This window comes from Rhynchophorus ferrugineus, unplaced genomic scaffold (assembly GCF_030347505.1).
Source record: "Rhynchophorus ferrugineus isolate W39M unplaced genomic scaffold, kcgeb_rfMv2 rfM7, whole genome shotgun sequence".
Classification (NCBI taxonomy): Eukaryota; Metazoa; Arthropoda; class Insecta; order Coleoptera; family Curculionidae; genus Rhynchophorus; species Rhynchophorus ferrugineus.
Window position 1 is genome coordinate 16,497,333 of NW_027472586.1, and position 902,381 is coordinate 17,399,713.

The 902,381-nt window shown below is 32.1% G+C and overlaps 5 protein-coding genes, 4 long non-coding RNA genes and 1 pseudogene across 16 annotated transcripts; 6 read left to right on the forward strand and 4 right to left on the reverse strand.

Annotated features, from left to right (window-relative positions):
• Positions 1–914: 914 nt before the first annotated feature.
• Positions 915–2,725, reverse strand: LOC143199770 (uncharacterized). Its single transcript, XR_013006539.1, has 3 exons — positions 2,500–2,725; positions 2,265–2,438; positions 915–2,196 (listed from the first exon to the last, which is right to left on the reverse strand). It is a non-coding gene; the product is annotated as an uncharacterized LOC143199770 (long non-coding RNA).
• A 10,074-nt stretch (positions 2,726–12,799) lies between these two features.
• LOC143200049 (alpha-2B adrenergic receptor) lies at positions 12,800–632,746 on the forward strand. The gene is made up of 7 exons (XM_076410305.1): positions 12,800–13,198; positions 131,283–131,321; positions 342,072–342,124; positions 566,884–567,094; positions 576,544–576,752; positions 625,728–626,290; positions 631,325–632,746. The coding sequence occupies exons 3-7, from the start codon at positions 342,119–342,121 to the stop codon at positions 631,410–631,412; spliced, it is 1,077 nt and encodes a 358-aa protein (XP_076266420.1). The 5' UTR covers positions 12,800–13,198; positions 131,283–131,321; positions 342,072–342,118; the 3' UTR covers positions 631,413–632,746.
• On the forward strand, positions 88,329–88,429 carry LOC143200390 (uncharacterized; annotated as a pseudogene).
• LOC143199861 (uncharacterized) lies at positions 472,176–501,660 on the reverse strand. The gene is made up of 3 exons (XR_013006572.1): positions 501,353–501,660; positions 472,554–472,672; positions 472,176–472,499 (listed from the first exon to the last, which is right to left on the reverse strand). It is a non-coding gene; the product is annotated as an uncharacterized LOC143199861 (long non-coding RNA).
• LOC143199915 (uncharacterized) lies at positions 479,218–479,854 on the reverse strand. Its single transcript, XR_013006581.1, has 3 exons — positions 479,731–479,854; positions 479,422–479,669; positions 479,218–479,365 (listed from the first exon to the last, which is right to left on the reverse strand). It is a non-coding gene; the product is annotated as an uncharacterized LOC143199915 (long non-coding RNA).
• A 47,458-nt stretch (positions 632,747–680,204) lies between the features above and the next one.
• LOC143199667 (sodium-coupled monocarboxylate transporter 1) lies at positions 680,205–837,136 on the forward strand. 7 transcript variants are annotated; one of them, XM_076409636.1, is made up of 9 exons: positions 680,205–680,313; positions 806,823–807,066; positions 817,829–818,151; positions 819,180–819,334; positions 825,809–825,949; positions 827,074–827,292; positions 827,454–827,727; positions 833,882–834,132; positions 836,217–837,136. In XM_076409636.1, the coding sequence occupies exons 2-9, from the start codon at positions 806,859–806,861 to the stop codon at positions 836,629–836,631; spliced, it is 1,986 nt and encodes a 661-aa protein (XP_076265751.1). In that variant the 5' UTR covers positions 680,205–680,313; positions 806,823–806,858; the 3' UTR covers positions 836,632–837,136. The 7 variants fall into 7 exon arrangements, with proteins under 7 accessions (XP_076265751.1, XP_076265749.1, XP_076265755.1 ...); XM_076409634.1 differs by lacking the exon at positions 680,205–680,313 and adding an exon at positions 753,972–754,370; XM_076409640.1 differs by lacking the exon at positions 680,205–680,313 and adding an exon at positions 776,798–776,913.
• On the reverse strand, positions 810,348–811,534 carry LOC143199671 (uncharacterized). Of its 2 annotated transcripts, XM_076409644.1 has the most exons (4): positions 811,377–811,534; positions 811,102–811,324; positions 810,762–811,048; positions 810,553–810,705 (listed from the first exon to the last, which is right to left on the reverse strand). In XM_076409644.1, exons 1-4 carry the CDS (start codon positions 811,425–811,427, stop codon positions 810,688–810,690), a joined length of 579 nt encoding a protein of 192 aa, XP_076265759.1. In that variant the 5' UTR covers positions 811,428–811,534; the 3' UTR covers positions 810,553–810,687. The 2 variants fall into 2 exon arrangements, with proteins under 2 accessions (XP_076265758.1, XP_076265759.1); XM_076409643.1 differs by having other exon boundaries at positions 810,348–811,048.
• Positions 837,137–841,375: 4,239 nt separating the features above from the next.
• LOC143199873 (uncharacterized) lies at positions 841,376–842,357 on the forward strand. The gene is made up of 2 exons (XR_013006577.1): positions 841,376–842,035; positions 842,098–842,357. It is a non-coding gene; the product is annotated as an uncharacterized LOC143199873 (long non-coding RNA).
• A 44,251-nt stretch (positions 842,358–886,608) lies between these two features.
• On the forward strand, positions 886,609–890,763 carry Cpr92F (Cuticular protein 92F). The gene is made up of 3 exons (XM_076409642.1): positions 886,609–886,716; positions 889,575–890,163; positions 890,216–890,763. Exons 1-3 carry the CDS (start codon positions 886,705–886,707, stop codon positions 890,404–890,406), a joined length of 792 nt encoding a protein of 263 aa, XP_076265757.1. The 5' UTR covers positions 886,609–886,704; the 3' UTR covers positions 890,407–890,763.
• Positions 890,764–896,289: 5,526 nt separating this feature from the next.
• Positions 896,290–898,343, forward strand: LOC143199668 (uncharacterized). Its single transcript, XM_076409641.1, has 4 exons — positions 896,290–896,436; positions 897,048–897,258; positions 897,311–897,926; positions 897,982–898,343. Exons 1-4 carry the CDS (start codon positions 896,425–896,427, stop codon positions 898,253–898,255), a joined length of 1,113 nt encoding a protein of 370 aa, XP_076265756.1. The 5' UTR covers positions 896,290–896,424; the 3' UTR covers positions 898,256–898,343.
• Positions 898,344–902,381: the final 4,038 nt, after the last annotated feature.

Consider the following 902,381-nt stretch of genomic DNA (forward strand, 5'->3'; position numbering starts at 1 on the left):
AAAGAACAGTTTCTAGTTATTTGGTTAGAAATTTGATAAACTACAGTAGCGAAATTATGGTTTTGTCAAAAAATTGGAAATCTATACAATTAGTCAAAACGCTAAATCAGTAAGATCAATTGAAAAGTCCCCGGCCTACCAGAGTAAAACACATTTTTTTGGCAAAATTCGTTTTTTTTTCAACATATTTTCATTCAAGGGTGATACAGTGATTATGGCGACCCTCCAACTTTTTGATACCATTTTTGTAGTACGATTTGTCCTTTGTTTCAAATAGGCCTCAGCTTTGGCGATCACCTCTTCATTCGACGTAAATTTCTTCACAGCGCGCATTATTTTTGAAATCTGGGAACAGGAAATAGTCACTCGGGGCCAGATCTCGAGAATACGGTGGATCAGGGAAGCTCAATTCATAGATTTTTGCAATAGTTTTCACTGACTTTTGACACGATTGACTTGTGACACGGTCTTGGTGTAGCAGCACCTAGTTTTTCTTCAAATTCGGCCGTTTTTCGGCGATACCGTCCTTTAAACGGTCCAATAACGCTATGTAGTAGCCGCTATTGATGGTCCATGCGTATCCCAAAATATAGACTCTATTATCTTGCCAGCCGACTGTTGCACATTTCCACGCTTTGTAGCTGGTTCATCGTGTGCAGTCCCCTCGGATGACTGTCGATTGGATCTATGAGTGAAATGATGGAGCCACGTTTGATCCATTGTCACACATCGACGTAAGAACTTAGGGTTATTACACTTGATCATCTTGAAATACTGCTCCGAATCATGAAGTCGTCGTTGTTTTTGGTCAAAAGTGAGCTTGCGCGGCACCTACTTTGCACAGAGGTTCCTTATACGCAAATATTCGTCTATGATATGATGTACACGTTCAGTTGATATCTTTAGAGCATTTTTAAATAAAATTATATCGTTGTTTACTTAATTATTCCATTTTTCAGTCTTTAAAAAAGTAGTTCTTATATTCTTCCTGTCAGTAAATTTGTTTATTTCATACTATCATTTTGTGTAATATGCTGGAATCTCACCTATTGACCCATTTCCCATTTCCAAAACATATCCAAAAACAATATCTAATTTTATAATTGTTACGTAAAACAAATTATACACAAAACTCAAAAAACAAACATAAGAAACAAGCACGAAAATTCCAGAGCAAAACTTAGGACAAAAAAACTGGCGGTTGTTCTTCTTGCCATTTGGTGGCCAAGATCCACATCGTGAACATTGGAATAACCTAAAAATTAGCATTACTAATTACTAAATTACAGTTTAAAATGTACTCCTTGCTGCTAATTTTGTCTATTAAATAATAACCATTTCTCCAGAGATGTATGTGAGGAATTAGTTCACATTTCATTTGAAAGAATCTACATCTCTGAAATTGTATTTCATTTGTGCACTTGTTATCAAATCTCGCTTGTATAACTGGTTCCAAATATATAAAACAAATTATTAAATTATAATATTAATAAAATATTATATTATCATTAATCATTATATTGCTCTAGCTGGACCCCATGAAGATTTACAGTAGCAATCCATCCTTTGGCAACACTATGGTCTTTTATTCATTAATTCTCAAGCCATATGGTTCCGTAGTGTGAACTATAAATTGAAGCCTCTTTATTAAATAATAAATAATTATATCATCTCAACAAATGAATTAAAGCACAATGTAATTCAATAATTAATTTATGGCAACAGGCAAATTTAGGGGCACAATAACTCGTCGATGAATAAGAGTCGAATTGGAGTATATGCATTCTAGCCTCTATGTTTTATGAATAATGAACCACAGGTAAAACTGACGTCGGCTAAAACAACACTTCGGCCACAGGCTGCCAACCTTCAAATTGCAAAAACTCACATAATTTCGCGTAGATCGTTCTAATTGAATTCGCACCAATCGATAGAATAATATATTACCCAATCAAGAAGTTACAGTTAATTAGTTGATTACATAATGGAAATACTGAAATAGTAACGCAATATTCGCGACGATAAATACGGATGCAAATTGGCCTAGCTCACCTATAGATTCAATTCAATTAACTTACCAGATACTCTCTACTGGAACGGGCGACAACTAAACAATTCCTTTTGTTGATGACGTTCCGAAGTTTAGAGTTTAAACTATCTTCCGGATTATACACTTATTTAAGTTACTGGAAAAATCTAAAAATTAGCAGTTTAAAATGTATTTCCTACTAGTAATTTTGTCTATTAAATAATCACCACTTTACCAGAGATGTATGTGAGGAATTCGTTCACTTTCCATTCGAAACATTCTGCATCTCTGAAACTGTATTTCATTTGTGAACTTGTTATCGAATTTTAAACGAATAACTTCATTTCTAATAGCGTATCGAAAAACATGAGTAATTTGGCTTATGCATCAGATTTGAAACATCACAAGCCTACAATTTTTCGGATATAAAGGGATTAACAAGATAAGTATTTGAAAGAGGCGGATTTTACACTTGGTTGTAGAATTTCCCCTCTTTCACTTTTTAGAAAGGCAAAAGCTCCTGTTGCTTGACCGATTCCACTTTTATCTCTTGTTTTACTGGTTTCAAATACATGAAACCCTAGCCTTGGTCTAACTGGACCCCATTAAGATTTACAGTAGGAATCCATCCGTACTTTGGCAATACTATCGTCTTTTCTTCATTAATTCTCAAGCCATATGGTTCCGTAGTGTGAACTATACATTGAGCTCTCTCTATTAAATAATAAATAATTATATTATCTCAACAAATGAATTAAAGCATAATGTCATTAGATAATTAATTTATAGCAACTGGCAAACTGAAGGGCATAATAAAGCGTGGATGAATAAGAGCCGAATTGGAGTATATGCATTCTACCCTCTATGTTTTACAAAATAATGAACCACAGGTAAAACAGGCGTCGGCTAAAATAACATTTCGGCCACAGGCTGCCAACCTTCAAATTGCAAAAACTCACATAATTTTGCGTAGATCGTTCTAATTGAATTCGCACCAATCGTTAGAATAACGTATTACCGAACCAAGAAGTTACAGTTAATTAGTTGAGTACATAATGGAAATACTGAAATAGTAAGGCAATATTCGTGACGATAAATACGGATGCAAATTGGCCTAGCTCGCCTCCAGAATAAATTCAATTAACTTACCAGATACTCTCTAATGGAACGGGCGGCAACTAAACAATTCCTTTTGTTGATGACGTTGCGAAGTTCAGAGTTTAAACTATCTTCCGGATTATACACTTATTTAAGTTACTAGAAAAATCAAAAAATTAGCGTTACTAATTAACAAATTGTAGTTTAAAATATAGTTCCTGCTGCTAATTGTCTATTAAGTAATCACCACTTTGCCAGAGATGTATGTGAGGAATTCGTTCACTTTCCATTCGAAAGATTCTGCGTCTCTGAAACTGTATTTCATTTGTGCACATGTTATCGAATCTTAAACGAATCACTTCGTTTCTAACACTATATCGAAAATAAACATGAATAATTTGGCTTATGCATCAGATTTGAAACACCTCAAGCCTACAATTTTTCGGATATAAAAGGATTAACAAGATAAGTGTTTGAAAGAGGCGGATTTTAGACTTGGTTGTAGAATTTCCCCTCTTTCACTTTTTAGAAACGCAAAAGCTCTTGTTGCTTGACCGATTCCACTTTTATCTCTTGTTTTACTAGTTCCAAATACATGAAACCCTAGCTTTGGTCTAACTGGACCCTATTAAGATTTACAGTAGGAATCCGTCCGTTTTGTGGCAATACTATGGTCTTTTCTTCATTAATTCTCAAGTCATATGGTTCCGTAATATGAACTATACATTGAGCTCTCTCTATTAAATAATAAATAATTATATTATATCAGCAAATCAATTAATGCATAATGTAATTAGATAATTAATTTGTAGCAACTGGCAAACTTAAGGGCATAATAAAGCGTCGATGAATAAGAGCCGAATTGGAGTATATGCATTCTACCCTCTATGTTTTATGAATAATGAACCACAGGTAAAACAGGCGTCGGCTAAAATAACATTTCGGCCAGAGGCTGCCAACCTTCAAATTGCAAAAACTCACATAATTTTGCGTAGATCGTTCTAATTGAATTCGCACCGATCGTTAGAATAACGTATTACCGAATCAAGAAGTTACAGTTAATTAGTTGATTACATAATGGAAATACTGAAATAGTAACGCAATATTCGTGACGATAAATACGGATGCAAATTGGCCTAGCTCACCTATAGATTCAATTCAATTAACTTACCAGATACTCTCTACTGGAACGGGCGACAACTAAACAATTCCTTTTGTTGATGACGTTCCGAAGTTTAGAGTTTAAACTATCTTCCGGATTATACACTTATTTAAGTTACTGGAAAAATCTAAAAATTAGCGTTACTAATTAAAAAAATTGCAGTTTAAAATATATTTTGCTGCTACTAATTTTGTCTATTAAATAATCACCACTTTACCAGAGATGTATGTGAGGAATTCGTTCACTTTCCATTCGAAACATTCTGCATCTCTGAAACTGTATTTCATTTGTGAACTTGTTATCGAATTTTAAACGAATAACTTCATTTCTAATAGCGTATCGAAAAACATGAGTAATTTGGCTTATGCATCAGATTTGAAACATCACAAGCCTACAATTTTTCGGATATAAAGGGATTAACAAGATAAGTATTTGAAAGAGGCGGATTTTAGACTTGGTTGTAGAATTTCCCTTCCTTTCACTTCTTGGAAAGGCAAAAGCTCCTGTTGCTTGACCGATTCCACTTTTATCTCTTGTTTTACTGGTTTCAAATACATGAAACCCTAGCCTTGGTCTAACTGGACCCCATTAAGATTTACAGTAGGAATCCATCCGTACTTTGGCAATACTATCGTCTTTTCTTCATTAATTCTCAAGCCATATGGTTCCGTAGTGTGAACTATACATTGAGCTCTCTCTATTAAATAATAAATAATTATATTATCTCAACAAATGAATTAAAGCATAATGTCATTAGATAATTAATTTATAGCAACTGGCAAACTGAAGGGCATAATAAAGCGTGGATGAATAAGAGCCGAATTGGAGTATATGCATTCTACCCTCTATGTTTTATGAATAATGAACTACAGGTAATACAGGCGTCGCTAAAACAACACTTCGGCCACAAGCTACCAACATTCAAATTGCAAAAACTATGTATAATTTATGCGGGTACACATAATTATGCACAGGTCGTTTTAATTGAATTCGCACCAATCGATAGAATAACACATTATCCTATCAAGAAGTTACAGTTAATTAGTTGATTACATAATGGAAATAGTGAAATAGTAACGCAATATTCGCGACGATAAATACGGATGCAAATTGGCCTAGCTCGCCTCCAGAATCAATTCAATTAACTTAGCAGATACTCTCTAATGGAACGGGCGACAACAAAACAATTCCTTTTGTTGATGACGTTCCGAAGTTCAGAGTTTAAACTATCTTCCGGATTATAAACTTATTTAAGTTGAGTGGGTCGGTCGGTTGGTTGGTTCAAGGCGAAAAACGAGACCCCCGCAAGGCGATAAATTATGAATACGGACGAAATTAATTTGGAAATTATTATTGCTGTGGCATTTTCAATTTTTAAATTTGTCGGTCCAGTCTCCGTGTATTCTTTGAATTTTTAATGGGGAATTTTTATTTAGGCGAACGGTTAGATTAAACGTCGGAAACGGTGAATTATGGTGTTCTGGGTGACGCACGTACTTTAAACGCCCAGCCAGTGGTTGTTGACTATTAAGATTTATGCTACTTTAGCCAAATAAGTTTTTGCGGGATTTCTTTTGTGGGACTACACAGGCTGGGAAGCCACCGAAACTTGCTTTTCGGTATATTTCATGTCCACTTTTTTATTTTTCAGGTAAGGATCATTTATCATCACCATTCGCGAGAGAGTCTTTTAGGTAAGTTTTTTTTAACGAACGCGTAAACAACTTGGCAGTCTAGCAAATATTGTGGAAAATTACATACAGTATTGATTGGTTTTTTTATGAATTCCAGTCTATATACATTATATCAAAAAAGTATCGATTTTGTCAGTCCACTCAAGGGTGTTTCGTAGTTTTTATCAGAATTATCTGAAAATTTACATAGAAATTCTGCGATCACAAGCACGAGCATAAAATTGGTATAGTGCATTCAAAGTAATTGAGATGAGGTAGAAGATTTGACTCTCGCATAGTGACTAGATATTGCCCTTTGAGTTGAAGATTGATAACTACTGATATATCTATTTGTCAAATGAACTTGCTTTAATTATTTATTTATAAAACTTCCGATCCGGTGACATTATTTTATTCAGATACTCTATCACGTAAAAATCTGTGAAGACACCATGATCTGGAATGAGTCAATTCCTAATAAACTTATAAAATGCATCGTGGCTGATGGTAAGCCTCGATATATAACAGATTAAAAAGTCTCCCAGACTGACACATAGATGGCACTATTTTAAATCCAATTATTTTTTTAGTTAGCCCTAACCCTCAAAAGATGCGTGTATAAACTTGACATCTGTCGGATCATTAGTTTGTGAATTATTGCATATTGAGTGAAGCAACTTTTGTTATTGTGAAAAAAAATTGATAAAAAGGAAATTCGTGTGTTGATAAGATATCGCTTTTTGAAGGGAAAAACTACAGTTGAAGGCTTGGCTTGAGGCCGAGTTTCACTGCCCCAGGAAAATCAACCATCAAGGATTGGTTATGCTAAGTTTAAACGTGGTGAAATAAGCACTGAAGGAGAACGCAGGGGGCGCCCAAAAGAGGTTGTTACCGATGAAAACATAAAAAATATTCACAAACCAAAACACACTCTAAAGATATCAACTGAACGTGTGCATCATATCATTCACGAATATTTGGGTATAAGAAAGCTCCATGCAAAGTGGGTGCCGCGTGAGCTCACTTGACCAAAAACAAAGGCGAGTTTTAGTCGAATGAAGACGTGATCGCCGAAACTGAGGCTTATTTTGAAGCAAAGGACAAATCGTACCACAAAAATGGTATCGAAAAGTTGGAGGGTCGCTATAATCATTGTATCACGCTTGAAAGGAATTATGTTGAATAATAAAAATAATTTTGCCAAAAAAATGTGTTTTACTATGGTAGGCCGGGGACTTTTCAGTTAACCTCCTATATATATTCGTTCTCTCTTAGAAACTGAAAATTCTCATCATGGATTGGAGAAAACTTATTTCACTTTATGCCAACATGGTAAGTGTATTAGAGAACTGAAAACAGAATGTAATTTCTTGTTTTATTTTTCTGCTTATTTTACTGTCGATCAGAATAATGTCTGAAAAATAAATTTATTTGGGTTCATTTAATCAACCAAACAAGATAATCTTTTGGAGTTTTATTTGAACAAGAATATGAATTTCAGTTATTGTAATAACTACTTAGCTGATATCAGTGGTAAAAAATTGTAAAATTTTTTTTCGTTTGATATGTCAGGCGTTGCAAGCCTTAGACGGATATGGGAATATGAATTTGACATGCAAATCAAGCATCAAGCGTTAAACAACTGCCTCCAATTTCTTCTTCGAAAGAAGTAAAATATTTATAAATAGGTAAAGAATAGCCATCTCATACCGTCTCACAACATTGGAAAAAATTGGACATTGGAAGCGAATTTCTGATTAAATAATCATCAAATACCAAAACCACCGTATTCAGCTTTTATGTCCCCAACAGTGTTCTTTCTTTTTTCAAACTTCAAACTATCCGCTTTCAGTCAATAGAAGACATAAAAGAGAAATGGCGATGATAAGTGAACTAAAAATGTTTTGATAATATTTCTTGTTATTTTATATAATGTTTAAAGTACAAATTTGAAGAGAACTTGATATATAAAATATACATAGCCCAATAAATGATAAATAAAGTATGACGAAATATAATATTAAGATTAAATTATGCTATAATTTTAGTGTTTTAATTCAATATTTTCTATATAAGATTCTTTATAAAAATGGTTTTTAGAAAAATATTAATATAAACAAATCATAAAATAAGTATCATTAGGATATGTTTAACTTGTTTGCTGTGAAGGAAATTAATCGATTCAATTTCAGCTAACCTATAACCTATAACCTGTGAACCTATAACAACTTTTCATTGATTTCTTTAAATAATCTACATTTCATATTGCAATTTATAGAAGTGTTTGTGGGATGCAGTTCTCTTCATGCCTTTCGACATTGATTAGTGTCCAAACCTTTAACATTTACAGCAATCCATCACAAGTCATATACACCGCTGAAGGAGGATAGTAATCTTAAATTAAATATATATGTTGGTGGCGATCATCTCTCCTTGTTACTTTCCTTTTATTCCAATTATGTCTACAACTAAGGAACCGTATCTACTCTGTTGCAACAACTTGGAACTTCCCCTGGCCATTTCGAGTGTTCTATGATGATGTATGTAGATATAGACAATATAATATACCTTGTTGTATGTTGGCAGCACTACTTCCGTGTAAATAATACCTCGCAAAAGTATTGTTCAGTTTACATGAGAAGTCTTGAAGGTTATATTTGTATGTAATATATTCTTCGTTCTACGACGGTTAAAATAACCGATTTGTATAGGTGAGAGGTTAGCAGGGATGTTTGTGATGAAAACAGCTGAATTTTTTAATATTTCACGAGTGACAGTATCCACGATAATGGTAACATACACAAAACATGGTAAACCATCATTGGCAAAGAGGAAGTGTGCAACTCACTTAAATAAATATAGCTGCGATAAAGATAAAGCTGCGATTCGGACCGTCTGCTTTCTATACTCAAACATAGAGAAAGTTGCGTTATGATTTGGGCGACAATAACATGGTATTCAGCTGGTCCTATCATTCAAATCACCATTCGGATAACTGCGAATGAATATCCCGACATCAAAAAAGGTTCAGTTTTGGTTTAAAGAGTACTAGAATATCTTCAATCGTGTTCCTTGACAAGGATAATCGCCAGACCTCAATGTAATTCAATCGTAATGGGTGTTTTAGAGCAGAATGTGAGGAGCAGATTTCCACCGCCAACATAACTGAAGCAATTGGCGGAAGTTTTGGTACAAGAATGACGCAATATTCCGTGGGAAACTATTCAGATACTGTCAGGTTAGGAACTTTATCTGCTAGAGCTCCATAAAATATAAATGGGGCTATATTGATTAGGATTTCTTCTTTTGAGATGATAATATAGAATCATGAGCACCTCCCTTATTGGGTTACTAACTGCCGATTCTTCATTTGTACAGTCGTCTCAAGCTTGTACAAGATTTTGACTAGCTATGGCATTTGGAATTTGTCTACAAAATAAGCAAATTGTTACCACGGAATTACTGTCGACTGCTGGAATCATATATTTTCCAAAGAAAATTTAGAGTTCCTCATGAAGGGCATTCCCAACACCAAAAACCTATTTCGGCTAGAGTTTCCTAGGGTAGTGTTTTGGGGCCACTCCTGTATCTGCTCTACACTACTGATATCACAACAACACAAGAAACAGTACTTTGGAACATTTGCTAATGCCACAGTTATCATGGCAAAAGGTATATCTGTGCCTAAATCTATAACAAAAGTGGTCAACAAATAGTGGTCAACAAGATACACAAATGTATTAGAGACTGAAAATACAGTTTAATATCGGCGAAATGAAGAATACCTAATTATATATCTTGACGGATGCCCGAATCCTCAAGAAGAAACAGTTAAATAACTTGGCATACATTTCCGATGGTAGGTTAATAGCAGAGCAGATTGGACCTATAGTCAAGCAATTGCACTAGTTAGTCAGAAAATATTTTCAACTTATTTCAACCCAAAATCAAAGAGCTTGGTTTATCAGTTAATTATAAATCCAATTTGTGGGTGCAAATAGGGAATTGCGCTAAAGCATCACGTCAATTATTAATCTAAGGCAGCTAAAACAAATTCCTACGATTACTAACTAATGCTCATCGCTACGTAACCAATGCAGATCTGCACGGTGACCTCGAAATCAAATAGATATACGAAGTGATCCAAGATTTCGCCTTAAAACATGAAATAATATATTCTTAACTTTAGCTTAAGTGGATCATTTTAATTTTTTTTATATTTTAAAGTCACTTTTTTACCAAAGAGGGTTTATCCGGATTGGACCTCTTGTTTTATGTGGGCTCCGAACCACTGTTCTCGGCATTCAGTCTGGCGAGTGACCAACTTAGAAATCATCCCAGAAGACCCGATCTTACCCAGCCTGGCGTGACTGGGATCATTGTGTTTTTATCGGATATTACACTCTTGCCATCAACTCTTGCTAACAATCACAAATATTAAACTATCACAAACATAAATTAAGGAACATGCCCCAGCAGAATTCGAACCGGCGACTACCGCAACAGTAGGTAGACTGTCCTGTCGCTGCGACAATCAAGCCGGCAGTTTTATTTTACTTTACACACTGATGTATTATTACCGTACTCACCTAGCGTATCTATCAATGCAAGTACATCAAAACAGTACTAATAAATTAATTAAATTGTAAATTAAAATTATACTAAACATATTTAGTATAAGATATAATTAATAAAAAAGAGTTTACGTGTACATTTTGTGCTGTTGGGTAGTATATACTCGTTTCCCACGAATTCTGTCGTTCAGTAGAAGAAGCCGGAAACTCCTAGGCGAGAACTTCTTTGATAGTTTATCAAAAATTGTGAAATTGATCAGGAAGTTCAAAAGTTCTATCCAAAAAATAAAACAACCTTTGTTGACAAAAATGGACCATATTTGTTTTATATAAATTTGTGTACGCATTCATTATGAACCAGTTGAACTGCACTAGTATAGCGCCACGTACTATTCCCAGACCCAATGTGTTATAATAACAATGATTAAGCTCATAAATGAGATTATAAAAATTAATATATTATGAGAAAATTCTATTCCGTTATAATAAGCCCCGAACGAAGTTTTTCATTATAAACTCCGAATACAAATTCTCGAGGTGTTCACTTTACAATCTTCAAACTCATTTTAGCCACATTCTAATGCCAGATGTATTCGCAATTTCCATTTAGAGTATACTCCGTAGCCGCAAAAGACCTATTATGTTGGCATACTTAAAAATTTAACTTATTCAAATAGGATAAATTTCGGGGAGCCGTCGCTAACAAATCCGAACCGTACCCCTGTCACTTTTACATTTTAACGGGATATTTTTTCTCTTCCTTCACGTGATTTACAACTCGGCATATTCGAGTCGGATGAGGACGCATTCCGTTCATTATATTAAGGCGGCGAAATTTCCATATTTATTCGAATACTTTTGCGTGAATAAATGAAATACACACGTTCGCTTTTAGGGTTTTATTAAATTTTAGTTTCGTTTAGTATCTCGGCCGCATCTTCTCCATACAAACTCGTCATGGTTTCTGAATGGACGTAAAAATCGAGCCGTTCCGAATTAAAGGTCCAGCGAAAAGTTATTACCCACATATGTTGGCATCTGAATTGAGATAATTACCATGTGGAGTATATATGTTATATCACTCGACTGTTAACTACGGCAACTGTCTGTTCAAAGACGCTGTGGGGAGCTTACGATGGTGAGAGTGTGACCTCTACTTATAGGCAATTTGTTTTATATTCAAATAGGTTTAAATCTTCAGTGTCGTTTTATACTGCGCTTCAACAAGTCGTCCTCTAGGCCCTTTCATATTTCGTAAGGCTATTCTCTAAAATTTACTCAATTAACCGGAATCAAATTCATTATCGAGAACACAGATGTTGTATTGGAAGTGGTTCCGAAGTTACTCGAAGAATTCGAGTTGTAGTTAGATAGAGTTCGGACCAAAAGTCACAACAGCTGGATTGATGGTTTGTGGATTCCAGGCCCAAGCATCACAGTTCAGGGTGTAAGGCAACCAGAGGCGGAGTGAAGTTGCTATGAACTAACATAGCCTACTAAAATATGGACAGAACTACCAAAGGTGGATGGTAGCCCTAGATTATTGGTATCTGGAGTTACCAAATCTGAGGAAGACATCAAACCAACTACGCACCCAAAACAACATTCTACGATTAATTACGGATGATCATAACGTAACCATCGAAGTGCTGAACCATGATCTCAAAATCAAGTGGATACACGAAGTGATTCAATATTTTGCCCTAAAACATGAAATAAGTTTGCTAAATCACAGCAACGTTGAAGAAAGGCAAGTGTTCGACAACATGCGGGGAAATCAGATAATTGAAGCGAATTAAACCACATCAGCTTGTTTAGTGTATAAGTGTATTATTAACTTTAGCTTAAGTAGTTTTAGTAGATTAGTTTTATTTTAATTTGGGAAATACATACTGATGTATTACCCGTACTGTCTTGTACTTGTCACCCGTACTTGGTTGAGTATTAATGCAAATACAACAGAACTGTAGTAATAAATTTATTGTAAATTAAAATAATACTAGGAATATGTAAGGTAGGATGTAATTAATAAAAAAAATTTAGGAAATCCTTCCATTTTTGGGTAGAAACAGTATCATTTAGTAGATAAATAAAGGCAAAATAGCGGACGAACGTACAGGCGATACTTAAAAATAATTTGTTTTAATAATTGTGCATACACTACAAGGACAACGTCGATCTTTGTGGCCATTTCATTAGGAGGGAGATGTTATATAGCGCGAATGTTAACGGGCCTGGCTACGAAAATTGTTTATTCGAGGACGAGGCTAGTAGTGTGTAGGAATGTTCGTCTGGTCGGTCGGAATGTGTGGCTGTCGATGCGATTGTTTGTCCGGACACTTAATAATAATTTGTGGAAGGAATTCGCACGAGAACTGAAAACGCTGGTAGAATAAACACTTTTTTGTTGCGATATTAAATAATACTAATATTAATAATGTGGTCGACGGGAGAATTGACATTATATAACGTTAGGTAGAGGAAGTACTGTAGCGCTGTGGAAGTGCCACTATTACAAGAGGGTAGAGAAAAGAATAGGGAGCGAGACATCGTCGTGGTGGTCTTTTATACCCGGGAACCACATGGTATCAATCTACCAGCGATGCGAACCGTAGACTTTAGACTTTGATGTTGGTGAAGAATGATGATGTAGAATCTTGAAGTAAGTTAAAGAAAAGTTTCCTCTTCCATAACTTATTTATTATAAATAATTGATTGTAAAAACTTATGGCTACCATAGACTGTTGAAAACAATATATAGAGCTAAGAAACGTTTCAAAAATAACATAACGGGTTGGGGTAGGTAAAAAGTAATTTTGGTTTTCCTCGTGCTTTCCAAAGCGAACTTATTCATATAATTTCTAGTTATAGGTGTCGTTTTGATCGATGACCTTTTGCTAATATTCTGGTATAACTACAATAGTGGGCAGAAAAAAAAGTATTGCAGAGACTTCCTTCGTCCAATCTGACAATTTTTAATGAGTAACCATATAGGGACTGGAACTGTTGCGATGCATGAGAAGGCATTTCCTCTTAATCAATTCTGCGTCTTTTATTTCATTCCTTCCTTCATTCGTCGTAGTCATTAATAGCATATATTAGATTTAATCGGGTGGCTGTTGGTTAATAACTCTATTTGTGAAACTTTTGTGGTCTACTTGTGCCTTTTCTATTATTTTTCACAGAGAGGAAACTAAGTTCTCGTATACTATATAAATTTATATGCAACCTATGTATTGAGCTTATTTTGATATTCAATATTATGTAAAGAGTTCGAAACTCTTTTATAATATTCAATAATTTCATCGACTTTTCAACAATTGTGTAACATATTTATATTAAATACCCAAAAATTTCCAGTACAAACACGACCATAGCAATTCTAATGTAGTCAATTACTTAAGTAGTCACCAGCATAATCAATATATAATTTTCGATGAGACTGTACTTAATTTTTCCCTGTACGGTAGTAAAAAATAAAAAATAGGGATCTAATCTGGCTCTATTTTAAACAATATATTATTAATCATAAATCCACCATTTCATTATAGAATTAATGTTTTTTATGTTTTAAAGTATAATTTTACTCTAACAACTATAACTTATCGTGGACTCCGAGCCTCCTCAGAGTTAAGCCTACCTGGCAAGTGGTCAACTTAGTGATCTTCCCAGAAGACATCCGTTCTTACCCAGCTTGTTTCCTAGCGTGAAGGGTATGATATACCTTGTCGGATTCTGCACACTTGCCTTATGGACAATCGTATTTATAAATAATTACAAACATAAAATTGCAACCATAGCCCAGTATGATTCGAACTCATAACTATAGCAACAGTAGGAACCATCCTGTCACCTTGACCACCATACCAACCAGCAACCGGCTAAAATATACTATTGGAAATAATCACATGGTTTTGCTGAAGCAATATATTAATTCTCAGGTAGCGAGTAATTAATTGTAAACATTGTGATAATCAACCTACATTATTTTAAAAAATATATTCTGTATAATATATTCCTTATATCATAACTAACTAATTATAAATTTAATCACATTATTTTCTAATTTTCAATATTGAAGTTTGATGCAGTAGTCAACTTATATTCTGTTAGTTTAAACCGATATCGTTTCGGATTTACGTCTGAACTTCGGATCGACCAATTTGGAACTTTCGAACGATGCGTCAGAAGCAAGTCCTTGACCATAACAAGGGCTCCGGTAATGTCATGAAGGGTAGGAACTGGAGATGGATAATTTCCATTAATTTGACTTTCCAATGAATTAATATAGATTGACATTATAGGTAAATAGAATGCAAGATCTATATATATATATATATATATATATATATATATATATATATATATATATATATACATATATATATATATATATATATATATATATATATATATATATATATATATATATATATATATATATATAGATCTTGCATTCTATTTACAATACATTGACATCTTACATACATTGACATTATAGGTAAATAGAATGCAAGATCTATATATATATATATATATATATATACATATGTATATAAAAGCAGATAGTCACCAACGAATAATATACTTGTAGGATAATATATATAAGGCGCTTGCATGTACTTTTATCAGCGATATATTTGGGTATTAATGTAATTAATTTAAACAACTGTTAAACTGCCAAATTTGTTGCTTTTGATATTTTTTTACCCAAAATAACAGTTTTCCATATAGTATTATAGAGTATATACTAATAGTAATGGAGCTACTACTGCCATATCAAGCGCAAAATGTCAAAGGTGACCCATGGGGAAACATAAATATCGACACCGACGGAAATATTCAAAGCTATAAAATCTTGCTTGCTATATACTGGGATTAGTAAGTTGTAGTGTTACGATCAATTAAAAATTGATGTCTGCCGACGTCAATTCAATGAATTATTATTGCTAAAGAAACAATAACAAGTAAAATACTCAAAACCTTCCACTTTTATGATAACACTCGGTCACATATTACAAGAGTTTTGTATGATACCACTTGAGAGATATCTTCTCGTTACCACTTTTTTAGATTAATACAGCATGGCTAGGTTGCGGCACATTTTCGAAAATAATAATTTATATCTCAAGATATATGTAAATATTTCCTCAAAATTTCATATACCATTGTAACCACCTTGAGGCATGTCCAATTTTATATCTTATATTAACGGTCTACAAAATACCCAGAAAATATTTCCAGATATATAGAAAATATACCAGATTTCCAGATATTGAACACGGATTACGGATATCATTGAAGGGTACTTTAATTCATTCATACACTGACCAGTGTTCAGTGCAGTCGTTTCACCATCGACTGACAGGATTCTATTCAGGTAACTCAGCGCCGATCCCTTTCATCTAGAATTTTCTAATTATTTTATATCCTCAATAAATCACGGTTACATAATGTAACCATCATCATTTTATTTTGGCCCTACCTCCATTCACCGAGTCATAGAAATCCCTAAACTATCAAACTTTATATATAAATAGGCAAATTATTTTTAGTCAAATTTTATCCTTGTTAAGCTTTTGTGAAATATGTTCAGCGTTTCGTTACTTCAAACCAAAATTTCACTTCGAAACCACTCTGTATGTCTAATTGACGTATAAAGTCTGCCCATCTGACTTCTGCTGTTCCAAAAATAATATGTTCTATAGATAATTCTAACAAGTAACATGTTGAAAACTTTAACCCAAATACATTATATTGAAAAGCATTGCAAGGAAGGATTATCAACTTGAAATGGACGAGATAAGACTATGACATCTTTTATAATCATAGTGGTATAAATATAATTTTTGAAGATCTATTTTAGTTGAATTTCTCAACTCTCACCATATTAAAATCAGTTAGTAGATTGGGGTATTAAAAGCAAAATAAGAAAAACCCACTAAATACACCCTGGAGGCACCGAAAGCCTTTTCATTTTTTGAATAAAATACATTCCGAAGAACGTATATTATTCGACCCTTAAATCATCGACTGTACGCATTTTTCTTCCTCTGAAAAGGCAATTGTGTCATGTTTTATTATACACAATGGACCAATATGATGCTGATACCCGTCGATTCTACTCCCTCACGATCAAGTTGGATGTACAGGCAACGCCCATACCTTTTCGTATATTTTGCTACATAATTTATAGCCGGCCAATTGGTTATGAGTCCAAAATAAATTGGGGTGTGTTTCTGATACGATTAGAGAGATTTATTGTTCCCCCTTAGCTTTGCCGTTATTTGAATATGATCAAAGTTTCAGCCTATTTAGTTTACTAAATATATATAATATAGACAGGGTGTCCCAAAAGAATTGTATGAAACATTTAAGCCATGATTTTATTAAATCACATAAATTTAGTAACATAGATCTTTAGGAATAATATATACAGCCAGTTTCGAAGTCGCCTCCTCAAGCGACGATACACAGCGAAAACGTGGCCTTGGATCGCAAGCCTTTTGCGACAATCGGTTGCAGTCTCGACGCAGCGATTGCTTCAGCAATTTCAAACTTTCGTTACGTGTAGCCCAGGCCTTGGCCTTTAAAATGGACCACCTGCTATAGTCATTCACCCCACGCCATAAAGTCCGGAAAATGGGCTCGGTACTAGTCGTACATCACTTTTGCCTTATTGGCCGAAGCGGAGTCTTGTTGTAACATCTAATTTGTACTGACCGGTGTGCTGGTGAGGCCAAGGAAGTATGACAGCCTCGAGAATGTCACGAGGATGACTTCTTGATTGATTTTGATCTCTTGATCCACAAAAAACAAGGTGCTGGTGCAAATTCCGCCATAGACAATGACGGTCTGCGGATTTTGGCGGTATTGAACGATGGCCGACGTGCCGGGAGCCTCAGCGGAATCGCTCCTCTCATTTTGGTGGTTGTGCGCTTGCTTAGCAGTGAACAACTTCTCGTCCATAAAGAGGATGCGCTCCCATCGCTAAACAGCGGCCTGACGCTTGAGTTAATGACATCTCTCTAGGCATACCCGCTTGATCTCAACTGCCAGGAGCTGAGATTTTCGGAGCTTGTACGTCTTTTTGCTATTTGATGAACCGCCGATTTTCTTATATCATTCCCACCGGTGACTTTTCTCATGGTGATCCTCGAATTTCGGTGCAATAGCTTCTTGATGATCTTGCGGTTACCAAAAGTTTTGGCGGTACCCTTGCTTCTACTCCCCGAACGCCGACCGCCATGGCAATCAAAATGATAGATGGCGCGAGAACATTGAGCAAACAAACATATTCATATTAGCATTTCTTAGCGAAACGGCTCCAGAATGGCACTACGACACACGGCTAAAAACACGACAAAGTAAGTTTGCATATAATTGAAACTTAACACAATGGATAATACATGGATAATCCAATGAAAAATTAGTTTGTTACGGTACAACACGTTTGCTCTAGGATAAATTAAATTTTCATGCACTTTTTTTGGGACATCATTAAATATAACATATATAAATATACTATGTATAAATATAATAATATAACATATATAAGCATTTTGATCTATCTAAAAATGTTGCTAAAACTAAATTTATAAAGATAAAGGACTGGAAGAGAGTTGGAAGGGTTGGGATATTGATTTTTCGTGAAGCTGGAGTATCTAACTTATTGATTATATGAAAAAGGGCACACTAGTAATAGGGTAATATGGTTTCCTACATTATGTAATTGACAAAAGGGGCCAGTGTAATATTTACAATATGGCCACTGTAGTATTTATAAGTTATATGTTTGATAGTGTATTAAACTATTATTTTACTTAAAAACCTGTTTTATTTTATGGAGAAAAGGATTTTAGGAAGATTTTAGGATTGGCTTTGCGTATATTTTAAAACAGTTTTCTTTATATCTAATTATAGTTTATTATATTTTTGTTATATTTATTAACGTATTTACTTGAACTATTTCTATATTATAGCAATCTAGTAAACTAACACTTAGAAATTATTAGTTTTGCAATTACAAAGTACTTGTTCTACGATATACACTTTAGGCTTAAATCCTATGTCATTTTTCTTAATGTACACTCTCCGAGTTTTACTGTTAACTTCACTGAACTAGATAAAATAGTTTTAGTCTCTTTAATGATATATAATCTTTATATAGGAGCTGGAGCATATCAATACTGATGGACCCTCTGTTCATGGTTTTGGGTAGAGTCTTTGATAACGTCACCAACGTTTCTACCTTCATATCCTTATGGAGATTTTCATTACGAATGTACCATGAAGCAACAAAAATATCTCGCAATATCTTGTTTTGGAATCTTCGTGCGATATTTCTATTGCTTTAGCTGGTACAACCCCAGGGTTGAACACCATATGTCCGCACTGATTCAGGGCATGTTTGCAAAGCAACATATTATTGTATACTGATAGTGCTGAATATATACCTAATAACCCATACATTTTTTATACTTTGGCTTGGGTTCTTCACATTTTCTTTTAACATCTGGCTTCCACCTGAGTTTAACTATTTAACTGTATTTCCATACAGGACTGTTGATTTATTTATAGTGGCTTGTGCTTGATACTTTTGTTGGTGAAATCCATAGGTACTGATTTATTTTGATACGCCATTTTTAGGCAATAGCTAATTGTAACTTTTCGGTTGATTCAGTGTTATCTTTAATGGCTAGGATTACAGTGTCATCTACAAATATAGCTACATTTTTTTGCATGTAGGCAAGTTCCGAGTGTACAGTAGATAATGGACTGGTACAAATACACTACCCTGTGGCATACTTGCTTGTATTATCCTCAAGTCAAAATAGGCTACTTCTTGTTTGACTCTAAATTTTTTGAATATTGGTCAGGGAGAATAAGTTTAATCTTTAATCCTTTAAACCCTCATGTCAAACATTATCGAAAGCTGGAGCAACAAATATTGCAACTTATTTCCTTCAAATTAATAAATGAATTTTTTCATATAAGGAAATATTTTTTCTATTGTGACATTATTTACAGTGTGCCATCAGGATGCTACTACAATTGAAGAAAATAGGGTAAAGTTATTATATAAAAATTAAATCCTTCCTTTACAACATCTAGAACTAATTGGAAAATGCTTGCCAGAAATGCTTACTAAGAGGTCAATTGAAAAGTCCTCGGCCTACCATAGTAAAACACATTTTTTTTGGCAAATTAGTTTTTTTTTATTCAATATAATTCCCTTCAAGGGTACACTAATTATAGCGACCGTCCATATTTTCGATACTATTTTTGAAGTACGATTTGTCTTTTGCTTCAAAATAGTCCTCAGTTTCGGCGATCACCTCTTCATTCGACGAAAAATTCTTCTGAGCGAGCATTCTTTTGAGATCTGAGAACAGGAAATAGTCGATGGGGTCATATCTGGAGAATATGGTGACTGAATGGATTTTTGCCATTGTTTTCACTGACTTGTGTCACGGTGCATTGTTTTTGTGAACCAGCACTTCATTTTTCTTCAAATTCGGCCGCTTTTCGGCGATTTCGTCCTTCAAACGGTCCAATAACGGTATGTAATAGTCGCTGATGATGGTCCTTCCATTTTCAAGGTAGTCAATGAAAATAATTCCATGCGCATCCCAAGATATAGACGCCATAACCTTGCCAGCCGACTTTTGCGTTCTCCCACGGTTTAGAGCGGGTTGATCGTGTTCAGTCTACCCGGATGACTGTCGATTGGATTTCGGAGTGAAGTGATGGAGCCATGTTTCATCCATTGTCACATATCGATGCAAAAACTCAGGTTTATTACGCTTGATCATCTTCAAACACTGCTCCGAATCATCAACTCGTCGTTGCTTTTGGTCAAAAGTGAGCTCGTGCGGCACCCACTTTGCACAGAGCTCTCTCATACCCATATATTCGTGAATGATATGATGTACACGTTCAGTTGATATCTTTAGAGTATCTGCCGTTTTATTCAATTTCAATGTACGGTCATTAAAAATCATTTTGTGGATTTTTTAAATGTTTTCGTCGGTAAGTACCTCTTTTGGGCGCTCACTGGGCTCACCGTCTTTGGTGCTCCTTTTACCACGTCTAAACTTAGCATACCAATCCTTGATGGTTGATTTCCCTGGGGCATTGTCCGGAAACTCGGCATCAAGCCAAGTTTTTGCTTCAACTGTATTGTTTTTCTTCGAAAAGCAATCTTTTATCAACATGCGAAGTTCCTTTTTATCCATATTTTAAAAAATGCGAAACTCGCAAACTACTGATTCGACAGCTGCCAAATTTATACACGCATCTTTCGAGGGTTAGGGCTAACTAAAAAACATATGGATTTAATTCTAGTAGCACCATCTATTTGTCAGGTCGGGGACTTTTCAATTGACTTGTTAAATACCTGATATATTATTAAATTTTATATAAGACAAATCTCAGTAGCATTATTTAGGTGGGTTAGCTTATATGTAACATTTTTGTTGACTTAATGCATATTTCCTATTAGTGTCTATAGATCCTAAGTAGGGACCAATAAGTTCCTCTAGATATATACTAAATTTCAATCCAAAAAATTCAATTTATTACGGAGAATCAAAACTAAAATATAAGAAATTAGATTGAGTGGATACGAATAGTTAAAAAATATATAAACCACCAAGAAAACCAATCTCGTCAAGGTAATCTAAGTATCTCCAAATTATGTAAGATTAAATCTCGAAATCTTGGATGCAGCAACAATATGTGATTGTGACTAGAATATATTGCAACTTATTGCTCAATGATCATAAATATTTTTCAAATGATTGTAATAATACTTCACTGTTTAGTCGCACGTAATCTATCTTCTGGTCTAAGTTTTTTTTATGAAGTCTGTATATGAATCTATTATGCGACATTGGTCTTAATTATTCAAACGTTATACTTAGCAATTTAAAATTAAACGAATTTTCCTTCCAACTCTTTTTACTCGTAATTCTACTTCATTAATGCATGGAAATGTAATTTCTCGATGCAAAAATTGGTTAAATTATAGGAGAAAATGCAGAAACACGACAGGATGGGGAAATATTCCACAAATTTGATTAGGGTGATAGAGAAAATTAGTTTCCGTTTTATGATTGAAGGGCGTGGTGTATTTCCTTATAATTTTCTTATACTTATTTTGTTACGTTACTCTAATAGAAACGCGTATACATATTTTTATTTTAATTGGCATGACTAAAGAAATAACAAATTCTGATTTATTGATTCTAATATTTTCCAAACATTATGTAAAAAAATTGTATTTACGTTTTTACTTATAGGGATATGTTAACAAATTATATTCGATGTTGAATTTGTAATTGTAGTGAAATAAGTAGTGTTATTAACGAAATTCCTGTTTCATTAAAATAATTTATATATTGAACAACGTAGTTCAAATGTCCTTCGCAAATTTTGATCGTAGCTTTCTTATTTTGGTCTGATTCTTAATGACCCTGTCCTATAGATCTGGTTAAATTTCATTAATGAAAATCATTATGTTGAGTTTAAGGGCATCGATCAATTATTGATTTCCGGTCCAAAATTGACATCAAGCAGTCACTTTCTGTTATTGTGTAAGCTGTGTGAAGGTTCACTCACATGTTTTTAATTACGAAATCTCATTTTGATTCGTTATTTAATCTGTAATCATTTTTTGCAATATCCTAACTACGAAATTGATTTTCTTCAGTGATTGGTTATTAATCACTACACTAAGAAGCTTTTCAAATACTTTGGTAATAAATAGTCCGCAACAACGATATGATGCCGCATTATATTCTAATCTCAGATGCTTTGTCAGGTTTTTTATACATTATTATTTACGAAATCTTAATGGTCTCGCTGTCAAATGATAATATTAACACCGTAACAATTAACAAAACAAGTATGTTTATGCTGATTATATTTATAATATTATGTTCTGTCCCTCAGCAGCAAGAGTTTAAAGAGATTCTTTCTAAAGGTGTTTCAAGACGCTAGTTCTAAGTAAGACGCAAGTTATTGTACGTTTCAATCTAATAAGTGATTAAGCAATCTAATTTTTAAAGTTAGATACGCAGTACGAAAGCTGGAGCTATTCTGATGCATTCGATATCTCTGTACAAGGTATTGGATAACACGAATTTATGCATTTCCTAGCAATTATAGATCATAAAAAGAAAAACGAAGATATCTGATGAGAAAATGTAATGTTTTAAGGTTTGTAATCGATCTTAAGAACCAATTCTCGGTAAGATTCCAAGATATTCTCATAAAGTTAAGCTGTCCCAATTCTTTCGTTTGCATTGGGAAGTTGCTGTATTTGCAGAATAGGTCGATGAAGTTAAGCAATTTTTCACTCTTTGTAATCCCTTACATCAAATTAAGACCACTGACTTGCGGGAAGATATTTCCTTGCACATACTTCCTAAAGTCACAAAAACTATAGAAAATAGCTACTGTTTTTCATTAGAAATAATTTCATTATCCAAGTTCAGTTTCTCTAAACTATAGAAAAATGGCCCAAGATCGTTATTATAATTCATAGCATTCAGTTTACCTAGTATATTTTATATTACTTACATGGAGCGATATATTATGTTTTTCTGAATCTCGATTAATCTTTAAACATCATTTAATATTACTGGCCGACCCCTTATGTAGTAAAATTAACTTAAAAACATAAAAGGAACCTATAGAACATAGTGAGTATTCATCGACATGGAAACATATCTGCTCTGCATTATAAATTCTTTTTAAATTTCAAAAGCCCTTTGATATTCTATCTGAAAAACACCGGCACTAGCAAACAATATTTGGTAGACCGAGGTATTAAGTAGCTCCATTCTAGTCGGTCTGTTTGAGAATACATTTGAAAACAAGGGAATTCGTTCAGATATATTTCAGATGAGAACAAAGCAAAGGAAATGTATGAAGCTTATATTAATAAGAAAGAGAACAACTTTGTATGAGCTTCAGAAACATATGGTGGTTACTTGGACGACAATCTGAAATATAACTCCACAGCAAATTGTTACTATATAAAGAAATTTTGAAGGTACCGTATGCAACTATTGGGTTGTACAAAGAAATCCAATATTTATGTTATTAATAGTTATCAAAACCAAGTTCAAAGAACCAAAGTGGGATTACAAGAACACAAAAACGCCAAAGAACTTAAACTTATCGAAAACAGTGTAACTATTCGAAAGTTGAAGAGACAAAACCCTTTGAATTAGTTTAGTTAAGCCATGTGTGAAAGGTATGCCGCGTTTTAAACTAACATGGTGTGCAATGTTGGAAAAATTATTAGATAAAGAAATAGTTGTAATCAATGCCATATGCCTGGTCTGATATTTAGTTAGAGATAACACTGAAGTTATTAGTTCATTCTTTTCTCAGTTATCACTTACCTGCTAAATACAAGCTGTAATCGTTAAATATATGTATACTTTCTATTATTAAATATTAAAAAATGAATGTATAAATATTTTAAATTATTCATGTTCAATTATCTATTTACTTAAGAACCAAATAACCAATGGAAGAAAAAATAATGGGGGTCACATCTCAGTTTCCCATTAGAACATAATAAGATATTATATTCCTTTAAATTGAAGTATAAGAATTTTTAATAATTATGTTTCTATTTTCTTCCCTAAACTTTGAATTATTTTATGATTAACATCAGATTATTCTAACATACAAATTAAATATTGTATAAATTAGTCTTAATTTTCTAGCCCAAGAACGTTTATACCGTACATTTTTGAAAATTATATAAAATTTAAAGATAGAGATGCAAAGTGGCTTGAAATAAATTCTTCTGTCATGTTTCGATTGATTTCGATGATTTCTTCTTATAGCCACTCCTGTTTTCGTATATTTTCGGACCTATCACTAATTCTGAACTCTATCTTTATAGGCGTTTATCGACCTGCAACTTTTGGATTACCGTTTTTAGAGATATTTCAACACAAACTATGAACGAAATTATATAGAAAAAGCACACCCTTCAATCATAGAGCGGAAAACAATTTTCTTTATCGCCGTAATGAAATCTACGATACATTTTCCTGTCGTGATGTTTCTATATTTTCCCCGGTAATTGTATCATTTGTTGCATCATAAATTGCATTTTCGTGCCAGCGGCGACGGCCAAGTACATTTCCAAGTAAACACGTGTGAATTTATTTAGTAAACTACATTTAATTTAACATAACGTGCAGTTATTTCTGATGTAATTATCTTAATTGATTTTGTTTTCCTTGACATAGTAAATTAAAGTGTCCATGTAGAAGGTAAAATGTACGTAGGTTTAGGCAAATTACGTAAACTTTTTCTAGTATTTATATACAGGAATTAATTTTAATCAATTGTCTCTTACCATTTATATGGAAAAGATTCCTTTTTTCATGGTTTTCGAATTAAATTTATCCATATATATTTCAAACACTAATGAATAATGCCGACTTGGTTGACATAATGGTAAAGGCGACAGGAAGGCCCACCTACTCTTGCGATAGCCGCGGGTTCGAATCCTGCTGGGGCATGGTTGTAAATTTATGTTTCTGTTTGTTTAATATTTGTGGTTGTCTCAGGCAATAGTGTAAAATCCAACAAGGAAACTGATCCCAGTCACGCCATTAATCAGACTGGGTAAGACCGGATGTCTGGGATAATTTCTAGGTTAGTCACTCGGTCGGTAGGCTTAATGCCGAGGATCATGATTCGGAGCCTATGTTAAACAGTAGGTCCAGTCCAGGTAAACCCTCGTAGATAAAAAGGAGAATTTCAAATATATTTAAAAAAACTAGTGAATAATAAATGCGCGGTTTTGATTGTGACGGATTTTCTATTGTACAATTCTGCTCTATATTTTAATCGATGCTCTAAGAATTTCATTCCAAATCATCAAAGACATTTGACCACCTTATGCATGTAAATGAATCTTCATATTTTCCTCCATATCTAGAGTATTCTATACAAAATTCGATTTTAGGGCCATCTGTTGTCCACAACTAATCTATGTTTTAAGCTCACGTCCTTGTATGTTTTTATATATAAATAAAATGAAATGTCGAAGGATTCAGTCACATATTATATTTACTTATTACATTTTATTCTATTTCAAGAAAGAGCATGCCATTCTTCACTATTTCTGCTTTAAATATATTTTTAACAAAGTTAAGTGAGTTATGGGGATGAAGTAAGGATAAGTATTTCATTGTACAGCATATTTCTTGAAATCCATTTATCTAATATTATCTACACATTATAGAGAGGTTATAGAGCCCTATATAAATCTGTAATAAATTCGCTATAGTTCTAGATGTATTTGTTCTAGATGTGTATGTGATATTAAATTGAAAAGACTTATAATATATCAAAGAAATAAATTGAAACAGAAGTGGTCTTCAAATAATTAAGCTAATCAACAATCAGACAACCAGTGTCAATATTTTAAAAGAAGTTGAAAATGCGGTCATATCCTTAATCGCTAGTATTATGGCGATCCATATAGAAATTAATTTCGAAATCCAATATCCGCGTATAAATAGAAAATGCTTCATCTGCTGCATATTTCGCAAAAAGAAACGTTGTAAACCGGAAATGGTAAGATGGGAGTCGATATAAATTCACGCAACAACGTAATAAATTAGCAACAAGCTTGTAAAATCACGATAAACATAGACGAATTGTTATTTATCACAGTATCTTAGAGTTTACCCATAGTTCAGCGGCTTCGATTTGCTACCAGTTAAAACAGCGATGCTCATGTGATGAGATAATAAAAAGTGTCTCCATCATTGTTCTGCCTAATATCAATTCTTTGTAGATTTGAGGGTGTCAGACTCTTAGTGAGAGTTCGGCATAATGCAATATGTATGTTTCTGATTGTTTAATATTTGTGATTGTCTTAGGCAAGAGTGTAAAATCCGACAAGGAAAATGATCCCAATGACGCCAGTAACCAGACTGGGTAGTACCAGTTGCGAGGACCATGGTTCGGAGCCCATGTTGAACAGTAGGTCCAGTCCAGGTAAACCCTCGTAGGTAAAAAGGAGACTTTAAAATATATTTAAAAAAACTAATGGATGATATATGCGCGATTTTGATAGTGATGGATTTTCTATTGATCAATTCTGGTATATATTTTAATCGATGCTCTAACAATTTCAGTCCAATTCATCAAAGACACTTGAGCACCTTATGCATGTAAACGAATCTTCCTATTTTCCTTCAAATCTGGAGTATTCTATGCAAAATTCGATTTTAGGGCCATCTATTGTCCACAACTGATATATGTCTTAATTCCACATCCTTGTATTTTTTGATAAATAAATAAATTTCGAAATCCCTTATGCGCGTAAAAATAAAAAATGGCACATTTGCTGGATATTTCGCAAAAAGGAACATTGAAAACCGCAAATGGTAAGCTGGAGGTCAATATAAATTCATATAATAACGTAATAAATTAGCAAGGAGCTTGTAAATTCGTGGTAAACATAAGAGGAATTGTTATTTATCACAGTACCTTAAAATTTACCCATAGCTCAGCGGCTTTGATTTTCTACCAGTTAAAACAGAGGTGCTTATGTGGTGAGGTGCTAAAAAGTGTGTCTATCATTGTTCTGTCTAATATCAGTCCTTTGTAGCTTTGGGGGTGTCAGACTTTCAGTGAGAGTTTGGCATATTGGAATATGTCATTTTAAGACAAAATTTTAGTTAGATGTTGACATGGATCATAATAATTCCGACTTACATGCATTTCGATTTCAAACTCTTGTAATTTTTATTTGCAATAAACATTAATTGTAATTAAACCATCGTGGCATTATAACTGGTTGTCAATAAATATCTAAGAAAAACATATTTGTTGAGGTCATTATTCCATTTATAAAAAATAATAAAGAAAATAAAAGAAAGAGGGATAGACATTGGGCCAATAACGTTTGTATAAAAAATGTAAGATATGAAGTTTGATACAAATTCCTGTACACGTCAGTGGCTATCAGAATACTGCTGGGAACACGATCTTTCCCCAGTACTCCTGAGGGAATTTCCAGTAAAGTAACATCATTCCATCTCGAAACCCGCAAACTCGTTGCCTGCTAATGTGTTTATCAGCAATTAAACAGTAACGAAAACGTAAAGATGTTTAACTAGGAATGGCTCGATAACTTTAGATTAGCATTAGAGGATATAGAGAGGATACTGACAACCGTTCTGTATTATAGTATAATGTTGGGACCATAATAATTCCAAGTTTGTATATAGGATAAAATGGCAATTATAGTTTGGTGGGATATGTTCCAGATTAACGTAAACTTTTACTGCTTTTGTAGGGATCTTTGATTTATATTAATAACTCATTCATTATTTATTCTATATTTAAAATTCATTAATCAAGTTAACAGTGTAAATATGTTGAAACATATTCATTTACAAAACTGGTACAGTCAAATTCAGATTCAGATAGTTTGGTGGGATATGTTCTAGATTAACGTAAACTCTTAATGTTTTTGTAGGGACCTTTGATTTATATTAATAACTCATTCATTATTTATTCTATATTTAAAATGCATTAATCAGGTTAACAATGTAAATATGTTGAAACATATTCATTTACAAAACTGGTGCAATCAAATTCAGATTCAGATAGTTTGGTGGGATATATTCTAAATTAACGTAAACTCTTACTGATTTTGTAGGGATCTTTGATTTAGATTAATAACTCATTCATTATATATTCTATATTTAAAATGCATTAATCAGGTTAACAGTGTAAATATGTTTAGAACTCCGGGTCGAGGCGGTGGAACCGCCATTCTCGTCAGAAAAGGAGTCAAACACGAGCTCCTTCCATCGTTATCAGTAAACAACTTCGAAACAACCTCCATTAAAATCGATATCCAAGAACGTCCCTTCGTGATTACATCCCTGTACAGGAAATCTTCTGCATTCAACTATGCCGAATACCGATCACTCGTCGAAGGAAAATTTCCGAAAATAATAGGTGGCGACTTCAACGCCCACCACCCCACCTGGGGGTGTTCCAGAGCGAATCCCGCAGGTAACGCCATCGTAGCTCTAAGTGCAGATCTGGGCTACGGTCTTGCCTTGCCAGATGAACCCACCCATCACCCTAGTACAGTCTCTCAAGGCGCAGCAAGAATCCTTGATTTCTTTATTCTTCAAGACGTAAATCGCGATTCCGAAGTTCGAGTCCTTGACGAACTAGACTCTGATCATCGTCCGATCCTTCTCAAACTCGGAAACTGCGCCACCACTCAAGTCCCACTAACAAGATTCAGGAAAAAAACCGACTGGAAAAACTACCAATCTCTTCTCCTGAAATCCGATCCAATTCCGAAAATTAACACACCAGAACACCTCGAGGAAGCCGTACTCAAGCTAACTCGCGATATTCAGTCTGCTCACGAATCTTCCACAGTCAAAATTTCATCACAACCCCAGCCGTGGAAAAACAATCTTCCCGCTTCTCTTAAACGTGAAATTCGCATCAAAAACGGTTTATGCAGATTAGCTCGATTCACCCTTGATGCTGCAGACAAAAGGGAGGCGAACAGAGCTTGCAAGAGGGTAAGGGCGGCCGTCTCGACTTGGCGAGCAATGAAATGGAACTCATTTCTCGCGGACCAAAGGCTGGATGGCCCCCCTTCCCTCTGGCGTGTCTCCAAATGCCTCGTGGGGAAGACGCACAATGTCATCCCTCCCCTGAAGTCAGCGGTTACAGGAAATTTTGCAGTCACTGACCAAGAAAAAGTCGAGCTCCTTGCAGAGACCTACGAAGCTCAAATGAAATGCCTCCCACCCGCACAGAACACTAAAACTAAAGACATTGACACTGTCATCAACGAATCCAACTCCGTCAAAAGACCAGTAACCCCCGCCTTTCTTCTCAACCATTTTGTATCTCCAAAGTCTCTACAGACTATGATCGGCAAACTTCAAACCAAAAAATCTCCAGGTTTCGATGGAATATCGATTACCCAGTTAAAAAAGCTCCCGCATAAGCAACTCGCAGAACTGGCAAACATTATTAACTCCATCATGAAACTGCAACACTTCCCGGCGTCTTGGAAACACGCACATATAGCGGTTATACCCAAGAAAGGAGCAAAATCATCTCCATCTGATTACAGGCCTATCAGCCTTCTCAGCGCCATTTCGAAGCTTGCCGAGAGGGCAATACTCTACGCTCTCAACTCTTTCACAAAGGAAAACAACATCATTCCAGATGAACAATTCGGCTTTCGCGCTCACCACTCATCCGTCCATCAAACTTCCCGTCTGGCTGCACACATCCATCATGCTCTTGACCAACGTAAAAAGCTTGGAGCAGTTCTTCTGGACCTAACCAAAGCCTTCGACAAGGTCTGGCACGACGGATTGTTCGCAAAGTGCGTGCGGTTAGGCCTCCCAGAAGATCTAACCGCTCTCATCAAGTCCTATCTCTCGGACAGATCTTTCCAGGTCAAGATCAGGGCGTCACTTTCCAGTCGTAAACAAATCGATGCTGGCGTACCTCAAGGTTCCCCGCTGGCCCCAGTCTTTAATCTCTTTATTTCAGATATGCCGAGAAAAGAGCATATTGACGTCGCCTTTTACGCTGACGACACTGCTTTCTTCACGGCCGCCAGGTTCGAAGTTACAATTCATGAGCGTTTACAGAAGCAGCTCGATCATGCGGTCAAGTGGTTCAAATTCTGGAGGTTGCAAATCAACCCCCTGAAAACCCAGGCCATCATTTTCCACAAGAAGCGTTACGCACTGCGCGTCTCGCAACTTAAGATCGACACCGCAATAATTCCATGGCTGGATAACGTCACGTACCTAGGTCTTCACTTCGACCGGCGGTTCGGTTGGCATTCCCAAATCCAGAAAGCAATCCAAAAAGGTTCGGGGATAGCAAACCTGCTATCTCCTCTGATCTGCCCTTCTAGCAGGCTTCCCATCTCCATCAAATGCTTATTTTACAAGATGTTAATTCGGTCCGTACTCCTCTACGGATCTAATGTCTACTTCAAGTTTGTTACACCCAACCAGGTCAAACGGCTTCAAGTTTTCCAAAATAAGCTCCTCAGGAGAATATTAAACGCTCCATGGTTTGTCAGAAATAATCAAATCCATAGGGAAACTGACACTCCAGAAATCAAGCACTTCATATCTCAATCATTCCACAAACAACAACTCAGCTCAAGTTCTTCTGAAAACGCGCTTGTTCGCGAGCTGGTTGACATGCTGGGAGCTTAGCACCGCGTCACCGCTAAGCTCTCCCCCTTTTCCAGGCTGAAACGACCTCATCCGTCGCTACAGTCATAACTTTTGCCCCCATACAACAGTACCCAGTTGTGTGTTAACTCAGGTTCGCGAATCAATAGAATCGCCGGGCTCTCGTGCCCAATAACGGCTGCCCGATCAGCGGGTGCCATATCCCCAAATTTAATGCAGTAGCAGTAGTGATCCACAGGGGTCAACTGTGAGGCGGTTTCGGTTTAGTGTATTGGTAAGCCCAGAGGCAGTCCCACATAACCCGGTCCAACTTGTCACTCCAGGGCAAGTCTCCGCGACCAGGTATGCGTCATGCATTCCACCGCCTGGTTTTTAGGCCAGAACAAAAAAAAAAAAAAAAAAAAAAAGTGTAAATATGTTGCAACATATTCATTTACAAAACCAGTTCAAGTCAGATTCTATCAAAATTTATTATTATTATTTATTATACCGGAAACAAATTAGTTCTCAAGGGAACAACAAGTTGACTTGAGACCGGAAATATTTCCGCAGTTACTCGAATCATTCCTTGATCTGGGTAAGCGGAATTTGGGTAAAATTATCGTAGCTGAACCTGTAAGTTCACAAAACTGGGAAATGGAGTGTGATATTTGGTATAGTTAAAGTGTATATGAAGAAGAAGCGCATAGAGATAAAATTTATATATCATATATACTACAAATATATAAAATCATGTAAAATAAAAAGTACCCATAAGAGGCGACTATATCTGTCAATTCAGCACCCACTCTGGCCTATTTTGCGCGGTATAACCTGACGATGTTGTTAGGTCTACATTTCATACGATATATTCAGTGTTTCTGTTGGACGTATATTAACATCCAACGTAAAATTTTTAATATCTGGTAGTACTCCAACTCAAAAATACATAAAACAAAAGGTCTTGTTAATATACATTGTGAGTGAGTGAAACTACCATTAAGCGATTTTCTTTCATTTTAGCCACCAGTGTTTAAGCTTTTGTATTACTTTTGGGTATTTCTACATTGTTGGAACCATAAACGAACAAAAAACGATCAAAACCTATTATAAATAGTATAAATTTACTGCATCTTTTGTAGTAACGACTAATTAATGTATTTGCTTTATGGAAAGGTGAATTAACATTTTATCATAGGATTAACGGACAACTCTTCTAGATTCACAATGTAAAAGTTAAAAAATCTAATTTAAAATTTAATATGTTAGGTGAATTTGATAGCTGGAGAACATAAAAAAACAAAGAAAATATTCTGGTTACAATATACGATTGTAGTAGGGGTAAAAATAGATGTTGCTATTATTTTGGATTATTTTAAAATTTACTGATCTAAGGCTTCGTAAGTAAATAGTGAAAACTCCAGCCAAATATTGCAAGTAGTTATACATCTAATACATATTGATACAATAATGATATTAAAAAAACTAAAATTTTCAAATAAAATGCAATGCAAAAAAATGGAAAAGAAATTTGTTAATTGTGACTTATATAACTGCTTTAAGAAAGTTTTAAGAAACTAAGGCAAGATAATGACAAATTGTTATATGCTTGCTACAAACAACCTATACGGTATATGACATACATATGTTGGCAACTAAGGCAATAGATCAATTAAAAAAAATTCGATTATTACAATTTTACAAAACATTATTTATTTACTGGATTATAGATATTAATGATTTTAGAACTTTCCCTTTTTTAGTAATTATTATTATAGTTTGAAGTGTATCGTGTAAAATAACCTATTTATAAAACGTTCAGACACTTATAACAGTTCTTAAGAAAATGTTTTATGATAACGTCTGGTAGCCGAGTTTGTGTATATTTTCTCAATGGATTCTTAGAATTGAATACACATTGAAGTAAAAAACTGACTTTAAGTCACTATTACATTAGTAAGGGGAAAATAATGAATGAAATCTGCTTATTTACTAACTGAGGATTATTCGATCTAAATTTGGACGTGAGCACCAACCATGGTGTGATTGGAATTCAGCACTATTGCAACAATAGGAGTTCTTCCTTTCTCCTTGACCAATGCGGCTACCAAGATGGCATATACTGCTGCTGTTAAGATAATTAATCTTGAGCCTTTTAACAAGGATTATTTGTTATACGAAGCTATTCGCTTCAAGCATTTCCTCTTCCCGGACTTTTACATAAAACATTTGAAATGACAAACTCATGTCTTTGTAACTGCCGCCCTATTCTCCTGATTTAGCTTCGTCCGATTTCTACATATCACCTAATCTCAAAGGCTTGACGATTACTCAAAGATTACTTTAAGTCGATATAAATCGAAGAAAGCCGGAAATCGTATTCTAACAATTATTTGGAGGACAGAACAACTATTTGCATAAATGCATTATATCCAAGAGGGGATAAAAAGGGATTTTTGAAAAAATAAATAATCTTTTTCATATCAAAAATATCTCTTAATTTCCGTCCGATCGGAATCTTTGTTCTTGCGAAATATTTAAATTTTAACGATAGATATCTATCGCTAGATTAATCGAAACCGTTTTGAAATATTTATTCGGAAGCTGTTCCGTCGAATACTAAAACTTTTTGCACTTTAACGAACTCGCCTAGGAAAATCCTCCTGAAGAAAATTAATCTGAATTTTATCGTTTTCTTTTCTTATTTTAAAATGTTATCTATATTTTGTTTTTAATAAAAAATATTTTTGTTATATTGGTTTTATTTTCTAATAAATGAATTTTTCTCTTAAAAATTGGAATCTATACGAAATGTAACTTATATTTTAGTATGTCAAATAAATTTATTAATTACTTTAAGGTATACATCGTGTATGAAAACACGTGTAGTAGAAATAAATCAGTTACTTTTACATGAACTTGAAGGCTATAATTCAGTTAGTCGAATGATTCTTTTTGGGTTTAATATACGTCGTTTTGTTCCATAACTGGTTATTATTTTGCTAAAGTAATTGCAAAGCTATGCTTCTCGCATAAAATCAGTAAATGTTTACAAGCCTCGTTGGAAGTAAACTTTTCGTCAGCAAAATTGCTTCTACAATAACTTAAAACTGGTTAAATCCATCAGTTAGTACCAATTTTAAGTGTTTTTTAACATATAGTCCATTACAATCCACAAGAGCACACAGTTTGATTCTCCTGAGTCTATGCTCTAGTTCAGATTAGTGTTGTGCAAATGTTGCAGCACTTTGATGTTTATATGGTAGTTGAAACTTCCCTCACGTTTTGCTGCGAATCTCTGAACTTTTTCTATGACTCCTCGAATCCGAAGTCTCGGTGTAAGTTATTGTTCCTGTTCCTGTTCCTGTGTTATATAAGTTGTAGCATCTGATTGTACAGCAGTAATTTATTATCTACTGAAAATTTAGATTCATTTCTAAAATAACCAATACATTTTTCTTATTATTTTATCTATACTCTGATGTTTAGCCTTCTAAAGTTTGCTGCAATTTTGACGTCGAAATTGCCGAAACTGAATCGACGAAACCGAGGTTTCCCTTAATTGGCTGTGCTGTTCAAAGCCTGAAATTGTATTCATATATTCAGCTACTTGCTTTGCGCTATCTTCTTTAACGAAGAAACACTGCATATATTTCCTCTTTGCTGGCATCTATCTTTGAAACGAGTGCAAAATAAACTGAGCCAACCAATGATGAAAATAAGTCCGTCAGTATTAGTTGTTCTCTAGTGCTGAGATAGAATTTGTTAAATCCTTCTTTTGAAGAAATTTTTACTAATCCTAATTTATACCAACCCAAATCAAACATTGCTGCAATCCTAAACCAATTATTACTTACCTAAAGTAACTTCAAGGCAAGAAACAAATAAAAACTCTAGTATAATACGATGCAGTCGCAAAAATATTTGAATAGCTTACATGGTTATACACCAAGACATAAAAGTTAGAAATATTTTTAAGGCTGTTATCTGCTTATAATATCTGATATATTTAATGTTTCGTAATAATACGTATAATTTATAATACGCGAAATGGTTTAGAAAAGAAAAACTATTAATTTACTTAAAAGAACTGATCTATTTAACGGAAACAAGATATGACTTGTTGAACGACTGCGGGTAAAAACGGATCAATCCGTTTTACTCGTTCTCCATTCAGTCGAAAAAAAAACAGAAGGTCGGATAGTCTGGGCCATATCACATATTCTAATATAAGCAAGTAACGTCGATTAATTATTATATATTCAAAAAGCATATCAGTAAAAGCTGAAATATTTTAGTTTACTTTACAATTGGCTAAAGTAACTGTACATTTTATACGCGTATGTTATTATTTTTGTAGAATATGGGAACTCCAGAAGTGATTGTAGGAACTTAATATTTAGTTACAATTATTATGAAATTATTATTTTAAGATTTTAAATGTGAATCAAAATGTAATTTAAACGTCCGTAATTCGGCGTTTAACAGTTCTCGCAAGAATAAACACGTAACACAATATTAGAGGTCGTGTCTTACTATTCGAAAATGTGATCAAACCTCTGACAGTTAGTTAATTTTACCCTCTCCCTTTCTCTCTCCCTCTCTCTCTGTCTCACCCATCGTCTTTTCTGGCTTTTAAATGTCGAGTAAACTTATATAAATGCTACGGGCTTCGAACAAAAGCTTCACGATTCAGATCCAGACCAGTCTGAAAACAGTTTAGCTTTACGAGACATTCTAGATTAAATTTCGTATTGTTTTAAATTCTGTCCTTTGTCCCTGGTCTTTCTCAGTCAGTCTCTCGCATCTATTTTACGTTTTTCGCTTGTCGGCTGAAGAAAGAGGTTTATGTATAGCCAACATGCATCTATTGTTGAAGGTGAATAATCACAGTTCTCTGTTTTATATAGGACAGTGTTTTAAATATTTTAAGGTAAAATGGAAAAATTCTCATTTTCATTTTATTCATGTCTCTTTGTTATGGTTAGATATATAGTATAGAGCGGACTTTGCAGGATATTTATATAGTTGTTCTAGAGTATACTAATAGCTTTTACATGTTCGTCTTGGGTAACAAATTATTCTGGTCTAGAATATTTAACAAACTAAGTTCCTGTTTATTTCATAAAGCCGACAAAATAAAGTCACTTCAAACAAAGTTCTGTGTAGCATTGATATTGCCTCATGATTTATTACAAGCCTGGACCTACGCAAAGATTGGCGCAGTTAGGGCCAATGGTCAGTGAATAATTAAAACTGTTGTTGTTGACATTTTTATCTCTTGATATTGCAAGGTAGTAAGTAAAATACTATATCTTCAATATACAGCTGATCTACCCATCACAAAAATAACTACTGTGGCAACACATACAGATAACACAGCAATCTGAGAATCTCATGAATATCCAGTCACAGCATCAATGAACCTACAAACCCACCTGGAGCAAATACAAATGAGGTTGACTAAAAGGCGCATTAAAGCCAATGAAATAAAATCAACCCATATAACTTTTACCCGCCTAAAAGAACATGTTCACCAGTGAATATCAATCATTGTTAACTACCCCAAGTAGAGGATGTTAAATATCTTGGTATGCATTTAGATCGACGCCTAACCTGGAAGAGGCACATACTCTCTAAACGGAAACAACTTGAACTTGTACTGCTAGTAGTAGTAAGTATGAATATGAGAATATGAGTATGTATGAGTCTATAGTCACGCCTATTTGGTCATATGGAATCCAACTATGGGGTACCGCCAGCAAATCAAATATATTCATCGTTCAACGGTTTAAAAATAAAGTGATGCGTGCCATTGTTGATGCTCCGTACTATGTTTGAAACGAAGTAATACAATGCAATATTCCTCTAGAACCTAAAATGAGTGTAATTCAACGTGTTTGTATGAAGTACTTCGATAGAGTGACAGTGCATTCCAAAGTACTCGCTAATCAGCTAAATATGCGACGTGATAAGGAAATGCGTAAACTAAAACGTTTAGCATCATCTGATCTGATTATTGGATATATATAGACTTTAGAATAAGCTTTAGAATAAGACTAACTAATTAAAATTTATATTATTATATTTATTTATATTATTAAGATTTTATTTTATACAGGAAATCACTTAATGAAGTGATTTTCTAAATGCCATGTATATATAAAATATAAACATAAGAAATACTTATTGCCGATTGGGCATATTGTGGAACTACTAAGAATAATAAAAAAAATCTCTTGAATATATATATTTGGTTCTCTTTGTGCCTTGGTAATACAAGAATTCTTATTATAAGTTAGTTAACTTTCATAGTTGGTGTATCCATAAATATTTTACATTATAATGATTAGAAATATTTCACCAGATTTGAGTGTTGTCGCAAACACATACTGAAACTGAACTGACAAACTGAAATATAAAAGAATTTAAATTAAATATCCTGGTGTGTTGTCTCTTGATACGAGATGCAACAGAAGCGTGAAATTTGCATACTGATTCGAATACATTTGCCTGGATAGGAATTGGAACAATTGGTGCGCGGTAAAGCCTATTAAATCAGTTCCATTCTAAACTATTCCAATGTCCGATCCTAACCAAATTCTATACTGATATTGGGTCAGGATAGTTAATACAAACTATCTATTGAAAAATTAAACAAAACTGTTATTATTGTATATTTCACGATCATATGTAATAATATACTTATATAATATAATCTAATTTCTATGTTATTTAGCGCGCTGATAATGAACGTAATAATGAATTATCAGAGTTGTTACCTTCATTGTAGGAAATATGAGTGGTGTATTTTTATTGATTAGAAGATAGTCTGCGATATATAGTAAAAAAACTTGAAAGGACGCTACTATTGGCTACCATTGGCGCCATTGGGCTAAGAACAATAAAGAAAGAATTTCCCCTTTTAAATGCGCCTATCCTATGAAAAAGCTTTTGAAGGAAGCTAACCAAATAATGACTGGAATACTAAGGGTAATAAAAAGAAAATTTCATTCACTTTTGCTGGCAAATACGCATATTTTTGAGTTTGACTAATGCAGAAGTAGAAAGTAAAAAATACTTGGTGTTCATGTCATAATATTGAACCAATAACCTTATTTTCGAATAATTAAGATCTACTGATGCTTCTAGCTCAAAAATTCGCACTGAAGAATAACAGGTTGTTGCTTTTAACAAATACATGTGCTGAAAATCACATTTTGGTAGGCCCCATATAATAATATTAGTAATAATAAACGTTGTGGCATATAATATATTAAACACCTAAATTTATTTTATAATACACGAACCTGCTGTTAAATCAATTAATCAAATAAAATCAAGGCCTTATTTTGATTTAAGTCCTTTTTTGAATCCTAATTAGCGACAAAAGTGGGAATATTTTTTCATTGTCTACACTCCGTTCATTCTTATGTTTTTATATTAACTGTTTATTTTTAGTTTTTTTTTATGAAGCTTAAATCCGTCTAGCCCCAGACGAGCTTAGGCCAGATTATAGGGGATTGTTATCTCTCGAGACAGACATTAATGAAATTTCTTTTGCAAAACCATTATTATTTTAATATCCATACTAGTTACTGATAAATTGATTATTTAACAAAATCGATACACATATATATATATATATATATATATATATATATATTTTAGTTAGTACTTAAATTAATTAAAAGTAAATTAATGATATGTTGTATTAATATATGTGCGATGTAATTAAAATTTTAAGTAATGCACTGTAAAATGGGCCGGTCCAAATCATTATTCAATAGTTTTAATAAATTTCGAATTTAGTTTGTCGACATGTTAATTTGTTTACCCATTACGATTTGTTTTAATGATATAGTAAAGTAAATCAGTAATTTGTCGGTTTAATGCTACTATAATTGATTTTAGTTATTACTCTACAAGATATTCTAATAATTAGTAGGTTCATCAGCGGATTTCGATCAGGATTTTCTCGAACATTAATGGAATAAGAATTAAATTTAAATCAAGCTTCTACAAATTTGTGCAAGCACATACAAAAGAATCATTAAATATCCTAACATACCATTACTATTACACACGATGAGAGTTTAAGTCAAACTATAAAAGTATTATCTGCTGCCCTTAACTGCCATCTATTAATATCCTATATATTGTGCTAACAAGTCAATTAAAAATTCCCCGGCATGACACATAGATGGCACCACTAGAATTCATATGTTCTTATGTTTTTTAATTAATTAAATCCATATGTTTTTTAATTAGCCCTAACCCTCAAAAGATGCGTGTATAAATTTGACAGCTGACGGATCATTAGTTTGTGAATTATAGCATTTTGAGTGAAGCAGCTTTTGTTATTGTGGTAAATTACTGCTTTTTGAAGGGCAAAAATACAGTTTAAGCAAAACTTGACTTGGAGTTTCCGGACACTGTAATAGGAAAATCAAACATCAAGGATTGGTATGCTAAGTTTAGACGTGGCGAAATGAGCACAGAAGACGGTGCTGACCTAAGTGTCGCCTAAATGAGGTCGACGAAAACATTAAAAAAATACACAAAATGATTTTGAATGACCGTATATTGAAATTGGATGAAATAACAGACACTAAAAATATAAACTGAACATATCATTCACGAATATTTGGGTATCAGAAAGCTCGAGATGATTCGGAGCAGTGTTTGAAAATGATCAAGCGTAATAACCCGAGCCTTTGCATCGATGTGTGACAATGGATGAAACATGGCTCCATCATTTCACTCCGAAATCTAATCGACAGTCATCCGAGTGGACTGCACATGAGGAACCCTCTCCAAAGATTGGGAAAACGCAATAGTCGACTGGCAAGGTTATGCCATCTGTATTTTGGGATGCGCATGGAATAATTTTCATTGACTACCTTTAAAAAGAAAGGACCATCAACAGCGACTATTACGTAACGTTATTGGACCGTTTGAAGTACGAAATCGCTGAAAATACGGCCGCATTTGAAGAAAAAGTAAGTGCTGCTTTACCAATACAATGCATCGTGTCATAAGTGAGTGAAAACGATGGCAAGAATCCATGAATTGGGCTTTGAATTTCTTCCTTATTCACCATATTCCCGAGATCTGCCCCTAGCCCATCTTTCCTGTTCTCAGATCTCAAAAGAATGCTCGCTGGCAAGAAATTTTCATAGAATGAAGAATTTTCGCCGAAAATGAGACCTATCTTGAAGCAAAGGACAAATCGTACTACAAAAATGGCATAGAAAAGTTGGAGGATCACTATAATCAGTGTATCACCCTTGAAGGGAATTATGTTTAATAAAAAAAACTAGTTTTGGCAAAAAAATGTGTTTTACTATGGTAGGCCGGGGATTTTTCAATTGACATGTTAATTTAGCATTATTTTTGCGCGAAAACCTTCATCACCGAATCCAAGGAAAGGCTCGATATATACTACAGAGACTGCACCGTCAATTTCAGTGGTTAAGAAGTTTTTCTGTTAAATTGTGGTCAGACTACCCAAAAGAGGTGATCACGTCAGAAATCGTCCTTAAAATCCATGGAATGACGTTGGATAGTCACAGAGTCAATCTACGTGAGGTTGTTGAGCAACCTCACACTTGTGAACTTGCAGCAAACAAATCCAGGTTGCGCCTACCTGTCAGGCAAGGTTTTTCAACCGTACGTTATTATTCAACTCGATTATCTTGAAAAGGGTAAAACGATGACCGGAGAATATTATTCGACCCTTTTGGACAGGTTTGATATTAATTTTAAGGAAAATCTACCATATTTGGCGAAGAAATAGATGTTTTTCCATCAAGACATTGTACAGGTACATAAGTATGTGGTCACTTCGATTAAAATGCATAAATTGGTTTACGAATTGGTATCCTATTCTGAATATTCTTCAGATTTAGCTCCCAGTGACTATTTATTATATTCTAAACCTGAAGAAATTGTTGGGTACTAAGATGTTTGGAGAATGTCGAATTGAGAAGATGTCGAGAAGTCTATATGTAATAAGAGGAGAATGTGTGGAAAATAACACTTATTTTTGTTGAAAAATATCTTTCATTCAAAAAATCATTGACTTATAAAATTGTCCTCGTAAATTTAGTCAGGTACTACTACACTTGAAAAAAAAATTTACATTATGAAAACTTTATATATGAAGATATTAGTTAAAGGACGAAAATTAAAATAGTTAAAAGCCGGCCACTAGGCGCAGTGGTAAAAGCGATAGGACGGCCCTTCTACTGTTGTGATAGCCGCGGGCTTGAATCCTGCTGGGGCATGGTCGTAAATGTATGTTTGTGATTGATTAAAATTTGTGAATGTTCTAGGCAAGGCTAAAATCTGACAAGGAAAATGATCCAGTCACGCCAGTAACCAGGCTGGGTAAGACCGGATGACTTCTGGGATGATTTCTAAAGTTGGTCACTCGCCAGTCTGTAGGTTTAATGCTGAGGATCGTGGATCGTAGCCCACGTTAAATTTAGGCCCAGTCCAGATAAACCCGTAGTTAAAAAATTAAGAAAAAAAAATAAAAAAGAACTAAAAGAATAAGAAATTTAAAAGAAGAGAAAAAAAAGAACAAGTTCAAAGTTGTTCACATTGAAGGGTTTCTAGCTCTATAGTTATTTTCATTTTGATTTTGTTTAGTATCATTCCATATTTCATTGATTAGGTCTTTTTCTGCATTATGTGTACGTCGAACGACATTTCTTGATCGTCCTCGAATATTTAGCATTGTGTTTTAATAAATACACTTTATTATAATTATAACTACTAAGTAACCTATTTATTACCTGCAATATTCAGCAGTTATTGCTTTATTACAAATTTAATATACTAATGAAATATAAAATGGATTGAAAGTTAATACCACTTACCACATTTACAGAAAAATTTTAATAAACTTTAGAATTACCTCTTGTACAATGATATACTATATCTCCAGAGTCATAACAATTACCATTAGTTCTTAATCAAAAAGCATTTTTCTTAGTTACTCAGTGATTACCAGGCATCATATCAGATCAAAAACGGCTTGCGAATATCTAAATACCTTAAAAGAGGATTCTTGTTATTCTCGAATTTCATTAATCAATGTTAGGATAGAATTTTCGCTTAAGTCAGGATTTTCAAGCAAAAGTACCAAATATGTAAAACGTAACTTCACATGATCATAGTATCCTTAATCGTTTTTTATCCAAACTTGTCATAACTTCTTAATAGTCCCAACAATACGGGATTAAGCGAAAATAACACAAAATCTTAAAGTCCGATTATTTTACACATTTTAGTGAGTGCCTTATTTATATTTTGAAGTCGGTTAATTTTTTTTTTGTAAAAATATTATATTTTTCTCTTTTTAGTGTCAGATATTTACTCAATAAATTGCGCAGTTATTTTATTAAGTATTACAATGGATAGCTCAAGTAAAGTTACAGCCCGTATGAGGAATAATATGAATAAAGAAACAGTGGCTGAAAATAAGGAATATTTCAGGCACTGGGGCCCGCTACCTAGTCTAGGTTATTTGACAAATGTTGCAACCAAACTAGAAAAAAGAAAGTTGCTGCTTTGGTAAGAATTGAACCCGCCATCTCCGCGTATGAGTTTAATTCGCACGGTAGCTGAAAACACAGGTTAAATAAAAACTTGTTTATTGCGATATTAAATGATACATGTGGTCGACGGGAGAATTGACAGGATATTAGGTTAGGTAAAAAGGAAGTACGGTAGCGCTGTGGAAGTGGTACTGTTACGAGGGGATAGAGAAAAGAAAAGAGAGCGAGACGTCGTCGTGGTGGTTATTTATAGCCGGGAACCGCTTGGTACTAATCCATCAGCGTTGTCAACCTCTGACTTTGATGTAGGTAAAAGCTTGATGACCTAAAACGTTGTAGCGGTTACCATACAGGTTTTTACGACTTCTCATATGATATGGTTAGTGCTTAAAAAGCAAACTGAATGGCCTTTACGCTGAACTACTTCCGATTTTTCGTCACATCTATTCAGCAATAACATTATACACTAATATCTGATGATTTTACATAAAAAAAAATATGAAAACATTGTACGTGCCTTTGAAATTTGAGGTTTTCACTCAATTTCACATGTTAACCAAACGTTCATGTATATTCTGAACAATAACACACATGCTCATAGCTTTAATACTTTATAATACAATTTCCTACAATTAAAGTATGTTAATTGTATACTGACCTTTAGTATTTTCCCCTTTCATCATCCTGTCTTAGTAATCGTCAGCATTGAATCATAAACGAACATTCATAAGTTTTTTTTAATTACTCTCACTTTCAGAAACACTAATCAAGTTAATAACTAAGCTGTTTATTGTCAATCTATCAAAAACTTGCTAAAGATTGTACCACTTGTCAATTTCTTCTTCAATATGTCTGATAGAGCTCACACAAACCGAAGGCGCTATTTCCAACAATGCCTCTTTCTATACATCCAGACAGTTCTGGTTTGAATATCCTCCTCGACATGAATATCTATTGCAATAATTCTTTGCAATACCCCATATCAATTAAATTGGATTAAAAATGCAGTGATAAGGATGGAGACATAATACTCTGTGGCCATAACATTCAGTAATCTGATCTACTATGTATCTTTTCTCAGCTTTAATTCTAAAAATGTAAATTACATAAAATGCAGCTAAATATTTCACTTATATTTACTGAATAATAATTTGAAATAGTTCATTCTTTAGCATGATTTCTTCGAAAGTTATTTTATGTACTTTAAGCCATTCCTTAATTGCAGCCTTTGTTGGTGCACTTGTTGGGATTTTCCGCACCAGTGTACTATAAATATGGTAGATATGGTGCATTATACATAACAATAACTCATGGTTCCTCCTCCTCCAAGTACTTTAAAAGCTCATTTTCAAACTACTGCAAAGACAAGTTATGGTTCACTTCTTCCTGTTGGTCACCGTTGGACTTAGAGAAACATTAATTCTGCGCCAGATATATAACCATTCTTGTTCCCAGCATGAAGAACTATATGTCTGCGATGAATAAATGTTATCACTAACAAAACCAAATCGGTAGTTATTCCAAGATTCACCTTTTTCCACCAACTTTTGTTTCCTTAACATTATAGTTACACCCTTTACGCTATATTTATTATTATCCCACCATGAGCAATCCAAAGTATCATCCTGATATATTCATGTCTCATTGAAATGTATAAATTGATATATTTCTTTCTTGATTTTGTTATATGTTTTAAAAATTATATTCTTTTAAAACCAATCTGTAGAAGTTCCATTAAACCCCTTCGTGGGTTATCTTCACACGACTTAAATCCTATATTATCCAACAATGTATGAACATATGTTCTACATCTCTACTAACAATTTTCTCTGAAAATTTTAATGAATATTAAAATATGTTTCAATTGAAAAAACTGCTTAGTGTTTTATACATTTCGTATATCTCTGAAACACCAAGCTTCCTTACCTGTTTCGCATAAACACGGTTTCTTTTTAGCGAATTTAAGGTTATATAGTTTTTTATTTTTTTGAGATATTTTATTGAGCGTGTCCGTACTAATATACAGTGCGGTTGTAAGACGCAAAAAATATTTTCAACAAAAACCGCGACGATTTAACATTTATTAAAACCAAGGGTTAAAACAACGTATCCTGGTTTATAACCGGTAATTATAATATTTCGAAGAATCTTCAGACGCTTGGCAAACGAACAACTTTTGCAGGCTCATTTCTTTACATGTTCGAACTTCTCTACCAGCATTTTATCTCTTTTTAAATAGAATAAAATGACAAGGATGATATTGTCTTACTGTAAAACGAATATACAACTTTAGACAGACACAATTTGACTTGATATATTTTGTGTCACCTGTCCTCTATCCACCAATACATAATATATGATAGATTGTCTGTTTTTTATTTTTCTTGCGTAAATTGAAATTTATAATACCTCTATAATTAAAAATATTCTGTTTGTTATTTATGGTGTGTAACATTTACCACTGATCGTCGTGTTCAACGGTGGAAAAGAAAATCTTTTACCTGAATCCCAATTAAATAATTCAAAAACTAATCCTTTATCCTTTAGGGGCGTCGTTTTTTTACCTTTCGCTCTGCGCCCGTTTTTCCCTCAATTTCCTTTTCATCCCCGCGTTGGAACAACATAAAATGCCAATTTGACCATTAATATTTCATCGCCGGAATGTGCCTCTAATAAAATAATCGAGCGAGAGCTCCATCCTAAATAATTGAAAAAGTGTTTTTGTTAATGTATCGTGAACAGGTAAAAGGATTTAGCGCTTATTGTTGTTGTAGAGGATGAAATTATAATGGCGCTGTTTCGGCAATAATCTCTCGCTTATGGCAAGGTATTCCACAGCCATACAGGCACTAAGACCATCAAATTATTAGGAGGGAATTGAAATGATGTCGGAGATTTGACCCGATTGAGATTACTTAATGGTGTTCTCTCAGTTAATGGTTAAATGTTATTATAGATGCGTAAGAGGCATCAAACAGATAGAATACGCTTTTTTTGTATCGTTTAAAGCAAAAGAATTAATAGAATGCGTATTTGAGTATAGTGAGGGAGATATAGGCTAACAGGGAAATTACAGAATTTACAATATAAATACAGGGTTCCGAACCAAACGATGAAAACCGTCGAATGATTTTTGGAGACCGAAACTTTCCAAGAAGAACCGAACGGCACACGAATTGATTTCCATCACCGAGAATGAAGAGATTTTCGCTGAATTCTTGCTGAATCTTCACGCAGACCCCAAACGTTCGCTTCGTTTAACTCTGTACTCACCAGAATGTATGGCTGTCGATGCGAGAGTATGTTGGAACAGTCACTACTATTTTGTGGAAGGAATTCGCACGATAACTGAAAACACTGCTTGAATAAAAAGTTGCTTATTTAGATTTTAATTGATACATGTGGACGGGAGAATGGACAGGATATTAGATTAGGTTAAGGAAGTACGGTAGCGCTATGGAAGTGGTACTGTTACAAGGGGGTAGAGAAATGGAAAGAGAGCGAGACATCCACCAGCGCTGCCAACCTTAGACTTTGATGTAGGTGAATGCGTGGTGGCCTAAAGGGTTGTAGCAGTCACTACAATATAATTTATTTCTCCATAACCGAGAAAGAGGATATTAGTCTGACTGATAATATTTAATAAAATAGTAATTAAAATTTTGAAAAATTATTCAATAATCTATTTGATGGAAAATGGTCAGTGACACTTTTCTTTACTCTTACATGTTCGCTAAAAGTTTTAATGTCCTAAGTTTTAATTAGCATCAATTTGAAAGAGTTGCCGAACTTTTTCAAAGATTTCCTCAGAAATACGTGAATATCTCTTGAACGTCTTGTTCGTAGTTATGAAAAAGAAAAGGCGATGTTTGTGGCGAATGCCGTAAATTGGTTTTTTACGTAATTTTTTAGACTGAACTAAATTCCTTAATTGATAGTTTCGTGTAGCCGTTTTTTGCTTAAACTAGAACATCCAATTAAAAATCATCTATTTAATTCTAACGAACAGCGATACGTCTTGAAAATTTCCGTCTTAACTTTTATATAAATCCTTCTATCGAAAATATCGCCCGTAATTCAACATTTACGGGCGATATTTTTATTATTACCTATATTTATTTATAGATTTTATATAATGTTTATTATTTTATTATGTTTTCTTTTTTTTGTTAACATAATGTACAGTGATAATCGGTATACATCAGTATTTATAGTACTTATAGTCACTGGATGTTATAAGTAACCGAGTAGGGAGACGAGAGTATGGATGTTTCAAAATAATTCCTCGGAGGTCACTAAGCTCTTTTGAATTCATTCAGTTTCTTTTTTTTCTTTTTTTTTTAATCCATTAGTGTTTTGAATCAATCAGTTAATCGTAAACTGATACAAGCTGGCATTCCAGAATTTCTTGACATAGTTTCATAAAAGAGTTTAATAATTACTATTCAAGCTGCTCAACATTCATGCTTTGAAAACGCTCCCCTATCTGGTAGCACCACTAACAGATTGCAATCAGTTTTACAAGTATATTAACAGTTTCTAATTTTTAAACTTTCTGATCAATTAGAATAAAATAATAGGATATAATTTTTTGTATCATCCGCAATTCTTTTTGTACAGCTACCCATTTAGTGTTCTTTTTTTACAATGATGCAGCTATTTTTTGGAGTTTCTGAATTTTGTTTTAAAGCCTCTAGTGCAAGACACAAAATATAAATTTCATTAATTACCACTCAGGTGTAACCTTTTGACAATCTTGAAGTTAAATTTTCAAAGGTTGTTTTTTATTCCCCTTTAGTTCTGACTGTTCATTTATACGCATTTTATATTCACAAAAAAACTGCCAAAAAGCTTTGAAAACACTATTTTCTCTAAAATATGAGCTAAGGCCTGGTAATGAGAATGCTATTTATTTTATTCTAAGGGAGGTATATCATTCAATTCTGTTTCTAAATTCTGATCCTTTAAATATTGACAATAGATTTTCCATCCTCTTTCAAATTAATATAATCCAACTTTGAAACTACGGCATTTGCTTGAAGTAAAATTTAATAGAGAATTCAAAACTATAGTACACGACTTGAACGTGACTATTTCTTATTTATTGAATAATAATTTTATCCTTTTCAAGCTAAATTGCTATTATTCAACTCGCGGCATGTCTTCATCCATAAGCTGTTTAAATCTTAAAATAAGGTCAACAACGATGGTGAGATTTAGTGAAGAATATTTGAAATGTTGTCACTTAAAAATCGTTTTAATGCCCACATATTGATTAAAATATAATTCCATCGAAAATTTTGATGTATTTTTTGTATCCAGTCCTTTAATAAATAACTCTCTTTACAAGAGAATGCCCTTCTGTCCAGAGAGCAATAACTATTTGTTATGTTTATATTATATATACATGGCATGTAGAAAATCACTTCATTAAGTTATCTCCTGTACAAAATATTACTTCAATTAATTAGTCTTATTTTAAAGCTTATTCTAAAGTTTATATGTGTCCAATAATCAGATCGGATGGTGTTCGACGTTTTAATCTGCTCACTTCACTATCACTTCGCATATTTAGCTGATTAGCGAGTACAATTGGATGTACCTATAAGTCAATATGTATATTTAGCATCCTCTGCTTGCGGGCGTTGACAATTATTGACATAGATGGAGATGTAGATATTCCTTCGCGTACTAACTTTAATATAGAAAAGAAGAAAAGTAATTACTAAATACAATTACCGTGTAATTAATAAATTAATTAGAGACGAAGTAAATTTACTTTTATATTTGATAGTTCTGGGATCTGTAAAAAGGAATGAAATTTTTCTTTGGAATGGAATAATAATCCACAAATGTTTTATCGTATTTTAATATGTTAATTTCCATTTTCAAGTACTATACTACAATAAATATAGACAATACAATAGAACTTAAACAAAACCTAAACCTATAATTCTACAATAACCATAAATACTAAATAAAAATTAAACATATACCTAGTCATAAAAAAATATTCATGACAAAATTAAAAATGATCGCACAATAACTACTAGAGCTTTTTTAAATAAAATAAATGCTTTTTAACAAAAATCGATGGAATAATCGAAATATAAGCTATTATTGTCATAAAAATAGTCAAATTATTTTACTATTTACTATTTATCATTCACAATTTTAATCATTTTACCGTATTACATTAGCAATATGTAAAAAATTTCGTTCGAAAATGCTGCTATATTAACGTACAATATATTGTTATTTACAAGCAAACTACCAAAAAATCATAATACTATGTATATTATATATAAATCTATGTAAGCGTGGATAAGTAAGTAAGACATAGCAAGCTAGGACAACAGAGCCAGAATGTTAAAAATAGCAGTCGAATCAAAAATAGCGACTGAAACAGTCGATAGTAAAAAGTAGTCAATTACTAAACAGTCAATACTAGATAGTTCCCAACACTAGAAATAACCAAATTGACCGATTTTACAGGTTTCCATTTAATGTTAACTCAACAAATGTTACATTTTAAAATAATTCAAAACAAGTTCACTTGCAAGAATTACTTGAATAATAGTATTATCATTCAGGACTTTTAAACTTAAATATTGACAGTAACGGAATTTTTAACAAACCGAAAATGTTGAACATAGAAAACATAAGATATCACTTGTATTTCTTAAACTAAAATCTATTCGATACTTTTTACGATAATTATAGAATTGGGTGAACGAAAATATGCGAGAATAATATTTTCATTGCTGGACAATGTAATGGCAAGTTATGAAAATTATAATTTTACAATGAATTGGATACGGAACGTTGAAATATATTTAAAAACCCGTACAAAACGAAAACCGAAAATCGCTCGAATTACTTGTTTATGTAACCATTAAATCGTCGTGGTATTAAAAAACAGAATTTTTAACTACGGGTCGTTGCTGAAAAAATGCTACAATTGAAAATTAATTGACGTCAAACACAGCGTTCGTGTATTTGTCGTTGCGCGATAATTTAATACATGCGGGCACATAACGACCAAAAAACACGTAAGGAAAACAAACATTCCCAGCTAACCGAAAAATAATAGGGCCAATGAAAACATCCCTTCCCGGTTCGAGATGAATGCGTCCAATTTACGTTTAATTTTACTGCGATAGATTTAATTCGGCTCCAAGAGTCCCACATAAATATCCAAATTTACCGAAAGGAAACACAATCTTTCAACTGCTTGGTTGTGTTTTCGTGCAGTGTATTTTTTGAATGAATTTAATTGACATGGATTATAACTCGCCCATTAAAATTAAAATGAGATTGTCTGTACGTCATTATTAAAACTAAATAAACTCGATGTCATTTTTATGTTTCATTGTCGGCTTATTTCATATTCAGTTTCGTAAAAGTATTATACACATTTTAATAACATGATTTAAAAAAATGTGGCACTACATTTGCGGACCACGAAGAACTTTTTGCTTATAAATATTATCTGTTTTGACACTTGACAAACAAAAGGGACAAAGAAAGAACAAAAGAGACGATAAATATGCTTAGTGCACCCTTGGACAAATATTATATTTACTTTACGCTACCTAAAAATGACTGTACTTGCTGATGATATAAATAACAATATGTTGTGAATAATATTACTGGTTAGACGAAGAATTGGCGAATAAAACTGAGTGATATGAGGTCCCACATATGGATATACACACATATGGATTTCACATACAAAAAATAGAATTCCTGATTGTTATAATTGGTACTAGATTAATTTTGTAACCGAACATAGCTAATCGCTTAAGCATAACACTAAACGTGCTCGAGTGGAAACATACAAGCATATGCATAAGCAAGCAAGTGTTGGGAACTAACGACTAAAATCGACTATCGACTACTATTAAGTACTATCGACTGCTGTACTAGTAATTGACTATTCTTTACTATCAACTATTTCAGTCGCTATTTTTGGTTCGACTGATTTCATTACTTTTTTCCAGTGAATGTTTTAGTTGACTGTTTTCAGACGCTATTTTCCGTCCGACTGATTTTGTTACTATTTACTATCGAGTGTTTCGATCGTGTACTTTCAGTTACTATTGTTTTTCCTTAAATATATTTCATATCTTCCGTATTTACTCTAAAATTAATTTTATTAATATTTTCATCTTTAATGAGGATAGTTGTGATGTTTTTCTCCAATCCATTAATGTCCTATTTTTTTTGACTTAGCAAGATTTGAGCTAGACGATGGATCTAAAAGATCTTTCCCAGCGCACTAAACATCTGGACTAACTTCTTTGGCGTCAATAAGGCTTTTCTAATATTTTGTGAAACTTCCAATTCTGACACTGGCATTGACATCACTCACCATAACCTACACAAAATGTTCGATTAACTTGTACTGTATTTATTCCAGTCCGGAACATAGAATAAAGAAATAGAGATTTAACTTCATAGAAAATTTTGGGGAAATGTTTCGCGACGTCCAACATCTAGATATCGCTACTTTTAACTTTTTACTAGCTTTAATCGGTACTCTATAAGCCCCGACGGGATCTGATTGGCTCACTTCGATTCTATGATACGTTTGTTGTTTAATTATTTTGAGCGCCATTTTCAGTATGGTTGACATATGGATTAGTGCGTTTAGAGATTAAATTATTAGTTCATTAATATATATAAATTGGTAGTACAAAAAGTAAAGTTAATTAGGAAGTGTTGTGTACCCGGATGTACAGATAGTAAAGAAATGCAGAATCGCTTTCATTCGAAGAAGTATTTGGCTGTCATTAAAAAATGGTTGATAATGTTAAAAATTTCAAACCGATTGGATTACGTATCAAAGAAAATGTGTGATCGTTACAGTATGTTTTGTTGTTGTAAGTTGGGGTCAGTTTATTCATATATGTAAATATCAGTTTATTTTTATTTTAGAAATTAATATCCTTCTGAAAAGCGCTATGCAAATGGCTATATATTTTTCTTCTTGGACCACTAGTTGTAGCTCAAATAAAATAATGGCTTCTGAATGCAAATCTATTAAAAGGGGATTAGCTGATATTCAATACACGAGGAATTATGGTGTAAAATTTATTACCCAAGTAAGAACAAATTTGTTAAAGTGTCATCAATTTAATAACTGCCTTGAGGGGTTCATTTCATTAAAGAAAATTAAGTGTCATTATTGAAATAAATATATTTTCTTAAGGCTAGTTAACCAAGAGAGTTTGTTTTGGATCTAGCTCATGGATTCAAGAATATACATCCTCGGCTAGTATATTTTAGAAATCATTTGAAGCGCTGAACATAAGTTAATTATTTTCATCTCATTTGCCTTTTGGGTAATTGTGAAGAGGATGGACATGATGGCTCTAAATATTTACGTTCTATAATAACCGGGGATGAAATGAAAATATTGTCAGTAGGTCTTTCAGCCACCTCTTTTATTTTATTCAGCGATTTTGCCCCGTCGATAATATAACAACATTTTTGTAAAATTTTTTTAAAAAAAGTAAATTTAAAACCCTTCAATTGTACTGATTGAAATATTGCATAGATATAACAAGTTGCGCTATATACTTTTGAGTAAAACAGGTGAACAGAATTTTAACACAGGAATATTCAAAGTTTGCTTTCGGTATAGCAAAACAATAAGACAGAACTCTGATAGATCCTATTAAATTGATAGCATTAAACAAATATGAAACAGGAAAGAGATGGAGGAGGAAATAGATATATTTACTTTTACATTATATTTCATTTAATAAATTTATTTCAGAAAAGCATTGTTTTTATTTAAAATTCATTGGTCAATTAAACATGACGTCAAGGCTGTCAAGTGCCAAACATTACTAATGAGCCAATCAAATGTCTTCACAGTAAAATATTTCCCTTACTGGGACCTATAATGGAGATTTAAATTGACCAATCAAATTACTTGAACGGCCAATTATGGCGCCCTCTGAATGTTGGGCAAAGCAAAACTTTGCGCCAGGGTCCCCTATTGAGTTACATCTCTATTACTCTATGACAACCTACTGGAGTCTCCATTTTCAAAGCACAATAACTTGACTTCACCACTTGAAACAGAATAAACTTCCTGGCTTTTTTTCTGCGTGTAAATTGATACTGTACACAGACCAAAACGTATGGTAGAACTATACCGAAATATTAACGAAATGTACATTTGGTGCGGTCGAATTTTAATCATGGACGAGTTTGTGTTGTTTGCTTTTTCTCGAGGCCTCGTTCTGTTCAAATAGTTATTTTCATATTTTACTGGACGTTTTAAAGTAAATAGAGCTCACATAAATATGCTATTCGTTACCGTATTGTTCGATACGTTTCTATATTTAAATATCTATGAAATGATATTTCGCTCTATATTTACATTTTGAGTCTAATAATTTTTACTATTTTTTTTACAAATATTCCCTTTATCGTTTTCCTCGTTACTATACCATAACTGATATTTGTTATAATAATGAATATTCCTTTGAAACAACGACCTTGTATTTTTATACTTATTTTGTTCTTATTTACACGACGGACACCAGGATCTTTTTGAGCAAAATGGTACTCTGCGGAGGTGTCCGTCCTATAACTTTCATCCAAAAGGTCCGTCTCGACACAGGAGTCTATGAGGAATTCGTTGGTTTTCATTCGACAAGACCTGCCCAAATCATAGTAATCTGCGTTAAGAGTTATCCTCAGAACTCAGAGTTATTCCTTAACTGTGTAGTAATTGTCTTTTCTTAGACGAGTAACTTTATTTCTAACACGATCTTGGAGAGAAACATGCAAATTATTGCCTTAAGCATTGCATTTGAAATAACTCAGACAGCTTCCAACTCTCGGATCAACCCAGAAAGATGGCAAGATGGCGTTCGAAAGAGCCGGATTTTAGCCTTGATTGTAATATTTCCTCTCTTCCACATGCACCATCTTAGAGAAACAAAAGCTTGGCCAGCTTGCCCGATTACTTCGGCGGTAGACGCCACATTCTCTCCTGTATTATTAGTTCCGAATACTTGAACTCCTGCAGTTGCTCTAACTAGATCTCGTTGAGATTTACAGAGGAAAGCGATCCCTCAGCTGTCTACATTTGGGTATATTCTTCATTAGTTTTCACGCCGTATGGCTCTGCAGTACGTACTATATCATGAAGAATGTTAGCACGCATAATTGCATCCATCACTATATCGAGAAGTAGTGGGGAGATCTATTTCGGGAACACCGGCTCAGTTCTCCAATGAATTTGCCAAATAATTTCGCACCCCGACACAGCTACTGAAACCATCGTAATGTTCGACGAAAAACCCTCTTTCTAGGTCAAATTAATCCATCATAGATATAAAACGAAATAAATTAAAAATATTGAATTAATCTTAAATATCAAGAAAACAATAAGGTATTTGACGTAAATAAATCCAAAATAGTGAAGAATACTATTACAAGTTTGGCATAGGTTAGACTAGATATGTTAAGTAATTTCTGATGAAATTTTATCTTTTCCAGTTGAATACGACGTGATCACCAAACCTTCTGGCAAGGGTTTTTTTTGATTAATGGCTGTGTCTTGAGAGAATTGCTGTGAGCTTTCGGTTTTGATTAGTCTTCTCAATATGACTATAGCAACATTGATTGATGCGCGAATAGATATCATGATTGAGGCATCGGTTTGTTTTGACATAAACTACTATATACCTTGATATACCCTCTCTTGTCCTGATGTTCCACATTTAAATGTCAAATTGGGACTGTAGACATTATAAATGAGGGAATATAGTTAGCGAGAGTAGCGTACTTTCTTGCCGAATGCAATTTTATTTGGAGTTATAAATTATTTTAAGCTACATACAATGCTAGTGAACGAATGAGTAGTGAATCTTTCACACTCTACAATACTATTTTCTTTAGTTATTGTATATTAATTATATACTCGCCTTTAGTTGTTTCCACTCTCATCATCTTGTCTTCATATTGTCAGCATAGATTCATAATGCCACACCTGGAAGTTTCATAAATTATTGTCACATTCTGAGCCAGTATTCAAGTCAATAACTGTTAGTTAATTTCCACTTTAACATTAGTTCACAATTCCACAATTTGCCACTTTCTTCTTGTTCGGGCAATCCGTCCCACATATTCAAACAGTTCTTGCCTATATATCTTTTTCTGTCCGCTTATCTACTGTAGTAATGCTTTTCACCATATCTCATAACAATTAGTAGTGTAGGGAGGAAAACATTACTCTCTGTGGCCATTTTATTCAGCTATCTACTGGGTATCTCTTTTGATGCCTACTTTAAAAAAAGTAAATTACATACAACACAATATATTATATTTCATTGATATTTACCAAGTGACAATTTTAAATACGTCATTATGGTAATTTCAATACTTAATTTATGTTTGGCAAGTCTTTGCCAATTATTTAAAAATATTATGATTTACAAAACCTAATCAAATGTTGTTCTAACTTCTACTATTTTCCATCAAATTTTTATTTTATTTACCCTCTTTTTATTTGCGTCTTGCTAAGTATGGCATATTGTTCTTCTTTGAAATACCTCTGTCGGTACACAAATTGAAATAACAAGTCTGCCTTAGCTTTATTGCATACTTTTAAAAATTGTATTATTTTAAAAAGAATGTCTGTAAGTTGCATTGGATCTCGTTGTGAGTTAAATTTATAGTAGTTAAGTCCTGTTTTCTAACAGTGTTCGAAGTGATGACGTATATCCCTCAAAGAACCAAAGTAAAACCTCTTTTTCCTCTAAAACAATTGTATTAGATTATGTTTATATTGAAATAACTACTTACCGCTTTTAATACATTTCATAAATTTAATGCTGAATAGAGCTAGCATCAGGACATATGGATACTTTCTTTTCGGTTTATACAAAATGGGTTTTCTTGTAATTTTAGTTATAGTGCCCACACTAATATTCAGTACAACTATTAAACAATAAAAATATTTCCAATAAAGAACGCAGCAGCTTTTTATTTATTAGTATCAATACTTACCTCTCTAACGCATTTATTGGTAAGAATGGGTCACTATTACCTCGCCCCTGGTCGAAGTTATTGAAAGAGATAGAGACATCTACTCCTGGTATTTTCAACCAGAGTCATCATAAATATTAAACAGCGATTTGAAAATTATTAAAACAAACAAATGGCTAAAACAGCTAGTGCCAATTGATAAACTCTTATTTTCACTCATATTTTAAAGAATGTTGCAGACATTCGACAACCGAACGACTTTGGGACGCCTATTCGTTTAAATGTTCGATCATATCAGACAGCATTGTATTTATTTTTAATTAGATTAAAGTGAGAGGTAAAATATTGTCTAAAGAATTTACAAAACTGCAATAGGCATTACATTATACATCTTGATACGTGAGTTCACTGCTACTTTGGAAAGACTGTATGTTCCATAGTTTTCATATTAGTTTATCTACCCTTATGGGTAGTAAGGCCAATTACAGTGGAAGCAATATATATTTTCGATTATTGAAGCTTTTAAAAAGTATTGTGAAGATATCTGTTATCAGTATATCGAAATAACTCTCTCGAAAATAAAGTATATGTTAAACTCCGCTTAGGTTGAGTGACATTTGATGAAATTCCTAGGCTGATAAATATTTAACTTATTGATTTTTTATTCATTAAAAATGAGGAACACCTGGGATAATACTCTAGCATCCGTAGCTCTCCGCATTCCCGTTTTTTTCCTCCGTCCTAATAATTATGTATGTTTTTTCTTGTCTTATACTACTCGGGAGAGAAAATAAAAAATTCAAAATGGAAAAATATGTCAATATATATCCACTTCGAACGAAAAAGACGGAAGCTTAAATCTAATCCGTGGAAAAGCTTTTTTTTAAGGGAAACGAGGCACCACACACTGTTTTCCATTAAGAAAATGAATACTGCACACTGTTGTCTTTTTAAAATGTATTTTATTGTAGGGGACGATAAGAGAACTGAAGAAAAGGATCGAATACGCCGGCCTCCACGGCGGAAACTTTTGGCGGTGATAATGAAGCCGAGGCGAAATATTAAAATGAACAATCCCCCTTTTGTTTTTCTCGTTCGGGTTTCGACAACCCAAAAATAATTATAATGTTCGATTATTATAATCTTGTCATGCTCGACATCGTCCATTATTCATATTTCTTTTTAATCGCATTAATAGGTGCTTAATAATGCTTTCAAATATATATTAATGGATCAGTTAGTATCAATAGTCGATCGTAATTCACGTTCGCTAAGCTACATATGTTTCTTTTATAATTTTTAAAATCTGTTGAACTTTCTGTTTTAATCTAACGAAGATTAGCGTAATTTATTTTGTAAGCGATTGCTATATTGTGAGCTAGTGATTACCCTGTCGTCACAATGTATTAACTTAATCATGTTTCTCTCATAATAGAGTCTAATTAGTCTAATTACTTATTTTCACAGCATTTTCAATATAAGATCAAAAATGTATTTGATACGTAACATTAATTAAAACAATAAATATCTATACAGTCAATTCAAAACAGTAATGACATAGGTGACCTAAAGTTTTGACGAATTGTTGCCGCATCAACTTTTGAATTTTACTATATTTTTCTTTGACATATAACAAAATTCTAATTTAAATAAAATAATAAAACAAAAATGTTATATATTATAATTTATTTTAACATTATAGTGGACATTATAATTTAACATTAACATATTTAATTAAACATTAACATTATAGAACTTAGAACTACAATTAAGAACACAGGTATAATAGTTTATATGTTAGATTTGTTTTACTTACATTGAACTCCACACCACCTATGGGGTAGAGGTCTAGGCGCGTTTTTTTACTTTCACTAGAAAGCATATTTACCTTTTACTTTTAGTTCTTGTTTCATGCAATGTTTCCGTTTAAAGTCACTCCTGTAGTTCTCTTTAGTTTGTTCTGTTACTACTGTTTGTTCTATATATCTTTCTTGATAAAAGTAGTTTTAATTACTACATTATTTATAAAGTATTTGCCATAACTGCAAAAGAGTTATTTTAAATTTCCTCATACATTTTAACCAAACGTTCAAGTATGTTCTGAATAATCCCCATTTAAATCTTAATATATTTTAATGACCTAATAAGAGATATGAATTTGCCGAAAAGTAAGGAAAATATTTTGGTTTCTCGTTCAAACTAACGAAATTATGATGGTCGACTTATGGAATATTTCGGGTACGATGAGATATAAAAAAACACGATAGCAAATATCATAAATCACCTTCATCTCTTACTTTTTATTTTGACATAATAGCCAAAGTTGATTAGAAAATGATTGAAGAAGTTATAGATCAGTATATTAGTTTCCTTAATCTATAAATAATCAGTTACTTTTTTTTATAACATCTTTATTAGATACGCTTAGTACAATCTTAATTTACAATTAATTTATTACTAGTATTCCTATGTACTTGGATTAATTAACAAGCAAGACGAGTGCGAGAAAATACACCAGAATGTATTCCTCAATTATAAAATTATAATTATTTATTAATTATTAACTTATAGCTATAGTTTACACTAATAATACACACTAAATGTTCACACAAGTTCTTATGGTTTTGTTCGTTTCATTTTTCTTGCCTTCCTGCGCGCTGTCCAGCAGTTGTATTGCTTCCACGTTACTATGATTTAGTAATCTTCTTTCGTGTTTCAAGGCGAAATCCTGCACAACTTCGCAAATCCATTTGATTTCCAGGTCATTGTGCAGTTCTTCATTCGTTACATAGCGATAGGCATTGGTAATCAATCGAAAAACCTTGTTTCGACAGCGCTCTATGACTAACTGATTTGAATTTTTAGTGCAACCCCATATTTGCACCCCATAGATCGAAATTGAATGAGTTAATTAACGATATTCTAAAATATTGATGAACCTTTGTCCCGGATATAAAAGTTCCAGAAAACTTTTTCAGGTCATATATTTTTTGTGCTTTCTTATCATAATAAAAATTCATGTCGGTGAGTGTGATTGGTTAATAAAAATAACTTAATGAATCATATACTGAATTATATTACATTGTTCAATATCGGCAACTTAATAATACGAAATAACACCTCAAATCTTATCGGGAATAACTTTACTTCAACAGACAGATCAGTTATACATCTGGTGACTGTTTTCATAATCAGTTAATCAGAAAATTAATCCATTCGTTGTTCATTCTATTTATTCATTCACCGTCAGCGATGCCATTCAACTGGTTACATTATATTCTCTGGCATAATTCCTAGTTCCTTAATGAATATTATGAAATTTTGCAAAATATACATATTTTATAAAGATGGTGACTATTTACATCTGGCGTTGATTATGATGAATTGTTTTCTGCCCTTACTGAACACCCCTTAACCTCTGGATCGATTTTGATAAAAGTTTCGGGTGTGTTTGACTGGGTCCTGGAATAGTTTGGATTCGCAACCAACCATTGAACTTGGCACGTGGCGTTACGATAGGCTCCAGGAATATGTTTTTTTATAAGCCAAAATCAAGTATAAAAACTGTAAATATGTAGTTATAATGATATCATAGTGTTTATTTTATTGTCGAAATAAATTTCATCATTCTCAATTAAAAATCATTGTTCTGGCTGCTAGTTTTCATATAAAATTGGTTTTGTTTCATGTTATAAAACTAAAAAGCATTTCCGCTAAATTAACGTCGAATTATAAGAAAGTAGTAATCAAGTATAGTTGAACATAACTATATTGTTATTGAATTATTTCTGCAAGTCTATGATGTTGCTATAGTTATTGCTAGTTGGTGTGAAATTACTGCAATCTGTCTGAAGCATAGATAAATTGATTATAACATTTTAAATTAACTTTAGTGTTTTTGTAGAACTATATTGATGTTAGTTATATCACAATTTTATTTTTCACTAAGTATTTTTTTCTTACACTCTCTCGTATCTTGCAAGGTCCAAAAATATCTGTAGAATTGAAATTATCACAACTAAAATCTCCATAATTAATTAACATATTTTTGTGTTTTTTAAATACATGTTGAACTATAATATTTCAAGTAGTCTGTAAAACGAGATGGTATCATCAGAAATAGACAACCGTAATGATATTTTAATCTCCAATAAAAAGTTTGTTAAAGCAGGTATACTATATATTTAAAAACCTCGAGTGTTCATTCGTCAATGTAAATTATTAAATTATTTTAACACGTTCAACGAAAACAATGAAGTATTAACGATGCCCTAGATTTTTAAATTAATATCAAGTAAACTTTTTTACCAGATCTAACGCGGACTTAAAGTCCTTCCATAAATCCATTAAAGTTTTTATTGCCTATGATTTATTAATGAAAGTATGACAAAACGAGTTTAGTATTCATTATGGAATATTTATTGCAAATGATAAAGTTTAATAGACTTTTAATTAGTCTGGTGGGTGTGAATTCCAGTAGACCGACCGCCATTTTTGCTGCTTTAGGTTGGAGTATGCCCTTAATTTTAGGTTTACGAGCTTATATAAATTCCTAATAGGTGAAAAATTATTTTTTATCGTATTTAATAAACAAACTTACTAATAAAAAAATAGATAAAAGTTTGGTAGTCAAATATCTAAGATGTTTTTCTAGTTTTATGAGATAGTCATATACCCTGCATAAATTTTATTATTTGAGATGTTTGGGAAATTACATTTACTTCACGTTAGCATTATAATGTATATAATATTGTGGACTTAACAAATATTCAATTTCATTATCTTTGATGTTAACCCAGATTTCATTTTCAATTTGTTGTCATCTGTCTAAATCTGTATTAACAACCTGCATGCCATTTTTCATGCTTCCACGAGTGTTACATGTAGGCATAGTAAAGTAGAACAAAAAAAAGCGAGACCTGAACATGGTACATGAGATTCTGCCGAAACCTCGTCAAAATATTAAATATTAAACGTTATCTATTGAAGGACCAAATGTGGATAGAAACCTAGAAAACTATGCCAACATATATTTATGTAATTATTGTTAATGTTATTTATTTTCAGTTGTTCAGGAGGATGTTCAATTGTTGAGATATAATAGAGCAACAGAAAAATCTAAATTTTTGACACTTAATGAAATACTTAACCAAATCTCATCAGGGACCATAGAGCAACATGTTGACTTATTAAGGAGAGAACACCAAGTTGTAACTATAAAAATTTAACAAAAAATGGAACCGGCGAACAACAAGTTAGATTAGTTTTGTTCGTATTTTAATTTTGTGTATATGTCACAGAATTATATTATTACTTTTGTAATGTTTCGGCTCGGCACCGACTTCAAACTGATCAGTTGGTAGTAGTTAAAATAATATTGTAAATAGATAAATAGGTTTAGGTAGGTATTAAGCTAAATTGTGTGTCTATAGCAGAATATAAAATACGTATAAGGTTTTCTTTATATTTATTTAGTTATTACAACGATTATTATGTACATATTTTATTTTAAAACGTTTGTTTTTGTGTTAAAAATCCAAGTTTATTATTTTTTAATTTTTAGTTTATTCCTTATTAATTTTTTGAAGTCGGTTCAATTTTTTTGTTAAGAATCTTTTAATTTTCGCTTTTTAGTGTTAGATATTTACTAAATAAGTTACGCAGTTATTTTATTAACTATTAAAATGGGTAAGCCAAGTAAAAGTGCAGCCCGTATGAGAAACAATAGGAATAAAGAAACAATGATTGAAAATAAGGCACGTTTCAGACTCCGGGGTCCGCTACCTCTCCTAGGTGATTTGCTCTAATCACTACAGTATAGAACTAGTTGGCTGCGAAATATCTACGGCTTCTCAGATTGTATAGTTAGTGCTTAAAATAAACTGAATGGCTTTTGCACTTAAACGACTTCCGATTTTCCATCACATCAGCTCAACAATAACATTATACCCAAATATCTGATTATTTCAGATAAGAAAATATGTGAAAACTTTGTACGTGGGTCGATACACATTCCCTCATTTCGCCGTATTCCGCCATGAGATCCTGACTTGGTTCCAATGGGACCACCTCGGAAGTTCAGTCCGTAATTTTGAAAATCGGTCGACAATTGCTGGAAAAATCGGCGAACATACTTTGAAAAATATACATAGCCGAACATAGTATCTTTTCCTTTTTTGAAATCGGTTAAAAATCGATATGTATGGTGAAGAGAATTATGAAATGATTTGAAATGACTTATAAATTCTATGTCTGGTTTGGCTAATGCCGATTCTGTTATTGGATCCAACTGATGTTTATACAAACGGCTATATAAGAATTCTCTAGTTCTCTTTATTCTGACACTTTCTGTTCTTGATTACTGGTATTGACTCTTTCTCTCTTTTTTATTCTGATGCTTGTTTTTGTTCTGCCAGTCCTGATCTTAATCCATTATTTTTCTGTTTCTCACACTCATTTATGTTCTTAATTCTGATGTTCTTTGGCTAATTCTGTACATCTCAATACTGCTGCTTATTTCTGTTCTGGTTGCTCTGATCTTAATCCATTCTTGATCTGTTTCTTACATTGTGGATACATCGTGTTTAATCGCTGGAGCTCCTCTCTCGAGTTCATGGTGTTGGTTGAGAAGGTTGGTTCAAGAAACTCTTTTCTGAATCCCGATTCCTTCAGAATTTCTGGAAGCGAAATACGTTCCCAGCTATGAACTTCTCACATGGATGGAACACGTATATTACGGAATCCTAAAAATACTCAGACAGTCCACGATCTCGTGTTTTCTGGAGTTTTATGGCTATAGCTACAATAAGGGGTCTTCTACCACGTATAATATCTTACAGTCTTCGCCTAGTTAGCTCCGGTACCTGCACTACCATTATCAGGAACACTCGACAACGAACCAATTCACCAAACATTTGATATAATACGATATTTTATATTGTCTCAAATTACAATTCTTTTCCCATGTCACAAACATTACTAAATTGGACCGCTAAACTGCAAAGAACACGTTATATTTTTTCTATACTTAAAATTAAAGAACTTTTTTTAAACATAGATAAATGAAATATAATTGCATCGTAACACAATCCACTTATTTTTTTTCCATGGAGACATTAAATCAAAATATAATCTTATTTTCTAGCCTTAATTCATATTCCTTGGTAACTGTGGAATTATTGATTCTTAGAATTTAATAAATTTCAAAAATTTTTAATATATCTTCTACTATATGCAGACTCGCAATTGTATTTATAAATCCACGTGAGTGGTGAGACTACTATGTCGACGACACAGATGTTAAAGCCAAAATTAATCGACTGCAACTAATTGTATATGAATGATGGGATACAGTATAGGTGATAATACAATGAAATATTTTTATTATACTGAACACTTTTGTTATGTCACTCCACATTGAACTGAGTTTTTAGTTAATAATCCTGAAATTATTTCCCTTCAATCGATGGAAGGAAGCATTATTTTAAGGAGGTAGTGTGGTGTATATTTATTGGCAGTGGGTTGATAATAGAAAAAATAAACCAAATGAGTGCTACAGCGAGATATTCATTATAATAACAACACAATAGTTATGAAACCTGTAAGTTAATGTAAACCTTGTATGAAATAGTTTCCCAAGTTTTGGTGATTTCAAATTCTAATTTTCTACAGCTGAGTATACGATATTTTCTCTTTCAAATTCTAGTGACTCTCATCCATCAAGCAAACAATACTTACTTATTATTACTTCAGTTTTTAACTTACATTTCTTATGTGTCCTTCTAGTTATTTTTGAGTGTTCTAATGATGGTAATATTTTTCTTATTGATAGGCTATGGTGAAGCGTCAGTGAATAAACCCATGTTATGTATTTGAATTTAATTTTATTGGTTAAATAGTACTATTCCATAATTGGATATATAATTATCCGGTTTGAAATCCGAACAACAAACCTTCCTGTACTTATGTAAGAACTCACAAGAGAGTTTCATTGTTTACTTTTAAAACCCTTTTCTATCGTAAAACACAACATTTTTGTCAGTTTATTTAATTCTTATTTTAAGTGTTATATAACCATATGAACATGGTCAAGAGTACATTCATTAGGGTCTTCTTCTAAGCCTTGTTTTGCTGTGGTTAAAACAGCACTAAATAAGCATGGAAAAAGACTGATCATTATTAGATCCCTTCTCTTGTTAAGGACAATTATGGGTGTTAAGTGTTAAGCAGAGAAAACAATGTTGTAAAAAATACAATTTATTTTCTCTCTTCTTTGCGCAAAGACGAGTATATTTATTTAAACAAATAATATAACAAATATATAAACTAAAGAAATGAAGTAGAGTATATTTATTTAAACGAATAATATAACAAATATATAAACTAAAGAAATGAAGTAGAAAATGTAAAAATTCGATATGCTTCTTTATTCCTAATTCTATTTTTTTTTTGTTCTGACTGTTTTTCTTTTTCCTTGTTTCTTTATTTTTCTTTGTTCCATTTTTGACATTCATTTTTGTTCTGTTCTTCTGCTCTGATTCTCGCACACTGAATATTTAGGATGTTCATGGAAATTAATAGTTTCTTTAAAATAAATGTCGACTAAAACTTATTTGTACCATACTGGATCGATATCTGATAATTCTAACCTGCCCGAAGGACCATGTTGAATTATTTGTTTAATTCATAAATAATTTCCGGAATACTGGTTCAATAGGGTCGAAAATAAGTTGTTCTTGGAGATATGAGTGATTCACAACACTGACATCATTTAGTTCCTGGGTATCTTTCTTTACATAAAAGTAAACTGTTTCTTGATTACTTATATTAAACTTATGTTTACGGTTACAATACAATGCAATACTATAAAATATCCGAACGATCTTCTTACTAGCCGTGAATATAAACTTATTGTGAATAGTTCGTTAAAGTTTCAGAACCTCTTTTTTTTTCTTAAATCCAAGATGACCAGCTAGAACCAGAAGGTTTTTTGCTGATGTTGCTTCGGGTTCGGGATAGTGAAATGTTTTGCGGGCGACAGAGACCCTGAGATGAGTTGGAGCGGTCCTCTTGGACCTAACCAAAGCCTTTGTCAAGGTTTGGCACGAAGGCTTAGTGGCAAAATGCATCCGATTAGGTCTACCTGATGACCTAACAGCTCTTATCAAATCATTTCTGTCAGGACGATCGTTCCAGATGAAGATTAAATATATTCTCTCTAGCCGGGAAACCATCAAAGCAGGAGTTCCACAAGGCTTTCCCCTGGCACCCGCTCTATTTAATATTTTTCTTTCAGATATCCCTAGGAGACCACAAGTTGAGGCTGTTTTCTACGCAGACGACAATGCTTACTTTGCTTCTTCAAGAGTAGCACCGCACATCCGAAGCAGACTCCAAAAACAACTCGATGAGACGGCCCAATGGTTACATTTGTGGAGGTTGCAGGTCAACCCACAGAAAACCCAGGCCATCTTCTTCCACAAGAAGCCTTTTACACCGAGCATTTCGCGTCTTAAAACCGAGATCGCCGAAATCCCATGGTCAGAAGAAGCCACTTATCTCGGTCTTGTCTTCGATCGCAAATTTAGGTGGAATTCCCAACATTCAAGTCCCTCCATAAACGTCAAGGTATTGTTAATTTGCTGTTCCCGCTTATTAACCGGGCCAGCAGGCTTCCTCTATCTATAAAATCTCTCCTGTACAAGATACTGGTTCGATCAGTCGTTCTATACGGTTCCAGTGTCTATCTAAAACACGTCTCACCTAGCCGGGTGGAACGTCTTCAAGTCTTTCAAACAAAATTCTCAGGAGAATAATCAATGCCCCCTGGTTCGTCAGTAACAATCAAATTCCTAGAGAAACAGACGTCCACCAAGTTCACGATTTTATATCCGAGGTTTACTCGAGATATTTCTCCACTCTTCGTCTCTCGGACAATAGATGTATTACCGAGCTGGCCGATATTTTAGGCCAATAACTTATTCGGCTCTTCGTAGCCTTATTCTATCACAACCGACACTACCCCGTCGTGCTCTAACTCCAAATTATCTCGACCTTCTCCGGCGAGCGATTAACTCATGTACCGCAAGCTGCGTGGTGTGATAACGACGCCACATCCTTGCCTGGCCCTTGTGCATCTTAACGGTGTTACCGGTTACGGGCACCCTCCTTACTAACAGTAAGAAGTATCAGTTAGGGTCATTGGATCAGCTGATAGGGTGGGGTTTAGTGGGTAGCCCAGAGGCAGTCTCCACATAACCAGTCCAACTCGCTTATTCCTGCGGGTCTTCCCGACCAGGTATCCGTAACAGGATTCCCCTACCCGGTTCCAGACCAAGAAAAAAGAGACCCTGAGTTACGAATGGGATTGGCGTTGTTGGTTATCTACCGAGGTTTGTGGATGGGTATTGATTTTATCATGGTGTTGTCGTGTTCTAAGGCGCCTATGGAGAGCCTTACCTCTATGGAGAGCCTTACCTCTATGGAGTACCTGGCCTGAGTCGAGATGAGTTTTTACGGTCCTCATATACTTTGAGGCATTGATAATGCGCGGACTTTTTTGGATTGGGACACTTGGAGTAGTTCAAGTTGGCTCTCAGAGATGTATCTGTATCACGCGTGTGCTCCATAGAGGTAGACTGGAGGGACTAGCATTTTATACAGAGTCGCTTTCTGGGGGAATGGTAGTTTACTTTTCCTGCAGAGGACTGGAAAGAGTAGACTATACACGTCATTGCCTTTGCAGACAGCGTGTTGAATTTGGGCTGATCATTGGAAACTGCGGTCGAACTGGAGACCGAGGTATGATAATTTCTTGCACCAGGATTAGGGACCTGATTGATTTGGTGGCGATAGGCGCGGAACCCCTTGCGGCGGAACAGAATAGATTGAGTTTTTTTCGAGTTTATCTTCAGCCGTCAGAATTTGCACCACGTAATTTCCTGCTTCAGTTGTATTTGAAGTCTATCGCGAATAGCGTTATAACTGTAATCAGTTGTGAAAAAGCAGGCCATCTGCCATGTAAAAGTTGAACAGGACAGGAGCTAGTAGAGCACCTTGCGGAACTCTTGCGGAAAAACCTTTTTCGAGAGGAGACTGCGTCACCGATCCTCACTTGAAAAGACCTAGCGCCCAATTATGAATCAATAAGGGGGAGTAGGTCTTTTGGTAGACCAAGCTTTGAAAACATTTTAAAAGATGGCTCCAATTTTTAGACCTTTTCTTAATGCCTGGTGGATTGTTGCTGCGACGCGAGCAGCTTGATGAAGGCTTGTATATTTAGCATGGAAACCGAATTGCTTGTTAGAGATTATATGGTGTGCATCTGTGAAACTCTTTAAAGCTTGTAATATATCTTTTTCGGTAAATTTGGAAAGTGATCTAATCAGGCTGATGGGCATGTAGTCAGATGTATTGGACTATCTTTCTTTTTGCATATCACAGCAACAAGTGTATGTTTCCAGTTCTTTGGGAAATTATTTAACCTCGGGATGCAGTTGATGATGTTGGCAAGCTCTGATAGTTGCTTGCTAGTGATGTTTCTCAGACGGTTTACTGTTATACCGTCTGGGCCTGGTACTTATTGGAAGTTGTTCCTCTTCAAAGAGGGGATAGTGTCGTTTATGTTGGAAAACGCGTGCTTAGGTGGACCAAGAGATGGATTACATTTCATCTTATTCTCAAATAAAGTAGCGAGAAGCTCGGCTTTTTCCGAAATTGTTAAGGCGATGTCCGTGGAGGAATCAGCCTTTAGAGGGAAGATTGTGTTCTAATTTTTCCCCATTACGCCTTTGTCACCAAGAGGTCATGTGGGGCAGAGGGTTGCCTAGATTTTGAAGAAATGATTGCCATTTCTTCTTGTTCCTGGCTTTAATCCTGTCCCTGACTTATCTGATTGCGCACTGTGCCTCGCGTTTATCCTCAGGATCCAGAGTTTCGCGAGCTCTTCTCGTTAATCGGTTCCTGTGCCCGATTATTTCTTTTATTCCTCTACTTAGGTTAAGTTGAAAAGGCTCAAGGGTGCTGGTTTCAGCAGCTTTGTCTGCAGCTGATTGAATTTTGCGAATCCTTTGGATCGCCCTATTCAAGGTGGTGCGTATATCGCACCAACTCTGAAATTATACCTTGTTATAGTTATTATTATAATTATAACACTTATAAGGGTTTTTCCTTTCCCAAGTAAACTAGAGACCAGGCAGTGATATTAAAATGTACTGACTGAGAGACCCAAAATACAGCCATAAAGGTATATAAAGGCAGATGTTAAAAACGGTATTTGGGTAAAGAAATATAAGAACTTTATAAACATATTTAATAATGTTTTTATTTTTTCTCTCTGACATCCTGAACATACAGTACATACAATTTTTAAATCAATAATAATACATTCGATTTCGTTCAGCACTTGCTTTATTTCGGATAAAAATAAGCTTGCAGTCAAGGCGAGAGTGTGATCCTCCTATTGTTGCTATAGTCGCGGGTTCGAATTTTGCTGTGATTGTTTATAATTGTGAATGTACAAAAGACAAGAGTGCAATATCCGACAAGGCAAAGATTCCAGTGTACCAGTAACCAGGTAGGGTAAGACCGAATGTTTCCTGGGATGATTTCTAAATTTGGATACTCACCAGGCGTGAGGCTTAATACCGAAGACCGTAGTTCAGAGCCCATGTTAAGCAGTGTGTCCGGTTCAAATTAACCCCAGTTCGTAAAAAAGACATATAATAAAAATAAAAAATATGAAATGTTGTTAGAAATAGCTGGTTTATCAGCTTTAATCGATATCTCCATAATAATTAAAAAACTATACTTTTTTGATATGCAAATTAATTTAAAAAGTATTAGTGGTGAATTTGAAACTAACACAACGCAAAATTGTTCTAGATAGATGCATAAACGTTTAATCGGGAATGATTTCGGAATGAAACCGATCTTTCCACACACCCTGTTGTTCCACATATATTAACGTGGCGATCGGTGATCGCCGAGCTGACCGTTTGCGGCCGCTTCGACCTGTTATCGATTTTCAGCCCTTTTATTCCCCCTAGCAGAGCGGTGAACGAAAATATCGGTCTTCGGCCGTTGCTGAATAGTTTTCCGTGCGAATTCTCAGTCGGATACACATAAGCCGATTTGGGGATGAACAGGTATGATTTGTGGTCGGGATTAATCGCGTTTCGGCGCTTGTTACTTTAGATTTCATGGAGTTATGGTTTGTTCTCGAGTATTTAGTTTTATTACCTACTGCGTACGATTGGATACGGAGAGAACGAGAATAATTTTAAAAGGAAAATTTATTAGAAACCTTGGTAACATGAGCAAACCAGAAACTTTACACTTACGGATAATTAAAAACTTGTAAACAACGATTAAAAGGTTTTCGTGCTTTAATTATTATGTAAGAGGTTGGGATGACGAAAAAATATTTTTTTGAAAAAATATCGATATTTTTGACCCATATTTTAGTCGAATATATTCATATACTTGTTAGTCGATATTTTTCTATATAAAAAACAACTTCTTAAACATTAGAAAACCTTTTAATGATTTTTAATAAATTTAGTTGGAATTTGGAGTCACTAAAACTTGGGAAACCATTTCATACCAGTTATACCATGACAAGTTCGGTAAGAATAGTGCAAATTAGAAGAATATCAAATTGTAGCTATAACTATTGTGATGCCGTCACAATGGATATCTTCTTTTGGCCCTCATTTGGGTTCTCTGTTTTCTAAAATTGACACACTATCAATAAAATTTACCAACATTATCTCATCAAAAAATATTCCCGTCGACTGAATGCAGGAAAATAAGTTTTACTAAGAATTATTGTTTAACTAAAAAATTCTGTCTCGAATACAGTATCATCAACAATTTAAGTGACACAACAAGAATGTTAAATTTAATGAAAATGTTTCATTTTATTACTATCTATACTATGTCTCATCACTCATATACAATTAGTAAGTTAGTAGTGTATTATATGTATGTAAAATACGTAGTTAGTTTCATTTTAACTGCTACATATTTTCAAAATTTCATTTATATATTCATATAGGCTTTATTTTTATCCATATTTATCATCTACAATACCAGGCTGATTAAAAGTATAATTTTTTTACCTAAATGTTTATAATAATAAAATTGCATCATTCTTTGTTTATTTCTTCCACTCTTCGATCTGGCTCTTGCAAATAGTTCATGCATAACTTGGGTTCTATGGCTTTCATTTATCTAGTGCTTTCTACTTTGCCTTATGTCCCACCTGGGGACTAACAACTTTAACAGAATAATTTATTTACCTATATTTTAAATAAAATTGCATTGTTCTCTGCCTATTTATTCAACTTTTCACTATCGCTCATGCATATAGCTCATCTTTATTTTATTTTCTATGGTTCTAGTTTATATGCTACTTTTTATTTTGTATTATGTCGCACATAGGAATAAACAATTCAACAACAAATTCATTTTAACTCTTGACGCAGACATTAACGTTTTATTATCTGTAATATTCAGTTAAGAAACTGAATATTACAGTACTCTGTTAAGAAATGCATTTACAAAACCTAAAATGAATTAGAAGTTAATACCACTAAAATGTACAGGACAATCTTAAAATTTTTTGTATAAATATCTTATAAAAAAAAGAGTATAGACCGAAAAGGGTACAAAATTTTGTATAACACTGCTTAAACTAAAGTAACTTCGTTTAATAATGTTTTAACTCACTCAGTTTCCATTGTAATACAGTCTCAAATGTAAAATTTAAGGATTTGTCTCATGATTCAAAATTGCCTGACAGCATTTTGCGCTACAACGTTGGTAGGTTTCGACTTTCAAAGTCCATAGTTAATTTACTTACCACAGAAACGACGAATTATCTACCTTTGGAGCTGGCAGCACATCGGCCAGAACCTAAAATAATGGTTTGTATATTTTGTGTCACCGATCTAACGGATATTCCTGGTTGCTTGATTTGAGCATATTTCGTTTTATTGGAATTTATTTATTTGTAACGCATATTACACAAAATGGTTTCCTTAAAAATTCTTCCTCGATATAAGCTTTAACCGTACCAAATTCCATACTCCCAGGTGCCCTCGTTTTGTTTAAAAAGTCAGGTAAAAGTTTTGCTAAGTTGGTTAATATATAGAAGATATAATCGCGAGTCTGCTATATAGTCATAATACATATAATAGAAGCAAAAAATTAAATATCTTGAAATTTATTAATGGCTGATAACAGAAAATTCACATGGTTATCGGGGAATATACGAAGCTTGTAAAAAATACAGTAAACAATACTCGCAAATCCCTTTAAGTAATTTCTCCATGGAAAATTTTATTCAGGAATTAATCTTTGATTCCTGATAAGCTACGATGAATTGTGTTTCATTAACAGTTTCACAATAATAAATTGACATATAAAAATTACTCTTTTGTGCTACTAACTCTCTAAACATTTTTTAAGTAAACCAATATGTGTGTTGAACTTCAATGCTGAACTATTGTCAAAAAAAATTATTGTTTAGCTCTGTTAATAGTACAAATATGGCAAAGTATAAAGATCTTAATATATTTTTTACCTACTATATTTTGATTTTTTTATATATATATTTTAAAGTCTCCTTTTACCAACTATGGGTTTATCTGGAATGGGCCTATAGTTTAACGTGGGCTCCGAACCACAATCCTCAGTATTAAGCCTACCGACTGGCGAGTGACCAACTTTAAAAAGCATCCCAGAAGACATCCGGTCTTATCCAGCCTGGTTACTGTAGTGACTGTGATCATTTTCCTTGTCGGATTTTACACTCTTGCCTAGAACATTCACAAATATTTAACAAAAACATACATAAATATACGACGATGCACCAGAAGGATCCGAATCCGCGGCTATCGCAACGGTAGGAGGACCGTCCCATGGCCTTTACAACTGCGACACTAAAAACTATAATATTAATTTTAAATCGGCTGTCTGTTTTTATACTGGTGTATTCTATTGTATGCCAAATAAGTAGAAACTTTCTCTTGAAACATTTTGTATCATAATAATATTGATAAAAAACAGAATCTTAATATGAGTTAGAATTGTTCCTATTTAGTATTTAGTTTTCTTAATTATTAACTCAGACAATTATTAAATAACTTATAAAGAAGCGAAATCTAGGTTAACATCAAACAGAGTAGTATTGAATATTTCTTAAACTTGATAAAATTCAGTAACATATAGTAAAACTAGTTTCCCAAATATCTCAAACAACAAAATTTATGCATGGCATTTGAATGAACTAAGTTTTATGTTAAAATACATTTTATGATCGCATATCTAGAATTGGAAAACTATCTTTGAGATTTGACTACGAAATTTTTTTATTAGTAAGCTTGCTTATTAATCAGGATACAAATATTATTTTTCATCAAGTAAGAATTAAGCTGGTAAATCTAAATATAATATAATATATATATATATATATATATATATATATATACATATATATATATATATATATATATATATATATATATATATATATATATATATATATATCGCCGTGGCTATTTACAGTCACATATATGTTTTCTAAGTTACTACTTTCAAAGGACCAAGTCAATTACTCGCTACATTATTACGTTAGTTACGTAAGTTACATATGAATTTGAATATATGGCAAATTTGTATTGTTACATTTAAATCACCTTTGCTACAAAAGATGCTTGATATATGTGTTGCATATGAGCAGAAACGCAATTAGTTGAAGTTCCTTCTAAATTGTATTACAATCTGTGATGAAAATCAATCTTATAAAATAATTTGGTGCGTGAAATATCGCGACAAGGAATAGTCACCGCCAAAAGTATTGACTGAAGGTAGGCTTAGTGTCAAAAAACTATGCGTGTGTGTGATGGATATGGAAGATGTAGAAAGATCCACCATGAGATACTTGGCTAGGTAGCGGACTTCCGGCCTGAAGAGCTCCTTATTTTCAATCACTGTTTCTTAATTCCTATTTTTCATCACACCGGCTGAACTTTGACTTGATCAACCCATTGTAATATGAAATAAACTAAGTACGTAATTTATTGAGTAAATATCTAACACTAAAATGAAAAAAATAAAATATTTTTAACAAAAAAATTTAACCGGCTTAAAAAAATAAATAAGAAACTCACTAAAAATTTGAAAAAAATCAAACTTGGATTTTAAACAAAAAAAATCTTAGTATAAAATCGTACATAATAACTAAATAAAAATAAACAAAATCCTTATTGACCTATCTACTACACATGTTTTATATTCTACTATAGGCACACTATTTAGCTTATTACATACCTGAACCTATTTATCTATTTACAATAATATTGTGACTACTACTAACTGATCACATTGAAGACGGTGCCGAGCCCAAAAAATACAAAAATGATAATATAATTTTGTGACATATACAAAGAATTCAATTTCCAACAAAATAAATCTAAATTAATATAACTGTTTGGGTTCGGCACCGACTTCAAAGTAGTCAGTTGGTAGTAGTTAAAACAATATTGTAAAATGATAAATAGGTTTAAGTAGGTATTAAGCTAAATTGTGTGTCTATAGTAGAATATAAAATATGTGTAGTAGATAGGTAAAATAAGGTTTTTGTTTTTTTTTATTAAGATATTTGTTTAGGTATTATAACGATTATTATGTACATATTTTATTCCAAAATGTTTTTTTTTTGTTAAAAGTCTAAGTTTGTTTATTTTTTAATTTTTAACCAGTTCCTTAGCTATTTTTTGAAGTTGTTTCAATTTTTTTGTTAAAAATATTTTATAAGAAGCTTATATTCTCTAAATATCTCTGTCTCCTTACGAACAAAGTTCAATTGATATGAAAACTCAAGCCTAATTACCATCACATCCAAGATAATTTGATCAACTTGCTGATGTTTCAAGCAAAATCATTATAGACAGTGATATTTATCTTCTAATTTATCTTCTACTTCTCGAATTCATAGAATCCTAATGTGGTTGTCATGATATAAGATCCCTGGTTGCTATAGATTTTGGGCTGGAAACATTATTGGGCTTTATTTTTCGAAAATGAATCTGGTTTAAATGGTATGACATACGTGCGGTTTCATCAATGGTGCCACGTGACATACAACCTGATAAAATTTAATAAGTAAACGAGTATTCAGTATATTTTATTCTGTCATTCTGGTAGTCAATATTGGCCATTTAGAGCATGTGATATAACATCATTTGACTTATGCCAATAAGACCACAGCTACCTTTATAATGGAGAAAGAGATTCAATGCTTGTAAGATGAAATGGTTACAGAATATTTTCTATGGATCCAACACTGTCCAATGTATTTTGTCACTCAAGAAAAATTACGATTTAACTGTTTTTTTTATTTATTTAAGTGTGGCGTCCATTTTGGGACACATTATATATATCATAATAAGTTTGATGGTCACTAGAACAACAATTAAAAACAGAAAATGAAATTCGTCCCTTTTTCTCGATTGACTGACGATTAGCCGGCTTTATTGGAAATTCGAGTGCGAGTTCTATGGTCAAATACTCCATCAACAGCAACAAGCCCGTCGGCCCTAATCAGCCAGCGGCAATATTCCAGTCAGAAACAGCAAACCGGTTTAGGTGAAGGATCTGGCCGCCCTACCCAAATCGACGGATAGCGGCATATTAACCCCCGTCGTTCTCGGGACCACCTCTTACAATCACCCTCTCCCTCCCGTTACGTTCCGACGCATTGATCGTCACTTTTATGGAAAACATTCGACGTGATCTGATCTAATTTACGTAGTATGGAAAAGACGACGCCAGATCGATGCGGTAAGCTCAAAGGGGGTCGCCGAACGAAAGTCGATTCCAGGAGGGGAACCACCAATTAAAATCGGAAGGGGTATGATGTCGATTTGACGGAATCAGATGGCGTTGGCAGTGAATTCGAGGAGTTTCAAATTGCAGATGTTCGAGAAATTATTATATTGTCTCAAATTATGTTAAAACCGTTAGAGAACTGAATGGGATCAAATTAATGGTGATGTATTTATCTGGGGGGGAGCTCGCGTAACTTAATAACGTTCACCGAACTTTATAAATGAAATCAATATATTTGCATAATTCGATACGGTTTTCTCTTAATACGAAGTCATGCAAATAATGATAATAAAATTTTAAGATACACCAAAATTATTGAAAATTTTAAGAGAAAATTGGTATGATGACTAATGTTGAAAAACAATTCTTTCTTTAGTTATACCAACCTCGTGGATATTTGGTGACTGGAGCTACAGCTTAAGGTGAGGTCCAAACCACGGTCCTTGGCATTACGCCTTGCGACTGGTGGGTGACCAATTTGGAGGTTATCCCAGATGACTTCCGGTCTTACCCAGCCTGATTGGCGACTGGGATCACTTTCCTTATCTAATTTTTCACTCTTACCTAGAGACAATCGATATTAAACAATCACAAACATCAATTTGCTGGCTTGATGGCAGCAGGTAAAGACGACAGGACGGTCCGCCTACTATTGCGATAGTCGCCGGTTCAAATCCTGCATTGTCCTAAATTTATGTTTGGGATTCAGTAGTATTTGTGTTTATTCTAAGCAAGAATGTAAAATCTGACAAGGGAAATGATCCCAGTTACGCCACTAACCAGACGGGATGTCTTCTGGTATGATTTCTAAGTTGGTCACTCTCCATTAGATAGGCTTAATACTGAGGACCGTAATTCGTGGACACTTAAACAGTAAGTCCAGTCCAGATAAGCCCCAGTTGGTAAAAAGTATGTAAAATATGTAAACAAATAAATAATAAAAAAAAGATGTACTGTAATTTTCAAATAAAAAACTCATTTTGTTGTCACTGGCCATACTGCTTGTTCCTGTTAGAAAATGTAAAATTTATATACCATCAAATACAAAATCAACGAAACTTGGAAGTGGACGATAAATACCTCTAAAAGATAAACAGTCGATCCAATAAATAGAAATATAAACTGTCAATGCCACCAGTAGACATAAACTTTATAGGCAGCAAAACGGCATTCAGACAGTTAATGTGCTTAAATTATACTTTGGAACTTTAGCTCTGACCGTCTGCTACTTAATCTGATTTTGGAATTTCGGCTGATAGAATTGGCCTGATAGACGAAGGTAAGAGGGGACAAATTCGGTTCTCCCCCGACCTCTTAAACTGGCCGCCGTTTCCAGAAAATTGTATCTATTTTCGGCACATTTGCGAGAGTAGAAGATTTAAGATAAAACGGAAAATGTTTTTAGGCATTTCAGTAAAAAGGAAAACTCATAAATTATGATAAAAAAGTTGCCATTTATTTAACTTGGCTTTTTATTTTTGATATAATAAGCTTTTAAAATAAAAAACCATAATAACTTGGATGGACGATATGCAATCTATAATGGATACTGCAATTAAATACAATTATAAAATATTAGATGTAACTTTTCATTTTTAATTTTCTTAACTAACATTAATATTTAATAGCATAGCTTTTTGCCATGTTAAATAGCGATTAGTGAATATGTGATGCCTCAGATGTTCTGCAAAAATGAAATTCAAAGCTGACATAGGCCGATTGGACACTAAAAACTATTATAGCCTGACGACACGAAGCTGATGAAGCAAAATTTCCAGTAGAACTCAACACTCACTTGTGTAATATTGTATCGACAAAAACAGTACGGCGGGAGCTCCACAACGCAACAATTAGTGGAAAGGCTGTGATCGTAAAACCTTTCATAACGTAAGCCAACGCTAAGCTGCGAAAGAAGTGGTTCAACGATCATGAAGCCTAGATACTTGACGACTGTAAAAATGTAGTGTGTTCCGATGAAGCTTGCTGCAAGCGGCCGGGTTTGTGCATAGAAACACAAGAGAAACCTACGACCTTAACACACTGTTTCCTACGGTCAAGCATTTATGAAGTATATCCGTTATGATTTGAGCGCAATATCGTGTTATTCAAGAAATCCTCTTATTCACATCACTGAACGGATTACTGCGAATAAATTACTAAACATTCTCAGTTTTGGAGTTTTGGAGCATAAAGTGAGGAGTATATTTCCATCTCCAACATAATTGAAGTAACTAACGGATGTTTTGGTACAAGAATGGGACAAAACCTTCCGTTTCGTTTGAAGCTATCCAGAAAATCCAGAAATGTACTCCGTGAAGAAAAGCAAATAATTGCCCAATATCTTATTAATATATAAATAATATGTATATGTTAGTATATATAATTATATATATATATATATATATATATATATATATATATATATATATATATATATATATATAATAAAATAAAATGTATAAAATGCTTGCCATAGTAATATATTGTCTTTTTATAATTTTTAAAGGCCATTATATATATTATATTCTATTATATATTATATTATATTATAAATATTATAAATGTTAATATAAGGCTTATGAACGTTATTTTTTTTAATAATACAAAGTATACTTGTTCAATCCACCCGACCACGATTACTTTTAGTGTATCCTAGAAGTGAAATATTATTCCTCATCCAGACTCGACTGTTTTTGTAATATGTGGTTACAGTTAAATATATTCTACTGAAATACAATCAGGTTCATGATATTTTTTTAGTTTTCAGTTACTTTATTTTCTGTTTACACAATATTGGATTTATTAATATTTTTTAAATAAAATGTACTGTTTTCTGACCACAATGATTTATCGTGCTTTTGAAATTATCTGTATCGATATTTTCGGTACTCGTTTTACCTAAACAAAAATGTGTCATATATGCTTTTTAATATAGCAATGTTTCAACATGTTTGGACCATAAACTGATAAAGTGGCGCATGGAGCAATTCAACTTTAATATTCCCGATGCAGTTAGTTATTCGATGGGAGTAAAAACAAACGCTGTAATTGCCACGTTTGTAGTTCGAAACGAACTGGACTAAAATAATTATTTTCATAGAGCTGGCGGCGCGGGACGCTCCATCGTTTATTCATAATTGTCGATTATGCACCGTGTAATTAAATTCTACAGTTTCGACGTCGACAGCATGTTTGGCGTCGGAACAATTTCGGTCCCAACGATGCCAATTATCAAGGCAAACTGTCGGAAACCGCGGTCCGTCTGAAACTTGCCTCTTATTACCGAATCCGTCCGCCAGATAAATAGGAATATAAAATTGGTGACGGCGACGCCTCCAATAACGAACTCTAACATAGAGCTAGCGAAACGGTGTTCACTCAGTTAATATGTTTAAATAATACTCTGAAGCACCTGCTGCGAACTTGACCGTCAGTTATTTTATTTGCTGGTGGTATATAGTCTCTCCAAAATAGCAGTGATTCCACGTCACCTCAGTTTATGACGTACGTCAAAACGTCGCAAGGTTACCCCATTAATTTTTACTTTTAATTTATTTTATCACTGACATATAACAATATTCTAATGTAGATAGAATAATGATACGAAAATATTATAAAATATATTTTATTTTAATATTATAGTACATCTAATGCATTTATTATCGAATGATTTAAATTACAATTAATAATTAACAGCCACAATAGTTGTTCAATTATTTCAATGATTGAAATATTTAGAGTGAACTCTTTTCTAAATTGCCTATGGGTATAACATCCTAATTCACATAATTAACAATTGTATATCTAAGTAGAGAGCAGATTTACCTTTTAGGATACATGATATAGCTCAGGAATGGAGGTAAGACGAAATGAAACAGTGGTACTTACATTATGCGACCGTAATTTATTGCAGTAATATAAAAATGTGGAAAATACGAAATAGATAAAATGGGTGGTAGCGGTGTTACCTGGTGACGAGGCATGGGTAGTCGATGGTGGCACGTCTAAACCAAACGATAATCGGTCACTGAATGATCGAAATACCCTTCAATAACATCCCAGATAAACGTCTCGGGGTTGCCAGCTATTCGTTATCGTGTTATAGTTTTGGCTGCTGGCACCCCGCCCGTGTTCAAGATCTAGAATTATATTTCTAGATACTTTGTTGACCGTTATTCCAAGATGTAAAATTCGACATGCCTTAAGGTCGCTACAAACTCTTTATTTTTAGTTCTTGTTCTCTTTGTTGCTGTGTTTTCTGGTCAAGTGATTGTGATATCACTGTGTATCTCCTTAGTTTCCTCTGTATGCACATTTTTATGCACACGAATGGTTTCCTCATAACCAAACAGTTCTGATTGATCTTTCTCGATTTGCATGTCTACTGTAGTAATTATTTGTTACATTTTCGATATGAGTATGCAGTGATAGAGAGGAAGACATTAAACACTGAACTATTGTTTATCTTTCTTCAGGCCTTCTAAGGAAGTAAATTATATAAAACATAATTAAATATTTAATTTATATTTACCAAGTAATAATTTTAAATAGTTCACTTTTTAACGAGGTATTTTCAAAATTTTATGTTTTGCAAGCCTTTCCTTAATTACAGCATATGCTGACTAATTGTTGAGGTCTTTTTGTTGGATTCGTATCTCTATTTACAAATCCTAATTTTATTAGATTCCTATTATTCTAACTTTTACCTTTTTGCAACAAATTTTGATTTCTTTACACCCTTTTTATTAGTGTACTGCCAAGGGTGGCCTAATATTTTATTTTGATAGAGTCCATTAATTTTATTATATGCTTTTAGAAATTCTATTCTTTTAAAAGCTTTGCCTGGAAGTTAAATTAGATATTTTCGTGAGTTATCTTTTCACTATTTAAATATTATGTTCCCTCACAGTATTTGAAGGATCACTCATATTCCTCAAGAACTGCATATACTAACAGTTATCTCTGAAACAATTGTATTAAGTTAGGTTTATATTAAGCAAATTATTCACTGTTTTTATACATTTTATACATTTAATCTCGAATAGAACTATTGTCAAGGTTTTTTTTTCACTTTCTTTTCGGTGAATCCAAAATAATAATACTTTTCTTTTTTTGAGAGATTTTTGTCATAGTCCATACTAATACTCCGAGCAACTGCAACATTATAATAATATTTACAATAAAAAAAACCAGCAGCTTTATATTTAATAGTAACAATACTTAACTGTTTAACGGCATTTTACTGGTAAGAGCGGCACCAAATTACCTCGTTCCTGTTTAAACTTCGACCATTTATTGGCATCGGTATTTTCAACCAAAGTAATCGAGTATTCAGCGATTTTAAATTTCGAAAATATTCTCGTGTGTGAATCTTATTATCACTAATACATTGAGGAATGTTGCAGACATTTGACAACCGGGCGGCTTTTGTAGATTTATTTGGTTACATGTTTGAACATATCAGACAGCATTGTATCTCTTTTTGACTTGAATAAAGTGAGATTCTCTTTCTTGTTGTCTGGTATTAAAACGAATTTATAAACTGCAATGGGCAATACATTATATATCTTATTTGAGAGGCAAGGGTTAGACATCTTGGTGAGTTCAGTGTTAGTTTAGATAGACTATTCATGCTGATAGCAATAGTCGTGTTACGACCCATATGTAAAGTGAAGCTACAGTTTTATATACTCAGTTTAATATGATATTCTAGCCAGGAAGTTTACAAAAATAGATTTTTGCATATTATCAAAACTTAGATTATCTAAAATATACCAATAAAAGGCTCCTTTAAAGGTTAAATTATAAAACGATAATCTGATCTCGCTGCTTAAGTGAGACATAACCTAAACCACTGCGATAGAAGAACGTATGGCAAACCTTCGCACCAAATATTATGTCAACCATCTAGAAAAATGGAGGTTCGAGAAAAACATGTTTAGCTTCATCTTGTCGCGTCAGAAAAACAATTATATCACCAAAAGTAATTAAAACTTTAAAAAACTCTCTTAAGAGTATGTCTTTCTTCTACGTCAAATCGTCCAGGTACAAGTGCAAAAAATGTATTAAGAACACCGGCGAGCAATTAAATAAGAAATATTTGTCGGTCTCTATATTCGAAATCTAATGGCTGACCAGAAGTTTACAAAATGTTTAGCGCCTGATGAAACAGGGCATCGTTTCAAAGTGTTGTTCACTACTTTCTCGGTAATCACAAATCACCGGATTTCATTTTTTACATTACAATATTGAGCTCGAATATATGTCAAAATATATTTTCTGTATTCACATATTGACTTTTTTTCACAAAATTTGATATACACTAAGATTTAGCGAAAATCGAAGACAATACCAAGGATCATGGGACGAAGCATGATCCGCTCACTATTCAGCTTTCCTATTTACCTTATAAACAGCTTTTGGTTGCTCAGGTTCAAAACCATGTAACAAAAACAATGTTACTCAACCGTATAACTTTCCATGACGATTCGCCATCAGTGATTCAATAATATACAAGTTAAATAGATGCCGCATCAGCCTGGAAATGTTAACACGTTCTTCTGAAAAAACCCTATAGTATAACTTTAATTGCTTCAATACCACACCACAATAAAACAAACTACATATTTCGTTGTTATATCCCCCATACTTGTTATTTTAGTGTTTGATTTAACTAATGAAAATTTAAATTCTAATTTATCCTCCATTGAACATATATCTATAGTCAAACATATTTAGAATTCAAAATTCAATATATTTCAATTACCTTCAACGATCGGCCGATTGTTACCAGTCCTTTGGCCAATGGCCATTTTCTTTCTCTTCATTTCTCCTCCATTGTGCCGATTTAATTTAATTGGGTTGCCGAAGCGATGCAGCGCCATCGGACATAATGTAATTTTAAATTGAAGCCAGCGTACCTTGACCACCGCCGGCCGGCGATTGAATGGATGTGCTACCACCCGTCGAGGGCACAATAACAAAATTAAAAAAACAGGATAAAAAAGGAAAACGAAAGGAAATCGGCCTGATTCGAATCCGCAATCGCCGCTTTGCTAAATACCGATGCTAACCGGGATGGTTGATTCGTGCTGGCCCGTCAGTGTGGTATGATTTTTAAATTGAATATTGAACTCGTGCAGAGCAAATAGTTGGTTTGGAACAAGTAAAAGAAGTATGTTATACACCTTAAGAAGATTTTTAATACCTTCCCATTTGATCGAAAAGTTTTATGACAATGCTCTTGAAATATATTTTGTATTTTTAGTTTCATCTAGCGCTGACAACCTGTGAGGAATTCCCCAATATTCCGGGAAACTCATGCTGATTAGGAATTTATTGAGGACTGTCATCATGCGGGGAAAATGTGGGGATTTTGACATCTCATCGTAAATAATATATCAATTGAAAAGTCCCCGGCCTATCACAGTAAAACACATTTGGTTTTCAAAATTAGTTTTCCTATATTCAACATAATTCCCTTCAAGGGTAATATAGTAATTATAGCGATCCAACCTTTCGATACCATTCTTGTAGTACGATTTGTCGAAATAGGCATCAATTTCGGCGACATCTCTTCATTCGGCGAAAATTTCTTCCCAGCGAGCATTCTTTTGAGATTTGAGAAGAAAAAATAGCTGCTATGATAGTAAAAAAGCAATTCGAAGCCCAATTCATGGATTTTTGCCATCGTTTTCACTGACTTGTGACATGGCGCATTTTCTTGGTGAAGTAGCACTTTCTTTTTCTTCAAATGCGGCCGTTTTTCGGCGATTTCATCCTTCAAACGGTCCAATAACGCTGTATAATAGTCGCTGTTGATGGTCCTTCCCATAACCTTGCCAGACGAATTTTGCGTTTTCCCAAGCTTTGGAGCGGGTTTATCGTATGTAGTCCACTCGGAAGACTGTCGATTGGACTTCGAAGTGAAAAGATGGAGTCATGTTTCATCCATTGTCACACATCGATGCAAAAACTCAGGTTTATGACACTTGATCATCTTGAAACGCTGCTCCGAATCATCAACTCGTCGTTGTATTTGGTCAAAAGTGAGCTCGCGCGGCACCCGCTTTGCACAGGGCTTTCTCAGACCCAAATATTCGTGAATGATATGATGTACAAGTTCTTTTGATATCTTTATAGTATCTGCTATTTCATTCAATTTTAATTTAGGGTCATTGGAAATCATTTTCTGGATTTTTTAAATATTTTCGTTGGTAACAACCTCTTTTGGGCGTCTTCTGCGGTCATCGTCTTCGATGCTCATTTCACCACGTCTAAACTTAGCACACCAATATCTGATGTTTGATTCACAAACTAATGATCCGACAGCTGTCAAATTTATACATGCATCTTTTGAGGGTTAGGGCTAACTAAGAAACATATGGATTTAATTCTAGTAGCGTCATCTATATGTCAGGCCGGGGGCCTCCCAATTGCCCTGTTATTATATCGATAGTCTGGATTGAAACTTTTTTTGGTAACTTATGGATATCGAACGACGTTCCACATTTCAATACTGTCCATACTCCAATTGTATATTTCAATTCCATACATTTTTATTTTTAGTTTTTGCTCGATTTTATAATTGTTCTGTTATTGCAGATTCCTCTACAATATACGATTTTTACTACTATATTTTTTATTATTTCCGCTGGAAATCCATCAACTTCAACAGTTACAAGCGATTTAAAATGCTTCATAAATCTGTGAGAGCCCAAACATTAGTTGACAAGTGGCGAGCTTATACTATAGTGTTCAAAACGGGCTCCAACTTCATGAACATAACATTGATGGTGAATGCTACTGGGTTAAAGCGTTTCCCCTGAAAAATACTAGGAGAGAATTCTTGTTCTCAATGATATAAATCGTGATGTCCTTACTGCTGATACTGGCGCATTTGAATCGAACATTTAGTGGCTTTAAAAATTTAAAAACAGGGTACCGCAATTAACTAAGTACGGATACTGCAGTGTCTTTAATGGCAATAAGATAAGGGATTAAGATATTGGGCGACAGTGTCAAGTTTAAGCAATCAACAAAATGCTCACATGAAGAAAATTGAGAAAGTTTAATCCATGTTATGAAAAAATAAAAAATATTTAAATGTTAGAGTCTTGTTTCATTTATTAAATTAATGATGAGAGAAAATTGTAGGTAATTAGTAAATTTTTCTTCGTAATTTAAATAATTTTGGGGAGTTTGACAAATTAGCGCTGGCAACCTTGCTTACATCGTGAACTCGCATTCATCGGTTGGAGTAAATATAAATGTTGAACATTCGGCTTGGCAGTGGTTGACAAAATTGGCCAAAATTAAAAGCAATATTCACTGAAACTTCGTAAGCTTTATACGTTTCATCTTTAGGGTTGAGCGTAAAGGATGTTGTGTTAAGGTGATACGGATATTTATAAACATGAACATTCTCGATATTTTCTTTCAAAATAACATTGGGAAGTGGATTTTAGATCGATTCTTCGCCGATGTTCTTTATCCATTATCCGTGTACTCACCATTCTCCAAATTTCTCCGATATACATTTTTCGATAACCGCAAGAGGCCTCGTATACTCCTGTTTTTAGCTTTGAATTTAAAGAGGACTTCATACGTATTCGCGTATGCTTTGATGTCTGTGTTTATCCAGTACCTTGTCAATTGTCACTGGAGATTTTATCTCACTTGGATTGGATTTTGAAATTGCATGCCCTTAAATAATTTCCGCTCAGAAGAAAAACACAGCGGGCGGTATGGGCAATTGTGTGATTTCGATGGAAATTAATGCATGAACTTTGTTAATGTTGTGTAATGCTTTTCACAATGTGATTCAGAGATGCAGAACTTTTACAAAAGGAGACTTATTGAATTCTACTTTTGTTTCCCAGAATGCTAGAGATGTATTCAGTTCAGAATGTTAACATTTTATAGTTTTACATTTCTAGAACAAATTAATTTATTAATTCACAGTAATTTTAGTCCGCTTTTGGTGGCCTCACACTTTGAACTGTGATGCATGTGTAGGGCATCCATGGACTAGGGGTGTTTTTCAAAGTTCGAACACTTTATTGCTAGCGGTTGTCGGGCACTTTCAATCCACCCTTTGTGACCTTACAGCTTCAGCTGCGTTACTTTTGCCCGAACTCCACTTAACTATACCAAGCAAGGCATCGAGTAATTGCGGAACGATTGCCAATCCAACGTCAACCTGTCATATTTTTTTGATAATTAATTTGATCCCGATTAATTGAACGAATTCAAAAGAGAACAGCCTTATGCTCTCCAATGAATACTACGGACTACGCTAGTTAGAATATGTAGAGAAAACAAATACTATTAATTTACTTGAATATATTATTTTATGTAACTTTCTGTTTTTCGTTTACTAGAATGACCAGCTAGAACCAAATGGTCTTCGGCTGATATCACTTCAGGTTCGGGAGTAGTTCCAGTTGTCTCTCCGAGACATACTTGTACCACACCTATGCGCCAATGAGGCAGATTGGATGGACTAGCATATTATACAGGGTCGTTTTCTGTGGGATTGAAATTTAGTTTTTTCTGCAGAATAGAGGAAATAATAGGCTGTACACGCCATTTCCTTTGCAAATGGCGTGCTGGTTTTGGGCAGACCATTGGAATCTGCAGTCGAACTGGAGACCGAGGTATGAAACTTTATGCAGCCATGGGATAGGGACTTTATCGATTTGGAGGCGATAGGCGCGAAACTCCTCTTTGCGGTGGAACAGAATAGCCTGAGTTTTTCTCGGGTTAATCTGAAGCCGCCAGAATATGTACCACGCAAGCGATAGCGTTTAGTTGTACTTGGAATTTATTGCGTATTGCGTCAGGACAGTACCTGGTTGTGAAGAAAGCGGTATCATCTGCATAAAATGCTGTGGGGGAAAATTTGTAGAGCAGGAAATCAGCCATATAAACATTGAATAGGGCTGGGGCTAATGGAGCGTCTTGTGGGACTTCTGCGGAGATTTGCTTATTTTGATTCCTATTTCTTCTCATTCCAGGCTCTAACCCTGTCCCTGATTTATCTGATTGCGCGCTGTGTCATGCGGTTGTCCTCTCTGTCCAGTGTAGCGCGAGCTCTTCTCCCTAATCGGTTCTTGTGCCTGATTAGTTTTTTTAATTCTCTAGGGAGGTTAACTTGAGACAGTTCAGGGCTACTTGTTTTAGTTGCTCTGTCTGCGGCTGTCTGAATATCTAGAGTGAGTTTCGCATTTGCATTTTCTAGATCGGCTGAAGAATTAATACTTGGGATAGGTCCCGTCCGTTGAAGCTTGAGTTAAAACAAACTCCAGTCGGTGGTTTTCATGGGTTTAGGGACGATGGAACTCAGTGGAAAGTCGCTGATGGTCAGGAGGATTGTCCTGTAGTCAGAATCGAGATCTTGGAATACTTGCAGGTCAGAGGCTTGATTCGAATTTTGATATATGAAAAAGTCAATTATTGTTGGTCCATTGGAGGAGTAGTGAGTTAGTTCGCTTGAAGCAATTAGCTCAAGTCCCATCACATCTATTATCCCGGCGATGCCCGCACCAGCAGTGTTTGGTCTGCTTGTGCTCCAAAGTGGATGGTGTGCATTAAAATCTTCCCCGATGAATTTAGAAGTATTTCCTTCAAATAATGACTTAAATTCATTTTCAATGATTCTCTCCTTTTTCCGATAGATTGATGTGAATTGAATTCGCCTGCTACTTGATTCGCTTGCTATGGAAATATGTTCAAGATTCGAGAGAGACTGCGACTGCAGTTGGATATGCTTGATGTTATTTTTAACAGCGATGGCTGTGCCACGGCCATGGCCTGTAATTCTGTAGTTTCGATAAATTGAGTAATTAGGAATCTTAACACGGATAGATGGTTTCAGAAACGTTTCCTGGAGAAGAAATATGTCGACATTATGAGTCGTCAGTGCGGTGATAAGATCCTCCTTCTTACCACGCACGGAAAATGCATTCCATTAATCATTGCGAGCCGATAGTAATTCTTCCAGTAGCTGTGTGCTGATGGCATTGAAAATGGTCTCCTTGATCATCTGAAGACGTTCTGGAGAGTATTTTGCCAATGAAGATCGGGTTTGTGTTATTGTGGAAGAACCAGCCTGACGACTGTTATCTTGAGTTCCCCATACACGAGTGGGAGGACAGATTGGCTTTTCACTATATATGAATATATATATATATATATATATATATATACATACATATATTTTTATTTATTTATTTATTTATGTATTTGTTGTACGGATTTATATATACGGGAAGAAAAGTTTGACCCTTTGTGGTTTTCGTCACGTCAATTTAATAATAACTTCGTTTAGATTAAATTGTTTCAATACTGGTTTTGGCTACGCTTGAATTGTAAAATTTAATTATGAAGTACATTATCGATAAAGCGCTATAAATATATGATGCAACTGTTCGCGATGGGAATGCCTTTATTGGAAATAATTACTATGTTAGTTAATTAAATTACAAACATTGCTGTTGAAAGTATTATCAGATAAAACATATTTAGGTTTGACCAGAATAAAATTTTATTCACATTATTTCGGTTTATAATAATTTGATTATTCTGTAGTCTTGTGATGCTATTATTTTGGTAATTCCTTTTATAAGTATAATTAAGACGTAATTTTGTAGTATGATTTTATTACGGATTCTTTGTATAAGTTCAAACTTTATCTCATCGTTCCAAAACCACTCTGTTTGACCGATTTAGTTTCTTGCCAACATTCTGTGACGACGAAGAACATGAATAACACGAATTCTACAATTACACTTTAGTTGTACAATTCTATAAAAAATAGCTGCTCTTATGTATGTAGTCAGCAATGCAAAGGTCTTATCATTATATAACCCAAATAAAATTCTTTTTATTTCACACACATATGTATGTATAGCCATCGATGGGTTGATAGCATGAATATAAGGCAAGTAATAATTAGAAAGTTTAATATCTCGTAAGCACTGCAGATTAGCATCTAGGTCTAGATTTGACCTAAAGATCCCATTGTTAAACACCTTGATCCCATTTTAGTTTAGCATTCTAGAACAATTATTCTAGTATCAATTTTAATATGTAGTTATATCCTATAAAGAAGTAGTTAGATTTCAGTTTTTAATATCGCAATTTTCCCGCAAGTTTTACCACTATGTGGTTTCTCTTCTACGAGAAACTTACCATTCTAAATCTTCTGAAGTCATTCGAGAACACATGCTTCACTTAGAAGCCAGAATATGGTATTTTTTCCATCAAAATAAAGGCGACAATAAAAATTCGCCGCAAAAGACAATTACTTAATTCAAAAATTGAATTACAAAATAATAAAAATTAGTGTCGTTTGATTGATAGTAGTTAATACTTCAATTTTAAGATATGATGCTATACATCTTACAATCTTAAATAACTGGAACTTAATAAATTGTTGTATTATGAAAACCCGATGTTTATTTGTATACAACATACATAAGTATGAATATATTTATGTGAAAACAGCATCCTTTGGTGATATAGAAATTTTTGAGATATTTGTCCACCAATTTATCCCAACCTTTCAAACGTAAGTTTTCTTTTATTAGCGGTTAATAGACGTAACGAAAAGTATACCGAATCCATAATATGGACATGAACTGAAAGATTACGACGGAAAATTCTGGGGAGTTCAAGGATCATTAGCTTCCTTTATTAACCCATAACGGTAATAAACCACTAATGGAAGGATTTATTTATAAAAATCTCGCTCAATAACGTATACGAGATTATTTCCAATTACCCAGAGCCATTAAAAAATAAGTGTTTGGTGTACTTAGATAAATCATTGAACTAAAATTATAGAATATTACGTTAAACTATTACATAATTAAGCCAAAATCTTGAATCAAATATGAAAATAGTATTTCCAATTCCATTCTACCTAAATGAAATAGAAAGAACCAATGAGTTATTTAAAATTAAATTGTGTTTATGTTTTTTCAATCCCCGAAACATTTGTTCAATTCGATTTCTGATAAAATTCGGGTCAGTTAAAGCGGTATACTATATGCTCTTTTCCATTCTTATTGAAGTAGTCGCTTTGGCCGTACATATACTAAAATTGGAGAGATTCAGAGAGGATTAGCATAGTCCCTGTGCAAGGATAATTCGCAAAACGTGAAATATTCTCTTCCAGATAAATATCAACATCAACTTCCCCAGAAACCTGCGCAAATGAACATATCACAAACTTCATACGGTCTGCTTACATTCTTGGCGATGGATCACCTCCCTGTGAAATATTACCTGTAAATGTTGATCTCTTCATGAGAATTAGTTGCACTGGTGGATCCAAAAGTAATGATTCTGCGGGCACCACTTTACTTCAGCATTTTTGAAAACGCACTTCAAGGTTCCTCCTTTATCAGGCCTTAGGCTTCATAACAGCTGAACTAATAGTCATCTACAAAGTTCTAAACTTTGTACCGAAGGTATAAAAAAGCCTTAACCCAGATCGCCCATTGGGACCACTCAATTCACTACAAATCTGAGAAGGGGCAATTAAACCGTTACATTTATGTAACCATTCATACTGAAATTGAGGGCAGTGAGACAGAAAATTCTCTGCCAGGAAATAGTGAGGCATCCTTATCGGAAAACTTTGTATCTCTGTATGCAACTAGATCAGCTTGGGTAGGACCTAATGCTGAATAATAAACAATGGGAGGTGAAAAAGGAGTTTTACCAGTGCCGTAATACTACCAATTTTAGCAGAGCTAAACTGTCTATATTTTTACCTCTTCCAATTTATTAGTGTATGTTACCTTTAGTGATTACCCATGTATCTCCTGAAAGGGATTGCGATGGGGCTAAGGCAGCATACCTCTATTATAATTTATTTCATGGAGCTATAATATAGCGCATTTGAAAGATAATAGTTCCTATAATGCTACAGATATAAAAGTAGCGTTATTGCTTTACTTGATGACGAAGTTATTGCGTTTTGAAAATGTAGATTCCGGAATATAATTTTCGTCATATTTTGCTTGTATACTTCCAAAAAGAGGAAAATACCGCAAAGGCTCATTGCTGTATGGTGACCAGTACTCGAATGAGTTCCAATGTTAGAATTGGTAGGCTTCTTTTAATTCCCAAAAATTTTGATATTTAAGATGAACGTCTTTAATTCGAAATTCTTAAAGATATCAAGATAGACCGGTGTATTTTATCTCGGGGTATCACTACAGAACTAAGCATACATCTTAAAGCACTTCTGAGTTATTTACATAAGACTAGGCTTCAAGAGAAGGTCTGGATCAAGGAGAAGGTCAAAGGATCTGGTATTTTTGGGAAAAATTTAGGTGGCCAAGTTTTAGTTAGCGAATGGCTGCGGATATTAAGGGAAATCGAACAAATTTTGATGAATGAATAACATAAGAATAACAAAAGAAAATCTTAAGCATTTCAATAATATGCTAAAATGTTCAGGAAACCTTCAAAAATTGTTCCAAAGCTCGCATTAATACCAACAAAGTTTTTGATAAGATGGAAACCAGATTGTTCATTTAGAGTGCTTAAACCTGGTTTGGTTTGGTTTGGTTGATTAGTGTTATAGCAAAAACGTAATAACACCGTAACCGGTGATAATTATATGAATAGGATTTTTGTTCATAAGAAAATATTTTTTGCTCATCTATAAATATTATATCTCACACATAATATATAGCGGTTTCAATAATAAATTCGAAGCAATCACATATACGTTTCTAAGTTATAATACTTATTTTAGCCATAATGTATAAGAAAAACGTTTATTTGGAGTTATGCTGGCAAGCTTTCAATTTCGAATTTCTGCCATTTACCATTTATTTTATTACTCCATCATCGTTAAAACACGATACAAAAATTCAGGTTAATGTTTTAGTCAATATAAACGAACCTGCTATAAAATTAATATTTATAACGCAAAATGGAAGCTCCACTTCCAAGATATCGTGCGTTTTTGTAGTATTTGCGATAAAAAAAACACTCTGTTCTTGATAAACTTAATATTTCGGTGTTTCTTAGAGAATTTGCGGATAAATTATCTGATAATGCTTTTTGCTTCTTTACGCAAAAATAATGTTCGGCTATAACATGTATAATCAATCTTTATATTTAATCCTGTTTTTTCTGTTTATTTACTCAGCAATATATAAAATTATTTTCAGTACAGCCTATAATTTGGATTCCAAGAAGATCATATAACAATTGAACAAGTACATCGCACTATAAATGGCATCAGTATATGTCCGGAAAATAGATTATACCACTCCGCCGCCTTTTGGGACCTAAGTCAACTCTTAGGCAAAGTCTGGCTTGGTGGACTGGTATTTGAACTATAGTCTATTCAAAGTTTTTTTAGTAATGCGTCATGGATATTTGTGACGTTGAAACATCGCAGTGTTGCCGCATGAAGTCTAAATCTATAATTGATATAGTGAATCTAAATAAAATAATAGAATATAATTGATATCAAATATAATTTATTCTAACATTATAGTATTATTTAATACATACATTATCGAAGGACTTAAAACTACAATTAAGAACACACGTATAATAGTTTGTAGGTTAGATCTGTTTTATTTACATTGAACTCTTTTCCACACCATCCATGAAGTAGAGCTTCTAGGCGCATTCTTTTATGTAGTGGTATCCCCTGGAGGCCTAATTCACCTAATTAACAACTGTATATCTGAGAAACGTTTTTTATATTCACTCTGGAGCATATTTACCTTTTTACGGTTAGTTCTTGTTTCATTCGATGGTGTGTTTACTTGTTAAGTCATCTTGGTATCACTGTATATTTTACTTCTTATGCTACTATCTTTGTACACCATTGTTCATAAAATTAATTATTGAATTCCGTCTAATGCATTTACCAAATCTTCAATATAGTTAGTTTCTATTGTCGCCTCATACTTTCTAACCTAATACTGTTTAATTTTGAACAGTTACAATCATATCTGTGCACACAAGCCTTTCACGCCATACAATACCATTTTTTAGAGTTATACTCATTTAATTATGTGCATACCTTTAGTTGTTTCCACTTTCATCACTCTGTCTCAGGAATTTCCAGCATTGCACAGCATTATCACATGTCCTAAAAGTTTCTTTCAGTCACTTTCACTTTCTGACTCGCTATCCAATTCAATCACTAAACTGTTAATTTCTACTCTGTCTAAAACATGTTCACGATTCCACCATTTATCAATTACTTCCTCTGTATGTCCTTATCGAGCTCATCCAAACAGAAGGTATGTTGTTGACAATGCTTCCAATGTCTGGATGTTTCACTAAACCTCTACGAGGGTTATCTTTGCACCATTTAAACCTTATGCCCTATATGATTATATGAAAGGATGTCTTAACATTCTTCAAAAGCTGCATGTCCCTAACCCTTTTATGCATACTATACAAAATATATGTATTGTATTGTATACCATTTATATCTATAAAATAGGTTGTATACTTACTGTTCTTATACATTTCGTATATGTGGTCTCGAATAGAGCCAATATCAAGATAGTCAGGAATCGTTAGCTTTGTATGTAAATCGGTTTTCTTGGGTGAATCTAATGTATTATACATCATTTTGTAAGCAATGTTGTTCACAGTGTCCATACTAATACATAGCGCGGCAGCAACCCGCTAAAAAACAAAAAATTCAACAAAATCGTAGGGACTTACAGTATTTAATATTATCAATAATTACCCATCTAAGGAAAATTATAGGCAAAAGATGGCCTCCATTATCTCGTTCCTTTTCAAAATATTTTATTAAAGCCGCAATCAATTTATGACCCTGAATATCTATTGTTTTTGACATTTTCAAACGAAATGATATCATATATTACGGAGCGATTAGGAATTTATCAAAATAATCAAAAGGCTAATATAACGTTTGTCGGTTTTTAATTTGTTGTAATAATAACTAATGTTTTGAATAATTTTGTGTACGTCTGACAACCGGCCGCCGTCCCTTTGTCAGAGGTAGGCAAACATTTTTAAGGAAATAGTGTTAAGAGGTTTTAACTCTAACCTATAAATTATTGTGGCTGTATAAGTAATTTTCAGATATCATATAATGTTAAAATAAATTATATTTGATGACATTTTTGTTCAATTATTTTATTTAGATTAGGATTTTCTTGTATGTCAAAGCCAAACAGAACTAAAACTCAGGGTTGATGGCAACATTTCAATGTTTCGACGTCACAAATATCACAAATATCCATGATTATCATCCTTTGCACGAAGTACGGTGTGTCCCATATGACAGCGTACCGTGACCGGCATTGTACCTGATTTACACTGCGGATCTTCCATCTAGTGAGGACACGATGACTGCTACTAACGTTGGTAATACTGCGATCCAGTTTATTTTAACCCAAAAACTGCTGCGTTGCAAAGTCAATGCTATCTAGATAACACCGAGAAATAGTTTAACTAACGGAGAATAAAAGCAAACGAATCCACATCCACTTGTTATCCACTCATACACCCTGTGAACAGGAACCTGCACGTCGGTAAAATTATATAACTAAAACATCCGACAAAAAAAGTTCAACCAAGAAAATGTAAAATATTTGATCCCATACTTGGATCTTAAGTTAATTTCGCCAAGTGTAAACGCTTAAAGCCAATAATTTTAACTCGATCTCAGTTCAAATTGTTGTCCTTTAGCATACCCAAACACTTCCAAACCAGGGATTGGATAAGCTGCTTGAAATATTTTTGGCTTCGGCTTTATTCTCCTCTTACGAAACTAAAAGTTTTTACATTATTATGTGAAAGGGGATGATATCCATGCCAGAAATCACTATTTTAAATATACATCAAACACAACATTGATAGCCCTAGCAGTTGAACCACAGGTTCATAAGCACATCATAGACTATTTAATTGTGTAAGTTTAATTATTCGTTTAAGATGCGACAGTCATTGTACAGTTCAACAAGTTCGTAGACGCAAATTATAAAGTTTTGGACATTTGGGTGTTAATTTCTTTACCAAAAATCCGGCTCGTAAGACCATGTAAAATTCTCAGGTTCAGAAATTGTACCTAACTTGTTGCACCGCTTCGTGCGATTAACGAACAAGTTACATTCGACGTCGGAAATTCACGAGTCTGACCTGTTATCCTTATCGCTGTCTTGGTTCGTAATCAACAACTTGACCACAAATAACTCCCTTGTAAATGAAAGAAACAGTATACTTTAATACTTATATTATTATATTTATTTATAGTTCCTTATCTACTATAATAATAGAAGCGAACCAAGACAACTTGCAGACGATTCTTTCTTCATTGCCTTAATAAAATATGAATAATCGAGGAGGTTCTAAACATACTCTCTCATGAGAATCTGAAACAGATTAAATAATTTGGAACTAAAAATAAATGAGTATGGCAAAATATTCTCTTGTCTATGTGTAGAAGGTACCTAAATATACTGTGAAAATATGAATACGAATTCTATATATATGAAAAAATGCCTTAGTTCGCATTATATGTTGTGGCCGGCATTCCACGTCCACTATGAACGCATATTGTCCTAACGGAATTTTAGAAATAAATATTAATTTCCCCAAACATTGCCAACAAAACAAAACGGCATTAACATTGAAAGGACAACCTTTCGGTAGGAAAAGGCATCAAACAGCTCTGACAAAGAGGTAGAACGAGATGACAGAAAGTAATATAAAAAACAGGAGGCTAACATTGTCCGACGTCAGAACAGTTGCCGCTGATGGCATACTTTTGCTCAAGATTTAGTGAAGATAATTCGAACTAAAAACATAAGTCTTATTGTATAGACAGCTAGCAGCATTTTATTGAAAAATAGGTTTTTTCACTGAGCGCCCGCTATTTATTGCTGATGATGATGATTGTATGAGTGTATGTAACTCAGATAACATGTCATTTACTGTTCGGAAACTTATTCTTTCGAAATCACAAAAGACTGAGAAAATATGTACATTTTTAAAAATAATTTTAAGCTCCTAAGATGAAATAATCTGCAAAACTTAAGACATAAATCTAACATCATAATTTATCTTGTGTTATATATTTATCAAATTGAGTCATATTAGTATTACATATATATGTACCCGAAAACGTATTTATGTTATCTTGGGTATGTTGCACTCGATATTTATATGAATTACTTAGAGAGCACTTGGGAATATGACATTATAATAAACACCACCTCCCAACCGAAAGATAGCACCCATAAATCAACCAATTCATGGCGTAAGATATAAATTTTATAGCCAGTTCGGTCCAGTGATTCCAACATTGACCTGGATCTTTCAACCGGATTTTAACGATGATGGAGTAATAAAATAAATGGGAACGAGAAGAAATTTGATATTGAAAGCGTCAATGTTTTCGACCGGCATCGAATTCTATTTGAAAGGATTAAACATATTTTTCTTGGAATCTAGTTTGGATCCAAGTTCTCTGTATATATAAAATTGTTCATAGTATATTATTAGTGCGGTATATAATGTTAGATAAATTAATTTATCATTTCTGATTTTAATTTATTAATGTTGGAACTAGGTAAAATTTTAAAATTTTATATTTATATTAAAATGAATGTGCTAAATTTTAGAACCATAGGTATATCAACGAAAACCTAGGAGCGTTCTCCGAATTTGAATATGGCTTCAGCAAATAAATCGAATTTAATTACATAAATGATTCCACAGACGTGTACAAGAATTTGATAATGACGCTAAACCAAGGTCAACTGTTTTTAAATGCCATAAATTGTTTAGAAAAAGACATTGTCTCTTATTATGTAGATGCAATATGTAGGACAATGACTTGGTCGTCCTTTAATGTCAAACGATGGGAACCACGTCAGGCAAATTAACAATGATGTTCAAAAATCTTCTGGAGAAAATTAGAGTACAGTAATACATACTCACAGATGGAATTCAGAGCTATATTAAATAATTTTGAACTAAGAATAAATCAGTATGGCACACGATTATTTGCCTATGTGTAGGAGATAAGTAGGTACTTAAACATACTTTGAAAGAGAATTTCCTACCCAATAAATTAAAGAATATTGCCACTAATATTTTAGAAATGCAATTTATTAACAATTGAGTACGTCCAAGTTGGATCAAATGCCTTTACAATGTTTTGTTCTAGATCAACGAGAGAGTAATAGTTGAACGGTTTAAAAAACAGATTTTTAAAGGAACTAGGAATTTCTAGGGAGTTAGAAAATAGAAATCAATTTAGTTAGATCTGCACCGTTCTCTTGAATATTTCGTCAACATGTTAGCTAGAGTGATTTCTCTGTAGCTTTGAGGAAAGTTTTTTGGATTGTTAGACTACCAAATTGGGACTAAGGTTTTTTGTCACCCGGTTTGTTCCCTAAATAATTATAACTTTCTTCCGTAACAGCCGTTCATGCTTTGTGACTTCTTTGAAGTCACCTATTGAACGTTCCTGAGCAACTAATTCGAAAAAATCTGCCATCCAATATTTATCTTACGCGTCTATGGAATTTTAAAACTAAATTTAATAAAATCGTTCCTTAGATTAGTTTTTATATATAGTTAGTCGATAGTCAAAAAACTAGCGAAAATGCACGGTTCGACAGTTTTTCTCAATTCGTGATATCAGAGGACGATGTGCGAATCCTTTCCTGTGTAAATTGTGAGAGAGGAAAGGACAGAGTTAATCACTAATTTTATTTGTGGTTATATTTTCCAACGGTAGTATAAGAAAGACGGAGATGTATAAAGTCCTTCACAAACTAACTTTAAAAAAGACAAGGAAAAAAATAATTATTGAATACTATTATAATATTAATCCATAACATGCAATTTATAATTTAATTTTAAACGAAGTAGAGTTACTTTTATATTTGAATATTCTGTGGATCTGTAAAAAGAATGGAATTTTTCTATGGAATGGTATAATACCACACAAATGTTTTATTGTATTTTAATGTATTAATTGCTATTTTTAAATAATATACAATAGTATATATAGATATTACAATAGAGCTTAAACTAAACCTAAAAACTAAAGATGTACAATAACCATAAATACTATATAAAAATTAAACATATACCTAATCATAGAAAAAAAACACTAATCCATGACATAATTAAAAATGATCTGAATGAAATGTTATAAATACTTTATTTATTATTGAAAAGAAATATTTTTTAACAACAATCGAGAGAGTAATCGAAATATTACCTATCACCATAAAAATAGTCAAAATATTTTACTATTTGTCATTCCCAATATTAATCTTTTTACCCTATTATATTAACAATCTTGAAAAATATCGTAGCAAAATTCTATAATATTAATAAATTATATATTGCTGTTTACAAGCAAACTACCAAAAAAATCATAAAACTACATATGTTACATATAAATGTATGTAAGCATAAATTGGGTACATTTTTGTTAGGCGCGCAGAACGTTAAAAATATGTCGAATGAAACAGGTCGAACGAAAAATAGTAACTAAAAGTACGACTGAAATAGTCAATAGTATATAGTAACAAAATCAATCGGATCGAAAATAGCGACTGAAAAGAGTAGACTGAAATAGCACTGGTAAAAAGTACTAAAATCAGTCTAACAAAAAATAGCGAGTGAAATAGTCGCTAATAAAAAGTAGTTAATTACTACATAGTCTATAGTCGATTTCAGTCGATAGTCTAACACTAATTGTAACTATAGATGTCAAGTGTGTACAAAGCTTACCAAAAGATCTTACATAACAACTTGTTTACATGCAAGTGATTCTTAGTCATATTCACAGTGGAGAAAGTTATGGTGGATTTAAATAGTGTCCATTATCTATCAGGAAAATAGCTTATTTTATTTCATTATATCAGTTTTGTGATTATATTTTTTAAAATATTAAAGTAATTTAAATGTTAATGAATAATTAAAAACACTACACTTATATATGATAGCCAGAAAGTGAAACCAGCTATAGTTTTCGCATATGAATAATTAAATAATATTTGTTATATTTGAAGAAGACTTTCATTGTAAATAGATGAAATAAAATAATGGAGAAAACATGCGATGCTGGTACAAAATCACTAATTTTTTAAATTATTTCCTTAGCATATCACAATCTGACCAATGAGATTTATGTTATACACTGGCATGTAGACAACAGCCTCAAAAGTTGATCTTATCTAGTTTATAAGCTATTATACTTAATTTAATTACTATTCTATGTTTTTCTAAAAACTATTTTATGTATCTATTAATCAGGTTCGATGGCAGGAAATGTTTTAACCATGCACTTCAGTGATGTCGCTCACATTTAGTTGTTTAACGACTGCACTGGGCTGTATTGACACTCTTTCAGGTTACTTTACACTGGCACTTCGGATCACACTCGTTGTGGTATGCAGAGGGATATCGCGATGAGTTAGGCTGTAACTGGCATAATATGGGGCGTCAACGATGGTACGTTCACTTTATTTTAGAACTTCTGAAGTATGGCTATGTTGAATTTGCTATGTACGTCCATATGGACCGAATTGTGTTTTGTACAGCAATAGCGGGGGGAGGGTAGTTCATGATTATTAAGATATATTGGAGTACAAGGACACAGGGTGAATGTCAGTTGAGTAGATTTTGTCCCATTTGCCTTGATAGGCCATATTTTCCCACACTTTGTCTTTGTTATTCCTGGCCCAGGTATTCTCACTATGCTTAATGAGTGGATCGCTGTGATCTTTCTTGTTACTTTTCAGAGAGTATATTCCGTTGCATCAATTGGCCTTAAGTCTTTCAAATATCCATGTGTTGCTTGGTGTAGTTAATTATTAATTTCCTCTTTCAGTTGTTTTGTTGTCTTGATGAATTATTTTTTGTGTTCTTCTCTACTTGCTTGTTGTCAGGTTTTTCCCAGTGTCCTTTTTTTCTGCTATTTACTGTTTAATTGTGGATGATGTGAAGTAAACTATTTAATATTCTAAACAAGGAGTTGCATACCATGTTGTATCCTGTATGTTTTTTATTATAGTTTGTTGCTGTTTTTGTATCTATCTCAGATTTGAGGGACAAACTTTGTGATATCAAGTTATTCAGTTTTTCTCTGAACAATTTCAAGTTAGTTGTCGTATTATGCCGAAAATGCGGTTTAATTTTGTTGATAATATTTAAATTAAAATCAAAGCATGATTCGGTTTTACACATTATAGTATTAGTATTTTTTGTTACACAGAAATCTATGGTGTCGGGAATTTTCTTTGCATTTGACGGCCAATATGTTGGCTCGCCAGTGGTCATAAACTATTTACCTTCATTATCTTAACTGTTTCTCTACCTTCTAATGTTATAAATTCTGGAAATACTAAAGAATTTGTGAAAATGTACGGCCTTTTTATGTTTTGGGTGGACTCTAAACAGCTCTCATTTTTAATGGCTCATGTTCTTCCTTAATCCGTGCACTGGTGGCTTGTAAATAGTCCTCGCTGAACAAATTCACTAATAAGGTTATGTTGTTGGCAGATATTCATTATTAATAAACTATGTTTTCAAGCTTTTAAAAATTTATAAAAATTTAGTTTAATTTGTAAAGTTATTGGTGATGTATTCTTCGTAACAGTACTGAAAGGATATGTAATATTAATTATAACTCGTTTTTGATATGGTAAGTATTTTATAAGAGTTAATTTAATGATATACAACATTAGTAATATTTTATAAAATAAGAACGCTTTTTAATTACTTCCATATTATTCGTCTCGCAATCAAGAGCACGCATCAGCCGTACAATAGTTAATAACAGTTCGTGTTTAAGCTGGAGTTATGAAGATAATCATCGCTTCATCGCTATCATTGTGAAAAGCCCCACCCTAGCGAATAGGAAGTCTTCGATTTTTCGAATGAAAAAAAGTGGGTTAATTAAAAAGCCGCCCCGAAACCTTCATTAACGTACATTGAGGAAAAAAATGCGAAAGTTAATATGAAAAGGGGTAACGGTTTCGGTGTTAAATGAAGCTGAACTCGCACGACTTCAAACACATACGCTAAATTATATGTTTTTCCTCATTTTCCCGCTAATAAAACGTAATTTAAACTTTTTCACGGTAGGTTCTTGTTTATAACGAAGTAAATTCATCGCATTTTTTTTAATGTTTTTACTTTTAATGATTACATAGGATATTATATAACATAATATCGTTTTTAGATATAGTAGCAGTATCCATAAGTTACAATACTTCAATATTCTCATGAGAATGGAGTATTTCCTCTTGACTTGTTTACCGACTGTGGGTATCTGAAGGTTTCGATGTAGGTAGTCAATCCTGTGGTATTTGGGAGCGTCCACGATATTTCTCAGGACTTTGTTTTGAAAAATTTGTAATTTGTTTATGTTACTCTTTGCAGAACATCCCCATAATTGAACTCCGTATGTCCATATAGGTTTCAGTATTTGCTTATATAATAACAATTTATAATGTACTGATAATTGTGACTTTTCTACCAATTAGCCAATATATTTTCTTATGTTTCAATTCCAGTTCGTTTCTTTTCTTCTTCATATGTTTCTTCCAGCGACGTTTTGCATCAAGGTTTATTCCGAGATATGCGATTGCTGTTACATGGAATTATAGTATTATTTAATGTTATTGGTGCTTGTAGAGGTCCGGCAGCTCACCGCACGTGCACAGATTTACTTTCGTTAATTTCTATTTTCCAAGCCTATGTTGAATTATTTATATTGTCAATGGCCTGTTGTAATTTTCGTGTGGCGGTTACTATTGCCTTCGGCAGCTATAATCTCAGTATCATCCGCAAATGTAGGCATCGTAATATTCTCCATTTTGTGGTATATCACAAATAAAGAGTAAATAATGCATTGGCCCCAGTACGTCCTTGTGGTACACCTGCTTTAGCTTTTTTTATTGTACAGTAAGCTTCTTCTCATCTAACTATAAACATTCTGGCGATAATGTACGACTTTGGTAGTTCAGTGTGTTTTTGTGGTAACATTTTCTATAGTTTATGATCAAGGCCTTCATGCCAAATCTTATCGAAGGCTTGTGCTACGTCGAAGGATATGGCTGAGTATACTTTTTTTCTTTCGTATTCTTTTTCAATAACATCTGTTATTCTATGGACCCGGTCAATTATTGAATGCTTGGTAATAAACCAATACCAATACCAATACTTCAATACATTCTCTCTCTATCTTAATATTTTATCTTTCTTAAGATAACAGCTAATGTTCTATAAATTACATTTATGGGCCAATAAATTAAAGGCCTCTTAAGGATTTATGACAGATAGTGTTACTATGTATTAAATCGCCTTGAGTACATTTGCAGCTAACTTTATGTTGAAGCTCACTGAGGGGCTTGACCCTTCAGTATGTGTCATTTTCTCGAATGTTAAAAAATATCAGAATTTATACAGAGTAAATCGCATTTGCGGAAAGATTTACTTTTATTATTTCAATTGGATGAAAAGGCGGCTGAAAGCAATGGAACTCTGTGTGAAGCTATGGCTACCATGTTCTGATATTATGTGATTTTGATACCGATAACAAGGAGAGTTCTGTACAGGCAACAACCTAGAAAAGGCTAGGATTTGAGGATTCATCAATGAGGATTGCTATAGGCTACTATTAATGTATTTGAGCCGAGTTCTGCGCGATAAACGCCAGAAATACGAGCAAAAACAAACAAGTGGTAGTTTTTAGTATGAAAAGTCACGACCACATATTGCAAAACCGGTGAAAACATTCTTGGAAACATTAAAATGGGTAGTGCTATCTCACCCACTATATTCTCTAGATGTTGCTCCTCCTAGTTACTATCTGTTCTGACACATGTGTCGTGGCCTGTGTGAGTAGCGCTTGACCTCTTATGAAGATACCAAAAATGAGTCATTTCCTGGTTAGCCTCAAAGGATATATTATTCTTTGAGATGGAATTCGTAAACTATCTTATATAATATAAAAAGAAAATAGCGGCTATAATTGAACAATACTTTAAATGAAATATATTATACAGATTTTTCACAACAGCCCTTAAAATTAAAAAAAATCCTAAACTTAAATTATATATATTTTTTAAAATATATTTTAAAGTATCCTTTTACCAACTATGGGTTCATCTGGACTCGACCTACAGTTTAACGTGGGCTTCGAATCTCAGCATTAAGCCTACCGACTGGCGAGTAACCAACTTTAGAAATCATCCCAGAAGACATCCGGTCTTACCCAGCCTCGTTACTGCCGTGACTGGGATCATTTTCCTTGTCGGATTTTACACTCTTGCCTAGGAAAATCACAAATTTGAAACACTCACAAACATAAATTTACGACAATGCCCCAGCAGGATTCGAATCCGCGGCTATATAGAACGGCTAGGAGAACCGTCCTATCGCCTTTACCACTGCTCCACCAAGCCGGCTAATTATATACTTTAGTTGAATGCAGAATGTCTGCCTTATGCTTTATATCTAGTTCGAAGTCGAAACCAACTAAAATAATTTTGGTTAATGTTTCATGACGATGGGTCAGACTTGAGTCTCTTACTATGATCCAAAATCAAAACAAAAGCTAAGAAGTTATGTGAACTCGATATTACTCCACCATATGGATTTTGAAACATGTATATCTGACCGCTATACTGTTAAAAATTACTTTGTATGTTAACAAATCAAAGACACTAACTGAATTTGATAGCGATCGTCCCTGATGATTTGTTCCACTCTGGCTCCCTTTTTTGACATACCAGGAGGATTTTTGTTAACTATGTATTTTACGGTACTTATTTGTATTGGTTTAGAATATTCACCGAAATTTTTCAATATATCTTGCGGGGCGAACTGAAGTTTTACATTAATGGTGTTTCATGAATCATCATCCCTCATCCCTTTTTGTCGTTCAAGAGGCATCACAATGTCCTCAAACATCCTCTCTGGCTAGCACAGTACTAGCGCCAACATAATTGAACCGTTTTGCTGAGTTTTTGAGCAAATATTGAGTAGTAAATTTCCATCTCCATCATCATTTAAGAAATTGGCGGATGTTTTGGTAAAATAATGGTACAACATTTCATTTTTAATAAATAAATATTGTGTATATGCCACGCGTTCATATTATTTTGTCAATCCCCTGTATTGCAACTATATTCTAATTATTAGGAGACTTATTATAGAGGCAAAAAGAACTAAATTATTTATAGCTTTAAGAGATGGTATGGTACGCAAATAAATGTGTATTGCCAAAAAGCCAATTATTTTCATTGTACCATATTTCTAACTGAATATACAAATATAGATAATCTTTAATGGTAATCCAATAGATATGTGTAATTACATCAAACGTAGCTGATACTATCATCATATTATTATCAATTTACCGCTATATATAGTTGTATCGGTATTGCTCGACATAATATTGGATCATTAGAATTAATGGGAATAGGAAATATGATGGGGCGACTAAGAGGCTCTATAACAATTATGTATAATATTGAAAGTGGTAAGTTTGTGGTATATTTTTAGAGTAAAATTCAACTGCTTTTTATGAGAAAGTTTTACGGAGCCCACCTTAGGTGATGGATAGAGACTGCTGCGCCCTGACTGTATGAAGGCTCTATCAAAACTCCCCAAAACTCTTTTTTTGATAATTACATTGGTGTTGTTTCCTTATAATTTTCTGGTATAATATGTCAATCGATGTTATAATCAATCGTTCGACAAACTGGAATAGCATAGCACGGCATAACTATTTTAGCATCAATCCTATTTGTATAAATGCTGGTAATGGCGTACTATTTATTGTTGTTGTCTTAGTTTGTTGATCATTTTCAAGAATATAATTATTAAAATAAGAGGCTAATTTATCAAGTCCCCGGCCTATCATACTAAAACATATATTTTGGCAATTTTTTTTTATTCAACATAATTCCCTTCAAGGGTGATACACTGATCATAGCGATCCTCCAACTTTTCGATACCATTTTTGTAGTATAATTTGTCTTTCAAAATAGGCCTCAGTTTCGGCGATCACCTCTTCATTTGACATAAATTTCTTTGTAGCGAGCATTCTCTTGAGATCTGAGATGAGAAGTCAATGAAAATTATTCCATGCGCATCCCAAAATACAGACGCCATAACTTTACTAGCCGACTGTTGCGTTTTCCCATGCTTTGGAGCGGGTTCATCGTGTGCAGTCCACTCGGATGATTATCGATTAGACGTCGGAGTCAAATGATGAAGCCCTGTTTGATCCATTGTCGCAAAAACTCGGGTTTATTACCCTTGATAATCTTTAAACACTGCTCCGAATCATCAACTTGTCGTTTTTGTTTTTGGTCAAAAGTACGGTCACTAAAAATCATTTTGTAGATTTTTTTAATGTGTTTGTCGGTAACAACCTCTATTGGGCTACCACTGCTTTCACCGTCTTCGGTACTTATTTCACCACGTCTAAACGTAGCATATCAATCCTTGATGGTTGATTTTCTTGGGGCAGTGTCCAGAAACTCGGCATCAAGCCAAGTTTTTGCTTCAACTGTAGTGTTTCCCTTTAAAAGGCAATATTCTATCAACACTTGAAATTCCTTTTTATCCATTTTTTCACAATAAGAAAAGTTGCTTCACTCAAAATGCTATAATTCACAAACTAATGATTCGACAGCTGCTAAATTTATAAACGCATCTTTTGAGGTTTGGGCTGATTAAAAAACATATGGATTTAATTCTAGTAGCGCCAACTATGTGTCAGGCCGGGGACATTTGAATTGACCTGTTGATTTATATTGGGTAGTTTAACAAGAGAAATCGAATATGGAATTTATACCGAAAATTTACCCTGGCAATAACATTTTTGGTAGGTTAATAAAGCAAATATTCCCTAAATACATATATCCAAGAAATTATTATTATTAAATATTTATTAGGGCTTATTTTACTGTATATGTATATTGGACATTATATAAAATGAACGTGGATTGGTAAACGGATAGATCCGGTAATAAGGTGGTTCTAGCTTTTCATATGACCGAAAGTTGTCATATTATAATATCACATCTCTGCTTTTATCAGTTGTTTAGTACTGGATTGAAATGCATCAGTATAATTTATTAGCTATTTTCTATTATAACCTGGACTTATTTTTTATTCCTTTTTAACTAACAAAATTTATAGTCACTTGCTAATAATGTTTTCTTGGCTATAAGTTCAATATCTTTAAAAATTATCTCATTATTATTGAAGAACTGGCCCATAAATGCTAGTCTATAGGATTCATAAAAGTTACAATACCGAAATTCCAACCATTAACAGGCAACTATTGATTCCAAACCCTCCAACAAAGAAAAAAAGACAGAAAAGCTCAGTTACAGGCAGCAACAGATGAGGTAAGCTTAATGAAGCCACTAGTTTCCTATCCTGTCCGAAAATAATCACCTACAGAACCAACCAACCCACTTACGGATAGGTGGATTAATTAAACATGAAAACAGAATCAAAAACAAAACAATTTCTGATTAAAAGCCGACTATTAGATTTTTAGTATAGTTTCTGTTGATTTTTTTCGAAAGTATAGTGTAAAACATAGTGCCACAGCAGCATTAGTTGCTTCTTTTGATGGAAATTGTTTTCAACATGTTTGTCAATTTCACCAATAATACTTTAATTCACTGATTTCAACGATTATTTTGGGAGATGAACTATTTATTTATATTTATATGTGCTGAATTTGTTTCAGAAGTTTACAGCCAAATTGTTCCTTTTTTGTTATTTACCAATATGCAGGTAAATCATCGCAGAACAAACTGATTGATACCTTCTCTTAGAAACTGTATGATACATGAGAAGTGAAACATTTAAGAAAATTTTAATATGAATTAATAATAGGAACAATTTAGTTATATTAACCAATACACAAGAATTAAATTTTGGTTTGTAATTTTTGATCTTGACATTAAGTGATATATTAACGAAAAATTGCTCGAGAGCCAATAACTAGTTTTAATTTCCTACTACGGGATTTTTATATAAGAAAATTAATGTGTATGTCGGATAAATATAAGTTTTATTATGCATCAACAAAAATTTCGCCATAAAAACTAGAGCCTAATGACAGCTTAACATGAATCCATTTTGTTATAAATAACAGTAAAAAGTAATGTTATTAGGGCTATTAGTTAGCGATAACATTTTAACTCCTTATATTTTGAAGCTGTTCTTGCTTAAGCAAAAAGAGCTACTATATCATAATAATTTGAGAGTCGACCATTGCTGAATTATGACACCATTAGCGACATACGAGCTGGTAATGACGGAATATGAGAGTCTTGTGCAAATTTGATTCGTATATCCTTAGAGAGATATTCATTTTGTCGCCTATAGCAGGATATAACATTATACTGATGATCTGTTGGATGGCAACAAAGTTTCATAGCGAATGTTTCTTTTTATTGTTATGGACGAGGCATAACACCCTTTAATAGTACCATGAAACCGAAATAAACCGATATATTCCCGCTATTATTAAAGAAAGTTCAGCACTATAACAGATAAGCTACCTTATACATACAGGGCATATCCAAATTAATACAGGATTTGTTTTCCTGAGCATATTTATTTTTTGTGATTGATAATTTTTTATTTTATCACAAAGCAACAAACAAGAGGATTAAGTTTGAAACTGTACATTTGCCAAAAATATAGCTAACTTCATTGATACAGTGTTGCATTTCCTTGTTCACTGCACGGCACGTTCACTGTAACTCTAAACAGCCTTTGAATGCAAACTAAAACCTTAAAACCTTAAAAATAGAATAAAACGTGTTAAATCATTGCATTTCCAAATCATCCAGTCCAGTATATTTCATCTAGCATTTCTTCAGAAACCTGAAGATTTCCATATACTTCTCAAAAATATATTGTCTCAGGGATATTCTTTGCCAAATTTCGCTACTGCTTACGACTAACAGCAACCAAGTCTCCTAGTTTTCAGATCCTCGTCCTTCTTGAAGCTGATCTGAAGAAATATGATGTATCCTAACCATTATAAAGCTCATTGATATATTTTTCATAGAGTATCATCTTGTAGGGATTACATGATACCCGAAATTATTATAATACATCGGATACAGAAAGAAGTCGTCTCTCATATGCGGTATCGAACAGATTTGACAGGAAAAAGTTAAGAGGCACCTTTTTCAGTATTATCTCTATATGCTTCAAAAGCCTACTCTTAGTGGGACCATTGCATCTAGTCTTCCTCTATATATTTTAAGCATGCTATGCAAGTATTTTCCCTTTATCTCCAGTCGTCCACTCGTCCAGTCGTCCCTCCAGTTAGACGTTTTTTTTATACCTCTGCCTTCTCTTCACTCTTCTTATAAGTTTTCTATCTTGGTACCCATTACCATTTTCTTCGTTTAATCCTGTTTTTATTTTCATATACTATAACAGCAAACTTTTTGAGATCATGTCAGAATTTAACTTCTTTAACACATTCTGTTTCAAGCTGTCGATGGACATTGCAGAGCATTTAGTATTGGTCACATAATAAGAATTCTTTGTTAATAAACTTGTGACTTTTCCTGTAGAAATTATGAAAAGACCTTGACGGACACACTTCGGGGAGAGGGGAGATTTTTAATGTTTATGGACAAAGCTTCAGATTCGTAGCAGTAATTAATACTGAAAGTTAGAAATCTGCCACATATTAACTAGTCCAATATATTTGAAAGGATATTATAATAAAAATGTTTCTTAGAAGCTTTTTTATTTTTTGACTGTTTAAAGTCAGTCAAGTCCAAAGTTAACTACAAAACATTAACTATAAAGCAAACATAAACTGGGCAAATATTTAGGATAAGATATCTACCGATATTTAATTATCATCTAGAGTGCTTTTTGATAATACATATCTCAGTTAAGTGAACGAATAGAGTGGAAGGAAACAGTTGCGCAACTAAAACAAAACTATACTGCTATTTATCTCTAATTTAGTCTTCAACAGATCAATGTTAGCTGTTTTCTTGATCTACTTATGCTGTTGCATTAATCTCTGATTATAAATTTATGCTGATTTATCATTTCACTAAGTATAGAATATCTATTTAAATTATATTAACTACATATACATATTGTATAGATTTGCCATCAGAAAATATATTTTTATTATTTTCTCTGATAATTTCTGAAGGTGTCTTCTACTGCAGGAATAATTATAAAATTATTTGTATTCAAGAAAGTATTTCAATTAAGCTTTAATTTTAAGCGTAAACTGCTTACGGTTTGATTATTCGGTGCACCGAAATCCAACTACAGAGAATTTTAAACCGCGGTATAAATAATAGTAGTTAGCTAGGCAAAATATTTTATTTCAAATTGCTAACAACATAATTTTTCTGTCAAAAGCACACGATACGGCTGCACTTAAATTTTGTTGAGGTTGTATTCTCTGAACAACTTTTTGATTATAATAAATTGTGCTTTATTCGTTTTTCCGGACTTCAGGAGAATTAGAGCTAAACTATTAAGGATTTTTATATTTTAATAGGTAACATAGTATGTCTAAATTACAAAGCGTTTTCGTTTCTAATTAATGTAATATTTTACTTGTTTCAAAAATAAATCTGTAAACTTTCATTTATTGAAATGGAATACATAATGACAGAAGGATAAATAGAGATAATAATGAAATGTTGCAGGTTAATTAAAATTGAATATATATAAAACCCAGAAAGATCAGAAGTATAACAATTTTTTTAGCTAAATATCCAGTTTATTAAATTTATTTATTTATACCTCCATTCAGGTGGAAATAATGTAGTTCTTGAGGTTCATGTATACTTTTTAATATTCAATCATTTCATATTCACAATTTTTGGTCTTTGAATGCTAAAAACTTGCTACAATATTGATATGAATTTGTTTATTATATAGGATATCCATTTTTAATGACCATTGGAGACTTATATAAGACCATAGGTTTTATTACATATTATATTATTTTATTTTAACAGTTCAGCTTTAAAAGGCTTTAGTCTCCTCAATTCTTATCAGCATCTTGTGCTCAACTTTACGCTGCTATGTAATGTTTTCTTGCATTCGTTTTCTGACTTGAACAGGATACTTTTATATATTGTAAATATTGTATATTATTGTATATTGTATATTATTAAGGACTTTTTAAGGACTAACATATTTCTTTAGCAATATGATACATTAATAACGGGTTTAATGGTTGGAGTCATTGTAATGTAATGTTATCTATGACCTAAGCTTTTCACACAAAATTGTAATAAAACTGGTACTCAGATACATTATTGTTAATTAAGTGGATTAGGCCTTTGGGGGATACTACTACATACAAACTTACAGTAACAGTGAGTCAAGCCGAAACTTAACTACAAAACATCAATTTTCAATAGCGGAAAAATATATAATACGTCACACAAGGAAGAGAAAAAATAACTTGTATTTTATTTGCAACATTATATTCTCTATCAACAATCTATCTTTTATATATTAATCGGCTTAGCGGAAATTTTACCACCCTTTTGGCACCTGGAGGTGTGAAATTTTCCACAGTTAAAGTTAATATCAAAGAAGAATTTTTAACCTTAAAATGTTTGTGTAATAAGCGCTACAATAGTGCAATTGGTGACACAAAATATATAAACAAATATTTTTCTGACGCGCTGCCAACTCCAACTCTTACGATAGGATTATACGTCGTTTATGTTGAACGTAAAGCAGCTACGGATACGTAATTTTTTAAAATCAAAATCTGACGGCGCTGTACCGCATAATGCAGGCAGGCAATTTTGAATCGTAAAACAAATAACTTAATTTTACATTTTTTAAAATATATTTTAAAGTCTCCTTTTACCAACTATGGGTTTATTTGGACTGGACCTACAGTTTAACATGGGCTCAGAACCACGATCCTCAGCATTAAGCCTACCGACTGGCGAGTGACTAACTTTAGAAATCATCCCAGAAGTCCTCCGGTCTTACCCAGGCTGGTTACTGGCGTGACTGTGATAATTTTCTTTGTCGGATTTTACACTCTTGCTTAAGTACAATCACAAACATAAATTTATGATCATGCCCAAGCAGGATTCAAACCAGCGGCTATTGCAACAGTAGGAGGACTCTCCTATCGCCTTTACCACTGCGCCATCAAGCCGGCGATTTTTTAAATTTGAAATAATATTAAGACGTAAAGTAGGTCTGTTAAAACATTACTAAACGAAGTTATTTAAATTTAAGTAGTGTTATTTAAGATATTGTATATATATACAGGTATACTTCCCGTTACACAAAGATTTTTTTGTAAATTTTAGTGGTATTAACTTTTTATTCACTTCAGATTTCATTAGTAAATGAATTTTTTAACAAAGCACTAACTGAACATTGCATTTTAATAGATACGTTAATTTGTGCATCGAGAGTTTAAATGAATGCTGCAAAGACTACTAACAGTTATAATTTAGCTTCATTGAAAGTTTTTCCTTATTTCTTCCTTGTTTGTTGATAAGTTGTTAGTTTCCAGGTGGGACATAAGACAACGTAGGAAGCAGCAGATAAACGAAACCCATAGAAGGCATATTAGATATAAACTAACTTTAAGGGTGCGATCGAATAGTGGAATAAATAAACAAAAAACTTAAGTAAAGTAATAAGTAGTAAAAAATTTAAGTAAAAATTATTCTTTTAATCAGCCTGGGAATTTTTTTTGGCAATATATATTCTAACTAAGAAATATGAATAAAATATAAAGACTAAAGACTATATGAATACACGAATGAAGCAATGAAAATATACAGCAATTAATATTAAACATAGAACAAATAGAAGAAATTATGAATTATTAACAGTAAATTTATAAAAATTTTAAAGCACTGCTAAATATTAAGGTGTTTAACGATTAATTTAAAGTTAATTTTAGTATAGTTTTTAATTTAACTATAGTTAATTTGATGATCGATTTGACATTCGTTTAATATACATTTCTAAATAGTAAAAATAAATTAATAAAATATTTTTTTCGTTATTGCATTAATATATATTCTAAAGTTATATACAATTTTCAAAATTGTTTTATTCATCTATTCTCTGTTTTAATTTACACGAACGTCTAACTTCTTCTTATTCTTAATTTATTGTTCCATATTTATTTTTATAACATAAAAGTAAAGAAAGTTCATATATACTTTATATTCAGTTTCGAATATAATATATATGGCTTATGGTGCTTTGTTTTAATATTCGGTGGTGTAGTAATTTGAACTTACCAACACTGTTGATTATTGAAATTTAATGGAAACTAGGTTTAATTAAATGCCATTTAAAGAAGTTAGTGAGTGGTAATTCTTGAAATTGTTTTATGAGATGCATATATTTTAATAGTCAGAATTTTCTTACTGTAATTAATGATATATATTAAATATATTTCTGCTCTTATATTGGAAATACTGTGAAAACAGGTCTTGATAACATATGGTTTTTAAATTATTTCCTTCACTCTGTTGTGAGAGAAATATAATTAGCTTAATATATTGGATTCCAATTTCGACCACAAGGCTAGGTCCTAGACAAGGCACTAGTTTCAGTAAGACGTATTCATGGAGTTGCTACAACTAGAAGAAATTTCTTTAAATAAATTTAAAAAATATTTGATTGACAATACAATTTGTTACTAGCCATGTAGTGTTGTTACATTTACCTGCCACTGTTCTATTTGAATACATTTTGGTAATATTTTTGCCACCATCAGGTATCACTTTCACTATTTGTTACTAAAATAGAAAGGCAATGAACCAATCAAATGCCTTCGATTTTCTCACCATATCTGTTAAAATACATCAATAAAATGGTTCGAAAAGGCGATTGCAGTGTCTGGGTAATGGATGATGTCTGAATTTAGGACGTCTCGGAACAATTTTCTGAAGTTGCCTACGAGTTACCATGTCTTGTACTAGACTCACTCATTGATGGTGACTTAGTATCGCCCTTGTTGTCCAGCTATGTTATGTTTAATAAGTTGTTAAAAATTTTGTTCTTGTATTTGCCGTATGGAAATACATTATGTGAATGTTTTGGACCGTGTAACAATAAAAAGAAATTACAACGGAATAATAAAAATGGCAGCCGCAACGAATAAGAGAGTCGCCAATTCTTTCACGCTTCCTCTGTTCTGCCGGCAATCTTTCTGATCTCTCTCGCGTTCATAAAAAGCTTTTTGTCCGATTATCTTTCCCGAACCCTGTCGTCTTTATTATTTCGGCGGCGATATTAACGTGCCGGTCCGCAAGCGGTGGAGCCCCAGGGCGTTTTAATTTTCATATTTCGGCCAGTTTTTCGCAGTGGCGCCGTGCCGGACAAGTTAGAACAAGGACGTAGGTTACATAATAAGATGACAAGAATATTCGACCTAAGGAGGATACATTAAAACTCACCGTGGTCGGGTAGATTGAACATAGAGAGCTGGCGCGCGGGTCCCGAATATCTATGTATTAATCGGCTTAACAAAAATGAGGGCTGGAGGCGTGAAATTTGGTACGGTTAACGTTTATGCATATTATAATAAAAAAATATATTCCAACCAAAACTGGAATAGCCACAGATAGCCAATAGATCGGTGATAAAATATAAACAAACCTAGCAGGTCGTTATGGGGTTTAGGAGTACAATTCGCCACCAATAACGTACTAGAATCGAACCTCGCTGGGTATAAAGTTTTTTTTTAAGTTTATAAAATTAAATAAAAGATGGTCTTCCTTAAAACTAAAATAAAACTATACATAAACGATACTAAAACGAAAAGTGAATGATAAAAATGAGATTTTAAAATATTAAAAAAATACAAAATAAAATTTTCTGTATTGTTATATTTATTATTTTAGGCAATACGGTATTTTTGGTTTAGATTCCGATCAACCCGTGACTAAAATTGAATTTTTCAGCTTTTCCGGTATTTTGCAGCTATTTCGTTCAAGTATCTTAAATGCTTTTTAAATATTTCCCTTACATTTATTTCCATGGTGATTTTGAAGGTAGTATAGAAATTTCCTCAATTTTTTATCTCGGAAATATCTTCGGCATTTTCAGCAAAGTTTTCGCGCTTTTTCGGTCTAAAACCGATTTATCGAAAAATAAAATTTTTAGGAGGAAATAATTCGTTAATGTAGTTTTTACATTTTAATAAAATTTTAAATGTTTTAGTTACTTCGTACTTGCTGTATAATAAGATCTAAATGACATAAAATAAAGAACGAAAAATGTTTATTTAAGAACGAGGACCAAGGGATATCTTAAAATGCATGCCAGACAGCTGACTGTTTAAATTTAATAGAAATGGAGCACTGTACGAGAGACAAGCGTTTTAATTTTTGAACAATACCTAAAAATAATATATGTATGATGACCGTAGTTTCCAATTTTCTTACAAAATTTGGTGGAAATATTTGTTTAGCTATATCTACTTAGAAAAAAGTAACTGAAATGAAAACAGAATGATTTAGTTATCCACTCGCCACCCAATACCAATATGTTTAAATGTTATCGAAGCAGTATGGTACTGAAAGTACAGAAATAGCCATTCGGCATTGTGGACAAGAGCTCCCTCTGGCTTATTTACTCTCACGAAAAATCTGCGTCTTTATGTTTACAAAATTTGGTTGATATAAAAAGTGACGAATGATAATGTACAAAATGGGATAGCAATTTTTTTAAATTATTGAAATCAACCAAAGAGGTGAAATTCATACTGATCATTTTGTGTATGAATGGCAAAAGCAAATATTGTAAAGGCTATTAAAGTTCATTCTTCTGATATACTTGTGGGCAAAGAACTAAATTATTATTATTGTATTGAAACTTTGGATAAATAAGGAAAACACTGTGAAATTCCATTAGAATATGGGCAAATAAATTATTTTTTGTCACAAAAGGGCTTATTTATTGATTGTTTTTCATTGTGTTTTACATGGAAAACATTATGGCCTAAATATGAAGGATTCTTAATAGGCTCTATCAACGAAATAATCAAGAAACATTAAAGAACGCTATTACGAATTAAAAATGTCAAATCATTGATCAATTTTTATTTTTATTTACCTAATTATGCTACAATGTTGTCGCATTGTCCGAGTTGAAAATTGTTTGTTTATAGATTGCTATTGTTTACTTATAGATTGCGCTTAAAGAATTTATAGTTAAGAAAAATAGTTTCTTTGCAATGTATATATATATATATATATATATATATATATATATATATATAATTAATTTAATTAATTTTGTGTGTAATGTATGTAAATGTAATGTAATGTAAAAATGTAAATGTAAAAATGTAAAAATGTATGATAAAAGTAAATAAAAATACATATATTTATATCTAATGATCTAAGGCTGTTACAGTTTTGAAGATAATCTTACTCAAGATATTTTTCTTATAATGTTTAGTGCTGTAGTAATATGGACGTATAAATACCTTGTGTATTATTAAATTTTTATTGGATATTAGATTTATTTAAATGTGTTAACTGAAGCTGACTACACGTTACTCATGTTAACATTCTTATACCCCAGATGTTTGCTGACAATTATGTTGTTCGATATATTCAGGAATGTTTTACCGGTACCACAAACAGAATAATAAAAAATCAAACAAAGGTCGCAAGTCTTCTGCCGCTAATTGATTAACTAGATATATTTACAAGCAACAACTTGAGGAGTCTATCAAATGTATAGAGCAGAGAGAAGGAGACCGGGGAAGTACATAATGGTAGGCAAACTTTTCTAGAACTCCCAGCAAAAAAGTAGGGTTCCAAGTTGCTACTCTTTCCTCTAGTATTTAATATTTAGACCAGAAAGAATTATTATATTAGAAAAAACATGAAAATCTGTCAAATTATAAATACTAAAATCTAGGATCTGGATCTAGGATCTGCAGTATATATATATATATATATATATATATATATATATATATATATATATATATATATATATATATATATATATATCATGTCGTTTCTGGTTATATCGATAGAGTTATGTTTTTTGTTATACAACGATGTGTTTGGAACATTGAGTTGATTGAATTTTCATTGGTCAGTAGTTCATTTAAAGATTATAAATATATTATCGTTATTGTTTTAATTAATATACAAATATGTATGATAAAAGTAAATAAAAATATGTATACTTATATTTATTGATCCAAAGTTGTTAAAGTTTCGAAGATAATCTTACTCATGATATCTTTCTTATAAGGTTCAGTGCTGCAGTAATTTGGACGTACAAATACCTTGAGTATTATTAAATTTTATTGTATATTAGATTTATTTAAATGCCATTTAAAAAAGGCTAGTGACGGTTAGTTCTTAAGATAGTATATATTTTAATATACAGACATTTGTTACTGTAATTAATGTCATATATCAAATATATTTCTTATGTTGTAAAAATTTTTAAAATTGTTTTAGTAATATAAGCATTATTCTCTTTACTCTATTATCACTCCTAACGCATAATAATTGCAGTACTGGTGAAAGAAATTTCAATATACGTATCTGGTTATATTTTTTCAATAGAACATCATTAAAACGTATCACGAAGTACGAGATATATTCAGGAAATAAGTGTACACACTTAGATAAACTGACCCAATACAGCATCCTCATTAAGTCGTCGCCGCAATACGGAAAGAAGCGCCAGTTCTGGTCCCGTTCTCGGTTCGATCGTTCCAGTTTTTTTACGATCTCCGCCGTTGCCGCTTCACTTTCGTAATTTATAGCTCGAGATCCGAACGACTCCGTCGAGCCCGAGGTTAGACGGCTGCAAATTAAAGAGGATTTTTCAACGTACCGATTGAATCTACTCCTCCGTTTGATTTATGCTCCCCGTGCCCGTACCAGATATGAACGGTTCAGGTAAAAACAGTTTGAAACCGAGTCGATTAGGGGGAAGTCTCGTAGGGCTCGCTTTCTGCCTCCGCTATTGGGGTTTTGTTCGCTTAATTTGAGACGTCGCCTTTCGAGTATACCAGGAGATACGTGTATCTATTGTTTATTCAGAGCGCTGTCGTTGTCGACACTAGTTTTTTTGTGTCTGTCAATGAAACATTTATTTATCATTATGGAAAAATATTTATTTAATTAAAAATAACCAGTGATCGCCGTGTGGTCGAAATTCAACCACAATGTAATAAATAAATCATGTTTCATAATAGAATAAAGGAGTAATTTAAAAATGATATGGTACTAAAAATTGTTTTCTACAGTATTTTCAATATCAGTTTGAAGTCAGTACCATAATGAACTTCCGCAAAGAGACAACGTTAAATATCTGGCAATGTATTTTGATCGATGTTTGACATGGAAAAATATATACTGACAAAACGCAAACAGCTTGGGCTTAAACTAAACCAAATGTATTGGCTGATAGGGCACACATCTAAATTATCAGTAGATAATAAGGTTTTGCTGCATAAGTCAATACTTAGGTCCATTTGGACTTATGGTATTGAACTATGGGGTACTATTAGCAAATCTAACCTAGATATCCCCGAGAGGTTCCAGAATAAAGTGTTGCGAGTCATCGTCGATGTCCCATATTACGTGCCCAAAAAACTGATTCAACGCGAAGTCGCCTTAGAAACCATAACAAGTGTGATTCGAAGTGTTAGTGCAAGGTACTCTGAAATACCATTAGTGCATCCCAATGCACTAGCCAAACAGGTAAATATGCGCAATGATAGTGTAGTGCACAGGCTCAAACGCAAACTACCATACCTGCTTAATAGACACATAAGGTGAGATTTAACAATATCTAGAAAAAGTTAGAATAGTCTTTAGAATAACTTAGGATAGACTTTAAAATAAGTTAGTATATAATAGTATCTAGAATAAGAATTAGATTATAACTTGTACAGCAGATCACTTACTGAAGTGATCTTCCACATGTCAGGATGGTTATATTATATAACGGAAATCATATAATAATGCTTATTTCCCACGGGAGATTGTTGACGTTCTAAGAGATTTATTTTTTTTACATTACACAATTACGATATTATGTATTACATTCGATAGCCCCATTAAAACTGCATCTCTTATGAGCAGTAAAGAAACGATTATAGAAGAAACGAAAATAAGGAACGCCGCAGGACTCGGGGTCCGCTACCTAGTCGAGGTGATCTGACAAATTTTCCAACTAAACTTGAACAAAAAAAAGTTGCTACCCCCGTTGAGAATCGAAACCGCGACTTCCGCGTGTGGGTATAAATTTCTAATCGATACATCATTCAAACCGTTGCTTTTTTGTTTCGACGACATCTCATATCACAAGTTTAGTGCTTAGAAAGCAAACTGAATGATTTTTACATTAAATTACTACCCATTTTTCGTCACATTAGCTCAGCTATACCTTTATGAACAAATATCTGATTATTTTAGATAAAAAATATGTGAAATTTTTGTACATACATTTGAAATTCTAGCGTTTCACTAGATTTCCTACACCAACAGATACTGATTTGCTTCCAATGAGACCACCTTGGCAGTGCACCATTTCGAATAAAGAAAGAATTTTTAAAATCGGTCTATAATTGATGGAGAAATAAAACATCCTCCTTTTTCGAATTAGGTTAAAAATATATGCAAATATTCTCTACAACTAACATTTGTTTAATTGCATTTAATTAAATCTAATTTTCAATAAGTTTCAAGAGTCAACAAAATATTAGTAACTGTAAATTTCTACGCCACTGAACATTATTACAATGCATCACATGTAAGCATATAATAGCATTAAATATCCGTGTCATAAAAATTAGTATGAAATAATAAATGAAGTAATTATATATATTTGTATATTACGAGAGACAATATCTGAATAAAACACTTTTGAAATTGATGTTTGGTTTTAGCATGTATATTAAAGCAATAATGAATATAATTAGTTGTTACAATTAGGAAATTTATCTACAGTCATACCTACAAATATAATATACACACTAAGCTGATTAAAAGAATAATTTTTACCTAATTTTTTAAATAAAATTGCAATGTTCTATTAACCCTTCGATGTCGCTCTTGCAGATAGATCATGTTTAATTTGTCTTCTATGGCTTTCGTTTACCTATTGCTTTCTACTTTGTCTTATATCCCATGTGTCCCAATTGAAAATCTATGAAACTATTTTATAACTGTTAATATTCTATTCAGTATTTATTTTAACTCTTGACGCACAAATTAACATATTTATTACCAGCAACATTCAGTTAGTACTTTGTTAAGAAATTCATTAACTAATGAAACCTGAAATTAATCAGAACTCAATACTATTAAAATTTACAGGAACTTCTTAACAACCTTGAGAATCACCTTGTAAGCATAGTCAGACGTTCTTCTTGTTATTCTCGAATTTTCTTAACCTATGTTGGGATGAAATTTTCACATTGTCATTCAGAGCTTTATATTTTGTTTATTTGATCCAGGTCTACTTTTGTTAGTAAATTTAATTTCATAGTATCACTGTACATTTTTCTTACATCTTAGCAAAATGCTGTGTAATTTCTTCTTCTCAGATTATCTGAATTTCACATTCTTCAACAAATTCTAGTTACATCTTAGCTATGAAATAAAATTTAAATCATTACTAAAATATATTATGTTACCCTCGTTCGTCCACATTTTAAAATAAATGTATATTATTCCACCAAGAATAACACAACTTAATTATTATTACTATAGAGTTATTAATGTAACATGAAATCTAAATAACCTAGTTTTTTTGTTGTTTTGACTTAATCAACTGTACCGATCGACTCGAAAAGAATGTACTGCGATTAAAAAAGAAAGACAATATGGTTTATTCTCTTCTATAGTTTATTCTATGCAGGATAGTGCGCATGCGCCAAAACCAGAGGTGACTGAGGAGTAACGTATCATAATTTATTGACAGGAAAAACAAATTAGAGCTACTGTATTGAAGATTTAATAGTGAATAAATTTAATAATAGAAGAATAAATTAGTAAAAAGCGGTGAAATTTTATTAAAATCTGTAGGTAAAGAAATTATTCTTTTATCAAATAAGCCTGGTTTTTTTATTCATTTTATTATTTTTCAATTGATATTTTAGGTGAAAAATATGTATAAAAGATCATACTTTTGTGATAATGTTCAGAGGTGTGGTGTTTAAATATTATTTATACATTTGCTTGTTATTAATACTTAAATGAAATTTAATTTAATTAAATGCTATTTAGAAAAGGTGAGTGAGTCTTAATTCTTGATATAGTTTGCATACATCTTAATATAAATATTTGTTAATGCAAGTATTGTTTTGTCAAATATAATTCTGATGTATATAGAGAAAATTTTGTCAAAGCAAGTTTATCTAATATTAACATATTATTTTTAAATTATTCCCTTTACTCCATAAGATAAATACGAATAACTTAATTTATAGTGGTCAAATTTTGGGCGATAAATAGTTCCTAATTCAAAATCTTAAAATTTGTTCCTAGAGTCCAGATCCACGGCTTCAGTACATATTTAATTAGCGTTTGATTGATGTCCATCCAGTGGTACACCCCGCTAAAGTCTAAAATCCGGCACAGTTTTTTTAACATATTTATAACCATTTATTCTAATTTACTAGTAGGATAAATAACACCAAACAAACTTGAACAAACTATTTTCTTGACTTCTATAAGATGAGCTGAATGAGCATCTTGTTTTTACCTTGTTTTTAAAATATATAAAACTTAATATCTCTAAAAGAAAGTAATGAAAAACATTTTGCAACTATAACAGCAACTACTGGTCTTACGAAAATACCTAACATTTAACAGGTAACAATTTTAGTGATGGATTTGTTAATTAAGTTTATTTTCGTTTAAACAAAAGAAACATTTATTCAAGTAAAATAAATTTCACCAATCAGAATCTTCGATATAGAAAAGAACACGTAAGATTTTTGACGTTCTAAGAGATTAATTTTTTAAAAAATTACACAATTACGATATTAAGTATTACATTAGATAGCTCAATTAAAACTGCAGTCCTTATGAGCAGTAAAGAAACGATGATACAAGAAACGAAAATAAGGAATGTCGCAGGACCCGGGGTCCGCTACCTAGTCCAGGTGATCTGACAAATTTTCCTACTAAACTTGAACAAAAAAAAGTTGCGTCTTACAACAATACCTAACAGTTAACAGGTAACAGTTTTAGTGATGGCTTTGTTAATTAAGTTTATTTTCATTTAAACAAAAGAAACATTTATTCAACTAAAATAAATTTCACCAATCACCCTCTTCGATATAGAAAAGAACACGTAAGCTAAAAAATACTTTTTTTTTCGAAGTATACCGATATCACTGTGTAATATTAAAGTAATTCAGCTTATACAATAACGTCCGAGTCCTTTAATAACCTAATATTATCCGAGAACGGCTGGTTTCCCGAAAACAGAAATTTGATAAGAAAAATAAAACGATCTTCTATAGACGGAACTATAGAAAAGCAGGATAACAAGCACTCAGGCCTGAATTGGAAACATATAAAGCCCAGTCTCGTAGACGAAATAGGAGCGAAACGATCGTCGAACGAGAGAAAAAAAAACCATGTCCGACACATTCAAATATCGAATAGAGCCTTTTTGTGTTCCTTTTTTTTCTCTATCGCATTTCATGTGTCGATACAAGGCATTTTGGATTTAGTGTGTCACTTAAAAGAAGATGTACGGAGATTGATCGACTTTCTGTTCGGAAATAAATTCTACGGGATCCTGCGAAGGTCGACCGAAGATCTCCAGAGATTTTTTAGATTTATTGGTCGCTTGTAAAATATACTTTAGAGCTCGTTCTCAATATTCTACAGAGAAATGCAATTCTCTTTGTTTCTCCTTTTTAACGGCGTCGAACTGGATTCGAGTTCGCGTTGTTCCTGATGCAGACTGAAAACTGGAAAGCTAGCGGGGCGCATAGGTGGGTCGTAAAGTAGGAAATTGAATTTTCATCATCTGCATTCCCGGTGAAAAAAAAACTCGTTTAGGTTTTGATGGTTATTCCGATTTCTACCTTTAAAGTTCCACGTTCTGGATTCTATATATAAAATCACTTGCTTCATGCTATGCATACATTTGATTAACCCTAGATTTAGATATTTATAATGAGCCATATTTTCGTATTATTTCTTGTCTAAATATTAAAAAATAGGCAAAAGATTGCTTTGGTTTTTGGAACCCTAATTTATGTTTTGAATATTTTCATGATACTGTTTGACTAATCATCCCAAAAAATGTCTTTATATACTTTAAATTTTATATATATTTACATTAGGAACGAATTAAGTAAATAACAATACTCATTATATTAAATAATTAACTTCACTGCAAAAAATACAAATTTGTTTTTCGAGCTATAGTGTAGATATTATAGAATCCTAGCTCCAAATTACTTAAGTATGGAATAAATTTATTTACACAAATCACATATTCTGCGTCGCATCCTTAGTACACCGTATGTGCCCACAACTCACTCAAAATTGACACTGAATCGAGGTTTCGCCCCATTGATTGTTAGAGTAATGTTTGTGCGCTGGGCAGGCTCAGGAGCACTTTTATAGAACGGGTGATTCCGAATCCGAAGAGGAAGATTCTTATTTGTTAGGAATTCCAGAAAAGTTTGCCTTCCTCTGCCTACCACTATGGCCATGACGTCTGCCCCAGCCTCTTCCTTTCTGGTCTATACACTTGATAGACTCCTCAGGTTGTTGAACAACAGAAATGTCATCAAGCATCTGGGGTACAAGAATGTTAACATGAGTAGCTTGAGATTGAAAAGTGTTTTCATTTAAATTTGCCATGTAGTCAGCTTCAGTTAACATAATCCTATTCATCGGATAAATACCAGTTACAGCAAAGTAAATATTCTGAACCCGTCCCAGCAATTCAGATATAGCATGTGGGGTTAATATTCGATTAGAACTGATTGACCACTATTTAATTTCGTCATTGTGGTAAGTTTTTAAGGAACCCATAAAAGTTGTGTGATAAGGTTGCATTTTGTGTGTTGAATGTGAAGATAAATTAATAATTGTGACACGGTTAGCTCTAGCTACAATCAAAATATCTAAATTGCTTGTATGTGAATAATGGCCATCCAGAATTAGGAGAACTTTCTTTAAGCCCATTTTCTTCTCTCTTGCTGCTTTAACAGCTTCAATCATATTATTACTGGTCCAACTTTTTCTTTTTAACTTGCGTTTTGGTGACAGTTGAGTTCACGGCATGACTAAAACCAAAACAAAACAAGATAAAGACGATGATGAATGTGGTGCGGGTAATTTCGGATCCTGTATCATATTACCAGCAGCTGTAGGGTTCCAAATTGAAAACCTTACTATGTTTTCAAATAATCATTAAGATCAAGACTAGTGAAAATAAACCTTAAAACTAATTCGTGACAATCTGAACTTATTATTACTTATTACTCTTCTTTCGTTAACACTTCTTCCATTCGACAGTATTTATTTTAGACTAAAACAACTCCTCACAAAATCAAAAAACATTGACGCACGACACAAACTTTCAACTACGAATGATAGAGTTAAACACGATGCAAATTTAATGCTAGTTATATGTATTTATTCTATATTAGGTAAACATAACACGTTACAAGGGTTTTTAAAAGATGTCGCTACCGGTTATTGAGATACTAAGAGGTTGCATATTAACAGTGGGTTTCAAATTACCACCCCTTCCTCTCAAGTTTATTAACATATTGAACATATGTTGCTATTGTTCTAACTTACTGTTACTTTATTTTAAATAAATTTTTAGTATAATTTCCTTTATCTTATTACAATTGCTTGGGAATATGCTGAATTTATCTCCTCATTAATAAAGGATATTCCGAAATCATATTATGTATTTTTGCAACGACTTAGGTCGCAGTTTTGCAGTTCTTGGCATGGAATGTTTATGAAAATTATATAAATGATCATTCGAAAAGATCGCCATGGCGGTTGTGTAGAAAAGATTTTCTCACTTTGACACACTACGAGGAATTTACCTGATCTGCTATTGCCTATTTTTTATTAATTTTAGTTCTTCTTTCGAGCGTATATATTATCTAATATTTTGGGCAGCTTTGGAAGCTCAACCCTAAAAATTATTAAACTTCTTCAGGCTTCTTACGAAGAGTAGTCATCAATTATCAGTTATCAAGAGAGTTGTCAAATTTATTAGAGATTAGAAACGGTATTCTCCATGGTAATGTCGTTTCTGTATTGCTTTTCAATATAGTAGTGGAGTAGTGGATGCAATAATTATATTATATCTATATATCTATATATATATATATATATATATATATATATATATATATATATGTATATATATATATATATATATATATATATATATATATATGTATATATATATATATATATATATATATATATATATATATATATGTATATATATATATATATATATATATATATATATGTATATATATATATATATATATATATATATATATATATATATATATATATATATATATATATATATATATCCCCATACTTCCCATATATATCCCACCCTTGAAGGGAATTATGTTGAATAGAGAAAACTAATTTTGCCAAAAAATGTGTTTTACTATGGTAGGCCGGGGCTTTTTCAATTGATCTGTTATGTGCGGAAAAAAGTGACGCCGTTTTCCTTGCAAGAAATAGCCCAAGTTAGCTAGGCTAAGGATGTGTGTGTGTGTTGTGTGTGACTTGCATTGTCTTTACTTGACACGTATACAAATAATTATATAAAGCATTTGTGTCAATTTAAACTTAATTATTATGAAGGGATTAATTTACTTAAACAAACGTATATTGATTAAGGTACTTAAAAATGATATTTATGGTTAAGGCTACTTAACCGAGATAGATGGGATTTTTTCTATCTACGTATGGAGTGCGAAAAATCATACCCCAAATGAATAGTGTTCAAAAATACACAATAATACAAAATAAAATAATACAATTTGTAGACCGAGTTGAGACTAATTTTATGGTCAATATAGTATAATTATCGTAATATTATTAGTTATAATAATATAATATATGATAGTACATAATTGTTTTATTATGTTCTAGATCTTTAGAGTTAATTAGATATAAATAGATACCATTTTGTGTTGAACAAGGAAATAAAATATTAATAGACACAGACTCAGTTTGCTTTCAGTATGACGGAACAAAATGACAAGAAGTTTAATTTGCATTTGTGTAGAATTTTATTTTAATAAATTATTTGGGAAATTACGTTTGGGTTTTATTTCAAATTTAATTGGTCAGTAGAATGTGACGTCAGGGGTTAGTCACGTGAATGGTATAAAATCCTTAACCAACGAAATGTCTTTCCAGTTAAATATTTTCCTTGCAGGTGTCTATAACGGTAATTAAAGCTAACCAATGAAATGCAGCGAAATGCTAAGCCCAAGCAAAATAATTCTGGAATTATATATATTAAATTAACACTCTATATATTACTCTATGCATATCAATAAAAAATGTATTTGCTAATTCCCTAGTACATAGTCCATTCGATCTGGACGTTGAATGAGTTTTTTATTCACCCCAGTTAGTTCACTTATCACGTCTTATGTTAAGAGTTGAACTTAATATCGATTTATAGTAAGTTTTGATAGACTTATACGCGATACACATAGCTAGACTGAAGTATTAGAGGTGCCTATGTTTTCATTTCATTTCAATTTTGTTCCTCAATTAGGTCACAGAACTGGCAATGTACTTCGGCTATAGCAGAATTCCTCGAAAAGTTATATATATAAAAGTCCCGGTCTGATACATATATAACACTACTAGAATTAAATTCATATGTTATAGCCTTAACCCTCAATAGATGCGTCATATATACATGACAGCTATCGGATCATTAGTTTGTGAATTATAACATTTTGAGTGAAACAACTTTTGTTAAGTGAAAAAAAAAAATGGATAAAAAGGAATTTCGCGTGTTGATAAAATATTGCTTTTTGAAGGTAAAAAATGCAGTTGAAGCAAACACTTGGCTTGATGCCGATTTTCCGGACACTGCCCCAGGAAAATCAACCATCAAGGATTGGTATGCTAGGTCTATATATATATATATATATATATATATATATATATATATATATATATATATATATATATATATTTTCATTTAACAAAAGTTGTTTCACTCAAAATGTTATAATTCGCAAACTAATGATCCGATAGCTGTCATATATACACGCATCTATTGAGGGTTAAGGCTATAATATATTTTTCTTTCCGTTAAAACCTCCTGTGTGGTACTGAAAAAGTTCTTTAAGCCCATTTTCTTCTCTCTTGCTGCTTTAACAGCTTCAATCATATTATTACTGGTCCAACTTTTTCTTTTTAACTTGCGTTTTGATGACAGTTGAGTTCACGGCATGACTAAAACCAAAACAAAACAAGATAAAGACGATGATGAATGTGGTGCGGGTAATTTCGGATATATATATATATATATATATATATATATATATATATATATATATATATATATATATATATATATATATTCACTTAACAAAAGTTGTTTCACTCAAAATGTTATAATTCGCAAACTAATGATCCGATAGCTGTCATATATACACGCATCTATTGAGGGTTAAGGTTATAACATATTTTTCTTTCCGTTAAAACCTCCTGTGTGGTACTGAAAAAGTTATAAAAAAAAGATGAATCAAATCAGTAAAGTTATTCTGACGTTAGGATGTAACTAAGAGAAAGGGGTATTGACTTTTATATACAGATATATTAATACTACCAGAGTTCAAAATAATAAATAGTTTGTTGCTCAATCGGTAATAGTTATTGGAACGCATTATAATACAAAATGCACACCCCGTATCAAATAGTACCAAAACCATTGTTTTGCGTAATTGCCTTGTATAATTAACGTATCCGAACTGGTTTGGTTCGAGCAGCAGCTACAAGTAATATCGACCAGTTCAGTTATGTTATCTAGTTTTGGCACAACTGTGTGCCGTTTTCTGATTAGGAGCGGATGTTTGAAAGCTGTTTAATTCCTCCGTATGTGTGGAGCTGCTATCCTATAATATTCGAGGTTAATTAAAAATGGCCGCGGCCGATGTAATTGATTCGGTCGGTAATGGTTCGTAAGTGAGTTAAATGGAGTTAATTTCGGTTTTGGGTTTTAATTTCATATCTCGGAATGGCTTGTTCTTTGGTAGGTGCAAGTTTGGGATGAATAACAGCGACTATTTAGTTCATTTTATTCAATTACCGATGGAAAATTAAATAATAAATTAGGACAAATTATATCGGCTAAATGGCGATACGTTTTGCAATTTTCGGCTTTTTTTAATACATTCTTCAGGACATCCTGCAACATTTGAGGCTGAAGATCTTCAATTTCGTGACGTATATTGTCTCCAAGATGTTAAATCGTTACTCCGCGCAATTAGTCTTCGTGGAAAGTCTCGTCATTCAATAATTGAATTGTTAAATGAGCTGTGTTTGCTGTGGCCCCATCTTGATGAAACCGCATCTTTCCTCTAGTACTTGCTTTTCCATTTCAGGCACAAGAAAATTTCGAATCATGTCTTGGTAACGTTCAGCAATAACAATAACTGCAACACCTTGATCATTTTCAAAAAATAGGGACCAATGATATTTACAGCATGAATATCACACCATACAGGTATTTTAGTGGACGCAATGATGTTTCATGAATTAATTGAGGATTGTGTGTTCCCCAAAACCAATTGTTCTGTTTATTGACGTAGCCACTGAGAGGATAATGGGCTTCATCGCTCATTATCAATTTTCAATTCGTTTTCAACTCGTTGATCAGGTTCCCTCTGTAGCAATTTTTGGACTAATTGAATTTTGTGCGGGAACATTTTTAAATCAGCTTTCAATATACGTCTTAAAATGAGTGCAGAAATGTGTAACTGGGAACCCCGTCTCCGAATTGATGTTTCTGGAGACTCTGCAATACTATCGCGCAGCAAAGCCATATTTTTATCATTACGAGACGTCCGTTGTCTTCCAGAACCAGGCGACTGGCCATACTGTCAAAAATTCGCATGTAAACGATAAATTGTGGTTTTGTGAGGCACTGGACAATTAGGATATGCTTGACGCAATTTTCGCTGAGTGGCAATAATAGAACGATTATTTTCAATAATTATTGTCACTATCTTTGCTCGTGCTTGTAGCGTGTGTTTATCCATAGTAAAATTTGGACGTCTACACAACACAATGGTTAAAGCGAAACTGAGCTAAAAATCAAAATGGTAGCGGGACTTTTAATCCACCTTTACTTGTATTTTTATATATTTAATTTGGATAATATTTTCTTTTGATTCTTTCATCTACATGGCTTTCGTCCTGATTTTAATAATTATGATTTTGTGTTTTCTTTGTGTCATATTCTATCGGTTTTGGTATGTAGGTAGTCTGGTCCATCATTTGTTATTATTGCATTATCCGAAGAAGCTCCCTAAGGATATTACTATGTTTTCCACATTTTTATATTAAACTGCAATTAGCACAGTACTGTGTTTTTGTATTGTTTGTGCTTAACATTCTACACTTTCATAGTCTGACCTATAATTTTATTGTATACCTGTTTAATTCAAAAAATAGGCAAAAATTGAAAAGTTAAATAAAACGAAACAAAGTCTGTGTAAATAACAAATAAATTTACAATCAATAATCAATTTGTTACTTATAATAAATAAACCTAAATTCTATGCTCTAACTTAAAGGTTTCATCATCAATATTATTAAGAAAATAATTCAGAGCTTTCCATAGAAGATAATAAGGAGTATTCTTGATGCACTTTACTATTTTAGAAGGAATTACCGGAATTACAAATAAAATATTACGTTTATTAATAAGTCGTTTCCTGGCCCACCAAATTCATATCACTATATACTTTTTGATGCTTCTTCCAGCTTCCACTACGATATTTCTCTCTTTTCTTCTTTCTTCCGTTAAAATTTATCATTCCTTTCTAAGTCCCAAATGGACTCTCAGTCTATTAAATTTTTCACCGTTAGTTGATTTGGAATCGAGTTTAATTTGGTATCCATTTTTATATAACTAGTTCGAGACTTCGATGTTTATTAAACATGTCGGTCAACTTCAATATTTTAATGAATATGATCAGCTTTTTCGTCGTTTGGCCGGACATGGTGATATTTGTCGTTAACTCCGAAAATTTCGGAAGGAAAACATGTATAGCTCTACACTCTGTTTCATTCTGTCTGAAATTTTTAAATCTGAACCCCAACCGTATTTATTACCTAAGGACAATTTTTATAATAGCTACTGTAATTAGTTTGGGTAAAGATCCAATGTAAGTCAACTCTTTCAGCAATCAGCGGCTTTAGCATTGGAGGTTTGCTTCTAAATTGTTTCGATGAACTGAATTCACATCATTTGAAGTAGATTGCGGCTAATTTTAATGAAAATATCATTGTTTACTGGCTAATTTATCAATAATATTAACTAAAATTTGAATCACTTCTGAGGATCTCCTAGTTTATTGATTTAAAGCATGTTATGCGGAATACTGTTTGATTTTGTATATAGATTGATTTATATGTGATTAATATATTGTTTGTATATACAATGTATATATTGATGAAAGGTTAGTTACACGTAACGTAATATATATATATATATATATATATATATATATATATATATATATATATATATATATGTATATATATAAATACTTTACGTATATATATATATATATATATATATATATATATATATATATATATATATATATTTATATATATGTACTTATTGAACACTATATTATATTTGAAATGATGGACAATAAAAAACAATAATGTACACAGTTTTTCACAATAAAGATTAATTCACATTCGTAATATATTAAGGAAGTGTTGCTGAAAAAGGAATGTCAGATACGTTCGCTACTTATCGTTATCCTATTACCTGTGAAAAAGCTTTAAATATTTTTGTTAGTTGTGAAACAGCTCCGATTCATCACCGGAAATAAGAGAAAAAAAAACGGAAAAGAAAAGATATAAATGGACGTAATCAAAACGAAACGGAGGACAAATGGATCTCCATACATCACAATAAATCCGACGAAAGAAAACAATTTCTATACTAAACATTATTGCGAATCTCAACGGTTCCACAAATACGTTTGTGGAAATTCGTTGGTTTTGTCTGATCCCGAGGAGAAACTAACCGATTTGTAACCGACCATATTTTTAATATTATTTAATTAGGATTTTGTATTATTTTATCGTCATATATTTGGGGTACTATCAGCACCACCAGTAATGGAGATGATACGCAAATTTCTACCGAGAAACTGTTGTCACCTGCTGGAGACAGATATCTTTCTGAAAGAAATTCTCCCAAAAAGTCTCGCATGAAATGGCTTTATTAATACTTAAAACTATTTTGGCCGTAGTTCACTAGGGTAGTGCCTTGGGGCCACTCTAGATATCTCAACAACAAAAGAAACCGATCTTGGAATATATGCCGGCAACCCACTTATCCTGGCAAAAGATATATTTCTACCTAAGGTTGTACATGTACTGTCAATTTTGTCCATGTTAATTTTGCGTTGCGCCGAAATGACCAAGATTTAATTATATCCTAGTTATACTTGATGGATACCTGATTCCCCAAGCAGCTTAATATCTCGGCATCTAAGTAATACCACCTAATATATATATATATATATATATATATATATATATATATATATATATATATATATATATATATGTATATATATGGAAAAGCACAGTGGAAACTGTACTGTGTGTGTAAACAGTGGAAAACTGACGAAGTTTACCGAATGTCGGGGCTATGTGCATCTCAGACTACTATTGTTTGCTGCATCTTTTTGACCTTACCATCTTTTACCATCTCGATTTACCCATTATTTAATTTAGATTAGTCGATCATTTAGTTTTACTTATTGAGGATATTATTTATTTACAAATATTAATTAATATTATTTAGTTACTCGTGTATAAAAACTATAATTACGGAAAGCTTCAAATTTCATAATCGCCATTCATAGCATTTGTTGTATAATTTGAAGAAATCTACTGCCGGAACCGATATTATCAAGTCATCAGACACTTTTAGAAGCTTATAGTGATACTTTTCCATAAAAAGTAGTGCCTTTAATATCAATAGCAAAGAATAACCGAAATACATCTAAGACTAGGAATTGCAAGACTTCTTTAAGAGAACCTAGGTTAAACCCTCAAAGATATTTTACATAACATAACTTATCGTTGATGAATTAACTGCTTCCAGATATTAAATATTAATATGAAATTAAGGCGCAGTTAATATAATTGTATATTGTGAACTTAGTAAAAGTATTTAGTTCTGATTTTCTCGTGTATTATTTCTGTATATATTACTATTCACTTATTCCGTTTTATTTCAGCTAATACAATTTTGAAAATGCTTTTTCATTTGCAAGATTGTTTTGCTTGATACATTTTACCTTTCGTGTTGGATAAAATGATTTCCGGCTTACAACTGAGTTCGTTAAAATAATATATATTGAATATATATAATAATATATAATAGAAATTGAATGAAATAGAAGACAAACTAAAGATATCAACATAACGTGTACATCATATCATTCACAAATATTTGGGTATGAGAAAGCTCTGTACAAAGGGCGTGCCGCGCAAGCTCACTTTTGACCAAAAACAACGACGAGTTTATGATTCGGAGCGGTGTTTGAAGATGATCAAGAGTAATAAACCCGAGTTTTTGCGTCGATATGTGACAATGGATGAAACATGGCTCCATCATTTCACTCCGAAGTCTAATCGACAGTCATACCAGTGGACTGCACCAGATGAACTCGCTTCAAAGCATGTGAAAACGCAACAGTCGGCTGGCAAGATTATGGCGTCTGTATTTTGGGATGCGCATGAAATAATTTTCATTGACTACCATGGAAAAGGAAGGATCATCAACAGCGACTATTACATAACGTTATGGGACTGTTTGAAGAACGAAATCGCCGAAAAACGGCCGCATTTTAAGAACAACAATGTGCTGCTGCACCAAGACAATACACCGTGTCACAAGTCAGTGACAACGATGTCAAAAATCTATGAATTGGGCTTCGAATTGATTCCTCATCCACCGTATTCTCTAGATTTGGATCCCAGCGACTATTTCCTGTTCTCAGATATCAAAAGAGTGCTCGCTGGAATTAAATTTTCGTCGAATGAAGAGATGATCGCTGAAACTAAGGCCTATTTTGAAGCAAAGGTGAAATCGTACTACAAAAATGGTATCGAAAAGTTTTAATCGCTATAATCAGTGTATCACCCTTGAAGGGAATTATGTTGAATAAAAAAAACTAAATTTGTCAAAAATATGTGTTTCACTATAGTAAGCCGGGGACTTTTCAATTGACCTCTTATATCTAAAATTATTATGTTTTATAACATGCAACCTCATCAAACACCAAACACGCCCAGTGATGGACGTAGGCAACTTCCATAATATTCATTGTTATTTGTCCTTTTTACTTAATTCCAATTTCTCAACCTTTTCCTAGAATCCTCCATGTATAATTCTCGTAGACGTGTGGGTGTTTCTGGAAAATTGTCATAGAAAGGTTTAAGGATATTTTTGTTACGTTCGCCAGACAGTAGACAGGGTGGTAAAAAAGGCATGCAAAATTTTGAGCGGAACTGGAAGGTTTCGGATTAGGGACGCCATCTCTAGTGGGCGTTGGGAAAATCAAGGATCAGTTGAAATTGGTCTATTTATCTATATAATCCTTTTAATATACATACTATCCATAATTTATATTCAAAAATAGGTAATGTATCTATAAATTAAAAATAACTCTTATTTTTTGTTACAGGTAAACCTTCGTTCTATAAATCATCTGAGATTACAGCTTGTGAGTACTAAAATATTTTAGAAACCAACGATTAGTTCACATTTGTTTCGTATATTTTAGATTAGAAAAAATATTGATATATCGGTATATCGGTATATCGATATTTTCTGAAAAATATATCGATATTTTTGGGCGATATATTTTTAGCCGATATTTTTCGATATTTTTCAAAATAAATTAAATGTAATTTTTAATAAACCTTTAGAATTGGTATTTAAGTTTAAGGGTTTAAATTTTGGTACTTCATTTTAATAGTCTATCAAAAATATCACTAGTTTTTAAAATGTTTATAAAAAATATATATTTTTTAGGCTAATTAGTGATTATTTTTATTTTTTCTTAAAAATATCGATATATTTATTGCGAAGTATCGATATTTTTATACTTGTTACAAATAATACATCGATATTTTCTCTCCTGCGATATATCAACATATCGATAATTTCTTAAAAATATCGAAAACTATATATCGATATTTTGAAAAATCTCGATGTATCGAATTATGGATATTTCTTCGGTGGCCAACAACCCTACACTTTATTTTCATTATAACTTAATGAGGATATGTCAAATATCTGTAGCTCAAAAGAATTTATCAGACATTAGATAAATATGTTAGATTTAAAATATATATATTTTTTAGTCTAATTTTTGACAATTTTTATTTTTTCTTAAAAATATCGATATAATTATTGTAAACTATCGATATTTTTCCCCGATATATCAACATATCGATATTTTTTCAGAAATATCGAAAACGATATATCAATGTTTTCAAAAATATCGATATATCAAATTATCGATATTTCTTCGGTGGTCAACACCCCTACACTTTATTTTCATTACAATTTAATGAAGATATTTTAAATATCTGTAGCTCAAAGGGATTTAGCAGACGTTAGACAAATATGTTACATTTAAAAATATATGAGAATGTGTATGAGTATTCTTAGTCGTAAGTGAACTCCAAAACATATCATTATCATAGCTTTTAAGAATACCTTATTAAGTTAAACAATTATAAATTACAAACTGGAATGCAATATTTAATAGAAATAAGATTTACGGAAGTGCTAATTGTGGATCAAAGTTATATAGAATGTTATAAAATCTTGTCTAATTAAAAACTCTTTAATTTATTAATATATTATTACTAGTCGTTTCCGACTAACTTACACTCTCCCTCTACGGTGGCTTAAAACTGGATACTTATCTCTTTCTAGATAGATCCATTGGTCTTATTTAATCTCTAATAACATAAAAGTTAGTAGCATTGGCGGCTCCTCAATAATTGCACATGTGCACGTGCACCTCCAAATTTAATGCCTATTTTTGAAAAGAAAAGAACAAAAGAAATAAAAGGAATAGACGAAATTAATACACCAAAAACTTTTACAAATTTCTTCTTAATCCCATCAATTATTTCGTAAACAAAACTCCGTATCCCCAAATCGCAAGACACTGATTATGCGTAACGTGTAAAATCTAGCCATTCGCTTTGCTCTGCGCCTGTCGCGGGAATCTTTGGTCACTGCACATGAGAATATCAGATCTGATTGGTCAATCCCACCAATATAGTTATAACCAAATAAAAAAACCGCCACTATATATGAAAGTAGTGACATTCTCCTAAAAATCTCCAAATATGATCAACTACGATCGCTACTATTCTTGATCCGTAAACCCTGTCAATGAATTGAATAACTCGAGCTTTCAATTAACGTATTGTACATTTACAAGCCTAAAATGGATAAATTATCGTACTTTTAAGCAGAAGATCATTCACATGATGAACAGTCAATACATCATTCTTTTATTAAAATAATAATTTATTTACTTATACTCTTATATAATAATGCATTGTATTTTCCTTATCATTAGATCATTAGGGTGTCGTTGATAGTTTTATATTTTGTTTATTTGATCCAGGTCTACTATTTTTAGCAAATTTAATTATTTCATATTATCACTGTACAGTGTTCTTACATCTTAGCCAAAAGCAGTCTACTATCTTCTTCCCTAAATTTCACATTCTTAGATTTTCACCCTCAGCAAATTCTAGCTGTATCTCACCTATACAATAATTCAAATCATTACTAAAATATATTATGTTTGAAAAAATGTTTAATTATTACCAGTTACTACAATTTTTGTTACTATACTTGATAAAATACTTCATTAATTACTTGACTACTTCCAACACAACAAAAATCATCATCAAAATCAACATCTCTTCTTGTTATCATTAAATTTGTTATGTATTAATACCTATTCGATGTCACTGAAAATGATGTCGTGTTATAAATTTGGCAGCCAACGTTCCCACTGTAAATAAAATAGATGCTATTTGAATTTTATAACTTTGAAAGACTTATCCTTACATTCTACATTTACCCTTGTTCTTCCTTATTTTAAAACCAATGTATGTTAAACCACCAAAAATAATACAACAATTTAATTATTATTACTATAGAATTTCTAATGGAACACAAAATCCAAATATTCAAGATTTTGTTGTTGTTTTGACTTGATCTACTGTACGGATCGACTTTAAAACAATGTAATGCCACCAGCAAAGGAAGACACTATAATTTATTCTTTTCTATGGTTTGTTCTATGCAGGAGAGTGCGCATGCACCAAATAAGGAGATGTCGTGGACTAACATATTCTAGGTTTGTGCTGACCATTGTGCACAAGAAATCAGTGTTCTGGTAGCTCGCGGATATGACACTGTGTCGAAATGGAAATTTTGATAAAATGACATACAATTTTTTTACCTACAGTTGTGCACCTCCAAAGTATTGAACCACGCGCCGCTGCCGGTTTGTAGCACATTTTAGTAGTTTTATCATTTAGTGGATTCATTATACAGTTAGATAAGGTCACACGGTTAGGTTCTCTTGAGCCTGCGTCATGGCTCAGTGTTGTCGAAGAGTTACGCCACTACGGTGTTAACATGGGAAAATATTTCCTGAAGTTCTTAATTTCCTCCACGATAGCCGGAATTCGAATATCTCGGTGGAAGTAATTGTTTCTATAGTATCTGGGTGCATCCAGAATACTTTAAGGACTTCATTCATTATCTGTATCATGTCGAAATTACTTATCGCAGAACATCCTCATAACTGAATTCCACAGGTTAATATAAGTTTTAGTATCTCTTTGTACAACACATACAGCAGTTATTATACAGCAATTTTAGTTTTATTTTCTTTTTTATATTTTCCTTTAAATGTTTTGAATACTTAGCATTGTTGGTTTTTAGGTCAATTGAATATCGCTGATTTACTCTTTTTGGGTTTTATTCTCCATATCTGGGTTTACTTATTTATATTATTACTTGCGTGTTACGATCTTGTGCTTGCTTCATTGCTATTGTCCCTAATAACAGATATCGTTGTGCAATATGAAACTTGTGGTAATATTGACAATAAAGTTTCAAGATAAGGAAGTCATTCAGAATAACAATAATCTTACGAAAATCGGCATTTGAAAGTAAGATTTTGAAATTTAGAATTTTACCTGTTTTATAAAATAATAATCATAATTTTAAAAAGAAGACAGTATTCTTCTATTCATGCAAAACACTTCATGCATGTTATAGTCATATTGTTTCTGAATTTTTAAATTTTTTTACATTGAATTCTTTTAAAGACAAGTTTAAGAATATAAGGCAATCATTAAAAGAATAATTAATCTTAGTAAATTAATTGTTAATTGAAACTGTGTATCCGTTAATAGAACTAAAGCATTATTTTGTACGATAATGCGCAGCTCTATAGATATATCTTTAGGGTTAATTTGATATGGGCTCGATGAATGGAGGTAAAAACAAAATAAAACAGTGGTGTTTACATTATGTGACCCTTATTTATCGGCAATATAAAGAAATGTAGAAAATTAAAAATATATAAAACGGATGGCAGAGGTGTTACCTGAAGACTAGACCAGTCGATGGTGGCACGTTTAAACCAAACGATGGTCGGTAAGTGAATGATCAAATACCCTTCAATAAGATCCCAGAAAAACGTCTCGGAATTGCCAGCTATTCGTTATCGTGTTCTAGTTGTCGCTGCTGACACCGCGCCCGTGTTCAACATCTGGGATTATATTTTTGGGTATTTTGTAGACCGTTATTCCACGATGTAAAATTCGACCTGCCTCAAGGTCGCTACATATCTATATAACATCTATCTAAGTGTTAAAACAAGCTAACAGTGATATGTGAAATGTCTTAGATTCCGAAAGAGAGTAAATTGTTGGTTGTCGATTAATCGAGGCATCTGTAAAGAAATCAGCTGATTTATTTAACGTCTTATGAGCGACAGTATCGGTATATGACATCGTCGACAAAAGGCAATAGAAAGCGAAACCCAAGGTTTGTTGATAGAAACCAATGAAACTTAATGAGGATTTTGGCCAAAGAGTATAAAACTGACCTGGCCAAAGTGATAACAAAAAGCAATAGCACCATAGCAATCAGTTGAGTATTACTGTTTCGACAAAAACAGTAAAGCGGTAGCTCCATAAAATCATTTCGGAATCCAAATTTAATACGCAAGAGAAGTGGTGTAACAATCACAAAACCTGGACACTTGAGGATTTAAAGTATGTGGTATGGTCCAATGAGTTATCGTTTGCATTGTTTCCCACAAAGGACTGGGTTTATGTATGGAGAACCTCAAAAAAAGCCTGCACTTCCTCCAGTTGATCATGAGGGAGGTTCCTTTATATTTTGTGCGCCAATATATTGATATTCACATCATTCATTACACATCATCATTCACATCACTGGCCGGACTACCGCGAATTCATAATACTGCATAAAACTGTCATATTCCAAAATAATAATGAACCCACATACACAGCCAAAAAGTTTCAGTCTTGATTTAGAGTATCAGAATATCACTTATCTTCCCTAGTCAGCACAATCATCAGGCCTCAATCGAACCATTAGGGAGGGTTTTAAAGCATAGAATTTAGAGTAGATTTCTAACTACAAAATCATTGAAATTATAGGCAAATGATGAAGAAAACAAGAATGAGACAACAATCCATTGGAAACTATACCATATAGTCTACGAATCTATTCCTCGACGAATTTCATCTGTTTAACAAATAAATGGTCGCTCAAAACCTCTCAAGTATTCATATTATTTTATCTAATTCCTATAGATATATATTTTACACTGGATCTCTAACATACTTTTTACGTATAATGCCCACCAATTTCTAAATAACAAAAACTGGATTTAAACATATATAAGTTGTATTTCATGAAAGAGTTTTAAACAGTTTATTTATTAAGAGTCAGATTTATTCAAGAAAACAAGAGGCGACAGGTTGAACGTCGATAGAAATTGACACTGATTGTAACTTTCTCACTCATTCACTAGTCATGTAGATAAGTAGATCAGATGAAAACATGTGTTTTCCATCTGGTCGGATAGTATGGACCGTATTATATAAAACCTCCCTCCAAAAGAACAGCCACATGAATGTACATGGTCGTTGTACCGTCTGTAAAACTCATAGTTTCTGAGCATCGATTGTACCTTCGTCTGCCTGTTCTACATATTCTGCGAAAGGCACTCTACCCCAAGAAACGCTTCGAATAATTGGAATAGTTTTTCGCTCGGTGTAGTTGAGCATCATCAATCTACCTTTTGTGACCTTACAGCTTCAGCTGCGATACATTTGCTCGAACTCCACTTGCAACCGCACGGAAATACATCGGCTAATTGCGGGACGATTACCAATTCAACGTCAACCTTTCTTTTCTTGATAATTAATTTCATTCCGATTAAATTAATCAATTTAAAATAGCCTTATGATCTCCCCGGAATCCTACCGATTGCGCCAGTTATATTATGTGAAATGAAATGATTTACTCAAGGAAACAATAGGCGACTGGTTGAACGGCGATACAAATCGACACTCAAGATAAGAACAGACCAGCGATATCTATTTTTGATCTGGATTGTCTGAGTTATATTATATGACATATATTGCAGTATTAGCAATTTAAATAATCCATTTTAATTTCTTTCAGTTGTATATTTTTAATATAACATCATCAGAGAGATATTATTGGAGTATTAACGTAAAATCGCTGTGCCACATCCACGGTCAAATTCCTCAAATATGTAATATTCTTCGTTAAAGTTTGCCGTTTTATTAAATTAAATATCTGTTTATTAATGAAGCTAAGATTACACTGGCACCATCAAAAGCTAATTATGCAACAGCGTTAAGAAGATCCTTCTTTAATTTCTCGAAAATTCCAATTTGCATATCTAAAACGATGAAGCTGCTAGGCTGCCGAAAAAGCGAAACCCGACCCACGCGGCATAAACGCCAGCCCGGCTTAATATGGAACTGTAATTTTTCGAAGCAAATAGGATAATAAATAACCCGGCCGAAGTTTTGTCTTCTTGGCGGTTAATTTATCGCTTAAGTGTGGATAAGCTCCAATAATGTTGTCTCTAAATTGGCGCTACAGAATTTTTACTTAGTCCGTGTGTGCAGAACGGTTGGCGTCCTGCCAATATCCAGATAGATCAGTCTTTCGACGTCCCGTTGGCCCGTCTAGAGCTCCGTCTAGTCCAAGGTTATTTATGTGTGAATATTTTTGGTTGCTGTTAAAGGAAAATTGAAATTTAACAATTAATTTAGATCATTTTAAAAACCACAAAAGCTTCCCGCTCATGTGCAATGTTTTGTTATTCTGTTACCTTCCAAAGATATAATAGGTACCTTTATTTAGATTAAGTTTTACAGTATTTTATAGTTTAAGATGTGATGCTAGAAATAGTTCTTTTACGCTGGTTTTTTGAGTAATAGTTATGATGTAATAATAATTTTAAAAACGATATGTCTAATACAAAAAGTTAAAAACAATATACTTATACATATTGTCAAAAATTTGTGTCATCATTGTTGTCTCTTTCCATGTATAAATACCATCTATTTTTTTCTGTCTCTGATCGATCTTCTTGCTTCTTACTCCGATTTTTATTTTCTGCGCCCTTGCTTCCCTTGCGCTATAAGTGTTCCCACCAACTGAGTTGTCTGCTTTCTCTGCTGCGAATTCTTTAAATTATTTTATATTGAGATCTCTTCTTTGCTTCAGATCCTGTATCAAAACGAATCAAAATAAATCAGTGTATATAGATTTCACTAACAAAAGAATCAGCCATAAGCCAGTATATATACAATAACAAGTAGTTCCGTATGGAAAAATAGCCAGATATCTTAACATGACCTTTGATGCTAAACTCAGGTGGAAGCCACATGAAAAAATGTGAAGAAGTAAATCTGAAGTACATAAAAATGTACTGGTTATTGGGCACATTTAGTCCTGTTAGTAAAACAAGTCAAAACAAGGAATTGTGAGGTACTGTTGATGCTCCATGGTAGCTAAAGGTGGAAACGGTCGACAATATTAGAAAGATATATGCCCAAGGACATGAACACACACTCCATCGGCACATTAATGTTGAGGTTATCTAGCTCAATACACGTTTTTCCAAATATTGTAGTCATATTCTCCAGGTTCATATTTCTCTCGATTTATATACCCTGATATATGAATTATTCAATTCACTTTTTTCACTCTCGATTTGGATATTTATTACTTTTGGCTGTTCCATCATCAAAACTTTTGTTTATAACACGTTAACTTCTAGTATCATGCCCATCTGTTTAAAAATTTTTGTAGGTATTCTGACCTATGAGTTGTTATTATAACATTATATGCAAAAGCACATACCGACATTTTTATTTTTTCCAAATTTTTATACTCTATTTGTAGTTCTGCTTTGTCTATTTGTTAAATGTTGATTATTTATATAAAGCAATTATGTCGTCTATAACTTAATCATTTCGTCATCGGAACTGACTTGCAGATTCTTTATCATACCGATTGAAAGTGTGTATTTTTAAGTAGCTACTAAAGCTTATAATAGAGAAAATTGCCGAACGGAGTCATACCAGGTAGAAAATGTAGTTGCTCACTATTTTAATCTGATATATTGTTTACAATGATAAAGTTTGTGAGATGGTGCATTGTTGTAATGCTATATCTGAAAGTTTTCTACAAGATGTGATTAGGATAATATTTCATTTCAGATTTCACAATTTTTTATATGGGCAATCACAATTATAATCGCAAACATATATTTGCAATCATATCCCAGTAGTATTCGAACCCTCGAACTATCTCGGCTGCAGGAGTACCTTAACAACCGTGGCTACCAAGCTGACGAAGAAAAGATGTAATGCTAAAATCGATATATTATTGGTTCGAAATTAAAAGCACCTTTTGAAGCCCTAGATGGCGTAGGTATATTATATTTGGAGTCTGTTCTGATGTCTTGAGTAGAGATTCGTTCCTATTTTTCTTGCTTTACCATGTTCTTCCCTCAATCGGGGTTCTCCCTCTTGTCAGAAGTATTCTCACAAATACCTTCATCCCATGTTCACTTAGTACGTTCGTTAGTCGATCTTTTAGTCCTATATTACTTCTGCTGTTTTGATTTTGTTTTAGATCTCTTTATGGCTTCCATTACTTTCGATTTCTATTCCCATATATTTTAGGGAATATAGTTTTTTAACTTGGACATTTATTACCTTTCGCGTTGGTTCTGATGCCCCGAGTAGAGATTCGTTCCATTTTTTGGGATAGGAAACAAAATAACCTTCATTTTACTTTTGTTCGGTATCATTTCATATTCTTTTAGTACTGTATTCTATGTTTAGAGATCTTTGCATGTGGCCTGGACTATCAGTTGTATTCAGTACATTATCTGCCAAAGCTCCCACCGATATTTTTTTCAGATTTTTCTAACCCTAAATATTATGAATATGTTGGTTTTAAACTTCTTTTAGAGCTACCTAATATAGTACATCCAACATCCAATAAAACAGCCAACGCTCGTCATAGATGACGTCGAATATACTGCCAAATGCAGCTTATAAAAATATAAAATTCGTTTTAAACTCGGAGCGGATTTTTCCTTTTTATTTTACGCATTGTTAAAAAGACACAGACACAATTATGTGATGCGTCTGAACATGTAACCGAAACAATGTATAAAATTCGATTTGTGTTGGTACCGATTAAGCCTGTTGTCAAATATCTACAAAATTCTCCAAAACATATAGTGTTCAAAACTCTTAGTTAAAACAACATTAAAAGTAGCAAAAGCTCTAAATCAAAATTTGAAGTTAATGCGGCAACATTGCGACGTCGTAACGTCATAAATTTTGATGACGTGCATTAGCTATTTTATTGGGTAGACTATATAGTTTATTCTAAATAACAGTAAACTCACGTCATCAAGGTATTTAATATTTTGCCTCTCGCGATTTCTAAATTCGTTTTAGAATCAGACACTATTTTTCTTCTTGTTTTGTTCTAGTTAAAAAGATAAACAGTTCTGTCTGATACGTTCGAACATTTAACCAAACAGTGTACCAAAATCGTCCGGTTCTCAAACGTCTGCAAAATTCTTCAAAATATTAGTTACTATAGGTTATAAGCCGGTAAACCTTATATTAAAGCTTAGCTTGTTTTGATAAATAACAAATCTGTGCTTATTATTACTCTGGTTGAAAATACAGAAGCCATTAGAGAGTTAGAGCGTGTCTAATAAATTACGTCGAAAAAGAATGAGATCATCAGTTATTGTTATAGACAATGTATCACACCATAGTACACCGGTGGAAAAGATTCCAACAAGTGCATTAACATAGGCTGCTATTAAGGAATGGCTTGCGATACGTAAAATAAATTTTGAAGGAACCATGCTAAAGAGTGAACTATTTCAAATTGTTACTCAGTAAATATAAATGAAATATTCAAGTGTGTTTATGTAGTTTACTTTTTTAGAAATAGGCCTGATAAAAGATACAGATCAGATTGCTGAACAATATGGCCATAGAGTATAGATAATGCATCACACTATAGTATACCGGTGGAAAAGATTCCAACAAGTGTATTGACATAGGCTGCTATTAAGGAATGGCTTGCGATACGTAAAATAAATTTTGAAAGAACCATGCTAAAGAGTGAACTATTTCAAATTATTACTCAGTAAATATAAATGAAATATTCAAGTGTGTTTATGTAGTTTACTTTTTAAGAAATAGGCCTGATAAAAGATACGGATCATATTGCTGAACAGTATGACCATAGATTATAGACAGTGCATCACACTATAGTACACCGGTGGAAAAGATTCCAACAAGTGCATTGACTTAGGCTGCAATTGAGGAATGGCTTGCGATACGTAAAATAAATTTTGAAGGAACCATGCTAAAGAGTGAACTATTTCAAATTGTTAATCAGTAAATATAAATGAAATCTGCAAGTGTGTTTATGTTATGTAGTTTACTTTTTTAGAAATAATCCTGATAAAAAATACGGATCAGATTGCTGAACAATATGGCCATAGAGTATTACGTCTTCCTTCCTATATAGGACATGACAAGGATTATTACAATAGGCATTCAGGTCGAGAAGAATATACAAGCAAGAACTATCTGGATATGAGGAAAGAAGCATTGTCTATAATAACACTTTCGATTTAGATGAACTCAATCAGACACTTTGAAGAATAAATGGTGGAATTGATCAAAAGTGCCCGATTTATTGGAAATCAACAACTTAGATATTCACTTGACTAGCGATTCCGGAAGTGACAGTGATTGAATGAAACTTTCTAAATGTGGGTTTATGATTCAATACCTACAAATACCAAGACATGGCGAGAAGAGCGGAAACAACTATAAGTGATTATACAATTAATATTTATTAATATTTCATAACTGTAGGTATTGTAGAGTGTAAAGGATTTATGAGTATAGATATGTCTGTAATTCTTCAGAATATACATGAGCATCTATTTAAAATCTAGGAAGGAGGAAAGAATACTACTTTTTTAGAGATATATTAAAAGCATTAGGGGTAATGCAGTGGTTAAATTTAGTTTTATCAAGAAAGATGTATACAGGTAGTAAACAAGAAGCTAAGGAGAAACACAGTGATATCAAAATGACTTTTCAAGTAACTATGTACAGAAGGAAACAAGAACTAAACGTAAAATGTAAATATGCTCTCTAATGAAATTAAAATACATTACTTGGATATACAATTGTTAATTACGTGGATTAGGCCTCCAGGGCATACCACTACATAAAAAACGTGCCTATAACTCATATATGGCGTGGAAAAGAGTTTAATGTAAATATAATAAAAGATAACCCTAACCTACAAACTATTATGGCTGTATAATTAATTATGGTTTAAGTCCTTCGATAATATATGCATAAGATGTACTATAACGTTAAAATAAACTATATTTGATAACAGTTTTTTTTTTAATTATGTTATATAGATTAGAATTTTGTTAGTTCACTGTTTTACTGAATTCACTACATATATAGTTTTATAATTCTGTAACCAATCTTGTATAATTAATTCGAAAACGAAGCATTTATAATAAATCATCTTATGCCAGCCCGTGTGCCAGGAAAAAGTTCTGCCGCTTAAAATTTAAAATAAGCGATTATTTCTCAAGGGATGAGAAAAAATAATGAAAAGAGGGAACCGTCTCCTTAAAGCGTCCTCCCGCGGCAAGAAAAATCTCGGTAAACATTTTTTTTCAATTGCTACGCTTACACTGGGCGAGTTGCCGTTGCCTATTAAATTTCGCTCGTCGTTTATCCGACACGAAAGCGAATAATCCTTTTCAAGTAACGGCGTGAGATTCTTTCGCGATATTTTCACAAACCGGCGTTAATTTCGAACGGGATTTATTAATTAACAACAGTAAACGTAATTGAACGGGGCCGGAAGGCAAAGGACATGTCAAAGCGGCCTCGTTTGTATTAACCTGACGCCGATGATGACGGCTTAATTTGTAATGGGGCCATTAAAGCGTTTTTCTTATTACTTAATGATTTTGTCGATTAATTTACTATGGAGGGGTTCTTAATTTATAAATAAAGGGTTTAGAACGTTATTTTTAAACATTCTGTTCCAAATAAATCTTATAGTCTATCCAAAATAGCAGTGAACTTAGCAAGCAAGAAATAGCAAAATAGCATATATATTTGAAACAAGAGTTATTTTATTATATTTTCTCTCTTTTCTAAACTACTTTTGCTATCCCTCGGAGGCTTAATCAGCCCAATTAAAATCGCACATATACGTAATGTACTTTATTTTCATTAGAGAACATTTGTACCTTTTTACGCTTAATTCTTGTTTCCTTAGCTTCTGTGTTTTATTGTCAAATCATTCTGTTATACCATATGATAAATTATCACCTCAATATCTTCTGTTACTACCTGCGTACTTGTTTCTAGAGAAAATTAGATGTAATACTGTATTATCTTTAATGTCTATCTGCAAAACCGTTAGTATTCTTTCTCTCCTCGTACATTATAACAAAATGCTCATATATAATTGAAACAAGAGTTATTTTATTATATTTTCTCTCTTTTCTAAACTACTTTTGCTATCCCTCGGAGGCTTAATCAGCCCAATTAAAATCGCACATCTACGTAATGTACTTTATTTTCATTAGAAAACATATTTACCTTTTTACTCTTAATTCTTGTTTCCTTAGCTTCTGTGTTTTATTGTTAAATCATTCTGTTATTCCATATGATAAATTATCATCTCAATATCTTCTGTTACTACCTGCGTGCTTGTTTCTAGAGAAAATTAGATGTAATCACTGCATTCTCGTTAATACATTTGCCTTATCTGCGAAACAGTTGCAGTATGCATTCACCTCTCGTACATTATAACCAAATTCTCATACATATTTTCAACAATTACACTCATATCTATGTAAATAAATCTTTAACATTCTATAATATGATTTACTAGAGTTATTCTATATTAATTATATACTCACCTTCATTTGTTTCCACTCTTGTCTTGGTATTGTCAGCATTGGATACGAATCCCATATCCAGAAAGTTCCACTCACTTATTGTCACATTCTAAGCTACTATTTAAGTCAATTACTGTTTATTAAATCTAGTCCACAATTCCGTCATTTGTCAAATTAGTCTTCTGTGTATGTGTTTCTGTAAACCATGCTTTCCATATATCCTAACAGTTCTTGCTTGTATATTTTTCTAGACCTGCATGTCTATTGTAGTTATTCTTTGTCACATCCCATAACATTTCGATTTTATTGAATATGCAGTGATAGGGAAGAAAATGTTATGCCTCTAGGGCCGTATTGTTCAGACATCTGAACCATTGTGTAACTTTTTTCAGGCCTATGACCAAAAGATTGATTTATATAAAACACATATAAACATTTCATTTATATTTACCAAGTAATGATTTGAAATATTCTTTAACATGGTATCTTCAAAATGTAATTTATATTATGCAAGCCATTCCTGCCTTCATTACTGCCTTTGCCGGCAAGATGTTGATCATTTTGTTGGATTTCTAATTGATTTTCTATTATGATATACAAAGCCTAATCAAATGTTATTTTAACTTTTACCTTTTCATCAACTTTTAGGGTCTTGCGGTGGCCTAATGTTCCATTTTGAAATACCTACGTTTGTATGCATGTTTATTTATCAATAAGGTTTTGAGCTACTCTTTGGTTTTGCTTTTAAAGCAGCTGCAGTTACTGATCGAGAATGTTCGTAGAGTCTAAATAAATTCCAATCGAATATTGTCCTGGTCTTGTACCACTACATGCGCTAATTGTTTCAATGATGTAGGAGAGGGAATACAGCTTAATGTTTTCTCTAAAACTACCTATAAGGGCTCAATAATGTTGAATTCTGGGGATTTTCCGGACCAAGCAAGATGCTTCATGGGATTCTGCTACTACCCAAACTAAAACTAAACAATTTTAGTTGTGCGAATGAACGCATTATCATTTTAGCATATGGCAGTGTTTGGCAGCAATATGCTAGCCAGGGGTCAGTAGACTAAGTAGGGCCAGTGATATGAATGAGACAACCAGCTGAATACAACGATACTGTTACCCAAATCATAACGAAATATGGAGGACTTAAATGTGGAAAGCAGTCTTCTTTTGTAGTTCTCCTGATATAAAGATGGTCGCGTGTGACAAAGTAACCGATGATTTATCAGACTATCCCTCAGTAATAAAGTTCTAAAGGCTTTCGCAGTTTCAGCGCTTCCATGAGTATTAATGCTCGGCGGTCTTTACCACTTAATTTTCGATTTCGTCCACTATTTCTCTTGGTCGATAATGTTTTATCATGTTTTGTTTATGTATCATGTATGCTTTATCATAAATGCTATCACTCTTGAAACATTAAACAGCATCCGAGACATCACACATTTGACCGATAACTTGTTATAACTGTCGCAGAACAAACCGTATAATACCGAGCAATATATACGCATTGCATTATTTACAGGGTACTACTATATTGCATATTATTTTATCTATCCTCTGTAGATTCTGTTAAATTATATTAGAATTTTTGTCAACGATAAATTTAAAGGCGCATATCTCTAATTATAATTATTCAAATATTTCATACTATAGCTGCTTTGGCACCTAAAGAACTAACAGATCATAGATGATTCCAAATCTAAGGGTGACGGTGAGTTATTGCTATTTGAAAATTGATATTCCAGAATGCTATTTCCCTCATATTTTCTTTTTAACTTCTGAAAAAGAAAACTTCATTGCAGGCTCCTCGAATATTTGTTGGTGTTTAAGGTGCATTATAGCAATTAACATTTAAACGAACGTTACAGTTGGTTCGCTCGTTAGTTTATGTTCCGTAAGTTTTATAAGGAAATATTCAGTTTAAAACCATTTATATAAGACTGGGCATTAAAAAAAAGCTCGAAATTTGGATTCTTCGTGAAATAACAGAGAAATATTTAATGGTAACTTTCATTTGTGAACAGCAGCCGAAACGAAACAGAATTGAACCACATTTCAAATTAGTGATTGTGTATGACAAAAAGTGGATCAGGTGTAACTATAATGTGCGAAAATGATCATGACCGAAGCTTGGAGAAGCTTTCCAAACTTCACAAAACCAATTCCAACAACAATTGAGAGATATTGTACTCATACCTATGTTACTCATATCGCTGTAAATCTACCATCTGCTTATATCTTTGGTGACGCAATAGTCGTACGATCTTCCGCTCAATACCTTTTGAGGTAGGAGACACTTCTTATGGAGATCAAGAGAAAAGTAATCAATACAAGGATTGCCATTTTTTTTTGGGTAGCAAAAGCATTTTTATTTGATTACCTAAAATCTCCTAAAAAATAAATTATTGTTAGATGCAAGAATTCGCGAAAAATTATTTACAGAAAATTAAACTTCCTGCAGGATAAGGCATCTGCGGCAACACAAATGCAGTGGCGTTTACCCTCTAATGCTACAAACGTTAGCTGCTTTAAAGGACTATTTTGTAGGCTTTTCGGAAATCGATTACGTGATAGGATCCCTAAATCATAGGATCATTGTTATAACCATATCGAAGTTTTATTTTTACAATTATAATATGAATCTGTTCCTTCATTTCCCCAATCGTATTGAATAATATAATATAAAAGAAATGATTGTTTTATAAAATTTAAATATTTTTTCAAGTAACAGTCGGTTTGTCCCATTTAAAGGACCTACGTTCTTATAATCTCATCTGATGGCCTATATAGGAAAGAAGATTATCCAGATAAAGGATTATATTGGGTTTTTGCCTGTGATTTGGGACCCTTTTGTGCTTTGACGCCTATATCCTATATAAGGTTTACATAAAGAAATATAAAAGGAACAAAGTGGAGAACGATTGCGAAATATTTTCTTTTTTAAATGCCCAAACATGACAGTTTAATTATAATCGATATTTCAACAGCTGTTATTCCGAACATTTAAGTAGAATTAAAATTAATTTTTCTTTTTTTAACTTTGTTAATTTCGTTTTTATTGCTCACATCTTCACATTATCTGAAACAGAAATGTAGACATTATTTTTGCCTCGTTATTTTTCGATGTATGTTTTAATACATTCAGTAATTAGGACGACTGTCGTGTTTGATTGATTTTTTGGACTGGGAATAGCTATATTGTAGTAATATAAACGTTAAATGTTGTAATTTATTGTTTTATATCTATTAATCTTATTATCATCGTCAATCCATATCCAATTTTCGATGAGAGTGTCCTCCTTAACCAATTTGTGGCTTTTGGTGCCGCAAGAGTGTTCTTAATTAATTCGCCACAGTTAGCCATTGATAGCATCAGAAATCGTCCTCGGACAATGTTAGTTTTTTAAATCGCTTTTCATAATCTTCATGTAGATGTTTGGGAACTGCTCGCTGCGTCTTCTAGTCGAAAGACCTATTTTTCCAGGGAAGACTATCAGGAATTTGTTGCCGAAATATTTCCAAACCATTAAAATTTATGTCCTGGATATGTTTCTCAATAATGCACTGATTGTTGCATCTTAAACGAAAAATGATCTGGAACTTATCTTAACAAACTTGTCTTATAGAAGAATTCGTAAAATAAACGTACGAAAGACTGAATAACTTCATCTTTGATTCTAACTGTTTCTCATGTTTACACGCACCATCTTAAATATGCACTCCAGCAGCTTGGCCGGTGATGGTGTATTACTTCAGCACTAGATGTCCCTTGCTTTTCCTGTATTACTAATCCCAAGTAATAGAATATTCACGAACTTTTTTTTCGCTGGAGCTTATCAGAGAGATCTAATGGGTCATAGATATAGTAGGATTAGTTTGTATATTAACTTGCAGCTTTAGAATATTGAATTAGAAAATGTCTAGTAGAGTTCCAATCGCACAAGAGAAAGAAGAAACTGAAATATACCAATTATCTTCATATCGTTAAGTACGGAGCAATGACAGCGCTACTCTGAAACTCATACTAAACAGTACATTTTGGATAAAGTTTTGTTTGATAAATCCTGTATGGGATAGCATAATTCAATATATGCGCTTCAAGTTTGAGGTGTATTTTCTGATCAAAATTTGGGTCGTTACAAGCAAATTAATGTGGTATTTTAATCAGTGATATATTTGTGAAAATGGGATTCAACGCAACATAATGAAAGTAGCACTTTTCTATTGTGCATTATTGAGTTACTTAGTGTATACAGGTGCTAATCATGGAACGTACAAAAATGCATTATCGACATTACAATTCTAACGCCCGTTAAGCAATTCCCGAAATTTATGCTGCTCGCACTTGTCATCATATCACACTTGTCAGTTTTGTATTCATTGAGTTAAAAGTGGTAATGACAATGAACGACCTGGAGGATAAAAATATTCGAGGACAATAAATTGCATGACTTATCGGGTGAACATCAAATCAGATTCCCAAAAAAAATTTAGTGAGCTAATTTAATTCGTCAAATTTACTACACAAAATGACTGAGAATGACCTTTCGAGCTGTTTGAACATGGCAATTTAATTTCTTGCCAAGCAAAAAGAAGAGTTTTTGTAATCTATCGTGACTGGCGCTGAGAAGTGGATATACTATGTAAATTCTAATGTAAGTGAAATATGTTACAGATTGGTCTAGGAGGGTCGTTCATATTGACCCCATATGGAACATTCATAGCAACAGGGTCTTGCTGCGCATATAGCAGGTTCAGCACGTTATTTCAGATAGTATTAATTAGCATGCCCAACTTGTCTTCTATTCCCTTCCAAATATTCTTTTAGTGTTTGTACTTTCTCCTAACTTATATATTCCAATCTTTCAATGGGTTTTCAACTTTTGCCTTTGGTTTTTATTTATTACAGGTGTCCCGAATTTAGGAGTTGAAGTCAACTAGGCTTTTCAATACCAAAGCATATTTGTGTTAGTGTTATTATAAGAAATAATGACTAGATTGCAAAAAACTTAGCATGCAAGAAACTAATGATAAAGGTATATCAGTTAAACATGATGCACTTTCAAGTGAACTACCACGGTGGTGCCATGGATAACTTAATAACAAATAATTAGAAGTCGCCAAAGCAATATGGACGCCACAGCTTGTTAACATCGGCCAGCTATTATTGAAAATTTAATAATAATAAAATATCCCTAGATAAAAAGAACTTCTAAACTTGTATTTTTGAGATCTTAATTTATTGATCATATAGGGTGCTGCTAGGAAGTGTAATATAGCCATCTCTTAACGGCACCAAAACAAATGTTAAGCCATGTTAAGCTAAATGTACGACGTGATACAGTCTAAGGCTAAACCGCTAAAGCGCGTGGCTCATTCACCATTCAGATGGGATTCAGATTCACATTTTCAGTGCCGTAACCAGCACTATATAACCACCCTCCTATAAACGGTCACAGGGATGTACGTGGTCGCAATTCCGTCTGAAAATCTTATAGTTATTGTAAGACTGTCTATAAGTATCGTCTGTACTTTCGTAAGCCAGTTTGCCTTTGAAGATCTTCTGAATGGCACGGCTTCTGCCCAAATTTCCACGATACCCTCTTTAATGATTCCCCAATTTTGGTGAGTCCGGATTCCAAGTCTACGCCTAAGAAACTAAGCTACTAAATCCGCCTTTAGTGACTGTTCACCGTGAATTACAGTACAGTACATATTCACAATTTCAGCCCGACGTTGTTAGCTTTACTCCTTGAACTGTGCTCCATGTGCGGGGAATGCATGAACTAGGGGTGTTTTCAAAGCTTGAATGAAAATGTTACTTACTTGGAAAAGTTTATAGTAAAGGGCGTTTGAGCACCTTCAAACTTATGTGATTTTACAGCTCCAGGTACGATACACTTGCCCGAATGCGACTTAACTACACTAAGCCATGCGCCGAGTAAGCATGAAAGGATTGACAGATCAAATGTCAATCTGTCTTCTTTATAATTAATTTTATTCCTGTTGAATTTAATATCCTAATGAATTCAAAAGAGAAAAGCCTTCGATCTCCGTGATATAAGAGATAAGAGATTGTCCACTGTGCAATTTTTTAAACTACTAAGAGTAATAAAAAATCTTAATTTCAGTAATAAAAAACGAACTCTTAAATGTATTTTTGTTTATCAAATTTAGTATTCCCTTCGCCATAAATAACCAAACGAAAGATCGTGATCTTGCTGGATTATTGCTCAAAATGCAAGATGCTAAATCTAATCACGTCAATTTTAATCAAAACTTCGGGCAAATCGAATCGGCGTCGGGCCAGTTTTTTTTTTTTCATCTATCAAAATCGACGATTCATTACCGAAACAATTAAAGGCTTAAGTCGATTTAGTCGGGCGCCTAATCGAATTACAAATTTTCGCGATAATTAATGAAAAACGTTTTTAATAATTTAGCTCGCAGTTGCCGCCATCGGAATTACGGCAACGGGCCGCGACGCAGGCAGCCATCAATCATTCGCCATTTTCGGTTCGCCCCTTGCGCCCCCTTTATAAATCTTGCCGTCGCTTTACACCTGATGCTTCTCCGTCTCGATCCCGTTTCGGACCGTATAATTCCATTTATTGACAACGAACCCCGTTAAGAATCGAATTCGCCTAATTGAGAGTTAAAATAATGTAATAGAATTGATTCCAATCTTTTTTCTTCAGGTCCATCGTTATATTAGTCATCGAAAATTATTAATTCAATCAAATAGAAGGCGTCTGGACTTTAGCTTCAGATATAACATAATATATGGTATGAGAAACTATTATGTGTACAAATTTTTTATTTTTTATTATTACACTTATTAACAGATATTTGAAAACTCCCCGGCCTGACACATAGATGGCACTACTAAAATTAAATCCATTGTTTTTTAGTTAGCCCTAACCCTCAAAAGATGCGTGTAAAAATTTGATAGCTGTCGGATCATTAGTATGTGAATTATAGAATTTTAAATGAAGCAAATTTTGTTATTGTGAAAATAAATGGATAAAAAGAACTTCGCGTGTTGATAAAATATTGCTTTTGAAGGGAAAAATACAGTTGAAGCAAAACTTGATATGATACCTAGTTTCCCGATATCGCCCCAGGAAAATCAACCATCAAGGATTGGTATGCTAAGTTTAGACGTGGTGAAATTAGCACCGAAGATGGTGAACGTACTGGACGCTCAAAAGAGCTTGTTACCGACGAAAATATTTAAAAAATCCACAAAATGATATTGAACGACCATAAATTGAAACTGAATGAAATAGCAGACACTATAAAGATGTCAACTGAACGAGTACATCATATCATTCACGAATATTTGGGGATGAGAAAGGTCTGTGCGAAGTGGGTGCCGCGCAAGCTCCCTTTGACCAAAAACAACGACGAGTTGATGTTTCGGAGCAGTGTTTGATTTTTTGCGGCGATATGTGACAAAGTATGAAACATGGTTCCATCATTTCACTCCGAAGTCTAATCGAGAGTCAGCTGCCAGCGTCTGTATTTTGAGATGCGCATGGAATAATTTTCATCGACTACCTTGAAAAATGAAGGACCATCAACAGCTACTACAACATAGTGTTATTGGACCGATTGAAGGACGAAATCGCCGACAATGCACCGTGTCACAAGTCACTGAAAACGATGGCAAAAATCCATGAATTGAGCTTCGAATTGCTTCCTCATCCACCGTATTTTCCAGATCTGTACTACAAAAATGGTATCGAAAAGATGGAGGGTCGCTATAATCAGTTTATTATGTTTATCAGTTAATTATGTTGAATAAAAAAAACTTATTTTTCCAAAAAATGTGTTATACTATGGTAGGTCGGGGACTTTTCAATTGACCCATCCGGATCGTATTTGTGCTAATCTGTTATATAAACAAATTTTACTTCCTCAAGTAGTGAAGTACATAGTTCTAATACTTGTTGAAATACTTCGGCAATATGGCAAGCCCTAATTATTGCCAAAAATACGAGAGCATTCATCTCGAGCAACTGCCTCTGAATAAACGACTGAGCAAATATTAATAAGCTAACGGGGGGCAAGTTTAACTTGCAACTTGCAACGCTAATTATTCCGTTCCTAACGCTTGCCAATATTTTCCTATCAGTCTGATATACGAGGAAAATCACTTCGAAACGCTACAAGCGTTCATTAAGACCGGTTGTTTAATAAAGCGTGATAAATATACCGATTTTCCTGAGAATTTGCAGTATTACAGTTAATGATACTTATGTTATGACTACGATACTGTTGTGACGACTAATTAAGTAGAAAATGAATGAATGAATGAATGAATTAGTGAATTTACTTTGAACTGATTACCTCTACAGGAGTAGATAAACTACTCTACAGAAGATATATTAAGTGAGATTTTAGAAATATTATTAGACTTAACAGTAGTTGTAATTGTACTAAAAGTATTTATTTAAAGAAGTATACAAGAACCTTGCACTATTTCAAATGCGATGAATACAAGGTTTAGAAGTCTGTTAAATGAAATTGATTCTGTTAAAAATTGTTGCAGATTTGTACAAATGTTGATAATGATAATGCCCAGGAATGACACTGCCCTAGGAAAATCAACCATCAAGGATTGGTATGCTAAGTTTAGACGTGGTGAAATGAGCACCGAAGACGGTGAACGCAGTGGACGCTCAAGAGAGGATGTTTCCGATGAAAACATTTAAAAAATCCACAACATGATTTTGAATGACCGTAAATTGAACGATTGAAATAGCAGACACTAAAGATATCAACTGAAGGTGTACTTCATATCATTTACGAATAGTTGGGTATGAGAAAGCTCTGTGCAAGCCGCGTGAGCTCACATTTGACTAAACACAACGACGAGTTGATGATTCGGATCAGGGTTTGAAGATATTCAAGCGTAATAAATCCGAGTGTTTGCATCAATATGTGACAACGAATGAAAGATGACAACATGGCTCCATCGTTTCACTCTGAGGTCCATTCAACAGTCATCCGAGTGGACCGCACACGATGAACCCGCTCGCCGCACACGCCGAACCGTAAAAACGCAACAGTCGGCTGGCAAGGTTATGACGTCTGTATTTTGGGGTCCGCATGGAATAATTTTCATTGACTACTTTGAAGAACGAAGGACCATCAACAGCTACTACATACAAGGTTTAGAAGTATGTTAAATGAAATTGATTATGTTAAAAATAGTTGCAGATTTGTACAAGTATTGATCATGATAATAATTAATTTATTAAAAGTTTAATACTTATTCATAACCCAAAACTTGATATTATACCTTGAGGTAGCAAGCAGTAATAACAAATAAGTTTTACTTACCACCGTGGGCAATGTTAAAGAGAATTGGCCAACAAAGAGCAATTTTATCCACCGAAAATCTAACGATAAAAGAAACGAGCGAGCCACAAGCATAACACTAAAAACTGCATTAAATTGGACCATTCTCGTTTGTGGAATTTTCTCCATCCACAAAACTTTATAGTCTAAAAGACCTCAAAAAATCCAAAATGGGAGGCGGAAATAAGGAATATGAATTAATTTGTTGAATTGAGATGGAAATGTTTTAAAAACATTAACATGTTACAACAAAAAATTAGTTTCCAGCTCAAAAACCCACATCTAAAAGAATTTATATTTGTTTCAACATCTAACTTTTTGGAAAAACATAGCTTCCTTTGAATATAGCATATATGGCTTTTACTGTAAATCGAATAGTTATTGCCATAAAACAGTACTTCGTAACCCTTCTGGACCACCACAAAATAAATAAAATAGAGTTTTATTCTAATAACATTATATGAAATCGAGAGAATTGTTTTTTTACCGTAAATATCTTGTTTAATTTTATTATAAATTCCTCGTTTGAATTGCAAAATCATTCATTTCTTATTATATTTTTATATATTTATTTGTTCTGTTATTGAGTATTATCAAAAAAAAAGAACATTAAGTTTCCTATTGAAAAATATTATCCGCTTTACTTTCAGTTATTCTTTAAAGTTAAAAAATCGATGACTACATCTCATATTTTAATTTTTTGGTTTACTTGTACTGATGTAGTTCCGTCCTGAACTTCTATTTCATTTCTCCTCTGTCTATATTTTCAACAAACCCTATATTTCACTAATAACTTCAGGTTTATATTCTTTTACAGTTACGGTTACTTCAAGCAATTAGACAAATGTACCATTTAAATTCCCATATTAGATATATTCCATATTTATTTTTTTCTATATTATCTGTGCGATATACAGGATAATCAACATACGATATTTTAACACCAAAGAATGAGATAATCTTATTACACTGAAATTGAATTGATAAATGCTTACTCATATGTGAAAAAAACATTGCAGTTCTTCATAATAAGCCTAACACAAAAAAGACTAATATCTGTAATCACAAATACAATAGGTAATTGACAACAAAATTGATAATGATAGCATTCTAACTTAACGAAAATGAAAATTTACAATGAGTACAAGAAGAGACGCTATTAACATTCTAAAGCATTTTTATCTAGTTTCATGATATTCTTGTTGATATATTTAGAAGTCAAGAGAGCCTATTAACTTGAACTGTTTTCTGATAATGAAAAGATTGATTATAATATTAGACTAAATTCCTACCAGATAACCATATCTTAACTGGTTTTTCTCGTGCTATTAATGTAAAACATTACCAAAGTAGGTTACAAAATATCAACTAGTAATTATCATACGATTCTTGAATTTTATGAGAACGCAATTGGGTGTAATAGCTAGTAAAAGTAATGAAAGAAGAGCACTAAAATTTTTGAGTATGAGAAACCGTGTATCAGCCTTCAGCCGATGATACTATAGAGCGATGAGTAGTGGATGAAGATTTGCAACAGCATCCATCACAACAAAGAACAAACATGTCGCGATGTCAGTTATTTTAGAGCTTTAGAAGTATAGACAATTATAGTAATACCCACCAGACGCTATCCTGCCCGAAAATTGGCTCCTTGTTTGGATGCAACAACATATTGTGACAATAACACAACATAGTTCAGTCTGTGATACTGTTGTGATATAGTCTTATAATCGAAAAGTGAAAAAATTAAAAAAATATCCTGGAAACCTATCATACCGCATCCAATTTTAAATTTGTAAATTTATACTCGAATCCACATAAACACTCAAAAAATTTGATCAAAATTTGTCCCGCCTTTTAAGAAGTGTCCATATACGTATATACGCAACATATGAAGGTTTAGTGAATTACTACCCAATATACTTACCAAAAATACTTTATAATTACCCAAAAACGAAGGAATAAAATTAATAATATAACTAAAACAACAACAAACTATAATAAAAATAATCATGTTTCTCTCATAATAAATTAAAAGGAATTAATTAATTACAGTAACAAATATCTCTATATTAAAGTACATGCAATCTATCTCAAGAACTAAAACTCACTAAACCTTTCTAAACGGCATTTAATTAAATTTAAATTCCATGAAGTTTTAATCATCAACGAAGTATTAACTAGTTTAAATTACTTCATCACCGAACATTTTTATATATTATCTTATATAAGTAAGATTGTTTTCACAACTGTAAAAACTTCAGAGCATCAAATATAAGTTTATCTGATTTTTATTTACTTTTAGTTATAATCATAAATACGAGATATTAAATGAAGTAACACAACTAGACACTTTAATTTAATTTATATAATATAAAAAAAAGTTATTTATAGTTATTAAATGAACTATATACTTCTGAAAATTATATTTATTATTGAAATTAATCATTGTTATTAATTAAATTTTTAAATAAATATTAATTATTCTTTACTTATTTTCAATTAATATATTCAAATTTAAATTCAATAAAGTAGCAGCTGTTATATATTTTCTTGTATATATAACAGGTCATTCGAAAAGTCTCCGACTTGACACATAGATGGCGCTACTATAATTAAATCTATATTTTCCTCAGTTATAACTAACCGTCAAGAGATACGTGTATAAATTTGAGAGCTGTCGGATTATTAGTTTGTGAATTACAGCATTTTCAGTGAAGCAACTTTTGTTATTGTGAAAAAAATTGATAAGAAGGAATATGGCGTAGTGATAAAATATTGATTTTTAAGGGAAATAATACAGTTTAAACAAAAATTTGGCTTAATGCCGAGTTTTAGGATAATGCCCAGGAAAATCAAAGATTAAGGATTGGGATGCTAAGTTTAGACGTGGTGAAATGAGCACTGAAGGCGGTGAACGCAGTGGACGCCCAAAAGAGGCTGCTACTGGCGAAACCATTAAAAAAATTCACAAAATGATTTTGCATGAACGTAAATTTAATTCGAATGAAACAGCAGACAATCTAAAGATATCAACTGAACGTAAACATCATATAATTCACGAATATTTGGGTATGAGAAAGCTTTATGCAAAGTGGGTGCGAGTTGATGATTCAGAACAGTGTTTGAAGATAATCAAGCGTAATTAACCCGAGTTTTTGCGTCGATGTGTGACAATGGATGAAACATGGCTCCATCATTTCACTCCGAAGTCCAATCGACACTCATCCGAGTAAACTGCACACGATGAACCCGCTCGCACGTCGGTATTTTGAGATGCGCATGGAATAATTTTTATTGACTACCTTGAAAAAGGAAGGACCATTAACAGCGAGTATTACATAGCGTTATTGGATCGTTTGAAGGACTAAATCGCCGAAAAACGGCCGCATTTGAAGAAAAAGAAAGTGCTGCTTTACCAAGACCATGCACCGTGTCTCATCCGCCTTATTCTCGAGATCTCGATCCCCCCCCGCAATTATTTCCTGTTCTCAGATCAGTGATCTCAAACGAGTGAAAATTTTCGTCGAATTAAGAGGTGATCGCCGAAACTGTGACCTATTTTGAAGCAAAGTACAAATCGTACTCCAAATATGGTATCGAAAATTTGGAGGGTCGCTATAATCAGTGTATCACCCTTGAAGGAATTATGTTGAATAAAAAAAAACCAATTTTGCCAAAAAATATGATTGACTATGCTAGGCAGGAGACTTTTCAATTGGCCTGTTATATATAAATGGTATATATGGTATATAAATATATTATTTTATGCAATATTCTGGAATGTCGCGTCTACAGATAGCTCATATTTAATTGGTTTTATATCGCTTTCGTTAATCTACTGCTTCATATCTTGCCTTGTCTCCTACATGAGGACTAAAAACACACCAACAAATAAAATATTTAAATATTAATTTTAACTCTTGATGCACAAACTAATGTATTTATTACTTGCAATATTTGGTTACAGATTTGGTACGAAATGCATTTACTAATGGGACCTGAAATGGATGCCAATAAAATTTTTAGAAACATCTTAATACATTTTACTATTACCTTTAATAGAATGGTATGCTATGTCTCCAGAATCTTATCAATTACTACCGGTTCCTAAGCAAGAACAATATTTCTTAGCTGTTCTCCAGATCACCAGATATAAAGTTAAACGAAATTAATAAAATTAAAAATAGATTGATTGATGTTTATATTATGGATCTGAACACGCTGCACACGAAAATATAATTACCTTGTGAACAGAACACAGACGATTCGTGTTTTTCTGGTATTTTAATAATCTATTATAAGACAAAATTTTCGCTTTATGTTTTTTCTTTCACAGCTGAATATAGCTTTCAATAAAATAGACATATTAATTTGTAATCCCAACAAATATTGTATAATGTAGCTTTGAATGATCATACTTTTTAATCAATAATTCATAACTACCATAACTATTTAATAGTTTCAAGAATACGAGATTAACCACATGTAAGACAAAAATTTAAACAACACAGTTTAAATTAAATAAAACCATTTAATAATATGTTAACTGAGTCACATTCCGTATTAATATTGTTTCAAATACAAAAAGTCACGTCTTCTAATTTTAAATTCATCTGTCGGCATTTTGCGATGTAGCGCTGTCAAACTTACATTACAGAGTAAAATTACACGTTCGTAGTCGATTTACGTACAACAGAAACCGCGATTAATCCCAAAAAAATTAATTTGTATTTTATGTGTCACCGATGTGATGATGTGTAATTTTTACTCCTGGGTGCTTGATTTAGCTGAAATTCTTTTTATTGGAATTTAGTTTTTTGTAGAGCATAAAATTTAGCCGTACCAAATTTAGAGCCTCTTGGTACCCCAATTTTCTTTAAAAACATTTTAACATTATAGCAAATCTAATACATATATTATCGAAGGACTTAAAACGCAAACGCTTAAGACGCAGCTATAATAGTTTGTATGTTAGAATTGTTTTATTTACATTTCACCCTTTTCCACACCATCCATGAGGTGGAGTTTCTGGCGCGTCTTTTTTATGTAGTGCTATCCCCCTGAAGGCCTAATCCACCTAATTAACAATTTTATATCTGAGAAAGGTATTTTACTTTCATTCGAGAGCATATTTACTTTTTTCGTTTAATTCTTGTTTCCTTCAATAGTGTGTTTACATCAATGTAAAATCATCTTGGTGTCACTGTATATTTTATTTCTTTTTCTACCATATGTGTACACCATTCTTCATAAAATTAATCAGTGAATTCTTTCTAATGCATTTACTATATCCACAAAACAGTTAGTATTCATTCTTTCCTCATACGTTTTAACCTAGTGCTCATGTTTAATTTTGAACAATTACAATCATATCTATGCACACAAATCTCTCACGTCCTACAATACCACTTTCTATAGTTATATTCAGTTAACTATGTCCATATCTTTAGTTGTTTCCACTCTCATCACTCTGTCTCAGGAATTTCTAGCATTGCACACCATTATCACATATCCTGAAAGTTTCCTTCAGTCACTCTCACTTTCCCACTCATTGTCCGATACAGTCAATAAACTATTGATTTCGAATCTGTCTGAAACATGTTCACAATTCCATCATTTATCAATTACTTCCTCTGTAGGTTTAATCGAGTCCATCCAAACCCAAGATGTTATGGTTGAAAATGCTTCCTTCCACCTATCCAAACAGTTTTTGATGGAATATCTTTCTCGACCAGTAATATATCTGCAATTAATTATTAATAAACATAATGATTAACAAAACCTAATGGAATGCTATTGTAACAGCCTTCAGCCGATGATACTATAGAGCAATGAGTAATGGATGAAGATTTGCGATACCATCCATCACAACAAAGAACAAACACGTCACGATGTCAGTTATTTTGGAGCTTTAGAAGTATAAAAAATTTTAGTAATACCCAACAGACGCTATCCTACCGGAAAATTGGCTCCTTGTTTGGATGCAATAACATATTGTGACAATAAAACAAATACTATATGATGACAACAACAAAGTCTAGTATGTGATACTGTTGTGGTATAGTCTTATAATCGAAAAGTGATTAAAAAACAAAAATATCCTGGAAACCTCTCGCACCGGGTCCAATTTTAAATTTGTAAATTTATACCCGAATCAACATAGACACTCAAAAAATTTAATCAAAATTTGTCCCGCCGTTTAAGGAGTGGTCATATACGTATATACGCAACATATGAAGATTTAGTGAATTACTACCCATTATACTTACCAAAGATACCTTATAATTATGCAAAAACAAAGGAATAAAATTAATAATATAACTAAAACAACAATGAACTATAATAAAAATAATCATGTTTCTCTCACAATAAATTAAAAGGAATTAATTAATTACAGTAACAAATATCTCTATATTAAAGTACATGCAATCTATTTCAAGAACTAAAACTCACTAAACAGATACAGTCAATAAACTATTGATTTCGAATCTGTCTGAAACATATTCACAATTCCATCATTTATCAATTATTTCCTCTGTAGGTTTAATCGAGTCCATCCAAACCCAAGGTGTTATGGTTGAAAATGCTTCCTTCCACCTATCCAAACAGTTTTTGATGGAATATCTTTCTCGACCAGTAATATATCTGCAATTAATTATTAATAAACATAATGACCAACAAAACCTAATCGAATGCTATTGTAACTTTTACCTTTTTCCATCAATTTTTGTTGTCTTTACACTTTTTTTGTTACCGTCTTGCCAAGAGTGCCACAATGATCTATTTTGAAATATCCAAGTTTCATTAAGATACATAAATTCAATTAGTTTATCATCCTTTGTCTTATTTTATGCCTTTAAAAATGTAATTCTTTTTAAGGTAATGTCCGGAAGTTATATTAAACTTCTCCTCTCCGATCTTTGCACCATTTAAACCCTATGCCCTCTAAGAGTGTATGAAAGGATGTCTTACATCCCCCAAAAAGCTGCATGTCACTAATTCTTTTATGTGTACTTTTCAGAGAGACAATTTTCTCTAAAATAATTTTATTAAATTCTGTTTATATCGATAAAATAGTTTGCGTACTTACTGTTCTTATACGTTTCGTACATTTGTTTTCGAATAGAGCCAATATCAAGATGGTCAAGATTCGTCACCCACTTATGTTGACAGGTTTTCTTGGGTGAATCCAACTTATTATTCTTCATTTTGTAAGATACTAGCGACCCGCCCCGGCTTCGCACGGGTGCAATGCTGATTCTAAATTAAATACACTACAGAAAAAATATGAACTTTGTATATAAAAACATAGCGGCCCCGCTCCGACTTTGCACGGGCATAAAATATATATGCCTATGTCACTCAATGAAAACATGATTAAAATCGATCCAGTATTTTTGGTTCATTCATTACTGCCCTTGACCTGCACGCATTAAATTTGGAGTAAAACAATTCCTCTTCCCCTATACTTACTATGAAGATTTCCTGCTATCTTTGGAATATCTAAATTCATACAATTTTTATTACATTACACATTTTTAAACGCAAATTTTAAATTTGTATAATTTTAAATATCTCCGAAAATATTTGTTTAATTTACATGCTGTAAGGAACCATATTGATCTATATTAATTGCACACTGTATTTAAGGTACTTAATTCGATAAGGATTAATGCCGTATTGCTTAAAATAGCTTCGTAAATAAGCCATTTTCTCACGTAAAAAGTAAACAATAAAAATGGTTAATGTGGGTTATCCCTAAAAGATAAACATATACCATCGTGGACTTTTTTGTAGACCTTTTTATGGTGTACAATACTGTAGTACATTAATTTGATCTAACTCGTAGGGTTAGGCAGCGGTTTTGCTAATTGCTAAATAAGCCTAAAAAAATAGGTTAATTTACGACATCATGTTAGAAACCTCTAAAATTAGCAATATTGCCTTAGTATATTATGCATGTATTATACATATAAACCTTCCTCTTGAATCACTCTATCTATTGAAAAAAACCGCATCAAAATCCGTTGCGTAGTTTTAAAGATTTAAGCGCACATAGGGATATAGGGACAGAAAAGGCGACTTTGTTTTATACTATGTAGTGATTATTCAAAGTACTCGCAGTAATCTTTAGCCCGGCAGCAACGCGCTAAAAACATTTTCACTAAAAATGTAGGGACTTATGTTATTTAATATCATCAATAATTACCTCTCTAACGGAATTTACCAGCAAACGGAGGACTCCATTATTTCGTTCCTTTTCGAAATAACCTATTAAAGCCGCAATCAACTTGAGACTCTGAATATCTTACTTTCGCAGCGACTTAAATTATCAAAATAATCAAACACCTGTAGTAATTGTAAAAAATATTTTGAATAATTTAGCCTACATCTCACAACCAGGCGGCGACCGGCTGTCAGATGTATGAAAAATTCTTGAAAGCAATAACGTGGATAAGCAAGCAAAGTGGATGTATAATTGTATAAAACTGTAATTTTTAGATTTACGATAATATTAAAAAAATATTATGAAATTATATTTCATAATATTTTTCTTCAATCATTTTATTTAGATTATTTTTTTTTGTATGTCACAGCCAAACTGAACTAAAACTCAGAGTTAATTCGGCAACATTGCAATATTTCGACGTCACAAATATCCATGATGCATTACTAAAAAAAAGAGAATAGGGATAAATAAGAATTACGGTAAAACATTCTGTATAAAACGAAGAATTTTTTGAATGCAATGAGCATTCAGCCAAGGTATCAAGCAAGACCTTTTTAGTTTTGATCAATGTTTTTAATCAAAAAATAATAATTATGAAAATAAAAAATACATAATCATAATAGGTGCTTAATCAAGTTTAAATTATATTAAAATATATGTGTATTGTGTGTTCATATAATATTTTTTGAAATTCTAATATCCGTGTGCTCATGTAACCGAAAGCGATACACCGTACAAAACATACATCAAATAATAATATTTTGCAAATTTGCATAATAAGGGAATGCTTTACTTAAATATCGACGCTGTGTGCGTGTTTAATTGAATTGATTTTTTGCGACCGTTGCGCCAGTTTATTTTATTGAATTTCCATTTACATGCAAATAAGCGATTGGGAGTCTATTGTGAGTCCTATAAAAATAAATTTAATTCCATATAAAAATAAATACGCACCGTTACCGGTTAAGCTGTACTCGCTGATGTATAAAGTTGCAAAAACTTTATTATATTTTCGATTGAGAATGGTTTTGAAAAACATAATCAATTTTAAATTTATAACGGTAAATGGAAAGGGCTTCGGATTTTCATAAAAACACTGAAATATCATAAATTATTAATTGTCGATTAAGCTGTAGCATTTCATATGAAAATCTGTTAAAATAAATCAACTAATAATTCTAAAATATTCGGATGTAAATTCCGTCTTTATTAAGTAGTAAATTCATTGTTTAAGTTTCCAAAACAATTCCAAAACACTGTCTGGACGAATACCTTAGTATATTAAATATATATATTTTTTAAAATTTTCGTATAATTGCATCTACTACAGCTCTAAAGACACATCATCTCCTTGGCGAACAAAGGCTGTGACCTCCTATCATAATATTAACATTGACCTAAGTCACTAACAAGTCAATTGGAAAGTCCACGACCTACCATAGTAAAACAATTTTTTTGGCATTTTTTTTTAAATCAACATAATTCCCTTCAAGTGTGATACACTGATTATAGCGACCCTCCAACTTTTCGATACCATTTTTGTAGTACAGATCTGGAGAATAGGGTGGATGAGGAAGCTTAATTCATGGATTTTTGCCATCATTTTCACTGACTTGTGATACTATGTATTGTCGGCGATTTCGTCCTTCAAACGGTCCAATAACGATACATAATAGTTGCTGTTGATGGTTCTTACTTTTCAACGTAGTCAATGAAAATTATTCCATGCGCATCCCAAAACACAGATGCCATAACCTTGCCAACCGACTGTTGTATTTTCCCACGCTTTGGAGCGTGTTTATCGTGTGCAGTCTACTCAGATGACTGTCGATTCATCAACACTGACACTGACAACATTCATTGTCATATATCGACGCAAAAACTCGGGTTTATTACGCTTGATCATCTTCAAACACTGCTCCGAATCATCCACTCGTCGTTGTTTTTGGTCAAAAGTGAGCTCGCGCTCCACCTACTTTGCACAGAGCTTTCTCATATCCAAATATTCGTGAATGATATGATGTACACTTTCAGTTGATATCTTTAGAGTGTCTGCTATTTAATTCAGTTTCAATTTACGGTTATTCATTCATTTTGAAGTTCTTTTAAATGATTTCGTATGTAACAACCTCTTTTGGGCGTTAACTGCGTTCAGTCTCTTCGGTGCTAATTTCACCACGTCTAAACTTAGCATACCAATCCTTGATGGTTGATTTTCCTGGGGCAGTGTCGGAAAACTCGGCATCAAGCCAAGTTTTTGCTTCAACTGTGTTTCTTCATTTCAAAAAGCAATATTTTATCAACACGCGAAATTCCTTTTTATCAATTTTTTTCACTCAAAAATTTCCTTCACTCAAAATGTTATAACTTACAAACTAATGATCCGACAGTTGTCAAATTTATACACGCATCCTTTGAGGCTTAGGTCTAACTAAAAAACATATGGTTCAATTCGCCATTCATGTGTCAGGGCGAGAACTTTTCAATTGGCCTGTTATACTGTGAGTATTGAAATAATTGAATTGTAATAAGACATCCAACCTTTCTAAATCGATAATATAAAGATCAGAGTTATAAAGTGAAATGCAAATCGCATTTTATCAGACTATCAGCACATATGACAGTCAATTTATTTATAGATTCAAAACTTGGACCGTTGATTAAAGGAATATATTCTTTTTTGGTAAAAAGCGGCGAAACGGCACCAATTGAAATTCATTCCATATGTGCATTAAATCCCAAACCGAGGGAAGATTTCCGCAATTCAATTTAAAGTTTCCAGTCCCCCCGCACCTCCACCAATCCACGTCCGCCGTCATAGCCCTACGGCCCTCAATCCGCGCGCCTCCAGTACCAGTAGCAACAACCCCCAGGAAACTCGTCGGTGACGGCTCTCGCGAAACTAATTTTAAATCTGCTCGATGTGTTTTCCTGCGGGTGGATTATATAAATGCGACGAAATAAAGTCTTTTACTTTATGAATGTCGCGTCGAGTCGCGCACACAATGGAAGCGGAGAACGGAGTAGTGGGGGCCTAATGGAAAGCTTTGGATGGTCTTATTGCTTTGGTCATTTAATACGTGAAATATGACGGGCCCAAGGTCTGGCTATGATTAATATTACGCAGACGAATAAATTGCGACCGTTGAAAGGCGTTACTTGACGAAAATATCTTGACTATTCCGCAGGATCGTCAGCTACGGCCGAAGAATGCCCGCAGTAAATGTTCAGATTATGTTTTTAGGGTCCATAAAATTCTCAGAACAACTTTTGAAGAAAAGAAAGTCGGTTTTTTGTCTAATGAACTGTCGTTACTGTAAATAATAAAAGATCGTAAAATGTCTTTTTAGGCGCAAATATAAGTCCTAGAGATAAACAAATTTTGCGCCATATATTTGTTTACAGTTTAATAATGATTGGAAATATATATCACCTACTATCAATCAACTAGGTTCTATAATAATGTTATAATACATTTTAAACTTAACAAGAAGCCATTATCGACAAGGTGTCTCTGAAGAACGTTTATATATTTTATCTGCATATATTTAGAGTCCGAAATGCAAAATACTTTTAAATCTTTTGTTGAAAATACAAAATATAGTATTTTAAATATCTTTATTTAAAATTCAAAATACCAATTAAAAAATACTGTCAGGTGTTAGTTTATGTAAGTGAATAGAATAGAATACAACAGCTTCATGATCACTAGATTTGTAACAAGACAAATCTTGTTGGAGCATGAATAAAACCTGCCAAAGAAAACAATATTTCTATAGATTTTGAAGAGCACAAACTTGCTGATATTGTATGAACACATGTTTAATATTTGGATAACGTTCACACGTGGTAAGCATTTTCCTTTTATCGTTTGCTTGTTCGCAAAAACTATAACGAAAAAATGTTGATCTTCTAATTCTGCTAGTCCTGGTACTCTCAAGCATTATTTAATTTTTTTTGTAATTTGCCTTCTTGAAACATGTTGTATGAAACATGAAGTCATGAATTGCAAGCTTCGGACTTCTTTGCCGCTTATTTGTTGTGATACTTTCTGACAACAAAGGCATTTTGTAACCAGGGTGCTAACATTACGTCAAAATGGCTCCGTTTATTTTAAATGACAGTTAAAAAAGATATGAAATCTTCTTTTTAAGTTCCCTTTTAATTATAAGTGTTGAGATGCGGGAGAGAAAACAAAGTTGTAAATTAAATACAATTTATTTTCTCTCTTCTTTGTGTAAATTGATACCCAATATATATATATATATATATATATATATATATTTAAAGATATTAATCAGTAGGTTACTTTCTTCATTAGTCTATCACATTCTCTTCTTCGAGTAAAGTACTTCTTCTCAATTCTCAAAAATACTACTTTCCTCTCATTTTAACACTTTCCCTCGGTGTTGATGCAAATGCTTTCTTCATTGTCGATGTTTTTTATCGCTGAACTTCCTCCCTCGGGTTCTTGGTGGTGGTGGACAAGGCTGGTCCAAGAAACCCTTTTCTGTACCCCGATTCGCTGAAAATATCAGGGTGGGAAACACTCTTCTAGCTAGGAACTTCTCACGCTGATAAAATATGTGCTTTTCGGATTCTTAAGGAATTCCTGAAAATCCCACGATTTCGGGTATTCTTGATATTTATGGTTATAGGGGTCATAAGGAGTCCTCTACCAGGTCTAACATCTGACACGTTTCGTTCGACAGCCTGGGTACTTGAATCCTTGTTATCCGAAACACTCGACAACGAGCCGATGGGAATCCTATTTGTCGATCACGTATGTACTCTTTACTTGGAACCTTTTTGGTGGTCTAACTTCACCAGACGTTTAATACAATGCGACATTATATTTTGTATCCAGCCATAATTATTTTCCCATGTTATAAATATTAGGAAAGTCAGTTAAAGCTCTAATGAACTAAGCCCGATAACTATACAAGAGGAAGTCCACAATTAACGTAACTTAAATTTTACAGGACTGTCTCAACTATTAATAATTGAAAGTGCGTCGCAGCAGTAAGTATAAACACAACCGTGTCCAAATTGTAATTTTCTAGTTCTATGGTGGAGAAAGTGTTAGTCTTGCCCTGGGGCTGGCCGTTCAGAAGACTGGATAAATTACCCTTTTCTACCGCCCAATTCCTTAATATTTCTGAAGAGGGAAAATACCTAAATAAGGTTTCCTTCCTTAGGTGGAGACGCGTGGTAGTAAATAAAAATGTTAAATTCTCACGATATTCAAACGCAGCCCCATTGACGGTTTTGTAGCATATGATCATTTAGTTCATAGCCATATTCCCTTAAACTACCTTAGACTAATATAAGACTATATATTCAGATATATAAATAAATAAACAATAAAGCATTGATGTTTAACAAACAATAAATATACTTTGTTGCATCGCAACAAAGTTTGACATATTTAGCAGTCGCTATTTTCCTTACGAAAGCTATCAAGCTTTATTTCTTACAGATCGCACCTTTTAATAAGATCTAAATGTAATTATGTTCAAATGAATTTTGAAGCCATAAGTATTCGAAACACTAACTACGAAATAAATCATTATCAGGTAAAGACATTTTAAAGAAATAGTTGAGATACAAATACAAAATATGTATTCGTTAATTAGATTTTTTAATTATAAGTAAATCATATACTGCCCAACCCAGGTCGCAGCAGCAGCCTGTTTATTTATGTATGCATTAAGATTAAAATGTGCTTGATCTGATAACGAACCGCTAGTAAACTTTGAAATGCCCTCACTTGCCTGATATAGGAAGTAAACTTTTTGACTGATAATCTCTGACTCCAAGTGAATTTTGCAAGGATTCTAATTTGAAATGTTCGGAAGTTAGCCCACAGACAGGATCTATTTTTAATAACAGGAATATTTAACTTAGAATGCACCTATAAAGCTCATCATGAGAAAATGTGTAATATGGAAAGATAATATTGAAACAATAACATGGGTACACGTACTTAGTTGGTAGAACTTTTAGCACAACTAAATTTGCTTGTTCACTTCAGTTATTAATTATATTTTCATAGAATTATATGAAAAGGTAAGAGGATTATCTGACAATTTATTAATATCTCCCATATATATACACACATATTTTGTATAGATAAATAAATTATATTTTATATCATACATATTGATTTTTCTCCTTTTTTCTTGCAATAAAAATTGTTTTAAAAATATATATTTTTATTGCATTTTTATATACATTTCTTGGTATTACTATATAGCGTAATATTTGAAAATTGATAAATACATTTTTTTATGGTACATATTGTTTTATTTTGTTCTTTTTATACAAAAAAATATATAATGGAATAGCCATTATAAACTATGTGATATTAACAGGTCACTTGAAAGGTCCCCGGCCTGACACATAGATAACGCTAATAGAATTAAATACATGTATATTTTGGTTATCCCTAACCCTCAATAGATTCGTGTTTAGATTTGACAGCTGTCGGATTACTAGTTTGTGAATTATAGCATTTTGAGTGAAGCAACTTTTCCCGTGTTGATAAAAAATTGCTTTTTGAAGGGAAAAATACATTTGAAGAAAAAACTTGGCTTGATGCCGTGTCTCCGGACACTGCCCCAGGAAAATCAACCATCAAGGATTGGTAGGCTAAGTTTAGACGTGGTGAAATGAGTACCGAAGGCGGTGAACGCAGTGGACGCCCAAAATAGGTTGTTACCGAAGAAAACATTAAAAAAATCCACAAAATGATTTTGAATGACCGTAGATTGAAATTGAGTTAAATATTAGACACTCTAAAGATATCAACTGAGCGTGTACATCATATCATTCACGAATATTTGGGTATGAGAAAACTCTGTGCAAAGTGGGTGCCGCGCGAGCTCACTTTTGACCAAAAACAACGACGAGTTGATGTATCCGTAATTTCAGTCCGAAGTCCAATCGACAGTCATCCGAGTGGACTGCACACGACGAATCCGTTCCAAAGTGTGGGAAAACGCAACAGTCGGCTGGTAAGATTATAGCTTCTGTATTTTGGAATGCGCATGGAATAATTTTTATTGACTACCTTGAAAAAGGAAGAACCATCAGCATCGACGCCGAAAAAGAAAGTGCTGCTTCACCAAGACAATGCACCGTGTCACAAGTCAGTGAATCAATCAGTCATCTACCTTATTTTTCAGATCTGGCTCCTAACGACTATTTAGAATTCGCAGATCTCAAAAGGAGGCTCGCTAGGAAGAAATTTTCGTCGAATGAGGAGGTGATCGCCGAAACTGAGGCCTATTTTGAGGCAATGGACAAATCGTACTACAAATATGGTATCGAAATGTTGGAGGCCCGCTAGAATCAGTGTATCACCCTTGAAGGGAATTACGTTGAATAAAAAAATTAATTTTTGCCAAGAAACTGTTTTACTATGGTAAGCCGGGAAATTGTTAATTGGCCTCTTACACTTAGTATTTCGTAGAAAATTGTATTGTTTTATTGGATAATTATATTAAATTGGATTATAATAAACTTATCAAAATATTAACTGGAAGTTAAAGAAATATTTTAGGTTAATTAAAAATAAAATTTTTTCTATATACATTATATTCTTGAAAAATTCATATAATTTATTAGAACTGGCAACGTGCATAAATCAAATTGTAGTCTGAAGGCCAGGCGTCCCTATGAGTAGACTCTTGTGGCTTATCACAGATAAATTTTCGTTTAGCACATAATATTCATAACTGGCAATAAGTCGTTTGAAATATTATCGAAAAAGGTAATAAACTAGAACACTAAAACAGTCTTAAAAATCATATATTTAAACAAAACAAAAAATTTATAGAGTTGGTTGTGTATAAAATATACTTTTTAAAATAAAAATAAGATATTCGCGTGTGCCGTGTTTCTGTTTTGCGAATGTACGTTAGATGTTTCGGCGTAAATCATGCTTTCATACGAATATGTGCGCATATTTGCTTATGGCTCTGATATCCCCTCTATTTCCGAGCGAGACGAATGACTGCAAATATAAAAATCATGCTTTACTCTTCCATTTAGATGTTGAAAATTTATTCGCGCTTATACGCCGAACTAAAGACGGGCTATATGTTTGATACTTTCTGAGCTCGCGAGATTCGTTAAATTGTGCGGCGCCATTCAAGTACCTACATTTTCTGGAACTATGATTTATAATGTATGAAACTTTTTAAAATAAATCTCAAGCTCAAATATATTTCCTGAGAAATCTACATAAGACTGGTTTCGGTCGCCCTATAGATATTTGCATTTATTATTTCGATCGTATTTTTTGAATACTCTATTCGAAAGGGAGACCAGATTATTTCTGATTTTTGCAACATTTTAAATTTTATATGAAAATTGTTTACATTTAAGAAGCTTGAAAAAAAAGACAACCTATTTTAAATAATGCAAAATTTTCTTATTAAAAATGTGTTATTGTAAGACTAGAGATCTATTAACATAACATATTTTTGAACTAAGAGTTACATAGATAACAATCATATAATGCCTTTTAAGATAAAAGACCAACTTAGCTATCATCAAATAAAACTACAGTCTTTCACTTTCAAGACAATAAGTGTCATATTCACTCATTGTTTATATTTTATTTTTCACTAGTTTTTCAAATCTCTTCTCATATAAGCAAATTTATCTATTTCAGGCAATTGCAGGGAGCTAATGACAAGTTTATTTTTAGTTTTCGTTATTACTTTGCCTCCTTCAAGCCAACAAACTCACCTACGAAAGGGCGATTAAAAGACTGTAAAATATTTATCTAATTGTTAATATTCTTTGCGACTCTCAGTGAATGCATTTATTAACGGAATCTGAAATTATTAAGGTATTATTAGCAATAAAATTACAGGAAAATCTTAATATCCTTTACAAATACCTCTAGTTCTAGAACCATATCGATTACTATCACTTCTTAAGTGAATATAAATTATTTCCGCTGTTCTGCCATACACATTCTTAAAATTTAAAATGAGTTGATTGTTTATATTATAAATTTCAAAAATCTGCTTGTAATCCGAACATTTAAACACTTTTTAAATGCAGGCCAAACTATTCTAGTTATTCCCGAATTTTGTTGGTATATATTAGGATGAAATGTTGTATATATAGCATATATAACTTTAAGTCATCACATTATTCTTAATAGATTTTTTTTATATTTTATAATCTCCTTTTACCAACGAGTGTTTATCTGGACTGGCACTACAGTTTAATGTGGGCTCCGAACCACGGTCTTCGAAATCAAGTCTTACCCAGCCTGGTTACTGGAATGACTGGGATCATTTTCATTGTCGCTTTGCAATTTGCAGTCTTGTCTAAGGACAATCACAAACTTACATTAACGATAATGCCCCCAGCAGAATTCGAAACTCGACTATCGCAACAATAAAAGGACCGTCCTGTCGCCTTTTCCACTGCGCCATTACATTTTAATAATTACAACAAAACTGGAATAAGCAAATCTAACACTAACTCTTAAACAATGTGGCTTAAAGTTAATTAACATCCTTTAATAATGTTTGATCTCACCAATTTTTCATTTTAAGTACAGAACGTAGTGAGTTGTTTTCTGATTTAAAATTGGTGTGTCGGTATTTTTCATAGGTTTTCTCAAAAGTAAAGCAAAATTTTCGCTAAGCCGATTAATAGATAGAAGATTAGTATAGTATTAGCAATTCGTTATTCTTTTTTTCGTACTTCGTCTAGCAATGTTAGATTGTTAAAATGTATTTATTTTAATGCTGATTTCATTGAAGCAAGTGGTTTCAAAAGCTTGAAGATGATAAGTATGACATCCAAACAAAAATGCAGTGTAAGGCGTGAGATCGAATCCAATTAGGATGGGACCTATAAAGTGACATTGTAAATACAAGCAATGCACAAAAATTGTTATTATTGGACAAGTATTACGGCAAATAGCCACTTCAGCGATATATACTAAAACCGGAACGATATCGAGCATGGCTCCTGCACAAAGAGAATTGAATCTGCTGTTGGTTTATTATATGCTAATATTCGTATGCTCGCAATAAAGGCGTCCTTAAATATTATAGTATTTCTCATCAGTCATTCTAAAGCTTGATCTAACATATATGCTCCAAGCCTTGCAACCGTTTGCAGACCATTGGTAATACCTCTTTCTCATATCCTCTATTGGTTCAACTTCTTCTGTGTAGACTGGGTATCTCCAGAAAGAATATTTCTTTAAAACCCCTGCTACAATGGCATACCGGGAAATAATTTGTATTGCAATAATAATATTACAAAAGCATTTGTCCATTTATCGATTTTAATATAAGAAGACAATCTGGTCCAGCTTGAATGGCACCTACTGGAGGAGGTTGGCGCATTGTTACACCAAGAAATACTTCTTTTCTTCAAACACCCCACTATGATAACACATACATACCAACACGGCTTAATGGATTGTTGATTGGAAATCATAAGTTTCAGTTGAATAAGTCACTTTTTTATAAGAAGAAACGATAAAATGGGTTGATTCTTGGATATAATGATTTCAAAGTAAAAACACTGTACCATTTTCTCTGAATAATGCTTCAAAATTATAGAAGAAACCAGAAATCTTACTTATACACCCTATGTAGTTGACATCTTGTGTTTTAATGAAAAATATTTCGTCTAAACAAACAGGAACTTTCAAGCATTTCTATCTGTTATATCATCAGTATGGTTTTGTGTTTGTTCCAGTTCGAAACAGCGTACTTATATATCTAGTTTCGTACGTAAAATTATGCTTTAATCCAATTTACTCATATATAGGGGTATACTATATGCTTATGTCTGAAATAGGGTAACTTTAGTATTGTCAATAACCATAATTACTAAATAATAATTAAGGATATATCTCACCATAGAAAAGAAAACTAATGCATGACATAATTAAAAGTGATCGCACAATAACTGCTAGAGTTTTTTTAAATAAAATAAATGATTTTTTTATTATTGAACGGAAATATATTTTAACAAAAATCGAGAGAATTATCGAAATATTACTAATTATTGCCATAAAAACGTCAAAATTATTTTATTATTTATCATTCACAATTTTAATCTTTTTACCCTATTACATTAAAAATCTTGAAAAATATCGTTCCAAAATGTTGCTATATTAATATACAATATATCTTTATTTACGAGCAAACTATCAAAAAATCATAAAACTATATATATTACATATAAATATATGTAAGCATAAATTGGGTACATTTTTGTCAAGGTCGCGGCTAGGACGACAGGGCCATAATGTTAAAAATCAGTCGAATGAAACTAGTAGAACCGAAAACAGTAACCAAAATACACGACTGAAACAGTCTATAGTAAATAGTAACCTAATCAATCGAACCAAAAATAGCGACTGAAAACAGTCTAAAGTAAAATGTATTGATATCAGTGGGACCGAAAATAGGGACTGAAAACAGTCGAAAGTAAAAAGTATTCAAATTAGTCGGACCGAAAATAGCGACTGAAAACAGTCGAAAGTAAAAAGTATTCAAATCCGTCGAACCAAAAATAGCAACTGAAACAGTCGATAGTAAAAAGGAGTAGTCAATTACTAGTCGATTTCAGTCGATAGTTCCCAAGACTAATAACAACCTCCGTTCAGGGATACACCAGATGGTAGTGGGGTATGTATAGTATCTCGTTCGGACTAAAGAGATATCTTAGCATGCTTACAGCACTCATTTTCATTAACTGCAGTATAAGTATGGTACTTATATACCAAGTAAAATGCTTTTACCCATTAAAAAAAAGACAGGCATTTCAAATATAAATTAATAAATTACCTACGTTCTACTTAAAATCAGTTTCAGTATGAACTTTTCAGAGAAAACAGACATATGACTCTTTCCAGAGTTATGATAATTTTTTAACTCAAAAAACTTTACCTCCGCTAACAAAATATCAGTTCTATATAAAACAATGCATAATAAAGTTGTTGTTTGCTCAATTTTTGAGGCAGGTTGTTAATAGTCATAGAAAATTAACAAACTTGTCGGTTCTCGCTCACTTTGTTTTCAAGATATTATTCATAATCGGCCTATCAGCAACTGTTAAATATTTATAGTTATTAAATAGCTTGTCCTATATGTGGGATGCAGGGTCTGTGTGGTATCGGTCTGATGTGAATTATACATCCTACAGCGTATGCAAAAATTAATGAAATGTATAGGTTGTAAAATAAATACGTTTGCATATTTTTAACAGGCTTTATATACATACGCTATATCCAGATTTCGTAAAATCTGAATAACATATGATAAAATATGCTAATAACAAAATTTACCTCGATACCTAAACTTCATTGCTTAACATTCTTATTTTTTTTAATACATATTAAATGCATTTTTGTTTAATAAGCATTCTTAATAAAATATTTTCTCTTTATAAAATGCCTTTTTAATATTTCCTTTATATTTTAATTTTAATATGCCTTTTGTATAATGATTGTTTCAGACTTTTCAGTTTTTTATGTTCAAACACTTAACTAACTGTAATAAATATTTTAATTTAATTTAATTAATTTTTAACTTTTTCACAAATCTAATCCTTATATTAGGGATTTAAACTATTTAAACTACATTAGTTAATAGTAGATCCACAGTAGTTTGTAAGTTTGTTCATTCTTATGAAACAATGGTATTGCCTGGAGACCTAAAAACCCTAATTAACAATTTTTTAGCTAAGAAATATATTTTACTTTCACTAATGTATTTTAATATCATTTTATTATTTTACACTCATCGCAGTAAACAGTAATGCAGATATGCCAATGCAAATGTAAAATTCTGATTCTGAAACAAATCTTTCACACGTTACAATGCTATTTTCTATAATCATCATCTACTAATTATATACATCTTTGGTTGCTTCGACTCTCCTCACCTTTTCTTGTTAATAGTCAGAATTAAATCATGATTACGTATCCCAAAAGTATCACATTCTCCCTACTGAATTTCCATATCTGTAAAACAGTAATGCAGATATACCAATGCTCATGTATACTTCAGATTCTGAAACAAATCTGTCACACTTTACAATACTATTTTTTATAGTCATCATCTGCTTATTCTATAATCATTTTTGGTTTTTTCGATTCTCATCACCTTTTCTTGGTAATAGTAATGAATTGAATTGAATCATTGAATCATATTCACGTATGCCAAAAGTTTCATTGAGTCACTATCACTTTCTGAATCACATTTTACCTGAATGTTCAATATACATTTTGCCACACCCCATATCAATTTGACTGGATTGTATGTGCAGTGGTAAGGAGGAAGACATTCGGATTTTCTGATTTTGACATTCATACTTCAGTCATCTGATACACTGTGTATCTGTATATGTGTAACTCTTTTTGCACTCTTTTTATTATCAAATATATATAATATATAATGGTGGTCTTCATTCGTTGGTGACTTCGTATATATATTTTTAATCCCATTCTGCAGATTCTATGACAATTTACATGCAAATGCTTAAATGAAAGGTCTAACCCATGTCCACCAGATATTGCACTTTCTGATAACCATCGTTTCATGATTCATTAAGCCTATTCTAGTATTTCAGGCTTCTTGAAATATGAACATTTTACCAGTAAAAAGAAACAATCCCAAAATTATTTATGGGAGTGGCAACACCATCAGATCTGTCAAAAACTAAGAAATTGCAATTCCAATATATTAACTTGGTAAATGAAATCTCAACCTCTATCTTAGTATCATTTCATTTATTTTATTTTTAACTCGGCTAATTCATCCGTCCAGTTCACATAGCATTCAATAAATATTTATCATTGTTCTTATATAGGACAGTAATGCCATTTAAGTTGCTGTTGGTTTGTTAATCTTTGTTGGTAAAGTTGATAGGAATGCATTTGAGCTTATTTAATTTTATTCACCATTGTTTAGTCTAGTCTATTAATCTATTATAAATGCCTTAAACTTATTTATTGAAGTCCCTTAGTTTTGATCCACTGCCACTTTTGTACCATCTGAACATCTGGCTGCCTCAATTCCTTCCATCTTAGATATAATATTGGTACAGAGTGGATAGGGGATAGGTATGAGGAATATACGTTGGGACAAGTAATTTATTTTTTTTTTTGGAGTTATTTCACAAAGTATTATCCCTTTTTTTGCCAAATACGTTTTTGTATTCCCATATTTTTTCAACAATAAGCCCAGAGAGTAATATGTATTTCTTGTAATTATAACTATATATTCTATTTTATTGCTAAAAGCTATAGTGTGTTTAATTACTCTATTTAACTAGGGTATTAGGATATACGGGATTCACTTCATTCAGAATCTTTTGGTCTGCCACTTTGAATCGCACTCGTATGTGGCGATTATATACTGGGTAGAGAAATAACATAGCAACATAATATGTAGGAAAGGTTAGATATGTAATATAGGGTCTGGACGATGACACGCAGCCTTTTATTGTGGAACCCCTGAATGATGACTGGATTTAATTTGCTAGTAACACACCGTAATTTGACACCATACGTCCTAATAGGCTCATTATTTGACTTATACAGCAATTGCACTTTATTATTTAAAGATGTTAATACAAAAAGTTCAGTTTAAGCTCCAAGTAGTTGTTTACGCTTTACTAATATGTGTTTTCTTTGAAGTTAAACGTCGTTACAAATGCGGTCCCAGATATTTAACATTATTTGCTGAAGAAATTTATAATAAACAGTTTATCTGGGATGTTGCTTTTAATGGTATACTAATAGCGCAAATATTTGTTAGCAATCAAATGTAGATTATTATAAAATATTGATATATTATTTCTAATATTAAATAATTATAATGCTCTGTTTTCGCTAGATCAAGCTAAACTATACTAGATCCCATAACTCTACCGTATGTTCTTATTCTCTACTCGTTTCTTTCGCATATTTACTGACTTAAGTATTTTAATGAGATACAGTAAGTGTATAAGCTTAGCTGTAATATACTGAATTTAAAACAAAATTTGGCAACAGTCGGCGATCTTGACATAGTAAACCTACGGTATGCGAGTATATACTGGATGAAGAAATAACATAGCAAGATAATATATAGAAAAGAAGAAAAATCATTAGCTTCAGTGCTGACGTTATTTGACTTTTATTTTTATTAATCGAGTTAGAAAAAGGAGCAGGTTCTATGTTCGGCTGTATATTTTTTTACGTATGCTCGCCGATTTGTCCGTCGATTGTGGGCCGATTTTCAAAATTATTTTTATTCGAGAGAGTCCACTTCCGAGGTGGTTCCATTGGAAGCAAATCAGAATCTGTTGAGGGAAGAGGGGAAATCGAGGGAAACGAAAAAATTTCAAAGACATCTAAAATAATTAGATATTTAGTGATGAAATGACGGATGGATGTGACAGAAAATCGGAAGTCGTTTAGTGCAAAAGCCATTCAGTTTATTTCTCTAGTATATAAGACCTTGAAAAAAATCCTAGACAACTGCTTCTGGTGTAATGGTTAAAGCGTTTAGCTCACAAACAAAAGTCGCGGGTCCGATTTCCGGCGGGTACGATACATTTTTGTTTTTATTTAGAGATTTAAAATAATATTGTAAATAGATAAATGTGTTTAGGTAGGTATAAAGTAGAATTTTGTGTATATAGTAGAATATAAAATACGTGTAGTAGATATTTTATTTAATTATTATTACGGTTTTTATGTACATATTTTATTTTAAAATGTTTTACTTGTGTTAAAAATCTAAGTTTGATTATATTTTAATTTTTAATGAGGTCCTTATTTATTTTTTGAAGTCGGTTCAGTATTTTTGTTAAGAATATTTTTTTATTAACTCTGAAACACAAATGTACTTGTGTCTGCTTAATCAATAATTTTAATAAACCAGCGGTAGTATATTTGCGGATTGGGGATATGGACACAGCGTAAAAGTGCCTCTTTAATAAAAAGCTGGTTGTTTTTATAATTTTTGTTCTCCAATACTGCAGGGAAAATAAAGAACACGGGACATTTTCGACATCAATTAATTCCAAACGTAAACAACGACGAAATGACCGCCTCAAATTCTAATTAATTGCTGTCCTGTCGTTAATCCCGTAACAAAATAAACGATATTTGATTTGGGCGGAAAACCCTCGCGCTCTTCCTTTATTCCCCCCCAAAAAAAACATAATTACGTTTTTATCGATTTAATTTTTGTTGTACGGTCCACTTCCGGTGAAAATAATTTTTCTCCATATTAATTTTGGAGGACTTTTTGACAATATTCGTCTCTCGAGGACCAAAGTGATTTAATTTTGAGTGGATATAAATCTCAAATAGCAAGAAAGTGCAGGCATTCTTGGCTATTTTGATAATGGCGCTAATAACTCCAATACTGACATTGCAAGGGAAATGTGACAGCCGTATTCATATCCACTGTATCATGCAGCAATGAGTATCAATTCCTTCTGGAATATTATTCGTTTCATTCGATTTGATGATGCCAATACTCGAGCTCAGCGCTTGGAGAATGATAGAGCTATTCCAATACGAGACATTTGGACAATGTTGAGTAGTAATTTAGCAAAACATTATAAACCAACGGAATACCTGACAATTGACGAGGAACTTTATCCATACCGAGGTCGAACTAGATTCACTTAGTATATTCCATCAAAGCCAGCTAAATATGAAATTAAAGTATGGTGGATATGTGGTGCTGAAAATTCGTATCCACTTACTGGACAGCTTTACACTGGAAAATCGAAAGATGGTCGTGAGAAAAACGTTGGTGCAAGAGTCGTCAAAGACTTGGTGGAACCGTATAGAGGATCCGGTAGAAACATTACAATGGATAATTTCTTACTACTCTTCCACTAGCAACATTTTTACTATCTTGGAACTTAACAGCTGTTGGCACCTTGAAGAAAAATAAAGCATACATTCCACCATATATGGCTGTATCAAAACGCGAGAAGAATTATCCACTGTATTTGACTTTCATGAGAAAGTTCCCTATGTAGTTATGTGCCAAAAAAAAACAAGGTAGTAATTATGTTATCATCAATGCATCATGAAGCAAAAATAGTAATAGTGCAGGGAAAAAAACCTTATTGAGTTTTATAACTGGTCTAAAGCTGGAGTGGACGCGATGGATAAAATGCTTGGTAGATAAACTACAAAAAGATCAACTCATAGGTGGCCTCTAGCACTTCTTACAATGTTCTCGATATTTCCTGCCTTGCATCATATATTCTGTATTATGAGAATAATAAAATGATATGTTAAAAAATCGTATGAACGACGATTATTTTATCGGCAATGTACTCCATTCGTTGAAAGTCGTTCGAATAATGCACAAATTATGAGGCATTTCTCACTGAAAGTGGCGATTGAATCTCTTCTTGGTCGAGTTATCAATCCGAATGCGCATCAGCGAACATCATCTGTATCATTGACACCTCAGACGCAGCTCAATTCAACTGGGAGGAAAAAGATTACTGGTGTATGCTATGAATGTCCCCAAAGTGAATTTAGAAAACGTCGCAAAACTAGAAAAGTATGTTCGGTATGTGAGAACCCCATTTGTGACGAACACTGTATTACAACCACGACATGTGAATGATGTATGAAATAATTTAATGTACTTCAATTCTTATATGGCACTGTATCATAATAAATAACATAATGTAAATAAATAAACAGTAAAAGAATAGAAAACTATATTAATAAAATAATATAAAACGGAGTTATGTATTTCTTACTTACTATTTTTGTTATTATTTATAATAATAATTATTGTTTAATTATTGTTTAAATTAAAAAATTACAAAATATTTTGTCTATTATTAATTTAAAAGTCAAATTAACTAAATACTTTAATAAGCAGTCTCTTAAGTGTGTATAAACCCCTCGTTCATATACACCCGGATATTGAACGGGCGGGGTATCAAGTTTAATAGTTAATAACTTTTATTAATTAATTGATTGTTAAAAAATTTGACGAAAAATGGGTGTCAAATTACTTCAATTTTGGGGATCCAGGCGGCCATAAAAATTTAAGGAGAAGTTAATATATTTTACCTACGGATTGAAATGGATACCCAGGTTCCCGGTCATTGACCGGTTATAGAATAACTATTATATTTGCAATGAAAAACAATTTTTCGTTTTTTAGAATAGGTGGTTTTGGAGTCGCAGATCTCTAGTAATACCCTTTCAATGAAATCGCACTCCAGCCGTACTACGATATTTTTGGCCGATATTTTTTCAAAAACATAATATAAATAATAAAATATTTAAAGACATAACATAGAATAAACCTTTAAAATTAAGTTTTTGCCACTTGATATTTTTAAATATACATACCTATATATACATACATACACGTATATATATATAATTATATATATATATATATATATATATATATATATATATATATATATATATATATATATATACCCTAGTACAAGTGCTTGGTTTTAGATACAAGACCAGTCACAAAATGGAACGCGGCTTGGCGCTACCGTACTACCTAAAAAGAACGATAGCTATCGTACGATATTACTTCGCATCGTGTCGTGGCGCAGTTTTGGCCAACCTGATCATGCAGAACGCAGTGTTCTTGTCACACTTTTTCGCCTAAAGTTACGATGAGTTTGTTTAAAAAAGGAAGAAGAATTAATCGAATCTGTGTGGATTCGACAAATTTTGTATGATACAAGTCATGTAGACTACATGAAGATTAAATTCTTTAATTAAAATTCTTCACTAAATTCCTTGTTTTCACTAGCCATCTGGGAGATAAGCGTTACCATTCAGATTCGAATTTGTCTTCCGAATGACATTCAGAACAAAATCCCAGTGTAGTCGTTATTAGTGCAGTATCAATTGCCATTGTACCTAGCTTACTACTGCGTACAGCTTTACTACAAATTTACTGTTTCTTGACTTAATTCACTTACATATTTTTTGAACTAACTCTATTTATATTCTTCAATCCTCTGATTTATCTGATTACTAATTCTCTTAAATATTTTTTTGCATACAGCATTTTTGGTTTTATGCCATATTCTTCTAACTTTTCGTTTTTCGTTCATTAATTCGCTAATTTCAAGGGTACAATTTAACACAAATCCTGATTTATCTCTTGATGTTGAGGTAGCTTCTTCTGTAGCTGACCGAATTTGTTCAGTTAAATTTCGGGTTTGCTGCTCAAGATCGTTTATAATTTTACTTACGTTGGAACTGATTTGTTCCTGCATTATAAGTCTAAATTTATCCCAGTTAATAAATTTATTAACAGGATTAGGCTTTAGTGTTATTTTTATGATTGTTACGATTTGTGATAACATTTCAAGTAATAACTTAACTTAAACATACATTTTGTCCAACAGGTCAATGAGGCATTACTAAATCTAGCACCATACCCAGCAAAATACGTTATTTCAAAGTAGCAACAATCTGATATCGAGAGCAGCAGGAATTTTTTTATTTTGTAATCAAACTGCACACAGAAAAGGAACTCTGATTGATGTGATGTACTATCAAATATCTGCTGGTAATGGGTATAGTAAGATTTACAACAGATAAACATATAACAATGGAAAAAATGTAATAACAAATACAGAATTTTGTTGGATTCTCTTTTGTGAGTATTGTGGATTCGGTTTGAGCTTGAAACTAAACTAGAGCTTGCCAAACTCGAAGGTATAACAATCATAGTATCTGCATCATAGTTTTCTTATGCTCGGACAATAATGATGACGAAGGGTTTGCTGTCTTCAAAATTGTGGGCCTGAATTTGAGCTTAAGCGAAAGTTGCCTTGTTCCTTTATATTTTAAGCGTGTTGTTTTTGACGATTTGGTTATGCTGTTAGAAACAGCTGAGTATATTGAGAGTTTCATTGAATTGGCTTAGAAATGTGCTTTAGAAGACGACTTGTAGAATAGTTGCTCTAGAACATTAAAGGGCATAAGAATTTTATCATTTTAAGTTTATACGAAGTTTATTCAAATACTATTAATTTATTGTTTATATACCCATAACTTAAAATAAAATATATTTCTTTATGAAGAAATCTGTATATCCTGTATCTTTATTTAAAATGCTTGTATAATAATACCATTTGAAGCTTTTTGATAACTAGTTGCCCTTCTTCTATTATATTGGATTAAAAATCTTGAACATTACATTATCATGAATAGATAATATACTATTAAATAGTTTGTTGCGCTAGAATCAATTAGCCTTTTCTTTCTTTTTTCATTCTGCATATTCAACTTAATAATCTTATTGTCTTTCTGTTTACTATTTAGTTCTATTATTATTAAAATTTTAACTTTTTACTGATAATATATTTCCTTCATTGTTTGTTTTATATTTATAAAGGCATTTTTCTGCTAGTTTCCTTCAAAATAATGCAAATGCAAAGTAAATCTAAAAAATCCAACCTAAACTTCCAATTATTTGGATTGGTGGATTCATTAACATTGAATCAGCAATAATATGGTGCATTTTAATGCAAGCTTCTCCTATTAAGAACTAATAGTAATCTCCTAACTAGTGTTGGGAACTATCGACTGAAATCGACTGTCGACTGTTTAGTAATTAACTACTTTTTACTATCGACTGTTTTCAGTCACTATTTTCGGTCCGACTGATTTTGTTATTATTTACTATCGGCTGTTTCAGTCATGTGCTTTTAGTTATTATTTTTGGTTTTACTAGTTTCATTCGTCTGATTTTTAACATTCTGGCTCGGTCGCCTAACCGCGACCTTGACAAAAATATGTCGAACTTAGGCTTATATAGATTTATATGTAATATATATATATATATATATATATATATATATATATATATATATATATATATATATATATATATATATATATAGTTTTATGACTTTTTGGTAGTTTGCTTGTAAATAGCAATATATTGTATATTAACATAGCGGAATTTTGGAACGATATATTTCAAAATTGTTAATGTAATAGGGTAAAAAGTTTAAAATTGAGAATGATACAAAGTAAAATTATTTTTTCTGTTTTTATGGCAATAATAGATAATATTTCGGTTAGTCCCTGGAGTTTAAAAAAAATATATTTTCGTTCAATAATAAATAAAACACTTACTTGATTTAGAAAAGGTCTAGAAGTTATTGTGAGATCATTTTTAAATATATCATGAATTAGTTTTCTTCTATGATTAGGTATATGATTAATTTTTATTTATTATAGTATTTTTGGTTATTCTACATCTATAGCCTTTAAGTTGTCTTTAAGTTCTATTATATTATCTATATTTATTATTGTATATTATTTGAAGATAGTAATTAACATACTAAAATACGATAAAACATTTGTCCAACAATTTTTGTTATAATAAAACAAAATTCCATTCCTTTTTATAAAACCACAGAACATTCAAATATAAAAGTTATTCTACTTCGTTTAAAATTAAATTGTTAATTGCATGTCAATAGTATTCAGTAATTTTTTTTCTTTCCTTTTTCAAAATTAGTACGTGAAGGAATATATACATACCCGTCTCGCTTATACTACCGTTGGAAAATATAAGCACATATAAAATTAACTTTCCTCTCTCACAATTTATACAGGAAAGTATTCGTACATATCCGTCTAACATCACCAATTGAACATAAGAACCGTGCACTTGACTGAATATAGTAATTACTATTTTCAGTCGCTATACTATCGACTGTTTCGACTGTTTTACTACTATCGACTGCTTCGACTGTTTTCAGTCGATAGTTCCCAACGTTACTACTAATTAAAAACTCCTTAATATTACTTATCTTAAATGAAGAAATATTAAATCAAAATGTAGTTCCGTTCTCAAGCAGTTTCTGAACTTTTTTGCATTTATATAAATTTATTTCTTTTTCAGTCCCATCCGATGCAAATATTTCCGTTTCCTCTTTTAGATTAATAATGTTCTCGATGTAAGTGTAATAATAGCGTCATAAATAAAGATATTAAAAGATTTTATTCAGGTTGAGAGTTATTAAAATCAGCGTCGAATTTATGGCACTCCACCGTGGGCATTTTAAATCATTTTCATTTAATTCTGCATCCTAATAATTTAAGCGTCCCTACGTTAAAACTGGAATTATAGTGCTTAGTTTGCGAAAACAAATTTTCCCATAAAAATAAGCAAAAGTACGTATAAATCTTCGGCAATGAAAATAAATTCCGGCCAGCACTTAAAACCGCAATTTTTCTCGAACCCTCGGCGATTTATCTATTTAGATTTTGCTTTTTTCGTCATTCCTTCTCTGATTTTCACATCAACTTTTACGCGTGTGTATTTTTTACCCGCGAATGGTATTTTACATTCTACTAACGTGTCTTTATATTTAATATTTTGATATATTAATGGCCCCGCCCTATTTTGTATTGTCTAAAACTATTAAGCATTATTGAATTGAACGAAGAGCTGTCGAATAATTAACTCGCACTTTTATTTTCTATATATTCTATATATTAATCGGCTTGGTCAAAAATTTGCCTGCCTTTTTAAGGAAAACGGGGGAACATGGAGCCATGAAACACGGTCCGTTAAAAGCTTATATCAAAATATAATTTTTAGGTCTTAAATGTTGTAAATATGTGTAACGTTCGCTGAAAATAAATACATTCCAATAAAACGAAATACTCCCAAATCAAGCCACCAGGAATAGCAGTAAAATAGGTGACACAAAATATATAAAAAAGCTGCCAGCTCCAACTCTTATACGGTAGATTATTTATCGTTTCTGTTGAACGTAAATCATCATACTGCAAAATATCGGCAGAAAAGTTTGAATCGGAAGACAAGTCCTTAAATTTAACGTTTGAAACGATATTAAAACAAAAAATTGAGTATATTAAAACATTCTTAAACTAAGATATTTTATTATTTTCGTATAATCCCGTATTCTTGGAATTTAAAACTACTAGAGTGTTATGACAAGTTTCTATAAAAGACGTTTAAGAGTAGCATGATCACATAAAATTATATTTAAATGTTTTTGTAGAAAGAACGAATTAATGTTTTAGTTTTATCGGAAAGTATATACAGCTGCGAAAGAACAACCCGACATACGTGAAAATTTCATCCTAACGTATATTAACAAAATTCGAGAATACAAAAATTATCTGTCCTCTTTTTTACAAGATAGTTAGATTTTCGAAATCAGCTTTCCCTATAATTTGTTATGTGAATAAATGAACGCCAGTATCAAAGTTAGTTTGCCCTTTTTCGTTCTGAAAATTTTGATTTAAAAATTTAAATTTCCCATTAAGGCTGAATCTAAATTTCGTTAACTAATTGTTAAAAATTCAAAAGATACTGAAATAATTCTATTTAAACATATTTAAAGTCTGGTTTAACAACACTATTATTAGGTACAATGGGACCGGTTGTCTTTTCCAAAGCGACAGCAACTCGTTCCTTATATATTGATCATAAATTCATTAATAAAGGTTTGCAAATAAATCATAAATAGTATATTTATTTAATTCTTATAGGGGAAAGGCGCCATGCTCATGACAACTATATCGCTAAATTAGCCTAATGTCACGACAACGATAAATCATAAGTCCCAAAAGCAGTGGTGAAATTATGATTATTTCGGAAAATTGGCAAAAAGTTATCGACCTAGAGGACAGATAACCATTAGCTACCGGAAGCATTGCTAAGCTTTAACTTAATTTAATTTATATATCTTTTATCAGATATAAAAGGTACATTAATGCTTACTGCTGATAATACCAATTAATATTTCGCAATTTTAACATCAAAATGAAATTAAAATAATATATAATTTAAGACTTTAAAAACATTATAAAATAAGCTTAATAAATTCTATCAAAGTAGAGCAAGTTGAAAATTAAGTTATATTAAGTTTTAAGAAGAAACACGTTTATTAAGACGAAATAGTATTCAACCATTACGAGTAAGAAAATGAAAATTAAAACGGGCATCTTTCAAGGTATATTTCCTAGCGAGGAAATTTACAAAATTCCGAGTGAAATGCAAGAAGATGGACGGGAAAACGTTGTTTCATTATCCCCACGAAACAAAAAGTAAAAAAAGTGCTGCTGCAATTTACATTAATGTCTCCTTGGAAGACGACGATTCCGAACGTTATCGTCAGCACCACGCTATGCTACACGTACACAATGGAGTGACCTAAGCTGAAACAGAGCAGAAGCGGAGAAATTGGGGATTAGCTCGAGAGAGATACAGCGACGGGCGAGAGCGAGACGAGGAGATAAGAACCAGGCGATATCTCAACGACCAATTTAATTTTATTTTCTTTTGTGCGAGAATGTCGCTATACAATAACTGAAAGTTTTTGCATGCTTTTAAGCGCCACCGATCCGATTCCACCGAGGTCTCGTTAACTTTGCTGCTTTTAATTCACTTCCTTCTCCTCTGAGGAAATAACGCTTTAACAGTTCCGCAGGTGTAATGAGACCGGTTGTTGTGTTTCCATGCACAGGCAGCTTGATAATTATTAATCACCAATTAAAAACCTTGACACAGTGATACAATTTTTATTTTTTGTTTTAGATATAGTTTACTTTTCACTCAGGACAAGTAATTCTAATACGGATAATACAGGATAATCATATCTAGACTAATTATGAACGACGTTAACAAAAAAGTCATAACCAGATTATTTGTTTAGTTCTCATTAACTAATCTAATATAAATATCTGTGGGCCTTCCACTAATTAAATAATTTTAATGTTAAAGAATAAAATTTTAACAACAAAAAGGGACAAAAGGGGCACAATAAAAAAATGTTGCTCTAAGGTAAATTAAATATCTAGCTACATTGTCGTAAAAGAACTAAATCTGTAAGACGCTGGAAATAGTACTTATTATTAGCTTATTAGCTTAAATTTAAATTTGACATGATTCAACATATTGGCTATACTCATATGTCAAAATGAAGTGTTAATATCCCTCATATCGTATTTTATCAACGACAAGAACACAGTCTGTAAAAACTGTTTGAATCGAACACGTTATGTTCACGATATGACGCTAGAAGAACGCTTCGTACAAGAAGACACTGCATTCGAATATTCAACCAATCACTATGACTCATTCTAGATCAACCTGATCGTGCAGAACTCAGTGTTCTTGTCACACTTTTCGCCTAAAGTTACGATGAGTGTTTAAAAAAGGAAGAATAATTAATCGAATCTGTGTGGATTCGACAAATTTTGTATGATACAAGCCATGTAGACTATATGAGGGTTAAATTCTTTAATTAAAATTCTTCACTAAATTCCTTGCTTTCACTAGCCATCTGGGAGATGGCAAAATTAAATCCCTCGGTAAGACGTGATGATGCATTCAAGTAAAGTGATTTGTGTGTATTTAAGATTACTTTATTCTTAAATAAATTTGTTCAAATAGCAACATTACACATCACTTCAACTACATGAAAGAGACTGTCGTTAGAAAACTCTCCGACAAATGGTTATTGCAATAAATTCGGATATTCACCTATATATTATGACTTATTTTGAAGCAATTGGCCGCCGAGCAAGTTATCGGGTCGTCGTAACGTTAACTGAAATTATTGTTCTACGTTTTAGCAAGTTAATTAAAAGTGAAATTCTAGAGATATTTAGGAAATTTAAAATCTGCTACAATAGTCTTGTTAGGTGTAATGAGAGCTTGTTGTTTCTTCTCATGTACAAGCAACTCCTGGATTATTAATCGTTAATTATAAACCTTGACACAGTGAGGCAATATTTGCTTGTTGTTTTAGATATTGTTTTCCTTTCATCAAAAACAAGTGATTTTAATAACAAGAATAAATTTAAATACTAACTATGTTAATTATGAACGACCTGAAAAATATCATAACCAATTTATTTATTTAATTCTCCTTTTCTAACTTATCTTTTCCTGTTGTGAATCAACTGTTTAAATACTTCTTGTGATATTAATTTTATTTAAGGTTTTGCTATCTTCAAATGAACAATATGTATTTCGTAATAATTTCAATGTGTAAATGTCCGCGAGCAGACAATATATATTTGATTAAAACGTTAGCATGCAATTCTCGGATAGCTCTATTTTATTCATTTCTCACTCATGTCTTTCTTGGCGCTACCTCTTTAACATTGATTGAAATAGTTAATCTACTTTTTGACATAAGTATATTTTCCGAAGATATTTAATGCAAAAATCCGATTAGAAATTTTAAGGTCTGCTGCAGCACTCTTGGTAAATATATTGAGATTTGTTCTTCACATGTACAAGCAATTTCTTGATTATTAACCTTTAATTATAAACCTTGACATATTAGATATTAATATTCCCAAGTTATGTGGTGGAAAAAAATCCATAAGAAAATTCAACATTTTCTAGGAAATACTAATAGGTCTAACAACAACAATAAATGAGAATCATAAATAGAATAATTATGATCGAAACTTTGAAAAATAGTCAGAAGCGGTTTTTTATTTAATTCTCCTTCACTAACTTATTATTATCTGTAGTCGTATCTGTTGTATTCCTATCTTCAAATGAACAGTATGTATTTCGTAATAATTTCAATTTATAAATTTCCGCTGCCAGAAAATTTATATTTGATTAAAACGTTGGCATGCATTTCTCGGATAGTTCTATTTTATTCATGTATCACTCACTTCTTTCTTGGCGCTATCTTTATAACGATAATTGAAATAGTTGTTCTACTTTTTGGCACAAACAGATTTTCGGAAGTTATTTAGTGGAAAAAAATCGATTAGGAAACTTAAAGTCTGCTACAGCACTCTTAGTAGATATATTGAGATCGATTCTTGTCATGATCAAACAACTTATTCCCAAGTTATATGATGGAAAAAATCGATAAGAAATTTAAACATTTGCTTGAAAACACTAGTACATCTAACAAGAAGAATAAATGAGAATCATAAATATAATAATTATGATCGAAGCTTCACTAATTTATTCTTATCTGTTTTTGCCCAAATTATTAAATACTTTTGATGACATTAATTTTATTGAAGGTCCTTTTATCTTCAAATGAACAATATGTATTTCGTAATAATTTCAACTTACAAATCTCCGCTGCCAGTCAACTTATATTTGATTAAAACTTTGACATGCATTTCTTGGATAGGTCTATTCTATTCATATGTTATTCATTTCTTTCTTGGCGCTATCTTTATAATGTTGATTGAGATAGTTATTCTGCTTTTTGACATAAGTAGATTTTTCGAGGATATTTAGTGGAAAAAATCCAGCAATATTAAGGTTTGCTACAGCACTCTTGGTAGATATATTGAGATCGATTCTTGTCATGATCAAACAACTCCTTGATTATTAACAAATAATTAAAATCCTTGACATATTGATATTTATTCCCAAGTGATATATTGGAAAAAATCGATAGGAATATTAAACATTTGCTTGAAAACATTAATATATTTAACAACAAGAATAAATGAGAATCATAAATATAATAATTATGATCGAAGCTTCACTAATTTATTCTTATCTGTTTTTGCCCAAATTATTAAATACTTTTGATGACATTAATTTTATTGAAGGTCCTTTTATCTTCAAATGAACAATATGTATTTCGTAATAATTTCAACTTACAAATCTCCGCTGCCAGTCAACTTATATTTGATTAAAACTTTGACATGCATTTCTTGGATAGGTCTATTCTATTCATATGTTATTCATTTCTTTCTTGGCGCTATCTTTATAATGTTGATTGAGATAGTTATTCTGCTTTTTGACATAAGTAGATTTTTCGAGGATATTTAGTGGAAAAAATCCAGCAATATTAAGGTTTGCTACAGCACTCTTGGTAGATATATTGAGATCGATTCTTGTCATGATCAAACAACTCCTTGATTATTAACAAATAATTAAAATCCTTGACATATTGATATTTATTCCCAAGTGATATATTGGAAAAAATCGATAGGAAAATTAAACATTTGCTTGAAAACATTAATATATTTAACAACAAGAATAAATGAGAATCATAAATATAATAATTATGATCGAAGATTCACTATCTTATTCTTATATGTTGTTTCGCAACTTACTAAATACTTTTGATGACATTAATTTTATTGAAGGTCCTTCTATCTTCAAATGAACAATATGTATTTCTTAATAATTTCAACTTATAAATCTCCGCTGCCAGTCAACTTATATTTGATTACTTTGACGTGCATTTCTCGGATAGTTCTATTTTATTCATGTGTTCATGTTCTCATTTCTTTCTTGGCGCTATCTTTATAACGATGATTGAAATAGTTATTCTGCTTTTTGATATAAGTAGATTTTGCGAGGATATTTAGTGGAAAAAATTGATTGGCAATTTTTTTGCAGTTGGCAGTACTCTTGGTAGACATATTGAGATCGGTTCTTGTCATGCACAAGAAATTCCTCAATTTTTAGCCATTAATTATAAACCTTCACAAATTGATATGTATTCCCCAGATATGCGGTGGAAAAAATCGATAAGAGAATTAAAATTTGGCTTGAAAACACTAATACGTCTAACAACAAGAATAAATGAGAATCATAAAAAGACTAATTGCGATCGAAGCTTCGGAAGATGCATAAATAATATATTTATTTAGTTCTCATTCAGTCTCTTATTCTTAACATCTGTTATACTTCAAATAATTAATTATAAGTCTTGACGCAGAGTTTAGTGACAATACTTCTATTGGATACCTTTCATAGCTTCAAATGAACGGTTTATATGTCATAAGAACATCGATTTTTAAACCTTCACAGTTAGACAATTTATATTTTGGGATGGATTTCTTGAGTATCTCTGGTTTATTTAGATCACTGCTCTGTATTAATTTTTTTATTTTGACAAATTATTTTTCTGCCTTTTGATATCATCTGCACTAATGCCTCAAAAAGTATTTCATATGCATCTTTATTTGAAGTTATATTTATTTTATTGCTATTTATATTTTAGCTATTAATTGTTTAAATTAAAGTAAGTAAAATCATTATAATTTTATACTTGATTATAAACAATCACGTATCACTTAAAAAACTAACATTTCATTATATATTCCTATTATCACCCCTGATGAGAAAAGCATGTACTAGAGTTTAAATACTGGGTATATAACTAGTAATAAACTGGGGATCTCAAATTAAGCACACATCTTTTGTCTGTTATACTACAAAAAATGACTTACAATTAGCATAATTAAATAGCACGAAGATAAATATTTGTTAGGAAGATATTTTGAGAACAAAATAATGAAACAGTTATGTAAGACTTTCGAATACGGGAAGATCATGTGGGCAGCCTATGACATCCATGTTACTTTGGCGGCGTTTATTTAACATATTCTTTATCATTGAGTCACAATTAATGACAGTATCAAACTACAAAGCGGAGGAATACTTATAAATGTTTATTGCCAAATCAGTTTGTCTTTGATAAAAAGTACAATATGGATGAAAGTCTATAGTAATAGAATAGAATGACGATAGTATCTATAAAATGAATCAGGTGATAATACATTGACAGAAAATTGTAATGAGTGGTCCATACATTTTCATCCTGTTAGCAGTGAGCATTAAGGATGATAACAATTTTTTTTCATCCTAATACAGCTATATTTAATTGAAAATTGAATCACCGCGAAAAATCACAGTATAGCATTTTATATTCAATTTCATTTATAACCCATACACATGTTATTTCATTCTATTTTAATGTCGACCCGCATTCTTTGATACACACTCTATGTTGATTTGTTCAAGAGAAAAGAATGTTGTAAATAAAATATAGATTTTTGTCTGTCTTTTTTACGTAGATTAGTACGCAAGGACGAATTGTTTATTTAAATTAATAATACAAAAATAAACACATTTAATTTTGTTAAATCAGTACGTTATGGTGAAAAGTATTATGAATTAGATAAAACTGACGTACTTAATCGTATGCCTGGTTTGGGATAATACTAAATCATCGGACCCAACTGATTAATATGATACGAATTATACTGTTGTTGCTTCATTCGGATTATGATAATACTTTTGTCTCTTGATATTTTACTGCTTCTGGTCTTGGTTCCGTTCCTTCCAATTTTTCTACAACTTCTTTCCTGTCAACTCTTTGTTATATCCTTATATTTTCTTGCAAATTCTCTTATCAATTCTGATTGGCGTTGTCGATGGACCGTGTTTTATCGTCTAAGCTCCTCACTGGTGTTCTTGGCGGTGGCAGACAGGGCTGGTTCAAAAAACCACTTTTTTACTCTGATCCTTTCTGGGTATCTGGGTGAGAAAGTCCCTTCCAACTAAGAATTTTTGAGAATTCCAGGATCTCGGATCTTCTTGATGTTTATGGTTATAGACGTCATAAGGTTTAACTTCTGACACGCTTCGTCTAGCCTCGGTACTTGAAACCCCATCATACGAAACACTCGACTACAAGCCGGTGGGATAACCCTTTTGCTAGGCACGTATATTCTGTTTACCCTTGGTGCCTTTCGTGGTTGGCACTGTATCACCAACATTCGCCACCATTCGATATTTTATTTCGTCTCAAGTCATAATTATTTTCTCATGTGGCAAATATTACGACAGTTAAATGGTCTAATAAATTAGACCACTAGACTATACAAAAGAAAATATTTCTATTTTCCTAAACTTAAATTTAAGCGATATAAATATGTATGATTAAAATTGCATCACAACAATGTGTCTGTCTAAAGTTGAAAATTTATTTTACAGTCAGACAATATTATCCTTGTCATCTTATTACATTTAAAACGAGATAGTATGCTATTAGAGAAGTTCGAACATGTAACGGAATAAGCCTGCAAAAGTTGTCCGTTTCCCAAACGTCTGAAAATTCTTCAAAATATTATAATTACGGGTTGTAAACCGGCCAAGCTTGCTTTAATGCTTTGTTTCAATAAAGTTGAAATCATAACGGTTTTTATTGCAAATATTTTTTGCGCATTACAACTGCACTGAATATTAGTACGGACACGTCCACTAAAATATCTCAAAAAATAAAAATTAAATTCACCAAAAAGAAACTGTGTTTATGAGAAACAGGTGACTAATTTCACGGATCAAATTTACAAAATGTATAAAAGCCTAAACATAATTTAATACAATCATTTCCGCGAAAATTGTTAGTCTGGAAAGTATTCATTAAAATCCAAAAGATTTACAGCTATTTGAGGGACGTGGAACATCCGTTCATACATTGTTGGGTAATATAGGATTTAAGTGGTGTAAAGATAACCCACGAAGGGGTTAAATAGAGCCTCCAGAGATTGCTTTTAAAAGAATACAATTTTAAAAAACATATAACAAAATCAAGGTATAATTATTATATCAATTTATATATTTAAATGAGACATGAATATTTCAGAATCGTATATTGGCTTGCTCATGGCAAGATGACAATAAACATAGTGTAAAGACAACAAAAGCTTATCGAAAAAGGTAAACATTATAATAACAATCGATTAGGTTTTGTTAGTGATAGCATTTATTAATAATTCATTGCAGACGTACAGTTATTCATGCTGGAGAGAGGAATGCTTTTATTCCTGGTGCAGAATTAGTGTTTTCTTCCAAGTCCAAGGGTGACTACCATGAAGCGATGAGCCATAACTTGTCTTCGCAGTAGTTTTAAAATCAGCTTTTAAATAACTTGGAGGAATCATCAGTTATTGTTATATACAATGCACCATATCTACCATAATATAGTACACTGGTGGTTGAAATCCCAACAAGAACATCAACAAAGGCTGAAATTAAGGAATGGTTTAAACTACATAAAATAAGTTTGGAGGAAGTCAGGTTAACAAATGCACTATTTCAAATTTTTACCTGGTAAATAACTAATATGTAATATTTAATTGCATTTTATGCAAGTTCCTTTTTTAGAAATAACCCTGAGATAAGATATATGCTAAATCAGATTACTGAACGTTATGGCCACAGAGTATTAGGTCTTCCACCCTATCACTGCATTTTTAATCCACTTGAGTTGATACGGGGTATTGCAAAGAATTATTACAATAGAGATTCAGGTTGAGAAGGATATTCAAACTAAATCGCTGGATTTATGGAAAGAGGCATTGTCGAAAATAACACCTTCGATTTGTGTGAGCTTGATCAGACACATTGAAGGAGAAATTAACAAATGGTAGAATCTTGCATGTTTTTGATAGATTGGAAATAACCAGCTTAATTATTAACTGGATTAGTGTTTCTGAAAGCGACAGTGATTGAATAAAGCTTTATGAATGTGTATGCTTCAATGTTTTGCAATTAGTAATAGAGGATGATGAAAGAGGAAACAACTAAAAGTCAGTATATAATTAATATATTTTAACTGCAGGAAATTGTATTATGGAGCATGACTATCTTATAACCACGTGTGTTGTTATTCAAAATGTATATGAACATTTGGTTAACATATATGAGGAGGGAAATAATACTAACTTGCAGATATGGCAAAAAAAGTTAAGGAGAATGCAGTGATTAAATATAGTTTTATCAAGAAATATGTATATAGGTAGTAAGAGGACAAACTCAGGAGAAATATAGTAATATGGTAATGACTTAACGAGGATACATTGCATCGAAAGAAACAAGAACTAAGCGTAAAACTTAAATATGCTCTCTAATAAAAGTAAAATATTTTACTCAGATATAAAGAAACGCCCCTAGAACCCTACCTATTTTAGTGTAGAAAAAAGTTTAATGTATATATATATATATATATATATATATATATATATATATATATTATTGTGGCTGTATAATTAATTGTATTTTAAATTCCTCGATAATATATAGATTACTATAATGTAGATGTATTAGATGTACTATACTGTTAAAATACATTTTAATACGTAAAATTTTTGTTTCATGATTATTTTGAAATTTTTCTTGAAATGTTGTTATATGTCAGAGCCAAAATGTACTAAAACTCAGAGATGCTGCGGCAACATTGCGACGTTTTGACAAGTTTCCCGTGTCACTACTGTTTTAAATAGACTATATATATAATTGACAATATCTACCATATTACTTTTTCTTATTGATTTTGATATTATATGATTTATGCAATTCATCAATTCCCATCTTTATTATTTGTTTAAAATTCATCCAAACTAATAATAATACATTAACATTACATATTCTGATTAAGCACCTTATCATGATTCAATCGACTTGCGTTACTGGTTCTTTTGTCCAATTTCCGCTGCTGGGATCTTACAAATACAAAATAAAATTGTGTTGCCAGTTGGTCGCTGATGTTTATTCCGTTTAACAGTGATGGATACCTTCTTTATTGAAATGGCGCCATTCTCCTGGCTGCGTTCGCCTCGGCCGAACCATCTTTGACTTGCAAATACACTCGCCTAGTTGGTATGCAACCTGACATATGTTTGCGTTACTGCAAGATTGATGGTACCTATATGTATGCTGCCAAGATTATTATAGTTTTGAATCCCAACAAGCAAGTAATTTCGAAGAATTTAGTTTTATAAGACAGGTGTTAAAACAATGATTGTTAATGGATGTATGTTGTATTATACTTTAAATATACAAAGAATATTTTTTCGATTTACGGTAAGTTGATTTGAAGGAAAATAGATATATGATTCGTGTTTTACTCTAATAGTATTTCGTCTCAGCATTTATTGTATATTATATAGGATGTCCCAATGTTTACAAAATATTTATATTAAATATATGGAGATAATATAGTTTCTTTTAAAATTATTTTTTATTGAAACATGATTAAAACAAAGGCAGAAATAGTTTATAAAGTAGCTAATTGGCCGTTTGCTTCAATTTTTACAAAAAAGCATTGTTCAACAATGCAAACGCTTTGTTCTGTGGTTACTATATTTCAGTAGCCCTAATTTGCCAGCTACCATACTGTTATATTAACGCACAAATGTTGATTTTTACGTGCAACACTTTTAGTCCGACTATTTCTGGTCCCTCAGTAAGACGTGATGATGCGTTCAAGTAAAGTGAATTGTGTGTATTTAAGATTACTTTATTCTTAAATAAATTTGTCCACATAGCAACATTATTATTTATTTAATAAATAATTAACACAAAATATTAACAGTAAACAATATGACAATAAGCACTAACTTAAAATATAATTAAATATAAATTAATATATTAAAATATCATCATATTCTAACACTCTATTATATATTGCCAATAACCAAATTGACATTTATTTTGAATAATAGGAAAATATAATTTGCTTCAAGATGATGTCAACTTGTGTTTTTATACGATTACAATAACTCAGTAATTACCTTTCGAACAGCCATACTGTGGGTACTCAGTTCTTTCACAATGTCGTTTTGATTATCAAGACTTAATAATAAATGCTTCTATCTACCAATTTTTGATTGTTTTACTCCATTTTCATATAGAAGTTAATGGGCTTATTTTCTTGTTGAACAGTGCCTATTTGGTCAAAAAATATGCGATATCACGGGTTATTTTGGTTTTGTTAGTTCATTAATAATTAAAATAATACCTTAATGCATTATTTTAATTTTCAAACAAATTGTATTTTCATATTATTTAATATAAATGTTCCTATTTTCGATATCAAACTACAAATTAGGGTTAGAATATATTACATTTTACTGATAATGGATACTTTATAGATATTTTCACACTGTCTGCTGCTAATTTTTTATATCAAGTAACAAATTATTATTTTAATTTAACGAAATAATAAAAGAATAATATAAACGTATAATTAACTATCGCTCTCAGTAGTTCTCTAAATCTATTCCTCTAACTAGCGTGCTAATACCTCACTTCTCTTAAACGATTCACATTTCTTTACACTCACAAAGAAAATATAAGTCCATTAAGATGGACTTGTTTTTTCCTGGCATATTTTTGAAATAATAAATATTCTGCCGATTGGTCGCAGTGAATTTACACATTACTTCCTGATGGATTGAACTGAGAGTTGTAATTGGGAGAAACCGATATTGGTCTATGAGTTTTTGGATCAGAACATGCCCAAATTATTTGATGTTTTCAAGGAAATAGGTCTATATTTTAAAATATAATTTTACTCTGCCTATAGCTTCGTTTCAAGATAAACTTTATCTATACACAATTTTATTATATATTTGTTTGCCTAAATATTTGTCTAGTTTCGTTAAATTTTGGGTAGGTTTGGTTATTAATTTTTTAAATTCTAAGCTAATTGGCTCTGCCTTACTGTTTTGGGGTCCGTTGGAATCTCCAACTAATATTTTTAGCCTTTCAGTTTTCATTAATATTTCTTGGCCCTTGTTGATTTTATAGATAACGCGTGCTACCAGGACACTTCCATTTGAAATGGCGGCCAGGAATGCCAGAATCTTGAGAGCGATTGGTGGTAATGGGCGAGAGGTGTAATAAAAGGCAGTTTGGTTTATGTTTTGATTATGATTATAATGACCTGCGCAGCCGGTAGGGTTCTCTTTTGGATTCATTAACTAAAAACAAATTAAATATCAACAAAAAAAGTTACTCGAAGCATTCCTTGCTGTAATGAAGTGGAGTTCAGGCAAAAATATCTCAAGCGAAGGTGCAAGGTCACAAAGGGCGGACTGAATGTGTCCAAAGACCCTTAGCTGTAATCTATTCCAATTAGGAAATATTTTCAGTGTTATAAAAACACCCTAGTTCGTGGAATTTCGGTATAAGGCATCACAGTTCATGGTGTAAAGCCAAGAAAACTGGACTGAGGTTGTTAAGAGCTAACATAGTCTACTGGAGTTTGAACAGAAGCTTGCAGTTCAGCGTGCAAGGCTACCAAAGGCGAAATGTAAAAGCTCAGTTTCTTAGTCGTAGACCTGGAGTCATAAAAACTTGAAACCTTTCCATACAGGATATACTATGGGAATATGAATAAAAATAGTGTTATTAAGAAGGTCAACACTATTAACATGCCTACGAAAACTATGTATTTGAAGACGAGATGGGCTATTTAACTTCGAACTGAATGGTTGTGATTAGCGAGAGGTCTCAGACGATAAGCAGTTTGGTTTATGATCGAATATATTTAAATCCTCAGTGTCGTTTTGTATCGTTTTTCAACGAGTCGAGAGGCGACTTATATTATTATAAGTTTTATTGCTTTAAACCCCTTCATATTTTATAACGTTATGATCAATGAGACCAAAGAGACAACTGCTTATCTTCACCATCAACTCTGTCATCGAGAACTTGAGAAATTTAAGATGGCCTTAAAGAACATAAAATAAAAACCGTCACAAATTATACCATTACTAGATACGAAATGGAAACCATCTATTCGCTCGCTTAAAACCTATTGCATAAAGCGACATAAATACACGCAGAAAATGAACAAAAAAATGTATATAAAAAGGAGAACGTTTATCGTTTTCATCACCATTTTCTGGTTATTCGTGGCCGCACCGGAAGCGTCGCTTCTAATCGTCTCCATCGCAGACGACCGCAGCGCCCCACCCACCACGCCGAGAAACTTATATTACGATTACGACGGCTCAGGAGGACCAGTCCTAAATTATTTTTCATACTGTGGCCGTTCGCGAGTGGAATTTCATTTCTGGGGGGTGGAATGGCATCGGAATTTGGGTGATCTCGCTCGACCGGGACGATCTTCGATTTTTCGTCTGGCGCGGTGGAGACTGTGGAAACGCGCACCGTTATTGGATCGAAAATTAGTTTTCGTTTTTCCTGAATTTTCATGTCGTTTACGGCGTCCATAAGAAACCGTTGGGAACGGTTATATTTCCTTTTATAAATCATCTTACTTTCGGTTTATTTCTATATAACTTCTAAATGCTTTTAGTAATGTATTTATTTAGGTCAAACCTGTATATAATTGCATGATAATACATTGTGTTCCATATTTGTCGGTGTATCGTATGCAAGTACTTTTTAGCGTTCTAGTTTCTCGCCATATCCGGTAGTTTACTTTTTTTTTTTAATTAATTACATCTTACATAATATATGCTTAGTACGATCTTAATTTACAAATTAATGTATTACCACTGTTCTGCTGTACTTGCATTAATACACAAGCAAGGCGAGTACGGGATTAATATATCACTATGCATTTCCCAAATTAAAATAGAACCAGACTACTAAAGCTAAAGTTAAGAATACACTTATACGTTAAAAGAGTGAATCAGTTTACGATACCCGAAGACCGAGAAACCGTTTTGGGATGCGAGAGTTCTATGCGAAATTTTACTGTCCTGTACAAAGCAGTGGAATATTTCCCATTTTTGAAAGAATGCTGATTGTCATGGATTTGCAGGCGCGAAGTGAGTGTGTGTTTTAAAATTAGTTCTAACTTAACTTTCATAATGTGTGTTTCATTTATGCTAAAAAATTCTCCGTGTCCTTCAAACGAGCACGGTGTAGTACTATACCCCTTAAAGCATTATTTCACAAAAATCGGTATAGAAATCGACGGTCAATAAACTGTAATGAAAAAAAGGACAAAAAGAAAAGAATGAAGAGAATGAAAAGTAAAAAAAGAGGGAAGAAGAAAGTGAAAATGAAGAATATAAAGATATGGATGACGACAGATGTTTAGGCGATCATACTCAAAATGCAAATGAATGCTTCAAATCAACGGTTTGGAGATTGCTTCCAAAACATTTGCATTCCGATATAAAAATCGTTGCGTTCTCAGCATATTTGGCCGCGTGCTTATTTAATGAAGGAATTCCCAGTATTTTAACCGATTTAAACGACCTTAATATTACCATTCGTAGCAGAAGCTTCTATTATGCCCAAGAAAAGTTCGAAGTTCGAAAAGTTCGAAGAGACTGCTGTTCTCTAGCCGAAAATGACACATATAAAACTGATGAAGGACTACAATATGGTGCTGGGATAGCTGATTAACTAATAAGTTGCTTAAATGAATTAATTACTGTCATATCTCTACTGTTAACCTAAATGTGAAATGCGTTTTTCTCGAAAGTAGGTGTATCAAATTTTGTGTAGATTATTACTCACAAATCACAAATATAAAATCATAACAAAATAATGGTCCCATTATTGCCACTCAGCGAGAATTGCGTCAAAAATATCCTAATCTTCCAGTGCCTCACAAAACCACAATCTATCGTTTACATGCGAATTGTCGACAGTACGGTACGATAGCAGACAGGCCTCGTTCTGGGAGACAACGGACGTCTCGTAACGCTGAAAATGTGGCTCTGGTTCGCGATAGTATTGTAGAATGTCCAGAAACATCAATTCGGAGACATGGCCCCAGTTACGCATTTCTGCAAGCAGTTTAAGGCGAATTTTGAAAACTGATCTGAAAATGTTCCGGTACAAAATTCGATTACTCCAAAAATTGCTACCGAGAGTTCTTGATGAACGAGTTGAGTACAATAATGGATATCCTAAGGTTGTCTGGTGAAATTGAAAAATTTTTGTCTAAATTGGTAATGAGCGATGAAGCTCATTTTCTTCTCAGTGCGGTCACTGAGTCAGTAAATAGAAGAGTCAGTGTTGGGCAGCACAGAATCCTTAATTAGTTTATGAAACATCATTGCATCCACTAAAAAAAATGTATGATGTGGTATTCATGCTGGAAACATCATTGGTCCCTATTTTTTTGAAAATAACCAATTTGTTGCAGTTACTGTTACTGCCAAACGGTACCAAGACATGATTCGAAATGTAGTCTTGTGCTTGAAATGGAAGAGCAAGGACTAGAGGATATGTGGCTTCAGAAAGATGAGGCCACAGCACACACAGCTCCTTCAGAACTTCAATTATTGGATAACGTTTTTCCACGCAGACTTTTTCTTATGGGGTTTTTGAAATCAAACGTTTATGTGAACAAGCCCCAACCGAGTCAACATCTTAATTATGTTATTCGTCACGAAACTGAAGACATTCAGTCTCAGATGTTGCAGGATGTCATGCAATAAAAATGCCTTAAAAAGAGTCGAAAGTTGCATGGCGTATCGCCATTAAGCCGATATAATTTGTCCTAATTTATTATCTAATTTTCCATGGCCAAATGAATAAAATGAACTAAATGGTCGATGTTATTCATCCCAATCTTGCACCTGCAAATGAATTAGTGAATCACGGTAACCGTCTAGCCGACATAATTTTTCAATTATACCGAAAAAAATATGCGAAGACAAATAAACTTCTTATGAAAACCAAACGTATTTATTTTTTCTTTCAGTAGCGGGACTATTGCCTCACGTTGTATATAGTTTCTCTGTGAGCTAGAAGCTAAGAAAATTTTTGATTTTTACTATTCTTTCATTGCCTTATATGTAAAAAAAATTGTAAACAATCGTACTTGATTTTCACATTCAAAAAAAAATTAATTTTCTTTTTTTTTAATGTTAGTTCACATAGAAAAGACTTTTCAAAAAAATGTTTTTTTGAAATTTCTTTCAGATGAAAATTTCAAACATCAAAATATGCAGAAATCACCAACCTGTATAAAGATTCACCACACGCGGAAGCCTATATCTTCATTGTGTGAACTTTTGAAAATTTATATATATACTCACAAATATGTAGAATAGGATCTCGCCGGCTTGATGGCGTAGTGGTAAAAGCGATGGGACGGTCCTCCTACTGTTGCGATAGCCGCGGGTTCGAATCCTGCTGAGGCATGGTCGTTTATGTTCGTGATTGTTTAAAATTTGTGAATGTTCTAGGCAAGAGTGCAAAATCCGACCCAGTCCCAGCAAAATGATCCTAGTCACGCCAGTAACCAGGGCGGGTAAGATCGGATGTCTTCTGTGGCCGTGGTTCGGAGCCCGCCGTTAAACTTTAGGCCCAGTCCAGATAAACCCATAGTTGGTAAAGGGAGACTTTAAAATGCAATAAGTTCTCAAAATATAAATGAAATAAATTTAGTTTTAATTGGCTAAAAAATATATAAAATTCACCCGAAACACGCCGTCCGTCAAATAGGTATGTTTCAGCCCTTTAGGATTGAGCTGGGGAAATATGGAAAAAAAATCGATTTTTAGACTAGAATACCACCTTAATTGCTACGATATAAATAATTGTCCAAAGCTTTTTAAATAGAAAAATCCTGAATGTGCAATAAAAATAAATAGATTATTTTAATATTTGTATTAATAAATGTGCGTGTCGTAATGAATTCAAAGCGCACAGCCCATACAAATGACAATAGAAGACACTCCGCTACCCCTAAAACCATTTCGCCATGGATAAACACCGCAAAGCAACCGCGTTCAACAATGGATAACAGCGACCGTCCTCTCTCACGGCATAATTGTCCGTTCGTAAGTGGACGCCTCCTATTTACCGGGCGCACAAGCAAAATTAAATAAAATTCCATGTAGTGCGAGCGGAATCTCAAATGGCGCGTGGAATTCCAACTGGTTGGTATATTCGTCCATTGTTGGTCTGGTGGGGTAATTTAATTTCGTCTTTGATTATCTCGATATTGAGTGAGCCGTCGAATACGCAGTTTCTGGCCGGATTGGTTAGTTGTAACGTGCGCTTTGTCTAACAGGTTATTATTAGAAATCCATACATATAGGCCATGTTCTCCTGTAGTGGTTTCTGCCTCAAAATGTGATCAACCTGCTAACTTGAGCACGTTTTAAACATGTTGGGCGAAGCGGCTTTTATTGATTTTATAATTGGTTAAAGTTGATAATCAAAAGCTTTGTTCTAACTTAATCTAAACCCGTACTGTTAATAACGTTATGCCAGGGAAAAAGTTCCAGAGCGTAATTGAAAAATTAAATGTTTTTGAAGTAATTGTATTCTATTATTATCAACCATGTATCGCCAGGTAAGGTCATGATACCATCAGTGAATAATTTTTGTGGTTTTTACTTGAAAAACTGACACGTGTATATGATCATGAGATTCTAGAACTACAGCTATAAAAAATACCCTATTTATATTGTAAAATCAATAAGAATACAATAACACAATAATTACACTTTTTAGCATCATTTATGCAGTTTGAAGGAAGGAATTTAACATAATTATCCAGTTTTAGGGTCTTATTAATTTACATACAATTAGTAGAATAGTATTTTAGCTTGTTTAAGAAGCAGCATTCACACATTTCTAGTAACATTAGTGACATTCTTCACCGTTATTAAGCAAAGTTAAACATGGTTATTGGTTTAAATCTAAATTCAGCCATGGGAACTATGGAAGAAAATGCCTATCGATTGTTTAGTAATTGATTACTTTTTACTATGGAATGAAACATTCGAATTTTTTATTCCCAAGAAAAATATTATTTTATTTAAATGTGTGCCGTAGTTTACTAGTTGATGAATACTGACGTATTTTGATAACTGATAGTTATGTCATAGAATAGTTATGTGTTAATTTATTTTTAGTATTATTGAAGGTATACTGTATATATATTGCCCTTTTTTTGTTGTATTATCTATATATTACCATATATATTATATTATCTTATTAAACAATTTCAATTGAAATATTATTAATATTTGATAAAAATACTTTTGTACTTTTTTACAAATCCAGGGTAACATTAAATATAAAGTAAAAACTGAAACGATACTTGTTCTTTGGGCAAACGAGAGCTTAGTACGAGAAGAAATACATAAGTCTTCGTCTTAATCAATTTTTTTATATTATATAATTTATACTATTCATTTATAAATGATATTTTGATAATTCATAATTCGACTTCCTCAGAGCTGAAAATATTAGCTTCATAGAATTTTTTAAATTTATATCAGTATAATATAATGCACATGACGTAATATAAAACCACAATAAGTCTAGTTCATAACATTGATGATTTTCTTCAACCTGTTAATTAATAGAATACGTTAAACTTAATTTTATTTATTAAATCTTCAAATGATTCTTTTTAATAGGCAATTCGACGAGAACCTGAAAGATATCAGCAGAATAGTTTAAATTCCGTGTCGATTATAGGTTAAATTGGAAATATCGTATTAGACAAAAGGCAAAGTAGATCGGACTCAAAACCGACGAACTGCACCGGTTAGTTCCAAGAAGAATACTCTCAATTTGAGCTGAAATAAAATATATTGCTTTACTACGACATGAGCTTGTATAGCGTATAAGTGTTACTCTTAATATTAGCTTAAGTAGTCTAATTTAATTTTAATTCCCAATATAAATACTGATGTATATATCTCGCAATCGCCTTGCTTGTGTATTGATACACTTACAGTAATTACATTAATATATAAATACTTACATAAAGAGGTACATAGGTTAATTGTTAAATTAATTTGTAAATTAAAATTGTATCAAGAATATCTCTAACTAAATTATAATAACTAATAACTTGTAGCGACCTTGGAGCATGTCGAAATTTATATCGTGGAATCACAGTCTACAATATACCCAGAAATATAATCCCAGATGTTGAAAACGGGCGGGGTGCCAGCAGCGACAACTAGAACACGATAACGCATGGCAACCCCGAGACGTTTATTTGGGATGTTATTGAAGGGTATTTCGATGATTCGGTAACCGACCATCGTTTGGTTTAGACGTGCCACCATCGACTGCCCAAGCCTCGTCACCAGGTAACACATTCATTTTATCTATTTTGAATTTTCTAAATTTTTTATATTGCCAATAAATAACGGTCACTTAATGCAAACACCAAAAACCATTTGAATTTCGTAAACACAGCTTGTTGTCTGAGCAGCATGCACAACATTTTAAAATCGCCGCACACCTGCCAGTCATAGTTTTCATAATTTTATTTTAATTTACGAAGAACCATTTCTAAGTTCTTGTATGTTTGCTTGAGGTATACGGAATGACCTACAGGAGTGAGAATAAAACGCTTTTTGATGAATCTATGAAAATACGATATTGTGAAAGAATTAGAAAAACTAAATTTCGAATTTCTCCATATAATTTTCATTTGAATCACACCAAAATTCATAGAAATCCGTTGAAATCCAAACAGCTTTTTTTGTTACAGACCTGTATAATTTTCCGAACTGCACCGTTTTATCCAAATTTCCTGGTATAGTTTGTATGTAGCGCTTTCCTAAGGTTTTAAATGTTCACAAATTTCAATAATTTACTACTGAATAAATGAACTTCCTCATTTAAGCCTCCTTACACACTATGCACCATGTTTTAAAATTTGAATAGTTACGGATAATTATTAGAGATAATATGGGATAATTTTACTTTTTGCAGCCTTGGACCCAAAGCGGATGTTTTATAATACCAAGAAGATAATGGACTTCGATAGGCAACCTCAATATTCATCTTTTTGATTTTACACTACGAACTGATATTAAGGAATGTTGTCCTTTGACTCTTTTCTTTTTCAACAAAACAAAAACATTTTAAAGCATTAATTATTAAAAACGTCCAATTAAGATTAGCTAGGTTTACCAAAAAATTTCTGCAAAAAATCACAGCACTTATTCATGCACCGAACGAATAGAGAAATATTGTCACTGTATATTTTAACTTGTAAAAATATTACCGAGACGAGAAATAAATGCAAAACCCACACGACAACGAGGGTGGACGCGAAAAGAATTAACATATCCGCCAGGTAAAGGTAATCGACGGCCAGGTTGAAGAACCTCCAGGCGTATTTCCAATAAATAACGGCATAATAGAGCGCAGACGGGTGAAATTGCCTCTTTATAATCCGAGAACCCGTAAATTTGAATTTTAAATATGGAACGATTTTCCGAGACACATTATGTTGGCTTGTTTCGTTCTGGGACGTGCGGCATTTTTTTAAACCATTTTTCCACAACAGCAGAAATCACTTCGGATTAGGAACGGGTGTTGATGGATTCTTTGTCGGTATTAGACGAAGCTTTGAAGAGATAACTAATTATAAATAAACTGTTATTCAGTAAAATGTATTCGGAGCTGTTAGTTTTGTGTGTGTTGCATTACGGAATGTCCAATAAGTTTAGGAAAATAAATTATTATAATTGGATGATATGCCAGTTTACCAGATATTTTTTATACATCTACGTTGCAGTATACATTAATTGGTAATTAGTCAAGAAAAGACCGTAGAAATATTAAATTCTGAAGTGCATCCTGCTATTATATTTCTAAACGAAAATTGGTTAGAGTAGATACGAGAGTTCCAGTACTCAGTAATACAGGAAAAAAAGTAACATTTCCTGTTGGAATAATAAGCCCAATCGGCCTAGTTTCCGATGCTTTTGCTTCCTTAGAAAGCAGCGTGAGGAAGAAATGAAATTTTACAAGCAAGACCTGCCACTTTCAAATACATATCATGCCAATCCTTCGGTAAGGGTCCGAGATTTGGACGCTGCTATAGTCTGATATCTATAAATTTGAGCTATTTACAGATATCAGACAGTTTCTACATGTTTATCTCTAATAACAGGTTAGAAATAGTCATTAGCTTAAGAAGCTACAATCAGTCCACCGTTGAGGAACAAATTCAAGGTTGTAGATAACGATGGCAGATATTTTCTCTCTTATATATCTTCTCTCACATATTTTTGTGGAAAAATCGACCTTTTTGGGAGGACACGACTGAATAGAGATAGATCAAGATTATGCAAAAGAAATCTGACCAATTTTGGCCAGATTTAATGCGAATAAGTCCTGCGGCATCAAAAACAGATTATTAATTGAGAAATAGGCACTCTCACCAAACGACGACTATGGATTCATGATGATAATGTACTTCTACAGGCCATGTGCATTAATAGATAAATAATAAAATTAATTTAAGCGTTTATTAATAAACTTAGCAATTTTCTAAACTATTTAAAATTTTAAACTTAATTAAATTCCAATAAATTTTGTCAATATTATGATATTTAGATAACTGCAAAACTTCTGATATTTCTTTGCGAAAAACTGAATCGAATAATTTTCGCAAACCACTTTTAAACTATTAGGAAACTTGCAGATATCGGAATAAATGGTATTCGAACGAAGTAAATCTCTACGATAAATTTATCGTAATATCATTAGCAGTTACTAAATATAACTAACGGAGAACCACGCTGGTTCTATTCATCAATTCTAATTGTTATTTTCATAACCACAATAGTTGGCAGAGCATTGTCTATCGACTGTTTAGTAATTGACTACTTTTTACTATCGACTGTTTCAGTAGCTATTTTCGGTTCGACTAATTTTGTTACCATTTACTGTCGACTGTTTCAGTCGTAATTTTAGTTACTATTTTTTGTTCTACTTATTTCATTCGACTGATTTTTAACGTTCTAGATCTGTCGTCCTAGCCGCGACCTTGACAAAAATGTACCCAATTTATGCTTACATAAATTTATATGTAACATATATAGTTTTATGATTTTTTTGTAGTTTGCTTGAAAATAACAATACATTGTATATATATTATAGCATTTTGGTACAATATTTTTCAAAATTGTTTTCAAAATATAATAGGGTAAAAAGATTAAAATTGGGAGTGATAAATAGTATAACATTTTGACTGTTTTTATAGCTATAATAGGTAATATTTCCATTACTCTCTCGATTTTTGTTAAAAAATATTTCCGTTCAATAATGAATAAAGCATTTATATCATTTCATTTAAATCATCTTTAATTATGTAATGGATAATTTTTATATGATTATATATATGTTTAATTTTTATGTAATATTTATGGTTTTATAGCTTTATGGTATTCCATTCCACAGAAAAATTCCATTTGTTTTTACAGATCCACAGATCCAAACAATTCATCAGTAACATCCTAAAACGTAATAATTTCGTAATAAGCTTCGTTGATTTAAATTTCCGTTCTATAGGGGATAGATAATGCTTGCCAACTGTACTATGTAAGATTTCAGTAAAACGCTTGAAAAACTAAATAATGATATTCTTACTATTGTTAGCAGATTTCTGCCCAATACTGCCAAATTCAGGATTATAATGCGCCCATATATACAGCCGATAAGTTTATGTAGTAGTTTGAAGAGCATCAGAATATCGTCAAACATCTTGTCTGGCTAGCACAATCAATCGCAATATAGTCAGAAGTAAATTTCAAAAAATCACTCAAGAATTTGGTGGATGTTTTGGTACAACATTCTATTGGAAACAATTTAGACATTCCACAAATGTATTCTGCGAATAATTGCAGCTGTTTGAAAAGTAAATATTGGTCCAACACTTTATTAATAAATAAATATTATGTCGGTCATGTATTCATATTATTTTGTCTATCCCCTGTATATAGTATCTACTTTCAAAAGATGTGCCATATCAAAAAAAAACAATGAGCTTGCCCTAATGCCGAAACATAAAAGACAACCACCATAACAAAACTAAAACGGTGAAAATATAAAAGCGAATTAAAGAAGGTGACTGGCAACGCAAGAATACTTTAATGCAACACGATATACAAGAGCGTCGTCTTGAAAGCGTCAGCAATCTTATCGTCGTTATATCTCATTTTAATTAAAACTCCACTTACCATTATATTAATGTTCGGATGGTATCAGGCGCCGGCGACATTCAACTTTCTAAAATTAAAACTAAAACTGCCGGTAAGTTTTATGGAAGCTTATGAGGAAGCTGACGTTTTGGAACGCGTTCAGCCTCGTCTGTTCTGGTTTTATTATTTTCGGTTTGTCTCCGGTTCTCCCCGATCTTCATCTGTTTTTCTCTCGAACTTTTACGCATATCCGTGGAAGGTTAATTAGGTTAATGTCTGTTTTAAGATTTATTTTATAACTAATGGGGTCTTTATGGGGCGTATCATGGTAATCACCAATTTAGTAACAGAAAACAAGTTTTCGAGCTTTCGATGGTGGCTGGTAATAGTAGCGATGCTGGTTTATTTACGTAATGATCTAATTTGGTAATTTAAGCACATGATATTTTTCACTTATTGGGTATAACAGGATTATGAAAAATATAGGGTTTAAAAGACAAACTTTTAGCTTACCCCAAAGCTATTTTACTTAATGGATATAATTAACGTCTTGGAACTATTGTAAAGGCTATATTGCCGTTCTGATTCTGTCTTAATATGAACGAAACCTTTGATTCTGAAATACAAATGCATTCATCTTACAGCTAGCCTAAATATACTTTTTTCGAATAACCATAATAAACAAAATTTTCTCCTGAAGATAAAACCAGTGGTATTTACGTTGTTGTTGATTCATCTTGAGATTACAGTTATATTAAAACTGTATATGAACATCGACTGTATCTTCGCCTTCCATTTTTCCTTTAATGATATTCTGAATAGCACTGGTTTTATCCCATTTTATACGGTATAATTTTTATGGAACGATTTTCTTAGTTTTGCTAACTCCAGCTGTAGAATTATTTCTAATCTAACATCAACATGCCTTCTTCTCTTGTCAATTAATCTGATTCCAGTTAAATTAATAGTCTCAAAACAGAATAAGCTTTTATTATCCGTGGAATCATATCCATTGTGTTGATATGAAGGTTTTAAAAAATCTTGCTTCTGGTCTTTTTTGTTTTAACAGAAAGATGTGGCGATTTGTTGGAGAGACTGTACAGACAACACTGGCCTTTCAATCATATTTAAGTACAATTTAAATGTACTCCTTATAATTTAAACACACCACTCTTTCTTTAAACAAAGAAAGACATCTTCAATTAAGTGATGTAAAATCGTCTGATTTAAAATTTCAAATATTCTTTAAAAATTTATTTATTACAGTAACATTAGTCGTTGCCGAATATCTTAAATCTAATTATAATTCTAGAATGTTATTCTGAATAGGACTGGTTTTATACAATTTTACACGGTATAACTTGTATGGAACGATTTTCCTAGTTTTGGTGACTCCAACTGCGGAATGATTTCTAATCCAACATCAACATGTCTTCTTTTCTTGACAATTAAGCTGATTCCAGTTAAACTAATGGTCTCAAAAGAGAATAACCTTATATTCTCCGTGGAATCCTATCCATTGCGTTGATATGAAGGGTTTAAAAAATCTTGCTTCAGGTCTTTTTTGATTTAACAGAAGGATGTGGCGATTTGTTGGAGAGACTGTACAGATAACACAGTACAGTTTGTCTTCAGAATAATTTAAATCTAATTATAATTCTAGAAGGACCCGTCGACCATATCTTAGTCTTTGGCGTAATAATGTTTATGTATTAACACTAACGTCTTACTTTTAAATTAATCTCACTACAGTATACTTCACAAGATTAAATGTTTTGATTCTTTTGACTTTGTATCGTGTTCTGGTATTCTGGCAGGTCTCATGTCTTCTTGGATTTCTCTTGATTTCCTCATTGACAGTCGGTATGTGAAGGTCTTGGTGTAAGTAATCAGTCCTATAGTATCTAGTGCGTCTATAATACTTCCCAGGACTTTGTTCCCGAAAACTTGTATGTATATTACTTTTCGCGGAACATCCCTCTAATTGAATTCCCATGGTTTCAACACTTGCTTGTATAGTAGGAATATATTATTTACAGATAACTGTGATTTTCTTCCAATTAACCAATACATTCTTCTATAATTTAACTCTAGTTCTTTCTTTTTCTTTTAAACATCTCCCCTCAGCGAAATTTTGCATCGAGATTCATTCCAAGATACTAGCTATGTTGCTGTATGGATTCAGTGTTGTTGGTGCTTGTACTGCCTGATTATACGTAAAGCGCACATGCACAGATTTATTTTCGTTAATTTTTATTTTTTGGGCTTGGGTCCAATTATTTATATTGTCACTTGTTTATTATAATTCTCGTATGGCTTTTTCGCTATTCTTCTTAACAACAAGAATCGCAGCAATTGTAGCCATCGTGATATTTTTATACCACGTTATACAACATATGTAAAGTAGGTAAATAATTGACCCTAATAAAATTCCTTGTGGTACACCTGCCTGCTTTAGCTTCTTTAATTGTAGAATTTTCATCCTGCTATTTAACTCTATACTCTGACTGTAATGTAAGATTTTAATAGTTCTGTGAGTTTATTTGGTAACATTTTCGGTAGCTTATGAACAAGGCAGTCATGCTATGTATTAACGAAAGCTTATGTAAATTTCAAGTAATTTTATCAACGTTACGTGTTTTTCTATTCGCCATTCTGATATTTGAATCTATTGATAAATCAGTGTTAATAATTTTATGTAATATTTGTAATGTAATTAATGTACATGAAAACTCACAATTGAAAATTAAAAGTAAATCATTATGACAGATCGCTGTACATTAAAATTATTACGTAGTTTTCAAGAATTCATCAAACTTTTGCTGTAGAAACACATATATGATTAATTTATTTTCCAGTTTAAGAATTCTCGGCCATATATTATAAAATTAGTGAAAATATACACAGAAAATCTTAAATGAAAAGTTCTATTCTACCTACTGTATTTAGTGGACAATTATACAGTGAAGAAAGGTAGATACAATTTCTACTACGACTTGTTCTGTTCGATAGCTTAGATGAGTAGCATTTAATTTTCTACGAGAGAGGCAAAAATTGTGTTGATTTTTAAATTAGTACTAATAAAAATGTTTTATTTGCATATGGATTTAAATTTGTAAAAAAGGCTCAACAGTTATTTGTGTACCTTATAATTTCTCCAAAATTACTTGGAACGAATTTATATATTAACATAAAAGAGGTATATACTATACCTTTGTTTGAACTGTGACCATTACTTAAATTTATTATTTAACACGTCCATTTTATTTAGTAGTATTCATCAGAGATGGTTACAAACGCTTAAAACACCTCACAACGCACAATAGGAATATGTCTCCTGAAAACCACAGCACAAATTTCTAAACATAAATAGTAGCTTTTGTCCAGTATCTCCTATGATTTTTTAATTCTTGCTTTTAAGCATTTTGAAACAGTCTCTCAATCAAGATTCAATAATTTAGATAGTTTAGATAAAGCTTCCAATACCCTATTATTCGATATAACTCTATTATGATGACGAGTACTCAAACGTTTTTATTTATAGGCTGTGGTTTGACGATAAGTTTCCGACAATGTTCGACAACAATCAGAAGTACTTTTCTCTGAATTATTCAAAAACAGTAAAACCTCTCGCAAATGAGTTGTTGACTTGTTGATACCTAATTCGAGGAAGCTGTGGAAAACAAGTTGTTTACGTTTCAGTAACTTAACGCACGATTAAAAGTAATTCCTACAGATAAGCCCTGATAAAAACATACCTGTATTTTCTGCATATACATCTACAATATATTTGTCAAAATTAATTAAAGAACCGCGAGCTTGGTATTGTAAAACTGTCTGATTAGAAACGTCATGTTATCCATTATCCACTAACAACTGTCAAGCATTAACGATTTTGTACCACTATTACATAATTTTCCTTTTTATATTAGAATTTTTAATCTAGTAAGTGTAATTTCTCAAAAAAAAATTGTTTTATATTTGTTTTATTGGACATATCGATGGTAATGTTGACTTATATTGAGCAAGTTGAATACATTCACAAATTCATGGACTAGGAATTTAGGGACAAAGACAGAAAGATAAGGTAAGGAAGAGAGCTTATAAATACGCGAGAGTAAACATTTTGTATACAGTCATTGAAACAAGCTGTCGGTATAATATATTGAATCGTCACAAAAGACGATATATTTTCACTCATGCTTTCTAAAATATAGGGAAAAGTCATAGCAAGACACTATATCAATTAGTCTGAAAGCTTTGGACAACAGATGCTATTTATATTTCTATCCCAATATTGAGAAAACCTAATATTGAAGACCGATATTGAATTTATTCAATGGTTTTCGGTGGATGATGAATGAATTCCGTAGTTTTGTCGGTAAAAATTCCATTTTTTGTATAGTATTTTATACAATACTTTTTCCGAATTTCCCCAAATATTTCTTGAAATCAAATGTTCCAATGCTGATCAGAATTGATCATCCTATGGTGCTTTAATACCACTGTCGCCGTATGGCCGGTGATTCCGAAATAACAGACAGAGTCATTTGCCTCGATGTGGATAACTTATATTAAGCTTGGCTCATCTTGATTTTTGACTTTGTTAACTTTGAATATCCTGGTCAACATAAATAAAGTCTACTCTAGTCCAGGATTACAAGATGTTCTTGAAGAACCTGATATTTAACAATGTTAAATTTTCGATAAAAAATTCAGAGAGTGTCTGGAAGCATTTACTGCTGCCAAAGTGATATGATGGCTCGCCATGGTGATCCTACAATACCATATTTATTTCCAAAGCATCCACAATCCCATGATATATCACATAAATATTTTTCATGATTCGGTCTTGATTGAATTTGTTATAATTGATTATAAGTTTGTTGATACACTGTTGTTTTGATCATCCACATTCCAATTTTGTTAAATAATCGCATGAAAATATAAAGAGTTTTGACTTTGTTAACTTTGAATGTCCTGGTCAACATAAATATAGTCTCCTCTAGTCAAGGATTACAAGATATTCTGAAGAATTTGATGATTAACAATGTCAAATTTTCAATGAAAAATTCAGAGAGTGTCTGGAAGCATTTACTACTGCCAAAGCCAGAAATATAAATGACCACCCTTGTACTTACAAAGTAATACTCATAACTTGTTTGTGCTGGGCAGGTTTTTCATTATATGTGGTTTACCCCTATTCATAATGTATCTTAAAACCTGTAGTCCTGCAGTATCTGAGTGCGCCTATAATACTTCTCAGGATTTTCTTCCCGAAAACTTGTATGTATATCACTTTTCGCGGAACATCCCTGTAATTGAATTCCCATATAGGTTTCAACACTTGCTTGTATAATAGGAATATATTAATTACAGATAACTGTGGTTTTCTTCCAATTAACCAATATATTCCTCTATATTTTAACTTCAGTTCTTTCCTTTTTTTTAACATCTCCCTTCAAAGAAGTTTTGCATCAAGATTCATTCTGAGATACTAGCGATCTTGCTATACCCCTACCCTACCTACCCCTAATCATAATGTATCTTAAAACAATTTGAAATAAAATTGTATTACGAACACAAATTAGTAGGTAAAAGTATAAAATTTATGAAATATAAAATGGAGTACAAATATATGTAAAGATGGATTAAAATGATAACAGCCAAGACCGTACATAGAAACTCTATAAGAGAATGATATTAATTGCAAACTTTTTTGATCAAGAGGCAAAAATAATATAACTTTTCCCATTCTAAAAATATTTCCTTTTGGAATGTTCATCAGGAAACATACCTTTCGAATATTAAAATTCCTTCGCCTCAAATTTCCGACGTTTCTGTTTCTTCCAGTTCGAGCTCGACGGGAATTTGGCTTTTATAACAAAAACTTATTTTAGTTCATTTCCTCGGGAAGAAAAAACCGTCAGATTTCATATCTCTTAGTGCCACTATCGAAGTCGAGACAATTTCAAAAATGTATATTCTTATAGATAGGTTAGACGAATTTACATAGTGGAAACAGCTCATTATAGTATTTTTGTTATAAATCGTGGAATTACCGCCTTAGTTCTTGGTACTTTAGTAGTGTATGATGTTTTTTTTTTGCTAAAAGCTTCGTCACGTTTGTTTATCTGATTAAATAAGCCTGTAACTGATATAGCTGAATACAAATTTTATTAGAGAATGCTGATGCATTAGTTATTAGGAAAACTGATATCGGATTTCATATCCCTTAGTGTCACTGTCGAAATAATTTCAAAAACCTATTTTCTTATAAATAGGTTAAACGGTATACACAGTGGTACAAACTTAAGATAATATCGAGACACAAGGACTAATTAAATATATTAAATAAAGGGTATTAACCCCACCGTGGTGTTTCTATTCACCTCAAAGGATTTCTGTGAGTAACAATACAAATTACTCATAATTTCTATTGTGTTCTAAATAAAATGATGATAACTTAAAATTGAGCATAATGATTGTAAGAAAAACTGTAATTTTAGCAAAATTCTTCCATCTGGACTTCTAATTAGGGTTTAATGAATTGTATTTTGTTATATATCTACCATTACCATCGCGGCTACCGAACCAGCATGTCGTTAATTATAAACTATTTGATTATTAATAGTGGATATGAATTAAAATAGATTAGGGTTTGATAAAAAGACATATTTTATTTTTGTTCAAATTAGTAAATATAAAGTAAATTCAACTTCTGTCTGTCATATCGTTATATATGTTTATGGAAGTGGCCTTCCTATTTATATTTTATTTTATATTTCTATAATATGTCATGACCCAAACATATATTCAGCTATGTTGTTGTTGCCCGTGATATTGTGCACTAAATACTTATGTTTTTCTTTCTTATTCTAGCCTTCTTGAATTGCGGAATCGCTACGTATATAATATCTAGCATTGTTTTTTTTATTTAAACTGGTTGACTTATGAAATGAATTAAATATAAATTGTTAATTATGTTAACCTACAACTTATTTCTTTAATAAATTAAATCTAGATATATATCTAGGAGGATCCCTCGGCCCTACTTAATCTGTAATAATGTGTATGTATTAGCCCTGCTGTTTTTCTAAAAGGTGCACCTTACTACACTACATAGGAGCAAATGGGTTTACTCTTTGGACCTGTATGCTCTCATAGTACTCTGATAGTGTAAAGTTGCGACTTGCGACTCTCCTTATTTTCTGAGTGACAGTCGGCATCTGAAGGTCTCTGTGTAAGTAATCCATCCTGTAGTATCTGGGTGTACCTACAACACTTCTCAAGACTTTGTCCGGGAAAAATTATACAGTATTTTTATTACTTTTCACGGAACATACTCATAATTGAACTCCGTATGTCGATATAGGTTTCAACACCTGCTTGTATAACATTAATTTATTATGTACTGATAATTGTGATTTTCTTCCAATTAACTAATACTTATTTCCATATTTGAATTGGTGTTCTGTCCTTTCTTTTTTGTTACATGTTCCTTCCAGCGAAGCTTTGCATCAAGGTTCATTTCCAGATATACAATGATGGTATCATTTTATTATTATTGGTGCTTGCACAATCTCATTATACGTGAACTGTACTTGCACAGATATAGTTTCGTTAGTTTTTATTTTCCATTCCAGTTTGAATTCAATTACTTATATTGTCACTTGCCTATTTTATTTCTAAATATTCTGGTTGAAATATAAGATTTTAATAATTGAAAGTATTGCTAGCCATCATGCTATACATTATCGAAAACTTGATTTTGCTAGTTTTTTACCTCCATAGGTTCTTCAATTACATCTGATAATCTATTTATCTGGTTAATTATTGAGTGTTGATTAGAAAACCTATATTGGTCTGTAAGTAGTAGATTTTTCTATCTATAATTGACCTTATTCTTTTCAGCAGGAGTTTTTCAAATACCTTAGATAATACTGGTAGAAGTCAGATAGGTCTATAGGATTTTATATCAGTTGGTGATTTTAAAGTTTTTGGGAACATTATAATTTCAATTGTATTATATAATATAATATATAATAAATGTTATGTTTGCATGTTATTTTGTCTACGATTTCTATTAATGAAAATGGAGGGCATCAAGGTAAACAAATATTAAACAACTCAACTGTTAGGTTGAACTCTCAACTCAACTCTAACTTACATTTTCGACATTCGTTATTTTCAGTATGATTTAATATCTGCAGTTAAAGCCTATGGACGACTTTGAGAAATGGCGAGGCTCCTCCGTTATATCCCGTCATAATCGTCCGTTTTGATCTGGTGATTTTAATGACCAAGAACGGCCTGGAGAACCAAAACAATTCAAAGAAAATTGCAACATTTATTATTAACTTAATATTAGGCAGCTTAGCATTTGATGTATAGCGACGTTGAGGCATGTCGAATTTTACATAGTGGAAAAACGGTCTACAAAATACCCAGAAATCTATTCCCAGATGTTGAACGCGGGGGGTTCAATAAATAACGGTCACATAATGGAAACACCACTGTTTCATTTCATTTTACCTCCATTCACCGAGCCACACCATTTAACCTAAAGATGAATCAAATACATTCTGGCGTTCGATTAACATCTACTTATCACTTACTACTTACACTTACTTATCACTACTTATTTTATATAATCATTACGGAAATATACATAGCCAAATTTGTTTGTCTTTTGCAAACTTCTATTGGACTATTGGACTAAAAATTGAATTTTATAATTTTACAACAAATACTATTAAATTCCGTATTTCCAATTTCTTGGTATAAGTTTAGATTGGATCGGCGATTACTGAATAGAAGTAATTATTTTGAGAAAGTCGTATTTGTACACACAAATTTCTACTTAATGTAATTAATACAAATTTATAGGCGGTAAATTTGTAAAAGAACAAATAATAATTTATTACTTTAGGTAGCACTGTAATACATGTTGGGTACAGAGAAAAGTTTAATTTCATTCCAAATATTTATAAAGGTTTACAAATATAAAAAGGACAAACAAACAAACAAATGCCATCTTTTATAAATATTTTTTAACTAAATTAAAACTCTAAATATTTGTAGTATTTAATATTTCTGTAGGATTAATAGTTTTTACCATTTGAGCTATGCAAAAAATAGCTTATAAAACTGACGCAAAAACTGGTCGAGATAATTTCCCACATAAATAATTAACCACTAATTTTCCTTCTCGTCGTTTCTTCGCCGGAGAATTTTGACTGACTGAACTAAATAGAGTTTCAGCCCTCCGGTCTGAAATAAGCAGGTGTGCGTGGGAAAATACCACCATCGTAAATATCAATAAAAGATTTCCTGGATAATCGCGTCAGCGGTCTGGATTTTGGTGCCGAATTTGGCCATTTTTGATGAAATTTTAACGAAAACCCAGCAACCGATGTAACCCGCATAAATGAAATTTTAATTTATATGATTTCGTTAATCCTTTCGAGCTTGAACATTTAGCGGACGGGATTTCAACGTTCCGGAAGAAGTTTTTAACAGTTTTCATACGATTTCCGGATGGAAAAACTTCAAACACATTATTTTATCATCCCTGAGTAATATTCTGGATATTTGCGCAGTATTATATTAAAAAGAAGATAAGAAATTGTTTCGAAAATCATTAAATCTAACTGTTTTTTAAAAATATTATATTATTAAGAATTTGGTTGATATATAAAGGTTACGTCTTTGTTTTGAAAGAAATAGAGATATAAAGAAATAAAAAAATAGCGAAAAGGACCGTACATATCTTAAAAGGTGAATTATACCTAGAAATTCTACTTCTCGTGAACACTAAATAACACTAAATGTTGTACTACTTAATAATCTCGATTAACGCACATTCAAGTTATAATATATTTGTATAATGGAACTTTTTTATAATATATATATATATATATATATATATATATATATATATATATATATATATATATATATATAACGAAGAAGATATAAGTCTTTGTCCATATGCATTATATTACATAAAACCTAAAAAAGTATATAGGGAAAATAAAAGATAATGGTCAATTAATCTTTGTTAGATTTTACGACAGGAAAAAACAGTTCTTTCTTTACTACAAATAATATGAGAGGTTCTGAAAATATAGACAAAAGTATATTTTCTTATATATATAAAGTATATATTCAAAATTGTGCCTTGTAATAATAATTTGGTAAAGTAACATTATGGCGGTCCTTTTTACCGGTAAAACTTATTAACTTGTGTGTTGTTGAACCTAGTTCAATTTTAATTATCAAGTCTAGTTTTCGTTTCTTCTTTTCTGTTCGGAATTATTGTAATCATTTTGTCATTCAAATTATTTATCTTGGAAATATGAGGACGAAATATATGATAGCTATCGATGGAAGTATTTCTAATATTCTTATAATCTATCTCAATGGTGGGAATATCAGAAGAGGTCATCAATTCACCATTTGTCAATGCAGTTGTTTTCGTCATCGTTTTTTATCGGATGTTGCTTAAAAGACACCTACGTCACTGTACTGTATCCTCTGTAAAAGTACAGTAAAACATTTTGAAACATTCCGAAAAGATAAAACAATTTCAATAAATCTCATTCAATAACACTAAACCGTAACAGTAACAATAAACAATCTACAAAACTCGATTTACGTTGGTAATGACGGGCTATGTTGCCAAATGTTTGAAAAATTCTTCAAAAATTTTGGAGGTTATTTACCGGAAAACTTTGTCAACCAAAAGTCAGGTTTCATACGGCGATATTGCGATGCACTGATGTCATAAAAAAATGTGCACTGGCTGTTTTATTACTCGAGACTATATTATGTGCGCTATAAAATTAAATTGATTTACATTAATTGGTGACCATTTTCACTGTTGCTTGGATATATGTTTATTTTCAGATGACTTACGGCTTATTGTGACTAAAGCCTCACTAATAATTTTATCAGTATTCGATTGATTGATTTAATGAGACTGTGTTCAAATTTATCGATGTTGTCTCTTATTAGACAAAGTTAAGGGAAATAATACACGTATCAGACATTGCTCTAGAGCTAAATGGGATCTGGTAAAAGTTGTGTGGTAATTGATAACAGTGTATCAGATCTGTTAATGTGGAAAACTGGACAATATAAAAATGCAGAAAAAGCATAAAGTATCAAAGTTCTGATCGGTATGGACCCATAGTCCATTCAGCGTTGGCTGAATATTAGATGGATACTAGAGACAAGTTACACTTCAATAATGTATAGGCCTGACCGGCTCCACATGGAAGCTTTTCAGAGAAAGCATCAAATGGTTTTCGACACTAAGAAGAACAACATTATCTGATATACTATGTATGATATAAAGTGCCTTTGAAAATGTTTTTCATCACGATTTAGCTTCCTGAAGCACACCATTGGTTTATCGTGAATTTCTCATCAAGTATTCGACTCATACTATTCCGAAACCACTCTATTTGTCTAATACAATTTTGTTGAAATCTTTACTATTTTACTACATTAAACTAAAAACACCGCAAAGCATATTTACGAGCAATATCAGGCAACGGCTTAGTAGCTGCAGTAGTATAGGCGATAAGTTGGTATTCCTGCTACTGCGATAGTCACGGCTTCCAAAGAATGGTTTTCAATTTCTGTTATGGTTGATATCTAGTTATTATGTTCATATCCAAGAGTCCTCTGTAATGATCAATAAGTGGGTCAGTCAGTAAGCTTAATGTCGAGGATCGTGGCTCAGAATCCATATTAAAGAGTATGTGAATTCATTAAAAGTTCAAAAGGTTGAAATGACTATACTCCAGACACATACATAAAACTGGTACAAAAAGTGATTTGAAGAAGATGGAGTAAACCACTTTGAGTTTTACATTAAAAGTGTCATTATTTTTTGATTACAGTCCTAAATAAAATAAATAATAATTAATAATAAAATAGAGTTTTTAAGTATATGGCTGCCACAATTTGGGAAGGATTTTTTGTAACTCTGATTCTAATAAACATTACCTTTTACTATAACAACTAAAGTCCCGGTTTAATCCTGATAAAAACAAAAAGTAGACATTCGCTTCTTTCTTTAGGCTTTACCAACTTACGCTTTTATTAGTCTAAACCTTTCTCCATCTGGATGTTTATACGGACAGACAGTAAACATCCACACATAAAATGTAGGTCCTAACGCCTTAAATCTTTTATTCCAGAGCCATTTTATTACAGAACTATATACATGAAATAATTTTGTAAATTATTTTATCGTTTATGTTAACATGTATTTTATAATATTTGCTTATACAGTGCTTTAGTAGGCAGAAAATTATACTTTTTAATATTTTTTCTCGAAAGAGCAGTTTCGCTGAAAAAAAAAACGCTGTTGGTGTTGGTAACTGTATACTGGCAAAACATTTAAATATTATTTAGCTTATTTATAACTTTTAATTGTACTACTGAGCTACAAATGTTTTCTATGGTGTTTTAATATATACTGTGTGGACAGAATACCTCTCAGATGGTTGGACAGCAATGAAACGCTATTATCAGAGCGTTATACAACATTTACTAAAGCGTTAAACTCATCTAACATGTCAAAGAGGATACTCGGATTTACCTTACCCTTTCGTCCACAAGCGAACTTCAGGCTAAAACCCAATCAAATACTCTGTGACAACTACAGTATTCATCTGATATGGCTCCAAATAACTTGATTAATACAAAGAAATAAAAAAGAATTTGCAGGAATAAGTGAAATCGATTCCTGAAATTATATTAAAAATATTTTATGAATTGGACTATTTGTTGCTATAAATGCAAGGTATCTACTTTGCAAATGATATAATGAAAATGTGTGAATTTTACTACTCATTAACAAAATTTAAATGTTTTCAGCTATATAAAATATTTTATGTAGATTTAAGACACAAAATGGTATAGGGCATGCCATCTGGAAGAATAAAAGTACTCAAAGCATTTTTTTTTAAATTATGTAGAGTTTTCAATTTGCATTCATGATAAACAAATGCTAATTGTTTATTTCAAGAAGAGTTATTTGAGAATAAATGTAAACGTTCAAATTGTAATTATTTAAATTTGTTGAGAATTGTGTAAAATACGATAATGGGCTATATTTTAAAAAAGTGCCTTCTAGAAAAGAACATTGACTCAAAACGTGTTTACTATATAAAAAAATCAGTATATGTATGTGTATATAGTATTGCAGTTTTTTTTTAATACCATCATAGCATGCCTCTCCGATTTCGTATAGTTGTTCTCAGCGTTTACTATGAACATTCAAGATATTTCTGTGTGATTTTCCTATAGCAATAAGAACTTCTATGATAAAATATACAATTATGAGTTAATCTTGAGTTAAACTATATTCACAATACCAAACAGTCTTCCAAATCAATCATAGTAGAGTAAATATCGTATTATATTGTTGGATTTCCATCATTTCCTATTCTTTTCCATTATATGTTAATTCTGACTGATTATGTTTTTAATAGCATAAATACCTGCATACACATATCTGACTTATGAGTCTATGTTGAGAAAATGAGCTAGGCATTCACTTTTTGTCAAAATAACCAAGACTTCATTCTCATAGATTATTTATATGGCATCGAAAACAATTACCGTCTAATAAGTACTATTAGAATGGTGGGTTTACCCCACAGCTAAAATCATTCTAAGAAATACAATATACATTCAATATCACTATTTAAATGTCTCTATTTCTATACTATTGCCAAAAATTACTTTGATTAATGGGGAATTTATAAGATTAAAAATTTTAAATAACAATAACAAGGAATAAAATAAAATCGTAGTCAAAAGAGGTTATCCAAATATAAATATCTGCCCCAACTGCCAAATCTTCAATTATTATCCGTTCTAATTTTCGATCAATTACAACATGAACTCCACATACAATTTTGTCAGAGTGAAATTCAAGTACTACCAGAAACCTAAGAAAAAATAATCCCTAGAGCATACATTTTTAGACAGACAAGTTATTTTCAATATTTCATTTTAATCATAAAGTACATGGAACATATTGGATAAACGGCGTCTACAAATTTACCAAATCTTGAATATACTAGCAAATGCAGCTGATAAAAATGTAAAACAACTTTTAAGCTCGAAACGGCCCAATAGTGTAATATAGCCCAATTAGTGTAAAGTTAGATTTATGTTGGTACTGCTCGATCCCGTTATTAAATGTCTTCAAAACACTAATGTGATGATAACTAGAGGAGAAACCGTCGAACTTTGAAAACCAAAAGTCCTATTTATGCTGCTACATTGTGACCCTCTGACGTCATAAATTTAGATGATTTGATAACGTGTTATTGGATAAACTATACTTTTGTCGAAATATCCATGATCATTTTGCTTAAATGCAGTTGGATTTCAGTGTTACAATTTTGAGTTTCCTTCTTCAACACACGGTTGGTTTTGGATTTGTTGTATACAAGAAAACAATATAATATCGAGTATTAGTAACAGTCACTACTTGGGAGATTGCTTCCAGCAGTCCATTGTCACTAAAAATGGATGAATATGGCTCTTGATATTTACGTAAACTCTCACCATCTAGGATAGTCGAAATATGATCATATATTTGTTGATGTTTAATAAGAAAATATTGTTTAACAATAAAAATGCATTTTTACTCAACTGTACCGAGCAAATTGTTTTTTTTTATTACACTACTTCACCTTATAAATGGTGGAAAAATTCAGATATTGCGTAAATTTTGCAACACTCGAAATAATATTTTTATATCTTAAATAATAAAAATAATGACATGATTTAATAATACGGTTTAGTACTGTTAGCTCGTTCTACACAAAGTAGCTGATTATCCTAAAACTACAGTTCTCTATGAAATTAACAAAGAGAACAATAAAATAAGCACTTAAACACAGCGGTATAAGTAGCTAGATCTCCTCTTTATAATGTTTCCTTCTTTTTTTTCTTGTTCTTTTGTGCGACGAGACGCTAAAATGAAATTCCGCGAAAGAGTGGACAAAATCGTAAATTGTAAGTGTGCTGCAAGTTTTATCTTGACCCGAATTTCAAGGCGGCAGCAGCTGGTGTCCGCTGGAGGCACAAAATTAGTTTCCAGACTGGAAAAAAAGAATAAATTCGCATACATAGAGTACGGAAAATATACAATAGAGAGAAGCAAAATGTAATATGGGATTACTATAAAGGAAAGAACGGTTTTAAACACATTTATAAATATTTAGCATTTAGCAGAAATAATGTTTATAATTTCTAAAAGCTTTATTATATTTATATTTACATTATTTGTATATTTTAATTTTTTATACAAATTGTATTCTGTTGTTAAAAAATATTGTAGTATGTAAAATATATTGAATGTATGCAGTAAAGAAATTGATTCCTAAAAATGATTGTTTTTAAAGATATACTAGGTTTGCTATTTATAACTCTGGTCTACTGTGTCTAAGTGTTACGAGGCCTCATCTGACGTTTTCGTAGGTTTAGCATTGTTGCATATGGCATTCTTCAGAAAATATTCGTCTCAAAATATTCAGTCTCCTGAGCATAGGCATGTGCGTTGCTTAGAGTAACTTCGAAATAAATTAACTCGTGAATATTCTCGATCTCGTACTTTGGCTCTCTTGGTATTATATTTGTTTGTATTAAAACAGTGTGTCGATGAAATAACTTCCTTATGGTTATAGAACGTCATCATACCAGTGCTGTAAAATCGGATACAATGATGCTATGCAAGATTTTATAAATTAAAATCTTTATTTGATCATCATCATCATCATCATAAATGCAGACCCAGCGTTTGATGAGGGTTGCTTGATGTTGTTCGTATTCTTCACTAAACCTGACCATAATTTATTGTCTTGGTCCATACCTTTTTTGAAGCTGTTCATCATCCAAAAGGTCTTTCTAGCAACAGGAGTTTGTTAGGAGTTCGTTCACCTGTCATTCGATAGACATGTCCAAACTATTACAAACCATATCTCTGAATTTGTTCCTTAACTATTCACTGATTGTCTCGATAAATACATATAGGGCATGACATGTAAAATGCGCAAAACACATTTGAAAGACCTCAAATTTACAGATGCCAGATTGCAACATTATGCCAGGTCTTGAGGTCATACAGATCTATTGCGTTCCAAAGAGCCAGATTGTAGATTTACCGTTGAATTACTCAGGAATTACCGCAGGAATCAAATCTGTTCGAAGAAAATTTGAGAGTATCTCATGAAGAGTCATTTTCAACACAAATCTATTTCGGTTGGAGTTCCACAGGGTTGTGTTTTGGGATCATTCCTTTGTCTGCTCAACACTGCTGATATCCCAACAACAAAATAAACAATACTTGGAACATTTAACGACGACACAGTTATCATGGCAAAAAATGTATCTCTGTCTAAGGCTGTAGAAAAAGTAGTTGTCAAAAAGATATACAAATGGACTAGAGACCTTATTATATCACTTGACGAATGCCCGATTCCTCAAGCAGATTCAGCTAAATACCTCGAAATATATCTCGATGGCAGGTTAAACTGGAAACATCATGTTAGACAAAAAGCAGATCAGATTAAACTCAAAGGCATGCAAATGTACTGGTTAGTCGAAAGATATTCTCAACTTGGACTAAAATAAAATAGATTGGTTTGTCATTCAATCATAAAGCCAATTTGGACCAATGGGGTGCAAATATTGGGTTGCACTAAAAGATCTAAACAACTAGTAATCCAAAGTACCAATATTTATCGTTAAGTAACTAATGAAGAGTTACGTAGCCAATGAAAGATGACCTCTAAATCTAATGAATACAGGAAGTGATCCAGGATTTCTCTTTAAAACATGATATAAGATTGCTAACCTTTTAATTTGAAGAATAGAAGAGTAAAAATAAATTAAGATTCTACTAAACATATCTAACATAAGATGTAATTAATTAAAAAACACTATTACGAAATCACTATTAATAAAAAAAAAGATTTAATAGGAGATTCCTTACTTGTATATAGTAATGTAATATAATATTAATTACGTAATAGAATTTATATTAACTAGCTCACCGAACCGAGTTAGTTTTGTTATTAGTTTTTAAATGAACATACGAAAGCCCGAGGATTCTATATCGCACGATATAAAGCAATAAAACGGGAAATTTTGCCCATTTACTGTCTCTTATGCTCGGCTAAGTATAAAGCCAATTTAGGAAAATAAACCACAGAGTGGCTTGTTAAGCTTAATAAAAAGATTTAAATGTATAATTTGGACCCTGGGAAAAAAGGGACGAGTGATTTTTTATAACTCTGCCATTAAATTATTTTTAATACAAACAAATGTGACCCCTACGTAATATAAAATGTACTTATGTAAAATAAAATTGTATGTTGTTTTATTTTCTGACTGGTACCTAACAGGATTTTGTACGGTAATCGTATTATTGTTGACATCTACAAATGTATACATGTTAATGAACATTTCGCTGACCAGCGTCAATATCAATCACCCCATTACAACTGCGCGTATTACAGTTACATTTATATCACATACTAAAACCTATACTACCATTAAGTTTATGAATTTTAGCTCTGACCTTTTAACAAAGTCGTTTTACAAGGGCCGTTCTGCATCAAAATTATCTAGGCATGAAATCATTGATAAAAATCAAATACTTTCAAATTCAATTCTTGGCCCTTAATTTAGTAGAGTAATGCAAAACGTATACTGAGAAATATTTCATGGAAATGTATGAAATGCATATACTTTGCCTAATGCCTAATGTAGTTTGTTATCTTGTAAGTTCCCAGCTTAGTAAAGTTATTATAAAAATCAATCACCTAGCTGATTCCAATCCGGTGTTGTTTTAGATAAGCCTCTTGGACTAATCCATGGAATTTTACGCTTGTGAATGTCCTAGTAAATCTACTTATCATCGTCAGTCACAGGCAATTTCTATTTTTTGTTAATTTCTTTTCTAGTCATTTTCCTTTCTATTCCATCGCATATAAACATCAAGAAATAATGTATTAATTAACTTCTAAGCCGTTCGAAATGTCCTTGAAGTCTTGCAGTTCATTATCTTCGAACCTATCTCATCATCTAGTCCATGCAGCTTTACCATTGACATAAAAACCTCCACTTTTAAATAGTTGAAACTAGTACCAACATTTAGAATATACTGGAGTAGCACCATCTCGCGCACATGTTGCTAAAAGTTTTTGATAGGAAACGGATCTTCAATCAAACAACAAAAGTAATAGTGGATTTAGAAATGACCAATAAAATGACTTGCTACTAAGTCTATACATGTAGATTTCACATACAAAAAATAAATTACTTATCAGTGATAACTGGTTTTAGAGTAATTGCGTATGTGAACGCAGCTAAATACTTAGCTATGACACTGGAGTTTAAGCTCTAGCCTATGAGATAACAAATAAGCGTTACAGTACTTCTGCTGTTCAATGGTAGTGCACATGCAGGCTGACAAAACGTATTTGTTATTCTAATGAAAATACAAATTAAAATTTGAAACCAAAAGCTTCTATATAATTTCAGCATATCCATACTGGGATTGGATTTATTAATCCATTACAAATACCACACCATTGTGATAAAGAACATAAGTAATGAATGTCGAAAATGCAATGTTAATAATTCCATGGTTAACGTCTCTATACATTGAATAACTCAAAAATACCAAATTATTATTACTGTTATATCATGTAATGAGTAAAAACCATCTAATTGCTAATTTAGTAGTTTTTAAGACATGTTGATCAGCTATAATCTGTTCAATAAAACAGTATACACACGTCATCAACATTGACGTCAAAAGCTCACAATGTTGCCGCAATTAACTGTAACTTAATTTATTTCAGTTTTGATATATAATAATATTTGATTGTAATTAAAATAATGAAACAAAAGCGTTATCAGATATATTTTATTTTAACGTTATAGTAAACCTAATACATATAATATCGAAAGACTTAAACTACAGTTAATTATACAGTCACAATTGCATGTAGGTTACAGTTATCACTACATAGTATAAAACAAAGTCGCCTTTTCTGTCCCTATATCCCTATGTGTGCTTAAATCTTTAAAACTACGCAACGGATTTTGATGCGGTTTTTTTCAATAGATAGAGTGATTCAAGAGGAAGGTTTATATGTATAATACATGCATAATATACTAAGGCAACATTGCTAATTTTAGAGGTTTCTAACGTGATGTCGTAAATTAACCTATTTTTTAGGCTTATTTAGCAATTAGCAAAAACGCTGCCTAACCCTACGAGTTAGATCAAATTAATGTACTACAATATTGTACACCATAAAAAGGTCTACAAAAAAGTCCGCGATGGTATATGTTTATCTTTTAGGGATAACCCACATTAACCATTTTTATTGTTTACTTTTTACGTGAGAAAATGGCTTATTTACGAAGCTATTTTAAGCAATACGGCATTAATCCTTATCGAATTAAGTACCTTAAATACAGTGTGCAATTAATATAGATCAATATGGTTCCTTACAGCATGTAAATTAAACAAATATTTTCGGAGATATTACAAATTTAAAATTTGCGTTTAAAAATGTGTAATGTAATAAAAATTGTATGAATTTAGATATTCCAAAGATAGCAGGAAATCTTCATAGTAAGTATAGGGGAAGAGGAATTGTTTTACTCCAAATTTAATGCGTGCAGGCCAAGGGCAGTAATGAATGAACCAAAAATACTGGATCGATTTTAATCATGTTTTCATTGAGTGACATAGGCATATATATTTTATGCCCGTGCAAAGTCGGAGCGGGCCGCTATGTTTTTATATACAGCGTTCATATTTTTTCTGTAGTCTATTTAATTTAGTATCAGCATTGCATCTGTGCGAAGCCGGGGCGGGTTGCTAGTTCTATTATATTTACATTTAAAAAATTTTCACACCAATTATCTGGTATAGTTTGGAGGCTTAATCCGCTTAATTAACAACTGTATATCCAAATAATATATTTTACTTTCATTATAGAATATATTTACCTTTGAATTGATTGATATGTGGTGATCTTGATTCGTCACCTGCTTCGTATGTAGACGTTTTCTTTTCATTAAATTCGTTTTCATATTTTGAGCGATATTAGTCTATTAATTAATATTCAGTGAAGCGGGACCACGCTGAAAATATTTCCAATAAAAATACAGCAACTTATTATTTAATAGCCACCTCTATAACGTATTTTACGGGCAATTGGGGGACACCATTATCTCGATTCTGTTCGAAGAAACTGACTGACTACAGCCACAATCTCTTTATAACTGACTATTTATTGGTTTCAGCCATTTCAATCAAAATTCAAATAAAGTTTTCCGGTTTATAGGATCAATTATCACGAAAGTTTTGGATTATTTTACAGACATTTAACAACCAGACGAATTATATAAACTGGTTCGGTTACATGTTCGAACGCATCACACAGCATTGTATCTTTTTTTAAGTAGAATAAAATGAGGAGGGAAAATGCTGTGTGATTTTAAAGCGAATTTACAAACTGGCATAGGCAAAATATTCGAAATCTTGATGACGTGAGTTGACTATTATTTAGGATAAACTATATATTAGGATTAATATAAATAACATCATATAATTAAAAGTCTGCCTATATTAAACACAATTTAGAGCTAATTGACAGATAACTACCTCCCTGACGCAATCTTTTATTAAAAGATCATTTATACCCAGATCGAATTGACGAAATGTTCCAAAAGGGCACGCAAAGCGAATAAAAAAGAATCGAAGTTATATCTTAAGAATTGTCATTTTTCTTCCCGCTTTTATCGACAACAATGTCAGGCTGGTTTTGAGGTAAAGGGCCGTGCTCAGGGGAGCAACAAGGCGAGATAAAGTTAATTCTCCAAAGCATTATTATGCAAAATAGAAATGTGTGCCCGAGTTATAACAAGTTCCAGGAGGCTTTTACTATGCCACTCAAAATACATCTACCGTCGCTGCTCCGTTTCAAGGCCTCTATTTTCCTGCCATTTAGGCACAGTCGACTAGTCTACCCTTAACAACGCAGTGCCGCTCCACCCCCCAAGCCCTCAAAGTCCCTAATGTTTGTACATAATGTTCCACCGAAAACGTATTGTCTAATATTTCGAATAGCTGGAAGGCTTTATACATTTGTCTCGTAAAGAAAAAAATGGTTTCTCCGATTTATTTGTTTCTTTTTCGTCGTTACCCTGAGGCTACAAGAAAATTGTACCCTACTAAAAAATAAAAATTTATATTACTTAGTCATAAAACAAATAATTAATTAATTATACAATTTATATATTTTGATTATTTTATTTATATATTTTAAACTCTTCTTTTACCAACTATGGGTTTATCTGGACTGGGCCTAACGTGGGCTCCGAACCAGGGTCCTCAGCATTAAGCCTACTGTCTGGCGAGTGATCAATTTTAGAAATCATCCCAGAAGTGATCCGGTCTTACCCAGACTGGTTACTGGCGTGACTGCGATCCTTTTCCTTGTCGGATTTTACACTCTTGCCAAGAACATTCACATATTTTAAACAATCATAAACATAAATTTACGACCATGCCCCAGCAGGATTCGAACCCGCGGCTATCGCAATAGTAGGAGGACCGTCCCATCGCCTTTACCACTGCGCCACCAAGCTGCCGTAACTTATATATTTATTTATTTGCTTCACGCTAGCATAATTACTTTGCGTATTGGGTTTGAGGAAGTGTTTGTACGTTTTCTTTATTTAACTTGTTCCATTATATGGTTTCGTTTTTTTAATAGCTCATTTCATTGATAGAGCTGATTAATTCTAAATTGAGTTTTTATTCTGGCTCGCTTTTTGTTAAAAGGTTTGTAGTTAATTCCTAGGCTATCTACTCTTTAATGTTTTGACGGTTTCAACGTTTTAAGAGTATCCGGTTTGATACCGAAGACAAAGGGCGTTCTAGACAACCGGGAAATATTAAGATGAATATTTAAAGACATTACTCGACGATGATTAGTGTAAGATACAAGAAGAATATGCAGAATTAATGGGAGTATCTCAATGAACCATTTCTAACTGCTTGAAGAACATGGGCATTATCCAAAAGCTTCGATATTTTGTGCCGCAGAAATTGACCAAGAGGATGTCTCTTGGTCAAAGCGGTTGGTTGTGTGGGAAATGTTATTTCAACAGCAAAAAGCAACAGCAGAAATGTTTTTTGAATCGTATTGCTACTGGTGATGAATAGTGGATACAATACGATAGTCCAAAGTAAAAAAATTAAAACACCTAGTAATGCATTAATCAAAGGTAAAATCGAATATCCATGGCTCCAAGCTCTTAAACCATTAAAGGGGATCGCTATCGACTACGGCCGAAATATGAGGAAAAACACAAAAATGCCCTTCTTCAGCATTCACATGATATCAAAAGGGGAAATGGTACCCCACTCGCCGTATCCTCTAGACCGTGCTCACTCTGATTAACTATTTGTTGACATATTGAGACGTGCTAATTGCTTTCGATATATGAGTCGTGATTTGTCTTGAGTGAGCAGTGCTTCACTCTTTATGAAAGTAATTTAGGGTTTCGGTGAATGGATGTAAAACGAAATGAAACCGTGGTACTTACATTATGTGACCGTTATTTATTGATGTAATATAAAATGTGGAAAATACAAAATATATAAAATGGATGGCAGCGGTGTTACCGCTGATGGGGCTTGTGGAGTCGATGTTGGCACGTCTAAACTCAACACTGGTCAAATACTGAATGATGAGGGTACCTTTCAATAACTTCCCAAATAAACTTCTTGGGGTTGCCAGATAATCGTGTTGCTAGCACCCCGTCCGTGTTCGACATCTGGGACTATATTTCTGGGTATTCTGTAGACAGTTATTCCGCGATGTAAAATGCGAGATGCCTCAAGTTCGCTACACTACCAAACAACTTATCGATTCTTGGATAGTCACAAAATATAAATAGTTTTTCGAGATAGAGTCCATAAATTGCCTGAAAGATGAGGATAGATACCAGCTATCAATAGACAATACTTAAAACTAATTTATCGACCCATATTTTGTTAATAAGGAACCAAAAATACACCTTTTCATGAAGTTTCACCCGGATAAGAAATTAATTAGAGTTTAAAAGTTTTCGGGTTTTTCCTCTTCTTGGATTTTTAAGTCGTGTTGGTAAAAACACGCATTCTGGTACCGGTTTAAACGCCAATTCCGTATAAATTTCCAAGTAGTAAGAGAACGTCTCCCTGTCGGCGAATGAGGAGAAGCGTTTCGGGCGCCAATTTTTTATCTTAAGTGCTTGCTGCTTTTAATACGACAAGAAAATCCGATGTTTTGTATTTTGCGTTGGGGTTCATTTATTTTCGCCAGCTAGCAAGCAAGCAAGCGCTAGAGCTAAAACAGAGATCACGTAATTTTCAACGTTAACGTTTTTGTAAAGCGAAGGGGAGGAATATATTTAATTACTTAATGTTTTTTTCTAGTTTTGGTGACATGAACATGTGAAATATAGTATATGAGAATTACTATTTTTTTCTATTATAACATTTAGTTAATACAAATTTGCATATGAACAGCAAGTTCATGTTATATATATATATATATTTAATATGATTAAGTATTGTTAGAACCGATTTTATAGAATCGATTTGGTGATGGTGTTTGCGCAATTAAAATACTGGATTCAACTGACTCGCTCTCTATTTATTTCTACAAACATCTCGGTCAAATCCCCTACACTGAATGAATCAAGATGGCGAGATCTTCATCCTGTCCGGATGGCTTTAACACGGACATGCGCCGTAGAGTTCATTATAATTTACAGGAAACTATTTTAATATCGACTTATGCAACCATATATACATGAGGAGGTTACATGTAGGCGTATCCACCCAATTATTTATATATCCAACACTATATAATCTTTAACCATTTTCGCACATTTTTCGCCTTGATGTAGCTGGGCCACACTAATTGCTTGCTAATTTGACAATATCACGGTATCGCTTTCTATTTCTATAAGATTTGGACTAAAATATATATCATTCTATATATTTTATAAATATATTAATTATTATTATTGATATATTTTATTATTATAAATAAATAATAAACAAATATTACATTGATTTTGACCCTTGCTATCTATGCATTATGCTCTTATATAAATTGACTGTTTCTGATCTTGAAAACCTTCGTTGAATATATATATATATATATATATATATATATATATATATATATATATATATATATATATATATATATATCGTATTTATGTGTATATGGGACAGCCATTCTATTCATTCCTATTATTAAGACACCATTCCTACTCGCCCTTCTTATTAAGTTTGCGCGTCAGAGGACTAGAATAGTGGACTAATATCATGCTAAGGACTTTCCTAACAACATCTTGATTCAAAACTACATTAGTTTGATTCACAAGCTGCTTTATTCATAACAGTTAACTTTTAGAACAAAAATAGGTACGAGAAAGTATAAACGAAATGAAGACTAATTATTTTTTGGCCGCAGTAATATGCAATTGTTGCAGATTTTATGCTTTCAGTTACTTTTTTTTAACAAAATATGTTTTTCTTTCAGGTGAGTTGATACTATAAGATTTAGTGAGGAAAAGCAGTAAGTTGTAAGTATTGATCTACTTATTTTCTATACAAATATAGTTATTATATGATTTCTCTTACATGATATTTATTAAATAAATCCCAAAATCATATTATTTAGGATTAAAATATTTCGATAGTTTTACTGGACTACTTAATATATAATTAACATATTATTTATATTTAACATAATGTGATTTATATAAAACCATATCATTGTTATACATTTTACGATTTCCATCAATTGATAAAATATATTTTGGCTTTTACATAAAAGCAGTGCCGGATTAGCTTATAGCTAAATTAAGCAATTGTTTAGGTCATCACGTGTTCAGAGACACCAGAAAGAGCACCATTTTATTTTAGTGGCCTGTTAGTACTATTAAATTTACTTATGGATAGGGAGCGAAGATGTGGATCGCTTGGGGCATCAGTAGTCTTATCCCTTCACAGCATATAAGATACACACCACATCTGTAGTGTTTTTAATTTTTACCTTTGCAGTGAATTGAATAACAGCTGACCATCATACATATTTCTGTGTATCCATTACGTGTGTCTTTACGAGTTTCTGTGTTCTTTCAGCCTGGATGAGTGTTTAATGTTTTGGGGTGATAGTGAAAGTGAAGAATGAAAGAATTGAAATGAAGCATTTCTCGATGGAATAAATAATATCCAAGGTTTGTCGAGTTGGCTGTTAAATTAAATGTATCATTATAATTATGCTCCTAATGTTTTGAGCCGGATTATTGGCAGGCTAGCGATATATTACGAGAATATAAAATTTCATCTGCGGGGTGATGAAAAGAACTGACCAAAGGACAACGAATCCATGGAACTATTACGAGTAAATAGTACTGAGAAGAGAACACTTTTCTAAGGGGACCCTGAGAGCAAGCGTGTTTTGTAAGGCGAAGAGGAGGGATATATTTAATTAATTAATGTTTTTTTCTAGTTTTGGTGACATGAACATGTGAAATATAATATATGAGAATTCCTATTTTCCTCTATTATAATGTTGGGTTAATACAAAATTGCGTATGAACAGCAAGTTCATGATAGATATACTCGTAATATCTCATGCTGGCTTTTAGTTTTAATACACATGTATACATAATACATAATATTATAAATATATACACATAATGTTTTATTTCCTATTACTTTCAAACATTGTTTGACTAAAAATCATATTCACCATCATCAGTTTTGTACACTTTACATTTACTGTATCCATTTTGCCTTATCTACCTGCAAATGTATTGAGAATTCTAGAATTATTCTCACACATTTTTCGCCTTGATGTAGCTCGACCACACTAATTGCTTACTAATTTGATTTTCAAGGTATCACTTTCTATTCCATAAGGTTTGGACTGAAATATAAATCATAATACATATTTTATAAATATATGAATTATTATTATTGACATATTGATTTTAGCCCTTGTTATCTATGCATTATGCTCTTATATAAATTGACTCTTTCTAATATTGACAACCTTAGTTCAATACATTGTTGCATATATAGACCAAAAAATCATTATTTATTTCATTTATTCATTTTCGTATTTGGTTCTTGTTTCTATATACATATATATATATATATATATATATATATATATATATATATATATATATATATATATGTATATATAAGAATGAAAGAATTGAAATGAAGCATTGCTCGATGGAATAAATAATATCCAAGGTTTGTCGAGTTGGCTGTTAAATTAAATGTATCATTATAATGTGCTTAGTAATCTTTTGAGCTGGATTATTGACGGACTGCTGATATATTACGAGAATATAAAGTTTCATCCTCGGGGTGAAGAAAATAACTGAGGACAACGAATCCATAGAACTATTACGAGTAAACAGTACTGAGAATAACAATTTTCTAAGGGGAACACTAGAGAGCAAGCGTGTTTAATTTATTAAGTAATACTTCAATATTCAGGCATATTTACCTATTGTTAAAGTTATTAAAATATCATTCGTTTTTAAGGATGCATGTTTTTTGTAACATATATATAATATATGTTGGGCGTGCTCCAAAAACCTCGACAATTGAATTGCAATATTAAGGAAAATGGATGCCAATAAATAGAGGCAAATATCTGTAATTTCGATGAAATAGTTGCGGTTAAGATATCCTTAAATTGTCCCTCAAACTTTAACCGTTTATCCGTATCTCTTGAAAACTGGAATACTCTCGTTATAATATTGGTCTGGAAGTAAACCATCTTTGAGAATTATGAGAGTCATGACAGAATTTCGACTTTTTTAAGTGACACGAGAATCGATACTCTTTAAGAAGAATTGTAATATTTTTATGGAAAACTAATATCTCATGTTCCTTTCAACATTTATTCATTGGTGAAAAAAGGGTTGGCGTCAACTTCCGTCACATGAAAGGGTCTTCAACTACTTATTATTTTATTCATTCAGGCTATCAAAAGGTGCAAATTTGTGCCTTATTACAAAGATTCTTCACACTTCAGAGGTTCCGTTCTATCCAATTTGTACCATACGTTGACGTTACTCTTAAAAAAACATAGAACTGTGACAGTGGACATTTTTCCCCTGCGTCTTTCACATATATTCCTCCTTTCGTACTTAACTTTCTTTATTCAATTCTAAGACAATTTTATCAAATAACAGTCTTATTTCTAGCTGAAACGCAAATTGGTCGCAATCAGCACAATCAACAAAGTGGATAATATTCAATTATTCCGATTTAAACGGATTTTCCCTTATTCCTACGAACATAAAACAAAATTAGTTGGATTTGTCAGTCGACAAATTCAAATGTATTCAAAACAACAGTTTGTCCCGGTCCCTTTATTGCAGTTTCCTTGATTATTTTCACGCTCGTGGCTTAATTGGAATTATTTGCTTCGCAATAAAATATTAATCAATTTTAAAACCCTTTATTAAGTCCCAACTCTTCAGATCTTTAAATAACTTCACAAAGGTGATAGGATTATTTTAATTTGTGGTTTCTGTAAATTTAATGGCTCAGTAATGATCATGACACAGTAAACAAATATTTTGGATATAGGTCTAATAACGTATATGAAAGGAGATATATATTTTAGTTATAGATTCTGTCAAGATAGTATCATATGACATACTAAGTGTTTCATCATCATCTTCACCATCTATTGTCGGTACTTCGCAAGTGTAATTCTCAACCAATACGGCACTATTGGTGCTGCAGGATTTCGAATCTCATTTGCCATACTATCTATACTATATTATCTCAAAAGCTATTTCCTTCTTCCCAATTACTGATTCCAAGTACTTGAAACCTTGCACTTGCCATAACTGGATCCTATTAAGATTTACAATAGATATCCATGAGTTGTCTATACATTATTCTTTCCTTCATAATTTCTCTAATTATATGGTTCTACAACGCCAAATCACAAAGAATGATAAAAGCTTCAATATCTTTATTAGCGAGTACTGCATTTATAGCGAGTATACGTTCTAAAATTATAAAAAATAAAGTCCACGTAAATTTTTATCTATGTTGCATCGTTAATAGATGGGGAACAATTGATTCACACAAGAAACGGAAGTAATAACTAGATGAGAGTGATGCCTCAATATCAATGTCAAAGGGTGTCAGCAGGAAATGTGTGATTTCAAACAGAACAAAAATGCCAGTCAAGTAATAACAGGTTACGGAATATTTGTGTCGATATAGATTGAATCTCGCAAACATATATCAGAAAACGTATAGTGTAGACGTTTTTTTCTGCCTAACAATACTGTTTTATGGTATGATTTTTTTATGTACAATTATTTGAGTTTATAAACTTGGTTAAGGAAATACAAATATTAACTCTGAATAAAGCGAAAGTCCGTTGTAATAAGTGATATTTATTAATATCTTTAATAACATTACTTAATAAATATCCTTATTTGTAATTATTCTGAACTAAGATTCGCGTTTTTAATTCGAATTTTCTACAGGACGTATCTTTGGACTAAATTCTGGCTACCGCAAGATTGGTATATTGGTATATGAAAGTGAAGAAATTATCTTTTGTTGTAGGGAATATATATTGTGTGTTTTTCATATTGCGACTTCATTTTGTAACCAAGATGATTTGAAGTCAAAACAGATGACTTCGAGACGAGTTGGTTTCCAGGAATCATCCAGGAAAATATTAATTTCATTATGTTTCAACTACAAGAGAAGTAATTTTAGTGGATTACCTAGCACGTACAATTAAAATATATTTTATTTTAAGCAACTCAGTATGTTCAGATACATCTTTAAAATATTAAAATGATCATTAAAGACCACATTTTTGACAGTACAATATTTGTAAATACAAATATGGTGAAGAAATCAATTAACCTAATTGATCAGGAACGAAAAAAAATCGCTTGAGACATCCACATTCATTTCATTAACGGCAATCTATTATTCACGATTTGGGTCAATACTAAGTGCGTTGATAATTATCCATATTCGCTGGAAAATTTATAGGCATATCCCACAATAATATTATATATAATTAATGAGTTCTGCGCCGTATATTTCTTCATGACAAGTGCCATTGTCTTGATGTTTTCGAGAATCGAATACTAATATAAGAGATATTCATTTGATAATATGTTTGTGCCTTCCCTACCATAAACAATTTTATTAAAATAGTTGACGAAGACTAATATTTATGATGTTAATAGAATTTAGCATATAATATGTCATTTTTCTTCTCTCTTTTTTTAAATATATGTAACAAAGGCAGGTTTGTTTGAATGCTTAACAGGTCAATTGAAAAGTCCCCGGCCTACCTTAGTAAAGCACATTTTTTTTGCAAAAATAGTTGTTTTTATTCAAAATAATTCCCTTCAAGGGTGATACACTGATTATAGTGACCCTCCAACTTTTCGATGCCATTTTTGTAGTACGATATGTCCTTTGATTCAAAATAGGCCTAAGTTTCATCGATCACCTTTTCATTCGAGGAAAATTTTTTAGAATACGGTAGATGAGGAAACAATTTAAAATCCAGTTTCTTTTTTTTTTAAATGCGGCCGTTTTTCGGCGATTTCGTCCTTCAAACGGTCCAGTAACGCTATGTATAGTCACTGTTGATGTTCCTTCATTTTTCAAGGTAGTCAATGAAAATTATTCCTTGCGCATCCCAAAATATAGATGTCATAACCTTGCCAGCCGACTGTTGCGTTTTTCCACGCATTGGAGCGTGTTCATCTTGTGGAGTCCACTCGGATGAGTGTCGATTGGACTTCGGAGTGAAATGACGCAGGCATGTTTCCTCCGTTGTCACATATCCATGCCAAAACTCGGGTTTATTACGCTTGATCATCTTCAAACACTGCTTCGAATCATCAACTCGTGGTCGTTTTTGGTCAAAAGTGAGCTTGCGCGGCACCCACTTTGCACAGAGCTTTCTCATGGCCAAATATTCGTGAATGATATGATATACGCGTTCAATTGATATCTAGAGTGTCTGCTATTTCATTCAATTTCTATTTACGTTTATTCAAAATCATTTTGTGGATTTTTAAATGTTTTCGTCGGTAACAACCTCTTTTAGGCGTCCACTGCGTGCACCGTCTTCGGTGCTCATTTCACCACGTCTAAACTTAGCATACTTTGATGGTTGATTTTCCTGAGGCAGTGTCGGGAAACTCGGCGTCAAGACAAGTTTTTGCTTCAACTGTATTTTTTTCCTTCAAAAAGCAATATTTTATCAACACGCGAAATTCCTTTTTATCAATTTTCACTATTCCATTCACAAACAAATAATCTGACAGCAGTCTGTCACGGTTCCTTTGAGTGTTAGGACTATCTAATAAACATATGGATTTAATTGGTAGTAGCGTCATCTATGTGTTAGACCGGGGACTTTTCAATTGATCTGTTATAACTCGAGAACGGCTTGACCGATTTTCATTGTTTTTCATTTGGTGGATATGACTCCATTCCGAATGGTAGAATAGCTATTAAAGACATTGAAAAATTGACGGTGAGCTAATATAAAAGAAAAAACATTTTCCCATACAGCGTACTGTGTTCAAATGATAGCTCTCAAATAGCTTGGCCCTGAAATTGTCTGCGACTTGTTTTGTGTGAATATTATTATTCATTATTATTAATAATCCTGTGACCGAGAAGATCTAGTTTCTCCCAACGGAACCGCAATGCAATTAGCCTACGAGACATTGCGAATCAACTAACTGATAAGAGAGGATAAATTGCACCAAAAAAGCGCGGTATTACTATGGCTCGAAATAGGACCCTACTTTGTACTTGTCAAACACAAAGCAAAGAGTGGCAGCTCGTGAAACGGCTAGATTAGAAACGAGAAATTATAGGGCTTATCGAACAAATCAACATCAAGATAATCTTCGAAGTACAAGAAGAAATACTCCAAGAGTTGATTTGAATCAAGCAGCGTTTCTATTCGATTGGCTTGTTAGATATCTACATTTTTAGGTCAAAAAGTAATAATATCACTAAAGGCATGAGCTTTTATATCAATAATACCTACTGACTTTGCCCTTGACTTACAGATTCAAGGTCAGATTCATCATCAAATTGGATCGTTGCAACCTCTTGAAGATGCATAATATAAATTTTTACAAACATACTTCATGGGCAATATGGAGCAGCATCTTGATCGCCGTCAAGAGATCAACACAGCTATGAAAAGATTGATCTTTTCTTTGAAAAATGATTCTTCAAGATCTACTGCAACTGCTTCATGAACATCATGCATTGGTCGGTCTGTTCAAGACTGCGTCTGAGGGCATTCCAAACAATGATTACAAAGTTGTAATCAGAGCGGATAATCGACCAGCTGGAACACACGAACGTACATTTAACACTGCGACAATAGATGAAGTTGGCATCTTGATTGCTGGTGAAAACTAGGAGACACCCGATATTGTGCTCATTCGTCGTAATACTGTGCAACTAAATAAAATATGTTAAACTCATCAGTCATATGACACGATGCAATATCCGGTGATGTTTTAGCAAGGAGAAGATGGATATCACTTCAATATCACTATTATTTATCCATTAAATGGTGTGTACCAATACCATAGAATGATAAATTCTCTAAATATCTGTGCAAAGACTGGAGAAGATTTGGTGGCGCAATGATGTTATTATCTGGTGATTTAGGCCAAACACGGCCAGTCATTCCAAGGTCGACTGCTGTTGATGAAATATACTATTTTGTTGATGAATATGTGAAGAAACTTTAATTGACAGCAAACATGAAAGTTGAATTATTGAACGACCCATATGCTGAAGATTTCTCCTAGTAATTGCTGAATGGCCGGTATGAATATATATAAATATAAAAGATTTCATGATATGATAAATGATATGACAAACTGAAAATAAAACAGAAACCAAAACAAATATTCCAGTATATAATCTAATAAATATAAAACGGTTAAAAAATATATTAAAATGATCATTATTTGTTATATCATAATTATTTATTATAACTCTGGACGTCTCGCTGTTATTTATTTTTGTGTTATATGTCTCTAAATTTGTGTCTAAAATCTGATCTAAATTGTTGATTATCTCAATTTAAACTATTGGTTGCCAAACCGTCCTAAATATAAGCCGTTTTAAAATTACTATTATTATTTATTTTTTTTAGAATAAATTACATTATTCATCTTTGATTTACCACAAATTATAACTCAAAACTATTAAAGAATTATATATTGTTTCTCTTGATGGCTTCATCTCAACAACCAAAATGTTTAGCCAGCCCTAGTTTAGTTTTAATATGTCAGCGCTTATAACAATTAGCTACGGTATATTTTAATAAAAATAGCTAACAGCACTAGGAAATATACCAACGTTTTTGGATTTTTCTTAGTTATATATTACTCTGTTTATACGGACTCAATAACTAATGATGAGCTAATTTTGTTCATGACTATATATTATAATGTACTTCTGTAAAATGTCGTGAAATATCTTTGTGTTCATATAGTAATTACAATTATGTATATTTGTAAATTTTTATATTAGGCTATTAGCAAAAACTAAAGAGACAAGCAATTGACAAGGAGAAAAGCCTATTTAGCAAATGATTGATTAATTTTATATGGCGAGATAGGGTCCTTTGACTAAATATTGACTGAAATACAGTTAGATATCTCGCTTAAATTTTATAACATAGGTAATCATTGTTTTCTTCTACTAGATATATTTACAATTAATTAACGACCAACGATTAATTTACATAACAACAATACAATAAATTGTAATGCTTTTTAAGCCTGCATAATTATATAGAAATTATAATCTATTATTACCACAATCTATTAGACATATGAAATACACTATATATATTATTTATATTTTAATTACTAAATATATCATATTTTATATTATATATTAATGTCATAATACATTATAAGAATTAATTCTGTCGAATCCCTGTAAAATCGATATTGTTTACACCAAATATGTTCGTCGATACATTCCTTTTAACATCTATTTCTTTCAATGCAATTAAATCATATTTTCTAAAACAAAACCTAGGTGTCTATAATGCATAGTTATGTTTTTTTCCTGTTTTTTCCTTCCTTTTTCCTATATGGTGAAAATTAAAATGTTATATAATTTGTTGTTAATTATAACAGAAATTTGAACTATACACTTATAATGTAGAACCTCTCAATTGTTTTGAATATATTTATTAAAATGTCAATGGTAGCTATTTGCAATGATATAACAGAATTAAATTAATAATTCAGAATGGGATTACCATAAAATAAGATTCTACAATACGATTTTTTCGAAACAAGTATGCTTATGAAACTTAGAAAATTGCCGATTTTTAACAATAACAATAATAAAGTTGTTAATAATAAAATATTAAGGAATCGAAATTAATTTATTTAAGTTAACTATTACGGAGGAGAATTTTAAATTACTACATTAAATATAGAATAAATGTTATTATAATATTAAGTTAATAAATAATTACAGTAACAACAATATAAATATTAAAATATTTTATTCAGTCAACGCTTATTAGACGTTAAATCAAATTTGATAATCTCGAACCGATATACATTTAAAACATATCATCTACGTTGTAATTAAGTTGTTGCCTCTTTGAAGCATAAACAGATCCATACTTAAACCCGGGAACAGTACCGAATTTCGATGTGTCGATACATTTTTTAAAATAACTTACCCATCGATTTTCCCCTTAAAAGTTGTTCTCTTTTTATTGCTAAAAAGCAAATTAAAATTAGATTATTGCTACCGGATCGAGTGGATCTTGGGTTGTCATAGTTATGACATGGAGCTCATCTTATATTGCATATAACATAATTAAATTCGGCATAATTAAAATATGTTTAAACAAACAAAGCAGATTATAAGCTTTTTAATTTGATTCCTGTGGCATACATTTTCTCTCAACTTCATTCCGTCAGACAAAACATAGCTTTACAAATTAATAATTTAATAAAAGTTACATAGAGAATATTGGATTTTCTTCTTGATGATCCGCATTCCCTTGCCGAGCTGCAGTAAACCTCTAGAAACAACATAAACTGTAATTTATATCATCTCTTCATATAACTACAACACAGAAATTCGATTCCGGTTATACGTATATGGAGGCAACTTAATTTTCAATTTTAGAACTTTACAGAAACGGAATGCCTGCAAGATACAGCTGGAATATTTCAGTTTTCGTTGTTATGTTACGAATTCGATTTAAATATTGAGCTTGTGGGTCGGCAAAACTTCGAAATAATGTTTAATTATTATTGCGTATAATGTTGGAGAGGGGAGATTGAGGACTGTAAAATTCTTTCAGGCAACTCTTCATCACTGGCAACTTTTTTTTTAATATTGGCTGAATTTATTTGGTGCTACCCAATAGTTTGTAAGTATAACCAATGGATTTTGGGCCGCCTTTATGAAACAATGTATAACACTCAAATAATATTACTTGATACTTTAAACGTTATTTTCACTCATGTAAATGTTTAGACAAATTGCTAAGCCGCTTAAGCTAGAAAAGTTTTTTGACAGTTTGCGTTAGGTCTTCTTCCAATACATTGTTATTACTTCCGGATTTTTTTCGTTATTGATATCAAAATAACCACTTTTAAATTATTGAGACTAAAACCGACAATTGGGATAAGAAGAAGTAGTACCACCGTAAGTTTATAAAAGTGTTTGGTAGGCTTCAATACAGGATTTCTTTGAATCAAACAAGAACTCTAATGAATGTCGAAAATGCAGTTTTGAACTTTTCATTATTATTGTTTGCGTTGTTCAGGATAACAGAGAGATAAATTAGTATAATTGTCAAGTATTCTTATATTTGTTTCTCAAAATACCGTTTTTATGATATCTGTCTATATGTATATAGCCTTATGATGATATTTGGGTCTCTCTGACAAATTTATTGACGCTGCCTGGCCTCTATGAATATATCTCTATAGAAAAGGAAAAACACTTATAAGGGGATATTGGTTCTAAGAAAAGGTGTTTCGCAGATACAGTATACTTTCACGAGTTGATATGACACACGATATCTCAAAAAAAGTGAACCAAGGGTTTTGCATTTATTCACAACTAATTTATTAACGACAAATCTATAGTTAACGCTATAATTAAGTTTATCAAATATGATCGGTGCGTATGATCAAAGATAGTTCGGGTGTTGTATTATAACTGCAAACGTAAGTATAATATAACAGGTCAATTGAAAAGTCCCTGGCTAACCATATTAAAACGTTTTTTTGGCAAAATTAGTTCTTTATTAAACATAATTTCCTTCAAGGGTGATATACTGAATATAGCCACGCTCCAACTTTTCGATTTAATTTTTGTAGTACGATTTGTCCTTTGCTTCAAAATAGGCCTCAGTTTTGACGATCACCTCTTCATTTGACGAAAATTTCTTCCCAGCGAGCATTATTTTGAAATCTGAGGACAGTAAATAATCGCTGGGACCAGATCTGGAGAATATGGTGGATGAGGAAGCAATTCGAAGCCCAATTCATGGATTTTTGATATCGTTTTTACTGATTTGTGACACGATGCATCGTCTTGGGGAAGCAGCACATTCATTTTCTTCAAATGCGGCCGTTTTCAAAACCGTACAATAACGCTTTGTAATAGTTGCTGTTGATGGTTCTGCCTTTTTTAATGCAGTCAATGAAAATTATTCAATGTGCATCCCAAAATATAGAGGCCATAACCTTTCCAGCCGACTGTTGCATTTTCCCACGCTTTGGAGCGAGTTCATCGTGTACAGTTCACTCGGATGACTGTCGATTGGACTTCGGAGTGAAATGATGGAGCCATGTTTCATCCATTGTCACATATCGTCGGAAAAACTCGAGTTTATTACCCTCGATCATTTTCAAACATTGCTCCAAATCATAAATTCGTTCTAGTTTTTGGTGAAAAGTGAGCTCGCACGGCATCCACTTTGCACAGAGCTTTCTCATATTCAAATATTCGTGAATGATATGATGTACACTTTCAGTTCATACACGTTCACCACGTTTAAACTTAGCATACGAATCCTTGATGGTTGGTTTTTCTGGGGCAGTATCCGGAAACTCGGCATCAAGCCAAGCTTTTGCTTCAACTGTATTTTTTCTCTTCAAAATGCAATATATTAGCAACAAGTGAAATTCCTCTTCATCCATTTTTTTTCACAATAACAAAATTAAATGCTATAATTCACAAACTAATGATCCGACAACTATCGAATTTATACACGCATCTTTTGAGGGTTAGGGCTATCAAAAAACAAATGGATTTAGTTCTAGTGGCGCCATCTATGTGTCAGGTCGGGGACTTTTGAATTGACCTGTTACGTAGTTAAGATACAGTTTAGTTTTATTTAAAGAAATGTAGTGAATATCCAAGAACTAATTGACGTCAGCATAATGAATCACTGGTACACTTAAAAACGATTTATTTATTAAATCTATTGAACCAAAATTCCGAATATTACTTAGTGAATTACACCAAGTAATTCAACATGCATATAATGAATAATTTAACATTGCTAAATAGAAAACTATTGTTGTAGAAACTACAGGGAAGTGAGGAAGATGTCCTATATCATTGGCTCGTTCTGCTCATGTGGATTTCGATAATCTACATCAGGTTAGGTTTATTATTTGTTAATTATATGATTATATTTTAATGACTTATTAATTTTTTATATATGGTTGGTAACATTTTTTGAAAATCATGAAAAGCAACAAAATACCAGCTTTTTATTAGAAATAAGGAAAATTAAAAAAATATAGAGAAGATGGGACAATAAATTGGGTTTCTAATCCCAGTAATCCCAGTAAGTATCTATTAGTATACCATATATTATTGATATTCCTTCCTGCAGTTCATCCCAAAATTCGACTAAAATTGAAAATACTTTTTTTTATAACATCTTTATTAGATACGCTTAGTACAATCTTAATTTACAATTAATTTATTACTACTTTTCCTATGTAGTTGGATTAATTAACAAGCAAGACGAGTGCGAGAAAATACATCAGTATGTATTCCTCAATTATAAAATTATAATTATTTATTCATTATTAACTTATAGCTATAGTTTACACTAATAATACATACTAAATGTTCACACAAGTTCGTATGGTTTTGTTTGTTTTAATCTCCTGACATCCTGCGCGCTGTCCAGCAGTTGTATTGCTTCCACGTTAGTATGATTTAGTAATCTTCTTTCGTCTTTCAAGGCGAAATCCTGCACAACTTCTCAACAACCTCTTTGATTTTAGATCAAGTTGAGAGTATCTTCCGACTAACCAGTATAGTTGTTTTATTTTGGTTCTAATGCGTTTTGCTTTTTGTCTAACGTGATGCTAAAATTGAAAATATGAATAAAATTTATAAGATATTCTAAATGTGCCAACATTAATAAAATACTGGGATAAGGCTAATTTCAAAGCTCACCTAATGGTAAAGAATGTAAAATTAATTGGTTATCTAGGCCTCTTCTCTAAAATATGTTAAATTAGTATATTATATATTAATATTAGTATCATAGCTACATAGTTATTAAAAAATATGATGCCTATCCGTTTCATACGAATATGAAATTTTTATTGAGACTGTTGCAGACACTACTGTACATGTTTGGAATTGCTATCTACATGGATGCTACTAGATGAGAAATAAAAAGTTTTAAAAGAAAATTCTAGATACAAGGAACATTTAGAGCCAATTGCTCGAGTAAAAAAGTCAAATGCAAAGGAAATAATTTCCCAAATTTCAATTCCATTAATTCTCCTAAAATTTTGATAACTGTATTCGTACTGTGATTCCTTGTTTTTCAAACCCAAACAAAATTGAAATATTATAAGTTTTATTTCATAGCGTCTGCGCTCAACCAGCCGATTATATATTACTTGTTCACTGCCCTGTAGTCTTTCAAGTTGACAATAAAAATATCAAAACCATGAAATATCATAGTTAGTTTAGGCTGTTTTTACAGTGTTTCACATTAATACTTATCGTTTTCGCCAATATATACATAGAATAAAGAAACTTTAAAAAAATCCTTTAATTTCACTGGGAAAATAAAATAATTAATATATTTAAATATATGTTATTGATATATTACAATTACATTAATTTTCCTTGACCAGAAAGACATTGATATAATCACAGAGTAATCACTGATCACACGCAATCCACTGATATTATCTTCTCTCTAATATTTAAAACAAACATTAAAATAAGATAATATAACTAATAATGGTTCTGTTGTTTTATTTTTTAGAATCAACTAAATTAACAACCTACCTAAATTGAGGTACATTTTATCAAATATGACAACTGTAGTTCAGTCTATATAGTCAAGTTTCTGAACAAACGACTAAAATTAGAGGATACTACTTCAGCGGCAAAAAGGAACCTTATTCAGTACCTGCATTAATGTTCTTCTAGAAGGCAAGCAGAATATCTTCGATAACAGTTTATATCCTCTGCCACTGCATTTCAATAAGGATAAAGCCATTCGTTTTTCATCCAACCTGAAACGAAACTGATGGGACAGGCTGACTTATCTGTAAATGAACATACACATTTCAAGTTAGAACCTCCATTCTCTAATAATAAACATAAATTTATTATTATATACTTACTTCTGGGTCTTGTTGGGGTAGAAGAATCTCCTATATATCTATCAGCCTCAAAAAACTTATGTGATTTAATATTGCCATTGGGGGCATATGTTCCTTGTCTTGTAGTAAAGGTAAAGAAAAAGCTTAATTATTTCAATGCAATAAAACATTATTATTTAACAAAATACTTACTAAATTACTAGTAGGAATTACATCTTGTTTCAGCCATAACTTTTCACATTTTGGTCAACAGTCTTCATCTTTAAAATGATTACAAACTTCCTTGGACCTACATAGGAGATCATAAGAGATCCCCTTAAGGTTTTCTTTTTATTACACTAATAAATTAAAATATACAGAATGATCTAAAGTAATTGTCAAATATATATAAAAACACATACCGAAAAACTTGACGTAAATAAACAATACAATTTATATCACCTAAAAATGGCCGTTAACTGTTTAGGTTAGAATTATTAATACCGAGGCCGAACGAGAGAGAAACACACATATAGCTGTTGCATTTTTCATTTATATTTGGCCGCGTAACGGGGATTCCGAAAAGCTTAACGTGGGACCCGATTTCTCCATATAACTTTCACTTTTAAATTTCTTTATTCTATGTATATATATCTCTGATTGAAGTAACGCAGGCCCCTAATAAAATATAAATAATGGCGATTTGTTGATTGACAGTAATACTTTTACACTTTTAAATCAGGAACTGATGCAACGATATTTTATAATAACTAGTACCGTAGAAGTTGCACTATGTAATATATATTAAGTACATTCTAGGGAGATAAAACTTATATAATATAAAAATAAATATATAAAAGCCATCAGCATCAGTTAAATAATAATTCTCTCAAACTTTCTTGATACTATATATAAACTGCTAAAAGTTGTATTTGCTAAAAAATATTCCGGTATTCTTTATAGTAGTTTTATCAATTTAACATTTAACAACACCACTTTCAGATTCTTTTATGGTTTCGCCTCTACTTTATTTTATTTATATTATTTTTGTTATGTGTTTACCAATAGCTCAGGGGTACTCACATTATTAACTCCCTTAACTCTACTTTGCCAGTTTCTTAGGCATCCCTCCAGGTTAGAGTAGAGTGAGTAAAAAAGATTATGGCCGAACGGAGAAAAAATGTGCGTTCGAGAACGTCATAAAACATATTTATTAGGGTCTTAAATTTATATCTGAGAAAGGCAGTAAAATCGAGATCATTAGGAAACGAATGGCAATGGAAGAAAAAATCCAGCAATAACTGACCATGCCGTAATATTGAACAATATTCTTATTATTCCCGAAAAGATGTATTACCGTAAATTCGTAAATTTTATGGAACGACATGTTCATAAATAATTTCGTATGAATTTGTCTGAGATCTATAAAATTCTTGATTCGGTTCCTTTAGTCATCTTTCGACGTTATTCAGATGACGTAAACTTATTTATTATTTGAAATATTAGTCTGTTCTTGCTGTATACTTTGCTTTAGAGTTCGTAAATTAAATTCTTAAGAATTTACGGCTCTGATATCTTCAGTCCTAGTTTTCTGTAGTCAGAGTTATCTGTATGTCGTTTATTATACATATTTTTTACGGTCTTGTCGTTCAATAAGACAATATCCTGTTATTTGTAAAATCAGTAGTTACAGTATAAATTAATATTTATTTATAAATAAGTATTGATATAATGACTTTTTGGATATCAAAAATACAAAAAATTCTTAATTTATTTTCTTACTAGGACTTCCATGTTCATGTATAATTCCGATTTATATTAAAATGTCAGCCGATAGGAAGTTCGCTCTTACTATTCCGGTAGTCGCGGATTCGAATCCTACTGAGGTACGATTATAAATTATTTATAATTGTAAACATTCACAAGGCAAGAGTAGAAAGTCCAAGAGAAGGAAAATCATCTCAGAATTTTAGGTTGGTCATCCCTCTAAATTGATCACTAGCCAGTAGGTGGCATGATGCTGAGGAACATCGTTTGTAGCCCACGTTAAGCAGTACATATATATACAGGTCGGTAAAAAGAAAACTAATATATAAAAAAAGATAATAAATAATAAACAAGGTTCAAATAATTTTATTGTCGTTTTATCAAAACCATTAATAAACATTTTATGTATCTTAATTAGATATCATATACCTCTTATTCATAGCTACTTTTTATGAATAAAGCATCTTAATATATGGTACGTCTTCAACACCAACACAACATGTGATCAAGTTTCTACCTCAACATCGTTACAATGTACGAGGAAGTGTCCCAAAAATTTGAACAAGAATCGAAGGTAACCTATGGATCGCCTGTGATATTTATCTGTGCGTTTGGAACCAAAACTTCACTGGATTCAATTCACATCTGATCTTTCAATTAATTATTTGTAGAAAAAGATAATTTAAAGATATTTTAAAGCTTTTTTGATATTAACTCTTCTTTAATATTTGAAATTTTAGTATCAGGTAAAATTGTAACTGGGCAAAGTAATTTCAGGGAATTTACTGATATGAATTTCCAACACCTATTGATGTGTTATTCCACCTTTATGGTATAACCATGATCTCACCATTGTAAATTTTTTAAGATTTTTGCGCGAAAAACTGGAGCAAGTGATTTTTACAAACCACTGTTGAAGCTGGTATTGGTCTATTAAGTTAATTTGTCAGAGACCAGGGTTAACATTTGATGCATCACAGTTTTTGGAGCAATGTCTCTCAATTTTTACGGAGTCATTCTAAAACTGTATAGTTAGCGTTGTTCTCATTGAAGACACCACCTTCTTGTTTATTAGTTGGCGTTATTAGTTAACTCGTGGCGAACCTTTCCAATTTCGTCAAATCAAACACATTATTATTCAAACACAGCATTATTTTTTAGGTGCCATTGCGGGCATTGCAAGTGGTTCTAAAGCAAGTTCGGGTATTTCGTAATAATTCATTTCATATATACCTGGATTAAAGGTAGCACTTTTCAGTGTTTTTAGTATTAGGTATACTTCACTACACAACTACACAAGATCACACCCTTTAATTCTTTTGAGTTTGAATTCTAGTTTAGTGCTGTCCAAAAGCCGCAGCAGTTCGGTGTTTAGATGGGAGTGAAGTCTTTTCGCATGTCTTGTTGTGAAACTTTAATTTACTTTATCGGCGTAATTGTTGCTGTAGTACTTGGGTGAATCCGCAGTGCTTCTCAGGACTTTATTGTGATATAAATATATTGAATGAATTTTGAGGTATTGAGGATTGCATTGAGTAAATAATTTAATATTTATTTGATACTTATTTTCAATTTCCATGACATTATAAATTCAGCTCAGCTTATAAGTAACACGACATTCATTGACTGATGACTTACTGACTTACATTTGAGTATTAGTTTCATGAAATAATATGAAATCCTCATAAGGAGCTGATTGTTTTGTGTTATTAATTTGTATAATTCCGCACAGAAATGAATATTGATAAAATCCAATAGGTTGAAAGTTATTTTATATTATTTTGAATTTTATTATAATGTGGTTATATAATATTGTAACTTATTAATATCGATCATTGAATTTAAGTGATATATAAAATAGCTGGCATCCAGATTGTCAGGTTATAATAGTAATCTTTATACTTGCAATTCTTGAATATAAAAGATTTCATGATATGCTAAATAAAAACTGAAAATAAAACAGAAACGAAAACGAATAATTCAGTATGTAAACCAATAAATATATAACTGTTAAAAAATGTATTAAAATAATTTCGTTACTTGTTATATCATAATTATTTGTTATAACTCTTAACGTTGTGCTGTTATTTATTTTTGTGTTATTTATATGTTTCTAAATTTGTGTCTATCTGAATTGTTGACTATGCCAATTTAAACTAGTGCTTGCCAATATAAACCGCCCTAAATATGAGCCGTTTTAAAATTAATATTTTATTTTTGTTTCAGAACGAATTACATTATTGTTAGCTGTTCATCTTTGATTTATTATAAATTATAACTCAAAACTATTCAAGAATTATATTTTGTTTCTCTTGATGGCTTGATGACCTATATCAACAACCGGAATATCTAGCGAGCCCTAGTTTAGTTCTAATCTGTCAGTGCTTCTAGTAAGTTTTATTAAGTTCACATTACTATAGTAAAACGTTCGAATCTAGAAGTGTAAACAAAATTTGACTGCGGCCCTTTATATGTGTCGATGACCTTAAACCCAAATAAGAATATATTTTAACGAATTTTACGTTACATGCCTTTATTTATTAACTAATTTATATATTGTTACTTTTTAAAATTCGATAACAACAATATTTTAACAAAATCAGCTAATAGCACGAGAAAATATACCAACGTTTTTGGATTTTTCTTAATTATATATTACTCTGTTTATAGGGACTCAATAGCGAAATCATCCTTAGCCAATGAGCTAATTTATTTCATAACTATATATTTTAAAGTTCTTGTGTAAAATGCCATGAAATATCTTTGTTATAGTAATTAAAATTATGTATATTTGTAAATTTTTATATTAGGCTATTAACAAAAACTAAAAGGACAAGCAATTGACAAGGAGAAAGCCTATTTACCAAACGTTAGTAACCTTTAATTTGTTGATTAATTTTGAATGGCGAGATAAGGTCCTTTAAATATTGACTGAAATACAGTTAGATATCTCGCTTAAATTTTATACCATAAGTAATCTTTGTTTTTTTCTACTAGATGTATTTACAACTAACTAACCACCAACCATTAATTTACATTACAGCAAAACAATAGATTGTAATGTTTTTTAAGAATAATAATCGTAGAATTTTAGGTGGTCAGTTGTCTAAATTGATCAAGCAAATTGATCATTGTAAGTGGTTCTAAAGCATATTCGGCTTTTTCAATTTTTTTTTGTAATTATTCATTTCAATTATACCTGGATTAAAGGTAGCACTTTTCAGTATTTTTAGCATTAGGTACACATCATTACACAACTACACAAGATCACACCCTTTAATTCTCTTGAGTTTGCGTTCTAACTTAGTGTTGTACAAGAGCTACAGCACTTTGGTGTTTAATTGGAAGTGACGCCTTTTCTTATGTCTTGTTGTGAATCTTTAATTTCCTCCATCAATGTAAATGTTGTTATAGTATTTGGGTGCATCCGCAGTACGTCTCAGGACTTTATTGTGAAATAATTGTATTATAATGATATTATATCTTGCAGAACATCCCTATAATTGAATTCCATAGGTCTATATAGGCCTTAGCATTTGCTACATTTTATGTAGCGATAATTTAAAATTTCTTTCAAATAATAAATACATTTTCTTGTTATTTTAATTCTAGATGTTTTCCTATATGATCTTTTGAACGGAGTTTTGCATCAATACTCCTCTTTTGGTACATAGTATTATTACTATATGGGATAATAATATTATTCATATTTATTGGTATGTGAACAGTTTGGTTGTAAGTAATATCTATAGGAACTGAAGTACTATCTTTGACTTTTATTTTCCATCACTGGGTCCACTTTTTTAAATATTATTTGCGTGTTGCAGTATTCTGGTTATTTCGTCGCTGTTGTCTTCAATATCAAGTATCACAGTGGCATCAGAAAAAGTAGCCACAGTATTATTTTTTCTATTTGAGTCTCATGAATAGTGTATTATCCAAAACAGTGCCCTGCTTTAGACCTGCTTTTCTAAATATTTGTAAGCAAAGTGTAATACGAATGACGCTGTCTTTATATAGTCTTTCCAATTAAAGAGCCAATGCACATCATCAAAATTTATAATGTAACGTTGCTGCATAAATTTAAGTTGAGGTTTATTTTAACTCCGGTATTATAGTACATCTATTGCTTACATCTCCGAAGAACACAATATTTTGTAGGTTAGAGTTTGCAAGGAGGTGATATCTTCTGGATGCCTAATCTACCTAATTAACAATTGTATCCTAGTAAATTATTTTACTTTCATTAGGGCATATTTGCTGTTATGTTTCTGCTGTATTGTTTCCTTGTTATGTCATTTTGATATCTCAGAATTTCTGTTGAGTTTCTTCTGTTACTGTCTGTGTACATTTTCCTTTATGCAATGAGATTTAATTACTATATTTTCCCTAATGCATTTGCCATATTTGCAAAACAATTAGTAGTAATTCTCTGCTCATTAATTCTAACCTAATGCTCATACCTATTCTAAATAATTAAACAAATATCTATGCAAATGAATAGCTCACGCTCTACAATATGAGTTCTCCAGCTATTCTGTGTTAATTATATACTCATCTTCCGTTTGTTACCGGTCTTATCATTCTGTGTGTTTAATTATTAACATTGGGATATTGGACCAAAGAACAAAAAAACTTTATTCAGTCTCTTTCACTATTGGAATCACTGTTCAAGTCAATTACCAAATAGTTAATTTCTAATCATTTGAACATTTGTTATCGATTCCCCCATCGATCAATTTCTGTTTCAGTCTGTCTGATCAATTTTATCCAAAGCGGAAGTCTTACTTCAGACAATTCTTCTTTCTTTACCTTTTTTCAGGCTTGTTTCTAAAAAAAGGAAATTACATTAAACCTTTATATATACTTAGCACCTATTTCTAAATGCTTCAACAATAAATTCATGCCCTTTTGCACCAAGAACAATAATATATTGGTAATGATTTATTAAAAACCATTATAAGTAATAGAACCTATGTTTTTCTTTAAACTCTTTTCATGATACTTGTTGGTTTTACATTCTTTATTATATATACTTAAATTGAAATGTTAAATGTTCCTTAATTCGATTACATACCAATGTCTAAAAATTCCATTAAACCTTTTGGTGGGTTATATATACAGCACTTGCTATGCTATGCTATACTATGCTATCGTTAGATTTCTATGGATACTCCACTGACCTCAGATAATTATTTAAAATAATCGCGTCAAATAATATTTATATGGAAAAAACTACTCACTGTTTTTAAACATTTCATAAATTTAACCTTTTATTCACCCGTCTTAATGTTTAGTAATTTTGACCGTGGTTCGGAGCCCATGTTAAACAGTAGGTCCTATTCAGATATGACCCTCTCGTTGGTAAAAATGATACTTTATAATATATTTAAAAAAGTATAAATTCTTGCCTCTCTAACGCATTTTAATGGCAACAGGGTTGCCCCATTATTTCGTTTCTGTTCGATGTAACTGATTAGAGAGGCTATGAGTTCTTGAATTTGACTACTTAATGCTTTGGCTTTTTTAATCAGAATTATTACAAATTTTAAACAACGGTTGAAAATTTTTCAAAACAAGCGCCAAGATAATGTTTGGCGGTTTCTAACCTCTGATCGTTATCATTAATGTTGTGAATTATTTTGCAGACATATGAAAACGGTGCTGACCAGTATCAACAAAATCCGAATTTTATACACCGATTCAGATACATGTTCTGTATAGGAGGTATTTTGTCTCTTTTTAAATAGATTAATGCTAGTTAGTAAAATGAGAAGGAAAAATCCGCTCCGAGTTTATTACAAAATTAATTTGGCAATAAAATCGCCGGCATCGATTATTTGGCTGTTTTATTGGAAATACCATATCTAGAATGATCTATAGGGATTCATTGTATAAGTAGAACTAAAAATGTGGAATATTAAAATAATCTATCAGGAAAAACTAAAATTACCTTTATTCCAACCTAGATCTGAGAAAAAATTCTCGGCTTATAAACGATAAAATAAATTTCCATCGAGAAAGAGCACTTGCTGAGTTGGTTTAAAGAAACATTGCTGAAATAAATGAATTCAAGCATGCATTATTGCTTCTCCTAGCATTCCTTAAAAATGTGTATTTTGCAATAAATCCATTGAAGTTGAAGTAACTTTTATCGACAAGTATTAAACTTATTAAAAAAAACACCCCGGTATGATTCGTTTATCGTATGGATAAACCTCATAAGAAATACAGATTGTTAAACGTTCGGTGTATTCAGAGTATTCCAGGAAACTTTTAAATCAGAAGAAAAAGTCCATTTCGATTCGGCGTCAATATATTTTCGGGAAAAGAAAAAGTCGATCATCAATACGGCTCGGCTGAAAAAAGAGCGTGGCGACTAAGTCGACGACTTTTATCGACAAGTATTAAACTTATTAAAAAAACACGCCGGTATGATTCGTTTATCGTTTGGATAAACCTCATAAGAAATACAGATTGTTAAACGTTCGGTGTATTCAGAGTATTCCAGGAAACTTTTAAATCATAAGAAAAAGTCCATTTCGATTCGGCGTCAATATATTTTCGGGAAAAGAAAAAGTCGATCATCAATACGGCTCGGCTGAAAAAAGAGCGTGGCGACTAAGGCTATCCGAATGTTTCAGGGTCGACAGGCGCCGATTTACAAACTGGACATTTTTGTGGACATTCGTCAGTAATAAATTAGAAACGGTTTAAAATCGGTAAAGCTTAACAGCGAGCGAAAGAAACGGCACGTCGATTTATAACCCTCCCTGATTTTGCTGGAAGAAATTATCAGCGGGAGGTCAAATTTGATGGCTTTGCTTTCCACGGGACCTGAATTTATTCAGTTTTTTATTCTATTATAACGAATGGATTTCTCCAATCGATATCCTTGATAATTTATATTATATTAATGTTTTTAGTTAAAACTGAATCTGAAACTAATTTTTTAAATCATTGCCTTATTCACAAATTAATATATCATCAAGACATTTAACTTATCGTCGTTCCATTACATTTACCTACAACAGTATCAACTAAAAATATGTGTTGTTTAATACTAAATAATTTCTCAATGATATTACTAAGAATTAATTTCTATATATCAATACATCTTTAACGAGTAAAGAATATTATAATACAATCCTAAGTTACTAAACATAATTAAAGATTTTTGCATTCGAATCTTTCAGCAATCAATATTAACTTACTAATGTACACTAACAACTAACTTAACAACGTACTCTGCTTTGGCAATAACATGTCGTCTTGTCTGATACATGCCGTTGAGAAGATGGACTGCCTTAACACTGACATGGCAAAGAAATATTTGTTAATGACTCTTGGCATATATATTTTAAAGTACTTATGTAAAATGCCGTGAAATATCTTTGTGTTCATATAGTAATTAAAATTATGTATATTTGTAAATTTTTATATTAGGCTATTAACAAAAACTAAAAAGACAAGCAATTGACAAGGAGAAAGCCTATTTACCAAACGTTAGTAACCTCTAATTTGTTGATTAATTTTAAATGGCGAGATAGGGTCCTTTAAATATTGACTGAAATACAGTTAGATATCTCGCTTAAATTTTATACCATAAGTAATCTTTGTTTTCTTCTACTAGATGTATTTACAACTAATTAACGACCAACCATTAATTTACATTACAGCAAAACAATAGATTGTAATGTTTTTTAAGAATAATAATGGTAGAATTTTAGGTGGTCAGCCGTCTAAATTGATCAAGCAAATTGATCATTGCAAGTGGTTCTAAAACATATTCGGCTTTTTCGTAATTATTCATTTCATTGTTATCTCGATTAAAGTTAGCACTTTTCAGTGTTTTTAGCATTACGTACACTTCATTATACAGCTACACAATACCATACCCTTTAATTCTCTTGAGTTTGAGTTCTAACTTAGTGTTGTTCAAGAGCTACAGCACTTCGGTGTTTAGATGAAAGTGACGCCTTTTCTCATGTCAATATTAACTTAGTAACGTACACTAACAACTAACTTAACAACGTACTCTGCTTTGGAAATAACATGACACTACACCATTTTAGAAGGCTCACACTTTTAGAGTCGCCTCGTCTGATGCATGCCATTGAGAAGCTGGGCTGCCTTAACACTGACATGGCAGAGAAATATTTGTTAATGACTCTTGACAAGTTTTTTAAGGGCTTGGTTAATGGTGTTCTTAATGGTGTAATAAAGACCACGGGCCAAATAGCATCAACAGCGCTACTCAATAATTTGTTATGAAACCCCTGAATTATAAGGATACCATATAAGCTCATGAGCTTAGGGATAATGGTTATAGAGCAGTGTTTTATTGAACTTCTTTTTTACATGGGGCTTCCCGCGTAATATTATCTCTAAATATCCAGCTGTATTAGCATAGAAAAATTGATGTGAACTGATACAACGTTATAACATCCTCGTGTTAATATTATTTACTGATGTTTGCAATGCTATTGCTGCTTTCTCGTGGTTTTTACCTTCACCCATTAAGGCAGTATCGTCAGTAAAACTAGCAAGAGTAGTACAATATTCTATTGCAACTCAGGAACATCTCCGGTGATAAGGACCCGGTTGCAATACACTACCCTGCAGCACACCCGCTTTTATTTCTTTCATTTCCGAATGTGCATCCTCGTGCTTGTTCATACAAATCTTACATATTTTAAGTGTTGAAATAATATTATGTAAAATTAGTTTTTGTTACCTACACTTTACTCGAAATTTAAAGTTGTTTATATATCTCATTAATAATAAGGAAAATTTAATACATAAAAAAATTTATTTCTCTAGCTACATATTTCAATCATTAGTCGACTTGGTTGGCGTAGTGGCAAAGTCGACAAGACAGTCCTCCTACTGTTACGATAGTCGTGTGTTCTAATCCCGCTTGGGCATAGTGTTACATGTATGTTTGTGACTGTTTAACATTTGTGATTATCCTTAGACAAGCGTGTAAAGTCCTACAAGGAAAATGATCTCAGTGACGCCAGTAACCAAGCTGGGTAAGACCGGATGTCTCCTGAAATAATCTCCAGTTTGGCCACTCGTTAGTCGGTAGGCTTAATGCCCAGAACCGTTATTCCTAAAAAATATTCAGTTGTAGTTGCAGTCCGGATAAACCCTAAATTTCATAAAGTAGACTTTAAAATATGTATAAAAAAACTTCAAGCACTCAATTATTAGAATGCAAATTATAGTAAATATTCTTCTATAGCTTTTACGACTTGATATATTTTGTTGTTTTCCGTGGAAAGATTGAGCAATTACTCATCATGTTGATATTTCATCTGATGTGATATATATTCTCCATCTTCTTTATGATGATGAATCAAATAATTGTATACAACAATCGGTACAATAATAAAAATATTAAAATATATCCAATCCAATATATCTGAAGATATAATAAATATGTTAAAACTGCCGTCTCTTTAGTAAGGGACACCCACAAGCTCAAAACATTTTAATACCTCCACACGTATGTATTTTTATTGCCTTACTAAATAAATAAATAAATAGAAATCACATTATTCGCAGCGATCTTTTCTCTGTGGATGGTCTGCAATAAAACGCCCACTAGGATCGAACTGGGATAGATTCCAATTCCGGCTTAAACCGGCCGTCAGAAACCTCAATCTTCAAACGTTAAAAAGTCAATTACCTCCCGGGTCGTGACCATATAATCCTCAATTCCTTTCCATCTTTGTCCCCGGCTTTACAAGGGTTGACAGAAAAATATCAATCCGCATCTTAAGTAATCGTGTAGGGGCTAATCATTGACGATAGATTTTTTTGTATTATTCGCAGTAATTCGATGCCTGCAAAAACAATAAAATCTGGTCTTCTTTCTCTTATTTTCTTTAAGAAAATATTATTGAGAAACCATTCGGATTTATATAGGATGTATAAATAAGTTTTGTTGTTTTTAACAGTTTATGTATTCTGTCTTCAAATCGATTTTAGCGTCGACCGGACTTTAGGATTCTTGGTATTTAAACATATCATTGAAGATTTTCATGGTTCACAAGATATGTCCAAACGCTCTCATGTTTACTAACAGCTTCAAAGCATTTTACTTCCATAGAGATCATTTTTATTCGATGCTTGATTCTCATAATGCCCAGAATGTTCAATTTCAAGATTCCATGGAGATTTAATTCGGTTATATTTCGACACTCGAACACGTTTTTATTGAAATAGCAAACTTGTTTTACTTCTTCTTTTATCACTAATGGCCGTGTCTATGTAAACCTATCATAAACATTAGAAAGCAAAGCAACAAAACAATTTTATAAACTTACAATGTATTTATACTTTTATACCTCTATACACATGTGGATACCTTAATATGCTGCTATTAAGCAATTAATTTATTAATTACTTAATAACTGTTAATGTAATCAATTAATTTATATTAGTAAATGCTGGTTTCATTTCTTTTATATTTTTTCTATCATGTGGAAAAGTGGAAGTAATCAAATGCGATTTTTAAGGCAAATTTTTTTCGAGATCGTATTTGAAATGAAGTCGTTCGTTTATATGACAGTTGAGAAATAAATTCAGAGACATAGATTACAATGTTTTGGATATATCTGTCCAAAGTTAGATGAATTCCAACATTAGATGAATTCCTCAGACACAGAATGTAGAAATTGATCTTTTGGATGGAAGGGACACTTATAGCTTCGAAATAGACGTGAATTAGGACAATCGAAAACAATCTGAAAAATAGGAGATTATTGCTGTCCAAGGTCAGAAGAGCTGCGGCATACAGGAAATGCTGCGAAAATTAAATCTTAAATTTATTATGATGTTTGAATTCCGTAACAAAATATTATGTAAATCTTAATGTTGACTGTTTAAATTATGCAACTAAACTGATTGAGCAACGTGATATAGCATTTGACGCAAAAATCCTCTATTACTCTTTCATTTGTAGCAAGAAAACATCACATATATATTACTAGTATGCACTTATTATTTACAATTTAAATATGTTGCCAAAATTATTTATTATAATATTAATTTTTATTTCTATTATGATTAATAAAAATATATTTTATTATTTGAAATTGTTAAGTGAAATTATGAATTTTATATATAAAAATCATGTGCAACATGGTTGCATCTAACAAGGTGTAACAGAAGAATTCATTTATATTTACTGTAATTAGGTAACGACAGTTTTATGTTGTAACATAGATATGGTTCCAATTTTGATATAAAGGCAGTGCTCTAAAATGTCATTTGCTTCTATCGATATAGTATTTTAAAAGGTAGTAAAAATTCCAAATTATTTCAATATTCGATTTTTCAATATATTTTCTTTTATGTGCTTAGAATGAAGCCTTTGATATGATGTTCATCTAACGAGCTTCTATCATATTCGTATCAGAAATACGCAGCGCTAAATTTATCAATAAAACTCGCAATATCTCCTATCTTGTGGCAGACTTTTTGGCAAGGATAGAAAAGTATCTTTTGTATAAAATAATAGATTAAATTGTTCGATACGTTATCGACTACGTGTCAACAAGGCTAGTACTAAAAACAATAAAAATTTCATCAGATTTGTCAATTAATTTCGTTGCTCACAAGCTATCACAAGATATAATGTTTTAGGGGCTATGAAATTTCACGGTTAAATGGAAAATATGTTGAGGAAGAAGTGAAGGGAATACAATATTTTTAGGTCGTGAATGCTGATTACAATCAACTCTTTACTTCGAACTTTGTAAAATCATAAACTCAGATTCTTATTACAATTTTGGACTAAATTTACTCAATAATTCGTGAGAAATGAAATGGTTCCCATTAATATACTTTACCTTCCTACATAGTTTAAAAATGTGGCTAAGGTAATTATAGTACTATTTTTTCAACATCCAAGTTATTCGCCAGATTTAGCTCATTCTAAGAAAATTGGAGGAATAGTTTTATTCAAAATATAGTAAAATTACACTATAACAAAATGACACAGCTATATAACTAACCATTGTTTTGTTTTTGGCTTTATCTACACAAAGATAAAATAATTTTGATAAAAATATGTAACATAATTAGTATCATTTTGTTATATCGACAGTTGTTAAAACCTACCAACTAAAGAAAACTATTAATGCTGTACATTCACTAAATACTGCAAATTCCTTCAACCCAATTTTCGATACCATTTTTGTAGTACGATTTGCCCCTTGCAACAAAATAGGCCTCATTGTCGGCGATCACCTTTTCATTCGACGAAAATTTCTTCCCAGCCAGCATTCTTTTCAGATCTGAGAATTGGAAATAGACCTGGGGCCAGATCTGGAGAATACGGTGTATAAGGAAGCAATTCGAAGCCCAATTCATAGATTTTTGACACAGTGCATTGTCTTGGTGAAGCAGCACTTTTTCTACGAATGCGGCCGTTTTCGACGATTTCGTCATTCAAACGGCCCAATAACCCTATGTAATAGCCGCTGTTGATGGTCCTTCTTTTTTTAAGGTAGTCAATGAAAACGGTTCCATGCGCATCACAAAATACAGATGCCATAACCTTGCCAGCCGACTGTTGCGTTTACCCACTTTTTGGAGTGGGTTCGTCGTGTGGTGTCCACACGAATGACTGTCGATTGGACTTCGGAGTGAAATGATGGAGCCATGTTTCATCCATTGCCACATATCAACGCAAAATCTCGGGTTTATTACGCTTGATCATCATCAAACACTGTTCATCAACTCGTCGTTGTTCTTAGTCAAAAGTGAGCTCGCACGGCACTACTTTGCACAGAGCTTTCTCATATCCAAATATTCGTGAATAACATGATGTACATAGTCAGTTAATATGTTAGAGAATCTGCTGTTTCATTCAATTTCAGTTTACGGTCATTCAAAATATTTTTTTGGATTTTTTAAATGTTTTCGTCGGTAACAACATTTCACCATATCTAACTTAGCATACCAATACTTGGTGGTTGATATTCCTGGGGCAGTATCCGGAATCTCGGCATCAAGCCAAGTTTTTGCTTCAACTGTATTTTTTCCCTTCAAAAAGCAATATTTTATCAACACGCGAAATTACTTATCCATTTTTTTTCACAATAACAAAAGTTTCACTCAAAATGCCATAATTTACAAACTAATGATCCGACAGCTGTCAAATTTATACACGTATCTTCTAAGAGTTAGGGCTAACTAAAAAAACATAAAAAACACTTAATTTTAGTAGCACCATCTATGTGTCAGTCCGGGTCATTTTCAATTGATTTGTTATCGTAATTTTTATAACCAATATATGATATGTCTTACTATAATACATATATTTCGGTTCTATGGATATCTCGAACTAGGAGGGGAAAATGATTTATTGATACTAATTCGATTGTTATACTAATCTAAATACTATAATATTAAGTGAATTATAATAACCCAGGTAGTGTATAATTTATATTTCATACGTTCTATTCGGTTTCGTCGCATTTGTAGTAAAAGTTTCGAATTTATTATTGGCTTTATGGTTTTTTTCAGAACCCAGATTACACAAAGACGTAAAATTTATGGATTCACATATATATACCGTTCTTTTTTATTAGTTACCATATAAGTTTAAATCGTATATTATACCTAGTTATGGACGGGATGAATAAAATCGTTCGGGACGCCGGGTTCCTTAAAATCTCACTGGAATAGATCTTTTATTGACATATAAAATGGCCGTTTGTTTTTTATCGACGTCCGATATTTTCAGTCGGGTTTAGTTTTGGACACCTGAATAAGCGCGATCATTTTTTTTAAACTACTACTATCAAAATATTTTATTGCAAACGGTTTCGTTTATAACCAACATTAATGAAATGTGGATTTTTATTCATTTGATTTAACTGAATGTGTATGTATAGAGTGTGGAAAGATATCTTGAGATATTTTTTGTAATTTTGAAACTGTATTTTGTTACACGGAGAAATTGGTCATGCGCATAGGTTACGGAACAGAGGGACTTTAAAAAACTCTTCTTTTACTTGATATCTATTTTTCCGTGGTATTATTACATTTGGCTTTCTTTCAAGCAAGCTTCTACGCACATTCGAGTAAACTGAGTTAAGTTAAACCTACTTCAGTTTTTTTTTAACTTACCCACTGAAATGTGATGCTTGAGCCGGGAATACACGGAGTTGAGGTGTCTTTCAAGCCATAGATATTTCTTGAATCTAATATTTCATGGCTATAGGATATGATACAACTTCAGCACAACTTCTGTGATCTTATTGCCTGGTCTCATGAGATATTTCAATGAGACAATGCCTCAATGCCATTCTAACAGGTTGCTTCTTCATAAGCTATTATTTCCGTTTAACTTTTCTAACATATCGCGAGTGTTATCGTGCTGAAAAATATCTTTATCATATCTTTTGACATATTAGAGCGGTTGAAGTTTAATACACACTTGCATTAATTGTAGTTGGTGGCCTTGTTCAGTGATGATCCTATTAGATTGAGGTAACTCGCGGCGTATTATTCCGGAATGATTCCACCTGAAGCATCATATCAATCTGTTGCCATCAATATACAATTTGACAGTTAAAGGTGATGCGTGACCGGGCTAACCTTGTGATTTTTTGCTATTTTACTTGTCTTATTTCGTTTATCTCTCGCCTTCGGCCACGATGTGATGAGAAAATATCAGATCATAAATTACTATATATAAGCAAAAAAGTTACATTTATATTAAACCCTATTTCCTTATTTTTGTATCATATTAATGGTCTTCAGTTAGTTTGACATCGCTTATTGAGTCACTCCCATAATTTCAACCATATGGTGAGTATATCATGGATCCAATAATCCCTATAACTTTAAACATTAACCTACAAACTTTACTGACTCCCCTTCATGTTCTCTATTACTGGAATCCAAATTGCTATTTGAAACTCTGCACACAGTTCTTAAATCTTCTTTTATTAATGGGGCATCTTCCCCAAATCCTTAAAAGGCATATGATTTGAGAACGAGTACTCATTGGTTGCTAATTGTATTCCAAATAAAATAGGTAAGAAGAACATTCCGAAAACTATTAAAAAAATACAGAGTTTGACGTGTTGTTCAGCAATTATGACAATTCTACATGAATATATATAGTTACAAGATGATCTGTTATGATTTAATGATAGTTAGCTCATCACTTGTAAATATCTCAACGTATTTATATATATATATATATATATGGCTCGTAACCTATATGCAACAGACAAAGTTAAAATTGATTTAATTTTCCACAGTATATGGTGTTAAATGTATTATTTTTAAATATTATAAAATAATAATGATAGGCCAGTTAAAAATTATATAATATGATTTAAAAGCTTTATTGTTATTTATCCGATAATATAAAACATATATTTAATTGATATAATGGACAGCACTATAGTGCGTGCTTAAAATTAAATTTTACCTAGATATTTAAATATTTATATAATGCTTGACCTTCAATTTTAAAAAATTGGTTCCAGGTTTTAATTATAAATATTTTAAAAATAATATATTATATTCACAATAAATTAGACAACATTTTGTAGCTATTCAAAGATTTCATCTACCCCTATTTAGAAATGTTACAAAAATAAGTATTAAGAACGACATACGTTAAGACGACCTTATGCAGCTAAAAGAATATAATCAAATTATTATCTTTAGAACTAACTGCAAACTTCGTGATAGAAACTCAGTTTGCCGAGGAGAAGAAGTAATTTCTATTGTCATGGTCTATTATGAATATTAAAAATTATGGTTATAGTTAATGAGTTAAGGTATAAATAGTTTACACCTCCAGATGATTCGCTGTATTTAATTACTTCTCATTTCTGAGCTTTATATACTCAAAACCCCAAGGCACCACTCCGATTATAAGCGAATTAAAACACGAAACATCCATCTTATTTGCCAGATTTAGCCACATAGAAAAATGATAGTAAGTAACAGATTCGCTGTATTTAATTACTTCTCACTTCTGAGCTTTATATACTCAAAACCCCAAAGCACCACTGCGATTATAAGCGAATTAAAACACGAAACATCCATCTTATTTGCCAGATTTAGCCCCATAGAAAAATGATAGTAAGTAACATAGTTGTTTATTTATTAGTAATTGTTAGTAAAGCTTCTTAAATTTGTTAAATTATATATGTTATATATCTGTAAAATATCATCTGTGATATTTAAGAATATACCAAAATATACTTGACAAAACGTTTTTGTACATTTTCTATTTCATCATGTTTTTCAAAGGTCTATTCAATCCAAGGTAACGTGGCTTATTCAAATGAAATTGTTTAATCCTAATTTAAGGCAAGTTTTTAGTGCATATTTAGTTGCAATAGAGATAATATGATATAAAATAGTTATGTAAAAAGGCTGTATCTATATCTGACACAAATAAATTATACGTATAATTTTGCCAGAGTATTTAAATTGATATTTAATTTAAACAATGGGCCTCTAAGAGAATGTATATTTTATTCATTGTAACACATTTTTTTATAACATCTTTATTAGATGCGCTTAGTACAATCTTAATTGACAATTAATGTATTACTACTTTTCCTATGTACTTGGATTAATTAACAAGCAAGACGAGTGCGAGAAAATACATCAGTATGTATTCCTCAATTATAAAATTATAATTATTTATTAATTATTAACTTATAGCTATAGTTTACAATTATAGTACACACTAAATGTTCACACAAGTTCGTATGGTTTTGTTCGTTTCAATCTCCTGACATCCTGCGCGCTGTCCAGCAATTGTATTGCTTCCACGTTAGTGTGATTTAGTAATCTTCTTTCGTGTTTCAAGGCGAAATCCTGCACAACTTCGCAAATCCATTTGATTTCCAATCCAATTTTTTATAATTGTATTATAGATCAACCTCTTTGATTTTAGATCAAGTTGAGAGTATCTTCCGACTAACCAGTATAGTTGTTTTATTTTGGTTCTAATGTGTTTTGCTTTTTAACGCGATGCTTCGAATGTTGTAACAAATGAGCGACATATATTTTATCGATATTAGAGCGTCTTCATGTTAATACACTTAATTTTTTCGGGTGGATTAATATTTAATAGCTGATATTCCACATAGAGAGCGACAAGGTAAATTTAGTATTTTTACCAAAACAATACTTCAAATTAGATCAATATCTTGTTTTTGTTTGTTGGGACGACAGGAAAGATTGTGCTAAAAATGGTTTCTGTATTTTACTGTCCTCTTTTATAATAGTTTATGGGATGAGAGATTTGTTTGTAGTAGTGGATCCCAATTAAAGCGTGAGATAACAGTTACCTTATTATATGTTATGTATATATTTTATTTATTAGATGTAGAAATAAGGTTATTTTGTTTAACAAAAGAAATCGTGCCGGTTTGGTTGGCGCAGAGTTAAAGCTAACAGAACAGTTCTCCTGCTCTTGCGATAATCGCGGATTCGAATTCTGCGGGGGCATGGTCGTAAATTTATGTTTGTGACTCTTTAATATTTGTGGTTTTCCTTAAGCAACAATGCAAAATCTCACAAGAAAAATTATCCAGGCCAGTATCCAGTACCATATGTGAGAGCAAATATCTTCTGAGATAATATCGAAGTTAGTTACTCGCTAGTCGGTAGGCTTAATGCCGAGGACCACGGTTCGGAAACCACGTTAAACAAGAGGTAAGGTGCAGGTTCAGATAAACCCTAGTCTAAAATAGAAAATGTGGAGAATTATTAAAAATCTGCATCGAATGATCTTTCTGACTGCCATTCATTGTCTTGCATAGCCTTCAAATTAGAGAACAATGTCCTAATAAAATACATAATACCGAAAGTTCCGACTAAAAGTCCAAAGTAAAGAAATAACACTCAAAATTTATTTGTACACACTACAGTTATAAAATCTAGTAAGAACGGCCTGAATATTTCGATATACGCCTATAAATTTTACTTAATGACCCAACAAATCTCTATGCAATTAGAGAATAATTAGCTCGTTTTATTTTATGAGGTTTTTTCTATTTCAATTTTTCTTACAATACTCTAGTTTAAATTCCTATTCATATTTCCTTAGAAATATAGATCGTTGTGTAGTTGACTCTTGGTGTAAGGTCTCAGACTTATTGTAAACGTTATAAAACTCAGCCTATTTACTGTAAAACTGCTTAATCATGGATTATGTCTATAATTTATTAAGTTCAACTAACTTTTCATTGTTTAATAGATTTATTTTTGTATTTTATATTGCGTTCGGTTGTATTAACGACTAATTTATCATGCAATCCTTTACTATGGTCTGTGTTTTTGAAGGAAGTCTTTAATAATCTCATGAGGTGCCGTTAAGTAACTTCTATTTAGTAACAAAATAGTAAATAAATTAAACTTAAGGTGATACTCTAGTCCAGAAATTTGAAAAATTAATCTATTTCTTATTTTCAAACCGTAAACCTCAATGCGCTTAAGAGAATTTCTCTATAATATAAAATATCCTGAATTCAATTGTTAAAATATTTTCGAAATTATAGTTGTTTAAGTGAGGTGACATCTAAATCGGCTCGTAACTAACTAAGCATTATAAGGCTTATTATTCTAGTCCTGAAATAGCGTTATGGGATGTATCAAAGAATTACTAAAATAAACATGCAGAAAGAGATACAAGCAATGATTGTTTAGATGCGAAAAGAGTGGGAGTTAGATAAATTTTGTATTAACATATTAGTTATTGACAGTAAGAGAGAGTGAGTGAATCATTTGTAACACGGGATTATGATCCAATGCAGACAGTTAAAATATATACTAATAAAACTGGAAACAGCTAAAGGAGTGTATATAATTGGTATAGAATAACTGTAGAAAATCGTACTGTAGAGCTAGAAAATATTCTCTGCATTTATATGTTTCTAATTGTTCGGAATATTCATTAGCATTTGATTCAATGTATGAGGAGACAGTGAATTCTAACTCTTTTAAGGATATGGCAAATGCATTAGGGAGTATAAAGTGATTAAATCCAATTTTATTAAGAAAAATGTCCACAGGTTGTAAAAGAAGAAACTAAGGAGAAATAGACTGATATCAAAATGAATTGACAAAGAATGAAGCAATGAAGGAAACAAGAACTAAACAACAAAAGGTAAAAATGCTCTCTAATGCAATCAAAGTACATTACGTGGATATATAGTTGTTAATTAGGTGGATTAGGCTTTCAGAAAAAGGTTAGGAAAGAAATTAATGTTAATATGATAAAACAACTTAAACAACAATAAATTTAAGCAGGAATATAATTCTAAAATATTTAGAACACCATACGTAAAGAACGGCCATTTTGGCTAAAAAAGCAATTAAATATTAAACCAATGTACTAACCGGAGGCTCACCTTTTGATATTCGATGGCTTAAGTTTCCAGCTATAGATAAGCACGTTTAATCTAATGACAAAGTGAGGTTAGGACAAGAATTGTGCTGTCCAAGCGTATAATCTTTCTGGGTCGATCCAACGGCTGGATAGGTCAGGATGAAGTAATTGAACGATATACCTTAGTGCTTTGTCTTGCTGCAGGGACATTTAATTTGATTAAAAGTCATTCCACCGACTGGACCTTTAGTAACGCTCGTTCAGATAAAGCGACAATAAAAAATATTCTCCTATAAAAACTGTATTTTATGAGCAGTAAAGCTTAATTGACTTTTACAACCACCGCAATAAAATTTAAAAAATTATTTAGGCTAAAGGCTATTTTCAGATAGAATATTTTGAATGATTTTTAAGGAAAATTTTGTTTTCTATTTGAACTGAATTGAGACAGTGTTAAAATAGTGCATATAAGATACCTTTTTTTTATTTGTTGTTTAAGTTGATAGTAGAATTACCCAGATCGATTAGCATTCCAGTTGATTCATTCTAGTTTATGCTATTTTCGCTGTGCACCTATGAGCGTCAATATGCTGACAAGTTGTCTTCAATTTTTGTGCTTTTTTTTGTTACATGTTTTGGTAATATTTGTACGTAAGATTCACATACGTAATTATAATTTTCGCAGCACAGAGTAAAACAAACATAACAATATGTAACACAATAAAGGAATTAGAAACCTAACAGTAGTTTTATTAATAAATGTCATATTATTTCAAGTTATAAGCGGCCAAGACTTTTTATCATATTTGCTGCGAATTAACTATGGAACCGCACAAATTACAGTAACTGCTCTGGTGAAAAATGTGTCAGAACATTCTTTCCATGTTTCTGTCGATGAGGCAGATAAAAATTGGCAGCCAAAACTATGTTGTAGTATGGTCAAGTATGTTAAGAATTTGGCTTGAACGAGATTTCAAACACTGTGCTATTGTTAATTTTGACAATCGTTTTCACTGAACTTATTATAAGATTAACAAAATTATGTCCCTCAAAATTCGGCTCCGCACTTCCTTGAAAATGAGGCTGCCACATCAAAGAAAGAAGCTATAATGGAAAATGTTTGTCGACTTTTGTTAGTGAAGTTACCATGAAACTTAACTTTATAATATAAAAAAGGCTACAAAATAACCAAAGTAAGAATCAGCCAGAATCATTTGATCATTTGTTCAAAATTCAAGAAGACGCCATCGATTATCGTGGAAAGTTGTCTGATTTAAGACGTCATATCGTAATATTTGATATTTTTAGTCGTCAAATAATTTCTTTCGGTTCCTTCAATTCTAAATGTTACGAAAGAATACGTCCTTTAAGAGAAATATTTATATTACATCTTAATTTGGAGAAGCATGAGGCACATATATTCTTTTTAGAATCATAATGATGACTAAAGTGAAACAATTTGTCCGATGTGGCTTCAGAAGTTGAACTCGAAAGAATGAGGCATCGAAGATAAAAGCATAGTGAAATTTTACCATCATGAGTAATTGGGATTGATGCTTTTGCATTTAACACAAACTGTCTCTATTGAAGAAGAAATGGCATCAAGTGAATTCGTAACATAAGAACTGTCAAACACGTCTTGAAAAATAATAATATTTGTTTCTGTTACTTGGTAGGATCGATAACATATCTTAGACCTAAATTAACAAACCTCTGTAATAAATAATATTTTTTAATTTGACACTTTGGTGAATTATATATTGTGTTACAGCTCTTCTCTTACAATTTTTTAAAATTTACTAATAAATCTTTATGTCTACAAGGTCCCTAATTCATATTAGATGATTTTTTAACATCATAACCTTGATTTACTTGACATGGTTATCATTATTCAATCTCCTACCACACGTTCTCTGCCTTCTATAAGCAATATCAATCAGAAGAATTTGCTTTGCATAGACCATCATCATACAGTAGTTTTTATTAGTCAATTCAACTGTTTAGGAGAAGGAACTGTTTAAATATAATATAACACAAGTTCAGTGCTGACTTTTCATGAGAGAAGATTTGAATTATTGTTATCAATGTAGAAAGAATTCAACTTTGTGTTAATATACCTGGTTGGTCCAAATATACACGCGACAGAATTATGTAGTAAAAAACTGACACACATATGAAAGATAAATCAACCTCCAAGGAATAATTGTTAGAAAGGTCAGAAACTAAATATATTATTGCTCTGAAAATGCCACATTCTCGATAAAATTTCTCGGGTCTCTTTCAGACATTCTTTCAATAAGTTTATATATTCTTTTTCCATATCACCTCGGGCATAGGAAAAGTCTCCGAAAAGTTTTTTTCCCTTCCAGATAGAACGACGCAGGCAATAAACAAAAATAAAAGTTTCTTCTTTCTCTGAATGAAGATTGTCTTTGTTTCGAATAGTTTATTGTCCTACATCAATAAACGTTATTTTCAACATAATAACATAATGTTGTTTTATATTTTTGAAGTAAAATATGGGGATATCTGCTAAACTGTTATCATTTTATATACCAGATGTACCGGAAAGTCATTACCTGTATTAAAAAAACTACATAATCTTCAAGAAAATGGAAAAATCTATTTATTCAAAGTGTTATCTCAGGTCTTTTAAATTTTCCCCATTGCTCGTAATCGGTAGCTAATCGTTTCTTGGGTTTAACGTTTCTGTCAATTGTTTTGAACTTGGGTTGAGTCTTTATCCAATAATCCTTGCAGATTCACAATTTCAAACTTTTTCGATCTACCAGAACGTTCTTTACCTTGTACATCGAAATGGCCACATTTTAGAAATCCCTCATGTTTTTATGGTTAGGGCATACTCACCGCAAGTCTCTATCAACAAACGATGATTTTCAGGGACTTCTTTTGATTTAATATGAAAAGTAATGCGTAGCGGAAAAGCACGTTTTCAGGCACAAAACTTGATGTTTTCAAAGAGGTATGATTCTATGATATTACTTTTGCAATATATAATATATATCATAGAGTAACAGAGAGAAATCTCAATAGGAGACTCTCGAGAAAAGTTTCGCTACGTCCAATATCGACGTTATTGGAATCGGAATGGGTTATAATCGAACATTCAAGTAATTTGATTGTCAGTTTAAATTTTCCTTACCTGTAAGATTTTCTTGACATAGACAGCCCTGATGTCGCGTTTCATCGAACAATGATATTTAAATTATAAACGAAAATTTATTAAATTAGATTCAATAAAAATGTTGTGTTTGTGAATATTCTAGACAAGAGTGTAAAATCCGACAAGGAAAATGATACCAGTCACGCCAGTAACCAGGCTGGGTAAGACGGGATGTCTTCTGGGATGATTTCTAAAGTTGGTCACTCGCCAGTTGGTAGGCTTAATGCTGAGGACCGTGGTTCGGAGCCCACGTTAAACTTTAGGCCCAGTCCAGATAAAGCCAGAGTTGGTAAAAGGAGACTTTAAAATATAATAAAAAAATATATAATATATCCATACAATATAAATATATATATATATATATTGAACATAACATATTCTGGGTTTTTATTAAGGGTAATATTATCACTTAATTTTTCGTAGATACTACCCTGACTTTCTAAAAAAATTTACCCCCAACTAATATTATACTAATAAACTAATGGCTAATAACTTAATCACTAAACCGTATAAAAACTAAACATACTCTTCAAAATAAATAAATAAATAATAGTAATAAATAAATATCAATAAATAAGCGCAATGGAGACGAAATGTACCAATCAAGTGATTTCGTGGCTCTTAACAAAGTGATTAAAACAGATAATAAGTTTAAAATGGTGACATATAGATATTAGACGTCGCGTAACATTTCTCCAAAATTGCGCATAAAGTTAAACATCTATTTTCTCTTTGACAATATAGCTTTGAAACTTGATGTCTGTAGAATAAAATGACATATGTGTCAAATTGTTACATTGCGTACTTAAGCCTAACGACATCTGAAATACTGGTAATGACTTTCCGATATACCTGCGAAATATAAAAAATTAAACATACAGATATTGTTAGTTACTGTATATAATATCATTAAGCGAGCTAACGATTTTTGCAGCTATTTTTTGAGCTTCTGGGTTCCTCGGTATGATCAAGATACTTGTACTTTTGGCACCAGACGTTGGAGAATGCACTTTAACAGGCATCGTAACTTATTATAGTGGTTTGGCATCAAAGACATAAAAGTAAACAACAGACTAAATCGCTAACGCCCAGTATAAAGGATCTATATTTAGTTTAACTTTGTGCTCTTGCTTCGCAAACAAATTCCGTCCATTTCTTTCCTCCCTCTGTACAGTTTTCTCCCTGGTCTGATCTGGTATTTCCTTTTCTGTCATTGCTTCCCATATTCTATTTAACTATGTTGTGACGTATATACGCCGCCAACTAAGTTTCTCCTTCCTATGTACACTTCTACATCCTATCTAATAAATACCCACGTCTCGCAAGCAAATAATTTTGTTGTCTATATATTTTTTCATACGCTTCTATTATTGTTTTGATATTGCTTTTTGTTAGTGGTTTTATTATTTAAAGCGAATAACAAATTTGTGGTTTTTCCAATACTGGCACTAATTCTCTTCTCATTTAATGTCATTTATTCTATTTTTGCATCCACATTTTCTATATTTATTTTACTTTTGCTTTACCCGTCACCACGTCTTGCGTTGTAATTTATTCATTAATACTCTATATTCTTTAGTATTTTATTCTATATGTTTAAGATTTCTGTAGGTTATCTGGTCTCTAACTGATATTAGTGCATCATGTGCCAAATCAGTTTTGGTTTCGCAATAAGCGTATAAGCGTGGAAGTATAAAACAAGTGCATAGACTTGCAAACAAAATAAACACTGACCTATATGCCAAAAGATAATCTTCGGCTGCTTTTCCAGTTATATCTCAGGCTTTTGACAAAGTATGGCATACGGGCTTGCAGGTTTAATTAAAGAAACTTCTCCTTCATCCGGACTATCAGTTAATAAAATCGTATCTCACTGATAGACATTTTATTGTAAATCAAGGCGATGATCATAGAGAATTACATCCCATATATTCAGGAGTTCCTCAAGGAAGTGTACTGGGTCCAGTACTGTATCTTCTGTATACGGCCAAACTGTCCACCACAAAAATAACTACTGTGGCAACATATGCAGATGACCCAGCAATCTTACCATCCCCTGAAGATCCAGTCGCAGCATCAATAAACCTACAAACCCACTTGGAGCAATTACAATTATGGTTGAAGACATGGCGCATTAAAGCCAATGAAACAAAATCCACCGATGTAATGTTTACCCTGCGTAGAAGAACATGCCCAAAAGTGAATATCAATCATCGTCAACTCCTCCAAGCGGAACATGTTAAATATCTTGGTATACACTTAGATTGACGTCTAGCCTGGAAGAAACACATACTCTCCAAACGGAAACAACTTGGACTAAAATTGTATCAAATGTATTGGCTTATCGGGCGCAAATCCAAGTTATCATCAGATAATAAGGTATTGCTATATGTGCCTATACTCAAGCCTATTTGGTCATATGGAATCCACCTATAGGGTACCCCTAGCAAATCTAATATATACATCATTCAGCGGTTCCAAAATAAAGTATTGCGTGCCATTGTTGATGCTCCGTTCTATATTTAAAATACGCTGATGCAACGCGGTATTCCTCTAGAGCCTATAAGGAGTGTAATTCAACGTGTTTGTTTGAAGTACTTCGAATGAGTGTCAGTGCATCCCAAGATACTCACTAAGCAGCTAAATATGCGAGTGAAGTGCGTAGACTAAAACGTTTAACACCACCTGATCTGATTACTGGATATATATAGACTTTAGAATAAGACAAATTAATTAAGATACTATTTTATATAGGAGATTGCTTAATGAATATATGAATATATATATATATATATATATATATATATATATATATATATATATATATATATATATATTTATATATATTTTTGCCTATATATATTTGCCTATAGGTCAGATTGTGGTATCACAAAGAGGACAAAAAATGTGTAAAAAGCCCTACCGATATTTTTGCAAATACTTATGCTCTATATGTAGTACTGTTTTCTCTATTTTATTTTTCTTTATTATTTTATCTATTGATATTATAAACGGAGTTGGTCTTAAACCTCCGCCTTATCTTAGTTCTACTTGTCTTTAGTTTAATATAATAACCTATTATTTACACAGACTAGTAGGTTATTTCAGACGTGTCACATGACGTATTAATTATTAAATATCTATAAAATTAATGGATCATATATTTCGTTTAGAAACAGAGAAATATATAAAGACCAATGTTAAGGGCCAGACAAACCGGAAGCAATTACAACGGAATTGCTAACATTTACTTTTGGTTTATCAATAAAGCAAAAGCATTGGGAACCGGTTTATCTATTATAGTGCAGAATAACAGTCGACCGAAGTTATATACACGATCTTCGAGTAACTGGAAGCGCTCCGGAATGTAGTTATTAAAATTCTTCGAGAGTCTAGATACAAGACCTGCCGGCAGTTCTTGGCAACCACTTCGGACCAAATGATTTTAGCGACATCGCGGATTATTGCCTGCAACGGTAGTTGAACTTGAATATTAAACCCTTTTATTGCTTTGGGAAATTTATTTTGTATTCAGGAAGGATTTTCTCATTTTACTTCGGCTTATTTACAATCAATTTTGTCGTTAGTCATCGCTCAGTATATCGTACTATTTTCTTATAACTAGTATTGGTAACTATCGACTGAAATTGACTACCGACTGTTTAGTAATTGACTACTTTTTACTATCGACAGTTCCAGTCACTATTTTAGGTTCGACTGATTTTACTACATTTTACCAGTTACTGTTTCAGTCGACTGTTTTCAGTCGCTATTTTCGGTCCGACTGATTTTGTTACTATTTACTATCGACCGTTTCAGTCGTACATTTAGTTACTATTTTTATCTTTAGTCCTAGCCGCGACCTTGATAGAAATGTACCGAATTTACACTTACGTAGATTTATATGTAATATATGTAGTTTTATGATTTTTTTGATAGTTTGCTTGTAAATAACAATATATTGTATATTAATATTATCGAATTTTGGTACGATATTTTTTAAGATTGTTAGTGTAATAAGGTAAAAAGGTTAAAATTGGGGATGTTAAATAGTAAAATATTTTGACTGTTGTTATGGCTATAATAGGTAATATTTCGATTACTCTTTCAATATTTGTTAAAAAATATTTCCGTTCAATAATAAATAAAGCATTTATATCATTTCATTCAGATCATTTCTAATTATGTCATGAATCAGTTTTTTTTCTAAGATTAGGTATATGTTTCATTTTTATATAGTATTTACCATTATTGTATATCTTTAGTTTTTAGATTTTATTTCAGTTCTATTATATTGTCTATATTTATTATATATATTATATAAAAATAACAATTAGCACATTAAAATGCAGTAAAATATTTGTGGGGTATTTTTTCCATTCCATAGAATTATTCAATTCCTTTTTACAGATCCATAGAACATTCAAATACAAAAATAATTCTATTTCGTTTAAAATTAAATTATAAATTGCATGCTATGTATTATTATTATAATAGTATTCAGTAATTATTTATTAGTATTTATTTTTATCCTTTTCTTTTTTAAAGTTAGTCCGTGAAGGAATTTTATCTTTATACATATATATATATATATATATATATATATATATATATATATATATATATATATATATATTTAAATAATAATAAATGAAAATATAATGAAAAAGTAAAACAGAAAAGGAAACATATAATAGAATATCTAAACTGAAAGTGTAAAATTGTTACATAAAATTAGTAAATTAATTTTAGAGCTTACAGGTTTGGGAAATTACGGTAACATAAAATAAAATTTATTAGTTAAGTAAATTATTAACTTAGAATCTCAATAAAAACCTACAAACATCATGTTCATTTTATTATTATATAATTAAAAGACATTTTTTTACTCTTTGTGATTCCACAATCTGCCCAATAGGCATTAAGTATTTCCTATGTCTATATTATACTTACATGACATGCAGAAAATTACTTCATTAAGTGATCTTCTGTATAAAATATTATCTTAATTAATTAGTCTTATTCTAAAGTCTACATATGTCCAGTAATTAGATCAGGTGGGGTTGAACATTTTAGTCTACGCACTTCATTATCACGTCGCATATTTAGCTTATTAACGAGTACGTTGGGATGTACTGACACTCTTTCGATGTACTTCACACAAACACGTTGAATTACACTCATGATAGGTTCTAGAGGAATATCGTGTTGTATCATACAGCAACAACTTGTTATCTAATGGTAACTTGGATTTGCGCCCGATGAGCCAATACATTTAAGATAATTTCAGTCGAAGTTGTTTCCGTTTGGAGAGTAGGTGCTTCTTCTAGGTTAGGCGTCGATCTAAGTGCATACCATGATATTTAACATGCTCTGCTTGGGGGAGTTCCACAACGAATAGTCTGTAGCCTCAGTTTGTGTCAGATTCTCTAGGTATTCTTGAATGCCTTGGTTTTATACATTTTGAATTAGTTCTTTCAGCTCATTTATTGCCCTATTAAATTTTCTTTTATTCTCTTCAGTCCTTTGCTGTCGCCAATTCCATCGTAACTTTCTTTTTTCTGTTATCTTTTCCTGTATTGTACATAATATATGTGTATTTTTACTTCGAAATGTTTCATTGTTAGGAGTCGCGGAATATGCTGCCTCCTGTATATTTTTTGTAATGTTTACTGCCGCCAGTTCTATGTCAATATCAGTTTGTAACGGTAAGTTTAGAGAGATGTTTCGTTCAAATTTTTCTCTAAATGAGTACCAGTTAGTTCTATTATTGCACAGTGAAAGAAGTTTATCTCCGATGGTAATTTTTGAAAAAAGAGTTACTGTTATTGGTGAACGATCAGAAGACAGGTCAAAACATGATTCTGCATGACACTTTTTTGTATCAATATTTTTTGTAATACAGAAATCTATAGTATCTGGTATTTTATTTCTGTCTGAAGGCCAATATGTTGGTTCAGCAGTAGAGATATGTTGTAAATTATCTGTCTTTATTGCTTTTAGTAGTTCTCTACCTTTTTAGGTTATTATTCTTGAACCCCACATTAAATGTTTTGCATTGTAATCTCTTCCGAATATAAATCTATTACCTAGCGTACTGAAGAATTTTTGAAAGTGTTCTTTCTGCCTTGTTATTATGTTTGGGTGGGCAATAAATCGCAGACATTGTTAATGGTCCATGGACTTCCTCTATAGTTATACTGGTGGCTTGCAGGTAGTCTTTGTGGAATTTTCCTTTTTCGAAATGCTTTATATCATCTCGAATAATTATGGCTGTACGTCCATGTGCTTTATCATCAGGGTGATTTGTATGATAAAGTTTATATTCGAATAAGTTTTGTTCGTAAAATATGTTTTGAAAACCATCGTAACATCAATATTTTGTTCAGCTACGAACATTTCTATTTCCCAGGTTGTTTGTTGGGGGCCTATGGCATTCCAGACCGCGATTTTGTAGCTAATGGTTTGGGGCATTAGGCAAGTTTGCTGACGATGGCTGTGAGTAGGCCGAGCATCGTACTCATTTGATCAATTAGTTTGGCCATCATGTTTTATAATCTAGAAATGTTGCTGTTAGTTTCAGTAGGTTGTGATGTGGTTCCCCGATTTTGTGCTGAACCATTTTCAACCATTTGGGCATTAGTTATGTCTGGTTGACTTGCTAGGCGTGGATTATTTTTGTTGCGGTTGATGCTTTTTTTTTTCTTAAGGCAGGATAGAGTTTCTGCTGTAGTTGCTTATGAACTGCGCAACCTTTATAGTTCGCTGGATGATTTCCGTTAGAGTTAGCACATTTCACTTTTCATCACGAACTTTACGAGTACAAGCTCCTGTTTTGTGTAGTCCTTCAAATTTTACACATCTATATGATTTGCGCCAGTAAGTTTTTGTGTGCCCGTGCGCTTGACACCTCGTGCATTATGATATAATTCTTTTTGTATGTAGAAGTTCGCATTTAATTAATTATTTTAACCATTATATTATTTTCCCATTTTGGTGATTTCATACACCGCATTATTATTTCCATTAGGTTTTAAATCAATATAGAACATAGGCAGAGGTTTTTCTCTCGTGCGATGTAGTATATTGTGAACATTTACGACCTCGTGGCCTTTTCAGCTAGGGCTACCTTGATGGTGTTAAAGTCCGTCCCGTGATGTAATCTTTTTAACATGAAATGTTCTTAGGATTTTGGCCTGAATGTATGGTATTGGGTGTTTCTTTCATCTAATTCTTTTACTAGAACTTTAAAGTGCTCCGCTTCGAACAATTGGATTTTTATTGTTTCATAGTTTACTGTTTTAATTGTGTAGTTCGTAGTAATAGTTTTCAATAGGTCATGGATGTGTTTTATTACTCCTAACTTATAGACTGTTATTGGTGCTGATTTGGGAACAACTTTTTCAGGGCTTGGTTATATCGACAGGTTGCTAAAGCTGCTTTTTGTCTCTATTTATTTTTGTAACCAATAGTCACTTATTCTTGTTTGTTTCCTCGCGAATTCTTCTTCTGGGCTTCTCAATCGTTTTTTGTTAATGACTGTAGTCCATTCTGATGGTGGAGTTTACGTTTTTGCTGATTGTTCTAGTCTTATATTTAAAGTGTGCAGGTGATTTGGTTGAATCGCTGTGATTTGCCATTTTTAGATTTTTAATATTTTACTTTATTTACTTCTAGAGAAAAAAAAATAAAATAGATATATTGTTTATTTCACGCACTTAATTTTTCACTTACGTATTATTTTTTGCACTACTATTTGAGCAAAAATACTATAAATAAATTTCAAAATGACTGTTGTAACGTAAGGGGAAATAATTTTAAAACACTAATAAAAATGAGATGAAGGCTTTTTGTCTGGTCACGTAAACGCGTATTCACTACACTTTATGTCCGCTGAGAGAGGGATAGCCGCATCTGTCATGCTTTTTTTGCCATATTATATTTATTCGTAATGACTGTTAAGTTTCCGCTGTTATTTATTTTATGTAATTTATTATCTAAATTGTTGACTATCGCAATTTAAACTGTTGGCTGCCAAAATGAACAATTATTAGACGCTGTAAAAATAATATTTTCTATTTATTTTAGAGTGAATTGAATTATTGTTAGTTGTTCATCTTAATTTTACCAGATATCACAACTAAAAACTATTCAATAATTACAATTTATTCTTCTTGGCGACGTACGGACCTATCACAATTACCGAAATGTATAATGAGCTCTGGTTTAATTCTAATCTGGCGGTGCACCTGTTATATTTTTAAATTCACATAATTATATTTCTAAACTAAAACGACCACAAATAAGAATTTATTTTAATAATTTTATATTTGGGTGTTGATATACACTTTCAAAATTATGTAATTTAGAGATTCTTTCATAACGTTATATTTATTAATTAATTTATTTATTTATTGCTACTTTTTAAAATTCAATTACAACTACGCAAAATTAAGAAAATCAGTTAACAAAACGAGAAAATATACCAAAGTTTTATGATTTTTTATAATTATATATGATTGTGTTGACAGGGACTCCATAACGAATTTGCTCATTTTTTTAACAAACATATATTTGAAATTACTTCCCCACAATGCCCTGAAATGTGTTTAAGTTCGTAGAGCAATTAAAATTATATTTCTTTTCTTCTATTAGCTATATTTACAACTAATTTACGACCAACGATAAATTTGCATTACTGCATAAACAATACATTGTAGTGTTCTTTAAGCCCCGCTTATAAAGTACGTATTGATCGAGTAAAATATTTGAATGTTCTCAATTTTGTCCCTATTAAATTATTTTCTTTTACCAGTTTATCCATATATGGGCCTTTTGACAACTAATACTTTCAACGTATTTCAATGGTATGTTTTAAGGCAAAACATGAATCCCTATAATGCCTACGTTGTTTTTCTGGAAACGGAAATTTTTTCTAACTATTAACATCATATAATAGGTCTATTATAGGTAAAGTGTGTCGACATGATCATTTTATGTATTTGATGGCTTCCCAGAGAGAATCATCTGTTTCCTTTTCATCTGTTAAATGTATCAGATGGATTTGTTTTTAATTTCCAGCATTTCCTTTTTTAATTTTTGGATTTTATTCTTTAAAATATGTATTAAATATAAAAGAGTTGCAGCCGTTCTATTTTGTTGGCATTTTTTTCGTAACTTTTTTATCGTTTTTCAGCTATAATTTTCATAATTTCTTAATGCCTTTAATTCAAATGTCTAGTGTATTATTCCAAGTACCTTGTACTGCGAATTTTTTTGCTCAAAAATGTAATTATTCGGCTGTCGTAAGGGGTACATTTAGGCAATTGATTGTCCAATTTGATTGTTCAATTCAGCAAATCCTTCTCAGACTGTTCTCTTATTTGTTAACATTGGATTTTGTGATGTTCCTGGATTCCAACAGTATTCCAAATTGCAATTATAGTATCTGACACCACAAGTGTTTATAACATAAACCAAATATGGGTGATTAATTTGAATTGAAAAAGAACACTGTGACAAACGTAAAAATCTTATTGATCTATTCTTATTATTAATTAGAAAAATCTAATCTTATTATTAATTACTTCCGTCAAGCCAGATTGTTATTCGATATTAATATGTCGTTTTAAGTGACCGGCCTTAGAAGTCCATAACATCTGTTTTATTCGTTACAACAAAATTATGATTGGTACTGTGTATTTTTGCTATTTATCATCAAAACTTTAACTTACGCCATCTAGTAACTACCCAACTCACCTGATTCAGCTCCGTTGAACAGCCAACAAATTCCCGAGGCTTCGAGGTTATGCATTTAGGCTGATTGAAAATATTAAAGCCGAAGAAAGCGATTAAATAACTACAGAGAAATTTCTAATGGAGGTTTCCTGTCGATCTTACTTATTTCTGCAAAATATACCCAACTACTATATTAATATTATGACTCAGGATATTTACCTCAGGTTTTAGAAAGCTTTATTGTTTTTATCGATTTTGACTTGGATTTTTTATTTAAGCTATTTAAGCTAGTTTAGTTAAACCTTTCTAGTATCAGCATTTTTACAAAGTCTTTGATAACCTTCCAAGATCATAAAAAAAAACTGCAAAGGCAAAATTTTAAAATCTCTTGGTTCGTAATGTCGTTATTATAATCCCATAGTGTCTCCCATATCCGAGCTTGGAAAGGAAAGATAATTTGTGCCTGTTTTTCTTTCCGAATTTTTCTGAATTTTCTATTTTCTGAATTCAAGCAAATCGTCATTTACAATGAGACATAATATTCACAATGGTCTTTCTGTTTCTTCTGTCTCAAAATGTCTAATGTAATGTATTCTGAAGTTACTGGCTTTTTAGAAGCAGTTAGAGTTCGTTGTTCAGACGAGCTGAGCTTCGTTGGATCAGGTTTGAGCTTCAGTACCAATGATTATACGTAACGTTCATTATTGTAAACTTCGTCAAGCCTTTTAAAATGTGTCATGCCCGGGTATTCCCTGGACTAAATCTTGTTAGATTTAGGGCAATATTTTAAATTAATGAATTTAATGGTACATTTTTGTTTTACACATCTTAGTATGTATGGAATAGATTATTGTATATATCTGTATTAAATATAATATTAGGTACTTCTATGTATTTTGGTCAGCGATATGTATTGCTATAAATACGAGGCATTAATGTAAACAACTGTTAAACAACCTACTGAATTCAATAACTATGGCATTTTCCTACATAAATTGATTATTTCAGTTCAGTATTAAAGTTATTCAGTATGTATTGACGTTAATAATAGAATTTTCTGCATTTCTTACTATTGCAGTTTGACTTATCAAATACATTTAGAAACTGATACTGATGCTGCTCCGTTATGCTGATACTGTTTCCAGTTGTCGATCAAGGCTTCGACGACCACTGTTAAGCTGACTCTGATGTTAGTGGCAAAGAACGACCGGGAGGATTATCCGTCATGTTGACAAAAGTATTGCAAGGTATACTGTTGCACTTGCGTACTCGCCATACATATCACCTTATGATTACTACGTGTCTAAGTCGTTGCAGTATAGTCTTGTATTGTTATGGAAGTATTAGGTTGACTTTGAATCAAAGAATAAGGCCAAGAAGTGCTATGAACATGACTTTTTAGAAATCGATTTAAGAAAGCCTTAGTGTCAATTGTTTAGGATACACAAGGATTATTGTTTATAAATTATCTCTGAACTATTAAAATGTTAAACACGCATATCTATCGTTGTCTTTTGAACCAATGGAATTCAAAAATCCATGAAAAAAAAATTGATATTCGAAAAAAAGATCTCAAATAATCATTGCTAAAATAACCGAATGTTCAACCAGCTTATTCGCAAGGTTAAGTTCCCTTTGAATTCTGGCTTTTCCCTTATTAAGCAAAAAGTTCTTCGGTGGAGTACCAGTTAGTAGTGCATGGATTTATAAACTATAAGAACAGAGAGTAATACTAAAATATAATTTCTTATAACTATATTTATATCATTATATTTCGGTTCCTTTCTGGGGCCTTATTATGTACCCTATTTTACAACGGTATCTGCATATAGCTCAACTGCAGCAATAGCGGTGAAATTATTTAAGTTTAAATCTATTTTGCTGCTTCGCAAACGTATATGGAAATGTTATGACAACATAAAGTTGCGTACATATCGCGATAAGGTTAATGCCGGGCCGTATTCAAAGAAGCAAAATAAATATAAGCTTGCCATTTCCTAAAATAGATAAGCGGAAAGGCCGACCTTAACCGCAAAAACATCTATCCATTTAAAATGTATTGGAACTCGTCCAGATCTGTCACTGTTAAAGGTCACGGTTATACGGGAAAGTTGATTTTAATATACATTGTTTGGCCTTGTCTCGCTAATGGATGCCGGTCATGACTGAATCGCTTTATTTCCAAATTAAATAAAAACATTAAGTAGATTGAAACAAGTTTCTGTTTATGCTTTGTTATTAGTTAATGATCTTATAGCTAGACAGCATATTAAGCAGTATTTTACTTTTTGTTTACTATATAATAATTCTGCTAATATTAGTAAATGAACATGAGAATAATAAATTCAAATTTTGGCCAATGAATATTATTTCTTTCTTACGTGGTGAAATAGCACAGTATATTTAGATAAAAATGGAAGGGGATTGTGATTTTAATTAATTATCATTAACAACATTGATGTAGTACATAATATTGTATCTAATGTAAAATATTGTAGAATATAAACATATTATTTCTAATTCAAAATAATATGTGCCTACTTTCACCTATTAAGCTAAATTGAACTTGGTCTTGAAATGTTTGCAGACTTAACTTTGGGATACATACATACATTTCAACATTTTGAATCAAAGTAATAATAAGCAGCGATATAAAATTTATCAAAACAAGCAAGTCGTTGAGATAACCTTTGTCGGTTTATAACCACATAATTTCTAATACTGTTTTTGCAAGTTGAAAAGAAAAATTTCTGCATTTTCTGATTTATAGCCTGTAGTTATCATAATCAATATTTTGAAGAATTTTGGGGCCTTTTGACAACAACTAACGAACTTGTCAAACAGCACTCTATCTCTATTTAAATAGAATAAAAAGAGAGAGAAAATATTGTCTGACTCTAAAACGTATTCAAAATTTGCGATAGGCACATAGGGCGTGAGTTCACTGCTGTTTTGAATAGACTATATCTTATGTTACATATATACTGAATAATAAAATAATATTTCCAACAGTGGGTTATCCAAATATTTTGATTGTCCTCAATCAATTTCGTGAATAGCCTAAATAGTTTCCAACCGAATATTGTCCCATTAGAATGTTGAGATGAAAATTTAATCACTATCTTGCTTTAAAATCCCCCATAACGGTTCAATTATGTTAAAGTTTGGGTATTATACTGGTCAGGGAAGATGTTCGATGATATTGTGATGATGATACGCTAGTCATAGTAAGAGCGTAATTAGTGAAGATGTTGAGATATTCAACCACAATAATTTGGCCAGTGATATGAAGAAGTCGACTAGTTGAATTATTGAACAGCATGATGTTGTCGCCAAATCATAATGTACCCTTGCACATGCTTGACTGTATGACGCAGGCAGTGTGGATCGTAGACTTCTTTGAGGGATTTTCATACATAAACAATGCTGTTTTTAGGAAGTAGTGTAAGCGATGAATCATCAAACCATGCCACATTCTCCTGATCGTCAAGTGTTCAGGTTTTATGATCGTTGCACCATTTATATCGCAGCTTATAGTTGGCTTCCCTTATAAAGAATTTCGCAGTGACAGTCTTTCAATAAAAGTTGGCTTGGTGGAGCTTTCGACGTACTCTTTTTGTCGAAGCAGTATTATTCAAAGGAGTGTGGAGTTGTGTCACTGTCACTTTTGCCGTGGTACTTGGATGTTGTCTACCCACAATCATCTTTAATGTTCGTCGATCTCTGTCTGTTAACTTTTGGCCTTCGCTCACTATTCCATATTGCCATTGGTGTTTCTGTATATGCTGTCATTACCGTGGATACTGGCACGTGAAAACTTATATAATTCGTTTATTTTCGTCACAGGTTATCCCGATCTGTAACTCATTTGACGTCTGAGATAGCACATATTTCACCAATAATTTATCTTAACCTTCACAGAGTAAAGCGTATATATACTTAAATATAGCCCACAAAACTTAACATGAAAACTGACAAATACTTGCGCGACGCATTATTTACATGGAAGCAATGTTACTAACATGCAAGATATATTGCATGATGTTCATATTAATTTTGTCTAGCCTCAGTTCTGAGCTGAATTTTGATGTTTATAAATATTCAAGTAGTGAAGAATCAATTATATTTCTTACAGGCAAGTCAAAGAAATATTTTAGTGCCACATTATAATGAAATAAAACTTAAGAATACTTCATCTCAGTGTCTATTTCAACGTTTTCATTGATCTAATATGTTCCCTTATATTTATTTTGTAACATTTTCTAAAAGAGCAACAGTTCCAGAAGAAAAAAGATTTCTCGAATCGAAATACGTTGGTTTTTCTGCCTGCAGAACAGTTTGCGTGTTCTTTTCCTAAATTGATTATAAATATTTAACGTTCCGGTTGGTACACTTTCCCCTCTATTCTGTTTAATCAACGAGATTGAATAAACTGATTGACCAAATAAGAGGTGCGTTTGGTTTGTGACTCTGAGGTTAAAATTAAATGGCCATTAAATGTCCCGTTAGTCAGTTTGCTCTAATTGTTTGCCGTCAAATTTATGTACTAAAAAAATATATTCTCTCGAATTTTCAGGTATAATATTATTGTAAACTAAATTGAAAGTAAAGTAATTAATTGAAACTAAATAAAAAGTCCCGCCAAAATCCCGAAAAACTATACAGTTTTATAGCGTACGTTATAAGAATAAAAGAAAATTTAACGGTTTTTCTGTCGTAACTCTGCAGCTTTATTCAGATAAATTGGAGTAGTTAATATTGTGGAAAAGTTATTCCAATGATTATTATTACAGCTTTTATATCTTTAGTAACATTTACGTGCTAGTCTAAACAAATCTTTAGTGATAACAAACTAAAAGAAATTGGCTGGAAAGCTTTGGTACAAGAAGCTCATAGTTCGGGTTTTGGTCCTTCCGACTACTATTTGTTGTAGTATCTGTGAAACCTTCTTAATTGTGTAAAGGTGGCTTAAAAAGTGACTTGTAAATCCACTTCGTTCAGTTTTTCGTCAAAAAATCTTAGTAATGCTGATATATAATAGGTAATACTGGAAAGTTAGTTATTTGGTTGTTTGGAAAAACGAAGAAGTTGGTTGAATGCCTATAATCAAAGAATAGATCAGTGACTACGGTGCTTAGAACAATTTAAATTAGCAGTATTTGAATAAAAATAGATGCAGATCGCTGAGTTTTCTCATACTCTTATATAGTTTTGACATGGATGAGCATTCAGACGTACGATACTATCTAGATGATCTTTACTTAATGCCTAATTGGACTAATTTGATAAAGATTATTAGTTTATCATAATAGATGCAACATATATGTTTACTTGGGACCTTTAAGTTCGTCTCGCTTCTAGTTTTGAACTATAGGTAATACTTGTCAGAAATTTCTGGTTCTATTGTAATTCTACTCCAATTTATTTGCATTATTATTTTCCTCATATTTGATACTTTAACTGACCTACCGACCCCAAGAAACACCACTGTGGCAACATATGCTGACGATATAGCGGTTTTATCTTCAGACGAGGATCCAATATAAGCCACCAAAAACCTCCAAATTCATCTTAATAAAGTAGAATTGTGTTTGAAAACGTGGCATATCAAAGCAAATGAGACAAATCTACCCATGTGACATTCACCCTTTGCAGAAGAACATGTCCCTCAATAAAATTGAATATTCATAAAATTCTGCAAGCAGACAATGTTAAATATCTGAAAATTCATTTCGATCGACGTTTGACATGGATAAAACAAATACTGACAAAGCGCAAACAGCTTGGGCTTATTAGTTTAAGCTTTTTATTTACCTTTCAAATCAGAAATAGCAGCAAAAAATATAACAAAAACTATACAAGAAGTCGCATGGTATGCAACACCTAATAGACCGACATATCAAAAGTTTAATTATAATTATATTTTATTTACAATTAAACAAAAAATTGCTGAATAGAGTAAACTGCGAGAAACCTGGCAACCAATCAGAACGGAAGTAAACAACAGAAAAAGTGTTGAAACATCTAATAAATAAGGAACAAAATCAAGGAATTCAAAACTATTTAGAAAACTTAAGGCCAACTGATTCAACGGAATATCCTCTCTACAAAGTAACAAAAAAGATTAAAAAACCTCAACAACATAATCCACTCGTTAAAATTGACAACCTGGACTAGCAATGATAAAGATAAAGCGGAAGTTTTCTCTAAACATTAAAAAACCGTATCTGATCCGTAACTGTCTGAAATATCCGCAAGAGAAGAAAATAACATAAACACAACAAAAACGCAAACAGATTGGGCTTAAACTAAACCAAATGTATTGGCTGAGTCAATACTTAGGCCCACCTGGACCTATGGTATTGAACTATGGGGTACTACTAGCAAATCTAATATAGATATCCTGCAGAGATTCCAGAATAAAGTGTTGCCAGTCATCGTCTGTGCCCCATATTACATGTCAACAAACTGTTTCAGCGGGATATCCCCTTAGAACCCATAACGAGTGTGATTCGAAGTGTAAGTGCGAAGTAATCTGAAAGACTATTAATGTATCCCAATACACTCGCTAAACAGTTAAATGTGCGCGATGAGATTTAATAATCTCTAGAATAAGTTACTTAAAATAGTCTTTGAAATAAGTTAGGATATACTTTAAAAGAAGTGAGAATAGTATCTAGAATAAGATTTAGATCATAAGTTGTACAGCAGATCACTTACTGAAGTGATGTTCTACATGTCAGGATGGTTATATTATATAACGGAAATCATATAAAAATATTTGTTGCCCACGAACAGATTGTTGAAGTTCTAAGAAATTAATTAAAAAAAAATGATACGATCCAAGTGTGTTTTCCTGTTGTTCATCTTAACATGTTTGTATTCCTGTAGGTGAATTTTGCTTCTGTAAGCCTAGTGCGCAAAAGTATGCACCTTTGCAAGTGGTTTACCATTGACATTAAAAGTTTTTTCTCCACCATTAAGTATCTAGAAACTTATAGTTTAGCTTAAGGTAACTGTAGCTGCTAATAATACATTTATTTGTACCCCATTTTTGACATGAACTTAATTTGGATCAAAAGTTGCATACACACTAAATTACAGTCTCTTATTTTTATTCAGGATTATGAAGGAAGGTCCAAAGGTCATGCGAAATATTGAAAATATGCATAAATTTATTTTTGTCCTTTCTAACATTTCACTCCACTGCGTTTTATTCCATTGTTAAGTTAGCTTGTTGGGTATCCTAAATTTTCAATTATAATTTTATTCATTAATATAATCTTAAAAAAACTATCTATATGAGAAAATATATATGAACGAAAATATGTTTAAACGAATTTTTTTTTCTATCAATAAATTCACGAGATACAAAAGAGAAAAAAATCCCTTGGCAAGAATCGAATACAAATAAAATATATAAACTAGTCCCAAATCTAAATTGGATTATATCCAGAGGACCATCAAACATTCTTTTCAGTCGTTTGGCAGTTTCTTTTTCGTGGTACACTGAACAATAAAGGAACAATACTACCGCCCATTTTTTTTCTTCGAAAGCCAGTTAATAAGACAAGTCGGCGTTCCTTTGTTATTCGAGAGCCTTCTGGAACATTTAATGGAAAGAATGACATGTTAAGGTTAACTTCGACATTCCTGCTCGGGGCGAATTAGTTTTATATTAAGGTAGTTTAATTTTTAGGTTATTTTTTTATTAAATTTATATTTTTGACACCTTCGTTATCTTCAAGTAGTAGTGCTAACTAAAATGTTAATCTTTATTCACCTTTACGATGCTACGAGGGCATTTTGATAAGTCAGTTGGATTATATTTGGATTTGCTGCGTAACTTGAATAACTTTAAATGCATCTCTGTTACCTTCAGCTGTCGTCTATTAATATGCTACTGTTATATTTTGACAACATCTTGTATTTTAACAAAAATGGAATTAAGTGTTTTTCCTGTGTTGACTAAACATTATTTTTACGCAAAAAGCCATCTCCGAATCCAAGAAGAAGCTTGATAAATACTATGAGGATTCTAGACCATCCATTTAAATTTTTATGAAGTTATTCACTACTCTGAAAAGTATTTTGTCTCGTCGGCATCAACACACGAGTTTTTGAAAACATTTAAATCAAACTTGACATTTGAAATGTTATGGAGCAGTAGTATCATAAATTTCCATGAGTATGTCACTAGTATCAGCAACCAAAACCTTCAATACTGAAAATAATGTGTATTTGATAGTCGTTAGTATTTCTAAATGCTCTAATTCCAAATAATTTATTAACACATGATGGCAGAAAAAACAAAAGGTATCGGTATAATTTTGGTATCTTGATATCAGTAGCCTCACACAAATCAAACTTATTAACGCGTGACCCAGTAAGCGCCAAGATAACTACTAGTACATACTAATAGTATCTTTAGACAGAGTTCAGTTTAATTCCTCAAGATAATCCTGTACTATTTTAATAACTTTTGTAGAACGATATGACTTTCCTTTAAAAACAGGCTTCAACTTCGAAAATCACTTTTTCAATTAAGTCAAACCTCTTTCCCTTAGATTACAATAATATTCTATCGATGCTAGAAACGTATATTTATGGCGATGTAAAAAAAACAAATAAAACATTTCCAAATTATTGAATGACTGAAAGGGACTGATGTATGGCTAGTACAAAAACGAGTCGATGTTCCCCCATTCTTAAAGGTGCTGAGTTTTGAAAATTAGAATACCTTTATCTAAAATTGGTGGCCATGAATCAGATCGAATAGAAACCTTTTACGGCTCGGCAAAAAAATAAATTTCATTTGCAGGCGAATTATGTCTATTTTTTGTCTCGCGCGATGACCACCGGAGGGTCAAAATGACCTCAACAATTTAGTTGGCAGGCGAAGGTGCTTTTTGCGGCTTTTAGGGTATTTGCCGTTATAGGAACATGGGGTCTTCAGTAGGGCCTTCATAGGTCGATCCATTCTCTATTCATCAACACCAGTCCTAAGATACATTTTCTATGAGGTAAAAAAATAAAATATGAGCTATTGGTCTAAGAATTTAATGAACTTTTAGTATAAGTGGTTTTTTAGTTGTTATTTTTTTGTTTCCGTTGTTCATTGCGAATTCAACAGCAATACTGAGATGATAAAATTTCTATACATACTAGCAAAATGGGTCCTTTGTCTGAAATGTTTATAAAGCTTTAGTGAAAAAATTGTTTTATAGTTTGGTCTTTTTTGTATTCATTAGCAACTATTTTAAGATAAATTTTCTATGAGATATACATACAAATATATAAGTCTATGTTTTGATTTATTTTTTTGAATTGATTTATTTATTAAATTTGAAATTGAATATTCATTTTTACTTTTATGACACTGATTTTTTATTATTAAGTGTTGCAAATTTCAACTAAAATTTGATATAAATCTATATTTATTCAGCACATCCTATACCTTTTACCAACGTTTTTTCATATAACATTTTAAAATTTTCTTTCAACAACTGAGGAACTTTTGGACTGGAATTATTTAATATGTACTCTGAGTTAAAGTTCTTATCATTAAGTTATTGACTGAAAAGTAACCGTCTAAGCACCATTCCAAGAGACATCCAAGTTAAGTATCAAGTTCAATTCATCATCATACTCGGTTAAGTTAGACCAACCTTCTTACTGACATCGCCAGTATGAATACTTATTTAAACATACACTGGAGTATATATTTAAAAATATACAAATATAAAAAGTAAAATAAAATGCATAGTTTTATTTATATATAGGCGATAGGAAAAGAATAATTAAGGAAACCCAAAGTTAACTGACAGAGACCACCATTGTTACGAATATTGAAAGGATTGTGGCCACACAACATAAAACTAATGCGAAAAATGTGACAGCAGAAATCAAACACTCACTCAGTTCATGTTGTTTCGACAAATAAAGTGCAATTAGAGCTCCACAAAATGAACATTCAAGGAAGTTGCCCCTTTTATTAATAATTAAATATTGTGTACATCTCAGGTGCTCATATAATTTTATCCATCAACTAAATACATTAAGTGAAGAGTTTAAAACTGAAATAAAGATATACAGACCATACTATCCAACCAATCATATTTAAACACAAAAGAACCCCGTAATTCAACTCCGTAACACTTCACTCAATGTATCTCACAGCCAGGCATAAACATACCATTTTTTCGAACAACCAGTGCTGGTCTAGCTATATAACATGAGGATACATCACTCCGCAACATCTCCGAATTTCGCGCATACGTCTAGAGGCTCCACCTAATTTTAAATCAATTTTATTTAATATTTTTTTATATATTTTAAAGTCTCCTTTTACCAACTATAGGTTTATCTGGACAGGACCTACAATTTAACGTGGGCTCCGAACCACGGTCCTCAGCATTAAAGCCTACCGACTGGCAAGTTACCAACTTTAGAAATCATCCCAGAAGATATCCGGTCTCACCCAGCTCATTTTCCTTGTCGGATTTTACACTCTTGCCTAGAACATTCACAACTATTAAAAAATCACATACATAATTTTACGACCATGTCTCAGCAGGATTCGAACCCGCGGCTATCGCAACAGGCGGAGGACTGTCCCATCGCCTTTACCACTGCGCCACCAAACCGGCTTTATTTAATTTAATTTTAAATCAGAGAATAATCCGCGTTTGGCGCACGCGTATATACATCTTTATTTACTTATTTTTATCGCGATTATTAGATTTAATCTCAAATTATTAAGCATGTAAATAGGTTCAGGAAGCAGATAAAAATCGTAATGTTTTTGAAATAACACATTTTATTTAAAAAATTATTGAGTAAAATCAAATAATAAAAATAATTTTTATATGCCTTTCTAGTTTTACAAAAACACCATATTTAAATAAATTTCCATATTTAAATAATTAACAAGAACTCCAAGAACCATATAAATAAACATTACAAAAAATTGACCAAAAATGTTTAGATCAAACACAGCCAATATAGTTAAAACCCAACGAAAAAGCCACCAGTATATATGAAAGGGGCAAAATTGTCCTAAAAATCTCCAAATATTATCGCTACTATTCTTGAACCACAAACCCCATTAGTGAATTGACTATTTCGAGCTTTCGATTAACGTATTGTACATTTACTAGTATAAAACGAATAAATGATCGTACTTTAACGCCGAAAGTCATCTCGGTGAATACATCATTATATTTACAAAATAATAATTTATTTACCTATACTTTTATATAATAGTGCATTGTATTTTCCTTGTCATTAGATCATTAGGGTATCGTTGATAGTTCATATTTATATATTTTGTTTATTTGATTTTAATGTCAATTTAATAGTTAATATTATTAATGGTCTACTTTTTTAGCAAATTTAATTATTTCAAAGTATCACTATATAATGTTCTTATATATTAGCAAAATGCAATCTAATTTCTTCTTCTCTGATTCTCTGAATTTCACATTCTTCGACTTCTTAATTTTCTTAATAAATTCTAGCTACATTTTAGCTATAATAAAAAATTTAAATCATTATCAAAATATATTATGTTTAAAATAAATTGTTAATTATTACCAGTTGCTACAGTTTTTGCTACTATTCTTGATGGACGAACCTCATTAATGACTTGACTACTTCGCGATATCGCGATACCTATTCCAGGTCGTTAAAAATGATGTGTTATACATTTGTCAGCTAAAATTTCCACTATATACAAATTGGTGCTGTTTGGATTTTATAACTTTTAAAAAATTTTTCTTACATTCTGTACTTACACTTGTTCTTCCATATTTTATAAACAATGTATGTTAGACCACCAGATACAACAAAATAATTTAATTATTGCTGGTATAGAGTTATTAGTGTAATACAAAATTTAAATTTTCTAAATTTTTTAGTTAATTTGATCTGATAGACCGTACCGATCGACTCGAAAAGAATGGGCCGCTATTAGAAAAGGAAGACAATATAGTTTATACTGTTCTATGGTTTATTTTATGCAGGACAGTACGCATGTGCCAAATCCGAAGATATTATGCAGCAATGTATCCTTAAAACATGTAGTATATACATAGCGTATTAGCAACAACAAATTATATGAAATTATTGAGGAGCATATAAAGTTTGTATACCAAAACGACATTATTTTTCCAATCAATATACTGTATAATATCATAACTCATCGCATTTCGAACCAGAGCCGCATGAGTTGCGCTATATAACACTATACCAAACAAAATATGGTGCCTAACTTCAGGTTTTATTATTTTCGACCATCAAAAAGGATCATCGGTTTTTGATGAGTGACGAAGTTTTTTATTTTTAAGCGAATCTTAAAATTTGTGTGTATATTCCAAGAACTACAAAAATTTTTCTACAAGAAACTTTTTCTACATTTCCGATGGGACGTGAAGGGGGGCACTTCATTGGTACGGTTTGGGAGAACCACTCAATACTAGTTAGATGGTGAGTGTGGAATTCTGCAGTCAATAAAGTTTAATTAAAAATCTTTATTAGTATAGATTATTTCCTAGGCTAAACTGTTTTCTTAATAGTTCTTCTTGGTCAGATTCTTCTTTGTGCGACCTGTTCCACAGGCTTTACCCTATCCCAGTAATATTTCCTAAGCAGGCTCGGTTGGTGCAGTGATCAAGACGATAGGACAGGATATGGTCATACATTTTATGTTTTTAATTCTTTATAAATGTGATAGTCCTTGAGGGAAGACTGCAAAATTCGACAAGGAAAATGATTTCGGTCACGCCAGTATCCAGGCTGTGTAAGATTAAATGTATTTTGAGATAATCTCCAAGTTGGTCACTTTCTAGTCGGTATGGAGCCCTGGTTAAACAGTAGGTCTAGTTCAGAAAACACTAGTTGGTATAAAGGAAACCCAAAAACCAAAAATATTTCTCAAATTCGTCGATGGATATATTACTTTAATTGTTTTTCTCGGATGTAGTTTTTTTTTCTAGAAACATGGTGAAAGGTCAGATAAATAATAGATAATATATGCAAAATTAGATTGGTTGCTGTTTTATACGAGATAAATTTACAGGAAAGTTAAAAAATTAAGCCGAATATATCATATAATGGAAATAAAGGGAACAACGGAAAATAGAACGATTCAATGCATTTACAAAATCGATCACAGGCATAGAAAGTGTCAACGACAAGTCAATGCTTTTATAGCAGAAAAACTGCGAATGACTTCTCGAAGAATTATGTCGGTGTTTGTATTCGACAGTAACAGTTTCGGAGTCGGAATGGATAGACTATTTATTTGGAAAATAGCTTTGCAGGAATCGACATTTTTTTAGACAATCTAATAAAATATTCGCACCGTAATAATTGTTTTTATTTGGGCAATTTAGATTTGGGTTTTGCTTTTGATTTGGGAGCTCCGTTTCTGTGTTTAGAAGTATACTTTGTACATTTCGTTTTAATATTTCCTTAAATTTATCATTTGAAAGTTGCTTGATAATATATCGTTGTTACGCTAAATCTTAAGCGGTTGAATATGTTGATATTTGCCTATGATACTCTGCGATTTCTCCGGTTGAGGATTTAGTTACTCGATCTTCAATATATTATATGAACACATGTTAATAACATCAATATTAATATTATACATGCAAAAGGGGTCAGTTTTTGTCAGGGTTCCTGATAAGAAAACTTTATAAATATGATTAACCAAGCGTCCACCAGATCCACCTCACATAATTTTGTATTACTCTTTGATTCTTAAAACTAAAATAACCACCGCTGCTTTTCTCTACCGAAGTTATGTATAATTCGCTGAAGGGATTGAAGCTTATACTCCTGCTAAAATATATCGCAGAGTCTTATTGTATCGCGCATTTTTTTATAACAAAGCTAATACATTATCTTATTAGTGACATTATTAAATAGTTTGAGACAAGCACCGAATAATTCCCAATCACAATGTGCCTGCTAGCAAGTTTATTTTTTAATCTGTTATTCGAAAATATACTACCAGAATATCTTCTTGTAAAGACTTTGACTCTTCAGTCCAAATCATCTTGTACTTGTCAATATTTATTTCTTTCATACTACTTAGTCATTGTAGTATGAAATAATTTCAACATCTTGAAAACAATAGCCAAATTACTAGAATATACATTAATAAGTAAGTATAAATACGGACCTGTTTATACAATTAGTCTTCCTATCCTTGACGGATGAATTACTTGGTGATCCTATTTAAGAATTTTGTGTCGCCAAATAAAAGTAATAATTTTAATTTATGGTTTTATTATGTCTGGTTCATAGTAAAATTTCCACATATATACATACAGCCCTTCTTCCCTTTGGGCTGATCTCCTAACGATTTTTAGATTATTTTGTATTCATTACAGTTTGAAATCTCTTCACCAATCCATTAATCTAATACTAATGTTGTATAAATATAAGAGTTTTATGAGTTATTCGTACCATGATCTTCAAACGAATTCTATTTTAATCTTATTGGTACTTTCTTCCTTGTAACTTTGTTTATTTTGTTACTCTCCATGCTTACAATAATTTGATATTTTTCCAGTCTTCCAAACGGTATATATTATTTTAGTAATAAACGTTGTTTTTCAGGAATAGAGCATCATACACGTACAGTCGAAAGGTGAATCACAAGACACTTTATTTTGTTTTATCATTGTGTAAACTATGGTTATAAACAAAACAATAAGTGCTTTCGAGAGAAACGATGAAACCCGTTAAATGATTGTTGGGAACCGAGATTTCGCGACTATTCGCCTTCTTCATGTCTGTACTCACTATTAGATATTCTGTGAATGGGTTTTCTGTTACAGGCTTTAATATTTATTCATTTGTTTCCTAACATTTTTCCGTGCTCTAATTTTTTAAACTTAACAAATAAAGCGTGTATTTATTACTCATTGTTTATTAGTATTTTATTACTTTAGTTTATTACTTACCATTTACACCAATTTTTTTTATAACATTATTTAGTATTTTATTTTGAAAAAGGAGAGACATTTACATAAAAAATATTCAAGATAAATTCAAACTTATGCAACACTAGTTTGCGGCTATCCCAATCTTGTGTGGTTTTGTTCGATAGTCTTGTAGTGGTTTGACATACATTTGATACATATTTTATTGTACAATTCGTTGAAATAATCTTCTGGTCTTTATGGACTGTATTTGTTAATCCAGACAACTTCTATTAACTTATTTTCTTTTATCTCCACTTTCATCGTAGGCAATTTTTTTTAAGGTGTAAGTATATCTAAAGCCAAAAGTAGACAAATTCGACCCAGTCACTTGTACCATTCTCTAGTTGGAATTAGTTTTTGTTGACATTGAGGGCTGTTGGGGTAATGTTTTTGTTCTTCAATAAGTTATTCATAATTTGTGCTTTCTTACTGCCACCATCTAGTCTGAGAAAAGTGCTTCTGCATTCTAAGGAAGTGGTAATTGGAAAAATCAAATCGCCCGTTATAAAATCAATACTGTCACAATTCTTATATGTACGTAATTCAGACATTTAGTAATCCTCAAATACTACCAAGTGTCACAATATGGCATGTCGTGAACAAAGAATGAATAAACTTGAACATATAGAGAATTTATTTCTGCGATTCTCGTCTTTACCAAATTTCATTACAAAAACACAGTTATATAAAACTAAATAAATTAAAAAACAGGCTCTCTTAATTAAACGCTTTCTAGCTAAGCTGAAACATAAATTCTTCCAGCGGGTTTTTTTCATCCTAATCGACTCAGATTAGAAGTTTCGAAAACATATTTCAGGTCCCGACTGAACCCGGCAAATATTTGTGTCAGAAATACTGTCCTTAATAAATGGAAAGCAGTTGGATCTGTAAAGGTCCCGGTGGTAAACCAATTTTATTAGCGGGATAAATGTCTGATTACCAGCAAAAAGCTCGTCTGGCATCTAAATCGTTAGACCTTCTTGACCCTTAAACGTGAAGCAAATACCGATGTAATTCATCCGACGCTATTTCTATTCTTCTTTCACCGCCGATAAAAACCTAAATTGAATTTTATAATTTATATCGAGCCGTGGTCGTCCATTACTAATTTATTATTTCAAATTTTATGTATTGTCATTCAGCACGTATTTTTCTTCGTTCATAAATATAACTGTTTTTTGCATTCTAATTGCTTCTTTTTACCAGCTTGGATTTACTAAGACTTGAACTTCAGACCTCCGTATTAATTTACACTTAAATAAAGCTATTGATCTTTTTTTTAATATATTTTAAAGTCTCCTTTTACCAACTATGGGTTTATCTGGACTGGACCTACAGTTTAATGTGGGCTCCGAACCACGGTCCTCAACATTAAGCCTATCGACTGGTGAGTGACCAACAGTAGGTGGACCGTCCCATCGCCTTTACCACTGTGCCACCAAGCCGGCTTATTGATCTTTTATTTATATTTCATTATTCATAGCTTTAGCACTGATACTAGCTTATTCTTGATTCTGTAGCACCTAACTAGTCATTCACATATTGGCCCACTGCTAATTGTCTGATTTATTAGAGTCCTTCTAAATTTTTTCCCTCTATCTAATGGATTCTTGGTGGATACTGATTTTCTTATGGAAGGTGTTCAACAGTGATTTCACTTGAATTAGAGATATTTGAACCCGGATCGAGAGTATGATATGAGTATGATATATTTTTACAATAAAGACTCGCTTTATGCAAGGTGCTACTGGTCCTGTAAATTTACAAGCAGTTAACAATAGCATTTCCTTTGCGAAACGTATACTCATTTTACTGAATCTAGGTTTCTTAAATTTACTCTAGCTTCTTGTTGTTATTGATGTTAGTGCATTCCGTGATCACTTTACCACGGTTACGTTATGATTTTCTTTTGTTTATTTCACTTTTCCTACTTCCCTAAATATGTCTTTTCTCTTATGTTCATATGATCTTCCTTGCTATCTCTATATCTTTCCTTAATTTTCATTTTTCACACACCTATTGCTCGATTTCTTTGAAATTATTTTTTTGTCTATTGTATTTCTATTCAATTTATTATTGTAGTCAGGAAAACTTGGTTTTTGCTTTCCTCTGATGGCGTGTCCATTACTGGTCAATTCTATTTCATTCTTCTGTTTTAATAGTTAAAGTTCATATTTTCAATATTTGTTAATTAATCAATAGTTTTTCCATAACATCTCAGTCTCTAATGATTGTTTTAATTTTTTCCTTCTATTTTATTAATGTCCCGTCTTTTTTAATACAACGTATTTAATTTATCGTTTCCTTGTTTTTCGTTTTCACAATTTTTATTCACCTCATACACCCGTTACATTAAAAATATATTACATAAGATACAATCAAAATTGATAGAATTTACTGTTCTAATGGGAAGCAACTAAAGGATATTCTCCTCGATATCGCGTACGCTTTCATCGACGAGATTGCCTAGTTCGAGACAATTTATTTTCTGTAGCAAATGGCAAAAAAGGATTCGGAATCTCTTCTTAATCTCTGATAACAAAACCGGTCAAAAGCCAAAGAGGTAAAGGTGCCGCGGACGAGCAAAAGTACCGTCGAGGAGAATCTAAAAGGCAGGCTTTTAAAAAGGCCCACGAAAAGGTCAATATTAAAACCTCAGTGGCTTACGTCGTCCGACCGGTTGTCTTCTTAGCTCTACCGGGTCCTATCAAAACACCGACGCGAAATCATATTATTTTCTCGACGTTAAAATAACGTATAATTTGTGTGTTTGAACGGAAATATGTTTGTGCGCGTGTTTATTTTTAGTTACGGCGGATGTTTGGACAGGACGACCAATTAAATTTTACCCAAACAGGTCCCTTAATTAAATAGTATTCGTATTGTTGTTTTGTTTGTGAACTATCGGTTGGAAATGGAAAACAAGTTTGCGGAGGCCTTAATTTACATTATTAAATCCCGCTACGATACGGATCCTCATATTTTAAAAAGGACAGAAATGGCTCGGCCCTTCTATCGATGTGTTTCCCGTACGATCCCATTTCTATGGTAATCCGAGGGGCTCTAGCGCAAAAATAAAACGGCTGTCTGAATTCAGAACCTAGCCAACTATTCATGATAAACATTCACTTTATACTGTGATTCATCAGCTGTGTAATATTATTTTTATTAAAATTAGATTTATACTAATCTTACTAATATAGATTATATACTTTTACATATTTTACTGTTTTTCTCGCGTAAACAAGTTTGTATAGCTAGATATTTAACTTGGTTAGGGATAATAATTTTTCTATTGCCTCGCTTTCGAAATTCGACCACAGTATATGTGACAGAAATTAATCATGTTTCTATAATAATAGTATAAATTCTATAAAATCAGTAATATATTTGATACCTAACATCTAATAAAATAACATAGATATTTACATTGATATGTATGTAAAAATTAAACAATAAAATGAAGAATATATGAATAATACAATTTTGAAATTGATGTTTTACTTTGGAATGTATATTAAAGGAATATCTTTACAATTATTAAAATAACTATTGATTTTCCAAAACTCAGGTCTACAAAGTAAATTATCAAATTAATTGATACAATGTTCAAAGAATAAAATATCATATAGTAACATATCTTATTGCTTTAATTATTAAACCCCTTAATATTTATCAATGCTCTAAAATATTTGAAAAGCTAATAATTCATAATTTCTTCTATTTGTCCTACGTGTTCCATCTATGAAAATTATGTAGTTAATTTCAACTATTGCATATTTGCATTACTTCATTTACGTATTCATTCAAGCCATATCTTGAATCCATATATATTAACTAAAATATATATTACAAAAATGACAAATACACCAGGTTGAGTAAAAGAATCGTTTCCTTACCTAAATTTTTTAAATAAAATTGCATTCTTCTTTGCTTATTTATTTCACTCTTCAAACTCGCCCTGGCAGATACTTATCTTTACTTTGTCTTCTGTGGATTTCATTTAGCTATTGCTTTCTACTGTCTCTTATGTACCACGTGCGAACTAACAACTCACCGAATAATCTACTCTGTAAGAGATGGAGCTGGCTGCTCGTTTATCAGGACCTAAAATATTTGTTTAAATATATATATTCTTAAAATTTATTTGTTTGTCACTTAACTTTAAGGACCACTATCCTTTATATAATTTCATAAGCTTTCTTAAAAACCTTTAGCCCTAGCTAGATTCGAACCAGGGACGTTATCATCTGCGAGCCAACCTCTTAGCCCGCACGGCTACCCGCGGAGATTTTTAATATAATTTGTGTCACCGATCTGGCGGCTATTTCAGGTTGCTTTATTTTAGCAATCATTACACAAAACTACTAGACCCAAAAATTTCTTCCGCCAGTGCTCCTATCTTCCTCAAATAGGAGAATTTTGCAGAATATCAAATTGGTGATAAAATTCTGATCTTCTTTCAGATGATTTTCCCTAGAAACGTCACAAGAATAAAAAGTAATATGTCTTAACTTTAGATCGTCTTATACTATTTAGAATATCTTTTTAAGTATTTTGCATCGCTCTAATAATAGTGGAACAATCAAAGTAACAAACGTTTAAATAATACTGCTGAAAAATTAAACATTTTTAATAACAATTAAATAACACTACTTTTTATGCGAAAGTGCACTAATTGTTGTATTTCTGCGTTAAAGTACGTACATGAAATCACTCTAGATACTTGTATGAGTAGTTCTCCTGTAGCAGCTTCAATTGAAATCATATATTTAAATAATTATTTACCATTTATTTCGGTACCAATTTATTAAAAAATCCTTTCGTCCGATCAGTTATTAATATTAAATACTTAGCATTTGAATAGACCTAATAATAATAATATATATATTCACAGCCTAAAAGAGGGATTATACCGTCCTAAAAAAGATAATTCATTGGTGACAAAAAGTTGAAAAAAATCCACAGAGGAAAATAGGAGTATCTTAAAAATGACTGGTTTAACAAGTGTATGCATCTAGGGAATCTGGTTATTGTAACTAGTTAATGGCTGACATAATTTCTGTACTGCGTTTGTCAGTTATGTAAACGTAATAAACGAAAACGTAAACGTTATAAAACGAAAAAGAAAATAACATTCTTTAATAAGGTGCAGACACAAACTGAAACAGTTTTAACACATCAGAGGAAAACTAGACAATTTATTTCAGAAGCCTTGGAAAGCATGAAAATAAGTGATAAATAACTATTTAATCTACTATTACTGTTCTAAACTCAAAATTACTTTAAATAATTTCTTACGGGTAGAATTTTAGTCAGGTTTAATTTATTATTTTAGGTATAATTATGCAAAAATCTGCTAAAAAAGCCCATCAAGTATTTATAGTGATGCTGCATCAACTTATTCCTATTGTTGGTTTAGCTTGCAAAAATTTAGAAGCTTTTTTAGCTTTTTTGATATCAACAATAAAATAGTTAGAAAACAATGAATTTAAAACTCATGAGAGCAATTGTCAAGTTATAAGAACGCTTCTAGACAGCTTAGTAGTTGTTGAGTCAACTGACTATTTCCAGGCTTTTACATGCAATATGAGAGATCTATTGTGAGCTAAAGTGGGTACCACATGAATTAACTAAAACTGCACATATGATTGCTTGCCAGGTAAAATAGAATATTTTTCTGGAGCCTATTGTAAAAAGCGGATCTACTGAGATAATTCCGAACGTAAAAAGTCATGGGATAGTTCAAAAGAGTCATCTATATCGGCATCGAAAATTAATATTCATAATCATAAAGTAATGCTATGCATACAGTTGAACCAGCAACGTGTAGAGTACTATAAGTTAAAAAAACCGACTGAAATTGTTACTGCAGTTGCTTACCGATGTCAATTGAATAAAATGAATGGTGTATTGTTGCGCAAAAGACTGGTAATAGCGAGTAATGGTCAAAACTCATCCTCTTACACGACAATAGTCGGCCACATGTCGCAAGAGTTGGAGGATGGACTGTAGCACCCAGCGTACCCACCAGACATTGCGCCTTCTGATTACCGCTTTTTCAGGTCGCACATATCTTAGAAATATATCATAGGGATGGAAAATATTTGTAGAGATATCTTAGAACTTCAACAGTCTGCCCTTTTTTATGATATCTGTTAAACAGTGTAACTATACCGAGAATTAAAATGCATTTTCTACCAATTTTTCAATTAATATTTTTTTAAGTAAAAAAATAGCCAGAATACTTAGTCAAAAGGCATTTTTGACATTCACTAATAATGACAAGCAACATTTCGCAATAGTATTCATAAGTACTGTATTTCAACTTACTAAAAATTCATTAAATATAACTAATTTTAAATTGTTCTAGAGACTACAATATTAAAGCAGAACTTTTAAATACTCAGAGATGAATTTAACTTTAAATGCAATCTCGCTCAGAAGAACCCAAGCCCAGATTGTTTCATAATATTGTATCTTTTCGTTTCGCCGTCGCTATTTCGCGAATTTTATACGATAAAATTTAATTCAGTGGCGTGCGGCGACGCAGAAAATATTAAAATGATTTATGGGTCCCCAAAGTCATCGTTATACCGTATTTATGAGTTGATTCGACCTCCTTCTTCCGACATTATCCTTCCAGCCCCCCCACACTCGACTATATTTTCGCGTTTCGAGTTTGCAGCTATTTTTCTACACCGTTCAGATCCCTTTTCGAGCACTCTCAATTTAAATTGATTTCCTTTCCGTTATTCCAGTTCGGTTTTGTTCGGATTTGGTCGATACGAGATGGCCCGAAACGATGGGTATTGTGCTGTATATGTAATCATCGTTTGAGATATTTTAAATATAATAACACACATGTCATTGTTGATAAATTAATTATGGATGAATAAAATATAATTTTTTTTAAATAAATATATTCTAAACAAATAATTTATACAATTTTAATTTTAATTTATAAATAGCCTACCAATGACCAAAAAATTGCAAGGCTTTAAGCAAATAGAGAGATTAGCAGGAGCATATGAAATATATTGCAACATAAAATTATAGACCTTTTTGAAATGTTTTCTATAGTAAATTGCCTCAATAACCCTTAAACATATTTCTGTGGTATTTGGACTGAAAATTTTGGTATTGCCGTAAGGATATTGTATTTATTGGATAGCTTTTCAGAGAATTTTATAAATAAAAATTGTTACCTTGGGCTACTGTAATTTCGTATGTACTGGGCCCTAATCTGCAAAGTTTGCTAATGGGTTTAAGATTGACTTGGCTACTGAGGTAGAGTATAACTACAAAAGTTGCCTTAGGCTATAATTTATTTTAATAACATCTTTATTAGATACGCTTAGTACAATTTTACTGTATAATTAATTTATTACTACTTTTCCTATGTACTTGGATTAATTCACAAGCAAGACGAGTGCGAGAAAATACATCAGTATGTATTCCTCAATTTAGGCTATAATGGCACAAAAATTCTTTTTCTATCCCCCGTGATTGTTAAAATGTTTTAATACCTGTATACGTCGAAATAATAAGAAAAGCGTGCTTAGGCATATGCAAAGGCATGCTGTTGTAATGAAAATATTTAAGTGCTTTTTGTGTAGTAAATTTTTTGAAAAATTTGTCGAATTTAATTTTCGTACTGTCGTTTACTGCATGAAAGGAAGTGAATAATTACAAATTTTATTCGGCTTTTATGTACGTTTCCTCCAAAAAGCGTATTAACGGCCGACGGACGACAAAACCCTTACGACGAAACAGAATGTTTAATATTACAGCGACCACGGTTGAGTTCGGCATGTTTTTGATACAGTAAAAGCTAATTCTGGAACGTGCACTGGCGCGGAAAAATATTAAAATGATTTATGGGCTCTAGAAACCGTCGTTACACCATATTTATGAGTTGCTTCTGTTTCTTCAACGGCCATTTTCCCCCCGAGCATGACGCCCGACTAAATTTTCGCTTTCTCATTTTGGTCCGAGATTCTTAAATGGTCGTGGGTTTTTTCTTTTGTTAATTTCCACTTTTTCTACGACTTAAAATTTAATCATTATTCATTTTTAATATCTCATAACTTCAGAGGTATTCTTCAGATTTCTGACAAGTCGCCACCTCTTTCCGTTAAGATAAAATAGTTTTGAATATTAAAAAAAAAATTGTTCTTATATTTCATAATCTTACATAACTCGTGCAAATGAAAGGAAGACAGCTTGGGGCAACATCGTTTCGCAGTTCTCAAAGCATTCTTTTATATAGCTTACTGCAGCATATCACTTAAGGCTGTAAGTTCACTAAAGCTCGATTGGTGTCAGGCGCACTGCACTATCTTAATTGCTCAGCCATGGACTCTTCGAATTATTAAACACCCCAACTGCAATTTAGTGCTTTCTGTACTTTTATGTTATAAACATAAATATAGAATAATAAATAAAGTAATACATGTTTGTATATCAAAACAGAATGCAAGTTTTTTTCTATTTGTCCTCTGTGTTCCATCCATAAAAATTATGTAATTAATTTAATTTTAACTCCTGAATATGATCATTATTTCATTTATGCATTCCTTTAGTCTTAATATTTTATTCATGTTCCTCACCTAAAATATATATTACAAAACAATAAATAAACCAGTGTAATTAAAAGAATAATTACTTTACATACAGTTTTAAATAAAATTATTAATCTTTGCTAATTTATTCCAGTCTTCCCGTCCTTATGGATAGCTCATCTTTATATGGTCTTCTACAGTTTTTTACTTTGTCTTATGCCCTACATGGGAACTATCAACTCACCAACAAATGAGGTTTAAAAAATCTATGAAACTTTTTTCTAACTTTTAATATCCCTTTCAACATTCGTTTTAACTCTTGATGGCTATATTAATGTACCTGTTTTTATTAATTGCACTACTTGGTTAGTGCTTTGTTAAGATATGCATTTACTAACGACTCCTGAAATGAATAAGATGTTATGTCACTAGAAGTGACATAACAAGTTTACTGAAAAATCTTAATAACCGTTAGAATTACGTGTAGTACAGTGATATGTCTCCAGAACCATATCAATTACTATCACTCCTTAAGCTAAAACTGTTTCTCTTAGCTGTTCTCTGTTTGCCAGACATAAAATTAATCCAATTTATTCTCGATTTTTTTTAATTTGTTTGGATGAAGTTGTCGCATATATCGAGATTTTCTTTCTCATTGCGGGCCTGTCCGGTTCGGTTTTTTCTTTTGTTCATTTCCGCATTTTGAACTGTTTAAAATTTAATATTAATAACAAGTCGCCATTTCTTGCCATTAGAATAAAATAGAATAAAATATATTAAAAGTTTTTGTTTTGGTCCTGTGTTTCCTAACATTTCATAACTGGGGCAAATGAAAGAAAGACAGATTAGTGGTTGGCAATCGCAATTCGTTTCGCAGCTATCAAAGCATTTCTTAACATAGTTTACTGTAAGTTGAGCAAAGTCATAGCAGTTCAAGCTGTAAAGAGACCGAAGCTATATTGAAGTTTCCTTTGAAATCCCCTTAATAACGAAATCATTCACGCTTTACAAAACGCCCTTGGACCCTGTATTTCTAGCACACGTATAGCAATTCGGCCATAGACTCACAGCCATTGGTCAGCTATAGACTATTGGAAATTTTACAAAATGGAATTAAACTCATTTGTTAACGAAGTTATTTCATTTTAAGCAGTTATTTAAATTTTTCAGTTATTTTCAGTCATTCCCATATTGTCGGAACTATTAGAGAGTTACGCCAAATTTGGATAAAAAACGATTAAGAATATTATGATCATGCAAATTATATTTTACATTTTTTCTAGAAGAAACAAATTCGTTTTATCCGAAGGTATATATGGAAAACCCACTAAATGTAATACTAAAATAGATTAACAAAATTCGATGGTAACAAATAACCTTTAACCTATTTGTTGACAAGATATTGAGATTTTGCAAACAGCTTTTGCTTTAATTTGATATCTGGTCATCAGAGAATAGCTAAGAAAAATTGTTCTTGCTTAAGAACCGATAGTAATTGATATGGCTTTGGAGACATAGCATATGGCTGTACTAGAGGTAGTTCTAAATTATCGCTATATAAATATATTATTTAAATTTATTTCTTTAGAAAATGTATTCCCTAACAAAGCACTAACCGAATATTGCTGGTAATAAATAAGTTAATTTGTGCATGAAGATTTAAAATGTATCTTTCAAACAATATTAAAAGTTATAAAATAGTTTCATAGAATTTTAATTCCTCATTTCTTGCAAATCAGAAAACTTCGAAAAAGTAGAAAGCAATAGATTAAACGAAAGCCATAGAAGGCAAAATGGTCTATTTACAAGGGAGAAGTAAACACGTCTCGCTAATTACCCGCTATGCAGTCTTAACAAATGGTCTCATTATAGGAAACGAATACACCAACTGTAAAAACGTACTATTACATATTTTATAACTGTACTTGCCCATGAAACTCGAAAATAATTTGTGATTTTACTTAAGCGAGAGTGCAAAATCCGAAAAGTAAAATGATCCCAGTGAAGCCAGTACCCAGGCTGGGTAGGACCGGATGTCTTCTGTAAGCCCAATCCAGATAAACCCTTGCAGATAAAATGGAGTCTCTAACATGAAAATAAAAAATAACACTTTTATTTAACAGAAAGTCTTTTTTTTAACAATTGAGGTACAAATACAGTGAATGTAACATAATTTCATGCCAGGCCTCGTGCCTCGGCCACCTCCCCCTAAGAGGTAGTCTCTTACTAACACTAAGTGTCCCCTCGACGAAATATATGGTCCCATGGGTCCGCTTTCCCAACTTGGTTATATACCCATCCAGTACATATATAGGCCGAATATGCCTTTATAAAGAAATTCACCCCTACACGTGTGGGTTTTTTGAATAAAGCTTTCTTTTTGTGGCTCCGCTCTTTTTCCTCTTTTCTTTTTCTCTTCGTTTTATAAACTTTAGAGACGCCAGAAAGGAAATAAAAAATAAATACATTTTTCTATCGGTTTTTCGTCCCCATTGATTTATTATTAAAATTTTATTTCCCAAAAATTTTTGTAAATAATATATGTTTTCTATTTCAGTTTTTAGTATTCATCGAATGTAGATTATGTAATGGAATTTCATTGTAAAATGGTTTCTTATTGATGTTACGATTATGACGTTTAAAATAGGCGTTTACAAAACTCGCTTAATCGTTAACACCTTATGCTTGGTGTATGGAATTTGAAGAAATCACGGAAACAATAACAATATATATTTGATTAAATTTCCCAAATGTAAGGTTATATTCTAAAATATACAGTCACAAATTATAACAAAATATTTTTACAAAAAAATTGTACCGGCTTCAAAAAATATATAAGGAACTCACTAAAATGTTAAAAATAAACTTAATTAAAACTTACACGGTACCGTGTCCAAACAGTTATACTCAATTAAATTTGTTTTGTTCCTTTTTAAATTTGTCGTTATGACATACAATTATATTATAATTTTTGTATTGTTTGAAGGCTCGGCACCGACTTCAAACTGATTTTTACTTAGTTATTACAATTATTATTACGTACGAATTATATTTACAACCGTTTTTTTGTATTGAAAGTTTGATTATTTTTAACATTTTAGTGAGTTCTTTATTTATTTTTTGAAATCGGTTCAATTTTTTTTTGTAAAATATTTTATTTTTCTCCTTTTAGTGTTACATATTTACTTAATAAATTACGCAGTTATTTTATTAAGTATTTTAATGGATAGAACAAATAAGTACAGCCCATATGAGGAAAAATAGGAATAAAGAAACAATGGTTGAAAATAAGGAATGTTTCAGGCACTGGGGCCCGTTACATACCCTAGGTGATTTGACGAATATTCCAACCAAACTAGGAAAAAGAAAGTTGCTGCTCTGTTGGGAATCGAGCCCGCGACCTCCGCGTGTGAACTTGACGTTTCTACGATTTCTTATAAGTTATGGTTAGTACTAAAAGGCAGAAGGAATGGCTTTTATTCTGAACTACTTCCGATTTTTCCTCACATCAGTTCAGTTATAACATCATATACAAATTTCTGATTATATTAGATAAAAAATATGTGATAACATTGTAAGTGCCTTTGAAGTTAGAGGTTTCCCTCAATTTCCGCCCCATCCCCCATCTGAACCTAGCTTGATTCTAATGGGACTAACTCAGAAGGGAACTCTTTCGAATAAAAAAGGATTTTGAAAATCGGTCCATAATTGATGGAGAAATCGACGAACATACATTACCAAAAAAATATACAGCCGAGCATATTTTGAAGTCGATTAAAAACTAATCTCGAATGCCCTGTGTCCGAAATTTATCAGATTAAACGGTATAATTTAAAAGTGATATGTTACTAAAACTTGTTTTCGCAGGATCATCAATGTAAGATCAATATACATTTAGATTTCTTTACAATACCAATCAGAACAATCAATACAGATCTTGATATTAATTACAATAATAAATGTCTCTATATTAAAACATATTAAAATTAAAACTGTTTCAAGAACTAAGACTCACTAATTTTTTTTAAATGGCATTTAATTTTCATTGAATTTCAATAAACCAAAAAGTATTGATACGTTTAAATTACTACACCACTGAACGTTATAACAATAACATAGTAGATTACTTTCAGAACCGTAATTTCAAATATAAATGTACATGATCTTTCGTTAGTTTTATGTTATAAACATATATACTCAATAACAAATGAAGTAATACATATATATATATATATATATATATATATATATATATATATATATATGAAATATATATTACATGAGTGCTTCGGTTGATATAGCGCTATTTCTACTGGAAATTCTATGATGCCTCTCTATGGAATGGTTTAGGTAACTCTAGATTACAACAGTTTACGGCTAAGAAACTAATTTACTAATCTAGTGGCTATTTATCTTGAATTGAAAGCTTTTGTTCAAACTCCAGTGAAATATGTTAAACCACAGCGACTTCAGTCCACCTTCCGTGGCCTTACACCTTGAACTATGATGCATGCGCAGGGAATCCACGGACAAGGGTGATTTACAAAGCTTGAATGTTTTTAACTTTGGAATAGTTTATGACTACGGATGTTTGAGTACCTTCAATCCGTCTTTTTTTGGTGTATGGTATATTTTTGCCCGAACTCGGCTTAGCTACACCAAGAAATAGTTCTAGTAACTGCGAAACGACTGCCAATCCAACATCAACTTTCCAGAAAATTAATTTGAATCCGGTTAATGGAATTAATTTCATTGGATAATGGAATTATAATACTCCCGAAATTCTATCGATTTCACCAGTTACATTTTTTTTTATTATATCTTACATTAGATATGCTTAATACAATTTTAATTTACAAATTCATTTATTACTACTGTTGTGTTGTACTTGTACTAATACTCAAGCAAGGCGAGGGCGGGATTAATACATCAGTACGTATATCCCACATTAAAACAAAATTAATCTACTTGAGGTAATGTTAAAAGTACACTTATAAACTAAACAAGTTCCTCTGGTTTGGTTCGATTCAATATTCTGATTTCCTGGGTGTTGTCCTATAGCTGTATTGCTTCCACATTGCCAAAATTTGGCAACTTTATTTCGTGTTTTAAGTCTTGATGTATCCATTTGATTTCGAGGTCATCGTACGGCTCTTCGTTGCTGACGTAGCGATAACTATTGGTAGTTAAATTAATTCGTAGAACTTTGTTTTGGGTACGTTGGATTACTAGTTGGTTTGATGTCTTAGTGTAACCCCATATTTGCACCCCATAGGACCATAATTGTTTGACGATCGACTGATAAACCAATCTCGTTGATTTTCAGATCAAGTTAACAGTATCTTTTGACTAACCAGTACAGTTTGATGACTTGGAGTTTAATATGCTGCTTTTGTCTAACTTTGTGGTAACATATTCACTGTCCGGTCAATGACCGGGCACCCGGGTATCCACTTCAAATCCGCAGGTAAAATATATGAACTTCTCCTTAAAAAAAATGTGACCGTCTGGATCCCCAAAATTTAAGTAATTTGAAACCCATTTCTTTGTCAAATTTTTTAACAATCAACTAATTAATAAAAGTTATTAACTATCAAACTTGATACCCCGCCCGTTCAATATCCAGGTACCCGGGTACCTACAAAGATTAATGTATATGAACGACGGGTTTATACACACTTCAGAGACTGCTTATTAAAGTATTTAATTAATTTGACTTTTAAATTTATAATAGACAATTTTGTAAATTTTTAAACAATAATTAAACAATAACAAAAATAGTAAGTAAGAAATACATCACTCCGTTTTATTTTATTTTATTAATATCGTTTTCCATTCTTTTACTATTTATTTATTTACATTATTTTATTTATTACGATACAGTACCATATAAAAATTGAAGTACATTAAATTATTTCGTGCATCCTTCACATGTCGTGGTTGTAAAACAGTGTTCGTCACAAATAGGGTTCTCACATACCGAACATATTTTTCTAGTTTAACATATCTAGATATGACAGCATGTTGGTGTTTCTATTAGGTCCACATCTCTCTCGAGCAATATTACGCCTCCCAGCTTGACGTTCACTTGGTGATATCGCAGCCCACTGAGTACCATCTTTTGCTCTCATTCCAGACGCCGTCGCTTCTGCTTCACTTTCTTCATCCTCATCCTCTCCATCTTTACTTTCTTTATCTTCATCTTCCTGGTCGTTATCTTAATTACTGAGGGCAATTTCATCATCTATTATGAATAAAACATACAATTTATATAAGACAAAATACATTATAACTATTAACGTACACAAGAGAAAAGAGAAATGTTAATTACCTGTATCATCACAATCCGAAGCTGCCGCCTGACTCGGGGGAAAATATTCATCATCACAACTATCCAACAGGCAGTCATCATCAGATTCTTCTGCTTCGAATGTTTTCTCCAAATTCTTATTACTCTTAGAGCGGGTGATTCTATTGTAAACAATTTAAAATATATTTATTACTATTTTTTTTATATTGAATATATAAAATAAATAATTTACTTGAAAATAAAACAATTAAATATCTCCTTATCATCTAAAACTCGATGAATCAGCCATTGTATTTAGATTAAATATAATTTTTTCTTTCAGTGTATATTTTATAGTCTGTTCACTACGTTTGTAGAATTGCAACTGTACATACTACATGAGAAGGGGAAAGGGACATCACTGGTACCTAAATATCGATTGGTTTGGCATTCCGCTATTGTTATTTCTATGAGGACTATAAACTGTGTCCCTATAGCTATTTCATATGCTACATAGTCAGTTTATACAGAGTTTTTTTTATTCAGTACACTAATGACTTGCACATCTGCCTATATACCTATATAGGTGAAAGTTTGGTCATTGACCGGACGGTTAACATACCTTCGAGATATGTTCTGACCTATCGATAGCCCAAGTGCCATACCCGGTCAAAAGCTAGTGAGACGTCCAGGAATACTGCAGGGCAGTATTTCTTTTCTTCGAATTATTTCTATAAATATTTTAATGCGACTTAACAACATTTTCTCACATAATTTTGATATCGCTGCTAACAGAGAAATGGACATGTACGATCCGGCTTGTTTTGCCGGCTTGTCAGGTTTTTTAAGCAAAATTATTCGAGCTATTATAATATGAGAAGGAATTTTAAACACAAAAACTATGACATATATAAATCAGATAAAGCTTATTACAATATTGTGCTTGAAAATTTTATGATCGGTATAAATCTGTCCGGTGTAAATAACTATTAAACGACTCAAAGTACTTTAACATTTCTCTATACAAAGAAATAGTTTTCTATTTTGTATTATTGAATCATTTAGTGCATAGAGACTCTAACCATAGAATGCTACAAATTCCATTTCGCTATTTGATATGGGGAAATATTTTGCCACAGCCTTTAAACATTTTTAGAAACTTACGGTATTTAGTTTCAACTATCGAAAAATATAGCCTGGACCAACAAAAAAGATGGAAGACATTTAACTTTAAGATTTATTACATATAGATTTCGCTCAAAACTCTCAAAAAACTTTCAGACAGTTCAGCAGTTGATGAATAAACTGTTTCTTGGCGTGTATATGCGATGGGAAACGTTCAATAGGAGGTAAAATGCCCACCACACGAATTGACGGATACTTTTAATGAGAGCCCTTCCCACATCGTCTTTCAGTTAATTATTAGGCAATAGAAAGTTGACCTACTACGATAAACTTAAGTGCAAAAATTCAGGGGCAAATCAAAGAGATCCACCCAGATCACACGGAAGTGGAATGTTCATGACCAAATCTTGGTAAGATCAACAAAGTGTAGTGTTATTACTAACTGCTAAAACCGAGTAAAATAATTAATGAAACGTCACCAAGGTCAATAGCCACGTCTTGTTTAAAAAAATACTAACAATAGCGAGTAACAGGTCCAAATGATGCAACGGTTGTGAAGTAAACGCTGGTACATCTCGAACGGGAAGTTCTGCTGCACCCAGCTAACTCACTAACAGACCGTCTTACTGATTACCACTTGTTGGTCCTAATGCAGCATGAATTGGCTGCAACATGATTTCGAAAGACTGAAAAAGTGCGAGAATACATCAATAAATAGGTCGATAGGAAACCAACATAATACTTCTGACAAGATGTCTCCATGTTACCAACAACTGAATTGGTAGAATATTTGTATAATTAATTGTAGTAAATTTGTAAATATTTGTAGGAAATTGTAGAATATGGTGAAATATATTTTAATTAATATATCTGTATTATCAATTTTATGTATAGATGTCATCTAAGAATATAAAATTTTCAGAATACATGCAAGTACCTATCATATGGTCCTTCCAATAAAACAGTTGATGCACGCCATCACAATTTATAAGGCAGGGTTGCCGCATCAAATTTAAATGTTGGTTTGTTTTGTGTTTTACTTAACATAATGCTAATGTATATAAAATAATGACACAGAAATAATGTTGTCAAATATAATTTATATTAGCATGTAACATGTATGTTGCATATCTAATGTATATGTTTCCGAAGAATTTAAATTGCATTTTACTAAGCAGCGACAAGAGTTTGTGGTCAGAGTTGTTTTATTATATTGACACTGAACTCTTCCCAGACTACCTATGAAGTAGAGTTTTGGAAACGTTTTTTTATGTAACGAAAGCCTAATATACCTGATTAACAATTGTATATCCAAGTAATATATTTTACTTTCATTAACAGCATATTGACATTTTTACTCCTAGTTCTTATTTCTTTCAATCCTGTGTTTTTGTTTAATCATTTTGATATGCCCGAATTTCCCCTGAGTTCCTTCTGTTACTGCCTGTGTATATTTGCTTTTATAAAATGAGATTTAATCACTACATTCTCCCTAATGCATTAGCCAGTTCTGAAAAACAGTTAGTATTTATTCTCTCCTCATATATTCTATCATAATGCTCATAAATTTTCTAAAGAATTACAGAAATATCTATCAACGCATAAATATTTGACACTGTACATTATGATTTTCTACAGTTGTGTTATATTAACCGTAGAAAATGTAGTAGTTATGATGTAGTTATACTCATATTTAATTACTTCTGCTCTAATAACTCTGTGTGAGTAATTACCAGCAGTAATTATCAGCATTGGGCCATAAGCCCACAACAAAAAAGTTTCATTTAGTTCCTTGACTATCAGAATCAGTGTTCAAGAATCACAATTACTAAATTGTTAATTTCTAATCTATCGAAAACTTGTTAACAATTCCACCATCTGTCAATTTCTTTTCCTGTCTGTGTGATATCCAAAATGATGGTGTTATTGCAGGCAGTGCTTCTGCAAAAAAACCCACATTTTGCAAAGAGATACACTATTTATCTCTTTTCAGGCTTTTCTCTAAAAGAAGTAAATTACATATAATATATCTGCAAAGAAATAAATGCACAAAAATAAAAAAAACCTTATAAGTAACAAAACCAATGTTATTCTTACCTTTTTGCGTCAATTTATGTTGTCTCTACACTCATTATAAACGTTTTGCCAAAAATAGCTCAATGTTCCATTTTGAAATAGCCTTGCCTAGATAAATAAATTGAAATAATAAAACATCTTTACTGTTGTTATAAGCTCATAAAAATGCTATTCTTTTAAAAATAATGTTTTAAATTTCAACTAGAGCTCCTCGTAGGTTATATTTACACCACTTGAATAGTATGATTCCTAATATTGTATGAAGTTTTCTATTAACACTTCTTATATTAACAGTTTCCTCTGAAATAAATGTGTTAAATAGTAATTATATGGAAAAAAATCTCACAGTGTTTATATATTTCATAACTTTAAATTCGAATAACTTGTCTTTTATTTTGTGCCGCTCTTTATAAGTACCCGCGAGTAATACTAGTTAATCAAATGACAAGGAAAAATCCGTTTAAAACTAATTTTACTGTTTTACAAACTGAGATTGGCAATACGTTCAACGACGTTGATGACGTGCATTGGCTGTTTTATTGGAAGGGTTACAGAAGGCAAATAGAGTTAGTACAGATGTTGGAGTTTCCAGTGAACTGAGTGCAAAAAAAACATTATTGTATTGCGTGCCATTCTGGTTGCCGAACAGTTGAGTTTTCTAAATAATAAATCCTTCGAACTTTTTCCAAGACCCAAATAAATAACAAAGAAGCATTTCATTATTTCAGTTTCCCTTCGAGCAAATTACGGACGTGAACAAATTGATTTGTTTCTAAGAGAAATTTTTTATTAGTTAAACGTGGACTTTTCAGTCGACGTGTTAATCCTATCGAAGCAACGAGGACCAATCATTAATTCTATTAGCGTGTCTTACTGCTACAAGAAAACTAAAATTTACGACCAGTTCGGAACCAAAAAAACAACCCCATAACCCGAAGAGGATCGTTTTCTTTCGGGCCTGGTAACAAAACTTATAAATTTTCGCATTAAAAATTGCGTCAATAAATTTTCCAGTAGCCATTTCGTCACAAGTTCAGAAACGTGCCCATTCTAGGGATGGTAGAACGAACACGGCCGAAATACGATGACTCATAACGGGGAAAAACGAAGAAAGAATGGCGAGAAATAGCCGGGTATAGGAAGAAAAAGGCCGTTCTAAGTGCAACAATATATTTTTGCCGGACCAAAGAAATTCAATTTACACGGACACAATAATTTTTTTTTATTATTTAATTAATATATTGTTACTAGTCGTTTCCGTCTAAACTACAATTTGTCTTTATGATAACTTAAATCTAGGTATATAACTAGGAGGAAGCATCGGCCCTATCTCAGTGTCTGGTGAAATAATATTTATACATGTCACTGCTGAATTTTTTAATATATGCACCTCACTACACAACACTACACAAGATCAGAAGGTTTGATTCTTTTGAGTCTGTGTCCTGTTTTGGTGGAATTCAATAGTTGCAATATTTCAATATTTGTATGAGAATGGAGTCTTTCCTCATGCCCCCTTGCAATTCTCTTGATTTATTGACTGACGGTGGGTATCTGAAGGTCTCGATGTAGGTAATCAGTCCTATAGTATTTGGGTGCACTCACAATACTTCTCAGGACTTTGTTCTGAAAAATTTGAATTTGATTTATGTTACTCTTTACAGAACATCCCCATAATTGAACTCCGTATGTCCATATAGGTTTTAGTATTTTCTTATATAATAGCAATTTATTATGTACTGTTAATTGTGATTTTCTTCCAAATAGCCAGAAAATTTTCCTATATTTCAATTCCAGTTCTTTTCTTTTCTTCTTTATATGTTCTTTCCAGCGAAGTTTTGCATCGAGATTCATTCCAAGATATTTAGCATTGTTGCTATATGGAATGATCGTGTTATTTAATATTATTGGTGCTGGTACGGTCTGTACGGAAACGGAAATTTACTTTCATTAATTCTTATTTTCCAAGCTTGTGTCCAATTATTTATGTTGTCACTTGCCTGTTGTAATTTTCGTGAGGCTTCTTCACTATTGTCTCCGACAGCTATAACCGCAGTATCGTCGTAGCTTCTTTTATTATAGAGTAAGCTTCTTCTTGTTTGACTCTGAACATTCTGGTTGTAATGTATGATTTTAATAGTTCGGTGTGTTTTTTTGGTAGTATTTTCTGTAGTTTATGAATAAGGCCTTCATGCCAAACCTTATCAAAGGCTTGTGCTATATCTAAAAATATAGCTGAACACACTTTTTTACTTTCGTAGGCTTTTTCAATAACATATGTTATTCTGTGGACCTGGTCAATTGTTGAGTGCTTGTTAATAAACCCAAACTAATGTGTTGGTATTAGGTTTTTTCTCTCTATGATCGGTTTTATTCTTTTCAACAGGAGTTTTTCAAAAATTAGATATTACTGGCAGCAGTGATTTAGGTCTATAGGCTCTTATTTCGTTTGATGACTTCCCAGGTTTTAGGATCATTATAATTTCCGCTATCTTCCAAATGTCTGGGACATGTTTTAATCTAAATGCTGTATTGATCAAGTTACTAAGTTTTATAGTTCCCTTTCTTGGTGGTTTTTGCAGTAATTCTCCTGTTATTAAAGCGTAGCCTGTTAATTTCCTGGGGTTAATGTCAGTTTTAATAACTTTGGTTAACTCTTTCGGCGTGACTAATTCAATCATCAAATTTTCAGTTTCTATGTCCGGCAAATTATGTTCAATATTAGTTTCTTTTGGTTTGAAAGTTTTTTCTAGATATTCGACAAATGCTTCTGCTTTTTGGTGATTGTCACTTGCCCAATTCCCACATAGGTCTCTTATAGGTGGACTGTGTAGACATGTGCCCTTTAGATATTTTGTAGCTTTCCAGAGTGAGTAATCAGTTTCTTAATCACCTGTTAAATTTCTCAGATAGTCATTTATAGTTTTGTTTTTAATTTCCAGTACTTCCTTTTCAGTCTTTGGGTTATATTGTTTAAACTATTTTTATTTTCAGGTGTTCTGTTTTGTTGCCACTCTTTCCGTAATTTACGTATTTCACTTACCATTTCCTTCACTTCTTTTGCATAATTAGTTCCTTTAATTGTACTCTTAATTTCTGGAGTATTATTCCAAGCAGCTTGTTGAACTACGAATTTCTCTGCTTCAAAATTTTATTGTTCAGTGGTCTTGAGGGGTATATTTCGTTGAATTCGTTTGTTCAATTCTTCGGCAAATCATTCCCAGTCTGTTCTTTTGTTTGTTAGCGTTTGGTTTTCTTTTTTGTCTGATTATATTTTCGCTCAACGTCAGAATCACTGACGTATGATCTGAACTTAGCTCAAAATTTTCTTCGACTTTTATACAGTTGCATGTTATGTTTCTTACTATGAAGAAATCTAACAGGTCTGGGGTTTTCTCTTGATCAGTCGGCCAATAAGTTGATTTTCCAGTTGACATGTAACTACATATTAGTTCAGCAGCTGCTTTATGCAGTTCATTGCCTTTAATTATTGTCATTCTGGATCCCCATCTAGTATTTTTTGCATTGAAATCACCTCCAATTATAAATTTCTCTCCCATGTTGCTTAGGATATTCAAATAATTTTCCTTTTTTTCATTGTATCTTGGAGAAACAATAACATGTGATATAAAAGGTTTTGTTTTACTTATTATTGTAGAGATTAATCGGTATACGTTATTTTTAAGTTTTTATATAATATTATGTCATTTTATATTAGTTTATTATTTTAGATATTTTCAGCTTATACATTATTGTTCAGAAGAAGGATTCTCTTGTCCTGGTTCTAACCTCATGGCTATTTATCAAATAGTACTTGGCTAAACTATAATATTAACATGTACTAATTTTCTTCAAAGAAATACTATAATTTCAGCTCGGTTAATATCTTTTTACCATGTTCCTTACATTTTATTTTGACATTTTATCATTTTATATCTATGTACTACTTTAAATTCTTTCAGCGTATGCATTATTGTCCGGAAGTTAATTTTCTTTATATTGCTGGCCTGATTGAATCCCGTGGTTGTTTACCAAATTGCCGTGTAGGTTTTACTACCTGCCTATTTTATACTTTTAACATCTACTGGTATTTTGGATTTTCTTCTAAGAAACCAAGAGGTAGGTCTCCATTACTAAGTTCTGTTTGGAACATTTCTCTTTAACATTCTCCTTAATTTCAAATTTGACATTTTGCCATTTTATATAAATTTATTACTTTGAGTTCTTTCAGCGTATAGATTATTGTCCAGAAGTTAATTTTCCTTACATTGCTGTCCTGATTTTAGACCAATGTTTACCAAATAGCCATGTTTGTTTTAGTACCTGTAAAACTATAATCTTAACATGTACTGATATTTTTGATTTTCTTCCTAGAAACTAAGAAATAGGTCTCCATGTTGTAAGTTCTGTTTGGTAAATATTTAATTAATATGTTTTAATTAGCAGACATTAATTATTTTAATTAATGTTATATATGAAATACAATTCTGATCTTGTATTGAAATACTGTAAAAACAAGTTTTAGTAACCAATCATTTTCAAATTAGTCATTTTGCTTTAGGAGAAAAACATGATTAAGTTAATACGTTGTGGTCGAATTTCGACAACAGGGCGATCTAGTGATGATAAGCCCAACTTACTATGTAAGTTTTAAATGCGGCTCTATAGGATGTATACAAAGGAATTATACAAATATTGTAAATATAAAACTAGCTGTCAATGGGGGATTATTTGGAACTAAACGGAGCGGTTACAGAGGGAGGAAGAAGGAAGAAGAAATAGATTGTAAAAATAAGGGGATAATGGAAAGAGAGACAAGAAAAGTCCATAGGGTAAGATGGGCGTAATCAAAGAAAATGAAATACCTATAAGAGAACCAAAATATATCTAACCGACACTAGTTTCACTTCTTAAATGTATTTACATATATTGGGTTTTGATCAAAACAATATAAATCAAGATTAATATTTACTATTTATTTGCTAGGCTCAATTCCCATGAAACTCTTGTTTTAAACAAATATTTATGTTTGATATTATTTTCTTTGCTATTTCATTCCATGGAAAAATTATGTTAGCGTTATAATAATATTATCACCACATAAAAAACGATTTATTATGATGCCGTCTTATATCAGAAATACTAGATTAATGCTTTTCTGAAGAATTCCGCATTCCACGTCACGTCCAACAACCACCACATCATCCCGTAATAATCTGAAGGGAAATTAGAAAAGTTGGTCATCGTTTCGCTAGAGAGGCGAGCCCAAAAACTTTGTATTTTCTTTCTCGTCTGCGAAAAGGAAATGTCTAAATTGTTATTTACTTTTATGTTGGAGGTCTAAATAAACTTTTCTGAAGTATAATGGGACAAGACGACAGGCCAAGCGTAAACACTTGTACCAAATCATGACACAGGCGACATTTTTAAATATAATGAAACATAATATATCCAGGAGAAAAGGTCGTAATATATTTCTATTATTATTGTTATTTTATTATTTTAACCACCCGACGGACGCTGGTGCCTATATAGTTGATTTTTACATATAATTAAAATATTTTGACGCCACAATTAAATCATGAATATATAAATTAACTTTTTTAGTATTTATTAATATAGTATTATATAGTAGTAGCTAACTAACGTAAAATTTGTCCATACAGTGACTTAGAACTAAGTACTAATTTAGGAAGACTCATTGGCCTTTACTTAGTCTGTAATAAATTAAAATAAAAGATAGGCACTTTATCACTTTTCAGTGTTTTTAGTACTTTGTACACTTTACTGCTCAAATACACGAGATCACACGGTTTTATTTTCTTAATTCTGCGTCGTAGTTTAGTGTTATTCAAAAGTTACAGCACTCCACATGTCATTACTTACGTGCTGAGGATAAACTAATTTAAATCTTCACACTTTCTAAATGGATGTTTGCATTTTTTTGACCAAAAATAATATAAAAAAGAGACATAAATATTATCCCATATTTTTAAAACTATATTTTATAGAATGGTAGCATTTGTTCTTTAAATAATTAACATTTGTGGGAGCATCTACTGTAAAAATTTAACCAACTAATACAATTTTTGTAACTCTCCCTAATATATTTTTGAATAGGCATTTTTTGGATATGGTATATAAACATAACTTTCAGCATTATTTCTCGACTACTTAGGAACATTTCTTGAGACAAAAATCGTTTTTTAATGAAAGTTAAAGGCGCACTTTCTTTTAAATTATAATAATCATTAATAATTACTATATTAGTTATCAATAAATTCAAAATACAACAACAATAAATTATATCATAGTCTTGGATATCCTCCTTTCCTCACAATATCATCTTAAAGAAGCGAAGCCTTTTAAAGCTTGGTCCATTTCAGCCGTTGATGTCAATTAATTATTCTATATTACATGTATTAGTTGAATACTGTTGAGATTTACAATAGCAGACGTTATGTTATTTGTTAGTCATCAAGTCCTATGACTCCACAATGCGAACAATACCAAGAAGAGTGCTCGAAGCAGCATCTGTATCAGCGAATATAACGTAATCACCAACGAGTATCAGATCGGTCAAGAAGTTTCTAGCATCATATAGAGCACCATATCCCTTTTTGAAGTCTTTTCGCATAATTATATCCACTACCCTGTTGCATGGTGGCAGTAAAAAAAAATTAAATGGAAATATCTGGAAACTGAAATGAGACATAGAGAAACAGTTCGAAAAATGTGTTATAATGGAAAAAAGGATAATGGCTTCTGTATTGTCTAACAACGACAAAAAAATGCGAAATTATTCTTACAAATCTTAATGAACTCTACACCTAGATTATGCTGCTTTCGCTTTCACCACTTTCGCCACTTTCGCTTCGATGCAAGTTAAAATCCAGACATTTAAGAAGGTAGCCTTAAGCATTAGTTAATTAGTTTTACCAGTTTTAAATGTTTCTTTTTTTTTATTTCTCCCAACTCTAGGGATCTGACTACATGAGTTTTAAATTAATTAAAATTTTTATCGATTAAACTTCGTTGTGTAAGTTGGAAACATCACACCAATTTCTTAATATCATTCAGCGCCATTTAATACGTTCTTGTAATGTATAAAACTGGTTTTTGAGGCTAAATATATTTTTTAAATTTATACATTGTTACTTGTCTTTGCCGACTAACCTACAATTTAGCTTTATAATATCTTAAATATAGCTATATATCTTGGAAGACCCATCGGCCCTATCTTAGTCTCTAATAATGTTTATGTATTAACACTGCTGCTTTTCTAGTAAATGTACGTAATTATCCTATAGAAGATGAAATGGTTTGGTTCTTATGAGTCTCGGTCCTATTCTGATGTCATCCAAGAGTTTCTGCCTGACTTCCTACTTCCATACTGACATGATAATAGTCTGTTCTCATCTCTACTTGTGATTCTCTTAAAATCCTGAGTGGCAGTCGGTATCTGAAGGTGTCTGAAGTCGGGTCTGAAGTGTAAGTAATTAGTCCTGTGGTATATGGGTGCAGCTACAATACTTCTCAGGACGTTGTTCAGCAAAACTTGTAATTTATTTATGTTATTTTCACAGAACATTCCCATAATTTAATTCCATATGACCATATAACTTTAAATATTTTCTTGTATAACAGCAGTTTATATGCCCAATTAACCAACAAATGTCCTTATATTTGCACTCTAGTTCTTTCATTTTTAACATGCTCCTTCCGGCGTAGTTTTACATGTAGATTCGTTCTGAATAGCGTTTTGTTATATAGAACGTATTATTTACTATTATTGGTAGTTGTACGGTCTGCTTTTACGTGAACAGATTTACTTTCGTTCATTTTTATTATCCAGGTTTGCGCCAAATGATTTATATTGTCACTTGTCTGTTGTAATATTCCTCTGGCTTCGTCCCTATTGCCTCGGACAGAAAGAATCATAGTAACATCAGAAAATGTAGCCATCGTGATATTTTCCATTTGTGGCATATGGCATGTGCAGCATAGGTAAATAATTAGGCCCAATACACTTTTGTACGATATAACTCTTTTAGCTTCAGTTATTTGAAAATAGACTTTCTCTTATTAAAACTCTCAAGATCCTTCCGGTATAATAAGATTTTAATAGCTCGGTGTGTTATTTTGGTAACACTTTCTATAGCTTATGGACAAGAGCAGCTGATCATACCACACCTTACCGAATACTTGTGCTAAATCCATACATACATACATACCATACATACCTCTTTCAATCCATAGGCATATGTTATTATGTGAATCTGGATAATTGTTTAATGTTTGTTAATAAGCCCAAACTGCTGTGGAGGTATTAAGATTTCCTCTACATAACAAATCTAAATAATGATATATAATAAGATGATAATGTGGGATACAAAATTCTTGAAAATGTATCCAATCCGAAAGATTTTTCAAAATAAGGTTAACCCTTTTTTCCAAAAACCTTATTATTAATTCTTATGTAATTTGGTTAAATTTATTTAACCGCATACTGTAAATTATGTATTAAATTTCTTATTACATTTTGTTATTAACTCGTCAATTGAAAAGTCCCCATCCTGACACTTAGATAGCGCTATTAGAAATAAATCCATATATTTTTTAGTTAGCCCTAATCCACAAAAGATGCTTGTATAAATTTGACAGCTGTCGGATCATTAGTTTGTGAATTATGGCATTTTGAGTGAAACAACTTTTGTTATTGTGAAGAAAATGGATAAAAAGGAATTTCGCATGGTGAGAAAATTTTTGACGAGGAAAAATACACTTGAAGCAAAAACTTGGCCTGATACCGAGTTTCCGGACAATGCCCCAGGAAACTCAACCATCAAGGATTGGTTTGCTAAGTTTAGATGTGGTGAAATGAACACCGAGAACGGTGAACGCAGTAGATGCCCAAAAAAGGTTGTTATCGAAGATAACAACGTGTACATCATATCATTATCGTTCACGAATATTTGGGTATGAGGAAGCTCTGTGCAAAGTGGATGCCGCGCGAGCCGACTTTTGACCAAAAACAACGACGAGTTGATTCGGAGCAGTGTTTGAAGATGATCAAGCGTAATAAATCCGAGTTTTTGCATCAGTATGTGACAATGGATAAAACATGATTCTATCATTTCACTCCGAAGTCCAATCGTCAGTCATCCGAGTGGACTGTAGACAATGAACACGCTCCAAAGTGTGGATAAACGCAACAGTCTGCTGGCAAGATTCTAGCGTCTCTATTTTGTGATGCGCACGGATTAATTTTCATTGATTACCTTGAAAAAGGAAGGACCTTCAACAGCGACTATTACATAGCGTTATTAGACAGTTTGAAGGACGAAATCGCAGAAAAAGGCCGCATTTGAAGAAAAGAAAGTGCTGAAGTTCACCAAGACAATGTACTTTGTCACAAGTCAGTGAAAACGATGGCAGAAATCCATAATTGGGCTTCGAATTGCTCCCCCATTCAACATATTCTCCAGATCTATTTTCCAGCGACTATTTACTGTTCTCGGATCTCAAAAGTATACTCGCTGGTACGAAATTTTCGTCGAATGGAAAGGTGATCGCGGAAACTAAGGCCTATTTTGAGGCAAAGGACAAATCGTAGTACAAAAATGGTATCGAAAAGTTGGTCGCTATAATCACTGTATCACCCTTGACGAGAATTACGTTGAGTAAATAAAAACTAATTTTTCCAAAAAAATTTGTTTTACTATGGTAGGCCGGGGTCTTTTCAATTGACTTATACTTATATATATATATATATATATATATATATATATATATATATATATATATATATATATATATATATATATATAGATATAATTATATGTCTAGCAGTAGACCATATTTTTACTTGAGCTGAATAAAGTTTAAATGAGTAAAATTTAGAAATATGTTTGACTTAGTCGTTTCGTTCTTATATTATAAATTACGCAAAAGTTAAAGTTTATATTATAGTTAATATTTCATCCAAAAAAAAACTCGTAATTCATGTAATTCAAATATTTCACTTCTTTGCGTTACTAATTCAATACTAAATGGCCGAGAGTAAAACTCATAAAATATTTTATTGTAAACAGAATTTTTACAGGCACCAAGATGTAAAATTTATTTTTATTACTTTGCCGTCTACCTCCATTGTGTCCCGAAGAAGGATAAATATTTTTATTGTTGACTTAAATAAATGCTTATCTGTTTTTCATTCCCTTATCAATTTTTCCATTTCCACCGCGGAGAGAAACAAAAAGTCGCATGATTTATTCGAGCCGTTTAATTTTAGGGTAAGTTTATCTTCTTTCTCGGGTAAACACAAACGTTAATTTCTTCCAGAACCGGAACAAAAAAATCGGGGACTTTGCCGGTCTTCCCGATAAGCGACGCGCTCTCTACTAGGTCGTCTCCGGAGAGGGGTAAAAGCGAATCGGAATTAAACTTATCAAAAATCGAATCAGTGAAGTCTTCTGGCCGACTTATTAACTGCCCGATAATAAGTTTTTCAAAGTTTTACTCATCGACAAGGAGAGAGTTCATCTAACCTCTTTGTCCTAATAGAATTACCATCTACAATTATGTATTATTCGGCATTACAGGTAAGTTTAAGTAACTATATCTATAGTCAATTCACAATAGCAGCGACACGAGTGTCAATATATGTCTGTCTAAAGTTTTAAATTCGTTTTACAATCGGACAATATTATCCTTGTCGTATTATTCTATTTAAAAAGAAATAGAATGCTGTTAGAGAAGTTCGGACATGTAACGGAATCAGCCTGCAAAAGTTGTCCGTTTGCCAAATATCTGAAAATTCTTGAAAATATTATAATTACTGGTTATAAACCGGCAGACGTTGTTTTAAAGCTTTGTTTGAATACATTTTAAATCACCGCGGTTTTTGTTGAAAGTATTTTTTGCGCCTTGCAGCTGCACTGTATATTGGTGCAGACACAGTCATTAAAATACCTCAAAAAATAAAAAATAATATAACCTTAAATTCGCCAAAAAGAGACCGTGTTTATGCGAAACAGGTGACGAATCAAGATCAATCTTGGTGTTTCAGAAATAAAATAAACGAAATGTTTAAAACAGTAAGTAGTTTTTTCATTCGAAACATAATTTAATACAATTATTTCAGAAAAAATTGTTAGTCTGGAAAGTATCTACAAAAATCCAAAAGATATACAGCTATTTGAGAGATGTTGAGCATCCGTTCATACATTGTTGGAAAATATAGGATTTAAGTCGTTTAATGATAACCCAGGAAGGGGTTTATTGGACCCTCCAGAGATTGCTTTTAAAAGAACTCAATTTTTAAAAACATATAACAAAATCGAGGATAAATTATATCAATTTATAAATTTAAAAGAGCCATGAATATTTCAAAATGGTACATTGGGTTGCTCATGGCAAGATGATAATAATTATAGTATAAAGACAGCAAGGGGTCATGGATGTAAATGTTGGAATAACTATCGATTAGGTTTTGTTAGTTATAAAATTTATTCTTTGCGGACATATATTCATGCTGGAAACAGGAATGGTTTTATTCCTGGTGTTTCTCTAAGTCCAAGGGTGATTACCATGAAGAAATAAACCATAACTTGTCTTTGCAGTAGATTGAAGATCAGCTTGTAAAGAACTTGGAGGAATCATCAGTTATTGTTATGTACAATGCACCATATCTACCATAGATAAAAAGCTTGTTTATTAACTTGACTAGTACATCTTAAAGTGAAATTGAAGAAAAAGGAAGTGTTTGTTGAAGAAAACTACGAATGTTGGTTTATGATTCACTGCTGACGATTACCAAGACAGGGTGATGAAAGAGAATAGGACTGATATACTTTAATTGTAGGGAATTATATTATAGAGTGTGAAAGCTTTATGAACATGTGTTTTATTGTTCAGAATATACATCAACGTTTGGTTAACATGTATGAGTAGAGAATTAGCACTAACTGTTTTGCAGATATGGCAAATACATTAAGGAGAATGAAGTGATTAAATGTAGTTTTATCAAGAAAGATGTATATAGATAGTAGCAGGACAAACTAAAAAGAAATATAGTAATATCTGAATGGCTTTACAAGGATACATTGCATCGAAAGAAACAAGAACTAAGCATAAAATATAAATATGCTCTCTAATGAAAACAAAATACTTTAATAATTATATTTAATACAATATTTGTTCAATTATTTTATTTATATTAAAAATTATTAGTTATATGTCGGGGGCTAAGTGTACTAAAACTGACTAGAAACAGAGTAGCTGCGGCAAAATTGCGACATTTCCCGTGTCATACCTATTTTGAATTGTCTATATATAGTATAGGACAATAATAGTTTATCATTAACTTAATAGATTTTCTATGTATCTATATAAATAAAAGCCACTTGTCAAGAGCATCATTTTAAATCCGCTGCAACTGTTTAATTTATTACGCAAGTCTACAATAAAAAAGCTGAGTATATTCAGCTGATTTTTAGGTATTTTGATATGCCGAAAATGAAAATAATATAGAAAAAATTCCAAAGCGTCAGGATTTTATGACAGATGCAAAATTATTATACAAAAAAGGGATTTTTTAGTTTTTTAAATTATTTTAATTATTTTTAATTTATTGATATTTTACTATATTACTAGTCGTTGCTGACTAACTTATAATTTTTCTCTATAGTAACTTAGAAGTAGGCACTTATCTGGGAGCTTAAAATATTCTTATATGAACAAAATTGGTTCATGTTGGTTCAAAAAACACATTTCATGGATAGAAATTATTTACGGATTCCAAAATACAAGCTGTATCACACAAAACATCCAGATGATGAAGCACATGGTGGAACATCTATAATTATCCGTGAGAACATAAGACACTGTGAAAGAGATAAATTCAGCCATTCAAGGTCATTAACAATTAGTGTTATATATTATCCACCTAAACACAACAAGGATGAACAATACCATGGTTTCTTTAACACGCTGGGTAATAGATTCATTGCCGGAGGAGACTACGATGCAAAACCTGTTATGTGAGGTTCTAGACAAATAACACCAAAAGGCAGAGAATTGGTCAAAGCAATGAAGGCATATAATTTACGGCATAGTTCTAGTGGTGAGCAAACATATTGGTCGTCAAATAGAAATAAAATTCCCGATACCATAGACTATTGTGTTACAAAAAATATTGATACCAAAACGTGAAAAGCTGAATCATGCTTCGATCTATCATCTGATCACTCACCAGTTATTATAGCAGTGAACTTAAAATTTCTCAACAAAACAAAATCACCTTCTTTGCATAAAACCAAAACCAACTGGCCATTGTTTAGAGAAAAATCAAACAGTTTGTTATCACTAAATTTACCTCTCAAAACAGAAAGAGATACAGAAATAGCAGCAAAGAATATAACAAAAACTACACTAAACTACTACAAACACCTTATAGAGCGACATATCAAAAGTTTAACTATACTTATATTTCATCTACAATTAAATAAAAAATTGCTGAAAAGAGAAAACTGCGAAAACCCGGGCAACCAATCAGAACAGAAGTAAACAACAGAAAATTCAACAAGGCCCCAAAGGATTTGAAAGAGCTAATAAATAAGGAACAAAATAAAATAATTCAAAACTATTTAGAAAACTTAAGGCCAACTGGTGCAACGGAATATCTCTCTACTAATCCACCCATTAAAATTGACAACCTGGGCTAGGAATGATAAAGATAAAGCGAAAGCTTTCTCTAAACACTTAAAAACCGTATTTGATCCGTAACCGTCTGAAATATCAGCAACAGAAGGAAATAATATAAACACAACAAAAACGCAAACAGTTTGGGCTTAAACTAAACGAAATGTATTGACTGATAGGGCATACATTTAAATTATAATTAGATAAAAAGATCTTGCTGTATAAGTTAATACTTAGGCTCATCTGGACCTATGGTATTGAACTGTGGGATACGTCTAGCAAATCTAACATAGATATCCTCCAGAGGTTCCAGAATAAAGTGTTGCGAGTCATCGTCGATGCCCCATATTACGTGTCCAACAAACTGATTCAACGCGACATCACCATAAAACCCATAACGAGTGTGATTCGAAGTGCTAGTGCGAAATACTCTGAAAAACTATTAGTGTATCCCAATGCATTCGCCAAAGAGTTAAATATGCGCGATGACAGTGAAGTGCGTAGGCTCAAACGTAAACTACCATAGGAACTGATTGATACACATAGAGTGAAATTTAATAATTTCTAGAATAAGTTAGAATAGTAATTAGAATAAGTTAGGATATACATTAAAATAAGTCAGAATAGTATCTAGAATAAGACTTAGATTATAAGTTGTACAGCAGATCACTTACTGAAGTGACCTTCTACATGTTAGGACGGTTATATTATATAACGGAAATCAAACAATAATACTTATTGCCAATGGGTAGATTGTTGACGTTCAAAAAGATTAATAAAAAAAATCTGGGAAGACCCACTGATCCTTACTTAGTGTCTAATAAAATAAATTAAATAATAGTAACACTTTGTGTTTTTACCATTTAGTGCACTTCACTGCATAATTACATAAGATAACACGGTCCAAGGGTTGCAGCATGTCGGTATTTATAAGGAACTGAAGTATTTGCTCATATACTGTTGTGAATGTCTTAATTTCCTCTATAACAGTATCCAAAGATCTCGATGTAAATAACTGTACCTATACTATCTGGTTGAACCCACAATACTTCTCAGAACTCCATTCTTGAATACTTGCATTATACTGATAATATTTCTCACGGAAAATCCCCATAACAGAGTTCCATAGGATCATATAAGTGTTAGTATTTGCTAGTAGAGCAGCAATTGATTATGTGCATGATAACTAAAATTTCCTTCTATATAAACAATACATCATTTTGAATTTTAATTCGAGTTCTTTTCATTTCTTTTTGATGTGCTCTTTTCAGAAAATATTTGCGTCAAGTTTCATCACCAGATACTTAGCCTTCTTACTGCATTGGATAATGGTCCTACTCATATTTATTGTAATATGAACAGTTTGTAGGTGAAATCAATATGCATTAAATTATTCTGGTTAATATTTATGCTGTGGGTCAACTTATGTAAATAAATATTACTTACTTGTTACAGTTTTCTTGCTATTTCTTGCCTATTTTGCTCTAATAACAAGAATTGTAGTATCATCGGCAAATGTAGCTATAGTAACATTTTCTATTTGCGGTATGTGACTTGTTGGTAAAGAACAGAACCCAAAATACTACCTTGGTGTACATATGCTTCTATTCTTTTATTGTTGAGTAAGCTTCTTCTTGTTGAGCTCTAAAGATCCTGGCTGAGATATAAGAGTTTAAGAGTTCAACGTATTTCCTCCGTAACACTATACTTTGTACATGAGTTTATACATGAGTTTTTTATGGCAGGCTTTACCTAAGACGTCCAAGAATTTAGGTGAGTAAACTTTCTTCTCTTTGTAGGCTTTTTAATAATATCTTTGATTCTATACACCTGATACAATTGTTGAATATTTGCTCATAAAACCAAACTGAAATGCAGGTACTAGATATTTTCTATCTATGATTGATCTTTTTAAAATGAATTTTTCAAACACTTTGAATCTTTTGGGTAGCAGTGAAATTGATCGATTGGAATGTACTTCATTTGAAGGTATTCTAAGTATCAGAATCACAATAACTTTAGCCGTTTCCAAACTACATACACTAAAATTGAAGGTTTCAATGATATATTATTGTGGGACGCTTTCCATAAGCGAAAATGTACAAATAGGAGCCTAAGTCAGAAAAAGAAAAAGTTTTAGTGTGTGCTAGTGAGTATATACTAGATTATTCTAGATATTGACGTATTCATCTGTTACCTGTTACCAATTAACCGATTGGATAATATGTTCTAAAATTACTCACTCTGGTGTTTTGTACGTACTACAGTGTAGAACATTTGGTTTTTTTTGAAAATACCAGCAATATTAATTATTAGAATTCTTTGTGTTGTCGTTGTGTTATCTACCACTCAATATTCAGCCTTCGGTCTTGATTTATTTCATTATTATAGGCGTCAAAATATCGGTCGACGTGTCAAACGTGACAATTCCCTACGAACGTTTGGAGTTTAGATACGATCCAACAATCGATTTAACTACCGATAAATCGGCCAAGTTCAGGACAATGAGCACTATGCGTCAATGTTTTAATTCTTTGAGGTTTCGACTAAAGCCGCTAAGATTACCATAAATGACACCGGCGTCAGAGCCACTGAATTCATTACTTTCCAAACAAAGACCTAGAACAAAACCTTTTTTTCCAGAATATTCAAAATTTACATTTATATATACATAAACACATCGTGTCACATATAGAGGCCTTACTTTACAAATTTAACCAACGTGCAGAACCAGTCTTGCCACTTGTTTACAATTTTTTTCTGAATTATTTCCTTGAAAATTTTGACGGTGAAAATTTTGAAGTAAATCAACGCAATCTCTCAATAGTGCTGCTAAGGAAGAGATAGTTTAGACATAATCGCTATTACATGAATACGTCCGTTGGTCTAATTACTCAAAACTACCTTAGAATATTAGACGATCACAAAAATAGTGAATACTGAAGTTGCCATTGTGGCTTGAGAGGGTGATGGGATTACCACCATCTTTTCTGAGAAACACATCATTTGTATGATGCAACACAGTACATTTTAATAGGTTATCAAGAAGAGGATGGCTATCATTTTTTGTTAAGTAGTTTACTCATAGCCCGCTTTTATCTAGATAGTCGGTACCTAACGTGACAGGTTTACTTTTTTTCATTAGTACACCCGTATGAAGCCGGAGCGGTCAGACTAGTTATGTTATGCAATATATATGTCGATGAAGAAACTATTGTACTAGTAATTTTTAAAATGGCCACTGTAACAACATATAGGATTATTTAGAGGCATAAGTAGCAAACTCCGCAAATTCCTCATTCATTTTTTATTTTTAGTTGTGAGATATGGAGCTAAAAAAATATCTCGATTTCTACTCAGTAAATGGTATTTGAACTTTTGTATAAGTTTTGAGGCCTAAAATTGTCTAGAATTTTTTTAAATTGATTGAACAGACATTTTTAGGCCAGACGGTCAGTTTTCTCAGATAGAGCCAAGATCAGAGCACTATATTTTATAAACCTAATTATTAATTACAAATGTGTCATATTATGGCCATGTACTTAAGCAGTTTCTAAGCAACAGCATAGAAACGCTTTCACACTAATTCAACGTTACACTGCGACTGCAATATGTGTTATGCAGTGAAAGATCGCACAAATTATTGCGATCGTTAAACCAGACAAATCCTCCAACTGTTCGCTACCAATCTGTTCGTGAAGTTTTTCTTAACACGCCTTAAACCAATTATCGAATAGAAGCAACTCATCGATTTGCAGAAGCAAGCACCAATTTGGTATTACAAATGAAACCTCCATTATTATTCAGGAACCTAGTATTACGGATGTAATTGAAAAAAAATTGTTCTGAATATGAAATTTGTTCAGCTATATTTCTAGATGTGCCCCAAGCATTTTATAAAGTATGGCATGAGGATTTCGAACGCAAGTTAGCAATTAAATTTCTCCTCCTCTGAGCTAGCTTCCAAATCCTACATCTCAAGTTATCACTTCAGAATAAGAAACTACGACGAATGTGTATTTTATGTTTTTTAAACCCATTTACTTTAGTGTACCACAAGATATTGTTCCCGGACCAATGCTGTACTTACTTTATACTAATTATAATCCTAAATGCGAGGCAGTAATAAAGTAGTATACAAGTAATATTAAAACAACTTTAAATTGACTAAAAAGAGCTGTCAATAACATTACTGAATGGGCTAAGATATGGCGAATAAAACTAAATGCTGGATATCATCTTCAAAAAATAGCTTACCTGGTAGAGATAATATTGATTCCAGAGTAACTTCGTATACGAATACAGTAAAATGAGCAGAATATTGTATGATACTCAAGAACATATGGTAGTTGCGTCTACTGCGGTAGAACTACTTAGAACTATAGTGTGCAATTATGGAGTTGCACGTATTCTGAAATTCAATATATATATATATATATATATATATATATATATATATATATATATATATATATATATATATATATATACGTTCAAACCTATTAAAACAAAGTTCTACGGAGCAATGTTAACCTCCCATGGTATATTAGAAGTGAAGCCACCCAAAATGACCTAACGGTACCACCGCCTGAGAAAGATTTAAACGATCTTTTTTAATAAGACATGTGCAAAATATCATCGATCAAAACAAAAGCACTACATATATAATTATTGCGTTATTATATATTATTGTTTAAGATGTATATGTGTTGTATTATACGTCTAGCACTGAACTAGCTACCGATTGCAATATAGTCTGAGGGGTTTTCATCTGTTTTGAATGTTGTTACAAGTGAGATATCTACAAATAGACGTCGGGATGATTTGTATATGTTCTTACCCTCAATGTCGTTTTGTATCACCGTTATTGTCGCCTCTTTTTTCCGTTAAATAAAACAGTTTTACCAATCAGTACAAGTAATCTAATAGTTTTTATTTCAAAACCCTTTCATATTTTATAAGTTATATATATTATATATTAAATAACTATATTAAATAACTATATTAAATAACTATATTAAATAACTATATTAAATAACTATATTAAATAACTGAAATTGACTATCGACTGTTTGTGTCACCCTTTTTGGTTCGACTGATTTTACTAGTTTTTACCAGTGACTGTTTGAGTCATAGCTTTAGTTATGCTATTTTTGGTTCTACTTATTTCATTCGACTTATTTTTAATATAGTGAAATATAGTGAATATAATGAAATAGTAATTATTATTTTCAGTCGCTAGTTTTTTGACTATCGACTGTTTTGCGACTCTCGACTGTTTCGACTGTTTTCAGTCGATTGTTCCCAACGCTGCTTGTAAATAAGCTTCGCAAATACTACAAAATAGTGTGCCTTAATTAGAATTTCCGATGATTCTAATATCCAAACTTATCCTATAAAAATATTTATTCTCAAATGAACAGAAAAGTAAGATCTTCCAAGCTGTACAAAAAATATGTTCCAACTTTGAGGAAGTTCGTGGATAAGCGCCGTTCAATACGGTTCTTGGGCATAAAATCGGAAATCGGCAACAAACTAATCAAGCGTCAGGTAAAGGAGATGGTTTATTAACTTTATTTAAAGCATTGCTGCTAAAGATGAAAAGTTCCAACTCATAAAGTTTCATTAATAGCCGCCGTTAAATGAACAGTTTCCTCAATTTCCTTCCAAAGTGTCAAGAATGAGCCGGGGCTCAGGAGTTTCTATTGTCGATTGAGATTTATAAGAATTGCGACTTTTTAACGAACTCCCCCCTTCGTGGAGATTAAACCTGGACAAGACAAAGAAAGTTAGATGGAGTTTTTTGTTCGGTTTCAGTTTGAAAAATTATCGAAAAAAAATTAGGTTATATCTGGCTCGATACGGTTTAATACTCATATTTTCCATTCATTATATACCCTATATTTTAATATTTCTTACAAAAAATCTTCATAATTACCTATTCTAAATTGTTTTTAACAGATTGTAATTTTTTAATTTGTTTTGAAGACTGATACATAACTTTACTCCATATATATGTGAATTAATACAAAGAGAAACTTAGAGGAAAGTAAAATAAATATGGGTTAGAAACAATTCTGAATAACATACAATGAAAAGACTTGAATGACAATGATCTTCTGTTGTATTCATTCGCCCTAACATTTCAATCACTGGACCTCGTGAGTCCAGCTCGAGATGTCAATAGGATTATACTCAAATACATTTGTAGCCAATACTTGAGTTCCATATTTAGCATCTATTATTTCTGATAACGTATTATCAATATTGATATTATGCAAAGTAGCTTCAAAAGTTAAAGGAGAGATAGATATAAATAAAAAATGATATATCAGACTCGATCAAACTGTCGTTTTAAAAGTAAGATATTGATAAAGTTTTCGAAATTTTATATGTATCAGGCTTGGCTATTACATGTTCTCATCTAATATTTCAAGAATAGTTATATTACAGTTTCCAGAAAGAAGAGTAGAGAAGTTAGATTCAGAATTTTTTTCAAATGTCGATTTCAAATTTTTAGTTTCACTCTCATGGCTAGCTGGCTTGGTTGGCGTAGTGGTAATGGCGACAAGATGGGGGTTTGAACTCTGCTGGGGCATGGTCGTAAATTTATATTTGTCAGTGTTTAATATTTTTGATTTCGCTTTGGCAATAGTGCAATATCCAATATGGAAAGTGATCCCTTCAATAATTCCCAGATAAACGTCTCGGAGTTGCCAGATATTCGTTATCGTGTTCCAGTTGGTGCTGCTGGCACCCCGCCCGTGTTCAACATCTGGGATTATATTTCTGGGTATTTTGTAGACCGTTATTCCACCATGTAAAGTTCGACATGCCTCAAGGTCGCTACACTATCAATGCATTGTTAAATGAATATGCAAAGATATTACCTATTCTCTCATACGTACAAATTATTATAGCATCTGTCTTATTGACCTGATTTATATTCCTCTTATATCATTACTCTTCTCAAGCCCTAAAATATATTTCATGAAAACGTTGTTTTAGAATAATTTATGTCCTCAACAACTTCTATAAAAATAGTTGGCAGTTAAGGAAATCAATTATCTCAAAGTACAACATCAGAATCTCTTCCTCTATGAATATTAAAAATGTCGTGCTGATGCAACAGACAACTAACTTTAAATTCTGGAGATTTCATCTCAACTGGCCATAAAATGCAGATATATTGAAAAACCTGATTAACTCGAAAGAATTAATCGATTTTATTTAGTCGGCAACTGGTATTATATATTACATAAAACGGGATTTATCGCCTCTCTGCCTATTTTGAAAACGAATTAAATTTCCCCGACTCCCAGAGAACTAATGGAAATATTCCTAGTGATGTATCAGTATTTATAGCGCTTGAAAAGTGTTATCTAAAAAGAACTCGGATTTACTTTATTTGGAATTGTAAGCTTAACACCATTGCCGATATAGTTTTAGTTTAATCTTATTTACTTTATGTTATAGCTAGATTCATGGTTTCGAATACAACACGCCTTTAAACTCCCCTTTATAAGAGTGTGTTTACTAGAGTTTTATAGACCGACTCTATTCATTTATGATGCTATAAAAGGCAGACGAATGTATTTCAAGATACAACCATAACAATATAGGGTTGGATACAATTTAGTAGTTCATCATAATAAACGCTATTTGTAGAGACCATCAGGGAAAACATATATAAGTGTTTTCTATTATACATTAAACCGCAAAGGAGCTTAAAACGTACAGGTAATAAGGAGCAGACCCTTTTCTAGAATTAATCAATTCTAATTAAGTAAATACGTATCATTTATTAAATGTAACCTTGAGTCACTCGTGGAATGTTTGATTTTATGTTGCTTTCAATCCAACCTTTCGTTTCTGTCTTTCTCTCATCTCATCCTGTTCTTCTTTATTACACTCCTGACTCTTCTTCTTTACACTCTTGACTTCATTTCTGCTGGTTGTGTTTTACTCTTATCTGCAACAGTACCTATGACTTGCAACTGAATGTAAATGTTGGTCTGTAAATTGTATACTTTCATTTTATTTTATATGATACGTCCTTTTTAGATATATTTTTACAATTTTATTACAGGTTTTCGAATTCTAGTATTCCCATCTCCTGGCTTAGGTTCGTTTTCTATACACAGATACTTAAAAGCGTTTACTTGCTCTATTTTTACATCCTGGATATTTTCGTTTTACTTTTAGTTATTATCATTCGGTATTCCCTTAGTATCATAATCCATGCCTTTAGCTTCTCTGTACGTGTTCTGACATATCAAATGTTATCATCTGGAAAGGCCCATACCGACGTTTATATTATTTTCCATATTTTTAATCCCTATATATGGTACTGTTTTATCTATTTGACATTTATTTATTACGTAACCAATTAAGAGCTACACGACAACCTCGAAATTAAATCAATTTACAAACGGATCTAAGATTTCAGCTTAAATAATGAAATGGGGTTGGTAAATCGTTGTAATGTGGAAGCTATGCAGCTACTGCACAAGACCCAGGAAACCAAAATATTTAAGCTAACCAAACCACATCAACTTATATGGTGTATAATTATATTCTTAACTTTATCTTAAGTGGTTTAGTTTTATTGTAATTTAGAAATATTCATTGGTGTATTAATCCCGTAGTGGGCTTGCTGGTTTATGCAAGTAAAATAGAACAGTAGTAATAAATTAATTTGTAAATTAAGATTTTACTATGCATATCTAATTTAAGATGTAATTATTAAAATTTTTTATTATTTCATTTAGTAATATTATAAATTGTTTTGGGTATAAGATTCCACAAGATTAACACCGCTTAAATTATTCTTACAATTTTTACTTTGCTGTATGTATATATATATACATATGATCTTTATATGTTATTCATATTTCTCCTTTAACGTATATATTAAAAAAACACTAAGTACATCTGAGAAATATTTAATACACAAGGTTGTTTAAAATCATAATTTATTTACACCAATTTTTAAATAAAATTGCATCGCTATTTGCTAAATTATTTCAATTCTCGATCCTTAAAACAGTAGAAATAAATATTATTTTTCCTGTCAGTAAATGTATGTATTTCAAACTACTATTTTATGTAAATCTGAAAAGTGGCCTTTGCACGTAGCTCATATTATTTTGCTTCTGTATCTTTCGTTAATCTACTGCGTTCTACTTTGTCTCAAATCTCATCCTTTTTTTTAGAAACTTGCCGTAACTCTTTAATAATTCCAACAAACGGAAATAACCGAAAATAACACAAACTCTTAAATAATACTGCTTAAAATTAATAGCTCCGTTTAGTAATGTTTTAACCCACTAACTTTCCATTATAATTTCGTTTTAAATATAAAATTTGGGGATTTGTCTTCTGATTCAAAATTGTTTGCCGACATATTGCGGTACCGCGTTGTCAGATTTTAATTTTAAAAATTGCGCGTCCATGGTCGATATACATACAACAGAAACGGCGCATAATCTACCATAAGAGTTGAACTGACAGCGCGTTGTCCAGATCCAATGAAAAGGGGGCTTAAAATTTTTGTTTATATATTTTGTATCATCGATCTAATAGCTATTACTGACTGTTTGGTTACGACATATTTCGTTTTATTCGAATGTACTTATTTATAGCGCACATTACACTAAAATTTTAGGTCCAAAAATGTTTCCTCCATATATCCTTAAACTGTGCCAAATTTAACCTTAACGCCGCTAGGTTCACCCGTTTTCATTAAAAATACAGCCAAATTTTTCGCTAAGTCGAGTAATATAGGAGAAGATATAACGTGATTAACTGTTTAGAAACAAAAGTGTGTTTAAGTCAGACTGCGAGATGTGATAAGCGATGATTAGTATCGCTTGTGCAATTGATTAACTTAATTAGTTTTAAAATAAATTAAATATATAAAAACGATACGATTTTAATTTAAACACTACAATTTTAATAACTAGTTGTTGTGCATATTTTATAGGATTCTGCCACTCTTTAACAGTAAATTAATTAATTCAGTATGTACTCACTTTATTTCGTACGATTTGCAAGTGTAAATACACCAATTTTCGTTTAAATGTATTTTCCATTACCTGTGCAATCAGCTGTGTATTTACAATGCAGCTATCTGCATTATTCAGCATCCATATTAGCGGATAGTTCCGCAGTTCGAATTTGTTTATATGTGCTCAAAAAAAAAACTCGCAACTGTCATATAACCCTAGGATTACTGCATATTTTCGGGCACAAAAACCGCCATCAATTTTCGAAATTCACCATTGCTTTTTTTGTGTTTAATACTAACGAAAAAAAAAATACAGCGAGGATTCTTGTCCTTAATATAATTGTTCGTATGTTCATAGTACGTCAAATGGTTTTGTATCGAAAATCTCGGATTTATGATGCTCTTTTAACGTTTTGTTTATAGGAAAACTGACTACCGTAATCGGATTGTTGTATTAACTCTAAATAAAATGGAATGGCTTATTATTTGAACCGTTAGAATGCACTGATGTATTTCGTATTATTATTTATAACCGAGTACATTAGACAAGAATATGTAAATAGGAGACTTGGTGGTCACGGACGAGTTACCTATAAAATAAAAACACAAGCTAAAATTGTAACTAGGTGCTAGATAGATAGCTAGATATTTTAGAAACTGCCACAGATTAGAGAATCCGATAATTTTCATAGTATTGATAAATTGTTAAGGTATATCAATTTAGACAAAAACTTGAATATTCAATAAATTATGTAATTTTTTACCGAAAACAAAAGCTAGAGTTATGCTACAACAAATTTTGTTTAGGCCCATTGCACCACGTACTTCATATCCACTTTAAATTTTTCTAACTAATATAATTTTAGCTGTCGTTACCGATCAACATACGCCTTGTCTACATAGTGAATTAAGACTACGTACTTATCTAGGATGACCCATTGAACCTTCCATTATTTCTAAAATATACATTAGTAACATTTATCAGTGTTTTTAATATTTAGCACATTCCACTGTACCACTACACAAGATCAAACGATTGTGATTCAATGCTGAATATTTCCAAAACATGGTGATGAGAGTGGAAACAAGTAAGAATCAGATATAATTAATATAGTATAACTGTAGTAAATCTTATTGTAGAGTGTGAAAGTTTTATGTGCACAGATATGTGTGTAATTGTTCAGAATATACGTGAGCATTCGGTTAAAATGTGTGAGCAGAGAAAGAATATTAACTGTTTTACAGATATGGCAGATACATTAGGGAGAATGCAGTAACTCAATCTAATTTTAACAAGAATGATGTATACATGTAGTAACTTAACGAACTAAGGAGAAATATAGTATCATAAATATCAAAATGACTGTACAAGGAAACATTCTACCGAAGGAAATAAGAAGTAACCGTAAAAGGTAAATAAGCTCTATAATGAAATTAAAATGCATTACTTGGATATTGAGGAATACAAATTGATGTATTTTATCACTTGTCTTTATTGTGAATTAATCCAAGTACAAATGAAATGTAAAAATTAATTCATTTATAATTAAGCTTGTACTAAGCGTATCTAATAAAGATGTTATAAAAAAATATTACTTGGTTATATAATAATTAATTGGGTATCTTAGACCTCCGGGGGATACCACCGCATAAAATTCTCACCTAGAACCCCAATTGATATGGAAAAAAAAGGAAATATAATAATACACAACCTCCAAACCATTATAACTGTATAACTATTTATAGTTTTGTCTTTATAATGTTAAAGCAAATTATATTTTTTAATAGTAGTTCTGCCACATGAGAAATTTACTGTTAAGGAAGTAAAACTACCAATACATAAAGAAATCAGTTCTAGAAAGCTCGTGGTTTTGGCCTAATAACTGGAAGAATGTTAAAGCAGCTGTCAGGAAACTACATCAAATTAACAATATTCATATTTAATGCCATGCTAAGACTCCCTTACTTTCCTAGCACTTGGGAAATGGCTCAAATCGCAATGATTCTTAATCGTTGGAAAATCAGAAGACGTCTCCTTTTATCGTCCTATAAGCCTATTACCTGTGATCTCTAAACTGTTCGGAAAACTTTTCATTAAGAGACCTAAAATAACCGCAGAGGAGAGAAATATTATTCTAGACCATCAATTTGGCTTCCGTAATAAACAGGGAACAATAAAACAAATACATAGAACAGTCAGCCAAATTAACAAAAATGTAAAGGATAAAAAATATTGCTCCGCTGTATTTCTCGGTATTTTTCAAGCCTTTTGCCCCATGCGCACTTTCAACTGCTGAAATCGTACCTCACAGACAGACATTTTATTGTCAAACTGGGTGACTAATACACTCACGTACACCCAATAAATTCAGGCGTTCCACAGGACACTGTTCTTGGTCCATTGTTATATCTATTGCATACAGCTGACATATCCACCTCAAGAAATACTACTATTGCAATATATGCTGACGATACAGCGGTTTTATCGTCACATCAATATCATCCAATATCAGCCACAAGAAACCTCCAAATTCATCTTAACAAAATCGAATTGTGGTTGAAAACGTGGCGTATCAAAACAAATCTACCCATGTGACTTTCACCCTTTGTGGAAGAACATGTCTCTCAGTAAAAGTGAATAGTCATGAATTTCCGCAAGCAGGCATCGTTAAATATATGGGAATGCATTTTGATCGACGTTTGACATGGAAAAAACATATAGTGACAAAACGCAAACAACTCGGGGTTAAACTAAACCAAATTTAATGACTGATAGGGCGAAATCTAAATTATCATCAGATAACAAGGTTTTACTATATATGTCAATATTTAGGCCCATTTGAACCTATGGTATTGAACTGTGGGGTACTACTAGCAAATCTAACATAAATATCCTCCAGAGGTTCCAGAATAAAGTGTCGCGAATCATCGTCGATACCCCATATAACGGGTCCAACAATCCCCTTAGGACACATAACGACTGTGATTGGAAGTGTTAGTGCGAAGTACTCTGAAAGACTGTTAGTGCGTCCCAATGCATTCGCCAAAGAGTTAAATGTGCGCGATGACAGTTAAGTGCGTACGCTCAAAAACTACCATACGAGCTGATTAATAGACACATAGAATGAGACTTAATAATATCTAGAATAACTTAGAATAGTCTTTAAAATAGGTTAGGATAGAGTTTAAAATAAGTTAGAATAGTATCTAGAATAAGATTTGGATTATAAGTTGTACAATAGATCACTTACTGAAGTGATCTTCTACATGTTAGGATGTTATATTATATAACTGAAGTCATATAATAATACTTATTGCCCACGGGCAGATTGTTGACGTTCTAGGAGATTAATAAAAAAAATAACAGTAGTATTTAAGTTAATAATATAATTTTTTATTTATAACAGTTTAATAATTTTATATAGATTAGAATTTTGTTATACGTCATAGACAAAATTAACTAAAATTCAGAGTTCATGAGGCAACACTGCCACGTTTTGACATCATGAATTCAGATGACGTGAGTTTATTGGTATTCTGAATAGACTATATAATGTTTATTTATTTTCTGTTTTGGCATAATATTGTTGGAAATATTATACCACAGCGCATTATTATTAAACTATTTCCTCTTTTTATTTCGAAAATAATTTGAAACAAAGTTTGTGCCAAAAAGAGTCTAACGCGCTACCGGGTTTCATTTTTGTTTGTTTCCCGGTGATCAATCATTTTAATGGCAGTTTTAATATAGGATATTTATACGGTCTTACGTTATCCTACGACGGATTTATTAGATATATTTTGTATTATTTTTATCGGCGTATAAAACGATATCAGGACCGTCGAAGATAAATTGTTTTCCTGCTATTAATTTTGTTTATTTTCGAAATAAAGTATACTTTTTAGTAGATTTCATCAGTTAATTTGTATATGAAACTTACATGCCTTTTTAAAGTTTTTATGTAAAAACTTATTAAAATAAAAATTATTATTTTGAAAAATATGCAAAATTTATATTTTGTTGTTTAAAATATTGCTTTTTAATATACTATCTCTTTTTTTTTCAGGTTAGTTCAACGCATATTTCATTCTTTTAAATACTTAGAGAGCCAGAATGAAGGTCAGTTTAAATTTTCTTCTATGCCTTTTTTTTATTTGGAGTAGTAATATTATTAGCTGTAAATAACTATTATATATTTGCAATTATGTTGGCATCACAATAATTTAGATATTCTGAATTTTAATAGTTATATTTTAACATAAGAAAATTACTCTCTATATAAATGTAAATGGTTTTGTTGCCAATTTAATATCCCCGGTATATGAATTAGATTAGTGTGTAAAAACAAATTTTGTGTATATTAATTGGATATAGCATCCAATTCCGTATTAAGAATGATCCATCCTTAACTACCACTGGTCTATAGAATATAAGAATCAATCTAGTTGGTGGCTTAACTCTGTAATAAATGGTGGGGCAGAGGTCCCGCTACCATTTTGATTGCGCGCCATCTTTGTTATGTAAAATTTAGCTCAGTTTCACTTTAACCATTGTATTGCGTAGACGTCGAAATTTTATTATGGATAAATATAGCCCACAAGAACGAGCATAAATAGTGACAATATTTATTGAAAATTGCGTCAAAATATCTTAGTCGTCCAGTGCCTCACAAAAGAACAATTTATCATTTACATGCGAATTTTCGACAGTACATTATGATAGCAAACAGCAGGACTCTCTCGGAAGACAACGGACGTCTCATAACGCTGAAAATGTGACTTTGGTGCGCGACAATATTGCTAAGTCTCCAGCAACATCAATTTGGAGACGTGGTTCCTAGTTACACATTTCTGCACGCAGTTTAAGGCAAATTTTAAAAACTGACTTGAAAATGTTCCCCTACAAAATTTAGTTGGCCCAAAAATTGTTACAGAGAGATCCTGATTAATGAGTTGAGTAAAGTATTGCAGCCCTAAGACTGTCTGGTGAAATGGTAGATTTTTCGTCTAAATTGATAATGAGCGATATAGCCCATTTTGTTCTCAGTGGCCACATCAATAAATAGAACAGTCCGTTTTGGTGAACACAGAATACTAAATTAATTCATGGAACATTGCATCCACTAAAAACAACTGTATGGTGTGGTATTCATGCTGGAAGCACCATTGGTCCAAATTTTTTTGAAAATGACAAAGATGTAGCAGTTACTGTTACTGTTCAACGATACCAAGACATAATTCGAAATTTTCTTGTACCTGAAATGGAAGATCAAGGACTAGAGGACATGTGGTTTCATCAAGAGGGGCCACAGAGCACACAGCTCATTTAAAAATTCAATTATTGTATGACGTTTTTCCACGAAGACTAATTTCGCGAAGTGTTGATTTAGCATGACCAGCCAGATCTCCGGATTTAACAGCACCAGACTTTTTCTTATGGGTTTTTTTAAATTCAAAAGTTTATGTGAGCAGGCCTCAAACGATTCAAAATATTCGTTACGAAATTGCAGAAATTTAGCCTTACATTTACAAATGTCATAAAAAATACCTTAGAAAGTACCGAAAATTGCATAGCGAATCGCGGTCACCGTTTAGCCAATATAATTTTTCAAATAGTTCAAATAAACTTTTTACAAAAACTAAACTTATTTTGTTATATTTTCTTTGAGCAAAATTATAGGCAATATAAATGGTATCGGGACTTTTACCCCATGTTATACTATTGTTTATCAAATAAGTGTTTGATAAATCGCAGAATTATATTAAATTAAAGAAGTACTATACTCAAAATTGGTGTACAGAAATAAAAAATATTATATGATCCTTGTACAAAATGGCTAATAATTTACGACTACGTTGCTAAGGGAAATAATATATTACTTAATTTTTGGCGTCTTTCTTGATGGGCGATGGAAACTTATTTTGCACACAATATATGAATATTAACAACAATTTAGGAAACTTTTAATTGAATTTTCTTTCATATATATCCATATATGATTATAGGTACAGAAAATCTATTTTAACAATAAAAATTGATTCATTCATTTAAAAGGTAATTCTTACCAGTTGTTTAGAAATAATTATATATATATATATATATATATATATATATATATATATATATATACAGTTTTCAAAGCACTCTGAATGTAAAGGTTCATTCGCTCACCAAGTCACAAATTACTGTGCTCTCTAAAACAGAGATTCCAAAAGACCACTTTAATTTACCTTTGCTTATCTATTATCAAAAAGGGAACTGAAATATTTACATAAGGCTAGATACGAAAACAATTGGTCACTTCAGTTGCATATGAATTAATAAGGAAAAATATAATTGACTGAGATCCCATTTGTGAGCCTTTAGTGATAAGACATGAAATCAAGGTATTTTCGATATGAATATTTATAAGTGATGAAAAGTATATAACGTGTGGCAATACAGTGTGAAATATATAGTGATCGAGGATCGGAGAAAGCTTCTAAAATGGGTACAACACTCATACAAAAATTTTCTTGAAAGTTGTGAAACATAACAATTCATCCATAACTAAATTCTTATCTTCTTCGACTACCATCCAAACTTAAGTTTGGAAAAGAACTGCAAAGTTTTTTTAACTGTACATAACTGGATTAAAACGAGGCACGTGAACATCATTCAGTTGAGTTAATCAGCCAGAAATCTTAAAAGCTCTATTGAGATAGATTTATGCTTTTACCAAAAAGGTGGAAAAAAGTTATCCGTCAGGTCGATACATAGTATCATATGAATCGTATCAAGTATAGAACTTTAAAGTTATATGTATAAATTACTTATGTCCAATCCAAGATGCGCGAATACACGCTAATATATGACGACCTCGATTTTATATCTTATAATATAGCTCATAAATAAGCATAAATACCCATCCAAAACCTATCTTTATAATAATTACTAACTAAATAAATGGTAAAATAAATAGGCAAGCTAGATTTTGACGTCGAGGTGGTCTGTGGTCTGTTGAAAACATAATGAAAACATACTTAAGCAACCAATTTTTAATGACAAAGGGAAAATTAAAATACTTGAAATATAACAGGGATCGGTAATTATTGCGATAGATACTTCTAATGTCAGGCAGTATTGAAAAATAACTTATATATATATATATATATATATATATATATATATATATATACATATATATATATATATATATATATATAAATATATATATATATGTATATATATATATATATATATATATATATATATTTATATATATATATATATATATATATATATATATATATATGTATATATATATATATCTGTCCCAAGCAGTCAATAATTGACGGACAATCATTATAAAACAGACGAAGGGAAAGTACCGTACGATGTATCAGCTTATGTGCTAATACTAAGAATGGTGGGGTACAATGAGATCAAGGGAAGTAAATAAATGAATAAGTGAATAATACTGTTGCTAGATGACTCACCTCTCCAGTTCCAGCTATCATGCGTACAAGGGAAGAAGTCAAAAGTCACCCGCTAGATACTCTGCTACGGTAGAAGAGTCAGCAGAAATCACTTTCTGTGGCTTTTATATTTGCATTAGGTTATCCATAGATCATAACTAAACGTCAGTAAACTCTGGCCACTTTGGCGTTGGTCTCTGGTTTATATCTCAGTTATAATTTATATGTACAGCTGCAACCATAAAACTATTATCTTTGTTTTATTGAATACAAGAATTATGGGAAATATACGATAATTCGAAGAAATAATAAAATAGGGAAGAATAAAATGGGTAACGATAAATGGATAAAAAAATAAGTAAGTAGATGATAATGAATATAGAATAATAAATAGAGTATAACCGATTGTGGCGACCGCCACGACCCTTTAGGCCACCACTAATTCACCATCAACAACTACAAAGGTTGGCAACGCCGGTGGATTGGTACCATGTAGTTCGAGGGTATAAAAGACCATCACGACGATGTCTCGCTCCTTTTTCTTATCACCGTCCCCTTGTAACAGTACCACTTCCACAGCGCTACCGTACTTCCTCTACTTAACCTAATATCCTGTCAATTCTCCAATCGACCACATGTATCAATGGTAAGTTAAAATAAACAACTTTGATTCAACCAGTGTTTTTAGTTCCCGTGCAAATTCCTTCCAAAAATAGTAGTGAGTGTTCTGACAAATAATCGTAGCGGCAGCCACACATTTCGACCGACCGACCGACCCGACGAACATTCCTACACCGATAAATGGAGTTTTAATAAATAACAAATGATAATTACAAAGAGAAAATTTTAATAATCTGTGAGGAATCTCAACATTAGATAAAACTCAGCTTGGACGGCACACGACATTTTAATATAAACTGAATACGGAAAAAGTAGTGACTCTAAGAGTCGAGTCTTTAGAAATGAACTCCTAGGAAGTAACATCCCTCGGACGTGTTAAGATATCACATCTACTCTCGAAGAAACATCAACAATGTTGTCATTCATAGTAATTGTTAAGTATTCGCAAAGGTGACAAATTCCACAATTGGAAAGAAGTGGTAATTCCGCCTAGTTCCTTTACATTCTCGTTCAAAAAGAAAACATAAAAGACTGAAAATTATAAGGTCTAAAATATCGAATTATTAGTTGGAATTCCCAGTACCACAGATATTCGCAACGATTTATCTGTGTTCGTGTCTGTGTTTTGGGGAAAAAAATATCGAGAATATATATACAAAATAAAACTCGCATTTAGATTACTTTGTTATATAAAATAAGAATATTCTGTGGAATAATTTCCGACTTTACGTTTAATAGTACTTTTACATCATTCTATATTAATCCGACTTAGACAAAAGTACACGGGTTTAAACTGAACGGTCCAAGTATCTTAAATATTTTATTATTCATCTCTAACAAGACTATTATGTTCAGCGGCATTATTTTTAACACCTTTGGTATTAAGTTCTGTTTATAATACCGGAAAAAAAGACAAGAAAATATAATAACACGAAACGTTGTCGAATAAAAAAAGTCGTTTTGTTTTAAGGCGTTAGGGAGCTGACGTGTGCAAGATTACGATCAGCAGTTAAGAGATAAAAACAAAAATACAAAAAACGCTGTGAATAAATCAAAACGTTGGGAACTCCGATATGCTGATAGGTGTGTTCTTTTTTTACTGTTATTATACAGCCGTAAAAGTGTCTGAACATTTATTGACTACATGAAAGATAATATATACTAAAATGTTTATATGGCTATAACGAAGGACAGAGTCATATCAGCGATAGAGAGATGTAGTAGCCCCCTTTTGTAGAAAATAATTAACGGATTATCTGAGCAGCTATCACTTGCAATAGAGTCACCCACCAAGTTGGGTAAAGGAAGCTTCTTTAATTTGGAAAATTTAAAATTCCACTAACTTTATGGCTTGAACCACTGTAGTCCTTTTGTGAAATGCTTCTCTCAATATTCCAGTAGACTAGGTTAGTGGTATTTACTTCCTCTAATATCCAGAACTGTCCTATTAACAGGTAGTTCAAAAGTTGGTTTAAAATTTGAGAGAACTTGGATTCGACAATTATAGTAGCTGCAATCCCCGGGGGATATCTTACCTACTCATAAATTTAGCAAGAAGCAAATCAAATATATTTTCCTGGTTCCAGCAGGAGCAATAGGAATTGTTGTCCGAAATAATAATTAATACTGCTTTATATTTCATCATAAACTTCACTTAGTCATTGATTTAATTTAGAAATACCTACAGGAACCACTACGATTAACTGAAATATATCGTAAAATCATTCATTGAAGTACTGATAATTGTGATTTGCTCTTTTGTTGGTTCTGTAAACCCCAACAGCAATAGTGTTGATGTAAGATGACACTGATGTAACAATAACTCCTAAAAGGACAAGATTATTTGTAAGCAATATTAACAAACAAAATTATAAACTAGAAATAAAAATTGAGTTTTTAGCCAAAATTACGACAAATATGAAATTAAAATATTAAAATTTTACTAAAACATTTTAACATTAACGTCGAAGAAAACACGTCAATTAGCATGAGTTAAAATAATACACATATACTCATAAATACAGAGGAAAGGGTAGTGACAATGACAATTTTTTTATTAATTACATCCTAGATATGCTTGTACAATCTTAATTTCCAAATTAATTTATTACTACTGTTCTTTTGTACTTGCTTTAATACGCAGGCAAGACGAGCACGGCGTTAACACGTCAGTATGTTATGTATATCGCAAACTAAATTAAAACTAATCTACTAAAGCTAAAGTAAAGAATACACTTATTCACTAAACAAGTTCGTGTGTTTTGTTTCGCTTCAATATTCTAATTACTTGCGTGTTGTCCAGAAGCTGTATTACTTCCACGTTGCTGTAATTTAGTAAAGCTATTTCATGTTTTAAGGCGAAATCTTTAATAACTTCAAGTATCCATTTGATTTCGAAATTATTGTTGGTTATGTAGCGATAAGCATTGATAATTTAATCGTAGAACTTTGTTTTGTGTGCGTTGGATTACTAGATGGTTTGATGTTTTAGTGCAATTCCATATTTCCACCTCATAGGTCCAAAGTGGCTTTATGATTGACTGATAAACCAATCTCTTCTGATTTTAAGTAAAGTTGAGAGTATCTTCTGACTAACCAGTACAATAGCTTGACTTTGAGTCCAGTCTGCTCTGCTTTTTGTGTAACATCATGTTTCCTATTATCGAGATGTATTCTGATGTATTTAGCTGATTCTCATTGAGTAATCAGGCATCCGTCTAAGTGAAATAATTAGTGACAGTGACAGTGACAGTGATAGTGATAGTGACAGTGACAGTGACAATGACAATGACAATGACAGTGACAGTGGCAATGAGAGTGACAAGGACAATGACAGAGTCAGTGACAGTGACAATGACAGTAACAATGGCAGTGACAATGACAGAGACAGTGACAGTGACAATGACGCGTCTACTGTATACGGCTAGGATGGAGTAATTATATCATATTTCAAATCAATCGGGCAGTTAATTTTTTGAAATTCGTGATTATGTAATCTTTTGCAGAGGATTGAAGAATAACTTTAATTTTAGTTAATTAATTTAATTTAATTAATTTAATTTTTTTTTTCATTTTTTATTATTTTTTTTATTACTCTTTGGGAGTAAATATATAACTAACATAAAATTTTGCGCTGTATTGACTATTCCTTACAGCAGTTTTGTAGAATAGATAGTGAAAAGTGGTATTTGCTATTAATATGCAGCACTATTATTAAGTGGAAAACTATATAATATCATAAACTATGAAGTAAACTAAGGGGAATCGATATGGCTCCAACTACAGAGATCAAAGCAGATGCTTTGAACAGAAAGATATATGGTTTACCTTTTAATATAAATTGCCCATTAGATTATAATGGAATAACCTCGAGCTAACAACATTGAATAGGTATAGAATATCTTTGTCTAAAATAGAGGAAGGGCCAACCGAAGAACACGTGTTTCAGCAGATGCCATATAATATATAGGCTTTATTTCGTAACCACGGTGGATTTACTCTATACGAATCTCGGAAAAGCAATTTATTGAAATTATCCGAACGATATTTTATTCTCCATTCAAATGATTGCTTCTTGAGTTTGTTCTGGTTATAAGTTATTCGAAATTAATTATAGTTAGAGCATTCACTTTGTACATAGTAAAACAGAAAAAGTTTCTTACACTTCCATATGTATATAACAGCTGTCTAATTTGTAAAAATTGAAAAGCCATTGGGATGACCATATTAATAAAAAATCAGAGAACTATTTATTTCATAAAATCTGATTAATTGATTTGTTAAAATATATATTTTCAAATATTTACGTCGATCGATAATTTATTTGATAAAATAATTAGAAAATAAGAAATTGAATACCAATCAGAAGCAATTACTACAGATTTTATTAACGCTTGCGATAGGGATCTGAGAAGTGGTTAGAGACATTGATACATGTATATAGAAAAATATATTAAAAATATATTATAAATTTGCTACCGGAACGAGCAACCAAATGGTCTTTGGCCTGGAAGATATGTCGGTTACTTGAAGAAATGTGGTTTCTGATAGCTCTTCTATAATCGGAAAATATTTAAATGCGCCTCTATCCATTTTATAGATAGATCCATATTTTTTCCATAAGCACAAGATGCAATAGTCATATTGTTTTGTGAAAACTTTGATTATCGCTGGGTTTTCGAAACCTGTCCTCCATTGCCTTATTTACGTTTATAAAGGACTACACGCCACTTGTACATTTCATAATTCAGAAGCAAAATAAATAACTATAATTACTAACTGCATACTGATGCTACATCATACCGATGAGTAGAATTACATCTGCTATTTTCAGGTCTTGCTTCCTTGTGCTTTACTCCACGTTATATAAGTTCAATTGAAATAAAGTATATGCAAGCAATAGTTGGAAATTGCAAACGAGATTCTGCTGAAACATTGTCAAGACATTAAAGATACTGCTAAGAACCAAAGGCAGATGAAAGCTGCTAATACTACAGCAGCCCCACCCGTGGAAACATCAGAAAAAGTAGTTCGAAAGCAGGTTCATAAATTTTTGGTGTTTTTGCGTGTTTTTGCTGCCAACTTTATATCTGATGATTCTGTGTTGTGTAATTCTGGTATAAAGGTTTTAAAATTGCTGATACTGATCCTGATACCAACTATATTTAGCCTTGATATTTAAACATGGTTCAAGGCAAATTCATCAACATCTTGCCTCAGGAACTTGCATATTCACCAAGCCAACTACTATTTGCTTCGATTAATAGAGGGCGACATAGTGGAAAAGAGTATAAAACTCTATCGAAGATGCAATTCGTTCATTAAACATCATTCTTCTATTATATATAATTGCCATCTATATATTAATCGTCTTAGCGAAAACTTTGCCTTTTTTTTGAAACTATTCGAAGAAAATGGCGACAATTGGAGGCGTGAAATTTCACACGATCAAAGTTAATATCCAGGAAAAACTTTTAGACCTAGTATATTTCTATAATATACGCCACAAATAAATATATTCCAATAAAATAAAAACGCCGACATCAAACAACCTGGATTAGCCGTCAGATTGGTTACACAAATATATAATTAAATCGGGCGGATATTCTTGCGAGCTGGGATCGAATCTCGCTGGGGCTAAAGAATTACTTTAGAGTTTATAAAATAAAATTAAGAATAGTATTCGTTAAAATTAGGTAAATGTTTGTTTTATATATTATACGTTAAGGTTATTCCCGTATTGTTGGAATTATTAAAGAGTTATGACAGTGACAATGACAGTGACAATGACAGTGACAATGACAGTGACAATGACAGTGACAATGACAGTGACAATGACAGTGACAATGACAGTGACAATGACAGTGACAATGACAGTGACAATGACAGTGACAATGACAGTGACAATGACAGTGACAATGACAGTGACAATGACAGTGACAATGACAGTGACAATGACAGTGACAATGACAGTGACAATGACAGTGACAATGACAGTGACAATGACAGTGACAATGACAGTGACAATGACAGTGACAATGACAGTGACAATGACAGTGACAATGACAGTGACAATGACAGTGACAATGACAGTGACAATGACAGTGACAATGACAGTGACAATGACAGTGACAATGACAGTGACAATGACAGTGACAATGACAGTGACAGTGACAGTGACAATGACAGTGACAATGACAGTGACAATGACAGTGACAATGACAGTGACAATGACAGTGACAATGACAGTGACAGTGACAGTGACAATGACAATGACAATGACAATGACAATGACAGTGACAATGACAGTGACAATGACAGTGACAATGACAGTGACAATGACAGTGACAACGACAGTGACAATGACAGTGACAATGACAGTGACAATGACAGTGACAATGACAATGACAGTGACAATGACAGTGACAATGACAGTGACAATGACAGTGACAATGACAGTGACAATGACAGTGACAATGACAGTGACAATGACAGTGACAATGACAGTGACAATGACAGTGACAATGACAATGACAGTGACAATGACAGTGACAATGACAGTGACAATGACAGTGACAATGACAGTGACAATGACAGTGACAATGACAGTGACAATGACAGTAACAATGACAGTAACAATGACAGTGACAATGACAGTGACAATGACAGTGACAATCACAGTGACTATGACAATGGCAGTGACAATGGCAGTTACAGTGGCAGTGACAATTGGAGGCTTGAAATTTCACACTATCAAAGTTAATATCCAGGAAAAACTTTTTGACCTAGAATATTTCTATAATATGCGCCACAAATAAATATATTCCAATATAACGAAAAACGCCGACATAATGACTTGGATTAGCCGTCAGATCGGTTACACAAATATATAATTAAAACGGGTGGATATCCTTGCGAGCTAGGATCGAATCTCGCTGGGGTTAAATGATTGCTTTTAAGTTTATAAAATAAAATTAAGGATAGTATTCGTTTAAATTAGGTAAATGTTTGTTTTAAATATTACACGTTAAGTTATTTAATTTTTAGCAGTGTTTGGAGTTACTTTCGGTTATTCCCGTATTGTTGGAATTATTAAAGAGTTATGACATGTTTGGATAAAAAACGATTAAGAATAATATGGCCGAGTAAAGTTATATTTTACATGTGTCCGCTTTATCGGAAGGTTTACCCAGCTGTGAAAGAAAAACTCGACATATATGAACATTTCATCAGAACATAGATTAACAAAATTCGAGAATAACAAGAATCGTCTGGCTTCTTTACATACAATTGATATAATTTACTAAATAATATTGATTTAATTTGATGTCTGGTGAAAAAAAAAAGAGAAAAAAAAAGAAATATTTTTCTCGCTTAAGGACTGTTATTAATTGATATGGTTCTGAAGACTAATGGATATAGTATATCATTGTATTAGAGGTTCTTCTAAAGATTTTTCTACATATTTTAGTTGTGTTGACTACTGATTAATTTCAGGTTTCATTAGTAAATGCATTTCTTAGCAAAGCACTAATCGAATATTGCAGGTAAGTTAATTTGTACATCAAGAGTTAAAATTAATATGATAATGATCTTAGTTATGATACTTTGTTATAATGTTAAGTGGTGTAGAAATTTACACTTATTAATGCTTTGTTTATTATTGAAACTTATTGGAAATTAGATGTAATATAATATATAATGTTTTAATATATAGAAATGTATTACTTTCATTAATGTTATATATTAAATACTTTTCTAATATTATATTGCAAATACTGTGAAAACAAGTTTTAGTAACATATTATTTTTATGTTAGTTCTTTTACTCTCTTATGGTAGAAACATGATTCATTTAAAAAATTGTGGTTGTATTTCGAGCACAGAGCGATCACTAATTTATATATAAAATAGTTCCTCTACTTGACCAAGACTTGGATATTGCAGACGGGATTCTGCTGAAACATCACTAAGATATTAACGGAACTTCTAAAGACCAAAGGCAGCTGGAAGCTGCTAACACAATTGCAGCAACATCCTTAGAAATACCAAAAAAAGCTCAAAAGTAGCTTCATAAATTTTTGGTGTTTTTTGCTTGCAACTTTATATGTGATGAAAAGTGTAATTACGGTATAAAGTAATTAAATGTAGAAGTTATGATATCGATTCTAATGCCAACCATTGCAACTAATGCAAACATATCATTGTTATATTAGTCCTTTTACTCTATTACGAGAGAAACATGATTAATTTAATAAATTGTGTTCGTATTTCGACCACAAAGCGAACACAAATTTATATATAAAATAATTCCTGTATTTAAAATAAAAAATTTATGAAAATACCTTGGCGAAGCTTTTATTGCTTCTTATGGCAAAAAAATCAATATAAAATGTCTCCGATAAACTAATATAAACAGATATATTCAACTCTGGAAACCACAGAGAACCAAAAAGGCAATTTTCTACGCATCTATTAAAATTTTCATAATAAAAAGGGGGAGCCCCAGAAAAACATTGATGCGATCAAATCTTGAAGCTCGATCGCTACGGAAAACGTGATCTGAAAGGGAAAAATATTGTCGACACAACACCACCGATCTCCCTCGCCCTACCTCCCCCCTCCCCACACCCACTCCCTCACAGTCAAATCAGACCTTTTGTGCCTGCTCTAGCTAAAGTATTTTCGAAAGAGGTAGATCATATATCTAACTAACCGACTGGTACAAATTTGATGCTGAAAATTTTCATATTCGCCGCCCGAAAAAAGAAAATGAGAAACGTGGAGAGGTATTTCGTTCGGCTTTACTTAATACTCTGGAAATATTATCGTATTTTCAAAGTGGAGGGGTTGCAGGTTATGAAAAACGTATGGTTAAGTGAAATAGATTGTCATCGTGTTAAATCATGTTCTCGCGCGATTTAATATGCCTAGTAATATATTGATTTTTAAATATTTTTTAAAAGAGTAATGAGGTTATTATAAGAACGGATATGTTGGATTTAATTATCGGATTAATTTGTGATAAATTAGATAATTATACTATACTTCATTCAGTATTTTTTAATTACAGTGTCTACAAATAATTTTTAATGTTTTATACATAGGTGATAAAATAAAATGGCTTGGGGAAAAGTAATTTCGGTTTTTTGATCAATGACATATAGGCAGGGATGTGCAACTCCAATGGTAAGTAGTGAGGCAAAGTTTTGCCTAGTTCAATGATTGGCGGCGCTGACAACGTGAAATTGATTGTTTAGTTAAAATAGTTATGTAGAAATCTGTAAGGGAAATACTTTGCTTTCATTGGTCTGCCATTTCGCCTGATTACTTTGCGACGTCACATTTATTGGCCAATAGTATTTAAATGAAAACCAAATTTATTTTTTAAAATTAATACATAACTGTAAATAATATAAGTATATGTGTTTTTTTAAAGATATTTAGATTTTAGAGTATTTAATCTGTGGAACTACTTAATATAGAATGTAGACAAATATAGCATGTTGTCACTCTTTCAGAAGTTTTGTTAAATAGCCTGAAATAAGACTAAAATATAATATTAGACTCTTGTTTTTCTCAGGGCAAAGTTCTCTGGAACTAAAAATATAGACTCAACTGGTGATTGAACAATCTCAAGTGGTACTATATCTCCCGTTAAAAAAGAATATAAGTTATATAACATGTTCATCTTCTTTACAATTTTCTCAGGGAGGATGATGTGAAAAAATTGAAGTGATGATGTACACATTTAAAGATTTCTCGAACATACTAGGTGAAGGATGCTGTTTCTACCTCCATGACCTCTAATAGATCCAATAAAATTCTTTAAGCAATCTTGGTTAAGATTTGTTAAACAAATGTAGTTATTTGTAAATTTGTAGAAAATAGATTTCTTTAAGGTAGTAAAATTTTAATTGATGGCACCGTAACAAATATTTTTTTAACGAGGCAATCAAATTTAAATATACAATAGCTCTACTATAAAATTATTGAACACCGATTGTTCTAAAAAGTTAAAGTATTACAAATATTTTAGGGATATATTACAATTAAAAGTAGTATTTATTACTACTAATTATCCAGTTATCTTAATTGTTACCTTCTTGTAAGACTTCTTTATGTAGAGACATAAGTAGGTTTTGATTTTCTGTAAACAAACAATATATAAACAGACATGTAGTAGATAGATAATTTTATATGTACCTGCTGAAAACAATGTTGGATATGCATTTACCCTAATACCTGTTCGTGAAGAAAGGGTAATTCTAAATTTTTTACTAAAATGTCCGTGACAGACACCATGACGTTGATTTATTTGCATTTTGGTTTATCCAGGTAACTTACTACTATTTACTTGATCAACCAATTTTTGGAAAAGAGCGAGAAATGATTTATTTAGATTTTACATTATTCAGTAGATTTTTACCACGGTACACTACATCTTTTACTACACTGACGCATTGTCATCAATTTTTATATTATTACTCCATAATAATTAATGTAAAACAGAAAATATGCACAACATAAAATGAAGATTTCTTGGTCTAAAGAGAAACAGAAAAACCAAAACCTTCAAACAACAAACTAAAAAATGGACGCCCATATAAAATGCTGACTTCACACAATTTGATCGACCAATCACGTTCTATGTTAGTGGCGGCACAAGGAACTTAAACTAGCCAATCAAAATTTGCGATCGCAGCGCTACCGTTGAGTGAACTAAACAAAACATTTCCCCAAGGTCGTCTATACCTTGAAATTTCTATTTTTTCTATGCATATAGGTCATTTTGATCGATACCATTTTTGGTGAAACAATAATAAATTCACCATTAAAGTTTTGATACTTTTGGTGTAAAAGGTGAATCAAGTAATTGTCCCAAACTTCTTTTGTGGTGGCTTTCCACATCTAAGTGAGTTTTTTAGAGACTGGAACAAAAATGCTAGTCAACTGGAATAAAATTTCGCAATACCGTTGATGTATCAAAACTTCCCAACCATTCTCTCAATTTTTGAAAAGGTTCTAGATATACAAGTGGGGTGGTATTGTCGTGACGGGAGCCTTATCGTTTTCTATTGATCACTTGGGGTTGTCTTTTTAATACATTCGCTACGTCTGGAGATGTAAGCGCATGTCTCTATTGTATTGGTTTACAGTTCTTTTTAAATTCCACCAAATACTTAGTGCTAGGACGTAATTACATTCTTTTTATTTAAAAAAATTGTTTGATTTTATTTTTACTACAATTGTAATCTTTTTTCTTTTTATAGTTCAGGGGTCTAATTTAGTAGACCATTTTTTTAGTTTTTGTAATATTTGCGACATCAGAAAAGAATTATTACTTGAGACAACATAAAAAGGTAGCGAGCAAACAGAAAACACCTGTCTAGCAAAAAGGATGTCCCATCGACCCATTGTCGAGTATTCCGGATAATGGGAGTTCAGGTACCGAGGTTAGACGAAGCATGTTAGAAGTTAGACCTGTTAGAGTACCTCTTATGTTAGCCATAACTATAGACATCAAAAAGGCCCGACATCGTAGAATTTCCGCATCAGCATGAGAAATTACTAGCTGGAAGATATTTTCCCATCCTGAAATTCGGAATGAATGGGGATACAGGAAAGGCTTTCTTGGACTAGCTATCTCAACTGTCACCAAGAACCCGAGTGAGTAGCTTGAGCGATAAAACACGATGCATTGACAACGAGAATCAGAATTTGCAAAATATTTAGAAAAAATTAACAAGGGATTTGAACAACATCAGAATATGTCATCGCGATATGATTGAAGAACAACAGAATTTACTATAGATTTGCAACTAGGAAGAAAAACAGGATTAACCATAAAACTTACTAGAGAATTTGAGAATTAACTACAGAATTGAATTAACATCAGAATATGTCATCAGTATGAGACAGAATTAAGAAAAAAAAAGAAAGGTATCAAGAATGAAAGTCAAAAATCAAAAACAGTAGAATTCTTATACGTCCTGTATTATCAGTATCATTATTATGTATTATCCTAAATCAGACAGAGGATTTAGGAAGTCATTTATATCCAATTGATAATTATCTTATCATTTACGTGTTGATGTAACATGTTTAAATATTATATTTTTATATTAGTTACTCAAATAAACAAACGCGTCTTTGTATATTAATTTACGCAAAGAAGGGGGAAAATAAATTGTATTTCGCTTGCAACAATGTTTTCTCTCCTTAACAACTCAACACTCAGAATGACCTTCTTTAGCATCAATACAGACTTTTTAATATTTTGTCAAGCTTCCAAGGGCTTCTCCAATGATATTTTTACATTTCGGTCATATATAATATACTTTTCATTTCAATTTATAAAATGGCTCATTCGTATGTAAATGATACGAAAATGTTGTATGGTCGATGATTAGTTTCGTAGCGACATCGCGAGATCAAATATATCGATCCATGTTGATTTTTTGTAGTAACATGAAAAAAAATTAAAAGCCTACCGTCATAAAACCACTTAATTGTCGATGAGCTTATCAGTTCATTTTCTAAAAAAAAAGCAATACGTGACAAAAATTATTTTCTTATAGTTTACTATCACTTATTGATTTTCTGTATTTTGAGCCTTCACAGTCCCTTAAAGGTACCAGAGGTTCTCAGAAGTCACATTTTATCTGTCATAATTGTTTTTCTCTTTAATCGAATGCATATTAAAGTGTAGTGACGTCAAAACTTAATCTTATACTTTGTTTTCTTATTCCATGGGCGTTTTTATCAAAATATGAGGAGTACCGGAGATTTCATGTGGTTGTTGACATTACTATTAACAACAAAGTATCGTTTAGTAAGACTGGCATCTTTAAGGTGGGCTTCTAGTTTAAAATTTTGGAAAAATTTTAATTGTGTATATGACCTCTAAAGATTTTTCAAAATTAATGTAATTAAAATAGAGGGTTGGAGCGACAATCATGAAAACGTTGTCGATAATTATATCCCTCTAAATGCCAAGCTATTTCCTTTATTGTAGTCGATATATAAAATTTGTCGTCAGATGATTTACAACATCGATGTTTTGGGTCAGGAACTCAAAACATTAATGAATCATTAAATTCGTTAATTTAAACTATTGCTCTGGATGTGTTTGCTTCACTCTATGCATTACTAAAGTAAACATAACAAAATAAATTAAATTGCACTTAAAAATTATTATATAAGTTTGAGAAAATGTCGGAAAATTATATGGCTGGGAACAGATTTTGATTTAATAAAACAATAAATATCATCGAAGCATCATAGTATTGACCTGATATGACTCCGATCGACTTCTTTCCTTTCTCAAAACTAAAATTACCCCTACGAGATTATGGCATAGATTTCGTTTGATCGTTCGCATGTTTGTTAATTGGATTACTTAGGTCAACAGGAATTTTGATTGCGATAAGAAAGTATGAAACTTTGATTTAGTTTTTGATAGACATAAAATATGTATGACCTGCAGAATTTGATTAAAATTTCGAAAATCCATGGTGTAAATTTTTATTTTTCATACATCGAAGGAAATATATTTTTATATAAATTTTTATCAATTGTACATATATAGCATTACAAACTAGTGGGATATAGTTTATATCTGAACACTGTTACTTTTTATTTTATGTGTATGGGTACTTTCTCTCAGTAAACCCAAAATCTAATATGAAACATATCTTCGTTTTATTGGGACGGATAATATTTTTCGAAGCCCACGATATCTCGATGCAATAACTTTCTTTTTCTTCTTATGCTTACGGATCCACACCGTTTTCAAATTCATATAAATAACAACTCAACATGTGTGCTTTTAGAAACTGTGCAGTCCATAGTTGCAATATCTTCGTTGCAGGTTACATTCGTAATAGCTCTTATTAATTTTCTACCTTGTTATTTCCTAAAAATCCAGTTAGTAGTATTTTGAAACTATACCGGCCTTTGTTTTGTTGAGCATTGGTAAGTGGCTTTAAATATCCTTAACAGGGATAATTTTCTATTAATTTGTGGGCCCACAAAAATTGCAGTTTAAGCTTTGACATCAAGAAGCAAAACCCGTTGCTTCAATCGCAAACCCAAAAGTTCTGCTCCATTCTCAAAATTCAAATATTTTATTAGATCAATAAAGTCTTCTGAGGTAAGAAAATATTCGTCATGTTTCGTATTTTTGCCTTTTCGTCTTTTAGCAGAAGTAATAAATCAAAATTAATTCAAATTTAATTTAATTTTTCATTTCTCATCTAGATAATAATCTGAAATAAGCAAAGATAAAAATAAACATATCATAAATATTGTAATTTCTACAAGTATAATATAAGGTTCGTAGGCATCATGACGCATTTCACATGCGTTTTAAAAAAATCTATTTACCTCGTACTTTAATAAATTTTCCACAAATATAACAAAATGCATCAGCAGCATATTTACACTTTATAGACGACAATCTTGAAGCATCCTACAAAAGAGTTAATTTTGGTTTCCCAAAATTATATCTGTAGACGTTGTATGACAGTTACAGCCTCTTTTTTTTATGAGAAAAATATAAAACCTATTTAATAAAATTTTTTTAATTACGATAACTTGAGAATTTATTTTAAACAACATGGGTATTTTTACATTATTTTAGAGTACAATGAATAGTGAATCATGAAGAATGATAAACGGAATACGTAATGTTGTGTTATTCGTTGGTATGATTCTGTAATACTATGTCCCGTATACTAGTATATTGTATTTTATTAACCAATTTCGGACACTTTTGTGGCAGACCGTAAAATGTAAAAATATGAAAATTAAATTAAGGCTCATTAATTGTATATCAGTAAATTTTATATCAGATGTTGATGAAAATTTCCACCAGATGATATCTGTCATAAGCCGTATTCATTCTACGACCGAAGAAAGGAAAGAAAGAGGACCAGCGAGGGGAGCCAAGCGAAAGAAAAATGTGCCAAGACGAAATTGAATTCGAAATTTCCGATGATGCGAGCCAACGTTTCCAATATTTCCGCCCGGAATATTTTCGGCGGTTTACCGGCAATTGGGACCGCCCTCCACCTACCCCATCTGATGGTATAGTTTCCCTTTAATTTTAAAGACGATTACACACGTGATTTATTTCCTGCTACGTGATTTTGTGGCTACGCAAACTGCCAACCAGCCTTGACTCGATTCCAACGAAACAAATTGTCGTCTGTTAAAAGTGGATGGAGATGTCTGCCTTTTTCGTTCTAGTAACAACAGAAAGAAACATTATTTGGTTCGATGTTATTTTATAAAATTATACAGACAATATTTTTTAGGCTTTTACGTTTTTCAAATTAAAAAAAAAAAAAGATTAAAAAGTGATACAGAAAATGTGAACAAGAAGTCCTATATTACCGGATCATTCTGCGAATGCGCACATCGATAATCTTCATTAGTTTGTGTTTATTATTTGTGCAATCTATGGTTATGTTTGTACTGACTATTAAATTAAGGTGTTGAACATTTTATGAAATTTAGAATAAATAAAACACTGTTTTTAATTGGTAATAGAGGAAAGATTAGAAATATCAAAAAATTGAGTTTATTAATCCCAATAAGTATCTAGTAATATACTGTATATTAATGGCACAAAATTCAACGTAAGAACAAAATGTAACGAATATTAAAATATGAATAAATCGTATAATATACTCTAGATGTGACAACATTAACAAATTTAACACTATAGTGTGATTTTAAAAGCTCACATAATGGCAAAGAATGTAAAAGGTAACTGGTTATCTAACAGCATTTGCTGAGGTATGTTTAATTTGTATAAGTCAATATTAGTGTAATTATTCCTAGTGATTATTAAATAATATGTTGTGTCCATTTGACTGTAATATAAAGCATGTCCATTTGGTAACAACATGTAAGGAATGTATGCTAATAGTATCGCACGCAATATTTTACATGTTTAGGGTATGCAAGGTACATAGATGCTACAATATTCTATTCAAAACAGTAGTGAACCTACGTGATCTGAATTGATGACGCAATGTTGCCGCATAAAACCTGAGTTTTAATTCAGTTTGACTTTGACATGCATATATTATCGAGGAACTTAAAACTACAATTAAATATACAGCCACACCGACTAATAGGTTAAAGTTCTTTTATTATATTTACATTTAACTTTTTTCCACACTAGCATAAGCAGAGTTCTAGGCGTGTTTGTTATGTAGTGGTATCCCCCGAAGGCCTACTTCGCCTAATTAACAATTGTATATCTGAGTAATGTATTTTACCTTCATTAGGGACCATATTTACCTTTTACGCTTAGTTATTTTTCTTTAGATATAAAGGTTCCTTGTAAAGTCATTTTGATATTACTTTATTTCTCCTTAGAGTGGATTTTCTTAATGGATTTACCATATCAACAAAACGGTGAGTATTATTTCTGCCTTCATGCATTTTTAACCACACATTCATGTGTATTCTGAATAATAACACTCATGCACATAAAACTTTCATACTCTATAAGACAATTTCTTACTGTTTCTTAAGTATATCAATTATATACTGACTTTTGGTTGTTTCCTCTTTCATCACCTTGTCAGCATTTAATCATAAACCAAAATTCATAAAGCTATATTAAGTCATTGTCATTTTCAGAATCACCCATCAAGTATATAACTAAGCTGTTTATTTCCAATCTAGCAAAAACTTATACATGGTTCCACCATTTGTCAATTGACAATGCTTTTTTCAATAAATCCAAACATTACTGGTTTGAATATCCTTCTCGACCTAAATATCTATTGTAAGAATTTTTTGCAATACTCTATATCAATTCAACTGTAACAAATATACAATGATAGGGAGGAAGGCATGGTACTGTGTGACCATAACGTTAAGCAATCGGGTCTACCATGTATCTTTTCTCATGCTTATTTATAAAAAAGTAAATTACATAAAATGCAATTAAATATTTCATTTATATTTACAAAGTAACAATTTGAAATAGTTTATTCTTTGACATGGTTTCTTCAAAACTTATTTTATGCCCTTTAAGCCATTCCTTATATACAAACTTTGTTGATGTTCTTGTTGGGATCTTCTCCACCAGTCTACTATGATATGTTCATAACAACAACTGATGGTTTCTCCAAGTTCTTTAGAAGTTGATTTTCAAACCACTGCAAAAACAAGTTATTGTTCATTTCTCCATGGCAGTCACCCTTGATCTTAAAGGAAAGCACTAATTCTGAACTAGGAATAAAACTATTCCTGTTTCCGGCATGAGGAACTATATGTCTGCAATTAATTATTAATGAATGTTATGATTAACAAAACATAATAGATAGTTATTCGAAAATTTACCTTACATCTACTTAATTTTAAATGCTATAACAACAATAATAATCTGAGTTAATTTTTTTATCAGTTTGGAGGTAATTTACGAATGAAAGTTCTTTTTGGTTCCCTACAAACTGATACTACCACTTTCTCAGACGAATCCTACATGCGAGGTTAGAGCCGAATTCATGTTACACTTTAACATACGTTCCGATGAAAGAATTAAGAGATATTCAGTTTTTTTCTGTTGTAGAATTATAAATTAAATAATCTATTTTATATTGTAGTTTCCTGTTTAGATAAATGTTAAAGGATTTTATGTTTTTTTTATCATATCTGCCTCACTCTTAGAAATTCGGACTTATCTTCTATATATGTTGTTAATTGGCTTAGCAAAAATTTTGCCTCTCTTTTTGAGGAAAACGGGGACATCAGGAGTCGTGAAATTTGGCGTGGTTAAAGCTTATATACTGGAAGGATGTTTAAGTTTATTATTTTTGATTAATATACGCTGCAAATAAATAAATTCCACAAAACGAAATACATTCAAATCAAACCACCAAGAATAGCCGTCAGATCGGTGACACAAAATATATAAACAAAATATATATTTTAGGCTTTGGCCGGCGCGCTGGCAGCTCCAACTCTTACACGGTGGACTATTCCTCGTTTCTATTGTATATGTACCAATTACGGACGCGTAATTTTTAAAATCAGAATTTAGTGTCAGTCTCAAAACCATTTAACTTTATACCGCAAAATGCCGGCTGGTAATTTTGAATCGAAAGATATATCCCTAAATTTTACATCTAAAACGACACTAAAACCGAAAATGATTGTTCTAAGGTGATATTAAACATATTTATTTAATTTTAAACAGTTATTTGAGATATTGTGTTATTTTTGGTCATTCCTGTATTGTTGGAACTATCGAAGAGTTACGGCAAAGTTTAGTTACGGCAAAGTTTAAGTTTAGAAAAAAACGACTAAGAATAGTATATTAGCGTAAATTTATATTTTAAATTTTTGTAGAGAAAACAAACTAATATGTCGGAATTTATGTACGAGTATACGACATATGCGAAAATTTAATTAAAACATAGATTAACAAAATTCCAGAATAACAAGATATTTAGAAATTCGAAGTTCTGATTTAATTTAGGTTTATTTAGGAAATACATTCGTTAACAAAGCACTACATCAAGAGTTACAATTATTGTTGAATATTAGTATTTATAAACTAGCTTCATAGAACTTTTGTTCCTCATCTGTTAATGAGTTGTTAGTTTCTATGTGGGATATAAGTAATAAATTGAAAAACAAAAACCATAGAAGGCAAATTAAAGATGAGCTATCTGCAAGGAGATCGAAGAGTGGAATAAATAAGCAAAGAACAACACAATTTTATTTAAGAATTTAGGTAAAAATATTATTATTTTTATCAGCCTGGGGTATATATTGTTTTACATATTTTAGATGAGAAATATGGATAAAAGTTAAATATTATAAAAATACATAAATGAAATAATGAAAATATGTTGTAGTTTAATATAAAAAAGCTATATATTTTACATAGATGGGACACATAGGATAAATAGAATATTTAGAATCTTTAGAATATATAAAGAGAATGATTATTGCATTAGAAAGAACAATGTATTCTTGCTTTGAGTATTGAAGCCGTTAACTTTCTGTTTCTTAAATTATTTCATGAATTTTGTATGATCTTTACAATTCTAATGATAATATCGTTTTAATTTTTCTGTTAAAATTTGTGAGTTTTTTTTTATTTATTTTCAAATTACCTTAACAGTACCTCCAAGGTTTATGTTTTAATCAACAAAAACTCAAAAGCAAGCAAATTAATTCTTCACCCTCTTTAACTTTTTGTCAGCTATTCGAAAATAACAATTTTGGAGAGAAGAAGGAAAAAACGGTTTTATTAATAAAGGACGTCACCTACTGAAACTTTTCGTTCGCGACAATCAAAAAGAAAAGTTACATTTAATTTGCATTAATTATGACTCGGTTCTCGCTTAATTACAAAAACTTCGGCCTCCAGATAACTTCCGCGCTAATTGCTCATACCGAATTGGACTTTGTGCAATTAGGTATTTGTAATTTTGTCTCAAGTTGATAGTCAGTTAACATAAATATTTTGTTTCACTATGTTTTATATACATCCTAAATCTCGCGTAGTAATCCTGTAGAGCCTATGGACTATGGTCATTAAAATGTAAATGTGTTAAAATGTTATGTTGTCTTGAATATGCGTGAGATTTTGAGTGGGCCTTCCCAAGTGTATGATTATATTCCGACTATAAAATCAAAGCACTGGGGATAAGTTATGGCTTTCTAATTGCATATAAAGACTTTTTCTTCATTTAATAGGTATAAGAACGACCTATACTCTTCAGTTATAATTTTGTTGATCTCACAATTAACTCATCCAGAAGACTCCGTGCACATCTCTGATAACCGGCATAATAACCTTGCGGATCGATTTCATATTTTTCTGCCGCTTCATATTCTCTTCAACTATAAATATTTCACCTGTTGACTGTTTATTTGTATCTTAAATATTGTAACATCAAAATTACAATGAGAAATAACTTTAATAGCTTAAATCGAGTGGGTATGATTACAGTTAGTTTTCATCGGGCGTAAACACGTTTTCAGACAGTATCTGAGACTTTTCTGACACTATAGCATACCACATCTTGAGGTATGACGCTTATTTAATGATTTATGCTTACTATAAGCAAACCCTTTTCAATATTGTAAGCTTTAAATTCATACATTTTAAGGACCAAATTTTTATTAATAAAGGAACTGTTCATTGCTGATTGCTGCCATTATTTTGCACCACTTAGGCAATATTCTGATTCTATTTTAAAAATTTGGTTCGCCTTTTATTATCATACAATGTTATTATTAAGTATAAGTATTAGTATAATATGATTATTAAGTAATTGTCGTAATATATAATAATATACAATTACTTGTGTATTGGCGGTAACAACTAACCAAGCATAGCATAACATTTTTTCTTCTTAAAGTGCTAAAATATGTAAAATATGATGGAATATTTATTTTTCATATCCAGTCGAAAATTACTACAAAAACCCTTTCTCATCTGTTGTTCGCCTTTCGCTCATCTGTTTCAGTTAATAATATCCTGGACATGCGAAAATCCGGTGTCGTTAAACACCCCACAAGTAGTTTACTATCTTCTGTTTAATTTGATTCAAGCCGCTGTTATTTAATGCCCTCAACTTTTTGTCTTCGATTTTTCTTTGCTCTGTAAAACGAGACTTTTCTTTAATACTAAATTACCATTCTTGAAACATCGAAACAATGAGCGTCCTACATAATCCATCATTTAAAATATTGATAAATGCCACCTGCACTTGTCTACTAATTATAACATTATACTAAAATCTCACCCACAAATCGCTTCAAACTAAATACGACAAAACTAAAAGTAATATGTGCAAATATGAATGACATAGTAGATGTAGCCTATCTAAAATTACCTTCAAATTAGTATTATTAATATTAATATTAGACAGCTTATACTGTTATACCAAATAACTTATGAGACGCAAGATATATTTATATGAAAATAGTAAATGTAGCATTAAATATTAAAAAATTAATTATCGCATGGAACAAAATCTAGCAAGGATACGGAAACACAAGGGCATATTTTAATAGAACTCCATCCTCATATAACATACCTACAACAAAAATGAGATAATGCCACAAGAGTAAACAAAGTTATCTCCGAGCCGAAAATTATAATCTATTTCACACTGGGAAATAACTTGTCATATGTCATCAAAGAATTTTAGCCACATTTAATTATAAATACAGCATAAAAACTAGTCTTAAATAACACAAAATAATGTACCATATAATTAATCTTAGATCCCCTATATTGTACCTTTGATTATTGCTAAGTGCATATGGAAATATTGTTAACTTCCTTAAACATTTTTTATTATTTTGCTTATACGTTTAGATTTATTTTGAATGCCGGCATTTCCAAACTGATAATAAGTTGTCCTTCACACGAGGTAGCTTCTTGAGCCTAAAATTGTTTGAAACAATCCATACCTTTACAATCGGCCTCAATCAATGACTAGGAAACACATTCCAATTTTTTAATAGTAGTCATAATACAAATTATGCTGAAGATGAAGAAGATATTAGCGAAAGCTAAATAAGACTTAAGATTCTTTGCTGAACCAATCATGGTTTTGCAGGCGAATAACTATATAACTGATAGAGATCAATTAAAATGATAAAATAACACAACAATTATTTAAAAAGAAATAACCAAGGAGATAAGAATAGATCGGATCTAACCATGATGTCTACACTAGGCAAGTATTATGACTGACCAAAAAAACTATAATAAAACTTATCTACTAATCAGACGCAGCTTTTAGACTGAAATGTACCTGCAGACTGGCCAGTGGTGGACGTGATAATGACACCAGAGCCTGGTAAACATGTAAATGATATTATATCATATTATTAAATCAAATCATATTATATCATATCATCTTTTTCTCTTCCAAGGATTCTTAAAATTTATAAAGAGATATCTCTCCAAAAATTACCACGAACACTGAAAATAAATAACTAAAACCCGGGTTCTCAATTTGGATTGTGATAAAATGGACCAGATCTATACAATAACAGACATTGAGCGGGTTTTGAGCGAATATTCTGAATATCAAAGAAAAATCAGACCCTCTGTAATTTTCTTAGTCATAATACAAACTTACGATAAAGTCTGGCGCAAAGACTTGTTATATAAAGTAAACAAAATAATATATTGTAATATTAACTAACTATCTCTCCGCCTGACTATTTAACAATGAAAAGACTCAATTAAAATAAACACAAGCGGTGATATCTTAGGCCAGTGTCTAAGACCAATCCTTTATCTGTTGTGTCAGTAATATATCTAAATTGTAGAATTATGATATATTCGCGGACGATATATGCATAAATATGATTTAAGCATAAATAATAGATCTAATTGTAATAGTAAATCTACATCTAAGCATTGGTGAATAAAAGCAAATAAACCCAAATCTGTTACTATAAATTTTACTATTAATCGATTAAACATACAATGGTCTTAAACTTGACTCATAATACTATGACCTACTATTTAGGTATGACACTGGATGTTCTTTTGATATGGGAGAAATATTATAAAAAGAAAATAGCAGAATATAAAATCTATATATTAATCGGTTTAGCGAAAATTTTCCCTAGCTTTTGAAGAACACGAGAGCACCTGGAGGCGTGAAACTTGGCCCGGTAATTTTTAGGCCTAATATTTTTGTGTAATATGCATTACAAATAAATATATCCATATAAAAAGAAAAACGTCCAAATCAAGCATCCTGGAATAGCCGTCAAGTCAATGACATAAAATATATATAAAAAAACATAGCTGGTGGCCGTATGGTCTAAGTGTTTGGCTCGCCGACAATTACGTACTAAAGGTTTCTGTTTTAAAGTGTATAAAATAATATAAAGGCTAGTATAAAGGCTAGTATTCGTTAACAATGAGTTAGTGTTGGTTAAATATCATAACTGTGTTGGAGTAAGAATATAAATAAATTAATTTAAAAAAAAATTAAATAAACCTTTTAGGCTCTGGGCGACGCGCTGCCAGCTCAAATCTTATACGATATATTATTCGTCGTTTCTGTTGTATGTAAATCAACCACGGAAAAGTTATTTTTAAAATCATAACCTGGCAATGTTGTACCGCGAAATGCCGGTAGGTAATTCTGAATCAAATACATTTTGTAATTGAAACAATATTAAAACAGAAAGTTAACAGTTAAAACATTAGTAAACGAAGTTGTTTTAAGATTTTGTGTTACTTTGGTTAATCCCCGTATAGTTGGAATTATTAAATAGTTATGGCAAGTTTGGATGAAAAAAAGATTAAAAATAATGTGGTTACGCAATGTTATATTTTACATTATATGCAGAGAAAACAAATGAATGTTAACCATAATATTTCCTTTAACGGAAGTTATATACAGCTGTGAAGGAAGAACCAGACATGTGAAAAATTCATCCCAACATAGATTAACAAAATTCGAGAATAACAAGAATCGTCTGTTTTCCTTGCTTGTTAATTTAACATCGGACGAAGATAACGAAAGAAAGGAAAAATGTTCTTGCTTAAGGACTGTTATTAATTGATATAATTCTGGAGACATATTACGTTGTTGTACTAGAGATAGTTCTAAAGATTTCTTTTTCTAAATAGAGATTTCTTCTTTCTAAAGAGTTTTTTCTAAATTTTAGTGGTATTGATTCCTAATTAATTTCAGGTTTCATTATTAATATCTTAATAAAGTCTCAACTGAATATTGCAAATAACAAATACGTTAATTTGTGCTTCAAGATTTATAATGAAAGGGATAGGATAGGATTGCATAGGATATTACAATTATGAAATAGTTTCATAGAATTTCAATTTCTCATTTGTTGGTCAGTTGAAACTGAAGACGAACTAAAAACGAGCTATCTACAAGGGCGACAACGAACAGTGATTTTATTAATAAGGAACAATTCAATTTTATTTTCAAATGTAGGTAAACAAATTATTCTATTAATCAGCCTGGTGATATATGACATGACATTTTATTCTTTGAACCTTCTATCAACTAATTCGATTATTTACTCTATAGACCTAAGATTTTTAATAGAGATAGTTAATTCAATAATTGTAGATACAGTCCTTTAACATACATTTCTAATCTGTAAAAAATAAATTACCTAATTTTGTTAATTACTGTTTTAATATATACGCTAACTATATATTCTCTGTGTTAATTTACAACCATGTATTACTCCGTTTATTATTCCATACTTATGTTTATAACATGTGTTGTGTAACATAAATGTAATGAAAGATCCTGCATACCCGTATTAGATGCTCTGAAGTTCTTACACTTCTGAATATATTCTTACATATAATATTTTGTTGTAATGTTCATTGGTGTACTAGTTTACACTTATTAATACTTTGTTTATTATTGAAAGTTAATGGTATTTAGATTTATTTAAATTTATTTTAAGAAATGTTAGTTATTATTTTATTTATTTGATTATTTAACCCGTCAGCCTCCTGGGCTATTTAGGGTAAATTACAATGCGTTATGTGACATTAAGTTCTACAGGAATATCAACAGCATACAATCTTACAAAATAAATCATAAATAAATTTACACTATAAAATATATAAATTACATAATAATAACTGATTGTAACAAATGTTGAAGTAGGTCTGCGGTCTTTAGGTAATCAATCAGCAGATTCAGCTGCTCAGGTTGGGCCAATTGCTCCAATATTCTCGGCATCTTCAGTGGTCTCCTCAGATCATCATGCTTTTGACAGTCCAGAAGGAAGTGTCTGACGCTAAGCTGAATCTGACACAAATCACACAAGGGTGGGCTCCCTTCCTTCAACAAATATTCATGAGTTAATTTACAGTGCCCTATTCGTAGTCGCGCGAGGATGCTTGACTTATGTCTACTGATGTTGTTATAATTTATGGATTGATAGAGGATCCTCTATCAATCCCACAATTTGTTGAATTTTGTGAGAAGATCCCAATCCAGTTGGGTCAAGTGCCTATTAAGGCCCTTCATATAAACTTTGGCATCTGTTTTGCTACACCGTTCATCTAGCCTGATTGACTCCTCTTCCCTACTTACCAGATGGTCGGTTCTTTCATTACCAGATATTCCCTTATGAAAGGGGACCCAAAGGTATGTTATTTTTACACCTCTATGGTGTAGCTTTGTCTGTAGCTCTCTGATGTAAGTGACCAGAGGATGGACTGTCCTTACCGATCTTAGGCTCTCTATAGAACTCATAAAATCCGATAAAATTAGTATCGATTCGCTTATCGGTTATTTTTCAGAAAAGTTAGTTAGTGGTAGATTTTAATATCTTAAGAACTCTCAATCATCAAACTATCGTTTGCATATATTTTATTGTTTTAATACACAGGTCAAATATATTTCTGATCTTATATCGAAAGTACTGTGAAAGCATGTCTAAGTAACATATCTTTATTAAATTAGACCTTTCGCTCTATTATGGAAGAAACATGATTACTTTGTTACATTATACTCGAATTTCGACCGCGGGGTGTTCACTAATAAAGAGAATTGAACATGTTGCCCACCCGGAAGAAAATTTCAAATACACAAAATGAAGGTTTCAGTCTACAATAAAATTGTACAATTGATCTTGCGGTGTAATATATTAAGATATTGAGTGAGTTTGGATATGAAGAATACTGCAATATTTTTGACCAAAATATCTTGCTATCTAAGCAGTTATAATATCCATCCAATCTTAGAGCCCTTTATACCTCCACGCAGTCCTAGAGGCTCTTCAGCTATGAGATGGTGGTGTTCATTAATTTCAAATATAGAAAAAAAACCCGGAGACCTTGTGCAATAGGGTACGACTGAACTAATTTAAACAATCTTATAATTAATGGTTGATCTAAGATACCAATTTTAAGATGGAATTAAATTAAAAGATCCTTTGAATAGGAACCAAACTGGTTTATCTTTTAATATATGACGAAATATGGAATAAATCAAATGCAAACTCTGAGAGAACTAACGACTGACTCGTTTCGAAACAATCGGCAGAAAACCCGAATTGTTATTTTAATCCCGCTACCGCCGCCCCGATCAAACTAAACTAATTACTTAAGCCGCGCTCGAGGTATACAGCAAGAAACGCTTTTTAATAATTAATATTATCCAGGTTGCGGAAAACCATATATAATTCTGTCTTAGTTGCCAGAGCGAAACCGAGCCGTCCGCTTGGGCGAACCACGCAGAATAAAAAACCTTGTTCGGAACTAATTACCCAACGTAAATGTAAATCTAAATCACAAAACTAATTTCCTAGCCGGAAAATTATTTATTGCTGAAGATATCATTCTAATGGAAAATCGAAAAAATTAAAGCTCAATTAATCTTGGACGAATTAGATACTGATCAGAGAGAACCATCTTGTCTGATGACGGTGTTCCCATTTCATAATAATTTCCAATACATGTATCCTAATTATATTTTCACTTTATAAAGGTATTTACTGAAAAAAATTCCCTCCATTTTTTAAGAAAACTAGATCACCGAGATGCTTGAAGTTTGGCACGATTAAAGCTTATCAAATCACGGCCAAATCAGGCAAATTGGAATACAGTACTAAGATCGAATCTCGCTGACACTAAAGGTGTTTCTTTTAAATTTATAAAATGCTATAAAGGATAGTGTCCGTTAAAAGTAAGTGAGTAGATGATTCCAGGGGGCATCACTATTCTAGGAGACAGAATGCTTTTCCACCTCCTTTGAGTTCCTTGACTAATTCAGATTTGTTTCAAGTTTCAAGTTTAAAATCCGTCGATTACCTGTTTTCCAACGTAGTATAATTCGCAGCAAAATACTTGTTTCTTAAATGAATTCATTTAGCTTCCTAAAGCAAACTATTTATTTTATGGATTTCCTTTTAGTAACAATAAGCTATAATGGTAGATACATTGTGTATCTAATGATATACCCTTAGTACCTTCCACGCATTATATTCGTTATCCTTGTTCCTTATGTGTACTGTTTCTGCAAGTACTCTGTAAGTAACTGTAAGTTCTCAAGGCATATTTCAAAATTTCCGTCATTTTCACACTTTGAAGTAAAATAACGAACATAGCCTTTTTCATAGAATATACCTTTGAGCAAATATTATTTATATTTGTAAAATTATTGTATATATTTGATATTAATATAAAAGTATGAATTCTGCATTATAATGTACCAGATTGATTGTACGTAACTATGCACTTTGCGGTTATTGAAAACCTCTAAATTAAATTGCCGCTCTAACTCTAATAAAAATTACTTTTTTGAAAAAAAACCTAAATTAAATCTTTAGAAAATTGTCCAGCAATCTATTCGTTTAGAATATGTATTCATGTCTACCGGTCAGCCGGCATACTGACGTCCTGATTTGAATAGGTTTTTAGATTTGATTGACTTTTTTATTGACAAGAATATATCAACAGAATTATATCAAAATTGAAAGTCATCAGTGACAAAAATTATTACAAAAGATCAAAATCCAATTCAGATTGCCAAAGGCGCACATATATTTATTACATCTTAGAGACGTATATTAGCCTGAAGACTCCATTTAAAACAACGAAGTAACAAGAAGAGGCAGTAATTACTTTTACCACTGCCATCTAAGAAGCTGTACGGAGAAGTACTTTTATTAATATGTGGTATTAAAACGAAACTAATGAAGCAAAAGAAACTAAAAGTCTAATTGCCGAAAACCGAAAATCGCAGAACAGAGCCACTCAACAATTAACGAAGCTAATTAAAGAAATTCCTTTTTTTTAGTCTCCTAGTACGTCAACAATTTACTCGTGGGCTATAACTATTATTAAATGATTTCAGATATATTATATAACTATCACTTCAGCAAGTGATCTACTCTACAACTTATAATCTAAATCTTAGTCTAGATAATTTTCTAACTTATTTTAAAGTATATTCTAACTTATTCTAAAAACTATTCTAGCTTATTCTAGAGATTATTAAATCTCACTCTATGTGTCTATTAATGAGTTCGTATGGTAGTTTGCGTTACACTAACACTAACACTCCGGCTCACACTCGTTATGGGGTCTATGGGGATATCGCGCTGAATCAGTGTGTTGGACACGCAATTTCGACGATAACTCGCAACACTTTGTTCTGGAACCTCTGGAGGTTATCTATGTTAGATTAGTTAGTAGTACCCCAAAATTTAATACCATAGGTCCAAATGGGCCTAACTATTGACGTATGCAGCAAAACTTTGTTATCAAATAATAATTTAGATTTATACCCTATCAACCAGTATTGATTTAGTTTAACCCCAAGCTGTTTGCGTTTAATCACTATAAGTTTCTTCCATGTTGAACGTCGATCGAAATGCATTCCCAGATATTTAACGTTGTCTGCTTGCGGAAGTTCATGATTATTCAATTTTACTGAGGGACATGTTTTTCTATACAGGGTGAATGTCACATGGGTAGATTTTGTCTCATTTGCTTTGCAATATTTGTTGTATCATCAGTATATGTTACAATAGTAGTGTTTTTTGATGCCGGTATGTCAAATTTATAAAATAGATATAACCATGGGGCAAGAACACTGCCCTGTGGAACACCTGAATATATTGGCTGTAGGTCAGTATATTCGTCACCCTGGTTAGCAATAAAATGTCTATCTCTGAGATAGGATATTAGCAGTTGAAAGTGCGTATGGCCCAAAAAAAAATCAAATAAGCCAGATGGATAACCAGGTGATTATAGCGTTTGTATTTTGGCATGCGCATGGAATAATTTTCATTGACTACCTTGCAAAAGAAAGGACCATCAACAGCGACTACTACATAGCGTTATTGGAGCGTTCAACGACCAAATCGCCGTAAAACGGCCGCATTTAAAGAAAAAGAAATTGCTGCTTCACCAAGAAAATACACCGCGTCGCAAGTCAGTGGAAAGTAATTGCGTCCTTATCCAACATACTCTGCTGATCTGGCCCTCAGTAACTATTTCCTGTTCTCAGATCTCAATAGAATGTTCGCTAGGAACTTTCGTCGAATGAAGAGGTGATCGCCGAAACTAAGGACTATTTTGAAGCAAAGGACAAATCGTACTACAAAAATGGCATCGAAAATTTGGAGGGTCGCTATAATCAATGTATCACCCTTGAAGGGAATTAAGTTGAATAAAAAAAAACTAATTTTGCCACAAAAATGTGTTTTACTGTGGTAGACCGGGGCCTTTTCAAATAACCTGTTATATCAAAGTTTCCTCTTTCACGCCACTTTGAATGAAATGAACAAATATAATGTAGGGCACTGGAAACCGTTTTAATAAAAAGAATCGTTTTGAAATCACCGAGCCTATTCAGGGAACTATAACAGTAAATCTGAACAGACGATCAAAGAAACATTCAAATGTTGATATGCTAATAAAGCGGCCCACGATCTCATTTCAATTTTCCTCCTGGATTTCCTGATACTGCACGGATTCCCTCGGAGCGTATGTGGCGCCCGACCGCGACCGCCATAACATTTATCTCCAGCGGATATTGAGACGGAGTTTCGGGATAATTCATTTTTTCCAGTTATCCTCCGATCTGTAGAGAGAGGGAGAGAGAGAGAGCGAGAGAGAAAAAAAAAGAGGAACCAGGGGCTCCTCTTACAATAGATTCGGCCTTATATTTTCTTGTCTGTTTATTAGGAGATAAAAAGGAACATATTTCATAAATGGACGCTGTCAAAGATAAAAGCGAATATTATTCGACAGATTGTTATCGGAATCTAATGGATTCATTGAAGGCTATTCGGGACGGGTTCATTAATAAAGATCCCTTTTTCAATTGTGGGGATTCAACAGGATCGCTTCGATGAATTAACGGATCGCGGACTATGTTGTGTCGATATTTTTAAGATTAATGCGTTTTTTTACCGAGCTATATATTTTTGGTAGCGCCGTATAGATTCGCCAATCAATGAATTAATAAAGACTCAATTTCAGATTTGAATGAAGCCTTGAATGAATATCATTTTTCAAAGCGCAGACAATACCGAACTATTAAACATCTTTGATAGGAGTGCACATTTACATTCTTCTATAATATTCCCATTACGTTAGTGTTGCAGCTGTAGTCACGTAGATACTATATCTATATAAAGCAATGAAAAATTATCAGAAAACCACTACAACGTTTTCACCAACTGCAGGTTAATCGAGGAGATGAATAATTATATATTCCATTCAATAAAACAGTGAACTCGCGTCATTTTAATGTATGCCATTCAGTGTTTTGGTAATTTTGGCTTTGACATATAACATCATCCCAATCTTTTTCGACTAACCTACAATTTGTCTTTACGATAACTTAAATCTAGGTATATAACTAGGGGGACCCATCGACCCTATCTCTGTCTCTGGCGAAATAATGTTTATACATGTCTCTGCTGGATTTTTTATTATATACACGTCACTAGACAACACTACACAAGATAAGATAGTGTGATTCTTTTGAGTCTGTGTCCTGTCCTGGTGGTATCTAAAAGCTGCAATACTTTAATATTATCATGAGAATGGAGTCTTTCCTCATGCCCCCCTGCAATTCTGTTGATTTGTTGACTGACTGTGGGTATCTGAAGGCCTCGATGTAGGTAATCAGGGCTTTGTTCTGAAAAATTTGTATTTTATTTATGTTACTCTTTGCAGAACAACCCCATAATTGAACTCCGTATGTCCATATAGGTTTCAGTATTTGCTTATATTATAGCAATTTATTATGTACTGATAATTTTGATTTTCTTCCAATTGCCAAAATGTACATTTTCCTATATTTCAATTCCAGTGCTTTTCTTTCCTTCTTTATATGTTCCTTCCAGCGAAGTTTTGCCTCAAGATTCATTACGAGATATTTAGTGTTGTTGCTATATGGAATGACAGTATTTTTTAATGTTATTGGTCCTTGAACGGTCTGTTTGTAGGTGAACTGCACATGCACAAATTTAGTTTCATTAATTCTTCTTTTCCAAGCTTGTGTCCAATTATTTATGTTGTCACTTGCCTATGGTAATTTTCGTGTGGCTTCTTCAATATTGTCTCCGACAGCTATAATCGCAGACATCCCAATCTAAATAAATAATTACACGAAGATAATGTTAGCTAGCATAATTTATGCATTTAATGCACATATTATCAAAGGACTTAAACTATAATTAATTAAATAGCCACAATAGTTTGTGGATTAGTTATTTCCGTGGAGGCTTAATTCACCTAATTAATAATTGTACATAAAAGTAAAATATTTTATTTTCATTAGAGAACATAGTTACCTTTTTATGTTTAGATATTGTTTCTTTCATTGTTGACTTTCCTCGTCATATCATTATGATAACATTGATATCATTCCTCAGTTTCTGCTGCTACCACCTCTGTACATTTTTCTAGATAAAATTGGATTTAATGACTGCATTCACGCTAATGAATTTGCCATATCTGCAAAACAGTTAGAATTCATCGTACATTTTAACCGAATACTCATATATATATTATTTGCATAACTATAATATACTTCATACTCTACAATACGTATTTCCACAGTTATCCTATATTAATTTTCTATTCGCTTTTAGTTGTTTCCACTCTCATCACTGTGTCGTCGTATTGTCAGCATTGAATCACATTCAGACAGTTACATTCACTCACTGTCACATTTTGAGCCGGTAATCAAATCAATAACTCAGCTGTTAATTTTCAATCTACAATTCACAATACACTAATTCACATTTCCATCATTTATCAATTTCTTCTTCTGTGTGTCTGATCCAAATGCATTTCATCCAAACCGAAGAAAGTTTGTTCTAGACCTGCTTATCTACTGTGGTAATTCTTTGCCATATCTTAGAACAGCTGGATTTTAATGAAGTGATAAGGAGGAAGGGGTTAGACTCTGTGGCCATATTATTCAATCATCTTATCTACTGTTTATATTTTTTCAGGCTTATTTCTAAAAAAGTTAATTACATAAAACACAATTTGAAATACTTCACTCTTTAACATGGTTCTTCTAAACTTTAAAAAAATCCAGACTTTGCCAACCACTTGTAAGAAGTTTATTGTTATATCCCCGTTTCTAGCATGAAAAATATGCCTGCAATGAATTATTGATATATATTATGATTTATAAAACCTAATCAAATGTTATTCTAACTTTTACCTTTTTCCATCAACTTTCGTTTTCATTATAATCTTTTTATTAGCGTTTTACCAAAGCTGGAATAAACTACAAGGAACTACATTAAGGTATGTAGGTACTGTTTTTTTCAAAATCCAGAATCCAAAATTATATGATTTTTCTTTAACTCGAGAGGTTTTAATTATTGTTCCCAAACTAATAATATGTACAGCTACAACACAATAAAAATATTTTCAATAGAAACCACAGCAGCCTAATATTAAAAGTATCTATAGTTACCTCTCTAATATATTTTCCCGTTCTTGGTCATTGATTATTGCTATTACAAGTCATTTATTAGAAATATAGTCTTTTCCTGACTGATTACTTATTTAGTTTGAGCAACGCGCAAAAATAGCCTTTACCATTTTATAACCTCTTATCAAAAAGAATAATTTTGCAGACATGTGATAACTCGAGCGACTTTTGCCTGCTGATTCGGTTACATTTTCCAACGTATCAGCCAGCATTCTATCTATTTTTGACTTGATTAAAATGAGAAGGAAAATATTGTCTGATTCTAAATTATATGCAAAATATTATGAACATCTTGAAGACGTGAGTTAACGGTTATTATGTAATTTGTATATACTACTATATTTACTATATTTATTGCTATTTATTTGTAACTAAATATTTTTACTATGTGTCAATAAAAATGCTGTTATTTATACCCTATTACATTAATAAATAATATTAAATATATATCAACATTTGGATTGACAAATAGTAAAAATGATTAATGATATTTTAATAATATTAATTAATATTTGATTGAGTAAATATTATAGAAACTTGTATGATTCATTACTCAACTAGATATAAGTATTTTCAGTCGAGCCCTTTTTTCATTATCGACTAATTCGACTGTTTAGCAACGCTATTTTAAATAGTCTCTGTCGTTCAGTTGGCGGCCTCTTTCTTCTATAAAATTAAATAGATTTTTAAAAAATGGATAAAATGGGTAACTTATTGAACTATATAACTAGACGAAATCAAACTTAGGGTTTTTATCTACTAGAAAACAGACAAAACCCGCCTCGACGGGTATTTTTAGACATCTCATTCGTTAAAACAATCTATATTTAAACACATGGCCTCGTTTCCTCGTATAGAGTGCAGTCAGTAGTCGGTGCCGCAAGTGTAGCGTTCAAACATGTGTATCATGGGGTCTTGATCATTTTCATGAAGGGTTCCACGCTAGTGTCTATACATGATTGGGTAATTTCGGATTTTCCTAATCACCGGCTTTAAAGTTACATATCCCCACTGAATGAATCATTTGAGGGCCAACAGACTATTGAATAGCCTAGGTATAAAGATAACGTTATTGGTTTACTCAGTCAAAACTTTATTGTTCTTTTAAAATCGTTCCTCATCATCATTTGCCTTATTATTTCTGAAAAAAGAAAAATCCAACGGTAACTAATCGTCGAGGTGATTCTTTTTGGTTGTGTAAATTTCCACGTCCAGTCATTCACAAAAAGTTAATACGCCGGCTTGGTTTGCGCAGTCGTAAATGCGACAGGGCGGCCCTCTTACTGTTGCGATAGTAGCGGGTTCGAGTACTACTGGTGCATGGTCGTATATTTATGTTTGTGATAGTTCAATATTTGCGATTGTCCTAGGCAAGAGTGCAAAATTCGAGAAGAATAATGATCCTACTTACGCCAGTAACCAGGCTGGGTAAGACCGGATGTCTTCTGGGATGATTTTTAAGTTGGTCACTTGCCCACGTTGAACTGTAGGTCTAATAAACACTCCTTGGTAAAAAGGAGACCTGGAAACATAAAAAAACATAGAAAATCGGAAGCACAAGTTGTTATCAACATTGACTCCGTTTATAACTTCTTTATAATTACAGAAAAAACTATTATGTTAAATTATTATAGCTACTTATTTGTAAAGGCTTCCTATCTATCTGAAAATATACAAAGAAACAAAAACATTATTATAGGATACTCCTCATATATCTACTGTATAATACAAATATATTTAATTTAATACACTCGGTTAGTGTGAGTATATCATCAACAAGAATAAAAATAATGAATCAGTCCTCTTAGTAGTTATTGTGTATCAAGTAAATACAGGTGATTTTTATTAACATTATATTAGATGAGAGAAGGTTTTTTATCACTTTTATTAAAAAGCGTTTTTAAAAATAGAAAATGTTATTTAATTAATTTTTCTCTCATTGAGACAGAATAGGTTTTTTATTATAAATTTCTTGACTAATTATTAGTCTATTATATATATATATATATATATATATATATATATATATATATATATATATATATATATATATATTATTACTAATTGTGATTTAGCAAGAAAATGGGGCGTTTATTAAAAGTGAATTTATAACAGTTAACATATAAATTTTTTAAATTACATCTTTCATTAGATATGCTAAGTACATTCTCAATTTATAAGTTAATTTCTTACTACTGATGTGTTGTACTTGCATTAATAGACAAGCATGGCGAGTACGAGTACGAATTAAAACTAAACTATTTAAGTTAAACTTAAGAACACACTTCTATACTATACAATTTCGTATGGTTTGATTCTCTTCAATCTTCTAATATCCTGCATGTTGTCCAGTAACTGTATTGCCTCCACGTTGCTGTGATTTAGCAATTTTATTTCATGATTTTAGACAAAATCTTGGATCACTTCGTATATCCATTTGATTTCAAGGTCATCCTGCAATTCTTCGTTGGTTACGTAGCGATAAGCAGAAGTAATTAATCCTAGAACATTGTTTTTACTGCGTTGGATTACAAGTTGGTTTAATGTTACAGCGCAACGCTATATTTGCACCCCATGATTTGACTTTAGGTTTTTATTTTAAGTTGATATTATCATTCGATTAAACAGTATAGTTGCTTGACTTTGAGTCTAATCTGCTCTGCTTGTTGCCTGTTTCTCATTTTACCTAACATCGAGATATATGTCGAGGTATTTAGCTAATTCTGCTTGAGGAATCGGGCATCCGTAAAGTGATATAATTAGATTTTTACCATTTTGCCGGAACCCAAAATTAACATGGACAGATTTGGAGCTATTAAGAGAAGATATGATTCCAGCAGTCGACAGTAATTCTGCCGTAGCGATTTGCTAATTTTGAAGGTTAATTCCGAATGCCATACCCGGTAAAAAGCTTGTGAAAAGTCCAGGAATATTGCAGGCCAGTGTTTTTTTCTTCTAATGCCTTATTACGAACCGCTGTTACTCTGTGCAATTCGTCGATTATCGAGTAACACGTCTAATAGCTGTTTCTAAAATAATTTTGATATCACAGATAGCAGCGAAATGGACACTTAAGATCATGGTTGTAACTTGTTCTGCCGATCTGTCAGGGTTTTAAGCATAACCTTAAAAAATTGCAGAACATACTTCAGCCTCAAACAGGCATTTAATATGTAAGTCAACATGATAATTGCTTTTCGTGGCAGCACTTTCAATAAGGCGCGTGAAATATCATCAATTCCAGGACCCTTTCCAAGATTGTGGTCCCTGTCAATTTCTATGGCAACTTTTATTTTGGAAATCAAATTTACAGCTACATCAGGCTGATAAACAGGATTTTTTTCTGTATCTATGTTAGATTCTATATAATTCGGTTGGAATATGTTAGCAAGTGTTCTTTCAATAATTCAGCTTTTTCATAGATGTGTCGAACTCATTAATTTCGATAATTTTTAATAGGGGGTACTATAATAATTGGTCTTTTAAATCTCCTAGTTGCTTTCCATAGCGAGTAATCTTTGTCTGCTACCGGGCTTGATTCATTTACATATTTTTCGGAGCAGCTCTGTTTATATTCTTTAATATTTTAATTTATCTGATTACGTATAATTAATTATATAAAATATTGTTTTGTCTACAGCATTTCTGCTTCTGTTCCATATACTTCTAGCTTTGCGTCTTCCTTTTATCAATTCCCTAATTTCAAGGGGCTAATTTACCTCATAATCTGATTTCTCTCCTAATATTTTGATTGCTTCCTTTACAGCAGACCAGATTTTCTAGAAAGAAATAACGCGTCAATATTTAACTGGTAATTAACAAGAACCTGACCAATGTCAATCTACGAATTAATTAAGCACATCCTCTGCCAGTCAGTGTAAACGAAACAAAAAGAGTTGGCGTTGCTAAAAACAACAGTGCCGCCATCAAGTTAAATCAACCGGATTAAAAAGTCAAGCGAGAAAACAGAAATTGCGACTCTGTCATACCATCGCCGATATAATATATTCCGGGGCTGTCCTTTTTAATTACTAATCCGGAAAACCAGACGACGGCCAACTAATTACATCAAATGCAAATGTTAATTAAAAAGGTGCTTGTTTTCAAAGATGTCCCTTTAACGGTCGAGCGAGATGCGAATAAACGTGGGGGGATGGAATTTTGTCGGGGGCTATTTTCGGACGGTTTAAATTGCTTCGATTAACACCGGTTAAGGTTCAGTGTCGAAAAGTCCGACCACTAAATTAAATATATCGATTTTGCCTTTCTATGTGGGCAAAATCGATTGGACTTTGTATTTTGAAATATGAGACGATTTATGTAATAGATATTTCATAATTAACTTCTTACATTCATTGGCTGTTCAATAATTTCTAGAATAACCACCTAGGCCTTAACAATACAAGTCGAAACTCGACATAAATTTAATAAGTTGTGATCGCCCATTGATATAACATTAATTAAATTAATTAAAACATATGCAAACTATCTCAAGAATAATCAATGACCTTTTTTAAATAGAATTTAATTAAATATTATTACTCTTAAGTTCCATTCTTATTACATCAATCGTTATACACTATAATATTAATCAAAGCGTTAAAATGTTTAGAAAACTACTATTAATAATTCATAATTTCTTGTATTTGTCCTATGAGTTGCAAATTATGCAAATTACGTAGTTATTAAATTATGTAGTTAGTTTCATGTTAATCCGTGCATATTTTCATTATTTCATCTATATTAATTAATATAATCTCTATCTCTTAGCCATGTTTCTCAAAAACAATAAATACACCGGGCTATTTAAAAGAACAATTTCTTTACCTACATTTTTTTATTAAAATTTCGTTGTGCTTTCTTTATTTATTCCACTCTTTGATTTTTATATTATTTAAAGCTATTATTCTATGTATTTTATACATATCTGGAATGACGTCGTTGCAGATGGCTCATCCTTAGATTGTCTTCTATGGCTTTTATTTTGCAACAACGGCATAATTTTAGTCAATGGCTGGAAATTATATTCAACCTCTATATTGTCTGTCTATACAAAACAGTAGAGATACACGTGATCAAAATCAATGTAAATATAATAAAACAACTCTAACCTAAAAATTATTGTGGTTGCATAATTAATTGAGTTTTAATTTCTTCGATAATGTATACATTCGATGTACTATAATGTTAAAATAAATTATATATGATAACATTTTTGTTTAATTATTTTATTTAGAATAGAATTTTCAGATAGAGCCAAAATGTCAGAGCCAACATATACTAAATCTCAGAGTTGGTGCGGCAACATTGAGACGTTTTGATAGGTCACGTGTGTCACTACTGTTTCGAATATACTATATATATAAATTTTATCTCTACTCTCTCCCTTCCTCTCTCTTTTCTCTCTGCAAAAAATGTAAAATATGATCTGATAATCATACTATTCTTAATTGTTTCTTATCCAAACTTAATAGCCATAACCCCAATAGTTCCACCAACACGGGAATAATAGAAAGTAACACAAAATCTTAAAGAACAGAGCTTTGGATTAATTAACTTCTTTTAATAATATTCTAACATACGCACTTTCCATTTCAATATCGTTTGAAATATAAAATGTAGAGATTTGTGTGTTTTACGGTACAGCGCTGCCAGATTTTGATTTTAAATTTACGCGCCCGTCTATATAAGTTATATTAAATAATTTTACATATTAAGTACTTATTAATAAATAGCGTTGTAAATTTTTTCTGTCTTTTTTCATAGAAATTTAGCAAAAAATGTTAATTTGTAAAAGATCAGAGATCAATACTAATATAGATTATGGTGGAGATAAATAGGATTAGTTACTATGATACACAATGACTCAATTATCTCAATCTGGTTTGATGGATATCAAAACAATAGCTTGTCATTAATGGCGATCCATCAGGCGTTGTTGCGGTCTGATAACTTCTAAAATTCTGGATGTGTCCAATGCGCTAGCATCGATTAGTGCCAGTTTTACAGCACGCGGTCAAAACTGAAACAGACACATCGTAAATAATTCCAATTTCAATCCAATTTCCTGAATCTTTAAACAATTTAATCAATGTCAATTGCAATTTGGAATGGAAACATAAAGAGCTCGTTATGCTGCCATAGTAATTCTTAAATTTAAAACAACAACGGCATAATTTTAGTCAATCGCTGGAAATTATATTCAACTTCTATATTGAAATATATTTTGCTGCAACGAATGGAACCAAATAACACTAAAATAATTTGCATTTGTTACATTAATAGTAAGGGAATCTCTCAACGGATAATATGAATAATATTTCGTGCTGAACTATGATTATAAGAGAATAGTATGTCATTTCATCACTATGGATATGATCTCATTATGATCCTGAATTGGCTACAAAACAAATATATGGTCAAATATCAGTCAAGAAAGGGCAACGTGTAGTGCAAAAATAACGTTTGCTTTAATACTGAAATTGCACAATAATCTCATATACCATTATATCCTTTTACACCCGAAAATATACAAGACATACAAGCATCATTAAATACTTTAAATCATAGCTGAAATAAATAAATCAACAGAATTGTTGTTGATTATTTGACTTATTTTCCTCGATTTCTAGCGCTTCTTGCATCTCAAAGGATTCTTCATGGGCAATGATTCTCTCTAAATGAAGCTCTTGCAACTACGGTAGAAGTTATTTTCGTAGATCTCTTGGAAAAACACTACAATGATTATATTATGATGAACGAACATGTTGACTAATTTTGGAAATCTACTCACTAAATTTTTGGTGAATTTTGAAATGAAATTTTGAAGAGGGACCAAAACGATATAATTCTTTGTTAAGTGTTCTCTCAGTAATACATAATTGTAATAATTTTAAATTATAAGTATGCTTTCGAGTGTCTAGATATAGTATGTTGTTTCTCACTGTAATTATACATTGGTAGAAATATACAAACAAGTTGTTTTTTTTCCGGAATAAGATTGAAAAATATAATAACTTGCAAGCCGAGAATCAGCAGCTATATCATCAAGATTATTAATTTATGTCTTTCAATACCATTTCCCTTTAAGTATTTAAAATATTCATGATATAAGGTAATGAATATAAACCAGAAAAATCGAAATGGGCTTGTGACATTACTGAACGAATCATTAATTCCCAGAAAAAAAGAACATTATTTCAATAAAAGCCTTCATAAGGTATCAACCAAGCTCCATCACGGTCAGATCGCCAGTCAGAAACCAGTTAGTGTTACTCCACTAGTACAATGAGTACCTCGACACATGTTCGTCTGAAGGGGTAATTTTATTATTGTGAATGTAGCTATGCAGTAACCCCTTTGCTGGTCCTCTCAAATATAATTGCATTTAGATTTTCAAGTTTTTACAATCCATATTGTTTATCCATTTATTCATATCTACGATTTACCATTGATAATATATTCTTGACATATTTTAGTAATTGAAGGAGACTTGATCTTAATAATACTATTCTCACAATTTCCATCTGGTAACTATGCTATCATTGGGCACCTTCTAGACCGTATGACCTTGTTCTTATTAATTGTCTTGCCATGTAATACTGATATCAACGTTTCATGCCTACAATGTCGAGAATTCCGTTCTCTATTATCTATGCCGTAAGAGTTCTATTAATCTTTTTTGAACAACAACCATTGATTGGGGTCATATGATGGTGGCGAATATTTGAAACCTGGAATTATAGCAGTAACAACTGCTCTTATAATATATTAAATGTTTATGTATTATATTACAGCTTAATACATACGAAAAAATACGTATATTTGTGATTTCAATTATATCCTTGTATCTTAATTAATAGATATGTTACTAGTGACTGCCTAATGGTCGAAATTCGACCACTATTCTAAGTTAAGTTAATCATGTCCCTGACATAATGGAGTAAAGAGAATAATTTAATAATGATATCTTATGCTACTAAACTTGTTTTAACAATATTTTCAACATGAGATTTTAAATTGTATTTAATTAAGTCCACTTTCCATAAAGTTAATATAATCAAGAAAGTGTTAATAAATTTAAATTATTACACCACTAAATATTATAACAAAAGTATCACATGGAATAATTGCAGATCATTAAATAAAATATTAAATATAAGTATATATGATTATTATTTCCTTTTTATGTCATAAACATAAACAAGGAATATTAAATGAAGTAATACATGTTTTTATTTTAATTAAAACAATAACAAACGCATTTTATTTTCTACAATATAGAGGTTATAACAAAGTAGTATATGTACAATCAATAAATGAACTATCGACTTCTCAAAACCTAGGCCTATAAAGTAAATAACTAAAATAATTGCATTAATTGCATAATTGCATTAATAGTTAGACATCTTAATATATATAAGCGGTTTAATATATTTACCAAATTATTGTTAATAATACGTAATATCTTCTATTTGTACAATGTGTTCCATCTAGCCAAATTATGTAGTTAGTTCCTTTTTAACTAGGTATTTTAATTACCACATTTATGTATTTATTTAATTATTACCTTTTATAAAATTTAAAAGCCTAAAATATATATTAAAAACAATAAATTGAAACGGGCTCTTTTGATAAAATAATAATTTCTTTGCCTACATTTTTAAATAAAATGGCATTATTCTTTCCTATTTTATAATTGCTAATATTCTTTACAACATTCATTTTGATTCTTGATGCACAAATCTTTAAACAATTTAATCAATGTCAATTGCAATTTGGAATGGAAACATAAAGAGCTCGTTATGCTGCCATAGTAATTCTTAAATTTAAAACAACAACGGCATAATTTTAGTCAATTGCTGGAAATTATATTCAACTTCTATATTGAAATATATTTTGCTGCAACGAATGGAACCAAATAACACTAAAATAATTTGCATTTGTTACATTAATAGTAAGGGAATCTCTCAGCGGATAATATGAATAATCTTTCGTGCTGAACTATGATTATAAGAGAATAGCATATCATTTCATCACTATGGATATGATCTCATTATGATCCTGAATTGGCTACAAAACAAATATATGGTCAAATATCAGTCAAGAAAGGGCAACGTGTAGTGCAAAAATAACGTTTGCTTTAATACTGAAATTGCACAATAATCTCATATACCATTATATCCTTTTACACCCGAAAATATACAAGACATACAAGCATCATTAAATACTTTAAATCATAGCTGAAATAAATAAATCAACAGAATTGTTGTTGATTATTTGACTTATTTTCCTCGATTTCTAGCGCTTCTTGCATCTCAAAGGATTCTTCATGGGCAATGATTCTCTCTAAATGAAGCTCTTGCAACTACGGTAGAAGTAATTTTCGTAGGTCTCTTGGAAAAACACTACAATGATTATATTATGATGAACGGACATGTTGACTAATTTTGGAAATCTACTCACTAAATTTTTGGTATATATGATTATTATTATTTCCTTTTTATGTCATAAACATAAACAAGGAATATTAAATGAAGTAATACATGTTTTTATTTTAATTAAAACAATAACAAACGCATTTTATTTTCTACAATATAGAGGTTATAACAAAGTAGTATATGTACAATCAATAAATGAACTATCGACTTCTCAAAACCTAGGCCTATAAAGTAAATAACTAAAATAATTGCATTAATTGCATAATTGCATTAATGGTTAGACATCTTAATATATATAAGCGGTTTAATATATTTACCAAATTATTGTTAATAATACGTAATATCTTCTATTTGTACAATGTGTTCCATCTAGCCAAATTATGTAGTTAGTTCCTTTTTAACTAGGTATTTTAATTACCACATTTATGTATTTATTTAATTATTACCTTTTATAAAATTTAAAAGCCTAAATTATATATTAAAAACAATAAATTGAAACGGGCTCTTTTGATAAAATAATAATTTCTTTGCCCACATTTTTAAATAAAATGGCATTATTCTTTCCTATTTTATAATTGCTAATATTCTTTACAACATTCATTTTGATTCTTGATGCACAAATTAATGTATTAACTCCAATAAAATTTGCAGAAAAATCTTTGTATAATGGTAGTAACAGCACAAACTAAAGAGAAATATAGTAATATCATAATTACTTTACAAGGAAACATTGCATCGAAGGAAACAAGAACTAAGCATAAAACATAAATATGCTCTCTAATGAAAGTAAAATACATTACTCAGATATACGATTGTTAATTAGGTGGATTAAGCTCTCGGAGGATACCACTACATAAAAAAAAATGCGCCTAGAACTCTACCTATACTAGAGTGGAGAAAAGTTCAATCTATATATAATATAACAACACTAACCTATAAATTATTATGGCTGTATAATTAATTAATAACAAAATTTACTAAAACTCAGAGTTGTTGCGGCAACATTGCGACGTTTTGACAGGTCACGTGTGTCACTACTATTCTGAATAGACTTGCTTTTCTACTACAATAAGACAAATTCAAATAAGAGTTCTATATATCAGACCCTTCCTTATTACTTCGACTCAATGTTGTCTACACTTTTTAATATAAGCTTATATTGAACAATGGAGAAGGAAAAGTAAAAATACTCAAAAGGCCATAAACTAAAACGAAACCGCTACAGACAGCTGAATGTAATAAAAGTAAAAAATGGTTGGCGTAATCTCAAACATGTAGACGATTTGACTGAATTTATAAAGAAAAACGACATTTGCCAGATCACGTTTTTAATATATTTCGGGAGTATTATTGATTTTCTGTTTTTTAGGGATCTCTAAAACGCCCACCAAAGAATTGTATTAAATATTATTGTAGCATCGATTTCAAATTTTTAAGGCATTTACGTTTGGTTAAAAAATGTTATCGGAGCAGCCATTTTAGTAAAAAAACATCTTACAAAAATTTGTAAGGATATGTCAATTCTCTTATATTTAACAAAAGAATATCCCTACAGTTAAAGAATACAAAATTGCCTGATGTATAACGTAATATCTTAATATTGGACAAATGTATATATACATTTTATTATTGTATATATTTTATTATATTGTATATATTGTATATGTTGTTTTATTATATTGTATATGTTTATTATTATATATACAATAGATTATGTTGCTATAAATAGCAACCTAATCTTTTAAGTAGTAGAGCTTCTGTATCAACATCAAATATTCCTTAAGTAAATAGACCTCTAACTTTATAGGAAACTCTGAAATATTTTTCGCAACCCCAACTGTCCAAAAGATGAAGATAAAATCGCCTTTTCGACACATTTGATTGGTTTATTTGAAGCGCTATGCCAAGACCATCAAGGGAATTTGGTTTTGTTTTCTTTTTGTGCGTTGGTCTCTTTATTCTGGAAACCAATGTCTGTGTTTATGACGTAGAGAAGAGAACGTTAAGCACTTTTCTATATTTTTTTGTTGTATTCTATGTGTAATAGTTTATTGTGATGCAATTTTGATCTAGAAAGTGTTTTGTACCTGTATATACAGAAAACAAATTCATGACATATCATTTTCCTTTGAAGAAACTTCCGTTTATATTTACAAAATTGATACATAATTTCCATCAATCCCATATTATCTGGATTAAGCATTCAACGTTGTTTAAAGATATAACATTTGTTTATATATTACTTATTAATGCATTAAATAAAAAAGAGAACACACAAAGCGCATTAAAAGCGAAAACAAAGTAGTTACGTAGGTACACTAACACAAAGAAATAGAAGATATAATAAATAAACAAAGGATCAAAACTACAGTAACGTTAAAGATATTGAGAGATAATTAATAAAGAAATAAAAGAATAAATTCAAAATCGAATAAAACAAGGGAGGAAGGAATCGATTAACCACTAGAAACAAATCATGAGAAATTAATTCTTAGACAGAATAAATGGCAAAAGTAACAGAATAGGCATGTAGGATGCAAGAAAAATGTCAGAGGATGGAAACGTAAAATAACATATAAACCAATAATAACAGGGTGTTGATAAATAAGGAAATAAAAACAATGGATTCTAAAAACTTCATCATAAGCGGTAATATCCTTTCATGGGACATTTAAGTTAACAATTAATTCTTATTTTGCTTCAATTATCATTATTAGTTGTACAAATAGGTATATTCTAAATAAAAGCAACAAAACTTCATTCAAGATACGAAAACAATTGATTCGCAAAGACGAAGATGCCAAAAATTAGATCAGATCATTAAATGATAACGATTTTTTGAAATCAGCATACCCATACTGCTTCAAAGTTTGAAAGCAAAAATAATTTCGTAATATATTTGTAAATATTTAATTTTTTTGTTTAACGAGATCAATTAAAGCATTAAATTAACAAAGAATAATGGTTTCAAAATGTGTTTTAATTCATTTTAAGATTAATATTATTCTAGTTGAAATATTGTTATAAAATTAAATAAATAAATAGATAAATAAATATATATATATATATATATATATATATATATATATATATATATATATATATATATATATAATCGTAATAGATTATAGGTACGTATGTGTCAAGAATAATTCGAAATAATACGTTATTTGCTTCATTTTGTTCGGTTTTCCTATTTTAAAATATATGTGGCACATTTTTCACCATTTAAGCTTACATTGTGACATGTTATTTTACGCATCGCCGTCATTTATCATTGTCACGTTACTCTAATTGAAACAAAAATCTAATACATTTCTACTAGTATTATTCGCAGCATCGGAACTATAATAACACTCACGCTATCTAAAAATCTATCCTATCGCCGCTCCAAATTGAACCTGAGGATCCCCCGCAGACGCTTAATCTTACTTACTAATGAACGTTTCCCAGATATGTTTGAAATTGAAACTGTCTGGAAACGTCAAAATGATAAATCTTGAATGCCTTTACAACAAGATGGACTAATGGGTGAAACGAGCTTCGTTAGGCTTTATAAACATTGTATTTCAATTGCTGTAATATATCTTATCTAGTGCAGGAACGATGAGGTTGTTGTTTATGAACTCACTAATTAAAAACTACGTTTCGCAGTAATGTTTAACATTCAAAACGTATTCATCTACTATGAGGGTAGCAGATACGTTCATGTTAATATTTTTTGTACTGTAAGTTTCATATTCCTTCCATGCCAGTAATCTAAAAGTCGAAATTCGACCCCAACTTATTAAGTTGACTGCGTTTCTCTCATATCAGATTAAAGAAAAGAATTTCAATAATGATGTGTTAACAAGACTCGTTTTCACAGCATTTTCAATATAAGATTGTGTGTATTTCATATATAACACTAATTAAAATAATAAATATATGTGCATTAAAATATATTGACATAACTATTACAAGAAATAACACTCACCTTTTAAATACCATTTAATTAAATCCAATTTCCATTAAGTTTCAATAATCAACAAAATATTGGTAAGTTTAAATCACTACACCACTGAACATTAAAACAAAGTATGGTCAATAATATTTTTTTCCGAACTGTAACTAATTCTGAACATTAATTTTAAGTATAGTCTTCTCAAAACAGTAGTGACACAAGCGAGCAATATGTGCCTGTCGAAAGTTGTAAATTCGTTTTACAGTCAGACAATATTTTCCTTCTCATTTTATTCTATTTAAGAAGAGATAGAATGCTGTTTGAGCAGTTCGTACATATAACCAAAAGACCCTGCAAAAGTTGTCCGTTTGTCAAATGTCTGAAAAATTCTTCAAAACAAAAACCCGTAATTATAGGGTTATAAACCGGCAAACGTTGTTTTAAGCCTTTGTTTTAATAAACTTCAAATCGTTCCGGGTTGCTATAAAAATATTGTTTTGCGCGTTGCAGCTGCACTGAATATTACCAGTACGGGCACGATCACTAAAAATTAATCTCAAAAAATAAAAAACAATATAACCATAAATTTACCAAAAATAAACCGTGTTTATGCGAAACAGGTGACGAATCAAGAACAGCTTGTTAACCGTATGATCAAATATACGAATTGTATAAAAACAGTAAGTAGTTTTTTCAATCGAAACATAATTTAATACAATTATTTCAGAGAAAATTGTTAGTTTCGAAAGTATCTCTAAAAAGCCAAAATATATACAGCTATTTGAGGGATGTAGAACATCCCGTCATACGCCGTTGGGTAATATAGGATTTAGGTGGTGTAAAGTTAACCCACGAAGGGGTTTAATGGAACTTCCAGTGATTGATTTTTTTAAAATACAATTTTTAAAGACATATGACAAAATCAAGAAAGAATTATTATATCAATTTAGATACTTAAATGAGACATGAATATTTCAGAATGGTACATTGGGTCGCTCATGGCAAAATAATAATAAATATAGTGTCAAGACAACAAAAGTTGGATGGAAAAAAGTAAACGTTGGAATAACTATGGATTAGGTTTTGATAGTCAATACGTGTATTAATAATTCACTGCAGACATATAGTTCTTCATGCTGGAAATAGGAATGGTTTTATTCTTAGTGCAGGGTCCGTATTTTTCTCGAAGTCCAAGGGTGACTACTTATGGAGAAATGAACCATAACTTGTTTTTGTAGAAGTTTGAAAATCAGCTTTTAGAGGATTTGGAGGAACCATCAGTTATTGTTGTGTACAATGCACCACACAATATCATATTTCACTAGTGGAAAATATCCCGACAAGTGCATCAACAAAGTCTGCAACTAAGGAATGGCTTAAAGTACATAAAATAAGTTTCTAGGATACCGTGTTAAAGAATGAACTATTCCAAATTGTTACTCGGTAAATGTAAATAAAATATTTAATTACATTTTATGTAATTTAGTTTTTTAAAAATAAGCCTGAGAAAATATACATTTTAGATCGGTTTAGTGAACGTTATGGCCACAGAGTATTGCATCTTTCTCCCTATCACTGCATGTTTAATCCGATTGAGTTGATATGGGGTATTGCAAAGAACTATTAAAATAGACATTCGGGTCGGGAGGATATTCAAACCACAACTGTCTGGATTTATGGAAAGAGGCATTGGGGGTTAAAAATTCGTAGAATCTTGGAAAGTTTTTAATATATTTTAAATAAATAGCTTAGTTATCAAAAAGATTAGTGTTTCTGAAAATGACAGTGATTGAATAAAACTTTTGAATGTTGATTTATGATTCAATGATAACAATTACCGAGACAATGTCATGAAAAAGGAAATAACTAAAGGCCAATATTCAATTAATATACTTTAATTGTAGAGAATTGTATTATAGAGTGTGAAAGCTTCATAATTAATGTTTGGTTAAAATGTATGTGTAGAGAAACAATTCTAACTGTTTTTCAGATATGGCAAACGCATTAATGTAGTTTTATCAAGAAAGATGTATACAGGTAGTAACAGGACAAAGTAAGGAGAAATATAGTAATATCATAATGACTTTACCAGGAAACACTGCATCGAAGGAAACAAGAACTAAGCGTCAAACATAAATATGCCTTCTAATGGAAGTAAAATACATTTTTCAGATATATAGTTGTTGATTAGGTGGATTAGGCCTTCGGAGGATACCACTACATAAAAATCGCGCCTAGAACTCTACCTATACTAGTGTGGAAAAAAGTTTAATGTATATATAATAAAACAACTATAACCTAAAAATTATTATGGCTGTATAATTAATTGTAGCTTTAAGTTCTTCGATGATATATGCTATAGATGTATTATAATGTTAAAATAAATATTAATACATAAAATTTTGGTTTCATAATCTTACTTAGATTAGAATTTTGTTATATATCGGAGCCAAAATGTACTAAAACTCAGAGTTCTGCGGCAACATTGCGACGTTTTAACAGGTCACTACTGTTTAGAATAGACTGTACATATAATCTTACTCTACCTTTATGTTACAAATATAAATATAGAATAAGAAATGAAGAAATACATGTTTGCATTTTAAATCACAGTATATATGTATAAAACAATTATGAAATTGATTTGTCACTTTCGCAGGTACATTAAAATAACAACATTAGGAAGCATTTTTTTTACAATTTAGAAATTTATATTAAAGGAAAGTATTTACAATTATTAAATTAATTATTGATTTTACAAATTTAGGATCTATTCGACATTAGATCTTAGGTCTTAGGTTTTTGAACTTAAGTGTATAAAATAATCAATCAAAATAATGGAAACAAATTTGAAACAAAAAAAAGTGTCATAGAGTCACATATCTTATAACATTAGCCATCAAACACCTTAATATTTATCAATTCTTTAAAAATTTTACAAATTTACTCTTAATAACTTATAATTTCTTCTATTTATCCTAAGTGTTCCATCTCTGCAAATTATATAGTTTGGTTAGGTTAATTCCTTGATGTAATCATAAAGTCTTTATCTTTTATTCATATTTTTCATCTAAATAATATATTGCAAAAGGAAGAAATACATCATACAGATTAAAATAATAATTTCTTAAATAACGTTGCATGGTTCTTTGCTCATTTATTCTACCTATCCATCTGATCCTTGCAAATAACTGATCCTACTGTCCCACGTAGAAAGCTATTTTGATATTCAAATTAACATTTTATTACCTGCAATATCCGGTTATTATTTTGTTGAAATACATTTACTAGAGATCCTGAAATGGATCAGAGTTTAGTACTACTAAAACTTACAGAAATATCTTAACAATCTTATCTCTATCACTGATTTAAAATTGGGTCTTAAACAAGAACAATTATTCTTAGCTGTTGTATTTTCACCAGACACCAAATATTGATTCAAATGATGATTTCGAAATTCTGTATATTTTGTAAACAAACTACTCCATGAACTCCATGAACAACCTCATATTTGTCATAAAAATCACCTGTTTCCCCAATAAACACTGATATTATGCACTTATTAATAGTGAAATATTATTATTTTACCTATCATGTTTTTGTAACCTTCAACATTACCTCCGGAAAATCAGTCAATCAATCAAACGGCGAATGTTAGCAAATCAGTTCCAGAGAAGACAATTTCCGTCATTATTTTAATTTAATTCGAAACCTGTTGAATATTAAATAGTAATAACTTGGACTTGATAACTTATTTTTATTGCTATGTCAGTAATAATTATCCAGTATTGATCTTTTCGATACTTGAAGAATCGATCAATATGTTCAAAACTCCTCAATTTTAGTGGAAACAAGATTTAGATCATTATGGAGACGTGTCAAATTCTATAAATCCAAGTTAAAACACAACACTGATATCAGTGAGGTCTGGGTCGAGCTACTACAAAACAATTCTTAGATAAAATTTTAATTTCGCTTCTTTAAAAGTGATACATTTAGTCCAGGGCTCCTCTACTTTCTTATATCTTTTTAATTGGACCATCTGGCTCTGTTTTGAAACAAAAAGCTTCCTGTTCAACAATCAACTTTTATAAAAATAGCGCATATTTTCTAAACATCAATTTTTCTAATATTTCGATGACATACCCAAATATAAAAATTTTTCTGTGCAAATATTGCAATTCACTTGTATATTTTAAATTTTGCTCTCTATTAAATGCAAATAAAATATTCTATGCAATATAGATTTAAAAATATAGTTTACTAAATTTTTATTGTATAAAAAGTGTTTCATATTGTGTTGCAGTTTCGTTGCAATTTTTGGAATATATTAATAACTGAAATAAATTTGATTTTATAAATATTTGTCACTGTTATATATATTTAAGACATTTTGTGTTACAAAGAATTTTATTATTGCTATTAGATACGTATAATATAGTATGTATTAGATGCTTGGATATATTTTTAGAACCTAATTGTTAAACAACATAACTGGTTCGATATAACCTTCCAAATTGACAATTTTGACATTTTCTATATATAAGATGGGCACAAAGGTAGTTTCCTAGGGCATGCTCTAACTGGCGATGAAAAATGAATCGACTATAACAATCCCGAACGGTATATGTTAAGAGTTAGTCCTGGAGTGCTATCCAGGAACTTGTATGGAACTTTATGCTACATTCAAGGAATTTATCAAACATAACGTATATATAGATATAGCATAGCTGGCCAGGCACACGGTTTCGAGATACTAAAGAATTTCGAAAATTAATTTATTCATGTTCTACAATTTTTGTCAATAAATGCCAACGACAGTGTTGACATATATGTTGAATTTTAAGAAGACCAGTCTGAAAAGTATAGTCAATTTAATGACGAATATGTTTTCAGTTCTATTACCACTGAACTAAACTGTCAATAAGGAATATTATTTAAGTGTTATGTCTTTCTTACCCAATCTACATTCTTGGTGTCACACAAACTTCATATTGTCTTATTTTCCAGATTTATCGTCGTCGTTTCAAAAATTTAATTTAACATTTATTTAGAAGGCCAAAGAGAACATTAACAGAAATACACTATAATCAGTAATGTGCTTTGAAGGGGTGGTAATAAAATTGGAAAAATAAATAACTCGTTTGCTAATACAGCCACTCATAGATTGTAATTATTAATCATATATATTATTTTATGTTGCACAGTTCGTTGAATATTGCTAAAAATTTAAATTACTGGTAAAATGCAATGAAATAATAAGATGGCAATATCAGGTTTATATAAACAACCTTTAAAAATATCCACGTCTCAGCCAATATGAATAATGAACCGCTATAGAAATAGCAAAATATAAGAGATATTAATTATATTTATTTCAAAGGATATAGAGATGTGTAGCGGTCTTGAGAGGGGTCGAATTTGGAAAGGATCACATCTTGGAATATCGGCCTATAAAATGTTCATAAAATATCATCCCGATGGTGAACACGTGCGGGGTGCCAGCAGCGACATCCAGTAAACGATAGCAAAGATCTGACAATCTGAGACATTCACCTGGGATCTTGTTGAAGGGTGTTTGAGTCAGTTACAATCGTTCAGTTCAGCCATCCATTTCATCGACTGTCCAAGAGTCCCAGGTCCCCTCTGTTTTATCTATTAGTATTTAGTATATTTTCATAACATCTCGTTTATTGGCATCATGTAAACACCATAGTTTTATTTCGTCCTACCTTCATTCATACACACCCAATGACGTCATTTTGATTGATACGTTTTTGCCACTTTTCCAGTAAAGATACAGAATTGGTGTAATAATTCTATAGTACCATAGCTATCATTGTAAATTTTCTGAGATTTCTAGGTGAAAAACACAACCATGTTATTTATACGGGCCTCTTCAGAAACTCGCTTTAGGCACTTAAGAGGGTTTTGCAGAGACTATAACAAATGGTGGTCCAAATGGACGGGCCAATATCCGACCTACAACCAATAATTAATAGATGGAAACTACCCAGTATGGTTGTCGAACTACCCAGTATGGATTTTCTTTTAGTATCCAGTAATGTAAATGATTCGCAAGAGTTTTATGGTCGATGGTTATGTTTACATATTTTAACGACTTTTTCAATGATTGCAAAAAAGAAATTGAAATGGTCTTCTGTTGGCAAGTTTTCATTGTGCAACAAATTTTGACTAGAATGTTTAGGGGCTGTTGTCTTTCATATATATATATATATATATATATATATATATATATATATATAAAATAATCAAAATATGTGTTTTTACTTATTCTTGTTGCTTTATATTTATAGATTATTCATGGGAAAATCGTTCTAAATTACCGGTAAATTTCCGTGCAACATTTTCCATTTATGGTGGAAGTTATACCGCGATGGAAGGATAACAATAATTTAATTTTGACATAAATCATAAGGTACCGGCAAATCGTGAACGTGATTATTTCACGGCAACAAACCGTGAAATTACACCTCAAGGTCACGACTATTCCATTATTGGCCGCCTTTTCTGGATTAATAGCGGAAAACCATAACGTAATCATTAGTCGCCTAAATATGTACTTCCCTAATCGTTCACAGACACGCAACATTCTAATTCAGCTCGGGACCGTAACAAAAATACGGTTCCGGATTTAATTTCGTCTACAAGACATTTTACTTTGGATTTTAAACAGGGGGCATCTCGTTCTGAACTAAGTTGGATGGAAACTTAGCCGGCGTCTTAAGTAGTTCATTCAACTAATGCCACTTTGTTGGAAGTTGGTCCTACTTAAGACCATATTAAACATTTACTTTATTTATAACTGATAGAGGGTATTGGAAAAGGAGCTTCATATGGCAATAATTAAATTCGGATATATCAGTTGTTGGAAGTTGTTAAGAAGACTTCTAAGTTCTGTTGGAAACAATCAGAACAATAGATAATAAGTCTTGAAGGATAACAAACTCGTTATATTGTTACGATAGTTTTCAATAGAAACTTTATAACCCGGTTAATAAATAGGAGTGATAAAAGCATGTCAGTTCAAAAATTAATTATACTGTTTAAAAATATCGGTTGAGCTCTCGAAGTGAGCGGAAGTGTCGGAAGCTCCGATCGCCATCCCAACAAAGTGTCAGTACCATCAACGTGTTGGCATTCCATTATACCTGGCTATCTACGAATTATTATTCAATAAAGGAGCTGTAATCAAGTCACCCATGATGAATAGCTTTTTAAAGAGCTTTTCAAAGAAACCAAAAAAGGACGAAACCCAAATCATTATGGAAACCGAAAACATAGCAGAAGATACCCCAATGACACAATCGACTGCAGGCACCACCTCAACACGGGAACAATTATTAAAATCTCAAATCATCTTCTTCGTAACGAAACATCCAACGACAAAAACTATCAATGAATCACTACAACTCCAAATCAAACTACTCAATGATAATGTTGTACGGGAGAATGGAAGTGTAAAAACACCCTAAGATATGCACAACGATGTCCCTCAGCTACGCGCACTAATACAGCAAATACAGGATCGCAACGATGATTTCACGCAAGGAAACGAATTACTAAAAGAGCAACTGAGGAAAATTGAAAACGGAAAACAAACATAGGAAAATATGAAATACGAACCACAAAACTTCAAACACGCAGTACAGAAGAGGAAAAGGGAGACTGTACTGTTTCATCATATAGCGAGGAGTACATCATGTAGTAGGCCGAAACTACAAACGCACTAACCCAGGCCAATCCAAAACCACAAGAGAAGTAGTTTTTTTTTGTTAATTTTTTAACATTTGTTAAATTGGTTAACATTTGCTCAAATCTTTCTAAGAGTATTTTAAATCCACTACAGAAGGATTTTTTTAAATTAACCATTTTTAATTTAACTTCACTCACTTTGTTAAATATTCATAAATAAAAACACGTTCCTGCTAATAATTACGTCTAATATCTATTAATAATATAGATATAGTAGGACTTTTGTTGGCATTATAATAAATAAATTTTGCCTCGGATATTTTTTGCCAACCGGGCCACATTTTGTTCACCCTGTCGATATAATCGCAACAAAAGAGGCAAAATACAGAAAGGAAACTTAAATAAAAGAAATAGGTACTAAATCAGTAGTATCTATATTTCCACCGAGTATAATAAAATCCTTCAGTTCATTCTGATGTCTATACACTTTAACTTGTATATTACTTATTCTCTTTCAGTTATATATTATCATTTTTTTGTTTTTATAGAGACACAACAACTTTTTAAAACTTTCTTGATATTTTAGAAACTTTCTTTCTAAATAATAATTGTTATCTCATGGAGATATATTTGTTTTAGAAACAAATAATAAAAATATTCAAGATTTGCCTTCAAACCAGGCAAATGGGGATGGCGCCCAAATGGTTTTGAATTACCTAACATATATTATTTGAGAGATTGTTTATAAATATTCGAACCTGATGTAGTTTCACCTATCGGTAAAATTAGCATGCTCTTATGTTATCCATAGGAACCAGCAACACCTAGGCCCATCTAGACATATCTGTGGGAAGTGTTTCTCTTACGCCAACAAAATAATATTTAGTTAAGAGAAAAATGTAACACGTCGAATATTAATATATATTCATCTCGTCTGGATAGTTTAGAGTTTAGAAATTATTTTTGAGTATCGCATGTTCTCTTCTTCCACCTGTCCGAATTTCAAGATCTTTGAAATTGCACTGTTTTTATTCAAATTTCCATGGTATCTCTATATGGAACCAAATTATGATAACTCCAGATTCCAAATAGTCTACAGTGGAGAGACTAAGCTATTATAATGCGCCTTTGGTAGATTCACAAAAACTTCAGTCCATCTTTGGTGGTCTTACGCCTTTAACTGTGATTCTTGTGCCGGGAATCCACAGACTAGGGGTATTTATCAAAGCTTTAATGTTTTCTGATTGAAATAGTTTTCTAGCGGTCTTTTAGCACCTTTTGTGACCTTACAGCTTCAGCTGTGATACTTTTGCCCGAACTCGTCTTAACTACACTAAGGAATTCTTCTTTCCAAGGATTGCCATTCCAACGTCAATCAGTATTATTTTCTTAAATGTTGATTCAAAATTTCGAGCATCTTCCAATATTACCTATTCGTCTTCCATCACATAATATTTTGCTGCAATTTATACCAAACAAATAAATATAATTAACTTTCCTAGTTTGAATTAATTGGGATGTAAACGAAATTTTACTAATATAACTAAATACATTGGGAATAAAACTAGAAATGAAATTATTTTAAAATATTAGCATATCACTGACATTCTAGCTGCGGTTACAATGAAAATGTCAGTCTGACAGATATATGCCAGTTAATGTCAAAAATAAAGATGTCAAAAACAAGAAAATTAAAGAGGTAAGGAAAGATAATCAAAGAAGCGAACATTGGACTATTCCAGGACAAGCTTCATATCCCATGAAATTGTTGAGAGAGTCAAGAAAGCGAGTTTTAGAGTCGAGAAACTGAGCTATTATAATGCGCCTTTGGTAGCTATTCACCCTGAACTGCAATCTTCTGTTCAAATTCAAGTTAGTTCACGCAAACTTCAGTCCATCTTTGGTGGCCTTACGTCTTGAGTTGTGATGCTTGTGTCGGGAATCGACATACTAGGAGTATTTAGTAAAGCTTTAATGGTTTTTGGTTGGAGTAGTTTATTTCTAGGGGTTTTTAGCACCTTTTGTGACCTTACAGCTTAAGCTGCGATACTTTTGCTCGAACTTGACTTTACACCAAAGAATGCTTCCTTCCAAGGATTTCCATTTCAACGTCAACCCATATTTTTTTCTTAAATGTTGATTCGAAATTTCGAGCGTCTTCCAATATTTCCTATTTGTCTTCCATCACATAATATCTTGCTATAATTTATACAAAACAAATAAATATAATTGACTTTCCGAGTTTGAATTAAATGGGATGTAGATGAAATTCCATTGACATAACTTAATGCATTGCGAATAAAACTAGAAATGACAATATGTCAAAATATTAATCAAAAAATATACAAGAAAATCAAAGAAATAAGAAAAAAGAATCAAAGGAGCGAACATTGTACTATTCTAAGATAAGATTCATATCCCATGAAATTGTTGAGAGAGTCACAGATGAATATTTTCACAGCCTTCTAGGCTCTGAATTCTGGTAGGGAATACTGATTTTGCAGAAACGCTGATGTGTCAAGTCAAGGGAAACTATGTAGAAATTGAAAATTATTTTATAACTGAAAATCGTAATCTTTCATGGTCAACATGGGAGTGAATGTTGTTAAATCATTATAGAAATAGAATGAGAAAAAAAAACGCTCCTTAAAATAGCCATTTAGTCCTATCTAGTCTGATAATTAGCGTTAAAATAGTTAGTTTGGTTGTAAAGTTTTAAGTAATATAACTACTCCAAGTCGGAAGCAACTTCGTTGTTAATAACCTGGCGAGTATACACCGCCTACTGGTATATCCCTATGTTTGAAAATCAATCAACGACTGATTCGATAAAGTATCCGAAACCTGATAATACGTAATAGGAACAACAATCTCAATGCAGCGATGCTGATCAGTCCAACAACACGTTACCCATCTTAGATTCAATATTGCAATTATCCTGGATGGGGATTATTCGCTCCCGTCAAACTATAATTACAGTTGTAATTGCAGTGGTTAAAGTGTGCAACTAAATTACGCCGTCAACTAACTGCATTATGTCGGTTTAGCCGATTTAGCTCAGCCAGTGAGCATCTGCAAAATGGACCCGAGACGTACCGATTCAAATTGAAACTGAAATCTGAAGATTTCGTGGATTAAAATTAATTAAAATATTATCGTTTTTGTCTCCGCTATTCTGGATTGCCAGCGTCAATCAAGTGAAAAGCGTCCGCTTTCGCAATTCAATTCCCAAATAATTAAAGTTATTGAACTTACTTTAGTTAGGTTAGACTAAGATAAACGGCTACATCTATATTTTAAATAGGTATCCTGTACTGTATACTACGGGCATTACAAATAGAAGAGCCAGCTGCTTTCTCTTACCATCTTCCAAGATCTTCGATACAAACATAACATACTTTCTGAGGAACCCAACATTTGTCTTAATTATCGATTTCTACACATAAATATACTAAATATAGTTCTTTTAAAGAGGCAGTAAGTTTATCTTGTTCTTAGTAATAAAATTAATACAAAAGGTCTTTGTAGGGTTTACCAAAATATAACAATAAATAAAATAATACATAATAAAATAAACCTTTTAGTCACTTAACAATATATATAGTATAAATAATATACCCTAATATATTTTTCTTCTTCCATATATTAATCGGTTTAGCGAAAAGTTTGCCTCTATTTGAGGAAAACGAGGGCATCTGGAGGTGTTGGAAATTTGCCACCGTTAAAGTTTATATAGAAGAATAATTAATAAGTCTAAAATGTTTGTATAATATATGCTATAAATAAATAAATTCCAATAAAACCAAAGACGCCTAAATCAAGCAACTAGGAATAGCCGTCAGATCGGTGATACAACAAATATATGAGCAAATATTTTAGACTCTGGCCGACGAGCTGCCAACTCCAAGTCTTATACGGTAAATTATTCGTTATTTCTGTTGTATGTAAATCAACTACGGTCGCGTAATTTTTAAAATTAAAGTCTGGAACCGTTGTACCGTTAAATGCTGGCAGTTAATTTTGAGTTAAAGACAAATCTCTAAATTTTATATTTTAGTCATTATTAAACGAAGACAAAAACGATTAAAAATAGTATGATCACAAAAAATTATATTTTAAAATTTTTATAGAAAGATCAAATTAATGAGTCCGCTTTATCGGAAAGTATATACAGCTGTGAGAAAAAACATAGATATGCGAAAATTTAATTCGAATATAGATTAACAAATTTGGAGAATAACAAAAATGGCTTGTCCTCTTTGTTTGCAAGACATTTAGAGTTTCGAAATCAACCTTTAATTTAATTTGATGTCTGGAGAACAGAGAACATCTAAGAAAATTTGTTCTTGCTTAAGAACAGATAGTAATTGGTGTGGTTCCAGAGACATACTATATCATTGAACTACATGCAATTTTTAAGGTGATATTTTTTTGTAAGTTTTATTGGTATTAACTTCTGATTCATTTCAGATTCTTTTTCAAATTCATTTATTAACAAAGTACTAACCGAATATTGCAAGTAATAAATACGTTTAATTTTTATTTATTTAACAGATTTACTTACTAAATAAACGCTTAAATATGTTATTCCATTGGTAATATAAGAATGATGAATAATATGGCAGCCATTGCGCGCACAGTTTTTTGACACCAAAATTACAGAAAATATTTCTATCTATCTTTAATGGAATTCCTAAAAGTTCTGTAGACCAGTTGCAATGATACTCTACTTTTCATGCATTTTTTATATGCCCTTCCTCTCCATAGGCTGCAGAACAATTTTTTAACAAACTAGCCCACATCAGAATCCATTGTTTTTGAAGAAGCATATTAACATTTACTTAACAGATTTACCATTCATTTATAGATTTTAACCCATTATTACAGCGAATTTAATGAGTGCTAATGTTAAGTATTTTCTGTTATCCAGTAGACACGACTAACCGGTAAATGTTAAAACTAATTGACATATCTAAAGGAAATTTCAATTATGTGCTTATAAATAATTAGTTTTTAGTTTCACTGTTGGCGAGCAGTTAGTGCTCCACGAACCTATTTAACAAACTAGTAATTAGTTCTAATCCTCAGAGCGGAACAATTGGGACATTTTTACCTTATAGCTCATAATTTATCCGACCTAAAATAGCAGGACAATATCAAGGTCTTTCAGAGGGCCGTCTTAATTGGAACTCGTAGATAATTTCTTCCTTGTTGGATCCTGTAACATGAAATAAATCCACCTAAACACATTTCGTTTTTATGTAGACGAAAGTAAAAATTACGGACTGTTTATTAAATATAATAGAGATAACAATAATAGAATAATAAAATAAAAATAATAAGTATCACAAAAGAAAATGGAAACAGTTCTTTATTTTGAAAACAAGTTTGAAAACAAGAGAAGAGTGGTTAGAAAATGAGATTAGTTTATTTTTAAAATAAAAGCGATTAGTTATACCTGCGAGAGCATAATATCCTGATGAAACAATAAGTATTATTAATTACAAGAGGCATTGCTCAATCTTTACTATCATGGATTTATGAATCTGTAATTAGGTTAAAATTATATAATGGCTGCTCTTTATAAACTTCAACCATTACCACATAATTACGAAGCATACAAGAAATATAAAATGCTATCCTGAGTCCTCTGGGAGCCTTTAAATCTAGCCCTTTAATCAGCATACAGTAACAGGCTTAAATATCCCCGGACTGACACATAGATGGGGCTACTAAAATTAAAAAAATATGTTTTTTTAGTTAACCCTGAAAATATTCGTGTATAAATTTGACAGCTGTCGGATCATTAGTTTGTGAATTATAGCATTTTGAGTGATAAATTTTGTTATTGTGAAAAAAATGAATAAAAATAAATATGGCGTTTTGATAACATATTGCTTTTTGAAGAGAAAAAATACAATAGTAGCTAAAACTGAGCTTGATGCCGAGTTTCCGGACACTGCCCCAGGGAAATCAACCATCAAGGATTGGTATGCTAAGTTTAGAAGTGGTGAAATTTTGATGGCCGTAAATTGAAATTGAATAAAATAGCAGATACTCTAAAGAAACTATCTGAACGTATACATTATATCATTCACGAATATTTGGATATGAGAAAGCTCTGTGCAAAATGGGTGCCGCGCGAGCTCACTTTTGACCAAAAACAACGACGAATTGATGATTCGGAACAGTATTTGGAGATGATCAAGCGTAATAAACCTGAGTCATCGAAGTGACTGTCGATTGACATGATGAACCCGCTCCAACGCGTGGGAAATCGGAACAGTCGGCTGGCAAGGTTATGGCTTCTATATTATGGGATGCGCATAGAACAATTTTCATTGGCTATCTTGGAAAAGGAAGGATCATTAACAGGGACTATTACATAGCGTTATGGGACAGTTTGAAGGATGAAATCGCGAATTTGAAAACGGCCGCATTTGAAGAAAAAGAAAGTGCTGGCTACAGCGATTATTTCCTGTTCTCATATCTCAAAAGAATGCTCGCTGGGAAGAAATTTTCGTCCAATGAAGAGGTTATGGAAGAAAATGAGGCCTATTTTGAAGCAAAGTACAAATTGTAGTCCAAAAATATTATCAAAAGTTTGTAGGGTCGCTATTATATACCCTTGAATGGAACTATGATGAATATATATAGTAATTTTGCAAAAAAAAATTGTTTTACCATGGTAGGCCGGGGACTTTTCGACTGACCTGCTATACCTCACATTTACAGAACCCACTAAGTTACCAAAAAAGTTATGTACCTCCTTTCATCCAAGATTGAATGTATTTCACACCTGAGATGCCATAAATTTCGACCAGCATCAAAAGAAGTTGTCTTACAATCAACAAAATTTGAATTCATTAACATTTTAGAAATAAAATCCTTCTCAGAATTAATATCCCATCAGAATACCCCAATAGTGAAGCAATAAATAATACGCATGGCTCTAAGTCCTCTACAAAACTAAGCTCTGCAATATGTCGGGTCTCACGATAAAGTGCTCATATAGACTTCTGGCTGAAATGTTCACAATAATGACCTAGAGACCCTAATCCCTATAATATCCGTTAATAGTCACGCTAAAATCTGGCTTATATGCCCCAACTCATGAAACTCAACTCAAAATATAGATAACGAAATTTTCTAACATCTATTAGTGGAGTATTCATCTGGAGATCTAGCCACAGATAACATGATAATCTCGCTAGAAATTCTATTATAAATGATCAACACATTATAATTGCATTATATTACAAAGATTGTTCGCCATTTATATATTGCTGGATAGATAGTTTGATACAAGTTCTATTATGAAGGACTCCTTTTCTCGTGATAATTCTTTAGAAACGAGAGAGAAAAAGGAGCCGATAAGATATAGAAATAAAAATAAACACTGCAATACTGCAGGTCACTTGTAATGAAGTTGAAATTATTAGAAGCCCCAAAATCTGACCAAATTATTTAATTTCCTCAAGGGAATCGGTGTAATTAAGATCTAATTTTACCCTGTACATCTTAAAATGGCATATCTATATCTATCTATAAATTTATTTATTTGTTTCCTTTTCTAGATATTTGTTTTATAATTTTTCTCATTAAATTTGTCTATTTTTTTTTAAATTTGGCACATTATAACTGTTGATGTTATAATGTTAGTTGTTAATGAATTGTTGGTTGATTAGTTTGGTTTTTCTTCGAATGTATAATAGGTGGGTTTTATACTTTAAATTTTCGTGTATGTATATATTTCTAGGTCTGTGTTGATAGCCTCCCAAAACACTATTGCACTGGAGAGACTCTGCATCAATAATAATAATCAGTGAATTACTTGATGGTTAATGCTTATGAACCTAGAAGAGCATTTGAGGATCCTAACATTTTTCTACGGAGTATACCATTGATATAATCTCCACTGATAAAATTCCGCCTTCTCTTGCCTCAGGTCAAGATCTGCAATGATAATGCTCAATCAAGTCCGATTGAGGTGAGGTGATATGATATTGCCAGCTTGAGTTTTTCTTATTCTACACTGTTTTTGTTTGAATGGTGAACACATGGCAGGAACTATTTTAATGTGGATTAGGTCCAATAATATATGAATGATTTGGATATTTCTCTGCAGCTTTTCTATTGTTAATTCGACTTTTCAAGTCAAGCAGAATCATAAAAATTAATCTAAATAATGTAACCATGTACAGCAAAACTTATTATTGATCCTCATTATTCAGCAATTTGTTATATATCTGAACATTATTTGCAATATATACTTCAGGTTCTTGACTTTTATAAGTAGGATAATAATATCAGTAACAGTAGCAGAAATGGCAAAGGGTGTTAAATTACATTTTATATTTTATTTCAATATAAATGTAATAAGAATTAATTGAATAACTGAATTTACGACATGTGTAACGACATTACAGGCATATTAATATAATAATTTGTACTCGGTAAGAAGCTACAAAAAGATATTCTTGACCGACTTCAACAAAGTACTATAGAATTCACTGGTGCAGCAAAAGTATCATCTTCAAATAATTAGATATTTATATAATTTATATTTGTATTTTGGTAGTTAACCAGATAGATATTGAAAAACAAAATACCCACAAGTTAGTGAAATATTTCTAATATTAGGGCTAATCTGCTTTTCTATCATAATTTTTGAACTCAGCGTATGGACCTTGAGAGTTTTGACAGGTGAAAGGAACTTGTTATGAAGTACGCCCCGATTTTTTCATCTTACTATTTTTTTTTTGATCCCAAAAGAACATTGTAGATATCGTATTTTCTCACAGCATGTATTTTCGTATACATTGGGACGGTTTGAAAATATAAAGAATCCAACAGCGTCATAAACCGCTGTAATTTCGTGTCTGACGATTTAATATCACGACTTCCTCGGGGATGTACTTTAATCTAGTGACCGCTACATCTTCTGAAGTTTTATATTTCCCATAGGAACAGAGAGCCGGGCTACGAGACAACAGTTTGTATTAAATTTAGGTTAGCATCGATCGAACAATGTGTACGCTCCTGCGAAAGCGTGCGAAACTCGCTAACGGATCATCTTTATGCATAGCCAAGTACATTAATTAAGGCATCAAACTGCATTTTAAATCGCTGTTGGTCTTCTCGACTTCAACAGCTTATATAACTTATATATTAGTTTATATGTGGAGTGTTGTAGCCAAAGAAAAGATCTTATATTAAATATTAAATTAACTTTCGTGATTTCATATTAGAGAGAATAAATAATACCGTTTCAAATTAGCCTCTTTTTTGGAAAAAATAAAATAATTTTCTTATAAAAACCCCGCCATATTGATAATAAAAATTAGGATGAGTTTATGAAAATTTGTTTTTTAACTTTCAAACTTTATACAGAAAAATAGGTTTTTTTTATTACTCTTCGTAATTCCACAATCTGCCCTGTTGGCAATAAGTATTTCTTATGTCTATATTATATATACATGGCATGTAGAAAATCACTTCATTAAGCAATCTTCTGTATAAATATTATCTTAATTAATTAGTCTTATTCTAAAGTCTACATATGTCCAGTAATCAGATCAGGTGGTGTAAAACGTTTTAGTCTACGCACTTCACTATCACATCGCATATTTAGCTGATTAGCGAGTACATTGGGATGCACTGACACTCTTTCGAAGTACTTCATACAAACACGTTGGATTACACTCGTTATAGGTTCTAGAGGAATATCGCGTTGTATCACTTTATTTGAAATATAGTACGGAGTATCAACAATGGCACGCAACACCTTATTTTGGAACCGTTGAATGATGGATATATTAGATTTGCTAGCGGTACCCCATAGTTGGATTCCATATGACCAAATGGGGTTGAGTATAGACTCATACAGCAATACCTTGTTATCTAATGATAACTTGTATTTGCGACAGACGAGCCAATACATTTGATACAATTTAAGTCCAAGTTAGAAAAATAGGTAAAATATATTTTATTCAAAGTATGCTCAATATTTTGGACTGATTCGATTGTTTGACTGGTGACTGACTGATTGGAATGAGAAGAATCGATAAAATTTTTGGCTTCTTTGAAACAAGTCTTTTAGTTTTACTACTCGAGCCATCCACTGAAACAAATAAGAATAACAATAAGAATAACCAATGCACGGTAAATGCGGCGTGTAGAATTCTAATACTAAGTAGAACAACATAATATATTCAGCCGTTGATTCTACATATATATAACTTAAAGTGTCCTCTTTACCAATAAGGATGTATTTAGACCAGTCAGTAAGCAACTTAGAGCCCATTCCAGAAAATATGTAACCTTACTTACCTGATAACTGGCATGAGTGAGGTTATTTTTGTCCGATTTTACACTGTTGATTATAAATAATTACAATTACAATCACAAACATAAAGTACATCTATGCCCTGCGGCATTCGAACCTGAAACTATCACAGCTGTAGGAGGATCGCCTTGTCCTTTCAACCACAGCGGCTACCAAACCGATCCATCCAAGTATTGTGACACACTTCACTATATTTTGTTCACCTGATACTGTTATATATTTTGTGCCAGGCATTAGTTTAAACATATTTACTATTTGCAATCGACGTACATTTTAGATATAGAACAAATGTCTTATTTGGTCAATTCTAAAAAAACTAATTCTTCCTAGTTTTTCCTCTTATAAACTAATCATATTAATGATCATGGGCAGCTTTAGGTCATGAGGACTATCCGTGGATTTTCCACTATAAATGTTCTGAAGTAGAGATGCTGAAAAAATATAGATAAATTTATATACGAGGGTGGTTCAAATATTATCGAGACAAATACTCTGACACGTTTATTTACTATTGAAAAAAAATTACAGCCTTTCTAGTTATTTCCCCTCACTAGTTACGCATTTTGTGCATCTTTTCGAAAATTTTTTATGCCGGTGTCCAATTCCTTGGACAACCCGGAAGCCATGTGCGCACGAACTCCTCTACCTCGTTGTCAGTGTTGAATCTTTGCCCTCCGAGGTCTTATTTCAGTGGTCCAAATATGTGGTAGTCGCAGGGTGATAAATCCGGTCTGTAGGGGGGTGCTCCAGTACATCCCACCCTAATTCCGATATTGTATCGAGCGTGAGACACGCGGTATGAGTGTGCGCGTTATCCTGGAGAAGACTACATGCTGGAATTCTCCTCGGTTTAGAGCGGTAAGAGAGTTTCACGTGTATTTTCAGAAGGTTAGAGTAGTTAGAGCAGTTTACAGCATAAATGGTACGTTAGGTGCGCAGGATATCGACTTACAGCACTTACACCCCGCCGGTCCCAGAACACCGTACACAGAACTTTACCCGCGGACCTGGTTGTCTTCGCTTTGACTGGCGCCCCTTCCGTCTTCTTCCCCCACTCTTTAGAGGACATCTTGCTTTCGAAAGTGTAATAGTGTACTGTGAAAATATCCTAAAATAATTCGATTCTAAGATAAAGGACTGTAGGAATGTAACTTTCTTGCGGCTTGGAGATCAAACTTTCCAAGAAAGATAGGAAATAGAATCTTGATGAATTGAAATTATATATTTTATGGTTGTCATAACTAGTATTATTGTAAACACCATAATTAATAAGGGAATATTGAGTTAACAAGGACGAATATTAAAATATGGAAATTGCTCTATTTTTATTTAGCTATCCTAGGATTATAACTGCTAATGATTAACAATGGAGAGACGATAAAACAAACAATTGTTGGGGAATCGCATATATGTATAATTTCAGGGAAAAAGCATTCACCGTAATATATCAATTACTAAGCAACTACATTCAATAATTAGTACTGACCGCGTATAAATCCAGAATTAACGTTCAACAGGGCTTTGCGTAAGCCCAATATAATTATGCCAATCTCAAATAAATTACCCTGACTGATCTAAATCAAACAAAATTAGGGACCGTTCTAATTGGCAATGTATTAGTCGTCACTATCATTTAATTGTATAAAACGAAATATTGCGTTAAAAGAAATTATTTTGGATTTTTAGTTCCAAATAGAGTTTCCTTTTTCTATTCTGTATTATTCTCGGTTTGTTGCGCAGACAATTTGTAATCATAAATATATTAAATTTTATGTTAACATGTTTATGTTAAATGCAGGCATTCCAAGATCTAATAAATGTACGAGGGTGGTTCAAATATGATCAAGACAAATACTCTGACACGTTTATTTACTATTGAAAAGATTTATAAAAATTTACAGTTTTTCTAGGTATTTCCCTTCACTAGTTACGCATTTTGTCCCTGTTTCCGGAAGAATTCCTTGGGCAACTCGGACAGCCATGTGCACACGAACTCCTCCAAGTCGTAGTCGGTGTTGAATATTTGATAGCTTCTTTCAGTGGTTCAAACCTGTGGTAGTCGAAGGGTGATAAATCCGGACTGTGGGAGGGGGGTGTTCTAGTACCTCCCGTAAATTTTTACTCGAATTTCAACAGTTTAGGAAACCATCGCGCCGTTATTTTGCGATATTGACGGTGTTCGTGTATGACAGACTCTACACTAGCAATACTGATGCCTAGTTCAGCCGAAATGTCTCGAACATTCATCCTACGGCCCGCCAAAATGAGTTGTACTACGCAGCGAATGTTGTCTGGAGTGATACTGCTTCGCGATCGACGATCACGCGGCTCATTCTGGACGGTTTCGCATAGTCCTAATATCCCTGAATGTTTTGGCCCATTTAAATATGGCAGCCCTACTCAGGCACTCACTATCGAACTGATTTCACTAACGCATTTTCCGTCTTTTTAACTCCCTACCACACTAAGAAACGAATGACAATACGCTGAGCTAAGGCGGTCGGTATTTGACGTTCACTCATGGTCGCAGCAGGCGAGTTAAACATGTCCTGCCGACGAAAACTATGCCACACTGTTCCTAAGGGACTCAGCTATCACATATTCAAGCCACGACCTACAAAATATCAGCGCGCCATCTAAAGCGTTTGCCTCCATCATATTTGAACCAACCTCGTATATGTTAAACTGACAGTTATAAACTAGATTGATTGATAAAATTCCGATGCACTAAATTATTTATTTGCGACGAAGTTTATATAATTTTAGTAATGACAAGATACATTTTCTTTCGTCACTTGTTTTAAATATTTCTAACAACATGTTTAACGTCAGCGCTATTTAAACGAGGAATAATGTAATATCTCATTCCTGAAAAAGACCGTCGAAAAGACTCAGGGATTATCCGTGCTGATCATACAATATCAAGATGTCCTCCTTTGTTGAGAGGTTTTTTGATACGTGTTAATTGAATTAATTCAAAATAGAACAGCCGTATGGTCTGCACGTATTAATCGACCAGCTATAAAAGCTGTATATATAGCAATGCTAATACAAATACAAGATAGATAAAAGGTTTTATGTTCATAGAAAGAAGTGGCCATTACTCTTGACCATTTTTAATTTTTTTCAAGAACTGGATATTTCTAGTGGAAGTTTTGTACGGCTTATTGGCATTAAATATATACTTATTCATACTTGGAAAAAGATATAAAGTGATTATGAGGCACCTAATACCTGTTTAGGTGAACTAGCACTATTATAATATAGAAGTAATATAGCTTCAATTTAATTTGTTTATTATTTACTCAAACCAGTTAATCTTTCAATATATTGAGATCCTTTATTCCTTAATTACTATGTGTAGTATAGTATAAGTGATATATTGAAACCAAAATATTTAAATATACGGTCTATAAATAAGTGTTGCAGTTTCACATCTTATATTTAATTTATCAAAGATGTCAGATATTAGCAAATAAGGATTTAATCTTCTCTTGGCGGAGGATACCCCAGACTGTAACATGTCATAAAATTTTCGTGTACAAATTTGTTGGTAAATATTATGCATCGAATATTCTATGTAAAATGTACCTATCAAGTTTAAATAAAAATATGTTGTAATTAAATTTTCTTAAACAGTTTTAATGGCCCAAATAAAGAAATGTAAAGCTTTTATATTCTTAACATTAACATGTCTTACCTTATGAACTAAGCTTAAATTACTTATGTAAATGTCACAATTGTTTTTATTTAGGAATCACCAAAGCATAAACTACGAATTAAACTGCTACGAATATTTCTTCTGTATCGACTTTTTTTTTCATTTTTTTGTTCCATCTTTACCTATATAATATGAAGCGTTTGGTTAACGAAGTTCTGAAAGCGGCATCTTCGTCACTGTCCAACTCAAAACAAGATATTTCAGCATCGACTTCTCTGTCAGTATCAGTTTAGATGCTCAAGTGATCAGAATCATTTTCAGATTTCAGTTCAAAATTCTCATTTTCTAACTCCTTAACATCTTTTTCACCTAAAACTACTCTATATATCTCCGACTTCGTCAATGGCGCCATAATCTATATTTTGAAGACATGTCTAACAATTATCAATAATATAAACTACGTAAACCAATAAAAACAAAACGAAAAATTATGAGACATACTTTAATTACGCGCCATTCGAAGTGGGGCGTGTGATGCCCACTCGCGCTTAGTATACGCTTAACTTGCTTGGTGACTAACGTGATGCCGCAAATCGCACCCTTTAGCAACTCATATCGCTGCTAAACCAGTATTGTTCTTTCTACTTGGCATCGCCTGTTGCTAGAAAAATTGGAGACAGTTGTAGAATGTTATGGAAATATTTCAGATAACATATATTGTGAAATTTTTTTCTCAGAAAGTGCCTCTCTAATATGATAAATTATCTATCTAATAACTCCAAAACCGGTAAAATATTTGTTAATGAAATAAAAAGCAGACTTAAAATTAAAATGTAATCGTTCAGAAACCACTCATTAATATACGAGATTACATAAATACACCGAATATACATTGTACAAGGTTCATTAAAAGTTGAGACCCTAAAATATCAGCCGAAAATAGAACCTCCCAAAAGCATAAACGGAAAATGGAAAGCAAGTATACATAACAGAAATGTTATGCTTTATTTAAACCTATCTTATAAGGTTCGGGGAAAATTATCTTCATCATCCATCACACAATTCCGGCTAAGATTCATTAGATTACCTTAATCCCGACCGTTCCTTAGCATTCCGCGCCACGGATCCCGACGTTATTTTATATCAAAAATTCATTCGCTTTATTTATACGCCGAATAAACTCGAGACAGTTTAAAGTTCCATGGCGAGAGACACGAAGATAGAGTTGTAAACAGAATAATACATAGGTAGAACGTAAAAAGGTTCTACGCGAGTTTTAAGCGCATTTCACTGTAAAGATAATTAGAATTATGGACCAAGAGGGCACAAAAGGGTGAAGCTTTAATAGCGAGTAGAAAGAGTTAAATTGGAATAATTTGTAATTAACAGTAATAGGATGGAGGACGTTGTGTGTGAACGTAATTTAGAATTTAGCTGTTAGAAGTTCAGAAATGAGACATATTCTCGCGAAAAACTTTTTAAATTAGTCCAGTTTTAAATAAAATATATTTAACAAAAAAATTGAACCGAAATACCAAAAAATATATAAAGAACTCACTAAAAAGTAAAAATGATTAAACTCAGAATTTTAGCACAACAAAAAACGTTTCAAAATTAAATATGTATATAATAATCGTTGTAATAACTAAAAAAATTAAACATAAACCTTATTTAACCTATATACTACACGTATTTTATATTCTATTATATACACACATCTTAACTTAATTTCCCATCTAAACCTATTTATCTATTTAGAATATTATTTCAACTACTACAAATTGATCATTTTGAAGACGGTGCCGAGCCCAAACGATATAAAAATAATCAAGGCAATCATTTTCGTCCAGGAGCTCTTCAGTCTTCAGTCCGCGTCTTCAAATGTATTTATCATTTGTTTTTGAATTGTTTTACCTGGAAATGTACAGGGGAGTGCTATTATGCAGACCTAGGCCAACTCACAGGAAGAAGCTAGTTGAACTAGATGATGTGAAGACCGCCTCTGGCCAACTCACTAAACCATACAGCTAAAAGTCGGCTAATTCCATAATCTGCAGTAACTTCTTACTATTAGTAAGGAGACGGGAAACTGCTACCAGGTAGAGGGATCAGGGGCACGGGAAGAATGCCTCGTTGCTGCAATAAAACGTGTAGTTGTTTCCTGCAGGTATCTAATATGAAGTGTTTAAAGCGAGGAACATTCTGGGAGTTCCTGAAGATCCAGGGTGCATTCAGAATTCTCAAAGCCGCAAGGCTCAAGGAAACCTCTCTCATCTGTAAAGAAAAACAGATCGCACCTTTTTCAAGAGATATTTGATGAGGGAGGTAACCAGCAAATAAACGAAAGCATCAGTTTGAAGATACATTGACCACTCTGAATTGATTTTTGAATTTTAAGATTCCATCTGAACTTTCGATGGAAGAATAAATCTAGGCACGTGACCTGTCTCAACCAAGGGATTGGGGGCTCTTTGTCTGTCGCACTCAAGTCCAGTCCTCTTTCACTCGGTACCATATGATTATTATCATTCTACGTGCCTCAATTGCAGTATTTCTGGTAATGAAAAGCGAGAACTAACATTTCTCTCATGGCGCTGTAGTCAAGGGACTAGTCACCTTTACTACCTTAGATGTATATCGCACACGAGTCTAATTAACAAATTTAATGATAATGAATTGTGGACAAATATGTTGCCGTGACAAATTCCAAATTCCCATTCATTTTGAGAATCCGTTTAACGCTAGCACTATCGTTTAAATTTACATTTTTCAGTATGTAGAAATTTTCCTTGAATTATGATTAGAATATTTATCCCAGTAAATATTTGATATAGAAATAATCTCTAGGAATTCCACTATGAGGTCCTGACTATTGTTTAGTTAAAGGTTATTGCTTATGTTACTTGAATTTAATGGATGTTATTGCAAGACTGGTAAATGTTACTTAAGGCGAGGTACTGTAAATATTTATTGTGCAGTTACAAGATGGATACAATGCAAGGAGACTTTTTAGTAACTTCAACTTTGTAGATAATCTAATCTAGGTTAAAATAAATGTCGTTGTTAAATAAGCTTCTAGGCCATTAAGGTCATTATGGTCTTTTTGGTCATAATCCTTCGTGGTAACTATTTCGGCGACATTAAGTTTACGGTTTACCAAAAACCCTTTAAGTGCCAGAGATATAACATGACAGCTATTTGAAACTTTCTAGGTATGTGTTTCATAATATTGAAAGATTTTCTGTAATATATTACGAGCGGCCTTTACTAAACTACTAATATTTTATTTTATCATCAATAATAATATCAACGTTATTAAATAACGTATTCAATGCTCCACGTACTATATATTATAGAAGCTCGAGAATCAATTTCCGATAAAAGCTGTATACATTAGCGGGATTATCAATTAATTTTGAGAGAATTGTTATAGATAACGAAAATTGCGCTACGTCGTACCAGACACTTGTGTAAAGTAATAACAAACATCATTTACCTGCTCCTGTTGAATTTGTTGTTTATTTGCTGCTGGTTTGAGTTAGTGGGTGATATTGGAAACTTATAGTAATTATATTATATCGATAAAAATAACGATTATTGGTTTAGATAAAATGGCAATAGATAAAGTTGACGAAAATCGCATAGATATGTTAGAAAAAGACTAAATGTAAGAAGAGAGACTGTCAAACTAAACAAAATCTTGCCATTAGATCACTTGTATTGCGCATGAAGGAAGGATTGATGCCCGGAATGGAAATGCGACAGGTGTGCGACAAAAAGTAAATTTTAAAATATAACAAGCGTAATCCATGAGCCACTGTGCCTAGTGATAGTTTTCTCCTGTTGATGCATTTTTTGAATTTCCGTCTAAAATATGGTTTATATTCATACTTGTACGTCTACTTTTATATGAACCTATTCCCTTGCAAATTATTGTTATTGAAAGAGCTGTTAATTTAATATACATTTTGCTGTTCCGGTATATCAAATTTTTATCTCAGTTTTGTCGTGAAATATATATAATAGCTTTTATAATGTTCTATAGATAATAAAGATCTAATTTTATGAAAAGTAGTGATCGTCCTGAAGTCGAAATTCATTTTGTCAGAATTTTCAATATAAGATCAGAAGTACATTTGATATATAACACTAATGACAGTAACGCATATCTCTACATTAATATATATGCAAACTATTTCAAGAACTAACACTCACTATATTTTTTAAATGGCATTTTATTAATTTTAATTTCGATTTAATTTCAATAATCAACAGAGTATTAATAAGTTTAAATTACAAGATACCGGAAAGTTATAACAAAAGTATCATGAGTAAGACTATTTTCAGAATTGGAACAACTCACGAGCAACAAATATAAATATTTTATTTTATTTTAATTTAATTTTATGTTATAATCATAAATGTGGAATATTAAATGAAGTAATACATATTTGTATATTAATTAAAACTATAACGAAGAGGGTTAATCACTTTATTTTTTAGAACATAGAAAATAGAATTATATTAAAGTAATGTAATTATAATTTTAAAAATCGCGATATATTTATATTTTTTAATTAATTAATTCTTTATCTTTTAGTCTGTAGCTTAAAACTATATGCCTCGATTGAAAAAACTACTACTTTTTCTTATACATTTCGTATATTTGATCTTTGATACAGTTAACATTAAGCTGATCTTGATTTATCACCCGTTCCGTATAAAGAAGATTTCTTTTTGATGAATTAAAGGTTACATTGTTTTTTATTTTTTGAGATATTTTTGTAACCGTGTTCGTACCATCACAGGTTATTGGACCGTTTGAAGGAGGAAATCTCAATTCAAGTCCAAGAAAAGTCAATTGAAAAGTCCCCGGCCTGACACATAGATGGCGCTACTAGAATTAAATTCGTATATTTATTAGTCACTGCTAACCCTTCAAAGATTCGTATATAAATTTGACAGCAATCGGATCATTAGTTTGAGAATTATAGTATTTTGAGTGAAGCAACTTACATTATTGTGAAAAAAGTGGATAAAGAGGAATCTCGCGTGTTGATAAAGTATTGCTTTTTGAAGGGAAAAAATACAGTTGAAGCAAAAGCTTGGCTTGATGCCAAGTTTCTGGACACTGTCCCAAAAAAATCAACCATCAAGGATTGGTATGTTAAATTTAGACGTGGTGAAATGAGCACCGAAGACGGTGAACGCAGTGGACGCCCAAAAGAGGTTGTTAACGAAGAAAACAATAAAAAAATAATCAGTCATCCAAAAAATTATTTTCGATGATCGTAAATTGATATTGAATGAAATAGCAGACATTCTAAAGATATCAACTGAACGTGTATATCATAGCATTCACGAATATTTGGGTATGAGAAAGCTCACGAGCTCACTTTTGACCAAAAACAACGATGTTGATGATTAGGAGAAGTCTTTGAAGATGATGAAGCATAATAGACCCATGTTTTTTCGACAGTCATCCGAGTGGACTGGAACCCGCTCCAAAGCGTGGGAAAAGGCAACAGTCGTCTGGCAAGTTTATGGTGTCTGCATTGTGGGATACGCATGGAATAATTTTCATTGACTATCTTGGGAAAGGAAGGACCAACAACAGCGACTATTACATAGCGTTATTGGACCGTTTAAGGACGAAATCGGCGAAGAATGACCGCATTTTTCAACAAGCAAGTGCTGCTTCTCCAAAATAATGCACCGTGTCATAAGTCAGTGAAAACGATGGCAAAAATCCATGAATTGGCTTTAGAATTGCTTCCTCATCCACCGTATTCTCCAGATCTGGCCGCCAGCGACTATTTCCTGTTCTCAGATCTTAAAAGAATGCTTGCTGGGACCAAATTTTTGTTGAATGAAGAGGTGATGGCCGAAATTGAGGCCTATTTTGAAGCAAATGACAAATTGAACTACAAAAATGGTATCGAAAAGTTAAGCGAATTGGTTGAATATAAAAACTAATTTTGCCAAAAAAGTGTGTTTTACTATGGTAGGCCGGGGACTTTTCAATTAACCTGCTCATAGTTAGTGCAGCTGCAATACGCGAAAAAATAAGTTCAGTATAAGTTAATATTTAACAGTAAAAATGTTTACCTCTCTAACATATAGCACTGGCAAGAGGGGGTCTCCATTATCTCGTTCCTGTTCGAAATAACTGATTACAGACGCAATCATCTTTTGACTCTGTGTAACGTATTAGGCATTTTAAACCAGAATAATAATAAGCGGCGATTTGAAATGTATTAAAACAAAGCGTTAAAACAGCGCTTGCCGGTTTATAACCCGTAATTATAATATTTTGAAGAATTTTACAGGCGTTTGACAAACGGACGACTTCCGTAAGCTCATTCGGTTACATGTTCGATCTTGTCAAACAACATTATATCTCTTCTTAAATAGAATAAAATGAGAAGGAAAATATTGTCTGACTGTAAAACGAACTTACAACTGTCGACAATTACATATTGATGACGTGCGTCACTACTGTTTCGAGTGTCTGAAGTACATTTCAAATATTTCTCTTTCAACTTCTGCGTGTATTAATTAAACACTAAAACAAAACGATCAAACATAATTTTTTATAATAAATTGTGAATAAAAATTATATTTGTTATTTTACCTTTTTACAATACGAAAATGAATATATAATGAAACAGAGCTAATATTCCAAAGCCGTTCATTGTTTTATCAATTGTTGACATAAACATTATTCGGAACAACTTGATGCTGAGTATCAAGGGCAACAAAACCATTGTTGAAACCAGTGTAGTTATTTACAACATTTTATCATATTAATAGCATAACTAAACATTCTAGGTTAATAATATCGTAAATTTTTGTTTCAGGTAAACATGTCTCGACTGATCACTTCACAGTCAAGTAAGTTTTTACGCAGAATATCTTTACGGATCTAATTTGACTTCAACAATGTCAAATCGTGGAGCGATTAAACTAAAAGTATCTCCCTAATATGTTGCCTGTGAAGATTACTGACGAAAATGTGGCTGATATGCGAAACTTGCTGTAACTTCTTGGTGGGAAGGCGTGTTTTGCCTAGCTGTAACCCCATATTATAACGAATTGTGTTTTCTGTTGCCGCCCCTTTAATTAAATAGACGAATTTGGAGACGTTTGCTTTAAATAGGAAACCACCCGCGTACAGTATAATTTAAATCTTGTTATAACCCTTTAGACCAAGCCATTACGCTACTGATAGGGTTACTGCTGATATTTCTGTTACTGGAGACGAGCTTAACAGTGTATGTCATTCTCTATTACAAGAATAATCTTTAAGATAATTTAATAAGATCAAATAAAAAAAGGTGTATTAACAGTAATAATTAACGTGCCGAAAAAAGTTTCGTTTTTTTATAGCGAATTTGAATAGGACTGGGCAAGATCCGAGTTATACTGTGAATGCATCAGAACTTCTAAGCCAGTCTTCATTTAGAAACAAGTAATTAGCCACTTGTTTCTGTATCGACTTCACAAGATATAAGATCCAAGAATACCATCCAATTTTTCAACGTTTGGTCAACTAGGGTTAAATTAATTTTTAACATTGATATATCCCGAACAAATATAAGCAAAATAATTCGGATATTGGATTTTAATTAAGCTCTTGTCACCAAAAATAAGTAAAGAACCACATAAATATGCTTAGTACAATATTAATTTATACATGAATTTATTACTACTGTTCTGTTGTACTTGTATTAATACACAAGCAAGGCGAGTACGGTATTAAGACATCACTATGTATTTTCCAAATTAATATAAAACTAATCTACTCAAGCTAAAGTTAAGCATAGACTTTTACACTGAGGAAGTTCCTATGGTTTGGTTCGCTTCAATCACTGTTTTTCTGCGGATTGTCCAGTAGCTGTATTGCATCCACGTTGCTGTGATTTAATAAACTTATTTCACGTTTTAGGGCAAAATCAACTTCCTGTATCTATTTGATTCTGAGGTCATCGTGCATTGCGTTGTTGGTTACGCAATTATTCATAGAACTTTGTTTTGGGCGCGCTGGATATTTGGTTAGATGTTGTAGTGTCAAATTGGCTTTATGATTGATTGATAGACGAATCTCTTTGAATTTAGGTCAAGTTGAGAGTATCTTCCGACTAATCAGTACACTTGCTTGACTTTGCGTCTAACCTGCTTTGCTTTATTTTCTGCTCTATCTGTATTTTCCAGCCTCTAGTCCATTTGTAGATCTTCTTGACCGCTACTTGTACTATTTTTACAGCCTTAGACAGAGATATATCTTTTGCCATGACAAATGTGTCGTCGCCAAATATTCCAAGTACTGTTTCTTTCATTATAGGGATATCAGCAGTATAGAGCAGATCTAGGAGTGTTTCCAAGATACTACCCTGTGGAACTCCAGCCAGAATACTTAGACCTAGTATTGAGAATGCCCCTTCATACGAGACTTTTAATTTCCTTCGGAAAGATATGATTCCAGCAGTCGACAGTAATTCCGCTGTAGCAATTTGCTCATTCTATATATTAATCCCAAATGCCACACCCAGTCAAGAGCTTGTGAGACGTGCAAGAATATTACAGGACAGAATTTATTTTCTTTTTCTGCATTTTCACCAACCGTTCTTACTCTGTGCACTTGGTCGATTGTCGAGTGGTGATTTCGACATCCAAACTGGAAAACTGGCATTTCTATAAATGGTTTAATACGTTGTAACAGCAGTTTCTCAAAATGATTTTGTTATCGCAAGTAGCAGCAAAATAGGCCTCTTAGATACTAATTGTAAGAGACTCCGGAATATGTTTCAGCTTTAAACAGGCAATGAATATATATGTCAACATGAGTACTGCTTTTCGTGGTATCTCTTTTAATAACCCTGGTGAAATGTCATCAATTCCAAGCGCCTTTTTAGGGTTATGTGGTTCGTCAATTTATATGGCAACTTCTATTGGAGAAATCAGATTTACAGCTTACAAATAGCTTCACAGATCAGGCTGATAAACAGGATTTATATCTATTGTAAAATCCATATCATTCGGCTGGAATATGTTACTGCGAATAGTTGAGCTTTTTCACCGTTGCGTCAAACCCCGTTGTTATTTTGATCATTTTTAATAGGCGGTACTCCAATAATAGTTCTTTTAAATCTCCGAGTTTCTCTCAATAGCCAGTAATTTCTGTTTGCTTTCGGGCATCATTCAGTTAAATATATTCGAAGTAACTCTGTTTATATTCTTTTTATCATTTTTATTTGCCTGATTACTAGTTCTATTAAATATTGTTTTGTCTGCAGCATTTCTGGTTCTGTGCTATACTCTTCTAGTTTTCCGCCTTTCTTTTATAAATTCCCTAAGTTCAAGGGCGTAATATACCTTATATTTTGATTTTTCTAAGGATGTTGGTATAGCTTGTTTTTTACAACAAACCTAATTTGTTCAATTATATTTCGGGTCTGCAGCTTAAGATTGTCTATAGTTTTGTTTCTTACGGTCTTATTAAACTGACTTATTCATGCATTATAAATCTAAACGTGTCCCAGTTAGTAAATTTCTTAGTAAGATTAGGGTTCTTTATTTTTTTCAGAATTGTGGCGCCTAGTATTAACAATACTGGAGTGTGACCAGATGGTAGTTCGCATAAGCTCTCGATTTGTATGTGACTTGAAGAGATGTCTTTCGAAATGTAAAGGTCCTGTAGGTCTGGTACTTTATTACTGTCGATGGGCCAATAAGTGGGTTCATAAACTGAATAATTCGTTTTCATTTCTAGGTGTTATTATTCGTCAACCATAGGTTATGTGTTTAATATTAAAGTCCACTCCAATAATATACCTAGGGCCTAATTTTATAATTAAATTTCTGTATTGTTGTTTTGTTATTATATATCTTGGTGGACTGTATATATCTCCTATGTTTATACCAGAGCCTTTCTTTTAAATGGTAACTATCCTAGCTTGTATTTCGTCCTTTTCTATCTCGTCTTGTTGGAAATGCTGTACATTTTATTTTATTATTAGAGCTGTTCCGCCTCGAGCACGTTCACTGGTATGTACTCTCCGATATGCATCATAACCCCGTCCTTGCATTTCGTTTTCTTAGAATAATGAGTCTCCGTTATGATAGCTATATCTATATCATTTGTTCTCAGAGACAGTTTCAGCTCCTGGGCTCGCCGATATAGGCCATTTGTGTTCCAAGCTATAATTCTTAAGAACGAATTACTCATTTTTGCTTTACTTCAACACCTTTTCTTCCCTTTTTTTGCTTTGGGAGTTTTATAATTTTCTACCCTGTTTGCTACTGATTGACATTTTCAGTCTGAAATTCACTGAGCAATTTCATCATGTTCATTGGTTACAGTTTTCTGCTTTTTATGTTTGCGTGCGTATATATTTTTTACATTCTTGCCTTCGTATATATTTTTGTCATATATATTTTCTTGTTTCTTCTAGTTTTTTATTTTCAACGACATATGTTTTTACACAGTTCTGAGCCTTGTCGGGTGGTCTTAGTCGTTGTTTCAACTTTCATTTTAATTGACTGAATTTCCATTATTTTCTACTGGTACACCACGCATCCTTTATAACTGGCAGAACTTCCTTTTTTTAATATAATGCATAGTTTTAGTATAATGCACGTGTTGCTACGCTATTGCGTTGCTTTCTACATTGATTTGTGTGATATTTACCAGCACACTTCACACACCTTCTATAGGCTCCTATGCTATTATCTCCAACAGCAAGAATCACAGTATCATCAGCAATATTTTCATAGTTCAATGTGTCATTTTCTGTAGCTTATGAACAAGATCGTCATGCCATACCTTGTCGAGGTCTTGGACCATAATATAGGATATAGTTGCGATGTACAATGGAAATTTGGAAGCATTTTAGGCTTAAACTTTTTGTGGTACATGCGCTACAAACAAATACATTCCCATTAAAAGAACACTCGAATCAAGTAACCAGAAATAGCCGTCAGATCGGTAACACAAAATATATAAACAAATATTTTAGGCTGTCAATTATTCGTAGATTCTGTTGTACGTGAATCAGCTACGGAAGCGTAATTTTAAATAGTTCTATGCGAAATTTCATCCCAACATAGATTAATACACAATTTGAGAAAATCCAGAGAGATATGGATGAATATAAAGACTATATCAATATATTAATGACATAAGGAATAAATTCAGCAGTTAAAATGAAACTAACGTCATTTGCATATATGGAACATAGAGGATAGATAGAAGAAATCAAGAATTAATAGTAAATTTGTAGACATTGATAAATATTAAGGTGTTCAACGATTAATGGTGCAAAATATCTGACTGTCTTATTTTATTTATATTTTTTCGGACTTTATATCAATTATTTTGATTATTTACTTTATAGATCTAAATTTCGAATTATATGAAATAAATTACCTAATTGTGTTCGTTATTATTTTAATATATATTTCAAAGTCAAATATCTATTACCAGTTTGTCTTATTCATATATTCTCTATTTTGATAGCATGTATCTCAAAATTATATATGCTTATGTTTGATGCGCTAAAGTTAGGAAAAACTATTGTAATTTTTTAATAAAGTTTGCTAATAAACAAAAATAATAATACCGATACCAGAACGGATCCACACATCATATTGCAGAAAAGAGTTAATGTTCCTTCACGACCCATGACATCATTATTTAATGACGCAGATGCGGGAGAGAGAGAGAGCAGCTCCGTATAGAAACTCCCCCCACGCTGGGTATTATTCAAATCCAGGCTGATACCCAAAAACCGCTGGTACGCCGTATAAGTATTGCCCCATCACCAGTAGGACCATCCTTTTGACAACTTTACACCTGCCAACATAATTAATTATATTCGAGGGTGTTGCCGGTTTATTATGGAAGTTTCGTGAAAGATGATTATGTCAAGTTTGTTCCGAATCCAAATTGCAAATTCAATTTTAAACTAAACACGAAAGGTCCCATATACATGGAGGAGTTTCGAAATAACGCTAAATACAAAAAGCTTCCCGAAGTAGAAAGTTTAATTAGAAGTTTCTGAACGGGGGCTCGAATGATAAAGAATGATATACATTAAAAGCGTATGAATATTGTTTCGTACATAAGAAAGTTCTGTGTTTTGTGTGTGTCACCTTTCGCCCTATATTTAAATCTTTTCAATTGCTTCTCTTTTGGCTGTGAATGTCTCACCTCATTTTATTTTTGACGTATTCATTAAGATAATTTTCGAATAAATAGAAACAATGCGGAGGAAATAATAGCATAACAGGATGAATAGAGTTAAGCCCGAGAAAGTTCTCTTTTCACTAATTATTTTAACGGCATTGAATTACTTCAAATTATTATATGTTTTCTATTTTGGGCATCAATATTTTGTCAGCGATCTGTTATCTTGTGTCACGCAAAGTTTATAATACAAGTTCGAAAATATTCATAGTTATTTTGATAAGATACAATTATTAACAGTAAAGAATTAAATTTAATTACATGCTCTTTGTGGTGGCGATTAAAATTGCTGGAATGTACACTAACTAGCCTGCTGATCATTTATTATAAGTTACAGTGGCTTTGGTTTTAATTATTCAAATGCTGAGTCCATGAATTATCTTTTAGCTCTTGATTCAACTACATAATAAGACACTATATACTATTTTACTAATTTCATCAAAATGTAGTAAGAGACCAGGGCATATCAAAAGAATTTTTTTAAATTGGTAGAATGATTGATTTTAAATTGATACTGTTAATTTTATTTAACAGTATTTTAAGTAAGTACCCATATGTTTGGTTAATTGCTGGAAATATTATGTTTATCAGGTGCTTGTATGCACTTTTATCACCGAGGTTTATTACATAAAATACAAAGTATCAATATAAACATTTCTGTACATAAATTAACATCTTCATATAAGAAATGCGCTACATGACTAACACAGTATAACAGTTGAGTTTATTTTTTAGTAGTATGTTACATAGATGCTAGTCGTGTAACGCATAAAGTTGGATTTGCGTTATTCATTGATTTCCTTGATTTATTTGAAAATACCTGCTGCTGAATTCCTCCGAACACATTTATGAATTATTCTGGTGGTGGTGGGTTTCACTCATAAGTTCGAAGACATTGAATTGCATGCCCTATTGGACGAAATCTCATCTGAAATTCGCAAAGAGTTTTACACAGACAGCATAGCGAGTTATGAATGGACTATTTTCAGTCATTTATATAAAGGGATGATGGGAAAATACGAATTGAATTGAATTGTATATGCCATTTTGAAGCGCAGTTTCATTGCTTACCAGGCAGTAAAGTGAGAACTTTCGGTGGCATTCCTTGACTGACGATGAACAGTGGATGTACATACGTGTCATGTATATTTTCAACTGTAAAAGTCATGGGTTAAGCGGAGAAACCATTCACATCAACACCGAAGCCGAATTTCATGCCCAGAAAGTTTTGCTGTACATGTGATGGGATTTACAAGATGTAGTATACTAAAACTCGCTAAAACAAAATGAAACTGTCACTGAAAGTGTTTAACGATGTCAGCGATAGAATCCAGACCAGACATAGTGCCCTCTGAGTATCACATTTTCAGATAGATAAAACATAGTTTGGATCACACACTGTTTCGAAATTCAGAAAAAATGCGAAAATGGATGGAGGATGGAAAATACTTGTCAAAAATTATGGAAAATATTTTGAATAATTTATTTTGTAACTACTTTTCTCAATAAATGCCTTATTATGCTGAAAAAATATTGAAATGCATGGAAGTACCTAGTAATAAAAAATATTCATTCATTGGTTGCTATGAGTGCTTTCTATTTAACTTTCTATATTCATCCATTAAAATACATGTACTTGATCAAACAGCTTACTTATATTTAGTTCAGAAACTCCATATAATATGCCAGTTTAATTCTGTAGGGTATCAGTTTTAACGACGGTAACTAGATTGACATTTTTTAAGCTACGTCTGAACATTAACTCCAAATAATTACAGAAATATTTATTTCTAAAAAGACTGTATAATTTTCATTAGTTTCTTCCTTGTGTCAAGTTTAACTTTGAACCAACAATGATATCTGCATGTCAAATAAATAATTTTAGGTTCATTTCCCTATACAAATTTCGATAAAACTAACCAATGTTTTGTTCCACTCGACGCGCCATCTTTTAGGGGAAGTTATGGTCCATTTATATTGAAAAAGCTTCTATCTTTTCAGGCTATATATTTTTTGATTTAGCGGAATGGAGCTACGGAAAATGATAATGGAAGAAAGCTGAATAGAATAATAAACACTTTAACAATTTTGTAGAATATTACTGAATTGGTTTTAAGCATGTATATTTTTTTATATGGGGTGAGCAAATAGGTTTCTGCTGTTCAACAAAATACCACACCGTCAATTAAGTAATGTAAAATTATATGAAATAAAAATAAATACTTTCAGATAGGACAATTACCACCAATTAACAGACCATAACACTAGGTCACGTTTTCCTCTATTCGATTCGATGTTGATGCCTCTTTTTTAGGAATATTTATGTTAGTTATTTAGATTAAAAAATTCTAGAGAGGGAGGTGCTTGGATTATCTTTAGAAGCAAAAACATGGTAAAACATACCTCATAAGTCCCGATGTTTCTAATTGTATTAAATTATTAAATTTTTCATAGCTAAAGTAGTAATATCGGTCACTAGTCTCTCAGAAGGCTCTACATTGTAGCAAGACAACCAAAGCAAAATATATTAAAGGATGAACCAGAAACTCTACGTTTCATAAGAGAAAACAAAAACATTGCTATTTTAACGACAATAAAACATTCTAACATATATTATGTATATATTATGTCCGGTTATTTAGTCTTACACAGAATTTCTCTATTTTCTAAATGGTGGTTTTATCTTACACGTTTAGGGTAATTTTATATGACCCTTTGAGAATCGTGAGCGAAACCACCAGGCATATAAATGTACAACAAAGAATCTTCATGCAATAATGTTATTTTTATGTTAGCCCGCTTATTCTTAATGAAAATGAAGCTGTATACCATTCCGTATGGCTTTTTTTTGTGTTTTATATTTAAAATAAAAAATTACATTTTAAGAATGTCTGTTCATTTTATACACAAAAGCTCTTACTTCTAGACGTTTAGAGGCAAACACGCAAGCAATTGGAGTTAAGAATAATTTATCAACACTATTTACTCAGAACTAAAGACAAGCACTCGTTAGCTTCAGTAAAAAGGAATCCGGTTTTTTTACAGACTAATATGGCTGTTTCAGGTATGTTTGAACTCACACCAAATTTCTTTACTATCAAAAAGAAAACGCTATATACCACAGCTTTGATTAATATATGATAAAATGCCTAATATGATAAAATGCCGGTTCTATATTTCCTATTTTTCAAAAGCATAAAAAATATATATTTGAACTCAGAATAGCTTCAAACAATTTTCTTTAATTATTTCAGCAACTGAACTAGAATAACGTATCCAGAGCTTGTTCAACTGAAAAATTTTCATTAAAAACAGGGGTATACATAAAACTGGAATTGCCACTAGATACTTCCTGGTCCGGTATATATTTGAGAGGTAGTTTTACGATTCTGAAAAGTCAGGTCATTGCAGTCGACTCTGTCGTTTCATTTAATTAAAGCAATATAAACCTAAATGTGTTTCAAAATGGTTCGAGGATACTTCGGTATGAAAGCTACAATGTTATTCCGACTTCACTCAGGTTTTATTCGTATGTTTAGTTGTGCTTCTAAACGGTTTTCGTGTTCCATTAATCATAAATATTTTCCGAAATATAATTCCTAAAAAGACATTATTCTCTAAGTAGATCATAAAATATAAAAGGTAAAAATGCTAGAAGAAATGTTTATGACATTTTTGAGGTAATTACATATATCGATACATAGCGATATCTATTAGTGCAACTGCCAACCACCAATTAAACCTCTTCACCTGACTACTTAATTGGATGATTCTGACGTGTTATTTGAAGAAATCTGCTGCCGATGCCCATAAAAGTTATTTATAATCTATTACATAAAAGAGACCTGAAGGACAAAACCCGTTGGAAGACAATGAATTACAAAACTCCTTGAACGAAACCTCACAGCAAACTCCCAAAGAATTTTCCAGACTTGTTACCAGACATAGAAAATACTATTTCGAAGGGTTTCATAATAGAGGTTTCATTGGTTGCCAAGCAAAAAAAACTATTCTTTAGCGAGTTGTGATTGATGATAAAAAGTAGATCTGTAAGGACAACTTTATACCCAAGAAGTTATGGCTATATTCATAGTGTATGGCTGCTTATGGTATAGCTCTGGTTATGTTTATAATTTGATAATTCTATGGTAATGTTTTCACATCTTTATTTCTTATATTTGGTTAAGAAAATTTAATGAAATTTGGAAACAATAAAAAAACACTATTTTCTTTATGAGTATTCAAAGAAATAGCAAATTTAAGTTAGATTACTCTCAACAATTTGAGTGTATGAATACATATTAATCCCAGTATTTGTTAGTATACTATACTGTACATTATACTATAGTATACTGTTAGTATATATTCAATTCAGAACATAACGAAAATTAAACTATAAATACATATTATAATACATTCTAATACACATAATGACAGATAAAGTAAAATCTAATAAGTAATCCAATCTTAATAAAAGACGCTGACAATGGTAGCCAATAACAATGACTAGAATTACCAGAATGGATAGTACTTGTAAATACTAGTAAATAAATAAATAAATAACTCTGTTGGGATTGTGTACTCACTTCTCCTAACTCCAACTATAATGAACGTGCAATGTGTTCAAATGAAAAGCCAAAGGTAAACACGCTAGATACACATGGTATAAAGGGAAAGTAATGCACGACATACCAGCTTATGTCCTAGTATTAACAATAACAGCGTGCAATGAGATCAAGGAAAGTAACGCGCGAGATCCTACCACTAAGATTAGTAGGCATAACTTGGATTAAGCTGAATTCCCAAATAAATAAATAAACAGTACCGTGGCTATTGTGCACTCACTTCTACAGCTCGAGCTATGGTGAACGTGCAATGCGCCACTAAGAGCCAGCAAAAACCGTTTTCGGTGGCGTTTGTGTTAACTTCAAATTATCAATAGATCATAACTACACATCACTAACTTTGGCCACTTTGGTGTCAGCTTCCTGGCTTATAAAATTTATATTCATAATTGCAACTATAAAACTATTACCTTTGATTTATCATAAATTAAGAATTGTGGGTAATTTACGACGATTCGAAGAATTAATAAAGTAAAATGGAATTAATTAGATAACGATAAATTGATAAATAAATAAATAGTAGAGGACAATGAAAAGAGATAATAAATATAAAATAATTAATAGAGAATAATACATGAAGAATAATAAATATTAAAATATTAAATAGAATATAATAAATGAAGACTGATAAATATAAAATAGTACATAGAAATAATAGATAGATATTAAAACTAGAAAACTGGAGTACTCTATGAATAAACTCACCATTTGTTGAAGCTCAGCTTGGGCGGCCCAAAACAATGTAAAATAAAATGTATGCAAAGAAGGCAGGCAGGATTCTGAGCATGGCCTCTTTATAAGCGAAGTTTTATGAAGTTCCAACATCCCTAGGACGTATTAAGATATCATATCTGGCAAATACAGCCCTCGAGGAAATATCAACAATATCATGGTAATTTTTTTCTGTATTCGCAATAGCGACTAATACTAAAAACAAAAGAAGTAGCAATCCCGCCTAGTTCCTTTACATTTTCGATCAAACCATTTTAAAAAATCACACAAAATTAACAGGTCTAGTACGCAATTACTAATACAATTCTAAGTCTAATATATTTAAAATGCACTACCAGATGGACTTCTAGGTCTAAAGATATTCGGAACGATTTATGATTTCCTTGAATGGTATATCTATTTGTCTGTGTTTTAGGAAAATAAGATATCGAGAAAATATAAAAAAATAAAACTCGCTTTTATATCAATATGAATATAAAGCTTCCTAGTAGCTATTAAAATATATGGTATGTAAGCATGGGTGAAAAGTAAATAAATGCTGATGGATGAAATATAAAGTTACAATAGAAGAATCCCTACAGAAATAGGAAACCATTTAGAACACCAAATGCAAGAAAATATATTAATACGATGCGAATATGTATAACTAAATACATCCATGCTGTTACTTCGATAATGAAATATATTATACTTGACATATGTTTTCATTCTTTTGTCTTCATTAATGTTTTCAGTACCTCACTTAAAATATTTTATTTATATTAAGTTATCTAATGAAGAATAAGGGCATATTAGTGAATTTGAGCATCATCATAAATAGCTATTCATACAAGTTTTATTTTAGTTTCAGTTAAGTTTTATAACTTTCATTTCCGCAAAGTTTCCTAATATATTAATAAATGTAATCGCATTATGATGAATTGCTTCTCAAAGAGATATAATATCGGTTCTATAAATAATAAATCTACAAATATAAATATAAATAAATTCTGAAAGAAATAAAAGCTTATAAACAATGAAAAATTCACACATAACCGAAAAAAATTGAAATATTATTCTTTTGTATAAATGCGCAAGCGTCCAGCTAGTCGGTCATATACTACATCCTGTTCATTTCCCTGTAGTCTAATATTTATAGCCTTATAGTTTTTCTGTTATGTTGGGATGAAATATTTACATATGTCGAGTTTTCCTTTCATAACTGTTTTTTTTTTGTTCTGGCCTGAAACCAGGCGGTGGAATGCATGACGCATACCTGGTCTCGGAGACTTATCTTGAAGTGACAAGTTGAGCCGGGTTATGTGGGACTGCCTCTGGGCTTAAAAATACAATAATCCGAAACCGTCTTACAGTTGCCCTCTGTGGGTCGCCACTGATACTGATAAATTTGGGGATAATGCACCCGCTGATCGGGCAGTAGTTATTGGGCACGAGAACCCGGCGAAATAACATATATGTTACCATTTATTGATTCGCGAACTTGAGTTAACATACGACTGAATACTTTCGTATGGGGACAAAAGTTACGACTGGAACGACGGATGAGGTCGTTTCAGAATGGCAAAAGGGGAGGTTAGCGGTGGCGCGGTGCTAAACTCCTAGCATGTCGACCAGCTCGCGAACCAGTGTGTTTTCAGAAGAACTTGAGCTGAGTTGTTGCTTGTGGAATAATTGAGATAAGAAGTGCTTGATTTTTGGAGTGTCAATTTCCCTATGAATTTGATTATTTCTGACAAACCATGGAGCACTTAAGATTCTCATGAAGAGCTAATTTTGGAAAATTTGAAGCCATTTCGCCTGGTTGGATGTAATATATTTGAAGTAGAAATTGGATCCGTAGAAAAGTGCGGACCGAATTAACATCTTGTAAAATGATTATTTGATGGAGATTGGACATCTGCTAGAAGGGCAAACCAGAGAAGATAGCAAGTTTGCTATGCCCGAACCTTTCTAGATCAATTTATGGATTTGGGAATGCTAACCGAATCGTCGGTCGAAGTGGAGACCCAGGTACGTGACGTTATCCAGCCATGGAATTATTGCGGTGTCGATCTTAAGTTGCGAGACGTACAATGCGCAACGCTTCTTATGGAAAATGATGGCTTGAGTTTTCAGGGGGTTGGTTTGCGACCTCTAAAATTTCAACCACTTGACCGCATGACTCAGCTGCTTCTGTAAACATTCTTGAATTGTAGATTCGAAGCTGGAGGCCATGAAGGAAACAATGTTATCAGCGTATAATACGACGTCAATGTGCTCTTTTCGCGGCAGATCTGAAATAAAGAGGTTAAATAAGGCTGGGGACCGCGGGGAACTTTGAGGCACGCCAACGTCGATTTGTTTTCGACTGGAAAGTGTTTTCCTGATTTTGACCTGGAAAGATCTGTCCGATAAATAGGACTTGATAACAGCCGTTACGTTTTCCTTTTACAGCTGTATACACCTTCCGATACAAGTTGACACATTAATATTGTTTCTGTACAAAAAGGGAGGCAAAAGATATTCAGAAAAACTGATACAATGCATTCTTCATAATGTTGTCCACTGTTAGCTTCTTAACGTCCACCGTCCCATTGAAACCTGAAAAAAAATTCATAATATTCTAGTTCATCAGTTCAACTGTCTGGGGAATAGGATGGATTTTCTATTATCTCTCACATTCTATGAGGAGCTCAGGTTTATCTGTCAATTCAGTTCGATATTTTAATGACTATTAAACTATTAAACTAGAAACTTGTTATACAAACTATGTCACTCTGGAAAGTTTTTCCTCCATTATACATCGTAATTTCAAGGTATTAAGATGCCGAGACTCGTCAGGTTACGCGGTGCATTAAAAATTCTTTTTCGTTGCCGGTTTATGAAGCTTTAAAAACTAATGCATGCAATGGGAGAGCGAAGAGCTTTTACTGAAATAACAGGAGCCTTGTCGTTTTAAAAACAATGTTGCAAATTGGGTGTTAAGGGTTGCGAGTGTTTCTCGGCCGTATATTTTCGTGAGCGATTATTCGGGGCAATTTGCCTCAACAAATGGGTCTTTTATAAAGTGCGTTTATAGGAACAACAATCGTTAGATTTAAAAAGCCTCAGTTGTATTTTTACGATCAGGAAGCAACGTGCTTATCATTTTGCATTTAATATTTCCTTTGAAAGTTTTTTTGAATTATTGTTTCCCAAAAAAATCGATAATTGTGATGTTATTTTGTTTTATTTTGAATTATCTCTCTTGAACCAAAATTTGAACAAAAGCTTTGCTGGGGAGTATTATCATACTAAGGGGGTCTAAATTCTTGTTTGAAAATTCTTTTTTCTTTATTACGGTAATGCGTTTTCAAACACTATATGATTTTTTCATTGAAATGTTCATATGACTGATTTCGCCTCACCAGAAATTCTTTGTTATTCTTATAATTAAACACTCTATTCTCAATCACGAAGGAAAGCTAAACTTTTCTTGGCGTGACAACAAAATATTTCTATTTTCAGTTAAAAAATGCTTACAAATTTATTTAAAAAAGCTCTTGTTCATTATGATATAACAGAGAAAATATTATAATTTTTATTAAAAGTAGCTTCCAAGTAGTATCAGTAGTAACAATTTTCAATCTAAATTATGCTTTACCTCTTTATGGTCGTTCCTTGCATATTTCTATATAATTTATATATTAATCGGCTTAGTGAAAATTTTGTCTGGAAAACGGGGGCACTCAGAGTCGTGAAATTTAACGCACTTAAAGCTCATATGGAGAAAGAATAATTTTTAGATCTAAAAATTTTATATAATATGCGCTACAAATAAATAAATTTCAACAAAATGAAACACGCCCGAATAAAGCAACCAGGAATAGCAGTCAGATCGGTGACACAGCAAATATTCTAAGCTGTATTTTAACTGAATCTGGGCGACGCGTTGCGCTCCAATCCTTATACGGTAGATTATTTGTCGTTTCTGTTGTATATAAATCATCCATGGACGTGTAATTTTTAAGATCAAAATCTGGCAGCGCTGTTCGCACAATTCCGGCAAAACAAGTTTTATATTTGAAAGGATATTAGAACAGAAAGTGAGTGTACCAAAATATCATCAGACGATGTTATTTAGTTTTAAGTAGTGTTGTTTAAGATTTCCCGTCACTTTATTATTCTCCCGTGTTGTTGGAACTATTAAAGATGTATGGAAGGTTTGGGTAAAAATTATTAAAAATAAAATCATAATATATAGTTGCATTTTATATTTCTTGTGAAGAAAAGAATTAGTGTGTCCTCTTTATCGGAAGGTATATACAGCTGTGAAAGGAAAACCCGACGTATGCGAAAATTTCGTCCTAACATAGATCAACAAAATTTTAAAATAACAAGAATCAAAGTGAGCGTACCAAAACATCATCAAACGATGTTATCTAATTTTAATCAGTGTTGTTTAAGATTTCCTGTCACTTTATTATTCACCCGTGTTGTTAGAACTATTAAAGATGTATGAAAATTTGGATAAAAATATAATTAAAAATAATATCATAATATATAGCTGCATTTTATATTTTTTGTGAAGAGAAGAATTAATGTGTCCTCTCTATTGGAAGGTATATACCGCTGTGAAAGGAAAACCCGACATATGCGAAACTTTCATCCTAACATAGATCAACAAAATTTTAAAATAACAAGAATCAAAGTGAGTCTACCAAATCATCATCAACTGATGTTATTTAATTTTAAGCAGTGTTGTTTAAGATTTCCTGCTACTTTGTTATTCTCCTGAATTGTTGGAACTATTAAAGATGTATGGAAAGTTTGGATAAAAACACGGTTATAAAATAATATCATAATATATAGTTGCATTTTATATTTTTTGTGAAGAGAAGAATTAGTGTGTCCTCTCTATTGGAAGGTATATACCGCTGTGAAAGGAAAACCCGACATATGCGAAACTTTCATCCTAACATAGATCAACAAAATTTTAAAATAACAAGAATCAAAGTGAGTCTACCAAATCATCATCAACTGATGTTATTTAATTTTAAGCAGTGTTGTTTAAAATTTCCTGTTACTTTATTATTTTCCCGTATTGTTGGAACTATTAAAGATGTATGGAAAGTTTTGATAAAAAAAAAACGATTAAAAATAATATCATAACATATAGTTGCATTTTATATCTTTTGTGAAGAGAAGAATTAGTGTGTCCTCTTTATCGGAAGTTATATACAGCTGTGAAAGGAAAACCCGACATATGCGAAAATTTTATCCTAACATACATCAACAAAATTTCAAAATAGCTGGAATCGTCTTTCTTCCCTGTTTACAGGTTACTTATATTTTCTAAAGCTGCTTTTGATATAATGTGATGTCTTTCTTGCCTGAGAACTAATAGTAATTGGCGTGGTTCTGGAGACATAGCACATCGTTATATTAGGTAGTATAAAGGTAATTCCAAAGGCAATTTAGATTTTTCTGAAAATTTTAGTAGTATTAACTCGTAGTTAATTTTACGTTTCATTGGAAAATGCATTTTCTAACAAAACGCTAACCGAATGTTCCAGGTATTACTTATTTTAATATGTGCATCAAGAGTTAACATAAATATTGCCAGAAATATTAACAATTATAAATTAGCTACATAGAATATTAATTCCTCATTTATTGCTGAGCCGTTAGTGCCCATGTGCGACCTAAGAAATTGTAGAAAACTGTAGATTAACGAAAGCCATAGGAAGGCAAATTGAGGATGAGCTAGATTTCAGATTTACATAAAGTAATAGCTTCAAATAAATACTGAAGATAGGACAAATAAAAAATATTATGAATGATTAACAGTAATTTTGTAAAAAATTTAAAGCTTGGATAAATATTAAGATGTTTAACGAGTAATGCAAAAAGGTATGCAACTATGTAACATTTTATTCTTTGAACCTTGTATTCATTAATTAATTTATAGACCTAAGTTTTCAAATATGAATAATTCATTCATATGCTAAATTCTAAGTCAAATATCAATTTCAAAATTGTTTTATTAATATATTCCTCATTTTTATATACAAACATATATGACTTTATTTACATAAAAGTAAATTAAGATCATATATAATTATTTTTGACGCTCTGAAAATGTTATTACAGCTGTGGAGACAAACTCACTTATGATATTTTATCTATAATGTCCATTGGTATAATAATTTAAATTTACCAATACGTTCTTCATTAATGAAACTCAATGAAAATTAGATTATAAAGACTTAGGTGATTAGATGCAATCTGAAAATGGTTAGCGATTGTTACTTCTTAAGATAGTGTACATTTATTTTAATACGTTTTAGTATGCAAACATATATTAGTTTAATATCATATATAAAATATATTTCTGATCTTATTTATTGTAAAATATAAATATACTGGCTGACTTGTAAAACATCGATTTGTCCTGTAAATAATTTCCAGAGAATATCTAATATAGAAAAAAAACTAACTTATTGGAAGTTTGTAAGGATGTGGTATATGAGTGAAAAGGGGCATGGAACGCTATGAACAATGAGGGAATATAAAAATAACAAAACACCAAACATTAAGTTTATTAATTTATTATGATTTATTTTAAGTAATAATCTTATATATAAAAATGAATCGCAAAATATGTTCCTAAGCGCATAACTCAACAACGCCTGGACCAATTTGGCCAAATCTTTTTTTAAAATGTTCGTTGAAGTTCAGGGATGGTTTTTACGGCGAGAAAAATTAGAATTATTGCTGGAAAAACCCTAAAAATAGCCCTTTTTGTTTGAATTTGTTTCGTGTATCAGTTGACAATTCATCTGTCATCTGTCAAAAGTCATCTGTAACAGACAACTTTTTTTTTTTAAATTTGATATGACTTGAACTCAAATCCTTTTAATCCGTACGAATTGTTTTATTTATTTAAAATTTTTTATTTGTTTAAAATTTAATTCAAATTTTAAATAAATAAAACAATTCGTACGGCTTAAAAGGATTTGAGTTCAAGTCATATCAAATTTAAAAAAAAAAGTTGTCTGTTACAGATGACTTTTGACAGATGACAGATGAATTGTCAAGTGATACACGAAACAAATTCGTATATCGTGTTTTGTGCAGAGTGTTTAGTTAGTTAGTGTTTGTTTAGTTCGTGATTAGTGAAAAAATAATTTATATTTGATATGCCTCCTATAAGACGAAGCAATTTAGGTAGAAGAACCAGAAATGCTATAAACCAAGCTAATTACCGATCTAATCGTACTGCACAAGAACGTGACGACGGAAATGAACGTGAAAGAATTCGGATATCACAAACGCGTGAAGCGCGAGCGCGACATTCAACTAATAATCGCGCAAGTTTGAATCCAGCTGCTTTCAGTTACGATGTGTCAATTGACTACAGTAACTACCAATGTGTTGTTATTGGTTCTATGAACTTGGTTTGCTCACACTGTAAGGCATTAAAATACAAAAACGAAGCCAATGGATTGTGTTGCGCAAATGGTAAAGTGAAATTGATACAATTGGATCCACCACCAGAACCATTGTACTCATTGGTTTCAGGAATAGGAACAGATTCTATACACTTTTTGACACATATTCAACAATATAACAATTGCTTTCAAATGACTTCATTTGGGGCAACAAATGCAGTTCGGGAAAATTTTATGCCAACTTTCAAGGTATGTATTATAGCAGTTACTCATAATTATTTTAGCGAACAAAATTTTCTGTCACCAAAGTTAAGATGTGTTACTAATCTTCAATTTCTTAATCATTACGAAATATATCACTTAGTCATCATATTATATGGTGATTCAGTTTCAGTGACACTTTTATTATATTTTATATTTGATAGATATTAGTTAAAACTAAATATATACTTTTTAAGATCAAATATTATTTAAGTTTGATCATTGACAATCCATTAATTTATACCACACCATAATATTTTTTTTATTTACAGATACAAGGGCAAATATATCACAGAGCAGGTTCACTGTTACCAGTGTCAGATAGCGACAACAAATTCCTGCAAATTTATTTTATGGGCAATTCACCACAAGAAATTGATCTGCGTTGTGCACATAACAATTTAGTAAAAAGGTCTATTGTAGAACAATTACAAACTTTATTTCATCAACACAATCAATTGATTATATTGTTTAAAACTGCCCTGGATCTGATGCCATCCGATAATCACAAAATTGTAATCAGAGCTGATAAAACACCTGCAGGTCAACATACAAGACGTTTTAATGCACCAACTATTGATGAAGTTGCTATCGTTGTAGTTGGAGAAAACTTGGAATCCCGTGATATTGTTTTACATCGTCGGAATTTTCAATTACAACCTATAAAGGAAACACACCGCTCATATGATGCACTGCAATATCCCATTATATTTTGGCAAGGTGAAGATGGCTACGATTTATCAATAAAAATGATAAATCCCATTACAGGTAACTAAAATATTAGTTTAGCTATGGCGATAATATCTCAGTCACTATATTATGTATTTTAATTTTATATTTGAATGTTATTAAAACAAAATCTGTTTACAGGTTCTGAAAGCAACAAAAAAGTCAGTTCAATGAACTATTATTCATACCGCCTAATGAATCGGGAAAATGCAGATAATCACATATTGAAATGTCGGCGATTATATCACAAATATGTTGATGACATGTATGTTAAAATTGAAACGGAGAGATTAACATTCATCAGGTTGAATCAAACCAAACTCCGATCTGAAGAGTATATTCACCTTCGAGATGCGATTAATACTGATGGAAATGCACAGAATGTCGGTCGGATGACTATTCTTCCAGCAACATACATCGGAAGCCCTCGGCATATGCACGAATATGCTCAAGATGCCATGTCATATGTTCGTCATTATGGTACAGCAGATTTGTTCATCACATTTACATGCAATCCGCAATGGATACAAATTAAGCAGGAGTTATTACCTGGGAAATCATCCATTGATCGTCATGATATTACAGCCAGAGTCTTTAGACAAAAGTTGAAATCTTTAATGAATTTCATCGTAAAACATAATGTGTTTGGTGAGACACGCTGCTGGATGTATTCTGTGGAGTGGCAGAAACGAGGATTGCCACATGCACACATTTTGATTTGGTTGGTTGAAAAGATAAGGCCAAATGAAGTTGATGCAGTGATATCAGCTGAAATCCCTAATGTACAAGTAGATCCTGGATTGCATGAGGTAGTTATCAAAAACATGATACATGGTCCCTGTGGAACTCTTAATCAAAATTCACCGTGTATGATGGATGGTAAATGTTCAAAACGATATCCACGGACATTAATATCGGAAACAATTACTGGTAATGACGGTTATCCATTGTATCGTCGCAGATCGACAGCAGACAATGGAAAATCAACAATTGTCAAATTAAATTAACAAGATATTGAAATAGATAATCGTTGGATTGTTCCATATTCACCCATTTTATCAAAGACATTCAAAGCACACATCAACGCTGAATCTTGCCATTCAGTGAAATCGATTAAATACATTTGCAAATATGTAACCAAAGGGAGTGATATGGCTGTGATTGGAATTGGTGCAGGGAATTCTAATGATGAAGTTACCCAATACCAAATGGGCCGCTATGTCAGTAGTAATGAAGCAGTTTGGCGAATATTTTCTTTTCCTATTCATGAGAGACACCCTTCTGTTGTTCACTTAGCTGTGCATTTAGAAAATGGACAAAGAGTGTATTTTACAGCACAGAACGCAGTACAAAGAGCTGCTCAGCCACCATCTACTACATTAACCAGTTTTTTTGAGACATGCCAAAACGATGATTTCGCACAAACATTGCTATATTCTGAAATGCCAAAATATTATACCTGGAATCAATCCTCAAGGAGATTTATACGACGGAAACAAGGAAAACCAGTTCCAGGATATACAGATGTATATTCCACCGATGCGATTGGCCGGATTTATTCAGTACATCCAAGCAATGATGAATGTTTTTATTTACGACTGCTATTAGTCAATGTACGTGGCCCAACATCATTCCAACAGTTATGGTGAATTGTGTGGATCCTACAGAGAAGCCTGTCAACGTTTGCAATTGCTTGAAAATGACGCTCATTGGGATCAAACTCTCAATGATGCTGTAATATCATCACACACTCATCAAATACGAACATTGTTTTCTATAATCATATCTACATGCTTCCCATCAAACCCAATTGATTTGTGGATGAAGTACAAAGATTATATGTGTGATGATATTTTGTATCAAATACGGAATAGAATGGAAATCCAAATATACAAATCAGTGAAGAAATTTACAATGAAGCATTGATTTCAATTGAGGACATGTGCTTGATAATGTCAAACAAACTATTAATTCAATTAGGCCTGACCGCGCCCAATCGTCCAATGCATGACGCTTTTAACCAAGAGTTGCATCGAGAAAGACTGTATGATCTCAACGCTTTGAAAGAATAAATTCAAACAAATCTTCCACTGTTAAATGAACAACAGAAGTATGTATTTGAAACTCTTATGAAAGTAACAAATGATGAAACTGGAGGGATTTATTTCTTAGATGCACCTGGTGGTACAGGAAAAACTTTTTTTATTTCATTAATATTAGCAACAATTCGCTCACAAAATAAAATTGCACTTGCACTCGCTTCGTCGGGAATCGCAGCAACTTTGCTTGAAGGTGGTCGAACAGCCCATTCAGCAGTAAAATTGCAATTAAATATGCAAAGCAATGAAACTCCAACCTGCAACGTTTCGAAGAACTCTGCAATGGCAAAGGTTTTGCAGCAATGTAAATTGATTGTTTGGGATGAATGCACGATGGCACATAAAAAATCTTTGGAGGCTTTAGACAGAACCTTAAAAGATCTACGTAGCAATAATAACCGATTTGGTGGTGCAATGATTTTATTAGCAGGAGATTTTCGTCAAACATTGCCAGTGATTCCACGATCAACGCCAGCTGATGAACTCAATGCATGTCTAAAGTCCTCCAATTTGGGGAAACATGTTAAAGTACTTCATTTAAGCAAGAATATGCGTGTCGAGTTGCAAAATGACCAATCTGGAAACATATTCTCTAAACAACTCATTGACATTGGTAATGGCAAATTTCCTATAGACATGTTGACGGCTTGCTTTTGCTATGACTATAAACAAGTCCCAGGGGCAATCATTAAGTGTTTGTGGTATTAATCTAGAAAACCCATGTTTCTCACATGGTCAATTGTATGTTGCCTGTTCCCGTGTTGGAAAACCATCAGATTTGTTTATCTATGCGCCAGGTAATCAAACAAAAAACATCGTATACCACAAAGCAATATAATGATAATAATAATAATAATTATGATTCACATGATTAACAATAAAGCGATTACTTACTTTTCAATCCTTATATATGTTTTATTTAATTATTTTTTATTCACAACGCCCTATCACCAGGGTGATGGTTCTGTTCAGGAGAATTTTTTAAAATACGTAGGCACAAAAACTGCCACATTACAAATCTTTTTGACAGGACGAAGTCTGTCGGGTCAGCTAGTTATTTATATAATTAATTCATTACATAATATTAATCTCTTTATGCTACAGCGTGAACAATATTTTTTGTTAGCCCGTCTTTAGCTAATACAAACGAACTTGATGATTTACCCACTCGAAAGCATTGCAACGTATAATTGTCCATGTAAAAAACATGGTGTGCTCAAATCTAAGCCATAAACAGACATTGTTTGGCCTTGGGATTTATTTATAGTCATTGCAAATGCCAATCTAATCGGAAATTGAATACACTTAAATTGAATTGGCACATCTGCGGGTATAATAGGTATTCGTGGTATTAATATATTTTCACCTCGAAACCTGCCATTTAAAATGGTCGCTTCGATAACGTTTTTCATTAATTTTTTAATGACTAATCGCGTACCGTTGCACAGCCGTGGCGGGTTCAAATTACGAAGCAAAATAATTGGAGATCTAACCAATTGTAAGTTATGCTGTACCATGCCTGGCAAAAACTCTGTTTTGGGGTAAACGCTTCATATTACTTAGGGATTTCAAAAAGAGATAGTAGCCAGTTCTCAGATCTACTGAACATCTATAAAAAATTTCATAAGAATCGGTCAAGCCTTTTCGGAGGAGTATGGGAATGAACAATGTGACATGAGAATTTTATATATAAGATAATAATATTAAATTATGTCATATTTGTATACATGTTACAGGCAACTCTTTATATTTAATATATTTATTAACAACTAAAATAACTTATTTTAAAATGTATAGCCAGAAGGCAACACTCCGACTCCATTTCTGACTTTTCTCTGTGGAAATAATGCAGCTACAAAAGAAAATAAAGCCAACAGCGCACCGTTAACTCTGAAAATTGTTCTGTTTCTTGCAAGTTGAAAAATAATCCTATATATACTTATGTATATGGTAATTAGTAATTACTATTTCAGTCAAATACACGCGTAGACCGTTTTTCTACTCATGAAAACAGACGGAGATAATTAAATGATTTGAAATTGGCAAGTGGCAGTGTAAAAAAAAAGAAATGGAATAATGATCCCAAATATGTGTCACGGTATTATAATATTTGAACAGGTTTAATGACTTAATATGATGAAAGTAATAGGTTTATTTCTATTTCATTCCAACGTGTGCTTACCAATTTTTTTTCAACGCTGTTATAAGTAGATGAGCATATTCCTTCTCGAATGTTCTTTGGGAAAGAAAAGGAAAGACATTGCTAGATTCTATTTCTTTTATTTCTATTCTATATTCTTTAAGTACAATTTCATTTTCATCAAGACAGTCAAGCCATATATATCATATATATATATATATATATAAATATGACTTGGCTGTAAAGAGGAATGGAATAATTACCACTTATTTGTATATATTACCAATATTTATATATTATTCGTTGAATTCAATCAAAGAAGTTTTAACATTCAAAAGGTTTGAACAAACATCGAGAGAACAAACATCAAAATAAGACTTAAAACGCATTACATTAATAAATAGTCTTGAGAAATAGTTGCTATATATTGTTATTTACAGTCAAGCATTTTATAAAGAAAACATAAAACCATAAATATTACATATAAATCTATATGAACATAAATTCGGCGCATTATTTGGCGACTAGGATGGTAAAACTAGAATGTTTAAAACCAGTTAAATAAAAGTAATCGGACCGAAAATAGCGACTGAAAGTACTCGACCGAAATGGTCGATAGTTCAAAGTAGTTAAATCAGACGGACCGAAAATATCAACTGAAACAATATCCATTGTTCATTAAAATTCAGTAAGAAGTAAGCAATTACTGAACAGTTGATAGTTATCCCTACGATACTTGATAGCGATGATAATATAGTTAAGCAGCTAAGCCGCTTCAGTAGGCAGGAATAGTTCGACTAGGAATAGTCGCTGGGCATTTCTTTGCATTTTACGTTTTATAAATAAATCTTATTAAATATATTAGGTTATGGATTATATCTAATTGTCCTAAGTCATATATCCCTAATAATATGTATGGCTTAGATTTTTATATGGTAAACCACTTAAGTATAACATAGATATTATAGCTCTTTTGAAAGGCCAAGGGAATTGTCATTTATATACTCAATAAAAAGTTATAGCGCTTTTAAAATGGAGATTACAAAAGTTCACTATCGTCATATTTTGCTTTAACAGTCGTTGAAAAAGTCAATAAAATTCGGCGAATGAAGCAGAAGCAGTTAGAAACTACCAAAAGAAGTCTCGATAATTGGGTTTGATTCTTAGGGTTGACAGAGACTATCCTGCTTAACTAGAAATAATTAAAATTCAGTATTAATGATACGGCCTCAGTGTGATGTGAATGAATCTATGAGTCAGAAACTATTGAAACAAATATTATAGTCATATGAAATCCTACTTGAGGAACCATAAATAGATAGTATAAAAATAGAAACTTTTTTTCTTATTTACTAGGCATTCGTCCCTTGTCATTATTAGTTGTACATGTACTATACTACTTCAGAAAAAAGATGTCAAGTCGGCATAATTATCCGACAATATCAGAATATTTTTATTACATAAATTTTTATATAGTAATTTTGACTGGCCTCTATACATCCCTATATATATTTCAGTTATTTTTAAACTTCGCTAGGATACTAACTTAAAGGTAATGTCCCATTATAATACTATACTGAGACTACAAACGCTATTTTTTCATAACAAACAGCATTTACCAAAACCTGTTACATTACTTAATAAATTTAAACGATAATTAGCCACAAGTATCACATGTGAATATTTAGTGTTTAAAATCGGATCTAGAAATTTTATTTTGCAACCTATTAACATTTATGCTATTGAAATACTACGAAAATGATTTACTGCAGGAGCTATATATCGATTTTAGGCATAATAATGTGTTTGCAAGAAAGTGACTCAAAGAATGGATCAATAATGTCAATGCAACGTGATTATATTAAATGACAGCGGATTTAAACGATCGATTAAGATAATATAAACATCCGAAGACCTTCGATTCGATTTCCTTCTCCATAATTTAACCGTATCGGATTGGATATTTATTATAGTATATTTACGTTTCCCCGAAGCAGCGGTTAAGGGCTATTGGATGAACGTCACCCATTTATTACGTTTCTGCTTAACTGCAACATATTGTTTTAGAAAGTCGACAGCCCTAAGGTCAGATCCGAATTTATGGGGATGTTGCGAAGGTGCTCTCCGACCATCTCTGATTTGTAAAGGTTCTGATGGAATTAACTGTTTCCAAAGGATGAATTGATGGTAGAAACTGTTAGCCTGACCCAAACTGCATCTGATTAAATTTATGGAGTATCAGTAGCAAATATCAATAAACATATTTTATATGATATATAAGGTTGAAGGAAAAGTGACTATAGATTTTTCTAAAAGAAGGATTCACATTTGCATAATGCAGCCAGTAAAATATATTCAATTAATCCATACTTTTGGCCCGATTAAATACTTTTCTTGTGGAAAAGTCGTAGTTGATAATAGACAATACTTCGAATAAAATGGATTGTATAATTTTTTTAATAAATCTTAGTTATCAAGTTAGAAAAAATACGAGAACTTATTTATACATTTGATATATTCGGTTGGGGGAAAGTAATTTTTGTTCTTTCTTTGGTGGCATCATCACAAGACTAAAAGTTTGGCATGCATAGACCAAGTTTCCGTTTGTGACTTGGGTTGAGAGAAGATCCATCAACGGTTACAAATATGTTTTTTATTAAAAGAGACATGGCACATATGTTACAATCAGTTTATAGCTCTACGGTAAATTTTATTTATTGTTTTTCAAGTTCAGATCCAATGTTTCAGATCCAAATTGTTTTCATAAGTTTGGGTCTCATTGAAATTGGATTTCTTTTTACAGCATTATAATGGTACAGGTCCCCACTAGCTTCGACTTGTTTATACAATAACAATTTCTTTAAATTTCCAAACAACTGACACATTTTTTTGAACCTCATACAAACTTTGGATCGTTTGTTCCTAGCATATACCTTTCATCTGAGCACGACACATTGTCAAGCCCAAGTATTTTGCTTTGTTCGAATACGGAATTAAACTAAAAACCAATTATTATTGCTAGGTAATCTAGTTTGTGGTATACGAAATCTATATTTATAACTCAGTCAGTAAAATTATTGACAGCAAATTATATTACCTGTAGAGAGTAAAACAGTATCGTTAATATTATATCATTGGTAAAATGTAGAGTATAATAATGTAAGTACCTTACTTTGCAAAAATGATAAAAATATAGGATTTTGAGAATCTGGCTCATCTGACTCCGTCAATTAATTACCTAATAATGCTAATTTGTATTGGAAATACCCGTGCTATATTTTATTAAAACCTTGGGCGAAATCTAGGAATAGAGAAGAGTCTAGAATATATTTCATCCCAACATAGATTAATAAAATTTGAAAATAACAAGAATTGCCAATCCTCTCTGTTTAAAAGGTATTTAGAATTGAAATCAGCATTTGATTTCATCTGTCTAGTGAAGAGAGATCCTCTAAGAAATACTGGTCTTGCTTAAAGACTGATAATAATTGGTATACTTCTAGATATATAGTATATAATTATACTAGAGATCCTAAAGATGAGAATTTATGATTCATTTCAGGTTTCTTTAGTGATCGAATTACTTAACAAAGCACTAACCTAATATTGCAAGCAATAGACAAGTTAAGTTTTGCATCTAGAGTTGAAATAAATGTTGGAAAGAATACTAATAATTATAAAATCATTTCATAAAATTTAAATTCCTCGTTTATTGGTGAGTTGTTAGTTTCCATGAGATATAGTAAAAAGCAGTAGATAAATGAAATCCATAGAAGGCAAATTAAAGATGAGTTATCTGCAAGGGTGAGATAGAAGAATTAAATAAATAAGCAAAGGACGACGAAATTTTATTTAAAAATGTAGGTACAGAAATTATACTTTTAATCAGTCTGGTGTATTTATGGTTTTTGCAATATATATTTTAGGTGAAAAATATGGACAAAATATAGAGACATAAACGAATAAAGTAATGAAAATATGGAGGAGTCAAAATGAAAGTAGCTACATAATTTACATAAATAGGCCACACAGGACAAATAGAAGAAATAATGGATAAATATAATAGAATATGTGACTATATGACATATTATTGTTTGAACTATATGTCAATTATTTGAATTATAATTTATAGACCTTTTTTAAAGTTTTAACAAATCAATACTTAATTTAATGAATATAAATACATTCCGTTAATACACATGTTAAAAACAAATTTTAAAATTATTTTTTTCATGTATTCTCTGTTTTAATATACAAACAAATATTACGTCATTTATTGTTTCACATTTATGTTTATAACATAAAAGCAATGAAAGATCAGGTATACTAATATTTGATGCTCTGAAGTTGTTACAGTTCTGCAAATAATCTGACATGATGCTTTTTTATAATGTTCAGTATTGTAGTAATTTAGACTTATCAATACATTGTTGATAATAGAAACATAATGGAAACTATGTTTAATTAAATGTTATTTAAAAAAGATTTGTGAGTGTTAGTTCTTGAGATTGTTACTTTAAAATAGGCATTTATTATTTTAATTCATGTTATATGCCATATACATTTTTTGAAATTTTGTTTTAGTAATATATCATATTGAAACAATTTCTTTACTCTGTTATGAGAAGAACTTTACTCTGTTATGGTTAACTTAATATATTTTGGTCAAATTTCGCCCTCAGAATCATCACTAGTACTTTTTAATTTAATAATTGAATATTAATTCTCAAAAGTAGTAAAATAATGGATTTATTGAATATTTCGAAAATGAGAACCAATTATAAAAAACCGTCTGCTGATTTAGATCTACCCACCCAATTTGCCTTATAAGAGCTTTTGATTGCTCAGATACAAAACCGAGTCATTGTTATTAGACGTGTTATTGTATGAAATTTTATGAATAATTTAATTCTAAATAATGTTATAAAAATAAGACAAAATTATATTTCACAAATTAATATTTGTATGTAAATAAAAATCAGATGTCGGTTTCAGACATATACCATTTCAATTGTCTCCGAAAACGTATATGAAGGATGTTCCGCTTGGCGTCCTCAAAACTGGAACATGTACATCGCTCAAATTGTAATTCGAAATTGCGACGCCAGAGCAGAAATACGATTGCGTTCATTTACATCTCGTCCGTGAACGCCGCAGAACAAAACTTCTTAAGGGAATTAGAAAGTTTTTCATAGCACAACTGCCGGTTCCGCAGTCTGTTTACTGAAACAAGCGCAATTGTTGATTTAACTCAGTTATAGTTCGAGATTTAAATGAGGAAATATCGGTTTTCTTTCAGTTTCCCGATTTAGGGATGGCGCCTCGTTTCATTGAAAAAACCGCTTCGTATTCGACCGTATAATTCGTATTTTTATTTTTGTTGGATTTCATTACTGTTAGTTAGTTATTAAGGGAACACAAATAAATTTACTTATTGTTTTTATTTGCAACTACACAAGAGCCTCTGAGATGTTTTAGTGTCGGTGTATAATAAGAAGTTTTATTATAAGTATTATTTTAATAAGTAATATCTTAATAAGCATTTAGAGAGAGCATCTATTTCTCAAAACACTGTTATATGTGCTTCAGTACTGACAATATTCTATTTTATTCTTGCCCACAACAGAGTTGGTCTGATACAATGTTAGTGTTCTATCTCTCAGATCGTTTTCTATGATTTTAATGTAATTTCCACAGTTGTTATAACATTCTGATTTCTTTAATAAAGGCGTTTATTAACATAGCACTAACTGAATATTGCGGGTAATAAATACGTTAATTTGTACATGAAGAGTTAAAATAAATGTTGTAGAGAATAAAAATAATTATAAAATAGCATAATAGAATTTTAATTCCTCATTTGGTAGTGAGGCGTTAGTTTCCATGTGCGATATAACACAAAGTAGAAAGCAGTGGATAAATGAAAGCTATAAAAATCAAATTGAAGATGATTTATTTGCAATCTGTGGGTTTATTTATTGCTTTTACAATATATATTTTAGTGAGAAATATGGATAAAATATAAAGACTATACGAATACATAAATGAAGTAATGAAAATATGCAGTGGTTAAAATGAAACTAACTACATAAATAGCATACATAGAACACATAGGACAAATAGAAGAAATTATTAACAGTACATTTGTAAACATATTAAAGGATATTAAAGATGTTTAACGGTTATTGTGTCACTTATTTTGTTTAAAACGAAGTTTAAAAAAAATCTAAAGTTAATTTAAAGATCCTAAATACATTTCTCTAATATACATTTTTAAATTGTAAAAAATAAATTGCCTAATTCTGTTCGTTAATTGTTTTAATATACATATTAGAGTCAAATATAAATAAATATTTTAATTTAGAAGCAAGTATTATTTCATTTATTGTTCCATATTTAGTTTATAATATAAAAGTAAAAAATGATCTTTTACACTCTATATTGAACACACTGAATTTGTTACAGTTTTGAATATAATCTTAGTTATGATACTTCGTTATGATTTTTAGTAACTTAGTAATTTAAACTTTTCTCTACTTTATTGATTACTGAATTTTAGTGTAAATTAGGTTTAATTAAATGCCTTTTTAAAAAGTTATAGAGTGTTGGTTTTAAACATGTTTAACTTAATAAATTTTGGTCAAATTTCGACCAGGCGATCATTAATATGTATAAGTAATACACTAGCAAATACATCAATGCGGAATAAGAAAGAAATAAAGAATAAAGGAAGCACATGAAGATAATTGTGTAACGTTTATGCGAGGTTTCGAACGAATTCAAATACCTTAGGAATAACAAATTATTCTACCGTCAGGATACTCACGAGAGGAAGTTTAAAAGGCTGCTCCTGCTCTTTATACTTGACTTCTAACCCCACATTAATATTTACAGTAATTTTAGGTATCCTCGCTATACATATTTTGAAACAAAAATGTATAATTCACTTTTTTAAAAGCAGAAAAGTATTGACTTGTTGAAGCAACAGTATAGACAACAAAGCCGATCCAATAATATTTGATTATAAATCTAAAAAATGATATATAATTATAAATTTGAATATAAGGACATAAGTCCTTCATTTTAAACTTTTGGCTTAAAATCTCACAACCATTCGCAAATTTTTTTGAGTTTTTTTCAATCGCTCTAGCACTATAATACATTATCAGTCTTAAATCCTTCCTGAAAAAATCACCACAGGGATATAAGTAGTCGTTGCTCCATCTTGGCAGCTTACAGATGTAATAACAATATTTGTGTTTATCGACTGTGCCTATATCCGATAGTTTTCCTTTGATTCTTCTTAACCGTACCATTTTTACCTGTGGGCCAATAGTTTCCCAATTTTTAATACCTCATATTCAATTACTGCTCGCCTGATCGACCGAGATATTTTAACCTGTATTTGGTAATAATACACATTCAACTACAATATTTTGCCTAGTAGACTGGTTTAATTCACAACAACTTCAGTCCGCCTTTGGTGGTCTTTCACCCTAAACTACGATGCTTATGCCAGCAATGTACATACTAGGGTTATTGATTAAAATATGAGGATTTTGAACAACTTCGACAATCAGTATTTGGTGATCTTACAGCCTGATCTGCGATACCTTTGTCTGAACTCCATTAAGCTTTGCCATACTTCAAGTTTCAAATAACTATAAAACAATTAAGTCTGTCAATTCCGGTTAATTTACTTACTCGAAAGAAAACCTTGAATGTAAATACAAGGCCTATATAACATATATTAGTTGAATGTTTAAGTGTTCTTCAATGTATTCTGGCCAAATAGGTTACGAACGCGTTGGAAGGTGAACATTAGGAAGCTTCTGATGGAAAGATTATTACTAACATTAAGACCTTGCATATATTGACAGGCAGAGGGAAAGGTAAATTAAAGTCTATATCCTAAAACTGTGATACAGGCAATGCCTTTTTTCTATTCTATTGAATAGATGTTTTAACAATTTTATGGTATTTAAATTTTCATAAGTATATGGCCTAAATTTCATATCGATCTGAAAATTCTCTTCAAAGAATGAATGGCTATTTCTAGCCTACAAGATATTTAAAATTAACGCTTTTAACCCTGAAAAAGTTGCATAAAAGTGAAAACATATAGTGCAGCGATCAAGCTATTAAATAACATTTAGAAATTATGTACTAATGTACAGGGAATAGACAAAATAATATGAACGCAATGCACCTTGTTTTCTACAAACAGACGGGTTTATATATAAAGAACTACAGGAGTAACCTACGATACTGCCTACTTTCTACAACCAAGCCTGCGGGCGGTACAGTTATTATTTGAGCGATATATCGTGGTATTCAACTAATCCTCATCACATCACTAATAGGTGTACGGTGAATGAATATCTCGGCATCAATGATGCCTATATTATTTTCATATTTTTATCTTCAATTACTGCTATATATCAAGACGGGTACACAGCTAAAAAGTTCAGTCTTGGTTTGAGAAGCTTCAGAATATTACATTATATGAAAACATATTATGAACTTTGGTGGATGTTTTGGTACAAGAAGACTTGGGATAATATTCTATTCAAAACTATTTAGAGAGTCTACGAAACAATTCCGTGAAGAATTGCAGCTATTTTAAAAGCAAATGGTGGCTAAGGCTTTATTAACAAATAAATATTTTGTAGATGTCAGTTGTATATATATATATATATATATATATATATATATATATATATAACATATTAAATATTTTTCTATATTAATATGCTATAAATTTTCCTATATTAAAAATAATTATAATATATATTAATTAATGAACTAGGAGTAATAACTATAAATACGTTTTATTTGCAAACTGTAATTGCTCAAAATACACATCATCCGTTCATAAAATCTATATATAACTTTACAATTAATAGCTACCAGAGCCCTGAATCAAAATGATTACATCAGTACATAATCAGTCGTTAACAAATTCTCATTTCGCTCTGCTATAAAACAAATATTTATTTTGTCGATATTTTATATAATGCGCAAACGTTGAAACTGTTTCATATTGCATCATTTTCCAGTCAAATAGCTCATTAATTATAAACAGACTGTGCTCCAGAAATTCGTAATAAATAAATTATAGAACATATCAAAACATACATCGTTGATATGCATAGTTATGTTATTAATTTGAATGCTATTAAACTGGCAATACCAATAGTAATTAAAAATTATACTAATTTTATACGCTCGAATTAATTTTGTTAAATAATCTAAATTGAATTTATCAGTATTTTAACTTGGATTTAAAACAGAAGTTACGTTATGGTAGAAAGATGTACATAAAACGATACATACTAATCTATTTCAATATCATTTCAATACTATTTAACAATTCGAATTTAATATTTACCATTTAGTGTATTTGCACGGCATGGACAAAATAACACAACTGACATCTACAAGATATTTATTTGTTAATGAAGCCTTGAGCCACCATTTGCTTTTAAAACAACTGCAATTCTTCACGGAATTGTTTCGTAGAGTGTCTAAATAGTTTTAATAGAATATTTTATGAATGGATACTATGATAACTACTAATACTATTAATGAATGAATACTAAAATTTTTAACAGGGCTCTAGACAGAGGCTTATATATACCATAATGTGTCTTACATATACCATTTGGAATGCTTCAAAACTGCTACGCATACTTCAATCTTACAGATATCCCACCATAACAGTGATCTGCAAGTCTTAGTACCAAAGAAAAGCCAAGAATCTGATTAAGTCTTACAAAAGTCTTGCAACTTTGGCGGCTTAGCTTCCTACTTTAGGTGTGTACTTCACTCAAGATAAGCGGTAGTAAGTGGTTGGATAAGATGCATGGATATTAACAAAGATCGATGATGGTACGTCAAGAGAGAAAGCCAATTAATTGAAGAAGAATATTTAATTATGAAAATATAGTGAAATATATCAAAGCACAAAGGGTGAGGTAGATGACACAGTCATCTCAGATGAATGAGGGAAGGTCATAGTAAGGATCCGCTGACAGAACGAGAGCGGAAAAAGGAAGAAGAGGAAATCCGAGGAGAGATGCTGAAAACAGTGGCATAAAATAGTTCCCAATGAAGAAAAATTGTGAGGAGGGGTGGTATTTAGACGCATTCATAGACTGTAGATGAATTCTACATACAATTACAGTCATAGATATAGACCTATCAGGTTGAGGGAAAAATTAGTTTATCATGTTTTTCATGGCGAATTTGCATTGAGAAATTTTGCCATTTTTCAATCAAAAACCCAAAGCATAATTCTATCATCATTCAACTTTTAAAAATTTTGGACGAAAAACTAAATGCTACAGTGATTCTTTCAGCTAGATTTAATGTACTTGTGATATTTGACGGGACTAGTTCCAGGCAATACATCAGTATACATTAAAACTTCTAAGCCATATCTTAAATTTTGTCGAATCACGAAATATATACACGGCTTAATATTCTTGTCATAGAAAATAAATTCTAGTTAAATCGCTTTACACTATACTTTAAAAAATAAAAATGTGGCAAATTAAAATGTAAAAAATACGTTCTTAGTCATCAAGTCCTACAAGGGTCTAAGCCACTGAACTTTTTATCAACAACATATGTCGATATTTAAACAGGGTAGCCCCTCAAAAAAGTTCTTTTGTTTTCGCAACAGACCATTTCATTCAACTTCAGGTTGTGAACAATGCAGGTTTTATCAATTAGCTACGAGTATTTTGGTCAATATGTTCTAATTGAATTTGTGGAACTGTATTAATAATTCAGTTCATATATGGTACAAAACATTTACTAAATATATCATATTATTTGTATTATGGGAACTATTTTAAAGGTAATGGTTAGAATCACAATTTTTACACTACTCGAATAATAGAAACATGATCAAAAAGTATCAATTAGATATAGTTTCGTATATAATATATAAAGGGTAACACAATGGAACAAGGGTTCTCCTAGATATATATAGACAAAATTAATTGAAAAGAGGAAGGTTCCTATGCTATTAAACTATATATTTGTTTGAATTAAATAAAAGGTGAGAGAATTATGTTTATGTGGCTAAAAAGTATTTGACGTTCTTGTGATGTTTGACGGGGCTAGTTCCAGGCAATACATCAGTATACATTAAAACTTCTAAGCCATATCTTAATTTTTGTCGAATCACGAAATTTATGCACGGTTTAATATTCTTCTCATAGAAAATCAATTCTAGTTAAATCGCTTTACACTATACCTTAAAAAATCAAAAAGTGACAAATTAAAATGTAAAAAATAGGTTCTTAGTCATAAGGCTTTAAATTCTGTTGAACCTACAGGGGTCTATTGAACTTTTTATCAATAACATATGTCGATATTTAAAAAGGGTAGCCCCTCAAAAATTTTTTTTGTTACATTTGCTCAAACATTGCCGCAAATAATTGAACAAAGAATCTGATCAGAAAAGTCTCTTGTACTTCGGATTGAAATATTTTCGGGTAGTTTTCGGATCAGACTTAGTTCTATTCAACTTCAGGTTGTCAACAATGCAGAACTGATTAATTAACTACGAATATTTTGGTCAATATGTTCTAAATCAATTTGTGGAACTGTATTAATAATTCAGTTCATATATGAGACCAAACATTTACTAAAAATATCATATTATTTGTATTATAGGAGGTATTTTAAAGGTAATTATTAGAATCACAATTATTACACTACTCGAATAATGGAAACATGATCAAAGGGTATCAATTAAATATAGTTTTGTATACAATATATAAAGGGTAACACAATGGAACAAGGGTTCTCCTACATACGCATAGACAAAATAAAATGAAAAGAGGTAGGTTATTACGCTAAAACCATTAATTTGTTTGTATTAAATTAAAGTTAGAAAGCTATGTTTATGTGGCTAAAAAGTCATAAAACCTCTTGCGGATATCCGTTTGGGCGCGACTTGCCGACATGACCTTCCTTTAAAGATAAAATGGAGTTTTTTATTATTTGGTCATAAAGTTTCCATACGAAGGGTAATTACACGAAAGTTTACAGCGACATATTTTTATTTATGGTCTGAAATTGAAGTTTAAACCAGTATTTTCATACCATCAAATGGGAAACCCTAATGTAATACTTAAATTTGATGGGGTTTTAATTTCCGCTTGCAAAAAATTCATATTTTTATTATAGTTTATATTTAATCGATATTCATTTTCAGGACGTAGGATAAATAACCTTCAAATTACGGTTTATTAGTTATATTTTAAATTCTTCTTTTTATCAAGTAGAATTTACTTGAACCGAACCTACGGCTTAACGTGGACTCCGAACCATGGTCCTCGGCATTAAGCTTACCGACTTGCGAGACACCAAGTTGGGAATCATCCCAAAAGTCATCCGGTCTTAACGAGTCTGATTACTGACGCGACTGAGCTGACTTTATCACCATTTTAAACTAAATTATAATTTTAAACATAAAGTTCTTGCATAAAATACATTCTTTCTTAATATATCGTTTCAACATCAAATATCTCTTTTATTATTACTTCAGCAAAACTATAATAGTGCTACGCTTAGTAGACGCTTAGTTTAGTCAATTTGTAAGATGTAAAAATGGAGATTTCTGAAGCTCATTTTTGTTATAATTTACTTTTCTAGTTTCATAAACGAAAAACTGAACTTCCAGCTCTTATGCTTAGGAGTGGTGTTTGAAGTTTACATAATAAGTTTAGGAGTGGTGATGAAAGATCTGCAATATCTTGGCCGGTTTGTTATAGAATATGTAGATCAAATATTAAAATTATCGATGTAAACCCGCACAAACAAATACAAACTAAATATCTATCATAAAATAGCTTTGAACCAGTTACATAAGATTGGATACAAAAAAGTTTCAATACGTGGATTTAACATGAATTAACTGTGAAACATTGGATGGACCGAGTTTTCAATTATAAGCTACTGAACCGACAGAAAATCGAGTCATTTTTGAAACAGTGTGATAGAAATAACGTTTTAGAGCTCAGAAAACTTCACAAATGGTTAGAAAGCCCGCATTGATACTGATAAATTATCACACCGTGTAATTGAGAGCAAATGGTCCGCCATGAATTGCTGAAACTGACCAATTCAATAACTCTACAATCTACTGTCAGGGGCTAATCTGATTCAAGACAATTGAAAAAATAACCACAATTCAACAAAAGAAAAGACGTCTTCTATATATATCTCACATATATTTAGTGACTCGGCAAAAATTGATTGAGGTTGGCTAGAAAGATTTGATGCATCATCTATATAGCGCAAACCTTCAGAAATTGAATTCTCTAAATGTTTCTCAGTATTATTCATATATGAACGTTATTTATTCTAGAACAATGAGATACTGTTTCCCGACTGAGACTAAATGCTCGTTCAAGATTTTATAGATCTGCTTTAGTCGCTATGTTCAGTTTGAATCTTTATCCAACAATTTGCTCACGGACATCTTTCTTAAGGCTGTATTCAACACTAAAGAGCAAAGGAACAAACAAAAATATCTCATTATTTAAGTTTTCCGTTAAGGCTGCTCGAACTTTAAAGTTCGGTTACATTCAACTTCTAAGTCATTACACTCTGAAAATTGTTATTCATTTCCTGCGACCATAACTCAACTGCTTGGTGTTATCCAGGATATTTTCGTATAGTACACCACCCATTTTAGATTAACAATCCATAGTTGGCGCTTGGGCGTGTGTTTTAACCACTCAAATCTCAACAAAAAACTGTCACATTATTCTCTAAATCTCACCAGAGTTGGCGGTAGCTATGATCTTGGTCCTTGTGATGTCCATGACGAGAAGTCCGTGTGTAATTCCATGAAAAAATTGAGGCGTAAATTGTGAGGATCATACGTCCAAACCAATATATCAGCATCTCTGAATTCGTTCCTCAAGTGTTGTAGTACCGATTGTTGAATTTTAAGAAAAAAAATGCGACTTGCTGAATGACCATTCATATTGAATTAGCCGAAACTACTCTCTTAGCCACGCTGTGCTTCTTATATGCCTTCAATTCTAAAAAATCGTTGGGTATTGACAAAAAAAGGTTTTTTTTTCCCAAAAAAAAAAAACAGTCCAGCACATTTTGTGAAGTGAAGTATCCAATGGACTTAACCCTAACAGTGACACAGAAATTCTCTCCTATGTCATTAAGCCAGGCAACGTTCGATATTTCCAAGCAGGAATCATTTAAGCACTCCGGCGTCGAACGAAATTGTCTGCAAACTCGGTTAAAACCGTACGTTCCGCATAAATCTGGGAATCTGAAATTAATTCGGGCTCCTCTTTCCGTCGAGTTTCTTCATTTAACTAAATATAATTAAATACTGCAAGTACAATTAAATCCAATTCGGAATTGGGGTAGTTTAACTTCGCTCGCGAACGAAAGACGGATGTGTACAGCGTGGAATAGGTCTCACCACTTCGGTGGTCGTTCGAGCAGGACCTGCAGTTAGCAGGAGGCGTCGGTGGTATAATTAGGGAATGTTTTGTAACGAAATTACTGTAACTAAGTACGATTTATACGGCGGGATTGTTCTCGGGAAGCTAGTTTGCAAGGGATCTTTGTTGGGAACTCTAGAGGACACGCTGTTATCACACTAAATTTATCTTAGGAATTACATTTGCTCCAGACGACTTTAATATCTTCAGAAATGGGTAAAAGCTCACGTTAAGGTATATATTCGTATATTCAGTTAACCAAACTTAAACAAGATCTTATCATTGTGTACCACTATTTCATGTGTAAAATAGTGTACATGCGTATGTGTTTCAAATATTTTATTTTATATGCTACATAATATAATACATCAGTTGAAACTGCAGCTATATATTTTTTGATGATACAAACCATTAGTAATTTGCTTTTTGGCTTCAAGTAATAATGTAATGGAAACCAATTTACCAGGAGGCTCTTTATAGTTTTAATACTTGTGCACCTGTAGGGTACTTCTAATTACAAAGACTGAATGGTAGAGAAGCTCACCTGGCGTATTAAGAAGCCGGACTGTTGCGAAATTACTTTAAAAACGAAGATAAATAATGAAAGGAAATATTTAAATATGAAACATATGCATAAAACGGAAACAGTGGTAATACAAAACCGAACTAAGTAATACAATAAACAGAACATAATTATCCTAGGTTGCTAAAACTCTTCTAAATAATGGAACATAACAGACAATAATTATACAGTTTAAAAGGCAAACTGTAACTTCATGCAATAGTAACAATAATAATAATTACTAATGACCACCCTATGGTCGAAATTCTATCACAATTTATTAAGTTAATTATGTTTTGGCTCATAACAGGAGAAAGAGAATAATTTTAAAGTCATATGTTCCTAAAACTTGTTTTCACAATATTTTCAATATAGGATCAGACTTTTACTTAATATATAACATTAATTAAAAGTTTAAATGTCAGTATATTAAAATAAATTAAAATAACTATCTCAAGATCCAACACTCACCAACCTTTTTTAAATGCCACTTAGTTAAATTTAATTTTCATTATGTTTCAATAATTAACAAGGTATTGAAAAGTTTAAATTACTAGACCATCGAACATTATAACAAAGTATCATAAGTAAGATTAATTTCAGAAGAAAACAGCTTCAGAGCTTTAAATATAAGTAAAAATGATTTTTCTTTATTTTTATGCTTTATAATTAAGGAATCATAAATGGAGTAATGCATGCTAATATATTAAAATAGAGATATGCATGTACAAGCATAAAAGATATGTATAAAGCAACAATGAAAACAACTAGGTATTTTATTTTTTACAATTTAGAAATGTATATTAAGGGAAAGTATTGACATTCATTAAATTAATTATTGATTTTTCAAAATTAGTAGTTAATTTTGATATAAGCAAATAATGAAAAAAATTTATACAACGTTCAAACAATAATATGTAATAGAGTCACAAATCTTATAACATTAGCCGTTAAACACCTTAATATTTATCAATATTTTCAAATGTTTTTACATATAATTATTTTATTATTTTATTTTTAATTATTAGTTTATTTCAAATTTAATGTTAATAATTCATAATTTCTTTTATTTATTCTAGGTGTTCCACCTATGCAAATTATGTAGTTAGTTTTGTTTTATCTGCAGCATATTTCCATTACTTCTTTTATGTATTCATATAGTCTTTTATCTAAATTCATATTTATCATCTAAAATATATGCTGAAAGGACAATAAATACACCAGGCTGATTAAAAGAATAAATTCTTTACTTAAATTTTTAAATAAAGTTGCATGGTTCTTTGCTTATTTATTCCATTCTTCAATCGCACCATTGCAGATAGCTCATCTTTACTTCTTTCTACTTTCTCTTAATCCCACGTGAGAAATCAATAAATGAATCAAATAAATTTTCAGTGAAGCTAATTTGTAATTGTTAATATTCTTTGCAATATTCATTTTAACTCTTGATGCATCCATTAACTTATTTATTATCTTCAACATTTAGTTAGTGCTTTGTTAAGAAAAACATTTACTAAAGAAACCTGTAATGAAACAGAAGTTAATGCCACTAAAATTAGCCGAAAAAATTTAACCTTTAGAATTACCTTTAGTACAACGACAGTTTATAAGCAAGAACATTTTTTCTTAGCTGTGCTCTGTTCACAATACATCAAATTAAAACAAATGCTGACTTCGAAGTTTTGAATATGTTGTTTTTAAACACGAAATTTAAATACGAACAAGACGATTCTTGTTCTCAAATAGTGTTAATCTATGTTGGCATGTTTTTATGTATGTCGGGCATATCCCGGACAACTGTATATATCTTAAATATTCTTCCTCGATATAAGCTTTAACTGTGCCTAATTTGATTGCCCCCGAAAAATAAACAAACGAAATTAAACACAACGAACAATATAATCTAAACAATTTGATAGTCCTTCTGAAATAGCTGTGAACTTACGTCATCAAAATAAGGTAATAAAATATTAACACTTTTCCGCACCACAAATGAAGTGGAGTTCTAGACGCATTTTCTTATGTTGTGTAAAATTTTATATTCATTTTATCTAATTTATCAAACACTTGTTCACGATTCCAACATTTGTCAATGTCTTCTTGTATGTTAATGACGTTCATCTGAACCGAAGGTGTTATTGTAAATAATGCTCTTTGCAGAAGTTAAAACAGTTGATCCGTTTATACTCTTCTCGAACAGCATGTCCAGCAAGGAAGGTAATAATCTATGACCCTATTTTTTGCCATCTAATCTACTCTGTATCTCTTTTCAGGCTTATTGCTAAAAAAAGTAAAATACATCAAACAGAATTAATGTTTACCGAGGAACAATTTAAAATAGATCTCTCCCAAACTACAATACTTCATAGATTAACAGTTTCATCTGAAATAATTGTATTAAATTATGATTATATCGGAAACACAATATCGAAAAAAAAACTCACTTTTTTGTATATTTCACATACCTGATTGCGAATTAAGTCAACATCAAGGTGATCTTGATTCGTTACCTACCTCGTATGTTGATGGTTTTTCTTTGATGAATTTAAAGCTATATTGTTATTCACTTTTTGATGGATTTTGGTCACTATTACTAGTTCTATTACTTCCATGCTGTTCAAAGTAAATTATTCAAGACCCAATCTGCTTCTGACTCTTGACTATATATTGGTTTTGGTCTTTTCAACCAGAGTAGTCACAAATATTAAGCAGTATATAAAGGCAAAGAGCCAAAGCAACGTTTGCCAGTTTGTAGCCTCAAATTATTATTACTATTATTTTGAATAATTTTGCAGACATTTGACAACCAGGCGAACTTTATAGTCTGATTTGGTTACATGTTCGGACGTATCAGACAACCTCGTATCACTTTTTAATTTAAAAACTGCAATAGATAATATATTACAAGTCGTAATGACGTGAGTTTATTGTCACTTTGGAAGGACTGTAAAATCAAGGGGGAATCTTTTTTTACTCTTTGTGATTCCACAATCTGCCCTATAGGCAATAAGTATTTCTTATGTCTATATTATATTTACATGGCATGCAGAAAATCACTTAATTAAGCGATCATCTGTACTAAATATTATCTCAATTAATTAGTCTTATTCTAAAGTTTATATATGTCCAGTAATCAGATCAGGTGGTGTTAAGCGTTTTTGTCTACGCACTTCACTATCATCGTCGCATATTTAGCTGATTAGCGAGTACATTGGGATGCACTGACATTCTTTCGAAATACTTCACACAAACACGCTGAATTACACTCGTTATAGCTTCTAGAGGAATATCGCGTTGAATCACTTTATTTGAAATATAGTACGAAGCATCAACAATGGCACGCAACGCTTTATTTTGGAATCGTTGAACGATGGATGTATTAAATTTGCTAGCGGTACCCCATAGTTGGATTCCATATGACCAAGTAGGTTTGAGTATAGACTCATACAGCAACAACTTGTTATCTAATGATAACTTGGATTTGCGCCCGATGAGCCAATACATTGGATATAATTTTAGTCGAAGTTGTTTTTTTTTATAGAATATGTGCTTCTCCCAGGTTAGGCGTCGATCTAAATGCATACCAAGATATTTAACATGCTCTGCTTGAGGGAATTGACGATGATTGATATTCACTGGTGGGCATGTTCTTCTACGCAGGGTAAACGTTACATGGGTGGATTTTGTTTCGTTGACTTAAATGCGCCATGTCTTTAGTCATAATTGTATTTGATCCAGGTGGGTTTGTAGGTTAATTGATGCTGTGACCGGAGCTTCATGGGATGCCAAGATTGCTGTGTCGTCTGGGTATGTTGCCACAGTAGTTATTTTTGTGGTGGGCAGATCGGCCGTATACAGAAGATAAGTACTGGACCCAGTACTCTACCTTGCAGAACTCCTGAATATATGGAATTTATTCGGTATGTTCATCGCCTTGATTTATAATAACATAATTATCAGTGAGATACGATTTTAGTAGCTGATAGTCCGGATGAGGGAGACGTTTTTTTAGTTTAGCCTGCAAGCCCGTTTGCCATATTTTGTCAAGAGCGTGATATATATCTACAAAAGCAGCCGAACAATATCTTTTGACAATTAGGTCAGTGTTTATTTTGTTTACAAGTCTGTGCACTTGTTCTATGGTCCTATAGGTTTGAAATTAATTGGATCTCCATCCGTATATGAATATATTTTAAATAATAAAAAAAATTAACTAACCCTATTATTTCGAAATATTGGTAAAAATATCATATATAGGAAAATTAAGAGAAATATTGTATAAAAAATATTTAAAGTTAGTTAAAAATATTATTTATTTTACCGTTAAAATAGTATTTCCCCTTTCGACAAAAGCAACCAAAACAATTCGGAATTAAAATAAAACAACAGAACTAAAATTAATGTTAAACCCGAAAAATAATCTTAACGATTAATGTGTTATAATATGTTTTCGTATTAATAATAGGGGCTCGACCTGCCCCTCCCGATAGTGAAAAGGGGGATAAAAATTAATTAGAGCTGAAAATAGACGTTTTTGCTTTGAAAGGGCAACGGTGCATGAAAGGTATAGGACCCGAACGACCCTTAAAGTCGGAAGGATTGATGCCCAAGATCGGAAATTTCGAGGTCAGACTGCGGAATTTTCTTGTTCGATTGGAGTAAGGCTTTCAGGAACCGAATCCTGATCAATATTTGATTATATTAGACTAGATAACGACAAATACAGACGACTGCTGTTGGGTTAACTAAGTGTTGTGAATAAATGCTGCTATTTGGAGAATCTTCACATAAAATTAGTTGTTTATAATAATATTGTCTTCGCTATATATTTATTAGTAATATTTAGCGTAACACACAGTTCAGTGGGTGCTAATTTGATAATGCTTTATAATATAATTTACTTATATCTATTAGTAAAAATGTGTTTCAGATCATTGTAAAAGGGCAGGACACCCGGTTGCAAAATGACGTGCAAACATTAGTCGATGATACGATTGCAACCAAACTAGCATCGTGCCAATATTCCTAACAAATGCCTTTTTTAAATAAAAAAAATGTGGTGAGTTTCGTGGCATTATGTTTTCATATAATCTTCTAGAAATTTCAAATATCTGCTTTACAACATATTTGCGGTGCTTTCAATAGCCGATAACATCCCATTCCTCGATATCGTAACCATCTGTTAGTTGCTAGCGGGCGGTAATAGCTCTTGGTGCTTGGACAATCACATAATGCAGTCAATAAAACCACATTTGCATATTCTTCTTTATCAAATGTTCCTTCTTCTATTACATCAAGAGAAATCATTTATAGATTATTTATAAACTTGAAATATGAAAATAATATAGGTGTGTCCATATTCAACAACAGAGAGAAGAAAATGTTATTGTTGTTAGAAATACTATAGTAATATATATATAATTTCCAGTCAACCTTGATAACCTAATTAAAATTGATACAATAAAAACAAATGAGTGTGGAAATTGACTAGAATATTTGGAATCAAATTGCAATATATATTAAATAATAGAAAGGGAAAAATATTTTCGGTTTTATCTTTTTTGAATATTTAGTCGGAATTCTCTAGTAACACGCATTTAATGAAGCTATGCTATAGCGTATTTGAAGAGCAAATTGAACAGTCCAGAGATCATTAAAGGTATTAGAGATAGTCAAAAATTATTGTACCCAAATCATAAAATTTCAGAAAGATATATTCATCATACTTTCATTTTAAACCCTTGAAGTTCATTCCCAAATATCAATCTATAAGATGGTGAAAATCTTAACATTATTGAGATATATCTACATATTCTACCTGCTGAATTCTCTTGCTGCTAAGTATGTCATATTACAAACTTGATTAATTTCTTTCACTGTAAAATTTAAGTCATTTAATTAATTTATCCTATTTGTAACAACTGAAACTAAATCTACCTTCGACTCTCCATATATTTAGTCCCGTTAAAACGCTGAAATGTTACACTAAAAGATCTTATTTTTAAGTAAAAAGGAACATCACAATATAACTTTGAAAATGCTATATCAAACGCTTTAATAGTTAAACAAATAAATGCCCAACGTTTAATCAAAGCAATACGGTATATCGCCATTTCTTTTGACAAACGCTTGGCTTGCAATATCATGCAGTGTTGCCAAATCTAAGGGCAAACCTATATATTATACTAAATACTAAAAAAAAGTCTACTCCATTATTGTTTTTTCTTCATAACAAAATATAAAAGTTAAAGTCAGAAAGTCTTGTTAAATATATTATTTTTCTGAAATAAAATACATCCATAAAGCAAATAGCCTAGCTTCAAATTTGGCAACATCGACTTTTGTTATTTCGGCTTGCGGCGAGTAGATTGCGCCGACGAATATACGTATAGTCCCGAAAGTAGCCGAATCTGCGGACCACGGTGATTTTTAATGTATACATACATTATGTGTCCGATAACCGACTTAATGTCTGAAGTCATGGCAATTCTTTGAGTAAATTAAAGTAGGTATCCAAAGAGAAGCTTACAAGACTTGGTATTAGTATTCATACAACGATGACTAAGTTCAAATTAGTGCTAAACAGAGTAGATTCAAGCAAGTAGATTGAGTAACGGGTATTGACGCTTGGTGAAGTGATGTGATTATTAAGGTAGGATCGGAAAGGAACTATTTACCAGAAGCTACACGAACCTACCCAAACATTTAACGCCATTCTGTAGTTTCTATAATAAACGCGATGGGGTAGGTAATTAAAACTAAGCCATAATAAATCAATAGGAAAGGCACTGTTTTATCTCATGAGAATACTAGATCAGGTATATTTTTGGTGATTACTCTAAAATTGGAAGGGATAAAGTTGGTTCCTAAACAAGCTTCTCAATTATTAATTACCTAGGTGCCAAACTACTATCCATCAAAACGCCCTATCGTTATTAGTGTTCAAAATATTATAGAGAGTAAAAATCCAATAGCTACACACCCGCTTGGGTTTATTAACAAGGTTTTAATAATTGACCAAATGCATAGAATAACAAAGGTAATTAAAAACCTATTAAGATAAAAAGGTGTGTTCAGTTATTTTCTTAGATACAGCCTTATTCACAAGTTACAGAAAGTATTAATGAAATAATATACTGAACTACTAAAATCTTACATTATAGCCAAATTATTTACAATCAAAGAAGAGGAATCTGACTCTAAAATAGAATAAGCTATGGCAGGCTACCACAAGAAAGTGCATCGAAGAAAATTATTTATCTACTTTACATAAGTAATATACTACAAATAGAAAATACTATAATGGTTACATTTTGCTAACTATACTGCAATTCTTACTATCAGAGACAAAAAATGAAGAAGCCACATAAGCCGTTTGCAACAGCAAATGACGTTATAAATAATTTGACTTTAACATGAAAAACAAAAAATGAAGTTCACGTATAATCAGACCGCATAAACACCAATAACAATAAATAATAGCATCATTGCATATAGTATCTCGGAATGGATGGAAAACTTCGCTGGAAATGGCATGTAAAACAGAAAAGGAAAGAACTACTGTTTAAATATACGAAAATGTGTTGGTTAACTGGAAGAAAATCACAAATATGAGTACATATTAAATTGCTATTATACAGCCAACCATTGAGAAGTATATAGGCACACATAATTCGATTATTCCTCTAAAGTTTTTAGAAACCGATGTCTTGAAAAGTATTTTATTTTACCAAGGCTGAGCTGTTTCTGAGAAAATCAAAACAGTCACAAGAAGGCATAAGGATAAATTCCATTCTCTTGTCAATATCGAAATATTAGAAATCTTGGATAATACCACAATAGCCCACTGACTCAAAAAATCCAACCATTAGTTCTTATGCGGTGTAGTATAGTGAGGTGTAGTTAATAGAGAAACAACAATGTTAAAATATAAACATTATTACACCAAAGACTAAGATATGGCCAATAGGTTGTGCTAGATATATATCTAGATATAAGTTACTGCAACAACAGTTATAGTAAAAACATGGAAAACAAACCATTATCTCAATCCATTATTAACAATAAAAAGAAGAAAATAATCGAATTATTCCCGAGTAACGACCTCCGAAAATAAACCATTATCTCCATCATTTTTCACATTACTTACAACTCTATTTTCGAGTGAAAAATAAAAATGCCTCGTCTGATTTATTAAAATTAATACAGGACCAACGTAACCAGGAACGGAAACCGCCAGTCCGCAAACACAATTAAGGTGAATTTATTACAGATGCAATTGCCGAAAAATTCGCTTTCCCGTATACCTGGAAAAGCTCTCGTGAGAAAGGAGCGATACGAACGCGAACGAGACCCCCGCTTGTTGCTTCCCCCTAGAAAAGGAAACGTGGAAAATAGGATGTGGGCCTTATTATTAGGAAAATGCGGCCGTAAATAGTAGTGTCGGTTGAAAAGTGAGTAAGGGGGGCCGGATAGGGTGGCGGAACGAAAGGAGGTGAAAGGGAAGGGGTAATTGAAGTTGGTATGGGCCGAGGGAACGAAAGACGGGGGGAGAGAGTTTAAATAAATAGAGCTATTTCGACTAAGATTAATGGTTCTTTATTGGGTAGGTTTTTGTGTAAGGGTTCGGTTTTTGTTCCGCATACACTTTTAACCTTTTTAGATAGTGATGATAATATAATTTAGTGTTGTTGGCGATTCATTTAGCACCAGTTTCTAACAGTTCTCTTTTTAAAGGGTTAAATTATAATTAATCACCGCGCAGATTACATGTTCATGATACATCTGTAATCATTTATTACATTACTTAAGGGTTAGTAAACAAAAAATATACACAAAACACAAATATTTTTATAGCATTTTTTATAATGTAACATTAAAGTATTTAATACTTATTGTCAGTTTATATAAGATGTTTCAATTGTCTCGAGCCCGTGGTGGTCCCTTTTTGCCTTGTTTATTAGTGCAAAGTTTGGCCGCATTGTATTAATAAAACAGGCGACAGTAAAAAGACCCAGTGTGCGTGCTGATTAGCCAGAACTGCTCATGTGCATTTACTAATGAAACCTGAAATGTTCTAGTTAATACCAATAAAATTTTTAAAAATATATTAATAAACTCTACAATTACTTCTAATACTAAAAAAACTATTTTTTCTGGCTGTTCTGAGTTCCCCAGATATTAAACTAATTCTTAAAATAAAAATGGATTGATGTTTATATTATAAATCTGAAAAAGCTGCATTTCGTATCAAAACCGTACCCAAATATTGCAGTAGTAAATACACTAATTTGTGCATAAAGAGTTAAAATGGCCGGCTTGGTTGGTGAAGTGCTAAAGGCGACAGGAAGGTATACCCGCTGTTGCGATAGTCGCGAAGTCGAATCCTGCTGCGAGTGCTGCACGTGGTAAATTAATCATTTTCTCACAATGGAGTAAAAGAACCAATTTAAAAAAGATATGTTAATTAAAATTGTTTTTACAGAATTTTCAATATAAGATCAGAAGTATATTTGATTCATAATATTAGTTAAAATAATAAATGTCTATATATTAAATCGTATTAAAATATATGGAAACATCTCAAGAACTAACAATCACTAACATTTTTCAAATTGCATTTAATTACATTTAATCTTCATTAACTTTCAGTAAGTATCATAAGTAAGGTTATTTTCAGAAATGTAACAACTTCATAGCATCAAATATAAGAACACATCATCTCTCTTTACATTTATGTTATAAACATAAGTATGGAATAATACATGAAGTAATAAATGTTTGTACATTAAAACAGAGAATATATGAATAAAACAATTTCGAAATTGATATTTGACTTTTGCATGTATATCAAAACAATATCGAATACAATTAGGTAATTTATTATGTACAATTTGGAAATGTATATTAAAGGAATACTTTTACAATTTTTAAATTACCTATTGATTTTAAACTTAGGTCTATAAAATAAAGAATCAAATTAATTGATAGAATTTCAATGAATAATTTGTCATATAGTCACGTATCTTATTGCATTAATCATTAAACATCTTAATATTTATCATTGCTTTAAGATGTTTATAAATATACTGTTAATAATTTATAATTTCTTCTATTTGTCCCATGTGTTCCACCTATGGAAATTATGTAGTTGGTTTCTGCATATTTTCATTACTTCATTTATATATTCTTATGTACAGTTGACGTTCAGAAATCCCCTTAGAAAATGTTGCTATAAATGGATCAAGCTTGTGTGTAATTATAAGGGGAGATAAAGTAATTTATAACAATAAATCTGTTTCTTTCCGCAAACTTCTTAAAAATAATTGGTGTATTGTCTACATTGCGATAAAAAAAACAGCAAGTGCCACGTAATATTAGTTTTCTTCCTTCCTTTATATTAATAGGCATTTTGATAAATTGAATAAAAGATGATCAAAAACAAGCCAAGAGAACAAAGCCCATTATTTATGGCATGTGCAGTTGCCAAAACTTTCGGTTTATTTGGCCACCTGGAAAAGCTCGCGTGAGTGGGCGAAAACGAATGATCCCTGCTTGTTGCTTCCCCCAGTCTGGGGCAACGAGGGGTAAACTGAAACGCGCCTTATTATGAAATCGGGACCGTAAATAGTAGCGTTGTTTTAAAGGGTGGATTGAACGGGGTGGATTGAACGGGGATATATATATATATATATATATATATATATATATATATATATATATAAATATATATATATATATATATATATATATATATATATATATATATATTCGTCTAATTATGGATTAAAGAATTGGAATTTAATGCTTTAAAGCCAAAGTCAAATTTGGTGTTGACCCGACCCTATTATATAATCATACGATGCTCTCCTGCTGCATCATAACTTGGTCGATATACCACCTTTAGAGAATAGTATATTTTCCCAAAACTGTACCCCATCAACGGATTTAGAAAAGTTCCCAATAAATACTCGTTAACCTTGGAAAGTATTTTTCGTGAAATAATTCGGATAAAATTCGGGGTACGGCGACGGTAATAAGAAATGTTCCAAAAACGGTACTCTATGTCTTTAATATAAATTTAGGAACGTGACGAACAATGGCCATTGGTCCCTTAAAGGACTCTCTAGCACAGTGTTTCTCAAACATTATTCTGCCATGGACTGGTAATTTTCACACTGCCCCTTCGTGACCTACTTAATACTTAAAAGACCCAGGCTGGTTCCATTAGAAAAAATAATACACATTTATTGATTGCAAAAATATTTTATTAATACTATATATTTTGGTGTAAAGAATCCATGTTCGAAAAAATGACGAAAGTTTTATCCAGAAAGTCTGGTTCCACTTCAAGTCGGTTTCTATATTTATTTTTAAGGAAAACTATAAAGGTTATTACTCGACAAAAAATTATCAATAAATAGTCAATTGTGTTAAATATATCCTTGAAGAATACTGATTGTATTAGCAGTTCGATTAACGAGTCGACATCTGAATCTGGCAAATTAGTTTCGGGATCCGACTTGAATGTAAATGTGTTTCTTATCCAAGCTTTGTCACTGTTGATTGGAGCAAGACATTCTTATCATTTCATTTCTTTTAATTCACTAACCATTATTAAGATATTGTATCTTGAGAACCATCGTACCTCACAGTGCAAAAGAACGTGTTTGAGATTACTTTCCATTTCTTTGCACAAGACAGAGAATAATCTTGAGTTCAGTGGATAAGCTTTTATAAAGTTTCTGAACTTGACACACCCTTGCATCGTCACTGTTAAGTGTAAAGGATTTTTCTTGACAACTGATGCCCCTATTTGAATGCTCCAATGCGTCCATACACATTTCGGCTCTACAACATCAGCTCATGGATCAAGCCCAGTACGAATGCTTGACATTGTTCGTACGCCACCACCACTCAATCTTACACGCTTCTTCCATTTAACGTTATTTCTATTGATACAGTCATTTATCAAGTTAAATATTTCTTCGGCTATAGTTCGTGTTGGCAAAGATTTAAAAAAAAAGAAAACTCTTCACAAATAGTATTCTCAAAATCATATTATACGAAACATACCCGATTGGCATTATCAGATATGTCAGTGCTTTCATTGATTTACAAGGAAAAATAATAACATGATTTCAGATGCATTACGACGTTTTTTCAATATCATCTGCAATATCCACAATCCTACGCTTTCGTGTTATTCAATAATGCTAACTAACGTAGTTGGCTTTGCTGTATCTTTTTTTCGAACAATCGAGATGCTGCAAGATGTATCGACGGAAATATTATCTTCTCGCCAACAACATGTGGATAGGCGGACTTGGCAATCAATTGTGAAATTTCATAAGAAGCCAGGATATTATCAGATTGTGTTCCTTGTGACAAAATAGACTCCACTTGTAAAAATAGATACTGACTTGCATATTGTGAACTCACTTAACAATATTGGAGATATTTTCCTGATAAAATCACCTAATGGTAAAAATACACTAAATTTAAAGTACCAGCATAAACCAAATTTAATCGTTTTATCACGCCATCCGATAAACTGGGATAATAGCACTACAAACAAAGCTCTGTCCGAGCGCGAAATCCCACCTAATAAAGTTCCATTAATCTTCGTTGAAATAACTCTATTTATTTAAGCCACTCCATCTTCAGGTGCCCCTTTCTTTCACCTCCCGCCGCCGATAAGACCCCGTTCAATCCACCCTTTAAAACAACGCTACTATTTACGGTCCCGATTTCATAATAAGGCACGTTTCAGTTTACCCCTCGTTGCCCCAGACTGGGGGAAGCAACAAGCAGGGATCATTCGTTTTCGCCCACTCACGCGAGCTTTTCCAGGTGGCCAAATAAACCGAAAGTTTTGGCAACTGCACATGCCATAAATAATGGGCTTTGTTCTCTTGGCTTGTTTTCAATTTATCAAAATGCCTATTAATATAAAGGAAGGAAGAAAACTAGTATTACGTGGCACTTGCTGTTTTTTTATCGCAATGTAGACAATATACCAGTTATTTTTAAGAAGTTTGTGGAAAGAAACAGATTTATTGTTATAAATTACTTTATCTCCCCTTATAATTACACACAAGCTTGATCCATTTATAGCAACATTTTCTAAGGGGATTTCTGAACGTCAACTGTACATAAGAATATATAAATGAAGTAATGAAAATATGCAGAAACCAACTACATAATTTCCATAGGTGGAACACATGGGACAAATAGAAGAAATTATAAATTATTAACAGTATATTCAAGGTTAACGAGTATTTATTGGGAACTTTTCTAAATCCGTTGATGGGGTACAGTTTTGGGAAAATATACTATTCTCTAAAGGTGGTATATCGACCAAGTTATGATGCAGCAGGAGAGCATCGTATGATTATATAATAGGGTCGGGTCAACACCAAATTTGACTTTGGCTTTAAAGCATTAAATTCCAATTCTTTAATCCATAATTAGACGAATATATATATATATATATATATATATTTATATAGATATATAGCATGAAAAAGTTTGCTTTTTTATTTAGGAAACCGCTTGAACGATATTTTTCAAAATCTGTGGTGTTAAATTTTAATTGAAAATGGAACCATTTAAATAAACATTTTAATTATTTTTATTAAATTTTACTATCAAGATAACTTACAAAAAAGTAGAAAATAATTTAAAAGTGCACGCTTTTACTTTTTCTTCTATGTTCATAGGTACTATCTCTTAATAAACCCCAAAAATGTTTTTATTGTATTCGTGTATGTATAATATCACCAAGCAAATTCTACTGTTTTAAGGGAGATACTAAAAGCTCTGCTTTGCTTTTTGGCAACTTTACATTCCGAATTAAATCATTAAAATCTTCTGTAGTAATAAGATGGTGTTTTGGTTGTTCTGATATAGGTAAAAACTACTTATCGGAACTACTTTTATGAGAACTAAGAGATGAGTTAATATTCCGCGATAATTTCTTCGATGGCTCAGGTACTGGTCGTGTCAGATCATGTTCGACTGGAACAGAAGAGCATTCCATATAAGGCTATTCGATAGGTTTTGCATTTTTACCTTTACGTCTTTTACTCGGATTCACAATACAAAAGTAGCAGTCGTTAACGTGATCTTTGGTTCTCGCCAGATTCTTGGTGTTGCAAATTTCACTGATCTTTTCTCACCTCGATACCAATCTAAAATATAGAAATATAATTTAATACGTCTTCTATATTCAATTCACGATTTAATTAAAATTTGCTTAATACCTTCCAAACATCTTTAACAATTTTTATTAACAACATGTAGAGCCCATGTTTTGTTTTGATTCCGAATAGGAGAGTTAAAATATGCTTCGTAGGCTTCACAGAGAACGTGAGATTTTCGCTCGAGTCATCGAATGTCGAATAATTATTCACGTAGAAGAGGTAGGGTTGAAAATACCTAGGAAACCATCGCCTTGATTCACTTCAGTGAAAATAATTAATGTAAATAAATTAATAGTAAGTAGAGTGAGTGCGTTATTATTTACATCCTAGTGTAGTTGAAATAGTCATCTGTGGGCAATCCAGGGAAATTGAAGTTAGCGTCAGTCTGTGAATCGTTAGTGCTAACGATAAACAAATAAAAGGGTTCCATCGGGAGTTCCCTAAGAGAGATATGGAAGATCTCCAACTACCAGAAGAGAATTAGTTTTACCTAGTTTTTTTAAATAAAATTTTGGTCCTTCAAATCGGATGGAATTGGGGACTTTTGGTCCTTTGCGAAGAATTCATCTGGAAAATTGTGTTAGTTTGGGTTTGTGATAAAGCTCAGTTCAGTAATCCCGAAGTTAAGAAGCATGAAGAAAAAAGCAAGTAGTTGCACCTAAAATATCCTATTCATTTGTTTACAGTAGATTTGTAAAAGTTACAAGGTTTTTTTGGAATTTTATTTTTGTTTCTGCACCATCGGTGTATCTACGACCACGTTTGAAGTCTGCAAACCAACGTTTAATTGTTGTATCTGATGGAGCAGAGTCCTTATAATACTTTTCAAGTCATTGCTATGCTTGAATGGTATTTTTTCCCATCAAGAAGCAGTATAAAATTAATACACGAAATTAAGTTTGATCCATTACTTTGAATATAACAAATGTAGTGTCAATCTTAGCACAACAAGTAACAAATTTATGATTAGAATGTCATATAGATACATAATAATAGGACATATTTTTCAGATATTTTACAAAATATGTAGTTTTCTTGATTAGATTTTTATTTATGTCTTGTTATATATATTTCGGCGATTTGTGCATTCTTATTCTGCATCAATCGATAGCTTTTTCCTGTTTCTGTCGATTTCCAAAAATAATTCTAATTTTAAATTAGTATTGTTATTAAAAATAAAACAATACCCTTTATCACTTTACGTGATCAGCAGTTCGTTCTGAAACCGAATCGATCGAAACTGTACAACCACAGGGAAACACATTCTGGTTGAATAACCCGCACGAAAAGAACAGCAGCCGGAAGGAAATAACGAGAATCAGAACGAGCAAACTGGAATACTGGAAGATTTTTCGATTTCCGCCGAGATAATATATTTCATTACGATATTTCTTACCGAGTCGTTCGCGAAGCAGACGAAAATACAACTTAAAATACGGTTCACGTAAATTTATATCAACAACAGGTGAGCGTTGTAGGCAGGATTCCTGAAACTGAATGGGCTATTATATTTCAGTGGCGTAACTTTGCGATTTGCATTGTGCCGTGTATTTGACTAATAGATAGTATTACGTTAATATTTTCCTTTAATCCAAATTTAGGTTTAACAGTAAATTTTCACACTATTTGCTGAATTCAGACCTACTTTGTTCAATGAAATATGACATAAGGGTTGGGAAAAATCGTTTTGTGTTTTTCCAATAGGAGGCCCCAAAGTCGCATATCTGTACTAATACTTGTTCAATAAAACTATACTATAGCGCGTTTGAAAAGTAATAGCTGCAGACCATTCTGAACAGAAACGTAGCTACATTTATTTATTAAGTTAAAAGTTTAAATAAAGTTTTTAGGTCACTAACATATTTTTTTTTATTTAAAAAACGGAGGCTCATCGAACATTGTTCACGGTAATAAGTGGTCGAATGAGCACCAGTGTTAGAATTGGTTTGCTATATTTGCGCCGGAATTTCGATATTAAAGAGATCGAAAATAAGGAATAATAAAATAATAAAATAAAGAAAATAAGAAATTAAAGAATATCGCCCTGATATGTTAGTTATTCTAGAATTCAGCTGTCAGCTGACAGCTGTCAAATTTATACACATAACTTTTGAAGGTTAGGGCTAATAAAAAACATATGGATTTAATTCTAGTAGCGTCATCTATCTGTCAGGCAGGGGACTTTTCAATTTACCTGTTATAATATCAACTATTAGGTTATAAGGAAATTTATAGCAAAGGGCCATTTGAGAACGTAGTTGCATGCATTCTACAGGCATAAAGCTCAAATTTAATAGCGTGCATGTACGTAACTTAATGACGACATGTTTGCTGGGTCGAAACGTTGCATCAGGATATACAAACAACGCCTTCTATAATGGCGCCGGGGTGTAGCATAAAACCGCTTCGGATGACGGTCCGTCTCATTTTGTATCGTTTTTAATGGCCCAACGGTAAACGGGAGAATGAAACTCGCCCCTTTTGCGACCTCCATAAGCCATGAAACGATGTTTGATTTTGTGTTCGACTGTATGCGGTTCGAATTAACGGTTTCGAATTAGTAGGAAAGCAGGAATTTTAATGTGTAACGAATTGTGCAGTGCAATAGCGAAATTCTTGAATCAAACACACGAATAGCTGGTCTGTTGGTTTTAGTGCTCAAATATTAAACCAAACTGTCATTTTAGTTCGTACATAGTTTCGTCTAATTATTCTCTGTTAACATTTTTGGATTGTGGTTACATTCTGTCGAATAAATACCTTTGTTTTAAGTTAAAAAGGTATTTTCATTAAACAAATATGAATATCGGTACTAGATTCGTCGTATCATTTATAAATTGATTAATATATTTTTGTACAAAGTTAGTGTTATTTCTGGATCTTTTAGAAACTAATAAGGCACAAATTTATATCTAATTGGCTACAAGAACTTGTGGAAGAAGGTCCCTTTAACAAGAAAGAAACAACTAATTTCCACCATATCAACTTGATTACACGGTTTAAGAACTACCGTTAAAATTAGTGAATTACAATACAAACTGTTTAAACATCCAGTTTTCATCCAAAAGGGTCGATATCATTCACGGATGGAAATTCGGTCCAAGATTTTCTTTGGTGTAAAGCATCTGTCACCTATATATCCAACTTCTTTTTTTATTCAGGCTTTTCAAAATTCTCTCAAACGTTTTTTGTGCAATGAAAACTCCAAGGCAATCCATGGCGGACATGGCCATTCCCATAATTCTGCTATTTATTCACATTTTCAATAATTTACATTCCAGAATATGGTGTATTTATGGCATAGATCAGATCGAAATCCACAAAACCAAAACTACGCTTGATTAGCTGTAACAGTACCAGAACTATAAATGTAATTCGAAAGTATGAATTGCGCCGTCTGACTTGCACTTTCACTTTTATCAAAGAAAAACAGTAAAACCTGATTGGACTTTTAAAAACGTTGACAACTGTATAACTATTTATTAAAATAACGTGATTTAAAAAAATTATTTTTGCATAATGAAGCTGAAATGGCTGTCAAGAGAGTGACAAATTAAGGTATTTTTACAGGGGATCAATTTTTGTCGTTTTATTTCAACAAATTCCGTAATTAGCACTTATATATATTATAGACAGTTGAGCTACCGACCTCAAGAAACACTACTATTGCAACATATGCTGACGATATAGCGATTTTATCATCATACGAGGATGCAATATTTGCAACAAGAAGCCTCCAACTTCATCTTAGCAAAGTCGAATTGTGGTTGAAAACGTGGCGTATCGAAGTAAGTGAGACAAAGTCTACCCATGTAACATTCACCCTTTGTAGAAGTACATGTCCCTCAATAAAATTGAATAATTATAAACTTCCGCAAGCAGACAACGTTAAATATCTGGGAATTCAATCAATGTTTGACATGGAAAAAACATATAGTTAAAAACCCAAAGAGCTTGAGCTTAAACTAAACCAAATGTACTGGCCGATAGGGCGTAAATTAAAATTGTCTATGGCATTGGACCTATGGTATTGAACTGTGGGGTACTACTAGCAAATTTAACATAGATATCCTCAAGAAGTTCCAGAATAAAGTGTTGCAAGTTATCGTTGATGCCCTATATTTCGTGTCGAACAAACTGATTCAGCCGCGATATCCCCATAGAACCCAAGACGAGTGTGATTCGGAGTGTTAGTGCGAAGTACTCTGAAAGACTATTAGCGCATCTTAAATGCACTCACCAAATGTACGCGATGACAGTGCAGTGCGTAGGCTCAAACGCAAACGGCCATACGAACTGATTATAGACAGAGTGAGATTTAAGAATCTCTAGAATAAACTAGAATAAATTTTATAATGAGTTAGGTGAGACTTTAAAATAAGTTAAAATAGTATCTAGAATAAGATTTAGATTATAAGCAGTACAGCAGATCACCTACTGAAGTAATATACTACATGTCAGGAGAGTTATATTATATAACTAAAATCATATAAAATACTTATTGCCCGCCGGAAGATTGTTAACGTTCTACGAGATTAATAAAAATTCAAGACATGTATTCATAAATTATTTGAATATCAAACAGCAATTGCTTTAATTTGCGACTTGTGTTAAATAATTATCGACTACTGACGCTTTCCCAAAGTAGGTAAATGTTACCTCAACATACATGCCTAGCTAATTAAACTAGATAAAGATAAATAGAGTAGGTTTACACAAAGAAGAACTAACTCTACTCTAATTTAAATCAATTTCATGGTCCTACGTACCTTAAATTTGGCAAAATGATTCGGTTTGACATGCAAACATAAACAAAGCTCTGCTTCCAACTTCGAAAATAATCCTGCACTATATCGTAACTTAACACAACATTCCACTATGGCCCCCTTCCTTTACGAGAGTAGTAAACAGCGAAAGTTTGAATAATTAATTTACAAAAGCTATCAAGATTGGAACAGAACCTCATTTAACAGTAATCAAGTTAAATATTACGATTCAATGGTGTTATTTAATGATTTAGCTATGTGGTGTTCTCAACATTCGGAGAATATTTAATCATATATTGTAGTACATTTATTTTTAAATATTTTATAGCGAGTGAAGTCTTTTGTTGGAAATTCAAATTATACATATAAACAACTGTTAAATAACCCATCCCAACTATCATATTCGTTGGTTTTGATATTCCTTTATGTAAAATAACGGTGGTCCTATTAATATCATTGAGTTATTCGGTACTTACAGACGTTAACTAAAAATAACATTTTCATAATTCATTACTATTTTGCTGAATTTCACAAAAATGCCGCCAAAACCCATCAAATACTTTCATGCATTTCGGTGATTCTGTTCAGTGCCATTCGAACGGTCAATTTTTGTTTCAACGATCTAAAAGGGGTAATATTAATATATATATATATATATATATATATATATATATATATATATATATATATATATATATATATATATATATATGAATAGCCAAAGTTCAAAGACAATAAATTGCCAGGTTTACTCAAACAAATCCAAACCTTATGGCGAGACATCTAGAAGAGACATCCACATCTACACCGAGGCATAATAATTATTATCATACACCTTGGACTGTGTATGATGGGATAATGAAGGTGTAGTTAATTAGGAGCTTCTAACACCAAATGAAAATGTTATTGCGATGATTGATGTCAATTCAGCAAACATAAATATATATCGATGCAGAAAATGTTATGCGATTGCCTGTATGAGTTGGAAAGCCATCCTCTTATGGTTGAATTCGGCGAATATTTCTGCCAAACAAGTCTCAAAATTGGTTCGTCGTATTAAAGTCGGTAAAGGGCGCATGCACTTTGTTTATCTCCAACGTTCGCCGTCTTCCCTTCAGCGCTAGCCTATGAACAGAACTTTATTTGAGGAGCTTCGAATCGGGCCAACAAAATTGAGCGAACGTGGGAAAAATTGGCGGGAAAATTAATGCGGGACATAGGTTTTGGCTCCCAGATAATAACCCTGTATTCCTTGTAATTTAATTATTGCTATAAAGAAGTTTTTGAATGATAAATATATGTTTAATAACTAATTAAGATTAATAATAAAACATATGATTATATAAAAACTTCATAAAAAAGATACGAAAAATTAAAACTTTTTATTTTACTTGCCAGAATATTGTTATGAAATCTGAAATAATATTTAACTTTGATTTCTACTTTGCATATGGTAATTACAAAAAACGTATCTACAAAACGTAAAAAACGAAAAAAATTGTTTCTGTTGAAGAGAATTGCACTTATTGATAATATCCGTAATACAAAACTTGTTAAATAATATAGAATTTTTTTTTCACAACTGTTGAGAGAAAAGATATTTAGTAATATTCTCAGATAAAATAATTATTAACAACATAAAAATTAGGTTCATCGAGGGTTGTTGGTACATTATTTCTCGATATATATTGTTGATATAAAAGATGTACAAATATTAGAAATAGTAATTGAAAAAAGGCAGAAAAAATACAATAATGTCATGTTACTATTACTTTTATTTAATTCTTTGAACAATGTAAATATTTTCAAATGTAACGAACACATGAACATGTAAAAATTACCAACCATTAATTGCACTATATTCAAGAATCGGTTTTTAGCTTCTTCTGTCCAAAAAGACAACCATATTTTCGACCTAAAATACAAAGTAAAACTCATTAAATACAGTATTTTTAGGAAAGAGTCACTTACTTATATTATTTTTTAGAGAAGCAGATATATCACTGCGTTTTCTAGGTGTTACTCTTTATGTGTCTCAAATGTGTTTGTTAGCACGTTTATTATTTACTTTATATTTTGAAAAGATACTAGCATAATATCCTCTTATAAGGACTGTGGTTCTTCGATCCAAATCACCTTGTGCTAATCAGCTTATAATTTTTCATACTACTCAGCCGTTGTGTCTGAATTAATTTAAACCCAGTTAACAAATATTTGACCTTCAAAATATTAATAACATTTCTAGAATATAATCACCATGCGCTAAATACAAATTCATACCAAATTATATAATTATGTCTCTGTCATTGACAGATGAATTACCTGTGCAACCAAATAAAGGTAATATTCTTATTTTAAGGTTTCATTATGTCTACCTCATAGTGACATTTCCTGATGATTTTCTTCTTCTGATGATTTTGGATTATTTTGTAATCGTTACGAAATTGTAAATGTTTGAAATCTCTTCAGGAATCTATAAATAGAATACTAAATTCTTATAAACATAATAGTTTTATTACATATTCTTACCATAATCTTTTAATGAGATGAATTTCAATATTATTTGTATTTTCTTCGTTATCATAACTTTGTTTATTATGTTACCGGCCATACTTACAATAATTTGATACTCTCTTAGAAACACGTAGACGGTACATATTATCTTAGCAATTAGCATTGCTTTTGAGGAAAAGAACACACGTACCGTCAAACATTGATTCACAAAACATTTTATTTTGGCGTGCCATTTTGAAAAGTATGGTTATAAACCAAAGAATACACGCCTGCTAACCAAACGACGAAAGCCGTCAATGATGATTTTTGTGGACCGACATTTTTCGAGAGAGATATCCGCCGAATCCATGCCGAATCTTCGCGCATGGTCTCGCACAGACACCGAACGTTCGCTTCGTTCAATTCCGTACTCGAAAAGTAAGTAGAAAGGGAAGGCAAGTATAAATCGAAGGTCTTGTGAATGTCATTTTCTGGCACACATTTACGAAGCAAAATGCAATCACCAAATATTAGGAGGATTGATTACAATGTGAATATGTTTCTGTCCAATATATCAATTTTCTCAAAATAATGCTCCTTATGCTGATGCTCCTTATGAGAACGGATACCACAACTAAACATTATACGAATGGATTAGTTTTGTGAAATAAGAATGATTCCCAAATTATTCTATTTTCAGTTTCAAATATATCAAAGTGGTTAATAATTAATAATAATAATATAATTAATAAATTAATAATTAATTTAATCATGCTTTGTGAAGTTTGGGTGTTCGTTATTGTTTAAATATATATGCTATTGTCAAATATCCTTTCAAAATTGTTTTATTTATATATTCCCTGTTTTGATTTACAAACCGGTATTACTTCATTTATTATTCCTTTGTTATTTTTAGAATAAAAAAGTAAAAGATCGCGTACTTATATTTGAGGCTGTGATGATGTTACAGTTCAAAAATAAATCTTACTTATTATACTTCGTTATAGTGTTTTGTGGTGTAGTAATTTAAACTTTTAAATTACAAACCGTTAAAAGAAGATACAAATATCCAGACAATTTATTATTTTAATTACTGCTCTTATATTAAAAATACTCTGAATACAAATTTCAGAAACATATCATGTTTAAATTTGACCACAGGACGATCACTGGTTATAATAATAGTACACATCTAATCTTACATAATGTAACTCCCAGTGATGTGGAATGCTCCGAAAACCCTACTATGTTCCGGTAACGTGGCTTTTTAAATTCAAAATCGTGCTAATTTTCGGAATATTTTTGGAGTCGTATACGAGCTAAACGTCGAGACTTTCACATTCCTTTACCAACTTTCGAATAATGTAGGCGTGAATAGGTTCTGCAGCGGAAAAATAGTTTTAGGGCTGGTGGTGTCGACGCAGCGTCGATCCCAACATTCCGGATAGCCTCCGCTCTATATACGGAAAACTAAATGAACAAAAACTATTTCGAAGTGGTCCATTATTAGCTAAATATGTCTGCATAGTTTTATAACTTTTTTATTATTGAACTTTACAAAAACTGGAAAGTTTAGGTTGTTTTAAAGTCATGTTAATTGAAACTGACGTAGGATATATTTTCCCAAATATCCTCCATAGGTCCTAATATATAGTCTATTCAAAGTAGCAGTAAATTCACGTCTTGATATCATGTTTTCATATATAACAACATTCTGATGTAAATAGAATAATGAAACAGAAGTTTTATGAAATATAATTTATTTGAGTGTTATAGTACTATCCAATGCATTTATTATTGAAGGATCTAAACTACAGTTAATTAAACACCCACAATACTTTGTAGGTTAGGATTATTTTATTATATTGACATTGAACACTTTTTTAAACCACCTATTGTATCCCCTGGAGAGTAAATCTACCTAATTAATAATTGTACATCTAAGTAATATATTTTATTTTCGTTAGAGAACATCTGTTAATTTGCATTCTAACAGTGATTTATAATTCCACAATTTGTCAATTTCTTTTTGTCAGATGGAATTCATCCAAACTGAAGAGTGTTATTGTAGACAATCCTTTTCACATTTCCAAACAGTTCTTGCTTGTATATTATTCTCGACCTGCATGTCTATTGTAGTTATTCTCATGCCTATTAGTTATTCTTTGTAACGTGGTAATAAGAACCCCAGCAGTTTCTTATTATGGTACTTACCTCTCTAACACAGATTACTGGTAAGAAGAGGACCGCATTGCCTCGTTCCTATCAGGTGTACCGGAAAATCGTTACTGGTTTTTATAATACATTTCTCTAAGTTATAAGTATATAATGTTATTATTTGAAACGTGTAATTTTTTTGTACTGATATCAAGCTTCAAAGCTATACATAAAATATTTTGCGAAAGTGACACCGTCATGGATTTATAACCCTTTGAAAATGTTAAGCTTCGTGCCTGAAAACGTACTTTTGCGGGAAGCATTCTTATTAAATTAAAAGAAAGAAGCTGCTAAAAATCATCATTTGCAGATATAAAATTATAGTGGGCATGGTTTAATACCAAAAATATGTGAGGTGTGGTTTCGAAAATTTGAATGTGGTGATTTCGATGTGCAGGTTAAGTATTGTTCTGGTAGACTGAACGTTTCAAGACGCGAAACTGCAAAAGTTATTGGATGAAGACCCAACCTAAACTCCAAAACGATTGGCAGAAGCGTTATATGTGGCCAAGAAATAATTAGCGACCGATTCCAATGTGGAAAATCTACAGTAATGGAATTTGAGTGCTAGATCAATAGAATGACAGTGGCGACTGAAGAAAAGTGGATTTATTTTGAAAACCCTAAGCGCAAGAATTCATGGTTACCTGGCGAAGCCGGCCGATAGACATCAAGGCCAAATCGTTTTGTCGCAAAACAATGCTCTGTGTTTGGTGAAAATGATCAATTTGAATCATGCATTGAAAGAGAAACGCCCATAATGGGCCCGGAGACACAGTAAAGTTATTTTACAGCACGATAACGTATCATAAAGCATAAAAATTCTAAACTATTAGAAAATTTGTCGATGAATGGTTTTACTAAATTGCCTGAAAGATGGGCAAGATGTATAGAATCAAATGGCTAATATTTTGAGTAAATAAATTTTTCCATTTTCTTGAAAATTATGTAGTTTTTTCTAGAAAAATAAACAGTAATGACTTTTCAGTACGCCTGGTAAATATTCCACCATATCTCGGCCGCTTTTGAGAGACAATTCCATGCAATATTTATGTCACATTGTTTATTCGATATTTTATCCATTCTAACAATTATGACGCATTTGAGATGACCTGACAAATTCGATTATTTAAATACTATTCACAACTTGATTTATTACGAAAGAAAATTGAATTATAATATGAAAATCTAAGTCAACCACTAAAATAACTGCAATAGCCTCTCAAGATACAAGACACTAACTCACAAAGACATAAAGCAAACTCTACATAATTCATTAACAATAGTGCGGAAAATGCTCAGTGTCTTACGACAATTTTTTTTCTTCATAGTCTACATTCAGTTGTGAATGCAAACATTTCATATTACTATCACTAGGCGTCGCAGAACGACCAGGGCAAGTCTTCCTGGATATAGAAAATGAATTCGATGTAACAATATGCTTTATTTTATTAACATTATAAGATTTTTAACCAACCGTACATCTCCTACTCGTACTCAAGATGATGGTGTTTCTCAGGGATCTATTCTCGGTACTACTTTATTTTAATATTACCATAAATTTCATATTTTATTATATAAGTCCGCATAAACTCAGCATCTAGAATAATGCAGAATTTTCTAGGTACCAATGGTCATCTTCAGGTCTTAAAATTTCAGTTTAAAATCCCCTGTCGTTCATTTTTGTAGAATTGGAAACTGTTCAGGGCATCACTCCCACACTTTCGGTAATAATGTCAAGCCAACAGTCATTTGCTAAAATGTTGAAACTCAAGATGAACTACTATATCTCCTGGAGTATTAATATCATTAAGTATTTATACTACACTGAGAACTAGCCATCGATCAATCTTTGATACTAAACACCTATAAATTTACTTATAGCAGTTTCTTATATAATTAAGCATATCGAAGAATGAGACTGGCTCTCAAAGAAATTATAAGAATCATGGCTCGGATTGGTGACAGCTCTCAAGTCACAGACACTTATATAGTTCTAGCCTCTAAGGGATAAAAATGTTTCATCACAAAGCTATAAGAAACAGTTGCTGTACCTCCTATTATAGAGGGGCTAGTATCACGTCTGAGCCGCCATGGGCTTTGCCTATCATCAATTTACTGTCAATTACCCGTTCCTTCCTAATAAATCGAATTGATAGACCTCTGTGTCCTAACTGTGAGGAAACAATGTCAGTCTGCCACGTTTTGGTGAAGTGCAGAAATGTATTAACTATCATAAGGATTCATAATTTACCTGATTCGTTGAAGGATGTGTTGCTTCAAAACCTGTAAATTGTTTGATTTCCTCAAAGAATTCGGTCTATATTTTGAAGTAAAATTTTAACCTGTAAATAGCGTTATTTTAGGTTAAGTGTATCTATACCACATTTTTTTCGACGATTTGACGAAGGATATTTAACCTCCGTTTTCGTCAAAAATAACCGGTCTGTGTTGATTCGGCAATAATGGCAGAATGACATTTATTGCACATATTGTACGTCTTGTAAATTAATATAATATAAACTAATCGAATGTATATAGTATCACACTATTGTTTTATACCAAATACCCAATATATTTTATATATCAAGCTATTATTTTTTTCACATTCTTTTTATGTCTTCTTCATAATGTAACACCCAACAATTATTTGGAACAGTATTCGGAGTACAAAATTAGAGCTGCGTTGATATCATAATGCCATCAGTATAAAATGTTTTCTTTAGTTTAATCGTAGATTTCCTTTTCGGTTATATAAAATCGGACTCCAGTAGCTCGTTAGTCTTTATTCTAGCCGCGTAAAACTTCCTTAATTCAGCCAAAAGCCATTTGAAAATCTTGATTAAAGAGTCGTTTCCAATTAGGGTCACCAAATGAATATTTTACTTAAAACGGCTAACCTAGAAACTTTAGCCACGTTGACGGAAATATCCCGAGCAACTATCAAGGTTTCATCGCTTCACAGGTGGTTAAATATCGATAAATACTTCATCAGGCTTTTTATTCAAGCCTTTTAATATTCCTTTCAGACATCAACTTGTTGCAGATTGTTTCAGAAATGTACAAAAATAAAATAAATCTGATAATAAAATATTCGTAGTTGAATACAGTGGATAAATGTATTTGAAATATAACTGTTCGAATATAATTAAACGAAATAAGCATAAATATGATAAAAAAATTTTTTTTACATATTTTATAGTCTCCTTTTACCAGCTATGAGTTTATCTGGACTGGACCTACTATTTAACGTGGGCCCGAACCACGGTCCTCGGCATTAAGCCCACAGACTGGCGAGTAACCAACTTATAAATCATCCCAGAAGACATCCAGTCTTACCCAGCCTGGTTACTGATGTGACTGGGATCATTTTCCTTCTCGGATTTTATACTCTTGTTTAGGAGAATTACAAATATTAAACAATCATAAACATAAATTTATGACCATGTCTCAGCAGGATTCGAACCCGCAGTTTTCGCAACAGAAGGAGGACCGTGCTATTGACTTTACCACTGCGCCACCAAGCCGGCTAAAATTTTATTTTTTTTTGTATATATTAGAGTCTCCTTTCTACCAACTAGGATTTATCAGGATCTATTGCTTAACGTGGGCTCCAAACAACGGCCCTCGACATTAAGTTTACTAACTAACGAGGGACCTATTTAGAGATCATCCCAGAAGACATCGGGTCTTACCGAGTCTGGTTACGGGCATGATTGCGATTATTTTCCTTGTTGGCTTTTATACTCTTGCCTAAGGGACCATCACAAATATAAATTTACAACTATGCCCCAGCTGGATTGGCACTCGCAACACTAGGAGGACCAAGCAGATCGGTTGGTCAAATTATTGCATTAAATTACTTATATATTTTTTAAGCATAGAACCCTATCTAAATGTAATGTAATTTGTAAGAATTTTATTTTAAAACATTATTTGATTTTATTCCTAGTTCATATTAGTAGGTTATTACTGCAAGTTCTTCTATTTTCCACATTCGAATTTTTATTACTGTCGTTTCTTTGTTACAAGTATAAAGTTATATTACAAGCCAAAATATATAATATATCAATTATAACCAGTGAAATATAGTGATTATTGATAATTATTATCTATCGGTTTGTTAAATTAATAAAAAATACAATTGTATCGAAAAGTTATATTTGTCATCGTAGTCATATTCTATATATATTAATCAATTGACAGATAAGAATCTCCCTCTCTTATCGAAACATTATAGAGTTTTATATATGAAGTGGTTTCAATTACTTTCAGCTGTAAAAATAAATCATTAATATATAATAAAACATAAATAATTGATTTAAAAAATATGTATATCATTAAAAACATTTATTTATATACTACAAAAGTATATATTTTTATCAAGTTAGGTACATTATACCATTCATGGTAATATCTCATTATTTCGTAACTAAAAATTGGCTTATTTATATAATTAAAACCTGTGTTAGCTTCTGATAGCTATATTTTCTAATACATTAATGTAAAATATAAAATTACATACACACACATTACATGTTACATGTGTTTATCTAATAGTCGTGCTGCTTATATATTGAACTACAACTGAATAATCTTCTTCTATATATTAATCGGCTTAGTGAAAAATTTGCCTCCCTTTTTGAGGAAAACCGTAGCACAGGGAGGTGTGGAACTTGGCACGGTTAAAGATTATACGGAGGAAGAATGTTTAGGCCTAAAACGTGTTGTGTAATATGCCCTACATATAAGTAAATTCCAACAAAACGAAACGCGTCCTAATCAAACAAGCAGGAATAGCCGTCAGATCGGTGACACAAAATTATAAACAAATATTTCAGGCTCTACTTTCATTGGACCTATTCCATCCGCTGCCAGCTTGAATTCTAATACGATAGATTATTCGCCATTTCTCAAGTATGTAATTGAACTACGTATGTATAATTTTACATCGTGACGTAAATATGGCAGCGTTGTATCGCAAAATGGCAATTAGACAGAACAATTTTTAATCGGATGACAAATCCTTAGGTTTTGTAGCTCAAACAATATTAGAACGGAAAGTGAGTGTGTTAAAATATTATTATATGATTTTATTTAATTTTTAGGAGTGTTGTTTAAGATTTTGCATTACCTGTGATTATTTCCGTATTGTTGGAACTACTAAAGAGTTATGGTAATTATACTTTAACGATTAAGCTCAAAAATGGTTAACAAAATTGTGATTAGATAAAGTTACATTTTAAATTATTTGTAGGGATAACAAATTCATGTGTCCGTTTTATCGGTGAGTATATTAAGCTATGAAAGAAAATCACGACATATGCAAAAATTTCATCCTAATATAGACTAAAAAAATTCCAGAATAACAAGAATCGTTAAGAAATATTTTTTAAAAATTATCTTGTTAGTAACTTCTAATCCATTTCAGGTTTCGTTAGTAAATGAATTTCATAACAGTAACCGAATATTGCAGGTAATAAATACATTAATTCGTGCATCAAGAGTTAAAATAAATATTGCATAGAATATTAACCATTCTAAAATAGTTTGTAGAATCATAATTCCTCATTTCTTGGTGTTTCTAGTCACCATGAGAGACGCGAACTAAAGCGGAAAGCACGCAAAAACGCGGGTTTACGCTTGACCATCTTCAGACACTGCTCCGAATCATCAACGAAGTTAGGTACATTATACCATTCATGGTAATATCTCATTATTTCGTAACTAAAAATTGGCTTATTTATATAACTAAAACCTGTGTTAGCTTCTGATAGCTATATTTTCTAATACATTAATGTAAAATATAAAATTACATACACACACATTACATGTTACATGTGTTTATCTAATAGTCGTGCTGCTTATATATTGAACTACAACTGAATAATCTTCTTCTATATATTAATCGGCTTAGTGAAAAATTTGCCTCCCTTTTTGAGGAAAACCGTAGCACAGGGAGGTGTGGAACTTGGCACGGTTAAAGATTATACGGAGGAAGAATGTTTAGGCCTAAAACGTGTTGTGTAATATGCCCTACATATAAGTAAATTCCAACAAAACGAAACGCGCCCTAATCAAACAAGCAGGAATAGCCGTCAGATCGGTGACACAAAATTATAAACAAATATTTCAGGCTCTACTTTCATTGGACCTATTCCATCCGCTGCCAGCTTGAATTCTAATACGATAGATTATTCGCCATTTCTCAAGTATGTAATTGAACTACGTATGTATAATTTTACATCGTGACGTAAATATGGCAGCGTTGTATCGCAAAATGGCAATTAGACAGAACAATTTTTAATCGGATGACAAATCCTTAGGTTTTGTAGCTCAAACAATATTAGAACGGAAAGTGAGTGCGTTAAAATATTATTATATGATTTTATTTAATTTTTAGGAGTGTTGTTTAAGATTTTGCATTACCTGTGATTATTTCCGTATTGTTGGAACTACTAAAGTGTTATGGTAATTATACTTTAACGATTAAGCTCAAAAATGGTTAACAAAATTGTGATTAGATAAAGTTACATTTTAAATTATTTGTAGGGATAACAAATTCATGTGTCCGTTTTATCGGTGAGTATATTAAGCTATGAAAGAAAATCACGACATATGCAAAAATTTCATCCTAATATAGACTAAAAAAATTCCAGAATAACAAGAATCGTTAAGAAATATTTTTTAAAAATTATCTTGTTAGTAACTTCTAATCCATTTCAGGTTTCGTTAGTAAATGAATTTCATAACAGTAACCGAATATTGCAGGTAATAAATACATTAATTCGTGCATCAAGAGTTAAAATAAATATTGCATAGAATATTAACCATTCTAAAATAGTTTGTAGAATCATAATTCCTCATTTCTTGGTGTTTCTAGTCACCATGAGAGACGCGAACTAAAGCGGAAAGCACGCAAAAACGCGGGTTTACGCTTGACCATCTTCAGACACTGCTCCGAATCATCAACTCGTCGTTGATTTTGTCAAAAGTGAGAAATCATATGGATTTTCTAGTAGCGCCATCTATGTGTCAGACCGGGGAATATATATATATATATATATATATATATATATATATATTCCAACAGGTCACAGGTCAATTACACACAACTAACAGGTCAATTGAAAATTCCCCGGCCTGACACATAGATGGCGCTACTAGAAAATCCATATGTTTTCTCACTTTTGACAAAAACAACCACAATGTATATATATATATATATATATATATATATATATATATATATATATATATATATATATAAATACAAATGAATTATTTTCATGTATTTATCTTTGGCAAAGTTTATTTTTTTGTAAGCGAAAACAACTCTAACCGTGACAAACACTGTCGAAAAGAACAATTTGTCAAGCTTTAATTCAACACTGGATGTAGGCGTGTGAGGCGGGGTTCGGGCAGACAGAAAAAAATCGCACCCATTGAAACTCGAACGTACACAACAAAGTACAAAGAACAAACTTTTGAAAAGACCGCATTACCAATATTTATACAAGATAAATTCTCTTTTACCCAAAGCCTCTTTCGAAACTTATTTCTTCATATAGAGTCGGGGACCGTGCAAAATTGGAACCATATTTCACAGTTAGGCTAAATAAAATTGTTATTACCTGAAAGAAATTGAAATGGGTGGGTGATCTGGTATTTCTATACCTTTCGTTTGCAAGAATCGTACGAAATCCCGGCCAGAATAAATTCGGAAGGTCCGACCCGGTCGCCGACTATTCTTTTCTGACAATGTAGACGGTTCTTTTCATTTCCTTCTCACTTAAATGGGCTGGAAAAATCAACTAATTAAATGTCTTGTTGGATATATACACGTGGCGGCTTTTTTTTGTTCGTGATTACAGAATAGAAATATTTATTTGGTATAATTAAATATGAAGTAAAATGATTTAACGTGTCAAACATAAATAAATTAATTAAACTTATCGTAGTCGGTACTGTAAACATTTGCCTTTATAATTTAATAGGCCCATAATTTTTTTTTTTTATTTTAATCTTTTTAATGCATTTTATTCAAAGTATAGTCCATCGACTGCCGCTATGTTTCACCATCTCTCAGCCAATTTACGGATTCCATCTTGAACGAACGATGTCTGGCCACGAATCGAACCAATTTTGGATACCACCACTCCTATATCGGAACAAGTAGTAATCAGAAGGAGCAAGGTCTGGAGAATACGGCGGGTGGGATAGCACTGCCCGTTTTAATGTTTTGAAGAATGTTTTTTCACAAAGTTTGCAACATGTGCTCCAGCGTTGTCACGCTGAAGAACAACATTGTTGTGTTTTTGCTCGATAGTAGTCGATATCGATCTCCATTGGTGGTTTCATCGAGTAATGCCCTCAAGTCCCCGTCTTCACATTTTTTGCCTATCCAGAGCGCTCTTTGCCTTCGGTGTTAAAATTACCAATTTAATACATCGAAACTGTCAAAGTCTTCAAATGTTGAATTCGATGAGGCACGGTTGTCATAAACTTCGCACAGTATTCGATGACCTTTAGCCTTTTTTTCTACTTTCCCTACTTTAGCCCTTTCAAACTATAGAAAAATGTGTAAAAGTTCCTGTAAATGCGATTTACTCTGTACAAATTCAGATATTTTCAATACACTGAAAACATTTTCTGTTCACGCCTGAATGACGGCGCTGACAAAATGGCACGTCTTGAAAATTAAAGCCTGTCGGAGTGAGGCTTCTACAAGAAGTTGGTTACACATGTACCAGATGCGATTTATTTTACAATATCACCAAGTAAATACCAGTCCAACCAAATACCAATGCCATGGTACGTTCCGTTTCTCTATATGCTTTGCAAGAATGGTCTCGATTCCTCAAACCGACTAATATATAATGTTGAGGATAATTCTGAGTGCCCTATGTTTTGTCAAATACAACCATATGCATCAAGGAATAGGTCATTAGCTTAGGAGCTTACGTAGAAACTCACTGAAAGGTTTATCAAGGAATACGTTAATTCTATTCATTCCGGCCCTGCTACCGTATTGTCATATTGCACCAATTTGCAACAGTATATAAAGATTTGTAATTAAGGAATACCATCATACCATTCCTGAGTTATCGCGAAATCAGAAACTAAAAAACATTCTGGACCTATCATTAGTGTTTCCTACCGTAGTTCCAATTTGAATCGGCAAATTGCACATTGCAAGCCCGACTAACAGCCTGGCATGTCTTAGACCTTCTTCCTTATCCGAATCTATATTCATGAAAATGGACAATCACAAACATAAATATATATTCCTATATGGGCAGAAGACCGTGGCGTCGATCATTGCAAGCCGCCTTTTTTATAGTTTGATAATTATTATTTATATTTTAACTACACCAAAGAACGTTTGGAGTAACCGTGGAACGTTGCCAATCCAACACCAACCTGTAATTTTTCTTTGAAAATTAATTTAATTAGGAACGAAATTGGGACAGGCTTTAAACACAAAATATATTAATTTATTTTAAATTTTTTTTTATTTAAATGAAGGAAGGGACGACTTGTCGAGCTGCGATATAAAGCGATACAGAGGGTTCTAATTTATTCGAAAACAGACCAAACCCATTTCACTCGTTCACCATTCCGGTTTCAAATAGAAGTGTTTAAAATTAGTAGTTTCATTTATATTAAATAAAGTTTGGTAAATATGTAAAGCACAGGATTCAAAACACTGCCTTGCAGTACACCTGCTTTTGCTTTTTTCATTGCAAGCTTTTTGTTGAATGCTTGTTCCCAAAATAAAACTAATATGTAAGTGTTCTACTATGAAGTCTTAATTTTTTCTATGGGACTATTATTTATTTTCATAAATTGTCTAACTTTTTGGTCAAACGTTAGGAAAAGGTCAAACTATTTACCTACATTTTTGTTTTCTAAAACTAATATTCAAATAAGAAAATTATGTCACAGGTGTTGACATTTCCTAGTTAAACAAAGTTACCATAAAATATTTATCGTTATTTGACCACGTGTATGGCGATGAAATTTTCACTTGTTTAACTTAGTTGTTGACCCGCTTTTTCGTAACGCCTGTTTGACTTGGCAAAGTTTCTAGCGTAAGTGAAATATTAATGGCGTCGCGTTAATTGAAAAAGATTGCTAACAGTCCCTAATGAAGGTTCTGCTTCACTTTTTACAGTTTATATTACTTGAGTTGATGTTTTATGGAGAATTTTAAAAATAAAGCTTCTTATAACTGTTAGTAATGTTTTATTTAGAAACATCTACGATATCAGTCAAATGCGTTTGTAGCCGCAGTGCTTTTAGAATCTTATTTATTGATTTATAAAATAAATTATAAACTTTCATATATTATTTCAAAAAATAGATAGACCAAGAATGATTAAATAATTTTCTTCTGAATGAACTTGCACTAAAAAAGATGCACCATAACACGGTTGTATAATTTTATGTTGTTGTGTTGTTTTATTCATTCTCAAAATATTTATTATATCAAAAATTTTAATAGATAGCAGAGATGGCATTAGATAATTATCGATCTGGAATATAAAATGTATTTCCCATATTTTCGCTATCAGAAAAGGTCTAATATTGGTTCATTCGTGATTCATGAAGTGGCTGTGAAACTTTATATCAGATAATATTGGGTTAGGTAACTCCTGTTAAAACGATTATAGAGAGACCTATTACCTCTACACCAGTTTGGGTTTATTAACAAACATTCGTCTATTGACCAGGTGCATATAATTAAAGATTTAATTGAAAAAGACTATTAAAATAAAATATGTATGTTCAGCTATATTGGTAGATATAGCGCAAGGCTTCGACAAGGTATAGCCCGATGGCCTTGTTCTTAAGTTCCAGAATATGTTACCGAAACGACGCAGTGAACTATTAAAATCGTCGAATATTTATAGTGAAACAAGACGAAGCCTACTCTCTAACAAATTACTCTAAATTAGCGTGGGGAACTATCGATTGAAAACAGTCGAAACAGTTGATAGTCGCAAAATAGTCGAAACAGTCGATAGTGAAAAAACTAGGGAATGAAAATAGTAATTACTATTTTCAGTCAAATTCACTGTTCGACTGTTTTTTTCTATTCGTGATGTCCGACGATGATGTACGAATCATTCCCTGTATAAATTGTGAGAGCGGAAAGGGATGAGATAATTGTTTGGGGTAGTTAATTTTATATGTAGTTATATTTTCCAACGGTAGTGTAAGGAAGATGAACATATTCCTTCACGTACTAACTTTAAAATATAAATCTTCTGATACTGGTTCATTCGTGATTCGTGAACTGGCTGTGAAACTGTATATCAGAAAATACTAGGTTGGGGAGAAATAATTTCAGTTTAATAGGTAGCTTTAAAGTCATTCTAATAATAAAGAAGAAGCCACTCATTTGGTTGGTCATAAACGTCTTCGTGTAAAGTGAAGTGCTATCTGCACAGGAATCATTGCCAGTACAAGTGGTAGGTGGGAGAATTTTTGTGGTAATATGTGGATTTTTACGGATTTTGCAAAACGACCGAACGTCTCCTTTGCCAAATTAATACGTGTAGTTAATAAGAATATAGTTTTCAGCCTTCCATATTCTAATATAAATCGTCATCAGGCTTTTGAGGTCACGCTCAAAATTTTTTCACTTAAAACACCATTGCTATATCCATACATTAGAACCTTGCATAGAGAAAATGCGAATTATCTATTTCTATTCTAATCAACCTATTAAAAGTTCGATTGTTCTGAGATTTACCTGCATTAAATGACTATGTATTACTGAATTATTATGATTCAGTCATTCAGTTTGATTTGAATAAATCTGCTGCCGAGGCCTATAGAACACTTTAAAAAATTTATTGGGATGTTGCTCCGTGTTACTTTAATTATTGTTGGTTAATAATATTTGGTTTCAGTAATTTAAAAGTGGTGATTTTGATGTACATTGACAAGTTCGAAGACAATCAATTACAAGACTTATTAGGTAAAAACCCAGTTCAAGCTCTTAAGCAACTGTCAGACCGCTATTAGTTAATGAATCGCTGATTCGAGACATTTGCATATAATAGGAAAGATCAATATGGAATGTAAATGGTTACCATACGAAAATGCCAACACCGCAGTTTCTTTGCTAATTAGACAAAAAGGATGAGTTTCTATAGAGTAACGTATTAAGTATAGGGATATAACAAAAAGTGGATCTACTACGACAATTTCAGGTCGTTAAAGAGTCATGGGTTTGTCTAGGAGTGCACTGAAGAGACACAATTGTTCATGGTCTTGGTGGGGTCAGCAAAGTGTAAGGTTTTATAAGCTACTAAAACCGAATAGAATTGTTACTGCAGGTGTCTGTCAATGCCAGTTGAACAAATTAATTGACGTTTTAAAAAAGGTCAGCATTTACGTAATTCCTTTTGTATAATAAACTCAGTCGCAGTTTGTAAGAGCTGTAGACCAACGATAGATCACCGCCAAACCAACATGGTTTATTTGACACAGTATTTTGATGTTACCAAAAAGAAGGGAAAAGTAACGAAAACGAAATATATATCGTAGTAATGTTTCTCCATAAATAACTTATAAGTAGAACACTGATCAGAATACATGCAAGCATTTAATAGGAAATAAGAATATTTCTCGGAAATATTCTATATAAATCCTATATAATAGGAAAGCTCTCCACTATAGACTGTAACCTGGCTCAAATACACTGATGCAAAATCGCAAATGCATTAATATTATATTGTTGGCTAATGTTCTGCAAATCTTACAAAGTGTTTGAAATTGAATAGTTTTGCACCACTTAAATGGTTATGTTTTTCGTAATGTTACTTACTTTATTATATAGCATTTACATATATGTATGTATTATATACAATGTGTTATATAAATAATGTTTCTCTTATAAAATAATAAGAGTACCAATTTAAAAATGATATGTTACTAAGGCTTGTTTTCACAGTATTTTCCATATAAGATCAGAAATGTATTTCATATATAACATTAATAAAAATAATAGATGTCTGTATATTAAAACATATAAAGATATATGCAACTTAACTCAAGAACACTCACCAACAATTTTTAAATTGTATTTTAATTAACCTAATTTTAATTAACTTTCAATAATCACCAAAGTATTAATACGTGTAAATTGCTACGCCACTGAACATTAAGTATCATAAGTAAGAGAATTTTCAGAACTGTAACAACTTCAGGGCATCAAATATAAGTACTCATGATCTTTCTTTACTTTATTTGTTATAAAAATACAGATGGAATAATAAATGAAGTAATACATGTTTGTGAATTAAAACAGAGAATACATGAATAAACAATTTTGAAATTGATATTTGACTTTATCATGTATATTGAAACAGTAACGAAGACAATTAAAAATTAATAGCACTAAAATATACAGAATATAAGAACTAATAATAGTCCTTAAACAAGAACAATTTTTTTTCATATTTCGTCACCAGACATCAAACTAAATGAATATCGGGATTTCGAAAATCTGAAATTCTTTTAAGCAAAGAAAACATACGATTCTTGTTACTCTAGAATTTAATTAATCTATGTTAGTTAACTTGACCATACTATTCTTAATCGTTAATAATTCCCGTCTCTCTAATAATTCCAACATTAGGGGAATAACCAAAAGTAACACAAAACACTAATTTCAAGCAGTAATGATGAAACTTCGTTTAATAATAGTTTCAATCATTAAGTTTCCATTTTAAAATCATTCCAAAAGCAAGAAACAAGCATTCCCTCTTTAGATTAACGAACTCTATCCTTTACTTTATTTTATAAACTTAAAAAACACCTTTATCCCTAGCGAGATTCGACCCTAGTACGTTAAAATCAGCGAGCTAATGTCTTAACCTGTACGGCTACCCGCACACCCTGCATATTTACTGTCAGCAATTTGGCGGCTATTCCAGGTTACTTGATTTGGACGTTTTTCATTTTATTGGAATATATTCATATATCAATATAAAGATTCAAAAAATTACTTATCTTCTAAAATAATAATATTTTATCTATTGACAATGTTGGTATATTACAAGCAATATTAGCTAGAGTTCATAAACAACTTTGATTCTCAGTTCCAATTTCATTATTCCAAAAATAAATGCATACAATAAACCTTAACAAAACAAAACGAATTTTCATCTAAGTTATAAAGCGTAGCTACTAGCAGCAATACGAATACGCCGAGATAGAGTCGCATTTAAGTTGATAAGGTATTCTCTGTAGTTCCAGAGCAAATGAAAAAAGGAACGTTACACGTACCTGCTCGGTTATGAAGAATCACACCGCCACTTCAAACTCTCCGAGATACTCGTTTCTGTTGTCTTTTCACTTGTGTTCGTCCTATTTTAATGAGTATGTTAAAGTTTTATGCATTCAACCATTTCGAAAAGGACGTAATCTTCGTGTGGCGCTTTATTTATAGTACATGTTATAAATTAAACTGGCTAAGGTTAAAATTAATTATTGCATAATATTATATTCGTCAACGTCATTTAAATCTATTTATTTCAGTTTGCTTAAAAATAAAATTGAAGGCATTCAAATTGAATAAAGTGTAAATAAATTAAAATCGAAGTTCACGATCTAAATAAAATAAAATCTCTAGGCCTATCTCAGTGTTACCGATAATATCTAAGGTAATTGAGAACATCTTGTTGAAATTAATAAAACGTTTATAGAGAAACCTAGTACCTCCACACCAGTTTGGGTTTATCAACAAAAATTCCACTATTGACCAGGTGCATAGAATTAAAGATGTAAGTGAAAAAGACTGTGAAGGTAAATATGTATGTTCAGCTGTATTGGTAGATGTAGCACAAGGCTTCGACAAGGTATGGCATGATGGTCCTGTTCATAAGTTCCAGAAAATAGTACCGAAGCAACGCAGTGAACTTTTAAAATCGTACATTACAGCCAGAACATTTATAGTGAAACAAGACGAAGCCTACTCTAACAAATTACTTTAAATTAGCGTTGGAAACTATCGACTGAAAACAGTCGAAACTGTTGATAGTCACAAAACAGTCGAAACAGTTGATAGTAAAAAAAAATAGCGACTGAAATTTGTAATTACTATAAAAATTACTATTTTCAGACAAATGCACGGTATTTTTTCTATTCGTGATGTCCGACCAAGATGTACGAATTATTTCCTGTATAAATTGTGAGAGAGGAAAGAACCGAAGATGTATAAATTCCTTCAGGAACTAACTTTAAAAAAGAAAAGGAAAAAAATAATTACTGAATCCTATAATAATAATAATACATAACAATTTATAATTTAAATTTAAATGAAGTAGAGTAATTTTTACATTTGAATGTTCTGCCGTTGTGAAAATAGATATATTTTTAATTTTTATATAGAATTTTTGGTTATTGTACATCGTTAGTTATCATAAAAAAAATCTATGACATAACATTTATTATTGAACCGAAATATTTTTTAACAAATAACTAGAGAGTAATGGAAATATTACCTATTATTGACATAAAAACAGTAAAAATATTTTACTATTTATCACTCCCTATTTTAATCTTTTTACCCTACTACATTAACAATCTCGAAAAATATCGTACTAAAATGCTATATGTCAATATATAATATATTGTTATTTACGAGCAAACTACCAAAAAAATCATAAAACTACATATGTTACATATAAATGTATGTAAGCATAAATTGGGTACATTTTTGTCAAGGTCGCGGCTAGGACGACCAAACCAGAACGTGGAATGAAACTAGTAGAACCAAAAATAATAACCTAAAAGTACGACTGAAACAGTCGATAGCAAATAGTTACAAAATCAATTGGACCGAAAATAGCGACTGAAAACAGTTGATAGTAAAAAGTAGTCAATTACTAAACAGTCGATAGTCAATTTCAGTAGATAGTTCCCAACACTATTCTAAATGCTCTGTACATGTGATAAACCGAAATGCAAAAACAATTACGATGGCTACATTTGTTTGCTTGCTGTCGGAGACAACAGCGATGAAGTCACACAAAAATTACAACAGGCAAGTGATAATATGTTTGATGTGACCCAAACCTGGAAAGTAAAAATTAATGGAAGTGAGTCTATGCAAATAAAATTTTTCTATACATTTTAATTGGTATTAACTTCTAATCTAAGTAATTTGATAAACGCTTTAAAACCCGGATAAATATTAATGTGTTTAACCATTAATGCAATAAGATATGTGACCTGTAACAGCTTATACTCCTTGATCCTTTTATAAATTATATTGATTATTCCGTTTACTCAGTTTTGAGAAGTCAATAATTCATTTAATTATTGTAAATATGTTACTTTAATATACTTCTAAATTGTAAAAAATAAAGAGCCTAATTTTGTTCGTCATTGCTTTATTATACAAAAATGTATTACTTCATTTACTATTCTATATTTATGTTTATTACATAGTAAATAGGAATCATATATACTTACATGTATACTTATATACGAATTTGATGCTCTGACGTTGTTGCAATTCTGAAAAAATTTTCATTATGATACTTGTGGTATAAATATTTAGTGTTGTATTAATTTAAACTTATCAATACTTTTTTGATTATTGAAATTTAATGGAAATTAGATTTAATTAAATTCTCTTTAAGATTAATTAGCATTCTTGGTATTTAACCATTTCTAGTTGTTCTCCTTACTTTATTATGATTGATTGATTAATACTATTGGTTTAGAATGTCTTCAACGATTTAGAACTCTTTAGCGATTATCAACCGTCATTATCGCCGTCAGTTGCGCGTTCCAATCAACAACCAAACCGACACAACAAACATCGAGACAAAATACATATCTGAACAAACAAATAAATAATATAATTTTAATGATAAAAATCATCCTAAAGTAAAGCTATGTACAGGTTAAAACTAATCTTTAAAATACAGACCGATTTATTTGAGGAAATAAAACAATTTGGGCAGGTTTTGAGGCAAACGCACATCCTTCAATGAATCGGGTAAATCATGAATGCTTCTGACAATTAATACATATATGTATTTCACCAACATGGGGGACTTGGCAATAAGTTTCCTCGTAATTGGGACACAGAGCTCTCTCAATTCCATTCAGAATCCTGTTAATTTCACTTACAAATCTCTATTCCCTAAAGAAGTGGGAGGGAAAAAGAAGTCTGCAGATCCCACTCAAGTTGCACTAAGCTATCTACCCTACCTACCTATCTATAAATAGGTATAAATACTTTATTATGAGATAAACATGTTTAAGTTAATAAATTGTGGTTGAATTTTGACCGTCATGTGGTCCTTATCACTAGTATCGTTGAAATCATAGAGAATAATAAAATTAAGTATTATCGAAAGCAAAACTTCATTATATTAAACTCAAAACCATATGTAAAATTCGTAGAAATTTTGTCAATTTTTTCTTATTAATATTTAGATTTCGCTGTGAAGTTAATGAAATATCTCCCAACAGCTACTTGTTTTCTTATTCCTATTACATCGTCCCGAGGAAAAAAGTGTGAAAAAACAGAAATGCCGACTGTGAACTGAAAAACCAGGACGAGCGACAACATCTAATGTGTCTGGGATGGTTTTAAATTTGTCAGCGCCAACTTGATCCATTAAGACCATGCCGGGGGTTAATTAAAAAGAAAATAGAAGGCCGTGATTCAAGCGGATCAAACTCGGATAGATTAAGGCCGTTGTGTTGGAGGTTTTTTTCGCATTCTGGGTTTAAGTCTAAAGACATTTGGTAATTTGGTGTCTTTTAGATCTTTTACACTTTAATCCTATAACACCGGTTAATACGAGTGTTAGAGCTTATGTTATATATACTTCATCTAGTGGTTTTACGCTTAAAGTAAATTCACTTGTTCCAAAATATCACCGGGTATATCCATACGTGTAGTCTATTTTTTTGGTTTGCTAATCGGCATATACAGGTCTCAGGTGTAGAAGGTAACATTCTACACTTAAATTATTCCCAATGTTTTGGTGGTCCACTTGGCTGCTCTCTGACCGTTTTTGTTGTATTTTCCATATTATATTCTTGATGACTTTCTTCATGCAATCTGAGCAATAAAAACAAATGAATATGCAGCAAGAAGGCCAGAACGGAGCATGTCGGATATCGGACCCGTGATATTTTGAAATCAAGTGTTAAACCATTAGATGATTGGGAGACTGGAACAAAGCTGCAGATTGATAACTAGGATAAAATTAGGTGCAGGCGTACTTACAATAACCTAACAAAGAATATTGTTATAATACCCGTTGAAAATTTGTATTAAAATATCTTGTTAATAAAAGTTGAAATTATTATCCTTATTTCGTTGTTTTCTTAATATGTAATTATATAAGTATATATATATGTTACAGCAGTGTATTCCAGGTTTTCATCCGTGCTTGTTTCTTAAAGGAACCTTTAAATCAAGATAAATGCAAGTACTTAATAATTTCGCTATAGTTTAACATACCTATTCCAACAATTTCTCTAACATGCTCGCCAAATGAGAAGCTAGAGGCAGTTAAAATGGGCACACTTCTTTGTGCCACAGTTTGATATTAATTAATAAGGGATAAGAAACATACATAATTTTATAATTAAACTAATATATATATATATATATATATATATATATATATATATATATATATATATATATATATATAGCAAGAAATGAGCGAAAATATAACATGCATGAGTTATTTGGCAGTAATAATTTTCTTTTTACTACTTTATTTACTAACCCTCCAAGAATATTGTGAAATTGTTCATTTAAACTTGGTAGAACGGAACTACTTCTCATATATGCTATACAAAAATACAGTAAGCTCAATTCATAAAAAAAGGAAAACTTTAATACAACCAAGACTGAATTTTAGTTATAGTTTCTTGCACGGTTCATAGTCAACCCATAATTAGCTTTTAAAATGTCATTCAAATAATTTTTAACCATTAGAATGTCATAAAAAGTACTATTCTCGCAAAATGCAAGACTCTGCACAAATTTTAAGTTAATTAATTGACCGCTTTCTCAGTTCTACGGACACAAATATACCAAATATCAATTTTACATTGTTATATTAATGTGAACGAGAGGTAATTAAATGCACAACGATAGAAAAATATCTACAACTAACTATCAATACAACCTTACGTTTAAAAATTCTGTCAAAACAATAAGCACTCGAATAACGTGATGCCTTAAATCGCTTGTAAACGATACCCCGTCTTGCCTCTTCCTGTCGACATCAACAACACTCGCAAAAGTCGAAGGCGATAACGAACACAAAGCTGATACACAAAAGAAGATTTAAAGCAGAAACTGGCAGGGTATGGCAACGATACGTGAGCTTATTGCCCTTGATAACTGAAGCTTTATCGGATTTATTTTGCTGAACGACCCTATCTCACATAATTAGCTGCGGATGCTGCCGCCTTGCGATGTTTCGTATTAAATTAAAATTGCTATTTATCGTTCTAATGGAAATAAATGGGCTCCGCTCGAATTTAAATTGTCGGATATTTTCACTAAAACTACAGGAAATTGTAGATTATTATAAAAATATAACATGTCATTATTTATTAAATACTTGTTATGTAGCTAAAACAGAAATGATTATATATGGGGGGAAATTACCACAGAATTATTTAGTAAATACCATGTTTTATATAAATTGCATGAATGAACTGTACAAGTTTTAAAATAAAAACTTTTAGTTATTACTAGAAACTATTTTATTACAGTAATGACTTACTGGAACGACTCTACTGACAACACTGTCAAATCAACCCTATTTTAAAGGAAATGGGACCATTATAATGCAAACACAACATTCACCAGTGACCATGCCGATTTCTTAAAATATATAAAGGATCCAAAGTGAAAAGGGATCTTCGGAAATTACTGATTGATTATTGACTGTACCTTCGTCCGCCAGACTGCCTTTGCTTAATGCCCGCATTTCAATTGCCCATGTCAGAGCAACTGTGCTTCTTAGCTTACCTGCAAGCCACACTGAATTCCAAGTTTTTGTCCAAATTCAAGTGGGTTAGTTTAGTTCGCAGAAATTCTAGTTCGCTTTGGTCCTCTTGCATTCTAAACTGCGATGCTTATTCCAAGAATTCACTCACTAGGCTTGTTTTTTAAGACATGACTGTTTCTAGATTCTAATCGTTCCTGGCTAGGGAACTTTGAGCATTTTATATCCAACTTTGGTAACCTCACAGCTTGGACTGTTATATTTTTGTTCAAACTCCACAAAACCAAAAGTATGCCTCAAGTAGCTAGTAAACTGATATCAACATATTCTCTTTCCGGATAAACTAGTTCTTTCCTAAAGAAATAAATGTATACACAAATCTTTATTATGTTCGTGAGGCATTATCTATTTATCACTACTATAATAGACATAAACTTAACTCATAGTATTTTTCTTTCGCAAATGTTGCTAATAAAAGAGAAAAATATATAAAATGATGTGAAGTGATTATATTCTGTTGAAATAATAAATAAAGCCTACAAAAATTCATAGTCAAATAGTAAGTGTGCTAGGTACATTTGGTTCTTAAAACACGTCACGGCGATCCATTTTTTATTAGTCGCATTATCACTAGAGATCAGATTTGTAAATAAAAAAATAAGATGATTATAAATGTAGTACTGCAAAATTGATATTTTAGTTTATTGCATTGAAAAAATATCATTATTATAACTATGCATTTAATGAATTTGGAAAAAATCGTGACCAGTTTACAGAAAAATCACTCACACATCTGACAACACATTCTCATTACTCCAATAATCAACCTATCCGCTAAATTCGATTACTTCTGACTTCTATCTTTTGTCATACGTCAAAAAATATTTTCTAGAAACCGATGTCTTGTATTTTGTGGAGTGGTCTAAAATATCATATGATCCATCTTGTGGGCATGAGGATGCCTATTTGGAGTTGAAGTCGGAGGTAATGCAGGGAAGTCTGTTGGAAACTATCCTTTACCACATTAGCACCGGCGATGCTCCTGAGTTACACGTTAGCTGTAGGTAAAGACCGCGAGGTAGCAACTTTAAAATTGCGAACATCAATAAACACAATTAACATTTCGAGCAAGCAATGGACAACCCAGCAATCAGAAACAGTAACAACAATTCTTAATTTTAGTAATTCAGGACCTGGGACTGTATAATATTAATCAAATAACTAGTATTTTTCACATTGTAATTTTTAGTAATACCATGATATCATATTTAACCTCATTATATAATCTTAAATTATATGAGATATAATTTGATAAAAGAAGAACGTGATCGATTAATTCGAACTTGTAATGGACCCATGAAAGTTGAGATAAACTCTAATGTAAAAAATAATAATTGTAAAAGCTATGAATTCTTTTTTTTTGTTTTAATTCGGCGAAAAGTATTTATTAAGTACTTTGCAATAGTTTAGTAGTTGGCTTATTGACATCACATAATAACCACTCAATGCATAATAAACGTATATGTTTACTGGAAATATGTCAACCGATATCCCAGGGGTCTCTATCAGCCTGATGAGTTGGATACAAGAGATAATCAACGATTAGAAAATACTAACAAATATAATACACTAATCGTTATGAAATATGGTGCAGCTAGATTAGGTACCTACTAAACTTGTTCAAATATATGACTTAGTACAGAGATTCAATAATAGTAAGAGTTAAATATAGACGAGACTATCAATATAACATGTTGCTCAATAAATTTTGTCGTTCGATCAGGAAAACGCGAGTGTTTAAATTTGTTTTGTGACATTTCTCCATTTCACCAACAAACGTTCACCTTGACCTTCGACATTAACACTACCGGCTGTTATTAGACTATATTCCAAGCAATTCTAGAAGATGTTTGCATTGTAAGACTCATTGTTAATGAAGGAATACACAGAATCACTTTAGTATTTTTTTAAATGACATTCGAATATGTTTTATTATTGTTTATGCAATATTACACTCACCGTGAATACATTTTAATTAAATTACTGTATATTGAGATGCATATACTAAATATTCCTCGGTCAATCAACTACCAAAATTGACTATAGGGAGTTACTTAAGCTGACTAAACCTCATAATCTATCTACAGTTAACCAACGGTGTGTCCCAACGTCTTTTGTCCTTCCGTTTCATTCATTCTTCATTCCCAAGGGGATTGATTATTTAAATGTTTTTTATTCTTTTATTATTTTACTTTAAGTTGATATATAAATATATTAAATATTATCATAGGGCAAATTCTAAACCTAGGGCGTTAAGTAAAAATTATGTTTAAATAAAATAATTTAACATCTCAGATAAATAAAAATCTATATCAAAATATATAATAAATTGGAACTGAAAGGAGAAAACTGGAATACTCTGGGAACAAACTCATCATTTGATGAAACTCAAGTTGGACGTTGACATAGTAAAATCAACTGAATAAAAAATGTTCTAACGTCCCTTGGACATGTTAAGATATTACATCTGGCAAATAAAGACCTAATTATTTCTGTTGCTGGATATCCGCAAAGGCTATATATCTCAATGAAAATCTCGACAAAAAAAAACGGTAATCCCGCCTAGTTAACGTTACATGTTCAAACCTTTTAGAAAAACATAAATCACCAAACATTAAAAAGGTATAAAATATCGAATTAGCAGATGGACCAGACAAGTACTCGCTTTTAAATTACTATATAATACTATAGTAGTATATATTCATAGAGATGATAAACGTATTGATCTGTAACGGTTAAATATATCCATTCGATATGATTGTGAGAGAATCCCCATGGGATAAGAGATTCCACCCCAGCATAATCCCAAGATGTAACACTGATTAATGAAATAGTTAGGAACTATTCAACACGTTGAACTTTGTGAGGATATTTGTTGCTAACAATAACTTCTGGTTGTTGATAAGTTTGGCACCTAAAGGCATTCGTAGGTTACCTGAGGGGTAGTGCAGTATCATGGACAACATTATATTTATGAATAAATATGTTTATTTTGCTATTTTTACATTAAATAAATTTCACATAACACCTGATTCACCTGATAGTTAATGCAATTGTAATGTGATATAATGTATATAACTTATTTCGTAGTTGTACACTCTGAACTACAAGCTTTTACTTCAATTCTCATAGACTGTGCTAGTAGATATCTCTGCAAAAACTGAAGTTCCCAAATTTTAATAGTTCACTGCTTGGGATACTGTCGGCAGTTTCATGGTCGGATACAATATTTATTTAACTTCAGAATATACTAATTTCAAATATTTCCGGACTATAGTTGTTTTTAAAAACTTTGATTTTAATTCCAAATTTTTAATGTCTGCAGGCTAGGGGTGATTTCTGCCACTTTTGGGTGATTATATTACAATTTCAATTCACCTTTGTGACTTATTTATTAATTTTTCTTGAGTAATTGATAACTTCCGGTTAAACTAGATGATAGCTTGGCAATATAAGCACTAGGAAATACTTAAAAACAAATATTCGAAAAGGAACATGGTCCTACGGATATAATGGTATTACGAACGGCATATATAGCTGCTGAAATAATTTCAACACTTCAGATTCACTATCATGCACTTTCCGGTAAATAGAAAAAATTATTAAACAGATTTTTTAAAATTTTTGCATTGATATATATGCAATATATATTTTACTTGAAACATTATGTTTTGAATTTGTTTAATTGTATAGATTATCTGCGTATCAGATTATCTAGTCGTTTATAAATAGCCAATGTCAACTATAAATAACCGGTCAATAGAAAAATGCCCTTGCACCTGGAAATTGCTTAATTTACCTTGCATCAGGTTGCTTTAATATTACTTGGGGCTATTAAGGGACATTAAAGGCAAATTAAAGATACATAAAATGGTAATGCTACCAACGCAGTTTTTATTTTATGATTATGGTAGCGATGCTAAAAATAACGATTTCAAAACAAATAAAAATATAAAAACCTATTTAAAAAATGTTGTTATTTCTGTGATCAGTCGCGAATAAATTTTAATAAAAATGTATTAGTCAGTTTTCATATGTTTATCAAAACTGTAAACGAAGACAGGCACTAGCAAATTAACTTCAGTAACATAAACTAATGGTACAACGTCATACTAATTTTTATCATATCATTATCATATCTTTGTGAAGAACTTCCGATATTAAGTTGGACTAAAATTAGTGTTACCCTAAGATATGAAAAACGGTACGGGAAACTATTAACATGTATTAAAATAATTTGAGGTATAAAATTAACAAAATTAATTAATTAATAAAAAATTATAAAAAAACAAAAGTATTAAATAGATGCATAGGATCTTAATATATCAACATATCACTGAGGATGCGTTTGGTTTAGATTAGTTATATTACTCTGTGATTATTTCGGCTATGATTATACAGACTGCAGAGCATAATTGTTTTATTCGAGAAAATGTAAAATGATGTTCATTACTTTATTGAAGTGGCCGATTATAGTGTTTTTCTCGGCACTTCAGTGTCAGATGAAACTAGTCAGTCCGAGAATAAATGTTTTAATAACCTTCTTTTCCTGAGTATATATTTTCTTTTTTGAGTAAATTTTAAGACTATTAGCCTGCTAGTTATACCAAGTATTTCTTGCACTTTCACTGTGCAAGTACATATTTGAGTAATAAACCTGCGTTAAATATATTGGCAAGCTTTTTTTTAAAGTGATATACTGATTATAGCGGCCCTCCAACTTTTCGATACCATTTTTGTAGTACGATTTGGCCTTTGCTTCAAAATAGACCTCAGTTTCGGCGATCACCTCTCCATTCGACGAAAATTTCTTCCCAGCGAGAATTTTTTTGAGATCTGAGAACAGGTGGATGAGAAAGCAATTCGAAGCTTCTTGGATTGAATTTTTGCCATAGTTTTCACTGACTTGAGACACGGTGCATTGTCTTGGTGAAGCAGCAATTTCTTTTTCTTCAAATGTGGCCCTTTTTTTTCCGCGATTTCGTCCTTCGAACAGTCCAATAACGCTATCTATTAGTCGCTGTTGATGGTCCTTCCTTTTTCAAGGTTGTCAATGAAAATTATTCCATGCGTATCCCAAAATACAGACGCCATAAACTTGCCAGCCAACTATTGCGTTTTCCCACTCTTTGGAGCGGGTTCTACTTGCGGTAGTCTACTTGGATGACTGCCGATTGGACTTTGGAGTGAAATGATGGAGCCACGTTTCATCCATTGTCACATATCGACGCAAAAAATCCGGGTTTATTACGCTTGATCATCTTCAAACAATACTCCGAATCATCAACTCGTCGTTGTTTTTGGTCAAAAGTGAGCTTGCGGCACCCACTTTTCATAGAGCGTTCTCATACCCAAATATTCGTAAATGATATGATATGCACATTCAGTTGATGACTTTAGAGCGTCTGCTATTTTATTCAATATCAATTTATGGTCATTCAAAATCATTTTTTGGATTTTTTAATCCGTTGGTAACAAACTCTTTTGGTCGTCCACTACGTTCACCGTCTTCGGTGCTCGTTTCACCACATCTAAACTTAGCATACCGTGGTTGATTTTCCTGGGGCTGTGCCCAGAAACTCAGCATCAAGCCAAGATTTTGCTTCAACTGTATTTAGTCCCTTCAAAAAGCAATATTTTATCATCATGCGAAATTCCTTTTTATCCATTTCTTTTCACAATAACAAAAGTTGTTTCACTCAAGATGCTCTAATTCACAAACTAATGATCCGACAGCTGTCAAATTTTTACACGCATCTTTTGAGGGCGAACTAAAAAACATATGGATTTAATTCTAGTAGCGCCATCTATGAGTTAGGTTGGGGACTTTTCAATTGACCTGTTTTATATATATATATATATATATATATATATATATATATATATATATATATATATAGCGAGAGAGAGAGAGCTTTAATTTGATATTAAGGTATTGTATAAAATGTATTAATAATAATTATTATTATAAATAGAATGATGTCTTTAATTGAAAATGGAAAGTGAAAATGAGAGAGGGGAGGATGGAACAATAATCGAATACTAGAATTAGAATTTGAGTTAATTATACTCCTGGGGATTTTCAACTCGGCCAGAGCACAGAGCGAGAGAAAAAATGGAGGCTATTAAATTAAAATCAATTTGGGACGAAGCTAGCGCACCACAATAGCTCAGAATTTAATAAAGTCCCTTCGCGAAAGTTAATTTCTTCGCCTTTGACTACGACGAGCGACTGCCAGCCCGATTCTTATTTTGAGGAAATTTTTAATCGGAAATATTAACGCTTTTTCTTTGTTGTAAGATCGCTGGGGTTGTCTCCGTAAAAAGAATCGTGAAAAAGGAATGCTAAACGAGAGAGAGCTAGAAGCAAAAGGAGCTCGTCTGTACCTTTGGTAATATTAACATTTTTAGACAATTCCATTTTGAATTCGCTCAATTAGTGAGTGAAATAAAATTAAATTTAGTTCAGATTTTTAATTTTAATAGATATCAAAATGTTTTCAAAGTAACTAAATAGTAAATGATATTACAAATACAGCTTAATTATTTTTTAATTTACTGTTATATTTTGGATTTATGTATGCAATATATATTTGTTGCATCTACATACAGCGCTAAGCTAGCTAGCTAGGAGAGACTAACCCAAATATGCCTGACACTATTTTTCCCTAGTTTTTTTTTTGAATTTTTGTAATATAGAAGTAAATCACATACTTCTAACGCTAAACTACGAAAAATTTGTAAAAAAAAGATTTTTCTAGTAAAGGATGATTTTCTTTTAAGTACAGTAGGTATTTGAGCATACTAATATAAATAATGAAAAAAAAAAACGTATGAAACAGTATTTAATTTAATAAAAAAATTATACTATAAAAATATAACTAAATACGTAATTATATTAAAAAGAATTGCTTTGAAGAATGGTGGACTTCGTTTACTCTGATATGGCTCAAACTAGACTATATATCCATAATATCTGGTAGCCACTAAGAGTTTGTACACAAAGCGAACAGGTTTCCCTTTTATGAAATGTTTAACCGGATGTCTGCCAAAGTAAGGGACCATGGCTTCATCAATACTATGGTGTTCTATATGAGAACCATTTTCTAAACATTTTAATTTTTAACCATGGAATTATCACCACAAGAGTGGATATTGGTCATAATATGTTCAAACCGATCTCTGTTTATAGCTTTGGAAACTAGACTATTATTTGTGTCGTAAGAATTTTCCCAGTACATTATTCCACTCTCTGTACAATATCCACTTTCTAGTAAAACATCTAAAAAACAGTTCGTTTCCTCAGTACTTATATCTGCTTTTCTGTTTCTTCTAGTAGCATATATTTCCGTTGGTGAAATTTCTTTTGCTACAGAAAAAGGGTGGTCTCCATGTTGGTAAAGAAATTTTTTCGGTGAGCCACTGGTACGACTGTATAATTTTTTTTGCTTAGGTATTATATGTCCCATTGTTCATCATCTCTTTCATTATTGTGTTCGTTTTCTTAGTTTTCTGATTCAAAAATATCTGGCTCCACTGATAACTAGGGGGTAGGTAAATTACTAATGGCAACGTCTCGCTCATCTTCCGAGTCTTCGGCGGTGGGATCTTCGTTTGCGTTCATTGGAGGTAGAATAAAACAATGTCATGTTCATTACTACTGCCGTCATAGATATTTTCTTCTAACTATGTCAACAGGTCAGTGAAGGTTAAAGCATTAAAATGAAGTAAAAATGACATAAATTAAAAATAATTCCAAGATATAAGTATCTACAATAGTTCTACTGTACTGTACGTTTAAACGTACACCAAACAATAGCGCCCAGTAGAATAGCGTCAGGAAATAAATATATGTGCTATACTTATAAAAAACTTGAATATGTTTTAACCTTATCTAATATTCTACAATACATTTTCAAATAATATATCCTATAACAATAAAAGATAGTAAAAAATAACAGGAATGTTCTGTTCATTAATGTGCGCCGGCATTGGAGAAAACACATTGGTCCTGGTGTTGCTTGCAGACAAATTTCACACATTTAGCATTTTCTTCAAAGCTTTCTATCCTTCGCTGGTAAACACAGGGGATATGTAATTCTTTATTCAGGAAAGGATGACAAACAAGGGATATCAGCTTAATTTGGATCTGTTATTACCAGTATTTTCGTTGTTATGTTTTTAATATCTGAGAAGAAAATATATAAAAATTGCTATAGTGAACGTTTTCCTAGTGATATGTTGATTTTTTTGGGCCCATTGATTGCTCTAGATTTGCAGTTGTATATAATATATATAAGGTAATATTCGAAGTAGTTTGTGTTAGATTTAAATGCAAATTTATTTTCCTTCATTGCAATCTGCCATTGATTTTTTTTACCCCTGAATTTGGTATCCCACAATTCGTTTTTATACATTCACGACTCACAAAAGCCATGACTAAATTAGATTGAAATGAAATGGGGAAATGAAACTAGGAGCTCTTTCAATATAACGCATATTCTTTCTCACCTCTGATCTTTAAAACATTTTTTGTTCAAAAACAATTTTTAGAAATCGAAAAGATAATATGAGCTAGCATTTAGAGGAATTTTTAAAAATATCAAAATCGATATCTCGATATTCTTTTAAATATCCCAAAGTTTAGCCCTTTTAAGTATATTAATAATGTCTAGTTTATTTATTAGTTAATCTTCAACTAATAAAGTTAAATTTCGTATAAATCTTCTATTAATTTATAAATTTAGCTTTAATCATCTTAATATATTATCTGGATATTCCTCCAAGTGTTATACCTTTAGTTCAGCATTTTTCTAGTTTCTTGTACCTTTTTATTGATCGATTTGCCTTTGTTTTCAGAATGGGTTCTAAGTTCTGTACTCACTTTTTCATTTGAATCAAGTTTCTTTTCCTAAATTATTATTTGGAGTTCTACAAAGAGCTACTAGTCAATGTTGACTATACCTGAGCTATATGGTGGATGGTAAAGTCATTATTCGCCAGCTTATAACATGATATATTGTTTGGAAAATAACAAAATTTATTTCACCAAAAACCAGTGTATATTCTGTATTGTATACTGTATATATACTTTTATGTATATTTTTAAACTAAATTCCAAATTGTCATAAAATTTTGATATATGCCATTTGACGGTTAGAGTTAATAAAGTTTAAGAATGTTAAGAGGTTACGTCAAAAATATAAAAAAATATTTCAAGAGTGACGACTAATATATTTCAGAAAAATATTGTTTTTCGCAATAGTAAGAGTATTATCTGTATGCAGCTTGTAATAAATTATGTTTTATCTAAATATTATTATTATCAAACAACACAAATATGCATTTTATTCAGGTATTATAAAAGGCGCATTCATAATAATTTGATATATACAAGTAAAAGCTGTTATTATTAGCTATTTAATTCCTAATTATCATGTTTATAGTAATCCTAATTATCATGTTTAGAGTAATCGCAATTTGGACAGATTTATTAGATTAGGCTACATATACCCACATATCTGTCCTAAAATTAAAATTAATTTCGACTTATATCCCCGTTCAAATTTGACATCGATGACTCAAATATAACCAAAACGGAACGACAAACAAAGGCAATTCATTTAAATCAGATAGATGGCCGAACTGTCACAATGGCTTCCTTCTCTAGCTGGAAAATTAGGATTATCAAATTAAAGCGGAAATTGCATCATATCTGAGCCAAAACTTAATGATCTTTGGAAATTAATTGAAGACGTCATATAAACAAAGACAAATCGGCATAGTTTTATAACAGCGATAAGAGTTCTTACCATTTAAATAATCTGATAGCTTTAGATTCTAGATAAAGAAACTCACAACTGAAACAAGGATATGTTTTACAAATTTTTTGTTTTACCTTAAAATAATATTTACAGCTGAAGTTATTTTCCATTGATCACTGATTTTTTTTGCTCGGTTTTTGCTCAGTTTATCAACTTATACGGGAAAACTATACGAGATAGGTATTCGAATCGTAAATCGAATAATTCACCATACGAATCGCCGCACTTTTCTCTATAAACCGCCCAAGTTTCATCGGTTTCCAGTAACTTAAAACTTTTTGAAAAATTTCTGTGGTCCCTTCTTAAAAAATAGATTTCAATCTTATCACCTATTTTGTCACATCTTTTAGTTTCAGAGATATTTCATAGTTTTTCTCATACATTTACAAGAAAATTATTACGAGGTAGAGATTAATTTTTTTTTTCGAAACAATTTATAGTAATATAATATTTAAAAATTCAAATAAACATAGATTTCCCTTGTATATGAACAGGGGATACACACATGGCATGGTTATTCGACAAACATGCCTGATTAAGATTTATAATTACCCAGATACATTCAACGCCCTAGAAATTCCAGTCGTATGACAATGAGGTCACCAAATCGAATATCAGGTCGGCTCAACTGACCCCAATTAAGCTAGAGGGGGACTCGTCCCCTGGACCTTTTTGTTTTGAAAACAACGAGATAAATGCGAATAAGGATCAGTCCCAGGTTAGATACGGCTATTCTCTGCGACTCTCGTCGTATTTGGGAAGCTCTTCCGCAAATATGTCCCGTTCCATTGCCTCTCTTTGACACTGTATCACCTCAGAAAATTTTATTTAACACGACCCAGTTTCGTTCTAAATATGGCGAGTTTGTCTAATAGATTTTAGCATTTATTTATTTAGACCTCGGTTGACACAAAAGGATTTATATTTTTCTATTTCTCTGAATATTATTTAGGTTATTTGGAATTAATTGTTTATGTTTTATCAGATATTTATCAGTATGATCTATCATATAATATACAAAAATTAGGGTGACAGATTTCACTTTTAAGTCAATACTAAAAATAATGCTGTGTATTTTTCTCTTTCCAAACGTAACAAATGAAAGTATGACGAAAATGATCATGCAGAATCTCTATTTTTAATGTACCTCTATAACTTCTCTATACCGCCGTTCTGTCAACAACAAAACAAAGAATAATTAAAATTAACATTTGCTGACGATATAGTCATTATAACAAAAGATATCTATCTATCTAGACTGCAAGTGGTCTAGAGACTGGAAAACACAATTTAATGGCTCGAAAAGGGCCACTGTTAATTTTTGAGTCACGGCGAGAACCTAGAAACCTTACTATACCACTTCGAATGACAGATTTTAATAGTAAAAACATCACGTTATATAAGAATCAAAGAATACTAAGAATATATAAAAAAAATTTACTGGTTAGTAGATAATGTTGGTACATATTTAAACATAAGTTTAAACCTCAGAAAAGAGTCAAAAGTACAGATGATCTTATGCAATAAATCCGAAAAATAATTAAAAAAATTCGGTCTGCTACAAAAGACTGCTACCCCTAATTCAAGAGGGAAACCAGAATGTGAGCTAAATTACCTCCCTGACATTATGGAATTGGTAAAAGAAAGTTGAAAACTAGAGGAGTATGGCACAAAATCCGAAATGCTGTAAACAAAACAATATCTAATAGAATTCTCCAGAGTTGTTTCGAAAAATATGAAAGAGAATTAAGCCCGGAAGCAGACCAAGATTACTCGCTATAAAAAGCAAGTCGGATATTGAAATACCAATTATTAGACCACCGCCTACCAAAAATGACCGAAATGAATGGCTTCGACACAACGATGAAGTAGCTGAATTAATCGCAGAATATTCAACTGAATGATACAGAATGTACGATAGGTGTAAAATCTGATTATCAGCTAATCTATCTATGTAGCTCTAAATCCGATATCTCCAATGACTGCCACAGAAATTGAAAACAACCTCAATTTTAAAAGGCCTCCTGGAATTGACGATATTTTACCTGGGTTACCGAAAGAGCTGCTACGAAGAGCTATCACCATGTTGATATAAATATTCAATGCTGTTTGAGACTTAAGCATGTTCCAGCAAATTTGGTTGCTCGAATGATTATACTTAAAAACCGGACAAACCAGCAGAACAAATAGAATATTACAGCCCTATTTCGCTGCTATATTCAGCTATATTAAAATTATTTGTGAAACTGCTATTAAAAAGTTTTAAACTATTTATAAAATTACCAGATTTCCAGTTTGGATTTCGAAATAACCACTCGTCAGTCGACCAAGTGCACAGAGTAACAGCGGTTGTTGAAAAGCCATTAGAAGAAAATTAATACTGCCCTGCAATATTTCTCTATGTTTTACATGCTTTTATCCAGTCGGTATGGCATTTCGGATTAATCAACAAATTGAACAAATTGCTACCGAGCAATTAATGTCTCCTGTAAACTTTAGAGTCTCGGATAGAATATTCTCAAAACTTAAACCTATTTCGGCAAGAGTTCTACAGTAACCACTCTGTTATCTACTCTACTTTGCTGATATACCAACAATAAAATGAATAGCACCTGTAACATTTGCTGACGACACAGTTATTATGGTAAAATATGTATCTCTGACTAGAAAAGTGCTAGATACTGGAAATTACAGCTGTATATCTGCAATTCTGTCCATCTTCTCGATATTTCAAGCAGAATCAGCTAAATATCTCGGTATACATCCTGATGATAGGTTAAATTGGAAATATCATGTTAGATAGAAAGCAGAGCAGATTAGACTCAAAGTCAAACAACTGTACTAGTTAGTCGGATGATATTCTCAACTTGGCCTAAAATCAAAGAAATTGGTTTATCGGTTAATCCTAAAGCCAATTTGGACATATGGTGTACAAGTATGGAGTTGACCTATAACACCAAAACAACTAGTAAGTGTTCAACAACTAGTGTTCAGCATCCAAAACAAATTCTAAGCTTAATTAATTACCAACACTTTTCGCTACGTAATCAGCCAAGAACAGCATGATGACCTAGAGCTTAAATAGATATACCTAGAAGATTGGGGCTAACCAAACTACACGAACTTATATAATGTATAACTGTATTCCTAATTCGTCTTAATGTTGCCAAATGTCTTAATTGTTTTTCGAATTATTCTCCATGATTATTGTATACACTTTTGCAAGCGGTTGAACAAATCTTCGTAACACTTTTTCTACTCTTATTGAGTTACCTCCAGACATAGTTTTTGAATGCATCAGAGGCTTCTTTAAGCACCGAAAAACATCGGCCAGACGGTTTAAGTTTGATATATAGGAATAGGGAAAACGTTATTTGTTGCGAAACCAGTACTATACGGAAAATAGCCTATGAATTATGTCTTTTGGCCAGTCAGATATGTCGTTGTTTCAGCCGATATATGACAGTTTGTATTGTCATGATTAAGAATTCACTAAGAATTCAATTTTCTATTTCACGAAGGACTTTTGCATATAGTTTTGTACCAGTCCGAATTCAAATTTTACATTGCTCTAGCGGCACTGAGGTTACCTATCCAGTTATTTCGAAGAATCAAGCGATCACTTGCTTGGAAGGGATTCGCACACGAATACGTTTTATTGGATTTGAATCAACTTGAGATAGAAGATCCATACAATGGATTGTTGTTTTTCTTGTGGTTCATCTCCATTTTATATCTTGGCCTTTTATATAACCATTTGATATAGATATCGTTGAGATCTTTTAAATTAATATGTTCATACAATATCTTATTGATGTTCATCATACTAATACCCAGGGATAGCACAAATGATAATTGTGCATCATCATTCCGCGCACATAAGTAATGGTTTCTGGAACAACTGATTTGGATTTTGTACCAACATACTACAGTGTCCAAGGATGGGTTTCATGACCAAAAGTCGAAGCAATTTGATCGATACATTATTAGTGGTTTCTGGAACAACTGATTTGGAATCTATACCAACATACCACACTGTCCAAGAATGGGGTTCCATGACCAAAAGTCGAAGTAATTTAATCGATACATTATTAATGGTTTCTGGAACAACTGATTTGGAATCTATACCAACATACCACACTGTCCAAGAATGGGGTTTCATGACCAAAAGTCGAAGTAATCTGATCGATACACTCTTGTCTGGATAATTCATGTGGAAATTTCTAAAAATGCATGCCCCAAAATATTCACGAATTAATTTCAGTTTCTACTGAGACTGGAACGGACCTAAGTTGTGCTCAAATAACAAAACGATCTAAAGAACGTAATGAGTGTAAAGTATACACAACACTTAATGTAACCCTGGTATACAAGTATGAAGATTAACAATCAACAAATATTCGATTTCTAAGTGCTAAAAATACCGAACATAAATTAAAAGCTCCAACCTAACGAAAATTGACGTTTCTTTTATAATTACAAAAAGAAAGATAAAATTGTGTTTAATTTTTTAACTCCGACCTCCGTAGCTCCTTCTTCGTCCAAAACAATCAACTAAGAGTCAATTATATCCCGTTAAATCAGTAATGCTCTGCGAATAATTCAGTTAATAAAAAAGGAAGAATTATTGAAAAAGTTTCCTTCTGCTTCGAGACGGATCTCTCGCCCCCTCTTTTATCTCTGTCCTTCTTTTTTATCGTGTAAAGGAAAAGTTTCAGGTTAAATATTCCGCCTGAATAAAGCTTGACGAGGGACAAAAAAATACACCGATAAAAAATATAGGCAGTCGATGTTCCGATAGACCAAGTTTACAAAATTATGGTGTTTTTGTTTTTTACGATTTGTCCGTTGCTTTTACTTCAGTTTAAAATCGGTTATATTTTTCAGTTGAATTTGTCTTAAAGGTTATTTTATAGAATTTGCCTGAACTTTTTGATCGTTGTATTTCATAAGTATTACATAAGTACTATTATTATTTCATAGTATCATAAGTATTTCATAGTATTATTATATATAACAGGTCAATTAAAAAGTCCCTAGCCTGACCCATAGATGGCGTTACTAGAATTAAATCCATATATTTTTTTAGTTAGCCCTAACCCTCCAAAGATGCTGTATAAATTTAGCAGCTGTCGGATCATTAGTGTGTGAATTATAGGATCTTGAGTGAAGCAACTTTTGTTATTCTGAAAAAAATGGATGAAAAGTAATTTCGCGTGTTGATAAAATATTGCTTTTTGAAAGGAAAAAATACAGTTGAAGCAAAAACTTGGCTTGATGCCGAGTTTCCGGATACTGCCCCAGGAAAATCAACCATCTAGGCTTGGTATGCTAAGTTTAGACGTGGTGAAATGAGCACCGAAGACGGTGAATGCAGTGGATGCCTAAAAGAGGTTATTACTGAAGAAAACATTTTAAAAATGCACAAAATGAATTTGAATGGCCGTAAATTGAAATTGAATGAAATAGCAAACACTCTAAAGATATCAACTGATCGTGTACATCATATCATTCATTCAATATTTGGGTGTGAGGAAGCGCTGTGCAAAGTGTCCGCGCGAGCTCAGTTTTGACGTAATAGATAGCGTAATAGAAGCGTAATAAAACCGAGTTTTTGCATCGACATGTAACAATGGATAAAACATGGCTCCATCATTTCACTCCGAAGTCCAATCGACAGTTATCCGAGCGGACTGCACAACGATGAACCCGCTCCAAAGAGTGGGAAAAGACAACAGTCGGCTGGCAAGTTTATGCCATCTCTATTTTGGGATTCACATGGGATAATTTTTATCGATTACCTTGAAAAAGTAAGGATCATCAATAATGACTACTACATAGCGTTATGGGACCGTTTGAGGGACGATATTGCCTAAGAATTACCGAATTTGAAGAAAAATAAAGTGCTGGTTCACCAAGACACAAGTCAGTGAAAACGATGGCAAAAATCCATGAATTGTGCTTCAAATTGCTTCCTCATCTACCGTATTCTCCAGATCTGGTCCCCAGAGACCATTTCCTGTTCTCAGATGTCAAAAAATGTTCGCTGGGAAGAAATTTTCGTCGAATGAATAGGTGATCGCCGAAATTGATGCACATTTTGAAGCAAAGGACAAATCGTACTACAAAAATGGTATCGAAAACTTCGATGGTCGCTGTAATCAGTGTATCACCCTTTAAGGGAATTATGTTGAATAATAAAACTAATTTTGCCAAAGAAATGTGTCTTATTATGGTAGGCCGGGGACTTTTCAAATGACTTGTTACTTACAATTTGTCTCTACGGTGTGTCACAACTAGGTACTTATCTGGAGAGACCAAGTGGCCCTTAGCTAGTATCTCATAAAATAAAAGTTTTTAACACTTTTCAGCATTTATAACATTTGGTGCCTTTTCAACACAACTACATAGGATAATATAATTTGGTTCTTTTCAGTCTGCGTCCTAATTCATCGTTGTCCAAGAGTTGCAATATTTCTGTGTTTAAATGGTCTTTCACATTTTTTGATGCAATTCTCTTAATTTCCCCTGTGACAGTTAGAATTCAAAGATATCGATGAAGTAACTCTTTCTGTAGCATCTGGGTGCATCCACAATACTTTTCAGGACTTTAATCTGGAATGCTTATATTATGTTGATATTAATTCTCCAGGAATATCACTATCACTAACATTTTATTGTATTTTAATTCCAGTTATTTTTTTCTTTTGATATGCTCCTTCCAATGAAGGTAGACTTCAAGATTCATCCCAAAGTATTTGTTTAAAAAAGCTTTGCCCGCTAATTTATATTATTACTGGCGTGTTCCAATTTTCAGGTTGCTTCTTCGCTATTGCCTATAACCAGCAATGCAGCCATAGGATTATGTTCTAATTGTGGTGTGCCACATGTGTAGAGTAGATAAAGAACTGCACCCAAAACACTGCTTTACGGTTTACCTGCATTTTTTTCCTTGATTGTGGATTAAGCTTCTTCCTATTTAAGTCTAATAATCCTGGGTGAGATGTGGGAATTTAAGATTTCAGCGTATTCCTTTGGTAAGATTTTATAGAATTTATACATAGGTCTTTTATGTCAGACTTTATCGAAGTAGATTATTACTTCGTAAGCTATTTCAATTTCTGTGATACTATGAACTTAGTCAATAGTTGAGTGTTTTTTCAAACTCATGCGCAGGTATTAGATCTATTTACCTGTGATTCGTTTAACCTTTTCAACAGACATTTTGTGAATTACACTGGAATTTACCTGGTAATTTTCCAAACACCCCATACATATTTTAACAGAAAATCTACAATAAGCAAGTTGGTGACCTTTATAATGGCATTTCTTGTTAAACTATTGAATAGTTGTCCGCTTATTATGTCATGGCATGATGCTTTCTTAAAATGTTTGATGATGATGAAATGATGTCTTTTTATAACTTTGTTCTTATAACTTAAATGTTCGAGCTCGTTGATTGGTCGATTATATTCAAACTCGGTTTTACTAGGTTACTAAGTTGACTAGGTATTATCTATTGCGAATCTGCTGGATATATGGATTTAATCTGATGAGAATGAATAGATTTGGAACATTTCATAATATTGTTCCCAACAGATGGCGACACTTGCAAATAACTCGCAGTAACGCTATTTGATACTGGCAAAGTGAAACTACAAGAACTTACCTTGAGCGTCGAAATATCTAGTGACAGTAGAGCGAAGAAGTATATAGGACCTTACATATCATATCAGAAGAGAGAAAAAAACAATTCGTTTCTACAACTCTCTCTTTTCACATCAAGTGACTTGCATAATGTTTAAACATCAACTGAGGTTTTGTTTACACCCAGGGTGGTAACTTTCTGCGACTGAACAAAAACTTCGTTTATATGTCGGGCCAAATTAGTGCAGTGATTGCAGAGCTGTTGGAAAAGAATGAAAAATAAAACAGGGCTTTTCTAAGTTTCGGATAATGCTAACATCTCTCCAATCTAACTTTTTTATGACTTACCACCCATACACCCGAATTATGAGGTGCTTGTATGTATATATATATATATATATGTATATATATATATATATATATATATATATATATATATATTGGTCAGTGATATCGATTGGTGAAAATTCAAAAATATCAATATAAACTAATATTAAAAAACTTGTAACAATTATCAGTTTTCAGAAGTTTATATGTGATAATATATATCGGCTACCATCTTACTTGACTACAAGTACTATTTCGAACCGTTCCAACATCTCGGGTTAATTGCTTACTAGACAAATTAGAAGAGCTTTTGTGGCGTTTTGTGACTGGTGGTGAAAAGTGGATCTACAGCGATGAGGGCAAGTAGTGATGGCCTCAGAATCTTATAGTGTAATCAGGGAGACGCAGTATATTAATACCAGGTAACGTAATTTGATGTAACAAATCAGCGATAACTAGTAATAGACGAAAGAAATCATTTTGAATGACGCTTGATAACACGTTGCAAGAGATGTGAAGCAAACACTTTTTTAGCTCAAGTTTTTAATATCGTTATTTTGACATAACATACTGTCAATAAGATGGACCAAATGATCAAAATAAATTCAAGGAACCAATATAGGTTTCTGCGAATAGCAAATTGCGATTACTCAGGCGCTATTTTCAACAAATAATACTATATTTTTGAATATTATTATAACGTTGGGAAGAAGGCTATACAAAATTTGAGCATGTACTTTTGTTCTAAAAATTTTGATGTAAAAGATGTGATAAAAATCCTTTAAAATTCATGGAAAATCCTGTAAGTTAAACATATTATTAATATCCAAACGATAATATAAGCGATCAACAAAAATAGATTAAGTACAATCATCAGAGGTGTAACATTTTGCGGATAAAAAATGACCTACCACAAACTGGTAAGAAAATTGACAAAAAATGTTAAGTGTAGTTGGACTGGAAGAGAATTGTCCATCATGTTTTATTTCCAGAATCTCAAATAAATAACTACAGATTATACTAGACAATCAAAACAAAACAAAACTAAATTGAATATGGGGAAAGGTTTTTAATGACAACGACTGATTACACACCTTCTTGATGACACATCAAAAATTGTTACTGGTTGTAGATCTTTCAAAAGGAGTCCTGTAAAAACTAGCTTGTTGACTAAAAACCACCAAAGCAACATTCTAACAGAAATATGACGAAATATTGTCAACAATAATGTTGAGTAACCGATAACGAAGGCCTGACAACCCCGAGACGTTGATCTCGGACATCATTGAAGAGTACTTTGGATCATCGCCTCCCTTCACCGAGCCTTTTACCACTAAAATAAAATATATTTGTTTAAAGAAATTTATTTTCCAACTATAAGAAAACCTTGAATTTGTACTAAAAAATTAAAATATATCTTGGTTTTTTTATAAATAAAATAAATAATATTGAGTTGTAGTATATCTTGTCTCTGACATATAACAAAATTCTAATTTATATAAAATAATAAAACAAAAATAATACGTGTTATAATTTATTTTAACATTATAGTACAACTAATGCATATATTATCCAATAACTTAAAACTTCAATTAATTATACAGCCGCAATAATGTATAGGTTAGAGTTGTTTTATTATATATACAGTGAATTCTTTTTCACACTCGTACGTAGAGTTCTAGGCGCGTATTTTATGTAGTGCTATCCCCCGACGGCCTCGTCCACCTAATTAGCAATTGCATATCTGCATAATGTATTTTACTTTCATTAGAGAGCATATTTATGTTTTAGGCTTAGTTCTTGTTTCTTTCTATGCAATGTTTCCTTGTAAAGTCCTGTCTAATATTACTATATTTATCTTTAGTTTGTCCTGTTACTACCTGTATATATTTTTCTTGATAAAAGTACGTTTAATCACTGCATTATCCATAATACATTTGCCATATCTGCAAAACAGCTAGTATTACTTCTCTCCGCATACATTTTAACCAAACGTTCATGTATATTCCGAACAACAACACATATGCTCATAGAGCTTTCACATTCTGTAGTACGATTTCCTACAATTAAAATATATTAATTTTATAGTGACCTTTATTTGTTTCCTCTTTCATCACACTGTCTTATTAATTGTCAGTATTGAATCATAAACCAACATTAATTAAGTTTTATTCAATCAATTCAATTCAATTTCTTCTTCAATGTGTCGAGCTCATACAAACCGAAGGTGTTATTTTCGACAATAGCTCTTTCCATAAATCCAAATAGTTCTGGTTTAAATATCGTTCTCGACCTGAATGTCTATTACAGTAATTCCTTGCAATACCCCATATCAACTCAGTTGGATTAAGACGTAATACTCTGTGGTGATAACGTTCAGTAATCTGATCTGCCATATTTAGTATCTTTCCTCAGGCTTACTTCTAAAAAAGTAAATTACATAAAATGCAATTAAATATTTCATATATATTTACAGAATAACAATTTGAAATAGTTCATTCTTTAACATGGTTTCCTCGAAACTTATTTTATGTACTTTAAGCCATTCCTTAATTGCAGTCTTTGTTGATGCACTTGTTGGGATTTTCTCCACCAGTGTCCTATGATATGGTGCATTATATATAACAATAACTGATGGTTGCTCCAAGTTCTTTAAAATCTGATTTTCAAACTACTGCAAAAACAAGTTATGTATTCATGTATGTGTGCATTTGTCCATGGTAGTCACCCCTGGCCTTAGAAGAAAACACTAATTTCGCACCAGGAGTAAAATCATTTCTGTTTACAGCATAAAGAACTATGTCTGCAATGAATTGTTAATAAATGTTATGACTAACTAACACAACCTAATCGATAGTCAACGTTTACGTTTTTCCTGCACATACAGCTAACATCAAGCTGATCTTGATTCGTCACCTTTTTCGCCTTAACACGATTTGTTTTTGGCGAATTTAATATTTATTATATTGATTTCTGTTCTATGAGATATTTTACTGACCGCCTGTACTAATATTTAGTGCAGCGGCAAAAATATTTTCAATACAAGTCGTGACGATTTTATTAATATTTATAAAACTTTATTAAAACAAAGCGTTGAAACGTTTGCCGGTTTATAACCTATAATTATAATATTTTAAGTTATATTATAGTTTGCAATTAATTAAAAAATATCGGTATACAATGTGAAAACTAACAAGAAAATGTAATTGATCGTAGACTTTCACAAATGACGCAAGAGAGCACGCTGTTAATAATAAGTATTATAGGCGATCGCCGAACTCAATGAAAACTTACGCAATTAGAATTCACTGGTCGGCGACAGGAAGATGATCAAATTTCCGGTATCTGATAGTTGAAAATGACAACATTCCATTGTTTGGTCCGGAATTTGCCTTTATGTTTTGGTAATACCTGCGGCTTTAATATGCGACACATTTTAAGACATTTTGACCCTTGCCAGTGTCCAACATACCGTTCCTGTCTCCGGGATGTTCGGAATTTACAATCGTCTGGGAAGCAAATTGGGTCATACTGAAAACATTTAGAGGTAGACGAATGCATCTCTCACACCATTTATTTGTATAACTAACTGACAATTACAATTATTTAAACAACTGAATTTATAAAAAGTATGGTTTAGTTATAAAGGAATATTATAATAATACGTTATAATATTGAACCAATTAACACGTAATTCAAATTTAATAACCTATTTGATAATAATTAGAGGAAATTTAGAAAAAATCAAATTTTATTCATTAAGAAGCTCTCCTTCAAGAGTTATTCAGTTCAGCACTGCCCTATTTTTTAACCAACTTCAAAAAAGGTGGATAAATATGTCAAAGCTATTTACGGACCTACCCTAATAGTCGGTTGCTATACGTGAGTATTTTTAAAGATAGGTGAAATTAAGAGTCAGGGTTATAATAAAGATGGACAACAGTTATAATAAAGACTAAATAAATAAATTCTTTGCAAGAGAGGAAGAACTCCGACCGACAAACCGCCAGAAAACTAAGAAGAGACAGAAGAAATGAAGGAATTTATATATGGAGAAACAGATAATAGACAAGAAACATAACGGAATTACATCTCTACGCGGTACTTGTAAGTATCCATATAAAGTACCTTTTCAAACAGAGAAATAACTCAGTTAATACACACACAGTTTGTTCTATACCGACATGTACCCAAACTTGCTCGCATTTTATATTAGTACTTGCTATATAATGGCAGTGCAGGGGACCTGTTGATGGCTACACTTAAGACGAGGAATAAAAGTGTCGTTTTACCATAACAATGAATAATTATATTTAATACGCAAACTCGTTAGGTAAAATTTATACATTTTTATCATCCGCCACCGCACAAGCTGAACCGTCCGTCAATATTTACGTTCAAGATTCGACCAATAATTTCGGCCTCTGTTATTTGGAAGGAGCAGATTGGGGAAAAAAACGGAAAAAGAAAACTCCACGATAAAAGTCCGTAATTAAATTCTCGTCATACTTTGTCTCGTCACCCAGTTCTCATTCACCTCCGACAAAGTATAAAATCACCAGGCAGCCAACACTCCCCACCCCCCTTTCGCATTTCTCGAACATCGGAAAAGGTTCGAAAATGAAAATTTGCCATTGAACATTTGACTTATAATCTGACCCTCAGAAGAATAGGCTCGAATGAAAATCTGAGACAGTAATTTAAATATTTAATATAATTTGCATAATATCAAGAGATAGAGAGAGAGAGGGCGCTACAATATAAAGAGTTTGATGTACTTTTCAGTTAGGAATATTGTTAAGGTTGTTTTTCAATCATCCTTTTTCGGTACACTAACAATTTATAATTGTAGATTGGGATTTTGTATTTCATTTCCCTTTAATGGGAATGTCGTCATTGAGTCATGCTTATTAATAATAAATATAGGGTTTCCTTTTTTAACAGCTTAATTTTATGAATAATTTATGTATATATGTATAGGGTATGAATAAAATAACATGCATATACACAATATTAATGAGATGTTAAGCCACCATTTGCTTTTAAAACAGCTTCAATTTTTGGGCAATATGTTCCTAAAGAGTTTTCAATACAATATTGTCTCATTATTGCACCATTATTGTATTATTTTAAACATCAGCTGATCACTATGACATTGAAGATGAAAATCTACTCTCCACTCTATACTCTAAAACTCCCTTTAATTACTCAAATACGTTGAGGTATCGCAATTTCGCTGGCCAAAGAAAATTTGATTTGTTACTCCTCAAACAAAGACTAAATTTTTTAGCTGAATATTTGAGAGAGTTGTTATCTTGGAAAATGGCAGTACTTGCCCGCAATATGCTAGTCATAATAAGAACTGCATCATTGAGAATATCGGGATATTGATTCACTGCAATTCTGATAGTGATGTTATTGAAAAGATCTGCAAATATTGTAGTATTACCGCCTAAATCATGACGGAACATCCCCCATGCTTAACATTTTATGTGGATTGCCCTATCATAAAATGTCTAGGATTTATGGTCCTTGCACTATTCATTTCTTTCTATTTCTTTGGCTTCCGTTCTGAAGGGTTTAGAAATTGCAGCTCTTCTATGAATATATATAGTATTACTCAAGTGAGTACTGATGTCATTTTGGCCATAATGTTCGTCGGTCTCTGTCAGTTAACTTTAGGTGTTTTGCACTACTCCTCTTTGATGATAATGATTTACAAAGCTTGATGGTGGTGATTGTGAAACGTTTCAAAATCCCATGTTTTTGTTATAAAGCCTACAGCTAAACGAGCACCAACGATTTGTGTTCTGTCGAAGTCTGAGTGATCACATTTGCCCGATCACTTGTTATAATCATCCCAGAACACAGCGTATAATATACTGAAATATAACCTAGAAGACTTTAGGTAGTGTTGCCACTATGCAACAAAACGTACTATATTTCATAATGTTCGTATTTTTTCTATCCCCTGTATATATGCACTAGGTAAATAACTGTTAATGTATTGAACCTAGCTGTTATATTCGATAATTCTGATATTTCTCTACATAAAATCATAGATTCCCATACAACATTATTGAGTTATTCAATTTTTATAATCATGGAATGCTGAAAATTTAATTTAATTAAATTTTAATTAGGGAATGGCGACCCTAATTGTGTTGTTTGATTTTAAGAAATCTGCAATGAAAATCTATCAAACACATTTATAAACTTATAGTTATACTTCCCCATCTTACCGCAATTTTGCACCGCATTAGTTGTGGTTACAACGATTAAATTATGGTGATTTCTAGCCAGTGACAAAAACAACACTTTAGTACATCTTGCTTCTCTTGCGGCATCATCACGTTTATTGCCTAAAGATAAAGATAGAACTTTGATCCTAAACACAAGATAGTTATCTATTTATCGTTATATAGATCTATTTAGGCCAGGTAAATCTAAAAAATAAAAAAATAGATCAATCTTAGTAAATTCGAGCCAAATATATAAGCTAAAAAATAGTAGGACTTTTCTTCTACTCATATGGATTGTTTACCCAAAACTATGCCCTCGAAGTGCTCTTCTTAAACTAGTGATAGGAACAGGGATTAGGAACAGTCAACAGTTCGATGAACGAGATTCATAAATTCGTATATATGGCTCATACTGTTGAAATAATTAGGATATTAGGACAGAATTTGGTCATTTGGTATTAATTCCTAATAAACTTATATTCCTATATAAGCAAATACTCGAACCCTCTTGAGCGAATGAAAAAATGTTGGTGCAAAACGCAGGAGGAAAAATAGGAGGACTAAAAATAATTGTGTATGATTCATTGAAGAAAGGTTTTCAATGAGCTTCCTGTTTTGAGGATCTACGAGTGATTTTTATTAAACCATTTATAAAATTACGCGAATAATTATATAAACTGAACTTCTAACTACAATTGTGAGGTGCTGGAAAATAGATGGTATATTTATATAGGTTCATCAAAAGTGAAGATGATCCGATTTCTAGCAATAAAGAATTACAATATCGATGCGAGTGGAGTTTGTTTCCGGATAACGGAAAGATCGGTTAAAAGTGTTCTCAGTCACTGGACTTAATATCTTTAAGGGAGGTATGAAGAACTATAACGCCGCAGAATGGAATACAAGCAAATATTATATATGTTGGAAGATTGATTTATGAAATTGTGGTGATGAATTGTGTGAAATTGTGAGTTTGTAAGCTCGGCTACTGATAGTGTTTCTGTTATTTGTTGGGACAACTAGAGTTACTTCCAATATATTGTCCGACTAAAACGTATAAGTTGAGCTCCACAACTGTATTAGCTGCTGACATTTGAAAAAGTGCCGTTAAAGGTATCTACACCTTAATTTATAGGGTAGTCAAAATCCCTGAATTTTGCCAAGACCCTTAGTGGTTGGTTTCTTGAATAACCTCTCTAATAATGGGCTATATTCATGGAAAGTTTGATAACAATTTTGTTCCAACAGTTTTTCCATTCTTCAGGATTCTTTACTTCTCAGAAGCGCTTATTGTCTGCAGCTCACAGATCGCCCTTGAATCTCATCCACTGAACATTCTTTCACTAATAAATTCGTCACCATATGTATTTATTATCGTTCTACGCACCTCATCTTAAGTTTTTTGCTATTAAAAACCAATATATCAGGCTGTGTCTAATTCGCAAATGCATAATGGTCGAAGTGTGATGAAGCGTTTAAACTTGACATATCAATTTCCCATTTTGAGCCTCCGTTCAAAATATCGGACTTAAACATATACGTGAAAATATTTTTTCTGTAAAAACTTGATCAATTTACATCGAATATTTGATTGTTACGAACAAACGAAAAGAAAATTTACGACAATATCAATTTAACCTTTATAAATCAAAGCTAAATTAAACTAAACTGGCATTGTCGTAGCCTGAGACCGGTATTTACCAAGATTCGTTGGTATGACGCAGAAGTAAAATATTTAATCACGTTCTATTTGGCTTATTGTTCACCATAGGATTGAAATGAAAATATAATTATAGGAAAGTTGGGAATTTCTTGTAACGTAATTAATAACAAAACCCTTGCCCGAATCAATTAACCCTTGTTTTATCACTTCTTTTCATCCACACACCTCCCGAAACAAAAACCAACGGGCGGTGTTTTTAGAAGTAATTAGGAGATCAGAGAGGCCCTAATCAAACAAGCAAAATTAATAAGGAAAGAAGACGATATAGCAATTATATTTTCTACCGTAATATTATTACTAAATTAATACATTCAATAAAATGAAGCTCCACTTTCTTCCTATTTCTGTGCCCATTTAGGTATAATTTTGAATCATCTAACGAATATATTCGAGAGCTTTTATATTACAAACAAACTTTATATGTCTAGTTCGTAAAACCTTTTACATTAATATTAATATTATATTGCACATGTCGAATAATAAGAAGCTTACTGATTCTTGTGGCTATTGTATTAGTATGAATTCAAAAAAGAGGCTAACTTGGATGGAGGAATAGTTTGAAGATATATATACTTACAGTCGTGAAATCTATCAATCCAACTAAAAATTTGTATGTCAGATGATCCTTAAAACTTCTTGCTTCTTATTTGATGAACTTTTGGGAATTCCTACCTTATAGGTTTAGAGTTTCCTTCTAAATTAATTTCTTTCAGCATATTTGATGGAAATTGTTATGATTTCTTTCATTCCTTTAGTGATTATTGAAGACGCTTTGTCATACGTTTTTGATACACAGCTGAATCAATGTTACTCAATATTAGTCACAGATGATGGGATGTATGATATATTGTATAATAAAAATTAAGTCTTTAAATTCACGTCAACTAATTAAAACATTAAACTGAACATAATAAGCATACAAACATACATTTTCAAAAAGTTTCTTTCTATTATTTGTTAATTATTTCTTGAATAAGTTATGTGGACTCAAACTGATAATAAATTGTAATTGATAGAAAAATTATTTAATGATTTTAAACGAAAATTAATTGACTTTAGTATCCTCTTATGTAGTAAGAAATATATTGAAAATAATAGTAAATAAAATTAAACTTGATATACTTATAAATGAGTATAGGTAATAAAGAATTTTTATTAGAAATAAAATTGAAATTATTACTGGTAAAGAAAGGCATTTTTTTGAAGTCTTCATAATATTTGGGAGAATTCTCTACCAACAGGCCAAGTGTTATTAATTGAAATTGAGGAATACACCGGTCCCCATCTTTTACTGTCACTGAAGCAGCAGATGTCAATGCCTTTATTTTTCAGACTGTAAATAGGATATAATTTTTTTCCTCGTATTTTAGGTCCTAATGCTTTTGGACTTTTACCTATTTTTGATAAGCTATCTGCTAATTATTTTGATAATTCTAGAAGTTTTTAAGCTAATGGGCTTGAGCAATTTCTCCAATTCTCTTATTGTCATTGATTTATATCGACTTATTAGCTCTGCACACAAAATTATCAATATCTTTACATTTAAAATGCGCAAAATAATTTCAATCCTTTTGCTCATTTAAGTCATACGCTCAACCAAAGAATAAACGCTTAATAAGAACTATTTTTCTTGACAACTTTTTTACAAATCTTTAAATATCCTTTATGATATCCCTATACTTATGAATTATTATAACGAAGCCTGTAGAGTAAGTAGCCATAAGTAAGTATGGTCTTATGTGTATGGTTTATATTTGTTCCTAGATAAAATGCCATGAGCCTATATATTCGCTACAAATTTGTATAAACGCTTACGATTTATCCAACATTATTGTAAAATATCTTAAACAAACTACTGTATGCCAACATATAGGTACAATAACCTTTTAAAAGGGTTTTGATGGTCAATGCATTGTAGTCTATGTATTAATTTATTTAAAAAATCTACATCCTCAATGATAATACTTATATAAAGCCGCATAAAAGTTTCTGTTATTATCACAGTTAAATAAAGGCGATAAAGCGTACATACTGCAAATCCTGGCAATTTAATCTGCCCGATTTGTTTTTTCTTTCAGAGTAATATAAACTTCAGGAAATGCCAACGCAGAAAACAAACAAAGATTTAAACTTTGGAATAAAACAACCAAGAAAATCGTAAAGTTGGCCAAGAAATAGTGCTACTTCCCCACATACGTCATTAAATTTTACTGTCCTAGTGGATTTGCGGTGAACTGCAGATAATTGACTCCGGAAACTTCCTATGCAGCTTGAGAATAGAAAAGCCAAGTTCTTAATGATTTAATGTTTTATTACACTATCTCGGTTTAACTTGCAGCTGTTATAATGATTAAAAAATACTTTTGTATATACACTACTAAATTCCATTCAAAGTTTATTTATATATGCGTCATTGAGATTGTGACGTCGAAACGTCGCAATGTTGCCACATTAACTCTGATTTTTAGTTCAATTTGGCTTTGACATCCAAAAAATTTTAAACCATATAAAATAATTAAATAAATATACTGTTTTCAAATATAATTTATATTAACATTATAGCACAGCCAATGAATATATTATCGAAAGAGTTAAGAATACAATTAAAAACAAAGGTATAATATTTTGTAGTTTACAGTTGTTTTATTATATTTACACTGAAATCTTTTCGACGCCACCCATGAGGTAGAGTGCTAGGCACATATTTTTAAGTAGTGGTGCCCCCCTGGACCCTAATTCACCTAATTAACTATTATATATCAAAGTAATGTATTTTACATTCATTCGAGAGCATATTTACCTTTTTACATTTAGTTCTTGTTTCCTTCGACGGTGTATTTTCTTGTGTACACCATTCTTGATAAAATTAATCACTGAATTCTGCCTAATGAATTTACCATATCTACAAAACAGTTAGTATTAATTATCTCCTCATACATTCTAACTAGTGCTATGTGCTCATGTTTAATTATGAACAAATACCATCATATCTGTGCACCTATTACCATCTGTGCCATACTATTACATTTTCTACAGTAATACTCTATTAACAATGTACATACCTTTAGTTGTATCCACTCTCATCAGTCTATCCTCCTTTCGTCACTTTTGTTTTCCGAGTCACCGTCCAAGTCAATCGCTAAACTGTTAATTTCCAATCTGCCTAAAACATGTTCACGATTCCACCATTTATCAATTACTTCCTCTGTATATCTTATCGAGTTCATCAAAACCTAACAATGTTTCCTTCCACAAATCTAAACTGTTCTTGATGGAATATGCTTCTCGACCAGCGTGTCTATTATAATAATTCTTTGCTACTACCCATATCAACTCGATTGGATTGAATATACAGTGATAGGGAGGAAGTCATAACACTATGTGACGAACGAAGAATAAATCGAAACAGTGGATTTCTCCGCTGGAACATGCACCAAAGTAGGCCAAGTTGTGTCATTACTCAAAGCTTCTGGACAGATTTGATATTAATCTGAGCAAAAATGGCTGCATTTAACGGAGAAACAAGCGTCGTCTCATCAAGAGAATGCATGGCTCCACACTATACGCTACTATCTGCTACTTCACCCAAAATACTCTCCAGATTTACCCCCCTCCGACAATTTCCTTTTGCCAAACTTGAAGAAAAAGCTGGACGGTAAGACATTCGGTTCGAATAAAGATATCATTACTGAAACAAACGCCTATTTTGATGGACTTGAGATAACTTATTGTTTGGAAAAAATAAGAAAAATGTTAAAGCCGCTGGAATAAATGTACTTAGTTAAAGGGAGATAATATTGGGAAATGAAAAGCTTCTTGGCGTAAAAGACATTTTTTCATTGAAAAAACAACTTATCAGACTGCTCTCGTATATCTTATAAGGTAATAAATTGTTAAAGGAGTAATATGTCCTTTGTTTTTTAATTTTAAAAAGTGAACTGTATTAGGACCCACCCTATATTCTTTTTTTTTTCGAGGCCATCGTATGTATTAAGGCAAGGAATTCGGCACATTTCCAGTAGTCACTCACCGCGAAAACCAAATAGCTCTCGAGTTTCCACATTCCGCATCTGTTTCATATTTCTCTCTGTTTGCTTTTAGTAATTTTTCTCATTTTTTCTTTCAACATCACTTTACCCATACGAGCGTATTATTCTTTATGTATCTCAATGTTTTTTCCGCGATTTCAATATATCGACAGTCAGGACCATAACGTTACAATATAGAGATGAATAAATACGTGTTTAGAATTGGTCTCGATATGTAAATGTTAAAATGTAAATATGTTTTTGATCGAGATTTTTCGATGCATTGTAACACAGCTATTGACGTGAACGTGTATTAAAATAGAACAAATTTGACCTGACGTTAACAGCCGCATAAAAGGATGTGTTTTCATTTAGACATATCGATTTTACTAATGATTTAGATTAGGCACGTTTTTTGAAATAATATAAAATAAAACTTCTATGATTTTACTACATTAATACAAAAGAGCAGACAAAACATATTTTAGAGTTCAAGGAAGCTTATTATTAGGGGAAATTTCCTAAGAGCAGACACTTAAAGCTTTTAAACAATAAAATGAAGAGTGCCTCAAAAGGATCGGTATCAGAACCAAAGCAAGTAAATATATTAAGATCTTGCGTGTATTTTGAGCAGCCATATCTATTGTTAAAATTGCGAAGTATAAACGTACACAACTGTCAAACAATCTAACCAAATTCTTAAATTCGATCGATTTTTACATTTCTGAATATAAAATAATAGTTTTCGATTTAGTATTGTTGAGCTATTCAATATATACGGACTCTAATAGAAAGCTGAAAATTGAATTTTCAACATTCATTACTTTTTTTAGTAATGCTGTTCCGTCATGTTAACAAACAACGGCCTGAAGCTCAAAAATAATTTACATTTACATTTAATTAGACATACTGAATGAAAGGCAAGCTCTTAGGAAACTTTTGGATAGCTTTTATGTTAGTAGGCCAACATTTGAACCAGCAGAAGAACCTTTTACTGTTTATGCACTCGGCGAACTCTAGTTTCGCCAAAGTTAATAAAATAAATAAATGTTGCAAGATGAAAATCTGCACTATATCACTAGTTTTTCAAGGTTGTTATAAAATATACTCACTTAAGTTCCATTAAACTTTTCTGCTTACATTACGTTTGTTTTCCACTGCCCTATGCTATATTTTTATCCTATAGGGTGTCTTTTGAAACGTTGTTACGAGATGAAGCTTTTTTCAAATTTATTTTATTTCATTGGATCCAATGTACTTGTGATTTTCTCAATACTATTTACCTTTTTTTTTCTTAACTTTAGTTTTAATATATCTCCATTATAACAAATATAAATACTTATATATGGGTAAATCTCCGATGTCGTCAGTATCAAAGACTATCTCCAAAATTTCGGAAATTAATTGAAACATTCATTGAAACATTACTTGGCGAAACAGAGTGCTCTCAGCTTGTATTTTTCATCTTGAAATATTTGGACTGCATATGGCGTTCTTTTACAAGCATGTCGAAAAATCACTTTTTAAATACATGACATATTCAGTTATCTAGTTTCTGGTGACCCAAAATATTTGATGACTTATATGACTGATCAAAATCAATCAAAAAAAAAATGTCCCAAAATTAAGTAAAATTAATTGCTAATTATTTTAAATAAAAACATCCGATCATATCCAGTCTGGTTACTGACATGACAAGGATGCTTATATATTGTCGAATTGTATATATTGACTAGAGACATTTACGATTACAATCACAATTATAAAGTATATCCATGCTCTGCGGCATTCAAACCCTTTGATAATTCAAATGTAACAAAACCACCACACCAAAATAGTGGAAGCTACAGAATTATGATAACTGATTCGTTTTAGTTATAGCTACTACATTTCCTTAACTAAAACAAAAACAAAATAGTTCCCGATGACTAAGTAAACACACCATGTAAGGACATTTTCCATATTAAATATTTCAGTCAATAGTTTCCCTTTTTGTTTTCTTCTTTCCTGCTTCTTCCTTTTCGAATAGAGTCCAAATATTTAAAAATTAACAGTTTTAATTTTTCTATTATATTCAACATCATGTTTTCGGTGTACTGGATACTCAAACATCATAATCAAGTAAATTCCATTGTTTTAATCGCGATGCCAGTAATTCTTTTTTGGAAGATTTAAGTACCTTATTATGTCATTGAGATCCTCACAGTTGACGAGGTGTTATATTTTTAGTTCAAATTCAATACCAAATTCTGAATGTATGGATTTAGATGAACTCCGTGATGGATGGCGAGTTGAGAGAATAGCAGGTATATACATTTTTTTTATGTGAGGTATTGGAGTGGATGTCGATGTTATATCATAAGATGTTTCCTTTGAATTTATACCTTTAAGTGGATTTACAATGAAAAAATAACAATCTGTGTGATGACTACTTGGTTCCGTTCAAATTATTAACACTGCAATTTTCATTGCTTTGTTTTCCAACTCTGGACCAGCCTACAATAACGCGTAACACATAACTTAATGAATAATTCCATAAAATAAAAAAAGAAAAGAAATTAAATCCACCCTCCAGAACATATCTGCAATAGTTACATGACACATGTGGAGGACAGTTTTGTCTTGAGTTTTGATATGATCCATAGATTGATGTAAGCTTAATATGCTTCGAAAATATTTAAATTTGTACTTAGATCGTACTTTTTGCACTTAATTTAAAATATTGGCCGATATATCGACATTTCTTCAGAATAAATTAAATTCAATTTTCAATACACCTTTCTCAAAATATCTTTTCAAAATCACTATACTTTAATAAATTTAAATAAAAAAATACATGTTTGGACTGATGTCTCACTATTCTTACTTTTTCTTAAAAATATCTATTTTTTTTGTTAAATATCGATATTTTTTATAATTAATGCGAAAAAAATATCGATTTTTCCTCTGATATATCGATATATCGATATTTTAAAAAATGTCGAAAACGATTATTTTTTTAAATATCGATATATCGAAAAATCGATATATTTTTTCGGTGGTCAACACCCCTGGTCTCAACAACACATAACCACGATGGCGCGCAATCAAAATGGTAGCTGAATTTTGTACCACCTTAGTATGAAATGAAGATAGTAGCAGGACTTTTACCCCACGCTATATGTATTAGAATATATTAAATAAAATCTTTGCGCAAGAAATGTGTATTTTCTTTTAAAGCTGTGTAATTTCTTGATAAATGACCGATCTTTGGATCTAAGAATAAATAAACCGTAGAACTAAGTAAAATTATTAGTTTAAATGGAGTAACAATATTATTGAAACTATTTTTTTTGGAAAATACGAAAATTTAACCAAAGATGAAATTCATACCGCATAAAACTTTCTCATTTAAATCTCCTCCGAAGACATTTAAATGTCACGTCAGCCACAAAAAGCATCTAATATAATATCTGGGGAAGTTCGGCGCGTCAAAACTAAATGCCCCTCGCCGTACAAACAGCAAAGTGCATTTACGGAAGTCAGCTCGAGCGAGACGCGGCAAAACTCAGAAAACATCTCAAAATGCCGAAAGTAATAGACGGAAAGTTTGCGAGTTTCTCGCGGCAAGCGTCAATGCGAATCGCCGAATAGTTTTCGGCAGCGATAGAACACTCAGAGATTGGCGTCGGAGGTATGGTAATAAAATATTAAACCTTCCGACGGAGATCTTTTCTCTCTCGGAGTTTGTAGAAAGTTCAAGTTAATTCTCCTTGGTACGTCAAATGCGTTTCACCAAGCTGTATTGGACTTAATTTTTATATATTTCTTGACAAATTGTTCAGAACTTCATCCTGAAAATAATGCTCATTGCTTTCTGTGACCCGTTGATTTCTCTTCCATCTCCTTGGTAAATAACCACTGCTGTTGGGAAGGAGACTTTTCCAGTGTTATAGATGATAAAGCGATAAAGTATTTAAGACGTTGGCAATTTGACGACAGCACATTCATCGCTTTGTATCATGTTGACCATTGGACAGACATGACCAAACAATTGCTGTCTGAAACTGTGCCTTTTCTGAGTCTCTGAAACTTAAACGAATGACCACGTTTCTAACATTATCTCGGAGAGGAACATTCAGAAATTGATTTAAGCGTCGCATCTGGAAGACCTCAAATTTACATATGTCCGACTGTCCATGCCTCGGAGCCACACAGAAGGATTGACAAAGATATGCATTCGAAAGGTGCGTTCTTGGATCTTGATGACAATATTTATTTTCTTCCATACGCACCGTCTTAAAGAACCAAAAGCTACTTCCGTTTCGGCTTATTACTTCAATCGTCATGTCAATTTTTATCCTGTTTTACTGATCCCATGTACTTGAACTGTTGTTCTTGCTCCAATTGGTACCTGTTGCGATTTACAATAGCTGACAATCCGACAATTGGTCTTGGTATTTTCTTCGTTAATTCCCAAGTCATTTGGTTCTGCGTATCCATATCTCCGAATATAGCGTTATGACCAGTGAATATTAGATCGGTAAAAGAGTTTTTAGCATCATATTGAATGCCATGTCTGTTTTTAAAAACTTTTCGCATACCTTTATCCAATACTATATTGAAAAACAGCGGGGCGAAGACATCTCCTTGGAGAACACCGGGCCGGACCTCAAAAGGATTTGACAAATAACTTCGCCCCTTAACACCGCTAATGAATTCATTGCAAGGGACCTGAAGAAGCTTAATATTCATTAGGAGAACATGTTCAGCTTCCAAAGCTGCTCAAAGTGAGTGCCTTTGTATACAGTCGAAAGCAGAGTGAAAATCAATAAAAACGATAATCGCATGCTTTCCACATCTAACACGTTCCTCCATCATCTGGGGTAGCAGTAAACCTTATCTACACAACCTCGATTGGGTTTAAGAAACGCGTGTTCTTTTCGGTCTGTACCCTCACGTGCCCAATTTGTGTGAACAGGACGTGAAACCGTTGAAACAATTTTGCCACACTGGACTTAATAATTTCTGTCATAACACGGTCGACTTCAGCTGTTTTATCACACTTTAATGATTTTATGGCCGTTCGTAATTCGTCCATTGTTGGATCGTCATCAGGAAATACATTTTATGGAAAGTTACTTGCTGACAGAGTTGCTAAACCTTGTGGTGGGTCATGATTATACCGTTTCATGAAAAATTTTCTCCATCGCTTGAGACGCCCATCGTGTGACTTTACGAAGGTTCAATCTGCTTTTTGGACTTGACATGACAAAATCGCCAGAAACTTGACAGCATTGACAACTTAATCGTAAAAGTCACAGCAGAACCCAATACTCCCTTATTTCGGCAAAAACGATATAACAGGATTTATAAAGAGACTGTGACTACGAAACCTTTTATAACAGAAGCCGACGCTAAGCTGCGTATTGAAGTATACGTGCTGATTGAAGTAATGTGGTATCATCATTATTAAAATTATCATTTACATTGTTTCCTACAAACTAATATACATCGACATCCTCAACAAAGACCTGATTTTAGTGGCATACTTGACACTATTTTTAAGCCTATGCTAGATGACTGTTCTTGAAAAACCACTTTATGTCAATTTTACGTATCTACTTTACATGGAATAAAAAATATTTCTGCAAAAAAAAATGGTTTGAAAGGAAAATTAACGTTTCAAATAACGAAATTTTAAATGCGCGCTAAAACGCTTCAAATCTGCGCGTGACGTATTAGTTTTGGTTACACTGGGCGGTTTTTATGGGTAGAGATCTTACTTATATATTATTTTAATAATCTTATGTTATAATTAGAAGTTCTGTTATGTATCGATGATGTCAGGCCACCAATTTAATTATACATCGCTTAAAAACAAGTTGCATATTTTGGTTCCAAGGAAGAAAAATATTAGAAGGCGGGAACCGCAATAGCTTGTCAATTGGTAAACCTTTAATTATGTCTAAAGTTAATAATATTAGTAAATATATAAAATAATATAAATCTAAAGATAATGTTAAAGTAATTAACTAAATGTCGAGGTAAATAACACTGCTCATAACATTTCTTAATTTTTATTTTGTATATGAGAATTATTTTTTTTCAGTTACCAAATAATATATAAAATTATATAGGTGACTGGTTAAGCTATAAAAGCTTCAGTATGGTATGAATGCCAAGTATAGGGATCGAAATGAGCTTTAACTGAACTCACTAAGAATTCACTACTCTTGTTTACTACTGGCCGTACAGTTGAAGAATTCATAGGAAATCTTGATATATTAAAGTGTGTTTAAATATAGATGTTATAAAGTACTTGATGAAGTATTGTAGTTACATGTTTATAAGATTATTTTGCTATTATTAAATTCGTTATTATATAGCATTATACCAGCATGATTAAATGTATATAACTTAAACCTTTTTCTTTGTTGGAGTAAAAAATACTGTTGTTACCAGAACATTTAGGGTTGTGCCTTGTTTGTTTTGTTTATTGTGTACAAGTGTCTCTAGTAATTTTATTCAAAGATATAAAATAAATATTATGGTAGCCAAAAGCAAATATAGAGCACTTGATTTCAATAATGCTATTCGGTTTCAATAATAATAGTTCCCAAGTGGAGAATGTGCTATTATTCGCTCTTAGATTTTTATGCTCTTAGATTATTATCTACTCTTTAGAGGTTATTTCCTGATTTTTTGCCAAGTGTTACGCTAATAGTAATTTAAATAAATTTTCTTCAATACTATAACATATTTCTTAATTAATGTGTTCAGAATACCCACTCACTTAAATTCTATGAATGTTCTACATAGTAAATAGTATTATTTTTAAAATTATTATTTCAGTTACGGTCACAGAATATAGTCATATGGATGAATCCGTTATGGGAAAATTTAGGTTATTTGTATCTCTGTATTTCATTCATGTTCTCAATCTCATGTTTTTTTTTTAAATTAATTTTGAGCCTGATTTTTCTCTTTATTTATCAGTATTATCACTATAGGTTTCTGCTCTTTTCTCAAATTTCTCAATGTCTTTTCTTATCTTCGTTGTAATCCTTGTCAATCTTATTTTAATAGGGTAGGATTTTTATATTGATTTTGTATTTTTTCGCTTCGATTTATTTTCTTTTTCTTTGAATCTATTCACTCACCACCAGTATTTTGCTTTTCGAAATATGCCTTTTATAATATACGTTTATTTTTTTGCATGATGTTGAAGGTATTATTTAACATATTTAGAATAACCTGATTTGGGTCAAATAAATTATCCGTTATGCATCTTTCACAAAACCCAATGTAAATAAAACATGAGCAGTCGATGTTTACAAACCTCCCTTGATGCATATTTTTCATGAAAAAAATAGTTCGTCATTGACAGAAACAGGTAGTAATCACTTGGTACTAGATCCAGGCCATATAAGAAACTCCTAGCAAAGTTTCTGGCTGTTTTGTCGATACCTGAACTGCTGATGTTTTCATAAAAAAACAATTCCTAACCCAGTAGCCAAAATTGATCGCTTCTGGACGATTTGCCTCTTAAGATATCCAAATAATCACTAAAGCTTCCGATTAAAATTTTTAGCGTAGAGACGCAGCTCGTGCTATATGATTATTTGTTAATCCCACCAAGTGTAGAGCAAAGTCTTCCTGCCGCTCAAACCTCGTTTGGCCAACGTTTACACTAGCTAGCTGTGCTTCGTCAATGGCCGTTTTCTCTTGACATTGGCGTAAGAGATCCTCTTCTCCAGTCCATATCCGCCTAAGATATTGGTTATCTGTAATTCACAAATTGAAATTCGGTCTACGAGTTTAATTTGTTCATGTGGCAACAATTCATCCATCCTTTTTCTATCCAACTTTACCAAAATGCGTTCACAAAGGTTTATTATTCAATGTTTATATGATAAGTAATAAAAATACCTAGTACCTGGCCAGAGTCAGCCTTTTCGATGATTTATCTCTATTTTCCATAAACAGGCCATAATTGGCCTAGAGTATGGTGCATCTTTGACGTCAGAATTACTGAAACGAAATCAACGAAACCAGAATTGTGCTTGATGGGCTATTACACTATGATGATCATAATAGCTATAAACACTATCCGCATTTTCAAGGCACCTGGCTTGTGTTTTTATCTTTATGGAAGAAATAGTGCTAAAATACAGTATTTTCTCATTGCTAACTATTTACAAAATTATCCAATAAGTCTATCTACTTCGAGATATCAATTTTCTTATATGTTACCGACTAGTGCAAAATAAAGACATCTATTAGAAAAGTAATTAATTAATTTTTACTACACCAATTCTCTAGATGATCTTGTAGAATAGTTTTAAAATGGGTTTTCAGTACTGTGAAAGAAAAATAATCTATTTTCCGCTCTTTATATTTCAGAAAATAACAGCTAATATCTATATTTTCTTTCGTGTCGCTTAATTAACTTTTCCCGATGGACCAAACGGGGAAAATTCCCGGTAGAGAACACGTTTTCCCTTTTAATAGACTGCGCCGACGGAGAACGAAATCAGGAATGAGAACTCCTCGGGTCTACTGAAATAGAAAATCAGACAGTAAAATCGGCGGTTTTTTCCATGTCCCTACGTCACGATGCCAGCAGTATAATCTCCAGAGATCCTGTCTTTTTCTTTTTTAGCCTCGCCGAAACATTCTTTTTTCCTTGCCTCAAATCCATCTAACGCTTGTTCGTTTGTGCGCCGCATCGATCTGTCAGAAAATTGTGGTTAGACAGTGAAAGCGGTTGGGATTTTATAATCTTACGACGATGGATCACCAGAAAAAAATAGGGTGAAATACAGACATACAGGGAATGGATAAAATAATAGAACACCTGACATATACACAATATTTATTTGTTGATAACGTGTTAAGCCACCATGCTAATTAAAAAGCTGCAATTTTCTATAGTGTCTGAATAGTTTCCAAGGAAATATTCTCCAGTTCTTTTACCAAATCATCCGTCAAGTTTTTCAATGATCTTGGAGATGAAAATCGACTCCTGACCCTCTGCTCTAAAACTCCCCAAGAGGGATCAATTTTGTTGAGATCTAATGATTATGCCGACCAAATAAAGATGCAAACTAAGAATCTTTTTGGCTGTGCGTATGGGCGTGTTGTCATTTTGGCACTTGTGGAGTCATAGTAAGAACGTTATTATTGATGATATCGACATATTTTAGTTTGTAGGAAACAATGTAAATCATGATTTTAATAATGGTAATACCACATTATTTCAATAAAGTGTCCAGGTCACAAACGCTACAGCACTTTTCGCAGCTTAACGTCGGCTTCTGCCATAAAGGGTTTCGCAGTCACAGCCTTTTCATAAATGCCGTTTTTGTCGAAATAAGTGAGTACTGCTTTCTGCTGTGACTTTTGCGGTTAAGTTGTCAATGCTGTCAAGTTCCCAGCGATTTTGTCGATACATGAACTTATGATGTTTTGCCAAATGCAAGGAGATGTACTATATTGTATGGTGTTTATATTATTTTGTATATCTCTTATATATTGAAACAATCTCTTATAACTTATTGTAATAACAAATCAATTGAAAAGTCTTCAGCCTACCATAGTAAAACACATTTTTTTGGCAAAATTAGTTTTTCTTATTCAACATAATTCGTTTCAAGGGCGATACACTTATTATAGCGACCCGCCAACTTTTCAATGCCATTTTTATAGTACGATTTGTCCTTTGCTTCAAAATAGGCCTCAGTTTCGGCGACCACATCTTCATTCGACGAAAATTTCTTCCCAGCGAGCATTCTATTGAGATCTGAGAACAGGAAATAGTCGCTAAGACCAGATCTGAAGAACATGGTGGATGAGGAAGCAATTCGAAGCCCAATTCATGGATTTTTGCCATTATTTTTACTGACTTGTGACACAGTGCATTGTCTTGGTTAAGCAGCACTTCCTTTTTTTCAAATGGGGCCGTTTTTCAGCAATTTCGTCCTTCAAACGGTCCAATAACGCTATGCAATATTCGCTGTTGATTTTCCTTCCTATTTCAAGGTAGTCAAAGAAAATTATTCCATGCTCATCCCAAAATACAAACGCCATAAACTTGCCAGCCGACTGATGCGTTTTTCCACGCTTTGGATGACTCGGATGGCTGTCGATTGGACTGCGGAGTGAAATGATGGAGCCACATTTCATCCATTGTCACATATCGACGCAAAACTTGGGTTTATTACACTTGATCATCTTCAAACACTGTTCCGAATCATCAACTCGTCGTTGTTTTTAGTCAAAGGTGAGCTCGTGCGGCACCCTTTAGCACAGAGCTTCTCTTTCTCATACCCAAATATTCGCAAGTAATATGACGTACAGATTCAGTTCATATATTTACAGTATATGCTATTTCATTCGGTTTTAATTGACGGTAATTCAAAATCATTCTGTTTTTTAAATGTTTTCGGCGGTAACAACCCCTTTTGGGCGTCCACTGCGTTCACCGTATTCGGCGCTCATTTCACCACGTCTAAACTTAGCATACTAATTCTTTATGGTTGATTTGTCTGGGGCAGTATCCGGAAACTCGGAATCAAGTCAAGTTTTTGCTTCACTTGTATTCTTTCCTTTTCGAAAAGCAATATTTTATCAACACGCGAAATTCCTATTTATCCGTTTTTCACAATAACAAAATTTGCTCACTCAAAATGCTATAAGTCACAAACTTGAACAATGATATTTATACACACATCTTTTGAGGGTTAGAGCTAACTAAAAAACATACGGATTTATTTCTAGTAGCGCCATCTATTTATCAGGCCGGGGATTTTTCAATTGACATGTTATACTATTGTGTATACTAGGAATACATTACTCTGGAAATGTTTTCAAACGTAGTTTTATCAATTGAAAGACGTTAAATTCCTTATATATCTCCTTTAAGATAATACATTTTCTACTATTAAATACAACTATTAAAGTGTGTAGTAAGAATACAACAAAATATGTTTGTCTTTCTTGCGTAAACGCAAATACGTATATACCTTTAAAACATTTATTTATGAAACAACTTATTATAATTCCTAAATTGTTAAGATCAAATAAAGTAAATAATAATCCTCCATCGTCACGAATTTGATACAATAACTTCATTACTGTTTAAATTCTGATTTCAAACTTTAGACTCCTCCCTGTACCTCTAATATTTAATAAGTATAAAAAAAAGGTTGATTTTGCTGTATATGTAAGAAGTGGAAATTAAAATTTGTTTTGTGTGAACTGTGTTAGGTTGCACAATAAGCTGCAGAACCGTCATCTATTTCTCATACAGCAGCAAACCAAAATTTGGATACCAGTTTAATTTTTTTTATTTGTTTGCGTGGTAAGCACCAGTGATTCACAAACTGACGCTAACTTCAATTTGCCTTGAATGCTCACAGTTGACGATTTCAGCTAGACTTGTATGTGTATAGTAAGGCACTCACTGTATTTACTACTAATTTATTAATCCAGTATTTACACTGAAATGAATCATTGCGAGAGTTTTTTTAGGTCTTCTCGACTCAGCTTCTTGAATGTGAAAGTTTTACACTTATATTTTCACTCGGTGCGTCCGCAACGCTCGCCCGCAAAGCTTGTCATATTACATGGTGTATTGGGCCATTAATAACAATCTTTGGAATATAAATAGAAAAAATAAATATCAAAAAACAGTTAAAAAGTTCCAAACACTATGGTTTCATCACTATGAATAACAACAAAAGGGTGTGAAGTGATGTAAATTCGGTACTTTGACAAAAGAAAGTGTCGGCGTCAATATTTTGAGGTGCAATAGGAATTTTGGTCGTAGATTACTTCCAAATTGGTAAAGATAGATTACTGGGTTTTTTGATATGATTGCTGTTGCATCGATTTGAATCTTTTGGTTTAAAAATTCTGAAAAATTATGCCGGTTTACAGAAAGAAAGATTATTTTTAATAATATTTTGGACAGTATAATATAGCTACCGCAGGACTCCTGGATAATGTTTCTCAGTTCCATGCATTCACTGCCTCTTGCGTCTTCCATTCAAAAGGTTCATTTGATTACAGAAAGGAGGAATGGTTCACCTTTCGTTTGGCAGATCTTCAAATTATTGTCATCTACGTCTCTGGACTTGCTTCTCTATTGTACACTGATTGTCCTGTCAAATATAATGACTTTATATCTAATATCATTTCCAAAAGAAACATGTGGAATTTGCCTTAAGCATCGCATTTGAAAGACACCAAGCTTACAATACAAAGAACTTTACGGTCTGTACTTTGAAGTTAAGTAATTACAAAAAATATCCTCAATAATTTTGTCATGGGATATGTTAGATTGGTTTCCGTCGACGTATTAAATAACCTAACATGTACATGAAAGTCAAATTAATAAAGAGATGCTGTGACCGGAAAATAAATATCACTCATCCACAATAAGTAAAAAAGGGAAATAAAGAAGCCATAAATTTTCTTTAGTCCTGCTGCGTGCCACTCTATATTCCTGACCAACATAATTCACCGTATTATCTCTGTTCTCGTGCCGTACAAATTGTGATTTATTCCTTTGAGATGTGCTCAGGAAAGTTTACGTAGAAATTTAGAAAGGCAATGTTTTAAGGTCAAGTGGAATATATCGAATGATTATCGGCCCAACCATTTCGAACAAGGAATATGATATTGATTATATGAAAATAAAAATGAATAAAAAAAAAACTATAAAATATGCCAAACGAATTAACTTACTAAAACTAAAGGTGGCTCTGTTAACTTTGTAAGTAATAATATGAAACTAAAACAAATAGCGTAAATATTTCTTGTATATTAATTAATTTAAGTCTGTAGCAACAGTAGGACACGTCGAACTCTACATGTAACAACAACGATCTACTGATTATTCAAGATTATTTAATGGCATTTAAGTCAAAATATGAAAATAATATTAGCTAAAACAATTTTAGTCTGTTTCGACTGAAAATTTGGCGCAATTTTAATCGTTCATATGAGTTTTGAGGTGAATGGAGGTAAAACGAAATGAAATAGTAGTTTCTACATGATGTGACCGTCATTTATTAAAGTTATATTAAATGGTGTAAAATACAAATATATAAAACGGATGGAAGCGGTATTACCTGTTGACAAGGCTTGGGCAGTCGATGGTGGCACATCAAAACTGAACTCTACACAGTGACTAAAATCGAAAGTACCCTTCAATAATCTCCCAGATAAACGTCTCGAGGTTGCCAGATATTCGTTATCGTGTGCAAGTTGATGCTGCTGGCATCCCGCCCGTGTTCAACATCTCGGATTATATTTCTGGGTTGTTTTATATAGACATAAAACCTAATGGAAATAATAAGGCGGTGTATGAAATCACCAAATTGGAAAATAATATTATTAAATGCGAACCACCACATGTAAAAAGAATTATACCACAATGCACAAGGTGTCAAGCGCACGGGCACAAAAAGACTTACTGTCGCAAATCATATAGATGCGTAAAATGTGCAGGAGAACATAAAACAGGAGATTGTACTCGTAAAGTTCGCGATGAAAAAGTGAAATGTGTTAACTGTAACGGAAATCATCCAGCGAACTACAAGGGTTGCGCAGTTCACAAGCAACTACAGCAGAAACTCTATCCTGCCTTAAGGGAAAAAAGGCATCAACAAAAACAATCCACTACTACCAATCTACCACTACCCACCAGAACAAGTCAACCAGACATAACTTATGCCCAAATAGTTGAAAATGGTTCAGCACAAAAATGAGAGACAATATCTCATCCTACTGAAACTAGCAACATCTCAAGATTAGAAAATATGATGGCGAAATTAATGGATCAAATGAGTACGATGCTTGGTCTACTCACAACCATCGTAAGCAAACTTGCCTAATGCCTGAAACCAATAGCTACAAAATCACCGTCTGGAATGCCAATGGACTCCAACAACACGCCAGGGAACTAAAAATGTTCGTAAATGAACAAAATATTGACGTTATGATGGTTTCCGAAACACACTTTACGGACAAGAATTATCTGAAAGTTCCTAAATATAAGCTTTATCATACAAATCACCCTGATGATAAAGCACATGGAGGTACAGCCATAATAATTCGAGATGATATAAAGCATTTCGAAAAAGAAAAATTCCGCAAAGACTACCTGCAAGCCACCAGTATAACCATAGAGGAAGCCCATGGACCATTAACAATTTCTGCGATTTATTGCCCACCCAAACATAACAACAAGGCAGAACAATTTCAAGAATTCTTCAGTACGCTAGGTAATAGATTTATAGCAGGAGGAGATTATAATGCAAAACATTTAATGTGGGGTTCAAGAATAATAACCTCAAAAGGTAGAGAACTGCTCAAAGCCATAAGGAAAGATAACTTACAACATATCTCTACTGGTGAACCAACATATTGGCCTTCAGACAGAAATAAAAAAACCAGATACAATAGATTTCTGTATTACAAAAAATATTGATCCAAAAAAGTGTCAGGCAGAATCATGTTTCGACCTGTCTTCTGATCATTCACCAATAATAGTAACAATTTCTTCAAAAATTACCATCAAAGATAAACCCCCTTCTCTGTGCAATAATAGAACTAACTGGCCCTCATTTAGAGAAAACTTAGACCAAAATATCTCTCTAAACTTACCGTTACAAACTGAAATGGATATAGAAATAGCAGCAATAAATCTTACAAAAAATATACAGGAGGCAGCATATTCCGCGACTCCCAACAGTGAAACATTTCCAAGAAAAAATACACATATATCATGTACAATACAGAAAAAGATAGCAGAAAAAAGAAAGTTGCGACGAAATTGGCAACAGCAAAGGACTGAAGAGAATAAAAGAAAATTTAATAGGGCCATAAAAGAGCTGAGAGATCTAATACAAATTGAACAAAACCAAGGCATTCAAGAATACCTAGAAAACTTGACATCAACTGAGGCTACAGACTATTCGTTGTGGAAAGCAACAAAAAAGCTTAGAAGATCCCAGCAGCATAACCCACCTATTAAAACAATCGGAAATAATTGGGCGAGAAGCAATAAAGAGAAGGCCGACATTTTCTCAAAACACTTAAAAAATGTTTTTAAACCTTTCCAGTCTCAGCTACATAAAGATGACGAAAATAAAATTACTAGCTTTCTAGATTCGCCATTTCAAATGGATTTACCGCACGAGAAATTAACGGTCAAAAAAGTTAAACATACAATAATGAGAGAGATTAATATTAAAAAAGCTCCTGGTTATGACTTAATTACTGGCAAAATTTTAAAAGAACTATCAGAAAAGGCTATAAAACTATTAACATATATATATATATATATATATATATATATATATATATATATATATAATGCTATGCTACGAATTAATTACTTCCCTAGTATCTGGAACGTAGCTAAAATATTAATGATACTTACACCAGGAAAAATACCAGAAGATGTGACCTCCTACCGACCTATAAGTTTATTACCAATAATCTCGAAAGTTTTCGAGAAATTATACATAAAAAAACTAAACTATATAATAGAAAAAAGAAAAATTATTCCAGAACATCAGTTTGGCTTTCGCAATAAGCATGGGACTATAGAACAAGTGCATAGACTTGTAAACCAAATAAACGCTGACCTAAATGCCAAAAGATATTGTTCGGCTGCTTTCCTAGACATATCTCAGGCTTTTGACAAAGTATGGCATACGGGCTTGCATGTTAAACTAAAGAAACTTCTCCCTCATCCGGACTATCAGCTAGTAAAATCGTATCTCACTGACAGACATTTTATTGTAAATCAAGGCGATGAACATACCGAATTAAATCCCTTATATTCAGGAGTTCCGCAAGGTAGTGTACTGGGTCCAGTACTGTATCTTCTGTATACGGCTGATCTGCCCACCACAAAAATAACTACTGTGGCAACATATGCAGACGATACAGCAATCTTATCATCCCATGAAGATCCAGTCACAGCATCAATAAACCTACAAACCCACCTGGAGCAAATACAATTATGGTTGAAGACATGCCAAGCCAATGAATCAAAATCCACGCATATAACGTTTACCCTGCGTAGAAGAACATGTCCACCAGTAAATATCAATCATCGTCAACTCCTCCAAGCAGAGCATGTTAAATATCTTGGTATGCATTTAGATCGACGCCTAACCTGGAAGAAGCACATACTCTCTAAACGGAAACAACTAGGACTAAAATTATATCAAATGTATTGGCTCATTGGGCGCAAATCCAAGTTATCATTAGATAACAAGGTATTGCTGTATGAGTCTATACTCAAGCCCATTTGGACATATGGAATTCAACTATGGGGTACCGCTAGCAAATCTAATATAACCATCATTCAACGGTTCCAAAATAAGGTGTTGCGTGCCATTGTTGATGCTCCGTACTATATTTCAAATAAAGTGATACAACGCGATATTCCTCTAGAACCTATAACGAGTGTAATCCAACGTGTTTGTGTGAAGTACTTCGAAAGAGTGTCAGTGCATCCCAATGTACTCGCTAATCAGCTAAATATGCGACGTGATAGTGAAGTGCGTAGACTAAAACGTTTAACACCACCTGATCTGATTACTGGACATATGTAGAGTTTAGAATAAGCATTAGAATAAGACTAATTAATTAAGATAATATTTTATATAGAAGATTGCTTAATGAAGTGATTTTCTACATGCCATGTATATATAATATAAACAGAAGAAATACTTATTGCCAATAGGGCAGATTGTGGACTCACGAAGAGTAATAAAAATATATATATATATATATATATTTCTGGGTATTTTGTAGACCGTTATTCCACGATGTAAAATTCGACATGCCACAAGGTCGCTACAGAGTATATAAAATTACGTTATTTAGCTTAATTTTAGAATTTAAAAGAAACACAACAAGTAGGTACACATAATAGTTAACAAAATCACAATTAAAGCGAAACTGTGAAAATAATTGAAATGATTTGGGGACCAAGCGTACCCCAAATAGATCACCACAGTCAAATTTTTATGAAAAGGGCAAGTAGTAAAACGATTAATTTGAAAAAAGATTAACGGCTCTGCATGTTTCTAATGAATATATTAAGCAATTGCTTCGGTCGTCTGTAATATTTATTAGAAAATATTCAAAGATACTTGCAAATAGAAACTCAACTTACTATATATTTCTGTTCCACCACATCATTTATTATATTGCCATCCTTTATTATGTGGCTTGTGAGTCATTTCACCATTTTGTAAGTAGTATAGTATCTATTGTGTACACCTCACGACATATTTATTTAATTCCATTAATTTACTTATAAAGACAATATGTCATCAGTAAAATTAAAACGAGACTGGTATTATCCTGCTTTTACTACTGATCTTTATTTATAACAATTTACAAAACCAGCCTAGTTGCTCTTTGAAACTGTATAAATTTCCGATAATCTGTGCGGAGATACTTATGAGAAAGTAACATACTTATCTTCTAATATTTATGGAAATAATTAGTTATAGATCTAAAAAATTAATACATCTCTCTACCATATTGATATAATATCATCTTAATTCAGCTTATTCTAATTGCAATACTGTATTGTAATAATTTCATTCACTTAACGAAATAATTACAGTTAACTGCTCTGAAAATAAAATGAGTTTGGAATTATAAAACGAATTACGAAATATATTTTACAAAATTTAGTATTTGCTAAACCAGATAAATTATTTAACTCCATAAATCCTTGATCTCATTCAATATTAAGGGTTATATCATTTATATAAATAACATCATAATGGCCACACCACAACAATATTAAAAGAGTATATTTTTCCTCACTTAGTTATTTAGTTTATAATATTTTTTATTACCCTTCGTGATTCCACAATCTGCCCTATTGGCAATAAGTATTTATTATGTCTATATTATATACACATGGCATGTAAAAAAATCACTTCATTAAGCAATCTTCTGTATACAATTTTATTTTAATTAATTAGTCTTATTATAAAGCTTATTTTAAAGTCCATATATGTCCAGTAATCAGATCAGGTGGTGTTAAACGTTTTAGTCTACGCACTTCACTATCACGTCGCATATTTAGCTGATTAGCGAGTACATTGGGATGCACTGACACTCTTTCGAAGTACATCACACAAACACGTTTAGTTACACTTGTTATAGGTTCTAGAGGAATATCGCGTTGTATCACTGTATTTGAAATATAGTACGGAGCATCAACAATGGCACGCAACACCTTATTTTGGAACCGTTGAATGATGGATATGTTAGATTTGCTAGCGGTACCCCATAGTTGGATTCCATATGTCCAAAGGTGCTTTTTTATCAGCAATACCTTGTTATCTAATGATAACTTAGATTTGCGCCCAATGAACCAATACATTTGATATAATTTCAGTCGAAGTTGTTTCCGTTTAGAGATTATGTGCTTCTTCCAGGTTAGGCGTCGATGTAAGTGCATACCAAGATATTTAACATGCTCTGCGTGGGGGAGAGTTTATAATATGTGTATATTATTATTTGTTTATGCCTTTTATAATGTGTATTTCCTAAACTGTTTCAAGTTTAACTAATTCCTAAATCATTTTCTAGTAAATTAACACAGAACTGCATTAATTTTCTGTTATAAATCATAATGGTTTATAATGTACCTAGAAATTGATATTATGTGGGAACCATGGTTTTACAAGTGCATTAGTTCTATAAATGTAATTAATCTACAATAGAATTACAGTTAGTGTCATATAACAGATAACAATAGAGAGATTTAACACATTACGTTAATTCGTTAAATCTGAAATAGAGCCATATCTGAATCCTATTTATGCAAAACGTATAATTTTGTTCGATACCTTGTCTCTATTATATAAGCTATGACACCTGTAGGATTTAAAAAAAAACGTATAATTTACTAGAGAATTATTTCAGTTTGTCAGGAATAAGTGGTAGTTTGTTGGAACAACTCTACAGACAAATCTGCCATTCCAATCCTGCTTTTATATATAGAAAACCATTATAGTATTTTACAAATACATAAAACAAACAACAGGCTCATCAATTTTAGCATCTTAAATATATAAAAACAGAGATTAAAAATAAATGATATAACAACTATTTACTCAATAAATGGAAAAATAAATAATGCAAATCAGCGTGCGAGATCTTCATGTTCGAGGTGGTCGGGTGATAATTCTGCAAATATAATAAAATGTACCTGAGCAACAAATTTTCAATGACATGGGTGAAACTAAATATAATTGACATATTGCGTAGACAGATGCTTCTATTATCAGGTAATTAAACTCACCATTTAACGAAACAGCTTGGACGGCACAAAACACAACAAAATAAACTACACGATGAGAACGTAGTGACTCTGGCCATCGCGTCTTCAGAAATGAACATTTATGAAGTTCTAACGTCCCTAGGACGTAATCACATCTGGTAATTACAACCCCCAAAGCAAAATCAACACTGTTGCCATTCATGGCAACATTCATTTCTGTTCTGTTAATAAATATTCGCAAAAGTGAGAAATCATATAATTAAAAATTCCAATAAAATATAAGCAATAAAACTCGGTTTAACAAACATTATATTAAAACCTAATATGAAACGCAGATCAGTTACAGATCAGTTATTCTCTCTCTCGCATCATAACTTAACGTACTAAGAATGGCAAAAAATTAATATAACCCCTTAAAAAATTTATATTTATACTATTTTTTTCCCGTGGCAATGGTACAGATTCCATGCAAAACCTTTCTTCGTAGCGTATATCCCAACGGTCCCGGATTTGCTTGGGGTGTGTCTCTGGATGCTTTTGTGCATTCCGGATGAAGTAAATTGCTCCCTGGGAAGCGACTGCTGGACCCTCGGGCTGTATCATGTGTTTGTCGCTTTCGGTCAATACGAGAGCCCATTTGTTAAGTCACACCTTTTCTTCCGATAAACAACGTGTCGAGACCATGAAACGAATAATAGATGCGATAAAGGTGTACCTAAATCTTAGTCAGTTTCATTGTAAACGAGCCGTAATGTATCTAGGTAAAAATAAACTGTCAATATACATCAAACTCTGCCAAACAATTATTATGAATTATTAAATTCTGAAATGAAAAGTATACATAAAGAAATATTGACGTATCATTTCAGCATTATATCAAGTTTGATTACAGAATAGACATACTTAGAGTGCGATCTCCCTTGTAGAAGTTTATAACCAATTTTTTTTCGTCCAAATCATCTCAGGGCGCACCAGATGGGCTTATTTAATACAGGTAGAAATTAAAGAATAGAAATTTAACAAAATATTTTATTTAGATACTAGTTAAAATTTGTATGAAACATTTTCAAACTGCAGGAAAAAATTCTAATCTGAAAACTGATAACATATTTTCTTATTATACATTGTTGTTGCCTTAAATATTACAAAGTAGAAAACTACAAATTAAAAAGTTATTTGTCCAAAGTATATCTAAAAATACAATATTTAAATAATAATTACGTTACAATTTTGATTACGAAACTTTTTATTTTTCATATATTTTCATAGATACTTAATTGGACACTATTCATATTATATGTAGCTATGTAAAATTGTTCATATCAATTTTGCCTTTTGCAATCCTATTTTGTTTATCCTCCATAACAACCAGCACCTAGTTATTATTTTTTATTGTATTGCCTTTGCTCAGGATGTAGACAATTAATCGTTGTAAGAAACATCACCATTTGCTCACATAACAGCGGATTGAAGATTTTAGTTAAATCTGTTCTTATAGATTATTTTGCCAATAATTAAGAAGGTCTAGAGATAGTTTCGCACACAGACTAATTAAAATTGCTTGCTGATACCATTAAATGAATACCGTTAAAACATTACCGCATATACACTTAATTTTTAGGCCTTTTAAGCGTTATACTGTCTGCTTCTTATCATCCTAAAGTTGAAGGTACAGATTCATATGTTTTCAAGGCAACAAAGCGGAGAAATATAAGACCAAACTAATTAGCCATTTTTTCCTTTTCGATAATTTAATGGCAATGGTCTGTGAATATACACATATTATGTATTGCAATTAAAATTTCGATGTAAATTTTAATGAAAGACTTTTATATGAATCTTCACATCCTGCAAAAGAACATTCTGATTATCCTTTTGCATTTAAACAAATAATATTTACCTTAAATATTACGGAAATAATGTAATAAAAGCCTTAATATTATACACAAAAATTGGAAAAAACATAGATAAATTCAAATTTATGATCATTCAACGTGTTTACTCTAATGATTCAGACGCGCAAAACGTGGTTACGTATGTGCCCGTTTCATTTCCCATTCTATATTTCTACGTTTTGTGACAATGACTAAAATATCTGTAAATTATTAACTAATCAAAATAATTTAATATTTTCTTCTAAATAAGAGATTAAAGATCAATGGAGCAGACTATAAGGAATACGTCCTATCTCCAATTGAGCTCATTATGTTTTCCAATGCGAATAAAGTGTACCACCTATATTAATATGTGAGGATCGAAAATATATTGGACTCCGACAGAACAATGGTAATTTTTTTATTGTTTTTTAAAGTTAATTTTAGCCCTATCATTTTCAAATATTAGTTGAATAAAACGATTTTTATTAGCCATTTCTGAAACAGCTTTATACCATTAAAACAATGAAACAAATAACACCAGGACGAAGCAACGTCAGGGCTATCGAGTGGATGCATCAAACAAAACCTATCGGCCTATCTCTCCCAATTATTACCAGATCACTAACAACATTAGTGTTCAACAGATTTTAAAAAATATTAAAATATTAACATATAATAGTCGTTGCTGATTAATTTACAGTGACTACAGTGACTTTATATTAGGTACTTATCTGGAAAGACCCATTGGTCCTTACTAGTCCCTGATAAAATAATATGATATAAAAGTTACTAGCACTTTTCAATGTTCCTACCAAATTTAACTCTCTTGAGCATGGGTCCTAGTTCTAGCATATGGCAGCGGAATCTTTCCTCGTGTCCTGTTGCGAATCTCTTAATTTCCTATAGGGCAGTTGGAATCAGAAGATCTTCGTGTAAGTAATTATTCCTGTAGTGTATGGGTGCCTCTACAATACTTCTCGGGGCTTTATTCTGAAATACTTGCATTATGTTGATATTACTTTCCACAGACCATCCCCATAACCGAATTCCGTAGGTCAATATCGATTTTAGTATACGCTTGTAGCAACTTATGATATACGAATAATTTAGATTTTCTTCCAACTAACCAATATATTTGTGCATATTTTAATTTGAGTTTTTTTCTTTTCTTTTTAAAACACTTCTTTCAACGTTTTACTTCAAGATTCATCCCAAGGTGTTTAACATCGTTAGTGTATAGGATAATAGTAGTATTCATATTTACCCATATATGAACAATTTGGTTGTAAGTGAATTAAATATGCACTGATTAACAAGCCTGTTGCAGTTTTCTGGATACTCTGGATTTTCTGGATTTGCGATGTGTCACATCTTTGGAGTAGATAAAGTAGATAACTCTGCTTCTTTAATTGTTGAGTAACTTATTGCTTCGGTACCATTTTATGGAGTTCATATAAGAGTTCTTTATGTCAGCCTTTATGAAAAACTTGCGTGGGTCCAAGAATATATGTCCAAGAGCAAACCTTTTTTTTGTAAGTTTCTTCAATAATGTTTGTGAATAATGATAATGATGTTAATGGTTGTGATATTTGCGCATAAGTGTTCAGTAAATAATTATTCAAACACACTATATATTAATGCTTAACAAACGCTATATATCTATATATTTCTAGCATATATTGCAGTTTCCTTGCCATTCTCCTAAACTCATATTTTACCATCTATCCTTTAAACTACATTATATCTATCTATTCAGCTACAGAGATCCATAAGAGAGGCGATCTACAACTTTCACTAGGTAAGCTTTATAAGCAACGCAGTATCTTAGAATTGGTTCTTAAGTTATCAATTACTCTTTAGTATTGTCATTATTTTTGGAGAAATTATATTCAATAATCCGTGAAAAATAAGCGGTTGCTTCAGTTCAAAAGACGTTATCCATTAAATTTAAGTCCCTCTAAATTATAATTTTTCACACCCAAAACCTTTATTGGAAAATGAGTGATGAAATAATCAAGAGCCACCTTTTTTTAATTTCTAGTTTTATTATATTACATATTTTAGTTTGCAATAACTTATATAACGAGTGGTGTTGCCTAAGTTTAATCTTTGTTAAATAATGTAATAGCACACTAATAATAGGACCTGATTCAAACCTCTATCCATACTCTTATTATGTGGTAAGGGTTAACAATCAATAATATAAAGCGAGGTTTGATTTTTATCGACTAAAAAGGACATTTTATTCTGCTACCTTACCATTAACTATAAATATAGATCAAGATGTTTCAGGTGAAACAAAAGCTGCTGATACTAAAAAAAAAACAGAAATTTGTAGATAATCAGATCTTATATAAAATTATGTCTAAATAGTTTTAGAGGAGAGTTTGAAATTTTTATAATTAAAATATTTGAGTAATTTGAGTAATACATATTTGATATATAATGATGATCCATTATCGCGAATTGAAAATAAAACAGTATAGACAATATGAGTTATTAACATACTATTAATAAATAACTTGTCTGGCGTCGACTGATCATAAAAATGGAATAAATCGCACAATCTGAAACGAACAATATAAAGAATATTCACTTGTTATAGAAATAAATCCATCAATGTCTGTAATTTATTATTTGATATTAATTTTAAACCCGATATTGGTAAATAACTTTGTAAAGTAGGATTAGTTTCACAAAAAAAACTAACATATATATTAACTTTATAAATAAAACAATATCCGGAAATTAAATTAAAATATAAGGGAGGACCCTCTCACAGAGCTTGGGTTTCTGAATACGGCAAGTGACGCCCTGAGGCTTCGAGTTCTCCTGGGAGCTATGTAGGCATCACGGGGGTGCTGCCACGGTACGGGATTACTTATCCCGAAGCCTCAGGCTTGTGCCATCCTATACTGTCCCCTTCTGTAAAATATTCATAATAAAGTCAATGCATGTACAGAAAAAGTCATATTTTATCCGCTTATAATTTAAATACACCAGCAATCAAGAGAGCCCGGAAAGTATACAGTTCCCAACACCTTACCTTGAAAATGTATAAACCCTGATTCATTATCTTGATTTCGTTATCCATAGGCCACATTAATTCTCCTTGCTATTCGGAAATCTTCGATTGGTACTATCTGCGGACTAGAACAAGTTAGAAAATTAAAAACCGTTATTCTTCTTCTCGTAACGGCATGTTCTGAAAACCTTCAAAAACTAAATAAGATGCACATCTTAAATGTATGTGTTACGTTTCGCCCCCAGCATAACTTGGACCAAGGAAGCCACACCAACTTCCGACACTAGAGTATCCTCATAGGGACGCAGGTTATGCGCTCTAAAATTGTATATTGTCATGTAGCCGTTTCTTGTAAATTGTATGTATATTTCGAAAACATAGCGCACAAGTCAACCTGAAATATTCCTTTAAATCTACTTGAAAATTGTTGTCAAGGCTAAAACTAACGTCAAGAACTTTTAATAAAAAACAATAAATATTTTAACATCATTTTTACTATAGGAAATGTAAGAAATACTTTTATTTCTTGGTAAATAAAATACAAATATTCAACAAACCATTATAATGGTCACTAGCTTGATAATATACAAGGTATTACAACGGTGATTATAATAACATTCGGCTATCAATTACGTCAAGAACATACTCTTCGAGAGACTCTAAGGAACTATATCATTTCTAGTCAAGGCGTGGGCCTCTATATCCAAAAGTGTACATCTCAGCATTGTCATCGCCCGGTCCCAATACCACGTCTGGCTCGATTAGCGAATAGTCTAATCAGGTGACCTTTACGCAATTCCTCAACAATGCCGTTCTATATTTTCTTACAGAAAACAGAAAATAAAACAGTATATCGGCTAATAAATCCTTTGATATGGTCATATAAATACGACGATGACAAGCAAATCTAAATGTGTTACATTTGTGACCTACACTACTACCAGGCGCCCATAACATTGTTATTTTTCAATATTACATTTCCATATTTTCTTGATAAATCTTGAATGGTCAATATTTTGCTTTCACAGACTCAATTTTGTTTGAAATGTAATGGATTTACTATAGAGCTGTATTCAATTTGCATAACTAAAATAAATAATTAAGTGAATTAAAAATCATAGCGATGTTGAAGCAATACAGCTACTGGGCAGTACGCTGGAATTCAGAAGATTGAAGCGAACCAAACCGTATTCTTAACTCAAGCTTAAGTAGATTAGTTTTATTTTAATTTGGGAACTTCATGCTAATGTATTAATCCTGCACTCGCCTTGCTTCTGTAGTAATGCAAGTACAACAGAACAGTAGTAATAAAATAATTTCTAAATTAAGACTGAACTAATTACATTGTATTAAATGTAAAATGTAATTAATAAAAAAAAGTTATAGCGAATAAATAATTGAATAAAATCGATGGAAATTGTGTGTCCATTGCTATTAAATGAAAATTAATTATAATAAGTATTTCTGGTAGCATAATTCTATGTGTAAAATAACGGTAAACTGAGAATAATCACAACAGAAAAACTACAGATTATAAATAATAGCGTTACATCAGAAATAAACAAGCCAGTGACACTAGAGATATCATCATCACCTTCAAAGACAAAACAAAGATCGCGACATTAGACACTATGCTTCAGTGAAGTTCCGAGTCTAGTATTATCTGGTCTAGCCTTTATAGATAGATAGATACATATTGTATTTAACAGATCAATTGAAAAGTCCACGACCTGACACATAGATTAGAATTAGCTATTAGAATTAAATCCATATATCTTTTAGTCAGCCTCGAACCTCCAGTCTTTTAGCCTCGAAAGATACGTATATAAATTTGACAACTGTCGGATTATTAGTTAATGAATTATAACATTTTGAGTGAAGCAACTTTTGTTATTGTGAAAAAACTGAATAAAAAGGAATTTCTCGTGTTCATAACATATTGATTTTTGAATGGCTTGATGCCGAGTTTCCGGACACTGCCCCAGGAAAATCAACCATCAAAGATTGGTATGCTATGTTAGACGTGGTGAAATGAGCACCGAAGACAGTGAACGCAGTGGACGACCAAAAGAGGTTGTTACCGACGAAAACATTAAAAAAAGCAACAGAATCATTTTTAATGAACATAAATTGAAATTGAATGACACTCTAAAGATATCAGCTGAACGTATACATCATATTACTCACTTTTGACCGAAAACAACGACGAGTTGATGATTCGGAGCTGTGTTTGAAGAGTATCAAGCGTAATAAACCCGAGATTTTGCGTCAATATGTGACAACGGATGAAACATAGCTCCTTCGTTTCACTGCGAAATCTAATCGACATTGATCCGATTGGACTACACACGATGAATCCGTTCCAAAGCGTGGGAATACGCAACAGTCGGCTGGCAAGCTTATTGCTTCTGTATTTTGGGATGCGCATAGAATAATTTTGATTGACTACCTTGGAAAAGGAAGGACCATCATCAGCGACTATTACGTAGCGTTATTGGACCGTTTGAAGGAGGAAATCGGCGAAAAACGGTCGCATTTGAAGAAAAATAAAGTGCTGCTTCACCAAGACAATTCACCGAGTCCCAAGTCCGTGAAAACGATGGTAAAAATCCATGAATTGGGCTTCAGATTGCTTCCTCATCCACTGTATTCTCCAGATCAGGCCCCCAGCGATTCTTGCTATTAGATCTCAAAAGAATGCTCGCTGGGGAGAAATTTTCGTCGAATGAAGAGGTGATCGCCGAAACTGAGGCCTATTTTGAAGTAAAGGACAAACCGTACCACAAAAATGGTATCGAAAAGTTGGAGGGTCGTTGTAGTCGGCGTATCACTTTGAAGGGAAGTATGTTGAATAAAAAAAACTAATTTTGACAAAAAATTGTGTTTTACTATGGTAGGCCGGAGACTTTTCAATTGACCTGTTAATATCAGAGGATATTACATTTTTAAACAAATCTACTACTTATTATCTTATTAATGTATTAATTTTTATATTAAACTTTTTATCACAAACGATATTTCCCTACCCATTCCCTCTCAACATAAACGATATTTTTTTAACCCGATAAAAACGGACTTGTTTTTTTTTTCAGAAAGTATCCCATTACCTGAAGATTAAAGGGAGGGAAAGACTAAATATAAATATATATAATTCATGAATAATAAAAGACGTGAAATATATAGCATGAGCTAATACTGCTAAAAAACATCCTCAAAAAAGGAAATTGGGAAACGAATTAATATGTTTTTGAGGTATTTTTGGCGACCAAGTTGTAGTAACGATATGAAACCTTACAAAAGAATTAGAAATAGCTACCCATTGGTAAATATTTATAGTGGTTTTATATTACTTTATATTACAATTGCACACTACAAAAGAAGTAATGGGTTTTGTACAAAAATCCCATGAAAACCCTATATTGATGGGGAAGGAGGCATTTATTATTAATATATCTTCTATATTAAATAATGCCCAAACCACTGTATTAAGAGATAATTGGGGAGATATAGAGCAGAAAATTTAAATCATAATGGGTTAAATCAAATTATGGTTACTAAAACTTCCGAAACTAGAAACTAACAAACTATAATATGGTGAAAAAACAAAATCGATCTTCAAAATCTACAATGTCTAAAGTAGTCTGAAATATAATGGCACGAAGGAATATTGGGATTATCTAAAGAATTTTGCCATAGCAATATCTAATTTTTTTTTTGTTAAATTTTGGAATATACAACTTTTTCATTCCAAATTATTTATAAAAAGGAATTGAACAAATGGCCATGCCCTATCTTATAGAAGTTATATAACAATAGAAATATGCAAATAAAAATCGCATTTGTCTACTGAATTGGAAAGGATTTCTTTACGTATTGTTATTTATCTGACATTTTCTTGATGGTATATAATAAAGCTTCATTTTTCCATTTAAATGTAAAACGCTTGAATTTACATCATATTTTGATTTCCCTCCAGTTCCTGATTTTGCCTACCGATTAACAATCATTTTTTAATATGTTTATATATTTAGAACAACTTTAATATCAATTATCTTAATATTTATTAGTACGTGATTGTTCCGTCTAAACTAGGTACTTTTAAAATTTTCATTCGCATATCATTCTTCACAAATGCGAATATATTTCAGTAAATTAATTATTTTTCTTTTGACAGAGAGTAGTAATTACTGCATTTATTTTTTTAACTTGATCTGATAGATTAATTGCTAAAATATATATAAATTATTATTTGCTGTGTACGTATTATATTATACATTAAGTACTGTAATGGCTAGGGACTTGATACATTCAATCCATCATATGCATCTACAAGCAATTTATGTCAATAGAAGTAAAAAACTTAAACAAATTAATAACTAAGATGATAGTTAATAAAATTTGATTGAAAATTACATTTTATCTGTTAACCGACCTCGAAAAAGGAGGAGGTTCTATGTTCGACAGTATATATTTTTTATTGTATATTCACCGATTTCTCCTTCAATTATGTACCAATTTTCAAAATTCTTTATTCAATTTTTTTTATCCGAAAGAGTGTACTCCTGAAGTGGTCCCATTGGAACCAAGTCAGGATCTGAAAGGAGGGAAGGGGGTAGATCGAGGGAAAGGCTAATATTTCAAAGGCACGTACATATTTCACATATTTTTTATCTAAAGTAATTAGATATTTGGGTACGATGTTACTGCTGAGTTGCTGTGACGGAAAATCGAAAGTCGTTCAGAGCAAGAACCATTTAGTTAGCTTTTTAGGCACTAACCTTAATATATAGACCTCGTACAAATATAGTAGACAGCTGCTTCTATGATGTAATGATAAGGGAGCTTAGCTCCCAAAGGGAGGTCGCAGGTTCGATTCCCCGCCGAGGCAGTAACTTTTTATTCTAGTTTAGTTAGAACATCTGTCAAATCACCTAGGCTAGGTAGCGGACCTCGTGGCCTGAAGCGTTCCTTGTTTCCAATCATAGTTTTTTTATTCCTATTTTTCCTTATAGGGCTACACTACATTTACTTGGCCAACTCATTATAATACTTAATAAAATAACTGAATTATTTTTTGAATAAATATCTCACATTAAAAGGAGTAAAATAAAATATTTTTAACAAAAAAATTGATCCAACTTAGCAACAATTTAGATTTGTTTTGTTCGTATCTTAAATGTGTATATGTCACTAAATTATATTATTATTTTTGTATTGATTGGGTTCGGCACCGACTTCAGAGTGATCAGTTGGTAGTAGTTAAAATAATATTATAAATAGAAGAATAGGTTTAGGTAGGTATTAAGCTAAATTATATGTACACAGTAGAATATAAAATACGTGTAGTGGATAGGTCAAATATATCGATACTATAACGATTATTATGTCCATATTTTATTTTAAATCGTTTTTTTTTGTGTTAAAGATCTAAGTTTAATTATTTTTTAGTTTTTAGTGAGTTCCTTATTTATTTTTTGATGTCGTTTAATTTATTTTTTGTTAAAAATATCTTTAATAAAGCGAACGGTTTTTTGAAGGTATTTCTTTACTTAAATTCACAAGGAAAAAACCGTTCCAATATGCAAATGCTGACACTGTCGTAAGTAAAAATGCTATTTCATTTCAGAGCTAAAACCTTATCCCATTCGAAAAAAATTGGAAAATGACAGTGTCACACTAGGGTTCTGAAAAGCGAGTAGATAAAAATAAATTTTGATAAATAAGCCATCTGATTTATATTTTTATGTAAACAGTATAGCTCAATAAGTTTACTTTAAAAGAATCATCGGCGTCAGGATAATAATATTATATTAATCCAAATTCTGCTATTTAAATCATATTAACTAAAGTTAAATTATATCTAATATATGATCCGAATTCTCTAAAAATAGTTTTAGTGGTGTAACCAAATTTTACGTATTCTTAATTACTTTCTGTCATGATCTAAGCTATGTCTGTATTACGAGAACTGTACTCTTTACAAGTTCAAGTCGTGTTAACATGAAAGTTGAGTTACCACGAGCCTTGCTCATTGTGATTTTGGACTTTCTTATGGGGAAATTCTATTTTGATTATATTACTTTTCAAAGAACATCCCCATAATTGGACTTCATGGATATATATCGATTTTAAAATTTTCTTATACAATAATAATAACAACAATTTATCATTTACAAAAAATTGTGATTTTCTTCCAATTTACAAACATATTTTAAAGATTTATAGTATTATTAATATTTATATCACGGGTTCGAATGCTGCTGGGTCATGGATGTAGTTTATTTTTGTGATTGTAATTGTAAATGCCTATATAGGCAACAGTGGAAAATTCAACAAGGAATAACCATCTCAGTCACGTCAGTAACCAAGCTGGGTAAGACAGCGTCTTCTGGGATGGTCTCTAAATTGGTCACTGGCCAGTCGGTAGGCTCTTAATGCCGAGGAAAACAGTAGGTTAAACAGTAGGTCCCGGCCATCGATGGTAAAAGGAGACTTTAAAATATTATAAAAAGTTTTAGTAATATTAATATATCATTTCTAAGCTATACTCTTACGTCTATTATGAGAGAAATATGATAAACTTTATAAATTGTGTTCGAATTTCGACCACAGTATAACTTGCATCATTAAGTATATCTATATGAATAAAATTCTCTTTTAGTTCTATCTTTCGTATTTAAAAATATTTAATTAATAATAGATATTACAATTTTAACATTTGAAGATTTATAATTATTAGATGATTTTGTTAATCATATAAACCCTCACTACTTTTATTTGACATCCTAAAATCACGACAAAATAAAAAAAATAGAAAATTAGTTTTTTACTGTGCAGTATTTCCGTGTAAGGATATAATACCCTGTATAATAACAGTATTGCCTTAAAATCAGTTTCAAATATTAAAAAAATTAATACAGAAACAGAATATTAGTGGAATACCCAAAAATTTGATGTATAATTCCAACGATCAGTAAAACAAAACAAAAAAAAACTTTTGACAACAAAAGTCTGATAAATCACGTCACTTTTATCAAAAAGAACGAGAAAAATCAATAGATTCGCGCTTCGAAAGGGTGAATCAGAGAGATTTAAACATTGAAACGAAACCGCATCAAATATTGAACACGTCACCAGTCATCACCGATCCACCCCTCTCCATAAATGCCCCCCGAAATGGGAGTTATTTCGTGTAGCGACAGGCGACGACGATTTTTTCGTCAGCGAACGACCCGCCCATCAGAGCACAATGGCTTGGTACTCCTCGTTTTTATATGCAAAATCTGATTAAAATGAATGCGCCAATTGTGGTTTTCAAATTGGCAAAAATCTAATTGCAACTGGACGGACGTACATGAAAATATCAAATTATTTACGGGACGGGTTTTCCAGAACCGACGTATTTGGTTATTAAGCTTTAAACATGAAATATGGAAATAACACCAACAGGATGTGTTACAAACAATTTTTTGTTCGTTTTGAGCCGACATCTTTGTTTTATCTCTCCGTTTAGATTCTGTTAAAATGCAACCTGCAATTGATTTCTAAGACTGCGTAGAGGGATTGTTAAGAACATTTTCGCCGCAAAGAATGAGTTCATAAAATAAAGAGATGTGCGACCTTGAGGCATGTCGAATCTTGGTTTTTGGAATAGCGACCTACAAAATACCCAGAAAATATTATACCAGATGTTGAACAATTGCGGGGTGCCAGCAATGACGTCCAGTAAAGAAGGCGACCCCGAGATTTTGATCTGGGATATTATTGAATAGTACATTGAATCATTCACTGAGTCACTGAAAAGCGTTCAGTTTAGATGGACCACCATCGACTGCTCCAGCCTCGCCTTCAAGTAAAATCAGCGCTGTTCCCTTTTATCTTTTATCTATTTGTATCTTACATATTTTTATAATACTCAAGTTACATCATGTAAATCCACAGTTTTATTTCGTTCTATCTCCATTTACCGAGCCATATAATTCCCTAAAGTGGTGACCCCGACGTGATTTTTCGCAAAATGGGATTTTCATTCGTGAAAGGAAGTTTCGTGTAACATAACATAGTGTAGTTTAAGTGGCGGTTATATATTTATCTGACAATTTTTTTTCCAATTTCAATACAGTCCAATTAATGTTTTCCTTCGATAAATTTAATTTTAGTGCTGGAAAAAAGATTTTTCACAAATTTCATTTCATTTTTTGTAATTCATTTTCCAAATGTCATCATTCCGATATTCTTTTGAAATCTTAGAGCTTTTAACTTCTTATATCTGGCCATCTAATCATGAGCATTTCGACTAGACATTTCTTTCGACGCTATGTTTAAATCAGAATGTCTTCCTTCGCACGCAGCATCAGGCTTATTGACAGACAATTTAATGGAATACCGTAATATATGTATCTCTGGATTAGTCACAGGGAAGCCCTAGAAGCTAGGTAATAATTGCAGTCACCGTAGACTCAGACGTTACATCTTAGGACGACCTAAGTCAGGTTATTTCCTTGGCATTGTTAATAACAAAAGTAAAGAAAGAAAGTCACTATATATTTCAACTCTATTTGTCATATATACTCACATGGTCGCAATTATCGACCAATTGAAAAGTCCCCGGCCTGACACATAGATGGCGCTACTAGAATGTTTTTAAGTTAGACTCAACCCTCAAAAGATTTGTGTATAAATTTGACAGCTGTCAGATCATTACTTTATGAATTATAGCATTTTGAGTGAAGAAACTTTTGTTATTGTGAAAAAATGAATAAGAAGGAATTTCGCGTGTGGATAAAATATTGCTTTTTGAAGGGAAAAATACAGTCGAAGCAAAAACTTGGCTTGATGCCGAGTTTCCGGACACTGCCCCTGGAAAATCAACCATCAAGGGTTGGTATGCTAAGTTTAGACGTGGTGAAATTAGCAGCGAAGACGGTGAGTGCAGTGGACGAACAAAATAAGTTGTTAACGACGAAAACATTTAAAAAACCCACACAATTATTTTGAATGATTATAAATTGAAACTGAATGAAATGAATAAAATAGCAGACACTCTAAAGATGTCAACTGAACGTGTACATCATATCATTCACGAATATTTGGGTATGAGAAAGCTCTTTGCACAGTGGGTGCCACGCGAGCTCACTTTTGACTAAAAACAACGACAAGTTGATGATTTGAAACAGAGTATGAAGATAATCAAGCGTAATAAGCCCGAGCTTTTGCGTCGATAGGTGTCAATGTATGAAACATGGCTCCACCATTTCACTCCGAAGTCCAATCGACAGTTATCCGAGTGGACTGCACACGATGAACCCGCTCCAAAGCGTGGGAAATCGCAACAGTCAGCTGGCAAGGTTATGGCGTCTGTATTTTGGGATGCGCATGGAATAATTTTCATTGAAAAAAGTCCTACCTTAAAAAAGGAAGGACCATCAACAGCGACTATTATATAGCGTTATTGGATCGTTTGAAGGACAAAATCGCCGAAAAACCGGCGCATTTGAAGAACAAGAAAGTGCTGCTTCACCAAGATACGCCGTGTCACAAGTCAGTGAAAACAATGGCAAAAATTCATGAATTAGGCTTCGAATTGCTTCTTCATCCACCATATTCCCCCGATCTAGCCCCCAGCGACTATTTCCTGTTCTCAGATCTCAAAAAATGCTGGCTGAGAAGAAATGTTCTTCGAATGAATAGGTGATCACCGAAACTGAGGCCTATTTTGAAGCAAACGACAAATCGTACTACAAAAATGGCATCGAAAAGTTGGAGGATCGTTATAATCAGTGTATCACTCTTGAAGGAGATTATGATGAATTAAAAAAAATAATTTTGCCAATTAAATAATTGTTTTACTCTGGTAGGCGGGGAATTTTCAATCGACCTGTTATATATTTATTTTAGAAATTAAAATAAGAAGTCCATATTTTTAATTTCCATAAATAAAAGGCCTTTTTCCTATAAAAAATACTGGTTTATTGGTCCGACAGATATTACATGGCAAGGTATTTCGAGCAATGGACCAAGGGACACTATTCTGAAAGCATTCCGTAGCATCGCTCATTTATACTGACTTAGTATTTGATTGTTGCGCAAGGCCGTATCTTATATTCAAATTCTAACATAGATATGTATATGTATTATTGTGTGTGTATATATTTAGACATTTTTTCAGTAATTTAGTTGTATTAAATTCGCTATACAATAATATTATTTATACCGAGAACAAATCAAATTTTTATATCTTTACTTGGCTGGATTTTTTCAGTAATAATCATGACGGTGTTATGGAATAAAGTTTTTTTCGTCAGTTTGAAAAACGACCATACTTACGCAATATTTAAGCGAGAGGTGAAACGAAAATCTCCCGAATATCTTCATTCAAAATCCACCTTGAAAAATATCCTCCTCCGGTCGTTTTATCAAATTGTAGCCAGCATATCTGAATAACTATATAGATAATGCGCCTGACTTAACAACGTAAAAGTTTGATAGATGGCGTCGACATGTTTTTGGCGCGAAACGAGATCGCGCGTAAAACTTTTTGAAGTGAATAAAAACGCTGTTTTCTTATTTATTTACTGTTTCAATTTAAAGACAAAGCTTTCACTTTATCGTTATTTTTCTTCGTTCTGTTTCAGCTCAGCGAAGAATTAGGGTACGTCCTGTACTCGGCACTGGGCTCATTTTACATTCCGTCATGCATCATGGTGTTCGTTTATATCAGGATATATTTCGCCGCCAAAGCGAGAGCACGTAGGGGCATCAGGAAACCACCAAGAAGACCAGCTGCCGATGCTCAAACTAGTTTTACGAACACGGTGGCTACTGCTGTTCCGCCCACTAAAAACGGTAAGTGTTGTTTTCGTTCTCACACCAAAACAAACAAAAGCAATATTACCAAGTATAATTTACTTTAACATTATCGCAAATATAAGGCATGTATTATGGATTGACGTCGTCGCAATATTGCCGTATCAGCTCTGAGTCTTAGCTTATTTGGCTTTTATATATAACAACATTCTATTTTATTTATTTAAAATTATTGTACATCTAATGCATATTTTATCTAAGGACTTAAACTACAGTTAATTATACAGTCACAACAGTTTGTGGGTTAGGGTTAGGTTTTATTATATTTACATTAAACTCTTTTCAATATCACCTATGAGGTAAAGTTCTAGGGGCGTTTCTTAATGTAGTGGTATCCCCTGGATGCCTAATCTACGTCCTCTATTTCTCCTTAGTTTCTTCTATTACTATCTGTTTGCATATCACTACATAGTATAAAAAAGTCGCCTTTTCTGTCCCTATATCCCTATGTGCGCTTAAATCTTTAAAACTACGCAACGGATTTTAATGCGGTTTTTTTCAATAGATAGAGTGATTCAAGAGGAAGGTTTATATGTATAATACATGCATAATATACTAAGACAACATTGCTAATTTTAGAGGTTTCTAACGTGATGTCGTAAATTAACCTATTTTTTTAGGCTTATTTAGCAATTAGCAAAAACGCTGCCTAACCCTACGAGTTAGATCAAATTAATGTACTACAGTATTGTACACCATAAAAAGGTCTACAAAAAAGTCGGCGATGGTATATGTTTATCTTTTAGGGATAACCCACATTAACCATTTTTATTGTTTACTTTTTACGTGAGAAAATGGCTTATTTACGAAGCTATTTTAAGCAATACGGCATTAATACTTATCGAATTAAGTACCTAAAATACAGTGTGTTATTTATATAGATCAATATGGTTCCTTACAACATGTAAATTAAACAAATATTTTCGGAGATATTACAAATTTAAAATTTGCGTTTAAAAATGTGTAATGTAATAAAAATTGTATGAATTTAGATATTCCAAAGATAGCAGGAAATCTTCATAGTAAGTATAGGGGAAGAGGAATTGTTTTACTCCAAATTTAATGCGTGCAGGCCAAGGGCAGTAATGAATGAACCAAAAATACTGGATCGATTTTAATCATATTTTCATTGAGTGACATAGGCATATATATTTTATGCCCGTGCAAAGTCGGAGCGGGCCGCTATGTTTTTATATACAACGTTCATATTTTTTCTGTAGTGTATTTAATTTAGTATCAGCATTGCACCCGTGCGAAGCCGGGGCGGGTCGCTAGTTTCTTGATAAAATTAAATTTACCCACTCTATTCTCCCTTAAACATTTGCCAAATCAGAAAAATAATTCCTTCGACAAGTATTCCTTCTCTCCTCATATATTTTATACACATTTTTATGTATTTTCTGAACAATTACACTCATTAACTGAGCACACAGTTATCATTCAGTTATCCTATATTAATTACATAGTTACCTTTAGTTGTTTCCACTCTCATCACCTTCTCTCATTAATTTCCAGCATTAGATCATAATCTCATATCCCGAAAGTTTTATTCAGTGACTGTCGCTGTCTGAATCGTTATTCAAGCTATTAACTAAGCTGTTAATTTCCAATCTATATAATATTTGTTGTTTAATATATGTAACACGATTCCACCATTTTTTAATTTCTTATTCAGTATGTCTGCTGGAGTTCATACAAACCAAAGGTGTTATTGTAAACAATGTTTCTTTTCACATATTCAAAACACTTCTTGCTTTACTACCATTATCGGCCTGCATGTATATTGTAATAATTGTTGCACTACAAGTATGACTTACCATGTATTTTTTAATTTTTGAGGCTCATTTTTAAAAAAGTAAATCACATAAAATGTAACTAAACATTTCAATTATATTTACCAAGTAACAATTTGAAATAGTTCAATTTCTAGCATGCTTCCTCCAAAACTTAATTTGCATTGCAAGCCATTCCTTAATTACAAATTTCTATAATTCCTTATTACAAGGGATTAAACCGTTCTAGTATCCAGCATGAGAAAAATATATTTGTAGCTAATTATTAATATAATATTATTAAAACAAAACCTAATCAAATGTTATTCTAACCTGTACCAGTTTCCTTCAACTTCTGACGTCTTTTGTTATGTTGCTATTTGCATTATCACTTACCTGGAATGACCCAATGTTCCATTTTGAAATAATCATGTCTTATCTAAATATACAACTCGAAATAACAAGTCGTCCTTTATTTTATTATATAGTCTTAAAAACTTTATTCTTCTAAAAGCATTGTCTGGAAGTTCCATTGAACCTCTTCATTGGTTATCTTTACACCAAAACCCTAGATCCTTTAAATCATATGTTTGCTAACGACGTATGAAGGGATGTTCTACATGCCTCAAGAGCTGCCATGGATGCTCCCCAAAGTAATAGTTTCTTCTGAAATAATTTTATTATATTATGTTTAAATGGAAAGACTACTAGAGAGATTCTATCTACCACGCATATACTAATAGTTGGAGCAGGTTATTTATTAATAAATAAAAAGGCTCGCGTTTCATTATTTAATATTAACTGATTAGCCATACTTTGATCGTTAATGAATAAAGATGAATATGCAAAGTATTAATGTAAACAAATATTAAAAAATGTAACCTAACTATTAAGTTCCATGGCTATGAGGTCGCCTTCACTTTTTATGGAAAATTGTTTATTTTATTAACACGACGTCAAGTTTCGACTGAGTGGAATTTTAATTGTCCCCGAAAGTTTTATCAAAGGCTCATTATCATCAGACGTCAGTAGAACCATAAATATTAATACATTGACTACGGCTCACAAAATATTGCTTTAAATATTTTAGAAACTGTTCATAATTATTTCCTTTGCAGTCTTACAGAATTGAAATGCATGTATTTTTCTTCCTGGACATAAAGGAAAAAACTTCAAAAATTAAAAATACTTTATTTATACAGTAAAACTTAAACTATTGTAGGGTTGTTTTGAATCCCAGGACGTAAAATAAAAATTATATTTAGAAAAATAATATAAAATAATCAAACATTTAAAATATATAAAAATAGAGACCAAAATAAATGATGTAGCAACTACTTACTCAATAAATGGCAAAATAAGTAATGCAAATCTGATATGGTGATAATTCTGCAAACATAATAAAACATACCTGAGCAACCAGTTTTCAATGACAAGGGTTAAATTAAAATATAATTGACATATTACGTAGATAGACGCTTCTATTGTCAGGTAGTTAAAATATAACGGTACTGGCAGTCAAAATACTGGCAGTTATAATATTACCGATAACAATGGTATGGTTAAATGAATATATAGACAAGTACTGGTAGCGGATGGTATCGATATTCCCAAATAAAGGCGAAGACAATGGTAGGCAATAAAATGAGCTTAACCAAGATGGTTAGCAATAATCTTAGTCCATTATAGTCAATAATTGACGGACAATCATTATGAAACAGAGAATGATTATAAAACAGGCAATAACGGTAACTAATAGCAATGATAAACTATGCTAGGATGATATGTGTACATGGTACGAAGGGAATGTAGCACACGACGTACCAGCTTATACCCTGACACCAACAATAATGACGTGCAATGAGATTAAGGAGGTCATGGACGAGATCTGCTGTCACTAAGATTAGTAGGCCCCGCTAGGATTAAGCAAAATTTTGAAAATAAATAAATAAACAGTACTGTGGCTACTGTGCAATCACTTCTCCAGCTCCAGCTATGATGGACGTGTTATGAGTACAAGCGAGAAAGCTAAAAGCCACACGCTAGATACGCTGTCACCAAGAGCCAGTTGAACCCACTTTCGGTGGCGTTTATGTATGCTTCAAATTATCCATAGATCATAACTACGCATCATTAACGCACATATAAATTATATTTACAGTTGCAACCTATAGTATACGACGAGTCGAAGAAATAATAAAATAGTGTAGAATAAAAGATATAACGATGGAAGGATCAATAATTAGAAAAAGTAGAGCATAATGAATAGAGAATAATAAGTATAAAATAATAAATAGAGAATTATAAATTAGCAATAATAAATGGAAAATAATATATAGAATATGAGAAATGAATGATAATAAATATAAAATAATGATTAGAACATAATAAATTGAGATTTAATAAATAATAAATGATAAATAAAACTGATAGAAAACTGGAATACTCAATGAACAAACTCACCATTTGATGAAAAATACTGTTTATAACTATATCAATTTGGCAGTAATACGGCCATCGATCCATTTTCGTCCTTCTTCAACATTTCGAATGCAGCATAGATTTGAACAAGTGATAATGAGAAGTCGTTATGTCTGGGAAGTGCCAATTATTTGAGTATGACAAAATTTGCCTTTCAAGCTGCAACATTATTTTCTTCACAATTCTTGAAATCTGATGCTGGACAAGGTATTTCTAGTCGTTTTTTCGAACAAGACGTTAATTTATTCAAATCAAATTGGTAAACATCTGGAATAACAGTTTTAGCAAGTCGTAATACACTAGAATATGGATGGCGAACCAATGGCACACGATCCATTGGTGGTAAGCGACACAATATTTTGTTCACGCCACCAGAAAGTATTAGGTAATGTTCACAATGTCCGTAATCAGTCGTTATTAGAACTATAAATGTGACATAATTTGATAAACTGGACTTATCCCAGTCGACCCGTTGGGAATTGAAATTGAATTGGAAATTTAAAATACAGCTGTTTGATTGCTGTTTTCAGATCAGTTATTGACTAACGGAAATAGTTGGAATCAATTGAAAGAGATATATTGATAAGCAGTATAAGTAAAAATGCGAATAACAAAATTTTGGAAACAAGGATTCGTTGCCAGATACATTTAACTCTTTCAGTACTTTTCGATAGTTAGTAATAATACATCACTGAAAGTTCTTCAATTTTGCTGGCACGCTGTGATGCACCGACGATAAAATTTGAAAAGTTATTTTCAATCAATTGTTGTAAAAATATAAGAATTGGAAAAACCGAATGAAAATGGAGAACCAAACATGCAAAAGAATAAGACTGTGGCATATTGGATGAAATTTTGTCGAAAGCTAATTTAAAACTGAGAAAACAGAGAATTATTTTCTCCAAATGATTTAGGAAACGTCTTTAGAAGCAGCAGTATGGGGTATTTAATATAATCATTTGTTTATAGAAATACAATTTTTTTTATTAATTCAACCATATGTGGATGCCCAAAGAAAAGTAACAACAAAACCAAATACTTACTCAATAAATGGCAAAATAAGTAATGCAAATCTGATATGGTGATAATTCTGCAAACATAATAAAACATACCTGAGCAACCAGTTTTCAATGACAAGGGTTAAATTAAAATATAATTGACATATTACGTAGATAGACGCTTCTATTGTCAGGTAGTTAAAATATAACGGTACTGGCAGTCAAAATACTGGCAGTTATAATATTACCAATAACAATGGTATGGTTAAATGAATATATAGACAAGTACTGGTAGCGGATGGTATCGATATTCCCAAATAAAGGCGAAGACAATGGTAGGCAATAAAATGAGCTTAACCAAGATGGTTAGCAATAATCTTAGTCCATTATAGTCAATAATTGACGGACAATCATTATGAAACAGAGAATGATTATAAAACAGGCAATAACGGTAACTAATAGCAATGATAAACTATGCTAGGATGATATGTGTACATGGTACGAAGGGAATGTAGCACACGACGTACCAGCTTATACCCTGACACCAACAATAATGACGTGCAATGAGATTAAGGAGGTCATGGACGAGATCTGCTGTCACTAAGATTAGTAGGCCCCGCTAGGATTAAGCAAAATTTTGAAAATAAATAAATAAACAGTACTGTGGCTACTGTGCAATCACTTCTCCAGCTCCAGCTATGATGGACGTGTTATGAGTACAAGCGAGAAAGCTAAAAGCCACACGCTAGATACGCTGTCACCAAGAGCCAGTTGAACCCACTTTCGGTGGCGTTTATGTATGCTTCAAATTATCCATAGATCATAACTACGCATCATTAACGCACATATAAATTATATTTACAGTTGTAACCTATAATATACGACGAGTCGAAGAAATAATAAAATAGTGTAGAATAAAAGATATAACGATGGAAGGATCAATAATTAGAAAAAGTAGAGCATAATGAATAGAGAATAATAAGTATAAAATAATAAATAGAGAATTATAAATTAGCAATAATAAATGGAAAATAATATATAGAATATGAGAAATGAATGATAATAAATATAAAATAATGATTAGAACATAATAAATTGAGATTTAATAAATAATAAATGATAAATAAAACTGATAGAAAACTGGAATACTCAATGAAAAAACTCACCATTTGATGAAAAATACTGTTTATAACTATATCAATTTGGCAGTAATACGGCCATCGATCCATTTTCGTCCTTCTTCAACATTTCGAATGCAGCATAGATTTGAACAAGTGATAATGAGAAGTCGTTATGTCTGGGAAGTGCCAATTATTTGAGTATGACAAAATTTGCCTTTCAAGCTGCAACATTAATTTCTTCACAATTCTTGAAATCTGATGCTGGACAAGGTATTTCTAGTCGTTTTTTCGAACAAGACGTTAATTTATTCAAATCAAATTGGTAAACATCTGGAATAACAGTTTTAGCAAGTCGTAATACACTAGAATATGGATGGCGAACCAATGGCACACGATCCATTGGTGGTAAGCGACACAATATTTTGTTCACGCCACCAGAAAGTATTAGGTAATGTTTACAATGTCCGTAATCAGTCGTTATTAGAACTATAAATGTGACATAATTTGATAAACTGGACTTATCCCAGTCGACCCGTTGGGAATTGGAATTGAATTGGAAATTTAAAATACAGCTGTTTGATTGCTGTTTTCAGATCAGTTATTGACTAACGGAAATAGTTGGAATCAATTGAAAGAGATATATTGATAAGCAGTATAAGTAAAAATGCGAATAACAAAATTTTGGAAACAAGGATTCGTTGCCAGATACATTTAACTCTTTCAGTACTTTTCGATAGTTAGTAATAATACATCACTGAAAGTTCTTCAATTTTGCTGGCACGCTGTGATGCACCGACGATGAAATTTGAAAAGTTATTTTCAATCAATTGTTGTAAAAATATAAGAATTGGAAAAACCGAATGAAAATGGAGAACCAAACATGCAAAAGAATAAGACTGTGGCATATTGGATGAAATTTTGTCGAAAGCTAATTTAAAACTGAGAAAACAGAGAATTATTTTCTCCAAATGATTTAGGAAACGTCTTTAGAAGCAGCAGTATGGGGTATTTAATATAATCATTTGTTTATAGAAATACAAATTTTTTTATTAATTCAACCATATGTGGATGCCCAAAGAAAAGTAACAACAAAACCAAATTATCCTATTTGCAACTGTGTAACTATCTGGAATTGTAGTATAAAATTAATAACTGAAAAATATACAATAATATAATATATAAGCAGTACTGAGTCTGAAATTCTCGATGGGTAAACATCGGGAATTATATAGGGAGCACGGGGCCCTTTCACAGCAGTAATTAATTTAATGCAGTGCAATTAAAGCGATGAGATGAGAATAGAACGGGAAATAGGATGGGATCAAAGATGAACTCATTGATCAATAAGTAGCTATTCGATAGCGAAGGCTTACCTTTACTCTTAATTAGAATACGGAAAGGTAGTGTATCAATACTATCGAATATCATACAATTCGTTTAAGTTAAGTGGAAAATAATTTTGAAGTGGCGGTATTGAAAATCGACTGGATTATATTTCTATCTTTAGGTTCTGGAATTTTCGTTAAGAGTTGTGGTTAAATTTAAATATTTCCGTATATACTTCAAATAAGCAAAAACATTAAAAACACCCAACCGTTAACTTTACTCTTAATTAGAATACGAATAGATAGTGTAACAGGGCAATTGAAAAGTCTAGTATTATCTGGACTAGCCTTTATAGATAAACAGATACATATTCTATTTAACAGGCCTATTGAAAAGTCCCTGGCCTGACACATAGATGGTGCTACTAGAATTAAATCCGTATGTTTTTTAGTTAGCCCTAACCCTCAAAAGATGCGTGTATAAATTTGACAGCTCGTCGGATTATTAGTTTGTGAATTACAGCATTTTGAGTGAAGCAATTTTTGTTTTTGTGAAAAATGGGATGGATAAAAAGGATTTTCGCGTGTTGATAAAACATTGCTTTTTGAAGGGTAAAATACAGTTGAAGCAAAATTTCCGGACATTGTCCCAGGAAAATCTATTATCAAGGATTGGTATGCTAAGTTTAGACGTGGTGAAATTAGCACTGAAGACGGTGAACGCAGTGGACACCCAAAAGGCGTTATTACCGATGAAAACATTAAAAAGGTCCACAAAATGAATTTGAATGACCGTAAATTGAAATCAAATTAAAAAGCAGACACGCTAAAGATATCTACTGAACGTGTACATCATATTATTCACGAATAATTGGGTATGAGAAAGTTCTGTGTAAAGAGGGTGCCTCGCGAGATCAATTTTGACCATAAACAACGACGAGTTGATGATTCGGAGCAGTGTTTAGAGATGATCAAGCGTGATAAACCCGAGTTTATGCATTGATATGTGACAATGGATGAAACATGGCTCCATCATTTCACTCCGAAGTCCAATCGAGAGTCATCCGAGTAGACTGACACGATGAACCTGCTCCAAAGCGTGGGGAAACGCAACAGTTGTATGGCTAGGTTATTTCGTCTGTAGTTTGGGATGCTCATGAGATAATTTTCATTGACTACCTTAAAAAAGGAAAGACCATCAACAGAGACTATTATATAGCGTTATTGGACCGTTTTTAAGGACGAAGTCGCCGAAAAAACGGCCGCATTTGAAGAAAAAGAAAGTGCTGCTTCAACAAGACAATGCACCGTGTCACAAGTCAGTAAAAAGGATTCAAAAACCTATGAATTGGCTTTCGAATTGCTTCTTCATCTGCCGTATTATCCAGATCTAACCCCCAGGAAGTATTTCCTGTTCTCAGATCTCAAAAGACTGCTGGCTGGGAAGAAATGTTTGTCGAATGAAGAGGTGATCGCCGAAGCTGAGGCCTATTTTGAAGCAGAGGACAAATCGTACTATAAAAATGGCATCCAAAAGTTGGAGGTTCGCTATAATCAGTGTATCAAGTTAATTATGTAAAAAAAAGTAATTTTGCCAAAAATATTGGTTTTACTGTAGTAGGCCGGAAACTTTTCAATTGACCTGTATGTGTGTATCAATACTATCCAATATCATGTAATTCATATATTTTAGATATCATGTAATTACCTAATCTTTACTTTTACTTTCAGGGCATAACGTTATTGAAGCCAGTGCGTCTATTGATCGAAATAGTAACTCACCGCGGGACGGTGATAGACAAATTGCGACTATAGAAGCACCTCCTGCTTCAGCGCCCATTACAATACCAACAGTCACTTGCGATTTGGCGAGTGATATATCTACCAGCGACAATGCCAATGATCCTCAAGATGGACAAGAACAAAAAGATACTCTTAAGGTAAGTATTAATAACAAATTACAGAAATAGAGAACAATTTTTTTTTGTATAAATATTATGAAAGGGTTTAAGCAGATTTTTAAAAAATAATTGATTATCTTTAAAGCGCAGAAGTTTTATATAATAAACAACAAACATATTTGTGTACAATTAAACTACTAAATCAGCCAATATACGTCCGTATATGACGTCAAATATATTGTCAATTGCAGTTAATAAAAATGAAAAATTCATTTTAATCGGGAGGCCGATTTTCCTTTTTTCCTTTTTTTATTCTAGTTAAAAACAAAAATAATATAACATGTAACCGATCAATGTATAAAAATTGGGTTGGTATTAGAAACACCACTAAAATACGTCATAAATTTTGATGACGTGTACTGGCTTGTTTATTTGACAGATTTTATTTTCTATTTTAGAATTATTAATTTTGCAAGATACTATTTCTCGATATCAAAGCCATGTTTTCCAATAATTTAAAATTATAACTTTTTTATGATATATTTAATTAGACAGTTTTACAATATTCTTAATTATAAACTAATTATTACTACTTTTCATTTGTACTTAGATCAATTCACAAACAAGACGAGAGTGCAACGTAAATACATCAGTATGTATTTTCCAACTTAACTTAAGATAAATTTAGTAATAACACATAGTAATACATTAAGCAAATTCGCAAGTCGTTTGCTCATATTTTTGATGTGATTTAGTGGTTGTGTCTCATGTTTTGCAACCAAAGCATAGACAATTTCGTGCATATTCGTTAATTACTTATCGATAAACATTAGTAATAAATTGAAGAAATTTCTTTTAGGAGCTCAAATAAGATTTATAATGAACTAATAGATCAATATCTTAAATCACCTCAGCTTTTTGTCTAACGTGATTTTTCCAATTCGATTGAATTTTTAATTGAATTAGAAGATTTTCTATCGAGACGAATGTCGAGGTATTTAATTGATTTTGCGTGTGACGTTAGGCATATCTTCGTGTGATAAAATTGTTTTTTCTTCACAACACGAATTTAACATGGACAGATTTCATGCTTTCAAACTGTAATGTCCATTTTCTAGTCTATTAGTACACTACCACTTTTTATTGTCTCAAATTGTAAGTGATAACTTAAAATGATTATTAGTGTAACTTCTTGGACCAACTAAATGTAAAAACTCAAGAAAAAAGATCTGATAGACTAAAGAAAAATAATACATTTCTCATAATATTTCCACTTACATATCCATCACTAAAATCAGTGAATTAAACAAAATTTCTTCAATATTATTAAATATGTTCAGCTAACATCTTATTTGCTAAGGATATCTCTCTCTACTTCTGGAAATCTCCTACAATAATGCGATTCATAAATCTATATCAGTATCAAAATCGAAGCATTGAAGTTGAGCAAAATTATGCTGAAACTTACCTTTTCCCAACTATAGATAAACAATTTTTATAGGACCCTTATTCAAAAGCTATTGAAATATATACAGTCGCAATTCGACCAAAAATTATCTATCATTTTCTCACATTTTAATATATTAGTTAATTATAACCACCTTCTGTAATAGAAAAAAATATTCCTGCAAAGTGGGGTGTCAAAGTACCTCTCAAATTGCAGGCTGCTTTAATTAAAGATTTCGGAAGTGTTTATCCTTTCTTACCTCTAAAATATGCCTCTTAAGATATCGAACACTAAAATTGAATTAATTCAAACCAGGGTTTATTTAGGACATAGGACACAGATAGAAAAAAATTTTTTGTTAATGATTTATTAATGAGAGTGCAATTTTCAATTATATACACCGTTTTGAATAATTAAATATGTTTATGTAGTGGTATAGGGATAGAGCACGGCTATATATTGAGATTATTCTCATTATCACTGAGGGTTACTACAACGTATTATGCTCTAAACTAAAACAAGATTAGAAATAAAATAGATGATAATTTCTTAAACTGTAGATATATTTATTATGCTTACTCCAACAATATTATGAAAATCACAAACTTGAAATTAAGTTAATAATATTGTAATGGTAATTTTTTGTTGAAATTTAATTCGATTTCCATTTAAAAATTTCACTTCGTTTAAGCCACTAATTGGTAATTTTTTATCGATGCTGTGGTTTATTAAATAATGACTGATTAAATAAATAACAGCTATATTTATGTATAAAAGCTATCCAAATTGTATACATCTACCCACTTAGTTGTTGATGATGAGTTTGGGGCAGATAATAACCACTTTTATTACAACAAAAATCCTTTTGAATAGCCCAGCTCTCATTTAGACAGAGCTCCACCTTCTATTGGTATTTTATAAAAATTCAAAAAATTTTAATACTAACCTTGATGACTTGCACAATGCAAAATCTCACTTATCCAATTTCAAGTATCGATATATTTTAGGGTCTCTAAATATCTGATTTGTCTGAATTGGACCTACTGTTTAACGTGGGCTCCGAAACGCGGTCTTTGGTATTAAACCATTACCGACTGGCGAGTGACTAACTTAGAAATCATCCTGGAAGATATCCGGTTTTACCCAGCCTGGTTACTGGCGTGACCGAGACCATTTTCCTTGATTTTGTACTATTGCCTAAGAACTATCACAAATATATATTTACGACCATGCCCTAGCAGCATTCGAACCCGTGACTATGACAACAACAGGAGGACTGTCCCGTTGCCTTTAATACTGCGCCAGACAAGCCTGTGCTAAAATTACTGGTCTCCATATTTACAAAATCTACCTGAGCAAAAAATTAAATGCCAATGGCCATGCACAAATAAGAGACTTCGTCGAATGTATTATTTCTGTAGTATTTGAAGTTATTTTAGAAACCTATATATAAGTTCACTTACAACTTGATGGATTCGCTAATTGTCAAGCCAGAAGTATTTGACTTTCATTAAACACTTACCTTATTGTGGACTAAAATTTTTGGATTCCGTACCAGATGTACTGCTTAACGAGGGTTTCGAACCACGGTCGTCCACATAAAGCCAACCGACTAAGTGACAAACTTTCCTAGAAATTATCCAATGGGACGCTTATTGGTAAAACTGGAATATTTGTCACAATCAGTAAAACAAACAATCATTAACATTAGCATATATCTAAGTACATGCGGGTTTCCAACCCGTCCCTATCGCGACTAAAAGTAGGTCAATTTAATTTAATTTTTTAAAAAGGCATTTCCGAATGACTCATACCTAATTTTATGAAAACGCCGATAAAAAAAAACGACATTCCATGTTAGCAAAACCTCAAAAGTCTTGACAAATTATCCGGACTATTGTTATAATGGGATCTATTTCCAACTGTTTCCATCCATCAAAAGCCGTTAACCGGTTGAATTAGGGATATTTCATCAGTTTTGACGTTTCAAGGCAATTTTCTGCCATCGTATGTTACGTCATCGTAGGGTAGCTTTGACGATCCAGAGTTTTTCTTTGATATCCATCAACTATATTCCTAAATGTTCCGCTTTTGTATTATGAATACGTTTTGGACAGGTTTGTCTTAATTAAATAATTGTTGGTAATTAGAATAAATATAATTATTAAGACTTTTGTGTAATAATTATTACTAAATAAATATAATGAATACAAATCATAAAGAATATATATCCAATTCTCGAAACACAAATATATCAACAATGGATCTGTTTGGTGCGATTTTTGAATGTTTTGATTCAATAAAAATTCCAGTTAAAAAATCATACATTCTGATTAGCACAAACCTTTTGAAATTTGGCGACATCCTGTTTTATCTGTTATCTCTTTTTGATATTTTCAAACTGGAAGAAAGAAGGGAATTTTAAAGGTCGCCAAAGGTATAATAATTTAAGATTAAAAAGAAATAACAAAGAACGCTGGAACTCTTGCTGGATTATTCCTGTCAAATTATGGTAGAGTATTGAAGAAAATATAAAAATACTACCATTTTAATACTTGACTCTTTAGTAAGTCTCTCTCTAAGAGTACCCAGTGACAACACAATCACCATTTCAGAACTTTCGGAGTAGTGTTATTGAGATCAATTATCCTATAATTGCTAAAACATCAAAATTGTACCAATGGAAAACCTACTTAAATATCTTAGATAATTATTTTAAGATACATATAAGAAAGTATTTGACAGGGCTACCAAAATATTAATTTTACATAGCTGATTGTGATTATATCACAAAAAAAGATTAAATGATACACATTTAATATTTGATTTTCTCAAACTTTTAGCGGCTCTGGGAAAAGAAAAAGTGTCAAAATAGCTTCAGATATTTTGGTAAATAAAATGCATAAATTATGATTTTAAAGTTTATTTTTTATTTGAGGATTAGAAACGTATAAGAGCACAGCCAAATGTTATGCTTCATCAAGTAATTTAAAAAAATCTGTTTATCTATATACTTTAACATAACAATTTTCCTATGAATTTTTAAACTAGATCTCTGCTTAATTTATTTTATTATTACTTGATTTTAGTGACAACATTCGAACTTTAAACTTCTGTCTGCCATAACACACACAATATACTGTAATTGTAAATAATAAGAAATGACGTTGCTCAATTAAATATTTATCAATTACCTTTAGCTTGATGAAGCATCATCCAACTATTTGATGTACAAGATGGTACTTAACTGACACGCTTTGAAATCTTGTAATTAATTTATATTTTAGTTATATTTTAAGTATATATGGTCCTTAAATACTGTTCGAAGCCATCGTTAGTATTCGAGTCTTATAGTAATATATGCTAGCTTCCTAAACACTGGTTTACATTAGAATTAGAATGGTCTTATTGTTGTGAATCAATTATGTTCAGGCTATACAGACCGGTTCGCGCCTTGCCAGTTTTTAACACATTTCATTACATTTTTCTGGTGTGAACAGAAATATAAAATTTAATGCATTATTGTGCTACAATATATATATATATATATATATATATATATATATATATATATATATATATATATATATATATATATTGAGGAAAGATCACTGTGACAGAGTATCACCTGTAGGTGTGATATTGGGCACAGTGAAAGCTTATAACGAGAAAGAATTTTTCGGCCTACAATTTTTGTGTAATAATAACATCCTTCAATATAATTTCCAATTAGTTCATTGTTGTTTTAATTTATTCTCTATTTTAATACACAAACATGTATTACTTTATTTATTTTACCATATTTCTGTTATAACATAAAAGTAAAGAAAGATCATGTATAGTTATAATGATTGCTCTGAAGTTATTACAGTTCTGAAAACATTCTTACATGTGATATTTTGTTATTATGTTCAGTGGTATATTAATTTAAACTTATCAATAATTTGTTGATTATTGGATATTGGAGGAAGGAAGATCTAATTTTTTTTATTACTCTTCGTGAGTCCACAATCTGCCCTATTGACAATAAGTATTTCTTATGTCTATATTATATATACATGGCATGTAGAAAATCACTTCATTAAGCAATCTTCTGTATAAATATTATCTTAATTAATTAGTCTTATTCTAAAGCTTATTCTAAAGTCTACATATGTCCAGTAATCAGATCAGGTGGTGTTAAACGTTTTAGTCTACGCACTTCACTATCACGTCGCATATTTAGCTGATTAACGAGTACATTGGAATGCACTGACACTCTTTCGAAGTACTTCACACAAACACGTTGGATTACACTCGTTATAGGTTCTAGAGGAATATCGCGTTGTATCACTTTATTTGAAATATAGTACGGAGCATCAACAATAGCACGCAACACCTTATTTTGGAACGGTTGAATGATGGATATATTAAATTTGCTAGCGGTACCCCATAGTTGGATTCCATGTCCAAATGGGCTTGAGTATAGACTCATACAGCAATACCTTATTATCTAATGATAACTTGGATTTGCGCCCGATGAGCCAATACATTTGATATAATTTTAATCCCAGTTGTTTCCGTTTAGAGAGTATGTGCTTCTTCCAGGTTAGGCGTCGATCTAAATGCGTACCAAGATATTTAACATACTCTGCTTGGGGGAGTTGACGATGATTGATATTCACTGGTGGACATGTTCTTCTACGCAGGGTAAACGTTATATGCGTGGATTTTGTTTCATTGGCTTTAATGCTCCATGTCTTCAACCATAATTGTATTTGCTCCAGGTGGGTTTGCAGGTTTATTGATGCTGTGACTGGATATTAATGGGATGTTAAGATTGCTGTATCATCTGCATATGTTTAGTTATTTTAGTGGTGGTAGTTAGGTAGTTATTTTTGTGGTGGGCAGATCAGCCGTATACGGAAGATACAGTACTGGGCCCAGTACACTACCTTGCAGAACTCCTGAATATATGGGATTTAATTCGGTATATTCATGGCCTTGATATACAATAAAATGTCTGTCAGTGAGATACGATTTTAGTAACTGATAGTCCGGATGAGGGAGAAGTTTCAAGATCAAATTAAATACCATTTAGAAAATGTTTGTAAGTATTAGTTTTTAAGATTTCGGCATTAGATTTTTAGAAGTTTTATTATTTTAATTGATGTTATATATCAAATACATTTCTGATCTTATATTGAAAATATTGTAAAAACTAGTTTTAATAACATATCATTTTTAATTTATTCCCTTTACTCTCTTATGAGAGAAAGATGATGAACTTCACTAGTCATAATATTTGTGATTCTGTAGTCTCATTTTTTTCAACTGTAAAAAAATTCTGTCATCTAAACGGTAATCTGCATCAAACAGTAACGCCCAAATGTAATGTTCAAATACTCAAACAGTAACATGGCCGACACAAGCATTGTGTGTGCTGCCTTGTTAAAAAAACCTCATGATTAAACATTTACAACTGGTATCCACTAGGTATTGGCGCTTATGAAGCTGAGCAGTAGATATAGATTGCAATTACTGTCGGAAACATTAGAAAATGCAATTAGTAGACAAAGACAGTAATGTAAAAAAATAAATGCAGTATGTTTTGATTATTTTATGGCTCAGAGCTTAAGAGTTTACTTGAAAATAAATGAAGGGACCATTGTTACTGGGCCAGGTGTGAATTAAAATTCAATTAAATTTTCTTCCGCACCAACGGGTTTTATTCGCGCAATAGCTTCGGTCTTCGTGCAAATTTCGCTCCTAGAGAGAGTCGTTTAAATGTACGTCGCCAACTGGCAACGTGTATTGAAATTTCGAGCGTCGATAGCGTAATTTGATTGAAATAGGAACAGGAACAATTAGAACGAATCGACGTGCAGAGCGTTGGTATCAGATTTATGCTGATAATAAATATTTAGGGTTGTTTTGCTAAACAAAGCCGGGATTGGTTAGTTTCGTTTATTATTTACTCGAAATTAATCCTTAAATAAAATGCTTGAGAGCCGGACTTAAGTTCTTAAGATGTTTATAATCAGACATTAGAATTAAACAATAAAATAATCATATAAACACCACCACACCACAATGACGCTACACCGTCACTTATCCTAAAAATCATCTGTTCTAAATTCCTGAAGCTGTCCTTCATATTTAGTAGATTCTCTCTCTAATTGGGTACAGCTTGATGGATATAAAATATCCATCAAATAAGATCCAATGCTCAATTACTATAAAAAGGGAAACAGAAGAAAATAAGAAAATATGACCAAAGAAGTTTCTTTAGCTAGTCTTCCCATTTCCCCAAGAAACAACGGACCTTATTAAAAGGATAATAAACTAAGAAACCAAAGTTATATTTAAACCATACAGCAAGATTTATCAGGTACCCCCTAACCCTGAAGCTAAAGTCTTCATGAGAGGATAGTAAGTACACGGATAATAAAACACCGATAATTTTTAAGACATGAACACACAGTCCAGTCAACTTTGGCCGAAAGCTGAATGACAGTCCGTTCCTTGTTTTAAAGTATTAATATCTCCTTCAAAAACTTTGCCCTTTAGAATTGCTCCGTAACGATTGAATTTCTTATTAAATAGTTTGACCTTTGATGAAGCCAGTTTATGAATTGGCATAATCCTATTTCACATCAGTTGGTTTCATATGCGAAGTAGCATACTTTTTAGTTATTCCTAATGGTTCAAAAATTTGTTAAATAAGTATTTTTTATGATAACCATAATACACTCGCTACGAACATTTTATACCTAAACGAGACGCCGTGTTTATGTTAAGACTAAATGGTGGTGATTTAATTAGAACAAATTTAAACCCTCAGTGCCTATCTAAATCACTAGTCTTCACACCGTTCTAATATAATAGTTTTCGACATTTCAAGTTCTTCAAATTTCATAACTCATGTATAGAAAATTGCTTCACCGAGATCTCCTGTGTGATAAAACCTTTGTCCTCTCGAGAAATTCTCGATCTTTCTTTGGTATTCTCTGATTTGGTGAAATATTTAACACCCTTACACCCGTAGGATATAAAAGCTAAAAATTTATTTTTATTAAGTGTTGTATTGATAAATTTATATAGCCCGTTCAATAAAACAGTGAAGTAACGTCATCTAAATTGACGACGTTACAATATTTTCGCATCAATCCTGAGTTTTAGTTCATTTTAGCTTTGACATATAACAAAATTTTAATCTAAAGAAAATAATGAAACAAAAACAATGTTATCAGATATAATTTATTTTAACATTATATTATAACATAATATGAATATTGCATATATTATCAAAGTGCTTAAACCACAATTACTAGTAAGAGTTGTATTTTGTTATATTTACATTGAACTCTTTTCAACACCATCTATGAGGTAGAGTTCTAGGCGTTCTCTGTGGAGGAGGTATAATATACCTAATTAACAATTGTATATACAAGTAATGCATTTTGTTCTCATTATAGATCAATTACGTTTACTTTTTGTTCCCTTTGTGCAGTGTTTTCTAATAAAATAATTTTGATATCACTGTATTTATCCCTAATTTGTCATGATACTAACTGTATGCATCCTTTAATCGCAGCATTCGCTTTAATGTGTTTGCCATCTCTGCAAGAGTTAGTGTTCTTTCTCTCCTCATATATTATTACCAAATGTTCATGTATCTTCTGAACAACATCTAAAACTTCACGATTCTTCCACCATTTTTCAACTTTTTCTTAGGTCTGATCGACTTCATTCAAACCTAAAGTGCTATTGTAGAAAATGCCTCTTTCCACATCTCTACACAGTTCTTGCTTGTCTATTGTAATAATCCTTTGCCTCACCCATATCAATTTGATTGAAGAAGACATAATACTCTGAGGCCATATTGTGCAGCCAACTGATCTACCATGTATATTACTTCGGGCCTATTTCTAAAAAAGTAAATTACCTAAAACGCAATTAAACATATTATTTATATTTACCGAGTAACAATTTAAAATAGTTCACTTTTTAGCATAGATTTTTCAAAGCTTAATTTATATATTGCAAATCATTTCTTAATTGCAACCTTTTTTAAGAGCGGTTTTCAAACGACACAAAAACATGTTAGGATTAACTTCTCTATGGTAATTACTCTTGTACTGAAGGAAATACTAATTTAGCGCCAAAAATAAAACCATTCCAGCTTCCAGTATGAACAACAACATATCTGATGAATTATTAATAAATCTTATGGCTAACAAAACCTAATTAATGGTTATTCCAATGTCTACCTTTTTCCATCAACTTTTGTTACCTTTATATCATTTTCATTATTATCTTGCCATAAGTGACCCACAAAACAAACAAATTAAAATAATAAGTCTTATTTGATTTTACTATATGCTTTTAACAATTATATCCTTTTGAAAGCGATGTCTGGAAATTCCATTAGACCTCTTCGTGGATTATATTTACGTCATTTAAATTCTATAATACTCAGATGTGTCAAGGGTATATTCTACATCCCTCAGTGAGCTGCATATATTTAAACATAGAAAACGGAAAACAATCTATGGACAGTTTTTAGACTGACAGTTTCCTCTGAAAGAATTGTATTACATTATGTTTATATCGAAAAAACTACGCACCGTCTTTACACATTTCACATATGTGATTTCTGATAGAGCAGATATCAAGGTGATCTTGATTCATCACCTGCTTTCTATGAATCTAAACATTATTTTCAATAAAAACCGCTAATTAATTAAAGTTCGTATTTAACAGTATCAATGATTACCTCTCTAACGCATTTTACTGGCAACTCCATTATCTCACTCGAAGTAAATGATTAGTGACGCAATCTCTTTCTGGCTCCGACTATTTAATGGCTTAGGGCATTTTCAATTAGACTACTAATAAGCAGCGATTTGAAATTTATTAGAATAAGTAAAGCGCTAATACAACATTTGCCCGTTTATAACCTGTATTTATTACAACTAATATTTTGAAAAATTTTGTAGACTCCTTTTATAGGCTAATTCGCTTACATGGGGGAACTTATCTCATAGTATTGTAACTCTTTTTGATTATAATAAAATGAAAGAGAAAATACTGTCTAATCCTAAAACGAATATACAAGTTGCACTAGGTAATACATTAAATATTTTGCTGGCGTCATTTCACTGTTATTTTGAATAAAGTATACTATTTAGCCATCAACATTTAAGGATAAACAGAAAAGAATCTTAATAATAATTGAAACAAGAAGATGGCCATTTATATGTTTATAAATCTCAGGCCGTTCTTTATAAGTCAACCTAGTAATGATTTGTTCATCCAGCAGCACTTAAATTACGACATCAATATAACGTGCTTTTGATACGCACACTTTCCCTGCTAAGGGTATAAATTTAAATTAGCTTCACAGAAGCGGCGAGTTTATGTAAAGGCGCGCTTTTAAGTTGGGAAGATTCGGCCCAGAAAGGCAGACTTTTATTGAATTTTAATTTGCACCTGACTCGACGTCAGATCTTTTAAATAAAGTTAATCTTTGAGAGTTTCAACCCCGACAAGAAATGGTTACTTATATTTTTATTTCGAACGATTGTTTAAACCACTTCTGACATGTATTGTTTGTTAACTTCAATTTTTATTAATAAAAATTAGTAGCATATATTTTGTTGAAAGTATCGTTCATTTTTATATAAATTTTTGATCCATCTTCCTGCGTTGACTGGTATATTTATCATGATGCTACTGGCATCTTAACTATCCTTAAGCTTTCGAAACTACTGTCTAAAATTTGCTTCACATAAAACAGCATCACCAGGTGACTGAAACTTATTCAAAATTTACGATAAAAATATATATGGATCTCATGTGTAGTTTTATTGAGATTCAAGAAGCAAACTAAACGTTCCCCACAAATAAGGCTAACTTAATTGAGAATAAAAAAACAAATATTCAGTACTGATACAAAATCGCTAACATTGGAAAACAATATATAATCTTACGACATAACGTGCTAAATTAGGTAATGTTACAATAAATAGGTCGTTGGTTGACGCTTAGCATGGATCTTTGACCCGAAATGATGAATTGATTAAAAATATCCCGGAATCCTATCGCGGAACCCCTACCTCAGTGTCGCTTTATATTGCCTATTCTTTCTTTATATACATCAGTTTCTTATAGTAAATTAATAATTTTTATATTCTAAACCTTAAGACCTTAAAATTAATTAACAATAAAATAAGACAGGTTGACGTTGGATTGGCAATCGTTCCGCAGTTACTCGAAGCTCTCTTTGGGGTACTGGAGTTTCGGCAAAAGTATCACTGTTGAAACTGTACGGTCGCAAAAGTTGGATTGAAGGTACTCAAAGGCTAATAGGTATAAATTTTTAGTTTTGTTAGAAGAGTTTTCTAAGTGTTCTGGAAATATCTAAACCTTGAAAAACAACATTGCAGATGCATCTCAGTTCAAAATGTAAGACGGCCAAAGGCGGATTGTAATAGCTAAGTTTCTTAGCCATTGACAATTGGAATCAGAAGTCAAAAGAACTTGAAAAACCATTCCATAGAGTGACACGAACAAATCCAATCCTGTAGTCTATTTTTTAGGAGAGAGGTGTTATATTGGCTACAAACTGCACTGTGATCTGAGGTCATCTATTAAGATTGTTAATAAGAGTGAGACTGTACCTAAAATAGATGTCGTGATGATTTTTATCTCTTTTTATCCTCAGGATCGCTTTTTATCGCCGCGCAACTAACCGCCTCTTCTTTCTTTGAATACATCAGTTTTTAAAGTAAAGTAATAATATTTTCAAACCCTTTCATATTATGTAACTTCCCTGGCTTTAGGAAAGGATTCAAATGTTAAAGAAAATACCAAATCTAGCCTAAAATCGCACGAAAGTATAAACAAGAATTAATCAAGTAATAGATTAACGATTCAGTTAGCTTAGTCATACACTACAATATTTGATATATAATAAATAATATGTTGGTGACATAATAAATTTACTGATTAATGATTTTGAACAAAGGTTATTCAACGCCAGTCCTATCAAAATAATACATACTCTGAATTCGTATATATGTGTTATATCATGCGGCTAATACAGTCGTGGCTGTTCTGAAAAATAATCAGTAGTTTTAGGTCTGATTTCAGATATGACGAGTGCTTACAATTTTCGAGCGTTTCGTTCATATTGTATTGGCGGTATTGTTCGTAAAATCAATTCAACAAGTCGCCACTCTTATCCTTTAAAATAAAGTAAATTATAAGTGTCTGTATGTAAAGTCTGTAAAATAAAGTAAATTAGAATCTGTAGTCAAAACATATTTTTAAATTATTTATAATTTACATTAAGATTAATCAATTAAATATTAGTGTTCTGTTGTACTTGCGTTAATACACAAACACAACGAGTGCGGGGTTAATACATCATTACTTATTCCCAAAATACACTAAACTTGTTCGTGTGGTTTGGTTCGCTTCAATCTTATGATATCCTGCGTGTTGTCGCTTGTTGTATCGCTTCCACGTTACTGTGATTTGGCAAACTTATTTCGTGTTTTAAGGCGAAATCTTGGATCATTTCGTGTATCCATTTTATTTCGATTATCCATATTATTTTATTTCCTCGTGCACTTCTTTATTGGTTACATAGCAAAAAGCAATGGTAAATAATGGTAGAACATTTTTTTGGGAGCGCTGGATTACTATTTGGTTTAATGTCTTAGTACAATACCATATTCGTACCCCATAGGTCCACATTGGCTTTATAATTGACTGATAAACCAACCTCATTGATTTTAGTTCAAGTTGAGGATCTTCGAACTAAATAGTACAGTTGCTTGACTTTGAGTCTAATCTGCTCTGGTTTTTGTCTAACATGATGTTTCCAGATGAACCTACCATCGAGATATATTCCGAGCTATTTAGCTGATTCTGCAATAGGTTTGTGTCTAGTGATTTTATCATTTCGTCGCAATGCATAATAACATGGATGTATTAAGCTATATTTTCCTCTCTCTAGTGCATTCGTAGATCTTGTTGACCGCTACTTGTACTTTTTCTACAGCCTTATACAGAAATAAATCTTTTGCCATGATAACTATGTCATCGACCAATGTTCCAAGAACTGTTTCTGTTTCTGTTGTTGTGATATCAGCAGTATAGAGTAGCTATAAGAGTGGTCCCAAGACGCTACTCTATGGAACTCCAGCCGAAATAGGTTTAAGTGTTAGGAATGCCCCTCCCTGCGAAGCTCTAAAATTTTTTTCAAAAAGATATGATTCCAGCAGACGACACTAATTCCTCGGCAGCAATATGCTCATTTTGTAGATTAATCCGAAATGTCATACCTAGTCAAAAGCTTGTGAGACGTCCAGGAATATTGCAGGGCAATATTTATTTTTTTCTAATGCCTTTTCAAAAACCGGCGTTACTCTGTGCACTTGGTAGATTGTCGAGTGGTGATTTCGAAAACCAAACTGGAAATCTGGTATTTCTGTAGATGATTTAATGCGTTTTAACAGCAGTTTCTCAAATAATTTCGATATAGCAGGTAGCAGCGAAATAGGCCTGTAAGATCCAACTTGGTCTGCCGGTTAGTTAAGTTTTTTAAGCATAATTGTTTGAGCAAACTTAAAACATTCCGGAACATTATTCAGTCTCAAACAGGCAGTGAACAGTTATGTCAACATGTTTATGGCTTTTCGTGGCAGCTCTTTCAATAACCCAGTTGGAAATATCATCAAGAAAAGAAAGCTGGTTTACCTTACAAACGAAAAGTTTACCAAAGACAGGTTGACGTTGTTAAAGCCCTCTAGCCGTGAACTATTAAAATGAAGAACCATTAGTGTTTTAAAAACACCCTGCTTCGTATTTTGCTGGCAAAAGCACAGCAGGTCAAGATGCCAGACTACCAAAGGCTAACAAAAGTAGCTCAGGTGGAACTTGGAAATACCAAAATTTATAATGTTGATTTGGTAGTTAATTTCAGAAGAGCGTGATAGGCAAACTGGCCGAAGAATATACAGATGATATTCTCACGTAATTTAACTATAACATTAAGTTGTCCAAACGCGATAACGTTCGCGCATCCCTTGGATAATTTCTTCAGGAAGGATATATTACGTCGCGTGATCGACACCCTCGCGGCCCTATTTTTTTTTAATCGGTTTATTGACACCTAGTTTGTGCTGCTAAAATAAAGCATTAACAATGAGATATTTCGCTAATATTAGAATAGTATTGAATCTACAGTACCAATTTTGCTGCCCGGTAAAATAAAATAAAGAGTCAAAGTAACTTAACATACGTAACCTTGTGTTTTAACTCTATTACTTTCATAACTCATGTATATATGAATTTATTGTACGTAATTGTTAATTAACACTTAAATAATTAATTAATCGCGATGAAATTTTATTGTTGTTGGTCTAGAAAGATAAACAGCCCCCCCTGAAACGTCAGAAGCTTCGGAACGTATCGTATAAAATTCAGTGTTGTTTTATTATGGTTTATTCAGGCTCCCCTGTTGGCTTCCCAAAGAAATTTTAACAAAATTTAACGTTACGAAGTTTTACGAGCGAGAATTTCCGCTTTCGCTTAGCTTTTCGTCTAAATCGTTCACGTCCAACTTCTAAAAAACATCAAACAAAAACAACAACCGCATACAAAAACCTTTAAATATTTATTGTCGACATAAATCTGGGACTTCTGCGTTCCGTACGTCAAGCCGCCAGAACTTACTGCAGCCACATAACAAGTCGCCTTTGATGTATATAGTGGGCGTACATTTTAAAAAACCTTCTTGTATCTACATATATCTTCTTAACGACGTATTTTCTCCAATTTATATTTTCTATAAAATGGTTTGCGATTCCACATATTATTTCGAATCAAATACTACCGATTAGCTTCACGAACAAAGGAGATTTCCGGCAACCATAAATAACTAATGCTTTATAATGTCAGAGCATTAAAATATATACCTTTTACCTGAAAAGGAATATTTATTAAGTAATGTTAGTGCTAAAAAATGCCTACATGACATCAAGAAAATGTTCCTTCTTTTAATTATATGCAAAACACTAAATTCAATACTTCTTTATATACATCAGAATATATATTTGTTCACATCAAAATACACGTTAATCTTGAAGTTCTAAAGAGAATTGGTTTCCTATAATAAGACGGAGTAATAGTTCTAAAAACGCACCAAATCTTTCAAGAATTATTTCTTAATCTACAAAATATATCGGGACAACAGAGTTACTAAGGTTATAAGTGTTGACTCCTGATTCCATTTTTTACTATTAGATAAAACTGAAGCTGATGAACATCGATTGAACACTGATGTAGTAAGCCTAAGGGGAATATGTCCAATCAATGGGGACATGTTAACAGTAACAATTCAGCATCTACGATAACTCGAAATACAAGGTTTCGGAGTATAATATAATAGGCATGCATCCACTGCATCCGGTGGGATCAGCTCGAAACACCTAGGGATCAATGTTGGTTGATTATTGAACTTAAAATGCCCTAATATTTTCAGCCATATATTGCACAAATCGGTTAAATATCGTTCAGTTAGTTATGTCCGAAATAACTAAATACATCAAAATACAGGAGTGCTAGTAATATCTAAGTTCATAAACACAATCACCTAAAAGTTCATAAAAGCCACTTCTTGGACATCAATTCATAAAGACCCTTGATCTATACTTTGACTTCCCTGCCACAATCTCGATTTCAGCCAGTAAATTGCACATTGCGGAACCGTACAACAAGACCCACAAAACCTGAATATTCTACTCCATTATCAAACCTGCTCTCTCTTTCTGTTTACTACTTGTGTCATACTTCTTTTTTTGTGAAAAATCCAAATATTGGTTCGATTCTATGCTATCTGAGAGATGACGAAGATCATAGCTAACGATGGACAATACTTTTAATAAAATGAAAAACCAATTTCTCTGAATAAGGCTTTAAAATTAAACAAATCTCAAATTTTATGTATACACTCTGTATATTATTTTACAAACACACATATATTTCACTCACATTAATATTAATGCTATGTTTAGAATGATAATTTTCATACATATATGATGACAGTAATATAAAGGAGATGTTAACGAATATTTACATATATTATGATTATGCATGTATGTATATGGACATATAATAACACCATGCACTTGGTCATTTAAAAGCAGAACATTTCGATGTATTTGACATAATATACGCTTTTTACATCCAATTCTAGTGACAGTTAAATTGTTTAATAATTATTTATCAACGTAAACAAATAGAAAATACTTGATATTGATAATGTAAAATTGTAATATACAGAAGTGATTCAGTAAAATTGAACTAATCAGAACATTAAAATTACTTATAGGAGGTATTTCATAATTATTTATATACCAACTATAATATCTTAACTTAAGTTATTCGATGTACTGACGAAAAAGTATGTTAAGAAACTTGTTATCTTATTTCAAACTGACACCAGATATATACAATATTTAAGTTCTAAAAATCCATTTTTATTTATGGTGAATTAAATTATACCTTAGAATTTTAGATCGTGAAAAAACTCAGAGTTTTTCTGAACATCTAATATTTCTAGAGCATACCCGTTCTTAATCTATGTACAAATAGTTTTGAATCTTAGATCTTAATCTTTTAAATAGAGGTATTTCTTACTTTGTGTGCTTTATTTCCCCAGCGATGATTAAAGAAATCTGCTACTGATTTTACAGCTCTTTATTTATGAACAAAAGTACTAATAAAGATGAAACTTAAATGAAAACCAAAACTGATGGATAGTACAGGCTATTAGATATATGTTTGAACAAAGACTGCCTAATAAGACTGAATTGCTTCTGTATGGATGTTTTGGTCTGTTTCTTTGTAAGTGTTGATAACGAGAATCTCATATATTTACTATTCATATGCTTTGTTGACCTGATACGATTGTTCTGGATGAGAAAGATGAGACTTTGTGCTGATTAGACGGGTACAAGTAACTGTATCTCTGATGATCCTGATTCCTTGTGGTTGTTTAGAATGTTATCTTAATCACACTTTTCTGAAGCCTATCCTTTGATAAGTTACTTATCTTATTAAACAACGTAAACGTCTGTAAAATCCCGATCTCGGTCTTTGGTTATTTTTACAATTGCAAACCTTCATCAGGGTAAAATCTTGTAATTATATTGGGTATTGGCGCCTGCACTCACATTATTTCGACTAATATAAGCTTGAAAAGAGCAAAAACCTATATGATCTTTTAATTCGCACCTAAGGCACTGAAACAAATCAAAAATTATGTATACACTCAATAGAATACATAGGGAAAAAGCGGTAGAAATATGATTTCTAATATAATCAATATACTAATCGGCTCAGCGAAAATGTTCTCTCCCTTTGTGACGAAAACGGGATAAACGGAGATGTGAAATTTGTCATCTTTTGTGTAGTATGCGCTGCAAATAAATAAAATAAAAAAAAATACGCCCAAATCAAGTAACTTGGAGTAGACGTCAGATCGGTGAAACAAATATATAAACAATTAACAGATGAATTGAAAAGTCCCTACCATAGTAAAACACATTTTTTTGGCAAAATTAGTTTTTTTTATTCAACATAATTCCCTTCAAGGGTGATACACTGATTATAGCGATCCTCCAACTTTTCGATACCATTCTTGTAGTACGATTTGTCCTTTGTTTGTCAAAATAGGCCTCAGTTTCGGCGGTCATCCTTTCATTCGACGAAAATTTCTTCCCAGAGAACATTCTTTTGAGATTCAAGAACAGGAAATCGTCGCTGGGGGCCAGATCTGGGGAATACGGTGAATGGGGAAGCAATTCGAATCCCAATTCATCGATTTTTGCCATCGTTTTCACTGACTTATGACACGAGGCATTGTCTTAGCGCAGCAGCACTTTTTTTCTTAAAATGCGGCCGTGTTTCGGCAATTTCGTCCTTCAAGCGGCCCTATAACGCTATGTAATAGTCGCTGTTAATGGTTCTTCCTTCTTCAAGGTCGTCAATGAAAATTTTTCCTTGCACATCCCAAAATACAGACGCCATAACCTTACTAGCCGACTGTTACGTTTTCCCACGCTTTGGAGCGGGTTCATCGTGTCGGATACATCCAATCGACACTCGGACAGGATCCGGACTTGAGAGTCATGTTTCATCCATTGTCAGATATCGACGTAAAATCTCGGGTTTATTACGCTTGATCATCTTCAAACACTGCTCCGAATCATCAAGTCGTAGTTGTTTTTGGTAAATAGTGAGTTCGCGCATCACCCACTTTGCATAGAGCTTTCTCATACCCAAATATTCGTGAATGATATGATATACACATTCAGTTGATAGCTTTAGCACTCAAAATGATATAATTCACAAACTAATAATCCGACAGCTGTCAATTTTATACACGCATCTTTAGAGGATTAGGGTTAAAACTAAAAAACATATGGATTTAATTCTAGTAGCGCCATCTATATGTCAGGCTGGGGACTTTTTAATTGACCTCTTATTTTAGGCCTTTGGCTGATGCATTGCCAGCGCCAACTCTTATAAAATTGATTATTCGTCGTTTCTGTTCTGCGTAAATTGAATCGTAATCATAATTGAATGAACATTTTGAATCGGACGACAAATCCCTAAATTCTACATTTGAAACGATATTGAAATGGAAAGTGAGTGCGTTAAAATAATATTAAACGAATTTACTTAATTTTAAACAATATTATTTAAAATTTTGTGTTATCGGTTTTTTCCGTTATTGTTGGATCTATTACAGAAGTATAGCTAAATAAAGAGTATTAAAGTTTGGATTAAGAATATCATGATTAAGAAGATTAAGAGAAACGATTAAGAATAGTATGATCACGTAAGATTATATTTTATACTCTTTTTAGAGAACAAGTTAATGTATCTGCTTTATCGGAAGAAAGTTCTCCTTTCTTAATGACTTGTAGCTATTAATATGATTCTGAAGACATAGTATACCATTACAGTAGATGTAATTCTAAAAGTTATTAAAATTTTTCTGCAAATTTTAGTGGTATCAGGTTCCTATTAATTTCAGGTTTCATTAGTAAATACGTTTATTGACAAAACACTAACCGAATATTGCAGATAATAAATAGGTTAATTTGTTCATCATGTGTTAAAATTAATGTTGGAAAGAATATTAAGAATTATAAAATAGCTTCATATAAGTTTAATTCCTAATTTTTGGTGATTTTTTATTTCCCACATGGTACATAAGAGAATGTAGTAAGCAATGTATTAAGGATTAACGAAGATTCCAGATTTAGATAGCTTGAAAGAAATAAGTCCACTGACAGGAAAAAATTATTGCAGCTACTATTTTAGACATCGAAGAGTTTGTATGTTGAATAAATACGCAATGAACAATGCAATTTTATTTAAAAATTTAGGTAAAGTGATTATTCTTTTAATCAGACTGATGCATTTATTTTGATTGCAATATTCATTTTAGGTGCGAAATATGAGTAAAACATTAAGACTATATGAATATATAAATAAAGTAACTAAAATTTGCAGCGGCTAAAATGAAAGTAACTACATAATTTGTATAGATGGAATACATAGAACAAATAGAAGGAATCAAGAATTAACAGTAAATTTGTAAACATTTTAAAGCATTGACAAATGAAAAGGTGTTTAACGATTAAAGTAATAAGATATATGACTATATGACATTTTATTCTGAGCACGCTGTATCAATTATTTTGATTAGTTAGTTTATTGACCTAAGTTTTAAAATATCAATATTTAATTTAGTTATTGTGAATACTGTGATTCCACATTGTAAAAAATAGATTACTTAAACTGTGTTCGTTATTGTTTAAAAATATATGCTAAAGTGAAATATCAGTTTCAAAATTATTCTATTCATACATTTTTTCATTTTATATACAGACATGTTTTACTTGAATTATTATTCCATATATATGTTTACTAGATAAAAATAAAGAAAGATCATGTATTGTTGTATTTGATGTTCTCAAGTTGTTACAGTTCTGAAGATAATTTTACTTATGATACTTTGTTACAATGTTTAGTGTTGTAGAAATGTAAACTTATCAATACTTTGTTTACTATTGAAACTTAATGGAAATTGGATTTAATTAAAGGCCCGTTAAGAATGTTTGGTGTCGGTTGTTGAGACTGTTATTTTAATATGATTTAATATACATATATTTATTGCCTTAATTAAGATTATGTATCAAATATATTTCTTATATTATATTGGAAAAAATGTGTAAACAACTTCTAGTAACATATCATTTTTAAATGATCCCCTTTGCTCTGTTATGGGAGAAACATGATTATCTTAATAAATTGTGGTCGAATTTCGCCCGCAGGGCAATCACTAGTGTAATGCAAGATAGCCCGAATGTGTTTAACAGTCAACACCAACCCTGTCACTATTTTCAACAACAGATCTCCATTCCGACCTGAGATGTATGGTAGAGCATATTAGCTTAGAATTTGGGAAAATTTAGTAGAAATTTGAATCCCATGGAAACATTTAAATAATTCCATTAGTTAGAGAATAATAATGATAATAAAAGCTTTGGAGTATAATACACTGATCACACTCGTTTAACTTGGATCACAGAAGGATCACTTGGATTAATACGGATACTAACTGAAATCTGAAAAGAGTTGCAGTACTTAATGGACTTAGGATAATTTTGTAAAAGAAAATTATAATTTAATTACTTTGAAATATGCCCTCTTAACGTAACAAACAGCACCGAGGTAAACCTGAAGACATTCACTGGTCTTAATGATTCTATCCCTCCATCCGCCATCCGGGAACTCATAAAATTAACCTACCCCATTAACAGGTATAAATTTAAGAACCCGAAAGGCAAAACCATAGAAATTTGTCGGCAATGACCCTCAAAACCGGAACGACCTCGTATTGTCCCCTAAGTGGCAGTTTGGGAAAGGGGAAAGATAGGTTTAACTTCTTCACCGTTGCCCAAAGCGAGCTTGGGATTCATATTTTCATGTTTATCGTCTAAGAGCCGAACATACTATACAAGGTGTTTTATCGCTGTGTTTTTTTTTTGTTGAGTACTGAAATTTCGATTAAATTAAAGAGATTCTTACTCAGTTTTAATTTGCAGTTTTATATAATAATATGTTTGCACCTTACCTTAACTTTAACTTAAATTTCAATAACTTAATTCTTAATTATTGTTAATTAATTATTCTTGTTAATTAAATTGGTGCTCCTGTTAGAATACGGAAAATTCGCCGACTAATTACATAAGATTGCGGGTTTTTGTAACACGTGCTGTTACATAACGTTTAGAAATGCGGTAATGCATACTAATGTATTATCTTAAGAGTAAAAACATATGGCCAAAACGTTATTTATTGAATATCCCAGAACTTATTAGACGAATTAATAAATTGTCAACACAATCGCCTCAATTGTATTAAACGAAATTACCAAAATATGACAAGAAGCCAAGCAGAAAAGGTGACAGATAGCATTATACTATCTAAAATTGTTATTTAAATAAGGGGATATAAGGAGGTTCAAACTAATCGCCGTCATCTTAGCAAAAAGGTTAATGGAATATTATGTTATCTTAAAAAGTTTCACCAACCTTGATGTAATTCCCTATGTACTATAGATAAATCTACGTAAATCTAACGTGTGCGTTATTGTCAATTTTTCACCTCGTTATATAATTATATTGATTTTGATACGATGCTACATTTTGTCAAGGACTTGCCCAAGTCACCTTCATTTACTTCAACAACACTATGCTCTGCGATGAAGCCAATTTTGCCTTAAAAGTTTTGATGAATAAACAAAGCTGTCGCCATATAGCAAAAAGAGGGAACCCTCGACTAAAGTAACACAGGTCACTTTACTCTGGTCGGGCTGAATCATGAGAGATAATAGAGGCACAATCGCAGCTGAATAGCAACTGTAAATTCCAGATATTAGATTGATATTAATTTGCAAGAATCACAATGTACAAATATAAGAAAAGAAGAACTCCTTGTTTTGCATAAAGACACCTTAAATGTGAAATATTTCATTAATATAGCAACGTTGTAAATATTGAAGCTAAACTTTAGCAAATAGTGAAATCCACTTCTAAACCGGTGGAATAATTCGGCCATGAAATAACCACTACTATTTGATTGTTATATGCATAAGTTGTCAAAAGCAGTTGTTTAAAGCTATAGGTGAACATATATGTACAGTTTATAGTAATTTATTCTAATTTTTGATATAAAAGAATATTTGCATACTAACTTAATTATGTGTATATTCTTAACATTCTATAATATTGACTATTTCAGTTTAGTATACTCTACTAGTTCGATGTAGATCAAATCTTGTAATTCTCTCAGCATCTGTATAACACACACACACATGCTTTGTTGTATCACAGTACATTATATTACAATGCTAAAAATAAGTTCCTCCTCATCATCAATTGTTGAAAAAGTTGATGAAATTCGTGTATATAAACCAATATATCTCTTCTTGTTATATGTTGTACTATAGATATAAATGTGAACTCTAAAATTGAGAACTTTTTACACAAGACTGGATACCAGAAGACGATAACTAAAATACTTGTCTTGCTTGTAACAGGTCAATTAAAAAGTCCCAGGACTGACACATAGATGGCGCTACTAGAATTAACTCCATATGTTTTTTAGTTAGTACTAATCCTAAGAACATGCTTGTATAAATTTGAGAGCTGTCGAATACTTAGTTTGTGAATTATAGCATTTTGAGTACAGCAACTTTTGTTATTCTGCAAAAAAATGGATAAAAAGGAATCTCGCGTGTTGATAAAATATTGCTTTTTGAAGGGAAAAAATACAGATGAAGCAAAAACTTGGCTTGATGCCGAGATTCCGGACGCCACCCCAGGAAAATCAACCGTCAAGGATTAATATACTTTAGACGTGGTGAAATGAGCACCGAAGACGGTGAACTTAGTGGACGCCCAAAAGAGGTTGTTCTCGATGAATACATTAAAAAAATCGACAAAACTAATTTGAATGGTCGTAAATTGAAATTGAATGAAATAGCAGACACTCTAAAGATATCAACTAAACGTGTACATCATATCATTCATGAATATTTGGGTACGAGAATACTTTGTGCAAAGTGGTTGCCGCGTGAGATAACTTTTGACCAAAAACAACGATGAGTTGATCATTCGGAGCAGTGTTTGAAGATGATCAAGCGTAATAGACCCAAGTTTTTGCGTCGATATGTGACAATGGATGAAACATGGCTCCATCTTTTCACTCCGAAGTCCAATCGATAGTCGCACACGATGAACCCGCCCCAAAGCGTGGGAAAACGCAACAGTCTGCTGGCAAGGTTATGGCGTCTGTATTTTGGGATGCGCATGGGATAATTTTCATTGACTACCTTGATAAAGGAAGGACTATCAACACAGATTATTACATAGCGTTATTGGACGGTTTGAAGGACCAAATCGCCGAAAAAATGGCCTCATTTGAAGAAAAAGAAAGTACTGCTTCACCGAGACAATGCACCGTGTCACAAGTCAGTGAAAACGATGGCAAAAATCTATCCATATACCGTATTCTCCAGATCTCGCTGGCAGCGACTTTTTTGTGTCCTCAAATCTCAAAAGAATGCTCGCTGGGAAGAAATTTTTATCGAATGAAGAGGTAATCGCTGAAACTGAGACCTATTTTGAAGCAGAGGACAAATCGTGCTACAAAAATGGTATCGAAATACCCTTGATATCGAATCACCCTTGAAGGGGATTATGTTGAATAAAAAATAATAATTTTGCCAAAAAGATTTATTTTACTATGGTAGGCTGGGGACTTTTCAATTGCCCTGTTAAGTTTCAAGTCTTCGACGAATTTACGGGCATTAAGGCGTACTGAACTGATCGCAATAAATGACAGCCCGATGTCCTAAAGGATCATTCGTGTGGACAACACGGTCCCAAGCCTGTTCTGATCAAGCTCTTTCTTCAATTTGTTCTATATATGTTGTGCACACCTCGCCAGCTAGATACAGCGAGCTCTTCGTTAAATATATGCGCAATTGTGGTAAATATATCACCCACCATAAGTTTTGTAAAACACAACGTCGGTACCAAAAAGGCCACACATTGACTATCATAATTTTGAAGTATTTTTCTTTGTGTTTGAGACTTTTAAATGGTTTTGGGATCCTTATTTTTCTATATAAAGACATAAAGATATATATTAATGGACCAATATACTCATGTAATATCATGTGCCCGGCGAACCTTGAGATGTTGAGAAGACCTAGAAAAATCATCACCTTGATTCACTTCAGTGTAAATAGTTGATTAATAAATTAGTAGTAAATACAGTGAGTGATTTATTATTTACATTCACGTCTAGCAGATATCGTCAGCTGTGAGAAATCAAGGCAAATTTAAGTTAGCGTCTATCTGTGAATTGCTGGTACTAACAACAAAAACAAATAAAAGGGCTTCAAAGGAATTTTACTACTATCGAAAAATTTCTGCAACGCCGATGAGAGGACAATTTTATTAGCATTTTGTGATATCCAATTTGGCTATTCTGAGAGCCTACATTCAGTATTCCGAAGGTATTCATCCCATCGTTTCGAAACATCGAAAGACTGCGAAAAAAGTTCTACTCTTAGTATAATATTAACCTCGAAATCTGAAAAAATTCACATGTAAATGTATATTGAATTATTTAATCACGAATATGCTCGAGCTGAAAACTTCGCAATACATTTTCCAATCACTTTTCTAAAAGTCTAGATAACTTAAACGATTGTAGCGATCCCTAGAGAATTTCCGCTGATTTTTCGACATTCTGCATCAGTTAAAGTCGGCACCGCAACGATATCCCGTCGATTCCGTCGACTGGCGCTGCTATCGATCTAGTTACACTCAGCCGCTACATCATAATCCAGAGAGTGTCGCTTCATCGGCTGATATATCGGACAGCAAATGGTTTCCGTCATTCGGCACAACCGATCTGTTTTCAATTCAATATTGATATCAAGAAATGTAATAAGAGGAAGCGGAGACAATAGGTCATCGATTCTCGAACAATTTTCCATTTCAGGGAGCGATCTTCTTTATATGGATTTTTTAATAAACAAGAGAAAACCTATTCAAATTCATTCAACAGTATAAACACTTTTTATAATTTAAATTCATTATTAGAATGAATTTTAACAGAATAGCTTGTACTTATTATCTGAACTGGACCCTCATGAAACTTATGATTTTCAATATATTTTCTTAGCTCAATTAACCTCTAATTACATGGTATTTAAAACAATTTCTAACAAATTTTACGTTTACTATTTAAATAAAATTGATTCTGTTGCAAGTCATCCAGTTCTGTTATAAAACATCCCAATGATTTCTGATTTTTAGATGCCGTGATTTTGGCAAAGCTAGTAATATGAAATGATTCCAATAATGATGAACCTAAGCCAAAGTGAATTATTGGCTATCACGGAAAATACAAATATTAATTGATATTGGATAATCTCTATTGGGCAACTCGAGTTTGTGTCGGAAATAAATTCACATATCAAAACAATTGCAGATACAAAGATCAAATTATATCCTACTAGGAGCGCTATCATTAATTCATACAAATGTATTTTATGTACAATATGGTTGCAGAAATACAATCGTTTCTCCATTAAACAACGATTTAGTTAAAATGTTTAAAACAGCATTGGATCACGTGCCATCTCACGGCCATAATATAATCATCTGATTTGAAAAAGTACCTGCAGGCAAGCACGAAGTGGCTATTGTTATAGTCGGAGAAAATTTGCTATTAGATTGAATGCTTGCCGGGTCATCTAACCATATGTAAGAGAGAAAGATGGTTTAAATGTGCTTAAAGATAAATATAAACCTAGAATCTTTATAAATTTAGGGTACAGGTGCGGTTAGATAAAGACAATATCTTCGATGATTTATTTTCGTACAAAGGGATTATAATTATATGCGGAAGAAATATTAATTTTTGACGAGCAGATATTAAACAATAAACCAGATATTAAACACTAAACCAGATATTATACACTAAACAAGATCAAAGTATATGAATATAAAAATAAAGAAATGCACGTGGCAGAGTTACCTTCAGATGTTAAGAACAGTGGCACGTCTGATCACTCTCAGAGTCGGGAACGGAAAGAACATCGAGGCGTCGCGTCATCCCCTAGCTTCACCACTCGAGGTTGCCACGTCGTACCCTCTGTCAGTACCACTTGTTGCCACCTCACCGTGGGTGCTAACTTCAGGTATGTGCAACGCCTCGAGTAGATCTGTGGGCTGCTGGTAATTGCGGGAAAATTCGAAACATCTGACGGTCGCTACATAAAGATTCACCTTCTTTTTGAATCAACAAAATCAATAAAAGGAACATTTCAATTTAATAAAGCTCTAAAAGAGTTAATCAAGAAAAGGATATTTTGCATGGTATAAGCTAAAATCAGTTTTCTGTCCGTTTAAGATTTGACCGTATTCATGTTATATTTATCTAATGAAATCGGATAAGTGGCCTTATAAAAATGTATTCCTTTTCATATCCAGTTGGAGATTGATAATTGATTTGATAAAACATAATCAGTATTCATATACATATATCATATTCATATATTGAATTGCCAAAATTGGTTTAATGTCATATTCTATAGTATACTTAAACTATAGTTCTATATGTTCTGTAATAAACTATATATTCTATAGTAAACATTAAAACATTAAACCAAAGTATTAGAGGAGGCATGAATGAGGAGTTTTAAATTTCTCCCACTTTTGAAATAATCTTAAGAATATTTGATAGATGGCAAGGAAATCTGAATATCTTTAATTTTTACCAACTTATATTATATACATATTTCAAAATCTTCGATATATATCTCACTCACACAAAGCACATCGCGTTGTATTTCTTTGAACTTTTCTTTCAGAGACTCAATTTTGTCCCAAATAGAATGAATTTACTATATAATTCAATCTAATTTGGAAAGCTATGTTAAATAATATAACAGCTACTCGTCCGGATAATATCATGCCCAAATGTGTGGTCAGTGGTTTATAATATATAAATATTCACATATAACCTTAGACAAAGCTAAATAAAGACTTCTCCATTATTGTGCAATATATGAAACTAAAATCAAAACAAACAACGATATCGTACTTAACTTTATTGTAAAATAGGTGAATAAAAGCATTGCAAATGACAAATCTACATCATTAGGCTTCTTAACATTACTTATGAAATGTAAAATATTTTATAATTAGGCAAACGAACAAGCCATTAGATATCTCACAAGTTTTAGCATCTAAACAAAAATGGGACCATTCAACTGATTGTATGCTACCTACGGATCGCTTCATCGCTGCCATCGTTGCATAATAAAATGTATATATAACGGAAAATATCTAAATATACATATATTGTTTCTAAATATATATATTATAATTTTACTACTCAGACAAAAAAAAGGTCCTTGGCTTGGAATATGTATGGCTTTATAGAAAAACTAACGTTCTGTACACTTTTTCCTGGATCGCACATCACTTATACACATTAGTAATAATATTTAATATGATGTATTGGTAAAATATTTAATATGAACTAAGAGGATTTTGATCCTAACTGTATACAGACGATATGTGATACTGGTAAGTACTTCGGTGGTTTTTTAAAATGAATCATCATTCCATTCAATAAATATACCTATTTTTTTTATTAATCTTTTTGAACGTCAACAATCTGCCCGTAGGCAATAAGTACTATTGTTTGATTTCTGTTATATAATATAACCATTCTAATATGTAGAAGATCACTTCAGTAAGTGATCTGCTGTACAATTTATAATCTAAATCTTATTCTGAAAACTATTCTAACTTATTTTAAAGTCTATCCTAACTTATTCTAATGACTATTCTAACTTATTCTAGAAATTATTACATTTCACTCTATATGTATTAATCCGTTCGTATGGTAGTTTGCGTTTGAGCCTACGCACTTCACTGCCATCGTGCACACTTAACTGTTTGGCGAGTGCATTAGTCCAATAGGCACTAATAGTCTTTCAGAGCACTTCGAATCACACTCGTTATGGGTTCTAATGGGATATCGCGTTGAATCAGTTTGATGGACACGTAATATGGGGCTCGCAACACTTTATTCTGGAACCTCTGGAGGATATCTATGTTAGATTTGCTAGTAGTACCTCACTGTCCGATACCATAGGTCCAGATGGGCCTAAGTACTGACTTATGATCATATTGTATACAGCAAAACCTTGTTATCTAATGACAATTTAGATTTACGCCCTATCAGGCAATACATTTGGTTTAGTTTAAGCCCAAGCTGTTTGCATTTTGTCGCTATAAATATACCTATAAAAAAATAGAAAATTCCGCTTGAATACGAATATATAGGTATTTTAAAAGGTGATCAAATAGATGGTAAGTTTTAATTAAAGCGGTGTAAAGTCGGCTTTTAATTTAAAAAGCAATTGGGTGTCGGAACTAATATACCAAGAGAAAAGTGCTTCAAGTTTCGGGTGCAGTTTTTGCCCTTCCCTATTAAAACTTAAGGATGGAAGTTTACTTTGCCACGCTAATATGGTCTGTACTTTATAAAATGAGTTTGCTCTTGTGTTTATTTACGGACGAGTAACAAAATAAACTCCCGGCGAGCACGCTTTGCTGTTTTCTCTCGACAATTTTTTTTCGGTTTCTTGATGCATAAATCAAACAGACTGTTCTAAAATTCGCCAGTCTCGGTGACATAGAATTAAAAGCAGAGGCAACGAAATGGATTATCCTCGGTAAAACACAAATGGAAAACTCTTCTGCAGGCAAATGATAAGCTTTTATATAAAGTTACTATTGTGAAATTGGAGAGAGCTAATAAATGCCATTATTTTACGAAGCTTTATAACATCCATGGATGCTCTAAAGAATTAGTTATAAATGAATACAATGGTAATAGCTAGCCAAAGTCTCCAAAGTCCAAAGTCAAAATATGAATTCATATTTATATTAGGTGCTTGTATACATCTAAGCAATTGTTAAAGGCATAACATAACTATTACTAAATTCTCTAAAATTAATAAAATAACAGTTTTACGTTTAATATTACTGATTTATTCAGCATAGAGAGAACTTTCAATATTCCATTTTCGACATTTATTACTTCTGTTGATGGATTTGTTGATAGTTTCTTGGGATTGGATTTGTTTTTTGACAAAACCTGGTGTCGAAACGTATCAAATACTTTAAGGAACATATGATAATCTTAGTCCATCATATTATAGGCCATCATATTATAGTCCACATTATCGATGTCGGCTCTAATTCAATAAGTGAATACGATGGCCTGGGAGATCAAAATATTTCGAAGTCAATGAATTACAAAGCCTATTCGACGAAAAGCTCGCTCAAACTTTCAAAAAATTTGAGAGAGCTTAGCAGCAACTATTTCCAGGCTTGTACATGTGATAGGAAAAATACTAATGGAAAGAAAATGGTTACAATACGGATATAATGAAAATTCCATTTCGAACTCTTTCAACATTACAGTTTAATTACTTTCAGTAGATTGTACGCAAAAAATCTAACAAGTTTATATCTTAAAAGTATCTTAAAAGTTTTTAGTAGCTCTGGATTTTCTAAGACGAAATTCATGCAAATATTTCTTAAATAATTTATACGATGAAAAACCATATTAGAAATTATGTTTAGCCTTTTTCACTATTAATTGATTAAAAGAAGTCTGATAAGAGTGATTACTAATCAGAAAAACTGAAAATTATTTCAGCTACCCAAATATTTCAATATTCCAAAATCCATTCATATAATTAATATCTATTTTGTACTTTTCCAAAATGTATTCATCCATAACTAAGGCAAATGGTACATCAGTCAAATAATGTTACTTGTTAATAGCATATAGTTATGGAAGGATTATATGAAGAACACAACGAGGATAGACTATTTTATTTTCAAATTACTTTAGCTCAGGTTTATTTTTAGTACACCTTTGTCCTGTCTCTCATAAATATTTGATCTCGACGTTTTGATAGTCATGAACCATGGCTGTACGTACAGTCACATAGTACAACTTATTTAAAGCTTAAACTTTTTGCTTTTGTTTTAGTTAGTTATTCGGACGATCCACTAACGCCTTATAATATTCACTATTAATTTGTTTTGCCTTTCTGAAAATCATATGTGGGATGTAAATCGAATTTATTCTAAGGTACTTCTGAACAAGTAAATATTTCGGCCGTACTCTAACCGTTACCCCTACTCAATCCAACTATGGGGTACTTCCAGCAAATCTAATATTGCAATCATTCAAAGCTTCTAAAACAAAACGCTTTGTGTTATAGTCGATACTCCATTCTACGTCTCTATTGAAATAATCCATAATTAGTGTAATTCAAAGTGTTAGTGTAAGATACTTCGAAAGAGTATCAGTGCACTCCAATATATTTACCAGTCAGCTAAATGTCAATGAACAGTTAATTGTTTGGTGGTCAACTAGAACGTTTGCTACCCTCTAATCTGATTGTTAGACGGGCATAGAGTTTAAAGTTTTTATAATTATCATAAAAAGTATTTATTGCCCACAGAGCAGATTATGGAATCACCTGAGATAAAAAAAAATAAATAAAATTAGAGATGGATGTTTTTTCCATCATATATTGAGTTCAAAGGGATTCAATCTGTTATTGTTTTTGCTAGAGTGTCAGCAACAGTTGCATAACTAAAACATCTGTGAAATCTAAATTAGACAAGAAAAAATCTAAAAGATTTTGTGACGTAATCCCTATATTCTTGAGTGTGCTTAATCCAAAAATAACTTCTTTTTTGTCATAGATCAACATATTTCTTGTCAATTTGGGTAGATAAGTAGAGCAAGTTACTACATTAAAATAAAAAAGGGCAGACTTGAAAAATAATATTTTATTGACCAACTACTAACTATACATATATTTTAATCTAATATACGGCCGTTAGCACATTCTAAAATAATTCTTCCTCCAAATGAGGCTCTTCTTTGTACATTTTTGCTTCTGAAAAATATCTGGAAAGCTTTTCTGAAGCGCGCAAAAGTAGTCTAATATTATTGAGACACCCTTTAATGTCCTGGTGAAATAGTTCCCCTTGATCTTCACTCACATCTCCCGAATTTTCCAGAAACTAGTCGACGTAGGAACTAAAAAAATGTACTCTTAAACTCATTAGGCAATCTAAAGCTTGAAATGCCTTTAGCATTCTTTTAACGATTTGATTATCGTTAGCGTCCTTATGGTTGGCAAAAAAATCCTCTATGCCTTCTCTAAAAGCAACCTACCCTTTTTTTTGGATAGCCCTCATGGTTATTATAAATTTTGGGTGAGTAATAAGCCCTCGAATCTGTGATCTGACGAAAACATATTCACTTTTGCTTTTGAGAGACTTGCAAATTTCTAAATTATGTATTTAAAGCAATTTCCATCTTTAGGAATATACCATCAATTCCTCATTCATTCATCATAATTAAATCACTTCATCAATATGAACTTTATATGCAGCGGTGGTAAAAGAACTTTTGTGGAGTCATCTGCGGTCGACTCCTTTTATTTCCTATCACATAGACACAAAAAGCAAGGAAATTTGGCAAGTCCAGCATGTTGCCTGAGCAACATAGACAAAGTTCTTGTAGGTTCCTTTGAGTTATAAATGTCACATTGTGAAACAGAACTGCTTTAATGCTTCTTTTTGAATTTGAATTATGAATTTTGTGTTTTCTTGACGTCCTGCAACTATTTTTTATATTATTTTTGATTTCTGCATTTTAAAACACATAGAAATCAGAAAATTTTAAAACAACTTTTTTGTGCAGATATGTTTTATCAGGAAATTTTGATTGTTAGAAGATTGAGACCGTATTACAATAAAATTTTTAACATTACGAAAATATCACTATAAATCTACTAATAAAACAACCTGTATATCAGAAGTTAATGTCAATTGTTAACCATTTAGTGTAGTGTTATATATTATTAAAGGGTTAGCAATGAGCGGGTGATGTGAATTAGATTTCGGATACTAGAATGCAAAATGTCCTTTTCGGTGGGGTCTCCTGATCGGGCATGATATCGGGATATTAATTTCATTAAATTAGGGAGAAGGAAGGAAAATAGGTCTGGAATGAGGTAATAGACCCCTTTGTATCGCTAATTTATTCATTGTCTTGTTCTTATGCGTGATCCTATCCGAATAAAATATCTTATCAGGTGTCCTATCTTATTTCCTGTGTTGTTATTAAGAAAATTGTGTGGTGATTTAGGCAAATTGATTTAAATTTGATGGGGGTCGAGATAAATTTAAGCTGAGTTCTATTTTTGTAGAAAAATTTGCATTCCGAAATGTAACAGAATCTGTCTGTTTTTCAACCGTATAGTTTTATATCAAATATACTCAATGTATCATAGGAACAAGATTAACTTGAAGGATAACTTCAAGGATTAATTTAGATTAGTATTTACGCATATTTCAGTAAGTATTCACACATTTTGAACCATGAGACTGTAGGTCATTACAGTACAATATCACTTTGATATATTTCAAAAGAAAGTTGAAAATAAAATTGAGGGATTAGAAAATAATATAAGTTATAGAAATTATAAGAAATTTATATAGATAAATTAGATTGTCTATCGAAAAATTTTATCTTATTATACATTATTTTGAATTCAGAAATCTATATGTTGGTGACGTACCTGCCGAAATATTCATTTTAAACAGATATTTAATATTACTGCTTCTTATTCTAACACCATCTTTTACCGAATAGCCTATGTATTATATATTATTTAGCTAGCAGTAAAATCTGATATTCTTCTTCTTTTATATATTTTGTAATATATTAATTTAAAATTTCATTTATATATTTATGAATCTATGGATATCAGGCTTTCTATTTTACCAAGTTAAAGAAACAACAGAATTTGTGTCATTCTCGGTGATTCAATTTAAGTAGTTCAAAAATAAGTAGTAAATTAATATATCTATTTATTCCTTTATCTTTTAATAAGAAAAAACCAATGGAAATAAGTGTTTTTTCTTACTCTACTAGTTAGAAAAGTTATATTTAACTAATTTGATGTTGCTACTTTCGTTTTGTCATTATCTAATTTTAATTAAGTAACGTACTAATAAAATTTGAAAAGTCAATGATGCAATAGTTCTAGAGAGTATCCACGAAATATTTTAAGTTATTATATCCGGCCATTTAAGACTTCTGTTAATTGGAAGACTCATTCTTCTGACAACGAATTTCTTTATGAAAATATCTCTACTGAGTTTCCACCACCTGTATTTCAACTCATCCCTCTTGTGGAAGAGCAAAAATATCGTAATTCCACAGATTGTAGAGCTTGAGGAAGGATTATATAAATGAGTCGTTAGTTGAAACTGTTTGAGGTTTCATGTACGCACTCTGCTACTTTAAAATGTCCTGAGGGAGATAGTAGTAATCCTGTAAACATAATTCTTTTAGGTTACTATAAACTTCCCACCGTTTTAAAATGACTTAGTGCTATTCTTAATGTTATATAAAATAGTCATTGTTTATCAGACCAATTACACAACAAAATAGGAAACGGCATTTAACGTGTATAATAATATAACTATAAGTGCTAGTTTTATATATAATTAAGTTGCTTTAGTAATATATAATTTTATATGTGAATAAACAGAGTACAATAAAAGTACTTTTGTCATAATATCAAAAAAAAAATAAAAAATTTGGTTTAATTTGTGGATTGTATATATAAAAAAGAAAGGGTAAGATTTGGACTAAAATGAATTAATTTACTTAATTGTTAACATATGCAAAAACGACAAACCTTCTTAGAGTTTGGGCGAATCTCGATATCCTACTTTCTTGATTATTAAATGACAACATTTACAATTTTATATCTTAAAACTAATATCTGAGGGGCTAACTTTAATCCCAGGGCGTTATATAAATATTGTCATAAAAAAAACACTGTTTAACAACTTACATAAAATATACATGAAATAGGTCAAGGATCGGTGATTGTAGTAATGAAATATCATAATAATGATAGTTTATATTACTGACAGCTAATAGAACGGGTAATTAATTTTGCTGGCGGATCACAGCACTGATAAATATTAATACCGATACATATATATATACCGACATGTGATGGTATTGATAACGGTTGATATTGATAATATCGGACAATGACAATGCCAGACAATAACAATTACGGAATAACCATGATGGTTAACAAAAATCTTAATTCATTGTAGTCAATAAAAATGACGGATAATCATAACAGATAACCGATAATAACGATAACTAATATCAGTGGTAAAGTATGCTAGGATCAACCATCACCTGTATATTCGGTACAAATGGAAGGAAACACGCGACGTATTAGCTTCCACTCTAAGACTAACCATAATGGACGTGCAATGAGATCAAGGGAGGTAGACACAGGAGGTAGTTAGAAAAGTTCTATTTAAGTAATTCGATGTTGCTGCTTGCGTTTGGTTATTATTTAATTTTAATTAAGGAACGTACCAATGAAGTTTAAAAAATTGGTCATGCAATAAGCCTAGAAATCATCCCCGAAATACTATTAGTTATGATATCCGGCCAACTAAGAGTCCTGTTAATTGGCAGATTCATTGTTATGGCAACGAAAATCTTTATGAAAATATTTCTACTGAGTTTCCACCACCAATATTTCAACTCATCCTTCTTGCGAAAGAGCAAAACTTGGTGATACCAGAGATTGCAGATCTTGAAGAAGGATTATATAAATGGGTCGTTAGTTGCAACTGTTCGAAGTTTCATATATGCACTCTGCTATTTTGAGCAGAGACACTGACAAAATATGGATTAAATAAAACATTTCAACATTTTTCACGTAGTAGAGGATTGGCTTTTGAATGACTAAATTATCGTATCTACAGCAAATCAATCCACAAAAATTATTTCACGTCTTCTATCAGCAGTTTTTCTGACGAAACCGAAAAGAATTTGAAAGTTTTCATAGCAAAAAGTGTTATTTTTGAACAATGCTAAATAAGATAAAGTATAATACTTATCCCACGAAAATCCCTAATGTACTTTAAAACTTCTCTGGAATAATATTGTCCCCGCTAATTGATTCTTTAATATTCCCTCCGAAAATCTTCCATTCTACGCAGCTTAACAATTAGTCGGGGCTAGATTTTCGTTAGACGTCCCTCTGTGCGATTAAGGCCACGTCAACAAGCTTGTGACTTTCAAGCGGACCCAAGACCACCTGATCCGTTCCAAGTCCATCGTCGGGGACCTCTCGCCTGTACAGGCACAACAACACTGATAACGGCCGATCTTCTTCTTTGCCAAAACTCTCCCGGTTATCTGTCTCAGGCCAGACCGCCGACCATCTTACCCCTTTTAAACCTAAGCAGATTAGAAAGTTTGTTTTCTCACTCTCAAATTCGGGAAACCGTCATCGAAACCCCTTGCCCTAGTTTCGGATATGGACTACTCCATCACTTTTGCTAAAGTGTTTGTTATTGATCAATATAAAGCAGATCAATATATATATATATATATATATATATATATATATATATATATATATATATATATATATATATATAGAAAATTAAGTATATGATATTTCAGCAAGTTTGACTAAAAGAAAAATATCTTGGAATTATTGTCCATCGCAAAAAAGCTTAGCCTGTTAGCAACAAATTTTTCGTATTATGACAACCAAAATAACAGTATGGTAGCTAGCATCGTAGAGAAAAGAAACATTTTAGGTAAGCTAATCTTTTGAGATTTCATCTCTTTCACTCTTTCAGTCAGCACACGGGTTACCCGGCTGGCGGTAGAGGTGGCGTTTAGCAGTGTGCATCGTATTTGTACAAGTAAAAATATGAAATAAATTAATTTTTTTCTAAATTCCTCTTCTATGTGTACTAGGATTAAAACAAAGAAACGAAAATTAATATTTTTCTCGAAATATAAAAGCAGATTTTTACAGATTTTAAGATTTTTTACATTTTCATGCAATAAAAAATGGTAATAATACAAAAATACAAATACTTGTTAGTTTCTAGTTCACAGACAAACTATATATATAAAGAAGATATGTGTAAAATGTGATAATGATTGGTTAAAAACTCTAAGAGCTAAAATTTACAGAAAATCGAAAAACATATTTTCGAGAAAAGCGCGTTGGAACCTTATAGTGGAAGTGGAGGTAGCTTTGCGGCAGTAATTAAATAATTCAAACTACTTACTAATTAATCGGTTATCCCAACACTATGTTTTCGTATTGCTGCTTTTCCTTTCGAGCTTTTCGAACTTCTTTACTGTCTAGAGAGCTGTGTCGATTTATGGATTATGCTATTGTCGATTGTCAACTTAGCGGGCATAATGCAAACTTCTGCTATCAACGGTAATATTAAGCTCGATCATAACGGGTAAAATAGTAGAAGTTCGTTCATTAAATAAGCACGTAGCGAAATATTCCGAGACCTCGACGACTTTTAAACCAGAATGCAAAGGTTTTGGAGCCAATCGACAAACTTTAGAATGAAAGCTTTCATATGCGTTTTGAATATAACCGTCAAAACATTTTTATTAATCTCTTAGAATCTGGCCGTGAGCAATAAGTATTATTATATAATTTCCGTTATATAACATAACCATCCTGACATGTAGAAGATCACTTCATTAAGTGATCTGCTGTACAACTTATAATCTAAATCTTATTCCAGATGCTATTCTAACTTATTCTACAGATTATAAAATCTCACTCTATGTGTCTATTAATCAGTTCGTACGGTAGTTTGCGTTTGAGCCTACGCATTAAACTGTCATCGCGCACATTTAACTGTTTGGCGAGTGCATTGGAATGCACCAATAATCTTTCAGAATACTTCGCACTAACACTCCGAATCACACGCGTTACGGGTTATATGGTTATATGATAATGATTATCACGCTGAATTAGTTTGTTGGTCACGTAATATGTGGCATCGACGACTCGCAACACTTTATTCTGGAACCTCTGAAGGATATCTATGTTAGATTTGCTAGTTGTATCCCAGAGTTTAATAGCATAGGTCCAAATAAGTCTAAGTATTAACTTATACAGCAAAACCTTATTATCTAATAATAATTCAGAATAACTCCCTACCAGCCAATACATTTGGTTTAGTTTAAGCTCAAGCTGTTTGCGTTTTGTCACTAACCGTCAAAACATCTCTCGAGTAAATCATCTCTCGCTATATCTGCATTTTCTTCTTCTTCTTCATTTTCGCTGCAGTTATTTAACTTCCGATTTGCATACCGATTTCCGTGATATTACGGCTTAAACAACCATGCTCGTTTTTCGGATACGAAAACATTTTTTGTATAGATCAAAAGCACAGTATGAAAGTTACGTTAGAACTGATTTTAAAATGCAAATATCCTTGCTAGGTTTACTTTCGTACATTCTTCAATTATATCCAATCATTTATATCCAAAATCTCTATTATTAAAAGAAACAAAAGAAACAAGGAATCTTTCCAATATCGCCCCGTGCTACGTCACCTGCTCCACCCATTAGACCGGAGGAGGCTCACTAAAAGGCATATAACTAATAAATGGTTCGGAATTTTACTTTAAAATTTTCATAGTATATTCCTGTATAGTTGTACTATTGATTTATGAAAATTTTTTAAGCCTCTACACCTATTTTACGTTTAAGTTAAATAAATATTTATAACTAAATATTATTTTCAATGGAATAACATCATAGAGAAAAGAAATTAGATCGAATAATAAAATATCATTTAGAGTAAAACTAACGAAATATTTTGAACCAGAGATGCATAATAATGTACAGGAATTTAAATTTCATTAATATATCTGAACCTCTATCGCTTGATCTTCGATTCCAATAAACGATATATCGATAGTTCGTCGGAATAGTAACGAGATGATGTTGCCGAAGGCAACTTCCAAAGCTAAAATCTATCTATCAGGCGTTCGTTAAAGGCGAAAGGGTTCGGGCGCTTTTGGAAAAGTTTACTTTATAAAGAGACATTAAAAGGGCCCTAACGAAGAAAAAAAACGAGGAGCAGCAACAAAAAGTCCCATCTCAACTAGTTTTAAACCAGCTGCGAAAATTTAATTTGGCGATTTTCGTTTCTTTCACTTCGGACGTTTTTGCTGTCGTTGTTTCGCGTTAGGTGAAATGCTTTTATTTCTATTTAATTAAGGCTAGTGTTTGTGTTGTTTTAGATAACTGTTAAGATAAAAGAATTTGGATAAATCTGTTATTACAGTTTTTTTTAATCAAATGCAGGCGATTTTGAATGTTAAATGAAACAAGAAACATATTATTGGAGGACGTCTTTCAACAAAAAGTAGTATCATTCACTTTCTACAGTTTCGTATCGGTGTTATGTCGTTCCACTAGTACATCGCTGGTGATTCCATTATAACTATAATATTTTCTGACCTTTCTCGAGCAAACGACAGTAAAAGCCGAAAGGCATGCGCATTTATTCGAAACGAGCTCGACAAATTTCACAGGTACGCGTTATTTACACACGATAGTTGTGGTTACGAGGTGTATTTTACCGACTACAAAAAATGAGGAGATTTTATAACTATATATAGCTATATATCTTTTGTAAATACTCAAAATTCTTGCTATATTCGAAAGAGTGCACTTACGAGGTGGTCCCTTTGGAACCAAATCAGGATCTGATGGCGGAAGGTTTCACCATTTCGACGGAAAACCTCACTTATTTTTTTATCTAAAATAATCAGATATTAGCGTTACTCCTTAACTGATGTGAGGAGAAATCGGAAGAAGTTCAGAGTCAGTCTGTTTGCTTTTTAAGCGATAACCACGTCATATGAGACGTGGTAGAAACGTTATTGGCAACTGTTTCTATATTGTAATGATTAGTACTTTAAGCCCGCACTCAGAGATCGACGGTGTAATTCCCAACACAGTGCATCAGCTTTTTATGTTTTAGTTTGACTAGGTCTAAGGTTTGACTAAGTTATACTAGGTCGTGGACCCCGGAGCCTGAAAGGTTCCTTAACTTCAATAATTGTTCCTTTATTCCCATTTTTCCTCATTCGGGCTATACTTTAACTTGGGCTATATATTGTTACTTAATAAAATTACTGGGTAATTTATTGAATAAATATCTAATACTAAAAAGAGGAAAATAAAACTACTACCAACTCATAACTTTGAAGTCGATGCCGAGCCCAAACCATACAAAAATAATAATATAATTTTGTGACATATACACAAAACTAAATCACGATCAAAACGAATCTGTTTGTCTGTTTTTAAAAAATGTAAGTTAGATTATTTTTACTTTTTGGAATCCATGGATCAAGAGTCTGAAAAGGAATACTTAAGAGCACTGAGGTGATGCTTCAGAGATTTCAACAAAAAAAATACCCAAAAGGAAAACGAGACATCCAAACACAGCAATACTTTCCAACAACCAAATGTATAAAAATAAATATGTTTTATCAAAAGCCCAAGATATTACCTCATTGTTTTTTTTTCACTTTTAGTCCATCAGTATTTTGGTTTAGTTTTCTTCTTTTATAAAATATGTGTTAAATATAAATACTATGTCAACATAAATTGTATTTGTTTTAATTTTTGTTTTAATATTTTATTTATATTGTATGTGCGTGTTCAATTGTGCCTTTTTATTATCTATTTGATTATTTTTCTTGTTTATCTTGATCCTTTTATTGTAATAAAATTTGTGATACGATATAGAGTTGAATTTTTTCTGGGTTATTTATATGTCTCGGAGAGTTATATAGACTAGAAAGATAGATTACAAAGCTTTAAGTATTATGATGTCAATTTATTTCACATATTCTGCTAATTACTATTCTTGTATCTAAACTATCCTAAACATTCATGACATTTTATTTAAATATCCACTTAGTAATCTTTTGAAATATCAGCAAAATCACAAAGTTATAGGTATAAAGTATAGTATGACCATTTTTGATTCTTACCTTTACTGGAATCTTCAAACAAATCCTGTTTTCAGGTTATCTAACTTAAATATACTGTTGCGATTTATAAAATTATAATGCTACAATGTTAGAATAATTTATTAATAATCCACACCTTTTACACTTATTTACTGTTGTCTGTGAAATACTTCAAGCTGCCGCATGCCCCCATGACTTCCGGATTTTACTGTTGTCTTTTTCGAACGGTTGTTTTTAAAATAACAGTAATAACAGTAAAAAGAAAACAGTTTAAGTAACAGTTTTTCCAGCCACGCGATTTTGTTTACCAATTTTTATTTAAAAATTTTTTTGAGATAATATAATTATTTATTATTTAATAGGGAAAATTATTGGCAGACAATGCTAATGTAAGTGCAGAAAGTACAAATTATTTGTAAAATGTGATAATTGTGTAACACTAATTTTGTAGATTGCTATATAATACAGGGATATTTATATTAAATTATATGAAAACAGAATTTGTTTTAAGATTATAGTAAAGATATGAATTAAAAATGGTCATATTTATCTAATATATACCTATAAGTTTCTGATTTTCCAGATATTTCAGAAGATTTAGAAATTAGATATTTAAATAAAATGCCATGCATTTTTAAGATAACGTAAGTATAAGATGAAATAAATTGTTAACATGAGATTTGAAGCTTTGTGATTTATTATATCTTTCGGTTTATATAACTTTCCGGAGCAGATAAATAGTGCAGAAAAATTGAAATAATGAATACTATACCACATTTTATTGCAACAAATGGAATAAAATAAACAAAAAAGTAATCTAATTATGATACAGAAACTAACAATATAAATAAAATATTTATTTTGTATAGTGTACTTTAACAAATTTTTTATCGTTTTATCCTGATATTTTACTTCAAATTTACCCTGGATACTGTTAAACTGTTTGGAACATGTAATTATCTTTTGTGAGTTTTCTTATGGTATTTGATAATTATTCTATTATGATAGTTATTAGCAGTTGGTCATTGAATATCCAAAATCCAATCAGATTATCTAATGAATCTAAGAATTTCCCAACTGTTACCCTAACACTTCTGTTTAGGAGATTGTTCAATAGCACTATTGCCATATTTATCAACACAAAAAATCTATAAGGTAACCATAGAGTAGTATATAGGAATACATACTTGTACAAATAATTTAGAAATTCAACTTCGTCAGCTCTTGTAGTTTTGTAATAATAAATTTTGTCATTTCCTCTTTCATTTACGTTAGAAGTTCCAGATTTTTTTATTTTCCTTTTACCTTGATTGTTATTTACAAGATGCCATCAACATAAGAGACTGTGACTTGGTTATCAGAACTTAAACTATAAATTTTTGACTAACTTAGACTTCCCTAACTTAGACTGCAACTTTACTAAAACATAACATTTTACTAATGCATTTTTAGGATAACGTAAATATAAGATGAAATTAATAAAAAGTATGAAATATATTGGTAATATGAGATTTAAAGCTCTGTAAACTATTAGTTCTTTATGTTTATATAACTTTCCGCAGCAAAAAAATAGTGCAGAAGAATTGAAATAATACATTGTACAACAATTTTGGTTGCGATAAATGGACTAAAATAACCAAAAAAGTAATATAACTAAGTAATTCACACTAACAATACAAATAAAATATTTATTTTGACATAGTATACTTTAATAATTTGTTCATCGTTTTATCCTGATATTTACTTCATTATTGCCTGGATGCTGCGAGGATGATGTACTTATCTCTTGTGAGTTTTCTTATGGTCTTTGATAATTATGCTATTTTGATAGTTATTAGCAGTTGGTCGTTCAATATCCAAAATCCTTTTCCATTCTTTCAAATCAGTCAGATCATCCAATGAATCTAAGAATTTTCCAACTGTTACCCTAGCACTCCTGATTGTTCAATGACTTTATTAACATGTTAATTAACACAAAAAATCAATAAGATAACCATAGAGTAGTATATAGGAACACATACTTGTACAAATAATTTAAAAATGCAACTTCGTCAGCTCTTCTAGTTTTGTAATGTACACATGCACCAGATGTATCAATTTGTTAGCGTCTTTTTTTCGTCTTTGCACTAAAAGTTCTAGCCTTTAATGTTCTTTATAACATGCCATAAACATCAGAGAGTTTGTGACTTAGTTCCTTAGACTACAATATAACTAAAACATAACATCTTACTGATACCTTATAAACTTATTTTCGCATTGTTTGCTGTTAATTTTCTCTATTAGGTAATAAATAACTATAGGACATCAACAAACTTTTGTACAGAAAAGGTTAACATAAATAGTACTTGATATTACACGACATTATTTATTTTATTTATTTACAGAATTTAAAAAAATGGTTACTGAATGTTAGTTTTTGAGATATTTTACAAACTTTTGGTATGGTAATTAATGTTGTATTTCTATTTCTGATCTTGTATTTAAAATATCGTATAATTAAATTTTAATAATACTAACATATCATTTTTAAGATATTACCTTTAGTTTATTATAAGAGAAACATGTTTAAGTATATAAAATGTGGTCGAATTTCAGACCACCGGGTGATCATTGGTAATTAAAAAACTCTTTTTCTGGCTACCCCATCGACCTCTGGATCCTGTTTCCCCTTTTTGGTTTTCGTTCCCTATTCGCAACTGAAACAATATTTCATCCTAATCAAAATGCAAAATCCTGTCCCAAAAATTTGCATTTTTAAATGCGTTTAAGTCCACGGCGCTCAACAAGTGCCCCACTCTTTTCCCCCTTGTTCCCATATCCCGCTTCTCCTTTATCACGCTCCCAGCGTAGGTCTCTCTGTTTTGGAACCGTTGTTTTATTTTTTAATTAATTCTGAAACCGGCGCAACAGCAGCGCGACGGTATCGCGCAAAATGAAATTTTTGTGGTGGATTTTGAACAGCTAATAAGGCCTATAGAAATGGGGTTTTTAAATCGTTGACAAAACGAGCTGGATTCGAAAGAGGTTAAATTGGATCGAGGCTCTTCCATTCTCGCACGATAAAATTAATGTTATCAAATAATACACAATACCTAGAAAATGTATGTTTTATCTTCTTATTGATTAGATAAACTGTTATTTAAGATCATGAGCTATACTCAACACTAAAGACTCCAAATAATAGATCAATTGTAAGGTCTCCGACCTAACACAGTACAACACATTTTTTTGGCAAAATTAGTTTTTTTTTATTCAGACATAATTCCATTCAAGGGTTATATACTCCTTATAGCAATCCTCCAACTTTTCGATACCATTTTTGCAGTACGATTTGTCCTTTGCTTCAAAATAGGCCTCAGATTGGGCGATGTCTAATAACGCTATGTAATATTCGCTGTTGATGGTCCTTCCCTTTTCAAGGTAGTCAATGAAAATTTTTCAATGCGCATCCCAAAATACAGACGCCATAACCTTGCCAGCCGACTGTTGCGTTTTTCCACGCTTTGGAGCTGGTTCATCGTGTACAGTCCACTCGGATGACTGTCCATTCGACTTCCTAGTGAAACGATGGAGCCATGTTTCATCCATTGTCACATATCGACCCAAAAACTCGGGTTTATTATGCTTGATCATCTTCAAACACTGCTCCGAATCATCAACTCGTCGTTGTTTTTGGTCAATAGTGAGCCCGCGCGGCACCCACTTTGCACAGAGCTTTCTCGTACCCAAATATTCAGGAATGATATGATGTACACGTTCAGTTCATTCAATTTCAATTTACGGTCATTCAAAATCATTTTGTGGATTTTTTAAATGTTTCGGTAAGAACCTCTTTTGGGTGTCCACTGTTTTCACCTTCTTCGGTGCTTACCACGTCTAAACTTAGCATACCAATCCTTGATGGTTGATTTTCCAGGGGCAGTGTCCCGAGAAACTCGGCATCAAGCCAAGTTTTTGCTTCAACTGTATTTTTCCCTTTAAAAAACAATATTTTATCAACACGCGAAATTCCTTTTAATCCATTTTTTTCACAATAACAAAAGTTGCTTCACTCAAAATGCAATAATTCACAAATTAATGATCTGACATCTGTCAAATTTATACACGTATCGGTGAGGGTTAGGGCTAACTAAAAAACATATGGATTTAATTCTAATAGCGCCATCTATGTGTCAGGTCGGCGACGTTTCAATTGACCTGTTATGCACTGAATTATTTTATAGAACTTTAAAATAACTTTTGAAAAACTTCAACGCAATTATATTTTTAAAACGTAAATGTAAAGGGAAGCAAATATTTTCATTTTTACATTTGTTTTATGTTTACCAGACTGCAATTTTTATAACCAATTTTATATCCGAGAAAAATTGATCTAAGGTAACTTCTGAAACCACAATTACTTTTGTGCGCTGGGGCAATCATTTTTCTCTTTTATGTTATGTAAAGAATATGTGAACGCTAGACTAACTGAATTGAACTGAAATATAATTATGTTGAAAAATAAAATATAATTTATACCCAAAAAGTTTCCTTTTTTTAATCCAGCTATGTGTATAACGGTTTATATGTTTATGATATTAAAATAACTAGAAAATCAAATTTGGAACGCTGGTCTCGTTGATTTTCTTTTATTTCAAAAATGTTATTTTTTATCAAAATATCACCAGACCTGTAAACTATTTTAGAAATGTTAATAATGCTGAATAATTTGTAATAAATATTAGTAATTACGTGCTGATAATATTCCATTGTAATGAACAAGCTCTCGTCGTTTTTATGGTAAAGTATGTTGCTGAATGAAAATCCAATTCCAGTCGTCTTTATAGTAGAAGTTTATAGTCAGAAGATGCTTTGACCGGACTATACGTTCATCGCATTAAAACTTCTCAACCCCAAGATCTTTCAATCGTTGAAGTATTATAAAATTGGTGTTTTCATTCAATTACCTAGCGTAATCTAGCTAGCACTGCACTGTAGAGTTGGGAATCAGATCTACTACCAACTAAAACAAGCTTATGGTGGACAGTTTGGTTTCAATCTTACTACTGAAAGGGTAATATATCAGTTTTTTTACATCAATCCTGGCTTCGCAAAGGCTTGTTGCAACTCACGGTGTTGCAACTTTCCACGACGGTCTAATGTAGTCATTACAATCTAAGCTTCCTCTTTTGTTTGCAGCTAACGTATCCATCGTGAAAAATCCTAATATTTTCTACAAAACCCAATATTTAGCATTAAAACAATACTTGATCCACTGAAATGCAAGGCTAGTTCAATTAAGTTTAGTGTCCCTAAATTTAATAAACATGTATATTATAAGCATTAAGTATATTTATATAAGTAACAGGTCAATTGAAAAGTCCCCGAACTGACAAATAGATGGCGCTACTAGAATTAAATCCATATGTTTTTAGTTAGCCCTAACCCTCAAAATATGCGTTTATAAATTTGACAGCTGTCGGATCATTAGTTTGTGAATTATAGCATTTTGAGCGAAGCAACTTTTGTTATTGTGAAAAAATGGCTAAAAGGAAATATCGCGTGTTGATAAAATATTTCTTTTTGAAGGAAACAAATATAGTTGAAGCAAAGGCTTGGCTTGGCCGAATTTCCGGACGCTGCCCCAGGATAATCAAGCATCAAGAATTGGTGTGCTAAGTTTAGACGTGGTGAAATGAGCACCGAAGACGTTAAACGCAGTGGACACCCAAAAGAGGTTGTTATCGACGAAAACACTATAAAAATCCACAAAATGATTTTGAATTACCATAAATTGAAATTGAATGAAATAGCACCCTAAAGATATCAAGTGAACGTGTAGACCATATCATTCACTAATATTTGTGTATGATAAAGCTCTATGCAAAGTGGGTGCTGTGTGAGCTCGGTTTTGACCAAGAACAACGAGTTGTTAATTCGGAACAGAGCTTAAACCCGAGTTTTGCGTCGATATGTGACATTGGATGAAACATGGCTCCATTATTTCACTCCGAAGTCCAATCGATTCGTCCATCATATTCTTCAGATCTGGCTCCCAACGACTATTTCCTGTCCCCAGATCTCAAAAAAATGCTCGCTGGGAAGAAATTTTCGTCGAATGAAGAGGTTCTCGCCGAAACTGAGGCCTATTTTGAAGCAATTTTTTGAAACAAATCGGACTACATAAATGGCATCGAGAACTTGGGTCGCTATAATCAGTGTATCACCCTTGAAGGGAATTATGTTGAATAGAAAAAAATTGCCAAAACAATGTGTTTTACTATGGTAGGCCGCGTACTTTTCAATTCACTTGTTATATATTAATAAACATTTGGTAAAACTGCAATATTCTTTATGTTTGTGGTTTTATTGATGCACAATAAACAAAGGCTATTATTGAAAGGTATATATTGTGGATAAACTTTGGGTCAAATTATTATAATCACGAAAATTTCAAAAAGCTGAAAATAGAACACCATTAAAAATTGTTAGAAACAGTAATACAAACAGAAACATTAATAAACAAATACATTTATCAAGTATATAATTAATGTAACAATTAATAGAATGTCGGTAGAATAATATGTGATATTACTATATAGTTCATTAATTTCTGAATATATTAGAAGTTATATAAATTTAAAAAGAATTCCCAAATTACTTTGGTCACTTAACATTTCTTCTATTTATCAGCTGTGTTCTATTAATGCAAATTACATGGACAGCTTTTCAACTTGCTCCACATTTCTGCACCTTTATTATTTTATCATTATTTTACATCTTATATACAAAATTAAATACAATAAATATACATAAATGTCTCCTAATTCTTTTAATTTATTTCAATATTGACAAAAAATAAGCTATTTATCTATTTTCTACCTATACATAAATAAAAATACATTGTTTTCTCTTACTTAATCCACTATTTCGACTTTAAAATAATAGCTGTCGGATTTTTAATATATCGCTGATTTGATTGCAAGCCTCCTCTTCTTAGCAAAGTTACATTTCAGTTACAAAAGAGAAATTGAATTACCACTAAAGCATCTTTCACTGATATAATCTATGAAACATTCATGTTTATTATTAATTAACAAAACCATATTGAAGTTTTAGTTGACGTACTTGGAAAACAAAATTTATAAAAAAATCTTACTAACTCTAGAATTACTTCTGACATAATGATACACTGTGTCGTTAAAACATTATATTTAAGTAAAATATTTTTTTCCTGTATTCTGCGTCTTCCAAGTGTCAAATAGATAAAAAATTCAACTTGTACTCCCGAATATCTATAACTAATCAGAAGAAAGTTGTTATTAGCGGAAATTTAATTGGTTGAGAAAATTCTCCTGTTTATGACAGATAAGGTAGATGAATCTTCGTATTTTCGAAAATTTTAAATTTATTTCAGGATGAGATGTTCGCATATGTTACGAGTCACAGATTGTCATAGCGATTACTGTTCTATTTTTATTCCTTTATATTCGGCCTTCCACTATTCCAGCAATATTCGAATAATAAAAAATTAAACAAATGTTTAAACAACACTGCTTAATAATTATATAGCATCAACCTTTCTATTACCATACAGTACATAAAGAAATTGTATTGATCTCATTTCTGCGTTACAGGGCTGCAAGATTTCAAAAAATACTGGAGGAAATTTTATATACGCCCGACAGAAATAGCGAATCTACTAGTTAGGGTTTCGGTGAATGGAGGTACAACCAAATGAAACGGTGATATTTACATTATGTTTCCGTTATTTATTGACGATATAAAATAAAATGTGGAAAATACAAAATAGATAAAACAGATAGCACCGGTGTTACCTGGTGACGAGGCTTGGGCAGTCGATGGTCACACGTCTGAACCAAACGATGGTTGGTTATTGAATGGTCAAAGTACCCTTCAATAACATCCCAGATAAACGTCTCGGGGTTGCCAGCTATTCGTTATCCTGTTCCAGTTGGCGCTGCTGGCACCCCGCCCGTGTTCAACATCTGGGATTATATTTCTGAGTATTTTGTAGACCGTTATTCCACTATGTAAAATTCGACATGCCTCAAGATCGCTACACTATTATATAAAATAAGGAGCTGTTAACAGTATCTGGTTATACGAATGTACTGCTGAAATAAACGGAGATGAGGAGATTTATTGGCACATATAAATGGTTGCCTTTCTATATATACTTTATCTTTACTTTACTTTGATGTATTTTTAATATGTATTAATATGTATAAATTTCACATTCGTGGAGTTTTTCATATAATTTATAATATGCCTTTTATTTTCATAATATTTACCATAAATGGTCCTGTCAAGTTTGTATACTGAACTTAAATATAATATTTATAACAGAATGTATACTGTAAATATATGACGAATACATCGAAATTCTGACGACTATTTAATTCCACGTGTTGTTGTAGGTATACACTGCCCCACAAGTACGCGGGAACACATTGGCAGCGTGTCAATTTCGCGGTTCCACCTTGTCGGTCAATGGTGAGTTGCAGCAGCAGGCGGCAGCCCTGGCACGCGGCCGCCAACCATCCATGGGCATCGACACGGACATGGTGAGCGAGTTCGATCCGAGCAGCTCAGACAGCGGTGTGGTCGCCCAATGCACCGCCGTCAAACCGCTGAAGCTACGCCTGTGTAAACCGATCTTCGGCCGAGCGAAACATTCGAAAAATCGTCGGACTGAGGGCGGTAAAAAGTCGCCCAAAGGTGGGGGAGAGGGAGGCGCAAGTGGAACCAGTGCCGAGGGGAAACCGGTGGTGGAGCATGTAGTGCCGCGAGTGCAGAAACCGAGAGACCCTGAGCGAGAAAAACGACGCATCGCCAGGAAAAAGGAGAAAAGAGCGACGCTCATTCTGGGACTTATAATGGGTTCGTTCATCGCTTGCTGGTTGCCGTTTTTCTTCATGTATATACTCAGACTGGCTTATTGGATTCCACCTATCGCCTTCTCAACAGCTTTTTGGCTAGGGTAAGTATTTCCAAATCATTCATTTACACCTGTAATGGTGTAGATTATGTATGAGATTATATAAGCAAAAATAGTACTAACGATATTTTAAAATAAATGTTAAATAGGTTCATGATAACAAAAATATAAAAAAAATAAAAGGTGTACAAGATGAGATTACCATTTAATAGTTCTAGAGCTGGTGACCTCTTTCACTGCCGCCTTATCACAATTATAATATAGTTTTCAATAGAGGCCGGTCATTATTGAAATAAAATGGAACAAGTGTAGTGTGTATTATTATTAATTTCTCGCATTGTTGAGACCGTTGTGTTGACATTGGGCCATGGCTTTAGTTATGTTAAATTTAACAGCATTGGTTGATTGCTTGTTGGCGTAGACCTACCACTGCAAATAATATTTTACTTTTTGCCAAAACCAAGTTCGAACGTAAATTCTTTTCAAGTTTAAGTCTGCTAAAGACCAAGTTCATACTGATTGTGTAAAATTTTCATTAAGCTTTCCACTGATGAATATTTATATTAATATTCGTCTATTAGTACTTCTGAACATAGCAGTAAAGAACATTGGACTAGACCTGTCGCTGCAAAGAACGTTCTATTTTTCGTCAAAACCAAGTTCGAGCGTAAATTATTTTCAAGTTTAAGTCTGCTAAAGACCAAGTTCATAATGATTGTGTACAATTTTCATTGAGCTTTCCACTGGTGAATATTTATATTAATATTCGTCTATTAGTACTTCTGAACATAGCAGTAAAGAACATTGGACTAGACCTGTCGCTGCAAAGAACGTTCTATTTTTCGTCAAAACCAAGTTCGAGCGTAAATTATTTTCAAGTTTAAGTCTGCTAAAGACCAAGTTCATAATGATTGTGTACAATTTTCATTGAGCTTTCCACTGGTGAATACTTAAGTTAATATTCGCCTATTGTTAATTCTGAACTTCGCTGCAAACAACGTTTTATTTTTTGTGAAAACCAAATTCGAGCGTAAATTCATTGCAAGTTTAAGTCTACTGAAGAAAAAGTTCATATTGATTGTTTTCCATTTTCACTAAACTTTCCACTAATGAATTACTCATGTTAAGACTCACAATCGAACTCACACATTATTACTTCTGAACTTGATAATAAACAACGTGTTAAAAGAACACCAACAAAGATACGAGGGTCACCATTTATATTTCTGGAATAGGAAAAAAAATAGTTAAGCTGCGATATATTTTTATTGTTTTTTCAAAGTACTCGCCACGATGATCAATACACCTTTGCATGCACTCAAACCAATTTTCAAAGCATTTATTCCATTCCGAATGAGGTATCTTCAAAACATGATTTCTGAACGCTTCAACAGCTTCTTCGGGCGATGAAAATCGTTGGCCACGCAGTTTATTCTTCAGGAATGGGAACAAACAGAAGTTATTGCATGCCAAATCAGGGCTGTTCGGCGGATGACCTATCAATTCGATGTAATGTCAAATAGTCTCTTGTTTGAACCGATGTGTGAGAGCTTGCATTGTCATTATGAAGAACAATCCGGCAATATGAAGAAAATATCTTGTTCGTTTATCTTATTTCACTGAGGTCTTATGGGATACAAATCGTTGTGTACCTATCAGAATTTACTGTTCTGCGATCCTCTATAGGCACTGTTGCAATATAACCAATTTTCCCGAAGAAACAGGCCACCATTTTCTTTGAAGTGCTACGTGTGCGAACAGCTTTTGTTGGATTTAGTTCATTTTAGAACACCCATACAGCCGACTGCTGCTTACTTTCCAAGAGAAAAACCTTATATTATGAAACCGTAAACTATTGACAGATGGTAAAAATATAAAAGGCTGATACTTATTCTATTGTTGAATAATATATAGTATGAAGTAAAATCTTGCCATTTTTATCCTAAAATTACCTACTCCTATTACTGCTATAATTCACCGGGATAGTTTAAAGTATAAATATCGTATCGTATCTCAAGATATTCTTAAACAATTTCCCCAAAATAATATAAATCTTCAAGATTGTTATGATCGGTGTCATGAATTTACTTTATAGTGTTATTATGGCTTTGCTTATTCCAGTTTATACTTACCTTCTTTCCGTCCTTTCTGTAGGAGTGAGATGGGTGTACTGGGCCATCTATAGAAATGTAAATTATTATTTCGGCCTTTCCTAAGAGGTCGTTTTAAAGAAACACATCTCTAGTAAATGATAAAAGAAATAATAAACGAATCACATACGATAATGAAGTGTCAGCATATCGTGACCGAAGTTGAGGAAAGCCTCACAAGCAGTTGTAAAAGCCACATTGACACTTAAAAGGAAATTAATTTTTCACTGATGACTAATTGAAACCTTGAAGTGAATGAAACGAGTACTTAATGAGATTGAAGGCGATTAAAAATAGTAATCAGAACTTATGTTCATGTATATTTAGTGTAAAGCGAACTAAAATGAGGCTTAAGGGCTTATCTTATCGCTTAGAAAGATACATCGTTGGAGGTTAATAGCAGGTCATCGATCAACACGACACATATCATTAGTTAGTGTTTGAAATTTCTGAAAAATACGAAAATCTCAATTACTTATTCCTCGACTTATTATAAATTATCTGTAATATGTTCCTGCAACTCCGCCTTATATAGGAACTATATATAATCCACCAATGTTGTTTAACACCACCCAGTTTGTGTTAACCATTATAACTAATTTTATTAATTGGAAAAATCCGAGAATGTCCCAGAATATATCAATAAATTGTGAAGCGTTTGATAATATTGTGACGTAATATCCCAACTTTCTGGAAACAATCATGATTGAAATCACCTCCTATGAATGCGCGTATGGGTAACATCTTACAATGTATTTAATGCTGTTTAATTATTTAGAGATCTCATTTTTAATGTGTAGAATTTATGTTCTCAAAATCTTATCATTTAAGTGCTTTTTAAATTTATTTGGTTATAAGTGATGTCGTAACAGGAGTACCCCAATCTTCTAAAATAAATTCCCCCAATGTTATTTTTTTAAAGTGAATGTTTCTGAGTATTGTATACCTGTAAACAAAGCCTTAAAAACCTCAAAAGGAAATCACAGGTCATATGATCAAAATGGCAACGAAATAAATAACAAATATATCAGTTTTTAATGTATCAATCCTTCTACAAGTCAAGTGTCAGGAGGTACTTATTAATAGATTACAATAGAAATAGTTTCAGCTTTTAATATTTTTATTATTAGCACTTTTGTTCCTTTTGTTCGTGTTCTTGAAGCATATATTTGTAGCGCTTTCCGAATAAGATAAAAGAAGTTTTACAAGACGTCTCAAGAATACGAAAAAAAAAAACATCTGTGGCCTAGTGGGGGCTAAGAAAAGTACGGTTCAGGTCAACTTTTTTCCAACTCTAGTGGTATTCTGAAGCACAAAAAAAAACAATAAATCCTGATTAGTAAAAATGTACTTATAGTCCGGACGTATTGAAGTTTAGGGTAGTTAGTTGACTCGGTGAATGGAGTTAAAACGAAATGAAACGGTGGTATTTACATTATGTGACCGTTATTTATTGGCAAATACGAATATCGAAATAACAATTGATAAAAGGGATCGCAGCGGTGTTACCTGATGACGAGGCTTGGGCAGTCGATGAATGATCCAAAGTACCCCTCAATAATAGCCCAGATCAAAGTTGCGGGGTTGAAAGATCTTCCTAATCATTTACTAGTTGGTGCTGCTGGCACCCCGCCCGTATACAACATCTAGAATTATATTTCTGGATATTCTGTAGACCGTTATTCTTTCTACGATCTAAAATTCGACATGCCTCAAGATCGCTACAGAAGAACATAATTTTGTTTACCTCTGTTTTTGACCTTTCCGACTATTTCAACAGCAAAAATCCATAATGTATACTCGTGGATGCAGAAGTTTGTACAACAAATATATACATTAAAATTCAGGTGAATTTTTTAAGTGAAATTTCACCTCAAGAATGTAAATCGAAGAATGTGAAGGAGAAAGAGTCAGACCTTCAGCGAAGTTAATACCTACATTCCGTTAGTACATACATTAGCTCGTTCTGATTCACAATTGACATTTATTGAAGTTTTATTAATTAGGCGAACTATTCTAGGTTTATTGGAAACAGTAAGAACTTTGGCTGACATCAAATGTATGATCTTCAGTACTTTAGTGGTGACCGTCGTGACATCTATAATTTTAAAAATTGGTAAAAGTCATTAATTAAAAATGACAAGACAATTTCAATAGCCCTTGTTTCAGCGTATATATGACTGGATCAAAAATAGAATTGAATGAATTGAATAAATCATTATTGTTTTAACTTTCTCAATATATATAGAGTATATATATAGAGAATAGATATAATTGTTAAAGATCATAAAATTGCAAACATTATATATAAGTATATCTGCTTAGATTAATTTTGAGATCTATTTTGAGGTTTAGTTGACACGACACAACATTCGTTGTAACCCCGAAAATAATTTGAATTTTAAAAAATTTCCTTGAGGAGTAATTCTTGAAGTAAACTAAAGTAACTTTGAAAATTTCAATTGTATTCAATTCTCTACACTAGAACATCCCCTTAATACGATTGACAACTGTTCCTCGTTATTCTGATATTAGACAAATATAGTAAAAAATAATATTTCGATGGTTTTACATAATTTTGTGTCACCAGCTCCCGGACTACAACAGTGGTCATTGAACACCATCATCTATTAAAACAGATCCCAATAAAATGTTATGCTAGAATGTTATACTAATTTTATTATTTTACTGTGAAACATGTGATTTTTCACAAATTAAGAACATTTAAAGATACGGTAGGTAATACGTAAACTTCTTTTCAGGTACATTATTATTATTTATTTCTCAATTGTTAAATTTTGATGCGATGTTTTCAGCTAGTCGGTTAAATTTAAACAAATGATTCATGATATTGTAACAATGAGCATAAGTGTGGAAATCTTGAGACGCCAATTAAAGTTGAATAAAATATTCCATTTCTTTTCAGATATATGAATTCAGCCTTGAATCCTGTCATCTATACCATCTTCAACAAGGACTTTCGTCGAGCCTTCCGGCGTATACTGTTCAAGTGATGTTTAGCTTATGTGTGCTGCTATGAATGCGTTAGTCGACGTGTACGTACTGCGCAGTACCGCAGCGCACCTAGCGCCCTCTACAGACATTAGTAGCAATCAATAATCAAAAGGGACAAAATAAAAACACTGAAATTCCCTAATTATTTATATTCCAATAAAAATCTATTTTTGTTATTGTTGCTCTCCATCCGTTTTGGACAATGGACGATTTCCTCCATTATTATTGTTATATTAATTCAGAAATATTTATTGTTCCTAACTTATTAAGATTGAATTGAAAAAATAGGAGAATTTGTATAAAAAATCAAAGAGCTTTAAATCATTGTAACTCAATTCTAAAATAAGTCAGTCCATCAAGGCTTTATATCACTCAAGGCCTTAATTTAAATTATTAATAATTACTAGATAAATACATGTGGTAGTGGTATTATAATTTTTATATATCATCCAGTTTCTTTACAATTTTTAAATATTTCCATTTTAATTTTCATTGAAATATTTTATTTATATGATTATAATATCAGTGAACTATATTTGGAAAATCATCAAATAAGGTCAACCATAAACTAGAAGCAAGAGAGTTTAAAAAAACAACAAATTAACGTATTTTAGTAATTTGCTAAATGGATTAAATGAACTCTGCATTAGTGTATTTTTTAGTCACCTGAATAATGCAACATTCAGCCAACACTACGCAGAGCCGGATATCACCGAAGGCGAATTAGAGGAAAATAAAGGCGAGGCATTTTTTATTCAAAATGAAAAAAAAAACTACCACGAAAATACAATTCTCTCAACACTGACAAGCCAATGTTGACGCGGGAACAAAGCCGAATAAAAGTCCCCATTTCCAGTGGTTCCGGGTTTCGAAGGAGAGAGAAAAAAAAACTAGTTCTTTATTTTAACCGTCAAAGAGACCTGTTTTAATTTTTCACCAGCGGATGGGCGTTTTAAACCAAGATGAAAATTTATGTCGCAAGGGACCCCGGTCATATTTCTCTCCTTTCCCCTTTTTTGCCACCAGAAAATGAGCAATACCTTGGTTTCGGTATTTTTTCCTAGCGTTCCACGAAACGAGAATTGATGGAAGACATTCTTTGTCCATTACGGATCGAGGCCAGAATATTATTGTATATTTTTACTGTTGACAATCTACATTTCATATTGTACTTAATTTGTCTTGCCCAATAAACTAATGGATTTTTAATTTTATCTCATTATATATATGTATATACATCCGAAATTTCTCTCAAGATATGTTATCCATAATACCACATGTTAGCCAACACGCCTTTGTAATAAAACAGTGGATAGATATAATTGTTAAAGATCATAAAATTGCAAGCATTAACACAGATAAAAAAACACATAAAAATTTACAAATAAAGCTTCCACCTAATTTTGAGTTATATTTTATAAATAGTTTAAAAGAATTTCCTTTCATTTTCTGATATATATTCAGGCTGTTACATTCTTCCAGCTTCTTATGCTATATTGAACCTAAGATGTTAAAAATGCTTAATAGGAATGTTAACATGAATTATTATTTCAATGTATATACTTTTTTTTATCACCAATACTAACATTTGTCTCTGATATAGTTTTACACATCATTTGCTATTGCTATTATGATTCAAAATCAGTTTTTTCAGATTTTCTTACCATATCAGTTAGAATTTTAATCTCACAATATCTACATAATAGTAAAGCGAAATCAACACTATGATGAAATTAAATAGTAGATTCAATGTACACATTTTATAGCTTATACATATCATCACAACCACTGCATTTATCCATATCTCCAATTTCATTCACCAACATATTGCTTTATTTTTAATTTTTATTTATTTACTTTCTGTTAATTTTCTTCTAATTATACTTTAATTAATCTCATATTAGTCCGATTAAAGTATACGTGCCAGGTTACTAAAATTCACATAGAGGTAAAAATTGGTGCGAGTGCTTAGAACACTAATTTAAATGGTATGCAAGAAAAATTAAGATCAAACTTCAGAGAAACGATTTTTGGGGTTTTCAGATAAATATATATAAATATATATTTATAAATAATATATATAAATTTATCAATAGAAAGCGTTCAGACAAAAATTGTATAGCGTACAATTATTTATAAACTCTCTAAAGACTAAAAGATACCCAATTGTAAATTAGATTTGAAAAACCTCTGCCCAATAGCAGTGATAATACTGCGTATAATCTTCAATTATACGGTGGTGGAAAGTAACTAAAATTATCGAATTCCGGAAATTAGAATGATTGCTACAACCGCTTTCAGGGTTCTTAAAACTTTCTTCTTTTGTTGCGTTTAATTTTTTTCGCACCAATGTTGGTTCATATATCAAATATATAAATGTTGATATTCCTGCTTTTTCAGTAATGACAATTTAATTGCCATCCATAACTTTAATCTATTTGAATTTTCCCGTTATCTATACTGCAGCATTCTTGCAAATATCGTTTAATTCGTCTAATATAAACTGACGGAAACTGATCACTATTTTCGGTGTATTAATAATTTCCTCCATTGCAAAATGTATAGCTTCAGCTTTAGAACGACGGACTTTACACACTTTACCCGACAGCAATAACAGCTTTTGCCACACCATCTTCACGCACCCGAACTGCTTTCAGAACAGATCATTTGAATGAAAGTGTAGTTTTTAAATATTTGAGGGCAAGTGTGCATTTTATCTAATACTCTTCATTCAACACATTCAATACAGGTGCTCTAGTATGAGGAGGACTTATGTTACATGTACTGGCTTATGCTGTTTTCTATTAAATATAGTAGCAGAATCCTTTCTAGTGGACTTTTTAGGACACAGCGCCGGAATTGTCACAAATTTCTTATTTTTCAGATATTCCGAAAATTCATCCACTCTCTCAGTATTCATGTCAATATCAACAATAACACTTTCATTCTCAGTTAAACATTTGTGTCAGTAAAAAATAGTAACTTCAAAACAGTAAGAGTAAAAACATTATAACTAAGGTTAAGAAATAATAAACATTAAACGCTGGTTTTCACTATGGAGAAACGTTCTAACATTGTTTTGTACATATAAGTTATGCAGGTCGATAGAAAAATATTTTAACTTACAGCTTCGGCATAATTTTGCATATTATGAAGAACACAATTTTTTAATTTCTATGTCTCAAAAATGATGACGCTTACGAAAAGAAACCCCTTTTTACGAAATTTTACCTTGAATTATTTATTTATTACCAATTTTCAGATCAATGCGAATTTCGGTAACCGTATCTCTATTTTTCTATGGTGACCGAACTATATATACTTCAAGTTGCTCCTCAGATTTTTTAGCCATTTAATATTGTAAAAAATTAATTTAAAAAAACATCATTGATATTATATTAATTTTAATAACACAACCTTAACCTCAGACGTCGACCTGTTGGTTTAAATACGTTGTGTATAGAGTTACCAATATATACTTATTTAGCATTATGGATAGTATAATGAAATATAAAACATTGATATAAAGTGAGTCTAATAAAAATAAAATTGGAAATCCATTGTAGGGTTTTAGACAGACCATGGTTCTATTCATGTCGTTGAATTTATAAAATTTATTTGACAAATCGATCGAATTGTAACCAACCACGAAATTAATAATACGATTATATCTCTGTGCATCTAAATATGTTATAGTGTGTATATTATCGAATATATAATACCAAATAGCTGGTGTATAATCCAACTTTTTCTCTCGTAGAAAATGAAGGTACACGTTGAATGTTGTCCGAACAATTGTATCAATATATAAGGTTGTTTTTTATTTAATATTTATGTGTAGTAATTTTAAATCATTAACATTCTCTGATGTACATAGTAGAATGACTGGGAATCATTAATGATACTAATAGTTATAAACGATTTTAAAATATATAGATAATTGTATCAAATATATTACGTGTTCTAACAGAATGAAAGGAACAATATCATACAATCAGACGTAGTACTTCTTTTACAATAACTAGAATCATATTTTCTTATACACCGTTAGAGAATTAATTTATTTTATTCTACTGTTATCCAGTATCCAGTGATTACTGGCTGGTCTCCAAACGGTGACAGAAAGGAAACGGTGAAATAAAGTTTTAATTTTAATTGTAATACCTATTTTACATATAACATATCAATATGAAAATCATTGCTTAAAGCCTTCAGATAATTCAACACTAATTTAGTGAATAATAATGTGGCGCTTGGTATCAGGAATGTTTTCACCACTTTACTAAGAGTATAATGATTTCAATTCAGCTAGTTCCGAACCTATTCCTTAAATTTGCGTCTTCTTTCAGATAGCCTCAGACCATTATAGAATTAGGAACAACTTTAGCTTCCTTTTTAATTACCATCTTTTACTTTGAAATTTAAAAGATTCTGTATACATATTTATTAAATTTTACTAACTAAAAAAGTTATTAACTTATTATTTATGTTTACTGAACCAGAGATAAAAAGACAACTAAAAATATATAAATTATTCAAAACTATTTTTATAATATATTTGAAGGCAATATAATAATAGCTAAATAAAAACTTTAGAAACTCCTTTGATTCTTTTCTTGTTCATATTTCAATGAAATTTGCAATGGTTTAGAATCATTTTGTCTGACATAATGAAGTCAAATATCGTTTATAATTAAAGGACCTAAATAAATGGAATAATTCGTATACATTAATAAAGTTTTTTGTTTTGATATTTAGCGTTCAAAAAGTCCCCAGATATTTTCCAATTATTTTTGGAGTATATACATAGCAGATAAATTGGACTTCAATCTCGTTGAATATTTCATTTTTGTTATTTTTGTTTATTCTCTTAAAAATTTCATTAAACTAATTATAAAGTTAAATTGCTCGATCTCCGTACTTAATCTCAAGTGATAAAACACTCATACCATCAAATTTGGTTCATCTGGCTAGATCAAAAATTACAAATGAAATCATTAAAAACGTATTTTTGGTACTTTGAATCTTTTATGATTAAGTTTCTTCGCCTTATTAAATTTAAGTTGGCTTTACTTATAAAAAAAATATTTTTTTTATATTCAAAAAATGTGTCGCAATTCAACATACACTGAAGATACGATTCAAACATATTAAATTACATTTTCTAAGGTTATCGCATCATTTTATTGCAAAATAACATATTTTTTACAAAATGACAGCTCTGTGGAAAAGGTTTTCCCTTTTCCTTTTTCTGTTGATCTAAAACCAAACAAAAAAATTAATTTCTAACATATACAGGAGAAAGACAAATCGCATAATATTCTAAAAAAATAGAAAATTATAAATAAAATGAGGTGTTTTTACTAATTTTATCTCAAACAAGTAATATACTTTTAGGAAATGTTGTGGAAATGATAATGATGCTTATAATATAGACCAGAACCTCCTATATTTTCAGACAAATCGATAAATTTCCTCATGTATATAATAAATTTTCGACTGAATTGTCAATTAGCAAATTGAGTTTCTTCAATATGTTGCTGTTTTCGAGCTGTTTGTGTTTTTTTTTTTTGGCTCGGAAGGACTTCTCCGGTTTTGTCTCGTTAATCCCCCTTTTTGGTGAAAATTTGGGAGACAGTACAAACAATAATATGCGATGAATAAATAGCTTTAAGAATAGAATATTGAAAATGTTTGTTGCTATTTTGGGTATGGCAGTATGGCTTCATGACAGGAGATTGATATTTTCATCAAACCATAAACTAAGATTGCTACATTTCGGTCCTTTGTCGAGAGGTATAGCTTTGTGCCACTTGCACCAATGTTTGAAATATGAAAAAGTCGATTTTTTTAAATTGTTAATGTGATGTCCCATTGATATTAATTTTTACTCCTCAAATTATATGTATCAAGTTGGTTAATTCAATAATTACGGAATTTAAAAACAATGCAAAACATTTTTCCTCGTTTTGAAATAACGAGACAGTTACGACAATAAAAACAATTAAAGATGATTGAATCTTTGAACAGTGTTTTAAATAAATTGAAACTACAGAAATACATGAAAAGTCTGAAAATAATATTTTGCTATAAGAACGTATAAAGTTAAGTTATATATATTTATCTATAAACTCAAAGATAATTTTTAGAGAAATATGTCTAAAATTATTAAATTGAACATCAATAAATTCCATTTCAGCAAATATTGATGATCTAATATAAAAATTACAGGAAAAATTACTAGATAAACGTCAAAACTTTTTGTGTGTTTGACTGTGATTTCTTTTTAGTTTTCTATATCTCATCTCTATTTTCAATCGATAACTTTTTGTCTATTCCCAATTATATCCCAACTTTCGTTTCCTATCTCCGACAATATCGGACATCTTATTCTCGAGATATTACCAAAGAACATATGAATGGAGCGAGATAAAATCGAGTTAATATCAAGCAAGCTATGAACGCAATAAAAATGAAAATCCGAACTAATAACTTGATTTGAGTTGGGCGGACTTTTTGTCGAGGCTAGTTCTATCTAATTTTTCGTTTTCCACTTTTCTTTCGAACTTTTCTTCTATCTACGCGCCGACGAAACTGAGAGGGACAGAGACAAGAAAGAGGCAAATTAAAGGCAATGCCTCCACTTCTCATAAAATCACGTATCAGATATATTCGACCCAGTTTTACTAATTTCATTACGTCACATCCCTCGAAGGTGTGCGTGCCTCCAGTTTGCCACCGTAAGTTCGGAGTCTCGCGTATAATAAATCATATTTGATCTTCTACAGTTTTAGGGGCACCAGACTTTCATTAGAATTCTACTGCCAATAGTAACACAAAACTATTTTCGTGATATACACGTAATAACCTGGAATCTGGTTTATTCTCTCTATGTGTATTAGGGGTTGCCTAATATTATAAACATAATTTTCTTTTGTATAATGTTATATTTTGTATGCATATATTCACTAAATGTTACCTTTTCAATCTTAAAATTTTGTTGAATTGCGACTCAATATAGTTTCCAGATTCTTGGCTTATTTAACAGCTGAGTGTCATCCAATCCAACCAATACACATTCAGTAGGAACTTTTCTGCAGAATATTTATTTTATAGTATCACTATTAAATAAACTATTTGTTATTAGGATCGCGTAATTATCTAAAAAAATGTTATTGTGCCACAAGTAATAGGGTAATTGGATTTTTGTCACTGTCTGGATTGTTTTTCCCATTACGTCACTGATGAATCTGATGATTAAGTTCGAGAAGATTACTTAAGATTTTTCAGAAATCATTACGTCATTCATGTTCCGGTCAATATATTTATCTTTTACTAAACATATTCATTTGGCATCAAAATAATCCATTCATTCATTAATATAATTGCAGATTTATAATATATGTGGTTAAAAAATATTAACGTCTAAAACTAATTTAATTAAGTTAAAATATAATTATTAAAAATTTATTATGGAGCCAGTTAAAAAAAAATAAGCATATATATTCTTGGTGAAGTGGATGTAACTTTGAATGCACTTCGCGAAATTGTCAAGACCTTTGTTTCCATCTTCGCTTTTCGTCCTTATCTCATCTTAATAGATATTACTCGCCATTATTTCCCATTAGATAGTATATAACGTTTTTTGGATTGCCCCGAATGAATCCAAGTTTATAAGTAGGAATACAGGGTGTTAAAAAATACAACCATCTCACACAAGATTCTTTCAAATTATATATTAGATTTGTAGATTGAGAGGAATATATTTTTTTGTATAAAAACTAGGGAAAAACCTCTCGTCGTTGGTTACAATCCGATGCGACTTATTATTAAGGTAAAATATGGAGCAATGATTACTACTGTGATATTATAACGCTTTTATTCTGAAATTTATAATAAGCAGTTTACCTTTTAAACAAAAAGAGTACTTAAAATGACAAAATGTGGAAGAGTTACTTGTTCATAAAGTAATTTTCACGTCTTTTTATTATTACTATTATTATTATTATAAAAGAGTTCTTATAGCTAAAGAATCTCCTTAAAATTTTCATCCACCATTTTAATATAGGTATTGTAAATTTCATCAACTAGAAGTAACATCTTAAATTTTTAAAAATAGTGTATTTTAAGAGTCTAATAATTTTTTTATACGATTTTTTTCAGGTAATATTAGGCGAGTTGTAAGAAATTTTAAATGTACATAGTATTAAGCGGTATTATACATTATGATTATGGATATAATCGTACATTTAACCTATAAATATTGTAAAATAGTTTGGGTTTAAGACTTCTACATTTTAAATATACTGTATCATTAAGGAAAGGGTGTTGAAAATTCGAAGCTTCGTCCACACGGAAGCCCAAAAGGTAATTTATATGTTCTTCTAATTATATTCGTATTAATATCTACTGGATTATAAATCAAGTGATCCGATGTGCTTGATTTTAACAGTGATTAATTATTTCGTTTTAGCGCTTTTATGTTCGCTGTTTAAATTTGTAATAAACAGGGGTTGGCTGTTGGAGATAAAAACAGGACGGCTTTCAGTTAGGAGGGAAATTTTCCGAGATGTATATATGTCATAAACAAGTCATGATATGATTATATTAATATGAAATTGTTTAAATGCTAATCTGAAAAGTATATAATTATGGTCAGAAATTAATTTATCATTTTACACTGTGGTATAACTTATTTGTAGTATAACTATTTTCCATTTATAATAATGATTATTGCGAAATTATTTTCATAATATAACACATCAATTTTAAGGGAATTGTTACTGTTTCAAACTAAGTTTTTGATTGAGTTTGATTATGTTCACCAAGACTGCTATATGACCAAAAGTATTTTGTAGGCAAATATTATAGGAATTAAGAAACCATATAATTATTTAAAAATATATTTCACTGTAGTTTTTTTTCGAAATGTAAAAATTAACGCCAACCGAAGCTAATATAAAAACACTGCTAAACTAAGGTAATGACTGGATTATTTTACATATTTCTTAAATTAAGTGATATTGACAACCTTATTTCGGTTATTTGATTATATATAACTAATTTATGCATTAACTTTTACAAAACAGCTTTATTTTAAAGATCAGAGACTTGATTTTTACAGTTTTCTAGCAAAAAAAATATCAAATATTTAACATTATTTTGAAAAAACTACGATTTGGATTACTTTGGTAACTAAATTTAGCTTACATTTACACTAGTATATCTAAAATCAGCTCAGGTTTTCCGTATATAGATCAGTCATTCACCATTAATATTTACTTTAACTATTACCTATTTAAATTTCATTAATATCAATAAAATGGGAACTCAACATAGTCACGTTTTTCCACAAGTTTAGGTAGAAATGCTATAATGTCACACTGATTCATTTCAGAAGTATCTTTGAGTATTCTCTTAAATTCCTTTTATTAGCTAGGGACTATCTAACTAACTTACAAAGGAACTATTACTGTAATTTTACTCACGTATTTATATCTTTGGCAACGTTTAAAAAAGCACTAATACATAAATTCCTTCTGTGTATTCAGATTCTTCCTCTCCTTTTGCAATGACCTTCTCATCACAATTGATTTTATCTCCCTGCTGTTCTTAGTATTTTTTATTTGCTAATACGTCCTAGCTCGTGTCTTCTTCAACCGGCTTCAGTTGATTTATTTCAATCGGTTGATGATGCCGTATGATCTGATATTGATTATCTTCCTTCTGATGCTAATCAGCTCTCACATTACCATCTATAGTAGCAATACTTTCAACACGTGTGAGATATAATCGCTTCTCTTTTTTTTTGGACATGTTTATTAAAACGGTTTCCATACTGGGACTCTCTTAAAAAAGTTGTCAATGTGCTTTCAACTTGGCGTTCACTGGATTCATCTTCTGTGGATGTTCTTATTAAAAGGGCAAAAGTTAGTGGGACAGTATCCACTCATTAAATTCAATTTTACTCTAGCTGATGTTAAAATAAGGGGAATTAGGTTTCGGTGTCACTTGATCCCTTTTGATCCAGGTTTAAAGAAGATGGTTACCAGCCAAGTATGTGATTGGCAAGTTGACTTCATCGATCGAAAGAACACCTCGTACAAGATATGCCGCTAGAAAACCAGTGAACTACAACGCTATGAGTTGCGATAAATCTCAATGTTATGGGTGTATCAAATTCTGCTCCAGAAAATTATGCACAAGTCTTTGCATCTATAAAGCGTAAAATAATGTGGAAGGAATCATTCTTCAATCACGGAAAGCTAAATAACCCGCTTATACGGTTTGCCCTATTCCACATAACAAATGATACTGTTGTAAAGAAACACAAGCTAGTTGTAGTAAAATAAAGACGACATTTTTATTTTATTGTAAATTTTTTTCATGATTTGATTCCTACTACTATATTTGATTATATTGTATATGCTTTTTTTTTAATAATTGCTACTAATATTATATAACACTCTTTTCAAATTATGCCAAATATTTTTTCATATAATATATTGAGAACATTTTTGCATGGTTTCTAAATATAAATAAAATAGTACTTGAATGAATGAAACTGTCTCTATAATAATATAGATTTTACTTCTTTAAAGCATTGCAGAATCTAAAAAAAACATCCTCCAGTCACAAATATTAATGCGTCCTAATTAAATAGGTTTATACATTATTCAAAGTTTCATTATGCACAACATCCCTCGTCTTAAACTGATTAAAGTCAGAGTAATATTTTTCCCAATCTCTCAATTTCCCTGGAATTAAGCCTGGAAAAAGTTTAAAAGTCTATTAATAATTTCGATTTCAGATTTCAGCTCGGCCAATCGAGAAGCTATGCTAATGAAATAGGTTTGACTTAATGAAGTTTATACCACAAGATATAGAGTAGATCTATAGCATAGAGAGAATTTTTAATGATGTGTTTGATGAACGAATACGAATTAAATTGGGCCTGTTGTTATTATCTCCAATTAATTTGAATAATGACGTGGATCGTGAATGGTGTTATTTAAATATTTGAATGGATACATGTATATAGTAATTGTAAATATGAAAAGTATTTGTGTGATATATGAACATATTGCTGTTAATGCTTCCTGTGGACGAAGCGACCCCAACGTCCGTATCGAGTGAGTGTATTATATCACAAGAAACGCGAGAGAATGTATACAAGAAACATTTTTATTAGGTTAGGAACTAAATACAAGAATAAAAGAAAAAGTAAGCATATATATATCAAACCTCCGCAGGCCCGATATACTTGTCTTTACACTTGTCGGATCCCTTTTCATAGGAACATGTTGTTGCCTTTAATACGGTCTCTGGAGGTAGGTCTTCCACCGGGCGGGGTGACAGTACACGGCGTCGACCTCCAATTTCTCCCGATAATCCTTCGTATTCTCTCCCCGAGTCCCTAGACCCCCGAACGCAACTCCCCCACCCCTCTTCCCCCTCCCACACTCCGGACCATTTCTTTTGCAACGAAACCACTGGTGCTAATCGAACCGTTAGGAAGCCGGAAGCTCTATCGTCAGTCGTCGACCATGGACTCCGGTCAGAGGTCGGCGTCGTCAGAACGGACGCCGGAAAAGCCCTGAGCCCGCTTTTCCGACGGTTTTCGCGTCACCCCCGCCCTCCCTCATCTTGTTACGTCTTTAGACATATTGTTACTGAGAATAAACTTTTGAAAAAAAAATGAGGATAAATAAATTAATGAACAATTATTAATATCTTATCTATACTACTGTCCTATATTTGTGTGTGTGTAAATTTTTCGTGAACAATATTTAATATTACTATTAAGGTTACCAAATATAAATAAAGAGTCGATAATCTTAATCTAAAGGAGTTGTTTTATTTTAGTTTCGGTAATATACCTCCCAACATCGAGCAATTGAATGAAACACTAGGTTTTCAGTAAGACTAAATGAAATACAAAGTAGTACCTATTTCTGGAGAATCCTAATCGGTGTTTGATAAACATCGGTAGTTTGCATCTGATTTTGCGACGTTGTCATAAACAAGCTATTAATTGCTTGTAGAATAGTAGAATTATAGGTAGAATCCAACGAACTATAACAGCCATTTTGAATTTTACCCTAGTACTGAGAGGAGCTCTGTTTTCTAAGGTTAAGAAATTTGTTGTTCATAGTTTATTTGTTATTGTACTGTTTATTTTTTGATTATAAATGGTAGAAAGTAATGGATAAATCATCGATTTTTGAATATTGTCAAAAAAGCTATTATAGTACAAGCATATGAGGACATTCCATCTTGGTGCGTATACATTAAATTTTGCAAAAAGGGTTCAATTTTACACAACATTCAGCATATTCTAGGCATAGCCGATACTGCGAAAGTAAACATACAAATAAATATGATTCGATTTCTTTATGTGAGCATATCTCATCAACATCACAGCTGGTTGATCATCTAATCACACGACAGCATTAAAATTGAAGTTAATATTCCAATTAAAATACTAGATTTTTTGACTCGTAAAGATTTATATTACGTTCAACAAGCAATTGAATTCCACAGGTACAAAACATAAAAGTAACCATATAAATTTTTAAGCATGGGTAAATAAATTCAAAAGTACAGAATGTGTGTTATATAAACCACAATCTTAGTTTCTGGTTACCTACCCCACTTCAAAGAAAGAAGATTTTAAGTTAATCATAATAAAAGAGGAACAATATGAAATGTTCATAGCGATGAATATATACGTGTATATGCATATAAGCTAATATGCATTGGCATATCGATTTGGTTCGATGAAAGTACTTTTTAGTGGATTACTGAGTAATTTTAAAGAAAAATGAATGCTTGTAATGTTGTTTTATTATCTCTTTTTTTTTTAATTAAGTATGTTTATAAAAACATAATATATAAATTTAAAATCATTTTTTTCTTTTAACTCAAGTGAGAATTTAAGTTCATTTCCGAATTCCCGAATATATATTATACCCTTCAAGTATACGAATAATTTGCAAAACCTATAACTCTGGTTTATTATTGTAGTGTTTATATATTAATAAAAAGTTACATATAGTTTTATTTTCCCCTCATTCTTCATATTACTATTTTATATTATATGTTAGGCGACGAAAAGTATATAAAACATTTTAAATTGGTTCGCAACAGATATATTAGATTATATGATACTTGTACTTGATATACGATAGTTGTATTCTATAACTTGTGAGTTCAAGATAACTTATTCCATTTATTTAATATTCTTTAAATATAAGTACGTGTAACATTCAACAACTGGCACCGTTGCAAAATTAAATCCTTGTGCGCATGGCTGGATATTCCAAAACTAAACTCTTGTGAGATACAATAACTAGTTTAATCACTATTTGGATTGAAAAATATGGAAAAGGAAAGACTCATTTCTACACTTTCTATTATGGGTCCTGGGGATGGTATTCCAGTACCGAACAGGTGCTCACAATATATTTCTCTTGGAATTGAACAAATAGGTATCGCATGAACTGCAATGTTATGCGATTCTTAAGGAATCTTCCAACAGATATGTAATATCCTATGAAATCCAAGGGTAGAATATAGTAATAACAATCTAAAAAGGTGGAATTGAAGGCCGAAAGGAGAAGTAATACTTTCAAACATACCGTAATATACCATAACCAAATTATTTAAATTATTGTTCATATTTGAAATATTAAAACCAAAATTGACGTTTTAATTAAAAATAACATGCATATTTGTCTAAAATTTAATTCCATACATATAATATTAAACATTAAATGCTAGTAATATTCCAGGTTATTTTGCAATATTAATGAAATAAATTATTAATAGATATATGAAGGTATTCGTATAATGTTTGTCGTATGATAATAATTAGTAGGATGTTGTTTTTAATTATTCAAAATTTATTTATTTTCAGGATTGTCATGCAGAAAAATAATAACTCCTAGGAGATTGTTCTAGGGCTAGGAGAGAAAGTGACGATTTGTTAGATCAGCCTTGATATAAGAAATATTGGTGCTATCTTCCTCAAACATAAATAAAATCGTTAAATTGCACAGGAAAGAAGGCACAGAGATACACAAAAGTAGTTGGTAAGACCAATATCCGATGTGAGCGTGGGAAACTGGCCATGGAAGAAAAAGGGAAGATGATAATTATAAAAATAAAAGAACATCAACGGTATATGTACCGTCAGTCAACTTTGGATGAACATTGCAATGTTTACATAATGGTGGTTTATTTCCGGAACTATTCCAGAAGCCAATGGTAAGAGGATGCCAAACTTCTTAAAACGAATAGTTTATTTCAATTATGCCGTCAGTTAAATCATAGAGAAATAATATTTTCAACTTTATAGGAAATTTTGGGGAAACGATTCGCGACGTCCAACATGTAGATGTCGCTATTTTTAACTTATTGCTTGTTTTAATCGCCATATTATGCGCCGCGGCGGGATCTGATTGGTTTACTTCGTCTCTATAATGCCTTTATTGTTTATTTGTTCCATTTTCAGTGTACCTAACCTAAGGACCAGTGCATATAGATTTTTATAACGTTTAGAGAGTTTAGAGTTATTAGTTAATTAGTAATTATAAGAGGGTAGTATAATAAGTATAGGGAATTATCGACCTAGAATGTGCTGTGTATGATGCTCCGATAGTAAAGAAAGGCAGAATCGTTTTACTTCGAAGAAGTCTTTAGCTGTCTTTAAATAATGGTTGATAATGTTAAAAATACCAAACTGACTGGATTAACCATCAAAGAAATTTCTAGTCGTTACAGCGTGTCTTATTGTTGTAGGTTGAGGTACGTTTATTCATATTAATAATCATGTGAATTATGAAATATTTATTTTTAATTTTAGAAATTAATCCCTTTTCGAAAGAAGCTACACAAACGGCCAAATACCTTTATTCTTCCATCAATTATTTGATAGTTGAAACTCCACTAAAATAATAGCTCCTGAATACAAACCTTTTAAGAGAGAATTAACCAAAATAGTTGGTACGTAAATTGTAATCAATACACTATGAATTTTGGTGCAAAGCGGCTCAGGAATTAAACAGTGTTTAAATTTTATTGCCCAAGTAAGAACAAATTTGTTATAGTGTCTATAGTTTACGTATATACTTGTAGCGATCTTGAGGCATGTCGAATTTTACATCGTGGAATAATGGTCTACAAAATACATTATACTACAAAATACAATACAAATTGTTATCAGTACACTATGAATTTTGGTGCAAAGCGGCTCAGGAATTAAACAGTGTTTAAATTTTATTGCCCAAGTAAGAACAAATTTGTTATAGTGTCTATAGTTTACGTATATACTTGTAGCGATCTTGAGGCATGTCGAATTTTACATCGTGGAATAATAGTCTACAAAATACCCAGAAATATAATCCCAGATGTTGAACACGGGCAGGGTACCAGCAGCGCCAACTAGAACCCGATAACGAATAGCTGGCAGCAACCTCGAAACGTTTATCTGGGATGTTATTGAAGGGTATTTCCATTCATTCAGTACTAGCGTTTGGTTTAGACCTGCCACCATCGACTGCTCAACTCTCCTCTCCAGGTAACACCGCTGCCATCTGATTTTATTTAATTGTATTTTTTAATTCTTTTTTATATAGCCAATAAATAATGGTCACATAATGTAAACACAACTGTTTCATTTCGTTTTACCTCCATTCACCGAGCCACATCATTTACCCTAAACAGGTGACCCCGACGTGATCTTTCGCAAAATTGTGTTAGGACTCGTGAATAGAGGGTACGTGCAACATGGTGTATTTTACGTGGCCGTTATATTTTTTGTTTCAAAATTTTCAATATTTTTAATTCGATTCGTTTTCGATTTTACCTTCAATATTCCTTTTCATTTTATTCCTATTCATTTCATTATTTCCAATTCATTTTTTAAAATTTTTTGTCAATCAATCTTTCACAATCTTTTGAACTGATAGATATTTTTACATTACTACTTGATCATCAGCGTCTCAGCTAAACATTTCTTTCGGCGTTATGTTTAAATCATAATGTCTTCCTTCGCTCGCCGTCTCCGTCATAATGGCAGACATTTTGATTTGAAAGGCTTTGGGCAGCTTCGGTCGGATAACGTCGTTGTTTGATTTTTTTCTGAGTTACCATAACGTATGTGACTACGGATTAGTTACAGAGCAGCTCCAGAAGCTAGGTACCGATTGCAGTCACCGTAGACTCGTCATGTTTTTGCCGAGGTACCAGAATTGCCAACGTCTCGTCGTTGAAGAAAATAAGCTACCACGATGTCGAACAATCGTTCCTCCCACAGCGTCGATTACGGGAGCCCTGTCCGAAAAATAGCTTGTTCTCAACGTCGTCGATGGACATTCAAGTGCCAAAGCGACGATGAAGCAACGGTATCTGTAGGACTGGAAGATATCAACAGCCGTACCAGATCGCAACCGTACCAACCACAACCGCTTCGAATTATCATATTTTTCAAAGCCCTTTTCATGCAGCACATTTTGTTTGGTTTATAATTTTTTTTGTTGCTTGGAGTAATTTTATGTAAAATTCTGACGGGAGTATTGTAGCGACCTTGAGGCATGTCGAATTTTACATCGTGGAACAGCGGTGGACAAAATACCCAGAAATATATTCCCAGATGTTGAACACGGGCGGGATGCCAGCAGCGCCAACTAGAACCCGATAACGAATAGCTGGCGGCAACCCCGAGACGTTGAAGACGTATCTGGGATGTTATTGATTTTTTTTTTTTTTTTTTTTTTTTTTTTTTGTTCTGGCCTAAAAACCAGGCGGTGGAATGCATGACGCATACCTGGTCGCGGAGACTTGCCCTGGAGTGACAAGTTGGACCGGGTTATGTGGGACTGCCTCTGGGCTTACCAATACACTAAACCGAAACCGCCTCACAGTTGACCCCTGTGGATCACTACTGCTACTGCATTAAATTTGGGGATATGGCACCCGCTGATCGGGCAGCCGTTATTGGGCACGAGAGCCCGGCGATTCTATTGATTCGCGAACCTGAGTTAACACACAACTGGGTACTGTTGTATGGGGGCAAAAGTTATGACTGTAGCGACGGATGAGGTCGTTTCAGCCTGGAAAAGGGGGAGAGCTTAGCGGTGACGCGGTGCTAAGCTCCCAGCATGTCGACCAGCTCGCGAACAAGCGCGTTTTCAGAAGAACTTGAGCTGAGTTGTTGTTTGTGGAATGATTGAGATATGAAGTGCTTGATTTCTGGAGTGTCAGTTTCCCTATGGATTTGATTATTTCTGACAAACCATGGAGCGTTTAATATTCTCCTGAGGAGCTTATTTTGGAAAACTTGAAGCCGTTTGACCTGGTTGGGTGTAACAAACTTGAAGTAGACATTAGATCCGTAGAGGAGTACGGACCGAATTAACATCTTGTAAAATAAGCATTTGATGGAGATGGGAAGCCTGCTAGAAGGGCAGATCAGAGGAGATAGCAGGTTTGCTATCCCCGAACCTTTTTGGATTGCTTTCTGGATTTGGGAATGCCAACCGAACCGCCGGTCGAAGTGAAGACCTAGGTACGTGACGTTATCCAGCCATGGAATTATTGCGGTGTCGATCTTAAGTTGCGAGACGCGCAGTGCGTAACGCTTCTTGTGGAAAATGATGGCCTGGGTTTTCAGGGGGTTGATTTGCAACCTCCAGAATTTGAACCACTTGACCGCATGATCGAGCTGCTTCTGTAAACGCTCATGAATTGTAACTTCGAACCTGGCGGCCGTGAAGAAAGCAGTGTCGTCAGCGTAAAAGGCGACGTCAATATGCTCTTTTCTCGGCATATCTGAAATAAAGAGATTAAATAAGGCTGGGGCCAGCGGGGAACCTTGAGGTACGCCAGCATCGATTTGTTTACGACTGGAAAGTGACGCCCTGATCTTAACCTGGAAAGATCTGTCCGAGAGATAGGACTTGATGAGAGCGGTTAGGTCTTCTGGGAGGCCTAACCGCACGCACTTTGCGAACAATCCGTCGTGCCAGACCTTGTCGAAGGCTTTGGTTAGGTCCAGAAGAACTGCTCCAAGCTTTTTACGTTGGTCAAGAGCATGATGGATGTGTGCAGCCAGACGGGAAGCTTGATGGACGGATGAGTGGTGAGCGCGAAAGCCGAATTGTTCATCTGGAATGATGTTGTTTTCCTTTGTGAAAGAGTTGAGAGCGTAGAGTATTGCCCTCTCGGCAAGCTTCGAAATGGCGCTGAGAAGGCTGATAGGCCTGTAATCAGATGGAGATGATTTTGCTCCTTTCTTGGGTATAACCGCTATATGTGCGTGTTTCCAAGACGCCGGGAAGTGTTGCAGTCTCATGATGGAGTTAATAATGTTTGCCAGTTCTGCGAGTTGCTTATGCGGGAGCTTTTTTAACTGGGTAATCGATATTCCATCGAAACCTGGAGATTTTTTGGTTTGAAGTTTGCCGATCATAGTCTGTAGAGACTTTGGAGATACAAAATGGTTGAGAAGAAAGGCGGGGGTTACTGGTCTTTTGACGGAGTTGGATTCGTTGATGACAGTGTCAATGTCTTTAGTTTTAGTGTTCTGTGCGGGTGGGAGGCATTTCATTTGAGCTTCGTAGGTCTCTGCAAGGAGCTCGACTTTTTCTTGGTCAGTGACTGCAAAATTTCCTGTAACCGCTGACTTCAGGGGAGGGATGACATTGTGCGTCTTCCCCACGAGGCATTTGGAGACACGCCAGAGGGAAGGGGGGCCATCCAGCCTTTGGTCCGCGAGAAATGAGTTCCATTTCATTGCTCGCCAAGTCGAGACGGCCGCCCTTACCCTCTTGCATGCTCTGTTCGCCTCCCTTTTGTCTGCAGCATCAAGGGTGAATCGAGCTAATCTGCATAAACCGTTTTTGATGCGAATTTCACGTTTAAGAGAAGCGGGAAGATTGTTTTTCCACGGCTGGGGTTGTGATGAAATTTTGACTGTGGAAGATTCGTGAGCAGACTGAATATCGCGAGTTAGCTTGAGTACGGCTTCCTCGAGGTGTTCTGATGTGTTAATTTTCGGAATTGGATCGGATTTCAGGAGAAGAGATTGGTAGTTTTTCCAGTCGGTTTTTTTCCTGAATCTTGTTAGTGGGACTTGAGTGGTGGCGCAGTTTCCGAGTTTGAGAAGGATCGGACGATGATCAGAGTCTAGTTCGTCAAGGACTCGAACTTCGGAATCGCGATTTACGTCTTGAAGAATAAAGAAATCAAGGATTCTTGCTGCGCCTTGAGAGACTGTACTAGGGTGATGGGTGGGTTCATCTGGCAAGGCAAGACCGTAGCCCAGATCTGCACTTAGAGCTACGATGGCGTTACCTGCGGGATTCGCTCTGGAACACCCCCAGTTGGGGTGGTGGGCGTTGAAGTCGCCACCTATTATTTTCGGAAATTTTCCTTCGACGAGTGATCGGTATTCGGCATAGTTGAATGCAGAAGATTTCCTGTACAGGGATGTAATCACGAAGGGACGTTCTTGGATATCGATTTTAATGGAGGTTGTTTCGAAGTTGTTTACTGATAACGATGGAAGGAGCTCGTGTTTGACTCCTTTTCTGACGAGAATGGCGGTTCCACCGCCTCGACCCGGAGTTCTATCGTTTCTGTAGACAAAAAAGTGTTCGAAAGAGAGACGATGCGAAGGTTTCAGGAAAGTTTCCTGGATGAGCACGATGTCGACGTCATAGAATGTTATGACGTCCTCCAATTCCGCTTGCTTTCCGCGTAAGCTATTTGCATTCCATGTCATCAGTATAAGAGATTTCGGAACAGCCATTTCGAAGAGTTAAAGGCTGCTGAAAGTTATAGAGACAGGTAAGTGTTGCCGCTTAGGCGGCGACATTTGGAAAAAGACGAGCAAGTTGGTGAGCCAGGGCGATCACTTGTAGGAAAGCCTGCGGGTCAGTAAACGCCTGCATGGTGGAGTTAAGGTCCGGTGTATTGGTTGGAGCAGGAGTTTGAGTTGGAGCAGGCTGGGTAGCGCTGGCTAATTTTTGGGCTAGCTTTCTGCCACCTTGGTTACTCCATGCAGAACCTTGTGGAGGTCTGGTTTCGGTCGGAATTTTTGGTTTTCTTGGAGCAGGACGGCAGGTGCAACCGCTGAAGTTTGCGGTATGAGTTTCACCGCAGTTGCTGCACTTTGGAGGTGCTTCTGGGATTTTGGTACAGGATCTAGTGTCGTGATGCCCGGCACATTTGACGCACCGTGGGGGGGCTCGGCAATATGAGCTGGAGTGCCCGAAAAGCTGGCAGTTGAAGCACTGCACTGGCTGGCCGTTTCCTCTCTGGACCTCGACCTTCACTGTGATGACGCCGAGTTTGGTCATATATATGATCTGTCGCTCTTCGCGAGGGACAACTACCTGAACAATTGGTAGTTCTGTCCCGGATTTTAATTTCCATCTTTGCACAAATTTGGGATGGAAGCCTTGATCAAAGAGAAGTTCACGTACTTCGTCAATGCAGAGTGATTCTGGGATGTTTTTTATTATTACCCGGAATGCTCTCTCCTCCGGATGACAGAAGGAATGGTAAGGGTAATTCCTTTCCTCGAGCAGGGTAGTAAGTTTACGGTAATTGTCGCTTGTGGCGACGAATAAGAAAATGCCGTCCTTTTTATTTCGGGTTATAATGTCTATTGATTGTGCCTTAGTAATTCTAATGAGCTCCATGAACCTCTTCTTATCACGGAGCACTATAGGCGGAATTTTTTCCTTTGGGGGACTTTGAGAAACAGTCGCCGAAACGGTTGGCACTGTTTTTGCTGTGGAGGTTAAGACTTGTTTAGTGACCTGGCTACTTACCTGCGCAGGCTGGTCTTGGGTTGGTCTTGTGGTAACTTGTTTCGGTACTGGCTGTGGGGCCGTCTTGGTGGTCGGCTTGTTTTGCACTGGTCTGGTGGCAAATTTTGTAATCGAAGGCTGTACGTTAGCCTTGGCTTTCGATTGGGTAGATTTAGTGGCTGGCTTGGCTACCGGATTGGGTTGTGATTTGGGAGCCTGTTTTCCCTTGTTGCCGGCCTTCGGCAGCTGGCTTTCCTGAGGTGGAGTGAAGGGCCCTCTTTTCCTTTTTCCCACTAAGGTGAAACCGTCTTCTGAGTCTTCAGTTTGGTCTAAGTGTTGTGTCGGTTTAGCTGGTGTCTGGGACTGAATTTCTATGGCAGCGGGAATCTTTACTTCCATGGCATCTCTTTGATGCTTCATGAATTGTGTTATCGTAGCTGTGAGAGTTTTTATTTCTTCCTTGAGCTCTTCGGAAGCCTTTTCGCTCTTTTCCAGCTTTTCCGTCTGTTTGTTCAGGGCGTCTGTTTGGGCTTTTGCGAACGTTTTAAGGTCAGCTATCTGCTTTCGCAGGTCTTCGTTCTGTTTTCTCAATTCCGTTATAAGCACTTCTCGGCTGTCTTCTGAAGATGGTCCATTTGAATTTGAAACACTGGGATTATGTTCAGGAGGCGACGTCGGCTCTGACGTACATGACGCCATTGCCTTGTCTGTAAAAACGCCTTTTCGGCGCTTACAGACGCTTTTTTTTTTTACGTAGGCACTGGTGAAACGTGATAACGGGTCGACCGTCTTAGGGAAAGTTTCGGGTAATTCTCGGAAGCGCAGGTAGGTTCGGCGGACCGGACACGACCGTTCTCTTCGAGAGCTAGCACGGAACTGATGTTATTGAAGGGTATTTCGATTCATTCGGTGCTCAATCGACTGCCCAACCCTCGTCTCCAGGTAACACCGTTGCCATCTGTTTTTATCTAATTGTATTTTTCATATATTTTTATATAACCAATAAATAACGGTCACATAATGTAAACGCCACTGTTTCAATTCGTTTTACATCCATTCACCGAGCCACATCATTTACCCTAAATACTTAAGCAAAATAAGCAATTGTGAACGAATGAGACGGAGTGGTCTGATTTCTAACAGAAAAGAACTCTCAGTACTATATGCTAGTAATGTAATGAAATTTTTGGTTTAGCGCATGCGTATTTTAATTTATTTGAAGTAATAAAGTCACGGAACAAGCGCTCTTCTGGTAAAGCTCAACTGGTGTTGAAATTATTATTCTACTTTTCTTTGAATATTTCTCCGCTGTGGAGAAATATAGCCCCATGAAATTAAAAAGCTATAATCAAACATATGTTATGATAGTAAAGGATGTACTCATTTAAAGTTTAGTAAAGAAAGTAATATGAAAATTTTTCATTATATTTTTAAGAAATATTTTAGATTAAATACTACCGTTCAAAAATCCAATATATATGAATAATTGTGATATTTAACCGTGAAATTATATGCAGATTTTAATAATTGCAAATGTTATAATTATGTTTACCAAGTAAATTAAAATTGAGAAACATTCAATCATCAAACATTCAGTCAATCAAATGTGCGAAGATCTACCGCACTGATGACCAGACAGAGACATATCAAGAAAATAGTCGTATAGCTATGTCAGATTTGCGTTTTTTAGAGAGTGACAATGAAGTAGATAGGCGTAGAATGCAACGAGTTCTTGCACATCAAACACAACAACAGCGAGCACGACATAATGAAATTGAGCGATTCCGCAGACACAGTGCTCCCGTGATCCTGGAACGAGCTGCATTCCACTATGATGCGGCAATAGATTATTGTACCGACAAATCGGAAACAATTGGGGAGATGACAATAATTTGTAAATAATGCAAGGCGTTAAAATACAGTGGTGAATCTACTGGATTATTTTGTGCGGAGGCAAAGTAAAATTGTCACAATTGGTCCCACCACCAGATCCTTTACGCTCTTTAGTTTCTGGGAATGGAAATAATTCTAAGCACTTCTTGGCCAATATTCAGAAACTCAACAAAATGTTGACTTTGACCACAACTGTAGTAAACAAGGCGTATACAGAAAAGGACGCGTAGTTGTGAAAACTATCAAGCTAGGTTAGAACAAGTGCACATGTGTAGCCAGTCGAAACTTGTATAACAAGTTTATAAACAAGTTTTTATTCGGCCAGTGTTTTCCGTTCCTGTGCGAATTTCTTTCACAAAATAATAACAGTGAGTGACCGCGTCGATAGCCACACATTCCGACCCACAAGGCGCACATTGCGACATAATTATTGTTGTTATAGAGATATTAATGGAGCACAAAATCGAAATAATCTAGATATTTTGTTATTTCCACTCGATAAACAGTAAATTTTAAACTGGCCGATTATACATATTGCATATTTGTAGAGGATGTTAAGAGCTCAATATTGCAGATTGTCTGCAAGCGTTAATCTGAAAATTACCTTATCGATAGCGTGTGTTCCCTCATGTTCTCGTGTCGATTTATATCGTCTTTCAACCAGTCGCCTCTTCTTTCCGTAAAATAAAACAGTTTTTTTTAGGTTAGTTAATAGTATTTATTTTCAAAACTCTTTCATATATTATACATGGCGTACTAAAGTTGCTTTAAATTAACATATTCTAGTGGAATTTGGGCACAATCTTGTAGTTCAAGGTGAACGGCCACCAAAGACGAATTGCGTTAGCTCAGTTTCTTAGCCGTAGACTATTAGAATATGGAGTCATCAAAATTTAGAAAACCATTCTGTAGAGGTGTGCAATGGACATTTTAGTAGAAACAGTGCAATTTCGAAGATCTTCAAAAGCAAACTGGCGGACGAAGGTACAATCGGTACTCAAAAACAAGGTTTGTAAGAACTATAAAGTGTCCAGACGGAATAACGATCATGTATATCCCCGTGGCTATTTCTTTAGAAGGGAGTAATAAGACCATAACTAACAAGTCAATCGAAAAGTCCGAGGCCTAGCATAGTAAAACACATTTTTTTTTTGGCAAAGTTACTTTTTTTTATTCAACATATTTCCCTTCAAGGGTGATACACTGATTATAGAGACCCCACAACTTTTCGATACCATTTTTGTAGTATGACTTATCGTTTGCTTCAAAATAGGCCTCAGTTTCATCGATCACCTCTTCATTCGAAGAAAATTTCTTCCCAACGACCATTTTTTTGAGATCTGAGAAAAGAAAATAGTCGCTGAGCTTTGATCCGCCGAACACAGTGGATGAGGAAGCAATTCTAAGCACAATTCATGGATTTTTGACACGGTGCATTGTCATGATGCACTTACTTTTTCTTCAAATGCGGCCGTTTTTCGACGAGTTCGTCCTTCAAACGGTCTAATATCTCTATGCAATAGTCCTTGTTGATGGTCCTTTTCAAGGTAGTCAATGAAAATTATTCCATGCGGATACCAAAATACCGACGCCATAGCCTTGCCACCCGACTGTTCTGTTATCCCACGCTTTGGAGTGGGTTTATCGTGTGCAGTCCACTCGGATGACCGTCGATTTGACTTCGGAGTGAAATGATAGAGCCATGTTTTATCTATTGTCACGTAGCGATGCAAAACCTCCGGTTTATTACGCGAATCACCAATTCGTCGTTGGTTTTTGGTCAAAAGTGAGCTCGCATGGCACCTACTTTGCTCAGGGCTTTCTTATACCCAAATATTCGTGAACGATATGATGTACACGTTCATTTCATATTTTTAGAGTATCTGCTGTTTCACTGAGTTTCAGTTTACGGTCACTCAAAATCATTTTGTGGATTTTTAAAATGTTTTCGTCGGTAAAAACCCCTTTTGGGCGTCCACTGCATTCACCATCTTCATCTCATTTCATCATATCTAAACTTAGCACAACAATCCTTGATGGTTGATTTTCCAGGGGCAGTGTCCGGAAACTCGGCATCAAGCCAACGTTTGACTTCAACTGTATTTTTTCCCTTCAAAAAACAATATTTTATCAACACGCAAATTTTCTTTTTATCCATTTTTTCACAATAGCAAAAGTTGCTTCACTCAAAATGCTATAATTCAAAAACTAATGACCCGATAGCTGTCAAGTTACGCATCTTTTGAGGGTTAACTAATAAACATATGGATTTAATTCTAGTAGCGCCATCTATGTGTCAGGCCGGGGACTTTTCAATTGACCTGTTATACGGTCATCTGTTCTTAAAACTACCTGAATGGCGAACGAGTAAGAGGGGGGGTCTGCTTTCTAATAGATAAAGACCAGTCGCCTCTTGTTCGCGTAAAATTAAAAAGTATTTTTTTTATTAATAGTTTACGTTTTCTAAACTCTTTCGCATGTTATTATTTACTATATATTCCCTACACACATATATTTCCTATTGATTTCCATACTTTAAAGTTCGAACTGAAACAATGGAAAAATAAACGGCAACCGAATGCACTAAATGCAAATAAGCAAAATCTTTTACGGTACAAATCCCGGTGCATCGATTTTCTCCTTTTCAGCAGTTGTTTCTTGCAACGGGTTTTATTTCTCGGCGGCGTTGATGCAGAAAATGTTTTATCGTCTATCGAGCAACAGCTTCGGATATATTATTCAGCAGTCTTACAAGCATACCGCCGATCTACTAAAAATTCCCTTCGACTGGACAACGATCGCCCTGACCCTTTCCGAAATGTCCCGACAAACTGTTGGCTCGTTGTTGTTGAATTGTTAATGAAGGATAACAGACCGAGCCCTTCAGATAAATGTTGGATATACTAAAACTCATTTTTCTATTTTAGTCCCAAGCTGTTTTACGTTAGAAATTTGGTAGTTTTAATATTCGCTAATATTTTATAGTTATATCATTAGTATATATGATGATTTCATTGGAAACGGTCATAGAAAGTGGTGAGGGTTCGTATATATACTTACTTCTAGAGGATTCTTGAAGAACTCAGAATAAGAACTGGTCAAGTGAAAAGTCCCCGGCCTGACACATAGATGGCGCTACTATAATTAAATCCAAATATTTTTAGCTAACCCTAACCCTCAAAAGATGCGCGATCACGTGTGAAAAAATGGATGTAAATAAATTTCGCGTATTGATAAACTATTGCTTCTTGAAGGGAAAAAATACAGTTGAAGCAAAAACTTGGCTTGATGCCGAGTTTCCGGACACTGCCCAATGAATACTAAGTTTAGACGTGGCGAAATGAGCACCGAAGACGAAGAACGCAGTGGGCGCCCAAAGGAACAACCTCTCAACCCACGAAAACATTTAAAAAATTCACAAAATGATTTTGAATGGGCGTAAATTAAAATTGCAGACATTCTAAAGGTTTTAGCTGAACGTGTATTTGGGTATGAGAAAGCTCTGTGCAAAGTGGGTGCCGCGCGAGTGCACTTTTGATCAAAAACAACGACGAGTTTATGATTCGGAGCAGTGTTTGAAGATGATGAAGCATAATAAACCCGAGTTTTTGCATCCATATGTGACAATGCATGAAACATGGCTTCATCGTTTCACTCCGAAATCCAATCGAAGGTCATCCGAGTGGAATGCATACGATGAACCCGCTCCAAAGCGTGGGAAAACGCAAGATTCGGCTGGCAAGGTTATGGCGTCTGTATTTTGGGATGCGCATGGAATAAATGTCATTGACTACCTTGAAAAGGAAGGACCATCAAGAGCGACTATTACATAGCGTTATTGGACCGTTTGAAGGACGAAATCGTCGAAAAACGGCCGCATTTGAAGAAAGAGTAAGTGCTGCTTCACCAAGACAATGCACCGTATCACAAGTCAATGAAAACGATGGCAAAAATCGATGAATTGGGCTTTGAATTCCTTCCTCATCCACCATATACTTCAGATCTGGCCCTCCAGCGACTATTCCTGTTCTCAGATCTCAAAAGAATGCTCGCTGGGAAGAAAAATTTGTTGAATGAAGAGGTGATCGCCGAAACTGAGGCCAACTTGAAACAAAGGACAAATCGTAATACATAAATGATATCGAAAAGTTGAAAGATCGCTATAATCTGACTTGTGAAAAGTATATCACCCGTGAATGGAATTATGTTGAATAAAAAAAAAATTGCTAAAAAAATGTGTTTTACTATTGTAGGCCGTTGACTTTTCAATTGACATGTTATTTATTCGGGAAGTACTATCCACGATCTTAGCCCATGTGTTGCAGGTTTTCCGATCAAAAGAGGAAAACTGGAAAAACTAAGTATTATTTTATTTAAAATAAACTTAAATTAGAAAGAATAGACGGGTATAATAAAATAGTTACTGACGAGAATCTTCAAACTATCAAGTGGTACAAACATCCCCTTGACTAGATAACTGGTTAGGCGGTTTCAATTTTATTGGAATATATTTATTTGTAGGGCATATTAAACAAAAATGTTAGACCTAAATTTCTTCTTCGATATAAGCTATAACCTTGTCAAATTTCTCGCCTCCAAGAGAGGCAAACTGTTTGATATGTCATGCTTTTTTAGGAAAGTGTCAATATAAGTTGTAATTAAGAAAAGACATGAAATAAATTACTAAGTAAATACTAAATAACTTAAGATATGAAGCCTTGGAATCTATTGTTTCTTTCGGTTTATTTAACCGAAGCAGATAAATAATAATATAGCAAAATTGAATTATATATATATATCCTTGTAAGACCTCTTGTAAGTTTTCCTTTATTATCCTGATTATTACCAGTAGAGATATGCTATAAGTTGTGTGCCTTCATTGCTCTGACCAATTCTCTACCTTTTGCTGTTATTAATTTATAACCCCACTTTACATGTTTTACATTTTAGTCTCCTCCGGCAATGAATCTATTACCCAGCGTGTAAAAGAAACCCTTGTATTGTTCTCCCTTGTTGTTGTGTTTAGGCTTACAATAAATAGAACTAATTGTTAATGTCCCATGCACTTCTTCAATGATTACACTAGTGGCTTGTAAATATTCTTCCCTGAATTTCTCTCTTTCACAGTGTCGTATGTTTTCACGGATAATTATAGATGTTCCTTCATGTGCCTTATCATCTGGGTGTTTTTTGTGATACAGCTTGTATTTCGGAATCCCTAAAAAATTTCTACCCATGAAATGTGTTTCGGATACCATCCTGATATGAATATTTTGTTCATATAAGAACATTTTAAGCACCTTGGCATATTACTAGAGCCCATTGGCATTCCAGACGGCTATTTTGTATTTGCTATAATGGCTATCAGTCATTAAGCTAGTTTGGTAACGACGACTCACGTAAATTCATCATTTTACTCATTTGTTCCATAAGTTTACTCATCATTTCCTCTAATTTACTAATAGTACTTATAGGTTAAGTGGTGATTGGTGTTAAGATATGAGGATGTTGAATTGGTGGTTTAGGCGGGTTAAATTGTATAGGCTGTTTTGGTGGCTGTAGGTTTCCTTTTTTCTCAGTGCTGGATAAAATAATTGTTGCAACGCTTTATGGACTAAGCATCTCCTATAATTTGCAGAATGGTCACCGTCACAGTTGACGGCATTTTACTTTATCGTTACGTGTTTTGCGCGTGCAATCATTGGGCGCATGCTCTCCGGCGCATTTCACATATCTATAAAACTTGCGACAGTATGTTTTGGTATGCCCATATACTTGGCATCTGACTCATTATCAGATGATTCTTATTATTTTCTTTTGGCTTCAAATCAATATAAAACATTGGCAGTGGCTCCATTGTTGCATGAGGTATAATATTATGTATATTTACAACTTCGTGGCCTTGTTCAGCTGGGGCTGTTTTAATTGAATTTATATCTGTTGCGTGATGTAGTCTTTTTATGACGAATTTAAATGTTTTTCGAAATTTGGTCAAAAAGTATGGTACTGCGTATTTCTATTGTCCATTTCTCTTATTTTTACTTTGAAGTGTTGATGGTCAAATATTTGAATCTTCGTTGTTTAAGATCCGATTGTTTTTATTGCATAATGATTGGGTGTTGTTTTCAGCAAGCCATGCAGATGTTTAACAACATCTACCTTATATACTGTTATTGGGGGTGGTCTGAGAATTGCTATTGGTTGGTTTTCTTTATTGCTCTGGTTTTGTTCTGTGTCTTCTGTCAGGGCACTACAACTGTTGTATGTTTAGATAGGTTTTTGAAGGCAATAGTCGCTGATTTTCATCTGTTTTTGGACTAATCGTTCCACGGTACTTCTTAAGAGTTTTTTGTTTGTAACCATGTTCCATTCGTGCATCTGAGGGGTTTCAGTTATTGGCCGTTTATTGTTATTTCGAATAGCGGGTAATAATTAATAAGTCGTCAGAAAGATGTTGTGGATTGGCCATTACGTATTGAAATTAACCCTACAGATCACTTGATAGTTATTAAATGTTTAATTTTTTTTTCGCGCGTCATATTTTACTCGCTAGATTTACTATTCCGAAAATAAGGAAGAAAATTCCTAGAAAATTGAGCCTTTCTTATAAAATATCAATTTTTAATGTGAAAATTCTCATAAATTTCTTGTTATTTTTCATAGTGATCACAGTAATATAAGAAGTACTTCCGAAATGTCTGTAAACAAGAGATAACATTTATTAATTAACTGTTAAAAAAATATTAGATAAAAACTGACACTAAACTGTATATTTAACAGGGCGAATCATTTTTAATATAAGTAAATGGAAGGAGTTCAAAATGAGCAACACCACGAATTTCTGTTTTACTATTTTTATTTACGGTAGTACCAACAATATATTGTACATAATCAATTGGAAATATATAATGACATTCCCCATAATCTGAAGTTAATATACTAATTAAATACTGAACGGTTTAAAAATTATCCTAATCGATTAAATAAAAATAAAACATTCTGTTTTTGTAAGGAGCCGTCGTTGTCATACTATACTAGTAAAAATAACAATATTTTCAATGAATGAACGTTGTTTTTTGTACTAGTCGCTACTTTTTATTACAAATCAATATAATTTCGTTGATCGTTTCATTGTAATCATTGTCAGGCCATCCTATCATTTGTATAAAATGGTAAATAAATTATCTATTACCGATGTGGATGCCGAAATTGGGAAATAATTAAATCACGTATTATATACTGATAGTTCAACGTAAATTATTTAAAAAATTGAGGTCATTGAAAGTGTATTATGAAGTCAATTTTTTCATAGCTTTTTTTTTGTATTAGACTTATTTTATTTTAAATGGCTGTATTTAATTGATGTTGAGCATATCCGATAAGACTCTACAATGTTATTTAATATCATCAGTAGTCATTGGAAATTAGCGTTTCATGAATAATAATCATATTTCAGTATAATTACTAGCTTTCTTCTCCTCTCTAAATCCTTTCGTCTGTCAAAACTGTCAAATGTAGAACTGCTTTTATTTCGTTAATGGTCACTTCAGTCAAATCACTCAAATGGCGGCAAACTCAAAATTCTCATAAATTTTGGGTCATTCTTTGGTAGTGATCACAGTAATGGAAGAAGTACTACTGAAATGTCTGTAAATGAGAGATAATTTTTTTTATTAATTGTTAAATCAACATTAGATAAAAACTGACACTAAACGGTATATATGACAGGGCGAATCGTTCTTAATGGAAGTAAATGGAAGGAGTTCACAATGAGCAACACCACGAATTTTTATCTTACTATTTTTTATTTACGGTAATACCTATATCACCACAATATATTGTACATAATCAATTAGAAATATATAATCAGATTCCCCATAAACTGATGTTAATATATTAGTTAAATACTGAACGGTTTAAGAAATAATCCTAATCGATTATAATATTTTGAATGAATGAACGTTATTTTATTTACTAATCACAACTATTTGTTATTAATCAATATAATTTATTATGTCGTCTCAATGTAATCGTTGTCAGGTCATTCTATCATTTCTATAGAACGGTAAATAAATTAAAATAAATTATCTATTACCGATGTGGCTGTTGAAATTAGGAAATAATTAATTCATCTGTTATAAACTGATAGCTCAAAGTAAATTATTTAAAAAATTGAGGTCATTGCAAGTGTATTAAGAAGTCAACATTTTCGTAGCCATTTATCTTATTAGACTTATTTTATTTTAAATGACTGTATTTAATTGACGTTGTACATATCCGATAAGACTCTACAATGTTATTTTATATTCTCAGTAGTCATTAAAAATTAGTGTTTCATGAGTAATAATCATATTTCAGAATAATTACTAGCTTTTTTCATCTCTCTTAACCCTTTCGGGCGCCATGTCCACTACAGTGGACATGATTTTTCATACAGTTCAATTACTCTCTGTAATTTACATTCGATGTGAAAACTAGTTGTCTACATAAATAGATGCATGACAAGTACACTAGTATAAATAGCGATATCTGGTCATTTTCTTGAAGGTGAGCTTGACATTATAGATATAGAATTTCGTAGTTTGTGAGCGAAACGGAAATCGCGCTAGAATTTTATTAATAAAAAGTGAAAATATTGGCAGATATTGATCGAATTATTGAATGAATGAATCTAACGTTTCCAATATATATGAATGCAATACATTAGAATGTAATGTTACCTCCAAAACACAATCGATTTTCTTAATCTCCATTGAAATGAACAAAGATTTTTTTAGGTCTTATTTATCCATACATTTATTTAACTTTTAGCGCAATATGTTTCCGAAAAAAAACTTTTTTGACTAACAAGCATCTACTACAAAGGCTTGAAAATTATGATCAGTTATAGAAGTATTATCCAATGTTGATGATAGAGTATCTTCTTGTCTTCTGCAGATCAATAATCAGAAGAAGACATAGAAAAGGAATCAGAACAACTGGAAAATATACTACAAAATGAAGCGGAGAGTATGATAATTTTTTATGAGAATATATATATATATTGAATAAGCTATTTGTTTTTCTTTTCAGTTTTATAGCATGACAACGGAGATACGGAAACAACAATAAACGCGAGGATATTATATATGAAACCTAAAGAAGAAGAACCACAGATACGGAAAATATACTCTTACTAATAAAAAGGACCTGAAATGGCTTAGATATACAACTTATGAAACATGGAAAATTATATGGGCTCTACCAGTTGAAAAAGAAGTACTCGACCTCCCAGAGCCACACATCTTCTCTCAGAAACATATTACGAATGATATTTTTACTGATAAAGCTTATTTTTATGCGATTCAACAGCAATATTCTCGATTTGCCCCCCCCCCCCTCACCCCCGACTCTGTGGAGATAAGGATAGTTTTTACCATTCACCTCATTATGGGCAATTTAAATTTTCCAAAAATCAGAATGTATTGGGATGGGTCAGTTGGCATACCGATTATAAAAAATAATGTGCAGCAAAAATATTTTGAAAATTGCACCAACGAATTCATTTGGTAGATGTAGCAGATAGACCACAAAAAACCCAGATCGTCTCTGGTTTGGAGCTTCCCTTAGAAACACACTTATATTTAGATAAGCAAGTACATTTCAAAGGAAAAGTAAACATAAAGCAATATGTAAAACAAAAGCCCAAGAAATAGAGAATTAAAATATATCATATTATTATTATATATCATATAATATATAATATACCGGGGTTTCACAACAGAAATTTGACCAGATTTGATAACTCCAGGACAAGTGCTGGGGTTGTTATGCATCTGAGCGAGAAAGTACAATAAAACAATCACGGACTCTTTTTCGATAATTACTTCAGTTATTTCAGTATTTGAATAAAAAGCCAATTTATGCGGTTAGTACTGTAAAAAAAACAGGTTTTCGGTTCCATCACTTCTGTCTGTTTTTGAAATGAAGAAAGAAGGGAGAGGTTAATGTTCGGTCGTCAGCTCGGCAGAGTTGTTTCGAATTTTATTGGAAAAGGGACATATGACAAGTTTCTTCGTTGGGACAAGTTAGACATTAGACTTTCTACTGAGCCTGTATCGATCCCATTGTATCGATAATACAGGCTCTAGATCTAGCATTTGGATGGAGTTTAAAACACAAGCCAAAATCTTTGGAGTTCAAAAGAAAACGTATAGTATCTTCTAGCACTTCAACAGAAAGTTGCAGAATATCTTATCCTACACCAGCAACCTCCAAAATCTAGACGGTCATCTCTGGTAGAAAATAAAATAGCTAACAGAGCTGACACTGAAGTAAAACAGCCACGCGAATACATATTCAATGGTTATGGTCATTTTGCTGAATTTGATGAACAAAAAAAAAACAGGAAGCTGGACGAAGGCTACAGCAAGAAAATCCATAGTTTTTGTAGTTTAATTTCAAATGAAATCAAAATGTATATACTGTAAAGGGCAGAAGCTTTTCTTTAAAATTTCTTCATAAATAGCTTGATTGTTCAAGTTTTTTGTTTTACTTTCGCTGTTCAATTTCACACACCTAGAGTAACTTTGACCGTTGGAATGGACGTAATTTTTTATGGAAAATATACACCTTACGTTTATCTTTACAATAAAAACGACTATAGTTGAGAAAAAAATTGCACAGTTTTGAAGGATTTGAATCCGAAAGGGTTATTGTCTTCTTAACCACTTTTACAGGTTTGGAAAGGAATCATCATCATCATGAGCTGAACTGGCCAATCTATTAGTTTGACCCTCTACTGTCAATATACAGTGCTATCAAAAAGGTGATCAATAAAAGCGATACTTTCCACCGTAGCTACGCTAGACTATATAACTTTTTTTATTGACTCGCCAATTTGAAGCAACTGTATAGGAGGTTTCGTTTCCTTCCTAGTTAAACCTTCAATAAAAATTTTGTGAAAAGTACAGAATTCATATTTTCACGTAGAGTGTAGCAATATCTCATCAATCTAAACGAAACCTATACCATTATGATATTTCAAAATCATTGTTGCAAATATATATATTATTAAGTTCATTTTGAAAAACATAAAAATTCCAAAATTACTTTATCCCCGCTCATTGTAGTATATATAGTCAATTCAAAGTACCGGTGAACAGTGAAAATCTTGTGAAAAGAATAGAATTCATATTTTCACGAAGAGTGTAGCAATATGTCATCAATCTAAACGAAACCTATACCATTTTGAAATATCGTATCATTGTTGTAAATGTATATATTATTAAGTTCATTCTGAAAAACATAAAAATGCCAAAATTACTTTTTCCCCGCTCATTGTAGTATATATAGTCAATTCAAAGTACCGACGAACAGTGAACTATAATGTTAAAATAAAAGATATTTTATAACATTTTTGTTTTATTATTTTATTTCCGTTAGAATGTTGTAATATATAAAAGCTAAAATTAACTAAACGTCAAAGTTAAATGTGGTAACAATGCAACATTTTGACGTCTTAAATTGAGATGGCTTGAGTTCACTACTATTTTGGATAGACTATATAATGTATAACTTGCTGTTTAAATAAACAGAAATATGCAAATATATTTAGTATCGACTAAAAAGTGACGTTTATACGCATATGCAAAATATTGACATTTGTTGGCCGTTCGGTTTAAGATAATTAAATGTAGCTTGTAAATCATGGGATTTTATAATTAGACCATTATTGATAATATTATGACGTCTTTATTGATGCTTTGTTAAATTACTTATGACAAATTCCATATTTTACCACAAATATGACAAATTTGCTGTTAATTTAAATTGCTGTAATAATTGTATAATAAAATAAACATGTATGCTTTTACTAAACCATATAACTATTAAAAATTGAGTAAATTATTAAACTGCTGATGCTCTATAGAAACGTATTGAATCAATCACTAGCATCGAAATGTCCGTTAAATAAAAGACTGAAAAACGAAACAATGACGGGACATTTATGAATGGTGATAGAAAGTAACACAAAGCCCATCTGAAGCGGTAAATGTTCCAGGTTTTTTTTATTTTGCTTTCATTTGCTTTTATCAGAACATCCCAAAAAGACAATATCTATCATACCTACACTTCAACATGGGAAATATGCGATCAAATTTATTTTTTGTATTTTTTCATTTATTACATACAAGAATATCACTAAATTATAACTAAATATCACATATTATCCCATTTGATGTGTATGTATTACCTCATAAATAGAAAGAAAATTAGAAACAATTAATTTTATCATTGGTTTTACGTAATACATTTCACAATAATAGGTTTAACCCCATTAAAATAAAGAATATTTAAAAACTAAAAAAATAATTATTCCATTTTAACAGAAAACAACGGATGACTATTCAATCGACTACACAAATAACCCTGCCGGTTAAATCCTGTTCTAATGTAAACGAAACCCCAAAATATAAGGGCGTATCACTTTAACACATACCACAACGAATTCTTGGATATCCACTAGATTTAGTTCAAAATATTGCTGGAAACAACTTTTTTTTCTACAAATATGTAACAGATTTTCTTCATATATACAGCTTCCTCAGAAGCAACTCAATTCCATTAAGAGAGTGTTTCAGTGACTTGAATGAGTGATGACCCAAGCTCTCATAGTCTTTGAGGGGTTATCAAGTGATACTATGTCACATGCTTGTGATGGTTTGGTTTGGTTTGGTCAGCATCGAAATGTCCGTTAAATAAAAGACCGAAAGACGAAACAATGACGGGACATTTATGAATGTTTATAGAAAAGAAAGTAACACAAAGCCCATCTGTACCGGTAAACGTTCCAGGTTTTTTTATTTTGCTTTCATTTGCTTTTATCAGAACATCCCAAAAAGACAATATCTATCATACCTACACTTCAACATGGGAAATATGCGATCAAATTTATTTCTTGTATTTTTTCATTTATTACATATAAGAATATCACTAAATTATAACTAAATATCACATATTATCCCATTTGATATGTATCCATTACTTCATAAATAGAAATAAAATTAGAAACAATTAATTTTATGATTGGTTTTACGTAATACATTTCACAATAATAGGTTAAACCCAATTAAAATAAAGAATAATTAAAAACTAAAAAAATAATTATTCCATTTTAACAGAAAATAAGTGATGACTTATTCAATCAACTACACAAATATCCCTGTCGGTTAAGTCATGTTCTAATATAGACAAAACCCCAAAATATAAGGGCGTATCACTTTATCACATACCACAACGAATTCTTGGATATCCACTAGATTTAGTTCAAAATATCGCTGGCAACAACTTTTTTTTCCTAAAATGTAACAGATTTTCTTTAATATATACAGCTTCCTAAAACTAAATCAAATATATTTTCACTGACAATTTCCAAAAGCAACTCAATTCCAATAAAAAAGTTTTGCAGTGACTTGAATGAGTGATGAACCAAACTCTCACAGTCTTTGATGGGTTATCAAGCGATGTTATATCACATTCTTGTGATGGTTTATCACTTCTGATCAAAGTTTATCGTATTTGAGCCATTATTAATCATCAATAATGATAAGCGTAAAATTATGCCTGAAAGTGGACCATTCTAATATTTATTAAGATAAAATTCACCAAAGTGTCATCAATTAATATTTTTTTAGTTATGCGTCTTTTGTGTGAACGAATTCATCTCAAAAAGCCAAAGCTCTTAGTCGATAGCCTGTGTTCATAGGTTTCCACTGATATTCGTCTTTATGTCCGTCGAACTTTCGGCAATGCACTAACTCTTAACTCAAAAAGTCCCTTCAAAGTAGGTAGTCAATTACGGAATTCGAATTCTACAGCTATTTCGAAGACTGCATAAATATATTGTATTCAATGTTAATTAGTTTTGCAGTAACAAAATAGACTATTCTAAGTTTATTTATATATGCGTCATCGAAATTTGTAACGTGAAAACGTCGCAATGTTGCCGCATCAACTGTGAGTTTTAATTCAGTTGGGCTTTGACATGCAACATATTTCTAATCTAAATAGAATAATTAAGCAAAAATACTGTTTTAATACTCCCACACCCTTTTAGAAAATAAAGGATTTTTGTCAACTACACCAATTTATTGATCATCATCGATCCATAACCGATGCTTGAAGAGAGTTTCTACTTCTCAACCGATACCCAGCTATTGGTTCCGCAGGACTTTCAATACACTTAACCAAATCTCGCCGCACTAGAGAAGAAAGACTAACTATTTTGCATATTTGGCAAATAATTTAGGGAGAACAGGTTAATTGAAATATCCCCGGCCTGACACATAGATGGCGCTAATAGAATTAAATGCATATGTTTTTTAGTTAGCTCTAACCCTCAAAAGTTGCGTGTACGAATTTGACAGCTGTCGGATCATTAGTTTGTGAATTATAGCATTCTGAGTGAAGTAACTTTTGTTATTGTGAAAAAATGGATAAAATGGAATTTCGCGTGTTGATAGAATATTGTTTTTCAAGGGAAAAATACAGTTGAAGTAAGAACTTGTCTTGATGCGAAGTTTTCGGACACTGCTCCAGGAAAATTAACCATCAAGGATTGGTATGCTAAGTTTAGACGTGGTGAAATGAGCGCCGAAGGCAGCGAACGCAATGGACGCCCAAAAGAGGTTGTTACCGACGAAAACATTTAAAAAATCTACAAAATGATTTTGAATGACCATACATTGAAATTGAATGAAATAGCAGACACTCTAAAGATATCAACTGAATGTGTACATCATATCACTCACGAATATGTGCGTATGAGAAAGCTCTGTGCAAAGTGGATGCCGCACGAGCTCACTTTTGATCAAAAACGACGAGTTGATGATTCGGAGCAGTGTTTGAATATGATCAAGGGTAATAAACCTGAGTTTTTGCGTCGATATGTGACAATGGGTGAAACATGTCTCCATCATTTTAGTCCGAAGTCTAATCGACAACCGAGTGGACTGCACACGATGAACCATCTTCAATGCGCGATAAAACGCAACAATCGGCCGGCAAGGTTATGACGTCTGAATTTTGGAATTTTCATCGACTACGACATTGACTTGAAAATGAAGGATCATCAGCAGCCACTACTACATAGCGTTATTGGACCATTTGAAGACGGGCGCATCTGAAGAAAAAGAAAGTGCTGCTTCACCAGGACAATGCACCGTGTCACAAATCACCCAGTATCACCTTCCGCCAGATCAGTATTATCCAGATCTGGCCCCCAGTGACTATTTCCTGTTCTCAGATCTCAAAAAAATGCTCGCTGGGAAGAAGTTTTCGTCAAATGAAGAGGTGATCGCCGAAACTGAGGCCTATTTTAAAGCAAAGTACAAATCGTGCTAAAAAAATGGTATCGAAAAGTTGAAGGGTCACTATAATCAGTGTATCATCCTTGGAAGAAAATTATGTTGAATAAAAAAAAACAAATTTTGCTAAAAAATTGTGTTTTACTATGGTAGGCCGGGGATTTTTCAGTTGACTTGTTAATGATCAAATCTGATTTCATGAAGAAATATGTATACAGGTTACTACCTGTACACAGATTACGTTACTCTGATTACTACTACTTACTGTCTGTTACTACAGATTTAGATTATTTAGATTAGAATGTTGTTATATGCCAAAGTCAAAATGAACTAAAACCCATAGTGGTGCGGCAACATTGCGAGGTTTTGACGTCGCCAATTCAGATGACGTAAACTGAACGGCTATATAATAGTATAATTAGTGTTGGGAACTATCGACTGTTTAGTAATTGACTACTTTTTACTATCGACTGTTTCAGTTGCTATTTTCGGTTCGACTGATTTTACTTTTTACCACTGACTGTTTCAGTCGACTGTTTTCAGTAGCTATTTTCGGGCCGACTGATTTTGTTACTGATATACTATCGACTGTTTCAGTCATACTTTTACTTACTATTTTTGGTTCTACTAGTTCCATTCGACTATTTTTTAACGTTCTGGCTCTGTCTTCCTAGACGCGACCTTGACAAAAAAAAATTGGATACATTTACGCTTACATAGATTTATATGTAACATATATAGTTTTATGATTTTTTTGGTAGTAGTAGTAGTAGGCTGTATGTTGTTCAGCATTTTGTTACATTTTTCAAGATTGTTAATGTAATAGGGTAAAAATATTAAAATTGGGAATGATGAATAGTAAAATATTTTGCCTGTTTTTATGACAATATTAGGTAATATTTCAATTACTCTCTCGATTTTTGTTAAAACATATTTCCATTCAATAAATAATAAAGCATTTATGTCATTTAATTCAGATCATTTTTAATTATGTCATGGATTAGTTTTTTTTTTCTATGATTAGGTATATGTTTAATTTTTATATAATATTTATGGTTATTGTAAATCTTTAGTTTTTAGATTTTGTTTAAGTTTTATTTCATTGTGTATATTTATTATAGTATATTATTTAGAAATAGCTATTAGCATATTAAAATACAATAAAACATTTGTGGGGTAATATTCCATTCCATAGAAAAATTCCATTCCTTTTTACAGTATTATGTTATGTATTATTATTATAATAGTATTCAGTAATTATTTTTCTTCTTTTTCTTTTCTTTTCTTAAGATAGTTCCTGAAGGAATTTATACATCTCCATTTCGCTTATACTACCGTTGGAAAATATAACCACATATAAAATTAACTGCCCCTAGCAATTATCTCCGTCCTTTCCTCTCTCACAATTTATACAGGAAAGGATTCGTACATCTTCGTCTGACATCATGAATCATGAAAAAAACAGTCGAACCGTGCATTTGACATTTGTGATAATAGTAATTACTATTTTCAATCGCTAGTTTTTTAACTATCGTCTGTTTCGACTGTTTTACGACTGTCGACTATTTCGACTCTTTTCAATCCATAGTTCCCAACACTAAGTATAATCATCAAATATCCCATAGAGTGCCGAGATCTCTAAATTTGTTGGTATGGTTGACTGTTAACTGTTTATCTGTTTAATTAACCATTCATAAGATTGAGGACATTAAAATTACCTACACACATATATAAAATACAAACAAAATACAACAATATTTGAGTTAATAGTTACGAATTCAATTGTTTTTCAGTTAGTGCAATCCTATACGCGTACGATCGGCATAATTGTTTTGTCATCTCTCACTCTTCCTCTCTCTATTAGTTAGAGCTTCGACTCCCAGTTATTATGAATTAATGCAAATTCAATTGAAATATTCTGGTTTGTACCGCATCTGTCTCATTCATTTCCATAAAACAGAAGCAACATATTGACAGACAGAGAAGCCTAACTTAGTTATTTATTTGATTATATTCCGGAAATTTTTTAGAATTCAACGGTCTTGTTATATGTTGTAAAACTGTGATTTTTTTCTAAAGTTCATTAAAATAGTTCGAAAAAATTAGAATTAAATCATTATTAAAATATATTTTGTGTAAAATAAATGTATAATTATTACCAGTTACTATAATTTTTGCTACTCTTCTTGATGGACAAACCTCATTAATGACTTGACTACTTCCAACACAACAAGAATTATTTTCTTCTCTGATCTTATTATCATTAAATTTTGGCATATGTTGATACCTATTCCAGGTCGTTGAAAATGATGTGTTTTAAAGTTTGGATTTTATAACTTCTATAAATATAACCTTACATTCTGCACTTACCCTCGTCCTTTCATATTTTAAAACCAATGTTTGTTAAACCACCAAGAATAACACAAAAATTTAATTATTAGTGCTATAGAATTATTGGTATAACACAAATCTAAATATCCAAGATTTTTTGTTCTTTTAACTTGATCAACTGTACCGATCGACTCGAAAAGAAGGTACCGCTATTAGAAAAGGAAGACAATATGGTTTATTATTTTTTATAGTTTATTTTATGCAGGATAGTGCGCATACGCCAAAACCGCAGATGACTGACGAGTAACTATCCTATCTTTTAACGTATGGATCCTCTGAAATATATAACTTTAACTCACTGGTTTTTGCTATTTATTGAGCTGTGTGAAGCGATATGTGATAGTAATGGAAACATTTTTTTTTCTCTAAAAGTCAGGAGGGTTTTCTCGTGCGACAATATGATATGCCACCTTCTTCGCCTCCTTTTTTCTTTTTTGATCAAAGTATTTGCTAATTTCGTAGATATCTACAGTATTCTATTATAATGAATATTCTGCTTTGGTGTCGATGTGAATGGCTTTCCCGAACAAGCTCATGATTTTTTGCACTTGGGATTATCGTGGTGTATCCAATCTTTACTGATAATCTCAGTACGCCGCAAAAATTTCCTTTTTTGCGTGGCAAGCAGTGAAATCGCGAATTCGACCTTTCGAATAGGTTAGATGACTATTTTTAAAAAACTACTTTATGACAATTCCAAAAGCTAAGGAGCGATCTAGTTTAAAAATTATTAAGAGAATCTAATATAAACGGTAATTTTGTAAATTAAATTTATTGATCTGTAGTTTACATAAACTAAATATTTTAACATTTTTCATTGTAGTCACCTTCGTGCTCTACTCACTTTTGCTATCGACTTGGAAGCTTAAATATTCCTTCTTCATACAAAGTTTGAGGGCGAGTCGTGAGCCAAATGCGCACATACTCCTCTACTTCTTCATTGCTTTCAAATATTTTGTGGTAACAAGTCAGGGCTATAGAAACCCTCCTTATTCCTTGTGAAAATTGTGGTTTGTTTTTTTAAAGCCAAGTTAATTAATGATGATGGATCAATAGCTGATACCCAATTCTAATGAGATTTCTTCTGATGAGATAGTATTACAAGGTAATTTCATACAATACCGGATACACCTTTTCATTCTACAGAGCCGGTAAAACAAAATCAAATATTGATCATTAAATGTTTATAATTTAAACCTTTTTGTGTTGTAGTTACTCATCAACTATATATAATGAATATTTTGGTAGCAATCATAGCCAAATACATTTGCATCTGTATATTCAAATTATAATCTTAACATTCTGCACTAGGTTTGTCATCGACACAATTTTGATTGATCTTAGCAAATATAGGGCACTTAATTTAAATAATACTATTCCCAAAGTTCCCAAGCGGCGATTGGGTACTGTTTGGATCTATTTTACCTACATCTATTAATTTTCCGGCCGAGTGTTGCACTGATAGTAGTTTGACTTAATATTCCTCAATACTCTACCACATAGCATGGTTAAGGATGTATGAAATACTCACTCAATTATGTAAGAGTTCTAGTATTCGTTTTATTATTATTATTATTTCAGTTACGGTCACACAGTACAATTATTATCGACGAATTGATTGTAAGCCAATTTAAGTAATTTGCCTGGATAACTCACCGTAAAGTAAAACCAATTGTTTCATTTATCTTTACTTTCCGTTGGTTTCTTCAAACCAATATTGTAACTGCGAAATATAAGATGAATAATCCAAATAATATCAATGCGCACTAAAAAGTTCAAACGTTTGAATGCGGATATGATGGTTAAAGAATGGTAAATGATGTTAATGTTTCGTAGCGCTTCTGACTGAAGTTTCATTTAACATGCCGAATTTTAAAATTTTGTGTTATTATTTCTGGTAAAGTCCTAGTAGTCCTTCTTTTAATTTTAAAATAAATGTATTTTAATTATCTCTCTGTAGTATATTATTAATATAAATCAATATTTTTGTGATTATTTATTACGGTCATATAGCTTATTTACATTTTCATTCAATTCGTATCATTGCTATTCTTTTTTTTAATAGTTCATTCATCAACTACTAAGCTGTATGAGACTTTTTGTAATTCGGCTGGGTTTTTGACCCAATGAGTCTTGCAATTCGTCTTCTTGGAGCCGTTGTCTAGACCGTTCTCTTTTATGTTGTTGATGTCAAAACAGATAACTTCATATCTTCACTACCAATAAAATTACATAAGAACACCTAATACTTTTCATGGCTTAATAATTTATTTTCCACAAAATGATGTATTTTCTTATAGGGTGAAACTAAATTTTATGTAATTCGAATCTAACCGCGTTGAACTACACAATAATAATTAATTGAAGTAGTTGAATAATCCACTCAATAGTTTCCATTAAACCCTATGCACTTCCCCAGACACTGTTGAAGTGTGTAGAGGCATACGCTCAATTAAAATATGCAAGTGTTACAACTACAATGTTTCATTTGAGTATAAAAGCACTTATGATAAAGAAACTTAACGGTAAATACTGATTACTTTGATAAACACGACAAGAAGTTTACTATTTTCTTAATCCATTATGTTTTCTAATGACATGTGAGAGTTAAAATATATTCTAAAATTATAAATAAAAATCATTTTAAAATTTAATAAATAAAATATAATGGCGCCTTAATGATATTTCAACAATACTAGCATCGTCTCCAGATCATAATACCTGTTCACTTTGTGCAATAACATTCGGTTTGCCGTGTTCGTATCCATATTGCTATTTAAAGATGCAATTTTAAAAATTGAGTTAGTAATGAATTGACCAACGAAAATAATTAAATTAAATTAAGTGAATAAGATCATCTGACTGATTACAGTCAATTTCAGAAAACAATATATAAATAAAATATACCAAACCTTGAAGACGGTACAATAAAGGTCAATGCTGAAACAATTATCAGTATATAACATCTTCCTCTAAAATACAAACTATATTGTAACAGCCTTGGTTGTTAAAGTAATTGTTTTCAAACCAATTGTAGATGAAATACACATTCTATTTAGCTATAATATATAGTCATTATTACGTAAAAAATAATTGAGACATTAGATATTAAAATAATCGTTTTTTTATAATGTTATAATTTAGAGCTCTTTTGATATATAATATTATTTGTCTCTAATATATTATAAGTCCTTACTAAGAACATCATTTTTGCTGGTGTGATTTCTAAAGCTACATGCCATATCATTCTTACAATAACCTCTATATTAATAATGTAGTATTCAAGTAAAATTGCGCAATAATAAAGGTAAATTCTCCGTAGTACAGACTTCACACTTCATTATAGAAAATTGTCTAATATTGTAGGGGAATCTGTTGATTATTACATAATATTATTATACATATACACTTATTGCTTATAAATTTGTTTTAAACTATCACATTTGAAAATAGTATTGTATATGATAGTCAAAGTATTTTTGTCTATTCTGACGTGAAGGAAGTACAAATGAAAATTGAAATAGATTGTAGAGATGTTCGAGGCTAATTTTTATATAATGGTGTTTATAAAACTTCTTAAGAAATATCTTCGAAACTGGCCAAGCAATTGTTGTTGCATATGCATTCTAAATTATCTTGTTTTACTTGTATTTTTATTTAAGATTTTTAACTGCAACGTTGGGTAAAAGTCCCGCTACCATTTTGATTGCCTATAATTTTGCCCAAAGTAAGCATAAATAAGCTTGGTTTTCAAAAAAAGTTTATTTGGTCTTTAAATTTTTTTCGTTATGATTGGCGGCTCTTTTTAAGGGATTTTTCAAGACATCCTGCAACATCTGAGGCTGAATTTCTTCAATTTCGTGACGAATATTGTCTCTAAGATGTTGAATCGTTTGGGGCTTATTCACATAAACTTTCGATTTAAAAAAACCATAAGGAAAAGTCTGGTACTGTTAAATCCGGAGATCTGGCTGGTCATGCTAAATCGCCACGTTGCGGAATTAGTCTTCATGGAAAAACTTCATTCAATAATTGAATTACTGAACGAGCTGTGTGTACTGTAGCCCCATCTTGCTGAAACCATATGTCCTCTAGTAACGGCTCTTCCATTTTAAGCACAAAAAAATTTCGAATCGTGTCTTGGTACAGTTCAGCAGTAACAGTAACACCTTTGTCATTTTCAAAAAAAAAAGTAGGGCCAGTGATGTTTCCAGCATAAATGCTACACCCTAGAGTTGTTTATAGTGGATGCAATGATGTTTCATGAATTAATTGAAGATTCTGTGCCTTAGGATTAGTATTACTGTAGTGTAACTCGTTGATCAGGATATCTTGATAGCAATTTTTTGACTAATTGAATTTTGTACGGTAACATTTTCAAATCAGTTTTCAAAATTCGCCTTAAACTGCGTGCAGATGTGTGTAACTAGGAACCGCGTCTCCGAATTGATGTTTCTAGAGACTCTGCAACACTATTGCGCACCAGAGTCACATTTCCAGCGTTCCGAGACGTCCGTTTTCTTTCAGAACGAGGTCTGTTTGCAGTCAAACCGTACTGTCGAAAATTCGCATGTTAGCGATAAAATGTAGTTTTGTGAGGTACTGGACAATTGATACAGAACGATTATTTTCATTAAATATTGTCACTGTTTCTACTCGTTCTTATGGCATATATTTATCCATAATACAAATTGAGCGTTTACACAACACAATGGTTAAAGCGAAACTGAGCTAAATGCCACATAACCAAGATGGCGCGCAATCAAAATGGTAGCGGGACTTTTGCCTGATATATCCACTAACTTATGATCTACTTTCGACATATTTCAATTTTGTTTTATATTTATATCTTTCTTATCGGTCCAAATATTTTATTCTTAGGAGCATAATACATAAAAGGAAGTATCTATTTTTCCAACCATCCATTTTCTATTTCATCTTCTATTTTCAACTTGAGCATTACTGTCTATAAATGGAATAATTGAATATTTAGATCGTCAGACCCATAGGACTACGTTCCACAGAAACTCCACTTGGACGGGACTTCCGTATAACTTTGACAATTCCAACAACAAATAAGACAACCTTGATCTAACCTAGTCCTCCATCCTTTCCATCCTCCTGTCGACCACATAAAGTTTTAAACAATTAGTTCAATCAATTTTATGTTTTAGTGCAAATTCATTTTACAAAATAGTAATGAGTGTTTGAAACAAAAAAACAAAGTAATAACAAGCAACAAACGAACATCGTTACACTTGTAATACTTAGTAAATATAATTATTTGTATGCAAATAATCTTTACTGTTATATACGGTTCTATCCACTTTTAAGTTGTGGCATTTCATTAGTGTAATTTAATTTAAGTTTTATGATTAATAAATACCTTTAACTAACTTTCCTTTGGGGATTAATTTTCAGAGATTTAAGATGAGAGAAGTAAACTTGCATTTTTCCGTAAAACCTGTGTTCTAGGCTTCAACACCAAGTAACAATTTTCTTTTGGTATCCCGCCCGTAAATGGTACAAGACTTTTAGGATTGATGTTTTGATTCATTAGCGATATTGCGAAATGAAATCTATCGGTATCCTCATTTTTTTAAAGAATTTCATCGACTTTTACACTGGCGTTCCCTGGAGCAAAAATTTTCAAATTCATAAAGCAAATATAAAGAATAAGGACAACACTCAATATTTTTTAACTGAGCAAATAGAAGAGCCTACGTCTAGAAATTAAATATTTTGAGGGCTATTCAACTCCAGGTGCAGTGCAATGTGGCAATGTGAGGAATAGTTAGACTGAGTGACACCATATTCTTAAATTAAATAGTATTACGTATTTGGAACTCTTTATTCCATTGTTAAAAACATTTTCTATTTATATGGTTGTGTAATACGTCACTTTCCTTAGTAATAGTGTGAATACTAAACGCTGTATTACTCCACATTGGCAGCAAATATCCTTCCATATCTATTGCATATCAGTGATTTTAATACAAACTTATAAAAAGATGAAACTAAGTTTCGACTTAGTCAAATTGAATGAGTACACCCGTAAAGTTTGTGCTGATTTAAACATGTTACTATATTGCTGGACTACAGGGAGGTTTCACGAAATATTGTCGTTTTCTCGGATTGTGGAACAGTAGCGACACCAAAAAAACACTATGAAGTTAAACATTGGCCAAAAATAACTGAATTCATCTCAGGTAAGTTAAATGTTAAATGTGAACCTCTTATTCCATAAGAAAATGTGATTCTTACAGCCTTACTTATAAAACTGTGTCAACGCCACGAATAAAAATGTTAAAGGATTTTTGTATTTGAAAACTGTTTTCTCTAAATTAAGTGATACTAGGTTGAAAAGATATTTTTGTTGCACAAATAAGAAAATGTATAAAAAACACTGAATTTGATTAAAATATTACCGCTTATCTCTAAAGAAATTAATTCATGGACTTTTAGACAATCAAAGCTGAAAATGTCGTATATTTAGCGAATGACTTGCTTTGTTGTGAAAAATGTAAAACGGTGAGATGCAGATTGTCTTTAAAAATACATTACTTGCATTCCCATCTCGATTTCTTCCCCCCTAATCTTGGAAGGGTGATTGACGAACAAGGTGAACGCTTTCACCAGGATACAAAACAGATAGAAGAGCGTTATTAAGGAAGATGGAATGCTAAAATAGTAGTATTATTGCTGGTTTGTTATAAAAGAGGATTCTCTTGTTCAGAAGAGGAAAAGTTAATATTTTGTCATTTTATTTCAGAATATATGGCTCATTTTTTCTATTGACCACTTCAACCTGAGCTATTTTGATGTATTGTCCATATGTAAATGTATATAACTTTTTTATGAAATTAATAATGTAAACAAATAAATATGATGGGTTATTATTAATGATTCATGGCTTTGAAACCGCCTATTAGGCAAAACAGTACTCACATTTTTTCCTATTTTACAAAACTCTATCTTCATTACTTGTGTAAAAAAAATTAAAAATAAAAGTACATTTTTATAATTTCTATTCTATTATTGTCGAGATGCGTGAGAGAAAACAAGGTTATAAATTATACTTCTAAATTAATAATATATATATATATATATATATATATATATATATATATATATATATATATATATATATATATATATATATATTATTAATTGAATCGAATGTACTTAGTGAGAACTGGTCTGGGCTTGGCTATTATAGACAGGAATACTTGTTATTGGAACAATTGTTACTTAAATGTTTTCTTCAATCAATGCTCATTTCAATTCTTTCTTCAACCAATCATGTCAATACCTTCTTTAATTTCTTTTTTCTTCTCCATTCTCAACAACACTCTCTCAACAATACTTTCTTCTTCTTATTTCAACTTTTTCTTCGTTTTCGATGCAAAAAACTGTCATCTCGATGTCGATGCACAGTGTTTTATCGCTGACGCTCCTCCCCCGGGTTCTTGGTGGTGGTGGACAAGGCTGGTCCAACAACCCCTTTTCTGTACCCCGATTCGCCGAGAATATCGGGGTGGGAAATACTTTTCCAGCTAGGAACTTCTCACGCTGATAAAACATGTGCGTTTCTGAATTCCCGAAAATTCCACGATTTCGGGTCTTCTTGATATTTATGGTTATAGGCGCAATAAGGAGTCCTCTTCCAGGTCTAACTTCCGACACGTTTCGTCCATCCTCGGTATGTGAACCCCCGTTATCAGAAAAACTCGTCAACGAGCCGATGGGATTCCTCTTTGTTGAACGCGTATGTTCTCTTTACTTGATACCTTTGTTGCTTGGTTAATTCCACCATCCGTCCAATACAATGCGATGTTATATTTTGTATCAAGCCATAATTATTTTCCCATGTTATAAATATTAACAACATCAGTTAATGGTCTAAAAAATTAGACCCGTTAACTATACAACCGAAAGAATTCTACAATTAACGTAAACTTAAAGTTACACGACTGCCCCAAGTATAAATAATTAAATTTGCGTCGCTACAATTATTATAAAACATCTATAAAATGTACATATGGTAGAGTTCTATTCAGCCTAATTCTGTATAGATGAACTTTAGTAAAAAAATAATAATATCGCGCTGAAATTATTCTGAACGGAGAATGTTCAACAATAAACTCACACCATCGAACACCTACAGAAACCCTACCATACTCGGTCACGGTACGCCAAAGTCGACCACAAGCATCAGTGTAGGCAGACGAAGTTCACATCACGTATCGATTCCCGACGTTTTATACGGCTTTTGTTTTTGTTTTCACGTGTTCCCTCGTCTTCGGCTCCCCTTCTCCCGACAATCGGGTCCCGACCAAAGGCGACCTTGACGCGGAGTGCCCCCACGTACGTGCGAATCCTCATCTTTTTCTTTTTCACCGGTTTCTGGCGTTGCCGCCGCTGCTGCATCTCGGCAATGACCGTGGAAGGTAAGCTGCGTGAATCATTAATACATGATGGAATGGAAAGTGGAATTATGTTGTCTATGAGACCGGCATATGTAATCATGGTGTGTTTTTGCTCGATGGTATCTGGACGGAGATACAAATTATCATATTTTAAAGGAATCTACGTGGTTAGTATGCGACGAGATATCGATTGTTCCTAATGTTCTCCGAGGGACATTTAATTGTATTGTTTAAATGCTACAAATGATATAACGAATATCAGGATATTAGTCATCGAACAACAAAAGTATTTTATTTAAATTAACGGTCGATACTTATATAATATTAAGTGGAAATTAAACAAGTTTTATGAACTTGATGTTAGGGGAATATATGGGAATATACAATTAATTATTATAATAATATTGGAGTGCAATTTAAACAAATAATTTTATATATACAGTCATACCTCCATATTAACTGTAAATATTAAATCGCTTCTTTTATTAAACATTATTTATATTTTTTAACACAATACATTTTTTTATTTGATAAAGAAGAAGAAAAAGATAAAGAAAATTTGCAGTACTCAAATATAATTTAAAATTTAATTAAAAACTATTACATTTTTATTATATTATAGTAGTAATTTAATTATTTAACATCGTAACTTTAGTCAGATGAATTGTTTTAATGTATATTATTTAATGTTTTGTCTATCATAAGCTAACAATCTTCCAAGAAGCGTAGATTCGATCTTGTAACTATATATTTAGTAAACATATTGAACCGACTCAAAACATAAATAAGGACAGACTAAAAATTAAAAAATAATCAACCTTAGATTTTTACGTTTTTAAATAAAATATGTACATAATAATCGTTGTTGTGACAACTAAATAAAAATAACCAAAAAACTTATTTAACCTATTTACTACATGTATTTTCTATTCTACTATATATACACAATTTAGTTTAATACCTACCTAAACCTATTTATTAATTTGCAATATTATTTTAATCACTACCAAATGATCATTTTGAAGTCGGTGCCGAGCAACAAATTAAATATGTTTTGTCGGTAATTTAATGTTGTGTATTATATCATTAATTTTGCGTTCCAATGGGACCACTTCGGAAGTGCACTCTTTCGAATAAAAAAGAATTTTGAAAATCGGTCCATAATCACAGATAAATTGAAATTTAACCTTATAGGAAGTTTTGGGAAAATGTTTCGCGTCGTCCAACATCTAGATGTCGCTACGTTTAACTAATTACTTGCTTTAATCGCTACGCTATAAGCCGCGACGGAATCTGATTGGGTCACTTTATTTCTATGGTACGTTTGTTATTTATTTATTTTGAGTGCCATTTTCAGTATGGCTGACATAAGGAATAGTGCATTTAGAGATTAAATTATTAGTTCATTAGTATATATAAGTCGGTAGTACAAAAAGTAAAGTGAATTATCGTTCTAGGAAGTGTTGTGTACCCGGATGCACAGATAGTAAAGAATTGCAGAATCGTTTTTGTTTGAAGAAGTATTTGGATGTCATTAACATCAAATATTCATTTTTTTTAATTTTAGAAATTAATCCCTTTCCGAAAGAAGCTAAGCAAACCGCTATTTACCTTTCTTCTTGAATCAATAGTTGCAGCTTCAACAAAATAATTGCTCCTCAGTGCAAATCTATTAAGAGAAGATTTTAAGATTATTAAGAGAGGATTTTGGTGTAAAATTTATTGCTCAAGTAACAACAAATTTGTTAAAGTGTCATCAATTTAATAACTACCTTGAGGGGTTCTTTTCATTAAAGAAACAAAGTGTAATTATCGATATAAATCTACTGGCTTAAGGCTATTTAACCAAGATAGATTTTTTTGGATCTAGTTAATGGATTCAGGATATACATTCTCGGCTAGTATGTTCTAGAAATCATTTGGAACGCTTAACTTAAACTAATATTTTTCATCTCATTGGCCTTTAGGAAATTGTGAAGATGAATATAAAGGCTCGTTAATTAATTCACATTCTATTCTAGCGGGGGATGACTCTAACTTCAATTCCAGATGTTCATATATGAATAAACGAGTCAAGGCAATATCTTATGCCCCAGAAAATTGTTTTATTATACTGTCAGTAGGGCTCTTTTAACCTCTTTTATTTTATACCCCAATATTGCCACGTCGATAATATAAAATATTTTTGTGAAATATCTTTAAAAACGGTAAATTCAAAACCTATTGTAACCTATAGTACACTATATAATGATTTTCCAGATCGAATATAACAAATAATAAGGCGTGCTATATACCTTTGGGTAAAACCATAATAGATATCTAATAGATTAAATTGATGGCACTAGACAAATATGAAAAAGGAAAAAGGCCGAAGAGATAATTGATTTGCAATGTACCAAAGTTTTGCTTATGGTTTTATATACATACATACATATATATATATATATATATATATATATATATATATATATATATATATATATATATATGTATGTATGTATGTATCTAATATTTACATATCTTATAGCTATATTTATATTTATATTATATTTATATTTAATTGATCTTTATTTAGTAAATTTATTTCAGAAAAAAAAGATTTTTATTTAAATTTCATTGGTCAATTAAACATTACGTCAAGGCTGTCACGTGCCAAGCATTAGTAATGAGCCAATCAAATACCCTCGCAGTAAAATATTTTTGTTACAGGTGGCTATAATGGAGATTTAAATTGACCAATGAAATTACTTGAGTGGCCAATTATGCGCCCTCTGGATGTTGGGCAGTGCGAAACTTTGCACCAGAGTCCTCTATTGAGTTGCATTTCGATTACTCTATGTCCATAATTGACGGAGAAATCGCCGAACTTTCATTAAGAAAATATATACAGCTGGACATAAAACCTCCTCCTTTTTCGAAGTCGGTTAAAAATATATCGTCTTTTGGCTCTGTTGGTGGTGCAAAAATTTCTCATTCAGACAATTATGAACGATATGTATTAAAAGCAATTAATTTTTGTTACTTCAGCGTTTACATTATATAGCTAAGTTCCATTCGTATTTTCCAATTTTTGCTCTCTTAATTTCAACTTATCTGGTAGCATGCTCAAGTGTTAGTTATTTCTTTATCCAATTGACAATGTTATAGACAGCACTCTGAAATATTGTTCAAAATATTTTCCATCATTTTGTCATCTATCCAATGACACGATTTGGTAGCAATGAGCAGTATGTCAGCCAAGCCCATGCTTCATCAAAATAAAAAAAATGGTAATCAGAAGTCACTATGCCTGATCAGTACGCTGGGCTGGCACAACAGCGTAAGCATCACAAATCTTGCAACGTGAAGCCAAATATTATCATACAAGAAGATGACTTTGCCTCTGTTACTCTTTTTTGTTGCTCTTTCCTGCTAAATACATCGTTAAATTTTTTCAATTAATTGATAAGTTGTTGAGTGTTAGACTTGGCCGGTAAATTGTCTAACATTTCTTTGGGGGTTTGAGTTAGGTTTTCATCGCATAAGCCTTCTAATTTATTGCCCTTCCAACGGTTTTGATCCTCCAGACCTTTCTTTGTCATTTATTACTCCTTTAACCCATTTAAATCGTTGAATCCGAAATAGATAATTGGACATCACCGTAAATTTATAAAGTATTTCATAAGCTTCGATATGAATGTTTGGTATCAAACAACGAATGTAATGAATGTCATAAATGTAGTTTTGAACAATTCCACCATTAGCCTTATTAGTATTTCAAAAGAAAAACTGTTATTTTATGTAGAAAAATGTTAAATCCATCAAATTTGATAGTTATGCTAAGTTATTTAACAGCTCTTTATACTTAATATATTTGACCAATATTATATAAAGGATTAGTATATGCAAATAGTTTTAAGTGTTTAATTTATTACCCTATTTAAAATTCTTTGTGAAATTAAGGCTTAGTTTTTTTATCGAAAAAGTTCACGTTCGATAAGTTTTTTCTTCTTTAGAAACAACACCAAATCGAACTGCAAGAAAAGGTTTTCGGCTTATTCTTCTCAACCACCACGAGGTAATTGAAGGGCCTTAGGGATAATGGTTGCGATGCATCTTTAAAAATGACAGCATCAATCATCAATAAATCGTATTAAAGTAGAGTCGTTGCTCAAACCAGTATGGCACAAGGTAATCAACCTTATTGTAGGGGAAAATTATCATCATTTAATCAACAATCGTATAAAGAACATATTCGTCTTACTGCAAAATAGAACTGTCGACGCAAAGTACGCATAGTAAACACGCCAGCAAAAAAGCATCTTGAAAGCATTGATCAATATCACAAGTAAGCGTAAAGCCAGAGCAGTACATTTTTATCAGAAATCACTTATCGTCTCTTACATGTTAATTTGCACAAGAAAAGTAGAATATAAACGTCACGTTCTTAATATAATGCGTATACCCTTCTTCAAAATTCAAAAAAGCGGTCAAGAAAGCGACCCACCATTTTGGTTTCTTCGTAAAAAAGAATGCTAGACCTGGATTATGAGTTGTCGACTGAAACAATTGATGATAAGAAAAATCGATGAGTATGTGTCCAAAGATTCATATCAAAATAACTTGATCCTATTTTTACATTTAAACAAGACCAATCAACGTGTTTTATTTTCACTGTAAATCTTAGAAATAAAATAAGATCTCCGCTGCTGGAACTAACATTCTATTAATTGGTGGCGTCTTCATTTGATGAGCGTCAGAGATATACCACAGAAGTAGAAGACATAATAAATAAACTACACTTATATACTACAACGTTAAAGCATCTCTTTGATTTATAATATATTCTATAACATATTAGTTGCTGTCTCAGCTTCTATAACCAAATATAAACACGCAAGTAGCGATTGTCTTAGATCAATGTTCATCAATATTAATTAATTAACTGCTGCTACTGTTTCAGAAAATAAAAAATACGATGTTAAAATAAGAATGTTTTTGAGGAAATTGTTACTTAAAAAAAGGTAACACTGAATTCTTTGGACAGGCACAACGCCAATTTACTTCTATATTTATTTTTGAGAATTAACACAGAAAATGACGAGTTAAACACGAACATCTTTTTTTTGGGGAACGTCTGCCTGTTTCAATGTAATATAATAATAATTGCTATAATTATTTTCGTCCTATCTACGCGGTTTCCTACTTAGAAAAATAGTAAATGTACCGCTGAGTAAACGTTGATTTAAGAGCAAAAAAAGGTCAGTCATTTATAAAGTCGAAGCGTGATGGTGGTCGTAAGGATTGCAACACGTATATATTTGCATGATAAATAATTGATCACCTTCAGCGTTATGTTATTGTGAAACCAACAAACAAAATATAACGGTTATATATTAACGAATATATGTAATTTATTCAAAATTCATAACAACATTTTCATATCAAATTAAAATATTATCGGCGAACAACTTTGGTAGGACAAAAAATATAAATAAATAACAGTGATTTTGAACCTTTTACTTGCTTATACATAAATATTATAGTTGAAATGATGATTCAGATTAAATTTTAGATTATATTTATTATATGGAAACTATAAACATCATTGAAATTATAATTCTGCCGGCTTGGTGGCGCAGTGGTAAAGGTGATGGGACGGTCCTCCTACTGTTGCGATAGCCGCGGGCTCGAATCCTGCTGGGGCATGGTCGTAAATTTATGTTTGTGATAGTTTAAAATTTTTGAATATTCTAGGCAAGAGTGTAAAATCTGACAAGGAAAATGATCCCAGTCACGCCAGTAACCAGGCTGGGTAAGACCGGATGTCTTCTGGGATGATTCTTAAAGTTGGTCACTCGCCAGTCGGTAGGCTTAATGCTGAGGACCGTGGTTCGGAGCCCAAAAAATATAATTGTTGTAATTTTTTTACAATAATTCGGTGTGAATTGAATTAAAAGTTTCGTCTGACGCATAGAACACTTTGTTCTAATTATATATATTATTAGCTGACTAGCCCAACTTAGCAAGGGTATACTAATCATGAAAGTTAAGCCAAATCTCTATACTGTACCACCATGTAATTAAATAAAATGACAATAGATTATTTTAGGTCATACTTTATTCCAATGCTTTGTAATGCACCATAATTTTAGACTTATACATATACATTGCCGAAACGTACAACTGCCGATATGTGATACTAGTGATCGACCTGTGGTTGAAATTTGACCACAATTTATAAAGTTAATCGTGTTTCTCTCATAGTAGAGTAATGAGAATAATTTAAAAAAGATATGTCACCAAACAATTTATAATACGCATATAATATTTACGTATATAACATAAAAATGTATATTAAAACATATGCAAACTATCTCAAGAACTCAATAATACTTTTTACATTTAATTAAATCTAATTTTCATAGATAACCACTGAACATTATAACAAGGTATCAGAAGCAAGGTTATTTTCAGAACTATAACATCTTCAGAGCATCAGATATAAGTTTATATATTAAAAGAGATTATACAAATAAAACAATTTTGAAATTTATTTTTAACTTTATCATGAATATCAAATTAATAACCAACACATTTAGGTAATAACAATATTTTTTACAAATTAAAAATGTATTTAGAATAATTGAATGAACTATTGATATTTCAAAACATAGATCTATAAAGTAAATTATCAAAATAATTGATACAATCTTCAATGAATAAAATGCCATATAGTTACAAATATTATAGCATTAATTTTTAAACACCCTAATATTTATCAATGCTTTCAAATGTTTAAGGAAAGCTATAGTATACATAATTTCTTATGTTTCTCTTGTGTCCTATTTATGCAAATTATGTAATTAGTTTCATTTCAACTGCTGCATATTTTCATTACCACATATATGTATTCATACAGTCTTTATCTGTTATACATATTGCTCACCTAATATAGATTATATCTTATTGCAAGGAAAATAAATACACTAGACTGATTAAAAGTATAATTTATAACAAATGAGTAATTAATTTTAACTCACGCTGCAGATATTAATGTATTTATTACCTTCAATATTGGGTTACTGCTTTGTTAAGAAATGCATGTACTTATGAAGCCTGAAATGAATCGAAAGTTAATACCACTAAACTTTACAAAAAAATCTTTTTAACCTTTAGAATTACCTCTAGTAATATGATATACTATGTCTCCAGAACCATATCGATTACTATGAGTCCTTAAGCACGAAAAAATATTTCTGAGCTGTTTTTTGTTCACCAAACATCAAATTAAATCAAAAGCTGGTTGCAAAACCTAATATCTTGTAAACAAAGGGGACAGATGATTTTTGTTTTTTTTAATATATTTTATAGTCACCTTTTACCAACTATGGGTTTATCTGGACTGGACCTACAGTCTAACGTGGGCTCCGAACGGTCCTCAGCATTAAGCCTACCGACTGGCGAGTAACCAACTTTAGAAATCATTCCAGAAGATATCCATGCTTACCCAGCCTGGTTACTGGTGTGACCGGGATCATTTTTCTTGTCGGATTTTATAGTCTTGCCTAGGATAATCACACATTTTAAACAATCATAAATATAAATTTACGAAAATGCCCCAGCAGGATTCGAACCCGCGGTTATCGCAACAGTAGGAGGACCGTCCTAGCTCCACCAAGCCGGCTTAGACGATTCTTGTTAATATTTATTGGGATGAAATTTTCGCACATGTCTGGTTCTCCTTTCACTGCTATATACTGCTTCCGATAAAGCAGACGCATAAATTGGTTAGCTCTACAAGAAATGTATATTATCACATTATATGTTCATAGTATTCATAGTCATTTTTTAAACAAACTTGCCATAACCCTGTAATTGTTCTAACAATATAGGAATAACCGAAATGTACACAAAATTTTAAACTTAGAATTAAACAGCTTCGCTTAACAATGCTTTAACAAACTCACTTTCAGTTTTAACATCGTTCCAAATGTAAAATGTAGTGATTTATTTTCTGAATCAAAATGGTTGATTTACGTACAACCGAAACGACGAATAATCTACTGTATAAGAGTTGGATCTGGCAGCACCTAAATTATTTGTTTGTTTATATTGTCACCGATGTCACGGCTATTGCTGAGTGCGTGATTTGGACGTATTTCGATTGAATGAAATATATTTATTGGAAGAGTATATTACATAAAAATATTAGGCCTAAAAATTATTCCTCCATATAAGCTTTAATCGTGCCAAATTCCAAGCCTCCCGGTGCCCCCGTTTGCCTCAAAAACGGAAGCAAAATTTTCCTTAAATGGATAAATATATAAAGAAGATTCGACAGATTTCAAGCGATTAACCTTGTGATTTATTGATTTCACGTCGAATGCGGAAAAACCGGAACCAGAAAAAGCTTAAATCCAAAAGGAAAGTTATTTGTTGCTACAAAGCTATAGTTGCTTCAATTACGTTGCTCATCAACTTCTTAAAAGCGAGTATTGCTCCATTGCATAGATTTGGTTCATCAAGATAGCGCACTATGACTATCACCGAGACAATCTTGAGCTATAAATTGTTGAACTCAATAAATTTAGGAATTCAGGCTGGATAAGTGATGACTTCATTTTGATCGGTCGATAATGGAATCGATCGGCTTAAGTCAATGTATTTGGTCCTGAATTTGACTCTGAATCTTTATGCTGAAATTATCTATATGCTTATCTTTCCTCCCTCACTTGTTCCGTTTGCTCAATCAAGCATGGTTTTGACAATTTGCATAAATATTCTGAAAAACTTTCGATATCAATCAACGCGTACACATATCGGTATTTTTACGCCAGACTGCTACCACTATCTTAATAATGAAATAAATCTAATATTTAGAACTATTGAGAGATAAATAACCCTACAATATTACAGTGAATCCTATAGTCTACTATTACTGGTATTTTTGAAAATAACATGTATAATATGAAGATCACAAAAAGTAAGTCAACATGTAACAGCTAATGCTATGTTAGAATATTAGTGAAAGTGAACAACTCCACAATGTTAATATTTCAAATTCTGTCAATATTCTTGAAGATCTCCCTATTATCTACTGTTTTCAATCTTACCCACTCACTCACCTTTTTTATGGAGTTTTTTAACTCAAATTTTTCACATCAATTTTTTTATACAAATCTTGTCCTAACAATTACAAATACAACAAAAAAATTACCCAAACAGCGCTTACATACTTTCGGTAATTCTTATTTACATAGATTATATTGGGTAAAAGTAGAGTAGCCAGATATTAGGGAGTAAATCTAGTCTAGAGAATTATCAAGTCAACCAACCCATCTATGCAGTAAGGAGCACTAATGATAATAGATGAAATAATTCCCTGATACATTGGAGAGATTGGCGTATAACACAAAATAATATCAAGATATCATTCAACTTGGTATATTTTTCAATCTTAGGATATTTCTTATTATTTAAATTTACATTCATTTTCCCTATATTTCTGATTGTAATTTGCTTAAGCACCAGGATACATCGGAACCGTTAATATCTCGACAGGCTAACACTAAAAATATCTAACGTATTACTTATTAAGAATCGTTTATCTTTTTATGCGCCGTTAAAACATATCACTTTTGATCCAGTGTATTTCAATGGATCTCATCATTTTAGTGATTTTCCAGCAAGCCTATGAAATGTCCCTCTATGACTGCTATTAACTCATTGTTAGATAAATCGTTTTCCAAAAAGGCATCCTTTTCAATCGAAGAAGACAGCAAGTCAGAGATCTTTTACCTTTTGAATTAACTATATAGTAAGGCAATTACTACTTTATCTCGTTAGTTTTTACTATGATTTGAGCTGTGTGCCTATTTTTATAGAGAATAGTATTCTTCATCTATAGATCGGCACTTTTTAAAAAATTTGTGTATATAACTGATCCAGAAGTTTACATGGATACTCTGAGTTAATGATTTCCTAGTTTGGCGTTTATTTATAACCAACATTTCCTGTTGACTTTTTATATCCTAAGACACTGACGCTAAAATTGTTGGTCGATTTCGAAACAAAAACTATTGTTATTGTTCTCTTGTTCTTATTCAAAATCACGATGGTAAACTCAAATCGCAGTCACAATGATAATATGATATATGACAGTTTTACAAACATCTTGATAGTGGCACTCGAAAGTGTTTTATAAACAACTTATGTATCTGTAAAATTTTTATTTTAAATTCAAATTAATGGAAAATTAATTTCTATTGATGATGATGTTCCATATACCCCAAACTTCAAGAGATTTTTCAATCCCTAGTTATTCGGTTGTCCCAGATATTGATGCATGTCCTAGCTTTTTTCGCTACACAGGTCCGCTACAAAAAATCTGTTTGTGTATGTACTTTATACTGAAAACGAAAATAATATGGAAAATATTCCTAGAAGTCAGGACAATTACGATTCAGCTTAATCGCGTCTTTTTATAGACTCATCAAAAATAATCCTTAATTCCTTTCTGTTTCACAACGGTGGTTTTTATTTGCTTCTAGGCCATTCCACACACTTCCAAGAAATCAACAAGAACTTGATTGAAGACCATGATTGGAAGAGTTGACTGAGAATCAGCTATTACTGTTCTTTTACCACCACTGCACATAAACTGATGAGGCAATTAGTAAAATCATATCCGAAAGTTGGAGATTTCTTCAATTGCATAGCTTCATAGTTTCCAGACCTCTCAGAAGCAAAAGTGAAGGAAGGTGTTCTCGTCGGACCAGGCATTAGGCAGCTTATGACTAACACACAAATCATCACGACCATCACGGATCGCCAAATAAAAGTGCTGTCAAAACAGAAGGTGTATTGCTTTTAAGGTGGACTTTGGCATATTTTTTAATGATCTATAAATATCCTAACTACAAACAAATCGTCAAAAGAACTTTAGGTTACCTAATGTTTCTGAAAGTACACTTTCTTATTTCCATCTACACTTATTTCTGGAAAATTTAGGAGAACTGAGTAAGGAACAAGATGAACGATTTCACCAGCACATTAAAGAATTGGAGCTGAAGCTTCCTTCCATATTCCATTAAGAGGCCTTCCATATTCTTCTATTGTAAATAAAAATATATTTTAAATCTATTCACTTTTATTTGAATAAAATAACTCATTTAACCTAGTTACCCAATGTGTCAAGAAACGTGTGGCCCTATGTCCCATGTCCACAAAACCTAATAAGTTAACCTCTTAGATTTTTTTGCAAATCACTGTTATCTTTACAGTTAGAGTTATGCAGTTATGCTTGTTAGAGTTCATTATATATTAGTTATAATTCATGTGACATTCATCTAATCTTACTTTCTTCCTGAATATGTTCTAATTTTTAAAAACTTCTAAGCTATGAATTACAAGCTAGGTGAATTACAGTTTGGCATGATATTTATGCATACTTTATTATCAGTTATTATAGTTATTCAGGGAAATTATTTTCTAAAGAACTCAATAAATTATTTATATCCTACAACATATTCGAAAAGCCAGCGTGGAAGCCGCAATAGTGAAGAAACGCCTTTCTAATGCTGCAATAGTCGCTAGTTTAAATTCCGCTCGAACACGGATGTTAATCGGACCAACAGTAACCAAGCTGGGTAAAATCGGATGGCCTTCTTGCTACTATAATATATCCATTAATGTACGATCTTAATATCTCCTTTATTAGTTACTGATGTCATTTAATATCCGTTTTTTGGACTCTAATTCAATCTATTAATTTAAAAATCGATTTTAGAACATAACAATCTTTAAAACAAATGTGATTAATATACACATATGTTTATTTCTTTTGTACTAGAATATAAATTATCATTCATTCTCAAGGTTACATTATAATATTATAAATGTACGAATTACTTTTATTAGATATTGAAGCATATGTTGTAAACATTACCCTAGTCAATTGACTCGACAGATGATTAACAAATGCACATATATTTGAGATTAAAAAAATATATTACCACTCCGATAGCTTTTACATGACTAATTTAGATATTATATCAATTATTAATGTAAAAGTATTCGGTGATATGAGACCCGTGACCTAAAAACAACCGACACGCTCATGTTTACCATTTTATTGATTATACAGTTTTAAAACTTTTTTCAAACTAGTAAAATTCAAATATAATACACAGACATACGTTTGTATCCAACATTGTAATAATTAAATCAAAATACGATTTGATTGAAAAAACAATGTCATATGTGCTGACAAATGTATATCCCAGTTATATTAGAGAACCTCTTCGACAGCTCTTGAGGGGAACTGCCATTAGAGCCCTTCGGTTTGTATTTAAGAACGCCAGTGATTCACGAACTGACGTATCTTTTGCTTTTAAGGGCCTTGGTTACTCACAATTGAACTTCATTTAGGCTCAAATGCAATCAGTCACTCACAGTATTTAACATGTCTATTCAGTAAACACTTCTTATGACTAAGAATATTCAACGAAGTGAACTAAACAATGTTTAATTACAAAACTATTTTGTGGACATCTCAGATGTGAATTATTCATAGGATGATCCCTGGCTTTATCATAACGCTAACGCTTAAATATCGTATATAACCCCATTCTGAGAGAATATTATATTTTCCAAGAAACTTACCCCATCATTGGATGTAGAAATGGCTCCGATAAATTCTCAAAAACCTTAGAAGGCCTTTTCTATGCAATAAATAAGAGAAGCAATAAAAGATACGCTACGAACTAGATATTAATTTATAAAATGTCACCAATAGTGACCATTGATCCATTAAAAAACTGTCTAATAATAAATGTCCTCCACTTAACAAAAGTTGATGCCGATGATTAATACCTTTAAAACTATATTTGTTGCAACTGCTAGGGATCGTAAAACATATCTCGACAAGATAACTGTCAAGTATTAGGGATTTTGTACCAGCATCACATTTATTCCAGTTTTTTTAAGTTTAGTTTGCACGCAATCTACCATAATCATTTCACCTGTTTTGGAAACTTATTGTACTCCACCTCGTGCCAGTAATACTTCCTTACCTGGTCTCTATTAGTTACTACATTATTGCAAAATGCAAAAAATATATTTTATCTGCCATTAGAACGGTTACTGGCTTGTGAAAAGAACTCCATTCCACTTCTTCTTTCAAACGTCTCTGTGACGCTTTTTTATATATTCTTTATTTTTAACTAAATAACTATAATTTAGATAGGTGTATATCTCCAATTTATTATGCCATTTACATATTTTTTGAATATTTGTGACATTTGAAAAGAATTATGACTTGAAGTAGTATAAAATATATATTGTATCCAATGTCTGGTGAAGCCAGGTCAGTAGAAAAAGCTCGATGTGAAATAGATTATACATGGCTAGCACAAATCATATCGCATCAGGTTCAGGAATCAGGGCTATACGCATCGTGTAAGAAGGTAGACCTGATGTAAGACCCCTTATTGTGGCAATAATCGTAAAACTACAAGAAAACATGAACTCACGTATTAATCCCCGAAAATATTAACGAATCGAGCTCGCAGAAAAGAGTTCCTTGAACCTACTTTCACAGCCACCACCAATAACCCGAGAGAGGAGCTTCAGTAATGCTTCAGTAATAAATCGCGATTCATTTAGAGTAAAGAATCAAGTTTGATCAAAGAACAGTCAAGAGTAGATCAAGGATCAGTGTTGAGAATCAAGAACAAATAAACAGTTAGCATCAAAAAACAATTAGCAACAAATTAAGAGCGCGGGCGATTTTCGTCAGAGACCAACTCTTAAAGGCAGAATATTTTTTCAGAGAAGAAATTCATAAACAAGCTCTCATCAATTACTTCGTACAACCAGCCGTCAAAATAAGAGAAAACTAAGTATAATATTCAGTAATCCAATTCCAGCTCCAATAATTTCATAACACTATTCACCATACGTATATTCTCTTCACCATACAAATAAGAGAATAAATACTTTGTATTTTTTAAAACCTTGTTTCTTTCCTTAACACTAAGTGTTTTTCTTTCTAAATCATTTCCAACCCTTTTGATCGAAGGAAATTGGCTTGCTGTTTAATTTCTAATGTAATATTTGCTAAGTTTGGGAACAATCTGTGTCCGGCTCCTCCATTTCCGCATCTTCAAACTTTTTTGCTGGTTCGGAACGCTTTTTGTCTACCACGCCAAAATCATATGATTTGAACCTCTGGAACCAGTCCTACCACGTTCCATCGCTAATATATTCATCACTCTATGCTACTATTATCCTCTTATGTCTTTTAACTGTAGATCTTTTCCAATTGAAAGCAAGAAGTACTCTAAAATACCCTTGTGTTACAAGTCACTTGTGATTCGGAACGGGACGGAAATAATAACATCAACAAAAGAGAAACTTTATTTACATCTCTGATATTTTACACATTTTTGAACAGCCTCGATACAAATTACAGCGCTCTCTACTAATTCTTCTTCTTCTTTTCTACATTGACCCTTTTATCAACATAAATCATATATTTATATACACCCCATCTCAATTTAAATGTATCTAACAACTAGCCTAATTAATATTATAAACAAAGATTTCAAAAATATGTTAAAATTTCCAGAACAAAACTATTACATACAATATGGTGTGAATTTAACTTTACTTAATGATTTAATCGAATATGTTTGCACAATTTTGTGATAAAGAAAGTTACCAATTAATTTCCTTCTTTAGACACAATCATAGAAGTGGCCTCCAAAACATTATCCACTTTTAATAAAAATTATTTAGTTTGTTCTTGAGCTGCCAAACATTGTTCCTTCAAGTCCGCTATCGCCTTATATTAGCCCATGGTCTTTTATACCACTGTAGTACTCTTTTTGGAAATTTCCATGCGAATTTTATTGATCTATCTAATATTTTCTAATATATCTATAACTTTCAGTACAACTTTAATTATTTCTTCCGTCATCTATATTAATTTTAACTTCCATCGGTGTATCAATTGTAAAAAATTATCTGTTTAGATACGATCTTGTAACAAACGAAACTTATATAAAACTGCATTTTAATCTTCTATATAGTAGTACACTTTAAATTATTTCTCCACTTTTGCTGATGTTAATATTAATTTCAATCGGTGTAGCAATCTTCTGCGTTGAATTCATCAAGCAACCGTTAAATTATGTGTTTTTGATGAATCTTTAATCTCTTCTATCTCCTCTGGTTCCCTTGCAAGTAAGAATTCTACTTTTCTTATACTTCATAAGGACTTTCCATTAAATCCACTGTTACCACTGTCCTTTTATTAATACATCAGCATTAAGTATTACCGAATAATTACTACCTTTTGTGAGCAAACAGTAGCCATAATCTGATCTCTCCAACTGTAACTTGTTCTTCATTTCATTGAATATTATGTGCCAACAATTGATGAATTTCTTACATATAGTTTACCCGAACAATTCTTGATTTAATTGTTGGTATATTGTTTCAGTAATTAAACCCTCTGGTTTACTGACATACATATTTAGACAACTATACCATTAAGAATATGATTCCAGCATGATTTGCTTTATCTTCCTATTTTATTGAATTGATATTTATATCAAAATTCTAATACTTTGCAACTAAACTCTTCTCCATTGGTTTCAATATCTTTTTATCCTAACTGTAGCTCTGTGGGACTTCATGTTTCTAGTTTTTAGTACTTATCTGGTCCTTGCAATTTGAAAACTCCTGTCCATCAGTTTCAATAGCTTTTTTTTAATCCTACCGGTAACTCTGTCGGAACCCATGTTTCTAGTATACTAGTGCTTCACTGGTCCTGTAATGCTGTTGGACCCCCTATTTCTAATTTTCTAATCCTTCACTTAACCTTGTAAGTTATACACAGTTGAGTTACAAAATTCTTCTCTATTGATTACAATGTTTCTCGTTATCCTACCGGTAACTCTGTTGCTTCCCGTTTGTAATTATTTATTTTATCTTAACGATAATTCAAAATCACATGTTTCTAGTTTTCTGATGTTTCATTATATATATATATATATATATATATATATATATATATATATATATATATATATATATATATATATACTCAAACTTTACGTAACCTTCATTTCACTACTTTTACACTCCGTCGTCAGCCCACTGCCTCTTGCCATTTATACTGAGAAATCTGGGCCTATTACCTGTTACAAATCACTTATCATTCAGGACGGTACCGAATTAATCTTATGGCTTGGGAATAAAAGATAGTTTATTCGGTATTTTATACATTTTTGAGCAGCCTCGATACAAATTACAGTGCCCTCTACTAATTCTTCTTCTTTTCTACATTGGATCTTGTCTGGATATAAATCATATATTTGACACCTTGTTAAACACAAATTCATGTTTAGTAACCTATATCTACACGCTATATCTACTTGATACATGTAAATATGAGGAAGTGTAGACAAATATTTTGTCTTGGCATGTCCAATTCCCGTTCGTAATTGTGAGGTAAGTTTCAAATTGTAATCTCAATAGAAGTAAAAATTCGATCAAATGATTTTACTACATAACGAACGAGAGGTCACATATTTCAAACTCCACGGAAACGCTTAGGCAGAAAAAGCTGGCTCATCCGACATATCAATCAGACATTGTCTATTTCAACTGTCTCTTAATAAGTTCTGCGTAATCCTGTCGATTATTTTTGGAGTTGTCGAGCAGATGAGATGGAGAAAGATCATAATTAGCGATGAACGAAGTATAAATACTACCAAAAAAAACCTTGTTTAATTCCAAACTAAACATTTAAAAATTAAAACCAAACAAAATTCGTTGTACCCTAGAATTTACATTGTTTTATAGAAATTATGTATACCTATATATTAATTTTTAAATATGTTCACAATAGTACCTGTAAATTTAAACAAAATAAGTCATCAACCAAAGTGAAAGGTGTGCTCAGTGAATAAAAATTAAGAAAGTGCCTGGTGGACATATTAAATATCTTGCAAATAACATATTTACGGTGTGTTGAAATAGCTTTTAATGTTATTAATAAATATCCAAAAATGTGGATTCACGAAAAAATTAAAATTTTAATAGTCTTGAATATCAAATACAATTTAGGCAACCATTGGGAACTAAGTGTTATATAGTGGCTTAATAAAAACATCAGAAAAAGTAATAAAATGCACCTACTAATCGTAGAAAGGATTCGAAGAACAAAAGATACAAAAGGTTAGCATTTTTCACAGATTGCTCCAACGAGTGCCTCTTACAAAATGCCTTTTTTAACAATATTTTAAATACTGCAATAATAATATCAAATGAAACATTGTTATTTTACAATTTTCGTCTTTCCACAATATGCTTACAAAAAATACTCTAATGAGTATTATATATTATTTTTGTACAAAACACATAAAGCAATATGTCATTTCTGAACAACATGCATCCACAATAATAGAATCGTGATAAAAACCCATTTAGAAGGAAAATAAATGTCCTTTTAAACAGGTGCATTATGATAACAAATTGGAAAAACATATAATAATGTTTACCATTACCACACAAATTAGTTTTGTTTTTAATTGGCATTTTACCTGTAGGCATTTATATATATTGCCAGTGCAATTATAACAAAAATACATAAAATTACAAAAATAAAATGTATGTATTGTGAATTAATTTTCAATCATTTACAGTATTTGCTTTTTCAATTTTAAGTTTAAGAGAAGATTACAGTCAACATGCTATAAGAATAAAAGAATGTGATTGTAATTGTTGATACTTTAGCCATGCGGATTTTAATAAAATAGCTCGTGCAATACTGCAACAAAAAGAAAAAAAATGAGGATTTGAAAGCATGCGAGTTAGATATGGATGTATTTGGACCAAGCATTAAAATAATACCGATATATCGATGGTATTATTCAGCCATATGTTGTACAATCTCTGAAAAACTTAAAGCAATTATATTGTCCTAGATACTTTCACTAACTTTCGAAAATTGATAACGTACAAGAAATAACGATGTGATCCGCAGAGCCTGTTGTATAGTTCACAGTGGATATGTCAATACTTCCTAACTACAGTCTTCATATATCAATCTGAGTTATTCTCTGTCAATTATCGGATATAATATGATCAGTTCTTTACTATAGAGGTGAAAGTAGCTCACGATGAAAGGTTTTCTTCCACTTTTACCAAACGCATCACGTTTTTTTAACACCGATCACAAATGCATGTGACAGCTCACCATTTCTTGTACCACAATGCTTCCAATTATCGTACATGATAAATAATTTTTGGCCAGTTATGAAATATTCAGACATATGAGAAGTACATCGCACACATTATGAGAAGTACATCGCATATTCGACTTATCCTGATATTGGGGTATCAGTTGGTTCGCGTTCAATTTATGGTAATATTATGAAATGTGCCGTTTTATTTTTTTAGGAAAATTTAACCCTATCTTACTTTAAAAATTAGTTTATTTTATGCAAAGAAGTGGAGACTTGTCGAGCGGCCTTAAAAATGTTACTGAGGACTTTATTCTGTTATAATATAATCCAAACATATAATCCCTATGTCTAGATGTATTACTCATCTCACCATTCAGTCCTGATACAAAAACTCCCTCCTAAAAAATGACTAAAGGAATGTTCCAATGAATTATGTTAATTTACAGCAACTTCAGTCTGCCTTTGGAGCTTTTACACACTTAACTGCCCTGCTTGCGCCAAGAATCCACAGACAAGTGATGTTTTTCAAAGCATGGGTGTTACCTAAATTTAATAATTTATGTTTAAGAGTCCTTGAATAACTTCAATCCACCTTTTGTTACCTTACAGCGTCAGCTACCAAGGAATTCTTCGAGTAACTGTATAACGATTGCCAACTAACATTAACGCCTGTTCATGGCAATCACCTTTCCAAAGGGCATCTTGTAGTATTGTTGTATCGAGTTATTTTTAATTGACTCCATCTGAGTATTCCACGAATTTATAATTAATTTATAAAGCCAATATTTTTCATAAAACTAAAAAAATATTTCAAAAAAGACGACTTGGCTAGCACAACGGTAAAGGCGACAGCAATTTAAAGGCCCCCCTACTGTTGGGATTGTCGCGGGTTCGAATCCTGCTGTGGCATGGTCGTAAACTTATATTTGTGATCGTCTAATATTTGTGATTGTCCTAGGCAACAGTGCAAAATCCGACAAGGAAAATGATCCCAGTGACGCCGGTAACCAGGCTGGGTAAGACCGGATGTCTTCTGGGATGATTCATTTTGAAATCATCAGTCGGTCACTCTCCAGTCGGTAAACTTAATGCCGAGGACCGTGGTTTGGAGCCCACGTTAAACTGTAAGTCCAATCCAGATAAACCTTCGTTGGCGAAAAAGAGACATTAAAATATTTTAAAAAAATATTTCAAAAACTTAAAGTAGGGACTAAACGATGATATGATTGGAAAACGAAAACATAATGTTATAATATTTTATCTAGACGATTTTAATGGAAGCTCAAAGTTCAAGCTGATTAAAGGGGATTAAAGCTGATGGAAAAGACGGGAGTATATGTAGGCAATAACGTGAAATTAAGTAGATCGTCATTCAGGTGATCGCTGGATGTTATATTATTCTTGATTGTAGAGAATTATCAGGATAATGTAGTTTTAATTACAAGTTACGTGCAACTAGTAATAAAATTCCCAGCAAAAGTTAAGCGATAAAGGGATAAGGTGGCATAAAGGGCTCTTTTTATTAATTGAATATTTCAAGCAATCTGCAGAAAAAAATTAGAAGATATAGTTTAAGTATTTATATTGAAATGGTGTTCATGATATTTATATGGAGAACATTGTAGTTTCCACCACAGAAAAATTTTGAAGTACTTTTTGAACAAGCTATGAGTCAACGTCTCGTAAAACATTTTTATACTCACATTTTTACTATTATAGTGACAGTTTTAATTCTGTAGTTAACGGAGGGTACAATTACATTTTATGATGGTCTCCCGTTCTTCAGTCCATAATGGTTTAGTTTGGTTTAAACATTTAATTCCTTAATTCCTTGTGACGTCAAAACGTCTCAGTGTTACCGTAGCAACTCTTTTAATTCAATTTGGCTTTGACATTCAACGAAATTCTAATCTAAATAAGATATTTAAACAAAAATATTGTTATTAAATATGATTTATTTTAAAATTATAGTAAATCTTTTGCATATATTATTGAAGGACTAAAAACTACAATTAAGTACACAGTTATAATAGTTTGCAGATTAGGGTTGTGTTTGATTATATTTACATTAAACTCTTTTGCATAGCACCTATAAGTTAGAGTTCTAGGAGCGTTTTTAGTTGTATCCCCTGGAGGCCGCCTAATTCACCTAATTAACAATTGTATATTCAAATAATATATTTCACTTTCATTAGAGAACATATTTACCTTTTACACTTCGTTTGTACCTTCGGTATAGTGTTTCCTTGTAAAGACATTTTGATATCATTGTGTATCTTCTTAGTTTGTTTTATTAATTATTAATACCTGTATACATCTTTCTTGATAAAACTAGATTTAATCACTACATACTCTATATAATGCATTTGCCATATCTGCAAAACAGTTACTACTCGTTCTCTCCTGACGCATTTTCACCAATTGCTCACGTATATTCATGTATTTCATATATTAATTATATACTCACCTTTACTCGCTTCTATTCTCATCAACCTCTCTTAGAAATTGGCGGTATTGATTCATGTCGTATTCAGAAAGTTATATTCAAGTGAATAATTAAGCTGTTAATTTCCATTCTATTTAACATTTGTACACAATTCCATTTTTCATTTTTCAATTTCTTCTTCAATGTGTCTTATCGATTACATTCAAACCAAAGGTGTTATTAACAATTCGTGTTTCCAGCATGAAGTACAATATATATGCAATTAATTATTAATGAATGTTATGACTAATAAAACCTAATCAATTGCTATTCCAACTTTTTTCCATCAACTTTTTTTGTCATGGCACCATTTTTATTATCATCTTGCCATGAGTGAGCATTTATACCCAATGCTTCCAATCTGAAATATCTATGTATCATCTACATATATAAATTGTAAGAATAAGTCTTACTTCAATTTATTATATTCTTTTAAAAATTGTATTCGTTTGAAAGCAATATCCGAAAGTTCTATTAGACCTCTTCTATACTTTTCAGACAGACAGTTTCCTTTGAAATAATTGTATTAGATTATGTTTGTATTGAAAAACTACTCATTACTTATATGCATTTTATATATTTAATTTCTTATAGACCTAACATCTAGCTGATCTTGATTCGTCACCCGCTTTGTATGAGGACGGCTTATTTTTTCGATCAATTTAATATTATATTTTTCATTTTTTGAGATATTTCAGTGACCGTGTCCATATTAACATTCAGTGCCGCTACAACACGCTGAAAATATTTTCACTAAAAATCGCTGCATATCAATATTTGACAGAAAAAATGGTTATCACGAATTTTAGTGGTAATAAGGGGCATCCGTTACCTCGTCTCTGTCCAAAATAACTGATTAGAGAAGAAATCTGTTCTGTCTTATCACTATTGTTTTGAAGAATTTTACATACGTTTTACAACCGAACCAATATATATATATATATATATATATATATATATATATATATATATATATATATATATATATATATATATATGTATATATATATATATATATATATATATATATATATACATATATACTAATATATATATATATAATACTAATATATATATATTAGTAAAAATTTTTAACAAAGTTTATTTCATTCAAAAAAGTCATTAGACCATTAAAATGTCTCCATTATTTTTTATAATCAGTCAAGAACTATTAATCCAATAATGTTAAAGTTTCTTGGTACTATAATGGAAAGGTTTTAACAGAAGCAGTTTCTATTGTAATTTCTTTTAGATTTTATAACACTAGAATAAATTGGCTAAACCTGTTCAACCAAATAATACTTAAACTTTTGCATAGAAACTGCAAGAAACCTAATATAGAACATCGTTAAACTATCTTAATAATTGTAAGTAGTTATATGAAAATATCTAGCGGAAAATCGGGATAAGTTTAAAGCAACTTTGAAAATATTCCGCCCTATTTTAATCATTAAACTTGAAACATCCCTGGGGTTTAATTATTATTTTCTGACGTTGTTTGCTGCTTGAAGTTGTGTTTGCCTTTTATATCGAAATCGATACGTAGATAACGAATATCCGCTAGTTCAGGGCAATATTCTCCGTTTCGCATTGAAAATGTTCGAGAAAGAATTATTATTATAATATATGTTAGCGGTGGTATCTTGAAAAATACACGAACGTTAGAATAGGGATTTATCTCAGTAATAGTACTTATACAGTTTAGAGGGGCTATTTACATTCGACATTGCTTTCGCCTATTATTTATATAGTACGCTTTTATTTGTATTCAATTTTAAAGCTTCAAGCTGAATCGATCCAAGATTCATTTTCTGTTTTGTGGACAATACAAACCAAAATTGGTCAAGGATCAATAGAGAACTCTATATAGATAATAAAAATTCTGTATTATAGAGTTTCGGACAGAAGTCTTAATTAGTTAATTAATAAATTATTATTTAATTTTAGTTACCTAACACTGCGGTCTTCCTTTCGTTGATTGTGTATTATATTGGTTGAGATAAAAACAATATATAAAAGCAATAAACAATATATAATTAGTAATATATAATTATTTCTCTGTCAAATAATTTTAAGATATTTTGTAATAACTCACCATTTTGATTCAAATTACTTCCGTAAAATCAACAATAACTCTACAGATATCTACATTCTAATACCTTTTATCATCTATATTATTCTGTTTAATATAAGACACAAAACAGCGTTTATTAAGTAAAACCGAGGGAGGACGTTTCGTATTTTTTACAAATGTCATCTTCAGAGCGAAATTTATCCTATTTAAGCAACTGTATGTCATGGTTGAGTTCATCATCAATCATTGACCAACTGAGAGGATCTTTGCCAGACAAATTTATCTTTGTTTACATTATTTTCGTGTTTATAATTCAAAAAATCGTTTCGGTATTTTCTCTCAAAATAGCCCTTCTGAGTGGCTAAAACCTTCGCTTTATTTTATTGAATGTTGTGATCGGTATCGATACAGTATCGGTTCAGCCGGAAGAAGCTTCATATTCATGCATTAGTCATTCTTTTTTATTGTCCTATTTACATTTTCCTATACATGCGAGAAATCATGCACACACTTCTTGCCTTTGGGGGATTCCGTTCAGCTGTGAAGGTTGGGGGCAACTGGACTTGGATATATATATATATATATACATATATATATATATATATATGTATATATATATATATATATATATATGTATATATATATATATATATATATATATATATATATGTATATATATATATATATATATATATATATATATATATATATATGTATATATATATATATATATATATATATATATATGTATATATATATATATATATATATATATATATATATATATATATATTAGTAAAAATTTTTAACAAAGTTTATTTCATTCAAAAAAGTCATTAGACCATTAAAATGTCTCCATTATTTTTTATAATCAGTTAAGAACTATTAATCCAATAATGTTAAAGTTTCTTGGTACTATAATGGAAAGGTTTTAACAGAAGCAGTTTCTATTGTAATTTCTTTTAGATTTTATAACACTAGAATAAATTGGCTAAACCTGTTCAACCAAATAATACCTAAACTTTTGCATAGAAACTGCAAGAAACCTGATATAGAACATCGTTAAACTATCTTAATAATTGTAAGTAGTTATATGAAAATATCTAGCGGAAAATCGCGATAAGTTTAAAGCAACTTTGAAAATATTCGGCCCTATTTTAATCATTAAACTTGAAACATCCCTGGGGTTTAATTATTATTTTCTGACGTTGTTTGCTACTTGAAGTTGTGTTTGCCTTTTATATCGAAATCGATACGTAGATAACGAATATCCGCTAGTTCAGGGCAATATTCTCCGTTTCGCATTGAAAATGTTCGAGAAAGAATTATTATTATAATATATGTTAGCGGTGGTATCTTGAAAAATACACGAACGTTAGAATAGGGATTTATCTCAGTAATAGTACTTATACAGTTTAGAGGGGCTATTTACATTCGACATTGCTTTCGCCTCTTTTATTTGTATTCAATTTTAAAGCTTCAAGCTGAATCGATCCAAGATTCATTTTCTGTTTTGTGGACAATACAAACCAAAATTGGTCAAGGATCAATAGAGAACTCTATATAGATAATAAAAATTCTGTATTATAGAGTTTCGGACAGAAGTCTTAATTAGTTAATTAATAAATTATTATTTAATTTTAGTTACCTAACACTGCGGTCTTCCTTTCGTTGATTGTGTATTATATTGGTTGAGATAAAAACAATATATAAAAGCAATAAACAATATATAATTAGTATATATAATTATTTCTCTGTCAAATAATTTTAAGATATTTTGTAATAACTCACCATTTTGATTCAAATTACTTCCGTAAAATCAACAATAACTCTACAGATATCTACATTCTAATACCTTTTATCATCTATATTATTCTGTTTAATATAAGACACAAAACAGCGTTTATTAAGTAAAACCGAGGGAGGACGTTTCGTATTTTTTACAAATGTCATCTTCAGAGCGAAATTTATCCTATTTAAGCAACTCTATGTCATGGTTGAGTTCATCATCAATCATTGACCAACTGAGAGGATCTTTGCCAGACAAATTTATCTTTGTTTACATTATTTTCGTGTTTATAATTCAAAAAATCGTCTCGGTATTTTCTCTCAAAATAGCCCTTCTGAGTGGCTAAAACCTTCGCTTTATTTTATTGAATGTTGTGATCGGTATCGATACAGTATCGGTTCAGCCGGAAGAAGCTTCATATTCATGCATTAGTCATTCTTTTTTATTGTCCTATTTACATTTTCCTATACATGCGAGAAATCATGCACACACTTCTTGCCTTTGGGGGATTCCGTTCAGCTGTGAAGGTTGGGGGCAACTGGACTTCGTCTATAGTTTAAATCTTATTTTGTTTTTGTTTTCAATTAGCATCTTTCCAATGGGGTCTGTTATTGCTGAAAAAAAAACGCAAAGGATACTAAGAAGCTTTTACCTTATCTTTTTCTTTTACCTTTTTTGTGTTAGATATCAGTTGTATCTTATTGATCATTGAGCATCATTTTTGCTATTTCTGTTTATATGCTCTCGGGGTATGGCCATTTTCGAGGAAGGATACGTCTGAGTTATTTCAGTTCATTCCCGAGGAATCTAGTTCGAATGTAATGAAAGCTAAACAAATTATGTGACATAACTTGAAGATATCTATATTGGTTTCTTGTAAATTTTATATACTATCTGCCCATTATTCATTCGCCTAACTAAAGCTTCTATAAAAGGAGTTTCGAAATTATTTTCGAGCTGCATGATAAAATGGATGTTTAGATATCAAAATTCACGTGAGTTTTGTAAGGATATTAACAATGACGGGAGATATAGACGTTTGTTCATACAACTATTTCTGGAACTGACTTTTTAGGAGGTTTTCGGAAAAATGGGAGATTATATCAAACATAAAAGGAAAGTACCCTGAATAGGTTCAGGTAGACCATATCGTGCATATAAACTCCAACTGAGTTTTTAATTCGATATTGCTTGGTACAAAACCTAAGAATCTCGGATTGGTTTCAAGTCTAAGAAGGTTATTTACTGGCAGGGCATATTTACTAACAACCTAGATTGGGAGCTTCAGTGTGATTGAAAATTCTACGTAAAAATTATAATTTAAAATATATGTGTAAGAATATATCATGATCAAACAGCTGCTGCTGATGATCAATAGGATTTGGTAGAGGATGGATAGATGGATAATTTAATGTTATAAATTGATAATAATAATTCATTTGAATTTGAAATGAATTTAATTCATATTAATCGGTGAAAATCAAATAATTAGTCATACTACCATTTAGCAATAATATAAAAGTTTAAGAGTTATTGTTGTCCAAGTATTGCTTATACAGCTTATTATATTTGATTTAGAAATAACCTCCACAATCACCTCATATAAGATCTATTTTACAAATAATTTTTCTTAACTAATCTGTTTAAAAAAAGTCTTTGAAAAAATTGTTTATGTTTATATATATAAAGAGTACAAATAGGCTTATGTCTTGTATCTTTCAAAAAGTATTTATATAATTATTATAAAAAGCTTTCCTATAATTGAAAGAAAGAATATGCGGTGAATATCAGGCAGATGAGGTAAGACATTCTCATCATCATAAGCTCTACCAAAGTTTCTGATGATTTGTGAACACTAAAGTTATATGGCCGAAATATTACATCATGTCTTTTAGACTACTGAGTTTTACTTCTTGGTTTAATTATAGTTGATATTCCTCAGTGATGATTTTTTGAGGCTGTAATATTTAGTCAGTTTTAAGTTACTCTAAAATCTTATCATCAGATGTACAGCAGTAGTTCGTCGCCAATAAATAGCTTGTCGTTTTCACACTTCAGTGAAATGACACATAGTGACGTTTTATGATATTATGGAGCGCTCATTAAGTCCTTTCCAATTAATTTGTACACCATATATATAGCTTAGTTATAATGAATATAAGGAATTAAATTTATTACAAGCTTTAGTATTTTTCAATTATTTTACCAACTATAAATCTAAACTTAATATATAACTGAATAACACATATTAACGGAAAAACGATAAATTAAAAAAGTAATTTCTAATAAATTATATTTTCAAGTTGCGGAAACCATTAGTAAATAACAATAAACAATTCCAACGAAACGAAATTAATATTGCCCAAACATCCGTTTGTCTGTCCCCTGTGCAACAAACATCGAAAAAACATTTAGCATATTCTCACAGTTATTTAAAACAAATTTTTACACAATAACGTAGAATATTATTTGAAGTACATATTAACAATTCCAATCGAATAATGAAAACGTTAAAGATCAACGTATTAATTGAATGGACAATTGGTTTATGCAAATATCACTTGAATAATTCGCATTACGTTCTTAACACATAGTTGTAAATGTTCATAGAAAAACCACCATTCAATTTGTTGTCTATTAACGTTAATTAATATGAAGCTGAAATGTACGAGCTATTGCTTTCTTTGTTGCGTTTTTTTTCGTTATATATATATATATATATATATATATATATATATATATATATATATATATATTACTTGTACTTGTAATAGTTGTCTTTGGCACCTTCGATCTTCCTTTTATGTCTTTACAGCTTCAGATAACCTAACTGCACGAAAGAATATTTCAATTAACCACAGAATGATTTCCAATCCAACGCTAATCTGTTTTCTTTCTTGACAATGATGGTTTTTATCTATTAATGAATAGACCAAACCCATAACACCTGTTCATCATTCATCCAGGCTTAAATGGCATGGACCTTACACATGACCGCGATAGCTAGTGCCGTAACGGTTTCGTGAAACATCTAATGTCTCGTCGACGTTTCGGTAGAATCTTATCCATTATCTTCAAGTCTTGCTTCCTTATCCTTTACTTTTCTTTAAAAGAATCGAAACGGTGAAGCGGTTTGAATCCACAGTATCGTTTGTATAGTTGTCCACCTTTTATTTAACAAAAAAACTATTTCTAATGTCCCGTAGCCTTGAAATCTTTTATAAGAATCAACTTCTATTAGCACCACAGATCAGGGTGCAAAACCACCAAAATCGGACTGAATTTCTTGTGATCTAACCTAGTCTACTGAAATTTGGGCAGATATTTGTAAATAGTAATTTGGCCACTGATATCGGATTGCAATAGCTCAGCTGCAATGGTTTGTTAGTCAGAAGTTTATTAATATATTATCATATTAAAATATATATATATATATATATATATATATATATATATATATATATATACTACCATTATTTTGACAAAACTAGATAACGTAGTTTTGCCATTTGCCTTTATGGAAATAACAGTTATATTCAGTCTATGGATGCTTTACTTTGAATGTTCAGATAAGAGAATCATTTGAAGAAATAAAAGGATGATCTAGCATAACGTCAGGATGATCATTAAAATCTCTGTTAATGCAAGTTCAAAGATCAATATAACGCATTGATGTTTCGTTAATTCACATTAATTCAAGCATTTGAGGAGTGGTGGTGGCTTTTGCAGACACGTATTAAAATTTGGATGAGGTCTAAACAAAAATGCAAGAGCCTGCAGTTCACATAAGAATCAGACCTAACTTCATTCCTAAAAGTCTAAAATCGAAATCGTAAATAAAACACTACTATTAGTAGTTTATAAAACAAATAATATATAATAATAATATATAAAATTTGTTCTCTTATTCTTTAGTTTTGACTATATTGATATCAACCGACTGTAGATATTTCGATTTTTTCTCTGATTATTGCAAATATTCGTCAGTATCAAAACCATTTCAAGTTTTAGTTAACTATAATTATATAATATCAATTTAGAGCGTAATACAACTTTCAAAACGTGACTTTTCTATATACTATTATAACAAACGTGTAAGTTGTTATCAGTGAACAAATATTTTAGTATAAACTGGACAATTATTTACTTGGGTAAATGTGTTTCTTCATTAGCATATTTACCCGCTGTCATAAGATATTCTGGAAAAGTGATCTTAGAAAAATAATTAGCTCTAGTTAAACAATTGTGGTAAATATGTCTTCGTATTGTATATTCTGATACTGTTACTAGATTTTCATCCAAAATATTTATAATAAACATAATTATTATCATTGAACAAATATATCTGACTGATTAAATATTATTTAAGAATATAAAAAATAAATTATATAGTCACGTTTACCATGAATTCGTTTACCATTCGTTTCCATGACAATCGAAAAAATATATAGCATACTGATAAATTAATCAGTCAAAGTGACAGTAACTACATATTGTTATTGCTTATTCCCTTATCACCAAAAGGTTTTAAATTCTAATATTTTAAATAATTTTTCTGGTAAGGTAGTAAATATACATTCTGCTTCTTTATTTGTCCCTAGATTCGCAATCTCAAGACAACAATTGATGCAAAATTGTAAAAAATATTTTGAAAGATTATCGTGGAGAGGCCCCAGACTCTGGATATGACTAAAAGATGATAGCTCGAACATTCCAAGTTCATTAAGCAACCGTTTCACAATATAATTTCAATAAGTTTATCTAAAAACAGGATCTTACAATTTACAATTCGTATGAAATACTAAGTAAACAACTATTAATCAATGTCATTTAACTACGCAATCCAATGGTTTTGATATTTCTTTAGATAAAATTACAGTTTTCCTTTAGTATAATTGTGTTATTTAGTATATACAGATGCCAAGAATAACAGGCTCAAAATAAAATTTTGATGCTAGAGCCAATCAAATACTTTCAGAAACTTAGGGGAATGCTGATGTATTTATATATCAATTGTCAATTTGGATTTCAAAGATTTAAAAGTGGTAATTTTTCTAATTGTGGTGTTCTGGAGGTCCAAAACTTTCAGATATCTTAGTAGCTGACGAATGAATTGTTTCCAGACGTTTAAATGCCATGGAAAAGATCCGATAGGTGGGAAAATGGTCGGCATATGGATTGATTGAAAGTGATATTTTGAACCGAACGAAAGAGGAACATTTTCTGGTAGCGCGTTGTGACTAGCTACTATAAAGTCTGATATGTTGGTTCATGAAAAATATTGCCGTGTCCATTATAGTTACCAGATATAGCGCCTTTTGATAACATTATAGATTGTTGGATTGCTACCCGTTCCTTTGACACGGTGTCAGTGCGTGAGATATATTATCGAAATGCTTTTTTATTTGAAAACCAATGAATGTCATTTTGTAAGGCATTTAAGAAATAGCGTCCCACGTTGACATAGATCCGAACATTGTACGTTTTGTTACACTCAGCTGGACTAAAGTCTGATATAATCCACCAATAAAATTAATTTCTTCGAATTTGCTTCGGACTCGAAGCACAACCTACTTTATTTTCAACCTTCTACTTTAATTTACAATCCTGATGGTCGACTCCTCCTTCTCCCCCGACAAGTCTTATCAATAGCAATGAAATGACAAGCAAAATCCTTTTAATTCACTTTAAAGTCACATTCGAATATTTAACATAGTCCATTGTTTGAGACTGTGCACACGACATCCATTTTGCACACGTCTTTACCGAATCCAAAACTTGAGTCCAAATTTCGAACACGCCATCTAATAAGATAAGTTTATAAAGGTTTTATAAAATATTTCAGAAAGTAAAACAGTTGAAAAATAAAACAATGAAGTTCGCTACTACAGTAAACTCCAAATATTTTAAAATAATGTTCATTACTAACATGACCAACTCATCTTTATATATAACATACAAGCAACTACATCTCCAGTACGTAACATAAACATTGAAGTTATCCAGTCCCTTAAAAAAACTAGTCGAAAACCCAAGATAATTTTGATATAGTTAATTAGCTACTCCAGTATTAAAAAATAGAATATTAATTAGATGACGGTGAGAATAAAATATACAGTGAAACTAAATTTGCTGCTGTGTGCTTCAAATCTTTTATTAAATTTAATTAAAACATAAAGTATTCTTTATCAAGCTATAACCTTATAAAAGTACATACTTCCCAAATTTATAGAACAACCTAGCAAATTAGGGAATAAAAATACCACCATAGGTCATTAGACATTTAACACAATAAATATATGCATTTTATGTAGTAATACGTATGTTGAATTTCTAGTTTTTTCCGATTAACACACAACTTTTTTTTTGAAATATATTAAAATTAGGTATATACGTTAGGACATATTGGTTTTTGCTTAGTTTCTACAGATCTAACGTGCATCTAGTAATTAAAACTGATGATTTTTTCTGTACTATACCCCACAAGATCAAATATAGTCGATCCAAAATAACAGTGAACTCACGTCATTAAGATGTTTAGTGTAAATAAAATCATATAATAATATCATATATAATATGGATATTTCATAATGGGACCAATATATCTAATGGTCACTCAGTGCCCATAACTCATGGTGAACAAATCTCTTCCAATCTATTTGCGCTTCGCAAAATAAACCAATTTTTAAATTTACCTTCTGAAAATATGGTTATAAAAGAAATAATACTAAAATTACAATAATATTTAATTTATTCAACCTCTCAATTAAAAATTTTATTTAAAAAAACTTAATATTCACATTCGCATCCGCATTGGCGGATGTGACCCCAAAACTATTACCATCCACATCCGATTTTTAAAATTCTACACCCGCTACATAAAATACTTGTTTGACTTTTACTGAGCCACTAAATGTCAATCAAAATAAAATTATTACTGTACTTTATAGCTGTTCGTTTTATCAACTTGATTGACTTTGAATGATTAGCGGAAAACAAATTTTAACAAACCAGAATACGTTATATGGCGCAGTATGTAAAGGAGTGTATTGGCCTATGGGCAAGGTAATTGTTACTCAAGCCGTATTTCTTCACAGCGGTATAGCCAGAACACCAGTGGATTAACAACGAACCACATAATTTCACTGGTACTATTCCTGAATAGATTTCTTTTTTTTTTTGGTATTTAATTGACGACTCACCAGCATATAACGCGCGTACATTTGTTTATTTATTTGCAGCACTAAGATCGATTGCATCATTGCGTAAAATGGTTTCAATAACGTAAGAAATGGTTCTTAATTACTTGCGCTTATATCATTAAAGTTGTTAAGTATTTATGTGTGACCCTAAAAATACATTTTGTAATATAATCGTTTAATTAATAATCATGTTCTAAGTGCTATATATATTTTATTTCAATAATATTTTGCTTCGTTTTTTTATATATCAGTTTTCATAATTTCTTCTTTCGAAATAGTTATAAAACTTAAAAAACAATTGCAATTTTATCCGGCCTTAATTTATATGCTGTACAACTAATAGTACCTTATTATAAACCCAGCATAAATAATTTATATAATGTTATAACATGTTTTAATACCATGTACTACAACGAACGTCTTAATTTAAGAAATTTTAATTTAAAACTCGATAATAAATAGTTTAATAATACCTACTAGGTAGTTATAAATATCAAATTTGAGAAAGGTTATTGATTTTTTTCGAGACGCGGGTATATATTACAGTCATAGCATTTTGGTCATTACTGGCGTTCTTCGTTAAGAACGTTCTAAGTTAACTCGTATAAGTTAACTTTTTACGATGACGCTCCATCCTTGGTGACCTTGAAATGTTGTAAGTCGTGATGTTGTGTGCAATATGATATTGCAAAATCGGCATGTGGCCATACCGTGAGATTAAGTCATCCTTGGAGCTTAGTATGACACTTAATAGTATATTACATGAACCATTTAGCAGTAACAAAGATTTGTTCACGTTGAAGCCCGCATAATTTAACATAAGTTCTAAAAGCTGCTAGTATGAACTGGTGTAAAAAAATGGCCAAGAAATACGATCTCTGTGCATCAAAAGCTATTTATAACATCTACAAAGGTATTGAATCTTGGATCCATGCGTGTGAACCCCAAATATAACAACAATATATGAGTCTTCCAATGATGAGTTAGGTGCTACAGAAGTTATTAGTGTTCGAATACATCCAAGTAAATGATCGTCTTTTTTTTGGGAATAACTGGATATAACAACCATGCTCTTAGAGCAACATAAAACGGCGATTGGTGAATACACAACTATTTGTTAGCCGCTTTATCATTGTAAAAAGAACGATACCAAGTTTGTATTAACCGCGTGCAAAAGTTGCGTTAATGAATTACTGTCCTTTCATTGTTAGGCTCAACCTATAATTAGCAATCATCGTAGATGGCTTTGAGGTGTAATATCTCTAGTAATATTTCCTCAAAGAAGCTATACTATAGCATATTTGAAAGCAAACAACCTGTAAAATAACATTGTCTGTTACAAGTTATTGAGCTTTGAAAATGAAGATACGAGAGTATCGCATTTTGATCGGTTTCTTTCTGGAAATTTCAATACTAAAGATAAGTTTAGCTTTAGCCGACCGCCGTAGTTGATGAAATCGAACAAGTCCTTGAAATTATTCAAGATTTTCTCATTCAAGAAATTCTTCTTGAAGTTCTTTAATAGAGGTATACCGACGTATTTCACCTTGCAAAATGACTGCCGTATTAAAGATTCTCTATAAAATTGTTTTGGAGCATTTATATAGCATTAGATGCTAAAAGTCTTTGATTGTTTAACACTAAAAAATGTAAAAAACTCAATTTCCATTTGTTAATCGCTAATAAAATGAAACAAATGATTACAGACGATCAAAAATGAAATACGTGAAATGTGTGAGAAAAAAGATCATAGTCAAGGTTACAAAAGGGTTAAAGTTTTACAAACGATTGCAAAGTCCACATTGGCCAAGAATGATATTTGGAGAGATTGGAAAGAATTTGTTGGCCATGAGTTGTTCGCAAACTGCTTTTGCCACATTTTTCTAAACCCATAGTATTGTCCCATATTATCATTATCCAAATATTAAATTATTTTTACTAAATATATAGATTATATAGTGCAACAGCACTCACTCATAAACGGTCAGGCAATACCATGAAACAAAGTTTATTGTTTTCAAAGGATCCTTCTATCCTAAATACGTAATTCCTAAATAGTTGCAGCTAATAAATTTACATGGATTTTGTGGTATACAATACACATTTCAATTTACTATTCCCATCATTATTAAATAGTCGCTGGTCTATATAGTTGGTAAATAATAACGCAACTTTGACAACGAAATGTGAAACGAGTTATTTTTTGGATACATTTTAAAAAATTTATTACTCAGGTTTTTAACGTTTCTCTGGCATCATCAACAATTATTTAACAAAGATCAATAAGATAAAACTGGCAAAACAGTTTATTAAAAGTCTTTTAAAATTCTATAAAAAGACATAAGACATAAGTTTGTACATTTTAATAAACAGACATATTCTCCTAGACACTTTAACAAGAAAAGTGATGAAAGTGATCAGTATATTATTAGAGAAAGTTGTCAGAGAATCAGGAACAACCAAAACGGAGCTAACAAATATACCTTAGTAAGTCAGTTTGAAAAAAAAATTACAATGAACAATAAAGAAGTCCTGGATTGAGAAAAAGAAAAAATAAGTGCCTATAAATTTTCTATATAATGTATTTAAAACAATGTCTTTTCAGAGAGAAAAAAAACCTAATACCAACCCACCAGTTTGGATTTATTAACAAGCATTCAACAATTGACCAGGGCCACAGAACAACAGATGTTATTGAAAAGCCTACGAAAGTAAAAAAGTTCAGCTATATTCTTAGATGTAGCACAAGCGTTGGATAAGGTTTGGCATGAAGGCCTTGATCATAAAGTACAGAAAACTCTACGAAAAGAACACTCCGAACTATTAAAATCGTACATTACAAACAGAATATTTAGAGTCAAACAAGATGAAGCTTACTCTACAATAAAAGAAACTAAAGCAGGTGCCCCACAAGGAAGTTTACTGGGACCAATGCTTGGTCTACTCTACACTTGTATTGATATACCACAAATAGAAAATAATACGATGGCTACATTTGCTGATGATACTGCGATTATAGCTGTTGAAGACAATAGTAAATAAGCCTCACGAAAATTACAACAGGCAAATGACAATATAATAAATTGCCACAGATGGTGTTACTGCGTATTAAATCCCATCGTGTAAATTTGTCACCAACTAGAAGTCACACTGATAGGCGTCAGTTTTCTAAACTGAGCAACCCAAATCTTATGAAACTATAAACGGGGATCGCCATCGACTATATTAGATTCCTTTGAATCGAGCATTGCACGAAAAACGACCGGGACACGAACAAAGGCACAAGCGCGTTATTCTTCTGCATGCCAATTCTCGACTACATGTCGTCAAACAGGTGAAAACATATTTGGAATCATTAAAAACAGTACTTCAATTCTTATGAAGATTCAGAAACTCATTCTTTCGAAATGGAATCCGTAAATTGCCTGAATGATAGGAAAGGGTAGTAGCTATCGATGGATAATACTTTGAATAAAATAGGTTATATATATATCTATATATATATATATATATATATATATATATATATATATATATATATATATATATATAGCTCATAGTAGGTCAAGTAGCAGTGTAGGAATACACTATCCATTTAACAGACTGATTGGTTGAAATTCCCTTGGCATTATCAACAACACCTTACACTCATTACAAACAGTCAATTGTTATAATAATATACTGATCTTATTCTAACTGTTTTATACAGTGTTTTCGTTCAGTATTTAACTTCTTATTATTCCTTGATATTTGCCAATTCAGTTAGAGTTTAACTTATATATTAAGTGAATAATTTAACTTTTAATCATATACTATTTTGACACTTTATTGGATCATACCTCCATTTTCTATATCATAATCCTTTCAATTCATTCCACTTTGTTCGCGAACGAAGTTAACATGGACAAGACCACCCAGGAAAAACAAAAGACGAGAAGTTTCCGGGGACAAAACGATTTTGATACGTGGCACAAACGAGAAACCTTTCCCTTGTTTTGATGCCAAACAGTCTGCCTTTATCAATGGGAAAGAAATCTAATCTTTGCCGAGGAACGTAAGTGATTCGCTTGTTTTTTTTCTTCCGTATACAATATTTTCATCGGCAACTCGATTATTTTTGTGCTTTGGGGAAGTTTATTTACGGAGGTCTGGATTAATTGATGCTCGAAATTATTTTCTTTTGTGTGTGTAAAAAATAGTGAATCGGAATGAAATCAAATGTTGAATGAAATGATTCGAAGTAATAAGAGAAACTGTCTCATTTCATTTTAACAAAAAAAAAACAATGATGAATGTTAATTTAAGATGATGTTTAATGTTTAATTCTGATAGATTTTCATACTGAATACTATTTTAATTACAGCGTGTCTCAAAAATATTCATTTTAGTGGATTGATTAAAAAAACTTTATAGAAAAAATGTATTTGTTTTCTATCTATTAATCAGCTTAGCAGAAATTTTGCCTTCCATTTTGAAGAAAACGATGGCATCTGGAGGCGTGATATTTATGCCCAAAATCCCACGCTAATAAGTAAATTAAAATAAAACGAAATTTGCCCAAATCAAACAACCTGGAATAGCCGCAAGATCGGTGATTGAAAATATAAAAAATATTCTAGGCTTTACTTTCATTGTACCTGGCCGACGTGCTGTCAGCTCCAACTCTTATATCGTTGATTAGTCGTCGTTTCTGTTGTATGTAAATGGGCCACGATCCCAGACGACAGTAAAAGACCTCGCCATCCATGCCTATACAAGTTTCTATTGGTTAGGACTGCACATGCGCGCTTGTTCTAATCTAACCTGTCATTTTTAGGTTAATTTTGTATTTACATTTTTTTGAGGTAATATAATTATTTCATGGGCTAAATTAGCAGCAGATAATGTGAAAATATTGGTATAAGACATGAATTATTAATAAAATATTATCATTTTATAACACTAATTTTGTAGATCGTTATGGAACAAAGGATATATTTGTGTGTTAAATAATATGGAAACAGAACTTATTTGAAGATTATTGTAAAGGTAAGAATGAACTATGGTCATGTTTGTATACGTTTTCTGTCTATTTGTCATTATACTTATATTTTTCTAAATTTACAGATATTTCAAAAGAAGAAAAAAGCTATAACGAAGCTAAAAGATAACGAAGTATCATGCATTTTCATCATAGTATAAATATAAGGTGTATTTAATGGAAAGTGGTTGGAATAAATTGATAACTTAGTATTTGAAGCTTTTGTGATTTATTATTTTTTCGGTTTATATAACTTCTCGGAGTAGATAAATAATGACGAAATATTACTAAAGGAAGAATCACTACATAGTATAAAACAAAGTCGCCTTTTCTGTCCCTATATCCCTATGTGCGCTTAAATCTTTAAAACTACGCAACGGATTTTGATGCGGTTTTTTTCAATAGATAGAGTGATTCAAGAGGAAGGTTTATATGTATAATACATGCATAATATACTAAGGCAACATTGCTAATTTTAGAGGTTTCTAACGTGATGTCGTAAATTAACCTATTTTTTTAGGTTTATTTAGCAATTAGCAAAAACGCTGCCTATCCCTACGAGTTAGATCAAATTAATGTACTACAGTATTGTACACCATAAAAAGGTCTACAAAAAGTCCGCGATGGTATATGTTTATCTTTTAGGGATAACCCACATTAACCATTTTTATTGTTTACTTTTTACGTGAGAAAATGGCTTATTTACGAAGCTATTTTAAGCAATACGGCATTAATCCTTATCGAATTAAGTACCTTAAATACAGTGTGCAATTAATATAGATCAATATGGTTCCTTACAGCATGTAAATTAAACAAATATTTTTGGAGATATTACAAATTTAAAATTTGCGTTTAAAAATGTGTAATGTAATAAAAATTGTATGAATTTAGATATTCCAAAGATAGCAGGAAATCTTCATAGTAAGTATAGGGGAAGAGGAATTGTTTTACTCCAAATTTAATGCGTGCAGGCCAAGGGCAGTAATGAATGAACCAAAAATACTGGATCGATTTTAATCATGTTTTCATTGAGTGACATAGGCATATATTTTTTATGCCCGTGCAAAGTCGGAGCGGGCCGCTATGTTTTTATATACAACGTTCATATTTTTTCTGTAGTGTATTTAATTTAGTATCAGCATTGCACCCGTGCGAAGCCGGGGCGGGTCGCTAGTATATATTAAAGGAAACATAACAAAAAGGACTGCAGGTTATTCGTTTGTATATTTCTTTATTATATTTAGATTGAACTCTTCTCCACACCACCTATGAGATAGAATTCAGGCGCGTTTTTTTTAATTTATGTTTGAGTGCCCTATCGGCCTAATCCACCTTTCCTAAGTATTCATTAATATTCCTGACTGATATTTACTGCTAAAAGTAAGAAAAACAATGAAATAGTACATTGTACATTTAGTAAAACATATTTACTTTTTACGTTTGTGTGCTGGTAATTATTACTGTGTTTCCGTCTTTCGTTTTTTTTTAAATCACTTTTTTTGTTAAAATCTCCGAAGCATAACTTCTATGAAAATGTATGATACTTTTTTATAATTTTCAGTCGTGTAGTAATTTAATATCATATCAATACCTTGTTGGTCATTGAAACTTAATGAAAATTAGATTTAATTAAATGCAATTTAGAAAAGGTTACTGACTTGTAAAAATCATTTTAATATACAGGGATATATTGCTTTAGTTAATATTATATATCAAATATATTTCTAATCTTATGTTGAAAATATCGTCAAAATAGTTTAGTAATTCTATTATATGAGAAATATCAATCACCAAAAGTAGTCGAATTTCGACCACGGGGCGATCACTAGTTCCATAAGCGTCAACTTTAAAAAACTAAGGGCCAAAGAAGATCAAGTGCTGAAATTCCAGTGCTGGAATCAGTTATGCGGGCGAAGAGGCATTTACGGCTAAAGTAATAAGCCGAATCGGTCAAGCAGAAACTTAATATAGTGTCTTTCCAGTACTCGTTTATTTTATCGATCGTAAAAGGTTTCTGAATCCTGATGTCTTGCATTTCGGATTCGTCGCACTCATGTAGCGAGAGGTTTGCTTCTTTCTATGTTTCTTCAACTAATAATACGCTTCCTTAAAAACGAGATGTCGAAAACCGTTGAAAAGTAGATTGGAACGCGTGTTTTGCTGTTACTTCTTGAAATATGTATGTATACTAAAAGCAATATAATGAAGATATATGCACTTTAAAAGTAATTGTTCTAATTGAAAGTCTCTTATAGTCTCGGACCAGACCCTTTGAGACTCATTATGTTCAAGCAGTAAACTGAACAAACATAAACTTATATCAAAGTTTAATTTTTATTACGTGTCCCTTCTTGGAATAAAAGAAAAAATACCCAAGGAATTATCTTTACTTTGTGGGAGGTGTTTTCCCATTTATTTCCAAGAAAAATGTTGTTTCGTAAAGTCATGGTATACAGTGGAGAGATCAGTTTTGATGCACAATGAACTAATTATTGGAATTAGAATGACCGTTTTACCATAACACCTTAGGAAATAACGCTGAGCTATATGGTAAAATGACACGGTCAAATTCATGAAAACTCATTTGAAATAATCCTCTCTAATAATCTTCGAAAATTAACGCAGAATGTGAATTTAATATTCTGGAGAATTTTTGTTGTAAATCCGTCGCCTTTTCCCGAGGAAATATTTTTCCAATGGTGAAAATGGAATAAATTAAGGTGTTGAGGCACTCATGAAGTTCCCTTTTATGTTATATTGACTTGAAGAGTATCGATACCATACAAACATCCCAGTCATGCCATTAACCAGGTTGGGTAAGATCGGATGCATTCTGGCACCATAACTTAGTTTAAGCTAATGTCAATCAATAGATTCTTCAGTCCATCTAATTGCTAACTAATAAAAAAGCAACTCCAAAATATATTAAGTGAATGCATGTATTTTCATTAGCAATATCAGTTGGTGAAAATGCAGAGTAATAATATGAACCACTATTAAATTCGTTGGCTTTGACGTTATTTTTCGTTTCAATCGAAGAACTATCTCAAACTCTCAGAAAACTTTCGGACAAGTAAACTGTTGAAGAATTAGCTGTTTCCGCGATTGGCAATATCAAAAAAGAAGGAAAACGGCGACCACACGAATTTATTGATAATGCCTTTTATTTATGATAATTAGGATTTTTGGGGGGAAGGGGGTATATCGAGGAAAACGCTCAAATTTCAAAGGCACATACAAAGTTTTGACATATTTTTATCTAAAAGAAACAGATAATAAGTATATAATGTTATTGATGAGCTTAGCTAACTCTATCATATAAGAACTCGTAGAAATATTGTAGACAACTTCTTCTTCTCAAAAACGGATGTCGCGGGTTTGATTCCCTGTGGGGACAATAATTTTTTGTTGTTGTTTAGGTAGAATATTTGTTAAATCACCTAGGCTACGTAGCGGACTCCGGTACCTGAAGCGCTTGTTATTTTCAGTCATTGTTTCTCTATCCCTGTTTAACCTCATACGGGCTGCACCTGTATTTGGCCTACTTATTGTAATACCAAATAAAATAACCGTGTAATTTATTGAGTAAATATCTAACACTAAAAAGAGAAAAATACAAAAATATTATAATTTTGTGACATATACCAAAAATTAAATAACCAACAAAACAAATCAAAATTAATATAACTGTTTGGGTTCGGCACTGTCTTCTAAATGATCAGTTGGTAGTAGTTTCAATAATATTGTAAATAGATAAATAGGTTTAAGTAGGTATTAAGCTAAATTGTGTGTATATAAAGGAATATAAAGTACGTGTAGTAGATATGTTAAATAATGTTTTTAATTATTCTTATTTAGTTATTAAAATGCTTTTTTTGTGCAATTTGTTTTCTTATTTTCTGAAATCGGCTCAATTTTTTTGTTAAAAATATTGATAAATATATGCAGCATAGTTTGACCAGCATACGGTTATAAAATGCGTAAATAGGTAGCCAAAATGCAACACGGAATGGCCATATTGCCAGAAAGACTAGAATAAATTGTACAAAATTATGGATAATACTTTAAATAATATATCTTCCATGAATTTTTCTAAATAATTTTTAAAATAAAAAATAATCCGAGTACATGGAGGCACCTAATAATAAAAACTAGAATCCTAATCAATCAATCAAGTAAATGTATATTAAAACATAATAAAATCAAACAAATGGTACATAAACTTGTTAAATATTATGTTGTAATTTGTTCAATATTCATTTAGACTCATTTTACATATCGACCCATCCCTTGTGCACTTATGTTTGTATTGCATTAACCTATACTACTGCGAACGATAGGAGGTATTCTATTAATAGCTAGATGCAAAGTTTAATGTTAAATCCACATAATTATCTTTGACGTGAATAAATTAATATTATCTGATGGAACGGGCGCATTTAGTGTAATTATAAAATAAAAATGAAACAAATCTATTAAAAAATCTAAGGTCGGGAAGACTGATAAAATCAAGGAAATATGTGCATGAATAGTTGTAGTTATTAAAACGTGGTTTGATATATAGTTTAATTATGTATTTTGTTTCCCTATTGTTGCATACTTAATTTTTCAACGATACTTAAATCAAACTAATTAAAAATATATATTTTAAATTATAGAAGTATCATAATAATATTAGATATATGACTTAATTATTATCGATTTTTTTATATATATTTAAAGCTTAAATATCAATATTAGTTATTAGTTACTAATAATTAAATATTTCAGAATATATAATCACTAGCATACGTGGTTTCCATAAACACAGCGTCCTACATAAATTTTAACAATAATTTATAGTTTTGTCTTCTTTTATGAACCCTGTTACTATTGATAAAAATGTATCGTAGATGGTGGTTTTTCTCATTCTAATCAGAAGATAAATTTGAAGTATTACTTGGAAGCATATAAGAAAAATAACATTGTTTTGAGAATTTTTTCTAAGACCCAGAAACTCGTATGTAGATCATGGACATGCATTTAAAGTAGATTATTGTATATATCTGTTGGCGTGTCTGGATATTTCATATATAATAGTGCTACTTTTTAAAGAACCCTTAGAAATTGATGAAACATTTGGAAATAATACAAGCAAGTCGTTGGAAGTTATAACAGCAATATAGCTTCATACAGCTGAAGAGCATGGTATTAAATCTTGATATTTCAATAGTCAAAGATGTAGTTTCAAGGGATATTTTTTTCTGGTTCACTTTTTTGTATATAGTTAGTTATAAGAAGTAAGTACTCAGTAAAGATATCAAAAATTGGGAGTTTTGTGAGTATGTTGAAGTTCAATTCTAACCAAGACCTGTAGAAGATTATTACTACAAACTATGCTATTAAAATTAGATATATAAGGGCTCTAATGACAGTTTCTTTTATGAGTTCTGCAAAAGATTCGCCAAGTTAAGTTGGACAACAAATATAGTTACAACTATTAATGGGCTATTAATTTTTAGTAGGCGGTAATGATTAGGGACAAATATAAACATTATCTTCTCTAGCCTATTTACAGCCATAATAAAAATACTGTATTAATAACATATTAAAACCATACAAACACAGAGCAGGATCCAAAGCCGCGGCAATCTTACCAATTACTCATTCTAATTTAACAGCTTACTCATATCCCAAAGACACCCCAATATAAATACATTTTTATAGAAATTCTCTTGAAGCTCCATGAACCTAATCAGCTTTACAATAAGTTTATCACCATACTGACCAGCTTGTGCAAAATAGGACACTGTATCAAAATTCTGGTGAGAAAATTAACCGAAATTAAATTTTAAAATTACTAATGTTGCAAAAACGCGACAAAAATCAACAAACCTTAATTTGAAAAAATATTACGTTTGTTATTATAAGCGAATATTTGTTTTTAATTAATCCGCTTCTTGGACTGTATTAGCCTTATAATTATAAACCATATATTTGATTAGATTATAGTAGCAGATATAGCTGTAAAATAGGGAACTCAAGTAAATATGAAGGCGGATATAGGCGCAAGGTAATCACAGGTGAATATATGACTATATGTAGCCTCCAGTTAAGAATTGTTATATTATGGCGGTCAGTTATAAAAGTTTAGCAAGGCCAACATCTCTCAATCATCCCAAGATTTACCTGCATTATGTAGTACTCGAGTTCAATATTCCTCCGAGTGTTCCGATTATGTTAATAAAGAAATAAAAATGTTATACAATGAAAATATGTTATATTAAACAAAAGCTTACGCATTCTATAAATGAAGAAGAAGAAGATGCAGGTTTCAATAGCACTCATTCTCTAATCTTGAATATTAACATTAATAAATTTTTCTGCTACCTAGAAATAATAGCAAAAAAATTAACCGAATTTAATTAAAAAATTGAACCTCTATTTGTTCAGGAACAAGCCACAAATGCTTTAACACAGCAAAATACCTAGACATGATCCTGAATGCCAAGGATGCCATCTCAGATGGAAGGAACATATAAAAAAGAAACGACGAACTCAACACCTCAGAAATTATAATAGTTGCTTGGCCGAAAAACTGAGTTATCAATTTACAAGCTTATTTTATGTAAGCAAATATTAAGACCACTATGGAGCAATGGAATTTAGCTCTGTGGTTGCGCCAGGGACTCCAATATCCAAATGATTGAAAGGCTCCAAAACAAAGTGTTGAAATGTATTGTAAATATGCATTGATCCGTACGCGTTTGAGACCTTCATCGCGACCTAGGAATTGAGATAGTCACAAACATTTTCAGATGATTTCTCGATTCTCATCAAAGGAGACTACACCGAGTATCAAGTCAACAGGGAAGCTACCAAACTTCAAAATATGCATAATGCAATGACATCTAATGAGATGTCCCAAGTGAAAAAAAAAAACATCTAATATTACTAATGTCTGAACTCTAAGAGATTTGGTGGAAAATATCATAGATGTACTTTTCTAAATTTTATTTAAGAAATTAAAATAAAAAATAATAAAAGGTATCCAGACGTTCAATCAGAATTAGTAAATTTCCATTGTAAGTGGCTATAGAGTGTTTTTTTAACTTTGAAGTTCTCAAATTCCAACAGTCCATGGCAGTTAACCTATCAAATTCTGTCTAAATCTCAATAGATTATGTTAATGAATGTTTCTATATATATATAAGCCAAGTATATATATATATATATATATATATATATATATATATATATATATATATAATTTATATATATATATATATATATATATATACTTGGCCGGCTTGGCGGCGCAGCGATAAAGGCGATACGACTGTTGCGATAGTCGCATGTTCGAATCTTACATGAGGCATGGTTGTAAACTTTATGTTTGTGATTGTTTAATATATGTGATTGTTCTAGGCAAGAGTGTAAAATCGCACAAGGCAAATAATCTCAGCATGGCCAGTAACCGGGCTGGGTAAGACCGGATGTCTTCTGGGATGATTTCTAAAGTTGGTCACTCGCCATTCGGTAGGCTTAATGCCGAGGACCGTGGTTCGGAGTCCACGGTAAGCGGTAAGTCCAGTCACTAAAAAATCCAAGATGTTGTCGTGACTAAAATCAACGGTACTTTACTATAATATGTCATCAAAATTTATGACGCCAGCACATCGCAATTTGACGGCATTAACTTAGAATTTTGGTTTATAACATTTGCCAGTTTGTAACCTCTAATTGTTATCAATAATGTTTTGAAGAATATCGTAAACATTTGAATATAGTCTCCACCAGTATCAACACAAAAGCGAATTTTATAAACTGTTCATTTTATTTACGTTCGGATCACATAGCATTCGAACTCTTTTTAACTAAGAAAATCATTAAAATAATTCAATTAAATGAAAAATACAAATCCGCTCCAAGTTTAAAACGATCTTTACAAAATGCTTTTGGCAAAATATTTGACGTTATCTATGACGTGCATTTGCTCCTTTATGAACTGCAAGCTTGTGTCCTAGTAGTTGCGCCAGTTTTTTTTTGTGGTATAGAGAAATTAAACGTAAATAAATTAGGAATTATGTAGGCCAGCTAAAAATAACTTGGAAATTACACATAATATCTGGAAAAAAATCATAAAAATGTATAATGAGGTAAAGTATCTAAAAATTTGCGCACAACAATTTTCTTAATAAGGAAGCTCGACGTACAATCAGAATAGAAAAAATTACGCATAATTTTTTTCGACATAAAAATGACGGTTAGTTACGCGGTAACCTGAGCAACCTGACTAACTGTCATCAAAACAAATCCCACAGTGAATCAAATTAATTCCGCGTAGACGAATTAAACAATAAATTCGTTCAAAAATTTTATAACCTGTTTGATTAACGGTGAATCATGACAACGTGACAAGGTACGTTTATCTCGGGAAATCTCGACGTCTGGTATCGTGAGTTTATTTTTAGACCTGCGCCTATCCTATAAACTGGCCGAAATATATTCAAAGGTCGCTTGAAGATTTATTTGTATACTGTGAAAAAAAAGATGATCAAACAACCAAAAAAAAAGGTGTTAAAAAGAATAATAAGAGTCGCAGTATTTTTAAACTCCAAGATGAATTGGAAGATTGTTTGTCCGGTTTTAATTTGTATTTTTGGGTCTATTTGTTGTTGAATGAACTTCGACCGGCAATATTTTGTTATTTTCTTTTCTTTGGATTATAACAAAGGACATCAACTAAAATGGTTTCTGCTTAAAATAAATGTTTTTGTAATATGTTTACCTGCTGAATACAAAATTTACCTTAGAAAGGAGTAATTATTTTATGGTGACATGTTTGTAATTTAAAATGCCACGATAAAGAAGAAACTCAGTTGGAAATACATGTTGCAGTTGATGTGTAAATGTTGTTTGTTAACGTTATAAGATGTACAAATATATTTTTAAACTTTTGCTTTAGTTCAAATGTTGTCCATCTTTATCATCTGTTGCGCCTTTTGATTCAAGACTCGGCCTAATTTGCAAATTTTCCGTAAGGAATCATATACTGTTTCCTCTGGTACTAAAATCGGCGAGTGGGATTTGGTTTCCATTTTAGGAAGGTATTTTGGTTTGAAAATTTGTTTTTATTTTGAAAATATCTTCTAACGATTTTTTAATATACAGATAAAATCGTCAGTAAACAAAATGTTAGTATTCAGTACCATTATCAGAGTTATACCGACCGAAAATTTCCTTTAAACTTAAAATGCTTTTTTCTTCACTACCTGCTTATATCCGTATTTTGTAAGTAATAAGTTGCAAACTAATCAGGCTGGGTTTATTAGATTTGAATAGATTGACTTTATCACAAGAATATTGCAGCAGTCTTCTCTGGTGCTTTTTAAATGAAGTTATTAGGCATTCGCGGATATACTGATTGAAAAGTATCGAAAAAAAGAAAACTGATAATTATAGTTAAAATGTTTCCTGCTCAGAATAGCTGATCTTTTCATTTTTTAACTTATAAAGACAAAATAAATTTCAAAATTAGAAATGAGTAATTCTCATGATTGATTGAATGATTTTATGGTGGCATGTTTGTAATTTCAAATGCTCCGAAGAAGGAACTCACTTTTAAAAATTCATTTTAGTATGTATTTGAATAACTTTTAAACTATATTATGGTAATATGTTTTTAATTCAAAATACCGCCAAAAAGGAGTGTAGTTGGAAACATATTTATTTTATTATTTATTATATATTATTTTATTATATTTATCAGCGTTATAGTATGCACAAATAAATTTGGAAGATTTTTTGGAAATTGATCCAGTTAAATTGTTGCTCTATATTTTACTTAGATTTTGTCCATCATATATTGTGCCTCATTCTTCGAAGGTATCGAATAACACAAGTTTGGAACAAAAATATTGTCTACAAAAAGAAGTCTTACAGTAGTTCTGCTTTACAATGGCGGTTTTTCCATACACCTCAAAAAACCTACAAAAATTTGGAATTGGTTCTTCGCCTATATATATATATATATATATATATATATATATATATATATATATATAAATGAATCGTTATTCGTTAGTCTCGCTAAAGCTTGAGTACGGCTGGACCGATTTGGATAATTTTGGTCTTGAATTATTTGTGGAAGACCAGGTCGAATCCGACAATCTACGCGCGCGACATTTTCTTAACTTCGGGGATGTTTTGTGATAGTGACATTTAAAATTATGTGCTCTATTTTTGTTGAATTTTTGTGATAGTAACACTTTACTGCTAAGTGCGCGAGAACTATTCTCACTTTAATTAATTACAATTTACGATGCGGAGGAGAAGACGACCTGACTTAGGTCATCGCAGTCAATCAAATGTGCGAAGAGCTACCTCACGTGCTAACCGCACTGATGACCAGACCAGAGAGAGACAGATCAAGAAAATAGTCGTATTGCTTTGTCAGAATTGCGTTCCTTAAAGAGTGCTAATGAAGTAGATAGGCTTAGAATGCAACGAGTTCGTGCACATCAAACACAATAACAGAGAGCATGACATAATGAAATTGACCGATTCCGCAGACTCAGTGCTCCTATGATCCTGGAACGACCTGCATTCCACTATGATGCGGCAATAGATTATTGTGCCGACAAATCGGTAACAATTGGGGAAATGATAATAATTTGGTCCCACCACCAGATCATTTACACTCTTTAGATTCTGGGAGTGGAAATGACTCTAAGCTCTTCTTGGCGAAGATTTAGAAATATAATAGCTGTTTCCAGATAACATCATTTGGCGCTACACATATTATAGAGGACAATTTCATGCCCACTTTCCCACAGTTGACTCAAAATTGCACGCAGTAGTTACCAAACACATGATACATGGACCTTGTGGTGTTTTCAACTACAATTCACCCTGTATGGTTGACGGTAAGTGTTCCAAGTGATACCAAAGAGACCTGATTGCCGAAACCATAACGGGAAATTATGGATACCCATTGTATCATCGGCGATCAGTTGCGGACAATGGACGATCGGTAGTTGTGAAAATAGATAAGAGGACAAAATGTTGATGTAGACAATAGTTAGGTCATGCCATACTCGCCAGTTTGATCTAAAGCTTTTGAGACTCACATCAATATGGAGTATTGTAACTCTGTGAAGTCGATAAAGTACATATGTAAATATGTTATTAAAAGTACCAGATGGGTCGCTGTGTAAGTAGCAACGAAGCAATTTGGCGTATCTTTTCATTTGGGATCCATGAAAGACACCCTACAGTAGTCCATTTGGCAGTCCATTTAGAAAATGGTCAGGAGGAAAAAAGTTGAAGATTCGAGATTTTCGAGGATCTTAATACGACGATTCAGAATTTTCTTCAGGAGTTGATTTCCTTCAAATCAGTCGACACCGTTATGAACCAGGACGGCGTAGTCAACTCTCCCACGGAGTTTTTAAATTCTCTGGAATTGCCTGGATTACTACCTCGAAATCGAAAATTAGAATTAGTTGTTATCATGCTGTGTAACATTAATCAACCTCGACTGTGCAGTGGAACAAGACTGGCTGTGAAAAAGATGATGAATAACGTCACTGAGGCAACAACCATAAAGGGAAAATACAAAGGAGAGGATGTCTTGATCCCGCGTATACCAATGATTCCAACGAATTTACCATTCGATTTTAAACGTTTACAATTTCCAGTACGTCTGGCCTTTGCGATTACGATAAATAAATTTCAAGGCCAGTCGTTGAAAGTTTGCGGAATCAACTTGGAGTTTCACTGTTTCGCGCATGTACAATTACACGTCGCGTGATCGCGCGTCGGAAAACCGTCATCTTTGTTTATTTACGCACCATAAAACAAAACAAAAAACATAGTTTATAAGAAAGCTTTAAATTGATTTACAAACTATATCATAACTGTGTGTTTCTGTAAATATCTAATTGAAACCTTGTAAATAGTCAGTATTTCAGGAAAACTCTGTTTTTTAAGTATGAAACATCATGTGTAATTAATGCAAAATAATAATAAAAACTCATTCATACTGAGCATTTTTTTTATTATTACGGATTGTTGGGTCTTTTATTTATCGATTGAGGCAGTACGAAGTCTGCCGGGTCAGCTAGTTACAATATAAAGATCATGGTTGGGAGATGTACGACGATTTTAAAATGTTACGGTGGGTACAGACCTGAGCATTTGGGGCGAATTTATCCAGAAAATTGAAAATGCGCATGAGCGGAAATGAATTGGGCATTTCTCGGAATTCGGAATCGGTGACGAACAGGTTCCAAAATAATTCAAAGTCGTAGTGCGCATGCACTTTGCTTAGTTACAGTGTTTGCCGCATGACTTTTAGCGCTTGGCGACGAACAGAATGTTATCTGAGGAACTGCAAATCGGGCCAACAATTTTGAGCGAGAGTGGCAAAAATTTATTGGATTATGAATGGGTTTTGGTTTCGAGAAAATAACAACGTTTTTCCTAGTAAATTAATGATTAATACAAAGATGTTTTTGAATAATAAATATGTGTTTAATGTCAATTAATGATTAATGATAATATATATAATTATTACGTTTATAAAAATATTTAAATGTTTCTTTCAAGAACCTTGTTATGAAATCTGAAATAATATTTAAATTGGATTTCTATTTTGCAAATGACAATTATTAAGAAGGTGTCATAAAAATAAAATAATACCTTAAAATTAAGTCTTATGTTTCTCTTATTTTTGATTGAATTGAAGGGAATTACATTTATTGGTAATGATGATTTATATATGATAATGATATATTGATCTGTAGCACAAAACTTACGAAATACTATGGAAATATTATTTCACAAAAGGGAAAAGATGTTCAATAATAAGCTCATATAAAATACTTATTAACACATAAAAATTTTATTTAATTTATTTGATTTATAATATATTATTTTTCGAACATATATGAAAGTTATGTGGGTACTAGAAATAACAATTGAAGAAAGGTTGAAAAAGTACAATAATGTCATATTATTACTCATCTTAATTCCTTTTACTACAATTTCCTAACCACCTTGAAGTCGGTGCCGAACCCAAACAGTTATGTTAATTTGGATTTGCCTTGTTGGTAATTAAAATTTTTGTATATGTCAGTAAAATTATATTATTATTTTTGTATTGTGTAGGCACGGCACCGTCTTCTAAATGATCAGTTGGTAGTAGTTTAAATAATATTGTAAATAGATAAATAGGTTTAGTTTTATTAAACTAAAATGTGTGTATATAGTAGAATTTAAAATATGTGTAGTACATGGGTTAAATAAGGTTCTTGTTTATCTTTATATAGTTATGACAACTATTACTATGTACATATTTTATCCTAAAATGTTTTTGGTGTGTCAAAAATCAAAGTTTGATATTTTTTTAATCGGTAGTGAACCCCTTATTTATTTCTTGAAGTCGGTTCAATTTTTTGTTAAAATATTTTATTTTTCTGTATTTACTGTCATATATTTATTCTATAAATTACGCAGTAATTTTATTTAATATTACAATGGGTAGCCCAAGTAAAGGTGCAGATCTTATGAAGAAAAATAAATAGAAATAAAGAAACAATGATAGAAAATATGAAACGCTTCAGGTCCTGTGTTCTTTTTGCTTGATTTGTGAAAGTGGTAATTTTAATGTCCATTGCAAACAACGTAAGTTTGATGAATCAAAAAGTTAATATTAACAGTGAATTGGAAGGCATATTGAATGAAACAGGTCAACTGAAAATTTCAGGCCTGACACATAGATGGCGCTACTAGAATTAAATCCATATGTTTCTTTTAATTAGCCCTAACCCTCAAAATATGCGTGTACAAATTTGACAGCTGTCGGATCATTAGTTTCTGAATTATTTGAGTGAAGCAACTTTTGTTATTGCAAAAAAAATTGATAAAAAGGATTTTCGCGTGTAGATCAAATATTGATTTTTGAAGGGAAAAAATACAGTTGAAGCAAAAATTTGGCTTGATGCCGAGTTTCCGGATACTGTCCCAGGAAAATCGACCATCAAGTATTGGTATGCTAAGTTTAGACGTGGTGAAATCAGCACCGAAGACGGTGAACGCAGTGGACGCCCAAAAGAGGTTGTTACCGATGAAAACATTTTAAAAATTCTACAAAATTATTTTGAATGACCGTAAATTGAAATTGAATGAAATAGCAGACACTCTAAATATATCAAATGAACGTGTACACTATATCATTCATGAATATTTGGGTACGAAAAAGCTTTGCGCAAAGTGGGTGCCGCGCGATCTCACTTTTGACCAAACACAACGACGAGTTGATGATTCGGAGCAGTATTTGAAGATGATCAAGCGTAATAAACTCAAGTTTTTGCGTCGATGTGTTACAATGGATGAAACATTGCTCCATCGTTTCACTCCGAAGTCCAATCGACAGTCATCCGAGTGGACTTCATACGATGAACCCGCTTCAAAGCATGGGAAAACGCAAGAGTCGACTGGCAAGGTTATGACGTCTGTATTTTGGGATGTGCATGGAATAATTTTCATTGGCCACCTTGGAAAACAAAGGACCATCAACAGAGACTATTACATAGCGTTATTGGACGTTAATGCACCGTGTCACAAGTCAGTGAAAACGATGGCAAAAATCCATGAATTGGGCTTCGAATTGCTTCCTCATGTCTGCGACTATTTGCTGTTCTCTGATTTCAAAAGAATGCTCGCTGGGAATAAATTTTCGTCGAATAAAGAGGTGATCGCCGAAACTGATCTTAGGCCTATTTTGAAGCAAAGGGCAAATCGTACTACAAAAATGGTATCGAGTATCCATATGGTTAGAGGGTCGCTATAATCAGTGTATCACCCTTGAAGGGATATTTTGCCAAACTAATTTTGCCAAAAAATGTGTTTTACTATGGTAGGCCGGGGACACTTCAATTGACCTGTTATACTATAACTGTTGCCACGCGGCTTATACGCTCCTAGTAACTTATTCAGATTTGTACAGCAACATTCCTTTTCCAGTGGTAACGTTTTCACTTAGGTTAAAATGCCAAGTATTCTTAACTTCTTAGTCGATTAAATAGGTCACGACTTCTTTTTCTTAAAATAAAATGTTTCAACTAAAGTTAAGAGGTTGTTTTCATCTCTATAAATAACAAACACAACTAACAAGGTATTCGACAATTTGAAATTATGTTTCCTTCCCTAATGGTATAGGGTATTTTATCAATATATTTACAGTTTCTGCACGTACTTCTTTTCTTAAAAGACAATATACTGCAATGGGAACTGCACGATATTATACTTATTTCATGCCGGGCAAGGGATTTCCCTTTAAAAAAATTGCTGTGTGTGGGAAAACCGTATCAGACCAGACTGCAGAATATATTGGTCGATATGCAACCGGATATTTGATGGGCAAATAATATAATTCTTAGTTACCATGATAAAGAATCATAATTTAAATATAATAGTTATTAATATTTATTTTAAGAATAAACATTTATTAATAAATTAATATGGCTGCATAAAATAGCTGCAGTTTCTACAAACGGATTAATATATGATTTCAGAATTTTTTATTTAAATAATATATTAAACCTATCTAAAAAACGTTCTACCAGCTGCCGCTTTGTCAAAATAAGGATTACCTGAGTTATGAATATCATTTTCTGAATATATCATATATGATTTTCTGTCACGGATGTATCATCTTATCTACAAAATATAGCGACAAATTACACGTTTTTACTAAGTAGGGATGATGTTGCTTAACTGTGATTTTACCAGGTATACCGGATAGTCATTACCGATTTTTCTAACAGATGTCGCCAGGCTTAAGCATGCAATGTTGTTGTAATACACATATGTCATTTTATTCTACTAACATCAGGCTTAACAGCTATACATGTTATATTATATGAAATTAAAACCGTCATAGGTTTATACCTCTTTCGAAATGTCAAGTTCCCTACCTGAAAAGGTGAGGCACGCATTACTTCTTTTATTTAATCCTAAGCAAAAACACATAACCCTATCTCAAAGACAATTGACAGAAGCATTAAACATGGACCAGGAAATGATTAGCGACCGATTACGAGAAATGGGGGAAAATCCGAAAGATGGGAAGATGGATGTCACATCAGTTGAATGACAAGCAAATGGAAAATCGGAAAATCTCTGTCTGTCAAAATTGTGATCGGATGTCATTTCTGCGTCGAGTAGTGGCGGGTAATGACAAGTGGATTTATTTTTAAAACCTTAAGTGCAAAAAACATGGTTATCAGCTGTCGAAGCCGACCCATACACTCCAAGGCCAAATGGTTTTGCTTGTAAGATTAGGTTCTGTGTTTGGTGGGACCAGAGTGGCGTGGTGTATTAAGAACTGTTGTGAAACAGTTAATAATGGTCGCCACCGGCAACTCATAAAGTACAACCGGTCAAGGAACCCCTCAAAGCACTTGGATGGAACATATTATCACTCGCCGTACTCTCCGCTTGATGATAATAATTAGAAAATGGCTAGATAAATGGTTTTGCTCAAAGGACACACAGTTTTCTGAAAAAAACTGTAATAACTTTCCGGTACACCTGGTATTTATATATCAACTGTTATGAGTACCATGTGGAGGTCATATTGAGTTGTCCTGATAAAATACCTCGAAAGGAATTCATGCTTACTATTTTATTGATAGTACTTAACAGAAACTTGCTCTGTGACGGTTAAAACAAACGATAGATAAAATGATGGTTCTCTCGGAATTCGAGTGTAAAAAATAAAAGCGTGTAAATTATTGATGCTGGAATACTGGAAGTATCTGTGACGAAAACAGCTGAATTGTTTGACGTTTCACTGTAATGACAGCATCCACAAAGAATGGTAAAACATGATCGGTGAAGAGGAATAGTGAGCGAAAGCAAAAGTTAAATGACATGGACCGACGAACATTAGAAAGGGTACCCCGGCAAAAGTGACAGTAGAACTGGCGAGATTCTTACGATAACTATAATATTGCGGCTAATCGTTGCTATATTCCAAGATAATAATAAGCTCATATACAGAGCCAAAAAAGGCCAGTCTCAATTTGAAGGGCATCAAAATAGATTCATATATTTTCCTGGCTAGTACATAGCCATAACTCAACATAACTGAACCGTTAGCAGCAGTTCTAGGCAATTTTAACACCGAAAGGCAACGTAAGTTAATCCCTAGTACTCCAATAAATTATACTACAATGGTTACTTACAACATTGCTCTATTAAGATGAACAGCCATGGTGCAAGAGATATATTGTCATATTTTGGCAGAAGAACACCGCTCCACATCAACTTCAAGTACTACTGTTACGGCATTAATAGTTACCTTGTAGATTTCCAGAAGTTTTAAGTAATTCGCTGTGAATTTTTGTTATGAAAAGTGCTATTGTCGGGATTCGCTTTCAACTAACGTCGGACATAAAAATGTTTCTTGCTTTATATTGTACATTGTTTTAGACGATAAGATGAATAAGGAATTTACATAGAATAGTGTTTAAAAACCGTGACAGATCCTCTATCGTCTTAATTAAAAGACATTGAGGTGTCAGAGTTTAAATACATGTGAATATTAATTCGACAAATATAACTATTTTCTCATCAGGATTATACGATTTCAGATATCCAGTACCAACATTCCACCAGAACAGCCAGAAATTTCCTGATAATTATCAAGCTTCTCATGGGAAGTTTGTCCTCTACATCCTGTGATGCGGAATTGTTCAATAATTTTGTTTCTAAACAATTTTAAATTCAATATTGATTGAAATTCAAATTCATCCTTGAGCATTAGTTTAGCTTACGAGGAGTATTAATAGGATAGTTGGTTCGGTTAAACCCCATATTGTTTGACAAGTACACAAAAAACTTACCTTTGATGGTATATGACATTTTGTTTGGCAGAAATCTTCGGAGACATTAGAAAAAAGTCGAAGAGGAGGCGCACCATTTTCTATTACGACAATGCAACGATATTTGCCACCCGAAGAAGAGGTTGAGGTTTGAGGATGATGCATTGAAAATGCGTGTAGTAAAAGTTTTCTTCATTTCCCGTCAGAAATATCAACAGCAATCGTCATTAATGACAAAAATTGAGAAGTTTTCTTCCTACCAACACTTAAAGAAAGTTCCAAAGTGCTTTTATAAATACTAATATACCTAATGTATTAGATTGTAAACTTTTTACAAGTAAATATTCGTGTAATATGTTGAGATATTTTATCTTCACCTTTGACTCTATCGAGGCACTTTTAAAATTTTCATATAGTTTCGCAATATTATACAATTTGTTTTTTACTACATGTTTTTTTTGGATAATCATTGTAAATATTTCAAACAATTTAAAATTAAAACATGTTTTTTCCTATCAGCGGTAAACAGTATTTTGATTCTCCGTTTACTTGAACATGATTTTTATATTTCTTACACGTACTGTTTTCTTTAAAGATATACTAATAGGAATTTCTGAAGAGAAGACTGGATGGTAATTTTTTTCATACTAGGCGAGGTATTTCCCTTGAAATATACATGGAAAGGGTATATCAGAGCTTAAATTATAGTACTAAGTGAATATTGTACACAATTTATTATTATTGATATTGTAAATGAATATATATTCAATTTACAAAGTCTATGTCAAAAAAATGATAGTCCAAAGGTCACGTTCATTTTTAGTATACCGCTAGGCAGTTGTTCATTAAACGAGCAAACTTCATCCTATTTGATTTGTTGAAGCGTAAATATGGAAAATAAACACGTATAGTTATTAGCACAAATATTAAGAGACATCAGGAGCAGTGGACGCTATTCATTTACATATTACATGTATGAATAAATGCGTAGCATTGTTTTTATAAATAAAAAAACAGTTTAATTTAAATAAAATTAGAATGTTCCTAAATACGAAGTTAAATTGTTACTAAAATTATTATACATCGCTTAGTTACTATTTGTCTACTATATTTTGGATACAATACAAATTAGCGCATGAATGAATGATCTTATGATGCAAGGCATGAATTAACTCTCCAACAATTTGTAACACTGATTGCAACAAGAGAACACCCAGTCTTCTGAAAAGCATATGCAGAATTTGTAGTTTCGTTGGATGGTTCCCTGGGTTCTCCGCGCTTGGATTATAGGTAATATTCAAATGCAAAGCTCTTCTTTTATGTCGCTGAAGCAACAGGTTGCAAGTCGCAAAACCTTTCTTAGTATTATGGGAAATCAATTTGTAAACTATTGTCAAGACTGTTAGACATGTAATTTAAATTACAGTAAATTTTCGCTAAGTTAACCCACCATAAAATAAATAATTATTAAAGTGCTTGTATAACTTGAAATATAAATAAATTATTAAACTAAATTTACCACCTTAAACATGCCTAAACAACTCTTTCAACGTTGTCCAGCAAAGCTTGGCTTCTATTGAAATAATTTTGGCATAATTTTAAATACAATATTTCGCCACAAAATACTTTAATCTGCACTAAACTAAATTAAATATACTGAATTGGATGCTTAATAACAGCTATTTTAAAATGGATTGTCTGAAATAGATTGTCGCCAGTAAAATGGTTGTAACCTACGAATAAATTAAGGTACGAAATAAGGGTTAGTTTGCATATATTTTTATGAATTAGTGTCGACATATTTATTATCAATTGATCTTTTAAATAAAGAAGCAATTGGTACAAGAAGAATTTTGGAAAATCTTATACAATTCTCTCAATACCTATTTATAATTATTAGTAACTGATTATATTCCCAAATCTCGAAATAAATAATGACATATTATGTTGTCAACGTTATAGTGATTATTACGCATTTAAATTACAAGTTACTAAATTTTAACAGAATATATTCTTTCGCGCATAGCCACTATCAACTTTCTGTTAACCTTATTATTGTCTAAATTTGATAAATTTATTTTTCACACATAAATCTTGATAATAGATATGAATAATACAAGTTTTTAAATTACAAAATAGTTGTTAGTTCTTTGTTGTTGAAGTTATTCAATTAATTTTAATTCAACAATTTATCATTATAAAAAGACAACATAATCTTGTATAACCAATTGACCCAAATTGGAACCGGGAAAAGCCCTACCATGTTATGTCACGCTATTGATACGGTTCCCTACTTATACTTACAGTACTCCTTATAGGGGGATCTAGTATCACTGGCGGTTGTTAAATCACCAGCTGAGTGATGCTAGATCTGTACAAGAGTCTATATTTTCAGTTCCAGAGAACTTTGCTCTGAGGAAACAAGATCAGAATGTTCTACGTTAGTCTATATTTCAGGCTATTTGACAAAACGTCTGAAAAACGAAACAACATGAAATATTTGTCTGCATTCTATATTAAGTAGTTCCATAGATCAAATACTCGATACTGATTTCATATAAGCAATGCAGCCACAAAGGCCAAACATTAACAACTCCATCAAGACTGTTTGTGGGTCTTTAAACTATCTCTTTTATTTGATACCTAGATTTTGCCATAAATACAACATGAGTTATTTTAACAGATATCCTTAAAAAACACAAAAATTTGAAGTGTTTTGAATGTCCAATTCATAATGATTTTCAAGACCAAATTTTAAAACTATTTATGAGCTGTTTATTTTGGTCTAATCAAGTTAACGCAATATTAACAGTGAATGATTTAAAGTTTACCTCCAATACAAGAAAAGAACATAGAACTCTATTAGACCCCATAAAATTGATTGCAATAAACAAATACGAAAAGAAGAGAAGGCGTTATAAAAGATTATTCTAATTTTGGCTGGAATGAAGCTCTGAATTTTTTTATTTACACTTATATAGTTTGTTTATTTTTGCTTTATATATATACATATATATATATATATATATATACATATATACATATATATATATATATATATATATATATATATATATATATATATATATATATATATATATTATTTACATTTATGTATATTTGTATAGGATTTCATTTTAATAAATTAATTTTAAAACTTAAATTTGATTTTTATTTTAATATTATTGGCCAATAAATGTGACGTCGGAAAGTCCTCGAAAAGTAATCACACGAAATGGCAGACCAATCAAAGCAAAGTATTTTCCTTACAGGTTTCTGCATAACCATGTTAAACTAACCAATCAAATTTACGTCATCAGCGCCACCAATAACTGTACTAAGCGAAACATTGCCCCACAACTTATCATTGGAGTTACACTCCTCTGGTTTATACTAGAATAGATTTAAACTGTATTAAATTATATATATATATATTTATATTTATATACCGAATGGATAGTTCATCACTATCCATTCGGTAGGCTTAACGTTGAGAACCATGGTTCGGAGCCTCCTTTTACCAACTATAAGTTTATCTTGACTGGACCTAAAGTCTAACGTAGGCTCCGAACCATGGTCCTCAACATTAAGCCTACCGAATGGATAGTGACCAACTTAAGAAATCATCCCCGAAGACATCCTGTCTTATTTACCCAGCCTGGTTACTGGCCTGACTGGGATAATTTTCCTTGTCGGATTTTATGCTTTTGCCTAGAACAAACACAAACATAAATTTATGACCATGCCCGGCAGGATTCGAACCCGCGGCTATCGCAACAGTAGGAGGACCGTCCAATAACCTTTACCACTGCGCCATCAAGCCGGCTTTGAAATTGATTGCGCACTCCATCTCTCTTTGACTTACGCATTTCAAATTAAACAGTGATTCAAAACAATAAAACATCTATTCATTATTCATAATTTGAATTGGTATAGAAAGGTAAAACAACGACAAAACTTACATTATTAATACTAAAACTATAAATAAATAATCAATTGAATCAACTAAAAAGAAGGCAATGACGTTTAAATGACAGTTTAAAATAAAAAGTTCTTTATTTGAGGGAACCAAATAATTTAGGTATATTTTGTGGTTTTAACATACTTTCTAATTAATCAGATAAGTCATATATATTCTCCTGATAGTTAATAAGTTTTAACTGCCTTTAATTAAGATGTGGTATATGGACATAGATTGCTCACAGTGGGACAAAAAAATCCTTCAGTTCGTTCTATGAGGATTCAGTAAATTATCAAGTAACCTATTAACATTTGTTTGTATATATGTGTCCATTTTCTACGGCAACAGAAATGAAGTCCCTTTTGATAGAATATAATGACGTTATAATGAAAATCTAAAATTTTTATATTATCACTAGCTGACCCGGCAAACGTAGATGTGCCATGTAAATAATTTCTAGAAAATTTGTAAAGTAGACAAAAAAATTCCTAACTTATTGGAAGTGTGTAAAGATGTGGCATATGAGTGACTAATGATTAATAAATGACGATTAACAAATAAATAATAAAGTTACTTGAGAATATATTTGATATGAGAGTACACACTGAGGTAGCAAAAATGTTTAACGATAAAAATGTAAACTGTAGAAAGAGTGAGAGAAGGCTTATTGTTTGATTGAAATAGGAGACCATCTTCGTTGTGATCTCTATTCCGTGCTGTTTACTAGGAGAAGTGACACGAGTAGACACATGGAGGGGATAACTTACCAAGTGATAATAATTGATGTTATCGAGCGGGATAAAAAATGATGAAACTATTAAAAAGCAGGGGTTGGTGATAGTAAAGTGAAGATTTAGAATTTTATGTATTTTTAATGCCACATAATAGAAAAATAAAATTTCCTACTTAATATGCATAACAAATTTCAATTTCATACGACCATACATATATATATATATATATATATATATATATATATATATATATATATATATATATATATATATATATATATATATATATATATATATATATATATATATATATATATATATATATATATATATATATATATATATATATATATATATAAATATATGGCCTGTTAATCAGTATAGTAGGTTCAAATAGGTTTAGAAAATAGATGTATTAAACGATATTATTGGAAATTGTCCCAGAATGATGGTGAGGTATGTTAACTAACGACATTTATTATTAGAACAGCTTTCTTTAAGTACTGGTTGATTATGCGGATGCCAGTTTTTCAATTATAGTTCCACGATAATCGTAGGTTCGTATGGGAAAAATGCCCATGTTATGGTATCCTATAAATAGAGCTTGTAATTTGTAACTAATCAGGCTACACTCTGACTGTATTTTCACTGGAAAATATTAAAAATAATGATTTAACTAATACCGTGAGCGGAAATCTGTACACAGTAATATATCATTTGTATTTTTAAGTTCAGATTCTATGAAATACCATTTAAATGTTAAATGTAATAGATTTATATATTTTTATTTATTAAACTAAAATCATATAACTAAATAATACCATGTGGTCGAAAATGTTGTGGTAAACTCCTTACACTTAACATTGAGAGTTTGCAATGAGAAATTGTTTCTTCGTTACATTTTCATTAAAATTTAAACCTCAAATCGTCGAACTTCTGGATTTTATTTAAATTAAAATATATTTTCCTTCAAAATAGTTTTGTGGAGTGAGCAAATCTCAGCATTATTGAACTGGCCAGCATCCATCCAGTTTTCAACCAAAGCTGACTAGTTTGGGTGTCCATATCTCAAATATGGTTGTTGTTTACTATCGATGTTATTATCATCCTCCTAGTGTCTTTTATCTACACTTTCCCACATTCACAAGGCACCTTATAATTTACACATATGTATTTCACGTGCAAAAATAGACTGTGTAAAATCTACCAGTGATTATTGGTTCCGGAGTTACATCAGACACCAAGCTCAAGTGGAAAGACCATGTTAAAAAAGCAGAATGTATGAGTCTCAAGAAATGCGATGGTTTCTTGGATAACAATCTGAATTAACTGACAATAAACTCTTGTTATACAAGCAAACGTTGAAATCAGTGTAAATATACCGTGTGGAATTATAGGGTTGCACAAATACATCTAATATTAAGATGATTCTACTTACCAAACTTCGTCGCAATATTGTTAACGCTTCATGGTACATTGGAAATGAAGTACTACAACTGCTCAACAACCATGGACTTACCCTTACATTTAGACTTAGTAAAATCTCTGGGGTGTTTTAAAATATGTGGAGTGCACCAATAGGAGTACATTAATCAAATGCTAACAATATGAAGAAATAATTACTAGATAGTTGTAGTTAATAATTAGTTGTAACATACATAAATTTTAAATTGCGTAAAAAAAGTACTTTTAAATTGAAAAGAGACAGGAATCCTTGTACACGCCTGTTTTATTTAGGAGATACATTTTAGCTTTGCAGTTAGGGAACGTCCGAAGCACCTTCCCGTGTGATTCGATACAACTTTCATACTTGACATTTAATACCCTTCTAATGCGGTCTGCTGCTATGATTTCTTGTCAAATCTGCATCTTTTCTCTCTTTTCAGGAAAATCCTCATAAATGATATTTTCGAAATAATCAAAAAAATATATTTCCAGAAAAAAATCTGGGAACAAACATCCTACTATGTTATAGATTTCGTATATTTTCTGTAACAAACGTCATACCATCTAATTTCGATAAGTGGACAAGTTGTCACTTAGAATTATGGAAGGAACAAACTCAACCAGTTCTTGGGTTCACCTGTATTAACAACATCCAATTCAGGACAGATACCAACATCAATTCTTAGTTTCCATTCGTGGATATTACTATCTTTCGTATTCCGTAATTATTTCCAGTTTAGACAATCGTGCTCGTATATTTTATAGGTTAATCTGGAGAGTCTGGCTGAGGTCTGAAATGAGTAAGGTACCGTTAAAAATATAAAATTATTTTTAGACTTTCTTAGACAAATGTCATGGAATTAATATGGCACAACCTACAGATATTTTGAGGTAAGATAGTTTTAATAGGACTGATAGATCTGATTGTTCAGAATCTCTTTCTCTTTCTCTATCTCTCACTCTTTCTTCTGCGCCATGATAATCTGTCCTCTTCTTTGTCTCGCTCATTTGTCTGTTCTTCTGTCGAACTTCTTATTTGTTTGGTTTTATTTATTATTATGAAAGGGCATGGGTGGATTTCATCTCTCTATGTGATTTTGTTGCTGAGACCGGATTTGTCAAATCTCTTTAGCCTGTTGTGCTGTTATCATCCTGCTCCACTCAGCACTAATGCTAGGTCCAGTGTTTTGTGCAAGTATTTCCTGATATCTTACTATGTTGACTTAGTTCTAGCTTTACCATTCGTCTATTGAGATCTACGTACATGTACTTGTTGCTTATGCTTTGGGAAATATTTAGTATGTTGTTCAGTGCTTTGCTCTGAAATATTTCTTTCTTTAAGTTCGATGTTGCTATAGGTTGCTGTGCTCGATAATTGTATACTGAATGTTCAAGTTACCTTATTGGTGTCTTAATGGTGACCTGCTAATAAATATATACTGCGGAACTTACTGTCAAGTTACTTACGTTTGGTTCATATGTGTTTATGTCAAGTTAATCTCGGATCCAAGTAAATACCCAAGTATTTAGCATGTTTTTCTTGTAGGATATCTTCGTTGCATAATTTTACTGACTGGTAAATTTTTTTTGAGTGTGTAAGTTATATGGACTCACTAGGCTTGGTATGCTTTTTTCTCCACTGATCTCTATTTCATTTAGATGGTATTGAAATTGACATGAAGCAATTTCTGGGAGAAAATGTAGTGACAGGACAGCTATGTTGCCAGCGTAGGACGCAGCAATTGTGTCTCCATTAGTTGGGAGATCCATTAGTTGTGAGAAAATAAAGTAAGTAGCCGGCCCCAGTATGCTACTCTGAGGGACATCTGGCCGTATTTCTTATAGAGCACAACCCACCATGAACCTTAACTATAAAGCTTCTTCAGTTGATGCAGAATAACAATGCCTTGGTGCCATTTTGACCTTGTCAAAGGTCTGATTTATGTTCAGAAAATCTATAGTGCGGTACAGTCTATTTTTCAAGCTTTTACTGTTTATGTGTGCAGTGCGTGCTTGTTCAATTCCATAATCTTCAAATAATAATTGTAGGTATCCAAATTGCCAGCGGGGTATTATGTTGATGATGTGATTATTTTCTAAAATATTTTTTTCGATTAGTTTACCAATCTGTCCGAGTCTAAAGCACGGATTAAAGATTTTGACTGTTTTGTGTCGAGATCGTAATTTGGTGCTTTTTCTTCATTGAGATTTCTTATTTATCTCAGAAGCTTTTAAGGTATTCTTTTATTTCGACCTTTTGTTCTATATATATGAACTTCGTCTATATTCGTATTCGGGTGTGCATGATGAACTGGTATAATTACTACATGATACATGGTGACTGATATAATTCTGGAATAAATAAATAGTTACATAAAGTGTTTCATTGATCTGCATTCATCAATAAGAGATAATCAGCAGGAAAGATCGGCGTGAAAGATTAACTAAGATAGGAATAGTATTTTACCATAAGAAATAACCACGAGTTGAAGTATCTCAAATAAATGTTTTCTATTTAAAAAAGAGAATTATATTTCTCATAAAACTTGTGATGTGATCATCCTATATCCGTTCTATAATGTATCCATTTTATGTACCAATCTTAATAGCTAGTTATATTAACGACCTTTACAATGTTATAAAACAGTCTTCATTAGCATTCAAGTTCGCTATCGAATTTCTTCGGCGAGGTTGAGATAAAACGGAGATGATCTAATCTTCATGAAGGATTAACTTTTGCGAAAATAAAAATGACATGTTTTGGCGACGTTAGCCGATGAAAATGTTAACGTATCGTAAATATTCATTTATAAAATAAGATTAAATCGATTCAAGGTAAGGTGCGTTGTACTAGACGGGCGCTAAAACTTGAAATGGTTGCGCGGCTTATTTACAGAAGCACCAGCCGACTGTTAAGGAGAGAGAATAGGAATAGTTTCTCACGCGATTGTCTTAAGCGATTTTAGATGAGCTTTTAAACATTTCGATCGGACGGATGACGGTGTTCGAAAAAAATGCACGCTCACGTGTCTAGCCTAACATTCCTACTTAATTGTTTCATGAAAACGGTCTGTTTATTATCTTTAACCAAAGCGGATCTTTGCGGTATCTATTTGTACAGAATATATTTATATCAATAACCTGAGGTACATTTCATCCAACACAAAATATAATTAATATATATTAACATTATTATATATATAATTATTATATATTAACTGCATTTTAAAAAAACTGGTATAAATTTTATCAAGTTATTCCTGTTTTCGACAATATAGCGATATCGTGCTGGTTTGGCAGCGATTGGCATTTATTGACAAATTTTCGCGAATTTTAAGCATTTCCAAATCTGGGGCCGGCTAAACCATGCCACATCGACCCGAAGAAGTTGCAGTTATATCTGGTGAATGATTTGGAGTGTACTATCCCATTCAATCTGCAACAGTGTATCCTTCATAAACTTTACAACGTGTAGCCCAGCGTTGTGATGCATGATGCGTAAAGAATATAGATATCAGTAAAATATTCATTCGGTTTTAGCAGTTCGTTATAGGCTACATCATACTGATTCTACTTATGGTAAGATTTCATAATCATAACATTTTGAAATTAGAATGGGCTAGATGACTGTAATAAAGAATCAGAAAAATATTAACTTATAATAATAATATACTATAGACAGATTATTAAAAATACATTTATTGTAAAACTAAAAGTGAGATTATTACGATTTTACCAGAAATAAAGACACAAAATTCGCCGTGTTAAGAAAAATACCAATCACAAGCACTACGAAACGCTCTCACAGACGCTCGATTTTATTTGCATTATTATGCTTATTATTATGCTTACATTTCACATCTCACAGTTAGAGAGAAAATACCTAATACCAACACACCAGTTTGGGTTTATTAACTAGCATTCAACAATTCACCAGGTCCATAGAATAATAGATGTTATTGAAAAAGCAGATGTAGCACAAGCCTTCGATAAGGTTTGACATGAAGGCCTTGTTCATAAAGTAAAGCAAATGTTACCAAAACAACACACCCAACTATTAAAATCGTACATTACGGCCAGAATGTTTAGAGTTAAACAAGAAGATGCTTACTCTACAATAAAAGAAGCTAAAGCAGGTGTACCACTAGGAAGTGTAATGAGGGCTATGCTTTATCTACTCTACACATGTGATATATTACAAATGGAGAATATTACGATGGCTACATTTGTTGATGATACTGCGATTATAGCTGTCAGAGATAATAGGGAAGAAGCCACAAGAAAATTACAGGCAACAGGCAAGTGACAATATAAATAATTGAACAATCTTGGAAAATCAAATTTAACGAAAGTAAAATAAAATGTGAAGTTCACTTACAATTAGGCCGTACAAGCACCAATAACATTAAATAATACTGTCATTCCACAAAGCAGCAACGCTAAATATCTCGAAATGGATGCACAACTTCACTGGAAAGAAAATATAATGAAAATAGAAAAATTACTGGAATTGAAATATAGGAAAATGTATTGGCTAATTGGAAGAAAATTACAATTATCAGTACATAATAAATTGCTATTATATAAGCAAACTGAAACCTATATGGTCATAGGAGTTCAATTATAGGGGTTTCCTGCAAAGAGTAACATAAACAAAATACAATTTTTTCAGAACAAAGTCCTGAGAAGTATTGTGGGTGTACCCAAATACTAATACAGGACTGACTACCTACATCAAGACATGCAGATACCCAGAGTCAATCAAGAAATCAAGAGAATTGCGAGGGAGCGTAAGGAAATACTCTCTTCTCATGTTAGTATTGAGATATTGCAACCTTCGGATATCACCAGAGCTGGACACAGACACAAAATTATTGAGTGAGGTACAGTCAGTAAAACATACAATAGTGACATGTATCAACATTATTTTAACGGATCCTAGTTATATACCTAGATTTTGTAGGTTAGTCGGAAACGACTAGTTACAAAGTAATAATTAAATAATAAAAAAATTTCACAGTATATAATGGTTTTGCGGACCCAACCGAAAGAAAAGATAAATGAAAAAATTTTGCTGGGATTTATCAAAACAAATAACCTAAATTTGCTAATTAAAGTAAAGAAACAATCAGTATAACAGTTGGCAAGAAAACGAATAATTGTAGGTTATATCTCTAAAGAGTATCCAATAATAGCACAATAATAACCAGGTTGGCACTGTGAGAATAGTATTATTCAAATCAAGTGTCCTATATTTAATATTTTATATCCATGGCAGATTTACTGAAAAAGTTTATTATGATAATTTGAAGATACTGATGCAAATATACAACTTGACACATCTACCAAAATGTTAGTTGATAGTAACCACCAGACAAAAAATGTGTAAGTTATGTACATTTAACATATATAACTTTTAAGAGCTCTGTAGAACAAAACGTTGTTTCCGGTATTTTATAAACATGGTAAAATATATAACATTTGGGTAAATAAAATTCGCAAATTGTAATTTTGAATTTTATTTTATTAATAAAATTACAATTTTTGTTGTACAACTACAATACTTCATGAAGTAGTTTGGAAATGTTTTGTTTACACATGCTTTAACATATTAAATTCTGCTATAAATTCTTAGACTAAATATATGCTGAGTTTCTTTTACTTTACTTCACTCATTGAGTATTGCCATAACGCATACCAAGCTATAAAAACTTAATAAAATCACATTGTTCAATTCAATATATGACCAAAAATATCAAATATATGAATAATATATAACCTTAACCTGGTGAAGTATAGCCCATTGAACTATTTGGTGTACAAGAAATTATTCCTTATTATATTTTCGTAATCGAACTATGATGAGATTTGATTGATATTTGTTGCAGACTTGGATTTCATTAATATTTTTCTTTGTATTTTGGAAATATATAGTCCATTTAGTGAACAGCAGTGAATGTTCACTGAGTTCAGTTAGAAGCCCATTTTCTAGAAACATATACTGACTTTATGCACACTTGTACGACTATTCCCACTATATTACATATAATTCTGTATATTATTAAACTAAAAAAACATTATTGGGGAATCAAATACACAATAAATAAAACAAATGAGGCGTAAACTCAAATGTTATCAACGGTGTTATTTACCTCAATATTACGTTAATTACATTTTAGACATAATTAAACTTACTTAAAATAGCGAATACATATATTAGAGTCATGTTACTAATGGGAGTAAATTAACTATGTTCAAACTATACTGGCTGTTTCTCGCCTTGTAAGATATAATTATATATTTCTCACTTGGAGCGAAAATACTCAACTTGTTTGGAGTTGTTACCGATGTATAATTAGATTAGGGACCGTCATAATATCGATACATATTAGAATATCTAATTATAGCATAATATTATTAAAATAACGTATAAATAAAACCTGTACCAATGCAAACCATCCAGTGCGATCAAAACAACTACGCCACGCGCAGATTTAAAAAGTTTTAGGGCGCATTTAAAATTTCACTTTTTCAAACTTTTTTTGAAATAACCTTTATTCCGGGTAAAGTATATACATTACCCGCAAGAATTGTTAAAGAATTGTTATAAATTAGTTTTTGAAAAATAGTTAACTAGCCTATCGTCATAGAACTTTTATTGACCTTAATAATTCGTCACAGCAAACTATTTTTTGTCTGGTACGCAATAAAACCGCCAGAGATATTGATATATTTGAGATTGAAAATAATCGAATTTAATAGTTAGGTTAAGTTCTTTAATATTGATACTTATACTGTATTTTTTCACCAATATATATCGCTGATCAAGATACATGCAATCGCCTACGAAAATAAGAATATATTCCCGTTCTTTTATAATTTTAAAATAGTCAAACACTAAATTCAAAGTGGAAAAATTAATTTCCATTATTTTAATTGTCAAGTTACATCTCATGATCAAGCAGGCATAAACAAGCATTATTGCTACCAAAATAACTTGACCAAAAAGTAGTTTTTTCTAAATGGGAAACTCTTAATTACTGTAGTCACACTAACAGGTCAATTGAAAAGTCCCTGGTCTGACAGATGGCGCTACTAAAATTAAATGCATATGTTTTTTAGTTAACTCTAACCCTCAAAAGATGCGCGTTATACATTTGACAGCTGTCGGATCATTAGTTTGTGAATTATAGCATTTTGAGTGAAGCAACTTGCAGTTATTGGGAAAAAAATTTATAAAGAGGAATTTCGCGTGTTGATAAAACATTGCATTTTAAAGGGAAAAATACAGTTGAAGCAAAAACTTGAAATTAGCACCGAATACGGTGAACGCAGTGGACGCCGAAAAGAGGTTGTTACCGACGAAATCATTAAAAAAATCCACAAAATGATTTTGAATGACCGTAAATTGAAATTAAATGAAATATCAGGCACTCTAAAGATATCAATTAACGTTTACATCATATCATTCACGAATATTTGCGTATGAGAAAGCTCTGTGTAAAGTGGGTGCCACGCGAGCTCACTTTTAACAAAAACCAACGACGAGTTGATGATTCGGAGCAGTGTTTGAAGATGATCAAGCGTAATAAATCCGAGTTTTTGCGCCAATATGTGACAACGCATGAAACATAGCTTCGTCATTTCACTCCGAAGTCCAATCAATAGTTATCCGAGTAGACTGCATACGATGAGCCCGCTCCAAAGCGTGGGAAAACGCAACAGTCGGCTGGCAAGGTTATAGCGTCTGCATTTTTGGGATGCACCTGGAATAATTTTAATTAACTACCTTGAAAAAGGAAGAACCATCAACAGCGACTATTACCTAACGTTATTGGACCGTTTGAAGAACCAAATCGCCGAAAAACGATCGCATTTGAAGAAAAAGAAAGTGCTGCTTCACCAAGACCATGCATCGTGTCACAAGTCAGTGAAAATGGCAAAAATGCATGAATTGGTCTCCGAATTGCTTCCTCATCCACCCTATTCTGCAGATCTGGCCCCCAGCGACTATTTCCTGTTCCCAAATCTCATAGGAATGCTCGCCGGGAAGAAATTTTCGTCCAATGAAGAGGTGCTCGCCGAAACTGAGGCCTATTTTGAAGCAAAGGACAAATCGTACTACAAAAATAGTATCGAAACGCTGGAGGATCGCTATAATCAGTGTATTACCCTTGAAGGGAATTATGTTGAATAAAAAAGCTAATTTTGTCAAAAAAATATGTTTAACTATTGTAGGCCGGGGAATTGACCTGTTACTCTTGATTCCGCTTATTAATATTCATTAGATTTCGTCTAACCTGATTATCATTTGTCCCAATCAATATTGGATAATATGCGAGAAATCCCAGAAAACAATTTATAATATTCCGTAGATTCATTTTCTTGTCCTTGTTGTCTAGTTTTTATTTATATAAAACGAGATTATTTAACAAATTCGCTTTATATAAACCTGTAGAAAGTCAGTAATACATCTAATATTTTGCCACATATTATTTAATTTCTGACGACTTTTCAAAAATTTATCAATGAAGGTTTTAACTTAGATATTAGTACATAGATATTTCTATATATAACTCTAAATATTTCCTGAGTCATATTCAGGATACATGAAACAATAAACGTCTTCATTTAATTTTTTTTTTGTTTATATTGTTTCAAATTATTGTCTTAAGTTTTAATTATTTCTAACAAGCTACAACGTAGTCTCTAATATATTTCCTAAAATATTATATTAAAACATATGAATATACAACAAGGCAAACTACTGCCTGACTGAAAGGATATTTGGTTCTTGTAGTCATATATACAATCTACATTAAAGTCTACTTTATATTAACTTTTGAATATGTAACAGATCATCATGCATATTCATTTGATCTCAAGCTGAATTAATTTGTGATTGTAACACGGTGTAATATGTACTAGGTCGTTCAATAGTAGAAGTCAATATCAGATATAGTTCATTAAAAAATTATGTGATACATAAATGTTAGACACGCCAAACTTTATGCACAATGGATATCGTATTCAATAACAATCTTTCAGGATACATTCAAATGCAACATCGTTGGCAATAGTTGAAGTAATTTAGAAACTATAAAAAAAGATCTACCACCATAATACTGAATCAAAACAAAACGACTAAGGAATGGTGAGAACCTGAGCACTTTTACCATGAAGTGTATTATTATTGTTGTCTAAAATATAACAAGATTTGTAATGGTTAACATTTTAAATAATTCTCAATAATCAAAATAAAAGTCGATGACGATAGTACAACTTTTTTTTATGATATAGATTTGAAACTTTGTATCAAGATCCAAGTCTATATGAGATTTTTTTGTTAGTAAAAAAAACTACCTTGAATAACATCTTTATTGTCTATCGTGTGCAGTGACTAATCGATATATTTATCACTATTTCTTCTTAAGAAGTTTGAAACACATTAACATATAATCTATTACGCTTTGGTTATTTTTTTACTTGCAACGCTACAAATAAATAAAACGATCCAATCTAAATAATATTTACATTCAAATATATTATATTGACACAATATATCCTGAATGTCACCAATTGAAATGTTGTTTCTAATTTGAATTTAAATTATTGAACATGAATAATTTAATTTTGTTATAAAATATCATTCAAGTATTCGTAATAAAATACTAAAATAATTATCTTAATGGGAATAAGTAAAATGTTAAATAAAATGAAAATTGATACAGATTTTAAATATTATGGTTTATATATATAATGGAAGAAATTAGTATATCAGCTAAGGAAACCCATAAAGACGGTACCAATTCAAAGAAAAACTAATGTTAGAATCCAAAAAGGAAAAACGAAAAAAATTACAAAGAATGGATTAAACCTGAAGCTTTGGTAGCTGTACATTTTAACAAATGCATATACGTAATAAAAGTAATAATATAATACATAATAAAACAAAGAGAAAAAACAGTTACCATGAAATAATCACATATCAAATTTTTGTGAAACACGTTTAATGTTTGAGAAAATAAGAAAAATAGTATGGAGAGTGTATCATTAAATAGTAAAAAATCGGCTGAAGATGAGCTACTCCAAGGATCTTCAGAAGCAAAATTATTCCATTGCTTAACACATTAGTAACGTAGTATGTTCTTATTATGTAATATGTTTTAATTTAAAGGTATAAAACTTATTAGAAAAGGGAGATTAATATTTATTAATATCAAAAAAATCAATATGTTTGCTAAAGAATCAATTAAACGGTCATGTGTATTTTGAATCTATTCAAGAGTCCACCTATTTTTTGGTATCTTTATAACAAGTGAACAAGTAGTAATCAGAAGGAGCAAGGTCTAGAGAATACGGCGGGTGGGGTAGCACTTCCCATTTTAATGTTTTCAGGTATGTTTTCACTAGTTTTGCAACATGTGGTCCAGTGTCGTCATGCTAAAGTATAATATTGCTGTATCTTTGTTCATATTCTGGCCGTTTTTTTGTACAGTGCTCGGTTCAAACTCATCAATGGTAGTCGATAGCGTTCCTCTTTGATGATCTTATTAGATTTTATCAGGTCATAGTATATCACACTAAGCTGATCCCTCAAAATCCAGAACGTTAGCTTGGATCCATGGATATTCGGCTTTGCCGTTGATGTTGTTACATGACCAAGTGGTGCCCATGATTTTTTTCGCTTTCATATAACAGTAAAATGCAAAATACATTTTTGTATTTGGCCTTTGAAGCAAAATTTCATACATAACCAAACACCTTACAATTTATATTGGCTTCAATTGATATGGCATAAAATATCCAAGCTCTTGGATCATTCCCATTTTGTTGAAAATATTAGATATGGTTCCTTGTATTACTCCCAACAATTCTGTATATTTTCCTTATGTTTTATACGGATCATCTTCGAGTAGTACCTTCAAATCATTGTTATTGATTTTTTTTGGCTGTCCTTAGCTAGAGATAGCTCTTTATCTTCGTTGTCAAAATCACTACTTTAACATCTAAACCAGTATTCACAATTTGAAATCGACGGAAAATGTTTGTCATAAACTTGACACAGAATTCGATTCCTTCAGACCCTCAGCGGCCTCTTTCATCAAATTGAAGTAAAACCTATTTGTTAAGAAAATATTTTGTTCACACTTTGATGAAATGGCCCATACTGAAAATCGGAGCCTCTAAGTGATGCTTCAATATAAAGTTGTTTACAAGTGTACCCGATGCGATTTAATAAACAATAATACCACGTGTTTTAAATAATTTAAAGTTAGTTTATATGCCTATAGATTTAAATCAACAACACATAATTTTCAAACCATCCGTATTCCTTATTATTCCTAGGCCCTTTCACATTTTATAACTGGCGCAGTTGGTAGGATTCCAGGGAAATCATAAGGCTGTACTCTTTTGAATTCATTCAATTAACCGCAATCAAATTTATTATCAAAAAAACGAATATGTGGACAGGATTGGCAATCGTTCCGTAGTTACTCGAAGCATTCCTTGGCGTAGTTAAATGGAATTCGGGAAAAAATATCGCAGCTGAAGCTGTAAGCTCACACAATGTGGATAGGAGATGTTCAAATACCTTTAGCCATAAGTTATTCCAAGTAAGAAACATTCAAGTTTTGAAAAACACCTCCAGGCCGTGAATTCCCTAAGGTCACCAAATGCACACTGAAGTGGCTGTGAATTAACCCAGTCTGCTGGAATTTGGACATAATATTTTTTCTGTTTTATAAACCCTTTCACTTATTATATCTTACAAGTTATTTATTCAAAAATATATAAATATGTTGTATCCCAAAAAGCAGAGAACTTACGTCATCGTGGAGTATAATATATTGCCTATTGCAGTTTATAAATTTGTATGATTATCAGACAATAATTCTTCGTATCATTTTATTATAGTTAAAAAAGACATAATGCTATCTGATTTACCGGTTTATAATCTCTTATTGTCATTAATGTTTCCAAAAACGTTGTGGACATTTGATAATCAGACGATAAGCAGCTCTTGAGGAATATTAGTCATCACTTCAAAGACTATTAGGAAACATAGGATTTAAATAGTGTACAAATAATCCACGAAGAGGTCTAATCCAACCTTAGATTAGGCCAGGATATATCAAAGGTGGTGTGGAAAATAATTTAATGAAATATAATAAAATAACTCAACTTATAAACTATTGTGGCTATTATATTCTAATGTTAAAATAAAAACTATTTTATAAATTTTTTAATTAACATTAAAATGTTGTTTTATATATATATATATATATATATATATATATATATATATATATATGTATATATATATATATATATATATATATATATATATATATATATATATGAATTCTCCAGCCTCCTGCTCAATTGCAAACAATAAAAACGTATAGTTTGAGTATTGTGTTCTCTGTTTAAATTTATTTATCAAAAATAATCAGAATGATCAATCATCTCATTATTGTTCTCTTTTATTACGACAATATATCACAGCATTGATCTTTTGATATACTGTTCTTAGATGTTTTCATAAAATATTCAACCCATATAATTTCGGACTTATCTTCTTCGCCTGATTTTTATTTATTGGACTTCTAGCTATTTCCTAAATTAAAAGAAATACTTAGAAAGTATTATGTATATATGGGCCTTGTTTTTAAATCCAACGACATCGTCGTTTTTCAACTGAACCAACCGTCTCCACCTCAACTCACGACAAGATCAAAAAACAACAAGTTAAAATAAAAGAAGAGCAACATGAAGAACAGGAAAAAAAGCGACGAACAAGAACGAAGAGCAACAAGGGGATCGAGCTGAGCCAAAAGGTCCGAAACCCACCACGCAACCATCTTCATACGGTGGACGTAGCACCGCGGCCTCATCTTCGGCTCTGCGACGAAACGTACGCGCGGCCAAGCCGACAGCAGAAACAACGGCAGCATCCAGCACCAGATTTACCTGAAGCGAATCGTTTGGGTTTGTTGTTTGGTTTAAAAAGATCGGAATTGGTCGAGCGGGAGACAGTCCATTTTGCGAACGATATGACGCGGACCGAATGTGAAAAACGATTTTCAGTGACCGTATGTGTGATAGTGTTGTAATTTCACCTTTTACGTGAATACAGGGCGAGAACTTTACGTGTTTATTTCATTGATTGTTTGGCTCGGTGTACGTATCGTTCGTTTACGTGCTAGGTAGTTTTTTTAAACGGTTCCAAACGTTTAAGGATTTTAAAAATGTAAGTAAAGTATTCATATGAATTAAACTCGATTACTTTGTGATGTAATTAAAGGTTAGTGAACTTAGAATTTAAAGAATCCTCTCGAAAACCATTAAAATAATAGTAGTAAACATAAAGTATAAACAAATCTTTCGCACTTAACTCAAAAAAAAATACATACGGAACTATAAAATATAAACAATAACCATTTATATTGATGGATTTTTTATCAAGAAATAAAATATATAAATACATTTTCATTTACGAATTCACATAAATCGTAAAACGCTAATAAAATCAATTCACTTATTAAATTTTCGTAGTCCACTGCAAGGTTTACCTGCAACGTTATCATTCAAACATATTATTGCAATATTGCATGTTTAAAATGTAGAGAAAAACAATATTTACCGAATATTTGTTTCGCTTATTAATCCGATTTATAGAATTTGTTTTATATTAAACTATTGAACGTATTCAACGCAATACAAATAATATTTTTTAATATAATTTATATTAATTCTTCAATAAAAAGACAATTAAACGAATAGGCAAATATGGAGCAACGTTAAACATCTGAAACCATATATTTCCTAATTAATTACTTCATTGTTAACTCGTTTTTTTATTCCCTATTGTTTTAATTCATAAAAATTTTAAAAGAAAGAAGCAGGCATTAAAAATTTAATATCACTAAAACTAAAGGTGATTGTATTATGGAGAAATCAATAATATTACATTTAACAATATTAGGATTCATTGATCCTAACACTTTTAATTTTAGTATCATATGTTAATCAAATATACAAAGTTTGAAATTATTGAAAATAAATTCAAGATAAAAATCAAACATATCCTAAAATACAGTACTTTCAATACTTTTTGAAATTGTTTAAAAGATTTAAATATTTCGATAATGTTATTTAAAATAATATAAAGGCTTGGTGGCGCAGTGGTAAAGGCGATGGGACCGTCCTCCTATTGTTGCGATAGTCGCGGGTTCGAATCCTGCGGGAGCATGGTCGTAAATTTGTGTTTGTTATTGTTTAAAATTTGTGAATGTTCAAGGCAAGAGTGTAAAATCAGACAAGGAAAATGATCCCAGTCACTGGCGTGAACCAGGCTGGATAAGACCGGATGTCTTCTGGGATGATTTCTAAAATTGGTCACTCGCCAGTACGTAGGCATAATGCTGAGGATCGTGGTTCGGAGCCCACGTTAAACTTTAGGACCAGTCCAGATAAACTCACAGTTGGTAAAACGAGACTTTAAAATGTATATAAAAAAGTTTTATTTTACTTTGAAAGTTTTATTTTGCGGAAATCATTATTTTAGTATTACACCATTTAGTATAGCATAAACATAGAGTCTTCCTAACGCTAAAGAAAGGACCAAAGGGATGTACGTGGTCGTTATTCCGTTTGGAAGGCTTATATTTTTAGTAAATTTATTTATGAGTAAGGCCTGTACCTTCGTCCGCCAGTTAGCATTATATAATCCGAATAGTACTGTTGTTACCAAAAGTTCCACACCGTATAGAATGGTGTCCCAATTTTGGTGACTCCAAATTCCATTAGTCTGCGGCTGAAAACTGAGCTACTGCTATTCGCGTTTGGCAGTCGAATACTTTGAAGCCTCTCTCCAAGTTACACCAAAATATGTTAACTCACAGCAACCACAATCTGTTTTTCATGGGCATAGAACCGAATAGACCGAATGTAATGAAATGCTTGGACCAAGAACTCACGGACTGCATTGTTTTAAAAACATGCATGTTTCCTAACTGTAGTAGTTCATGACTAAGGGTCTTGAAGACCTTCAATCAACCTTTTATGAACATACTGCCTCAACTGCAATATTTTTGCCTGAAATCCACCAAACTACAGAAAGGAATGCTTCGAGTAATTGCAGAACAATTGTCAATCCAACGTCAGCATATCATATTTGCTTAACGAGGAATTTGATTCCGGTTAATTAAAAGAATTCAAAGGAGAACAGAGTTATGCTCTTCCTGGAATCTTACTGACTGATTCAAACCTATATTGTACTTTCATATTTTATTTTACGGAAAGTATTCACCATTCAGCCTAACATAATTCAGTGTAATCTGTGCGGTATCAGTCGCACTATATAACATATATAGTGCATCTAATCAACAAACTACTTAATTTATCTACTTATTGTGCTTATTATACCCCAACGAAATAATTTGCGTCACTATTTTACTTTAGTATACGTTAAACGTTTCAAGAATTAGATATTTACAAAATTCAGTTTATTAGAAAGTGTTACTGTAGGTAACAACGTAAAATGTTACGAAAAATAGTGAAGGCACTGGTTTTAAGGATTCATTCACTTTGCAAAATCAACCAGAATTATTTCAAACAACTGTATGATAATTTAACGGTTCCTTTTATTTTACAACTTTTATTGCGATTATTTAACGATAATCATTTTTTTTTAAATATCATTAATATTTTATGTTAAAAATTGGTTTTACCAAAGAAAAATTAAATATGCCTTTGGCAGTTTTTTAAAAGAAAATTTTAAGCAACAGTTTTTTATTTTTAAAGGAAATCTTGGCATTATTTCAAAAATGTATATTGAGTCAAGTGTTCTCGGATGATTATTCATAATTTATGATGGTTATTTTATATTTAAACCGACACCTTATAAATAAACCCTTTTAGAAACAAATTTTACACTTGGTCATTTGATTGATTTTTGGACGTTTACCATAAGATACGAAAATAGAAGTTCCTTAACGAAAACAGTTTATCGGTTATGTTGCTTTTGGGCTTCAAAAACAATTATTAAAATATCAGGTTTGGCATATGGTTTTTGATAAACAAAAGTATTAAGATGATTGATGTTTTATTTGAGCCATAATTGCAATGATTAACTCATCTAATTTTCATTTTAATCTTATATATAATATATATATATATATATATATATATATATATATAATATTATTTACTTTGTTATTATTTTTATTTATTTTTAAAATATACTAGAATAACTAATCTATATTTCTTAATGAGTCTTTGTATAATATAAACATAAAAACATTGTAATTGTTTATGGAAAATAATCTCTTTTTTCTTATTGGTTCTCGGGATATCAATGGTTTGTTTATATACCCCCAAAGATACATCACCAAAAAAAATTCACAAGTGCTAACCACATATAGTCTATTTAAAGTTTTTTTAGAAATGCATCATGGATATTTGTGACGTCGAAATATTGCAATGTTGCCGAATGAACTCTGAGTTTTTGTTCTGTTTGGCTTTGACACAAGAAAATTTTAATGTAAATTAAATAATTGAATAAAAATGTCATCAAATATGATTCATTTTAACATTAATGTACACCTAATACATATAATATTACGAAGGACTTAAAACTACAATTAAGAACACATGTATAATAGTTTCAAATTTAGATTTGTTTTGTTTACTTTTAACTCTTTTCCACACTATCCACGAGGTAGAACTTTTAGGCGCGTTTTTTTATGTAGTGTTATCCCCCTGGAGGCCTAATCCACCTAATTAACAATTATATATCTGAGAAAACAATTTTAATTTCATTCGAAAACATATTTACTTTTTACGTTTAGTTCTTGTTTTCTTCGATGGTGTGTTTACTTGGTAAGTCATCTTGGTATGAGATGTATTTTTATTTCTTCTGCCACTACCTACGTACATCATTCTTGATAAAATTAATCACTGAATTCTGTCTAATGCCTTTACTATATCTACAAAATAGTTAGTATTCATTCTCCCCTCGTATGTTCTAACCTAATGCTTATGTTTAATTTTGAACAATTACAATCATATCTGTGCACACAAATCATTCACGCCCTACAAAACCAATTTTTATAGTTATATTCAATTAATTCAATGCATACCTTTAGTTGTTACCACTCTCATCACTCTGTCTCAGGAATTTCCAGCATTGCACAGCATTATCACATATTCTGAAAGTTTTCTTCAGTCACTTTCACTTTACGACTCACTGTCCTATTCAATTACTAAACTGTTAATTTCTAATCTGTCTAAAACATGTTAACGATTTTACCATTTATCAATTACATCCTTTGTATGTCTTATCGAATTCATCCAATCCGAAGGTGTTATGGTTGACAATGCTTCCTTCAGTCATTCCACATATCCAAACAGTTTTTGTATTGTAACTTTTTCCATCAATTTTTATTGTCTTTACACTTTTTTTGTTACGGTCCTGCCAATGAAACATTTTGAAATATTCAAGTTTCTTATATTATTGTATGCTTTAATTGAATTCTTTTTAAGGTAATGTCTGGAAGTTTCATTAAACCTCTCTGAGGGTTATCTTTACACCATTTAAACCCTATGCCCTGTAAAAGTGTGTGAAAGGATGTCTTACATCCCCCAAAAAGCTGCGTGTCTCTAATTCATTTATGTATACTTTCCAGAGAGACAATTTTCTCTAAAAGAATTTTATTAAATTGTTTATATCGATAGAATAGTTTGTGTACTTACTGTTCTTATACAATTCTTATATTTGGTCTCGAATAGAGCCAATATCAAGATGGTCAAGATTGGTCACCCACTTTGTATGTAGACGGGTTTTCTTGGGTGAATCTAACGTATTATTCTTCATTTCGTAAGTGATGCTATTCATAGTACCCACAGTAATATTTAGCACGGCAGTAACCCGCTAAAAACATTTTCAATAAAATTGTAGGGCAGAAGGGGGCCTTTGTTATCTCGTTCCTTTTCGAAATAATATATTAAAGTAGCAATCAATTTGTGATTCTGAATATCTATTGTTTTCAGCATTTTCAAAGAAAGTAATATGATTATATAACGGAGCAACTTAAAATTTATCAAAATAAAGGGCCAAAATAATAATTGTCGGTTTATAACCTGTAATAATTAAAATTAATATTTTGAATAATGTATAGTACATTGGACAACCGGACGGCGACAAGCTCTCAGACGTATACAAAATTCTTGAAAGCAATAGTGATAAGAGGTTTTACCTATAAATTGCGACTGTATAATTAACTGTAGTTTTTAGATATTTTTTTCAATTATTTTATTTAGTTTAGAATTTTTCTTTCTAAAAATTCTGGCTATAATGTAAGATTTTAGTAGTGTGTTTATTTCAGTGACATTTTTTGTAGCTTTTGAACACAAGGCGGTCACCTTTTCGTAGACTTGTGTAACATAATTCAATAATAATTCATAACTGAATAATTCGTTACTTAGCGTAAGCGGAAATGAATTGTCCATCTAGAGCTTGTGTAACCCGACCAAACCATTAAGGGCGAAATGTCAACGCGAAAGGCGTTGTCTTCCATCATGGCAATATTGAACTACGCGCATCTTTAATAAATTGGAAACAATTGAAGGAAGTTGGCTGGATTGCTTTGATACATCTACCGTATGTACCGAACCTTGACCCGTCCGACTACTCCTTGATTCGGTCTCTGCAAACAGTTTTAATGTTGTAAAGCTGGCTTCAAAAATGCTGGTCAAAATTGCTTGTTTCAATTTTTTCTCTCAGAAATCTCACCAGTTCTACAATGACGGATATATGGTTTCACCACAAAAGTAACAAGACATTGTTTAGCGTTTAAAATTATGTGCGTGAGCCTGCTTTGAAAAGCATGCAAAAAAACGAAAATATTTTACCGTCAGTTGTTATGTTATGTTTTATGTTCATATTAAAATTCCTTATAGTAAAAACGTCCTCAAAAATGTTCCAGAAATATTTATATTTTCGGAAACAGCTGGTCAACCAATCTAAAATTCGGTTTGAACCAGTTCATCGGTGATGGTCTGTTAATAAATTATAATGAGTACTTTCAACTCCGGTCAGATTTACGAATGGTATCGCCTATAGAATATTTCATTTCATACAGTAACTCATTAAAATTTTATAACTTATATATGAATGTCAACCCGAAAAATTATGCCTTGCTAAATACTTAATAGTCCGGAATTATTTATATTTTTCCATATTCTCGGTGTATCCATGATAAACAATTCATGCATCAAACGATAACGTATTTTTTAGTAGCAATGCGTCATAAATTACTTTTAATTCATAAATAAAACTGGGAGTAATGTAAATCATAACTAGTGACATATATTACATCCCGTAGGACTTGGTTTACTTATCTTCATTCTCGAAATTTCAATATTAAAGAGGAACCTCACTCTGGCCACCTAATCGTCAAGATTTGATGAAATTCTTAAAAATATCGAATTAAACGGAAATAAACCTGGCTCATAAAACAATTTTGGACCATGTAAAGCATCTGCATACTTGGATTTCGATTTCCATTTTTGATACATTTGACAATAGTGCGAGAAAAAGATCGTTACTTGAGATTATAGAAGCTTGAAAGGCCGTTGCACATCAAAAGTAAGGAAAGCGAATGATAAGGTGGGGGTGGAAAGAAGGAATCTGGTGAAAATATTAGTTTGACGCGGATTTTCATACTGAATTAGGCAATTAGGTTTTGATGCATCGATCCTAAAGCCTAGATCTTGCCTCATCCGATTAGCATTAAACAATATAGGATTGGTGATTAGCAGTAATATAGCAAGGTTGCAGTGATGGTATTGTATGGCGGCACATATCATTGGTTAGTGTTCGAAATTAATACGAATCACTTTCAGAGAAAAAACATGAAAAAAACCCATATTCATTTTTCTCAATATATTATATGAAATATATAACTAATTGAACGTTCTACAAACCTTTTATTGAATGAAAATTAAGTTACAATATAAACAATCTTTCATGCTGCACGATTGCGATTAAGTTGTTCAGAAATTCCGAATCATTTGTTCGTTATTGGTAACATTTTTATTAATGCATAGAAAACAAAGACATTGAAAGGTAATTTGCTAGTAATAATTTTACGGAACTCGCTGGGAAATTGTATGATGAAACTGCGGCAATACTATTGCTAATGACGTATGTTATATTCATTAGACGATTACATGCAATTACAAGAGCACATATCATGAATCATCGATCTTAAAAGGTGCTAATAAATACATAGTACTATAAGATCAGTTCTGAAAACAATTTTAAAAAATGTTTGCATGAATAGTGATGACTGTTTCTATATTTTGCACTACACACATTTTATTAATGTTCTTATAATGTTCTTGTAATAATATTTATAAAACAGTCCAACAATAACCGTTACCAGAGACTAAGATTGCCGTATTGATATTGGTAAATGTGCTATCCAAAATCATTGCATAATAGGAATAAAGAAGGTTGGAGGACTAAAGGCATCATTGGACCTTACTTCAAAAATGAAACTGTTAATATTGCATCTAATAGTGGTGCTAGACATAGCCACATGATAACCATAGTTCCACCATACTCCCATTATACTTATCTGAGATTACATGATTTTTGACATTTTCGCCCTGACGCCTTTTCCCCACCTTGACCAGAATTTTTTGCTGTGTATTATATCATGATATATGTATACTATATAAGGTCTCCCATAGGACAATTGGCTTTGATGGCACATACATGAGAAGTCAAGTGATGTTATGTCACATAATTTAGACGGCCAATTCTAGTGTTGGGAACTACTTTTTACTATCGACTACTTCAGTCGCTATTTTTAGTTCGACTGATATTACTACATTTTACGACAGACTGTTTCAGTCAACTGTTTTCACTTGCTATTTTCGGTCCGACTGATTTTGTTACGATTTACTATCGACTGTTTCAATCGCACTTTTAGGTACTATTTTTGGTTCTACTAGTTTCATCCAACTGATTTTTAACGTTCTGGCTCTGTCGCCCTAGCCGCGACCTTGACAAAAGTGTATCCAATTTATGCTTGCCTAGATTTATATGTAATATATATAGTTTTATGATTTTTTTGGTAGTTTGCTTGTAAATAATATATTATATATTAATATAGCAGAATGTTATAATTATATTTTTCAAGATTGTTAATGTAATAGCGTAAGAATATTAAAATTGTGAATGATAAATAGTAAAATACTTTGGACTATTTTCATGACAATATCAGGTAATAATTCGATTACTCTCTACATTTTTGTTAAAAAATACTTTGGCTCAATAATAAATAAAGCGTTTATATCATTTCATTCGGATTATCTTATTTATGTCGTGAATTAGATTTTTTCTCTATGATTAGATATATGTTTAATTTTTATTTGCTATTTATGGTTATTGTACATCTTTAGTGTTAGGTTTTGTTTAAGTTCTATTGTATTGTGTATATTTATTATAATATATTATTTAAAAATAGCAATTAACACATTAAAATACAATAAAACATTTGTGGGGTAGATCCACAGTGTTTGAATGTTTAAAACATGTTATGTATTGTTATTATAATAGTATTCAACAATTATTTGTTTTCTTTTCTTTTTTAAAGTTAGTTCCTGAAGGAATTTATACATCTCCGTCTCGCTTATATTACCATTGGAATTCGTACATCTTCGTCTGACATCATGAATTGAAAAAACAGTAGAACCGTGCATTTGAACCGCCATTTTTGGCGATTTAATCCCTTAAACGGTCCAATAAAGTTATGTAATAGTCGCTGTTGATGGTCCTTCCTTTTTCAAGGTAGTCAATGAAAATTATTCCATGCGCATCCCATACGGACGCCATAAACTTGCCAGCCGACTGTTGCGTTTTCCCACGCTTTGGAGCAGGTTCATCGTGTTCAGTCCACTCGGATGGCTGTCGGTTGGACTTCGTAGTGAAATGATGGAGCCATGTTTCATTCGTTGTCACATATCGGGTTACAACCTCTTTTGGGCCTCCACTGCGTTCACCATCTTCGGTGCTCATTTGACCACGTCTAAACTTAGCATTCCAATCCTTGATGGTTGATTTTCCTGGGGCAGTGTCCGGCAACTCGGCATCAAGCCAAGTTTTTGCTTCAACTGTAATTTTTTCCTTCAAAAATCAATATTTTAACAACATGCGAAATTCCTTTTTATCCATTTTTTTCACCATAACAAAAGTTGCTTCACTCAAAATACTATAATTCAGAAAATAATGATCCAACAGCTATCAAATTTATACACGCACCTTTTGAGCGTTAGGGCTGACTAAAAAACATATGGATTTAATTCTAGTAGCGCCATGTTTGTGTCAGGCCGGGGACTTTTCAATTGACCTGTTATGATGCCGTGATATTTAGAATTACCTTCATTTTCGAAGTTGTGGATGCATTTGTTTTCTAAGAATCATATGGTGATCCAAAATTCAAATTCTGGATCCAAATTGTCTCAACTTCGACTACACAAGCCTGCGACAAAAAAACTCTTCGAGTATTTTCAACTGATTTCTGTGTGTTTTGATGCGCTAGATACGACAATAATATGGAAGCAATTCCAGGACGTCAGGATTTAGGAGATTTCTTTATAAATTCAGGAAGAAGCCTTAAAGCAGTTATGCTTCACAATGGCGGCTTTTATGCTTCCACTCTTGTAAGTTATTGCATACCACTCAAAGAAACTTACGATAACTTGGAATTGGTTCTTCGAAAATTTAAATATAGATATATGTTGAGCATGTTGCTTGGGCTGGGTTAACCAAATTCCCTTGCTGTTTGTATCTATGAGACAGCAGAAACCGATCAGATTACTAAACCAAAAATAATAGATCAAGAATAGATTGAAGCAGCTTAAGGCTGGTGAAAGGGACGCCCGCTAAGTAGTAAGATTGGTACCTCCACATAAAGTCGGAATTGATTGAATGATTCAAATACATAGTTTTAAAGTTTCCAAGCCAAAATCAAAAGTGAGTGAAGACACAGACTACTTATGACTGAAAAAAAGGTAGACCGCTTTTAAAGTGGCATAGATACATATATAGGCAATCATAAAATAGGTTACCTAATGCGGCTAAAAGTATAGATTTTCTTTATTTTTATCTTGACTACTTTCCAGAAAATTGGGGGATGTGAAAAGAGGAAAATGAACTATTTCACCACTACACTAAAGAGATGCTAAATGGAGGGTCTCAAAGATATCAGACGTCTTGGATAGGATACTTCAAAAAATAAATAAAGAGGAACCTCACAAAGAAAAGTAAAGGTTTTAGTTTGTGTTAACGAACATATATTAGATACAAAAATATATATTGTTAATGGTTTCTAAATAAAATAATATTATTTAAATCTATTCTATTTCAATTCTATTAATCAACATTTATCAACTATTAATTAACAATATTAATATTCTATTTTATTTTAATATAATGACTTGTTTCACATAGTTAGACAAATTGTGAAGTAATCTGTCTGTGTCTATGATAAAAAGGAAGTCGTTTTCGGATTCGGTACAACCAAAAACATAAAAATTTCGTCGCAAAATCTAAACAGTTCTTTTTTGCAAGCCTGTGCTATTTACGAAGCTGTTAATGTAAAAATAAGCTTCAAAATTGAGCCACCATATATAATGATAGTGCTGGATGACAACTGCATTAAAAACACCACTTCTAAACTGTTGGGGTGTTTAACCCGCGATTTCGGTTCACCAAATAATATAGTGTATTTTGAACTGTTTATAGACTTTATTCACTTATTATAATTTGTACAGACTACATATGTTTCCTTAAACGCTTACATTCTTGTTCTATTTTATATTGCTTATTATTGGCCGCCTATATTCTAACTTAACCTAACGTTTTATAAATGTCAAACATTACAACTAATTACGTCGAGGACATCCGAACTATCTTAACCATCGAAGAAAGAAATATTGCCCATCAGCGTGTAAATCATGTATAATAAAAGCGCCTTAACATATAACGATTCAACATAAACAATGAAACTACAAAGGATACGATTTTATCGAAATATAACTATAATAATGTCAGCACCTTTTTGAAACTATTTTTTTCTGAATAAGGAAAAGTTGATATGATGAAAGTTTCAGATTATTATTGAAAATAATAGTGCTTTTTTACTAAGACAATTGCGTTTATACTTATTACCACTCACCAACCACAAAAGCGATTCTATTAAGTTTAATTAACTCATTTTACATCCATATCAATAATTATGGGCCCATTCAGGCAGCAAACAAATTAAATCCATAGTTTTCTCCTGACGTCGATAATAAATCGGCTTGTCATTTATCATTCTGTGTGATAGCACTTAGCGGATCGTCAATTATTTGTTAGAAATCAAAGATGCGAGCCAACGAAAGCGGTTTTAACGAATGAAATCATCCGATTTCCATGGAACAAAGTTTGGGCCGTGAGCGTGTATTCATCGCGCACGCTGCCAACAATCCATTTCAAACTTGACCTTTGGATTTGTTTTGAGAAAACAAATATAACCTGTTTATTTTCATTGCAACAATGTTTTTATTTCTTTTTACCGATGATATGACAGAATGTTTATTGATGATCTTGCCACTGAAATCAAATAACGTGATTGTGTACGCCAAATTAGGACCACATGTTGTATCTCTGTCTAAAAAATAGTTTTGATATCAACAGAGAACTAATTACTGCCTTATCGAGTTATACTATCTTGCCGCTCTGAAGAAGCAACGATTTTTGACATTGTATCCCGGAAAACTCATTGTATAATATTTCATTGAAAATTTTAAGACTTTAATGCATATATCTTCAGATATAGAAAATGAACTTTATTACACATTTTATATACGTATATAAAGTTATAAGGTCAAGATCAAAAAGTAACTGAATATTTCTTTTAAAATTGATAACTATGAGGTTTAGTGAAAAGATTGTTTTATACTCTACCTAGAATAAAATAAATTAAACAAACAAGGTTTTGTATTTTTTGTTCCCGTTGATCATTGATACGACAAAATGTTTATTGATCATTTTGCCAGTGAAATCAAATGGTGTGATGATGTACGTAAAATTTGAACCATATCTTGTCAAAAAATTAGTTTTAATATAAATAAATAATCAGTTATTATCCTTATGGGTTACATATTAACATATACATTATAACATACACGGACATTGTTTCCCCAAAAACTAATGTAAGACGATGTAAATGAAACGTATTTTTTTCACATCATATACATTCCAAAATAAAACATTTCTTACTCTTTAACTTTTTTTTTTAATTCGTTAATTAATTAATAATTTATTTCTTTAGACTTTTTGTTTGGGTCGATTATAAATCGGTCATTGCTGCTGATTATCAATCTTAAAATTTCTGTATATCATCGATATTATAACTAAGTCGCCTGAGCCACCAAGAAGAAGCAAAGAAGATCTCTCTTTAGATTTTCGAACAGCTTCAAATACTTGAAAAAACACATATTCTTTTTAGTGTATTTTTCGACAGTATGCGACACTTTTGCTTTTTACCAACAACACCAATAACAAATAATCTTCTCACGTGTCGATGAGTACACAAGGCCCTAATTTCTGTTTCTGTTTCGTCTTTATATTCAGTATATTAATCTAATGAAGGTGATATCCGTAAGGCTTCTCTAATACTTCAATTTCTTCCCACATTTTATACAAAAGGGCTGTACTGTAACAAAAGATACTACTTAAATACTTCAGTTTCTCCCCCAAAATAATATTTTAATAATATTCATGAACACCAATTACATGATGGTTAACCCTTAGACGATAATTAATTGTAACCAAATAAACTTAATTACTTCAGGTGGCAGTGGGCCATAATTCATGGCATTATTTTCACAAATTTCAAAGTTATAGTAAAAGGGAACCCAACAAACCAAACCAACCAATTTAGAATATAAGTTCAGTTATAAAAATATTAAGAAAGTATACATCACAAAAGATCCCACATATTACTACAGTATTATTTCTCAGATTCCAGAGAAAATATAAATGGGTTAAAACAAATTATCTATATTATTAGATACAGAAACTCATAGATAATTAATACAGATAACTCATCCACCTCATAAGGGCAAGTTCAAGGTAGTACAAAAACTGTCGTTGCCATCACAAGAACGATACCCGCTTTGTCGATAGATTGAAAGATATATGCACAAATTTCATCCTGAAATTGATTAACAAAATCAGAAATTAAGATATAATTATCTGTCCTCATCGTATCGCCTCTTTTGTTATTAATCTCTCTCAAAAGTCTTGATATAAATTCGAATTTTTAATTATGTGAAAATTGGTAAACACAATACAGAGAAACATAAGGGGAAGTTATTCTTGCTTAAGAAATGATAGCAATACAAATCATTGTAGATACGCAGTTATTAAATTATTAAGATAATTATTGGAGATTTTAACATGCGATTTTGGTTCCAAAATATTTTTCAAAGCTTTTTAATATAATAGTATCTATGAACTTATTAACTAATTTAAAGAACAGGTCATATTAAATCTTGGTTGTAAAAATATCAAGAATTGAACTCTTCCTTCTAAATCAAGAAGATAAAACATTATATATTTGTAAGTAACTTCACACATGCCATAACAATCTTAGTATATTATATATTAGTATATTATATAAATAATATTTTATATCTAACGCCTCAATAGTATTTATTATTTATTTTCTTAAATCAGTTTCTTGTATTCCCACTTGATATCACTCCCAGTTTTTATCTGATAAAAGAAATTCAACAAAATCAATATCTCGACGAACTCCTTTTATTGGAAATGCTAGAAGCCTCATAGACACATAATCCTTTAAAATTTCCTCATTTTTATGTCCGCTGAGCTTTATGCTGTTTTATCTACTAAGTACAAGCTCTTGAGAGCTACTAAAGAAGAGAGGTTTTTAGAGGAAACTATTTTGCGGCGGTTTTTTTGAGCAGCTAAGCACAGGCATCAATGTACTCGTTAAAATGGAAGTGGAATTTGCGAAACTTTTATTTTACCATCGTTTATCGAAGGTTTTCCTATAGATCATGTTTAGAGTTCGTTTTATTTCATACAGTTTTTGTATTGTGTTGTACAATCAATATATTATTTTACGAAGATGTCGAAATTGTTAATTTTCGCAGGTTTATATGCCATTAACATTTATATTTTTAATTACGGTTTATATTATATTTTTAATGGTTAATTTAATTATATTTGTGATATATCGAAGCTATAAAAACCTAAAAAATTCAACTCATACAGGATATTCAAGGGACAGTAATTATCAGCAGATTGTCGAGGTTCAAAAATATTAAACCAATAGCTCTAAATGGTGAATCTATTTCAAATAGTTTTGTCAATTACTGTAGTAACTGCTCGTAATACAATACATTCAACTGACCCCGCCATATGTACAGTAAGACTTTATGGTCATTAAAATAGTACTTCGATGTCGATCTGGATGGATCTCCTAGAACCTATGACATATTGCACTTCTGATTATCTTAGAAGCTCATTTTTTTCATCCTCCTCACCCAATCACAATGCGCCACAAAAAACTCTTATTATTTTATTAATTCATGAAATGCATGAATTGCTGAGCTACCTGAAAGTTTGAGCTGGGTTTTTGTCCAATTGATCTTGCGCTTTATATTAAACGGCCTAGATGTATAAAATATAAAATATTTCGTAAAAATAAAATTCCTATTGAAAAAACATCCAACTCAAACTCTCATTGAACATTCAGACGTTCATTCACCGATATTAAAATAACCACTTTTAAATTGTAGAAACCATCAGCTGCAATAAACTGTAATAATGTTTATTACAGATAACTGTAATAAACAATCACAAAAATATTGTTTTATAATAATATACAATAGAGAGACTAGTAAAAATACATTTATTTTAAAATTAAAAGTGCGATTACTAAGATTTTGCCAGAAATGAATTCTGGCAGAATTCTTCTTTGAACTGGGATTTATCAAGGCAAATAACCTAATTTAGCACTAAATCCATTTGTCGATAATGACTGTATAGTGTGACCGTAATCGCTGGCAAACCTACTGAATGTTATAATGATAATTTGAAGATATACATGGAAATGTATTTAACAAGGGTACCATATTATTCATTTTAGATAGTTGATAGCTACTGCAACACGTTCTAAAAGTCTAAACGATATATATTTGATAATGGATGTTTGATTTTTTTTAACCTTTAGCAACTCTGTATTGTATCAAATTACCTTGTAATATTTGGGTAAGTAAAATACACAAATACTAATTTTGAAGTTAATTTTTTCATTTAGCGCAACTTGTGTTTTGAAAATATATGGTCATTCAGTAGTAGACAGCAGTGAATGTTCGATAAGTTCAGTTAGAAACCTATTTTCCCCTCTTTACTTGACATTGGAATCATATATTGACATTAAACATGTAGCAACCTTCAGGCATGTCGAATTTTACATCGTTGAATATCTGTCTACAAAATACCCAGGAATATAATCCCAGATGTTCAACACGGGAGCAGCGCCATCTATGAAATGATAACGATTATCTGGTAACCCCGAGAAGTTTATCTGGGATGTTATTGAAGGGTATTTTCGATCATTCAGTAACCGACAATCGTTTGGTTTAGACGTGCCACCATCAACTGCTCAAACCTCGTCTTCGGGTAACACCGCTGGCATCCGCTTATCTATTTTTCTACTTTCTATTTTTTTATATTGCCAATAAATAACGGTCACATAATGTAAACATCACTGTTTCATTTCGCTTTATTCCATCCAGCGAGCCATATAAACAAACCCTAGAAACATGTACGACTAAACCCGTTATTTTGTATTAAATATATTTTTCTATATTTTTTGGTAACTGAAAAAAGAACATTATTACGGACTCGTAAACAACATAAACAAAACAAATGACACCTAAACTCAAATATTATCAACAGTGTTATTTGCCTCGATATTATGTTAATTATATTGTATTTCACATATCTATAATAATAAAATAGATACTACTTGATCAAAATTCTAAAATAACGACTATTATAACTTGCAGTGTTATTAACAGAAATAGATTCGTAATAAAACAAAGAGCCTGCGCTAATCTTACCGAATGCCAAAACAAAAACAACCGACTCCACTGCGCTTACACGATACGAAAATAAACATCCTTCAGCAGTTTTCCAACACATTCAAATACCTTGAGATAAGTTGGACTCCTAACTTCCTAGTAATAATTCTAATCGTTTATAAATAGATTAGAACTTTGGACCGCCAGTATTTAACTTTTCGCAATGTTAACACACTTCCTCGCACAGCATACATCTCTAGAAATGTACGCCACTTTCCTGGTTCCTGCTAATTCTCCTTAAAGTTAAACTTAAAGTGTTCCAATTATATAATGTAGATTGAGAATCTCTTTTAGGGGACGAGGCTCCAAAAATGGTATCTTCGTTAAGGTAGATTAATCAGAAAGCGATATACAGTAATTCAAACTGTGTAACAAAATATAGATAAATATTTTGCTATTATCTATAAATCCTTTATGAAAAATAATATCGATAAAATGATACGATATTTAAGGATGTCTTGGAAACAAAACCGAACATTCCGGAAATGAGAACTTACTTTCAATTTCATAATCATCATTCATATAATATTTAATGTTATTTATTTTTTACATCGTTAGTGGCCGTTGTCGACTAACCTACAATTTGTCTTTACATTAACCTAAATTTAGGAATTGTAGGAATGCTCGTCCGGTCGGTCGGAATGTGCGGCTATCGATGCGATTATTTGTCCGAACACTCACAACTATTTTTGGAAGGAATTTGCATAAGAAGTAAAAACACTAGTTGAAGAAATACTTGTTCATTTTGGTTTAAATTGGTACATGTGGTCGACGGCGGATATGAGGTTAGGTAAAGGAAGTACGGTAGCGCTGTGGAAGTGATACTATTACAAGGGGGTAGATAAAAGAAAAGGGAGTGAGACGTTGTTGTGGTGGTCTTTTATAGCCAGGAACCGCATGGTACCAATCCACCGGTTTTACCAACCTTTTAACTTGGTGAATGCGTGGTGGCCTAAATGGTCGTAGTGGTCGCTACATCACTCCCCTCCTAGTGGAGCTGCCGTGGAACGTATCTCTATGTAGTGCAAGTTCCGGAGTACATCCGCAATTACGGTATGAATCGCCTAGGGACTGCTTATGAGATGGGGATCGCAACGTGAACGAGGAGTTCTACGGGATCAGCTGTCATCGAAGTTGTAGCAGGACGTCGCTCGTCTTGGGGCTTTCTGATTTGCTTGAGGATACCTATAAGTGTGGCGCCTTACGTGTCCCGTTTCATGATGCAAAGGTGTTCATGTGTTGATGTTATGCATGATGGGCCTCTGTGGTTTTCGTCCATCAGGCTAGTCTCGTGGGATAACGTCGACCATGTGATATTGATGGGTTTCATTCCTCGTGCTATCCTTCCACGCGCGTGCCAAGCACATGTCGAGTGGTTTATGTTGAGCTGGTTTACCTGTTAGGTACTTCGATCACGTCGGGGTCACCAATTGTACGAATATTTGTCTGATCGGTCGGTTGAAATGTGTGGCTGTCGATGCGAGTGTTGGTCCGAACACTGACTACTATATTAGGAAGAAATTTTCACGAGAACTAAAAACACTGATTGAAGAAGTACTTGTTTATTGCGATATTAAACGATATATGTGGTCGACGAGAGAATTGATAGGATGTTAGGTTAAGTAAAGGAAGTACGGTAGCGCTATGGTACTGTTACAAGAAGGTAGAGAAAAGAAAAGAGAGTGAGACATCGTCGTTTTGGTCTTTTATAGTCAGGAACCACACCAATCCACCGGCGTTGCCAAGCTTTGAACTTGCTGTAGGTGAATGCGTGGTGGCCAAAAGGGTCGTAGCGGTCACTACAGTATTCACTTAGGATTCACTTTCATCGACCTTATTTTAGTCTCTGACTCTTTTCCTATTAAATACACCTCACTACACTACATTACATAATCAGAAATCAAATGGTTTAACTGTTTTGAGTCTGTGTCCTATTCTGTTGTTATTCAATAGTTGTAATACTTCGATATTGACATGAGAATGGAGTCTCTTCTCAGGTCTTCTTGTGATTCTATTGATTTACTGAGTGACAGTCGGTATCTGAAGGTCTTAATATAAGTAATCAGACCTACAATACTCCTCAGAACTTTGCTTTCGAAAACTTGTATTTATATTACTTGTGGCGACCTCCACGACCCTTTGTGAAAGGCCATCTCCATAATATCCTGTCAATCCTCCCATCGACCACATGTATATTCAAATAAATGTCAATACTTGCTTGTATAATTACAATTTATTATGTACTGGTTATTGCAATTTTCTTTCAATTAACCAATACATTTTCCTATATTTGATCCAGTTCTTTCCTTTTTTTTCTTACATATTCCTTCCTGCAAAGTTTTGCATCGATATTAATTTCCAGATGTTTAGCGCTGGTTCCATATGGCATGATAGTATTATTTGTTGTTATTGGTGCTTGGGCGATCTGATTATACGTGAACTGCATATACACAGATTTTTTTAATTAATTCTTATATTCCAGATTAGGCTCCAATTATTTATATTGTCACTTGCCTGTTTTAATTTTCCTGTGGCTCCTTCGTTATTATTTTCGATACCAAGAATTTGAGTATCATCAGAAAATGTAGCCATCGCGATATCTATTTGTGGTATATCATGTGTAGAGTAGGTAATGAATTGGCCGCAATACATTTCCTTGAGGTATACCTGTTTTAGCTTATTTTATTTTATAGTAGCAATCCTACAATAAAATTGTTTTTTTCTGAACGTTCAGACTGTAATATAATATTTTAATAGTGCAGTATGTTGTTTCGGTAATATTTTCTGTAGCTTATAAACAAGGTCGTTATGCCATACCTCATCAAAGGCTTGTGTTACATCTAAGAATATATCTGAAAATATCTTTTTACCTTCGTAGGCTTTTTCAATTACAGCTGTTATTCTACGCACCTAATTAATTGCTGAATGCTTGTCATCCCGAACTGGTGGATATTTGAAGCAAACAGCTGTATCAGTATGTGTATTTTTTGGATGGAAAAGATTTTTCCTATAAAAACTGGATCTATTTTCTCTATTTGCTGCATACACTTTGTCTAAGGATTATAATAGTAATCCGAATTTATGGTTTCAATGGGTTGGAACTAAAATAACTGCCACTAATACTTTCTTTGGCGATTTTTGAACACATCTCGTTATATAGAACCAAATATTCAGGTTCATGGTATTCCTTAGCCGCTTGCTTCTTGGAATAGGTATCGTGAGGGTAAATCCAAGTACCATTCATAGTTACAAAATTAATATGATAAAAAAATCAATCATAAATCATCTTTAAAAGCGCTATCATTTTTTAATAATTATTTCTACTGTTTAGGTATAATAATTAATATTGTACAAATCACACAGATCGAAATATATAGTTAAAAATACAGAGAAATGATTTAAATATTAAATTTAAGAGAACAGTATAAGTTGACTGAGGTAATTTGAACCACGAATTACATTATCATTATTATATTTTACATTGTTTAAAAGGCCGTTGAAAAAATATTTCAGTTTTTATAAAATGATGAAATGAAATGGCGAAGGTTTGAGTTCAATTTCAAACGTTTTCTTTCAAGTATAATAAAGCATTTCTAAGCCAAGACAGGCGCCTATTTTAATTCTGTGCATTTGACGTAATTCATTACCATATTTAGAAGATGCTTTATTAAAATTTATCATTACCATGTACGAGTTCAAGGCGGTCCGAGACATTCGAAATACGAGAAAAGTCCTGCTAGAAATAGAACTATTTATTATTAGATGATATTACGTTGTATGTGTTAATCATAATATAATAAGGAAATATTTACCTGTTAATATTTTTTAATATATAACACAAATAAAAAAACTTTCTTTCCCGTCTATTGTCTTTGTGAAATTCAGTATTGTTTAATAATTTCGTAGTTATGTTATAAAATCGATTAGATATACTTTTTTGAAACTGAATTTTATATATTGTGAAACGTGTAGAACGTTTGATTAAGTTGACAACTATTTAATACTAACGGTAGTAACGCAACTTTGCATTACAAGCTTCTGCCCAAATTCCTATTATTCCTAGTATACTAGATGAGTGTTCAGCAAACTTTGCAGCCTTATACTCTAAACTGCTATATTTCTGCCACCAATTTTAAATTAATTATATACCTCAATGTATGTATATTTCAAAATTACAATATCTCATTGGTAGAAGGTTTCGAGTAACTTCTATCAAGCTTTGGTGTGAAATTTAGTCTGAACTCCATCAAACTATATTAAAGAATACCTTGAATAATTACGGACAGATTCATAATTCAGCGTTCAAGAGATATAAAATATATAAAAATATGTAAAATGAAACTTTTCATTTCAGTCACATTCTCTCACAGACCTTGTTTGTTGTTGTCGGATCATCCTAAGTTGTATTGTGTCGATACATATGATGTGGAACCTAACTTTCAAGTTCTTGAATCTTTCATATTTAGTATAAACACTTGATAGTAGCAATTTGAGTAGCTGCTAAGTAAATTGTAAGGTATTATAGCCTTTACGTTCAGTCTTCATCCAGCAGAGCTTGATATTCCATATCTTCAAACTTTTAGAGCTATCGAAGTTATGGCAGGCCATTAAAATTGAAATCATAACTTTTAAAATTTGTATATCAACCATCCACATCAAGTTGGAAACGGGATGAGAATTTGATCCCAATGACTTTAGCGGCATTTGTTTCTTGTTGCAGTTCTTACACAACTTACTCTTTAATGGTCGGTATTTTGGATATCGTAAGATCAGGAGTAGTATTCGAAAAAAACAGTTAAATTTTAGGACACTTAGAGTAGCCAGTTAGTACCTGTGGTTAACTAGTTCGTATATTTTAGCCAGATGGCACGTAGTCAGATAGATTTTGATAATAATATTTAACGATTTGTAGGCGTTACTCAACACTGTAATAGGGATTTACCCAAGAAAAGTACCCAGTTAAAAAATGCCAAAGTTTTATTTCTTCTATATCGTTTCACGCTATGATCTTTTATAATATATTAGCAACTTGTCATATGACTTACCGCAAAATGTAAATGTATTTACTTTTACTTTTATGTATTTACATTTGTCTACAATTCTGCAACTGGTTCTTATCATCCATAATAAAGTAAACGACATTAATAAAATTTGTCAATATTTATTGATGAATTAAAAGGTTTAAGGAAAATGAACCGTCTAGCCGTAGTGATATATTTCACGATAGATAATAGACATAATGAGATGATAGTTGCGTCATAGAGTTTTAATATATAATGGTTTATTAAAAAAATGTTTCCTTTTAAGGCCTTGCCTAATAATTAAGATAAAATTTTAGCAATAAAGCTACCTTTAGCGCAAAATTGACCAGTCCAAAGTATTATACAAGCTTAAACAAATATTTCTTCATCACCAGATAAACCAAGCCTTATAGCTTTATAATATTGTATGCACCAAGGTTTTTACAGCCTGATATATACTAAACAACGTCATTATATAAATAGTTAACAATGTTCTATTTGAGAATAGGTTAATAAAATAAGAAAATGTTGTAAAAATGGGCTCTGATCAATGTTTAAAAGTTTTTGTGTGCCAACTTTAAACATATTACGATTTGCATCTGTAATAACATTTTTCTCTTCACATGCTAAAACAATACTATTCAATTTATAGCCCATAATAGTATCAGCATTAGCGTTATTGCTATATGCAACGATATTATTACTTATTTTTATTTTTGTTTGTACGGTCTGATTACAGGTGATTTTTTTCTGTTTTGGCTTAAAACCAGGCGGTGGAATGGATGACGCATACCTGGTCGCAGAGACTTGCCCTAGAGTGACAAGTTGGACCGAGTTATGTGGGACTATCTCTGAGCTTACCAATACTCTAATCCGAAACCGCTTCATAGGTGACCCATGTGGGCCGCTACTGCTAGTGCGTTAAATTTGAATATATGGCACCCGCTATCCGGGCAACCGTTATTGGGCACGAGAACCCGGCGGAAAAACAGATAGTGAAACTAACTATAGATTCGCGAACTTGAGTTAACACATGACTAAGGGCTGTCATACGGGGCCAAAAGTTATGACTGCAGTGACGGAAAAGGTGATTTCAGCCTGGAAGAGGGGAAGTTAACGGTGACGCGGTGCATGTTGACCAGGTCGCGAACAAGCCCATTTTCAGAAGAATAAGTTGTTGTTTGTGGAGGGATTGAACTATGAAGGGTTTGATTTCTGGAGCATCAGTGTCCCTATGAACTTAATTATTTCTGACAAACCATTGAGCATTTAAGATTCTTCTGAGGAATTATTTTAAAAAACTTGAAGCCGTTTGAAGAACTCCTGGTTGGTTATAACAAATTTGAAATAGAGATTAGATCCGTAGAGGAGTACGGACCGAATTAACATCTCGTAAAATAAACATTTGGTGGAGATGGGAAGTCTGCTAGAAGGGCGGATAAGAGAAGATAGCAGGTTTACTACTCCCAAAACTTTCTGGATTGCTCTTTGGATTTGGCAATGCCAATCAAACCGTCGGTCGAAGTCGAGACCTAGGTACGTGATCAAATTTAGAACCTTTAAAAAACAAAAAAGGACCTTTTAAAATAAAATATGTACATAATAATCGTTGTAACAACTATATAAATATAAACAAAAACCTTATTTAACATATCTGCTACACGTATTTTATATTCTACTATATACTCACAATTTAGCTTAATACCTACCTAAACCTATTTATCTGGTTACAATATTATTTTAACTACTACCAACTGATGACTTTGAGGTCGGTACGAGCAGCAAATTAGATTTGGTTTGCTCGTAATTAATTTTTGTGTATATGTTACAAAATTATATTAGTATTTTTGTATTGTTTGGGCTCGGCACCGCGCTCTGCTACCTAAACTAGAACAACGAAAAGTCGTTGCCCCTGCCGGGAATCGAACCCGCGACTTCAGCATGTAGCGTAAACTACTCGAATGCTCTAACCTCTACACCATAGAAGCACTTAAATGAATATAGAAGATGAAGAACAGAAGAATAGCCTGCAGTATTTCTACGGCTTCTCATATGGTATGGATAGTGCTTAAAAGCAAACTGCAAACTGGCTTTTGCACTAAGCGACTTCCGTTCTTCCGTTACATCTGTTCAGCAATAACATTATACACAAATATCTGATTATATATATCTGACAAATATCTCATATGGTATGGATAGTGCTTAAAAAGCAAAATGCAAACTGGCTTTTGCACTAAGCGACTTCCGTTCTTCCGTTACATCAGTTCAGGAATAACATTATACCCAAATATCTGATTATTTTAGATAAAAAAATATGCGAGAACTTTGTACGTGCTTTTGAAATTTCCCGCATCAAATCCTGACTTAGTTCCAATGGAACCACCTGGGAAGTGAACTTTTTCTAATAAAAAAGAATTTTGAAAATCGGGCCATAATCGAGGGAGAAACCGGCGAACATACATTAAAAAATATATATACAGTCGAACGTAGAACATCCTCTTTTTTGAAGTCGGTTAAAAATAACGTTTGGCGCAATGGTTTTTTGTTAAAACTTAATTAAACATCTTAGAGGAAATAAGACACATTGACGACATAAACCTTTATAACATATATTTAACATAAATTAGGGAGACCACCCTGTTCTGACACATTTGGTGCTAGCACGTATTTTAATATATACTTTTATCTATTAATTAAATTTTTTTGTCATTTTCGATATGTGTGGCCGAACGTTGTCATGCAAAAGGATGATTGTCCGTCTGTTACATGCTATTGTGGCGACCGCCACGACCCTTTAGGCCACCAGGGATTCATCAACAACAACTACAAAGGTTGGCAACGCCGGTGGATTGGTAGCATGCAGTTCCAGGTTATAAAAGACCATCACGGCGACGTCTCGCTCTCTTTTCTTTTCTCCATCCCCTTGTAATAGTACGACTTCCACAGCGCTACCGTACTTCCTCTACCTAACCTAATATTCTTTCAATTCAGTAGTGAGTGTTCAGACAAATAATGGCAGCGGCAGCCACACATCTCGACCGACTGACCGACCCGACGAACATTGCTACAATTGGTGACCCCAACGTGATCAAAGTGCCTAACAGGTAAATCAGTTCAACATAAGCCACTCGACAGGTGCTTGACACGTGCATGGAAGGATAGCACGAGGAACGGAACCCATCAACATCACATGGTCGACGACATCCCACGAGACTAGCCTGATGGACGAAAACCACAGAAGCCCACCATGTATACCATCAACACATGAACACCCTCGCATCACGAAACGGGACACGTAACACACTTATAGGTACCCTCAAACAAAGCTAAACGCCCCTAGACGAAAGACATCTTGCTACAGCTCCGATGGCAGCTGATCCCGTAAAACTCCTCCCTCAGGTTGGGATCCTCATCTCATCAGCAGTCCCCGGGCGTTTGTTTTCGTGACTGCGGGTATACTCCGGAACATGCACCACACAGAGGTACGTTCCACGGCAGTTCCACTAGGAGAGGAGTTATGTGGCGACCGCCACGACCCTTTAGGCCACCAGGAATTCATCAACAACAACTACAAAGGTTGGCAACGCCGGTGGATTGGTACCATGCAGTTCCAGGTTATAAAAGTCCATTAAGACAACGTCTCGCTCTCTTTTCTTTTCTCCATCCCCTTGTAATAGTACCACTTCCACAGCGCTACCGTACTTCCTCTACCTAACCTAATATCCTGTCAATTCTCCCGTCGACCACATGTATAATTTAATATTAAAATAAACAGTATTTCTTCAACCAGTGTTTTCAGTTCTCGTGCAAATTCCATCCAAAAATAGTAGTGAGTGTTCTGACAAATAATCGCAGCGGCAGCCACACATCTCGACCGACTGACCGACCCGACGAACATTCCTACACTATTAATGTTTTTATTTTTCAAAAATACGTCGGTCATTTGAATATTGACTTCGGTTTAAAAATCTGCAACAACAGTATCATGTTGTTTTATTAGCTGATAATACACTATACCTTAATGATCCCTCCATATTCATAGCAATATTTTGGCTATCAATATTCGATGTAGATTGCTCCCTGAACTAACCCATGACATTTTGCCCTTGTAAATATTATAGCAGATTGACTATTCATCGAAAGTCATAGTACGCCACATAAAACTCGTTTTTTTGTCTGACAAAGAATGAAATCTCTATGCAGTCATTTTCTGTGCAAGCTATTTTTTCTCTTTTTGGATCTCCTAGCATATGATGCTAATTCTGATGAAAACTAATTCCAGACATTTACATTCGATCATATTTGTTGAAAATGATGGAAAATATTTTTAAAAATATCAATTTTTCCCAGTAAATGTTTTATTTTAATGACCAGAAGGCACCTAATATAAAACTATTCATAAACTTTGTATGAATGAAATGATACTGGGTGATCAATGAATGAAAATATCTCAGCCAATTAAGGAATTACATAAACATAATGGGATTTTTAATCTATTTGTTGTTCGAAAGTTCAAATTAAATCAATTTTATTCATAGATATTTGGCGTATTAGTCATCGAATTGTCTAGTTTTATTATTTCAGTGGCATCAAACGAATTTCCGTATGATAATCGAGAAATCGGAGACGATTTATTACGCACTTTAAATAAATTACATACCATCGCATTCTGGTTTTACCCATCATGGGACCGAACCTGTCCGGTTATAAAAAAAATCGATTCAGAAATCGCGATAACAATAATAACTCACAGCCGACGGCTATATAATCACGACGAATTATAATATTTATAAGGGTGAATTAATTTCGCGATTCATACAAAATTGATGTGGATTTTAATGGAAGACGACCGGAGTGGCAAAATATTACCAATTCTGTGATTGCAGGAAGTTTTAAAAAAATAACCGAACGAAATTATCGTACCTTTATTTATCCCTATCATTCAATTTCATTGTCGCTACTTTAATTCTGCTTTTCCGCAAGGTGATTCAATTATTTGTATTTTTGTCGACCTTTCCGCCAGATAATAGCAATGTTTATTTAGGTGTTCTTGCGAGATGATTATCATGCCATAATTTTTGATAAATTACTTAATAGATTTCATTCTTCACATTATTAAAATGAAGGTTTCGACATGTATTATTATATATTATTACTAATTCCATATAATAGATACATGTAAGATACATGTATTAAGATACGTGTCTAACAGCAGTATAGTAAAAAAATAATTATAAGTGATTCTTTTTGTCAGGCCAAATTCTCAATACGGAATAGTATTGGAGTATAGAGCGTGGAGCCATTCATCTCAAGAAGGTCAAATATTATTGTATTATATAAATAATTTATTATTTTTTTACCGTAAAATGATTTATTTGTCTAAATAAAATTGTGTCACGCTGTATGATTTTCAATTAAATTTTGCAAAACATAATTTTTTTCGCTAGATTTATACAGGTTATAAATTTTCCATACTCAAATCATATTATATAAAACTGCATATCTATAAATGTTATAAAATTGGAAAGGGTCTTAAAAACAAAACTTGTTATTTTGTTGATAGCTTTTATCTATTAGAAAGTAGACCAAACGCATCTCAATCGTTCATCATTCGACCAGTTTTAAAACAGATGGCCCCTATACATGGCGGCGATATTCAGGATAACAGTTCCATTATATAATACCTCCCTCCTAAAGAAACGGGTAAGTATACTTTTTATATATCCCCTGTTATATGTGCATCGCCCGTATATTCGTCCGCCACATCGTTTTTGAAGATCTTCGAAATTGCACTGTTTTTACCCAAATGTAAATTGCAAGAGTTACTGGACGAAACCCTAACTTAAAGCCTCAAAGAATATTCAGACAGAGTAGCAGTTCAATATCAAACGGAAAAATGAATGGGTTTGTCAAGGAAAACTATTCATATCGATATTACGTATCGAAATTTCGCGGAATATTCGTGGTCATAAAATCTTATTTTGTATTTGTGGGGATCAGCAAGGTGTAGTATATTACGAGCTGCAAAAACCAAATGACATAATTAAAATGAAATTGAATAAATTGAGCGACGAACTATTTAATAAAAAATTGCGAAAACAAAATCGTTTCTTCGATACTGTATTGTCTTGTCGTTAGAAAAAATGGAAAAAGTTATGAAAAATATTTTGATTAATACATATTTTACCAGTTTTTCTTAATAAACAGGCTTCTAAAGTGAAAAAAAAAATAGCCAGAATACATACAAGAACCTAAGTCAAAATGCACTCGAGTTACGACTCTCAAAGACAACAGAATGGCGAATAATCTACTGTATTAAAATTGGAGCTGCAGCGGGCAGCGGGCAGCGGGTCGGCCAGGTCCAATGAAAATAGAGCCTGTCACCGATCTTGACGGCTATTACTGGTCGCTTGGGAATATTTTATTTTATTGGAATTTACTAATTTGTAGCGCATATTACACAAAAACTAGACCTAAAATTCTTTCTTTGAATAAGCCTTAAAAGTGCCAAATTCATGACTCTCAGAGCTCCCGTTTTCCTCAAAAAAGGAGGCATAACTTGCGCTAAGCTGATTAATATATAGACGACATTTCTTTATTATTAATCAACTAGAACTTTAACCATCTGCCCGTGGGCAATAAGAATTTTTTATGATTTGTGCTGTAGATGGCGCGCATGTATGTTTTGAAGGTCGTGGCTTGAGTATGTGATTATATATACATATACATATATGCGAAACTTTTCTCCAGATACCCGTAGTTGTGTTATAGTGTAATGTAAATTCTAAAGCGTATTGCTTGTTAGCTATTGAGACCCCCTCGTATTAACTAACGGTAGACCAAAAATTAAATATTGATGAAAATACCTTCGAAAGTAGAACATAATTAGTAATCTGACACATGACTTTAATTAGCATCTTTGTTCGTTATATCAAGCACGTCTTTATTATTTAGGAACTTTCCATGTGTCACATGTATTTTCGGCATTTCCAAAATTGTACTTATATATTAGGCGAAAAATTATATTTCGGCATATGCAACTGATGTTAAAAAAATTAATAGTAATGAATTTAATCTTGGAAATATTGAGAAACGTGTCTTATTAACGGAGCAACATGATATGGACTATAGTCATGCAGCAGTAAAACTTACCTGCTTCTTTATCCGATAAATGGTCTTTTCTGATCACTTTGTACAACTATTAGCTATAGAGCTCTGTAGTCACCATCTGGTCGGTTTCCAAGATTTCGTTATTTCCTTTATAAAAACCTGTATGGAACTGTTTACCATTTTTAAACCCTCAACGTTTGGTAAGTAGCTATTTAAATGACTCCTAGTAAGCTCTGGTTGTGTTTTTATTATGTCTTTATCCAGCAAAACTTTTAATTCGGCACCTTCAAAGTTTCGTCATTGTCAAAAACCAAAATTGGCAACCTGTCTACGTTTGCAGCAATAATTACACATTTCTCAAGATATAATGTAGGCAGCAAAAATGCCACAAATTGATTACTGCGCTTTAAAAGCAATTTTTCTTGGTGGAATTTATAGGCAATTAGTAAATTTTGCTGTTCTGATACTGAAACAGAATATTGTACCTTATATTTGGAAATCACAAAACTATTTATGTTAAAAATAGAGAGACATAAAAGTATTTAACAGATCAATTGAAAAGTCCCCGGCCTGACACATAAATGGCGCACTAGAATTAAATCCATATGCTTTTAGTTAGCTTTAAACAAGTTTCTAACCTTAAGAGATACGTGTATAAATTTGACAGCTGTCTGACCATTAGTTTGTGAATTATAGCATTTTGAGTGAAGCAGCTTTTGTTAAAAAAAGACAAGTTGATGATTTGGAGTAGTGTTTGAAGATGATCAAGCGTAATAAACCCGAGTTTTTGCATCAATATGTGACAATGGATGAAGCATGGCTCCATCATTTCACTCCGAAGTCCAATCGACAGTCATCTGAGTGGACTACACAGGATAAATCCGCTCAAAAGCGTGGGAAAACGCAACAGTCGGCTGGCAAGTTTATGGCGTCTGTATTTTGGGATGCGCATGGAAAAATTTCCATTGATTACCTTGAAAAAGGAAGCACCATCAACAGTGACTATTACATAGCATTTTTGGACCGCTTGAAGGACGAAATCGCCGAAAAACGGCCGCATTTGAAGAAAAAGACAGTGCTGACAATGCAATGCAAGACAATGCACCGTATCACAAGTCGGTGAAAACGATGGCAAAAATCCATTAATTGGGCTTCGAATTGCTTCATCATCCATCGTATTCTTCCGATCTGGGCCCAGCGATTATTTCCTATTCTCAGATCGCAAAGGAATACTCGCTGGGATGAAATGTTCGTCGAAGATCGCCGAAACTGAGGCCTATTTTGAATCAAAGGACAAACTGTACTACAGAAATGGTATCGAGAAGTTGGAGGGTCGCTATAATCAGTGTATTACCCTTGAAGGGAATTATGTTGAATAAAAGAACTGATTTTGCCAAAAAAAAAATGTGTTTTATTACGGTGGTCCAGGGGAAAAAGCTTAATTTTCATTCCAATGGTCATGCAAACTATAAAAGACAACTTCGTAAATTAACAGATTTTAATAAAATACATAATTTATTTACGAAGAACCTAATAATATGTTAATGCTCCGATACCACTACATTTATTGCAATAAGACTTAGCGGCATATAATTTACCGCAAAAAATTCCACTGCTTTTATGGAAAATTACTTTCTGATAACCTTGTATGGAATGCTATTTTATGCAGTATTAAAATGGAAAATTGCAAATAAGATAGTATTTGCCAGGTTTTCTTTCTTTTATTGTTCGTTATGTTTGCGAGATAAAAAATATTCCTTAAAACACAGATATGATGTTTTTACGAGGGTTCAAGATCAAAAGCAATTATTTATTAAAGTTGTTTTGCTGATGTTTCAAGATATTATATATAAAAGATATTACAATTAGTACATTACAAGATACTCATACAAGATAATCATAAAATATTATTGATATGTTCGCATGAATGAATGTTTGAAGAAACAGGTATGCTAAGAGATATAAGCCTTAAAATGAAGTTGTTAGTGCATTAAGTTCACCTTTTTTAAGCCATATGTAGGAGATAAGGGCTTTTACTATAACAGTGGAGCTAAGGTATTTGCAAAATTCCTGTTGAAAAGAATAAAAGAGAGATAAAAGAGATTATATAAGGAGAAGAAATTGAATACCTACACACCCGCTTGGGTTTATTAGCAAGAATTCAACTATTGACCAGGTGAATAGAAGAATAGATGTAGTAGAACAAGTCTATGAAGCAATCGCAAGCTGACATGGAGAGAGAGATTTCATTATCATGTCAATATGGATTTACTAGAACTCTTGAATAAGTCCAAAACAGAACAAAGTCTAAATAAGAAATGCAGTGAGGTGCATTATATAGAAAAAATGTAACAGGTCAATTGAAAAGTCCGCGGCCTGTCACATAGATGGCGCTACTAGAATTATGAATGTAGGAATGATCGTCGGGTCGGTCAGTCGGTCGAAATGTGTGGCTGCCGCTGCGATTATTTGTCCGAACACTCACAACTATTTTTGGAAGGAATTTGCACGGGAAATGTGGTCGATGGGAGAATTGACAGGATATTAGGTTAGGTAGAGGAAGTACGGTAACGCTGTGGAAGTGGAACTGTTAGAAGGGGGCGGAGAAAAGAAAAAAGAGCGAGACGTCGTCGTGATGGTCTCTTATACACTGGAACTGCATGGTACCAATCCACCGGCTTTGCCAACCTTTGTAGTTGTTGATGGTGAATTAGTGGTGGCCTAAAGGGTCGTGGTAGTCGCCACATGAATGAATGTTTGAAGAAATAGGTACGCAAAGAGATATAAGCCTTAAAATGAAGTTGTTAGTACCTTAAGGTCACATATTTTAAGTCATATATAAGATATATGGGCTCTCACTATAACAGTGGAACCTGATGAATATATATGGATTTCAGGAAAGACCAAAGATGTCCCAACTTACTATTAGTTATTGACGATTTTGCAGAACCAATTTATAATAGTATTAATGCGAACTCAACATGAATTTTCAGACAGCGTACGGTTGAATTAACTGTTTTCAGATGTTGATGGGCGTGAGATAGGAAAGATCGAAAAACGGAGTAAGTTCAAGTTCCAGGTTCGAAAGTCGAAGTAAGGAAAATGGTTACCATATGAATTGATTGAAAATGGCATGTCGAACGGTTCCGTTCCGTGGGTTCATTTCATAAAAAAGAGAAGAGTTTTATGTGACCTCCGGAAAAAATGGATGTCATCTACGTCTCCGCCGATGAAATATTCATAACTATAAAGTATTGCTGCTTGTTTGACGGGATCAGCAAGGTGTAGTGGGTTATTACGAGCTGCTAAAACCGAATGAAACTGAAAAAATTTAATGACGTATTGCTGTAGATAAGACCTCTTGCAATATATAAATATATATATATATATATATATATATATATATATATAAATATATATATATATATATATATATATATATATATATATATATATATGTATATATTTATATATATATAAATATATATATATATATATATATATATATATATATATATATATATATATATATATATAAATGAGACATCTGAAAATCTAGCAATCCGCAATAGCCATAATAATGCGGAGTAATCGGTTACATTATAAGAACAAAACAAAATATATCATAAAAAATTTCCGATGCCATTAACCGTCAAACCAAGATTACGATCAAACATTAGTAAAGCTTAGGCAAACAGTTCCTTTATTACACATTACAGTATCCACATTCCTGTTATTTTTTTAACAAAAAAAGAATAATATTTACATTGCTGATTACGTACATTGTAGCAAGTCGAAATTACAATGGAGGGAGATGTTGAAAGGAATTATCTGATCTTGCCAAAAAATGTATATGTAAAAGATGTAATAATGTTTTTATTAGTAGAGATGATGGGTTTGTTTTTCCCAACCAAATTTGGATCGGCATTTGTTCAAGATCTTATTTCGTCTACTGAAATATCTTAAATATTTTTTCATGTTTGGTTAATTTATGTAAATTAATTTTCTTTTAGTAGATTTATAGATTTATTGTGACTATTAAATAACTAATAAAACCAAATAAAATTTGAACTTATAACTGACGAAAATGTCTATATGACAATTGATAGAGTGAACTGCGATATTTGCGTCAAGTATGGATATTTCCTGCTTGTAATAGTTTATGGCTAAGGGTCTTGGAGAATCTTCAATCGACCTTTTGTAATCTTACAGCTTCAGATGCCACACTTTTGTCTGAATTCCACTTAACTACATTAAGAGATGTTACGAGTGACTGTGGAACGATTACCAATCCAATTCCAATATGTCTTCTTCTCTTGATATGTAACTTGATTCCGGTTAATTGACTAATTTTCAAAAAAAATATCTCCCCGGTATCCCGTACCAATTATGAAAACTTTTAGTTTACTTTAAAACTATGTTATTTTACTCTAAAATAAGGAGCGATTTATTACCGAAGCATAAAGGATAATACCAGCTTAATCCTTTGCTAGTTCCAGAAGTATGGTGATAATCGAACGGGTAAAGATCTAGCCTATAAAGTGGGTGAACCGAAACTTCTCAGCCAATTTCTCTGAGTGTTTGTTGAGTCACTGAAGTTACGAAGACCAATTAATTCTTTAGCTCAACCAACCTCGTACCAGCAACGTATACACTTTAATGTAAATCATTCTAAAAACTGTTATGGTGGGAATTTAGTTCCACAGTAATATAGCAACACGAAATATGTTGGTCTTCCACGATATTTTTAAGAAGTTCAATAGCTTTTTCCAACCATTGTCTCAGCAGAATGATTCCAGAATTATAGAGTCATCACAAGAAACATAGGATGAAATATAGTACGTCTGTTTACGCAATAACTTACTCAGTAAATGAACAATGCTTTCAAATTCGGCATAGTAAGGATTCTTTGAATACGTTATTATTGAACAAAATAAACTAATTTAAAGCTATATAATATTATTAAATATTATTATCATAAAAACGGACGCTGACAATAAATACATAAACAGATCTACAGAGGATTAACAACATAAGATGAACACCTGACAAATACACAATATTTATTTGTCTACATGTCCACACCAAGCCACGTGTTGAGCCTCTATTTATTTGAAACAACTGCAAATGTTCATGGAATAGATTCGTAGAGTTTGTTGTAGTTGTTTCCAACGTAATGTCCCATTTCTGTACCAAGTCCATCAGCCAATTGCTTCAATGATGTTGGACAGGGAAATATATTTCTTACTCTTTGACTGAATGAATGACAAGACTGAATGTTTTCGACTGTATGTATGGGCCCATTGTAATCTTGAAATATGGCTATGTTTGGTATATGCTAGTCATTGGAATTGCACTTGTTGTTTTTTTTGTAATTGCACTTGTAATTGCATATTGTTTATATTATTTTGTCTATCCCCCGTAGATACTGAGATTATATAAGAAACATTTTTTAAATATCTACAGTGATTTCCAAAAAGAGCTGAAGGTACGAAGAAAAAATTAGTCACCAATTAAAGAAAATAATGTGCGATTTATCTTAGTCTATAAAATAAGTGGCCCGTGATAACATCCGTGTTAATGATAATAGCGATAGTGGAAAATTACCTAAAACTTGAATTCCGTAACAATAAAAGGATTTCCGTGTTTGCAGAGGCGATTAAGACAAATTTAACAAGAAACCAGTTTTTTTAATGGTTGATACTCAGTCTGCGTCAGCTAAAACCCCAAAAGAAAAAACATTATATCGACAAAAACATACATTTCCTAGAGTGAATTATTAAAATCCCTGGCTGTGTTTTCCATATTTCGTCGAGGATTTCGTCGGGCCCCCGAGCACGCAAATCCAAGAAAGGATTTATTCTGATTTTCTGAGGTTAATCTCGGCATCTTATACCGCAAAACCCTCCGGGAAATTACACTGTCAAAAATAGAGAAAACGTTAAAATTAGTCGATGGTTATGTTCGTTCGTCTTCCAGCCAAACCGACTATTTCCGTAAACAAAATTACAGTAGCTTCATTGGTAAATTTTGTTTTTGCTGCACCAGTATCACTTTCATTTCTTTTTAATTTAATTTAATTCTCATTGATCACTAAACTGCATGCAAATATTTTTATTTATTTACTGGTATATTATTACCTAGAATTTACCCCTGTAGTAACTTAAAACCAGATACTTACCTAAGAAGACACCTTATATTTAGTATCTAATAAAGTAAAAGTTAGTAGCACTTTTCAGTGTTTTTACCATTGTACTAACTTCACTACACAAATACACAAAATCGTGAGGTTTGGTTTTCTAATCCTAATTCAGTGTTGTCCAAGTGTTGCAACACTTTGTTGTTTATATTGGAGAGGAGCCTTTCCCTCTACCTATAACAATTAAATTCCGAATATGAATTCTATGAATATTATATGAATATTATATGAATCTGGATGCATCCACAATACTTTTCAATCCTTACAGTATAGGATAATAATATTAATCCTGTAGGTTCCATTGAAAACAATAGAACTATCCCACTTATTAGGTAGTTCATTGTAAATCAGGATAAGCAATATAGCAATACACCAACTGATAAAATAATAATAAGATGACTAAAAGACTGATAGTTCTCTTTGGAAGGCGTTTATAAAATTAAACTCGCCAATTCCCAACGAAAATGGAAAGTGACCAAAAAATATATCGAAAAGGCGGAAATAATTCCTGAATAATTGGTAAAAGCTTTCCAGTCACACCCTGCCGAAACATATGATATCTTAACTCACCCAAATAAACAGTAATGAAGCATTTCAGTATTAAAAAGGGGTCAGGTTACGATCCAATAAAAGGCCAAATACAAAAACAGCTATCAAGAAAGAATATAATAAAACTTATACATCTAATTAACGGCACATTGCGACTATAATGAAAAGTGAAACGCATTGGTCTGTTTTTACCCTCAGCGTCGCTATATATCACCGTTCTTTCCGTTAAATAAAATAATATTTTCAATTAAATTTACATTTTTTGTTTTCTTATCCTTTCATATATTTTAACGGATGTACTCGGTAGAATTTCAGGGAGATCATAGGACTGTCTCTTTTGAATTAATTCTATTAACCGGAATCAAATTAATTATCAAGAACAGAAGAGAGGTTGAATTGGCAATCGTTCCGTAGTTACTTGAAAAGTTTCTTGGTATAGTTAAATGGAATTCGTGCAAGAGTATTATAGCTGAAGCTGTAAAGTCACAAAAGGTGGATTGAAGGTGCTGATTACTGCTAATCCGTGGATTCCGGACGCCTGCATCACAGTGCACGGAAAATGGCCATTAAAGGCAAATTTAAGTTGATATTAATTGACATAGGTTACTGGAATTAGCTTGCAGTTCAGCGTGACCGACCAAAAAATTTAAATCGCAGTAGCTCAATTACTTAGCCCTAGGCTACTGGAATATAACTATCGCACACCAAATAACCATTACTGGACTTACCGAAAAGCAATATTACACGCTTTAAACAGCTTCACAGTCGCACACCATATAATCCCAAACGAACAATTCGGTTTCCGTGCCAAACATTCAAGCCTTCATCAAGCTACTCGCGTCGCAGCAAAAATCCACCATGCATTAAGAAAAGTCGAAAATCTGGAGCCATCTTTTTAGACGTTTCCAAAGCTTTCTATCAAGTATGGCACCACGATCTAATATTTAAAGCAAAACAGCTGAATCTACCGAATGACCTAATCTCCCTGATAGATTCATACTTGGGCGGTAGGTCCTTTCAAGTAAGGATCGGTGATGCAGTCTCCTCTCGAAAAAATATTTCAAGGTTTCAAACATTTTCATTTATTTCGCAAAGTGCTCCACTAGCTCCTGCTCTGTTCAACCTTTACATGGCTGATTTCCCACTCCACAAACATTTCCACACAGCATTTTATGTAGATGTTACTGTTTCTTTCCACAACCGGTTCCAGTCCTGATGCTATTCGACACAAACTTCAAGTCCAACTGAACGAGGCGAACGCGTGGTACATATTCTGGCGGCTGCAGGTAAACCCACGTAAAATTCAGGTTATTCTGTTCTATCGCGGAGACGGAGTTCCGTGCCTATCGCCTAAAAATCGATAAAGTCCCTATCCCCTGGCTCCAGAAGGTATCATAACTCGGTCTCCAGTTCGGCCGCAGGTTCCAATATCAGCCCAAATTCACCACGCTATCTGCAAAGGCAATGGCGTGTATAGTCTACTCCTTCCACTCCTCTGCAGAAAAAGTAAACTCCAATCCCCCAGAAAGCGACTCTGTATAAAATGCTAGTCCGTCCAGTATTCCTCTACGGAGCACAGGTGTGATACAGGTATGTTTCTGAGAGACAACTTGAATTACTCCAAGTGTTCCAATCCAAAAAAGTCCGCGCGTTACTCAATATCCCATGGTTTATGAGGAACGTCAACACTCACCTCCAATCAGGCATCCCGTTCATGAAGAGTTTCCCGAACAAGCTCAGTGTAAGGTTCTCCATAGGCGCCTTAGATCACGACAACACCTTGATAAAATCTCTACCCATCCACAAACCTCGGCAGAAAATCAGTTACGACAATCCCAGTCGTAACCCAGGGTCTCTGTCGCCCACAAAACGCTTCACTCTTCCGAACCCGAAGGCGATATCAACAAAGGACCATTTGGTTCTAGCTGGTCATCTTGGAATAAGAACTCTCCTCCAGAACTCCTTGAACCCTGGTAATGCTCTAGAGTTTAATAACCAACATTAAGATAAAATAACATTAGGGGTTTATGGCTAGATGAAAATAAAACGATGGTGGGTACATGATATGACTGATATTTATTGACGTTATATAAATACAGAAACTATAATAGATAAAAGGAGCGGTACGGTTTTAACTGAAGAGACGCTTTGGCAGTCGATGGTGGCACTTCTGAGCCGAACGATGGTCAGTGACTGAATAATCTAAAGTACCCTTCAATAATATCCCAGATCAACGTCTCCGGATTGCCAAATCTTTATTATCACAGCACTGACGTCCTGTGCTGGCACCCCGAATGTGTTCAATATCTGGAAGAATATCTTCAGGGTATTTTGTAGGCCGTTATTCTAAGATGTAAAATTCGACATGCCTCAAGGTCGCTGCATTACTCTATGTTAAATAACAAGTTGTCGTGTGCTTTTCAGTAGTGCTAATAGTAATGATACAAAATAAAAAATCAACCAAATTTTAATGAGTAATGAGTAAAGTTGAAATACATCGAGTAGAGAAAGTTTCATTAATAACATATAATATATATTTTCCATAAATCAAACATGAAGAATGAGAATGCTCGATTTTGAAATACTTAACAAGTGTGAAAGATGTTTAGTAATATCAGACCAGATACTTTATAAAACCATTAATTACTTCAAACAAATAAACTTCGCGCGAAACAAGGTTGGGAAAATAACGCGGTAAACAAAAGCAACTAATGGATCCCGTTTTGTTGAGAAGCTCTGCCAGGCGGCTCTGGCATGAATCTGTTAAAGGTCCAATTATATTAATGTCTACGCATCCGTAAATAAAGCGAACAGAAACCGTTTGGCACGAATCCGAAGATCGTTAAGCGATCACGGTTTGGAAACGTGACACAAATCGGCACTACGCGCGATTATATCGTAAACAACAGAACGAAAGAAAATCGTTCGCTTAAGGAAATTTTATTGCAGCATTTTAACCCCTTCATTGGCGAACGACCAACGTTTTGTTTTTTAAATAATTGTGGAATATTCTTTTCATGTACAGTGACTTACTAACACTTTAAGGTAGGAATCAGATACTCGAGTGTTGTTTATTGGTAAAATTTTAAATGGGTGACATAGAACAAGTGCCAGGTTTACCTGAGATACAGACGATATCATAATACAGAAGAATCTCCTATCATCAATTAAAATGTATGTAAGTAAGTAGTGAAGAAAACAAGAAAAGTGTATTATTCCGCACCACAGAAGGTTTCACTTATTTTGTCTTCATTTACTTTATTTGTGAATTCCAATTGCAATTAAATTAGAATATGTATACCTTTATATATTTAATTGTTGGAAAACTACACTTTTTTCTATCCAGCCTTAACTTATATGTGCTATTCTCTTACTTACATAGACCATTCAGTTGATTTAGGGTTTTGGACATCAAACAATTAAGGAAATATTGACATTTTAATTTCCCCATTTAACCTATTATTCATAATTAAATAAATGGTCAATTGAAAAGTCCTCGGCCTGACATATAGATGGCGCTACTAGCATTAAATCTGCAGGAATGTTCGTATGGTCGGTCGGTCGAAATGTGTGGCTGTCGATACGATTGTTTGTCCGAGCTCTCACTACTAATTTTGGAAGGAATTTGCCCGAGAACTAAAAACACTGGTTGAAGAAATACTTGTTTATATGATACACGTGGTCGACGGGAGAATGGACAGGATATTAGGTTAAGATGAAGGAAGTACGATAGCGCTGTGGAAGTGGTACTGGTACAAGGGTGTAGAGGAAAAAAAAGAGAAGAGAGCGAGACGTCGTCGTAATGGTCCTTTATAGACTATCAGCTTCTTCTATATCTATCAACTATCTTGCAGAATATTAACAAATACCTTCTTTAGCCATACAATCCCCAGACCTCAATACAATTTTACCATTACAGAGAGGAGAGAATGAGGAGTAGATTTCTATCTCTAACCTCACTAAAGCAATTGTCGGATGTTTTGGTATAAGAATGGAACAAAATTCAATTGGAAACTATTTACACATTATTCCGCAAAGAATTGCAGGTATTTTAAGACCAAATGGGGACTCAACAACTTACTTATAAATAAATATTTTGTATTCATACTCTTTTGCCCATCTACTGTATATCGTACTGATCCATTCTACTATTATAGGTAATACTAGAGACTATTTTGGTTAAAAGCATATTTAATAATCTTTAACGTTGGCAATATTGTATTATTTGCAACACGGTGGGAAAACAATGTTGTGTAAGTGCACTACAACGTTTATTATTCCTCAAAAAGCAATAAAACCCGGAATAACCTACTTGAACAATAAAACTGTATAGGTAACGATCAAACGAAAGTTAAACTACCGAGTAAAGTTGGAATATTCGTAGTTCGAGTTTCGTCTCACATCAATAAACGACTTTTTCTAATTACGTTACATTTTATTCAGTTTGTGTTACGTCGATTTAGGCCGGCCCCGATGTGTGATACGTTCGGTACGCCGTACAAAGTTGGCTCGAACTTTTTTCTACCTCTCGAAACCCGAATCAATTTGCTCTCGACTGGAAATGGCTGGTAAATGAGCTATTTTCATTTTTGTTACGGTTACAATTTTTTGTTGTTGTTCGGGAAGTTTCTGCGAAAGTTTCTCGGGCTTTATATCAAATTTCTCTCCTTTCAGGGAGAATTGATTATTTTAAACATATTGACAATGACATATGACTCGAGGAGAAATAATATTAAATAAAAAAGTTTTCTCGTATGAAAAGATTTTATTGATATAAAACAATCTATCGCCGATTCGAATAACACAAAGGGATAATAAGCTATCTAATAATTATGTATAAAAACTTTATTTTAATGAGTAAGAAAAATATATTAATTTTTAATTATAAAAAGTCTTAAAAAAAGTTATTCTACCGGTAGAAATCTCACAGAAAAAACTCGTCGTTTTTCATATGTTCTTTTAGTAATATATTTCAGTTCATAATTTTGGAGAAAAATAGTTGAGAAACCTAATCTATTGACGTAAATTGAGGTCCAAGAACTCTGAAGGTCCTTATATTATGTTGTACTACTTTTTTAACATTGATCTAAAATAGTTAGAACTTCCTTATGGAGAGTTGAAAAGGAAAAGGAGATCTTTAGAAATCAAAGCCAAATAATAACTGAAGTAATATAATATCATATAATTAATACAGTAAATAGTGAGTGATATAGTAAAAAGAGTGAAAATAAAACTTAAGTGTAGATTAACTATGTGTAGACCAACTATCATCTTTAGAGACGAATAACCTCAAATGTTTAGACCTGCTAGCCTATTAGTCTCTATACCTCATAGATAGAAGATACCTCAAATCATTGTATTAGTTCATTCCTTTTCTCTCTTTACCTCAATATGTAAAAATGTAAAAATAATTCGTATGTAAATTACAGATATGAAAGCTTTTACGACTCAACTATTTTTCTTGAGATTAAGGAACGTTCGAAACTATATTGAGTGGTTGGGAAGAAACAACTATAAAATGTACATTTTTCAAAGGAAATCAAAAACATGTTATAAGATGTGTAGATTATAATAATATAGTATTATAATAGCTTTAGTATTATAATCCCTTTTAGCGCGAGTATTTTAATATACAGAGCGGTCCTACTTAAATATTTGGTTTGAATATTATAACATAACCTCTATGTATTAGAGATATGTACCACTGTACATTATATATCGACATTTTCCATAACATTTTGCATATGGTATGTGTAGTTGTCCTCTTACATACGGTGGTTGTGTGGCATAGACCTTTTATTTTATGTTACCCTAGAAAAATGTCAAATAAAAATCAATTGGCGAAGTACGAAGCGCAAATAATCGCAGGGGCAGCCACATATTTCGACCGATTAACCGACCCGACGAACATTACTACAATTGGTGACCCCGACGTGATCAAAGTGCCTAATAGGTAAATCAACCCAACATAAGCCACTTGATAGGTGCTTGACACGTGCATGGAAGGATAGCACGAGGAACGGAACCCATCAACATCAAATGGTCGACGACATCCCGCGAGACTAGCCTGATGGACGAGACCCTCACAAGCCCATCATATATACCATCAACACATAAACACCCTCACATCACGAAACGGGACAAGTAACAAACTTATAGGTATCCTCAAACAAAGCTAAACGATGGCAGCTGATCCCGTAAAACTCCTCGCTGAGGTTGTGATCCCCATCTCATCAGCAGTCCCCGGGCGTTTATTTGCGTGATTGCGGGTGCACTCCAGACCTTGCACCGCATAGAGGTACATTCCACGGCAGTTCCACTAGGAGGGGAGCAATGTGGCGACCGCCACGGTCCTTTACGCCACCACGAATTCATCAACAAGAAGTATAAAAGTTGGCAACGCCGGTTGATTGGTACCATGCAGTTACAGGCTATAAAAGACCATCACGACGACGTCTCGTTCTCTTTTCTTTTCTCCATCCCCTTGTGATAGTACCACTTCCACAGCGCTACCGTACTTCCTCTACCTAAGCAAATATCCTGTCAATCCTCCCGTCGACCACATGTATAATTTAATATTAAAATAAACAATATTTCTTCAACAAATGTTTTCAGTTCTCGTGCAAATTCCTTCCAAAAATTGTAGTGAGTGTTCCGGCAAATAATCGCAGCGGCAGCCACACATTTCGACCGACTGACCAACCCGACGAACATTACTACAGAACCATATATCGTCTAGAGTAATATAATTCAACATAAACACGAAACACGGTTTTCGCGATATCAAGCACCAGTGGCACTAGCTGCTCCTATTTCACGTTAGTATACGGTAGTTATAGTTCTTTGGCCTTTCAATTCTTGCCATAACGCCAAAAATGTATTCACAGGCTTACGCTACTCTCGCGTACTGCTTCAATAACTTTTGAATATATTGATATTGAACAGCTCGTGGTCCTAAAATCGCCAATAGATCTGGTCTTCTTAAATCCAAATTTTTCAATTATTATAATAGCACTTAACAATAAAAACTCTGTAGCTTTTTACTTGCCTAATCTTAATTTGTCTACTGGGAAACAGTTTTTTTTGTGGAGAAGGTGCTGTCAACACATTACCGCTCAAATGGTAGTGCATTCTGTAATGGTTTTTAGAACATGGGCTAATGTTAATTGATTAAGGTAAATACTTGGCTTTATTATAACCCTACAACAACTATGTTGCAGTATAATAATGTTGCAGTGGTAAATTATCGAAAATATAGAATAGAAACAAATATTCAATATATAAAATGGTACCTTTTACATAATTAGGAATAGCTAACAATATAATAGGGACTGGAACCATAGGAATGTTTGAATCGATTAATGAACTTAAAAATATATGGATTATTAACCACCTTTCTAAAAACGTAGATTATATTTTTCCTTTAATAAGAATTTGTATTTTATTATTTGTCTATAAGAATATATATTATTTTACAGTAGACATGAATATATGAGTATGAATCTAGCCTCTAAAAATAATTAATAATTATTAGTTTTAAATTTTAGTATTTTAAATACGATTTATATCCATAAATAAATATAAGTTGATTTTATAATGGAATATGAATAATAATATTATCGAATTATAATTAAATTTATTACGATTTACAACACCAAAAGTTATAAAGAGAAATATTATCTTATATTGATAATTTGATTATATATATCATGAATGAGTAATTTTTATTATAAACAATGTGTCGATTATATAACTCATACCGAACAAGTATTAAAATTACGATAAATGCGGTAAAATTTGATATTGAAAGTAATCTTTTAGGATAGGTACACGATTAATTTAAATTACAATACTTAATTGATAATTCACTATTTACCGAACTAATCGAAGTTGGTTTCGATTCCGATAGCGCTATTGTGATTAATGGTAATATTAGTATAAACATACACAACTTACTATAACGTCAGGCATATAAATTAATAATAATTAAAGGATTTAAAACAGATGATTATATTAAGGCTATACTTTTCAGTATGTGTCATTTCTTCGAAGCGTGACCAAAAAAATGTTGTTGGTGCCTTGAAGAAAATGTCTTAATTTTTACCAAGTAAACCGCATTTGCGAGAAATTTTACTTTTTTCCTCCAAGAAACTTATGGCTATCATACCCTATCGATTTCAATGTGTGAACATTGGTTTAGACGTTAAATTAGTGATTTTGATACCGAAAACAAAGAGCGACCTGGACAGCCAAAAATATTTCAAGACGAGGATTTGAAGGTATTACACAATGAAACCATCAATTCGGATCGCTATCGACTAAAATCGATACGCTTTAACCGAGCTCTGCTTGAAAAATGGTTGGATTACAAGCAAAGACAGAAAAATTTTATTCTTCAGCAGGAAGCTCGACCACATGTTGCATAACCGTTGAAAACATACTTGGAAATATTAAAAAGGGAAACTCTACTACACCCGCCTTTTTTCAGACCTTGCTCCTTCTGACTACTTGTTCCAACATATGAGTGGAGACCTAAGTGAACAGCGTTTCGCTTCTTATGAATACACCAAAAATGGGTCAATTTGTGGACAGCCTGGAAAGAAAGACAAGCTCTAGAAAAAGCACATCGTTCTTTCGAGATGGAATCCGCAAATCACCTGAAAGATGGGAAAAAGTAGCCGCTGTCGATAGCCTATACATTGTAGCGGCCATGGTAGCATAAAATGCATTGTCCAGAAACTTCAAATTAAATAAATCCTTTAAAACTAATATATAAGCCTAATATAATAGCTTTACGTTTTAGGTTGCTAATATGCTTTAATATCATTATTATATCACGTTGTGTACATGTGTATATATTTTTTGATATTTCGATTCTTAAAATGGGTTGATTATAGCCCAACTCTAATTATTACAAGAAAATGATGCATCACCAGCTTGTTTATTGTTCCAGAGTCTGCAATCTTGTTCGATTCATATATCATGTAATTGTTGACCAAGTCTAACACACCGCGACGCGAGGAGAAACGTGACCTAGATTGATCCAAAACCGTCTTGTCATAGTTAAAGATACTTGGACTGAACTCAAATGACGTCAAACCTTCGCAAAACAATAAGAATAAATAAATGAGTGTTCCTATCAACTTTTGCCGCTAATATCACTCGTGATATAAATCATAGAATTCATATTACAACAATTTTATCTCATACCAATTGAAGGAAATGTGCAAAATAAAGCGATTAACGTTTGTTTGTTATTAAAGCCAATTTTAAATAAAATTTTCTGATAACATCTCTGTCTGCTGGCACGCGTTCGAACGGACGAGATGATTCGCGTTTGCGTAAATACACAGATTACTTTTTTTTCATTATTCCGCTAGACAGGTGAAAGTACTCGGTGTCACTAGTGATTTATGCAATACAACCGAACGGACTGATTCGGCGCTAAGGAACATAACTTTTCTATTTACAATGTAAAGCGTGTGTATTATAAACATTACATGTACCAGGCTGTTCAATGACGGAATAAAAAAAAACTCGATTTTTAATTCCAAAAATAATTTTATTTTTCACTATAATTTTTCCCAACTTCTATGTCATTTATTATCTAATTTTTTAATGAAAAATCATTATTCAGCAAAACATTATAATGGAGTAATAGAGATGCAACTCAATAGGGGATTCTGGCGCAAAGTTTTGCTTTGCCCAACATCCATAGGGCGCCATAATGGGCCATTCAAATAATTTGATTGGTCAATTTAAATCTCCATTATAGGCACCTGTAAGAAAAATATTTTACTGTGAAGACATTTGATTGGCTCATTAGTAATGTTTGGCACTGTCATATTTAATTGACCAATTAAATTTAAATAATAAACAATTTTTTCTGAAATAAATCTATTAATTAAAATTCAATTAAATATTAATGTAATATTTAAAAATAAAAAAATATAAATATATAATATAAATTTATCTACAAAATATAAATATAATATAAAAGTAAATATATCTATAAAATATAAATATTATATAGGTATATATAAAACCGTAAGCAAAAAACTTCATATATGTTTAGTGCCTTCAATTTAATATGGTCTATCAGAGTTCTGTCTTTTTGTTTTCTTATACTGAAAGCAAACTTTGAGTATTTCCCTCTTAATATTCTCTTCACATGTTATATTCAAGAGTATATAGCACACCTTGTTAGTATTTTTAATATTTTATGCAAAAATCATTATGGAATGTACAATTGGAGGGTTTTAAATTTACTTTTTTTAAAAATTTGTCAACAATTTTGTTATATTCTCGACGTGGCAAAATCGCTGAATAAAATAAGACATAGCTCAAAGACCTACTGACTGTATAATAAAACAATTTTGTTGGAGTCTGGAGCACGAGATATTGTCTTGCCTCTATAGAATCAGTCTCAATTAGTGGGTCTACTGATTTATTCATAACTGTATGTCACACTACGGTACAACGTAAAACATTGTTTGCTCTTATAGGAACATCTGGACTGAAGTTATAGAGTCAGGTAATTAACCCAACCAGTTTAATATTTGTTATGTTTTCTACTCATTTCTTAAAGATCGCCGGGTACTTTTTTAATAAAAAACGATGATGCATTTCCTAGAACAAACACTTCCTATAACGAGAATGCATTTCAACTACAGACTTGTATATACTAATAAAATAAATTATTTTATTAGTATATACGTAAATCTACCCACACCGTTTTCTATATAGAGCACATCGAAAATGGCGTACAAAATAAAAAAACCGTAGAACGAAACGAATCAATGAGATCTCGTCGCGGATCTTAGTATAGCGAATAAAACAAGTAATATGTTAAAGATAGCGACATCTACATATTGGACGTCGCGAAACATCTCACCAAAATTTCCTGTGAAGTTAAATCTCTATTTCTCCATAATTATTTCCAGTCAATGGGCCGGCCTTTATATCCAAAAGTGTTATCTCAGCATTCCCATCGTCCAGTCCCAATACTGCGCCAGCATTGTTTAACGATTGAGTCATCAGACCCTCTACGTAATTCGTCAACAATACCATCCTATATTTTCTTACATTTGGCCATCCTGAAGTCGGTTCTGTCCTCAAAAATAATTGTATTTTTCACTATAATTTCTCCCAACTTCTACGTCATTTATTATCTAATCTTTTAATGAATTCTTTATGAAGAATTTGTAAGACATCTGAAATCAGAGGAAGCTAAATTATTACTTTATACTAATTCATACTTTAATTCACTTATTTTTTAAACTATTCTCTTATTCGCGTTATTTTGATTGAACTGTTTTTTTTTTCGTATCTAAACTAGGTCTTTTTTTTCTTGAATTCATACATCAAATTAATCCATAAGAGTGCGATAAAAATTTCAGTTTTTTTAGTTTTACAATTTTTTATCAATTTCTGAATATGAACTCGTTTTGGAAACTAAAACCTTGTTTCAATTCATTTCTTAGATTGTGGATTTTGCTTAGGATATTTGCGATAATATATATGTTCCATGTTCAGAAAGCCATCTCCAAAAAATTATTATTTTCATATTCGTTTTATTAAATCTCTTTATCGACAAATGCGACATCTATTCAATACAATACTTTTTAAAAATTTAATATACTGCTCACTCCACTTATGGAAACCTCTACCTAATGAAAATCTATATATGTAAATTCGACGTTGAATTCTGGAAGATCTTACGAAATGATTTTAAATCACTGGTATTGTTGTATTTGTTTTTTGGAGATTTTAGAATGTTCAAAAATAGGGATTTACAAACCTACAACCAGGCAGCTACATTAAAATGTAAATTTGTTACAAAATCAGTACAAAATAAGTTATAAACCTAACATGAATATAACAGTTAACAGGTTCCAATTTTTATTTTATTATTTTATCATTTTTTATTTGTTTAATAATAAGAAATTTACAAGCTTAAAAATAGCGATTTGATACCAACATATACCAACCATTAATTTAATCTTAACAGGTATCAACTGACTCAAGTACAATGTAGCCATTTCGGAGGCCTATAACATTTATCTATCCTATAAGATGTAACAATGGATCATGGGCCAGAGATAATAAAAAAAGCACTGCTGAACATTTAGTTTGAGAAAGGCAAATAACACTGAAATTAATAGTGACAACTTAAAATCTAAACTAATATACCAATTATCCCAAGAGAAAAAATTACCAAATATGTAAGAATAAATCTAATCCCATGGAAAACAATGGGCTCGGATCTACTCATATGTGGGACTACTAAAATTGCTTAAAGAAGCCATAATAATTTGAAAATAACTGAATGCTTATGTAGAAGTATGAGATATGTAATCAAATTACCAAAGCCTCACAAATAACTAAATTATGTCGAATTTTACTATTTCTTTACCAACAATTGCCTCGAAATATTTTGAGAAATTATTACGCAAGATATTAAAGCTAATAATGACATTTAATAACCTAATCCTAGAGTATCAGCTTGAGTTGAAAATAAAAACAGGCGACAATCGACAAGTTTCATAAATCAACGGAATATGAAGATTAAAAATATAACAAATACGAAACTATATTGCCGCAAAGTTTGGTACGGCGACTTGGTACATAAACAAAGCAAAACACTTCCAAATATAGACGTAATAACGATATATAACCTCAACAGACTCCTCAGAATTTAATATACAGTTGAGTATTCTAAATTAAAAAAAAATCAAGAACTTTAAGACACTCCTCGTGTTAACGTGATAGGAAATAATTATTCCTTAAATAGTAACACTCATTTATGGCCAACAATAAATAAATAATAATAATTAATAAGTAAGTTCTAATCCCGCTAAAGCGTTGTTATATTTGTTACTTGTTTGTTATTGTACTTTTTCATTACTAAACGCTTTTTCGTTAACTATATTTCAAGTTTTGGAGACAGAAATACACGCATAACTTAATTTGTACCATATAAAAAAATATATTTTACTAAGAATTTAATTTGAATTGAATCTGTAGTTATAAATCGTTCCTATAATTATAACGAATATCATGTAAACTGTGACAAATTATAGATCATACTAAAATTTTTAGAATTGTCACTTTTCGTTGGAATTTCGAAATAAAAGGTATATAGAAACAGTACTCTATTAATATGCGGTGTCGCTTAAGAAATTTAAGTCAATTGATTAAACCGACTAGTTTCCAAACATTGCCAAAAAAGTTTTAAAAAAATACCAATGGTTAATCCTACGTAAGTAATGAAAAACTAAATGATGACCCCGAAATCGAGTAACTAAATCTACGAAATTATCCTAAATTTCACGTTAAAACATGAAAGAATAATTACTAAATCACAGCGATGTGGAAGCAGTACAGTTAAATGACACCGCCCAGGAAATCAGAATAATGAAGGGAACCAAACCACCTGGATTTGTATAGTGTATAAATGTTAATCTTAACCTTAGCTTAAGAAGTTTAGTTTTATTATAGTTTGGTAAATACATACTGATGTATATATCCCACAATCGTTTTGCTTGTAATTGATACATAAGTAAAACAGAACAGTATTAATAAAATAATTTGTAAATTAAGATTGTATTTAGCATGTATTATTTAACAGGTCACAAAGAAAATTCAAATTCAATTCGTTTTTTAAACAGAAAAAAATAATGTTTCTATCAACAATTGGTTTAGATATTCTTGGTAGGATTAGCTGATTGTATTTGTCATAAACTTATCAAAATAAACAAAACCATGAAGGAAACTCGTTATTAAGAGGAATTATCGGGATCAAGCATTAAAAAATAAACGTTCGTTGTACCAGAAGTGATACGACCAAAGAGCCAAGTAGAAAAAGAAGAAACACAGCGACTACGTCGACAGAAAGCAGACAACCCATCACGAAGAACTTGCCTGCGATATTCAAACGGTTTTTTTTAACTAGCAGAACTCAACCGAAAAAATCAAAAATAAAAAGCTGAAAATATTAAATTCTAGTCACGTTCATTAGACAAGGTATTTTTTTTAATTAAACATTCTCCATTCATTTAATAAAACTTTCAGAAATGTGTCCGAATAAAAACAGCTCCCACGTTAACGAACGACAGCCGCATTCACCTGAAACATCGGCATAAATTTCATACAAATTGCTTTTTTCTTGGATATGTGCTGTCGAACGCAGCGCTAACATCCTTGGACCACGTGATTTCATAAAAAACGTACGATGGAAAACTCTGACATGTTCCAGGTTTGCTTTATATTCTCTTATCTGTTTGCTCAATATTAAAATATTAATGTGAATGCCTTACACGATATTTAAATATATTCGGAAGTTTTCATTCCGTATTTGCGTTCGAACAGTTACGAGGTTGACACGAGACTAACCAACACGAGATTCATTATTTGTGGTAGTTTTGATTTTTTATTTATATTTTACTGGGGTAAGCTCAATGATTTATTGTGTATACATATACATATATAGAATCGTTTAAAAATGTGTATTTGATTGTATTAGTGCAATGTACTTAGTGTTTTATTATTTACTGATCAGGAACATCAATTAATTATTGAGGATTTTTTGAGAAACAATTTTGGCCCTATATGACTGGTGATATTTTCCACTATTTGGGATTTGTAATATTGTAACACTAACGTGTTATGTCTATCTAGCTATTGAGTTTTTTTGTCAAAAGGTTTTCGTTTCCCATTAAATTACAATATATCTGTACAGTGACTTAAATCTAGGTATTTATCTAGCAAGGCCTATTGGCCCTTACTTAGTCTCTAATAAAATAAACTTTTCACTGTTTTTACCATTTAGGTGCACTTGCTTCTCTTGAGTCTACGTCCTAGTTCAGTGTTGTCCACGAATTGCAGCACTTCAGTGCTTTCCTCATGTCTTGTATAAAACAGTTGGAATCCGAAGGTCTCGGTGTAGGTAATTGTTCCTACAGTATCTGGGTGCATCTACAATACTTTTCAGGGCTTTATTCAGAAATACTTGAATTATGTTGATGTTATTTCTCGCAGAACATCCCGATAATTGTATCCCATAAATTTTAGATCTGTTTTTACACCAGAAACTTATTATTTTTCTCAATAACCAATACCTTTTTCTGTATTTTATTCCAGTTCTTTTATTTTATTTTTGATATAAACCTTCCAGTGAAGTTTTGCGTCAAGTTTCCAAATCATCAAGGCATCCCAAGATACTTGAGATAATAGTATTATGCATATTTACGGGTATGTGAATAGTTTGGTTGTAAGTGAATTCAACATTCGCTTATTTACTCTTGTTGACTTTGATTTTTTATTTCTGGGTCTATTTATTTCTACTATCGTGTTTCTCTCTTCTAGTTGCTTCGCTATTCTCTCCAATGGCAAGTATTGTAGTGTAATCTGCAAACGTAGCCATAGTAATATATTCTATTTATGGTATGTAACATATATAGACATAGATATAGGTAAAGAACATTACCAGTCGGGTGGTACACCTGCTTTTGTTTCAACTAATTGTTCATAAAGTAATCAATACAAACCATTTGTCTTATTACAATTTGTAATATCATGTCATAATAGAAATTATAGTGATTGTAGAGACTCGAATTATTATTTTACCCAAATTTGAGCAGCTCATTATATTTCCAATAATACCAATTGCTTTTCATCGACCTAATTTGCTTCTATACGAGCATTACAACCATTTATAAAGCTTCACACACAATACCTTTTGTAAATTATTGTCGTATATGATCCATTTTTTCAGCAGCTGTTTACAAATGGAAACTCAGTCCATACATTTTTTCACTATTAATCCATATGGGGTTCAAGTAACGAACATCCTTTGGAATGCAGTCTTATGTAAATGATTCAAAAACATTAGCGATGTTTCGAAACCGATATTCACTTAAACAATGATCACCGAAAACAAACAAACACAATTTTCTATGAATTTGAAAAAAGGAAATTATGATAACCATTACCTATGATAACCTATAATCTTATTTTTATAAAGTGATAATTTAATATAAAGCTACTGATTTGAAATTATAATTAAAATATATATTAAAGAATATCTAATATAATTAATATTGAATTCAGCTAATTGAATATTGAATGTTATAAAACACAAATTATTAAGTTCTTCAGTTATAATTTGTTAACATTTCTTTTGATGATTTCAGCAATAAAAAATCAGTTTACAAAGATAATTTAATCCATTTTACTAATCATTAATGCAAATCTAAAAGTATGAAATAATATTTGTTTTATTTTTATTTTATCATATTTTACACTGCCAGATGGTTTAAAAGTATCCCTCATTTGTTGGTCATCATTATTCTGACATAATAACTTTCTTGTTTTCTTTTATTATCAGATTTATTATTGGATATTCTGCTTCCTTTCCCAAACTTCCTATTCTGTACTGATAATGAAAAGGAATTTCTTTTATCAGTTAGACATTAATGCTTTTTCGTTATTTAATTAAATGTGCCGCACTTTTATGGTTGCTTTCTTCAAAATTATGGGTTTTAAGAATATTTTTATAGCTTTTAGAGAAATAAAGCGAACACAAAATGTAAATATATTCTTGTGCGGATACCACATTTATTATATCAAATGTTATAAGAACCTACCGTAAAGTTTGAAGCTAATAATTAACTAATTGTACATGTTATTCTTTTTAAATTATTGCTAATGTTGGATGTATGGTATAAATACTAAATGCAATTTTTTTTCAATAAAAGGTATATTAATTAGAATTTTTTATCATTTATACGAAATTATAACATATTGGCTATTACATTTACCATTAGCAACTATAACATTTATCGTTTACTACTTGATTTGGTATTTATGTCAATATTATCGGTTTTTCCATTATTAATTCCGAATCAGAGTTAAAACTTAAAATTCTATTACTATATTGTTACATGCTATTGTAATTAAAAAGTAAGATGTAAAAAAATCATAATATTCTGGAACAAAAATTGTGGACTGATGACTTTTAACTTTTTTTAAAACAGAAATGCGCCTTGATATACAACGTTGGTCCCTCGCGAGGTTTTCAATAAAAATTCAGCTCATGTCACCTACTTTGAAGGGATTATTTAGAAAAAATAAATACACCATTTTGCGTTTTATTTAAAAAGTTTAGATCATTGTATTATACGTTATTATAATCTACGAAAAATCACACAGTATTATATAACAAATTGCTTTTATTTCCCAGCTATTGTAAAATCGCATAAGACATACAATAACACGAACAATTTAGAAACATTTTCTCAATTTTGTATAATATATAAGCTAATTACAAAAACTATGAACATCATAGAACATCCCGTTTATCTAAATCATACACGAATTACAGGTATAATCATTTTAATACAGCTAACACGGAAATGTTCTAAGAAAGTATATTTGTAATTATACATTTCAGGCAACTAAACATACAAGCGAATAGCAAAATAAACTGACGAAACGCAAATATGGTTTGAAGTAATTCAGCTCGCGTTGAACAAAACTAAACTTAATTGCCGCACGTCTAATAATTATCGTCTCTTGTTGGTTTCAGATATTTGACCGACATTGGCAGAGATAATCAATCAAGATGTCGAAAAATGTCACGTCGATGGTATGGGACTATCTGGTGTTCTTTATTTTCGTAATCGCCAGCACATTCGTGGCAGTGTACTCCAGATTCTTCGGGCCGAAAGAGAAAACGAAGGCCGACTATGTTTTCGCAGCAGGAAAAGTTTCCATGGCCGCCATGATGCTGAGTATAGCCAGAGGCACATTAGGTGTTAGATCTTTTCTTGGTAAGTTATTTTATATTGTTTATCTAAAATGCCTAGTTCATCCAATACTCAGTTTATTTTAGAATAAAATGTGCATTGTACATATATATTGCTTATATATAGCCTTAAATAAAAAAAACAATGTCTTTTAAATTTGGTGCAGTTAACTAAAACATATTTATCTGCGATATTTCAAGCATCTGGTTTTATTTTATATGGCCAAATAAAGTTTTTATCTAACAGTTATTATTAAAATTATAAAGTATACATTACAACGATTTGCAAATATTTTAAATGCAACTTCAAATTAAATGGAACCCTCAAATTTTGCTTCATAATTCGCTAATTGTACTCTTTAGTGATAACATTTACTATATTGAAAACTCTCCATGTGAATCTAAAATATTTTCTTAATTTCTTCGAAAACGAACGACGAAAACATTTAAAAAATCCACAAAATGATTTTGAATGGCCGTAAATTGAAATTTAATTAAATAGCAGACACTCTAAAGATATTAACTCAACGTGTACATATCATTCACGAATATTTGGGTATGAGAAAGCTCTGTGTAAAGTGGGTGCCGCACGAGCTCACTTTTGACCAAAAACAACGACGAGTTGATGATTCGGAGCATTGTTTGAAGATATGTGACAATGGATAAAAAATAGCCCCGTCATTTCACTCCGAAGTCCAATCGACAGTCATCCGAGTGGACTGCGCATGATGAACCCGTTCCAAATGGTGGGAAAATGCGACAGTAGGCTGGGAAAGTTATAGCGTCTATATTTTGGGATGCGCATGGAATGATTTTCATAGACTACCTTGTAAAAACAAGGACCTTCAACAGCGACTATTACATAGCGTTACTGCAGTTAACGATGCTTGAGAGGTCAAGAGGTCTGAACAATTATATATTCTGGATGCATTTGTATTCAGACAATGTTCAGCAATCAACTCCAAATGCAACAATATAGATGATTAACAAAACCGTAAAGTTGAAAATCATTTAGGAAGATTTTTCTCGAAAAATGAGCATCTATTTTTTATAGTCATTGTCAATTCAACGAACATTTTTTTCTGTGCGTGGGGGTTAAGCATAAGTCATAAGATATAGATTCTTCATCTGTAAACAACTCTGGAATTGGTGTTCATGGATTTTCACCAAGCCTCTAACTCCTTTGATATTAATCTATGAAACGCTTTTTATTAGCTAACCTGTGGATTTAGCATCGAGAATGTATCAATACCTCCTGCATTTTCACCTTGTATACTACATTATTTTTACAAATTCCGTAAACTGACAGCCGCCAAATGCTTCCCTCGACGGTCTCTGTCTATAAATTTACTAATTTATATTAAGATTGTATGTAAAGAACTCGAAAATCTGAACGAAATACTACGGACGACTAATAATCTCTCATCATTATGCGAACTCGAGCGTTGCTGTCGAATATTACGAATAACACTTTTCTATCACGAAAATGGTCAAACAATCGACAAATTTCGCTCCGGTTTAGTCGCGTACACTCCATAACGGAAAACTACAAATGGCCTGTCGACCACAACATAGCAAACAACGCGAACAAACACTGGCTAATGCCTGTTTTATATCTGTCACGTGAAACGCAAACTCAACCTGTCCCCCTACCATCACCGCCACCACCCCTTCACCTACTCTGGCCTCGTCCAACTGCGTTGATCCAACAATTGGAATATTAACCAAGCACGTGTGCCACTGGGACATAAATATCATTCGTGTAAACACTACGAGGCGTTAAAGATAATACGGCGAGATAGCATTCGTTTGTTAACAAATAAATGTTTACTCGTCATTGGACGAACGGGAATTTGCGTACAACAATCAATGGGGAAGTGTCATGGACGTTTAAACTGGTTTGGTAACGTGTGAGGTCAAGGTCGATGACTCCAAACTTAAAAAGCTAGAAAGCCACAAATATTTCCATACATCATTCATTGTTTGTTTCATGTTTTTTTTTTACAATGTTAGTTACAAGAAAAATATTTGCAGGTTTTGTTATAATAGTAACTCCGCAACATTAGCTCTTTACGGCTTACATGTATTCCAATCATGATCAACATTTAAAACGTAGGAATAAAAATATTTTCTATCATTTTCTACAACTTTTCCCATCGTTCTGTGATACAGCAATCCAATTATTGATACATTTTCAAACTCCTTCAACATTTGTAAACTACATGCCAGGCAAGTCATTCTACGTCGATCTAAACAGATGGTAATCAGCTTGCTAGTTTTAGCGGCTCATAATACAGTTTATCAGATCAATTGAAAAGTCCCCGGCCTGACACATAGATAACGCTACTAGAATTAAGTCCATACGCTTTTTAGTTAGCCCTAACCCTCAAAAGACATTCCAAAGATATCAACTGAACGTGTACATAATATAATTTACGAACATTTGGGTATGAGAAAGCTCTATACAAAGTGGGTACCGGGCGAGCTCACTTTTGACCAAAAACAACGAGGAGTTGATGATTCGAAGCAGTGTTTGAAGATCATTAAGCGTAATAAACCCGAGTTTTTATGTCGATATATGACAATGAATGAAATATGTCATCCACACAGAAAACCGTCATCCGAGTGGACTGTACACGATGAAGCCACTACAAAGCGTGGGAAAACACAATGGTGGGATGGCAAGGTTAAGGCGTCTGTATTTTGGGATGCGCATTGAATAATTTTCATTGACTACCTTGAAAAAGGAAGGACTATCAATTGCGACTATTACATAGCGTTAATGGACCGTTTGCAGGACGAAATTTCTGAAAAACGGCCGCATTTGAAGAAAAAGAATGTACTGCTTCACTAAGACAATGCAACATGTCACTAATCAGTGAAAGCGATGGCAAAAATCCATGAATTGGGCTTCGAATTGCTTCCTCACCCGCCGTATTCTCCAAGTCTGGCCCCCAGCGACTATTTCCTACTCTCAGATCTCAAAAGAATGCTCGCTGGGAAGACATTTTCGTCGAATGAAGAGGTGATCGCCAAAACTGAGGCCTATTTTGAAGCAAAGGACAAATCGTACTATAAAAATGGTATCGAAAAGTTGGAGAGTCGCTATAATCAGTGTATGACCCTTGAAGGGAATTATGTTGAATAAAAAAGACTAATTTTGCCAAATAATTGAGTTTTACTGGTGTGGACTTTTTGAACCAATTAATCTGTTACCTTGCTGATAACACCCTATGCAAAACAAAACCAGGTATACGATCTAGTAAGTCCATCATATATATATAAGGAAGTAAATATATATAAAAATATTTAGAAAGATATAAAGTTTAATAAAAAGAATACATTACATTTTTTACATCATATAATGTAAATATAATAAAAAATTAATATAATTAAGTTATAAAACTTCTTTACAATATACTTACATCATTAAATTCTTGCATAAATCAAGTTTAATTATTATACTAGAATTAAACCTATTACTTTTGATTATAATAGTGCTTTACTATTTAGCAGATCTGATAATGTTGTGTCTAATTACTAGATTTTGTTGTTATTGTTATCATCGGTATTAGAATCACTCCCTGTGAGACTAATTACCAATTGATTAGTACACTCATAAATTTGATTCAACAAAAAATACACTTCAGAGAGATAAGCGCTCCTATCAAAACTGTAATCTCGTAAACTGCCTTCAAATATTTCTAAAATAAAGTTTACCACATTCGTATACGACTCGTTCATAACCTGGGTCATATTCTGGTGTTGTTTCATAAGCTCCCGTTGTAATTCAGTGGCGCAATCATCGTTTAGGCATTGTTCTACCTCTGACCACATATTATCCAATTTAAATTTAGGTTCTGTATATATTTCTAAGTAAGCTTTCTCCATGAGACTTTGTGCGCCAGTCTCCAATTCATCCAAACCACGCAATGACGACATCAAATTTTCGTTTAAAGCATTAATGTGAGAGTTTGCCGAATGAATACAACTAGAAATATCCAAATCTGCAATGAAATTAACAGAAATAACAAAATTTAAACTATCGTAAACTACTCACTGCCTGCACTCGCTTCTTCTTCAATTTTAGTGATGTAGTACGTGTAGTAATCAACGTTTATGTTGAGTTCCTTGATAAATGACTCATGCGTCTCGTGACTGGCGTGAGATATATACGTACTGTATTCATCAAGGCGATAATACAGTTCGGTACTTGAGTGAATTACATCGGAATGAATATCATGCATTATATCGTAAAGATCACTCACTGAGGTTTGCTTAGTCTAAAATAAGATATTAAGCACATTTGCGATTCTACAGCTGCGTGAAACTTACCTGACATACTGTTAGAACTATTATAGCTAAAATAATCACTTCCAAATTCATTTTATCACAGTAACATTACAATATATAGTACGAAAGAACTACATTAAAATACTTAATTTTGCGTTCCAGTGTGTAACAGGGGTCACAGTGTAGTAATTTAAAATAATATTATGAATATCAGTTCCTCACATTTGATAACTGATAAGATACGCCTTATCGCCAGCTATCTTGTAACAATCTTTGATATAATTTGTTTAGACTCTCTATCAGTAATATTTTTCTACGGGAAGATAACAAAACATTTTTTTAAAGTATGTTAAGATAATGCTAGATTTTCAATTTTTATCGATACTTGAAACAGAATGTTTTCAATAATTTTTGAATACGTAATAGTGTTCATATAAAAATGTTACATCCAATTAACTCCATCTTAAGTTCTTCTAAGTACTACAATAAGTAATGCAAGGGTGTTTAGATCTGTTATAACTTATTGGCCTTCTTTCACATCAGTGATGACAATAATCAACAATTACAAGTGTAGCGACCTTACTCGGCATGTCGAATTTTACGTAGTGGAATAACGGTCTACAAAACACCGAGAACATAATCCCAGATGTTGAACACGGGCGGGGTGCCAGCAGCGCCAACTAGAACCCGATAACGAATAGCTGGCAACCCCAAGACGTTTATTTGGGATGTTATTGAAGGGTATTTCCATTCATTCAGTACTCGACTATCGTTTGGTTTAGACGTGCCACCATCGACTTATCGATGACGTTATTAGCCCAAGCCTCGTCAACAGGTAACACCGCTGCCATCCGTTTTATCTATTTTGTATTTTCCACATTTTTATATTACTTCAATAAATAGCGGTCACATAATGTATACACCACTGTTTCAATTCGTTTTACCTCCATTCACCGAGCCATCTAATTTACCCTAAACAAGAATATACAGCAATCCGTCAAGGTAAGTTGAACACCAATGAAAGCGAAGAAAGTCAGTGTTTACTGACGAGGGGGAAAATGTTTCCATATATCCTTATATTTTAAAAGAAATACTTTATAAACTTAACATTCTGATGACCGAAAATGGTATTTAGCCGAAATTTTGTTGTCCGTTGATAAAATGATGAGAGAAAGAGCTTTAAATGTTGGCTTGCTACTCAATACTTTCATTCCATTTTATAGCGTGGTCATATTCATATTTTACATACCTAGTTGGTGTTCTGTGATATGGGCTCCTATCGTCATCTCCCTATCTCCTATATGCATATTCTGACACTAACTGGGGCCTTTTTGGCATTTCTCTAAAGTTCAAAGATGAATTTCATCTGACTTTTCTTAAAAACTACTCAACTGTGCAGTGGCTGTGCATTTTAAAGGAAAACTTTTTCATTAACTCTCAAGTAATATGGCTTTGCAATGCAAACTATATCGTAAAGAATGCTAGAAGTCTAAGCATCTATATCAGCAAACACAGCGCATTTAACAGCGAACATACTATCGGGCACTCAATAATATCAAAGGGAGTTTGTAGCATCATATATGACGACATATCTGTTTTTAAAAACCTTTCGCATAATTGCATCCATTAGAATGTTAAAGAGCAATAGAGAGGCTACATTTCTTTTTCAAAAAGTACAACACTTATATGAGTCTGAAATAAATTTGATAAATCATTTTGCATTTGCACTGCGCTAATGAAATCATGGTAAAGCTATAAACATTTTAAATACCTGATACCTGATTTTATTAAAATATCTATTAGTAAATAAAAAGAGCTCGAAAACACAAAGACGATATATAAACACTAAGGATATAAATACAAAATTGAAGCAGTTTTTACTATATATTAACGCTAAAAGTACCTGGACATTAAATATCCATTATTTTGAATTTGATTTTATTTAACAATCATAAATATATTTTGCTATCTGTGTAAATTCTAAAGATGTTTTGTTATAACAATACTCCACCATATATCACCGTGACAGAATGGAACATAAATTATCTATTCATTGAAACGTCGAAGATGTACACAAATCAAATTCTAATGCGTTCTCGTATGACTTTTACGTTTAACGTATGACATGTACAGGTATTTTTATCTATTAGTTAAACCGCATCCAAAAAAAATCCAACGCAAATATATTACAATTAACATAATCTTCAACTGTTCGAAGTCTGGTAGGCCTTCTATTTCGATGCTTAAAATATTTATTGATATAATCTGCAGATTAACACATTCTGAATGAGACAAACAAAAAATATCAGATTCTAATAGCTCAAACATGAAAAATCACTTTTTATATTTGTAAATCGAATATAGCCGATCAGTCACTGACATTATAGTTTAATCTGTATCATAAATTACCTATACAATTAAAAGATCGTTTATATATATTGACTTTTTATTTGGATAGAATAATGTATTTCGACAATAAAACCAAAACTATAGAACAGGATAGGAATTGGAAAAACTATAGACAACACAAGAGCAAAAAGGAGGAAAGATCAGAACTGCAAACTTCAGAGCTTCAAATATAAGCATATATATGATTTCTATTTACTTATATGTTATAATCATAAACTTGTAATATTAAATGATGTAATACATAATTTTATATTAATTAAAACAATAACAAACACAATTAAGCATTTAACGATTTTTTACAACATAGAAATTATGTAATATATTTATAGTCATTAATTGAACTATTGACCCCTTAAAACACTATTAAGTAAATAACTAAAATAATTGTTATTATCCATGTGTTCTAGGTAAATTATGTTGTTAGTTTCACTTTATCTACATATTATTATTACTTCTTATATGTATTAATATTATTTTTATCTTTTATACATATTTTTCACCTAAAATATATATTGAAAGACAATAAATTTATTTAAACTAACCTTATTTGATAAAATAATAATTTTTATAGCCGGCTTGGTTAGGGCAGTGGTAAAAAAAGCGACGTGACCTCCTACTTTTGTGATGGTCGCTGATGTGAATCCTGCTGGGACATGATCGTAAATTTGTGTTTGTGATTATTTAACATTTGTGAATATTCTTAGGCAATAGTGCAAAATCCGACATAGAAAATGATCCCAGTCACGCCAGTAACCAGGCTGGGTAAGACCGGATGTCTTCTGAGATGATTTTTAAGTTGATCACTCGCCAGTCGGTAGTCTTCGTCGGTATCGAGAACCATGGTTCGGAGCCCACGTTAAACTGTAAGTCCAGTTCAGATAAACCGTCGTTGGTAAAAGGAGACCAAAATATTTTTAAAAAAAATTTTTACCTACTTTGGGGTAAATGACGTGGCTCTGTGAATGGAGGTAAAACGAAATGAAACAGTGGTGTTTACATTATGTGACCGTTATTTATTATCTATATAAAAAAATGTGAAAAATACAATTAGATAAAACGGATGGCAGCGGTGATACCTGGAGACGAGGCTTGGACAGTCGATGGTGGCACATATAAACCAAACGATGGTTGAGCACTGAATGACTCGAAATACCCTTCAATAACATCCCAGATAAACGTCTCGGGGTTGCCGGCTATTCGTTATCGGGTTCTAGTTGGCGCTGCTGGCACCCCGCCCGTGTTCAACATCTGGGAATATATTTCTGGGTATTTTGTAGACCGTTATTCCACGATGTAAAATTCGACATGCCTCAAGGTCGCTACACCTACATTTAATTACACACATATTTACGCACAAATAAAATTGCATCGCTCTTTACTTATTTATTTTATCTTTCATTCTTTAAAAGGGTAGTTGTCATATTTTTCCTGTCAGTAAATTTATTTATTTCAAACTATCATTTTATGTAATATTTTGGATTCTCACCATCACAAATAACAATCTTTAACATAACATTATAGATCTTTAATTTGTCTTCTTTGACATTCGTTAATCTACTGTTTTCTACTTTGCTTGGTGCCCCACCGGAGGACTAAAAACACCAACAAATGAGAAATTAAAACATTCGTTTTCAACTTTTGATTACATGAATTAATGTATTTATTACCTGCAATATTGGGTTACAACTTTGTATCGAAATGCTTTTAATAATGTTTACATTTACTAATATTAATAAAATTTGCAGAAATTTACAGTTTACACTTATCTTTATTACAATGATATGTTATGTCTCCAGAACCTTATCAATTACTACTAATTCTTAAGCAAGAATAATCTTTCTAAGCTGTTCCGAGTTCACCAGATATCAAGTTAAACTAAACAATATCATTTAATATCTTAAATCTTAACACACTCTCTTTCCGTGTTAATATCGTTTCAAAAACAAAACGTAAGGACCTGTCTTCCCTTTTAAAATTGCTCTGCCGGTATTTGCGGAACAGCCAAATTTACGTCACAACGTAAAATTACATATCCTTAATCGATTTACGCACAACAGAAGTAATGAATCTATTATATTATTATAGGATCTGGCAGCGGGCAGCGGATCGGCCAGGTCCAATGAAAATAGAGGCTGTCACCGATCCTGACGGCTATTACTGGTTGCTAGATTTGGTAGTGTTTTATTTTATTGGAATTTTCCAAATTGTAGCCATATTACAAAAACTTTAGACCTAAAATTCTTCCTCTATATAAGCCTTATCTTGCCAAATATCATGCCTCCCAGTGCTCTCGTTTTCCTCAAAAAAGGAGGCATAATTTTCGCTAAGCTGATTCATATATAGGAGATACCTACAGCTCTCTCGACATTTTTTTTATTATTAATAGAACTTTAACCATCTGCCCGTGGGCAATAAAAACTTTTTATGATTTTTGCTATACGAGGGTGGGTCAAATATGTTGGAGACAAGCGCTGTAGATGAGTATGTCATAGCTGGGTCCGTTATGAACAGTATGGCATAGTCTTTGTCGGGAGCGCATGTTTTACGGGCATGCTATGACCATGAGTGAACGTCAAGTGTCGACCGCCGTAGTTCAACGTATTGTCATTCGTTTTTTAGTGTGGGAAGGCGTTAAAACGACGGACATTTTTCAGTGTTTAAATAGGCCAAAGCATTCAAGCATCGAAACCGTCAGAAATGAGCCGCATGATCGGCGACCGCGAACCAGCATCACACCAAACAACATTCGCCGCGTAGAAACTCATTTCGGAGGAATGTAGGATGAATGTTCAAGACATTTCGGTTGAACTAGGCGTTAGTATTATCAGTGACATAACATCATCCACGAACACCTTCAATATCGCAAAATAATGACGCGATGGGTTCCTAAACTGTTGAATTTCAAGCAAAAATTTACGCGGTTGAAAGTTTATCGCCGCTTGCTGACGCGATACGAGGCAGAGGGGGACGGCTATTTAACCCAAATACTCACTAAAGACGAGATATGGGTACCCTATTACACTCCCGAAAGCAACATGTCGTCTAAAGAATGGAGGAAGAAGGAGGAAGTTGCGCCAGTCAAAGCAAAGACAACCAGGTCCGCGGGTAAGGTTCTATGTACGGCGTTCTGGGACTGCTGGGGCGTACTGTACGTCGATTTCCTGTACACCCAACTTACCATTAATGCTGCATACTACTCTAACCTTCTGAAAACATACGTGAAACCCGCTTATCGCTCGAAACGGAGGAGCATTCCAGCACGAAGTGCGATTCTTCTCCAGGATAACGCGCACCCTCATACCACGCATTTCATGCTCGATGCAATATCATAATTAGGGAGGGAGGTACTGGAACAACCCCCTACCAGATATATCACACTGAGACGATCACATTTTGGACCACTGAAAGAAGCCCTTGGAGATCAAAGATTCAACACCGACGACGAGGTAGAGGAGTTCGTGCGCACATGGCTGTCCCAGTTGCCCAAGGAATTCTTCGATACACGCATCAAAAAACATCCGGAAAGGTGGACAAAATACGTAACTAGTGAGGCAAAATACCTAGAAATATTGTAAATTTTTGTCATTTTTTTCAATAGTAAATAAACGTGTCAGAGTATTTGTCTTGATCATATTCGAACCCACCACAATATAACTATACTGACACGTAGAACCGCTTCAGTAAGTAATCTGCTGTAGAAATTTATAATGAATTTATTATTATAATTGTGCCTATGCACTTCACTGTCATCGTGCACATTTAACTGTTTGGCGAGTGCATTGGGATGCACTAACAGTCTTTCAGAGTACTTTACACTAACCTTTGTGCATTATACTCGTTATGGGTTCTAAGCAGATATCGCGCTGAATTAGTTTGTTGGAGACGTAATATTATGTACTACATATCTCGACATGATCAACAAACTATATTTACTTAACTTTGAATATTTGTTTAATTATATATGTCATAATACAACTATTTCTTAGAGTTGACAGAGCTGACATCTGTTCGAAATATATAATTTACAATTAGTACCACGCTTAGTATTTGTACATCATAACATTTTAGGTTTTTATTTTTTTTAGGTTATCCATCTGAGCTCTTCTACAGAGGTAGTGCGATGTGGGAGACCCTGTATGGTATGGTACTCGCTTATCCCATCGTCTGTTTTGTCTTTGTTCCCGTCTACTTCAGTTTGGGAATAACATCAGTATACCAGTATCTGGATATGAGGTTCAAATCCAGATTGGTACGATGCTTGGCATCCGGCACTTACGTGGTACGACAGCTGCTCAATCAAGGCGTCACGGTTTTCACACCCTGTGTAGCCTTAAATACCGTCATCGGTATACCTTACTGGGCGTCGATTAGTGGAATTACTGTAGCCAGCATCATATTCAATTTATTGGTAAGTTATTCGTCGTATCTATAATACAAAAATAACAAATTAACATTTTATATATAATAATTAATAACACGGTAACTATTTCGGGGCTTAAAAGGGCCTAAAGGGCATAAAAAAGTAATATCTGCGAATACAATATATGCGAGTAATTGCAAATATAACGATATTATTTATTCAAGAACCACGAGAAAACATATTTCATCACAGAAAACCTAAACTGGGTTCTGAATTTATCTACTTTTAGCTCTTTCTTTTTTCATTCACCGTGTCATTTTTTCCAATTAATCTATGCATTTGTCTATATTTCATCTCCAGTTCTTTTACTTTCTTTTTAATAGTTTCCTTCCAGTGGGGATATTCCAAGACACTTTGCGATGTTACTATATGGAATTGTTATTGGTACTGTCTGATTATACGTGATATATTAAATATATCATGTGCCAATTTACTTTGGTTAATTTTATTTATTAAATGACATAAATTATACCACATCCTATATGTTTATTGATTATTATAAAATATTTTGGTTATTTTATACCCGTCTATTTTATAAGCTTTATTTGCTTATTCGAAATAGTAATACAGTTTATTCGAAAAGTATCAAATTTTATGGTAAATTGAAACTTTTACAATGACCCACTGACAATACTTCAATTCGTTTAACCCATTTCCTAGCCACAATACTATATTCATGTTTTATATGCGTCCCAAGGTTCTCTCGGCGATGCTTTCTTTGCATTATTCAGCTTTAAAATACCCAAAATAAAGATAATTCCGACATAAATGTTCAACACAAACACGGGCAGAGATTTATAACCGATTCTCTTCTCCGGCAGCATTTTACGAGATCTAAAATAAACTATTAAAACTCCGCTTCATAAAAAAGCCCAATAAAAATCAACACGGCTCCAGAACTAACATCCTTCGAGATTTGTATAATAATAAAAAGGACATATATTTTATCTTATCAATAACTCGTAACGTGTCATATATATTACATGTATTATAGTGGTGTTTTAATGATATTTTAGGGTGGATTGAAGGCTGCTATATTGGCTGATGTAATGCAAGGACTCACCATGATTGCCGTCAGCTTCGCCATCATTGCTCAAGGCTGTGTAGAAGCTGGTGGACCTGGAAATGTTTTTTACCTTAGTAAACGTGATGGAAGGCTCGATTTTTTCAAGTAAGTGACTTTTGCACATTTTTCAAAAAATTTATTTCATCTAAAATATAGACAACAGAAATTTTAATGTTGGAAATACAATATTTAAATATTTAATACAATAATTAACTTGTAGAATAATCTATAATAATCGCCTAATAATAATAATATAATTATATTTTCCATGTTAATTGACTCAATTATCGTATATGAATCCTCTCTGTCCTCGGATATCCAGAGCGTCATATATTGTACAGTCAATTGTCCATAGTTGATTGAACCTGGAGACTTGTTAATTAAATAAACCAAATGGCAAATATTCCCTTTCGCATCTGATATTATCAAAACATGTCAGAAGGTAAACGGCATATTATTTGAATTATGTTAATCAATGTATATTGATGTAAAATCTAAAAGCTATTTTGGACTGCATAATTATGTTTCTTGTCATCTTTACTTATCGAAATTATTTTAATTTATTAATGAATAAATTTCATAACATTCATGTGTCACAATTCCTACTAAGGTTCAGATCCTATGAACTTGGTTATTTCTGCTATTATTGTTATCTCAATAATTTTTGTTTTGTTTTTATATATATTTTAAAGTCTCTTTTTACCAACTTTGGGTTTATTTGGACTGGGCCTAAATTTTAACGTGGACTCCGAATCACGGTCCTCAGCATTAAGCGTACCGACTGGCGAGTGACCAACTTTATAAATCATCCCAAAGACTTACCCAGCTTGGTTACTGGCGTGACTGGTATTATTTTCCTTGTCGGATTTTACACTCTTGCCTAGAACAATCACAAATTTTAAATAATCACAAACATAAATTTACGACCATGCCCAGTAGGATTCGAACCCGCGACTATCGCAATAGTAGGAGGACCGTCCTATCGCCTTACCACTGCGCCACCAAGCCGGAAATTACTTTTTCTTGTTTTTGAATAACCTATTCTATATTAATATTTTCTTGAATGTTATTTCTATCTGATCTTGTTAGAAGTGTCTTCACAACTGTTTGAAGCTATGTTGTTTTGAAGCTGAGAATCTAAATAAGTTCAGTTAAGCTAAAATTATTCTTGATTTCCTATGAACTTGATATCCTTAATTCTTATTGTTATCTGAACTATATTTTCTTGTTCTTATCGACCTGATGTGTTTTTCCGTTTTTTTTTTTGGTTTTGTTTTTGAATAAACTATTCTGAATCAATATTGTCAGTAATTTCTTCATTTCTCTCTGTTTGTCTTCAGTGTACGTTTGTCTTTCCGATCTGTAAAGCAGAATAGCTATGTGGAACAATAGTGCCTCTAACCGTTTAATTTATAAGTAATATGGGTGTACTGAGTGTTGGGAACTTTCTAACGGTTCCATAACCCATGTGTTTTATACCTAAGATATCTGTTAATGGGAAAATATGATATGTTCATGTAAATAAAATGCTAAGAACATAATGTTTCTAACGGCAGTACTAGGCAATAGCTATGGAAGAATTCAACATAGGCAGGCCCATAAAATCAAGTACATTTCATCAGATGGTACCATAATGATAATTACTATATTCAAGAAATAAATTTGTTGTCATTTTTAAAAGAATTCTTAAAATGTATTCTGTTTACATAAGCTCATATGATTAGGCAAATATGTTAGTGTGTGTAAATGTGGTAAACTTCCATTATATAGCTGGTATAAAATCATATATTATAACAAAGAAATACTAATTAATTTGAAATGATGACAAAAGAGTGTATTTTATTTTGCATCGAAACTTGAAAAAAATGTCAAATGTCAGGAAGTAAAATATCGAAATACGTTTGTAAATATAACATAAAATGTCAAAGAGCCCTTTGCTTTGAGTCTTTCACAGCAGAACGGAAACTGATTAAGGAATTGCCAATTAGATGACGTTTCCTATGTTAGGCGAAACCATCCAGAAAACAAAATGGCTGTAAAATTGAATGGTAAAAGCTAATAGGGCCGACGTAGTCTGTTCGGTGTCAGCTGAAACAGGTTCGGCCTTTTTCTCTCTTATTGAGTGTTCTATTTACTTCTGCCTTTAATTATTTTCTAATCCGAAAGGTCTTTTTGTTTTCGAGGAGAGGTTTTTTTAACGTTTTCATTAAGAAGCAGTTTTCGTTGCTTTGCTGGTAATTCGGCCGTTTCGTATAGACGAGTCGAAATGCTCGAAACAGCACGAAAAACTAGTATTGAGCTTAATATATATAATTAAATAATCAGTATATATGCTCAATATATAACATTATTTTATAATTATATGTATGTTTATATATTAGTAAAATTTACTATATTGTTTTTAACAAATAAATAGTTGGATTTAAAGTGGATTCATTCATTCATAAACCATATTTAATATTTAACAAACAAGTGTCATAACGAATGTTTTCGTTGTGCGTGAAAAAACTTTTGATTTTTAAAATACATAAATTGTGTGATTGAAATAGCAAAACATGTTAATATCACTCCGATTTTAAGGTTTTCTTTCACTATTAAAATCAACTACTGCAGTTAGAGTTTAAACTTGAGGAAAAAGCCCTCCAAGCTCAACATTACTTCCCTATGATATTATAAATAACATGATGCTAAATGTATTTCTATGCTATATTATCAATCTGAATCAAAATAATTTGGTCGGTATATATTATATAATATATTTAGACATAATTGATATATTTAGATTTTATAATTCATAAAGGTACAACTTAAACCAATCGCTAAATTATACAAATATTAAAACAAAATTATAAAATGTTAAGCTATAAAACTATTTAAATTTTAAAAATATATCAAGAATTATACAAGATAAATATCAACACAGTCATAGCAGACATGATATGAAAATCCTTCAAGTTTAGGCTCAACTATGTATAAAACATTAATTAATGAAATAGCAAAGATATGTCAAATAGACAATCAGGGTTACATATAGGGTATAAAAATATGGAAAAAATAATGTCGATAGGAGCTTTTGCAGATGATGTAATAATAGCAACTGATAGGTCAGAAGACCTACACAAAATTTTAATCAGATGGAATGTTATACTAAAGGTATATAGAGAGTAAAAGTAGAACAAGTAAATGCCTTTAAGTATCTAGGTATAGACATCGAAATTAATGAAGATGGCGACATGGATATGGATGCCATAATTTGGAAAAACCATTAAGTTGTACTTCTTTATATAAGTAGAAAATTCACTAATAAAAAGAAAAATCAAAGAAAACTAAAATGAAAGTACAGAAATCAATTCAATAAACCAATCAATTTATAAACTAATTCTAACACTCGGTTGCGAGACGTGGGTATTGTCAAAGAGAGACAAAAATTAGACACAAGCAATAGAAATGAAATATCTCAGACGAGTCAGAGGTGTAACAAAGATGGACAGCACGAGAAGCATGTACATAATTAAGAAAGAACCTCAATGTTGAATCACTAGAAGAATAAACAGAAAGGAGGCAACTCAGTTGGTGGGGCTTACGGCTCATGGAAGAGACAAGACAGCCAGAGCCGACTTAAGTGAACTTGAGATGAGTGTATCCCAGAAATATTTCGGAAGAGAAGAAAATCTCGGCCGAAGCAAGAAGTCTGAACAGAGACAGAAATACATGAAAGAACACATACGTGAAACACAGCAATAAACTACAGAAGACCAGCTAGAGTTGAGTATAGCATGAGTTTACATTAATATATGTTGATATTGATACAGTTTGAATTAAAACTTAAAAAAGCACATACAAGACCCATCTTTATAATCCACATTAAAAGGAAATGAAGAAAGAAATGATTCTGGATGATATTTCCCAGATCTGGTTTTACTTGGCAAACCACTTTACACCACAATTCTTAAGAATTACTTAACTAATAAATGAACAAAACATAAGAAAAACAATTCATATAATAAAACCAAGTTGATTAAACTTTTTCCATTGTCATTTATAGTAAAAATGGTGAGATGTCGTCTGAGCCTCCATAAAAAGCAAGTAAAGTAAATTTACCGTGACGATATTTCCAATCGTTTTAATTCGTTTCTCCGGGTCCGATCTTAATAAAGTCGAGTCGAGAGATGAGGAAAAACTTTGACGAAGATATAATTTTAATGGCGGTTTAAAATGATATTCGGTTTTGTAGATGGGGACGTTCTCGAGACCGGCGGTTTAGAAAATTGTGGGGATCGATTTTTTTTGGTTTGCCAGACGCACGTGCTTTGTCGTGAATTTTCATAACACTGAACACGCGGTAAGACTTTTTGTAGTAAAAAAATAAAACACAAAACGGAAGCTGTTTTTATTTAGTGATATTTATTTTTCTACATTTTTTTAACGATTATATGCAGTTCAACAATATTTGAAAAAAAGAAAAAAAAAAGAATGATGGAATGCTCAAAATTCCATTTTCGACTTCTCCATTGCTTGTTTTGTTGAAAACACTTTTAGACACTTACGGTGATATTACACCTTCATGGCCGAATTGTCGGTCAGACAGAGAACAGTTTGGAGGTCTAAAAAAGTTCTAACCCAATAAATTGCAAGAGTTACTGGACGAAACCCCAGCTTGAAGTCTCAAAGTAGATTCAGACAGAGTAATAGTCTCAAGCGGAAAAATTTATGGGTTTGTCAAAGAAAACTATCCATATCGACACCTACACAGAAGATTCGTGGTCATAAAATATTGTTGTGTATTTGTTGAGATCTGCAAGGTATAGCAACTCACTTGGGTCTGACCTCAATTGAATAAATTAAATGATGCATTATTTAAAACACTGGCCAAACCAAAATCGATATTGTATTACCATGGTGTCAGAAAATAGGGAAAATGTTATCTAAAGGAAGAACCTGGGACAAAATATATTGGAGTTATCACTGTCAAAGATCATTTTATCATATTTATCGTACTGTATTTCTGTTTCCATCTTCAATAATACATATTTTTCGTTTCTCATAATAATTGAGTGCAATAAAATATTGTGATTCTTTCTTGGAAGAAGTAGCTTGCACTTAAATAATCGGGCTTCAAATATTTCTTGCCTTGAGTTCATCCATTTCCTTGTATTTGTACCATATCTATAAAGGCTATAGATATTTGTTAATTATCGATCGTTAAAGATACCATACAATTACGCTATTTTCGATAATTTATTAAAAGAATCCTAGACGTTTCATTTGATAAAACCTATATACATACAAAAAGAAAAGGAATAAAATTATCAATATATAACCCCTTTCCGAAAATTCCAGACCTAAAAACCACATTATTCTGGAATTAGATGTGTATTTACAGCTTTCTATATTCAGTTCGTTGCAGGAATCTGGAGCCAAAATATTTTGCGCTCTGGAATATCGTTTGCAGTTCGGATAAAATGTTGCACCGGTAGGAATCCCAATAATGTGCCTCGCCCATGGATTAAATTGTCTCGAACTACAGGCGTCCTGGGACGTCTTGAGGCTGCATTAACTTTCCTATTGTAATTGCTTCCGGGAGGTTTAGCAGGTATTCTGAATGGTTAGTTTCGAAAAACCAAGTACAATTTGTCTTGGCGTAAACATTAACACCCGAGTTTTAATACCGAAATAAAAACTTACTGTTTATTAGTTTTATTAATTAAGTTTTCTTTCTTTGATATTTACAATATTTCTTTATAGCTTACCATGAATTAATTTCGATTAAGTTTTTTTGAGAAAAAGTCTGCTTATTCAGTTTTTGCCCTTTCACCAGGACAACTTCTTTAAGTCTAAATCCCTTAAATTAAACGCGTCGACACATATTTTGGCATTGAGATGAGAGTATGAGATTTCGATATTATTTGACGAAAAAAATGGTCCGAAAAGTTAGCTTTTGTTTCTAGGAGGGATCGGAGATCGGAAGAAAGGAAAAGTTTGATACTTTCAATGTTTTCTTTCGGATGTACAGAACGAGCACATAGAAGAGATGGAGCTTTATTTCCGTCCACATAAAGTACTTTCAATTTCTTCGTCGATCTATTAATAAGTAATCGGTACTACGGGTACTGACTGGGAATATCATTACGATAACAACGTCACAGCTATATATTCATAAAAGATTTAAATTTTGAAAACTCCTCTGAATCCTTTGGTCTTAAAGGGTATATCTTCGAAGATCATTTTTGAGCATACCTTTTTATTAATCACACATGTTGCATTAGATATGCTTAGTACAATTATTTACAAATACATTTATTACTACCGTTCTGTTATAAATGTATCAATAAACAAGAAAAGTGAATACGGGATATATACATCAGTAAGTTTTTCCCAAGTTTTTGAGCATAATGTATAGAACAATCACTAAATAAATTTTAGAACAAAGACAGAATAGTTTTTGTAGATATTTGTAATACTAGGTATATAGTAATATAATTGTTTTAAAAATATAGATAAATTAGTTAATATTATCTGGATTTATGAAAAACGAATAATGAAACTATACCTCTTATAACACCTATGTCATTGTTTTAGTTGGAGTACTGATCTAACAGCTCGTGTCACCACTACATCAGCTCTAGTAGGTCAGCTATTCATGTCACTGTCGATCTTCGGCTGTCAACAAAATTTCGTTCAGCGTTATTGCAGTATGGAGTCACAAAAGAAAGTAACAAAGTAAGTATGCTACTTAACTAAACCATTGTCAGTTTTTTACCGCACTATCTAAAAAATAGACAAACGAATAAAGAGATATTTCATCGATTCAGGAAAATTAATTATCCTGAAGACAATTAATCAGTGGGTGAAAGTCCTTATAGAACCAAAAGAAATCCTCTTGAAAGCAATTAATGACTTTAGTTTTTGCGAGAATTGTGGTAGTTAACTTCTATCAGTGGTGATAAATTTGTTTCTTTGTTTTATAAATATATATAAGTTTTAAGTTATATTAAGGATTTATGTAATTTTGGTCTTCAAGAACCAAATATATATATATATATATATATATATATATATATATATATATATATATATATATATATATATATATATTTGGTTATATATATATATATATATATATATATATATATATATATATATATATATATATATATATATATATATATCTGATTAAAAAAATAACTAAACGAAGATGTCTTAGAAAATTTTTTGAGATGCAGAAAAAATACTACTTTTAGATAACGAAATCTCAAGCCTTCTATCTATCAATACTTGCTTGAAGCACCTACATTTTGTTTTTCAAGCCAATATAATAAATAATGAAACGTAATGAATTACCTATAGAAAATAATAATTGAAAGTTTTGATCAGTAGTTTAAGCCTTTTCAAACTTATAGTGATGTTGTTTCGTCATATTCCAATTATCATTTTTATAGTCTCAATGATGTTACGGTAGTGATCTATCATTTCGAACCGTTTCAACATGTCGGTCTCCATCCACATCCACACCGAAGTAGAATATGTATGGATATGGTGATATCAGCAAGATGTAGTGCATCTCGAACTATTTAAATCGAATTAAACTGTTATTGCAAGTCTCTGTCGATCTCAAATGAATAAATTGAATGACATTATTATTAGATGTTAGTATAAAAGGCTGTTTCACCCAATAATTATATTTTTATAGTTAAACATGATCAGAATACATGCAAGCATGTAGTAATATTGATAAAAATATTACAATATAGTTTACAAAACAACTATTCACAAAGCCAAGCTTAAATTATAAAAAGTATAATATTTTTAAAAGCATTAATGACGATATTCTTTTGTGATTTCAGGACCCTTATGTATAACATTCCTGTTATAACCGTATTGTTCAGCTTGTCGTGGGTTGTGGGGATGGTTGTCTACGCCGTTTACGCCTCCTGCGATCCTCTCTCGTCCGGTTACATTCAGAAATACGACGAAATCCTCCCGTTCTTCGTCGAGGATCGCTTCAGTTATTTACCCGGAATTTTAGGACTATTTATGGCCAGTCTTTTTAACGGGGCACTTAGGTGAGTAGGCGAAGTTTAACTTACTAATACTCTCTAGTCTCTAAGTCTTTTGATTTTCATTTCATAAAGAACCGAGTCCTATAATGTTTGTACCCGAATAGGCGAACAATGCCTTTTACATTTCGAGATTAAAACGAAAAATTATTTACTGTTGTTTGCAGCTTGAATGTATCGAACATCAATTCATTGGCCACCGTAGCTTTCGAGGATTTCATCCGCCCTCTGCCGTGCATTAAAGGAATGAAGGACTCGAAACAACTGTGGTGCATCAAAGTTATAGGGATCATCTTTGCTTTTATTATCATGGCGATGGCGTTCGGAGTCGGACTGTTGGATGGTGTTATTGAATCCTCAATGTTGGTCACCTCAGCTACATCTGGACCTTTACTAGGAGTGTTCATCATGGCTATGTTGATACCTTGTGCCAACTGGAAGGTAAGATAGTTAGTATTTAGTTAAACCATCATGATATTTATAATGATAGCAAAATATTCCAACAAGATGTTTATTGACGTTTTAAAAATACAAAAAATCATTAAAAGGAATTAGAGTTACCTGATAAGTCGGGAAGGTTGAAAAATTTAGTTTCGAAAAAAAAAATAATTAAAATTCGAAAGGAAGCTTCTCATAGTCTATCTCGATAATGGTACTTAATAATCGCGTTTGGCTAATCGGCGATTACGGATCCATTCATTGAGGCTTGTTCTTTAGAAGTCAGAAAAGTTCACAGTTCAGAACGATCAATTCGAAATACGTTGCATCTCACACCCAAAAATGTATATAATAAAATAAAATTTGATATTTCAAAAAGCATATGGTACACATATTACTGCTAGATATACACTATCTAGTAATTCTTCCTTAATATAGTTCTGAAATTCAGATCTAAGATTTCGGATCTATAACGAATTAGCGTTTGAAGGAAGCTTGCCACTCCACATAAGTTTAAAACGGAGCTCTTCACGTATAACTCAACCAAACTAGTGTAAAGGGTTTTTTTGTATCTTTAATCTCCGTGTAAGTTCACTGTTGTCGAGTAATTTTGATGTTCACGCAATTTTACTTAGTTGTTTTTCTTCTATAATTGGTGTAAGGCACTTTAAGAATAACTTCTCGAATAATTTGAATATGATTGGTAGCAATAGTATTGGCCATTTGCCTGTTTTAGGCGTTATAATAATATCCGCAACCTTCTACTGCAAAAAAGCCTTTTAATACTGAAAACTATCTGAAATTTGTTAGTAATTTTTTTACTATCTTTTCTAGTGCACTATCCATTTTATTTAAGAATAAGCCAATAGATTAATTTTTTAGCCGCTTTTCAAAGAGAATAACCATCTCTTGATCATGTGTTCTTTAAGAACCTAGAAAATATTTCATTTTCCGCAGTACGAATATTCTGTTTAAGCTGTTAACACAGTTTGATTAGTTGGTACTCTGGCTTGTTGCTTCGAGCACTTATCTTGGATAGTTTAACCGTAGTATTCTGTTTATTGGTTAAATTAACACAAACAATTCTGTCAGGTTATTCAGTTATTTTCAGCAAATTCTACGTGCAATTAATTGTGTGTTGATGGTAAAAGGGATATATTTATTACTGTCTCAATTATCGTCAAAGTACTAGGAGAGTGATCTTATATATAATAGTTGTCTTTACTATTACCGTATTCTCATTTAATTCCTATGACGTTCATAACATAATTTGTGAAATGGGTAAAAAAACCTTCATTACAAAGATTAATTTCTCTTTTAGAGGGGCATTTTAATGAAGGCAGTTTCTTAGAATATCGTTTTGGCTATAAGAACATATCCTCCAAAGTATAAAAGTCCGAAATGAGAAAGAAGCATAATATATCTCTAATATAGTTCCATAAATCCAGTTTGTTTCTACGGACTATATTACCTCAGTAAAATGCTCTCTAAAAAGGGAATAAGAAAAGAAAACAACTGTTAGTCTCCCTATTGCCCCGAGCCGGACGTTTTTGTCGTTGTCTTTCGAAGTCTTTCCAACAGACACATCTCCGACTTTCGCGCCAATAAATTTACCAGGGAATGCGTCAGATGAGCGTCCGTGAAGCTGTTTAATTTTACCCCCATCGCCGAAGCGCCCACCTTCCACCCTCTCGTCCCTACACCGACTCCAATCTCCCCTACCTCTTCCCCCCCTCGACACCGTCTCTCGATCACAAAATGGGGCCGCAGTCCGAGTTACTTCGAAAGTTCGGAATGTAAATGTGCTAAGATTGCGCTCTATTAAAAAACTTTCTAGTGGAGAATTAACAAATTTCGAAGGAGGTTCCGAGCGATGGCGATGGTCGGAGGTGGGGGAGCCGGGGCAAGGACGAGGGAGCGGCGAGGAGGACGGGTGGCTCGTTTCCGGACCGGATTGTTGAGCGGAAAAGGGGTTTCGGCAAAGTTCGGAGTGCTCCAAGGGGTGGGGACGATGTAGTTATTAAGTGGGGTGATTTGTAAGATGTTTATGCTCGAAGATCTGGATGGTTTTGGAAAAATGCATTAGAATATCGGTGTTTCACTTCATTTTAGTAGTAAAGGCCCATAGTTTTAAAAAAATATAACGAGGAGATTATGTATCTGCCCCCTTTAAACATATGAAGTACTTTCTACTAATTTTGAGGGATTTTTTTATAAATGTTACTCAAACTGTAAAAATTTCTCTGGTTTGGTCCCTTTCATTTATAATTATTTTTCATTTCAATTATATTGGTATATATTTATTAAAATATGGTAACAAAGAGAAAAAATCATGAGTACGAAGTACCTCAACATGTCATTGCATTTATTTCCCATTTTCTCGTAAATTTTCCAAATTATTTTACGGAGCTTTACTTAAGACTAATATATAATAATTTGATAGTCCATCCCAAGTAGCAGTGAAGCCACCTTACCTCTATTTATGACGTCAAATCGGTGCAATATTGCCGTATTTAACGTTGACAATTTTGGGAGTTGTATAACAACATCCGAATATCAATAAAATAATGAAACCAAAATGTTATAAAATAGATGTTATTATATGTTAAAAAAATGTTATTTGAAGTCCGATGGTAATGAAATGCAAGACTCATTGGGCGAAAATCCAGCTCTGGAAAACCTCAAAAGTCGTGAAAATGGCCACCACATAAATACGAAATATCATTTCGAACCGTTTCAACATGTCGGTATCTATCCACATCCACACCGAAGTAGAATATGAATGGATATGGTGATATCAGCAAGATGTAGTGCATCTTGAACTATTTGAACCGAATTAAACTGTTATTGCAAGTCTCTGCCGATGTCAAATCAACAAATTGAATGACATTATTATTATATGTTAGTATAGAAGGCTGTTTCGTCCAATAATTACATTTTTATAGTTAAACATGATCAGAATACATGCAAGAATCTAGTAATATTGATAAAAATATTACTATATAGTTTACAAAACAACTATTCACAAAACCAAGCTTAAATTATAAACTGTATTATATTTTTAAAAGCATTAATGACAATATGCTTTTGTGATTTCGCTTATGTATAACATTCCTATTATAACCGTATTGTTCAGCTTGTCGTGGGTTATGGGGATGGTTTTCTACGCCGTTTACGCCTCCTGCGATCATCTCTTGTCTAAAAAAATGTAACGAGGAAATTCTTTATCTGTCCCCTTTCAAAATATGAAGTACTTTCTACTGATTTTGAGGGATTTTTCATAAATGTTACTCAAACTGTAAAAAACTCTCTGGTTTGATCCATGTCACTTATAATTATATTTCATTTCAATTAAATTGGTTTACGTTTATTAAAATATAGCAACAAAGAGAAAAAATCGGGAGTACGAAGTGCCTCAATACGTTATTCCATTTATTTCCCATTTTTCGTAAATTTTCCGAATTATTTTGGGGGTTTTACTTAAGACTGGTACATAATAATTTGATAGTCTATCAAAAGTAGCAGTGAAGTCACGTCATCTCAATTTGTGACGTCAAAATGTTAAATGTTGCCGCATTTAACATTGACAGTTTACCCAATTGACTTCGATGTATAACAACACCCGAATATAAGTAAAATAATGAAACAAAAATGTTATAAAATAGAATTTATTTTAACTTTATAGTACACCTAATTAAAGGTAATTAAACAGTCACAATAATATATAGGTTAGGGTTATTTTATTATATTTACATTGAAATATTTTATAAACCACCTATGGAATACCCTAAAGTCTTAATCCACCTAGCCAATAATTATACATCTAAGTAAAGTATTTTATTTTTATTAGAGAACATCATTTTTTATGTTTAGTTCTTGTTTCCTTTGATACTATATTTTCTTGTCAAAACATTCTGATATCACTGTATATATCCTTAGTATCTTCCGTTGCCACCTGTGTACATTGTACTTGATAAAAGTATATTTAGTCACTGCATTATCCCTAATTAATCTACCATATGTGCACAAATAATTAGTATTAATTCTTTCCTCACCCATTTTAATCAAATGCTCATGTATATTCTCAACAATTACACACGTATGTATGGATATAAATCGTTTATACTTTACTATACGATTTTCTACAGTTTTACTAAATTAATTGTTTATTAACCCTTAGTTGTTTCCACTCCTATCACCCTGTCTTGACATTATCATCATTGAATCATAATATCAAATCCAGAATGTTTCATTCACACATCGTTCCATCTGGTAAAGTGGTGGTGATAGTAGCTGATGGTTCCAGATAAATGCATTCAAATATTTATGTTTTATATCAATTTAGTAAAATAACGATACTTAAAAAAATCTGTAACACAGGGTTAGGAGGAAGAATGAAAATACTTTGGGTCTTTATATTATTTAATATATTTTTATACTGAAAAATTATCATGATGAAGTTATTATCTAAAAATATATTTAAAGCATATTTTCAAGTATTTTACTCATGCTCTTCTGATTGTTTATCTAGACCTTGTTATAAAAAAAATAATACAATAAGAAAAAAGACGCCAATATCACAAATAAAACGATTGTAATATTAGCATAGAATTTAATCAATAATTAACACTTAAAAATTTAAATTAGATTAAGATTTCAACCACCAGAATATTATATTTTAATTATTATGATTTAAAAAAAAATTATACACAGTCCAAGAAATATATTGAATAACAAAGCTGTTCTTCTTCGTAAGGAGTAAAGTGCTGCGCGCTGAGGTATCGACTGGAACAAGTGTTAGTTGTTCCAATATATCCTACATATTTCCAAATACAGTTTCAGGCATTTTACAACACAATTTTTATTATTTCTTAGTACAATCTTAATCAATGAAGACGACTGCGGGATAAATACAACAGTATATATTTCTCAAATGAGAATTAAATTAAGCTACTTAAGCTAAAGTTAAGAATAACACTTATTCGCTATATAATTTCGTCTGGTTTCGTTCACGTCAATCTTCTGATTTCCTGAGCATTGATTTCGATGTTATCGCGTGTTCTTCGTTGGTTATGTAGCAATAAACATTGGTAATTAATAGAGGAAATTTATTTTCGTACCATTGAATTTCAAGTTGGTTTGATGTTATAGTGCAGCCCCATATTTGCACCCTGTCAGTTCAAATAAGCTTTATAACTGACTGATAAATTAATACCTTTAATTTTAGGCAAAGTTGGGAGTATTTCACAACTAACCAATGCAGATCTTTGATTTTTAGTGTGATCTGCTCTGTTTTTGTCTAACGTCATGTTTTTGAAACACATGATGGAATGGATAGAATTCAGTGGTTGACCTAAAGTTATCACTTTCAGTTTTGGAAGAAATGTAGATGGCGCTACTAGAATTAAATCCATATGTTTTTTAGTTAGCCCTAACCCTCAATAGTTGCGTGTATACATTAGTTGGATCATGCCGTCCATTTTTTTTGCATAAGGATTTGGAGCATAAGACTTATTTGTACCTTTAAAATATATTGCAATAAAATAAAATATATTTATAATTAAGTCACTAAAAATAGATACGCACTATCTTTGCCTGATGGCATAATTCAATTTAAGAGCTTAATTTGCTGGAAACGACACATCGTTGTTATATGTGCTTTACACATTTACCAATCTATTCGATCTTAATTGAAATAATTAATTATTTAACAAAATCTCGAACCCATTACTACTGTCGTTTTATCATATGTTCTAAACAAAGCCTATTTTAAATATGCAATAAACCTTTTTAAAACCATCCATGTCATACGCGGCATATTTCCGACCGACAAATCATCTCATTAACATTTCATCAATACCCAAAGAGAAATTTCCCAAATTCGTCGGGACTCCGTTCAGGACCAAAACGGAAACAAACTGGTCCTGTCAGGGAAGGTTTGTGAAACAGTCTCGTCAGACCGGCGATAAATACAACCTGACGTTTTTGCTAAAGCCTTGATTTCGTCCCCGATAGGCTTTAATCGTCAGATATGTTTCGGCTATAAACGTCAGCTTATAAAGTGCGACACCTGACAAGTCAATTAAATGGATCGAAAAAAATACGAACGAAACTGTTGATGGCCGAAAATATTGATAAATTTGTCGTCGATTTACAGGGTGCTTCGGTGGGAGTCATTGTCGGTCATGCTATCATCCTCTGGATCAGTTTCGGAGGTCTTACTGTCGACAAACCACCAGCCGCCATACTACCTCTGAATACCGATGGTTGTTCGAACAGTTCCTTCAACGATAATATCCTCCGTCCAGAGCACAGAGTTCCTGTTTGGACACCAACCACCACTCCAGTACCGTATACCATCTACAACGACTCCTTGGCGCCTTTGAATACCACTAGAGCTGAAACAATGTAAGTATTTTTTAATTATGTTTCTTACAAGTAATACCTATTTTTGTAACTCCGCGACAAAACTTTAGCAGCACACATTTTTCATTATGGCTCTTAATAAAAACTAGTGATCGCCCTACAATGTATTAAATTAGTCACGTTTTTCTCGTAATAGAGTAAAAGGATTAGTTTAAAAATGTTATGTTACTTGTTTTCACAGTATTTTCAATATGAGTTCAGAAATGTATTTAATATATAATATTAATTAAAATAAAATTTTCTGTATATTAAAATATATGAGACTATCTCAAGAATTAACATTCAATAACATTTTTTAAATTGCATTTAATTAAATCTAATTTCACTAGTCAACAAAATATTAATAAGTGTAAATCACTACCCTACCAAAAATTATAACAAAGTATCATCTGTAAGATTTCATTATTTTCAGAACTGTAACAACTTCAGAGCATCAAATATAAATATAGTTAATTTTTTTATGTTATAAACATAAGTATGGAATAATAAATGAAGTAATACATTAGTTTCTTATTAGTTAATTTATTTTTACAATTTAGAAATGTATATTAAAGGATTGTATTTACAATCATTAAATTAACTTTTGATTTTCCAACATTTAGGCATATAAAGTAATAAATAAAATAAATAAAATGTGATATTGTCACATATCTTATTGCATTAATCATTAAAAACCTTAATATTTAACAATGATTTAAAATGTTTACCAACGTACTGTTAATAATTCATAATTTCTTCTATTTGTCCTTTGTGTTCCATCTATGCACATTATATAGTTAGTTTATGTTTTCATATAGTGCTTATCTTCTTTCCATATTTCTAACGTAAAATATATATTACACAAACAATAAATATAACAGGCTGACGATTAATTTTTTACATAAATTTTTAAATAAAAATGCTCTTTTCTTATTTATTTCACTCTTCGGTCTCGCCTTTGTTCTCTATGGCTTTCATTTATCTATTTTTTTTTACTTCGTCTTTTGTCCCATGTGTCCAAATTAAAATTCTATGAAACCATTTTATAACTGTTAATATTCCATGCAATACAAATTTATTTGCCTTAACAATTGTAATTCAAAACGGTTAGTGTGCTAAAGTTTCGTCGTGGAGTTATAACAGAGCATATATCTAAGAAAATCAAGCATGAGTATCATTTTAAGAAAAATGTTTAATGCTGTAATAATGAAAAACTGTTTGCAATCATTTCATACATCTCATTTCTTATTATGTTCCATGATTCCGTGATATCAAAGTATATGTTCCATTGATGTTAAATTGCCTTTAACGTGTCATTTCATTTCTTTTTTTTCTTGTAAATTTTCCAAAAAATACTGAATTATAGCTGACCGTATATAAAATAAAACAAGCAACATGTTTCTCTTTTAAATATTACAACTGAAGAAAGTACACATATATTATTTAAAACATTGTAAATTTGAACACTGTGTGTAATATTAATTCAGCCTTTTAATGTATTGGAAAAGAAAAGTTACTATTGTTTTTGAGCTGCAGATTTAATAATAACTAGACATTGTTAAAATATCCCATAATTACAAACCTATACGTTAAACTAAACATTCTCATAACCAAAAAAATATAAATAACCAAAAGCAATTAACAGAGTCACCAGAGTGCCATAAAACCATCCTTTCATCTGATAGAGTGATAGTAGTAACAAAATAGAGTGATAGTAGTAACAAAAAAAATTCTCTTTAACATTAATTAATCCAAAACACACTCCAACCACCGCTTGAGATAAAACTCGTTGTAGCGTTTAATCCTACACGACATCAACTGCTTAAGTTTAAGCGTTTCATTACTAAACATTCGCAACATCTAATTCCATCCAGTACACCCAATCTTGGACCGTAAAATTATTGCTATCACCCCAGAGAATATGATAAATACCATATGGCCTCATCCATGTTAATAAACATGATCTGGGACCTCATTAATTATGCATGGCGTTCTGATCGAATTCGAGGTAAAACTCACAGCGCCATCTGGCGGCGCGGAGCTGATATATTTTATTGACGTAATATTAATGCCGTGTGTTTTTTCAGGGATCCACTGACAGCTCTCTACTCGATCACCTACATGTACTACGCTTGCTTCGGCTGTATAATTACAGTTTTCGTTGGCTGGGCCGTGTCCTACTTTACCGGCAGCGAGAGCGACATGTACGATGAAGAACTGATTCATCCATGGGCCCGCAAGATGTCCGACTTCTTCCCGGGAAAGAAACGCCGCTATGCTAGCAAAATTGATAAGGAAACCAGCAACAGGAAAGTTAACAGGACGGATTCTTCGATGACTAATGGATCTCCAAGCAGCAGCAGCACCATTCAGAATCAAACTGGAAGTAAAGCAGATCTGGAGACCAGCGAAAATAATCTGAAAAATGGTACTGTTAACGCTGGGTATTCTCATGATATGCCAATGGAAGAAGTTAACGGTACTTACAAGACGAAATTGTGATGCACGCAGGGAAGCTTCTGGATATAGGATGATACAGATCTCCATATTGAAAATATCGAAACCACTAGAGACCTTGAGTATGCCTTGCAAAACGTCTGTGATTTATAGCTATAGTACGTTTACTTAAATGTTAAAGACTTCTTCTAATAAGAACTTGATATTAATTTGAGAACTATTTTGCCCTCTATTTTTTGTTACTTAAATAGAATAATGTAGATAAATAGTTAGATTAGTGATAATATGTATTTTTGCATTAATTTATTTGTGTAAGTTTAGAGGTCAAAGAGATGTTTCATTAAGGTTTTACAGCAACGTTCAAGACTTTATGTAGTTGTTCAATTATAGTTTTTAAATAACGTTTAGGCTAGTTTTAGCTATGTTTAGCCAAGTACACTACCTGTTTCAGTTATGATGTCCTTACGTAGTTTAATCGATGTACCAGTCACTTTATACGATGTATTGTGCGTCAGTACATCATAGTTTCATAAATATATTTTTTACAATATTTAAATTTTCATTTTAGTTATATAGATACTTTTAAATATCGCGCAATGATTTGCAATGAAACAAACACAATTTTATTTAATAGAAAATAGAATATAATGGAAGGCTTGTAATACATTTACCATTGAAATATATTTAACACAACCAAAAATTAAAGTCAAAAATCTATAAAACCTATGACAAAATAATGGCATGAGTAGGTAGTTAATTTCTCGATTGCAGCCCACAGTATTGGGAAGTATTGTAACAACATTTTTGGCACCAATGTATCTTAAAAGTTTGTTTTATCTTAATTAGAAATACATTACTCTTAAGGTTTACATAAAATGATACAACAGTAGTTTAAATAATCACTGAAAATGTAGCTTGTAGTAAAATTGTCATCAATCCATATGAAACATTCGGATATTCCGAAGCAAGAAAGAAATTGTATATACATTTTGAAAATATCAAGGTATCCCCAAATGACAAGACAGAAGTCGTCCTGACAAAAATATCAATTTTTTTCATTAATCTCCTAGAACGTTAACAATCTACCCGTGGGCAGTAAGTATTATTATATGATTTCCGTTATGTCGAAAATCACTTCAGTAAGTGATCTGCTGTACAACTTATAATCTAAATTTTATTCTAGATACCATTCTAACTTATTTTAAAGTCTATCCTAACTTATTCTAAACACTATTCTGGCTTATTCCAGTGTGCGTTTGAGCCTACGCACTTCACTGTCATCGCGCACATTTAACTCTTTGGCGAGTGCATTGGGATGCAGTAGTTCTTTCAGAGTACTTCGCACAAATACTCCGAATCACACTAGTTGTGGGTTCTATGGGGATATCGCGCTGAATCAGTTTGTTGGACACGTAATATAGGACATCGACGATGACTCGCAATACTTTATTTAGGAACCTCTGGAGAATGACTATGTTAGATTTGCTAGTAGTACCCCACAGTTTAATACCATAGGTCCCTATAGGCCTAAATATATAATAGATATAACAATAGGCCAAGAACATTGTCCTGCGGAACACCCGAATATATTGGGTGTAGGTCAGTGTATTCGTCACCCTGTTTGATAATAAAATGTTTGTCTGTGAGGTACGATTTCAGCAGTTGAAAGTGCGTATGGGGAAAAATCCTTTTCAGTTTAACACTCAGGCCAGTATGCCACACCATGTCGAAGGCCTGAGAAATATCGAGAAATGCAGCAATATTTGTTATCGTTTAAGTTTTTGTTAATTTGGTTGATTAATCTATGTATTTGTTTTATTGTTTTTATTATGTTTTTATTACGGAAGCCAAATTGATGGTCTGGAATAATATTTCTCTCCTCTACGATTATTTTGGGTCTCTTAATGCATAATTTTTGGTATAAAGCAATTATTTATTATAAGCTACATAAACTTGGTCAAACCATTAAATCAACTTGTTCCTTAGCTAAAAGCAATTGAAGCAGGAGTTAAAAAATAGACAGAATTGATCAATAGGAAAGGCTTGACTTGTCTCATGACAACGCTTGGCTAGGTAAAAATAGGTAGGTTGGCTGGGACCTACACATATGTGGGATAATGTGTTACGGTCTCTGCAAACTCTCTTAACATTGTAAAGCTGATTTCATAAAAGAATTGTGAAAATCATATGGTACTGTTGTTCACCAATCATACCATCACTAATAACAGTGACAAAAAATCATCAATAGAAACGGCATAGCTATCATTGATTGGGGTTTGAAATATCTATGAATAAGCTTGCTTAAAAAACCTTAAAAACGTATTACTTCTTCCTCAACACATTAATCATAACCACTGTTTTGTTTTCCTGCTTTTTATAAGGTAATTTATTGTAGTAATTATTTCTGTATATGAAATATTTTCTGAGAAAAATCTTTAAAATATTTTTAATATGTTTACTGCGTCAATTTTCTTGTAATCTTGTCATAAATTCAATTTCAAAATTCGCCAGTTGCAAATTGAAGATTTACCGTTTTATACAAATAAAAGTTTTATGGGTGATTTTTGGCTATGGCTTTATTAGATTTTCTGGCAACTCCACTATCCGTAAACGCAGGACTATTTAGGTTAGCGTAGAAAGATTTTGGAAGTTTAAACCATGAAATATCATACTTTCTAAATAACAGTAAATAAAATCTTACCTATTAAACTGCTACCTATTACCTATCAAAGTTACCTCGATGGACTTTTCATAATAATCAAGTATTCTTACTTGTAGCGGTATGCTTCCGTAGAAAAATATCAGCGCTTTTAAAATGACGATTGGCGTCTAAAGAATCTTGTACTATCAATTAACTAATTCATAACCTTGTTTGTTTATGTTATTACAAACATAAAAAAAATTATAGCATCGTTATTAATATATCTATTTCTTACGCTTGCATAATACCAGGTGTGCCGGAAAGTCATTACCGGTTTTATTAACATATGTCGGCATAAGTATGTAATTTTATGATTTGAGACATATGTCATTTTAGTCTACTAATATCAATCTTCAAAACTATACATGTTATAACAGGTGTGGCAAAAGTCCCGCTGTATGCTATATGTTGAAAATGTGGCTCTGATGCGTGGTAGTGTTGCAGAGTCTCCAGAAACATCAATTCGGAGACATGGTTCCCAGTTGCATATTTCTGCAGTTTAAGGCGAATTTTGAAAACTGATTTGAAAATGTTCCCGTACAAAATTCAATTAGTCCAAAAGTTGCCACCGAGATCCTGATCAACGAGTTGAGTACAGTAATACAATTTTAGGGGTGCCTGGTGAAATTGAAGATTTTTCGCCTAAATTGATAATGAGCGATGAAGCTTATTTTCTTCTCAGTAGCCACACCAATAAACAGAACAGTCGGTTTTGAGGAACAGACAATCCTCAAGTAATTCATAAAACATCATTGCCTCCACAAAAAAAAACACTGTATGGTGTGGTATTCATGCTGGAAATGACCTGTTACAATGAGGTATGGCAGTTACTCTTACCGCTAAACGGTACCAAGACATGAATCGAAATTTTCTTGTGCCAGAAATGGAACAGCAAAGACTAGAGGACATGTGGTTTCAGCAAGACGGGTCCACAGTACACACAGCTCGTTGAACAATTCAATTTTTAAATGACTTTTTTCCATGGAGACTAATTTCGCGAAGTGGCGATTCAGCATGGCTAGCCAGATCTCCGGATTTAACAGCACCAGACTTTTCTTATAAGGTTTTTTTAAATCAAAAGTTTATGTGAATAAGCCCCAAACGATTCAACATCTTAAAGACAATATTCGTCACGAAATTGAAGAAATTCAGCCTCAGATGTTGTAGGATGTTATGGAAATTGCCTCAAAAAGAGCCGAAAGTTGCATAGGGAATCGCGGTTACCATTTGACCGATATAATTTTTCAATCATAACGAAAAGAAAAAATGTGGAGACCAAGTAGATTTTTTATGAAAAAAAAACTTACTTATCTTTTCTTTGAGCAAAGTTATAGGCAATCAAAATGGTAGCAGGGTTTTCGTCCCATGTTGTATTTTGCGAAACTAACCTCGTCATAAATTCGAGCCTGAAAAGGTATATTCACATATATTACTTTTCTTATTCAATTAAAAGAAATAAGTCACTGAAAGTCATTGTTTGCTGGCATAAACTTACGGTCAGCATGATCTAACCTCAAAAACATGTGAGGCATGATTTCAAAAATTCGAAAGTGGTGATTTCGATGTGCAAGACAAAAAACGTTCTGAAAAAGTTTAAAGATGCGAAACTGCAAGAATTGTTGGATGAAGACCCAACCCAAACTCAAAGACAATTAAAAGTAGAAATGTGGACCAGGGAACGATTAGCGTCCGATTACGAACAATTGAGAAAATCGAAAAGATGGGAAGATCGACATCAATTGAATGATAGGCAAAGAGAAAATTGAAAAATCGTTGTGGAATGTTACTTCAGAAGTCATTTTTGCATCGAATGGTCACAGGTGATGAAAAGTGGACTTATTTTGAAAGCCCTTATCATCTGGCTAAGCCGACCGACCGACCCCAAGGCCAAATTCTTTTGTTCGCAAGGAAACGTTGTGTATCAGGATGGCGTGATGTATTACGAACTTTAGAAAGCAGGTGAAACAGTTAATAGTGATTGCTACCGACAAAAAATGTTCAACTTGAACTATGCATTGATCGAAAATCATTCAAAGTGATGTTACAGCACGATAACGTGCCATCTCATAAAGCAAAACCGGTCAAGGAAGTATTGAAAGCACTTGGATGGGACATATTATCGCACCCACTATACTCTCCAGGCATAACCACGTCCGACTATTAACTTTTCGCGTCAATGGGGCACGCTCTTGCAGAGCAGCACTTTAGAAAAATTAGAAAATAGCCCCATGAATGGCTTTGCTGAAAGAACAAACAGTGTTTTTGGTATTGGATCAATCAGCTGCCTAAAAGATGGGCAAGATTTATAGAATCAAATGGCCAACACTGAATAAATACATTTTTTCATTTTCTTGAAAATTATGTAGTTCGAAACAAAAACCGGCAATTTCTCGGTCTTTCCGGTACACCTGGTACAAGAAAATTATGAATGAACCGAAGTTTTCGGAAGCGTATCTGACCTATAAAATTAAAGTCGAAATTAAATTATGTTTACGTGGTCGGTACTATTCGATGATAGATCTAATATGGTATGTAGACAATGCAGCCACCTCCAAAGGTCGAAAATAACAATTAATTATTTACGACTTGCGGTACGGTGGACGGCGATTGTTCCACTGAGTACGCGAGCCTATTCCGCGAATTATTCTATTGACTGGTTGCAAAGACAATCTGAATCAATCATGAGAATTTTCGTCCCCTCTAAATAGGTTTTGATTAATTATAATTGTCGTTCTTGAAATAAATACGGTAAGTTCGAACTTGTATTACTCTTTAACATGTTGGTACACTGAGTGTGTTTAATCTAATAGGTGACGAATAATCCTGTCCAAATTGATCAATGTAACACTCACAAAGTACTGGAAGTTATTTTACGAATTAGTATGTTCTAATGGATTATTAATAATAAATATTCCTGATGAAACCCATGAATGATGAGCGAGTGAGACGGGTTAGCCTGTTTTCTAACAGACCGTCTATGTGGCTTTGTACGTCCAGTCAACAAGTCGTTTCTTCTTTCCTTTAAATAAAATAGTTTTTTTATGTAAATAAATACTTTTTATTCTCTGAACCCTTTCAAATCTTATAACCTATCGCATTAAATAGGAGTCCGGGCGATCATAAAGAAAACACTTTTCCATTCATTCAATTAACCGGAATCAAATTAATTATTAAAAAAAGAAGACATGCTATTACTCGAATCGTTTCTTGGTATAGTATAGAGGATTTTGGGTAAAAGTATCGCAGCTGAAGCTGTAAGGTCAGAAAAGATGGATTCAAGATGCTCAACGACCCCTAGTAAGAAGCATTCAAGTTTAGAAAAACAACCTTAGTCGGTGCGCTCCCGGCCTGTGCATCGCAGGTCAAGGTGCAAGGCTATCAAAAGCGGACTGAAGTTGCTGTGAATTAACATAGCCTACTGCAATTTTGGCGGAAGCTTGGATTTAGGGTAAACGTCCACCTAAGGCGGATTACAGTAGTTCTGTTTCTTTATATTCTATTGGAATATGGAGTCACCAACATTTGTAAATCATTCCGTAAAAGGGTACCATGGAAAATTGAGTAGAAAGAGTACCATTCCGAACAATCAAAGGAAAACTGGTGGACGAAGATACAGTCGATGCTCAACTAATAGTAAACTAATAATTTTTATTAATAATAGTTGGCTTAATACCGTTTCACAAAATGTAAATCGTATAACAGCATTTTCTAATCTTTAACCCCAGTAAAAGTAATGCTATATAATTGGTGAAACTGAAAGAAAATCATCCACTATGAACTAATTCCAGTTGATCAAAGGATTCGGAATGGAATAAGATAAAACGTGTTGTCTCCCATTATGACTAGGTCTGATCACATATTTCTTTGATAAAATGTATCCTTAAAAAATTGCTTAGTTGAGATTTTTAGATCAGTATCCGCCCAGACATACCGTTTCCTCACCAATACTTGGTTCCGACATTTGTTAGGAATCAAGAATCCTTAAGGTCTCATATCATACTTGATGCCTGTTGCCAGGGAAGTACTCCTAACCTATATTGTTGGCACTACTATTAGATGTCTGCATTTATTTTAACCATTTCTTTCTTTAAAAAGGCATTTACTGGAAAGATTGGTAAAATATATATTAGTCAAAATATTTTCCACCATTTTCTATAACTTTTTGCCATCTCTCTGGCAACATGATGATACACTGTTGAAAGGATTATAACGATCCCAAGGAGTGGATCAATATCCATTTTCGTACTTCTTCAATGTTTCGAAACCATATGCCATTTTTAACCTATTTATTAACACATGTAAACGTATGTAAACAGTTTATTCATCAGTTATTAAACAGACTGATAGTTCTTTGAGGATTTTTGTCCAGTCAGTCTTCCAATACATTATCTTCGAACTTTTTGGTCCTACGGATCGTTCTACAAAATCACCACTTTTAAATTGTCAAAACCAAAACCGATAATTGAGATATGGTGGAGCACCATCATCATAAGTTTCAAAAAGTATTTGATTAAACAGATTTAGATTATTAACAGGTTTGTTAAAAGCTGCTTCAAATTCATTTCGGAGATATTCTTTCTGATTAAAGAATGGAAATGAAACAATGACAACAATAGAAAATACCTAACAACGGAAACAAGCAAACAAAGATAATTGTTGTCTTTCTCGAATTTGGATATTGTTTGCGAACAATTCTTTATTTAATCCAGCTTTGTTAGCGCAATGGTAAAGACGACAGGACAGTCCCCCTGTTGTGTTGTTATTTTTCTTAGGCAAAAGGGCAAAATCCGACAAGGGAAATAATCCCAGGCGCTCCAGTAACCAGGCTGGATAAGACCGGATGTCTCCTGAGATGATCTCCTAATTGGAGATCATAGCAGTCGGTAGGCATAATGCCGAGGACCGTGGTTCGGGGCTCACGTTAAACAATAGGTCTAATATAGATAAACCCTAGTGCATGAAAAGGATACCCTAAAATATATGATTTTTTTTTGAATTTCTTGATGTAGAATTTAAATTCATCCTAAAATATAATGCTAGTCGCAGAAGATTGATTTGATTGGAAGATGTATGCCAATATATTTAATAGAAATAAATAAAATGGCGATAAATTACTTGATCTATGAGAACAATTCTGATTACCGAAACGAAGGAGTACGCGACTAAGTGTGGATGTAGTATCTAGAGTGTAGCATTGGATGACATGTGGTAGTATCTTATTCAATCCACATATTGTTTACATCAGTATTATGTAATTTAGCTGCATTGAAATTAATATCCGTTATTGCATTACACTCATTTTCAAAGAAGTACGGACAAATGATACATCACATCCATACTAAATAAATCGACTTTGGTGTTGCATTTGTAACATCATTGTAACATTTTAAAATTTCATTTAGGAAGATCAAGCTAGGAGAATGTTAAATTCAACGAACTGGTCTTGTCGTGCATAACCAGTAGGATTGAGATATTTATTGTCTATAAGCTAAGATTTGCATCACTAATTGATCAAGTCTTCCTATTTTTCATTTACTTCCTTCACAATTGTTCAACTTTCACAAGATTTTTGAAATATTGTCCACAATAATAAAAAGTTAAAAAAGTTACAATTATTTTGTTAATACCAACACTGTAAAACTAGAGCGCAGAGCCTGTAGATAGAAGCCGTGTATGAAAAAAGAAACATTTAAATTATTAGAAATTAATACACTTTCTTATTTTAATTGTAATGTTATACAAATGTTTAAAAAAATTTCCATGATTTTCACAGACATTTCAGTCACGTTTTCAATTGGTATTTAAATAAATACAGCACAATATAGCAATAAAAAGTAACAATTTAATAGATATATAGACATGTATAGATATATTGATACACAATAATATTCCGTGAAAATTTTATGGACTATTACAATTAAGCATATTAAAATGAAATTTATTGGTTCAGGCTTACAATAAAAAACTGAAATTCCACCAATCTACCTGAACATAAAGAAGGATTGTTACTATCTGATGGGTGTGTAGAGACATTATATTTATTCGGATAAGGATTAAAATGATCGAGACAATTTATATAAGCCATTATTTATGAAAATCATGCGAAGAAAATCAATTCGACTCATTGAGTTGTTTCGATAGGCCAGTGGTGACTTCTCGAGGAAACGCTTTACCAGTGTTTATCGTTGTCACATTAATTTTCTTATTATTACTAGGTTGTTTAAAATATTGATAGAAACACATTTATTTCAGCAACTCCATCAAGGAAATTCTTCCTCCAAAGAATTATTTATCTATTTACGTATGTGTATCGTAGAATGGACTGGTTTTGATAATTTTCATTTTCATTAATAATTAAAAAATGTAAATATCGGTTTTGCCTATACTGTCCAGTTCTTGAATAAAAATATTATTTTTTCATCACCCTTCCAGAAAAAAATATCATTTTTCAATTTTAAACTACGATCTGAGTTAATTTGAAACTTATATACTTAAATTTAATTTAACATATAACTATACTAGTAAATGTCAATCAGTCTGAGATTATTTCTTTGTATATTAACATTAATATTAAATGGGAACTCAACATAGTCTGCCTTTTCCACAGGTTTAGATAAAACTGCAATAATGTCGCAGCGATCAATTTCAGAATTATTTTTATGTAGTCTCTTAAAATACCTTTTATTATCTAAGGGCCTCTAAGAGCTAGCCTTCAATTAACAACTGATCTGTTGGTGTAATTTTAAACGTATTCATATATTATGTTATATATTATGTTTAGTAAGAAAATACTAATACGTATCTTCCTTCTGTGTAATAAGCTTATTGCTCTTTGATCTCTTGCTTTATCTTCCTGCTGTTCTTGTCGATGCAAAACTTCGTACTTATTAAAGGGTTGTTACTAAAATCTTGGCACATAATCCACTACAAAATTCAAATTCCGTTTTACTCCAGAATTCATATTCAGCTAAAGAGAATTAGGTGTAGGTGTCACCTGACCTATTTCGATCAACGCCTTCGGCAGAAGATGTAGAAAGGGATCTGCGAACAACAAGGGTGATCACAACATGCTGGACCAGTTGGCGTTTTTACTTTTATATGCAGATGGAAGGATCCATCTGAGAGATCTATAACAAAATACAAAAATAGGTAGTTTGCAATTGATTCCTCCAAAGAATGTGTCACCTTTACCGACTCTCGAAATTCCCTCGAATGTTGCCTGGAACAGTTAATTATCCGTACCCTCTATCTGAATAGCTACAAGATAACTTTAGTGTGGATCCTTTCTCACCTTGGCATATCGGGAAATGACCGCGCAGCTAGTTCGACTAAATCGAAAGTCTCCTCTCCCCTTCCCATCAGAAATATCTGTATCTACACGGACATATTCGACAGTAAGGATTCAATGGAAATTGTTGAACGATCAGAACTGCACATGCTCGTTTGCTCTAATCCAGCCTGACAGATTTCACAGCTACTCATCCTTTTCTATATAGGCCTTGCTGTTTACGAGAGCTGTGGTTAGAAGTCATTTTTGGGTTAATTTTATATTTACGTTTTGTTTAGATAATATAATTGTTTATTAATTCATAGAGAAAATTAGCGGCAGACAATATGAAAATAAGTGTATGCGGTATGAATTATTAGTAAGATATTAGCATTTTATAACACTAATATTGTTGATTACTATGGATCAAAGGATGTATTTTTATGTTAAATAATAGGAAACATAACTTATTTGTAGATTATAAAAAAGTTAAGAATGAAAAAAGGTTATATTTCTATACGTTTTTTTATTTGTTATTATACTTATATATTTACTGGTTTTAGAGATATTTCAAACAATGAATAAAGCTAAAAGTTGAAAGTGAAGTCTAGGATAGTATAAATAAAACGTACACTTAATAAAAAGTGATTGGAGTAAATTGATAACATAGCATTTGAAACTTTGTGATTTATTATTTGTTTGATGCCTGGATAAACATTATGGGAACCAGGGCACAAACAGAACAAAGGCTCTTAAGTTCATGGAATTTTATAAACAATTGTAATACTCAAGGCAAAGGAAAATAAAATATGTCGAACAATGTAAAGAGGAAACGAGAAAAACTGTTAAAAAACAGATAAAACTATATTTGTGCAGCTGATGAATCTTTACATTACAAAATGCTGATTAAATCGAATTTTTCTATTATCTGTACAATTATTTGCTACAATTACTGTAATAATAAATATTATTTTATGGTTATACTCTTTTTGTAGGTATTACTAACAAGACGAGAACAGAATAAAAATGTGGGCTCATTGCTTCCGAAAAAAACGCTGGAATCAACACAAATATGATAATAGAATCTTTGAATATTCTATTAAAATCAAATACACTAGGAAGGAATACTAGGGTAACAGTTGAAAACTATTAGATTCATTAGATAATCTGATACGAAAAGGATTTTGGTAAACAATCTGTGTAAGCATTTAGTACGTATGCATGAGGAGATATATGAAATGTATATAGAAATGTATACTAATTATTTTGCAGCAGATGATGTAGCAAGTGCTCTAGGAGAGCAGGCAGTGATTAAATAGTAGGACGAGGAAGAAATTAGAAGAATCCTACAAGAAAAATATGTACATTACAGAGAAGCGGAAGAACCAAATACCGAAAATGACTTGGATTATTATCCAGTAGTCTGTATATTAAAACTTCGATATCAATCGATCAGCAATCAAAAATCAAAATAGTTAAGAACCTAGAAATGATGCTTCAGTGTTCAACAAAAAAGTGATTTGAAAGGAAATTGAAAGACGGAAACACGGCAATAATCCAGCACAACCGTAAAAAAGTAAATATGTTTTACCAAAAGTGTTATAAATTATTTCATTGCTTCTCTCACTTTTCCTTTAGAAGCAAATAAAGCTGTCAGGACTACTAAATAAAAATAAGACACTCGCGGAACTCACGTCATAGGTAGTGTGGAGAAGTGTTCAATCTAAATATAATAAGGAAGTATACAAATGAACAACCTGCTGTCTTTTTAGGTATAGTTCTTCCTTTTATAAAAATGTATTCTATTCTATCTGAATCTATAGTTTATTTTAATATATTATATTATGACTTCTATGTGTCTGTCTAATATTGTATTACATTTAATAGATTACATTTTCTATTCCATTTATTGCAATAAAATTTGTTATAATGTATAATATTTCTGCATTATTGCAGTATGCTCCGACCAGTTCTATAAACCGAAAGAAATAATAAATCACACAGCTTCAAACCCTGTGTTATCAATTTATTAAACCCCTTTTCTTATATCTTATATTTACTCTATATTCAAAATTCATGACACTTCATTTAAATATTTAGCTTTCTTCATCTTTTGAAATATATGCAAAATCAGGAAGACATGAGTATAATGACAAATAAACGAAAAACGTATAGCAATATGACCATTTTTCATTCTTACCTGTCTTAAGTCCTGTTTCCTATTATTTAACATAAAAATATACCCATTCTTCCATAGCAATCGACAAGATTAGTGTTATAAAATGATAATATTGTAATAACAATTCATCTATGAAATAATAAATAATTATATTCCCTTAACAAAAAATAAAATTAACCTAAAAATTCTAACCGCAACTCTGTGAGGCTAGACTAGAACAAAAGCGCATGTGCGGTTCTGGCCCATCAACACTTTCTGTGGTGTCGTGGAGTCTTTTACTGTCGTCTCACAAAAATCCTATTCAATTCGTACTTCATCAAGAATGAGGTACAGCGTCTTTGGGCCTAGGAAGCCAACCATAACAAGCTCTTTAAAATTAAAATCGAATTTTTCTCCTCGCTTCACGTTCATTCCCTCCGTCACCAGCCCGTAGCTCTGAATCGACTAAGATTGAGTTACTGTCGTTTTTCACAAACATCATTTGATGACATCGAGCCTGTCTGCTCATTGTAAATTTTGTCACCTTTCCCTTATCTCAGTCTACCACATACCAGGCAACCGTCCACGTCTCATCCAGCTTAGGACTGAGTATTGGCAGCACAGCTTTAGGAAATCTTTAACAGGAGAAAATACAGATAGGCTCCTTGGATCTGTGCGAGAGATCTATTATCTTCATCTAGCCTATACTGAGATGAGTGTCTCAGACCAAATTATCATTACAACTTGACGGTGCGGGTTCTAATGTATGCGGTCTGGATGGTGCATCTAGTTTGTTTTATTTTGTTTATTATTTTATATCCACACTTCGTGTTTGTTCCTGTCTTCATATCAACATAAAACAGAACGGGTTTTATAGTCTATAGTTTATTTTAATATATTATATTATGACTTCTATGTGTCTGTCTAATATTGTATTACATTTAATAGATTACATTTTCTATTCCATTTATTGCAATAAAATTTGTTATAATGTATAATATTTCTGCATTATTGCAGTATGCTCCGACCAGTTCTATAAACCGAAAGAAATAATAAATCACACAGCTTCAAATCCTGTGTTATCAATTTATTAAACCCATTTTCTTATATCTTATATTTACTCTATATTCAAAATTCATGACACTTCATTTAAATATTTAGCTTTCTTCATCTTTTGAAATATATGCAAAATCAGGAAGACATGAGTATAATGACAAATAAACGAAAAACGTATAGCGATATGACCATTTTTCATTCTTACCTGTCTTAAGTCCTGTTTCCTATTATTTAACATAAAAATATACCCATTCTTCCATAGCAATCGACAAGATTAGTGTTATAAAATGATAATATTTTACTAACAATTCATCTATGAAATAATAAATAATTATATTAACAAACAAAATAAACTTAACAAAAAATAAAATTAACCTAAAAATTCTAACCGCCACTCTGTGAGGCTAGACTAGAACAAAAGCGCATGTGCGGTTCTGGCCCATCAACACTTTCTGTGGTGTCCTTTTACTGTCGTCTCACAAAACTACTATTCAATTAGTACTTCATCAAGAATGAGGTACAGCGTCGTTGAGCCCAGGAAGCCAACCATAACAAGCTCTTTAAAATTAAAATCGAATTTTTCTCCTCGCCTCACGTTCATTCCCTCCGTCACCATCCCGTTGCTCTGAATCGACTAAAATTGAGTTACTGTCGTTTGTCACACAATCATTAGATGACATCGAGCCTGTCTGCTCATTGTAAATTTTGTCGCCTTTCCCTTATCTCAGTCTACCACATACCCGGCAACCGTCTACGTCTCATCCAGCTTAGGACTGAGTATTGGCAGCACAGCTTTAGGAAATCTTTAACAGGAGAAAATACAGATAGGCTCCTTGGATCTGTGCGAGAGATCTATTATCTTCATCTAGCCTATACTGAGATGAGTGTCTCAGACCAAATTATCATTACAACTTCGGTGCGGGTTCTAATGTATGCGGTCTGGATGGTGCATCTAGTTTGTTTTATTTTGTTTATTATTTTATATCCACACTTCGTGTTTGTTCCTGTCTTCATATCAACATAAAACAGAACGGGTTTTATAGTCGCGAAATGAAGACGTTCCTCGAACCGACCAAAAAGATTAATGAGAAGATTAAACATTAGAGTATATACAGATATAAAAACATAAAAATATTAATATGTAAAGATATACGCATGTGTGTTAAGTCAACCCAAATATAAACAACTATATACGTGAACGAGCGTGAATTTATTGAACAGCCTACTATAATCACAGGCTCATTATAAATTCTGATACAATTAGACGTCAAACCCGATGTCATTACAAGCCAATATTTAATGTCGTCTAGATTAAATTACAAGACAAAATTTATAAGCATCACCGAAATATATTAACATAAATTAATTTTAGTACTACTGGCTTTAGAATAGCCTTGATTTTATAAATTTTATGATGTATTACAGCCGAATATTCTATTTGATTAAACTATGATTAATTATTGATACAGTTTATTTTTTTAGTTTTATGACGATATTTATTTGATATCTAGATTTAATTTGCATATATTTATAAGGTCTATATAACTACTTTTAGTTGTTGCTTTATCAAATTTATAGTTTAACCATTATAAGTTATTTTAAGATTGTAAAGAACGAACTTTGAAAGAGAACGGAAATTTGCACTTGTTTCTCTATGTTGAGTTATAAATTAACATAATTTTTTTTTAAATTAGTTAATTTTGTTAACTTTATTTGGCACTAAGCCTACGTTAGTCACTCGCCAATCAATAATCTAAATATAAGTTACAAAAAGACATGTTATTATTATATGCTCAACGGATATGATGCCGTCTTTGGATAATGCAGATCCCATTTCAGTTCATTCAGGAAACATAACCAAAACCTTGGAACCTTCCTCTCGGGATTTGTTCTTCAACTGTGCGCTGTTAGTCGTATTTTAATTGACATAATTAATTAATTGAACTAATCAGTAGAATTTGTCTTGTATTTAAAATACTTCAAGCATACAGATATCAAAGTGTAACAGTGTCAGTATACATTAAAAATCATCGTGGTCCAGCGATTCGACCACTTTCGGCTCTATTCGTATATCGTCGGCGCAATATACCCCCGGCATGCCGAAATGCCAAAAGCCGATGTTGCGAAATTTACCGTTGGGTTACTTGCCTTATGAATATAATTTATTTTAGAGAAATGATTTATTTAACACTGATATTAACTTTTATATTTTGTCTTGAAACAAAACATAATAATAGATTAGATAAGTTTTTTACTATTTAGTACAATATATAGTTTTTGTTAGTTATTTATACTTGGCAACACTGCAATTTTGTAATGGAAGTAAATTAATATATCAAAATTGTTCTATGACATACTTAGTAGCATGAGAAAGAAAGATTTCACCATGAGCTTGCTGCACAACTAAAGCCGATTACAAGAAGGATTATATGCCATCTCTGTGTCAACAATTTAATGATCTTAGTAGCCATATATACCGAATTTCGGCAGCATCTTTGTCGGATCCATAATATAGATGTTAAACAATATAATCTATATTTTCATAATTCGTAAGGCTTTGAAAGTTGGAAGCCACAGGACAATAAAGAAAAAAATATTGCTTATAGAATTTCTTAGAAAATATTAAAAATAAGAAAATATTAAAAATAAATGTCAAGAAGTTTAATTAATAATCCTTATACGTTTATATACGTATAAGGATTTATCATCAAGGTGGTATTTTTAATAAAACTGTTGATGGAATTATTATCTTACAAATGAATTTTAGGTATGGTACGATAAGTCAAGAAAAGTTACGAGCAAAAAATTAATTTGAATATCTCTATAGGTTTTTTTTTGTTAAGAATGTTATTAAGACTCAATATTGAAGCAAATACAATTAGCCAATATGAATCCCAGAATAATATTTCACAATTAAGTAATTTCAATTAATGGTCCATTTTATAGGCATTGCAGAAATGTAGGAAAATATTGCATACCATTAATTCTGAAAAGATAGCTATTTAGGAAAGGATTGTACTTGCTACAGTTGTATAATTGGTTGTTAAGGAAGAGTAATCTGCCAAAATATTAAAGAAGAGAAAAGTAGGCCTAAGAAAAAATAAAGAAAATACTTGAAAAGTACATATACTAAAAAAACACAAAATATTAACGTCATTGAGTTTGTAGGTACCTGAGTCCTTGATTTCATTAAATATGATGGTGGTGTTTTAGTGGCGAAGCCATTTTTCCATGAAATATATTAAACTTGCCTTTATTTGGAAAAATTTCTTATTGCAACTTTTATTGTATTGTAATTATTTATTACTAGTGTGAGAAGTATAAAGAGAATATCTACAAGAAAGTTGTTATAAAATTTTATAATATGTGGTAATTTAGTAAATAGTTTATGGCATAGTAGAGGTTCATTGTTTTATATCCCCTAATTTATAATTAATAATTTATATTAAATTTTAAAATATATAAATTAATATAATATAAATTTAGTATTAGGTTGTATTTTTCTTAATACCTCCTCTAAAATATTTTGTAAATTAATGTCATGTTCTTACTGTTGTTTTAAAGGTCATTTTTACTATATAAACATATGTAAAACTTATGAACATTACCCTTTATTTTAATGACTAATATAGAGTATATTTTACGCCTCGAAGACTAACACTAGGCCTATGTCAAAAGATAAGATACAGCTCTACTCGCGACGTCCCAAGCAATACTGACGGGGCGCGCGTGCCGTTATTTTTAATGCATCCTAACAGTGTCAGCGCCCAAAGTGGAACAGTTGAGTTTTAGTACTGATAGTATTTCCTTACTTTACACTCATCATTTGAATGGTTATTGATGACGCCTTCTTATTCTGTGTACAGCGATGTCGCGTGGTTCAATACTTCGATACAGAACAAGGTTCGATACAGATCATTACATCCGCGAGCCCCAAGTACACTGATTTCATGTGCATACGGGCCAACATAAGGATACTGTAAACTGTTTTAGTGTGCTGTAATTTCAGTTTAGCATATGCGCATTTTCATTTATTTTAATTAATAGTTTGAGTGAAGACATGGTCTCGTGGCAAGCTCTACGCAAGCGCATATATCTTGTTTTGTAACTGGTGTTTAAAATTTTACTCTAATACATTTTTCTTTGTATATCGTTTCGCGACGAAGAAATTTAGCCCTATGAAATTCAAAAGCAATTTTGGGGTAAAGGTGCGGTTAGATAAAAACATTATATTCGGCGATTTATTTCGGTACAAATGGAATCTAATTATATGCAGAAGAAATATTTATTTTTAGACGAACAGATATTAAACAATAACCAAGATATTAAACACTAAACACGATCACACTATAAGAATATAAAAAGAAAGAAAAGAAAAGCACGTGGCGGGGTTACCTTCAGGTGTTACGAACTGTGGCACGTCTGATCACTCTCAGAGTCGGGAACGGAAAGAACCTCGAGGCGTCGCGTCATCCCCTGGCTCCACCACCCGAGTTTGCCACGTCGTACCCTCTATCAGTACCACTTGTTGCCGTGGGTGCTAACTTCAGGTATGTGCAACGCCTCGAGTAAATCTGTGGGCTGCTGAGAATTGCGGGAAAATTCGAAACATCTGAAGGTCGCTACACAATAATCAAACATATCACAATAGCAAAGGAATTGCTGGGAACTCATTTAGAAACTAGTAAATATAGTAATATGAAAATTAACATTTATTTTTTATGAAATATTTTAAAGTAAATGCTAATTAAAATACACATTTTAATATTTGTGTCTTGCAATATTGTTTACCGAGTAAATAAAAATTGGGAACCATTTGAAAATAAAAACTCATGTTCTATTCGAAAATTTTATTATAAATCTTTAAAAAAATCGGAGTGAGAAACACCACATTTATATAGAGATTATATTGATATGATATTTTATATATGATTGCTATATTTACATAATGAAATATGAATATATACTATATAATGAAACATTTTTAGACAAAGTCCATAAACCACATTAACAGACTTCATATTATCTAATATTATTTAATATTATTAATCTAATATTATTTACAAAAAGTCCAGATACCATATTTGTATATGTAATTGATCTATCTCCAAGTAAAATCTTCATCGTGCATACCATCGTACTTTTCACCTGAATGAAGTCACCAGTCAATACATCATTATTTTTGCAAAACAATAATTTATTTACCTATGCTCTTTTACACAAATATATTATTTTTTTCCTTCATGGTAGTAGTAATTAGTTTGTAGATTAATGTAATATGTTTTGTTTATTCGATTCAGGTCAACTATTACTGGTAAATTTGATATTGTCAAAGTTTCGTTCTCCACTACACTTGCATCCTGCAAAATTCTAAAATAATTTTTTCCTTTATTCTAATTTAACTTTCATCAGCTTTGCCTCAACAACTACTGGCAACTTCTACTATAAAATAATTAAATCGTTACTAAAATATATCATGATTAAAGTAAATGTATGTTTTATCAGTTACCACAAATTTTGCTACTATTTTTGATGGACAAACTCCACTAATGATTATCTTTTAATTGAGATATTATACATTTACTAACCTAAAACGAATGGATGGTTAATTACAACAAAATGTGTATAAGAATGGATGGTTAATTACAACAAAATGTGTATAAAAGTTATAATTACGTTTAATATTACTTCTAGTATAATTGTATATTATTTTTCTCATACCCTTTGCAACGTTTTCTTTTTGGCATATGCTGACTTTTATTTGATGTCCAAAATGTTTTGTTACAAGTTCGGCGCTTGATATTCTCACTATTAATAAAATTAATGGTTTGGATATTTTAACATAATAAAACTTAACCTTACATTCCGTACTTACTTTTGTTATTCCATATTTTAAAACCGACGTATGTTACAATACTAAGAATAGCACAACAATTTAATTATTATTGTTATAAACTTGTTAATGCATCACAAAATTTTAATTTAATAATTAAAAAAATATATTCTGGCTTATTTACTAGGTTAAAATGGCCGATTATACACTGTAGGTGGGGAAAGAGAGAGCGCAAATAGCTGATTGTGCGCATGCGCCAATTCCATAAATCTCGGCAGCTTAACGTATTCTGCCAGCATAATATACGGGCGACGGAGGATTGACCAATCAGATCTAATATTCCGATGTGTAGTGAACGAAGATTCCCGCGATGAGCGCAGAGCAAAACGAAAGTTTTAAATTTGGGGGTGCACGTGCACATCTGCACTTAATGAGAAACCGCTGCTGTCTGTGTAATTCCTTCAACTACGGCCCTTTCTTTAAAACGATGTCGTTCATATTTGCAATAGCAACTGCTCTGTTATTTTTAATAAGTTAAGCCTTCGTTATCTAATATTAAGCCATATCATGGAGAGTACTCCTCAACATCTGTATCAGAGATATTATACAAGCAAACTGATGAAGCTTATAGCGAACTAATGAATCGTCGTAAAATACCGGAAAAAATACATTTTCATAGGAAAAAATATATGATTAAATTATGATCTCAGATATATGAATTTAAATATTGTCTCTATGATGACTGTGTAAATTCGAACATTGTCTCTTATAAAGAAAAATTACTACTTGTCTTTAGCACTTTTTTTGGACTGCTACTGTACTTCTCCTTAAATATATATCAAGGTACGCAATAGTTTAATTTTTAGACCATAGTGTTATTAAATGAAATCAGATAATATCAATCTATTTTCGTTGATTATGTCCAGATGTAAAAAAATGCACATAAAAAAACAACCTACATCTCAGATAATTAAATAACCAATTTTAATAAACCTCATTAACAACTGCTTTTTTATTTTTGATTTGCATATATTATCATAAAAATATATACATTAAGGTAAAAAAGAGGATATTGAGTTCATTTACCTTAACAGGTCTAATTAGACATGCCCTTCAGGAAAATAAAATGTGGTGAACTAAAACAAATAAGACCTCAAAATTCTATTATAAATTATACATAATGAGATATAAAAAGCATGGTGTTTCTTATGGAAATTTCTTCCATTGAGTTAATCACTATATTATATTAGGTGCTTACGTGTTTTCTGATAATTTTCTTTTTTCAAGAAAATGGAAAATGGTGGAATGGACGATGTTGGTTTGGCAGCGATTCACAACTTATTATTCAAGCTGAAGTAGTGTATCGTTTATCATTATTCCATCATGTGTGACGTCCGTAGACATCTGCAATATGGTAGTTCTCCTGGATTAACCCATGACCTTTTCTCACTTGAGATTATTATAGTACATCCAGTTTTCATCATTAGTTAAAATAGGTCACAGAAATATCTTCTTTTTTACAATGCTTTTATGCTAACAATGAAATCGGATCGAAATATAATTTTCAGTCAATCCGTGTGATGCTAACTTCACTAATTTCGAATTATTCTTATAGGATATAAAAGTCTGGAAATAGCTGATTCATTAGCTACGAAGTTCCTTGGGAGTTTGGGTTGGTTTTTCGTTCAATAAATCTTGCAATGTGTCTTCGAACCTTTTCATCCCCCAGGTCGTTCTTCGTCATTGATACCAAGACCAGCAACTTCCAATAGTTGATACCAAAATTGGCAATTAGAATATTATATTATATTTCTAAAATCATAATAGTATGGCTGATCATTAGCTCCCGCATTGCACCGTTATATTACATATAAAATTATCAAAATCATCGAATTTAACAATTACTTATATTGAATTTATATTTCTAATCAAAATACAATCAACATATCAAATAAACATGATGAAATAACAAGCGTATATGATTAAAAGTATATATTAAATCAATCATATGTATATATTATCTACGCTGTTTTCTGTATTTATAAAGATGCATTAATATACATTTTAGTTTTATGTGTGTATAATTATTAAAATTAGCTACTTCAAATTGGTCAGATAATTGACCCTCAACTCTACTATAGGAAAGACATTGTTTTGACAGGCATCTTGAGCCAAATAATTTAACTCCGTCAACAGTAAGTTGTTCCAACAGAAACCTGTGAAAACTAAAATTAAATTAATTAAGAAATTAAATTACATTTCACATTATATCTTATATAATTATGTCAATATATTATATTAATATAATATTTCTTCTCAGCTTCTCTATCTTCTACAGCTTAGTTACAAAATTCTATGTATATATTTGCCATTAATAATATTAACGAATTATATAATCATATATTAATTTTAGTAGTCCAAAATTTTTTATTACGCTTATATTACCATAAAATAATAGGGCGAATATGGATGTTTCCTTAATAAATGTGATCAGAATTATTCATGACTCATTTGTCAATCTTGATGACAGTAATCAGCTACTGCCATACCCCAGAACAACACTCTTAGCACTAATAACAAACAAAAACAGACATACTGTACAATTGAAATATTTATTGCGTAGGTCTTGGGAATGTTATAATGGGATCGTTAAAAAATCGGAAACGTTTTTCAATTGACTACCTTCAAAACAATAGAAACAACACCTAGCAAAAGAAGAAACGCCCATCGCACACACCAAGGTTGGTAGGAATGAATTAAACATTCAAAAAAAATAGCTCTATATATCCAATATGTTTAATCAAGACGAGAATATAGACATAACATGAAAGATGAAAGACTGATGTTGTTAACATGAAGAATTAACAAATGCCACACAAGCAATAAATAACTGCCCCTAATTTAAAAATAAATTATGACATTTAGACGGCCTTTTCAATAACTCACAAGAAAAAATTGGATTCAAACACAAAAAAAATTTCCATACAATAGTAACATATATAACGGCCCCTTTGTTTTTTTTTTCATCATAAATTATTTATTGTAGTAAGAATTCGCCTGAATTAGGTTGAATATATTAAACTACCATTTCGATCAAATAATAGAAAGATTTTTATAATTATTCGCGTGTAACAAGTTATTTATTTTTTCAAATTTTTATAGTCTTTTTCAAACACTTGAATATGCATTTAGATAAGTATGACAAACGACATATATCTGCCTAGGGCAGTAGAAAAAGGACAAACGGCAGTCAACAAAATCTACATGTGGATGAAAGGTTGGAAAATTCAACTTAATAGCCCAAAATCTATCAAAAACTTAATTATATCATTCAATGGATGCCCGATTCCACAAGCAGAATCCGCTAAATACCTCTGCATCCATCCTATAGGTAGGCTAAAATGGAAATCATCATATTAGACATACTGGTTAGTCGGAAGATACTCTCAACTTGATCTAAAATGAAAGAGATTGATTTATCAGACAATCATAAAGCCAATTTGGACCTATAGGATGCAAATATCGGGCTGCACTAAAAATTAAAATCAACTAGTCATTAGTATTTATCTCGCACTCGTCTTGCTTGTGAATTAATCCAAGTACAAATGAAATGTAGTAATCAATTAATTTATAATTAAGATTGTACTGAGCATATCTAATAAAGATGTTATAAAAAAATTGATATAAGTTGAATTTGAATTCTTATTGACAGATTGACAAACTCAACAGAAGATATTACAAAAGATGCCCGTTAATGTGAAATACGAAATCTAATTAACTAATTAACTAACTAACGTGATGTGCATTTCTAACAAACTAAACAAATATTTCAGAGATAATTATTTACCAGTTAGAAAACAAGCAACCTGCAATTTTGGATGGACAATGGACCCGCTCCAAAAAAACGTAACAATCGGCTAACAAGGTTATGGCGTTTGTATTTTGGGATGCCCATGGAATAATTTTCATTAGCTACCTTGAAATATGAAGGATCATCGACAGCGACAATTACATGGCGTTATTGGACTGTTTGTAGGACTAAATCACCGAAAACGGCCACATTTGAAGAAAAAGAAAGTGCTGCTTCACCAAGACAATCACAAGTCAGTGAAAACGATTGCAAAAACCCATTAATTGGGCTTCGAAGTACTACTTCCTCATCCATTATATTTTCCAGATCTGGGTCCCGAGCGACTATTTCCTGTTCTCAGGTCTCAAAAGAATACTCGCTGGGAAGAAATTTTAGTCGAATGAAGAGGTGATCGCCGAAACTGAGGCCTAATTTGAAGCAAAGTGTAAATCGTACTACAAGAATGGTACCGAAAAGTTGGAGAGTCACTATAATAAGTGTATCAATCACACTTGAATGGAATTATGTTGAATAAAAAAAATAATTTTGCCAAAAAATTTGTTTTATTATGATAGGCCGGCGATTTTTCAATTGAAATGGTAGATGATGGAGCAAGTAGTAATTGTACGAGTATATTATACATTTACTGCTGATGCACAAGTTCATCATATAATGAACAAGGCAGCCATGAATATAATGGATAGTTTCTCTAACAATGACAATGAAACTATTCATTAAATATTCAAATTCAAACGTCGTTAATAAAAAATTATCTATAACCTATCTTATAAATGCGTAATTTTATGCTGAAAAAGACTGTATACATTATCACATTATTTAAGGTAATCTTAGTACCACAATCCATTGTTATCCCACTATATTGGTTACTCTCCTCACAGTGGAAATATAATGTGGAATTATATATTAGGCTTAATCTCCTTTAAATAATTCAAATAAATTTAAGGAAAGGAAAACAGGATAAATATCCAAAATAATTAATTTATTAGTTAATTTTTCTAAAAAAATTTAAACCTTGATTTAAGCAAAGATCCGCGCCCAGCTAGCTACTTATTTATTATATCGTCACTGACGACATGGACATCCTGTAAACCATATAAAACTGTTGTGACATTTACGAAAGATGAACCGCAGAAACTGTAGTGAATTTTTTATCATTAACAGAAGAAGAAGTATAAGAACTAATGATAACCCTGTGATCGAATTTCGACCACAATTTATTAAGTTAACCATGTTTCTCTCTTATCAGAGTAAATGAAATAATTTAAAAATGATATGGTACTAAAACTTGTTGTCATAACATTTTCAATATAGGATCAGAAATATATTTGATATATAACATTAATTAAGATTATAAATTAATATTAAAATAGATTGAAATAATTATCTCAAGAACTAACACTCACTAGACTTTTTTAAATGGCATTTAATTAAGTCTAATTTCTATTAAGTTTCAATAATAAACAAAATATTGATAAGTTTAAATAACTACACCACTGAATGTTATACCAAAGTATCATAAGTAAGATTATTTTCAGAACTATAACAGCCGGCTTGGTTGGTGCAGTGGTAAAGGTGACAGGACGGTCCACCTACTGTTGCGATAGTCCCGGTTTCGAAGCCTGCTGGGGCATGGTCTTAAATTTATGGTTATGATTGTTTAATATCTGTGATTGTCCTAGGTAAGAGTGCAAAATCCGACAAGGAAAATGATCCCAGTCACACCAGTAACTAGGCTGGGTAAGACCGGATGTCTTCTGGGATTATTTGTAAGTTGGTCGCCCGCCAGTCGGTAGGCTTAACTTTAGATCCAGTCCAGATAAACCCCTAGTTGTTGAAAGGAAACTTTAAAATACACAAAAGAAAGAACTGTAACAACTTTAAATCAAATATATTTATATACCATCTTTAGTTTTATGTCATAAACATAAATATGGAATAATAAATGGAGTAATACATGTTAGCATATTGAAACAGAGAATATATAATTGTTATTTAACTTTAACATGTATATTAAAACAATAACGAACACAATTAGGTAATTTATTTTTTACAGTGTATAAATGTATATTAAATGAATGTATTTGCAGTCATTAAATTAACAATTTATTGTTCTAATTTTAGGTCTATGTAGATCTTACACTGCTTAAAATAAATAACTTCGATTAATAATGTTTTACACACTCAAAATGTAAAATTTAGGAACTCGTCTTCTGTTCAAAAATTACCTGCCGGCACTTTGCGGTACAATGTTACCATATTTTGATTTTAAAAATTAAGCGTCCGTAATTGATTTACGTGCAACCGAAACCACGAATAATCTACCATAAGTGCCTTCGTTTTCCATAAAAAGAAAGGCAATATTTTCGATTAATATATAGAGATAAGCCTTTAATTAATATGTTGAATTGAGATTGTTGAACTACCGGGCATAATAAAAATATAGTAGAATTCCCGTAGAAGTTGTTGTTGAAACAAAAGAAAATATAGGTTTAAAATCCCTGATTCACCGGTGACAGGGTAGTAGAGCTTCTATATAGTTTTATTGTTGTTGCAATTTATTATTACAGAGAGTTCTATGAAAAATATATCAAAAATATTCTCTATTCAACTACATATCATAGTGGCGACACTATTGGTGACGTTAACATCATAAATAGATCATAAATAATCGTCTATAAATAAATATATCACTTAAAACAGATAATTCCATTCTTAAAATTAACCTTAATATAAGACGGTTACACCCCATTTCGCAAAAGTATCAAAAGGCCAACGATTCTGTATTACAGTTCAGCTGATGGAAAAAAGAAAAATAACGCGAGAAATGCAGCGGCTTCTTTTTATCGATCCCACAGGGCGTTCCCGCGTCAAAAATGGGACAAACCGTAAAATCGCCATGAACCTCATTAGTATTTTTCTATAAGGAACGGTCTTCAAATAACAACAAATGTTTGAGTCGGTAATTGGTACGTACGATTTGTTTTCATCAATGAATGCAATTAGACTAGAATTTTAATTTTATCTGACCCCGCCTGATTGTGAACGCCGTTTTAGATAAAAAATGTTGGTAAAGTGCAACATTTACTACTTCACGTATTTAGGTCAGGCATTATATAAATCATAATATTGTCTTGTTCTTAAGCATAAATTTGTGTAATCATTTTTATAATGATGGTTATATATGGTATGACAATTTAGTTTATACAAAACTTAAATGTCTATATAATATGTGGTATTCCAAACATATGCAACGCCATCGAACATTCAAAATCGAAGCGAAAAATGATTTATATTTGAAATTATTCATAATAGAGCTGATGCCATTAACATCCAGATGGTTATTATAACATCATGTATATTCAAAATTATTTTTGTCAGAGTTACAAAAGACAATAAAGGCAATCGTTTGTTTAAATGATTTTCTTGGGAAAATTAATGATTCTAAAATTATAGTTTTTTTTTAAATTATTATTTATGGAAATTTCGCAATTTAGCACTAATAAGCTATTTGTTTTTGTCTTAATTTGTTATGCTTTAAAATTACAAAGTACTTATTCTACGACAGAGATTTTGAGCTTAAGATATATGTCATAGTAGTTAATGTAAACTAAATTTTACTTATAACTTCACTGTATTATATAAAATGTTTTTACTCTCTTTAATCTTCTGACTAAGCCATAATTATCTAAGAAGCGAGGAACTTTAACATGAATGTGCGGATGGAGCCTCCGTTCATATCTTTAGCCATAGTCCTTGATAACGTTACCGACAGTTTCTACCTCTGGTCCTTATGCAGATTGTCGTTACGAATGTAACATAGCATGCAGCATCAACAATAGCTCGTAGTACTTTGTTTTGGAATCTTTATATGATTAGAAACGAATATTGACTTTGACGAGTGTTTTCACTGCAGAATTGCTGGCCATATATAAGGCTCTTAAATGCGTTCAAGACAGTCCAGATGTGATCTCGGCGGTAATCATCATTGACTCTATGGGCTCTCTTGAGAGCTTAGAATCGGCACAGGCCATTATCGACTGACAATGCACATTCGAGAATTCAACAATACCGCTCGTAACAGCGGCAAGAATATTACCTACATGTGGGTACTATCTTACATGGGAATCGAAGGTCACGAAAAAAGCCGATCATCTTGCTAGGAAAAGGGAAGGATCACTTTTGGAAGACCATCTGTACTGTAGAAGGGATCTGAATACATATCATACCGCACTTTATAAAAAACTGGATCAACTAAACTGGGACCTAATGATCAATAACAAATTGTGCTAGGTAAAAGAGGAGTTTTACCAAGGTATCAACTTTCGTAACTTTAGTAGGCGTAAATTGGGTATTTTTCCACTCAGAATAGGCTATTGTTGGCTCACGAGTTTCTACTCAAAGGAGAAAGTCCGCCCATTTGTGATAGATCCCCGCTGAGCATCGAACACATCATAGTTGCCAAGATCACGCCCACCAAAGCCGACTCTCTGGCCTGAAAGGATCCATTAAAAAACTTCTACAATTGAAGAACCTTGAACAACTGATGAACTATTTGGCTGCCATCAGAGTACTCCAAAATATATAATAAACTATGAGTACTATTGCTGTTAACTTATGACTTTTAAACTGTTCATTCCATATTATTCCTATACTTAGGTTAAATTTACTATAAGCTCTTTTAGTTTTGTTCTCTATATTGTTTGTTCTATAATATTAAAAAGTATATAGTGGATAAGTCCTAAATAGCCCTTGAGGCTGATGGGCCTTTAATAAATAAATCTAATTTAAAAAATCTATTGCTTTCGACATTTTGTTTTGTGCCAACACCACCCTATAGTTGAATATCATAAGTCCACGCTAGTTTCAAGACTTGTTGGTAAACCAAAAGCTTATTATATACTGACAACGCTGAATATTTACCCAATAACCAGTACATTTTTATGTACTTCAGCTTGAGCTATTCAAATTTGTTTTTAACAAGTTGCTTACAGTGTACTGGGACCAATGCTTTATCTACTCTACACTTGTGATATACCACAAACGGAAAATATTACGATGGCTATATTTGCTGATGATACCGTGATTATAGCTGTCGGAGACAATAGTGAAGAAGCCTCACGAAAATTACAACAGGCAAGTGACAATATAAATAATTGGACACAAGCTTGGAAAATAAGAATTAATGAAAGTAAATCTGCACATGTGAAGTTCACCTATAAACAAACCATACAAGCACCAATAACATCAAATAATACTATCATTCTATATAGCAACAACGCTAAATATCTCGGAATGAATCTTGATGCTCTCGGAAGGAACATATAAAGAAGAAAAGAAAAGAACTGGAATCGGAATACAAGAAAATATACTGACTAATTGGAATAAAATCACAATTATCAGTACATAATAAATTGCTATTATATAATCAAGTACTGAAACCTATATGGACATGCGGAGTTCAATTATGGGATGTTCTGCAAAGAGTAACATAATTAAAATACACATTTTTTAGAGCAAAGTCCTAAGGGGTATTGTGGATGCACCCAAATATTATAGGACTGATTACCTACATCGAGACCTTCAGATACCCACAGTCAGTCAAGAAATTAAGAGAATTGTAAGAGGGCATAAGGAAAGACACCATTCTCATACGAATATTGAAATATTGCAACTTTTGGATACCACCAGAACAGGACACAGACTCAAAAGAATCAAAAGACTGTTCTTGTGTAGTGTTGTGCAGTGAGGTGCATATCTTAAAAAATTCTTTACCAGAGACTGAGATATAGTTATTTATATACCTAGATTTAAGTTATCATAAAGACAAATTGTAGGTTAGGCGGAAACAATTAGTAACAATGTATTAATTAAATAATAATAATAAAAAACAAGTTGCTTACACCTGAGTTTAACATCAAGAGTCATGACAACATATTTGGTTTCTTTTGTCCGGCGTCATATTTCGGCAATAGCCGTTTGTAACATTTGGCTTAATTAACAGAATTGTAGTGTCATGTACAAATGTTGTAACAACATTTTCATTAAATGTGGGCGAGTGTAGACCCCGAAAAGAAGAAGAGAGTGTAGATCAGATAAAGGGCAGGTCCCAATAAATCTCCCTGTAGTACACTTGCTTGTATTTTCCTCATGTCAGAGTAGGCATTTCTTTGTTTGTCTTTGAAGTATCGGTCAGTTTTAAAGGATTCTAAATTGTTTGAATATTGGTCAGTGAAAAGCATTTTAATCTTATGTTTTATACCCTCATCCCAAACTTTATCTAAAGCTTGAATAATATTTAAGAATATCACAGAACATATTTTATTTCCTTCTAGCAATTTTTCTATGACATTGGTGATTCAGTGAGCCTGATCAATCGTGGAATATTTTTACAATTTAGAATATAAAAGTTCAATTTTCACCCGTTTACCTCTTAGTATATACAAATTCACCTTACACATCAGTCAATTTCTCAGCAAAGGTCGGAGTGCGTTTCAAAAGTATAAAAAATAATAAAACATGCAAAAACAATTTGTGTTACTATGAATTGTTGGGCATTAAATGTAAAAAGTTATGTCATTCTTACCTCATAGAAAAAATAAAGAAAGTCTAATAAAGAATTTTAATTTTTATTAGTTTTAGTTGTTAGTTGAAACTGTCAAAACTGAATTTCCGACACTCAATGCTGCCTATCTTTCGAGAAACAGTTCACTTGGAACTCAAATTGTTTTATTATGATAGGATATAAATGCAACTAATTTAATAATACAAAGGAATAGATAAAATTCTAATGGAACATTTTAAAATATCGGTAATTCTGCTCTTCTTTCGATTCTCCACACGCATTAAACCATCTGTATTATCGGTAACCTTTCGCGACCATCCTAGACATGTGGTTACGTTTGCAACAGAGGCATGCGGTACTGGATCAGGGCGCGGTCGATTATTTATTTATACATTTCATTTAAAACGCAGACTTATTACGAGCGCTAATAGAGAATTTGTACTTATCTTAATTGTTAAGATAAGAAAAACACCAAACGGAGACCGGCGTCCTGCTCTGTAATGGCCAGGCGACAGATAACATCGTAAATAATAATTTTCTGATAAATTTTCAATGGCTACTTTATTTATTCCACATGTCTATATTATACAGAGGGACAAAAATAAATCACGCCAAATGAATAGTTTTTAGTCAATCATAAATATAAATAACGAAAAACTTTATCTACTTAATATAATCATATAAATTTATAAGTTAACAAAAAGAACAAAAATAGTAAAATGGAGTGATTTTTACAAATTTATACTCGTTTCTCCATTTGACTTTTCTATAATTTGTAATGTGTCCGAATAATAGAGAGCAAAAAAAAGGTACTAAAATATATAATGAAAAACTATAATGTATTACTTCTTTAAAATGTTATCAGTCTAGACGAGCGCTCAATAATAGTTTATGAATAAACTTAATTTGACTCTGACATAATTAAAAAGAAATAAAACATAATAAACATAAAAGTTACTTTTTAACACTAGTTAAAACATACATGTACCCAAATTTATTGTTAAAGCATTGTTTCCTTCAATTCCATGAAAATGATTTGTTAAACATTTATTATGAAAGCTTTGAAAATATACTGAAATATATATTGTTCAGACATATTGACAAATACAAAAAAAATATTCTGAATTTTCCCAATTTCCAAAAAATCAATAGCGATCGTCATATATGTTAAATAAAAATTAAACAACATAATATTGGAAACACTTAAAATCGGCATTATCCATTGCAGATATAATAACTCAGAATCTATAGGTCGCAGAAAAGTAATGAAGAACTTGAAAGTAATTGTAATGAAGATAATATTTTATAATATTATTTACAACAAAGTGAAGTAATATTATTTACAACAAAGTGAAGGAACTTTATCTATATTTTACCTTACCAAAAAACGCTCTGGCCATTTAGTTATTAAAAAATCCAATTCAATTATTGCGAAAGTTTAACTAGAGAGCCATGTCATCAGTATCAATTACTGGAACAATGAATGAACCACAAAACTGTTTTTTACTATTTACCTTTTACCAAAAGCTGCCTTCCACATTAATGACAACCCACCACACAATTTTATAATCAGCGAAATATTACAAACCTAGCAACCTCTTGCGGCCACTTATGATCTCAATGGAATTAAGTTCTTTTCAATGGAAACTTTAAAAGACACTTGACTCAAAAGTTCTTCATCGACAGCATGATAACTTGAAATTAAAATCCTTGAAAAGTAGTAGTTTAAATAAGTTAATTTTCACCCTATTTTCACTACACATGAATTCAACTATATCAAGACAAATCTCCCATATTTATCAAGGCTTTTAAAACTTGCTTTTATCGAGATAAAACAAAATTTTCTCTTTACTTATACTAAAACAATTTCTGGATGGTGATTGAAACAGAAAAAGAGTCTTCAGTATTTTTCTAGTTACTCTCCACTAAATGGCAGACCTAAGGACTTAAATATTTCCCTAATTTCGTACCATTGAATAAATATATGTTATATCTCGCGACTATCACGGCTTTGCTTGTTCTAAGAAATCAATATATCAACTATTAAGGGTTCCATTTATATTATAATAGAGTGGAATCAACAGTATCGTTCGTATAGTCGATGGAAGTTCCTATTTATTTTGATTAAAATAAAATAGTTTTCAAGTAAATTAACGGTTATTGTTTTAATCCATACCAGAAGTGGATTAAAGTTTCTGGTTATAAACAAGCCTTTGGAAATTCACCACTAGTCTGTGGGTTTCTCACACAAATATGGCTATTCAGGTTTTAAAACCACTATTGTTGTGGGCTAACCCATTCTACTGGAGTTTAGGCAGAAGTCTGCAGTTCAGAGTGTACGGTCACCAGAGTTGAATTACAGTAGCTCGGCTTCTCAATAGTGGACCATTACAATTTGGGTAAATCAAAACTCAAATACGTATCATACAGGTGTTATCATCTACGGCTAGGGTGGATAACTATATATAAGATACCTAGATTACAACAAAGCATATTTTTAACGATATTTTTTAAAAGATTATATGTGTAAACGATTTAAGACTGTATAGACACGAGGGTAACTAATTATATTTCGGGAATTGACAACACTGTTGCCATGTGAGTCCATCTGTCGGTTCCATCGTAAAGTTTGACATTTTTGACCATATACGTGCTCAGAACATTTTGTCGCACGGACGCCGTTTGTTTATTTGATATTCAGTTGAAAATTTCGTCTCGGCAAAAAATGGAACTAAATCGTGAACATTTTCGTGCGATCATTTTTTACGATTTTCGACGTGGATAATCACGACAAGAGTGCACAAATCAACTTAACTTGACTTTTGGCGATGAAACTCCATCAAAAGCCACCGTGTATCGCTGATTTAGTGAATTCAATCGTTGTCGTAGTTCGCTGTCCGACGAGTTTCGTGAAGGTCGTCCAAAATCGGCTGTTGTGCCAGAAAACATCGATGCTGTGTGCGAAATGATTTAGCAAGATCGTCATATCACCTATGGTGAGATTGAGGCATCCCTAAGCATTAGTTCCACCAACATATATGCGATTTTACATGAACATTTAGCTGTGCGAAAGCTATGTTCGCGTTGGATCCCACACAATTTGCCAATCGCTCAGAAAAGGTTCGTGTCGATTGGTGCAAAGAAATTCAATCGCGGTGCTTCGAAATACATTTATAAAATCGCGACAGGTGACGAATCATGGATATATTCGTATGAGCCCAAAAGTAAGCAGCAGTCGACTGTATGGGTGTAAGATGAATCAAATCCAACAAAAGTTGTTCGCGCACGAAGCACTTCAAATAAAATGGTGGCCTGTTTCTTCGGGAAAGCTGGTCGTATTGCAACAGTGCCTCTAGAGGATCGTAGAACAGTAAATTCTGATTAGTACACAATCATTTGTTTGCCAGAGGTCTTCGGTAACAAAAGATTATTTGAGCACTCAGAACATCGAATTGATATGTCATCCGCCGTACAGCCCTGATTTGGCACCAAATGACTTCTTTTTGTTCCAATCCGTGAAGAATAAACTGCGTGGTCAACAATTTTCATCGCCCGAAGAAGCTATTGAAGCGTTCAAAAATCTTGTTTTGAAGATATCTCATTCGGAATGGAATAAATGTTTTGAAAATTGGTTTAAGCGTATGCAAAACGACCATCGTGGCGAGTACTTTGAAAAACAAAAGTAAAAATATATTGGCAGTTTAATTAATTGTTTTTTTTTCCTATTCCCGAAATATAAATAGTGACCCTCTAGTAATGAGTACTAATAATTTAATATAAATAAATTTAACTGTATATTATAAAACTAAATTTAGAAAAAAAATTACGGTTAAAGTATAAGTCGTTTGTCTTGTCAGGTTTATAGATTTTGAAACCGGTCTATAGCTTTTAAAAGTTATTATACAAGCCAGTTAAAGTTCAACTTATCGTTATATATATATATATATATATATATATATATATATATATATATATATATATATATATCGTTATATTATTTTAACTTTAATATAAATTGTATGTATAAAAAATATATAACAGGATTGTGTTTTATATATTGATGACAATATTATGTAGTTGTCCTCGTCTATCTCATTCTTTCTCTCAATACTAAACAAACCGTCGGCCTTAAAAGGTTAACAAAAAATTATAACGTAATTTTTTTATTAATTGATCCAACCGTGACCAATTAAATATCGAATAATATCAATCTGATCGGTTAACAGCAACTTCTTAGTCCATTCGGATGGGTGGGACTGATTTTTTTGTGCTTTTATTTTCTTCCACTGCAACATTGAATTGAGTATTGCCATACATGCAATATCATGTATATCATGCAATATTTAGATGGCAGTATAGACATTTCTGTTAAATATATATTTTTAATATGAGAATCAATATTAGATACTAACTCGATTAATGACGTTCCTATTTAATGCCAATTAATATAAAATGATATTTTAGCTATCAGTGGACAAAATATTTCAATTTATGGTCAGAAAATTATTTATCTCACTAACAAAATCTATAGAAAACATAAGTCAATAAAACCGAATCGACAAAATTTATTTAAGAAGCTACAGTCGAAGGTTTATTAATGAAATCAAACAATCAAATATTTAAGGAACTTTGTATTGGGTTTGAAAAAATGTTCGTCACATGTTTTAGTATAATTCAAAGTACTTTTTCTTAACCTGTGAAAAACTATGGTTGCTGATTCAAAACTGAAGCTGTTGAGTTTCAATTATCTTAAAATCGTCGAAGTCATTTTCGATTATCGATTAAGTAAGTGATATTCACAAAGATAAAAACAATATGTCATGAAGAAACACAAAAACTTCATTTAATTGAATTGAATTCGGACAATTTTATCAACTACCACTCGTAACCTCTCTAGTAATATAACTTAGAATCGAAAATCAATCGGTGGACTGCAGTAACTCATGATGATTAATACCCCTTTAGTCAAACCAGCGCAAAGAACTGAAGTTGAAGCAATCAATGTTACGAATTAGTTATTAACATTAGAGTGGTAGTATCAAAACTATAAAAATATTAATATAAATAAGAGTAAACTTTCCCATATCATCATTTTTCCCGAATACCATGCTAAACTAAACCATGTCAAGCAGAAAAACATTAGCTCTAACATCTAGGAAAAGAATGAAATTATCATATCCAGAAAGATATTTTTTTTAAATATTTAAATATAAAATGGCCTTCAATACTCATTCTAAACAATTTTCATTACTGTAGAGGTTATTTACAAGATCTATCATTAGCCCTTCTCCATATAAATATAATTTATTTTTAAATTTATTCTATAATAATAGTAATGGTTTGTCCAGTTATATGGGAGGTGTGTCGCCTTGATGCATATTAATTTTTCTATACACCGGTTCTTTTTCAAAAGTCTATAGTAATACTCCAGCTTTTACAATTTTGGAGCTGATCTCCTAACGAATATCTATTTTGTAGTCCAAAAATTATAACTTTTGCTTGCGATTCTCAACGGAGTTTTCATTTAAAAATATAGTGTCCTCCTTGATCATCCTATCCATAGTGATAAGAAGACGCAATAAATTATTTAATAATTTCCGTTAGCCAATACATACTACTCGAATTAAGATCCAAAAGATTGGCTTATCAATCAATTATAAAGCATAATTGGGCTGATAAGATGCAAAAATATCAGTGTTTATGGTATATAACCAACACATAACTAGAGAAAACCTCAAGTTATTAAAGATTTCGCCTTAAAACATGAAATAAGTTTACTAAATTACTGCAACGTAAAAGCAACACAGTTACTTCTCAACACACAGGAAATCACAAAATTGAGGCGACCCAAACTTAACTTTAGTTTAAATAGTCTAATTAGTATGTAAATTAGGATAAACAGGTCAATTGAAAAGTCCCTGATCTGACACATAGATGGCGCTACTATAATCCATATGTTTTTTAGTTAGCCCTAACCTTCAAAAGATGCGTGTATAAATTTGACAGCCGTCGGATAATTAGTTTGCGAATTATAGCATTTTGAGTGAAGCAACTTTTGTTATTGTGAAAAAAATGGATAAAAATGAATTTCGCGTGTTGATAAAATATTGCTTTTTGAAGGGAAAAAATACAGTTGAAGCAAAAACTTGGCTTTATGTCGATTTTCCGGACACTGCTCCAGGAAAATCAACCATCAAAGATTGGTATGCTAAGTTTAGACGTGGTGAAATGAGCACCGAAGGCAGTGAACGCAGTGGACGCCCAAAAGAGGTTGTTACCGACGAAAACATTTAAAACATTCACAAAATTATTTTGAATGACCGTAAATTGAAATTCAATGAAATAGCAGACACTCTAAAGATATCAACTGAACGTGTACATATCATTCATGAATATTTGGGTATGAGAAAGCTCTGTGTAAAGTGGGTGTATCGCGAGCTCACTTTTCACCAAAAACAACGACCAGTCAATCATTCGGAGTAGTGTTTGAAGATGATCGAGCATAATAAACCTGAGTTTTTGCATCGATATGTGACAATGGATGAAACATGGCTCCATCATTTCACTTCGAAGTTCAATCGACAGTCATCCGAGTGGACTGCACACGATGACCCCTCTCCAAAGCGTGCAAAAACGCAACAGTCGGCTGGCAAGTTTATGGCGTCTGTATTTTGGGATGCACATGAAAATAATTTTCATTGACTACCTTGAAAAAGGAAGGACCATTAACAGCGATTATTACATAGCATTATTGGACCTTTTGAATGACGAAATCGCCGAAAAACGTCCGCATTTGAAGAAAAAGGAAATTGCTTCACCAAGACAAAGCACCCTATCACAAGTCAGTGAAAACGATGGCAAAACCAATGAATTTGGATTCGAATTGCTTCCTCGTCTACCGTATTCTCCATATCTGGTCTCCAGCGACTATTTCCTGTTCTCAGATCTCAAAAGAATGCTCGCTGAGAAGAAATTTTCGTTGAATGAAGAGATGATCGCCGAAACCGAGGCCTATTTTGAAGCAAACGACAAATCGTACTACAAAAATGGTATCGAAAATTTGGAGGGTCGCTATAATCAGTATATCACCCTTGAAGGGAATTATGTTGAATAAAAAACTAATTTGGCCAAAAAATTTGTTTTACTATGGTAGGCCGGGGACTTTTGAATTGACCTGTTATACTAAGCATATCTAAAGTGAAATGTAATAAAGAAATGCGTTAAAGTCTTTTATATTGTTTAAAACAAGTCTCGCAGATAGCTGTAATAATTTTATAAAAGATAAATACCGTCGAATTTTAATTTCCATCCTTGACGGAAATATGTTGCTCCGCAAGTTTATTCGATAACCCGGTATATTTATTTCATATCAACCTTGAAATCATGTTTTTTAAGAGTAATTCATATTGTGACAAATTATTTGGGCATCCGATTTTATTTTCATGCCGTTGATGAGATCCAGTGTCTAGTTCGTAAGGTGAGCGAGAATACCGTTGTTTTTTTTAACTCCTGTTTTATTTTTGTACTTCCTTGTTTATATCTTTCTCATTCTTAAACCGCCGTATCCTAGATTGAAATTTATGATCTCCCAACTGCGACAATAGTAAAAATCGCTAACGTATTATAACCATGCCAATTGATATTAAAATGATAAAGAGGTATATTATACGATTTGATATGTAATACTCCATAAATTATTCGTAGAATGCGTCCTATGCGCTATAATATATCCTGGTTATCAGAGTTTATGAATTTTTAAAAAACGGTAATAAACTCTTTTTAAGGCACAAGCTAATATGACTATTAAACTTTTTACAGTCGTACTTTATTTATTGCTTGCTGCAAGGCGTGGTGAGATTTAAATCTAACGGACAATTTTATAAATAGTATTTTTAAATGTACAAATGTGTATATGTTATCTATATAAAAATTTCTGATATTGTATTATAACTTGAGATAAAGTTACGGTGACTTGACATATGACCCAATAACTCTTCTAAGACAAGCTTCTTGACTAACTTTTTCGATAAGTTTGTTCTGGTATTCCTCTAATTGTTCGATAACTTTTATCATCAGTTTTATAAACTTAATTCACGATATTTTTGATTAAATTTTGTACTAATTTGGACACTAATCTAATCACTGAATAAATGTTAACTAATTATTTAACGTAACCTAAGCTTAAAATAGGTCCTTGTATACTGGAATGTTACGAACCTACTCATGATAATAACTGATAATCTGATATACAACTAAATGACTTTAAATATTGCATCTTACATTCTTACATCATCATACCTATTTCTCTACTAACAATTTTATTGAAATCTTTTAAAAACATTTTATTTTTGAGAAACTCAAGATACTAATGCCATCAAAACTCAGTTTGGATTCAGATAAATCACTCCAAAGGCCATGTCTGCGTAGAAAAACAAATATTACCAGACTTAGCATTCCTTGATACCATATTCACAAATGCCTAAAGGCAGCATCCTAGATCTATTATCTATCTGCTCTATATTGAAGATATACCTACATTGAAGGAAATTACGATTGCAGTGTGAGTTAGTAGTTTGTAATAACCAATAACCACTAAAACTAAATGAACTCAAATCAATCAAAACTTTAACAACGAAAATGTTAAAAAATCCCCCAGATTTAACAAGATATTAATTAGTACAGTAAAATGTTAGGGTTACACCGGGATCATCATATAAAGATGTTACAATATTTCATTCAAATATTTAAATTGGTTGGAATTAGAAGTATATTTGAGTTATTCAGTATATACAGATACATTATTTTGTTGGTTGATTTAAACAAAGCTATCGAAAAAGCCCACCAAAAAATTTTAGAAACTTATGGTGATGCTGCTTCATCATATGTAAATTGTCGGTTTTGATTTCGATAATTTGGAGTAATTATTTTGATGGTAAAGACAGAGACAAAAGCATGATATGGAGACCAAATATTTCTAAAGCAATGAATTGAAACACTTAGCAGACGAAAACGCAGCTCAAACTTCTTTTTTCCTTTATACAGCTGTTTAGATGCGATGGAATATATTCAAAAAATATAGAAAATGGCTACAACACGAACTGACTGAAAATGGCATTTCGAAGCGTGTCAACATCGAGGTTTATTGTTTGCTAAGTAAAAAAATTTCTCTGGTGTATTTTGATTAACAATGAAAACTTTATCCAATGCGGTAATCTCAATTGCAAAAAATCATGAGTTAGTCCAGGAGAGCCATCCATTTTCACACTGAAGCAGAATATTCACGGCTCTGAAGTCTTACACTGAATGTATGGTGTAGTATTACGAGTAGCTAAAACCCAATGAAACTCTAACTGCAGATATTTATCAACCTTAATTAAACAAACTGAAAAACAAACATAGCCAGCCCACAGTTTCGAAATACTGAAAAAAGTATCAATATGGATACCAAACAACAGGATAGCTGCCAAATCAATATCGTTCTTCTACATGATTTATTTATGTATATATCCAGGGTTTATCTGGACTGGGCCTACTGTTTAACGTGGGCTCCGAACTACGGTCCTCGGCATTAAGCCATCCCAGATGATATCTGGTCTTACCCTGCCTGGATACTGGCGTCATTTTTCTTGTCGGATTTTACACTCTTGTCTAGGATAACCACAAACATTAAGCAATCACATACATAAATTTACAACCATGCCCCAGCAGGATTCGAACCCGCCACTGTCACAACAGTAGGTGAACCCTCCTGTCGCCTTTACCACTGCGCCATCCAAGCCGGCTAAAGAATTTCTAAATTAAAAAATTACCAGAATATATGTAGGCATCTAATATTAGTTCCAACTTGCTTAAATTTTTGGAATAGTTTTTATAATAAGAAAGAAGCTAATGTCTTCTGGTTTTTTCCTATTTTTTTTTACCTAATTTTTGTGCTGTATACTAATTAACGGTTACTGATAATTATAGAGATTCTAATATTAGAACGAAACGTTTATTTTACGGTAGTTTCATCTAAAAAATCTCAATTCAACTACTAAAACTTTTAACTACTAATTCTAAATTGACCCCTATTAAACGGCGCTTAAAAAACAAATGATGCTATGAAAATTGAGGTAGAAATATTGCAGTTATAATAGGTCAATTGAAAAGTCCCGGCCTGACACATAGATGGCGCTACTAGATTTAAATTCATATGTCTCTTAGTCAATCCTAACCCTCAAAATATAAGCGTATAAATTTGACAGTCGGATCATAATTTTTTGAATTATATCATTTTGAGTGAACTTTTGTTATTGCGAAATAAATGAATAAAAAGGAATTTGGCGTGTAGATAAAATTTTGCTTTTTGAAGGGAAAAAATACGGTTAAAGCAAAAACCTGGCTCGATGCCGAGTTTCCGGACACTTCCCCAGAAAATCAACCATAAAGGATTGGTATGCTAAGTTTAGACGTGGTGAAATAAACACCGAAGGCGGTGAACGCAGTGGACGACCCAAAGAGGTTGTTACCGATGAAAACATTTTAAAAATCCACAAAATGATTTTGAATGACCATAAATTGAAATTGAATGAAATATAAGACACTCTCAATATCATTAACGAATATTTGGGTGTGGCAAAGCTATGTGCAAAGTAAGTGCCGCGTTAGCTCACTTTTGACCAAAAACAACGACGAGTTGATGATTCGGAGCAGTGTTTGAAGATAATCAAGCGTAATAAACCCGAGTTTTTGCGTCGATATGTAACAATGAATGAAACATAGCCCCATCATTTCACTCCGAAGTTCAATCGACAGTCATCCGAGTGAACTGCACAAAATGAACCGACTCCAAAGAGTGGGAAATCGCAACGGTCTGGCAAATTTATGGCGTCTGTATTTTGGGACGCGCATGGAATAATTTTCATTGACTACCATGAAAATGGAAGGACCGTCCACATCGACTATCACATAGCGTTATTGGACCGTCTGAAGGACGAAATCGCCGAAAAACTGCCGCATTTGAAGAAAGGGAAAGTTCTGCTTCACCAAGACAATGCACCGTGTCACAAGTCAGTGAAAACGAGGGTAAAAATCCATGAATTGGGCTTCGAATTGCTTCCTCGTCCAACGTATTCTCCAGATCTGGCCCCTAGCGACTATTTTCTGTTCTCAGATCTCAAAACAATGCTCGTTGGAAAGAAATTTTCGTCGAATGAAGAGGAGATCGCCGAAACTGAGGCCTATTTTGAAGCAAATAACAAATCGTATTACAAAAATGGTATCGAAAAGTCGGAGGGTAGCTACAATAGCAGTGTATCACCCTTGAAGGGAACTATGTTGAATTAAAAAAAAACGAATTTTGCCAAAAAAAGTGTTTTACCATGGTAGGCCAGGGACTTTTCAATTGACCTGTGATACAATCGGCTCAAAAGAGACTTTCTTACTGGTATAACATATCCAAAACGAGCTACATACAGTCCAAACTAACCATGGACAACCTTTTTTGGTCGTTTTGGTTGAAATGAAATATTTAAATATCAAAGATACGAAATTATATATTCCATCTTAGTTTCTAAATGAAAAGAAGATAATAATGTTAATGTTTTTGTTGAGATCGATATATCTAATGCATGTAGTTTAAGATAATCCCCACATAACACTATTTTAATCCTGTAATATGAATGGGTTTTACACATTTTTATCTGCTTGATTTATCTCATCTGATCAATACTTAATCGAGAACACTAAACGGTTTCAATTGAATTTGATATTGAAATGCTAAATAATTCTAAATTCTTTTCATAGCGTGTTAGAAACAGTGACTTGTTTCTTGCCATTGTTTGTGCAATGTCAAATATTACATGATTAATTTTAAAGGCATGATACAAACAAACAGGCTGATTTAATTGATCCTGCTCATAATTCTGTGTACGCTGATCCTGTTCATTTATTTATCAATGTTATCTCATCTAAAACTGTGCAATTTTGTAAAATATAAGTAATTGTTTTGATATTTTATAGTAGGCGAGGCATCGAGATTATAGTCACGTATTTTTCTGGCGGACTAAATTCAACTTAAAACAGATCAGGTGTATCACGTTTCTGACTGTTATTAAAAATATTCGAATTATTAAAAAATACATTCTATACACAGTGGATGTAATTACTCCCTATAAAGAAAATTTTAGTTTAGAGTTAGTATTCATTATAAAGTGATGGTATGTAGAAAACTCGTTCAGTAATATATTTGTTAAAATAAATTAAATTTTTATTTCTGGTCGTTCAGTTAAGATTAAGTTTGTTTGTACTATGAATTTGTTTCTTCTCTGTCTCAATTGAATGAAACTTAAAAACAACGGTTGAGGCTAAGTCGTATCAATGGGCAATCTTCCAAAGGGATAAGGTATTTTACGGTCATTCCATAGAAAATATATTAGCTTAAAAGCTTTATGAGAAATATGCTATATTCAATGCACTTATTATGTTTCTTTTAAGCCTCATGGACGGTCTTCTTCCACTAATAATTTTGGATTGGGAAAGACCGAATTTATATCAATAAGTATATACGGACCCTCTATCATCGCAACGGATTCAGTGAGTTCATTGAAGCAAACTGAATCTATGCACCCTTCGCATCCTCTAGGAATATACACAACAAGAGCGAAATTATCGTAAAATCTGGAATATTGTGCAAGCTGACACCCATGATGTTCAATTCTATACTTATTTATATATATATATATATATATATATATATATATATATATATATATATAAGCAATTTCTATAACCTCTTGAAGGATACTGTTCTGTAAGGTTTAAGGTTCATTCAGTTTTCTGATTTTCTGCGCGTTATTCAGTAAATATTACTGGACTTACGCCGGTATGAATTATTAACTTTGTGTTAACACGCATACCGTGATAACTAAGCATTAACAATTAAATGAATTAATTGAAGAAGTTTACTAGTCAGTTTGATGACTATTGACTATTTCAAATAAACTTTATTATAAAACTGATAAACAATCTCATTGCTCTCAAAATTGTCAAATTGTGTCAAATATATAGCAGCTAACTACTATGGTTGTTTAGTTTTAAGTTTGATGTGATGAGCTCTTTGCCTATCATAATGTCTCTAATTTAGTCTATGGTTGTATATAAATATGAATGTTTCTTTCTTTTCTGTGCGTTCTTAAACTGTTTATCCGTTTATAATGAAACTTTGGCTGGTTAGTAGGTAGTGACGTGATGACTGCGAAAGTTTCTGGTCCATAAATCTTATATAAATGATGTTGTGTACATATATCTTGCACTATGAAAATAAAACAATTAAAACTATTTGGTATTTATTATTATTTATTATGCATGTACGGGTCCTACTGGACCACTGACAGTATGTTTCCCCTCCTTTCGGTCAATATTGCTTTCATTCTCGAAGAATAAGCTATTTCTCGTTCATCTAATGACTTGGTTTCAGGTTTCCTGAGTTTCTCTGTCTGGTCCACCTTCCAGTCCCAAATTTCGATCTAAAAACGTTTATATTCCTTATTTCTTGTTGTGTTATTTTGGCTTCTTTATTGTTTCAACCATGGCCTTACTGTTAGCTTCATAGAATTCTACCACCGATCTAGTCAATCTGCTTGGTTCCATTCTTTTAATAATTCCATAAAACTTTAGCTTCCGTTTCTTCAAATCCGTTTATATATTGTTAAAATTTTCCAGCTCCTTATTGGCACTTAGATAGTATGTTCCTTCTTCAGAGTGTTTTCAGCTTAAACTCTGTTTTATTTCTTTTGGATTTCTGCAATATTCAGTCTTGTCTGTCTGCCCATTCTTTATGTTCAAAATTGGTATTCATTATATATGAGGAAACGCCAGTAAAATTAAATTAAATATAGCTGTACCCGGCATGAAATTGTAATGGTTCGTAAAGTATTTGGTTTTACGACCTGTTTATTGAAATTCTTAAGAATTCATTTACTTATTTATTGCATTTAGATCTTCTGTGTTCGCAAAATAAATCATACAGTTTTCCCGACATTAATGAGCAAGTCGCATACAGATTCATAAGAGGCATACAAATTCGTATATAATATAACTGACATTTGTGGAGTAGTAGAATAATTGCTAAATATCACTATTTAACATATTTTTCATCCGTAAATGAAAATATATATACATACAAATTGATTTTTACCTTACGTAACATTGCAAAGTTAGTATAGCGAGTTTATAATATTGTAAATGACTCATTCAAGATGGCATAAAATAAATAATATATATTTATTTAACTTAATAATTTAACTTTATTCATATCATGAAATTGTACATATATCAATCATATATATATATCGATATCGATTTGGTGTCAGCGTCTTATATTTTTATCTTTTCGTATATATTTCATTGATTACATTGACATTTCATATTTTGAACTGATTTGTCACTGTTCTTATCGATATCTTATGACCTGATTGAGCAGTTGTTAAAATCTATCACCGATCGCCTAAAGGATGGGGATATAAGATTTTCAGTAAAATACTATTGTTCTACTGAAATACTATAAAAATCAATTGTTCTGAACAAAAAATATACAAAATAACGTTAAAATATATTTTTACACCCTATAAATTAATTATTATTGAAATCTACATCTACTCTACATTCATTGATAAAGTTGTTTAAGAACTTCAACTTTGACCATCAACTATAATATTAGAGAATACCATTAAATTCCCGTCAACCACACCCTTATACTGGGATTATGAGTAAGAAAAGAAAAAAACCGTTCGCACACTGACAAATAATATTTCGCAATATTATTTTTAATTGGATTCATTTACATTAACAATTACACTGAAGTACAGTTGTTTTTAGTATATTATAGTTAATAAATCCATATTGTATTATATTTTTACATTTCATTATATTATAATATTTTATTTTCACAATTGAGAAACGCATGTTTGTATGCATATTAAGTTAATGCTTCATAAAATGTGTGATTATCATATTAATTATTCATAATTTTTCGTAATTTCATTTGTATGTGTTTTGTTATCATATATCATATAGAAAATAAATTCTAACACCAAAAACAATGAATCAGAAGAGGTAAATATAGAAATAGATATAAGAAGAAAAATAGACAAGGAAGAGAAGGGTTAGGACATGTGGTGGGACATATAACACCAGATTGGAATCCAATAGTAAAAAAGAAAAAGCGAAGATTGAGATGGTTGGATGAAGCAACATATGACTTTCCTGAAGAGAGAATGAAAGGGTCAACGCAAAGAGGGAAGAGTGCGTCAACATTAAAATAATATCCACAGGGAAACTGGTCCACTAAAATCTCCAAAATTTTGATAAAAAATACTGAGTTCCATTTATTCTGGCATTATTTTTTATTTGGGATCTGTTTCAAATCCTGGGAAATTTGATTTGGATCTCTTCATGGCAATATTATTATTGAAAATGAAGTTATTTAAAACAAATATACTCCATTTATCAACGCAATTTCATGCTATTTTTTATATAAAATCGAGATGCCATTCGTGAAGACCCAGAAACTGAATCAAATGGTTTTTACAGAGCGCTCGACAGTGATTGAAATAAGTCAGATATGTACACTCCAAAATTAATGCTTCGAAACTTCTTTCAACTTCTAAAGGAGTTTCTATTTCTGTCAGTATAGCCTGTGTTTTGTAAGAAATAAAGTTATCTGTCAAAAAAAGCGCCACGAACTTTTTCTCAGACAGATATTTTTTACAAAACGATATTATCAATACGCACATAAAAGAAAATTAGATTAAATTTCTTGTTTGTACATTCGACCATATATTCATTGTTATCAGATAATCAGTTCATATCTTCCAGTTGCTTTCATCATTCAAAATGTTGCCTTTTTTGATCGATGTATGCTCTGATATTACAATTTACTATATCGTGCGTATTTGATCATGTCGTTGAAAACTACCTGCTTGAACATATTTCTTGTAATACAGAAAAGAAACAGAGCATGAATGCGTTGTACTTCTACTGTAATAGCAGCTATAAAAGTATTGCATTATATAGTAGTACGTGGAATAAACATTAATGGCTATATAATTATGTATATATATATATATATATATATATATATATATATATATATACCGTTAATACCTGTATTAACAAATGAATATGAATCCCAAAACTTACATACAGTATATACGAGTCGGTACTGCTGGTTCTTAGACGATCTGACGCATATGACGTTTACAGGACAAAAACCAACTGCTATAACTAGCTAAACCTAACCACACTAATTTGTTTCGCAATCTGTTATTATTTATTATGAAAATAAATAAAAGTATTCTATTAATCCCTTGTAATCCTTCAAATCCTCTTAAATATTACCTTACGTTTGTATTGAGCTTAAGTAATCTCTTTGATAATCCCTTTGTTTTTCCAAAGAATTTTTATCTAAACTTCGCAAAATGCGTAGAATATGTCAAGGAGTCGGCCGCTTTTGAAGTTTTGAAGACTCGAGATAGCACAAGCGTAATTCATATTTTAAAATATTAGAATATTTTATCAATATGAAACTGGAAATCTATTGTGTCACAATTATGGAGGATATAACAGACAAATTATATATCTTTTTAACACGCTTAAAATTTTCTGTTTTCGCTGGAACAAATTTTTAAGTCGCTCTGGTTAGTTGCTTTCCGTGTTTTGTGGACAAATATATAAAAAAACTAAGTTGTACGGATAATATAAAGCTGATGTTTGCTTGAAGAGCTAATGTAGAATAATAATAAAACATATTCTTAAACTACTCAGCATAGAAATACAAATGTATCATATTTGTATAGGTACTGGAGATTTCTATACTACTGAGATTGTCACCGAATGACGTTGCAGTTCAAGTATCTGCAGCATCTCCACAGAAATATTTTTTCTGAATAAAAGCAGAGTCGCGGCTTGCAACAGGAAAAAATATTATAGTTTTTAAAGGAATAAAACATATAAATATTTTTAAAATAATAAACAAAATGTAAATAGGCTTTGAATTATAATACTTCTGAATAAAAACAGAGCCGTGGCTTGCAACAGGAATAAATATTATAGTTCTGAAAACAATAAAATATATAAATATTTTTAAAATATTAACAATTAAAATTATATACGGCGTCAACAACAAAATGTACATAAGCTTTGAATTAAACAACAAATTAAATACCAAAAATTCGTATCGAGGTACAAATAAATTAAAAATAATACCACAAAAAGGAATCATATGTTGTTAAAACCGATGATCGCTTTCTAAATATATTTCATACCACTGAAACGACAGAGTATATGTCCAAAACATATCTCATTTATTTGTTAAATTGTTTTACAAACTTTGTTACACCATCTTGTTGAAGCCAATTATCATCTAAATCAATATCAGTCATTGTAGTACCAGCAAGAATAATTCAAGTAAATAGAACTCGGTTTTTAAGCCTCAGACTGATTTTAGAAGAAAAAAGGTAAAATGATGACTTCGGACCAAAATTCGTACCAAATAGAGACATGTTTTGATTATATTTATTTCTCTATTATCAAAAAGAACTATCAAGGTAAAAATAAGCTCCATAGTTTCGAAACCATATTCCATTTATTAATTCACTACAAATAAATTTAATCCATTAATTCGTCCTGCGTACTATCTTTCCTTTGATGCTGTATTTTCACAAACTCTAAACTGTGAAACTGTTTTTGTTTGGTTGCTAACTATACTGTAGAAATAGTGGTAAATTCATATCTTGCGTTAGGACACTCATTATAAATTGCGAAAAAAATGTGTATACAGTACGAATATTTTAATCTATAATAATAGCATAAGTATGTGACCCAATTGTTGTAATAAATATAAGGAAATTTGAAACCACTCTAATAAAATTTCAACAATCAATTTTAGGCGTTGAAATGCTCATTTAATTGCCCGAAACTGTTTTAAAAAACCGACTAATTGGACAATAAAATCGCTTATTATATTGAAAGAAAAAATTTCGGTAACCAAATCGGCGGACACGTGCACAATAATGAATTTATGCAGAAAAGTGACTCTAAATATTAACATCAAGATGGAACATATTGGTACTGGGTGTGGTTCAGTACCACTATGCAAATTATTATTTGCTATTCCACGCTGTTTTTAATTGCAGATTGATCGCTCCAATTAAATAATTTATAAAGTTTATGGACATTAATCACACCGAAATATAACACAAAATGGTCCAAATTATCCAAAGATCAGGTTCTTTGCTAGAAGTTCGTTCACGATGATAAATAGCCTTGTCAGATGGTAATTTATCGTATGCATAATACAAAGTTTTCTTTCAACAAATCAGGCATTTTTCGAGGAGTTTAAATGATGATGTTTTCTGCCACCATTTCCTTAAGCCTTCACTTAAGCCTTTGATGAGCGAATATTTTGATGGCCGAGCAAAGGTAGGCAGGTTTTCCACTATATCCTAGCAACTTTTGAATACACTGTACTAATAATTTATAAATTTTATGGACATTAGTCTAAAGTTATAAAGTGGTTCAAATTATCCAGAGATTTGTAAACTCATATCAGGTTCTTTGCTAGAAGATCGTTCGCGATGATAAATAGCCTTGTCAGATGGTAATTTATCGTATGCATAATACAAAGTTTTCTTTCAACAAATCAGGCATTTTTCGAGGAGTTTAAATGATGATTTTCTGCCAGCATTTCCTTAAACCTTCACTTAAGCCTTTGATGAGCGAATATTTTGAGGGCCGACCAAAGGTAGACAGGTTTTCCACTATATCTCAGCAAATTTTGAATGCACTGTACTAATAATTTATAATGTTTATGAGCATTAGTCTAAAGTTATAAAATGGTCCAAATTATCCAAAGATTTGTAAACACATATCAGGTTCTTTGCTAGAAGTTCGTTCATGATGATAGATAGCCTTGATGGTAATTTATCGTATGCATAATCCAAAGTTTTCTTTCAACAAATGAGGCATATTTCGACGAGTTTAAATGATGATTTTCTGCCACCATTTCGTTAAACCTTCACTTAAGCCTTTGATGAGCGAATATTTTGATGACCGACCAACGGTAGGCAGGTTTTCCACCATATCTCAGCAACTTTTGAATGCACTGTACTAAATATGTGAATATGTTTATGATACATTCAATTCACCACAAGACTTTGAATAACTGTATTCAATGAAGAATTTACAATTTTTGCTCCAACGTTTTTACCCATTGTAAAATAACATTTGTATAACATATTTAATATATTGAAGGCTATAAGCAATGTAAATAACAATCGAAATTTACAATTTCAGTAAACAATTTGAGGAATATCACCTAAAAATGGTACAAAATTCCTCACATTTATGAATATATGATGGACGTGATAATAAACACTGCACTTGAATCGCTTCCAGATCATTCATCTGAATTGAATATACAAATTGAGTAATTCACTATCCCTCAAAACTATCTAGCACATGCTATCGAAGCTGTATTTTAGTACCTATATGAAGTGACAAACTTAGATTAAATTCATCTGAAAATGATTAAATGATAGATATTGCTAATAATGGAACTATATTAGATTTGGTTCCTTTAGCATTACACAGAATATAAACAAGAGTTTAAACAGATCACTAAAATCGGCGAATTAAAGAAAGAATTGTTTTAACATCCAACTTAATGGTCAAATTAATTTCCTTCTACTTTTTGGCTATTTTCAAACCGCAAAATATTTTCTGCAGTAAAGTCGAAAAACTACCATGGTACTTTACAACCCTCGTGTAAATGTTGAAAATCACATCGATGATCTTCATAAAGTAGAGTAACACTGAAATAAGTTTATTGACAAATATTATAATGGAAATAATAATAAAGTTTAATTTTCGCGAACTACTACTGAACTAGTTAATATTTAAAGCTGATTTTATTCATAAATTCTCAATTAGAAATTAATAAATATTTTTAGACAATATATAGAGTTATTTTAATATTGAAATTTCAATATTATAGTGTATGATTTTTATGTTAGTTAATATCGAATATATATAGTTTATAAACACCAAGGAAATAAAATATATAGAATATGGTACCAGCTAAATCTCACAAAATTAAATAACTTTATAATTTCTATGTTCATATATTTGTGACTCACTCATAACATCACTTATTAAACTAATAATATTTGTGAAATGAAATCGTAGACAACCCTATAAGTTGTAGCTATACATAAGGTTAAAATTAGTTCTAAATGTAGGAATAGGAAAATAATAAAATACGTTTATAAAAGGAATGTTTTTGAAACGATTGTTTTCTCAATATTTAATATCAACGTATTACTTACCTGATTTGTAGTATAAAAAGTTGTTTATTAAACATTAAATAACTTTTGTTAAACTTATTTGGACTATATTTAATACGAAATAAATCTTAGCGGATGACCACGAGTAACCACAACCAAAGGACAATTTTTCTCGAATTTTCATTTTTCACTATTGTCAGGATCCATAAGTGAAAGGAACCTTGCTCTTCAGATGTTGCTGAACATTGGGGGGCTTTATATATACCGGGCGGTGTCTAGTCTATCGGCACAGTACCAGCTCAACAGTCCTAACAGCTAGGAGGTAGAGTAGAAACGAGTGTTATCAATCATGAAACTTTTGGTAAGTCACGTGATGCTTTGTGTTGTGGTGTAGTTGGTGAGGCGTTTTAATCATTTCGGATTATCACCAGTTTAGCTACTCATTATGTAGTGTTAGATATAGAATTATTTTAAATTATTATAACATATTTTAGCATCAGGTTTAAAGACAATATGACGTTAAAAAATCATTTAGTATATTTTATTACCCATTTTCAATACCAATGTTAGTTAATGATTAAATTAAATTATATTTTCAGGCACAAGGAATGTTTTCAGAGCATTTATTATACAATAAATGTACATTACTAATAAGTCACATATCAATTTAATATTTTCATATTTTTATTAAACTACTTCCAATAAATTAATTATTAAACTTTATATGAAGTACTTTTGCATTTCGTGTAATATATTCTACAATACTTATATTAGATCTAAACAGAAAACTCTATAATATATATAGTATATAGTATAATAGCATAAATATAGTGAACTTGCAAAACCTATTTAATTTTAACATTTTTAATTTAGATGAGATTTATTATCGATTTTTATTCGAATTAAGATAATTGCTCTATATTAACATAAATATCTTGATCAAATTATTGAATAACTAAATTTTATTTTGCTTTTGTGTTTTGGTTTAAGTTTAAAAAAACTTTTATATTAATTCTAAACATAAAGCACTATAAGAACATAAATATAATGAGATTATTTTTTCTTTTGTTCGTATAAATGTTAAATTTCAATTACAATGAATTAATTCAGATACCAGTTATTTTACTATTTTTATTCAAAGCATCAATATATGTGTATTTAACGAACTATATTTATTATAGAAAAATTACAATAAATATAAATTATTGATAAATAATACCTTCTTAATAATTTTTTAATTAAGTCTTATTTATATTCTGCATTCAAAATTAAGATAGTTATTATATTTTAAGAACGTAAATATCATTTTCAAATAATTTAAGTGTTAAATTTTATATGAAGTATTTAATTTTTTAAATGAAACTTATTAGCTCTAAACAGGAACGTTATCGAATATTGTACTTAAATAATGTTGCCCATTATTTTATGAACTTGATCAAAAGTTAATTTCTTTAATTAACTATATTTACAATAAATAAAAGACTAGAAAACAAAAGTTAATTATTGATATAGGATATGTTTTTTATTGAATTTGCTATTTTATTCATTTTAAACAACATATATACAATAAAAAATCATCCTAAACAAAAATAAATATTTTTACAAGTCACCTGTTTTCACCTATTGAGGTAATTTTTATTCATACCAATACATCGACCAGATATAATGCATATAGCTTCTTGTTATCCATTAATTCAAACGAAATACACCACCTAATTAACAATAAAAAACAAGCTATACACCTGGTCCAGATATCGATCTCGAATTCTTCAGTAGTTGTCCGAGACATTTTAGTGGGTGGCTTCCCAAAAGATACAACGTGCCTGTCACATCAGCACCATAAACCGATCGTAATTGTTTTCGATTCATGTGAACGCCCACTACTTCATTTTTAAATTAACACATTCTAATTGAGTCGACAGCAACAATGTGCAATAAACAATGTTTTTAAATGAGATTATTATCTAATATTTTCCGACCTTGCCTGCTATTTATATCAATTAGTTTTTTAAGTAAAAATCATTTATGAAGGTATTTTATCTATTTTGTTTATTTACAGTTGATCATATGCTACAATATTATTTTTATGTATATATAAATTAGGTGTATGACTAATACATATGAAGATAAACATGAACGAAGTTTATCTTGGGAATTTTGTCCATTCTTTTATATGACATGCTGCAATGTCATGTTACAATTACAATAGCAAATAATAGTCGAACGGAACCAAGTCTGACGAGTACGAGGTATGAACAAGAGTTCGTGTGTTGTCTTCCAATAACATAGTTTGAGTGTATCTATATATCCAGTTGTTGGTCATATCGTTCTAATCAGTCTTCATTAGTTTCAAACAAAACAAACCCTATGTGTCCCACCTGATATACGGAATACCATTATTTATGTGTATGTTTGGCGCCGATATATCTAGGTTGTGTTCAGTCTTTACATATTTACAAATTTAAAAAATCTAAGACATCTATCTGCGTTAGGTCTGCAGCCAACAAGTGTCATAATCTCAAAACTTTGAAGGCTCTTGAAGACGTTGGTGGTCCAGAATGACCGATACTACATTATTCGGCTTTCTAGCAAAATGTAGACGTTTTATAAAACAAAACAAAATGGTCTTCGAAATACCACAGTTTTTACTACATTTTCATGTTAAACTGTTTTAACTTTGGTTAATTGAATGAATACAAAGGAAAAGAAAACTGCATTATAACCTTTCCGGAATTCTGCCAACTGCGGCGGTTATAAAACGTGTAAAGTTTGAAATCAAAAACTTTTATTAAACTGTAGGCAAAAAGACATTGTCTTTTTTTTTATTTGCCTCTTTATTTAATCGCAATATAACGTAATGGTTTTATCGCGAATTCTGTTACTCTAAGATATAATAATTCTTGCATCTAGTGCTTCCAAAAACACCAAAATGTTTTTATTTTAAATATATTTTATAGCTCTAACGAAAAAATTAATAACAATAAATAATTGCTTTACTTTTTTTAAAAAGGTGGAAATTTCTCATGTCCGTTTTGTATCAGATTTTTGATTGATTGTCATTTGAAATTATCGTTAAAAACCCAATAATACTTGTGTTAAATAGATATTAATAGTTCATAGTGTAAGTGCTAACATTAACTCTAATTATCACTGATTAAGAATGAATATGAGTGATAATAATTTCTATATTAAATAACATGATTTCTTAATTATGCTTAGATCATCGTTTCCTGTGCATTGGCAGCATGTTCTGCAACGTATTTGGGTCCGCAGCACATTCCCGTTATCGGTCCTAATGGAGTACCAGTTGAACCTCATGAGGTTCAAGCTGCGCGAGCCAACCATTTATCTGCAGTAGCTTCAGCTTACGGTGGGGTATCTGCTGTCCCTTACTATGCTCCATATGCTGCTTCTGTACCGGTTGTTGGCCACAACGCCCTCCCCCTTGACACCCCCGAAGTAGCAGCCGCTAAGCTTCAACACTTTAGAGACTATGCTGTAGCCGCTCAAAAAAATGGCGTCTATGCTCCAGTTCCTGCCGTCCCGTTGGCTGGCCCTTATCCTATTGACACTCCCGAAGTCCAACTCGCTAAAGCTGCTCACTTCCAAGCTCATGCCGAAGCTGCAGCTCGTGCTGGACACTACCGTAGACGTCGTGATGTATATGGTGGTTACCACGTACCAGTAATTGGAGCTAATGGCGTCCCAATAGAAACCCCCGAAGTACAAGCCGCCAAGGCCAATCACTTTGCTGAAGTCGCTAAAGCAACAGCCAGATCCGGAGCTTCCTTCTATCCATATGCTGGAGGTAACTTATTTGATCTTTTAAAAAACACTTTATATTCCAGAATAATTTTTAGCTGTAGCTCATGCTGCTTCGGGTGCTTACGTCGAACCTTACCGAAGATATTATGGACCACAGGCTACCATCGGACCTAACGGACAACCTGTCGAAACTCCGGAAGTACAAGCTGCCAAATCCTACCATTTAGCCGCACATGCCGCAGCTAGATCTGGAGCTCATCTAGCCACCCCCGGCCATTATTACTAAATTCAAGACAGGAAAATAAACCGGTTTTGAACATATTACCTCCCATTGTCGCTAATTTAAATCGAAGAACATGTTCAAAATCAGTGTTCTGTTTAGTTTTACGGCTCGGTGTATTCATGGTTGACGATACTCTGCCTGAACGGATTCATGATGACTTATCGGAATATTACCTTAGTTTTAGGTCGGCGGGAGATGGGTTTTAACTATTTCCTCGGCTTATTAGAGGGTATATAGCCATAAAAATCATTCATCTCACTGGTATTGTGAATCTGCGTTACCTTCTAATTTGTATCTTTTATGTAAATATATATATTTTGTAACAATGAAATGTGCAATATAATATACCTTAGCTTGAAATATTTATTTTATTTAAGACCCAATTAGTTTAATTAATTATGTTTTAGAATACCATTTTTGCCTAATCACTATCATAAGAAGGGATAATCCTAGCAGGCATCAGGTCTTACCGCGCCTTATTACTGCTGTGATTGGGGTGATTGTTTTTTACCGGACACTATATTTAGGACTGAGATCTGAAAAGTTACACAAAAGTCGAAAAGTTACAAACAGCTATTGCCGAAATACAATGCTGCACAGAATAATGGCGCAATATTCTGATATTTTGTAATAATATATAACTTACCGATACTTCAGAATCAAACGAGCAGATGCCTATTCTGCCTTGAGGAAAATACAAGCAAGTGTGCCGCAGGGAAGTGTATTGGGACCAGTCCTTTGTCTGCTGTATACTCGGGACTTGCCTACATCCAATGAAAAAGTTGTTGCTACATTTGCAGATGGCATTGCCGTCCTAGCTAATGGAGAAAAAAACACTGAATCAACCGAAGAGTTATTGCCGAAATACAAAAGCTGAACAGAAAAACGGCGCATCAAAATGAATTTAAATAAATCAGTGCATAGTAATTTCACCAACAATAAAATCAAGCGCAAATCAGTATAAATAAATCAGCAAGTAGTCCAGTATGGAAATGCAGGCAAAAAATGTACTGATTATTGGGTAGATATTCAGCTCTGTCAGTATATAATAAGCTCTTGCTTTAACTCTTGAGACAATTGTTAACTTATAGTGTTCTACTCTGGGGTTGTATCAGCTAAGGCAATAGAAATATTATGCAAAAATTTCAAAACTAGGTACTGCGAGGTATTGTTAATGCTTCATGTTATTTTAGTAGTGACAATCTGCATAAAGACCTGAAGCTAAAAACTGTCGATAATGAGCACATCAATATTGAGGTTCTACGGTTCATAGATAATGATGGATGGGGCTAGAAGATTAAATAGTGACATAAATACAGTGAATCGTAGAATAAGGACTTTGTTATTTTAAACTGTAGCAAATTTGGATGAAAACAAAGATCTTATAAAAGTTGATTTGCTATATTGCTATAACAACTAATTAAATAAAGCATGTTTAGGCAAGATTCGAATCGACGACTTACAGCAGTAGAATTATTATACCCTATTGGCTTCACCAGTGCGGCTACCAAGTCGGCTACATCTACATTAGTTTTCAATATTTCTTAAATTAATAATTAGTAATTGCTTCTGCTATTTTCTTGATTTAGTGAGTAATAGTCCGTACCTAAAAGTATCGGTGTAAATAATAATTCCTATAATATATTAGTGCATCTACAATACATCTTACAAATTTATTGTACATTTATATCTAATATTTGCCAAAAATAGCCTTAACTGTCTACATAGGTTTTAATATTTGTTTGTACATTGGCAACATTATTATATTACGAATAATTAATATTTTCTTCCAAACAACCAATACGTTTATTTACATTTCAATTCAGTTATTAACATGGTAATAGAGTATCTTCTTATGGCTCTGCAATTCGTTTAATGCCTCAGTGTAAAATAGCTGGTCTATGTACCTCTTGAGACTTTATCCTTAAATATTGTGTCTAAATAGATTGAGATGTATGGAATCTAATATCGGCATTATAATAACAAAATTATACAACAAAAACATATTAAAGTCCCCAGCCTATCATAGTAAAACACATTTTTTTGGCAAAATTAGTTATTTTATTCAACATAATTCCCTTCAAGGGTGATACACTGATTACAGCGACCCTCCAACTTTTCGATACGATTTTTGTAGTATGACTTGTCCATTGTTTCAAAATAGGCCTGAGTTTCGGCGATCACCTCTTCATTCGACGAAAATTTCTTCCCAGTGAGCATTCTTTTGAGATCTGAGAACAGAAAATAGTTGCTGGGGGGCCAGATCTAGAGAATACGGTGGATGAGGAAGAAATTCGAAGGCCAATTTATGGATTTTTGCCATCGTTTTCACTGACTTGTGACACGGTGCATTGTTTTGGTGAAGCAGCAATTTCTTTTTCTTCAATTGCGACTGTTTTTCAGCGATGGCGCAATAACGCTATGTAATAGTCGCTGTTGATGATGCTTCCTTTTCCAAGGTAGTCAATGAAATGTATTCAATGCACATCCCAAAATACAGACGCCGTAACACTGTTACGTTTTCCCACTCTTTGGAGCGGGTTCATCGTATGCAGTTTACTGGGATGACTGTCGATTGGACTTCGGAGCGAAATAATGGAGCCATATTTCATCCATTGCCACATATCGACGCAAAAACTCGTCGTTGTTCTTGGTCAACAGTGAGCTCGCGCGGCACCCACTTTGCACAGAGCTTTCTCATACCCAAATATTTTCAATTTACGGCCATTAAAAATAATTTTGTAGATTTTTAAAATGTTTTCATTGGTAACAACCTGTTTTCAGCGTCCACTGCGTTCACTGTCTTCGGTGCTCATTTCACCACGTCTAAACTTAGCATACCAATCCTTGATGGTTAATTTTCCAGGGGCAGTGTCCGAAAACTCCGCATCAAGCCAAGGTTTTGTATCAACTGATTTTTTTTTCTTCAAAAAGCAATATTTTATTAACACGCGAAATTCCTTTTTATCCATTTTTTCACAACAAAAGTTGCTTCACTCAAAATGCTATAATTCACAAACTAATAATCCGACAGCTGTCAAATTTATACACGTATCTTTTGAGGGTTACGGCTAACTAAAAAACATATAGATTTAATTCTAGTAGCGCCATCTATGTGTTAGGCCGGGGACTTTTTTATTGACCTGTTATATAGGAGTAATTAAGATATCCTCGCAATTAATACACATATTTTTATTATTTCATTTCTCGTTCTTTTCATTTGAATTTATGCACTATAAAAGTTATTCTACCAATAAAACGTTAAAGTTCAAACTATTTATATGTATTTAAAGTATATTTATAGAATTTCATTAATTACTGTTATAAATATTCTTAAAAAGATTTTTTACTGTTCATAAAATGATTATTCGAAATATTTATTACAATGTCCATATCGTTTAATGACAATATGGTGACCACACCTGTATATACAGAAATAAATAACGAAGAGAATAACAAACTTCTTATGTTAGCTCTCAAAAGATGTCTACAAAGTAATACTGCGCAAAGAAATCAAAATAAAAGAAAATGAGAAACCATTACATAATTACAATGGGGACAAAAATAAATAATAATGAAATACCATTCATTAACTCATCATTTATTTGAAAAATAAATAATATAAATAATGAATGAAATAATAAAAATAAAAAATTAATAATGAAAATATAAATTGATGTCAGACCAACATCGTTTCTTTTTGACACGGTATCACTAAGTTAGTATAAATATGAGGAAATGTTGTAGAAAATCAAGATGCTTTGATACTTTATCCTGTGGCACTTAGCCAGGTTATTGGTATGATTGGGATGGTTGTTACATGTTGTATTATATATTTTTGCCTAGAGTTGAGACGTTGGTCAAGGATACTCAGCAGTCACAAAATACAAATACAAAATACAATCAGAGATCAGACAGAAATTAAAAGGTAATAACCACTCTGAAGAAACCATAAAATTAATATAAAAAAAGAAAAGCGAGGAAGAAATGGTATTATTCCAGGTCTCAGAAAGATAAAACTAAGCTGAATAATTTTATGTCCCAAATGTGACATGAAATTAAACAACAAAAAAATTACAGCATGAGTGAATTTCTGCGTGGACTTGCTAATAGTGCTGGCGTTAGTATTCGCTATGGAGAACTACCAGAAACTTAAAATGACCTCTCATGCAAACGCCTTAGTTAAAAAATGAAGAAATAAATCTTCTTCCGGATCATCAATTTGGTTAGAGGAAACAACATTCCATGATTGATCAGTTTCACAGAACCACCAGTGTCATAGAAATTACTAGAAGAAAATAAACTTGGTTTTGCAATATTTTTAGATGTTACTCAAGCTTTCGGTAAAGTCTGGCATGAGAGTTTAAAAAAATATTATAATGCTTCTCCTATATTCAACAATATTCGACTGATACTTCAGAGTCAAAGTGTGTCATAAGGTGTGTATTGGAACCAGTCATTTGTCTGCTATACACTCGAGACTTGCCTACATTCAATGAAAACGTTGTTGCTACATTTGTAGATAACATTGCAATACTAGTCAATGGAGATAACAATACGAATACTATACTGGGCAGATAAATGACGCATCAAAATGAATCAAAATAAATCAGTGCATATTGATTTCATTAACAAAATAGTCAAGCAAAAGTCAATATAAATAAATCAGCAAGTAGCTCCTTATGCAAATAAAGCCAAATATCTTGACATGGTTCTTGATGATAAGGTCAGGTGGCAGCCACAGGTAAAAAAAGACAAGCCAACTCTGACTGAATCAAACTCAAGCTGAAGTACAATAAAATGTATTGATTATTGGGTAGATGTTCAGCACTGTCAGTATGTAATAAGCTTTTATTTTATCAAGTCTTGAAACCAGTGTGGACCTATAGCGTTCAACTCTGGGGTTGTACCAGACAGTCAAAAAAATATCATAAAATGACTCCAAAATAGGGTAATGCAAGATATAATTGATGCTCTATGGTACATTTGTAACGATAATCTGCATAAGGACCTGATGGTAGAAATTAACTTTAAAAGAGTTTAAAGTCATCAAGGACTAGATCCAAAGACGTTAACAGAGGTTCCATCAGCATATTAATGTTGAAGTTCTCCAGTTCCTATAAAATTATGACTTAATCAGAAGATTAAAGAGAGTAAAACCATTTGATCTAATTCAATGAAATTATAAGTAAAACTCAGTGCACATTAAGGACAGTGACAGACGCTAACCCCTAAGTACTTATCGTAGACTAAGTACTTTGTAGTTTTAAACCGTAGCAAATTTGGATGAAAACAAACAACTTATTAATGTTAATTTGCTATATTACTATAATAAATAGTAAAAATAATTTGCCTATAGAATACCGCAAATTTCTCCAAAGCGTTTTACCCCAATGAGTTTCAAATTAATGATAAAATATTATTTCTAATATATTATAGTCAATAAGTTAAGTATAATTCTGTAAACTGTGAAATGCAACGGTCGACTAAACCACTAAACGGTACTAAATTTTAATAACAGTATACTGCAGGTTGTATCTGTCAAAACTACCGATTTACAAGTTAGTTTACCAAACATCCGCGTCCGATTGTTTTTAAAGGTCGGTACCAATTTTATAAAATTACTGAGTCACTCTTACTCGAAGATTATAATTTCTTATAAAGCAAGTATACTAGCCATAGAAACACCTTACAACATCTCGGTGTAAAAAAGCACCTTAACCTTGAATCATCTTGGACACATCCCGAATAGTAGACACCACACCCTTTACCGGAAATTTTTCAGGATGCCCACGCGCAGGAATCAGCCTTGAACAGTTTTCGTGCATTTAAATCTCATTAACGACGATATAATTAATTTTTTCGATATTTTTTTAATTGCAAAATTTTAATATTACGTACAAGTGGAAGTCTATGGTAAAATGAAAGACGATGGGCGGGGCTAACTATAAAAGGCTCTAAGGTCATACATCTGTTGAATAGTTTGTGGTTAGTACTTATTGTTGCAGCGCGAAAGACATAATGAGATTTTTGGTGAGTTTTATTATAATATAACGACATGATTCTGATAAATATTGTTTGTTCTTTCAACGAAATTCATTCAGGTTATTATGTATTTTTTACTAAAGCATAGTTTCTCGTTATGTGCATAAAAACTAGCTTTTGTATCGAGTTTATTATTACGTAAATATTGTTATGTCATTCTTACTACTACTTTTATATTTATAAAACATGGCTGATACCAAATACATTATAAATTACCTTAACATTCCTTAGAAACAATAGAGAAAATACATTTAAAGAAACATAAAATTATTATATATTATATGTAATTAATACATTTCTAACTAATCACTGCTATTTCTCCATAGTTTTTAAAGATAAAAACTAATTCAGATTTGAGGCATATATCTATAACGCAATGTACTGATTAATTATTTGTTTTTTATAATCAATAAAACTGTAAATCTTATATTTTTATTACCAGGAGAAATATTTTTCTTCTGCCGCACCTATAAATATTAACACACACTCTAAAAAACCTTGTTTCTTTTATTATATCACGATCTATATAACAAATACTATCTGTAACATTGATCTATAGATATACAGGAAGTTGATTTTAATAATATTTATATTTTTAGATAATATTGTTGGCGGTGTTATATGGCGTTAACTGTGCCCCAGCTGTCATTCCAGTTAAACTCTCTCCGGAATTTTTCCATCCAATTTATTCGCTTTACCACACTCAAAATAACGGTGGTCAGTATGTCTATGGCTATGCTACACCTGCTATAAGCCAAGCTGAAACAAAGACTTCGGATGGTGTTACTCACGGTGGATACTCATACATTGGTAAACATACTAATGGTTACTAAATATTTTGATTAAAATTGAAATATTTTAGATGGAAGCGGTCATTTGCAAACCGTTCAGTATACAGCCGATGCTGTACATGGATTTAGAGTGGCTGCCTCTAATTTGCCGACGGATAACGCTGATGTAGCTCACGCCCGAGCTAGTCATTTAGCAGAATTCGAAGCCATCAAATCAGAAAGGGAACAAATAGCGAAAGCCGCAGCAGCTGCAACAACTGTGCCCTATTTCAACCCCGTTGCCGTGCCTTACTCGCAAGTTCCTCAAGCTCTAAGTGAACAAGGACCGGAACCAGTAACTGACTTACCCGAGGTGGTCAAAGCTCGTGCTGAGCATTTAGCAGCATTACAGGCGGCATACAGAAGTGCTCAAGCCGCACAGTTAGGTTACGGAGTGCCCCAACCTGTGCAGGATCTTCCGGAGGTAGTGAAAGCTCGTGCTGAACATCTCGCCGCTGTGGAAAAGGAAAAAGCCAGACAGTTAGAATTGCGCGCTGAAGTGCCCCTAAGTCCGATTCCAGAAAAGTTGAACGGATATGTTGTGCCTGTTCAAACTCATGTAGATGGTACCCAACCACTTCCCGTAGCACCTGCAGCCCAACTTGCTTATGCACCTGAACAATACACGTTTGGTCCATATTCTTACGGGTAAGAAACACCTCTCGTTATTTTCATAAAGATACTTACCTAAATATGTTTCCAGATACGTAGAACCTTTTGCCAAAAAGTCTGAAACCCGATCAGCTGATGGCGTAGTTCAGGGAGGTTACTCATATATCGACGCTTTCGGCATTGTACAAACTGTGAACTACATTGCTGACAAATCCGGATTTCGAGTAGCTGGCAGCAATATTCCAGTGGATAGAAATCATCTGTCTGCTGCTGGCACCGTCGCTACCGGAGGTGCCTCTCCTGTTCCGGTAGTAGAACAGAAGATTGTGGTTCCTGCATCATACAGTACTGACATACACTATTAAATATATCAGATAATAAAAATTATATAAAGCATAAGAAATATTTAATCCTTAACTAGTCATAATAAAAAATACAAAATATAAATAGTTATAGATGAATTTAACTACTATAGTATATAAGGCTCTTTCAAACATTGAAATAAAAACGATATTGAAGCTGATTTTGAGTGTGTTAACAATGATATTCTTAGTAGAGGTAGTAGAGGTGGCTGATGTCAAATCATTTATTTAACACAAAAGCCATTAATTTTTAGCCACGAGACAAATGTTTTAATGAATAGCTATGTTAATAAGCGACAATGAATCCACCAAGGTTACTATTTGGTGTGCTTTTGAACTAGTGGCTTCATTTTTACATTTCCATCCCATCAACATCAAGAAGTACAGTACAATATCAACCGATTATTGACCCAATTTGTCAATCGAACTAAGCGATATGCACAATGACAACATGTAGTTCCATCAGGTTGACACTACGTGACACACATCGGACATCACAATAGATATCCTACATAGGCTCCTAATATCATATTGCTTATCTTTTACTGAGATGACGTCAACATAATCTAAGCCATCGCTTGCAGAAGCATTTAATCTTGGACCACCTAATACCACCGTAAAGCCCCAGAAGACATTTGAGAGATTTCATATTCTACATATCGACTCGTCCTTTTTGAAAACCACTATATCATTCCGCAATGAAAAGCCAGAGTAATGCAAGAGAACGATGAAAGGAAAAATAATAGGAAAAAGAAAAGACAGTAGTGATTGAGTGCTGATTATGATCAATCACACCAATAGGGATTATTTAACACCTCCTTACTAATTACAAGAATATAACTACCACATAATTTATGTTGTTGGTATAAATATTAAAATGTAAAGTTGAAAATAGAAAGCAATTGGATACGATACAGACTCTTTTCTCTTAATAATATTTATTATTGGTTCAAACGTAAATTAAAATTAGTTTCAATTGAAAAAATATTTTATACAAAGTCATGGAAAACTTGCTGAAAAATTATCAAATATATGACTGAAAAAAGTATGCCCTGGTCTTCTAAAGAGCATTGTTTGATTATCTACCCTTTTTTGCAGTTAGATATTGCAAACAGGTTATAAGTTTGATTTTAAGGCATAAATACCAACTAAATGTTAAACTTTCACGAGCACCTGCTTATCAGAAACATATGCACAAAGATGTATTTTTATTATTATTTAATTAATATATTGTTACTAGTCGTTTCCGTGTAACCTACAATTTGTCTTTATGATAACTTAAATCTAAGTATATAATTAGGAGGACCCATTGGCACTATCTCAGTCTCTGGTGAAATTATGTTTATACATGCCACTGCTGAATTTTTTAATATGTGCACCTCACTACACAAAACTACACAAGATCAGATGGTTTAATACTTTTGAGTCTGTGTCCTGTTCTTTAGGTATCCAATAGTTGTAATATTTGAAATATTCGTGTGAGAATGGAATCTTTCCTTATGCCCCCTTGCAATTCTCTTGATTTCATGACTGACTGCGGGTATCTGAAGGTCTCGATGTTGATAATCAGTCCTATAGTATTTGGGTGCACCCACAATACCTCTCAGGACTTTGTTCTGAAAAATTTGTATTTTATTTATGTTACTCTTTGCAGAGCATCCCCATAATTGTCCCCAACTCCGTATGTCTATATATTAATATTTGTCTATATAATTAGCCAGTACATTTTACTATATTTCAATTACATTTCTTTTCATTTCCTCTTTATATGTTCCTTCCAGCGAAGTTTTGCATCATTATTCATTCCGAGATATTTAGCGTTGTTGCTAATGGAATGATAGTATTATTTAATGTTATGGATCCTTGTAGGGTCTGTCTATAGGTGAACTGCACATGTACAGATTTACTTTCATTAATTCTTATTTTCCAAGCTTGTATCCAATTATTTATATTGTCACTTGCCTGTTGCAATTTTCGTGAGGTTTCTTCACAATTGTCACCGACAATTATAATCGCACTATCATCAGCAAGTATATCACAAGTGTAGAGTAGATAAAGCATTGGTCCCAGTATTTATTGTAGAGTAAGCTTCTTCTTGTTTGACACTAAACATTCTGGTTGTATTGTATGATTTTAATAGTTCGGTATGTTGTTTTGGTAGCATTTTATGTAGTTTATGAATAAGGCCTTCATGCCAAACCTTATTGAAAGCTTGTGCTACATCTAAAAATATAGCTGAGCATACATTTTACTTTCGTAGGCTTTTTCAATAACATCTGTTATTCTGTGGACCCGGTCAATTGTTGAGTTCTTGTTAGTAAACACAAACTGGTGTGTTGGTATTAGGTTTTTTCTCTCTATGATCAGTTTTATTATTTTCAACAGCGATTTTTCAAAAACCTTAGATATTACTGGTAGCAGTGATATAGGTCTATAGGCTTTTATTTCGTTTGCTGACTTCCCAGGTTTTGGGATCATTATAATTTCCGCCATCTTTCAAATGTCTGGGACATGTTTTAATCTAAATGCTGTATTGATCAAGTTGGTGAGTTTTATAATTCCCTTTCCTGGTAGTTTTTGCAGTAATTCTCCTCTTATTAAATGGTAGCCTGGGGATTTCCTGGGGTTAATGTCAGTTTTAGTAACTTTGGTTAACTCTTTCGGCGTGACTAATACAATCATCGAATTTTCAGCTTCTATGTCCGGCAAATTATGTTCAATATTAGTTTCATATCCCGTCCCCGGCCTACCGAAGTAAAACACATTATTTTTATTTAACATAGTTTTTTTTATTCAACATAATTATCTTTAAGGCTGATACACTAATACAAGCGACCGTCCAACTTTTCGATACCATTTTTGTAGTACGATTTGTCCTTTGCTTCAAAATAGGCCCCAGTTTCCTCAAGCACCTCTTCATTTGACGAAAATTTCTTCCCAGCGAGCATTCTTTTGAGATTTAAGAAAAGGAAATAGTTGCTGGAGGCTAGATCTGGAGAATAGGGTGGATGAGGAGTTACCATCGTTCTCACTGACTTGTGACACGGTGCATTCTCTTGGTGAAACAGCACTTTCTTTTTTTTCAAATGCGGCCGTTTTTCGGCGATTTTGTTCTTCAAACAGTCCAATAATGCTATGTAATAGTGGGTGTTGAGAGTCCTTCCTTTTTCAAGGTAGCCAATGAAAATTATACCATGCGCATCCCAAAATACATACGCCATAACCTTGCCAGCCGACTGTTACGTTTTCCCACGCTTTGGAGCGGGTTCATCGTGTGCAGTTCACCCGGACGACTGTCGATTGGACTTCGGACTGAAATGATGGACCCATGTTTGATCCATTGTCACATATCGACACAAAAACTCGGGTTTATTAAGATTGATCATCTTCAAACACTGCTCCGAATCATCAACTCGTCGTTGTTTTTGGTCAAAAGTGAGCTCGCGCGGTACCCACTTTGCACAGAGCTTTCTCATACCCAAATATTCGTAAATGATATGATGCACACGTTCAGTTGATATCTTTAGAGTGTTTGCTATTTCATTCAGTTTCAATTTACGGTCATTCAAAATGATTTTGTAGATTTTTTAATGTTTTTGTCGGTAACAACCTCTTTAGAGGGTCCACTGCGTTCACCGTCTTCGGTGCTCATTTCACCATGTGTAAAATTAGCATACTAATCCTTGATGATTGATCTTACTGGGGCAGTGTCCGGAAACTTGGCATCAAGCCAAATTTTTGCTCCAACTGTATTTTTTCCTTTCAAAAAGCAATATTTTATCAACACGCGAAATTCCTTTTTATTCATTTATTTCATAATAACAAAAGTTGCTTCACTCAAAATGCTCAAAAAACTCAAAATTCACAAACAAATGATCTGACAGCTGTCAAATTTATACAGGCATCTTTTAAGGGCTACGGCTAATTAAAAAATGTATGGATTTAATTCTAGTAGCGCCATCAATATGTCAGGCCGGTGACTTTTTAATTGGTCTGTTAGTAGTTTCATGCAAATTTGTGCTATTCGTCTTGATAAATTTCTGTTACAAGGCAGCATAAAACCTATGAAATATAAGATAAATAGTCCAAATAAATCGAAACTCGCCAAAAGATATAGACTATATAGTAT

Excerpts from the sequence above, each read along its gene's own strand:
- Cpr92F (XM_076409642.1), top strand. Across the intron at positions 890,164-890,215 it reads CTTCTATCCATATGCTGGAG|CTGTAGCTCATGCTGCTTCG; the intron begins GTAACTTATTTG and ends AATAATTTTTAG.
- LOC143199668 (XM_076409641.1), top strand. Across the intron at positions 897,259-897,310 it reads CGGTGGATACTCATACATTG|ATGGAAGCGGTCATTTGCAA; the intron begins GTAAACATACTA and ends GAAATATTTTAG. Across the intron at positions 897,927-897,981 it reads TTTGGTCCATATTCTTACGG|ATACGTAGAACCTTTTGCCA; the intron begins GTAAGAAACACC and ends ATATGTTTCCAG.
- LOC143199667 (XM_076409636.1), top strand. The coding sequence starts at position 806,859 with ATGTCGAAAAATGTCACGTCGATGGTATGGGACTATCTGGTGTTCTTT. Across the intron at positions 819,335-825,808 it reads GGAAGGCTCGATTTTTTCAA|TTGGAGTACTGATCTAACAG; the intron begins GTAAGTGACTTT and ends TCATTGTTTTAG. Across the intron at positions 827,293-827,453 it reads CTTTTTAACGGGGCACTTAG|CTTGAATGTATCGAACATCA; the intron begins GTGAGTAGGCGA and ends TGTTGTTTGCAG.
- LOC143200049 (XM_076410305.1), top strand. Across the intron at positions 567,095-576,543 it reads TGTTCCGCCCACTAAAAACG|GGCATAACGTTATTGAAGCC; the intron begins GTAAGTGTTGTT and ends TTTTACTTTCAG. Across the intron at positions 626,291-631,324 it reads TCAACAGCTTTTTGGCTAGG|ATATATGAATTCAGCCTTGA; the intron begins GTAAGTATTTCC and ends ATTTCTTTTCAG.
- LOC143199671 (XM_076409643.1), bottom strand. The coding sequence starts at position 811,427 with ATGAATTTGGAAGTGATTATTTTAGCTATAATAGTTCTAACAGTATGT. Across the intron at positions 811,325-811,376 it reads TAGTTCTAACAGTATGTCAG|ACTAAGCAAACCTCAGTGAG; the intron begins GTAAGTTTCACG and ends ATCTTATTTTAG. Across the intron at positions 811,049-811,101 it reads AGAAGAAGCGAGTGCAGGCA|ATTTGGATATTTCTAGTTGT; the intron begins GTGAGTAGTTTA and ends ATTTCATTGCAG.